The sequence below is a fragment of the Agelaius tricolor genome, unplaced genomic scaffold (genome assembly GCF_023055355.1).
Source record: "Agelaius tricolor isolate 1412-34295 unplaced genomic scaffold, bAgeTri1.0.p SCAF_37, whole genome shotgun sequence".
Classification (NCBI taxonomy): domain Eukaryota; kingdom Metazoa; phylum Chordata; class Aves; order Passeriformes; family Icteridae; genus Agelaius; species Agelaius tricolor.
Window position 1 is genome coordinate 2395580 of NW_027269297.1, and position 981837 is coordinate 3377416.

Consider the following 981837-nt stretch of genomic DNA (forward strand, 5'->3'; position numbering starts at 1 on the left):
ACGAACGGTTCATCTGGGGAGAGGAACCCACTGGCCCACTTGGCACCCTGCAGCTGCTGGCAGGGCTGAACAGGGCAGTAGGTGGTCTGGCACAGCCCTCCTGGACGTGCTGTCTCACCAGGCCCTCTGCACTGCAGGCAGCAGAAACAGCTCCACAGAAAGGGCTGGGCCATAGGATTCGTAAATCGGTTCGTGGTACGGGGAGTTCTGTGTGAAATATGAATTCTGTTAGAATATTACAGCTATTGGAGTTGTTTCATGCTGTCCCATAGATTTCCTTTGGAAACCTGTTTGTTTTGTCTCAGTGATCTACACTGTGACCGTGGTCACAAGGGTTTTCAGGATGAAGAAGAGACGAGAATGCTGACTCCATGATCAGAAGGCTTGATTTATTATTTTATGATATATGTTACATTAAGACTATACTAAAAAGAAATAGAAAGGAAAAGGTTTCTTCAGAAGCCAGCTAAGCTAAGAATAGACAAGAATGAATAACAAAGATCTGTGTCTCAGACAGAGAGCAAGAGCCAGCTCTGCCATGAGTGGTCAGGAAATCCAAACATCCACAGGAGACCAATCCCAGGTCTACCTGTTGCATTCCACAGCAGCAGATAACCATTGGTTACTTTTGGTTGCTGAAACTGCAGCTTCTCACAAGGAAAAATCCTAAGAAAGGATTTTTCATGAAAGATGTCTGCAACACTACACAACCATTTTAGCAGAGAAATTGCAAGCAAAACACAATTGGTGCATTCAGAAATTATTAAAATTATCAGGTGAAATAATGTGGCTGAAACTTTCAAATGAAGTGGTGGAGAATCCCAGTGCTTCTCTTTGCCTTTGTGTCTGACTGTATTTTAGCTCCAAAGGTTGTGACATTTTTCACTTTCTTACTTCAAATCTACTGGGGAGTTGATTGTGTTGGTAGTTACAAGTGTCTTTTAATGTTTTGTTGTTTCATTTATTATTATTATTATTATTATTATTATTATTATTATTATTATTATTATTATTATTGCTGCAGGAATATATTCATCTTTATATAAAGGACGCCTGACCTGCACTAAACTCTTGGAAGAACATTCAGCTTTTAGTTGAGAAATTCAGATTTTAACTGGGGAATCAGATAGAAAAAGGAGGAAAGAAGAAGAAAATTCAGGACCTATTGGCTCAATTTGACAAGGTTTTCTGTCAGTTTGATGTTATCTCTTAGAGCTCCTCTGTTCAGGGCTCATGGAGGGGATGCCAGGCTGTGACTTCTGGGGTTGAGACAGGGACACATTATTTATTTTTATAATAACTCAGCAGAGTTATTTCTTAGCACTTTACTCAGCAAAAAGGAGACCCAGGGAGGAAGATTTTCTTCCACTGGTGTTTATTCTGGTGTGCTTTTGTTCATTTTCCTCCAACAGATCAAATTGGTGCCTTTTCCATGAAACACAGAGGATTTATATGTGCTGATGGCCTCAGAAATGGGCAACTCTTTATACAGGTGAAGTCCTATTTAGTTTGATAGAACTGTCCCGGTTTTTTATTTTAAAAATTTGGATTTACTTCAGTTTTTTATAAAGTGCATAAGTTATGTCCACCCTTCCTCTGTTAACTCAACAACTCTTTGGTTCTCTTCCTGCAGGGATGGTTCCCATCAGTGCCAAAGTTGAGAAAAGCCCTTCCCAGCACACGAGCTACATAAACTTTCCTGTGACATAAAAAACCAGAATTTTAGATATCAAATGGGTTTTGGTGGGAAAAAGTGTCAATAACAACAAAGTTAAATGGGATTTTGAAGCTGTTTGAGATGCCCAAATTCAGTTCACATCCCACTTCAGTACACTCAGACCTTAGTTTTCCTTTGTCTTGTACAATTAGTGGAGGCAAGTTGCTTTCTTCCATGAGGAAGTTGGGAGTTTTTACTCTCTTGGGAGCTGTCAGTGCAGGAAAGAGATTCCTAAAATATATATGAACAACAGCTTTCCATCCAGTCTGTTCCGTCTTCCAAATCAAGAAGCTGAACGTGCTGCACAGCAAGATGGAAAAAATTAATTAGATTTCTCTTTGTTTTTAGTAGTGTGAGTGCAGAGTGCTTTTGTCTCACTGTCAAGCACAGTGTCTCCATGAAATCTGTCTTTAAACATTGAAGATTTCAGGAGTTTTATCAGCACATGTCAAGTCAAGTCAGCAGAGGGTTTTTGGGAGATGCTCCCACTCCCTTTCCAGGTAAGTGTGCCCACTTTGTTGGTTTGGAATCACCCAGTGTTTGCATCCACTCCCCATCACTGCCTCCTTTTCCATGTGAATTTCTGCCTGCCTGATTTGTGTACAAGTTGATAACACACTTTTCCCCCTAAGAATCTGTTCCACAAGAAGTAAAAAAACCAAAAAAAAAAAAAAAAGAAAAAGAAAAAGGAAAAGTCACTCTTTTCCAAACAATTGTCAAGAGCTCCTAAGCCTTCTGGAGCATCACACAAAAGCAGCTTAATCCTGCTCTCTCTGCAAATGTCACTTTGCCTTGATCCCTGTGAGCAGGAATTTGTTCAGTTGTTGCCCTGTGTCACCGCCTCGTGCCACAAATCACACGCAGGGAGCTGTCAGGGGTAACAAAAACACACCCAGGATGGAAAGGCTTAGTCCTGTCTGAGGGATGCAGGGTCATAATTCCAGGGCACTCCTTGGTTTGTCTCTGTTTGCTTCTGCTGGAGCCTTTGAGACTGAATTAGGTCATGGATCTGTAGGGGGGGTGGAATTTGCTGTGCAGAGCAGAAAAAAATTCGAGTTGAGTGTAGCTGGGGCTTGATGCCTTCATAAGGATTTACTGAAAGTGCTTTTGTAGTGTGACCTTGTCCAGAGAGGCAGAGGAGAAAGAGTTTGTGGCTGCCTGGCTGCTGGGGCAGAGAAGGGGACAGAGGAGCCCAGGGCTGCTCAGTCAGGGTGAAAGTTCTGCTGTTCAAGCTCATTTTCCTTTTATTTCCAGTCAAGTCTCTTGTGGCCATTCTGAGTGCCCCCATGAGTCCCAGCTCATGTGAGGGCAGCCTGGGAGAGGCAAACACAGACCTGGCCAGGGTGAGCTCTGAGCTGGCACTGACATCCCAGGGCATGCAGGCCTGTCACCCTGATTTTTAAAGATTTTCTAAGCCTTCCGATGTTTGCATTCTTGTAATGAACTTTTTTATACACATTATGTAAATAACTTCTTGTTTTGCATTCTTTTATGGAGGAGGAGAAATTTGATGGGCTGTTGGTTTGTCCAGTTCCACTGGAGAGGTGGCACTGTCACCCTCCAATCCACTGTCACTTGTGGAAATCTATAAATGTTGGAGTCAGAAATTAAACATACTCTTCTTTACCTTAGAAAGTCCAGTGTCCACGTGGTTTTATTTCATGTCCCAGAGCAACACAGGCCAGGCTGTGTCAGACTGTCCCAGTGGGGATTTGCTGAGTTGCAACCTTTGGGTGGCCTTTGGAGGTAAATTGTTACAATCATGGAATGGTTTGGGTTGGAAGGGACCTTACAGATCATCCCATCCCACCCCTGCCATGGCAGGGATACCTCCCACTGTCCCAGGTGCTCCCAGCCCTGTCCAGCCTGGCCTTGGGCACTGCCAGGGATCCAGGGGCAGCCCCAGCTGCTCTGGGCACCCTGTGCCAGGGCCTGCCCACCCTCACAGGGAGCAATTCCTGATTCCCAATATCCCACCCATCCCTGCCCTCTGGCAGTGGGAGCCATTCCCTGTGTCCTGTCCCTCCATCCCTTGTCAACTGTCCCTGCAGCACCTCTGCTTGGAGGAAAGGCTGGGAGGGTTGGGATTGTTCAGTCTGGAGAGGCTTTGGGGTGACCTCATTGTGACCTTAAGGAGCCTGCAGGAAAGATGGAGAGAGACTAAAGAACAAAATAGGACTAAAAACTTACCCCAGCCCTCAAGTGAATTGGTTGCAGACCTATTCTCCTAGAGTGAGAACTCTACTGAATGTAGGATCCCTCTGCTGCAGCTCTTTTATTTCAGAAATTGCTTTTCACAGGGGAATTCTCTTCACTTGTCAGTGCCTGGGTGACACCAGGTGTGTGGCAGTGGCAGCACACAGCCTCTGGAGGGGACACTTGGCACTGGATGGGGAGGGAGGTGCTGGAGCTGGCCAGGAAGTGGGTTTGTGTAAGAGCTGAAATGAGGGATGTGGGGCTCCAGGCAGTTCTCCAAAATGCAGTTTATTGTATCCAAAATGCAGTTTATTGTATCCAAAATGCAGTTTATTGTATCTAAAATGCAGTTTATTCCATCTAAGAGGTTGCAGCAGCCCAGGGTCATGGGTGACAGAGCTGTGCCCACAGCTGTCAGCTCCAGCTGCAGGCAGGCCTGGAGACCCTTTGGGTTTGGTTACAATGCATTCTAGACTTTTCTTTTGGTTACAGTGCATTATAGACTTTTCTTTTGGTTACAATGCATTCTAGACTTTTCTTTTGGTTACAATGCATTCTAGACTTTTCTTTGCTGAGCATCTCAATACAGCAGAACCAATCTATACCTTAACTATTATCTACAGCCTATCATAACTACTGTAATTACCATATTCATGTTACTGTTCTCCAATCACTAAAAGTCAGTACATTACAGTTTAAGCTAGAAGTTGTTTTTCAGTTTTCTTGCAGTGGAAAATTCTGAGACCTTTTTCTACTTGCAACTTTGCTGCCTTGTTTGCCTGTGCTCCCTTTCTGCTTGGTAAAAACATCTTCCTGTTTGGGGTGGGTTTATCCTTTGCTCTAAGCCATAAAACCCCTTCTAACTAACACACCCTTTGCTCCTTGGTTATCCAGTGAGACTGGCTCAGCAATTCTTTTCCTCTAGATCAAAACTTGCTTCCATCTCTATTCCTTCATCAGACTCTACATTTACAAATCTTTCTGCTAAGCATCCAAATCTGTGAGACTTTCTTGTCAAACTTTCATCCTTCCCAACAGGTTTGTACATGGAGTTATGGCTCATTAGCTGCCACTCAGTGAGTTTATTTTGGTGGTTTAACTTTTCCAGTGAAAGATACACAAAAGGTACAAGAGGAGCCTTCATTTCCATGTCCTGATGAAAGTGTTCTTCATTCCTGGGAGAGTAAGTGGTAAAGGAAGCACATATTTATGTGGGAGGAGATCCAGGTCTTCTAAGACAGATTTGACAAAATTGTCAGAGGGGATTTTTCTGTCCATGCTGCCCATTGAGGATTTGTAGAGAGCTTGACTCTTCTGTCAGAGTGGTGTGGATTCCTGCAAAGAATTAATAATGGCCAGATACACCTACTAGATGCAGCAGCACACCAGCACTGTGGGGATAAAAAATAATTTGTTTTTCGACAGGATTAAAGGAAAACAGTTTGTTCTTTTTCTTATAAGGTAACAGCCAATTTACACTTTAAATAGACCTTTGGAGAAAAGGAATTCCCCATCTGGAGGGAAGATGTGGTGTGTGCATTCAGGTTTGCTGCTGTAAAAACAAGATGAGGAGGGTTCTAGCTGGTTTTTGCAGCTGAATCACTGAGCCAAGTGTTTTGAGCTGGGTGAGGGAAGGCTGATCAAGAATGGTCCATAATGTTCTTACAAGATTTTCTCAGGGCTTGCAAGTAGAAATTATTGTGTCATCACAGCAGAAGGGCAGCCTGGAGGTCAGGTCTGGTATGGGAAACCCCAGGCAGGTCCTTTAAAATAGCAAGGGCAACTCAAAATGATGAAATAATGAGGGAAGACCAGCTTGTTACTCAGCATGGCTTCCCCAAAATCAGCACAGAGCTGTGGCCCTAAATCCCAAACCATGAGCAGTGTATTTAGACTAGAGGATGTCATATCCTTGAAACGTTTCAATGCAAGCAGAGTTTTTTCCTACACAAACAATGTAGGAAAATAGAGACTATATAACTGTAACTATTTATAGATATAAATAGTCTATAAGTACAGGACTTATTAATTTGATTGTTCACACAGTACAGACTGACATTTGCCCCACAATTCCACCTCTGCTCAGTTCCCAGCAGGGCTCTGAGGCGTGGGAAGGGCGGCTTTGCCCTGGAGCGTTTGGAGCTGGAGCGCCAGTGCCTGGGACAGCAGCAGATGTTTCTGTGTGGATCCCCACACAGCCTGGGAGCACGGTGTGGCCACTTCATTTGTCTGTGTCCTGTGTGACATGGCAGCAGTGGTTCCTCCCTCCCCACGAGGCCAGGACGTGCCTGCAGCCAGCAGAGCAGGACGAGCAGCATCTGGCACGCAGGGCGTGGGATGTTTGGAGAAGAGCAGCACAGGACACTTGAAAGCAAACAAAAGGTTGAAACAATCAGGCTCCAGGCAGCTCCAAGAGGAAGAAGAAGAAGGGCTGAGCTGTGGAATCCCAGCCAGCACAATGTAAAACAAGAACTCTTTCACACTTCAGTCCCCCCAGCTCTGGGCTGTTGTGCCGGGCTAAGTGTGACTTGACTTTGATGTTCTCCAGACAGGCCCCATATTTGTCCATGTTTACATATTTTGACAGGAAAGGAACAGCTCTGCTTAACATCCCCTGGGCTTCCTCACAGCAGATTTAAACACTGCAGGGCAAATAACAAACCCTGCAGGTCCTGCAGAAAGCAAACTGCCACGGGCAGGGGTGTGTGGGGACGGAATTACTGAGGAGATTTGGGAGCTGGGGCCTCTCCTGCCTGCAGATGTTTGGAAAGCTCCCATTCCCTCCAAACAGGGAGAGGAAAGCCATGGAGAGGCTGTGCTGGGCCAGCCAGGGAGCTGCCTCCTCATCCTCACCCCTGAGAATGCCTGGGGAATTCTCCTCACAGGAGGAGTTGGGCATTGAGGAGTTATTCCAACACCCCCATGGCAGGGATATCTGGAATTCTCTGTGCAGGCAGTGGTGTCCTGCCTTCAACCCAGATGTGAATGTGTCACTGAATCCCAGGGCTGTGGAAAATGGGGGTTTATGGAGTTGATTCTTTCTTTTTGACATTGAACTTAATTCTGATTTGATACCTTGTATATAAGAACTGGGATGGAGCACATTTACTGAGCAATCTTGGTCTAATTTTGGCCTCAGTGCCACTGGTTTTGTGCATTGCTTGTCTTACTGCAGGCCCTGCTTTAATCTGTTGTGTTATGGGCAGAGGACCTGAAAAGCTGGAAGAAATATAGGACAGGTATCAGTGGATGAGGAAACTCAGGCACAAAGAATATGAATAATTTTTCTGTGTCTTGGGGGTTATCAGGGCATTTATTGCAAGACTGCCTTTCCAGATCCTTCTGAACTTTGATCATATTTAATATATTCTGGTTTATTGATCTGTTTTGCCTTTTGATTTAAGGAGTAAAAGCAACAAAGAAAGCACAAGTAAACCTGCAATGGATAAAATCTGTACACTGAAGATGTAGCATGCCCTCCTCTGAAGGATCTTTCATCTAAATCCTGAGAAGCTGGATTACCACTACAGGGAATAACACAGAAACACTTTTATCTGAAAGTCAAGGCAAGGCTAGGGAGAGATACACATGAAAATGAGTGACCCCTTTTAGGGCAAAGCTTTTTCTTGGAGAAGCAGCAGATTTGGTTTAGGGAATTCCAGCACTACTCTTTGTCTTTTTGAGAACTCACTCTTTCCTTGATTTCTCTCCTTTTTTTTCCCTCTCTGAATATTGTGAAACAGAACATTGTGTCACACTTTCAACTGGAATCCAACAAGCTGAAACTTTATTTACATTGAGGATCAATGAGAATAAATGCAGCAAGCCAAAACCTTCATTAAATGGCAATTTCAGTGTCCAGCGAGCAGAAACACAAAGAAGCAGCAACTGGAGGAGCTGCTGAAATTACATGACTCAATTTATATTTAATAGCTGTATTTAAAAAAGAAATAATAATCCAGTCTTATCAGTAACTAGAAATATGAGACAAAACTGAGAAGGGTAGAGCCTTGTTGTCTGTAAATTGATATTTTAAGAAAAAAACTGGCTGCTGCTCCTGCAGTAGAGTCAGGGATGAGACCTCAGGTCTGTTTAATTTTCTGTGATGAAGATGAAATGAGAGCAGATTCAGAGCCTTCCTCTTCCCATCCCTAAGTTCCCTTCCATTTATAAATAATCCATTTGCAAATAACCCCTTGTAATAAAGGGGGAAAAAACTTAAAGCCCTGGGCCAAAAATTTAATCCAGAGTTGTGTTTGAGCTGTGCCTTTGGAGAAGCTCCAGCTGTGGCACTCAGAAGGGGTGACTGAGAACCCCCTGAATTCAGGAGAAACTTTTGAACTAAACCACCAGAAAACCTCAGCAGCTGCAGCAGACACAGCAGGTTCTGGAGCTCTCACAGGACACCAAGGAAAGAAGTGATGGGGTGAGGTCCTAAATGTAAAATATACACAAACCCTGATCTGCAGCTGAGGAAAATTGGCTGAACTCTCTTTGAGCACAGTTGAAGTGTGCTGCTTTATATTTCATGGAGTTCTGTGCATTTTGGCAGGGCAATAGTTTAGGCTCTCTGACACACTTAAGTGTGGATGGGTGGATGGAACAAAGTATGATTTCATTCAGCCAGTTGTAAATATTTATGAACACAGCCATCATTGGTAGGGAATGCACTGTTACTTGGCATTAATAATAATGGAAAGGGCAAACATGGCTGAGGCTCGTCAGGCACGTTGGGGGCCAGTGAAATTCATGTACTTCCCCAGATTTCTGATACTTTCCTGAAGCTCTGGACATCTGAGCAGCTCTGCAGTGATGCAGATGCTCATTTCAGACTGAGGATTACTCCTGTGTTGGTAGCAGGATACTGAAGAAATACAGGAAGTGTTTGGGTTTGTTGAGGGCAGAAGTTTGATTTCAGTGATGTGTTTGTTCCCTGCTGGCTCTAATAATCCATAACCTTGGTTCAGTTCTGTGTTGTGGCCCCAGTGAGCCAATGTGACACCAGTGCAGCAGATTTGCTGATGTGGTTGTAGCTGAATGAGTGTCTGCAAGTCCAGGCTCTGACAGACACCAGGAGTCATTAGGAAAAAGTAACTTTTAAAAGATGGGAAAGGATTGTTAGGTTGGTTTTCCTCCTTTTGGAAAAGCTGAAATGTTTTTTTTTCCCCAGATATGTCCATTCCAAAGAACATTTCCTTCTGGTTCTGCCTTGCCCAGAAGCCACATTCCAGTGCAGCCTTGGGAAGTGAGGAAGGTTTGCTTTGGCTGAGGATGCTCCTGGGTGCTGGCAGATCTGGCTGCTCCTGTGCTGCCTTTTCTGTGTCACAGGGTGGGCACCAGGCAGAGGATTTTGGAAAGACAAGGAATAGATTTATGCACAATTCATTGTTCTTCAAGTACAACTTTCAAACTTAGCCCTGACTTATTGCAGGAAGGATTTTATGCTGTTTGATACACCAGGAAGAACAAGTTTTGTATCCCAGAATATTTATTCTTTCTCCTTTAGGAAAGTACCTCTACAAATATTCCCATCCTTCACTGTATGACTCCAACACTTTGATATCTTTCTGCAGGAAAAAGCTGCCACAGGAGGGGCTTTTTAACTAAGAAAACCTCAGCAGCTGCAGCAGACACAGCAGGTCCTGGAGCTCTCACAGGGCACCAAGGAAACGAGTGATGGGGTGAGGTCCTAAAGTAAAATGTAAAATGTTTCTAACCTGAAGCAGAGGAAACCCAAACCAAACATCTGCCCTCACACAGCTCCAGCCAGGCACCTTTGGGGCTGGGTTTGTGGGCACAGCTCCATTTGCCAGGCTGTCCTGACTGTCACCCTGCAGTTCCAGATGTGTTCAGCTCCTTGGTTTGGTGTCCCTTGGCTGCCAGAATTGATTCTTGCCATGAGAGCCCAGGAAGAATGTCACCCCCACCCTGTTGGGGAAAGAGAAACAGGAAAGCCTTATCAATATGATTGTCTGGCAAAAGATTTTGAGAATATGGAAACTATAAATGAGATTGAAATGAAAGCAAGCTTTGAGATCCCTCAGTTACTGAACAACTGGAAAACAATGGTGTGGCCAGCTGAAGGTGATCCCCTTTTGATGGAACAACACCCTCTGCCTGCAGACAGGCCCAAGGCTCAGAGCAGACCCTACAGCTTGGCAGAAGGGGCCCAAAGAGGAGTTTGTAGGGTTTAAAATGTAACACAGGATGGTAATGGAATGATTCTTATAGGCTGTATGGAAATGCTGTAGGATTTGTATCTTGTACCAGATTGGTCAGTGAGAATCAGAATATTCAACACAGAAGAAGATTTATTGTATTGTAATGGGAACTTTGCTCTCTTACCCTTTTACTCTCTCACCCTCTCACCCTCTCTCCCCCTCTCTTCTCTCAGGCCTGCTCTGAGCTGTGCCTGGCAGCTCCCAGCAGGGCCCTGCCCCCAGGCCCTTTGCAATAAACCCCAAGTTCCAGCCCTGGCCCCAGAGATCTCTCATCTCCATCCATCACCACTGTCCTACCCCTGACACTCCTACACCACCCCCCTGCCACCTTTTCCACAGCCACCCCTCAGCTCCCAGCCTGTCCTGCAGCACCTTCCTGAGCTCATTCCTGGAAGTCTGGGCTCACTGGATGAAGGCTTGGCCAGAGCCTGGCCTGTGGACATTGGTGGTAAACATTCTCACGAAGGGCTCGCTGTCTGTCACAATAATTTGCTAATCTGTTTATAGCTGGGATTCCTACAAAATGAAATCAGTCCCCCACATAGCCTCTGCATCCAAATGTCTCCAAGTAGTGACTTGATGCCTTTGATGAGATCACTTTGCTTGCTGCTGCTTGGCCCCATGACATTGAGCAACATCCCACAGGATTTATCCCACTTTGGAACTCACAAGGTGCAGGAGCAATTAAATCCTACATCCTGTTTCCTTACTGCAAGGGAACTCTGAGCTGAAGATGGCAAAATTGTCTGTCAGATTCTGGTTTGCAGTAAATGCTGGTCAGGCTGTAGATGGGAGCAAAGTCATGTTTGCCAATAAATCTGAAATGTGAGTGAGAGTTATGGAATGGGATCCACTGGGAGAGGAAGGGATTGAGAGCAGCCCTGGAGAGGGAGCTGGGGGTGCTGGGGGTGCTGGGGGTGCTGGGGGTGAGAGCTGGAGATGCCCCAGCCCTGAGCCCCTGCCCTGGGCTGAGCCCAGCGTGGGCAGCAGGGCAGGGGGGATTGTGCCCTGTGCCCTGTGCTCAGGTGAGACCCCACCTGCAGAGCTGCCCCAGCCCTGGCCCAGCACAGGCAGGAGCTGGAGCTGCTGCAGAGACCCAGAGGAGGCACCAGGGGGATCAGGGGATGGAGCAGCTCTGCTGGGAGGAGAGGCTGGGACAGCTGGGATTGTTCACCTGCACAGGAGAAGCTTTGGGGGGACCTCAGTGTGGCCTTGCAGGGCCTGGAGGGGCTCCAGGAAAGATGGAGAGAGACTGTCCAAGGGCCTGGAGTTCCAGGACAAGGGGGAATGGCTGCAAACCGACATAGAGTAGATTTAGATTGGATATTGGGAAGGAATTCCTGGCTGTGAGGGGTCTGAGGCCCTGGCACAGGGTGCCCAGAGCAGCTGGGGCTGCCCCTGGATCCCTGGCAGTGCCCAAGGCCAGGCTGGACAGGACCTGGTCCAGGGGAAGGTGTCCCTGCCCAGAGCAGGGGGTGGGATGGGATGACTCTAAGGGTCCCTTCCAACCCAAGCCTGTTCTTTTGTGATTCATTACCCACCTAAACAGTGGAATGATTTCTATCACAGAGCCTCTGTAGGCAGAGGGCCTGTGGATGTCATTTTGTGCCAGAACTTAGGGGATCTTCAACTGCTTTAAAAGGGCTCTGAACTCATCAGAGCCCACCTCTCCTCTCTGCCCTCACATTGGCCAGAAAAACAGAGTGGATAAACAAATATCATCAAAGGCAGGATTTCCAAGCTAGCTTCAAAATGGGAGGTTTGAATAGTGAAGACCTTTAAATAAGACCAGATTTTATCACTGGACAGTCACAGTCTCCTGCAGACCCTCAAAGGCAACTTGTTGTAGCCAAATCCCCAGCACCACCTCCTTATCACAGCCTTTATCTGTGTCTCTGCTGTGACAGCAGCATGGGAAGTTTTATCTACATTTTGCTGCATCCCAAAAATATTTTGGGGTGTGTGAACAGGACTCTTCATCAGAGATCACACTGCTGCAAGGCCAAAGATCCCTTTTATTCCAGGGCAGGGCTCACCTGGGAGCTTCTAAAAAGGAGTTGATGGTACAGATCTCTAAAGAACTCACTAACTGTTAATATAAAAGGTTTCCATACTGCTGCAAATTTTTACACAGCCAAGATTCTTAGAAAATTTCTGCTACTCCATTATTTATATTTATATATTTAAAATAATTTATTTTAAATATATAAATTATATATATTTATATAAAATAAATATAAATAATATATAAATAATATATAAATAATATATACATAATATAATATAATATAATATAAATAATATAATATAATATAATATAATATAATATAATATAATATAATATAAATAATAATAAAATGCAAAGTATAATATAAATATAATATTTATATATTTATATATTTATATATTTATATATTTTTATATTTATATATTTATATATTTTTATATTTATATTTTTCTCTCAGCTGATAAAAAGGGATGAGTTTTACAGTCTATTCAGAGCTTTTAAAAAAAGTCCATATTTACTAGCAGTCCCCAATTCATCTGTCAGGTTCCCTTCTTTTTGTGCTTAAAGAAGTGCTCAGGAACTCGAGGGAAGTCACCCCAGCCAGGCAGGAATGCTCATGGGAAGTGGAAAATCCCTGGAAGTCAGGCAGGGCTGTGCCCAGGGCAGAGCTGTCCTGCCTGCTCTGGCAGGGACCCACACAGAGCTTAAGGTGCAGCCTGAGCCCCTGGAAAAAAGGGAAAGCCCAGCCCAAAAGTCACTCCCAAAAATATTTCACTTGCTGGGAGTCTCTGGTATTTGGCAAGCACCTTTAGCTTTTATTTTTCTCTTTTTATTTGATAGAGACAGACACTGCTATGGAGCCTTTGGGGATGGCTGTACTGCAGGGCAGTGCTGGGAGGGAAATTTAACCTTGGCTCAAGTGTAGACAAATAAACTCCCCAGTTCTGTGGTGCTCAAAGAGGGCTTGGAACACTCCTGGGATTCTGGAACACACCTGTGATGTGAGGCAAATGTTAGTAAATAATCTGTATAGAAACTTGATTTTCTGAGCCCTCACACCCACCCAAATCCAGACTAAAAGCAGTTGGCATCAGCTGCTCTCACAATTTTTAAATTGCATTTTGCCTGGACATCAAACCATGTTACATCTTTTAAAGGGATTGAAGAGGCTGCAGCAAGGGCTCTGTATGGTCATGGTAGGTTTTGAACACCTTTCCAAGCTGTTTCTAACTTTTTCTCTGGATCCCAAATTCAGGTTGAATGAGGAGACAAATGGCTGGGGGGACAGAAGGTACCAAGGACCTGCTCCTGTACCTCTCATTTCCACTGCAGGCAGGAGGAACCAGAGGGGCTGGTGTGCACAAGGAGTGTAAAATGAAGAAGGAAAGATATTTCTCTGAGCAGATTTTGGCAGCAGTCTGGTGACAGCTGCACATCCTGGACAGGCTTGTCCAGGGCATGAGGGTCCAGGCATTGCTGGGAGAGCTGCTGGTCCTGGGCATGGCAGAGATGTTGAGCTGATTTCTAAAACCTCCTTCCCTCCTCAACCCTGCTGGTTAAGAGGAGAAGAAGAAGAAGAAGGAGGAGAAGGAGAAGGAGAAGGAGAAGGAGAAGGAGAAGGAGAAGGAGAAGAAGAAGAAGAAGAAGAAGAAGAGGAAGCAGAAGAAAGAAAAGAAGAAGTCCCAGATGGGAGGGATGGGGATGCCTTGTTCTTGGGGCTGAAATCCTCTTGTAAAGCTATGGAAAAAGGCTCTTTTCCCCTATAATGGATGAAACTATGGGGAGATGAAAGTGTTCAATTTGATATGGAGCAAAGGGCCTGCTTGCCAAACTAAGCAGATAATAAAGTAGTTCTGATCTATGAGAAGTTTGAACAGAGAGAGAGAAGAGTGATGAGACCCTGTGCCCCCAGGGAGAGGAGAAGACCTCTGAGTCTATTCCCAGAGATACAGATGATTTTAGAGATAAATAATGAGAATGAATGTAGGCTTTTGCTCCTGGAAAATATTATTTCTGTGGATAATGATGCTAGGATCTGGTGATTATTCAGCATTGGGAAGTCACGCTAAGAGCCCAGTGGTTCTAATGTTGGTGTGCACTCAGACTTGCATGACCTTGGGGGTGTCAACTCCTATTCTTTTGCCCACTCTGCAGAATGGAAATGGTTGGTTTTTCCCAAAAAGAATTTACTTCAGGTTGGGTCTGTGACCAGGAACTTTCATCCCTGGAAAAATAAGTCATCATCATGTTTATGTAATTCTCAAAACCTCGGGTGCAATTTGCATTTTTCAAGGACAAGAAATGTTCAAATTATGCTCGGCCAGTCTCTGAGGAGAGCTGGGGTCCTGCTGTGGCCAGCCTGCTTTCCAAGCCAAACTGACAGGGGGCATTTGGAGAAAGCTTTGTAGAACAGGCCAGATTGTTGACATTTCTCCAAACAGACCTATTAACCTGGGCAGGAATTTGAGAATAGCCCACCCTGAGTCCTGAGGGTCCCTGAGCCCCATTTTCAATGATCGCATTATTCATATTCCTGAGGTGAAAAAACACCCCGGCAAGGAACTCTGTCTGGCCTTGTGTTTCCTCCTTCTGCAGAGGAGGCTGCAGCTCTGCCTTTCTGATGTCAAATTTGACCACATCCAGAAAGTTTCTGTCTCCAGGTGGAATTCAGTCTATTGACACAGTTGGATTTTTACAGCGCGGTGAAACATTAACCACTTCCTCTCCTCCTCCCTAACTCTTGACCTGTCATTTAGGGGCAAAACTCATTTACACCAATCAAAACCTCAGTAATGACATGTTTTTTCAGCGAGGCTATTTTTGATTTACACCCCCTTAAGAGCAGAATTTGCTCCTGAGTGCTCTCCTTCCTCTCAGCCTCTTCCTGCCCAGTTCAAACATTGGAGTTATTGTAGCTCCCACATTAAATCCCAGCAACCTGGAGGTCAGGCAGTCCTAGACCACTGTGGTAAATCTATCAACTCACCCTGAAATAGATCTGCCTTTCATCAGATTCTTCTTTAATGAGGTAAGAGATTTAATTTCACGGTTAAAAAAGTAAAATGAAATAAAGGATATGTGATACATGAGCAACTCCATTAGAGTCCACAAGGAAATGGGAATTGCCAGACCAGGTCTAGACAGCAGCACAGGCAGCGTCTCTGAAATGGTTAATTATGGAACAAATGGCTCACTTTGAGTGCTGCCCTGAGAGAACTCCCTCAGTCCAGGGTCTGGAGAGAAAATTCCCATTGTAGTTAGTGCATCCTATTCATTCTCACCTTGGCAAAGTGCACTGAAAAAAAATAAAGTGAAAGGACTGAAACCAGAAAGATTTGTTGGTTTTTTGGTTTTTTTTCCTGGGTGTTTTTTGTGCTTTCTTTTATTTTTTTATACATAGTACAGAAAATATTAATTCCCTGGGTTGTTTTCAGAAGAGGAATCCTGAAAGACTCCTGTTGTTCCTCTCAGTATTGCTCTTGCACCAACTGCATCCCTTGCAGCCAGCTCCTGGACAGGACATGAGTTAAGGTGGAAAACCCAGAACATTCTGTATGTTCCCTGCTCTCATTACTGGGCTGTTTGCTTTTGTCTGTCAGTCGATGCAAAGAATGTAAAATAATCCTTTTCCTCTTTTACTGTGGGTTATTTTATTCATCTGTACCACAGCACTGGAACAGGCACAGGTGCCAAGAGTCACTTCCAAGATTATATTTTAACAACTTCCTCAAGTGTCCATTAGCCTGCAGATGCAAATTGCTTCACTGAGGCACTGCTTGTTACTCTCTCTGTACTTATTAAATCTAATTTCTGGATCTGAGACCCCCGAATCCAAGTTTCTGCTGTCTGAGCCAGCTGCTGAAAGGAGTAAATTCTATTACACTGTCCTTCCTCAATTGTAATGTCTTTAAACAAACACAGCTCACAACTGAGAGCCCTAGGGAATAAAAAACCCATATTTTTTTCCCAATTCCTTGTCTGGCTGCTTCCTTGAGGAGCTTCTTACTTTGATGTTTTCCAGTGTTGTAGGACTGTGGCACCTCCACTAAACAGGACATGGGCTTGCTTATACCTGCTCACACTCTTGACTCATTAAAAACCTTTATTAAACCTCCTGAAAGGGAGTGTTGGAGTGAGCAATGCTGCACTCACACTGCTGGCTCTGTGCTAGAGGCAGACTGGGAGCACCAAGGGTTAATCTGGCCCTGGAGGTGGGGAGCAGGGATGGGAGGGGGCATGGGCAGGGAAGATCCCCTCTGGCTCTGGGGGATCCTCTCTGTGCTGCCCCAGCTGAGGAAGAGCAGGGGCTGAACGGGTCCTGAGCTCACTCAGGGGGGCTGAGCATCCTCTGCTCCAGAAGAAAATTTATTGTGGCTGCTCCAAGGATCTGAGATGCTCCAGCTCACTTCCTTATCATGTCCAGATTCCAGAGGTGGGCTCCTAAAGAGGAGGATGCTGCCTTCCCTTGGAAAAGGAAGCCCCCAACCCCATGGGCAGTTCTTTGAGCACACAATATTGTTTTATTTGCTAAATGTTTTCCTCCTGGCTTGCCTTGGGATGGGCAGGCAGGGGAGCACCTGTGGATGATTGGGAACAGGGATTTGTCTGCAGGATGAGTGGGAACAGGGATTTGACTGAACGGGTCCTGTTCTCACTTGGTGGGGCTGAGCATCCTCTGCTCCACAGGAAAATTTATTCTGCCTGCTCCAAGCATCTGAGATGCTCCAGCTCACCTCCTTGTCATGTCCAGATTCCAGAGGTGAGCTCCTAAAGAGGAGGATGCTGCCTTCCCTCAGAAAAGGAAGCCCCCAACCTCATGGGCAGTTCTTTGAGCACACAATATCATTTTATTTGCCAAATGGTTTCCTCCTGGCTTTCCTTGGGATGGCAGGGGAGCTCCCGTGGATGATTGGGAACAGGGATTTGTCTGCAGGAGGATTGGGAACAGGGATTTGTCTGCAGGTAACTGGGCCAGGCAGGAGCAGAGTCCACACCACCCCCAACATCCCAGCCAGCCCAGTCGGGATCAGGATGGATTTTTCACACCTGTTTCTCCAAACTCAATCATAATAAAAAATTCCATGCGAGCCCAAAGAAGGCAACATTCCAGTAACATTTTGCTTTTACTGACTGAAGTTTCCCGTAAGATGGGCCTCTGGCTATGGTGTGGAAAATGTGTCCTCACTCACTTCCCCCAGCCCTCTGTGGAGACTCTGCTGGGCTTTGTCCCTGCCAGGGCTGGTCCTGAAGCCAGAGCCACCAGTGTCCCCAGCAGCAATCCCTGCTCCAAAGGATTTCTACACCCTGGGTCACTGCATTGCACAGCAAATTGGGAGCAGCCTCTGCTCGTGTAGACAGAATGGGGAGGGGAAAAGGAAAACGAAATAAAATAAAACCAGAAGTCACAATGCTATCAGAGAAATATGTGTGAAGTCCCCAAGTGCTCCTGACCCTAGGCCAAAAGCCAGTTTTGAAATCCCAGATTCCTGATGTGCTGAATTCCCACCCCAATGCTCCTTTTCTTTGTAGTTTATTTTTATTTAGCAACACACAGTGAGATACAAACTTTTCTGTTGCCACGCTGAGGTTGTGGAAAACTCCAGTAGGAGGCCATGGGCTGAATTTGGCTATAATTGACTGGAATTCATGACATGGGAGTATCTTTTGTTGGCTTTACAGAATGGAATCACTTCCTAACTGTAATGAGCAATCTTGGACAGGATCATTTTGGGATAGTAAAGCCCTGGCTGTTACACAAGAGCTTCCAAAGCTCCTTGCACAACGGGCTCTGTAAAAGGCTTTGAGGAGAGAAATAAAATATTTGGAATTTGATACCTATGGAGGTTCTGACTTCTCTCTGTTCTCCAGACATCAGTCTCAGCCTTGTGGGAGGCACTGCCTTTGCCAGAATAAATGCAGTTTAAAACAACAGCAGTCCTAAAACCCTCATATGCAGACATTAGTCTTAAAAATTATTTTAGATGAAAAAACTTAACTGCAATCTCACAAATCAGGGCTGTTCTGGAGAGGAAAAATTAAATTAGAGATCTTATTCACAGCAGCAAGATTTTTTTTTAATAATTTTTCTGGGCTAAATAGATGAATGGGGATACAATTCAGCATCATAAAGTCACTCCAGTACAAATCCACATTTTAGTTGCATGCTTCCCATTTGTTTAGGAAAAAACCTCTTGATTTTACCCCTTTACAACAACAAGACTTTTCTGCTCTGTCTTGGTCATTTTGGAAACAAAGGTATTGTTAAATTGACAATATTGAGGTTTATTGATGTCTAATATCAGCAGGGAAATTTAAAAAAAGGAAATGTCAGTTCTTTTGTGACAGAGCTCATGCATTCAGTCAACTTCAATGCTGTAAATGAAGTTTAGGAGGAGTATTTGTACAATACTATCATACCCCTGGCACTCAAACAATGTGGGGATAAAAGGATTGTATTCAGAATAAAAGCAGCTTACACGATCTCTATTGTTGCACTGTCATAAAATCAACCTTGTTTTAATGTGCAATGATTTGGATTATTCTCTCCTGGAGGTTTGCTTTATTTGCTGGCTCTGAAACAAAGATAAACTTAAATGTGGGCTGAGAAAGGTGGTTATGAGCAAGGAAAAAGTTTAAACTAAATTTGCTCTTGTGCTGTTGATGTTGAGAGAGCCCCAGATTTGTGAGGAGGTCACAGGGTGCTGCTGGGGTTTGGAGAACACAGGGAAGGCAGCTGGTATAAGGAGGAGCCATTCCAGTCTTATCCTGGTTTAGTCTGGTGTATATTTTTCTCTTTCTGTGCTATTTGATGGACTCTGCTCTCAGTCTAAGCTGGATGTGAGGAACAAAAGGATTGTTCTGGGCTCAGTTACAACTTCCTTTTTTTTGCTCAATTCATGACAAATTCATGACAAATCCTCTGTCTCATTCTTTTTTTTTTTTTCCTTCCCCCTCAAAATTCTTGCTGGGCTGGATTTCCAAAGGCCCAGCAGTGACGTCAGCAGTGAGCTCACGCATCCCAACAAGTCTGGGATTACAGCTGTGTTTAATAAAACCTGAGTTAGCTATAGGGAATGTAAGTAAGCTAAATCCCATCTGCTTTGAGGTTTCCCTTTGGTCCCAGAAGAAGCCAAATGCAGGATATGAGCAGAGGTGTCCAGGCTGCTTCCGGAAATGCTGGGGGGAAAGGCAGGGAAAGAGGGGCTCCCTCTGCTCCTCTGCTGACCTCAGCTGCTGTGGGAGAGGCTTCACAGGGAATTCTGAGAGCCAGAGGGAAGTTTGATCAGAGGATCCACGTTCACCCCTGGAAGAATTTCCTACCAAGGTCACTGACACAGAAACCAAGAAAGAAAGAAGGAGGAATAAGAGAAACCTGCAACTGCCTGTTCCAATGAGCACTTTGTTTGTGACCAATGAGTAAAGTGCAAACTGATGAGTTTGTAAGAATGTATAAAAATCATGCAGGCTATAATAAAAGCAGGTTGGAAACCTTCTGAAAATGGAGTGTGTTGATTTGTGTCGTAACTGTCTGGACTATGACAAGCTGTGAGCAGAGAGGGGAGGGCAGTAGGAGCTTCATCCAGCTCCCCTCACTGCTGGTCTTTGGCTCCTTTTTTCTACCTCTGTCAAGAGGGATTGAAGCTCTTGAGACAATATTTCCTCTTCAGACTTATTATTTCTTATCTATATTACAAGTGAGGAGTTCTACAGCATTCTACCACCAAGGAAGGGCTTTGGGACACTTGAGCACATCCAGAGGGGGCAATGAGGCTGGAGAGGGGCTGGGAACACAAACCCTGTGAGGAAGCCCTGAGGGAGCTGGGGGTGCTCAGCCTGGAGCAAAGGAGACTCAGGGCTGCCCCCATCACTCTCACAGCTCCTGAAAGGTGCCTGTGCTCAGCTGGGGCTGGGCTCTTTCTCCAGCAGCACTGACACAACCAGAGCACACAGCCTCGAGCTGTGCCAAGGGAAATTCAGGTTGGGTGTCAGGAAAAAGTTTTTTACAGAAGGAGTGATAAAGTTCTGGAATGGCTGCCCAGGGAGGTGGTGGAGTCCCCATCCCTGGGTGTGTTTAACAAAGCCTGGATGTGGCACTGGGGGCCAGGGTTGAGTTCAGGGGTTGGGGCTGGGTTGGACTCGATGGTCTTGAAGGTCTCTTCCAACCCAGTGATTCTGGGAATTCTGTGAACAAGCTACAATATGGGTAACTAACTCTTGTTGCAAGGTCTTTTAAGGCTAAACTGTCCAATTCAGAAATTACACCTAAATTATTTTCACTTTTAACCCAATAACTAATCACTCAAAGTCTGCAATGCAGACTCTTCTGTCCAATTACAAAATACCACCCAAACCCATGGAGAAGAAGGAAGAAGAAGGTGAAGAAGAAGGTGAAGAAGAAGGTGAAGAAGAAGGACCAGCCTCTGCCCTAAAACCCCCATCTTGTCCCATATATTTTGCTATATTCTAAAACCTTAAACTCCAAATCTTCTACCCAGTGATATCACACACTTCTAATCAAACTCCACACCCACAATCCCAGTGCTATCAATCAATTTTGGAGCCTTCTCCACGGCCCCAGGTCAAATATAGCATTTTCTTGCAGGTTTGTGCCCTTCAGCACAGAAAGTTTAAAATTCTCAGCATCCAGGCCTCCAACACCTCATTGCCAGGGAAATGGAGTCAGAGCTCTGGAACACAGAGCAGCTCCTCTGCCCTTGCTGGTTCCACTGAAATCCCAGATAAATGGGGCAGCAGCAGGACCTGGGCTGTGCTCCCCTCCCTTCACACCTGGACATGAGCAGCTCCTCAGTCCCCACAGCTCTCAGGGCTCCTGTGAGGGACAGGGGATGATCATGAGCTGGATCTTGCCAGATGGACAGGGGGAAATTCAGATAAGAAACAGAGGAGAGATGCCGGGTCCGTCTGTCTGTCTCTGCCCCGACACAGGTAGGGTGGTTCTTGGGTGGCACGCGATTCAAAGGACGAGTCTGGACTCTTCAGCTTTTCGATCTTCAGATTGTTTATTGTTTCTTATCTACAAAATTTTCTGTCTGCCCAACAGAGGTCTGATCTGCAAGGCAGCCAAGGGCACTCTGCCCACCCACGGGGCGGTCATGTCTTTTTATACTAAAATCTACGTACACAATATTTACCTTTATTTTCCAATACTTTTCACCCATGTTGGCAAGTGCACCTTCACCATAAACCAATCTCCAAGTGCCAACATCACCACAGGAGATGGAAGACAAGAAGAAGAAAGAAGAAGGACGAGACACGCCCTGATCCCCCCATCTTGTCTCCATAACCCCCCTGTACCAAAAACCTTAAAGTTTATATTTCACCCCATAAATGTGTCTCTTTTACATCCTTCACTCTAAAGTGATTCTCATGCCCTCAAACTCTTGTTACTTCTGTGGATGGGTCAAAATCAAGCCACCAAACACTCTTGGCAACATTCCAGGGTTTTCGAGACCCCCAAGGGTTCTCCTGGCATCTCTGGACATCGGGAACGATGTGCTGAGATCCCACAGAGAGAGAGAAACAACTTCAAACTTTCCACTCAAAATCAAGATAAAGCTGGGAAATCCAGTGGAAATTCCCACAAGTCTGCTTTTCCTTGACCATAGTTTTGATGTGTTATCAAGCAGTCAGGAAATAATCAGGTAAATTAAGCCATAAAAACCTCCTGGTTGGTAATTGAGGAAGCCAAAATTATGTTTTATTTATATGCATCTGTTGTTCCAACCAGCCCCCTGCCCCTGCTCCTGGGGTTTTGCTCTTGAACATGAGATTCTACATCCAAAGTTTGGTTCTTCCTTGGAAAATTACAGGCCAGTTCCAAATTTCACAGAAAACTCCAGTGCCCGTGCTCACACAGCTCTGCTGCCTCCTCCTCTCTGCTCTCTCTGGGACCCCTTCACCTTCTGCTGCCTGCAGAGGTGAGAATTGCACAGCAAATTCCTGACTTCCCCTGGTGGCTTTACCTGCTGCATGGGGAGGTCAAATATCCCTTTTTTCCCTAATCTATGACCATGGTTTAATACTTTAAAACAAGTTTTTTTTAAGATATGCTTTGAAGGCCAGAGACTTCAGTGTCTAAGGCCAAAACAAACAGGTTTTCACTTCTTTGGGGGATTTTTCTTGTCTTCTCAGCCACACCTAGAGATTCTCAGCATTGCACAGATGGCTTTCTTCTGGGGGAGGTTTCTCTTTTTACTCAAAGGACAGACAGACAGACAGACAAACAGACAGGTCCCTTCTGCTCTTACTGGGAGGAATTGAATAGAAATCATGGGATCCCAGATTGGTTTGGGCTGGAGGGGACCAGGCTCCATAGAGCTCTGGCCTGGTAGAAGGCAGGGAGATGAAATAAAATGAGTTTTAAGGTCCCTCCCAACCCAAACCACTCTGGGATTCTGTGGATTCCCATCAGTTTTTCTATCAAATGGATGCTCAGGTGTGCTGACATCTGTTTGTGCTGTATATTTATCCACTCTCTGCCCTTCCCTAGCAGCAGGAATCCTCTCCCCTGTGGGGCACATGCTGGTTTTCATCATATTGGAACATTTTTCCTCTGGAATGGATAAGAGCTACAGATTTGCCTTGCTGCTTTCCTTACTTAAGCTTCAGTAGGGAAACTGTGCCTGCAAGACATTTAGGGATATGTTTAACATGATTAGCTGCAATTTTGACACCAACAATCTTAAAAAACATGATTGCAGTAAAGTGCATGTAAGTATTTTGGGATGTGAGAAGCACTTGAGCATTTTTATGAAGCCAAGCACTTAGAGGGTACAAATTGCTGTGGCACAGGATAAAACCTTTTCAGCAGCTGAGTTGTTTTCCCTGTGCCATCTCTGGATTAAACTCTCTTGGATTGATGCTAACAAACTGATCAACTTTACACCAGCCCACAGAGTGAGCTTCACTTTCTCCCTCAGTCCTCAGGGGTTTGATGTTCTCTTCTTTGTCAGTTTTCATACCTTGGTGCATAGCCAAAGCCATATTCTGTCATATAAACTCTTAATAAATCTACTGCAAATATGATAAAAGCCAAAGAAGTCACTCTGTCTGACCAAGTCTGACACCAGCAGCTTGCATGGAAAATATTTATGTACCAGCATAGTCGTCATTGTCTATTTATTCTTTTTATTTTGATTTTCCTCGAGGGAGTTTTGCCCAGAGATTATCTTTGTAAATGTTTGTGATATCACTAACAACACATTTTTTTGTCTGGTGATTATCAGTGTGCTGATGCCTCTCTTGCAAAGGACTTTTACTTTTGGATCAGGGAAAAAGAGGATCAAGGTCAGGTCCCACTCTCAGGTGTCCTCAGCTTTGGGATGCTGATGTGACCAGAGAGCTGGAAATAAATTGATTAAACACCAATATTTGCTCAATCCCTGCTTGTTTGTCATTAGGCCTGTGGCTTCCCAGGTTGGCAGACACAGCCAGGACACTCTCAGCTCTTTGGAGAGCCTGTCCCAACCCCAGGCACTGCACAGCCCCTGTGGAGCTGTCCCCAGCAGCTGCTTCCTATTTCTTCATTCAGGGAACAAATGCAGCCCTTGGGAAATGCCCTGATACAAACAAACAAAAAAATACAAATAATAGAGGAAATTTCCTTCTCCTTTTTGGAGATCATCACTTAAAAATTGCAAAATTGTCGAGCATTTTTTCTTTGTGTTTTTTTTAGTGTTTGGTGTGATATTTAATGTATCATTGACTATTATGGGGCATTGCCTTTACAGTTTTTTATTTCTGCAGCAGTTGCAAACTTGCACCTTCAGTCTCTGCATTTTATTTAGCTCAGACTTCCCCAGGGTTAGGAATGAGCTTCTGCATTCTCTGATCCCAAACCTGTGGGCACCTTTTAACATGGGCTGCAATTGTCAGGATCGATCCCTCCCCAGATTCAGCGTGGTAGTCTGACCACTACTCATGGGAAAAAGCTCTATCAATATAGAATTATATCAATTATAATTATATAAATGAGGGTTTTCACTGGAAAAGTGGTCAAAATCAGCAGTGTTTAGAAGCCCTTTTGAATCATTAGGGAAGGGAGGGAGGGAGGGGAGAATTTTTTGAATCATGAGGGAAGGGAAAATTTTAGTGTAGAAATAACGTGAATTATTGTAAATAGATATTTAAAGCAACAACTGAGATGTTTTCTGGGGAAGTAACCTGAAGTGTCTTGTTTAATTGTGTTGAGTGGCTCTAAGGAAATGCTCTCATAAAAATCAGTTTACAAACAATTGTCAAAGAAGAAGCAGCAAATTATTTTCTGCAAATTCCTGGGAAACCAACAGAAAAGTAGCAGATAATGTGGTAATCCAAGAGCCAGTTTTAGCAGGATTGCTGGAATATTGCTCAATAAACCAGAATGAACTGAGCTGTATTTGGCTACAGTGGTAAAGGAATGAAGGCAATGCAGGTGGAAAGACAAAAGCATCTTGATCTTGGTTCTGTGCCAGGAAAACCTTGTGAATGTGGTCTGGAAAGACAGAAAATTCAGGGAAAGGATACTCAGTGAAAAAGGGTCAAAGGAATTGACCTGAAATCATCAATCCTAAGACCGGAGCACAGAAAGGATCTTAAAGTCTCCTTTAGGACCAGCCCTGTGGTATCAGTGTCTCTTTAAACCTTGCTGTTTCCTCTTTCTCTGGCAGTTAAGGAGCTGTTTCCAGCAGGATGGATTCCCTGGGGCTGTTCCCTGTTCCTGCTCTGTGCTCCCATCCCCGAGGCTGCTGAGCTCCAGGGGCTCCCAGGGATGCCCAGGCTGGGATTGCTGGGGTGCCAGGAGCTGCACTGGGTGATCTCTGTGGGTCCCTTCCCACTCAGGATATTCTGTAATCCTATCCCAACATGAATTTTCTCTGTTAAATGCATTTCCTTCCAGCCACAAGCACTGAGTGCTCCTGAAATTGTTCAAATCTTGTCATTTACGTTTTGGATGTTGCATTCCAGTGCTCACTGCATTCCCATCTCTGAGCTCCTGGAGCTGGCTGTGCTCTGTGCATGGCAAGAGATTCTCAGGCTCCACTAAGGCTGCTCTTAATTCACATTCAGGGCAGCTTTCACTCTCAAAAATGCTGCTACAAAGCAGATTATTCCTAGGGCTGAGTGAACCAGCAAAGGTATTAAATTGGAACTAAATCTAATTACCTGTGTTGTAACAATTTTGTCCCAAGGTAATAATGAGGAGCATTATTTTTGCATTTCACTAATATTTCCCCAAACAATTAGTTGCTCTCTTTTAGGCTTTCATAAATATCAAACTATTCCTAGATTTGTTTATAATTTATGACTTTCCGTAGATCTTTGAATTTCATCCCTAACACTGACTTGCAAGCCCATAAAACCACAGCAACAAACTCCAGCATATTCAGTTTGGTGTGTTCATTTAATTTCTCCCTGTTCCTTTCATTTAAAAAAAAAAATCAATTTCTATCCACATTCATCTAATGAAAGAGGGCACCTCAGGGCACAGAATCCAGTGCTGGTCCTGCTCGCTAGAGATCACAACCTGGAGCTAACTTTCTGATTAAAATACATTTTCCCTGTTCTTTCATGTTATCATTTGTTTCTGACTCAGCCCATGGTTCAATGTTTGCCACAGACTGTGATTAAGGATGGGTGAGCCCAAAAAAGATAAAACAAGAACAAGCCTGAACTCTTACCTGGAACTTATCTCCTGTGGCATTTTTTTTTTTTTTAAGTCAGGTAAGTGGGTGGTGAATTATTGGAGAAAAAAATTAGTTTAACTTTTGATTCAGCAGCTGTTGGTGGAAAAAATGGTATTAGCAAATGCTTCCAAAATAAATCCCAGTTTCTTCCCTCAGTTTGACTTTGTCTTGTGTAGACTTGTGTGTATGGACAGGGAAATAAAGAGTTTTGTCAAACAACTACTGGAATAAAAGACAGGAATTGGTTCATTGTAAGGAGAATTGTCATTTCCAGAGTCCCATTCTGATTTTATTGGAAAAATTGTGTTACATCTCCCATGCAGGTTTTGGTCTTGAGCACACACTTCATTGAATTAGAAATCAGCCTTAAACCACAGAATATTCTGAGCTGGAGGTGACACTCAAGGATTGAGTCCAGCTCTGAAGTGAAGGATCCCAGAAGCTCAGGGTTATTTCACACCCTGAATTGAAGCAGAGCTGGCCCAGGCTGGCTGCAGGACCAGCTGGAGAAGATTCTGAGAATTGCACACAGAAATTGGAGACCCGCTGATGACTGCATCCAACAACCCCACTGCCTTTGGGGCTGCTGGAGATGCCCAGAACAAGAAGTTCTTCTAAGAAATCAGTGCTCAAGGAGGGTCCAATGCCTTTACCAGGACTTAAGTAACATTTCTGACCCTCTTTTCATCACAGGCTCATTTCTTCTCAGAGGGCATGACTGTTATGAAACACAGCATTTCACAAAATTAACGCAGAAATTGGAAATGGGTGTTGATATTTGGAAAAAAACTAAAATTTATGCCGTGCATAAAGACTGCAATTTATGGGGAGCTTGGGGTGAGCTCAGTGATATAATCAGAATAAGAGGAGGCACACAGAGGGTCAATTGTTATACAGAAAAGCCACAGCAAGGAAAATGTAGGTAGTTCAGTGGGCAGAAAAGCTTTGCATTTGATGGTCTCCTAAAACAGTCAGAATTTCAGCATCAGGGATTCCCCAATCCTTTTCCACATGTGTAGGATTGGTAGTGCTGTGGAGGAGCAAAAAGGAAAAAAATCCTGAACCACACAATCATGGAATATCCTGAGCTGGAAAGGACCCACCAGGACCCCCCAGCCCAGCCCCTGTCCCTGCACAGACACCCCAACAACCCCACCCTGGTGCCCCAGTTCTGGCAGGGAGGAACAGGAGCACAGCCTGGGGTTCAATCACTGCCTGTGGGGGACAGGGGCTGCCCTTGCTGAAAAGGGATGGGAAACTCAGCTGGTGCTGCATGGACTGAGGGAATCAGAGCAGCACAGAATGTCCTGAGCTGGGAGGGACTGAAGGGATCCCCCAGGCCAGCCCCTGTCCCTGCCCAGCCCCTGTCCCAGCAAGCCCAGCCTGGGCATCCCTGGCAGCGCTGCCCAAAGGCTCCTGGAGCTCTGGCAGCCTCGGGGCCGTGCCCATTCCCTGGGGAGCCTGGGCACTGCCAGCACCCTCTGGGGGAAGAACCTTGCCCTGAGCTCAGCCTGAGCCTGCCTGACACAGATTGACACCCTCCCCTCATAGAGCGATGTGCCCGTGGAGCCAGGGAAGGGCCAGCTGGGAGGGGATGTGTTCAGAGAGGAATATCACCCAAAATTCCCAGGCAATCTGTTTTTATCCTTATGAGCATCTTTGCTCCTGAGGGGGATGCCAGGAGCAGAGGTTTGTGCTTTCATGGCCCTCAGACATGTTAGGGTAAATCTTGCTTTCTAAACCATCCAACAGAAGAGTGATTTCATCTTTTATCCTGCAAGACAGACCTGAAACTTCAAGATTAATCTTCCTCCTTCCTCCTCTGCCACAACCTCCCCAACAGCAGAACCCAAGGGAAACAGAAACCCAGACCACAGAGGGCTGGGGTGCAGGATTTTAGTGTTAGGGGAGGGAAATCCATGCTAATGAGAATTCTTTAACTGTGATCTTCTCTTTTTTGCCACAAGCCTCAGGTTCCAGGGTACTGAGAGACAACAAAGAGCCCTGGAAAGGTCCCAGCTGAGCTCTCTGTGTGTCACTGATAGCTCCAGGATGGGAAGCAGGGAAGCCCTGAGCCTCACACAAGTGCCTGGGTTATCTGTACACACAGACAGCCACGTAATCTCTTTTTATCTGATCTGAGAAGAAAAGGGAATCCCTCCTGTGTTGTCCTCTTCAGGCTTTTATCTCTCCTATTTTAGTTCGGGGGTTTTTTTGTTTGTGGTTTTTTTTTACAAAGACTCAGGCAAGGACTCTGCTCACTTTTCTCATTAATTCCCCACACTTCTGCCTGCAGCTCTTCAGAGCAGGAGGGCAAAAGGATGAAAAAGAGATGACAGCTTGAAAAAATGGGAATATGCCAGATCCTCTCTTTGTAAATCTGAATTTTGCAGTTGATTCCAGTAGAGTGGGGTCTATTTACACTGACATTAAACCCATTAATTTCTGTAGAAGTCCCTGGAATTTAAACCCTCCTTGTGATTCCCCCGATTTCAAGTAAGCTTGCTACTATTTCACAACGTTCAAATAATGGGGGTGAGGGGATTAAAACTCCTGATAACGCACTCCACTGATGCTGTAGGGAAAATATTCTGCTTTCTGAGTCATTTGCCCTGAGCTGACTTTCTTTTTGAATGGTTCAGGGGGTTTCCTTCTTTAGCCATAAATTGCATGCAAATTCTTTTTGTGTGTGTGTGTGTGTGTGCCTGTGGATGACAGCGTGAGTGTGTGAGTGTGTGCGCGCCAGAGAGAGAGAGAGAGAGGCTGTTCCTTTAAAGCAAAACTGAAAAAAAAAATGCCTTCAGGCGTCCTATTACAGTGGAACGAGCCAAGGATCAGGATTTGCAGCTCAGCTATATAAACCCAGCAGAATCTGGCTGCTCTGACCAGTTTGCCTTGCTGTCAAAGCTCGCTGCCTTGCGCTCGCACACGGCACCGGACAACGCAACTTCGCCGAGTTTTGACAGGACGGCAACGAAAGTCAGGAGAGCCCAGCTGGCTTTGAACAGAGTATTTATTTCATGGAGGCTGCTCACAGCGGGATCTAAGCTCTGGCAGAGTCTCTAAGGTAAGTCTGCTTCCCCCCTGAATTAAAAAGTCCTCTCACACACGAGTTTGTGGCGACCCCGTGCCCCGGCATTGCCCTGGTGGCTGCGGCTGCCAGGTCAATGGGCAGGGATGCTGGTAGGGAATCACTGGGGATCGGAGCATGCCTGTCCCAAAATCTGTCTGCATTGTCCTGTGCAGGAATGTCAGAAATGTCTCAATGGGCAGGGATGCTGTTAGGGAATCATTTGGGATTGGAGCACGCCTGCCTCAAACTCTGTCTTGCAAATTGTCCGGTGCGATAATGTCAGAAATGTCTCGATGACATCCACCCAACCCAATGAATGAATGGAGCAGGAGCTGGCTGGGTGCTGGACATCCTCACAGAGCCCAGATTGACAGGCAGGGCAGGAAAGCAGATTTGGGATTTCCTCTTGCTCCTGGAGTGCTGTAAATGTTTCCCCCAGCCTCACCTCCCAAACCAGACTAAATCCACTCGCAGGTTTTAACCCTCCCAAGCACAACTCTTCCTGTGCTCCTGTTTGTGACCTGATGAGAGCTGGGCCTTTCCCACTGGTCATTGCTGTCCCCACACTTTTTTTCTTTGCACCAAAGCCTTTGTCACCTTCCTCCCTGCCCCCACTGGGCTCCAGTTTCTTTTCAAAGTTCTGTAATATTAACCTGCAGTGGGGAGCAAAGCACAAAGGAAGATCCAACTGGTATTTTATTACCTCTGCTTTGCTGGGTGGGTTCTGGGAGCGGGAGGGTGAAATTCTCCATCCTCATGGAAAAACAGAGGCACTTGCTCCCTGTCTCAGCTCCTTGCTCCCTGGTGCACTGAGATTTTCTGCATGACTGTGTCTGCGCTTACCAGCGAGGCTCAAATTGGCTTAAAAAGGAGAAGCTGGCTGGGAGAAGGTGAACACACTTAGATTCATTTAGGAGCTAAACTCACTCACTCAAGACTTTGTGTTACACCACCTTTGCAGAGTTTTCCCTGCCTGATTTTGTGTCTGGCTACCAGGACAGAGAAGTTTTTGGCAGTTAATCTAAACTTCTGAAAAGTCTGTCTTGCACTATGGAAAGGAATGTTCAGACTGAAATGATGGTGATGTGTGGTGCTGCACAGTGGAAATATAAAATTAAAAAGCAAAATAAAAACATTTATGAAAGTTTTTCCTCATGACAAAACAGAAAACAATGAGGTGGATGTGATTCTATGGTCTGGGTAAAAGCCTTGCTGTCCAGCTCTTGGGTTTGGTTTTCTCTCCTGGTTTAATTTTTTAAGATCATATTAAATATTGGGAATTCATTTTACACACTTTCTGATTAATGTTCCATGTGGGGGTAGTTTTATTGTGCTGGGCTTGTGCATTTGCCTTTTAAAGCTGTGAAATCATGGAATGGTTTGGGTTGGATGGGACCATGGAGATCATCCAGCTCCAGCCATGGGCAGGGACACCTTCCACTAGACCAGGTTGCTCAGTTTAGGGGTGCTGGAGTCCAAAACTGAGGTGGACAATGGGGATTAGGGACCATCCTTTGAATCCTAGGGGAACTTGCAGAAATGTGATGCCTTTTGGGTTGTTTGGAACACAGGGGAAAACTGAATCTGAAGAAGTTTGACCAGATGAAAGTGTTTAGCCAGGAGAAGATAACTGGTCTGTCTGTCTGCAGCCCAGCTTCCCTGGCAGGGAATTTGGGGAGCAGCTGGAAGAGCTGTCAGGGTGCTCCCAGTGCAGCTCCTGTCCCGTGCTCAGGGCAGGATTTGCACCTGAGCTGAGCAGAGCAATGGGACAGGAGTGACCAGGGCTGTGCCTCCCATCACTGACCCAGTCACACTCTCCCAAATACCAAACCTGCATTCACCTCCCATATTTTTTGCTTATTAATTTTATCCTCTGGCTCCTTTCAGCCCAGAGAAATTTCTTTACAAGTCCCAGCCCTTAATCCTGTCACTACAGTTACTTTATCAGTGTTTCCAAAGCTCTGGAAGAGCCAAAGGATCTGCTGCAAAGCCCCCAGCCTGCAGATGAGAATGTCAGGTCTCATCTGGAGGGAAAGAAGAAATTCTGCTACAGAAATCACTGATGGTGGTCATGGGCACATGGAAAAGACAAACAACCAGACCCAAATCTCCTGTTGAAATAGTGATGCTTAATGGTGTTAGAACTTACTGGGAAAATCCCAAAGCACAGGCTAAAATGTGCTCCACAAATTCTGAGTGTTAGCTGGAGACTTTTTGAAAGCCATCCTCTTTTATTATCCCAGCTCTTTAAAACTGAATCATTTCTCCTCAGTATTCACTCAAACTTAACTATCATGTTGCTCTAACATAATTTCTAAAGGTGTTTGACATTCAGCTTTTTTAATATTGGTGTTTTTTATAAAATATCTAAAAAAAGCCAAAGACTATTCATGGGTGAAGACGTTCTGACTTGCTATAAAGAGACTGTCAAAGTTTGTTCTTGAGCATTGTCTCACTTTTTGATAAGAAAATGAGATTAAATGGTAGGGTCTGTGCCTTTTGGGACTCTCATCCTTTTCAAGAGTCAGGCAGAACTAAAAAGCAGAAGTGTCTGTGAAACAGTGATGCTGCCTTGGAGCCAGAGCTTTAACCCTTTCATCCCTCCTGGCAAAACCATTTGGAAAACCAGCTTGGCCAGTTCTGTGCTGCTTGCCTGGTGCAACACCACAGTGCCTCTGTCTACCCAGCCTTGCAGGATGTGCCTAAAGGTTTAAGTGGTGCTGATGGCATTAATTGTCCTGGCTTGGACAATGGGTGTGTGGTGGAAGTGGATGTAAGGGAGAAAGAGTTTCCATCCAGTCCTGCATCACTTAGAGAGCCCTGGTGTCACTGGAGGAATATTACCTTTGGAAGGAAGATTAATGCACAGGGTGGTGTCTGTCTGGTTATCAGCTACACATCCACCTGTCCTACCCCTGTGCCACGAGAAATCCACAGGGATTAAATAATTACTCTCACTTGAAGCCTGTGACTTGATAAATTCCTCCTTGGCCTCGTGCCATCACAGTCTGCTAAGCTGAAGGGCCACTGACAGTTTTAAGGTCTAGTGGCTCATAAAACTTCAGCTTAGGAGTGGATGATTTACATCCCTGGAAAGTTCGAAATCTCAGCTTTCCAATAATAAAAGGAATTTGTTTTGAACTGTGTCAGTTTGAGATGCAGGGCTTTGAAACTGGGCTCTGATTTACCAACGTGTGCTTTCTCAGACTTAATTACTGGTGTGAGTTTAGCACACCCTGCTCAGAGACTGAGCTCTGATCTAACCCTGTGGTTATAAACTGCAGATGTCTGAAACTACTGTAAAATGTAATAGCTGCCCTTAGTGGTTTTCAGGAAGCTGCTGAAGTCATATTGCAGAAAAAATCATTGTTGCTGAAGTGGGAAACTAAGGAAGACAGCAATCTAAGTGAAATAAGTTAATGTTTTGTCACCTACCAGGCTCAGAAATCTTCAAAACTGCAAGCAATTATAGGATTAGTAACTAATGAGTTCTGGACAGGAAACACCATAACCTGAGGTCATGAGCTCAAAATTAGGAATGTGTACAGATTGCTTATGAGTTTTTAAGATGCAATTTAGTTCATTAAACTGCTTCATATTAAAGAGGACTTGTTGTCCATGTCTTTGGTTGGTTGATGTTGTAATAATTGCTCCAGCATTTTAGAGCCTCACTGTATTAGGAACGAAGAGGTTTAATAAATTATGCTCTCTGCCACAAAGAACTTGCAATTCCTATTATTAGCTATTCCCCAAAAAATTCTTTGTATAGCAAAGAGAAAAAGGAAATAAGAAGGCAGTTCTTTGAGGAAGGAGGCTGCTGGAAAGCAGAGAAATGAAGAACCCTGAGGGACAATCTTGAGTGGTCGCAGTTTCCACCAAGTTCAGGGCTTCCACAAGTGTGAAACCTCAGTGCTCACTGTCCACTCGTGTGTCTGACCCTCTGGCCAGCCAGAGCTGGAGTTAAAAGCCTTTCACATGTGGGAAAAGTTAGAGACTGGGCATGGTTCCAGCCCCTGAAATCCCTGAGTGCATGATGTAACCCCACGGTGTGGAATGGGCAGACTGGGAGGAGGAGCCAGTGGGATCCTGCCTGACAAGAGGTGGCTCTGGAGCCTGCAGGAAATGTCTGGGCATTGAAAAGGGGAATAGATGGGGATCCTTCTGCTAAAAGAGAAAAGTTTGAATAATTTTGTGTCACTTTTTAGCATTGAATGAATGATAAGAATGATATTCTTATAACTAGAGTTGTCCTTAATATAAGATTTTCCTGGGTTTCTAAATCCATCATTTCTCTCTCCTATATGCTGCCCATGCTGTTGCTGACCAAATAACATCAAAAAACCTCCACCTATAACTTCAGAGAGCATACCGAGATGTAGAATTTGAATAATACTTACTAATATAAATTATACCTTCCAACACACCCCTCCTAAACAAAAGTGAGATTTGGCTGTGGAGTCAATGGGAAATAACTCCCCATTTATGTCCTTGTTTGCCTTATACATGAGCCAATCACCCAAGACAAATCCATCCCGAGCTGATCTCGTCGCAAGAAATTTCTCCAAGCTCCCATCCTTAATTGTCTGCAGTTTCAATTAAACCAAGGTGGGCTGGTGCCAAGTTTTCAGCACTTCCAAGGGGAGAGCCCCGGTGCCCGAATAGGCAGTGGCATTTTGTATTCTTTGGGGAGCGGAGGGCAACGTTGCCAAGTTTGCATTCAGTCATCCATCACATATTAGCCCACTGGAGGTCCATTCTTCCCAAGCAATGGGGGAGCTCTGCTTCCTACTTTGAAAGATTACTCCCACAGAAAGGCCTTTCCCCAAACCCAGCAGAGAAAGGAAGCTTTTCTTCGATTCATACAAGCGCTCCCTTTCCAAACTCCCCACAAAAATGATATTGTTTCATGCTCAGAAAAACATATTCTCTTCAGCAACTGAGGAGAAAGTGCAGGGTGGTAGGACAGAAACCTTAAATACAGATTTTTCCTAAAGTGCTTGCTTGAATCCTAAGCTCAACAAAGGTCTATTGTAGTGGCTGTCTCTTCCCATGGCAGGCTGCAGCATTGACTATGTGTGGATAGATATTGGCCAGGAGCCTCCCAGGAGGCTGAAACTGAGAGCCTGGGGAAATTCCATTATAATGATTTTGCCTTTAACTCGTGCACCAGAACTTGCCAAGCTCATAAGCCTAAAATTGCAAATGGTGATTTTGTTATGGAATTAGGATATTTACCAGAATATTCATCTAAACAGTCTTGATTCTTCTTTAAATTTATCTTCTTTTCCACCATGCTGGCAGCACAAAGCTTAAAGGGAATATAAATTTCTTCTTATACATGAAAATCAAACTGTGAGATCCTTTCCCTGTGTGCCCAGCAGAACTGGCTAAAGAGTTATTTCCACCATTAAGGAAAGGCTGGAAAAGGGCTAAAAAAAGCTTTATTTCCAAGACATAAGTTCACTTTCCTTTGCCAAGAAATCAAAAGACTTGGAAAGAGGCAGATTTTGTTGGTCAGTTTGGGGTTTTGTCAGGCACAGGATGCAAGTGAGAGAGGCTGTGGGCTGAGGACTCTGGGGACAGTGGTTCTGTGCCCCTTTGCTGTGATGAAAATCCTTTATTTGGACAGGAAAGGGTCACTCTCAGTGTGTGCTGAGCACTTCAGCACCAGCCCTTGGTGGTTATCTCCCTCCTCAGGATTTCATCTTGTCAGGAGCTGTTTGTTGGTCTCTCAAAAGGAGCTCAGTGCCCACTTTGCACTGGCTCTTTGTCTCTCCTGGTTCCTTTGGAAGGCCAGCCTCTTTTGGGCCTGCTGAATCCTCCTAAATAGCTCCTCTGTGCTGTGGGACAAAGGTCTATGCCAAGAAAGATATAAAGGTAGCTTGTGATCTGCAGGCAGCCCATTCCTCTTGGCCAGAGCCAGTGTAATGCATATTTTCCCTTTGCTTGTGGCTTGTACTTCCCTCCTGCATTGCTTGTAGCACAGTAATTCAGGGCTGACTCCTGATGAATGCTGCACACTGTGGGCCACAAGGCACTGGAGAACAGGATACATATGAAGGGAAAGTTCTCAGATCATTTTTCTTACTGAAGGATTTTGGCCATGTAAACAGTTTCCAGGAAAAAAAAAAACAAAAACCCTCTGGCATTTCCCATGGTGAGGGCTCCTTATGAATGTCCTATCTATTTTTCCAGTTTGGTGGCCAAGTGGAGTGTTTAGAGGAGGATATACCACCTACAAGCCAGGGAATTTATATTTCCACTGCCAAGTGCTAATTATGATGTCGACTTAGCCACTTTACAGGTTAGCAAGTCAATCACAGGGAGCCAGCACTCCAAGGGCCGCAGCTCCAGGCTTGATGGGAAGCCTGCAGCACCTAGACAGTGCCATTCTCAAACACATCAGCATTATTTGTGGCTTTATTTGTCATTCTCTGGCTCTTACCTCATATATTGTTTATTTGCCTTAGCAAGAGCAAAATAAATTGTAAGGTTACCAAAACCCACAGGGAAAGACACCAGAGAATTGGAGAAAAATCTGCAACGGATCCAAATGCACAGGCCCAGCTCATTCTTTTACATCAGCTGAAGGTCCATTCATTGGGATTTGCCAGAGTTGCTGTCAGAAACAAGGAAATTCAGTTTATTACCACCAGCCATGTGGCAGGGACACCTTTTTGGTTGTTCTGATCCCTGATCTTGAACAATTCCAGGGATTGGGAATCCCCAGCCTCTCTGTGTTATTTATACCCTAAATACCCTGTAATCCTGTACCCTAATATCCCAGTAATAAACTGAACAAATTTAACTAAAAAATTTAACTAAAAATTTAACTAAAATTTGACTAAAAATTGAATTTAACTAAATTTTAAACTAAATTTGAATTTAACTAAAAATTGAATTAATTAATTCAACCAAAATTGAGTTAATTAACTTAAAATCGAGTTTGTGATGTCAAGCTCCACCTGGGAGAGAGTTTTCCTGCTGACAGGAGCAATATTGAATTCCCTTTGGTGTGGGGTGTTGGGTGTCCATGGAACACCCATTGCCTTAGTGCTATCTTTGTGCAGAGGATGCCTTGGGCTGCTCCAGTTTGCTCTGTGCTCATATAGGTCATGGAGCAGCACAGGGCCAAACCCAGGCTGCCAGAGGGGAAATTAAAACCCATGGAGCATTTTCCATGCCCTTCTTTGCCTGCATTGTCCCCTGGCCCCTCCAGCCTGCCCTGCTGAGGGGATGGGTTTCTCCTGGGCAGACTTCGGGGGCTGCCAGCCAAATTCTCATGTGACACAATGGCATTGATTTCACTGGGGATCTGGTGCTGGATAATTGAGCTCCATGTCCCTCCTTTCACCATGCCACAGCTCAAATTGCTGCCAGCCAAGGCTTCAGCACAGGCAGGGCTCAAGTCACTGTGGGTTAAGAGAACGAGGTCAGAGCTGGTGGAGGTCTCTCAAGCCTCCCATTAATGGGGCAGTGGCCAATTTGTTGACATTTGAGGCAGCAGTGCAGATTTTTGTCCGAGTTCAGTCACTAATCACTGCTCAGGGCTGTGTTTATGGCTGTAATTTCCATCACATTACATAAGTGCCTCTGCTTTACATCAGAGCACTGCAAAACATCCCCAGACTGGACTTTTCAGAAGCAGCCTCCTCTCTTTTTCCAAACGCCTCGCACTCAATTTGTCTCAAATCTTGTGCCTCTCGTTTATCTTTCATTTTGCCTTGCCAAGCCATGGTTGATTTCATTCCATCTTCTCTTCATGAAGTGTTTTGCTCTGCTCAGGAGTTTGCTACCCTTCCCTGGCTTGCCAAAGATGCAAATTCTTGATGCTACCACATGTGACAGAACTAGGCCAGGCAGATCTGCAGCCCGGGGGCGATTACTGGAAGTCAGATTTCAAGGAACTCCTTCTGTGGTCTTGTGAGTTAAAAAAAAATGTGCACATTCCTGTGTGTTTGAGGTGCTAGTACCAAGGACAGAGGAGCTCCAGCAGGGAGGAAAAGCTGCCCAGGGAAACTTGTAATTGGTTTAAAAGCAAGGAGCTGCCTGGTGAAGGGTTACCCATCTGTTCCCTCAGCTTCTTTTAAAACCATGCCTGAAGTCTGCTAATGACAGGAATGATAATTCTGGTCCCCAGGAACAGTAGCAGGCTTTTATGGCTGAGTCCTGAGTAATTTTTAGTGCTTGAATAAGTATATAGTTAAATCAAAGTAAAATTATAAAGCACATGCAAATATTCATAATGGATTCTGAAAGTACCCTGCTGCCTGCTGACCAATATCATCTGCAGCAATCCATACAATTAAATACTTTCCATTATTCCAGAGCAATATAAATGTAAATTGTTCATGCTCTTACTTACAGCAAAGCTGTTAGAAGAATTCCACCTTTCTTGCTTCTGAACGTGACATTCTTTCAGCTAAAATGATTTTAAATATGGAAAAGTGTGGGGTTGGGTGTGTGGAGCAGAATTCTGGCTCATCTCTTGCTCCTGACCTCCAGGAGAAATTTGAAAAACAGCTTCCTCAGAGGTGCTGTACAAAGCAGTGCTGTCTCAGTGCTTATTCACTGTGTATTTGTTTAATATGCCAGTAGTTTATGATTCTTGTAAATGATCCTTATTTCTATTGCACAGATTTCACCAATATTTTTGGTTAATATATTAATTTGGCATCTGGTTTTCTTTATCAGACCAGCTATTCCTTCACTTATTGTTATTATATTTATCAAAAATATTGATGGATTATTTGCTACCTCTCATTATCAGTAAAAAATATGATGTTTAATACCTAAATCATGAACTTGTGAGACAAATCACACTGGCCGTATTCCCATCTCCAGGACTGGCTGCTCCTTTGTTCTCAGCAACTCCTGCTTGGCACGAAAGGAGTGGGAAGAAAATTCAGAAGTCTTGAATTTCTGCTCTTCCCATCTCATCCCCAAACCACCTAGAACTTTGTGAAATGGGCTCTGGAAAATTTATAGGTGGTTTTGGAAGCAGGAGCGTGGAGAAGGGCCTGGAAATGAAGCAGAGCTGTGTGTGTGGAAGGAACACGAGTTGCCGTGATTCATGCACACCAACCTCATGCTCTGAAACTGCATCAGCAAAGCCCTCAAAGTATTTCAAAGCAAAGCCTCCAGAAAATAATGAGCTCCTGACAAAGTGTAACTTGGCAGAGAAACTTTCCAAAGACAAGTTTAGAAAACTGTAGATCTTTTCCAGCTCCGCGTCTTTGCTGCGAGCAGGGAAAAGCCAAGAGCCCGAGCGAATGCTTTTGCTATTAGCAAAGGCTTTATTAAAAGGTACAGGACGTACTTGAGAGGCAGCAGTGGTTTCTGCTGGGAGGTTATGCACAGGAGCTGCTTTTGCTGTGAAAGGATTTTTTTTTTTTTTAATATTGGAAAAGGCACTAATTGAGGCTTCTGTGTCTGTGGCAGCTCTGCCATGGCCTGCGTTCAATTCCCTGTTCAGCAGCCCAGAGTTCTGCTGATGTCCTCAGAGAGGGATGGGGAAAAGTCACTCCTGGGCTGGAAATGCAAACAAGGGGATCAGGCAGACACCAGGTGTTTCTGCAACCCTGGTTTTGAAAGTGCTCAGCTCATAACTTCGTATGAAGGAAAAGGAAGATGCAGCACACTCTCCTTTTATAAATGTGGCCTTGATATGCTCCTGGTTTATTTACCCAGCTATGAAATTAGCAGTATACACATTTCATAGAACAATGTAGGACTAAGTAATTCTTTCTATTTGTAAATCAGTCCTAGAGGGGAAAGCATTTTCAGCAGAAGTGCCAAGAATTGCTGCTCTGAACTCAAACCCACGTGCAAAGGTATGAGAAGGATATTCCCTTTTCAGTATCTGCATTTAGAATATATGTCTGGCCATGATAGCCAGGTGATTCAAACCCAGGCAGAAAGAAGGTGTGACCCATCCACCCTGCTTTCCCCAAGTCCCTTGGATGTGACCCATTTCCACAGCTCTGCTTCTGTTTTTAGAATAGCACCAGTTTTTCTGAATCCATTGCTGCCTTTGCTGCTCCCATCTCTGCTGTGCCCTGCTGTTTGTAACCCACAGCTTTTGTCCAGGCTGTATCTGCCATGGCCTTTTTCTTCCCCTCTGACAGCTACAGCAAGAACAGAGGTTTCTTTGCAGATGTGAGAGAAAAGCATTTAGCAGATGGCTTTTTTTTTCCCCCCTCTCCCGAGTTTGTAGCAAATTGCTCCACTTGGCTGATTGCTGTGCCCCCTGCCAGGAGCCTGAATGCAGCTCCAGAGCACCCCACCGACCTCCTTGTTTTGTTTCTCTTTTCTGAGCTCCCGTTTCCAGAAATCGATGCTCAAATGTCCGAGCCCTTAACAAAACACCAAGTTCCAAGGGCAGACTGGGTTCCCTGTTAACTTGTGCCTCATCCCAGTCCCTGTGAGTTAGACCAGCTGGGTTTGCTGTGAGCTCTCCCATGGTTACCTCTTGTAATGCTGCTTCTCTTTTTCTTTTTTACTTTATATGCAACACATTTGAGTGATCTGCTCTATAAAACAACCAGGCTGTTTCTTGTGGCTGCTGTAAAATTCCTTCTGTGGTCAGAGCTGGATGAAGGATTCTCCTGCACTTCCCATGCACAGGGGTGAATCACCTGGGTTGTGTAACAGCAGCAAACATTGGCACACCAAGGAGCAGGAGGATCGTGCTCATGTGTGGGAATGATCCCTCAGATCCCATAAAAGTTCCAGAGATGAAAGGACCTTCAGTTGATGTAAGAGAATGAGCTGGACATGTTCATTTTGGGTCAGTTGCAGCTTTTTCTCAAATTCTCTGGTGTCTTTCCCTGTGGGTTTTGGTAACCTTACAATTTATTTCCATGGATTCATCTTCTCATTCTGGTAATTGGCCTGGCACAACCTCTTGGCTTCAGAGTAAGGCTGCAGTTTTCTATTATTACCCCAGAATTTCAGGCAGTCCTGTGGCTCTGTGCATTTGTGCTGCACATCTGGTCAGACTTTCTTCTTCAGAGCAAAAGATTTCTGAGAAAGAAAAAGGAGGAAAAAAAAAAGAGAAAAAGAAAAAAATCAAACAATGACAGAATGGCTTGGTTTGAAATGGGCATTAAAGCTCATCCCATCCCACCCCTGCCACGGCAGGGACACCTCCCACTGTCCCAGGTGCTCCCAGCCCTGTCCAGCCTGGCCTTGGGCACTGCCAGGGATCCAGGGGCAGCCCCAGCTGCTCTGGGCACCTGTGCCAGGGCCTGCCCACCCTCACAGGGAACAATTCCCAATTCCCAATATCCCATCCATCCCTGCCCTCTGGCAGGCTAAATTCCCCCTTGTCCTGGCACTCCAAGCCCTTGTAGAAAGTCTCATCTTTTTGTTGGCTCCTTCAGGTCATAGAAAGCTACAATTACCCAAAGCTTCTCCTGTGCAGGTGAACAATCCCAGCTGTGCCAGCCTCTCCTCCCAGCAGAGCTGCTCCATCCCCTGATCCCCCTGGTGCCTCCTCTGGATCTCTGCAGCAGCTCCAGCTCCTGCCTGTGCTGGGCCAGGGCTGGGGCAGCTCTGCAGGTTTCCCTTTCTCTCCCACATTGCAGGGATAACATTCCAGCTCTTTGCTTTTTAATGGTGTGTTTTCTGACAATTTTACAGCACTCTTCAGGAAGATGTTTAATTATGGAAATGAGGATTTAACAGCACCTTTCCTGTGAGGTCCTTGCAATAGTTAATTCACAGGGACACACATTGCCCCTGTGAGGTTTTACCAGAGGTTCAACAGAGGCACAGCAGATGATTTCTGACATCATTTCAGAGCAGGATTCCTGAGTTTCAGGCCTCAGTCCTCACCATGGGACCACACCTTTAACCCCAAGGTTCTGGGCACTTTCTGGAATCTCTGCTGAGAGCTCAAGGTTTTGTGGCAATTCCATGGCTCCATTTCTCCTGTCATGGAAAAGACTTGGGGATGGCAGACCCCCAGTCAGGAAGGTTTTATCTCAACCCTTATTGCTGAGATGTAGTTTTTCCAAGCTTGGGAATCCATTCATTGGGAGATCTGTTCATTCCCACTCTGCAAAGACACCTTAATTCTGTTCCTCACCATTCCACTAAACTCCAATTCCTTGGCCAGCCCTATTGGTTCACCTCAGACTTTATTCCACTTTAGATTTCCCCATCATTCAAGAGACTCCCTGATAAGCCAATCTGGCATTTTATATTCCCAGATTCCATAAAGGAGATTTTGTCCTCTCCAGAAAGGTCACAGCACCAAAACCAAGGCTCTGTGGTAAAGCACAGGTGAGCCCTGTGCCCCCTTTCCTGTCCATCACCTTCCACAGGACCAATCCAGGAGGAATTTGCTCTTTTCCTTATGCTGCATGAGAACCAGGATCAAAATCACACCCACACGTGTGCCACTGTTGGAAATGTTGGCTGAAATATATTCTAAGAAATAAGATTACTCCAAATGAGCATTTTTTTGGCTTTTCCAGCTCAGCATTCAGAGTTTCATCTCCTCACATCCTAAAGGGAATAGATCTCATTTGTAAGAAAAACCCTTTGCTTTTTATAGATGCAGCTTTTTCATTTCCTGGGCTTTGCACCTCTGAGAAAGAGCAACATAAACCATGAGTGAGACATTACTTCAGCCAGCCTACTCCAGCCTGCATTATTCCCTTGCACTCATTCAGCAGCATCCTTTTTGCATGGTCTTATCCTTTTTTTTTTATTATTATTTTTTTTTGCCTCCAACAAAACCAGGTTTCTTTAAAACCATAATACACAGACATATTTTTAGCTGCAGTGCCAAGGGGTCAAACCCACCAGCTGGTCTAACATGTTGTGGAAGGCAGAGGGGAAGTGGAGCTGTCTAAGACACCAGAGCAGCACCATCAAATCCCAAACCTGAGAAATCTCAGTGTCTGTCTCCTCTGCTGCCCCTCTCTCCCCAGCTCTGCTCTCTTCTCTTTCCCCACTCTCCCAAGCTGTTTGTTTTGCATCCCCAGCCAAGCTGACTCCCAGCCAAACATCCTGGGGGCAGGAGAATGTTATTTATCCCTAGTTACAACCCTTTGGTGGATAACAAGCAGAATTTGTCTTGGGAAAAGGAGAATCCCTGTGCTTGGAGATGGTAACAAGCTGAAGGTAATTGGGCAGAGCAGCCAGCAATAAGGAGCCCTCTGGCTCCTGGACCAGTATTTTTTGTAGTATTTTGCTGCCTGAAAATTCAGTTTGGTGTTTGAAGATGCACTGACATGTTTTAATCCCCAATGGGCACAACTCTGAGCTTTTAGAGGTGGGAGTGAACGTGAAATTAATTCTCTTTCTTCTGTCCTGGGGTGCAGGAGAGCACAAGCACTGTGGGTTCACTTTGATAAATTTTCACTTAGTAATTGAAGGCCAGGCTGCTCCAGCTTTTATTAGAAAAAGGAGCAGGAATCCTTTGAAGAAATGATTGAGGTTGGTATTCTTTCCAACAGGCCATTTGGTTCAAAGCAAGCCTTTACTGGTTTCAAACATTTACAAAAAAAAGATTTGTCAGGGAATTTTTTCTCAAGAATAGGAACTCCTGCAATGCTGCTGACTCCCTCTTAGTTTCCTTCTTGCTGAGTCCTCAGAATCAAATGAAAAATGGCACCTTTGAATGACCAAATATGTGTTGGGAAAAACTGTCAAGCACTTGTACCTGTTAATTTACCATCACTTGGCTCCAGTTCTTTTATGGAGGCAACTTTTACACCTTTTTTCTTTTCTGGACATCCAAAGGAGAGGACAATGGAGGGAAATACTGAATAAAATTATACAAAATGAGGGGAACAAAAAGAAATATTTTCTTCTAATATAGGGGACCACTGATGTCACCAAACAACTGATTTGAAATACTGTCATTCTAATAAGTACAGTAGATATAATTTATAAATATTTAAATATCCTTGAGTGCTTACGGAGAGATCGGTGCAAATCAGCCAAGTCTTTCTTCGAGTCAAATAAAAATTGGAGTCCAATTTCAGTTTACCTCCTCCAAAATGGATCAAAAGCCCAGTTTGGTGAAGGGTTTCACTGCTGCAGAAGGTGGGTGCTGGGTCACTGCACAGGGAGAGGTCTGGGATGGTTTGTGCTCTTTGGGTGCTGCATTGTGACCCTCCCAGGTGGCATTTGCCACATGGATGGGTGCAACTGGTGTTTGCCACAGGGCTGCCTCTGTAGAAATCTTGAGAATAGATGAAGATCTTTGGTCTGTCATCTCAGAACAAGGAATCAGTGTCCTATCCCCCTTTCCCATCTTATTCCTTTCTGCTTTTCCTGTTGGGCAAAAAAAAATAAAAATAAAAAAAGAAAAACAACCAAATTCAATTTATTTATTCACTTCTCAATTCTGCCTGAGCCTGTTTTTTTAAAGACCCTTCTTTTGTGAGTTTAATCAGATGCTTGATAAGAGCAAAAGCGTTGCTAACTAACACAGGCTACAAAGCAGCCCCTTCAGGGAACACATGACCTCATCCCCAGGATTACTCCAGCACAGGAATTCAGCCTCCAGCATGCCCAAAATAAACCTTTGCAGGGAAATGCTTGATCCACCTCCCCTTGGCCAGGCATATGCTTTGCCAATGTCTTCCTCAGTGGCTGGGACGAAACCCGTATGGAAATTCAGATTCTGTGCTCCCAAGCAGCTTGCCCTGCTGGCTGGAGCTGCCTTTGGGCCGCTGCCCTGCAGGAGCAGCCAGCCCTGGCACAGGGATGCACTCATGGAGCTGCATTTCACTCCCAGCTCCCTTTGTGTGTTGGGTTTTGTTGGATGCTCGGAGCCCTGGCAGCCGGGAGCGGCTCTGTGGGGTCGCACACAGCACTCCCCAAACCCCCCCTCTGCCAAAAGGTGGCACAAATCCCTCCCTGATGGATGAGAAGTGACACCATTGTGGTGTCTTGGAGCTCTCAAGGCCTTTAGCACCCAATATTGGACAGCACCAATATGCCAAGGATATCAAGGATAACATCCCTGCTGGTGGTTTCCAGCCAGCTGCTTTGGGATCTCAGTCTGGGTTCAAGACTGAGCTCCTGTTGCCTCTGTGATGAAGAGGAGGATGTGGTGAGCAGCTCCCCACCCCAGCACATTTTGCTGAACAAGGTCTCCAAGGAAATGCAGGATGGACTCCTGCCGTTCTTGAAGTAAAATGAACTAAAAAGCAAAATCCTGTTTATGCCTTGGGAAGGCTGCCCTAGAGCAGAGACTTGACAGAGCTAAAGAATAAAACAGGGATTTATTAAAATGTCTCAATGTGTAGCCATGATATTTTCTGAAAAATCCTTTCCTTAGGATTTTTCCTCCTGAGAAGCTGAGAGGCCTCAGGAACAAAATGTAACCAATGGTTATCTGCTGCTGTGGAATGCAACAGGGGCATCTGGGATTGGGCTCATGTGGTTGTTTCTAATTAATGGCCAATCACAGTCAGCTGGCTTGGACAGAGAGCCCGAGCCACAAGCCTTTGTTATCATTCTTTCTTTTTTCTATTCTTAGCCAGCCTTCTGATGAAATCCTTCCTTCTATTCTTTTAGTATAGTTTTAATATAATATATCACATAAAATAATAAATCAGCCTTCTGAAACATGGAGTCAGATCCTCATCTCTTCCCTCATCCTAAGACCCCTGTGAACACCACCACATCAATGGATCCACCTTGGGCAGCACAAGAGCCCAGCCAGGGCTGCACCCAAGATGAACCAAAATGGCCCCAAAATGCACGGCCGGGCACGGGGTCTCTCCCTGGGATCAGTTCTGCTCCATTTGCATCTTGCAGTTCATTGTCCCATTCCAGCTTTAGCCCCTGCAGTCCCACCCTGCTTGTTTTTCTCTCTCCAGCCCACGGGGTTTGTGCTCTTGGGCTGAGATTTGGGTCATTTGTCCTTGGTGCCCAGCTGGAGCAGGAATTGTTTTGTGTCCCTGCTCTGTGCACAGAGCTCAGCATCCCCTGATGTGAAGCCCAGACCCACCCACTAAAGCAGCACAGAATGTGGAAAATAGAAAAGCTGAAACCTGAGGCATCAATGTCAAGTCCCAAGCTGGAGACCTGCTTTAAGCCCCATTATCCCTAGTCAGGAGCTCATAACCATGCTGGAAAGCAGCACATCTGTGGCTCACACTGAGATGTATCATTTATTTGTTTCTAATTATGCACATTTAGCAGCAAATTACACGAAAGATTAAACACCACATTATGAGTGTGGTCTGATTAATTCTGCACCATGCTTTTAAGTCACTCAGCAATTACCTTCACTCATTTTTTAACACAGATAATTTTATTAAATCTGGTGGTACCAAAAATGAGTTAAGAGCTTTGGATTCCTGTTTTTAGTGTGGTCTCTTCCCAAGGCTGGCTGCCTATATATAATTATTACATAATGCCACATTTGATGCTTCTCATTTAAACAACAGCTGAAATAGCTGCAAGGCTCTGACATGAGCCAAGGCAAGCTGGATATCACAGGGTTCAGCAGATGCCACTTCCTTGGCTCTGCTCCTGTAAATGTGAATTCTTCATCATGCTTGGGATACCTGTTGGAGGGAGATGATGCAGAGCCTCGAGGTTTGAGTTTATTCTACAAATAATTGGCCTGAAGAGAAAGTACTGCCCTAAACACCATGGTGGTGGTGAGAGCAGCTCTGCTTCTGCCAGACTGTGCCATTTCCAAAGTTCTCCTTTGCCCTTTTCACCATCAATCTTGTGCCCAGGTGTGACCTATTTATGTCAGAATTCAGAACATCTCTCTGGCTGTCCTGGATTGCTCCAGCCCCTGCCTGGGGGCTCAGAGACCCTGGCACAGAGCCCAAGACCCCTGTGCCTTTGATTATGACCCATGGAAAAAATTACCAACCTTAGATGAGGATCTCCAAGCCACAAAAGTTTAAGTAGAATAATAATTAGTTTGTCACGGGGTGAAAAATCGATTTTTTGGGTTTTTTAGAATGGGGGTTCAGGAGGCAAGATGGAGGGATCTGGGCATGTCCAGCCTTTCTGCTTCTTCTTCTTGGCCTCCATCTTCTGCTGTGATGGTGGCACTTTGGGATTGGTTTAGAGTAGAAGCTCAGTGTCTAACACAGGTGATAGGTATTGGAAAGTTATGGTAAACATTGTACACGTAGTTTTTAGTATAAAAACATAGCTCCACCCTGGGGGCAGGCAGAGTGCCTCTGTCTGTCCTGCTGAATGGACCTCGACAGGCCAGAGAAAGAATTTTATAGATAAGAAACAATAAACAACCTTGAGAATGAGAATAGAGGAGTTCTGACTCCTTCTTCGATTGCTAGGCTGGGAAAAGAGAATTTCTAATGCATCTTGGGGTCATCCTGACCAGCAGAAGCCCCAAGATATTTAGAGGGTGGCTGTGATTAAACCTTATTAAGAGCTGTAGGCACTTGGATGCTCTTATTTAACACCCTTGGGGCTACCTCTAATCCAGGTGATATATTAAAAGAATTAAGAATTCAAGTATGAAGAGCATAATAGACTTTATGCAGAAAAACTGAGAGCAGAGGAAGCCTTTTTGTAGGGGTAAACTGAAGAATATTTCTAGAGCAGTTGGAAACACAGAATTAGGACATTTAGTTATTTGTACTTTCTTTAGACTTATTAGAAATCAGGGTGAGAACTGACTGGGCTGAAATGGCAGAGCTGAGAGATGATCTCAGCTCTCCCAAGTCCCAGCTCGCTGCCATTCCCACATTCCTGGCTCTCCCCTGAGCTCTTGCTGCTTTGCTCCTGATGGAATAGAAACAGCAATGGATGTTCAGGCAGCATTTCTTTGCTCTTCTCATCATCAGCCAGGTCATTCCTAACAAACATAAATCAGCAAAGTCTCTAGGGCCCAGTAACTGGAAGGCACCTCTTGATTGCTGGGTTCCATATCCTGTTATTGCAGGCATCTCACCCCATAATCTGTTTTTCGCTTCTCTTTAATTATTGCATGTTTTCAGCAGTCATTTTCTCCCAGCTGTATCTCTGCTTTTCATTGAATTCATGAGATTTGCTCAATATAATCAATATTTCATTGATCAAAGGTGTCACTGGAATAAGACCACCTCCAGTCCCTGAATTTTTACTCTGCTTTGAAAAAGAGCCAAACTTATTGTTTGGTTTGGAAAATTCTGTTCTCTCTCTGAGATCCTGAACAAGGATAGACCTGGAGAGATTTTCCATGGCTAAGAGGACAAAACATGTGAAACAAAAGTAGTTTATAATGGAATAATCATGGTAATTTACCTCAAAATAGTCACTGTACAACAGAAGGTTTAGTCTCTCATGGGTCTCCTTTTATGCTTATCATTCAGAATTTACCAGAGCTCTTTCACATTTTATGGATGTTGGCTTCAGTGGATTATTTCTCCTTCCTCTTTGTGGGACTGTCATGCTGATAGCTTTGAAATATGAGCCTTTGCTAAATTCTAAATTGTACACAAAGCAATTAATTAAAATTCCTTCCAAAACAGCCCTGGCAAAGCCCTGGCAGTGCTGCTCTCCGGCCAAGGTGGAATGGGTGGAGGCTAAAATGCATCCAAGTTGATTTATTTCATGATGGTGTGCAGTAGGATCTGTGAAGCAGAGACCCTGCAGCTTCCCCAAAACAGGAACATCACCTCAGAGCTGTAGCCAAAGGTGAAAACTGAGCTGGAGTGAAGAGTTCAGGCTTAGCTCAGTGATATTTAATGCAGTACCCATGAATTGTTTAAATTGTTTAATTGCAGTTCTTTGAAAGAGTCTGAGGCATAAATGTGATCACAGGACCTCTCATAGGATTTCAGATAATCTAAAATTCCTGTTGTTTTCATGACTAATTCCAGTGGCATGGGCAAAGCCCTTGGGATGGGTGATGGATGCATTGATGGATGTCATTTGTGACAGCTCAGGAGCCAATCCTGAATTAAGTGCAGAGCAGCTCCCATCTCTGCACTCAGAGTGTTCTGGGCCATGTCTGTGCTCAGCCCCAGAGCTGCACTGCTCTGAAATGTGCAGTGCCAGCAGCAGATGGGACACAGGTGGCATCCAGAGCCCTGAGCTGTGGCTGCTCACCCACATCAAACACAAACTGCTGGTTTGTCCTGGAATGAGAAGGATTCAAGTCACAAAGGCAGGCACATCCAGAGGAAAATGTGCTTTTATAAGCCACAAATGCCTTCTGGGAGGTGTTTGAACCACTGTGGTGGGACTCAGCAAAGCTGCATCAGCTTCCTCTGGCTTGCAGTGGGTAAAATACCTCAGCAAAAAGGCAGAGGCTCCTGGGGAGCTTGGGATTCTCAGTGCCAGCCTCTCCATGTCCCAGTTTTCTGTATTTAAAGTGGAGGAGTGTGCTTTGTTTATCCATTATAATTCAAAAAGCTTTCAAAGAGGCTCTTTGCCTTTCTCCAGCACATGTGGATGCCATGAGGCTCCTCTTGTGGGGCTGTGGACATCACTGAGTCCCTTCTGTGACAGAAAAAGTGGGTTTGTGTCCCTTGTATCCCTACACTTCAGCTCCTCTAGTTGAACAACTTTTAAAACTTCCTTCCAGTTGTTTCCTCTCTGCCCCTTTCTCCATGGAGTTTTTCCAGAGGATACTTTCTTGCTTTTTCCCTCTTTTTCACTCTCATTGCACTCCCACAACTATTTTAGTTAATGCTTATCTCCCTTTGTCATTTCCAGGAAGAGCTTTAGTCTGAAATATGGCATAGGTGGGGTGGCAAAGGTTTTTATTCAGGGCTTTTACATTTTGCTATTTATTAAAGGGAGGTCACCAAGCCTGGATCTATAATTTTGTGTGGGTTTCCCAGATGTGGGATTTCTCATCTAGAAAACTGTAGAGCATTTGCAGGGTGTTTATTCTTTGTAACCTGGCCATGGAGGAAGAAGTGAAGTTGTTTGACCATAAATTCAAGGTAAGTCCTCAATCTAGAGACTGGATGGATTCCTGCCTATCACTCTGCCCTTTATCTGATAAAGGCAATCAGCTTCCTCGTGTCCCCTTTGAAAGTTATGATTCTCTTCTCACCTCTTTGTGCAGCTGATTTAAGGCTTTGAAGAAAATTCCTGAATTATGAAAATTTCCCTTTGGAGCTTCACACCCTCAGGGCTTGCTCATATCTGTGGGGTCTAATTGGGGTTGAAACAATTGCCACACTTCTCTGCACACACATTCTCTGGGAGCCTTGGGGAACACAGTGGTTTTTCTGAATTACTCTAAATTCAGCTGCCTTAAAATTCCTCTCCTTAGAATGGTTAAAATGTGAATAAAGAGGGAAAAAAAAAAAAAAGGAGGGGTGACAATTTGGCTTTGATCATTTCTGCTGAAAAGATTCAGGCCTGATGGCTTAGGACTGTTATGAATTTCTGCTCTCTACTGTGATTTAATGGAGTTTGACCTGCACTGAGTATCCCTGCTGATTCCTTCACCCTGTTGGAATTGGGAATGGAAAGAAAATTATTTTCTGCAGTTATGAATGCGTGGAACCAGCAGTGAATGATGAAGTCAGAGCTGTTCATGTTTTGCCCTGACGCATCAAAACTTCCCGGTCCCCCCAGCCCCTTTGCTTTGAGAACATTTCAATTGACTTCAGATTTAATCCACTTTTTCTGGAGAAGATTCCCAGAGCCTCAGGAATCACAGAGTCTTGGTGAAACCAGCCCAGCACTCTGGCTTGGAGGGGTTGCACCTTTTGAGGCCTTGCCTTGTTAAAATGCCCTCTGGTCTCAATTTCTGAGTCCTGTGGAGCAGCCCTGCTTGCATTCCTGGCAGAAAATGCCCCAATTGTCCATGTCTGCAGACAGGCAATGGTATCAATATCCCCAGGAGATGATAACTCTTTTTGTCCTGGTGGCAGTAGCTGAGGAGGGGGCAGTGGTAGCTCCACATGTGCCCTGCTGGGCACTCCAGGCCGCAGGGAACACACAGCTCCCACCTTGCTGGTAACCCTGGAACCCTGAACTCCCTACAGGTAACAGATCACAGAAAACTCCTTTGGGTTAGCAATTTACAGACCTCAAAATGCCCCTTAGTGTGTTCCCTGGAGAGGCCTTTGGCTCTTCTCCAGCTGACTCTTCCTCCCTGTCACAATCCAGCCTGCTGCTATTTCACCCAGATTTTAACAAGATGTGCTTGAATCCAGTATGGTGCTGACAATATTTGATCCCTTCCCACTGAAATGTAGGAAATATCTGCTTAGACAGGAATTATTTCCTTCCCCCCCCCCCCAGCTCTCTTTTTTCCCTGCCATTTTCATGTCTAATTTCCAAGTCATGACATGCAGAGGGTGTCTGAGCAAATCTAATCAGCCTTCTGCCTTCGTTAGGAAGGACAGCTGAGATGGAGTTTTTAACACCTCCATTCCTTCCTTGCTGCAATCTGTTTTGATTAAAATTGCACAGGGCTCTCATCTGCATATTTATCATTCCACATACCCACAAATCATCTCACAATTCTGCCACTCCTGAACCTTCAGGAGAGACTGGAGTGCTACAGCAGGACTTTAAAGTATGCAGGCATTAATTTAGTTTCTCACACCTGCTGCTTTCCAGCAAATATGGCTTTGGGGAAGGGAAATATTCATGCATTACCTTTGCTTAGTATTCCCCAGGAGTCAGGATTCCTGGGGGTTTTTTCAAGATTGATTGAAAATTTCCTATTAAGAAACAAATTTCTAATTAAATGGAAAGGTCCTGAAAAAGTTCTGATGCTGAGAGGGGGGCAAGGGGAAGGGGGATGTCTAAACAAAGAAATAACCCTTTTTAATAACATTTTTTCAGGTTTTTATAGCTAGACTGTGACATGCTTTCAAATCTTCAGATGAAAGGGCTGCAGTGGAAATGAAAATTATTCCTTCCCTTTGTGCTATTGACAGTCCACCTTACCTCCACCACATATTATTAAGTGGATCACCAGGCAGTGATCAAGTTTGTAAGGAGAGTTTTCTAGAAATAGCCCTTTTCTGCTCTTTGGTTAAAATCTAACTTTTAAAGTTAATGTTCACGTAAGAAAATTCTTACCTGAATCTCCTTTTCCCCCAGCTGGTACTGCAGAGATGCTACAATTTGCTTCTCAATTCATAATCTCTATTTTTTAATCGGATATTTAAGATGTGTGAGAGGCCACAACACATTTTTTTCTTATTTAAATCAAGGTGGTGCCTCAGAGAGCAGGAGAGCAGGAGATAACTCTTGCCCAAGGAGGGTGGGAAGGTGCCTGTGACCAGATGGGGAGAACACAAGCTCTGGATTTCTTGTCCTGCATGACGAGCAGAAAGTTTTGCAGATCATCCACATCATCATGTCCGGGATTTTCATAGTCAGAGTAGCAGGAAGATCTGAGGGCACAGCTCATTAGGATGATAGGTGCTCCCTATTAGGCAAAATATTTGTAAAACTGGACACCCTCTGGGTCATACAAACCTCTCCAAGTACCTGAGAGACATCACCCAGCTCCTCTTACAGACCACAAGGCCAAACTCATGCTGGGAGGGGTCATTTTCTGCCAGCCTTTGCTGCAAGACTTTTAGGTGCCCCTAAATAATCCAGCAGCTGATGTCTGCAAAGAAAATATCCAGAGGATTTCTCCAAGAGGCAGGTTTAAAATGCAATCCACACAAGCTGCTCTGAAGGGAAGAGGAGGGAAAATGAAGGTTCAGCAGATCCTGGCAGTCACTGTGGCTTCATTTCTCTCCTGCTCCTGGGTGGTCAATTGTGGTCAGAGCTGTTGTTTGGATGTGTCTGAGGAGCTGGGGCTGGAGAGAAGGATGTCCTCTGTGTTCCCCAGCCAAAACCATGGCTAATGTATAAAGAACTGCAGGAAGGTGTCTTGTTCTGTAGGTGTCAGATGCAGGAGTGGAGCTCAGCTGACCACACTGGGCCCGTGGCAGATGGGATGAGAAACACCTGATGGGGATGAATTAGCTCAGACATCACACGAAGTGCCAAAGCACAGGGGGCACAGAGCAGGCAAGCAATGCTGCTCCTAGACCACCATGATGTTTCTCCAGAAACTTCAAAAGGATGCCAGCCCAGAGATGTTAATTCTTCCAGTTTCATCTGTGAGCTGAGAAGTTTGGCTGCTTCTAATGCTGCAAGTGTCCTCTCAGAGTCCTGCTGTTCATGTGGCTTTCCCCAGGAGTGAAGGTGACAGTGACAGTGGCTCTTGCCAGAAGAGGTTTTTAATTTTCCAGGCATATTAAAGAAATCACAGTCTATGCCATGATTAAGTGATTTGTCAACTCACATTGGTCAGCAGAAAAAAAGCGCGACTTCCTTGGTTTGGGCAAGGCCCTCATTCCTGTGGGTTGGGATTTACAGAAGCCATAAAGGAATGGATGCTCAACTTTCACTAAAATTCAGTGAGAATGAGATGCAGAGCTGCCTCCAGTTTGTTCCATTTTCCACTGGTGATCCATCTGTCAAGCAGCCTGTCCCTTCAGTGACTACTTGAGGGTTAGGCACCAGTTTTGGCTGTATGACCTTGTCCTGGGGCAAAAAGTGCATAGCAGCACATGGAATTGCATGGGAAGCACTTTGCAAAGCCCAAATGGGAGTGCTAGAGACTAAAATCCCACTTTAAATACAGTCCTGAACACATTTCATGAACTGGCACCCCAGTTTAGGGATTGAGTCAGAAATGAGACCTGGACCATGTCTGTCTCTGTTATTCTTTATTAATAATCTTGTGATCTCTTCTGGTGCAGACAGGGCTTGCAGAAATATTTGAGCAAATGGGGTAAGTGTTAGAAATGCCTTAAAGCTGAATGGTTCTCCGTAACAAGGAAAAAACCTTCCCTGCTGCTTGTTTACTTCTGATTTATTCCCCAGTAAAAAGGGGTGAAGTTTGCCCATTCCCTACAAAACCCACTAAACTCCAGTGAAGTGTCTGATGTGTTATTGTCATTCCCTCACAAATGCAGCTTGGGATAGCATGGGAAAAACAATCCCTCCACTTTGGGGGAATCAGAAGGGTGGAAGAGGCTGGTCTCTCATCTGACAAATAAATTAGCATCAAACCCATGATGTTTAGAGAATAAATTGCTGTTTCCTCCATTACTGGCATTTCATAGCTTGCAACCACTGAAAGCACAGTCACTGATCTAACCATTAAACCAAGATCTTCTGGGAGAGGGAAGGAAAACAAATGCTGAGATGACATTTATTAGGTGTGCTTGTTCAGGCAGTCCATTACTGCTCTGGCTCCGCACTCTACGTGCTCAGGGGCTGATCCTGCATGGAAGTCAATGGATGGCTTTGCACTCCCCTGGCTCACTCCACTGAAAAGGAACAGGCACAGACTGAGGAGGAAGAGGAAATAGTGGAGCTAATTGAAAGGAATGAGTTTCAGGAGGAGCTGTAGAGCCCAGCCAGGTGCTTGTAACTGTACACGAGTTATTGTGCTAAAGCTGAGGAAAGATCAGGCAGTGGGAAATGCTGCCTGATAGAAAGGGATATTGGCTGCTAAAAAGGCATTTTTACACATGTAGTTTTATTGCTGTCTCTGTTGTTGGAGTCTCTGCTTCTCTTGTGCCTCACTACTTTTATACTAAAATATCTCTGTGATACAAGCACTGGCACCAGAACCTTCCACCAGCAGAGAGTTCCATTTATCTTCATGCTCTTGATAAATCATCATATAGTGGAACTTACTATGGAGCTACAAGCCTTGGAGTTCAGATTCTACAGCAATCTTGGAGTAATTTAAAACATATAGAAAAGGGATGGAATGAGCTTGGTGGTGTTGATGCACCTTTTGACAATGTCTTGAGTTTCTTACATGGTCCAAACCTGAGCAGCCTTCAAGCATTGGAGGGATGAAGGAAATACAGAATTTAACATTGGTTAAATCATAACAGAACACATGTTTATTTCATCTACCTCTGTTTTCAGTTGAGCTGAGACTCAGTAAGCATCTTTGCCCCAGTCTTCTGCTTGAGGCAGTTAAACTTTCTACAACCCACTGTATTTGCTCTAACCTGGAAATAACAGCAGCTTTCTTCCTGCCTGGTGGCGTTTCCTTCAGAATCACAATGAGATCCTGGAAAACCACTGTTATTATACATCAAGCAAGCTCAGCAGCTTGGGTGAAGTGTGATGGTCCTGTGGTAAAAATTCAGCATTCTGATGTAAAATAAAAAACCTAAAATAGTTGAAGTACTAAAACACTGGAACGTATTTGCAGGTGTTTAATACTAGACAAAAAAATAACAAGTGGAAGCAAAACACAAAAGAAAAGTAAAGAACAAAAGAAATAAGCATTTAAATTATTATTACTGTACTGTTCATTATCAATTTGAATTAGATCTGGAGTTCAGCTGTGTAAAACCTGAATATGTTGTAGAGCCAAGTGTGTTGTTCTCTGAGGATGCAGCACACAAGCAGTGTCACACCTTTGCTGGGTGGTGTAGCTGCTGTTAATCCCTTACACTGTTCCTTCTTCTTTTAGGGAACAAACACACCAGGAAAAAAAAAAGGCTCTCCAGCTTGGTTTGGCCTGGCTCTCCAATTTCTGCTGCAGATTACAAAGGCCAAGCAGAACTAAGACTCTCTCAGCCTCAAAAGGGAACCAGGCACCACAATGGGACTCCCCAGCCGGGTCTTGGCCTGTGCCATCCTCGCCTTGCTGTCCCAGCACGTCACTGGGGGACTCATCAAGAGAATTATCCGGCACAAGAGGGAGACTGGGCTGAATGTGACCTTGCCAGAGGATAACCAGCCTGTGGTTTTCAACCATGTCTACAACATTAAGCTGCCCGTTGGCTCCCTCTGCTCCGTGGACCTGGACTCGGCGAGCGGCGACGCTGACCTGAAGGCAGAAATTGAGCCCGTCAAGAACTACGAGGAGCACACGGTGAATGAGGGGAACCAGATTGTCTTCACACACAGGATTAACATTCCCCGGCGGGCCTGTGGCTGTGCAGCTGCCCCAGACATTAAGGATCTGCTGAGCAGACTAGAGGAGCTGGAGGGGCTGGTCTCCTCCCTGCGGGAGCAGTGTGCCAGCGGGGCTGGATGCTGTCCTAATTCCCAGGCAGTAGAAGGTAAGGCGGGCTGGGGAGCTGCTCCTAGGGGAAATTCTTGTGCTGGCTGTAGATGTTGTTTAGAGTGATATTCCAATCTCTTTCAAGAATGAGCTCAAGTCAACCTTTTAAATTTGAATCGTAATCAAAACTGGGAATGTGTTTGGCCAGTGTGCAAGGTACATTCATTCACATTTCCACGGCTTTATGGATCTGTGGGTCAGGAGGTGGCCTGGGACCCCTTGTAGATGTGGCACTGAGCATGGACAGCACTTGGACATGGTAAATCTGTGTCAGAGTTAAGATTAAAACTCACAGTCCAAGCTCTTGGCTCCACTTTTTGTCCCCTTGAGGAAGCTGCCAATGTAACCATTTTCGCTTCCAAGTTTTCTTTAGCAGAGACCAATAAAAATACAGCAGGACATAAGGCAATAGACAAGCACAAATAGTTATAGAAGAGGGAAAAATGTGTCTGTCTGGTTGATTTTTAAGTTGAGGGAAGCAGTTGGTCATATAAGAGAAGAAATACAAGTCTGCAGATTGATGCGTCCCTCTGAGCTCAGAGCAGCCTCCTGGTTGCTGATACAGCTGATGACACAACACAATGTGCTGCCTGACTTTTGTGTTCTGGGGTGAATGGATGAATGATGTTCCACAGTGATGCCCTAATGAAGCAGTCAGGAAAGCTGCTCAGTCAGTGGGAGAGGATTTTGAGAAGGAAGGAGGAATCCAGCATGCTCAATTACCAAGTCACTGGCAGGGGCTCCTCACTGGCATTAGAGTGAATTAAAGCTTTTCTGGCAAAGTAAATCTAGTTAGAGAAAGAAAGAAAGACTCTCATTTAAAAACTTTAAAAACTGATATCCTGAAGGGAACTAGGAAAATCAGAGCCCTTTTGGGTCATGAGTGCCACTCTGGCCTAAGGCATCCTAGTGCCACTGGCAGTAATGAACTTTGGGCTCGTTGGTGCAGGTCGCCTGGACACCACACCCTACTGCAGCGGGCACGGCAACTACAGCATCGACATCTGCGGCTGCATCTGTGAGCCCGGCTGGAAGGGCCCCAACTGCAGCCAGGCCTCGTGTCCCAACGACTGCAACGACCAGGGCAAGTGCGTGGACGGGCTGTGCGTGTGCTTTGAGGGCTACACAGGCCCAGACTGCAGCCAGGAGCTCTGCGCCCAGGGCTGCGGCGCCCACGGGCGCTGCGTGGGCGGGCAGTGCCTGTGCCACGAGGGCTTTGTGGGTGATGACTGCAGCGTGCCCCTGTGCCCCCACAACTGCCACGGCCGCGGGCGCTGCGTGGACAGCGAGTGTGTGTGTGATGAGGGCTACACTGGGGAGGACTGCAGCGAGCTCATCTGCCCCAACGACTGCTTCGACCGCGGGCGCTGCGTGAACGGCACCTGCTTCTGCGAGGAGGGCTTCACCGGCGAGGACTGCGGCGAGCTCGCCTGCCCCAATGACTGCCACGGCAATGGGCGCTGCGAGAACGGGCTGTGCGTGTGCCACGAGGGCTTTGTGGGCGACGACTGCAGCGAGAGGAGGTGCCCCAGCGACTGCCACAACCGCGGGCGCTGCGTGGGCGGGCGCTGCGTGTGCCACGAGGGGTACCTGGGCGAGGACTGCGCGGAGCTGCGGTGCCCCAACGACTGCCATGACCGCGGGCACTGTGAGAACGGGCAGTGCGTGTGCTACGAGGGCTTCATCGGGGAGGACTGTGGGGAGCTGCGCTGCCCCAATGACTGCCACAACCGCGGGCGCTGTGAGAACGGGCAGTGCGTGTGCCATGAGGGTTTCACTGGGGATGACTGTGGCCAGCTGCAGTGTCCCAACGACTGCCAGAACCACGGGCTGTGCGTCAACGGGCAGTGCGTGTGCGATGAGGGGTACACGGGTGAGGACTGCGCCGAGCTGCGCTGCCCCAACGACTGCCACAACCGCGGGCGCTGCGTGGAGGGGCGCTGCGAGTGTGACAATGGCTTCACAGGGGACGACTGTGGTGAGCTCTCCTGCCCCAACGACTGCCACGGGCGTGGGCGCTGCATCAATGGGCGCTGCGTGTGCCACGAGGGCTTCATGGGTGAGGACTGCCGGGAGCGCTCCTGCCCCAGCGACTGCAACAACGCGGGGCGCTGCGTGGATGGGCGCTGTGTCTGCGAGGATGGCTACATCGGGGATGATTGCTCTGATGGTAGGTGCAGCGTCCCTCTGAACTGCTCCCCGTGGGCCAGCCAACAGCCTTGGATGCTTTGGGAAGGTTTTCCATAGAGCTGGGCCTTGTTGGTGCTTTTCCAACATAGTCCAAGCATCAGGATCAGGGATGCAGCAACACCAGTAGCTCTTGGCATCCTGAAATATCAGGGATAAGTAGTGTAGCGGTTTCTGGTGGCTTTTGGTGGTCACCAATACAACAGGCTGCTGATGGTGTTGCAGTGCCTTTGTCACCTCCATTTCTGCTCCCACCACAATGTCTCTGGTGCTGTAGCCAGCACTGGCTTAGATTTGTCACCATGACCCTTTAGTTCCTCACAGTACCTCTTGATGCTAGGAAAAGAAGCTGAAGGAAGCTCTTCTAACTAAGGAGAAAAGGGAAATGGTCCAGAGTCTTCTCCACATGTGTTTATGTATTCATATATATACATATATACATATAAATACACAATACATATGTATATGGATGTATGTATATTAGATCTCACAGAAGATTACAGGAAAATCATGGGATCAGCTGGAGTGGAAACTTAGCTATAAAGTCATATGCTTGGTTTCCCAAGACCAGTGACTCTATGGAAATTGATAGAAAATTTTGGCAGCCTGATAATGACAGGCAATGCACCATAAATGAGGTCGTTTTCTTTAGTAGATCCTGGGGGAGAAATTGTGAAACTAAATTTTGGTAATGAAAGAGTACTTTGGGGCTGGGAACACTATAAAAGACAATGAATACCCTTTAAAAGAAATTCCCATCGTTCATCTCCTCCTCCTGGAAGGTGCCTAAGCCCACACTTTGTGATCTTGCACAGGCAGATCTATTGCAAGTATTTATTCAAATAATAATGTTTTATTTTACTTTGGAAAAGCTGTGCAAATCCCAGGACTTCTAGCTCTACAATCACGTGTTGCTGCCAGTTGAATTAAACATCTGAATCCCTCGGGACCCAGCTATAGCACTCTTGTGCTGCAGCCATGAGAGGAGCAGCTGGAACACAGTCAGCCAGAGGTTGTGAGCAAGTGTGAGAGCAGAAATTGGCTTCTGGAAATGTCTGTAGTCTCCATCAGCTGAGCATTCCTTTCCTCAGCAGCTAATTTGTGGGACATGCCTTCCCCATTCCCTGCGTGTGAGATGAGCCTTAGGAACCGCTCCTGGGAAAATGTGAAACTGGGCAAGTCATTATTTCCTGAGCCTTGAGAACTTCTTATAACTTTGGCTTGGCTTTTTTTTTTTTTACCCCCTTCCCATTCCCAGTGTCTCCTCCAACTGAGCTGACTGTGACCAACGTGACAGATAAAACCGTCAATCTGGAGTGGAAGCACGAGAACCTCGTCAACGAGTACCTCGTCACCTACGTCCCCACCAGCAGTGGGGGCTTGGACATGCAGTTCACCGTGCCAGGAAACCACACAGCTGCCACCATCCACGAGCTGGAGCCGGGGGTGGAGTACTTCATCCGTGTCTTTGCAATCCTGAAAAACAAAAAGAGTATTCCAGTCAGCGCCAGGGTAGCCACATGTGAGTTTAATGTTCCCTGTACTCATCCTTTTGTCTACTCCAGTTGCATCCCTCTTTTGGGGTGTTGCTTATTTTGTATTTTCTGTTTTCACTTTGTATATGTTTGCTTGCATCCCTTTCTTGGGGGTATTTATTTTGAAGTCTTTATTTTCAGTTCAGATATATTGATTTACATTCTGGTTTTGGGATATTATTTCTTTTGTATTTTCTACTTCCAATTCAAATGTTGGCCTGGAAAAAACAGCCTTCTGCACTTCCATTTTCTACTTTTTTCCAGTACCAGGGACTGTGTTAGAAGCACAGTTCACAAGCTCTTCTGCTCTCCATGTCGCCCAGTATGGTGTCTTTGTGAATTAAGAACCTTGGCTTCTTTATAAAAATGCACATTTCTTTATTATAATGTACATTTCTTTATGATTATGTTCTTTTCTATTATAAAATTTTAAAAATTCTGGTAATTCTTCCTGAGAAAAAAATTAAAAATGCAACAGCATATAAAAGAGCAATATGAAATCACTTGAATTCAAACTATTTTGGCTAAAGTAGAGATTATATTTGTTTTGTATCTTTGCTATGATTTACTACATCTTACCTTTTATCTGCCTGTCTGTACTTCTGTTGTTCATCTTTTTGTTTTGTGCACATCACTGTCATATCTAAACATCCCAATATCAAAAGGTGCTCTTTATTTCTGTCACTCAGCTCATTTCTGGAGAGCTGGGGCAGGATTCAGCGCTCCTGACTTCCAAAGTTAACACCAGGCTTCTTTCAAGAGGGCACAAAAAAGAGAATTTGAGGGTAAAATTCTTTTTATTCTAAGGTGACATTTAACCAGCTCAGGAAAGTCTCTCCAAAGCCACAATAACTGGATCTGAGAAGAGTTTAACCACCTCAGCTGCAGATCCCCACCTGGCAGATATTTCTAGAAATGGAAAGATGCCCCACCCCAGTGTCCTATTTATGGGAATTTGACACTCATGTGAGAATATCCTTTTCTTCTGCCACAGATCTGCCTGCTCCAGAAGGACTGAAATTCAAATCTGTTCGGGAAACATCCGTCCAGGTGGAGTGGGACCCGCTGAACTTTTCTTTTGATGGCTGGGAGCTGGTCTTCCATAATATGGTGAGGAAGCAGTTTCACGTATAGAATGAAAAATCCTGGATTTTTCTGTTTGTACTCACTGATTGTCCCATGTGTTCCAGAAAAAGGATGATAATGGTGACATAACCAGCAGCTTGAAAAGGCCAGAGACATCCTACATGCAGCCAGGTTTGGCACCTGGGCAGCAGTACAATGTGTCCATCCATATCGTGAAGAACAACACCAGAGGACCAGGACTGTCCAAAGTCATCACCACAAGTAGGCACAACCTGTGTTTGGTCTGGTTTTAGTTGGCCACCAACAAAACATCTGCTGTTTGGAGGTTTTGAAACAAGAGAAAGTCAGGCTCTACACTGTGAGTTACTGGGGGTAGAAAGGAAATAGTGGAGTTGCTAATGAATACAAGAGGAAAAAAAGAATTCCTCTCCACTTCACCTGTTTGAAGCAGAATGGAAATGTATGTCCAGCTTAGCAATGCACTTTTATTCCTTTTTCAAGATGAACATCAGCAAGAACTAGAACTCCTTGCTAGAATTTGTTTAATCCTGGTGATATTTGCATGAAGAGCGTGTGAAGGTGGGGAACCTCTTAGGGTTCCTGCTTGACTTTCTTTTGGCATCTCCTGGTTTGAAGGAGTTTTGATGGATTTGCTTCTGATGGATTGATTCCATCTGGAGTCCAAAACCATAGGAACCAAAGGAAAAGCGTAAATGAGGATACTAATTTTAACTTTGTTTTGAATCATCAATTAAAAGCATAAGAATATGGGTGTTTTTCATGGCAGGATTTCTTTTTAAAGCCCCTTTTCCCCTCTCTTTTGCTTGGTAACAGAGCTTGATGCCCCCAGCCAGGTGGAGGCCAAAGACGTCACCGACACCACGGCTCTCATCACGTGGTCCAAACCCTTGGCTGAAGTTGAAGGTGTAGAGCTCACTTATGGCCCCAAGGACATTCCAGGGGACAGGACAACCATTGACCTCTCTGAAGATGAGAACCAATACTCCATTGGCAACCTGAGGCCACACACAGAGTACGAGGTGACGCTGGTCTCTCGTCGAGGGGACATGGAGAGTGACCCTGTGAGGGAAGTCTTTGTCACAGGTGAGGGGCTGGGAAGGTGCCACAGGGACCACCCATCTCCCTGTGCTGTTTGTGTCTTGTTGCTGGAGTTGGCAGCTACTGATCAACACAAAATCTGCCCAGTTTTAGAGGTACATGAAAGTAGAGAATAATTTCCTGTGTCTTTTATGCCTTGTTGCTCACCAAAATATTTAGAGCCCCCCACAAGATTCTAAATGCATTTTAAAAATGGGAATTAGGTTATTGTATCTTTTACCCTAAATCCCTATTTCAAAAAGCAAATTCCTCTAAATCATTTGTCTGTTTAATGAGCTAAATATCTTCCATAGTTCCTGTTCCATCTTATTTCTCTTTCCAAATTAGTTTAGAAGCAGAGATCTGGTTGTTTTTTTTTTCTTCTTCAGTTCTGCTAATATGTCCTGCCATTCTTTTATAAATTTACTATGCTCCTCAGTGATTCTGGGAATCTTTTTGGAAAGTGTGGGTCCTTTAGCAGGTTATCAAGGCTTGATGCATTAAGAGAGCTGTGAATTAGATCCCTTTTCATCCTTAAATACAGTTATTTTGGGGAAGGATTTGAGGCTACTGTAGGTGTGAAAAATGAAAGCTGATTGAATTTCTCCATAATATTCACCTTTTTTTTGAGACTTAGAGTTCCTTCTAGCCATGAATGCAAGATGTTACTGAACACAAATTCTAGAGATGACCAGTTTTTGCTCTTTTTTTTCTTTTGAAAGCTGACGACTTTGTAAAGGAAAACTATTGTCATCCAAGTATGTTTTCCACAAACACATTTTGTAATAAAAACTTGTCATAAAAACTTGTAATTATTACAAGCAAAAATGTTATTTTTGTCTCAGGAGATAGAAGTTACATTTCTTGAACTGAAGCTGGTGAAATCTGCTTTTCATGCTAGAAGACCTCTGGTTTTTGTAGTTAAGACATAACAGGATCATGTGAGAGGAAGCTTTATGGGTCACTTCACCTTCTCAAAAGCACTGTCACAAGAGACTGCTGTCAGAAGAGAAATATTCCTAATTATTTATTTATTGCCTGGTTGGTTCCAGACCTGGATGCTCCAAGGAACCTGAAGAGGGTGTCCCAGACTGACAGCAGCATCACCCTGGAGTGGAAGAACAGCCACGCCAATGTCGATAATTACCGAATCAAGTTTGCCCCCATCTCTGGTGGGGACCACGTGGAGATCACAGTGCCCAAGGGCAGCCAGGCCACAACCAGAGCTACACTCACAGGTAGGGGGATGGAGAGATTGTCACTAGTGTCACATTGTTTTTGTCACCCCAGGGCACAGGACACGGAGAAAAAAAATGTCCTTGTGGTCACCATACGTTAGAGGTACAAACAAGTTTTGAGTGATCTCAAGCACAATTTTTTTGGGGACAAGAGGTTACAAATTTGAAATTAGATGAGATATTAGGAAGGAATTGTTCCCAGGGAGAGTGGGCAGGCCCTGGCACAGGGTGCCCAGAGCAGCTGGGGCTGCCCCTGGATCCCTGGCAGTGCTCAAGGCCAGGCTGGACAGGGCTGGGAGCACCTGGGACAGTGGGAGGTGTCCCTGCCATGGCAGGGGTGGAACAAGATGATCTTTAATGTCCCTTCCAACTCAAACTACTGCATGATTCTATGATTGGAGTAGACCAAACTGAATTGAAAGCCATGTGAAATGGATTTACCAGCCAGCAGAAGACATGAAACCATTTCACCTCCACATGCATCCCTGAATCCAATGAATCAGTTCCCCTAATTCCAAGCAGTTCTGTGGAAGTGGCTTCACATCCCAAGCTCAAGAGGCATTTTCATGTGCTAGGGGTGGGATTCACTGGTGCCAGTCTGCAGCTTGTCAGCTGGAGGGTCAACAGAAACCTTAATTCTCTGCATAGAGGAAAGCAGATCTCTCACTTTGCATCCATTAAGCCTTCCTTATTCCAGAAATGCCTGCAGGCATATTCATATGGACAGGAACTTCTATTTCTTCTCCTCATCTTGTAGGTTTGAGACCTGGAACTGAATATGGCATTGGAGTGACAGCAGTGAGGAACGACAGGGAAAGTGCTCCTGCTACCATCAATGCTGGCACTGGTGAGTGTCCTGATCCCATCACAGCTCTGGAGGAGGCAACCTAGCTGGAGCCACTCTTCCATTTCTAAGAGATGCTGGAAGAGATATTTTAGAAAGTTCTTGATTTCATTTTGCTACTTTTCTCCTCAAGGAAAACAAAAAAATTCTGACAAAGGTCATGACCTCTCAATCTGACTTCTTTTTCCTGCTCCTCTTAATGTTCTGGGAGTTTCATCTCCAAGTGAGCTCCTTAATGATAATTATACTTGCACTGATCATTCTGGCCATCCTCTAAGCCTGTGAGGGTTTCTGGCAGGAATGGTGGTGGCCAAAATGTGGATGTGACAAAGAGAGGTTGCAGTACTCCTGGCTGACCTTCCAATCCAGAATTTTTCACACAATTCCCAGGTGAATTATCTGAAGGCTTTATTTCTGCCTCCCAAGTATAAGGGCAGGAAATTTGTTCTGGTTTTGTCTGTAAAGGAGAACATCATCATTATCTGTGGTGTTTGTGAGGTCCCCAGGACAAGGTGAGAGATGAGAATTTGACTCCATGTTCTCAGAAAGCTGATATATTATTTTATTATATTATATTATATTAGAAGAAAACGCTATACTAAAACTATACTAAAGAAAGAGAAAGATATCAGAAGGCTTCACAAGAATGATAATGAAAGCTTGTGACTGACTCCTCAGTCAGACACAGCTGATGGTGATTGGTCATTAATTAAAAACAATTCACATGGAACCAATCAAACATTCACCTGTTGGTAAACAAGTCCAAGCCACATTCCAAAGCAGCAAACACAGGAGCAGCAATCAGATAATTATTGTTTTCATTCCTCTCTGAGGCTTCTCAGCTTCCCAAGAGAAGAAATCCTGGGCAAAGAGGATTTTTTAGAAAATATCATGGTGACAATTCTCTACCCATTTCAAAGGGTCCCAAAGGTGGGCAGACCCTGAGCTGCTGCCAGACCCCCAGTGGAGATATTTGTTGGGGAAGATGAAACAGGAAAGCCTTATAAATATGATTGCCTGGCAAAAGATTTTGAGAATATAGAAACTATAAGCGAGATGGAAATGAAAGCAAGCTTTGAGATGCCTCAGTTACTGAACAACTGGAAAACAATGGTGTGGCCAGCTGAAGGTGATCCCCTTTTGATGGAACAACACCCTCTGCTTGCAGCCAGGCCCAAGGGGCAGAGCAGACCCTATAGCTTAGCAGAAGGGGCCAAAGAGGAGTTTGTAGGGTTTAAAATGTAACACAGGATGGTAATGGAATGATTCTTATAGGCTGTATGTAAATGCTGTAGGATTTGTATCTTGTACTGGATTGGTTAGTGAGAATTAGAATATTCAACACAGAAGAAGATTTATGGTATTGGAATGGGAATCTCGCTCTCTTACCCTCTCACTCTCTTAATCTTCTCATCCTCTCTCTCTCTCTCATCCTCTGTACCCCTCTCTTTACTTCTCTCAGGCCTGCTCTGAGCTGTGCCTGGCAGCTCCCAGCAGGGCCCTGCCCCCAGGCCCTTTGCAATAAACCCCAAGTTCCAGCCCTGGCTCCAGAGATCTCTCATCTCCATCTATCCCAACCATCCTACCCCTGACACTCCAACAGATATTCCTCGACAGATGCCTGAAAAAAAATCTCTCAGGCCACTTCAGTGACACCTCAGCTTTGTTTGTTTTTCACCTGTAGATCTTGATAACCCCAAGGACCTGGAAGTCAGCGAGCCCACTGAGACCACCTTGTCCCTGCGCTGGAGAAGGCCGGTGGCCAAGTTTGACCACTACCGCCTGGTTTACACCAATCCCTCTGGGAAGAGGAGCGAGGTGGAGATCCCAGTGGACAGCAGCTCCTTCCTGCTGCGGGGGCTGGAGCCAGGCACTGAGTACTCCATCAGCCTGCTGGCAGAGAAGGGACGGCACAAGAGCAAACCCACCACTGTCAAGGGCTCCACGGGTGAGTAACAGCCTCTGGTGGTCACTAGGCCAGGAATAAGTGCACCTGATTTCCTAATCCATGTCTGGGGATTGTCCTGCAGAGCAGACAGCTCTGCCAGCATGAGAGAGTGAAGGATAGATGGATTTACCAGCCAGCAGAAGACATGAAACCATTTCACTTCCACATGCATCCCTGAATCCAATGAATCGGTTCCCCTAATTCTAAGCGGTTCTGTGGAAGTGGCCTCACATCCCAAGCTCAAGAGGGATTTTCATGTGCTAGGGGTGGGATTCACTGGTGCTAAATCCATCTCTGTGTGTCCCTCCCTGCTGTGTTCACCTCCATGTTCCCAATGATTTCTTGCTCATCCCTTGAGAGGCCTCATAAAGAGATCATCCACTGGTCCTGTATGGATGTAGAACTCATTCTTTGTCTTAGGCTAGGCTGGGTATTTTTGTACATCATGTCTTCTAACATGTTTTGCTTTCTACAGCCAAAAACCCAAGAGGAAGAGCAAGCAGAATGTGTTTAACTTTGTTCCTGATTAATTTATTCTCTTCCCAGCAGGCCATCATCCCTCAGCAGGGCCAGTGGGGCTCTGATGTTGCCCTATTTCAGTTTTCTCATCCAAAAGAGGGAAAGGCTCCTGCCCCAATCTGGTCCAAGCCACCATTTCCACTGGCTACTGTGACTTATATTTGTCTGTTTCTGCCATCTCCATTTGTGCAAACCACTCCCACTGACCACTATCAGATGACTTGCTGAACAAGGTTTTATCCTTTGTGAAACATTTTGAGCCAAGGTTTGTTGCATAGACAATTATATCTCAGTATAGAACACAAGTCCTGAATCTTTAGGTTTCTCAGCCTAAATCCTGTGAGGCAAAGCCTCAACTGCTCTAAGCAAGCAGAGGTGGGGAGATGACAATCAGCTGGGCTACAGTTATTGTCCTTAGCAGACACCAAGGTGTTTATCCTTTTCTCCCCAGTGACCAGCTGTGAGGTAAGCACATGTCAGACGTTGTGGATTTTACAAATTAATAATTACACAGCTTAAATTAATAATTTACATAGATCAAAGCTGGGTTCGCATTCCCTGGCAGTGCTCACGCCAGCACAACCTCTGAATGCTTTATAGAGACAGCAATCCATCCATCAGAGAGTTACATGGTCTGGAAACCATCAGTCCTGATGAGTTGTTTGATGCCTAAGTCAGGCCTGTGTCCAGTGCAGGGAAAAATTAGGAAGCTTTGAGGCACATGCAGAAGAAAGGAAGATGTAGGATTGTGTGCCAGGGGTGAGCAGGCTTCCATTTTCCAGCTTTCTCTGTTGGAAGACTGAGAGGTTTCAAGGAAGTGTGCAGAGATGGTGAAGAGGCAGAAACAATGTGCTGTGGAATCTCACAGCCTGGTCTTTGCAGCACCAGCTTCCAAAGCTTCACAAGGTGGCTTCTTTTTCCTGGTTTGCCTTTTATTTATTTTTTTTTCTTTAGAAATACCTCCTCTGGCTGCTGTATTTGTTTTGTGTCTTTACTCAGAGCAGCAGTAAACAGAGAGGGCTCTGCAGTGGGCTCCAGGGAGGAGCAGTTGACATAACCTGGCTCTGTGACCTTTCTGCTGAGCAGGAATGGACAAATCCAAACACAGAGCACAGGGAGCAGAAATTCTCTGGAAGCCTGGACAGTACAAGACAAGTGGTCTCTTCAGTTTGCTTTTCCATCTACCCTCAGGACACTTCTCTTTATCCATGTTCCAGCACTTGGGAGGTCCCAAGTCCTCAGGCTGAAGCCAAACAATCTTGTTTTGCCCTCTCTTGTGGAGGCAAGCTGAAACATTCAGAACTCGTGAACCTCTAGCAAAGGACACATCACAAAATACATGATACAGGATGGAAGCCACTGTTGCTTCTGTCCCTTCACAGGAATGAAGTGCAGCTCAAGTGACAAAGTCTTTTTTAACTGATATCCCTGATCCTGCACTCAAGGGATGGCAAAGATCACAGAGTGACGTTTGCTAAATTTTGCTGAAAAGGAAAGACTGAATATTTCACATTTCCATTTGCTTGTTTGTCTCTTGTAGCTCCATGTAGTGTAACCCTAATGCAAGCATTGAGTCCTGACCCAGGGGAGCTCCCTGAAATGAGTTTTTTTTTGCTCCAGAGAGAATGCAGAAGAATTCCATGAGGGACCTGTTCCTGAGGGGAACAGACCACACAGCTTTAGTGTCTTGTGGTGTGTGAATAGAGGAGCCCACAGCAGTTTTGTGCTGGAGTAATGGGAGTGTCACAGCAGAGCCCTTCCTGCCCAGAGAACCCCTGGGAGCTGGGATTGACAGCCTCAAAACCAACACTTCCTATAGAATGGGGTGTGTGGATGGGCTGGAGAGCAGCACTCTGCTCCTCTGGAAGCTGAGTTACCACAGGAAGCTCCTTTCTGTTATTAGTGAAGGTGTCAGGAGGGTCCCACCTGCCATTGCACCAAGGTTTGACTCAGAAATTAAAGAAAATTACCCATTTTACCCCTTGGAGGGCCCTTGCCTTGAGCATGCCCCAGCAGATGAGCAGGGTGAGCACATCCCCAGCACTCAGACTGCAGCTTTGTCCTGTCCTGCTCTGCCTCTGGAGCCCTGCCTGCAGAGCACAGTGTGGGGCCTGGAGCAGGAGGGGTGGCAAAACATCAGGCATGAGAGGCCTGGGGAGATAAATGAGTGAGCATTAGAGAAACCAAGAGCCAAGCTCAAATTCCTCTGCTGAAGGACCCAGATTGTGCAGCACTGTTGATGGATCGTGGATGTGATGCTGTCTTGCCTCTGGGAGTGAGCTTGTACAGCAGAGCATGGCTTGGAGAAGTGACTTTTCCATTCTGCTGAATGTTTTCCACAAGATTTATGCTGTTTACCCAAGGCCCTTGTCCGCGGTGTGCGTCAGCCCCTCTTCCTCTCCTGGCTTCTCCAAGGCTCAGATTGCTCCACCCTTTTTTATACAAACTCAAAGAAACATCAGCAGGAATGATTAGGTGAGCCAGCTCCATGGGAAAGTGCAGTGCTGAGCACTGGGAAACTGAATTTGCCAGGGAAGATTGTCCAGTTTGTTCAGCTGGCTCCTCCTCTGAGAGCACCTGGAGCCTGAGTTCAAGATGAGGGTTTTTAGAGGTGACTACTCAATTTCTGGAGCATTGCTGGCTTGTGATGTGCTGCAGTGGTTTCTTTGTGAAATTCAGAGGTGCACAGGCACTGCAAGCCAGTTTAATCAGCTGATTAAGAGAGGGGAAAGTGGTTTAGCCAAAGGGGGCTGAAAAGAAAAGCTTGCTGGGTCATCAAGAGATTGGGAAAGTGGCTGAGAGCCCCTCCTGGGGAATAATTTAAAATCCCAGATTCAGAAGTAAGAAATAACCCAGAATACCTCTTGCTCTATCCCAAGGAGTTGGGGAAATGTCCTGGCAGCACATGAGCATCCATTTTAGTAAAACCACCAGAGAAACATTCCAGTGGAATTCCTCAAAAGGCCAACACCACTCCACAGCCTGGAGATTTTACCAAGAGAAATTGAGCTCTCTCCTAAGCTGACAGTAAGAAGTGTTCCAGCCTGGGAAGGAGTGCATGTTTGTTATCCATCCAGTTTCCCTCTTCAGCTTCTATCTCTGTTCATTCATCTCACCACTGTGAATCATTCTCTGGCTGTCACCCACCCACCTAAAGCTCTCAGAGCTCTCTGTTTTTTCTGCCCATCTCTTGTTAAATCAAGTGTTTGAGCTCCACTGTTCTTCAGTGGATTGTCTTTGATTGTCTTCCAGATTTTCCATTATCTGTTACAGCATTCTGCCTGCTAAACAAAGAACACTGATATTTCTGTGGTAATATCAGAGTATTTTCCATGTATTCACATCATTTTCATCTGTCCATCTTCTGTTTGTTTGTACACAAAGCCACATATTCCCCTGATACACATGGATTCACTGTGGGATATATGAGTGTTAATATCTGTGGCAGAGGAAAACCATTCTTTCTCACCCCCAAGTTAATTTGTGGAGTCATTAAGTCCAAGGTAATATTCAGAATTACATTCCCTATGTTCCATGGGACAACCTGTACATGGCAACCTCCATGTTGTTGCCAAAGTTGGTACAATAAAATAAAATAAATCCACTTGTGAATCCAGCAAATTTCTGGATTCAAATCTCACACTGCTGGTTGGACACTCAGGTTTTTTATAATATCCTTGAACTGCTGCTGCATTTTCCATCCAGATTGGAGTCACCAAATCCTTGTGTGGCTGTGCTAGAACAGGCAGGGATGTGGGAGAAATGTGGGGTGGTCAGGGAAAATGAGGGGCCAGTTTTGACTGATCTTACACAGGGTCCTCTCACACACCCTCAGTACATCAGGAGTGTAATGCCACCCCAATTTTATGTTGCCTCTTGCATTTTTGAAGGTTTTATCCTCAGTTTCCAGCTCAGGGTTCAGTTTCCCAGGGGGAGCTGTCCCTGTGGGATGCTGTGCTGCCCTCTCCTCCCCACAGGGCTGCCCACTCTTGTCTTCAGAAGAAACCCTTCCAGCAAAGCCCAGCCCAGCAAAGCCCAGCCCAGCAAAGCCCAGCCACCTCTGTGCCTGCTAAATGAACAACTTTGAGACTAAACAAGTGCCAGTGCTCTTGATGCTGTAATTTTTAGCCTGTTCCCAGAACAGGAAAGACCTGCTTGGCACCTGCTGATGCACAAGCAACTGGGAGTTGCAGAATGGTTCCAAACCTTCCTGCTTTGTTCCACGAGCAGCCTGGAGCAGGCAGATAACAATTCTGACAGGGATTTACTGGGAAAGAGGGGTTGATGGCAGTGGTGAGCATTGTAGCTGTGCTGCTGTGATGGAAACATGCTTATCTCCAGGATGCAGCATAGGCAGAGCCGGTTCAAATCATGTCTGGGGTGATTTAGAGGCAGTTCTTACCTAAATCAAGACTATTAATGTCATATGTAAATATAAATATTAATATTATATATAAATATAAATCAGTGCTTGTCTTACAGGCTTCTCTCCTTCCCAGAGGTGAGCAGAAAACAATGTTTTCACACCTGTAGTTAACCTGAGAGAATATTTACAAGCTAACATTTCTGCATCCATTTGAAAACATTCCTAATTGATTTTGCTCCTCTGGAAATGTATTTCTTTGTGAGGGATGTGTGAATGTGGAGACACGTAATGAATCCTGAGCAGATATTTGTGCTGAGCTGATGGATGGTGCTCCAGGACTTGCTCTCTCTTATTGAATGCAAGTGGAGCATGAAAGCAAGGAAGTCACCGAGGTGTGAAATGATGTGGCTTCCCACTAATGAGGAGATAATTCTGCATGTCAGAGAAATGCCCTGCCTGGTGCCTGGCATCAGAAACACGTTGCCTGTGACCTCCACAGCTCTCAGATTTCCAGAATCTCTCTGTTCCACAGGACATATCCACAGATCATTCAGAATGTTGAAAGCCAGGCCTCTCCCCTTTCCATTCCTGGCAATGTCCTGTAAGAAATATTCTTTAAGTTCTTTCTCTCCTAGTTTTTAGGCAAGAATGTGTGTCCCCTCCACTTTCTTCTGCCTGTATCACAATGGGTAACTCTTCCAAGCCTGTTTTTGGTAGGATATGAGGAGCTTTAGCATGTTTCTGCTGTGATTTCTCAGCCTGGGTTTGGATGTGTTTGTGATTTTTGGCATGAATTCCCTTCATGGCTTGTGTCAGGAGCATTCACTGATGGGTGTAGGGAGGACAAAGGACCTGTTTGGATACTGAGGGTTCCAATGTGATGTAAATGAGCAAAGTTCTTTGGAAGTAATCAAAGAGAACTGATTTCCATCAGCTGAGGATGTGCCAGCTCCCTGCTGGAAGCATTCCAGCTCCTCTCTGGCTCTTACAGAGCTCAGGGTGGCTCTGTGAGAACCAGGCTGTGTGTGCTGCTGCTCCCTTTGCTCCAGGCCTGGTTTCAGTCTCCAGAACCAGGAGAACTCCTCTGCTTGCTTTGTTTTCAGAGCTCCCAATGCACAGCACACAGAGTGTGTTGGAGCAGGTGTTGTTGTTTTGGGGGGTTATTATCAGGAATTTTTAGCACTTTTTAGCACTTCTGGAGCATCAGTCAGTGAAACACCATTTGATCCTCCCAGGCCTGCACCTCCCCAGCTCAGTTATTTAACATCCCCCAGCCCTGAACCTCCTGCTCTGCTTTTATTCCCCCCTCACTCACCCAGCTCAGAATCACTGGGGCTCTTCATGACCTTAACATAACCCCCAGGACTTCCAGTAGTTCCACCCTGTCCTGGGCAGCACGGGATGAGGCATTTGATCAGTTCCCTCCCACTCTGAAAGGCCTGTCCATTTTAAACAGAACACAGGGAATGTTTCTGCTGGGAAATCTTTGAGAAACAGAAATTCCCAATCTCCCAGCTGGCACACAATTCCAGATTAACCTCAGTGGAAGTACCCAATGCCAGCTCTCTTGGTCCCTGGAAGCTCTACCTGCTACAGGTATTTGCCATGGATTCACAGCCACGTGTTCCTTTTCTGCTTCAAAATACAGAACTTCATTTCCATATGGCTTTGGTACAGACTTTAGGCTTTGTGAGTGAAGCTTTTCCTCCTGGCTGGTTTATTCTTCCTTTTGCATGGGATGAAACCCTTACAGCTATGGAATGAGAGCCTGGGGTGGTGCAGCATGGACAATGGAAGGTGATGCAGCATCAAATCTCCCTTTTCAAACTGCATGCAGAGAGAGATGTTGGTGCATCTGCTGCTGCTAAGGGATATGGAAACAGAGAGATGCTGCATGTGCTTGTCTGGATTGTGCTCAAACACAGCAGGAGTTTGGCATGGAAGTGGTGATGTCAGAGAGAAAAACATTGTGATACCTTTCAAACTCCCACCTCTTACCCCCGTTCCATCAATTCCATGAGGTGCCAGGGCTGAGTTCAGTAATGACCAAAGCACCAGGGTGGGAGCTCAGATCTGGGGACTGCACTTGTCCAGCCCTCAGAACCAAACTCCCAACACGAGGTAAGCCACTTATGTAGAGACACAAAGATTATTTCACAGAGCCAGAACAGCCTCACCTCTCCATGGTTTGTTCTCTCTGATTATGGTTTTGATTTTTGGGGGTTTTTTGTTTGATTTTTTTAATAAGAAACATCATCCCTTGATCTTTACCATGGCACTGTGGTTGCTTTGTCATCGGTTCTGGATGGCTGAGGATTTTGGAGCTGCCCAGCAATCCTGTTTGGTTCATGATTCCACACAGAACCCTTTGGTCCCTGGAGAGCATGAGAGGTTGTTTGCTTTCTGTCAGACCTGCATGAGCAACAAATGGCAGGAAAAAGGGCTCTGCATCATGGAGGAGAATGAAACTGATCATTTGCAGAGAAATCAGAATTGCTTTCAACCTGTGATGGTTCCTGTATTCCTTATTATAATCAGGCTTCTATTTTAAAGATTTAACGTCACTGTAACTTTAGTCTCACTTTCATTTTAAGGAAATGTATTTGTTGTATTTGTTTCTGTTGCCACCCACAGATTGTGATCTCTGATACAGCAGTTCCCTTGCTGTCCTGCTCTCTCTTTTCCAGATAACAGTCCTGTTTTGACAGAATTCATATTTTACCTCAATGAATCTCCTTTCTGTTCCTGATAAGGGAAGACTGCTCTGGATCAATGCATTTCTTTTATTGTTGTTGAACATTGTCATCATGTCATAAACAATCTCTTTCCTTCTAACAGGATGGGAAAAGCTCAACAGAACTTCTGCTCCTGAATAGTAGCATTTTACTGATTTGTTAATGAATTTTACTGAAGGTTAAAATGATCTATGAGTGCTCAACCTCTGAAAATCCAGCCCCAGCTGCCTGCCTAAGGCTTTGAGCAGTCATGCAAAAATCACTTTGGTTTTACAGGGAGAAACTCCATAGGAGTGATGCTGCTGAGCCTAAATTTCATTTATTCCAGGGCCCCCTTAACTTCTGCATTACAATATGCATAAAGTTGATGTCTACGATTGACAAATCAGATCCATTTCCCTGCATGCAGCATCTCTTATGAATTCTCAGTCATGCAGAATGGGATTATTCAGAGACACTCTGTGCTTACTGTAACACTTATGTGCAACAATTCAAATAAATCAGAGGGGTGCTAGAAAATCAGCAGAGGCCACAGGTCAGTGACAGAGCACACAGGAGTTTCCAGGTAGAAAAACCAAGCAGTGCTCTCTCATTTTCCCCTCTGACTGTTAATGTTAAGGAATCAGTTGTATTCCCTTTGTAACAAAGAACTTTCCATTCTTGCTGAGCAAATGGCCTCAGCTTTCAGATTTAACAGCAGCAGAGTTACCTCTGATGGCTCCCAGCTTCCTTGGCCACCCCTGTGGGGCTTTGCGAGAATCTGAATTTCTGTGAATGAACATTTTGATTTTTAGACAAATATCACTAACTCTGAAAGTCCTGTCTCCACCCACAGAAAGGTTTTGTGGGTAGAATAATGAGCTAAAACACAAATCCATTAAAGACATGGAGGCATTTTCATTTTCTTTGTTGTTTTGTATTAGAAATAGTTCGGAAGCATAAGCAGCATCCTTCAGGTGGATGCAACTAAAATCATAAATATCTGAATCCCAGCTACTCTAAACCATCCCCTTTCCTACCCTTACAACACAGTTACTTCAGAATGGCACTGAAGTAAGGTTGTTTCACAACTCAGTGTATCACACTGAGTAAAGTTGTCACAGTAATACCTACTTATCTCATAGGGAGTTTAATTAATGCTGATAAAGCACTCACAGCTGTAAGATTCTCTATGAGCTGCTTTCTGTGGGCAGCCTCCCAATATTTGTTAATTATTACAATTCTTCTCTCACTGTTGTGTTTTGCCATGTCCCCAAAGAGACTTTATTGGAGTTATCTGAGGCAGCTGATAATGTAAATGCAGGGGGGGCATCTCTGTGGCCCTGATTAAATGTGAAATTCATTGACACAGAACCTCATTAAATAATCCGACATCAGCCCCGCTCTGCAACCCAAGTAACAGATTGCCTCTCTGTCCTTCTCCAGAGGAGGAACCCGAGCTGGGGAAGCTGTCAGTGTCAGAGCCTGGCTGGGATGGTTTCCAGCTCACCTGGACAGCAGCAGACGGGGCCTTTGAGAGCTTTGTGCTGCAGGTGCAGGAGGCTGGCAGCCCTGAGGAGAGCCACAATGTCACAGTGCCGGGGACACTGAGCTCTGTCAATGTCACCGGCCTCAAGGCCAGCACTGCTTACACCATCACCCTGCAGGGGCTCACTCGGGGCTACAGGAGCAAGCCCCTTTCTCTTGAGACCACCACAGGTACCTTCCCTGCAGCTCTTTCTGACAGAGATGTCAGCTCCTGGGAGTGCTGGCCAGGTCCTGCTGGCTGGGACAGCCTTGCATGAGCTCCTTCAAGCTTGGCTGAACATCTCTGCCATGGAAATGCCTCATGGCCAGGCTTCTCAATGCCCTGGTGCAGCCCTTCCCTGCCTGCTTTCCCCTTTTTGTGCTCCCTTTCCTCATTCACCTGGCTGACACTAACAGCAAAACCCAGCTGGATGTTGTACCTGCCTGGGAAAGGCCAGGTTGCCTGGTAAAGTTATAAAAATCATTCCTCTATCAACCTGGATAATCAAAGCCTGGGAGTGCTCAGTTTTTGCCATTCAGAAGCTGCCTCTGAAATTCTGCAGTAGCTTCTGTGGGACAGCCTTGCAAGGCCAGCCCTGAGCTCCTTAAAGCTTGGCTGAACATCTGTGCCATGGAAATGCCTCATGGCCAGGCTTCCCAGCCAGAGCTGCAGTGCCCTGGTGCAGCCCTTCCCTGCCTGCTTTCCCATGTTTTTGTTCCCTTTCCTCATTCACCTGGCTGACAATAACAGCAAAACCCAGCCGGATGTTGTACCTGCCTGGGAAAGGCCAGGTTGCCTGGTAAAGTTATAAAAATCATTCCTCTGTCAGCCCAGATAATCAAAGCCTGGGAGTGTTCAGTTTTTACCCTTCAGAAGCTGCCTCTGAAATTCTGTGTAAATTCAGACTCAGTAAACATAAAAACATATGTGTGTACCTGACTCAGGACAAGGACAAACCATATGTTCTCATATGGGAAAGGACACAAATTAATTGTTAATAAGACTAATAAAATGCATTAAGCCATCTAAGATCATGAAATAATCTGGCCTGTAAAAGATATAGTGCAAAAAATCAAATTCAGCAGAGCTACCCTGGCACAAAACTGGCCTGAAGGGAGGCAGGTGAGCTCTGTGATATCAGGAGCTTGCATGAAGCTCATCGAGGGCCCCAAAATAATTTTCTGGCTCATCATGTGAAAGGCAACAGTTTGAAATAAGAGCTTATGACAGGCTTTGACCATGAGAGATAAATGTATATTTACATCTCTGCTGTGTGGCTCTCTGATCCTCCCAGGTGTCATGATAACTGTAATGAACAGTGTGAATTAATTGGCATTAAAGGGGCACCAGTGGCCTTTCCTTCAGATAATTTCTACAAGAAATTATTACAATTAGACAATTTCTGCTGCCTCTGGGCCCCCCTCAGCCCTTTGCAACCCCCTGTCTCTGTGAGATAGCCAGAGCTGGCTGGTGCCAGGCTGCCCCAAGCACATGGTGCCCTGCCCAGAAAGGGATGAAAGCACCTGTGAGAACTAATCAGAATTAAAAGCACAAAGTGCAGCAGAGCTTGCTTGTTTCTGTAGAGCTTAGAGCAGCCTGGCTTGGGCAGGAATGGCTGTGCTGGGTCCCAGGAAAATGCTGAGCTTTGAGAGTCCTCACCAGGAGCTGGGAGCAGATGCCCATGGAGAGCAGAGCGATGTGCTGGACAAAGAGACAAAGCAGGAAACACATCATGGGTGTCCTGCCTCAATATGCAATGTGCTCCCTTCCTTTGCCCTGGTGAAAACAGCAGAAAATGCCCTGCTGAGGTTTTCCCTTCCCTTTCTGGGTCAAGCTCAGCAGCCAGCTTTTCAAAATCTTCCCTTCTGGGGACTTGCGATTGTTAAAAAATATCTGAACCTTCCTGTAATGCTGTGGGGATGTCTGCAGAGAGGAAAAAACCCCAAGGCATCTCTCCCTGTTTTGCATTTTGGCTCCAGCTCCAAAATTACAAGCCAGCTTTCACAGACTTAAGCTTTCACTGAAAGGGAAAGTAGAAGAGTAAACAAAACACAAGATTTTCTTTTGGATAAAGCAGCAGCTTTGGTTTTAGCTTCTCCTGAAACTGGAAGCTGTCTTTTCCAAATGCCCCAGGGGTATTCAAGACAGTCCTTTTGCATCTGCTTTCACGCTCAGACCTCAAAGACACGGCTGCTCCTGCAGGGAAAGGGAAATAACCATAGTTTTAAATGTTATTTTAATATTTTTTTTCCTTATCTAACATTTTGCGACGCTTTCGTTTGATTTCCTCCCCTTAGCACCTGTCTGCTCATAACAAGCTTTTACTCACACGCCCTTCCCCAGCTGGCAGTGCTGCCAGCATGGCAGAGAGGAGCCTTTGAGAGCAGGAGGAGCTCGGGGGCCCTTCTGACGGGTGTTGTTTCCCTCCCCAGGAGAGCAGCCCGGCGTTGCTGAGCTCACGGTTTCCGACATTACCCCCGAAAGCTTCAACCTCTCCTGGACAGCCTCCAACGGCGACTTCGACGTCTTTACCATTGAAATTATTGATTCTAACAGGTTGCTGGAGCCCATGGAGTTCAACCTCTCAGGCAACTCAAGGACTGCTCATATCTCAGGGCTTTCTCCCAGCACTGATTTCATTGTCTACCTCTCCGGGATCTCTCGCGGGTTCCGCACACAGGCAATCAGTGCTGCAGCTACCACAGGTACACAAAACCTACCTCAGTGCTAACTCTGCTTTTTTGAACTCTTCCTTACAGGTTATGCCCCCTTCCCTGCCCTCAGCTACCCCACAGCCCACCCATTTCCCAACCTGCTGCCTTCTGAGGAAGACCGGCTGGGGACACTGTGAGCTGTGACTGTTGGAATTTGAGCCAGCATCCCATCCAGCACAGCCAGGCAATCCCATCATGCTGGGATTTCATCCACACCATGAGTCTAGACATCAAGGTTGGGGCAGCTTCTGAGGCAGAAGAGAAGCAAAGCAAATATCCCAAGAAGCAAGTGGGAGATGATTCCTTACATTCACCTTTCAGCCTGTGTGTGCATCTGTCCCACAGCTCAGAGGGGACACAGTTTCTCTCAGAAAAGCTGATTTCTAGACACAGATTTACCCAAAAGATGTCAGGCACATTTCAGTCTGTGCCAGCACAATCTTGCAAGGCACATTCACTGCTTGAATTCCACTTCAATTATTCAGGTTGTGTTGGGTGAGAGATTGAAAAGTCCATTTGAGTTGATGTCAGAGAAAGGGAATAGGCAGGCACTGAGTTGTTGGCATGTTGAACATTTCAAGGTTTTACAGTTGACAGCTTTCCCAGAAAAGACAGAGAAGTCAAATGCTCAGGATGAGAGTGGGAAGTGAGGACTGGACTACAGAAACAGAACACTGTTATTGTAGGCAGATAATGGCTCATGTTATGATTGTTAAACACCTCCACCAAATTTTGCCCCTCTAGGAAAAGTTGCTGTAGTGATTTGTCATAGGAATGGAGTAAATGTGGTCAGTGAAAGCAAAATATCAAATCTCAGCTATCAGATAATATAATATCAATTTCCAGCAGCAACAGAATGTGAATATCCTCATGTGATGAGGGGTGGCAGGGTCAGGGTGGCAGCAGGGGTATGGGAAACATAGAGAAACACAAGGCTGGGTGACCCTTATGACCCGTGGTCATGTGAATTCAAACTTCTCAATTTATTTTATTGCTTTGGCTTTTAATAACTGTGATACATTTCCATTTGTTTTTTCTTCCCATAGTAGAAGAACTTCTCCTTAGCAAACTCAGTGTATCAAACGCTACCTCAGCCAGCCTGTCACTCACCTGGGAGGCACAGGACAAGGCCTTTGACCACTTTATTCTGGAAGTCAGGAACTCTGACTTCCCCTTGGACTCCCTGGTGCTCACAGTGCCAGGGGACTCCCGGCACTCTGTAGTGAGCAACCTCAAAGCTGCCACTAATTACACAGTCCAGCTCCATGGGGTAATTGATGGGCAAGGTGGGCAGACCTTGACAGCCATGGCAACCACAGGTATTTCACTGTTTCACCTTCCAGGTTTGCTTTTTATTCTCCTTTCTCTTGCTGTCCACCACACTGCTCTAAAACGTGGCTCCAACTCATCATCATTCCCTTGGGGAATTATAGTATGGATCCTTCCAACCATGAGGGGAGGCTGAAATGTACTGAGAGGGCTTGGAAAAAGATCTGTGGCAATGGAAAAGGCTGAAAAAGTGCCCCCAGCATTAAGAGAGGCAGTAGTAAACCATGATGGTTTCCTTATATATACACACCCCTCTGCAAGTTCAGTGTATATATAATTGCCTTGCTCCAGATGGTTGATGTGTTTCACTCAGCATCTTTGTGCTTGATCTTGAATGAAGTTGTTCATCCCACCCTCAGTTGCTTTTCTGGGGGTGGGAGAGAGGCCTTCATGTGGTTCTCAGCCTGGAGAGGCTCCTGCATGTCAGTTTTGTCCTCCTTAAACCCAAATGTCTCCCAAGGCATTTGCATCTCTGGTGGGCGTTCAGTGCCGCATGTGAAATGATCAACCCAAACTGCATGGAATGGTCTGGTCACCTTCTGCTGGTTCTGATATTTTCTCTGCCCAGGATTTTTATGTTCTCAGCACAGAGCAGGGCTCAAAAAACAAATTCCCCCCTTCTTGGTGGTCAGCCCACCACTCTGCCCCTTGCATTGCTCCCTTTGAGTCTCCACAGCCTGTCTTGTTTCCCTGGGTGGTGGTGGTGGTTCCAGGATGGCAGGAGATCACTAAGACTTGCCTGAGGATGTGATTCCAGCTCATTTTGCATGTAACATTCCTGGGAGTCAGGCTGTCATGATGGGAATGTGCCTGACCGTGGATGCAGGTGGCATGTGAAGGAATGTGGCCATGCCAGGTTGAGGTTGGAAAGGCCCAGTTTGCCCTCTCTGAGCTGCATGTGAGGCTGAGGGCTCAGTTTTCCTGGGTTTTCCACCCAAGCCTCTTTGCTTTGTGGATATTTTCCCCTCTCCTTGCCTGTCTTCAAGAGCACCGTGGTTGTACCTTCCCTGCTGGCCATGAAGGCATCCATGGTCACTGGTTGATAGCATGACATCTGTGACATCTGTGTCCTTAATCGGGGCCACTTCCATTCACCTCTTCCCAGACAGTTCCAGAGAAGGAGGTGGATTATTATTTAAAAGTCTTGCAATGAGGGACATGAGTAAAAGTTGGAACATCTTGCAGCAGTAGTTGTTTTTACCAAAGAAAAAGATTTCACTCTTTCACCACTCTCTGTCAGTGGGATCCTCTCTCTGACTTTTCTCCCAGCATGGATCACTCTTCCATCATTATTTTTCTGTGTCTCACTGGCTGCATTTCCCAAGGTGTTCTTGGTTCCTACACAATTGACAACATAAAAATTAGAAAATCAGCCCAGAGAGCAAGCACAGGATTCTCTGACCCTCTGACTGCTGGGTCGTGTTTGTTCTCTCTCTGGGCTTTAATGAAACTTTAATGATTTTTGTGCTAAGTGTAAGTTTAAAAAGAGAATGAGTAAGGAGCTCTCCCTCTCCTGAAGGACAAGTTTCTCTCCTGGCAGGGCAAGGATGTGAATTTGAATTATGTCCAGCAGAAAAGGAAAGTTTTGGCTTCTTAAGGAGGTGCCCTGACCACTGAACAGTGAGGAAGGAGAGCAAGAGCAGGGTTGTGGGATTTATGGTTTATTAGACATCCTCTGATTGTGCCTAATCAGAGGATGAGGAATATCTTATCTGTGGAGTCCAGGGAGGTTTTGGCCTGAGATTAGTGCTGAGATAATCCCTGAAATCCCTCATAAACCTCTGAGTCAAAAAACAGAAGTATCTACAACTCCAGGCAACAGAAACACCAAACAGAACCTGGCCTGTGATTTCAAGGATTCCTGCCTGAATCCAGCTTTCTCTATTTTGGAATTGCTGTGGGTCTGTATTGCCATCAAATTCCCAGTGTGGAATTCCCACAATTTGCATGTGCATGTTGTTGGTGCTTCTGTAAACCAGGCCCAGATATCATTCAGCAAGTTGAATTTATTTTAAAAAAATTAATGAAAAAATATAAAAGTCAGCACTAATTTCAGTGGCTTCTTTCCAAAACCTGAGAAAACAGCTCTTGCAATACTGCTTGTTAAAAAAATTATATTTTTTTTATTCAACCACAGCAAAACAAGGCTAAACCATTATTTTTGAGCACCTCCAACCCCCCCTGTGCTGATTCCCCACCCCCTTGAGTAAAGCTGCCTGCTCACCTGTGTTCCTTTCTCCCCCAGAGGCTGAGCCACAGCTGGGCACCCTCGCCCTCACAAACGTTACCCCTGACAGCTTCAACCTGTCCTGGACCACCCGAGCTGGGCCCTTTGCCACGTTTGTTATCAAAATCCAAGATTCCCTGGCGGCACAGGAGGCCCAGGAGCTGACGGTGCCAGGGGGCACCCGCAGCGCCCACATCTCAGGGCTCACAGACCACACTGCCTATGACATTCACATTCAGGGCACCACCAGGGCAGGGCTCCACACAGAGCCCCTCACTGCTTTTGTCACCACAGGTACCTGCTCCAAGCTTTGGAGTCCCTTTCTTGGCTCAGGGAAACGCGCGTCCCAAAAAGCATCTCCCCGGCATGAAGTGTCTTGCCAGCAGCAATGGGTTTGTTTGAAAACCTGCTGCAAGGAGGGGTCAGAACAGGAATGTTGACCTTAAAAAAATTCCTAGGAGCAGGATTAGTTTAAAGGGAGTTAAAAGGTCAGGTTGGATGGGGCTCTGAGCAAGCTGGGATAGTGGGAAGTGTCCCTGCCCATGGAACTGGATGAATTTAAGGTACCTTCCCACCCAAATTAATCTGTGATTCCATGATTCTGTCATTAAGACCCCTCTGGAGCCTTTCTTCCATGTCTAATAATCTTTTATAACTCCTGAAGTTTGAGGGAGAACTTTCCCTGCTGCTTAGACATGACTGGCCCATGGAACACCTCCTGTCCCAGGGTGTTCCCTTCCAGAGACCTACCCAAAATGTGAATCTTGGGGATTGCTTCATTAGAAGCAAATAAGATGCAAAAAATATCTCTAAAATCAGTACTCAAATGGTAAATATTAAATACATAAGGAATTCCAAATGATAGCTCTTCAGGGGGGATTTTTTATGGCAAGTTCTAACAAAATCCATTTCAGTGTTTGTGAAATGTCAAAAGCAAACCCAAAGCCCTTTTCAGGAGAAGGTTCAGCCTTTAACTAACTGGTGTTTTCTGAAGTGAGTGGAGTTTTGAGTGGTTGGAAGATTGGCTGAATCAGCTCCTGAGCCAACAGATCAAGGCTGGACAAATCCTGTGCAGAAATACAAGCAGTGCCTGGGCTCCAGGATCAAGGCCGGGGCTTAGCAGAGCCACCTGATCTTCCTACTTGACTTGTCAGATTTTGAGTGAGCAAAATACACTGAGACCCTTGTGGCCTTTTTTTTTTTTTTTTGATGAGTCTTAGTGGATAAATTTTGAAGTGTTTTCCACATCTTTTCACTTTGACAAATGTCACACTGATGTGGAAAAGGAGCCCTCAGTGGAATTTAAGTTGTCAACAGAGCCCAGCAACAGCTGATTTGCACTAGCTGTGACCCTGATTGATTCATGTTCCTGTTCTGGCTCCTCTGACCCCTCCAGCACTGAAAACTAACACTGGAGATATTCACATGCAATAGGTAAAGAACAAAATACAGAAGCTGTGAATGCCCAAACCGAGCTTGTCCCTAAATCACTGATGGTGGAGGGAAGTAGAAATAAGTAAAAAAGTAAAAAAATTGAAAGCTTTATGTGCAGCATTTCTAAAGCAGTTTTGGTTATGACTTTCTTACAGTGCAAGGGTAGCAGCAGAGATTTCCTTACAGAGGGAGCTCGGGAGGGGTTCCAGTGGATCTTGTGAGAGGAGGTGCTCAGACATCCTTGAGAAAAATTCAAAATTGAGCTCCATTGAAAATCCTCATCTTGTGGTCCTGACTGTTAGATCCACACTAGGGGGCAAAATGTGATTTTTGTTTGATGGAATCTGTGACGCTTTCTAATTTGCAATGTTTTTCACTTTTTATTTCTTTTCTTTTTTTTTTTTTTTTGTGTGTGTGTTTTTGCACCTTCCCTTCTTTTAGAGGCAATGCCCCCACTGGAAAACCTTACAGTGTCAGATATGAACCCCTATGGGTTCACAGTGTCCTGGATGGCATCGGAGAATGCCTTTGACAACTTTCTAGTAGTCGTGGTGGATTCTGGCAAGCTGCTGGACCCACAGGAGTTCCTCCTTTCGGGAGCCCAGAGGGAGCTGAAGCTTAAAGGCCTAATTACTGGCATTGGCTATGAGGTTTTGCTTTATGGGTTTGCCAAGGGGCACCAAACAAAGCCCCTGAGCGCTCTGGCTGTTACAGGTATTTCAATGTGAGCAAATTTTGTTCCCTTCCACCCTCTTCTCTCTCACTTTCCTTCTCACATGGAAGATGTTTCGTGCAAACCTTGGCTTTTGCATCCTTCTCTGCATCGTGGCTCCACGTAACTCCATCATGACCAGTGGAATTCTGTTCCCTTTAACTGGATGCTTCCCTCTGAGGGATCCTGTGGAGGAGCATGTGGGGGCCTGAGGGGTGAAAGTTCCTTCTGGTCTTGCAGGTACCTCTAACAAAGTCTTGAAAGAAGAATGGCTGCATGCAGAGCTCGTCTTGTTAACAGCTGGGCACATCAGCATTCTCCAACAGCAGCATCCTCCCACGTTCCAGCCACCAGGAGCTTCAGGAAGAGCCATGGACCTCTTCCCATGGCCTCCTCTCTTTCCCTCTCTGTGTGGTTCCACCCACAGTGGGATCATTGCCACCCCAAAGTTGGCACCTCTCTCCTCAAACCAGCTCACACTTCCAACCCCATCGGAGCTGCTGTGTTCCAGCAGCACTTGAGCTTTCTTGGGAAAGGATTGCAGGCTGATTCTCCAGCCCCAGAACCATCAGCTCTCATCTGAACATTCCTGGCTGGGCAGCAGTGAAGCTGGGAAGGGGAATCTGGTGGGAGGTTTGAGAGGAAATAAATAGGAATGGCTGTGTGTGGAAGGAAGAACTGCATATGGTGGGAGGTTTGAAAGGAAATAAATAGGATTGGCTGTGTGTGGAAGGAAGGATTGCACTGGAAGTGGGAGGTTTGAGGGGAAATAAAGAGGATTGGCTGTGTGTAGAAGGAAGAACTGCATATGGGGGGAGGTTTGAGAGGAAATAAATAGGAATGGCTGTGTGTGGAAGGAAAATCTGCATTTGGTGGGAGGTTTGAAAGGAAATAAATAGGATTGGCTGTGTGTGGAAGGAAGAACTGCATATGGTGGGAGGTTTGAAAGGAAATAAATAGGAATGGCTGTGTGTGGAAGGAAGAACTGCATATGGTGGGAGGTTTGAAAGGAAATAAATAGGATTGGCTGTGTGTGAAAGGAAAATCTGCATTTGGTGGGCAGTTTGAGGGGAAATAAATAGGATTGGCTGTGTGTGGAAGGAAGGATTGCACTGGAGGTGGGAGGTTTGAGGGGAAATAAATAGGAATTGCTCTGTTTGTGGAAGGAAGGATTGCACTGGAGGTGCTGTAGGACATAACCACTCCAGCAGCATTTCTCTAGCTAATGGTGCCTGACCATATGAGTTAGAGGTGTTTTGCAGGTAATTAATAACTTACAGCCCTTGGGATCCTTTTGAATGGGTTCATTAACCAAAGGCAGCAGCTCTTGCATTTAGATTGAAGGGTGCTGTTGAAGAGAGGAATTTTCATGGTTCCCTTTTGCTGTTTAAGAGCACAGTAAAGGATTCATCAAATCAGAATCATCACAGATGCCAGAAGTGCATGAAATAAGGGGTTTGCATGGAGAAAAAGAATTTTCAGTGGCTTCTATGTTGTCCTCCTAGCAGAGAGAGGTCTGACAACGTTCCAGACATGCAGTTCTGTAACAAGAGCTTGTTTTTATTTGCCATAAATGTGTCACACAGGTAGGGAGGGATAAATGCCCAGGAAACTCACCTTTAGCATGTGTAACTCTGCATGTGGGAGACAAACCTGTGTGTCCATGCAGTGGTTTGCTGTTCAAGAGTGAAAGTTAGAATGGGCCTGCACACACTCACATTTATTCTCTTCTGTATAACACTAATATTTTATTTTGTTTTTTTTTTAATAGCTGGCAGATTGTTCCCCTTGCTTTGAACTGTGGTTGGATTCTTGCCGTGTGCTATAGCCAGACCTCAGGCAGGTCTCTGATCAAATGATTAAAAAATCTTTTTTTTTTCCCCCCACTGCTATCTTCTCCTTTTTTAGAAGCAGAACCCGAGGTCGACAACCTCCTGGTTTCAGACGCAACCCCGGATGGATTCCGTCTCTCCTGGACTGCAGATGAAGGGGTTTTCAACAGCTTTGTTCTAAAAATCAGGGACACCAAAAGGAAATCTGACCCACTGGAGCTGATAGTGCCAGGCCATGAGCGCACCCAGGATATAACAGGGCTGAAAGAGGGCACTGAATATGAGATTGAGCTCTATGGAATTAGCAGTGGACAGCGTTCCCAGCCTGTAAACACAGTAGCATCCACAGGTATTTATTGTCTTTGCAGAGGGAAAAGGGTGACATTCCCTGCTCCTCTTCACAGCCAGCTGGTGCTGTTCCAGAGGTGTCCTGAAGTGTCTCCTGCATGTCCCTTGTCCAAGTCACTCTTTCAGTGTGGTGTGGTTGTTTGTAATCAGTCCCAGCTTCCCAAGCTTCATCACTGTCTATTTAATATGATTTAATTAAATTACTTTAATGGTCAGGAATTAGGCAGCAGAGTGTGGCAATTAAAACAGTGTCTTTGAGGGCCAAGAAATATTGTCTGTGCATCAGCCTTTTCAGTGATTTTCTGTGACTAATTGCATCTCAGCTCTGCACAACAGTTTACCTCCCAAGGAAAGAGTTATGACAAAATGAATTTACCAGGGCCATTGAGAAGTTTATTTATGGCTTGATCAGCAAAGGCCTAAGCACCATTAATTTAGACTGATCTTACCAGGAGCAACATGTGCTGGGTAATTCAAATTGACTTGAGTTTCTTTGCAAAATCAAAGCTTTGATTCAGGTTCATCATTGAAGCGTTTCATTTTGGCACTTTTAAATGAAGTGTTTCAATCTTTTTTTTCCACACCAAAATCGTGGTTTCATTCTGAAACACGTTCAAACCTGAAGCATATGATGCAAAGTCTCATGAGCTAAATTTGGTCTTTAAAAAATGTTGAGCTTGTGAAAATGTGGTAATTTGAAATCTAATTAATTATGGGAGGAAAGGAAAAGGATGAGACAGGAGAGATCTCACCAGGGCTGCAGCTCCTCCCGAGGGGCAGCTCCCATCTCTGCTCTGGGCCAGGGACAGGAGCCAGGGCACGGCTGGGGCTGGGCCAGGGCAGCTCAGGCTGAGCTCAGGGCAAGGTTCTTCCCCCAGAGGGTGCTGGCACTGCCCAGGCTCCCCAGGGAATGGGCACGGCCCCGAGGCTGCCAGAGCTCCAGGAGCCTTTGGGCAGCGCTGCCAGGGATGCCCAGGCTGGGCTTGCTGGGACAGGGGCTGGGCAGGGACAGGGGCTGGCCTGGGGGATCCCTTCAGTCCCTCCCAGCTCAGGACATTCTGTGCTGCTCTGATTCCCTCAGTCCATGCAGCACCAGCTGAGTTTCCCATCCCTTTTCAGCAAGGGCAGCCCCTGTCCCCCACAGGCAGTGATTGAACCCCAGGCTGTGCTCCTGTTCCTCCCTGCCAGAACTGGGGCACCAGGGTGGGGTTGTTGGGGCTCTGGGCAGGGACAGGGGCTGGGCTGGGGGATCCTGGTGGGTCCCTCCAGCTCAGGATATGATTCTAAGCTCCATGAGTGAGCAAAGCAGCAGGAATGCCCAAAGGAGGCATTTGCCAGGCAGCAACACCTCAGTGTTGAACAGCTTCTCCTCCTCCTCTTCTTCCTCATCCTCCACCCTGCTGCCTGTGGGCTCAGCTGCACTCCTGCCATCCCATCCCTGCCATAAACAGCCAGGCCACCCTCACCATCCCCCAGACACTTCCATGAAGCAGAACCTGCACCAGCAGCCCCCCTTGGCCAGCACTACCCCCTGAAGCTGACCAATAAATGAACTTCAGCTTCTTCGGCCAATTTTCAAGCCCATCCTTCCTAGGAATCCCACTAATCCTCATTTCAATAACATTCCCAGCTCTCTTACTAGACAATTGAAGAATTCCTAACCAACTCTCAACCCTCCAGCCATGGTTTATCAACCTAGTCACAAAACAACTAATAATGCCTCTAGACAAAAAAGGACACAAATGAGCCCTAAGCAGTGGACTCCTAATGGAGAGGGGTGTTTAAAGCCCCCTGCATTTCTCAGCAGCAGTTCCCCATCCTCAGTGACTCCAGGATATTTATGGAAGTCACTGAGAGTTGTCATTTTCCTCATGATAATGTCCCTGTGCAGCCCTTGCAGGGAGATTTAGCACATGTCACCTACTGGAGCCAATAGCCCAAGAGATGTTTGTCAGCTGTAAATAGCCCATGAATAATGGACAATAAAGCCACAAAAACCCAGCTAAATAATTTGGGCTGCAGGTTACACCACATTGGGTGGGTGGCTGCCAAAGCAGACAACTAATTTCTTTTTTAGGAGTGGATTATTGCACAAACATATGGATATTTATAGCATTTCCAATGTGGTTGCAAGGAAATATTTCTATTCCTGAAGATGGAGTTTATGCATTGCTGCTCTCAGAGTTGGTGTCTTTTAGAATTTTATCTGTAAAATCTGTTAAGGTGCAATTTAACCCCCACAGGGAGATCACAACACATCTATGGTCCAATTAATATCCTTGTGGGAAGTGTGAGTCTCATGCTGCTCCTTTCCTCTTCTTCCAGTGCTGTTTTGCCACACTGTGACAGCATTTTTTTTTCCCTGAGCTGATCACAAAACACTTCACATGCTCTTGATTTGTGATTAATGCAATAACCTGCTGCTTCCTGTTGAGTGGGAGAAGAAAGCCAGGGAACATCCTCCTCTAGCCTGCTAGGAGTGAAAGAACAATTAGCAAAAAAACCCCTAAAAACCAGCCTGCCTCAGGTACCTTGGGTGCTTTAGCTGCCTCTCAGGAGAGTTCCCTCTCTCTCACACACCTCTTGGAGGATGATGCTGGAGGTTAAAGTTAATTCACCTGGGCCTGCCCCACAGATGCCCTGAGGTTCTCTGTGGGTGCCAGCTCAGGATCTCACTGGCTGCTTTCCATGCCTGCTTCATTCTGGCTTTCAGGTAGCCCAAGAAGATGATTTAATTCATTTCTTTTTCATTTCCCTGTGCTCCAAGGTGCAAATCTCTCCCATCTCTGGGACTCATTCCAGGACAGATGCTCTGATGGTCCATTATATTTCCTGCCAGGTTCTCTCCCAGGAAAGCTGCAGCTGGGGGACTTGGGGATGTGGAAAATTCACATCAAAGCTCTTCTTACTGCTCTTTGTCATGCAGCTCACCTGGTGCAGAAAACAAGCCTGAGGCCCATGGAAATGTGCACAGCAGAGTCCAAGTGGGACGGATTGGGGATTTTATTTTCTGGGAAAGGCTGGAATTCTCCATGTGTATGCAAACCAAGTGCTGGTCCATCTGTTTGGTCTCCAAAATCACCACTTCCCTTTTTCTTCAGCCTCTCAGGCCACCTATAATGTAAAGCAAAACCAATCTAATTTTAATTTCTCTATCTTTCCTACCTTTTCTTTATTTCCTCTGATTTCCTTCAGCCTGTACCCAAACCAGCAGCACCTTTTTGTGCCACATAGATTTTCCAACCCCACCTCTCTTTCTTTCTTATCTGTAATTCTTTTCTTCCCTTGGCTTGTCCACGTGAGCAAACCCCACCAACACAACACTTCTAGTGAGCTCCAGAGACATAATTTACATTTCTCTTGAGAGCTCAGTTGTTTTTCTTTCCTTGCCTTTCAGTTGATTTAGTGCCCTGCTGCTTTGGGGACACATGGAACAAACAGCCTCTGACTCCTTTGCTGCACAAATGTTCTTTCCAAGCTATTTCAAGCCCTGTCCCTATTTTTTTCCCCTCCTCTTGCCCCCCTTTCCCTGCTCTCAGCCTGTCTCCACTCCTCTTCATGGGGCTGATGTTTGGGATCTCTCCTCTTTGTACTCATGGCCTGCTCTGTGTGTGCTGTTTATTTTTTAATACCTCAGGGTTGTTTTGGTTACAGCCAAAGAAAAGCTGGAAAAATTGGAAATGGGATGCTCAATGTAATCCTGGAAGTGGCAGCTCTCTTTACCACATCCTTCCAAAGCCCTTTCCATGCTTGTTCTGCAGGATATTAATTAAGCCTCCAACTGGAATGTTTCAGATATATGTTGGGTTTAAGTTTGGGTTATTTTTGGTAAAATTTTGGCCTTGTTTGCCCAGCTTACTGATTTAATTTATGTGAGCAAGTGCAGTGCTCAGGCTTTGACAGGGAAAGGCTGAGTTTTGTGACAAAGAGCTGCAGGTGCCTTCCCCATTACAGCTGTACTTGGATGTTCTCTGGATGGATGTGCTTGAAAGAAAAATCATGAGCTCAGAGAGAGATTCCAGGAGGAAAATCTTGTTGCTTCTGGTTTGAAGCCAACAGAAGTTCCAGGAGTGAGTCCTTGAGCAGAGCCTTAAGGGGCTCCCACACCTGATCCGGGTCTCCTTGGAGCACCCTGCATGAGGAACTTTATGCTCAGGAAGAGAGATCTGTCCCTGGCTGTCACTGCTGTGTGTTAGAAATCCTCCAAGTGAAACTGGGATAGAAAAAAATCTTAAATACTGCATACCATGGATAGCAGAATGTCATTGGGCATGTTCCTCCTGCTTTTCTGCAGCACTGAAACCTCTGTTATTTTTATATGTAGAAACATGTTGGGTATTTTTAACCTATGCAATACTGGACTGGTCTTAAAAAAAAAGGAAAACTTGGACCAAATAGGTTGTTGCTGTAATAAAACCCTTCAGTTTTGTACCCCCTGCATTAATGTTGTTCAGAGCAGAACACTGACAGCACCAGCTCGTGCTTTAGGGTGATAAAACAAATCAATTTTCCAGCACTAAGGACTGCCAAACAAACAATTCACCTTTTCCTCCTGTGTGCTGTGTTCTCTGTTCTCCCCTGACAGTGGTTGGCTCTCCCAAGGGAATTTCCTTCTCTGACATCACAGAAAATGCTGCCACAGTCAGCTGGACCCCCCCTCGCTCCCGCGTGGAAAACTTCCGGATCTCCTACGTCCCTGTCACAGGAGGTGAGCTGGGGGCCAGGGACAGCAGGAAGGGTTTGCTGGGCTGCCAGGCCTCCTTTCAGGGCATCCCCCAGGTGATCTTGCACAGATCATCTCTTTTTCTTCCTCAGGAATGAGGGAGTGCAGCCAACCTCTGTCTGGACGCGGTGCGCACATCCCATGGGCAGGGCTCAGAGGTGGATGCTGGAGTGGTTGTGCTCCTAAGAAGTCTCTGTCTAAACCTCCTCAGCAGGGATTAGTTTCCAAATTGTCATTATTTTGTAGGCACCTCATGAGCTGAGCACACTGGAAAAGATGGCCCTTGGAAACAATAATCAGGATCCATGGTTATAACAAGTTTTCAAGGCAGTGTTTTACTCAGTGCTCCCCAACGTTGTCTCATTCTGCTTCAGTGTCCAACTTCAAAAGCTTCCTCTACTTCAACAGATTTTTAACCTAATTTAGGGACATCTCTGAAGGGAAAAAGCTAAAGGACAAACACTAAGACATCAGCACCAAAAAGCTGCTGCTCTTGACTGAGACAAGGAAAGATTTGGATCTTTAGACAATATAGCCTGGACAACATGCAGCTTTAAATACAGTGGTCCCACAGAAGAACAGGAACCCAGTCATAAAGTTAGGCACTTGTCTAATGCTTTCCTGGAATAAACCCAGAATTTGCAGTAAATATGGGTGCTAAGTCCTCAGCCACACACAGAGCACCTTTTAAAATAAAATATACTGTATCTTTATTCTAAATAAGGGGGATAAAGGAGAATCTTCCAGCCCTCACCATAAACAAGGCAGATCTAAACTGCAAGTCTTGTCCTCAAAGTGTTTGTACTCCCATGTAGAGTCTGCTGGGGTTTCTGCTTACACCTTGCCTGGGAAATTGTATTTTTCTGAACAGAAATGACAGAATGGTTTGCATAGGAAGGGACCTTAAAGCTGATCTCATTCCAACTCCCTGTCACAGACAGGGACACTTCCACTAAAAATGTTAATTTTTCTTACTGAATACAAACCAGTGGTTTAGATTTAGGTGTTATGGCAACAATATTTGACACCAGTGCTGTAACTAACTGGGAAAATTCCTCTCCTGCTGTAGAAGCACATCCATGGTGGCCAAAATATCTTTAACTTGAACAACACCCTTCAAGCATTTCCTGAAGTATTGTGTCACTCATCCCTTGGCATTTGGCCTCCTCCTAGGTACTCCAAATGTTGTCACAGTCGAAGGGAGCAAGACAAGGACCAAGCTGGTGAAGCTGGTCCCAGGTGTGGACTACAACGTCAGCGTCATCTCTGTGAAAGGCTTTGAAGAAAGCGAGCCCGTCTCTGGCATCCTGAAAACAGGTAATAATAGAAAAGCAGGAAATAGCAGCTCTTTAAATGGCTCATCTGACTCAGGGACTGGAGCTGCAGACCCACCAAGATCCCATTTTTGCTGCCCACACAAACTTTAGGAAGCTCTTTGTCCCCCCTCCTTCTTTGTCTTTGGATTTTACATGAAGATGGAACTTGTAAATTTGGTCAGGCTCCCATTTGCTAAATGCTAAATAAACCTGTGAGATGGAGACAATTCATGTATTTACAGTTCTAATTCACCAGAAAATAAAATCAGAAGTTTGTTTGGTTCTTTTTTTTAATTAATGCTGGTTTTGAGATGAGAGAGCAAAGGGCCAGCTCAGCTGAGCAGTTCAGGCCAGTTTCTGTTGTGGACTTCACATGTCCCAGGCTCCAGACTGTCCTAAGCATAAAAAAACATTCTCTTCAATTTTCTCTCAGTATTTTTCTCAGTATTCTGTCTCCTGATTTTTTCTTTAAATATCCCTGCAGGAAATGAGGGCTCACTCTGCTCCTGCTGACCTCTCCTTGTATTCTTTTTGGGGGCTAACAAACATTCAGAGAGCTGAGGCAAAGAACAAGATGATGAGTACTGATAATGACAGGAGATTTATAGCCCATTCCAGCTGCTCTGGAGGCAAAGATTCCATCTTAATTCAGGGAGAGCATAAACCTGTGTGAAAAGTGGAGTCCTGAGAGGAGGCAAAGCAGGACATGGGGGGATTTTGGATGCCTGGCTGGCTGTGGGATTGGTTTGTTCCAAACAAGCTGCTGGAAGGTCACAGTAGCCATCAGCTGCTGTCATTTTAGTTATTTTCCCCAGCTCTGTCTCCTGAAATTGTTCTAAAAAACAACCCAAATTTGAGGGTGTTGAGAGAAATGTGTCAGCTTTGACAGAGCTGTTGAGATCGATGGTATCGAGAGTGATCTGAGAACATGGTTAGCTCTGTTTGTTCCCAGAATTTCATCCCTTCCAGCACTGACCTCCCTTTCCAGGGGAGGTTTTAGTGTCTCTTCATAGGCACTGACATCTTTCCTGCAGAACTCCACTATTCCAAAGGGAGCCATAAAAGCTGCGCTGAGTTTTGGGCATTTTCTCTCATGAACTTACAGCAGAGCATTGCACAGAGCTGAGAGTGTTTGTCAAATTCCTTCAATCTGTTTTTGTCAAATTCCTTCAATCTGTTTTTCTTCCAGCTCTGGACAGCCCATCAGGCCTGGTAGTGGTGAACATCACAGACTCTGAGGCTCTGGCAACCTGGCAGCCAGCAATTGCTGCTGTGGATAACTACGTGGTGTCCTACTCTTCTGAGAAAGGTGAGAGGAGCTGGGAACGGTTTGAGGAGCTGAAGGGTTAAAGCTCTCAAGAGGTGCTGATTGTAACACCAGGAAAATCACAGAATATTCAGAGTTGGAGGGACCCATTGGGATCATCCAGTGCCACCCCTGTCCCTGCCCAGACCCCCCAACCAACCCCACCCTGGGCATTCCTGGCAGCACTGCCCAAAGGCTCCTGGAGCTCTGGCAGCCTCGGGGCTGTTATTTGGAGAAGGGGCTTTGCTGGAAGCGTTTAAAAATTGATGGTTTAAATTCAGCACTCTCGATTCAGCTGTGAACAGACCCAGGGGAGATTCCTGGGAAGCAGAGGCGGTGTTATAATCCCTGTGAACACTAGAGAGAGCTCACAGTTTTACAGAAAGGGCTCTGGTGGAACCCAGACTCAGCAGAGGTGCCAGTACAGCCATGGGCTTTTACCATTCTGCATTTGCACCAACTAGGAATAAAAGAAATCAGTGAGTGGAACACAGAGTTGAGCACAGCATATTTTCTGGAAAAATCTTTTTGCCAGGATTTCTCTCCTAGGAAACTGAGAAGCCTTAGAGAAAAAAGAAAAAAAAAATTATCTCATTTGCTTCTCCTGTGTTTTGCTGCTTTGGAATGTGGTTGGAGATTGTTTATCCAACATGTGAATTGTTTTGACTCAATGACCAATCACAGTCAGGCTGTGTTGGGACTCTAGAGAGTCATGAGTTTTTCATCAGTATCTTGTTAAGCCTTCTGTAAGTATCCTTTCTCTATTTTTTAGTATAGTTTAGTATGGCATAATACAATATAATACAATATAATAAAATACAACATAATACAACGTAATACAATACAACATAATGTAATACAACATAATACAATACAACATAATACAATAAATTAGCCTTCTAAGAACATGGAGTCCGATTCATCATTTCCTTCCTGCCATGGGGAACCCTGACACTACCACACACCATGATGTGTCTGAATGCAACCAACATCTCTTTTGTGCTGTGTTCTGTTCTCAGAGCCAGAGGTGACCCAGCTGGTGTCAGGGAACACGGTGGAGTTGGACCTGCAGGGGCTGCAGCCCGCCACCGAGTACAGGCTGAGCGTCCATGCACAGAAGGACACGCAGAGGAGCGAGAGCCTCTCCACTCACTTCACCACAGGTGCCACCCCACCCACAGCCAGCCCTTCCAGTCCCATCTGCTCTGTGTTCCTCTGGTGCCTTTTTCACTGGAAACCTGAATTTTGTCAGTGTTTGCATCACCCTTCTCCACTGGGGCTGACCAAAGGTGGTTTTCTGTCAGTGATGCCTCAGGTTTCAGCTTTTCTATTTTCCACATTCTGTGCTGCTTTAGTGGGTGGGTCTGAGCTTCACATCAGGGGATGCTGAGCTCTGTGCACAGAGCAGGGAAACAAAACAATTCCTGCTCCAGCTGGGCACCAAGGACAAATGACCCAAATCTCAGCCCAAACCCCGTGGGCTGGAGAGAGAAAAACAAGCAGGGTGGGACTGCAGGGGCTAAAGCTGGAATGGGACAATGAACTGCAAGATGCAAATGGAGCAGAACTGATCCAAGGGAGAGACCCGTGCCTGGTTGTGCATTTTGGGGCCAATTTGGTTCATCTTGGGTGCAGCCCTGGCTGGGCTCTTGTGCTGCTCAAGGTGGATATTCTCAGTTCAGCTGAAGAAAGAACAGAGATAATTTCTCCCAGGCTGAGCCTGAGAATCTTAGAGGAAAGAATTAAAGCAATTATTATCTCTCCTTCTATAGCCATTGTTTAAAAATATAGCTCTCCAGAGTGTGCTGATTCGTAGTTCACCAATAGTCTGAGATGTTTCTACTTTGAAACCAATCAAGTCTCTCCTTAGCCAGTCACATTATAAAAAGATCCACTACTTTTATTAAACACTTTTCCCTTCTGATGCACCAAAAGACTGAAGGCTTTCTTCTTGTCCCTGACTCAACAGTGTCAGGGACCAAGAACAAATGATCCAAATCTCAGGCCCAAGAGCACAAACAATGGTGGAATGAAGAGAGAAAAACAAGAAGGATGGGACTGCATGCGCTAAAGCTGGAATTGGTCAATTAACTCCAATATGCAAATGAACCAAAACTTACAAAAATATGAGATCATCAGTTCTGCAGAGTCTCAGAGCAGGAGCTCATTTTTTGGCTACTGAAGGTGCCCAGCTGGTTTCACACTCGTGGCTTTCCATGAGCTTCAATGGGATCAGGGATGGTTCTCATTTTCCTGCCTTGGCTTGTCCCAGGGTATTAATTAGGGAGCCACACCAATCCAGTCCTGTAATCACAGAGGGGAAGGGAAGCTGGAGATTGGAGCCAGAGCAAGCAGGAAAAGTTTTCCTATTCTATAAAAGTTTCCTATTCTATAAAGTTTTCCTATTCTAAAAAAAGCATAATTGAAACCAGAGTTTTATTTCCTGGGAATATGTAAATACCAATCTGTCTTCATGTGAGAAATAATGAGATGCATAATTTTCTCTCAAAAGACATTTCAGTGCAACTGTTCATAAAATAAGGTGCCTGGAACAAGCCAATATTTTAACTTCGATAAAGTTAACACCTTTATTTTTAACTACCAATGGGAAAATTAATTCTTAACCACTAAAGTTAAGGCTGAAGTGTTTTTTCACACCCAAGTTTTCCTGGCTTGTTTTAATATATGGCCCACAAGATAACCTGTGGAGTTGACTTTGTATGGAAGTGATTGCAATTGCTGTGGTGTCTCCTGCAGGGCTGGATGCTCCAAGGGATTTGGGTGCCACTGAGGTGCAGTCAGAAGCAGCTGTGATGAGCTGGAGGCCTCCCCGTGCTCCAGTCACTGGGTATCTCCTGATCTATGAAGCCATCGATGGCACAGTCAAGGTAAATAAACCTCAAGGTAAATAAACCTCAGGGGCTGTGCCTCAAATCTGGGCACTGGAGATGCTCTGAAGAGTCCAGCAGTGCCACATAATCATGTGTCTTAATTTAAACACTACATTTAAAAATACTCACTGCCTCTTTCAGTGATAGGCTGAACACAAATGCATTTAATACCTGCTAAAGGACTTTTTTACATTATACTCTGAAACAGAAGCTCCATTGCAGCCTGAATTTTGCCTTTCACTCCCTCCACAATACAGATAAAAGCACATACATTTTCCTTCATTTCAAACAAATATCATGGAGTAAACTCAAATCCCCAAAGGATGTGATTCACTTTTCTAAACTCAGGGGAATCCTGTGCAAAGGGGTGTCTAAGGAAGGATGAACTCGCCTCTTATTCTCCTATAATTTTATTTTGTTCCTACATAATTAGATTACACAAAATATTTAAATATTAATCAGGTGAATCCCAGAAAAAATAAAATTTTGGATGCCCAGCCTGGATCATTGGACAGGATTCTAATTGTCAGGAAGGCAAATTCCCCAAGCACACTGAAAATCAGTCTTTTAATGTCACACTAAAACAGCCTTTTAAAGCCTGGAGTGCATTTCCTTGTCCTAAAGGATGAGTTTCCCAATTTTTTATGAATTTCACAATCTGTACATCCAGGACATGTCAACATTTATGCTGCCTTGCTTTCAAACCTCCCAGCTTGTACATTATGATGGCAAACACTCATTTCCAGGCAGGCTTTATTGAACTTTTAAAGATTAGCTTGGTAAAAATCTTAGAGGAGTAGCTTTATATTAATTAATCTAGATGGTTAAAGATACCATCAATAATTATGACAAAAACCAATGTGACAGACTAAAATACATAACCATTCTGGTCATTATGATTTATTTCTCTGAGATTTCCCTGTATTATTTCTTTTCTCCATAGGAAGTCATCCTAAACCCTGAGACAACTTCCTACAGCCTGACAGAGCTGAGCCCCTCCACGCAGTACATGGTGAAACTGCAGGCCCTGAGCGGGGCCCTGAGGAGCAAAACCATCCAGACCATACTCACCACCAGTAAGGACATTAGAATAATCTGAATCATCCAAAATAATACTGAATACTGATCTAAAATAATCTAAGTACTGCTGAGCTCTGCTGTGAGGACACACAGACCCCACAAAAGATTTTAATCCATTTGTAGGGGTGGTGCAAAGTCTCTGTTCTCCCAGACCTGTTTTCCCCTGGCAGGGTGAAATTCCAATATCCATCCACATCAGCCTCACAGTGGTGATGTGGATGGATATTGGAATTTCATCCTGGTCTGGTGAAACATCCTGCCTTGCCCATGTGAAATATCAGCAGGAATTCTTTAAAATCCAGCTGACACTTTGATTTCTCCCTGTATCGATCCCAGTGAGCGGGGGAAACAAAATCAGAGTTTGGAGCTGAAATAAAGCAAACCACAGAGGCACACACACAGATCAGAGCTGGGGGCTGAGCAGATGCATTTCTGGGCAGGTTTTTCTCCTCTCTCTGAGATGGGCTGTCTCAAAGCCCCTCTGCATATCAGCTCCAGCCCAACAGGACAGCTCTGCAAGGATAAATTGGCTTCTCTGAAGGTCACTTCACAGCTGACATTAAAAAAAGGAGTTGTTCTGTATTAGCTGTGACACTTTGCCTGTCATTTGTCTCACTTTTCCCAGTTTTCAGCCTTTCAGGCCCAGCAGGACCTTCAGTCATCCCCATTCCCCCTCCTGCTGCTGGCACCAACTCCAGCCCAAGGACTGCCAGAAGTCACCCAGCCCCGAGTCTGCCCTGCCACTGCTTGTGCAGAGCAGGATGAACTCACCAACACATCCAGAGACAGGAGAGGAATTAAATTAAATCTGGGTGTGTTTGGGTCATGTCTGGCAAATTGACCATGACCACACCTGACCAGGTGCCTTCAGCCATGTGAACAGTGTCAGACTCATTCAGGCAGAGGCTTAAGCTTGGGCTTAACCTAAAAATACATTTGTGTCTATTTATTGACAGGGACTATTTAGTGACTGAAGGAGCCCCCTGTAGAGCCACTTTTCTCCAAATCCCAAAGCTGATGGAAACTTGCATGGCCTTAATTCACACCAGGGAAGGTTTACATTCAATATCAGGAAAAATTTCTCCATTAGAATAAGCAGTGTTAGAGTCCCCATCCCTGGAAGTATTCAAAATACCTGTGGAGGTGGCACTTGGGAAGATGGCAGTGAGCATGATGGTGGGACTGTGTTAATGGTTGGACTTGATCTTAAAGGTCTTTTCCAGCCTTAACAATGCCATGATTCTGTGAAATTCTCTGGAGCTGAAGCATAGGCAGGGATGTGTAACACTGGCAAGGACCAGCAGCCACTCTCTGAGAAGCTGCAGGTAAAAATTCTCCTTTGGATATACCTAGAACAGCACTTAATTGGCTGAAAAAGTGAATGACCTGAGTGTAAAAAACAAAAACAAAAAAAGAAAAGGTTTTGTAGAGGGGTTAGAAATTGTTCTGACTGCAATGATTTTATTGCCTTGTTGTCAGAAAGCTTAACAACATTTTCCTGTAGTTTCAACTGTTGCTGTTTGCTTTGTTTTTTAGGAGTGTAGTTTTGTAACACATTGTCCTTGCTAGCAAAACACTCACAATTAATTTATTTTTGATTGAAGTCCTGATTGCATCCCCCTTCCATCTTCTGTCACATGAGCAGAGATTGGTAGATTTGTTTTCCCCAAAAATTGCTGTAACACAGCTCCTGAATTTCAGCCTTTAGCTGGAGGGTGCACTCCCATCCTAGCAGGGAGTAGTTATCTCCCATTCCCAGCACGTCCAGAAGTGTAGACAGATGTGAAAAACCACATTCAAAAGAAGAATTCACCTCACCAGCTGTATCCTGTGGATGTTCTGTATGCAGGATGCAATTACAAACCTGTTCCTGGGATCTGCAGCTGTCCCACAAGGGATTTTCCTGAGCCATCTGCATTGGGCACATTCCTTGTAAATGCTGATTTCTTAAGGAATGCTTTCTCTTCCCTGTGTGTGCAGCTGGGCTCCTCTATCCCTACCCCAAGGACTGCTCCCAAGCCCTGCTGAATGGTGAGGCCACCTCTGGGCTCTACACAATTTACCTGAATGGGGACAAGACTCAGCCTCTGCAAGTGTTCTGTGACATGGGCGAGGACGGCGGCGGCTGGATCGTGAGTATGGGGCAAGGGCAGCACATCCCCTCCTGCTCCTCCCAGGCACCCTCACAGTGCTATTATCACACTAGGGCTGGCCTGTCTATAAATTTGGGGAGTTTTATCCTAGGTAGGTGTAGAGGTTTTGGCTCAGTAATTTGAGATTTCACCAATTTTGAGGTTTCCCGGCCAATGCACCAATGAGTGTGGTGGGTTATTACCACAGTAGGATAATAGTGTTATTACTAAAGTAGGGCTGCCCTGTCTATATATTTGGTAGTTTTATCCTGGGTAAGTGTAGGGGTTTTGGTGTGACTGTGGTCACAAGGGTTTTCAGGATGAAGAAGAGACGAGAATGTTGACTCCATGATCAGAAGGCTTGATTTATTATTTTATGATATATGTTACATTAGACTATACTAAAAAGCAATAGAAAGGAAAAGGTTTCTTCAGAAGCTAGCTAAGCTAAGAATAGAAAAAGAATGAATAACAAAGATCTGTGTCTCAGACAGAGCAAGAGCCAGTTCTGCCATGAGTGGTCAGTAAATCCAAACACCCACAGGAGACCAATCATGGGTCTACCTGTTGCATTCCACAGCAGCAGATAACCATTGGTTACTTTGGTTGCTGAAACTGCAGCTTCTCACAAGGAAAAATCCTAAGAAAGGATTTTTCATGAAAGATGTCTGAGACATTTTGGTTTGCCAATTTTTCACCAGTTTTGAGGTTTCCCGGCCTACACACCAATGAGTGTGGCGGGTTCTTACCACAGTAGGATAACAGTGTTATTACTAAAGTAGGGCTGTCCTGTCTATAAATGTGGTAGTTTTATCCTGGGTAAGTGTAGGGGTTTTGGTTTCCCAATTTTTCACCAGTTTCAAGGTTTCCCGGCCTACACACCAATGAGTATGGCAGGTTATTTTCACAGTAGGATAACAGTGTTATTATCACAGTAGGGCTGTCCTCTCTATAAATTTGGAAGTTTTATCCTGTGTAGGTGCAGTGGTTTTGGCTCACCAATTTGAGATTTCACCAATTTTGAGGTTTCATGGCCAACACAACAATTAGTGTGGCGGGTTATTATCACAGCAGGATAACACTGTTAGGATAATAGTATCACACTAGGGCTGTCCTGTCTATAAATTTGGGGAGGTTTATCCTAGGTAGGTGTAGTGGTTTTGGTTTGCCAATTTTTCACCAATTTTGAGGCTTCCCAGCCAACACACCGATGAGTGTGGAGGGTTCAGTGCTGGCCAATGCACTCACTTCCTGCTGTGAGATAGGATTAGGAGAAAGGCAAGGCAGGCTCAAAACCTTAAAAGGGTATCAAGAAAATTTTATTAACAGTAACTAAAAAAAAAAAAAGTAAGAATAAAAACAAACCCTTCAGAACACTTCTCCTCCCCCCACAACCTTTCCTTTTCCACTGACAATGTAAAGAAACAAAACTTAAAATTTCCAGTTAGTTTGTTAGCGTTCAAAAACACATAATCACATCAGCGATTATATGCGGTGCTTTTTATTTAAGAGCTCTGGGAATCGGGGTAATTTCCACCCAAATCTGATTCCGACCATACATTCGAGGTGAACGTGTTTTATACTCTATCATTACATAATTTTCATGTTAATTATTAAACATATTGTTCTATTGTATACACAGATTTCAGCTAAACATAGCCCCCTTTAAATTTCCAACATAGTTTCTCATGATTCTTCTTATGGTTATATAATAATTATATTTAATTACTAAACAATCACCACATCTAACAATTATATCTTTTATCATACTGCTTACGCAGGTGCAGTGATCTGAGAAAACACAAAGTCCAATATTTTCAAAGACTATTTTTAACATTTTCTAGGGCTCCACTATCAAGTTTACCGCCTCTAAAATAGCCTTTTCTCAGTTTACTTAGGGAGAGAAGTCCCTCTTTTAAAACTCTGACAGCAGGACACTGCAGTGCCCAGAACAGGGTTGCCAGCTCTTTCTGTAGCTAGAGGAAAAAGAGGTGCCTCTAAAGGATGGGTCACAGCCCTGGTTTCAGGCCTGATCCCTCTCCACTGATGGAAGGGCTGCTGAAATACCATATTGGATAACACATCTAATAAATATATAAATTAAATTAAAAATAAATATAAATATAAATAAATAAATAATAAATTAAATATATAAATTAAATAAATAATAAATTAATAAATAATCACCAGGGAGAGGGGAGGGTGAACTGACTCTGAATGAGAGAGGGACTGGGCGAGGTTAAACATGGCCCAGGGGAAGCATTTGTTCAGCAGCCACAGGGTGCAGTGGCTTCCAAAGCCACTGTGCAAGGGACACATCCCACCCAGCCAATGGCAGTGAATGCCACCTCTCCACACTGACATCCCCAAATCTGAACTTGCCAAAGGGACCCAGGGCACAGAAAGGCAGGAGGAGCTGGAGGAATGCTTGGCTGGGAGATGAGGGGTGGAAAAACCCTTGGCTGAGAAACCCAGAGCTGCAGGATGGGTTTAAAAGAGCAGAGAGCAGGGACTGAGAGGCCATGTCATGCAGAGGAGCCTGGGAACCAAACAGAGAAATTGGAGACTTAAAAAACACATGGAGCATCCAAAAACCTGTGTGCAACTCAGTCCTTGCAGTGAGGCTCTGCTGGGAGGGGTAAAGGCAGGGCAGGAGCAATGCTGGGCTTTGATTGTAAAAAAGTTTGAGAGTTTGTAAAAGCTCTTCCCCTCTGGCCAGAGCAGTCTGTCCATAACATTTCCTGCTTTTAGGTGTTCCTGAGGCGTCAAAATGGAAAGCAAGATTTCTACAAGAACTGGAATTCTTATGTGGCAGGGTTTGGAGATCCTAAGGATGAATTCTGGATAGGTAAGCGCTAAAAATTTGTATTTTTGGAAAAAAAAATAAGAGCAGAAACACAGCTCAAAAGTCCAGGAGCTACTGAGAGGCCTCCATTTGGCTGGCAGGAGAATTTGTAAAGGAGAACAGGAGAAAAGGAGCCAGGGACAGCCCATGTGAGGGAGACTGAAAGGGCCAGGCTCAGCCTGCAGTTCAAGGGTGCCATGCTGGGGTCACCAAAAGAACCCATCCAATGCTCACTGGGGCTCTGGGAGCAGTCAGATCCTGCAGGTTCTGCTTCCTGTCATCCTGGAACACTCCCAGCAGCAAAGGCCAATGACCCAGAGAGGAAAAGCAGGGCAAAAGGAAGTCATAAACTCACATTTTGGTTAAACAGAAGAAAATCCTCCACATTTTCAAAAGTTGTGCTGCATTTTCTGGCTGTAAATTAAAGATGATGATGATGTTGATGATGATGATCACACAGCACAGCTTTGGTTGTTTTGCCCAACCTGTTTCTATTATTTGAAGGGAAGATGTCTCCCAGTCAGTCTGGGACTATTTATTTGCTTTTCTGCTGACATTACCCTAGAGCTGATCCAGCTCAGTGTCCTCACCAGTGCTGGTGTCCTGCTCTCCTTGTACAGTCCAGTATGGCCCCATTTATGGAATAATGACATGGCAAATGTCCTGGGTTTGCATGGGAGGGAGAGCTTTGGCCACTTCTCTCTTTCAGCAATGTCCAGGGCCAGTTGAATGGCTTTGGGTTCAGTGACCAGCACTGAACAACAAATAAAAAAACATGGAGAGACTGATGCCTTAAGGAACCTGGGAATCAAACAACATGCTTTTGAGATAACATTAGTATAGGAGTAATGTAAAGGTTGGTCTTTATTGGAGGCCTCTAGAGGTAAATATGGAAAATGTCCACAAAAGCCCCTCCACCATGAGGTGAACACAGTTTTTGTAAATTTGGCAAATTAGCATAATTGACAAAATCATCAATTAGGAGCAAAAGTGGTGATGCAATCTCCCCCCTGTTCAAGCCCCTTCTAAATCCCAGCCCCTCAGATGGAACTGAATTTTATAGATGAAAATGGGTCTCAAAGAGCTTTTTTTTTTTTTGTCCTTGGTTCCCAGGGAGAGCCAAGATGGGATAGGGGCTTTGGAATGTATTTTGTGTTTCTGCCTATCAGGGCAGGGAAAAGCACTGGGAAAACCAAGTAAGAATGCAGCCACAGGCTACAGAGCTCCAAATATGTGTGTAAAGGGTACAGAGAATACAGAAGAGAAAAAAAGGCAAAAAAACCATTCAGCATCAAGACAAACATTCCTTCCTGCCCACAGGTCTGGAGAACCTGCACAAAATCACTTCTCAGGGCCAGTACGAGCTGCGGGTGGACCTGAGGGACAAGGGGGACGCGGCCTACGCCGTGTACGAGCGCTTCAGTGTGGGCGACGCCAAGAGCCGCTACCGCCTGCGCGTGGATGGCTACAGCGGCACTGCAGGTGAGAGCAACACTGACTGTCCCTCCTCCCAGGGACACCCACTGCCTGCCAGGGAAACCCTGTGAGGATTGCAGAGCAGCAGGTGCCTCTCCTGTGGGAGGGTCTTGCTTTGAAAAGCCAGGTGTGTGCTAGGGAAGGCAGGAGCCACCATTGAAATGGAAAATGTAAACCCCCTCTCCATGAATGATGATGATCTCTATGTTGATGATGATGATCACACTCTCTCTGAATTATTATAACTTTATTGATTATTATAATAATTTTGAAATTAAGGGGCTCTCAGGCAAAGATATGGGAATAGGAATAACAGTTCTTTACTAGGAAAATTAAAATAACAATGCAATAGTACCAACAAACAACAAAGCAACCCTGCCAGAGTGAGAGCAGGAGCTGCCCCCTGTGTGTCAGGGTGGTGGCACAGCCCCATCCCATGGGGGCTCAGCCCTCCTGCAGTGCCAGCTGTGGCTCTGCTGGAGCAGGGATCCTGCACAAGGGGGGAGTTTTCCTCTGCAGCTCCAGGGCTGCTGCAGATGGGCCTGGGCTCCCTCTGGCCATGCAGGGCAGCAGAAGCTGCTCCTCTGGCAATGCACTGGGCAAAGGCTGCTGTGCTGTGCCAGGCTCACATTGGATCCAGGTAGGAATGCTTGGCTCCTGCCCTGGGCAATGCAGCATCTCCCCATGGGATGCTGGAATTGGATCAGCCCTGCAGGGACACTCAGTGGCCATGGACAGCAGAGATCTCCTGCAGGGAGGATTGGCTGGGGGAGAGATCAAGAAAAAACTGCCCATGGACAACAGAGAACTGCCCCAGCTCTGACAGATGGGAAATACACCCTCACAAACCATATCTTACAAGCCAGGACAGTGAGGTGTTCAAAAATCAAACATATCAATATATTTGTTTCTGTTTTATATCCTCCAGGCATTTTGGTGCCATATTTTACGGCCTGATTATGGCAGCATGGAAACAAGTGCATTAAACCACAATATATCTCATTTGGCCAATGTTGGCTGTCATTTATATAGCCAATAATAGCCTGGCACAGCTTCTTCTCTTGTCAGTAGAATTTGCAGCAAAGCCCTGCTGTAATGTGATTTATGATTTTGCTGAACAAATCATCTGCCTTTTGTAATCACACTGGGGCAAACCCTGCAGCTCTTGGTCAATCTTTTCAGGGCTTCACAGGATTAAGAGATAAACCCAGTTTAACAATATGTCTTAAAAGGGGATAATTTCACACTGCTGGGTGCATAAATCAGAGCAGAGGTGTGGGTGTGGGCTCTGCCCTGTGACCAGCACAGGAGCTTTTACCCAGACTACAGAGATACAAAGGAAATGCAGCAGCAGAATTAATGTCTATTTAATTTAGATGGGATATTGGGAATAAATCCTTCCCTGTGAGGGTGGGCAGGCCCTGGCACAGGTGCCCAGAGCAGCTGGGGCTGCCCCTGGATCCCTGGCAGTGCCCAAGGCCAGGCTGGACAGGGCTGGGAGCACCTGGGACAGTGGGAGGTGTCCCTGCCATGGCAGGGCTGGGATGGGATGAGTTTTAAGGTCCTTTCCAGCCCAAATCATTCCATGATTCTGTGATTTAAGGCAAATTGTCTAGTGCAGAGTAGGAGTAACTGCTACCACGAGTAGGATTCAGTCAGTGTGGAGACTCCTTTGGTCTTGATTCCCTCCTTGTGAACGCCTCTTTGATCTTGGCTTGTCCACACTGTAAAATCCAGCTTTTAGCAAGAAATCCAGAAATTGACCTGCATGGAAAAAAAAACACTTCATATACTGGGGATTAGAGACCACCTGAAGAAATATTTTGACCTTCCTCAGTAACAAAAATTGTGCATTTCCTTCTGTATTAAAGTCAATTTTAAAAAATCTAGATGCATACAGGACATGGCACGGTCCAAATATTTTCATGAAATATAAACCAGGCAACCCACTGACCTTGCTCTTTCTTTTGTGCCCCCATCCAGGTGACTCCATGACCTACCACAATGGAAGGTCCTTCTCCACCTTTGACAAGGACCACGACTCTGCCATCACCAACTGTGCTCTGTCATACAAAGGAGCTTTCTGGTACAAGAACTGCCACCGAGTCAACCTGATGGGCAGATATGGTGACAACAGCCACAGTCAGGTGAGTTTGGCCCTGAAGGTTTCTCTAATGCATCAGAGGAAGGGGAATTGTAATTATGGGTTTTTCTGATGGTTCAGCCAGCCAAAAATCACAGCATCCCCTCCTCCCACTCTCCAGGAAGACAGGGAAATGTCTGGGCTCACAAAACAAGAATTTAACATCAGCTGGGGAAATCTTGTTGGCTTTGCCTGATTTTCCAAGGGAATATCCCAAGTGTGCAGGGAATAATTGTCATTTTCAACGTGTGAAACAAAAATATTTTTCCTGCCGTGAAAGCCAGGCAAGGAGGGACAGCTCTGAGGGACAGAGGTTTAACAAGACCAAGCTCAAGGTGCTGCCCCTGGGTTGGGACAACCCCTGGGACCAATCCAGGCTGGGATGAGCAGCTGGAGCAGCCCTGAGAGGGAGCTGGGGGTGCTGGGGGTGAGAGCTGGAGCTGCCCCAGCCCTGAGCCCCTGCCCTGGGCTGAGCCCAGCGTGGGCAGCAGGGCAGGGGGGATTGTGCCCTGTGCCCTGTGCTCAGGTGAGACCCCACCTGCAGAGCTGCCCCAGCCCTGGCCCAGCACAGGCAGGAGCTGGAGCTGCTGCAGAGATCCAGAGGAGGCACCAGGGGGATCAGGGGATGGAGCAGCTCTGCTGGGAGGAGAGGCTGGCACAGCTGGGATTGTTCACCTGCACAGGAGAAGCTTTGGGGGGACCTCAGTGTGGCCTGAAAGGCCTGACAGGAAAGATGGAGAGAGACTGTCCAAGGGCCTGGAGTGTCAGGACAAGGGGGAATGGTTTCACACTGACAGAGAATAGGTTTAGATGAGATACTGGGAGGAATTTGTTCCCTGTGAGGGTGGGCAGGCCCTGGCACAGGGTGCCCACAGCAGCTGTGGCTGCCCCTGGATCCTTGGAAGAGTCCAAGACCAGGCTGGAGCAACCTGGGACAGTGGGAGATGGTTTTTCCCTCAGCAGGGGTGGAACAAGATGGTCTTTAAGGTCCCCTCAGCCCATCCAGTGTGTGTTTCCATGATTCTGTGACCTCATGTGGGTGGGTTTGTAAAGGTTGGACATCCCACAGCCCCTGTGCTTCCCAAAGCTCCTCCACTTTGTGGTGCTTCTGTGCCCAAACCAGAAACACCCCCATGTGGTGCTGTTTGCAGGGGTCCCAGGACGAGGGAAGAGACGAGAATCTTGACTCCATGTTTCAGAAGGCTCATTTATCATTTTATGATATATATTATATTTTAAAAATGATATATTAAAACTATACTACAAGAAAAGAAGAAAGGATTTCATCAGAAAGCTAGTAAGGAATAGAAAGGAATGACTAACAAAAGCTCGTGTCTCTCAGAGAGTCTGAGCCAGCTGACTGTGATTGGCCATTAATTAGAAACAACCACATGAGACCAATCACAGATGCACCTGTTGCATTCCACAGCAGCAGACAATTCAGACAATTATTGCTTTTCTTTTCCTCTGAGGCTTCTCAGCTTCTCAGGAGAAAAATCCTGGCAAAGGGATTTTTCAGAAAATATCACAGGGACACCCCCGGTCTGAACCAGGGGCAGCAGATGCAAGTGTGACCCCCAACCTCTCCCCTTTGCCTTCACAGGGCGTCAACTGGTTCCACTGGAAGGGCCACGAGTATTCCATCCAGTTTGCAGAGATGAAGCTGAGACCCTCCAGCTTCCGGAACCTGGAGGGGCGGCGGAAGCGAGCGTAGGGCCCGGGGGGCTGCGGGCAGGGGCGGGGAGGGGATGGAGAGGGGGTGTGGGGAGACCCTCTGGCATCGCTGGCCTGGGGGTGCGAGGAGCTGGGAGCGGCACCAAAGCATCGGTGAGCCCCGGCAGAGGCTTTGCAGCATTCCAAACACACAAAAAAAGCCTTAAAGTATCCCAGATTTTCCAGCAGAGCAGCTCCAGCTGCCCACCAGGAACGTCCTCCACACCAAAGACAACGATCTCAAGGGTTCTGTGTTGTTTTATTAATTTTTTTTAATTTTAATTTTTTTTTTTTTGCCAGAAAGCGTCTGGGATAAAGTTCTTCCGACATCTGACGATCTCTTGGGTGGCCCAGGGGAGGGGAGGGAGAACAGCTTTGTACATTGGTAGTTTGTTTTAGAACCAGCCATATTTTACAGACAGAAATGTGTAAGATTAATTATCATTATTATTATTATTATTAGTTATAAGTGAAAAGAATTGGTGGTTTGAATGCCTTTTTATATATATATCAAGTACCACAGAGAAGGAGGGAACGGGAAGGGAAAGCAGTATGTTTTTAAACTTAAGCATAAGATTAATATTATTAATATAAAGACAAAGTAATAATAATAATAATAATAATGATAATAATAATAAGCTACATTTTGTCATTTTTAAGAGAACCATGCTTTTGGAAACACAGCAGGACAGTGTCTGATTGTAAATTTTTTTTTTTATAAATAAAAGCACAATTACTTTTAAATAAATTTCTACCTTTTTTTTTTTTATCTATGTGGAGTTTGTGCATGTCCAGGATATATTAACTTAGATGGGGAGATAAAGACAGACTGAGATTAATTAGGCTGCTGAACCCCTACTGAAAACTGTTCCTTTTGTCAGTGACTGGTTGTAATTATTCTGGTGGGTCTGTTACAGTGAAATGCCCATGAGGATTTGGGTTCTTTCAGAACAGAATTATTTTTTTTTCTGCCCAAAATCTTCTTCCATGTTTTTCTAAGTGCTACTGACCAATGCTTGCTCCATCTAGGTGGGAATAACTAACAAGGCAAAACAAAGAGAACCCAGAGTTGTTGTTAGGTACCATGGGCAGTTTGAACACTTGTGTAAATAAAGGGCTCTCTCTTTTTTTTTTTTTAATATGAATGAAATTCCATGTAGTTCCTCTGTATCACACCCTGCAGTTCAAGACAATAAAAGATCTCTTGTTTTAATCCAGTCTCTCTGCCCTACTTCAAGGTTGCATTTTGCAAAAGTTTTGCAGATATTTTGTAAATGTTTCTTGCCTCCCTCCTGACTGAAGTTACACTCCTGAGCATTGTTTGTGTTGCACGGGGAACAGAAATCTCCTTTGACCCTCCAGAGCACTGGCAGCACTATATTAAATTAATTCTCTGTAATTGATCTCCCTTCCTAGGTGTTTATCACAGTAAATGATAGGCAGCATAAAGGAGAACAAATCCAGGAATGAAGAAATATGCTCTGCTCTCCAGATGCTTCCCAGCTATGAGGAAATGGCACTGGATCCGTGTTTCTGGGTGCTGGAAAGCTCTGGCAGTCTGTTTGCAGACAGTCGGGGGAAGAAGTGACATTTATGGAATGAGTTCCTCATTTCTGGTAACATCCCAGAGCTGCCTGGCTCTGCCTCTGGTGTCATTTACCTTGGCAGCTCCAAAGAGCTCCTGGAGACAGGCTCAGCTTTGTGCCTCACCCCAGACAAGACTCAAACACGCTGCACAAAAGGAAGCTGATATTTCCTGTAATTACTCACTGACAGATGCCCTGCTTGGTATTCTCTGTGATCTCCACTGAGAGAGGGAAGCTGGCAAATCCTTGGAGTCAGAGCTGCCAAAACACCCTTCAGAGCTGACACAAGCTTGATTTGGGACCAGCAGCTCCACCACGGGCTCCTGGAAGGGAAATTCACTGGCTTTCCCTCCTTTCCTGTTTGTAACTCGTGAGAAGAGTTTAAAAACACGCTCAGATTTTAAATCTGTTCATGAACCTGCCAAGCCTCACTGCTGGGGTTCATCCTTAACATGATGAAGCAGTTTGGGAGCCTCAAGGGGGCAGGAGAGGAAGGGCTTCAAAATTATTTCCTCAGTCAGATGTAAGGTCCTAAAGGCACTGACAGGGATATCTGGGGGCATGAGAGGGGTTTATAGGGTTAGGACTGTATCCATGAGGTATTTTTGAGACAAGTGGATGGAAAACTCCTTTTCCAGGGTCAGTGTCCCAACCTTAACCACAGTCTGAGCAAGAATTCAGGCTTGGGTTTCTTACTTAAGTGAGGTTTGAGCTTCAAGCCAGGTGGGCAGAAGTCAGCTGGATGCATAATTTGAGGGAGTGAGGCTGATGGCAGCTTTCAAGTTATTCAGTCCCCTGAGACTTGGACTGCTAAGTGATGTGGTTGTTTCTGACTCCAGGCATGAGTGTGCGGTGATTAGAGCACTCCAGGGTGATGTGGGAGATGACAAATACCTTAAATTCTTCCCTCTGCCACAGTAATACCTTGATGTCAGCTGAGCTGGAGCACCCACACGTGCTGCATCACCTCTGGGTGCAGCTCCCTCACCTCCTGTCCTGATGCAATTCCAGCCAAGGGAACTGATCTCACCCATTCTGGGCTGAATGGCAGCAGAAAGCCAGGGAATCTCACCTGAGCCTGCAGTAGTGAATAAATAACCCAGTGATTTGTGACAGAAAACACAAATTTTCCATCTTTCCTGCCCAAGGATGTCCCTTCAATCAAATGACAAGTTTGGCTTGGTTTGATTTAAAAGCAGTTGAGCGTAACTGAGGGTCAGAGAGCATGAAAAACAAGAAATTGAGTACACACTGATCCAGTGGCTGCCCCTGCTACTCATTTGGGCTCAGGCTTCACTATCTGAATCCAAAACTGCAGCCTTGAAAAACTTTCTTGCAGCTGCCATGTTAATCCTGGGGGCTGTTAAAGGGGCAGTATGTTTTTTCCTTTATTTTTTTTCTCTTCTCCTTCTCCTTTTATCTCCTTCTCCCTCTCCTTCTCCTTCTTCTCAGCACCCTTTGTGCTTGAGCCACTGAACATTTTCTAGAATTTGATTAGAAAGGAAAGCAGAATAGGAATGTTCAGATGTCATCAACAAGCAGCAGCTTGATCCCAGAAAATGGCAAGGAGGTGGCATCAGCCTCACAGGTACTTTGCCACTTTTTATTTCTGACTTCCAGGGATGAGGACAAGATGAGCCAGGAATAGAGCTGGGGTTGCTGAGGTGGTGTTTGGCTGGTTGCTGTTGGTTCTCTGCACTCCATCAGGAGCTCTAGGCAGAGTGGAATTCTTCACAGAATGTTACAAACACAGGGGATTGATAAAATGATACCATTTATTTAATGGGATGTGGGAAAAAATAATGTAAAATAAAAATACAGAAGTAGACATGAAACCCTCCAGCAGCTTCGGAGCCCCTGTTCAGCACAGCCTTCACATTTTCTTTGAAAAAAGTCTGCTCCAGCCTTTGTTCCTCCACCTTTCCCCTGGTGATTTCCCCAGCAGGTACAGAAATCTCAGCCCTCAGAGCTCCAGCAGCTCTGTGTGTGTTCAACAAATGTTAGTCCTGATAAACAAGGTGTGGTTTGTCAGCAGGAGACTGCGAGCAAAGCTCAGCCAGAACTGCACGGATGATCTTTATTCTTGGAGGGCCCTGAAAAAACACACACCTTAATCAGGCCTTCAATCTAAAGATGAAGGAGTTGGTGTAGGTGAGAGGGAAAGACGATTCTCAGCAAAAAAAAAAATCAAAAATAAATCAAAAAAAAAAAAGCAAAAAGCAAAAGACAAAACCAGAACAGAATACAAGATGATGTAAGAGCCGCTCTGGCTTTCTGGGTCACCCTCGCCTGCTCACAAGCTGTTCCTGGCTCCATCCCAAAAGGTTTAGGAGTAGAAACACAACCTGATGATTGTACAGTGAGGTTTTCACTTGACTTGCAGCCTTGCTGAGGAATTTCCAGAGGGCTGAGAATGAGTCTCCATCCGGGCTTGCATCAATCATGTTCCTGCTGCAAAATGAATCAGGCCTGTTGCACTTTGCAGTGGCAATGAGATCCTGAGTGGAGGCCATAGAAGGAAAATGTTACCCCACACAAGCATTTCAACAGCTCTGTAAGCTAAAGGAAAGTTTCCTGGAGGGGGCAGGAGTTCTTGGACAGGAGAAGTTATTGCAAAATAAAGAGTAGTGCTGGTGCTGTACCCATCTCTGTATCCCTTCCACTCCTACATTTAGGCCCACTCAGCTGAAAAATGCACTTCAGCTTTAGTCACTTGTGAAGTGTGGGGAGCTCATGGTCTCTCTGAGATGCTATCTGCAGGGTTACTCACTTGTGCCCTTTCAGATGACACTGAGGAGAAGGGTTTGGGTATTTTTAGGGCAAAAGTCCCCTTTCCAGACCTCTGAAATTTCAGAAGTCTGGGCTGAGCTTTTCCAAGGGGTCTTGCAATGGAAGGGGGCCCAGGTCTCCTTTCTTAGTGCTGCTGTTTGGCTTTCCCAGCTCAGCTCCTTGGGGAGGGACAGGTTTGGAATGGCAGCTAAAAATGTGTCTGTCCCTCCCTAGCTGTGTTCTTTGTCCCTCCCCAGGGCCATCTCACGTTCCCTGGAGGCACAGAGGGGCCTCCACACCACTGTGGGCAGAGTAACTGTGGTTAAGTGGTTTTTTGGTGCACAACGTGCAGCATGACTAATAAATAAATAAATAAATATCTGCTGTTATTCACCAGTCACCAACCGCTACTCACAAATTCAGGACTCCCTTTTTTGGGATTGCCACAGGAAAAAAAAACCAAAACAATTTTCCTGTGCCAGCCTGCAAAAACCACCTGCAAGGTGTCTTGTTCCAAGGCAGCAGCTCCTGAAAGCATCAGTGGCTGCATGGGCAGGGATGGCTCAAAGGATCTGCTGATGACTCTGCTCCTTCACCTCTCCGTCAGGTACTTTCCTCAGAGGAAATCATTCAGCTTCCTGTGTTTTTACTGTAAATTCTGTGCTGCAAAGAGGAAAGAGAGAAAGAGACCAACACAGATAGAGAGACTGGGGTGGGGGGAAAACCAACACACAGTGGTTTCGGTGCAGATAATCCCTTTCACTCCCACTTTTGAGGCATCCCCCTGGTTTAGAGCAGCAGAGAGGGTCAAAAGCAACATTTAACCTGAGAACTGGTCCCCTGCTTAAACTGAAACTACTTTCAGGACTCAAAGTGCTCATTTCCTCCCCGCCCTTCCTCTGCCTCTTTACTTTTACTTTACTTCGTGCCTTGTCCTTCTAGTTCTGTGATTCTGTGAAAGTGAGAGGAGAAATAATGTGAAAAAGGCTGGGTTTTGTCCAAGTGAAAGAAAAAATGCCTGGCTGTGTCACTAGAGAGCACAAGCATTCAGATTTAGTCTGAGAGATAATTTCCACTTTGTCATCACACCGATTGCAAAAGTCACAGCTTCAGGAAGAGCTGGGACTTTTTTATTAACAAGATATTCTAGGCTTTCATGCAAATAGAATGCTGCTTGCAAAGAAGGTACTCAGCAAAAATGAACCCACCAGGTCTTCCCTAGAAAAAGGTTTTAAAAGATAATTTTGAATGTCTCAACTCCATTATGACCAACCAAAGTGTAAATGGCTGAGAGAAATTGGAACAAAAGTAAAAAAATTCATATTCTGCGTTGCCTTTTATGCTGAACTATTTGACTTTTCCCAAGGAAATAAATAGTAAAAGTTAGATTGGACCCCTGAGATTATAATTTTTATTTGTTTTCAGTGTCATCTAGGTGTATTCTCTGCTTTTTGGTAACCATACTACCTGGAAATTACCCCCACACACAGTGCAGCACTGGTTCAGCAGTCAAATTAATTGCAATTTTTTCATGATAAAAAGTACATACAGGGGGCAGCTCTGTGTTTTGGCAGTCTCCCATCAGCCCTGAGGAGTCTCCTCTGAAGCCCTTTGTGTAAAGATATCCCAACTGTGGAAACTCCCAGGGGAGCACTGACTTTGACCCTCATTCATGGGGAAAGTTTCCCAGACTTCAAGATAGGCTAGAATCCACAAAAGTGTGAAATTTGTTATAGAGAGTAGTGTAGGTGTATCACTTGGTGAGAAATTTAGGGTTTGGGAGTTCTGGATGGAAGCAAGATGGAGGGCACAGGGTGTTGTCCTGGGTTTCTTCTTCATGCTTCTTCTTCCTTCTTCTCCATGGGTTTGGGTGGCATTTTGGAATTGGGCAGGAAAATCCCCATTGCAGCTCTTTGGGATCAGTTATGGGGTTAAAAGGGAAATAATTCAGGTGTCAGTTCTTAATTGGATGGTTCAGTCTTAAAAGCCCTTGTACCAAGAGATTGTTGGCCATTTTGTGCCTTCTAATGAAAAGCTGCTGAACTCACAGTAGTGAGACTGTTTTACTGATGAGAAATAATAAACACCTGAGTCCCAACATGAACTACCTCAAGTGTCTTCAGTCCAGACCCAGAGAAACCAACAACTGGAACCACCACACCCAAGCCTGGCTATGCCTGAATTCTTGGGTTCTGCTCTTGCCTTTCCATGAGGCTTTCCAAGCACTCCCAGCTCCAGCCACTGCTCTGAACTCTTCTCACTGAAATGGGGAAAAGCTTCTCAACCACCCAAATTCCAGTGTCCCTGAGCAATTCTGAGCCCAAACCATTTCCCCCATGCCAAACCCTTCTCATCTCACTTGGCCTTGAAGGGAAAAGCAGCTCCTGGATGTGATGATGCCTTTGTGGGGCTACCTAAAAATAAAGGCCAGACAAAATGAATGGAATAAAAAGCAGTTCTGTTTATTGAAGGACCTGTAATCCTGCAGTTCTTTAGTGTGTAACTCCAAACTCCACACACAGTGGGAGCTGCTGCTGCTTTCCCATTTGGGGCAGACACAACAATTCCTCTCCAGGCCTGGCAATCAAGGACCCCTCACTGCCTCAGGCCCCAGAGATGGAAACAAAAGGGAGTTTTGGGGGGAGCAAACTGGGGCTCAATGACTTCATTACCTGAAGCTGTAATTAGCAGATGAACCCCCAATATGCAAATGGCCCAAACTTATAAAAGTGTGAAACCTGTGACCCCTCATCCATTTTGGGTGTAGGCCCTGGGGGCTTTGTCTGCCTGAAATGCACCTGAAGGGCCTTCAATAAATAGAACTGATTTTTATTGCCTTCATTGTGTCTGGCTTCTGTTTTTAGGTAGCCCCAAAAGGCATCACTGGGGCTGTGCCAGGGCAAATGCATCTCCTGGGGCTGGGTTCCACCTGCCCCCTCCAGCCTTTGCCTCCTGGGGTATCAGTGATGCCCCAGGAGCAGGGTTCTGGTGGTGTTTGCAGGGGTCCCAGGATGAGGGAAGAGATGAAAATCTTAACTCCATGTTCCAGAAAACTAATTTATTATGTTATTATTTTATGATATATATTATATTTTAAAAAATAATATATTAAAACTATACTATAAAATAGAAGAAAAGACATCAAAAAGAACTTAAAAAGAAAATAATAAAAGAATAATAAAATCTTTTGAGTGACTAAAAAGTCTAACTCAGCTAAACTGTGATCAGCCATTAATTAAAAACAAGCACATGAGACTAATCAAAGATGCACTTGTTGCATTCTACAGCAGCAGATCATTATTGTTTTCCTTTTTCTCTGAAGCTTCTCAGGTTCTCAAGAGAAAAAATCTTGTCAAAAAGATTTTTCATAAAATAGGTCTGTGACAGAGGGGGGCACTGATGTGATCTGCCAAACAGGTTCAGCCTCCAGAGGGATGTGAACAATGCCTTAGGGTTTTAGGTTTTATATTTTTGATGCAATTGTAATCCAGCAAGTATTTAGTGCATAACTCTAAAGGATTTATGTGTGTAAAGGTGTGTATATACATGTAAAAACCATCCATGTCTGTGTTTGCCCACAAACACCCAGACAGAACTATAAAACTAAATATGAGTATATACTATAAAAACACAATGATTTCCAGGCTGGGAGCATCACTGGGACTCAGACCCCTGGGTGCTGCCAGCTCAGCAGAAATGTCAGCTTAGAAAGCAAGAGAAAACCACGGAGGTTTCAGGTGGCAGCAGGTGCTGATCTCAGAGCTGCCAGCACTGCCTGGGGCTGCTGTGGCCTCAGCCCCACACTGAGGCACTCAGGGATCACCAGCACTCCCAAATATCCTGATAGATTCCCCCTCTTCCACCCCATCCTAGTGAGTGAATAATGTTCTTTCTTGTTAAGGTGTGATTATGAGCAGGAGTTCTGTGATTCCTGTAAAATCGCTGATGTCTGGGCTTCAAAGGACATGAGAGGAAAAGGAAGGGAGGGCCAAAGGGTGTCTGTGTCCTGGGAGGGATTCAGCCCAGACAGGAGCTTGTGTGCTGTGCCTCAGGCTCGAGCAGGTGGTGAACAAAATTAAAGTAAAGGCACAGTAATGGTCTACTCCCAGCTTTAGTGCTCCTATCTGGAAAGTTCTGCATTTCCCACAGAAAAATTTCATCAATCTGTGCCCTCAGAGCTTCTTTCCTTGCTACAGCTTGGCACTTCTCAACAGATTTCCCACCTCAACAGAGCATTGGTTTTGGAGGCTTTGTGACACCCAGGCTGCTGGAAGAAAATCTGTTTTCTTCCTCTGAAATAATCACCACCTGATCAGGGTGCCTCTGTGGGTACCCAGGTCTTGTGAGCTTAGTTGTTAATTGCTGTCCTGAGATGTGCAGGATGTCTCTGCTTTGGCCCACACAGCTGAAGAACGAGCCTGGACTCTTCAGTTTTCACTCTTGAGGTTGTTTATTAATTCTTATCTATAAAATTTTATTCCTGCCCAGCCGAGGTCCATCCAGCAGGGCAGCCACAGGCACTCTGACCACCCCTGAGGTGGTGTTGTCCTTTTATACTGCAAACTACATAAAACATATTGACACTTAATTCCCAATATCTATCACCTATGGTAGACAGTGCACTTTTACTCTAAATATAACATATTTACACTTAATTCCCAATACCCATCACCTGTGTTAGACACTGCACTTCTACTCTAAACATAACATATTGACACTTAATTCCCAATACCTATCACCCATGTTAGACAGTGCACTTCTACTCTAAATATAACATATTTACACTTAATTCCCAATATCTATCACCTATGTTAGACAGTGAACTTCTACTCTAAACCAATCCAAAAGTGCCAGCATCACTGCAGAAGATGGAGGTAGAGAAGAAGAAGGACTGGACATGCCCAAGTCCCTCCATCTTGTCCCCAAAACCCCCATACCAAAAATCCCAAAATCTACCTTTTCACCCAATGATAATTTTATTATTACACTATTCAAACTTCTGTGACCTTCAGGTCCTCATACAAAGCTGGTAACTTGCTCCAGGGGTCACAATCAAATCCCCAGATGCTCTGGGCTGTGTGCCAGGGTCCCTGAGCCCCGCAGCGGGGTCCTGGCAGCTCTGGGCACCCAGAGGGATGCACTGAGCTCTGACACCCAGAGGGATGCACTGAGCTCTGACACCCAGAGGGATGCACTGAGCTCTGACACCCAGAGGGATGCACTGAGCTCTGACAGACACCCAGGGAATGCTGCAGTGCAGCAAAACTGGGAGCACACAGCACCTCTGGGACAGGAAAAGAGCCATTTTCATCTGCAGTAAAAATGAGGATTTTCCCTCAGCTCCCTCCCAAAGGCACCACAAGCAGAGGCAGCTGCCAGGCCTGGGCTGTGTGGAGCTGGAGCAGAGCAGGACAGCAAAGGGTGAGCACAGCCAGCTCTGTGAGCAAAAGGGGCTCATATGAGAGGGGGTAACTCTGTGCACACCTTGCTAGGCCATGATCTGGAGAAGAAACAGCAGCAGTGCCTGGCAAGGGGCTTTTATTCAACTGCAAAGTGACAATGCATGGAGAGACTTCAGTGTTTTTGCAGCAAAAAAGCTCTGAGCTTTGCATCTGTCCTTGGCCAAAGAAACTCCAGCTGCTTTGTTTTCCATGTCAAGCCTGCATGAGCAGCTCCAAATCAAGGCCTTTGCCAGGGCTTTGCTCCCTGCCAGGGGGTCCCACTGGTACAGCTGATTTTTGGGGGCTGTTCTGCACGAGGCATTTCTGCACAAAAATCACCCTGTTACGTGGCCATAAGGAGATTTGAAAACCCTCACTGAGAGTCTTGCTTTGTGTTAGCTCACAGAATCCCAGAACCACAGATCCCAGCGTGGGTCAGCTGGAGGGGACCACAGTGGGGCCATGGTGCCACCCCCCTGCTCCAGCAGGGCCACCCCAGGGCACAGGGCTGATGGTTCTGGAATGTTCCTGGTCAGGGAGACCCCAGAGCCTCCCTAGGCTCTGCTCAGGGCTGGGCACTGCCCAGGGCAGCAGTTCTGCCTCCTGGGCAGGGGAATTGCTGAGCTCAGGCCCTGCCCGTGGCTCTGGGGCCATTGCTGGGCCTGGGGCAGAGCCTGGGCCTGCTCTGACCTCTGCACACAGGGACAGACTGGGACAGACAGACAGGGATGGACAGGGACAGACTGGGACACAGGGACAGACTGGGACACCCAGGGATGAACAGGGACAGACAGGGATGGACAGGGACACCCAGGAACACACAGGGACACACAGGGACACCCAGGGATGGACAGGGATGGACAGGGACACACAAGAACAGACAGACATATCCAGGGACAGCCAGGGACACAGAGGGACACCCCGGAACACTCAAGGAGCCCCAGGGACACTCAGGAACACTCAGGGATCCCCAGGGACACAGATGGACACCCAGGGACACTCAGGGATGGACAGGGGCACACAAGAACAGACAGACATATCCAGGGACACCCAGGGACAGACAGGAACACAGAGGGACACCCAAGAACACTCATGGACCCCCAGGGACGCTCAGGAACACTCAGGGACATCCAAGAACACTCAGGGACCCCCGGGCTCACCCAAGAACACTCAGAGACACTCAGGGACACTCAGGGATCCCCAGGGACACAGAGGGACACCCAGGGACCCCCAGGGACACTCAGGGACACTCATGGATCCTCAGGGACAGTCAGGGACACAGAGGGACACCCAAAACCACCCAGAGACATCCAGGGACACTCAGGGACACAGAGGGACACCCAGGGCTGAGGGCCCCTCAGACATCTCCCGAGATAGGTGTAGATGTGCACACAGACACAGACTCAGGTTAAGAGTGTCTATGAAGTAAATATGTGATAATAGTGTTTTGCTTGGTCTCATAAATAATTTCTGTTTCAAACAAGTGAGTTTCTAAGGATGGGGTTTAGATCTTTTATTGTGACATGACTACGTGGGTATGTGTGAGTATACAATTTTGTGTGTATATGTGTGTATATATATATAGATATGAAAGACTACAAAAGCAAGTAATGACAGGACAAAGGGGAATGGTTTTACACTGGCAGAAGGGAAATTTAAGTCGAATATTAGGAAGAAATTCTTCCCTGTGAGGGTGGTGAGGCCCTGGCACAGGGTGCCCAGAGTAGCTGTGGCTGCCCCTGGATCCCTGGCAGTGCCCAAGGCCAGGCTGGAGCAGCCTGGGACAGTGGGAGGTGTCCCTGCTCGTGGCAGGGATGGGATGGGATGATCCTCACTGTCCCTGCTCCCCCAGGCTGTTGTGGGACTGTAAGGATGTCACAGAGAGCTGTTCTGTGTCTCTTGTGAGCAGCCCAAGAAATGCCCCATCAGCACAAACATGAGCAGCATCAGCAGCAGCCAGGAACCGAGGACATGGCGTGGAGAGCAAACATTTCACAGAAGGCTTTGCTGGTGATTGTTGCTATTTGCCCTGCAGAGCTTCCTAGAAGCATTTGCCATCAAGAAGATGAAGCTGCTGGCAGGGCTGCTGTGGAGCTCCTCACACCCCACCTGGCACCGGGCCCGGCTGCTCTTTTCTCAGAACAGCAACTCCCAAAAAGGATCTGAGAGCTCCATCCTTCAGTGGCCAAGGCCATCTGTGCCCAGGTGTTTTTCCACTGACAAACCACCCCAATGTCAGGGCTGGTGTGGTACTGCCATGTTCCTTTGGAAAACAACCTCTCCTCCTTCAAAGCTCAGCGATGTCAGGGGTCAAACACGCCAGAAAACCCAATGGACCAAGGTTGTTTGTGGGATCCGAGTGGAGAAACCTTTTGTGGTCATCCCCGCTGACCCCAGGAGGAAACAGCAGAGGAGCTGGCAGGTGTTGGCATCTGCAGTGGGCAGAGTGAGAAAATAATAAAGGAAGGCAGGCTGTCAAAGAGGATTTTTAGCACCCAGCACTCACGTTAATCCCCTGACCTACTTTCTGAAAGACCTATATAAGGAAAAATATTCTCCACTGAGCAAGCAGCTAAGAAGCAGTGCCAGCGTCAAAGAGTTGGGAGTGCATCAGTTCTGAGATTCAGTTATCTCTTCCTGGAAAAAATTAAAGCACAGAAAACAAACACTCTTCAAGTAGAAAAAAAATTCACTAGCCCATTTATTTCTAACAAAAACTTTGCACCTCCTCTGGGGAGTGAGGGGCATTTCCAGAAGGCTCCAACAACTATGGACTGTAAATTCGGAGCTTTTCTCTCAAACCCCCAAAACAAATAACTGACACTCATTTATTAGACCTGCACCACAGAGATAAGGCATTCTGGTTCCCTAGGGGAAATCAGGCGTTTTTGGACCACCAACCCTTCCAGCAGAGGAGTTTTACTGGACTATCCCCAGCAGCAGCTCCCAGATTCAGTTTCCAGCACTGAGGTCCTTCCTTAGCATTTTTGGGACTTTTAAAAATCTGTTATTAGCAAGGAAGCACCAACACTGCAGTGAAGGAGAGGAACACCCCAGCAGGATGTTCTTAAGCACAGGCACATCCCTGTGTTGGTTATCAGGAATTTGAGCAGGGCTGGGCCTGGTGTAAAGCTCTCAGCCCCTCCTGGCTCTGGGAAGAGCCAGATCCCCTGGATATTTTATGTTAATACCTTGGTCCTTCTGTGGTTTTGATCAGAAATCCCAGTGATCCAGAGCTGTGAGTTGGCACCATGGTCCCAAAGGCTGTGTTTGAGGGTGAGCTGCCCAATGGGCCTCACCAGAAAGAAAAATCCCTGCCCTCAAATTGCCCCAGCTTGTTTTACTGGAGGTGCTGCAAACATCCCTTGAGGCACAGGCAGCCATGGTGCAGTCTTGGCACCAAAATCTTCAAATTCCCTCATGGGCATGGAGCAGGTGCAGAGTAGGGTGTGACACTGGTGAGGGGACTGGAGCACCTCCCCAGCAGGGACAGGCTGGGAGAGCTGGGAATGCCCATCCTGGAGAAGAGAAGGTTGTGTGGGCACCTCACAGCAGCTGGAAACCAGAGAGAGACCCTTCATGAGGACCTGCAGAGATGGGACAAGGGAGAATGGGCTTAAACTGAAAGAGGAGAAATTTAAGTTAGATGTTTGGGAGGAATTTCCTCACTGTGAGGATGGGCAGGCCCTGGCACAGGGTGCCCAGAGCAGCTGGGGCTGCCCCTGGATCCCTGGCAGTGCCCAAGGCCAGGCTGGATGGGGCTGGGAGCACCTGGGACAGTGGAGGATGTCCCTGCCCATGGTAGTGGTGGATGGTCTTTAATGTCCCTTCCAACCCAAACCATTCTGGATTTTATGATTCTATTATTCTACTGTTCCATTACCCTTTCCTTTTTTTATGGTTTCAAACAGCTCTGAGCCTACAGACCTCGGGGAGAGGCCCCAAGGCTGGCACAAAGGGCTCTCATTCAGCCCCTGTGACCACATCTGGCATTTTGGGAGCCTTCATTTCCACCTGGCCAAGGGGAGATGTTTCAAGGGCTCTTTCTTAGATACAGGATCTCCATTCTGACTACCAGTGGGGCTGAAGGTAGTCAGCACATTATTCTGAGGTTTATTGGACTTCAACCAGCAGGATACATAGAGCTGTTGTCAAAATCAGATCATTTTGGGGCAGTTTTCACATCTGGCAGCTCTCATTTCACTGCTCACACTGCTTCTCAGGAGCGGACAGCAATAAATTGCACCAGTGTGATTTATATTTTAATAATTTGAAGGCTACACCCTTAGTTCTTGCAAGAGTCACAAGATTATTTTTCACATGTTCATCCTCTCAGGAGCTGTTTCACATCTTGCAGTGTAAGAGACACTGCAGTGTTTTAAAGCTGCTTAAGGATCTTTTAAGGTGCCTTCCAAACCTTTCTGTGATTCCATTGATCAGGTGGCTCTGGACAATCTGCCCCTGCTGGGCTCCAGAATGGTTTCATTTATTTAGATACATATTATTTACGTATTTATTTCTGTAATTTATTTAAAATAAATAAATAAATAAAATTTATATAAATAATAATATTTAATATTATTATATTAACAATATAATATATATTATTAATATATAATAATATATAAATATAATATATATTTATTTAATATATATGAAATAAATATATATTATATTTATATAATTTATATTTATATTTTATGTAAACAAAAGATATTATTTTATTTATTTATTTATTTATTTATTATTTTAAGTACTAAGGAACACACCTTTCTGTGTTTATTGCTGCTCCTGGCATAGACACCATGCAGGATAGAGAATTACCAGAAATTCTACACAAGTGCCTTCCCCTGTGAGAGCCCAGCCCCTTTCTGAGTGCAGAAACATCAGCTCGAAGCAGCCTGGCCCTCAGGGTGAGGATGTTTGGGAGGCCCCTGGGAGAAAGTGAAACTCCATTGTGTGGTGCTGTGGTTGGGGCAAGACAGATGGGTTGGTTCATTAATCACCCAGTGTCATTGGCTTGACACCTTTCTGGAATTTTGCATTCTCCTTGCTGTCTCCCACCTAGGGAAGAGGGATTTCTTCATGGAAAAAGCCTTTCCTTAAAGCTTTTCTTATATTACTATAAAATTATAATTAGATATTAATAATTCTAATTATTTTAATGTTATTATTTATATTATTTATAATAGTGACAATTTGTTTAAATTAATCTATTATTTATTTATTTTATTTATTGTTTATTTACTTTATTGTTTATTTGTTTTATTATTTATTTGATTAATGTAATATAATATTATAGTATATTATAATTATATGTCTAATAATTCTATATTAAAATTATCTGTCACGGCCAGATAGAGGTGTCCATGTGGGCATGGTAAGGAAGGTAAAATAAATGTTCCTAATCTTTCCTCTTCTTCCATTAAATTTTTCTTCTCACTGAGAAATCTGCTGAAAAACACTTCCTACAGGAACCCCTCAAACACAGCAAATCCTGGGGATCTCCATGTCACCTGCATCAAAAGCTGAGCACAGAGACACAAACCAGCAGAGAAAATCACTGCCAGAGCCCAGAGCATCATCCTCTTCCTCCCTGCTCCTTCCCACCCTCACTGCTCCAGGCACAGGGCTGGGCAGAGCTCAGCTCAGACAATGTAATAATTTCCACCCAATGTCCTCAGTGAAAGAAAAAAAAAGAACAATTTAAAAAAACAACAGAAAGTACCTTAAAGTATTTTTTTCTTCTTCTTCTTTCAAAACTAAACTCTTCAGCAGCAGGGGAACATCTGACACAGCTCCCTCCTCCTGCTCTTTCTGCATCACTGTGTGCACACAGGGTGCCCTGTGGGAGGCTCTGAGGTGAATTTGCCACAGGTGCTGGTAAATACAAACCACATTCTCCTTGCAGCTCCACAAGAACCTCACTGGCACATCCCAACCCCTGAGGGACCACCAGGAGCCCTGGTGTGGGTTTGTGCCAGGGGCCAGCAGCTGAGCAGAGCCCCAGTTTGTGCCCCTGGGTAACCTCTGCCTGCACTGACCTGTTTGTTAGAGCACCACAGCACTTGTGGGTTTTTGTAAAGCTGCAAAACAAGAAATGTCCCCTGATTCTCAGGAAACCTTACAAAACCACACCAGAAATCTGTCAGGCAGCCTGAGGTGTGTTCTTACTGTGCCTGCATCTGTAGGGATGGGAGAATGAACACACATCAAAATTAAAAATGACCTGGCATCCGCTGAAATGAAAACAAACCCAAAAAGCTGCCTCAGCTCTTTTAACGAGCAAATAGTGTTTCATTGCAGTTTTTCTTCATGATTTCCGAGTTTTCTGCTCTCAGATAACCTCTCAAGGCCAAGCAGAGCTGCTCAGTGCCTCCCAGCCAGGCTGGCCTTGGGAAGGGCTGCATCCCTGCTGGCTCCTCATGCAGGGGATGGGTGCAGCTCTGGTTCCCCATGGGGCAGGGTCCTGCAGCTGCCTCATCCTAGAAACCAGAGAGACACCTTCCCCCTTCACCCAGCTCACTTTTCATGGCTTTTGCTCCAAGATAAAACTCAGGCACTTTCTGTCATTGTCCCACAGGGGTCACAGCCCTCTGGGTCTGGCTGCCCTGCAGGATTCATATCAAGACCACACCTTGCTTCTGATTTTCCTCCTTCTCTCCCTTGTCTGAGACTTCAGGCAGTGCTGCCCTGCCCAGCCAGGCTGTGTTTGCCCAGACACTGAAATGCCCCAGGCGTGGAGCTCTCTCAGCCAAAGCTGATGGCAGCAGAGTCTCTGGGGAGGGACAGGACATGAACCAGGGGCATAAAATAAACTGGACAATCCCCTTTGGAAAAGTTCCATTTCTCTCTCTTGATTTCAAAACAAAGAGATTTCAAAGATCCCTGTTAAACCTTGACTGAGTGGAGGCAGCAAGCCAGGAATTAATCCAGGCCATAACCCAACAAACCTAAGGAGCACAGGGACAGGCTCAAGGAAAACAAACCCTTCAGCACTTAAAAGAAATGAAAAGAATGCTTGTTTTCTACATTGGACAACTAAATCATGGATATCACTGTCACAGGGTGTAACTGGACTCAAGCAGGAATCACTCAGGTGAATTCCTGCTGTATTTTAGCTGTTGTTTTTCCTCTCTCCCAAAGCATCTTGCACTCAGTTATTGCTAATGGTGCACTGGGCTGGAGGGACATTTGGGCTGCTCTGTGCTCATTGCAGGGACCAAAGAGAGCAGGTGGTGACCCTGGAAGTGTCCAGGGCCAGGCTGGAGTTCTGAGCACCCTGCTCCAATGGAAGGTTTCCCAGCCCATGGCAGGGGGTGGAATCAGATGATCCTTTTAGGACCCTTCCAAACCATTCTGTGATTCCATTGATCAGGTGGCTCTGGACAATCTGTCCCTGCTGGGCTCCAGGAGGGTTTTATATATTTATATATGTATTTATTTATATATGTATTTATTTATGTATGCATTCATTTATTTACTTATTCTTTTAAGTGTATATGGAACACAACTTTCTGCCCTGGCACAAAAATAAAGATAGAACTTGAAGCCAAGACATTTTCATTTTTATTCAGCTAATATTGAAAGGGTTGTTGATCTGTTGAGTCCAGGTCACCAGTGGCTGAATTCACAGACTCCTCTAATATCTACTCATTCTGGGAGTCCCAGGGAGGGAATTGTAGCTTGCAGTTTTCATGGAATTATTATCATGTATTTTCCTGCGCTTTCATTCAGATTATGGTATTCTAATTTGTGCATGCTGTCACAGTCATGATTTCTTGAAGATGGGGGAAGATTGCTCAAATCTGTGCTCTGAATTACTCAGAGAGGAGATTACATCTGTTATTATGGCATCCGTTGGTAAATTAATCAGCCTGGTTATGGATGAGGAAAAATACCTCCATCATCTGTCTCAGGGTTTGGCAAGAGCCAAATCAAGCAAGCAATCTTGGATCTAAACCACTGCTTTATCTTGTCTAATTGTGATGTTTCAGCGCTTCCAAAACTTGTGGTTTCACCTCAACCATTCAGCAAGACCCAACTCAAATTCATGAACAGGCTTGGTCAACATGAAAGTTCCTTTTCTAATGAACTGATGAGTCACTGAATGATTTTCTCCCAGTTTTGGAGCCCCAGCATCTCCTGGCAGGCAGCTCTTTGCTCACAGAGATGGCTATCACAGCCCATTCCACCACAGGGGTGTTGAAAGCTGGGGCTGTGGGCTGTGCAGCCGTCTAGGACCGTATCCTGTGCTAACCTGAGCTCCTGGGGGACTTCCTCCTCTCCCTCTCAATTAATCCAACACACCAATTGCCTTTCAATGGCTGCACCCAGTGAACCTCTGGCTGAGGTCACCAGACTCTGCTTCTGACTGGGATTTGCTCTGACTTGCAGGTTCACAATGTGCTCTGTCGTTTTGGTTTCCACCTGGCTGCTCTCTTTCCCTTTGTGCTGCATACTCAGCTGGAGGCCAGGCTAAAAATTTAGACTAAAGTAAATAAGTAAATAAAAATATGTTATTTAATTTTATATTTAATTAATTAAATAAATAAATATTTAGGCGAAATATTTCAATTTTGACATTACAGAAGTCTCAAAGGCTGCCTACAGAAAATTCTTCTTCGCGTGGAGAATCCCTGATCCAACTGCTGGCTTTAATCAGAAAAATGGTGCCCAAAATAATTTCCTAGAGAAATTCAGTGCAGTCACCAATGTTTGTTTGCTGCTCTGCTGGAGCTGCCTGCCCTCTGTCTGGCTCCATCCCCTGGAACAGTGCCCTGCAAGGATGGGCACCTTTCCTGTGCCCAGGTCCTATGAAAACTTCCTGACAACATTCTCCCCACTCCCTTGGACCCACAAGTTAATTCTTTCAGCCAGCTAATCCTCACTTATCCCTCCAGCTCCTTCCTTCTCCACCTCTTCCTATAATCACCTATTTTTCCTGCCTGCAAGTCCCTGTCCTCTCTTGTGCATCATCATCCACTCCTTGTTGCACTGAGGAATTCTTTGTTTCTTCAGGAAATAAAAAATAAAATAAAACTGATCCTTTTCCAGAGTGTTACAAAATCCATTAGATTGGCAGTAAGGCAAGGCTTCCTGAATTGCTGAATAGAAGTGCTGACAGAGTTTGCTATCACTGAAAAACTGCCAGTGATGCAAATATTTAATCAGGAATTAATTAGCTGTTGTGTTTGGTTGGTAATGAGGCAGCTTAAGAATAAATTCTATTTACAAAAAAAAAAAAAAATCCTAGAAATGTATCACAAAAAAAGTCCCTTTCTCCACCACTAAAATGTAGCAAACATAGATCAAAAGGCTTAATTTTCCCAATAGTTTCAAGCTGAATAAACGTATTGAATAAATAAATTAATAACAAGTGAAGAGTTCCAAAACAAAACGTCATTTTTATAGAAAAATGAAACCATTCTATTCCCCGAATGCTGAACTTGTGTCTTTCAAGCTTATTAAAATAAAGGTTGTTTTTTTATTATTATTATTTCTGAATAGTTTTATCAGAATGATCCTCTTTCCAAAATCCAGTTTTGCTTTTAGTGAAACAGCTTTTCTGAGAGGAGGGGAATCCACTGCAATATTTCATAGAATCCCAGAATGATTTGGGTTGGAAGGGACATTAAAGCTCATCCCATCCCACCCCTGCCATGGCAGGGACACCTCCCACTGTCCCAGGTGCTCCCAGCCCTGTCCAGCCTGGCCTTGGGCACTGCCAGGGATCCAGGGGCAGCCCCAGCTGCTCTGGGCACCCTGAGAAGCTCCAGCTGGTTTCAGATTTGATGGCTGAGGTTGCCCTGAAGGTCACTCTAAACCTTCACTGGCCAGATGTGCCCCCAGTACATCCCAAATGCCACAGCACCCACAGGGTTTAGGGTATCTTGGCTTTGCTGATGCAGCTGGCAGGGATTTTCCAGCTGTCCCCCATGGCCACAGCCCACCTGGGCATGCAGAAATGCTTTGGGTGCCTCACAGTTCCAACTCCAAAGGTTTTCTCTTGCCCTCCCCCCAAGGGCAGATCCATCCCCTGCAGGAGCAGCACTGAAGGCTTTGCTGCCCACCCTGGGGATGCTCCAGGAGAACAAGAACAGTCCCTGCACTCCAGACTGCCACACAGAGCCTCAAAACCCTGATAAATGTGCTGTGCTTCTCCTTCTCATCAGCCTCTGCACCACCTGACCGGGCTGCCCTCCCCAGGTGTAGCCTTGATATTTTCTGAAAAATCCTTTCCTTAGGATTTTTCCTCCTGAGAAGCTGAGAGGTCTCAGGAACAGAATGTAACCAATGGTTATCTGCTGCTGTGGAATGCAACAGGTGCATCTGGGATTGGGCTCATGTGGTTGTTTCTCATTGATGGCCAATCACAGTCCAGCAGTCCGGACTGTCTCAGTCAGTCACAAACCTTTGTTATCATTCCTTTTCTACTCTTAGCCAGCCTTCTGATGAAATCCTTCCTTCTATTCTTTTAGTATAGTTTTAATATAATATATCTCATAAAATAATAAATCAAACCTTCTGAAACATTCAACATTCTCATCTCTTCCCTCATCCTGGGACCCCTGTGAGCACTGAGGTCACACCCAGGCTTCCTCAGAGTGTGTTTGTGTAGCAGCCCAGACCCCAGGTGTCCATTGCTGGCTGGCACCACAACACCAGCAAGGCTTTGCCAAGGCTGAAACACTTCCTCAAGTGCTCTGCTCACCCTGCCCAGCTGCTTGGCAATGCCTTCATGGCTCATTTCTAGTTTTGAGGCTTTCAGGTCTTCATGTGTCTGCCCAAGGTGTATTTTGGCAAGAAAAACGCAGGTAGGGATATAAATAATATCCAAAGTACCAATTCACAGAATCATAGAATGACCAGGATGGAAGAGACCTTCAAGACCATCAAGTCCAATCCATGCCCTAATACAACTAAACCATGCACCCAGTGCCACATCCAGGTTTTTTTAAACATAGATGGTGACTCCACCACCTCCCTGGGCAGGCCATTTCAGAACTTTATCACTCTTTCTATGCAAAACTTTCTTCTTATATCCAGCCTATATTTCCCCTGATGAGCAGCTTGAGATTATGTCCAATAATCACAGCCCCAGAGCAGCAGTGTGGCTGTGCCATCCCTCCCTCACCTATATTTGGTTTGTGGTGAGCCCAAACCTGGCTCATGTCAGCCTCAGCCCCCGCCCTCCCCTGCTTCACATTGATTATTAATAACAACAACTTCTTTGTGGGCTGTTTAGCACCCACAGATATCCACCCCCAAAAAGCCCCAGAGGAAATAACACCGGCTAACTTGTTGTGTATTTTTCTATTTATAAACAGAACAAGACGATTCCCAGCCATAAAAGAGACTGAGATGTTTATCTGCTACAGCAGAAATGTCGAGTTGACTTTTTGAAATTCCAAATGAGAAGTTTCCTCTGCTTGTGTCTGTGCTGCTTCATGTTCTCTCACAACCTACACCACCACCTCCTCATGGTCTTCACCACATCCCTCCCTCATTCCTTGCCTTGCTCAGCTGGGACAACAGGGACAAATGCCCCTGTCACAAATGCTCCTGGAGCTTTTCTCTGCCCAATGATCCTGTTGAATTCAGGGAGGAGCCCCACTGCAGCTCCACAGACCTCACCCAATTCATCTGGCAAAGCTTTTAGGGAGTCTCTGCTCTATTTTTCACTTTCTCCATCCCCTGCCTGAAGTTTGCTGTCTGTAAAATGGTAAAAAATCAAGATTTTGCTTCTAACAGGATTTGAGCTGTGGGGTGAATTTAGCCATGTAGATATTATCATGATCAGGTGCTTCTGCTCAGAGCTGAGCTCAAACATCTCCCTTCCCAAGGTGTTCATGGGGCAGCAGAAAAGTGCAAAGCACGTCTTGGTGGCTCTTAAGTGTTAAGCTGTAGGAGGAAGAGTTAAGACTTTTTTTTTCAGATACATTTGCTTCTATCATTCTTTCTACCCTTGGGTGGTCTTGAGTCCCACGCTGCATTCAATTTCCTACTTCCTATTTCTTGAAGAAAATATTAAAATATATGTTATCAAAAGCTTCCCTTAAATGAGATATGCTGGTCCATCCCATAATCAGGTAAATGTTTGAAGTGGTGAATATTCCTAGTGAGCTCATAGCTTTAATTTTAATGATTTGGGAGCTCCTGGTATGTAGTTAGCCAGGAATTTTACTGTAATATTTGGAATGTATGTAGCATTGAATGCTTTTCTACCCAAAATGCATCTGTTTGAAACAATGGGCAGCAATAAAAGAGCAATTTTTCCTTGTAGAGTGATGACTGCTTCTCTCCCACTCTTTTCCCTTGGGCTTCTGGCCTAAGAAACTCGAGGCAAAGTCCTGAATATCTCCTCTAAAATGATGCTCCACTTCCAAGGGATGCTGACACTTCACCCTGCTCCCTTCTCCCAGAGCCACCAGGGTGGGACACGGTCATGACACAGCCCTGGGCAGGGACCAGATGTGAAACCAGATTTCCTCCCAGTCTGGGTTTTTCCCACGGGCCAACCTCCTCTAGAAAACAGTTCAAACCCAAGCAAACCAACCAAAAACAGAATATCAAGACACATCCTGAAACTGCCTCGTTACGTTTAGCAGTGGCCACACAGAAAGGGGATATTTTTTTCATTTGAGTGGATGCCTCAAACGTTTCAATTATTTGCTGTGTTTTTATTTCATTCATTCAAAACACTGTTTGAAGCTGCATTTTCCCATCCTACGTGTTTTGAGAAGTCACTCTCTCTGTTGAGCAGGGGAAATTGGGGACAGATTTTCCGTGCTCAACAGGAGCAGGAGTGAACAAATGGTTTGGGGTCTAGAAAATATCTTTACGAAGAAAAAATTGATAAATTTGGTTTGTTTATTTATTTATTTATTCCAGCTGGAGGAAGAAGAAAATCTGAACCTGGGTTCATGTGAATTTAGGTTAAAATAAAGAAAGTTCTGACCAGTGGAAATGCGAGTTAACAACAACTGAGGGAAAATGATCCACAAGGTTTTCCTCTTTTCTCTCTGTCTCTGTCAATCCAACAGAAGAGAAGCAAATCCCTCAGACTGGAGTAATTCAAACATTGTTGTGACTCCTTGGAAGTGGCAAATCCATCCTGACTGGAAGCTTTGAGCTGAAACCTGGCTGTCTTCTAAAATGAAATCTTCCAGTCTAGTTGTTTCTTGGTTCAGTTGTGCTCAGTAAGGCAATTCCTAAGGAATTCAGCAGAATGGAGCAGCACTGATGTATCCTGGATGACAGAACTGGCTCAGGAGGTGAGACACAGCCTTTGGAAGTGTACCCAGGAAAAACACACACATCTGCTTGTGTATCACTAAAAATGAGATATAGTTCAAGACAAATTTTCTACAAATTTTCTCCAGCATTGCTCACCCTCCATCTCACTCATGTTTTCATTTCTCTGCTATTTGATTGTCACAAATTCAAGGCTGAAGTTGTCTTTCATGTGCACCTCACTCACATAGGTGTGAAACTCTGAGTTACCAAGTGCTTGATCATTTCCCTTACTTAGAAATTATCCAAGTTTTAATCTCCCCCGGAAGAATCCCCTGTTAATCAGTAAGAGAGAACAACACCAGAGTCTCAGCACTTTCTAAATTTCTTTAAACCCTGAGATATAGAAGATACAGGCTTGGTTATACCACACCTGCACTGATTTCCCACCATGAGGAAGAATCCATGATTTTTGATCTTCCAGATATGAGTTGATGGCGCCCACAAGCATCACTCTGTCCCTTGGGTGGGTGACAGGGTTGAAACCATGCTGAGAAGACCAAAGCAAGGGCCAAAACCAAGCTCAAAGCTCAGGACCCAAGGAGGGCAAATAAATCAATCAATTTTCACTTAAAACCAACCGGGGAGCACAGAAATGTCTCTTGGCAGCAAAGATTTCCATCACCAACCAATAAATTCCCAGTAGGCCGAAGTGGACAGGCCAAAACTCAAAGCTTTGTGTCTATTCTATTTCAGACTCCATGAAATTTTCATAATAAAACCCCAAAAACAAGGTGAACTGCATGGTTTGGTCTGGAGACCATGAGAAATTCTGTGGTTTTGCTTAGGTTTGTACTGAAACCAGTCCAAACTGGGGAGTTTCTCTGAACTCAACACAACCTGAAGATATTGAATTCATTCACACCTGAAACTGAGAGCGAAATTTAGGGGGCATGAACCCACACAGAGTAAAAGAAGGAAAAGGGCTTTGCATGAAACCGCAGGCCAGGTTTGCTCACAGAGTTCAGCATCACCTTGAGTTGCTCTGGGTGGTGTTTGCTGCTCAACCACCAAACCACAGCTCCTGGATCCCACAGGGCTTCAGCTCCTTGGGAATTGTCAGCCAGCTCTGGGAACACACAGGTCCCCAAGGGCTGCTTGGTGCCACCTCTGCAGGTGTGGCTGAGCTTCCCCTTGGGGCATTCCTTCCTCTGGGAGAAGAGAAGGCTCTGGGGAGATCTTAGAGCTCCTTCCAGTGCTTGAGAGGACTTAGGAGAAGGTTGGGAAGAGATTTTCATGAGGATGGGCAGTGATGAGACAAGGGGGACTGGCCTTAAGGTAAATGAGGGCAGGGGTAGATGGGATATTGGGAATAAATCCTTCCCTGGGAGGGTGGGCAGGCCCTGGCACAGGGTGCCCAGAGCAGCTGGGGCTGCCCCTGGATCCCTGGCAGTGCCCAAGGCCAGGCTGGACAGGGCTGGGAGCACCTGGGACAGTGGGAGGTGTCCCTGCCATGGCAGGGAGTGGGACCAGGTGATTTTTAAGATCACTTCCAACCCAAACCATTCTGTGATCTATGTAGGCTGGCAGGGCTCCACTGTGGAAAATCTAAGGAAATAGTTTGGAAAAGTAGAACTCTCAGGATTCTGCTGGTCAAGATGACCCCAAGATGCATTAGAAATTCTCTTTTCCCAGCCCAGCAGTTGAAGAAGGAGTCAGAACTCCTCTATTCTCATTCTCAAGGTTGTTTATTGTTTCTTATCTATAAAATTCTTTCTCTGGCCTGCTGAGGTCTGTCCAGCAGAACAGACAGAGGCACTCTGGGTGCCCTCAGGGCAGGGTTATGTCTTTATACTAAAAACTACGTGTACATTATTTACCATCATTTCCCAATACCTATAACCTATGTTAGACAGTGAATTTCTACTTTCAACCAATCCAAAAGTGCCACCATCACAGCAGAAGATGGAGGCCAAGAAGAAGAACGAGAAAGACTGGGCACGCCCAGATTCCTCCATCTTGCCTCCTGAACCCCCATACCAAAACCCCAAAATTCTCCATTTTCACCCTGTGACAAACTAACTATTATTCTACTTAGACTTTCGTGGCTTGCAGATCCTCATATAAGGTTGGTAATTTTTTCCATGGGTCATAATCAAAGTCACAGGTGTGACTTGGGCTCTGTACCAGGGTCTCTGAGCCCCCAGGACAGGCAGAGGGATGTCCTGAATTCCAACACAGAACTGCCAGAAAAACGCTTTTTGTTACAGTGGCTGGTGTTGATGGGCTCTCTTGAGTGTCCTTCAGGCATCTCAGTGCCCAGCTCTTCTGGACAGGGGAAATCCTGCTTTTCCACCAGCAAAACCTGCTCTCTGTGGTGTGCCCAAGAAGCCCCAAGAGATTTGCACAAAGGCATCAAAGAAAGGAGTAAGAGGGAGGCAGAATTCAAGAATGGGCAAGATTGAATTGTTCAGCCTGCACAAACTGAGAGTGACATTGCAAAAGATTCTGGGGTTTCATTAATTCAACAGAAACTGGAGTAGGAATGATGTAAATACCAATGGCAATGCACAGAGCTTTTGTATGCCTTGATTGGAATCAAAGAAAAATGTCAAACTTAATTCCACAGAGAGCAAACCAAACAGGATCCAGAGTGGATGTGTCCTTCTTGTGCCTAGGAAAAACAGCTCTGAAAAGGCTTTGGATAATTTCAGGGTAACTGTTCCAGAGAAAAATGCTGGCAGATGCAGGATTTTACCTGACAAATAAATATCTGTAGAGACAAACAAAACTGTCACTCGAGGCTGAATATTTTCATTTTCCTTTTCCATTCTCCTGTGATTTATACATTTTGTGGCTCATGTAAATGAACAGTGGTGATGCCCTGGCAGTCATGGCTGTTGTTGGCATCGCTGCCAATCATGGCATCCCCAGGACTCTGGGGGAGTCTTGGGAACTGCTTAAGGGAGCCCTTAGGGGCACAAACACCTAAAGAGGGTGCTCAGACTGGAGGGCACAGCTGTGTCCAACCCCCAGTGTTAAACAGAGACCCTTCCACCTTCTGATGCTTCATTTCTGCCTTTTAGTGGGGAGGTAGAGGAGGAACACCAGCACTGACCCACCTCAGCAGCTGCTGTGGGGATGATTCCACCCCAGACTCAGTGACAGAAGGTGGCCCTGGCACCCAAGGCACTCTACAGAGGGAATTTTGCAAGATCTTTCCTTATTTGCCCTATAGGGTTGGAAAAAATAAACAACTTCACAGTTTCTTGCCTGAGCAGAAGAGTGATGGAGCTTTCTTATTTTGAGAAAGGTGAACCAACAAAGCCTTTCAACCTGCCAGAATTATAAATAGACTTTCACCCCACATTCCTACACTTCCCTTGATGTGCAGACTGCATCTCAAGCTAGAGAAACTTTGATTTCTCAGTGGTTCTCACATTATTTCCCAGCAGGGTTCAGTGTATGAATGCCACACTGAGCAGACCCTGTTTGTAGCACACAGGGAGATTTGAGAGGTGTCAAATGCTGAATGCCAGATTTTTGGGGGGGGGTTTATTTCTACTCTGGCTGTCTCATGCAGCCAGGTGAATTCAGCTGTGGGGTAACTCTGCTCTCCCAGTGAAGTCTAACCAGAGATGATGTGGTCCCTAGAAAGGTTTGGTTGTTTTCAATCTGACCTCAGATCTCTCATCTTTTATCAAAAGCTTCCAACACTCATGCACAGGGAACACAAATAATAACTCCCTAACCAACCTTGAGTTCATAGTTCCACTTCTTTCCATGGCCAATTATTAATATTTCATACTGACACAGGGGGAAATTCTGATTATTACAGCTGAACCACTCCAGAGCCCTGCCTGTCCTAACCCAAATCCTCGGATCTGTGTCTTAAGGACACCCAAGCTGCCCTTCCCAGTGTCCTCCCTTCCAAAACCACTGCTCATTCCCACCCCTGGGTGCCCCACACTGTCCCTTGGGTGGGTGACAGGGCCACATGCAGGTGCAGGATGCTGCTCCAGCCTGACCCAGCCCCACAGCTCAGCCTCCACCTGATGCTCAGCACAATTCTCATTTTCCAGGCTTTGGGATGAAACTCTGTGCCCTTTCCTGAACAGTGTGTCCAATTATATGATCTAAAAAACCCTGTCTGCCTTAAATCCTATAATTTCCTGCAGATTTTGTGGGTAAGATCCCTTTCAGTGATGCTTTTGTGGTGGTGCTGCCTGTCTGTGCCCGTTTGGGGTGTGTGTGGCACTGTGCCAGTGTCACTGCCCCTCACAGCACTCTGGAATTGTGGAATTGAGCTTTTCCCTCCACACTCCTGGGCTCCAGCTTGTTTCCTCCTGCTACCCAAATCCATACACGAGCACTTCCTCCTCCTGACCCAAATCCACCTCATGGATTTTCTCAGGCCAAGATTGCAGAGACGTTAAGAGCCACACTCACACCAGCAAATGTAAATGTTCCTTTTCTCTCTCTTAATGACCTTGAAATAGATACAATCCTCTTCTATTTTCTTATTAATTAGATCCCAGAGTATGCATGAGAGTCTGAATGTACTTCTGTATAGCTCAATATTTTTATTATGCTGCTGAAATCACACAGAAATAGCCTGGTTTTCAAGAAATTATGAGATCCTTGTGGGAAATGAATGTTCTCCTGGTGTTCTATAACAGAATAACTGGAATTTCTGTGATTTGAAATCTCTAGACGTGCCTGAAAATCTCATTCTGAATAACTCTGCTTTTTTTTTTTTTTTTTTTTTTTACTTAAACTATATTAATTATTCCATTTCTACCAGCTTTGCAATTCATCTATTATTTTCTTCTGGTCATTAAGTAGAACACAGAGGGGTTTAATACCCAGAAATGAGGTCTCCACTTGGATTGACTCTCTCAAGTGCTGCTGAAAGGCACCAGAGGTTTTCCAGCTCCCCAGTTTGGGTGATGCCACAGGAGAAGGACTCTGGGTGTGTTTGAGCAGACAATAAATCCCACTGAGCAAACTGTCTCTGACAAATTTGTGGAAGTTATTGCACTTTTATAACTGTTCCATTTGTACTGTTTTATTATTGCATTTTATTATCTCTCCTAACACCTCTGCTCTCCAAAGGAGATGGATGATGCACATCCACTGCAGTATCAAGAGGTGGTTTTTTTTCCCCATAACCAATTTTCAGCTAATTTAATACATCTGATTTTCCATATTCTTACAAGACTGAGTGATATAATTCTTTTGAGCAAGGAGGCAGCAGCACAGCATGAATAAACCCTCTGCAGCTTCCCAAGGAGATAACACTGCTCAATGGCAGCTTTAACCTTCCCTTTTTCCCCTCACTTTCCTCCTGTCTGATGTCTATTTTTATTCAGTGATCTTATTTAAGAAACAAAATGAGTAAAGGATGTTGCCATTCCTGGAAACCCTCCAAGGGGCTGGGATGAGAGATGGGAGATAGGCAGCATCTCCCTCAAAAGAGAGTTCAGTGCTGCCAGCCAAAGGTATCCTCACAGCAGAGGGGGGAATGAGATACTGGAGTGTCATTTCCTCTGCTCAGGACCATGTGAATGGACAGAGATTCTAATAGACACAGTTTAAAAATAAACCCAAACAAGTTTTCAGCCTTGGCCAAGGGCTGAGATGTGCAGCTCAAGCACAACCCCTCAGTGATTCATCGGAGGAAACAAAGCCTCCAACGAGGTGATTCATCCTCAAAGCGCTCTGGGTGTTTTGCAGCCACCTCAATTTCAATTTACTGATTTTGCATTTCCATATCAAATGCTCTCCACATGTGCTGGCATGTTCATGAGTGTGCAATCAGCTGCAGCTCAGAGGGGGCCAGAGAGCCCTGCAACCACTGGGGTCTCTCACTGAAGATAAAGGATTGTCACAGACACATTTTATGAAAAATCCTTTCATTAGGATCTTTTCTGAGAAGCTGAGAGGCCTCAGGAACAAAATGTAACCAATGGTTATCTGCTGCTGTGGAATGCAACAGGTGCATCTGGGATTGGTCTCACATGGTTGTTTCTCATTAATGGCCAATCACAGTCAGCTGGCTCGGACTCTCTGGTCAGTCACAAGATTTTATTTTTCCTTTCTATTCCTTTCAAGCCTTCTGATGAAATCCTTTCTTCTATTCTTTTAGCATAGTTATAATATACCATTCTCTTTTAATATAATATATATCATAAAATAATAAATCAGCCTTCTGAAACATGGAGTCAGATCCTCATCTCTTCCCTCGTCCTGGGACCTCTGCGAACACCTCCACAAAGGATCTTGGAAATCCTCTCATTCCAGGCTGGATGGAGCTCTGAGCAAACTGGGACAGTGGGAGGTGCTCCTGCCCATGGCAGGGGGTGGGACCAGGTGATTTTTAAGATCCCTTCCAAGCCAAACCATTCTGTGATTTATGTAGGCTGGCAGGGATCCACTGTGGAAAATCTAAGGAAAAAGTTTGGAAAAGTAGAATTGCCAGAAAAATGCTTTTTGTTACAGTTGCTCATGTTGATGGGTCCTCTCGAGTGTCCTTCAGGCATCTCAGTGCCCAGCTCTTCTGGACAGGGGAAATCCTGCTTTTCCACCAGCAAAACCTGCTCTCTGTGGTGTGCCCAAGAAGCCCCAAGAGCTTTGCACAAAGGCATCAAAGAAAGGTGTAAGAGGGAGGCAGAATTCAAGAATGGGCAAGATTGAATTGCTCAGCCTGCACAAACTGAGACTGACATTGCGACAATGGATGATCTCTAAGGTCCATTCCTCCCCAAAGCCCTCTGTGACTCCCTGATTCCATGAGGAGCCTGATTCCATCAATGGCCCTCCATTGGGATGATGGCAGGAATCACTCAGGGTAATAAAACAGGCATCATGGTTCATTTTGTCTCAGATTTTGGATGAGGTTCTGGGAGTCAACTGCATGGATGCAAACATGGCTGATGGCTTCGACAAGAAATGGACACAGTTCATATGAACCCAGGAACCTCCTAAGGCACCTACACTCTTCACCCCCCTGGATTTCAGTGGCAGCTGGGTGCCCACATATCTCTCAAAAATTGGGCATTATTGTCTTTGATAAAGTTTCAGTTATCACAGCTTCAGTCAAGGGTGAATTTCCAGTGACCCCATGGATGGGTTCTCAGCTCTCAGTGAGTTCATTTCCTTTCAGCCAAGCAGCACAACAATAAGTACTAACAACAGACTGGGATGTTTTGTATTTCTCCTGACAAAGGCAATCACTTGCAATATTTACCAAGAAATAATTAGAGCTGCTGGTTTTGTGGTTGCCTTGTTTTCTGCCTCCCTGCCCTTTTATGCAAAGCTCTTTGCTGCAGAGGACACAGCTTGTGCTGATGCAACTTTGGGGCAAGCACCTGCTCTTTAACCTTTTGAACCAGAGCTGGGGAGAACTGATGCAATAATAGTCAGAAGAATTAAACTGTGCTCTGGGAATCTGCATCATCAGGCAGGTGAGAGTGTGAAAGGTGTGCAGGGTGATGTTGTCATGTTTGAAAGCACATCCCCACCTCTAAGCCAGAACACACAGCCAGAATACCCAAAATCCCTATTTAATAGGGGTGCCCCATCCCTGGAAGTATCCAAGGCCAGGACAGGGACCACCTCTGAGCCAGAACACACAGCCAGAGTACCCTAAACCCCTATTTAATGGGGGTGCCCCATCCCTGGCAGTGCCCAAGACCAGGACAGGGCTTGGAGCAGCCTGGGACAGTGGAGATGTCTCTACCCAGGCAGGGGTGGGACAGGATGAGCTTTAAGGTCCCTTCTAACCCAAACCACTCTGGAATTCTGTGATTATAGGACCTTCCCAACAGATTCCAGCTCACCCTGTGGGTTTGCAGTGCTTTGCCCATGGGCTGAGCAGATTTATCTCAGAAACTGGTTTAACCTGGATTGCACTCTTTTGCACAAATCCCGTTTTTTCTCACTGACATTCACTGATCTCTTTTCCTTTTGCAGCCATCACACCTGCTTGTCCTTACATGAGTTTAGCACTGGTGTTTCTCTGTTTGAAGAGCTGACCTGCAGTCCAGGTGTGAGTGTAAAAGCCTAAGAGCTTGCTGAGAACTGGGCCCTCCTCATGGCACCACACAGAGTGGCATCCCACAAGCTACACCTCCATTATCCTCTGGAATATCATCTGCCCCAGTGAGGGATGTACCTGCTCAGTCATGAGCAGGAGCTGCTGACTGCCTCCTCTAGAGTCACTGCTGGACATTGGGAATTGGGATTTTCCTGCATTTCAGAGCTGTCACATTGTTGAGGAGGGCTGGGGATTACTTTGGTAGGGGATCTCCATGTGTTGCTTCCCAAAGAGTGGATTTGCTGCTCTGCACTTGCTGCCTTAAGGGGTCAAATGAACTTTCACAGGCAAGAATTTGTAAATCTTTCCTTTATTGTAAAGATTAATTTCCAGAACTAGAATCTCTGCTGCTCATGGCTGTCCAGAAGTTTTGCATCCACCAAGAAGGTGAGGACCCACCTCATCCAGCCTACCAGGTCTGACCAAGTGAGACCATTTTCTCATTTGTCTCTGGCTTAAACAGATTGTGCCTGTTCCCATGGTGATAAGGGATGCTGTGAAAAACATTGCTTTGTAAATCTACAGAAGCCTTTGTAGTGCTGTGCTCCAGTGATTTTATCAAAGATAGTGGTAATGATAGGAAAATGCTACAACTCTGCTGTGTCAGGGGTGTAAAGAACAACTGGATTAAAATTTAAAAGTTCTGCCTTTTATCTGGGAGGCCACAAGCCCAAATGAGAAGAAACTGGAGAATTGCACTCAGTGAATGCCTGGTTTTTCTGTTCTGATATTCTTCCCAAGGAATTTCTTGTTGCTCTCCACTGAAGGCAAGGTGCTGAGCTGGCTGGACCATTGGTAAGAGCCTCTTTGCCCTCTCTGATGTCCTTTTAATATCAAATTGGGATCAGCCAAGACAAACAACCCAGGATTTGTTTTGCTGTTAAATAAATTAACTGGCTTGAATGGATGTGCTTCAAAAGGGGACACACATCCAGCTGGGAAGATTGTCAGAAAAACTCAGGTGTCTTTTGACTTGGACTGGCCAGAAAGTCAGGAGTCATCCCACAGAAAACATGCAGGGTCCTTTAGCACTGGAATAGAGTAGGAATGTTTCCAAATAAATCTCACTTGAGCTCTGTGCAAAGCCAGGGTGATTGTCCCAGGCCAGGAGAGGATAGAAATGAGCAGGAATTCCCTGTCTGCAGATAAACCTGGGATTACTGACACCCTCTGTGGGCACATCCCAACCTCTGCATTCAGCTGCTTCAGTGACGCTGCTGCCTTTCTGCCCAGAACTTGCACCCTGCATCAGAAATTTATTTCTGACACATTTCTGTGAAATTCTTCAATGAAAATCTCACCCAAATATCTCCAGACCTCCACAGATAAGGGTAATCATAGAATTCTAGAATATCTTGAGCTGGAAGGGATCCATAGGATTGAATCCAACTCCCTGCTCCTCCCAGCAGTGCCCAACATGAACTCCTATGACCAAGAGGATCACCCAAAGGTTCCTTTCCCCTTGGGCAGGGTCAGTGCTGTGGGGAGCCTATTCCAGTGACCAGCCACCCTCTCAGGGAAGAGCCTTCCCATAATGTCCTCTCTGAACTTCCCCCAATGCAGCTCCAGGAACAGCGGCTCCTGCCCTGCTCCTGCTGTGAGGGAGCTCTGCCATGAGGTCCCTTCCTCAACCACCTCTTCTCCAGCCTGAACAAACCAAATCTCCTCAGATGTTCCTCATAAGTGCTGCTGCCCTTGGTGCCTTTTTCACCACTCTGGACACACCCTCAGAGTCCAATGTCCTTTTCCTGCTGAGGTGCCCAAAACAGCTTCCAGCACTCGAGGTGCAGGACAGAGCAGGTCCATCTGCTCCCTCCCTCCCTTCCCTGGATGTGATGCTGGGCTTGGGGCACCCCAGGGCACAGTGGGGCTGCCCAAAGGCCACCTGTGGATGCAGAGCTCTGGAGGTGGCTCCCTGTTGGGAGGCAGCAGAGCTTTCAGTGCACAACAGGAAGGCAGAGCTCGGGGCGACTCCCTGAGCCCAACTGCAGCTGCACGGAGTATAAAATGAAAGAGAATTTGCATATCTCCCCATTTCACAGAGCCTGGGGCGGGGGATCGCGGTGTCTGTGCACCTTGTGACATCAGAAACCTCGGCTGCAGCGCAGGACCTCGGTGGAGAAATCCCTGAGCAAGAACATGAAGCTCCTTCCCCTGCTCACAGCTGCGTCCTGCCTCACGCCCCCGGGGCCCTCTCTCTTTGTACGGCAAGTGATGAAGTTTTTTTTCCAGATCACATGAGCCAGGATGAAGGGGGAAAATCCTGCCAGGAGCAGAGATGGGCTGCAACTTGAACCTGACCGAGGGGAGACACACAGCAGTGCCTGGAGAGCTATATAAGAACGTGCCAGGAACAGGAGCAAACACTTTCTCAGGCGAAGGACTCGCATGAATCAGCCATGAATGTGAATGAAGACACTGATTCCAGGAGGCTTGGAGCCACTAACAAAGTCTGTTTGTATTTCATCATCGCCACCCTGGGTGTGTTGCTCGTCTTTGCCTTGGCCACCATCATGGTCCTGGTCGTCCAGAGGACGGTAAGAGATTGATTCTCCTCTTCTCTTCTCTTCCTCTTCTCTTCTCTTCCTCTTCTCTTCACTTCTCTCCTCTCCTCTCCTCTCCTCTCCTCTCCTCTCCTCTCCTCTCCTCTCCTCTCCTCTCCTCTCCTCTTCTCTCCTCTTCTCTCCTCTTCTCTCTCTTCTCTTCTCTTCTCTTCTCTTCTCTTCTCTTCTCTTCTCTTCTCTTCTCTTCTCTTCTCTTCTCTTCTCTTCTCTTCTCTTCTCTTCTCTTCTCTTCTCTTCTCTTCTCTTCTCTTCTCTTCTCTTCCCTTCCCTTCCCTTCCCTTCCCTTCCCTTCCCTTCCCTTCCCCATTCTGTGGCCAGAAGAACAGCTCCTACCTCTGTCATAAATGCACACACACATGAATTAGGGGAAAGATGAAACACAGATGAAAGAACTTCAGGACAAGAGGACCTTTCTCCATAGCCAACATTTATTCTTGGCACACAGTTCCTACTCTGTCAATGGAAAGAGAAAGGTTCTGACCCAAGGTGCCAAGCAGCCTCTGTCCCACCTGGTTTGGTGTGTGTCTCCTGCTGGTTCTTGGAGAGCAACCAGTGTTTGAGAAGGTCTGTTCTGGTTCTCTGGAATGGATTGCAGCAGGGGACATGGCACAGCTCTGTGGCACCCTGTGCTGCTGCCTGCTGATGTGGTGAGGCAGAGCTGTCCCAAAGCACCCAGAGCAGTGCTGGGGGCCAGGAGCTCCCTTGTGCCCCCTGTCCCTTCAGTCCTGCCTTGGGTGTGATTTTTCATGCATAGCCAGAGCTGTAGAAAGGATATCAGTGACACAAGGTCACACACAAACAACTCTTCCTCTACCAACAGTCACTTTAACTTCTTAAAATAAAATAGTGCTTTCAAATGGATCTGGGGTTGATGGGGAACCAGTGACTGCCACAGCAGAGATAGATGGCTGTGAGAATAAAAAGCAAATTTCTGACCTTGTAGGGGCATTGCCATTAACTTCACCAAGGTAAAATGCCAAGTTAGAAGTTTCATAGTCTCTGAAACCTTATTGCAAAAATCAAAGTGCTGAGGTACCCCCATTACTGTTCACAGAGGGAAAGCTCCAGCACAGAGCTGCTGGAGGAACTGGCTATGGAAAACAAAATATGATCCTTTGACTCAATATTTTCTCTTGCTAAATTTACCCTGTGCAATTTGTGTGCCCGTGTATGCACATTACCCAGAAATTAAACCAGGAAGGCTTGACTGATCCTCCTTCAAGAGAGGAATCATTTACCTGTAATCAGTGTTCTCCCAAAAGAGAAGCACTTTGAGGACAGTTAACATGAGACATGGGGCTTTTTAAGTGAGAAATAGGGGCTATCAGGGGAGATCTTTAAAATAACAGTCTAGGTAATTACAGACTTGCCACAGCTTTGCCGTATAATGAGGTTTTCATTTGTACTGATTATGGAAGCAAGCATTAAATCACCTCTCCATCAGGATAAAGCAGTTACAGGAGTTGCCAGAGAAACAAGATTGCTGAAAGAGCCAAGGTTTTGACTTAAAAGAGTAATGACACCATTGCAGCTGCCTTGAAAACAAGCTTGGCTGAAGGAGGAAATACGAAGCTGAGGGGTGTGAGGAACAAATAAAATCAAGCAGCAATTTTACACTCTGAGGAGAATTTGGCAGTGAAACCCAGGTTGTGTTTTGCTCTCAGGGAGCTCAGAAGCAGAACAGCCATCCCCCATCTGTGCCTGGCCCTGAACTCCCAGAGCAGAGAAGAAGGGTTGGTTCTGTGGGACAGGTTCCACAGGGAACTGCAGCCTTGCTCCAAAAGCACCTCAGCTCTTGCCTGCACTGTCAGAGGGAGGCTGGGCTCAGGATCTTTGGGGAATCTGAGCATCTCCAGCCCTGGCTGCCAGCACCTGAGGGGCTGGGGAGCCCCTGGAGCCCTGAGCTGCTGTAGGGAGCAGAGGACACCAGCTGACTTCATCATTTTTGTTATAATTCTGAAAAAAGGACCAACAGCCCTGAGCTGCTGTAGGGATCAGAGCACCACCAGCTGACCTCGTTATTTTCTTTGTAACTCTGACAAAAGGACCAACATTTTGTGTCATCACCTCCTTGGGGCAATGAGGTTTTCCCTCCAGATGTTGCCAGCTGGGTTGTGTGTGTGAGTTCAGGGGTAACTTCACACCCTGCTCATGCTTTTTCCTCCTCACCCTTTTATTTCCCTCTGTTCCAAGGGGTGTTTGGGGGTCATAATGCAGGGGTTGGACCCTTGGGTGCCACAGCATTAAGAATCTTGTGGTGACAAGATCACGCTGTCCCTGGCCCCATCACAGGCTGCCTTCTGATGAATTCATAATTGCCTAATTTAAGTTGAAGGAAGACAGACTGGAAAAGGAAAATCAAACTCTGCAGAAACCAGGCACTTGCAACCCCCACAATCTGAGTGTCCAAAGAAGGGAAACACAACATGAAAGGCTGCATGAAAAAGGCAACTATGATTCAAAGCTGCTTCTCTGAATCCTACAGCACCTCTAACAGAGATTATCACACCTCCCCACTTTCCAGCACCCCAAGAAATTTCCTTTACGCCTTGTTTTTCAGAAGGGTGGCACAGCACGTTAGTGCCATAGCTGGGAAGGGTCAATTTTAGAGCTAAACTCTGTTTTTTTGGAACTATTTGCAGTGCTGAAGTCAGTTCACTCCTTCAGCTTTCATCTGCAGAACCACTTGGCTTCAGGCCATTGTTGATCTTTCACAAGTGACTCAATTTTCCTCTGGAATGAGCACAGTCTCTGTAAGGTGGTCTGGAGCCATCATTTTTCTTCTTAACGCTGTTTGTAAGTGTGTTAAACCCTGCACCCTTGTGCCTGCTGCATTCTCTGCTGGATATATGTGTATATACCCACCTCTGGAGATATTTGTGTGTATAGACAGAGAGATGGCAAACCAGTGACAGAGAATGGGCCAGGAAGGGCTGGAAAATGTCATTTTAAGGCACACAGACCCTCACAAGTCTGGTGCTATACAGAAAGGTTCATCAGACACCTGGGCCTCCCATTAACAAATTGTGTGGATGTCCAGAGTCCATGATCTGGGTTAGTCCATCACTGCTCTGGATTTTGTAGACTTCATCTATTGAACCTCTAAGTTGTGTGGGAAAAACCTTTTATCAGCAGTTTGGCAAACACTAAAGGTCAGAGCAGGTTTTTCTATTTGCTGATCTGCTCTTTTGGGCTGTTAAGAACCTTTAGAAGTAGATTTGTGAATGACTCATACAGCAGCCAGCACAATTCTGCACCATTTATTGCAGAAAACCATTTATTGGGTTTTATGTCTCCTAAAAACTCACTTTGGCCCTGGGTGCCCCCTCTTGTGGCAACCCTAACAGACAGGAAAATAAAATTTAAAAAATAAAATAAAATTAAAATACTAAAAATTCCTCTCAAAGCAGAATTCCCACTCATTGAGCACTACAGCAAATCCAGGGAGGCATTTTAGGAGAAAACTGCCCTGGCCCAGCTCTGGCTGTGGGTGTTCTGTGCAGTAACAGTGTCCTCCTGTCTGGAAGTGCCACTTTGGCAGCTTTGGTCAGGACAGGAAAACTGATTTTCACTGTGTTTCCTGTGAGGCTCATTATCAGATGAGGGACAGTGGGGCAGTGCTCTGCTTTCTGCTCTTCTCCTGTCCAGCCTCAGCCTTTGCCTCTTGGCACCTCAGGAGGAACTGCCCCCACCCTCTTCCCCAGCCAGAGCTGGGTCATACCAAGAATAAATCCCAGAATCATTGAAAAGCCCTCCAAGATCATCAAATCCAAGCTGTTCCCTGTAGGAGCATTGGGGGTAGGATGGTGGGGATGGATGGAGATGAGAGATCTCTGCAGCCAGGGCTGGAACTTGGGGTTTATTGCAAAGGGCCTGGGGGCAGGGCCCTGCTGGGAGCTGCCAGGCACAGCTCAGAGCAGGCCTGAGAGAAGAGAGGGGCAGAGAGGATGAGAGGGTGAGAGAGTAAAAGGGTAAGAGAGCGAGGTTCCCATTCCAATACCATAAATCTTCTTCTGTGTTGAATATTCTAATTCTCACTAACCAATCCAGTACAAGATACAAATCCTACAGCATTTCCATACAGCCTATAAGAATCATTCCATTACCATCCTGTGTTACATTTTAAACCCTACAAACTCCTCTTTGGGCCCCTTCTGCCCAGCTGGCAGGGTCTGCTCTGCCCCTTGGGCCTGTCTGCAAGCAGAGGGTGTTGTTCCATCAAAAGGGGATCCCCTTCAGCTGGCCACACCATTGTTTTCCAGTTGTTCAGTAACTGAGGGATCTCAAAGCTTGCTTTCATTTCAATCTCACTTATAGTTTCTATATTCTCAAAATCTTTTGCCAGACAATCATATTTATAAGGCTTTCCTGTTTCCTCTTCCCCAACAGTTCCCCATCCCCTCTTGTCCCCAGCCCAGGGCACTCAGTGCCACCTCCAGCCCTTCCTGGGACACGTCCAGGGATGGGCACTCCAAACCTCCCTGGGCAGCCCCTGCCAAGGCCTGACCCCCTTTCCATGGGAAATTCCTGCTGAAATCATGGTGGTGAGAGGCTGGGCAGAAACACAGGAGAGCCCTGGGGCTTCTTTTGGAATTGAAGCATTTCCTTTGAGGGCAGGGGACCAAAGAGCTCCTGCCCACAGAGCTGCCATGAGGAGCTGCTCCTGGAGAGCCCTGGCCCATTATGGGCACTGGTCTGAGGGAATTTCCTTGGACTTTCTAGAGTAGATAAAGATTCACAGAATCCAAGCCTGGTTTGGGTTGGAAAGGACCTTAAATCTCATCCCATCCCAGCCCTGCCATGGCAGGGACACCTCCCACTGTCCCAGGTGCTCCCAGCCCTGTCCAGCCTGGCCTTGGGCACTGCCAGGGATCCAGGGGCAGCCCCAGCTGCTCTGGGCACCCTGTGCCAGGGCCTGCCCACCCTCCCAGGGGTCAGAGGTGTCTGGTTCAATGAATATTCACTGTTGTGACCCAGGAATTTAGAATGACTCTTATTCTGCCTCAGCTTGAAAAAGCTTCTTGTAAAATGATTAAGAGAAAGGAGAAATAAATCACTTTCACTGGCACCTGATTATCACTTTCTCTAATAAAGCAAACTCAAATTATTCTGCTTGCTGAGGAAAGACTGAGCTCTTTCATCACCAGCCCCCAGATCGCTCCAGACAGGGTGAAATTTGTTGTCTTGAATTTTTTCTTAGCTGGCACTGTGGAATTTAATCTCTTTGGGCTCCTCCTGTGTGCCTCTTTGCATTCCAAATGACAGCATTACATGTGATATTCTTGCTGCTGGAAAAGAAAGAAATAATACCAGTAATATTTCAAAGGAAGTCTTAAAGGTTTGTTTCAGTATCTACTCAGTTGTCACTAAAATAAATTGTTTTGCTATGCGCTGATTTTATTTGCTGGGAGCCTTCCCAGGTGAGAACACAATGCCTTTAGTCCATTTTAATTTTGGTTTTATGCCCTAAATGTAGAGCAGGCTCTGAGCCACCTGCAAGGCAAACACCTCCCTGGCTGCCTGATTGCATTGAGTGCAATCTCACTGGGGGCAGAGCCCCCTTTTCCTGTCACCTAAAATATCCTGAATTCTCCACAGAGAGCAGGAATGTTCAGATATTGCATTGAACAGCAACACTGCCCCGTGCCCTGAGTGTGTGTGAGACAACAGCCCAGGGCAGGGGCAAGGGAAGGAGCTGAGAGGTCCTGGCAGAGATTCCTGGGAGTGTTTTCAGCCCAAACCCTGCTCAGTTTAACATTTGGTGATAGGTGTTGAGATCCATGAGAGCTCCCAAAGGGAGGATGTTGTGTCAGGGACAAAAAGGTTGGAAATCTCCATTTTTTTACATTTTTTCAAATTCCAACTCTGGGTTCCTGTTCTCCTGCTGCCCAGCACCTCCCTGCCCAGCTCAGAAAGGTCACCTGCAGAAATATTGGCTCAGCAGGTGACTCTGCCCTGCCTTACACAGGTGTGGGGAGAGAAAATGACCAAATTACAGATCTCCAAATTGCTGGAGAACCACAGAATCATCCAAACTGGGAGAGAGCCCAAAGATCAGTGAGTCCAACCATTAACTTGTCACTGCCAGTCCCCTGGAGCAGCTCTGCCACCTCTGCAGGACACAGCATTTGGCAGCAGACCAAAGCATGACAGCTCTTTGCTGGGAGCAGATGCAGCTCCACACTCCACTGCTGTTCAAAACGTGGCCCCATGAAGCCAAAATCTAATTAAAAACCTTCCTAAACATTTAAGATTAGAACATTAAGTACCACAAACAGACCCAACACAGCTTTTTTCCTTGTCCAACCAGCTTCCTCCTCCCCACACCACCCGTTATCCACTTCTCACACAGAAATGAGGTGTGTGTTCTGTAACACCACTGTGGATGAAGCTGTTTCCACCACAGCAGTGCCCAGTTTCTCCCAGGAGATATCAGATGTTGTCTTAAAGCTGGTAGAGCTTCCCAAATTTCTCCTTCCTGCACGTCCTGGTGGGTCACTGACAGGGCTCAAGCAGCTGGGAGAGGTTTTAGGTCCCGTGGTTTAATTTTAGGTAAATGAGGAGCAGGGAGAAGGACTTGATCCTAATGGATCCCTTCCAATGTGCTAAGCTGGATCTGGCCTGATTAGCCAGCACAATTAGCCCAGGTAATTTGCACCCAGGTAAGAGGAGCTGGTTCAGCCCAGCCTGAGCAGAACCCACTCCTTGTCACTGAAATCCCTGTGGGATCACCCAGGGTGACACTGAGGGGATGTGACACACAGTGAGGAACTGTGGGAATAAATCACAGGGACTCCATTTCCTTCCTGGTGGAAAAAGCCCATTTTTTATTCACAGAACTCCTTTTTATGCAGTTTTACAGACCTCATGTGTGACTCCCATTGACCAGGAGCTTTCTTGCCAATCACTTTATTGTTTATTAACAAGTTGTTATTCTGTATGGATTGGTCACTCCAACCCCTGGTGTGTACGTGCAGGAAAAGTTCTTTGTGAGAGATGGTTTCAGTTTTCTATCTAACAGTGTAAAAACTGTTATAAAACTGTATAAAAACTGTTATAAAACTGTATAAAACAGTTTTAACCCAGGAACGGATTGTTATGCTAATGAACTGCTCTCACCAGGATTGCTTTCACATGGGAACTTGCACAGTGCTGGCTTAACTTGGAAGAAATGACAGACCAGCCAGAGCAGCCTGATTTTATATGGCTTTTCTTTATAATTTTTCTACCTGACTGCAACAAGGAGGTCCCAGTGCTGTCCTCAGCTGTTGGGAGAACATTTTGCTCCTTGAGGGCATTTATGAGGTGCCAGGAGCTCTGGGGTGTATGTTTGGGTGACAGGAAGGTGGCATCAGAGGAATCCTGCTGCATTTCACCCCTGGAGCTGGTTTTCTGGGAATTTCTCACATCATGATGATTGAGGAGAATTTCCTGTGCCATTTTCACCCTTGGTTTTACACCTCAGCAAGAATTAGGAGGAGAGGTGAGGTAGGACATCACTGTCATGCTCAGACCTGTTTGGGGCTTTGATGATCTTTCCCAAAACTTGGCTCTCCAGGTTGTCCAGTCCCTGAAAGACACAGAGAGGGATTTTTAGGATTTGTCCTTCTGCAACAGCCCCAACAGAACCCACATCATTTTCTTACTGCACTGAGAGAATCTGGCTGCATCAAAAACGTCGATTTTCTATGTTAGAAAAAACCCAGAAATGTTTCAGATCCACAGTTGCACACAAGATGGGTATTTCCTATTGCCAGAATAATCCACCTCTACTCTTTCCTCTCTTTCAGGAAGCTGATCCTGCCATGGAAGGCATCAAAAAACCCATCAGGACAGGTAAGACCCCTAAACAACACAGGCCATTTGTCATATCTCTAATCCAAATATTGCCCAGGGGCACAAATAAGTCAGTTGTGCACGTCTTAACATTTCCAATAAAGGCTCCTCTCGGTGAAAAGCTAAAGTAGTGGTGGAAAAATGAAAACAAGAAAAAAGCTTTCAAATTACTCAGTACCTCCAGGAACCAGTGCGTGGCTGAAGAAACAACAAATATTTCTGAATGTGCCCTGGGGTGTCTGTTCCAATGAGCTTTTTGCCAGGAGATGTGAACATCACTCTGATTTTAAGGTCTTATTTTAAGTGCTGGCTCTTGCAAATGTGTGTAAAGTCCTCATCTTCACAAGGGAGGGGTAAAAATGTGTTTGACATATTCCAAAACAGCTCCTGGTTTGAGGGGAAAAGGGAGAAGGAAATGGGTGGGTTGAGAATGGACAAGGAGAGACCAGAAGCAAAAGGAACAAAGCAAGGAATTGGAACAGGCAGAGTGTGAGCACAGGGAGCCTGAAATAAGAAAATCTGTCTAACAGAGACAATTTACCAAGATTTTGCTGACACTGACACTGTGACATGAGCCTCTCATGGCTCTCAGCACCAATATCTGACTCCTTGCAAATGCAACTTGGTGCCCAGTCCCAAAGGGCAGGAGATGCCATTGCCCCCCCCCAGTGGGGAAATGAAGCCTGTGTTCATCCAGAGGTGGAGCAGAGTGGGAGATTGGAGGAAACTGGGGTTGTTCAGCTGGAGCAGAGTGAGGGCAGAGCTCCCCGGGGCTGCAGCTCCTCCCGAGGGGCAGCTCCCATCTCTGCTCTGGGCCAGGGACAGGAGCCAGGGCACGGCTGGGGCTGGGCCAGGGCAGCTCAGGCTGAGCTCAGGGCAAGGTTCTTCCCCCAGAGGGTGCTGGCACTGCCCAGGCTCCCCAGGGAATGGGCACGGCCCCGAGGCTGCCAGAGCTCCAGGAGCCTTTGGGCAGCGCTGCCAGGGATGCCCAGGCTGGGCTTGCTGGGACAGGGGCTGGGCAGGGACAGGGGCTGCCCTGGGGGATCCCTTCAGTCCCTCCCAGCTCAGGACATTCTGTGCTGCTCTGATTCCCTCAGTCCATGCAGCACCAGCTGAGTTTCCCATCCCTTTTCAGCCAGGGCAGCCCCTGTCCCCCACAGGCAGTGATTGAACCCCAGGCTGTGCTCCTGTTCCTCCCTGCCAGAACTGGGGCACCAGGGTGGGCTTGTTGGGGCTCTGGGCAGGGACAGGGGCTGGGCTGGGGGATCCCTTCAGTCCCTCCCAGCTCAGGATTTTCTGTGATTCCAGGATTCCAAGTAAGAGGAACCCAACTGCAGAGTCCCAGTCCCCACAATCACCTTTTCTGCAGCTGCATTTTTGCAGCATTTGGGCACCCCTTACTCCATTTTGGGTAATTTTGAGTCTCTGACTCTCCTATGCTGGGCTTGTTTCCCAGCCCACGGCTCCCCAAGCAGTCTCTGAGTGTCCCCATGTCCTTCCTGAGAACTTCACACCTTGCCTGACCATCACTTTCTGTAAGGTGTAAAATCCCTGTAACCTGGAGGAATTTTCTTTTTCCCTTAGGCTCTCCCTAAGGCACCCTGAACACACACGCTGCTTTCTCTCTAGCACGCTAAGCATCCCCTTAAATCTTAAGTCTTTCTCAAGTCTTTTTGTGCTTCATTTTGTATCTGAAGAGGTTCAGAAATAGAGCAGGATCCGGAGGTACAGAGCCTCATTATCCACAGAGGTTGTAGCTGTAGGTCAGCGCTTTTCAAAGCAAAGCACAAGGGGTAGGGGCATTCCCAGGGCATGGAGAGAGAGGTCACTGGTCCAAAAGTCCATTTATAATTACATTTGTATTATTTATATTTATAAATATTTCTAATAGGAGTATTTATATTTATCTATTTTATAATATAAATAGGAAAGTATTATATTTATGTTTCTATTTATATTTCTATTTATAATCTAAAATAAATATTTATAGTATATATATATTACAAATATTTATATATAGTATATATATTATTTATAGTATAAAAAACCAAACAAATATTAAATAAAATATAGATAAATAACAAATAAAAATAGCAATACTTATTTATGTAATGTTATTATTATTACCTTATATAATATTGATGATAATTTAATGTTTATATATTATCTATATATATATACAGTATATTTATATAAATATCATCTATTTATACAAGTATTATAGAAACATAAAATTATAAATGAAATTTAAATATAATAAATATAATTTTATAAATATATTTTATTTTAAATATTAGAAATATAAGTTTATGTTATTTATTTCTATTTATATTGAATAAATTAATAATTATTTATATTGAATAAAATCATATGTGTATATATACACATATATACCATATATATTTTTATAGATATATATATATATATGATTTTATTTCAGCTCAAGCAACTCATGCAGTTGTTTTTGCTCCTCAGCAGCAGCTGGCAGGTGCCAGGTAGGAGCAGTTGCTCTCCCCAGGAATAGCCAGGATGCTGTTTCACCAGCCAGAACATTTCTGTCTTTAGGTCCATCTCCATCCCAGGCAGTCTCTTGCTCTGAATTCCGAATTCTGCTTCTCTGAATTTCCAAATTCTGTTGCTCAGTGTGAGATGATGCATTAGTGAGGGATCGAATGGGGCTGCTGGTGAGAGCCCACCCCAGGAGGAGCTGCTGAAAGTTGGTTTTAGTGCATTGAGATGCTCTCCCAGCCCATCAGTCTCTATTGGAGGGTAACAGAGCATTCAAGTGGGAGCAAATTGTCAGGGCCTTTTATTTTCCTCTTAAAATGCATAAAGCAGAGCGTATTAATTATCAGCAGAGAGATGGGGAAGACTTTGAGGTGATCAAAGAATCCAATTTTATTGTGGGATACAAATGTTTATTGTAGGGAGACTAGTAATGCTTTACTACAATGATTGGGTTAAAGATCACATAAACAAATTTATACATCTCTTGCTTGCAGAAGTCTGATGTAATTTTCATTTTCTGGTAAACCCATCTGATGGAATCTTCTGGCAATCTTGATTTAATCCTCAAAGTTCTGTTTGCTCCTGCCAAGGCATCTTGTTGATCCAACCTCTTCTGCTAATAAGGTGCAAAGTACTCTCCGTTTTGTGTATCCCAACAATTAATTAATATACCAGTGGATAATTTATTGAAGGTCCCTCACAGGGAGTCTGTCAGCTGCTGGCAACCAAGCAGGGATTGTGGCAACTGCTGCCAGGTCCCACCCAGAGACAGGAACAAGAGAAACATTCAGGAAAGGGACTGAGCTGAGGCTGGAGTTGCTGTGGATTTCGATTTGGATCCATTCTGCCTCCCAGGCAGCCCAGATGGAAACTGGGTGTGGTTTGTAGCCATGAACCAGTGCTGGGGAAGATGAAACAGGAAAGCCTTATAAATAGGATTGCCTGGCAAAAGATTTTGAGAATATGGAAACTATAAGCGAGATTGAAATGAAAGCAAGCTTTGAGATCCCTCAGTTACTGAACAACTGGAAAACAATGGTGTGGCCAGCTGAAGGTGATCCCCTTTTGATGGAACAACACCCTCTGCTTGCAGACAGGCCCAAGGGGCAGAGCAGACCCTGCCAGCTTGGCAGAAGGGGCCCAAAGAGGAGTTTGTAGGGTTTAAAATGTAACACAGGATGGTAATGGAATGATTCTTATAGGCTGTATGGAAATGCTGTAGGATTTGTATCTTGTACCAGATTGGTTAGTGAGAATCAGAATATTCAACACAGACGAAGATTTATTGTATTGTAATGGGAACCTCGCTCTCTTACCCCTTTTGCTCTCTCACCCTCTCATCCTCTCTGCCCCTCTCTTCTCTCAGGCCTGCTCTGAGCTGTGCCTGGCAGCTCCCAGCAGGGCCCTGCCTCCAGGCCCTTTGCAATAAACCCCAAGTTCCAGCCCTGGCTGCAGAGATCTCTCATCTCCATCCATCCCCACTGTCCTACCCCCAATGCTCCTACAAACCAGGGCTCCTGCACTGTTAAAATGGGCAAGGGAGTGAAAAACCAGCATTGCCCAGCTGGGTGCTGAGCCGGGCTCCAGCCCTGTGCCAGTGCCAGCATCTCAGTAACGCTCTGAGGGACACAGCCCCACCCCTGGAGGTGTCCCAGGCCAGGCTGGACAGGGCTTGGAGCAATCTGGGATAATGGGAGGTGCCCATGGATGAGCTTGAAGGTCCCTCCCAGTCCAAACCCTTCCATGATCCTGTGACACAACAATTCTGTGCTGGGTCCAGCTGAGGTCACTCAGGCAGAGACCTCACTGAGCAGCAGCCCAGCCCCAGCCACAACAGGAATTAATTATGTCTTATTAAAGCAGGGAAATGCAATGATTTAATTTCAGTCTCCAATGAGATTATGTTCTATTGTTAGCTAAACACCAGTGGGCACTAAAGCAGATTTATGGGAGTTTTCCAGCCCTGACTCAGCTGTCAGGCCCCAATGGATGGGCTGCAGGAACCCACAGGCACAGGCTGAGAGGGATGCAATGTCAGCTCATTAAATGTTTGTGTGAAAAATGGGATCAGTCTCCTCCAATGCTCCATGCCACTGTCTGTGCAGTACCTGAGCAACAGGGGGGAGGAATGAAATCCATCACCAAGTGTTTGTGAAATGTTCTTTCTGTGGAAGCATTTCTCTGCAGAAACTCATCCCCATTTCACAAATAACAAATCATCTATTAGTGTGGATCTGAGGGGTATTGTTAAGTTCATTTTTTAGAGGGAAAATGAACTCACAGACAAATTGATGACCTGGAAAGGTACAGCCCTCATCATCTCCTTGCTGGCCTCTCTGAGCCTCATTTCCCTGGGAATTGTGTAATCTGGGCTGATGGCTTTTCTTGTTATTTGAGCTGCAAAGATTTGGTATCAAAATATCTTCTCATTTACGAAAGGGAAAAAAATAAAACCCTGCAGATACAAATGAACACACACACACAATTTATAGGTATTTTTATCTGACACACGACAAACCAGGAAAAGAAATCCAGCACCCTACTCTCAGTTTTAATGGGAAATATGTTCCCAAATAAAAATGTGGCTCTGAGAAATTAATATAATACAGGTGACAGTCACAAACCTGCTAATGTAGAGACAATTGGGCTGAAGCCAATGAGCCAAGGAACCTTTCCAGATCTGCAGCCGTGTCTCAGAGGGCACTTGGGCGTTCTGCAGCCAAATGTGATCCCAGCACTATGAGAAGCAGCTGAGGGAGCTGGGAAAAGGAGAAAAGGAGAAAAGGCCTGTATCAAGAGTAGAGTAGCCAGCAGGACCAGGAGAGTCATTTAATGTCCCCTTCCTGGGCATTGCTGGGACACCTCAGGTGCTCCCTCCAGTCCTGGGCCCTCCTGGCAAAGGGGACCCTGAGGGGCTGGAGCCCCAGGAGAGGCTGAGGGAGCTGGGCAGGGGCTGGAGCCCCAGGAGAGGCTGAGGGAGCTGGGCAGGGGCTCAGCCTGGAGCAAAGGAGGCTCAGGGGGCCCTTGTGGCTCTGCACAGCTCCTGACAGGAGGGCACAGCCAGGGGGGCCGGGCTGTGCTCCAGGGAACAGGGACAGGAGCAGAGGGAACGGCCTCAGGCTGGGCCAGGGCAGCTCAGGGTGGGCACAGCAGGAATTTCCCCATGGGAAGTGTTGTTAAACATCAAATGGGGCTGTCCAGGGAGCTTTGGAGTCCCCATCCCTGCAGGTGTCCCAGGAAGGGCTGGAGGTGGCCCTGAGTGCTCTGGGCTGGGGACAAGGTGGGGATTGGTCACAGCTTGGACTCCATGAGCGTGGAAACCTTTTCCAACCTAAATGATCCTGATTCTAAACTGGCTGCTGTTTATTCATGGCAGCCACAAAACCAGAGTGTGTTTTCCCTCTCCTGGCTGATTCCCTAATCCACAGATCTGGCTCAGCTGGGCCAGAGAGGCTCAGATCAACCTCCAGATGAGCCAGAGACATCCTGATCCCATCCCTGCCATCCCTGCTCTGCTCCCAGGAACAGGGACAGGAGCAGAGGGAACGGCCTCAGGCTGGGCTCAGGGTGGGCATCAGCAGGAATTTCCTCATGGAGAGGGGAAATTCAGGCCTTGGCAGGGGCTGCCCAGGCAGGTTTGGAGTGCCTATCCCCGAAGGTGTCCCAGGCAGGGCTGGAGGTGGCACTCAGAGCTCTGGGCTGGGGACAAGGTCAGGATTTGGCACAGGTTGGATTTGATGATCTTGGAAGTCTTTTCCAACCTCAATGACCCTGTGATTGTGTGATGACACTGCAGGGCATCAGACACCAGTCCCACAGCAGCGGCTTCCTCAGAAATGGATATTTCACACTAAGCCAAAAAGGTTTGTCCCTTGTCAGCCTCAGTCCAGGCGGGTGTCTGGGTGCATAAATGTGACCCTGCCTGAAGGCAGGGCACAGCAGTTGTGTTTCTCAGGTTGGAAAACCTGGGCAAGCCTGGACTTGCAAATGCTAGAAAGAGTGCAGAGGCCTCCTGCAGGCCAGCATCGGGGAAATGCACCACACACAGCCAGGGTGGGCTGTGGGCATCACAGCTGGGCTGATGGGCATTGCTCAGAGTGCTCAGGGGTGGCTCTGCCCTCTCTCCAACACTTAAAACACAAGCTATATGTCAATATTTATAAATATACATGTGTGAATAAATATGTATATGTGAATAGATATAAATATATATTAATATACACACATGCATATTTATATTTATATTTATATTTATATTTATATTTATATTTATATTTATACTTATACTTATACTTATACTTATACTTATATTTATATTATTGTGTGTTTATGCATTTCTATATTTATATATTCATATTTACATTTATATTTACATTTATATGTATATTTGTATTGCAATTATATTTGTACTTATATATATTAATAACTCATGATCTTATGTGACCTTTGCTACACTGACAAGCAAGCAGAGATTTGAAGACTTTTGACCTAAAATTCCACAGGTTTGGCAGTACTCAGGTGTGCAGTGAGGAATTCATCAGAGCTTCTTCCTAAATTTGGTGGGGAAAAAAGAGATATTTCTTTAATTTCTGGTTTTGGAAAGGAAATTTGGCAGCTGAGTTCAGTCCCCTTCAAGCCTGAGTGGCAGCTCTGGAGGACCAAAGGCTCTCAGTGTGTGTGTGACAGGCAGAGCCAGCAGCAGAGCCCAGAGCTCTGTCACAGAGCCCAGCAGGGGATGTCACCCAGCTGCCACTTGTCACAGCATCACAGGCTGGGCCAGTCCTTTGGCTGCTGTTTGCAGGGCACTGATCTGGCAGGAGAGAGTTAAAATTAGCCACAGGGACTTCAGGGAGTGGCTGCTGAGAAATAAAATGAGGCAAATTCTGCTAACTCTGGCATGCTGACAGAGATGTGTGACATCACCTTGCCTAATTCCATAAGCACTTAAATCCACGGGGGTTACAGAGGAATCAAAAGCTGTTTGTTGCCTGCTTTTACTTCTTTACCTCACAGAATCATTCAGGGTTTTGCCCTGCTCCTGTGCCTGCTCACACTCAGCCCCCAGCCGGAGGTGATGCCACCCCCTTGGCAGTGGAATGGCACCCAGGGATGGCTGGGAGCAGGACAAGCCTCAGGAGCCCCCCTCGAGGGGCTTTCCATGCCTGGGTAGCAGCACCCTCCACGCTGACAAAGCCACTTTCAGCTCATGGTTTCAGTGCCCTTTGCTGGTGCTCCTGTCAGACCCATCTCAGAGGTGGGGAAACTGAGGCAGCCAGCAGAGAGAACTTTCCCCAGCACAGCCACATCCTCTGGGGCCTGTCTGGCAGCAGCCCTTGTGTCCTCATGTCCCCGAGCCCTCCTGGCTGGACATGGTGCTGCTGTGTTTTGATGCTCTGAGAGAACCCCAGGGGTTCATTTTGCACCTCAGGGTGAAATTCTGGGGGTTCAGTAGAATTGCATCTTCTCTGAGATCCATCTCCCAGTCCCATTTCCCACTCCCATTTCCCACTCCCATTTCCCACTCCCATTTTAGCCCCATTTCCAGCCCCTTTTGGCTCAGTGGGGAAAAGTTGCATGGACCTCCTGGAAACAGGCAGGCTCTTTCCCTCAGGGCTGCACCCTTTGGATCCTACCATTAAAAAGGTCAAAAAGACAAAAATAAGTGATCTCCTGATATCTTCTTTAGGGTTTCCCCCTGAGACCCCTCCCTAACCCAGCACATCTTGAAGCAGATCTGCAGTGCCCGTGCCTCACAGCACACAGTGAAACACAAACCAGTGTGTTCTCCTTGGGCCTTAGCCCCAAATGTAGCTTTGTTTTTCCTCCTCCTCCCAGTATTTTTAAGCCCATCTAATCCCATTGACTGCAGAGGGATTAGCTCTGATTTACACCATGACTCGTGCAGAGCCAATTAGGCCATGTGAGCACATCCATCGATCAGCCCTGAAGGGAATTTCAGCCTCTCTTGGCTTGAGCTGAAATGTTTCAGATAAAAGAATTAACTTGAGAAATAAAAGTAGAAAACAGTTATAAACTGCCTCAGCAGAGTGAGGACCAGACCTGTCTCTCTAAAACAATTTTTTTTTCCATAATTTCCCTTCTGACTAATGCAGCTGATGTCACCCAATTTAAACACAGGCACACGAAACTTGCTGACAGCAGTAAATGTTAAATAGAGCTCTGAAAATGCACAGTGCAGCCATGTCAGAGAGGGGAGATCTTTGGAGAATCCATGGACACCCTGAGCAGCTCAGGGCAGCTCTGGGCACTTTGTGGGCAGGCTCAGCCCTTGGCTTGGCACAGCTGGCAGGGCTGCAGCCTCCAAGGGCTGCTGCTGCTGCTGCAGCAGGGGATTTTCAGCCTTTGGAGGGTAAATGCCACTGAGTTTCTGTAAATACTCTCCCCCTTCCTGCAGACACAGGAGTGTGAGTGGGCTCAGGGTGCTGGTTGTGTTCCCAGACTCTTGTTATCACCACAGTTGAAATAAGGGCCAGAAGCGTTTCTGCCCATCCTAAGCCATATCTCCACATCTCTGCGGTGCCCGTGTCCTCACTAAAACACCAGATTGACATGACTAACACCAGGAAAGCAGGTTTTGGTTTTTTCTTTGGGGATTTCCAGAATGGTGAAGGGACTTTGGTACACAACTTACTCATTCTTGGAGAGCAGTGTGCTCCTGCTCACCACAAAAGTCTTTAAACTACTGAAATCAGATAAATATCACATTTTTTTCAAGATATCCACAGTTTCTGTCTCCAGTGGAGTGTGCAAAGGGTGCAATACACATCACACCAACCCCCTCCAGCGAGGGGAAATTGGGTGTGGGACCAGCTTCTCCCTGATTTGTTCATCCTTGTTATCAAGACTCCCTTAGGAATCAGGTCCTGTAGATACAGCAAGGGTCTGGAGATTTAAATCTCTTATCATTACCCCAGTTTCAGGAATCCTATGAATCTTAAGATCCTTATCCCACTCTGCATATAAATAGAACTCTTGTTAGAATCATTGAAGCATAGAATATCCTGAGCTGGAAGGGACTGAAGGGATCATTCAGTGCCTGTCCCTGCCCAGAGCCCCAACAAGCCCACCCTGGTGCCCCAGTTCTGGCAGGGAGGAACAGGAGCACAGCCTGGGGTTCAATCACTGCCTGTGGGGGACAGGGGCTGCCCTTGCTGCAAAGGGATGGGAAACTCAGCTGGTGCTGCATGGACTGAGGGAATCAGAGCAGCACAGAATGTCCTGAGCTGGGAGGGACTGAAGGGATCCCCCAGGCCAGCCCCTGTCCCTGCCCAGCCCCTGTCCCAGCAAGCCCAGCCTGGGCATCCCTGGCAGCGCTGCCCAAAGGCTCCTGGAGCTCTGGCAGCCTCGGGGCCGTGCCCATTCCCTGGGGAGCCTGGGCAGTGCCAGCACCCTCTGGGGGAAGAACCTTGCCCTGAGCTCAGCCTGAGCTGCCCTGGCCCAGCCCCAGCCGTGCCCTGGCTCCTGTCCCTGGCCCAGAGCAGAGATGGGAGCTGCCCCTCGGGAGGAGCTGCAGCCCCGGGGAGCTCTGCCCTCACTCTGCTCCAGCTGAACAACCCCAGAGCCCTCAGCTGCTCCTCACAGCCCCTCCAGACCCTTCTCCATCTCTGTGCCCCTCCTTTGGACACTCTCACACCTTCAGATCATTTTTTCGTTGTGACTCTCAAAAGTGCCCCCAGGGATTGAGGTGAGGCCACACCAGCACTGAGCAGAGTGGGACATGTGAGGACCATGACACACAACATCTGATGTCACGTTTTACTAGGACTTAGTTTTGTGCATTAATTTAGTTTTGTGTTTCAGTAGGACTTAGTTTTGTGCATTAAGTGCTCCTTCAGAAACCCTTGTAGGGTTGGGGACTGTGGTATCAGTTTTATAAACAGAGTCACAGGACAACTTCAGAGTTTTGTGTACCCAAAAGGGAGAGGGAGTATAATTTTAAAATGCTTTATTGAAATTTCTTCCTGCTTTATTCTTGGTGTTCAGCTGTGGAATGGAACACAAAAAATTCCCAGTTTGCCATCTGAGCTCCTGGGCATTTCCACAGCCATAGCAGCCCAGGAGATGTAAAGGAGAGCAAATGCAAGGAGAAATAACCATGCACTGGGATATGCACTGTTTTCCTGGATGGACACACCTTGTCTGAGTGTCCATCCACCTGTGGACCTAGGGGACAATTCTGTGTCATGCAGAATAAAGACAGAATAATCACAGAATCATTGACTGAATCCTAGAATGGTTTGGGTTGGAAAGGACCTTAAAATTCATCTGATCCCACCCTCTGCCATGGGCAAGACACCTTCCACTGTCCCAGGCTGCTCCCAACCCTGTCCAGCCTGGATTTGGGCACTGCCAGGAATGGATAATCAGAGCCATTCACTGAACATCCAGTATGGTGAGAGGAAGAAAAACAGAGAGGAAATGGAAGGTGGGAATATGGATGGAAAGGAGGTGAAATGCAAGGGGGAGAAGTGAGGAGCTATTGTAAATCAAAGGTGACTCTAACAAAGGGGAGAGAGAATGATGCATCTGACTCCATCATCAGAAAGCCAATTAATTACTTTATTATACTATACTATATACATTCCATCTAAACTGAATCTGCCCTGCACTCACTCTTGCTCACACTGCACTCATCATCTCTGATTCTCTCCTCACTGTCCCAGGACAGTCCAACACACACACCTGGCCCTGACAGGCCAAGGAACAAAACATCCTCACTTTGGGTAAACAATCTCCATATTGCATTGTGCTTTGGCACAACACAGGCACAGCAAGCGAGATAAGAATTGTGTTTTCTTTCTTCTCTGCTTGTCTCACAGCTTCTCTCTGTTCAGAGGCCATGTGAATACCACAGGGAGCAGGGTCTGGGATGCAGGATGTGGATCACAGGGATGCGGTGCCCAGACACCGGGATGCAGTGTCAGGGTGCGGGGAATGGGACACCGGGATGTAGGAGATGGGACACCGGGATGCGAGGCCGGGATGCGGGGCCGGGATGCGGGGCCGGGACTCGGCTCCTCGGTGCGCTGCGGCCGCCTGCAGTGCCGGGCACGGCCGTGGGATGGAGCCGTCCCCGCGGCCGTGGGATGGATCAATTCCTGTGGCCGTGGGACGGAGCAGTCCGCGAGGCAGTGGGAGGGAACAGTACCTGCATCCCGTGGGATGGAGCCATCCCAGCGTCGCGTGGGACGGAGCAGTTCCCGCATCCCGTGGGAGGGAACAGATCCCGCGGCTGTGGGATGGAGCAGTTCCCGTATCCCGTGGGATGGAGCAGCTCCCATGTCCCGAGGGATGGAGAAGCAGTTCCCGAGGGATAGAGCAGTTCCTGAGGGATGGAGCAGTTCCCGAGGGATAGAGAAGTAGTTCCCGTGTCCCAAGGTATGGAGCAGTTCCCGTGTCCCAAGGTATGGAGCAGTTCCCAAGGGATGGAGCAGCTCCTGCATCCCGAGGGATGGAGCAGCTCCTGTATCCCGAGGGATGGAGCAGTTCCCGAGGGATGGAGCAGCTCCCAAGGGATGGAGCAGTTCCTGAGGGATGGAGCAGTTCCCGTGTCCCGAGGGATGGAGCAGTTCCTGTATCCCGAGGGATGGAGCAGTTCCTGAGGGACGGAGCAGCAGTACCCATGTCCCGAGGGATGGAGCAGTTCCCAAGGGATGGAGCAGCTCCCAAGGGATGGAACAGTTCCTGAGGGATGGAGCAGCTCCCAAGGGATGGAGCAGCTCCCAAGGGATGGAGCAGTTCCCGAGGGATGGAGCAGCTCCCGAGGGATGGAGCAGCTCCTGTATCCCAAGGGATGGAACAGTTCCTGAGGGATGGAGCAGTTCCCGTGTCCCAAGGGATGGAGCCGTCCCCCCGGGGGCAGCCCCGGTTCCTCCCAGTCCCGGCGCTTTGGATTCGGGGCATTCCCGGGGCTCGGCCGCTGCCCTGGGCTCGGACCCGCGGCGTGGGGCGGGCTCAGGGTGCACGGGGGGAGCGGGGCCGGCTCCAGCAGCAGCTTTCAGGTCCCTGGTGCCCAGAGCAGCTGTGGCTGCCCCTGGACCCCTGGCAGTGCCCAAGGCCAGGCTGAGCAGGGCTGGGATGGTGGAAGGTGTCCCTGCCATGGCAGGGTGGAACAGGATGAGCTTTAAGGCCCCTTCCAGCCCAAACCACTCTAGGGTTATATGAACATCCTAAAGTCCTGGTGAAATCCACATTTTAACCATGAGGGAACAGAGCAACATTCCAAAAGCACCCAAAGAGCCATTTTCAGAACTATGTCCCGCTTAAATGTTTAAAAGCTTTCTGTAATTGCACCACAAAAACAACTTGGTTAAATTAAGCTTACCTGCACATAATTTCTGTTTCATAGAATCAGAGAATCCCAAACTGGTTTGGGTTGGAAGGGACCTTAAATCTCATCCCATCCCAGCCCTGCCATGGCAGGGACACCTCCCACTGTCCCAGGTGCTCCCAGCCCTGTCCAGCCTGGCCTTGGGCACTGCCAGGGATCCAGGGGCAGCCACAGCTGCTCTGGGCACCCTGTGCCAGGGCCTGCCCACCCTCACTGTAATTCCTCCTTGTATCTATTCCAAATGCACGCTCTTTTAATTTAAAACCATCACTCCTATTTTTAAGAAGCAGGGTAAGGAATTTAATTTTTCACGGCTGAGAGCTGCAATCTGCCAGAGCCTTAGGTTGTTATAGATTTACCAGCTGAATGACACTACTCTGAATTCCCGGGGCAGATCAGATATCCTCAGCCAAGGATAAGAATCATGCTGGAAGTGGGGTACCAAGTGCTGGCTGCATTTTATTGTACCACAAAAATAAAAAAAAAAAGCTCAGGAGTGATGAGTTAATCTGTTGTTTTCTTCAGGTAACACCTTTGAAGACTATTTGAGGATCCTACAGAGTGTCCCAGCAGCCAATGGAACTGCTGCCTACATGAGAGGTAGGAGGGGGGATGAGGGTTGGGAAAAGAAATTTCAGAGCTGTCTGAAAAGCTGCAGTCGTGTCATTCACACTGGGTTTACTAGCAAATAGCCTTTTTTCCAAAAGGGCATTTTATAGGAAAAAAATTCCTTAGCTCTCCTGGAATGTGATTGGCAAACCCCTATCTGATACTAGAAACTTTCATTTTAACTTGATAAACATAAAAGGAAATTAAGATTCACCTTTGGCACATGCACAGAGGAAGGTACACCTCCATGAATATGGAAAGTACATGAATGTACACCTCTATGAATTCCCTTCAAATGCCAAGTGGGGAAATGATGGAGATGAACACTCATGTATTTCACTGTCCTGGATTTCCCAAGGGCTGAGTAAATCCTTGGAATTTTTAGTGCCCCACCTCCATGTGTGAGCTCCCAGCTGTCTTTCCAGGGGTTTTCCTGGAGTTTCCTGCAGGAAACCATAGGGCAGGTGTCTCATTGTAGCAGGAAGCACTGCTGGAGGTGTCCTAGGGCTGAAGGGAGCTCGGTGGAGCTCGGAGCTAACATCCCTTTGCTCTCCCTGCAGTGTCCAGCACAGTGAACAGCTCCAAGCTGAGCCTGGCGGAGAAGGGGATCTGTGAGGGCATCGAGTGCCAGAGCCCAGAGCTGGTGATCAGGGAACAAGGCCTCTACTTGATCTTCTGCTACTTGAACTTTCACTTTCCCAACTGCTCCAAGAGCCCCATCGACCTCAAGATTGAGCTCCTGGTGAACGGCAGGGTGGACAGTCAGACGTTGTCCACGTTCTGTGCGTCAGAAACGTGCCAAGACGAGACTTTTAAGACCTTGCTCCAGCTGCACTTGACACACCTGGACAAGGAGGACAAAATATCAGTAACATTGAACCACCCTGAGTTCCTGAATGACGTTTCTCTTCCCAATGAAAACGTTCTTGGGGTCTTGATGTACAGCAAGGGAATGTGAGCAGCTCCCTGGCCTCCCACTGCTGCCCAGACCCTTCCTCTGAACACCAGCAGCCTGCTTTCACTAGGCACCACCTTGGTTTAAATTTCACACCTCACCTCATCCCTAGAGTGAACAAGGAACTTTGTGAGTGTCCCAGAAAAAAAACACTGCAAGAGGCACAGCTGCCAGGTTCCCTGGCCTGGCTCTGGGGGGGATTGTTGGACTGTCCAGCACACAACCCACCAAGGGTTCCTCAAAATAATCTGTGCAAACACTGACTAAACCCCAGCCAGATCATGGCAAGAATCCACAATACAGAGATTTTTAGGGCCATAAACTGCTGGCACATGTGCTCAGGACATGGGGAAATGTGTTTAACTCTATTTTATGGAGTAGTGTTTTAACCCAGTCTTTCCAAAAACCCAACAGTCAAAGCTTGTAGTCAAAGCTTTTCTTTACCATGGCCACACAATGACAACTCTGGAGCAGATTCATTGTACAACAGCAGAAATGATGAAATTATTGACTCTCGGGCTGGTAGCTGAGACTCTGGGGCAGGACATAGGAGATTTGGGATTTACAGGATATTTCTGGGCTGCATTCTGCTATGGACTTTATCTCGTTTCTTTCAAGTGTCTTCCTTGTCACTATTTATCCATCTTTTCTATTTAAATATAAATCTCTTTGGGACAGACTTTGTGTAAGCAGAGTGCTCAGCCTCTGTTTTGCCCTGGGGTTCTCAGACCTTTTCACATTCAACATTAAAACAGCAATGGAGTTGCCAGTCTGGCAAATAGCAAAGTCCATCAGGATGCATTTTCCTCGAGTGCTGCCCTGCCAGTTTGGCACAGACCACACTGGGCTGGGAATCCTCCTCCAGCACCAGCACTTCCTGGAAAGCCAGGGCTCCAGACTTCCCCAAAGTCCACACTTTTCCCAAAGAGTTTCAGAAGCCCTCAGCTGAGAGCTGAGATGTTTCACCAGGCCAGAGGATGGGTGGTGTTTGAGCTTCTTTGGATGCCTGGAATATTTAGAGAATTCAGGATAAAAGAAGAATCTCAGGCCCTCTTATTCCATGAATTGCAGTAACCCAGACTTTTATTTGCAATTTCATTCTTAGACTGTGGGGAGAGAAGGGACCAAGATGTTCCCAAAGCTGGTCCCTGTTCAGTCCTTCCCTTTTCCCTTCATCTCTGGGAATCCAGGAAGGCCTATTCTCACCATTATTGGAGTTTTTCTCCTTGCACAACTGACATTTTTCTATGACTGCAGCTTGGCAAACTCTCCACAGCAAACATTTAGTCATAGATTGAGTTTCTGGCTCCAGAAGCCTGGTGCTTTATCACCCAAGCTCAGTGGATGCTGGTGACTGATGGAGCTCAGTTTGTGTGAGCACACTCCAAATATTCCTCAGAGCAGAAATTTGTTTCTTGCTTTACATCACCAGAAACTGATGGTGCATATCAATGAGGTTTTGTCTCATCCATCCAGGTGACTTCAAATTACACCAGACACTTTCTAAAGGTCAGGAGCTGATATGATTCACTGGTAGAGATACCCACTTTCTGTTTTGATAAACATTGATGCAACCAAAATTTCCTTTTGCTGTTAATGACTCAGGGAAAAAAAAATAAGAAAAGAAAACTAAATCAAAAAGAAAAAAACCCAAAAAACATGGATTTCGTTTTTTATTCTTTTTCTTTTTCTCTTAGCAAAGATAAATTTATTTTTTTAAGACTCAGCTGACCCTGCCTATGACTTTGGAACCTCCTCTGGGATCTCCTCACTCCTCTGGGCCATATAAATCCCTCATGTCTCTGAACAGGGCTTTTTATCTTCTATTTGCCTCTACTTTGATCCACACAACCAGTTTCCAGAGGAGTTAAAGCAAGCCTGACAGAGAGGGATCATAGCTCCTGAATATAGAAGCAGTAAGTGAATGAAAATATGCATCTCCTCCTCTCCCTCAGGGCTTGACTTGAAGGAGAAAGGGCATTCTTTTAAAAATAAAGCAGCTCTCCCTGCACGGGGTGATTTTATTCTAATATTCTGCCAGATGGAGAAAATCCTGACAAAGCAATGCTAAGCTGCTCAGCCCCAGGTATTTTAATACCTTTGGATAAAGAAATCTGGCTTCTACCCCATTGCCTCTGAGAAATAAGAATAAATTATAGCCAGAAAGAAAGCCCATTAATAGTGGACAATTTCCCCATCAGTTACAAAAATTTTAAATAGCTTTAACTGAAGCAATGCCCTGAGGCAGGCACACTCCAAGCCACTTCATTCTTTCATCCCTTTTCCTTCATTTATTTTTTTTTCCTAAGTTTTTGCTGTGGGTCATTTTGACAACAAACCTGTGTGTAAAAAAAAAACCCAGGCTGGTCCTTCCTACAAGGATCTGCAGCAGCATCAGCAGCAGTTCCCCGTGGGGAACAGCCCCGTTGGCAGCAGGAGGGTTCCATGATCTGAGGAGCCACTCCTTGCTCTGGTTCCCCAGCACAGGAGAGGGGAGCAATCCCAAATGCACTGCAGTTGATGCCTTTTGGGGCTACCTAAAAACAGAAGCCAGACAAAATTAAGGAAATAAAAAGTTGTTATATTTATTGAAGGGCCTTCAGGTACATTTAGGGCAGACAAAGCCTCCAGGGCCTACACCCAAAATGGATGAGGGGTCACAGGTTTCACACTTTTATAAGTTTGCTCCATTTCCATATTGGGGGTTCATCTGCCAATTACAGCTTCAGCTAATGAAGTCATTGACCCCAAGTTTGCTCCCCCCAACTCCCTTTTGTTTCCATCTCTGGGCCCTGAGGCAGTGAGGTGTCCTTGATTGCCAGGCCTGGAGAGGAATTGTTGTGTCTGCCCCAAATGGGAAAGCAGCAGCAGCTCCCACTGGGTGTGGAGTTTGGAGTTACACACTAAAGAACTGCAGGGTTAGAAATAGATGGAAAATATAAAAGACCAAATCCTAAGGCATCAAAGTCATGGAGAAATTGTGCAAATTCCTCCCCTCGTTCTCAGATGGGGCAAATGTGGAGTTTTCTGTGCCTGTGTGTTATTGCCAGCTCCACCAGACACAGGGAGCAGCAACAATCCCACAGCTCTGCTCTGTCGAGGGGTTTGGGCCCTCCCCAGTCACTGATAAAGCTGCACTCTTAATCTGATTTCTGCTTGGCCATGGGGCATCTATAGGATTTATCCATAATCTTGGTTGAGAAAGGAAAAAAATTCCTATTATTGGCTTAATTCTGTCTGACGTTAATTGCTGCAGAAATCTGGAACAGGGATTTCAATAGCAGCCATGCTGATGTAACACATTTCCATCCCAGCTCACCCGGGGGCAGCAACCCCAAATCTGATCAGGTTTTGAAGATCAGAGATCACAGAGCTGCATCTGAGCTCTGCTGGAGCCGTGGAGACTTTGAAACCACGAGAGCAATCAGATTTCACAAGGCTCGGTGACACCTCCCATGAAATTGGCCCCAGCCCAAACTCCTGAAAGCTCAGCTGTGAAAATGAAGCCATGGCTTATGTGACACAGATTCATTATCCACGGAGGGACTTTCACATTCACTTCTGGGTTTGTTTCAGTTTTTGTTCAGCACGAGAAGAAAACATCAGTCACTTAGGGAGAAAATCCCTTCCTGTGCCCAGGGCCAAGCAGGGGCTGTTGGCAACCTAAAAATGCACAGCAGTTTTTATTTAAATATCTCACCTGGGTCAATAGGGCCCTGACCTTCTGTGCAGCCATTGCCTGACTCTGCACTGCTCTGAGCCACACAGATCCCTGGGGAGAACAAGCAGCACTCTGCAAAATTCTTGGCTAATTGCTCATGCTCTTAAATTAGTAGTAGTAGTAGTAGTAGTAGTAGTAGTAGTAGTATTAATAATAGTAATAATAATAATGTTACTAGATAGAAAAATTCAAAGCAGCTCCACTGTTTTCAAGCACCTAATCCTGAGGATAATATAAGAAAGGGACTCCTCAACACAAATAACCAACCTAAAAAGCAAAATAAATAGGAAACTTTTATATTCGGGACCTTAGAAAGTGGAAGTGATATAACTTGTGTTTGGTGCAAAGGAAAAGGAAAGGAAAGGTGCAAGCAAGGGAAAACCTCAGAGCAAAGGCAGCTTCTGGAGAGAGAATGACTGAAACAAATGCAAATTCTGATGAGCAACACTTGGGGCAGCAGGAGCTGCACATAGTGACCTCAAAACCTCTAGGCCCAGCTTTTAATGGTTTTAATTGGCTCAGTTTCAATGAATGTGAGGATAAATGGTCTTGGAAAAATGTTTTGGAAAAGCACCTTCTGCAGTCAGACCGGGAACCTCCGCAGCCCCCATGGTTTCAATCCCCAGTTTTTATTTTCACTGCTGATCCCAGGAGCTTGAATGTTTGGGGTGGAGAAGGGTGGAGGCCCAAGGACAGCATGGCACTGTCTGAAATTCAGGCTCCAGGAGGAATTCAGGTGTTCCCAAGGAGAGGGAAGGTTGTGAGACCCCAGAGCTGGATGTTTCCACTCCCTGGGATTGCAGCAGCCCCTGTGCTCTGGTGCAAGTCAGGGGTGCTGCACCCAGCAGTGAAGCCATCAGCTCATTTTCCTGAGCTGCCATATCCTGCACTCCTGACATTCCATTTCCCTTCATGTCAACAGCTTCTAAATTTAGGCTCCCTAATTCCTTCTTAGAGCCAGTTTGAAACAGGAAGCTCCAGGTGAGTCAGAGCACCCAAAATAGGTGCCTAGAAAAGCCAGGCTCAGCTGCTGAGTCTTTCCTCTGTCCAGCCAACTCACACTCAACAGCCTCGTGCAGTTCCAGATAAAGAAAAGATTATTTAATGTGTGGCTTGATAATTTATGGCCACTTTCCAGGGGAAATTTATGGACTGAGGCCTCCAAGCAGGACACATTTGTGAGGTAAGACACAATGACAAGTGAGCAAGTTGGTAGATTTATGGCCACACAAGAATAAGATTTGCCTGTTTAGGTCATTTTTATTCCACTTATTCCTTGGCCTTGTCCAGACCTGAGAGAGGGAAAGCCATATTTTGGAATTAAATTAAGCACCAATTCAAAACTGGAAGTCACTTTTGAAGCTACTTTTCTCATAGAAAACTGTGTAGTAAATATATAACATTTTTTTCATTCTTTCAGTTTTTAAATCCATAATTTCCTAGGGTTTTTTTCATTCTGCTTTTTCCTCTCTTTGCTTCTGTTTTTGTGGCTCCATATTTGTATGAAATTGGATGGAAAAGGAAATCAAACATAAGGTAAAGGGGGAAAAGGAAGGAAAGCAGAGTGTGAAGAATTGGGGGAAAATACTCCAGCTGTTTGAAAAGTTAAATGAGTTCTAGAAAGCTGTGACTCCAAGGATTTGAGGGAATGTGGCTCCAAAGCCAGTCAGGACAGGGCTTGGAGCAAGCCGGGATGGTGGAAGGTGTCCCTGCCTTGGAATGGGGGGAATGAGATGAGCTTCAAGGTCCCTTCCAACCCAAACCAGTCTGGGATCCTTTGATTCCAATATTCACATCAATCACAATTTGACACCAGCAATTTCTACTCTTATGCTGTAGAGGAAAAAGAAGTTTTATGGTGAAAAATGCTAATTTTATGCAATTTTAAAACACTTTGTATGGATGTAACTCCAGGGGCCTCAACCAAGTTCCTCAACATGAACAATGGTGGGAGAGCAGGGCTTTTGCCTCTGGCAGGCAGAATTATGAGCAGCATTGCAGAGCCTTGATATTTAAAGGGTTTTTTCATGTATAAACCCAGCTGTGTTGTGAGGGTTCACTGGGGGCTTTAGCAATGACACCTATGAAATGAAAATCAATTTTCCCACGTAAAATGAAATTGTGTTGTGCTAATTATTTCAGTTTAAATATTGGGGGCACAGGTGTTTTCTTGAATAAACACACCTGGTTCAGAGTATGGTGGTGAGAGTGTCTTTAGCTATCATCTTCAGACAAATCACAGGGCAGCTTTTAGGGTAGAGATGGGCACAGGCTGGCCAAGAAACACAAATATTCCTTATGGGAAAGGAATTCCTGGTGCTGGGGCACAGAGCCCTTTGGACAACTGCTTGGGCTGAGGGCTGTGGAATTCACAGGCAGCCCCAACAAGGGGAGAGAATGATGCATCTGACTCCATCTTGTCAGAAGGCTAATTAATTACTTTATTATACTATTTATTCTATACTATATTACATTACATCTAAATTGGATCTGCCAAGCACTCAACTCTGCTCACACTGCCCAGCATCTTGTGACTGTCACCCAACAGTCCCAACACACACCAAGGGAACCTGGAGCAACCTGGGATATTGGAAGGTGCTCCTTCCATTTTTTTTCTGTCTTTATTTTTTGCACAGAAGTGGATAGAAAAGGAAATCCAACATAAGTTAAAGAGAGAAAAAGGAAAGAAAGCAAAGTGTGGAGAATTTGGAAAAGTACCCCAGCAGTTTGAACAGTGAGATGAGCTCTAAGAAGCTCTGACTCCAAGGATGGAGGGAATGGGGCTCCCCTTTACCTTATGTTTGATTTCCTTTTCCATCTGCTTTCATAAAAAATAGAGACACAAAAATAGAAGCAAATAGAGGAAGAAGCACAATGACAAAAACCCAAGGAAATTAAAAATATAAAGACTGAAGGAATGAAAAAAAAGGTCAAATATTTACTCCACAGTTTTCTATGAGAAAAGTAGGCCAAGGAAACAAAACACTATCACTATGGGTAAACAATCTCCATATTGCATTCTACTTTGGCACAAACACAGGCACAGCAAATGAGATAAGAATTGTTTTTCCTTTCTCTGATGTTCAGAGAACGTGAAACCCAGAAATATTCTTGAGAATTGTGCCTTGCTTTTCTCTGTGAAGAGAAATGTGGCGACAGAGGGCTGCAGGGGGAGATCTGCCCTTCTCCCATAAAGCTGGGAGAGAATCACAGAATCCCAGACTGGTTTGGGTTGGAAGGGACCTCAAAGCCCATCTCATTTTCCCCATTCCATGGGCAGGGACACTTTCCACTATCCCAGATTCCTCAAGCCCTGCCCAGCCTGGCTTTGGAGCCCCATTCCCTCCATCCTTGGAGTCAGAGCTTCTTAGAGCTCATCTCACTGTTCAAACTGCTGGGGTATTTTTCCAAATTCTCCACACTTTGCTTTCTTTCCTTTTTCTCTCTTTAACTTATGTTGGATTTCCTTTTCTATCCACTTTTATGTAAAAAATCAAGACAGAAAAATAGGAGCACCTTCCATTATCCCAGGTTGCTCCGAGCCCTGTCCAACCTGGCCTTGAGAATTCCAGGGATGAGGAAGCCACAGCTGCTCTGGGCAACCTATGCCAGGGCCTCCCCACCCTCATGGGGAAGAATTTCTTCCTAATATCCAACTTAAATTTCCCCTCTGCCAGCTTTAAGGCATTCTCCTGTCCTGTCACCACATGCTCAGGTTGGACTCAATGATCTCAGATGTCTTTTCCAACTTAATTTGACTCTGTCCTTCCCTGTGGTTCTCTGATTCATTTCAGAGCTGCAGAGACGTTTGCAGGATCTCCCAATGCTTGGCAGGTTTCTGAATTTCTCCACGAGGGTAGAAATGTCTGTGTGAAGATTTAATGATTCAAACAGCTGAGCTGCATGCTAGTCCAGGTTTGGGAATTCAGGCCTGGAAAGGGCTCGTGCTTGTGCTCTGACGCAGAGGAACACTTCAGTGCAGACCTCAGTGCCAGCAGGTGTTTAATAGCAACCAAGAGGCTCTGAAAATACAAAACCACTTCAGTTCTGGAGTGGTTTTAAGCAGGAACAGTCACAGTGCAGGAGTTCAGGTGCTGCAGCAGCTCGGGGTCACGGCATTGTATCAACAGTTGAGTAAGATACCTTTGTTTAGTGCCAGTATTTTTAATGAGTCACTTGGTCTTTCCCTCCAGCTTTGATCATGGAATCACTGAACTTTTGGGGTTGGAAAAAGACCTTAAAGGTCATCTAATTCCACTGCATTGCATGGAAAGGGACACTTTCCACTATCCCAGGCTGCTCCAAGCCCTGCCCAGCCTGGCTTTGGAGCCCCATTCCCTCCATCCTTGGAGTCAGAGCTTCTTAGAGCTCATCTAACTGTTCAAACTGCTGGGGTATTTTTCCAAATTCTCCACACTTTGCTTTCTTTCCTTTTTCTCTCTTTAACTTATGTTGGATTTCCTTTTCTATCCACTTCTACGCAAAAAAGAAAGACAGAAAAATAGGAGCACCTTCCAATATCCCAGGTTCCTCCAAGCCCTGTCCAACCTGGCCTTGGGAATTCCAGGGATGAGGAAGCCACAGCTGCTCTGGGAACCCTGTGCTGATCTTTCACTACAAAACACATGAGGGGGTGTTTTAAGGCCCAAATGAATTTCATTTAAAGGGTGTAAAACTCACTAATGTCAATTTAAAAGATGCAAAACCCACTAAGCAACAAGGACTTCAGTGTGCCTTTTGTTTAGGTGTTACATAAGTTCACTCAAAGGATAACAGGACAAGGGAAAAAAATTCTTAAGTTGACTTTTGTTGAAAAAAATTTTAAAAAAAACTGAAAAGAAAACTACAGTAACTATTCAGAAGAAAACACAACAGACCTGATTCATTCCATAAGTCTCTTATGTTAAATTCCATGAAGATTAGACAAAGTAACTTCCTTCTTGTAAAAGATAGAGAAAGCAGAAAATAACTTTACTAATTATCTGCCCTATGAGTTATATGCCATGTACAATTCCAAATACTTATTTTGTTTTTTAAATTTCCAGTCAGAGATTTGCCTTCATGAAGGAAGGATGTGATTTATGGAAGCAAATTCACTGGGATGTTACAGTGAAGGGTGCACTTCAGCTATGGGAATAAATCACAGGGACTCCATTTCCTTCCTGGTGGAAAAAGCCCATTCTTTATTCACAGAACTCCTTTTTATACAGTTTTGCAGACCTCATGTGTGACTCCCATTGGTCAGGAGCTTTCTTGCCAATCACTTTATTGGTCAGTAACAAGTTGTTATTCTCTATGGATTGGTCACTCCAACCCCTGGTGTGTACCTGCAGGAAAAGTTCTTTGTGAGAGATGGTTTCATTTCCTTATCTAACTGTGGAAAAAGAGTTTATACAGGTGCAAGTTGTTTTTTACCCAGGAACGGATTGTTATGCTAATGAACTGCTCACACCAGCATTGCTTTCACATGGGAGCTTGCACAGTGCTGGCTTGACTTGGAAGAAATGACAGGCCAGCCAGAGCAGCCTGATTTTATATGGCTTTTCTTTATAATTTTTCTACCTGACTGCAACATGAGCCTTTTAGAATTGAAATAAAGCTGGTTTAAACACTGCAGGGGAAAACAAAACCTGCTGGTCTTGAGTCAAAACCAGGAGTATCCAGCAGGTAAAAGGGCAAGGCCTGTCCCATGCCCCATCCCATCCCACCAGGAGTTCCCCTGGTCTGACATGAGATGTCTCAGCTCTTCTGCACATGCTGTATCAAAAGAAATCACATTAAAATCTCCCCACTCCAACCTCCTGAGGTGCAAGAAGCACAGAGTAATTAATTATTCAGCAATGTGAAGGGGAGATTCACTCTTCTGGGTTGTTTTGAATTAATCACTTTTCAGTCAGGGTGAGCCATCAGTGCTTGGCTTCCCTCATCATGTCCCCCAAAAATGACCCACAGTCCTCATTGGGGTGACATCGCTGAATATGTTCAGTTTTGCAAGTTTTCCCTCCTGCTGCTACCTGAGCCATCCAAAAAAAAAAAAAAAAAGGGAAAATGCATAAATACTTTTTATCTATGGATCTGTAAGCAAACCACCCAGAGAGGAAGCTCGAGGATAAAAAAGAAAACAATGAAAAGCCGCCCAGTCACAGAGTGCCCTGCATATCTGGGAGATAAATCAGCTAATCTGGTTTCATACATCTCAAAGGGTTCCTAGAAATTGTCTATTTTTACCATTCTTCCCAAATCGTATCAAAATGAGGCAAAATGAGTGCGTTGAACAGCAGTCACTGCAACACGTAATCCAGGGGAAAAAATCCACTCCCGTCCCTTAGCAGGAATCCCAGCTCCCAACAGGAAGGAAATTTTTCCCCTGATGATTTTTCCAAGTTTACAGGCTGCAGTTGGTTTACATTCCAGGGTTATAAAATAGTCTGAGCCTACTCAGAGCAAATAACTTGATTTTTCCCTGTTTAACAGGGACCTGTATTACTGAATACGTAAACTCTTATCATTCCTGATTTATTTTTTTTTCCAAGAAGATCAGAATCCAGAGGGGGAAAAAGAGATTTGTTTCTCTACTCTTCACTAGCAATTGCCCAATAGAGAATGAAAATGAAGTTTATGTTGAAAACAAAAGGAAGTATCACAGAAAAGAAACTGAACCCAAAAGTTTTGTTTGTTTTTCCCAAAGCTTTCAGGGCTCACCCCACGAGGAAAACCAATGTCTCAGAAAGTGTAAGCCACGGATTTTTCCACTAAGACGTGATATTTTCTCACTTTTTCTGGAAAGTACCAGTTTCACTGGAGCTTGTATCAACAAGGGTTGCTAAGAGCATCTCTAGGATTTCTGATCAAAACCACAGAAAGACCAAGGCATTAACATAAAATATCCAGGGGATCTGGCTCTTCCCAGAGCCAGGAGGGGCTGGGAGCTTTACACCAGGCCCAGCCCTGTTCAAATTCCTGATAACCAACACAGGGATGTGCCTGTGCTTAAGAACATCCTGCTGGGGTGCAGTGTTGGTGCTTGACTTGACTGCAGCATTGGTGCTTCCTTGCTAATAACAGATTTTCAAAAGTCCCAAAATTGCTAAGGAAGGACCTCAGTGCTGGAAACTGAATCTGGGAGCTGCTGCTGGGGATGGTCCAGTAAAACTCCTCTGCTGGAAGGGTTGGTGGTCCAAAAATGCCTGATTTCCCCTAGGGAACCAGAATGCCTTATCTCTGTGGTGGAGGTCTAATAAATGAGTGTCAGTTATTTGTTTTGGGGGTTGGAGAGAAAAGCTCAGAATTTAGAGTCCATAGTTGTTGGAGCCTTCTGGAAATGCCCCTCACTCCCCAGAGGAGGTTGTGCCATCCTCCCATGTTGCTCCAAACACACCCTTGGAGCAGCACCTGGAACAGCACTGGGCAGCCAAGTGATGCCTCAGGTTTCAGCTTTTCTATTTTTCACATTCTGTGCTGCTTTAGTGGGTGGGTCTGAGCTTCACATCAGGGGATGCTGAGCTCTGTGCACAGAGCAGGGACACAAAACAATTCCTGCTCCAGCTGGGCACCAAGGACAAATGACCCAAATCTCAGCCCAAGAGCACAAACCCCGTGGGCTGGAGAGAGAAAAACAAGCAGGGTGGGACTGCAGGGGCTAAAGCTGGAATGGGACAATGAACTGCAAGATGCAAATGGAGCAGAACTGATCCCAGGGAGAGACCCCGTGCCCGGCCGTGCATTTTGGGGCCATTTTGGTTCATCTTGGGTGCAGCCCTGGCTGGGCTCTTGTGCTGCCCAAGGTGGATCCATGGAGGCTTTTAATAAATCCCTGCTTTATTCTTTAGCTCTGTCCAGCCTCTGTTCTAGGCCAGCCTTCACAAGGCATCACAAGAGTGCTCACTCTCCTTCACTGATTTTCCAGCTCTGCCTCACTGTATTGTTTCCATCAGGCTCTTACTCCTCCCTTAAAAACAAGGGAATCCCTGGAAAATATGTGCTGGGCCTTTTCTTTGGTATTTCCTCCCACCACAGAGAAAAGCAGGAAGTACAAAGTGTTGGCCAGCTCTTCCTCTTTCCATTTCCTCGAGTCCTTTTCTCTCCTACGCTGATTTTCTGTGCTCCAGTTGCACTCTGTGACCTCCCCTCTGGCACCCTGGGGAGGGTCACGTCACTGGGAGGTGTCCCACAAACACAATCAGACACAAACTCTGCAGTGGAAGGGCACTGGGACACCACTGCCTGCTTCCTCTTCTCGCAAGAAACTCTGTGGGAGTTGGAGAAAGAAGAAAACTGTTTTGCAAGATGCAGAGAATGATCTGTCATCTTGCCAGAGCTCGCAGTGGCTTTTGCCTGGGGTTTTCCAAGGAGTCTGAAAGAGTGAACATGCAGCTTGCTTAGAAACCCACTGAGATTTGGACAGCAGATACTTGAAATGACAGCATTTCTGATCATTCCCAGCTCTGCCACAGCTCAGCGTGGCTGTGGTCACAGCAGCCTGAGGGCAGAGTTTGTCTCAGGTGAACCAAAATGGTCCCAAAATGCACGGCCGGGCACGGGGTCTCTCCCTTGGATCAGTTCTGCTCCATTTGCATCTTGCAGTTCATTGTCCCATTCCAGCTTTAGCCCCTGCAGTCCCACCCTGCTTGTTTTTCTCTCTCCAGCCCACGGGGTTTGTGCTCTTGGGCTGAGATTTGGGTCATTTGTCCTTGGTGCCCAGCTGGAGCAGGAATTGTTTTGTCTCCCTGCTCTGTGCACAGAGCTCAGCATCCCCTGATGTGAAGCCCAGACCCACCCACTAAAGCAGCACAGAATGTAAAAAATAGAAAAGCTGAAACCTGAGGCATCACTTGGCTGCCCAGTGCTGTTCCAGGTGCTGCTCCAAGGGTGTGTTTGGAGCAACATGGGAGGAGGGCACAACCTCCTCTGGGGAGTGAGGGGCATTTCCAGAAGGCTCCAACAACTATCGACTCTAAATTCTGAGCTTTTCTCTCCAACCCCCAAAAGAAGCAGAGTTTGTCTCAGGCATGGTCAGTCCCAGTGTGGGATGCTGGTGGGTTGGCTGTCCCAAACCCCACACCAGCACGAGGCTGGGAGCATCCATGGATGATCCTGGGAGCAGTGGTGCTGCTCCAGGGCAGACAGAGAGGCAGGCCTGGCTCACCTGCAGGCAGGTGTGATCCTGGCCCCCGTGAGGGTCCCTTCTCCCTCACACCCCCTATCAACCTCCCACCATGTCCTGCTGCCTGCTCCTGCACTGACAGCATGGGACAGCAAAGGGACACTAAAGCTGGGCTCAGGATCCTTTGTAGGCTCTGGCAAGTCAAGGACAGTGACTCTGAGACTCATCTCAAGCCCTGCTGGAGGTGCATCCCTGCTCTCACCGCCTCCAAAAGCACTTGCAGAAAATGATCCAAGAAAATATCTGCCCGTATCCCGTGTGAGGTTTGCTTCCTGATCCACAATAAAACACACCTGAACCACACCAAACACTACTCCAACTCCCCATCATAAATGGATGCTCAAAAGCTGGGGATTAAAGTTCTCAGAGAAGCTGCAAACACTGACAGGTACATTTGTAGAAAGCCCAGAAGCTTTCACAGATGAGTTTTCACTGTTGCACATGGATGAATTAACCCTATGGGACACAGCCCTGGGACAAAGGGATCCAAGGCAGCTCCCCCAGTGCTCCTGATCAGCATCCAAGTGCCATGGAAGCACAATCAATTCAGCATGGAAACACAGACTCAGAATGGTTTGGAGGCATTTCAACTGTACATCACATATTGGGTTATCTACTTCAAGCACAGAGGTGTCTTCCAAAGAAGAAGTTTAATTCTGATACTCTCCTCAGTTCTCTGAAAGTGAAATTTTAGTGCATTCCTCTGTCCAAAATGTTGCTGTTTAATGATGATTTCTGTTTTTCAGGATATTTCAGTTTACTTGAAATAATTTGATCTTAACATGTGGGGTGTTAGAATTTAGGACTCATTATATCAGATAGAAGGAATGGTCAAAAAAACCGTAAGCTTATGGTGGAAAATATTTGTCTGTCTCATATAATGGGAAGTCAAATCCTTTTATAATTATTTTCTAGAAAATATTAAGAAAAATTAATCACAGGTCATAAGCAATCATAGACTCTCTTCAACTTCCCTTGGAAGCGCTGGATGCTGGATTTCACCTTGGAAATTATATTTAGGCTTTTATTTGTGTGCATTGCTCTCATTACTTTCATTTTTAGGATGAAAATGGACAAATTCCCCTCCTTTCACTGCTCCCAGACACTGAGCAGAGTTGCCCAGAAGAACCATTCTGTGTTCCACGCTCACTCAGCCTCCCTGAGCTGTGCCCTGGATGGAGCTGCCACATTCCCTGTGGAGCCATCCCAGCCCAACCCAGCCCCGCTCCAGGCTGGCAGAGCAGCATTCACAGCCCCTCCTGGGCTGAGGCACAAACCCAGCACATTTTTGTCTGGGGAAAATGTCATGAAATTTGGCTGCATAATCAATGATTGTTTCATGAAGTCATACAAACTGATTTTCATAAAGCCAGGTCTGGGCAGCCCATGGCCATGGTGAGCCAGGAAAAACCCCTGGAGCTGTACTTCTCCCTTCCTTCTTTCCCTGTGAATTCTCTTTCCCAGAGAATTTTTTAGGGACCTCTGGCACTTCTCCTGCTGTTGTGGCTCAAGGAAAGAGCTTTCAGCACTCTGCCTCTTTCCCAGCCAGCAGGAACAGAGTGACAAATAAAGGTTCAAGGTTAAGAGACAAATCTTTGTCTAACCAAAGAGATCCTGCAGGTTTCTGAATAAATCCAAACCCCCACGCTCTGATTCATCCAACAACTCATTTTGGTGGGGAATGGGAGGAAATCACTCAAGGCAGAGCAAAGAGCAGTGATTTTATAGATATTTTGTCAAGCATTGAGGCAGTCAGTACCCATCACATTTCAACAGCAAGGCTTTGGTGGCAACTTGCTCAGCATTGTAGGAGAGGCCACCGTGAATCTGAGCAGAATCTGGGATCATCTCAGCCATGGAAAGAGGCCCACACAAAAGTCTTGTGCAAGTGGAAGAGAGCACAGGCAATGCAAAACCCTGTGAGAACATTTGATATTACCAGGCACTCTCCTGCTAAAAGCAAAAGTGACCTGAGACTGAGAGCTGTAGACAGGAGCCAGCAAGTGCTGCTCAGTCTGATAATTGGTTGATTAGATGTGCTCACTGCTAGAAGTTATCCTGGGACAGCCCGGGCAGTGATCCCATCTTTGCCGCTTTCTCCTGAAACCGTGCAAGGAGCTCAATTAAGGAGGGGGGAGGAGAGTGAGAAGCACCAGGGCGAAAAACCACAAGCCCAGGAGCTACTAAACCAATTTGCCTCCTGTTTTCCACGCTCCCCTTTCAGGCCTGGCCTCTTGCTGAGGATCCAACAAAACAAGTTACATAAGCTGCTGAGGGCACGGTGACGTCCTCAGAGCCAGCTCACATGTGTTCAGACATGCCCGTGAGCTACAGCATCCAGCTCCTGCTCCTTCCACCACAGCCACAGTGCCCTGAAACTGCCTCTCCCCTCCCCAAAGAGCGTTAAATATGAAATAAACATCAATTTCACTTTAATCAGAACACAATAACCAGCTGCCCATCGGTCACTGTTTTACGTGGTTATTTTCATTAACGTCAGTGCAAGACCTCAAGGTCCTGTTACATTTCCCATCCTAATTTCTTTCTTTTGTGCCTAACTCAGCACTGTGCATGTTAAGGAGCCCTGCACATGTTTTCTGCTGCTCTTGGCCTTCTTCTGAAGCACACAGATAAGGGGTTCTTTAATCAGGAAGATGACATGTGACCAGGCCCTACCAGACATTGCAAAATCAGTGTGATCTTGCTAGGGAGATGAATGGCTCCAGGACTTGGGCCAATTCAGTAAACAATTAGCCTGCTCTTGGCAGGAAGGGAGGACTGGTTTTTTGGGAGAAAAACTTCTAGAAAAGAAAAGCTGAACAGAGTTAAACAAATTACTCATCACAGGCCTTGGCTACAGCTTGGAATGGTCTCCCATTGCAGAAAAGGAGAGAGGGAAAAACAAAAGGATATTTCAGCTCTGAGGACTTGGTTTTTCTGCTTTGTCTGTCCCCAGTGGCCCTGCTGAGCTTCCAAAAACTGCTCAGCCTTTTCCACATTTCCTTTGCTGTGGACTTGTGGGCAGCTACAGACCTGGACATGCTGTGGGAAGGACTGGGCTTCCCCTGCCCCAGAAAACACCCCTGTCCTACAGCTCCTCTGTGCTCTCAATGACAAACCATTCCCACACACTTCCTGGGATTCCTCCAGGTGCTCCCTCTCCTCCCTGGGCTGCTCCCAGCCATCTGTAGCATGTGGGCTCCCATGGCAGGAACTCCAGCGGCCACCACAGAGCCAGGAGAAGCCTCCTGCCCTCCTGGACCTGCACATCCCCAGGGAAGGCTGAGTGTGCTCCAGATCTGCTCAGGATCCATGAGGTGAACATGTCCTCTGACCCAGAGGAGGCCAAAAGGAGGGTGAGGTCCCCCCTGCCTTTCCAGCAGCTCTGCCCCACACGCAGCCCCAAAGGCACAGAAACCTCAGCTGGGCCCTGGCTGTGTCTTGGCCATGTTCCCTGCCAGGCAGCTGTGCAGGCAGGGCTCCACAAAGCCCTGGCCCTGCTGACTCACAGCAGTTGCTTTAGTCTTCCTTCTGCTTTTTCTGCTCGTGGTCATCGTTGCCATCATCTCAGAATCAGGAAAATAAAACTGTGACGTGGATAGAAATCCACAGGGCTGCCTACTCTGCTGGCCAGTGTTGCCTCATCCTAATCCCTGTCCCTTCTCAGGGTCTCGTGGCCATCCCTCCCCTTGCAGGGAGCAATTGTTACCTCCAAAGGCATCCAAACATTTCCCCAGAAAAGTCTCAGAAAAAGAAACTTCTCTGCTATGTGAATTTTTGTGCAGTGATAACTCTGGTTTGGGATGGGTCCAGTTATGTGTTGGAAAAGTGTCTTGCCAGTCACTGTCTCAGTTAAGCAAAGCTGGAGGAAGTTAGTTCAGGAAATAGCAGGAATGTGGCTGCATAATCAATGATTGTTTCACTTTGCATAATATCTGAGGCATGAGAAACCTGACACTTCAAGGGTGCTATTTAAATGATCATTAACAGCATCATCAGCTTTAATTAATCAAAGTCCTTGGCTGAAAGAGTTACATGTGGATATAAATATGTATTTTGGCTGGACCAGATTTTGAGGCTCTGTAGCCTGGCCTGTGCTCAAAGCAAGACTGGCACTGGCACAAGACCAGTTTGGTCATGGCTTTCTCTGGCCAAGCCTTGACATCTCCCCAGGGAAGGGTTTCAGACACTTCTCTGAGGGCCTTTTCCTGAGCTGTATCACCCTCTGAGTGATAAAGGTTATCCCAGCTTCCATCATCCATCTCCTAAAAGGCAGTGGTGGCACCCTGGGTGCATTATCTGGCACTGCCAGGACTTTTTTGGCTCCCTTTTGCCAGAAAAAAAACCAGCCCAGCTCCCTCAACATCTCCCAGGTTGTGCTGGGCAGGACCCTGAGCATCTCTAGGAAGTGGAGAGGCACGTGCTGATCTCTGCTCCTTGGGATGGGACATGTGGGAATGGTCCAAAGCTGCATCAGGGCAGGTTTAGACTCCACATTTCTTCACAGAGTGTATGGTCAAAGGCTGGAGCAGAATTCCTGGAGAGGAATGGCCTAGCTGTGTTTAAGAGGCTTTTGGACAATGCCCTTCAGCATCTGCTTTAACATTGGGTCAGCCCTGCAGGGGTCTGGCAGTTGGACGAGATGATCCTTGTAGGTATTTTCCAATAATATTTGAGATTATTCTATTCTATTCTATTCTATTCTATTCTATTCCATCCCATCCCATCCCATCCCATCCCATCCCATGTCGCCACATTTCTCTGCACAGAGAAAAGCAAGGCACAACTTCCCAAGGATTTTCTGGGATTCACATTCTCTGAACCTCAGAGAAAGAAAAAACAATTCTTATCTCATTTACTGCTCCTGTGTTTTGGAACAAGTGGAATGCATTGAGGAAGATTGTTTACCTGAAGGAATTTGCTTAATTTGATTCTGGTGTGAGTGTTTTTGATTCACTGACCAATTGAATCCAGGTGTGTGTGTGTGTGTGTGTGTGTCAGGACTGTTGGCTGACAGTCACAAAATTCTGTGCAGTTGAGTTGAGTGCTTGGGCAGGTTCAGTTTAGATGTAATGTAGTATAGTATAGAATAATATAGTATAATAAAGTAATTAATTAGCCTTCTGTTATCAATAGAGTCCTCCTTGTCATTTCTCCCCTTTGTTGGGGTTGCCTTGATTTACTATAATCCCATCCCATCCCAGTCTCCTGATCCAGAAATGGACATTACATTCCCAACACAGTCTCACCAAGTGGAGAGGTCTAACCTTGTCCCTTGGTTTTCTGTCCTCTCTTCTCCTGACTTTTAACAAGATAAAAAGAAAACACCTAGTTTTGCCATCATTTTGGTGCCATGAGGCCTGTCCCAAGTCTTTACCAAAAGCTGCAGAACTCCTTCCACTGATTTCACTGGACTGGGAACAAGCAGTCCCGATTTTCCCAGCACTGCCACAAACCCAACAGCTGCACACAGAGCATGAAAACAAATCCTCCCTGGATTTTGGTGTTTTCCCCTCCCTGGGCCAAACCGAGCAGTGTCACCCCTCCACAACTCTGGTGATTCTCACTGCATTCCTTTCAGCACAAGCACTTGGAGGAATAAAAAAAAACTTTGTTTTCAATCCCTTTTTCCTCTGGCAGGTCCGGGTTTCCCTGGAGCTGTCCCGCCCACGCCGTTCCTCGGTGCTTCCCTGTCAAGGAGCTGCAGAGCAGAGAAGGAGCTGCAGAGTTTCTCTGCGTGGGGGTGGCTGAAAAGGCCACCCCCAGTCACAGAGCAGGAGAGGAAACACTTGGCAGAGGGTGTGTTGAGGCAAGCAATGGGATTTTCTGCCCCTGTGGTCACATGCGTGGGATTACAGGACTTTATAGTTTGTTTTTTTTTTTATTTTCCATCAGCATCTTTATGTAAATCACATCCAGGGATAGAAGCAGGTATTTTTCACTGGAAATGTGAATAATAGTGTGAGGATATCAAGCTTTGCACTATTTCTGGAACTTTTTTCTCATGCTTGGGCATTTTTCCATCATGGCTGAAGAGCTTCTTGAATTAAACAGAGCTTCTCTCCTTGACCAGCAAAGTGAGAAAAGTGAATCTTGTCTTTCAACCTAAACAAAAAAATTGAAATTTTCCTTAAATATTTTCCAGTTGAATCCTCTTATCTGTGTTAATCATGGACCACATCCTCAGCAGGGCTCACATGGAGTCCTTGCACGCTGTGCTCGTCAGCTTTGCGCCCAGAACATTCCCCCCAGGAAATGTGCGGTGGGTGGCTGCCAAAAAATCTCCTTCCTGTAAAGTGTTCAGAGTGACCACAGGAAGGTTTGTGATGCACAAAAGCTTCTGATTCATGATTGGCCACCTCTCACATGTGCACAAAAAAGCCTCAAACGGCCTCCAAGCTGAGTGACCAGATTTGTTAGGATTTGTTGCAACACAAGACTGTGACTAAGAGATCTTGAAAATCCTGGGCTTCCTTAGGAGCTGCCAGCTGGAAAAGAAGGGAGACAACCTCACAGAAGCAGAAAACCACAGTTTGTTCTCTTAGTCACAGAGTCAGAGAATGGATTGGATTGGAAGGGGTCTTAAAGATTATAAAGTTCCACTTCCAGGTGACTCCAAGCCCTATCCAGCCTGGCCTTGGGCACTGCCAGGGATCCAGGGGCAGCCCCAGATGCTCTGGGCACCTGTGCCAGGGCCTGCCCACCCTCACAGGGGAGAATTCTTTCCTAATCTCCAATCTAAACCCACTCTGAGTGGGAAGCCATTCCCTCTTGTCCTGGCACTCCAGGCCCTTGGAAATTGTCTCTCTGCATCTTATTGGCTCATTCAGGCCCTGCAAGGCCTCAGTGAAGTTTTCTGTGAAGATTTTCTCCTCCAGGTGAACAATCCCAGCTGTGCCAGCCTCTCCTCCCAGCAGAGCTGCTCCATCCCCTGATCCCCCTGGTGCCTCCTCTGGATCTCTGCAGCAGCTCCAGCTCCTGCCTGTGCTGGGCCAGGGCTGGGGCAGCTCTGCAGGTGGGGTCTCACCTGAGCACAGGGCACCACACAGCACCAGTGGGTCCCAGCAGACACAGGGACAGCTCTGTGTGGCTCTGAGGGCAGAGCTGGCCTCAGGAGTTTGTCCCCAGCTCCTCTGGCTGCTGGAGGAGCCTTGGTGCTCCTGTAGCTTGTCAAGAACTTGACATGGAACAGGGGAAGTGTCACAGACATCTTTTATGAAAAATCCTTTCCTTGGGATTTTTCCTCCTGAGAAGCTGAGAGGCCTCAGGAACAGAATGTAACCAATGGTTATCTGCTGCTGTGGAATGCAACAGGTGCAGCTGGGATTGGGCTCATGGGGTTGTTTCTAATCAATGGCCAATCACAGTGAGAATGATAACAAGCCTTTGTGATCATTCTTTCTTTTTCTATTCTTAGCCAGCCTTCTGATGAAATCCTTTCTTCTATTCTTTTAGTATAGTTTTAATATAACATATATGATAAAATAATAAATCAGCCTTCTGAAATATGGAGTCAGATCCTCATCTCTTCCCTCATCCTGGGACCCCTGTGAACATGGTCACAGGGAAGTATCTAAGGTTAAAACAGTCCATTGACCCAGCTGGGTGAAGTCTAACATGTGTCAGGTCTAAGTGTGACCTCAGACCCAAAGTTTGGTGTTTCTGCATTTAGTTACTCCCAGGCTCCTCCAAAAAAGTGACGAAGGCCAGCTGAGAAATGATGAGGATCAGAGGGTTCAGAGAACATCCAGTGAACTCCTTCTGGCAGCCTCAAACAACATTTAGAATATGAGTTAATAATAGGAGCTGTGACAAACACGGACTAAGGTCCTTGGAGTAACAGCACAGCAATGTAGACATGACTACGTTGGGCTCATCTCACAAACACACTGCTGATTGCACCATTCCAACATGAAACAACTACAAATTCTGCTTCTGTTTCTTAGCACATCTTTTTTCCTTATTTCCAGATAAATAAAGACTCTGTGGAGAAAAATATTGCAACAATTTTTTCCCAACCAGTGAAATCAGAATGTGGACAGCTCTGGACATGGGCTTGTCCATATTCTGTGAAAATACTGTTTGTGTTAATAAAAAATTTTACTTTTCTCACTGGAACTGTCTCATAGTGTGACAGCCACAGGTTTGATCTTGCCACTGCTAACCAGAGATGATACTTGAAATTTCCTTTCTCTGGGCCATGTTCAGATGTTTCACTTTGTTTCCTTTCAGTACAGAATGAAAAGCTGAAAATTATTCCCTGAATATAATCCCTTGATTTGTCTAATATTTTACTTCAGTAGAATCATTATGTTTTGGTTTGTTTTTTTTTTTTTTCATTTTTACCAAAACAGAGAAAATAGGGATTATTTTGAAATTAGGCCAAACTAAATTGAAACAGGACAATCAAATATCATTGAAATGAAAACTGTTGATGTTTGCTCTTGACAGCATCATTCCTCCACGTTTGCACTTGATTCAAGGTAATTTTCTCTCCAGAGGAAAAATGTTTTTTATCAGAAAGATTCTGTTAACTCTGACATGGCTCAGTGTGAGGTGCCAAGGGGTGGATGATCCTTGGGACTGAGGTTTTGCCTCTCACCCTCTGTGCAAATGAAGTTCTGCTGCTCTCTTCTTCCCAGCCATTATTTTAAACAGCAGAACTTTTGTGTTATGCAATCTGGGAAGATTTTGAAAGTATTTTCATACTAGACCTGCAATCTTAAAGAGCAGAGACTGATCTAAATGCTGATATTAAAGTTGAAACTATTATTAGCACTTAAGAAATAGCTGCCATTGAAGAAATATACTTAATAATAATAACAACAATAACAACAATAACAATACCAGTAGTAATATTAGGAGTAGCAATATTAGTGATAACAGTTTCTGATTAAATCAAGTGCTTGACAAAGTTTGGGCTCAAAGACCTTGGAAGTCCATTCCAACATCAATGGTTATGTGAAATAAGAAGCCCAGGGTCCCAGCCTGTATTTTCTTATTGTAAATTCAAAGCCCAGAGAAGAAGAGCAACTGGCCAGTGCAGAACACACAATTTAAAGCCTTTTTTCAGGCACATTTTTAAGTTGTTTATCAGTTCTGTATTCTTTTTGTCCTCTCAAATACATTTCATGAAGTAAGCCTTAAAGAAACCCTGTAATCATCTTTTAGCCAAACACTTCATGTTGTGCCTTCTGCTGCCTGCATTCCCCACACCCTGAGTAATCCTCACTGGGTTTTCCTGGGTTTCCTGCAATTGGACATGCTGCTACAGAGGTACCAGAGAAAAAAACACACTTCTAACCTGAAAGAGGGGGAAATTTGGTTCAATATGCAGAGGAATTTGTTCCTTGTGAGGGTGGGCAGGCCCTGGCACAGGGTGCCCAGAGCAGCTGGGGCTGCCCCTGGATCCCTGGCAGTGCCCAAGGCCAGGGAGCATCTGTTACTCAGCATTTTCCCTTTCACTTCAACCACTGTTCTTTTATTGTGCCATACCAGAGAGGCTGCAAGTGGGAAAAAATATATAAAGCTTTTTGAGAATTTTGCCTTTCAATTAATTCTTCGATTCCAGTTAAAAAGAAAGAAAGGAAAAAAAAAAAAGGAAAAAAGAAAGTTTTTTAGGCTGGACAGGGCTTGGAGCAGCCTGGGACAGTGGGAGCTGTCCCTGCCATGGCAGGGGTGGGATGGGGTGGATTTAATGTCCCTTCCAACCCAAACCACTCTGGGATTCTGTGACACCTCTTTATGTGATTCATTACTGTCTTTCCCACTGACTGTCAATAAAAATCCCTTGATGCCAAGCACTGCACAGCACTGACAGCCCAGAGCTCTCCAGCCTCTCCCAGTGATCCCTGAATGACCACAGCCCATCACAGAGGGCACCAGGACCCAGAGCACAGCCAGCACTGTCTGCCTGGGGGCCCATGGGCAGCCAGGGCAGCGTGGGCTCCAGCCTGGCTGCCCAGCCGTGCCCTGGCACTGAGCCCCAGGCGGCTGCTGGCGCGTCACCACGGGCCCTGCGTGCCAGGCCTTGTGCAAGGGCTGTGGTGATTTCCAGGTGACTTCCCTGCCAGGGGAGCAGCCACCACTGAGAGCTGCTCAGCCTGGTCGTGTTTGCTGCCTGCTGGCAGCTGCCAGGCACGGCTGCAGACGTGGCCGAGGGGTGGCACCGATGCCTTGGCACACACAGGGAGGGCTCTGCAGGGTGGGGATGGGAAGTGCAGTGAGTGGAGGCAGAGCAGAGCTGCTGCAACCTCCAGGGTCAAGCCCAGTTTGAGAAAGGCGTGGGGAAAATTAAAAAAAAAATCTAGATCTAGATGAAAGAGAAGCCTTCCTAGCTGATTCCCTAGTTTTTCTCTTCCATTCCCTAGTTCTTCTCTCTTCTCTTCTCTTCTCTTCTCTTCTCTTCTCTTCTCTTCTCTTCTCTTCTCTTCTCTTCTCTTCTCTTCTCTTCTCTTCTCTTCTCTTCTCTTTCTCTTCTCTTCTCCCTTCCCTTCCCTTCCCTTCCCTTCCCTTCCCTTCCCTTCCCTTCCCTTCCCTTCCCTTCCCTTCCCTTCCCTTCCCTTCCCTTCCCTTCCCTTCCCTCCTCTCCTCTCCTCTCCTCTCCTCTCCTCTCCTCTCCTCTCCTCTCCTCTCCTCTCCTCTCCTCTCCTCTCCTCTCCTCTCCTCTCCCCTCCTCTTTTTCATTCTGTACTGAAAGAAAACAAAGTAAAACATCTGACCATGGCCCAGAGAAAGGAAATTTCAAGTATCATCTCTGCTTAGCAGTGACAAGATCAAACCTGTGGCTGTCACACCGTGAGACTGTTCCAGTGAGAAAAAAACAATTTTTTGGTAATACAGTTCTCTTCCAATCTTCTTGGAAGATTAAATTGTGTTTCACTAAATTGTGTTTAATTAAATTAAAATTAAATTGTGTTTCATTTCCATTAAACACAACATTACTGATACCACATGACCCTAAATGCCCTTCCACTACTCATTCCAAACACCAGTCCTAGATGATTCAGTGAGAGAGATTTTCCCCATGAATGCCCAAGACTTGAGGAAGCACCCTCAAAATCCAGAGGGTTCAGTGCTGAGACATCCCACTAGGAATTTGGAATATTCATCACTGTAAAAATGTGTTACTGGAATGACCCAGAGAACAAGAGGGGAGAGGAACTTGAGAAGATGAGGGAAATCGTGTCTCAACAAACTGATGGAAAAACAAAACAGAGGAGTCTCTAAATTAAGTAGGGAGGCAGGAGCAGCTTCATAATTTGAGCTCCTTCTTTTCCTCCCATCAGGTGGGGAAGGCTGCTCTGCTGAAGGCTCAGGGGAACGGGATAGAGAAGCACAGGGGCATCTTTCATCCAGTGTCTGCCCCAAACGAACACACACAGATGATTCATTTGTCTTTATTTATCAAGGCTGTTTTGCTGAAAGCTGTAGAAGTCACTGTGATGATCCTCCTGTGGTTTTTCCTTAAGCTTCATTCTCTCAAAACCATTGCTTATTCAAGGAAATGAGATTATTCAGGATGCTTTCCCCTCTTGCTATTCTTCACAGTTTCAGATAATAAGCAAAATTGCTGGGAATGGCATGGCAGCCTGCATGGCGTTTCTGCAAATGGCAGAGGTTTATTACACAGCACAGACAGCTGTTAAAGCTTTCCACAATAACTCATCTTCCAGCAACTGGAGAGGAGATTTTAATCAATACTAATTACAAAGAAAGAGGCATTAGTCCTTCAGCTATAGCTGATACCATCTTGTCCCTGACAAAGACATGAGAACATAGGACAAAATTATTCTGCAGATTTAGAAATCGTGCTGTTCTTGTTTGATCCACCTATGACAGCAGACAGGGTGTGATTTGTGTCCCTGGGTGTGAGTTGTGTCCCTTCTCTCATTGTTCAATGACTCTTACACCACAGAGCCCTTCCCAGTACTCCAAATTGCCCCCCTAAGCTGTGTTGCTCAGACTCCCCAGGTGTTTCTGAACGTCCTGCTCCTCATTCTTCACCTTGGTAGTAATGGCACTGAAAGACAGAAAAGAAATGGATGAGGAAAAGAGGCTCAAACCCTTCTGCACTTTGTTTCATTTACCATGGCAGCATTCCAGCACTTCCCTCCAGCCTTCCCTGTCCCTGTCCCCTTCCCACCCATGGAGCTGGGTGTGACAGGAATGGGTTGTCATTGGGAAGTCACTGAGTGCCTGGAGGAGTGTCAGAGCTCAGTGCATCCCTCTGGGTGTCAGAGCTCAGTGCATCCCTCTGGGTGTCCAGAGCTGCCAGGACCCCGCTGCGGGGCTCAGGGACCCTGGCACACAGCCCAGAGCACCTGGGGATTTGATTGTGACCCCTGGAGCAAGTTACCAGCTTTGTATGAGGACCTGAAAGTCACAGAAGTTTGAATAGTGTAATAATAAAATTATCACAGGGTGGAAATGTAGATTTTAGGATTTTTTGTATGGGGGTTATGGGGACAAGATGGAGGAACTTGGGCGTGTCCAGCCTTTCTTCTTCTTCTTCTTCTTGCTCTCCATTTTCTGCAGTGATGTTGGCACTTTGGGATTGGTTTAGAATAGAAGTGCACTGTCTACCATAGGTGATGGGTATTGGGAATTAAGTGTAAATATGTTATATTTAGAATAGAAGTGCACTGTCTACCATAGGTGATGGGTATTGGGAATTAAGTGTAAATATGTTATATTTAGAATAGAAGTGCACTGTCTAACATGGGTGATAGGTATTGGGAATTAAGTGTAAATATGTTATATTTAGAGTAGAAGTGCACTGTCTAACATGGGTGATAGGTATTGGGAATTAAGTGTAAATATGTTATATTTAGAGTAGAGGTGCACTGTCTAATACGGGTGATGGGTATTGGGAATTAAGTGTAAATATGTTATATTTAGAATAGAGGTGCACTATCTAACACAGGTGATAGATATTGGGAATTAAGTGTAAATATGCTATATTTAGAATAGAAGTGCACTGTCTAACACGGGTGATGGGTATTGGGAATTAAGTGTCAATATGTTCTATGTAGTTTGTAGTATAAAAGGACACCACCACCTCAGGGGCGGTCAGAGTGCCTGTGGCTGCCCTGCTGAGCAGATCTCAGCTGGGCAGAAAGAAAATTTTATAGATAAGAATTAATAAACAACCTCAAGAGTGAAAAGTGAAGAGTCCAGGCTCATTCTTCAGCCGTGTGGGCCGAAGCAGAGACACCCTGCACATCTCAGGGCAGCAATTAACAACCAAAAACCCCAGAGAGGAGCAGGACAGCTTTGGGGCTGGAATGGCTCTGTAGGGCCACAGCACTGCCATAATCTGAATTGGAAGGGACTGTGTGAGCTACAGGACAGGTGTGTGTGGCAAGAGGGAATGAGGTAAGGAACATTGAGTATTTCTGTAGTGTTACTTCCCCAGAATATCCCCAGGATATTTGTTCTAACAGAGTTATTATCTCCCCCAGCCTACATTCTCACCTTCTTTCTGTTCTTAGACTACCAAGCCCAGATTTTTACTGATCAGTGTAAAACCAGAAGTGATTTGCCTTAAATATTTGAATGGGGGAGAGTACAAGGGAACAACCTTTCTCCACAAGAGACCTCCAATTATCCATTACATTCCTGCATCCTCTACTCTAAAATATTCAAAAATATGAAAATTCTTCCCATTGTCAATGGCAGTGCGTTAATTTATAGGGTTCAAATCCCACCAGATCAGCTGCTAGAACATTTTGCCAAGCATTATGTCTGACAGCTGTGTGTAAGTAACAATCAGTTTAGATGGCATTACAGAAACAAGCTGATGTTTAACCTGGGAAATGACAGGCACTTGCAGATAAAACCTGCAGGTGTAATTAGGTATAGGATTAGGTACAATTTTGTGATAAAGCACAGACTGAGCCATTAAGCTGAGCATCTGTTTCTCAGCATTTTCCCCATGTAACACCTTTCACTTCAAGCACTGTCCTTTTATTGTGCCATACCAGAGAGGCTTCAAGTGGGAAAAAAAATATGAAGCTTTTTGAGAATTTTGCTTTTCAATTAATTCTTTGATTCCAGCTAAAAAGAAAGAAAGAAAAAAAAAAAAAAGAAAGTTTTATTGCTTGATTTATCAGTAGGTTAACTTATAACTTCTGCTCTGCCTACTACAACCCAGAGTTCAGCTCCACAAAAGCCATGAGCATTAATAATCAGCGATCAGCCTTATCAGGTAGTCAAAACATATTTGGATGGAGGCAGAGTCACATCCTGTGTCAAGAGATCCTTGCACGAGCCACTGCTGTACTCTAGCAATGCTCCATTACTTCACCCACCGGAAATCTCAGCCTTGATGCTTGGTACAGAACCCTTTCTGCTCTTCCCCAGAGTTCCCTGACTCACTGGCTTTGCCCAAGCACCAGGGCTGGCAGCTGAGGGCTGTTACATCACTTTTCCAGGCTTGTGGACACGCTGTCCCTGTTTCCTCGTTTGCATGTCCATGCTGGCACACCCCTGTCGTGTCCTGCACTGCGGTCATGGGCTGGGTGAGGGCTCACCCACAGAGCCAGTGCATAATGTTCAGGGCTGGCTCCTCACCCCACAGCTGAGACTGTGCCAGGAGATCCCACGGGAGGAGATGAGGGAGCACAGCCCTGTTGGAAAGTTTCAGGAATTGACTAATTAACTTGTGAGAAAGGCCCAGTTAAGAAGCAGCAAACTCCTGACCTCAGAATGCAGCCAGGAAGAGCAGCCTGCACAGACTCCTACCCAGATCCTGCATCCCAGGCTGGGCTGTCCCAACAAGTCTCCTTCCTCCCCCACTCAGGATGTCAGTGCCCCCATGGAGCTGACAGAGCAGTAATGCCTGGCAGGATTGCCTCACAGCCACACCCTCCAGCTCCTCTCAGCACCATCCTCATGTGGCTTCAAAGCTGCAAATCCATCCTCATTCCACCATGGCTTTTACCAACTCATGGTGGTATCAGAGCAGCCTTCACCCAGGTGCATTCCAGCTGCTGCAAGCACCTTCCTTGCATGTCACAGCCCCATTTTCCCTCCTCAGCCCCTCCAAATGTAAAACCAGTTCCAAACCTCCAGCAGGTCCTTCTGCACAGGCTGACCATGACATTTGGCCATCATTTCTTCCCCAGATCTGCTCTTTCCCTGCTGCTCTCTCATCCTGCTGCCACATCCACCCACAAAGTCAGATGGGTTCCTAGTTCAAGCCTGTCTCCTGCCTATCATAGTTCAGACAGTCTCAATACAAAGCAACGCTCCATTTTCAGAAGGCTTCAAACTGTTTTTATTATATCATGGATGCTTTTTATACATTCTTACAAAACTCATCAGTTTACACTTTACTCATTGGTCACAGAGACAAACAAAGTGCTCATTGGAACAGGCACTTGCAGGTTTCTCTTATTTCTCCTTCTTTCTTTCTTGGTTTCTTGTGTCAACGACCTTGGCAGAAAATTCTTCCAGGGGTGAACGTGGATCCTCTGATCAAACTTCTCTCTGGCTCTCAGAAATTGCTGTAAAACCTCTTCCACACCTGCCCACCTTGACCACACTCCTCCAGAGATGGGAACCTCCCTGAGAAGCTCATGGCAGCAGCTGGGTCATGCAGCCCCTTTACACAACAGCCCAGGGGTCAGCACTTCCCTGCAGAGGTCCCATCTCACTGCTCCTCATTTTTGTTCTGCACTGATGCTTGGTGCAGTTATTTTCTCCCTGGTCAGTGTTTGGGGGGTGAACCTCTGCAAGTGCAGCTCTCTGTTGTCCCAAATCAGTAGTTAGGCAGAGTAAGATAAAGGCACATTCTTCTATATTCGCTTGATTAAGTCTTCCAACCAATCCCAGTTCTTCAAACAGTTCCAATTAAGAGCCCCAAATCAAAATCAAAATCAAATTATGCATTCTAAAGCAATTCCTTTGGAAGACATGAATGCAAACACATTTTGTCCTGGTAGGAGACCTCCTGCATCTCAAATGTCACCTCAAATAACCAGGAGGACCTTCCCAGCTTTCCTCCTGTCCAAATGGTGCATCTCAGGAATGCACTGATTGTTCCTTCAGGGAAGCTACAGTTTTCTTCAACTTCTTTTGGGCATCAGCTCAAGAAAAATAGGCCTGCCCAAGAAAAGCAGATGTCAGGGATTGTTCCTGTAATAGCTGCATTTCATAGAACCATTGACTTCTTTGGGTTGGAAGGGACATTGAAGATAATTCAGTTCCATTCCCCTGCTATGGGCAGGGACAGCTTCCACCATCCCAAGGTGCTCCAAGCCCTGTCCAACCTGGCCCTGGACACTTCCAGGGATCCAGGGGCAGCCACAGCTGCTCTGGACAATAATTTCCCAGATGTTGAGATAATTTTGAGCCAGCACTTCACAGGGAGAAGCCACACAGTCAAAATAAATGCTGCCTAGAGCTAATGAGATTCTTCTGTACTTCTGTGAAAATGAGAGGGTTCTGCACTTCTGTGCAGCTTCCACAGATGTTTTAATCATCCCTGAATCTGCTCAGAATTAAAAACCACAAAGCTTGAGGGAAGTGTGGGCTAGAATCTGTACCTCTTCATTCACGCTTATGTCACCTCTGCATTCGAAGGCGCGACAACACATTGTGTGCAAGATGACAACAATTTCCTCTGCCCCTTTGTAATTTCCATGCCCTCACCTCTCATGCCAGCAGGCTGTGGTTTTCACAACCCAGGAGTTGTGGTTTTCTTTGCTCACCATGAGTAGAATTTGCCCACTCAACTCATGAGGCCTCACAGAATGTTGACAGTGTCTCTTTTTTTAATTTTATGCACGGGCTGTGTTCTGGGCTGAAGCAGCCCCTCAAATCCCACTGAACATAATCACACATTGTCTGACACACACATTGCAACTTCCAGGGATGAAACTCAAAGTCAGCACTTTGTGGATGGATGGATGGATGGATGGATGGATGGATGGATGGATGGATGGATGGATGGAGAAAGCTGTAATGCTGCCTGACAACTGCTCTAAAGTCACACAGGGGTCATAGAGGCTCCATTTAAAGCTGGTTTGGCTAAAGAGAACCATAATCCTTGTGACTGTGCTCACAGGGGTTCTTGGATGAGGGAAGAGATGAGGATCTGACTCCATGTTTCAGAAGGCTTGATTTATTATTTTATGATATATATTACATTAAAACGATACTAAAAGAATAGAAGAAAGGATTACATCAGTAGGCTGGCTAAGAATAGAATAGAAAGAAATTATAACAAAGGCTTGTGTCTCAGACTCTCTGTCAGAGCCAGCTGACTGTGATTGGCCATTAATTAGAAACAACCACATGAGCCCAATCCCAGATGCACCTGTTCCATTCCACAGCAGCAGATAACCATTGGTTACATTTTTTCCTCCTGAGGCCTCTCAGCTTCTCAGGAGGAAAAATCCTAAGGAAAGGATTTTTCATAAAAAATGTCTGCAACAAATTCTTCATAATCTAAATATATATTGGCAGCCCTGCAAATACAAATGGACATACCTGGCAACAGACTGGCCCTGAGAGGTCTCTGTGCCCCCAGAGTCAAGCATCTCCTGCAAGTCTGGCAATATTTCCAGTGGCTATCCTCTGTTCTCCAGCAAAAAGAAGGAAAGACAGAAAGTCTTGAAGCACAAAGAAATTTATTGTGCTTTGTTGTCCACCCAACAATCTGGTGTTTCCCATCTCTGCAAAGATTTGGGCTCCACTTCCACGAAAGTTTTGCTTTCATTAACAAATGAAATACTTTGTACAGGAGGAGGACCAATAAACAATAAGCCATTATCCCACTGCAAGGTGAAATCTAGGATCTCCACCCTGGCTGGGATTAGTGCCTGCTTCTTGTCAGGGTCAGAATAACAAACTGCAGTTTTTTATCTGTACTTCACATTCCACGAAAAAGTACCTGTGATGGGTTTATAATCTCAGTGTCAACAGAAGTAAAATCCCCCTGAAATAATGAAAATAACCAAAATGACACAGTTTCATCCAGAGCCTCTGAGAGAGAGAGAGAGGCTGAAACAATAAGATCAGCCTGAGAAGAATTTCATGGACAAACCATATATGCCTTTCCCAGCCTTCTTTGTTTCTGATATATAGAAAGATCTAGAGAGAGAGATTTTCAGAGATCTAGAATTCCAGACTAGCCTTGGAGTACTTCCCTGTGGCATTCCCACCTGGATCACTGAAATTCTCATGATAAATCCCATTTCTGAGAAAAGCGGTTCGAGACTCAACTCCTGAAGAACTGTACATTCAGCAGGCTGACTCTCCAGCCTCTGCTAAGTGCATTTATTTCTTAATCCCTCATTTCAGTAAGAGTTTTGTGTGGGCAAGCAGCTTCTTCAGAACTGCAGCCAACAGAAAGGGCGTGTTGGAGGGAGGGGAAGGGCGATACAAGCGAGGAGTCTCCCACGCGGGCCACAGGAATGGGCCAGGGCCCAGAGGGGATGCTCTGTCCCATCCCACTGGGAAAGCCAAGGGATCCGGTTTCTGCAGAGGACATGAGGTGGGCTGAAAGGCTTCGAGCAGGAAATGTGTAATTATTACACAGAGAAGGGCCTGGAGGAGAAGCTGGCTCAGCTGGAGCAGAGTGAGGGCAGAGCTCCCCGGGGCTGCAGCTCCTCCCGAGGGGCAGCTCCCATCTCTGCTCTGGGCCAGGGACAGGAGCCAGGGCACGGCTGGGGCTGGGCCAGGGCAGCTCAGGCTGAGCTCAGGGCAAGGTTCTTCCCCCAGAGGGTGCTGGCACTGCCCAGGCTCCCCAGGGAATGGGCACGGCCCCGAGGCTGCCAGAGCTCCAGGAGCCTTTGGGCAGCGCTGCCAGGGATGCCCAGGCTGGGGTTGCTGGGACAGGGGCTGGGCAGGGACAGGGGCTGGCCTGGGGGATCCCTTCAGTCCCTCCCAGCTCAGGACATTCTGTGCTGCTCTGATTCCCTCAGTCCATGCAGCACCAGCTGAGCTTCCCATCCCTTTTCAGCAAGGGCAGCCCCTGTCCCCCACAGGCAGTGATTGAACCCCAGGCTGTGCTCCTGTTCCTCCCTGCCAGAACTGGGGCACCAGGGTGGGGTTGTTGGGGCTCTGTGCAGGGACAGGGGCTGGGCTGGGTGATCCTGGTGGGTCCTTTCCAGCTCAGGAAATCCCATGATTGTCACTTAAAATGCTGATCAAGAGGGCAGCAGGCTGAGCATGGCCACCCCATCCTCGGCTGGGCACAGGCTGCCCCCACCCCACTCTGCAGCTCCAGCATCCAGACCCAGCAGAGATTCCATCCATCTTCTCCCACTGGAGCCATGACAAGCTGCCAATATCAGGGAGCGATTTCCAGAAATGTCCCTGCACTGCCCGTTGTCTGCTACCTGCAGCTGGACACCTCCAGCATTAATCCTAACATTAATTCAATCAATCCTGGCAATGATTTCATTTATTTAATACATTGTTTTTAGGAAGAAATTATTTACTGTGAGGCTGATGAGGCACTGGTGATGCCTCAGGTTTCAGCTTTTCTATTTTTCACATTCTGTGCTGCTTTAGTGGGTGGGTCTGAGCTTCATATGAGGGGATGCTGAGCTCTGTGCACAGAGCAGGGACACAAAACAATTCCTGCTCCAGCTGGGCACCAAGGACAAATGACCCAAATTTCAGCCCAAGAGCACAAACCCCGTGGGCTGGAGAGAGAAAAACAAGCAGGGTGGGACTGCAGGGGCTAAAGCTGGAATGGGACAATGAACTGCAAGATGCAAATGGAGCAGAACTGATCCAAGGGAGAGACCCCGTGCCCGGCCGTGCATTTTGGGGCCATTTTGGTTCATCTTGGGTGCAGCCCTGGCTGGGCTCTTGTGCTGCCCAAGGTGGATCCATGGAGGCTTTGAATAAATCCCTGCTTTATTCTTTAGCTCTGTCCAGCCTCTGCTCTAGGGCAGCCTGCACAAGGCATTAGTGGAATGGGTTGCCCAGAGAAGTTGTGGATGTTCCCTCTCAGGGAGTGTGGGATGGGGCTTGTGGAGCAATCTGAGATTGTGGAAGGTGTCCCTGGCCATGGCAGCAGGTGGAACTTGATGATATTAAAGGTCCCTCAAGCAAAACAAGTCTGCAATTCTTTGATTTTATGAATTTAATTGGTTCAGGTGATGGTGGCCATAAACACCTGGCAGTGAAGGCTGATGATAAAATTTCTCTGTGAATTCCTCTGATGTTCACTCAGGGAACCAAGCTGTAACATCAGCTGTAAAATCCTGGTCTGCTCAGGGCTGGGCATCCTGCCCAGAACCAGAGAGCACAGGAGGGCACTGGGTTTCTTCCTGTACAGTTATTAATTACATTCATTTAATTGCAATTAACTGAATTATTAATTGCATTCTCCCCACTCAAACAAGGGCTTTCTTGGTATCACCACTCTCAGTACTTCTGTAGACAGATCAGCACATCACGAGACTCACAAGAGGTCAGGTCCTTCTCCTGGGTGAGCTGTTGGGAAGGAGAGCCCTGAAATTAAACCCAGTGGAGGCCACTGGCCCTGTCTGTTTCTCTACCCGATGGGAAATGATCCATAAAGCCTCTGACAAAGCAAGCCATAGAGCCATTACAGGATGGCACAAAAGGGCAAATTACACAACAGCAGAAGTGTGGAAAGGGATGGCTGAACAAGGAATAAACCCATGATATTGTTCATTTCAAGGGAAAGCCACGGCCAGATCAGTGCCAGGAAATCACAGGCACATGGGAAGTCATTAATTCCTCCCAGATGTGAAAACCAAAGTTTGCTGTCTGTTCACATGCACAAAAGGACAGCGAGGTCCTGACAAAAATTTGTGCTGATTTCTCTTTCCTGACTCTGCCCTTGGCCAGGGCCTGGAGCTGGAGTGGGGCCAGGTGTGCTCAGAGGGACTGAGGCAGTGGGAGCTCCTTCTCCCCACAGACAGTTACGTGTTCCCCAGAGCACAAGGATTAAGAGCCTGGACTTCACAGCCTGTGCACTTCATCAGAGGGCTCTGCTTTAGCAGAGTCATTCCCTCTGTGCCCCAGAGCCACCTCTCTGCTTCCTGAGCCAAGCCTGATGTGTCAACCTTTTCCTCTGTGAGTGGGTTTTTCAACACACCAGACAAAGGCTGCAGCTAAATCAGGAATACAGAGGAAAAGGTTCAGATCTGACACAAACCTTCCATGATGAACTTGAGAAAATCCATAAATCTACATTTCACTATGCAAACAATCCTTTCTCATTGAGCTGGGAGGAACCATCTGGAGTTTGTTTCTGAATTTTGGCCTCCTTTGAGAAAGTTCCTGCACGATTTGGTGATGTCCTGTAGTTTGGGGAGCAGGAACATGGGGATGCCTCCCTGGATGGATGTCCTGTGGTTATGGGGAGCAGGAGCACAGGAATGGCACCATGGATCAATGCTCTGTGGTTTGGGGAGCAGGAACATGAGAATGGCACCATGGATCAATGCTCTGTAGTTTTGGGGAGCAGGAGCACAGGAATGGCACTCTGGATCAATGCTCTGTGGTTTGGGGAGCAGGAGCACAGGAATGGCACCCTGGATCAATGCTCTGTGGTTTTGGGGAGCACAGGAATGGCACCATGGATCAATGCTCTGTGGTTTGGGGAGCACAGGAATGGCACCCTGGATCAATGCTCTGTGGTTTTGGGGAGCACAGGAATGGCACCATGGATCAATGCTCTGTGGTTTTGGGGAGCACAGGAATGGCACCATGGATCAATGCTCTGTGGTTTGGGGAGCAGGAGCACAGGAATGGCACTCTGGATCAATGCTCTGTGGTTTTGGGGAGCAGGAGCACAGGAATGGCACCATGGATCAATGCTCTGTGGTTTTGGGGAGCAGGAGCACAGGAATGGCACCATGGATCAATGCTCTGTGGTTTGGGGAGCAGGAGCACAGGAATGGCACTCTGGATCAATGCTCTGTGGTTTTGGGGAGCAGGAACATGAGAATAGCACCCTGGTTTGATGCCCTGTGGTTTGGGGAGCACAGGAATGGCACCCTGGATCAATGCTCTGTGGTTTGGGGAGCAGGAACACGAGAATGGCACCCTGGATCAATGCTCTGTGGTTTGGGGAGCAGGAACACGAGAATGGCACCCTGGTTTGATGCCCTGTGGTTCGGGGAGCACAGGAATGGCACCATGGATCAATTCTCTGTGGTTTTGGGGAGCAGAGGAATGGCACCATGGATCAATGCTCTGTGGTTTTGGGGAGCAGGAGCACAGGAACGACACCCTGGATCAATGCTCTGTGGTTTGGGGAGCAGGAACATGAGAATAGCACCCTGGTTTGATGCCCTGTGGTTTGGGGAGCAGGAACACAAGAATGGCCCCCTGGCTGTGCTCAGCTCTGGCTCCTTTGCCCAGCTAGCACACACCTGTGCCACTTGGCACTCCAGCCATGCCTGGGGGTGTTTTGGCAGCCTTGGTGCCTATGGGAGCAGCAGGCTTTGTTGGGGGAACATGGGGCATCCCTTTAGGGAAAGAACACAATTCCCACCCCCGGGGTTTTTACAGCATTCATTTCACGTGGCAGCAGCAGCCTAAAACTTGAAGGCCTGTGCTAAAAAGGAAACAAAGCTTTGGCAGACTGAGCTCAAGAGCTGAAGTGTTTTAGAGCATGAGCCCAGACTATGTCACCACTGCTCTGCTCAGGAAATTCGGAGTCTGGAGCCAGCAGGCTGCAAGATCCCATTGCTCACTCGGGACAGCTCTGGGCTGCAGCACTCCCAAAGAAGGGAAAGGGAAAGCCCAGCTGTGCCCAGCTGTGACGTGTGCAAGGAAGGCAGTGAACAAGTCATTCCTTCTTCCACGCCATACAATCCTTTCTAGGCAATCACCAGTCACTGCACTGTACAAGCAAATCTTCTGCCCCTGCCTTTGTCACGTAGAGCCACGTGTCCCCAGTGCTGCTCTGTGCACCCTCAGCAAGCCCTGGATGTGCACACACCAGCAGAAGGCTGTGCTGTGCTGTGCTGTGCTGTGCTGTGCTGTGCTGTGCTGTGCTGGGATGGACACCAGGCACGCAGGGCACGGAGGCTGGGGCAGAGTCAAGGCTCTGCCTCGATTGCTGGGGACAGCCAGGAGGGGAACAGAGCCCTGGCCATGGAGGGAGCTGTGGTGTTCACATGGCCTCTGAACAGAGAGAAGCTCTGAGACAAGCAGAGAAGAAGGAAAACACAATTCTTATCTCGCTTGCTGTGCCTGTGTTGTGCTAAAGCACAATGCAATATGGAGATTGTTTACCCACAGTGAGGATGTTTGTTCCTTGGCCTGTCAGGGCCAAGAAGTGTGTGTGTGTCAGGACTGTCATGGGACAGACACGAGAGAATGAGTGCAGTTCTGTGCAGTGGTGAGTGTGGAAAATGCGTATTTTATGATTGGCTTTTCGCAAATATTAAAATGAATATTATATGTGATGTGTTCGAAAGTAATGCTGTATTAATTCACTTTAGTACTGCATTAAATATAGTTTTAGGTTATAAAAAAAAATGTTAAAAGTAGAAACTATGCTATGTAGGATACTTTTTTTAAAGAAAGGACTTGCACTGAGATAGCAGCCACAGGACACCTGAATCTTTCAGAGAAAGAGAATTTATTGCTCCATCATCAGGAGAAATTAACTTCTTCCTGCCTCAAAGGCACTGTTAGGATTCAGATATTTGAATGGAATTTATGCATCATGGATGAGGTGTATGAATATGCAACAGGCTGTTGTTTTTAAGGTTAAACCTTTGTTACCTTGGGTCCTTTTTCGGGCTCGTGCTGCCCAGAAAAAGGTACCCGGACTGTCCATAACTCTTTGTATTTATTGTCTCATATTGTCCTAATCCAAATTCTCCAAATTATTATTACTTTATTTGTATTACTATTTTTATAACCATTTTATTACAATTAAACTTTTAAAATTTTTAAAAAACAAGTGATTGGCGTTTTTCACAGTGAGCAAGAATGAGTGCATGGCAGATTCAGTTTCGATGAAATGTACATAGTATAGTATAATAAAATAATTCATTAGCCTTCTGATGATGGAATCAGATGCATCATTCTCTCTCCCCTTCATCAGTCAACTTTGATTTACAATAGGGAGCACTTTACAGAGCCAACTTCCTGCTGTGAGCTGGAATGGATGGGGAAATGTCCAGCCAAGCCGTGCCTGGCAGCACGAAACTCCCTGCAAAGCTCCAGCAAAAGCAGTGTCCAGTGCCCCACTCTAAACACAGGAATTCCAGGCTGAGAGGTGTCCAGTGCCCACTCTAAACACAGGAATTCCAGGCTGAGAGGTGTCCAGTGCCCACTCTAAACACATGAATTCCAGGCTGAGAGGTGTCCAGTGCACCACTAAACACAGGAATTCCAGGCTGAGAGGTGTCCAGTGCCCCACTCTAAACACAGGAATTCCAGGCTGAAAAGTGTCCAGTGCCCACTCTAAACACAGGAATTCCAGGCTGAGAGGTGTCCAGTGCCCACTCTAAACACTGGAATTCCAGGCTGAGAGGTGTCCAGTGCCCACTCTAAACACAGGAATTCCAGGATGAGAGGTGTCCAGTGCCCCACTCTAAACACTGGAATTCCAGGCTGAAAATTGTCCAGTGCCCACTCTAAACACAGGAATTCCAGGCTGAGAGGTGCCCAGTGCCCACTCTAAACACAGGAATTCCAGGCTGAGAGGTGTCCAGTGCCCACTCTAAACACTGGAATTCCAGGCTGACCATGTCACTCTCTCTTCCCACAGCACAGGCAAGGGGACAGGGCAGGTGTGACCCTGCAAGGTTCTCCTGGAGTCCCTGCAATGGCTCAGCTCCATCCCATGGCCCCTGCCTCCTGCACAGCCATGGCTGGAGCCCCATCCCTTTGGGCCATGACATTCCTGCCAGCTCCTGCCACCTCAGCCCAGCCCTGCCCAGGCTCCCTCGGTGCGTGGGAGGGAAGAGTGGTGGCAGGAGGAGCTGTGAGGAGCTGGGAGGTCACAGGAGGGACACGGCGTGATGCAGCCGTGATATTTTCTGAAAAATCCTTTCCTTGGGATTTTTTCCTCCTGAGAAGCTGAGAGGCCTCAGGAACAAAATGGAACCAATGGTTATCTGCTGCTGTGGAATGCAACAGGTGCATCTGGGATTGGGCTCATGTGGTTGTTTCTAATTAATGGCCAATCACAGTCAGCTGGCTCAGACTCTCTGTCCCAGCCACAAGCCTTTGTTATCATTCCTTCTTTTTCTATTCTTAGCCAGCCTTCTGATGAAATCCTTTCTTCTATTCTTTTAGTATAGTTTTAATATAATATATATCATAAAATAATAAATCAGACCTTCTGAAACATGGAGTCAGATCCTCATCTCTTCCCTCATCCTGGGACCCCTGTGAACACGGTCACAGTGTGAGATGGGAGCCATCCTGTACCTCCCACTCCTTCCCATCTCATGCATGTGAAAAATGCCTATTTTATCATTGGCTTTTCACAAATATTAAAATGAATATTGTATGTGGTTTTGAAATTTTAAAAGTTTTGAAATTTTAAAAATTTTATGATAATAAAATGGTTATAAAAATGGCAATATAGTTAGAGTAATAATAATTTGGACAATTTGGATTAGGACAATATGAGACAATAAAAACAAAGAGTTACAGACAGTCCAGGTACTGGGCAGCACAAGCCTGAAAAAGGGCCCACGTTAACAGAGGATTAACCCTTAAAAACAACAGCCTGTTGCATATTCATACACCTCATACATGATGCATAAATTCCACTCAAACACAGGATTCTGTCGGGTCAGTGTCAGCTTCTTCCTCTTAATCCTAACAGTGCCTTTGAGACAGGAAGAAGTTTGTTCCTTCTGATAATGGAGCAATAAATTCTCTTTCTCTGAAAGATTCAGGTGTCCTGTGGCTGCTATCTCAGTGTGAGTCCTTTCTTTAAATAAAGTATCTTATATAGCATAGTTTCTATTTTAACATTATATTATAACCTAAAACTATATTTAACACACTAGTTAAGAAAATGAATCCAGCATAACTTTCTAACATAACACATATAATATTCATTTTAATATTTGCAAAAAGCCAATCATAAAATACACATTTTCCACAGCCCAAAAATAAGTTTTGTGCCTTTAAGGCTAAGTCTAAGAGCAAAAGGGAAGGAAGAAGAGTTTGTGTTCAGACACTGCACTCTCTCCTCCACATCCCTGCTCCTGAGCTGTGTTGTCTGTGGATGGACAGACAGACAACAGGACAGAGCTCTCCTTTGGTTTTAGTCAGTTTTAGCTCAGTGAGGCAAAGAATTTCCCTGGACTATGGTTTTTCTTTTTCTTTAGACCTATTTCAACCTGCTCTGCACTGAACACCAGAAGAGCACCAGGAGCTCACACCTGTGGCCCACTGGGCAGGGGCTGTGGCATTTCCAGAGCCAGAGGGGCTGATAAGAGATTGATAAGAGACTGATAAGAGGCTGATAAGAGACTGAGTGAGCCGAGCCACAGCCCATGGAGGGGATTTTCTGACTTTGTCATCTCTTTTGAAGTTGCAAGAGGTTTTATTATTTAATATTGTTTGGTTTTTGTACTAGTAAATGCTTTACCTGTTAAATAAACAGGGGTTTTTTTCCCACTTTTCTCCAAAGAAATCTTTTTCCCTACGCAGTTAAGGGAAGGGCCGCTTACATTTGCTTTCTAAAAGAAACCCCTTTAGAGGTTTTCTCACAAATTTGCCCTAAATCAGGACAGAAGGAAATGATGAGGGAGCAAACTCACACCCTGATTTCTCCTTTCCCAGCTGAGGGATCCCCTGTACTTTGTCCTTCTGGGGCAATGTCTCAGGATTCAGCAGAAATAGTGGTGTAAATAAAACTTCAAGCATTCCCCACACAGTGAACAAAAAATCACTTTGAAAACCCTTAGAAAATCTGTGAAATGGGCTTGGAATGCTCAAGTATTTTTTTTCTCCACGCTCAGTGCAAGCTTCAAAACTTAAAACACAGACACAGACTCCTCCAACTGGAAAACTGTTTAGCTTGGAGATCCCCAAGGTCATCGAGTCCAACCATTCCCCAGCCCTGCCAAGGCCACCACTGGGCCACGGTGCCACACCCACGTGGCTTTTAAATCCCTCCAGAGATGGTGACACCACCACAGCCCTGGGATGCCTGTGCCAGCCTTTGATAACGTTTTCAGTGAAGAAATTCCCCCTGATATGCACCCTGAGCCTCCCCTGGCACAGCTTAGGGCTGTTTCTTCTTCTTCTGTCATTTATTACCAAAGGAGCACAGCCCGACCCCCCCTGGCTGTGCCCTCCTGTCAGGAGCTGTGCAGAGCCACAAGGGCCCCCCTGAGCCTCCTTTGCTCCAGGCTGAGCCCCTGCCCAGCTCCCTCAGCCTCTCCTGGGGCTCCAGACCCTTTCCCAGCTCCATTCCCTTCCCTGGACATGCTCCAATGTCCTTCTTGTCATGATGAGCCTAAAAACGGAGCAGAGCCAGTACCTGATGTACACAAGGAATGAATAAAGATTCCACATAAGGAGAATTTTCCGTGCTAAAGACAGGAACAGCTGTCAGACCATCCCTGTGCACCTCTCTCTCCTCGCTCTAGATGTGATCCAGCTTGTCCTCAGACAAAATGCCCTCAGACAGATCAGGCACAAACATGCAGGGAGAACAAAAAAGCGCTTCAGGCAGCAGGGAGAGCTCAGCAGCACAGCAGGGACGTGCCCCAGTGCCAAGCTGTTTTCTTTGGATCCCTAATTCCTTTCATACTTTTTCAGCTCTTCCAAAACATCTCAGAGCCCCTCAGTGACTCCCCAACAGAACATCTGCCCCCTTTAAAGCTCGTTGAGCTGCAGCAGCAGCTGAGAACCCCTGCAGATTTCTGTCATCAGTAGAAACTACTCAAGGATCCCAGGCTGGGACACGTCTGGACAAGAGCAGGAGAATTTGCACAACAGTCTGGGCTGAGAGAGGAGCTGGGGACAAACAGGGAGCAGCAGGAGGCATGGGAAAGGTGGCACGATGTGACATGATGTGACATGATGTGACATGATGTGACATGACTGACAGCTGAGCAGGACCATCCCTGACTGCCCTGATCAGGATCCCTTCCCAGGAAAGGTGAGACCGTGGTGGCTCCCCAGGGTCCCCATTCCCTGAGTGCAGCCAGGGATGACTGGGGAACATCCCAGGGTATCCCAGGGTATCCCAGTGTATCCCAGTGTATCCCATTGCATCCCAGTGTATCCCAGTGCATCCCAGTGTACCCCAGTGTATCCCAGTGCATCCCAGAGCATCCCAGTGTATCCCAGTGCATCCCAGTGCATCCCAGAGCATCCCAGTGTATCCCATGGTATCCCAGTGCATCCCAGTACATCCCATTGCATCCCAGTGTATCCCAGTGCATCCCAGAGCATCCCAGTGCATCCCAGTGCATCCCAGTACATCCCAGTGCATCCCATTGCATCCCAGAGCATCCCAGTGTACCCCAGTGTACCCCAGTGTATCCCAGTGCATCCCAGTACATCCCAGTACATCCCAGTACATCCCAGTGCATCCCAGTACATCCCAGTGCATCCCAGAGCATCCCAGAGCACTCCAGTGTATGCCAGAGCATCCCAGTGTACCCCAGTGCATCCCAGTGCCCCATTCCATCCCAGAGCCTCCCAGTGAATCCCATTGCATCTCAGAGCATCCCAGTACATCCCAGTGCATCCCAGTGTATCCCAGAGCATCCCAGAATATCCCAGAGCCTCCCAGTGAATCCCATTGCATCTCAGAGCATCCCAGTACATCGCAGTGCTGGGTTTCTCCTGGCAGCTCCAGAGAGAGTTTCATTTTGGAAAGGTGAGGCAGGAGGCACCAAGCCAGGCAGGTTTGCTTGGGCCTGGAAATCCCTTTGTGGTGCAGGGAGGTCCTGAGGTCCTGCTTTGAGCATTAAATGGTGACTCCCATGTATGTGACAGTTCAGGATCACTCTTTGCCCTTTAATTTTTACAGACCCAGTATGGGTATGTAAAAATACCCATAAATATGGGTACCAAAATACCCATATGTAAAAATTCTGAAATACCAAAATACCCATATGTAAAAATTCCAAAATACCAAAATACCCATATGTAAAAATCCCCCCAGCCCAGTTTGGGGGGAAAAAAGATGGGAATGAATCTCTCCCAGTGCTCCTCTCTTTTTTCTCCCCCCACCCAATAAATCCAATGTTAGGGAATGTTCTTTTTCTTTCTTTTCCTGAGTCCCCTCCTGGCAGGTACCAGGCTCCTCTCTGCCAGGCACACTTGTCTGCACAGGAAAAAAGAAATTTCTCCTTCCTCTCTTGGGATCTTTAAGAGCAAATTCTCAGCTCTGCCTCAGTGCCAAGGGCAGAGCATCAGCCTGTTCCCAGCTCATCTCAAGAGGCTCCAGCTGCTCGTCCTCTTCCAGCCAAAGATTTGCAGGGCACTGCTGCAAGAAGGCTGAGGCCAATAAAAGTTCTTACAAGCTGTTGTAACTCAGAGCTGGCTCCCCTGGAAATCCTTGGCAAATAAAATGAAAATAAACTCCTGGTGTTCCCTGGAGATATCTGTGTCCGTCTGCTGGCAAGGCTCATGACTTGAATACATTTTCAGCACTCCCAGTGAAGAGAAAATTAACTTTGACACTCATGGTCAAAATATTAGTATTGAGGTTTTTTTAGTATTTTGCCCTAGAATATGCAACTGGGACCCAAGAGGAAAAAAAAAAGAAAGGTAAAAAAACCACTTGTCTACACAGCAGCTCAGAGAAATATGAGTTTTATTAGAGGATAAATGGAGCCACACCTACCCTGAAATGAGATCTGAGCTCTGCAAAAGCAGAGAGCAGTCCTTGTCCCCAAGGTTTTACAACCTAAATGAAAACAAACAGTGAATTAAGGAAGGAAACAGAGTCAGTCACTTGTCTAAGGTCTGACAGGAGCAGTGTGGTTTGGCTGGGATTGGAGCACGGAGCCTTTGGTGCTTTACAGAGCTGGGTGAGAAGCTGGGCAGGAACCAGCCCAGAAAGGCCCCTGAGCCCTGGGCTGAGCCCAGCGTGGGCAGCAGGGCAGGGGGGATTGTGCCCTGTGCCCTGTGCTCAGGTGAGACCCCACCTGCAGAGCTGCCCCAGCCCTGGCCCAGCACAGGCAGGAGCTGGAGCTGCTGCAGAGACCCAGAGGAGGCACCAGGGGGATCAGGGGATGGAGCAGCTCTGCTGGGAGGAGAGGCTGGCACAGCTGGGATTGTTCACCTGCACAGGAGAGGCTTTGGGGGGACCTCAGTGTGGCCTTGCAGGGCCTGGAGGGGCTGACAGGAAAGATGGAGAGAGAATTTACAGGGGTCTGGAGTGCCAGGACCCAGGGAATGGCTTCAAAGTCAGGGAGAAAAGGTTTAGATGGGATATTGGGAATTGGGAATTGTTCCCTGTGAGGGTGGGCAGGCCCTGGCACAGGTGCCCAGAGCAGCTGGGGCTGCCCCTGGATCCCTGCAGTGCCCAAGGCCAGGCTGGAGCACTGGGACAGTGGGAGGTGTCCCTGCCATGGCAGGGGTAGAACTAAGGGACCTTTAAGATCCCTTCCAACCCAAACCATTCCAGGATTCTCTCTTATCTCTCTAATCCTCCTGCTTTTCATTATTTCTGGCTTACGCTTTCATACTTTCTGTTTCCCTGGTCTCTTCCCTCTCTGCTCTGCTGGCAAGGATCCTGCTCTTGCTGCTGGCAGCCTCAGCCTCGCTGACCAAACCACATGTTCTGCTCAGAGCATGACTTGGAGCTCTCCAGAACATCAAGAGCTGCACCCAACTATTGCAATAGGAAGATTTTTTGCTATATCATTCAAGTGAGAAGAGCTGGCTGAATTTTTATGAGGGAAAGGGATGTTACAGATAGCCTGGGACATGAGAAAACCGTTTTCTTTCTTTGATCTTATTTTTTTAAAGCCCAAATTTGATCTTATTTTTTTAAATCCCCAAAAGTTTTTTGTGGGGAGGAACCAAATCTCTCTCTCTAAAAAAAGTGTTGAAGTTTCCAGCCTGTTTCTCTACCCAGGGAAAAAGGAGAAGTCCCTGCACATCACTGTGTGTGCACATACACCTCAAAGAAAGTTTCTGTTTTCATGAGAACTTTCCTGGGGACAAAAAAAAAAACCAAATTTCAACAGTCTGGGTAAGTCTAAATGGCAACATCTGCATGCCAAGCACTAACTAAATGAGAGATTTCCTTGGGGAGGGTGGGCTGCTGCAGAGTGACAGGGAGCAAGGAAGGAATTTAGGAATTTTCCTGGGATACAGAAACCCCTTCCAGCTGCACATCAGCTGCCAGCAGAGCTTGTTCCTCCCAGCTGTGCTGCTGATCAGTGATGCTGCTGTATCAGGGATGGATATAAAGACCCCAGTCTTTAGGTGGATCAGAAGGTAAAATATAATAATTCTTTATTAGCAAGAATTCAGTACTGGAAATGTGGAATTACAGCAGAGCAAGAAGTTGTGAGTGTTATAGTCTCACTGGCTAAGCTGGGACCTGATTGGTCTCAAAGCAGAAACATCTCACATTATTAGTGATTATGAATAGCACGCTGTGGAGAACTATAACTACAAACAATGGTTACAGAAAGAGAAATAATAATTGTTTTAATTATTTTCTTCTAAAATTGCCAGGCTCAGCCTGAAAAAAAAATTATCTCTGTTCTTTCTCCAACTGAATTAAGAATATCCACAGGTCAGCTCCAGAGGATCTCCACAGGCTGCAGCCCCTCTCTGTCAGGGATAGCAGCTGTCAGCCAAGTAACACTGACATCATTTTTCCCCCAAGTACAGTAGAATCACACTTGTGCAAGTAGCAACAACAGCCTCCTGTGAGAGCACAACGTTTTGTTAAGGTTTTTAATTAAGATGGTTTGGGAGAAGATGAGCCCCAGAGCAGACAAACATCCGATTTTGTGCCTAAGCCCCGACGGTTCGGCGCAGAAGGTGCTCATTGAGCAACGGGAAGCCTCTTGTGAATTCTGCTAAAATGGGAGGGGATGAAGCAACACTTCAGAGAAGCGGACCCCTTCTCTGGGGTCACTTGCTTCCTGTCATCTCACCTTCCCCAAAAGCCTCTTCCCCTTTCTCTGGGAAAGAAGAAACTGCCGGGCTGCGCTCTCTCCCTGCCTCTCGCTCTCCCCCTGCTTCTCACTTTCACTCCCGTGGGTTTCACGTTCCCTTTGCCAGGCGGAAAACCTCGCGGAGCTCCAGCCCGTCACCACCAGCACCACCACCAGCACCACCAGCAGGAGGAGGAGGAGGAGGAGGAGGAGGGCTGATCCTGGTTCCACCCTGCGGGACTTTCCTGGCTTCCTCCAGCAGGGAGCGGGGGGAGCAGGAGCCTGGGAGGCAGGAGCGGGGCCGGGCGGCGGGGAGCGCTCCCCGGCTCCGGCCTGGTTTCTACTGTAGGCGGTGCATTCCTCGGGAGGGAGGGAGGGAGTGCGTGCGCCCGGTGCCTTCCCACACTCCGCACTGCTCTTATTTAATGGGGGTCTCCATGCAGGGCAGGCGCCACAGGAGGTTTGGCGGTGCCCGGCTCCCTCGCAGGAGCCATGGAGAGCGCGGTGGAGATGGGAGCGGAGGCTGCGGGCAGCGCGCTCGGAGCGGGGATGCGGCTGCGGCAGGACCTGCGCAGGATCCGCTGCGCGCTGCTGCTCTGCCTGCTGGCCGTGCTGCTGCTCATGCTGCCCACCGCCTACCTGCTGGTCGGGAACCTGAGAGCGCCCAGCTCCTGCGGCCAGGTAAGGCAGGGCTGTGAGAGCCGAGGGGAGGGATGCGGGACTCCAGGAGGCTCCTCAAAATGCAGTTTATTACATCCAGGGTTGTGAGTTACGGAGCCTGTGCCTACAGCCATCAACTCCAGCAGCAGATAAGCCTGGAGACCCTTCCTTTAGGTTACAATGCATTCTATACTTTTGGTTACAAACGCATTCTATACTTTTCTTTTGGTTACAATGCCTTATATACTTTTCTTTTGGTTACAATGCATTCTATACTTTTCTTTTGGTTACAATGCCTTATAGACTTTTCTTTTGGTTACAATGCATTATAGACTTTTCTTTTGGTTACATTGCATTCTATACTTTTCTTTTGGTTACAATGCATTATAGACTTTTCTTTTGGTTACAATGCATTATAGACTTTTCTTTGCTGAGCATCTTAGTACACTAGAACCAATCTATACCTTAACTTTTACCTACAGCCTATCATAACTACTATAATTACCATGTTCATGTTACTGTTCTCCAGTCACTCAAAGTTTATACATTACAGTTTAAGCTAGGAGTTGTTTTTCAGGTTTCTTGCAGTGGAAAATTCTGAGACTTTTTCTCTACTTGCAACTTTGCTGCCTTGTTTGCCTGTGCTCTCTTTCTGCTTGGTAAAAACATCTTCTTGTTTGGGGTTATCCTTTGCTCTAAGTAATAAAAACCCCTTCTAACTAACATACCCTTTGCCTCCTTGATTATCTAGTAATTCTTTTCTTCTAGATCAAAACTTGCTTCCATCTCTATTCCTTCATCAGGCTCTACATTTAAAAATCTCTCTGCTAAGCACACACATACCTGTGAGACTTTCTTGTCAAACTTTCATCCTTCCTGGGCGCACCTGAGCACTGTCTGCGCCTCCCAACGGAGCCTCCCTGGAGCGGTTTTAATGTTCATTGTGAATTTCTCGTGTCTGTGGAGCTTTTAATGCTCTTTGTGAATTTTTCCTGTCTGAGGGCTCATGTGAGACTCGCTGTTGCATTCCTTCTTCCTCACCCTGAGGATAAATCTCATTATTGCTCGTTCTTTTTTAACTAACGGTTCCTTACTCTCACTGAGGTCACAAGCAGAGTACGTGGCTTTGAAACTTTTATTGCTGTGCTGCAGGGAATGTTTAAAAAATCACTGATTTCTGCCAGATTTTTGGTGCTATGGCTCATTTTCTTCCCTTCTTTGGGGTTAAATCTGGGACAGGACACTGCGGTTTCCCTTGGCAGTGTCCGATTTCAGGAATGCATTGCTTTAAAACTTTTTGCTGTGTTGCTCGGAATGCTTTAAAAAATCGCTGATTGGTGGAAATCATTGTCTCTGCACTGATTTCTGCCAGATTTTTGACACTATGGCTCATTTTCCTTCCTTCTTTTGGGTTAAATCTGTTACTTCCTTGGCAGTGTCTGATTTCAGGAGTACATGACTTTAAAACTTTTATTGCTGTGCCGCAGGGAATACTTTAAAAAAAAATCACTGATTTCTGCCAGATTTTTTGATGCTATGGCTCATTCTCCTCCCTTCTTTTGGGTTAAATCTGTGGCTTCCCCTCACAGTGTCTGATTTCAGGAAGATCTGCTGATGTCAGTGGGTCAGTCACCCATCACTGGGCTGACGGCTGCAGCTCTGGTGAATAATTAATTATTATTAATGCAAACTTCTGCAGAGATCTGATTTGAGGCAATTAAGGGAGTGTATCCCTAAACTTCACATCCTGTTTTTAACTCCCTATTAAAACTTTCTCTCAGTCCAGGACTCCTCTCAGCTCCTCTCCTTTGGCAGACTTTGCTCCCAGCCATACAAACTTCTCTGCTGCTCCATCCCTCCTGCAATTCCCTATTCCCGGGAGGCTGTGAGCTCAGCAGGAATGCCCCGTGCTGTAAATTGGTGAATTAAGCTTTGAATTTTAGCTTCAGGTCTGAAATTCCGCAGTTAACCAGCAGGGTCCCAGAAAGGGGGGTTGGTTTTGGGTGGCCTCGAGGGCAGGTTTGTCCCCTGTCCCCTGTTCAGCCCGGGGATGTTCAGGGAGGGGAAAGCTGCTGACGGCTCCTGGGGCTGTGCTGGCCCCACTGGGACCCCGAGGCTGCTCTGCCCGGGTGATGCTCAGGGTGCAGCATCCTCTTCCTCACTGGGTTCTAACCTGGTGCAGCCCCTCGGGCTGGTGAATCTGGCAATTCCTTGAGTGATGCTGCCCTGACTGTATCACTGCTGTCGGTTCCAGGCTGCCCTGCCTGCAGGTGCCAGCACAGCTTTCTTCAGGGGCTGGGCACGATCTGAGAGGATTTGGGGGCCTTCAGTTCTGGAAATGTGGAATTACAGCAGAGCAGAGGCTGAACGTGGAGGAGTTTGAAAAGCTGGGTGCTGCTTGAGGTTGGGTTGGTAAAATTCACGAGGTGCTTTGGGCACTCTGCTGCTGCTCTGGGTTTGCTTGTGTCCCACCAGAGAAGAACAGTTCAGTCTTGAAACAATCTTGGAGCAGAAGAAAAATCAAATGTTAACTTGTTTAATCAATCCAATGCGTTCCTGGGTTGTGACCCTATTGGCAGGGTTAGCAGAGTAAAGTTCTTTTATGAGTGGGTTTGGCTCCTGAAGAGGAAAAGCACATCGTAAACGATTGGAATTGCAACTCTGGAGTGCATTCCCCTGCACCTGCTCCCAATTAGCAACACGTAATGTTTCCACAATGATGTTATGAGGTGATAAAGGAGTTACAACCTCTGCAAGTCCCAGGGAGGAAGAGGAAAGTCATCGGGGCTGGCAGAGTGCCCGGGGTGCTGTGGGAGGAGCTGCACCTCTGCTGGGCCCTGCCACAGCCCAATTCTCATTCATTCTGCTGCTCTGTGTGCCCACCATTCCCTCTGCTGCTCTGTGTGCTCATCATCCCCTCCACTGCTCTCTCTGCTGCTCTCTGTGCTCACCATCCCCTCTGCTGCTCTCTGTGCTGCTCTCTGTGCTCATCATCCACTCTATTGCTTCTGTGCTGCTCTCTGTGCTCATCATCCACTCTATTGCTTCTGTGCTGCTCTCTGTGCCCACCACTCACTCTGCTGCTCTCTCTGCTGCTCTCTGCTCATCATTCATTCTGCTGTTTTCTGTGCCCATCATTCCCTCTGCTCTCTGTGCCCACCCTTCACTCTGCTACTCTCTGTGCTCACCACTCATTCTGCTGCTCTCTGTGCCCACCATCCACTCTATTGCTTCTGTGCTGCTCTCTGTGCCCTCCATTCCCTCTGCTGCTCTTTGTTCTCACCACTCACTCTGCTGCTCTCTGTGCTGCTCTCTGTGCCCACCATCCCCTCTGCTCTGTGCCCACCATCCCCTCTGCTCTCTGTGCTGTTTTCCAGCAGGACAGCACACAGGGTGGATGTCTCTGCCTGTGTGGCTGCCTCTGAATGCCCCAAGGAGTCAAACCCCCCAGGAGTCTGCAGGTTCAGAGAGGTTCAGGCCCTGGGAATATTTCTGGGTGTGAAAGCTCTCAGGAAAATGTCTTTTTGCATTTTCTTCTGCATTCAAAGTTTGCCAAACGACTCTGTCCTCATGTGCCCCACTGACAGCTCAGGTCAGGACTTTTGGGACCAGCCATGTGTGGCAGAGCTCTGTGGGGCACTGGTTTGGGGTGTGGGTGCCCTGGGATGAGTGGGCAGCCCTGATGATGAGCATTGGCCTCCTGACCCTGGCAGCCCACGGGAGGAGTCCTGTGCTTGCCCCACGGAGCTCTGCCCACACACAATTGTCACCTTCCAGTGCTCTGGGAACAGCCCTGGGAGGAGGGAGGGACTCAGCAGGTGAGGAGCAGATGGAGTAAATTCCTGAGTCCTTCCTGGAGCCAGGAGGAGAAGGGAAGCCCGGGCAGGTTTGTGCAACAGGGGAGTGTCCCTGGGCATGCTGCCCACAGGGCGAGGCACCTCGGTCATCCCTGCCTGGCCCTGGTGTCACCTGGTGCCTCTGAAGGGATGCAAACTCATCTCTTTCACTGGAAATGTCCCTTTCAGGAAAAAGCAGGGCAGGTTATGTCATTACAGCAACATGTGTGGGCTACCAGTGTTCTCTGTGTGTCATGGTGCAATGCATGAATAATTCCAGGCTGGTGATGGTTTTTCCTGGACACCTTCCAGGCTCCTTCCATGCTCCTTTGGGAAAGAGAAACCACTTTCTTTTGTGTTTCAGTCCAGAGGGAGGAGAGGAAAAAGGGTTTTTCAAACCAGAGCACGTGGCTTGTGTTACTAGCAGGAAATCTATTTTAAGGCCACAGTGGTGCCCTGCTGGAGGAAGGGCAATCCTTCCTCAAAGGGAAGCCAAGTTTCGGGCTGAGTTCCCAAAACCATCGATGGAAAGGCACAGGAGAGCAGCTCTGGCTGCCTCAGCATCCCACTCAGCAGAGCAGCAGGTCCTGTGGCCTGGAGGAGTTGGTGCTGGGTTTATTTTTCATGGCATCCTTGGCACGTCAGGGCCACGAGCAGCATAAAGAGGAATCCCAAGGGTTGGACATGCAGCTGTGTGCCAGGTATGTGCCCTGTTAGCTGGCACTGGAAAAGGGACCTGCTGCAGAGCAGGAGGAACTGGAAAATCCCAGAGGCTCCAGCTGGATCCTGCTGGAAAGCTGGCAGCAAACCCCAGGAGAGATCTGCCCTCATGGCCTGCCCATAAAGGAAGGAGAACCTCAAAAGCTTCCTGATCTTTGGGGAAGGAAAAATACCTGGGAAGGAGCAGCAAGCACACCTGGATGGGCCCAGGTGTTGGGATTCCCCCCCCAAAGGCAGCACCAGTTAAATCCCTGCCTGGCCACTGCTGCTGGTGCAGGTGTTCCTTGTGGGTGCATGCCTTGGGTACAGCCTTCCCCTGGGCAGCAAAATGCTCTGATTGAAGCCAGTTTTTACTGGCACAGACCAGTTCCTGCCAAAAATTCCCAGCCCAGGCCATGCAGCATCTCTGGAGTTAGAAAAATGTGGGTTTATGTAGTGCACATGGCCTGCAGAGATCCTCCCTGTGAAACAGGGCTGGAGGTGGAGGAGCTGGGGGAATTCATTCTGCTCTCATCAGTCCCTCTGCCTGCAGAGCCAGCTGCTCCTGCCATGCCACTGGATATCAGCCCTCCTGTTTGGGTTTAGCAGGACCTGGGTACAAATGCACTGGGGGTTTTTGGAGCTCTGTGGTACCAGAAGTGTTCAGCAGCCAGCAATGCCCAGGGTCATTAGAGCTGCCTGTCCAAACATCTGTGAGTCATTCAAGGGGAGTTTTCAGCATCACTCAGTGGTTGGGCTCTCCAAAGAAACCAAAGGGAAAATTGAAGCTGTGAACTTTTCAGAACCACAGCTGAGCAAGAAAGGGAAAAGAGAGAAAAGCACTGATTGTGTGAATGTTCTCTGCATTGGCTCCTGCTGCTCAGCTCTCCCTCCCATCAATGCACAACATCTGTGCTTATTCAGTGCCTGTTTCTCACACCTGGTCATTGTGCAGCATTTTCTGTTGCTAAAACATCATCTGTAGGTGATTTGTATTTATATTTACACCTTTATGAGATAGCACAATTAGGAAAAAAAAAAGAACAGCCATACCTTTGCCAAGCAACAGAATCATTTCACACCTTGATGTCTCCCCATGCTCTATCTGCTCTGTCCCTCAGCATCTCTGAATGCAGCTCCTGCACCTGGAGTTTCCAGCTGGATTTCTTAGGAAACAAGTAAATTTAGGTTTAAACAAAACCTTTTTGTTATCTTTTATAAAGAAGCAGAATTCTTCTTGCTCTCCTTCCCATTTTCCTGCCACCTCTGTTTGGATTGCAACATCCAAGTTTATACAAGGAACTTCAGCAGAAGTTAAGCTTCAAGTATGTAAACAGTTCCACAGAAGTTGCATTCTTAAATATAGGTTTGGGATTGATTTTTTCCCTGGCTGCAGAATTCTTAGAGAAATGAGAATTAGTCACTTGGGAAATAGGTAGGAAATGCCACACAAGGAATGTGTAAATAATACTCCTAGGTGAATACACCTGGCTGAAAGCCAGGGGAGTGTGAGGGAAATCCTAAATTCTGACCTTGTGCTTCCCACCAGGGCAGGGACAAAGGCTGGGACTGAGTCACATCTGCAGGGCACTCATGGTTAGTCACCACAGAGAGCAGGACCTTGAAACTCCTCACACATGAGCAAAGGCTCAGGAGGCTCCTGGACAGCACAGCACCAATTTTCTGGAAGTTCACACAGTGCCACACTGGAAGTTCACACCAGTCTCTGCAGGAGGCTGCTGGGGCTGGGCCACACATTTCTGTACGAGGTGGGCAAGGGAATATAAAACAAAAAGGAGAATTTTCCCTACTGCTTCCTTCTCCATTTCTCCCCCAGGCTGGAGCAGCTCTTTTAGAAGTGTCTGTTTGCTGCAGCAGCACACGGATGTTTACTTCCAGTCAGACATTAAATGTCCTTGGCTTTCCTGGAGCAGCCAGCACCCCCCAGCCCAGGCAGGCCAGGCTGCCTCTTCTTCCACAAGCATTCCCCTTCCCCAGCCAACAGAAATTCTCTATTTTCTCCTTCTCCTGCAGAGTTTGAAGCTGTGTGAGACACAGCCAGCAGGAGCCAGCTTCAGCATCTACATATTAATATTGTTCCAGGTTTCATTGGGCAAAGTGCCTCAAATACTTTGCTATGAGCTGGTCAGGGGTGGTTTATTCAGTTTATTCAGTGTGGTTTTGGTGTCTGCCCATAAAACACACTGTGCCAGCCCTGTGTGCTCCTGAAAGATGTTCTGGGGTGGGGGTTCCTGACAGCCCTGAGGGTCAGCACAACCCAGGCTGCTCTAAGGGCTGCTCCTCAGAGCCCTGCAAGGGCAGATGTGAGGCAGCATCCTCAGCATCTGGCAGCATCCCCACCATCCCCCATCATCCTCCAGCATCCCCAGAACCTCCAGCACCCCCCAGCATCCCCTACTATCCCCAGCATCTCCCAGCATCCCACAATATCCCCCATCATAGCCCAGTATCCCCAGCATCCCACAACATCCCACAGCACCCCCCAGCACCCCACAGCACCCCCAGCACCCCACAGCATCCCCAGCATCCCACAGCATCTCCAGCACCCTCTAGCATCTCCCACCATCCCCAGCATCCCCCAGCATCCCACACCATCCCACACCATCCCCCACCATCCCACACTATCCCCCAACACCCCCAGCATCCCACATCATCCCCCAGCATCCTGCACCATCCCCAGCATCCCGCACCATCCCACACCATCCCCCAGCACCCCACATCATCTCCCACCATTCCACGGCATCCCCAGCACCTCACATTGTCCCCAGAATCCCCAGTATCTTCAGTATCCCCAGCATCCCACAGCACCCCATAGCACCCCCCAACATCCCCCAGCACCCCCAGGATCCCACACCATCCCACAGCATCCCACATCACCCCCCAGCATCTCCAGCACCCCCCAGCATCCCCAGCCCCCCAGCCTGCCCCCTGTGCCGTGCCCGGTGACCCAGGGGACACAGCAGGAGACTCAGGACACCGAGTGTGTGACAGGCACCGCCCCTGGGGACAGCCCGAGCTCGGTGACAGCAGGGCAGGGCCTCAGGGCCGTGAGGGCAGTGGGGGTGTCCAGCTCCAGGAGGGAGTTGCAGAGCAGAGGGAGGATGAGCCTTTGCCAGGGCAGGCTCCGAGCAGCAGAGCTCACCCTGCAGCTGCTCCCTGGCTCTGCTCAGCTCCTGCTCCCCAGGAGATCCCCCAAAATCCCAGACAGACCTAAGGAGCAGCCTTGGTCGGGGTGCAGGACCAAGGCAGGTGGAGCTGACCCACCTCAGTCTCTCCTGGTGCTGTGGGGAAGCTTTGCTCCTGTAAGGGCTCAGTCCTGGCTGCCTTGAGGAGAATCTGTCACCTTGCTCTGCTTGCTGTGCCTGGATTGAGGGCAGGAGAGGCTCTGCAGGGCTGGACAGGCACCAGGCATGGCTGGGTCACTCTGCTGCTGCTCTCCCAGCCATGCCAAGGGCTTGTCCAGCTCAGAACCTCACAGACCTGCCCCAGCTCCTGGAACCTGTCAGAGATGAAGGCAGCTCGAAACCAACAGCAGAAATGTCCTGCAGTGAACAAAGACTTGTCAGGGCTCACCTTTTAGCCAAAATGCTCCATCTGAATTCACTGATGTTTGTTGGGGAAAGTGAAACAGGAAAACCTTATAAATATGATTGCCTGGCAAAAGATTCTGAGAATATAGAAACTATAAGTGAGATTGAAATGAAAGCAAGCTTTGAGATCCCTCAGTTACTGAACAACTGGAAAACAATGGTGTGGCCAGCTGAAGGTGATCCCCTTTTGATGGAACAACACCCTCTGCTTGCAGCCAGGCCCAAGGGTCAGAGCAGACCCTGCCAGCTTGGCAGAAGGGGCCAAAGAGGAGTTTGTAGGGTTTAAAATGTAACACAGGATGGTAATGGAATGATTCTTATAGGCTGTATGGAAATGCTGTAGGATTTGTATCTTGTACTGGATTGGTTAGTGAGAATCAGAATATTCAACACAGAAGGAGATTTATGGTATTGGAACGGGAACCTCGCTCTCTTACCCTTTTACTCTCTCACCCTCTCATCCTCTCTCCCCTCTCTTCTCTCAGGCCTGCTCTGAGCTGTGCCTGGCAGCTCCCAGCAGGGCCCTGCCCCCAGGCCCTTTGCAATAAACCCCAAGTTCCAGCCCTGGCTCCAGAGATCTCTCATCTCCATCCATCCCCACCATCCTACCCCCGACCCTCTGACAGATGTTACTGCAGCTGTTCCATGTTCTGGCCAATTGCCACAGACCCTGTGAGCTGACTGTTGTCACTGTCCCTGCAGGTCACAGAGGAGAGGGGCTCTCACTTCCTGAAGCAACGAGCAGTGGCTGCTGGTGAGTTTGCCACCCTTTCCCCTGTGGTGTTGCAATCCCAGCACACCTCTGCCCTCACCACCCCAATCCCTGCCCAGACAAGCCAGCCAGGGCACACTGAGGGAGATAACAGTGGGCAGAGTGAAATGGGAACATTTCTAACCCCAGGCTGGAAAAGCTGTGCAGGCACAGGCGTCCCCCACAGCTCTACAGTGTTGGGATGTTTGTGAGGGTCCCCAGGACGAGGTGAGAGATGAGAATCTGACTCCAAATTCTCAGAAGGCTGATATATTATATTATATTATATTATATTATATTATATTATATTATATTATATTATATTATATTATATTATATTATGTCATATTATATTATATTATATCATGTCATGTCATATTATATTATATCATGTCATGTCATATTATATTATATCATGTCATGTCATATTATATTATATCATGTCATATTATATTGCTATATTAAAACTATACTAAAGAAAGATAAAGGATACATCAGAAGGTTAGAAAAGAATTAATAATAAAAACCTGTGACTGACCAGAGTCCCAACACAGCTGGACTGGGATTGGTCATTAAGCAAAAACAATTCACATGCTGGGTAAACAATTCTCCAAATCACATTCCAAAGCAGCAAAACAGGGAGAAGCTGAAGCTTCCCATCTTCCCAGGAGAAAAAATCCTGGGGAAGGGATTTTTCATAAAAGATCACAGTGACACTGCAGGGTCAGTGGGACTCCCTGAACGAGCACCAGCAGGGATTTGGGAGCCTGTGCTCCCCACCCTTCCCCTCTACTTGCCCAGCAGTTCAGGACACAGCCACGATGTGCCCTGCTGGGGCTGCAGCAGCTCTGCCAAACTCCCCTCTTGGCATTTATCACCTCAGGGGGGTCAGTAAAGCTCAGCAAATCAGCCCTGACTCAGAAAGAGCCTGCACATTTCCTCAGGGGAGTCAACCACCACTCATATTCTGTTGACTTAGGGAAGGTTCTTCCCCCAGAGGGTGCTGGCACTGCCCAGGCTCCCCAGGGAATGGGCACGGCCCCGAGGCTGCCAGAGCTCCAGGAGCTGCCAGGGATGCCCAGGCTGGGATTCTGAGGTGTCTGGGCAGGGACAGGGGTGGGATTGATGATCCTGTGGGTCCCTTCCAGCTCAGGATATTCTGTAATTTTATTATTGAACAGCAGCAAACATCCTCACACCATTTTTTCCCCTTTTCCCTCAGTTACAGACACGCTTTCCAGTGCAGAGAAGCCACGAGCTCACCTGACAGGTAATTCTTGTTCACAACTAAAGCCTTTTTACAGCCAATGTTGTGCTTCAGTAAGCTTGGTCCCTGTGGATCTGGTGGGAGCAGGTGTTGCAGGAAGCATGGGGAGCAGAATAATCAGCTCTGCCTTGTTGAGCAGGCCAGGCTGAGGGCAGTGTGTCTGCAGTGAAGGGCCAGCTGACAGAAATGTCACTTTTCTGAGCTGTTTCTTTCATTGAATGACCAGCTTTTGTAACTGAACTGAAACAGGTTCCTGATGTCTGTGATCTGCTGAATCCCCCAGAAAAGGCAGGGAAGGAGCTCATGTGAGCCCTCGTGGAGCAGTGAATTTGCAAGAATTACAAGTTTTGGAGCAAACTCAGGTCAAATCAAGCTAGTTTCAGTTTATTTTTCTGCAAGGCCTGACTCAAACTCCACACACACCATATTCCCATTAATCCTTCCTCCTGTTTTCAGTGAGATAATCTCTGACACATTTCAGAGCAAGCAGGGAAAAGGTAATGCCAAACTGAGCCCTCCGAGCTTTTATGTTGTGGTAGGAAGGTGCCATCACAAACTCCTGTCCCAGGGTGGGCAGCCAGGCCTTTCCAAAGAGTTATCATCCCTTTCCAAAGAGTTATCATCCCTTTCCAAAGAGTTATCATCCATTTCCAAAGAGTTATCATCCCTTTCCAAGAGGCTTCCATGCCTTCCCAAAGAGTTATCATGCCTTTCTGAAAAGCTTCCAGGCCTTTCCAAGAGGTTTCTGTGCCTTTCCAAAGTGTTGTCATGGCTTTCCAAGGATCTTCCATGCCTTTCCAAGAGGTTTCCATGCCTTCCAAAGAGTCATTATGCCTTTCCAAAGGTCTTCCATGCCTTTCCAAGAGGCTTCCATGCCTTTCCAAGAGGTTTTTATGCCTTTCCAAGAAGCTTCAGTGCCTTTCCAAGAGGTTCCCATGCCTTTCCAAAGGGTTTCCATGCCTTTCCAAGAGGCTTCAGTGCCTTTCCAAGAGGCTTCCATGCCCTTCCAAGGGTCTTCCATGCCTTTCCAAGAGGTTTCCATGCCTTTCCAAGAGGCTTCCATGCCTTTCCAAGAGGTTTTTATGCCTTTCCAAGAAGCTTCAGTGCCTTTCCAAAAGGTTCCCATGACTTTCCAAAGGATTATCATGCCTTTCTCAGAGTTTTCCATGCCTTTCCAAGAGTTTTCCATGCCTTTCCAAGAGTTTTCCATGCCTTTCCAAAGGTCTTCCATGCCTTTCCAAGGAGCTGCCAGCATCTCCAAGGTCCCCACATCACCACCTCACCCTTGAATCTGTCACCACCCCAAGGACCTTGCCCTGGGACATCCCCCTCCCTCGCCAGCTCCACCCACATGGAAAATTGAGTTATTCCCAGAGAAAAGTTCCTGCCTGGCTCCAGTGTGGATGGAGTGAGTGCCAAAGGGTTTTCCAGCTGGCCTGAGGCCTTTTATCCCTCTCCAAAGCACAGCTCACTGCAGAGGCTTCCCCAGCACCCCGGGGTGTGCTTTGTAACCTGAGAAATGCAGGAAGTGCTGGGATGCTTCTCTCTTGATTTCCTGCAGGGATCCAAATGCACCCCCAGGGCTCCATCACTCTGCAGCTCAGGGCTGATGCATTCCCAGCACAGTTTCCTTTCCTTGATCCAGCAGCTCCTTCCTGATGCTCATCCTTGGTGCCTTTCCCTTTGCCATGGGGGTTTCTGGAGCTCCAAACCTGGCTTGGCTTGGCCATAATCACAGCTTAGCTCAAGTGCCAGTTTTAAGGAGCAAAACCTTGCTTCTCTAAGGTTTTGGTTTTTTAAATCCCCCCTGGCAGAGAGGCCCAGAGGCTGCAGTGAGTCAGAGGAGCAGCCAAAGCTCTGCTGGGCTGCTGGGAACTTCCCTGGGTTGCACAAAAGCCCAGCTGCCACAGGGAAACACCCAGCACTTTTCTCCACATTTCTCCAGCCCCCATATTTACAAAAATTTCCTTTGCCATCACTCCCAGGCTGCCTCCCAGGGTGTGTGTCCATCCTCTCTGGCATTCCACTGAGGGCCAGTCACTGCTGGCCATAGAAAGGAGCAAGAAAAGGGGAAACTTAAGGGAATTTTCTCTCTCCTTTCTGTGCTGTGCTATGTAGTCATCAAGAAACCCAGTATCTATGGATTATTTCTGACCTTTTTTTAGCCTGAACATATTCCTGGTGCTTCTCCCTGTGGCAATGAATTTCCCAGCTTAACAGCACTTTGCAGGCAGAAAATATTTCCTGTTATTTTCAACTCTGTGCATAATAATTTCATGGGCTCCACCCTGGTGTTCTCTTCTCAGAAACAATGACTTGTGCACAGAAAGTGTAAAAGGAATAATTATTCCTGATCTTTGTTACATTCCCACACCTCAGGTGTTTTCAATGTGAAGGTGGCAGACTGCAAATCCTAAACTGTAGGAAATCTCTTCCACACCTTTATTCTGTCTTTTTCTAGTTTTAGGCACATCTGTTGTGAAGGTGAGAACAGAGGAGTGAGAGGAATGAGAATTGGATGGAGCTCTTTGGGAATGCTCTGATTAATTGGCAGTAGCAGAACAGCTCCATGTTTTGGTGTCTGTTCCTTTATGATAAATCTTCCAGCTGCTCTGGGCCTTTTTAACTCACACTGAGAATTTTTATTCACCCAGGCTGGAATCCAGATCTGCCCTGCCTGCTGGCTTTACCCACTGAGATGTGCCAAAACCCAGCTCAGAGCTGCCTCCAAGCCCATTTCCTCCTGTGCATTAATGTTCATTTGGGGCTTCTCCTTGCCTTGCCATCATCCCCTCCCCACTGACTCGGTTGGGTTTGGGCTCAGGATTCAGGGCAGTGCCTGCTCCTTCTTGTCACCAGCCTATGGCACAGGGGATGGCCAATGCTGCAGCACCTCGTGCTCCTGGTGCTGCACTGGTCCCAAACCTGGCACCTGCCTCGTGCTCCTCCTCCTGTGCTCCCAAACCCACCTCTAAACGTGGGCAAAGCCTCATTTATGCCTCCAAATCACCTTCATTAAATCCTCAGGGCATGAACTGCAGCAGCACAGGACACAGGACCTTGCACCACAAGGGTTTCACAGGCTCCAGTTTCTTGCTCAGACTCAGAGTTGTGGATTAATCTCTCCCATTGGTGCTAAGAACTGCAGAAACCCCACAAATTCAGCACAAAATAGATCCTAAATCTGACAGGCAACAGGGATTCTCCAGCAAGGGACTGAACCAAAAGGGATTTGGGGACCAGGAGAATTAAGGGATACCAGAAATTTATAGTGTGTGAGAAAATAGAAGGAACTGCAGCAATGAATCTCTTATTAAAAGCAGATTTTAATCTCTTATTAAAAGCAGATTCCTTCAAGAATTAGTATCATAGGTATATTTGCAGGAAGAGGAGCTCCAGAATTTAGGAAATAAATGAATAAATGCCAAGTACAAAGTACAGCTGCTGCTAGAAAAGGAGCTGTGCTGTATTCAAAAGCACTTGAATGTTCATTTTATTCTCCTGTTACTGAAAGCATGGGAAAAACTAATTAACTTGAAAATAGAGAGCATCAATAGAGAGAGATTCATCCTAAAAGGGAGGTTAAAGCTGTGAAACCTGACTAATTCTGGAAGTCAGGAAGTCATGTAGTTCATTTGAGATCTTATCATATTCTATAACTAATAAAATCTATTTTATAACTAATATAAAAATTCATTGTGGAATTGAGTGTCATTGACATTTTAAATGCATCATTCTATGAGGAAAGAATATTTCACAGGCAGCTTCTCTTCAAATTCCCCCGAAATTCCAGAGATGGAATAGAGCCCAGGACATTTTCTGGAAGTATTCTGATCTTTCCTCACCCTTCCCACCTCAAACAAGATTCTCTCTGTTCTCTGAGATGAATTGATTGCTCTGAGCTCTTGCAAAGCTCAGAGTGATCCAAAGCTAGCTGAGCTTTTCCCAGGATTCAGAAAGTCCCTGAATTGAGGGATGGTGCATTGAGGTGGATGCAGATGAAGGCAGACCAGGAGCACTTTCTTTCATTCCCCTCTCTGTGTCAAAGCTCCATTGTCTCTGACCTTTAGAATATTTCTATAATTTTGCTTTCCTTACTGCCACAATCCCAGTCTGTCTTCCTCTTCCCTGAAATATTTTTCCCATCCACTTTTCCTCCTGGGAAAAGATCAGAAGGATTTGATACTTCAGCAGCACCAAAAAAAAAAAAAGAAAAAAAAAGAGAAAAAAAAGGCCATTATTTTGTTGTGCTACTCAGAGAATATAAAAGGAATTGCACTCCTAACAGCTTCCTGTCTCCTCATGGATTATTTGTTGTTGGAAAAGAGGGAAACAGATGCCACTGGGACATGAGCACATTCCTTTTGCTCATCTCACCCAGGATGGACCTACTGGTTATTGCCAAGGGAATTCCAAAGCCTTCCCTCACCTGCATTCCATTTGTCCCCCTTCCCATGCACACACCCCCTTCCCCAAACACTGAATAAAAATCATCTTTAAACATGAACACAAGCTCATTAAAAAGGCCTCAGTTCCTGGAACTCTGTTCCCTCAATCTTTTCTAAGAATTCATCATTCATTTTCCAGGTTCATTTCAATACCTGAGATAATCTTCATGGTTTTTGTCCTCTTCTTCCCACTGCTGCTGTTTTAGCACAACAATTCCATGTGGCAGGCAGTAGAGAGCAGAGACAACTCTTGATTCCCTGCAGAAAACCATGCAAGGGCTGAGGTTTATTGCCCTCTCTGTTGTGTGTGAGAAATCAAAAAGTTGGGAAGGCAAAAGGGCAGCAATTCCCTCATTTTTCCCCTGCAGGCTGGGAGGCATCCTCAGCTTGGATCCGACTGATGCTGGGGTCAGGACTGGAGCTCAGTCTGCTCACCAAAAGATTGGGAGCAAAAAAGCCTGGAGGAATGTTGAGGCTGACTCCAAATGCAGTATTTTGTTCCAGATAAGCATTAAAGAAAGAAAACAGGGGAAGAAAGGGATAAAAATGGTTTAAAATAGAATGCATTGTTTTGGAATTGGAGCTCTTGAAGCACAGTGGGGTCTTTGGGGTTTTTTGCTAAAGTCCAGTGACCTTGGTAGAGCAAAAGCAATTCTACAAGAGATGTCCTTGAGAGCACAGAGGAGGAGAAGGGCTGAGGAGCCCCAGCCTCCTTAAGAAGAAGCAGGAAGAGAAGTCCAAGTGGTGACACATGGTGGTGACCAGTGTGGGCATTCTGCAAGCTCAGCAGTGTCTTTCTAAGAAACAGAATTGCAACCCACCCCTCCTGAAGGAAAAGATGGTTTAGAATGTCCTCTTCCTGTCCCTAACCCTTAGGTCAGGATTCAGGGCAGTGCCTGCTCCTTCTTGTCACCAGCCTGTGGCACAGGGGATGGCCAATGGCATCCAATGGCCAGCCCTTAGGCACAAGCATGGTACAGCTGTCCCAGTGCTGGTGTCACCTGAGGACAAGGTTTTCACTCTGAAATGGGTGAGATGGGAAGGGAAAGCCATCCCCATCTTCCCAGTGCCAGGAGACTCAGCCTTGAGGATGGACAGCTCATCCTTTGGGGTCTGACCCACAACCAGGACCCCCAGGCACAGCTTACACTGTCAAGATCTTCCCAGAGCACCCTTGGCTTTCAGACCTGACAGCTCAGACCTGGACCCCCTGTGGGCACTCTGGAGAACACCCCTGGACAGTTGTCCTGTGTGGGAAATGGGCTTGTAGAGAGTTTTTAGGGTTTCCTTCTATCAAATCCTAAGGGTGTATTTCCTTCTATCAAACCCCTTAGGGTTGTTTTTTGGGGGTTATTTCACTCCAACCTGCAGCTTCACCTTTCCCTACCCATTAAATTAAGGCTCTAGCGAGCTGCAGGGGAGTGATGGCACAGAAGAAGAAGAAAAAGAAGAAGAAGAAGGAGAAGAAGAAGAAGTAGAAGAAGGAGAAGAAGAAGAAGGAGAAGAAGAAGAAGTAGAAGAAGAAGAAGAAGGAGAAGAAGAAGATGAAGAAGAAGAAGAAGAAGAAGGAGAAGAAGAAGAAGGAGAAGAAGAAGATGAAGAAGAAGAAGAAGAAGAAGGAGAAGAAGAAGATGAAGATGAAGAAGAAGAAGAAGAGGGAGAAGAAGAAGAAGAAGGAGAAGAAGGAGAAGAAGAAGGAGAAGGAGAAGAAGGAGAAGAAGAAGGAGGAGGTTCTATCAAACCCTAGGGGATCCTAATTCAATGGGTAGGGAAAGGTGAAGCTGCAGGTTGGAGTGAAATAATCCCAAAAAAACCCACAACAAAACCCTAAGGGTTTGATAGAAAGGTTTCTCTTAGGGTTTCTTTCTATCAAACCCTAAGAACTCTCTCCAAATCCATTCCCCACAATCCTGCAGCCCATTCAGCTCACTGTGAAATAAGAACATTTCTGCCCCAGCTTTTTTGCTCACCCTGTTTAAACCCCTCTCCCCTCAGAGCAGAGATTTCACGTCCCACCCACCCTGTGCCACCCTCACCCACTCCTCTCCCTCTCTCTCCCCGCTGCAGTGAAGAGGCAGGACCTGGCCAGCGCCGTGGGGAGCCACATGCCCATCCTGCAGTGGGAGGACAAGCGAGGCCTGGCCTTCACCAAGAACAACCTGAACTACTCCAGCAACGCCCTGGTGATCCCCGTGTCCGGAGATTACTACGTGTACGCCCAGGTCACCTTCCGCGGGCCCGTGGAGAGCAGCCACAAGGCCAGCTCTGTCACTGAGATCATCACCAAGGTCACTGACAGCTACCCCGAGCCCACCCAGCTGCTGATGGGCACCAAGACCCTCAGTGAGAACGGCAATGGTTGGTTCCAGCCCATCTACCTGGGCGCTGTGGTCTCCTTGGAGGTGGGAGACAAGCTGATGGTCAACGTGAGTGACATCAAGCTGGTGGATTACACCAAGGAGCACAAAACTTTCTTTGGGGCCTTTCTGCTGTAGGGCTCTGGCCTGCAGCAGATGGTGGGGGATCCCTCCAGGGTCATCGGGGGGGTTTTGTTGGGTTTTGGCTTTGTGGGTGCGTGTTGGGGTGAGATCTCTGCTGTTTGCCTTCTCCTCCTTCTTCTTCTTCTTCTTCTTCTTCTTCTTCTGTGCCATCACTCCCCTGCAGCTCACTAGAGCCTTAATTTAATGGGTAGGGAAAGGTGAAGCTGCAGGTTGGAGTGAAATAACCCCCCAAAAAAACACAACAAAAACCAAACAAAAACGAACTTAAAAAAACAACCAAAACAAAAAAAAAACCCAAAAAACAAACAAAAAACCAAAACAACAACAAAAACCCCAAAACAAACAAACAAACAAAAAACAACAAAAACCAAAAACCACACTCAAAAAACCCCAAACCAAACAAACAAAGAAACGCCAATTTAGAAAAATGAAAGTCATATTGGAGGGGGGAAAATGTATTTTTGAAAGCAAAAGTTGAAAATTCTTCAAAACTTTGTAAGCTAAGGAGGAACGTTTGATACATGTGGGTAGGAAGTTTCTTCTTGAATATTGAGGCTATGCCCTAATTCCACCTTCAATGTACAATTTCCTCAACAAAAAAAGTTCTTGAGCTTTCTCCAGCACTTCCAATATAGTTTTGCATGACCCTTCTTCAGATTCTCCTTTCTAAAAAGTAATTACTTCTCATAATTTCCTTATGAATACATTTACTCAGTACTTTGCACTAACATAAAGCTCAGGTTAATTATTAACTGCTTAATTAATCCCTTCCAACTTCCCTGTAAAGTAGATTAAAATTATATCATGTGCTTTGCAGCAGCTACTTGAGATTTTTGGTTTTTCCAAAAAAAAATTATTTACAGTTCTCTAAGTCCATCTACAGCCTCAAAATATTCTGGAAAAGATCTAGGAAACACACAAAACACTTTCTGCTTCAGCATGAAAGTGGAATGTCCCCTCCAGGTCCTAACTTTAGGATAACAGGAAAAAAAAAAAGAAAAAAGAAAAAAAAAAGCGAAAAAACAAGGTAGAGAGAGAAACACAGAGCAAAATTTTGCACACTTTTAAATCAGCCACCGAAATTTTGGGAGAAAACCCCTGCAATGTTTTGCTTTCCATTATATTTAATGCAAGGCAAATGCAACTGAAGAAATCACTGCTTGGGGTCCAGCCACAGCTGATGGTGGCCCCAAGGGACTCCCCAGCCTTGCCCTGGGTGCAGTTTGGCCACCAGTTGTACCCACATGAGGTGAAAAGATCCAAAGACACCACCCTGGTGGAGCTCAGGGCTGTTTAACTTCCCCCCTTGCCCTTACCCATTTCCACAGAGCTTTCTGCCTCTCAGGGAAATTCCCTTTTCCCCTCCCCTCCTGCAGCAAACCCTCAGGTCTGGACCCTGAGGTCTCACAGCCAAGCACCCACCAGGCTCCCCCTCTGCAGCTCTCCCCTGCCTCACCTCCTTGGATTTCCTCCACTTCTTGCCCAGAAATGACAGCAAAGCTTTGTCCCTGAGCTGATGCTTCCACCCAAAGCCTGGTGGAGCCCCAAGTGCCCCCATCAGGGGTGGGGAACGGCAGGGGTGGGGATGAGGGGCTGTGTCTGCAGAGATGAACTGGGCACAGGCTTTGTGCTGGGGACAAGCCCATGTGAGACCCTGCAGCTTTGTCCATGGCAAAGCCCTTCCCACCAGGAGACCTTTTGTTGCTCTGGGAAGATCTGCTTGAGCTGAAAAGAAGACAGTGGAGCAGCTGGAGCAGGGAGAGAGGCCAAGGAGATTGGGAAGGGAGGAGAGGAGCAGGAGGAAGGAAAGTCCAGGCAAGACCAGGATCTCTTCATGTCTTGGTGTGAGGACCTTCCAGCTGACATGAAAACTTTTGTGGTAAATCATCTCAAAGTGGAGGATTTTTGCCCATTCTTCCCCATCTGCAATTCCTGGATCCCACAGTTTCTGTCCTTCCCTGTTTTAGGCGCATCACAACAGCCGGGACTTTGCCACCCTGCCCTGCCCTCCTTTCCTGCTTCCAGATTTTCCTTGAGTCTCATCACTGAGTGTTGGGCCCTGGCACAACTCTGCCTATTTGGGGAGCTTGACAAATTCCCTGCACCAAAACCTCATCCCAGTTTGGCTTCCCATCCTTTCTTTGACTCATCCTTCACCCTCCCCACATCTCAGCTGTCCTCTTGCTCCCTCCTGCCTTCCTGGCCCTGTCCATTAGGTGCAAGGACACTTCTTTGTCCAAATGCCATTTTTTACACTCAATTTCTCCAGCCCACAAAGAAAAGTGACATCTCAAAATAGGTTTGGATTGGAGAAAGTAAATTTAATTATCCTGCAGGCAGATGGAAACAGAGTCAAGGGATCCTCTCATGTCTTTATGATCCAGATCACGTCCATCTTTGAGCCCTTATTCCTATTTTATCTCCACCTGCCCAGCCTAGTGTTTTTAGCTATGTTTGGAGCAGTTATTCCCCAATTATCCCATTAACACAACCTTGTTCTGGTGATCCAGCTCCTTCTCAGGGCTCTTCTTCCTGCTCAGATCCCTCCCACCAGGGTAAAATCTGGTGAAATCCCCCACTCTTGGCAATTCTAGACAAAATTATTCCCAGTGAAACCCTGAGACTTTCCATAGCTCAAATTTTGTGAAGTGTTCCCCGAACACCTCATGTTGAGTCTTTGATCCCTTGGTTGTGTGCCCAAAGCAGGGTCTGAACTCATGAAAACACAAAATCTGCAGCTTTTGGAACATGTAGAGCACTTTAGGTGACCAGCACACAAAACAACATGGTCAGTCTCATAAAGGAAGGTTTGAAATCATTTTTTCAAGACTGGTAATTCCCAGCAATTAGGCAGGAGAGCTCCTGCAAAGGACAAAATAATGTGAATTTGGTTTATCCTTGGAGGAAATTGGAAGGGAAATTCTCTCTCTCTCTTCTGGGATAATTACAGCAATTCAGAAAGCTTCTCTTTTCTACAAATGAGCTGATCATTCTGAGGGCACAAGGCAATCCTGACAGGCTGGGACAGCAGATTTCCAGAGAAGCTGTATCCCAAGGCATCATCACTCAATCCTGGTGTGCTGAACGATGGGAATTGTGAGGGCTGGGGCAGAGCAGTGGGGAATGCAACACCTGGCATGCAAAGAACCAGAATGTGGGATATACACACACACTTTTCTTTTCTTTTTTTTTGGTGGATATTCCATAGAAGTCCCCAGAAGTTCCTTTGGCAATAATGAGCCTTTTCTAGCACAGAATTTTGTCCACTGTTGCCTGCTGCAGCTCCATTCCAGGTGTGATTCTCCATTATCCATAGAAATATTTATTTTAGTCCAGTTAGAGCTTTTGCACCCCATTACCCACACCAGCTAGGAGCACATTTAGCACACATTTTATAGGACATAAAACAATATATGTGGCATTACTTGTTTTAAAGTGGTGCAGGCATATTGATCCCCACATGCATCCTCATGGAAATTCCCTATATTCCCTTTTTCCCCCCTTTTCAGTGCTAATAATGTTACTGTAACAGTGACCAGCACATAAAATAAGTGTTCAGGGGTTGATTTTGGCCCTGTTTTGTATTAGATATTCCTCCACAGAAGTCAAAGGCATGAAGTCAGAATAAAGCACTTCAGTGAGACCAAAGTCAAGCTTAGTCAATATCTCCAACAGACTGAACCTAAACTGTGGATTCTTAGATTTTTAACTTTTTTTAAGTTAAAAAAGGACACAATTATTCTCAGAAACTTGTGTTTGTTGAGCTAGAAAATATAAAGTGTTTCTGGAGATTTGAAAATGCCCAGGCATCAGCATTTTCAATTAAATGAGAAGCTGGTGAGATCTGGTCATGGGAAGTAGTGACCTTAAAGTCTGTGGTCAAGCTGAACATGTGCTTTGTTTTGGGAGGGGCTGTGAAACTAAAACTATTATCAGGAAAAAAAAAAATGGAATCTGGAGAAAAAAATGTGAAATAGGCAGCTTTGGCTAAATGAGGTTAAACATATGGTTTAGGTTTTGACCCTTCCATTTCTTAGGAAAAAGAACCCAAAAGCACTTTTCAGAACAAAACCACTGAAAGAAGAAGTATCAAATTATTATTTAACAACTGCTCAAAATATTCTAGATCTTAGAGTTGGCTTCTTCCCTAATCCTTTTCATCCCCCAAAAAACTAACACTAAGCACAACCCAAATTCATCAGAGTTCCTACCACTTCCTTTCCCCTTAAAAACTGAATATTGATAAATAAGCATTAACTTTCTCTCCATGCACACACAGAAATAAATTTATTAACTTTTAATCAAGGTATAAAGAAAGCAGCTCCAGTCCTGCCAACATCTATTTGTGCTGAGCACAGCCCTGAGCACGTGGCTGAAGGGGATCATGGTAAAAACCAGCTCCTGTTTGGTGGAGGGGAGGAGTAAAAGCTGCATGCCTCAAATTAAAAAGTCATAGAAAGTTTTGATTGTGTTTATCCTCAGCTCCATCGTGGTTTGGAGCAATCTTCCAAATCAAGGAGTGACTGCAGGGACTGTCCAGCACAGGGGTGTTGGCAGGATCAGAGTCCAAAGGATGGACCCAAAAAGGTGCTGCTGAGATGATTTTTGGCAGGGAATGTGATGAGCAAACCTCTCTACAAAGGGGGTCCCCAACCAAGCCCAACAGATTTTGGAATTCGCTCGAAAATTTCAACACAATATTCCAGAATTTTGAAGGAATCTTGGTTTTTCACCCCCCTATGGCACAACTGACCACCCTGTCCTTTGCTTTATTTGTCTTGTGAGTGGCCCATCATTTCAGATGAGAAATGAGGAGAGAATTCATTCTTTAGAAGAATCAGAAAATGTCAAGGATCTTTGCCCCGATGTGGGTGTTACACACCAGTAATAGCATTTTGCTATTGTAAGGGATTTTCTAAAAGGGATTGTCTTTTGTCTTGTGCCTCAGCACTGAGATGTATCTTTACCATAAGAACTGACTTAACTTCTTTATATTTTCCCAAGTTTTATGATAATAAAAATGCAACTTAACAAATGTGACCACTTTTGATCCCAGTCCCTTCCCAAAACACTAATCACAATTAAGAGTGACCAGCTGATGCTGATGTATAAGAAACCAGTTTGATTGTGTGGAAATGTGTGAATAATCCTTATTTCATGCAGTTAGAGGTCCCTCAGCAGGGTGAAATCAGGTCCAGACTTTCCCCTGGGAATTTAGAGACACTTGCACTTCATAAGGCAAAAACCATACACAAAAACACCTCAGCAATTTGGGAACCCTATATTCCCAACTGCTCAGCTCCTGGCTGACAGGCACAGCCCAACCAGGAAATTCTGGCCAAATGAGAGTCCAAATGAAGGCAGCAGAGCCCTGGGCACCCCTAAACCCATTCCAGTTCCAGCCTGGCTGTCCTTACCCTCCCAGCAGAGCAGCAGCATCCCCTGGGTGTTCATTCCTCATCCTGGCTGCTGCTATCTGCAATTCCTCTGCTGCCAAGAATGCAAATTCCTTTCTTTCCACCAGCAGCACTGAGGGACATTCTCCCATTTGCCAGATTATTTCTTATTCTCAAAATTTGTTTTGTTTTCCTGGCTTGAACTCAGAGCGTCACATCTCAATTGCCTCAGAAGAGGTTTCTGGGGAAGGGCTCTGTGCTCTGCCTCCTGGAAGGTTTTCACTGAATACTCTGGTGGAGGACATTTGTTTCCCCTGCTTTCCACCCACTTGCAGATCCCTGAGAGGTTTTGTTAACAGCCTCTGTAGATCAGCCAGGAGTTGATTAGACAGTGGGAATCAGGCTGCTTTCCCCTGTGACACCAAAAAGATGTTACTTGCTGTTATGCTGGGTGTTTTTTTTCTTTTTAATCCAATAACTACCTCACATTTAGCAAAAGCAAAACAGAATTTTATTATTATTATTTTCTATTTTAACTTGAGCAGAGCAGAATTCAATTTCACTGCCATTCTACTCCATGCTTTGCACATTTAGGGTTATAACTTGAGATTCTTTGTGGTCTAAACACACTGAGAGTGAGCATTGTGCTGCATTTTGGCTTCCTTTAATCATATCAAAGGTGTGTGCTCTCAGTAAATCCAGGCTCCCTCTCGAGAGTGGAGGGGGACAGAGGCACATCCCTGGAAGGCTGCACATCCTGGGGAAGGTGGGGATCACTGAAGTGCTTCTCTCCCAGGCTGGAGAGGGATTTTTGTGCTGTTCTTCTGGGTAAAGATGACCCAAGCAGCTGGTGAAAGGGAAAACCCCACTGCTCCCACTGTGGGGTGGGTGGATAAATCTCTGTGGGATTAATAAATTCAGAGCTGAGCACCGATCCTGAGGGGAGGGCGACTTTTCTGATGCTGGAAAGCCACTGCAGGAAATCCATGCTGCAGGCAGGACCCTGCCCACAGGAGCTGGGCATTCCCAGCTCTCCAGGACCCAACCACAGCTGGGTTGATCCCTCTCACCCTGTCCCCCTTCTCCCAGCTGGGGACAAGATCCCAGGGAGCACATCCAGCTCTGGGCCTTCCTCTGGCAAGGCTTTATCCCCATGGAGGATGCAGCACAAGCTGGGACAAACTGGAAGTGATTTTCCCTCCCAGGAAGGTCCAAGCCTATAAAAATCCCAGCTGATGGGCAGGGATGTGTTTCCCACCCCTCTCAGCATCCAGACAGGCTCCCAAAGGAAACCAGAGCTCCACTTTTATTTCTTGGTGAGCCCTGGTGCCAGCACTGGCTGCAATTCTCTCCCAGAGGGTGAACTCTGCAGTGACACTTCCAAATTCCCGTTTCCTGATCGTTAAATCCCTTGGAACAACATGAAAATCATTGCCTGGGAGATCATAACCCAGTTTATTAAGCAACATAACTCAGCAGTGTTCAGGTTTTTTGCTGAATTATGAACTAAAATAGCTTTCCAGCTGCTCTCAGTCTTGCACAAATCTCCTTATGTTCTGCCATTGATTGTAGAGTTTTATATTAAAACGTCAAAAAAAAGGCACTGAAAATGTTTGCTGCATATTTATTGGTACTGTACATAGAGATGTCTTAATTTTATGGAAGAGAAATTGTAATATTCATGGTATAAAGTTTAGATCTGTTATACTTGATGCTATTTCTTTGGGAAATTAAGTTCACAGATAGTTCTTTAAAATGTTCTTTATGTCTTAAAGCGAAAAAATAAAATTAATTGGATTCATATTTATTCCTGAGTGTTATTTTATTCTAATAAGCACCCACCAAGTGCTCCATTCACAGCTGGGAAGGGCAGACATTTCCCCATGTCAAAGTTTATGGTGTGTTATAAACGTGTAGGGTTGGGGTTTTTATATAAACTATGAATTGCATTCAGAATACACACAGAAATGAGTAATCCTGGCATTTCCAGAGCAGTGAAATTAAACCCTATTCATGCGAGGACAAGGTTCAGACATTTCCCTGAGCCTTTAAGGGTTTTAGAGAATTTTGTTCCAGTCTCATCTGAGTAATTTTCAAATTCCACAGGTTCCTTTTTTAGTTTCTAGACACAACTGAATCTGACCTACATTTCTAAGGGTACTCCCTCAAAAAGACAAAACAACTCCCAAAGATAAGTAAGGCTTTGGAGTGAAAAAATTATTTTCCCATTTAACTGCTTTTTACACAACAATAAGGAGATTATTTAGTAAAACCTTGCTTTGTTTTGGGATCTCTTTACAATTTCAGAACACTGGAACAGAACAGGATTTATGATTCACAAAAGAGGCCTTTATGGGGATTAACCAAATTGCTAATTCTCACAATAGGCCCCATTGGACCGAGACCATCAATTGCTATTTCTGTAAACAGAAACAAAAAAATAAGAAAGGGAAAAATGAACTCTGTTTTCTGCAGTAGCTGGTTTGGCTGATGGGTGCCAGCTGAAGGAGCAGGGCTGGCTGCAGGCTGCAGTCTGGAATTTGGGTGTCAGCATGGCTTCTCCCAGGGCCTGCCAGTGCTGGGCTGGCTCTGCCAGGACCATCTCCCTCCCTCAGCTGATTGCAGAGGGCTCAGAGGCAGGAATCCCACCCTGCCTTCATTCCTGAGCTGAACCAGACCCTGCTGGGCATGGAAGATGTTTGTAGCATTTCTGTCCTAGGGTGACTTATCCCCATTTGTGTGTTCTGTTTATGCTGGATATCATGTTCTGTGCCTTCAAGCCTGGCTCTGAAGAGTGAAAGTTTGGTTTTGTTATCAGCCTGCTGCCCCACAGCTGGTGGGACACACAGACAGGGCAGAACATGGTGCTGCTTTTGCTTTTGGCTTTGCTCTTGCTCCTGCTTTGCTCTGGTGTGACCGTGTTCACAGGGGTCAGAGGATGAGGGAAGAGATGAGGATCTGACTCCATGTTTCAGAAGGTTTGATTTATTATTTTATCATATATATTACATTAAAACTATACTAAAAGAATAGAAGAAAGGATTTCATCAGAAGGCTGGCTAAGAATAGAAAAAGAAAGAATGATAACAAAGGTTTGTGGCTGGGACAGAGAGCCCAATCCAGCTGGACTGTGATTGGCCATGAATTAGAAACAACCACATGAGCCCAATCCCAGATGCACCTGTTGCATTCCACAGCAGCAGATAACCATTGGTTACATTTTGTTCCTGAGGCCTCTCAGCTTCTCAGGTGGAAAAATCCTAAGGAAAGGATTTTTCATAAAATGTGTCTGTGACACTCTTGCTTTTTGCTCCTGCTCATTAGTTAGTTTAGCTGAGCAGTCTGAATTTTCCTGGACTGTTTCTCCTTTCCCTTTTTTGGAACCACTGGAACCTGCTCGGGGCTGGGACCTGGCAAACACCGAGAGTTTGCCCCTTGTGGCTGCAGCAGCTGCCCCAGCACAGGAGGGACTGAGAGCAGAGTGACCACCCCCAAGAGAGACTTTCTGAATTTGTCATCTTTTCAGAGCGGTGACAGAGTGGTGTCACCTGGTATTGTTCATTTTGTGTGCTGGGGGTGCTGTGCCTGGCAAATAAACAGGTTCTTTCCACTTCTCTCCAAGGAATCCTTCCTGAACTGGTTGGGGCAAGGGGCTGTGTGGGTTTGCTTTCTGGAGGGGCCCCTTTGGGGGTTTTCTCCCAAATTTGCCCTAAACCAGGACAATTTCCCAGAGGCAGAACCTGAGCTTGGCTCCTGCCCTCAGGGCTGTCCCCTTTCAACAGCTGGCACAAAACTCCTCTGAGACACACATCTTTTATGAAAAATCCTTTCCTTAGGATTTATTTCCTTCTCCTCCTGAGAAGCTGAGAGGCCTCAGGAACAAAATGTAACCAATGGTTATCTGCTGCTGTGGGATGCAACAGGTGCATCTGGGATTGGGCTCATGTGGTTGTTTCTCATTAATGGCCAATCACAGTCAGCTGGCCAAGACTCTCTGTCTCAGCCACAAACCTTTGTTATTCATTCTTTCTTTTTCTATTCTTAGCCAGCCTTCTGATGAAATCCTGTCTTCTATTCTTTTAGTATAGTTTTACTATAATATATATCATAAAATAATAAATCAGCCTTCTGAAACATGGAGTCAGATCCTTGTCTCTTCCCTCATCCTGGGACACCTATGAACACAGTCACACTCCTCCCCATCTGATGAGAATAAACTCATTAATTCTGATGAGAATAAACTCATTAATTCAGTGTTGGAGCACTGCCAGGAAGGGCAGGGGCTCAGCATCCCGTGCTGGGGGCTCCACAGGCACAGCACCATCTCACCAGGGCTGGGTTCATCCTGCAGACAGGATGGGGAGGCACAAATTCCTGCCTGCAGGGGAAGGATCCAGCACCTCTGCCAGGTGGGGAATCACACAGCCCAGAGCTGCTTCCCTTCTCCCAGCACTGAAATCCTCCCACAGGGGTACCGCTCGTGGCCCTTCAGCAAGATGACTTCACTGGGTGAAGAAAAGGAAGTGGGGCATCTGTATGGTAATCAGGGGAATCTCTAGAGCAAAAACAAGGAGATATGAAACAGCCTTTTGTTCTAGAAGTGGGCTGTTCCTGTCTGCTGCCAGATTGTCTGGTGAGAAAGTAGAAAAGGTGTCACAGCATGGGCAAAACTCCAGTATCTGTGTGCAGATCTGGAACCACAGTCCCTGGAGCTCTCACTACCTCACACATGGGGGCAGCTCATTGGTTTCACTTCAGATTTTTTCTTTTATAACTCTTTAATAGAGGACATGGGCTAAGGAGGATGGATTCACCCATTGCCTGCAGCCAATTCTCACATAAGTTAAAAGCTTTGGAGCCATCAGTGTGTCCCACTTGGTCAATCCTCTCCTGGCCTGTATCAAGAGCAGAGTGGCCAGCAGGACCAGGAGAGTCACTGTCCCCTTCCTGGGCATTGCTGGGACACCTCAGGTGCTGCCTCCAGTCCTGGGCCCTCCTGGCAAAGGGGACCCTGAGGGGCTGGAGCCCCAGGAGAGGCTGAGGGAGCTGGGCAGGGACTGGAGCCCCAGGAGAGGCTGAGGGAGCTGGGCAGGGGCTGGAGCCCCAGGAGAGGCTGAGGGAGCTGGGCAGGGGCTGGAGCCCCAGGAGAGGCTGAGGGAGCTGGGCAGGGGCTCAGCCTGGAGCAAAGGAGGCTCAGGGGGCCCTTGTGGCTCTGCACAGCTCCTGACAGGAGGGCACAGCCAGGGGGGCCGGGCTGTGCTCCAGGGAACAGGGACAGGAGCAGAGGGAACGGCCTCAGGCTGGGCCAGGGCAGCTCAGGGTGGGCACAGCAGGAATTTCCCCATGGGAAGTGTTGTTAAACATCAAATGGGGCTGTCCAGGGAGCTTTGGAGTCCCCATCCCTGCAGGTGTCCCAGGAAGGGCTGGAGGTGGCCCTGAGTGCTCTGGGCTGGGGACAAGGTGGGGATTGGTCACAGGTTGGACTCCATGAGCGTGGAAACCTTTTCCAGACTAAATGATCCTGATTCTAAACTGGCTGCTGTTTATTCATGGCAGCCACAAAACCAGAGTGTGTTTTCCCTCTCCTGGCTGATTCCCTAACCCACAGATTTGGCTCAGCTGAGCCAGAGAGGCTCAGATCAACCTCCAGATGAGCCAGAGACATCCTGATCCCATCCCTGCCATCCCTGCTCTGCTCCCAGGAACAGGGACAGGAGCAGAGGGAACGGCCTCAGGCTGGGCCAGGGAGGCTCAGGGTGGACAGGAGCAGGAATTTCCACATGGAAAAGGGGGGTCAGGGATTGGAAGGGGCTGCCTAGGGAGATTTGGAGTTCCCATCCCTGTAAGTGTCCAAGGAATTCCTGAACATGGCACTTAGTGCTGGTAACAAGGTGGGGATTGGGCACAGCTGGGACTTTATGATCTTGGAGATCTTTCCCAACATTAACAATTCTGGGATTCCTGACCCTCCATGGCCATCAACCACAGTTCAATATTCATTCATTGGGCAGGTTCTGTTGAGCAAATCTGTTACTCCTTGCCCAGTTTCTAAATCCCAATCCCAGTTTCCAGAAGACATTTACACACCCACCCAAAGACAAAGCCATGTGTGCAACCACAAACCATTTGTTTGGCAAGCACAGCTTTCTCTGGGATGATTTTCCTGCCTCCGTGGGATCATGCTTTTTGGCTGGAACTGTAGCAATGACACCACAGTTTTTCAAGGAGCTCTGACTTTATTTGTGCCTCTGGCACGTTCCCAAGGTGTACCTGAGCAAAGCTTCGCTATTTTGAGGAAAGCTGTTGGGTAAAGAAGAGCTGCTCTCACCCTTGCAACAGGGAATTTCCATATCCTTCCTTCCTTCCCAGAGAGCTCTGACAGCATCACTGGGTGGATCTCCTGAGGCACGAGGCAGACTGTCCTGCCACACCAGCTCCTGCCCTGCTCATCCTGGAAAACCCCAGAGGAAGACTCTGGGCTGAACCTGGCCATGGCAGCAGGGCCAGCAGGGACTGCTCCAGCTGCTCCCCTTCCTCCCTTCCCATAGCCCAGGGCACTCCTCTGCCCACCCACAGCCAAGGGAAGTGTTGGGGAAGATGAAACAGGAAAGACTTATAAATATGATTGCCTGGCAAAAGATTTTGAGAATAAGGAAACTATAAGTGAGATTGAAATGAAAGCAAGCTTTGAGATCCCTCAGTTACTGAACAGCTGGAAAACAATGGTGTGGCCAGCTGAAGGTGATCCCCTTGTGATGGAACAACACCCTCTGCTTGCAGACAGGCCCAAGGGGCAGAGCAGACCCTGCCAGCTTGGCAGAAGGGGCCCAAAGAGGAGTTTGTAGGGTTTAAAATGTAACACAGGATGGTAATGGAATGATTCCTATAGGCTGTATGGAAATGCTGTAGGATTTGTATCTTGGACTAGATTGGTTAGTGAGAATCAGAATATTCAACACAGAAGAAGATTTAGGGTATTGTAATGGGAACCTTGCTCTCTTACCCTTTTACTCTCTCACCCTCTCATCCTCTCTCCCCCTCTCTTCTCTCAGGCCTGCTCTGAGCTGTGCCTGGCAGCTCCCAGCAGGGCCCTGCCCCCAGGCCCTTTGCAATAAACCCCAAGTTCCAGCCCTGGCCCCAGAGATCTCTCATTTCCATCCTCACAGTCCTTCCCTCCTGATGCTTCTGCAGGAAGGAGACACCAGGAAGGCTCCTGGGCCATCCCAAGCAGTTCTGAGCTGAACTTCTCCTCCTGCCCTTTAAGCAGGTACCAGCCGGTCCTTAAGATCTGAGCTTTTTTATTTTTCAGATCCTGAAGTGCATTAGTGCATAACTCTGAACTCCATACAGTGTTACTAAGCTCCCTTCACATTTTGGGCAGACAAAACAATCCTTCTAAGCCTGAGAACCAAGGACACCCTCTACCTCAGACCCCAAAAATTATAAGCAAAAATTGAATTATAAACAAAATTATAATTATAAACAAAAGGGAATTTAGTGGGAGCAAACTGGAGGTAAATGACTTCATTACCTGAAGCAGTAATTGAATGATATGTAAATGGACCAAACTTATAATTGTCTGAAAAACTCGTGGCCATGGCTCATCCTGGGTGTAGCCCCTCAGGAGGCCTCATCTGCCCTTAAAGTATCTGCAAGTCCTTTATTAAATATATCCACTTTTATCTTTTTATCTTTTTCTGGTCTCTGTTTCTAGGTAAGCTCGCTCCAGGCATCAAAGCAAAGCTCCAAATGCTAAAGCTCAGTGTCTTGATTTCATAATTAATGGGTTCATGCCCATCTGTGGTGTTGTGAGGTCCCCAGGATGAGGTGAGAGATGAGAATTTGACTCCATGTTCTCAGAAGGCTGATTTATTGTATTATATATTATATTAAAAGAAAATTATATACTAAAACTATACTAAACTGTAGAGAAAGGATACATCAGAAAGCTGGAAAAGAATGAGTAAAAAAACCCCTGGCTGACCAGAGAGTCTGACACAGCTGGCTGTGATTGGTCATTAATTAAAAACAATTCACATGCTGGGTAAACAATTCTCCAAATCACATTCTAAAGCAGCAAAAAGGGAGAAGCTGAAGCTTCCCAGGAGAAGAAATCCTGGGGAAGGGATTTTCATAAAATATCACAGTGACACCCATCCTCTGGTAGGATAACACCAATAATTCCTGTGCTGGCCCTGTGGCTCCTCAGGATAATCTCTTCTCAATTCTTCCTCTGCTATCCTTACAGGAGGAACTGCATCCCCAGGTGTCCCTCTGCTCCCACACCTGACACCTTTTCCTTGCAGTAGATGATAAAAATGAGATTATTTTATCTTACATTGGGGCCTGTCTGATGTCAGAGTTGGTGGAAACAAATCAAGTCTCATTCATTGAGGTTGATTTTTACACAGCTTGGAAGGATTAACAACTTCAGCTGAAGCTTCACTGAACACACCAGTCCTCTCTGAGAGCCCTTCTCAGCCTCAGGAGTCACCACCCAGCATCTGGGAATATTCCACCTCCTGTGGCTTCTCCCAGTTTGGGAGCAAGCAACTTTCTGCCACTCAGAGCCAAAAAAACCTCCAGGAATATTTTAATCTGCTACAAGTGCAGTCCTGGCAGCGGGGAGCACACTTGTCAGAACCCAGGACATTGCTCTGGCTGCCCTGGAGCACTCCAGACCCTGGCAGGGGGCTCAGAGACCTTGGCACAGAGTCAAAAGCACCTGGGCCTTTGATTTTAGCCCATGGAAACAATTCCCAACTGTGTGTGAGGAGTTACAGGCCACAAGGGTTTGAGTAGAATGATAGTGAATTTATCACAGGGTGAAAAAGTAGAATTTTGGGGATTTAGAATGGGGGTTCAAGAGCCAAGATGGAGGAATCTGGGTTTGTTCTGTCCTTCTTCTTCTTGTCCTCCATCTTCTGCTGTGATGGTGACACTTTTGGATTGGTTTAGATTAGAGACAGACTGTCTAACATAGGTGACAGGTATTGGAAAATTATTGTAAATAAAGTACAGGTAGTTCTAGTATCAAAAGATAACACCGCCCCAAGGGTGGTCAGTGTGTTTTGGACAGACCTCAGCAGGTCCAAAAGAGAATGTATTGGATAAGAGAAAATAAACAGCCTTGAAAACCAGAGCTGAGGAATCTCAACTTCTTCCTCAAGCACAGGGCTGGGAAAAAAAGACTTTAATACCATGGGAGCCATTTCAGCAACAACAAACCCGAGACACACTCAGCTCAGGGTTCCCCTCCAAAGACACCACCTGGGCAAAAGCACAGGCTGGTGTGAGGAGAGAGCAGACCTCATGGCTAAATCTTTCCTGGGATGTGTTTTTCTGCCCTAAACCAAGGTTTGTTTTCACCATCCCTGAGAGGAGGATCCCACAGAGCTGGTTGCTGTGGCACGAGGGGCCCTGGGTGCCCTTTGCCAGGCAGCCCTGCTGGACTGACACAAGCCAGGCTGCCAGCTGAGCATTCCCCCAGGGAATCAGGAACTGGAGACCCTTACAGACATGGGGAACATCCTAAAACACCAGGCCAGGGGAGCATGGAGGCAGGACTTGAACAGCAGTGGTGGGAGATGCTGTTTAAGGAGGGGCTGAGGGCTGCTTGCCTCCTTTCCCTCCTGTCCTGCTGCCCCAGCAATGATTCCAGGGGTGCATCCACACCCATCCCTCTGTATTAAACTCACAATTAACCTCAGCACTTTCTAACCAAGCTGGCATTATTTGTTCCTCCAGCTTCCTGTAACAGATTCCTTAAATTCTTTGCGCACTGCATCAGAACGCTCTCACCTGTTCCAGCCTGAAGATGGGAAGAGCCCTGCAGCTGCAGCCCTCACCTGGAGCTCTTGGGATCAGTCTGGGGCAGGTTCTCCCTCTTGGCTGGAGCTCTGGAGCACCAAGCTGAGTGCCAGCACCCATGTTCCCAGCTGCTCATCACTCAGCAGCCTGGGCCACGTGCAAGAAACCTCAGCAGAAGCACAAGGAATCTTCTCTGCCTCCCATGCACACACAGGGGCCACCCTATGTCACTGACATCTTTTATGGAAAATCCTTTCCTTGGGATTTTTTCCCCTGAGAAGCTGAGAGGCCTCAGGAACAAAATGTAACCAATGGTTATCTGCTGCTGTGGAATGCAACAGGTGCATCTGGGATTGGTCTCATGTGGTTGTTTCTAATTAATGGCCAATCACAGTCAGCTGGCTCAGACTCTCTGTCCCAGTCACAAACCTTTGTTATCATTCCATTCTTTTCTATTCCTAGCCAGCCTTCTGATGAAATCCTTTCTTCTATTCCTTTAGTATAGTTTTAATGTAATATATATCATAAAATAATAAATCAGCCTTCTGAAACATGGAGTCAGATCCTCATTTCTTCTCTCAACCTGAGACCCCTGTGAACACAGTCACACACCCTGTTTGTCTTTTTGGCCATGGGAATCAGGCAGTTTCCCTCAGAGCTGGCTCCCTGCACTGCCTGAGCAGCCCTGGGACAAAGGAACACCCTTGGACTTGGGGATGAGTAAGGGACAGCACAGCCATTTCCAGACTCTGAGAAATGTCCCTGGATGAGATATTTCCTCTCACCCTGCCATCCCCCCATTGTGATATCATTGATCTGTGCTCTGTGAGAAAAGAGAGAGCAGCCAGGACGTTGCTGCCCCATCACTCTTTCCCCCTTTGGTGGCTTCCCCAGCTGGCTCTGCAGCAGAAATCAACGTTCCTTACTCAATTTCCCTTTTTCCCATTCACAGACCCAGTTTTTGTGGAGCCAGCTCCAAGGATTAGGGAGGAGCGTGGCAGGAGCTGCTCCCAGCCCAGCTCCCCACACAGGGATTTACAAGGAACTGCAGCAGTGCCAGCAGCTGGCTCAAAGAACAGAGCCACAACTCCTCACCCAGTGAGATTTAACTGGAAAGGGACCAGGGAAATACTTTGGCTGCAGCAGCAAAGCCCTCAGTCCATTCAGAGGCACAGGAGACAGGAAATATCCCAGTCATGAGCCTGAACTGTTGTGTGGCTGACTGGGTTTTGTCTGGGTATTTGAAGGAGTCAGAATTTACTGAGCTGTTAAAAAAAAAATTAAAAATAGATGAACACAACAAGTCAGACTCCCTCAGCTTTCCTCACAACCACCCCAAAGAGGACATTAACACACATTGGTTTGGGTTGGATGGGATCTTAAATCCCACCCCATCCCAGCCCTGCCATGGCAGGGACACCTCCCACTGTCCCAGGTGCTCCCAGCCCTGTCCAGCCTGGCCTTGGGCACTGCCAGGGATCCAGGGACAGCCCCAGCTGCTCTGGGCACCTGTGCCAGGGCCTGCCCACCCTCACAGGGAACAATTCCCAATTCCCAATATCCCATCCAGCCCTGCCCTCTGGCAGTGGGAGCCATTCCCTGGGTCCTGTCCCTCCATCCCTTGTCCCCAGTCCCTCTCCAGCTCTCCTGGAGCCCCTTTAGGCCCTGCAAGGGGCTCTGAGCTCTCCCTGGAGCTTCTCCTCTCCAGATGAACACTCCCAACTCACAGACTGGGGTGTTCTGCCTCAGTTTCCCTCTGTACCTTCAGGGATCAGCACACCCAGAACCACCCCAAAACATCTCTTGGGCTCCAATACCCCAACCCACTCTCCCCTTCTCATTCCTCTCCATTGCACCTGGAGGAGCAGGGCAGGGCCAATGAGCTCAATTAGCTCTCATTAATGGGCTCAATTAGCTTTCATTAACACCTCCTTGACTAGAGCAGCTCTCACCCCCTGTCAGCCCCTGGGGTGTGTCCCTGCCCTGGCAGGATTTCCCCAAATCTCTGCTCTGCACCCTCCTCTTCAGGAAAATCCAGCAATGGCAAACCCCCAGGGAAAGGCTCAGACACAGCCTTGGCCTTTCTGTGTCCTGCTGAGCACCCAGGGTCGCTCTCCCTCACCAGGGGCACATTCCAGGCCACACCAGGCAGCTCCTGTTCCCTTTATGCCCTGTGCAGGCTGGCCTAGAGCAGAGGCTGGGCAGAGCTAAAGAATAAAGCAGGGATTTATTCAAAGGATCTCCTCCATGGATTCACCTTGGGCAGCACAAGAGCCCAGCCAGGGCTGCACCCAAGATGAACCAAAATGGCCCCAAAATGCACGGCCGGGCACGGGGTCTCTCCCTTGGATCAGTTCTGCTCCATTTGCATCTTGCAGTTCATTGTCCCATTCCAGCTTTAGCCCCTGCAGTCCCACCCTGCTTGTTTTTCTCTCTCCAGCCCACGGGGTTTGTGCTCTTGGGCTGAGATTTGGGTCATTTGTCCTTGGTGCCCAGCTGGAGCAGGAATTGTTTTGTGTCCCTGCTCTGTGCACAGAGCTCAGCATCCCCTGATGTGAAGCCCAGACCCATCCACTAAAGCAGCACAGAATGTGAAAAATAGAAAAGCTGAAACCTGAGGCATCACCTTCATTGCTTTTCTGCCCCCATGCTGGCTCTGCTTTGGGTGAGGTGAAGAAGAGGGAGAGACCTCTGCTATTGCCAGGAGACCTCTGCTCCTCCCTGGGAGCAACGCCCTGATCCCATCCACGGATGGCAAAAGGCTCTCCCTGCTCAAGTGATCTCACCAGGAATATTTCCTGCTTACACTGAGAATATTTTGGACTTTACTCCTCATTTTCTCTTCCTTTCCAGCCTTCCCTTTAGCTATTCAAGGACCTAGAGCAGCAGCCTTTACTCCCAAGGTCTTGCCCATGACAAATGGAATTATTTATCAAGAACAATTCCAAACATCCCTGTGTGCTTTGACGCAGCCACACAAGATACTCCCGTGTCTTGTTTTCAAAGAAATAACAGATGTGTTCCTCCTTTTCATAGAAATAACAGATGTGTTCCTGGTTTTCATAGAAAACCAGGATGTGTTCCCAGAAAATCAGGAGCTTTCCTGTCTGTTTGCTTTGGGGAGGTCCTGCTTGAACCAGCCTCAGGCAGGCTACATCAAAGGAGTGCTCAGGGCTCCTTGGTGTATTTATCCCTGTAACATTCCTGGGAGAGTGGGAAAGTCCACTTCTGCAAATGGGGAACCTTGGAGACATTAAATGACTGGCTGGAGTCACAGAGGAAACTTGTGGTGGCCAAAGAAAAGGGAACCAGAGACGTCTTCCAAGGTCCCCCCTCGTCCCCTGACCTGTCTCCCATCCCCTGCCGTGGCTTGTTGGTCAGGGCCCAGTGAGAGCCCCCTCTGTGGAATTCCTCTGTGGAACTCCCCCTCCTCCAGAGGGTCAGGACGCTGCTGTCACTGCTGTCACTGCTGTCACTGCTGTCACCCTGCCCTGGCTGCCCGTCCACCTCCTCTGGCCACCAACAGCATCCCCTGACAGCACACAGAGCAGGAGGGGAAGGAGCCCAGGAAAGGCAACCCCAGTCTCTTATGGGGTCATCACAGAGCCTGGGCTGTCCCTTGGGGTCCCTCCCAGCCAGCAGGATATGGAACATTTCCCTGGGACAGGGAAACCTCCAGGGCAGCCCCCAGGCAGCAGGATGGGGCTGGGACCAGCTGGCTCTGCAGCATGCACAGCCCCTAGGCCAGAAATCCTGGAATTGTTCCATGTTCTGGTGTCCATGGAAAAGGCTCTGCAGGGAGAATGCTCTGAGCTCAGCAAAGCTGGCCTGCCTCTCCCCACTCTCCTGCCTGTTCTCAAGGTTGCCAATGTTCCTCCTTGGAGGAAGAAATCCACCCCCTGCTGCATCTCTTGCATTAGAGAAGGGATGGGGAATGGATAATGAGATAGCATGAGATTAGAGAAAAAGAATCTTGGTTGCATTTTTGGAACAAGTGATCCTGCCAATTGATTTAATTTTTTAGTATCTGCAGAGTTGCAAGCATTAAGAACAACTTCTGTAGCTCTAAATTCAGAGAGAAATTGAAATATTTAAGGGAAAACAGGCGCACATCTAGTTGATAGGATAAAATTACGAAAATTCATGGCTAGTTTCTTAAAAACTATGTTTGAAGGATATGGAACATTTCCCTGGGACAGGGAAACCTCCAGGGCAGCCCCCAGGCAGCAGGATGGGGCTGGGACCAGCTGGCTCTGCAGCATGCACAGCCCCTAGGCCAGAAATCCTGGAATTGTCTGGTGTCCATGGAAAAGGCTCTGCAGGGAGAATGCTCTGAGCTCAGCAAAGCTGGCCTGCCTCTCCCCACTCTCCTGCCTGTTCTGTTGGCTGTCTCCAGAGGGAAACTGGAGACAAGGCTGGCAATGTTCCTCCTTGGAGGAAGAAATCCACCCCCTGCTGCCTCTCCTGAATTAGAGAAGAGATAGGGAAAAAAAGAAAACAAATGAGTTTTCAAAACCATGTTGTTTCTAACCACTAAATTCTCAGTCTGGAGGGTTTTACTTTGAATTAATAGGGCCTGTCTGTGTCCTAGGATTAAAGTTATTGATCCAGCCCTTGATTACTGTTATCTGTCTTTGTTCTTGGGCTTGTTATCATCCACACAGAGTGAAAGTCTCTAATTTATGCTCTTACTCCAGAGACCCATCAGGAAGATGCCACCAGATGCCAGCTGGCAGTGCTTGGGAGGCTGCAGGTGGACAGACCTGTGGAGCCAGGCAGCTTCCAGAGCCTTCCCTGGGTCAGGCCTTCCCCAGCATCTCCCCAGAGGCTCCTGCAAACCCATGGAGTCAGTGGTTAGTGGGTACTCAGTCAATAAATCCCACCTGCAGTTTCTTAGTAATTAATATCTGTCCCAGGGCTGACTCTGCTTGTGATGGGAGGGAGTTTTGGGAAGTGTTTATTGTCTAGCAAAGTGGCTTGGATTTGCTTTTGGGAACCCACATCCTCTCCTGGTTATCCAGGGCTGGCCACAGGGGACACGTGGGAGCAGAACAGAGCCAGGAATTCACAGGATTCACAGAATTCACAGAATCACTGGGTTGGAAGAGACCTTCAAGATCATCGAGTCCAACCCAGCCCCAACCCCTCAGCTCAACCCTGGCACCCAGTGCCACATCCAGGCTTTGTTAAACACACCCAGGGATGGGGACTCCACCACCTCCCTGGGCAGCCATTCCAGAACTTTATCTCTCTTTATGTGAAAAACTTCTTCCTGATACCCAGCCTGAATTTCCCTCAGCAGGAGACACCAGGCCAGGTTGGTGTGCCATGGCAGGGCCTCCAAGGAGAAAGTCCCTGGTGGGAACCACCTCCAACCCCTTGTGACAAGTAGGAGAGATGGGTGCCAGTGGATGAACACCAGGGGCTGTTCAAGAAAGCCAAGTGAAGTCCCCAAAATGTCATTCCCATGAGAATTGCGAGTTCCACCCTCACCCAGAGGACTGCCAGAGCCCACAGATGGTGCAGAGAAGCCCAGATGCCCTCCCAGACCTCACAGGATCCACTGGTGTCCCCCACACCTGGTGACATCCCACTTTTCCCCTCCCCTGGCAGACTCAAGCCCCAGTGGTGCTGCTGTTAGCCCATGTCCCCACATGAAGGGGTCAACTCTTAGCAGGGCTTAATCCAAGGTTTATTTCAGGAGCTCTGGGGAGCCCCACAAACCTCAGGGGGCTCCTGCTGAGAGCCTGGAGATGTGTGGTGGTGTTTGCAAGGGTCCCAGGATGAGGGAAGAGACGAGGATCTGATTCCATGTTTCAGAAGGCTGATTTATTATTTTATCATATATATTATATTAAAACTGTACTAAAAGAATAGAAGAAAGGATTTCATCAGAAGGCTGGCAAGCAAAGGAAAAAGAATGGAATCATAACAAAATCCTGTGACTGACCAGCGAGTCTGAAACAGCCAGACTGTGATTGGCCATTAATTAGAAACAACCACAAGACCAATCCCAGATGCACCTGTTGCATTCCACAGCAGCAGATGGTTATTGGATTGGATATAGGATTTTTTTCCTCTCAGCTTCTCAGGAGAAAAATTCCTAAGGAAAGGATTTTTCATAAAAGATGTCTGTGACAGAGATGTGCCAAGGTTACATTTAAAGGGAGGTGGAAACCTAAAGTAGGTAACATTTTACTAACCAATAAGAAAAATTAAGGGATGGATACTGGGAAATGGACATTTAGGACAGAGTATGGGGTAACACTTGGGGGGTTGACCCCTGACCTCTGGCTGATCACTCATTGTCCTGGACAGAAAGTTCTAGATGGAGGGGATGGGATGGTGATTGACAGAGAGCCAGGGTGGGGATCTGGGGATGATCTCAGCAAAGGAAAGGGATTACACAGGTAGAGATGTGAGACCCCAGCACATCCCTCTGGCTGTCCAGGATGGCCAGGACCCTACCAGGGGGCTCAGAGACCCTGGCACAGAGCCCAAACCACCTGTGGGTTTGATTGTGACCCATGGAGCAAATCACCAACCTTAGATGAAGATCAGCAAGCCACAACAGTTTAGATAGAATAATAGTGAAGTTTTCATGGGGTGGAAAAGTAGATTTTGGGGTTTTTGGTATGGGGGTTCAGGGGCAAGATGGAGGGAACTGGGTGTGTCCAGCCTTTCTCCTTCTTCTTCTTGGCCTCCATCTTCTGCTGTGATGGTGGCACTTTGGGATTGGTTTAGAGTAGAAGCTCAGTGTCTAACACAGGTGATGGGTATTGGGAAGGAATTGTAAACATTGTATTTGTAGTTTTTAGTATAAAGACATAACCCTGCCCTGGGGGCAGGCAGAGTGCCTGGAACTGTCCTGCTGGATGGACCTCGGCAGGGCAGGAGAAAGAATTTTATAGATAAGGAACAATAAACAACCTTGAGAGCGAGAAATGAAGAGCCCTGACTCCTTCTTCAAGCACTGGGCTGGGAAAAGAGACTTTGAACATTCTCGGGGTCACTGTGAGCAGTGAGAGATCCCAGCATAGAGGGAAGGGACACAGTCTGGGGTAAACCATTTGGGGAAAATAAGGGGATACAAAACCATTATAAAACATAGAAACACACTACAACACCCATGGAGGGAAGCTTTTGATCAGACCCCAGGAGTGTTTATTGCTGGCTGGACTCAGCTGGGGATGATCTCAAGGAGTGACTCGGTTACACCCTTACAGCCATTAATTAGAGAAAGCTGATGGGCCAGGAAATGCTGTCATGTGGCAAAAGGTCAGCTGCTGGGAGGCTTTGAGGCAAGGGCAGGTTTGGTGATCTCTGCACGCAAGGAGAGGTGCTGCCTGAGCACCCAGATCCTGCAGCCTGCCCAACCAAGCAGGAAAATCCGTGTTTGGCTGGTTCTGCTCACAAAGAGGGCTTGGAACGAGGTCATTTGAAGGTCCCTTCCAAGCCAAACCATTCCATGATGTTGTAATAAACTCTGCCAGGAGAGCAGCCCCTGCAGCCACTCTGCTGCTGATTCACCACGGCCAGGAGGAGAATTTGCCTTCTCCAAGCACCACCAGGAGCAGGAGAGGGAAAATCACTGCACAGAGCCTGACTTCAGGGCTGAGCTTATGCAGGACAGACTCATCTCCTGTCTCCTGGGACTTTTATACAGACTGTGCTCTGAATTTCCAAGTGATTTGTTTTTTCATAGGAAGCCTCAGGATTAAGTGTCCAAAAGATTTTTTTTTTGTTGATTTTCCTTTATTTACCCAACCTCCCTCAAAACAGAAACTACCTGAACATGACCTGACAAAGCCATAAATCCTGCAGGTATTCAGAATGGTGTTAAGGCTTTTGGGAGTTTGGGATGTTGGGCTGAAGCTCTGTATTGGCCAAGATTTGTGTCAGAATTCAGACAGTCACAATACAAATCAACACACTCTGTGGTGCTGTGAGGTCCCCAGGACGAGGTGAGAGATGAAAATTTGACTCCATGTTCTCAGAAGGCTGAATATTATATTATATTATATTATATTATATTATATTATAATTATATTATATTATTATATCAAGCCCAGTGCTTGAAGAAGGAGTCAGAACTCTTCATTTCTCATTCTCAAGGTTGTTTATTGTTTCTTATCTATAAAATTCTTTCTCCTGCCCTGCCAAGGTCCATCCAGCAGGACAGTTCCAGGCACTCTGCCTGCCCCAGGGCAGTGTTATGTCTTTATACTAATATAATATAATATTTTAGTATCGTTTTAGAATATATTATATTATATTATATTATATTATATTATATTATATTATATTATATTATATTATATTTATTATATTATATTATATTATTACTATACTAAAGAAAAGAGAAAGTATACAGACCAAAGACTAGAAAAGAATGGTAATAAAAACCTGTGACTGACCAGAGTCCCGACACAGCTGGCTGTGATTGGTCATTAAGTAAAAACAATTCACATGCTGGGTAAACAATTCTCCAAATCACATTCAAAGCAGCAAAACAGGGAGAAGCTGAAGCTTCACAGCTTCCCAGGAGAAGAAATCCCGGGGAAGGGATTTTTCAGAAAATATCACAGTGACACACACTCCATTTTCAGAAGGCTTCAAACTGTTTTTATTCTAGCATGGATGCTTTTTATACATTCTTACAAACTCATCAGTTTGCACTTTACTCCTTGGTCACAGAAACAAACAAAGTGCTCATTGGAACAGGCAATTGCAGGTTTCTCTTATTTCTCCTTCTTTCTTTCTTGGTTTCTGTGTCAATGACCTTGGCAGGAAATTCTTCCAGGGGTGAACATGGATCCTCTGATCAAACTTCTCTCTGGCTCTCAGCATTCCCTGTGAAACCTCTCCCACAGATTGCACAGGCACCAGACTGTGGTTGGTGTGCAGGGAGTGAAGCCTGGATGGCTGCAGGAGGGCTGGGGGGGTGGGACAGCCCAGCTGGTGGCCCTGAACCATCCAGAAACACCAGCAGCATCTGCCCTGATGCTGGGGGAGATGCAAAATGTACCAAGAGAAGGTCCAGCCAGTGAATATTGCTCTAAAGAGAGCATTGCTGAGCCCCCAGGGTAAAAATGATGTAGAAAAGCTGCCAGGTGATGGACTGGCTCAGCAGGGCACTGCTGGTGCTGTAGGAGAGGTGAGGATGAGGGGAGAATTCCTGTTTTCCTCCTGGATTTAGCCTAAACTCCCCAAGAGTTCGCTCAGAGAAGGTCATAGAATATGGAATTATTTGGGTTGGAAGGGATTTTTTAAATCATCCTCATCCCAGCCCTGCCATGGCAGGGACACCTCCCACTGTCCCAGGTGCTCCCAGCCCTGTCCAGCCTGGCCTTGGGCACTGCCAGGGATCCAGGGGCAGCCCCAGCTGCTCTGGGCACCCTGTGCCAGGGCCTGCCCACCTTCACTGTAAAAAACCCCTTATATCTAATCTAAATTGTTCCTATTTTAGTTTAAAAGCTAAACCCATCACCACTTGTCCTCTCTAAAGTCTGTCCCCCTCTTTCTTACAAATCCCCTTTCAAGCCACAAAAAAATCTCCTTGAAGCCTCCTCCTGTTATATAAGATCCCTTCTGGAGCAGCTCCTTCCTCTCAGTTTTGTCCTCAAATGTGTTTTTTTAAGGGATAAAACATCTCCAGGCATTCATTCCTAGGATGTTTGACTTTTTACTCAGCCACTAAATAAACAAATTGTGTGGAGGACACCCCAAAAAGCCAAGGACATGAAAACTCTGACAGACAGACAGACAGACAGATTCTCTGCAGTTATTCCAAGGATTGAACACTCCAGAACCTCTCCCCTGGGACCCCATTGTGTCCTTTTGAACGCTGCTCCTTCTCTAGAGCAAAATTAAGGAGTTGTTGGTGAAATTTGAGGTCAAAACAAGCAAAGGAGGAGGAGAGACAAGATGAGCCCAGCATAGAAACGTGGAAATGGGAGGAAAAGCAGAACTGGGGCAGGACCTGAGAGCTGGAGATTGAAACTGCTTCTGCTCCACAAAACAAACACAAAGCAAAACCAAAAGTTGAATCTGAGTTCATGCTCTTCCTTCCAGACCAGTGTCCCTGAGCAAGCTGTGATTATTTTGGGGTTTGTTGGGGATTTTCTGGTGGTTCTTCGAGATGAGCAACCTCACCCAGCTCCAAACACGTGGTGAGAATTCCATCAGAACAATTACACCCCCAAAGGCAGCAGCCACCTGTGACACTCCTCAGGTCCCTGAGCTGCTGGAAAGCCCAAATCCTGAGGTTTCTTATCAGCCAAAGCCTCTGGAAACCTGTGGGGAGGCAGATTTTGGGATCCTTTTGTGGCTGAGTCCCCCCTTGAGCAGAGCAGGTGCGGCTGGAACCTGAATTTCCATCCTTGGACACACAAACAGCTGGACCTGGTCAGTTCTGTAGCCAGAGCTCCAGAACAGCTTTTTCTCCCAGGAAGTCACCTCTGAATATCCCTGCCATGCTCAGAGCTGTTTTTAGTCCAAACCTGACATGTCAGATGTTGAGGTTAGGAAAATGTGCTTTTCATGAATAGAGTGAGAATCTGACCATGCTGAGTTCAGGAATCCCACATCCTTCATCACCTGCAAAAGTTCTCTGCAATCTCCACCTGGAGCTCCCCGAGTTTGCTGCTCCTCTTCCAAACCCAACTCTGAGAAATACAAAAAATAAAAAAAAAAAAAAAAAAAAACCAAAAAACCAAAACAAAACAAAACAAAACAAAAAAAAAAACCAAAAAAACACAAAAAAACTCAATCCCCCCCCCACCAAAACCCCCAAAAAAATCAAACAAAAAAAACCCCAAAACCAAAACTAAAACCAAACACAAACAAAAACCCAAAACCAAAAAACAAAATTAACCCAATTTTTCTGTATTTACTCCTCAGGTAAAAATCTTTGGAACCTTTAACCTTGGAACACACAAAGCTCTTTAAGCAGGGAGGGAATGAAATGTTGTTGATTTCTCACAAAGTTTAAGGATTTTCCCTAAGCAAGTTTGATGATGGGAACATGGAGAGATTTGTGGCTTTAAAGTCCTGATCTATCACAGCCGAAAACAGAACTTGCACCCAGGGCAATTTCTGACATTTGGATTGGGTTTTCTTTACTTTAAAGTGAGATAAAAACCAGAAATACAGAAATTTGCTGCATAAAGACACCAAATTTTTTTTTTTTTTTCTGGGGAAAAAGGTGAAACAAAAACTTTTGTAATTTCTAAAGAAATGTATTTCCTCTCCAATGCCTGAAAATGCCTCCCCTGCTAATATTTCCCTCTCTCTAAATGACATTTTCCTCTATAACATAAAGCTCCCACTAAAAATACCCAATTCCCATTAAAAATACCCAATCAGTCTATCATTCATTGAATTATTAAGTAAAAAAGTTTTATCCAGCCTCCAGTTCAACAGCAGATCCTGAACCCTATTTAGTGGCTTTCTTTTAATAAATATTTTCAAACCTGTGCACAGAAGCACCTAACACACAACAGAGGGAGAAAATCTAGAATTAGGATTATTTTGATCCCCTGATAATGTGGTTTTGTTTTAGTACCACAGTGAAAGGACAAGGAATGAGCACGACAACCCTCGAAGGCAAAGGCATTGCATCGTGCAGGAAATATTTGTGAGCTTTGCACATATTTTTGCCACTGACAGGAAGCCAAAAAAATTATTCAGAGAATTTGTCAGAGGAGAAAATTCGCAGCTGGGAGCCCTTGAACACATGAAATATGAAATGAGAGAACGAGAGAGAATTGGGAAATGTAGCAACAAGCAAAGAAATAAATTAAAAACTCAGAAAGCCCTCCAAATTTTACAAGGTGGTTTCCCCCAGAATAACTTTTAGGTCATTAAAAAGGTCCAAAAAAAGGCAGAAAAAAACTTTGGAAAGGTGAATGGGCAGAAGGGAAAGTCATCCACAAAATTCTTTGTTTTGTCTTTCTGCTTGATTTGCATGAAGCAACATCACAACTCACAGCTGAAAACGTTCCACAGGGTGAAATTTGGGTTTAAAAAATGAGGTAAACCAGGCCAAGACTTGCAAACAGTGACAACTGGATTGATTCCAAGCACAGCAAATTATTGACACTGCCTGTGAAGTCAGGAGCTTTTCCTCCCACTTTTTGAACAGCAAAATTAATGTTTACTTTGACCTTTACCAGAAAACACCTCCAGCAGCCTCCCAACCTGCAGGGACCACCCAGTGCCACCAGCAAATTTATTTTATTCCTTTTTTGGGGGGTTCTTTTGAAGGCTGTGAGGCAGAGCTGCTCCCTGGATTGAAGCCTTGACAGGAGCATAAATAACTCCCTGTCTCACGTTGCATTTTCCATCCCTAATTGCCTTTGGCTCGCAGAGGACACCGTGCTCATTCCATGACTCCTGGCTGAGGGGTTTTTCCTTCCATGAGATGTTTCTGTGGAAAGACTGCTGGAGGTGACAGGACCTGAGGGAAAAGCTGGGAAATTTGGGGGTTTTCTGCTATTTACTCTTCTCCTCCTCTTATCTCATCGATGAGCTGGAGCAGGAGGTGCAGTTATGGTGCTTTTATGAGTGGAGACCAGAGCACATCCCTCAGATGGTTCCATCAGGGGACAGGGGAGCCTGGCAGAGCCCTTGGTGTCACACCCTGCCAGAACACTCCAGGGAAGTCCTGCAGCAGCAGCAGCAGCCAAATTTTGGGGCGTGCTGAAATGCAGAAGTGGGGTATGCCAGCCCAGCAGGGCCAGGAGACAGAGTCACCACAGAGCAGGGCTTGAACAGAGGAGTTTCAGTGAAAAAAATCCCCTGAGGTTACAAATTTGGGTCACAGGGGAGACATGAAGCTGCTTTTTATTATTATTATTATTATTATTATTATTATTATTATTATTATTATTATTATTATATTATACTATATTATATTATTATTATTTATAATTATACTATATTATACTATATTATTATTACTATACTATAATATTATTATACTATTATTATTTATTATTTTATTAATTTATTATTACTTTTAATTATTTTCTTATTATATTTTTATTATTGGGACATTATTATTATTATGTTTATGTTTATGAGTTGTGTTATGTTTATTCTTTTTCTTATTAAATTTTATTACTATCGGGATATTACTATTATTATTATTATTGTTGTTGTTGTTACTACTACTATTACTACTATTATTATTACTATTACTTTTACTTACTATTACTTTTATACTTACTTTACCACTACTACTACTACTACTACTATTACTACTATTACTACTATTACTATTACTATTACTACTATTACTATTACTACTATTACTACTATTACTATTATTTTATCTTTTTCTCCTCTGTCCATCACACCAAAGGTTGAGGCACTCAGGACCTGAGTCCTGCCAAGGCCAAGTGTCCCCTGCCCTGCTGTCCCCTCCCTGGCAGGATGGAGCTGTGGCACAGAGACACCCTGGGCACACCCTCAGGTCGGCTTTGGCAGCTTCAGGCAGGGACACAGAGCTCCAGTGGCACCAGAGCCAGGGAAAATGAGCTGTTCATGAATAGAGAGTGAAAATCTCCCTGTGCTGAGCCCAGGTGATGCCTTAAGGAGCTGGAACAAAGGCTAGAGGGAGTTAAGGGGAATAAAAAGGAAATTTATTGAAGAGCCTTCAAAGGCCACAGCCTGACAGCACCCAGATGGCTCCAGATGGAAGCAAAAGAGAGCTTGGCCGTGCATTTTGGGACCATTTTGGTTCATCTTGGGTGCTGGGCCTGGCTGGGCTCTTGTGCTGCCCGAGGTGGATCCATGGAGGCTTTTAACAAATCCCTGCTTTATCCTTTAGCTTTGTCCAGCCTCTGTTCTAGGGCAGCCTGCACAAGGCATCAGCAGTGAGAGCTTGTGATTTACAGGTTTAATTTCCTGTGCCACTTTCCAGTTCTTCACTTTTTAAAATATCCTTTTTTTAAAATATCCCTTTTTAAAACATCTCTTTTTAAAATATCCTTTTTTAAAAGATCCCTTTTTAAAATATCTCTTTTTAAAATATCTCTTTTTAAGATATCCCTTTTTCCTGCCTTTCTGCAGCTGGTCCTGAACCCCCCTTCCCAGCAGTGAGGATCAACTTCCTGCAGCTGATGCCGTGAAGAAACCGCAAAAAGCTCCCAGGAAGACTTGAAAGAGACAGGGCAGGATGAGAAGTTCTGAGGTTTTGAGCAGCTTCAGGAATGTTGCAAAATGTGACTAACTTTGGCCTAGAGCGTGGAATCAGGGAATAAGGAAACCACACACGGAAATATGAGAGCACACAAAAGCGCTGGCTCTCCCTCAGCAGGGGAGGAAGCAAAGAAATGTTTTCTTTGCTAGGAGAGGCCAAAGCAGCTCTCAGCAGCCCTTCCAGAAGAGTTTGTAACTCTGTGATGCAAATGAGTGAACAAAGAGAGGGCTCCCTCCCTCCTGTCTCTTTTGGGTGCCAATTTCAAGCGAAAAACCTTCTCAGAACAAAGCTGAGTCATGAAAACATGAAATAACATCACTGTGCCTTGGAGCTGAGTCATGAAATAACATCACAGAGCTGGGCTGCTGCAGGACAGCAGTGCCAGAACCTCCCTGTGCCCTGCAGAGCCCCTGGCTGCTCTGGGGACAGCCCCAAAGGCAGTGGGAAATGACCCTGAGAGGAAAAAAGCACAGAACAAGGTCTGCAAAGAACTGAATATGTGCTCAGTGCCACCCAACTCAGGGATTGGGTTAAATTTTCTGCCTGGGGATGTTCAGTTTGTGAGGAAACAACCCCAAAGAGCTGAGATTGCCCGTGGCACAGGGAGAAAACCCTTCTTGTGTGACCGTGTTCACAGGGGTCCCAGGATGAGGGAAGAGATGAGGATCTGACTCCATGTTTCAGAAGGTTTGATTTATTATTTTATCATATATATTATATTAAAACTATACTAAAGGAATAGAAGAAAGGATTTCATCAGAAGGCTGGCTAAGAATAGAATAAGAAAGAATGATAACAAAGGCTTTGTCTCGGACAGAGAGTCTGAGCCAGCTGGGCTGTGATTGGCCATTAATTAGAAACAACCACATGAGGCCAATCCCAGATGCACCTGTTGCATTCCACAGCAGCAGATAACCATTGGTTACATTTTGCTCCTGAGGCCTCTCAGCTTCTCAGGAGAAAAAATCCTAAGGAAAGGATTTTTCATAAAGTGTGTCTGTGACACTTCCGGGACAGAAAATGGCCTTTCATGGCTCACAAAATGGCTTTTCATGGCTCACAGACGTTCCCAAGTGATCAGCAGAGTTGTTCTTCTCTCACAGATGTTCCCAAGTGATCAGCAGAGTTGCTCTTCTCTCACAGACATTCCCAAGTGATCAGCAGAGTTGTTCTTCTCTCAGGTGGGTGATGCCCAGTTCTCCCCCACCAGTTCCAGGAACAGACTGGGTTTCTCTCCAGTGTTCCTGTTAGAGCTGGATGGGAGAAGGTGACCCAATGTTTAATAATTAAGAAATCGAATTTAATTTCCAGTTTAAAGGCCAGGAAAATCAGTGGGTTTTCCTTTTGATTCAAAGGTCTCATCCAAGTCCAAAATGCCACTGCCAGGTGCTGAGTTTACAGGAGGAGAGGGAACACCTCAGGCTGGGTCGGGGCAGACTCAGGTTGGACATCAGCAGGAATTTCCCCATGGAAAGGATGATTAAATATTGGCAGGGGCTGCCCAGGGAGGTTTGGAGTCCCCATCCCTGGAGGTGTCCAAGGAACTCCTGGATGTGGCACTCAGTGCTCCAGGGTGGTGACAAGGTGAGGATTGCTCACAGCTTGGACTCAGTGATCCTGGAGGTCTTTTCCAACCTCAGTGATTCCATGACTCTGTTCCTCTGGAGAGCCAACCTCCATGACTTCACAAACAGGGATTTCACCATCCTTTATGAATTATTTCCATGGCCCCTCTCTAAATCCTGAGGTGTGAAGAGCCCCAAGCACACCTTGCCCCGGGGGCCCTCCCGTTTCCTCAACAGTACAAACGATTCCAGGGCAATTACACCCAGAAACCTTGAAATGAAACCTTTCCCCATCCGAGGGCACAACATCTGCAGCCAAAAGGCTGCCCAGCCTCTCCCTTCCTGTGCAAACAGCATCCCACATAGGGATTAATCATTCCTCAGGAATAGCACAACCGATTTTAGAGCGCTTGGCACCTCTCCCATCTCCTGCAGAGCAGGGAACTCGACCCTGCCTGAGTCATCTTCCCAGGAGCTCTCTTCAAGCCTGAACTCATCACCTCCCAGGTGAGCAGACTTTTGATTGGCAGCTCCCAGCACTTTCACTGCCCCACTCTGGGCCAAAGCAAATCCCCTGGAGAGGAGGAGCACAGCTGGCACTGGCTGAGTGCAAACCTCACCCCAGCCCGAGCAGGACAGCTGATCAGGGCACAGCTGAACAAATTTATTAGCTCTCTTTTGCTCTGATGGCAAGTTTGATTTGTTCTCCCATTCTCTGGAGTTTAGCAATGGTTTTCAGCATTTAAGAGTAAGAATACAAAAAATAAAACCGGAAAAAAATGCACAACAAAATCAGATCACTGGTGGAACTCGCATTCCTTTTTTTAGCACAAAGTCTCCTTTCTGAGAACTCCCCTATTAAATAAGACATTTTTCTGGCCTCCCTGTCCATTTTGGATATGAACATGCCAGGAGGGAAGTGGCAAAACAGCTCTGGAGCAGCAGCACTGTCCCGGTGCTTGCCCAGGAGCTGCACTTGGAGCTTCTCTGCTACAGAGCAGGCCAGGCCAAAAATTGTTTCAAAAATGCCACATCTACAATGAAAAGGGTGTAAATTCACCACCTATTTTCTTTTCTTCTGATGCAAAACTGGAGTTTTACTTGCATCCTAGCAAGGTGCAGAAAAAGAGGGAAACACAATCCAGCAAAAGGGAGGATTAATGAAATTAATCAGCAGTTCATGGAGCCACCTGATTTTCAACACAATATTAACCAAAAAACCCACTTTTCTCTGCAGAATCAAACCAGGAACTGAGATCTAGACCAGGCCTGGACCCAAATGTTGTTCTGTTAAAGCAATCAAGGTGCTTGTGCAGATGAACATATTTGTCCCTCACTGATTTTTCCCTCAGCCTCACACGAGCTGGATGTTCCCAACATTTTGGAGCCAGTTAAATTCCCATAAAAGCCTCCAAATTGATGGCACTGGAAGAAAACACGTGGGGCTTTTCCTTCAGGGTCAGGTGACATCAACTGCATGGCTGCAATCAGATTCAGAGCTGCTGTGAACAAAAATTAAAGGTGAGAAAGAAATTTGAGTGCTGTTCTCAGTGAAACTTCACCAATGATTCACCCAAGACAAAGAATCAAAGGCACCAAACAGAAAGAGGGATTCAGCTCAGGCACCCAAAGTTCTGCTCCCATCCATAACCTAAATCAGGATCTACCACGATGAAAATTCTTTCTGGTGGCACTTTTAATTTCCCAGAGTGGTGGGAAATTTTAAAGCTGCCTTGTACAAGCAAGAAGTTCTCAAAGTAAGTTTGTGTCTGCTCATCCCCAGCATTAACTGAATAAAATGAGAATTTCCCCTTGCTTTGGCCTGGCTCTGGCATTGCTGCAATTATTCATGAGGCAACAGCTTGAATCACTTCCAAGTGAAATTATATAAAGCTGTGGATAATGAAACCTCTATCAGCTCTGAAGCAAAGGATTTAGTCTTTATTATACCTGCAGGGACTTGAAGTTCTGCACTGAAACTCAGAGAGGAAGATGGGCTAAAGGAACTCTTGATGAACTTGAATATATTTCCAAGGAGTGTGGAAAATTCCTTGTGTCCTTCTCTAGAACACTCCAAAGGAAGCTCATTTGGAAGTGATGAAGACTTCTCTTTGGGAGTATCAGGCTCTGAGAGAAATTTCAGCAGCACTGATGGGAGCTGATCAGGATTTCCATCCATTCCTGGCTGCACAAGGTCCTGCCAGGAGCTGAGCTCAGGGATCCCAGCAGAGCCCTGCAGCACTGCCCCACTCATCCCACTCTGGGGAAGGATGTCTCAGAACATCACTAAATGCAGTTAACAACCCCAGACTGAGAGGTTTTGTGGTTTCTTTAACTACATCACCAAAACCAAGGTTTTTTCACACATGTAATAACCAAAATAAAGGATGTCAGTTATGGCAGCAGAGCCTTTCTACCAGTGGTCTCCCATCTGATACTGTGTGGGACACATTTTGTTTTAAATTCAGTGCCAAAGGCACATTTTATTTTCATAAAGCTGTTCAGCTCGATTGCACAGATTTAAAACATCCTACAATGATGATGGACTTCAACAAATGAGCAACTAAAATACACATCCTTAATTTTCCCACATCACTAAAGACCTGCACTGGGCTCTGAAACTGGGAAAGATTTCCAATGGCAGATGCAGGAACTGAAATCATTCTATCCTCTCCTAAAATGTTATTCAGCTGTGAATATCCCATGGATTAAATGTTCATTTAATGTTGTTTTCTTTGTTCAGTGTTTGGTGCTCATCAGGAACTGCAGTGATAAGACAAGGGGGAATGGGCTCAAACTGAAGCAAAGGAGGTTTAGGGGGGATATTGGGAATTAGGAATTGTTCCCTGGAGGGTGGGCAGGCCCTGGCACAGGTGCCCAGAGCAGCTGGGGCTGCCCCTGGATCCCTGGCAGTGCCCAAGGCCAGGCTGGACAGGGCTGGGAGCACCTGGGACAGTGGGAGGTGTCCCTGCCATGGCAGGGGTGGGACAGGGAAGAAATATATAATATTTTATATGGTACATTAAAAATATACTTATATTATATTTATATATTTTTATATATATATATTTACATATTTTTATATATTTATATATATTTATATATATTATATATTTATATATATTTTTATATATATTTATATACTTATAAATATATTTTTATAATTTTACATGTATCTATAATATAAATATAAAATTATTATATTTATATACAAACATAATCCCAGAATCCTGTTCCAAGGAGTGCTGTGGAGCTAAATCATAGAGTCACAGGTTTAGGTTGGAAGGGACCTTAAATCTCATCCCATCCATCCCATCCCTGCCATGGCAGGGACACCTCCCACTGTCCCAGGCTGCTCCATCCCAAACCATTCCATTATCCTGTGATTCCATAAATCCTGCAGCTACTGACTCCATCCTGCTGGAGAATCCCAAATAACTTTGCTTTTCCTGTTCATATCGGCATGTAACCCATGATTTTCTTTAACAAGGAGAATTCTGTTTGCAGAATTCACTCCAGAAGGGTCCCACACCCAGCCCAGGCTGGAGCAGGCTCACAACCCCTGGCTCATGGACTCCAGTCCCTGGGAATGTTCCCCCTGTGCTGGATAAAAGCTTGAGCTCAGTTCTGCTTTAGCATAAGTGTGAAAAATCACATTTCTCACCCTCCTCAGGGGACTTTTCCATAATTAAATGAAAAGCAGCACTAAATAACCAAACATGTGTCTCGTATCTGTTCCTTTGGCATTGACAGATGTTCCTGTTTCAGTCCTGGAGTGAAAAGGAAGCCAAGCTGCACTCAGATTTTGTTCTCTAAATGCCTCACAAATGGCAACAGATGCCAGTGCAAACCTTCCTGCAGGTCCCTTTGGTAAACAGCTCCTTCTGGGAGGAATTTGGGCAGGAGCTCAGCAGTGCTGGGAATCCCCATGGCAGAGGGAGCTCAGTGGCTCTTCCCCAGCAGAGAAATGGAGGAAAGGAGGAGGAATATTTGACTTTGGGCTGAGAGAAATCAGATTCTCCTTCCCAGAACCCACAGAATGAAGGGGAGATGGGTCCAGGGAGGAGAGAAACACTCAAAGGGTGCCCAGCACCAGAGCTGCTGATGCTGTCATCTAAAATCTGCTTTGTCCTTCCCCTTGCCACAGGGACATCCTGTGGTGTGATTTCCATGCTCCTCACAGACCAAGCTGGGATTTTCATCCCCAGGCTTGAGTCTGCAGGAGAAAGCTCATGGAAAATCTGAGTTTCTCGCCCACAAGGAAGAAAACAGACTTGTTTAGGGAAGCAGGGTGGGAAGCAGATAAGCCTGCCCTAAGCATTGAGTGATAAAGAGGATATGCAGAGACAAATATTTGGAGACTCTCAGACAGTAAAAGCAGGGGAAGATTGGAAGGAAAATGATACCTTTGAAATGAGGTGGCTGTCTAGTGTGCTATTTGAATTATTTTCACATGATGTAAGGCAGAGATGACGTGGTTTGTTCCTTGTGTGATGAGGAAATTGTGCTTTTCAGGGGGACACCCTCTGTTTGCTGCCATGTGGAGTCAGGGCCCGTTATTGAAGGTGATGCAGAGATAGGAAGGCACTGAGAGGATGCAAAATTGGTGTGTTCAAAGCACAGAGATCACTGACAGGGTAATGCTGGGCCAGAGTCACAGCCCCTCTCTACAACCACCCTTTCCACCCTGATTTCGGTGGAGATGGGAGGAGTTGGCTGGGTGTGACCCCCTCAGCCACAGCCAGCCCCTCCTGCCCCAGCTCACAGAGGTCCAAAGGGTCCAAAATTACCACAGAGCTCCATGAATAATCCATGGGAAATGGGGAGATCAAGGACCTCTCCCAGCCTGTGAGTCCTGAAGTGACTCCTGTAGATCCTTCAGCAAGCCCAAGCTGTCAGCCCCACCTCATCCCTGAATCCTCCCAAGCCTTTCCTTCTGCTGGTGGGTGACCCCAGCTTCCCTCAGCAGTGGGGTCACCACCCCAACCAGGTCATGCTTGAGGGAAACAGCCACCAGGGAGCTTCCAGGAAATGTAAGGAATCAGCACTTCCCAGAAAAAGTCACATTTTCCTTCCTTTTCACCCCAAATAACTGGGTGGTCTCTGAGCTGAGTTAGCAATTGGTGGCAGAAGAGCATAGGGGTGTGTGGGACAAAGCCCTTTGTGACCCAGAGATGGGGCAGCTGAGAGGTGTTTCAAAAGCCTTTATTCCATTTTCAGTCCCATGTGAAGGATGAGACAATACAGGTGTTATAATATAAGGGTGAGACAATACAGATGTTATAATATAAGGGTGAGACAATACAGATGTTATAATTCAAGTCCAAGCTGTCAGTCCCACCTCATCCCTGAATCCTCCCAAGCCTTTCCTTCTACTGGTGGGTGACACCAGCTTCCCTCAGCAGTGGGGTCACCACCCTGCTGCTCCTTTCCCAGGGGTGTATCCCAAACCTCAGACATGCCCTGAGCCAGCAAAGGCTCCTGAGCTGCCCACTGTGAAGTATCAGGTCATGCTTGAAGGAAACAGCCATCAGGAAGCTTCCAGGAAATGTAAGGAATCAGCACTTCCCAAATAAGTTAAAAATAAGTTAAAATTTAACTTATTTAACTTTTAAATAAGTTAAAATAAATTAAATTTTCCTTCCTTTTCACCCCAAATAACTGGGTGGTCTCTGGCCTTTTGAGTTAGCAATTGGTGGCAGAAGAACATAGAGGTGTGTGGGACAAAGCCCTTTGTGACCCAGAGATGGGGCAGCTGAGAGGTGTTTCAAAAGCTTTTATTCCATTTTCAGTCCCATGAGAAGGGTGAGACAATACAGATGTTATAATTCACGCCATCACAATCAGAAGCCAACTATTTCCTTATTACAATATATTATAAATCTTTATTGGCCTATCAGCTTTAGCCATGCTGTAGATGCCTTAAAGCCAATCATCTAAAATTACCCCTCATGGGTCCTACTACAGTGCAACTTTCATAGTTCTATTTCTCCAAAGTATCCAGTCTTACTTCCAAGGCCATCCTTTGGAACTTTCTTCTCTCTTTTTTTCTCTCTCAAGAATGTCTGTCCCATTCCATGGCATTTCTAAGCCAGCATTTCTTATTTCAAAGTTTACATACAGATGCACACAGTGTGGGCCTTCTGTCAGACTTTGAGAATTCTCTACAAATTTCCCACACTGATAAGAGACCTCTCAGGTGTCCCAGGAAAAACAGTGCTGGGAAACCCAGCTGTGCTCTTGGCACAGGGATTTGGAGAGCTGGAGTCTCTGATGCAGCTCCTGTCTGCTCTGCCATGAACCCTCCTGGCCATGGGCTGCCCCTGGAGCTGAGCTGGGAAGGCTTTTATGGGCATCCAGCTGCTGTAATGGCTCTGAGTAATAAAGGGCTAATTTTGTGTGTTCCAGACAGAGCATCCAGACACAACAGAGCTGCTCCTGCAGGACCTCAGGAAAGGAGGAAGCACAGCAAGACAGGAGGGATATATCTGGTGGAGGGGTCATTATTGTAATGAGATTACAAAACAACCCAGCTGGTCCTTAACCTTTAGTCCTGGCTGAAGGAGGAAGGCAGAGTGTGGGCTTTGCCAGGAGCTGTGCACGCTCTGGGCTTGTGCCCTGACATCTGGGAAGAGGTGTGAGTATTGCACTTGCTGGGAAATGTCCCAACAAAGGCAGAAATGATGAATCTGACTCCATGTTCTTAGAAGGCTTATATTATATTATATTATATTATATTATATTATATTATATTATATTGTATTGTATTGTATTGTATTATATTATCTAAAGAATACAGCAAGGATACTTACAGAATGCTAAAAAGATAATAATGAAAACTCCTGACTCTTTCCAGAGTCCTGACACAGCTTGGCCCTGATTGGCCAAAGAGTGAAAACAACTCCCAGCAGAATGCAATGGAACAATCACCTGTGGGTGAACAATCTCCAAACACATTCCACACGAGCACAGCACAGGAGAAGCAAATGAGATCAGAATTGTTTTCCTTTTCTCTGAGGCTTCTCAGCTTCCCAGGAGAAAAACCTTGGGTGAAGGGATTTTTTCAGAGAATGTGAATGCCACAGCATGGATGATGCAGGACTGGCCACATCCTCAGAACAGCCTCAGTTCTCCCTCAGAACGAGGGATCCCAGCCTGGGATCCAGCTCCCAGCACCCTGCAGTTACAAGGGATGAGTTGCTCCTGTCTGACACAGCTGCCAGGGCAAGTGACTCTCACCTAACCCTAACCCTCATGGGGATGGAAAGCAGAGGCTGGAGAGGTTCCCAGCCTTTGGTGTGATTCATTCCCAGCATGGGGATGTTGCCTTGCCTTGGAAATGCCAGATCAAGTGATTCAGAAGCGTCCTGAAGCTGGGATGTGAGGCAAATCCAGGCAGCCACAGCCATGCTAGGAAATCATCTCCAAATGAGTAAATTTGAGCATGTTTCACAGCCATCAGATTTGTGCAATAACTGGTGTTGGTCCAGCCCACAGATTGCTGTGGGCAGGGATTTCACAGACCTGCTCAGGCAGCACACAAGTGAGAGGTGACAATGGCACTGCCTTGTCACAGGCACCACCAGGACATGGCAGGGATGCTTTGTTCCCTTTTTCTCCACCTCAATCTGTTCTCTTTGGGCTGGACCCCACAGTCACTGCTCAGCCATGGCTCCCCCTGGCCCATCAGCACCATCCCAGGGAGTTTCACTGCATTTAACCCTCTGCAGCACCACTTTTACATCCTTCCAGAGAAGGTCCCTGCATGTTGAACCCAGGACATTGCTCTGGCTGCCCTGGAGCACTCCAGACCCTGGCAGGGGGCTCAGAGACCTTGGCACAGAATCAAAACCACCTGGGCCTTTGATTTTAGCCCATGGAAACAATTCCCAACTGTGTGTGAGGAGTTACAAGCCACAAGAGTTTGACTAGAATGATAGTGGATTTATCACAAGGTGAAAAAGTAGAATTTTGGGGATTTAGAATGGGGGTTCAGGAGGCAAGATGGAGGAATCTGGATATGTTCTGTCCTTCTTTTCCTTCTTCTCGTTCTCCATCTTCTGCTGTGATGGTGGCACTTCTGGATTGGTTTAGAGTAGAGACAGACTGTCTAACATAGGTGATAGGTATTGGAAAATTATTGTAAATAAAGTACAGGTAGTTTTTAGTATAAAAAGTTAACACCACCCCAAGGGCAGGGACTGTGCCACAACCTGACCTGCTGGATCTCAGCAGGTCAGAGAAAGAATGGAATAGATAAAAAATAAACAACCTTGAGAAGCAGAACTGAGGAATCAACTTCTTCTTCAGTCTCAGGGCTGGGAAAAAAGAGATTTTCTAACACCTCGGGGGTGATCTCAAGCACAGAAACCCGAGAGCTGCAGCCCAGGGCCAGGAAGGGTTGGTGGCTGGGAGCTGCAGTGTCAATAAAGGCTCCAGACAGGGCTGGGGCCAGGCCAGCACTGCCCCAGCAGCTGCACCTTGTCCCTGCCTGCAGGAAGGAGCAGCCTGAGCAGCAGGGTTGCAAAACCCCTGAAGGGGAACTGCTCCTTTCCCAAATGCATCCCCCAGGCAGCTGGCACAGAAAGGGGAACCTGGGGACAGCAGGAACCTGGCAAACACAGAAATGCCCCAGAGAGGGGGAGGAGGTGAGGCTGGGCCACAGCCACCCTTACTGCCAGTGTCCTGCTCCTGGGGAATGAGAGGAATAGTGGATTTGTCTTTACAAATAAGCTGTGGGGCTGCTGGGAGATAAAACCAGCACTCTGTAATAAAACACAAAATGAAAATTTACAACACAAAATAAAATATCTGGGAGAAAATAAAAAATAAATAAATGAATAAAAATAAACAATAAAAATAAACAAATAATAAAAATAAATAAAAATAAAAAACACAAACTAAAATATCTGGGAGAAAATAAAAAATAAATAAAGGAATAAAAATAAACAATAAAAATAAATAATAAAAAATAATTAATAAAAATAAATAAAAATTTAAAAAACACAAACTAAAATATCTGGGTGAAAATAAAAAATAAAAAAGGAATAAAAATAAATAATAAAAATAAATAAAAAATAAAAAACACAAAATAAAATATCTGGGAGATAAAACACACTCTCTAGGGAGAGAAAAGAAACAATGGGAAGGATTCCACTGATTGATGAACGGAAAAAGATATTTGCTTTTACAAATAAACTTTAGGTTTGCTGATAAATGAAATTAGACATTGAAAGATGAAAAAAACAATGGGGAAGAAAACCCCCTAATTCTGTAAGAATTGAAAATTAAAAGGGGGGGTTATACATTAGAGGGGAATCTTTGGTATCAGGCACTCTGGGAAGTCTGAACCTCTCAAGTATCTCAGCCAATAGGGAAAGAGAGAAGGGAAATGTGGCTGGAAATTGGGATAAAAAGGAGGGGGCATCCTCCAAAAACTGGAGAGATCCCAGGGGAATGCCCCATGGCCTCTCCCTTTATTGGAATAAAGTAAAAGGACTCCTCTGTCTCCTTTTTGCACATAAACCTCTGATGTTTGTGTGTTGATTTTCCTGACAAGAGGAAAAACAGCAGAGCTGGAAGAGCTTGCAGCCAAGGAGAGGATTAGGCCAGCCAGGACTGGGCTGAGTTTTACTGGACTGGTCCAACACGTGATGGAAATGTGGAAAATGTGGTGCCCTCACAGTCACCCACAGCAAAGGAGTCACTGCAGAGGGAGAGGCTTGGCTGGAGCTCCAGGGCTCAGGAAGCTGATGGAGCTGGATCTGCAGCCAAGGCAAAGCTAAATTAAGTCATCTTTTTATATGTCAAATGACTTCCTGAGTTAGTAGGACAGGCTGGAGGTTCCAGCAGTGCTGGTCTGACCTGGGAGGAGCTGCTAGCAAGAGGAATGTGCCAGGAAAAGGCTGAGTAAAACCAGCCCTGGGTCAGGCATTTCCAGGCTGTGGCTTTCAGCTGGGCTGAGGAATGTTGGGAATGTTGATGGCACGGGTGCTCAATGGTTTCTTGAGGTTTGGATTGAAGGTATTTGGATAGTAATTTGTGTTTGGATTTAGGTGTTTATTAATTTTTATTGAACTATTACTAATTTTTAATGAACTATGAGTTCATCAGCCTTTCATTAGTAAGGTACAAAGTGGTTCACTATTTTTTGTTACAAGGTCTTTTAAGACTAAACTATCCAATTAAAAAATGACACTTAAATTATTTCCCTTTTAACCCAATATCTGATTTTTCAAAGTCTGCAACGCAGACTTTTCTGTCTAATTACAAAATATCACCCAAACCCATGAAGAAGAAGAAAGAAGGTGAAGAACAATTTGCTTCTGCCTTAAAACTTCTATTTTGCTTTGTGTTTATTTTTATATTCTAAAATCTCAAATTTTAAGTTTTCTACTCTGTGACATTACACACTTCTAACTGTGATATTACACTTCTACTCTGTGATGTTACACACTACACACTCGTAATCTTAGTGTTATTAATTAAATTTGGAAGCTTTCTCTACAGCCTTAGGTCAAATGCAGTGTTCTCTTGTGGGTCTGTGCTTTTCAGCACAGAAAGTTTAAAATTCTCAGCACCCAGGATTCCAACAGGTGCTGCTCAGGGCTCTCTCTGTTGTCACACCTCGGGCAGGTGACAGAGCACAGGGACCCTCCTGAGGGGATCTCCAGGCAAAAACTGCAGGGAGAGCCACAGTGAAGCACTCTGGACCATGGAAATCCTGGAACCTTTTATAGGATCCCGCCCTCTCTGGATCCTATAAGAAATCCTGGAGCCTTTTCCCTATTCCTCTCTGGTTCATATAAATCCTGGAGCCTTTTATCTCTCTCTTTTCCTCTGGATCCTTTAAATCCTAGAGGCTTTCATTTACTCCCTCTCTGGATCCTATAAATCCTGGAGCCCTTTATCTACTTCCTTCCTGGATTGATCATATAAATCCTGGAGCCTTTTATATCCCTCCCTCTCTGGAGCCTATAAATCCTGGAACCTTTTACATCTATTTTTCTCTGGACCATATAAATCCTGGCATCCTTTACCTATTCCTCTCTGGATCAATCATATAAATCCTGGCATCCTTTATCTATTCCTCTCTGGATCAATCATATAAATCCTGGCATCCTTTATTTATTCCTCTCTGGATCAATCATATAAATCCTGGCATCCTTTATCCCTCTCTCTCTGGATCCTATAAATCCTGGAACCTTTAATATCTCTTTTTTTCTCTGGACCATATAAATTCTGGCATCCTTTATCTATCCCTTCTCTGGATCCTATAAATCCTGAAGCCCTTTATTTACTCCCTCTCTGGATCATATAAAACCTGGAACCTTTAACATCTGTTTTTTCTCTGAATCATATAAATCCTGGCATCCTTTATCTATCCCTCTCTGGATCAATCATATAAATCCTGGAGCCCTATATCTATCCCTCTCTGGATCCTATAAATCCTATTTACTCCCTCTCTGGCTCATATAAAACCTGGAACCTTTAATATCTCTTTTTTCCTCTGGACCATATAAATCCTGGCATCCTTTATCCATCCCTCTCTGGATCCTATAAATCCCGGAGCCCTTTATTTACTCCCTCTCTGGATCATATAAAACCTGGAACCTTTAACATCTGTTTTTTCTCTGCATCATTTAAATCCTGGCATCCTTTATCTATTTCTCTCTGGATCATATAAATCCTGGAACCTTTAATATCTCTTTTTTTCTCTGCATCATTTAAATCCTGGCATCCTTTATCTATCCCTCTCTGGATCATATAAATCCTGGAACCTTTAATATCTCTTTTTTTTTTCCTCTGGACCATATAAATCCTGGCATCCTTTATCTATCCCTCTCTGGATCAATCATATAAATCCTGGAGCCCTATATCTATCCCTCTCTGGATCCTATAAATCCTATTTACTCCCTCTCTGGATCATATAAAACCTGGAACCTTTAATATCTCTTTTTTTCTCTGGACCATATAAATTCTGGCATCCTTTATCCATCCCTCTCTGGATCCTATAAACCCTGGAGCCCTTTATTCCCCTCTCCCTCATCCCAGACATTTGTGATGCTCCAGCCAACTCCCAGCTCAGCGTGGGGCACATCCCTCACAGTTGGTGCAATACTTTATTTCATCTCTTCCCTGATTTAAAAACCTCTTTACAAACCTCTGAAACAACCCAGGTGGCCAGAGAAAAACAGGGGCTGCTGCAATTCCTGCTCATAAATTGGCTGCAATAATATTTCAGTTATAAAAAAGAAGCAAAAATAAAGCTCTGCCATTGATCTCAGCACTGCTGTTCTAAGCAGTGAACTGAGTTTTGCTTAAGCCTGCCACTGAGCAAAAAGGGAAAAACAATCACCAGAGATGCCTGGATGAAGCTCCTGATGTCAATATTTCTGATGAAGATAAATTTTGGTGGTAAAAGCAAAGTTCCAGGCCTGAGAAAAAGGAGCCCTGAGGCATTATGAATTAATATTGATAGAAACTGGGCCAGCAGAATCCTGCAAGGAAAGGTGGAGTCAGGAGTGGGGAAGGAGGTGGAGAGGCTGGAAGTGAAGCTCCATGGGTCTGTAGGAGAAATGAAGAGAAAGGGGAGGAAGGGAGGGGAAAATAATGTTCAAGGGAAGAATTTTGTGGGGATTCTGGGGATCACCCTTCCTCAGGCACCTGAAAAGGGACTCAGATAATAAAAGCAGCTGCCAAGGCTTGAAAATCAGCCCCTGTTTGGGTCAGTAGGGCCAGGGCCAGCCCAGCAGCAGTGAGGGATCTGTTGGAGATTGCAATGCAAGATGTTTTCCATTGCCATCTGTATGGCAGATTATCTTTGTCAAGTGGGCAGTTTGCCTGATCTCTCTCTTTGAGTGACCACATTCACTCCTCCCTCGGGAGGGGACATCTGCTGATAACAGCCATTGAATGTCCCTGCATGGCTGATAAGAACTACAGCATCCCATGGGAGATGTGAGCCCAGAGGGAGGAGCCAAGCATTGCTACCCAGATATAATCCAGAGGTTTGGAGACACCAGCACGGCTTCTCCACTGGATTCTCCAGAGGAACAGCAGCTGCCTCTCCTTCCCCTGGATCTTCAGACGCAGAGACTGCACCTTTCTACAGGATCCCTGCTCCAGCAGAGCCACCCCTGACACTGCAGGAGGGCTGCAGCCACAATTCCAATGGGACTGTGCCAACACCCTGACCCACAGGGTGTCAGGCTGGGTTCTGACTCTGGCAGTGTTGTTCTAGTGCACTGCATTGTTGATTTTGTCCTTTTGTTTTTTTCCTTTTCCCTATTAAAGAACTGTTATTTCCTGCTCCCATATTTTTGCCTGAGAGGCCCTTAATTTAAAATTTATAGCAATTCAGAGGGGTGGGGAGGGTTTACATTCTCCATTTCAGGGGAGGCTCCTGCCTTCCTTAGCAGGCTCCTGGCTTTCCAAACCAAGACAGGGACCATGCTGAGACCCACACTCAGAGATGTTCCTGCCCTTTCAGAAAGAGCAAACCCAGCCAAGCTGTGCAATCCTGGCTTTCATACCTATGTTTATGCATCCAGCACAGGAGATGACTTAGCTCTCACTCCTCTTGTGATTCCCCTGCTCTGCCCTCTCCCTGGATGGTTTTTGCTGCTGGTCCTGGGAGTTTTGCCAATTAACAACGAGTGAAAACCTGTCCTGTGGCACCCAGGCCTTGCTCATCCCCTCTCCCAGGTGTGATGGTGTTCGCAGGGGTTTTAGGATGAGGGAAGAGATGAGAATGCTGACTCCATGTTTCAGAAGGCTGATTTATTATTTTATGATATATATTATATTAAAACTATACTAAAAGAATAGAAGAAAGGATTTCATCAGAAGGCTGGCTAAGAATAGAAAAAGAAAGAATGAATAACAAAATCTTGTGACTGACTGAGACAGTCCAGACAGCTGGGCTGTGATTGGCCATCAATTAGAAACAACCCCATGAGCCCAATCCCAGATGCACCTGTTGCATTCCACAGCAGCAGATAACCATTGGTTACATTTTGTTCCTGAGACCTCTCAGCTTCTCAGGAGAAAAAAATCCTAAGGAAAGGATTTTCCATAAAATATCATGGCTACACCCTGGGATGAACCAGGGGATAACAGGGTTAAACTCCAACAGGGAGCTGTGAGCTGGGCATTGGAAAACACCCTGGGGTGTGCTGGCACTGGTGTTTGGGCAGGATCATTTCTCTCAGGCTGGCTCTGAGGTTTCTCAGACCAAGGAATGGAGGATCCATTTGCTCTTCCCTATTTTCCTCCCTGGCAAAGCCACTTTGGGCACCCAACCATTGCTCTGCTCCCTGCCCTGCAAGGCTGGGCACTGCATCCAGGCTCCAGCACCTTCACCTCCTCCTCCAGCCTGGATCACAGAAATCCTGGGCCCTTTATCTATCCCTCTGTCTCTGACCATAGACTGGATCCACTTTCCCTGCTCCAAAATCAGCCCCTTCCCTCCCATCCCTGCTGGCAGCAGGAGCACAGGGTCACTCCTGTCCCTGCCAGGACTGGGACAGGGTCCCCTCCTTTCCCTGCCCCTCTGGTTTACCCAGAATTATAAAAATCCACAAGAAACCTCTGGATTTACACCTTCATTTTTCAGCCCTAGATGGTGGCACTGTGAAACAACTGCATTTGTCACTCACTGAATAAATTTCTGTTTCCCATCCATCATAAAATTAAGGTCAAAGCCATTAAAAACTTTTTTTTCTTCCTGAACATGGAGTAAAAAATTGGCAGGGGAAGGTCATTGTGTCAAATTAAATCTTCTCATGGAGATTAAACTTTTTTTTTCCTTTTTTAATCAAAAGGTATCTAAATTTAACACCGAGGCCTCATTTTGAAATGTAACATTGAAACATTCCGTACTGAAAAATGCTGAAATGCTGTACTCTGGGCTTCAAAACAAAAAATTGAAAATCAGTGCAAAATTTGACAGATTATCTTGGCTGTCCTCAATTTGAAATTTTAGTGGATAAACTGTTGATAAAAATATTTTGTCCAGTTCTAATTAATACCATCACCATCAGCCAGGGGCCATCACTACGGTCTGAATAAAATGTAAGAGTGAGATAACCCCAAATGCAAAAAACTCTCCAGTCTCCTTGCCAGGATGTTGCAGTTTCCATAATTCTCCATCATTTTCTGCATTCCCAGAGTAAGAGAAAAGGCTGCAGCAGCAAAGAGCAACACAATTGTCCAGACTTGATGAAGACACAAGGAAGAACACACATCCTGAGGCTGTTCCTGTTTTCCCACAGAGGGAGGGGTGAGAGCAGAGCCCCTGGAAAGAAGCACTGGTTGTCAGCTCACAACACCCAGTGCGTGCTCACTCTTTGAATTTAATCAGTCTTGTGTCACTTAATTTAGGTAAATTTAGTTAAACCTCAACTGGTGAGGGCACACCTGGAGTGCTGTGCCCAGCTCTGGCCCCTCAGGTTGGGAAGGAAGTTGAGATGAGAGCATCCAGAGGGGCGACGAGGCTGGAGAGGGGCTGGGAACACAAACCCTGTGAGGAAGCCCTGAGGGAGCTGGGGGTGCTCAGCCTGGAGAAAAGGAGACTCAGGGCTGCCCCCATCACTGCACAGCTCCTGAAAGGTGCCTGTGCTCAGCTGGGGCTGGGCTCTTTCTCCAGCAGCACTGACACAACCAGAGCACACAGCCTCGAGCTGTGCCAAGGGAAATTCAGGTTGGATAGCAGGAAAAAGTTTTTTACAAAAGGAGTGATAAAGTTCTGGAATGGCTGCCCAGGGAGGTGGTGGAGTCCCCATCCCTGGGGGTGTTTAACAAAGCCTGGATGTGGCACTGGGTGCCAGGGTTGAGTGGAGGGGTTGGGGCTGGGTTGGACTCAATGATCTTCAAGGTCTCTTCCAACCCAGTGATTCTGTGAATTCCGTGAATTCTGTGAATCAGTGAAACCCAAGCAAGCCATAGACACAGGGGTGGGGAGCTGACTCTGCTGAAAAATGGCAACTGTCTGGAAGCACTCAGAGTTCATAGATTCATATATTTACACCTGTAAGGATGGCTGTGAGGGCTGCTTAATGAACTTGACTAATTAAAACAAATTCACTTCAGGGGGGATGTAAAACAAACTCACCAAGGGGGGCATTGAGAGAAGGCAGCACCAACTCCTGAGAGAAACCCTCCTGGATGGGCAGGACAACCTTGGGATCATCCCCAGAGACAATGAGGAGTTTTTCTTTGTTAAAGCAAAGCTCTCTGGGTCCATCCTCTCTATAAACTAATTCATCTGGACATAAATTAGCACATGGGGCTTTTAATCCCCACAGTGCTCTGTGATGCTGCTTGCTCCGGCCTTGAGGGAGGGGAAGGGATTCAGCTCAGCCCTGTGCCAGTCCCAAAAGTCCCTCCATGGCTCATCCAGGCTGCTCCCAACCCCTCCTGCAGCAACAGGAGCCCTCCAACCTCTGCATCTGCTCAGCCTCCTGCGAGAGATCAAAGGCTGATCCTTATCCCAGCACATCTGGGAACAGATGGGCCACGAGCCAGGCTGGATTTCCTCCAGGAAAAAAGGCTGGGGATGCCTGGGAATGAAACAGGCAGTCCTGGAGATGTTTTCTTTCATTCCTCAAATGCCAGGAGACGCATGGACCCATCCCATCCAGACTGAGGAGATGTGTGCAGACATGAGGGAGCTGTTCAGGTGAAATATTCCTGAGTTTTCACTCTGCAAACACGTCAGGCATGTTCCTGTGCAGGGATGTGCCAAGGGAAGGAAACCCCCAGCTCTCCATGCCAGCCAGCCATGGCAAAGTGTTTCCCTGAATGACCTTTGGGCAATTTAGCTTTTGATTTATTTGTAATGGAAATTAAATAGGTAATGACATAAAGGAAAATTACCTCAGCTAATTGGCATGTAATGCCAGGAGAATAAATCCTTGGTTTTGATGATTAAAACTTCCATATCTTACTAAAAATGGAACCTCTTTAGTCTTGCCAATTCTAACATGATCTTCCCAGAGAGGTGGGCACACACCCCTCACACACCCACCTCAAAATTTATTTTATTTTTATATATTTTTATATATTTATATATTTTTATTTATTCTTTTGTTAAAAAGAATAAATCCAGCTCAGCCCTCCCATTCCCTGGTGGGGGAAAAAAAAAACAAACAAACCTTTTCTGCTTAAACAATCAAACCAGCAAGGCTTGCAGTGCATTTTAAACAGTAAAAATGGAAAAGGAAGCCAGAATTTGGGGTGCAAAGTCCAGCCTGTGGGCACAGAACACCTGAAATGCTGACTCAGGTCAGTCTCAAGCAGGGAAAATCTGCTTCACGCCTGGGTTTTGTTCCAGCTGACAAAGCCAGACACTTCAGAGTGAGAGAATTGGCTCTCACACTCCTTTCTGTGGGTGGGAAGGGAAAGCAGAGCTGCTGCCCGTTCCCTGCAGTGGCTTTGGGAGCTTGTGCCCCAGCACAGAGCAAAATCCTCTGTGCAGAGCTCCTGACCCAGCTGAGCCTCTCTGGATTTCCTGCTGCCTTCATCCCGATGGAGGAGGAGCCCAGGGGAGCACAGCTCTGCTGGAGCAGCAGCCTGGAGGGGAAAGTGGAGAAACCTCTGAGGAACCAGCTGCAGAAAGGGAGGTGAGGTGGCAGAGGGGTGACTGCAGAACAGAGAGCCAGTGCTGAAGGGCTCCCTGTGCCTGCACAGCACCAGGGGACACTGGGAGGACACTGTGCTCTCTTCACAGAGAGCAGCAGGCACAGCTTCTCAAGGATTTCTCCTGGAAGAGCACAGAGAGAAGAAGAGAAAACAATTCTTATCTCTACTCGCTGCTCCTGTTGTTTGGCACATGTGGAATGTGTTATGGAGACTGTTTATCCAAAGTGATTTGTTAATTGGACACCAGTGAGTGTCAGGACCCAGAACATCCCTCTGGCTGTCCAGGATGGCCAGGACCCTGCCAGGGGGCTCAGGGACCCTGGCACAGAGCCCAGAACACCTGTGGGTTTGATTGTGACCCATGGAGCAAATCACCAACCTTAGATGAAGATCAGCAAGCCACAACAGTTTAGGTAGAATGATAGTGAAGTTATCACGGGGTGGGAAAGTAGATTTTGGGGTTTCTGGTATGGGGGTTCAGGAGGCAAGATGGAGGGATCTGGGTGTGTCCAGCCTTTCTCCTTCTTCTTGGCCTCCATCTTCTGCTGTGATGGTGGCACTTTTAGATTGGTTTAGAGTAGAAGCTCAGTGTCTAACACAGGTGATAGGTGTTGGAAAGGAATTGTAAACATTGTACAGGTAGTTTTTAGTATAAAGACATAACCCTGCCCTGGGGCAGGCAGAGTGCCTGGAACTGTCCTGCTGGATGGACCTCAGCAGGGCAGGAGAAAGAATTTTATAGATAAGACACAATAAACAACCTTGAGACAGAGAAATGAAGAGCTCTGACTCCTTCTTCAAGCACTGGGCTGGGAAAAGAGACTTTCCAACTTTTCTTGGGGTCACTCTGACAAGCTAGAGATCCTGACAAGTGAGGGTTGTTTTGATTCCTTGGCCAATTGGGTCAAAGCTGTGTCCTGGCTGTCTGAGACAGTCATGAGGTTTTATTTAGTATCTCTTTAGTATAGTTATAGTATAGCATTAGTGGAATATAATATAGCTTAATAAAGCAATTGTTCAGCATTCTGAAATCATGGAGTCAGAGCACATTATTCCCTGGCTGGGGGAATTAACTACTGGATTAGTGGAAGTCAGACTTCTGCCATTCTCTGAGGCTGAAAACACCTTTGGGAAAAATGCACCAGTGCAAAAGCAGTGTGAGACCCAAGCAGGGGAGCACTTCCACTGGTGAGAGAGTTCTGCTCTCACTGCCTGCCAGAACCAGCCAGGGCTGTTGGGAAAGATGAAAGTTTGACAAGAAAGTCTCACAGCTATGTGTGCTTGGCAGAAAGATCTCTGAATGTAGAACCTGAGAGCAGAATAGAGATGGAAGCAAGTTTTGATATAGAAGAACAATGGATGTGCAAATTGAGGGTTGCTGAGCCAGTCTTAGTGGACAACTAAAAAAGCAAAGGTTAATTCAGTTGGAAAGAGATTTTATGACTACAGCAAAGGATATGTTGACCATGAACAAAAGTATGTTTTGTCCAAGTAGAAACAGGTCTTAGGAAAAGCAGAAGATACCACAGGCAAACAAACACGCTGATGTGGCAGGTAGAAAAAGGGTCTAAGAATTTTCCACTGCAAGAAAACTGAAAAACAACTTTAAGCTTTAACTGTACCAAACTAACTCATGTGGTTGACCATAATATGGTAATGACAGTTATGATAGGGTGTAGGTAATAGTAAAGGTGTTGTACATGATGCTGATTGGTTGTTATGTATTAAGATGCTCAGCAAAGCAAAATATAAATTGCATTGTAACCATAACTAAAGGGGCTTCAGGCTTCTCTATAGCTGTAGCTGGCAGCTTTAGGTGTGGCTCTGTTACCCATGACCCAAGACTGCTATAACATTTTCTATACAATAAACAGCATTTTGAAGAGCTGTAATATACAATAAACAGTATTTTGTATACAATAAACAGCATTTTAAAGAGCCACCTGATGTCCCACATCTCTCATTTCAGGCTCTTACACAGGGAAGATAGGCAAAGGGCTGAAATCAGGTTTAGTTTTCCCTCTGGGGTTCATAACTCACCTGCAAACCTGTCTAGGGCTTGTGCTTTGTGTGGTGTGGAGGGCTGGGTGAGCAAGTGCTTTTTCTCCCTGAAGAAAAGACTGAAGCACATAAGAAAAATGCTCTGAAACAGCTCCTTGTGCTAATATTTGTAAAGCATTTCCAGCCCACAGGAGCTCCCAGAATGCCACCACAGGAAATGGGTGATTCCCTCTGGGTCAGGGCAGGTGGAGTTTGTGCAGTTCAGGATTATTCCATGCTGTTTCTAGGCATGGGGAGGAGGCTGGTGTGCCCCCCCAAAAAATTCACTTTGTGTTATTCTCTGTGGAAAAGTGCATTTTAAACAAATTTCCTCCCACCCTCCTGTTCTGGAGCCTGGGCATGGCCAAGTGGGAGCTCTGCAGTGCTGTTTGAGGGGTTCTCTTTCCTTCAGAAGAAAACTGGAAGATATATTTCATTATATTCTAGAGAGACAGAGCAGCCAGCTAGCAGAAACAATGAGACAGAACTAATTAAGTTTTGAGCTTTATTAGGATGGGCTTTTTTTCCTTGCATCCTGCTCCATAGTGATGCCTTTTGGGACTACCTAAAAACAGAGGCCAGACAAAATTAAGGGATATAAAAAGCAGTTATATTTATTGAAGGCCTTCAGGTACATTTAGGGCATTTAAGCCCTCCAGGGGCTACATCCAAAATGGAAACCAAAAAAGGTTTCACACTTTCATAAGTTTGGTCCATTTGCATATTGGGGGTTCATCTGCCAATTACAGCTTCAGCTAACGAAGTCATTGAGCCCCAGTTTGCTCCCCCCAAAACTCCCTTTTGTTTCCATCTCTGGGGCCTGAGGCAGTGAGGGGTCCTTGATTGCCAGGCCTGGAGAGGAATTGTTGTGTCTGCCCCAAATGGGAAAGCAGCAGCAGCTCCCACTGTGTGTGGAGTTTGGAGTTACACACTAAAGAACTGCAGGGTTACAAATATATGGAATATATAAAAGCTCAAATGCAAAAGCAGCAGTGGTACCACCTGGAGCAGCACAGCAAAAGCAGCAATGGCTGCTGGGGATCTCCCTGAGGCAGCAAACTCCCAGTCCCAGATTGAACCTTGCTGCTCCAAACAGCCTCCCAGTGACATTTCACAGCCTCAGGACAGCTCTGCTCCCAAACTAAACCTTCCCTCAGGGAGATCTGCATTGCCACTTGGATGGGGAGACTTCTGAGTCAAGTGAACAGTGGGTGCATCTTGTAGTGGAAAGGACATTTCCCTCTCTGAGTTTCCTGGCTCTGACATAACTGGGAAGATGATTTCTCAGTGTGTCAGCTTTACTGTCAAGCCACAGCCTCGTGCTCACCGTCAGGGCTCCAATTTGCTGTGCCAGACCAGGTTTACAGCTGGCATTTCACACCTGCCCCTCCCTGAGTGCCAACCCTGCAGCTCCATCAGGGCCGGGCCACCAAGGGATGGAGGCACTGCAGGAAACTGCTTCTTTTCACTCCATCCCAAGCCCTTCCATCTCTGTATGCTGTGCATGAAGGTTGGCAGAGGTGATGGGGATGATGAAGAGCTGCAAAGCTCTGAGCATTTTGAGTACTTACCTGAGCACCAGAATCTTCTGGAGTTTGCAAAACCAGGCCGGAAATTGCTCAATGACAAAATTTCTATCTTTCTCCTTCCAGTCAGGCTAAAAATAAAATAAAGCCCTTGTGCCAGGCTCATTTCTGCTGCAACCACATTTGTCTGAGCAGAGTTATTGGGGGTGAGGATGGGCCTTTACCATGTTGTTTTTCAGCAGTGCAACTTCCAGTCACAGCCAGAGCAGGGAAATGGAAACCAGTGGTGGGTGAGGCAGCCCAGCACTGCTCCCCTGGGCTCCTCACACCAGCAGCTCCCCAAAATCCACCTCACCTTCTCCTGCTCAGCACCAACAAGGTGTCTGTAGGGCAGCTTTTAGCTGGAGGGAACTGGGGCAAGACCCAGCTCAGTCCCATTCCTGGAAAGTCCAGGCTTTGTGTTTAGGCAGGGGCTGGGTGCACCTGAAGGAGGTTTTGAAGCTCTTCTGGCCTTGCTCTTCCCCATCTTTACAAAATTGGCATCTAATTTTGGTTTTGTTTGCCTGTAGAGGATGCATTTCTCCTGGAAGTCCCGTGAAGAGTGAGGAAGACAATTTGTTATTTCATGAAGGGTGAGAAGGAGCATTGCCCAACCCGATGGACAAATGGCCTGTGCTCCCACCCCAGCAGGGTCACAGCTGCACTGGGACCGAGTGAGGGCTGTTCATGGAATTCCTGACATCCCAGTGGGGTGCTAGGAGACAGGAATATGGGACACAGCCAAGACACTGAGCTTCTGCCTGGACACCCTCTCCCCATTCCAGGTGTTTCCCCATTCCAGCACACCCAGCTCCCACACAGGGGTACCTTTGCACCTGAATGCCCATCCCAGCATCACCCCCCAGCTGAGCTCAGGGGAGGGACAAAGCTGCCTTCATCCCAATGGAGGAGGAGCTGCTGGGACAGCCCAGGGGAACACAGCTCTGCTGGAGCAGCAGCCTGGAGGGAAAAGTGGAGAAACCTCTGAGGAACCAGCTGCAGAAAGGGAGGTGAGGTGGCAGAGGGGTGACTGCAGAACAGAGAGCCAGTGCTGAAGGGCTCCCTGTGCCTTCAGGACCCAGGGAGATGTCCCAGCACCAGGGGACATTTTGCTGCAGCAAGTCACAGAATACCCTGAGCTGGAAGGGACCCAAGGATTGCCCAGCCCAGCCCCTGTCCCTGCCCAGAGCCCCAACAACCCCACCCTGGTGCCCCAGTTCTGGCAGGGAGGAACAGGAGCACAGCCTGGGGTTCAATCACTGCCTGTGGGGGACAGGGGCTGCCCTTGCTGAAAAGGGATGGGAAACTCAGCTGGTGCTGCATGGACTGAGGGAATCAGAGCAGCACAGAATGTCCTGAGCTGGGAGGGACTGAAGGGATCCCCCAGGCCAGCCCCTGTCCCTGCCCAGCCCCTGTCCCAGCAACCCCAGCCTGGGCATCCCTGGCAGCGCTGCCCAAAGGCTCCTGGAGCTCTGGCAGCCTCGGGGCCGTGCCCATTCCCTGGGGAGCCTGGGCAGTGCCAGCACCCTCTGGGGGAAGAACCTTGCCCTGAGCTCAGCCTCAGCTGCCCTGGCCCAGCTGTTCCCTCACAGTGCCTGTCACTTGTCTGTGTCACAGATCTGTGTCTGTCCCTCTCATCCTCTCAGGAGGAAGTCACAGGTCCACAGACAGTGATAGGAAGGTGACATCAGCTCTGGCTGTCCTGAGCTCTGCTGGGAACAGGAACTGAGCAGCACAGGGCAGGGCTGGCTGTCCCACACAGCAGCTGAGGATGTTGCAGAAGCCACAGGGTGACCTTAGGTGCCTCCTGAGAGAGTCTGGGCTGTGCCCAGAGGTGGCTGCATCACTGCTGCGAGGGGAGGAGGGAACAGGGTCTGTTCTGGGGTTTAGAAACCAGCAAGTCCCAAATGCCTTTGAGGAAGTGTTTGTGTGAGGCCCTGAGCCAGGACATGACTCTTCCTTTGGACCCTGTGAACTTCCCACCTCCCCCATGCTGCCTCCCACCCTTCAGGGATGTGTCTGTACATCCAGGGTGCCAGAGGGCTACACTCAAACACAAAACCTGGCAGAGTCACTTCAAAACAGACCTTTCAGAGCCCTCGTGCTCCTGCCACACGCAGGAGAAGCTGCTCCCATGGAAAAGTCACACTCAGCATCATTTGACATCCACAGCTTCCTCCACAGCTACTGCCAAGCTCACAGAGACATCTCTGAGCACTACAAAACAGAAACCTGTGCCTGCACAGCATCACTCCAGCCTGCTCTGAACACAAACCTCTCCACCTCCTGCCAGGTGAGGGGTGGTTCAGCCAAGAGGAGAAGGTTTGGGGCTCCCTTTTCCCCCTGCTCCAGATCAGCCTTGATCTACCCAGGGCCACCTGAGGGGGTGGCTCAGGCAGTCAGGGGTGGATCTGGCTGCATTCCTGGAGGTTTCCTGCTGAGCCATTCCCAGGGCCATGGAAATGTCTCAGATGAGCAAAAGGAATCAGCTGGGGGCAGTTTCTAACACAGCAGAACCTGTTGCTGTTAATAACTGCAGGCTAAATCTTACCTGGCTTGGAGCAGGCATCTACTTTCCTTTTGCATTTAAAAAAAAGGTGAAACCACCAAAATTCTGGCGTTGGAGCTCAGAGCTTCAGCCAAGAGGTTTAATGGTTATTCTGGTGCCACAGCCAAGCTCAGAGAGCAGAGCAGCACCACAAACCTGAGCTTACCCCGGTGTCTGGTTTGGGTGTGGACCTACTGCTGTAAGTGCAGATCAAACAAGAGGGATGTGCCTGAACAGGACTGGATTATCACTCTCTAATGAGCATTTCAGTGAGAGGTAATTGCTCTGCACTGTGTGACAGGAGGGTGAGAACTGAGGCACTGAGGTGACAGGTAAATTCCTTCACTAAACAGGAACAAGGCTCCATGGGCTGTGTTGTCACAGGCTGGAAGGAGATAAGGCTCAGCTCCCACTGCAGAGGTTTCATAAAAATTGATCATTTAAAACCCTTGCAATGTCTAGCAACAGTAATTATATTTCATACCTCAGATGACTAAAAAAGATTCTCCAGTATCTTATGGTATCTGTGACAGGGAGAACGTGGAGCTGAGCATTCCCTTGGGGCAGGATGTGTAGATCACTGGGAAAGGAAAGAGTGGATAAAGTTAGATTGTCGTGCAGATCCTGAAGTTTTTCCAACATTTTCTCGTTTTTTTAAACAGTTCTGAGCCGGGGAGGGGGAAAAAATAATTAAGCTCAAGGACACTTCATTTATACATCCAAAACAACAAAGCTGGGACCTTGAGTTTCTGACCCTGACTCCACTTACTCAGTTACCACAAATGACTTCAGCAGCCACCTCTTAAATCAGCTCAGAAAATGCATGGAAATATTTAGCAACAACAACGAAAAAATCCACTCCATCTTTCCATTCAGTCAGATACACATTGACAAACACCTTTTGGGCTGAAACAAAAGCAAACTGCAATGGCTTAGAGCGTCTGCGGTCCCCTAAAAGTCCCCTGGCCCCTCCTGGCCTCTCTCAGTTAAAGTTCACAGAGAACAGGTACAGGGGACAAATCTCAATCAGGAAACAGAATATTGGGTGGGAGGGAAATTCAACAAAGCAGGGCTGCTGGTTGTGCTGAGGTCGGGAACACCTCCCTGAGCCTGTGCTGACGGTGTGATGTGAACTCCAACCACATGAGAAAGGGCTGTCAATGACTGACTGCTGACTCAGCTGCCACCATTACTCACTCACTTTGTCCCTCCTGCTGCTTTCTCTGCTCTCCTTCTCCCTGCCAGGTACTGGGAGGCACCTCTGGGTCTGTGCCTTCATCACCAGCTGCTCCTGCCAAAGGGGACTGTTGGGGAAAGTGAAACAGGAAAGCCTTATAAATATGATTGCCTGGCAAAAGATTTTGAGAATATAGAAACTATAAGCGAGATTGAAATGAAAGCAAGCTTTGAGATGCCTCAGTTACTGAACAACTGGAAAACAATGGTGTGGCTGCTGAAGGTGATCCCCTTGTGATGGAACAACACCCTCTGCTTGCAGACAGGCCCAAGGGGCAGAGCAGACCCTGCCAGCTTGGCAGAAGGGGCCCAAAGAGGAGTTTGTAGGGTTTAAAATGTAACACAGGATGGTAATGGAATGATTCTTATAGGCTGTATGGAAATGCTGTAGGATTTGTATCTTGGACTAGATTGGTTAGTGAGAATCAGAATATTCAACACAGAAGAAGATTTATGGTATTGTAATGGGAACCTTGCTCTCTTACCCTTTTACTCTCTCACCCTCTCATCCCCTCTCTGCCCCTCTCTTCTCTCAGGCCTGCTCTGAGCTGTGCCTGGCAGCTCCCAGCAGGGCCCTGCCCCCAGGCCCTTTGCAATGAACCCCAAGTTCCAGCCCTGGCCCCAGAGATCTCTCATCTCCATCCATCCTGACCCTCCTACCCTCTGATGCTCCTACAGGGGACAGCAGGCAGAGAGGACAGGGGTTGAGCCCAAAACTCCCTAAACCCAATGTTCCATCACATCCCACCAGCCTGCACCAAAAAAATCGCACCTGCCTTGAATCCTGACTTCCTCCAAGCATCTCTCATTTGCAGGACAATCAAACTGGTCTGTGTTGGCTCATCTGGGGGATTTTTGTAAAGATGTTTTGTTTTCTTGGCTGTCTTTAACAATTCTTAGCATTTATCCTTTGCCAAAAATCCACCTGATCAGAGGAATCCACCCACAGGCCCTGCAATAACTGCCAATAAATTTTGTCTCTTCTGCACCTCTGTGACATGTGAGTCCCTCTGGCATGGAGAAGGAAGGCCAGGGCTTGGGGGATGGGGAATGGGGTGGAAGAGCAGAAATGAGCCTTTCATCAGACATCCCAACCCATCCTTGGCACTGACCCCAAACCACTCCATGGACCTTGCCTGGGACCCACCAGGACACTGTGGGGAATTCCCCTGCCACAGTCTGAGTGAGCTGCCAGCTGTTGAGCACATCTGGGGTATAAGAGCTGAAATGAGAGATGTGGGACTCCAGGAGCTCTCCAAAATGCAGTTTATTGTATCCAAAATGCAGTTTATTATATCCAAAATGCAGTTTATTCCATCCAAGAGGTTACAGCAGCCCAGGGTCGTGGGTGACAGAGCTGTGCCCACAGCTGTCAGCTCCAGCTGCAGGCAGGCCTGGAGACCCTTTGGGTTTGGTTACAGTGCATTATAGACTTTTCTTTTGGTTACAATGCATTCTATACTTTTCTTTTGGTCACAATGCATTCTATACTTTTCTTTGCTGAGCATCTTCATACAGCAGAACCAATTTATACCTTAACTATTATCTACAGCCTATCATAACTACTATAATTACCATATTCATGTTACTGTTCTCCAATCACTCAAAGTCAGTACATTACAGTTTAAGCTAGAAGTTGTTTTTCAGTTTTCTTGCAGTGGAAAATTCTGAGACCTTTTTTCTACTTGCAACTTTGCTGCCTTGTTTGCCTGTGCTCTCTTTCTGCTTGGTACAAACATCTTCTTGTTTGGGGTGGGTTTATCCTTTGCTCTAAGCCATAAAACCCCTTCTAACTAACACAGCCTTTGCCTCCTTGGTTATCCAGTGAGACTGGCTCAGCAATTCTTTTCTTCTAGATCAAAACTTGCTTCCATTTCTATTCCTTCATCAGACTCTACATTTAAAAATCTTTCTGCTAAGCCCACATATCTGTGAGACTTTCTTGTCAAACTTTCATCCTTCCCAACAGTGGGGTTTTGATGGATGTTCCTCTCACACCACTGTGAGCCCCAGAGCTTCTCCTGCTTGACCAAGGAGCCTGCAGTCACTGAGGTGCCTCTCCTTGGGAGCCCCAGTGCTGTCCTTGCTCTGGAATCCTCAGTGCTCTGCTGGCACTGACACCTCCCATCCCTTCCCCACTGTTTCATTTCCAGCAGGCCCCTTTTTTCCAGTGGTTTCCAATCAACCAGCCACGATGGCTCCATTACATTAATTATCCCTTCCAAACCATCAGGCCCTGACCTTCTCTTTGGGTTCTTGTTTTCCCTCCTGTCACTGCTGTGCCATGACTGACTCTCCTGCTGGAAGGCTTTCAGAGAGGCTGAAAAGTGTTTTTGGAGATGCAGCCAAAGGGTTGTGCTCCCACAGGTGCCCCATGGTAACCTCCTGGCAAGGTTGTGCACAAAGCCATAATTAATTCATGCTGCCCTGAGCCAGCTCTGCAGTCCTGCAGCCCAGAAGTTTCCTCTCACTCAAGCTTTAAGCTCTTAAAGGAAATGTGTGAATTCAGTGCTGAGCCCAGCAGAGATACCCTGTCTCCCCAAGCAGCATCTCTGGGGGATCCCATTCCCTGAGGAGCTCTGCAGAGCCCTCCCCACCTGCCCTCCACCCTGCCCTGCCTGCACAGGGCTGCCTGGAGGAGGCTCCTCCCCCACCCCTGGGCAGGTTGGGGAATTCATCCCCCCCAGGGGCTGATTCCTATTTCCCTGTGTGTATTTCAGCTCCATGCCAGGTTCCTGTCATGCCCCTCTGGCACCAATATCCCATCACGTCCCACCAGCCTGCACCAAACAAATCAAACCTGCCTTGAATCCTGACTTCTCCAAGCATCTCTCATAGCCCAGGGAGGGACCTGCACCAAATCTGTGCCCTGAAACCCCACAGAGCCACAGAAACCTTGTGTCTCCCCCCTCTTTTGCACACAGCCAGGCAGTTTTGCAAGCAGAAGGGCTGATCAGGATGATCCTGCCAATTTGCCTCATCACCCACAAGATTTTCCTAATTTTGCTGAGATTTGGAACCACCCCAAGAGACTTGATAGACTTTTTTATTTGGCTGTCAGTGCTGGCTCAGACTCTCTACTCCCCCACCACTTTGACAGGAGCCAGAGGAGTCTGGATGTTTGCACAGCAGACACCTGGGAGGTGGATACACCAACAACTCCTGATCTCAGGTATAAATCACACCTGTGTGCTCTGCTGCCTGACAGTGGCAGCTCTATCCATCAGCAGATCAATTATGCTGATCACATTGATAAATAACTCTCCTGTTGGTATAATGAGCTCTAGGTGTGAATGTGACTTGTCTAACATGCTGAGGGGCAGGATCACTCATCCAGCATGAACTCAAGCAGAGTTCTTAACCCTGATTTTTAACCTGATGATTCCACCCAAGAAAACTTGTTCACCCATTCACCTTTATTGTTCTGCATCCGTTGCAAGTTTGGAGAAACTTCATGTCTGCCCTTCCCACTCTGGGCTTTTCCCCATCCCCAGGTGCTGCCATGTCAAGCAGAACCCACTCAAACACCCAGAAACGACTGGAAAGCTGCTGTTGGAAAGCAGAGATGCTCAAAAATCCTGCAGCTTCCTGTGGGCCAGGCCCTCACTGCTGCCCTCATCACCAACTTCCCCTGTGAGCACAAACCACATCTGGCACCCTGTGTCCTGCCTGTGCCCACAGCTGAGAGGAGGTGATGAGGTTCTGTCCCTTGGGTGATTCACAGGAGGTGAATCACAGCAAGGAGCTGACAGGGCACTGGGGACTCGTCAGCCCTGCCCACAGTCCCTACAGTGTCACTGTGATAAAAAATCCTCTCTGCCCAGGATTTTCTCCTGGGAAGCTGAGAAGCCCCCAGAGAGGAATGAAAACAATAATTATCTGATTGCTGCTCCTGTGTTTGCTGCTTTGGAATGTGGTTTGGACATTGTTTACCAACAGGTGAATGTTTGATTGGTTCCATGTGAATTGTTTTAATTTAATGACCAATCACAGCCAGCTGTGTCGAGGCTCTGAGGAGTCAAGGGTTTTTGTTATTCATTCTTGTGAAGCTTTCTAATCCTTTCTTTAGCATAGTTTTAGTATAGATATAATATAATATAATATAATATAATATAATATAATATAATATAATATAATATAATATAATATAATATAATATAATATAATATAATATAATATAATATAATATAATATAATATAATATAATATATCAGCCTTCTGAGAACATGGAGTCAGATTCTCATCTCTCACCCCATCCTGGGGACCCTCACAAACACCACAGCTCCCTGGGGTTGTCACCAGCACTGGGGAACAAGGTTGCTGTGCTGTCTCCTGTTAGTCCTAGGGGCTCAGGGTGGTGGAAATGGGAATGTTATCAGCCCAAGCAGGACCAGGGGACTCATCAGGGTCATCTCCTGAAGGCCTGGAGATGTGGCAGACCCTTCAGGCCCAAAGCTTTTCCATGCCTGGAGTCCATCCCAGCAGCTGTACCTAACAAAAAGGCGTCCTCTTTTTGTATTTGACTTTTCTGGGGGGTTGGAAATGACCTTAAAAACCATCTCACCCCCCTCCTACCATGGGCAGGGACACCTTCCACTACACCAGGTTGCTCAGACCTGGCCTTGGATGCTTACAGGGATGGGGCACTCTATGATTTGAAGATGATTCCAGGATTTTCTGCAAACCCAGCTCCTCCAGCAAGCCCTGGAGCTCAGCCAGGGAAGGGCTTTGAGCAGCTTTATCAGCACCCCGTGTGACACGGCGGGGCACGGGGTGTCAGCGCTGCTCCCTGCTCGGTGATAAGGCTGTCACAGAGCCCTCCCAGGCTGCACACACCCCGGGATGCCTTTTTTATCATCACCCATTATCACCCATTTCCTACTGATAAGGAGCTGGGACACAGATAAAGCCAGCCTGCACTGGAGCCTCACCCATCACTGAGTGTGTGCTGCCCTGTTTGAGCAGTGACTGCAGCTCATAAATAACTCTCTCTTTTACAGCACCCAGGGAAGTGTCACCAATCCCCGGGGACACACATTGTTCCAGTCATCACTCCCCAGAGCCAGGGAAAAGAACATTCCAAAGGATGGCTTGGTGTGTGCAAAGTGCCTCGTGGTTGATGCAGGGCAGGCAGGTGCTGGTACAGAGCTGAGCATGGGAAATCCTGAGCTGGGAGGGACCCCAAGGATCATCAAATCCAGCCCCTGAGCTGGAAGGGACCCCAAAGATCATCAAATCCAGCCCCTGAGCTGGAAGGGACCCCAAAGATCATCAAATCCAGCCCCTGTCCCTGCCCAGCCCCTGTCCCAGCAACCCCAGCCTGGGCATCCCTGGCAGCGCTGCCCAAAGGCTCCTGGAGCTCTGGCAGCCTCGGGGCCGTGCCCATTCCCTGGGGAGCCTGGGCAGTGCCAGCACCCTCTGGGGGAAGAACCTTGCCCTGAGCTCAGCCTGAGCTGCCCTGGCCCAGCCCCAGCCGTGCCCTGGCTCCTGTCCCTGGCCCAGAGCAGAGATGGGAGCTGCCCCTCGGGAGGAGCTGCAGCCCCGGGGAGCTCTGCCCTCACTCTGCTCCAGCTGAACAACCCCAGAGCCCTCAGCTGCTCCTCACAGCCCCTGCAGACCCTTCCCCATCCCTGTGCCCTCTTTTGGACACTCTCACACCTTTAGATCCTCATTGCAGTGCCCAAAACTCCCCCAGCACTTGAGGCCGGCCCGGCCCAGAGCAGGACAATCCCTCCCTGGCCTGAGCACTGACGCTGTCCCTGATGGCCCCAGGACAGGGATGTCCCTCCTGGCTCCAGGGCACTGCTGACTCAGATCCAGCTGACCAATCCAGCACCCCCAGATCCTTTCCAAGTTGCTGCTCTGTGTTTTCCTCCAGCCCTTTCCCCTGGCTCCATTGTTAGCCTGGGAATTCCCACTGCAGATCAAGAGCTGCACAAACCCAGGCTGGTTTGTTTTTCCACCCTGTAAATAACCCTCATTTCCCAGCCTGCCAAGTGGAAGCAGCTGTTTGAGCAGTAAGGTGCTTATCTGGAAATGTAAAGCCCTTGAATGAGCTGTTCCAGAGCGGGGAGCTCAGATCCGGTAACCCAGGCTATTTTTAAGTCTCTTGTTTTATTCAACACAGCTGAATTTCCATGCTAGCCCAGTGCTAGCATGGATGTGGGATATAAATAGAAATTAATCCAGGCCTGGTCACAGTTATCTCCTGCAGCCCTTGCTCCTGGCAGCCAGACAGGGGAGGAAGGACCCAGACGTCACCAGGAACATGAGCAGCCTTGGCCCTGCTCACACAACAGAGATGAGGTCACCTCTTTGTAAGGAAAAAATGTCAAAAATGTCTTAACCCGGACAAAAAGAGGCCTGGGAGCTCATCCCACACACAGCTTGGCACCCACTGTGGGAAGAGAAGGATGGTGCTTACAGCAAAGTCTGCTCTGTTGCTGCTCCAAGCTTCTTTGGCTCCCAGTATGCCACTGAGGGAATGGGCACCTCTGGGTGGTAAAATGGGATGAATTCCCTGGCCAAGGATACACAGGGAAAAGGATGGTGGGAGGAGATAAAATCCAAAAGGTAGTGCCAAGCATGGGGAAGAAAATATATAGTATTATATATATTACATTAAAAATATAATATGTAATCCTATACAAATATAATCCTAGAATCCTGTTCCAAGGAGTGTTGTGGACCTAAATCATAGACTCACAGGTTTAGGTTGGAAGAGACCTTAAATCCCATCCCATCCCACCCCTGCCATGGCAGGGACACCTCCCACTGTCCCAGGTGCTCCCAGCCCTGTCCAGCCTGGCCTTGGGCACTGCCAGGGATCCAGGGGCAGCCCCAGCTGCTCTGGGCACCCTGTGCCAGGGCCTGCCCACCCTCACAGGGAACAATTCCTAATTCCCAATATCCCATCCATCCCTGCCCTCTGGCACTGGGAGCCATTCCCTGGGTCCTGTCCCTCCATCCCTTGTCCCCAGTCCCTCTCCAGCTCTCCTGGAACCTCTTTGGGCCCTGCAAGGCCTCTGAGCTCTCCCTGGAGCTTTTCTATCCTCTCCAGGTGAGCACCCCCAGCTCTCCCGGCCTTTTCTCATAATATATTTCATATTATGTGTGTGTATATATATATATATATATATATATATATATATATATATATATCAGGTCGATGGGTACAAGAGAATCACCAAATTCCAGCATTTTCCCAAAGCCTGGCTATTCCACAACAGGGGCTGCTCAGAGGATTTGTTTCCCTTTTCCCAACCAGAGTAAACAAAGGTGCTGCCAGCTGGCAGCCGAGGAGAAATCTGCACAGGGATTCATTCAGCCACAGCATCCTCCAAAGCAGCTGCACATCTGGGAAACCTCCACACCTCACAGGCCTCCCTGCCAGCTGCCAGCACATCTGGACCAGCTCTGCCCCAGAGCTCCCCCTGCCCCAAAAGGGGCCTTGGGGTGGGTTTGGATCCAACAGCAGCTCCTGGGTCACCCCCTGTTGCTCTGCCAGGTTTCAGAGGTCAGGGCCGTGGATGTGGCTCTGATCCTGCAGGATTGTCCAGAGCTGGATTGGTTTTACTCCTTCTGCACAAATTGTCTTTTTTTTTTAATCTTAGATTTCCCTGTGGCTCCAGACAAGCCAGGCACAGCTCAAACTTTAAAATTTCCCTGATTAACCACATCCCAAACCAATCCCAGAGCTTCCCAAGGAGCAGCCTCTCCCTGATCCTTCTTTGAACTGGCATCTCCCAGCCCAGCACAATCAGCTTTAGGGAAGGGGCTGCACAGAGAATTCTGGATAAAAATAGTTAACAATAAATCAGTAGTAGTTAATAATAAACCATAATAAAGCTAATAGTTTAAAATAGTTAAAAAAGGGGGATCTTTGCCTCAAATGCTTTGTGGGGGGATTCCGAGCCCTAAAACAGGGGAAGGGTTTTGAGAAGGGCTGGCTCCCTATCCAGGGGAAGCCTGGGATAAAGCCCAGCTCATCCCAACCTGCCCAGGACTGAGTTCCCCAGCAGCAGATTTTGCCACAGTAATTTCTAACACAGATTTTCCATCCTCTGCAGGAGCTGCTGCTGCAGTGCCAATGGATGTGGCACCACGGAGCTGCTGGGATGGATTAGGGACAGAGCTTTTGCCACCAGAAATATGGATGAATGCTAATTTATAAACCTCCCTTTAACTCACAGCCTATCAGAGGAAATGAATTCCAAACCATTCTCCAGGAAAATAACAGCTCTGGCAAATTTCATCAGGACAACGTTTAATCTCCCTCATACTTTGTCATTTTTTACCCTGTTTAAAATAGGGTAAAAAATATAAAAAAATATTTATAATATTTTTAAAATATTTAACAATATATATTGTTAAAATTTTTAACAATATAAAAATATAAAAATATTTAATAGTAAAATATAAACATATTTAACAATATACAATATTGTTATATTGTTATATTTAAAATATATAACAATATAAAATATTTAACAATATATAAAATAAAAATAATTTTTAAAAATATTTAACAATAAAATATTTAACAATAAATCAGTAGTAGTTAATAATAAATCATAATAATAGTTAAAAATAGTTTAAAAAGGGGGATCTTGCTGGGCCAGGTTTCAGAGGTCTGGGCAGTGGATGTGACTCTGATTTCTTCAGGAGGCAACAAACAGCACAAGGGGCTGTCCCTGAAATGGGAGGAAAATGCCTGGGCTGAGCAGGAGGTGGAAAAATGAGGAATAAAAGCACAGGAGAGCAGAGCCTGGAGCAGAGCTGGTGCCCCCTGCTCCCCCTGGGCACCCAGCCTGGTCCTGCTGTGGAAATATCCCAAAAACTGGCACATCCCAGCCATTGGCCAGGGAACAGTGAGCACTGACAGGGAGGGACCCTCAGGAGGCTCCCTGGCTCCAGGGAGATGCAGGAGGGCCCCAGGGGCACTGTGCATCACCAGCTGCCCAGGGCACAGGGGGAGGCATCCCCTGCCCCTTCCAGGGGTGACTCCTGCACTCCCTGCTTCTGGCCACCCTTCCACCTCATGTCACAGACATCTTTTATGGAAAATCCTTTCCTTAGGATTTATTTCTCCTGAGAGGCTGAAAGGCCTCAGGAACAAAATGCAACCAATGGTTATCTGCTGCTGTGGAATGCAACAGGGGCATCTGGGATTGGCCTCATGTGGTTGTTTCTCATTAATGGCCAATCACAGTCAGCTGGCTCTGACTCTCTGTCTGAAACACAAACCTTTGTTATTCATTCTTTCCTATTCTATTCTTAGCCAGCCTTCTGATGAAATCCTTTCTTCTATTCTTTTAGTATAGTTTTAATGTAATATATCTCATAAAATAATCAATCAGCCTTCTGAAACATGGAGTCAGATCCTCATCCCTTCCCTCATCCTGGGACCCCTGTGAACACAGTCACACACCTCAGACTGCTCTGGATTCTGTGACCTGCCCTGCCTGTGCTGAGGCTGATGAAATCAGTTTGTCTCAGAGGGGTGGCTCAGGCCTCTGGTTGGGGTTTTCCAAGCTCCACAACCCACACCACAGAGGGTGGTGAAGTCCCACTGCCGATCTGCCGGGGTGGTTCTCAAGCCCCATGCTGAGGCTTCAGCATCGCAGAAGTTTTGGCTGCCTGGGCTCTTTGCAAAGACATCAATTTCACCCTCTAACAGGCACAGCAAACTTGATTTCAGGCCCACTTACAATGCTGTAAATCCAGGCTAACCATATTAAACTCAGGGCAGCTGATGCCAGAGACTTAAAACCACCACGAGTAAAAGTCACCTCAGGTGTGTGCAGCCAACAGCCTGGCCCGAGGCCACCCTAGGCTGCTTTACAAAGCAGCTCAGAGAAATTTCTCTATAAATGTTCCATTAATATTAACAGCTAAATCCCTGGCCTGCTTTAAAACCCTCAGCCCCACCTAAGTTAGCAGCAAGAGTTGTGATTTAATTTGCTCCCAAGGCTGCCAGAGCACAGCAGCAGTGGCTGCACGCTGATGTAGCTCCCCTGGAGTTAATCACATTTATTTCTGTCTCTAACAGGGGTATTAACACTGCCCTGGCTGAGGAACAACCTCTTGCTCCATCCCTTTTCAAGGCACAGGAGAAAATCTGAATGGAAACTACCATGTGCTACTTCTCCTTCAAATTTTCACCTAAATTTCACCTAGAGAAAAATTCCCCAGCAGTAGGAAAACTAGTGGGTTATTTTCTCCTTCAAGAAATTATTTTTGAGGCTTTCTAGAAATCTCCCACCATGAGGAAGAACTTTAAGTAAAACACACCCTGAAGCTGATGCATCAGTCATTGAGCTATGCCCAAAACAAGGGGTACATCAGGAAATATTATTTTTTTAATTAATTTAAGGAAAGACCTTTTTTCCTGAAACAAAGGTAGCAGCAGCCAAGCACAGCCCTGGTCCATCCTGCCCCTAATAAATCCTTTGGCACAGATTTCCCTGTGGCTCCAGACAAGCTGGGCTCAGCAAGGTGCAGCTCAAACCTTAAAATTTCCCTGATTAACCACATCCCAAACCAATCCCAAAGCAATGGTTTCACTGAGGTGAGGAGGAGGACTTAAACACAATTTCATGTAATTAATAACTATTTAATAACTATTACCATTTCATGTAATTAATAACTATTTAAACAGAACAGCCTGAGCCAGAGGGAGTTCCTTGCCAGCTGCCTCTCTGTCCATGTCCCACTAAACCCAGCCTGGGCACTGGTTTGTACTGGTGTGATTGCACTGGTGCCCACACTAGCACAGCTTTTACAGACAAGGCAAATTTGGGCTTTTGAATTGTTTCAGATCCTGAGAACAGTCGATTTTAGTTTCTGTTCAGTACGTGAACAGCCTGAAACCTGAAACCAGAAAGAAATCAGAGAGAAGCAGAAGAGTGGGCAGCTTGTAAGAGAAAAGAAAGGCTCAGCAGCAAAACCTCCCCATTCAGAAAAATAGAAAGTGTTAGGAAGACCCAGCAGAGTGGCAAAAGAAGACATTCAGAAAATCAGAATGAGAATTACAACACCTAGAAATGAGGATATCAGGGTAAATGCCACCTGAGAGTGGCATGAGGATTCAGTGATAAATGTTAAGATGTTAATGAGATAAATAAATGTAAATAAAAGGGTAAAGAGAAATGCCAAAAAAAGGGGTTCTGCATTCTTCTGAACTAAGAGAAGAAAAGCAAACAAGGGAAAGCCACAGTATTAAACACCCTTCTGGTTTCAGTTTTCTGAGAGAAAACCCACGCTTCATTCTCCCCATGTGCCCAACAACAAGGCAGGAATAAACTAAAAATAAAGGTTGTCTGTAATACAGTTCTTTATTTATTTATCTATTTATTTTTAAAAGCATCAAATACTCTGGTATTGAATACTTTGGTAGTTAAAGGGTAAAAGGCTCCAAGAGCTACCAGGCACCCCAAAACGTCCTTGCAGACAGTGCAAGGGGTCCAGAGAAAGGGCAGTGATGAGCTGGTCACCCTGAGGGAAGAGGAGCAGGGATGGTCAGGAACATCCAAAGAACACTCTGTGCATGAGCTCTCAGATGGTGCAATGGCAGGGGACACCCCAATGACCTTACTCAAGACTAAACTGTGCCACATAAAATCCCTTCTGACACCCATCTGGCTGTTGGGATAAGAAGGAAGGTGAAATATCTCAATTTATCAGGGTTTTGGGCACTGTTTTCCATGTAAGGCCTGGGGGTTTGGGTTTTCTATGTAAGGCCTTCTTTGCCTGGGCTTTTATGGCCCAAAACCTCCTTACAGACAGTGCAAGGGGGCCAGAGGAAGGGCAGTGATGAGCTGGTCACCCTGAGGGAAGTGGAGCAGGGATGGTCAGGAACATCCAAAGAACACTCTGTGCATGAGCCCTCAGATGGTGCAATGGCAGGGGACACCCCAATGACCTAAATGACATTTATTCTTTAGTCAAGACTAAACTGTGCCACATCAAAATCTTTCTGACACCCATCTGGCTGTGGGGATAAGACGGAAGGTGAAATATCCCAATTTATGAGGGTCTTGGGCACTGTTTTCCATGTACACCTGGGTTTTCCATGTAAGGCCTGGTTTCCCGGGTTTTTATGGCCACCCTACATGGCACAGGCTACTGAAGAGCACACACACAAGTCCTTGAAGCTCTGAGCTGTTTGTTCCTTCATTTCTGGGAGGAGAGGAGGTCCCTCCAGAGGAGCTGCATGGAATTTTTATCCGGAGTTCTGCAGGCAAATTATCCCAAAATACTCTTCCTTCCGATGGTGCCAGTAGTGGCTGGAGGTGCCCTGCCAAGGAGGGCAGCAGCAGGGAGGCTGGGCAGGGAGATGGCTCCCACACCAATGGAATGATTGGTGCACACATCATTGGAATGATAGTTCACACACTGTTGGATTGGTTCACACAACGTTGGAGTGATTGGCTCCCACACCAATGGAATGATTGGTGCACACATCATTGGAATGATGGTTCACACACCATTGGATTGGTTCACACAACGTTGGAATGATTGGCTCCCACACCAATGGAATTGGTTCACACACCAATGGAATGATTGGTTCACACAACGTTGGAATGATTGGCTTACACAATGTTGGAATGATTGGTTCACACAGCATTGGAATGATTGGCTTACACAAGGTTGGAGTGATTGGCTCCCACACCATTAGAATGATTGGCTCACACAAGGTTGGAGTGATTGGCTCCCACACCATTGGAATGATTGATTGGCTCACACAACGTTGGAGTGATTGGCTCCCACATCAATGGAATGATTGGCTTACACATCAATGGAATGATTGGCTTACACAACATTTGAATGATTGATTGGCTCCCACACCATTGGAATGATTGACAGACAGCAGGGATGGAACACACCCTGAGGGAGCTCCTGCCTTGGCGCTGCTGCCTGGGCATGTGCCAAACCCAGCTGGCATCACTGCCAACGCCTGCCCGTGCCCCACAGGGGACAAACCACTCTGCTGATGCAGCCCAGGGCTCTGCCACGTCTGCTCCTCCTCCTGAAACCTCGCTGGGCAGGGCATTTTCCATGTCATGGCTGGCTCTTCTGAGCTGGGTGGGTGTCTCTCTTCCCTCTCAGCAAGGACGTCACCTTGCCAAGGGCTGGGGAAGGGAAAGGATTTTGGGGATTTTGCCATAAAAAGCTTGGAGTCATCTTGATCTCTCCTCAATTTGCCAATGTTGGGATAGATTACTCAAAAATATCCTGTTTCCAAGGACTGGAGAGGAAGAGCCAGGCTGGGCTGGTGGCACAAAGAGGCTACCGAGGTGTCAAGAGCCACAAGCGGCTGAAGAGTGTTTGATACAACAGGAATTCCCCACCGTCCATGCCAAGAACAAAGCATCTGGAGAAGCACAGCGCCAGCTTTGGCTCCCAAAACATTCCTTTTCCATGTCTTGTCATCCACAGCCATGGATTGCCATTGCAAGGGTCTTCTGGGCACTCTGCCCCTCATGCCAGGCCTCTGCAGGAAGCCCTGTGGGGACACTGGGCTTTCCTCTGCACAGGATCAGATCCCTAAATGCACTTTCCCTGCTTTATTCCCTTCCAAACAAGCTGGTGTTCCATGAAAGGCGTCACCACAGAGCTAAGCTGGAGTTCTGGGAGAAGAGCAGGTGTAGCAGGGCTGAGGGTAAAATCCACAAAGTGGGAAAATTTGGGGCATTTCTCTAAAAGGGCTCTGAGGGAGCTGTTGAGGGGCTTTGGATGGGGGTCTGGAATGATGGGACAAGGGAAAATGGTTTTAAAATGACAGTGAGCAGGGCTAGGTTGGATTTTAGAATTAAATTCTTCCCTGGGAGGGTGGGCAGGCCCTGGCACAGGGTGCCCAGAGCAGCTGGGGCTGCCCCTGCATCCCTGGCAGTGCCCAAGGCCAGGCTGGACAGGGCTGGGAGCACCTGGGACAGTGGGAGGTGTCCCTGCCATGGCAGGGGTGGCACTGGGTGGGATTTAAGGTTCCTTCCAACCCAAAACTGAAAGTCTATGATTTAGCTCCACAACTCTCCTTGGAACAGCTGTGGATTAATTCAAGCCTGTGCAGAGCCCACAGGTCATAGAGAGGATCTGAAATGGCATCAGGCTGGTTGGTGGCTGGAGATGGGGTCCCTCAGGACCCTCAGGTGACATTCTGTGCTCATGGGCAGTAGGAATTGGGATGGATGACAGGCTGTTTGCAGCACATGGATTCATGTGGCAACTCATTTTTTAGAGATTTTTGCACATCTGGAGTAGAATCAAGATGCTGAGGAGTCTCTTTGTCAGTAAAATTGTGGTTTCACATCAGCACTGGGAGAACTGCCCTGCTTTTTCCAAAATCCTGGAGCTCTGGATGCTGTGCCACAGAAACTATGGGCTAAAGCTGCCTGACACAAAGTGCTGAGCACTTCTGGCTGTAATTTGCTGCTTACAAGGGGACTGAGCTGTTCTGGAAACCCAGCCCAGATTATGGGTTTCAAACGCTAGAAAATCTCTAACTGAGCTCTTAATCCAGTTTATGGGTTCATCACAAATGGACCTGAGCCATTCTTGGAAAGAAAACTTGGCCAGAGGAATCTTTCTCCACTAAAAACCACATACAAAGCTCAGGCCAGCTCATCTAGATGGGGGAGTGATTAAAACATGTCACAGCCTCTGTCTGTGGGTAAGGGGAGACAGCAGGGCAGCTGCCAGGGCTGAGGGACAGCAACAGGAGTGACACCAAAACCCAGCTGGAGGCTGGGCTGTGCTCACACAACTGGAGGGCAGCTGGAGGCTCCTCAATTCCAGCCCTGCCCAGGTGCCACAGCCATTTCCACCCCTCCAGGCTGTGCCCTGGGGCCATCAGGGTGCAGGAAATCACCTCCCTCTGCACAGGCACGGGGAGAGGAGCTCAGCTCTCCTGCTTCAGAGCTTCATAGAGTCATTCTCCACATTTTATATTTAATAAAAAAATGATGGATAAATAAAAGAAGCAAATAAAATAAAATAAATATAAAAATAATATAAGTTATAAAAATAATATAAATTATAAAAATAACATAAATTCTAAAAATTATATAAATATATAAATATCATATTAAATATATAAATATCACATTAAACTATAAAAATAAACATTAAATATTAAATAAATAATATTAAAATTAAATATTAAAGGTACAAAAATAAATAAATAAATAAATAAATAAATAAAATAAAAGAAGCAGACCTGAACAGGGCTATTCCTTTTTACAGTCTCTTCTAACAGCAGCTCTCTTTCAACAGCTCATTTACTGCCCATGTGGGACTCTACAGTGAAATCTGCTCAGCCATGGATCTAAAATACTTCCCTTCACACTAATCCTCAACAATCCTTGCTGTTCTCTGGCAGCTAGGCTGGCTTCTCTCTTGATTGCCCACATCAATAAATCATAGATTATCTATGCTTGAATTTGGTGAAGATTCTGGTTAATGATGCATGAGATAGAAGAGGACTCGGCTGATGAGTTGTGCTGCTCAGTAAAAACTGCTTTGAAGAAGGAAAAACAGCCAAGATGGATTTTTGCCATTAAAAACCCACTTGTCTGGTCTCGTGCATGGATAGGAGCAGATGCACTGATTAAAGTCACGATGGATTTGTGGAGTCTCACACACCAGAAAAGGAAATCGGAAGTGGAAGAAGAATCTGGGATGTGTTTGCTGCCAATAGACACAAGGAGCAGCTGCAGGAGTGCTGGAGAATGGAGAGGGAGATGATCCCCTCAGCCAGGAGAGCTCAGCAGTGCCCAGAGGGGCAGCCTGGGCTCCCAGGCCTCTCACCACCCACCTTTTCTCTTTATCTTAGCACCATCTAGAGGGACGTGTCTGCACACCCGAGAGGAGAACACCCACACACGGGGTGTGGAGCCTGGGGAAGCCAAAGCTCAGAGCAGCAGTGCAGCCCTCCAGGCACCTTCACAAGGTTCAGCCATCCCCCCTGTCCTGCTGAGCTCATCTGGAACTGCAACAATGGGTCCTCCAGAGGGACTGGAGGTTGGGACGTTCATGGGGGTGTGTCACAGACATCTTTTATGGAAAATCCTTTCCTTGGGATTTTTCCTCCTGAGAAGCTGAGAGGCCTCAGGAACAAAATGGAACCAATGGTTATCTGCTGCTGTGGAATGCAACAGGTGCATCTGGGATTGGGCTCATGTGGTTGTTTCTAATTAATGGCCAATCACAGTCAGCTGGCTTGGACTCTCTGTCCAAGCCACAAGCCTTTGTTATCATTCTTTCTTTTTTTATTCTTAGCCAGCCTTCTGATGAAATCCTTTCTTCTATTCTTTTAGTATAGTTTTAATATAATATATATCATAAAATAATAAATCAGCCTTCTGAAACATGGAGTCAGATCCTCGTCTCTTCCCTCATCCTCAGACCCCTGTGAACACTGTCATAGGGATGGTCTGGAGGGTCTTGCTCAGGGTTTGGGGGTTTCTCCTTGATATTTTGAACATCTACAGATCTTGCATCACATACAGATCTTGCAGGTGTCAGCAGAGGCCACATCTGGAGTGCTGTGTCCACTTGGGCTCCTCAGCAGGGTCAGGGAGCTCCTGGAACGGGACCAGCAGAGGCTGCAGAGAGGAGGAAGGGCCTGGATGCCTCCATGCCCAGGAAAGGCTGAGGGAGCTGGGGCTGCTCAGCCTGGAGAGGAGCCCCAGCTGAGAGGGGCCCTCAGCCCTGGCTGTCCCTGGGTGTCCCTGTCTGTCCCTGTTCATCCCTGTTTGTCTCTGTGTGTCCATGTGTGCCCCTGTGTGTCCCAGTCTATCCCCATGTCTCCCTGTCCATCCCTATGTATCCCTGTCCATCCCTGCCTGTCCCTGTTCATCCCTGTCCATCCCTGTCTGTCCCTGTTCATCCCTGGGTGTCCCAGTCTGTCCCTGTGTCCCCCTGTCTGTCCCTGTGTGCAGAGGTCAGAGCAGGCCCAGGCTCTGCTCCAGGCCCAGCGATGGCCCCAGAGCCACGGGCAGGGCCTGAGCTCAGCAATTCCCCTGCCCAGGAGGCAGAACTGCTGCCCTGGGCAGTGCCCAGCCCTGAGCAGAGCCCAGGGAGGCTCTGGGGTCTCCCTGACTGGGAATATTCCATTCCTGCACTCCAGCCCCATCTCCAACCAGCCTCACACAGGAGCAGTAGGAATTGGGTGGATGACAGGCTGTTTGCAGCACATGGATTCATGTGGCAACTCATTTTTTAGGGATGCTTGCACATCTGGAGTAGAATCAAGAGGCTGAGGAGTCTCTTTGTCAGTAAAATTGTGGTTTCACATCAGCACTGGGAGAACTGCTCTGCTTTTTCCAGAATCCTGGAGTTCTGGGTGCTGTCCCACAGAAACTATGGGCTTGAGCACCCTGACACAAACCACCAAGTGCAAGGCTGAGGAAACCAAAGTCCAACCAGCCCAGATCAGTGTGTTCTTGGTGCAGAGATAGGAAGGGAAGCACTTTGCCCTGGCCAGAGGGCGAAGCAGGAGCTTTCAGAATTCATCTGGCTGGGATTAACAGGCAGAGAGAAGCACAAACAGCAGCAAGGATGCACAAAAGCTGCATTTCTTCAGTAGCTGGCTTTAGTCAGGACTAAATCATTGCTCTGGAGGTGAAATGGGGTAAAGATCCTGGAAAAACCAAGGACAATCCTCTGCCTACATTTTGTCTGTTGGGATTGTCACCCCTACCCCCATCATACAATGGGTATCAGAGGGTTTGAAGGTCTGACATGGGGACAGAAGGACAATGGAAGAGGGGTTGAAACTGGATGGTCTTTAAGATCCCTTCCAAGCCAAACCATCCTGCAATCCTAAAGCTGTCCCTGCAGTGTTGAGAGCAGCAGCAGAGGAGAGGGAAGGTTCCTTTCCTCACCCCTGCCCCACACAAGCTCAGTGCCCACTGCAGGGACCATCTCCAGCTCAGTTTGGGATCACAGCACAAGGTTCACCTCCCATACCCCAAACCCAGCTCCTCCAACAACCACAAAGCAGCACCAGCAACCCCTCCAGGCATGGCCAGGTCACCTTTCATTTTCCCTCACCCAAACCCTGGAGCAGCTGCTCTGAGCCAGCTCTGAGTGCTTTCACCTTCCTGGGAGGGGCAGGACATGGTCTCTTTCTCCAGGCAGCACTTACAGAACCAGAGCACACAGTCTCCAGCTGCACCAAGGGAAATTCAGGTTGGATATTAGGAAAAAGTTTTTCACAGAAAGGGTGATAAAGTTCTGGAATGGCTGCCCAGGGAGGTGGTGGAGTCACCATCCCTGGGTGTGTTTAAAACAAGACTGTGTTAAAAACAGGACCAGACTCCCAATACTAAAGTGATTCCAGTGTTTATTATAAGAAAAAGAAAGGCCTAAAGCAAGAGGGCCTGGGCTGAGCAGGAGCGTTCCCATCGAGGATGGAGCAGCGCCAGGGCTGGGGCTCTCAGCAGCGATGGCCCTGGTGGAGCAGCACAGATTCAGTGGGTCAGATCCCCCTTTTTATCCTGTTTTTTGTCCCTCTGGATTGGTTTCTGTTTGGATCCTTCATTTGCATGAAGGCTGAAGGTGCTTGATTGGCCATTACAGTTCTGTCCAGGCTGGCTCGTGGTGCAATTTACTGAGCTGTGCTATGGTACCTTGAGTATCAGATTTCTTATAACTACCCTTTAACCCCTTTCACAGCACAATAACCAAACTAACAGTACAGGGACAGTAACACTATTGTCCCTTCCAGAACCTTTCCCCTTGGTTAATCCCAAATCCCTCTCTTTTCTCCATGCTTGTCATTTGCAGATGTTAAACCAGAGCTACCAGCACCCCGTGAACCTAATGATCTAACAACTATTTTACAACAGTTTCTAACCTATTTTAACAACTGGATGTGGCACTGGGTGCCATGGTTTAGATGAGGGGTTGGGGCTGGGTTGGACTCAATGGTCTTAGAGGTCTCTTCCACCCCAATGATTTTGTGAATTCTGTGAATTCCCAGTAAGAGGAATGGTGGATTTGTCTTTCCAAACAAGCTGTGGGGCTGCTGGTAGATAAAACTAGCACTAGGAGATAGAAGAAACAATGGGGAGGATTCCACTGATTGATGAATGGAAAAAGATATTTGCTTTTACAAATAAACTTTAGGTTTGCTGGTAAATGAAATTAGACATTGAGAGATGAAAGAAACAATGGGGAAGAAAAACCCCTAAATTCCATAAGAATTAAAAATTAAAAGAAGGGTTATACATTAGAGGGAAATCTCTGGTATCAGGTGTGTTGGGAAGTCTGTACCTCTCAAGTACCTCAGAAATTGGGAAAGAGAGAAGGGAAATGTGGCTGGGAAATTGGGATAAAAAGGAGGCTGCATCCTCCAAAAATTGGAGAGACCCCAGGGGAATGCCCCATGGCCTCTCCCTTGATTGGAATAAAGTCAAAGGACTCCTCTGTCTCCTTTTTGCACATAACCCTCTGGTGTTTGTGGGTTAATTTTCCTGACACCGGGCAGGGATGGCGGGGCAGTGCCAGGCTGAGCCCTCCCTCCCCGGGCGTTCCGGGAGCAGCATCCGCGGGGCACGGAGCCAGGCAGGCAGGCAGGGAGGGGGGAAGGAGGAGGCCGAGCTGTTGAGTCAACGCTGCAGAGCAGCCTGCGAGGGCAGAGAGAGGCACAGCTGCAAAGGACAGTTCTGCTGAGCCACGGGGAAATGGTTTGAGTAATAATCAACGGTAAGGAAACCTCTGCTTTGGGGAGAGAGCTGACAGGGGAAATACTCCGCATATTTCACAGCCTGGGCTGGTGCTGGAGGGGTTTGGAACACAGCCAGGACAGCAGGCACAGAAATAAATCCCGTTTATCCCGGGAAATCCAGGCCCTCCTTATCCCCGGAAATCCAGTTCCTCCCTCCCTGCGCTGGGGTCCTGGGCTGGCTGGGGAGGCTGCTTGGGGGGGATGCTGATTCCCAGTGCCACAAAGGTGTCCCCTGTCCCCCCAGCCTGCCGCTATGTGGCCGGGAAGATGAGGAGCCTGTGCAGCCGGGAGCCCCGGGAGCCACCGCCCTGCCCGGCCCAGGCAGCGCCCCAAAGGCAGCACCGGGGTAAGTGTGGGCTCTTTGGGGACAGGGACATGTCCCAAAGGCAGCACCGGGGTAAGTGTGGGCTCTCTGGGGACAGGGACATGTCCCAAAGGCAGCACCGGGGTAAGTGTGGGCTCCTGGGGACAGGGACATGTCCCAAAGGCAGCACCGTGGTGAGTGTGGGCTCTCTGGGGACAGGGACATGTCCCAAAGGCAGCACCGGGGTAAGTGTGGGCTCTTTGGGGACAGGGACATCCACATGTCCCAAAGCCACTGCTAGAGTAAGGGGGACTCATAGGGACAGGGACATCCACATGTCCCAAAGCCAGCACTAGGATAGGTGCAGGCTCTTTGGGGACAGGGACACCCACACACCTCATCCCAAACCTGCTGGGACAGGTGGGCAGGGCTCGCCTGGGCTCAGCCAGGGGTGAGGGCACCTCCACACTGCCCATCTGTGCTCCCAGGACCAAGCTGAAAAAGTTTCTATTCTCCCCTGCTTTGTTTCTCCTGGCTGGTTGTGTTGTTAAATGTCATTGCAGCCCCTGGCAGAGGAGCAAACAGCAGCCTTTGGAAAAGGGGACAGACGGGCTGTGGGGTGGGATTAGGGGGACAAGAGGATGTCACCTGCTCCCACAGAGCTCTGTGTCCCTGGGACACTGTTTGTAACCCAGAACCTACCAAACTCAGCACCATACACCAAGCTGGCAACAAGAGACCCCTGTCCTTGCTCCCAATCTTCCCTCCCTGGCCCATTTAAAGCCACATCCAAACCACAGTGGCTTTGCAGATAAAGCACAGCCCCTGTTTGACATGGTGGGTACAGCAAGAAACATCCTTGCTCCCCTCCCTGGCTATTTAAAGCAAACATCTGAACCACAATGGCTTTGCAGGTAAAGCACTGCCCCAGTTTCACATGGTGGATACAGCAAGGACTACCCTGGCTCCTCTCCCTGGCCCTTTTAAAGCCCATATCTGAACCACAATGGCTTTGCAGATAAAGCACAGCCCCAGTTTGGCACAGTGGGTACAGCAAGGACCATCGAGTCTTCCCTCTCTGGCCCATTTAAAGCAAACATCTGAATCACAGTGGCTTTGCAGATAAAGCACAGCCCCAGTTTGACATGGTGGATACAGCAAGGACCATCCAGTCTTCCTTCCCTGGCCCTTTTAAAGCAAACATCTGAACCACAATGGCTCTGCAGATAAAGCACAGCCCCAGTTTCACATGGTGGATACAGCAAAACCATCCTTGCTCCTCTCCCTGCCCCAGCCAAGGCATGGGAAGCTCTCCAGCATCACCTGACTGCACTGCTCAGGTGCCAGAGCTGCTGTGAAAGTGAACTCAGCTCTGAGCAGCAGGCACAGGGCTCTCAGCACGGCAGGGGTGTGCCCCACCCGTACTGGTTGCACTGGTTTGGCTGAGTCACTCCTGAGCAAACATTCCCAGGCAGCTGCCCCAGGGTCACCTCCTGCCTCTGCCAGGAGCTTGGAGCTGTCCCTGGAGACTCCAGGGAAGGCTCAGGGCTGAGCCATTCCCTTCCCACTGCCCCATGAGCTGTGTGGGAGGGGAGGACAGGGAATTGTGTGCACAGGGGGTCCTAAAACATGTCCAGAATTTCACCTGCCCCTAAAGTACCAGCTGGCTCCTGATCAGGGAAGGGAAAGGGGATGTGTCCCTTCACTGCTGCCTTGATTAAGGGTGTGTGAAGGAGAAGCAGAAGGAAGGAGCAGCTGCCATCCTGCAGTGGGAGCCAGGAATTTGCAGAGGTTCCAGGAAGATCAGAGAAGATCAATGATACATCACTTGCATGTATCAGGGAGAGGAATCAAAGTCCTCCTTTGAGCAAAGCTGTTCAGCTCCTTTCTGCACTTAATTGCTGGGTGTTTAATTGCAATCAGGATAGCTGAGGTTTTCAGAGGACCTTACTGTCCCTTCCAGAACCTTTCCCCTTGGCTAATCCCAAATCCCTCTCTTTTCTCCTTGCTTTTCATTTGCAGATGTAAAACCAGAGCTACCAGCACCCCCTGAAGCACCAGCCTCACTCCCCAGCAACACCAAACCCATCCAGTGCAGGTCCTGACAATAAATCCCTCATGGTCCTCCCATGAAGGCCATCAGATCCCTTCCCATTGATTTTTGCTGGATATCCTGTATCCCAGGGATTGGAAAATATCAGCAAATCCCTGCTGCATCTGCTCTCAGCACAGAAGCACATTGATAGAAAATGTCCTGATCAGAGTCTCATGACCAGAATTTTCCAGTTGGCGGGGGAAAAAAAGAAGATTCCCAATGTGTATCAGAAGATCCCCAATGTGTATCAGAAAATTCCCAATGTGTATCAGAAGATTCCCAGTGTGTGTCAGAAGATTCCCAATGCATATCAGGAGATTCCCTAAGTGTATCAGAAGGTTCCCAAGGATTCCCATGGCCACAGATGCTCCTGGCACCTGTGGCCATGGAGCACCAGGGGAAGAGCAGGAGCCATTGCATCCTAGCAGGGAAATCGATTTTTATACTGTGAAACCAAATTATGCTGCCAGTGATGTTGGTACCAATTCAGACAATTTCCAAATCAGTTGCTGGGATGGAATAAGGAGTTTTGGAGCTCGGGTGTGTGGGAATCCCTCTCCCCATGCCTGTGCAGCACCCCCAGAGCAGAGGCTGCAGGGATGTGCCCCCAACCCTGCCCTGCCACAGAGCAATGACAGCAGAGCCCCAAACCCCACAGCTGTGGGGGGGACCCTGCCTGACCCCTCCTGTGGCAGCTGGCACAGTAAAGGTGGATGAAATCAGCTGGCTGGGAGTGTGGGGCTTTTTCTCCTGGAATGAGTTTGGTGTCACTGCAGTGCTTGGGATCCTGCACTGGCAGCAAGGGGGACAAGGGGATCACATTTGGGGGGCACTGATAAGGGGATTATCTGTGTTGGGGGGATCACTGATAAGGGGATCATGTGTTGGGGGGGTCACTGATAGGGGATGGTGTATTGGGGGCATCACTGATAAGGGGATCCTTTGTTGGGGGGGTCACTGATAAGGGACTGATAAGGGGATCCTTTGTTGTGGGGGGGGGGTCACTGATAAGGGGTTCCTTTGTAGGGGGGGTCACTGATAAGGGGATCCTTTGTAGGGGGGGTCACTTATAAGGGACTGATAAGGGGTTCCTTTCTGGAGGTGTCACTGATAAGGGATTGATAAGGGGATCCTTTGTGGAGGTGTCACTGATAAGGGGATCCTTTGTTGGGGTGGCTCACTGATAACCCTTTGTTGGGGGTCACTGATAAGGAGATCCTTTGTGGGGGTCACTTATAAGAGGATCCTTTGTTGGGGGGTCACTGATAAGGGGATTTTTGGGGGGGGTTCACTGATAAGAGGATCATGTGGGGAGCTCACTGATAAGAGGAGCCTTTGTTGGAGGTCACTGATAAGGGGATGGTGTGTTGGGGGGGGTCACTGATAAGGGGATCCTTTTCTGGGGGGGGTCACTGATAAGGGGATGGTGTGTTGGGGGGGTCACTGATAAGGGGATAGTGCATTGTGGGGGTCTCTGATCAGAGATCCTTTGTTGGGGTGGGTCACTGATAAGGGGATCCTTTGTGGACATCACTGATAAGGTGATCATGTGTTAGGGGCTGGCTGCTGAGGGGATGGTGCTGGGGCCTCAGGCAGGGGGAGATGGATCTCATGTCACCATTCCTGCTGACAGAAACAACAGGAGAAGGAGCAGAGTCATCCTGCACCATGGCAAGTGCCAAGTCCTGGTGCTCCAGGGCTCAGCCTCCTGCTGCCACCCCAGCAAACCTCTGGCCTTTGCTGGTACGGGGTTCTGTGAGGGGTGATGGTTGCTGGCAGGGGGGTTTGGACACAAACGAGTTCCAGGCCATCCCTGGATTGTTCCTGACCCCTGGGGCAGCCCCTCCTCACTGAGCTGGTGGGCAGGAGCTCTCCAAGCGGGGCAGGAGCTCTCCAAGGTGAGCAGCTTTCCTGTGTCTTTATTATTAGAGTCCTATTTCTACTCGTTCATCCAGGACAAGGAATTAGAGCTCCCTTCTCTGCCCCACAGCTCCTCCGCACTGGAGTGTGGGGACAGCTGTTTTGGGGTTTTCCAGCCCCCTGTGGTCACCTGGCCCAGCTCTGGTGGGTGTGGAGCACTGTGGAGACAACAGTCTGGTCAGTGAGAGAGAAAGCCAGAGAAGCTTTCCCATGAATTGGTCTGGGAAGTTTTAGGGAGGCAGAGAAAAAGAAATGTAAACAAATGGAAACTATCTGCAGGTGGTGTTTTCAACAAGTTGTTTTCCTCCTAAGATGTTTTACCAAAGGGTGTCTTCTTAATTAGCCAATCATGAAATGCATTGATTAAATGGCCAATCAGGACCCCCTGTATCCAACCAGGGTACAAAAGAAGGGGTTCCAATAAAGTCAGGGCTTCTGGCCTCTCAGCCTTCTAACCTGGGGTCTGTTGTATCAGGACACGAAATGAATGACACACATGCTGAAACTTCTATGGTAAAAAGAAGAAGGTTTATTTCTCGACTTTGATATAGATAGAATTTCAAAAGTGACCCTGGATTGGAGGATGAAGTTGTTACTTCTCTAACAACACTGGTTAAACTAACAGTCTATCAAATTTCTCCTTTGCTAGAAAAGAATACCAAAAAAAATCATTATTGACATAAAAGTGCATGAGAAACTCCAGTACAAAAAAGTAAACATCAGAAGGCTTAGAAGACTAGGGTGACATGTGTCATTCCTTGTCGAGGAATTGGTGAGGGTCCCCAGGATGAGGTGAGAGATGTGAGAATGTTCTCAGAAGGTGTTTATTATTTTATGATATTATATTATATTATATTAAAAGAAATTATATACTAAAACTATACTAAAGAAAGAGAAAGGAGACATCAGAAGGCTAAAACAAGAATGAATAATAAAAACCCCTGACTGACCAGAGTCTGGACACAGCTGGACTAGGATTGATCATTAAACAAAAACAATTCACATGAAACCAATCAAATAATGACCACATTCCAAAGCAGCCAAACACAGGAGAAGCAATCAGGTAATTATTGTTTTAATTCTTTCCCGAGGCTTTCCAGCTTACCAGGAGAAGAAATCCTGGCGCAGGGATTTTTCAGAGAAGACACTGGTGACAATTCCTGACTCAGGAGCAGAGCAGGGTGCTCTGGATGAACTGGCAGAGGCAGGGGACGCTGCTGTGGCCCAGGTGTCCCCCGGGGCTGGCCCGAGGCAGCCGGCCTGTCACCAGGAGCCGCACGTAGCACGCGCTGAAGATCACCAGGAGCTGCTGGGCCATGGCCTGCAGGGAGCAAGGGAGCTGCCAGAGCACTGTTAACCGTGCCCCACAGGTGACTTGGTGTGGGGTAACTGAGATGAGCGGTGGGAAATGACCCTGGCTCATCCCAGGCTGCAGGGGCTGAGGGAGGAGCACTGGCTGCTCTCTGCTTCCCCTTTAGCTTGGGCTTTTGTCTTAGCCCACACCCTGCTGGCTTCAAACCAGCCACTGGTGTAAAACGTGGAATTCAGGTTTACAAGTGTGGAATTCAAGTTTACAAGTGTGGAATTCAGGTTTTTAGGGTTCCCTCCTCCTCATGGCTTCAAACCTGTCACTGGTTTAAAACATGGAATTCAGGTTTACAAGTGTGGAATTCAGGTTTTCCAGGGTTTCCTCCTCCTCATGGCTTCAAACTAACCGCTGGTTGTAAACCTGGCTTCAAACCAGCCACTGGTTTTAAACCAGCCATTGGTTTAAAATGTGGAATTCAGGTTTTTAGGGTTTCCTCCTCCTCCTGACTTCAAACCTGTCACTGGTTTTAAACCAGCCACTGGTTTAAAATATGGAATTCAGGTTTACAAATATGGAATTCAGGTTTTTCAGGGTTTCCTCCTCCTCCTGGCTTCAAATCAGCCACTGGTTTAAAACGTGGAATTCAGGTTTACAAATGTGGAATTCAAGTTTTTCAGGGTTCCCACCTCCTCCTGGCTTCAAACCAGCCACACTGGTTTTAAACCAGCCATTGGTTTGAAATGTGGAATTCAGGTTTACAAATGTGGAATTCAGGTTTTTCAGGGTTTCCTCCTCCTCCTGGCTTCAAATCAGCCACTGGTTTAAAACGTGGAATTCAGGTTTACAAATGTGGAATTCAAGTTTTTCAGGGTTCCCACCTCCTCCTGGCTTCAAACCAGCCACTGGTTTTAAACCAGCCATTGGTTTGAAATGTGGAATTCAGGTTTACAAATGTGGAATTCAGGTTTTTCAGGGTTTCCTCCTCATGGCTTCAAACTTGTCACTGGTTTTAAACCAGCCATTGGTTTAAAATATGGAATTCAGGTTTTTCAGGGTTTTCTCTCCTCATGGCTTCAAACCAACCGCTGGTTGTAAACCTGGCTTCAAACCAGCCACTGGTTTTAAACCAGCCATTGGTTTAAAATGTGGCATTCAGGTTCACAAATGTGGAATTCAGAATTTTCAGGGTTTCCTCCTCCTCCTGTCCTCAAACCAGCCACCGGTTTGAAACTGGCTTCAAACCAGGCACTGCTATTTGGTCCTGGCTGTCCTGAGCACCCTGAGGGCATCACCTGCCTCAGCTCTGCTCCCTGGGAGCCCATGCCAGCATCCTCAGGGATGGCAGGGGAGGCATGGAGAGATTCCTTCCTTAAGCAGCCCCTCCCAGCTGTGCTTTGTGCACTTCAGCCCCCAGCACTGCCTCCAGGCCCTGGCAGCCCACATCACTCACCTGCAGGGGACACAGGTAAGGGACACTGGGGACACCTGGGCACACGGGCAGCTCCTGCCCCGAGCCCTGGGTTTGCTGGGGTGGAGGTGGGCAAGGACAGAGACCTGGCCCAGGTCCCCTTGTGGCCACAGTGCTGGCACTCTGTCCCCACAGGGGTGACACCAAGCTGGCCTGCAGGTGGCCCTGGGGACCTGCCCACTCTGTCCCTGCCTCCTCGGGCTTGTTTTGGCCTGTAGACAGCCAGAGAGCCTCATCCTGCAGGGATGTCACCTGTACTGAATTCACTTAGAGACAGTGACAGGAAAACTGCAAAATAAATCAAAATCATCCCTTTGGTAGCTCCGTGCTGAGCAGGAATCAGGGCACATTTGTTGCTCAGAGTGGCACAAGGCTTTGAAGGCACTTTCCATGGAGGAGACAAAGGCTGGGCTGATCCATGGCTCAGCTCAGCCTGGACAGGGGCATCAGGTCCCTGGGGAGAGGTTTTCTTCCAAACAGGACCTTTGGGAGCAGCAAGGAAAAGCCCAATCCATGAATTCCTCAAGGATTATCCCCAGCTGCTCAGACAGCTTTGAATTCAGGTTTACAAACATGGAATTCAGGTTTTTAAGGGTTTCCTCCTCCTCCTCCTGGCAGCACCAGGGCTGGAGAAGGTCTGTGTGGGCTTCCAGGTGCTTCTGCTGGAGAAAAAGGTGAGGTCCCCCATGGCTGGGATGAGTTTTGGAGCTGAGATGCCTCGGGGGTGATTTGGTGCCTCTATAAAGGGGATATTTCTCCTTACCTGGGGTGGACCCTCGGGGATGAGGTGCAGGAGCTCACTGCAGGTCACAGGATCCTTATTCAGGGTCACCCCTCTGGATAAAAGAGGGGATTCTTCACATGGAGCCTCCTCCTCCACCCCCAGCTCGGGCTGAGCTGCCACATCCATGACCACACAGAGCTTGTTCAGCCTGTGCCTCAAGCCTGCCTGGAAGAGAAGGAGATTTTGGGGCTCTCCAAAGGCAGGCAGCAGTGCTGTCCTGTGGAGAGCCTTTACAGGGCACCATTTGTCCTTGCATGGTTTTTATTCCTGGAATTTCCCACCCCAGGCAGCAGTGGTGTCCTGAGCACAGCCTTTACAGGGTACCATTTTTCCCTGCATGGATTTAAATCCTAGGATTTCCCACCCCAGGCAGCAGGGATGTCTTGAGGACAGAGTTTAAAAGGTACAAATTTCTCTTTGTTTTGCACATTTTTCACTCCTGGGGTTTCCCATGCCATGGGCTGTGCCCAGCACTTGGAGCTGGGTGTCCCTGGCATGGCCTGGCTGCCCTCAGCTGCCAGTGGCTGCTCTCAGCACCACAGACACAGCCTGGCATGGAGAATCCTGTCTTTAAAACCAGAGTTCTCTCCTCCCCTGTGTGAATCCAGGAACTGCTGCCCACCCCTGAGCTGCAGCTTTCAGGGAGATGAGCAGCCTGGAGATTTCAGAGGGCTCTCACCCCTCACCATACAAAAGCAGTTCAGTGGATATTTACACACCCACAGAGAGCAAAACATTTTCTGAAGGCCAAGAGGACAAAATGTTTATATAATTAACTGAATGCAGCAATTCCTGCTCCTCCAGGCTATCCCACTTTTTCCAGGAGGACAGCTCAAGGTGGCAGCTGTTCCAAGGTGTGCCACGTGCTTCCAAAATTTGCCTTTCATTCCTGATGACTTTCCATCATTAAAGCTGCACTGTTAATTATCCAGACACACATATTCCACAGGGTCTGGACAAATTCCCGCTGAATTGGGCAGGGACAGGTGCACCTTATTCACCTTCCAGTCTGCCCAGCTCCCAGTGCACAGCAGGGCACTCCAACACTCCTTTGTCCTTGCCCAGCTCCATCCCAGGCCAAAACAAGCCCGAGGAGGCAGGGACAGAGTGGGCAGGTCCCCAGGGCCACCTGCAGGCCAGCTTGGTGTCACCCCTGTGGGGACAGAGTGCCAGCACTGTGGCCACAAGGGGACCTGGGCCAGGTCTCTGTCCTTGCCCACCTCCACCCCAGCAAACCCAGGGCTCGGGGCAGGAGCTGCCCGTGTGCCCAGGTGTCCCCAGTGTCCCTTACCTGTGTCCCCTGCAGGTGAGTGATGTGGGCTGCCAGGGCCTGGAGGCAGTGCTGGGGGCTGAAGTGCACAAAGCACAGCTGGGAGGGGCTGCTTAAGGAAGGAATCTCTCCATGCCTCCCCTGCCATCCCTGAGGATGCTGGCATGGGCTCCCAGGGAGCAGAGCTGAGGCAGGTGATGCCCTCAGGGTGCTCAGGACAGCCAGGACCAAATAGCAGTGCCTGGTTTGAAGCCAGTTTCAAACCAGTGGCTGGTTTGAGGACAGGAGGAGGAGGAAACCCTGAAAATTCTGAATTCCACACTTGTAAACTTGAATTCCACATTTGTGAACCTGAATTCCACATTTTAAAACCAATGGCTGGTTTGCAACCAGCGGTTGGTTTGAAGCCATGAGGAGAGAAAACCCTGAAAAACCTGAATTCTATATTTGTAAACCTGAATTCCACATTTTAAACCAGTGGCTGGTTTAAAACCAGTGGCTGGTTTGAGGACAGGAGGAGGAGTAAACCCTGAAGATTCTGAATTCCACACTTGTAAACTTCAATTCCATATTTGTGAACCTGAATGCCACATTTTAAACCAATGGCTGGTTTAAAACCAGCGGCTGGTTTGAAGCCAGGTTTACAACCAGCAGTTGGTTTGAAGCCATGAGGAGAGAAAACCCTGAAAAACCTGAGTTCCATATTTGTAAACCTGAATTGTACGTTTTAAACCAGTGGCTGGTTTGAAGCCAGGAGGAGGAGAAGGAAGCCCTGAAAAACCTGAATTCCATATTTGTAAACCTGAATTCCACATTTTAAACCAGTGGTTGGTTTAAAACCAGTGACAGGTTTGAAGCCATGAGGAGGAGGAAACCCTGAAAAACCTGAATTCCACACTTGTAAACCTGAATTCCACGTTTTAAAGCAGTGGCTGGTTTGAAGCCAGGAGGAGGAGGGAACCCTAAAAACCTGAATTCCACACTTGTAAACCTGATTTCCACGTTTTACACCAGTGGCTGGTTTGAAGCCAGCAGGGTGTGGGCTAAAAGCCCAAGCTAAGGGGGAAGCAGAGAGCAGCCAGTGCTCCTCCCTGAGCCCCTGCAGCCTGGGATGAGCCAGGGTCATTTCCCATCATTCATCTCAGTGGCCCCACACCCTCAGCTGCCCTAAACCCTTTCCTGCTGCCTCACTTTGTTTCTAGGGATTCACTCCACTGATTTTTTACAAAATTGCCCATTCTCAGTGCTGCTCTGAGGACACTTCTGAGAAGAGTTTTCCAAGAGCAGGGTGTTGGGGATGTGAGTCCTGCCAACTCTGAGGCAGCCAGAGCTCTGTCCTTGTGCATCTGCCAGCAGCACAGGGATGCAGGAAAAATATAAAATCCAGAGGGTTAAAATGGATCTGATATTGGAGCAGACAGAGCCATTGTAAATCTCTGGGTTATTTGCTGCTCTCAGGAAGTTTTGGGACAGGTAGGTCAAGGTGAAGGCTCCCTGGATTAGTCCTCTAATGGACTATGATGGCCTGAAAAAATGTGGGATTCAGGTTTACAAATGTGGGATTCAGGTTTGCAAATGTAGGATTCAGGTTTACAAATGTGGGATTCAGGTTTACAAATGTGGGATTCAAGTTTGCAAATGTGGGATTCAGGTTTGCAAATGTAGAATTCAGGTTTACAAATGTAGAATTCAGGTTTGCAAATGTAGAATTCAGGTTTACAAATGTGGGATTCAGGTTTACAAATGTGGAATTCAGGTTACAAATGTGGGATTCAGGTTTACAAATGTGGGATTCAGGTTTACAAATGTGGAATTCAGGTTTAGAAATGTAGAATTCAGGTTTACGAATGTAGAATTCAGTTTTACAAATGTGGAATTCAGGTTTACAAATGTGGAATTCAGGTTTACAAATGTGGAATTCAGGTTTGCAAATGTGGAATTCAGGTTTTTCAGGGTTTCCTCTCCTCCTGAATGACTTTGCCCTCCTGCAGTGTTCCCGGTCCCCTTCCCTGCTTCACCCTGGCTTCTCTCTCCATTTGTATTTCAAGCCTCTCTCTGTGTCTCTCTCACCTTCCTTTAACACCTTCATGGAGCCTTAAAACTCTCTTCATTCCCCTAAATCCCTGTCTAGTGAAGAAAAATAATCTCTGAAAAGGAGCAAATGAGCCCAAGGATGGGGATTTTGTTTTTCTCCATGTTAAGAGTTTTTGGGAGACTGTTTGGTTTTCTCCCTCATGTTTTTTTAGCAGTTTTTGTTTGGGTTTTTTTGGGTTTTTGTGTTTTGTTTTGGTTTGGTTTGGGGTTTTTTTTTGCCATAGGAACTTTGCTATCCCTCTGCCTATAGGCAGAACCATCAGTGTCACATCATTATAACACATTTTTAGGAATAATTGTCTGCCCTAATGAATCCCACTTCAATCATTTAGACTCATTATTTCCAATCACCTTTGGGCACATCTCAATCCCCACTTACAGGAGAAATAAAAACATCCCGATTCCTCTCCCATAGGAGACAAAGAAGATCCTAGGAATGCCACCCTCTGGATCACAGCATCAACAATAATTGATGTTGTGATAAATTGATACAGATCATTGATACAATTGATAAATGTCTCCAGCAAGAGGGATCTGACCAATTATCCCTCCTGACCAATTCCCTGACCAATTCCCACCAAGGATACTTGTAGGATGTTGTGTGGCCCGTCCAGGACATCTGTTATCCCCAGGATTATGCTGTGTTTGAGAAAGATTTCATTGACAGCTGCCAGCCTCACATCTGTGTTCACGTTTAGCTGTTAAAGAATGCAAGGAAAAATAACACAATCCACAGCAAAAGTCTACAAAGTGCAGCTGGATAATCCCAAATACTGCAATTCTGAAAGGAGAACAGTGGGATTGATTTCCAGTGTCATGTTCTCCCTTCCAGCCCCCAGCAACCTCCTTTCCTGAACCTCTGTGAACCCCCACATTTGCCTGGTTTCCTCTTGGAAGAATCATTTGCTCCAAATCCCCCTCTGGATTTTGAATCAAGACTTTCCAATATTATTCTTCAGCCAAATAAATGGTGCCAGTGATGCCAGAGGCAGCAGGGAATGCCAGGAGGAATCATCAGCAGCAGGGCAGGAGCCAGAGCTGCTGTGGAGCACAATCCATCCTCTGCAAGGGTTGGTCTGCAGGGTGACCCTGCTGTGGCTTCTCAGTGCTCAAAGAAGCTCCAGGAGAGCTGGAGAGGGACTGGGGACAAGGGATGGCTTTGTTGCTGTTTGGCACAGGGAGAAGCTGGGCTGGAGGGGGGGGATTGTCCAGTCTGGGCTGCCTGGGAAGGTCCTGCCAGGAGCAGCCACCAAGGCACCAGTGGGTTTTAAGGTTTGGGTTTTCCCAACAGGTTGTTTGGCTGGACATTGAGGGACTGATATCCATGCCCAGCCTGGAGATAGGATAGAAAAGCTCCAGGGAGAGCTCAGAGCCCCTTGCAGGGCCTAAAGGGGCTCCAGGAGAGCTGGAGAGGGACTGGGGACAAGGCATGGAGGGACAGGACACAGGGAATGGCTCCCACTGCCAGAGGGCAGGGCTGGATGGGATATTGGGAATTGGGAATTGTTCCCTGGCAGGGTGGGCAGGCCCTGGCACAGGTGCCCAGAGCAGCTGGGGCTGCCCCTGGATCCCTGGCAGTGCCCAAGGCCAGGCTGGACAGGGCTGGGAGCACCTGGGACAGTGGGAGGTGTCCCTGCCATGGCTGGGGTGGCATTGGATGGGATTTAAGGTGCCTTTTAACCCAAACCAGGCTGGGATTCTCTAACCCTCTGATCTCCAGCAGCAGGAGCTCTGAGCCAGCCTGAGCAGCTCCAACACTTCCCTTTCAAACATTCCATCCCCTCCCTTGGCTGCAGAACATCCCTTGCCTTCCCTGAGTGCTGTAAAATCATTCCCTCTTCCCTGGATCATTGTTTTCTCTGCCTGCAGCCAGGGAATGCCCCAGCAGGAAGAATCCTGCTCCCCTCTCTCCACATTCCCTCTCCAGGAGCCTCCTCTCACCTTCCTCTGGTGCCCATCAATGACCAGGATCACCAGGACAGTGAGAGCCAGGGCCACCAGTGTCACCAGCACGCCAGCCCCCCAGGAGTGGCCCAGGGAACACAGCTGGAGGGTGGAGTAAAGGTTTGTCCAGAGAGAGATGTAGAATACCTGGGGAAAAACAGAGAGGCTGGTGAGAGTCACAAACCCATGAAAGTGAGAAAAGTCACAGGAAGAAGGAAATAACAGTCCCTTCTCCCTTATAAATTAGGTCCCACGAGATTTTTTCACAGGGTGAGAAAGGACAAAACTTCTTTCCAATAATAAATAGAGGAAAGAAAGGATTGGAAGGACTGAGTGAGCCCTAGTTTATTTTAAAAAATCACCACTCACCAAAGACAAAGAGTGAATTATTTATGATGATTCGTCCCTAGGAAGGATTTCAACTGAGTTCTTCCATTTAGATGAGGAATGCACTCACTGAGGCATATTGATAATAATTCTCAGAGTGCCTGGATTTAGAAAGTTCCTATTTCAAGGTGGTGCAGAGACCACTCCATTACAGTAATGCTCAACCAGGGGGCACTGACACAGGGCTAAAGGGGTGGGTTAAAGGCAGGGAAAACTGGATTCCTTCACCTCACAGAGCATGGATTTGGGCAGGAGATTGCCTAGGAGCAGGTCTGACATGTAGGGCACAGCCTCATCTCATCATGACAAAACTCAGGTGCACCAAACCCCTCAAAACTGATCATTGAACATTCACAGTACCAGTGAAAGAAGAAGATTTGCATAATGGCTAGTTAAAAAAAAAAAAAAAAAGGAATTAAATATTTGGATTTGATCACACCCTCAGCACACTGCAATGCACCAGCCTCACAGCAGATGCTCATGGTTGGGTCTCTGGAGAAGTTTCTTTCACCAGAAGAAGATAAACAAGACCAAAAGTTGACTGATTCGTTGGTCTAAATTAGCATAAGGACCAAAATGCCTTCAGATCCTTAAAATCAAGTTCTAAACCAAACCTGTTGTACGTGCTGTCACCTCAGCAAGTGCTGGTCACCCATGGACAGCCTGGGTAGAGACAAGACACCAGACTTTGGTGGGAATCCACCAACAGGGTGGAGAGAGAGCCCTGCCCTCCATCTGCAGCAATTCTGTGAGCTGGAATGTCAGAATTCAGGACATCCCTCTGCCTGTCCTGCATTGCTCCAGCCCCTGCCAGGGGGGGCACAGAGCCCAAGACACACCTGTGCCTTTGATTATGACCCATGGAAAAAATTACCAACCTTATATGAGGATCTGCAAGCCACAACAGTTTAAGTAGAATAATAGTTAGTTTGTTGCAGGGTGAAAAATTGATTTTTTGGGGTTTTTAGAATGGGGGTTCAGGAGGCAAGATGGAGGGATCTGGGCATGTCCAGCCTTTCTGCTTCTTCTTCTTGGCCTCCATCTTCTGCTGTGATGGTGGCACTTTTGAATTGGTTTAAGGCAGAAGCTCAGTGTCTAACATAGGTGATAGGTATTGGGAAGTTATTGTAAATAATGTACACGTAGGTTGTAGTATAAAAAGATAACACCACCCCAGGGGCAGGCAGAGTGCCTGGAACTGTCCTGCTGAACGGATCTCAACAGGCCAGAGAAAGAATTTTATAGATAAGAAACAATAAACAACCTTGAGAATGAGAATAGAGGAGTTCTGACTCCTTCTTCGACTGCTAGGCTGGGAAAAGAGAATTTCTAATGCATCTTGGGGTCATCCTGACCAGCAGAAGTCCCGAGATTGGAATTGCCAAGAGAACCCACCAGGAATGTGTCAGAACTGGGATTTGTTGCTCAGCCCAGCCCAGCCCCGCTCCCTCCCTGGGCACAAGAACCCTGGTGCCAGGCTGGGCAGGGTGCAGTGCCCTCACCATGGCCATGGCAATCTGGCAGCCCCTGGAGCTGTAGAACAGGTACCGCCTCCCTTGGGGGCTCAGCACACCCTCCTGGATCAGCCTCCTCCATGGATCAATGGGCACCTGCAGGAACAAACACAGAACCACAGCCAGCCTCCAGCGTGGGCTCCAGCCCCAGCAGAGCCAGCTGGGCAAAGCTCGTGGGTGCTGTGGCTCAATAAAGGAGGATGTTGTGCAAGAGCCTGAGATGAGGGATGGGGGACATCAGGCAGCTCTTCAAAATGCTGTTTATTGTATACAAAATGCTGTTTATTGTATATTACAGCTCTTCAAAATGCTGTTTATTGTATACAAAATGCTGTTTATTGTATACAAAATGCTGTTTATTGTATATTACAGCTCTGCAAAATGCTGTTTATTGTATATAAAATGCTGTCTATTGTATATTACAGCTCTTCAAAATGCTGCTTATTGTATACAAAATGCTGTTTATTGTATACAAAATGCTGTTTATTGTATATTACAGCTCTTCAAAATGCTGCTTATTGTATACAAAATGCTGTTTATTGTATACAAAATGCTGTTTATTGTATATTACAGCTCTTCAAAATTCTGCTTATTGTATACAAAATGCTGCTTATTGTATACAAAGTGCTGTTTATTGTATATTACAGCTCTTCAAAATGCTGTTTATTGTATACAAAATGCCATTTATTGTATACAAAATGCTGTTTACTGTATATTACAGCTTTCCAAGAAGCTGTTTATTATATACAAAATGCTGTTTGTTGTATATTACAACTCTTCAAAATGCTGCTTATTGTATATTACAGCTGTTCAAAAGGCTGTTTACTATATACAAAATGCTGCTTACTGTATATTACAGCTCTTCAAAATGCTGTTTATTGTACAGAAGATGTTACAGCAGCCATGGGTCATGGGTAACAGAGCCACGCCTAAAGCTGCCAGCTACAGCTATAGGAAAACCTGAAGCCCCTTTAGTTCTGAATTAAAATCATATTTTATATGTTATATTTATATTATATTTATTTATATTTTAATATAAAGAAAATTATATATTAGAAAAAGATATATATTATATAAAGAAAATGATAAATATTTTTCTTTGCTGAGCCTCTTAATATATAATAACCAATCATCATCATATACAAAACCTTTACTATTGCCTATAGCCTATCACAACTATCATTACCATATTGCAGACATTACTATCCAACCACATGAGTTAGTATGGTACAGTTTAAGCTTAAAGTTGTTTTTCTGTTTTCCTGCAGTGGAAAATTCTTAAACCTTTTTTCTGTGGCAGCAGCTCTCTGGCCACAGAGAGAAACACAACTTTCCCAGGCCTTTCTGGGGAAGGCTGTGAGAAGATCAGAGAAAAGAATGAGAAACAATTCTCATCTTAACCTGCTGCACCTGTTGTTGTGCACATGTGGAATGTGTTATGGAGATTTGTTTACCCAAGGGTGGTTTCTTAATTGGCCAATGGTGATGGTGTTTGGATTGGAGGAGCAATTGGGTCCAGGTGTATCATACCTGTCTATAAAAGCAATGGTTTCTTAATAATGATATATATAATAAAGAGATTGATCAGCCTTCTGTGAATCATGGCATCAATGCTAATTATTACCCAGCTGGGGGGCACTGAAATGACATTTTTCTACCTGCCACATCAGCATGTTTGTTTGCCTGTGGTATCCTCTGCTTTTCCTAAGACCTATTTCTGCTTGGAAAAAACATCTTTTTTGTTTGTGGTCAAGATATCCTTTGGTCTAGTCATAAAACCTCCTTCCAGCTCAACTTAACCTTTGCTTTTTTTAGTTGTCCACTAAGACTGGCTCAGCAATCCTCAATTTAGACATCTGTTATTCTTCTATATCAAAACTTGTTCCCATCTCTATTCTGCTCTCAGGTTCTACATTCAGAGATCTTTCTGCCAAGCACACATAGCTGTGAAATTTTCTTGTCAAACTTTCATCTTTCCCAACAATGCAGAACACATTTTATGGTGCAAAAAAAAAAAGGATCCATCCCAGTTTATTCCTCACATCCCCTTTTATAGGGTTTTTTAGGAACATCCCCTGTCTACCCCCAATTGGTCAGTAACAAGTTGTTATTCTGTATGGGTTGGTCACTCCAACCCTCGGTGTCTACGTGTTTGTGAGAGATGGTTTTCATTTTTCTATCTAACAGAGTAAAAACAGTTTATACATGTGGCTAACGTTTATCACAGCCCTAGAGCTCTTTCTCAGGGAAAGCAGGTTGTTTTCCACAGTCCTAGAGCTCTTTCTTAGGGAAAACAAGATGTTTTTCACTGCTGCAGGACTCTGTTCTCACCAAGAGCTGTCAGCTTTCTCATGGCTTGTTGGCTCGAGTCAGGATTTGGTTTGTAGGCCTTTGGCCTGCTGTTTCACTGTGAGAAATGAATTTATAGAAAATTTTTTAAGTTTTATAGAAGGTTTACATAATGCACACTGCAACCCATAGTATAAATTCTGTGTCTAAATTTTTCTACAAATTCATTTCTCACATTTCACTACAACTCCTCCTGGGGCACTGCAACCCAAATGTGTGTCCCAGAGCTGCCTCCCACAGGGAGCACCTCCAATCCTACCCACAGAGCTGCCACAGACCCAAAATTGTGTTCCTGCCTCAGCTGCAGTGAGTAAAACCTGCCTGGGAAGAGCAGGGACAGTCACAAGGGAAGAAAATGCCTTTTTGTGATGAAGGACAAGACAAGTCAGATGTCCCAGGGATGTTCTGCCCCATCAGAGTGAATTTTAAGCAAAATTCACTCCAAACTACCTTCAAAGAGTTTCTTCACAGAGATTTAAGCCAAGTTCATCCCAGTTGACTCCAGCCCACGGGGAATTGAGTGAAGTTGGGCTGAAACAAGCAACTCTCAAACCAAAAAAAACCCCAAAGCCATCTGGGCTGTGGGTGTAAATGCAAATTATGCAAATCCAGCTGGAATTAACTCCCAGGGGAGCTCACCTGGATGCCAAGGGACTGCAGTTTGTCAGCACAAAGGTCCATGTCAAAGGAGGAGCTGGGGCAGGTGTTGTCCATGCTGAGCACCAGCAGCACCTGGCCTTGATGGGGTTCTGCAAGAGCCCAAAAGAGCCATGAGCACTGGGGGGTTCTTCAAGAGCCCAAAAGAGCCATGAGCACAGCAATGGGGGGGTTCTGTAAGAGCCCAAAAGAGCCATGAGCACAGCAATGGGGGGTTCTGTAAGAGCCCAGAAGAGCCATGAGCACAGAACTTGGGGGTTCTGTAAGAGCCCAGAAGAGCCATGAGCACTGGAGGGTTCTTCAAGAGCCCAAAAGAGCCATGAGCACTGGGGGGTTCTTCAAGAGCCCAAAAGAGCCATGAGCACAGCAATGGGGGGTTCTGTAAGAGCCCAGAAGAGCCATGAGCACAAAACTTGGGGGTTCTGTAAGAGCCCAGAAGAGCCATGAGCACTGGGGAGTTCTTCAAGAGCCCAAAAGAGCCATGAGCACAGCAATGGGGGGGTTCTGTAAGAGCCCAGAAGAGCCATGAGCACAGCACTGCAAGAGGGGTTCTGCAAGAGCCATGAGCACAGCATTGGGGGGTTTTATCCCAAAGTCACGCAGCACCTGGCAAAGGGGAGCCTGAGAACACAAACCACCCTGGTGTGGCTTAAACTGATCTAAAATCTCCTCCTTGGCCATTGCTAAGGAGCTCTGCAAGCAGCCTGAGACCCCCTGGAAGGAAACAGGAGTGAGCAGCCAGAGATAACATGAGATAACAGATGCTCTGATCTGCAGCACAACCATGTCCTGCCTCAGCAACCCCTGACTGGAAGTGTGGAGGTGAAACAGCAGGCCAAAGGCCTACCAACCAAATCCTGACTCAAGCAACTTGTTTTCCACAGTCTTAGAGCTCTTTCTCGGGGAAAATGAGTTGTTTTGTGAGCTGGAATTGCCAAGAGAACCCACCAGAAATTGTGTTAGAACCAGGATTTGTGCCCTGCTCTCCCCCCAGGCACAAGAACCCAGTGCCAGGCTGGGCAGCCTGTGGTGCCCTCACCATGGCCATCTGGAAGCCCCTGGAGCTGTAGAAAAACCAGTTTTGGCTTTCTCAAAAACCGGTTTTGGCTTTCTGATGGCTTCTGTTGGCTCGAGTCAGGATTTGGTCTGTAGAACTTTGGCCTGCTGTTTCACCACCACATGGAAGGACAGTGGGCTCAGGCTGCTTGGTGGTGCTGAGGCTCACTGCTCTCTTGGAGACCCCCACCACCATAAAAACCAACTTGAGCCATGAATTCAAGTGTTTTCCAGCAATCCCTTTGCTTGGGAATGTGGCAGGGCTGCCCTGGAGCACCCCAGACCCTCCAGGAGCGTGGCTCTGCTCAAGGCTCTTCCAGTGTCAGCTCGGGCCAGGATCACAGATGCATCCCAGACTCAAGTCAGGAGACTAAAGAGTGTGAGGACAGCCTGTCCTAGATTTGAGGAGCAGCACAGGAGAGCTGTGATCTCCAGGCAGCCCATCTGGCACCCACCTAGAGCTTACACAAGCTGTGCTACAGAGACAGGAAGAGTTTGGGCCTAAGGAAGTGGCTGGTTCAGCTGAGATCCTGCTTCACTGAAAGGTTTCACCGAAATTTCCTTCCCCTTTGCAGCTCCAGGGTCAGCCAGGTGTCCCTGGGCTGCTCCTGGGGTCATTTAGAGCAAAAATTGGCCCTGCTGGAGGGTGTGGGGGCTGTGAGTGACCAAACATCCATGGCTCTGCCTGAGGGCTCCAAACCCTGTCCAGCCTGGCCTTGGGTACTGCCAGGGATCCAGGGGCAGCCCCAGCTGCTCTGGGCATGCCAGGGCCTGCCCACCCTCACAGGGGAAATGTCCTTCCTAATCTCCAATCTTTTCAGTTTGAAGCCATTCCCTGTGTCCTGGCACTCCAGGCCCTTGGACAGTCTCTCTCCATCTTTCCTGTCAGGCCTTTCAGGCCACACTGAGGTCCCCCCAAAGCTTCTCCTGTGCAGGTGAACAATCCCAGCTGTCCCAGCCTCTCCTCCCAGCAGAGCTGCTCCATCCCCTGATCCCCCTGGTGCCTCCTCTGGATCTCTGCAGCAGCTCCAGCTCCTGCCTGTGCTGGGCCAGGGCTGGGGCAGCTCTGCAGGTGGGGTCTCACCTGAGCACAGGGCACAGGGCACAATCCCCCCTGCCCTGCTGCCTCAGCACAGGTCAAGTTTCCCAAAGGTTTCTCAGCTTCAGAGGCCAAGAGGAGAGGCCTTGCAGGGACTATAGGTTTTTCTGTAGGTTGATTTGTTCATTCCTGCATATCAGGCATTAAAAAAAACACCCCAAAGTATCTCCATCCCCTTCCCAAAGTGCTGAAACATCCACAGTGTTTTGGTACCTTCACAAGTGAGATGCTGTTAAAGAGCATCTTTGGTAAAATCTGTCAGTGGTTATTTTAAGGACACTGAGCTCAGATCTGCCTCTCCCTTTAGCAATGAGCTGCTCCCTTACCTGGCACCCACTGCAGGGCTCCTTCTTTGAGATCACTCTTGCTGTACAGGAGGGAGGATCTATTTTTCTCATTTCCACCAGTCTGGCTTTTCTGGGCCATGCTGAAGGTGTGTCTCCTTGAAGGATTCTGTGTTTTCTGGTCAGAAATTCAGCATTTCTCTCTCTAATTCAGCATTTCTGTCTCTCCCTGCTGGGAAACACCAAGCAGCCCCACAGCAGCTGAGTGGGGAGCAGACTGTGAAACCCTCACTCCCACTGCTGCCTTCCTGGCCATCCTGCTTCCCATGAGCCACGAGGCATTTTTTAGCCCTGAAAAGAGAAAAAGAACATCCCAAATCTTGCAGAGACAGCAAATAAAGGATAACAACAGAGAGTCTGCTCCTGGGGGATGTCAGCACCTGGTGTTGGCCAGTGTGAGCTCAGTACACACTGACTCACTTTTTATGGTTGGCTTTTGTTAAGAGGTGGAAAAGTTATCCTTAAATATTCCTTAAATTATCCTGACATCCATCAGCATTCACATTTTGCAAGCAATTAGCAAGGAACAGTCAGGGTTTCTCCTTGCCAAACCTCTTTGCCATCACCTCCAGAATGAGCTGGAGCTGGTGGAAATGCCCCTCCCTGGAAGTGACATTTCTGCTCAGTGACACGGGGACAGATCCTCACCACAGGATGGGAGAAGTGCAGATGAGGCAGAAAAATGCATCTGCTGAAGGCAGAGACAAGCAGGAGCTCCCACCCACAGCAGGGAAGCCTTTGAGGGTCTCTGCTTTCCCTTCTCCTCTGCTTTCCTTTCCCATCTCCTCTCTTTTCTCTCTCCTCTCTTTTCTTTGTTCTTCATCTCTTCTTTCCCTTCCCCTCTCCTCTCTTTTCCTTTTCCCTCTCCTCTCTTTTCCCTCTCCTCTCTTTTCCTTGTCCCTCTCCTCTGCTTTCCCTTCCTTTCTCCTCTGCTTTTCCTTCCCTTTTCCTCTGCTCTTCTCTCTTTTCCTTTTCCCTCTCCTCTCTTTTCCTTGTCCATCTCCTCTGCTTTCCCTTCCTTTCTCTTCTGCTTTTCCTTCCCTTCTCCTCTGCTCTCCTCTCTTTTCCTTGTCCTTCACCTCTGCTTTCCCTTCCTTTCTCCTCTGCTTTTCCTTCCCTTCTCCTCTGCTGTCCTCTCTTTTCCTTTTCCCTCTTCTCTCTTTTCCTTGTCCATCTCCTCTGCTTTCCCTTCCTTTCTCCTCTGCTTTTCCTTCCCTTTTCCTCTGCTCTCCTCTCTTTTCCTTTTCCTTCTCCTCTCTTTTTCTTGTCCTTCACCTCTGCTTTCCCTTCCCCTCTCCTCTACTTTCCTTTCCTTTCCCCTCCCCTCTCCTCAGGGAAATTCTCCCAGCAGGCACAGTGCCCAAGGTTTTCCAGGTGTATTTTCCCTGCTGACACAGCTCTCTAACCTCCTGCCAGCACCTGTGGGTGGCTGTTAAATGCTTGGAAGACTCTGGAGTTTATTTTTCAATTACCTTCCACTCCAGCTCTCCAAAACCACCACTTACTTTTTAACCTCTGCTCAAACCAGGAGCCTGTTGCTGTCTCCAGGTGGGAGGATCCCTCACAGATCTCACCCACTCTCCTTCCAAAGGGGATTGTTTTGTTTCTGACCTTTTTTTCTGTTGGTTGTGGCTGTATTTACCCCCTTGCACAAAGTCAGGACAGTCTCTGGTTGAAGAATGTCAGAAAGGAAACAGAGGCAAGAGAAACAACATGGAAAAAAAACATGGAAACACAGGGGGAAAACATGGAAACACAGGGGAAAAAACATGGAAATACAGGGGAAAAACATTGAAATACAGGGGAAAAAACGCATGGAAACACAGGGGGAAAACACATGGAAACACAGGGAAAAAACACATGGAAACACAGGGGAAAAACATGGAAACACAGGGAAAAAAAACATGGAAACACAGGGGAAAACACATGGAAACACAGGGGGAAAACACATGGAAACACAGGGGGAAAACACATGGAAACACGGGGAAAAACACATGGAAACACAAGGGGGAAAACATGGAAACACAGGGGAAAAATACATGGAAATACAAGGGAAAAAAACCCAAAAGAGCTGAAAACTCCCTTAAAAAGCTGAAACTTAAAGGATCCTAAAGGATCTGAACTTAAAGCATCCCTGAGAACTTCAAGGATCCAAGCAGGGAGTGTGTGCACACAGGATGGGCACAGCCCCTGCTCTTCTCCTGCACAGGTGAGGGAGGTTCCCTGGGCACAGTTCTGCCATGGGGATCGTGGGCACCACGTGTCACAGGGCACATCCCAGCACCAAAAGGTGCATTCAGACTGGGTTTTCTCACTCCTTTCCTTCTTTTGCCATCCAGCAGAAGGGAGTGTAAAATCAAGACCGAAAAGCCCACAGAAGAGAGAAGCAAAGAGGAAACGAAAGAAAAAACTAATTAAAAACTGAAGAAAAACCTGATTAGAACCAACCACCCCTTTGATGCTGCTGGCACATCTATTTGGAGATGGAGAGAGAGGCTCTCAGGCTCTCAGGCTCAGATGATGAGAATTTGGGGCCTCTGGGGACAGTCCCCAGGAGGTGACAGTGAAGGTGCAGCAGCCCAGCCGTGCCCAGGAGGGAAATGCTGGGAGCTCCTCAGCCAAAGCAGCTTTGCTTTGGCCTCTCAGTGCAGCACAGTTTGGCTCTATTGCCTTTCCCTGCAGAATGGCCCATTTGGGAATTGGGTCCCCCCAAAGCTGCCTCTGATCCCTCCTGAGGCACCTCGAGGGTGGCCTCTCCTCTCCTGCACTCCCAGGCTCTGTGTTCTCTACATTTCTTCTTTTTCTTTATGCAATGTCAACATCCCTCTGGTCAATTCACTTCCTTCTTTTTTGGACACTTCCAAGCCCTCACTAAACAGCAGAGAAACACCCAGCAGGTCCTTCTGCCTCATCCCCAGAGCAGCCAGCAGAGCCTTACCTGGTGCTGGGAGTGCAGCTCAGCCTCCTCCTCCTCCTCCCTGTCCTTTAGGTGCCACTGTCCCACTCTGCAGTGCACAGGTGCCACACGGTGCCACCCCCAAGCAGGAAGGTGCCAGCCTGTGCTGGATGAGGCCCCTGTGTCCCCTGTGCCTCCTGGAGCAGGGATTACCCAGGCCTGTGCCCCTGGCTCCCTCTCCTCACCCTGAGCTGCACGCAGGGACTTGCAAAATCTCCCTGGTGCATGTGACTGCCCCTGGGCTGGTTCAGAAATGTGGGTTTAACCCTCTGTGCTTCCTCAGAAGTGTTCCCACGCCGAAGGCACAGCCACAGGGGGAGCTTCTCCTCCTCACCTTCAGCAGGGTGGGGGTCCAGAGCTGAAACCTGAGGAAGGTGAGGAGCTGAAGAGTGGCACAGACAGGAGGCTCCCCCCTTCCTCCTCCTCCTCCTCCTCGATCAGCCAGGCAGGATTCAGGAACTACAGATCCCACAGTTACACCACATCAGTTCCTGTGAGTGCTTCAAGACAAGGCTGGAGACATCAGAAGAGGCAAACACAGATCTCAAGGCTGACAAGAGGTCACTGTTCATCAAAGGGTCATGGAAAACACTCAGGAACAGGGATGACAGCAGGGCAGAAGCTGTAGCCCTCCCCAAACCAGGCTGTGCTGATGTGGAGCAAGTTTCCCCTCCAGCAGCTCCAGAAGAAAAGCAGGAGGCTCAGGCACAGTCAGATGGATCCTCCACAGTGTTGCACATGCTGAAGTTGTTTGCTTGACAATGCTGAGACACCATGAAAACCAAACTCCTCAGCCTGGGAATTGTGGTGTCAGAGCTGCCCAAAAGCTGCAGGATCCATGGAGGGTTGGAACAAAGCAAATCCAGGGGTGGATGGTTGAAAGAAAAGGAAAAATCAGCTCTTGCAGTGTCTGTGTGCACTTCCTGGAGCAAAGGCACAGTCAGATGGATCCTCCAGAGGAGCCATGCAGAGGATGCTGGAGTTGTTTGCCTGACAATGCTGAGACACCATGAAAACCAAACTCCTCAGCCTGGGAATTGTGGTGTCAGAGCTGCCCAAAAGCTGCAGGATCCATGGAGGGTGGAAACAAAGCAAATCCAGGGGTGGATGGTTGAAAGAAAAGGAAAAATCAGCTCTTGCAGTGTCTGTGTGCACTTCCTGGAGCAAAGGCTGCTCTTCTGGAGGGATGGGTTCTGCAGCCCTGCCTGCTCCAGAGCTGTGAGTTCATCCCATCACGTGGCTCCACAGGCAACAACTCCAAAGCCACTCACCCTCGTGGGATCCTGTTCCACTGGAAACTACCAACACCATCCAGGCACTGGGAAAAATCCCATAAATCTGTCACCAGCTCAAGGCCCAGCTCCAATCCCCACCCAAGACAGGGCCATGGGAAGCTTTGAGTTCTTTTGCAAATGCTCCTCATCAAAAGTTTTGGCTCGGTTTGCTCCTCACCCACACAGAGATGCTGACAGGGAACACCAGAAGCACGAGCACTGCCAGCTCTCTGCAGGAAAAGGCTCCAGGCAAATCCCTGTGGGACAATAAGTTGAAAGCACTGAGGATAATGACCTGCAGAACAGCCCCTGTGCCCCTCACATCAGCACATGGAAATACAGGGGAAAAAAACCCAAAAGGGCTGAAAACTCCCTTAAAAAGCTGAAACTTAAAGGATCCTAAAGGATCTGAACTTAAAGCATCCCTGAGAACTTCAAGGATCCAGGCAGGGAGTGTGTGCACACAGGATGGGCACAGCCCCTGCTCTGTGCACAGCACTGCAAGGTGCTGATGCCAACACCTTTTGTGTCTTTGTTTGGCAAGACACAAAAGGTCTCAGCATCAGCACCTCCAGCAGCAAACTCCTGCTCACTCCAGAGGAGTGCTGGGATCATCAGAGGCTGGAATGCCAGCCTGGTTTGGGTTGGAAGGACCTTAAATCCCATCTGATTCCACCCTTCCACCAGCCCAGGCTGCTCCCAGCCCTGTCCAGCCTGGCCTTGCCCTCCCTTTACCACATCTGCTGCCTCTGGGGGTCCCCCCAGGCCATTTTCCCAAATTCCTGCAGTGCTGTGGTGCAGCTGCTCATGGATTGCTCCCAGCTGATGTATTTGATTTCACCTTTCTCAGTTACTCCTCCCTGCAGGGAGGCTCAGGCTATTGGTTTCAGATCATTTCTCCCACCCATCAAGATCATTTGGAGTTGTGATTCAGTGCTCTGTACAGTTTGTATCTCTTCCCAGCTTGGTGCCCTGGACTTATATTGTACTCCCTGTTCCACCTGCTGCATTAATGAATATATTACAGGGAGACTGATTGCAGGGAAATGAAAAAATCTGCTTTTTTAAGATAGAAATTTGAGGACTGTCCCAGGCTGACAGTGCCCACCCACCCTCCCAGCCTCAGGAATAACCTCACCCTTCATCACATCCTTCATGTCATTTCTGAGGTCACTCTCCAGCACCTATTTGGTGTCTCACTGCTTTAAATAACCAGACACACACATTTAGTCTGCTTTTGCCTATTCTGACCATGTTCTCTCTGTATTTGCTCCATACTTTGATAAACTGAGCTCCTTTGCAGTGTTTGGAATCCACATCCTGTGATTCCAGCTTTTTTGACCACAATCTGCATGTGGTTGCAGTTTTTCTCCACGTCAGCCTTGTTTGGACTGTGCACACTGCAGCCAACACTGGCACATCTCATTTTCTTTTGATGAAACTGCATTTTCAGGGCAGAACTGTGCCATCTTTTTCCTATTTTTTTTTTTCCCTAGTGAGCCTTAATTAGGAGAACAAAGTTGTTGAAAGCCTTGTCTTGCCCTTCTCCTCCCTTCCTGCACACAAAGTCCTTTCACTCTGCCTCGTTGAATTTTTTTGTCAGCAAAGCTGACAGATTGACAGTCATTAAATATAAAAATTTATTTCACACTACCCATAAATTACGAGTTTCAAATGAAGAATGACACTTGCTTAAGGCACTGAGTGTGGTTCTTATCTTTTTTTTTTCCTACTTCTGCCTTCTTCTTATGAAGACTTAAAGTATTATTCTTTTTACTATGGTAATGCAAAAACCTCTTTTCTTGAATCTCAAATTAAAAGAGGCAAAGCTTGCTATGTGCCTGGGATAATGATTCAGCTATTGATCCAGAAGATGCTTTATTAGATTATTTTGAGGCAGACGAATGTAATTTAATACCAATTTATTTTCTATTCCTATGCTAGTCCAAGATACAATCTTTTCTGCATGAAATTAGCACTTTCTCCTTTCAACCTCAAAGAAACATTACACTGTTCTCCTTCCTTGGATTACTTTGGGAAAACTTTTTCAGCAGAACATTGATCTGGAGGGTTCTCAATGTTATTTTTTTTAAGACTTTAAAGCCAAGACCTCAGCTGGGACCAGCAGGTTCTTGCCTTGTCTCTCCCATTATGCATTAATGCAAGAGCTAGCCAAGAGAGATAAAGGGAGAAGAGATTCCAGAGGAAGAAAACAGAGGCAAAGAGGGAAAACAGAGCAGGTTTAATGTGGGCAGAGAGAAGGGAGAGGAGCTGCATTATGTTTACACAGTCACCTGTCACCTCCAGGAGAACCTGCAGGGTGGTCCTGCCCCACAGCAGCAGGACAGCCCTGGGATAGCCCATCCTGCTGCTCACACCTCCCTCGGGCTGCCCCACAGACCAGGAACTGCTGCAGTTACCAAATTCTGCCTGCTCTGGGGTCAGCTGGGCTTCAGGGTGGCAGAAAACAGCAGGAGCCCAAAGCTGGGGATGGCAGGAAAGGGATGGAGAGACTGCCAGCAGCTCACTGGGCTGGATCTGCCATTAAAACAGCTCCAGATTGAATAAAGATCATCAGGAACTGTGCACTGACCTCACAAAAGCAGAAAAATGAGAAATTTAAGGTTGCCAAATGTGGACTTGCCCCCTGGAATACCCTGATGTTGCCATCCAGCACATCCAGCCTGGCAGCTCCAGGCAGAGAGGGGAAGGGCTCCTGGACCTTCAGAGCAGGAAAATGTAGGGTCCTCCCCTGCTTCTGAAAGTGCCCAAATGCAGCTGCCAGGGGAGCCCCTGCTAAAGCACTGCCAGCCAGAATTGCTGCCCCACTGATGAGAGCTCTCTGGACTGCAGATCTGGGATTAGAGGTGATTTCCTTCCTTTATTTCATAGGATCCCAATATCACAGAATATCCTGTGCTGGAAGGGACCCCAAAGATCATCAAATCCAGGTCCTGTCCCTGCCCAGCCCCTGTCCCAGCAACCCCAGCCTGGGCATCCCTGGCAGCGCTGCCCAAAGGCTCCTGGAGCTCTGGCAGCCTCGGGGCCGTGCCCATTCCCTGGGGAGCCTGGGCAGTGCCAGCACCCTCTGGGGGAAGAACCTTGCCCTGAGCTCAGCCTGAGCTGCCCTGGCCCAGCCCCAGCCGTGCCCTGGCTCCTGTCCCTGGCCCAGAGCAGAGATGGGAGCTGCCCCTCGGGAGGAGCTGCAGCCCCGGGGAGCTCTGCCCTCACTCTGCTCCAGCTGAACAACCCCAGAGCCCTCAGCTGCTCCTCACAGCCCCTGCAGACCCTTCCCCATCCCTGTGCCCCTCCTTTGGATGCTCTCTCACACTGCAGTGCCCCCAGGAGCAGGAGCCAGGTGGTATTTCCAGGGATGGGAGCCCAAATCAAGGCAATCTCACAGTGGTGTGTGGGCCCAAAGCAGCTTCTGCTCTTTCTGTGGTACATGAGCAGGCTGTGGCTCAGTCCTGAGGGATTGTCACAGACCCCCAGAGTGGTTTGGGTTGGAAGGAACCTCCAGAGATCACCCTCTCTTCTCTCTGCCTGCAGGGACTCCTCCCACTATCCCAGGCTGCTCCAAGCCCCATCCAGCCTGGCCCTGCACACTTCAGGGATGGAGCAGCCACACTTCTCTGGGGAGAGGAGCAGCAGGAAGAATTCAGATACAGATCTGTTCTAACAGCTGTGTGGGCTTCACTCCTACTCCTCCAACTTCCTGCAAAATGCCCCAAAAATCAGATTTCAGGGGCAAGAAGCAGCATGTCCCACTCCAAACCCCTGTCAGGACTGTTCCTGCAGAGCATTTCCCTGGCACAGCCTGGCTTAGGCACACAGGGCACACAGAGCATCACAGGGCAAGATGAAGGAATTTCAAATGGAAATAAAATCTCTGCACTGCACAAACCAAGGCAGTCTTCCTGGAGAGCAATAATTGGAAATGTTTCCTTCAGTACAAAGTTGGAGTCACTCTCAACAGTTAAATTTCAGGGAAGTATTACAGAAAATTATTATTCTTGTAAGACATTAACACTCCTGCATGTTCTAAAGGGAGCTTCTTCACAGCACATTTGCCAAGGAGATATAATCATGGAGGATTTTTTCCCCCTTTTTCTCCTGCTTCTGTTCTAAAGAAGGATAAAAGTCCTCATTAACCAAGGGAAACTTATGAACCAATATGAAAAAGTGGAGCACACACTTCATTTTTTCTGGACAGAGTCTCAGTCTGCTACTGATAAGAGAGGGAATGAAATTGCTAATTACAGCCTGGAGCAAGGAGGGCTTTGAGGAGTGTCCTGCTGGAGCCTGAGCACCTGCTCTCAACAGGGAGAAATGTCTCATCTCCAAAGGACACAGTGAAATTACCATGGCTGCAACCTTTTTATGAGGCCATAACACCTCTCCACATAACAGCACATGGATTAAAACTGCTTTGATCCTGTTCTGCTTGCACCCACCTGGCTTCTCCCCCAGCCTGGCACATTTGACTTTGCAAGAAGCTTTTGTTTCAATTTTACAACCCGTTTAATAGCTTCAATTCCTGAAGAGATCTTTCCAGGAGTACGGTGCACTACCATAAAATATGACAAGAGGGGACCCCAGAGCTGTCTGCTCCTGCCTGCAGGACTCACATCTACATCCACCCTGCTTTTTTCCCTCCCTATCACAATTCCAGAGGTCCAAGAGGCTTTGCAATGCCTCACTGAGGAGCTGTGGAAATCAAGATGTTCTGTCTGAGGAACACAACAGCATCCATGAGGCTCCTTGCAAAGATCCCAACCTGCACAACTCCTGGGCCAGATCAGGGACATGCTGAGGTCCCTTTTCCACAAAAAGCCTGGAATTTGAACTCAACAAAAAAGCAAAGCTGCATTTAATATTCTGCTGGTAAGAGGAAGAAGCCACTGAGACATGAAACCTCTTGATTATTTGTGTGTATCTTTGAATAAAGAGCTGGGAAGCAAGGCAGACAGCCCTAGAACTCTTCTTTCCCTCTGTCCCCAGGCACAGGATGCTGCAGGATTCAGGATGACCTTGGTATAAACACACAGTGACCAGCACTGGACCCAGGGAAGGGTAATTACTGTGCAGCACCTGGCTATCAAACTATTCCAATGAACTGGCACCATTTTATTTCCCCTAATGGTCACAAGAACATTTGTTCCTGAAGGTTTTCAGAATGATCTGGCAGGTAAAGCATCAGACTGGAGCCAAGAGGAGGAGCTCTGTAATGAGTTTTAACTTACCTGCTGTGACCTTCACATATTGGCTGTCTCTCTCAAACTTTCTTTTATCAATACTTGATGGTCACTCTGCAGAGTCCAGACTTCCAAGGTGCCCAGCAAGACCTGCCAGCATTCCCAGACCAAGTCAGCAGGAAGAACCAGACTGAGCAGAGGCTTTGGAGTGAAGTGTTTTTACTTTCAGGTGTCATAATGCCAGACTTGTACCTCAAGCTAACAGCAGAATATACAGAGGATTCAATACAGAGAAACTCAAGCACCTGAAAATGATCAGCCAGGACTTGCACAGCCAGAGAATTCTTCTTACAGGGTTTAAACCCTGTGCAGAGGTTTAACAACACACTGAGAAATGCAATTTGGTCAACAGGAATACAGGTACACAGGTTTAGCAATTACTGACACAGGCCAGCAGCTCTCTCCCTTTTCTATTTCACAGAGGGAAGCCTCTCACTGCATACTGTCACCATGGAAAGGGAGCATTCCTGTGCCAGCTGGAAAATATCTAGTTAATAACTTAGCACACATCTGAGACATGGCCACTTCATGTTCGAATAAGCTCTGAATCCGTGTCAAAAGAGAAACTAAGAGAACTCCAAGGGCTCACTGAAATAATTTAACACATGGACAAGGAGGACAGGTAAGGTATGGCTAAGAGCTGTACATTCCAGCTGAAGCTCAGACTTTCCTCCCAGCACTGCCAGGACTGTGCTCCCTGCTCCCAGCACTAGCCATTGATGCGGTAATTCACGTGGATCTCGGGCTTGATGTCACACACCAGGGACAGCAGCTGGGACATCACCACCTCCCGGTTCTTCTGGAAGTTCTGCTGGATTACACTCATCTTTTCCTGAGTCTCCTTCTCCACTTCAGTGGTGCAGCTGCCATGGGAGCCAAGGGCCTACAAACAGCAAAGAAAAGAGGAATCACCATGCCAAGCTCTGTGTTTTGTTATTCTGGACCACCTCACACATTAATCTTTGTTGAGAGAATATTAATGTTAATATTCAAAAACTGCTACATTTTTTGCTCAGATTTCACCTTAAACTTGTCCACATATTTCATCCTCAGCCTCTGCCTTTTACTGAATCATCAAATGATTTGGGTTGGAAGGGACCTTAAAGATCATCTTGTTCCAACTGCCTGCAATTTCTCCATTATCCACCAGTTCAGAGCATGAGTTCCTAAGGAGTGCCCAAAATACAGGTTCTGCTCTACAGACAGCTGGAACTCCTGGGCACAACTGCACTAGAGAGTGCAAGAAAAGTAACACCCAGGAGTCACTTAAAGCACCATCCCATTGCTCCTACCCTTGGAGAATCTTTTATAAAAATCTCACCCTTCCCTTCTGGCAACCAGGGACAGAGCAAGTGGTCTCTGCTGTGTCAGCACCATAGGAAACGAGCCTGTGACAGGAGCAATGAGCTCAGTCTCTTCTGGACACTGCTACACACAGCAGCTTCTGGGAGGCTGTCACTCAGGAGCTCATTAAACTCTTTCCCTGACAGTTGAGATGCAACACTCCCTGTCCTGAGCCACTTCCACGGGTTTTTCTGGGACACGTGGCTGTGCCTCACAGGAAGGCACTTGGGGAAGTGCTCCTGCTGCAACTCGCTCCACCCTGAGGGTGCTGCCAGGGCAAGGCAGCCCCAGGACAAGGCAAAAGGGCTGGAAATAAGAGAGTGATGGAGAACACCAACCGCTGCCTCCTTGGCCTTGAACTCCTTCTCCCGCTGCAGGCGGTACTGCTCGATCTCTGCCTGGGCCTCCTCCTTGGCCTGCTTCAGCCTCCGGTTCTTCCCTGCTCCACAGCACAAACCAAGGCAAAGAAAGAGGAGAAAGCACTGAGAGTGTGTTTTCCTCATGCACAGCCATCACCACAGTGTTTGCTCCCTCTGCAGGAGTGTGCTGATCTCAGGAGGAGCCCAGCAAACCACGGCCAAGGTCACTGAGCCAGGAGCTCCCACCACGGAGCAGTGAGAGCAGGGGGATGCACCAGGCAACATCAGGTCTGGCTTATTCACAGCCTGGTTTGGGCTGAAGGAACCTTAAATCCCATCCCATCCCACCCTTGCCATGGCAGGGACACCTCCCACTGTCCCAGGCTGCTCCCAGCCCTGTCCAGCCTGGCCTTGGGCACTGCCAGGGATCCAGGGCCTGCCCACCCTCACAGAGGAGAATTCCCTCCCAATATCCCACCTAGCTCTGCCCTCTGTCACTTTCCATATAAAAAGTCCCTCTCTCTCCTTTTCAAAAGCATATTTAAGGCCATGGAAGGGGCCCTGAGCCCTCCCTGGAGCCTTCTCTTTTCTCCAGGTGAGCACCCCCAGCTCTCCCAGCCTGGCTCCAGCCCTTGGAGCAGCTCCATGGCCTCCTCTGGATCTCTGCAGCAGCTCCAGCTCCTCCCTGTGCTGGGCCAGGGCTGGGGCAGCTCTGCAGGTGGGGTCTCACCTGGGCACAGGGGCACAATCCCCCCTGCCCTGCTGCCCACGCTGGGCTCAGCCCAGGATGTGTTTGGCCCTAAAGGCTGTGAATGCGCTGCAGGCTCATGTCCAGCCCCTCACCCACCAGAACCTCCAAGTTCCTCTTTGCAGGGCTTCGCCTAGTAAGTTCTCAAGTGTGTACCTGTGTTTAGGATTACTCCAACCCACGTGAGTGTGCAGCTTCTGTGAGATCCCCAAAAAAGCTCAACAGAAAGAGCATTAAACCTTAGTTTTGCCAGACCAGCTGTGAAACCAAGAGCAGTCCAGGCCACTGCCTCAACTTCCCCTCATGGACTTCCCACCACATTCTCCCCTCCAAGACTATCACCACTGGAGTGAACTACAAAAATCTGCCTCTTGCCACACGGTCAGGGGGTTGAACTGCAAACCAGGGCAGGTATATAAATAGAGATATACATACGTATTTGTTTAAAGTAGAAAAGATTTGCTAACTTGGGGGTCTTTGCAACCCGAATTTCTCTTGCATAACAGGAGAACCTAACTTGGATCTATTAGGAATGAACAGTTCTATTAATTACTGATTTGGAAACACATTGTTTTCACCAGCTGAAGGCAGGAAGGACAGAGAGAGGCACAGCCATGCCCCAAGCCAAGGCCAGGTTATGGTGACCATGTCCTGCAGAGAGCCAGGAGCCCCCTAGCTGGGCTCTGCCAGGAGGGTCCCGGTGCGGCTCCGACCCCTCACACCGCACTGAGCCTTCTTGGGGAGCCTCCAGCGCTGCTCTCCTAGGGGCCCCACGGATCTCCGAGCACCCCGGGGCAGGGCTGGGGGATCCCCGAGCACACCCGGCTGGGGGATCCCCGCTACCCCCCGCCCTCAGCACCGGGCCGCAAGGCCTGAGGCGGCCGCACCAGGCCAGGCCAGGCCAGGCCAGACCAGACCAGGCCAGACCGGGCCGGGCCGAGCCGAGCCGGGCTCTCCCGCCACCACACCCCCCGCGGCTGGGCCGGGCAATGCCGTGCCGTACTCACTCTTGCGGGCCTCGGCCACCTTCTCCGCAGCGCGTTTCTCGGCCTGCAGCAGCTGCTGGATACCCTGCGACTGGCTCGCCATGGCGGCCACTCCGTCCGGCCGGGCCGCGGCTGCGTCACTGCGTCACGCGGGCCACGCCCACACCGCGCCGGCCACGCCCTCCACCACGCCCCCTCAGAGCGATAGTCCATACAGCGCGGTGTAAGCCCCGCCCACAAATCCACCCCCGCTGTTAGGCCACGCCCATCAAGATGCTCTATTAGATTAGCCACGCCCTTGTGCTGCTTGGCCACGCCTCCATAGCGGCAGGCCACGCCCCGTGGTTTGTGAGGGGGGCCCCCGGCCGAAGCCGGTTTGGGCCTCCCCGCCCCCCGCTCCTGAGCCCTTTTGGTGCCCCAAATCCACTTAAACCCCTGCAGGAAGGCGCTGCTGCGGCTTGGTTTTGTTTCTTTCGCGTTTTCTAATCGCTGAAACTGCAGCAACCCCCGGATGAGCAGTGACAAGGGCACCAGGGATGCTTTGGTCCTTCCTGGGCTGTGGCATCTCCTCCCCACTGCTGGTGTCACCCACCTGTGTGACACCAGAGCCACTGGTGCTCTGAGGGCTTTGCAATCATCCTGGGCATCCTTTGCCAGGGGCTCTCAGAGAACCAAGTGTCCCCCAAGGTGTCCTCTCCAGCACAGAGCCACTGGTGCTCTGAGGGCTTTACAACCATCCTGGACGTCCTTGGCCAGGGGCTCCCAAGTGTCCCCTGAGGTGTCATCCCATCCTGGTGTCACCCCCAGCACAGAGCCACTGGTGCTCTGAGGGCTTTACAACCATCCTGGACATCCTTGGCCAGGGGCTCCCAGAGAGCCAAGTGTCCCCTGAGGTGTCATCTCATACCAGTGTCACCCCCAGCACAGAGCCACTGGTGCTCTTATGGTCTTAAAGTCATCCTGGACATCCTTTGCCAGGGACTCCCAAGTGTCCCCTGAACACCCCCATCCTGGTGTCACCTCCAGCACAGAGCCACTGGTGCTCTGAGGGCTTTAAAACCATCCTGGAAATCCTTTGCCAGGGGCTCCCAAGTGTCCTCCAAACACCCCCATCCCACCCAACCCTCACCCATCACATCCCAGGGGCCATTGAAAGCCCTGAACGCAGCTCCCCCAGCACTTTCAGAGCATAAATTACAATTATTGTCAAATAATATCGCTCTGATGAAGCCTCAGAGCCAGGACAGTGACTCATCGCTGCCGGGAGAGGCAGAGGGGGGCTGCTGGTCCGCCTCCTCCATCCCCCGTGATGAAAGGGACGGGAGACAATGAATCAAATGCATATTTATAGTGCTGAATAGGAATTATGAGTGTTTTCAGGGTGACCTTCAGCTGGGCCCAGCCGTTAAGTGAATGGGCTTAGCATGCCCATCCATTCAGGGAATATTTGCTTCAGTGAAAGATAAAAGGAAAGATGGGGAGAAGAGCTCAGGCCATCATTCTGGGGTTTGAAGGAAGGCTCAGGTGCTGGGATGGGGCACTGGGAGCTGTGGCATCACAGCCAGGCTGTGCTGGCAGAAGGAAAACCCAGCAAATCTGGTCCTACATCATCTGTCACAGATGGGGCAGCTCCAGCAAGGGGACACGCTCAGGTTGTCACAGGAAATCATAGAATGGTTTGGGCTGGAAGGGGCCTCCTTTACTTCCAAGCCACCCTGACATGCTGTCTCTATTCCAAAATATGTTGCAGCCAAAAAAACCTGGTGAGGTCAGCTGGGGCAGACCCAGGCTTCTTTACAGCAGCAACAACCCAGAAATGAGATTCTTCCCATCTGACCCCAAGCCCCAGGAGCCCCTGCCCTCCTCTCACCTCACACCAAGGCCACAAAATCATTAAACTCTCCCTCTGACCCCCACAGCCCTCAGACCATGCCCCTGAGCCCCAGTCCCATCCAAAATCCACCATGCTCATTAGCTGTTCCCGTGTTTTCAGGAATGTTCCTTGTTAATTAAATCACTTGAGCTGAACCCAGAGGTGACCCCAGAGCAGGATGCTCTGAAGGGGATACCAGGGATCAAACAGGGTTTGGAGCAAAGGGGTCCAAAGGGGTCTGGCTCTGCCCTGAAGCCACAGGCAGCACTGGGGTGTTGTTTTTCTCCTGGGTGATGATGATTTTCAGACTCACAGCTTCTGTCTGTAAGGTGATAATGAGAACACTGCCCTTTTCTGCCCCCTGAAACACATTGGAGCTGATCACACTAAATTTTCAGACAAAAATCCCTCCAAATTTCAGCTCTAGGTTGCTTTAAAAAAAGCACATGATGAGTTTTTAGCTACTTCATTTTGACAGTTAACAAATGAGACAATAACAGTTCGTATTTAAAACAATCTTTGGCTTGGTTGTGTTGCTTTCTAATTTACAATTGCCTAAAAGCTAATTGAAACTTCATGGTGTGTGTCACATGAAACACATGTGAATCCAAAAGCTGTTGGAACAACTTCCCCATTCCCTTAACGTTTGAAAAAAATCACTTCTTGCTGGCTGCAAAAACAAAAACAAACCAAAACCCATCATTTCCAATCCTCAGACTTGCACAGGTATAAATAAAAGCTGCTGGAACCACTTGAATTTTACCAGAAATTGGTTGAGAATTAATTAGCATCAGGAGTGCTTCTGAGCTTGGCTTTTATTCCCTCAGACTCAGGGAACATGAGCTTGTCACTTGCTATTAGAGAGGCAGCTCTTGCTGACACTGACATTGGCATCCCTTTATTTGTCCAGCACTGGGCAAAAGACATCAGAAGATGATAAACTTCACCAATCCTAAATTTCATGCACCTCACATTCAACAGAGACTGAAGGAAGGATATTTATAGGAGGCTGAGGCTGGTCCTGCTCTCTAGGATGGGAAAACAAATTATTAAAATAAACAAATGAAAGGATTTTCTTTTTCTTTTAGCTGTTTTCACAGACCACAATAATGAAAATTAAATTGAACACATCACTTACTTAATTTTCATTCTTTTTCCAAAAGCTTTTTGATTTTCCTGCAAGCATTAAATACTTATATTCATTTTGGAGCTGCATCTCTCCTCGCTCTTCTTTTGTTCTACAGTGGGTCACAACTCCAAGCTTGTGTCACACAGGTTCCTGAAATACCAGCAGATATTTCTAGATTATAGGGCTTTCTATATTTCTAGAACCAAGGGGAAAAAATACAGCTTGTTTTTGCTTTTCTTTTTTGCAACACATGCCATGTCTCATGATCCTGCTGTCATTAAGGATTCCCAGACATATTTGGGAAGAACGAGATTTTAAACAGTTTCTGGCTCCTTTCCAGAGCAGGTAATTACATTTTTTCCTCTCTAAATTCCCTTGCACTTTCAATTGGATCCGTTATTATTCTCCATTCCCCAAGTTAAACTGTTATTCTGTGCAATTGTCTGCTCTTTCAAAGAGGTTTTGTGTTCGCCCCTGGGAGCTGAGCTGATCTCTCTCTTCTGAGGTTTAATTCATTCACAGAAATGCACTGAGGTGATGCAGCTGCTGGATGTTGATAAAACATCATTGGTTGATTATTAAAATATGGTCAGTGAATAATTATTAACTAGCATTCATATTTTGGATGAATTTTTTTCATTTATTAACAGAGTATTAAAAATAAAAGTACAGCATAACAATAGAATTTACATAGAAAAATCAATTAAACCCTGAAATGCACAAATTGGTGCCACTTATCTGTACCTGACCTGTGCCAAGAATTTGGCCCAAATATTCCAAAATGAGAAAGAAAGCTCCATTTATCATCTGGAGTTGCTCTGTGATCAAGGACGATTTAAAGCCCAGAGTAACCCGATTGCAGTGATGGAATTACACCAGAATGGACTTATATTGATATTGTAAGAATTGATTTTTTTAAAAGCAGTTTAAGAAGCCATATTTCTGTGTCAGCCCCTGTTCTCCTCCTTCAGGATAAGAGAGCTGCTTTGGGGTGAGGCTTAGCTGTGCCAGTGCCTTACATCACCCACCAGGCTCGGTTTCACATAAATCAGGATATTTTGTAAGAGCCAGCATGGGAGCTCTGTTTATATGTTCTTTTGTGGGATCAAGTGTCAGCAGAGCTTATTAATTCCTTGTCAACCACAGGAAATCTCCATTCCTGTTTCCCTGACACCTCCTGGCCTCCATGCTCAATCAGAGGTCAGGTGGCCTTTGCAAAGGACGTGGCTGGGAAGATAAATGGACACGAGACTGAGTGTTCCCCATGGGGCGTCCGTGTGTCCCATCCACTGGGATTCCTCCATCAGGGAACATCCTGGGAGGGCCCTCATGAATCCTGGTCTGCACCAGGAGTTTTGGATGTGACAGCAAAGCAAAAAAGCTTCTGGAGTAAATACAGCAATAAACAGCATCTCCTGTTGTCACTGACATGTTTTATGAAAATCCCTTTTCCAGGATTTTTCTCCTGAGAAGCTGAGAAACCTCAGAAAAGAAATGTAAACAATAATTATCTGATTGCTGTGGAATGTGGTCTGGAGGTTGCTTACCAAGAGGTGAATCTTTGATTGGTTCCATGTGAATTGTTTTTACTTAATGACCAATCCCAGTCCAGCTGTGTCAGACTCTCTGGTCAGTCACCAGGTTTTATTACTCACTCTTTTCTAGCCTTCTGATGTCTTCTTTCTCTTTCTTTGGTATAGTTTTAGTATATAATTTTCTTTTAATATAATATATATAATAAAATAATAAATCAGCCTTCTGAAACATGGAGTCAAGATTCTCATCTCTTCCCTCATCCTGGAGACCCTCAAACACCACCACATCCTGTAACAGGCAGCACCAAAGTTTTTCCTGCTGAAGGCAACTTCCAGTTCTTCACTAGAGCATTACTCCCACTCCATGGGAAGAAACACACAGAAAATATTGGTTTTTTCCCCAACATAAAAGATCTTTTGGCTTCTCAGTTCCACTTTCTCTGCCCCAAATCACTGAGTAATGTCATTGTGCACCATGGTACAGTCACACTGACTTGCAGTGATGGATGAGACAATCCCTGTGTACGGAGATTGTTTGGTGCTCGCAGCTCTTTGAGTAAATGACACAGCACAGCACAAGCTTCATTATCAATATTGCCTGGAAATATCAAAAACATCGGAGGCCGCAGTTTAATTTGGATGCTTATCATAAGCTCGGGAGAAATGGAAATGTGTGACAATAACAAAACACTGCAGCAGGGATGCCAAGCAGCCTGGAGCAGCTGATGAATTTCTAGGCCACGAGGGATGGAGCTGCGGGTGCTGGAGGATCCTTCTCCACCACTTATTCAAACAAAAGTGATGCTGGGATCTGACAATGTCTGGAGCTCCAGCAAATATCCCTGCAGCCTCTGGGGCCTGAGGAGATGTAGAACAAGAGCTGCTGGTGTGCAGCTTCCTCGTGGGACTGCTCACATCACTCAGCTGCAGGGCTCCTGCCTGCTAAATGAAGCAGATTTTTCTCCATAAAGGCAGTGGAGCGATAGACTCTTCACTGCACAAGTTCAACCAAATGCTTGGAATTACCCCAGGAAGGTGAACTTCCCTCTCTCCCAGCTCAGAAAGTTTGGAGACTGAAGCCAGACAACAAATAGCTCCTCCAGGAAGGTTTTTCAGAGGTACATAAGCACCTAGGCATGCAGATAGCTACCTAGTGGAACTAATTTGTTTACAACATTCACGGAAAAATCTTAATAACCAACATCTATATTTAGCCCTAATGCCTTTGAAAATCCAAGCTCTACATCCCTGTGCTCACTGTCCCCATCCACTGCTGCAGGACTATGGGAAAAAGCCAAAAATAAACCCACAGCCAGCACGACCCTCCCGTGGTTCTGATTTTGTCAAAACCAACCAAAAGGCTCCTGCCCAGTTTGGACTCTTAATTAAGCAGCTCATTGCAAAATCAAGTCCACTCAGTTTACCTGAATTACCCCCTGGTTCTCCCACTTCTCTCCCCTCTCCAGATCAAACCCCTGCTCCATCCTGCTTGATTTCCATTGTGATTTGCCAGACAGCTCTCAGCTGCAGGGAAAAATAAAATCAATCTATTTTTCCACTCCCTCATCCAGCAGCTTCATGCTCTGCCCAGCATCGAGCCTCACACTGGCAGGATGAGTTCCCCAGCAAGTGGCCACCACCAAAGCAGCCCAGGGCCATTTGGTCACTGAGTTTCAGAGCTGCTGGAGCAGGGGCTGCAATGATCTGCCTGACTGTGCCACGGGCTCAGGAGCAGAGTTTGGGCTCTGTGTAATGGGATTGCACTTCAGTGGTTTCAGGATATTAATAGCGGGATTAACCTGAAACAGCTGCAGTAAAAAATTGATTATCAAGAACAATAAATCATCTCACACATGCTAGTAGCCTGGGGGTTTTTTGCACTGCAAAGCCATGAGTTTCTCTACAGGACTGTAAATCCCCCAGAACAGAGCAATACCTAGGAAAAATCCAACCAAAATATGATTAAACTATTTTGGGAATGCAGAAGGCAAAGGAGGAGAAGGCTTCTGGATTTTACAGCTCTAAGATACAGACACAAGTAATGTGACTTCTTTTTCTGCCCCTCCCCACCTCTACCTGCTGACCAGTTCTTTCCAGACTTTGGGAATGACTTTGCAGGGCCTGGAGCCAGGACAAGACGTGGCTTTTCTGGGCATGAAGGACATGGGAAGGAATGTGGCTACTTCAGCATCCAGCAGCTGAGTGATGGCCTGCTCCCCCTGCATCCCAGAGCCCTGAGCTCTCTGGATTTGCTCCTGCAGTTTTCCATACACAACCCCTGGAATGCAGAAGGGCCACTGCTAAAGACTCAACCCACTGGGTCCAGCTGCCTTCCCCCACAGGAGCAGGGACCCAACAAAGCTGCAATGTTTGAAGGACACTGAAGCACCAGATACCCAAATCCACCCCACAAAATCCACAGCTGGAATGTGAACTGTCATTTCCATGCAGGCACAAGTGAATAACTCCTGCACATGGGCTGAGTCATCTGCTCCCAGCTCCTGATCCAGACAGGAAACATTGAGTGAGCCCCAGGCAGGGCCCTGCTCCCACCCAGGGAGCTGAATTATTCCTTGCATTGGGGCAGAATCCTTGTACATACACATAGAACATCCCTTTCCTCCTCACTCCCTCGTTTGGAGAGCACATGGAATTCAGGGCTGACACTCAGGATGGATTGCACTGAGCTAAAAGAGACACCAGCTACACATTTATTTGCAAAAACCCAAACTTCCCTGTTTAAATCCCTTGGCCATGACTGATGGTTGGTATTTAAACAAGAACATCGCATTTTCTGAAGCACTTTATCCACTTTAATTAAAAACTTATATTTCTAGAGCAGGACAGGTGTGCTGTACACCAGCAGGAAGTTACATTCCCCACTTTGGGTTGCAGGTGGCTTTTTGCAGTAACCAGCACATAATCACTGCTAAACTGGAACAAGCACCATCGATTGCTGTCTCTAATAGAGGATATGGTTTTAAAGAGCTCACAAAACCAGCCTGTTCAAGCTTATTGTATTTATTGATCCAGACTGTGACGACCATCATCACGTGTGAAGCACCAGGTTATTCATCAGCTGTTGGCTATTCAAAAGGAGCACCCAAAACTGCTCAAATGGCATCAAAGAAGAGAAAACGCTGCTGTGGGAGGGCTTTGTCACCATCCCATGACTGCAGAGGGCAGTGGTGGGGATGCTCCAGGCAGGACTGGCTCCTGACCTCTCCTGGCAAAAGGCAGAGCAGGAAAAGCCAAGCCCCACACCTCCCACAAAACATCTCGCCACCAGAAACAAGAGGGGAGGCAGCCCCTGGCTTCAGGTGCCTGCACAGCCAAGCAAAAATAGCAGCCAGCAGGTTGGGCAGCCTCTCATCTAAATCAGAGGTCAGGAGTTTGTTCTTCAAAGCTGAACCTGGCTGCTGGCAAACACCTCATTTTCATGGCCTTTTTAACTTGCCTCTTCTCATCCAGTGACTGCTGCTGCCCAGGCTCTGGAACTGGAAAGTGACAACACAACTGATCAATGATCACTCCTCACCCTTTTGTTTGCCATATCACATGGCATATACCACCCCACATCCTGGGCACAGCATCACAGCTCCTCAGGGCATGAGATCCCTGCTGAGAGCAGCAGAAAGGAGTTGTTGTTCCAGGGAGAGTGAACAGGGAGCAAAAGAGAGCATCCTCACTGTTTTGGTTTGAAAAGCCAGGTGTCTGCTAAGGAAGGCAGGAACCTCCTCTGAAATGGAAAATGGAAATCCCCTCCCTCTGAATTATTATAATTTTGAAATGAAGGGGCTCTCAGGCAGAGATATGGGAGCAGGAATAACAGTTCTTTATTAGGGAAGAAAATAAAAATAAAATGAACAATGCAGTAATACAAAACAACCCTGCCAGAATCAGACCATGCCTTGTCCCTCTGTGTGTCAGTGGGTGGCACAGCCCCATCCCATGGGGGCTCAGCCCTCCTGCAGTGCCAGCTGTGGCTCTGCTGGAGCAGGGATCCTGCACAAGGGGGGAGTTTTCCTCTGCAGCTCCAGGGCTGCTGGAGATGGGCCTGGGCTCCCTCTGGCCATGCAGGGCAGCAGAAGCTGCTCCTCTGGCAATGCACTGGGCAAAGGCTGCTGGGCTGTGCCAGGCTCACATTGGATCCAGGTAGGAATGCTTGGCTCCTGCCCTGGGCAATGCAGCATCTCCCCATGGGATGCTGGAATTGGATCAGCCCTGCAGGGACACTCAGTGGCCATGGACAGCAGAGATCTCCTGCAGGGAGGAGTGGCTGTGGGAGACTGAAAAGAAAAAACTGCCCATGGACAGCAGAGAACTGCCCCAGCTCTGACAGATGGGGACAGAACACACAGCCCCATTTCCAACCTGAGACACTCACAAAGGAGAGCACAGCACCTGTGTGAGAAGGAGAGGAGCTCTAGGTTGGTCAGGAATCATTTCCAGACATCCAGAACTCTCATTTCCAGATAGGTCCCCAAGGCACAAACCCACCCATGACACAGCCCAGCCTGAGCCAAGGGCTGAGCTGAAATTCTCTCCTGAGCCCTCCAGTGAGAGCCAGGGGTGACAGCCTGGGTGGGGCTGCCCAGGGCAACCAGAGCCAGGTGGAACACATGGATGGAGCTCCTTTAAGGACTGATTTTGCTTAAGAACTCCTAAATTACTCTGGCAAAAGGGTAGGTTGTGCAGATGAAGTGCCTCCCCTGGCTGTGGTACTGTCCTCCCTGTGTTCCTTGCAATCAGCAGTGTCAGTGGCTGCTGCCATCTCTTCTTTAACCACCTCTATTCTCTTCATCTCTGTGTTCCCCAACCACACTAAAACTTTCCCACCACAGCCTCATGACAGATGCTTTTCCCAAGGAGCACCTACATGATTTAATGCTTTCTGGTCCCCAGTCAAGCATTCTACTTAAAGAAGTCCTAAATTAGCCTGGAGTGTTCCTTGTCAGATCATTAGCCACATTGGCTTTCATGCTATTTTCCACTTAAATCTGGGCTTTACGGGTTTTCTCTCTCCAAGCTGTTCTAAAGAATCCTGAGCTATTTATCAAATAAAAGGTCTCAGTTGCTGTTCTGGTGCCACAACCCTCCCAGTGCTGGGGATTTTTGTAATGTCCTGATGTGACACTTAGACTTGAGCTCCTGTCTGCTCTGTGTTGCTGTTTATAGCAACAGCAAGCACTCAGCCCATTAAAATTTGGGTTTTTCTGTGCCTTCAGGAGAAGGAGGAGACCAGAGTCTGGTGTTTTGGGGAATGAGGATCTTTGGTGTAGCAGGTTGATATTTAAATGTGCATCACTACAGACAGTCCTGGTTTTGGAGGATGTGTCCCTATGCTCCAAATCAGGGAAATTATTTGGTTCTTAGAAAGCCAAAGGAAGATCAGTGGTTTTTGCAAAAAAAAGTAAAATAAAAAAAATTCCTTTACAATTTGCTACAGGCTGCATAGTCACCCATGAGAGAACAAGCCTTGCTTTTTCCAGCATTTCTTGTTAAAATCCCTGCCAAGTCCCCTACCAAAAGGGTAATTCAGAATTCCCAAGGTTAACAATGCCAGCAGCCTCCTGGCCTATGGCTCTGCATTTTTATACATATCCCAAATGCATCTAATTTACCACTTAAATGCTCTGGGTTGTACCAGGGGGAGAAAAGCTTCCAAGATCAAACACTGAGCAGTGTCTCCTAATAAACTCTGCTAAAATGCTGTGGAACAGGGCTCATCCTGCAGGGAGAACAGCTCAGGAGCTGCAGGAACAGCCTGGGTGGTGCAAACAGAGCTGCAGCCTCAGCCCCAGCACTGACCACTCACAGACACAAATTAATTCCAACAGTCATGACTTGTGTCACAACTCAGCAAATGTCCTGTCACCAGAAACTCCTTTGAAACTAAAAATCTCCCTTTTTTGGGGGGGAAGGAAAGGCTCATTCTGAGCCAGAAAGGCTGTGGGGAGTGCAAGGAAACAGCAGGAGGGGTAGGAAGCTGAGGTGGCATTGGGGACTCTACCCTTTGGTGTCCCCAATAGCCCAGAGGGAGCTGCAGATGGGACCCACCCAGCCTGAGAGGTTCCTCTGCAGCTCTGAGAGCCTCTCTGTGCTAAGGGAGCAAAGGGAAAAAGGGAAAAAGGAAAAAAGAACCATTTCCATCAAGCAACAGAGCAGGGGTCACCCAGCTGCATCTTCCCCCTGCAGGGGAATGCAAGAAGGAACCTGGATGAGGAAAACTTGAAACCCTGAGAGTGTTTATTGGTGGCAGGAAAAAGGGGACTGGGGGCTGTGAGAGGGGAAGGCAGGAGTCAGTGCTCCTGGCAGAGCTCAGGGAGGAGAATTTGGCTGCACCAGCCTTGGGTTGAGTGCATTGGAAGAGCTGGAGGTTTGCAGGGAGCAATAATAGAGTAATAACTTCAGAAAGCAGTGGGGAAACGCTGGGATCTGGGACAGGCACACTGCTGGGAGAGCAGGGATGAGAGGTTAACACAGCCCCTGTGGGCTGGGCTGTGAACACAGATCCTGCTGGAGCCCCCAACAGCAGCCTGGCTGCCTTCCCAGCCCACCCTGCTTGTGTCCAAGGAGGAGGAGGAGGGTGACAGGAGCTGTCTGTCTCTCCTGCCTGGCAGCTGGCAGCTCTCCTCCTCCTTTATCATCCTGCCCAGCTCATTGCCAAGTTTTTATGCAAAGCAAAAGCCTCATTAAGTGATGCTGAAAGCACTCCCCTCTTGGTGTTAGATGTGACACCCATCTAAGTGAGCAAAATGTTCTGGCTGGGTTAATGCTTTGTGCAGGTACAAAATGACTGGGGAAGGTGCAGAGTGGGATGAAATCCGGCCTGGGGAGGAAGGAGAACTGACTGAGCTTGCAAAGTGTGTCAGTCTCAAAGCTGGGAAACAAGCCCAGACGTCCTCATTGTAAGTCTGATATTCAGCTGCACATGCCAAATGCCTTCTGACTTCTCTGACAGAGCTCCAGGGAGCAAATCCAGAAGGACAGTGACATCTCCTCTGGTTTAGCAGCATTTCCTGCAGTCCATGGACAGGCAGAGCTTGGTTTCCTGCTCCAAGCCCATCCATGCAGCCTCTGGAGGGATTCTTTGGGGTCTGGTCCTCAAGGGTTCAAGAAGCATTTTGGACAATGCCCTCAGGCACAGGGTGGGATTGTTTGCATTGCCCTGTGCAGGGCCAGGAGTTGAACTTTGATGATTCTTGTGGGCCCCTTCCAGCTCAGGATACCCTAAGATTTTAAATCAGGCAGCTCTGTTGCAGCCAAAGGTTCTGCTGCAATTGCTACTAGGGGAGTTTGTCCCGCAATTCCTCATGGCTGGAACTCCCTCTGTCCATCACTTTCAGGAGCATCTGGCCCAAAAAGTGTCAGCTCAGACCAAATCCCTGTGCCAGATGTTGTGTTGTGTTCAGAGAGAGGGTGGGTGTGGGAGCGTTGGGGGTAGGACGGTGGGGATGGATGGAGATGAGAGATCTCTGGAGCCAGGGCTGGAACTTGGGGTTTATTGCAAAGGGCCTGGGGGCAGGGCCCTGCTGGGAGCTGCCAGGCACAGCTCAGAGCAGGCCTGAGAGAAGAGAGGGGCAGAGAGGATGAGAGGGTGAGAGAGTAAAAGGGTAAGAGAGCGAGGTTCCCATTACAACACCATAAATCTTCTGTGTTGAATATTCTAATTCTCACTAACCAATCTAGTATAAGATACAAATCCTATAGCATTTCCATACAGCCTATAAGAATCATTCCATTACCATCCTGTGTTACATTTTAAACCCTACAAACTCCTCTTTGGGCCCTTCTGCCAAGCTGGCAGGGTCTGCTCTGAGCCTTGGGCCTGTCTGCAAGCAGAGGGTGTTGTTCCATCAAAAGGGGATCACCTTCAGCTGGCCACATCATTGTTTTCCAGTTGTTCAGTAACTGAGGGATCTCAAAGCTTGCTTTCATTTCAATCTCACTTATAGTTTTTATATTCTCAAAATCTTTTGCCAGGTAATCATTTTTATAAGGCTTTCCTGTTTCATCTTCCCCAACAGGTGGGAACTGGAGCACCCCCAGCTATGAGCTGGGCACCCAGAGGGCCTGAAGAGATTGGGGCACCTCTGGAAGGGATCCAAGGGACCAGGGTGCCACAGGGCTTTGATTTGATTGTTTTTCTATGAAAAGTGCTGTGCTGATGGTGTGCTGGGAGCAGAGGGCTGGGACAGCACCTGTGCACTTCCAGGGAGTCCTCCCTACCTGGGCAGCTGCAGGGAGCACCAGCACCTGGAACTGCTGGCAGCCTACGTGGCAGGGGGATGGCAAATTCTGACTCTTCTGGATAATAGAAAAAGAGGTACTGAGATGGAGAATCCCAAATTAGAGCACTCTGGGCATTGCCAGTGGTGTTTTTTGGAGCTGCTGGGAAGCAGGGGTGGTAACACCTATGCACAAAGAGCTCTGGGAGCTGCTGCTGAAAGGCAGGATCTTGGAGCTGCTGGGGGAAGATTCTCCTGAACTGGTGCCTGAGTGCATCCCAAACATCTCAGAGCACCTGCTGCCCCCAAAATGGGGTCAGACAAGGACTTTATCTTCCTTTTTTTTTTGGTAATTCCTTAATTATGGAGGTCTCCAAAGGTTACAGAGGTGGTACCTGTGCTGTTGAGTCTTGCATTGGGAGCAAGAGTTCATTTGCTTCTTCTCTGCTTAAGCCATGTAAAAATTGTTTCCATCTGTCTGCTGGAAAGCAGAGTAGAGGATGTATAACTGCAGAGTTTGTCAGATAAACCAGTGTTTAAAGTATCCCTCCTCCCTGCATCCCATTCCATCTCCTCTCCCTGTCTCTTGTCTCATTCAGGATATTATTAACTCTCTCTCTGTAGCCATGGCTCTGCTCACAGCACAGCATTAAACCAAGCAGAGCAACAGCTGCTTGAGATGCAGCAAAATTCATCTCTCTGCTCTCTTAGCTGGAGGCCTTGGCCCACACCAGGGAGAAGGTAAAAAGCAATTCATCCAGGAAAGCTGGGAAATTCAATCTGCTGTGGCAGGGAGGGAGGTTTAGGCCCCATGAGGACCCTTCTGCTCCCACAGTCCCTGCTGGCATTGCTGCTTTCCAGCAGGGACACAGTGACAGGGAGATGTTGATTTGGAGTCTTCATTCAGCTGCCCAGGTGAGCAGCTACTCAAAACCTATGAATTCAGTTATCTTAATATAGTTTAGGTTGAATGAAGATATTTTTATTCCAGGCTAAATGAGGTGTTTTTAATGTCAGCTACTAAATTATCTCATGTAATCTGCTCGCTGCCTCCTGCTGAAGCAATGAGTGTCTGGGCTTGGGAGAGGCAGAGTAATTTCCCTGCAAATGTCTTCAGAGCAGCACGACTGTGACCTTACACTCTGACACATGTGACACAGGTGCTGTGGAGCTGCCAGGAGCAGAAATCCTTTCCCCAGTCCAGGGGGGATCCAAGAGGAGGCAAAATAATTCAGGAGAGGGCTGGGACTTGTTGCTGGTTCTGCCTCTCTAGAGAAATCATCTCCTCACTCACCATTTAGATTTTATTTATTTACCAGCTTTGTTTAATGGGAATCTCATTGATGTACTTAGGGGCAGAAAGTGGATGATGGGGTGGGCAGCTCTAGCTCAGGCTGTACAATCACAGACTGGTTAGGGTTGGAAGAGACTTTAAAAACCATCTCATTCCACCCCCTAGAGACACCTTCCCCTAGACCAGCTTGCTCCAAGGCCCATCCATCCAGCCTAGATCCAGGTCCAGGCTGGTAATTCAGGAATGGCCACTGTCCCCATGGACTGAGGCCAGCTCTCTCCTCCAGGGTCTGACTCCTGATGGCAGCAGGAGAAAGGATGTGCTGCACCAGAGCAGCCTGAGGCTCAGCCCCTCTTCTCCTCTTCCCAGCTGGCAGCTCTTCCCTCTTCTCCCACAGCAATTCCCTGACTCATTCCATGGGTGTGTGGATGTGTGTGGAGCAGGGGTTCCTGCAAACCCTTCATCCTCTGTGGGCTGCTGAAACCATGGCCACTTATTTTGTCTTCAGCTATAGCTGTGCTGAGAAGGCCCCAGTGAAGGAGGAATGATGAGGAGGACTCCACTGATATCAGAAGGCTAATTAATGACTATTATACTATATTATTCTATACATCTAAAACTGAATCTGCCAAGCACTCAACCCTGCACACACTGCACAGAATCTCATGACTGTCACCCAACAGTCCTGACACACACACACACACCTGGCCCTGACAGGCCAAGGAAACAAAACACAAACACTTTGGGTAAACAATCTCCATATTGCATTCTACTTTTGCACAAAAACAGGCACAGCAAATGATAAGAATTGTGTTTTCTTTCTCTGATGTTCAGAGAATGTTAAACCCAGAAATATTCTTGAGAAGAATTGTGCCTTGCTTTTCTCTGTGAAGAGAAATGTGGCGACATTCAGCACCTTCCATATCCTCTAGGGAGTGTGTGAGATCAGGTGTCTCTGTGCCACCCCTGTGTCACAGACATCTTTTATGGAAAATCCTTTCCTTGGGATTTTTTTCTCCTGAGAAGCTGAGAGACCTCAGGAACAAAATGTAACCAATGTTATCTGCTGCTGTGGAATGCAACAGGTGCATCTGGGATTGAACTCATGTGGTTGTTTCTAATTAATGTCCAATCACAGCCCAGCTGGCTCGGACAGAGTCCAAGCCACAAACCTTTGTTATCATTCCTTCTTTTTCTATTCTTAGCTAGCCTTCTGATGAAATCCTTTCTTCTATTCTTTTAGTATAGTTTTAGTGTAATATATATCATAAACTAATAAATCAGCCTTCTGAAACATGGAGTCAGATCCTCATCTCTTCCCTCATCCTGGGACCCCTGTGAGCACGGTCACAGCCCTGTGGCAGAGCTGGAGTGTCCCCACATGCCCAAGTGACCGCTGTGCAGTGCTCAGGGTGGATCTGCTGGATTATCACGTCACAGCCCTGCCTGCAGTGGCTTTGCTGCCTCAGAGTTAAGTCCCTGAGGGACAGAGCCCTTCTTACTCCCTCTGCCTCCCTGGAGGGAGCTTGTGCTTCCAGTGAGAGAAACCTGCCTGGAAACAGGCTGGGCACGTTGAGCCTCTGGAAGTGGCTCTGGAAGCAGCTCGGGCTGAGCAAAGCAGGGAACTCCAGCACCTGGAAAGAGATTCTGAGTGGGGTTATGCAAAGGGTGTTTAACATTCACAGCAGTGCTGGCTGCAGGGTGAGCTGCTCCTCCTGCATGGCTGGGAGCTCAGGGAGGGCCACAAAGGCAGCTCCTGGGGAAGGAATAACATCCTTCCCTACAGTAATCCCTTCCCCAGTCCAGGGGGGATCCAAGAGGAGGCAAAATAATTCAGGAGAGGGCTGGGACTTGTTGCTGGTTCTGCTTCTGTAGAGAAATCATCTCCTCACTCACCATTTAGATTTTATTTATTTACCAGCTTTTTTTTTTAATGGGAATCTCGTTGATGATACTTAGGGGCAGAAAGTGGATGGTGGGGTGGGCAGCTCTAGCTCAGGCTGTACAATCACAGACTGGTTTGGGTTGGGAGAGACTTTAAAAACCATCTCATTCCACCCCCTAGCTCCTCCTGCATGGCTGGGAGCTCAGGGAGGGCCACAAAGGCAGCTCCTGGGGAAGGAATAACATCATTCCCTACAGTAATCCTGCCGGCTTTACCTTCTGCATCCAAAGTGGTGAGATCAGGTGCCATCTAGTGTAAACCCTTCCTCTTAAAGCACATCTGACTCCATCCACTTCTCTCTGTTATTTCTTCCTTTCCCCGCTTTCATAAGCAGGCTCTGAAACCCTCAGCTGCTGGAACAAAAGCAATTCAGCCTTTTCCCAGGAGATTCTGCAGCAAAAAGCTCACCAAGTCCTCCTGGTGCTGTCTGCAGTGCTAAAGGGAAGGAGAGAGATCCTACAGCAACACCAATTCCTCAGCCCTGGGGAAACCAAGCAGGGCTGGGATGGGATGGGATGGGATGGGGGATGGCACAGCTGCTCTGGGCTGTCCCATGTGTCCCTGAACAGGTCTTCTCCCTCTGTGGCATCTGCAAAATGGTTGTGGAAATGGTTTGCTGCAGGGAAGAGTGAATGGGCCTGATGCAGCCTGTGCTGAAGTCAGGAGGAGATGTTCCCTCCCCCTGCACAGGGTGTGTTTGTGACCATTTCCATGTGCCCTGCCCTGGGTTTCAAGGCATGAGAGCCGATTTCACAGCCCTCCCACCCCTGCTGCTCTCTGTGCTGACTGTTCCTGCCTATTCCCTGTGGAAGGTCAGGGTCCCTGTGGAAGGAGTTCCAGCCCTTCCAACCCCCCCAGCAGGTCACTGGGCACTGAGGGCAGAGGGCTGAAACCCCCTTTGAGTGAGAGCTGCTATAAATCCAGCTGGCACAGATCAGTGTGTCTGTAAATATTTATTCTTTTCACTCCTACCAGTTGACTCAAGAACCCTCAACCTCCTCGTGCTGCCGAGGTGTTTTGTGCTTACTGAACTGGAGTGTGGTTGCTCATCCAGGGATACACGGCCCCAAACTCCCTCCTCGTGCAAAGGTGACTGGAAAATACTCAGTGTAACCCCAGACCGAGGCGGAAAATCATGGGGAGAATTAGGGCAGCGTGAGCTGATGCCTTGAATGCTCCCAGCAGGGGCTTCCCCTTTCCCGAGCAGCCGGGGAAGGGCCGGGGCCCAGCCCGGGGCCCAGGCCGGGGCCCAGCCCGGCTGTGAGGGCTTTGCTCCGAGCAAAGCCCCGGGATCTGGAGCTCACGGGCACGGCAGTCCTGCCTCGGGGGAGGAGAATGAATATTTCCAAACGTAATCAGAGTCATTGGGGAAATGTGACAGGATTTAAACGATGACATAACACGCTTGTCTTGTCTTCGCTGCCGGTGCTAATGAGCAAGAATTGAGAGCATTAGCGATCTATCCAGGGCATTAGCGCCTGTGGGCCAGGGATCGCAGCCCTCATTAGTCTCATCCTCGACTGCCAGCGCAGCCACTTTGCCTGCCCGCTGCTCTGGAATTACTCAGGCTTTACCACAGCACTGCCCATCACCTACACCTGGTTGTAGCTGGGGTTTATCACCTTTGTCTCCCTAAGGGATGCCAGAGCGCTTTCTCCTGCCTTCTGGCAAGATTCAGAACTGTGATGGCATCTCTGAGAGGGTTTTTGATCCGTTTTCTTTTGGTCATTTGTCACTTTAGGAGAACTTAAGGCATTCAGAACAGATTTTAATATCAAGAACAGATTTTTCTTTTTTTTTTTTTTTTTCGTTTGTTTGTTTATTAAAACTAATATTTGTTCTCCCAAAAGCCTCATCTCTGCAAGAAAACCAGAGGGGTTGGGCTGGAAACAAACAAATAAAAACCTGCAGAAAAAAAGGATACAGGATTAAAGCTTGTCCTGCCTATTTTTCCTATCTCTCCAAGCTCCCAATTCCTCATGGTGGGAATTTCAGTGGAAACTCACAGAGCCCTATCTGGGGAGCTCTGGGCTGGCCACAGTGTGATGGGTGCAGGGAGGGAATGGTGCCAGTTTCCTGAGCAGGAGATTGGGCCTCTGGCATCTCCCTGATAGTAGGAAATGAATTTTGAAGAATCAAATGGCCGATATGATGGATTAGATGTCTTTGCCCCACTACATTTAATCGATGGCAGCGGGTATTTATGGCATTATATACTACAAATCTATAATGATTAGTACCTCATTAACTTTTTCTTTTGATTGTCTTCCTGCAGTGTTGTAATAAGGGAGCCCAGAGCTCTGCATCCCTCTCCAGCCTGGCAGGGATGGGTTTGCAGACTGGAGGAGATGAGAGCAAAGCTTTGGATGAAGAGTGTGACCCTGCAGCCCCATTATCCTCTGAGTGAGTGCAGGAATCTCAGTGTAAATCATCCCCACCAGGAGGGATGCTCATTGTTCAGGCCTCCAAGATGTCAATCCTGTGCTCCTGTGGCAATGGTTGAACAGGGAGCAGAACTCCCAGCAGTGGGAGTGGGAATTGAGGATGAGTTTCCCGGTGCTCTGGCAGCATTCCAGGGCTGTCACAGCAGGAGTGAGCAGCTCCCTGGGGAATTTTTGGTGTTGCACTTTCCCCTGGGGCACAGATAGATGCACAGGGAAAGGAATAGTCTCAGTGAGAAGCTGTAAGGAGCACCCCCTTTTTTGTCCTGGAGTTTGTCCTCCCCAAACCTGTGCAATCAGACCTTGCAGCTAAGTTTTCCTGCTGGCAGGGCTGACTTGTGCTCCTGATGCAAACTGCAGGGATAGTTTGTACCACTGCAGTCACTTCCACCACTGCAGAAATGCTTGGGAAGCTGGCCCATAAATCCTGCCAGACTGACAGGCTTTCACAACCAGACTGATAAATTTATTTGAATTAGGTAAATGTTTTCAAATGAGATAAATACCTTCCAATTAGATTAGCTCTGTGTGAGTTTGTCAATTCCCAGTGTGAGTGAAGCCCCTGATTTTCCCACCTGCTGGGAGGCTGAACTTGTGCAAATGAGCTCTGCAATGCTCAGGTCTGATGTGAAATTGTTGGAAATATTAACAGAGCTCTTCAGAAAGGGACTGTACTCATTTGGTACTCCCCAGCCAGCCCCTGACATAAGAAGGATGTGGAGCTGCTGAAGTGAGTCCAGAGAGGACTGTGAAGGTGTTCTGGAGATTGAGAGAGCTGGAGTTGCTCAGCCTGGACAAGAGAAGGCTCCAGGGAGAGCTCAGAGCCCCTTGCAGGGCCTAAAGGGGCTCCAGGAGAGCTGGAGAGGGACTGGGGACAAGGCATGGAGGGACAGGACACAGGGAATGGCTCCCACTGCCAGAGGGCAGGGCTGGATGGGATATTGGGAATTGGGAATTGTTCCCTGGCAGGGTGGGCAGGCCCTGGCACAGGGTGCCCAGAGCAGCTGGGGCTGCCCCTGGATCCCTGGCAGTGCCCAAGGCCAGGCTGGACAGGGCTGGGAGCAGCCTGGGACAGTGGGAGGTGTCCCTGCCATGGCAGGGGTGGGACCAAGATGATCTTTAAGGTCAACCCAACCCACTCCTATCAGTAAAGCATCCCCTGAGTGTGAGGTGCTGCACTCCAAGAGCAGCCAAGACCTCCAACAGGGTAAAGTCCCTGCCTGAAGGGTGGAGACTGGGCTGGGGCAATGATGGACCCAGCAGGAGGAGAATTCAGGGTTGGAGGCATCAATTGGCACCTTGTGACCCCCTGTGCACAAGGTCAACCCCAAATCATGCAGGAAGGCACCACTGAGGACAAAGAGTCTGTGCTCCCCCTCCATGCTGCAACTTCCCAGCCAGTCCTCTGCAATCAGCTCATCTGTGGGAATGTTGGACTTGTTCTACAGAGTGAATAAACCCAGTCCTGTGCAGTAAATTATCCACAGCCCCAGGGCTGCCTCCTTCTGCAGGTGCTCCCTATGGCACAGCTCCCTGTGGTGTTGGGTCCCCAGGATGAGGTGAGAGATGAGAATTTGACTCCATAGTTCTCAGAAGGCTGATATATTATATTATATTATATTATATTATATTATATTATATTATATTATATTATATTATATTATATCATATCATATCATATCATATCATATTCTAAAACTATACTAAAGAAAGAGAAAGGATACATCAGAAGGCTGGAAAAGAATGAATAATAAAAACCCATGACTGACCAGAGAGTCTGACACAGCTGGCTGTGATTGGTCATTAAATTCAAACAATTCACATGCTGGATAAACAATTCTCTAAATCACATTCCAAAGCTGCAAAACATGGAGAAGCTGAAGCTTCCCAGGAGAAGAAATCCTGGCAAAGGGATTTTTCATAAAATATCACAGGGACAGCTCCCCAGTCCTAAAATGGCCTCAGAATGGTGGAATCACAGAATGGTTTGGCTTGGAAGGGACCTTAAAGCTCCTCCAGCTTTAAGGGCAGGGACACCTCCCACCCACCAGGGTCCCTGAACTCCCCTGTCCCAGCCAAGGACAGGCAGCCCTCAGGAACAGCCTCTGTGGCCTTTGTGACCAAACTGAACAGCCCAGGTGCCCAAATCAGAGTGGCACTGACCTGATCCTGTGCCAGTGGCAGCTCTGCCTGTCCCTGACACCCAGGCCCACATCGTGACTGAGCCATGATTTGTGCTGGGCATTAAAGGAAAAAAAAAGAAGCTGATGACGCAAGTGGCTTTTTCTTTCAGGCATTTCAAGCAGGACTGGAGAGTGCATAAGTGCAAGAAATTGCTGGAGAGGGGAGGAGGATTGCAGCTCTTAAATCATCTGCCTCTGCCATGCAGGGTTACACTCAGTGGTGTTGGCAGTGTGGAGAGATCACTGCAGGCAAATCAGGGGGGAGCTTCTGCTCCTTGAACAGGCTTTTTCATCAGAAAATGGAGCAAATGGAGCTTTGTTTGAATGTGAATTGCTTTGACTTAGGCTTTTAGTAAGTGTTACAGCATTCCAATGCCTTGAAATGAAAATATGGCTGGGAATACAGGTGAAGCTATTGCTGTCTGTTTGATTTGAGTTTTTAATCCACGCTATCTAAATGACTGATAAACTCTAACCCTGTGCTGTCCACCCCATGGAAACATTTGGTGCTAAAATTCTCATCTTTGATGTTCTCTTGCACAATGGAAACCACCAAATTCCCACTCAAATGAAGCTGTTTGGGGCTGGCTTTGCTTAGGTACAGTCTGAGTGTACATTGAGCTTTAGGAGATTTGTAAATGTGCAGATACAGATGGATTTAAGGAGTGTCAGAGTTTCCTACCCCCTCTGCCTGCTTGGACTCAGCTGGGATGTGTCAAACTAAACTTGGTCTGATGAAGCACAGCAAGCTCCATTCATTGGAAACACCCCTGTTGTGAGTGGTTTATGCTCATAATGCAGAGCTCAAAAAACCTCCCTTGAAATGATGATTTCTCACTGCTCCTACAGCTTTCCTTCAAATCCAACTTCTGCCTGTTCTGTCTGGAGCTGAGATGGAGCCTGAGCCTGCTCCCTGCACCATGGGGAACTTGTGAGCCTGCACTGTGCTGGATTCAGCTTTGCTGCAGGAGGAATGGTGCTGGAAGCCAAGGCACTCAGGAATTCTGCTGGAAAACCCTCTGCATGCTTCTCCCTCTGCACTGGCTCCTCCTGGGAGCACTCAGCTGCAGCACTCAGCTGATTCCTACACATGTCCAAGCTGTGCAAAGCAGCCTGGCCAGGGACAGAGGATTGGGAGCCAATCTGCTAAACAGGGATTTAGCCAAGAGGCAGCCCCGAGTGCCAGCCCTCTCCTAATACTCTCTTAAGCAGCACAGGCAGCTGCTGCTTCCTCCCTGGCCCTCCTCACAGTTCACCTCAGTCCTCCAACTGCAGCAAGGCATTTCCAACCAGAATTAGGTTTTGTTGGCTTCTTGCTACAGTGCCTTTTAATTAGGAGCACAGCTGCTCTGGAAACACGGAGCTCACTTTTCAAAGAGTGCCTTTGGAAAGTGATTACAGTGGATTAAAGCAGAAAGGTTGGGCAATTTATTCAGGTGGCACTTAGCAAACGCATCGGATTATTTGGTGCTGCAAGGATGATTTAAAAACTCATAAGAATAACATCTTGTGGGCTCCTGCTGGCCTTGAGGGACTCTGCTGGCAAGGCAGGTGGTGCAGCTGCAAGCTGGGAATGAGCAGTGCCTGGCTGCTCTGGAGCTCTCCACTGTGCTGAGGTCCCTTTGCTGGTGTCTGTCAGGTCCTCACAGTTATCAAAGGTTCAGTTCAGCCAGGAGCTGTCCCAGGAATTATTGTGGACACTCAGTGTCTGTGAATCTTGTCTCCAGAGGATGTTTGTAGGTGATGCTGTCTGTACCTGGCATTGATCCTCTGCTCTGAGCTCTTGCTGCCAGCTCCCCCCCGGCTGAGCTCCCTTTCCAAACCATCACAGAATCACCTGAGGTTGGAAAAGACCTCCAAGGTCATCAAGTGCAACCTTTGACTGATCCCCACCTTGTCACCAGCCCAGAGCACTGAGAGCCACATCCAGGCCTTCCTTGGACACCTCCAGGGATGGGGCTTCACCACCAATGGTTTGGGTTAGGAGGTCCATAAAGATCACCCTGTCCTACCACCCTGCCATGAGCTGGGACACCTTCCATCATACCAGGTTGCTCCAAGCCCTGTCCAAGCTGATCTCAAACACTTGCAGGGATGGGACAGCCACAGCTTCTCTGGACACCCTGTGCCAGGGCCTCCCCACCTTTAAAGGGAACCATTTCATCCTAGGCAGTCCTGAAGGAGCACTTTGACATGGTGAGACTCTGGTCTTGGAGCCCTGCAGCCTGCACAGGAATTGCACCCTGATGGGGGCATTTATTCAGCAGCATCCCCTGGGCTGAGGAAGGTTGGAGAGGTTTTGCTCAGGTGTGGGAACACTCCTGAGCCCAAGACCTGCATGAACCTCTAGTTCTGCATTTGGGAATGATTCTGGTTCTGGAAAGCTGCTCAGGCCCAAGGCCATGTGCTGCTCCCTCTCAACTGCCTGGCTTTAGTGTTTACAGCAGTGGAAAGGATAAAGCCCCCAGAAATCCATCAGATTCACTTCAAAGCTGAGGCTCCATGAGAAGACCTCAATCCTTTTCTCTCCAAAGGTAAAGCAGTGGGTGCCCCTGTCTGGGATGTATGGAAATGAACCAATTTGCCAATGTGTGAACAATCTAAATGTAAAACTTCTCTGAGGAGAAACTAAACCAGGGGTCACATCCAAAGGGAGGGCTCAGAGCTGTCCATGGCAGCAGCAAGTGGATGGGGCACCCCAAGGATGAGCAGTATCTGCTGGCAGGGCTGTAGTGACAGCAAGAAAACAGAATCATTCCCATATAGCTGCTCTGTTGCCCCAATTTCTAAATATTTTCTAAGCCCTCTGATGTTTACATTCTTGTAACAAACTTTCTCACACACTTTCTGTAAATAACTCATTGTTTTGCAATTTTTTATGGAGGAGGAGAAATTTGATGGACTGTTGGTTTGTCCAGGGCCATTGGAGAGGTGGCACTGTCACCCTCCAATCCACTGTCACTTTTGGGAATCTATAAATGTTAGAATCAGAAAATAAACTTCCCTTTTTCCACCTTGAGAACAGTGGTGTGTGTGCTCTTGTTGCTTTGTGTCCTATAGTGACAGCTGCTCTGTGTGTTTCTGCTGGGTAGCACTGGATTGGAGTTGTGCTGGTGTAGCCATGATATTTCCTGAAAAATCCTTTCCTTTGGATTTTTCCTCCTGAGAAGCTGAGAGGCCTCAGGAACAAAATGTAACCAATGGTTATCTGCTGCTGTGGAATGCAACAGGTGCATCTGGGATTGGCCTCATGTGGTTGTTTCTCATTAATGGCCAATCACAGTCAGCTGGCTCGGACTCTCTGGTCAGTCACAAGATTTATTACCATTCCATTTCTTTATATTCCTTGTTAGCCTTCTGATGAAATCCTTTCTTCTATTCTTTTAGTGTAATTTTAATATAATATATATCATAAAATAATAAATCAGCCTTCTGAAACATGGAGTCAGATCCTCATCCTCAGACCCCTGTGAACACCATCACATGCTGGCACTGGGGAAGTGACTTTGTGACGTTCTGGAGCAGAGGTCAAAAGCTCAGGGACCAAGTGGCACCACTGGGCAGCCCTGGCCATGGAGCGGCCCTGGTGGCTCTGCCCTGGGCACTGCCAGGCTCTGCTGCAGAGGGAAGGGATGGATGTGCTGCTCTAGGCTGGAGCAGGGACAGCTCTCACTGCATCTGCTCATGTTCACACATTGGGAGTCTTGGTGTAGGATTAAAAGAGGCTGGAGGAGCTCAGCCACTGCACTGGTGGGAGCAGCAGTGCTTTAAATAGAGTCTGAGCGGGACTGAGCACTACCATCGTGCCTGGGTGCAATTCAAAGACTTGCAGTACCTTGGTTGCCCTTCTCTCACTTTGTTTGGCTGATGTAGGCGTATTTTTGTTTTTACTCGCTTCTCTGTCCTATATTGTCCCTTTTCTTTCCAGTAATGTTGACTGCTCCATCTGCTTATTTATCAGCCCCAGTTTGAACGCGAATTTCAATTAGCAATCTGCTTTGTTTAGTTTTGTTTTAAACAAGGCATTGAGAGCTCCAACAAAGCTTTAATACATAAAGCTACTTGTAATGCAGCTGTTTAAGCTCTTCCATCATATGCATGAACAAAATGAATTCTACTGCTATCAAGATTCATCTGATGAATTAGGTTTAATCCTCCTCTACTGTAGCAGATGGAAGGCACTTCAATAAAGACAGAAAGATTTCAAATGACTGAGATGGAAAATGGTCCTTGCTCAGGTGTTCCACAGACATAGAAGAGACTCAAACCTCGCGTAGTAAGAAATAATTCATCCAGCAACCAGAAAAGCAGTCCCTGGATTTCTGCACTCATTCCTGATCCTGATGCTTTTCTTTTGGGTCTGAGGTCACAAGTTATGGGTGTGGAGGCAGAGAATAGGGTGGCTACCTGTGCAGGAGCATCCCAGGTGGGAATGTGATTCCCTGAATCCCACCTATCCAGGTCTGCAGTACTGTGTGCCTGAGGCCCTGCCAGCTTCTTGAGCATCGGATCTGGACCACCAGGATCCCTCACAGGAAGGGCTTCTCTGTCCTGGCTATGTTTGTTAAATGTGGAGGAGTTAATTGCTGGGAGTTTGGGGTGGACTCCAAACCCAGCATCACAGAGTGGTTTGGGTTGGAAGGGACCTTACAGATCATCCCATCCCAGCCCTGCCATGGCAGGGACACCTCCCACTGTCCCAGGCTGCTCCCAGCCCTGTCCAGCCTGGCCTTGGGCACTGCCAGGGATCCAGGGGCAGCCCCAGCTGCTCTGGGCGCCCTGTGCCAGGGCCTCACCATCCTCACTCAATTCTTAAGAACAATTTCTTTCCAAGATCTAATCTAAATTTCTCCTTTTTAAAACCTGCTCCCCCAATCATAGATTCCTTCAACACCCTGTCAGTAGCGAATGTGTCTGAATTCCGTTCAGGAGTGATTAAAACAAAGCCTGTGCTGAGCTGAACGGGTGCATCCCCAGCACCATAACTCAGCAGTTACCGTGCCCAGCACTCTGAGGTAACAACAATCCCACACCTGGCACGCCGGGCAATGGAAAAACATCCCCGCGGGTCAGGTAACGGCTCCGTGTGCCGGGCCAGGCTGTTCTCGGCTGTAAACCGATCCCTGCCCGGTGTCCTCTGCCGTGCGTCCTCCACCCCGAGTGCGCTCACCATGCTGGGATGGAGGGAAGCTGCGGGAGCTCCGGGATGGACGCGATCCATCCCGGGAGGGCTGGGGACGGCTGCCAGGACTTTCCCACCTGCGCGGTGCCCGCGGTGCGCTGAGCGCGGGCAGGGCTGGCTGCGCTGATGAGCGCTAATGAGCGGGCGCTAATTGCGGGTCCCGCGGGGGCGGGCGCTGGGGCGGGGCGGGCGGGGGGGGGGTCCGGTCCCGCCGCCGGGGCCGCTCTGTATAACCGGTCTCCCGGCAACGGGGCCGCGTCACTTCCTGGGGAGCCGCGGGCGAGCGCACGGACAGGTGGAGCGGCGGGGCCGGTGCTGCCCGGGGGACTCCGCTCCTGCCCCGCCCGGCTCCGTTCCTGCCCGCTTTGGGTGTGCTCCTGCCCGGCGCGCCCCGCTCCGGCCGCTCCATCCCCTCCGTCCCCTGGTGCGCTGCCGGTGCCGCGGCGATGAGCGCGGAGCTGGACGGCGTGTCCGTGCACTCCTCCTCCTCCTCGTCGGGCTCGCTGGGCTCGGCGGCGGGGCCGGCGCCGCGGCCGCTCTCGGCGAACGTGCGGCGGCTGCACCAGGCGCTCACGGCGCTGCTGAGCGAGGCGGAGCGGGAGCGCTTCATCCTCTGCCTCAACGCCTACCACGGCCGCCGCAACGTCTGCGACCTGGTGCGCTCCCTGCGCGCCCTCCTCGACGGGCCCCGCCGCCGGCAGCTGCTGCCGCTGCTGCGCCTCGTCCTGCCGCGCTCCGACCAGCTCCTCTTCGACCAGTACACGGCCGAGGGGCCCTACCTGCCGCCGCCCGGCCGCCCCCCGCCGCCCCCCGCCCCGCCGCCGGTGCTCCCGGGCGAGCTGCGGCAGGTGACGCTGCGCCGGAGCAAAGCCCACGAGGGTCTGGGCTTCAGCATCCGCGGCGGTGCCGAGCACGGCGTGGGCATCTACGTGTCGCTGGTGGAACCCGGCTCTCTGGCCGAGCGGGAGGGGCTGCGGGTCGGCGATCAGATCCTAGGGGTTAACGGCAAGTCCCTGGACAGGGTGACCCACGCCGAGGCGGTCAAGGTAAGGCGGCTCACGCTGGTCCAGTGGGTGTTTTCTCTCCATCCCGCCTTGTCCCGAGCTCCGCTGCGCGCCCCGTCCCGCTCTGCCTCTCCGGTGCGTGTCCGTGTTCCGCCGCTCCTCCCTTCCCTCCCTGGCTCTTATCCCCGTCCATCCGCGTCCCTCCCCGGCTCCATCCCCATCAGCCGGTGGGTCCGGAGCCCCCGGTGCCGCTCCCCGGGACGCGGCTCGGAGCCCGCAGCCCTCGGCGGAGCGGAGCCGCTCCGGGTTTGCATCGCACCGGCGACATCGTGCGGGGCCAGCCGTGCTCGGAGCCCGGCAGGAAAGTTTGCGGTGGCGATAGCGGTGCCTAAAACCCATGGCAGGGACCGCGCTGCCGAGGTGGCTCCGGGCACGGCAGGCTCGTCCTGCGCTTTTGTCGCGCCTGTGAAACGCAGCGGTGCCTGCTCGTGGCTCGCCGGCAGCCTGGGAAGCTCGTGGAAGCTGGAAATCTGCGTGAGACGGGTTTTGAGGGATGTACTCCAGCCGCTTTAGTGGGTTTCTCCTCGCAAAGATGGGGAAACTGAGGCATGGAGAAGCAGAACAGACCCCCCCCCCCCCCCCCCCCAAAAGGCTGCCCGAGGCAGGAGCAGATCCCCGATTCCCCTTTGAATGTTCCAGGGGGAGAAGGAGAACGGTTACACAACTGAACTGAGGGCTCCCGCTCTCCCAGCACGGCTCCACATGCCCTGGGGACCTGTTGTAGCCCGTAACAGCATGGGGGCTATCGATAAAAGCTTTAATGTGGGGGGAGAACTCCATAAGCGGTGGGATTTTCGCCTGAAACGCGGGGTTCTGATGAAAATCCAGGTCTGAGTGTCCCAAACCGTTCCCAGAGCTGATCTCGTGGCTGGTGGGCTCCGCTCGGAATGTTCCCGAGGCACAAACCTATCGAGCTGCAGAATCGACTTTTAGAGCTGCAATTTGTAGGCAGCGTATGGAGAGCTGGGATCTGGCGTGACAAGGCTGTTCTCCAGCTGTTTGTGCTTTAATTTTTCCATAATAAGCTAAAGTGGTTCTGTTGGGAGCCTGTTCCATGTGGAGCCTTCCTCTGACAGCGCATTAATCTTGCACAGCTTTGAACACTTCTTCCCTGCCGACCTGTGTGTTCCCTGCCCTGGCTTTAAATCAGTGCCCCGGGCAAGGGCACGACTCCCAGGCTGGAAATGACTCCCTGGTAATCCTGACAGCAGAGGAAAGGTTTGTAGGAATTACTTTCCTCTTGTTCCTAATGATAGGAGAACAGCAGGGTAAGCTTTCAGTTGTTAGTCTGCAATTTTGTGGCTTGGAGATTGCAACCCCCACGTATTTTGGTTATGGCATTGGATGGAGAGGAACTAGGTGTTAGGAATGCTCTACTCCATGACTTCATCTCCAATTCATCCCACTCTGCTGGGTAATTCACATCACTTTCTGTTTGTTCTCTAATATAATGTAATTGATGCCTTTTAGACATTATTAATTTTGAGTGAAACTAAGTGCTTCCTGCACAGAAATAATTCCTGGAGGACGTGGCTTGCCAAGAGCTATATTTTGTTAATATGATCCTGATAGGAAAAAGCAGCTTAGAAATTGTCTCCTTGTGTGCTGAACTTCTTTCAACAACAAATTCATCACTTAGCCTGTGCTGGCACCTTCTTGAGGTTCTTTTCACATCTGGGAAGGGTTTTTATGACCCACATCGTGGTGGTGGGAACATTTTGCTTGGGAAGAGTGGCAGAGTGATTCACAGTACAGCTCTAATAAATCCTTGGGAGCTTCTAAAATGAACCAAGTGTTAATTTGCCCTTAGATGCTGCATTTGGGAGGGGGAAATGAAGAGATGGCCTTCAGCGATGCTCAAGGGCAGCATTGGAAGGTTTAAGGTACAAGTAGCTCAGCCCGATGTTTTGGGTGTCATTCAGAGTGGCAGAGCTGCAGGGACAAGTGGGGGTGATGAGTGGATTCATTTTGTGCTCTGCTTCCCCTTGAAAGCTGGGCTCTGGGGCTCAGGTGGGTGCACTGACAGCTCTGCCAAGGCCCCTGGCTGTGGGCTGTTCTCCTCAGGCAGAGCCGCCCTCGCTGTGTCCTGCCCTCCTCACTGGGGGCTCTTGGTCTGCCCTGCTGTGGGGCAGTGTTGGATGGCCAAAATCAGCTCCACTGCTCAGAGCTTGGTGCTCATAACCCCAGATTGGGGATTTGATTCCTTTCTTGGCTGTCCACTTAAGAGTTGGACTCGGTGACCTTTGTGATGCTTTCCAACTCAGAATATTCTGTGATAAACCAGAGCTGGCTTGGTCCTGGAATTCGTGCACACGCTGTAACGGAGACAGAGAAAGCTGAGGAGAGAGACTGGGTTAACACGAGCCCCTGGCTGTGTGGCTGATCTCTCAGACACTCTGAGCTCCAGAGGAGGGGCTGTGTGAGCTGCCCCGGGCAGCCCGTGTCTGATGGGAGCTCAGCCCGGTCCCTGCCATGCTCCAGCTCCTCTTTCCCCGCTGTCCTGCAGCAGCAGCTGTCTGGGCAGGCAGCCCTGCTGTCCATCACAGGCACGGCGTGCTGTGCTGACAGAAGTTGTCAGAGCTCGTTCCTGGGGCCGGTGCAGGGCTCCGGAAGGCTCCGGGCTGAGCGTGACAAACTCCCCGAGCCGCGGGTGCCCGGTGCCCGCCGGGGTGCTCGGGGTGCCCGGCTGGGGCTGTGCCAGCTGCTCGGGCAGAGCAGGGAATAAATGCAATGTCTGCATTTGGTTGTGCAGCCTCGGATGAGCCTTCCCACGGCAGCCGCTGCATTCCTTTATCAGATCGTGGTGGTTCTGTTGCCTTTCCGTGCGTGTCTGGCCGTGCAGGAGCAGCCCGGCTGCTTTTACCCCTCCTTTCCAGGAGGAGAGAGGCTCTGCTGTGGGCTTGTGTCACTGTCTGTTGGGAAGGATGAAAGTTTGACAAGAAAGTCTCACAGATATGTGTGCTTAGCAGAAAGATTTTTAAATGTAGAGTCTGATGAAGGAATAGAGATGGAAGCAAGTTTTGATCTAGAAGAAAAGAATTGCTGAGCCAGTCTCACTGGATAACCAAGGAGGCAAAGGCTGTGTTAGTTAGAAGGGGTTTTTATGGCTTAGAGCAAAGGATAAACCCACCCCAAACAAGAAGATGTTTTTACCAAGCAGAAAGAGAGCACAGGCAAACAAGGCAGCAAAGTTGCAAGTAGAAAAAAGGTCTCAGAATTTTCCACTGCAAGAAGACTGAAAAACAACTTCTAGCTTAAACTGTAATGTACTAACTTTGAGTGATTGGGGAACAGTAACATGAATATGGTAATTACAGTAGTTATGATAGGCTGTAGATAATAGTAAAGGTATAGATTGGTTCTACTGTATGAAGATGCTCAGCAAAGAAAAGTATAGAATGCATTGTAACCAAACCCAAAGGGTCTCCAGGCCTGTCTGCAGCTGGAGCTGACAGCTGTGGGCACAGCTCTGTCACCCACCACCCTGAACTGCTGGAGCACCTTGGATACACTAAACTGCATTTTGGAGAGCTCCTGGAGTCCCGCATCATTTCGGCTCTTACAGCTGTCGAGGCAGTCACAACACAAAGCAGGGACCACAAGCAGTCTCAGATGGCAGCTCTTTATTATCAAACATGGCTGACCTTTTATACACTTTGCAATTGTTTATACTTCTTCTACCTTAAGTTTTGGCCACAATAAATCAACATAACACCGTTGGTGAAAAGTTACAATAATTTCAACTGACTTTCTAAAAATACTTCATCCTGTGGCAGTGTTCATAGGGGTCCCAGGAAGAGGGAAGGGACAAGGATCTGACTCCATGTTTCAGAAGGCTGATTTATTATTTTATGATATATATTACATTAAAACTATACTAAAAGAATAGAAGAAAGGATTTCATCAGAAATGAATGGCTGGCTAAGAATAGAAAAAGAAGGAATGATAACAAAGGCTTGTGACTGACGGAGACAGTCTGAGCCAGCTGACTGTGATTGGCCATTAATTAGAAACAACCACATGAGACCAATCCCAGATGCACCTGTTGCATTCCACAGCAGCAGATAACCATTGGTTACAGTTTGTTCCTGAGGCCTCTCAGCTTCTCAGGAGGAAAAATCCTAAGGAAAGGATTTTTCATAAAACATGTCTGTGATGTCCAGCTGCAGAGTTCTCTTCTTATCTTTCTTCAATCCCTCACTTCTCCTGGACTCCTTGGTTACAAGGCCTTGGAGATGGCTCCTAATCAGCTTCTTCTTGCTTCTCAGCTCCTTGTCCCTCCTTTAGCTAACAGGCTGCTGTTAGCCCCTTCCACAGGATAGCAGCAATTTCTGTTCACTCCTGGAGTTTTCAGGCGTCGCTCAGTGATGTACCCAAAGTCAATCGAGATGAGAGCTGCCACACCTGGCTAAGTGACCCGTGTGATGTCCCAGCTCAGAACTCACTGCTGGCCTGTCACCACTGACTGGTGTTTGCAGATGTTTCCAGCGTAAATGAGATAAAAAGTGGCATTCTGCCTTCAACCACAAGATTACCTCAGCACTCCAAATCAATTCCCTTAATGACCAGCTCCTTAACCTTTACGTGAGCATGGGAGTTTTATGCCTTGTCTGCTCTGAGCTCGGCTGTGCCATCCAAATCCAAATTAAATGACTCCATTACAATTACAGCTCCATCATTGCAGCATTCATGAGTGCACTTTAGCAAAAGATCACCAGCATTTGAATTATGGGGTAAGTGGAGAAGTTATTCTTGTCTGCCATATTTTTAGAGCTGGCTTGGTTTTTATCAGCCTTGCTATTTAGGACATTATATTATGTCTATAATATATATATTTATTTTACTATTTATGGTGTATATGCTGCTATATTTGAGCATATACTGCATATATATTTTAGCAGTTATGCTGAAGGTTTGTATTGATAAGCTGTCATATTTTATCCAGACGACTTAAAATCAAGGTGTTTGTGGCTTTAGACCATCAAAAATTTACCCAGGGAGGTGTTTCCCCAATGCTCTGGGGTTGGCATTAAATTCACACTCCTTTCTCCCCCACTCTTTACCTTTCTTGCTTTGCTGAAGGTTTTTAGTCCTTTGAATAAAAAGACATTTAGGGAGGGAGGGGACAAAATAAAGTGAAAAGTGGAAAAATTCCTGATTTAGGATTTGGCTCAATGAGCTACACCAGCCCCAAAGAGCTGCACTGGTCCCACCATTGGCCCAGCTATTTCTGGCAGATCTGGATCAGCTTGAGCAAAGTCACCACAACTCCACTAATTTGGATGTGCTGGGCTGGGGAGTTTGGTTCTTTGGTGTTGGTGTAAATCTGAGATGGCTTTGCCCAAGTCACTGGGCTGGAACTGAGTTTATTCTGGAGGAACTGGAGCAGTTCAGGTGCCCTGGCTTGGGTTCTTCACCTGTGGAGAGAGGCTGGAGGGGCTGGGGAAGGCTTGGGATGAGGCTGACAGGGCAGAGGGGTCTGTGGCACTGCCAGCCTGTCCTGTGTCCCTGTGACAGCCCTGCCTGGGGAGGGAGGGGGAACAGCCAGGGGCCTCCTCCCCTCCCTGAGCTGTGAGGGAAGGGGATTGCATCAGGGGGTAGCACCTCACACCCCAGCCTGGCATGGAGGGGGAGCTCATCCCCAGCCACCACCATCTCTGCTCCAGCCGAGCTCTTCACTCCCCCATCCCTTCCATCTCCTGCTCTGATGGAAGTGCCAAGTGGGCATTTAAAAATAATTAAAAGGAGATTAAAATTCCTTTTATGTCCTTTTACTGTGGGTTTTCCTGCTGGCAAACAAGGTGATCTCTTCAGAGATTGTAATATTTCATAAGAAAGGACCCCAGGTGTGGGATTGCTAAAAGATCTCTCAGAAATGACAGCAGAGATGTGCAGCCCTGAGCCTCAAACATATCTAGAGCCATTTTTCTTTCCAGCCAGCTTCCAGTAAAGCAAATTTCATGTCACTGTTTCATGTGATGCCAAATTAATTGATCACCATGACCTGACACTGCTGATTTAATCACCCCAGCACTGGGGCCCGGCTCAGAGCAGTGAGTGCAGCTTGGTTTGGTTGAGTTTTGACCCTTCAAAGTGCTTGGAGCTGTGGCTGATCAGCCAGAGCAGGGCTGGGATGGCTGAGGGGTGCAGGCAATGCATTGATCCCTGATTCTGTGAAGATTCCAGCCCTGCTCCTTTGATCCCTGATTCTGTGAAGATTTCAGCCCTGTTCCTTTGATCCCTGATTCTGTGAAGATTTCAGCCCTGTTCCTTTGATCCCTGATTCTGTGAAGATTCCAGCCCTGCTCCTTTGATCCATGATTCTGTGAAGATTTCAGCCCTGTTCCTTTGATCCCTGATTCTGTCGAGATTTCAGCCCTGTTCCTTTGATCCCTGATTCTGTGAAGATTCCAGCCCTGTTCTTTTGATCCCTGATTCTGTGAAGATTTCAGCCCTGTTCCTTTGATCCCTGATTCTGTCAAGATTTCAGCCCTATTCCTTTGATCCCTGATTCTGTCAAGATTTCAGCCCTGTTCCTTTGATTCTGTGAAGATTTCAGCCCTGTTCCTTTGATTCTGTGAAGATTTCAGCCCTGTTCCTTTGATCCCTGATTCTGTGAAGATTTCAGCCCTGTTCCTTTGATCCCTGATTCTGTGAAGATTTCAGCCCTGTTCCTTTGATCCCTGATTCTGTCGAGATTTCATCCCTGTTCCTTTGATCCATGATTCTGTGAAGATTTCAGCCCTGTTCCTTTGATCCCTGATTCTGTGAAGATTTCAGCCCTGTTCCTTTGATTCTGTGAAGATTTCAGCCCTGTTCCTTTGATTCTGTGAAGATGATTTCAGCCCTGTTCCTTTAACTGCTGCATGCTTATCGAGGCTCTGTGTTTTTAGAAGGCATTAAAGAAAGAGGCTTGAAACATCTCCCTTTCCCCAGGGAGCTGGGGGAGCTGGAGCATGGAAAAGGAGGATGTGACCAGCATCCACCCCAATAGTTGGAGTGGTAATCCCTTCCTGCATCTCTGCATCTGCTTAGAAACAAAAACCCCAGAACTGCACCAAAAGAAAGAGCACAGTTTAAAAGGCAGGTGCTGTGTGATGCCAGGGGCTCCTGCTGTGCCCTTCTGTCCTGCAAACAGTTTCCATGTCAGCTCCTGTGCTCAGCTGGACTTGGACAGAGAGGGTGGGAAGTGTAAAGGCACCAGGATCTCCCTCTGGGGAAAAGGAGGAGGGAAAATGGTCACTCTGGAGCTTGGGGGTATCTGCATTTAAAATGACTTTTAAAGCTCCTTGAGGAGGAGGGCTGATGGCAGTGGCAGAGCACGGATGTGGAAGGGCTGCTCTGGTTCCAGGGCAGATCTGGAGCTGTGGTTTGAGCACCTGGAGCTGCTCCCCTGTCACTGGGAGCTCCAGGTGAATTCCTGGTGTGACTTGGGCTGGAGTGAAGCTGCACACCCAGCCAGGGGCTGTGGGAACGTGGGTTTGGCTGCTCCACCTGGCTTAGGAGTTGGTTGTATTTGCTGCTCTGCCACTGGTTTCCCTCAGTGGGCAAGTTCCTCAGTCATCTGTTTCCCTTCATTTCACCAGAAAATCACAATCAGCCCTAATGAAATCAAATGACTTTATACTGATGCAAAAGATTGGAATGAGGGCCTTAATCTCTCCTCTCCTCTTAATGCAGGCATGATAGGACTTGGCACCAGGACTGGCTTGTTCATCAGGGTTAGCATTGTCAGGGCATCCTGGAGTTCTTGCAGCATCTATGTTATTTAGTGGGCTCCTTGTAAATAAACAGTTTTGGCTCAGCAGAGAAATTGATAAGATAACCTGGAGGATAAAAGCTTATTTCCTTCTAGTGGCCGTTGGAAGAAAACAAAAGCGTCAGAACTGGTGAATTAAAATATCCTTTACCCAGTTCCCCTGTCCTCAGGGATGAGGATGGATTTTCTTGACACTTTCCTCAATGCCACGGAGAATTATTCAGCTCGAAATGCCCTCAGTTAAAGTGACAAAGCACCTGCTGATGTGATTTACCTTGGGTTCTTTGGACTGGATGCTCTGAGTTCTCCCCACCAGGAGCACCAGGTACTGGCTGAGTAGAGGTGAAGCAGAGCCCTGGAGGAGCTCTGGTCCTGTCAGGTGCCCCAGGGATGGCCTTGGAGCCCCTGGGGCTGGGAGAGGCTGGAGGGGGCTCTGCTCTGTGCAGGCTCTGCCTGGATGCCCTCAGTGCTTCATCCAGTGCTGGGGAAGATGAAACAGGAAAGCCTTATAAATGTGATTGCCTGGCAAAAGATTTTGAGAATATAGAAACTATAAGTGAGATGGAAATGAAAGCAAGCTTTGAGATCCCTCAGTTACTGAACAACTGGAAAACAATGGTGTGGCCAGCTGAAGGTGATCCCCTTGTGATGGAACAACACCCTCTGCTTGCAGACAGGCCCAAGGGGCAGAGCAGACCCTGCCAGCTTGGCAGAAGGGGCCCAAAGAGGAGTTTGTAGGGTTTAAAATGTAACACAGGATGGTAATGGAATGATTCCTATAGGCTGTATGGAAATGCTGTAGGATTTGTATCTTGTACTGGATTGGTTGGTGAGAATCAGAATATTCAACACAGAAGAAGATTTATTGCATTGTAACGGGAACCTCGCTCTCTTACCCTCTCACCCTCTCTCACCCTCTCATCCTCTCTCCCCTCTCTTCTCTCAGGCCTGCTCTGAGCTGTGCCTGGCAGCTCCCAGCAGGGCCCTGTCCCCAGGCCCTTTGCAATGAACCCCAAGTTCCAGCCCTGGCTCCAGAGATCTCTCATCTCCATCCATCCCCACCATCCTACCCCCCTGCTCCTACAATCCAGCATCTTCCTCACTTCCCCACATTGATTCTTCCAGAGTTTCCCACCCAGGCATTAACCCTGTTCAGACAGTATGGCTTTATCTGATGGCATTGTCATTTTTAGCCAATATGCTGCTTCACATCACTCCTTCCAGCACTGCTTGGAGTGGAGCAGAGAGAGAAGACCCGAGGAAGCAGGAGCAGTGCTTCAATCTGCGTTTCCCTTATGCCTCCCCCCTGCCCTGAAAGCACCCAAACAGCTTTGGTTTTGCTTTCTTTCCACAATTACGTGGAGTTTTCTGCTGTTTTTAGAACCATCCCGGGCTTGCCTGAGGGCTGCACTGAGCAGGGACCGGCTTGGAGGGGTGGGAGGTTGCAGAGTGGGGATGGGGAGCTTGGGGAGAAGGTGCTGGAGCTTCGATTTCACTTGACCTTTGCCGTGAAAGGGACATGGGCTTCCCGATGCCTTGGGGCTAAATGTGTGCAATCACCATAATTATACATCGATTTGCATTGATTTGCATAAGTGCCTCTACTTGAAAGCCCAACTGCTGTCCTTTGCCTTGGGAGAGGGGGAGAGGTTGGACTGTGCCTCCTGCAACTCCTGTTTGTCCTCCTGCAGGGAGGCTGTGTCACCCCAGTGTCACCCCTGCATCCCTGGTGCCATCCCTGTGTCCCCCCTGTGTCCCCTGGACCCTGGCACCGTTGCTGTCCCTCCATCTGTGCTTCCCTCAGCCTCCTCCTGTGTCCTGCTCTGCCCTCCTGCCTCTGGGGCGCCTTCTCCTCATTCCCCTTCTCCCTGTTCCTCCCAGGCTCCCTGCTCACATCCAGCTCCCTGTGCTTTGTCAGGCAACACAGGGCAGGGATAGAACTTAAAATCATGGAATCCCAGACTGGTTTGGGTTGGAGGGACCTTAAAGCTCATCCAGATCCATAGGCAGGGACACCTCCCACTGTTCCAGGCTGCTCCCAGCCCTGTCCAGCCTGGATTGGACATCCCAGGGATCCAGGGGCAGCCCCAGCTGCTCTGGGCTGTTTGTTCCAAATCTGTCTCTGCACTCTGGGGCAGGGGACAGTCTCTCCTTGCTTCACCCGGCAAATTTGGCCTTAACCAGGCGTGCAGGGGGAGCTGCAATAGCCTTTTATCCATCCTGCCTGCAGCTGATCCCTGGAGCAAACATTCTGGGAGCCAAAAATCCTGTGCCTGCTGTCCTGTCTCGGCACAGGAGCCTCTCAGCTGCTGTAGCTCAATCCCTCTCCTGTAAAAGCTCCTGCTCCCCTCCCCAGCAGCCACAGGGAGCCGCTTCATTCCCCCTGGCAGCAGCATTGTTCTGCTCAGTCCATCTGATCCCACAGGCTTCAAACCATCCCTGAGTCCAGCAGGAGACCCTGGCATGGAGCAGGAAATAGCGGCCGGACAAAGTTCTGCCATCGCTCCGGCACGGAGCCGGAACGCGCTGTAAAAGCTCCCCCTGCCTCCCTCCTGTGGAACTGATGCCTTGTGAGGGCTGAGCCAGAGCAGAGACTGGGCAGAGATCAAGAATAAAGCAGGGATTTATTCAAAGCATCTCCTCCATGGATCCACCTTGGGCAGCACAAGAGCCCAGCCAGGGCTGCACCCAAGATGAACCAAAATGGTCCCAAAATGCACGGCCGGGCACGGGGTCTCTCCCTGGGATCAGTTCTGCTCCGTTTGCATCTTGCAGTTCATTGTCCCATTCCAGCTTTAGCCCCTGCAGTCCCACCCTGCTTGTTTTTCTCTCTCCAGCCCACGGGGTTTGTGCTCTTGGGCTGAGATTTGGATCATTTGTCCTTGGTGCCCAGCTGGAGCAGGAATTGTTTTGTCTCCCTGCTCTGTGCACAGAGCTCACCATCCCAAAATGTGAAGCTCAGACCCACCCACTAAAGCAGCACAGAATGTGAAAAATAGAAAAGCTGAAACATTAGGCATCAGTATCTCAGCATTTCTTTCCTTTTGCAGTTTATTTCTAAACCTGGGCCTTACTTTTTGGGGTCGTGCTGCCAAATTCCTGATGCACTGCAGGCTGATAACCTCAGCACTGACCTTTGGAGCTTGACAGCAGAACTATGCCCATTATCCCTTGTCCATTATCCCATACCCATTATTCCATGCCCATTATCCCAGAGCCAAACCAGCTCCTGTGGCATTCACATTCTCTGGAAAAATCCCTTCACCCAGGGTTTTTCTCCTGGGAAGCTGAGAAGCCTCAGAGAAAAGGAAAACAATTCTCATCTCATTGGCTTCTCCTGTGCTGTGCTCATGTGGAATGTGTTTGGGGATTGTTCACCCACAGGTGATTGTTCCATTGCATTCTGCTGGGAGTTGTTTTCACTCTTGGGCCAATCAGGGCCAAGCTGTGTCAGGACTCTGGAAAGAGTCAGGAGTTTTCATTATTATCTTTTTAGCATTCTGTAAGTATCCTTGCTGTATTCTTTAATATAGTATTCTTTAATATAATATAGTATCATAAAGTAATAAATGAGCCTTGTGAGAACATGGAGTCAGATTCATCACTCCTGCTTTTATCAGGACATTCCCAGCAAATACAATAAGCTCCAGGAGGCTGTTCCTGGTGGAGGAGAAGCAGCTGGAGGCTGTGCTGAGGAGGAGGATGGTTCATGGTTAATGCTCCCAGTACCCAACTGGGATCTTCCCACTCTGGGCTGCTCCTGTACTGGGGAAGGTGAAGGGAGGGGGCTGTCCCTGCCCCAGGCAGGTTGGGGCAGGCTGCCAGGAGCATCCTGGTGATTCATTGCCCTTCCTTTCTGCAGCTGTGCTCCTTCTGGGGGGATTTTTGGAGGTGTTTTTACCTCTCAGGGCCGTTGGGAAGTGGGGAATAAGAGAGGGGAAATGGTGAAGTTGGGAGAGGAAAGCCCTCAGTGATGTGACTCCTGCAGGGTTTGGAGTCATCTCCATAAAACCTCTTGATATAAAACCTATAAAACCACCTGAAGGGTGGCAGCTGCCCCTCTGGATCCCAGGGAAGAACATGATGTGCTGGGAGCTGTTTGGGTTTTATGGGTTTTTGAAGGTAATTGTGGCACATGAGATGTGTGTTTCCTATTTTGATCAGTTTAAATGATCTCCTTCCCTCTCAGAGGGCTTGATAATTAAATGGAGTGTTGTTAGGGGATCAGTGGCCAGATCATGGAATCAGTCTGCCCTACTCTCTGGCACTTGCTGCTTCTGCTGACATTTCTGGGCAGTTGGTGCCTGTTTCCCTGCTGCAGGTTTTGGCACTAATTCCCAGATTCACATCAATGATTGCTGTAAGCTGGGCTGCTGGCAGGTGAGCTTGCACACTGTGCCCTAAACCTCCCACCCCATGGTCCTCAAACACATCAGAGATGAGGCAAAGCCAAATCTTATCCGAGGCTGCAAATCCCTACAGTGGCTTGAGAAAGGAGATGGAGATGCAGCCTGCACTGCCTGATTCTGCACAGGGCATTGAGGAGGTGGAATTGGTTATTTAGGGGTGGCTGGGTGAGGTTCAGTGTGCCCCTTATGTCCCAAAAAATCTCACAGGATGAGTTCTGCTGTGGCTTTGGGGGTATCTCTGCAGTCAGTGTACACAGGACAATTTGTGTGTCTGGGAGGAAAAAGTTTTCCCTTGTAGAATTCCCACCCAGAGCCTGGCCCTTGTGATGTCCCCCTGTGCTGGGCACTGCTGGGGCCACCTCAAATCCCCTGTTCAGTTCTGGGCCCCTCAGTTTGGGAGGGACCTTGAGGGGCTGGAGCATGTCCTGGCCAATTTATTATTTTATGTTACTATATTGTATAAAAGAATGCTATACTAAACTATACTAAAGAACAGAGAAAGGATACAGACAGAAGGCTTAACAAGATAATAATTAAAAACTTGTGACTCTCCAGAGTCCTGACACAGCTTGGCCCTGATTGGTCATTAAGTAAAAACAATTCACATGAAACCAATCAAACAATGACCTGTGGGTAAACAGTGTCCAAACACATTCCAAAGCAGCAAAACACAGGAGAAGCAATCAGGTAATTATTATTTTCATTTTTCTCTGAGGCTTCTCAGCTTCCCAGGAGAAGAAATCCTGGGCAAAGGGATTTTTCAGAAAATATAATGGTGACAAAACTGCTTCTTACTGAGTACAGGAGGGACCTCAGTAAGTGTATGAAGGACTCTGCAGTGTCCCCAGCCTGCTGCAGCACTGCCTCTCTGGCAGACACTGTCACCAGCAGTGTCCTGATGGCTCTCCCAGCTCTGTTCACTCCTGTGCCCCCTCTTGGATGGAGGCTGCCCTGGAGCCCTGGCTCTGTGCAGCTGCTCCCCTCCCCTCGGGCTCCCTGCTGTCACCTTCATGCATAAAACATCTCCCTGAGCCCAGATCCCTGCTCCTGGTGGCCCTGTCAAGGCAGCTGCAGGGGGACATAAAAATCCTCGTGTAAATCTCTGGCCTCTCATCCCTGCTAATTCCCCTGTGCCTCCAGAGAGCAGCTCTGCTGCTGTGCCTGCCCTGCCAGGGGGTGACATTTGGCTCAGGCTGAATGGCTCTGCCAGGCTCCAGCAGCCACCCCTGCCCTGTCCTCGGGGCAGATGTGACACTCCAGGGTGCCCAGGGTGGACCCACCTGTGCCCAGTCCCTTTCTCCTGTGCCCAGTCCCTTTCTCCTGTGCCCAGTCCTTTCTCCTGTGCCCAGTCCCTTCTGTGCCCTGTCCCTTCTCCTGTGCCTGGTCTCTCTTCCTGTGTCTGTGCCCTGTCCTTTCTCCTGTGCCCTGTCCCTTTTCCTGTCCCCTCTCCTGTGCCCATCTCTTCTCTTGTGCCCTGTCTCTCCTCCTGTGCCCAGTCCCTTCTGTGCCCTGTCCCTCCTCCTGTGCCCTGTCATTTCTCCTGTGCCTGATCCCTTTTCCTGTGCCCAGTCCCTTCTCCTGTGCCCTGTCTCTCCTCCTGTGCCAAGTCCCTTCTGTGCCCTGTCCCCTCTCTTGTGCTGTCCCTCCTCCTGTGCCCAGTCCTTTCTCCTGTGCCTGATCCCTTTTCCTGTGCCCTCCTCCTGTGCCCAGTCCTTTCTCCTGTGCCCTGTCCCTTTTCCTGTCCCCTCTCCTGTGCCCAGTCTCTCCTGTGTGATGCAGACCCCGAGGTTTCCTCTGCTCCTTCTCCTTCCTGCCAGGATGGATTCTCTGGGCAAGGGAGGGAAGGGGATCCCTGTGCCACCTCCAGCCCTTCCCTAAACACCTGCAGGGATGGGCACTCCAAAGCTCCCTGGGCAGCCCCTGCCAATGTTTAATCACCCTTCCCATGGGGAAATTCTTCCTGATCGCCACCCTGAGCTGCCCTGGCCCAGCCTGAGGCCGTTCCCTCTGCTCCTGTCCCTGTTCCCTGGAGCACAGCCCGACCCCCCTGGCTGTGCCCTCCTGTCAGGAGCTGTGCAGAGCCACAAGGGCCCCCTGAGCCTCCTTTGCTCCAGGCTCAGCCCCTGCCCAGCTCCCTCAGCCTCTCCTGGGGCTCCAGCCCCTTCCCAGCTCCGTTCCCTTCCCTGGAATTGTTCCAGTTCTTCCTTTGAGGGGCCCAGAACTGCACACAGGCACAGGGTACAGTGATGTTCTGCAGACTCCAAAGAGGTTTTATAGAGATGGCTCCAGTTTGGATGAACAAAGAGCATTTCAGGGGGTCCTGCACCCCATCTGACAGGGATCCCTTGCCCTGGTAGCTCTGGGGTAGGTGAGAAGGGTCCCTGCCACCCCCAGCTCACTGATTTCAGTGGAGTTCAGCCCATGCTGAGCCTGGCTGTAGGGCAGCTTTGGCTCAGGAAGGTGCTCTGTGCCCTGAAGCCTGGCACAGCCACGGTGCCCATGGGAGAGGGGTCCCCTGGAGTGGGCAGAGGATTCAGAACCTGCTCCATCACCCCAGAGAGACCTGGGCAGGAGGAGCATGGGGAGCAGCCCAGCTGGGCTCTGAGTGCCCAGGGAGGGAGGAGATCCCAGCAGGGATGTGTTTGAGGGCCTGGGGAGCTGCAGGAGCAGGGGCTGGGGCAGGGGAGCAGCCAGGGGCTGAATGCTCTGTGGCTGTCCCCACTGGTTTGGCAGCCCCCAGGCACATGGTGACCTTGGAGCCTGTGACAGGTCTGCAGCCAGGTTTGCTGTGTGGGATGGAGATGCTGAGCTGGGCTCTGAGCTGGATTCTCTGTGCTCTGGCAGGGAGGAGCAGCAGTGCTGCCAGCTCAGGGCTGGGATGCAGCCAGCCCACTATTCCTGACCATTTACCCTTTCCTGAGGAGCTGCTGCTTTTAGTCCTTCCCAGGCACAAGCTTTGCTCAGCAGCTTCTCTGCTCAGTGGGGACAGCAGAGCTTGCAGGGCAGCTCATCAAAATGGGAGAAAACCCAAATACCTCCTTTCTGAGAGCAGATCTGCAGTGCTGGTGTCCCTGAGGCCTCTGGAGGGATCAGCACTTACAGCTGTCCCCAGGGAGAACTCCTCTGTGTTAATTGAAGTTCCTGTGTCAGCTTCTCACAGTGGAAGCTGGAGGGGCAGAGGAGTTAATCACCTCCTCTGGCCCCCAAGGTCTTCTCTGTGCATGCTGGTTTTTAAGTGTGAGGATGTATTGAGTGATTATTCCTGTCATTAATTGACTGCTTGTGCTGGGGCAGGCAGCTGGTAACTCAGTGGCTGAATTTCTGGGAGTGCTGTCCATGTTCCCTGCAGGCACCAGGAGCTTTTCCAGGCTGCAGCTGTGGGGGCAGAGCTGGGGCTGAGCTGAGCCTTTCCCCACACTGGTTTTGTCTGCTGCCAGCACAGTCACTGAGAGGCTGAGATCCATGTCCAGTCTGCAAGGGGGAAGGCTCCAGGGAGACCTTGGGGCACTTTCCAGAGCCTAAAGGGGCTCCTTTATTAGGGGAAGGTGAAGTGAGGGGGCTGGAGAGGACTTGGGACAAGGGTGAGTGCTGCTCTGCCCCAGCACTGCCCCCTGTCCTGCTCTGAATCCTCTCCAGAGCTGCTCAGTCCCAGGTGCAGCCCATCCTGGCCATGGCTCTGCCCACCTCACCTCCCCACTCTGCTCCACTCTGCTCTTTCCTGGCTGATGGGAAAGCTTTTCTCTGTGTTTCCTCAGCAGCAGCTTTGCCTTCACTCTGCTGCAGCCAGGAGAGAACAGAAAAATCCCAGCTTTTTATGCAGGAGAAACATCTGGGGAAGGGATTTGTCAGAAAATATCATGGTGACACATTAACCCCTTGTCCTTGGCTTGACACAGCTGGACTGGGATTGGTCATTAATTAAAAACAATTCACATGAAATCAATCAAAGATGCACCTGTTGATAAGCAACCTCCAGACCACATTCCAAGCAATCAGATAATTATTGTTTAATTTCTTTTCTGAGGCTTCTCAGGAGAGAAGTCCTGGGGAAGGGATTTGTCAGAAGATATCATGGTGACACATTAACCCCTTGTCCTTGGCTTGACACAGCTGGACTGGGATTGGCCATTAATGAAAAACAATTCACATGGAACCAATCAAAGATGCACCTGTTGGTGAGCAACCTCCAGACCACATTCCAGGCAATCAGATAATTATTGCTGACATTTATTTTCTGAGGCTTCTCAGGAGAACCATCCCGGGGAAGGGATTTTTCAGAAGATCTCATGGTGATACACTAACCCCTTGTCCTTGGCTAGACACAGCTGGACTGGGATTGGCCATTAATTAAAAACAATTCACATTAAACCAAAGATGCACCTGTTGATAAGCAACCTCCAGACCACAATCCAAGCAATCAGATAATTATTGTTGACATTTCTTTTCTGAGGCTTCTCAGGAGAACCATCCTGGGGAAGGGATTTGTCAGAAAATATCATGGTGGCACATTAACTCCTTTAACCCACATTAACCCCAGAGTGCATTCCTGCCTTCCTCCTGCAGTTCAGATTTGTCCTTGGCTTGACACAGCTGGACTGGGATTGGCCATTAATGAAAAACAATTCACTTGGAACCAATCAAAGATGCACCTGTTGGTGAGCAACCTCCAGCCCACAATCCAAGCAATCAGATAATTATTGCTGACATTTCTTTTCTGAGGCTTCTCAGGAGAGAAGTCCTGGGGAAGGGATTTTTCAGAAAATATCATGGTGACACATTAACCCCTTGTCCTTGGCTTGACACAGCTGGACTGGGATTGGCCATTAATTAAAAACAATTCACATGAAACCAAAGATGCACCTGTTGGTGAGCAACCTCCAGACCTCAATCCAAGCAATCAGATAATTATTGTTTACATTTCTTTTCTGAGGCTTCTCAGGAGAACCATCCTGGGGAAGGGATTTTTCAGAAGATCTCATGGTGACACACTAAGCCCTTGTCCTTGGCTTGCCTTGCAGGTGCTGAAGGGCTGCAAGAAGCTGAACCTGTCGGTGCACTCGGTGGGGCGCATCCCCGGGGGCTATGTCACCAACCACATCTACACCTGGGTGGACCCCCAGGGCCGCAGCGTGTCCCCCCCCTCGGGGCTGCCCCACCACCAGAACAGCTCCCTGCGCAGGGACAGCGAGAAGAGGAGCCACCTGCAGCTCCTGCAGGAGGGGGATGAGAAGAAGGTGAGCAAAGGGGGGTTAGACACAGCCCTGGGGGGCTCTTCCCATGCAGGTGCCAGCACTCTTTGTCCCCCTCTATTGTCAATCAAAGGTGACTCTGATGAAGGGGTCTCAGGATCTTTTTGGGTTGCTGTGACCCCGAGGTTGTTAAAAGTCTCTTTTCCCAGCCTGGTGCTTGAAGAAGGAGTCAGAGCTCTTCAGTTCTTGGTCTCAAGGTTGTTTATTGTGTCTTATTTATAAAAATTTTCTCCTGCCCTGCCGAGGTCCATCCAGCAGGACAGTTCCAGGCACTCTGCCTGCCCCCAGGGCAGGGTTATGTCTTTATACTAAAAACTACCTGCACAATGTTTACAATTACTTTCCAATACCTATCACCCATCACTCAGTTAGACACTGAGCTTCTACTCTAAACCAATCTAAAAGTGCCAACATCACAGCAGAAGATGGAGGCCAAGAAGAAGAAGGAGAAAGGCTGGACACACCCAGATCCCTCCATCTTGGCCCCCTCAATCCCCATTCTAAAAACCCCAAAATCTACTTTTCCACCCCACAATACCTTCACTATTATTCTACCTAAACTGTTGTGGCTTGCTGATCTTCATCTAAGGTTGGTGATTTGCTCCATGGGTCATAATCAAACCCACAGGTGGTTTGGGCTCTGTGCCAGGGTCTCTGAGCCCCCTGGCAGGGTCCTGGCCATCCTGGACAGCCAGAGGGATGTTCTGGGTTCCCACAAAGGGGAGAGAGAATGATGCATCTGACCCCATGGATATCAGAAAGCTAATGAATGACTTTATTATACCAAACTATGTACATTGTATCTAAACTGAATCTGCCCTGCACTCAGTCTTGCTCACAACTGCTCACACTGCACTCATCATCTCTGATTCTCTCCTCACTGTCCCATGACAGTCCAACACACACACCTGGCCCTGACAGGCCAAGGAACAAAACATCCTCACTGTGGGTAAACAATCTCCATATTGCATTGTGCTTTGGCACAACACAGGCACAGCAAGCGAGATAAGAATTGTGTTTTTCTTCTTCTCTGCTTGTCTGACAGCTTCTCTCTGTTCTGAGGCCATGTGAATACCGCAGGGATTGTCACCTCCATTGTGTCATTCTCCACTGGGCTGGCTCTTCTGTATCACAGAATCCCAGAATCATGAGGTTGGAAGAGACCTCCAAGACCATCAAGTCCAACCTGTGCCCTAACACCTCACCCAGACTATAGCACCCAGTGCCATGGCCAGTCTTGTTTCAAACACATCCAGAGATGGTGATTCCACCCCCTCCCTGGGAAGAGCATTCCAGAGCAATTCCAGCATTCCAATTCCTTCATTATTCTTTCAGTGAAAAACTTTTTCCTAATATCCAACCTATGCCTTCCCTGCCATAGCTGGAGACTGTGTCCTCTTGGTTTTCTCCCTTGGCTGTAGCTTTGCCCCTAGGAGCCCTGGAGGATGGGATGGGCTGGGTTTGTTCCTGTTTGGCACAGGGAGAAGCTGGGCTGGAGGGGGGGATTGTCCAGTCTGGGCTGGCTGGGAAGGTCCTGCCAGGAGCAGCCACCAAAGCACCAGTGGGTTTTAAGGTTTGGGTTTTTCCCAACAGGTTGTTTGGCTGGACATTGAGGGACTGACATCCATGCCCAGCCTGGAGACAGGAAAGCTCCAGGGAGAGCTCAGAGCCCTTGCAGGGCCTAAAGGGGCTCCAGGAGAGCTGGAGAGGGACTGGGGACAAGGGATGGAGGGACAGGACCCAGGGAATGGCTCCCAGTGCCAGAGGGCAGGGCTGGATGGGATATTGGGAATTGGGAATTGTTCCCTGTGAGGGTGGGCAGGCCCTGGCACAGGGTGCCCAGAGCAGCTGGGGCTGCCCCTGGATCCCTGGCAGTGCCCAAGGCCAGGCTGGACAGGGCTGGGAGCACCTGGGACAGTGGGAGGTGTCCCTGCCATGGCAGGGCTGGCACTGGATGGGATTTAAGGTCTCTTCTAATCTGTGTCACCTGTGGATGTGGATGGCTGGAGCTCAGAGTGCATTCCTGCCCTTCCTCCTGCAGTTCAATCTTTCCTCAGGTGTTCTTGTGAGGCTTTCCTGGGTCTCTTGTAGAGTTCTGTCTCTAGAAGGTCTCTTGACAGTTCTGTCTTAGTAAAAAAAAAAAAATACCCCTCCCCAATCCTTCTCTTCTGCAAACACTCTGAAATAAACCAGATTATTTTCCTTTTCTTTTTTGGGGTAAGGCAGCCTGAGTGAAAACCCTGGTGAGGGGAAAAGGAGCAGGGAAGGAAATGGCTTCAGTAGGGACACCAGGGCATTGTGGCCAGTGCTGGGCCTCTGACAGAAGGAAACCATCAGCACATCAAATTTCCAGCCCTGCTCCCTGGCTGAGAGCTGCCCTCCTTTAGCAGCCCTTGGTGTAAGGGAAGCCAGCCCAGGCTGTTTGAGCTGCAATATTTGATCTCAGGGATTTGATGTCTCCTCTGCCACACTTCCCATGGCCAGCCAGGCCTGCAGAGGTGTCACTGCAGAGTCACAGTGCTCAGGTGCCCCTGCAGGGAGGGACAGAGGGACAGGGAACCTCATCCTGTACAAGCAGGACGTGCTGTTTCCACCACATGCAATATGTTTCCAATAATGTTCCCTCCTTGCCCCCCATGGAATATCAGGAGTCAGCACTGCCTTTCCAGAGACACAGAATTGCTTGGAGCCTTGGCTATTTCTATCCTTTTGTCCTGATATCACTCTGTCTGTGCCCAAAATGTCCTCAGCTCCTGCAAGGGTCTGTGAGCTTTCCATCTTAGCCAGAGGGAGAGAAAATTCTAATACAGGGTGAGGCAGTTTGCTGATGAAATATTCATGTGGGCCACAAGGGAGAAGGGCCTATTATTTTTATTTTAAGGAGAGGAGGAAAGCAGGCTCTGCTGGCTCTGTCCCCACCCCCTGCCACCCAGTGTCACCTTGGCAGAGCAGCAGCAGCAGCTCTGGGCAGCTGTGGGGAGCTGTTCCTGGGCACAGCCCTCCTTCAGTCCTGGCTGGGTGTGGGTGTGAAAGGCTCAGACACTGGAGCTGGCTGTCCCCTGCCTGTGGGAGCCCCAGTCATTGGTTTTTCTGGGTCTGGATTAAAGGCACTTGAGATGATAGTTCATGTTGGGACTCAGGTGTTTGTTATTTCTTATCAGTAAAACAGTCTCACTGCTGTGAGTTCAGCAGTTTTTCATTAGAAGACACAAAATGGCCAACAATCTCTTGGTACAAGGTCTTTTAAGTCTAAACTATCCAATTAAGAGCTGACACCTGGATTATTTTCCCTTTTAACCCAATAACATTCTCTAGAAAAATCCCTTTGCCCAGGGTTGTTCTCCTGGGAAGCTGAGAGGCCTCAGAGAAAAGGAAAACAATTCTCATCTCATTTGCTTCTCCTGTGCTGTGCTCCTGTGGAATGTGTTTGGAGATTGTTCACCCACAGGTGATTATTCCATTGCATTCTGCTGGGAGTTGTTTTCACTCTTTGGCCAATCAGGGCCAAGCTGTGTCAGGACTCTGGAAAGAGTCAGGAGTTTTCATTATTATCTTTTTAGCATTCTGTAAGTATCTATTCTGTATTCTTTAGTATAGTTTAGTATTCTTTAATATAATATAGTATAATAAAGTAATAAATGAGCCTTGTGAGAACATGGAGTCAGATTCATCATTCTCTCCCCTCAGCCTGCATTTCCAACATTCTTCAGGCACTGGAATATCCCTGTCTGGCTGCCTCCCTCCAGCCCATCTGCATGCCTGGAAGGAGGGTTTGTCGCTGGGGTTGAGGGTTGGTTATCCCAAGGCTGAAGGATTTATTAACCAAAGGCCTGAAGTGGAAAGCAGCACTGTGAGGAGTGTGATGGTGTGACTGAGCCTTCCAGGGATCTGTGGGACCATCCTGATGGGATGAGGAGTGTGATGGTGGAACTGAGCCATGCAGGGCTCTGTGTGCTTGCCCTGGTGGGATCAGGTGTGGGATGCTGTGTCTGAGCTGTGGCACAGGGTTGTTGGGCTCTGCCTCCCTCTGTGCAGGGTGCTCCAGCCCCCAGCATTCCCAGCCACCTTTTTGCTGTGGGCACTGGGGTTCCTCTAGTCCAGCTGTGGGAGAATCCCCCTCAAAGGGATTTGGGGATTGGGATTGGTTCTCCCCATCCCCTTCCAGGCACAATCCAGGCTGCCCCGAGCTGGGGCCAGGGGCTGTTCTGGGGGAGTAGAGAGGGTGCTGAGATCTGGGCCAGGTTTTTTGTGTAGACCTGACCTAGCACTGGAGAAGGGAGGTGAGGATGAAGGGAATGTTGGGCTGAAGGAGCTGCTGGCAGGTTCAGCCTGTGGTTGCCAAGGTGTTAGAGATCCTTGTTCTCCATGGCTGTGCTGTCTGGGACAGGTGCTGGATTACCCAAATTTTGCATTTTCCTGTTGTGATTGTTCAGTTCAGTGTCTCCTCAGAGTCCTGTGCCCCCAGAGGGAGTCACCAGTGGTCAGGAAGTGTGAAAGGAAGGGTTTGCAATAGTGCAGAGCTCTGGGAAATGCTGCTGGAGCCAGGCCAGACAGAGCAGCAGGTGACAGCCCCCAGCCCACCCCAGGGTGTCACAGCCTGCTGGAAAGCTGGGACCTGCTTCCCATGCTCACCTTCTGCTCCAGAGCACTTGGATTTTTATTGTCTGTCCAGGCTTAGGGGCCTCTGGATTTGTCACAGCAGCAGCAAGAGCCATTTGTGCTGTGAATTGTCATTGATGGACTTGTGGGATTGACAGCTTATTTCATTAAAAGCACTTTGGAAGCCCTCAGACGGTGCAAACTCAGAGGTGCTGCTGAGCTGGGAGGAAGATGAAGTGTGCAGAGCACTCTGGCAATGCTGGGAGTTCTCTGAGAAGCACCATTCCATCAGCTCAATTGGTGCCTTAATGTGCTTATTGCCAGGGGAGCTGCTTATTCCTGCAAGCTTTTGGTGCAGCAGAAGAAAGAAAACATAATAAAGGGAGTGTGAGCATCTCCTCAGCTTCAGGCTCTTCTGGAGCCAAAAGTAGCAGTAATTTTTATTAAAAAAAAATAAAATATCAGCGCTAATAATGCGTGGCTTGAATGTTTGAGACACTGCTGGTGCCTACTTGAGCATGAAGGATAAGAGATGCAGGAGAGGGAAGGAAGGATTTCTCTCTATTAGTCTGTAATGACATTTGCACTGGGAATGATCCAGCTCCCCACGTCTCTCACTGTTTGCTTGCTCTGACCTTGCTGGGGTTTGGTTTTGTTTACAGCCTGAGGGATATCCAGGCTGGTGGGGGGCTGGCTGAGTTCCCTGTGGGACTGGAATATGGGATGGGAGCCACTGGTGCAGAGTGTCCTGGGGATTAAGGGCAGGGAGGGGTTTGGGTGAGAAAGGACCTTGAAATCCCATCTAATCCACCCCCCTACAGTGAGTAGGGGCATCTTCAGCTCCATCAGGTTGTCCTGAGCCACATCCAGCCTGCCCTGCCATGTTTCCAGGAGTCACCCTTCTGCCTCAGGCATTCTGTAGCTGTGTCCCAGCAGATTCACCCCAAAAATGTCCTTTGTGCCACACCCCAGCCCACCCTGAGGGCAGCACTTCCACCTCTTGGTTATTTCAGGCACTTGTGCAGGCTGAGCTAAAACAGAGGCTGGGCAGAGCTACAAAATAAAGCAGGGATTGATTAAAGGCATCCATAGATCCACCTTGGGCAGCACAAGAGCCCAGCCAGGGCTGCACCCAAGATGAACCAAAATGGCCCCAAAATGCACGGCCGGGCACGGGGTCTCTCCCTTGGATCAGTTCTGCTCCATTTGCATCTTGCAGTTCATTGTCCCATCCCAGCTTTAGCCCCTGCAGTCCCATCCTTGTTTTTCTCTCTCCAGCCCACGGGGTTTGTGCTCTGGGGCTGAGATTTGGGTCATTTGTCCTTGGTGCCCAGCTGGAGCAGGAATTGTTTTGTCTCCCTGCTCTGTGCACAGAGCTCACCATGCCCTGATGTGAAGCCCAGACCCACCCACTAAAGCAGCACAGAATGTGAAAAACAGAAAAGCTGAAACCTGAGGCATGACTTTAGGCAGAAGCAGCACCCAGAATTGATGTTGGTGTTTGCCAAGCCCTGCCCTGTGGGGAGGCAGCGCTCGCTCAGCAGGAGATGGAGCTGGGTGGGCACAGACCTGCTCTGGTCCCTGTCCCTGTGCTCTGGGTCACCTCCCAGCCCTGGGAGCTGCTCCCTGTCCCCAGCCCTGGACATTGGGTGGCAGCCCAAGGCCTGGTGTGGCCCTAGGGTGTTGTCATTATAGAGCAAGAGGCCTATTGTCATCATATTACAAGGGTTCCATATTGCTAAAGCTTTATACCTCCTTGATGTTTCTCACAGGCAGCTCCTCTGGTCACTGACTCTTCCTTGTCCTCACAGCAGCCAGCTGACTCCAGGTCCCTTTAACCAACCAATCCCCTCTTTTATAACACTCTTCTTATTGGCTACAGCTGTGGCCTGTTAACATCAGGCCTGCTCCTAATCCTTAATAATTGGCTCAGCTGCAACTCTTTAGGGGGTGAGATTACTTTCTATACTACTTTTATTTACTTATGTTCTATCCCCCTGCCTTAGGGCGCTGCCCTGGGCAGGGGGTGACATTGGCACAGCTCTGGTGGCCCTGGCACCCCCAGGACTCAGGGACCACTCTGCCCAGTGTCACAGCTAAAGGCTGTGAGGCAGCCCAGCCTCCCCACACTTTGATGTCTAGACACAAACTGTGGGGTTTCCTTGGGAAGCAGGAGGAGGATGAGCCCTGCCAGCCTCCCCAGGTGTTGTTTGTGTTGTGTGGCAGCAGCAATGGCCTGGAAATAGCTGCCAGCATGGCTGGAACCTCCTCAGCCACCCAGCTGCGTGCTGAGCCCTACTGGGGCAGGCTAATTCCTGCCTGAAAGGCCTTTTTCTAATGGCAAATTGGAATCTGTCAACAGGTAATTCCATAAAGCCAGACAGCAGCAATCCTGTGCAGGAATCAGCTCAGAGCAAGTCCCTCACTGATGATGGCATTTTTATTTTTATTCCCCTTCATTTCCTGCTACAGGAGATAGCAGATGTTTCAGCCTTGAAACAGAAATTAAAACTGTGACCTTGGACTTCCTAATGGTTCTGTGTGATGCACGCAGGAGGCACCTGGGGCTGGCACAGGGAAGGAGGTGGGCACTGGGCACTGATCTGCTGTGGAATGCCTGGCAGAGGGTGAGGGTGACCTTACCTGGGTGTTACTGTGCCCCAGGACCTAAAGGGGCTCCAGGAGAGCTGCAGAGGGACTGGGGCAAGGACATGGAATGGCAGGACACAGGGAACAGCTTCAAGCTGAAGGATGATGGAGTTAGATGGGATAGTGGGGAGAAATCCTTCCCTGGGAGGGTGGGCAGGCCCTGGCACAGGGTGCCCAGAGCAGCTGGGGCTGCCCTGGATCCCTGGCAGTGCCCAAGGCCAGGCTGGAGCACCCTGGGACAGTGGGAGGTGTCCCTGCCCACAGCAGGGGCAGTCTCCCATTCCTCTGGGAGAAGAGAAGGCTCTGGGCAGATCTTAGAGCTCCTTCCAGTACTTGAGAGGACTTGGGAGTAGGTTGGGAAGAGATTTTCATGAGGATGGGCAGTGATGAGACAAGGGGGACTGGCCTTAAGGTAAATGAGGGCAGGGCTGGATAGGATATTGGGAATAAATCCTTCCCTGTGAGGGTGGGCAGGCCCTGGCACAGGGTGCCCAGAGCAGCTGGGGCTGCCCCTGGATCCCTGGCAGTGCCCAAGGCCAGGCTGGACAGGGCTGGGAGCACCTGGGACAGTGGGAGGTGTCCCTGCCATGGCAGGGGTGACACTGGGTGGGATTTAAGGTCCTTTCCAACCCAGCCCATTCTTTTATCTGGGATGTCCTCAGTTTCCCCCACAGAACAGTTTCCTCCCGTCCATGTTTGCTGCCTGGTTTAGGATGGTGTCAGGACAGCCTGGATTTAGGAGCTCAGGGTGATCCCAGCTCTCCCTGAGGGAGCTTCAGCCCGGGGGGGAGAGTGGAAGCATAAAGTGGAAATGGCACCAAAATGCCCTCTCTGGGCCCAGCCTTGGCACTGGAGTGCCAATCACACGGGGGCCAGCCTGAGGGGAAGAGCCCAGGCACAGGGGCTTGGCCCAGGGAATGCTGTGTTGAGGCTCCCAGAGGGACCTGGATCACCACTGGGAACATCTGGGAACATCAGCCTGGTCTCAGGCTGAGCTCCCTCCTTGGGCACAGCTGGGCTTGTGCTCAGAGCTGTGTGTGGGCTGTGGGCCAGGCTGGCAGGAGGGTGACAATGGGACAGCCAGCAGGCAGGGCCACCCTCCTGCCACCACCCAACTGTGCCATCACTGCAGACCCTTGGGAAGGAGAGTGCAAATTGTCCCCTGTGGTGCCCAAGCCCTTGGCATGGAGTGGCTCAGCCTTTGCTTCATCCTGGCAATCAGCCTATCCCTGCATTGCTCCTTTCATCTCTTAGGATTTGAGCTTTTATATTTTCCATCTATTTGTAGCCCTGCAGTTCTTTAGTGTGTAACTCCAAACTCCACACACAGTGGGAGCTGCTGCTGCTTTCCCATTTGGGGCAGACACAACAATTCCTCTCCAGGCCTGGCAATCAAGGACACCTCACTGCCTCAGGGCCCAGAGATGGAGACAAAAGGGAGTTTTGGGGGCAGCAAACTGGGGCTCAATGACTGCATTACCTGGAGCTGTAATTGGCAGATTAACCCCAATATGCAAATGGACCAAACTTATAAAAGTGTGAAACCTGTGACCCCTCATCCATTTTGGGTTTAGCCCCTGGGGGGCTTTGCCTGCCTGAAATGTACCTGAAGGCCTTCAATAAATAGAAATGCTTTTTATTGCCTTAATTCTGTCTGGCCTGTGTTTTTAGGTAGCCCAAAAGTCCTCACCTTCCCTCCCCAGGCTGACCCAGCACTCTCCCTTCCCCAGCCATTCCCAAACTCTGCAGTGAGTCCCTGAGCTGGCTGCTCCTGCTCTGCCACGCTGTTCCTGGCAGCTCCTGCTGCAGGGTCCATCCAGGGAGCTGCAGCTATTAGCTGATTAAGAGATGCAATTAAGCCCTGAGCTACCCAACTTTCTGGGCTGCCAGCAGGTTTGCACACACAGCTTGGCTTTGCTGGTTTTTGTGGCTCCAAGATTTCAGTTTCTTTGCCTTTCCTGCCTCTGGAAGCGCAGGTTTGCACACACAACTCAGGTTTTCTGGTTTTGGTGGCTCCAGGATTTCTGTTTGTGGCTCCAGGATTTCTGTATCCATGCCTTCCCTGCCTCTGAAAATGCAGGTTTGCACACACAGCTTGGATTTGCTGGTTTTTGTGGCTCCAAGATTTCTATATCCATGCTCTTCCTGCCTCTGGAAGTGCAGGTTTGCACACACAACTCAGGTATTCTGGTTTTGGTGGCTCCAGGATTTCTGTATCCATGACCTTCCTGCCTCTGGAAGTGCAGGTTTGCATGCACAGCTTGGGTTTGCTGATTTTTGTGGCTCCAGGATTTCTGTTTGTGGCTCCAAGATTTCTGTTTCCTTGCCTTTCCTGCCTCTAGAAGCACAGGTTTGCACACATAGCTTGGGTTTTCTGGTTTTTGTGGCACAGGTTTGCACACACAGCTTGGGTTTGCTGATTTTTGTGGCTCCAGGATTTCTGTATCTGTGCCCTTCCTGCTTCTGGAAGCGCAGGTTTGCACACACAGCTTGGATTTGCTGGTTTTTGTGGCTCCAAGATTTCTGTTTGTGGCTCCAAGTTTTCTATATCCATGCTCTTGTTTTCTATATCCATGCTCTTCCTGCCTCTGGAAGTGCAGGTTTGCACACACAGCTCGGGTTTTCTGGTTTTTGTGGCTCCAGGATTTCTGGACCTGTGCTTTTCCTGCCTCTGGAAGCACAGGTTTGCTCAGTGTAGGGCAAACCATCCTCTGACACCCCTTGGAGGTGTTCATATGGATTGGTGGGATCCCCTCTCAGTCTTCTCTTCTCCTATAGCCTCCTCATCAAAAAGAACCTCTCAACTGATGCCTTCAGATTTTAGCCTTCATATTTTTCAAGCCCTGTTCTGCATTGGTATAACTCTATAAACTCCATATAAAGTGTTAATTAATCGTCTCCACATTTTGGCCAGGCCAAACAGAGCAGCTCACGTGGCAGCCCCTGAGGAGCAGAGGGACAGGGGGTATCTCTTACTCCATCTGATGCTCTCCCCAGCTGGGGGGAGCAGCTTCTCAGCTTACCAGGATAGTGTTAGAGGGAAATGGAAATGTCTGCCTGCAGAGCTGCCCTCCTGGAGCTACCCCCAGCACACAGAAATGTCATTTGGGCACTTACAGAGGGAATTTTGCCATTCCCAGTCTATTCTGGTGTGATCTGTGATTCCAGGCACCTTGCTGCATTTCTCTAACTTGTAATTTCTTTCCCAAACTGGGGGATTTTTTGAGAGGCACAGCCACGATGGGGTGAAAAACTTACAGCAGGGAAATCCTAAATTTCCCTGTAACAGCATTTCAGTAAAGTTGAATCTTTTCCTAATTTTCAAAAGCACTCAGCCAAGTGTTCTGTGGTTCAGAGCAAGGTTTCCCTGCGAAGAGAAAACCAAAGTGCCCTTGGATGTGACAGGCAGCTGCTCCTTTGGGTGGGTTCAGTGCCCAGCTCATCTCCCCAGCCTGGAGCATGAAGGTCTCTGTAATTCCTTTATAATCCTTCCATGCTGAAATTGTTTCCAGCACTTTCTGCCCTTTAAAGCAGCGAAAGGAAACCCAGGGAACATCAGGTTTTTCAGAGAAGGATGCTGGTGCAGGTAGTTGATGTTTTACAATTCTTATTCCAGCTTTGCATCCATTTCTCTAAATCCAGAATTTGGAGCCTTAAGTGGATTTGTGTCCTGCTGCTGATTTCTGTGTTTCTGTCACCAAGACAGAAAATGGGTTTTCAATACCAGCCACTCTAAGGCTGGCCTGAATTCCCTCTGTGATGCTGTGTCCTCTAGAAAGATGGATTAATTACTGACCTGAAGCTGGGAATTATTTTTCCATCCAGGTAAATGTTCAAGATTTTGGTTTGACTGCAGTAAAAGGGTTTAAATATAAAAGCCCTTCACAAACAGCTTGTTTCTGGCTGTTTCTATCAGTGTGAAACACATTTTGGCTTTTCTCATTTGTTTTTATTCCTGCTGTCTGCTTTTATCCAGAAGTGACTCAAAACTTGGGAGCAAAGCAAAAAAATAACCCTGGAATTACTCATTTTAAAAGTGTCATGCAGAGAGTGAACAAAGGCCAATTTAAATGGAGAGTCCTTGAGGGGGCTGAGCACAGGATTGCTCTGCTCTCCAAATTCCCACCTGAACACCCAGATATTGTCAAGCCCTGTGAGGAAGAGAGGGTGGATGAAGGCAGATGGAAGTTGGGTTTGCAATCAGCATTTGGTGGGGAGAACATCTGGCCAGGTGCTGCTGGCAGGTTGTGGGAAGTATGAAATGGCTGCTGCAGGATGTGCTGGATCTATGGAAAGGGTTGTCCTGGCATTGTTAATTGGAGATAATGAGGCACATGATTATCCCTGTGGGGTTTGTCCTGTGGGGAGTGCCTGGAGTGGCCCTGCACAGTCAGCTCTGCCCAGGGAAGGGCAGAGGGCTGGAGCTGGGCTCATGCCAGGCTGGCTGGAGGGGATTGTGCCATGCACAGTCTCTGATAAAATCCCTTTGCCCAGGATTCTTCTCCTGGGAAGCTGAGAGGCCTCAGAGAAAAGGAAAACAAGTCTCATCTCATTTGCTTCTCCTGTGCTGTGCTCATGTGGAATGTGTTTGGAGATTGTTCCATTGCATTCTGCTGGGAGTTGTTTTCACTCTTTGGCCAATCAGGGCCAAGCTGTGTCAGGACTTTGGAGAGAGTCAGGAGTTTTCATTATTGTCTTTTTACATTCAGTAAGTATCCTTTCTGTATTCTTTAGTATAGTATAGTATTCTTTAATATAATATAGTATCATAAAGTAATAAATGAGCCTTGTGAGAACATGGAGTCAGATTCATCATTCCTGCCTTTGTTGGGACATTCCCTGCAAATCCAATAGGGGATCATGGCTCTGTTTGCTCAGGCAGCAATGCCAGAGGGGGAATTCACAGCCAGTGCTGCCTGGCACCACCCCACTGCTGCTCCTGGGGTTCTGGGGGTTGTTCTCAGGTCTCTGCCCCAGGGGTGCACCTGTGTCACCGTCCACTAGGGCAAGCAGGGTCCTGATGGTTCCTTTCCAGATCCCAAAAGTGCACAAGAAAAACAGCAGGGGACTGGCAGTTTAATCACAACAAATGCACCTTTATGGAGGGCCAACAGCAAATGCAATAGAGGGACCAGAAAAGAAAATAAAAGATAGAAAGACAAAGAGGGGAAGGGGAATAGAGCTACCAACGAAACAGAATCCTCATGGTCCAACCACAGATTCGCTGTTGTCTGTGGGGGTTCACCAAAGTCCTCTCAACAGTTCCAGTTTACAGAGTCTCCATCCAAAGGAGTTGGCATCTGGCCAAAAGGTGGGGAAGATCCATGGGCCTTTGTGTTGAGAGCCCTCGGTCTGTGGGGCAGGTGTGAGTGTGCAAGGACAAGGCACCATTTATCAGAACCTGTTCACAGCAGTGCTCTGTGAAGGCACAGCGAGCACACCTGCAAACAATCACAAAACATCCAGAAAACGTCCACCTCAGCCAGGCCAGAGCTCCTGTTGGGGTCTTCAGGGTCCTTGTGATGATCGTGAGGCAAATGAAGGAAACTCCAGACAACCTGTAAGAGGAGAGAGTGGAAAACTACTGTGCACCAGCTGATTTGCTGGCCTTTAATGAATACTTTTATTGTCTTTATCTGCTCTAGCCTCTGTTCTAGGTAGCCACTCCAAGACATCACACCTCTCTGGTTTGGGGGGGAAGAGTTTTCCATTAAAGATCTGGCCTGACAATCCACCCCCATGTGCTGCCCCTCATGTAGCTGAACCTCTCAGCCCCCAGAGCTTTTCCTCCTGGTTCCCACTGCCTCCTCAATCCCACAGGAGCTGCTGTCCAGCCCAGCTCTGTGGCTGTGTCCCACCCCTGCTTTGGACACCACATCAATGTCTCTCCCTGTTCCCCTGCAGGTGAACCTGGTCCTGAACGAAGGGAAATCCCTGGGCCTCATGATCCGAGGAGGGGCAGAATATTCCCTGGGCATCTACATCACGGGTGTGGACAAGGGCTCCGAGGCAGAGAGCACTGGCTTGAAGGTGAGAGTGATCCCAGAGAGGGTGGCAGGTGACCAGGAATGTGTCCAGGTGGGGTTGGGATGAGACTCCACCTCATCCCTGGGCAGCTGGGGATGGCAGAGTGCTCTCCAGGGCATCCTAGGGATGGCAGAGTGCTCTCCAGGGCATGCTGGGGATGGCACAGTGCTCTCCAGGGCATGCTGGGGATGGCACAGTGCTCTCCAGGGCATCCTGGGGATGGCAGAGTGCTCTCCAGGGTATCCTGGGGATGGCACAGTGCTCTCCAGGGCATCCTGGGGATGGCAGAGTGCTCTCCAGGGTATCCTGGGGATGGCACAGTGCTCTCCAGGGCATGCTGGGGATGGCAGAGTGCTCTCCAGGGTATCCTGGGGATGGCACAGTGCTCTCCAGAGCATCCTGGGGATGGCACAGTGCTCTCCAGAGCATCCTGGGGATGGCAGAGTGCTCTCCAGGGTATCCTGGGGATGGCACAGTGCTCTCCAGGGCATGCTGGGGATGGCACAGTGCTCTCCATGGCATCCTGGGGATGGCACAGTGCTCTCCAGGGCATCCTGGGGATGGCAGAGTGCTCTCCAGGGCATCCTGGGGATGGCACAGTGCTCTCCAGGGCATCCTGGGGATGGCACAGTGCTCTGCAGGCTGCAGCAATGCTGCTGCCAGCTCCCTGCAGATCCCCAGAGGGTAGGCTGGCACCTCTGCCCACAGCCTGGCTGGGCCCCAGCTGTGTCCCAGGGATGTTGGTGGCCTCATCAGCAAGAGGGGCAGTGCTCTGGGGCACAGGATTTTGAGGCAGGGACAAGAAGAGGCACAGGACAATTTGTTTGTAGAGGTGGAAGGGGAGGGACTGCCTGGAGCTGCCAGGGGTGTTTGTCCCTGTGCCAGGGTCAGGATCCATCCCCTAAACCCCAGAAGCCTGAAAGTTTAAATGCAGCATGAGAAAGAAGAAGCTGCATTGTTTTCCTTGGTGTTTTTTCTCTTCCCTGGGTTTGCTGCACAGGGAAAATCTCTGCTTTTATTCCTTTTGCATCCCCTGGCAGTGAGGAGATGTCACAGGGACAGTCCCAACAGTAGAACTCCTGCCTGAATCCCTCCCTGCCTGCTTGGAATTCCAGCAAACACCCACACTCAGCAGCCAGAGCAGTGCCAGTTCCCTGCCCTGTCCCCCCAGGTCCTGCCACTGTTGTTTGCACACCTGAGCCTCTGCTGGTTGATTCTGGAGATCCCCCCCTGCTGCTGTGCTCTCCAGGCAGTGATTTGTGTGCCCAGCAGGCTCGTGCTGTGCTGGATGCCAGCCTTGGTGGGATTTCAGATGCTCACAGCTGCTTCCCCTCCTGATTTGTGTATGCTACAGGCTGGAAATTCAGTGCTGCCTGGAGGTTTGGAGGTAAAAAAGGGCTTTTAGGTCCTGCTGTTAGACATGGTGGGGTGTAGATTGCTGCTCCAGGTGGTGGTGGAAGGGATGTGATGGCACAAGGAAGCAAGAACTGGTGGATAAATGTGATTTCCAGGTAATTTGTTGCTCTCTGAAATGGAAATATTGTGGGATTGCTCAATGTGGGCTCAACACAGCCTGGCTGGGTTGATGGGAAGCTGATTCTGAGGTGATGTTTAGATGATAGAAAAGGCAGAAATCCTTCCCTGGGAGGGTGGGCAGGCCCTGGACCCCTGGCAGTGCCCAAGGCCAGGCTAGACAGGGCTTGGAGCACCCTGGGACAATGGGAGGTGTCCCTGCCATGGCAGGAATGGCTCTGGATGGGCTTTGAGGTCCCTTTTAACCCAAACCAATCTGTAATTTTGTCAGACATTTCATTTTTACCTCCTTGTATCTATCGCACCAAATCAGAATTTCAGACTCTTCAAATAATAACAAAAATAAATAATTAATGTTTTACACTTCCCTTAAATTTTGATGGAAGGACAAACAAAAGCTACTGAAAGCCAGGCAAAACCAAAGAAGTTTCTCTGAGGCTCAGAAACTTTTCCCAGCTCCAGGAACAAGGACCAAGACCCTGAGATGAGGGTCCCAGAGGAGCTGCAGCCCTGCTGGTGCTGGTTCAGGTGCTGCTGTCCTGCTCCCTCAGCAGGCAGAACTGCAGCCAAAACCAGGCTGGAGCTCTGCACTCAGTCAATAACTCAATATTCATAGGCTTGCCCTTGGCCTTCTTGATGTTTATTCATTCATGAAACTTCTGACAACGTGTTCTTGGGGCATGGTTGAAAATCTGCTGCCTCCAAGGAAGTTCTGAGAGTGAAGAAGTGGGGGTTAGAGGAGGGGGGTGACTCAGCCTCGTTTGCTTTCAGCTCCTGCCCTTCCTGCCTCCTTCCTGCTGTCCCCAGTGGTGCTGGCACGAGCTGAGCTCCTGATGCTGTTCCTGGCCCTGCTGGCCCTCATTTCTTCTTTGCTCATTTTTCCTGGTGCTGTGTTTTGTCAGGATTGGGGTTCTTTTTTGTCCTTAAGCCATTTTTGTTTGCTCTGCTTGACCTTTAGATCAGAAATAGCAGATTCCAGGGAGCTCGCTCTGAGCAAACAACTCAATATTGAGTTCCCAGAACGAGGGCTGGGGTGGAAATCATGATCCATATTTATCCAGATATGAGAGGAGAGGGAAAGGGAGACTGTAAATAGGAAGAGCTGAATGATTTTACCTCAGCACTGGCTGTCATAGAACAAAGAGTAATTTAGGCTGAAGATCTCCAAGACCATCGTGTCCAACCATTCCTCCAGCACTGCAAGGCCACCGCTGCCCCATGTCCCCAGGTGCCACATCCACATGGCTTTAAATCCTTCAAGGGATGGGGACTTTGGAGTCCTTTCGACCCTTTTGGTGAAGATTTTTTCTTAAATATCCCCCCTGAGCCCCCTTGGCCCAGCCTGAGGCCGCTCCCTCTGCTCCTGTCCCTATTCCCTGGCTGTCCCCTCCTGTCAGGAGCTGTGCAGAGCCACAAGGGCCCCACTGAGCCTCCTTTGCTCCAGGCTGAGCCCCTGCCCATCTCCCTCAGCCTCTCCTGGGGCTCCAGACCCTTTCCCAGCTCCATTCCCTTCCCTGGACACATTTGGTGTCATCTGCAAACTCATCCCAAAGCCACCCCTTGAAAGCTGCAGTGAGCTTTGAGGTCTGAACACATACAAATATCCTAGAAAAAGAGGAGATGGAGTAAAAACCTTGTGGCTCCTCAGAGTTGGGAATGAGCTGCAAAGTGACAAAGTCACTCAGGAGGTTGTGGTACCCAAGATGAGACATTTCTCCTGGTCCTTTCAGTGGTGTCACCTAGATGGGGACAGAAATCTCCTCTCCTGGGAAGCCATCAAAAACCTCCCCCCATGAGTGCCACAACTGTTGGAAAAGGAAGCAACCCCCATGGAAGGGAAGAATGATGCATCTGACTCCATTGATATCAGAAGGCTAATTAATTCTTTATTATACTATATTATTCTATACTATATTACACTACATCTAAACTGAAACTGCACAAGTACCCAACTCCACCAAATGTGATTGTCTGCTGACAGTCCTGACAAAAACACGTGGATGCAATTGGTCACCTTGGGTAAACAATCCCCAGAATGCATTCCACATGAGTTCAACAAGAGGAGCAGCAATTGAGACAAGAACTGTTTGTTCTTTCTCTGAGATTCCTCGTTATGATTCCCAGAAAATATCCTTGGGAAGTTGTGCCTTGCTTTTCTCTGTGGAGAGAAATGCAGCCACACACGAGCACTGCCACCCCAGAGAGCCCCTTCCCTCCCTAGGCTCTCATCTCCCCTCTTTGGGCTGCAGTGCTTGAGGAAAGGACCCATTTTGAGCCAGCCATGGCCCCCTCATTCCCTGACCTGTGTTGGATTTGCAGGAAAATGCCCCAGTGAAGGCAGGAATGATGCATCTGACTCCATGTTCTCACAAGGCTCATTTATTACTTTATGATACTATATTATGTTAAAGAATTCTATACTAAACTATACTAAAGAATAGAGGAAGGATCCAGACAGAAGGCTAAAAAGAGAATAATGAAAACTCCTGACTCTTTCCAGAGTCCTGACACAGCTTGGCCCTGATTGGCCAAAGAGTGAAAACAACTCCCAGCAGAATGCAATGGAACAATCACCTGTGGGTGAACAATCTCCAAACACATTCCACATGAGCACAGCACAGGAGAAGCAAATGAGATGAGAATTGTTTTCCTTTTCTTTGAGGCCTCTCAGCTTCCCAGGAGAAAAACCCTGGGTGAAGGGATTTTTCCAGAGAATGTGAATGGCACAGGTCTGTCCTGAACCCTTCCCACATGGATCATCTGCCCTGAGCCATTTCCCTCCTGGAAAAGCTGAGCACTCCCTTCTTTACTGGGAGCCTTCATTTGGTCAATTCTAAATTGATCCATACATTTTCCTGCCCGTTTCTTTAATTTCTTAAGGGCTTTTGGTAATTATTTGTGCTGCAGAGAGGTTCCTTCTACTTTAATGCTATGTCCAGTGTCATTTAGCCTCTCTGCTGGCACTTTAGTGGCATTAAACTGGACTGCTGCCAGTGCCAACCCATTTGGCATCATCCCCTTGGCCCTGTTATTCCCAGCTCACTTTGCTGTCTTTTAACCTTAACTCACATTTAAAATCTCTTGCTTGTTCTTCTGTCTGTATGATTGAATTTCTCCCAGAGCAAATTCTGATTATTTTAAAGAGAATTTTTCCAAGCAAACTCTGATTAAAGAGAATTTTTCCAAGCAAATTCTGATTATTTCTGCTGCTCAGAAGCCTTTTCTGAAGCCCATCACATTTCTCTTGACTGTACCTCCCCTTTCCCACTGTCTCCAGAAGGAGCAGGAGCCAGGGCTGTCATTGAGGTGTAATTTCCAAACTCTCTTTTTCTCATGGTGTGTCACCTTCTGAGTGTCGTGTTCAGCCCCTGCATTTCAGGCTACAATTTTCCCTGGGAAATGAGAGTAATCCACATTTTCAGAGGTGTTCAAGCATTCAGCACATCCTGGGTATCCACCCACCATTAGCTGAGCACAACTGAAAAGTAGTTCCTGAAATATCCAGGGCAATAATTTTCCTGTGTTTTATTATAACTTTTGTGTGTGTGTGTGTGTCTTATTATTATTTCTTTTATTCTGTGCCAGTTTGGAGCTGTGAATACAGCAAATCGTTTCTCAGGGTCAGCTTTTGTTTTAGTCAATGGTTCTTTTGCTTCTCTGCAGATTTTTTGTTACTTTCCCACTTGACTTTGGGGGAAAACTATAATTATCTATGTTAATTAGCAAAAAATCCAGGGCCCCTCTAGTCTCCCTGATGTTACAAGGGCGTGCCAGGCTCCTCTTGGTTCACTCTTAAAAGGAGAAATTAAAGATTATTAAACCCATGTAACTGTCCTGAACCAAAAAAAACATGCAAATTTAATCCCTGCTATGGAAAACCATTAAAGATTCATAATTGCAATAAAACTGCCTAATCAAATTTGGATTTTTATTGTTTTGGTGCTGCAGTGAACTCTGTGCTCCTTGTTTGAGCAGCAAAATCCACTCCAGGGCACTCCTGATGGATCAGAAAGGCCTGGGAGATGATATTTGTGCACCTGAGTGGGGCTTTCTCTTGGCATTTCAGCCCCTGGCATAATTCCTCTCCCCTGTTACATTGGTAGCTCTTGGAACCCTGGTTACTGAGAATTTCAGATTTCTGTGCTGACAGCCACTGACCCCCAGGAGAACACTGCATTGACCTGAGGCTGTGGAGAAGCTTCCAGAATGGAATGGCAGGACTGGGATTGTGGGTGTGGAGTTTGAATAGAAGTGTGTGATATCACAGGGTAGGAAACTTAGAGTTTAAGGGTTTAAAATATAGTAATATATGTAATGCAAGATGGAGGTTTTAGAGAAGAGGCTGGTCCTTCTTCTTCACCTTCTTCTTCACTTTCTTCTCCTTCTCCTCCTTCTCCTTCACCTTCTTCTCCATGGGTTTGGGTGGTTTTGTGTAATTGGATAAAAAAGTCCACATTGCTGGCCATGAGCGGTTGGTTATTGAGTTAAAATTAAAAAGAATTCAGGTGTCATTTCTTAATTGGACAGTTTATCCTTAAAAGGCCTTGTAGAGAGAGAGATGGGGCTCCATTTTTAGTTTGTTAGAGTGAAGTGCTGTAGAACTCAGGGTTTGTGAGACTGTGACATGGATAAGAACTGATAAACATCTGAGTCTCAACAAGAAATATCATCTTGTGGTTTAATCCTGACCCTGGCAGAAAAGAAGCAAAGAATTTTCTGACAGTGGATTTAAAGCTGACAGAGCTCAAAGGGAAACAGAGATATTTGTGGAGCCCCATGGTTGGGGTCATTTTTGTCATTTGCCTTCCCCTGGGATCCCTCCCTTCACACTTCTGGGATGTTTTAGGTCACTTCCAACACAAACCATGGAACTTTATGGTGAAGAATGAGGCAAATCCACTCAGGGTCCCTGGATGGAGCTGAACATGGAGCTGAGCTCTCTGCTTCTGGACTCAATGATCCTAAAGGCCTTTTTCAACCCAAATGACTCCATGATGCTCCTGCTGCAGGTCCTTTTTCCTCTCAGCACCACTCTGAGCATCCTCCCTGAGCCTCCTCTGTCCTTTGAGCAGAGGGAAGGGCAAACAGGAGCCCTTCCCTGGCTTCTCATTATTGCCAGCATTATTTTGTATAGCTCCTTCCAGCCCCCCACATGATCTCCTCTCTAAATTTAACAGGCCTAATCTCTTCCATCTGTCCTTTCACAGGCACCTTCATCTGCCACTGATCATTTGTTTCATTTCTCTGCAACTTTTCTCTCCCTGTGTCTCCTTGCTGGCCAGGCAAGGAGAAAATCCATGCTGTGTTTTGGTAGAGCTGAGCTGAGGCCTGTGGTTAAGCAAAGATAGGAAAGAGCAGTTTCAAAAATGTGGTTTATCAGGAATAGGATGAATTGTGATACAGGAGTGAGGAGGAGCAGCCCTGGATGCCCTGGGAGCACAGAGGAAGAGGAGCTGGGATGAAGGGTGAAACACCAGATGGGTGCTGTGTCTCAAACAAGGCCAGGCTGTCAGGGCAGCTCCTGATTCCAGCAAAGGCCTTGCCCACAGAATGAAATCTCTTAGGGGAGGAAACAGCAGAGGAGAGATGGAATGCAGCTGTGCCAGATGCTGCAGTTTGTGATGGAGGCTGTGGTGAACCCCTCCCTGCTGCATGCAGAGATCTGAGGGCTGGGGCCTCCACAGATGGTTCCTGACATCCCAGAGCAGCAGCAGGGACTGGGCTGGAGGCCTTGATGTTCTTTGGGGTTGGTCTGGTTGGTGGAGGAGACCGGGCAGATCAGTCTGAGCTGGGATCCTCAACAGGCCCCTCCAGCCTCACTGGCTGCCAGCTTGAGGGATGATCTGTGGTATTTTCAGGGTTCCCCATGGCAGGAAGGAAATGATGAATCTGACTCCATGTTGTTAGAAGGCTAATTTATTATGTTCTATATTATATTAAAGAATGCTATACTAAACTATACTAAAGAATAGAGGGAGGATCCAGACAGAAGGCTAAAAAGAGAATAATGAAAACTCCTGACTCTCTCCAGAGCCCTGACACAGCTTGGCCCTGATTGGCCAAAGAGTGAAAACAACTCCCAGCAGAATGCAATGGAACAATCACCTGTGGGTGAACAATCTCCAAACACATTCCACATGAGCACAGTACAGGAGAAGCAAATGAGATGAGAATTGTTTTCCTTTTCTCTGGGGCTTCTCAGCTTCCCAGGAGAAAAACCCTGGGTGAAGGGATTTTTCCAGAGAATGTGAACTCCTTCCAGAGTCCTGACACTGCCTGACTGTGATTGGTCATTGAGTCAAAACAATTCACAGGTTGGATAAACAATCTCCAAACACATTCCAAAGCAGCAAAACACAAGAGAAGCAAATGTGATAATATTGTTTTCCTTTTTCTCTGAGGCTTCTCAGCTTCCCAGGAGAGAACTCCTGGGCAAAGAGGATTTTTCAGAAAATATGACAGTGACAATGATCTCCACCCAGCAGCATTGTCCCTGGTCCCTCCAGCTGCTGCATCCCACTTTGGAGCTGGCCTAGACTGGGCAGCACCTCCCTGCTGGGACAGGAAAGTTATTCCCAACAGGAGAGCTCCAGGGACTTGCCAGGCTCAGTCCATCCTCATTTCACAGGTGGGAGACCAGATCCTGGAGGTGAACGGCCGGAGCTTCCTGAGCATCCCCCACGACGAGGCCGTGAAGCTGCTCAAGTCCTCGCGGCACCTGATGATGACGGTGAAGGACATCGGGCGCCTGCCCCACGCCCGCACCACCGTGGATGAGACCCGCTGGATCAGCAGCTCCCAGCTCGGGGAGACCCTGCTCAGCTCTGCAGGGTAAGGGCCTGGGGGGCTGAGTGGGATTGAACAGGCAGGTGTCTGCCAAGGAGGGCAGGAACCTCCCCTGAAATGGGAAATGGAGACCCTCTTCCTTCAAATTATTATAATTTTGAAATTAAGATGTTCTCGGGCAAAGATACGGGAATAGGAATAACAGTTCTTTAGTAGGAAAACTAAAATTACAAATGTAATAGCACAAACAACAACAAAAAACCATTGCCAGAGTGAGAGCAGTCCCTGCCCCCTGTGTGTCAGGGGGTGGCACAGCCCCATCCCATGGGGGCTCAGCCCTCCTGCAGTGCCAGCTGTGGCTCTGCTGGAGCAGGGATCCTGCACAAGGGGGGAGTTTTCCTCTGCAGCTCCAGGGCTGCTGCAGATGGGCCTGGGCTCCCTCTGGCCATGCAGGGCAGCAGAAGCTGCTCCTCTGGCAATGCACTGGGCAAAGGCTGCTGGGCTGTGCCAGGCTCACATTGGATCCAGGTAGGAATGCTTGGCTCCTGCCCTGGGCAATGCAGCATCTCCCCATGGGATGCTGGAATTGGATCAGCCCTGCAGGGACACTCAGTGGCCATGGACAGCAGAGATCTCCTGCAGGGAGGATTGGCTGGGGCAGAGATCAAGGAAACTGCCCATGGACAGCAGAGAACTGCCCCAGCTCTGACAGGTGGGGATAGAACACACAGCCCCATTTCCAATCTAAGACCAGGGCTTTTTGGGGGGTCTGTCAGCTCAGAGCCCCTGGGAGGATGGGGACCCCCAGGCTGTCCATGGAGCTCCCATTCTGGGGTCTGCTCCTGTGTCAGGGAAGCATCTCTGGCCTGTTGGGTGCAGCAGGTGTGGACAAGGTTGTGCTGTCTGATGTCACCGCTGAGTCAGGAACAGGAATGAAGGTGACACAACTCCATGCATTTTCAGAAGGCATAAAAGCTCCTTTATTACAAAACTTCACATTTTTATAAGCAACATCATTCACCCACAACCTGACAGGTTCTAATATAACCTGTCACCCATTTGGTTAATTAGGAGCAACACCATCTTTCCATAAATATCACGTAGAACTCATTCCACATGTTCACAAACACCAGCTGCAGAGACTTAACATAAGAATTGTTTTAATTCTTATCTCTGAGCTTCCCACAGCTTTTCCCTGAACAATGGCTGACACAGCTATCTGTTTCACTCTCTGACCAACTTGTCACGTCCACAGTCCCTTCCCCTTGTCCCTGCCAGAAGCTTGTGGCTCTCCAGAGAGGAGAGCAGTGCCAGCACTCAGGGCTAACTGATCTTCTCCCTCCTCGCAGGGCAGTGGGTGACCATGCCATGGACGTGGCAGCCAGGGTAAGACACTCCTGATCCTTGGGAAATTATCACTGCTGTTATGGTTTATTTCAATGGGAGGGAGGGCCATTCTTCTGCTTACAGCAGGGATGCTGGTTTGGGATTGTAATGGGCTTTTCTCCTCCCCATGCTGTGTTCTACAGTGACACAGTGGTGTCCCCTCTCCTGTGCCACTTCTGGAGGACACATCTGGTGCCCTCCAGCCTTCATGGGCAAGGGGCAATGATCACCCATGGACAAGGACTGTGGGGACCCCTCCACCCTGCAGAGGTGACCATGACTGGCCTCATGGTGGCTGTCTGTGGGCCTTGGGAGCTGCAGGGCTCTGTCCCAGCCCTCCCCAGCTCACCAGGCACAGGGACTCACCCCGTGCTGTGCCTGCAGCTCTGTGCCAGCATCTCCTCGACACCTCCTTGCAAAGCACATTGCTTTTAAATGGAAATTAAGCAGGGAGGTTTCACAGGTGGCTCTCACTGATAACAGCTTTGTACTCTTTGCTGGCAAAACATGTTCCCCAGCCTCAACTCCTCTCTGTCTCTGGGATAGTCAGGGTCTTGTCTGGTTCCAAATCCCTGTGCCAGCTCTGCCTGGGAGAAAACACTAAGGACCTCCCCTCAGAAATCCCTCTCAAAGGGAAAAACTCTTTCATCTGCAGCCAGGCTTGTCTCTCCCTGGGGCTCCTTTGGTCCTTTGGTTGCCAGTGGCTCTTTCTCCACTAGGGTCTGCTTCAAGCTGGCAGTGGGGGCAAATGTGCCTTTTCCACAGGATGGGGAGCTGGCCTGTCTTCTGTGGCCCCAGTTTCCCCAGTTCTGGCAGGGAGGAACAGGAGCACAGCCTGGGATTAAATCACTGCCTGGTGGGGGGACAGGGGCTGCCCTTGCTGAAAAGGGATGGGAAACTCAACTGGTGCTGCATGGACTGAGGGAATCAGAGCAGCACAGAATGTCCTGAGCTGGGAGGGACTGAAGGGATCCCCCAGGGCAGCCCCTGTCCCTGCCCAGCCCCTGTCCCAGCAACCCCAGCCTGGGCATCCCTGGCAGCGCTGCCCAAAGGCTCCTGGAGCTCTGGCAGCCTCGGGGCCGTGCCCATTCCCTGGGGAGCCTGGGCAGTGCCAGCACCCTCTGGGGGAAGAACCTTGCTCTGAGCTCCAGCCTGAGCTGCCCTGGCCCTGCCCCAGCCGTGCCCTGGCTCCCGTCCCTCTCCCAGAGAGCAAAGCTCAGCTCCTCTGATCTTGGCTCTGGACTTTCCCAAACAAGTGGTGACACTGAAAGGCTGAGGGGGGGTACCTGGGGGTACCTTCCTCCTGTCCTCCCCAAAATCCTCCCTGCAGTCTGGCTCCCAGCTGCCCCGCAGGCAGTGCTGGCAGGGAGGGCTGGTGGCAGAGCCCAGAGCAGGGGCCCTGCTTGGCCCAGCTGGCTCAGCAGAGCTCTGCCCTCCTTGCCACTGGCCCAAGGCTGTCCCCTGTGCCCTGCAGCCCGTGTTCTACCGGGGGCTGGCCGGCTCGCAGGTGACCCTGAGCACCATGGTGAACCAGAGCCGGGTGATGCTGGAGGAGCAGGCCCGGCACCTGCTCAACGAACAGGAGAGGGCCACCATGGGCTACTACCTGGACGAGTACAAGGAGGGCAACATCTCCGTGGATGCTCTGGTCATGGCCCTCTTTGAGCTGCTCAACACACACGCCAAGGTGAGGCCCTCCCCAGGGCAGGGACAGCTGCTGGGGGCTGGTGGGCAGAGCAGAGTCACTGCCCTGCTGTGGGCATTGTCACCATGTGGGCCTGTGCCTCCAAGGTGATCTGCTCTGGGAAAAGGGGAGGGTATGGCAGATAAATCCACATTATTGTGTGTGATAGTGTTCACAGGGGTCCGAGGATGAGGGAAGGGATGAGGATCTGACTCCATGTTTCAGAAGGCTGATTTATTATTTTATGATATATATTATATTAAAACTATACTAAAAGAATAGAAGAAAAGGTTTCATCAGAAGGCTGGCTAAGAAGAGAATAGGAAAGAATGATAACAAAGGTTTGTGTCTTGGACTCTGTCTGAGCCAGCTGACTGTGATTGGCCATTAATTAGAAACAACCACATGAGCCCAATCCCGGATGCACCTGTTGCATTCCACAGCAGCAGATAACCATTGGTTACATTTTGTTCTTGAGGCCTCTCAGCTTCTCAGGAGGAAAAATCCTAAGGAAAGGATTTTTCATAAAAGATGTCTGTGACAATCGTGGAACCAGTGCAGAATTCCACCCTGGTCTGGGTTGGAAGGGACCATAAAAATCCCCTCGTTCCACGCCTGCCATGGCAGGGACACCTTGCACTAGCCCAGGCTGCTCCAAGCCCTGGCCTTGGGCACTGCCAGGGATGCAGGGGCAGCCCCAGCTTCTCTGGGCACCCTGTGGGGATGCAGGCTGCTGTTCAGTGGCAGAGGAGCCTCTGGTAACGTTTAGGACCAAACCTCCTCCATCACCTGCCATTGCCACTGCTGACCATGGTGGGAGGGAGACCCCCAGCTCCCCAGGAATGTGACTCTGCTCCAACCTGGCTGTGGCTCTGTGTGTGCCTGGCCAGTTCTCGCTGCTCTCTGAGGTGAGGGGGGTGATCTCCCCACAAGACCTGGACCGCTTTGACAACCTGGTGCTCAAGAGGGAGATCGAGTCCATGAAGGCCCGGCAGCCCGCGGGGCCCAGCCCCGACTCCTACTCCATGATGTCCTACAGCGACACCGTCTCGTCCTCCAGCAGCCACTTCACTGCCACCACCGTCAGCTCGGCCAGGGTAGGTCCCTCCTGCCCCATCCCTTCCTTCCAGCAGCTCCTCCTGGCAGTGCCACAGCAAGCTGCTCTCCCTGAGTGCTGCAAGGCCATTTCACCCCACAGAAAGCCCTTCCAGTTTCCCCCATGGGTTCCCCAAGGCTGTTATTTTTCTGTGCACTCTGGGTGGGTTGTAGGTGATGCCATGAGGTCCTGGGTGTCTCTGTGCCCCTGACACTGAGGTGCTGCTGTGCCCTGCTTGAGGGCTGAGGTTCCCTTTGATGCCCTGTGCAGGCTGCCCTAGAGCAGAGGCTGGACAGAGCTAAAGAATAAAGCAGGGATTTATTCAAAGGATCTCCTCCATGGATCCACCTTGGGCAGCACAAGAGCCCAGCCAGGGCTGCACCCAAGATGAACCAAAATGGTCCCAAAATGCACGGCCGGGCACGGGGTCTCTCCCTTGGATCAGTTCTGCTCCATTTACATCTTGCAGTTTTTTGTCCCATTCCAGCTTTAGCCCCTGCAGTCCCACCCTGCTTGTTTTTCTCTCTCCAGCCCACGGGGTTTGTGCTCTTGGGCTGAGATTTGGGTCATTTGTCCTTGGTGCCCAGCTGGAGCAGGAATTGTTTTGTGTCCCTGCTCTGTGCACAGAGCTCACCATGCCCTGATGTGAAGCCCAGACCCACCCACTAAAGCAGCACAGAATGTGAAAAATAGAAAAGCTGAAACCTGAGGCATCACCTTCATCCCAGTGAGGGACAGAGCCTGCCTTGCTCCCAGAAATCCACTGGAGCTGCATCCCCACAGGAATCCCAGCCCTGCCTGCTGCTGTTCACCAGCTCCTAAATCACCTCTTAAGGATGCTGGCTGCCTGCTCCCCATCCCAGTGGGAGCCCCAGTGGCTGGGCAGCTGCATCCCATTGCCACCCACTCTCAGCACTCAGCAGCAGCAGCAGCACTCCCACGTCTCTGCCAGGCCCCTGTCGCACGCACTGTCTAATTAAGTTACTGTAATCACCTCAGACTGTGCAGGCACACAGCCCCCAAACTAATTTCCTCGCCATAAAATGCCTTTCATGATAAATGCATTAGTAACCTTGGAAATTAAACCCTTCATGGAGAGAAGGGGGAACAATGGGCTCTGTGCTCAGCGAGCAAAGCAGCCCACGGTGGTGGGTACGGCTGGGGAGGGTCCACCCAGCACAGCCCATGGGGGAGAGGGGAGGGGGCTTTCCTGGGGCTCTGCCTGCCTGTGAGAGGCCTCAGAGAGTGTCAGAGCATCAGAGCTGTGCTTTTGTCCTGTTAAATCCACAAGTGCCCACAGGAAAGCCACCTGCTCAGGTCAGGAGGGATTTCAGTGAGATCCTTTCTGGATCTGCATAAACAAAGTGAGTTTTGCTCTGCTCTCCAAGGAGCTGCTGGGAAAATTCTTCTGAGGGCTGGCACAGGTCTGCCAGGGTTGTGTGCTGAGTGTAACACCCTGCTCTCATGCTGTGCCCATGCCTGGGGCTGTGCCACGTGCTCCAGGTGCTGCACAACCCGTGCCAAACGCGCCTGCCTGGGCCAGTGTGTGACCAATGGCCCAGCCCCACCTGGCACACGAGCCCAGAGCTCAGGGAGGGACACCAGGGTGCTGCTGTGGCACAGGGAAGGGAGTGGGCAGCACTGCTCTAAGAGCTTCCTTCCAGAGCACGTGTCCCCTGTGCCCTCCCTGGCCGTGTGGCACCTGTCCCAAGGGTGGGAGAGCACACCCTGCTCCAGGGAATGGAGATGATCCACCCAGGGGGATGGGAATGCTGCCACTGAGCATGGCTGTGCCCACTTGCTGGAGCAGCTGCCAAGCAAAGAGCACCAGCTCGTGGTGGATGGGGGCTTGGATAGCAGGAGAGATGTGGGCAGGGCTCCCAAAGTGACCCCTCAGCCCCTGCTGCTGTTCCCTCCCCAGCACCCTGGCAGGAGGGGCTCCCTCCACCCTCCAGCCCTGCCTGGCTGCAGCTGGGGCTGGGTTCTGGGCGTGAGTTCTGGGTGTGGGTTCTGGGGCTGGGTTCTGGGTGTGGGTTCTGTGTGTTGGTTCTGGGGCTGGGTTCTGTATGTGGGTTCTGGGCTGGGTTCTGGGTGTGGGTTCTGGGGCTGGGTTCCAGGTGTGGGTTCTGGGGGTGGGTTCTGGGCTGGGTTCTGTGAGTTCTGGGCTGGGTTCTGGGTGTGGGTTCTGGGGCTGGGTTCCAGGTGTGGGTTCTGGGGCTGGGTTCTGGGTGTAAGTTCTGGATGTGGGTTCTGGGGCTGGGTTCTGGGGCTGGGGTGGGTTTGGGGACAGCGGCAGCACCGTGCCAGGGTTTGCTCCACTCTCTCCTTCGTTCTGCACCCTCCCTGATGGCACATTTTCCCTTTTGTGCTTGTTTTCCTCTGCTCTCCCCCTGGCACTCCCCAGGAGCGGCTCCTGTGGCTCATAGACCTGATGGAGGTAGGGCTGCAGTGCCTGGGGCAGGGGAGGGATGGATGGGCTGCCCTGGGGTGTGGCAGCTGCTGGTGTCACCCAGCCCTGCTGCTCCTCCGTGCCTCTGCAGCTGAGGGGTTTGGTTTTCCTCTCCATCACCTCCTAGCACAGCTGCTGCCAGCCCAGAGGTGCCTTCTCCTCCCAGGGCTGGAGGGAGGTGGTGCTTCCAGAGGTGCTGCCTTGCTCCAGCTGCTTCCAGAGGTGAATCAGCTCCAGCTCCCTGGGATATCCCATGTGGAGCATTCCCACGTGCTGGGAACGCTCCTATCAGAGGATGAGGATAAGGACAGAGTGAAACCACATGTGGAGGTCATTTTGCATGCTTAGAGCCCCTAAAATCTGCAGCAGGGGCTCGTGGCTCCTCCATCCCTGTTGCTGCATTCCAGAGTGGGAGATGGAAGGGAAGAGAGGAGGGAAGCTGGGTTTATCCCAGTTCTTCAAAGCTGCCACCCTGCAGGACTCAGGCTGAGGAGCTCAGCAAAGCTCTCGTTAGCAGGAACTGGAAATTAGGGGACAGGTTTGGAGCTGAGAGGTTAATTAAAGGTTGGGCTGTGCTCCCCAGGGAGGTGGCAATTTCTCCACTCTTTAATCTGCAAATGAAAAGTGTCTGCCTGTCTGAAAGATGCTCTGCAGCTCCATCACTCCTGCTGGGCACTCTTTTTAGGATAAGAAGGACAAACATTTCCCAGCTGCCCTGAGGAGGGGCTGGAAGGGCCTCACCTGGCCCCAGTTACCCTGAGGAACTGGAAAATAGATGGGGAAGAGGAGCAGGAGGGAGCAGCCTTCTCAACACTCATTTTTCAGGGCAGTGGTTTCTGTGAGTCTTTCAAGGGAAATCCAGGAAGGCACAGCCTCGAAACAGCCAATTCCTGAAAGCAAATGTGCTTAAAAGTCATCATGGTTTATGGCCCAGAGCAATCACTGTTTAATTGCTTTGGCCCCCTGAAGAAGTGAGGAGAAGCAAATCTCCTGCAGGCAGAGGTGCCCTGAGGAGCAGCAGCAGCATCAGAGTCCCTGGCTGAGGGGGACAGAGCTGGCAGTGGCACTGGGGGCACAGGGACAGTGCTGTGCCCACCCAGAGCCTGGGACAGACTGGCCCTTGCTGAGAGCCCAGAGCTGGGACAGGGCCTGAGGTGGGCACAGGGCTGGGGGAGATGGCCCTGGCAGGCTTTAGGGGGCATCAGGCAGATGATTCCCATTTTAAAAGTGACACAGCTGGGACAGTTTGGCTGCTGCCTGTCAAATTCCCCAGAGCAGCTGTGGCTGCCCTGATCCCTGGCAGTGCCCAAGGCTGTGATGATGTTCACAGGGGTCCCAGGATGAGGGAAGAGATGAGGATCTGACTCCATGTTTCAGAAGGCTGATTTATTATTTTATGATATATATTATATTAAAACTATACTAAAAGAATAGAAGAAAGGATTTCATCAGAAGGCTGGCTAAGAATAGAAAAAGAAAGAATGATAACAAAGGCTTGTGGCTTGGACAGAGAGTCTGAGCCAGCTGACTGTGATTGGCCATTAATTAGAAACAACCACATGAGCCCAATCCCAGATGCACCTGTTGCATTCCACAGCAGCAGATAACCATTGGTTACATTTTGTTCCTGAGGCCTCTCAGCTTCTCAGGAGGAAAAATCCTAAGGAAAGGATTTTCCATAAAAGATGTCTGTGACACAAGGCCAGGCTGGACAGGGCTTGGAGCAGCCTGGGACAGTGGGAGGTGTCCCTGCCATAGCAGGGGTGGCACTGGATGATCTTTAAAGTCCTTTCCAACCCAAATCCTTCTGTCATTCTCTTAAAATCCCCTGCCCTTATGTTGGAATAATGGAGGATGGAACCACCCTGTGGCACAGGAAGGTTTCCCAAGCCAGTCCTTTACCTGTCACTCCCTGAACAAGCTGTTTCTTTGTGTTCTCATTCTCCAGGGCTCCTTCAGAAGCCACAGGGATAAAAGCACTTTACAGCAATGTTTTTGCTGCTCCTCTAATGGTCTTAATTGCCTCCCATGTCTATTTTGGGACTCGAACATCTCCCAGGCACAGCAGCAGCCTCCAGCAGCTGGGGGAGATGCAGAAGCACCAGAGTTTCAGCTAATCAGCTGTTTACCCTGCAATAAATAGCAGGCACTTAAACACAAACTGTGCCCTGCCCCATCCAAACAGCCCTGCCAGCCTGACAGGAGCTGAGCTCAGCCTCCCTGAGCTGCAGATACTGAGGGAGAGGGGGCTGAGGCTGGGTTTGCCACCAGGGGAGCTGGGGATGGTCCCCCCTGGCAGAGGATTCCCAGCTCTGCTGTGTCCCCACTCTGCCACCCCTGAATTCACCAGCTTTGCTTCGCTTGGCTGCACCCATGGCCTCTCCCTGGGCCCATCCCTACTGAGAGATTCCCACAGGAAACCCCTTCTGGATTCCTGGAGCTGTGATGTCCTCAACACTGTGGTGTGGCATTTCCTGGTGACATTTCTGGGCTCATAAAGCAGTAGCAGCAGCTTCTCTCTGCATCTGAGACCCAGTGCTGTGACCGTGTTCACAGGGGTCCCAGGTTGAGGGAAGAGACGAGGATCTGACCCCATGTTTCAGAAGGCTGATTTATTATTTTATGAGATATATTACATTAAAACTATACTAAAAGAATAGAAGAAAGGATTTCATCAGAAGGCTGGCTAAGAATAGAAAAAGAAAGAATGATAACAAAGGCTCTGTCTCAGACTCTCTGCCCGAGCCAGCTGACTGTGATTGGCCATGAATTAGAAACAACCACATGAGACCAATCCCAGATGCACCTGTTGCATTCCACAGCAGCAGATAACCATTGGTTACATTTTGTTCCTGAGGCCTCTCAGCTTCTCAGGAGGAAGAATCCTAAGGAAAGGATTTTCCATAAAAGATGTCTGTGACACACTGCTCTGGGTTGCAGGGGAGGAGAGTTTTAAATTTCTATTGTCCTTCCTCTGGGGATAACAAAAAACCAACAGGTATTGAACTGCAGCCCTCAGGGCTGGTCCCTTCCAAATTGAGCAGGAGCAGCTGATTTGGGCCTAGAGGAGCTCACCCCAAGGTGTCAGGTCCACAGCATGTTCTGAGCACATCCCTTAGCTTGGGACAGGCTGTGTCCCACCCAAGGCACCCCAAGGAGGCACAAAAGCCCTGGGTAAGGCTGGCCCTGCATGGGGAGGGCTTTGGAGCATCCCTGTGCCCGTGCCCTGGCACGGTGCTGGTTCTCCTGCTGCTGTGCCATGGCTCTCTGTTCTTGTGTGCCCTCCCAGAACACGTCAGAGCTGGAGGGAGCTGGGGACTGCCACCAGAGCAGCATCAACACCCTGCCAGATGTGTCCCTGGTAAGGCTGCACGGAACTGGGGGGAGAGGAGGCAAACTGGGGGTGCTGGGTTGTGCCTCAGTGCAGCAGCTGGGCCAGGGGAGTCACTGAGCACAGCCCTTCAGGTGGGTCAGGAAAGGGACTCTGCCTGGCTGGATAGCAACAGAAACCAAAGAAAAGCTTGGGTGGGTTGTGCTGTGTTGGATTAGGCTCTTTTCTGACTCAGACATGGGGCAACTGAGAATAAAATAAAATAGACTTTCTTTATAGTTATATTTTATATATATTTATATTTTTATATTTTTATATTGATACTATATATATTTATATCTATTATTATATATCTTATACATTTACATATTATATATATTATATATTATATATATTATATATAATATATTATATATATTGTATATTTACATATATTTGCATATTATATTATATTATATATATTTATAGTTATTACTTTATATATTTTATATCTTTTATATATTTATATTGATATTATATATGTTTATATTAATTTTTATATATTTCATATCTATATTTATATATTTTATTATTTTCAATAAAATAGAAAAGTTTAAAAACTTTTATTCCATTTTTAGTCCGATGAGAAAGGTGAGACAATACAGATGTTATAATTCACGCCATCACAATCAGAAGGCAATTATTTCCTAATTGCAATATGTTATAAGCATTTCTTGGCCTGCCAGGTGTTCTGCAGCTGTGCTCATTTGTGAATTGAATTCTCATTGTCAGAGGGTCAGGAAGGTGTTTGTGTGACACTCTAGGGTCAGGAAGGTGTTTGTGTGACACTGTAGGGTCAGGAAGGTGTTTGTGTGACACTGTAGGGTCAGGAAGGTGTTGGTGTAGCACTGTAGGGTCAGGAAGGTGTTTGTGCAGCACTGTAGGGTCAGGAAGGTGTTTGTGTAGCACTGTCAGAGGGTCAGGAAGGTGTTGGTGTAGCACTTTTAGGGTCAGGAAGGTGTTTGTGTGACACTCTAGGGTCAGGAAGGTGTGTGTGTGACACTGTAGGGTCAGGAAGGTGTTTGTGTGACACTCTAGGGTCAGGAAGGTGTTTGTGTAGCACTGTAGGGTCAGGAAGGTGTTTGTGTGACACTGTAAGGTCAGGAAGGTGTTTGTGTAACACATTTAGGGTCAGGAAGGTGTTTGTGTGACACTGTAGGGTCAGGAAGGTGTTTGTGTAACACATTTAGGGTCAGGAAGGTGTTTGTGTGACACTCTAGGGTCAGGAAGGTGTTTGTGTGACACTCTAGGGTCAGGAAGGTGTTTGTGTGACACTGTAAGGTCAGGAAGGTGTTTGTGTAACACATTTAGGGTCAGGAAGGTGTTTGTGTGACACTGTAAGGTCAGGAAGGTGTTTGTGTGACACTGTAAGGTCAGGAAGGTGTTTGTGTAACACATTTAGGGTCAGGAAGGTGTTTGTGTGACACTCTAGGGTCAGGAAGGTGTGTGTGTGACACTGTAGGGTCAGGAAGGTGTTTGTGCAGCACTGTAGGGTCAGGAAGGTGTTTGTGTAGCACTTTTAGGGTCAGGAAGGTGTTTGTGTAACACATTTAGGGTCAGGAAGGTGTGTGTGTGACACTCTCAGCTCCGGAGGGTGTTTCTGTAACCATCTCTTCAGCCTCAGTCAGTGTGAGGAGATGAAGATGCACTGAGCCTGGACACGGTGCCCAACGATCTGTGCTTGCTTTGGCAGGACGATCTCTCCTCCTTCCCTGAGGAACCGCCCAACTTCAAGCCTCCTCCTCCTCCTCCTCCCTCAGCCCCCCAGGCCCTGGCCCCCTCCTCAGCCCAGCCCCGTGTCCAGGGGAAGGACAAGCCCCAGCGCCCCTCCTCCGAGTCCTCCCAGTCCGGCCTTTTCTTCGTGGCCCCCCGGAACCCCTCTCCCCCTCCCGACCCTCCCGAGAAGGACACGCTCAGTGTCACCTCCACGGCCACCGAGGACTCCTCCCCCAGCGCCATCTACGCCACCATCTCCCCCCTGTCCCCTCGCAGCCAGCCCAAGGACAGCCCGCTCTCCCTGCTCAGCCAGCGCCCCATCGGGCCCTTCCCCAGGGTGCAGTCCCCCAGCAGGATGAAGAGCCCATCCCCAGAGAGGCCTCAGAGCCCCCCAGCCCCGTCCCCTCCTCCTCCGCCCCCTCACCCCGCGCCCCCTCCCCCGGACAAGGGCAGCCCCCCGGCCGTGGGCAACCAGCATTTCATCATGGTGGAGGTGCACCAGCCCAACAGCGAGCCTGACGTCAACGAAGTGAGGCCCCTGCCCCAGGCCAGAGGTGGGTGTCAGCCCAGCAGCTGGGAAAACCATCTCTGGGGTGCTGGGAGGGAGATAAATGGGGCAGGATTGGAATAATCACTGTGATGGTGTTCACAGGGGTGCCAGGATGAGGGAAGAGATGAGGATCTGACTCCATGTTTCAGAAGGATTGATTTATTATTTTATGATATATATTATATTAAAACTATACTAAAAGAATAGAAGAAAAGGTTTCATCGGAAGGCTGGCTAAGAATAGAAAAAGAAAGAATGAATAACAAAGGTTTGTGACTGGGACAGAGAGTCTGAGCCAGCTGACTGTGATTGGCCATTAATTAGAAACAACCACATGAGACCAATCCCAGATGCACCTGTTGCATTCCACAGCAGCAGATAACCATTGGTTACATTTTGTTCCTGAGGCCTCTCAGCTTCTCAGGAGGAAAAATCCTAAAGAAAAGATTTTCCATAAAAGATGTCTGTAACAAATTACCAATACAGCAGGATGGGACGTGCCTGAGCTTGTCTGGCCCTTGGTGCTGAACCAAACAGCAGCACTGTGGTGTTTCACCCCACAGACACTTTTGGCTGCTGGGTGTGTGGTGTTTCACCCCACAGACACTTTTGCCTGGCTGGGTGCTGCAGTTGGCACATGGAGACAAGTCCAGGCCTGCAGGAGCTCTGGTGCTGCTGGGATGGAGCTTCCCCCCATAACAGGGGCTGCTCCTCAGGTTTCCCTCTGTGGAGAAGCTTTAAGGGGATGGTGAAGGAAAGGAGTCGGTTCTGATGGAGAGTTTGGATCCAGAGCTTTATTCTGGCCCTCAGGCCTCTGAATGCAGCACCAGCTCCAACAGAACTCCCTGAGCCCGTGGCTGCTGCTCCTTTAACCCCGGGGAGAGGGCAGGGAAGGGGCAGGGAGGCACCAAGCAGGGACAGGAGGGGAGGGACAAAGGGACAAAGGACACCTGGATGGCCCAGTGCCCCCCAGGGGTAGAGGGCATCCTTTGGATCTGCCAATCACTCAGTGCCCTTCTGGAATGCCAGGACAGACAGACAGTGCTGGGAGGGGAGAGGAGAGGTGACTGACACACCTGGGAGGGAATTATCCTGAGGGACCCGAGGTTCTGGGGTAAACCCTGAAATTACACTGCAACAGAACAGGACACAGATCTCAAAGCTTCAGGTCTTGTGATGGATCTCGTGATTCAAAGGTTGGAGCATCTGTCCTATGGAGAGTGAGGGTGCTGGAGGTGCTCACCTGGAAAAGGCTCCAGGGAGAGCTCAGAGCCCCTGCCAGGCCTAAAGAGGCTCCAGGAGAGCTGGAGAGGGACTGGGGACAAGGGATGGAGGGACAGGACACAGGGAATGGCTCCCAGTGCCAGAGGGCAGGGCTGGATGGGACATTGGGAATGAGGAATTGTTCCCTGTGAGGGTGGGCAGGCCCTGGCACAGGGTGCCCAGAGCAGCTGGGGCTGCCCCTGGATCCCTGGCAGTGCCCAAGGCCAGGCTGGACAGGGCTGGGAGCACCTGGGACAGTGGGAGGTGTCCCTGCCATGGCAGGGGTGGGATGGGATGAGCTTTAAGATGATTCCCAACCCAGGCCATTCTGTGACCTCACAGAAAAAATTCTGGCCTTTTCCCATTAACTGTGCATTTTGAGGGGGAAAAATAATCTAATTTTGCCCATACTCAGCTTGGGGATCACATTTATCCCAGGAAAAAGAAGTGGAGGGGAGGGAGTGTGTGCAGGGCCCCAGGGGTCACTTGGAGGTGGAGAGGGAGGAGGGGTCCCAGGGGGTCCTGGGAGCTCTCAGAGATAGGGAGAAAAGGAGGATCCAGGGGGGCTCTTGGAGATGGAGAGGGAAGGGGGACCCATGGGGCCTCTCAGACATGGAGAGGGAAGGGGGACCTAGGGGGGTTCCTGGAGAAGGAGAGGGAAGGGGGACCCAGGGGTTCTCAGGGATGGAGAGGGAAGGGGGATCCAGAGGATCTCTCGGACATGGAGAGGGAAGGGGGACGCAGGGGGGTTCCTGGAGAAGGAGGGGGAAGGGGGATCATCCAGGGGTTCTCAGGGATGGAGAGGGAAGGGGGATCATCCAGGGGTTCTCAGGGATGGAGAGGGAAGGGGGATGATCCGGGGGGTCTCAGGGATGGAGAGGGAAGGGGGATGATCCAGGGGTTCTCAGGGATGGAGAGGGAAGGGGGATGATCCGGGGGGTCTCAGGGATGGAGAGAGAAGGGGGATCATCCAGGGGTTCTCAGGGATGGAGAGGGAAGGGGGATGATCCGGGGGGTCTCAGGGATGCAGAGGGAAGGGGGATGATCCAGGGGTTCTCAGGGATGGAGAGGGAAGGGGGATGATCCAGGGGTTCTCAGGGATGGAGAGGGAAGCTGTCCAGGGCAATCCCGGCGGTCCCGGAGCGTTCCCGCCCCCCCGCGCTGCGGCGGCGACACCAGTGGCAATGTCGCCCTCGTGTGGCGCAGCGCCGTCACTGCAGCCGGCCCCTTGCCCGCAGGGTGATGCGGGTGCATTAAATGCAGCTCCGCGGGTGCATTAAATGCAGCTCTGCCGCTGCTCCTGGCATTTCCAGTCTCCATCTACACTTGGTCTTCATCCTCGAAGGGCAGAAAGCTCCTGCATGGCAGCACCTCTTCACTTGGTTTGGTCCCTGTCTCCTCCCAGCCCCTGTTGTGGAGCATGGGCTGCATAAACTGGCCTCCAGCAGGGTCCCTGAATTCATCACTCTCTCCCTTCATCCCAGTTTGGGATCTGGGTTGGATTCCAGACCAGAGTTTGGGGCCACTTATCTCTAGATGTTGCCTGTGCAGAGCTCTGCTCTTTTGGCAGGGAGATGCAGTGGGATTGGGGTCAGTCTCTTCTCCCAGGAGACAGGGACAGGACAAGAGGGAATGGCCTCAAGCCATGCCAGGGGAGCTGCACGTTGGATATTGGGAAAATCCCTTCACTGAAAGAGCAGTCAGGCACTGGGGAGAGGCTGCCCAGGGCAGTGGTGGAGATCCTATCCCTGAAAGAACCTAAAAGTATGGAATATTAATCCCAATATTTCTGGGTGGGACATGCCTGGCTTCGTCTGACCCTTGCTGCTGGGCCAAAGGCAGCAGCTGTGGTGTTTTCACCTCAGAGATACCTTTGGGTGCTGCATCTGGGCACTCAGAACAAATCCAGGCAGAGTAGAAGCTCAGTTTACCTCTGGTGGAAAAGGTTCAGAGGATGGTGAAGAGAAACAGGAGAGGATTCTGCCATAGAGTTTTAATCCAGAGTTTATTCCAGGATGACAGACTCTGAATGTTGTAACAGCTCCCAACAGAACCCAGCCCACATGGGATTGTCTCCTTTTAAGCCCGGGGACAGGGGGAGGGGAAAGGAGAGGTTGGCACACCTGGGGGGCTGGGATAGGTGAAACAGGAAACAGCATCACACTGCAACATAAAAGCCATGTAGATGTGGCACTTGGGGACATGGCTTTGAAGTACCATGATCGATGAGCTGAGAGTTCTTTTCCCACCTAAGCAATTCCATGGCTCTGCAGGGCTGTGCTTGGGCTCCTTGCTCTGCAGCCCCGGTGTGAATCCCAGGGGAGCTGCCCTGCCCTGGGAGCAGGAGCTGCCCTCGCCCCTGGCCTGGCCCTGGCGCTGCCCCCACTCACAGCAGTCTCTCCCCAGCCTCCACGCTCTCCCAGCTGTCGGACAGCGGGCAGACCCTCAGCGAGGACAGCGGGGTGGACATCGGGGAGCTGGAGACGAGCGGCAAGGACAGGAGCCGGCAGCCAGGCCCCGGGAAGAGCCGCAGCCCCAAGGAGGCCACCAGGAGCGAGGGGGCGGCAGAAGGGGCCTCCAAGCCGGTGAGGGGGGGCCTGGGGTGCTGCTGTGTGTGGGAGGGGGCACCACTGCCTTGGCCAGCCCGTTCCACTCCCTCTGCCCACAGGCAGCAGCCGCTGGTCCGTGCTGAGCTGGGGTATTGCCCCTCTCTGCTGCAGGCAGTCAGTTCTCTGGGGGCTGAGCTGTGGGGAAAGGGGTCAGGAGTGGCTGAGAGGGGCACTGTAGGGCTGATTCACTCTGTCCTGGGTAAATCCCATCCCTCCCAGCTCCAGCCAGCAGGTACCTGGAGCATGGGAGAATTCCTGGCTCTAAAGAGACACATGAGTGAAGTCACCTGTCGCCCAAAGGAGAAGGTAGCAGCGGGTGTCAGACATAACTCAGAGGGTTTCTGGTGGTGGTGAGGCTGAGGGACATGGGCAGGCAGACAGAAAGCTGCTCTGCTCCTTCCCAAACCCTTCCAGAGCTGCCCAGAGTTGGGATTTTAGATCAGGAGTCAGAAAGCAACTGCAGGGCTCTGTCCCTCTGTGGTGGCAGCCAGCGTGTCCCTGTCTGCTGTGGGGCCCTGGCCGAGGGAGCACGGCTGGCACACGGTGTCCAGGCCCCCTTGGCAGTGCTGCCATCTGTCCCCACAGCCAGGGCTCCTGGAGCCCACGTCGTGTCTGATCCGGGTGTCCAAGAGCGCTCCCACCTTGGGCATCGCCATCGAGGGCGGCGCCAACACGCGGCAGCCACTGCCCCGCATCGTCACCATCCAGGTAGGGCAGCTGGGATGGGACAGCTCCGTGCACATCCCAGCACATCCCATCCCAGAGCCCAGCCCAGCCTATCCCATCTCAGATCCCATCCCATCCCAGCCCATCCCATCCCTGCCCCATCCCATCCCACCCCTCTCCTCCCTGGGCAGGCTGGGGAAAGCCCTGGAGCTGTGGCCAGGGGGATTTTGGGGGTTTGTGCCCCCCTACAGCCCTGCAGCTTCCCAGGCACCGTTCTGCCAAGCTGAGGATGGTGTCTGTGTCCCGTGGATGATCCCATCCCAGAACACACCTCCTGGGAGCCAGCTGTGTGCTCCAGACATCTCCGAGGGGATCAGGGCAGCCCTGAAAGCTTGGCTGCTGTCTCCAGATGTCTGGAAACTGCCAGACAGAGGATTGAGGAGGGGGAATGGTGGATGGGAGCCAGAAGACTGAGCCCTCTGGATCTGTCTCCCTGCTTGCTGTTTACTTGGGGCAAAATTCAAGTTATTTACAGCAAAAAAAAGCAGAGCCAACTCTGCCTTGGTTATTCTTGGCCATCCCAGCTGGCATCACGCTTGAGGAGCAAGCAGGGGGGAAGCCAAATTCATCCTCTCTCTCCAAAAAGTGCAATATTTCACATCCATCCTGTCAGATATGAAATATCTTCCAATTTTTTCCCCCTGCTTGATGCAGGGAGTGGTGGGAGCGTGATCTGACCCCTCTCTGTCCCGCAGCGGGGTGGCTCGGCACACAACTGCGGGAAGCTGAAGGTGGGACACGTCATTTTTCCCCCCTGGGAAAGGCGGGATGCAGTTTTTCCACCTTGGGAAAGGTGGGATGCAGTTTTTCCCCCCTGGGAAAGGCGGGATGCAGTTTTTCCCCCCTGGGAAAGGTGGGATGCAGTTTTTCCACCTTGGGAAAGGTGGGATGCAGTTTTTCCCCCCTGGGAAAGGTGGGATGCAGTTTTTCCCCCCTGTTTGATGCGTGACCTGACCCCTCTCTGTCCCGCAGCGGGGTGGCTCGGCACACAACTGCGGGAAGCTGAAGGTGGGACACGTCATCCTGGAGGTGAACGGCACGGGGCTGCGGGGCAAGGAGCACCGCGAGGCCGCCCGCATCATCGCCGAGGCCTTCAAGCTGAAGGAGAAGGACTACATCGATTTCTTGGTCACAGAGTTCAACGTGGCCCTTTAGGGGCAGGCTTTGGGCAGCGCTGAGATGGGGACGGAGGATGGCAGCGAGGTGGGACAGCAGCGTCCCACGGCCCCGCACGCGCACACACCCCCGGCTTGTCCCCAAATGTCCCCAGGCTCGCTGCCTGCCTAGGGCAGGCTGAGAACGGGCACATCCCTCAAAGTTTCCATCCCTGTCCTCTCTGGGGTAGGAAATATCCTCTCCCCCTCGGCCAGGCTGGGAGCGGGGCAGGAGGACGGCTCGGTCTGGGTGTCCCCGCTGTCATTTGAGTGCCACACACAGAGCAGGGTGGGCCCGTGGCTCAGGCTGCAGGGAGTTTTGGGGGGTTGCTGCTCCTTTGGGCGGTCCCCAAGGTGCCCAGGTGGGTGGTGCCAGCCACGGGTGGGGATGCAGAGAGAGCAACCGGAGGCCTTGTAAATCGCTGGCAATGTCGTTGTATTTATATATACAGAGCTTGTGCTTTTAATTTTTCAATAAATCTATCAGGGTAGAAAAAAGGCTGTGCTTGGGGGGTGCTTTGGGGCTGGGATGAGGGCTAGGAAGGGGAAGGGGTGATAGGATATTTTCCTTAATATCCTGGGACCTTCCCAGGGTTGGCAGGGTGGGTGGGAGTGAAGTGGGGGTGGTGGTGAGGGGATGCTCAATGTCAGCCCCATTCCGTCCCATCCTTGATCCATCCAGCCCTTATTCCCATCCTATCCCATGCCCAGTTCTATCCCCATTTCATTCCATCCCACCTCATTCTTTCCCATGTCAATCGCTCCTCATTCCCACCCCATCCCTTCCCCGTTCTCATCTCAATCCCTGCCAAGGATCTCTGGGATCGGCCATCCCATGGATCCCATCCCATGGATCCCATCCCATCCCGTCCCAATCCCAATTCCGGGAATGGGCAGCGCCCCGCCAGGGGGTGCCCGCGCTGCATAAATTATGCCAATGAGGTTCCCTCAGCCGCGGCTCTGATTGGCCGTCAGCGGCGGGATATGCAAATAAAAGATGGGCGGGGTTTATGCTGACGACCTCTCGCTCCGCGCGCGGATTGGCGGAGTGCGGCGGGTATGCTAATAAGGGGAGGCCACGCCCCCTGGCGCCGCGGGCCGCGCTTTTGTCCGGCGGGGCCGGGCCGGGCTGGATCGGGACTGGGACCGGGATCAGGACCGAGATCGGGACCAGAACCAGGATCGGGACCGGAGCCGCCCAGCGCCGGCCGAGGAGGCGCCGGCCGGGCTCTCCCTACAGGTGGGCAGCGCGGGGTGAAGGCGCCGCTCCAGTGGTGTCCGCGGGCCAGATGTGCCCCAGCTGTGCCCGAGGGGGCTGGGAACGGCTGGGCTGCTCCCTGCAGCCCCTGCTGCAGCTGGAAGGAAGGAGAGAGCCCCCGGGGCTCCGCCGGAGCCACAGCTGGAGGCACAGCTGGAGGCGCAGCCCGCGGGCCCCATCCCGGGGCCGCATCCAGAGCTCCCGGCTCTGCTGAGCCCGGCTTTGCTGAGCCCGGCTCGGGCAGGGCTGGCTCGCAGCCGGGAGCTGCTGGGGTCCCTGCGCGGAGAGAGGGCACCCCGAGCCCTGGCAGGGTCGCTGCGGCCGAGGACACGGGACACGGCGGGAGGGTGCGGGACACGGCGGGAGGATGCGGGACACGCCGCTCCTGACCGAGGCGTGTCCTCCCCGCGCCATCGCAGCCTCCGTGGCCCCGAGGAAACTTGTCAGAACTTTGCTTCTGACAGTGCCTCCTCCCCGCCGGGGCCGGAGGATTCCGGCAGAGTTTCGTCAGGGGCTGCGGAGGCGGCTCGGAGGCTCGGCCGGGGCTCTCGGAGGCTGCCGCGCCGGGAGCTGCCGCCGGCTCCTCCGGGTGAGTCGGCGGGGCCGGTTCAGCTTCAGTTCCGTGTTTTATTTAAAGGGCAGCCGTGTTCATGGCAGCCGCCGGTGCCCGAGGGTGTCGCGGGTGTCCCGTGCTCGGCCGCAGCCGCTCGGTGCCTTCCGGACAGGGCTGAAATCGCTTCTTAAAGTTCAAGGGCAGGCAGGGAGCGCGGCAGGGCAGGAGTGATGGGGATGAAAAAGCTCCAGGGAGAGCTCAGAGCCGCTCCCAGTGCCTAAAGGGGCTCCAGGAGAGCCGGGGAGGGACAAGGGATGGAGGGACAGGACACGGGGAATGGCTTCAAACTGACAAAGAGCGGGGCTGGATGGGATATTGGGGATGAATTCTTTGCTGTGGGAGGTTGAGGCCGTGGCACAGGGAAGCCGGGGCTGGTTCAGCTCAGCACAATCTCCCCGGCCTTGTCCCTGCTCCCTCTCTGCCCGGTGCTAAGAAGGGATCTCCGTGGCAGCGGCTGTGCCGGGGACAGCGGCAGCGCTCTCCAGACGGGGATTAAGGCTGTCTGTCCTTCAGGGCATTAAGGCTGTCTGTCCTTCAGGGCATAACAGCCATCCACCCCCAGCCCCGCAGCCCGGGGATGCACCCCAGCCAGGACAGGAGGGTCCGTGTGCCAGGGAGGAGGGAGGAAAGAAGAGTTCTCTGTCTTGTCGGGCTTTGCTTGGGTGCAAGTGATGGAAAAATGACATTTCCATGGTGTTTTGGTGCCTCTCCGTGGGGGTGTGGCAGTATGGGGGGACTGGGGGGGACGTGGCCCCTGGAGCTGCTGGAATTGGGGTGACACGTGGGCTTTGCAGTGATGGTGACAGGCGTGTGCTTTCAGAGGACCAGTGGGGTTTGTCAGGCTCTTCCTCGCTGTGATGGTCCCTCCCTTGTTCTAGTAGGAAATAATGCAAACTGAGAACGCAGCGTTTCCGCTTCTCTGCCCTCTTTCATGGCTATTAAAACGGGGCTCTGTGGGCTTTAAAAAAGGGTTTATACACCAGGAATTTCTCCCTCCTGGAGCGCAGACATGCCTTGCCAAGTTTCAGCCCGAGGCCGTTCTGGCCTCCTTCAAACCTCTCTAAAAGAGATGCAAAACATCCATGCAAGGGCCTGGGACGGGGGTTTAGCCCCCCCTGCATCCCAGATGGGCACGGATGTGCAGGAGGGGCTTTAACCCATCCCAGGCAAAGGAATTTTGGGACACAGGGCAGGAGGGTAATTCCACATCACTCAGAGAATGTGGAGATGGAGCTGCGGGGTTTAGAGCCCCCCAATCCCCCCTGCTCTTCCCGGGGCTGACAAGGCAGTGAAGGCAGAGTGACAGCAGCCCTGACCCCCCCTTCCCTGTCACCGAGCGAGCCCTGGGGCGGAGGATGCTCCTGTCTCCTCTGCTGTCAGCACTGATAAAGCCAGGAGCCACGATGGCTCCGTGCTGGCCTGGATGGCTGCTGCTTCCCTGCCCACGCAGGATGAGCTGGGCGGGATCAGCCTCGCACCTCGGTCTTTGCCCGGGGCAGGGAGTGAGACAGGGATGGGATCGGGGCAGGGATGGGACAGGGATGGGGCAGGGAGTGGGACAGGGATGGGATCAGGGCAGGGATGGGATGGGATGGGATGGGATGGGATGGGATCGGGGCAGGGATGGGATGGGATGGGACCAGGGCAGGGATGGGACAGGGAGTGAGACAGGGATGGGATTGGGACAGGGATGGGACAGGGATGGGATCAGGGATATTATGGGGCAGGGAGTGGGACAAGGATGGGATCAGGGATGGGATGGGACAGGGAGTGGGGCAGGGATGGGATCCAGGCAGGGAGTGGGGCAGGGATGGGATCAGGGATGGGATGGGGCAGGGAGTGGGACAGGGATGGGATCGGGGCAGGGAGTGGGACAGGGATGGGATCAGGACAGGGAGTGCATCAGGGATGGGATCAGGACAGGGAGTGCATCAGGGATGGAATGGGATGGGGCAGGGATGGGATCAGGGCAGGGAGTGGATCAGGGATGGGATGGGATCAGGGCAGGGAGTGGGACAGGGATGGGATCAGGACAGGGAGTGGGGCAGGGAGTGGGGCAGGGATGGGATCGGGACAGGGATGGGATCTGGGATGGGATCCAGGCAGGGAGTGGGACAGGGATGAGATGGGATCAGGGCAGGGAGTGGATCAGGGATGGGATCAGGACAGGGAGTGGGGCAGGGAGTGGGGCAGGGATGGGATCGGGACAGGGATGGGATCTGGGATGGGATCCAGGCAGGGAGTGGGACAGGGATGGGATGGGATCAGGGCAGGGAATGGGACAGGGATGGGATTGCTGCCTGCAGAAAGGATTCAGGAAGGACAGACAGACCTGGCAGCACCCAGCACTGCTGGCAGCATCCCCCCCTCAGCTGAGCCCCTCTGCCCTGAGCCGCAATTTGGGACAGCCCTGGCTGGGATTTGTAGGGCAGGAGAGGCCTGGAGGGGCTGGTGCAGAGCAGAGTTCAGGGTTTTTTAGCTGAGGCTTTTAAATTTCTTTTTAGCTTTTTTTCCCAGTTGCCTGTTGCAAAAAATCCTGGCTTTCAAAGAGGAAAATTAAAATATATGGGCACATTTCTGCACACACATTTGGGATTGTTTTCGTTTGATTTGTGGCTGCTGAGCATGAAGCCACATCATTTTTCAAGCTTTTCTGTGCTCCCATAACAGGGAGAAAATCACTTAGAGGGGGGAAAAGAATCTGAGTGTTTTTGCTCTTGCCACCATGCCCATCAGCAGAGGGATTTTCTGGGAAAGCAATAACTGTGGCTGGGTTTGGACTGCAGCTGCTGTGGGCTGTGCATGTGGGAATCACTGCTCAGAAATGGGGTGACAAAATGTGGGTTAGGCATGGCCTCCTTCAAGAGATGCAAAATCCCCATCCCTTGCCTGGGATGGGGTTAAAAAAACACCAGAAATGGGTTGGGAATGTTTTAACTGCCTTTATCCCAAGAGAACGGGACCCCCAGGTGATGGAGTTTTTTTGAGTTAGGTCTTAGGAGCTCTTAGAGAATTTATTACACTTGAGATAGTTTAGTTACTTTTAATGATATAAAATTAGTAGGATGGTTTTTTAGGTAGCGTTGGAAACAGAAAAAATTTAATAAAAGGCAAAATAATAAAGGTCTTGTAGAGAAAAACTGAGTTAGGGGTAAGAGGTTTTTGGGTTTTGTTAAGACACTCCACAAAAGCAATTATTTCCTTTGTTCTCTTCTTTTTTTAGTGAATTACTTAGGTGGGAGTTTTTGGCCTTTGTCTAATTGGGCAGCCCCAGGTTTGAGGTGAAGTCCTAAAGGTCTTGTGAGGTGTCTTTTTACCCAATTGAGGAGAGCAACTTTTGGGCTTTTTTTGCCTTTTTAAGTAGACAAAGAATAATTTGGTCACTGTGTCAATAGCAAACACAATCCTACACCCAGGCTCCTTTCACCCAGCACTCTCCTGTGGGAATCCTGAGCGTGGTGTTTGGGGCTCCTCATGGCTCTGGGATCCTGCAGAGCTCCAGGTGGGATGGGAGGCACTTGGTGGGGATCTCTGGGATGTGTGTAAGGACTTGGGGCTGGAAACATCCCAGCCCAGGGAGGAGCTAAAGCCAAAATCCCTCTTTGGTTTCAGTAGCTCAGAGTCTGAAGAATCCTGTGGGCAGCCCCGGTGGCATGAGAAGCTGTGGAGCATCTCCAGGTGTAGGGAATGGAGTTATCCACTCACTGTGGGGGAGAAAACCTCATGCAAACCCCCCAGGAGGTTTGCAAGACCCTAAGGGATGCTTTGGGGTTTGCTCCTGCTTGAAATCCCCAAGGATGCAGGCAGGGCTGGGAGCAAGGCTGGTGCAAGGATGATGCCCTTGATGCCAGGCAGGGCTGGAAAATAACCTCAAACCTCACAAACACCCAAGGAATTTGCAGAACTGAGGCTTGGGAGAGGATCAGAGGACTTTTCCCAGAGCATGTGGGTGCTGTGGATAGGTTTACTCCTCATCACCCCCATCCCCCAGCCAGCAGCACCCCAAAATCACCACAGCAGCCCAAAATCACCACAGCACCCTCTGGCTAAGAGCAGCCACCCCAGGCATCATGCTGTGGTTTCATTAGCTCGTCAAGCTGTCCTCTGCGTGCCACTAATTACACATTAACGAGCTGGCTTAATTGGCTGCCTGTGAATGTGCCAAGACAGGCCACAGTGCCTGGGTGCAGCCACAGCACCCCTGGGAGTGTGAGCAGCATCCCAGGCTGGGGCCAGCTGGACCCTCCCTGTGGAAATCTGGGGGAATTTCTAAGGATGGCTGAATTTTGGGGCTTTAAAGCTTAATTTAGGTCTCCTGGAAAATCTTTGTGCTGATGTTTTATGGGCCAACTGCTGATGGTCCCAGGGATCTCCCTCCCCTCTCTTCCTACGGCATTTTGCTCTGAAATGGATTAAAAAATAAAGGTTTTGATAGAAAATGCTGCAGGAGGAGAGTTCAGCCCCCACTGCGCAGGGCCGGATGGGGTTAAAACTTTTGTGGCCACCTGCAAACTTGCAGGAAACATCATTTCCTCCTTCTGCAAAAGCTGGGCTGCCCCACAGGCACAGGAAGGTTTCGGGGCGCTCGGTTTTCATGGGGTCACAGTGATGGGGATGTCCTGAGGCTGCTGGTACAGGGTGAGTGTCCCTGCATGGGGCTGGAGGTGCCTGGTTTGACCCCCCAAGCCAAAATTTGGGCTTATGGGGCTCCAATCCAGCAGAGGGGTTGGAAACCCCGTGGCCTTTCTTGCCACACTCCACATTTGGGGTTTTGGCATCCGGCTGCTGGTGGAAACCCCGTGCGGGGGTGAAGGGGGAGCTCATGCTTTGGGATCATCATGGGAATTTTTGTATCAGGTCTCTGCTGTGACCCCACATCCAGAGGGCTCTTTGGGGTGCTCCTGCCCCCCCAGCACTGCTGGCGGTCCCCAGGGTGTGGCTGCCCAGCTGGGGTGACATCCACAGGGTGCCAGCATGGCCTGGGTGTTCCCGGGGGTGGGGGGACAAACCTTTTGGGGTGGCCCTGAGGGGCTCCTTCCCCACGAGGACCTGGCAGAGATGTGGCAGCTCCAGCTTCAGGGTGGGATGCAGAGGTGGGGGGGTCTGATCCGAGGGTGTCCCCACCGTCATCGGGGGTTGTTGTTGTCCCCGGGATTTGGGGGACAGGGAAGACACATCAAACAGAGCCCACCATGTCCCGCTGAGCATGCCTCCCTCTCCCCCGGCGCCCCCAGGACGCGGCGGCGATGCTGTGACCTACATTCGCGACAAGGAGGTCCCCAGCCCGCCGCCACCGCCGCCGGGCCATGAAGCGACACAAGTGAGGGGCCATGGCCAGCCCGGCACCATGGCTGCGCTGGACACAAACAGAGCTGACGCGCTGGCACGGCGAGGAGGAGGAGGAGGAGGAGGAAGAAGACGACTTTGAAAGGCGGATGGACGAGGATGGGGTCATCGGCCTGGGGGAGGGTGCCAGGAGCCCCCCGTGGGGTGAGTCCTGCCCACAAGGGGTGGTCCCAAACGTCGCCGGAGCTGCTGGAGAGGGGGGGCCGGGGACACCGGCTGGGCGTGAGTGGCCACAGCCCCGCTGTGCCGCTGTTTTGCAGGTGGCAGTGAGGAGCTGGAGGAGGGGTCCCCGGCACAGGAGGGGCCGTGGCACCCGCGGCAGGAGCCGGCCGAGGAGGATGAGGAGCGGGGCAGCTCCGGGGCGGACGAGGGGCCCTGGGGGGCGGAGAGCGATGGGGACCCCGACCCCGAGCTGTCCTCTGGGGGCTGCTGGGGCTCGGGCTCCAGCGGCAGCCCCGAGGCCGTGAGGGCCGGCCGGGCTCTGTGCCGGCCCCGGGGCTGCAGCACGGACGGGGGTGACACCTCAGGGCTCTCAGACACCAGCCCTGGCCCTGGCACCCCGTCCCGCCAGCACCGGGGCTGGGGCACGGCCGGGGACACCATCGGGGGGCACAGGCAGGAGTGGAGCCCGAGACGGAGCCTCCCCCCGCAGCTCTCCCCCGATGGCCCCAGCCCCGAGCGTGTGCCCGAGCCCCTGAGAGCTGGCACAGGGATGGCACCTGCTGGCTCGGCACCCACCGGGCAGCCCCAGGGCGCCGGGAATGCCCCGGCACCCCAAGGGCACGGCAGATCCCGGGTGCCCAAGAAAGCAGCGCCCGCCGTGGTGCCCCCCAAGCCCGCCCGGCAGTCGCGGTCCCTGAGCCCCCGGAGGCGAACGGGTGCCAAAGGGACAAAGGATCCCTCGGGAACGGGCACCGAGGGCACCCAGTACGGCCGAGGGCGCCTCAACCACCCCCTGCCCGACCTGTCCAAGGTGGAGGCGCGGGTGAAGTTCGACCAGAGCTACCGCCCGCCCCGGGGCCGGGTGCTGCCCGCCCGCCCCCGCGGCCCCATCGGCTTCAAATCCCCGGCCGAGATCGTCCGGGAGGTGCTGCTGAGCAGCGGCGAGGGGGCGTCCCCGCAGCCCCCCAGCACGGCCGGCCTGCCGCAGGAGTTCAGGTCCCCCAGACAAGCCACGGCGCTGGTGCAGCAGCTCCAGGTAACGCCCGGCTCCCCCCGTTCAGCCGTACTGGGAGGGTCTGCAGGGTGGGGGGACATGGGGGTGTCCCTGCCTCTGGGGCATCCATAGGGGTGTGGTGCTGGTCACCCTTTCCCGGTTCCTGCATGGAGCTGGCGAGGAGGGAAGGAGCAGGGATGTGGGCAGTGCTCAGCCTGGGGACAGGATGCTCGTGTCCCCCCGGGATGGTGGTCACCCCCACAGAGCTTGTGACCCTCAGGATGTTTGTCCTCCTGGGAGGACAGGGGGCTCTCCCCACGCGGAGAAAAGGGGGTCACATCTGCACAGAGGGGTTGGGTGTTTCGGAGAGGGGGTTCCTGCAGTCCACCCATGGGACTGCCCCTCCGTGCTGTCCCCACACAGGGCTGCCTCCCCCCTTTAGCACCCACCCCTCGGGCATCCCCCGTGCCGGGTGCTGTCCCCCACTGGTGTCCCCTCCCTGCAGGACGATTACCACAAGCTGCTGACCAAGTACGCCGAGGCTGAGAACACCATCGACCAGCTGCGCCTGGGCGCCAGGGTGGGTGGGGGCTTCAGGACGCCTGGGGGGGTTCCCCTCTCTGCTCCCCCCTCCCTGAAGTTATGAGTTGTGCCTTCCTCCCCCGGCCTCCCTCCTTTTCCTCCTCCCGGGGAGCTGCGGTTGAGCGGTCCCAGCCCAGGGACGGGGTTGAGGCCGCCGCAGAGCCCACAGCAGCCCGGGGAGCATGGCGCCCCCCTCGTCTGGCACGGTCCCCTCCGTGCCAGGGCGGTGGCTCAGCCCGATTGTCCCCGGAATGGCGGGACACGTCTCTGAGATGGCAGGAAGCGCGTCCCCGTGTCACCTCTGCCACCGCGTGGGTGGGGAAACTGAGGCAGGGCTGTGCCAGCCGCCCCCCCGCACGCGTGTCCCCACCTTCACCGCACCCACTGCTGTGCCCATGGGGTGCTTCAGGGTGCCCCGGGGCACGGTGGGTGGGTCGGGGTGCGGGCTGGCTGCCCAAACCCGCTCTCCCTGCCCAGGTGAGCCTGTTCTCCGACCCGCCCCAGCCCAGCCGCAGCCTCGCCGTGGGCACCGTGGCCACCGGGAGCCGAGTGATGACCCTGAGCATCCCACAGGCACGGACAGCGGCTCTGGGCATGGCCACAGCCCCGGCCACAGCCCCGGCCTCGCCAGCTGCAGGTGTGTTGGTCCACATCCCAGAGCCCCACACCTTGCAGGTGTGTTGATCCACATCCCACATCCCAGAGCCCCACACCTCGCAGGTGTGTTGACCCACATCCCAGAGCCCCACACCTCGCAGGTGTGTTGATCCATATCCCACAGCCCCACACCTCGCAGGTGTGTTGATCCACATCCCACAGCCCCACACCTCACAGGTGTGTTGATCCACATCCCACATCCCAGAGCCCCACACCTCACAGGTGTGTTGATCCACATCCCACATCCCAGAGCCCCACACCTCACAGGTGTGTTGATCCATATCCCACAGCCCCACACCTCTCTCTCCCCTGTCCTGCTTACGGCCCTCCTGCTCTGCTTCTGGGAGGATTGTCCCCCACAGCCCCTTCCCCATGCTGGTGTCACCACTGCTGCAGTGTCATTGTCCTCGTGTTTTCTCGCAGCTGCAGCCCCAGGACCATCAGAGCAGGGGGGTTCACCCCAGCCTCGGTCCCCTCCTCTGCCCGGGGGGTGCTGCCCCACCTGCCCCGGGCCGTGCTGCTGCCCCGGCCCCCGGCTCACCCGGGCCCTGGCAGGGCAGAGCCGCAGGCTGCAGGCACAGGTAGGGGGGCTGCTGGGGGCTGGGCGTGGAGAGGTGTGGGAATTGGGAGCTGTAGAGGGGGGTGCTGAGGGGCTGCGTGGAATAGGGGTTTTGGGGAGTGCTGGCTGCAGGGAGGGGATTTGGGGAGAGTTTTGAGGGGGGACTATGGGGATAAGCTGGGGAGGCGCTGCTGGGGGGCAGCTGTGGAGGGGATCTGGATCAGAGGGGTTGGGGGAGATGCTGTGGGGAGGGGGAGTGTTGTGGGGTGCTGGGGAAGGAGAAAGGGAAAGGAAAGGAAAGGAAAGGAAAGGAAAGGAAAGGAAAGGAAAGGAAAGGAAAGGAAAGGAAAGGAAAGGGCTGCAGTGGGGGATTGCACTGGAGCAGTCCCTGGGGATGCTTCATATGGGGGGTCTAGGGGGTGCAGAGGGGGCACAGCAGGGCCATGCTCAGCCCATACAACTCCGGCCAGGTGGAATCCTTCGAAAGCTGGGTGCGTGCAGGGACCCCCACACCCTCGGAACAGCTCCAGGTGCGTCAGCCCCTTCCCCGACCCCAGCCTGGGGGCATGGGGCATGCCCGGGGCCCATTGGACAGGCTCGGACACCGCTCTTGTGCCGCAGAGGATGAGGATGCTGAAGGACGCGCAGGATGCCCTGGAGCGGGAATACCTGCGGGGCTGGCAGCAGCTCCCAGCGACTGCAGGGGGCTTTGATCCTGACCGGTACAGCCTCCATCCCCCTGACACCCCCTCCCCAGAGCCCCCGGAGAGTCCCCGGGGGTCGCTGTCCCCCCCGCACTGATGGCTGGTGTCTTGCAGGGCAGTGGAAGGGGAGATTTACCGCCTGGGGCTGCGCCTGGAGGGGCTGAAGGAGCGGCTGGAGCCGGGGGCCAGGCGGCAGCCCCTCCCTCAGCCCCCCCCTCAGCACCCTCTGCAGCCCCCCTGCCCCCCAGCCCTGTGCCCACCACCGGCCGCCCACTCCCCATGCCCCGAGGTGAGCTGGGGGTGCAAAGGTTCCCCACCCCACTGCATTCATGGGGGGTTGCCCCTCTCACCCCCTTGTGCCCACAGAGCCCTGCGCTGGTGGAGGATCCTCAGGGGACAGCAGGGGACAGCGAGGGGGTGGCAGGGGGGCTGCCCTGGCCCCTCTGGCACAAGCAGCGCCAAGTGGAGGAGGATTTTGGGGACCTGCTGGAGCAGTGAGTGCCCTCACAGCGGGGCAGGGGGGGCACGGGCACAGGGCATGTCCCCAAAGCCGCCTGCTCCTGCCCGTGGGTCCCCCCAGGTACAAGCACTTCAAGTCCTTGCCGGAGTCGCTGAGCCTGGAGCGGCTGAGCCTGGTGGGGAGCCAGTCCCAGGAGGAGGTGGATGCACCCACGGCAGGGGACGGTGGCCCCAGCAAGGTCCCCTGCAGGACACGGTCACTCGAGGAGGAGCCCAACCTCGAGCCCTTGGCCTTGTAAGTGCTGTGGAGGCAGGGGTGAGCAGGTTTGATGTCAGATCTCCAGTTTTATTTACCTTGGGGTTAACAGTTTTACCATGGGGCCTCCTCCATGGCAGAGCTGGACCAGGACATTTCCCCGTGTCTGGGGTTTCTCTGCCCCATCATTCCCTCTCCATCCCCTCCCCACAGGCGCCTTCCACAGAGAAGAGCTGCGACCCTTCCCCCCAGAGAACCCCCAAACCTGGAGGAGACACTGGGCCACCCCTCCCCTGCCACTGCTGAGGAGCCACCAGCCTCTGCCAAGCCCCCCCTGGGGGTCCCTGGGCCACCACAGGTGTCCCTGTCCCTCGGTGGGACAGGCAGCGATGCCACCCAGCCCGGGCCCCGCAAGGTGAGTCCCTGGGACTGTGGATCCCTGCCTGGGACCCTCCCAGAGCCCCCCGGGCTGCTGGGCACCCACCCTGCTGTCCCTCTGCAGGAGCAGCAGCGCATCGTGTCCCCAGAGACCGACAGTGGCTTCGTGGGCTCGGAGGCCAGCAGGGTGTCACCCCCAGTGCACACCCCCGAGCACCATCCCCCCGGCCCCAGGTATGGCTCTGCCCACGGGATTTGGGGGATTTGAGGAGCAGGGATGGCAGGAGAGGCACCGAGGGTGTGGGGAGCAGGGTTGGAGATGTGCAGATGATTTTTCAGTTCCTTCCAACCCAAGCTGCTGTCCTGCAATTCAATGATTCTATCAGCTTTGCTGAGAATCATCTTTTGGAATCAGTTTCCTGGTACCTGAGCTAGCAACACTTTCTTCAACTCACACTGCAGTAAGCGTACTCTTCCTCACAGTGTGTTGCCATGATGATGCTCTTGGGATATAAAAAGAAGATAGTTTAAAAAGAGTAGCTCTTTTAAAAAAGACAAGCTCCCGTGGCCAGGGGGAGCCCTGGGGCTGCCCACATGACCCATCCCTTCCGCAGGGCTCCGGGCTCTCTGGGACCCTCCGTCCCCATCCCCAGCAGCTTCTGTTCCCCACGGGAGAGAGAGATGACCCCGCTTCCCTCGGAGACGGCACTGATGGGCATCTACCTCCCGGAGGGCACAGGGGGGCCCCCCAGCAGCCCCTCTCGGACCAGCTCCCCCCCTCGCTGGGCTGAGGGCAGCGAGGTGGGGCCAGACCCCGACGGTGATGGCAGTGAGTACACAGGACTCGGCGAGGGTGAGAGATCTGGGGGCCCTGGCTCTGTGGCTCTGGTTGTTGGGGTTCCCAGCCCTCCTCGTGGTGCTGATGTCACCCTCCCTGGAGGGAGGTGTGTTCCAGTCTCTGCTCGACGGTCCCAGCTCACTGTGCTCCCCTTGCTCCCCAGCTCACACGGACTCAGAGGTGGCAGCCAGGAGCTGTGCCAGCGCCGGTGGCCACCCCCCAGCCATGGCCAGGAGCCCCACCAGCCCCCTGCCCTCCCCCCAGACGCCATCCCCCACCCTCCTGTCCCCCGACCTGCCGTCCCTCGACCCGGCTCACTGTGACCTGCTGGGCTCCCGTCTGGAGCGCGAGTGAGTGGCTGTGTCCCAGCACCCCAAACCAGGCCAGACCCCCGTGGGTGACACAGGGACCCCCCCAAAGGCACCCACAGGGCACTGGATGCCAGCCCAGGCTTGGTTTTGGCGGGGGGTCCCAGGGGGATCTGGGAGGGGGGTGCTGATGCTCCCCAAGGGCCACCAGCACCGCTGGGGTCCCTGCTGGCTGCCCCCCCTCACTGGGACATGTGTCCTGGGGCAGCCAGGCCATCCGGGCGCTGCAGGACGAGGTGTGGCGGCTGCGGCGGAGGCTGGAGGAGAGCCTGTGCCACTCCCGCAGCTACCCCGAGGGAAAAGGCACTCCCGGTGTCACCCCGGCCCGGAGGCAGCCGGTGGCCAGCGGAGCATCGGCCCCGCAGGACGCGACACCCTCGGGGTAGGTGACAGGGGGGACACCCCCAGCCTCAGCCTGTCCCCATCTCTGCTGTAAGCAGGGAGGGGTTTGGCTTGAGGGGACTGCCAGCCTGGTGGGTGGAGGTGGTGACAGCGGAGGTGGTGACAGCGGAGGTGGTGACAGTGGAGGTGATGACAGCATTTCTGTCCCCTGCGCAGGGAGCCGAGCCCCCCTGTGCGGGGCAGGGCGGCCCCCAGGGTCACACCCATGCGGAGGGGAAGGTCGGCATCGCTGCCACGGAGCAAGCCCGAGCTGGACCTCGGTAAGTGGGGTGGGGACAGAGGGGACACGCTCCTCCCTGCGTGCCACTTGCCCTCCCCATAATGTTGTGGGGCTGCAGGACCCTGGGGTCCTGGTGGTCCCACGGAGCCCGCAGCGCTCAGCCTGGGGTGGGTCCTGCAGGTCTGCAGCTGGGTCCCGGCGGATGCCACCCCCCTTCCCTGTCCTCCACCGCAGCCTCCGAGTCAGAGCCCGGGCCCCGGGCGCCCCCCGCCCTGCGCAAGCACCTTGGGAAGGCCCCGGGGCCGGTGACATTCCGGGGACAGCACGCAGGTGGGTGCTGGTGGCGGTCGGTGGTGGGGCTGAAGGTGGCTGCCCCCGCCCTGGGGACCCTGGCCGTGCTCACGCTGGGGTTTGGCAGGGACACGGTACCAGGCAGGGACACCACGTGCCACCCCGGCACCCCGGGAAGAGCCGGGCACCTCGGGGTGTCCCCGATGTCACAGGGGCAGGACAGCATCAGGTGAGTGGTGCTCAGCCCCTGCCCTTCCCTACCACCGCTAACAGCTGCTAATGACCCTAATTAATTAACTGGAGAGGCTTAGGGAGGGGACAGACAAACCCATTCCTCATGGCCTGAGGCTCTCCTCCCTGTCCCTTGGCCAGACCCCACTGTCCCCCAGGGCAATGCCCTGACCTCGTGGGGGTCCTGCATGGGTCAAGCCCCCTTTGACATTTGTGCCTGTATGGGCAGAAATAGCTGGGATTCCCTGGGATTGCTGGGATTCCCTGGGATTGCTGGGATTCCCTGGGTTTCCAGGTGTCACTGGCAGCACTGTCACCTGTCCCCAGCCCTGTCCCAGGTGCCCATGCAGAGCCCACCTTTGCAGACCCCCCTTTTCCTGCAGGGAAAGCCCCCTCCCCATCTCACCATCCCCCCAAACCACTCAGCTCTTCCCAACCATCCCTGGCTGGCCGTGCAGGGGCCATTCCTGATGTCCTCTCTCCACAGCTGCATTTGGGGGAGGTGACACTCCCAGGCACCCCCAGCACAGCACCCCCAGGAGAACGTCCTGCCCCACCTGCCGGGCACCCACGGGCAGCAGGGACACAGCCACACATGGTGGGTGACAAGGGCAACACGTGCCTGGCACAGCTCCTCACCATGTGGGGGCTGGCTGCTGGGACAAGGAACCACCTCAGCCCCCTGATGATGCCAGGGGACTGTGCCCACCCAGTGTGGCACAGGGGGTGATGGCACTGGGGCTGACACTCCATGGGCACTCCTGGGGACACTGCACCCCCATGGGGACACTGCACCCCCATGGGGACATCTAACCCCCTTCCTCCCTCAGCAGAGCATGTCCCTGGTGGCTCCTGTCCCCCAGGTCCCCAGGCTGGAGCCCAGAAGCTGGAGCAACCTGGAATTTGGTACTTGGCAGCCACCCCTGCTGCCACCGTCTGCCTGGCACCCGTCCCCCTCGTGCCTTACGTGCCCTCCATGCTGTAAGGATGCCCTGGGGCTGGGAGGGGGTTCAGGGGGGGTCAGCATCCCCCAGGGGTGGAGGGGGAACCCAGGAGGGGCTGTCCCCACCCCAGGGATCCACTGTGGGGTGACAGTGCCACCGGCTCCTCTGTGTTCAGGGGGTGGAGCTGTGGGGTGGGCCTGGAGGAGATGGGGAAGAGGGATGGACACAAGGTGGGGTGGTGGCACAGACCCCATCACTGAGCCCGTGTCCCTTCTTCTTCCCAGCTACTGCTCCCCAGCAGTTCCTACCTCAGCCCCAGCCCTGGCCGGGGTCCCCCTCGGTGTCCCCCGGCGGGCAGAGCGTCCCCCCCGGCCCCAGGGCCACCAGCGCCGCCTGAGCCTGGAGCTGGAGGAGCTGGAGGAGCTGAACTGGTGCCTGGGCCGGGCTGTGGAGGCTGCCCAGAGCGCCAGGCTGAGCTCCAGCCGCATCAGCCGGGCCCTGGCTGCAGAGCTGGGCCGGCCACGGGGCTCCTGCCTCTTCTGAGGGCCCTGCTGGCACCTCCAGGGCCTCCGTGACACACGAGAGGGGGATGGAGCCCTCAGTGTCCCTCACTGTGTTCTCCCTGTCCAACATGGGGGCAGCGGTGCCTCCAGCCCCTCCGTGCCGCCCGGAGAGGAGGATGGGCCCCTCAGTGTCCCTCACTGCATGCCCCCAGCCAAACCTAGGGCAGCAGGGCCAGAGGTGCCTCCAGACCCTCCATGCCACCAGGAGAGGAGGATGGGCCCCTCAGTGTCCCTGCACTGTGTGCTCCCTGCCAAACCTGGGACCAGTAGGGCCAGAGGCACCTCCAGAGTCCCCGTGCCACCAGGAGAGGAGAATGGGCCCCTCAGAGTCCCTGCACTGTGTGCCTCCTGCCAAACCTGGGGCCAGCAGGGCCAGAGGTACCTCCAGACCTTCTGTGCTAGCAGGAGAGGAGAATGGGCCCCTCAGAGTCCCTGCACTGCATGCTCCCTGACAAATCTGGGGCCAGAGGCACTTCCAGACCCTCTGTGCCACCAGGAGAGGAGGAGGTCCCCTCATTGTCCCTGTCCTGTGTGCCTCCTGCCAAACCTGGGGCCAGCAGGGCTGAAGATGCCTCCAGGCCCTCTGTGCCACCAGGAAAGGGGAATGGAGCCCTCATTGTCCCTGCACTGTGTGCCTCCTGCCAAACCTGGCGCCAGCAGGGATGCAGGTACCTCAGGGGTTCCTGCCCTGGCTGCCACCCCCTTCCTGCCCTCCCTGCAGTCCCTGCATGGCCTGTCCGTCTGTCTGTCCATCTCCAGGAGCCCCCAAGCTGCAGGACGGGGGAAGGTGAGGGCAGGAGTCTCCAGCACTCTGCAGCACCATCCCTTGGGAGCAGCAGGGTGTCCCACTAGGGCCGTGGCCACCCCACCCTGAGCACTTCTGGGGTGCTCTGACCTCGCGTGGGTCCAGCCCCCTTGGCAGCTGTGTTTACCTCTGTGCCTGTGTGGGCAGAATTCCCTGGCATTCCCTGGCATTCCCTATTCCACCCTTTCCAGGCCTCCTCAGGGGGCTCTGCCCTCTGCCCTTGGACTTGAAGCCAGCAGGATCCTCCCTGGGGAAATTTATTTTTTTGTTGGTTTTTATGTGAATTTTTTAGCTAATAAGCAGCTAAATCACTCTTTGGAGTGTTGATTGATGATCTATAATGTGTGTGTGTGATATATGTGTATCTATAAATGGATATATCTAGATAGGCATATCTATATTTAGTTTTCTGTCTATATCTAGAGAGACAGATATAAATAGATCTGTGTATGTCCAGATCTGTATCTGATTCTATAGATATATCTTTCTACAGATACATATATATAAATACTCTGGTTTGCATTTCCAGCACAACCCTTAGGGCATTTGTGAGGTTTTTTCTGGTCATCCCTGGATGTGGCCACCCACAGTATCATCCAGGCAGAAAATAAAATGAAGGATTTGAGGTTTTCCCCCTGGGATCCTCAGGGAAGCTGGGCTGGTTGAAGAGAACCAAAGCAGGTGTGGGGCTGTGGAGCCCCTGTTCCTCCCAGCTGGGTTTCTGAGGAGTTCATTCCTTTTTTTTGGGGAAAAGGATGTGGTTGGGGCAGCTTTTCCTGGTATGGGTCCAGCCAAACCCCCTGCTCCACCCCCAGCACCTCAGCCTGTGTTTATCTGTAGGACCTACCTGAAGTGCCAGTGTCAAATGTATTTATTTATCTTTTATTTGTTGTACAAATACCCACATTTGGAGGGAGGGATCAGTGAGGGACTCGGGTCTGGAGCTTCCAAGCTTTCCAAGCTCCTCCTGAGCCTGATCCTGACATGAGGCGTTGGGAATGGGGCTGTCCCTTCCCCCTTTTTTGGGCCAAGAGGGCTGGGTTTGGGGGATTTTAAAGAGGTTTGGGGGATTTTAAAGAGGTTTGGGGGACCTTAAAAGAGGTTTGGGGGATTTTAAAGAGGTTTGGGGAGTTTAAAAGAGGTTTTATTTGTCTCTGGTTGCCTCTGCTCATGCCTGTGCCCCAAGCTGGAAGCTGTGACTCCCCCAGCCCAGGCAGGGCATGATAGGAAGATGTGGAAAGTGTGGTTAATTATTCCAAATGCAGTAGCCAGGACCAAATGCTGTTTTTTTTTCCCTTATCCCCTATTTTTTAACACCCAGCAGAGCCACTGGGCTGGTATTTTGTACGAAGAAATCACCTATTTTTGAAGGAAATAAATGCAGTTGGATGACTCGTGTGCTGATTTTCCTTCCCAAAGCCACTCCTAGGGGGAGGTATGGTATCACCACACCAGGAGCCCTCCCTTGGGGTTAGAGGGAATATTTTCCCATGCCTTTTCCCTGTTTTCCTGGCCCTGAGGGAGCAGCAGAGCACAGCCCCAGTTGCACTAGGGATGGAGATCGCTTTTATTTAGTCACTCGAGTGCTTTAGTACAGAAGAACAGATATACAGAGATGATACATGTTTGTGCTTCAACACTTTCAAACATTTAGATTCCAGTAATTTCAAGGTAAACAAGTTCCAAGACAGACTAGATTATTTTTTTTTAAAGTTTTCCTTTTTGATAAATTATTTTTTATATAAATAACTGTAACAGAAAAAATAATAATAATAATAATGTCCAACATACAAGATCCTGAAGCATTTGCATTGCTAAACCAAAGAGGAACAGAAACGGGCTGGGAGACCAAAGGGGAACCAACAAATATCAGTGCAATGATACAGCCTTTGCCCTAAAAATATATATTTAACTTTATGGGCAAGGAGCAGACGGGAAGGGAAGGGAAGGGAAAGGGGGGGCTAACCACCAACAAGGCAAGAAAGAGCAATTTTAGGGTAGGAAAAGGGGGCTCACAGCCTTCAGGGGGAAGAGAACAAAACCATAGACCCCAAAATATTGCAGTGCATCTAAAGGCAAGGGACAAGGGGGGCAATCCAGGGGCGTCAAATAAAAACCCAACTAAAATCAGAGGTTTGGGGAAATCACTATACACCAAGCTCGTAAGAACGTCACAAGACACAGTCATTAATATACACAGAGTCCAGAGGGTTTAAGGGGGGCCTGGGGGGTTTGGGGGGCCCCAGAGGGGTTTTGGGGAGGGCCCAGAGGGGTTTTGGGGGTCTCAGGGTGACGGCACGCTCAGAAACGCTTCACCACGGGACGACACGAGCGGAGCTGGGCACGGGCACCGAGCTCCCGTGGGGATAAATGGATGGAGAGAGGTATCCATGGAGAGATAGCTCAGATATATATATATATATATATATAAATAGCTTTTTATTTTATATATATATATATATTTTTGAAGGAATTCCCAGAGAGGGAGGCAGGGCTGCAGCAGGGCTGTGCAAGCAGGTGGGCCCCAGCTCCCAGTTTTGACCGGTTTGGTCCCTTTTCACATGGGAATTACCACGGTGTGAAGCATCCTGGCTGCACTCCCACACCACCCCCTTCCCAAAGTCCCACCCAGATGTTGGCGTGCACATCTGGCAGGAGCAGCCATCGGCCCAAAAGCCATGGGACAGATGGTGGTGCCAGCCTGGTGCCTGCCTGAGCAGCGGCTGGAGCGGTGTGGGGTGTCCGTCCATCTGTCCTCCCATCCACACAAGACCCCAGTCAGGAGCATTCCCCAAAAAAAAAAGTGTTTTTCTGTCATTTTCCCCACCATATTCACTAGCAATGGGCAGATGGTTACTCAGCAATGAGCTCCTGGGCGCTTCCCACAGCTGCAGCTACAAATATATAGATTTTTTTTTTCCTTTTTCTCTTAAACACAATGCATCCATTTTCTTAATATATATATATATATTATTTTTTTTTTTTTGGCTGTTATCCCCTCCCTGTGGATAAAATGAGATGGGGGAGGCGCTGGGAGGGGAGAGGGGGGATCAACACAAGAACAAGAGAGAAGCTGGGGCCCACTGGGTGCAGGGTGGCACCCAGGGCCGGGCGCCCGGCGGGGACGTGGGTCGGCATCGAGTGGTGACAGCGTTTCCTTTTAACTGCTGCTCTCTTCATCTGTTTTATTGAGTTTCTTCAGCGTGTCCAGCAGTTTCTGTGGGGTGAGGATGTGCGTGGACCCTGTGGGAGCAGAGGAGAAGGGGTGCAAGGGGATCAGTGATGGTTTGGGAGCCCGGCCCGTCCCCGCTGTCCCGGGTCCCCCTTACCTGGCGGCGCCGGCCCCGCGCCGCTGGAAATGCTTGCGAGGAAATGCAGTCTGTGGGGAGGGGGTGTGGGCTCTGGGGGCATGGAGAACGGGAAAAGGACCAAGAGGAGGAATGGAGGCGAGGGATGGAGCTGGCGGGATGAGGCTGGGGCCGGGAGGAGCCGGTGCAGGGGGGCTGTGGCACTGGGGTCACTGCAGGAGGCACTGCTGGGTGCAGGGGGGGAGATGCAGGGAACAGTTGGCATGGAGGGACCTTCCCCAGGCCCTCCAACCTGCACGGAGCATCCTGGGGACAGACAGGTGGCCAGCAGGGGTGGGACAGGACAAGGAAAACAAGGAAAACCCCCCGTGCTCGGGGGTCCCCCAGCACGGTGCCAGTGGGGGTCCCACCGTGCTGCCCACGCTGGCTCAGCCCACAGCCACCCTGGCACCGCAGGGACCAGCACACAGGGCATGCTGGGGTGGCACTCACTGCTGAAACCAGCGGGAGCTGAACCCCAGAGCAGGGTTTGAGGGTCTGCAATGCCACGAGGCTCCTGCCTATCCAAGAGCAAACCTGAGCTGAGTGGGACTCCAGCCCCAGGGCACCCCAGAGCTGGGGGTCCCAGCAGTGCCCAGCCCAGGATGGGTGCTGGGGTCTGCCCTGCTGCCCCTCTCCCCCAGCCCCGCTCCAGCCCCGCTCCCAGGGCAGAATTTGGGAGCTCTGTCCCCCCCTCCGTGGGGCAGGCAGGACCCTGACCCCTCCAGCCCTGGTGAGGGGGAGCTCATGGCATGAAGGAGCTGGCCAGGGGACATGGCTGAGGGGTGATGGATGCTTTTCCACCTGGTCGGAGGAACCGCAAGCATTTTCTAATCCGAGAACCCAAGAGACCCCAAAACGACAATTAAAAAAAAGAAGAATGGAAAAAATCAAAGAAAACCCTTCGGGGAGGAAGAGTTTCTTTTTCATTAGTAAGCTGCCTTTACTTGGTTTCTTTGGCTCACTCCATTGCTGGAGCCTGATCCTCAAATGATACCCTAGTGGAGTCCCTGAAGTCGGGGTGCCTCAGGTCCATGAGAAATTTGGTGGGAGTGAGAATGTGAGTAGAACCTGCAGGAGAACAGAGCGGGGCTGACGGCTGCGCCGAGGCTCCCCCACCACCACCACCACCAGCAGCTGCCTCTGGGGGGAGGAAGAGGAAGGAGGCAGGCGGAGCCCGGAGCTTGGAGGCGCATGCAGGGGATGGACCCTGGAGAGAGGCGGGGTGAGATGGTGACAGGCAGGATGGAGCTGGGATGGGTGTCCGGTGACAGGGACACAGCTGGGGCAGCAGGAGGGGATGGAGACTGGGATGCTGCTCCCAAGGAGCAGGAGAGATGCCGGGCATGGGCTCCACCAGGCATCAGATCCGATGGTAAAGGACGCCTGCCTGTGCCCTACAGGGTGTGTGAATCCAAGCTGTGCTTCCCACAGGAATTTTAGGCACCTAAGAGCTCCTTGCTGGTAGAGCATCCACTGTGTCCTGTGTGCCTGACCCACAGCTCCCCTGGGAGCAGAGATGGGAGCTGGCCCCGACCCTGAAAAACCTGGTTCCTGTTTGCACCTCTCTTCATTTTGCACTTTTCTTCCTGTAACGACCCCAAAACCGAGGAGCAATCCAAGCTGCCAAACCTCCTCCCCTCTCAGCCAGCCCTGCTCAGACAACACCAGCCAGGAGACGTGAAAAAATGGAAGCAAAAATGAGGATGTTTGGAGTGACACAACCCAGATGGGGAAGGAGGGGACACACAGGGGGTGACAAGAGATGTCCGGAGAAAACCCTTCCGCAGAGTTCCAGCTCCCGCCGGCTCTGGAGCCGGGGATTTGCGGGATGGAGTGGGATGAGCAGCCAGCAGGAGGGGCCAGCCCCGGGCCACACTCACCTATTAGCACCTCCCACTTGCCGCTGGCTTGTGTCACCTCGTAGGCGCAGCGCATCTCGTTCATGCTCACCCCGCCCAGGATGAAGATGATGAGGCGGGGCCCGCTCCGGTACTCGCCGGGGGCCTTGTTCTTGTGCCAGTGGCCGTAGCGGGCACTGAGGAGAGGAAGAGGAGGGTGAAGGACGGGCACCACATCTCGGTTAAATCACACAGACGTTGCTGTTACAGCAGGGCAAGTCATGGTTCCAGTGTACAGTGTTCCAGCCACGAGTGCTGCTCGCTGTTACAGGGAGGGAAACTGAGGCACGGGATGGCTGGAGGGAAACTGAGGCACCAGGTGTCCAAAGGGAAAACGAGGAATGGGATTCCTAAAGGGAAACTGAGGCACGGGATGGCTGGAGGGAAACTGAGGCACCAGGTGTCCAAAGGGAAAACGAGGAATGGGATTCCTAAAGGGAAACTGAGGCACGAGATGCCTGGAGGGAAGCTGAGGCATGTTGTGGGCAAAGGGAAAACGAGGAATGGGATTCCTACAAAGGAACAGAAGCACGGGATGTCTGGAGGGAAACTGAGGCACAGGAAGCCATGGGGGAAACAGAGGCATGGGCTGCATGAAGGGAAAGTGAGGCAAAGGGAAACTGAGGCATGGGATTCCTAAAGGGAAACTGAGGCACAGCATGTCTGGAGGAATGGGATACCCCGAGGGAAACTGAGGAATGGGATGCCTGAAGGGAAATGAAGGCACAGGATTCCCAAAGGGAAACACAGACGCAGGAAATCTGTAGGGAAACTGGAGCACAGGATGCCTAAGGAAAAATGGAGGTACAGGGTGCCTGAAGGGAAACTGAGGCACAGGATGCCTGAAAGACACTGAGACAAGGGATTCCTAAAGGGATACAGAGGCACAGGCTGCCTGGAGGGAAACAGACCCAGGGTGCCTCAAAGCAATGCAGACATGAAGTGCCTGAGGGGAAACTGAGGCACAAGGCCTCCAAGCAGCTCCCAGAGCTGCTGCTGGCTGCAGCCCCTGGGACTGTGTGGGATGGATGGTGACAGTGACCAGGGGGGCACAGACAGGGCAGAGGGGCACCCACCTGACGGCAGTGGTGCTGAAGGAGGCGGAGGAGCGGGTGGAGATGTACGGGTAGTGCTTGGTGTCCAGCTTGTCATCGATGGCATCCTGGGGACAGACAGCCACAGGCTCGGGGTCAGCCAGGAGCCAGGCACAGCCCCAGGCCCCACAGCCCCTCTGGAGGCTGTGCCCAGGATTCCCTTCTTGAGATGCTCAGGAGCAGGTGCAGAGCTGAAGGCTCCAAGCTTGGGATCCCCCTCCAGCACGAGGCACCCGCTGCCAGTGTCAGTGTCACCCAGTGTCACCCAGTGTCACCCAGTGTCACCCAGTGTCACTGTCACCTGGGACACCTTGCTGAGGTGCTGCTGCCCTGGGCAGGCCCCTCTGTCCTGGGGGTGAAGCCACCCTGTGGGGGGGTTGTGGCAGAGGAGAACATGAGCTCTGTGCTTTTGGGACCCGAGGGAGCTGTGGCTCTGCTGGTCTGAGCCAGGGCTATCCCAGTGCAGAGCTCCTGGCACAGCTCCTGAGGACACACAGACACAACTGTACAGAGCCATGCCTGTCCCCTGGCTCTGCTGGGACGTGGGCAAGGCTTTGACAAGGCCACCCAACCTTGGTGGCCACGGTGGCACACACACAACCAGCCAAGTTGTTACTGCAATTGTAATCCAGGGATGCTGGCAAGCCTGCTTAGGGCCATGAACACTGAGGGGAGACCTCAGTGCAGTCTGAAACTTCCTCAGGAGGGAAAGAGATGGGGCAGGCACTGATCTCTGCTCTGGGCCAGGGACAGGAGCCAGGGCACGGCTGGGGCTGGGCCAGGGCAGCTCAGGCTGAGCTCAGGGCAAGGTTCTTCCCCCAGAGGGTGCTGGCACTGCCCAGGCTCCCCAGGGAATGGGCACGGCCCCGAGGCTGCCAGAGCTCCAGGAGCCTTTGGGCAGCGCTGCCAGGGATGCCCAGGCTGGGGTTGCTGGGACAGGGGCTGGGCAGGGACAGGGGCTGCCCTGGGGGATCCCTTCAGTCCCTCCCAGCTCAGGACATTCTGTGCTGCTCTGATTCCCTCAGTCCATGCAGCACCAGCTGAGTTTCCCATCCCTTTTCAGCAAGGGCAGCCCCTGTCCCCCACAGGCAGTGATTGAACCCCAGGCTGTGCTCCTGTTCCTCCCTGCCAGAACTGGGGCACCAGGGTGGGGTTGTTGGGGTGTCTGTGCAGGGCCAAGAGTTGGATTTGATATTCCTTGGTATCCCTTCCAACTGTGATTCTGTGCACCCTACCTGGGGCCAGGAAAGCCTCCCAAAACATCCCAACCGTGCTGCACCCCCAGGCAGCTGCAGCCTGGAGGACCCGCGTCCAGAGAGGCGTCAGGATCTGGGCTGGGAGCACCCTGCTCTGTGCTGGTCCATTCCTGGGTGGCTCCGTGGCCCCCTGCCCTATCCCCAGGCCTGTCCTGGCTGCTGGCTCACCTCCATGATGTCCTTGATCACCGGGGTCCACCGGGACAGCTGGTAGGTCTGCTCGCTGATGCGCTCCTTGCGCTCCGGCTTGCTCCGGCGGCGCAGCGTGGACTGGGCACAGAGCACAGGGACACCCTGAGCCACAGCAGCCCCAGGGACAGCCCCAGGGGGACAGAACACAGGGGCAGGGGCAGGGGAGGAGCACACTCACGTCTGTGATGATGGGCACCCCGAGGTGGGCCATGTTGGTGATGATCTCGCTGTCCTCTGCCGGGATCTGAGCATGCTGGATCAGCTTGTTCAGGTTCTCCTCGGTGATTCCTGGCAATGCAACAGGGGGTGTTCTCCTCAGGAATGTCTCACTGAGGGGACACAGCCCCTCTGCTGCCACCTTAGGACACTCAGCCCGGTCAGGGAGGCAGAGCTGGATTGTCCTGGCCAAACCTGGATGTGCCTGCCCACACGTCCTCACCGTTCTTCAGGAAGATGTAGAGCAAGATGATGCGGATCTTGTCATAGGTGCTGACATTGCCATCCAGCAGGATGGGGACAATGGCCCTCATGGGGTCCTTGATCTTCTCACCTTCAGCATCGGTGCCCATGGCCAGGTCCTGCAGGGAACACGTGCTCAGCACCACTCCATGCTGGGAGGGTGGAGCTGCACCCCCATGGTTCCATGGCAATGTGGGGAGATGTTTGGTACCTGCTCAACTCGGCACAGCTTGTCCACAGTGCCCTGGTAGTGCTTCATGCAGTCCTCAGCCAGGTGCAGGTGGGTGGAGTACTGGGGACACAAGAGTGGTCACCCCTGCAGGGCTGGCAGCAGCTCAGGGTCCCTGTGCCACCACCCGTGGCCAGGGGAGAGCTGCCACCTCCTCTCCCTCAGTCACTGAACACACATTGTCCCCTCCCCTTACCTTGCTCAGCTCCTTCTGGTACTGTGGCATCTTCTTCAGCATCTGGGACAGGTCCCTCATGGTGGTCTGTGAGGGAAGGGGACATGGTCACTCACCCTCAGGGACCTGGGGGCCACCAGCAGGGAGGGGGTGACCCTGCCAAGGACTTCTGTCCCCATGTGAGCCCCCCATGGGGGCTTGGTGACACCTGATGTGTCACTGCCAGGTCTCCTCCCCTGAAGCTGAGGCAGGAGGGGTGTGCAGCTCTGCAGACTGGGCTGTGGTGGGGAGAAACCTCCTGAGGATCTTCTGGGAGCCTCGTGTGCCTGGCTGGGGCTCAGATGGTCCCTTCAGCTCCTGGCCACCTTTACAGCTTTCTGCCACCAGGGTCCCCTCACTGCCACCAACTCAGGGAACGGGGACAGAGCAGCTGCTGAGGGAGGTGCACAGACCCTGTGCTGGGCCAAACTGATCCCTGGGTGCAGAGCTCTCCCACAGCACCCCATTTCCCATCAAACTGATCCCTGGGTGCAGAGCTCTCCCACAGCACCCCATTTCCCAGCACACTGATCCCTGGGTGCAGAGCTCTCCCACAGCACCCCATTTCCCAGCACACTGATCCCTGGGTGCAGAGCTCTCTCACAGCACCCCATTTCCTATCAAACTGATCCCTGGGTGCAGAGCTCTCCCACAGCACCCCATTTCCCAGCACACTGATCCCTGGGTGCAGAGCTCACCCACAGCACCCCATTTGCCATCAAACTCATCTTTGGGTGCAGAGCTCTCCCACAGCACCCCATTTCCCATCAAACTGATCCCTGGGTGCAGAGCTCTCCCAAGCTCCCCATTTCCCAGCACACTGATCTCTGGGTGCAGAGCTCTCCCACAGCACCCCATTTCCCAGCCCCACGTGTAGGGCTGGCACCCCACAGCCATCTCCCCCCACCAGGAACCTGACCACCCTTCTTCCTTGGCACAGTGTCCCCAGGAGACCCCACCACCTGCCAGCCCGTGGCTGAGCCTGTCCCCAGCTGGGTGGCTGCACCAGGTCACCTTGTCACCCGTGTTCATCCTCTTGCTGGAAGAAAACTCTTTCAGGGACCGGGTCACCTCCCTGGAGAGAGGAGGAGAGCAGAGCTGTGACTGGAGAGGGTCCCTCACAGAGGGCTGGGTGACAATGCCAGGCCAGTGTCCCAGCCAGGCAGCAAACCAGCCCCAGGGCCACTCACTGGGACACCTCGGCGATGTGTTTGTGGCGCAGGGTGACCCACAGGTCGTCATCCTCGTCCAGGAGAACCTCCTTGATCCGGGCCTCACCAATGCCACTGGTCTCGTACCTGGGGTGAGGAGAGGGGTGTCACACAGGGGACAGGGCTGAGGGCACACACAGCCCCCTCACTGCTGGGTTTGGGGAGATGGGGGACGTGAGGGTTCTTCCTGGCTGTGCCAGCAGCGAAGTGATTTCAACTGGCATTGACCTCTTCCCCTCTTGGACCCCTTCAACTTCTAAATGTTGGGAAGGGGCTGAGGGCTGAAGGGTGGGAAGCCCTTTTAGTCCCTGTCCTGCCCACCAGGGCTGCCAGAGTGCAGCACTGGTGTCCCCAATGGAGGCCTTGTGGAGGATGGCAATGGATGGAGAACCCAGTGGATGAGGAACTTGATTGGTGGGGGACCCAGTGGATGAGGAACCCAATGGATGGAGAACCCAGTGGATGCAGGACCCAATGGATGGAGAACCCAATGGATGGAGAACCCAATGGATGAGGAATCCAATGGATGAGGAATCCAGTGGATGGAGAACCCAGTGGATGCAGGACCCAAGGGATGCAGGACCCAGTGGATGGAAAACCCAACGGATGGAGAACCCAGTGGACGGAGAACCCAATGGATGAGAAATTCAATGGATGGAGAACCCAATGGATGGAGAATCCAGTGGATCCAGGACCCAGTGGATGGAGAACCCAGTGGATGCAGGGATGCTGAGCTCCCAGCTGCTGCCCTAGGAGTGGCCTCAGGGGTGTCACAGGGCGCTGGGGTCCCTGCACTCACTTGTAGACGTCGTTCTCGATGGGCAGCAGGTCGTAGCTCATGGCCTGGAAGGTCAGCTCGTGCAGCACCGGCGACGCGGGGTCAAAGCCGCGGTCCAGGATGAGCAGCTGGGAGCGAGCCTTGTCTGGACCCTGTGGACACAGCAGAGCCATCAGCACCGCCCAGGGGCTCCCTCAGCCCCACGGCTGCTCTGGGGCTGCTCTGGGCTCCCCACTCAGGGCCTGTGGCTGCCACAGGGCAGAGCTGGAGCGGGACTGCAGGAGTGAAGCATCACCTCCCTGCTGCCAGCAGCGCTCACCTCACCCATGGTGGGGTCATCAGCCTTGTAGGCATCCAGCTTGTCCTGGATGAGCTGTGCCAGCATGGCATTGTCCTTGTAATCCCTGGGGAGGCAGGGAACAGGTCAGCCCCACAGGGGACAGCATGGGGAGGAGATGTTGGCTACCCTGTGCAACATCCTTGGCTCATGGGAGAGCAGGGACCCCAGCAGGTTTTGTTGTGCACTCCCAGCTCTCCTCAACGAGCTCCACTCTGCCTTGGTGCCACTCAGATTGCAGGGAGCCAACCCCCCCAGCTGCCCAGATCAACTCTGAGCCTGTTTACACTGAGCATGGCTGTCTGTCTGTCCGTGCCACCCCACGCTCTGACCAGCACTGGGCACAGCAGCCCCATCCCTGCCCCTGGATGCCCACACTGATCCCATCTCTGCCCCTGGATCCCCATCCTGGCCCCATCCCTGCCCCTGGATGCCCACACTGATCCCATCCCTGCTCCTGGATGCCCACATTGATCCCATCGTGCCCCTGGATGCCCACACTGATCCCATCCATACCCCTGGACACCCACACTGATCCCATCCCTGCCCCTGGATGCCCACACTGATCCCATCCCTGCCCCTGGATGCCCCCACCTGCCCCATCCCTGCCCCGGGGTGCCCCGCTGGCCTCACCCGCGGTACCGCACGGCTGGGTACTCCTTCAGGGTGGCACAGAGCGTGGCAATCTGCTCTGCCAGGCGCTCCAGGATCGGGTTCTTCATCTGGGCCTTGTGTGGGCTGTAAAAGCTTTGGAAGGAGTCAGCTGAATCCAGAGAATAAACCTGGGGGTGCAGAGGCAGGGAGGTCAGAGGGGAGGGGTGTCTGCAGGAGAGCTGCCCTACCCCAGCTGGGTTTGGAAACCAGATTCATGCCCAGATGGACCCAGCTGAGCCTGGGACCAGGCAGCTGGAGCTCAGAGATGCTCAGGGCATCCCTCAGAATTCCCAGCTCCAGCTCCATGGTAGGATCCCTATCCATGTGTCCCTCCCAGCTGAGCAGAGGAGGCAGAAGACCCCTGCCCTCAGCAGTCACCTGCTCCCAGGCAGGGAAACAGAGACCTGGGGCCAAGCAGAAACACACAGCTCCCCAGCTGTGCCCCCAGTAAAAACCACCTGAAGGTGCCAAGGGTCACTCCCTAGGAATGCTGAGCATGGAAGGGTTAATGGCACCCAGCAGGTCTGCCCCCGGGTCCCTTTGTCCCCAGCAGGGGCAGATGGCCCAGGGCCAGCTCCCTGGTGCCCTTGGCTGGTGGCAGAGCTGGCCAGCACAGCTGTGGGCACGGGGCCAAGGCACAGCACCTGCTAAATCCCCCATGGGATCAGCCCAGGAAGGCATCTGAGGAGACAGGGAGGGAGCAAGGAGCCAGCTGGGGGTGCAGGGCTGTTACACAAACCCTGTGGGCTGCAGAGGGACCTGGAGCCCTCCCAGCCACCCCCCAGCCCAGCCCAGGCTCACCTGGGACTCGGAGGGGAGGAAGGCAATGTTGATCTCAGTCAGGGTTTTGATGACCTTGGCGGCGCGGGATTTCACCAGCTCGTTGAAGAGGGCGTCAGGACAGGCTGTGAGGGGAGGAGGGTGGTGCTCAGCATCTCTCCATCCCTCACCCCTCACCCCTCCCCACCCCTCTGGGTACTCACAGTCAGTGAAGAAGACGTGGGCAGCTCTGTACTTGGAGGTGGGAGGATCCTTGAAGTCATTGATGAGGGAGTGGATGGACTGCAAGAGAGAGGGAGCAGCTGGGCTGGGCAGGATGGCACTGAGAGCCTCCCTCCTGCTCAGGGCAGGCTCTGCACCTCCATCCCATCACCCTGCTGGCACCACTGTGTCAGAGCTCAGTGCATCCCTCTGGGTGTCAGAGCTCAGTGCATCCCTCTGGGTGCCCAGAGTTGCCAGGACCCCGCCGGGGGGCTCAGAGACCCTGGCACACAGCCCAGAGCACCTGGGGATTGGATTGTGACCCCTGGAGCAAGTTGCCAGCTTTGTATGAGGACCTGAAAGTCACAGAGGTTTGAATGGTGTAATAATAAAATGATCACAGGGTGAAAATGTAGATTTTAGGATTTTTGGTATGGGGGTTATGGGGACACGATGGAGGAACTTGGGCGTGTCCAGCCTTTCTTCTTCTTCTTCTTCTTGGTCTCCATTTTCTGCTGTGATGCTGGCACTTTGGGATTGGTTTAGAGTAGAAGTGCACTGTCTAACACAGGTGATGGGTACTGGAAAGTAATTGTAAATATGCTATATTTAGAGTAGAAGTTCACTGTCTAACATGGGTGATAGGTATGGGGAATTAAGTGTCAATATGTTCTATGTAGTTTGTAGTATAAAAGGACAACACCACCTCGGGGGTGGTCAGAGTGCCTGTGGCTGCCCTGCTGAGCAGATCTCAGCTGGGCAGAAAAAAAAAATTTATAGATAAGAATTAATAAACAACCTCAAGACTGAAAACTGAAGAGTCCAGGCTCGTTCTTCAGCCGTGTGGGCCGAAGCAGAGACACCCTGCACATCTCAGGGCAGCAATTAACAACCAAAAACCTGAGAGCACTGGAGCCAGGATGCTCCCCATGGGCACAGCTGCCCCTGCCAGACCTCACCTGTCCCTGAGCCCTGCATGCACTCACCTTCTCAGAGGGGGTGATGAGGTACACGGCCTCCAGGCTGGGCAGCGGCTCCCGGCGCTTGTTGATGTCTTCTACAACTTGGGGGGAGAACAGGGACCAGGGATCAGGGCAGGGGGGCTGTGGGCAGGGCTCTCAGCCACACAGGGCTGCTGGACACCCCGTGGTGGCTGGATATCCCACAGCCATTGGATTCCCTATGGCAGCCCCTCCACAGCCAAACACCCCCAGCCACTCATCCCTACCCACCCGGGAGCTGGGGCATCCCTGCCCACCCATCCCAGCCCTGCTGGAGCTGTGGGTGTGGGCAGCTGGCCAGGTCCCAGGGGATCTGTCTGTGCTCCTGTTCCCTTGGTTTATCCTCACATCCCCCTTCACCTGAGCTCTGCTGTCCCAGGCAAAACCCCACCATCCCCAGCACCTCCCAGGATCCAGGCTGGCATTTCCTTCTCCTTCCCAGGTGTTGCAGGGAGCTATTTCATTATCAGGCTGATGAAAACCAACACCTGGTCCCCTCCTGGAACTGAAGGGCTGCCAGGAGACAAGGTGTTCTGGCTGCTCCAGCCCCAGCAGGCAAGGAGGCACCTGTGGAACCCCAGCCTGGCACCAGGAGCCGTCCCCAGGCCATGGGAGCTGGAGTGGCTCCATCCCAAGTGGGATAGGGCTGGGTGGGGGCTGTGCCAACCTCCCTGTGCCAGCCTGGAGATGCATTTGTGGGTGTCCTGGTGCCCAGGGAGATTTGGCTTTTCCCACAGGGAATGTGGAGGCAGGGAGGGGGAACTCACTGGTTATGCCCTCTGTCATGATGTCGGTCATCTTGCAGCAGGACGAGAGCATGCGCATGCTCAGCTGGTCCACCACCAGCACCTGGGGACAGGAGAGCACCCTGTGAGCACCCTGTGAGCACCCTGTGAGCTGGGGCCACAGCAGGACCCTCCCCACCCTGCCCCTTCCCTGCTTCCTCCCCTCCGGGCCCTCCCTGGGTTCAGTGCTCACCTTCCATTCCCCCTTCTTCTTCACTTTCCGGATCACATCGTGCATAATCTCTGCAAGAAAGGGGATGTGGGCAATGGTGAGACCCCAGTGTCCCCCCCCACAGCACCCCAGGGCCTGCAGGGGGGGCACCAAACCCCCACCCCCGTGCAGAGTCACCCTGTGCCACTCACACTGTGCCCTAACTGGGGATGGAGGAGGGGATGGGGGTGCTGTTGGGGTGCCCAGGCAGGGGTGGTCACCCCCCAGCCCTGTTTTCTGTCGTGCTTGGCACTCACAGACAGCCCCCAGGCTGGCTGGGGGGTCCCTCTGGGGAGCCTGGGGACAGCCCCACAAGGTTCAGCCCTAATCCAAAGTGCTGGGAAAACAACAGCAGCTTAAGAGCTCCTTTTAGAAACAAGAATCAAGCGGCCTGAGCCTGTTCCTTGTAATCCCTCACAATCCCATTTCACCTCCCGTGGCTGCTGGGCTTATGCAACCAGGCAGGACAGCAGCACCCCAGGAGCACCCACCCCAAATTCCCCTGCTCCTGCCCCAGGCAGCTCCCAGGGACATTCAGGGACATGAGCAGGTGGCAGTGGGACAACCTTTGGGGCTGGGCTGCAGGAAGGGGGGGTTCAAGCCTTGCCCTGCTGCCAGTGCTGCCCAAACATCAGGTTTGGGGGAGAGAGGTGCCCCCCAAACCCTGCAGGTCCCCTGTGACCCTGGTGTGTGAAGCTCTGTCCCTCACAGAGCTGAGCCTGAGGAAAGGAGTCAGTGCCAAGTCTTCACACAGCATTTCCCCTGGATTTCATCCCTGCAGGGTTTTGCTCTGAGGCCCTGCTCCCAGGGACAGGGATGGAAATGCCCAATACAAAGCCAGTTAAGGAACATCTCTGAACTAGAAAACAGAGGTGTGAGGGTGTCACCCTGCCAGCCTCAGCCCTGGGAGCTTCCCTGTGGGTCACCCCAAGGCTGCTGCTGCTTCCCTGGGCAAAGCCCAGCAGGGTCCAGAGCTGGCACCGGTGCCAACAGGGATAACACAGGAGCCTCTGAGTGCTGCTGTCTGTCTGTCCTGCTGCAAAACCTGCAGAAAACAGCCATTCCTACCACTGCAAGGGAGGAATGCACATCCATCACTTTCCCTGCCTAAAGGTGCCCTTAATACATAAATAAATAAACAAATGAATCTGCCTGCAGGGAGCCCCAGGAGGACACTGGCCTTGCCCTTGGTCACATCCTTTGGCCTCCCCCTGGGGACAGGAGGTGCAGGGCAGCGCCAGGCTGGGAGGGGGGAGGGAGGGTGCCTGGGTACCTGAACTGGGCAGGCAAAGCTGCTGCCTGTGCCCACGTGTGCTGCCCACCTGCACCCACCAAATGCAGCAGGAATGGTCCTGTGTGGGCAGGGGCTGGCAGTGAGGGCTGCCTGTGCCCCCCAGTGCTGCTCCCTGCACCCTGAGAGCAGGGCACAGCTGGGAAGGAGCAGTGCCAGCACATCCCTGCTCCTCCTGCCATCACTCACTTGGCTCCTGCCCCAGAGCGAGGATCCAGCAACAACAGCACTGTCTGCAGGGCAGCACCGAGGCTCCATCTATCTTCATCCCATCCACAGCTCCATCCTCATCCTATCCCACAGCTCCATCCTCATCCCATCCCACAGCTCCATCTTCATCCCATCCACAGCTCCATCCTCATCCTATCCCATCCCACAGCTCCATCTTCATCCTATCCCACAGCTCCATCTTCATCCCATCCCATCAGCTCCATCTTCATCCCATCCCACAGGCTCCATCCTCATCCTATCCCATCCCACAGCTCCATCTTCATCCCATCCCATCCCACAGCTCCATCTTCATCCCATCCCACAGCTCCATCTTCATCCCATCCCATCAGCTCCATCCTCACCCCATCCCCTCAGCTCCATCTTCATCCCATCCCACAGCTCCATCCTCATCCCATCCCACAGCTCCATCTTCATCCTATCCCACAGGCTCCATCCTCACCCCACCCCATCAGCTCCATCCTCATCCTCATCCCATCAGCTCCATCCTCATCCCATCCCATCAGCTCCATCCTCACCCCACCCCATCAGCTCCATCTTCATCCCATCCCATCAGCTCCATCCTCATCCCATCAGCTCCATCACCCCACCCCACAGGCTCCATCTTCACCCCATCCCATCCCCCAGTTCCATCCCAGTAAAGCCCAGTAAAGCCCTGCTGGTGCACCATGGAAGGGGTCAGCAGAAAGCAGCAGCCAGGAAGAATTCCTGCCCCTCCCTGCAATGAAATTCCAGCTGGGCAAGGAAGGACAGGGAAGGAAGGACAGAAGGAGGCTGGGAGGAGCATCCTGTGGCCCAGGGGATGGTGTTCCCGTGGGAGAAGAGGGCCCAAGGACAGGAGATCCCAAAAAAGGCTCCCAAAGTGCTGCCTCAGCCTCCCAGCGTGTCCTGGCAGGGGCAGCAGCTGCAGGGACACTGTGGCTCTGTGGGACACCCTGTCCCTGCTGCACAGGGATGGGCTGGATGGGTGGAGGATGTTTGAGGGGGGAGCACCTGCCTGGCTGCAGACAGTGCTGCCACATCCCCAGCCCCACCCTGGAACCAGGATGGGCCTCTCAGGGCAGGAGCTGGGCACCTCAAAGGGTAATTTCTCTGACCTTGGTAGGTTTAGGGTGTCAGTCCCTAAATCCCTGGTCCTTGGGCACACTCATTCCCTACACTGATGTCCTCTCCTGCCCTGGGTTAGATCTGACTCCAAATTTTGGCTCTTGCACAAAATTTTGGCTCTTCTGAGCCAGCCAGAGCCACCTCAGAGCCCAGGCAGGGTCAGGAAAGAGGCAAATCCACAGAGCATCCCCCAGAGAGCTCCAGGGTCCTGCCAAAGGGCACAAAGCTCCAGCAAAAGCTGGAGACTGGTGTCACATTTAGGGAGATGTGGCCATGACATTCCCCTCCTGGTGTTCCTGCAGCAGCCACTAAAGCCCAGCTCAGGGAGAGTGCTCTGCACTCCCAGGGGAAATGGGAGATCCTCCACAAGGGCCTCAAGCCATGCTCAGTGCCCTCCCAGAAGTGCTGCTCTCCCTCCACATCAGCAGGCCAGATGTTGCTGTCCATGTCCTCAAACATCTGGCCAGAGAGAGTTTCTAGGATCTAACATCATTTGGTGATGCTCACAGCCAAGTTTTTCATCTTGGAGATAAAACCAGGCTTTTCCCTCTGCTGTGTCTCAGGATCTGTCAGAACCCAGGACATTGCTCTGGCTGCCCTGGAGCACTCCAGACCCTGGCAGGGGGCTCAGAGACCTTGGCACAGAGTCAAAGACACCTGGGCCTTTGATTTTAGCCCATGGAAACAATTCCCAACTCTGTGTGAGGAGTTACAGGCCACAAGGGTTTGAGTAGAATGATAGTGAATTTATCACAGGGTGAAAAAGTAAAATTTTAGAGTTTTAGAATGGAGGTTCAAAAAGCAAGATGGAACAATCTGGGCATGTTCTGTCCTTCTTCTCCTTCTTGTCCTCCATCTTCTGCTGTGATGGTGACACTTTTGGATTGGTTTAAAGACATAAGTCTTTAAAGCCTTCCACAAGTCAAAGTCTAACATAAGTGGTAAGTATTAGAAAATTATTGTAAATAAAGCACAGGTAGTTCTTAGTATCAAAAGTTAACACCACCCCAAGGGCAGGGACTGTGCCACAACCCGACCTGCTGGATCTCAGCAGGTCAGAGAAAGAATGGAATAGATAAGAAAAAATAAACAACCTTGAGAAGCAAAACCAACACATCTCAACTTCTTCTTCAGTCGCAAAACTAAAATAAAAACAACTTTCTAATACCTCCAAAGTCATCTCAACCACAGAAAGCCGAGAGGGATCCCAAATCCCAGGGCAGCTCTGGAGAGCTGGATCATGGAAATCCATGAACCCATGGAATGAGGGTGAGGTTTGCTGGGGTGCCACTTCTCCTCAAAAGCTGTCAGCCTGCATCTCCAGACACACGTTTGGCTTTGGGTTGGCCTGGCAACTGCATTTGTGCTGCTTCATTAACTCATTGCTCAAGCCAGTGTGAATGCTGCACTGATCCCAGCACGGAGTGGAGCACGTCCCCAGCTCCAAACAGCCCCAGCTGGGGCTCTGCAGGTGCCCCCCCAAATAAAACAGGCAGCAGGGAGCCCAGGGTGGCAGGGACGGCCCTACACAGCCACCAGCACCACCCAGCACAAGGGAATCACTGAGAGGAGACAAAGCCCAGCTGATGTCCCTCAGCATGGCTAAGAACCATCCAGGGATGACCTGAGTCTGGCCACTGCTGTCCCCAGAACCCAAACAAGTCTCAAACACCTCCCCTGCAGCAGCCCAAGTCCTGAACATCCATTTTTCCCATTGGATTATGCCTGGAAGCCCTCAGCCTTCCTGGAGGACACATTTCTCACCCAGGAACCCAGGGATTAGTCCCAGCCATGTGTTTAACTCCTCCTTTTCCTGTTTGCACTGCTCTCATGAAGGGTGCCCACATTCATCCCTGCTGGGCAAAGCCTTGGGAGAGCTGCACAGCCCAGGGAGGAGGAGGAGGATGGAGACCTGGAGCTCTCGAACTCTGTAGAAGTTGAGTAACACAGCCAGAAGTGAAAAAAGGAAATGAAATGCACAATCACACCCATGAGGCCTCTGAGTGCCCTGCAGGAACAGAGGAAAATTCACGAGGTTTGCACTGCAGGATCAGGCACAGGGCGATGGCAGGGGTGACCTGCAGGGCTGAACTGTGCTGATCCCTGTGGGTCCCTTCCAGCTCAGGATATTCTGTGGCAACTCCAGACAATTTCCTTGGGCCTGCACAAGGATCTGGGAGCTGAGCAGAGTTTCCTTGGGTTTGGGTACAATCAATGAGCCCCAGCCCTTCAGGTCCCTGCTGAAGGCACCACCCTTGACCAACACGTGTCCTCTTGCTCCAGATGTTTCCATCCCCAGCAGATGCTGTCCCTGGCTGTGGTGCTTCAGTGCCCAGAGGTGTCACAGTGTCCCTGAGGGGAGGTGACCCCCACATCCCTACGTGTGGCCACGACTTTGTGAGCTCGTTCTTCTCTCTGCATTGAACCAAAACGGAGGAAAACACCAACAAATTGTGGTTCTTTGGTGGGAATCCAGGCTGGGCTGCTCTCCTGTCCCTCAGGGACAGCAGGACAGGCTGGAGGGCAGCTGGCAGGTGGCTGAGTGCTCCTTGCTGCTCCCTGATCCATCTGATGGGCTCCACAAAAGCCCCTCCGAGCACAGGTGCCCACAGGTGTGTGCACATTGCCAACGTTCTCTCCCATCCTGGGGGATGTGGGAGCCCACAGATCCCAGCACCTTCAGCCCTGCTCTATTTTTGCACTCTCCAGAGCCAAGCTCCTTCCCCGCACTGTGAGTTGGAGGGAGCAGCATCTGCTCCTCAGCGTGAGACCAGAGCCTTGTGATGGTGATGATTCTGCTCTGCAAAGTGTTCATTCTGTGGGAAGAAGGAAGGGATCTCTCTCCTGGGCCACCTTCTCCTGGAGGTGCAGAGGAATCACACACAAACCTTACTGCTTTTTTTCTTTCTAAAAGGGAAGAGTCTAAATCCTCTCCATTGGTGGCTTTCTGAACCTTCCTGCACATGGTGGGTGGATGCAGTCCTGCCAAACTCAGGTTTGTCACTCTTGGTCACCTTCCACGGGCACATATGGGCAGGAGTTTCTCAGCTCCTGGTGCAGAATGGAGACTGAAATTGTTCTGCAATGCTTGAGATGGTGAACACTGAATTTTACAACGATTTTTTCAAGCTTTTCCAACTTCAAGCCAACACCAGAGGTGAGACAGAGCCTGGTGACAGAGCTACAGCCCCAGCTGTGCCCACTGCTGTACCCACACACCAGGCTGGCACCACAGGGACCCTGGAATGTGGGAATTGGGAGGATGGGCTGCTCAGGGAGCCACTGGATTCAGGGTCTGCTCCCACCGTGGTGGGGACAGGGTACAGACACCTCCTGCTCCTCACCCACCCTCTGGGGTCACAGCTGTGCCCTGTGCAGGCAAGAGGATGCCATGGGCATCCCTCCAATGGCCCCTGTGCCCTTCACTGCCTCCTCTTCCTCTCTGCCTGGCACAGCCCTTGCCAGGCCTGCCATGGGCAGCACAGCAGCCACGTGCCCTGGGCACTGAGACAGGCTCAGAACATCCTCCACAAGCAGCATCTGACCCTCCTGGATCCCCTGGGCACTGAGACAGGCTCAGATCCTCCATGAGCAGCATCTGACCCTCCTGGCTCCCTGTGCCCAGCAGGGGCTGGTGGCAGCCCTAAGGTGCCCCAAACAGCCAGGCTGGCTCAGGTACCAGCAGGCACCCAGGCTGGCAGCAGCCCCAGCCCTGCCCATGCAGGTGCAGCACAACCCAAGCCTGAGTCCCTGAGTCATCCCCAGGCAGGGCTGGACCCTGGAGAGGCCCAGCTGGGGACATGCAGTGACACTGGGCAGTGTCCAGGCTGGATCTGCCGTGGCCATGGCCCTGGCAGGAGGCACAGGGCAGCTCTGGGGGAGGCTGGGCAGGTGAGGCTGCCCCGTGGGAGGATCACCTGGTGCCCTGGGGGAAAGGTGTTTTCTTGCTGCCTCTGCAAAGTGCTTCCTTATCCCAGGGCTCCTCCTGCCCAGGACAGCACCGGCAGCCAAAGGAGCCTCTGGGGAGGCTGAAGGGCTGCAGGGGTTTGGATCCACCATGGAATCACATCCAGCTGTGTGTCCTGGTGTCCTGTGCCAGCCCAGAGCAGTGGCAGGCGCTGCACAAGTGTCACCCCTGCAGCAGGGCCTGTCTCTCCTGGCTGCTGACACTTCAGTGAAGTAAAACCAGCCTCCTCCTCCTCCTCCTCACTGCAGGCTGCTGCAGGACAAGGTGGCCCTGAGAAGATCCAAGGGGGCACAAGAGGTTTGGAGAGATGTGCATCAGTGAAAGAGGTGAAGATTTGGGGATGATGTCCCTGCAGTTGGGGGTCAGATGAAGATTTGGGGATGATCTTTATGCAGTTGGGGGTCAGTGAACATTTGGGGATGATTTTTATGCAGTTGGGGGTCAGTGAACATTTGGGGATGATGTCCCTACAGCTGGGGGTCAGATGCAGATTTGGGGATGGGTGTCCTCAGAGCTGCCACTCTCAGATGAGATTTTTCCCAACCAGCACCAGGGCAAAGGGGTCAGCTCTCCCTGGGAGGGGACAGCAACACAGCAGGAGGACCTGGTGCTCAGGCATCACCTCTGGGGACAAGCACACTCAGCTCCCAGCCTGTGCAGACAACAGCCAGCGCAGGAGGACGCAGTCACCACGGCCGGACACCTCGGGAAGGTGCAGGGACAGCCCCCAGCACACAGCCCACACCTCTGGGGGTGACAATCTGCTTCTGCCCTTCTCCTCCTGCAGCCCTGGCCCACCTCTCCCCCTGCCTGCCGCCTCCAACCTCATCAGAGGCCTCCAAACCCCGTCCTGTTATGGCACCAGCTGGTCAGAGGAATAATCCGGGTCTGGAGGGAAGCCAGGGCAGAATGCAGCTCGGGAGGGGGGGCTGGCGGAGCGAGCCATGGCAACGCGGCAGCATCCTCCCCATGCATCCCTCCATCCTCCCCATGCATCCCTCCATCCTCCCCATCCACCCCTCCATCCTCCCCTCCATCCTCCCCATGCATCCCTCCATCCTCCCCATCCACCCCTCCATCCTCCCCATCCACCCCTCCATCCGTCCCTCCATCCTCCCCATCCACCCCATCCTCCCCTCCATGCATCCCTCCATCCTCCCCATCCATCCCTCCCTTTTCCTGCAGGAAAAGCAGCCCACAGGAGATGTCCTGCCTCGGGGTCAGCCCCAGGCTTGGCTCTCCTGCTCCTCGGGAGCAAACACCTCCTGCAGGAAAACCTCCAGGGAGTGCCAGGCTGGCGCAGCCCAGGAAATCTCGTGCCAGTGCCCAGGGACAGAGCTCCGGGGACCCTGCTCCAACTCTGGGGAGCATCTCCAGCATCCACCCCCCAAAGGCAGCCTGATGCACCGAGCCCGGGAGCTCCCCATGGGGGGCTGAGGAGCACCCAGACCCCTGTGGGGACCCCAGGGTGCCCCCCCGGTGCCACCCTCGCTGCTCTGCAGCATTCTGATGCACAGCGGCGGCTCCCCCCTCGCAGCCACCCACGCGTCCCCGCCAGCCCGGCTCCGGCGCTGCTGCCCGGCTCCACATTCTCATCGCCAGCCGGGAATGATGTTTTGCAGGGAGAGAACGGAGCGGTTTGTCACTAAACCCTGAAGGGGAGGATTAAGTCAGATTTCCCTGATGCTGCCTGGAACCTCTCTCTGTGTCTGTGTGTGTGTCTGTGCCGTCTCCCAGCGCAGAGACAATGAATGGGGATAGGGGACACGCAGTGCCGCTGGTGTCTGTCCCCTCTCGGGCCCTGCCAGGGGTCTGACCCCCTCTTCCCGCATCCCCCCGGGCTGGGGACAGCCCTGTCCCCTCTTGATAGAGCCCAGCAAAGCCCCCGTCCCCATCGCTGCTCCTGCAGCACAGCCACACCGGGACACTGCCCTGCCTCTCCCGTCCATTTTGGGCTCGCAGCCCCGTCCCCGCGGCCGGTGACACCGGCAGGGTGGCAGGGCCACGCAGCCACGGGGATCCCCCCCGTGTCCCCCCCTGGCCATCGCCACCCACCCGATCACACCACCGGCCCGGCCGCGCCATCTGCAGCGCCCGCGGGAGGGCGGGGGGACGGCCACGGGCACGGTTGGCACGCCAAAAACAGCCCCAAAACCAGCGAAAAACCCCAAAAAACACCCAGATCCGGCCGCGGCCGGCCACGGTGCCACGGAAATAAACCCTGCGAGAGGCGGGGAGGAGGAGGAGGAGGAGGAGGAAGGCTCATGGCTGCGGGGGGAAGTTCCCACCGGTTCCTGCCCTTTCATTTTCTTCTTTTTTTTTTTTTTTTTTTTTTTCTCTATAATGCGGAGTTTTTTCGCCTTAATTTCGCCCCGGGGAAAGGAGCGCCCCTCCTTCCTGGTCCAGCATCGGGTGTTTTTGGAGAACAACCTCCCCCCCGCTTCGTTTCCCCCCGGGAAAATATCGCCTTGCACAGCCGGGAAGGAGGAAGCGGAGCCGGGGACGATGGGGCCGTGCCCCCCCCGCGGCTCCCGGCGAGATTCCGGCCGGGAAGGGAGCGGGACCCCCCCGGCAAGGGATGCCCGGGGAGGGGGGACACACACAGGGGCACCCCCGGGCTGCGAGAGCAAAGGCACACCCGCGAAAATAATAATGATAATAATAAGAGGAATAAAAATAATAATAATGCAATAAAGGCCAGCGTTTGAGCGGGATTTGCTGCAGACAAAGCGGGAGGGCCCGGCCTGGCACTGCGCTGGGGGAGGGTTTGGGGGGGTCTGCACCCCTCTGTGTCCCCCCTCGGGGCTCAGCCTCCAGGCCCTTCGGGGGATTGGGGGCCACGGGGGGCGAGGGGGGGATAAAACCGAGGGGGGAATAAAACCGAGGGGGGTTCGAACGTCTCCGGCTTCCTTGTCCCCCCCCCCCCCCCCCGCTTCTCCACCGCCGCCCCGTCACCAATCCCCCCCCTCCCCCAGCACTGCAGAAAAACCCCAAACACCCGCAAAAATTCAACAAACACACCCCGGAAGGTGACAGCACCCCCGGCCCCCCCAGCCCACGACGCCCGCGTGTCCCCACGGGGGTGTCCCGTGTGTCCCCCCCCATCCCCGAGGGTCCGTATTGCGCATCCGCAGCATCCCCCCCACCCCACCCCGGCCGGGGCAGCCCCCCCGCCCCCGCCGCTTCCCCGCGCTGCCCCCCAGCCCCGAACCCCGCGGGGGGCGCGGATCTTACTCTCTCCCACCACAGCCTTGAGTCCGATGGGGGCCATGTCTCGGTGCCGGGGGGGTTCGGGGGGCACCCAGGGGCGCGCACGGCCGGGCGAGGCTGCGGGTGGCGGCGCGGGGATGCGGAGGGCGGAGGGAGGAGGAGGAGGAGGAGGAGGAGGATGGTGGTGGGGGGGTCGGGGGGGCGCGGGGGGGGCGGTGCGGCGCGCTCAGCTGACCGGGGCGGGGCTTGGGAGCTGCGTCATCGGCCACGCCCCGGCCACGCCCTGTCCGGGCCACGCCCCGCGCCGCAGCGCAGCGCCCGCCGGCAGCGCCCCCTGGCAGGCGGGAGCTGGTACTGCAGAGGTGGCCGCTGTGCGCGGGCAGGGGGACACGAACGGACAGGGGGACACAAGCAGACAGGGGGACACACACGGACAGGGGGACACGGACGGACAGGGGGACACGCACGGACAGGGGGACATACACGGACACGGCGCATGAACGAACAGGGGTACACGGACGGACAGGGGGACACGAATGGACACGGGGACACACATGGACAGGAGGACACATGAACGGACAGGGGGACACAGACGGACAGGGGGACACGAACGGACACGGGGACACACACGAACGGACGGGGGGACACACACGGACACAGGGACACGAACAGATACGGGGACACGAATGGACAGAGGGACACGAACAGACCCTCCACAACCAGAGTCACCCACGGACACACAGACAGACCCCCCCATAACCAGAATTAACACAGACACACCCCCGGAATCCCCCACGCACCCCCAGCATCCCCCCCAGCCATGCACCCGGTGTCCCCCCGCCCCCAGCACCCCCTGCACCCCACCCTTCTGCACCCCAGGGCTCAGCGGTGCCACCAAAGCTCTGCCAAGGCCAAGCATTGCCCCCTGCCCACGGTGACCCTGGAGGGAACGTGCCCGTCACACCCCTGGGGCTGCACTGGGGAGGGGTGGGTCCCTGGGGTCAGTCAGGTTTATTTCCAGTGAAATCAAATCCGTTTTATTTCCCAGCGAAATCTCATCACACCCAGGGGATCAGTCACTCCTCCAGGCTGGGCACGGCAGGGCTGTAAATCTGGGGGCAAAGGCTGTGTGTTCACCCTGCACCCAGCACTGCAGGATGAGCTTTCCCCTGGGCTGGCTGCCAGGGCTGCCAGGCTCTGTGTCTCACTCCCAGGCTGTGCCCAGGGGATTTGGGCGCTTCTGCGCTTCTCCTTCTGAGTGTGAAGGGGGAAATGGGAGAGGAGGAGGGGAATGGCTCGGTGCTAGCACAGAGCTGGAGCAATGGCAGCCATGCAGAGCAGGCTGAGCCCACAGGTGTGTGCACACATTTACATGTCTGAGGGTGGCCACAGAGAGGTTCACCCTGTCACCCACTGCCTGGGGACACGGGACAGCAAAGGAGCACCCAGAGGGACAGCAGAGTTGTTGGGGAAGATGAAACAGGAAAGCCTTATAAATGTGATTGTCTGGCAAAGGATTTTGAAAATATAGAAACTATAAGTGAGATTGAAATGAAAGCAAGCTTTGAGATCCCTCAGTTACTGAACAACTGGAAAACAATGGTGTGGCTGCTGAAGGTGATCCCCTTTGGATGGAACAACACCCTCTGCTTGCAGACAGGCCCAAGGGGCAGAGCAGACCCTGCCAGCTTGGCAGAAGGGGCCCAAAGAGGAGTTTGTAGGGTTTAAAATGTAACACAGGATGGTGATGGAATGATTCTTATAGGCTGTATGGAAATGCTGTAGGATTTGTATCTTGTACTGGATTGGTAAGTGAGAATCAGAATATTCAACACAGAAGAAGATTTATTGTATTGTAATGGGAACCTCACTCTCTTACCCTTTTACTCTCTCACCCTCTCATCCTCTCTCCCCCTCTCTTCTCTCAGTCCTGCTCTGAGCTGTGCCTGGCAGCTCCCAGCAGGGCCCTGCCCCCAGGCCCTTTGCAATAAACCCCAAGTTCCAGCCCTGGCTCCAGAGATCTCTCATCTCCATCCATCCTGACCATCCTACCCCTGACAGCCCTGCACAGAGTGACAACAGCCTGGCTGCATCCAGCCCCAGCAGCCCCAGGTCAGGCAGCCCCCAGCCCCAATCCTTCACTCCAAAACCTGCTCTCCTCCACACTTCCTTAAAAATAATCCCAAGATGAGTCTGTCAGAGCCTGCACTCGGTGCCAAGGCAGGCTATAAATACCAGAGGCTATTTAGGAGTGAGGTATTTATACTGCTGCTCCATCTCCCTGCCAGGCTGCCCATGGAGGCTGAGCAGTGCTGGGCTGCAGGAAAAGCCCCAGGGAGCTGCAGGAGAGCTGGACCCTGCCAGAGGGGGTCCCCAACGTCCCCAGGATGTGTCCCCTTGCCCTTGGGTGTTGTGGTGTTGTGAGGGTCCTCAGGACAAGGTGAGAGATGAGAATCTGACTCCAAGTTCTCAGAAGACTGGTTTATTACATTAATATATTATATTATAATATAATAATAGTAAAATGCTATATTATAAAATATAAATATAATCTATAAATATAATAAATAATATTATTATATTATATTTATTAAAATATACTTTATATATAAAATAAATATAAATAAATATTAAAATAAATATAAATAGATATAAATAAGTATAAATATATATATACTTTTATATATAAAGTATATATAAATACACTTTATATATAAAAATAAAACTATATATAGTGTATAAACTATATATATATATATATATATAGTTTATATAAAGGATACAGGCAGAAGGCTGGAAAAGAATTAATAATAAAAACCTGTGACTGACCAGAGTCCTGACACAGCTGGACTGGGATTGGTCATTAATTAAAAACAATTCACATGGAACAATCAAAGATTCACCTCTTGGTAAGCAACCTCCAGACCACATTCCAAGCAATCAGATAATTATTGTTTGCATTTCTTTTCTGAGGCTTCTCAGCTTCTCAGGAGAAAAATCCTAGCAAAGGGATTTTTCAGAAAATATCATGGTGACACCTGGGGACAGTCAGCTCCCTGGCAGCTCTCTTGCATCCATCACACCTGGTAGAAAATATAAATAAGGAAAGAGTGTGTGGGGAATCTGGGACTTTTGAATAACTGACTAAGCAGAAGCTGTTTGTTGTTTATATTACACACGCTTCTATAGATTTTACAAACTACTAATTATACACTTCTTGATTGGTTTTTTTGTCTTGCTCTCTCGTTTTCTGTTTCAATTTCTTAGTGTCTGTGATTGGTTACAGTTTAGGTGTTTCATGGTCTTCTGTTATTTAGTTCTTGTGATCTTGGTATTCAGTTTCTCAGCCTCTTCATTCTTATTTTAGTACAGTCGATGTTTTAGTAACTTTGTACAGTATTTTGATAAAATTCTGATAAGAACAGTTACAAGCAGTGTGGCTGGTGAGTTGTTCAGGTACATTGCTACAAGAGTGGCATTTGTCTCACTGGAAAAACTGGGAACCAAGCTGGGAACCAAGCTGGGAACCAAGCTACCCACTCCACAGCTGCCTGGGGAAGGTGTCAACGTGGGCATGGAGGCTTTGGGGGACACAGCAGGGATGGGAACATGGAGGGGTTTGGAGACCCTTCCTGCCAACACAGCTCCAGCATGGGCAGGCCCCATCCTGGCACCCAGGACCTGCTGGAGTGCAAAATGCCCCAGAACTCCCTCCAAGCAGGGACTGTGGGCTGCTCTGGGACCCCCAGAAGCCTTTCCCTGCTTGGGGAATGTGGGTGAGGAGCTGGGGCTGGACAGCCCCACAACAGCTGGGAAGGGAAAGGGCTTTTCTTCAGCCCCCTTTCCACACAGAGCTGGGAAGGAGCATCAGAGTGGATGGGGAGAGGTGGTGGCTGCTCCCCTCACTCCATCCTGTGCTGTTTTGGTCCAAATCATGGAAATTGGGATGGCCAGGTCTGGCAACTGAGCCCTGCACCAGTGGCTGTTGGTGTGGGATGGAGCTCAGGGAAGTAGCAGGGATCTGGGAGGCCAGAGAGGGGACTGGCCTTGGGGCCAGAGCTGGCTCAGCGTGGTTTTCCTGACAGACAAGTGCAAGGATGTCTGTGGTACCAAGGGGAAGTTGATGTCAGAGATGCCTCCCCCAGCAGCCTTGGGGCCACATCCTGATCCCTCCTTCCTGGTTCTCTCCTTAGGAGTCTAGGCCAGGAGGCCTCGCTCTGGGCTTTTTCACCCTCAAAAATTCAGTTAGAACCTGTTAAGACGCTGGACATGTGTTTAACTGGCAGAAATGGGGGTGCCCCACAATCTTCTGAGTCCTGGGGCTGAAGGGGGAGACACTGGCAGCTCCTGCTGATGTGCTGACCATCCTCCCTAGGGGCTCCTCCGGAATATTTGGGATTTTAGGACACTCTGGGAGGGTGTGAGAGTATCCAGCATCCACTGAGGAGTGCATTCATGGTCTGGGATCTGGGATGGGGAGGCACTTCTACCCCCTGAGTGCAGGCAGAGGCAATGCTGGCTCTTCAATGCCTGGTCCTGGGAACGTGTCCCAGGGGAAGGGACTGGTAGGGACAGGGAGGGCACAATGTTGTGGCACTCACAGTCTCTGAAAATATCTCTTCACCCAGGATTCTCCTGGGAAGCTGAGAGGCCTCAGAGAAAAGGAAAACAATTCTCATCTCATTTGCTTCTCCTGTGCTGTGCTCACATGTGGAATGTGTTTGGAGATTGTTCACCCACAGGTGATTGTTCCATTGCATTCTGCTGGGAGTTGTTTTCACTCTTTGGCCAATCAGGGCCAAGCTGTGTCAGGACTCTGGAGAGAATCAGGAGTTTTCATTATTACCTTTTTAACATTTAGTGAGTATCCTTTCTGTATTCTTTAGTATAGTTAGAATAGTTTTCTTTAATATAATATAGTAATATAAAGTAATAAATTATAAACATAATATTAATATAATATAAATATATTTATAATTACAAATATAATGTACAAATATATTTATAATATAATACATTTTAAATATAATATATAAATATATTTATGAATATATTATATTTATAAAGTAATAAATTAGTCTTCTGAGAACATGGAGTCAGATGTATCATTCCTGCCTTTGTCAAGGCATTCCCAGCAAATACAATTCAGTGTCACCCTTTGGCTGTGTCCCCATAAGCTGCTTGGGGTGCAGCTGCTGGGGGTTAAATCATCCCAGGAGCTGGTGTTTGTGCTGGGGCAGTGATGGCTGGGCAGACCCTGCTGAGGTGCAGGCAGGGCCCACTCTGGTGCTCTGGGGTTTTTTTCCCTGTTTCCAGCTGTTCAGCATTGCTCAGACATGGGATTTTTCCTTTCCCTGGTGCAAATGGCAGAGCTGTGACCCAGCACCACCCCTGCACTTGCCCAGGGTTTGGGAGTGGGGCAGAAAACCACTCCTGCCATTATCCCAGAGCAAGGAGCAGAGCCAGGGCCACATCCATGCCATGGCAGTGCCCATGCCCGTTCCCTGCGCTCATCCCAGTGCCCAGGCTGTCCTGCCTGTGCCTGTCCCATGCCATGTCAGTGTCTGTCCCATGTCCCATGCCATGCTAGCTCCTCTCCCATGTCCCATGTCCCATGTCCTATGCCCTATGTCCCATGCCATGCTAGTTCCTGTTCCATGCTCCATGTCCCATATCCCATGCCACGCCAGTGCCTGTCCCATATCCTATATCCTGTGTCCCATATCCCATGTCAATGCCTGTCCCATGTCCCAGATTCCATATCCCATGTCCCATGCCATGTCAGTGTCTGTCCCATGTCCCATATCCCATGTCAGTGCCTGTCCCATGTCCCATATTCCATATCCCATGCCATGTCAGTGTCTGTCCCATGTCCCATATCCCATGTCAGTGCCTGTCCCATGTCCTGTGTCCCATGTCCCATATCCCTTGTCAGAGCCTATCCCATGTCCCATGCCATGTCAGTGCCTGTCCCATGCCCCGTGTCCCATGTCCCATATCCCTTGTCAGAGCCTATCCCATGTCCCATGCCATGTCAGTGCCTGTCCCATGCCCCATGCCCCATGTCCCATGTCCCATATCAGAGCCTATCCCATGTCCCATGCCATGTCAGTGCATGTTCCATGTCCCATGCCATGCCGGTGCCCGTCCCCGTGCTCATTCCCCGTGCTCAGCCCGGTGCCCACGCCGCTGCCCGCACCCCGTGCCCCGTGCCACGCCGGTGCCAATGTCGCCAGTCTGTCGCACCCTCCGCAGGCTGCACCGAGCCGGTCTCAGCTCCCTGCCAACGCCTGGCTGGCGGCCACCAGTTATCCCAGTGCCGACCAGCAGAGGGGAATGCTGGTCCGCAGGAGCCTCCCTCCTCTTCCTCCTGTCCCCCGTGCCCTCCGCCCCGCGGGCTGCGCTCCCCCGGCCCCGCCGGCCGCTCTCTGCCCTGGGGCGCTGGTGGGCGCTGGGTGCTCCCCCACCGGGGGTGAGGCTGGGGTGGCAGCCCCGCCCTGTGCTGCCCGTCCCCCTGGCACCGCCTTGGGGGGTTTGGGGGTCCCCAGGTGTTCCTCAGTCAGTGCCACCCCTCTGCTCAGAGCTCCGTGCCCGGGCTGGAGCTGGGGCTGGAGCTGCGGCTGGAGCTGGGGCTGGAGCTGATGGATCCCGCTCAGAGCTCTGTGCCCTGGCTGGAGCTGATGGATCCCGCTCAGAGCTCCGTGCCTGGGCTGGAGCTGGGGCTGGAGCTGGGGCTGGAGTGGGGCTGGAGCTGATGAACCCCACTCAGAGCTCCGTGTTCAGACTGGAGCTGATGGATCCCGCTCAGAGCTCCGTGCCCGGGCTGGAGCTGGGATTTGGAGCTGATGGATCCCGCTCAGAGCTTCGTGTCCAGGCTGGAGCTGGGATTTGGAGCTGATGGATCCCGCTCAGAGCTCCGTGTTCAGACTGGAGCTGACGGATCCCGCTCAGAGCTCCGTGCCTGGGCTGGAGCTGGGATTTGGAGCTGATGGACCCTGCTCAGAGCTCCGTGTTCAGGCTGGAGCCGATGGATCCCACTCAGAGCTCCGTGTTCAGACTGGAGCTGACGGATCCCGCTCAGAGCTCCGTGTTCAGACTGGAGCTGACGGATCCCGCTCAGAGCTCCGTGCCCGGGCTGGAGCTGACGGATCCCGCTCAGAGCTCCGTGTTCAGGCTGGAGCTGACGGATCCCGCTCAGAGCTCCGTGTTCAGACGGGAGCTGACGGATGCAGCCCTGATTCAGCAGAAGCCGCTGGAGGCAGGCCTGATTCAGCAGAGGTTAATGACGCTGTTATCGGGAGCGCAGCGCTGGAGTCAGCAGCGGGACGGAGGGTGCAGCAGCCTGCGGGCACGGCATCACCTCGCGGGGCTGGGCACGGCTGCCCTCGCCTTTATCAGCATTGCAAAGTTTTATTGCTGCAATCACGCTGCTGTTAATTGCACCGAGAGCAGGAGGGCACCTCCACCCCCTTCTCTGCCGCTGCTTCTCCCTCCTGCCCAGCCTGGGCTGCTCGGACCCCAGGGCACAGCGGGTCCCTTAACAAGGACACCCCCGGGGCCTCAGGGGTGACCCCAGGTGGGTTTCTACCCCCACCCTGTGGATGGGGACCTGAGCCCAGCTCTGAGGGACACCCCGACCTTCCCTCGGCTGCAGCTCCTGCCCTCAAACCCCCCCACCTCCACGGCGATCGGGTTTCCCGGTGATCTGGTGAGGTGGAAACAGATCCCTGTGCCAGGGTCACTGAGAGTGGAAGGAAAACTCCACTGATTGCTCCCGGTGTGGGTGAGGGGGAAATAAACATTTACCGGGCTGGAGATTTGTCCTGCAGTGCTCAGCGGCTGCAGGAATCCAGCAGGATCCTGGAGGAGGAGAGAGCTTGGGAACAGCCCGTTCTGGGCTCTCTGCAGGTGCCTCCAGCACCTCTGCTGCCGAGAGCTCAGTTCTACACCGTGCTCGTGGAAAATCCAACGGGAACAAGGTGGGATGATCCCCCCTCAGAGGCACTGAATCCAGAGGGGCCAGCTGAGGGGCAGGAGGGCAGGGAGCTGAGCACACAGCCCCTGTCAGGCTTGGTTTGACTGCTGTGAGCAGAAAAAATACCCCACATAATCAACTTTAAAAAAAAAATGCTTTGTCACAGCCATGGATTGTGGCATCAGAACCATCCAGAAGTCCTGGGAGGGGGAAGGACAGGCATGGAACACTTTGCTCGTCATGATGGACTAATGCACTGAAGGCTTTGAAGGCTTTAATAATGTGGGAACTACCTCACCTCACTGCTGCCATCTCCACCATCCCAGGAGCTGCTTGAAATCACAGGAGTGTTTATTCTCCTCGGCTGTATTCACAGGGAAATCCTTCATTTCCAAGCTGGGATAGATAATTCATCAGCTCTAGGCAGATAAGCATTATTTCCATCTCTTCCGTGAGATGTAATTAGCTGGCATGATTACACTTTATTAGCCTGCAATTCTGTACAACTCCCAACACTGCACAGCCTCTGATGGGAGGGACGTCTGTGCCAGGTCCCTCGGAGCCCCAGCACGTGGGACAGGCCCAGGACAGGGTGTGACAAAGCCATTTGGGCATCACTTGTGCTGCTGGCACTGCTGGTTTGTCCTCCTGGATCCTGCTTTACCTGGAGCCTTTGCAGAGGATGTGGGGAGTCAGAGCAGGGAGCTGGGAGCTGAGCCTGCAAAGGGGGATGGATTTAAAGACATCCTTGGGAAGGATGGAGGCAGGAGGGAGACAGGAGGGCACTGGGGGGCTGTGTGTGCACCTTTTGTGCTCAGCAGGATGGGCTCAGTGCCTGAGCAGGGCCAGGCTGGGCTCCCAGAGGCTGCAGCTGGAGAGGAAGGACAAACCATTCCCTCCCCATCCTCCTCAGACACCCCTCAGGGTGGCAGGAATGAAGGAAATCCTGACCAGGAGCATGTTGGGGACAATCCCCTCTGCACATAACTATGGGGGAATAAACCAAAATGTGCTGGAGAGGAAGGACAAACCATCCCCATCCCCATCCCCATCCCCATCCCATCCTCCCCGGGCACCCAGCAGGGTGGCAGGGATGAAGGAAATCCTGACCAGGAGCACATTGAGGACAATGCCCTCTGCATGTAGCCATGTGGGAATAAACCAAAATGTGCCAGAGAGGAAGGACAAACCATCCCCATGCCCATCGCCATCATCATCCTCATCCTCCTGGGGCAGCCACTGGGGCAGTGGGGATGAAGGAAACCCTGACTAGGAGCATGTTGGGGACAATCCCCTGTGCACATGACCATGCGGGAATAAACCAAAATGTGCTGGAGAGGAAGGATAAACCATCCCCATCCCTGTTCCCATCCTCATCATCCTCAGACACCCATCAGGGTGGCAGGGATGAAGGAAATCCTGACCAGGAGCATGTTGGGGACAATCCCCTCTGCACATGACCATGTGGGAATAAACCAAAATGTGCTGGAGAGGAAGGATAAACCATCCCCATCCCTGTTCCCATCCTCATCATCCTCAGACACCCATCAGGGTGGCAGGGATGAAGGAAATCCTGACCAGGAGCACGTTGGGGACAATCCCCTGTGCACATGACCCTGTAGGAATAAACCAAAATGTGCTCACCTGCTGAGATTTGAGCTCCCAAATGTCTCCAGTCCAAACAAAACCTTTCAGACAACTTCTTTACTTTCCTGGCCCAAGCTTTGGCAGCTGAGCCTGTCTCTGGCACCGGGCAGCCTGTGCCAAAAGCTCCCTGCTGTGTCCCCACGTGGCACTGCCTGGTGGGGCCAGGACATGGTGCCCACCCTCAGGTGGTTTTTGGAGCCCCAAAAGCAGCCTGTGTGTCTGTGGGACAGCTCCAGGCTCTGCTGACAGGCTATTTCTGTGTGCCACAAACATTCCCTTCCTGTTTGCAAATCAACAAGATCAATGCTGTCTATTTTTTACCTCTTCATTCAGGTTTTATTTATTTATTTAAGAAACACACCAGTAGGAAAAAGAGGCAGTGATGACTCAAGTGCTCCTGTGCCTGTGTGGATTAATTTTTCAAAAATAAGGCTTTTTAACCACTTACTTGGTTTATTTAGCAGAATTCTGTGTGCCCTGCCTAAATCATATTCCATACATTGCTTTTTTGGAAGGGATGAAGCTTGGTTTCTAATAATGAAGTTATTTACATGGATAGATATTCCCATTTCTTTTCAATTTGAAGAGGGTGGATGCATTTTCATCGCCTCTTAAATACCATCAGCCCACTAAGACAGAATTTCAAATTAATTCACAGCCAGACTCCTCGGGGATCAGCACTGGGGAAAGTGTTTAAAAGCCTCCAGTGGAACAATTTTCTGTTGGAAATGAGATTTTTCTGCAGATAAATTTCCCACGAGAATCCCTTGGTACCAGCAGCATTCGGGCCAGGCAAACAAACTGCAAACAAGCCCTATGAAAAGGCAAAACCTTCTTATAGAGCATCTCAGGGGGGAAAAAAGGGATAGAAAAGGACATAAAAAAGGAAATATTCCAGCTTTGGAATTATTTTCCTATTGGAATGAGTCGGAGGGGTGAGAACAGTGTTAGGATGGAAAGGGCTGGTGCACAGTGGCCATCCCTGGGGGGAGAGGGAGCTGCGACAAATGCAGGTGGCATCTGGGTGCCACTCGATGCGCTGATGTTTTTTGGCCACATGGGGAGTGTCCGGCTCGGGCAGAGCTTGGCACGGGCACGCCGCGCCCAAAAGGAGCATTTTGGGCTGCAGGGTGGGTGGCATCCCCCGGGCACGGCGAGGACCCGCTGGTGTCCCCCGGGTGGTGGCAGCGCCGCAGGGCAGGGCTGGCGGTGGCAGCGGGCGGGGAGCGAGGGCTGTGCCCATCCTGCCGCCCCCTGCCCAGCCCCGCCGAGGGCAGCTATTTCAGGAGGATAAACAGGATGCCTCGCTCCCAGCCCGGCCACTTCCAGCCCTCCCTCCCTCCCTCCCTGCCACCGCTGCCGGGTAAACAAGGCCAGCCCAGGAAAAGCCTCCTGGAGCCGTTTCCACGCTGGCTGCCCCACACCGAGCCAAGCTGAGCTCTGGGAGCATCCAGGGACCCCGAGCCATCCCAAGGCGTGCATCCCCCTCGGCAGCGACTCCCCGGAGCCTCCCCGCAGCTGGGAACGGCTTGAACTTTCTGGGCACGCCAGCACGTCCTCCTTCCTCCTCCTCCTCCTCTTCCTCCCTCGGTCACACCCCGAGCTGCTGGCGGTGCCCGGGCTCTGGGAATGAGGGCGGCGGGGCCTTTCCTTTCCTTTCCTTTCCTTCCCTCCCCTCCCCATGGATGTGCCCGGGCAGCGCCGCGGGATCCTGCGGGCTGTTTCCGCCTGTTGCGCTTGGGAACGGAGCCGCAGCAGCAGCCAGAGGAAGGAGGAGCTTTTCCAGCGCTTCCTCCGGCTCCTTCCTCCCCGGCTGGCTCCGAGGAGACTTCGCACGATCGCTGGGAAACACAGACACACACATTTCAGTGTCCCGCTCGGAGTGTGCCCCCCCTGCTCCCCGGGTGATGCCAGCCCCATCCTGGGGCAGCTCCCGCGGCTGGGGCGGGTTTTAAACCACCCCGAGCGTTCCCATCCCGTTCTCCCCGAGGGGCCCCTGGCTGTGCCGCCCCTCTCCGGTTTGGCACCAAGGTCAGGCTGCTGGGCGCAGGTAGATGGGAGCCCGGCGGTGGCAATGCCAGCACGGAGCCGGTTCTCCCGGTGGCACTGCGGGGGACACCGGGCACTGCCCAGCCCCGGCCGGGGGCACGGCCCCCTGCTCCATCCTGCCCATCCTCCCCTCTCTGGGTAATTAGCCGCGCTAATTACCGGCGGGGGACACTCGCCGCCTCTCCCCGGGACCGGGGGCGGTGCGGGAGGAGTGGCCGGGGGGAGCCGTGGGGCGCCGTGCTGCCGGGCCGCCCCGAGCTCTGCTTCTTCCTCCTCCTCCTCCTCCTCCTCCTCCCTCTTCCCTCCTCCTCCAGCCGCTCCTCCCGCCGCCCGGCCCGGCCCGGCTCCGCTCGCCATGGGAGATGTGGTCTCCACGCACCTGGACGAGGGTCGCCGCCAGCACATCGCGGGTGAGCCCCCGGCGCGCCCCCCGCTCCGCTCACCCCGGGGGGATCCCCGGCATCTCCCCATCCTGCCTTCAATCCCTTTGGGAACCCCCCCCGCTCGGTCTTACCGGGACCCCCACTCTGCTCTTCGCCTCTCTCTCGCTCTTGAAAGTTTTTAAGTTTTACTTTCCCCGCGGTTTTGCCTCGGCACAGCTAGGCAGGTACCCCTGGTGCCTCCCCAATGAAAGGCTGCGTTGTGCCGGGGTGTTTGTGTTGGCGGCGGGGCTCGGGGACCCCTCAGGCTGTATGGAGGGGAGAGGGGAGTTGGGCTCGGGGGGATGCTGGAAGCGCAGGGACACCGCTGTCATCGGGCACTAATATTATATATTATATATAATAATAATAATATAATATTATATATAATATATATAATTACATATATATTTATGCAAAAATAATGCTGGCCCTAGCTGGTACATGAGCCTCATCCCCCTTCACAGTGCTGGGAGATCCTTAGGAAAGGATCTTAGGAACCCCCCTCAGAGGTTCTGGGCTGCCTGCACCCCAGGCTGGCTCCAGGCAGGACACGGCACTGCCCCCGCCCGCTCCGTGCGACGGGCAGGGTGACAATGCGGTCATTGAGAGCCGTGTGTCCCCGGCTGAGGATGTCTGTCTGTCTGTCTGTCTGTCCGGAGCTGCCCGGGAGCCGCGGGGTGATGGCTCTGCAGAGCACGGATCGTGTGAAGCCGTGCCTGGGGGGCTCAGCGCTGCTAACCGGGCTCTGTGGTGACACTCCTGACCCCTGTAAGTGGGGTCACCCCCCTGTCGCCGTGCCCAAGCCCCTTTGCGTCACTCGTGATGCTGGCACTGGGCTCCCCGGGGCTTCGGAGCGGGCAGGACGTGACCTCCGAGCCCTTTCATGTCCCAGCTTTGGTTTCAGCTCCCCAGGCTGGCAGAAAACCCCCTCGGCTCCAGTGGCTGAAGCCACCCCCGCACCTGAGCGGTGTCACAGCCCAGGGTGGCTTCGAGCCGGACCTTGTGCGTCTGGCCGGCAGCTCAAGGGCTGGGGAGCGCCCATGTTTTGGAGGTGGCTCCGCCGTATCGCTGCTCTGTCGCGGCCATAAAGCCACGGGAGTGGCTCTGAAGTCCTTTTGTCCCCAAGGGCTCCGGGGGAAGAGCTGCCGTGGGGCTGGCACAGGCACGGCTGTCTCGCCGTGCAGCCCATCCGCCCTGCCAGGCCCCATCCTGGCAGGAATGCTTACGTGGTATGCAGCTCAGCAGGACGCCAGCAGGTTTCTGAGCTTTGAAGGAGAGCTTGGAACTCGCTCTGGGGTTTTCATCTTGCATTAGTTAAAGTTCCAGCCCGGCTGAGCACCGGCTCGGGGCTGCCTGTGGCGTGTTTGGATCCAAAGCACATCCTGAATTTCTCTGGAGCTTGCTGAGATTGTCTGTGCACAGATAGCTCCCCGTGCAAGCCCCTGTGATCCTAATCCTGAAGAATAACAAGGAGAAGCCTGGCTGGGTTTCCTGGGCAGGAATCTGTCTCTCCTGGGACAGGCATTGGGTGTTTGCAAGGCCAGGCTGGATGGCTGCACCCTGGCAGGGGCTGAGCTGCTACCCCAGGGTGGGATTTAACCCATGCTTGGGAACTGCAGAGGGCTTTTAATGAGAAAAAAAGATTTCATGAGGGGAAAAAAAAAGATTTGTGTGGAATAGGATTATGGAGCCTGGGCTGGGACATGTCCCGTGCCATGCTGGGGTGGGCAGGGGGGACACACACCTGTACTGGGACACTCCCTGGGAGACACTGGGACAAACAGGGTTCCTGGAGCACCTCTCTGCTCCTGCCAGGGCTCCTGGCTGGCTGAGGAGCCCCCGGAGCTGGGAGGGGCTGGAGCCCAACAGGCAAGGCACGACTTGCTGTCAGGCATGCAAAGCAACGTGGCGGGGAAAGCTCCGGGTTTTCCTGCCTAGCTCGGCCTGTTCTCCACTGCTGCTGCCCCAGGAGGGATCCTGCCCTTCTCCAAGCAGCTTTTCCCAGTTGTCTTCCCAAATTTGGGGGGTTTGGATTTGCTGCCCAGGCCCCCATGAGCCCTGCTTGCTGCAGGGACAGGAGCTCTTTGGGCTTGGCAGTGTTTCCTGAGCTTGCAGCTCCTTAGACCAGCAGAGCTGCTGGGGAGAGCCTGGCCCAGAGCTGTGCCCCTCCTGGGAATGGGGTAAAGGCAGGAGGGAGGTGGGAGAAGCCCTGCCATGCCCACAGTGCTGTGCAGGGACAGCCATGCCCTGTCCCAGCCCATTTGGTGGGGGCTCTGTGAGGCTCGTGCCAGTGTCTCCCAGAAGCCACGAGGCACACAGGTGTCACTTGGGTGGCTCAGGAGCAGGGCCCTTCTTCCCAGCTGGGGCTGGAGGGCCCCAGGCAGTCACAGAGGCAGGTCCCTGCCAGCTTTGGGGTGCCAGGGCAGCCAGGTGTGATGCACAGGTGTGATCCTGCATTCCCTTCTCCAAGGTCTCTCTGACCGGTGCTTCCTCCTGCCCCCCTGCTTTGGACATCTTCCTGCCTGACTCAGCCAGTTTGTTTGTCAACACCCTTCAGCTGCTCTCCTCCTCCTCCTCCTCCTCCTCTTCCTCCCAGATGTGGGCTGGGAGTTGTTTCCAAGCTGCTCTGTGGGCTGGAGCAGGACTGGCTCACCCTCCTTGTGCAAGGATGCCCAGCGTGGGCACCATCACCAGGGTGGCAGGGATGGGGTGTCCTGGGAAGCCAGGATGTCACTGGGTGGAGTTTTGCACAGTGTCTCTCATGCCCAGGGCAATGAGTGCTCTCAGCATGGGACAGGATGAGCTCTTCCCTCATGCTGGGATCCTGATGCTTCCCTGGAGCCTCTCATGGACCCCTTCTCCTGGGGGCTCAGCTGAAGCGTGGCTGGCAGGAGCTCTGGCTGGAGCTGCTGGTCCTGAGCCCAGGGGTGCCAGCACCCAGGGATGCAGCAGGAGCCCCTGGGTGCAATCCCTGATGAGTGGCAGAGCCCAGGGTGCAGCAGGAGCTCCTGGGTGGGTGGCAGAGCCCAGGGTGCAGCAGGAGCTCCTGGGTGGGTGGCAGAGCCCAGGGTTCAGCAGGAGCTCCTGGGTGCCATCCTGGGTGAGTGGCAGAGCCCAGGGATGCAGCAGGAGCCCCTGGGTGGGTGGCAGAGCCCAGGGTGCAGCAGGAGCCTCTGGATGTGTCCATGCCAGAGGGATGTGGGGGTGGGTGGCAGCACAGGGAGGGTCCCTGGGAGCTCACACCTTGCTCTGGCATCTCCGGGGAGTCACCAGCCCGTTAATTACGGAGTGAAGCAGCTGCTAATTTCGGGCTAGGAACTTCCACAGGCAGCAGCCCACGCGGAGGTGGCAGAGGTGACACCGAGCCTCGTCCCTGGGGCGGGACCTGCAGCCTCCCTGCTCCCGGGAGCCTTGTGGGGCATCGGTGTGTGCGTAATATCCCTGATCCCAGCAAGGATAGGACGCTGGGATGGGATCTGGGATGGGATATGGGGTGTGATGGGATATGGGGTGGGATGGGATATGGGGTGTGATGGGATGGGATATGGGGTGTGATGGATTATGGGGTGGGATGGGATGGGATATGGGGTGTGATGGGATGAGCTGGGCTGCAGGGCCGGCTCCAGAGGTGCCTGGCAAACGCCAGAAGGCACCAGGCTGTGGCGTGCCCCGGGGCTGGAGGCTGCTGGCAGCGGGACGAGGTTCTCCGTGGCTTCCCTAAGCGTGACACTCATTTCCCAGCCTCTGCCGCAGCTCAGCTCCAGCCGGCGTGGGAGGCGGAGGCTGCCGGGCTCTGGGGTTGGTTTTGAGGCTGCAGCCCTCGCCCTGCCCCGGGGGCAGCCGTGCAGGGAGGCTCCGAGGGCGCTGCAGCCGTGCCGTGGTTTCTCCCAACGAAACGTGTGTCTTTCATCGCCAAATAAATAACTCCCCTGGCACGTCAGGGCTCCGTGCCAGCGGCCAGGGCTGGTTCTGGCACGCCGGGGCTTTACCTGCAGCCGTCGTGTCGGGGCACGGGGCTCGCTCCCAGCGCAGCGTGTCGGGGCAGGGGACACGGCTCCGGTGGCCTCCCCGGGTGGGTGGGAGCCCTCCCGGCCTGGCCCCCTGCCTCCCCTCGGGGGGGCTTCCCCTGCCTGCCCCCGGGCGGGTTTAGCCCCAGGGCTGGGCTGGAGCGAGCCGGGGCACGCAGGGAGGGGAGCGCTGCAGGGGCTGTGCACAGGAGGGACAGAGCCGGGGGCAGCTCAGAGCTGTCCTTGGGCCAGCCCGGGGGGAGACAAATGTACCCCCAGAGCAGGACACCTCCACAGCAGTGTCAGACACCCCAAAACCCATGGCAGGAATGTCCGATTAAACCCTTCTCTGACCCAGTTTAAGCCCTTCTCTGACCCAGTTTAAACCCTTTTCTTACCCAGATTAAACCTTTTTCTGCCCCAGACTATGTCCTTTTCTTCCCCAGATTATACCCGTTTCTGACCCAGTTTAAGCCCTTCTCTGCCCCAGATTAAGCCCTTTTCTTACCCAGATTAAACCCTTTTCTTACCCAGATTAAGCCCTTTTCTTATCCAGATTAAACCCTTTTCTGCCCCAGATTATGCCCTTTTCTGCCCCAGATTATACCCATTTCTGACCCATATTATGTGCTTTTCTGCCCCAGACATGGGGCAGCTGAGAGGTGTTTTAAAAACTTTTATTCTATTTTCAGTCCCATGGAAAGGGTGAGACAATCCAGATGTTATAATTCACGGCATCACAATCAGAAGCCAACTATTTCCTAATTACAGTATATCATAAATCTTTATTGGCCTATCAGCTTTAGCCACACCATGCTGTAAATGCCTTAAAGCTTTACAAATTCTCTACAAATTCATTTCCCACCCAGGGACACAGCCAGGAGCTGGCATTTCCCAAGCCTTTGCCTCCCCTCCTCCCCAGATCACTGCAGAGACTGGCTCAGAGCTCAGAGGGGCTCAGTACCCCTTGGCACAGCCCCTGCCAGCCCCAGCCCACCCTCCTGGCACTGCCAGGCTCCTGTGCCAGGAAGCAAGGCTGGAGGGATGCAGGGATGCAGGGATGCTCATCCACAGGCGCTTTGTGGGGCAGAGGGTGGAGGCAGCTGAGGAGCAGCTCTCCTGCTCTGCCCCTGCAGGACCCAGCTCTGCTCCCACCCCCCAGTTTGGGGGCGATGTCACCTCCTCCTGGGGTCCCCAAGCAGGGGCTGTGCCCCTCCCTGTCACTCTGAGGCAGGAACAGGCGAGAGGCAGGATTGTAGAACAGGCAAAGAAGGCTTTATTTAAAGGAACCACACGGTTTTTACAGAGGGGTATGATAGGTTCTATTCCATTGGCTAACTAACAAAAACATCTTCCTCACTCACTGTCTTTGAGAGGAACAGAAAGATGAAGTAGAAAAACACTACCTGCAAATTGTTTATGCTTAACAAGTAATCACATCTTTCTAACTCTTTAAAATCTCTCACAAGCTGCTGTGAGAAACTCTTGCTGTTTCTGTCCCTCTGTCCCATGGCATCTACACCTCCCCAGCCCCTGGCTGGCCTTGGAGCCCTGTCCCCTGCCTGGCTGTGCCTGCAGTGGCTCCATGGAGAGCCCCGTGCTGGGGCCAGCAGGGGAGGAAGGGGCAGAGCAGAGCAGTCCCTGCTTCCTCCCAGTCTCCTGGACCGGCAGGGGAGGAAGGAATAAAACTCCACCTTTTCCCCCTTTTCAAAGGGAAAGAGCAGCGACATTTGACACAGGTCCCAGCTCTGGCAGAGCACAGTGCCCTTCTCCCTGCCTCCCTGCCCTTTGCCATGCCCTCCTGCCCTTCTCCATCCCCTTCTGCCCCTCCCTGGCAGGGATCTCTCTGGGGAATTCCTCTTGGGAGCTCAGACCCCTTCACTAAAGGGGTCCCCAAATGGGACATTCAGGATGGATGGGACACTGCCCTGGAGGTGACAGAGACCTGGGGCAGGATCTCACCTATCTCCTTCTATGCTGCTGGCTCCTGGATCACAGGACACTTGTCCTGGCTTCCTTTCTCCTCCTGCCAGCTCTGCTCAGCCCCTTGAGAGGTTTTTCTGCCCAAATCTGGGGTGGGCCAGCACCCAGACCCCAAAATTGTGGTGGCTCAGCATCCTGTGAGATGGGTACAGAGGAGCTGGACACAGAACCCTGCCCAGAAGCAGGGAGGGAGCTCCAGGACAGCTCCAGGACAGGTTCAGGTCTGTTTTCTTCAAATCCCTCTTGGTTGGGTTGTTTTTTAGATGCACATAAAAATCTTTGTTTGGTCTCCTCCCCTGGGGCTGGATTGGGTTTCCCACTGGCACTGGCCAGCTGGGCACAGTGTGCCAGGCTCAGCTCCTCTCCTGGGGCTGGGCACGAGGGGACACGAGGGACACAGCTCCTGGACATCCCAGAGCAAGGACAGCCCGCCCCAGCTGCAGGAGATGCCAAGTTTGCCGTGTCCCCTTTGCCGTGGGGACCTCAGCTCCCTGTCCCCAGCTGGCAGGGGCTGGCAGGAGGGTGTGGATGCTGGTGCACACCTGGCTCAGCTCGGCTCGGCTGGGCTGGGCTTGGCTGGGCTGGGCTCAGCTGGGCTGGGCTCGGCGGGATTGCGCCATCCCGAGGGATGGATGCAATGCAGCCCAGCCGGTGCTGGGGGATGAGCCAAGCCTTATCTGGGGTGGTGCTGGGTCCCACCCTGCTGTGGGGACAGCCAGAGTGGTGGCAGCTCTTCTCCACCCCGCCCAGGTGCTGGTGGCACCCAGGGGGACAAGGGGACACGTGGGGCGATGTGGCTGCAGCCAGGATGAGGGCAGGGCTGCTGGTCTAGCTCAGGCTTTGGGGTTCAGCTTGAGCCAAGCCAGGGATGCTCCATCCTCCCACAGCCACCTGCCTGTCCATGGGACACATCCTGGCACTCCTGGGAGTGCTGTCACCTCTGCTGGTGGCGCTCTGGGCTGGCACACCTGAGGCCACCTGTGCCCCACGGCTTTGGAGCTCTGCCCCAAAGGCTGCTCCAAGGGCAAAGGGGGCTTGCAGGCTGGATGGGGACAGGGATCTCCTCCTGGGGACAGGGATCTCCTCCTGGGGACAGGGATCTCCTGCCCCATCCCTTGTGGGGATGTGTTTGGGCAGGGAGGCTCAGGGCAGGCCCTCAGTGCAACCCCGAGAGGCACTGGGACCCATACTGCTGTTTGTTGTTTTTTATTTGTTATTTATGTGTTACTTGTTATTTGTTATTTCTTACTTCTTATTTCTTATTTCTTATTTCTTATGTCTTATTTCTTATTTCTTATTTCTTATCCATGGGCACATTCCTCGCACACACATTTGAGCACATTTGAGTACTCGTGTCATGGAAATAATTGTTTCTGTGGCTTTTATTTCTTAGACATATATGCTCAGGTAAATTTTTCCTTAGTAGGCACCTCCTATTAAAATCTACACTTAGGGATTGGATAATTTGATTTTTTTATTACCTATAAATGTTTTTATTATTTTGCCATTTTAGGAAATGAGCATCAGCTTCACACTTGAGGAAACATTAGGAACTTTCCCTAATGAGCATCAGCCTCACACTTGAGGAAAAAAGATGTGTAACTCTAAGCTTTACAACGTTGGCTTCAGGCTTTTAAAGCAGAATACTTTTTTTTAAAGTCCCTTGTGAGAGCCCTTTTCCTTTTTTTCCCTCTTTTTCTTTAAACCAAGGCAGCCACACGCTGCCTTGTTCCCAGGAGCAGCGGGACACCGGCATCCAGGGCACGGAAAACTCCCGGCCTCTAACCCTGGGTGTGCCCGACCCCGGGAAGGGTTTAGGGGCAGGGTTTGGGGACTGGGGAGCAGGAGCAGCAGAAAAGGAGCAGCAGAAAGTGTGCAAATCTTGCCCCAGAGTGGTTTTGTCAGTGTTTTTTAGCTGGCTGGAGGTTGGGGAGCTGCTGCAGAATGTGCTGCTTCATTTGCAGCGCCGTGCTTGGCTCCGGGGCCGTGCAGGGCCAGGCAGGGGAGCGTGGTGTGTGCTGGCAGGTGGGGTGGGCAGGGAGGGTGCTGGGGATGGGTGTAGGAGAGTCAGGGGTAGGATGGTGGGGATGGACAGAGACGAGAGATCTCTGCAGCCAGGGCTGGAACTTGGGGTTCATTGCAAAGGGCCTGGGGGCAGGGCCCTGCTGGGAGCTGCCAGGCACAGCTCAGAGCAGGCCTGAGAGAAGAGAGGGGAGAGAGGATGAGAGGGTGAGAGAGTGAAAGGGTAAGAGAGCAAAAGCATAAGAGAGTTAAAGGGGTAAGAGAGTAAAAGGCAAGAGAGCGAAGTTCCCGTTACAATACAATAAATCTTCTTCTGTGCTGAATATTCTGATTCTCACTAACCAATCCAGTACAAGATACAAATCCTACAGCATTTCCATACAGCCTATAAGAATCATTCCATTACCATCCTGTGTTACATTTTAAACCCTACAAACTCCTCTTTGGGCCCCTTCTGCCAAGCTGGCAGGGTCTGCTCTGCCCCTTGGGCCTGTCTGCAAGCAGAGGGTGTTGTTCCATCAAAAGGGGATCACCTTCAGCTGGCCACACCATTGTTTTCCAGTTGTTCAGTAACTGAGGGATCTCAAAGCTTGCTTTCATTTCAATCTCACTTATAGTTTCTACATTCTCAAAATCTTTTGCCAGACAATCACATTTATAAGGCTTTCCTGTTTCATCTTCCCCAACAGCTGGGCACTGCAGGGTGGGCACAGGGCCCCAGGGGTGCCAGCTGGCGGGGGCACACGGCAGGGATGGGGTGGCAGAGCCGTGTCCCTGGCGGGTGCCCCAGCCCTGTGCTGGCACCACGGGCGCTTCTGACTCATCCGGGGGCAGAGCCCGGCTCGGCTCGGGCACGGCCAGAGAGGCTCAACCGGTTCAGGCCCGGCCCCAGCTGGTTTCTCCAGCGAGGCTCCACTGCCTCATCCCTTCCTGCTGCTCAGCCCACCCTTCCCAGCTCGGCTGAGTCACAGGGCAGCCCGAGCTCTGCCTGTGGAGGCACCGTGGGCTCCCGTCCCTCCCCCACCGCCCTGCTGAGCTCCTCTCGGGCAACGTTCTCAGTTCTGAAAATATTCCCAGTGGATTTTGGGGTGCTGCTGGAGCCTGGCAGTGCCCCTGTCCTGCCTGGTGCTGAACAGTGCCTGGCACAGAGCAGTCTCTGCTCCCCACTTGTGTCAGCCAAGCTCAGTGCCAGTCCCGACAGCAGCCCAGAGCAGGAACACCCGGGCTGGGTTTGGGTGGGTTGGGCTGGGTTTGGGTGGATTTGGGATGGGTTTGAGTGGGTTTGAGTGGGTTGGGGTGGGTTTGGAGTGGGTTTGAGTGGGTTGGGGTGGATTTGGGTGGGTTGGGGTGGGTTTGGGTGTGTTTGGGCGTGTTTGGGTGAAGGGTGAATTTGGGTTCAAGGATGTCAGAGGGGAAACTCTCCCAGTTTTTGCTCTCCCCACTTTGCTTTCCTTATTCCAGCCTCTCCTGGTGTGTATGAGAGGGGGAAATACAGAGAGTTGCTGGGTCAGCCCCTGGTTTGGCCGTGCTCAGGAACAAAACCTCCAAAACCTCCCCCAGCCCCTGCTCTGTCCCAGTGCCCCCGGGTGAGGAGGAACTGGTGCCCAACTTCCCCCAGTGCTGGCACCTCCTCGGGATGCTCAGCCGGGCTGAGTCAGGCCCCTGTGAGGGAGTTTGTGTTTCTGGGTGGAAATGAGCTCACATCCAAATTCCCGAAACCCTAAACTGCCGGCTGGGGCTTAACCCTTTGGTACCCTGCTGGCTCTGCAGGATTCCTGTGCCCCATCCACAGTGGCACTGTCCCTTGTGCTGCTGCTGGAGCCACCTCCTGCTGTCAGTCTTTGCCAAATTCCTGCTGGGATGAGCCAGGACAGCCCCTGACCATGGGTCCTCCTGTCTGGGTGCTGTTCAGGGCTTGTGGGGTGCCCTGGGCACCTCATCCATGGCATCCTGTGCTCCCCTCCATGTGTGCACCCCATCCTCACCGTGCAGTGCCCTCAGGGGGATGCCCCCACACCCTGTCTGCATAATGGCAGGATTTGGGACAGGGGGATGGCCAAGGGACAGTGGGAACAGCCAGGCTGTGCTGGAGCTGGCAGCAGAGAGAGCCCCACTTGGAGGGGTGACCTGGGGACAAGCAGTGGCCTCAGCCTCCCTGCAGTGCCTCTGTTTCCCTTGCTGGAAGAGCCACCCAGGCCATCACTGGCCCTGTCAGTGCCACCGTGGTGCTTGTCCCTGTCAGTGCCACTGCTCTGGAGCCTGTGCTCCCCTCCAGCAGCCTGCCCCTGCTCACTAATCATTTACGGGCTAAATTAGTAATTAACTCCTCCCCCAGCAGCCCGGGCAAACTGGCCAGGCCAGCACACACTGCCCAGGGGTCACCTGTGCCACCACGTCACAGGCCACCCCCAGCATGGCACAGGGGACTGTCCCCAGGGCAGGGAGCCCCAGCACAGGGACAGGAGGCTGTGACCCCCCTGCCCTCGGGCACATCCCTGTCCCCCTGGCAGGGACACAGGGGACACTGCACAGGGCCAGGGGAGCTGGCCTGAGCCTGGCTGTCCCACGGGGCTGGGGCCCTGCCCTCCCTGCCCAGGGGTTCTGCTTCAATGAGCTGCTTTGGTCTTTTTGTTTCTCTTAATTTTTTCTGGACCAAGAGGAAAATTCCCTGCCTGGGGTGAGGCATCCCTGTGGCATCCATCCACAGGGGTTTGGGCACCCTGCTCCATCCCCTGCTGTCACTCCACTCCTGGGACAGTGGAAGGTGTTGGAATAGGATGACCTTTGAGGTCCCTTCCAACCCAAACCAGTTTGTTATTCCATGATTTTACAACATCCCAGGGGCCTTTTTCAAGGGCTGGGCTTCCAAAGGCACCTCAGCCCCCCCTCAGTCCCCTCAGGGGACACCTGAGGGCTGTGGGTGCTGGGCCATTCCAAGCATATCAGCAGCAACATTAATTGAGATGAAGAATTCTCTTGGTGTCTCACTGGTGGTTGTGCCATGGCACACAGAGGCAGATTTGCTTAGCTTGATACAGCAGTGGGAGTAACTCAGTGATTCTAGATGGACTTGACAGGAAAAAAATAGGAATTCAGTTCCAAGCAGCAGCAGGTGGAAATCTTAAAGCAGTGAATTGTTTTATTGCACCACTGGCACAATGGGATGTGGCCTTGGAGGAGGATGCAGAAGTTGCCCCTGGGCTTTGGCAGCTGCTGCTGCAGCCCCTCTGGGGGCTGTGTGAGCACACAGGGGTGGGTGGTTGTGTTGGAGAACAGAAGGGCCTGGGAGGTCTCCACAGCACCTCTGAAGGGGCCACAAGGAGCCAGAGAGGGATTTTCATCAGGAATTGTAGTGACAGGACAAGGGGGAATGGCTGTGACCTGAAAGAAGGGAAATTAGGTTTTATACAGGGAAGAAATCCTTCCCTGTGAGGGTGGGCAGGCCCTGGCACAGGGTGCCCAGAGCAGCTGGGGCTGCTCCTGGATCCCTGGCAGTGCCCAAGGCCAGGCTGGAGGGGCTGGGAGCAGCCTGGGACAGTGGGAGGTGTGGCTGGAGATGGCACTGGATGAGCTGTAAGGTCCTTCCAGCCCAAACCATTCCCTGATTTCCACTGCTGGGTGTGCCTGTGCTGCTGCAGTCCCTCAGCCCCAGAGCTCTGCTCCCACTGCCTTTGGGAGCGGCTGCCCAGCCCTGGGGACACACCTGGGCTGAGCCACGTCCCTGTCCCCATCAGCCTCTGTCCCACCAGGGACACACAGATACCCCTGTCGGTGCTGAGCTGAGCAAGAATGAGGAGGAGGAGGAAGGACAAGGAAAATTTGGAGCAAACCTGTTCAGGACTGACCTCCCCCTGGCTGGAGCTGCTGACTGGGCTGCCCAGGGCCTGGGCTGTTTCCAGCAGCACTCCCATTTTCACATGATCTCAAGGGCAATGAGGAAAACGAGCTCTGGACACACTCTGGTGCTGGGAGGGCTCTGTGTGAGCCTGGGGCTGTGGGGGGGTTCCTGGAGCTCTGCTCTCCCCACCCTGGTGAAGAAGCCTACAGGCAGCAAGGGCAGCAGCAGCAGGAGGGATCAGGGCAAGGTCAGGGCTGGGCTGCAGGAGATCAGGGCTCTGGGGCACTCCTGGGTGGATTTTCCCCAGAGCACAGGCCAGGATCAGAGCTGGCTGCTGCCTCGGGATGTGTCTGTGCTGGACAGAGTCCAGAGGGGGCCATGGAGCTGCTCCAGGGCTGGAGCCAGGCTGGGAGAGCTGGGGGTGCTCACCTGGAGAGGAGAAGCTCCAGGGAGAGCTCAGAGCCCCTGGCAGGGCCTGAAGGGGCTCCAGGAGAGCTGGAGAGGGACTGGGGACAAGGATGGAGGGACAGGACCCAGGGAATGGCTTCAGTCTGACAGACAGTGGGGTTAGGTGGGGTTTAGGGAAGGAATTTTTCTCTATGAAGGTGGGCAGGCCCTGGCACAGGGTGCCCACCCTGCATCCCTGGCAGTGCCCAAGGCCAGGCTGGACAGGGCTGGGAGCACCTGGGACAGTGGGAGGTGTCCCTGCCATGGCAGGGGTGCAAGGAAATGACCTCCAAGGTCCCTTCCAGCCCAGAGCAATCCATGATTCCGTGTGTGGGGCTGATTATGGGGCTGGAGATGCTTCCAAGGGCAGGACACAGCCAGTGCAGGCTGCTGGACCAGCTTGGACAGTTTGCCTTTGGAATCCTGAAGGCAGAATCCACCTCCTGCCCTGGCTCAGAGGGAGCAGGAGCCAGCCAGGGCTGCCCTGCCTGTGACCTCTGAGCACACCAGGGCTGTGCCTGCCCTTGGGGCACCCACTGCTCCAGGGCTGTGCCCTGCCTGTCACCCTGCCCTGGGTGACAGCTCTGGTGGCAGCACTGCTCAGGGGCTGGGCAGGGGAGCAGCCTCCTGTCCTGTTTTCAGCCACAGGAGCCTCGGGCTGACCTGGGACAAGGACACACCTGTGCTGCCCTGCTCTGTCCCTGTGCCCTGCTGTGCCCACAGCACAGCTTGCCTGGGCGATGCCAGCACGGTGTGGGGGCCCTGGGGACCTGGCAGGGAGGGCTGGAGTGTGGCTGGGAGCTGCTGTGGCCTGGCTGAGCCCTGTCCTTGCTGCCAGCATCCCACCCAGCCCTGTACCCAGCTCAGTGTGGGGTTTGGGTGCCCAGAGCCCTCTGTGTGCCCTCTGGAGCTGCTGTGGCCTGGCTGAATCCTGTCCTTGCTGTGTCCTTGCCACCCAACCCTGTACCCGGCCTGGTTTGGGGTTTGGGTGCCCTCTGTGTGCCCTCTGGGCTGTGCAGCCCCTTCATGTCCCCCCTGCTGGAGCCACCACGTGTGCCTGAGTCACAGAGAGGCAGGAGGGGAGCTGGGGGCTGGGGACAGAGCAGCTCTGTCACCAGAGGTGCTGACACAGGGATCCTGCCCAGCCAGGCGTTGGTGCTGCCGCTGCTCTTGGAACCCCACAGTGGCTTCCCCCTGCCAGGAGCCAGCCCAGGGACGTGCCAGGACCTGTGCCAGCCCAGCCGCCCCTCTGGGTGTGCCAGGGACGGGCTGGTGCCAGGGGCAGGGTGTGGGGCTGGTCCCAGAGCAAACAGGGGTGTTGGGAAAGCACTGGGGTGGGTGGGTGGCTGGGGACACCCTGCCCTGGGAGCTCCCTGTGGGTGCTCCTGTTTGCCAAAGGGCTTCGTGGGTGTCTGAGCCCACAGCCAGGTGGTGTTGGCTGCAGGGGTTCCCCTCCTCTGCCATGACAGGTGACAGTCAAGGGGGCTGTGTCCCCTGTCCCCAGATCCCTCCAGCTCTTGGCTGGATGTCCAGCCAAAGCTGCTCATGGAGGGACAGCCACTCGTGGGTGGCTTTGGTCACAGAGCTGGAGCACAGAATGCTCTGCACAGCCCTCAGTGCTCCCTTGTGCTGGCAGGGAATGCTCTGCACAGCCCCCAGCTCTTCGGGGAGGCTTTGCTCAGCCTGATGAAGGAGCCAGGGGGCGGCTGAGGCACTTCCTGAGGGTGACACATCAGCCCTGCCAGATGTGAGGGGTCAGGCCACCCTCTGGCATGGGCAGCATGGGCACTCCCCCTCTGCTCAGGCACAGCCCTCCACTCTTATGTCACCCCCAGGGGTCCATGTCCCTCTTGCCCTCCCTGGGTTTGCCACCAGGGCTACCAGGCAGGGAGCACCAGCATCCCCCAGCACCCTGGAGCATCCTGCTGAGCCTGGGGAGATTTAGTCACCTCGGATGTTTGACTGCAAGTCTTGTTCCAACCTCTGCAAATAATTGACTTTTGCTTTTCCATGTGCTTAAACCCTCCTAATTGGCCCTGCTGTTAATCAGGGAAGAATGAGTGACTAAGCTGTCTCGCCTGCCCGGGGACCGGGGGCTCCTTTTTTTCCCATGGACTGAAAGGAAATGAAACCTCAGAATGTCCTTTTCAATCTCAGCTCTCTGCATGGCTGCCCAGAGCCCTGGCCAGAATCACACAGCCTGGGAGACAGGAATTGCAACAGAGGTGCTGTGTGGAGGCCAGGAGGAGAGGCCAAAACCCAGGCTGAGGAATTCTGTGCTGGGATGAGCTGGGGTGTCTCATCCTTTGCTGTGAATTTGTCCCATTTTGGGGGTTTCACCCTGGCCCAGCATGCTGCTGGTCTGTGGTTTGCTCCTGTGGCTGGCAGTGCTGGCATCTCCTCAGGGATGGGTTTATCCCTCCCTGGGCAGCATTTTCCTCTGGAGCTGCTCATCCCATGGGGATTTGCAGCACCCTGCAGCAAAGCTGCTCCTTGTGCTGCCTTGGCTGCCAGCACAGCTCCGGGCTGGCTCCTGCTGCAGATTTTGGCTCCTGCTGCAGATTTTGGCTGCTGCTGGAGGTTTTGGCTCCTGTTGGAGGTTTTGGCTGCTGCCAGGCTGTGCCAAGCCGGTGTGGGGGCTGTTTTGTCTGTTTTGTCTGGGTTTGTGCCCCCAGCCTCGTGCTGGCTCCAGCACTGGGATGCAGGGCCAGGATCCATCCTCCCCGCGCCCATCGCCAGCGCTCCGGCCAAGCCTGAGCTGTCAGAAATTGTTGGAGGAGACTCAAATTCTTCATTTTTCACAGGCTCTGGGGCAAAGTTGACTGGGGAGTTCAAAGTCGAGGCTCTGTGTGCCAAAAGCAGCTCGGGGGGGAGTTGTTTCTGCAGCCTTGGGATGCTTCAGGATGGGGTTTGGTGTGGGACCCCCGTGTGGGGTTGGGGCAGGGGTGGGGAGGTGCTGGGGGGCTCAGGGTGCCCAAGGGGCTCCTCTGGCCACACTGGGGCTGGCAAAGCCCCATCCCTGCTGCTGGGGGTGGGTTTGCAGTGTGCCCCCACCCCCTGCATCCAGGGGCTGCATCCAGGGGCTGCCTGTGGGATGGAGGAGATCTCCTCCAGTCTGGGGTGCAGGGGGATGCCTGGTGGCTCAGGTTCTCCCAGCACCTTGGACTCATCCCAGATTGGAGTTTGGGGTCCTGACAGGGGTCCCTGCCTCAGGTGGGTGAGTATGGGAGGTCCAGGCTGTCCTTTCCCCTCAGCCCAACCCCAGTCCCAGCCCTGCTTTGTGGGATGGCCCTTGTGGGGCACAGTGGGGTCAGGGGGTGTCAGTGATGTTTGGGCTGGGGAATGGGGGAGCTCACCCCAACCCCAGCCAGCTGAGGTGGCCAGAGCAGGGCCAGGAGCTGCACAAGGCACAGGAAGCCCCCGGCACGGCCGGAATCAGCTCAATGTCAGGAATTTCCTGCTGGGGAGAGGAATCCATGAAATTAATGTGAAAGGCCAAAAAAAGAGATCATCCTGACCCTGAATCAGGCTCTGGGCTGCTCAGGGAGGGCAGGAGGCAGCGAGTTCTGCCTTGGTCCCTGAACCAAAGGCTGTAGCAGCATTGTGGGTAAACCAGGACTCTTGAATAATTGATTAATATGATTAAGTAGAAGTTGTTTATTGTTTATATTACATACACTTTTATATTACATACACTTTTACAGATTTTATAAATCTACACTTCTTGATTGGTGTTTTCATTCTGTTCTTTTGTTTTCTGCCTTCATTTTTTAGTGTTTGTGATTGGTTACTGTGTAGGTGTTCTACAGTCTTCTGTTATTTAGTTCTTGTGATCTTGGTATGCAGTCTCTCAGCTTCTTTTTTCTTATTTTAGTACAGTTGATGTTTCAGTAACTTTGATGAATTTTAGGGTGCTTTGAGAAAATTCTAAGAACAGTTACAGACAGTGTGGCTGGTGCACACTGAGGCTTAAGCTGTTCAGATATATTTTTATATTCCAGCAGGCAGGAGGGTGGCTGGGGAGGAGTCTGGTTGGGCTCTGAGGGGCTCAGAGCCCAAACCCAGCCCCTGCCTGACGTGGCTGTGCTGTCCCATTGCAGATGTGAAAAGTGCCTATTATATGGCCCTATGCAGATATTTACTATATGTATTATGTTCTATTGATTAGTAGTGTTGTATTAACATTTTAGTAGTATGGTAAATGTAGTTTTGTAGTTCAAATGTAACTTTTGTGGTTAAAATAGAAACTACGTATGTGGGGTATTTTTTTAAAGAAAGGAATGAGGTACTCACACTGAGATAGCAGCCACAGGACACCTGAATCTTTCAGAGAGAGAGAATTTATTGCTCAATTATCAAAAGAAACGAACTTCTTCCGACCTTGCTCTGCCATGTAGACCCATCAGGATTCAGAGGAAGAAGCTGACACTGACCAGACAGAATCCTGTGTTTGAATGGAATTTATGCATCATGGATGAGGTGTATGAATATGCAACAGGCTGTTGTTTTTAAGGGTTAATCCTCTGTTAATGGGGGTCCTTTTTCGGGCTTATTTTGCCCAGAAAGAGATACCTGGACTGTCTGTAACTCTTTGTTTTTATTGTTTCATATTGTCCTAATCTCAATTTTTATTACTCTAAATTATTACTCTAATTATCACTCTACTCAAATTTTTATTACTCTAATTATATTACTATTTTTATAACCATTTTATTACTATTAAACTTTTAAAATTTTAATTTTTTTTTTGTCGTTTTTCCCACAGAGAGGACAGGGAAGGTGCTGGGCGAGTTCTGCCGCTGCTACAAGGAGCAGTTTGGGGTCGCTCTCTTCAACAGCGTCCGCTATGAGATCGAGGGCGCCGGGGGCCCGCAGGCCCAGCTGCTGCACCGCAAGGTGAGGGCTCCTCCCTGTCCCTGTCCCTGTCCTGTCCCTGTCCCTCCCCACCTCCCTGTGCTCACCACAGCAAGGTGAGTGCTCATCCCAGCTCCCTGTGCTTCCCACTGCAAGGTGAGGGCTCCATCTCCATCCCCAGCTCCCTGTGCTTCCACAGCAGGGTGAGGGCTCCATCCCAGCTCCCTGTGCCTCCCCAGCAGGGTGAGGCCTCCATCCCAGATCCCTGTCCCTGTCCCTCCCCAGCTCCCTGTGCTTCCACAGCAGGGTGAGGCCTCCATCCCCAGCTACCTGTGCTCACCACAGCAGGGTGAGGGCTCCATCCCAGCTCCCTGTCCTTCCCCAGCAAGGTGAGGGCTCCATCCCAGCTCCCTGTGCTTCCCACTGCAAGGACAGAGCCCTCAGCAGCATAAGGCCTCCATCCCCAGCTCCCTGTCCTTCCTACAGCCTTGACAAGGTAAGGGCTCCCTCCCCAGCTCCCTGTTTTTCCTACATCAAGATAAGGGCTCCATCCCAGCTCCCTGTCCCTCCCACAGCAAGGTAAGGGCTCCCTCCCCAGCTCCCTGTCCCTCCCACAACCGGGTGAGGGCTCCATCCCAGCTCCCTGTCCTTCCCACCACAAGGTAAAGCCTCCATCTCCATCCCAGCTCCCTGTCCTTCCCACAGCCCTGGTAACTGATTCTGGAGTCACTTTAGGGGGGCTCATTCCCCTTGGGTGAGTCACTGCTGGGGACTCCCCAGAGCTGGCACCTCCTGTCTGTCCCTCTCCCTGCTGCTGGCCCTGGGGCTCAGGTTCTCCTCGCTCCTGTGCTGCTGGCCCAGCCCGTCCTGGGGCCTTGTGCACTCCAGGGCTCCCTGGTTTGTCCCACGCCATGGAGGGGCACACAGCAGGGTCAGCTGTGTGCATGCCAGTCTGTGCTCCATGCCAGGGCTGCAGGAGCTCAGGGACCCCTCAGTGCCCCCCTGAGCAGATGTGCCAGGCAGTGTCCCCCTGCTCCTGGGTGTGAGTGCTGCTCCCACCTGGGCACATCCCTAGGGAGGAGCAGGAAGCCCCTGGCAGGTGATCCCAGAGGTGGCTCTGGGTCTGATCTGCAGCAGCCATCTGAAAGACCAACAAGATAAAACAGCAATGAGAATATGGAATAAACACATCTGCCTCTGGCCTCTCCAACAATCCAGAGCTCCTGAAAAATCCTCCCTGACACCCTCTGCCCCTGGTCCTCTGACAGGGATTTGGGCACCCCAGGGGCTCCCCAGCCCCACAGCCTGGCCCACACCTGCCTGTCCCAAATATTTCCTGGGGCTGGGAGGAGCCCCCTGGGTGCCTCCCTGAGGTGGGGAGGGTGTGTGAGGAGGGGACAGCTGTGCTGGGGCTCCCAGGGTGCTGGTGGCTCCCCAGGGTCCCCAGAGCCATGTCAGGGCTCAGCCTGGGTTTTATTCCATCAGCAGCTGGTCTGCCATGTGTCTCCTGCCTGGCTAAAGGGATGGGATTGGTGCTGTGGCTCTGTGGGATCCTGCCTTCCCCTCTTCCCCAAGGCAGATCAGCTCAGCTGGGGCTGCTCACAAGCTGACATGGCTTGGGGAGCTCCCTGGGCTGGTTTTCTTGGGGTCCTGCCTGGCCAGGTTGGTGGAGCTGCTGTCCTTGAAAGCAGCAAGAGATGTGATTGCACATGGCCACAGGCTGCTGCTTTTGTCTGGGGCTTAAAGGGGTGGCTCTGCTCAGGAATCTGGGCAATGCCTCCCTGAGCTCAGCCTCCAGCCCTGGCTGCTCACAGAGGCCGTGTCCCTGACCCACCCATGGAGGTGACACCTTGTCCAGGCACCAGGACACGTCCCATCTCCTCAGGGACCTGCCTGGGCCTGGGTGTGTTAGAAAAAACAAAGGAGTGGAGGTTCCTGGTGTCCTCAGCACCCTTGGGTGCCTCAGATGCCTTCAGCTCCCCCCGGGAGGTGCCTCCATCCCCAGGTTGGTTGCTTCATCCAAAAGCTCCAGCAAGCAGCCCAGGAATGTCTGAGGGACAGCAGCAGGGTCAGGAGGTCAGGGACACAGCAAGTCTTGGAAAAACCCCGTGTAGAAATAGGAATTCCTCCTGCTCAGTGTCTGTCTGCTGCCCAGCTCCTCCCAGGGTCCTGGCAGTGCCACTGGGACATGTCCCATGTACTGCCCAGCCTGTCCCAGGGTCCTGGCAGTGCCACTGGGATGTCCCATGTGCTGCCCACCCCCTTCCAAGGTCCTGGCAGTGCCACTGGAACATGTCCCATGTACTGCCCAGCTCCTCCCAGGGTCCTGGCAGTGCCACTGGGACATGTCCCATGTGCTGCCCAGCCTGTCCCAGGGTCCTGGCAGTGCCACTGGGATGTCCCATGTGCTGCCCAGCCTGTCCCAGGGTCCTGGCAGTGCCTGCTGGGGCAGAGTGGGATCCAAGCCCTGGCTGGTCCCTCCTGGAGGCCACCATGGTGGAGGGTGGGTGGCCTCAGGAGAGGAGGTGGCTGCTGCACGCTCCAGCCCTCACGAGAGCTCTCAGCTCTTGTTTATGTTCCTGGGATCATAAAAATTCCTGGGACAAATTGTTGGCTCCCTCAGGCAGGCTGTGTTTGGGATGGTGAAAACGCTGCTGGCCAAAAGGTGCTGGAGAGCTGGGGAGGGGCTGCACAGCCTGGGGGGCATGGGGTGTCCTTGGCCTGGTCCTGGCATGGAATCCTGGCAAGGAATCATGGAATGTTTGGGTTGGAAGGGACATTAAAGCCCATCCCATCCCACCCCTGCCATGGCAGGGACACCTCCCACTGTCCCAGGTGCTCCCAGCCCTGTCCAGCCTGGCCTTGGGCACTGCCAGGGATCCAGGGGCAGCCCCAGCTGCTCTGGGCACCCTGTGCCAGGGCCTGCCCACCCTCACAGGGAACAATTCCTTCCCAAAATCCACTAAAAATCTCTCCTAGTTTAAAAAAGCTGTCACTGGTCCTATTGAGGTCCAGAACATCTAAACATCATCTGGTGCTGGGCTCTCTGTGGTGGCTTCTTGCTTTTCCACTGTCCTGTCCCATCAGAAGACCCTGCTGGGCAGGGTTTGGTTCCTGCCACCTGCAGATGCCCCTGGCAGGACCTTCTGGCAGCAGTGGCACACAGCCTCCCCCTGCCCCAAGGCAGGGAAATTCCAGCTGGGGCTGGGAAGAGCTGCTGGAGAGCTCAGCTCCCACCTTCCCCTCAGCCAGGGGAGTTGGAGGGGTCAGCTGAGCTCAGTGTGTCCCTGGGGGAGATGCCAGGGACAGAGGTGTCACCACACTGACCAGAGGTGCCATCACGTGCTGGATGAGCCACCCCTCAAAGCTTTTCTAGGGCTGTGCCTGTGGGGCCCCTGAAGGCATCTCCCAAATGCACCAATTCAGGCACCAAAATTTGTGCTGCTGTGGGAGGTGATGCAGTGGAGACCCTCAGCACGGCCCTGGAGAAGAAACACCCACCCAGGCCACCATGGATGGACCTCACTGAGCTGCCCAGGGCAGAGCTGTCCCCTCCCTGATCCCCTGTTGTCTCAGTTTGAAAAGCCAGGTGTCTGCTAAAGAGGGCAGGAGCCTCCCCTGAAATGGAAAATGTAAACCCCCTCCTTCTGAATTATTATAAATTTGAAATTAAGGGGCTCTCAGGCAAAGATATGGGAGCAGGAGTAACAGTTCTTTACTAGGAAAATTAAAATACAAATGAAATAGCACAAAAAAACCCCAAACCATTGCCAGAGTGAGAGCAGTCCCTGTTCCCTGTGTGTCAGGGGGGTGGCACAGCCCCATCCCATGGGGGCTCAGCCCTCCTGCAGTGCCAGCTGTGGCTCTGCTGGAGCAGGGATCCTGCACAAGGGGGGAGTTTTCCTCTGCAGCTCCAGGGCTGCTGGAGATGGGCCTGGGCTCCCTCTGGCCATGCAGGGCAGCAGAAGCTGCTCCTCTGGCAATGCACTGGGCAAAGGCTGCTGGGCTGTGCCAGGCTCACATTGGATCCAGGTAGGAATGCTTGGCTCCTGCCCTGGGCAATGCAGCATCTCCCCATGGGATGCTGGAATTGGATCAGCCCTGCAGGGACACTCAGTGGCCATGGACAGCAGAGATCTCCTGCAGGGAGGATTGGCTGGGGGAGAGATCAAGAAAAAACTGCCCATGGACAGCAGAGAACTGCCCCAGCTCTGACAGTGGTGACAGGACACACATTGCTTGGCAGTCTAGGACACCTGTGCTGTCCCCTCCCTGCAGGTTCCACTGGAGGACCACGTCATCTACTCAGGCAACATCTTCCAGTACATCGAGGAGAACAAGAAGTGGAGGAATCGCTTCTGCGTGGTGCCCCACAACTACGGGCTGGTCCTCTACGAGAACAAACTGGTGAGGACAGCCCCCCTTTCATCCCCTCCAGAGGGGTCATTCCCCAGGGGACACCCCACCCATGACCATTTCTCCTGCTCAGGCCTATGAGCGGGAGCAGCAGCCCCGGGTGTTGGTCAACAGCGCTGGCTACAAGGTCCTCACCTCCGTGGAGCAGTACCTGGAGCTGGTCAACAACAGCCTGCCTGGTGAGGGGACCTTTGTGTGGGTTTAAGGGTGTGATCCCTGAGGGACTTCAGAGAAGAATGATTGTGGGGTGTTGTATCCTTGGGAACCTTCAGAAAAGGGTGATTGTGGGGTGTAGCATTCCTGGGAACCTCCTGGCAAGTGTGAGTTTGAGGGGTAGCATTCCTCAGGACCTTCTAGAAAAGGTAGGTTTGGAGTATAGGATCCCTGAGGATCTTTTAGAAAAGGTTTGGGGTGTAGCATCCTTAAAGACCTTCTAGAATGGGCAGATTTGGGGTGTAGCATCACTAGGAACCTACTGGAAATTGTGGGGTGTAGCATTCCTGAGGACCTTCAGAAAAGGGTGATTTTGGGGTGTTATATCCCTGGAACCTTCCAAAAAGGTGGGTTTGGGGTGTAGCATCCTTAAAGACCTTCTGGAAGGGGTTTGGGGCATAAGATCCCTGAGGGCCTTCACTAAAGGGTGATTTTGTGGTGTTACATCCCTGGGAACCTTCTAGAAAAGGTGGGTTTAGGGTGTGGCATCCTTAAAGACCTTCTAGATATGGCAGATTTGAGGTGTAGCATCCCTGGGAACCTACTGGAAAGGGTGAGTTTGGGGTGTTATATCACTGGAAACCTTCCAGAAAAGGTGGGCTTAGGGTGGAGCATCCCTAAAGACCTTCTAGAAGGGGTAGTTTTAGGATGTAGCATCCCTAAGGACCTTCAGAAAAGGGTGATTTGGGGTGGTAGCATCCCTGAGGACCTTTTGGAAAGGGGGAATGTTGGGATGTACCCTTGAAGAACCTCTGGAAGGGGTAGGTTTGGGTGTGGCATTCCTGGGGACCTTTGGGAAGAGGCTGTTTTAGGGTGCAGCATCCCAGGGATGCTGGAAGGGGTCATTTGAGGGTGTAGAATCCCTGAGGGGCTGCTGGAAAAAGTGGGGTTTGGGTGTAGCACCCTTGAAGACCTTCAGGGATGGGGTTTTTGGGGATAATTTTTTGTTGGTTTTTGGTTTTTTTTCTGGGCAGTGAGTGGGGTTGTAGGGAAGGAGAACAGCCCTGACCCCACAGTGGGGTGTGGGATTTGCTCAGGTCCTGCCACAGCTACCAGGGAGGGAGGGAGGGAGGAAGGAAGGAAGGAAGGAAGGAAGGAAGGAAGGAAGGAAGGAAGGAAGGAAGGAAGGAAGATAATAGGAAAATAGGAAAGAAAATAATAGGAAGTAAAATGTGTCCATGACTCTGTGTCAACCACATGATTTTTAATTACTTTTAATTTTCAATTTTCATCCTGATCTCCTTTTTGGGAAAATGAAGCTCTTTTTGCATTTTTTTTAGAACAGCTCCCAGGAAAGGCCTGGGAAGGAGCTGCAGGGTCTGTGTGAATCCTGCAGCTTCCCCATCCCTGTCCGTCCCCCTCTCCCTCTGAATCCACCCCCTCTTTTCCACAGGTGTGACACCGAAATCTGGGCACTCTCCCATCCTGAAGTGCCCCACGGATTTCCCCCTGGTGCTGTGGCACCCCTATGCCAGGCACTACTATTTCTGTGTGATGACGGGCAAGGAGCAGGAGAAGTGGCGGGCGGTGTTCCAGGACTGCGTGCGGCACTGCAACAACGGTGGGTGACACCTGGGGACACTGCAGCCACCTCCTGCTCCACACAGGCACCTGCAGAGGCCAGCCTGGGGCTCTGGGGAGAGGGGATGCTTTGCAGCTCGTGAGGAGTTGGGTGGGAGTTGTTGAGGGACTTTGGAGAAGGGAAGTGTAGCCACGTTTCTCTTTACAGAGAAAAGCAAGATGTGATTCTTCCCAAGAATATTTCTGGGTTTTGCATTCTCTGTGAACTCCACATTCTCTGGGTTTTCTTTCTCAGAGAAAGGAAAAAGCCAGAAATATTCTTGAGAAGAATTGTGCCTTTCTCTTCTTTTTGTGAAGAGAAATGTGGCTACAGGGAAGGATCCAGGGAGGGCCTTCCAGTGCCTGGAGGGGCTCCAGGAGAGCTGGAGAGGGATTTTGGACAAGGGATGGAGGGACAGGACACAGGGAATGGCCTCCAGTGCCAGAGGGCAGGGATGGGTGGATACTGGGAATTAGGAATTGTTCCCTGGCAGGGTGTGAGACCCTGGCACAGAGCAGCTGGGGCTGCCCCTGGATCCCTGTGAGTGTCCAAGGCCAGGCTGGAAGCACCCTGGGATAGTGGGACATGCCCCTGCCCACAGCAGGGGTTTTAAGGATGATTTTAAGGTTCCTTTTAACCCAAACCAGTCTGAGATTCCATGACTGAGCATCTCATCAAGGCCAGCATCACCCCCAGCTCCCTGGAGCATCCCTGTGCCCAGCTCCATCCTCTGCCCATGAGGAACTATTACCCAGAGCCTGCACAGAGCCTGGCTCCAGAGCTGCCCTCATGCCTATTTCCCACCCTGAGGGAGAAAATATTTGTTAATTAAAATCACCAAACCCCAAAACTCCCCCCAGGGGCTGCCAGGGCTGTGGGCAGGGGGTGCAGGGCTCTGGGCAGGGGTGCAGGGCTGTGCAGCTGGGTGGAGGCAGGACCTGCCTCCCACATCAGTGATACTCTGGCAGGAAAACACGATTTTCCTGCTTGGCTGTGGCCTGGGCATTCCTGGGCTGAGCCCCAAGTCCTGGCCATGCTTGGGATGGTGAGAAATTTCCTGAGGAAGGCGGTGCCAGAGCTGAAACCTGCTCGAAATCAGGTGTTTTAGTGGGCATTTTAGACTCTGCCCAATTTCTAAATGCTTCTTTCATTCCTGGGAACTCTGGGGAGCCTCAATTTTGCCTTAGTTTTGCCAGAGCTGCTGTAATAGGGTGAGATCTGGAGCCTGGGTTTCACTGAGGGTTCCCACCCCCCCATATTGGATTAAATTTCCTGAAAAACTGCTCTTTTTATTTTTATTTTGTGCTGGGGGTGTCTGAGCTCGTTGGGCTGAATGTGCCCCCTCCTTTATGTGGGGCTGGGTGCTGTGACCCCTCAATTCCACCTCATTTCTGGGTGAGCTCAGCACCCCAGAACCCTCTGTGCTGGCTGGAGCAGCAGCTGTGAGCAAAACCAGCTCTGGATAAAAGAGGAATTGATCTCCTGCTAACAAACCTCCAATTTTCATCTCTAATTCCCCTCCCACCTGCCGGGTGCTGCTGAGGGACACAGGGGAGGTGTGAGCCCCTCCACCACCCCCTCTGCCAGCCAGAAAATCCTCTCCTCCCTCTCCTTGTCCTCAGCATGTGATGGAAAAGCCTTCCCAAGTGGGCAGTGGCCAGGGAGGGCTCAGTGCTGCATTCCTCCAGCCTGGATTTGTCTGTGACTTTGTTCTTCCTGCCTCTCTCTGCTCCTGGGAGCTCCAGGATCCTGTTTCATATTCCATGAAGGCTCTTTTGTTGTTGGAAAGCACTTTAGCTTGTTGGGTTTTTTTTTTTTTCTCCCCTAAATTAGAGGCTCTGTTTCTGCCTCTGGTTGTGATTGGTGTGGGAATTTTCAGCTCCCTGTCTCAGGCTGTGTTTGTGGAACAGCAGCTCCTCTGTGGGGACTGGGGATGTGCAGCTCTGTTCCTCACACAGACGGGGTCAGCCTGGTGTCCCTGGAGCCCCTGGCTGCTCCAAAACTGTCCCTTGGCCAGTCTGGTGCCACCTGGGGCTGGGCAGTGCCCACCCAAGGGCTCCTGACCCTTGTTCCAGGATGGTTTGAATTTAAAGGGACCTTAAATCCCATCCAGTGCCACCCCTGCCATGGCAGGGACACCTCCCACTGTCCCAGGTGCTCCCAGCCCTGTCCAGCCTGGCCTTGGGCACTGCCAGGGATCCAGGGGCAGCCCCAGCTGCTCTGGGCACCCTGTGCCAGGGCCTGCCCACCCTTACAGGGAACAATTCCTAATTCCCAATATCCCATCCAGCCCTGCCCTCTGGCAGTGGGAGCCATTCCCTGTGTCCTGTCCCTCCAGGTCCTTAACCACACATTAATGAAGGAAACTCATTACATTTGCCCTGGGAAGTGGCACAGGGGCTTCTTGCACCAGCCCTGCCTGGACAGGCACAGGGCTGGGGACAGACTCAGGGATGTCCCCAGGCTCAGCCTGGAGTGAGTGACCTTGGGAAGGCTCCTGGGAGGCAAATCCTGCCCCAGGCCTGGCAGGGACAGGAGGTGAGGATTGTCCCACCTGGGAGGAGATCTGAGCTCCATGGATGGAGCAGCTCCAACCCCTGGAAGCTCAGCCCAGCTCTGGCTCCCACCAAAGACTGAGAAAAGAGCAGATTTTACTTTCTCAGTGGTTTTTTCCCCTGATTATTAAGCTGCCCTTTAGCAAAAGCTGCTTAGGCTTGGAGTTAATTGTAATCCCCTTAGAAAAGTCTGTATGCACTGGGAAAGCTCTGCTCACTGCCCTGGGCTGTCCCTCCTGGACACCTGGACATGTCCCCAGCCCTGCCAGGAGCTGTGGAAGTTGTCACCAGTGTCCCCAGCCCTGCCAGGTGCTGTGGATGTGTCACCAGTGTCCCCAGCCCTGACAGGTGCTGTGGATGTGTCACCAGTGTCCCCAGCCCTGCCAGGTGCTGTGGAAGGTGTCACCAGTGTCCCCTGCCCTGCCAGGTGCTGTGGGACAGGTGTCAGGAGTGTCCCCAGCCCTGCCAGGTGCTGTGGGACAGGTGTCACCAGTGTCCCCAGCCCTGCCAGGTGCTGTGGGACAGGTGTCAGCAGTGTCCCCTGCCCTGCCAGGTGCTGTGGGACAGGCGTCAGCAGTGTCCCCAGCCCTGCCAGGTGCTGTGGAAGGTGTCACCAGTGTCCCCTGCCCTGCCAGGTGCTGTGGGACAGGCGTCAGCAGTGTCCCCAGCCCTGCCAGGTGCTGTGGGACAGGTGTCAGCAGTGTCCCCAGCCCTGCCAGGTGCTGTGGATGTGTCAGCAGTGCAGGGATGATCCCCTGGAGGCTCCCAGCAGGCTCAGATCCCCTCCTGATCCCCTCCTCGGGGCATGGGGAGGGGAGCTGGGCAGGAGGGTTCTCTCCCAGGGATGTTTCCCTGTCTGGCAGGGACCTGCAGGGCCCTGAGAGGCTGGGACAAGGCAGGGGACATGTGGCACAGCTCCTGGGCTGTGCTGCCTGCCTGCTGTGCCCATCTCCTCGCTGTCCCCAGCCCTGCCCCTCCTGCTGGGGGGCTGTGGCACCCGAGCCCCCCTCGTGCTGCAGTGACTCAACCTGGGGACAGCCCGGCCCTGACTCACTCCTGAGGCCTCTTGGCCACTTTCCTCTTCCTCCCAAGCCTCACTGCTCCCTACAGGGCCCCTCTTCCTCCAGCCCCCCCAGCTGCCCATCCCGCATTGTTGGGGGTCACCCAACACTGGTGATCCTGGTGAACCCTCCATCCTGGTGAGCCCCTGCTCCTGCTGTGCCTTTGGAGCTCACTGAGCTCCCAGGTCCCCATGCACCATTTGGGGTCACTGAGTCCCCATTTCCCTGTGCACCATTTGGGGTCACTGAGCTCCCATTTCCCCATGCAGAATTTGGGGTCACTGTGCCCCCATTTCCCTGTTCACCCTTTGGGGTCACTGTGCCCCCAAGTCCCCATGCAGAATTTGGGGTCACTGAGCCCCCAAGTCCCCATACAGAATTTGGGGTCACTGAGCCCCCAAGTCCCCATGCAGAATTTGGGGTCACTGAGCCCCCATTTCCCTGTGCACCCTTTGAGGTCCCTGAGCCCCCATTTCCCCGTGCACCTTTGGGGTCACTGAGCCCCCATTTCCCTGTGCACCATTTGGGGTCACTGAGCCCCCATCCTACCCAGGCTCCCTGCCCTCAGGGTGGCTCTGGAGGGGATCACTCTGGATGTATCAGGAGCTCCCCACCCTGTCAGGGGCAGTGCCTTGGGCCAGCATCCCCAGTCCTGGTGACAGCCCTGGGGGCTTGCACGGGTCCGGGGCTGTGGGGAAGCACACAGAGGTGGGCTGGGGGCGCTGGGCTGCCCCTCACTCCCAATTCCAGGCTGCTGAGCCGTGTCCCCTCCTCAGGGATCTCGGAGGACTCCAGAGTGGAGGCTCCCGCCTTCACGGACGCCATCCGCATGTACCGGCAGTCCAAGGAGCAGTACGGCACCTGGGACATGCTCTGCGGGAACGAGACCCAGGTGAGCCCCGCACCCCCAAACCGGGCTCAGAGAGCTGGGAGGGGCTCAGCAGGCTCCCCAAAAACCTCCTGCCTCCACAGGTCCTGAGCAACCTGGTGATGGAGGAGCTGCTCCCCGAGCTGAGGAGCACCATCGGCCCCCGGCTGAAGGGCAAAGCCCCGGAGCGCCAGCGGACCTGGATCCAGGTGTGGGGCTGGGGCTGCCGGGGGGGTCCCCAGCGTCCCTGCCCTCCCCTGCCCGCAGAGCCGGCTTGGGGAGCCTCCTTTCACCCATGGGCTCGATACCCACCTCCTTGCCCCGCTGGATTCGATGCCCACCTCCCTTCCCCACAGGGTTCTGTGCCCACCTCCCTTCCCCACAGGGTTCTGTGCCCATCTCTCTTCCCCATAGGGTTCTGTGCCCACCTCCCTTCCCCACAGGGTTCTGTGCCCACCTCCCTTCCCCACAGGCTTCTGTGCCCATTTCCCTTCCCCACAGGGTTCTGTGCCCATTTCCCTTCCCCGCTGGGTTCTGTGCCCACCTCCCTTCCCCACAGGGTTCTGTGCCCACCTCCCTTCCCCACAGGGTTCTGTGCCCACCTCCTCCTTTCCCCGCTGGGTTCTGTGCCCACCTCCCTTGCCCCGCTGGGTTCTGTGCCCACCTCCTCCTTTCCCCGCTGGGTTCTGTGCCCACCTCCCTTCCCCACAGGGTTCTGTGCCCATTTCCCTTCCCCGCTGGGTTCTGTGCCCATCTCCCTTCCCCACAGGGTTCTGTGCCCATCTCCCTTCCCCACAGGGTTCTGTGCCCACCTCCCTTCCCCACGGGGTTCTGTGCCCATTTCCCTTCCCCACAGGGTTCTGTGCCCATCTCCCTTCCCCGCTGGGTTCTGTGCCCACCTCCCTTCCCCGCTGGGCTCGGTGCCCACCGGCTTCGCTGCCCCCTTCTCCCGGCCCCTTCCAAAGAATCCGTGCTTTCTCCAGAGTGGATTTTTCAAGCTCCTTGAGTGCCCCTGCCCAGCCCTGCCCAGCCCCGCCTGGGGCCAGCCGAGCAAACAGGAGGAAGCCCAGCCCCGGAGCGAAGCCTGTCCCGGCTAAATTTAGCGAGCCATTTTTAGAACAGCGCAGGCTAAATCCAGCCCAAACCCTTGCGAAAGACTGAGGGCTCTTCAGAGCTGCCTGTTAAAACCTTAAACCCCGATAATTACCACCAGGCTCGTAATGGGCCACTTGAGCGGCCTGAAAACACACAAACGCTGCTTTTCCAATAGCTGCTGTGGCTGGGAAGGAGGGAGGAGGGGAGGGCTCTGCATCCTGCCAGCCCCAAAATCCCAGCCTTTGGCTCAAAGTGAGCGTGCAGCCTCAGCGAGCGGCTCCATCCTGCTCAGGAGGTTGGCTCTGGGAGCCCAGGGAGAGTGAACAGGGCAGGGAACAGATTTCGGGGTGGGCTGGGGCTCTCCTGCTTGGACCACCACTGTCCTTGGAACACCAGCATCCCCAGAGCTGCAGCATTTCCAGACATGCAGCATCCCCAGAGCTGCAGCATTTCCAGAGCTGCAGCATTTCCAGAGCTGCAGCATCCCCAGACCTGCAGCATCCCCAGACCTGCAGCATCCCCAGAGCTGCAGCATTTCCAGAGCTGCAGCATTTCCAGAGCTGCAGCATCCCCAGACCTGCAGCATCCCCAGACCTGCAGCATTTCCAGAGCTGCAGTATCCCCAGACCTGCAGCATCCCCAGAGCTGCAGCATCCCCAGACCTGCAGCATCCCCAGACCTGCAGCATCCCCAGACCTGCAGCATTTCCAGAGCTGCAGCATTTCCAGAGCTGCAGCATTCCCAGAGCTGCAGCATCCCCAGACCTGCAGCATCCCCAGCCCTACCTGGGGCAGGTTGCCTGATTGAGGCAGTGCTCACCTCTCTGCCCCTCCAGCACCACCTGGAAGCAATTTCTGCACTGCAGGAGCTCCATCTCACCCCGCTGGGGGGTCCCTGGTGTGGCAGCCCCTGGCAGGCTGAGGGGAAGGGTCCTGTCAGGGCACAGGAGATGATGGAGCTGCAGGCACTGTTTGGGGTGCAGCTGGAGGGTCTCTGACCCCCCCTGTGCCCCCAGGTGTCAGATGCTGTCTATAGGATGGTCTATGAGCTGGCCAAGGTGCAGTACGATGCAGCTGTGGCCAGGTGTGAGCAGGAGCGGCCGCAGCTGGAGAGCACCATCCGCACGGACATGGACCAGATCATCACCTCCAAGGAGCACCTGGCCAGCAAGATCCGAGGTACAGGGATGCCCTGGCACGTGTGGGTGTGCCCATGGCTCCTGGGGGGCTGTTCCTGGGGTGCAGCACAGCCCCTGGCACCCTTAGGGGGGTGCACGTCCCAGGGGATTGGGGGACAAGGTGGGCAGTCACCCCTATAGTGAAACAAGGTGACCCCTGGGGCAGGGAATGATTGGCATCTGACTCTATTGATTCAGAATGCTGAACATTCACTTTATTTAAACTATATTATATTACATTATAACTACATTAAAGAGAGATTACATTACATTATATTACATTACATTATATTATATTATATTACATTACATTATATTATAATCATACTTACTACTAACTGAAAAACTCATGACTGTCTGCAGACTGACAGTCCACACAGCTTGGACTTGATATGCTAATTAACATAATCTCCACCAGAATCTAATTACCAAATTCCTTCAGGTAAACAATCTTCCCACCACGTTCTGCATGTGCAAAACAGTAGGAGCAGCAAGCAGAGATAAAAGTTGTTTTCTCTCTGTGCTTCTCCAGGAAAAAAACCTGAGAGAGAGAATTATATCTCTGTTCAGAGAATGTGAATGCCACAACCCCCTGGCATGGCAGTGGGTGGTTCAGGACAGACCAGGGGCACTCTGCAGGAGTTCCTTGTGTTGTTGTGAAAGGGGAGACTCCTCCTGGAGGGGTTTGGAAGCAGAGGCAGCTCCTCCTCGTTGCTGGGGTGGGTTTAGGATGTGATGTGAAGGGCTGGAAGGACAGAGGAGCCTCACCATCCCCATCCCTGCTCTTTCCCAGCCTTTGTCCTGCCCAAGGCAGAGGTCTGTGTCCGTAACCACGTCCAGCCCTACATCTCCTCCATCCTGGAGGCCCTGATGACCCCCACGAGCCAGGGCTTTGCTGAGGCACGGGAGGTGTTCTTCAAGGAGGTCACCGACATGAACATGAACGTTGTTAACGAGGGCGGCCTGGAGAAGCTGGTGGAGGTGAGACCTGGTGGTGCTGGTGGTGCTCCTTGCCAGCTCAGGGGTGACAGGGCCAGTCCTGCTTCCACCCCAGGGTGGACAGCACTGGGAGAGCCCAGGCTGAGGAGAGTCCACCCATGTGGGGTGGAATGTCCCTGTCCTGAGTACGTGGAGAGGCTGAGCTTGGCTTTGTCCCCAGTACATGGAGAAGCTCTCCCACCTGGCCTTCCACCCCGTGAAGATGCAGTCGTGCTATGAGAAGATGGAGCAGCTGAAACTGGAGGGTCTGCAGCAGCGATTCGATGTCTCCAGCACGTCTGTCTTCAAGCAGAGGGCCCAGATCTACATGAGACAGGTGGGATGGGGACCAGGGTCCTCCCCAGTCCCCCTGGGCTGGGAACAGAGCTTTGGGGAGCCCAGGCTGGTCCAGGCTGGGATGTCTGTGCTGTCTCTTTGGTCTGGAGCCCATGGTGGGCTTGGGCATCCCAGCACAGCTGCCCCTTTGCCACAGAGGCCACTGGCACCAGCAAGGCCAGTGAGCCAAATCTGGGGTCTGATCCAGCCTAACCTGATGTGGAGTGTAGGGGATGAGGGGGTGCAACACCAGCTCTGAGCAACCTCCTCTCCCAGTGCCTTGATCCTGGGGGTGAGGGCTGTGGATGCCAGGCTGGGAGGTCAGGGATTTGTGCAGAGTGAAGGCTCATTGCCTGTTGGGTATTGGGAAGGAATTCTTCCCTGGCACAGGGTGCCCAGGGCAGCTGTGGCCTCCCCTGGATCCCTGGCAGTGCCCAAGGCCAGGCTGGACAGGGCTTGGAGCAGCCTGGGACAGTGGGAGGTGTCCCTGCCATGGCAGGGGTGGCACTGGATGGGATTTTAGGGTCCCTGCTCACCCTTTGGGTGCCCCCCACACTGACCATGTGTCTCTGGCCACAGCAAATGGACGATGCTGTGTACACCTTCGAGAGCCTGCTGCACCAGGAGCTGGGCAAGCTGCAGGGCAAGGACGAGCTCTGCAAATCCATCCAGCGCATCCTCGAGAGGGTGCTCAAGGTGAGCTGAAAGAGGAGCTCTTCTGAGCCAGGTCTTACAAGCTTTTGGAGGTCTATTTCACACCCAAGATAGCTCAGCTACCGTTGGAGGCATAAAATGAGCAGGATGGCTTCTGTTGCAGTGTTGAAAACAGAAGGGTTTAAATAAAAGGCAAAATAGCAAACTCTTTATAGAGAAAAACCGATCTAGGTGCAAGAGGTTCTTGCTCTTGGTAAAACACCTCACAAAAGCCATTAGGTTTTTTGTTCTCTTCTTTTTCTAATAAATTGCTCAGGTGGGACTTTTTGGCTCCTGTCCAATTGGCCATCCTTAAGTGTGAGGTGAAGTCCCCCAGGCCTATGAGATGGCTTTTTCACCTAATCGAGGAGAGAAACTTCTGGGCTTCTTTCCTTTTTAAGGGGACAAAGGAGAGTTTTGTCACTCTGTCAACAAGGGGCACATTCCTCCAGTGAGCCAGGGGGTCAGGCCTTTGGTGGCCTTTGGTGGCCTTGTTCCAGGGCCAGGGAAGAGGCTAGCAGTGATGTTACCCATTTCAAGTCTTTTGGGGGTTTCATGGATTTTGCTGGAGGAGCCAGGTCCCCTCTGAGCATATCTGTAAAAGCTCCCCAGGGTTCAGACTGGCCCCCAAACCCTCCTGCAGCCAGCAGTGCAAGAGTTGGCTCCTACCCAGGCTCAGAAACACTGGGAAACAGCTGCAGAGAGGGATGTGAGGCCAGGGGGGTCTGTGTGGATGGACTGGGGGGCAAATCTCAGGGGTTTGTGCCTGTGGAGAGGGGCAGCCAGCCCACAGCCCTGGGTGACATGGGACACCTTCTCACCCTGCAGAAATTCGACTATGACAGCAGCACCGTGAGGAAGAAGTTCTTCAGGGAGGCCCTGCTGCAGATCACCATCCCCTTCCTGTTGAAAAAGCTGGCACCCACCTGCAAGGGGGTAAGAAGGGAAAGTTTGGGGTGCAGGGAAGGACTGTCCACTCCCATGGAGGGGCTGGAGCATCCATTCCCCCCAACCTGCTGGGCTGAGCCACCTCTCCTCTGGCAGGAATTAGCCAAGTTTCAGGAGCTGATCTTTGAGGACTTTGCCAGCTTCATCCTGGTGGAGAACACCTACGAGGAGGTGGTGCTGCAGTCAGTGATGAAAGACATCATGCAAGGTAGGCTCCTGTGGCACCTGCTGAGGAGGGGGTGACCCCTGCAGGGTCCTGTGGCACCTGGAGAGGAGGGGGTGACCTCTGCAGGGTGCTGGGGGCTGTGTGAGGAGGGGGTGACCCCATGTAGGGTGCTGGGAGCTGAATGAGGGACCCTCTATGTGACCCTCTATGGACCTGCTGCAGGGTGCTGGGGGCTCTGTGAGGAGGGGGTGACCCTCTGCGGGATTTTGGGGGTTGTACAGGATTTTGGGGACAGCCTATGATAGGGGCTGGATAAGGAGGAGTGTTCCCATGCAGAGCCAGCTGGGGGCTGTATGAGGAGGGGTGAGTCCATGCTGGGGGGTGTATAAGGAGGGGGTGACCACATGTGGGATGCTGGGGGCTGTATGAAGAAGGGGTGACCCTTTGCAGGGTGCTGGGGGGTCTCTGAGGAGGGGTGATTCCATTCAGGGGATCAGCTCAGGGCTGGATGAGGTGGGGTGACCCCATACAGGGTGTTGGGGACTCTATAAGGAGGGGTGACCCCATACAAGGTGTTGGGGACTCTGTAAGGAGGGGTGACCCCCTGCAGGGTGCTGGGGGCTGTATGAGGAAGGGGTGACCACATGTGGGGTGCTGAGGGCTATATAAGCCCCTGCAGGGCTGGGGGCTGTATGAGGAAACCCTCTATGTGACCCTCTGCAGGGTGCTGGGGGGTCTCTGAGGAGGGGTGATTCCATTCAGGGGATCAGCTCAGGGCTGTATGAGGTGGGGTGACCCCATACAGGGTGCTGGGGACTCTATAAGGAGAGGTGACCCCATACAGGGTGTTGGGGACTCTGTAAGGAGGGGTGACCCCATACAGGGTGTTGGGGACTCTGTAAGGAGGGGTGACCCCATACAGGGTGTTGGGGACTCTGTAAGGAGCGGTGACACTATACAGGGTGCTGCAGACTCTATAAGGAGGGGTGACCCTGTGCAGGTTGCTGGGGACTCTATAAGGAGAGGTGACCCCATACAGGGTGTTGGGGACTCTGTAAGGAGGGTGACCCCATACAGGATGTTGGGAACTCTATAAGGAGAGGTGGCCCCATAGAGGGTGCTGGGGACTCTGTAAGGAGGGTGACCCCATACAGGATGTTGGGAACTCTATAAGGAGAGGTGGCCCCATACAGGATGTTGGGGACTCTGTAAGGAGGGTGACCCCATACAGGGTGCTGGGGACTCTATAAGGAGAGGTGGCCCCATACAGGGTGTTGGGGACTCTGTAAGGAGGGTGACCCCATACAGGATGTTGGGGACTCTGTAAGGAGGGTGACCCCATACAGGGTGTTGGGGACTCTATAAGGAGAGGTGGCCCCATACAGGGTGTTGGGGACTCTGTAAGGAGGGTGACCCCATAGAGGGTGTTGGGGCCTGCCTCAGAAGCAGCTTTCCCACCTGGCTGCCCCCCTGGCAGGGCTGAGCAGTGGGTGGGATGCTGCCCCCCCTGCCCAGCTCCAGCCACCTCTCCCACCACCCCGGGGAGGACTGGGCGAGGTGCCCCAGCCTGGCAGTGCCCGCAGCCCCCCTGAGCTGTCCCTCCTTGTCCCCAGCTGTGAAGGAGGCGGCCGTGCAGAGGAAGCACAACCTGTACAGGGACAGCATGGTGATGCACAACAGCGATCCCAACCTGCACCTGCTGGGAGAGGGCCTGCCCATCGACTGGAGCGAGGAGTACAGCGAGGAGCCCGCGGCCGAGCGGCGCCGCAGGGCCAAGCAGGTGGTGTCGGTCATCCAGGACGACGAGGGGGCCCTGCCCTATGGGGCTGAGGCCCTGCTGCAGCCCGGCTCCCCCGAGGCAGGGCAGGCAGAGCAGGCACAGCCCGAGGTGCCCCCGAGCCCCCCGGATGCGGTGCAGGAGATCCGGGAGGCGCTGGCACAGGAGAGCCTGGGGGACGGTGCCAGGCTGGAGGAGCGGCTGATGAACGGCACCGAGGGCAGCGGGGCCAGCGAGGAGGGCGTGCTGCTGGCAGGGGCTGCCCCAGGGGCTGCCACACAGCAGGGCCCAGCCCGGCATGGGGACGGGGTGTGCTGTGCCACAGCGGCAGCACCAGCACCTGGAGCTGAGGTGTCATCAGGAACGGGCAGAGAACGCATCACACCAGCATCCTCACCTGTCCCTGGAGCTGAGATCCCATCAGGAACAGGGAGAGAACATGTCACACCAGCATCCTCACCTGTGTCTGGAGCTGAGGTGTCATCAGGAACAGGGAGAGAACGCGTCACACCAGCATCCTCACCTGTGTCTGGAGCTGAGATCCCATCAGGAACGGGCAGAGAACATGTCACACCAGCATCCTCACCTGTGTCTGGAGCTGAGGTGTCATCAGGAACAGGAAGAGAACATGTCACACCAGCATCCTCACCTGTGTCTGGAGCTGAGATCCCATCAGGAACAGGGAGAGAACATGTCACACCAGCATCCTCACCTGTGTCTGGAGCTGAGGTGTCATCAGGAGCTGGGACACGCCGGGCTGCACCAGCACCGCCTGTGCCTAGAGCTGAGGTGTCAGCAGGGGGGCAGTGTGCCACACCAGCACTGTCACCTGTCCCTGGAGCTGAGGTCCCATCAGGGACTGGGAGACAACATCCTGCACCAGCATCACCTGTGTCCAGAGCTGATGTCCCATCAGAGGCTGAGGTGCCCCATGTCACACCAAGATCATCCGTGCCAGCTTCCCCCGTGTCTGCAGCTGATGTCCCATCAGAGGCTGAGGTGCCCCATGTCACACCAAGGTCATCCGTGCCAGCGTCCCCCGTGCCCAGAGCTGATGTCCCATCAGTGCCCAGCGTGCCGCAGGGCACGGCAGCCCCGGCCAGCCCCCGAGCCGATGTCCCAGCAGAGGCCGAGGTGCCCCGTGTCACAGCAGCACCACCCGGAGGGCAGAGCCCATCAGCAGCGTGTCACCAGCGTGGAGACAAGGAGCCAGGCGAGCCCAGGGCCACCGCAGAGAGCAGTGAGGGGGTGCAGACTGAGTTCTAGCCCCAGCCCCTGCCATGGACTGGCCCCGGTGACACTGGGGCTGGGGGAGGGGGACAGGAGCCCCGGGATGGAGAGCAGCACTGCGGGAGAGGGAGGGGATGGGGACACCCAGACCTTACTGCCTAAGGGGGTCCCACTGCCACAGCCCCACTGGGTCCGACTGGGGTGGCCCCAGCCTGGCTTGGGGCATCCCCTGCGCTCTGCTCTGTCCTTCTTCTGCCTTATTTTCTTTCCTACTGAGGAGATGCTTTACTGAAGAGCTTTATCTGCCCCCCACACCAGTGCCTAGGGCTGCTGGGGGGGCTGGCACTAGCCCTGCTGAGGGTGGGTGTGTGGGACACTCCTGGCTGTCCCCACGGCTGTCCCTGCCCCAATCTGGAGCACTTCCTGGGAGCCTGCCCACTGCCAACCCCACTGCCAGCTCCAGGAGTGCCAGTGGGAGCAGGGGCTGCAGATGACAAACAGGATGGCAAATGGGGACACAACAGGGACAGCAACACTGGGGGGCTTGAGCCACTGCTGAGGGGAGAGCACTAGGACAGCTGTGGGTTGCTGGTGCCCAGGCTGGGCTCACAGCATCTAGGCCGGGCTCACAGCATCCAGGTCGGGCTTACAACATCCAGGTCGGGCTTACAACATCCAGACTGGGCACACAGCATCCAGGCCGGGCTCACAGCCCCCAGTGCCCACCCCCAGCCACCCTCACCCCTAGGAGCTATTCTAGGAGCTATTTTAAGTTCAGAGTTCAGTCTCTGGGAAAGGTGGCACTCAGGCCACCTGTGCCTGGCAGGACAGGAAAGGTGGCACTCAGGCCGTGTCCCAGCTGTGCCTGGCAGGACTGGGATAACTCCAGGCTCAGCTTGCTGTGCAGTGGAGAGATCCCAGATCTCCTCAGCACCTTCCATGGATGGCTTCTCCAGCTTTGCAGATTTTGGCATCTGCTGTGCTGGCTGAGCAAAGAGCAGGAGTTACTGACCCCTCTGTGTGTCATGGGGACAGGAGTGCTGCAGCCCCACACAGTGATGCCAAAAGCCCTGGAGGTGCTGGGGGTCTGCAGGACCCCTGGATGGGACACCTGGAGCAGGGACCAGCACCCCAACACCCACCTGTGCCTAGGTGCCACCATTGCTGCCTCAGAAGGGGGGTGCCCAGCCTAACCCACTCAGGGGAGCCCCCAAAGTGCCTTGGGAGGCCCCCCTCAAAGTGCCTTTCTCTGTGAACTTCAAACCTGTCTCTTTCAGGATATTTTATTAAGAAAGTTATACAAATGTTTAAAGATATGCTTATAATAATTAATAAAATGGAAAAGCTTTATTTAAAGCCAGAGGAGACTCTCCTTATTGCTGAAGCATCTCCCTGGATAGGGCCTGGGACCCCCAGTCCCACTGTGAGACCCAGGGGTGTCACATCCTGAGCCCACCCAGCAGTGACACAAACCAGGAGTGGAGCTGAGATGATTTTATTCAAAGGGGTGTCCTGAGGAAGCAGCAAGAGGCACCAGGAGCAGCATTTCCCCCCTGGCACAGCCACACCAGCAGCTCAGGGGCTGCTCCAGCCCCATCCCTGAAGCACAGGAGCGGGGTGGGGGTGGCAGGGCCCCCCAGTGTCCCCAAAGGCACTGTGTGAAGAGGGGGCAGCTCTGGGCAGGAGGGTCCCTGTCCCCAGCAAGTCACTGGGTCACTCCTGTTCCAGCCAGGAGGAACCTCCTTGAAAAGCAGGGAGGGGAGGAAATGCCAGCACCCCCCCCCCTGCTGTCACCACCCGGACAAAGGTCCCTGAGAGCCGGGGGACAGCCACCAGCCAAGGCCAGGGCTGGCCATGGGGCTCCCTGTCCCCAGAGCGGGGCCAGCCCTGAGGGGCCCCAGCAAGTCCTTGGGGTTCTGTGTCCCACAGAGCACAGGGACAGAGACAGCCCCAGCAGAAGTGACAGCAGCTATTCCAGACAAAGGAGCAGGAGGTGGGACACGTGTGCCACCACCTCGGGGGGCTCTAGCCCCGGCCCAGCAGGGGATACACCATGAAGTAGCCCAGGGTGGAGCCTGCAATGGCCCCCAGGAAGATCCAGGCATTGTAGGACATGACTGCCAGCATCACCATATAGCCCAGCACCACCTGCAGCACGTGGAACAGAGTCTGGCCCACATGGAACCAGAACCACCTGGGGAAGGAGAGGGGGAATGCCATCAACGAGGGGCTGGGACAGCTGGAATCACCTCCCACCAGGAGCCTGGAGAGCCCAGAGGGGGTTTGGGCAGCAGGGAGTGGGGTGGGGGCTACAAACAGCAGCTCAGGGGGAAATCCTGCTCCAAAATCAAAGGGGCTGGCAGTAAGAGCAGCCTCAGGAATGATCTGGGATTAAATACAAGAGGAAAAACCCAGGGCTTGGCTCCAAAGGAAGAACTGCCAGGGCCAGGCTTGTGGGGACTGAGCTGCTGCTTGTGCCCATCCCCAAACCAGCAGGACCATCCTGCACCCTGCACAACCACTCCTGGAGGGGAACCTGAGCTTCTGGCCACCACCCTGGACTGGAGGATCTGGAGGGGCTGGGCTGTCCCTGGAGCCCCCTCCCCAGGCTGTATGTACCCCCCCTTCCCTGGGAGCCCACAGCTCCTCCTCACAGCCCTTCTCCCCTCTGTGCTGGCCATGGCCCCACAGATCCATCCCTGAGCCCTGGGGCGGGTGCCAGGGGCTGTACACACCCCTCTTCTCTGGGAGCTCACAGCTCCTCTTCACAGCCATGGCCCCACAGAGCCATCCCTGACCTGCCAGGGGGGTGCCAGGGGTCCCTGCCCTGCACAGGGTCTGGAGGGGCTGGGCTGCCCCAGGCTGTACACGCCCCTCATCCCTGGGAGGAGCTCACAGCCCATCTCCCCTCTGTGCTGGCCATGGCCCCAGATCCATCCCTGAGCCCTGGGGTGGGTGCCAGGGGCTGTACACACCCCTCTTTTCTGGGAGTTCACAGCCCTTGTCCACTCTGTGCTGGCCATGGCCCCACAGATCCATCCCTGAGCCCCGGGGTGGTTGTCTGGGGCTGTACACACCCCTCTTCTCTGGGAGCTCACAGCCCTTGTCCCCTCTGTGCTGGCCATGGCCCCAGATCCATCCCTGAGCCCCAGGGTGGGTGTCTGGGGTCCCTGGGGTACCTGCCCTGCGCGGGGTCGCTCTGTTCCTCCTCCTGGGGCTCGGTCAGGGCCTCGTGGCTGAGGCTGCGGGGCAGTGCCAGCAGCGCCCGCCGCAGCAGCACGGCCTTGCCCATCTTCACGGCCTCATAGAGCACAGAGAGCAGCAGGATCACCAGCACCGAGAGCACCATCCCTGCAGGAGAGACAGCCCAACACTGCCATGCACGGGGAGAGCCTCTGGGGGTGACAGGGACACGGCAGGGCCCGGCACAGGGGGTTGGGAATAGCCATGAGTGATGGAGGGGGGGGTCCTGGCACTGGGCTGGGCAGCAGGGTTGTTAAATGGCAGGAAATTGTGAGCTTAGTTTTTTAACTCACAGAATTAGGTTGGGAAAGCTCTCTGAGGCCATTAAGGCCAACCTGTGACCTCACCCAACAGCACCTTGTCACCCAGACCATGGCACTGAATGTCCCATCCAGTCCCTCCTCAAACACCTCCAGGGACAGTGACTCCTCCCTGGGCAGCCTCTTCCAATGAAGAATTTTTTCCTAAATTCTTAATTTAGGAAAATGGAAGAATAAACTAAGCCTAAACTTCTCCTGGCTCAGCTTAAGGCTGTGCCCTCTTGTCCTAGAGAGCTGCTGTGAAACAAATACACAGCTTTGCATTGACTCCAAAACAAACATGGGAGTTAAAATATGATCTTGGGAGAATAAACAAAACCAGAACAAAGAGTGAAAGTGGGAAGCTGAGCCATTCCTGAGTGCTCTGGGGGCTTCACACAGCTCCCTGCCTGCTGCTCTTGGCTTGGGAGGATCAACCCCGGCCTGGGGCATGCCCAGGGCACAGCACACATCAGCAGGGAGGGGCAGGTCCTGCCAAAAACTGCTCCAGGAGCCCACACAGCTCTGCAGTGAGGGGATGGAGGGATGGATGGATGGATGGATGGATGGATGGGACAGGGATGGAGAGATGGAGGGATGGACAGGGGTTGAGGGACAGGGATGGAGGCATGGAGGGATGGATGGAAAGATGAAGGGATCGACAGGGATGGAGAGATGGATGGATGGATGGAGGGATGGACAGGGATGGATGGAAGGATAAAGGAACAGGGATGGAAGGATGGATGGAAGCATGGATGGATGGATGGATGGAGGAACAGGGATGGAAGGATGGACAGGAATGGATGGATGGATGGATGGGGTTGGACAGGGATGGATGGAGGGAGGGAGGGATGGATAGGGACGGATGGACAGATGGAGGGATGGAGGGATGGATGGATGGATAGGGACGGATGGATGGAGGGATGGATGGATAGGACAGGGATGGAGAAATGGAGGGACAGGGATGGAGAAATGGAGGGACAGGGATGGAGAAATGGAGGGACAGGGATGAAAGAACAGGGATGGAAGGATGGATAGAGGGATGGACAGGAATGGATGGATGGATGGATGGATGGATGGATGGATGGAGGGATGTCCCAGTGCTGGCAGCCTACCTGTGGGGCTGTGGACACTCCAGAAGTCGAAGAGCAGCACTACTGTGTCCGAGAAGTAGAAGGTCATCTGGAAAAGAGGCCAGGGAAGGGCAGTGCAGGAGCCCCTCGGGGTGATGGGTGCCCACACTGCAGCAGCCCTGCACCCCCACCCTGGCATGCTCATCTGGGGATTCACCAAATGGTGCAAGTTTCTCTCCAGGTCTGAAACGGGAAGAGGAACTTGCACAGACAATCACAGTCACACTGACTGGGCTGAACTCTCCCTGTCAGCTCCAGCAGGACATTTCCATCCCCATGTCTGGGCTGTGACAAAAAGCCAGTTTACCACTGTGACAAAGAGAGACGAATCCAGGACTTCTCTTGAGGAGAGAAGGTCCCTGGGGACAGGTGGAGGCTGAGGGGAAGCTGGTGGGCAGATCCTCTGCTCCCCTCTGCCTCTCTCCCAGGGCAGAGAAACCTCCTGCACTGCCAGGACACCCAAAAACTCAACCACCAAGGCACCCAGAGCCACAAGTGTGACTACCCAACAATGGGGACCAGGTCCAGGGGTGCCTCCCTGGCACAGGAGCATCAATCCCAACGCTGCCAGGACCTGCAAAGGCAGCACCCCTCCTCCTTCACCCTGCTGGAACAGGAGGAGCAGGAATTGCTCTTGTGTAACATCAGCTGCAGAGCTCATGCCCAGCTGCCCCATCTTGCTCAAAAGGTGGAATTTTGCTGGGTTTTTCATGCTCCCTTTGGTGAAGCTCCCTAGGAGGTGTTTGTGGAGCTCACAGCTGCTCCTCTCCTGCACAGATCCGTGTTTGGCTGCTCTTTCCTGCCTTTTCCAACACCAGCAGAGGTGACTGACGGGAGCAGGACCAGCCTCAGCCAGAAATACCATCCAACACCCCGTGGGTGTTCAGGCCACAGTCCGGCTCCAATTACAGCCCTCGGCCCTCCTTGGCCACAGCACATTAGCAAATGTAATTGCCTCACCCTTTTAAGCCTCCTTCGGCCACAGGTTAATGATAATTAGCCCTTAAATGAAGCTATTTCTCCTTCATAGGCTTCACCCACAAGTGGTGGAAGGAGCAGGTGACTGTTTTAGGGATGGGGGATAGAAGTGACGGGCAGAATCAGAGTCATTAACTTTTGAAAAACTCTCTAAGATCATGAAATCCAAGCATTACCCCAGCATGCCAAGGCCTCCACTAAACCCTGTCCCCAAGTGCCACCCCTCTGTGTTTTTTGAACAATTCCAGGCATGGTGATTCCACCCTTTCCCTGGGCAGCCTGTTCCAGAGATCCAGAAGATCCCTTTGCTGCCCCAGCCTGGGGTGGAGCCACATGTTTTTGGGGTGCCCAGCATGGGTGTGACACCAAAATGATGCTCCTTGGGCCAACAGCAATGCCACAGAGAGATTTCTTGGTGGGTGAAGGTCAAGAGGCCAAAATCCTAAAAATCCCTGCATTCTTCCCAACAGGGAAGAGCCACCCCCACCAGGGAGATGCCCCAGGGTGTTGAGGGATGTTGTTCAGAGGGTGGATTGGGATTGGATTGAGCAGGCTCCCAGGTGAGGCTGCACCCAGCTCCTCCCCCGCAGGAATTCACACCGGGAACAAAAACTTGTTGGGAAATCTCCTGTGCTCAAGGTGCATTTAGGGCTGGATCTGCTGCACTTTTGGGGTTATTCTAGCAAAACCAGTGGTGCCTGCACAGAGCAGTGCCAGGCTGCATCCCAGCCTGCTGCTCCAGCCTAACTGGGATGTCTGATCCCACACTTTGGGATAAAGCTGCAGCACCCTGACCCCCCTCTGGACAGTCCCAGCTACAGCCCACACTGGGGACACACTGGTTATGAGGGTGTCCCCAAACTGGGAACCTCCTCAGGACTGTGTCACCCCCAGGCCTTGCTGCTTCAGGGGGCTGGGAGCCCTAAACATCAAACAGAACCATGAAATGGTTTGGGTTCTAAGGGATCCTAAAGCCCATTTTGTCCCAGTCTTGCCATGGGCAGGGACACCTTTCACTATCCCAGGCTGCTCCAAGCCCTGTCCAACCTGATCCTGGACACTTACAGGGAGATTTAAGGGGTTCTGGGGGGATTCATGGGGTTCCAGGGGGGGATCCACGGGGTTCCAGAGAGATTTAAGGGGCTGCAGAGTAGATTCTCAGGGCTCCAGAGGGGATTTAAGGGGATCCAGGGGAATTCATGGGGTTCCAGGTGGGGATTCATGTGGTCCTAGGGGGGATCACGGGCTTCCAGGAATATTTAAGGGGTTCCAGGGGGGAATCACGGGGTTCCAGGGGGGATTTCCAGGGTTCCAGGGTGGAATCATGGGGTTCCAGGGGGGATTTAAGGGGTTCCAGGCAGGAATTAATGGGATTCCAGGGTGGAATCATGGGGTTACAGAAGGGATTTAAGGAGATCCAAGGGGATTCACGGGGTTCCAGGAGGGATTTAAGGGGATCCAGAGTGAAATCACAGGGTTCCAGGCGGATTTAAGGGGTTCCGGGGTGAAATCACGGGGTTCCAGGGTGGAATAGGGGAATCCAGGGTGAAATCACGGGGTTCCAGGGGGATTTCTGGGGTTCCAGGGGGGAATCACGGGGTTGCAGAGGGGATTTAATGGGATCCAAGGGGATTCACAGGGTTCCAGGGGGGATTCTCGGGGTTCCGGGTTGGAATCTGGGGGTTCCGGGGGGATTTCCGGGGTTCCAGGGAGGTCTCCCGGTAGCGGCAGTGCCGTGCCCGTCCCGTCCCGGGGCTCACCTGCATGGTGGCGGCGGCGGCAGCGGGCGCGGGGCCCGGCCCGTTCCCCCCGGGGCCGCTGTCCCGGCGCTGTCACAGCGATGTCGCGGCGCTGTCCCGGCGCTGTCCCGGCCTGTCACGGGGATGTGGCGGCGCTGTCGCTGTGCCGTGTCTCGGCGCGGGGCTCTCCGGGAGCCGTAGTGCGGGGCGGGCCCAGGCCCGTCCCCTCCTCCCCGCGGCCCTGCCGGGCTCAGCGCCCTGGGTACGGCCCGGCCCGGCCCGGCCCCTGCGCTCAACGCGGCTTCGCTTTCCCTTCGCTCCCGGCTCCATCCCGGCCCCGGGGCTGAGCTAAGGACCCCAAGGGGTTTTCTGCTGGTCACCCCCGGCACCCTGAAAACGCTGAGAGATTTTTGGGGGTGTGCAGCCTGGAGGGGAGAAGCTCCAGGGAGAGCTCAGATCCCCTAAAGAGGCTCCAGGGGAGCTGGAGAGGGACTGGGGACAAGGGATGGAGGGACAGGACACAGGGAATGGCTCCCACTGCCAGAGGGCAGGGCTGGATGGGATATTGGGAATTAGGAATTGTTCCCTGTGAGGGTGGGCAGGCCCTGGCACAGGTGCCCAGAGCAGCTGGGGCTGCCCCTGGATCCCTGGCAGTGCCCAAGGCCAGGCTGGACAGGGCTGGGAGCACCTGGCACAGTGGGAGGTGTCCCTGCCATTGGATGGTCTCTAAGTTCTCTTCCAACCCAAACCATTTAGGATTTTGTGATTTTATTTTTCCTACAGACAGGCAGGACAAAGGGGAATTTTCCTTCCAGCCGTGAGTAGAAGCATACAGATTTTTTGCTCCATGCTGGGACAATCCAACCATCCCCGTTACACCTGGGAACAGAGAGTGCTGAGCTGGCCCTGCCTCAGTTTCCCCAAGTGCCAGCAGGTGCAGATGCCCACAAAGGCACCCAGTGCTGCAGTGCCTGGCTCTACACCACAAAAATCCCTCTCAGTGAGATAGAGACTCAAAAGCAAGACAGGATTTGGGGGGGATTAACATTTTCACCCCTTTGCAGCACTTGGTGCTGGGCTGGGAGGGAGATGCTGGAGCAGCAGCACACTGGGCTCTCTCAGGCTCACCAGGGCCACTTCCCAGCCCAGTCCTGGGCCATCAGTGCTCCAACCATTTGTGCACTTGATCCTGGCAAAGAAAAGCTCCTTTCCTTCCCCTTTTCCCAAGCTGACACTAGTTTTGCTTCTGTTTTTTATTTTTTTTTTCTTACAGACAGTTCCCAGCAATTATAATTCTCAAACTTCCCCCAAGCAGTCATTAAATCAGCACCTTCTCATATATAATATATACATATATAATATATATATAATTTATAGAGAAATGACTTCTGTAAACAATATTCCTCTACTCCAGAAGGAAATGGAGTCCGGGGCATAACACAGCTCCAAACACAGCAGCTCTGTGGAGCAGCTGGGAGCCCTGTGCCACCTCCAGCTCCACTTGTCCCCACTGCGATGGCTCTTGGGTGGGGACAGAACTGGCTGGCTCGGTTTGGGTGGCACCACTTTCAGCTGAAGCAAACTGGTCCGACTGTGAAACCAAACTGGTGCGAGGCGTCCCCGTTGTGGAACACAGCCAGGTCCCGCAGGGGCAGCAGCCACAGCTCCTCCGTGCTGAACTGGAAGATGGTGTCGCTGATGGAGGACTCGTTGTCCAGCTGAAATGACCACCAGGGACAGCTGAGTGCCACCAAAGCCCTCAGCTGAGGGCCTGGAGCTCCCTTGGCTCCATCCCCAGCCCCTCCTGGCTTTTCCAGGCTGGTTCTTCCCCCTTGCCATAGCCCCAGACCAGGAAGTCCCTTGGGCCAAAGGAATGGACGTTCTCCATCCCCATTGTACCCTCATCCCCCTGCTCCATCCCAAACTGCAGGGCTTCAAACAGTCTCCCAAAGGGCTCTCCAAAGGTTGGGAGCCTTTTGCAGGTGTGTATATGTTAGAAAATAATTTGTGCTAAAGGAAATGAAAACCACAGCATTTTGTGTACAAAGCCAGTGTGGGGCAACAAGCAGTAATAGGCTATGGGATAAAAATGGAGATGCAAGTGTCATCAGGTGACTGCCTCCAGGGATGGATATTTCAAGGGATGTTTTTAGCTGACAAGACCCCAGCAGAAGGCATTTGATAGGCATCATCAGAAGTTTATTCCAGAAAGTTTTCACCTCACAGGACTCCAGCAATTATCCACTGATTCCGAGAAACGTGGCAGCAAAAAAGAAAAACTGCAATAATATGCTAAAATATGCTAAAGAAGAGCCCTTTTCAGAGCCCAAAAGACTGTATAAAACAGACCCCTCAGGAATGACATCTGGAGACCCACAGGGACTTTGGTGCAATAGAGGACAAATCCTGAGTCTCCCTGACCTTAATCGCCTGGCTCAGAGTCAAAATTGCTTGTGGATTTTTACAAATGTATACTTTGAGAATGTAATAAAGTATTACATTTAATAAATATTAAATATATATAAATAAAATATTAAAATTATATATAATAGATCCTATATAAATATATAATATATTTATATTTATATATTTATATATATATTTATATATTTATATATTTATATATACTTATATTTATATAAGATATATAAATGTATATTATACAAACGGTATATATTTATCTATAAATAATATTATCTATCTATAAAATATATAAATAATTAAAATTATAAATTAAATTAAAAATAATTTAAAATTAAAATTAAAATGTCATAAAACAAATATTAATTCTTTAATTTAGAATTATTTATTTCTATGAAATGATTATAATTAATAATTATTGATTATAATTATTTATTAAAAATGAATCATTTTCAATTGAATAATTGTCATCATATAGTATATAACTATAATTTATATATTATATAGTATATAACTATAATTTATATATTAATATCTATTATATATTACATTATATTATATTTATTATTATATATTATATATTATATATTATCTAATTTTTATATATTATATAATTACATAATATAAATATAATTATAGTTATTTATCTTTAATAAAAAATTACAATTAATAATTATCAATTAAATAATTTGGAATTACTAATTATAATTTATTTATTAATCATATTAATAATTAATTATATTAAATATATTATATATAATATTAATATAATATATTATATTTATATATATTATATATAATATTATATATTATATTATACATAATTCTATTAAATATATGTTATAAATAGTAATGATATTAATTATAAATAAATAATTAATTATTTATTAATTATAGTTATTATTAATATCATTATACTTATAATAATAATGAATAACAATATCTAATAATATAATAATATTATTAATTATAATTATTTATTATTTTAAAATTATTATTATATATTATTATTATTATTATTATTATTATTATTATTATTATTATTATTATTATTATTATTATTATTATTTCTAATTTCTTAACTGATTTCATTTAACAAATCCTCCCCTCATTATTCAATTGGAGCACTCATTTATAACCCATGCCCAGGGGCTGCGCGGGCGGGTCTCACCAGGCAGCCGTGCAGGCTGGCGCTGTAGCTGTGCTGCCGGGAGTCGCTCAGGAAGCGAATTTCCTTGCGGGGCTGGGGCCGGCGGCGCTGCGGGGCCGCCCTGCACGAGTACGAGACCTTCTGGGCGGCGCGGTGGCTGTGCAGGCGCAGGAAGCGCAGCTGCACCGGGCTGGCCCCCGCGTATTCCAGCTGCAGGGAAATCCGGTGGGAAAAATGCCTGGTTTATCGTTGGCTTTTGGCAAATGTTCACATGAATATTGTATGTGTTAGGTTAGAAAGTTACGCTGGATTCATTTTCTTAAGTAGGGTGTTAAATATCGTTTTAGGTTGTAATATAATGTTAAAATAGAAACTATGCTATGTAAGATAGTTTTTTTAAAGAAAGGACGCGCAGTGAGATAGCAGCCACAGGACACCTAAATCTTTCCGAGAAAGAGAATTTATTGCTCCCTTATCAGAAGAAACGAACTTCTTCCGACCTTGCTCTGCCATGAAGAGCCATCAGGATTCAGAGGAAGAAGGTGACACTGCCCAGACAGAATCCTGGGTTTGAATGGAATTTATGCATCATGGATGAGGTGTATGAATATGTAACAGGCTGTTGTTTTTAAGGGTTAATCCTCTGTTAACATGGGTCCTTTTTTGGGCTTATTTTGCCCAGAAAAAGGTACCTGGACTGTCCATAACTCTTTGTTTCCATTGTCTCATATTGTCCTAATCCAAATTGTCCAAATTATTATTACTCTAATCATATCACTATTTTTATAACCATTTTATTACTATTAAACTTTTAAAATTTTAGAAACAAGTGATGGCATTTCTCACATCCAGCATGTGGGGGCTGCACTTCCCCAAGGCTAAACCCTGTCAGGGTCCAGCTTCCTGTTCAGCACTGGAGTTCCTCACAGAAGGAATGTCACATCCCTCTGTGCACAGCCAGAGGACCTGGGTGCTGTCCTGTAGCCATGATATCTCCTGAAAAATCCCTTTGCCAGGATTTTTTCTCCTGAGAAGCTGAGAGGCCTCAGGAACAAAATGTAAAAATGATTATCTGCTGCTGTGGAATGCAACAGGTGCATCTTTTGTTGGTCTCATGTGGCTGTTTTTAATTAATGCCCAATCACAGTCCAGCTGTCTCAGACTGTCTGGTCAGTCACAAGATTTTGTTATCATTCTTTTCCTTTCTTTTCAAGCCTTCTGATGAAATCCTTTCTTCTATTCTTTTAGTATAGTTATATCATTTTCATTTAATGTAACATATATATCATAAAATAATGAATCAGCCTTCCAAAACATGGAAGTCAAGATTCTCAGCTCTTCCCTCATCCTGGGACCCCTGCAAATTCCCACACTGTCCCAGCACTGCAGGGTGGCACTTGGAGACCCCAACCCAGCTCTGTGTCCCCTTGGCTGTTCCAGCCAGGCACTCACCAGGAAGCCCCCGGGCAGGGTGCTGAACCACTCAAAGGTGTTCTCAGAGCTGTAGGTGCTCAGCCAAGCCTTGATGGGGACCTGAGGGGAGCAGGGACAATTGTCATCAACACAAGTGCCACCAACAGGGGATGGTGGCACTGACAGGACAAGGAGCCAGCAAAGAACTCCTGGCACACACTGTGACCAGGATCCTCACTCCTCACTCCCTGCCAGGGCAGTGGTCACCATAGCAGGGGACTGTCACCACAGCCAGGGACTGTCACCACAGCCAGGGATGGGGCACCACAGCCGGGGACTGTAACCACAGCAGGGGACTGTCACCACAGCCAGGGACTGGGCACCACAGCCAGGGATGGGGCACCACAGCCAGGGATGGGGCACCACAGCCAGGGACTGTCACCACAGCCAGGGACTGTCACCACAGCCAGGGACTGGGCACCACAGCCAGGGACTGGGCACCACAGCCAGGGACTGTCACCACAGCCAGGGATGGGGCACCACAGCCAGGGACTGGGCACCACAGCCAGGGACGGGGCACCACAGCCAGGGACTGTCACCACAGCCAGGGATGGGGCACCACAGCCAGGGACTGTCACCACAGCCAGGGATTGTCACCACACCCAGGGACTGGGCACCACAGCCAGGGACTGGGCACCACAGCCAGGGACTGTCACCACAGCCAGGGATTGTCACCACAGCCAGGGACTGGGCACCACAGCCAGGGACTGGGCACCACAGCCAGGGACTGTCACCACAGCCAGGGATGGGGCACCCTGTCCCTCTCCAGCCCCACCAGCCCTTGTCCCCACCCACGCTGAGGGGTCCCTCGGGGCTGCAGCTGCCCCATAAAAGCCACCCCGTACCTGGTTGTGCACGGGGGCAATGCAGGTCTCCCCCCCAGCTGTGAAGTTGCAGAAGGCTCTCAGTGCATCCTGGGGGCTGCCCTGGTTGGGGTCGATGTAGTATTGCCCTGGAGGGAGGAGAGGACAGCCCTGGCACCCAGCTTTGGCACAGGGAAGGTGCCACACAGTGCCATCCCACCCCAGCTGGTGGCCTGCCTGCCAGCCTGTTTCTCCAGGGATGCCCATGAAGCCCATCTGACCTCATTCCTCAAAATCCTTATTCCCTCTTTATTTCAAAGAGCTGCCTGTCCCTTCCTAGGCCAGGACAGGCCCAGGGGTGCCCCCCATGCCCCTGGTACCATCAGGCAGGTCGGGGTGAGCCAGCAGCAGCTCCTTGCAGGTGGTGGCCGGGTTGGTTTTGGTGCCATTGGGATGCTCCACGAGGGCTTGGAGCTCCCGGCTCAGGGTGTCCAGCAGAGCCCAGACCAGGCTGTAATTCAGGTGGTTGGAGGAATAAATGAGGTGCTGGAAGAAAAAGGAGGGGATATTACCAAACTGACCATAGATCCCCCCACCAGGAGCATCATCAGGGATGGCACATGCAGGGGACAAGGACAAGCAGGGGGGAGAGGGAGTAGCTGGATTTTCTTGGTCCTGGTGCACAGGGGACCTCAGAAGGAGCAGGACATGGGACAGCATCCCTGGCAGCCCCTTCCTGTCACAGACATATTCTCTGAAAAATCTTTTCATTAAGATCTTTTCTCCTGAGAAGCTGAGAAGCCTCAGAAGAAAAAAACCCAGCAATAATTATCTGTTGCTGTGGAATGCAACAGGAGCATCTTTGATTGGTTTTGTCATTGTTTTTAATTAATAACTAATTACAGTCTAGCTGTCTCAGACTCTCTTATCAGTCACAAGATTTTATTATTATTATTTTATTCTTTTTCTTTGCTAGCTTTCTGATGAAATCTTTTTTCTAATTTTTTAGTGTAGTTTTAATATAGCATTTTCATATATTATATTATATTATATTATATTATATTATATTATATTATATTATATTATATTATATTATATTATATTATATTATATTATATTATATTATATTATATCAACCTTCTAAAACATGAAGTCAAGATTCTCATCTCTTCCCTCATCCTAAGACCCCTGCAAACACCACCACACCTTCCCTCCTGGGCCAGGGTCACTCACCTGCAGCTCCTCCTGGGACAGCATCACTGCAGGCCCTCTGGGACCAGGGGGGCCAGCCAGACCCTGAGGGACAATGACAGTGCTGGTGGCACTGGCTGCTGCCCACGAGCCCCTCAGCAGCTCCTCCACCAGTGCCAGCAGCTGCACGTCCCCATGGAGTGACAGCATGGCATGGCAGGGCCTCACTGCCAGGTTTAGGGGAGCGGGTGACCCAAAATTTGGGCTGGGGGGAGTTTGTGGCTCTGCTTACCGGCATTCCTGGTGTGCCCCTGGGGCCTGGCAGGCCTGGGAAGCCTCTCAGCCCCTGCCAAAGGAGGAGGTGCAGAAGGGAAGGAAAGCAAGGGGGGAGATGCTGCTGTGCTGAGCTGCACCCCCACCCTGCAGCCCTGGAGTGGGAAAGAGGGGGGGGATCCCACTGATCCCACTCCAGCTGCTCCTCACTACTTACTTTGGGTCCAGACAAGCCCTGGAAGGAAAGGACAGGAGCAGGATAAGAGGGAGGCAGGTGGGATCAAAGCTGCATCCCCGTGGGGTGAGGAGTGAACCCCAAACCTGCGGGAGGGGGAAGGACTCACCAGTGTCCCAGGAATTCCAGGGTGTCCCTGTGGGCCAGGGGGGCCAGTGTCACCCTGCAAGGACAACAGAGAGCTCAGGACATCCCCCAGCCCTGCATCCCTCTACAACCCAGCCCCACATCCTTCTACAACCCAGCCCCACATCCTTCTACAACCCAGCCCCACATCCTTCTACAACCCAGCCCCACATCCTTCTACAACCCAGCCCCACATCCTTCTACAACCCAGCCAGCCCCTTCCCCAGGTGGATTTTATATGGAAAAAACAAGAAATTCACCCTAAATACTCATTTTGGTCCCTGACATCCCTCTCCACCCTGCCCTTACCTGCCTTCCCTTGGGTCCTGGTCTCCCAGGGACACCGTGGGGTCCTGGCTTGCCCTGGAAACGTGGCAGGATGTCAGACAGGGTGACAAGGGACCAGGGGAAAGGAAAAGAGCAAAACCTGTCACACACCTTGAAGCCATCATCCCCTTGCTGGCCCAGGTCACCTTTGCTGCCCTTCTCGCCCTAGGAGAGAGTCAGGGAGAGCTGTGGGCAAAGGGAAGGACAGAACCCCCAGGAGACCAGGGTGGGTGGGGAAATTCCCAGTCATGGCTGGCTGCAACATTTCTGGAGCAAAAACCCCCAAACACCAGAGAATTGTTCCAGAGAATTCACTGCACCCACATTGCTGGGACAGAGGCAGCAGCAGGGATGAAAGGATCATCCCAGACTAAAACATCTCTCAGGAAAACCTTGGAAATTGCAAGGAAGCACTTGGAGAGAATAAAGAAGATTCTTGGTGTGCTGAAACCAGAAGCAGGGGAAAATCCCAGCACAGCCTCCCCTCTGCCTGCTCTCCCAGGAGCTGCTCACTGAGCTGACAATCAATTTAAAGTTTTAATGATTCCCAAAGTTTCATTTTCCTGAAGGCTCTGAGCAGCTTCCCATTGCCAGGGATGGGATCTGGGATGGGATCAATGGGATGGGATCAATGGGATGGGATCAATGGGATCAATGGGATCAATGGGATCCATGGGATGGGATGGGACCCATGGGATCAATGGGATCCATGGGATGGGATGGGATGGGACCCATGGGATCAATGGGATCCATGGGATGGGATGGGATGGGACCCATGGGATCAATGGGATGGGATACATGGGATGGGATGGGATGGGATCCATGGGATGGGATCAATGGGATGGGATCCAGGGGATGAGATGCAATGGGACCCATGGGATCAATGGAATGGGATCAATGGGATGGGATCCATGGGATGGGACCCATGGGATCAATGGAATGGGATGCATGGGATGGGATGGGATCAATGGGATAGGATGGGATGGGATCGATGGGACACGATCAATGGGATAGGATGGGATGGGATCAATGGGAGGGGACCCATGGAATCAATGGGATGGGCCCCATGGGAAGGGATTGATGGGATGGGATGTGCTTTGTTTCTCCAGCCAAGGATCCATCAGGAATGGCACAAGGGAGGTTCAGCTCATGGTGCATCAGCATCAATGCTTAGAGCAGGGATTTAAAGGCTCCACACTGCTGCTTGCAACTCCAGGAGGATGGAAAGGTGCAAAAGGACTGGCTTTGGGAGAAAATCTAAAGGTTCCATCTCCCAGCACTCAGGGACATGGCAGCCAACCCCCAGAGAAAGATGGTGCAGCCATCAGGGTTCAAAAAGAGGGGAATAAGGGATGGCATTCAGCAAATTAAATACCACCCTGTGCCCAGCTGTGCCTGGCACCTGTCCCCTACCTTGTGTCCTTTTGGTCCAGGGTCTCCTTTGATGCCCTTCAGCCCCGGGATGCCCTAAGAGAGAAACATGGAACTGCCTCACCCTGGGCTGAGCTGCTCCTGTCAGCCCCTGGCAAGGAGAGCCCTCCCCACACCTGAGGATTCTGAGGATTTCAGGCAGTTTTAGAAGCTCTGAGGCATTTTCCCTTTGTTTCTTTGATTTTTGCTTTCAGGAGGATCCCTCAGCAAAGCCCATTAAAAATGCACTGGAGGTGCCTTGGCTGGCTGAGAATATCCAGCTTGGTTTTTTTTTGGTTTGTTTTTTTGTTTTGTTTTTTTTTTGTGAAGTTGCCAAAGTTGAGCTTTTTTATTTTAAGCATAGAAAAAAGCAATTTCTAGTAATTAAAATAAATATTTTGTCCTTTTTGCTGGCTGAAGTTTGTCCCTCCATGACAGCTCTCTGGGCATGTGGGCATAATCCCATCAGTGCTCAGCACTACCTGGCATCAGACACATACCTAAAAGAAGGATTTGGCTCCTAGAACCAAATTTTGGGAATGAAGTGATTTGTCTGACTGCACACACCCTCCTGGGATGTTAATTTGGGAGGAGAAGACAGGAGGAGATGGATGAACCATTTAAAAACTCCCTCATTTTAAACAGGTCCCTGCAGAGCTGGGTCACACAGTGGGGTCAAACAGGGAGCAGCCAGCACCCCAAAACCCCACACTGATACTCACGTAGGGTCCCTGGGGGCCTTGGGGTCCTGGAAGTCCTTTGTCACCTGGGTGGCCCTGAAATGCAAAGGGAGAAGCCCTGGCTGTGCCCAGGGTGATGCTCCAGGGCAGGGAGAGCAGCCCATGGGGGCTGTGGGTGTGGGAGGTGCCCCTGTTGGGCTGGGAGGCTCTGGGGGTGCAGAGCCCTCAGTTATCCTGGTTTATTCATTTCTAACCTGGGGCTCAGGCAGGTGGGAGCACCCCCAAACTGCCAGGGGGGCAAGGCAGCCTGACAAAGGCACCTACCTTGTGTCCCCAGGGACCCCGTGGGGGCTGCTGGCCCATCTTGCCTCGCTTGCCCTGGGGACCACAGGTGAAAAACTCACAGGTAGTTCCAAACTGATCCAGCCACCCCTTGTCCCTCCAGGATCCCCTCTCCAGGGATTCTGAGCCCCCAGAAAACTGGGACCACCCTGCAGAGCCCTGCAGGGGCTCCAAGGAGCAGCTCCCTGCCACCCTGGTGGGGACAGCAGTGCCATTTACCCGTCTGCCAGCTTCTCCTGGGACACCTTTGTCCCCTTCCTGCCCAGCATCGCCCTGGGGGAAGAGGAGAGGGGGCATGTGGGTCTCCAACAGCTCAGCCACATGCCAGGACTGGGCAGGAGGAGATGGGGACAGAGCCCAGCAGGCACTGGGGGATTCTGGAGATGGGCACCAAGAGCTGGGGAGGCCCCTGTGCCCCCCAGGGCCACCTGAGCCAGGCTGGAGGCAGGAGCTGCCAGCCCCTCACCCCAAAACCAGCCCAGGAGCAGCCTGTGCTTGCCAGGTGGGGAAAACCAGCTCCTCCTGGGCAATTCCCACTGTTTGCTCTCCATGGTCCCCCATGGGTCTGACCAGTTTAGGCTTGCCCACCCCATGCCCACTGGGCAGTCCCCTCAGGTGCCATCCCCAGGGCAGGACTTTGGGGGTACCTTCTCTCCTTTGCAGCCCTTCCGTCCTTTAGGACCAGCTTGTCCAGGAGCCCCCTAAAATCCCAAAGGAGAAGGAAACCCCTCTGTGAGGATGCTGTGCCAGGGATGCCCCTCCTGGCTTCCCTCCCTGCCTTGCCCCAGTGTGCTCAGGAGGATGCTCTAAGCTGGAATCTTCCCTTTGTGATTTTCCCTCTCTCTGGAGCAGGCTGGGCAGAAGGGGGCTGTGGGAGGGTTCAGCACGAGCAGGAGATGGTGCCTGCATTGGACTTTTACACCTCCAGGAGATGCCAGCATTCCCCAGCCTCTGTCAGGGAGAACCAGCACTCCCACCATTTGTCCATTCCACTGGCTCCATCCCACTCCTCACCACTTGTCCTGGTTTTCCTGGCTCTCCTGGCTCCCCTTTTGCACCCACCAGGCCCTAAGAAGGAAAACAGAATTCAAAGCAAATCCAAACCTTTGGGTTATTCAGATATTTGGGTTATTCTGTGAGGGACACAGATGGGGGAGGCTGGAAAAGCTGGGGCAGGGAATGGGGCAGAGAGGAGCCCACTCACCTCAGTGCCACTCAGCCCGGTGGCTCCAGCTTCACCCGGTGGCCCGAGAGTCCCCTGAGTTCATTTGGGGACAAAACATGAGGCTGGCAGCAGGGAAGGCACAGCTGGGGCTCTTGTCCCCAGGGAGAGCTGTGCCATGGGTGTCCCCCATGGAGCACAGGTGTTACCTGCCGGCCTGGCTGGCCCTTGGTGCCCACCACTCCTCTGGCTCCCTCGTGCCCGGTGAAGCCCCGGAGCCCAGGGGCACCCGCCAGGCCCTGAGCCCCCTGTGAGCCCTGCAGGGCACAGAGAGGGGGACACTGCTCACCCCTGTCCTCAGCAGGGCCCGAGCAGCTGCCCCTCGAGGGACTTCAGCTGCACTGAGCTTTGCAAATTCCCCTGCAGTTTATTTCACAGCAAATCTCCCTGCAGTTTATTCCACAGCAAACCCCCTGGAATTCATTCCACAGCAAACTCCCCAGAGTTTATTCCATAGCAGCCCCCCTGCAATTCATTCCACAGCAAACCCCCTGGAATTCATTCCACAGCAAACACCCTGAAGTTTATTCCAGAGGAAACACCCCTGGGGAATAAACCCTGGGCAAATCTGCCCAGAGTTTATTCCACAGCAAATCTGCCCAGAGTTATTCCACAGCAAATCTGCCCAGAGTTTATTCCACAGCAAATCCCCCTGGAATTTATTCCACAACAAATTCCCCTGCACTTTATTCCACAGCAAATCTCCCTGCAGTTTATTCCACAGCAAATCCACCCAGAGTTTACTCCAGAGCCTGACCTCTCCCAGCAAATCACCCAAGCTAAAGGCTTGGAGCAACCTGTGGAAAGTGTCCCTGCCCATGGCAGGGGATGGAATCCAAAGAGCTTTGAGGTCCCTTCCAACCCAGTTCTGGGATTCCATCAGGGCACGTCTTGCCTGGGCAGAGTGGCACTGCAAGGTGGGAAAACTGGGATGCAGGTGGGATTTATCCTTCAGCTGAGCTTGGGGCATCCATAACACATCTGGGGCTCTCTGCCATGCCCAGAATGCCCATCCTGGGGCACTGGGCAGCTCCTGGAGCCACAGGGACACCTGAGAATCTCCTCCAAGGAGGGGAAATGCAGAGCCCTGGAGCTGCCTCAGGCAGATTGCAGCAGCCCAGCGTTACCTGTGCAACAGCCCTGGCACTTTGGCATGGCTTTTAACAGCTCTATTAAAATTCCTTTCTTAACAGCTCTATTAACATTCCTTTTGGGAGCTTCTGCTGTGGGAAATCCAAGGAAGCAGTGACTCAGTCCCAGAGCTGGGAACCATGGCCAGGCTGGCAGAGCTCACCTTGCAGCCACCCCCAGGGTGAGACACATCCCAAAATGCCACCTAACTTCTTTCCCAAGGGAATTTTTGGGGGCAAAGCTGGTACTCACCACTGGGCCAGGCTTGCCACCATCTCCCTTTGCTCCATCATCTCCAGCCTGTCCCTGTGGGGACATGGGGGTTCAGGAAAAGCCCCTCAGCACCGTGTCCTTCACCTCTGAGGGGACTTGGAGCACCCTGTCCCACATCCCATGCTCAGCTGGCCAAGACAGCCCTGGGAACCACGTGGGAGTGAACAGGATTCAGCAGCAGGAACAGGTTTTCCATGAGGCACCACTGGGTGCTGGAATGAGTCTGATTTTGGGGGTTTAGGTGCTGAGAGTTTGGGGTTTTAGGGTTTTGGCAGTCAGTGCTGAGGTATGAGGTGTTAAACCCCCTCCTCATTTCTGAGCCCCCTGACCTGGCCAGCAAAGGGGCAATAAATCCTTTGGGTTGTACTGGAAATAGGGAAGAGCTGGGGAAGCCTTTGGCAATTCCCAGCTCTGCAACATTCCAGGCATCAGTACCTCAAATCCTGCAGCCCCAGCAGGTCCATCCATGCCCCGTGGCCCTGGATCTCCCTGGGGAAGGAGGGGAAACAGCTCTGTCCATGGAAAACCCTTCCCTGCCTTGCTGGTTCTGGATCTCAGGGGTGTCCCATGGCAGGTCCCCCTGTCACCAGCCTGCCCAGGACATCCAGTGCCAGCACATTCCCACTGGAAGAGCTTGGGAAGAGGCCAGAAAAGGGAGTTTCACCCGGAGGTGAAGGGTTGGAGCCATCATCTCTCTGTACCTTCTCTCCCTCGGGACCGTCGAGCCCAGGAGGACCTCGGAGTCCTGTCCCCCCCTGTTCAGGGCACAAGCAGAGGAGCCCGGGTCACCCAGCCCTGCCAGTCACACAAATGTCCCCTGGCAGGCCTGTGACAGAGGCAGGGCCCTCCCAGTGCTCCCAGTCACACAAATGTCCCCTCCCAGTGCTCCCAGTCACAAAAATGTCCCCTCTCAGTGCTCCCAGTCACACAAATGTCCCCTGGCAGGCCTGTGACAGAGATGGGCCTTGCCCAGTGCTCCCAGTCACACAAATATCCCCTCCCAGTGCTCCCAGTCACACAAATGTCCCCTCCCAGTGCCCCCAGTCATATACAAATGTCCCCTCACCAGACCCATGACAGATGTGGGCCCTGCCCAGTGCTCCCAGTCACACAAATGTCCTCTCACCAGGTCTGGGACAGAGATGGGCTTTTCCAGTGCTCCCAGTCACACAAATGTCCCCTCCCAGTGCTCCCAGTCACACAAATGTCCCCTGGCAGGCTTGTGACAGAGATGGGCCTTGCCCAGTGCTTCCAGTCACACAAATGTCCCCTCCCAGTGCTCCCAGTCATATACAAATGTCCCCTCACCAGACCCATGACAGACATGGGCCCTGCCCAGTGCTTCCAGTCACACAAATGTCCCCTGTCAGGTCTGGGACAGAAATGGGTCCCTGCCAGTGCTCCCAGTCACACAAATGTCCCCTCACCAGGTCTGGGACAGAAATGGGCCCTCCCAGTGCTCCCAGTCACACAAATGTCCCCTCACCATGTGTGAGACAGGTTGGAAAGGGACAGGGGACATGATCTGACTTACAAACCATCCTCTGGCTCCAGCAGGTCCTGCAGCTCCGGTGACACCACCCTGGCCCTGGCACACAGAGGCAGACATGTTCCCAGCCTGGCAGGGCTGGAGTTTGCCTGGAGGAAGCATTGTCCCCAAAGTGCCCCACAAACCCAAACCACCCTTTTGTGCCAGCAAGATCCAATTTTGGTGTCATGCCTGTGAGACATGAAACTCCCTAATTATGGAGATTTGACAGTTCCTAGGGTTTTCTGCAGCTCCCAGAGCCCAAGGTTTCCCAGCAGGGGTGGGTGCCCTCCTTGGCAGCCCCCAGCCAGCCTTTGGGGACACTGGAGGGTGAGGGAGCCCAGCCCCAGCTGTACTTGCCAGCAAACCTTCTCGGCCCTTCTCTCCCTTCTGCCCTTTGCCTCCAATTTCACCTGTGGCAGCTCCTGGACCGGGAATTCCAGGAGGGCCCCTGGGGCCAGCATTGCCCTGCTCAGGGATGGAGAAAGTGTCACCACAAAGAGGGAAAAGGAATAGCAATAAATGAGCTTCTGCATGGAGGTGAGCTGTGTCACCCTCTGGCCAGGTGCCACAGAGAGCAGGTCACCCTGGGCTGCTCCTCAGCCATGGGGACACCCCTGTCCTGCTCTGTCCCCACCATGGAGCAGCAGAGGTTTGTCACAGACATCTTTTATGGAAAATCCTTTCCTTAGGATTTTTCCTCCTGAGAAGCTGAGAGGCCTCAGGAACAAAATGTAACCAATGGTTATCTGCTGCTGTGGAATGCAACAGGTGCATCTGGGATTGGGCTCATGTGGTTGTTTCTCATTAATGGCCAATCACAGTCAGCTGGCTCAGACTCTCTGTCCAAGCCACAAGCCTTTGTTATCATTCTTTCTTTTTGTATTCTTAGCCAGCCTTCTGATGAAATCCTTTCTTCTATTATTTTAGCATAGTTTTAATGTAATATATATAATAAAATAATAATTTCTGAATATAATAATAACATAAAATAAAACTTCTGAAACATGGAGTCAGATCCTCATCTCTTCCCTCATCCTAAGACCCCTGTGAACATGGTCTCAGAGGCTGAGCAGGCCAAGGGTGTTCCTGAGGTGCTGCAAAGAGGGACAGGGTTAGAGACATCCCTCACCTTCCGTCCCCGCAGTCCTGGCTCGCCCGGGTCCCCAGTGTCACCAGTGTCACCCTGCCCAGGGGGAAATGCCCACATCAGACACAGCAGCTGCTCCCCAGCCCCATCCCAGGGTGGGTTAAAAGCTGGGCTTTGACTTCCATGGGCTTTTCCACCCTCCCCTGGCCAGGATTTTGATGCTGGGTAAGGCACAGCCTCACCTCCTGTGCTGGGAGATCACCCTGGTACCCCAAAAGTGAGAGGGGACAAAATGCTGAGCACACCTTGCCCAGCATGGGGACCCCAAATCATCAACCCCCAGGGAGTATCCAGGCTCTGTGGGGCAAAGCCACGGCAGGGGCAGGGTCCAGAGGCAGCACCTTTCCCATTCCCTTTCCCATTCCCTTTCCCATTCCCGTACCTCCTTGCCTTGCTTCCCAGGCCGTCCTGGTGGCCCCTCTGTCCCCGTGTCCCCCGGCTCCCCAGGGCTCCCTCTGATGCCTGGAGCTCCACGGGTTCCTGCCTCTCCCTGGACAGGATGGAGATGACCAGGATGATTCCTGGCTGCCTTTTCCAGCTGAGCCTGGCTCTGCCCACCATCATTTCCCATATTGGAATGTCACAGATATATTTTCTGAAAAATCCTTTTGCCAGGATTTTTTCTTCTGAGAAGCTGGGAAGCTTCAGCTTCTCCATGTTTTGCTGCTTTGGAATGTGATTTAGAGAATTGTTTACCCAGCATGTGAATTGTTTTTACTTGATGACCAATGACAGCCACCTGTGTCAAGGCTGTGAGCAGACACAAGGTTTTATTATGATTCCATTCCCTTCCTTGCTAGCCTTCTGATGTCTCCTTTCTCTTTCTTTAGTATAGTTTTAGTATAGCATATAATATATAATATATAATATATAATATATAATATATAATAATATATAACATAAAAATATGATAGATGAGATATAAAATATGATCGATGAGATATGAGATTGTAATATCATATAATATATATAATATAAACAAAATTATATTATATTATATTATATATTACAATAAATATAATGCAATATATATTACATTATATTATACAATATATAATATATTATAATATATAATATAATATATATTATATTCTATATTATAATAAATATAATGTAATATATATCTTACATTATATAATATTATACAATATATATTATATATTATAATAAATATAATATAATGTAATATAATATTGTTTATATTATATTATATAAGTTATATGATATTACAATCTCATATCTCATCGATCATATTTTATATCTCATCTATCATATCTTTATATTATATATTATATAATATAAAAATATGATACCAGCCTTCTGAAACATGGAGTCAAGATTCTCATCCCTTCCCTTGTCCTGTGACCCACAAACACCACCACACTGGGAAAAACCCCAGTTTTCTTATAGGACCCCCCCTACCATGCCCAGCAACGTCAATCCCCAGGCATGAGGATGCTGGGGAGGGGTTTCAAACACCAGCCATGGACTCAGGTGTGACCCAGCATCACCCCCAGCACCCACCTGCTCACCCTTGGGCCCCAGCTGACCCTCTGCTCCTGGTGGTCCTGGTGGTCCCTGTGGAGGAAACAAAAGCCCAGCCCTAGCACAGCTCCCAGCTTTAACCTTCTGGCTTGTCTGAGGATCAGCAGCCTGCTGCCATCCTCAGAGCAGGGAGCTGGGGAGGGGGAGGCTGGAGCAGCCCCACTGGGGTGGGCACACAGGTCCCAGCTGCTGTACCTGCTCCCCATCCAGCCCGCGGACTCCGGCTGCCCCGGGATGTCCCACCTCACCCTGCAGAGGACACAAAGGCAGGGCAAGCAGCCGTGGTGGATCTCTATCCCTGCAGCTCCCCGAGATGCAAATCCCCATCCCACAGCAATGGGGCCAAGCTGGGAGCCCCAGGGAGGTCAGTGGGGCAAGCCCGAGGCTCTGGGCAGCTCCCAGGGAAACCAAATCCTCTCCTTTGTGCTCACCTTGTCTCCTCTCATCCCTGCAGGTCCTTCACGTCCATTTGGACCTTCCTGGCCCTGAGAACAAACACCCCACATCAGCAGAGGGGCTTGGCCCGAGCTCAGGAGCCTTTGCAGCTTCTGAGGGGGGTCTGGGATGTCCTGACACACCACACATAGTGTGGGAAGGGAATCCATGCTCCCTGCAACATTTCCCCTTTCCTTCCCTTCCTGCAGGTGCTTCAGGAGCTCCCCACAGGTGCAGCTGCAGGAAAAGCCCCAATCCCTGTCCTCCTGAGAGGCTCAGGGCAGGGCTCCCAGCAGCACTCACCGGGTAGCCAGGCGGGCCAGCAGCCCCAGCTGCTCCAGGAGCGCCCCTTTCTCCACCTGCACCAGCCTTCCCGGGCATGCCATCCTGCCCTCTTGTGCCAGGAACACCCTGCAAGGCCAGAAAGCCCCTCAGGCCCCCCAAAACACAGCTCTGGGAGGGCTAAGCCAGAGAAAGCCCCGTGGCTGATGCACTTGGGTCACCTCAGGGTTCAAAGGTGCCTCCTGCTCCAGGTGCAGGACACTGCTGTCCCCACACCCACACACAGGGTTTGGGGTGTTCCCTGCCCCACAACCACCCCAGGGATGAAAATGCCTTGGAGTGGGCACCAATGTCTGTTGAGTTTTTGGGTTTTTTTTGCTCTAGGGTCAGGGTTAAATGTGTGTCAGTATTTCTTGTTTGGACTCAGATGTTTTATATTACAGTCTCACAAACTGTGAGTTCTACAGTACTTCCCTCTAACAAATTAAAAATGGAACTGTATTCCTCTTTCTATGAGGTATTTTAAGGATAAACTGTCTAATTAAGAAATGACACTTAAATTATTTTTACTTTTAACCCAATAACAAACCACCTGTGGCCTGCAATGTGGACTTTTTTATCTAATTACACAATACTACTTATAATACTTATACTACTACTAATACAAACCTATGAAGAAAAAAGTGAAAAAAGAAGGACCAGCCTCTGCCCTAAAACCTCCATCTTAATATATATATACACATATATATCTATATATACATATATAGATATATATATGCATATATATCTATATATACATATATATATATATACACATATATATAACTATATCCTAAAACTTATTTAAGTTTTTCACCCTGTGGTATTACACACTTCTATTCAAACTCCACACCCACAATCCCAGTTCTATCATTCCATTTTGGAAGCTTCTCCACGGCCTCAGGTCAAATGCAGTGTTCTCTTGGGGTCAGTGTCTGTCAGCACAGAAATCTGAAATTCTCAGCAGCCAGGGTTCCAACAGATTCCCACCCTGTGGGACACCCCCCAGCCCAGCAAGGTGCAGCTCTGCACTTACAGGCAGCCCTGGGAGCCCTCGAGGACCTGGGTCACCTGTTCTGCCCTGGGGAAAGAAAGATTTTCAGCAGTGTGTCCATGGAACTGGGACCAGGGGGAGGCTTTGCTCAGAGAAATCCCCTTGGCTTGGGACTGTGGCATTCACAATTCACATTCACAATGGCATTCACATTCTCTGAAAAATTCCTTCACCCAGGGTTTTTCTCCTGGGAAGCTGAGAGGCCTCAGAGAAAAGGAAAACAATTCTCATCTCATTTGCTTCTCCTGTGCTGTGTTCATGTGGAATGTGTTTGGAGATTGTTCACCCACAGGTGATTGTTCCATTGCATTCTGCTGGGAGTTGTTTTCACTCTTTGGCCAATCAGGGCCAAGCTGTGTCAGGACTCTGGAGAGAGTCAGGAGTTTTCATTATTATCTTTTTAGCATTCTGTAAGAATCCTTTCTGTATTCTTTGGTATAGTTTAGTATAGTATTATATTATACTAATATATTTATATTAGTATACTATAATACTTATATTTTATATATATATATCTTAAATATATTTTAGTATTATAAAGTAATAAATTAAGCCTTCTGAGCACATGGAGTCAGATTCATCATTCCTCCCTGCCACAGGGGTTCCTGCAATACAATATGGGACCATCTGAGCAGTGTCTGTGCTGCCTCAGGACAGAGCCCAGCCAGCAGGGAGTGGGACCAGGGTCCCAGCAAGGGCTGTGGGATGGATCCATGCTGCAGCTCACACACCCATGCAGAGGGATTGGAGCAACCAGGAGTGCAGGGAGCAAGGAGAGCCCTACCTGGGAGCCAGGAGCACCACGAGGACCAGGGGGACCTGGCAGGGCCTGGGGGACAAGAGCACCATGGGTGACACAGCCCTGGCTGAGCCCCTGCCAATTTAACTGCAAGACTGGCAAAAGTTCCCTATTGCAGCAGGTGAAAAAGCTGCTAATAACACCCAGGGGAAGGAAGCAAAAAGGGGCTTTGCATTGTATCCCCAGATGTTTAATTCAGCTGCACAGTGAGATGTCAGGGTCCAAAGCCAGCACTCAGGGGGGAGCCCAGGGCTTTGTGTCCCCAGAGGTGGGGGCTGATCAGTGCAATGGGGGCAGTGCAAGGATGAGGGCCAGAGGGGGAATAGGGAGGGAGTGGCTGAGGGAAATAGGAACAAGGGGAAGGGGCCAATGGGGTCAAACAGCTTTTGAGGGAAGCTTCTTGTGTCTCCCTAAGCCAGGGAATGCCTCTCAGGGTCTGCACACCCTATGGCAAAGCTTTCCCATTTTCCCCATTCCCAGCCCAGCACAGACCACTTGCCTGGGGCTTTCCAGGGGCTGGAGCTGCCCCAAATAGCAGCAAACAGTGCTTACCTTTGGACCAGCTTTTCCTGGAAATCCTGGTGGACCTTGAGCTCCTCTTTCTCCCTGTTAGGAGGCAAGAAAGATTTCCTTTCCTCTGTACGTTTTAATGCAAAAACTTATTTTTTGAAATTTAAAAAAGCTCAACAAAACAAATGGAAAGCAGCTCTTAGAACAATCCAGAGGTGTTTGGGCAGAGGAGGTGCTGGAGTGCCAATAGTTCACCTGCTGTGGGAGGCAGATCCAGCTGTTCTCCTCCCACCATGGCTGCTGGAGACTGTGGCCACCTCCAAACCCATCCACTGGCTTCAAAACTCATCCCAGCAACGCTTCCAATGCTGCCAGTGCTGGAGGGGGTGTCCCATCCCTACCTTGTCTCCCCTGCGTCCCAACCTCCCGCGGTCTCCAGCAGGTCCTGGATAGCCCTGGGAAGAGCTTGGGGTTAAGAGCCAGCTGGGGCTGCCTGGTGTCTCTGTATTTTTGGGAGAAGGGAAAGGAGGAGCCCTGGGAGGGTGGTGAGTGCCCAGCTGGAGGCTGCTGCAGCCTCCTCCCAGTCCAGCCCCTGCCGTGTCCCCTCTGTCACTTACATAGGCGCCCACAGGTCCTTGTGGCCCCTCCAAGCCCGGCTTCCCAGGCAGCCCCTGGCAGGCAAAACAAGGGAATCAGCAAAGCCCCACTCCTGGGATGCAGCCAGGCCCCCTCCCTTGCTCAGTGATCCCACAGGATCCCCTGGGCTGACTCCATGGGAGCCCCCCAGAGCAGCCCAGAGCCTCTGGGGGCTGTGCAGCCCCATCACTGCCCCAACCACCCCCCAAACCCCAGCTCTCACCTTTGGGCCCAAGCAGCCCGGGTCTCCATCAGGTCCAGGCTTTCCTGGGGAGCCCTTTGGGGTTATTTCGGAGGAGGTGTCAGTCAGAGGAGAGAGGAGCTGAGCCCCCCTAAGCCCCCACTGCTGCCCCTGAGCTCGTGGGGCCAACAGGGTCACAGGGGGCAAACTCAGCCATTGTGCCTGGTCCTGGTGGCTCCTGCATGCCAGCCCCCATGGCTGGCAGGGCTGTCACCAGGGCAGGTGACAATCCTTGCTCTCAACATCACCACCAAGCCCAGCTGAGTGCAAGCTCTCTCAAGCTCCTGTTCCAGCTGCAGGAACTGTTCCAGGTCTCCATCCCAGGGCACTGAGCTGGGAGGGACCCACCAGGATTGAGTCCAACCCCTGTCCCTGCCCAGCCCCTGTCCCAGCAACCCCAGCCTGGGCATCCCTGGCAGCGCTGCCCAAAGGCTCCTGGAGCTGTGGCAGCCTCGGGGCCGTGCCCATTCCCTGGGGAGCCTGGGCAGTGCCAGCACCCTCCCCCTGAACCTGTGCCACCCTCTGCCACTGGGATCTCCTCCCAGGACCCAGAGCCAGCTCCTGCTCAGCCATGGAGGGTTTCCATGAGCAGCCATTCCCCATGGACAACCTGCCAGGCTCAGGAAGGCTGCACAGTTCCTGGAGCAGGCTGATTCCTTGGGGGAATAATTCTGCTCTTCCCTAGCCCCAGTTATTTCCACCATTGAGGCTTTTTAATGTCTTTTATCAAGCAGCTAAGATCAGGTCCTACAGATGCCCTGATTCCCAAGGAAATTCCCACATTCCCCACCAGCAGCACCAGCCCCACTGACATCCCACCTAGGAAAACACACACTTCATGCAGAGGAACATTTTCTTTTTCCTTACTATGGATCCAGGAGTTCCAGCGTGCCCACGGCCCCCTGGCAAACCAGCAAATCCCTGGAGGGAAGGGCAGCAGAGGAACCATGGAGGGAGGGCAGAGAGGAGGATGGAGAGACTCAGCCCCAGGTCTGAGCCCCACCCAAAGCACAGGGGAAGGGCCCAGCCTGGTCAAGGCAGCCCTGAGGCTTTTCCTTAAAATCCAGCTCCTGGATTCCTCTGGAATCACTACACAGACAAACACCCACTTGTGCCCCCAGACACTCTGTGTGATGCTGGCAGCACTCAGGTGTGTCTCTGACCCACTTTTCATCCACTCTTTTGAGAGAAGCGCCAGATTTTTATTTCTTAATTATTTTTTTTTTACATTTCAGAGCAAAGATAAATATATGATATCCTGCAGAAGGGCAAACCTGCTGCCAGCCCTGGTCTTGCTGCTGGATCTGTTCAGGCTAACAGTGCCAGGGGTGGGAAATGCCCCTGCCCTGCTCCCAGTCCTTCCCCCCCAGCAGGATTCCCAGAGGAGCACCCTCCAGCTGCCCATGGACATGCTTTGGAGGCACATTCCCAAAGGGATAAAGCTCAGCAGAGGGATGGAGGGCAGAAATCAGCTCTACTCACCAGTGGTCCCCTCCTGCCTGGGCTGCCCATGATCCCTGGGTGGCCCTGCACGAGAAGATGAGGATGAGGATGGAGAACAGCATCTCCCAGTCCCCATCATGGCAAAGTCCATGGTATCAAGGTCTTGTCCCACACAACCACAAAAAGCCCCAGGGAGGATGGGAAGTGACCCCACTAATGGTATCAAAGTCTTGTCCCACATGGCCATGGGGTGGGAGGTTGGGAAGTGACCCCATTGATGGAATCAGGTCTTGTCCCACATGGCCACAAGGATGGGAGGTTGGGAAGTGACCCCATTGATGGAATCAGGTCTTGTCCCACACATTCACAGGGATGGGAGGTTGGGAAGTGACCCCATTGATGGCATCAAGGTCTTGTCCCACATGGCCACAAGGATGGGAGGTTGGGCAGTGATCCCATTGATGGCATCAGGTCTTGTCCCACACATTCACAGGGATGGGAGGTTGGGAATTGACCCCACTGATGGTATCAAGTCTTGTCCCACACAGCCACAGGGATGGGAGGTTGGGCAGTGACCCCATTGGTGGTATCAGGTCTTGTCCCACACAGCCACAAGGATGGAGGTTGGGAATTGACCCCATTGATGGCATCAAGGTCTTGTTCCACACTTTCACAGGGATGGGAGGTTGGGCAGTGATCCCATTGATGGCATCAGGTCTTGTCCCACACATTCACAGGGATGGGAGGTTGGGGGTGTCCCCATGGGCTCAGCTGCCCCTGTCACCCTTGCCAGCACCCTGTCCCCAGGCAAGTACAGATGTAGGATGGGAACCTGTGTACCAGGCTTTCCTTCTGCGCCCTCCGCTCCCGGCACGCCCCGCGAGCCCTGCAGGGAGAGTTTGCCTCAGGGTGGCCCCACAAGGGCTCCTGCAGCCCCAGAGCCTCCCCTCAGGGTGACAGTGGGGGACATCAGCTGTGGATTCCTCGGTGCACAGCTCATCCCACAGTTCCAGCAGCTCCTCCCTGCTCCATCCCACCTTGGGATGGGAAATAACATCCACGTGGGAGGGGAGCTGTTCCCACCAGGAACACCTCAGCTGGGTTTTCCCTCCTCCTGCCCCAGCTATTTATTCCTGGCTTCTTCACCAGCCTCAGCTCTGAATAACAGAGCTTCCTTATAAAGTTCTTTCCTGGAATTTTCTGTGCTCAGCGTTCTGGAGGAAGCTGTGGTGTTGAGCAGGTGGTTTGTCAAAATGCAACAACGTGCCACAGCCTGAGCTGCTCATCCCCAACTTTTCCTGCTCAAATTCCTGACCCTTTGGTCTGGCCACGTCCCAGGATGCTGCTCCCATGTCCCAGAGCCAGCAGCTCCCCATGGCAGCCCAGGGATGTGGGATACTCTCCACTTACAGGCAGTCCAGGCACTCCAACCAGCCCACGCTGCCCCACACGGCCCTGCAAAACACCAGGAATCACCAAACCATCCCCAGCTGCAGATTTGGAGGAAAATCTTGTGCCTTAAAGATGTGCTCTGTCCCACCACATCTCAAGCCAAGGGAGGGATGTTTCAATCCAGGCTTGTTTCAATCCCCCACAGCCAAAGCTGCTCCAAGACCCAAATCCCAGCACCCCTTTAATTACCCGGGCTCCCCGTGGTCCTGGGGTTCCCTTGGGGCCGTCAGGTCCTTGGCATCCCTAAAATCCACACAAAGGAAAACACAGAGATTGCAAAGCTACAGGAGCAGGGCAGGGGAGGGGGCCAAGAGGCTGGAGCCCCCCCAGGATGGTGCCCCTGGGAGCCTGGCAGGGCGGGCACATCCCTGCTTGCCATGCAAGGCAGTGGGCAGCCCCTGGGAAAGCAGCAAATTCTGGCACTGACCTTGGGGCCCTCGCTGCTGTTTAGCCCTGCAGGGCCAATCTGACCTTCTTCCCCCTGCCAGGAGAGAGGGGAGGAATCACCCAGGGAAAACACAGCCCCAGATCCTGGGGGAGTCACCAGCCTGCTGCTGGTGTAGGGAAAACCACTGTGAGTGTGACCAGAGGTGACATCAATAATGGAGCTCTGGTGGGAATGGGGATTTCCCCCGTGCTCCAGGGTTAAAAAACCAGGCAGACAGAAAAATCTCAGCAGTTTGGTGTGGCCCAAAATGACATGGTTGAATGCTTTTGTTTCCTGGTGGACAAATTAAAGGCATTTCCAAGGAGTACTGTGCCAAGGTTGCTCCCTGCTGCAGCCCAGCAGCACTGCCTGGGAGGGGGGACAAGGCAGGAGAGGACTCCTGCTGCATCCCCAGCTCCTGAGAGGTGGGAAGAGCTGTTCCTCATCCTGGAGAGCCAAAGAGCAGGTCCAGGAAGGTATCCCAAAAGCCCTGGGAGTGGGAGGGCAGCCCCTGCAGACTGCAAAGGTGGGTGGGAAAATAATCCTCTTTTTCCTGAGAAGCTGGGAATCACTAGGGATCAGCAGCCAGCCTCAAAGACGGGGCTGGAGGTGGCTTCAGTCTCCCAGACAGCTCCCTCAGAGCACACACTGCAGGAAAAAGCATCCCCAAAGCCCTTCAGGCTGCCAGCACAGGCTCCAGGAGCCTGGCAGGAGCCAGAGAGGGGCACAAAATGAGCAATCCATGAACCCTCTGCTCCCAAAAGCTGCAAAGGAGCTGAGCCAGAGAGGGATCCTGCAGAGCTGCTGGGCTGAGGCACCTGGGGAGGGCTGGCAATGCTGTGCCTGAGGCTGCTCTGGCATCAGTGAACCCAGCAGAGAATTTTGGGGTGACGAGGTGTGGAGCAGGCAGGGCACAGCTCTGTTTGCTGGGGGCTCAGGGCCAAGCTCCCCAATGCTGTTCAAGGCATCCCTTAGGAGAGATCCCATCAATCAGCACTGCTGGCCCTCTCAGGGCTGTCCCCAAGCTGTGACACAGGTGACACACGTGTGCTCCCCTCATGACTCTCCTTTCCAGCAGTGGCACTCACGTCTGGTCCCCGTGGCCCTGCAGCCCCTCGGGGGCCGGGGAAGCCCTGCAAGCCCCCCTGGCCCCGGGCTCCTGCAGGGCCTTTGGCTCCTTGTGCTCCTCGTGGGCCCTTGGAGGAACAAAACACAGAATGTCACAAAGCAGGGACAGCCACACCCTGATCCCCAGGCAGGAATTCCCTGGAGAAGCCATCACTGGCATGGGGAGCACCCCAAACCCTCCTCCCCCAGAATCCCTGGGCCACCAGAATGGGGAAATTCATTGTTGAAACAGCCAAAGGAGGTGGAGCAGGGAAGGATGGATCAGGTGGTGGGATCAGCACAGAATGAGCTGCCTGGCTGTCACAGACCCCACAACCCAGCAGGACCCTGTCACAGACACATCTTCTGAAAAATCCTCTCATTAGGATCCTTTTCTCCTGAGAAACTGAGAGGCCTCAGGAACAAAATGTAACCAATGGTTATCTGCTGCTGTGGAATGCAACAGGTGCATCTGGGATTGGGCTCATGTGGTTGTTTCTAATTAATGGCCAATCACAGTCAGCTGGCTCGGACTCTCAGGTTAGTCACAAGATTTTATTATCATTAATTATTTTTATATAAATATATCATCATATTATTTATATATATAAATGATATTTTATTATTATCATTTTTATAGATAATTATTTATATATATTTTTCTCATTTTTATATATATAATAATTTATTATTATAATTTATTTATTCCTTGTTAGCCTTCTGATGAAATCCTTTCTTCTATTCTTTTAGTAGAGTTATAGTATATCATTATCTTTTAATAAAATAATAAATCAGCCCTCTGAAACATGGAGTCAAGATTCTCATCTCTTCCCTTGTAGGGATTGCCTGCAAATTCAACAGGGTCCAGAGTCCTTGGGCAGCCCCAGCCACCCACAGCTGGGTAAAGCACAGAGGGAGCAGCTCCAGGAGCTGTGCCCATTCCCTGGGGAGCCTGGGCAGTGCCAGCACCCTCTGGGGGAAGAACCTTGCCCTGAGCTCAGCCTGAGCTGCCCTGGCCCAGCCCCAGCCGTGCCCTGGCTCCTGTCCCTGTCTCAGAGTGCACAGGGCTCCCATTCCAGCACCCAGCCCCTCCATGTCCCCTCCCCAGCGTGACCAGGGACCTCCAGGTGGCATTTGGGGGCACCACAGCCTTGGGAATCAGTACCTTGCCTCCTTTGGCTCCCAAATCTCCCTTGGCTCCACCTGGACCTCGGCAGCCCTGCAAGAGCAGCAGCAGTGGGGTTACAGTGAGAAATCCCTGCTGCAAGCTAGGATCTGATCCTGCCTCTAATGAAAGGGAATTTTGCCCTGCTCCAGTCAGGGCTTTCCTCTGGATGGGCCCCTCTGAGCTGGGAGCAGGGACCTGCTGGATCTGGCTCCAGAGTTTTTGGGTTCCATGCCCACCAAACCCAGCCCAGCAGTCCATGCCAGTGCCAGTGCCAGCTCCCAGCTGGCGGTGGCACCTCTGGCACCACCAAAACAATGCCAAGTGTTTTATCCTCACTGCTGTGTCCCTGAACTCAGGACAAAGCATTCCCACTTCCCTGCATCTCCAGCAGCCCTGTGGGAAGCTGGGGAACCAGGGCATTCCCTGCAGGATTCTGTGGGGCTGTCAGGGGGAGGATGAATGTGAGCCCTCAGGACACTCCCAGGGCTGAAAATTCCAGCAAAAGGAGCCCAAGCTCAGCTCTGCCTCCCCAGACAGTCCCAGCTGGCACCTACTCGAGCATCAAGTCCAGGCACACATAAAGAACACAGAGCTGCAGCTTTGGGCTGCTCTGCCACAGCTCTCCTGCTTCCAAAGCAGGATCCCATGGATGTCATCACTCACCTGCTCTCCTTGGGTGCCTTTTGCACCTGGCAGGCCAAGAAAACCCTTCAGAGAGAGAGAGAGAAGTTAAAAAAGAAAAACACAAAGAGAAGTATTGCATGTGCTGCTGGAGGTGACAACCCACCCAGAGCACAGGGATGGCATGGGCTGGGAAATGGGGGCACCACTTTGGCTCTGCAGGGCTGCTGCTGAGATGCCCCAGTGGGATTTGTTCCCCAAAAAGGGACCAGAAGAGTCACAAACCTTCCCTTCCCCAGTGGGATTTGTTCCCCAAAAAGGGACCAGAAGAGTCACAAACCCTCCCAAGGCTGCCCCTAAGATGAGGGTGAGGTCCTTGTTCAACTCCAAAATGCACCCCCACATTCCAGCCCTCATCCCTCATCCCATTCAAGCCCCAGTTCTCAGCTCTGTGGGTTGGGGTCCCAGGACACAGAAAGGGACACCTGAGCCAGGCAGGAGGAAGGTCAGGCTGTCCCAAGCCTCTGGAGCACCCAAACCCCTTGGGAAAAGGGTGTCCCAGGGAAGGGATCAGCAGGGCTGGGCCATCTCTGCTGACAAATCCACAGGGAAAGAACAAAAATGGAGGTGCCTGAAGGCAGGAGGGGCAGAGGAGCTTTGGGGATGAGGCATCTCCAGCAGCCCTGTGGGAAGTTGGGGAACCTGAGCATTCCCTGCAGGATTCTGTGGGGCTGTCAGGGGGAGGATGAGTGTGGCCACAGCTCTCCTCACAGAGAGCAGCAGGCACAACTTCCCAAGGATTTTTCCTTGTGAAGGCAGTGAGAAGTACAGAGACAAGAAGAGAAAACAATTCTTATCTCTATTCAGTGCTCCTGTTTTTGCACATGTGGAATGTGTTATGGAGATTGTTTACTGAAAGTGATTTGTTAATTGGACACCAATAAAAGTTGTTTTGAGTGATCAGCTTTGAATCACTCAGAGCTGTGTCCTGGCTGTCTCAGACAGCCACAGGTTTTCTGTAGTATAGTTTTAATACAGTATTAATGTAATGTAATATAATATAATAATATATATTGTTCAGTCTTCTGAATCATGGAGTCAGAGCACATTATTCCCTGGCTGGGGGATCTCCTGTTTCCACTACAGATGAGAGCACCCCACATCCAGCCACCCCCTTCCCCTGCACTCACCCCAGGGCCCTGCTGTCCCAGCTGTCCCCTCACCCCAGGGGCACCAGCTGTACCCTGCAAGAGGAATCCTGGAATCACAGAATGTCCTGAGCTGGAAGGACCCCAAAGATCATCAAACCCAGCCCCTGTCCCTGCCCAGCCCCTGTCCCAGCAACCCCAGCCTGGGCATCCCTGGCAGCGCTGCCCAAAGGCTCCTGGAGCTCTGGCAGCCTCGGGGCCGTGCCCATTCCCTGGGGAGCCTGGGCAGTGCCAGCACCCTCTGGGGGAAGAACCTTGCCCTGAGCTCCAGCCTGAGCTGCCCTGGCCCAGCCCCAGCCGTGCCCTGGCTCCTGTCCCTGGCCCAGAGTGCACAGGGGTCTCATTCCAGCACCCAGCCCCTCCATGTCCCCTCCCCAGTGTGACCAGGTGGCATTCTGGAAGTGCTGCCCCCTCTCCCCTCCAAAAACAGGGACAGGGACCCCCTCAACCCCACATGTCAGCTCCTTCCAGGGAAATCCCTCCAACCTGGGCTTCATCCCCACCAAGGTCACAAAAAACTCTCTTACTGTGTCTCCTTTGGGACCAGAGGATCCCTCCAGCCCTACTGGACCCTGGGAAAAGCAAAGGCAGGGGGATGTTGGGAGAAGAGGGATGTGGCTGCTCTGTCCTGTCCTGCTCTGTGGATGAGACCCCAGCCCACAGGAACCTGCCCAGGAGCTGCCTCACACCTCAGGGACAATGTCCTCACCCAGGGGACACAGCCCTCCCCACCCATCCACTTCTGGGGGCCACAAGAACCCACAAGGTGAAGGATTTCCCATCCACTTCCCAAATGCATGGGGGACAATTCCCAGCAGCTCCTGGAAGAGAACTGGGGGGATGCACCCAGCCCAGGACAGCCCCACTCACCTGAGAGCCCCTGGGGCCGGGGGGGCCACGCCTGCCCTGCAAGCCCTGGGGTCCCTGCACAGGGGGGACAGGGAGCTGCCATTAGGATCAAACCCTCTGCTGGGAATTCCCAGCCTCTGAGGAGCTCCAGAGTTCCCACTTATGGCACACGAAGGGCTACAGAAAGGATTCCCACCCCTGAGCCTGCCCCTGCAGCTTTTGGGGTGGCTTGGGATCACATCCCAGCTGGAGAAGATCACTCCAGGCTGGGTGAGCCTGGGACAGCCTCCCACCCTGGGACACCCATCCCAGGACACCCCATCCTGGGACACCCCATCCTGGGACACCCCATCCTGGGACACCCATCCCAGGGACACTCTACCCCATCCCAGGGACACTCCATCCCATTCCATCCCACCCTGGGACACCCATCCCAGGGACACCCCATCCCAGGGACACCCACCCTGGGACACCCCATCCCATCCCATCCTGGGACACCCATCCCAGGGACACCCCATCCCAGGGACACCCCATCCCATCCCATCCCACCCTGGGACACCCATCCCAGGACACCCCATCCCAGGGACACCCCATCCCAGGGACACCCACCCTGGGACACCCCATCCCATCCCATCCTGGGACACCCCATCCCAGGGACACCCCATCCCAGGACACCCCGTCCCAGGACACCCCATCCCAGGGACACCCACCCTGGGACACCCCATCCCATCCCATCCTGGGACACACCACCCCAGGGACACCCCATCCCAGGACACCCCATCCCAGGGACAACCCATCCCATCCCATCCTGGGACACCCATCCCAGGACACCCCGTCCCAGGACACCCCATCCTGGGGCACCCATCCCAGGGACACCCCATCCCAGGGACACCCCATCCTGGGGCACCCATCCCAGGACACCCCATCCCGGGACACACCACCCCATCCTATCCTGGAACACCCATCCTGGGGCACCTCCGCCCTAGGACACCCCCACCATGGGAACCATCCTGGGACATCCCATCTTGGGGCACCCCACCCTGGGACACCCATACCGGGACACTCCACTCCATCCCACCCTGGGACACTCCACTCCATCCCATCTCAGGACACCCCATCCCCAGGACACCCCGAGACACCTATCCCAGGACACCCACCATGGGACACCCCATCCCATCCCATCCCATCCCATGGATCCCATGGATCCCATCCCCTCCCATCCCATGGATCCCATCCCATCCCATGGATCCCATCCCATGGATCCTATCCCATGGATCCTATCCCCTCCCATGGATCCCATCCCATCCCATCCTGTCCCATCCCATCCCATGGATCCCATCCCCTCCCATGGATCCCATCCCATCCCATGGATCCCATCCCCTCCCATGGATCCCATCCCATCCCAACCTGTCCCATCCCATCCCATGGATCCCATCCCCTCCCATCCTGGGACACCCCACCCCAGGGATCCCCTACCTTGGGGCCACGGGGCCCGGCCATCCCAGGAGGGCCCAGTTCCCCCTGTGGAGAGAGCAGAGCAGGGCAGGGCAGGTGTGGGGTGAGAGCAGCGACCCCAAAACCCCAAATAACCAAGGGTGGGCACTGGGGCACACCCACCTGAGAGCCATTGATGCCTCTGCACCCCACGGGTCCGGGCTGGCCGGGCTCTCCCTGCAAAGCAAGACCTGCTCAGCCCCTCAGGGGAGGTGGGACAGGGATTCCTGAGCATCCCAGGGATGCTGGGGGGGTTATTGGTGAGCTTTAATGCCCTGGGTCCTTTTGGAATCCTCCCCCCGCTAGCAGGGATGGCTTTAACCAAATGCAGCATTTTTAGGTGTAAATAGAACAAGGGATGAACACAGTGGCACTCTGGGCAGCAGCAGCTCCACTGCCTGAAATTCCATCTGTATCAAACCCTGAGACTCACCATGGGACCAGCAGGGCCTGGGGCACCCACTGAGCCACCTTCTCCCTGCAGCAGGAGAGAAAAAAATGCCACTTTTTGCTTTGATTCTCTCCTTCAGCCCAAATCCCCCTTTTTCTTCACATCATTTTCACATTTCTCCACATCAGCTGCTTGAGGCCTCCTTGGACATTTGCTGAGCAACCCCAGCTCCCTTTCCTGCTGGAGAATCCATCCATTCACCACCAAACCACTTCAGTTTTCCTTTCAAATCCTTTTCCAGCCTTTTTCTGGACAGGATGTCCCCCAGTTATGTGGGAGCACTGAGCTGTCCATCTGCTGAGAGAGCCTGGAAAAACCAGGTGCTGCCAGCCTGGGATTCATCTCAGCTGGAGGTGGCCACCTAAAATAAATCCCAGTGCTCTGAAAAAGCTCATTTCTCTTCATTTCTCCTCATTCCCAGCCAGAACAGGGATGGGAAATGCTGGAGGAAGTGCCCCAACGTGCCTGGATGCAAATCCCTGCTCAGACCCCTCTTCCCAGGGGGAATCCCTGGCTCCTGCAGCCCTTTGGGTGGCACAGAGAAGGGAACAGCACTCACCTCTGGCCCTGCAGGGCCCTGCAAGCCCATGGCACCCTTCAGCCCCACCAGCCCCTGGGAGAGAAGCCAGCAGTGAGGTGTCAGCACCCTGAGGTGACACTGCCTTTGTCCCATCCCTCACAGGAGGGGCAGGGACACCACAGAGACCACAAAGGCTTTGTGAAAGGCAGGAGAGCATGGGTTGGAGCTTGGGACATCACAGAGAGGGACAAGGGTCAGCACAAGGGGATGGAGGGAAGGGTGTGGACAACTCCAGCTGTCCAGGTAACTCACCTGGAGCCCTGCAGGACCTGGCAGCCCATTCTCTCCCTTCACCCCCTGGAAAAGCCAAGAGCAGCTGAGTGATGGAGGAGAGCAGGACCTGGGGCAGGGAAGGAGAGAGCCCTGCCCACCCTGGCAGGGCTGTGAGGGGCACGGACAGCCACCCTCACCTTCACTCCCTTCTCTCCTTTGTCCCCAGCTGGTCCAGGGTCTCCCAAGAAACCCTGAAATAGAACAGGGATGAAATGGGAACAAGGATGAGCCCCAGCTGGAGCCACAGCACGTGGCTGCTGTGCCTCAAAGGACACACTCAGGGTGGGACACGAGGATGGGGATCCTCAAGGTTGTGCTACATGGGGCATAGCCTGGCTGCTGGTGCCCAGCATGGTGACACCTCCCTGCAGCTCCTAGTGTCACCCACAGCAGTGGCACAGGGCTGGCACAGGGCTCTGCACAGGCAGGAGGGCACAAAGGGTGGCCCAGAACAGGGGTCTGATAACCCACGTGGGACTGCTGGTCCAAAAAGAAATTAGGTCTCAAATCCACCAGGATGATCAGACCTTGGAGGAGCCCAAAAATCTCCTGGGCAGCTCCAAAAATGCTGGCCTGAAGAGGACCCAGTGATGGGAAAATTTAAAAAATTAAAGGGTGACAAACCAGCAGCATTCTCTGTTTTATGGACATTTTCCATCCTGGCTGCCAAAGCCCTGGAAGAGCCTGGGGAGGAGCTGCAGGAGCAGTGCTGGTCCCAGTGGAACCAGTATGGAAGGTGCTGGGGCTGGCACTGCTGGGGCTGGCACCTCATGGTGCCCATGGCTGTGCAAGCCAGAGCCAACTCACCTCTTCTCCCTTGTCCCCTGCCAGCCCTCGGTCACCCTGGAAGCCCTGGAGGCCCTGGGAAGAGGGAGGAAGGAGCAGGGCAGGCACTGAGGGGCTGCCACCCATGCCCACCCTGCTCCCCACCCTGCTGAGTGTGCCATTCACATTCTCTGGAAAAATCCCTTCACCCAGGGTTTTTCTCCTGGGAAGCTGAGAGGCCTCAGAGAAAAAGAAAACAATTCTGATCTCATTTGCTTCTCCTGTGCTGTGCTCATGTGGAATGTGTTTGGAGATTGTTCACCCACAGGTGATTGTTCCATTGCATTCTGCTGGGAGTTGTTTTCACTCTTTGGCCAATCAGGGCCAAGCTGTGTCAGGGCTCTGGAGAGAGTCAGGAGTTTTCATTATTACCTTTTTAACATTTAGTGAGTATCCTTGATGTATTCTTTAGTATAATTAGTATTCTTTAATATAATATAGTATCATAAAGTAATAAATCAGCCTTGTGAGAACATGGAGTCAGATTCATCACTCCTGCCTTTGTCAGGGCATTCCCTGCAAATCCAATACCTGAGAGCCCCAGATTTTGCAGCACCCTCCAGTCCCTGCCCTCTAAACCCCCTGAGCAAGCTGCCAAGCCCAGGGGCATTGCCTGTGTTCCCCAGGGATTGCTGCCAGGGGTCTGGACAAGGGCAGGGACCAAGGAACCAGATTCCTGGATTGGACACTATCCAGGCATTCTGGAATTACTCTCACTTCCTGGTCACCATCCCAGTTTTGAGCCCTCAAGGGCTCAGAGCACCCTGGGATAGTTGAAGGTTACCCTGCCCATAGCATGGGGTGGAATGAGATGATTTTTAAGGTCCCTTCCCACCCAAGCCATTCCAGGATTTGCAGTTATTTCCCACGAGGAGCTCCAGGTGCAGCAGCCCAGCCCTGCTGCTCAGACCCACCACACCCAGGAGCTGCAGCTCTGCACATCCCAGCCCTTAATGCCCATGTGGGATGCCCCACAACCCTTTTATTCCTGTCAAACCTAAACCTCGAGGCACTAATCCAGGCCTGCCTGGTTTGGGGGCTGAGGAGAATCCTGAAGGAGACAAGAGAAGGAAGAGCAGCTTTAGGAACTCTCTGTCTCCAGCTCAGGGTTTGGAGCTCCAGCTTCCCCCTGACCCTGAGCCTCCCCTGGCCCTGCCTGCCCATGGCTCACCTGCTCCCCTGGCAGCCCCCAGGGCCCAGGTTTGCCATCCAAGCCAGGGAAGCCATCAGAGCCAGGGTATCCCACACGTCCTGGCAAGCCCTGCAGCCCGGGTTCCCCCTGGGGAGAGAAATCCAAGCATGGAAAATTAAAATATCCACATTATGAAAGCAGTAAAGGAAACTCTGAGCTCTGCCTGGCTCTGGAGCTGGGCCAAAGCTCTGTGTGCATCCAGGGGCAGGTGGATCTTTCCAGGTTCTCCACCAAATCCCTGGGATAGCTGGAGCCAGGGGCTGTACAGCAGGAAGCAACACAGAGGGCAGGGAAGAAGAAATGCAGTGAGAGAAGGTGGAGTGAAGGCTCCTGCATCAGCTCCTGCCTCAAAGGCAGTCCTGGTTCTGTCCCACGTGCAGGGGTCAGAGCAGATCCCCCCAAGGATCCATCTCCAGCTAAAGCTTCCCCTTCACCCCTGAGCCATTCCTGGTTCTGTCCCATGTGCAGGGGTCAGAGGAGATCCCCCCAAGGATCCATCTCCAGCTAAAGCTTCCCCTTCACCCCTGAGCCATTCCTGGTTCTGTCCCACATGCAGGGGTCAGAGCAGATCCCCCATGGATCCACCACCAGCTAAAGCTTCCCCTTCACCCCTGAGCCATTCCTGATCCTGTCCCACGTGCAGGGGTCAGAGCAGATCCCCCATGGATCCAGCACCTGCTAAAGCTTCCCCTTCACCCCTGAGCCATTCCTGATCCTGTCCCGTGTGCAGGGGTCAGAGCAGATCCCCCCCAAGGATCCAGCACCTGCTAAAGCTTCCCCTTCACCCCTGAGCTTGCTGCAGTCCTGAGTTCAGGCAGGCTGGAGGGCAGTGTGGAACAAAGCTGCAGTGATGTGGGACAGGGGACATTGCTCTCCTCCCTTGTACCCACAGGGGAGATGAACGCCCATGAAGGGGCACAGGCAGAGCTCACCCACCCCACACAGAGCTGGGGGGTTCTAGAGGGTGACAAAAGGGCTTTGGGATGGCATCACCTGGAGGTGTGCAGCCCCCAAAGGGGCTGTGCTGAGCTGGGACTGAGCCATGCAGCACAAGAGCAGCAGCAGGACAATGACTTGGAGCACAGCAGGGAGGGGACCGGGGCATTGATTCCCATCACTCCAGACCAAGCACAGCATTCCCAAACTGTCCCCAAGCCCATCACAACCCTCCCTCCCCCTGATCCAGGAGAGGCAGGGGTGCTGAGGGTGCCAGGGCAGCCCTGAGGGCACCCTGGAGCTGTGCCAGGTGTCCCCAGAGCCCTCACTCACCGGGTACCCCCGCTGGCCTTTGTCCCCCGGCTCTCCTGGTGCTCCGCAGGGTCCCTGTGCACAAACAGGGACTGGGTCCCCAGGGTGTCCCCCCAGCCTGCCCTGAGCCCTGAGGAGGCTGGCAGGACAAGCAGCAATGCCCAGAGGGGACCTTGGGAAGGGCACAGTGGGACAATTGACATCCCTGGCACCCCCACCATGCCCAGCAGGTTTGGGGTCAGCAGCTGATCCATTTTCCCACTGCTTTGGTTCCTGATGGGATTTCAGGACTGGGAATTTTGCCCTTTTCCTTTGCCTTATGGCCAGATGTGGGGGAAGCATCACACAGCAATGCCAGGGCTGACGTGGGATGGGGCTGAGACCCCCCACACAAATCCCCCCCAGCCCTTCCCTGCCTTGTTTCTGTGCCTCTGGGAGGGATCCAGGTGGTCCCTTCCCCAAAAACAAGGGCTGGAACCTGATGCCCCAGGAAAAGCAGCCAGCCCTGCTCAGCTGGCAGAGCTGAGGGGCTCCCTGGGAGTTGGATATCAAACATCCTGGGTTTCAGGGGGAAGCAGACAAATCCATTAGGCTGCTTTGAAACCCAATCCCAAAGCCCCTAATTACAGCCTGAGTGCTTGGGGACACCAACCCTGAAAGTGTCCCCAGGGCAGCCAGGGTGGCAGCAAGGCCACCAAAGGGACAGCAGGGCTTTTGTACTTACAGGGGCTCCTGTTTTCCCAGGATGTCCTGGGGGCCCAGGAGCTCCAGGTTTTCTCTGGATTTAAAAAAAAATAGAACAACAAACATTGGTAAAACCATCAAGTGCTTGGAGCAAGGAGAACTCAGCAGCCAACAAGGAAAAATCCAAACTCAAAGTGACCAAAGCAGCACTCACCGGCCAGCCCGCGTGCAGGAGTTGGTAAAATGATGATTGCTGGAAGAAAAATGAGGGGGGAAAAGCAAAATGTTAAAAAAAAAATAATCCCAAATCTCTTTTTGTTTGCTTCAAGGATGTTCTCCTTGTCTTGGGAAGATGCAGCAATGAACCACTCCTTTAATAAATTAATTTATTTCAGACTCTGTGCATGCAAGGCATGGGAGGAAGGACAAGCTGAGGATAACCTGCAGGGAATAAGGAACTGCTTCAGTAGAAAATTAGGCAGAGAGCTCACTTCTCCTGGGTTTGGTGAAATTCAGCTCCTCCATGGGTGCCCTGCAGCCCTGGGACACCAGAAATGTTTGGGATATGGATAGGTCAGACACGTGGTGGTGGTGATGAGCACAGGGACTGCCAGGTTTTAAATGAAATCATCTGCTTTGACCCTGCAGGTTACTCCAGGTGGGGAAGCTCCTCCAGGCTCTGGAAAAGCCAGAGGAGCAGATGCCAAGAAGGTTTTCTCCTCTTGCTGTTCCCAGCAGCCAAATCCTGGATGCACTTCCAATTTTTCCAAAGAGCAGATGACCACAGAGAGGGGAAAAGGCACCTGAAGGGCCCAGGGTGGATTAATCCCATCCCAACCATGCAATCCCATCATATTTCCAAACCAGCAAAAAGGTCCTGAGACCACCTGGTGCAGCCTCCTCTCTGCACACTTCCAAACCAGGTTTTCCCAAATTTTGGGAGGTGTCCAGGAAATGAAATTTCCATCTCCAGCTACCACCAGCACAGGAAGGCAAAACTCATCTTTCCTCCTCCTCCTCCTCCTTCCCACAGTGAGCCCAGACCTGCAGTCCAGGCATCTCCTCCAAATCCTGGCTCACATCAATGGCTAAAAATTCCCTTTGCTTGTCCATCATCCCAATCCCAGGCAGCTGGAGGGACAGCATTCCTCTGTTCTCCCCAATTTCAACCTCGAGGGCACTGGGAAACCCCTCCTGTGCCCTGCCCCAGGGTCTGTCCCCCACCAGCAGTGGGGAGAGAGGGGAAAACCCAAGGAACTCATGAAGGGAAATAAACACAGAGCTTTGAACAGCTGGGAATATTCCTAGCAGTGGGCAGATGAGGGGGGCATCCCTGCTCCTTCCAGGCTGATCCCAAACTGATTTCCCTGGGTGAAGGAAGGGGTGCAGCCCCTGGCAGGAACATGTTCCTCCTGTCCTGCCAAGTTCTCATTTCCCTCAAAATCCACTCCTAAAACCTCTCTGGAGGAGGTTGGAGCATGGCCAACGCTTTTGCCTTGTCTCAGCAATCAGTGAACTCAGGACAGGATATTATTTCATCCAACCTTTGGGAAAGAGGGGAGACAAAATCCCACGTGAGACTCGGGTTTCAGAGCAGCAGATGCCAGGGAGGGGCAGAGCAGTAAATGGGCTCTGCAATTCCAGCAGGGGCTGTCAGAGCTCTGCTGCTGCTGCTGCAGCTCTGGGAGCAGCACAAGGGCAGGGCAGGGTGGGGAGCAGCAGCCACGGGGATCTGTGCTCCTGGAGAGCTGCAGCCTGGGAGCAGAGCAGGGGAGCCCTTCAGGGCAGGGGAGCCCTTCAGGGCACAGGAATCCTTCAGGGCAGGGGAGCCCTCCATGGCACAGGAATCCTTCAGGGCAGGGGAGCCCTCCATGGCACAGGAATCCTTCAGGGCACAGGAATCCTTCAGGGCAGGGGAGCCCTTCAGGGCACAGGAATCCTTCAGGGCAGGGGAGCCCTTCAGGGCACAGGAATCCTTCAGGGCACAGGAATCCTTCAGCAGCCCTGGGGGGAGCAGCTCAGGCCTGGCAGGGCAGCTTTGGCTGCCCACCCTGTGCCACCCTCTGCAGTCACCCCATGGCCATCCTCACCCTGTGTCACTCTCTGCAGTCACTGTCACCCTGTGCCTCTACAGTCACCGCACTCTCACCCTGTGCCACCTCTGCAGTCACCCCATGGCCACTCTCACCCTGTGCCTCTACAGTCACCCCATGCTCACCCTGTCCCACTCTCTGCAGTCACCCCATTGCCATCCCCACCCTGTGCCACTCTCTGCAGTCACCCCATGGCCATCACCACCCTGTGCCACTCTCTGCAGTCACCCCATGGCCATCCTCACCCTGTGCCACCCTCTGCAGTCACTGTCACCCTGTGCCTCTACAGTCACCCCACTCTCACCCTGTGCCACCCTCTGCAATCACCCCATGGTCATCCCCACCTGTTCCACCCTCTGCAGTCACCCCATGGCCACTCTCACCCTGTGCCTCTACAGTCACCCCACTCTCACCCTGTGCCACTCTCTGCAGTCACCCCATGGCCACCCTGTGTCACCTCTGCAGTCACCCCATTGCCATCCTCACCTGTGCCACTCTCTGCAGTCACCCCATGGCCATCCCCACCTGTGCCACCCCCAGCATGGCAGATGCCAACCCTGCAGTAGCAGCACATCCCTAACAATTCCCTCTTTTTCTCAAGGACGAGTTTTTCCTTTCCCTCTGAGCTTCCCAGGCCCCACTGCCCAGCCTGCCCTCCTGTTTTTAAAGGACCAAACCAAAGCTGTCTGGTGCAGCAGATTAAGCTCTCCAACATCTGTGGGAGCCCCAGCTCTCCCTCCCAGCACTCTGGCACTGCCCCAGTGTGGAGCCAGCTCCAGAACCAGCCAGCAGCAGTTCCTGCCCTCCAGCCAGTCCGAGACAACTTCTTGGCAAAGCCCACATCTGTCAGCACATGGGGAACACAAACACAGCACAGGGGCTGGGGCTGGAACCACAGCGGCCTTGAGCTGCTCTTCCTTCATTCCTGTTCACAACAAAGGGAAGGGAGAGGCTGGGAGCAGCACAGCAGCCACAGCAGCTCTGGGACAGCCACCACAGCCCCTGTTTCCCTGCCCACCCTCCTGCAGTGTCCCTGAGCCTGAGGGGCACCTCCCCTGCCCTGCATTCCCATGGGCTGAGCCAACACAAACCCCAGCATACCCCAAATCCCCCAAACCCAAACAGGGATTTGCTCCATGGGGGCAGAACTGCCCCAAACCACTGGGATCTGCTCCATGGGGGCAGAACTGCCCCAAACCACAGGGATCTGCTCCATGGGAACAGTATGACCCCAAACCACAGGGATCTGCTCCATGGGAACAGAACTGCCCCAAACCACAGGGATCTGCTCCATGGGAACAGTATGACCCCAAACCACAGGGATCTGCTCCATGGTCCCCAAACCACAGGGATTTGCTCCATGGGAACAGTATGACCCCAAACCACAGGGATCTACTCCATGGGAACAGAACTGCCCCAAACCACAGGGATCTGCTCCCTTGGGGGCATCACCCCAAACCACAGGGATCTGCTCCATGGTCCCCAAACCAGAGGGATCTGCTCCCTTGGGGGCATCACCCCAAACCACAGGGATCTGCTCCATGGGATCAGAACTGCCCCAAACCACTGGGATCTGCTCCATGGGGGCAGAACTGCCCCAAACCACAGGGATCTGCTCCTTGGGAACTGCACCACCCCAAACCACAGAGCTGTGGGGGCTGCCAGCCCCATCCCCAGAGCCGCCAGTTCCAGCCCAGCCTTATCTCAGCTGACATCAGCAAATCCCAGCCCGGGGCTCTGCGTTTTCCTGCAGCACAGACACTGCCCTCCCCTGAGATGGGCACGGGGCCAGCCCTGTGGGGACAGGGACAGCACAGAGCCAGGGGACAGCACAGAGCACAAGGGACAGCACAGAGCCAGGGGACAGCACAGAACACAAGGGATAAGGGATAGCACAGAGCACAAGGGACAGCACAGAGCCCAGGGGACAGCACAGAGCCCAGGGGACAGCACAGAGCCCAGGGACAGCACAGAGCCCAGGGACAGCACAGAGCACAAGGGACAGCACAGAACACAAGGGATAAGGGACAGCACAGAGCACAAGGGACAGCACAGAACACAAGGGACAGCACAGAGCCCAGGGACAGCACCAGGGCCCAGGGGACAGCACCAGGGCCCAGGGGACAGCACCAGGGCCCACAGCCAGGATCCAGCATCTCTCCAGCTCTGGCTTCCCAAGCACAGACAGGACATGTTCCCTGCAGCATTCCAAAGTGGGGACACCGAGGAGTTGCCAGCAACATCCACAGGTGTGACTGTTTGTGCCTGCAGGAGGGCAGAGCCTGAGGTCTCTGCACACACAAGCAAGGGGAAATAAAGGGAATTCTGAGTGCAGAGCAAAGGAGGGGAGCAGCTCTGCCAAGGTGCAGGAGTTGATTAGGGAGGGCTCTGCCCTGCTGGAAGGGGATCCCTGGCATGGAGAGATCCAGCTGCCACTGTCCTGTCCCTGCTCATTCCTGCACACACCGTGTGCCTGTGATGGATCTGCACAGCTGCTGTCCTGGGGCAGCAGGAGGAGGCGAGAACAAGGAGGTTCTCCAGCTCAACCAAAACTTCAGCAGATGATCAACCCTCCTGTGCTTCCCTGCAGGAATCTGATCTCTGCTGTGATCCAGTCCAACCCCAAACCACAAAGGTCTGGCCCAAGGACTCCCAGCAGGTCAATCCAAGCTCAGATCCAGACCAGCAGAGCACCATCCTCCTCCTCCTCATCCTCCTCCTCCTCCAGGACCATCCCCAGCCCGGGTGTGCTGTGCTGGCAGAGCACAGATCCTCCTGCTGCATCCTCTCCCCAGCATCCCAGGCATTTGCCCCAGAGCAGAGGATGCAATGATGGCTCTTCCCAGTGAATGAGCTGTGGAGAACTCAAATATCTCAAATATCCTGCCCAGGGCTATTGTGGAGAGCTGCAGTGTGGTGGAGCTCTCACCAGCCCATTGCTCTGCCCCTGCAGGGCCACAGGGACAACAGAGCCATGCAAGGATAAAGCAAAGAGCATTCCCAGCCTCAGGAAAAGCCTGGGGCACTTAGAAACCCAATGCCTTCAACTGCTGCCCTGCCCAGGCCAGGCTCCACAGGGAGTTTAAAATTAAGCTTAATGACAGCAGTGGCTGTGCTGTGAGGAGTTGGGAATTCTTGATGAGCCTGGCTGGGCTGTTGAGTGAGTTTTGGAGTCATGCCCTGGAGTTCTGCATCCAGCTGTGCAGTGCCTGAGGCACTCCTGCCTCCCCACAGACCCTGCTCCAGCGGGTGAGGTGAGGAAACACCTCAGGGAGAGCTGGATGGGCACAAACCCCTGAGAGCCAAAGGCTGGAGCACAGCAGGGAGCTGGGACAGGGGGGACACAGGACAGGGGCTTTGTCATCAGCAACACAGAGCAGGAGAAGGGCTGCCTGTGCTTGGCTCGGACCTTGCCGGGGCCCTGTCCTGCTGAACCACCCCAGGGAGGTGATGGATGGACCATGGGGGGCCAAGATGTCCTGGTGAGTCACAGGGGACAGAAGGACAGGGCACACACTGATCCCATTCCACCCACAGAGCCACCCCCAGTGAGCTGCACCTCCCTCCTTGGCATGGCCCCTCTGCCCCCACCTGCCACCCAACAATGAGGAATCTCAGCCACAGCAAACCCTTCATGCCATCCCATCCCATCTCATGGATCCTATCCCATCCCATCCCATGGATCCCATCCCAGATCCCAGGTTCCATCCCATCCCAGATCCCATCCCCTCCCCTCCTATCCCAGATCCCATCCCAATCCCAGCCCAGGGATGCAGGGAGCTGCTGTGAGTGCAGCACTGCCCACTGTGGCTGTAACTCACCATGAACGACTGCCAGTCCTCCCTGGAGTTCCTCCAGAGGACGATGCTGGGGACACCGGGGGTGCCAGCAGGGCCGGGGTCACCGGGGGGGCCCATCCTGCCCATGGCCCCCGGGTAGCCCTGCAGGGACAAGGGCAGCTCCTTAAAACCAGCAGGGATTTGGGCCCCAGCACAGGCTGGACACTGAGCCAGGGGCTGCAGGGCTGCAGGACAAATGTCCCTGAGGTGAATCCATGGATATGGACTGGGGCTGGGCTGTGGGACACAGCAGGGTCCCCCCTGCAGGTGACCTGAGCTGAAGCTGCTCCATCGCCCACTGAGAGCTCAAAGGGAAGAGAGCAGCTGGTGCAGGCAGCTCAGTCACAGAATCACAGAATATCCTGAGCTGGAAGGGACCCCAAGGATCATCAAATCCAGCCCCTGTCCCTGCCCAGCCCCTGTCCCAGCAACCCCAGCCTGGGCATCCCTGGCAGCGCTGCCCAAAGGCTCCTGGAGCTCTGGCAGCCTCGGGGCCGTGCCCATTCCCTGGGGAGCCTGGGCAGTGCCAGCACCCTCTGGGGGAAGAACCTTGCCCTGAGCTCCAGCCTGAGCTGCCCTGGCCCAGCCCCAGCCGTGCCCTGGCTCCTGTCCCTGGCCCAGAGCAGAGATGGGAGCTGCCCCTCGGGAGGAGCTGCAGCCCCGGGGAGCTCTGCCCTCACTCTGCTCCAGCTGAACAACCCCAGAGCCCTCAGCTGCTCCTCACAGCCCCTCCAGACCCTTCCCTTGTTCCTCTGAACACTCTCTAACAGCTCAATGTCATTTTTTATATTGTGGTGCCCAAAACTGCCCCAGAACTCAAGCCTGGCTTAATCCTGAGCCTGGGCTTAAAGTAGCAACTAAACCCAGCTCCTTCCTCTTCCAAACTCTCAGACAGGGCCACCACCCTGCTGTCACAGACATCTTTTATGAAAAATCCTTTCCTTAGGATTTTTCCTCCTGAGAAGCTGAGAGGCCTCAGGAACAAAATGCAAACAATGGTTATCTGCTGCTGTGGAATGCAACAGGTGCATCTGGGATTGGGCTCATGTGGTTGTTTCTAATTAATGGCCAATCACAGTCAGCTGGCTCAGACAGAGAGTCCAAGCCACAAACCTTTGTTATCATTCTTTTCTATTCTATTCTTAGCCAGCCTTCTGATGAAATCCTTTCTTCTATTCTTTTAGTATAGTTTTAATATATCTCATAAAATAATAAATCAGCCTTCTGAAACATGGAGTCAGATCCTCGTCTCTTCCCTCATCCTGGGACCCCTGTGAACACCATCACACCCTGTAGCTTCAGGAGCTCCCACTGCCCCCTGGATGAAAAACCCCCAAACCAACCCAAAAAAATCCCCAAAAACCAACCCAAACCATCGGTGGTGTTTGCCCCACACCCTCCACCCCCCCTGTTTTTGTGGGTGCTCACTTTGTCTCCTTTGGGTCCCGCCAGTCCCCGTCGGCCAGGGCAGCCCTGAAAGGCAAAGGAGCAGAGCTGTGACCCCAAAGGGAGATCCCACAGTGACTGAGTGACCCCACCTCAAGGCAGAACCAGGCAGGTGGGAGATCCTGGCCTTTGGGGGTGACAGCAATTCCTGCTGCAGCTCTGGCAGCCTCAGTTCCAGACCCCAGCTCTGTTCTGAGCCTGGAGGTCACCAGGTCTGAGCCCACAGGGCTCAGCTCCCTCTCCCTGGGGGCCCCAGAGCCCCCCTGCTCTCCATCCTCAGGAGCAGCAACAGGACAAGGGAAGGCTGCCAGGCTGGGGACACTTCTTATGGCTCTCAGTGCCACCACTGAGCTCCAGTCCAGAATCCCAGCCTGGTTTGGGCTGGAGGGGACCTTAAAGCTCATCCCATCCCACCCCTGCCATGGCAGGGACACCTCCCACTGTCCCAGGCTGCTCCCAGCCCTGTCCAGCCTGGCCTTGGGCACTGCCAGGGATCCAGGGGCAGCCCCAGCTGCTCTGGGCACCCTGTGCCAGGGCCTGCTCACCTTCAGAGAAAAGATTTTTTCCTAATATCCCACCTAAACCTGCTCTTTTCCCATGCTGTTTGCCAAGCTCTTTTCCTGCCCTTTCCCCACTCCCCTTCTCCTGTCCCTCCATGCCCTCAAGAGCCCTTTCCCATCTTTCCTGTCAGCTCCCCAACTCCCAAAGCTGGGCTGGAGCTCTGGGACCAGTGTGTCCATCCAGGACACTCAGGAGCAAGGAGACAAATGCCATCTCCAGCCTTTCTGCAGCAGAGGAAAGCAGTTCCCTGTCACAGACATCTTTTATGAAAAATCCTTTCCTTGGGATTTTTCCTCCTGAGAAGCTGAGAGGCCTCAGGAACAAAATGTAACCAATGGTTATCTGCTGCTGTGGAATGCAACAGGTGCATCTGGGATTGGGCTCATGTGGTTGTTTCTAATTAATGGCCAATCACAGTCAGCTGGCTTGGACAGAGAGTCTGAGCCACAAACCTTTGTTATCATTCTTTCTTTTTCTATTCTTAGCTGGCCTGTGACCGTGTTCACAGGGGTTCTTGGATGAGGGAAGAGATGAGGATCTGACTCCATGTTTCAGAAGGCTGATTTAGTATTTTATGATATATATTACATTAAAACTATACTAAAAGAATAGAAGAAAGGATTTCATCAGAAGGCTGGCTAAGAATAGAAAAAGAAAGAATGATAACAAAGGCTTGTGGCTTGGACAGAGAGTCCAAGCCAGCTGACTGTGATTGGCCATTAATGAGAAACAACCACATGAGCCCAATCCCAGATGCACCTGTTGCATTCCACAGCAGCAGATAACCATTGGTTACATTTTGTTCCTGAGGCCTCTCAGCTTCTCAGGAGGAAAAATCCTAAGGAAAGGATTTTCCATAAAAGATGTCTGTGACACTAGCCTTCTGATAAAATCCTTTCTTCTATTCTTTTAGTACAGTTTTAATATAATATATATCATAAAATAATAAATCAGCCTTCTGAAACATGGAGTCAGATCCTCGTCTCTTCCCTCATCCTCAGACCCCTGTGAGCACAGTCCCAGTTCCCCTGGCTGGGTCCCTCCTGCAGGCTGACAGCAGGGCTGTCACACCTCATGACGTTTCCTTTGCTTCTGGGATTTTTTCAGCCTCCAGCATCTGTTCCTTTTGCCATTTTCTTCTATTTTTGCAGGCAAGAGAGATGGCTTGAGGGGGAAGTTAGCAGGCCTAAATTTAAACCAAGCCTGGCTCAGGGATGATGGATTTAGTGCCAGGTCCCTCAAGCACAGCCATGGAAACAGCCCTGCAGGACCCCCCAGCCCCAGGCAGAGCCCACAGCTTCCACAGGGATGAAGGAAAGGGGAAGAGAGGGTGCCCAGGGTCACTTTGATGGGGAAATAAAATAAAATTTTCTAAAGAAATTGTTGAGAAAATGGAACCAAATGAGGGGAATAATTTTGGCAGGATAAACAAACATGGAAAAATATTTAAAACCATTTTCCACCTACTCCTCAATGAAGAGAAGACTCCTCTAAAGCTTTTTCTATAAATAAAATAAAATTTTCTAAAGAAATTGTTAAGAAAATTGAACCAAATGAGGGGAATAATTTTGGCAGGATAAACAAACATGGAAAAATATTTAAAACCATTTTTCAGCTACTCCTCAATGAAGACAAGACTCCTCTAAAGCTTTTTCTATTTCAAGTTTACATTCTTTTTACAATTTTCCTTTTTTCCATCCTCAATGAAGATGTGACTCCTCTAAACATTTCCCTGGTCTAAATTTACTTTTTTTTTTACTAAATTTCCCTTTTTTCATCCTCTACAATGACTGAATGACTTGCAAAACAGTCAGAACTTATTAAAAGATAAATTCAGTGCTCTGCTTTGAACCTGGCATCAGTCTGGGGGTGAAGAAGCCCAACCCAACGACGCCAGCTGGGTCCATGGGTGGGTGCAGGGGTTTGTGTGGGGACTGCAGGAGATGGCTTGGTCCCCTCTGATCCCCTCAGCCTAATTCTGGGCTGGACAGTGTGAAATAAAAACCCACAGTGTGATTAAATGATTTGAGACCATCCCTAGAGCAAGGAGGACAAGGCAATCATCTCCTCTCCAGTGAAGTTTCTCCAGGAATATCAAAAACCTTTTCAAAAGGTCAATGCACAATCCCACTGTGCCTGCACGGAGAGGGTTTCCCATCCTGGAGAAGGTTTCCCATTCTGGGGAATATTTCCCATCCTAGAAAAGCTTCCCCACCTTGGAGAACGTTTCCGATTCTGGAGAAAGTTCCCCACCCTGGGAAAGTTTCTCCATCCTGGGGAACATTTCCCACCCCACAGAAGTTTCCCCATCCTGGAGGTTTCCCATCCTGGGGAAATCTCTCCATCCTGGGGACTGTTTCCCACCCTGTGGAAGGTTCTCCATCCTGGGGAACATTTTCCATCCTAGAGAAGGTTTCTCACCCTGGGGAAGTTTCTCCACCCTGGGGAAGGTTTCCCATCCTGGGGAAAGTTTCCCATCCTGGGGAAGTTTCTCCATCCTGGGGAACATTTCTCATCCTGGGGAAGGTTCTCCACTCCAGAGAAGTTTCCCATTCTGGAGAAGGTTCCCCATCCTAAGGAAGTTTCCCCACCCTGTGGAAGGTTTCCTGTCTTGTGGAAGGTTTCCTATCCTGGGGAAGTTTCTCCATCCTGGAGAACTTTCCCCATCCTGGAGGTTCCCCAGGATGAAGAACATTTCCCCCTGAAGAACATTTCCCACCTTGGAGAAGGTTTCTCACCCTGGGGAAGTTTCCCCATCCTGGGAAACCTTCCCCATCCTAGAGAACATTTCCCATCCTGAGGTTCCCCATCTTGGAGAAGTTTCTCCATCCTGGGGAACGTTTCGCACCCTGGAGAAGGTTTCTCACCCTGGGGAAGTTTCCCCATCCTAGAGAACATTTCCCATCCTGGGGAAGGTTCCCCATCCTGGAGAAGTTTCTCCATCCTGGAGAACATTTCCCACCTTGGAGAAGGTTTCTCACCCTAGGGAAGTTTCCCCATTCTAGAGAACATTTCCCATCCTGGGGAAGGTTCCCCATCTTGGAGAAGTTTCTCCATCCTGGGGAACGTTTCGCACCCTGGAGAAGGTTTCCTGCCCTGGGGAAGTTTCTCCATCCTGGGGCATGTTTCCCAATCCTGGGGAACATTTCCCCACCCTGGAGAACATTTTCCACCCTGGAGAAGGTTCCCCATCCCAAGGAAGGTTTCCCATCCTGAGGAAGTTTCCCCACCCTGGAGAAGATTTCCCACTCTGGAGGAGTTTCTCCATCCTGGAGGAAGTTTCCCATCCTGGAGGAGTTTCCCATCCTGAGGAAGTTTCCCCACCCTAGAAAAGGTTCCCCACCCTGTGGAAGTTTCCCTGCCCTGGGGAAGCCTTCCCTGTGCAGTGTCCCCATCCCAGCAGCCCTTCCCCACCGCTCCCCTCCCTCTCCCTGCACTCACCGGCAGCCCCGGCGGTCCCGGCAGCCCCGGCGGCCCCGGTTTCACCACACAGCCCCGCTGTGCCACCCCCAGTCCAGGCTGTCCCGCTCCAAGAGGCGTCTCCTGGCCACCCAGCCCTGCCCCTGCCCTCAGGGGACCTCTGGGGACGTTTCCCTTGGGAGCAGCCCCCGGATGAGCAGGGGGGGACTCCTTGGGGAAGGGTTTGCCGGGCAGGAGCCGCCGCGTGCCCGCGTCCCCCGACAGCTTCTCCGTGGTGATGTTCTCCTCCTGGGGCTCTGAGCCACGCTCCTTCTTGGCTGCTCGAGGAGGCTTGATGGAGGCTCCTGGGTGGAGGAAGCACTGTCAGATTCCCAGCAATTGTGATGGAGAAAAGGAGGAAAATCGTGGACTCACCCGAGCTTCTCCTGAGCGCTGGCCTGCCGGGGCCGGTGATTTTATTGTAGGTGGAGTTCAGCAGCTCAAAGCCTTCATCCTCGATGGAATGGCTGCCCTCATCCTCCTCCTCCTCCTCAGCTGATGGCATCTCGTGAGCATAGAGGGAAGCCAGGGCACTGCCATCAGGCTGGAGGTTGAGGGTCCCCTGGGTGTCCTCCCACGGCCAAGGTGGCCCTGGGGCCAAATCTGAACTGGTCAGTCTGGAGTCCTGAAAAAGGAGAAGGGAAAAAATGAAGTTTGAAGGGTTCACTTATTTTTTCCCCTCTTTCCTGCCCAGAGAGGTGGTGGAGTCACCAGCCCTGGGAGCATCCATGGAATGAGTGGATGTGGCCCTGAGTGCTCTGCTCTGGGTGACACGGTGGGGATCGGTCACAGGCTGGACTCAATGGCCTTGGAGATCATTTCCAACCTTGATGATTCTATAACTCATTTCCCACACGCAGGAATGCTGCTGGGGGAACAATGCAGGGCACAGCTTGTGAGCACCGGGCAGGAGCCCTCAAATTCTGGGACAGCTCATCCAGAACAAACAGACGCTGCACCCAGCTGCAAACCAAAACTCACCTTCCATCAGGGACACCTGGGCAGGGCCTGCCCACCTCCCAGTTTTTGGCATCAGTTCTCCTCCCACTGAGCCACCTCTGTGCCATGCACATATCTGATGTCTGGGTTATCAAAGTCATCTTTTCCAGATTGGTTTTTTTTGCTTTCCTGTTGCACAGATGCTCACAGTGCTCACAACAGGCACCAGAGCTTTAGGATTTTATCACCCATCTGAGAAATAATAAATTAGGTTTGGAAAATCATTTTCCCCTGACCTGACACTATTTTCCTGAAAAAGGAAAGGCTGGCACTGAAGGGAGCCTGGGGGTCTGGGCATGGCCAGGCACTGCCACCACTTCCCACAACAGGAGATGGGCCAGGCATCCCTGAAGAAAACTGGGGAGAGTGGGAAGCAGGGAGAATAAACACCACTGATAAAGAGCTGTCCTTGAAGGCTGCCCCACCATGGGAGCCTGCTCTGTTACCCTTTGTTAGGTTGTTTTCATAGAATCCCAGAATGGTTTGGGTTGGAAGAGACCTTAAAGCCCATCCAGTGCCACCCCTGCCATGGCAGGGACACCTCCCACTGTCCCAGGTGCTCCCAGCCCTGTCCAGCCTGGCCTTGGGCACTGCCAGGGATGCAGGGGCAGCCCCAGCTGCTCTGGGCACCCTGTGCCAGGGCCTGCCCACCCTCACAGGGAACAATTCCTAATTCCCAATGTCCCATCCAGCCCTGCCCTCTGGCACTGGGAGCCATTCCCTGTGTCCTGTCCCTCCATCCCTTGTCCCCAGTCCCTCTCCAGCTCTCCTGGAGCCCCTTTAGGCCCTGCAAGGGCTCTGAGCTCTCCCTGGATCCCACAGTCCAATGACAGAAATCCAATCTGGAGAGCAATCACTCAAGAGTTCCAGCAGATGTAAAAAGTGGCAGCAGGGATCGATGTGTCCCTTCATCCTCTGGATTCTGCTGTTCCTGCACATCCCAAGGCTCCTGGTGCTCTCCTGGGGCAGTGGTGCCAGCAGGTCAGAGGGGCTCAGAGCCCCCACCACACAACTTCCCCCTGGAGCAGCTGCAAATCTCCAAGGGCTGGGAGGGGGAGACAGCACAAGGCCAGGAGGAGCCTCCTGGATGCTTGCACCAATTTAATTTAAGGCAGTGACTGTCACAGACATCTTTTATGGAAAATCCTTTCCTTGGGATTTTTCCTCCTGAGAAGCTGAGAGGCCTCAGGAACAAAATGCAAACAATGGTTATCTGCTGCTGTGGAATGCAACAGGTGGGTCTGGGATTGGGCTCATGTGGTTGTTTCTAATTAATGGCCAATCACAGTCAGCTGGCTTGGACAGAGAGTCCAAGCCACAAACCTTTGTTATCATTCTTTCTTTTTCTATTCTTAGCCAGCCTTCTGATGAAATCCTTTCTTCTATTCTTTTAGTATAGTTTTAATGTAATATATATGATAAAATAATAAATCAGCCTTCTGAAACATGGAGTCAGATCCTCATCTCTTCCCTCTTCCTCAGACCCCTGTGAACACTGTCACAAGTGACCTGCCCAGGGCTCTCTCTGCCCTCTGCTGTCACCTTGAATGGTCCCTGCAGGTCCCAAGGGCTCTGTCAGCCCTGCAACCTCCAGCAGGGCCCAGGCACTGCCCTTGGATGGGGGAAAACTGCAACGCTGGGAGAAATATCCACACTCAACACCCAGACACTGACTGGAAAAGGAATGAAACTGCAGAGTTCCTGCATTTCAAAATCCCACCACTTTTCCACCCAGCACCACTGAAAGCACCTCAGGCTGGGCTGGTGGGTGTGGAGCTCCTGGAGCTGCTCTCCTGGAGGAGCTGCAACATTTCCAGCAGCCCCCATGGCCACCAGCCCTGCCTGGAGCTGCTCTGTGCTCCCACCAGGCTCCATGGGGACAGGGACAGCGTGTGGCACCTGGAGCTGGTGGCACCAGCCCTGCCTGGAGCCTGCTCCCTTTGCCTCCATGGGGACAGGGACAGCGTGTGGCACCTGGAGCCGGTGGCACCAGCCCTGCCTGGTGGCTCCTGGTGGAGGAGCTGCCGGAGGAAGCAGCTGAGAGGAGTCACTAGAGGGAGATGCAGCCCCACGCTTGCCTTGCAGGGTCGGAGGGAGGACCTGGAGAGTCCTTCCCATCCTTCTTCCCACATTCCATGGGCTGAGCCCTTCACCTGGCTCCAAGAGGTTTCACAGGGGCTTCTGAGAGCCAGAGAGAAGTTTGATCAGAGGATCCACGTTCACCCCTGAAAGAATTTCCTACCAAGGTCATTGACACAGAAACCAAGAAGGAAAGAAGGAGAAATAAGAGAAACCTGCAACTGCCTGTTCCAATGAGCACTTTGTTTGTGACCAATGAGTAAAGTGCAAACTGATGAGTTTGTAAGGATGTATAAAAAGCATGCAGGCTAGAATGAAAGCAGTTTGAAGCCTGCTGAAAATGGAGTGTGTTGCTTTGTGTTGTGACCATCTCAACTCTGACACCATTCTGTCCTGCTCCACTGCCTTGGGAGCACCAAGCAGGGAAAGCAACAATTTCCCAGCCAGAAGGGGATGATCCTTCAGGTGAGAACCCAACAGGCCAAGCCCCATCTGGGGGGACCCCAGGAGGCAGAGGAGCTCCAAAGGCAGCAGGAGCTGCTGGAGCTTTGACTCTGCTGCCATCACATTGGAGATTTCCCAGCTCTTCCCATCCCAAATGCAGGAGAAAAGGGAAATTTTCACTTTTAAGTGTTCAGCTTTTAGGTTTGAAGAGATTCTTTTGTAAACACCTGAAGTGGGGAGCTGAAAAAAGAGTTGAAATAATTTTTCTTTCAGAAATTAAACCATGAAGCAGCACGGTTTTGATGTTACATTTTTGGTGCTTTGGGAGGTTTCTGATTAAAAGCAGGTCTTGAAACACACCTTTAATGGTGAAAAAAAAATAAATCAATGTATTTCAGCTTCCCAACTTGATATGTATTTCTCCCTCCAACCAATTTTTCTAGTTTTGATCCGAAGTGGTAATTTCCTTACAACACATTTTGCAATACCCAGGACTGGAAAGTTCCAGCTACAGCAACTTGGTGCCCCATTTTGTACACCTTGAAGTGGAAAATGAATGGAAGACAGCAGCACCTCTCTGCTCCATAGGGCTGCCAGATCAACCCCAGGGGCAACAACAGCCAGAAATTTAAAAACCAGCTCCTCAAAGGACAGCTACCTGTGGATAACAGCTGGCAGATGGTGTCAGGGAATGGTTTGGGTTGGAAAAGAGCTCAAATCCCATCTCATTCCACCCCTGAAAAGGGCAGGGACACTGTCAGCACCCAGGACATCCCTCTGGCTGTCCTGAGCAGCCCAGACCCCTGCCAGGGGGCTCAGAGACCCTGGCACAGAGCCCAAGATGCCCCTGTGGGTTTGATTATGACCCATGGAGCAAATCACCAACCTTAGATGAAGATCTGCAAGCCATGACAGATTAAGTAGAATGATAGTGAATTTATCACAAGGTGAAAAAGTCGATTTTGGGGTTTTTAGAATGGGGGTTCAGGGGACAAGATGGAGGGATCTGGGCATGTCCAGCCTTTCTCCTTCTTCTTCTTGGCCTCCATCTTCTGCTGTGATGGTGGCACTTTGGGATTGGTTTAGAGTAGAAGCTCAGTGTCTAACACAGGTGATGGGTATTGGGAAGGAATTGCAAACATTGTACAGGTAGTTTTTAGTATAAAGACATAACCCTGCCCTGGGGGCAGGCAGAGTGCCTGGAACTGTCTTGCTGAGCTGACCTTGGCAGGGCAGGAGAAAGAATTTTATAGATAAGACACAATAAACAACCTTGAGACCAAGAAATGAAGAGCTCTGACTCCTTCTTCAAGCAATGGGCTGGGAAAAGAGACTTTCCAACTTTCCTTGGGCTCACTTTGACCAGCTAGAGATCCTGACAGGACACCTTCAATGGGCCAGGTTGCTCAGATCTCCATGCAACTCGACCAGCAGGAGAGGAAAAGTGTGGTGAGAATTCCCGAATCTAATTAGGCAGGAGCTGAGAGGAGCTGCAGGAGCTGGAGAGCTCAGGTTCCCAAGAGGTGATGCTGGTGCAGAGCAGCCCCACAGGATGTGCCAGCCTGGGAACCCCAGTGGGAAGCCACATCCAGGCCTGGCAGCTGGCACAGGGAGCCCAGAATTCCCACACAGTAAAGAAAAAAAAGGGGTTTTAATTCAACTTCAACACTTGACATGGGAAAGGTCCACTCTGGAAACTCCCATCTGGCAAGGCTCAGGGGAAAAGGGGCCCTAAGGAGAAATTACTGAGGCACAAGGCTGAATTATATTGGTTTGTGTAAACACAACTAAAAGCCAAAATCAATAGAATCCATCCTTGCTCCTCCAAAGTGGCCAAATTTAGAGGAGAACCAGCTGAGAGGGACAAATTGGGAACAGCTCTGAAGCTGCCCAAAAGCGTGAGAGTCGAGTGAGGCATGTGGGTGTGAACTCCCAGAAATTCCAGCTGGGAGGTGGGGAAGGAGCCCAGATTGGAAGCAGCCATTAGGGATGACAAAACAGAAGGGAAAAAAGAAGGAATTGGCACGTGGCAAGCAAGGCAGGGTCTGTGATTTGCAGAAAATTGGATTAAAGAAGGAAAATAAAGGCAGGAGAAGTGTCTGCCCCAGCCACATGTTGGGTCCCCATTGTCACCTGCCACGTGGCACTGACACAACCACAGCCACCACCTGGGAAGAGCTGGAGAGCCCCAGCTCTGTCCACACTTAGAAAATCCAGATGACATAACCAAATGACAAGGAAATACTTTCCATTCCAGAGGTTTCTCAATCCCAGCCCCAGAATTCCACCCCAAAAGCATTAAAACCTCAGGCTCTCCCCAGGATGAGCACTGAATTCTCAGTTTGGCTCAGAGAGCTGGGGAAGCTCCAGGGGACTGACTGGGAAAAGGCTTTGTGTTGTGCCAATATGGAATTTAAAAAAAGAAAGGCATAAAAAAGGCAAACGGGAAGCTTTGAGTAATTACAGACCTCTTCCCTCAAGCTGAGCCCAAGCAAAATAACAGAACAACTGATATGGGGCTCATTAATAAAGAAACCACAGATATGCAATTAATGCCATGGTTTTGGAAAGGGTTTCTAACTTGGTATCTTGCCTGAGGAGCCTAGGAGTGTTTTATTGACAAAGATATCAATGCTGCTGCACCTCTGGAGGCCTTTGCAGCTGGAGCCACGCTCCAAAAGCTCCTCAGGGGCAAAGGGGTTAAAGCCCAGCTTGGAGCATCCCTGTTTTCAGCAGCCCAGACAACCAGCACAACATTCTGCCCTAATTTTCAGCAGGGTCAGGCTGGGCAAAACAGAGTTCAAAGCTCAGGGTCTTCTCCCAGGAAACAGATTTTTTTAATAGAAGCCTTTTCCATCCAACAGCCAAAGGTACAACATGATTCACTCAAGCTCAAGATCAGAGATAGACAATTTTAAAGTATTTTTTTTCTAGCACTTTTTAGCATCAAACCCCTAGAAGAGGCTGCATCACAGAAAAGAAAAAATCAAAAATCAAGGTTGGACTGATTTAAAGGAGCAATAAGTGCCAGGAAATGCCATGGGCTGTGGTGGAAGGGGATCCCAGGTCAGGTGCCAGCTGTACCTGAGGAGCTGCAGCAGCCACAGCAGGCTCTGGAGGGGATAAACCCCTCCTGGAGCTCAGCACAGCCCCTGTGCTGTGCCCTCAGCCCTGGGCATGGCCCCCTCCTCCTGCAGCTGCTCCACACCAGAGAGGCAGGAGCCATTTACTCCATGGAAACAGGAGCAGCTCAGCACAGGGATCCCCCAGCCCACAGGGGCTGAAATGATTGCTCACCCATACCACACCTGGGTGCTGGATTTGGGGAGGGAATACACTAAAATAATAAATAAAATAAAATAAAATAAAATAAAATAAAATAAAATAAAATAAAATAAAATAAAATAAACAATAAATTAAAAATAATTAATTAAAAATTTTAGATTATTTTTATAAAATAAGTAAGCTAAATTATTTGTAGTGCCAGATCCTAAAGGGGCTTCAAGAAGTTTGGAAGGGGGGGGACATTTTACAAGGGCATGGAATGATAGGACAAGGAAGAACAGTTTAAACTGGAAGAGGTTTAGATTGGGATATTGGGAATAAATTCTTGCCTGTGGAGGTGGGGAGGGGTGGGATGGAATTCCCAGAGAGGCTGTGGCTGCCCCTGGATCCCTGGAAATGTCCCAGGCCAGACTGCACAGGGCTGGGAGCAGCTGGGGACAGTGGGAGGTGTCCCATGGGAACAGGATGGTTTTTATTTGGGGATCCCTGTGACCCCTCAGCAATGCCCCATTTCCCAGGGGGATGTTTGGGGCTCCCTGATGTCCTGCCCAGGCTCACATTAAAGCAGCTCAAGATCCTGAGCATCCCTGCAAGCCCCCCATGGCGGGACCAGGAGGGTTCCCTGTGCTCCCAGCACTGGTGCCTCACCTTCCCAAAGGAAAGGCAGGAGCACCCCATCCCTCAGGGTCCTCAGCTGGGAAGGAAGGCTCTGCTGGCCTTCCCAGGGATGTGGCTGCCCAAGGAAAGGGCCATGGAGCTGCAGCAGTGTTGGGGAAGATGAAACAGGAAAGCCTTATAAATGTGATTGACTGGCAAAAGATTTTGAGAATATAGAAACTATAAGTGAGATTGAAATGAAAGCAAGCTTTGAGATCCCTCAGTTACTGAACAGCTGGAAAACAATGGTGTGGCTGGCTGAAGGTGATCCCCTTTTGATGGAACAACACCCTCTGCTTGCAGACAGGCCCAAGGGGCAGAGCAGACCCTGCCAGCTTGGCAGAAGGGGCCCAAAGAGGAGTTTGTAGGGTTTAAAATGTAACACAGGATGGTAATGTAGTGATTCTTATAGGCTGTATGGAAATGCTGTAGGATTTGTATCTTGTACCAGATTGGTCAGTGAGAATCAGAATATTCAACACAGAAGAAGATTTATGGTATTGTAACGGGAACCTCGCTCTCTTACCCCTTTTACTCTCTCACCCTCTCATCCTCTCTGCCCCTCTCTTCTCTCAGGCCTGCTCTGAGCTGTGGCTGGCAGCTCCCAGCAGGGCCCTGCCCCCAGGCCCTTTGCAATAAACCCCAAGTTCCAGCCCTGGCCCCAGAGATCTCTCATCTCCATCCATCCCCACTGTCCCACCCCCCTGCTCCTACACAGCAGGACACGAGACACTGGTGGGAAGAACAACACCCTGGGAATCTTCTGGAAAAGCTGATGATCAGCTATAGCCTCACTACCACACTTCTGGCATGTGACAAGCTCTAAAAGCCAGCAAGGCACAAAAGCTGCCCCCAGCTCATAAAATTACTGCCCTCAGCAGTAACTCCCACCAGAGGCTCCTCACAGCACACCTCTTCCCAAAACAACATTTATTTTCATGACTGGGCAGGATAAACTCAGCAAAGGTTTGGAATTGTGCAGAGGGCTTGGGTTGGGTGGAACAGCACTTGGGTTTGGGATTAAAAACCTCTAGGGTTCAGCTCAATGGGTTCCTGTCATTGCATTTATCCCACAGTGGGCTTGTGAGACAATCAATTACCCACAGATCTCATCCTACTGGGGAAACTGGATCCTGAGTGTGGCCCAGCCTCTTCACAGAGAGCAGCAGGCACAACTCCCAGGATTTTTCCTGGGGAAGGCAGTGAGAAGCTCAGAGAAGAAGAGAAAACAATTCTTATCTCTATTTGCTGCTCCCGTTGCTTGGCACATGTGGAATGTGTAATGGAGATTGTTTACCCAAAGTGATTTGTTAATTGGGCACTGGTGAAGGTTGTTTGGATTGATTGGTCAGTTGGGTCAAAGCTGTGTCCTCAGTCATGGGTTTTTCTTTTAATGTTTTTTTTTCTTTTTTCATGGGTTTTTCTTTTCTTTTTCAGTATGGTATCTTTTTAGTATGTAATTTAGTATAGCATTAGTGTAATACACTATAGCTCAATAAAGCAATTGTTCAGGCTTCTGAATCATGGAGTCAGAGCACATTATTCCCTGGCTGGGGGAACCCTGCATCAATATCTGAGCTCTGCAGGGGCTGAGATATCAGAGCTATCAGGAACAACACCTCAAGATAAGGCCTGAGAGCAGGGAGACAGAGCTGGGCTCCAGCTGCCAGTCACATCCCCACAGGGATATTGGGTGTTATCCCAGCTTATCCAAGGAACCAGCAGCCCCAAAATCCAGGGAAACTGAAGGTGGAGGAGAAAGTTTCCCCATGAGGGCTTGTCTTTGATAGCGAGGATGAGCCAAGCCCAAGCCTTTTGTGATGGGCTTTAAAGCCCAGCACCAGGAGTATGTGCAAGTCCTGACTTCCACAGGCTGCAGGCTGCTCTGACTGGGCAGGAAGGATGGAATTTTAGGACTGAGTGAGCCTGAAGGAGTGATTCCCACACCAGCTGTGCTCACTGACAAACCCAAGCCTGAGAGAACAGAAGCGCCATGACCCAACCAAGCGTTTCCACAGAGCTTTCACAGCATTTTTAAATCAAGCAGGTATTTCCCAGCTAGTCTGGACTGCCCAAGAATTAAACCAGTGAAGTTTTGTCTCTGTGGGATTTCAGCTTTGACTGTTTGGTGAATGGCTTTAGGATCCCAGGTTAAGCTGCCTTGGAAAAGCCACTCAGTTCACGAACCCTCCTGCTCACCTTTAGGACAGGCAGTCTAAGAGAAAACAAAATGCAGCAGAAGTGGCTCAACACCATCCACGTCCCAAAGATTGCTCAGAAATGGCAATTTATTCCTCAAAAAAACCTGCCAAAAGAAGTGGGCTGCAATTCAGGTATCACTGCCAGTGACAAACTCATCTATTGCCTCCCCCCATTACATCTTCCTCTGCCATCACCCTGAGCCTCCATAATTATTTAGCTCTAATTAACAATTAAGGAATCCACCAATGTACTAATTTGCTTCAAAATGAACAAAGGAATTAGAAAGCAGAGCTGTGGCCTGTGCCTGCAGCAGAGCTGGGCTGCTCCTCATTACTCCCAAACTCCTTTTTTATTCCTAATAAATCTCAATGCCAAAGATTCCAAGGCGCCTCTGCTCCTTATTAAGTGCTTGAAAAATAAACTTGTCCCAAATCCAGAATATTGTTCGTTTTCCCCTGCAGACCTATGAATTTCAGCACTTTCCTTGTTATAGTAACGTCTTGCCAGGGTCTGGAAGAACCCACAGGTGGGAATCACATCCCAAAGAGGATCCAGCAGGATGGCAGAGCCCTTCCAGAAGTGCCCAGGAAGGGTAATTTTGCAACTTCAGTTCATTACAAACCCACAGCACATCCCCCTGAGCTGCTGAGCCCAGAGCAGAGGGATGGACCTGGCTGCCAAAGGCCACTGAGCCACTTCCAGTTTGGAATTATCCAGGGGTAGCCAGGCAGTAGAAGCCAGCTGAGAGAAGAGAGACTGTCCCCAAAGAGTTACCAGGCACCAGGAGGGTGAGGGGAATGAAGAACTCCAACTGTTCAGGCACACACACACACAAATCTCAGTTTGCATTTGGGTTTTCCCCTCAGTGTGACCTCAGTGTTCACAGGGGTCTGAGGATCTGACTCCATGTTTCAGAAGGCTGATTTATTATTTTATGATCTATATTACATGAAAACTATACTAAAAGAATAGAAGAAAGGATTTCATCAGAAGGCTGGCTAAGAATAGAATAGGAAAGAATGAATAACAAAGGCTTGTGGCTTGGACTCTCTGTCTGAGCCAGCTGGGCTGTGATTGGCCATTAATTACAAACATCCAACATGGGCCAATCCCAGATGCACCTGTTGCATTCCACAGCAGCAGATAACCATTGGTTACATTTTGTTCCTGGGGCCTCTCAGCTTCTCAGGAGGAAAAATCCTAAGGAAAAGGATTTTCCATAAAAGATGTCTGTGACACCCTCAGGATGTGTTTGCGTGGACTTGAACGACAAAGCTTGGCTAAAAAACCCCAAATAAAGCAGGAACATGAGGCCAGCCTCAGTCAGAGCACTCCCTCACGTCCCCAGCACATGCACAAGAGCTGGGGACACGCTCCAGGCTCCAGCTGGGGACAGCAGCTCCAGCAAGGAGCTCAGCACCAGGAGCTGCAGTGGGACTGGGGGGCAGCCACCCCTCTCCCAGCACCAGATCCCAGGAAGCCACACCAAGGAGGGCCCCCAAAGCACAACCACCCCTCCCACAGAGAGCTGCAGCCCTTCCCAGCTCCCCAGTGACAGCAGGGAGGTGCTGGGGCTGCTGATCCCACTGTGGGCAGGAGCACTGGGCATCCTGCTTTATTCCAAATCCTGCTGACCTCACCTCCTTCCCTGTGGGATAATCCAGCCTGGCTCAGCTCCCAGGCACATCCACAAATCCCCTGGGCAGGCACTGGTCTGATCCACCTCATTCCCTGCCCCACCACTGCCCCTCTGGCTCTGTGCAAATGCTCAGGAAGGTGAGCTGAGCCCTCACCAGGACCTCCACCAGCTCTGGGACATGGCAAGGAACCTTCAAACCACTAAAGACAGAGCTTGCACTAAAGAAAATAACACCAACAGCCAATAAAATCATCATTAGTGGCATTGTCTGGGTATTTTGGCTTTGTCTTGTTGCTTATTAGAGACAGCCTGGGGGTGACAGCACAGGGACACAGGAAGGGCAGTGCAGGAGCCATACCTGAGTAGATGAATCCTGGATTTCATTGGTTTCTTTTGGCACCTGGAGAGTTGGAGAGAGAGAAGAGGGAAAACATCACTGCCCAAGGACCAGCAATGCCTTCAGCACGTGTTTATTGCTGGCTCCAGGACTGAGGAACTGCCTCTGCTGGTGCAGGAAACATCCAGGGAATGCTGAGTGAGAGCCAATCCTCCCCAGCAACAGCAGGGAATGGCTTCTGATCAAACCTCTCAAGAGTCTGGGTGGTTTTTTTGCAGTTTCTGTTGATTTGGAAACTCCTCAATCCTGAGGAGGGCCTGTTACTGTTACATTTTTTGAAAAATCTTTTTGCCCAGGATTTTTTTCCTGGGAAGCTGAGAAGTTTTAGAGAAAAATGAAAACAATAATTATTTGACTTGCTTTTCTTGTGTTTTGCTGTTTTGGAATGTGTTTAAACATTGTTTACCCACAGGTGATTGTTTCATTGGATTCTGGTGTGAATTGTTTTGACTTAATGACCATACACAGCCAAGCTGTGTCAGGACTGGAAAGAGTCATGAGTTTTCATTATTATCTTTTTAGCCTTCTGTAAGTATCCTTTCTGTATTCTTTAGCATAGTTTAGTATTCTTTAATATAATATAGTAACATAAAATAATAAATTAGCCTTCTAAGAACACGGAGTCAGGTTCATCATTCCTTCCAACGATGGGGGTCCCAGAAAACACAACAAGGGCCAGCAAGGGATGGGAACTGGGGGGTCCCACCTGCAGGAAATTTACTGATGCTTAAAGTGAAGTTTTCTGCTTTTTTCTGGGGTGAGACCCCAGAGGCATTCATGGAAGAGCTCCAGAGCTCGGGACAACAGAGGTTTCATTTTGGGGTGACCAGGGGTTGCACTGGCCCCTCGGGGTTACCCTGGCCACTCCTCTGTCCCCCAGAGCAGGAGGTGAGCAGCTCTGTGTCACACTCAGCCAGCTCCTCAATCCCTCATCAGCAGGGCTCGCCCACAAACCCTCCTCTTCAAATCACCAACACAACCCAACACAGCCCATGGAGGCTGTCCCAGGTGCCACCACTCCCTGTTCCCTGCCTGGAGGTGCTGGCTCCAGCATCCCAAAGGAATCCCTGGGCAACAGCCAGGCAGGGCAGTGCCCCATGTTCCCTCCCTTGGCACTGCCCTGTCCCAGCAGCTGTCCCAGCTCCTCCCCAGCCCACAGACATGGGTTACACACCACGGGCAGGCTCGTGCCAGGCACTGACATCCAGCACTCCCCTCCCTCCAGCTTTTTCCAGGCTCCTATGAAGCACTTCCTATGAAGGTAGCTGGCCTAAGATGTGAGGAATTTCCCTGGGCCAGCTCCAGCTCCTGAGGAAAGCCTGGGTGCTTCATGTTTTAGGGGATTTATGATGTGATCTGGGCTTTTTGACACAGATATGGTTGTTGGAAATTTGTTGAACACCGCAACGAAAGCAAAGTCCCCCAAATTTCCATTTTCCAGCAATGCTTCTGGGACAGCTTCAGGAAGGATGATGTACCTAAGGGTGCAATGCTGCTGGGAGTGGGCAGGAATTCCAGAGTGGTGTCCAATTCCCAGGACAGCTTTACCTCTTCTCAGAAGCACAGCCCCAGCTGCAGCATTACTCAAAGCCACCCACAGGAGCACATCCAGTCACAGCCACCCCCAGGCTTTCCCTGGATCCCAAACTCTCCCTTTAACTCACTTTCCTAGGCACCAAGCCCATCTGTGACTTGAAGGGATGGAAAAGAACCACCCCACCTCCTCCTACCCCATCCCAAACTGGAGATCCCAGCAGTTCCAGACAACGCCCTGGGTTGGGTCTTTCCTTGGGATCGTGTGACACTGAGGAAAAGCTTGGCCCAGCAGTCCCTAAATGTGTCAGCTGTCCCCAGGCACACCTGTGGCCAGGCTGCTGGGAGCTCCCACGGGGCCCTGTGGAGGCTGAAGGAGCCTGGGCAGGTCGAGTTGTAGCTGTGGCACTGCTCAGCAGCTGCTGCTGGGTCCCCCATCACAAAGGTGAGCTGTTGGAGAGCGCCCTGGAAGAGACAGAAACCAGAGTTTATGATCCTGCTTCTTCCAGAGCAGAGGGAAAGGTCTGGAAGGGCCTGCAGGAGGGGTCATCTCCAGCTTCTCATAGCCAGGGATTTCTTTATGGGATGGTTTGGGCAATGAATGTTCCCTCTGCAGCTTCAGGAGTTGCATGCAAAATGTCCCAGGGTGTTCCAGCCTGGCCTTGGGCACTGCCAGGGATCCAGGGGCTGCCCCAGCTGCTCTGGGCACCCTGTGCCAGGGACTGCCTGCCCTCACAGGGAACAATTCCTAATTCCCAATATCCCATCCAACCCCACCCTTTGGAAGTCTGAAGCCATTGGACACACTTCCCCAACCAGCTCTTTCCATCCTGACCACACAGAGACTTCTCCTCATGGTCCAAGTCATGGCCAGCACCAGAGGATGAGTGGAAATCAAGCCCAGAGGTGACCTGACTGCTGCCCCTTGTGCTGCCCTGACCCAAACCCAAGCCCTCTGCACAACTCCAAGCCTTTCCTAAGTTCATCCTTTAAGGTGAGAGGCCCAAGCATGGAAATAAATGTTGTTTTGGGAAGAGAAGGCGATGGAAATGGATTCCATCAGAGGGAACTTGCAGCCTCTTTCACACAGGTAGAGCAGACCCTGCCCAGCTCTCACCTTAAAGGGGATCTCGAAGGACTCGATGAGGCCTCCAATGATGATCAGCCCCTCAGTGTTCACTCCCATCCCAAAATGGTTGGACCAGCTGACTCTGTCCACCAGCCGACAGTCCACGTGCAGCTCCAGCCTCTCCAGGGAGATGCTGAGAGCCACCTGGTGCCAGTGCCCATCGCCCAGGGAGGACACTGGGAACCTGAGGGGGAGGGAGGAGACACAATAACTTCATGCCACACCTGATCCAGGAGCAGGCTTCACCCCTCAGCAGCTCCAGGGTCCCCCAGGTGTCCATCCTCAGTGCAGACATGAGGAACAATCCGAGAATTGTTACAACACCATCACTTGTTTCCCATGGATTTGGGGATGTCTAAAACCACTCAAGGCATCTGAGAAATGAGTGGGGTTTGTGTCTTGATTTATCCCCAGGGATCTGAACCCTTTGTTCTTTGTTTTGTTTCTGTTCCAGATTGCAATGCAAGATGTTTTCAATTACCATCTGTATGGCAGATTATCTTTGTCAAGTGGGCAGTTTGCCTTATCTCTCTCTTTGAGTGACCACATTCACTCCTCCCTGGGAGGGGACATCTGCTGATAACAGCTCTGGAATGTCCCTGCATGGCTGATAAGAACAATAACATCCCATTGGGAGATGTGAGCCCAGAGGGAGGAGCCAAGCATTGCTACCCAGATATAATCCAGAGGTTTGGAGACACCAGCACGGCTTCTCCACGGGATTCCCCAGAGGAACAGCAGCTGCCTCTCCTTCCCCTGGATCCTCAGAGGCAGAATCCATCCTTCTCTACAGGATCCCTGCTCCAGCAGAGCCACCCCTGACACTGCAGGAGGGCTGAGCCACATTTCCAATGGGACTGTGCCAACACCCTGACCCACAGGGTGTCAGGCTGGGTTCTGACTCTGGCAGTGTTGTTCTAGTGCACTGCATTGTTGATTTTATCCTTTTATTTTTTCTTCCCTATTAAAGAACTGTTATTTCCTTCTCCCATATTTTGGCCTGACAGCCCCTTAATTTAAAATTTATAGCAATTTGGAGCGGTGGGAAGGGTTTACATTCTCCATTTCAGGGGAGGCTCCTGCCTGCCTTAGCAGACTCCTGTCTTTCCAAACCAAGACAGTTTCCCAGAGCTGCATCATTTTGGCAGAGTGGAGTTTGGCAGTGACAGCCTGCACCAGGTCTGAGGGACATCACCTTCCTTCAGCTGAGGTGAGCTCAGCACTGCCCAAAGCCCACCAGAGAGGGAAAGCCTGACCCTGGGCCGAGGGAGAAGGGCGGAAGGGGCGGAAGGAAGGAAAAAAACCACCCCCTGGGCTGGGACTTACTCATAGTGTCTTCTCCTCGTGGTGACAAAGACCAGGGCATAGGGGCTAACCCTGATCTGGAAGAGCACGCGGCTGCGGTGGCTGAGGATGGTCACCAGGCTGGTGTCCTCCTTCAGGGAGTACCTGAGCTTCAGCAGCACACTCAGCTCGTCTGCAAACCTGGTGGGAAGAGGGGACACGTGCCATTGTGCAGCGGCTGCTGCTGCGTCACCATCAACTGAGCCCTTGGGATAAAAAAATCTGAGTCACAGCACAGATGAACGAATGAGAAGGAAAAATAAAGGGAGAAAAGAGCCAACAATTGTTCCAGTTGAGAGGTTCAAAGAGAAGCAGCCAGGCCTAAATTAGCACTGCCCACACAACCTCAGCACGGGGTGATGGGACCATGCCAAGGTGTCCTTCCTGCACCCAGCCAAGAACGATCAAAGAACCCCAGAATGATTTAGGTTGGAGGAAACCTTCAAGCTCATCTCATCCCACCCACTGCCATGGCAGGGACACCTTCCACTGCCCAGGCTGCTCCAAGCCCTGTTCAACCTGGCCTTGGACACTTCTGGGGACAGGAAAAACTGTTCCAAAATGTAAGAAATGAAGGAAGCCCTGAGCTCAGGGCACAGAGGGGCTGAGTTATCTCCATGTCACCATGGAATGGGCTCTCCAAGGAACTCCTCAAACCAACAGCCACACCTTAGATGGTTTTTGAGCTGCTCCAAGCCCTATTTAACCTGGCCTTGGGGCATTTCTGGGGACAGGACAAACTGCTCCTAAATGTAAGAAATGAAGGAAGCTCTGAAATCAGAGCAGTGGCTGAGTTATCTCCATGTCACCATGGAATCAAGCTCATCTCATCCCATCCCCTGCCATGCTCTATGCCCCATCCAACCTGGCTTGAGGCATTTCTGGGGACAGGACAAACTGTTCCAAAATGTTCCAAATGTTCCAAAATGTAAGAAATGCAGGAAGCCCTGAGCTCAGAGCACAGAGTGGCTGAGTTATCTCCACATCACCATGGAATGCGCTCTCCAAGGAACTCCTCAAACCAACAGCCATGCCTTAGATGGTATTTGAGCCCCAGCACCCCATTCCCACCCCCTGGAGGGAGGTTACCTGTCCCCAAAGGCCTCCCTGGTGGGGATGTTGAGGGTTGCATACTGCCCGATCTCCAGGATCCTGCACTTGCTGTGGTCGTAGCCAAAGGAAACATTGCTGAGGTCCTGGGCATGGAGAGTGATTTTGTCCAGCAGGTTCACCTCATCTGCATTGGGGGAGAAGAGACAGATGCTCAGTAGGCTCAGGAACCTCCACTTCAGGGCTCTGCTCTGTTTATTCTCCAGCAAGAGAACAACAGACAAACTGGACAACAGACAAAACCTGCAGGGAGAAGAGTGTCAGTTTGGGAAAATTAAAATTCAGTGCACAAATTCAGCAGACTCAGACCACAAAAGCCATTCAGACAGCTTCACAAACAGCCAGGTGAGACTTTTGAATCACAATGTGAGTTTGGAGGCCACTGTCCCAAAGGTAGGAATGGCCATTCCTTCCCCAGCTGTGGTGGTACCTTCACAATCACAGAACTGGGATGCTCAGGACTGTAAAGCAGAGCCTGGGACAGAAATGCCCCAAACCACAAGACCTGGAGCAGCTGGGTACAGGAATCTTGCTCATCCTTTCCCAGACTTCCCTGTGGATGCTGTAAATAAAGAATTGGAGAAAGAATTCTCACCATGAGAAGCTTTTCGCTCCCTGGTGAACAGACTTTCTCTTCCCAAGTTCACCTTCAACTAAAGAATCTTAGAGCTACAGAAATACCTGAGGAAAAATGTGGTTTAAAACCTCAAGGTTTCCTTTACCTCCCCATTAGCAAAAAGACTTGCAGACCTCAGACATTGAAAACCAGATCCCTCCAGTGTGGCAACAACCCTGCCACCAACAAGGAGTGGGTGTAAGAGCCTGAATGAGGGATGTGGGACTCCAGGGGCTCTCCAAAATGCAGTTTATTGTATCCAAAATGCAGTTTATTGTATCCAAAATGCAGTTTATTCCATCCAAGAGGTTACAGCAGCCCAGGGTCATGGGTGACAGAGCTGTGCCCACAGCTGTCAGCTCCAGCTGCAGGCAGGCCTGGAGACCCTTTGGTTTGGTTATATTGCATTCTAGACTTTTCTTTTGGTTACAATGCATTCTATACTTTGCTTTTGGTTACAATGCATTCTAGACTTTTCTTTGCTGAGCATCTTCATACAGTAGAACCAATCTATACCTTAACTATTACCTACAGCCTATCATAACTACTATAATTACCATATTCATGTTACTGTTCTCCAATCACTCAAAGTTAGTACATTACAGTTTAAGCTAGAAGTTGTTTTTCAGTTTTCTTGCAGTGGAAAATTCTGAGACCTTTTTCTACTTGCAACTTTGCTGCCTTGTTTGCCTGTGCTCTCTTTCTGCTTGGTAAAAACATCTTCTTGTTTGGGGTGGGTTTATGCTTTGCTCTAAGCCATAAAACCCCTTCTAACTAACATAAAATACCCTTTGCCTCCTTGGTTATCCAGTGAGACTGGCTCAGCAATTCTTTTCCTCTAGATCAAAACTTGCTTCCATCTCTATTCCTTCATCAGATTCTACATCCAAAATCTTTCTGCCTAGCACACACATACCTGTGAGACTTTCTTGTCAAACTTTCATCCCTCCCAACAAATGGGGACAAGGGGCAGGCTCAGATCAACAGCCCTGTCCCAGCCCTGCAGGATCACTCCAGACCCCACAGTCCCTTTCCTGGGAGGGTCTGGACAATCCCACTCGATGATTTGTCAGTGGGAATTGTGCCAGCACCATCTGCATGAGCATCTGCCATGGCTTGGGAAGCATCCAGCCCCTTCACTCCCTGGAATTCCCGCTGTGGCTGAGGTGTGAGATTGATTTGAGGGCAGACAAACAGCCCCGGGCACGCTGCGACCTGCCAGGAGATATCCACAGCCAGAGAGGCAAAATAACAAATCAATCAAGCAGAAAACAGCTTTGATCTGCTTCAGACACTCGTGTGTCACTCCTGACACCACCTCCTTGGAAGATTCTGCATGGGAAAGAGCTCTGTGATGGCAAAGAGGGGAAGGGATGGAGGAGATGGGGCTGTTTGTGGGGAGCTGTGACTTCATCTGGGATTTCCCCAGCTCCCCATATGGGCACAGCATCCACTGGATTCCAGGCAACTTCTAAAGCCCTGCAAAATGAAGGTGCAGCAGCTTTTGGCAGCAAGAACACAAAAAAAACTGGGACCAAGCCAGAGGGTGCAGGGTTGAGCCCCTGGGAGCCCTGAGCAGCCAAAACCCCCAGAGGCAGAGCCAGCAGAGTTTATCAGCACAGCACAGGAATTCATCCAAGAGCAAAGAGCTCACAGAGGGGAATATATCAGGAACGTTCATCCCTCTCAGCCCCAAGCATTCTTGGGAGTGATTCCCTCACTACTGGCATCAATGGAAGTGCCAAGACCTGCACAATTCCATCTCCAGGGGCTGCAGTCCCCAACAGGGTCCTGGAGATCACAGGCACTGAGAGCTCACTGGGTCCTGCCAGGGATGTGATTCCCACACCTGCTGCAGCTGGAACCGATGCCTTGTGCAGGCTGGCCCAGAACAGAGGCTGGACAGAGCTAAGGAATAAAGCAGCTGGTCCAGGAGCTGCTGTGGGGAGCTGGAGCACCACAGGACAGGCAGGGCTTGTGAACAGGCACAGATTCCAAGGGGGAGCAGCCCAGCCCCATGGGAGATGTTCCACAAGCAGCCCCAGGAAATGAGGGATCAGGTGCAGGTCCCTCCTGGAGCACAGTCAGTAGGAAAAGGGAAGCACAGGCAGAGGCTGGTGTGGAAACCAGGCTGCAATCAGGTGTGGAGTCCATCCAAGGACGGAGAGCAAAAGGACAAGGAGAGAAATCCCATCCAGAGAAGGCCCACAGCCCATCCAAGAGGCAAAGACCCCCACGAGAGCTCAGGCCAGGGCTGAGGGCACAGGGCTGAGCTTAAATGGGGCTGCTGGGATGAGCTGGGGGTCCCAGGTGAGGCTGCTCGGGGTCATTAAGCCCCATTAGTGCTGTCAGGAATCAGATGGGTTTTAATAATGACTCTCCACCATCCCATCCCAACCCAAGGCGTTCCCTGAGGGGCACCCCCAGCTGCAGACACAGAAAAGTGACCACCCATATTCTCCTTTGGCTCGTTTCAATGTGTGAAATTTCCACTGAGCTTTACTTTCTCCCCAAAAGAGGGAAAATTATATTAAACAGCCAAAAACTGGGGCCTTGGAGAGCTTCTAGCAGGGTCTGTCAGGCTGAGTCATTTCCCCTGGATGTGGCACTGGTTGGAACCTGAAATAACAGGGCTGGCCAAGCCCAGGGGACAGCCCTGGCTGGGGAATGGAGCCTATGACCTAATGGGCCTTTCCCCCCTCTAACTCCTGATTGCCTGATGGAAATGTCCTGCCAGGACTCTGCTTAGGATCACTCCAAACTCTGCATCAGAGAGGCTGAGACATCACAGCTCCAGATTTAACCAGGAAGGTTCCCTGCATTAGGTGATGGAAAACCAGGGTTCCATGCTGGGCCTGACACCAGTGACACCAGCACCAGGCATCCAAACCAGCACAGCCCACCTGCTCCACCTCCCCTGACATCCCATGGTCATGGGAAGATGCTGGAGGCCGTGTAGGAATGTGTCCCCTGTTAACAGAGTGACAAAACTCTCCTTTTTCTCCTCAAAAAGGAAAAGAGCCCAGAAGTTTCTCTCCTCAGCTGGGTAAAAAGCCATCTCACAGGACCTGGGGACTTCACCTCACACTTAAGGATAGCTAATTGGTAAAGAGTCAAAAGTCCCACCTGAGCAATTTACTAGAAAAAGAAGAGAACAAAGAAACTAATTGCTTTTGTGAGGTGTTTTACCAAGAGGAAGAAACTTTGCACCTAGATCGGTTTTTCTCTATAAAGAATTTTGTTATTTTGCCTTTTATTGAAACCTTTTTGTTTCCAGCACTACCACAGAAGCCATCCTGCTGATTTTATGCCTTCTAAAGTAGCTGAGCTATCTTGGGTGTGAAATAGATCTCCAAAAGCTTATGAGACCTGGCTTGAGGAGATCCCCATTTCAAGGCTGTGCCTGACTTTCTCTGGAAAAAAAAGGCAACTTCCCACTTGTTTGGAACTCCCTGGTGGCTCTGCACATTGGCTGGACAAGCTCAAGGACACCTTGGCTGTCACTGTTGAGTCATGAATGACACAGACTCCCAAGGCATTCAGGAGGCTAATTAGCAAAAGAGCCCCATTTATTTCATCCTCTCTTCTTTTATAGCTTAGTTTGCTACAGGTGGACCTGATTGGTCATTTAATCAATACATTTCACCTAATTGGTGAATTAACAAGACACCCATTTGTAAACAATCTTATGAGAATAGCAGGAAAACAGCTATTTAAAAACACCACCTGCAGGTTATTATTAATAATTGGCTATCACTGTTTATCTCCACCTCCCTGAAGCTTTCCAGGCTGATTCTGGGAAAACAGAATCACAGAATCACTGGGTTGGAAGAGACCTTCAAGATCATTGAGTCCAACCCAGCTCCAACCCCTCAACTCAACCCTGGCACCCAGTGCCACATCCAGGCTTTGTTAAACACACCCAGGGATGGGGACTTCACCACCTCCCTGAGCAGCCATTCCAGAACTTTATCACTCCTTCTGTAAAAAACTTCTTCCTGATATCCAACCTGAATTTCCCTTGGTGCAGCTTATCTAGCTTTCCTCTCCCTCTGACCAGAGAGCTGCCACTACACCTGACATGGAGTTTTTTGCAGGCAGCTCTTCCTGCTTCTCCTTCCATCCCAGAATTTCTCGTGACAATGCCCACAGCAGCCAGCACTGCCTGTAGCATTCACATCCCCTGGAAAAATCCCTTCACTCAGGATTCTTCTCCTGGGAAGCTGAGGAGCCTCAGAGAAAAGGAAAACAATTCTCATCTCATTTGCTTCTCCTGTGCTGTGCTCATGTGGAATGTGTTTGGAGATTGTTCACCCACAGGTGATTGTTCCATTGCATTCTGCTGGGAGTTGTTTTCACTCTTTGGCCAATCAGGGCCAAGCTGTGTCAGGGCTCTGGAGAGAGTCAGGAGTTTTCATTATTATTTTTTTAGCATTCTGAAGTATCCTTTCTGTATTCCTTAGTATAGTGTTCTTTAGTATAATATAGTATTCTTTAATATAATATAGTAATATAACATATTATAAATATATTATATTTATGTAATATAGTATTATAAAGTATTATATTCTTTAATATAATATAGTATCATAAAGTAATAAATGAGCCTTCTGAGAACATGGAGTCAGATTAATCATTCCTGCCTTTGTTGGGGCATTCCCAACAAATCCAGTAACTGCCAGTGCCACATCCACTCCCTGCTGCTCCCATTTCCCTCCCCATCCAAGCATCCCTTTCCGAGGGCACTCCAGAAGGCACCTGAGGTGAGCTTTGAGCTTCAGGACTCACAGCTCCCAGGGCTGGTTATGCAACAGGATTTGAACCTCCTCCTCCCTGCTCTGCAGAGCAGGGATAATTTGGGTCTGACCCCGTGGCTGCGAGTCCAGAGGGGACAGAGCCAAGGCAGGAAGAAAAGGAACAAGGGCATTTCCCACAGAGGACACCAGAGCCATTATGGAAGAGTGAATGCAGGCACCCACCCACAGAGAGGACAGCGAATTCCAGGGGAGAGAAACCTTCTGGGAAGAAAGAGCTCGGCTGCACGCATTGTCTGGGCAGGAAAAGGGAGCACAGGTTCTCCTGGAGCTCATTACCCACAGCTGCAGCTGTGCTGCCCCTCCTTTGTGCCTGCCCAGCACGGGGGGCTCTGCAGGGAGGGGATGGGGCTTCTGGGGACAAAGGCTGGAGGAAGGGCTGCTGCAAGGAGGGATGACCCCCAGTAAGGATAAGCTGGGAAAAGTAGGGCAAGTGGCAGGAAAGGAAGGGAGCTTTGGGAGCAGGGGAGAGTTTCAGAGCTGCTGAAGGCACAGGGTGGGCACAGGAGTGTGGGAGCATCGGGGGGTAGGATGGTGGGGATGGATGGAGATGAGAGATCTCTGGAGCCAGGGCTGGAACTTGGGGTTCATTGCAAAGGGCCTGGGGGCAGGGCCCTGCTGGGAGCTGCCAGGCACAGCTCAGAGCAGGCCTGAGAGAAGAGAGGGGAGAGAGGATGAGAGAGTAAAAGGGTAAGAGAGAGAGGTTCCCGTTACAATACCATAAATCTTCTTCTGTGTTGAATATTCTGATTCTCACTGACCAATCCAGTACAATACACAAATCCTACAGCATTTCCATACAGCCTATAAGAATCATTCCATTACCATCCTGTGTTACATTTTAAACCCTACAAACTCCTCTTTGGGCCCCTTCTGCCAAGCTGGCAGGGTCTGCTCTGCTCCTTGGGCCTGTCTGCAAGCAGAGGGTGTTGTTCCATCAAAAGGGGATCACCTTCAGCAGCCACACCATTGTTTTCCAGTTGTTCAGTAACTGAGGCATCTCAAAGCTTGCTTTCATTTCAATCTCCCTTATAGTTTCTATATTCTCAAAATCTTTTGCCAGGCAATCATATTTGTAAGGCTTTCCTGTTACATCTTCCCCAACACAGGAGTGTGGAAGGGGCAGCTCAGCCTTCAGCTTCATCCTGCTCAGGGCAAATCCCAGCTCTCCAAGCCAGCATGGAAATCTCATCCCATTAACTGAGGGGGAGAGGTGTGGGAGAGGCCCTTGTGGGGCCATGGGGAGGGTTTGAGACACGGAGCAAATTGATCTCCTGGAAGCTGAGCAAGGAGACCCCTCTGAAGGAGGGAAGGGCTGGGGGGAGCCCACAAGGACCAGCTGCTCTGCAGGGTTTGGTGGCCTCGCTTGATTTGGGGTTTTTTAATAGGAAATTTAAAAAGAAGCCATTTCCAACCTTTCCAAGATGTGCTGAGGGGTCACAGAATCATGGCATAGCTGGGTTGGAAGAGACCTTTAAAGGTCACCTCGTCCAACCCCCCAGAGCTCCTCACCATCTCCTTCCCGACAGCTCCAAGAGTTAACCCCACCCAGAGCTCCTGGTCCCTGGGGAGGGGCTCTGGTGTCACCCCAGCCTTGCCCAGCCCTTGCCACGCTCACACCTTGGTGCATCTTCCATCCCCTGCTCTCATTTCCCCTCCAGATCCTCCTTCCCCTGCCCTGTGCATTCACCTCCTGCCCCTCCTGGAGCACTGACAGCTCCTGGGCTGAGCTCAAACCCCCATTTATCTCAAGTCAAACACCATGGAAATGATGTTTTATTCACATTCAGGGCTTAAAAGCTTTAGCTGGAGGGGCATTTTTACATGGTTTTCATTTAAATCCCCACACAACTGCTCCTCAACCTGTTCAAGTTGGCCTCACAGCAATTAAATTAATTACTGAATTACAGGGAGTCAGCATTGGAATTGGTGCACAATGCCTATCCAGCAGATTCTGTGGGATTCCTTAAAAAAAATAAAAACATCCCAATAAAATGTGTGTGACACTGAGTGGGGACAAGTGCCATAAACATTGGCCCTTGCTGCAGCTCATAAATAAATTTCTCTTTATTACTCCATTGTCAAAGTAATTAACAGCAAATTCTCCAGTCTCTCCCACTCCAGGGACTTGTTTCCAGCACCAGCTTTCCAAGAGCCTCCCTCTCTGTGGTTTTATAAAACACAACCCCATGTTTTATAGGCTTGGAAGACAAACAGAAATAAACACCAGAGCCATGCAGGGATGATCCCAAAAAGCTGCTCTGGGTGGGTTGGACAGCCCAGGCTGGGAAGAGCACCCAGCCAGGGTTTGTAGCCCTGATTTTCAGCATCTTCTCATTCTGATCACTGAATACCAGAATCATTTCGGTTGGAAAAGACTTCCAGGACCATCAAATCCAAGCTGTGCCCCATCCCCACCTTGTCCCCAGCCCAGGGCACTCAGTGCCACCTCCAGCCCTTCCTGGGACACCTCCAGGGATGGGCACTCCAAACCTGCCTGGGCAGCCCCTGCTGATGTTTGACCATGTTTTCCATGGAGAAATCCCTGCTGATGTCCACCCTGAGCTCCCCTGGCCCAGCCTGAGGCCGTTCCCTCTCCTCCTGGAGAGCACATGGATGTTGGAGTGCAAACACCCCAAAAACTCCCAGGAATTGTCTGGATTTGAAAGATTCCAAGGTCAGGACTGTTGAGGAAGATGAAACAGGAAAGCCTTACAAATGTGATTGCCCGGCAAAAGATTTTGAGAATATAGAAACTGTAAGTGAGATTGAAATGAAAGCAAGCTTTGAGATCCCTCAGTTACTGAACAACTGGAAAACAATGGTGTGGCCAGCTGAAGGTGATCCCCTTTTGATGGAACAACACCCTCTGCTTGCAGACAGGCCCAAGGGGCAGAGCAGACCCTGCCAGCTTGGCAGAAGGGCCCAAAGAGGAGTTTGTAGGGTTTAAAATGTAACACAGGATGGTAATGTAGTGATTCTTATAGGCTGTATGGAAATGCTGTAGAATTTGTGTATTGTACTAGATTGGTTAGTGAGAATCAGAATATTCAACACAGAAGAAGATTTATGGTATTGTAACGGGAACCTCGCTCTCTTACCCTTTTACTCTCTCACCCTCTCATCCTCTCTGCCCCTCTCTTCTCTCAGGCCTGCTCTGAGCTGTGGCTGGCAGCTCCCAGCAGGGCCCTGCCCCCAGGCCCTTTGCAATAAACCCCAAGTTCCAGCCCTGGCCCCAGAGATCTCTGGTCTCCATCCATTCCCACCGTCCCATGCCCCGACCCTCAGGCAAGGAGCACCAGGAGGTGCCTCCAGCCCCCAGCCCTGGCTCTGAGGGCAGGAGAGGAGAGGAGCAGGAACAGAATGTCACTGTAGGACATGAAATAACTCAAAGTGAACATGCAACTCTCTCAAGGGTAAAAAGAGACTTTTTAATTTCTGACTCTAACATTTATAGATTCCCAAAAGTGACAGTGGATTGGAGGGTGACAGTGCCACCTCTCCAATGGAACTGGACAAACCAACAACCCATCAAATTTCTCCTCCTCCATAAAAGAATGCAAAACAATGAGTTATTTACAGAAAGTGTGTGAGAAAGTTTGTTACAAAAATGTAAACATCAGAAGGCTTAGAAAATCTTTAAAAATCAGAGTGACAACAGAGGGAATCTTTCCTGCTGGTTCCTCCCAGCTCCTGCAGGCTGAGGATTCGCTGATCCAAAGGCAAAGTTTGCACTGTCAGGAAGTGGAGCTCAAATCCCTCCTGTCCTGGGAAGCACTGGAGGATATTCCTGCCAGGAATCCCTGGGCACACAGAGCTTCCATTGCACTTTCTGATGTTTTGTGGAGCCTCAAACTCCTCCTGAGGCAGGCTGGGGTGTGTTTGCACAGCCTGAGCTGTGTGCTGAGGCCAGGCCCACGGGAGGAGCAGCGATGCTGAGCCAAGCTGTGCCCGTGCTCAGGTGACAGATGGCTCCTGGCACAGGTGCCACCCTCCCTGGCTGCCCTCCAGCCCCGAGTCCCACCTGCCTGGCACAGCTCCAGGTTCATCTGCAGCCTCCTCTGACACACCCTGCCAAAGGGAGCCCACTCAGCACCAGAAGAAGGAGCAGAGCAGGAGGGGTTGGGGTGCAGCCCATCTGCATTTGCTCAAATGAGAGGAATTCCCAGGATGGGCTCCCTGGATGTATTTATTTGGATTTTCTCAGGCTGTAATCTCTCCCAGACATGTGTCTGCAGCAGCAGATAACACCAAGCCCAGCATTTCCCTGCTCACTCAGGACACTTTCAGCACTGCTGAAATAACCCAGACTGAGCCTCTGCCAGGCTTTAAAACAACTTCTCTGAGACAATGGAGAAACACTCACGGAGATCAGCTTGGAATGGAGAAGAGGGGGACCAGGGCAGCCCAAAAGTCAGTATTTCCCATCAATTTGTAGCTTCATTCCAGAATCCTGACACTGCATTTCCTGCTGGAAGAAATCTTTCTGCCTCACTCACCTCTACCTTTCATCGTTTCTGGTGTTGGTTTTGCTGATCCTGCTGGGTTTGGGTGAACAAAGTGGAGTTGGGAGTTAAATCAAACCCTTCCAGCTGCTTCCTTTCCCACAGCTGATGGGCAGAGGGGCTACAGCTCCTTGTTCTGATCCTCAACACACAGCTCAGGCTGTACAAACACACCCCAGCCTGCCTTAGGAGGAGTTTAAGACTCCACAAAACATCAGAAAGCTCAAGAGGAGGAGAATGGAAGCTCTGTGTGCCCAGGGATTCCTTGCAGGAATATCCTCCAGAGCTTCCCAGGACAGGAAGGACTTGAGCTCCAGCTCTTGCTGAGGGCTGTGAACACAAACTTTGCCTTTGGATCAGTATTCTTTAATATAATATACATATATAATATTCTTTAATATAATATATAACATAATAAAGTAATAAATTAACCCTCTGATAAAATAGAGTCAAATACATCATCCTCCCCACCCAGGGCAGGAGCCAAGCATTCCTACCTGGATCCAATGTGAGCCTGGCACAGCCCAGCAGCCTTTGCCCAGGGCATTGCCAGAGGAGCAGCTTCTGCTGCCCTGCATGGCCAGAGGGAGCCCAGGCCCATCTCCAGCAGCCCTGGAGCTGCAGAGGAAAACTCCCCCCTTGTGCAGGATCCCTGCTCCAGCAGAACCACAGCTGGCACTGCAGGAGGGCTGAGCCCCCATGGGATGGGGCTGTGCCACCCCCTGACACACAGGGGACAGGGACTGCTCTGACTCTGGCAGTGTTGTTTTGTTGTTTTTGTTGTTTATACTTGTCACAGACATCTTTTATGGAAAATCCTTTCCTTAGGATTTTTCCTCCTGAGAAGCTGAGAGGCCTCAGGAACAAAATGTAACCAATGGTTATCTGCTGCTGTGGAATGCAACAGGTGCATCTGGGATTGGGCTCATGTGGTTGTTTCTAATTAATGGCCAATCACAGTCAGCTGGCTCAGACTCTCTGTCCCAGCCACAAACCTTTGTTATCATTCCATTCTTATTCTATTCTTAGCCAGCCTTCTGATGAAATCCTTTCTTCTATTCTTTTAGTATAGTTTTAATGTAATATATATCATAAAATAATAAATCAGCCTTCTGAAACATGGAGCCAAATCCTTGTCTCTTCCCTCAACCTGAGACCCCTGTGAACACTGTCACATATACTATTACATTTCTAATCACTGTCACATATACCATTACATTTCTATTTTTTTTCAGTTTCCCTAGTACAGAACTGTTATTCCTACTCCCATATCTTTGCCTGAGAGCCCCTTAATCTCAAAATTATAACAATTCAGAGGGAGGGGGTTTACATTTTCCATTTCAGAGGAGGCTCCTGCCTTCCTCAGCAGACACCTGGCTTTTCAAACCAAGACACCAGCACAGCCTGGGGCAGAGCAATGAATAAAAGAAACCAAGAAAGAGGCAGAGCAGCAGAGCAGGGCAGCAGCACCAGCCCCGGCCTTCCCCTCCCGCTCCCTTCAACACAGCTCCCAAGAATAAAAAAATACATTAAAAATGAGTGTTTCCCAGCCTAACAAGCTGCCATTTCACAGCCAAGCAGAGCTCAGATTTTCACCCCAGGCAAAACATGTGCACATTTGTGATTCACTGCACGCCGGCGGCTGCCAGGTTTCTGTACAAATGATTGAATTGTTGTGGTTTCAACCTTGACTCCGCTCCCAAACGCTCCTCCAAGCTCCTCTGACAGAGCTCATCACCTCCCACCTCTCCCCCACCACTGGTATTTTTACACCCAAATTATCTCTGGGTGCCTGGGAGCCTTCAGCTCCCCCGAGGAGCTGCTGCTTCCCCAGCTGTGGGAGTCTCTGAGAGCCCCAGCCAAGAGATTTCCTCTTGTAAACTCCTTTCACCAGCTCAGGTCGAGCCCACAGTGCTGGAACCAGAGCTCAGGAGCCTGTGGGCAAATAAACAAACATCAACCAGGGTTTTATTCATGTGCAGAGAAGCTGCCAAACCCCAAAAATGGTGCTGGAGGCACCACTTTGCCAAAGCCCAGGAGGGGCTGAACCCTCTGGAGCTCCCTGGGGCACATCCTGGGCTGGGCAGGCTCCACAGCTGGAAACCTGGGGTGAGGATGAGCATGGATGGGGCTGGAGAAGCTTCCACAACTTCAGCACGGATGAGATCCTGCAGAGGACAGGCTCAGAGGGCATGGGCCAACCTTTATGCAAAATCCCCTTGCTGGGTGTGGGCTCCTCCATCCCCTTTTCCTCTCCAGGGTTCAAAATCCTCCTGCTCCCCCTGAAAAACTTCCTATCCAAGGCCTGGCTCGTGCCCATTCCTGTATTTTCTGCTTCAAAGGCTGCATCACAGCATCCCAGCAGCAATAATGATTTCCCAGCTCAAACCAATCTCCCTTTCTCTCTATTTCTTCATTAACCTAAAGAATTTCCCAGAGGGTTTTTTTAATGCAGTAGAACCCAGAGGAAAATCTATTTTTTCCCCCTCAAAACTGCAGTTTTTGAGGATTATTTATCACAAGTGAAGCTAAGAAGAGCCCAGGTCAGACAGACTCCCCCATCCCACTGCCTCTGCAGGGATTTGGGTGGATTTGGGGAGAGCCCCAGACAAGTCTTGTTTGAACAGCAGAGATGTCTCTGCCTTGCAAAAAAAAAAAAAAAAAAAAAAAAATATATATATATATAAAATCTGCTCTTCATTCCTCCCTCTGCCTTTGAGCAGAGGAAAACATTTGTTAGTGATTCATCACTTCCCTGAGCAGCCCAGACTGAGGAAAGGATGGATTTGGGATGTGGGGGAGCTCTCAGGGTTAAAGGGAATAGCTGGAGAGAAATCATGTGTCAAACAGAAAACTTTCCCTATATTAGAGTAAAAATAAAAAAAAAGGAAAATGAGTCAGTTTGAGTCAGCCCAGAAATGAAAGGTTTCACCTCTGTGGATGAGATGCCTCTTTCTTGTTCTCTTTCTTTCAGTGCAAGTTCACTTTAATGAACTGAAACAGTTTGAAAGTGAAAATTCAGTGTTATTTTTAACCCCTGGAGATGACAGGACATTTCCTCCCTCCCCCAGTAAACCACTTTTGGGGTTTTTTAATTTACTTTTTTTCTTTTCACAAAACCCCAGGAAACCCAACAGTTCTAACAGGCTGGAGTTTCACTCCCACTTCCTGATTGGAAATTTTCCACCTGCTCAGACCCAGTTTCTCCAGCTCTGCTTCAGCTTCCACCAAGCTCCAGACTCCTGAGCCCACCCTCCCTCAATTCCCTGTTCCTTTAGCTGGAAGGAACCAGCCTGAGGAGCACCCCCAAGCAGAGAATGCCTCTATATTCTTCTAGTTTCTCTAATTCCTCTTTATTCTTCTATTTTCTCTAATTCCTCTATAATCTTCTATTTTCTGTAATTCCTCTATATTCTTCTATTTTCTCTAATTCCTCTATATTCTTCTATTTTCTCTAATTCCTCTATATTCTTCTATTCCACATCTTCTGTTCCAGTGCCTCAGAATCCTCTGGATTCTCTCATGTCTGACAATGCAGCCAATATTTTGCTGCATCTCCATTCCACCTCATTTTCAAGCCACCTGCAGAACAAAAAAACTGTGGTGCAGTGAGGAGGACCCCTGGAATTCCCAGCTTTATGGACACACATGGGTTAGAAAACCAGGACATCACCTATAACCCACCCTGGAATGCTTAAAATAAAGAAGAAAACCTAAATCCATGAATCCTGAGTGGAAAAATAGGATTTCCTAAACTAAAACAATATTTCAATTGTCCCCCCACAGTGCCAGGAATTATTTTTTAAGCTGTATTTTGTATCCAGTACCGTGGTGGGAGAAATCCTCCTCCTGCTGGGAGGTTTCAAGGTTTCTCTTTCCAAGACAACATTAAAACATTCCCAGCTGGTGAAAAGCAATCCTGGGCACCTGGCTTTGCCTCTCAGTGCCAGGAAGGGAGAGAGCCATGCCATGGGGAGGTCAGGGGGGTTTTCCATGGATCCTGGGTGTGCCAAGGGCTCTGTGAGCTGCCCAGCCTTGGGTGGGCATCCCTGGGCATCCCTGGGCATCCCTGGCAGCGCTGCCCAAAGGCTCCTGGAGCTCTGGCAGCCTCGGGGCCGTGCCCATTCCCTGGGGAGCCTGGGCAGTGCCAGCACCCTCTGGGGGAAGAACCTTGCCCTGAGCTCAGCCTGAGCTGCCCTGGCCCAGCCCCAGCCGTGCCCTGGCTCCTGTCCCTGGCCCAGAGCAGAGATGGGAGCTGCCCCTCGGGAGGAGCTGCAGCCCCGGGGAGCTCTGCCCTCACTCTGCTCCAGCTGAACAACCCCAGAGCCCTCAGCTGCTCCTCACAGCCCCTCCAGACCCTTCCCTTGTTCCTCTGAACCCTCTCTAACAGCCCAATGTCATTTTTTATATTGTGGTGCCCAAAACTGCCCCAGCTGTTCCCTGGCTCCTGTCCCTGCCCAGGGCAGGGCAATCTGCTGGAACCATCAGCTCTGGGGGAGCTGCAGGGGAGGTGACACCTCCAGGGTCCCCAGCATCCCTGTGGGACCAGCAAACAGGGGACATGCCCCAGGGAGAACTGGTGTCAATGTGCAGGATCCACAGCCTGGGAAGGCACCCCCTATTCCCTGTCAGAACCCAGGACATTGCTGTGGCTGCCCTGGAGCACTCCAGACCCTGGCAGGGGGCTCAGAGACCTTGGCACAGAGTCAAAGACACCTGGGCCTTTGATTTTAGCCCATGGAAACAATTCCCAACTGTGTGTGAGGAGTTACAAGCCACAAGGGTTTGAGTAGAATGATAGTGGATTTATCACAAGGTGAAAAAGTAGAATTTTGGGGTTTTTAGAATGGGGGTTCAAGAGGCAAGATGGAGGAATCTGGGTGTGTTCTGTGTTTCTCCTTCTTCTTGTCCTCCATCTTCTGCTGTGATGGTGGCACTTTTGGATTGGTTTAGAGTAGAGACAGACTGTCTAACATAGGTGATGGGTATTGGAAAATTATTGTAAATAAAGCACACAGAGATCTTAGTATAAAAAGTTAACACCACCCCAAGGGCAGGGACTGTGCCACAACCCGACCTGCTGGATCTCAGCAGGTCAGAGAAAGAATGGAATAGATAATAAAAATATAAACAACCTTGAGAAGCAGAACTGAGGAATCTCAACTTCTTCTTCTGTTGTGGGGCTGGGGAAAAGGACTCTTTAATACCTCAGGAGCCATTTCAGCAACACAAAACCTGAGACCTAACCTTGGGCTCCACCATTCTTCCCACCACACGCCAGGGAAGCCCAGGTGTCCCCAGGACAGGTGTGAGGTGCAGCCACAAACACCAGAGCAGGTGACAACAGTGACTTTGTAGTGAGTGTGGCCCCATGGAAGGAGAGGGTGGAAGAACTGAGATCCCAGTGGATGTGAATCTCCAAAATCCCTTTGCACATCAATCTCCAAAATCCCTCTGCACATCAATCTCCAAAATCCCTCTGCACATCTCACCTGGGAGCTCTTGGATGTGGACAAGCCCCTGCTGCTGCACAGCTCTGCTCCTCAGAGAAGGAGAGAGCTTCTCCCCTTCTCCTTTTTGAGAAAAACATCCCTAAAAATATCCCAAAAACATCCCTGAAAAATGAATCACTCTCCAAAGCTCCCCCAGAGCCTGCAGTGCTGCAGACAGCACGGGATGGCTGCTCCTGCTCCACACCTGCATTTCCTGAGGGCACAAACCCTCACTTTCCTGTCCAACTGCAGCAATTCCTGCAGGATTTATCCAGCCAGCAGCGAGCAGGGCTCCTCCAAAGCCACCGGGCTGCTTTTGTTTGGCAGTCATCAGATTAAATGTCCTGGAGATTGCTGCAGCAGCTCTCCTGCTGGGCTGGAGCAGCGTTCCAGCCTTCCCAGCACACTCCAGTGCCCTGGGAGCAGCAGGATCATGAGAAGGAATGGCTTTGCTGCTTTATTTTCCTGGTTTGGAAGTGAAGCAAACAAAGAAAAGTAATGTGAAAAGTGGAGCTGGCATGAACTGCTGTGCCATTGCCATCAAACCTGCAGTAAAAAAAAGACTCTAAGGGATCAGCTCAGCCCCAAATTTTGAATTGTTTGAATTCACTGACAGAACAAGGTTAAATCACACACCTGCAAAGCCATGGGGCTGTCCCCTCTCTGCCACAGCCACGGCACTGCTGCAGGACGTGGGCAGGCTCAAACACCTCCATAAAATATTTGATTCCTGCATTTCAAGAGCCTTCCCAGCCCTCCTGAGTCCCACCATCTCCCAGCTCTGCCAAGGCCACCACTGACCATGTCCCCAAGTGCCACATCCAGGGGTGGGGACTCCAGACCTCCCTGGGCAGCCCCTGCCAATGTTTCATCACCCTTTCCATGAGGAAATTCCTGCTGATGCCCACCCTGAGCCCAGCCTGAGGCCGTTCCCTCTGCTCCTGTCCCTGTTCCTGGGAGCAGAGCAGGGATGGCAGGGATGTGATCAGGATGTCTCTGGCTCATCTGGAGGTTGATCTGAGCCTCTCTGGCCCAGCTGAGCCAAATCTGTGGGTTAGGGAATCAGCCAGGAGAGGGAAAACACACTCTGGTTTTGTGGCTGCCATGAATAAACAGCAGCCAGTTTAGAACCAGGATCATTTAGGTTGGAAAAGGTTTCCACACTCATGGAGTCCAAGCTGTGACCAATCCCCACCTTGTCCCCAGCCCAGAGCACTCAGGGCCACCTCCAGCCCTTCCTGGGACACCTGCAGGGATGGGGACTCCAAAGCTCCCTGGACAGCCCCATTTGATGTTTAACAACACTTCCCATGGGGAAATTCCTGCTGTGCCCACCCTGAGCTGCCCTGGCCCAGCCTGAGGCCGTTCCCTCTGCTCCTGTCCCTGTTCCCTGGAGCACAGCCCGGCCCCCCTGGCTGTCCCCTCCTGTCAGGAGCTGTGCAGAGCCACAAGGGCCCCCTGAGCCTCCTTTGCTCCAGGCTGAGCCCCTGCCCAGCTCCCCCAGCCTCTCCTGGGGCTCCAGACCCTGCCCAGCTCCCCCAGCCTCTCCTGGGGCTCCAGCCCCTGCCCAGCTCCCTCAGCCTCTCCTGGGGCTCCAGCCCCTGCCCAGCTCCCTCAGCCTCTCCTGGGGCTCCAGCTCTGTTCCCTTCCTTGAGAAGCAGCGATTCCCAGCAGTGGGGCAGTCCTGGCTTGGAGCAGGGAGAAGGGGTGAGGACAGTCCCACACCAGCCAGGCTCTGGCTGCTTTATCAGCCCATTTATCTCAGCTACTTCCAGCCCTATTCTGTTTCCAATCAGCATCCCCGACCCGCTCAGGCCTGTGGGAATTCCAGTAAAAGCCTGGAAAGAGTAGAAAAATGAAACAAAAACACATTCAGGGAGATTAAATGGGGAAAGGCAACTAACTGTGTGCTGTGGAAAGGAGCAGGGTTCATGTGCTCACATCCGCTGGGTGCAGAGCTGGGGGGTTGAGCCTGGGGAAGGGGCACCCCACAGCCAGGTTTGGGTGCAGGAATTGTTCTCCTGCTCAAGGAGATCTGTGTGGGCTCCCCACAGCCAGATTTGGGAATTGGGTGCAGGAATTGTTCTCCTGCTCAGGGAATCAATCCTGTGTGGGCTCCCCAGAGCCAGATTTGGGTGCAGGAATTGTTCCCTTGCTCAGGGAGCTCCATTTGGGCTCCTCACAGCCAGATTTGGGAATTGTTCTCCTCAGGGAGCCCTGTGTGAATTCCCCATAGCTAGGTGTGAGTGCAGGAATTATTCCCCAGCTCAGGGAGCTCTGTGTGAGCTCCCCACAACCTGGTTTGGGTGCAGGAATTGTTCCCTTGCTCAGGGAGTTCTGTGTGCACTACCCACAGCCAAATTTGGGAATTTGCAGGAATTTAGGTGCAGGAATTGTTCTCCTCAGGGAGCTCTGTGAGTTTCCCACAGCCAGGTTTGGGTGCAGGAATTGTTCTCCTGCCCAGGGAGTTCTGTGTGTGCCCCCTGCCCAGGGCTCCTCCAGGCCACAGCAGCTCTGTCCCCACCCCTGAGGCCCAGCCACAGCTGGGAGGGAGCCCAGGGCCAGTAAAGGGTCCCCAGTGGGGAGCAAATGTGAATTGGGATGGTGAGCAGCTCCTTGGGAATCAGCTGGGCACAGGAAAGGCACTGCCAAGGGGTGAGTGAGGGGTGCAGCCCCATGGGTCCCACTGCCTCCAGAGACCAGGGCTGGAAGGATAAATACACCAAAAATCACCAGCAGAGCAGGCAGAGCAGCAAGGGAGGTGATTGGGCCCCTCTCATGGACCCCATCCATTACAGGGGGTCCCCTCTGGTGTCCCCAGCACAGGGAGGAGCTGGAGCTGCTGGATTGAATCCAGAGGAGGCCATGGAGCTGCTCCAGGGCTGGAGCCAGGCTGGGAGAGCTGGGGGTGCTCACCTGGAGAGGAGAAGCTCCAGGGAGAGCTCAGAGCCCCTGCCAGGGCCTAAAGGGGCTCCAGGAGAGCTGGAGAGGGACTGGGGACAAGGGATGGAGGGACAGGACACAGGGAATGGCTCCCACTGCCAGAGGGCAGGGATGGATGGGATATTGGGAATTGGGAATTGTTCCCTGTGAGGGTGGGCAGGCCCTGGCACAGGGTGCCCAGAGCAGCTGGGGCTGCCCCTGGATCCCTGGCAGTGCCCAAGGCCAGGCTGGACAGGGCTGGGAGCAGCCTGGGACAGTGGGAGGTGTCCCTGCCATGGCAGGGCTGGCACTGGATGAGCTTTAACTTCCCACCCAAACCATTCCAGGATTCCATGAAAAAACCTTCCTTGGGTCAACATGGATCCAATCCCTCCCAAGCTGCAGCAGAGCCATGTTCACAACCTGCTCTGCAAGGGGGAAAATAAACACAGCAAATTAAAACCAACAGCACAGGAGTTGTTTTAATTAGGATCAGGAGGTCACTCCAGGGTGAGTTCCCAGCCATGCCCTCTCCCTGTCCTGCTGCTCACACCTTCCTGGGGAGGAGATTTAATTTCAGATTTTCTCCAACATGGGCAGGATCCTCTGGGCTGGAAACCCAAGCCCAGTTCAGGATAAGAACCAGGGAACCCTCAGAGTGGGCCCAGGGCCTTGGGGCTGCTTTGGGAGCACTCCCCACTTGCTGAGCACACAAAGACTGAATGCTCCAGCTGCTGGGCTCATTAACAGCCCTGAACCTCTCGTTAATTAAACTTCCTGAGCCTCACAGCCTTGGAGAAAAGCATGGGAAACCTGACTGCTCATGGTTCAAGCACAAAAAATGGACACAAAAAGTTCAGAGGGAATTTTTTATTATTTAGTCTTTCAAAATTTTTTCTTTTTTTTTTTTTTTTTTCTGGGGGGCTTTTGGGGTTTTTTGGGGTGGGAGTTTTTGGGGATTTTTGAGGTTTTTTGTTTGTTTCTGTTGGGGTTTGGGGTTTTTGTTGTTGTTGGGGTTTTTTGCTTCCATTTTTTTGTTTGGTTGGTTTTTTGTGGGTTTTTTTGTTTCTTTTTTTGGTGTTTTTTGGGGTTTTTGTTTGCTTTTTTGTTGTTGTTGGCTTGGTTTTTTGTTTGTTTGGGGTTTGTTTTTTGTGGGGTTTTTTTGGTTGTTTGTTTTTGTTTGGTTGGTTTTTTGTTGTTGTTGTTCTTTTGTTTGGTTGGTTGCTTGGCTTTGGGGGATTTTTTAGGGTTTTTTTTAAGCCAGGGCCTTATGATCCTATCTGGAAAAGCATCCAGCCCCTCTCCATGCTCAGCAGGATGCCAATGTCCATCCACCACACCCCAGCCCTGATGAAAGCTTCCACCTCCTCATTAATTCTGTGACCAGGCTGTGGCCATGCCTGTCCCGCTCCTGCCCACCCCAAACCCCTCCCTGGCTGCAGCACCGGGCTCAGGGATGGCCCCACCAATGCCAGGTGGGGAATTCACCCCTGCAGTGCCCCAGCCTGGAGAGAAACTCCTCCCCTTCCTCCACAGAGACACCTCCAGAGGGGCTCTGGGCCAGGAACAGCCCCAGGGAGAGCCTGCCCAGCTCACTGAGGTCGTGATCCATCCTCCCCTGCCCAAAGCCCCCCTGGCCATGCCAAACATTGTGGCATGAATGTTCTCTGAAAAAATCCCTTCACCCAGGGTTTTTCTCCTGGGAAGCTGAGAGGCCTCAGAGAAAAGGAAAACAATTCTCATCTCATTTGCTTCTCCTGTGTTGTGCTCATGTGGAATGTGTTTGGAGATTGTTCACCCACAGGTGATTGTTCCATTGCATTCTGCTGGGAGTTGTTTTCACTCTTTGGCCAATCAGGGCCAAGCTGTGTCAGGGCTCTGGAGAGAGTCAGGAGTTTTCATTATTATCTTTTTAGCATTTAGTGAGTATCCTTTCTGTATTCTTTAGTATAGTATAGTATTCTTTAATATAATATAGTATCATAAAGTAATAAATGAGCCTTGTGAGAACATGGAGTTAGATTCATCATTCCTGCCGTTGTCAGGGCATCCCACAAATACAATAAAACATCTCAGGGACCTCTTGGCTCTCTGGATGGAGGAATCCTCCCTGACACTCAGGGTCACCCCAGGAAAAGGAGGAAAAGGCTGTTGTCCCCTTCCTGCATGGTCAGGAGAAGACAAGGCCATGAGGCATGGGGTGTCCTCCTGCTGGTCTGCAGCCCAGCCCAGGGAACATCCCAGCTGCTGCAGGCATCAGGGGGGGATTCACCAGAACCAGAAGGGTTTCCTCTTCAAAATATCCCCTGAAATGCATTCCTGGAAGCCAGGAGTGCACAGCAGCCAAGAGGGGATCAGGTTGGAGCCATCCAGGCCCACTCCTCACCCTGTGACACTCAAACTTCCAGCTCAGCCCCCAAACCCTTCTGCTATTCCTATTCCTGAACAATGAGAGGAGCAGGGGTGCTGGGGCCACCCCTGTCCTTGGGGGGGTCCCTTTGAGGGGTGTCCCCCCAGGGCTGGCGAGGGAACACATCCCAGAAAGGAGCCTGGCAGGGTCTGGGCAGCACGTGCCTGCCAGATGCTCCCCGGTGAGCAGGAGGGGAGGGAGGGGAGCTCGGGGTCACCAGCGATGCCTGCCCGGGTTCCTGGAGCAGGGGCCATGCAGGGGGAGGCAGCCGGGAGGAGGAAATACCAGCCCGGGGGAGGAAGCGGCATCCCGGGTGGATTCCCGGTCACGTTTGCACATGTCTGGCTCAGGAGAGGCAGGAAGCTGCACGGGATGGGGGTCCCTGGGCTGAGGGGAGGAGGCAGAGCAGCCCCACACGCTGGGACAGCCTGGGATGCTCCTTCCTGCATCCCTCTCGTGCCCTGGGGAGCTGCTTTGGGCTCAGCCTCCTCCCCCCCCGCTCCTTCCCTTCTTTCTCAATTCCCACAATTGCAATTCCCACAAATTGGACAAATCTGGAGCTGTCTCCATGCCCTGGGAGCTGCTGGAGTGTGTCAGCCCTGCCTGCTTTGCCCATTTTGGTATCAGTTGGCTCCTTGCCCTCGACAGGAGGAAGCTGCAGCCTCTGATGTAACCCCAGCCCCTTCTCCCCAAGGCTTGAGACCAAGTTAAACAAAACCAGACTCTGCAAATCTCAGGAACAAGAGCCCAGACACAAAGGAACAGTATTGTATTTGTGGGGAATGTCCTGAGGAAGGCAGGGATGATGAATCTGACTCCATGTTCTCACAAGGCTCATTTATAACACTATAATATATTAAAGAATACTAAACTAAACTATACTAAAGAATACAGAAAGGATACTTAAAGAATGCTAAAAAGATAATAATGAAAACTCTTTCCAAAGTCCCGACACAGCTTGGCCCTGACTGGCCAAAGAGTGAAAACAACTCCCAGCAGAATGCAATGGAACAATCACCTGTGGGTGAACAATCTCCAAACACATTCCACATGAGCACAGCACAGGAGAAGCAAATGAGATGAGAATTGTTTTCCTTTTCTCTGAGGCTTCTCAGCTTCCCAGGAGAAAAATCTTGAGCAAAAAAAAAAAATTTCAGAGAAAATGTAAATGCCACAGAACAGCTCTGGAATTGCCACTCCTGTCCCCACATGTTGGAACCCTGGCTGCTGATAATTTTAAAATTTCTGTGCTGATAGGTACTGGTTCTTAAAAGAAGACTCCATTTGGCTTGAGGCTGTAGAGAAAACTTCTAAAATTGAATGATAGATCTAAGATTATAGGTGTGTATTTTAAATAGAAGTGTGTAATATCACATAACAGAAACCTTAGAGTTTAAAGTTTTAGAATACAGTAATATATATAAGGTAAAATGGAGGTTTCAGAGTAGTAACTACTCTTTTTTCTTTATTTTCTTCTTTATAGGCTTAGGTAGTACTGTGCAATTAAAAAGTCTACATTGTGAGTAGATTGATTATTAAGTGATTGATTATTAAGTCAAAAGTATTATATGAGTAATTGATTATTAAGTTAAAAGTAAAAATAATTTAAGTAATTTTTTTATTATTTACTTAAATATTTATTATTTACTTAAATATTTATTAACATATTTAAGTAATTAGTTCATGCTTAAAAGACTTTGCAGAGACATATGCAGCTCTCTTTTGTAGTTTGTAAGTGAGGTGCTGTAAAACTCACAACTTGTGAGTGTAATATAAATAAGAACTAATAAACATTTGAGTCTGAACACGAAATGCTTTTTTAAAGATTTAATCCTGACCCACAGCAAACAGCAGAGCCAGGCCCAGGTCCCTGGATCAGGATGGAGCTGCCCAGAGCAGCTGCACCATCTCCAGAAGTCTCTTCCAAGGTGAATTATGCCCTGAAAACGTCCCTAAAACACCTCCTACCCCTCCTGCCACTGCACAAACACACTTGCAATGTCCCAACAGCCATAAACTGGATTTTTTAGCAGCCCAGCTCTTCCAGAGACCAGCAGGAGCTACACCAGTAACACCAGTTGGTGCTACTGGAGCACCATCACACCCTGCCCACCAAGAGCCATGACCACCTGGTACATTTAGGACAGAAAAATGTAAAATCTGGATCACTAAATGACAACAAAGACAAATATGACACCTAAGCACTGCCTCCTAGAGCTGTAGCAGTGAGGCACAGCATTTTTCCTGCTTTAGTTTCATTTTGGGTCCCTTTTTCTCAGTCAGCACTCAAAAAATGGTGATAGAGTGGTCACTGAGTGTGGGATCTGCCCCTGTTCATGCAGGGAAAAAAACCCCACTGAAATCTGGCCCAGAGCAGCTGTGGCAGTTCCAAGGCCAGGCTGGATGGGGTTGGAGCAGCCTGGGACAGTGGGAGGTGTCCCTGCCATGGCAAGAATGGCCCTGGATGAGCTTTAAGGTCCCTTTTAACCCACACCACTCTGCAATTCCATGATTCTGTGCTCTGCTGTCCTACAGAGAACAGGCCAAAGGAAATCTCCAGCTTAATTCCTGCATTAAGTCCAACAGTTGTGGCTGAATTTATAAAAACATCCTTCCCTTTAGGAAAAACATCTCATCTGGATTTAAAGCCTTGCCAGCAGCTGAAACTACCACAAGCCAGCCTTGGGGCAGGCCAGGAGCAAATGAAATAATAAATGCATGAAACATGTGGGTTGTTGGAGCTGGCCTGGGAGTCACAATTAAAACCAGCAGAGCCGGGGGAGAAAATTACCAGCACTTTTACTGCAGGAGGTGTTGGGTTTGCAGGATTTCCCCCAAGTCTCCTCAAAGGGAGAGGAAAACCACAAGTGAGGCATTACAGGATGGATTCATGTGGATCCAGAGCTCTGTGTGCCCCAGGCAGGAGCCTGAGCTCTGCTTTGGGAAGAGCCACTGAGGGAGGCTGTAAGAGCTGAAATGAGGGATGTGGGACTCCAGGGGCTCTCCAAAATGCAGTTTATTGTATCCAAAATGCAGTTTATTGTATCCAAAATGCAGTTTATTCCATCCAAGAGGTTACAGCAGCCCAGGGTCATGGGTGACAGAGCTGTGCCCACAGCTGTCAGCTCCAGCTGCAGGCAGGCCTGGAGACCCTTTGGGTTTGGTTACAATGCATTCTATATTTTTCTTTTGGTCACAATGCATTCTGGACTTTTCTTTTGGTTACAATGCATTATAGACTTTTCTTTGCTGAGTATCTTAATACAGCAGAACCAATCTATACCTTAACTATTATCTACAGCCTATCATAACTACTGTAATTACCATATTCATGTTACTGTTCTCCAATCACTCAAAGTCAGCACACTACAGTTTAAGCTAGAGGTTGTTTTTCAGTTTTCTTGCAGTGGTAAATTCTGAGACCTTTTTCTACTTGCAACTTTGCTGCCTTGTTTGCCTGTGCTCTCTTTCTGCTTGGTAAAAACATCTTCTTGTTTGGGGTGGGTTTATCCTTTGCTCTAAGCCATAAAACCCCTTCTAACTAACACAGCCTTTGCCTCCTTGGTTATCCAGTGAGACTGGCTCAGCAATTCTTTTCTTCTATATCAAAATTTGCTCCCATCTCTATTCCTTCATCAGATCCTACATTCAAAAATCTTTCTGCCAAGCACACACATATCTGTGAGACTTTCTTGTCAAACTCTCATTCTTCCCAACAGAAGGCTTTGCTCAGAGCCTTTTTAACAGCTTAAAGGTTTTCCCTGATAAAAAAGGAACCACCACAGGCCTCTGTGGGGTCTGTGATCTTCCAGGACCTGCCAGGGGGAGCAAGGTGGCTTCTGCTCCCCACAGGGGCAAGGGGACAAGGGATGGAGGGACAGGACACAGGGAATGGCTCCCAGTGCCAGAGGGCAGGGCTGGATGGGATATTGGGAATTGGGAATTGTTCCCTGTGAGGGTGGGCAGGCCCTGGCACAGGGTGCCCAGAGCAGCTGTGGAATCACAGAATATCCTGAGTTGGAAGAGACTATTGGATTTGTGGGGTACTTTCCCCACAATGAAGGCAGGAATGATGAATCTGACTCCATGTTCTCACAAGGCTGATTTATTATTTTATGATACTATATTATATAAAAGAATACTAAACTAAACTATACTAAAGAATACAGAAAGGATACTTACAGAATGTAAAAAGATAACAATGAAAACTGACTCTCTCCAGAGTCCCAACACAGCTTGGCCCTGATTGGCCAAAGAGTGAAAACAACTCCCAGCAGAATGCAATGGAACAATCATCTGTGGGTGAACAATCTCCAAACACATTCCACATGAGCACAGCACAGGAGAAGCAAATGAGATCAGAATTGTTTTCCTTTTCTCTGAGGCTTCTCAGCTTCCCAGGAGAAAAACCCTGGGTGAAGGGATTTTTCCAGAGAATGTGAATGTGACAAAGATCACCCAACCCTGTCCCTGCCCAGCCCCTGTCCCTGTCCAGCCCCTGTCCCAGCAACCCCAGCCTGGGCATCCCTGGCAGCGCTGCCCAAAGGCTCCTGGAGCTCTGGCAGCCTCGGGGCCGTGCCCATTCCCTGGGGAGCCTGGGCAGTGCCAGCTCCCTCTTGTTCAGCCAAACCCCACATGCAGAGTGTGAACCCTCTGGTTTTCTCTCTTTGTCCCTTTGCTTTGCAGCTCACTTTAACCTCACACTCCTCAAAATGTCACCAGCTGGCCAAGGGGAACCACAAGGCACAATGGGACCATGTCCTGTCTCCTGACACAAATCCCACCCCATCTCTCATTTGCCATCCTCAAAATTGAAACATCCAATTGAAACTTCCAAATCTATCCAAAAGCTCTAGGAATGCAAAGAAAAAAAAAAAGAAAAAAAAAAGCCACCAAAAAAAACCCCAAAAAAACAAAAAACAAAAACAAACAAAAAAAAACCCACAAAAAGAAAAAGAAAAAAAAAATTGCAGGAGTTGATTAAAAATCTGCTCACACAAAAATCGCTGCCAGAAACTGAGATCTGACTTCAAAACTCCCCTACATCTCCAACGACCTTTTAATAGCTCTCATTACAGAACATCTCCCCCAGCCCTGCCAGAACAGAGCCCAGCATTTGCACAGGCAAAGCCCAGCTGTTTCACTGATCCATTCCAGGACTTCAAACAAGTATTAATAACTCAGCTCTGCCAAATGAAAGGTTCCACTCCTGGCTGCTGTGCCTGCCTTGGATGGCAGCTTGTTTAACCTGCCTCTTTCATCAAGCATTTCCCACTCCCTGCGGGAGCTGCTGTGAAAAATGTGGCTTTGAAATGAAGGTTCAGCAGCAGGAAAGCAGAGAAAGTAATAAATAACATGTATCTCTTGCACTGTGAGCAGAAATTACCTGTGTCATGTACTCCTAATCTTCAGTATAAACACATTTCATTGTTTGGAGAGGAAATCAGAGGATGATGGAATGGTTTGGGTGGGAAGTTAAAGCTCATCCCATCCCACCCCTGCCATGGCAGGGACACCTCCCACTGTCCCAGGTGCTCCCAGCCCCGTCCAGCCTGGCCTTGGGCACTGCCAGGGATCCAGGGGCAGCCCCAGCTGCTCTGGGCACCTGTGCCAGGGCCTGCCCACCCTCACAGGGAACAATTCCTTCCCATGCCCCTCTGTCCTGCCATGTCCCTTTGTCCTATTGTCTCCCTTCAACCCAGTGTCCCTCTGTCCCAACACATCCTTCTGTCCTGCCATGTCCCTCCATCCCTCCATGTCCCTCTGTCCTGTTGTGTCTGTCTTGTTGTCCCCTCCATGTCCTTCTGTCCCTCCAAGTCCCTCTGTCCTACCATGTCCCTCTGTCCTGCCACGTGTCTCTGCCTCTCCATGTCCTTCTGTCCTGCCATGTCCCTCCATCCCTCCATGTCCTTCTGTCCTGCCATGTCCCTCCATCCCTCCATGTCCCTCTGTCCTGTTGTGTCTCTCTTGTTGTCCCGTCCATGTCCTTCTGTCCCTCCATGTCCCTCTGTCCTGCCATGTCCCTCCATCCCTCCATGTCCTTCTGTCCTGCCATGTCCCTCCATCCTGTCGTGTTCCTCTGTTCTATTGTGTCCCTCCATCCCTCCATATCCCTCTGTCCTGCCGTGTCCCTCTGTCCTGTCATGTCCTCTGTCCGGTCATGTCCTCTGTCCTGCCGTGTCCCTCTGTCCTGTCATATCCCTCTGTCCTGCCATGTCCCTCTGTCCCTCCATGTCCCTCCATCCCCCCATGTCCCTCCATCCCCCCATGTCCCTCCATCCCCCCGTGTCCCTCTGTCCCCCCATGTCCCCTCGGCACGCGCAGTGTCCCCCTGTCCCCATCAGCCCCGGGATCAGGGCTCTGTGTCCTGAGCTGCCCTCTCGCCCCGCGGGGATGACACTGCCGGCAGCGCCGGCAATTAGCGCTGCACTAATTGCCCTCATTGTGGCTCAGGAACGCCCTGTCAGGGTTGAGGTGCGCTAAACAGAAGCTGATTTTTGTCATTTTGTTGCTCTCTCGAGTTCCTGCAGAGGTAAAGGCACGGGAGGAGGGTGCTTAAATCCTGGGGAGGCTTTTTCCCCTTAATTGATGACCCCAAGAGAGCAAAGCTTTCCATCGGAGCGTGAATGCAGCCTGAGCACAATGCAGGAGCAGCGGGACACGGAATCCCTGTGCCCCAGGCAGGAAGCGTTTCCCTGTGCCAGTGTCCCCAGGTGCCCCCGGGCCGAGAATCCCACAGGGCCGGGGATGCTCACAGAGAACCCTGGGCTATGGCAAGGGACACGTGGGAATCCATAAAATCAGAGGGTTTTGGGAAAGCTGCAAAAGGCAGCCTCAGAGACAGCACAACTGTGACTGGAGCTAAGCAGCAGCCATGAGATAGGTCAGCAGAAAAATGATATGAGAATTAGAAAGCAAGGGCAAATAGAACAATGGTCTGTGTATTACTGCTTGTCTAGAATAACTCCCTAAGCTACAGAAAAGTTTATCTAGTGAGGTATTAGGAAGTTCTAAGCTTGATAATGGAGCTCTGTGCATTGTGTTTGAAGGCTCACAAGCAGGTATTGTATTTGAAATAAGCAAGCATTGTTTTAACCAAAGGTACTTGTGCTTATAGTGGTTGGATGGAACTACTGTCAATGTGCTTTTGCTTTGGGTGATTGCTCAAAAATCTTTTAAAGTAATTTGTAACATTAAATTCTTTGTCTGCTGCCTGGGATGTGAGCTGGTGGCATCTTCCCATTGTCATCACCATGTAATGAGACTGATGCTGGAAAATAAACCAGCTCAAGGCACCTTCCACAGCAGTCCTGTCCTGATTGTGATTTGTACACAGACCCCAGCCAGTGACAGGGACACAGCCAGCCTTGGCAGCTGTGTCACATTCACATTCTCTGGAAAAATCCCTTCACCCAGGGTTTTTCTCCTGGGAAGCTGAGAAGCCTCAGAGAAAAGGAAAACAATTCTGATCTCATTTGCTTCTCCTGTGCTGTGCTCATGTGGAATGTGTTTGGAGATTGTTCACCCACAGGTGATTGTTCCATTGCATTCTGCTGGGAGTTGTTTCCACTCTTTGGCCAATCAGGGCCAAGCTGTGTCAGGACTCTGGAGAGAGTCAGGAGTTTTCATTATTATCTTTTTAGCATTCTGTAAGTATCCTTGCTGTATTCTTTGGTATAGCATAGTAGAGTATTCTTTAATATAATATAGTATAATAAAGTAATAAATTAGCCTTGTGAGAACATGGAGTCAGATTCATCATTCCTGCCTTCATCAGGGCACCCCACAAATACAATAGCTGAGTTTGTCTAAAACCAGGGAGCAAAGCACCAAGAACCCCACTAAGCCTGTAGTGGGGTGGTGGGTTGGGTGAGCAGCCTCTCTTTAGGGGAAGGAAATGGGGTTTCTGTGCCCAAATCTGTGCCCCAATGCTCTGCCAGGGCCGGCAGGAGCAGGCAGAGCCCCTGTGTGCAGCAGCCTGGAAAGAGCTGCAGCACCAGCACAGCCCCTGACACAGCCCAGAGCTTCCCAGGGAGGAGGGAGCCTCGTGGGTGTCTCCAGCTCAGCAGATTCTGTGATTCTGTGGCTGATTCTGTGACTCTCTGATCGATTCTGTGATTTTGTGATTGATTCTGTGATTCTGTGGCTGATTCTGTGACTGATTCTGTGATTCTGGGACTACTTCTGTGATTCTGTGATTCCATGATTGATTCTGTGGTTCTGTGATTCCATGATGGATTCTGTGACTCTCTGATTGATTCTGTGATTCTGTGACTGAATCTGTGACTGAATCTGTGATTCTGGGACTGGTTCTGTGATTCTGTGATTCCATGATGCATTCCATGATTGATTCTGTGGTTCTGTGATTGGTTCTGTGATTCCATGATGGATTCTGTGACTCTCTGGTTGATTCAATGATTGATTCTGTCGATTCTGTGATTGAGTCTGTGATTTTGTGACTGATTCTGTGATTCCGTGATTGATTCAGTGACTCTGTGGCTCTGTGGTTGATTCTGTGATTGATTCTGTGATTCTGTGACTCCATGACTATGTGGTTGATTCTGTGATTGATTCTCTGACTCTGATAGATTTTGTGACTGATTCTGTGGTTCTCTGGTTCTGTGGTTCTGTGATTGATTCTGTTGTTCTGTGATCCTCCCTCCCTCCCAGCAGAACCTCGCCCTGACCCTGCACCCAGAGGGCCACGAGGACCCATCCCAGCACCCAGGATCCATTGCTAACCCCCAGCTTTCCCTCTCAGCCCAGCCCCAGACACCCAAACCCCCTGAGGAGCACCAGACCCCACACCCTGCAGTGTCCAGGGAACAGCCCCTCCTCAGAGCTGAGCTCTAAAACCATTCCCAGCCCCTGCCAGGGCACCACAGCCAGAATTCCTGGCGCACACAGGCAGTGCCAGCCCTGGGCTGGCTGTGAGAGCCATGTCACATGTAAATAAACACAGAAATTCATCTACAGCACACCCTGAACGTACACAAAGAGCTCCAGCTGCCTCAGCCAGGGAGGCACCGACGTTACGTCACCCCTCGGCCAGGACCTCAACCAGGAGCAGATGGCTGCTCCTCCTGCAAGGAATTAGGAGCTTTTTGGGAGCCTGCCCAGAGGAAGGAGGTGTGGGCAGCCTCTCTGAGCTGCTTCTCACACCAAACTCTGTGTCTGCCCCCAGAATCTCCCACCTAAGCCTGGCTCAGTTTGGGTTCGACACCGGGAGCTGGGGGGTTTGGACAAGGTTGAGGTGTGAAACTCAGCCCAGCCTGCCCCCCTTCCCATGGGGATGATGTTTGTATGCTCCAGCTCAGCTCCTGGGCAGCTGGTCTGATCCCAAGGCTGCTGTTACACCTCTCTGGAAAAATCTCGCCCTAAGGAACAGCACTTGCAACCCTTTCCCAGCACCCCACCCCAGAGTTTATGTGGGATGATATGGAATGATTCCCACCTACTAAAGTGTGCAGAAAATAGAGGTGAAAGCAGCTCTGGCATCTTCTGTGCTCTGTGGTGGCACAGGGGCCATGGGCTGTGAGTGCCAGAGCCAGCTCAGAGCTGGGCCTGGATCTGGAGGGAAAGAGGCTTTAGGAAATGAGGCTTGTGGAGAAGTTTTGGGTTTTTAACTTGGTCTGTCTGGAGGGATCTCATGGGGATGCAGCCAAATACCAGCTCTGCACTCCAAGCTTCCAGGAATACCAAAACATTTTGAAGAAAGGGATCCTGGGAACAGCTGGGAAGCTTGGGCTGGAAGTTTTCAAATAATCCAGCATGAGACAGACTTAAAACAGAGAGAGACTTCTCAATCCAAGCTCCAGGGAGAGCTCAGAGCCCCTTGCTGGGCCTAAAGGGGCTCCAGGAGAGCTGGAGAGGGACTGGGGACAAGGGATGGAGGGACAGGACACAGGGAATGGCTCCCACTGCCAGAGAGCAGGGCTGGATGGGATATTGGGAATTGGGAATTGTTCCCTGTGAGGGTGGGCAGGCCCTGGCACAGGGTGCCCAGAGCAGCTGGGGCTGCCCCTGGATCCCTGGCAGTGCCCAAGGCCAGGCTGGACAGGGCTGGGAGCACCTGGGACAGTGGGAGGTGTCCCTGCCATGGCAGGGGTGGCATTGGATGGGCTTTAAGGTCCTTTCCAACCCAATCCAAACAGCTCCAAAGTTAAAGAGAGCAAAAAGCACCATCCCAGCAGCTGGGTCTGGCAGCCCAGGATGGATGTGCACCCACCCCTCAGTGTCCCTGCACCCCAAATCCCATCCCCAGGGCTTTGCCATCAGGGTTGTGTCTCCTGTCACCTTGGGAAGGAGGTTGGGACAGCTGGGACAGCAGGACAACGTCCCCCATGTGCCACATCCCGAATGCAGGGCAGGCCCTGGGTCAGCACCTTCTGCTCCAGAGAAGGAAAATCATCCTTTGGGGGCTCCTACATGGGTGCTTTGGGCAGCTGGCCACCAATGGCACTGCCACCTGAAACAACAACTGCTCACTTCCAAAACTGCTGGTAAAAACCCACAGTCATCTCCCAAGCTCTTCCCACACCATCAGATCCCGATTTTACCCTCACTTGAAGATGAATAAATTCTATTATAGCATCTTTCTGGTTGGCAACAGGGATTTGAGACTTAACTTCAGGATAACTAGTGCTGTTCTTGTTCCCTGTGTCCAAGGAAATTGGGGCCATTTCCAGGCTGGAATTCCCAAAGCAGCCAAGCCAGAGGCACCTGGGTGTACCCAGGTCAGTGCAAGGGAGGTACAACCACACAGCCCCAGGGGATCAAGAGAAGGTGTTTGAGAGAGAGCAGGAACTCACCTCCTCCCTATTCTCAGATAAAAGGATTTTAGGGAAGAGGCTCTTTCATCCAGCAGAAAATGCTGGAAAATGATGCTCAGCAAACGCAGAGCTCACATAAGTAAATCCTTCAAATGAAGCACAAACCCAGGCAGGTTTTTTCCTCCTCCCTCTGGAGCACAAAGAGGAGCCCACAAAGGAGCTCAGGGATAAAATCTGGGTTGTAAAAATATCCTGGTGGGCTCTGCCTGGGCTGCCCAGCACTCCTGAGAGCGCCCAGGGTTTGGCTCTTAGAGCCTCAGGGGAAGGCTCCCAGCTGCTCTCGGTGCTGGGGGCACAGGCAGTGACCCCTGTGTTGATTCCACTTTAAATGCACAATTTAGGGTCTTGTCAAGGGGAAAAAAATTGGTAATTCCATGTAATTGCCTAATTAAGGACGTCCTGCCACTCCATAGCATGGAGGGTCAAATGGAAATGGCACAAAGAGTACAAATCTGGGATTTCTGGATTTTAAGAAGCTGCACTTGGAACTAGTTAAGTTTATCAGCGTCAGCATCACAAACAAACATGATTTAATAAAAATAAATGTATTTATATATAAAAATATATAAAAAACACATGCAACAGTACACAGACAGCACTGATACAACACAATTTATGTCTAATTTTCCATATTTTCATCAGGTTCAATGTTTCCTTTACCAAGTCCATGTGCACATTCCCAAAAGACCCCAGATTTGAGCACCTTGCCCAATGCTGGATCTGACATTTTGGAATCTCAGGCCTCCAGCAGGATAATTTCCTGAAAACCTACTTTTCCCAAAACCTCAAGAAAGAAATGCCATCTGCAGGAGCCAAGCCCTGCATTTTCGGATGCATCCTTTAATTAAGCAGATTTTAATTGGCTGACTCCAGCTTTAATTAATGGCAAATTGTTTGTGCACTTTCCTTTTTGGATCTCATTCCCAGATGGGATTTTCTGGGTTGATTTTGGGGAGTTTTGTGCTTTGCAGAGTGGAGTTGCAATTACCATTTATGGCATTTCCTGAGGGAAAAGTGGCTCCCAGGAGCTCAGGGGCTGCTGGGCTCCCACTGAACCAAGGAGCTCCTCACTTTCTCCTCCTCCTGAACCAGAGCAGCCAGGAATGGTGGGGGGAGCCCAGCAAACCTTGGAGAGCCCCAGGCTGTGAGGACAGGGGGGCAGCTGGGGCTCATCCCACCCCACACATCCCCAATGCAAAAATCCCTGCCAGTGCCAGCCCCATGCCAGATCCACAGCACTGCAGGGAAATTCTTGGGCATTTCAATAAAAAGAATCAGAGGAAGCCATGGAGCTGCTCCAGGGCTGGAGCCAGGCTGGGAGAGCTGGGGGTGCTCACCTGGAGAGGAGAAGCTCCAGGGAGAGCTCAGAGCCCCTAAAGGGGCTCCAGGAGAGCTGAAGAGGGACTGGGGACAAGGGATGGAGGGACAGGACACAGGGAATGGCTCCTAGTGCCAGAGGGCAGGGCTGGATGGGATATTGGGAATTAGGAATTGTTCCCTGTGAGGGTGGGCAGGCCCTGGCACAGGGTGCCCAGAGCAGCTGGGGCTGCCCCTGGATCCCTGGCAGTGCCCAAGGCCAGGCTGGACAGGGCTGGGAGCACCTGGGACAGTGGGAGGTGTCCCTGCCATGGCAGGGGTGGCCCTGGATGGGCTTTAAGGTCCTTTCCAACCCAAACAATTCTGGGATTCTATGAAACCACAAAAAATAGATCCAAGTTCAATAACTGCTCCCTTAAAAATCATCCTCTGCACCATTCCCAGTGCCTGGTGCTCCAGCTGACACAGTTTAGAGTTCATGGGATGGATTTGGTAAGTGCTGATGGACATGGGTGGTCACAGGGGACAGAACACCAGGAACACCAACAGCTTCCTGCCCACCCAGAGAACCAGGAGCAACAAATCACCCTGTCCTGACTGAGCCGGAGGGAGGAAAGAACACAGGGATCCTTCTTTCCTAAGAAATTATCCCAATTTCCTCCCTTTGGTGTCACAGCTGCCACGTGCTGTGCCCTCTTCCCTGCCACTGCTGGAGCCAAGGGGACACAGAACCTCACAAGGTCTCACAGGTCTGAACACCAAATCCCAGCTCCAGCCATGAGCTGCTCTCCTCTGGCACTCTCTGCACACGTCAGTGATTCCCCACCTGCCTCAGGATCAGCACCCAGGGCACCCAGCCAGGCACAGCAGCACCCATGGGGTGCTCCAGCTCCCACAGCCAAGCCCAGCTCCAGAGGCACCAAGCCCAGCCCAGCCCAGCCCAGCCCAGCCCAGCTGCCCCTCACTCCCCTCCTGCTCCTCGAGGGAGTTTCCTGGAGCTGAGCCACCACACAGCCTTGCCTGCTCCATCAGCAGGGACTGCCTGGGAATGAGAGCCTCGAGCCCAAAGTGTCTTGGTCTAAACCAACGTTTGGAGGATTGCACCAATCAGATCTACAATAAAACCTGAGAACCTTCCCGAGCTCAGGACCTTCCCCAGCCCAGGCAGCAGCGACCAAAGGGCAAAGCCACAGCTGGATGATGCTCAAAGGTGAGGGTGTGAGGCCCTGGCACAGGTGCCCAGAGCAGCTGGGGCTGCCCCTGGATCCCTGGCAGTGCCCAGGCCAGGCTGAAGCAGCCTGGGACAGTGGGAGGTGTCCCTGCCCATGCAGGGGGAGAACCAAGTTGAGCTTTAAGGTCTCTTCCACCCCAAACCAGTTTGGGATTCCATGATTCTATTATGTGAGCCAGCCAAGAAGTCACACACAAATCCCAGCAATCCCCCTGCTCTGTCCCGCGGGGGGACCCCTCCAGGCCCCCCTGTGACACAGGGACCCCGCAAAGCTCCGTCCCTGCCCGCCCCCGGCGCCACCAGCAGCTCACGGGGACGCCGCTCGCCGTGGGCAGAACCTTTTTGTCCCATAACATTTTTGGCTGCCCCATGGCCGGGAGGAGCACCTGGAGAGTCCCCTTCACCCGCACCGCCGGGAGCCGCCGCCGCATCCCCTCATCCCCGGGGGTCCCGGCCGAGCCCCCCCTCCCTTTCCCCGTTCCCCCCTCGGCCGTGCCCGGCTCCCAGCGCATCCCTTGGGGACCGCCCGCATCCATCCCCGGGATGTCCCCGCCGGCCCCGCTGAGCCCCCAGGGACCCCGCCGGTCCTACCTGAGTCCAGCCCGGAGCCCGGCTCGGGGGCTGCCCGGCCCAGGGAGAGGGCGCAGAGCAGCGCCAGCCCCAGCGCCCCGCCGCGCATCGCGCCCGCCGCATCCCGGCCCCGCCGCATCCCGGCCCGGCCCCGCCGCCGGGACAGGCACGGCCCCGGCCCCCGCCCCCGGCCCCGGCCCGGCCCCCGCCCTGCCCCGCACCGCCCGGCTCCCACAGCACCCCCTCCCCAAAATCAGCCGCGCCGGGGATGAGGAGTTTGGGGTGCGGGGTTCTCCTATCCCCCCCCCACCCCGTGCGGGCTCGGCGGGTGACAGACGGACAGACGGACAGACACACCCCAGACACGCACACGCGGGGTCCGCAGGGGTTGCTGACACCCCCTCCCGTGCTGGTTCGCCCTCCGCAGGTAAAGGAGCCATCCCACATCCTCCCATGCCCAAACCTCGCTGCGAGCGTTTCTCGGGGTGCCCGGCTCCCCCTGGGGGTACCGGCCCTGCTCCTGCAGGGGGAGCACAGAGCAGCTCCTGCCCGGGCACTGTGGGGTGAGGGAGGCTCCCCAGCTCTCCAGTGAGAGCTGGACTCGGGATAACCCCTCTGTCCTCAGGGTCTGGGCCAGTCCAGCCCCTTACTGGCCATGGGGGATAAATCTGAGCCAGGCCAGGTCCTCCCCAGCCACGCCACGCTTCCAAGGGAGGTGTTTGCAGCTCACCCCAAAAAGGGAGTAGCCCCAGTCCCACTGCAGACCCCATGGCACACCCCACCTGCTCAGCTCTGCAGTGTCCCACTGAACCCCATGTGTACAGTGACAAAGCCCTGGGTGCTCACAGATCCCCTAGGGGGTTTTGGCTCAGGCCCATGGGGAGGGAGGCTCATTCCCAACCCACGATAATATTTTCCCTGCAGCAATCATGCAGAGACACAAAAGACTTGGGAACCTTCAGCAAGAGACAGGCAACCAAACTCCAGCTGGACATCCCTGCCAGGGAGCAGGAGATGCTCAGGAGTGACACCCAGCTGTCATTTTGCTGGTGAATGCCCCACCGTGGCATTGGGAAAGAGATTCTGGAATCCCCACCTGAAATCCTGCTTGAGACATGAGCCAAGCTCAGTGCAAAACCTGCTGTGCCACCTCTGTGCCCCTTCCCAGGGACTTCCCCTGCCACACTGGCTCGGCTTGCTGAGCAAATGAAGGTCAGAGATACTCCAGGAGCCTTTGCTTTGCCATGGAGAGGATTTTATTTGTCAAGAACACGTGACACAGGTTTGCCTTTCCCTCCAGAACCTCGCTGATTGATTCCTTGGGTGTGACCGTCTGTCCCAGCAGCACATGTCCCATCCCTTGGCACCCCACCCCTGCTGGGGACCCGTGGGACTCTGCCCTCTGCTCCTTGCACATCCCAGCAGGGCTGGTTTAGGTAGATCCAGGTCTGGTTTAGGTGGATCCCCTGCAGAACCAGGTCTGGTTTAGGTGGATCCCCTGCAGAACCAGGTCTGGTTTAGGTGGATCACCTGCAGAACCAGGTCTGGTTTTGGTGGATCCAGGTCTGGTTTAGATGGATCCCCTGCAGAACCAGATCTGGTTTAGGTGGATCCAGGTCTGGTTTAGGTGGATCCCCTGCAGAACCAGGTCTGGTTTTGGTGGATCCAGGTCTGGTTTTGGTGGATCCCCTGCAGAACCAGATCTGGTTTAGGTGGATCCCCTGCAGAACCAGGTCTGGTTTAGGTGGATCACCTGCAGAACCAGGTCTGGTTTAGGTGGATCACCTGCAGAACCAGGTCTGGTTTTGGTGGATCACCTGCAGAACCAGGTCTTTCCAACACTCCACAAGGAGGAAAATCCCCTTGTCAAATTCCCAGGATTCCTGTGCCACAGTCCTGTCTCTCGGCTCAGCATCCTCTTTTTAACCACCCTCTCATCTGCTGTATCCAGTGACACGACCACATCCATGCCCTCCTCAGCCCTTGGAGAGAAAATTCAGGTTTCCACCCCTGTGGGTGTGCCAGCCTTTTGTGCAGGAGTAGCTGGACAAGGAACACACCTCCTCCTCCTCCTCCTCCTTCTCCTCCTCCTCTGGGTGTGCTGGGCAGAAAAAAAGGATACCAGAACCTGGGAAATAATACAAATAGACACAGACAAAGCCAGGGCTGGGATATTCTGTTTCAGAATAATGACAGAAAGTGGAAGTGAGGCTAAAATGAATAAACTGTAGTTATTGATACTGTTATGCTTTGAATTAGCAGCTCTGCTCCACCAGCTTGTTCCTGCCTCCCTCCTTGGGTGGAGGGGCTCCATTCTGGATTTCCATCCCTTCTCTCAGGGTTGGTTTGCTCAGATCTCTGTTCTCTGCTGACTCACCCACCCCACACTTCACCCCCAAATATCTGCACACCCTTCTCAGAGCCCCAGGGCACCTTTTGCTGCCATCCCTCAGTCCCCAAACCTTCCAGCATTTCTCTTACTGCTCTCCCCTTTAAATTCTCCCCGAGTTAATTCCCTCCAAGAAGATGCCAAATTCCCAGCGACCCCACCCTCACTGGGATCCTACCAAAACCTGTGGATGTAAAAAAAATCCTGCACACCCCAGGGACTCCAAGCATGAAGGAAGACACAGAACAACCTTAACCTTGTCCACACTTGCTGGGTGACCCTGGGCAATTTAGTCCCTTTCAAGGGTCTCAAGTGACTTTTTTTTTAAAATCACATAAAAATGCAAAATTTGCCTCTTCTGCAAAATATTTTGCAATGTGCTGAGTGACAGCGTTGAGTGGAGGTTTGTTATCACCATCAGGCACTTTCTGAAAACGGTGTTTTCACAGCCTGGAAAATATCAGGAGATCTGCTTAGGCTTGATAAAGAGGGATGAATACACTGGGATGAGTAATCTGTCACCTTGGAGGGGATGTAGGAGTCTGTGGGTGCTGTCTGAAATGTGGCTGGAATGAGAAATCTGTAGATGATCCCAGCTTTTCATGCTCCAGGGAATAAAAAAAGCCAAATTCCCTGAGCACCTTGAACTCAGGTGTGCCTGAATTTTCTGCATCCCAAGACAAATATTCCAGGGAATGACTCTCAAGCCTTTTGAATCAGTGTTTTTTAATTTTTTTCTATTTCCCTAGATAGTAGAAAAAGCCTGAAAATGCTACCCCCTAATGGCACAACCGGGTGTGGGGTGCTGGCCTCAGAAAAGCTGATCCAGGTTTTATCCACAGGGAATGAAGGGAATGGAAATCGTGTGGTCTCTGCTAGAAAGATGTGCCCCTGGGGGGGCAAACACCCTGACAGCAAAATGTTCCACCAGGAATGGGATGAGAAACAAAAATAAAGCCATTTTTGGGATTTAGCTGAACTCAAACCCAGAGGTTCCACCTCCAGCATCTCAGGTGTGGGAGTGTGGGATCAGGGATCCTGCCTGCTCCAGCTCCTCAGCCCAGGGCCCAAGCAGGCCCTGGAGAAGCTGATGGGTTCATTGCTGCCTTGCACCCAAAGAACACAAGTGGAAAAAGGAGAAAGAAAGGAAAGGAAATACTTTAAAAGGGCAGAGAGTCACCAAAAAGCTTTTAGGATTTAAAAACTCATATGGGGTTGTAAAGTGGGTTTGGAGGTCTCTGTGATCCAGGTGTGAAGGGGAGAGGTTGCTCAGCTGCTCCCCAGCAGATTCCAGCTCCCCAGGTGGTTGTGGTGAAGCAAATCCTGCAGGGTATCCTCAGTGGTTGGGGTGGACACTGATCCACACTGATTCCCAAATCCTCCACTTCAAACCTTCCCTTGGACCCTGCTCAGAAATCTCCATTTCAAGTTTATTTGGGATATTTCAAAAACTTAATAAAAATCCTACTCTTCAGTGTCATCCAGCCAAGAACCCCAAACCCTGCACAGACCAGGCTGCAAGCCATGGAAAGTTCTCCTGCCCCAAACCTTGCTAACCATGAACTGTGACCTCAAACCAAACATCTCCTTCCCAAGCTCCAGCCTGACCAGGAGATCAGGGGCTTGAGGACCTTCTCCTTTCATTCCACACCAAATCTCAGGCAGGACCTTGGGTGGTTTCATCACAGAAAAGTTGCAACAAGAGAGAAGAAGACTCAAGACCTTGTGCTCTAAAAAGTGCTCTACAGCATCCAAGAATTTCTGGAGAGTCCTTGGTGTTGTGTGACACCACAAGACCCCATGAAGGAGGAACACAGTGGATTTCTGCCCCTGGAAAGGAATGAGGGGGACTCTCCAGTTATCCAGAGAAATGAGAAGTTCTTTCCTTCTGTCCCAACAGCCCTTGGGTTTTTCTGCTCAGTGCAAGCCTTGGAAGTACCAACTTCCAATTAGTTCCACAAGTATGAGTAAGATTAACTCTGTTTTCTCCAGGTGCTACAGCAGGGCCTGGGCACATGACAGACTCTGACACCAATCCAAGCCCTCAGGCTGCTGATTGCTGAGGGAGCCCCAGGAACACCTGCAGGGAGTGGGGCCAGGGTTCAGTCAGGGTTAGAGCCAAAGGAAGCCACACACCCAGCACATTGAATAGTCTGGGGTGGGTTTAGGGTTAGACCCTTTACAGATCCTTGAGTCCAACCCTTCTGGGATGAGCAGGGGCACCTTCAGCTTGTCCAGAGCCACTTCCAACCTGACCTGGAATGTTTCCAGGGATGGGGCATCCACAGCTTCTCTGGGCAGCCTGTGCCAGCATTTTACAGGAGAAACATCCCTCTATTAAAAACCTGGCAGGAATCAATCACTGCTGGGGGATTTTAACCCTCAACTTTACAGCTGGGGATTTTAACCCTCAACTTTACAGTTCTGCTGCCTGTTGGACTCCAGGAACTGCCATCTCCATGCTGGATCCACACCACAAATTTCCAAACAGCTTCCTACTCAAACCAAGCATCTGTGAAGCCTCTATGGACAAAAAAAAAACCCACAGACGTGGTCAATTCCTTGCAAAATCCCAGTTTGGGATGCAGTTTCTCCCGGGCTGTCACTCCTGGAGGTGGGCAGGCCCTCGGAGCCGGCCCTCGGCGCCTCCCGCTCAGCAGGCACACCGCACACACCGTCTGGGAATTGCTCAGGTTGGTTTTTTTTTGCTAAGTTTTTATTTTAATTCAAGGACTTTGCTTCATACAAAATGGAATTGTAGAAACAACTGCAGAATTCAAAGTTTGGCTGATAAATATTACTCAGGCAGCAAACTAGGCAATCACAGAACCTTTTTTTTTTTCTCAATTTTTTTCTCCCTTATTTTTTTTTGGGTAAAGTTCCACTTGTGTTGCATGGTTGGAACTTTGATCGTTTTTCACACTGTTTTTTAAATATAAAGTTTTGCAACAAACCCCCAAATTTATATCAAATATAATTAAAAATTAACAACTGATGAATACATTGTATCAAAAAAGTACGAAGATAAACATTTTCCATGCACATACTTTTTATAGATATGTATATATGTATATATATTACATGCAAACATTACTTATTCAAAGTACAGCCACTACGAGACTGGTTCTGGATGCAGAAAACTGATCGGTGCAATTCAAGTTTGGCAACTCACTATGAGGATTCTTGGAAAGATGGAGAGACAGCAGAGAGGCTGTAAAAAAATGTCAGGAAAGGGTTATGGATAATTGTGGTCAGGCTTGTCTGTCACTGTCATCGACCCCTACAAGGCGGGTGGAGGATTTGGACAACTTGAGATTCTTCTTTGTGTTCTGCCTATGAATTGGGGTGACCCAAAGCTGTGTTAGTGCAGGGCTGTGGGGTTGGGGATGGAAAATGGGAGAGGAAAAGGGGGAAAAGACAGAATTATTCCGTACAGAAAGACATCTCTGTTGCTTTCCAGTGTGGGTACAGTGTTTGCATGCACGGGCAGAGAGATGGTGTTGTCCCTTCCCCTCGACTTCCTGGAGTAAAATAGGAACGTTCCCTTGGAAAATTTCAAATAAAGTGTTTGTGCCTTCATTTCAGGAAAATGTATAAAACATTTGGTCACAATCGTGCTGAAGCCTGAAACAGGAAAATCCAGCAGCTAAAGCTACAGATGGATGAAGGTCTTGGAGTGGTGGCGGGGTGGGTGTGTGTCCGGACGTGTCATCTGGTTGCATAGCCCTCCATTTGGGAATGCCAGGAATGCCAGCCGTGACCTCTGGCTACCACACTGCCTTTATTCCGAGTGCACACGAGTACAGAGACAGAGATACAGACAGGAGTTATCCTTTAGCAGAATCCAGGGATGAGATCGGCCAGAGATTGCTACTGAACAGAACGAAATTAAAACAAAACACTGGAGGGAACAAAACCGGGTTGAGTTTCCTCAAGAGAAGAGCTACAGGAGATGTGAAGAACCACCCTAGAGCAGACTGCTCCTGCCTGAGGCTGACAGACTTTGCTGAGAGCATGAGAGACCTCCTGAGCGTTTTGGTGGCATCTGATCCCCTCCAAGCAACCCAGGGACAGAACAGATCACCAGGGCCAGTGGGATTTCCACCCACCCCACACGACCACTGCATCTGGAGAAGTTCCACAGGTGTGGGGCTTGGTAGATCCTCTGAAAAAATTCACCTCTCCAACCCTATCCTCTTTCCTAGCGGCGTCTTTAGGGATGTGCCCAGCACCTCCCACCCTTCCTCCTTTCACCTTTTAACCTCTCCACGTCCTCTGGCTGCCCTGTGCCCCGAACCAGCCCTACAAGGGCTCAGCAGAGCCCTGGGCAGGAGGTCCTGGCCAGGCTTTGCCCCCAGCCTCCCTCCCCGCCAGCACAACAGGTTTGCCCTTTTCCCAGGCTCACAGTGCAGGAATCCACACGGGCACAAAAGAAAGAAACCAGCCAACACAAGAGTCGTTGCAAGAACGCAGAAATCTCATCCCTGAGAATCAGAGTTAGAGGTTTGGATTATTATTATTATTATTATTATCACTTTTTTTTAACCTTCTCCTATCAGGCAATAAAAACAACTCACTCCAACTGCCCTCCACACCAGTGATGCACGGCCAGAGCTCTCTCAGCTGGCCTGTGGGAGATGCTGCTCCTCCTGCAGGAACACCCCTGCAGATGCTGCCCTTTCCCACCTGCATTTCCTCCACTGGGCAATGAGACAAGGCCGGCTTTGTTTGCTGCAATCACTCCCCTCTCACCCATAAAAGTATATCTATACATATATATTTCTATTTATATATTCTAACCAAAAATAAAATAAAATAAAAGGCCAACCAAACCCAAACCAAGCCCAAAGCACATTTGCCTTCCCCACTGGAAGCTCCCAGCCTGGGGCACAGTGACCCCAGGGCCCCTCCAGGCTCCGGCTGCTCGGCCCCACACCCTCTGCCCTCCCCACGCTCGCCCAAGCTCTGATGCCTCGAAGCAAGAGGTTGCATCGTCACTGTGAAAGATTTCAAAGGTTAGGCACTTAGTAGTGAACAACTGGAGCATTCGGTAGAAACGGTGGGACCTGGAATGACAATTGGACTAATTCTCTACAGAAAGAGGAAATTTTTTTCTTTTTTTTTTTTTTGGTTTTTTTTTACTGTACAATTTACAAAAATGCACACAATGAAAAGTTAAAGTTCTATCTAATAGCTTGATATAAAACCAATAACATTTCTTCTTCTCAACCCTACGCTTTTTTTTTTCCTCTTTTTGTTTGGGTTGTTCTTTTTTTTTTGTGGACTTTTTTTTTTTAAGTTGTTTTTTGCTAAATCAAGCTTATATTGTAAACAAGACAAAACAGTGAGGGTGTGTTGCAGTCAACAGGAGAGAGGGATGGATTGAAAAGTCTCAGCAGCAAGGAAACAGTCCTTACAAAGGAGCTCTCTTGTGGCTTTACCGTGTGTCAGTGTGAAGGACCCAATGTGGTGAGTGACGTTAGAGACCCCCAGGGCAGTGGTGTCACAGCAGGGTCAGCTCGGGGGTGGCACCAGCTCTGCCCTAAAGGATTGCAGTGGCTGAACATCAAGTCCCAAAGGACTGTCCTTTGTTCTGGGCTGTGTTTCTCCTCTCCCAGTTTCTTGGGTGCATCTCTTCCTTCTCAGCGCTCAACGAGACAAGACGCGGGGGGCGAGCGTTGTTCGCGCGAGTCCCTTTGTGACCCCCGGCTCCCACCCTGGCAGGGGGGAATTATGATGGTAAATTAATTAAGAAATAGCCCAACAAAACTGCGCCAATCATGAGAAGGACCCACAGTTCTGCTTTTCCACCGTGGAAGGTGAGGATCGCTCTTCTCCCGGCTCGTCACTTCCGTGGCCGGGTTGGCGCCTGGTGCGTGTCTCGGGACTAGACAAGGCAGTGGGGAGGGGGCAGTGAGGGATGTGCTCCTCCCGCTGCCTTCCCCAGAAGGAGGGAGCCTTCTTCCTCCATCTGTCTAGTGCAAAACAAAAACAAATCAAAAAGGAAAAAAATAAAGAACAACAGAGGAGAGAGAGGCTGCAGGGGCATCTCCGGCCCCAGGTGCTGAGCAGTCCTCAGGGCTGCCCCGCCGGCCGCCTCTGGCCCCGGGCCCCCACGGGAGATCCCAGCCCTCCAGATGATAAAACTCATCCTTATTAAGCACGCACACCTCGCAGGGTTCCGCCGAGCCGCTAGCACCAGTCATCCTCATCGGCTTCGTGGTAGTAACTGCGTCCTCTGGCGCCGGGGCCCGTGTTGAGCCCCAGCGTGTAGTGGTACCCGTTGGGCACCCGGCGGATTTGGTGTGACTGCGAGGTCAGGGAGGAGACGTAGGAAGTCCTTGAGGAGCGGCCCGAGTTGGTGGCCACGGCCTCCTCGAAGGTGAGCGTGTCCTCCGGCGCGGCGCGCTGCGGGCTGTCGGCGGCGGCATCGTCGCGGTGGCCCAGGTAGGGGTCGGAGCCGATGCGGGCCACGGCGGGCGGGGGCGGCTGCTGCTCCCCCCGCAGCAGCGCGTTGTGCTCGGACAGCCCGCGGCTCAGGCGGCCCGGGGAGAACGTGGGGGTTTGGAAAGTGGTGAAGTGCACGGGCGAGGAGTTAGCGGTCTTGTAAGTGATGCTGGGGCGTGGGGTCAGTGGAGTCTGTGGGAGCTGCCTCCGACCCCGGCAGGGGGTACTAGCACCAGATGTCGACAGCAAGGGGCTCCCATTAACTGAACCACTGCCCTACATCAAAATTGGAACAGAGCAAATCAAAAAATAAAAAAAGGGAAACACCGGACAAACACAAAGGCAGGCAGGTATCAAACAGAAGGAGAAGCAACAGAAGGCGGAGACGAGTCACAAGAGGAAAGAAAAGCAAAAAAAGAGAGAGTTTAGACAAGCACAGTCGGGGCGGGAGGTTCTCGAGAGATAATTCAACACGAGATGTGAAGAGCTGGAGAGTTCAAGTCTGGGAGCAGTAGGAACAGAGAGGGGCAGAGCATCGGTAGGACGCAAACTGGCACACGGCTCCAACAGAGGGGACACTGCCCAGGGGAGGCACCCACAGCATACAGGGCTTGACATGCGCCTTACCTGGCCTGGGAGCAGCTCAAAAACCTGAGTTATTGGGGATTTTTAGGAATTACTGTTGATTTTTTTACAGTTTTGCTTTGGGGTGGGTTTGTGCAGAACTTCACCCTACAATTGTGCATTTTGGGGTTGTGGGAGATGACCCTGCCCACAGGAGGGGGTTGGAAAGAGATGAGCTTTAAGGTCCCCTCCAAATCAAACCATTTTAGGACCCCATTAATCTATTTCTGTTGCCAGAACTGGATTATGGGTTGTTGTTATTATTATTATTAGGATTCTGCATGGAAGGAGGATCTGGGTGACTGTTTTTTGCAGGTTGGAAATGAAATGCCTTTGGATTAAATAGCCAATTTCTGAAAAAATAACCAAAAACTTTTTGGACAGGCTTTAACAAGTCCCTTTAACAGAAATGCGTTCACATTCTCCTCTTTAATATTACACATTTGATTTTGGAGTGGTAGAAGGGTCTGGCAGCTTCCTGGGTTACTAATAATGCCTTGTGAGAGTGAACTAAGCTGCAGTAATTTACACAAATGCCACGAGTGAAAGGAAAGGGCCTGTCTTCCCATTTCTGTTTACATTCTCCCAAGGCAGGACATGAGTGCATTGAACAATCCCTCAGCCTTTCCCAACCTAACATTTTGAGACCAGACCTTTAATTTTTAAAGAGCACTTTTTCCTTCCTATCAACTCATCAGGCTGTCAGTCACTGCTTGTTCTGCCCTGCCTGGTTCTCCCAGTGACCAGGAATATTCCAGCATCCAGGGGAAGCTGCTCAGCTTCTCCCAAGGACCTGAGCACCTCACAATTACAAAAGAAAGGAGAACTAAATTTAGCCTGGAGAAAAGGAAGCTCAGGGAGGATCCTTTTGTTTTCTCCAACTCCCTGACAGAAGCATGGAGCCAGGTGGGGGTCAGGCTCTGCTCCCATGTAAGAGGAAACAGGACAAGAGCAAACAGCCTCAAGTTGTGCCAGGGGAGGTTCAGGTTGGACATCAGGAGGAATTTCCTCCTGGAAAGGGTGGACAGGCATTGGAAGGGGCTGCCCAGGGAGGTTTGGAGTCCCCAGCCCCAGAGGTGTCCAAGGAAGGCCTGGACAGCCCACCACTGCGGGCCGGTGACAAGGTGGGATTGGGCACAGCTTGGACTTGGAGGATTTTTCTAACCTTGGTATGAGGCCCCAAGCAGGACCTCAATGGCTTTATCTGCAACTGCCTGGCCTTCCTTGCCCTTTCCACCTCCTCTAATTTAAACAAAACATGGAAAAGGTGCACAAAGCCCTGGCAGAGCTCAGGGCTGTTTCCCCACCCTGCCTCTCCTCACCTGTCTGTGTGGGCCGTGCTCTGGGCCCCCGTTGGGCGAGGTGGGCCTGCTCTGGTCAGCAGATTTGGGCTGGGCACGGTCCCGGCTGCCGTAGCGGTCGCAGGAGTAGAAGCGCTGCTTTTCGGAGGAGGAGGAGGAGTGCTGCTTCCTCTCCTGGGAGCGACCACGCTCCTGCTTCTTGTCCTTGGAAGAAGACTCTCCAGACTGGGCTACTGAAAGGAGAACGTTGGGTAGGGGGTCACCAGCGTGTTGAGACATAAACTTTAAGGAATTTAGAAATTTTAGAGGAGCTAAGATTTTAGTTACAGATAAGTTTTATTGGAGTTAATTAAAATAAATGGGTAGGCCTTGATGAAGTTAAGAGTAAGTAGTTAACTAATAATTCATTGCTTGTCAATACGATGTTTGATTAGCTGGGTTTATAATGAAGAATGTAGAAACTGATAAATGGCTTTTAGGGAACGTAAGACAATTGTAGCTGCCTCTGTTTTGAAACCAATTAAAGATGGGGAATGGGAGTTCTACCAAGGGTTCATTTGTCATATTTGCATTGAAAAGGTAGAAAGGACAGAACGAGGAAGACTTCATTTACTTCCTCCTTTTGGGGCCCCTCCCCATGAAAGGGACCACAGACCCATTTCAAGGAACAAACTGCACATGTTTAATGGCTTTGGAACTAATTACCATGGGAAGCCAGGAATGGGATGTACCAGAGTTATGAATATGCATTTGTATTCTGGGTATTCAATATTTGTACAGATAAAAGGACTCTGTTATCACCTGTAAATTGCAGTGTGTATTTGGGAGCTATCCCACAATAAACATACACTTTCTAACTCTAAATTATTAGAGAGTTTTTGTCCGTCACAGTTGGATATTGGTACTAGATCAATATCCATATTTTTTTTATAAATCAGTGTGTGGGGTGGGGAGGTTCTTCCACACAATCAGGACCCCAAATCCCACCAGAAAGGAGGGAGACAGGGGATGCACATCTCCTTGCTGACCTCCCAGGGACAAATCCTTGTTGGCAAAGTGTCACTATAGGACATGAAACAACATGAGCACACACACCGCTGCTCTCAAGGTGAAGAAAAGGGAAGTTTATTTTCTGACTCCAACACTTATAGATTTCCAAAAGTGACAGTGGATTGGAGGGTGAAAGTGTCATCTCTCCAATGACACTGGACAAACCAACAGTCCATCAAATTTCTCCTCCTCCATAAAAGAATGCAAAACAATGAGTTATTTACAGAAAGTGTGTGAGAAAGTGTAAGAGCTGAAATGAGGGATTGCAGGACTCCAGGCAGCTCTTCAAAATGCAGTTTATTCCATCCAAGAGGTTACAGCAGCCCAGGGTCGTGGGTGACAGAGCTGTGCCCACAGCTGTCAGCCCCAACTGCAGGCAGGCCTGGAGACCCTTTGGGTTTGGTTACAATGCATTCTATACTTTCCTTTTGGTTACAATGCATTATAGACTTTTCTTTTGGTTACAATGCATTATAGACTTTTCTTTTGGCTACAATGCATTCTAGACTTTTCTTTGCTGAGCATCTTCAGACAGAAGAACCAATCTATACCTTAACTATTATCTACAGCCTATCATAACACTATAATTACCATATTCATGTTACTATTCTCCAATCACTCAAAGTTAGTACATTACAGTTTAAGCCAGAAGTTGTTTTTCAGTTTTCTTGCAGTGGAAAATTCTGAGACCTTTTTCTACTTGCAACATTTGCTGCCTTGTTTGCCTGTGCTCTCTTTCTGCTTGGTAAAAACATCTTCTTGTTTGGGGTGGGTTTATCCTTTGCTCTAAGCCATAAAACCCCTTCTAACTAACACAGCCTTTGCCTCCTTGGTTATCCAGTGAGACTGGCTCAGCAATTCTTTTCTTCTGTATCAAAACTTGCTTCCATCTCTATTCCTTCATCAGACTCTACATTTAAAAATCTTTCTGCTAAGCACACATATCTGTGAGACTTTCTTGTCAAACTTTCATCCTTCTCAACAAGAAAGTTTGTGTTCCAGATTGCAATGCAAGATGTTTTCAATTGTCATCTGTAAGGCAGATTATCTTTTGTCAAGTGGGCAGTTTGCCTTATCTCTCTCTTTGAGTGACCACAATCACTCCTCCCTCGGGAGGGGACATCTGCTGATAACAGCTCTGGAATGTCCCTGCATGGCTGATAAGAAGAATAACATCCCATTGGGAGATGTGAGCCCAGAGGGAGGAGCCAAGCATTGCTACCCAGATATAATCCGGAGGTTTGGAGACACTAGCACGGCTTCTCCACTGGATTCTCCAGAGGAACAGCAGCTGCCTCCTCTTCCAGTGGATCTTCAGAGGAAGAGACTGCACCTTTCTACAGGATCCCTGCTCCAACAGAACCACCCCTGACACTGCAGGAGGGCTGAGCCACAATTCCAATGGGACTGCCACCAACACCCTGACCCACAGGGTGTCAGGTTGGATTCTGACTCTGGCAGTGTTGTTCTAGTGCACTGCATTGTTTATTTTATCCTTTTTTTTTTTTCTTCCCTATTAAAGAACTGTTATTTCCTGCTCCCATATTTTTGCCTGAGAGCCCCTTAATTTAAAATTTATAGCAATTGGGAGGGGTGGGGAGGGTTTACATTCTCCATTTCAGGGGAGGCTCCTGCCTTCCTTAGCAGACACCCATCTTTCCAAACCAAGACAGTTTGCTACAAGAATGTAAACATCAGAAGGCTTAGAAAAATCTTAAAAAATCAGGGCAACAGCAAAGCACTCACCAGCTTGTCCATCAGCCATGCGATGGGCGGCCCTATCCAAGGACTTCTGCTTCTTGTCTTTGCGCCGGTGGCAGCGGTGGTGGTGGTGGTGGTGGCCCTGCTCTGGTGGCATGCGCTCCAGGGAGTACTCGTAGAGGTGCATGGCGTGAGGGCGCTGCGGGGCCAGCGTGGAGACCGAGCGCTTCATGGGGCTCGTGTCCGGGATGGGCTGCGGGGAACACGGAGGGACACGGAGCGGGGTGAGGGAAGGCGCCGCGCCCCGCTCGGCCGCCTGCTTCCCAGCATGGAGGGGGTTAAACAGCCAGAGAAAGGGGCAAGGAGGGCGAGGAGAGAAATGGTTAATTGGAGACAAACGGAGCGGGCAGGAGGGTTTGTGGGATGTGGACTGAGTGTGCAATTTGGGGAGGGAATGGGAGCTCCCAGTGCCAATCCATGGGGATCACACACAGGCAGCACTGCACAGCACACCCAGCAGAGAGCTCAGCAGGGACACGGGGCAGAGCAGCAGCCAAGCACCTCACAAGGGGAATTCTCCAACACCAGGGGCACCCACAGCTGCTCCAGGGCCTGCATCCCAAAGCAGCTCCAAAGAGGAAAGCAGGTAGCATTGCTGAGCACCACCACACAGAAGGGGAGAAAAATCAGGAATCAGGGGAGGTACAGGCCAAGCCACCAGGAGATTCCTTCTATCTCCCTGCAGTGAACACAACTCCCAAACATTCAAACCTCTCTTGTCCCACCATCACTCCCTGAAGCCCTTTGCCTGGGGCAAGGATAGTGGGTACATCCTGCAATCCTACCATGACATCTCCAGAAAGGAATACCTGTGTTTGCTATTGCTGTTTTTAAAACATTTGTGTCCAAACATCTGGGCACTGAGAGCTGCAACAGCATTGCTGGACACCCCCTCTCTGCCAGGGGCAGCTCCAGACCCTGCTCCCTTCCCTTTGGGTACAAAACCTTACAAAGGTTTTGCAGAGCCCCGGACAAGTGTCCTGCAGGACAGCTCCTCTCACAGCCTCTGCTCTGGGATAAAGCTCAGAAAACAGGGACAATTCCCACATTTCCTTCTCTGCTGGCCTTTGGCTGGCTCTGTGTGGAGACAACAGCTCATCCATCCTCTGGATGCTTCCCTGGGTCTGTCACTGCACCCCAGCCATGTGCCAGAGGAGAGATCTCAGAGCACAGTGCTCCAGCTTGACAGTAAAATTCAGGATGTTCCCCAGTCCCTCAGCCTTACACTTGCTTGAATTCCCAATCCAATAACTCCCTCCAACACCAGTTCTAAGGGAACATTTACTCTGCTCACTGTAACCTTTCCTAAGAGCTCTGTATTATTTTTCCTGTCTGCTCTCTTTTGTTTGCTTATCCCAAAATCCAGATCTCTGCTTCCCTTGTGATATTTACCCAAGGCAAAGCCAATTGTTTCATAGCTCTGCTCGTTATTTTGAGTGGAAAAACCACTCTTCCTCCCCTTGAGGGCAGATTATCCTGGCTGTAAAGGCACCACTGGGCAGTTACCCACATTTTGGTGCTTCCCACTGAAGGGCAGTGGGGATCCTGGTGCTGGAAGGTTTATCAGAGGCACAAGGCTGGGATGAGGGAGCCCAGCACAGCTTTTGGTGGGGCCCTGGAAGCACCAATTCCATCAGCAGGACCACGCTGTGCTGCTTTAGTGTCACCTCTTGTGGCCTTCATTTGTGTGGACAAGAAATTATACTCAGGAGCTTTGTGTCTGTCCTTGTTTAGTGCTGAGCCTGCAGCTGGAGGAAAGCAGGGGACTGTAAACTCAACAGTCTGATGGGCAAAAATGTGAGAAGTGAAATATTTCCCACTAAAAAACACATCCAGATTTTCAAAATCCATACAGGGCTGCCAGAAAGAAAGCACAGAAAAACAAACAAAACCAAAGCCAAAAAAAACCAAAACACCAAAACCCAAAACAAACAAACAAAAAACCCAAAACCCAAAAAAACCAAAACCAAAAAAAAAAAACAAAACCCACCACCACCACCAAAAAACCCCACATAGAAACGAACACCTCTTTTTGGGCTTTGGTCCTGCTTCCACACTTATTCCAAGGACAGAATTCTCACTGACACGAATCAGTGGCAAAGCAATCAATCCTTTTTCCATAAATCCTGGCAAGGCTCTTGTTGTGGGAGGCACAGGCTCCCAAAAAGCCTCGAGAGACTGCATGCACCCCTGCAGAGAGCTCCTAATTGCTTCTTCATTACCAACCCGACTATTTTCACTGCCTAAATTCCTGAGCAATGAGGCATGAAAACAAACAAATACAAAAACCAAAAAGCAAACCACCCAGCCAAGCCCTGCTAGCAGAACGAGCAGCGTGCGACCAGGACAGAGGGAAAAGTGAGGAGAGAGAGAGAGAGAGCGGCTGTGCCTGAGCGACTCCAGATGAGAGGGGAGAAAAGTCAAGGGTTAAAGGAAGGTTAATTAATTCTTAAGGTGAATTTAATAGGATACAATTTAGTGCAAACTACATACTGCCAGGTAACTCCCAGGTGACCGTGCTTTGCTCCTCTGCAAACAATTCGGACAAGGTGAGGGACATTATTGGAAGCAGCCCCACAGTACAGCCAGTGTCAGACATCAGATGTGCAGCAGACACCATGACGACCAGGGAGGGAGGTGATGAGGGCAGGACAGCAAAGAGGGAGGGTGGAAACACAGGAGGAGGGGTTTTGTTAAATAAGTGGAACATAAAAAGAGAGAGGCAAACAGAAAGGGAGGCATCCAGGAACAGAAAGCATTGCAAATAAGAGTTAGAAAGAACTCAAAAGTTTGGGGAGGGGCAGAGCAGCATGTGAGAGGGAAGGTGGGGGGCATGGAGGGGGAGACACACACAGAAAGGACATCAGTTATTCACCCAAGCTACAACCACTGAACATTGTATTATAAATGAGGTTAGATCTGATATTCCAGGCCTGATTCACACCCAGGGGTGGCACGAGGGGCAGTGGCACCCTGGGGACACAAGGCACGCTTCTGTCAGGGACACTCTGACTGCCATGGAGAGGAGCTCCCCAAGGGAAGGCTCTGCCAGCTGCACTGCCAAGGAAGGAGGAGGCCACCTGTGGTCTAGGATAAAGGACAATTTTGGGAAGGGGAAAGCTTTGCTTTGTGAGCTGTTGCTTTTAGTAAGCACAGTGAGGAGTGCTCCTGATAGTTCTCAGAATCCCAGGGCTCACACAAAGGCCAGGAGCCAAGTGGGAAATCCTCTGGCTGGCAAGGGGCACCTCCAGCATGTTGGCACAACAATTCCATCTGTTGGAGCTATTGCTGTGTGTGCACAACACAGGATTTCACTTTAGGGTGCAGCAAATCCTTCACATTCTGCTCCCCAGGGAGAGCCACAGAAACAGCCCAAGGTGTGGGAATCCACAAAATCAGAGGGTTTTGGGAAAGCTGCAAAAGGCAGCCTCAGAGACAGCAGAACTGTGATTAGAGCTAAGCAGTAGCCATGAGATAGGTCAGCAGAAAAATTATTTAAAAAGTAGAAAAGCAAGAACAAATAGAACAAATGTCTGTGTATTAACACTTAATATATATTAACACAAATAACTCCCTAAGCTACAGAAAAGTTTTTCTTCCGAATAGGAAGATATTAGGAAGTTTGAAGCTTGATAATGGAGCTCTGTGCATTGTGTTTGAAGGCTCACAAGCAGGTATTGTATTTGAAATAAGCAGGCATTGTTTAACCAAAGGTACCTGTGCTTATAGTGATTGGATGGAACTACTGTCAGTGTGCTTTTGCTTTGTGTGATTGCTCCAAAAATTTATAAAGTGAGTTGTAACATGAAGTTCTTAGTCTGCTGCCTGAGATGTGAGCTGGTGGCCTCTTCCCATTGTCATCACCATGTAATGAGACTGATGCTGGAAAATAAACCAGCTCAAGGCACGTTCCCAGCAGTCCTGTCCTGATTGTGATTTGTACACAGAGCCCTGGCTGGCAATACAAGGCCAGGCTGCTCCCTCCTGGCTGTGTGAATCAGGCCCTGGGAATGAGGCAGGACACGAGTGGTGAGATGTTGTGACAGAGAAGACAGGATGGTGGCTGGGCAGCATTGGGGACAAACAGCAACAAACGTGTGAAATGGCCAGAAATGATCTGTGACATCCTACACATTAAGCAGTGCCCACAAGCTGCTGTGAAAGTCAACCCCAGTGAGGACATTTCTTTGAAAAATAAGTTCAATAAATCAACAAGGGAAATCCTCAACACCAAATTAGTGGCCAAGATCACAGTACAGGAAAACACAGGGAGCACAGTCAGTGTCCCAGTGCAGCTCCCTGGTAGTCCCTGTGCCTGCTGCATCCACCTGTGTGTGTCACAGCACATCTGCAGCTTTTTGTAAGGATGGGGCACAGGAACACAGCTTGGCTGGCTGGATAGACAACACACAGGTAATGAGACATGTGCCTTCCAGGAACACAGCCTGCAAATGGCCTTGTCCCCAAATAGTGACCCTGACACACTTGGGTGGCCCAGCCAGCAGGATCATCCTGGGCTGCTTTGTGCTGCTAGCAAGGAGGGGTAAAACTGGGGACAGTGCTGTGACTGCACAGGATAGCTGCCACACCCTGCAGGGAATCACTGCAGGTAATCACTGCCACACCCTGCAGGGAATCACTGCCACACCCTGCAGGGAATCACTGCAGGGAATCCCGGCCACACCCTGCAGGGAATCACTGCAGGGAATCACTGCCACACCCTGCAGGGAATCACTGCAGGGAATCACTGCCACACCCTGCAGGGAACCCCTGGCCACACCCTGCAGGGAACCCCCCTGCCATCCCAGCACAAGGCCTGGATTCCTGTTTCCACATCTTTTAACACCAATATTCCCAAGCCAGCTCCAGCCCATGGCAAGCAGAGAGAAGATGCTGAGATCTTGGCCTGCTCCCAGTCTGCCACCATCACATCCCCACCTCTCACCTGGGTTTCAGCAGCCAGGCGTGGCATGGAGGCTGCACGGCCCTGGCTCTCCAGGCCTGGCTGGGGCTCTCCGTTGGCAACTGTGGGGCTGATCTCCTTCATTTCTACCACCTGATCAAAACATGGAATGGGGTCAGTAGCAAGAACAGGACTGTCAGCTTTGAAGCCACCAGCAGCTTCTTGGAAGTTTGATTTGACTGGGAAGAGATGCTGGTGTGGCAAAGAGAGCAACTGAAGAGCTGTGGAGTGTTGCAGTAAGGTAGAAAAATTCTAAAGAAAAGCCATATAAAATCAGGCTGCTCTGGCTGGCCTGTCACTTCTTCTAAGTCAAGCCAGCACTGTGCAAGCTCCCATGTGAAAGCAATGCTGGTGTGAGCAGTTCATTAGCATAACAATCTGTTCCTGGGTTAAAACTGTTTTTATACAGTTTTATAACAGTTTTTACACTGTTAGATAGAAAAATGAAAACTATCTGTACAAAGAACTTTTCCTGCACATACACATCAAGGATTGGAGTGACCAATCCATACAGAATAACAACTTGTTAATAACCAATAAAGTGATTGGCAAGAAAGCTCCTGACCAATGGGAGTCACACATGAGGTCTGCAAAACTGTATAAAAAGGAGTTCTGTGAATAAAGAAGGGGTTTTTTTTTCCCACCATGAAGAAAATGGAGTCCCTGTGATTTATTCCCATAGTGGAGTGCCCAGGTTACTCTGTCCTCAGCAAGGACATCCCACAAGCAGTGGGATGAGCTGTTCCACCAGCCAGGAACCCCAGCTGTGACCCTGGAAACCCCTCAGGTCATTCTGAGCATTCAAACCCCTCACCTGAGCTGGGACAATGGGATTGGGAAATGGGAGGAGAAAGCCTGAGGTAACCAATGGCAGCAAGACAGAATCCCAGGAAAAGCACGTCCAGATTGGCTGTGGGGCCTGCCAGGTTTGGGATTTCTCCACAATGGAGAAAAAAAAGCAAACAAGAGACACAAAAATGCTTCCCTCAAGACACAGATCTCCTGCTAAATGCAGGTCCCCCTGCCTTCACCTGTTTTTTCTAAACACTTTCTAAAACTTCTAAAAATCCACCACGGCTCTAAAATCTCCTGCACCTCACCCTGTCTTCAGCCGCTTTTTCTAAGTATTTTCTAAAATTTCTTAAATTCTACCACAGTTCTAAAATTTCCTGCATCTCATCCAATCTTCACCTAAACATTTTCTTAAATTCTGGAGTTCGTACATTCTAAACATTTTCTTAAATTTCTGGAGTTCTACCACACCTCTAAAATCTCCTGCATCTCACCCTGTCTTCACCTGCTTTTTCTAACCATGTTCTAAATTTTCTTAAATTCTACCACACCTCTAAAATCTCCTGCATCTCACCCTGTCTTCACCTGTTTTTTCTAACCATTTTCTAAATTTTCTTAAATTCTACCACACCTCTAAAATCTCCTGCATCTCACCCTGTCTTCACCTGTTTTTTCTAACCATTTTCTAAATTTTCTTAAATTCTACCACACCTCTAAAATCTCCTGCATCTCACCCTGTCTTCACATGCTTTTTCTAAACATTTTCTAAATTTTCTTGAATTCCACCACAGCTCTAAAACCTGCTCCTCCCCCTTTCCCCCATCTGCTCACCCTCTCAATGGGGATCTCCTCGGAGTGGCCTCGCTCAAAAGCTGGGCTCCTGGTTTCATAAAACACATCCTGGGTGCGCTGGGTCCCCCAAGAACTGGACTCTCTGATCCCTCCCTCTGGGGGTGGCCTGTCCAAAGAAAAAGAGGGAAAAAGATTCATCCTTTTGCAAAGAGATTTTGCTAAATTTGGCAAACCAAACTCGAGCGCCCTTTGGGGTTTCACGTGTGAAAATCAGTTGCAGGATGGGCACAATGGCTGGTGAAGCTCTAAGGTGCCCTGGTTTTTCTCCTGTAGAGCCTGAAGATCCCATGAGAACAAGGAAATCAAACCAACCATGATTTTTTTTTTTTCAATAATTAAGGAAAACAACTTCTGCCACTTAAATCCTGATGGACAATGAAGAATTTGGGAATTCAGGCTGATTTTGTGTGCAGAGCCAGCTGGACATTGGTCAAACACCTCAACCATACTGAAGTCCCTTCAGCTGTCCAGTCTGGTGTTGGTTTCCCCATCAGGATTATTTGGGATGTTTAAACCTCAGCTGTCTGTCACTAAAACTCCACAGCACTCATGATCCAGAGGAAAATCACCTGCAGAGCAGGAAATGGAGAATTGATAAGGGATCATTGTCACCAGGAGTGTTTGGGAAGCTCTCCATGAAGGGATCATTTCCCCAAAGAGACAAATTGTGCTGTGGCAAGCACTTGCTGCTGCCCAGTGCCACAAGCTCAAGGACTGAATTTATTCCCAAGGATCTTTGGCCTCTCAAAACCTCATTGCTGGGGTTTGTTTGGTTGTTTTGCAACGGTCCCAAATTCCTGTGAGCAAACTCACCCTGGGCAGCTCCCAGTGAGGATTCATGAAGGAAACACAAAGATCCCAATGCCACCAGCACTGGGATAACCACAGCAGGAGCAGAGCCACCATGGGAATTATCCCAGCCATGGTGAGAAGGGGCTGCTGGCTTTGGTGTCACCAGAGCAGCAGTGGTGGATGGGGTGACCCTGAGGTGTGGTGGCTCAGGGGTGAGCCCAAGGTTTGGTGGCTCTGGAAGGGCTCAGGGGTGAGCCCAAGGTTTGGTGGCTCTGGAGGGGCTCAGGGGTGAGCCCAAGGTGTGGTGGCTCTGGAGGGGGGCTCAGGGGTGACCCTGAGGTGGGGTAGCTCAGGAGTGACCCCAAGGGTGGCTCTGGAGGGGCTCAGGGGTGACTCTGAGGTGGGGTAGCTCAGGGGTGACCCCAAGGGTGGCTCTGGAGGGGCTCAGGGGTGACCCCGAGGTGGGGTAGCTCAGGGGTGACCCCGAGGGTGGCTCAGGAGGGGGCTCAGGGGTGACGCCAAGGGTGGCTCTGGAGGGGGCTCAGGGGTGACCCCGAGGTGTGGTGGCTCTGGAGGGGCTCAGGGTGGCTCTGGAGGGGCTCAGGGGTGACGCCAAGGGTGGCTCTGGAGGGGCTCAGAGGTGACCCCAGGTGTGGTGGCCCTGGAGGGGCTCAGGGGTGACTCTGAGGTGGGGTAGCTCAGGGGTGACCCCAAAGGTGGCTCTGGGGGGGCTCAGGGGTGACCCCGAGGTGGGGTAGCTCAGGGGTGACCCCGAGGGTGGCTCTGGAGGGCTCAGGGATACTCACAGGGCTCCCCCGTTGTTGAGGGAGGCCGAGCTCTTCTGGCGCAGGAAGGCCTTGGCGTTGCTGAAGGCCGCGGGCTGCGTCTGCTCCAGGGTGGCCTTCAAGGGGTGGAACAGGGACACCGGCCCGGGCTGCCAAGCACAAGGGAGGGGTGTCAGAGCTGGCATGGCCTGCAGGGCTTTCCCTACTCTGTGAAAAGTCCACTTTGCCACCCTGGGACAGCAGAAAGCCACGCCAGCCTGGCCACAGCAGGGAGAGGCTCTGAGGGACCCCTGGTACAAGTCAAGCCCTGCTGCAATCCCCCCTCCTTCCAAATGTTCTCAGTCCTGCTGCAATCCCCCTTCCTTCTGAGTGTTCTCCCCCTCCTTCCAAATGTTCTCCCCAGCCCTGCTGCAATCCCCCCTCCCTCTGAATGTTCTCCCCAGCCCTGCTGCAATCCCCCTTCCCTCTAAATGCTCTCCCAACTCCTGCTGCAATCCCTCCTCCCTCTGAATGCTCTTCCCTTCCCTCTGAATGTTCTCCCCAGTCCTGCTGCAATCCTCTTTCCCCCTAAATGTTCTCCCCAGTCCTTTTGCAATCCCCTTTCCCTCCAAATGCTCTCCCCATCACCAGAGCACAGCAGGGAATTCCCCCGGATGTGGCCAGAGAGGCAGCACAGTTCCAGTGGCTCTGGATGGAGCTGGTGGAACCATCCAGGTGTGGGACAGATCTCCACCCTGTGCTGGAGATCAGCTGGATGCTCATCCTAAAAACAACAGGTATTTGTCCTTCTGGAAGTGATTGGGCTTTCAATGGCAGTTGTGTGAAAATATTTTCTAGAATTTGTAAAAATTAGAGCCAAAATGGCTTGGAATAATTCCTATTTTCAAAAATAACTTAAGCCTTCTATAGCCAAACTACAGCAGCTTTCAATAGTTCTTTGGTCTCCCAAGGAAATCTTTTGGTGTGCCCTAGGCCACTTTTTAACACAGCATTTAGAATTTCAAAGATCAGTTGTCATTTTTTTGAAAAGATCTTTCTTTACTGGAAAAGGCAACTGCAACAATTTTTTAAAGTACTTTTTTACAGAGACTTTCAGGAGAGATTTCCATTTTTGAGCCAGCATTTTGAAACTCTGCCTGGAAGAGCAGCCAGGCCTTCTGGATGAATCCTGCTGGTGATTTTTGTTAAAGCTGCCCAAGAGGGAGGATAGAAAAACCCCTTTTTGTACCTGACACAGGCCCCCAGGGGGCTGGACTTGCTCCCTGCTGTTCTTATTCTGCTTGTAGAAGTCAAATATCATCAGGGCTGCGTAGACCTTCCCCACAGTCATTTCATCAGCTGCCAGAGCAACACAGCAGAGCCATTTCAAGGATAAAGAGAAGAAAGGAATAAGAAAAAAAACAGCAAATGGTGAAAAACGGGGAGAGGGAGGAAGCAACATAAAATTTTTGAGAAAAAAAATTATTAATAAAATAAATTATAATTATTAATAAGAAATTATTTTGTTTTATGAATAAGAAATAATAATGATAAATTAATTATTTTATGAATTAAATAAAATTTTATGAGAATAATGAGGTAAAACAGACACAGAAAAGTAGGGGAAAGGAAAAAAAAAAGAAAAGGTTACAACAGATTCTTCAACTCTTTGCCTGTTGCTGCCTTTCCTTGGTTTGGAGCTCTCTGTGGCAAACACAGGGATTGTGTAGGAAAAACCAGGCAGGAAAACTCAGTGGCATTGTCAGCATTGCTGAGAGAATTCCTAAATTCACCCCAGACCCCCAGCCAGCCTTTATCAATACAGCAGCCTTACCCCTGCTTCTCTGAATTACAGTGAGTGGAGTATAATGGGCTGATGTACATTTAAGGAATATTTCATTTTTCCAGATGGTTTTTTCACCCTCAGAGCCATGGGACAGCCATTCCCTGCCCAGCACTGGAGCACTCACCATGGAAAAAACTGGAGCAGCAGAGATAGAGGAATCAAGAGAGGAGGGGAGGGAAAGACTTGAGCAGTCACTACCCACTGATCTGCACCTCCTCAGCTCCCTCATTTTTCTTAATTAACAATGCCTTTATTATTCTACACTGCTTCTCATTAATCAGGAACCCAGAGCTAATCAAGAGAACAGCAAACTCCCCATTTTCTCAGCACTTTTGCCCAGGACATCACCAAATAACACAAAGGCCTTTAACCCCCAAACACCTCACATCCGATTCCCCAAGTCCTCAGCAAGCTTTAGCTTTCCTTCTCCCTGTTTTTCTGGAGCTCAAATGGCAGAAATTGCTCTCCCACCCTGCAAGGCACAGGCTGGAGGCTGCTCTGGAAGGAGGAGCTCTGGAAGAGGCCACACAGGGCATTGGTCTCTTCTGGGCACTGTTTGGGATTTGGGTTTTTCTGTGCACAGGGAATCTCCTGCAGCACAATGAAGTCCCTGCCTGGAGGTGAGCTCAGCTCCCCCAGTCCCTGTGTGACAGAGCCAGGGCAGCACAGAGGCTGCCAAGGAGCTCAGCTGCCCTGGGTGTCCCTGCTGCATCCTCCAGGTGACACAGACAGGGCTTGGGACAGAGCAGGTGAGGAGGGAAGAACCTCTTTTGGGGTTGGATAGAGCAGATGAGGAAGGAGAGGAGGGAAGAACCTAATCTGGGGTTGGATAGAGCAGATAAGGAGGAAAAAACCTGATCTGGGGTTGGAAAGAGCAGACAAGGAGGGAGAAACCTAATCTGGGGTTGGATAAAGCAGACAAGGAAGGAGAAATCTAATCTAGGGTTGGATAGGGCAAATGAGGAGGGAAGAACCTAATCTGGGGTTGGATAGAGCAGGCAAGGAGGGAGAAACCTAATCTAGGGTTGGATAGAGCAGATGGAAAGGGAAAAACCCAATCTGGGGTTGTACAGAGCAGGCAAGGAGGGAAAAACCCAATCTGGGGTTCCTGGGATGGACCCAGTGCTTGAAGCACTTACGTTTGTGAGGAGGCACCAGCAAATCCAGCGTCTTCTGGGACAGGTTGGGCCAGACCAGCGAGATCTCCTTCCTCAGCTCAGCATCACACTGGTGCTGCTTCACACCTCCTGCAGCCAGGGAGGGAGAGGAGAGCAGTGAAGCCCTGCCCTGGAGCACATCCCACTGTTTGCATCCCCCTTTCCCATTCCTTGGGAAGGGTGAGCCAGCACAGCCCTTCCCTGCCCAGGCAATCTGTGAATTCTCCATGAAAGAAGTGCAGGAACCCAGCAGGAGCAGCTTTGCCTCACCCTGGGCACCCTGAGTGTGAAAAATGCATGTATTTTATGATTGGCTTTTTGCAAATATTAAAATGAATATTATATGTGTTGTGTTAGAGAGTAATGCTGTATTAATTCTCTTAAGTACTGTGTTAAATATAGTTTTAGGTTATAAAAAATGTTAAAATAGAAACAATGTTATGTAGGATACTTTTTTAAAGAAAGGACTCGCACTGAGATAGCAGCCACAGGACACCTGAACCTTTCAGAAAAAGAGAATTTATTGCCCCATTATCAGGAGAAATGAACTTCTTCCTGCCTCAAAGGCACTGTTAGGATTCAGAGGAAGAAGCTGACCGATGACCAGACAGAATCCTGTGTTTGAATGGAATTTATGCATCATGGATGAAGTGTATGAATATGCAACAGGCTGTTGCTTTTAAGGGTTAATCCTTTGTTAACGTGGGTCCTTTTTTGGGCTTGTGCTGCCTAGAAAAAGGTACCCAGACTGTCTGTAACTCTTTGTATTTATTGTCTCATATTGTCCTGATTCAAATTGTCCAAATTATTATTACTTTAATTGTATTACTATTTTTTATAACCATTTTATTACTATTAAACTTTTAAAATTTTAAAAACAAGTGATTGGCATTTTTCACAGTGAGCACTGACCTGGGACTTAAATTTGAGCTCAAACTTATTCCATGCTTAAACTGCAAGTGCCTCTTCCATTGGGGAGTGTCTGTGGAGGCAGCAGCACCTCCCAGGTGGGATGGAAAGGACTCAGACATGAATCGCTGTGATGGTGTTCACAGGGGTCCCAGGATGAGGGAAGAGATGAGGATCTGACTCCATGTTTCACAAGGCTGATTTATTATTTTATGATATATATTACATTAAAACTATACTAAAAGAATAGCAGAAAGGATTTCATCAGAAGGCTGGCTAAGAATAGAAAAAGAAAGAATGATAACAAAGGTTTGTGGCTTGGACTCTGTCTGAGCCAGCTGACTGTGATTGGCCATTAATTAGAAACAACCACATGAGCCCAATCCCAGATGCACCTGTTGCACTCCACAGCAGCAGATAACCATTGGTTACATTTTGTTCCTGAGGCCTCTCAGCTTCTCAGGAGAAAAAAATCCTAAGGAAAGGATTTTTCATAAAATATCATGGCTACAAATCACAAAATCCTATAACCACAGACTGGTTTGGGTTGGAAAAGACCTTAAAGATCCTCTAACCCAAGGCTCTGCCATGGCCAGGTTCACCCTGCACTGAGCAGTGTCCTGATGGATTGATTACAAACCCTCTTCAAACTCACCAGCTCTTCCCAAAACCCCTGGCAATGGCACAAATTGAGGGTAGAGCAGAGCCAAACCCAGCAGCTCTGTCCAAGGGCCAAAGCCAGGCCTAAATGCACACATGGAAAGTGATTAAAGGCTGGGGGAGCCCCAGGCCAGCTCCCAGCTGAATTCCCCTCGCAGCAGGTAATTAAGGACTTCATCTGAATGACAGAGATTATTTTTCTAAGAGCAGAGTACGGGAGGAGGCTCTGGGTACTCTGTTACACCGTGGTTTGAACTCCCACACGGGAACTCATTAGGGAGGTTTATTAAGGGCCTGTTAAGCCCACTAAAGACTCAATTAAATGTAGCACATGAAACCTATTCAAAGGGAGCTGTAACAACAAAACAGGTCAGAACCTCACACCCCGGAGCAGAGCTAAACCACAGAAATAATCCAGGGTATCAGCTGAGTTCTCCTCTCTGGCTCCCTTCCAGCTTTCAAAAGGGTGGGGGGAGCTTTTCCAATTGAAAAAGGCTGACAGGTAACCAGAAACTGAAAATTAAACAAACTCTCAGCATCCTTATCTAGGAGCTATTCCTGAAATAAGATGCTGGCTCCTGAAGTCACAGGAAATCCTAAAAGCATCTGTAGAAATGAGTGTCTGATCCTTGTCTTGATCCCACTCCTTTGGGGAGCCCCAGGCACCTCAAAATTTTGTCCTTTTCCAGCAATGCCTCCCCAAAGCATCACAGGCAAAGTTTAAGCAGCACAGGAGGGAGGAGATTAACTCAAATATTTGCACTGGCCTAAAACTGCTTAGTTTAGGCCTAACCCTGCCTTGCCCCTGCTCCCAGGAGCCTGGTTCCCTCCTGTTACCTTTTAAATGAGGTGTAAGAGTGCTTAGGCCAGGCATGCCTCGACTGTGACCCCAGGCAGGCTGATGAGATGGGGTAACGACCCAGAGAAAAGGCCGGTGCGTTTTGTTACACTGCAAGGTTTAATTGGGAGCCAGTAAACGCCTGATTAACCACTCCAATAATCACACTGGATCTCAAGGTGGAATGTGCTCCAGGGCACTTGCAGTTCCTGCCTTGCTGCCAGCATGGAAGGGCTGGAATAGTTCAGAACTGGTGTGGAAACTCATTTCTGATTCAGAGCAAGGAGGACACGTCCTGGGCTTCCCAGCTGGGATGGGCAAGGATTCCCACATTTCACTGCCACCCCAAAGGCACAGGGATGCTCAGGACCTCTCTGGCCTCTCCCCAAGCTCCCCTTTGTGGGCACATTTCTCTTCACAGAGAAAAGCAAGGCACAACTTCCCAAGGATTTTCTGGGATTCACATTCTCTGAACCTCAGAGAAAGAAAAACAATTCTTATCTCATTTACTGCTCCTGTGTTTTGGAACAAGTGGAATGCATTGAGGAAGATTGTGTACCTGAAGGAATTTGCTTAATTGGATTCTGGTGTGAGTGTTTTTGATTCACTGACCAATTGAATCCAGGTGTGTGTGTGTGTGTCAGGACTGTTGGCTGACAGTCACAAAATTCTGTGGAGTACGTGTGCAGATTCAGTTTAGATGTAGTGTAATATAAGATAATTAATATATATAATTATATATATGTGTAAATATATAATATAAAGTAATTAATAAGCCTTCTGATATCAATGGAGTCTTCCTCATTTTCTCTCCAGACTTAGAAGCTGCCTTGATTTACTACACCCTGTCCTCGAGTGTTGGCATGGGAAGATAGGAATCCCACCTGGGGCAGAATTTCCATGGTTTTGGGAGGACACCAAGCCCACAGATTTCACTGAATACTCTGAGCTGGATGGGACCCACAAGGATTAAGTCAAACTCTTCAGTGAATGGCCCATCCAGGGATAAATCTGTACCCTGGGTGTTCCTGGCACCTTGCTGGGACCAACCAAGCCCATCTTGTGGTCAGGAGCTGGGCTGTGAGCCACTGTGCTCTCAGAAAACTCCAATTTTCTCCTGGTTTTCTGGAGCTCAGATGGCAGAAAATGCTCTCCCATCCTGCAAGGCACAGGCTGGAGGCTGACAAAGCTGGGGGAAAGCTCTGGAAGAGGCCAGGCAAGGCACTGGTCTCTTACTGGTGCTGTTTTGGGTTTTTTTCCATGCACAGGAAACCTGCAGCATAACGAAATCCACACCTAGAGGAGCTTCAGTTCCCTAATCCCTGTGTGCCATGGGCACAGAGCATTCCAAGGAGCTCAGCTGCCCTTGGTGTCTTTGCTGCATCCTCCAGGTGACCCAGCCATCCCCACCCTCTCACCTGAGGCCAGTTTGATCTCCAGCCATCCCCACCCTCTCACCTGAAGCCAGTTTGATCTCAGGCTGACCCAGCCATCCCCACCCTCTCACCTGAGGCCAGTTTGATCTCCAGGGCTGTGCGGATCAGGGCCATCAGTGTGGAGGTGAAGTGCACAGTTAAATCCTCAGGAGAGATGGGCATGTTCATCCTCACCAGGCGCTGGAGACAGACAGGGCTGGCTGTGAGGGGGGCCAGGAGTCCTCCCCCCACCCTCACCTGCCCCTCTCTGAACCCCCAAAATACCCAAAACATGAACAGGAAGGAACTGTTTGTGTGCTGAGCTGAAATTCTTCTGCACATGGATAGCAGCTCCTGTCCAGGAGTGGCTTTGGGGTAGAACTTCAGTGGGTTAAAGAGTGATTTGCCAGCACTGCACTGCAATCCTACAGAGCTCTCCAAAAGGAAGCCAGGTGGGGAGGCTCTCATCCCATTTCCTGACTGTCTCCAGTGGTGTCTGCACCATCCAGATGTTGGAACCCTGGCTGCTGAGAATTTCAGATTTCTGTGCTGACAGCCACTGACCCCAGGAGAACACTGCATTGACCTGAGGCTGTGGAGAAGCTTCCAGAATGGAATGGCAGGACTGGGATTGTGGGTGTGGAGTTTGAATAGAAGTGTGTGATATCACAGGGTGGGAAACTTATTAAAGTCTTAGGATATAGTAATATATATATATATCTCAAGATGGAGGTTTTAGGGCAGAGGCTGGTCCTTCTTCACCTTCTTCTTCACAGTTTAAGCAGTATTGTGTAATTAGATAAAAAAGTCAACAAAGTCCAAGGAAGTCCCTGGGTGTTGATCTGCCTGAGCACAGCCTCAAAACCAGTGGCAGCTTGGCCTGGCCCTTTGCAGGGGAGAGAATTTCATCCCCACCTGAAAGCTGCTTGGGCTGTTATTTACACCCCTCTGTCTGCCCAGAAACCTCCTCTTTGCCTAACAACAGCCCCTAAAGGCTGCTGGAGATGCCAGCTGCACTCCCCCCGAGGCTTTGGGTGCTGCAAAGTGGGCACAAGCCTGGCACTGTTTGCAGAGATGCAGATTTTGCTGCAGCCTCTTTGCTGCCCTGGGCAAAATCTGCAGCAGAAACTCCTCAGCTGATGGGAATTCTCCTGCTGGGGAAGGGAAGGTGGTGCAGGTGAGAGCAGGGAGCTGCTGGAGCCTCAGGCAAGGGGAGAGGCTCAGTGGGAACCCTGATTGCTGCTCTGTGTTTTCCCCAAACCAAGCCCTGGCTGGGGCATGAACACTGGGCCAGGTGTTCCATCTCTGGGATAACCTCCCTGCTTTGCCAGTCTTCCAGGTTTCACTTCCAATTCTGCTTCCCTGATGTATGGACTGAGCTGCCTTAGAATCCCAGACTGGTTTGAGTTGGAAAAGACCTTAAAGATCTCATCCCACCCCCTGCCATGGGCAGGGACCTTTCCCAGCCCAGGTTGCTCCAAGCTCTGTCCAGCCTGGCCCTGGACACTTCCATGCCCTCAGAGGGGGCAGACCCCAACCCTGGCACCTTCTGGAGACAATTCACCCTCAGGGGGACACTTGGTGGTGTTGGCATGAGCAGACAAAGGGCACAAAGTGCTGGTCCAGTGTAAAATCTGCTCAGGAGAGCTGAAATCTCCTTATTCACCCATTTACACATTTTCAGCTCTCATTTCATCCTGCAGGGACCAGAGACTGCTGTAACAACATCCCTGTCACCTGAAGTCTGGGACAAGCCCTTGTGCTCTCCCTCACAGCATGCCCAGAGGTTATTCTGTGTCTGCCCAGCCTCAGAGACAGGGAAATCAAAGTTCAGCCTCTCAGTCAGTGACAGTACCAAGTGCTGGCAACACCATGGGGTTTTTTTTTTTTGTTCACTCATGTCAAATGAAACAGGATTTAATTCCAATTCTGCCCTCAGCACACAAAAAGTTACCAAAAAAAAAACCCCAAAAAAACCATCAATGAGAGCCCACAGTTAACAATCACAGAGTCCCAGAATCCCACTGGAGTGGGAGAGAGGGAGGGGATGCAGAGAGAAAGAAGATGCATGCAAGTGAAGAACAGGCAAATGAGGAGCAATTCCCCACAGGAGAGCTCTATCCTCACAGAAATCAGCCCCAAAAACCACTTGGGCACATCTCAGGTGTTCCCAGCTGACTTCCCAAAGGATACAGATGCACAACACAGGCCACCCACAGCTGCACTGAGCAGTGCTCTCTCCTCAATCTGAGCCAGGACAGAAGATTTAGGGGAAGATTTTCCAAGGGGATTCCCACTTTTGGAAGCCTGGTTGAGCTAAACCCACATTTTGCTGCAAACAGGCACCTGGAAGAGGCTCTCCCTACCCCACCTCCTTGCCCTGCTCCCTGCATTCCCCTCTGCACTGCCACTTTCTCCATCCCAGTATCCAAACTGGTAACTCAGACACCTCCAGGCCACTGGAATTCCCAATGTGAGAGCCCAGCAGGGAGCAGAAGGGTGGGTTGAGGTGCTCAGGAGGCTCAGGAGAGGGGAGCTGTGATGGGATGAGTCCCTGTGTCCCCTCAGGTGCCAGGCTGGGATTCACCTCCCTCTGGACAGCACTTGAGGAGTTCCTGCCCTGCCAAGGTGAGCTGCAGGTTGCACTTTCCAGCTGCCCATTTATTGGCCAAAAAAACCCCAAAAAATAAGAGAGAAATGTCTCAGAACCTGCAGCATCCAAAGCCAACAAGCCTCAGCTAAAGCCACCTGAGATCCTCCCAAAAACAGGGAAAATTCCTGTCTTGGAAGCCCCTGGCTTGAGAAAATCTGTTCTTTAAATGAATATTGGCATGTCTGAGAGCTCCTGCTGAGGGTGGAGCAGCTGGAAGAAAAGAATTGATTCACCTTGGATCCAAAATAGCTTTGCCACCACGGCTCAGGGGGTGAGGGAGGGGTGGGTGAGGCATTGCTCACCCCACACCCCAAATCAATGTCCCCAATCCCCGTGGGCACCCAGAGCCACGAATCAGCCAGACACTGGCACAGCCAGGAGGGATTTGATCCTTGAGCATTATCAGGGGTGTTTTCCCAATGCCAGAAATGCAGCAAAAAGGCTGAAACTGCAAACAAAAGTTATACTAGGTTTTTTTTCCTCCTTTCAATATTACAAAATGACCTTATACATAAAAATATCTCCTGGTGCAGAGCTTGAAATTTCAAGCCTTTCCAGGCTACTTTCTAATTTTATCTGTATTTAATTCCTCTCCATTTCTAGAGGATCCATTTAAAGGGAATCCAATTGAAATTGGTAACATTTGTCAAACTCAAAATATTCTGCTTGACCCAAAATTTCTTCTTGAAAAATTCAGTCATGAACTTTTGGTTTTCATCCTGCACCAGGCTAGAAGAGAAAACCACAAGTTTTCTCAAAGATTATGGACAAGAACATAGGTAAAAAAAAAATTGAAAAAGTTGTTTAGAGTGTACTCAATTAAAACAAAAATTAACTTCCCCCCCATTTTTTTCTGTTTCTTCTGCCTGAAGTTGTGCTTCAAGACTGTCAGAGCTGTAGCTCATGGATTGAAACAGGATGAAAAAATTTGAGAGGGAAAGGGAATGAAGGAAAAAAAGGAAAAGGGGGGGGAAGGAAAAGGGGGGGAAGGAAAAAGGAAAAGGAAGGGAAAAGGGGAGGAAAAAAGGAAAGGAGGGGGGAAAGGGGGAACAAAATAAAAAGGAAAAAACAACAACAAACCAAAAAAATCCCAATAACAACAAAAATAACAACCAAAACAAACAGAAAAAAAACCCCAACTCTAATTTGGATAATTTCCCATCTTTCTGGAGCCCAGAAGGAAATTTTGGGAGCCTGCTGCTCCTTCCCTACACTGATAAAGAACTTGGGAATCACCAGCCACAGCCCAGGGGCTGGATCAGTGTTTGGACTCGATGACCTTGGGGGTCTTCTCCATCCTAAATGATTCTGTGATCCCATCAATTTAAGTCTTTTCTATCCCATCAGATGAAAAGGGGGAAGAAAACCTCTTTGACATCACCCTGCTGTATCAGGATTTGCTCACTGTTCCTGCCCATGGAATTGGGCGAGCTTTGAGGTCCCTTCCAACCCAAACCATCCTGGCATTCTCTGATTGCTGGGATGATCCAGGGGCGCTCGGGTGAATTAATGACGGGAAACGGGAAGGAGAAAAGGTGGAAATGCTTCCCAGGAGCCCTGGGCTGCAGGGAAGGGATCCAGCCAGCAGCAGGTGGAGTCCCCGCTCCGCTCTGGGAGCCCTCCCGCAGCCCCCGCCTTTCATTAGGCGGATTTGGAGCTCGTTAAAGCTCCTGCAGGAGAGGCCCCAGGGGCAGCAGCCGTGCCGATGTCTCTGGAGTCTCGTAATTAACGCTGGGTGATAACGAGGAGCTGATTAGAGGCGGGGTCGGGAGGCAGAGCTCGGTGCGTGGGGTCAGGAGGCGGCCCCGGCGCTGTTTAATTGGTAATTAACAGAGTCAGCGCTAATGAGGAACCGAATCTCTGTGACAGCAATAAATTCCCTTCCAGCTTTGCTCAGGGACTGCCTGGACAGTGGCCTAAAAGGCAGGGAAAGGGTTGGAGGAATAGGGGGGAAGTTCATCCCGGGATCAAAGGTGCCTTGCTGGATTCCAGCCTGACCCAGAAAAAGTGAGTGCACCCTAAATCCTGGCACATTTACCCAGAGACAGCAGGAACAGGAGCACACAGTGCCTGGAAAACTACTGGAACCCCGACAGATTTGAATTATTAAGAGCACCCCATCAGCCTCTGGGACAGGAACTGCTCTGGGAATGATCCCCAGACAGGAATAAATTCGGGACAGTGGAGCGCTGCTGTGGGAAATGAGGTCGAGTTTGGTGAATAAATTATTTGCTATGAATAATTCACCCCGACCTAGTTGGAATGATTCTACTCTGGTTTAATTCTGCTGGCTTTGGAGAGGCTCTCCACAGCTTTCATCCCTCTCAGATCATCCCAGGAATGACAGAATCCCAGGATGGTTTGGGTTGGAAGGGACCTCAAAGCTCGTCCAGTTCCACCCTTTGCCATGGGCAGGAACAGTGAGCAAATCCTGATACAGCAGGGTGATGTCAAAGAGGTTTTCTTCCCCCTTTTCATCTGATGGGATAGAAAAGACTGAAATTGATGGAATCACAGAATCATTTAGGATGGAGAAGACCTCCAAGACTGAGTACAAACACTGATCCAGCCACCACTGACCTGTATCCCCCAGTACCACATCCACATCTGTATGGTTTTAAATCCCTCCAGCAGTGGTGATTGCACCACTGGCCAAGGCAGCCTCTTCCAGGGCTTGAAAACTCTTTCTGTGACAAAATTCCTCCTGATGTCCAATGTAAACCTCTCCTAGCACAGCCTGAGGCCGTTCCCTCTGCTCCTGTCCCTGTTCCCTGGAGCACAGCCCGGCCCCCCTGGCTGTCCCCTCCTGTCAGGAGCTGTGCAGAGCCACAAGGGCCCCCTGAGCCTCCTCTGCTCCAGGCTGAGCCCCTGCCCAGCTCCCTCAGCCCCTCCTGGGGCTCCAGCCCCTTCCAGCCCCTCAATGCCCTTCTCAGTGTGGGTGGCCTAGAAGTGAGCACAGGAATTTGGGATTTTCCAGCCTCCTCCCCCAGCCCAGTGCAGGATAGAGCTCCCTGGTGCACCTCGGGCAAGCAGCAAAGCCACACGGAACTGCAGAGGCTGGTCAGGCTGACCAAGGAGAACAGTTGAGAAAAGGGAACCAGAAAACAGCAGAAAGGAAGGACAGCAGCCAAGGAGGCTGCAAAGAGCGGAAAATCCAAACAAAAACCAGTGTGGACGTGCTGAGAAGGCAACAAAGACGTGGGGAAAACACACAAAACCTCTGACAAAGACTGGGGAAAGTAGACATGGAAAGAAAAAGGGGAGATATGTGGGGCACAAGAGCTTTTGCTGGACAGAACAGTCAGGGGTTTAAAAACCAGAGGGAGAGGATGAAAACAGGGCAGAGACAAAGCCCTGGCTGCTGTTGGCACTGACTGAGCTGCACCTCCAGGAGCAGGGGGTGATGTCCCTCTGCAGGCTCTGGGGAGGGGTCAGTGCCCAGGGGGATTTCAGTGCCCTCCTGAGCCTCTCAGGGGGATTTCAGTGCCCTCCTGAGTCTCTCAGGGGGATTTCAGTGCCCTCCTGAGTCTCTCATCCACTTGGGAGCAGATTTCACATGAGGGACACCACAGGGGACACCTGGCAGGAGCAGGGCAGGGGGTGCCACATCCCACCACAGGCATGGGGGAAGGTGCCCAGCACCAACCCAGGGATGTGCTCACGGAGAAATGGAGGAGGGAAGGAGCAAAACCAGTCCTAACCCATGAGGGGTTAATTTTATCAGCAATAACTGGGTGAGAGATCAGCCCAAAGTGCAGCTTTAATCCATGGGGGAAATCCTGATCTTGTCTTAAATCTGTATTTTGGAGTTCAGGGCTCTTTGATAAGGGGGAAATGAATGTGATCATCTCCAAACCCAGAGAAATCCAATGTTCACCCAGACTGGAGCTCTTTGAACCCATCTCTGCCTGTGCTTGTGACACAGACACAATCCAGAGGATTCTTCTGAGATGGGGAAAAATTAACGATGTCTTTAAAGAATCAGGAGTCTGGGTTATAAAAAGAAGCCATTCCTATGTACCCAGGTTCTGTGGGTTTGTTCTGTAGGGACAGACAAATTAAAGGAGATATCAGGAAATTCTCAGGCTGAAGAAATGCCTCTGGGCAAAAAGTCTGCTATGAAAACCAGCCCAAATCTTATTTTAAATGCCAGTTTTAACACATGATCTCTTTATCCCCTTTTGTTTTCTTCCTTTTTGAATTCTACAAGATTTAGGGAAAAAAGAAAGAGTTTTATCCCTCTGGTACAGCCCCAGAGCAGATCTGGTTGCCCACCTGCAAACACCTCCTTTCACCAGGACACAGCTCTCCTAAACCAATGGAAACTCACAGGTGGCAAATCCTTGGATTTCTGTGGATAATTGGTGTCTAAAATAGCTGAGACCTGGAATTTTGCTCTAGTTAGGTTCCTCAAGCTCAGTTATGGTGGCCAGAAACAAATCAAATACAGCAAAGCCACCTCACTGGAGAGATTTAAGGTTATGTTTCATTTTCATTTTATTTTAAATCCTTTATTTAAGTCCAGAAAGATCTTGTAGGAAGATTTATCTGAATTTCTTCCTGCCTGAATAAATCAGCCCCAGGTTTGGCTCTGGCTTGAGCCTCTTTCCAAAAATCTTGGGTTTATTTGGTCTCAGTGAAAAATCCCTCAGTACAGGAGGGGCTGTTGTGGTGTGGATCCTTTGGATTGAGTTTTGGGGTTTGAGGGTGGCTGGAGTGACACCAGCAGCCAAAAAATCCTGTTGGGTTTGATGGATCCCCAACCACACCAGTGATAAATGGCTCTGAGCAACCTCTCCCTCTAAACTGAGCTTCAGTGGTGAAACTTCCAAGGAACCAGCCTGGAAATGGAAGTCTCCAAGCACCCTGAGAGTTGTTGGGAGGCCTTTACTGGGTCTGCTCCATTTCCATCCAAATTTCCAGCCAGGCAGCAGCCTTTGGGATAGAATTCATTCTGGTGGCCCAATTAAAAAGTTTTGCCAAATCAGCAATAGGCTGGAGTGATTTCTCCATCTCCCTGTCCTAAATGTTTCCTGTTAAAGTCATTTCTTCCACGAGGGTGTTTAAGGAGCCCTTCTGGTGTTGTCTCTGTTTAATTGCTTGCTCACTCCTACAGTACTGCCTACTCTAATGACTCCAATCTAATTAAGAGGAGGAAAAAACAACATTCTACTGAAGGGTTAGTGAGACAAAGAGCCTCAGGAAGAAAAATGGGGATCTAATAGGGGGTAATTTGCTCATTAGCATTGTCCCTCCCCAAATTAACCTAAAGGGGAGGAGAATGAGAGAAAAGAGAGAGAAACACTGACAGAAAGAGAGCAGAGACATACTTAGAGAGACAAACTGATGTGCCAGAGTTTCAAAGACCAGAAAAAAAGATACCCCAAAAAAATGATATATATAAATATATAAAAATTAAAAAGAAAAAAATCAGAAGATCCAAAATCTTGCTTGGAAAGCAGAGAAAGCACCAGAAAAGTCCAGAAGAACAACACCAATGCCACAGAAACCCCACTTGAGCCACGGCACAGAAAGCTGGTGGTTGGGCAGGAATTCCTGGCAGGGTTTTCTACCTTATAGGCAACACGAGCTGGGCATTTCTTCCCAAGGCCTAGAGGTGGGGACATGTGTCTCAGCATCTCATACATGTCTGTGTAACTGATGCGCCCGCTGGCACCACAGGGATGGAGGCAAAAGCACCAGGACACAGAAATCCCATCGGATTGAGGCGGGGAAAACCAGGGAAGGGGTGGGGGAAAAGGCAACACAATGGAGCAAATGAAAAGGGGGAGAGAGAGAGAAGGGAAAGCAGACAAGAAAACAGAGATCTGGTTAATCAGATTTCTCCGGGAAACAAAACCAAACTCAAGAGGTGGGGCAGGAGAAAGGAGGCTCCGCTTCCGTTGCTGTTTCGGCGCCCAACGTCTCCTCCTCCTGCAGGGGTGGCCCTGGGAATGATTGATGTCCCCTGGGAAGGACTGATGCCCCTGGGGAATGCTTGATGCCCCTGGGGAATGCTTGATGTCCCCTGGGGAAGAAGGGGTGGCAGGGCTGGGTTGGGCTGGCTGTTGGTGGGTGGGGGATGAAGGCTCCCCCGTCACCCCCCAGAGCAGCCAGGTCCCCATGCCAGGAAGAGCTGGGGGGCAGAGTTATGGGACAGGGCTGGGGAACACAGCCCAGCTTTCCTGCCAGGAAGCAGCACTTTGGGCTTGGGTGATGGGACAAGGGAGAAGTCAAACGTGGGGGTTTTGCTGAGGGATGTACTGGGACTGCTCCCATTCCCAGCTGAGGCTGGGATTCTGCAAATCCCTGCTCCAGCAAAAGCAGAGCCCAGCCCTGGCAGGAAGTGGGAGGAAAACCTGCTGCTCCCTCACTTTTGGTGAGGTTTGTTTTTCACCAAGCCAGCCTCAACTGGGAATTGCAGAGGTTTGGGAAAAGTCCTTCAGAGCAGCCCTTTGCTGAGGGCATCTCCCTTCAGCACTCTGTGGTGGTGGTGGATAAATCTTGGCCTGTAAAACAAGGGGAGCAAAACAGCAAGAAATTCCTGCTTCACCTTTTTTGTGCCTGTTGGAATTAGGAGCAGAACTGTGCCAATCTCCTTTTGTTTTCCCCATCTGAGGAGACCCAGGGATGTTATTAATAAAAGTTTAACCCCTGGAAAAGCAGGATAATGTCCTCATCTCTATACCAACAAAGAAAACCCAAGCACCCATTTAAACCCCCCTTTTCTGAGCAGGAACCTTCCCACCAGCCCAGTGCCCTGACACAGATCTCAGTTCCTATGTAAAGCTTTGATGGAGGAGGAGGAGAGAACTCACCCAGCCCAAAACATCTATTCCTGTCCCTGGTAACTGTGCAGATAAAATCCCAGCCCAGAGCTGATTTGGAGGCTGCTGAGAAACACAAAATGGAAACTGGAGCCCATGTCCTCCCCTGGTTCCTTCCTGCTCCTGGGCTGGGGTGTGGGGTCTCCTCTTCCTCTGCAGAGCTTCTGAGCTCTTAATCCTCACTCAGGTGTGGGAAACACCTGGGCTGGAGTGGAGAGGAAAAGGAAGCTCTGGGCTTCTCCTTCATCCTCTGTTTTCCAAGAAATTCCCTGCCTGGAACTGGGTCCCCACTGATGCCCATCCCACGCTGACTTCTCAGCAAGATCTGTCTCAAATCCTCCACCTGGGCTCTCAAGCACAGGGAGCTCTCCCTGTGCCATGAGCAGGAGCTTTCCCTGGTGTCCATCACAGCTTAGAGACATCATTTAATCCCCAGGCCATCTCTGGCTGTGGCACCATGGAAAACTCATCCCTCATCCCTTATCTCTGCCCAGATCCAATGCTTTTCCAGCTCAGGAAGTTGATCACTCAACAATGCTACAAAGCCAAACCAAAGTTGCTGCTCCCTGGAAACCCTGGGATGCCATTTCTCTCTGGAATATATTGAAGTGCTGGGAAAATTTTCCCCAGGACTTCCCAGCTGGAGCTGGCAGGATGGAAGCTGGAGGGTTCCCTGTCCCATAAAACTGCCTGTCCCCAGCCAGCTGGGGTGTGGGAGGAGACAGGGAAGGGATGCATGGAGGAAAAAGGAGGCAGTCAGTCAATCATTCCTTTTTTCAGGCAGGGCATTGGTTACGTTGCACTTTCTTTTCTCTACTGGTTGCATTGGCACTCGGGAGAGGGAAGAGGGGATAAAAAGAAACAGAACCAGGACTAGAGATGCTGGAGGGATCTCTGAAATTCCAAACCTTGTAGGCCACCCTATGAGGGCACTTCTTTCCTAAGCCCAGGGGTGGAGCAATTACACGTAACAAATTGTACATATCCTTATAATGAATGCGGCAACTGGAAAGGAAACACCAGAGGTTATGACAGCAAAATCCAACTGGAATCAGCTTTTCCACAGGCAAACAGGGAAGAATCAGCTTTTCCACAGGCAAACAGGGAAGAATCAGCTTTTCCACAGGCAAACAGGACAAGTTGAAAGGGCAAAACAAGCTGAAAAGAAAGGTTAGTCTGGAAAGGAAGGAGCCACTTTAACACACAGAGAGAACTTCCAGCTGCTCACTCAACCTTATAGCTTTGGATTTTCCTCTGGGAAACCTTCAGTGCTGTGTGGAAGGCTTCCCAAACATTTGGTTTCCTTTCCCACTCATGTTTTAATTCTCTGTCATGAGCATCAGCCTCCAGACTCTGCTGCCCAACACCCAGAGCCTGCAGGCCACCAAGAGCCTCTTTAATGGATTATACCTGGGATTTTATTACAGCTCATCAATGGATTATTGCCAGGATTCAAATTAGCTGCTTTAAAACCTTGGGAACCTTTCCCTGCCACTGTCACCTCCTACATAACCCCAGCAGGGCCATTCCTGGGCAATGAGGAATTTGCTGGGAGAGCAGAAAGTGTCACCTCCAGAGCCTGTTGGGCACTGGCACTGGGAAAATCCCAGTTTCAATACCAGAAGGAGAAACCAGACACCTCCTGGGAGCTTTATGGTCAGTCTCATTAACTTCCCACAATAATTTCAGCTAATTAAACAGCAGGACTATATTTCTCAAACTTTTTTGTATAACCAACCCCTAGGTGGGAAGAGCCAAACTTCAAAACTACCTCTGAAGAAAACTGGAATGATTTGGTGCCTTAGGGTAGAAATGGGGCTGTGTGTTCTGTTCCTGTCTGTCAGAGCTGGGGCAGTTCTCTGCTGTCCATGGGCAGTTTTTTCTTGATCTCTCCCCCAGCCAATCCTCCCTGCAGGAGATCTCTGCTGTCCATGGCCACTGAGTGTCCCTGCAGGGCTGATCCAATTCCAGCATCCCATGGGGAGATGCTGCATTGCCCAGGGCAGGAGCCAAGCATTCCTACCTGGATCCAATGTGAGCCTGGCACAGCCCAGCAGCCTTTGCCCAGGGCATTGCCAGAGGAGCAGCTTCTGCTGCCCTGCATGGCCAGAGGGAGCCCAGGCCCATCTCCAGCAGCCCTGGAGCTGCAGAGGAAAACTCCCCCCTTGTGCAGGATCCCTGCTCCAGCAGAGCCACAGCTGGCACTGCAGGAGGGCTGAGCCCCCATGGGATGGGGCTGTGCCACCCCCTGACACACAGGGGGCAGGTTGGATTCTGACTCTGCCAGTGGGTTTTTTTTTGTTTGTTTGCACTATTAAATTTGTATTTTTAAATTTTCCTAGTAGAGAACTGTTATTCCTATTCCCATATCTTTATCTGAGAGCCCCTTAATTTCAAAATCATAATAATTCAGAGTGAGGGAGTTTACATTTTCCATTTCAAGGGAGGCTCTTGCCTTCCTTAGCAGACACCTGGCTTTTCAAACCAAGTCATGTGGCCTCCCTGTATTTATTTTGGTGCATTCTCTTAAGAAGGCTAGAATGTTTTGGGAGAACTCCTTCAGTGTTGCTGCTTTTTGGGATGTGAAGAATTAAGGTCTATTCAAAGCTTTCCCCAGTCGAGTCCAAACTATGAATTTGAGAGCAAATGGAACCATGCAAGTCTTTGCTCCAGGCCTAATTGTGGGTCTAAAGAGGTTTGGGTTTACCTGAGGCACCAAGTTTACACTTTCCTTACAATTTTAGAAGGATTCTGGAAAATCAGGGTGTGGAAAACATGGCTGAACACTTCCATTGGCTCTCTAAGAGTCTGTGGAAAACCAACAGATGCTTTGCATTGGGAGATCATGGCACAAAATCTGGACAAACAGGGATCCTTTTCCAGATTCAGAGAATTCCAGAATGATTTGGGGTGGAAGGACCTTAAAGTCCATCCCATCCCACCCCCTCCCATGGGCAGGGACACCTTCCACCCTCCAGCCTGGCCTTGGACGCTTCCAGGGATGGAGCAGCACCACCTTTTCTTTAAATCTGATTTTCCTCAGCATCCCATTATCCCAGAGAGCCCAGAGCTCCTTTGGGAACACCTGCAGCTCCTCCTGAGGGAACAGCTGATGGCAATGGGATGGCCAGAGCAACATCACCACTATATCCACAGGGTGGGCACTGGGAGAGGAACAAAACAGAGAAAGACCTCACTTTTTATATGTTGAACAAATAAAAGCTCCTAGAAATCCAATTCTGTGTTCTTTCCCTGTTCATCCTTAAATCCTGTTTTCCTTACTTTCTTAATTAACTCCCAACAAACCACCCTGTACTCCCCATTTCTCTCAGTCTCTCTTTTTCTTTTTGTGAGCTCAAGGCTTTTTGTCACCCCTAAATCCAGCAGTTTTCCCCAGTAACAGTTTCCCAGTTACTCACCCCTAGGGAAGGTGGCACAGCTGGAATGACAGCTCCTAACTGCCTTTTTTAACTTCAATTTCAACAGTTTTTTCCTAGAAAAGTTTCCAGGGAGTTGGATTTTGTAACAAAACCAATGGTAATATCAGAAACAGGGGTAAAATACACATTAGGTTGTGTTTAAAGTATTATCTATATAATAAAATATAACAGTTATGGAGTATCTTTCATTTGGGGTCTCAAGCTAAGAAAAATGGATAAACACTGTAATTCCATTTTCCTTGGGATAATCAAGGAAGAGACCTTGGGAGAAGTGATCAGCTAGTGACCACATTCAGCTCAAATCATGGAATAATCCAATCATTAAATCAGTTGGGTTGAAAAAGACCTGGAAGATCAGAAAGGTCTTAAATCAAAATGCTTGAAAGCTCAGTTCTTGCTTAAAGTGTGAAAAGATTTCAGATTTGTGGAGATTTTAGTCCCACTTCTGAAAATGTGATTTCAGTGGAACTGTTCACACTCAATAACTTCCCACCAGGGTGGAAAGGGAACAGGGTTAGAGAAAAAAAAAATAAAAACAAAAATCCAGAATTAGCATCTTAGTATGTGACATTTTCAGCATTAGCAGCTCTGGGAGTGGAAGGTTTGGCCCCTGAGTGACTCAGAGTTAATAGAGCGAGAAATCTTCCTGTAAACTCAGTGCTGGTGCCTCTTCTGGGTGGAAAGTTCCCGAATAAAAACATTAAAAATCCACATTGATCCCATTCTCCCCCTTGCAGGTGTGTTCCTCCTCCCAGGGATGTAGAGCCAAGGCTGTTTTGCTAAGGAGCAACCCCCAGTTTTCAGCCTCATTGAGATTTTCTAGTGGGAAGAGACAGGATTGGATTGGAAAAAGGGAAAAAGAAAAGCTATTTGTGCCTGCTGAATCCCCACAAAGGATTTGCTGTGTCACAGACCTTGTGGGGATGAAAATCTGCCTGGAGATTACAAGCTGGTAGTAAGTGTGGAGTAAATATTCAGGTTGGTAGTAGGGGTGGCTTGGAGCAGTTCAAATCTCCCACAGTTCAGAGAAATGCAGGTTTTTGGAACAAGTTTCCATTTCAAGTTAGGCTAAATCATTTGAAGTGAGATTTGAAAGCAGTTTAATTGCATCCTAGCAGGGAGTTTGAGATGCTGATTATCCAAACACTCCCTGCCTCTGTCTCTGCTGAAGGGAAACAAAAAAGAAAGGAAAGATTGGAAGAGCTGGGAGCATCACAAATCCAGAGGAGATTCATGGCACAGGAACTCACAGGGAGGAAAAAAGGGATCCAAAATTAGCAGAGCTTTAAATGAAAAAAGAGTCTCCCAACAGGCAAATTCCCAAATAGAATATCAAGGAATTATTGGGACCTGGGACAGAGCATCCAGAAATGAGAATAACCCCATCACCAGGGCTGTGGTGCAGCAGTACAGAAAAGCAATTTATTAAATCAGTCCTGCTCTAGAAGTGGTCATTGGGCAGGGCCATTCCCTCAATTTAAGAAAAAATTCCTTAATTTGGGGTCTGTGCTACTGCTCCACTGCCTAAGCCCAGTGTCCAGGTTCCCTGTGTCTTGGAAAAAAAATTAAATTTAAAAATAAACCCCTAAAATAAACATTGTTCAGTGTGAGAAAACCATCCCCTCCTTTAACCCACTCATAAATCAGGAATATTTTATCAGAGAATTAAATATAAGAATTAAACACTTCCAAACTTTGGCCCATTTCATTTTATCCTGATCTTTTTGCACATCTTAGAACCTCAACTGCAATTCCAGAGCTAAATATTACTCAAAAGGCCAAAATTCCCACGTAGAGTTTGATGTCACTACAAGGAGGCTTCCAGGAGGAAAATGTGTTTAATGAGGAAAGGCTGTTTGAAAAAATCCCATTTTTCCAGGGAACCACCCTAAGGCAGAGGAGCATCACATCATTCCCTGTGGGAGCGGGTGGGAGGATGGAGCAGAGCCTGCAGGACCTGACTCAGATGCAGCCTGAGGTGTCTCCACAGCGTTGGGGAAACCACCAAGGTGGATCTCAATTAAAACAACGCTGCACAAATGAGGTGTGAACCTCTCCCACTCCCTCAAGTGCTGCCAACAGCCAGAGATTTGCGGATTTGCGTCTCCGGATGGGATGCAGGAACCAAAAGCTCCTTTTGGAAGTGCTAAATCGCTTTTCTCCAGGGCCATTTAGGCGGGCTCAGTGGAACTGAGGCTTTCATCTGTTCATTTTTGGCTGGGCTTTGCTTTCAGGGCTTGGCTGTGCGGGAAGGAAACGCCCTTGCAGTGACACCAGGTCTGTTCCTCTCCAGCGCTCAGGGAATTGCAGCATTTAACAGAGGTGATGCCCCAAATCCTGGGGCTGCTAAACGGGCTCTGAGCCTGCTCAGGTGCAGCATTACAGCTGCAGTGTCCCTCTGTCCCTATCCTGCTGTCCTGTCCCTCTGTCCCAGCCCGGTGTCCCTCTGTCCTTATCCTGGTGTCCTTCTGTCTCAGCCCGGTGTCCCCTCTGTCCCTACCCCAGTGTCCCCTCTGTCCGTATCCTGGTGTCCCCCTGTCCCTGCCCTGCTGTCCCCCTGTCCCTGTCCCCCTGTCCTGCCCTGCTGTCCCTCTGTCCCTGTCCCGCTGTCCCCCTGTCCCGCCCTGCTGTCCCTCTGTCCCTGTCCCTGTCCCCCTGTCCCGCCCTGCTGTCCCTCTGTCCCCGCACGTACCAGGCTGCCGGGTCGTACTCCGCCCACACCCGCACAAACTCGTCCAGGTGGTGCGGGCCGAGGATGGAGGAGTCCCGGGTCAGGTACTCGAAATTGTCCATGATCACTGCCACGAACAGGTTCAGCATCTGCGGGGATGGGAGGGCAGGGAGAGGGAGAGGAGAAGGGAGAGGGTGGCAGAGAAGGGAAGGGAGAAAGGAGAAGGGAAAGGGGAAGGGAGAAAAAGGAAAAGGAGAAAGGAAGGGAAAAGAGAAGGGATGGGAAAGAGGAAAATGGAAAGAAGGGAAATGGGAGCAGAGAAGGGAAGGGAGAAAGGAGAAGGGAAAGGAGAAAGAGGAAGGGAGAAAAAGGGAAAGGAGAAGAGCAGGGAAAGGAGAAAGGAGGAGGGAGAAAAAGGGAAAGGAGAAAGGAAGGAAAAGGAGAAGAGAGAGGGGAACAGAGAAAGAAGCAGAGAAAAGAGAAAAGAAACGAGAGCGGGAAGAGAGGAAAGGGGACAGGAGAAAGGAAGGGGGAAAGGAGAAGAGAGGGGAACAGAGAAGGAAAGGGAGAAAGGAGAAGAGAGAAGGGAGAAAGAAGGGAAAGGAGACAGGGGAAGGGAGAAAAGGGGAAAGGAGAAGGAAAATGGGAAGGGAAGAAGGAATGGGAAGGAAAGAATGGAAGGTAAAGAGGAAGGGGAATGGGAATGAAAAGAGAATTTTAAAAATTAAAACCTGGTAGAGAAGCATGCATGATTCCCATAACTGGATGTTCCTACAAGGAGCAGCCTCACCCCAGGGAGAAACTCTTGGGACAGAGTCCTGGATCCCTGGGAATGCCACCACTGTCTCCTCCTCTCCTGCCCATTTTTCCACATCCCCATCACTGGTGCTGCCTCCAGCTTGATCCAGCCCAGATCCCATCTCAGCACATCCTGGGGTTCTGTGAAATGAGTGTGATGCTCCCAGGAAAGGCTGCTGAACTCAGACATTGTCCCACTGCCCTTCTTCAAAGGGATGGTATAAATCAAGACAAACCCCGTGAATGCTTAATTCCAAATTTAGACCCCCTGTGAGAAGAAAGATAAACCCTTTCCCTTTAATGACTAAATGATCTCTTTGGGGATTTTATCAGCAGGATGATAAATGGGGTTTAGCAAAGCTGGCCTGGTGGTGTCTAAATTATAATTAGGGATGAGGAGGAGGCACAGGGGTGGGGAGGGGAAGGTTTGGGGGATCCACAGCAGCACCCCCAATTTGGGGGCTCAGGACTGACTTACCAGGAAGGAGCAGAGGAAAATGAACGACACAAAGTAGAAATAGGCAAAATCACTGCCACATTCCTTTTTGGTGAGGCCAGAGAGGGGGTCACAGGCTCTGTTGCTCAAGCAGGACAACATGATCTCGTGCCAGGCTTCCCCTGTAGCGCTCCTGCAACACCAGAGCAGAGGCTGAGTTTATCCACCCCTCCCCATGACAGCCACCCTGCAATAATACTGCACCCAATTAACCAAATTAATGAGGGGGAAGGTTGTGCCCAGGAGCACAGACTGTATTTACACTGGGAGTTGGAATAACTCATGAAAAAGAAAGGAGAAGGAACATTTCCCTCTGTTACAGGGGGGTAAAAGAAACCAGACAGGCTCAGGTAGGCTAAAAGCTTTATTGCTTCTGTGGAGAATATAACCAGATTGATTTAAACAAATCTGAGTAAACAGAGTTTAGATTGTTGCCTTTTGAACCTAGTGCTGGCTCTAAAGCCAGTGCAGAGGGTGGGAAATGAAACCAGGCTTTTCCACTGGAATCTCTTATTTCCTTTATCAGGCAGATAAATTCCAGCATGGGCTGGTTGGAATTGGGTCTCTTTTTCATCACAGTCTCCTGCGTGTCCTTCACCTCTTCCCTCCTCCCTCTCTGACTTCTACTATTGAGAGAAAAGAGCCAAAAGGAAAAACTTTGGAGTCCCAGTGAGTTTGTCCTCAAAATAAAGCAGTTCCTGTGAAGTGCACCCTTGGTTTGGAAGTCAGGGATTCTCCATATGCACTTACTCTGAATTCCTGCTTCACTCAATTTTTTGCTTCCCAAAATTCCTTTTCTTTCCCTCAACATTGAGGGAAAAAAAGGAATTTTGCCTTTTATCCCCACAGCCAGCACACAAACTTTGGGAAAACTCAGTGCTCCATCTAACCTGGAATAATTTCCAGGCTACTCTGAATTACAGCAGATTTCCCCCCTAGTGCCTGAGTGCTAAAGGCCCATCCCCTTTGTGAGGAATTGTGCAGAAACCAGCTCCCATCCCAATCCTGCTGCCTCTGCTCCTTACTGCCACTGCTCTGGGGCTGCTGAATAATGACCCAGTTTATTAAAATTCAGAGTTCTGAGCCCAGGGATTATTCTCAGCTAGAGAGGGCTAATTCCATTTCTGTCTGTCTTCACAGAAACTCCCAGGCAAGGATCCAGCACCAAGCACCACAGAATCCTTGGAGCTGAGCCTTGGCAGGGCTGGGAGGGGCTGCTGTTCACTGGGGGTCTCCACAGCTGGATGAGGAACATCTCCCCCAAAGTGCCCTGAGCTGGAGCAGGGCCTGCTTTGCCAGGTCTTAAAATGAAAATCTGTTCTTTAATTGATTGGTTTTCAACTTGAAAATGCTTCATTTGCAGGCAGGATGAAGCCAGAGGGAAACACCTGAATTCTGAAGCAGAGGTGAGGTTGGTGTAGGAGCTGGTGACTTCTGGTTACGCAAAAATTGCCAATTAAAGCAATTCTCACTAAAAAAGTAAAAATTGACCAAGTTTCAGGAGAGGAAACCCATCAATCAGTTGAACCAATGGGGTTCTGATCTGTGTTCAGCTTCTGCCTGAGTTGCCATGGGGGGTCCCAGCTCTGGGTTTCACTTTGTGGAGGGGCTGAATCCAATCTGCTGAGGAGAAGGAAGCAGGAATGGATAATTTACACAAACCCCTATTTTAAAGGATGCCCAAGTCTGAGCAGCTCAACTGGCACCTGCACAAAGATATTTTTGCTGTTCCCACACAAAGCAGAGGATGTTTTATCCTCTCCTTACCTGAACAGGAGCATCAGGGCTTGGAGGAAGGTGCGGAAGTTGTTGTGCCGATTAATGGAGGTCTCATCATCTAAGGCAATGTTCCCAAATACCTGCCAGGAAAACAGAAGGGATTCAGCCAGCACATCAAGTGGAGCTGGAAAATAAGGCAGGGAAAAAATTTGTCCTCGTTTAAAGGCTCTCAAAAGCTGGAATAATTTCTGTGCTGAAAAGGGAGATAAAAATGTGTAGTGGAGATCAAATACAAGATTAATGTGCTTTGTATTCACAAAGGTCCTTTCCAGCAGTTCAGCTCCATCCCAGGCCAAGAAAAGTTTATTATTTCTTCTCAGGAAGGTGCAGTGCCTGGGCTGCTCCCTCCTCTCAGCCTCTTGATGTGTCCATAGCCAGGGGAAAGGTCTTTTCCTGTGGGATTCACAGATGTCCAGTGCTGAAATGCGATCCAGGCTCATGCCCACAGCTGGCTTGTCCAGCTCACTGGGGACACTTAACATAAAAACTGACAATTAAAGTAGAAAAAGAGGTCTTTTTTTTTCATTTCTAATTTACCTGACACCAGACAAGAAGAGATTTTGCCTCACCCCAAATCAGTGCTGCTCCTGCTGTGGATGCAACAACCAACTGCACCCTGAACAAACCCAGGCTGCTTATAGGCAGAATGAAAGAATGAAATATTTTACCTGCATGCCAATAATGGCATAGATGAAGAAGAGCATTGCAATGAGGAGACACACATAAGGCAAGGCCTGTGGGAAAGGAAAAAGGGGGATTAATGACAGCAAATGCAAACATTGAATTCCCTGGCAGGACTGAGTTTTGTGGCATTTGCCCTGGTCTTAGGTTAGAAATGGAGCTGTGTATCCTATCCCCATCTGTCAGAGCTGGGGCAGTTCTCTGCTGTCCATGGGCAGTTTTTTCTTGATCTCTCCCCCAGCCAACCCTCCCTGCAGGAGATCTCTGCTGTCCATGGCCACTGAGTGTCCCTGCAGGGCTGATCCAATTCCAGCATCCCATGGGGAGATGCTGCATTGCCCAGGGCAGGAGCCAAGCATTCCTACCTGGATCCAATGTGAGCCTGGCACAGCCCAGCAGCCTTTGCCCAGTGCATTGCCAGAGGAGCAGCTTCTGCTGCCCTGCATGGCCAGAGGGAGCCCAGGCCCATCTGCAGCAGCCCTGGAGCTGCAGAGGAAAACTCCCCCCTTGTGCAGGATCCCTGCTCCAGCAGAACCACAGCTGGCACTGCAGGAGGGCTGAGCCCCCATGGGATGGGGCTGTGCCACCACCCTGACACACAGGGGGCAGGTTGGATTCTGACTCTGACAGTGCTGGCTTTTTTTTTGTTTGTTTGTTTTGGTTTTTTTGCACTATTGCATTTGTAATTTTAATTTTCCTAGTACAGAACTGTTATTCCTATTCCCATATCTTTGCCTGAGAGCCCCTTAATTTCAAAATCATAACAATTTGAAGGGAGGGGGTTTACATTTTCCATTTCAAGGGAGGCTCCTGACTTCCTTAGCAGACACCTGTCTGTTCAAACCAATACAGTCCTTCAGGTGTAGGAACTGGGAAGAGGATATGAAGAATTCTGGCTGTCCTCAGAAGACAAACCCCTGGAGCCAGGTGTTCATGGATCACACAACAGGCAGGGCTTTCCAAGGGCTCTCTCTGTATCCTTGGAAGCAGCAAGCAGGGAAAACACAATCCGAGGCTCGGCAGTGAACATTTTGTGTGCATCATTGTATGAACATTAATTGTTAATGACCTTGCTGAAAATTCAGTCTGAGAAAAAAAAAATAAATAAATCTCCATCCCAGAAATGAGTTCCTGCTCTGAAACAGGCCCAGTTTGGGATCCCAGGAGGACAAAAAGATTCTGAGTTTTAGCAAGAAATCAGTGAAGGCTGCAATGTAATTATGTCACCCAGGCTGAGAGTGACAGCTATTTCCCACTTGGACTAAATGAATGGGTAATTAATGCCTCTTAATTAGTAATAACTCAAAAATTGAGAAGTCTTGCCCTCAGGCCAGCCCCTGTGGTGCCTGGGGCAGGAGTTCTGCAGGCCAAGGGAGCAGGAATTGTAGAATAATGAAATATCCTGAGTTGGATATGACATGAAATATCCTGAGTTGGAAAAGACACCCAAGGATCGAGTGCCACTCCTGTCCCTGCCCAGCCCCTGTCCCAGCAACCCCAGCCTGGGCATCCCTGGCAGCGCTGCCCAAAGGCTCCTGGAGCTCTGGCAGCCTCGGGGCCGTGCCCATTCCCTGGGGAGCCTGGGCAGTGCCAGCACCCTCTGGGGGAAGAACCTTGCCCTGAGCTCCAGCCTGAGCTGCCCTGGCCCAGCCCCAGCCGTGCCCTGGCTCCTGTCCCTGGCCCAGAGCAGAGATGGGAGCTGCCCCTCGGGAGGAGCTGCAGCCCCGGGGAGCTCTGCCCTCACTCTGCTCCAGCTGAACAACCCCAGAGCCCTCAGCTGCTCCTCACAGCCCCTGCAGACCCTTCCCCATCCCTGTGCCCCTCCTTTGGACACTCTCTCACAGATTTTTCTTACTGAGGTACCCAAAGCTCCCCCAGCACTGGAGGTGAGGCCCAGCCCAGAGCAGGGCGGGACAATCCCATCCCTGGCTTGGCCGCCATCGCTGGGCCTGAGGCACCCCTGGGACAAAACCTGGAGGAAAGCTGGGAAAAAGGGACTGCTGAACACCTCTGCTGGACACCTCTGCACGAGGGACACGGCCTGAGAGCTCTGAGCTGGGGGCACAGACAGACAAACAGCTCCTCATGAAGCCCAGGAATGTCCTGGCTGCACGTCAGGGCCAAACTCTGGACACAGGATATGAGAAGAGTTGAGATTGTGCTGGAAAAGGCTGAGCCCATTTTCCCAACATCCATCCACTCTCTCCTGACTGGGAACACCTCACACCTGCAGACCCCACAGAGGGGCTGGGGCTCTGCACCCACAGCTCCCAGCCCATGAGTACTGGTGTGTCAGAGCCCAGGATCACTGCCACAAATCCTGGCTGCTCATGCCGTGTTCTCCTCCCTGCTCTGCAGAACCTGAGTAAGCTCCAGGACCAGAGTTAAAGCATCAAACAATGAAAAATGGGCTGCAAAGCAGCTGAGAGCTGTAAAAATAACCAGATTTGGGGCATTTGGACTTTTCTAGATCTAGAAAACAGCTAATTCAATATGCTGGGGATTGGCAGGAGGAAGGGCAGAGGTAAAGGAAACAAGGCAAAGCAACTGCCTCAATTTCACAACAAAACCTCAAAAAAACCTCATTATTTTAATCCTCCAATCATCAAACCCGGGCCTGTGGCTCTACAGCTTCACAGTTTGTGTTACCAAAGCTCCAGGGGCTGGGTTTCACCTCTGTCAGATCCCACCACACCCAATTCCTGGGACAGGTAATTTAACCTTACACTCACTGCAGGTGAAAAACAAGGCACTCATCAGTCAGGCCACTGCTTCTTTATGCAAATTCCTGAGCATCCAGACTTTGTCAGAGGGATTTTGGGGTAGTTTCAAGGGCAACTTGACTGTTGAACACTTGCTGGAATCTGCATGAGCAAGCAGCCCTTCAGCCTCATCCCCCACAATGCAGCCTTCAGGGGATGGTCAGTGCTAACCTGCTCTCTTTTCTGTAGAAAATTAATATTCCTGCAGCTGGGCAGTGCTCAACAGCTCATTTTTAGCAGAATTAATATTCCTAGGAGTGGTCAGTGTGAGCCAGTTCCCTTTCAGTAGAATTAATAGCCCTTGTTTTGCGAACCAGTTGAATTAACAATTAATATTCTTGGTGCTAACCAGTTTGATTTTCTGCAGAATTAATATTCCTGTGGCTGGGCAGTGCTCACCAGCTCATTATTAGCAGAATTAATATTCCTAGGAATGGTCAGTGCAAACCAGTTCACTTTCAGCAGAATTAATATCCCTTGTTATGCCAACCAGTTGAATTAACAATTAATATTCTTGGTGCTAACCAGTTTGACTTTCTGCAGAATTAATATTCCTGTGGTTGAGCAGTGCTCACCAATCCTCTTTCCTGAAGAATTCCTGAATTCCAAATTCCTGTAATCGCTCTGTAGAGGTGCAGAGAGGCTGTTCCAAGACCAGGGAAGCTCTTGGATCCTCACTGGAAAATGCTCCACGTGCACCAAGCACGACCCTCTCCCCAGAACCTCTCCCCACACGGCCAAGGCTCACCTTGAAGGACTGCACGAATGTCCAGAGCAGGATGCGGATGGTGTAGCCCTGGCGGAGGAGCTTGATGAGCCTGGCTGCCCGGAAGAGCCGCAGGAAGCTGAGGTTGATGAAGTTGTCCTGTGGAAAGTAAAGGTTTTGTGTCCTTCAGAAACGACCGCGATCCGAAACCACAGCCCGCAAAAAAGAAATTAAAATTACCAGCTTCACGATCTAAGCAGCAAATCGGCCACCAGAAAACCTTCCAAAAGAAACATTCGTCAGTGCAGATCACTCCACATGCAGCAAGAATGAGAAAACCCCTCTCCACAAGAGCCCTCCCCTCTGCTACTGGCTCAATGAGAGAAAAGGAAAAGGCCCTGTCACGCTGTCCTTGGAGGGCTGATTTGCTTAGAGCAAGGCAGATTTTCTCCCCCTCAAGACTCAGGGAGAGGGGGATGGTGCCAGATTTTCATTTTGAAAAGGAATGAGGTTGGCTGAAAGTCTTGGTCAGCTCAGTTTTGACAGGGAATTGAACTTAAGCCAAGACACTGGCAAGGGACAAAGAAAGGCACTGTCCAGTGAAGATTCAAACATCCTTGGAAGAATGAGGATGTTTTCCAACCTGGAGGTTTCCAGTGTTTGTACAGCATGGAACTGGACAGGTTTGCCAAGGAGAAACGGCACCAGAAGATTGTTTGGAAGATGGATCAAGGGCAGCGAGTCAATAGGGGAGGTGGAGCTTTCACCAGCAGGAAGATGCCTTAGGAACCTGCTGGTTTTCCAAATTCTTGTTAAATGTGTCTGCACAAGTGGATCAAAGAACTGCTGGAGGCAGGTTCTGATTTTGTTTTCTAGGATTCTCCCCACCCCTCACCCCATTTTTTTTTCTTTCCTTCGGGGAAAAGAGGATTCTTGCCCCAATGAGCTAATCTAGAGAGGGTTCTTTCCAAAACAAAACATGCAAAAGCCAGATCCCTCTTGCCCTCCTATTTTAAGGAGATGAAAAAATATTCCCTGTTTCCATAATTCACTTTTTTGTGGCTCTCTGATCACAGCCACTTATTTGACTGAGTGAGCTAAAGAGAGAAAATATCCCACTTTAAACTATTGAGCAGTGAAGCAGCAAATATAATCATAAGGAGCTCTGCTTGGTAAAGATGAGCAAAAATTTCCCTTGGATTATTGTTTTACCAGAAGTCACTTTGAACTGACCCACATTTCTTGCTCATTTGGCTACAGAGCTCATGCTGAAATTGGGGGGCTTGTTGGATCTATGGATTCTTTCAATGCCAGCTCAGTTTTGGGGCCATTAGCATTGCATTCCACCAATCCCATCAAAGAGTTCCAGAACTCAAGTCTCAAGCATGCACTCGGTTTCTCTCAGGTTAAAAACACAAGCAGCTCAAGAGTTAGGCACAGACCGAAAATCAAACTCGATCTTCAAATAAAGAGAAAAGAGAAAAGCACAGGAATGTTCAATGAAGGAGCAGACAACACTGAGCTCATTCAAGCCAGCAATAGAAGCCATCTCTGGCAGGCAAAGCACGAGCGAGGATTCCCCTGGGTTGGGCAGTACAACAGGCACTGAAAATGTCCAGTTTGTCCCAGCATCAGCTCCAGGTTTGTTTTCACAGCGCTTACCTTCCCTTCACAACAGTCCAGCTGCACTCACCTGAGCAGGGCAGGGCCAGGGAGGGGCCCTGGGGCAGAGCTGGGGCCCAGCTGGGTAATGGGGACCATCACTAATGGGGTTCTTCTTCCCACTGTGAGCCGGGCCCAGGGCAGGGCAGAGGTTTAACCATGAGCCCTTTTAATCAGGAACATCTCCCCAGCAGTGGGAACTAGATCAGCCCTCATGTGTAATGCTGGCAGCACTTAGGCCTGAAAGTCTGATTTTAATTTCAGAGCAATGCTCAAGCCAGATTTTGCTGTGCACAATCCTTTGGCTCCAAGGAGGAGCAGGGGCACAGGATCCATCTCTGCAGGATCCTGTAGGATCTCCCTCCTCTCACATAACTGCAGCCCAGCAGCAGGAACATTCTCCTGCTCAGGCTTTGCTAAAACCTCATCAGCCCAGCTGCCAGGATGTTTAAAACCTGCTTTGGGCTGGGCTCCTTGCAATCTGAGCTACCCCAGTGCTACCATGGAAAAAGGATAGAAATGTGAAAAGGGTTCAAGACTGTGCAGTTATGTCTGTGATCCCCTCATTCCCTGGGATTCAGATGGACAAACAGTCCATAGATTTCTTTTTTCCCCCCACATTCCCTATTTAACTCTGGCATTGACACTTCCTAAAGAGCAGTGAAAGCCTTGGCTCCATGTGGAGCCACTCCCAACCCAGGAAAATCCCCCTCCCACCACCCTGGGATGTTGGAAGGGCCGTTCTCAGCACTGCCCGGAGAGAGAGGCCAGTTCCCCACACTGCTGGGGGCTGCAGGGGCTCCACGTGTGTGTGTGGCACCCTCAGCACCCCACAGACCAAACCATCCTCCCACACCTCGACTCTCCAGGCAGCAATTGGGATGGCATGCAGCCAAAGGGGAAACTCCACTTTGCTGTATTTCTCAGGTAAAACAGTTTTTGGCATCAGTTCTCCTCCCACTGAGCCACCTCTGTGCCATGCACATTTCTGATGTCTGGGTTATCAAAGTCATCTTTTCCAGGTTGGTTTTTTTTTGCTTTCCTGTTGCACAGATGCTCACGGTGCTCACAACAGGCACCAGAGCTTTGGGATTTTGTCACCCATCTGAGAAATAATAAATTAGGTTTGGAAAATCATTTCCCCCTGGCCTGTCAGTATTTTCCTGAAAAAGGAAGGGCTGGCACTGAAGGGAGCCTGGGGGTCTGGGCATGGCCAGGCACTGCCACCACTTCCCACAACAGGAGATGGGCCATGCATCCCTGAAGAAAACTGGGGAGAGTGGGAAACAAGGAGAATAAACACCACTGATAAAGAGCTGCCCTTGGAGGCTGTCCCACCATGGGAGCCTGCTCTGTTACCCTTTGTTAGGTTGTTTTCATAGAATCCCAGAATGGTTTGGGTTGGAAGAGACCTTAAATTCCATCCAGTGCCAGCCCTGCCATGGCAGGGACACCTCCCACTGTCCCAGGTGCTCCCAGCCCTGTCCAGCCTGGCCTTGGGCACTGCCAGGGATCCAGGGGCAGCCCCAGCTGCTCTGGGCACCCTGTGCCAGGGCCTACCCACCCTGCCAGGGAACAATTCCTAATTCCCAATGTCCCATCCAGCCCTGCCCTCTGGCAGTGGGAGCCATTCCCTGGGTCCTGTCCCTCCATCCTTGTTCCCAGTCCCTCTCCAGCTCTCCTGGAGCCCCTTTAGGGGCTCTGAGCTCTCCCTGGAGCCTTCTCCTCTCCAGGTGAGCACCCCCAGCTCTCCCAGCCTGGTTCCAGAGCTTCCTCCAGCCCTTGGAGCAGCTCCATGACCTCCTCTGCACTCCATGATCTCCATGTCCTGCTTCTTTTGGGAGCTCCAGAGTTTTCCATGCTGAAAATCAGGAAAGCCACAAAGAGCAGGGCACAGGCACTGCCTGGATCTGTGTCCCAGTGCCCTCAGCAGTGGAGTGGTTTCCTGCCCAGCACAGGAGCTGCTCCCTCTGTCCACAGGGATGCAGAAGGAGCAGCAGGAAGAGGCAGCTGACCAAGCAAGAATGGGCTCACTCAGGAAGCTTTAGGACTTCTCTTCATCTGGCATCAACAAGAATCACCTTATTAATAAATTAATTAAGGAATTACTGATAAGGAAGGGGCTGAGTTCCCATGTAAATGTCTGTGGTATTGTCAGCACTGAAGTTTTCCTGAATCTTGCACAATGCTTTGGCTTCATCTGGAGCTTGGGGAATCCACTGCTGATTTTAAGAGGCTGAAGATTTTTGCCACCCTTGCCTGTGTCTCGAGGACGGTGCCTTTGGAGGGACTTCCTATCAGTCCTTCCATCCTGAGTCAGGAATGCTGGAACAATTATTTTGTGTGTGATGCCCAGAACTCTCCTTATTCCCTGCTTGACAGAATCACAGAATATCCTGAGCAGGAAGGGACCACCAGGATCATCAAATGCAGCCCCTGTCCCTGCCCAGCCCCTGTCCCAGCAACCCCAGCCTGGGCATCCCTGGCAGCGCTGCCCAAAGGCTCCTGGAGCTCTGGCAGCCTCGGGGCCGTGCCCATTCCCTGGGGAGCCTGGGCAGTGCCAGCACCCTCTGGGGGAAGAACCTTGCCCTGAGCTCCAGCCTGAGCTGCCCTGGCCCAGCCCCAGCCGTGCCCTGGCTCCTGTCCCTGGCCCAGAGCAGAGATGGGAGCTCTGCCCTCGGCTCCCCCTCTCCAGGATTCCTCTCAGCTTTGCTGCTCCTGCTGGGTCACTGCAGCAGCTCCAGAGGACAATGAGGTGCTCCAAAGTCCTCACCTGGATGCCAAGTGGTCAAAGGAGCCTGGATCTGTCTCTATGGAATAACCCCAATCCTAACAAAGTGCAGGATGAGCTTTTCAATCTTTGACCAGTAACAGGGACAGCTGCCAAAATTTAGCAAACTGATTTTTCCCTAAAATATTTTTATGTTCACAGCTAATGCCAGAGCCCTTTTCTGTGCTGCCTGGGCCAAGTGTGCAGCAAAGTCTCCAAATTTATCCTGAGAGCTCCCACACATCTGGAAGGGATCCAGCACCATGGAGGATTCCCTTCTTGGCTTGCACTGAGCTTACACATTGTCTTTTTCTCTGCTTCACGCCAGCAGAAAAGTCCCCCCAGGACCCTCCATGAACATGCATGGAGTTTCTGTGCAACCTGGAAATAAAAATTCACCCTGATTTCTTTCTTAACAGCAACTGTGCAACAGGAAACATGGATGTTCACAGATCCAAGAGCTGGTGTTAGGTGGCTGAGCAAGGATTTTTGAGAAGTCTTTGGTCTCATTTGTGTCATCAACTATAGCCAAAATAATTAAGAATAGAAATATAGATATATTTTTGATTGCATTTTCCTTTATGGATTCGCTTTTGTTTAATTGGTGATTTTCAAAGATAAATTTCAATATTTCCAAAGGCATTTTTGGAATAAATTTGCACTTTGGCACTGAATTCCCAGTGGGATCTGGTTCCTGGTACTTTTCAGCTCTGGTCATAACATGATTTATTCATTTTACTTGGGGTTTTGTGTTTGCATCCAGTGACTCTGTGTCCACTGTGGTGGCAAGATGGGTTCTTCTTTGGGTAGGTGTCACAGAGAATTTTCCAATTTAAGATCCTTCTTTCCCATCATTTTTGATTTGAGGGAAGCGAGTCTGCCATCACCCCAATAATATTTCTGCCTTACAATGCATAGGTTAAAACCCCTGCAAGGCTGTCAGGTGCTTCCTTCAGCAGAAAGCTCCATCCTCTCATCCAAAAAGAAGCCAAACCCACTTACAGAGAGCTGAATTTGGTACCACCACCTCCAAACCCAGCGTTTCCAGGTGCAGAACATCCTTCCCTCGCCATCTCCTCTAATTTCCCATAGAAATAAAGCAAGTGGCAGTGTCCCCTTGGGCACAGGGGTGGCACAGGGAGCAGGGACGGGCTATTGGCAACTGCTCAGGTCACCAATGAGCCCAGGGAGGGAGGTGCAGGGCAGAAGCCACTTTGGGGCACGCTGCAGTGAGGCTTTTCCACCAGTGCAATCAGAACTCTCATCAAAAAAAAAAAACCAAAACAAAACCAAACCAAAACCATATCAAATCAAAGAAAAACGAGAGAAAATCAAAGCAGAGAATTTAAAGAATTGTTTAAATTCAATGAAACCAACCGTGTCCTATATGTGATGTTGTCATGGATGGATATTTGCAAGATTATTTACAAAGTTTTATATTTTTTTTTTGAGCAGCAGGTGCACAACATACAGACGGAGACATGGTTTTCGCATTGTATGTTGATTGGATGGCGTGATTCAGCAGGTAGATAAGGAAAATAAGGAACAAAAACAGGAAACAAAAGAGAAAATGAGTAATCAGGACAAGCAAAAAGGAAACTCTGAAAAATTTCACTGGAAAAAAACCGTTGGGCTATCGGGGGAGGTGTTATTTTATGGGAACTCCAGAAATAAAAAATGCTTTCAACCAAAAGAGATTCGGAGATCCTTGAGGTAACACAGACAGGGCAGTTGTTATTTGCATTTCAGTTTGTAATGCAAATTTGGAGACAATTCACAAAACACTTCTCAGGATGGCTTTTTATATTTCCAGGCATAGAAATAGATGTCAGTTTGCTAAACACCCACTCAGCCTCCCAAGGCCGACTGTGTCCACAAGGACACCTTCTCCTTAATCCCACCTCTTTTCCCTCATTTCCTGAGGGTAAAAAAACTGACATTCATGCTTTTGCCTGAGGAAATAAAAAAAAAATAGATATTCCACTACAATCACAAAGTAAATTACATGTGACATGACCAGGAAAATTAAAACAAAGCAATTAATCCACACATTTCTTTTCCTTTTGTCTTTACTTCTCAGAGGGTTAAAGGTACCAAACAAGGCTGGTGGAAGCCAAGTCTCTCAAGGTGAGGCCACCCAGGATTATTTACCTTTGGAGAACACTTCTAGCTGGAAAATATGGAGGAAAACAGTGCTGTGGCAACAATTTGTGAGCCTGAGCTCAGTGTCACACCTAGGAAACATCTCCATGGGAACCTGGAGGGTGCTGGGACAGGGACAGCTGCAGGCTGGCAGTCAGGGTCACCTTGTGGCTGTCACCTGGACTTCCCAGCTGAGGAAACTCCGTGGGAATGGCTGCCAGGAGGGTTGGAGGGGCTGAAGGGGCTGCCCCAAGCTCTGCCCAGCTGAGCAGGGGAGGCTGGAGCTGAGGAAGGCACATGGAGAAAGGGCCATTCCCTGTCGAGGACACAGCTGTGGGACTGATCCAAGAGCTCTTCTCCTCTCTGCTCTTTCCCTGCTCCAGGAGAGTGCCCTGAGGTGAGGAAGGTGAGGTGGGCTTGGTTCAGCAGCAGCTGAGTGGATGCTCATCCCCAGCCTTACATGGAATTGCAAAGGGAAAGAGGCTGGGCAGAGGCCACACCTGGGCTGGGCTCTGTGAGAGAGGCACCTCCTGCTCCTCACCTCCATCCCTGCACGTTCACATCTCTGCATCAGCTCTTTCAGCCCTTTTTTCCTTCATTTTTCTAAACTTGGTTCTATTTTGGAACTATTGGTACAAAATTGGATCAGACTGGTTCTGTTGGTTCATTTTTCTACATTGGTTCTTGTGGCAGCAGCTCTCTGGCCACAGAGAGAAACACAACTTTCCCAGGCCTTTCTGGGGAAGGCTGTGAGAAGATCAGAGAAAAGAATGAGAAACAATTCTAATCTTCACTTGCTGCACCTGTTGTTGTGCACATGTGGAATGTGTTATGGAGATTTGTTTACCAAAGGGTGGTTTCTTAATTGGCCAATGGTGATGGTGTTTGGATTAGAGGAGCAATTGGGTCCACCTGTGTTGTGACTATTTGTAAGGGTGATGGGTTTCTTAATTAGTATAAAAAAGTGATTGATCAGCCTTCTGAGAATCACAGAGTCAATGCTATTTATTACCCAGCTGGGGGCCTGCAGTGACAGGGTCTCAGTACCAGAAGTATTTAAAGCAGGTGAAATTGCAGTTCAACAAAATATCCCAAAGCTGGTCACATGGGGCAGGAACAGAGGCCTGCATCCTTCTGCTGCTTTTCCGTCCTCAGGACTGGAAGGGGAGAACCATAAAATCTTGGAATGGTTTGGGTTGGAAGGGACATTAAAGCCCCATCTTCTTCCCCCACCTGCCATGGGCAGGGACCTTCCACTGTCCCAGGTTGCTCCAAGCCCTGTCCAGCCTGGCTTTGAGGGCAGGAAGGTTTTAGTGGCAGTGGAGAGCCTGGTACAAGACCACATCCACTGGCTGAAGTGCAATGAATTCCATTGGGGCATCCTGCCAGCTGCCATTACCAATCCTGTTATCAATCCCATTATCAATCCTATTATCAGTGTGATCTTCAGGGCACCACTGCCAACACCCAGTGCCAGAACAAAGCAGGGGTGTCCAGGCCTGGCCATCAGTGTCCTCTGCAAGCAAGCTGAGCTGCTCAGGGCACGGTGTAGATCCCTCTGATCCCTGTCCATGGTCCCTGTGGGAGGCTGGCATGGATGTGTGTGGCTTAGGGAAGTGTGTGCTGGTGGCTGTCCCCTGGAGATGGAGAGCTGCTGGAGAGAGATCAGGCAGGAGCTGCATCAAAGAAGTGCTGAAAACCAAGTTTAGAAGGAAAAGTGGCAGGGAATGACGACCCATGGGCTATCTCTGTCTGAATGGAAAAGCAGAGAAGGAGATCTGGTGGCTACACAGAAATCAGGGAATTGTTCACATTGGAAAAGAGCTCTGAAATCATTGAGATTCCCCCAGCACTGCCAAGGCCACCATTAAACAGTGTCCCCAAGTGCCACATGCACACAGCTTTCAAATCCCTCCAGGGATGGGGACTCCACCTGTTCCAGTGCCTGACCATCCCTTCCATGAAGCAATTATTCCTAATATCTACCCTGAACTTCCTCTGGAGCTACCTGAGGCTGTTTCCCCTTGCTGCTTTTTACTTGGGAGAAGAGATCAACCCCTCCTGGGTGCTGCAGAAGGGAGAGAATTTAGAGAGAGCAGAGACATGAAGGACTGAGAGCTCAGGGCTGCAGTGGTCCTGGGGACATCTGGCTTTTATATGAGACATATTCATGATCAGCTCCATGTTGGACACTGCCAAGGGAATCTGGTGACTTCCTTCAGAAAATCCTCTTTTAGTACTGAATGGATCCAGTTGCTCATAAACCAAAAAACCTCTTCTTTCCCACCCGGGAGGAGAAGGGAAAGGCACATGGGCCCCTGGGAGCTTAGCCCTGTTGGAGTTTTAGGGGTAATTCCCACAACTCTGTAAAGGTTTTGATGCTGAAATGTCTCAGAGCCCAGCCTGATCCAGTTCCCTGGCTGGGCTGTGCTGTGGGAGCTGGAGGGAGAGGCAATGTCCCCTGAACTGAGCAGGGAAGGGCAACACCGTGGCTGCTCCTTGCCTGTGAAATAGCTCCAAAAATGAGGATCTTAGCAGCATGTGGGCTTGGTGTCGAGAAGTAGAAACCTTCCTGAAGGAGAAGACACCAGTCTGGGAGCAACCAGAGGCTCCCTTACCCTGTGTGAGCTGTCAGTGCTGCTTCCTCCAAGGAAACGTGGCCAAAGTGGGGCAGGAAAAGCTTCAGTCTGTTTGTGGCTGACTTGCAAATATTTTCACAAATTTTCAAACCATGGCAAAAGTTTGGGTGCCCCTTGGCAAGAAAACACATCCCATGGCAGAGGGAGTGGGGACAAGCACCCTGTGCCTTCCCACAGCACTCAGAGAGGGTGAGCTGAGAAACTTCAGCCTGGCTGCACTGAAAACAAAATCCAAAGTCTACAACATAGGATTCACCAGCAGATAAATGAACATCATTTGTATGGGGAAGCAAACCTGGGGGGTTGTGCATTATTTTGTACCAAGGAGGTTAAATAAAAATGCATTTTGTTAGAAACAGTCACATGGTCTTCACCACCACCTGTAAAGGAATGTGAGGAGCACAGTTCTGAGCACACACAAAACAGATCTACAGGCAAACCCCTGGGACTGAGGAAAAAAGTTATGGTCAAGTTCAAATTCATCACACTCTGATACATCATCAGCTACAGCATGCACTGGGAGAGGAGAGGAGCAATTTATACATCAGGTAATATCAGACTGTCAGGGATTGAGACAGACATTGGCTGCCCTTAAGGAAAAATCCTTCAGAATTTAATGATGAGTCTGGGCACTTTGTGAGATGTACAAGGCTTGTTAGCAGGGAGACAGCAGCCCTTGTAGGGCTGGCCAGAAATCCTATGTGAAAGCTGTTTGTTTATTCATTGCCCTACAGAGCTTTTGTGACAAGAACATTCCCCCAGTCCAGACTCTTCACCTCTTCCTTTCCCTGTGTCCCTGTCACTTCCCTTCACCCTCACCCTGCCCTGTGACCCACACTGGGCAGGAACCCCAAGGGCCAGACACATGCCCTGCAAAAAACCTCCCACTTTAACACAGCAGAATCCCTTTAGTCTTTTCCCTCTCTAAATTCAGCAGGATTTTTCCATGAACAGGCAGAAAAGGCCTGGGGATGGAGTAGTTTGCTGCAGGAGAGAGGGAGCTGCTTCCTGGCAGAGTCACGAGCACTGTGCTTCTCATGAGAGCCTTCCCTCTTTGGGGCAGACAGCTGTGCTCAGCTGAGCTCATGGAACAGGGTCAGCCAAGGCCATCATGACTCCCAGAGGCAGCTCCAGGGAATAAGGCTGGTAGGGAGAAGGTTCAGTGTCTTGACAGGGCACAGCTTTGTTTATAAATGAAATAAATTGAGCAAACTGTACTTACCGCAATCTCTGTTACTAAAATATCAGTAATACTTCCCAACACTGTTACAAAATCAAAGACATTCCAGGCATCTCGGAAATAATTCTGCCAAATGAGAACACAAGGGAAATAGAGGGATCCAGGGGTTATTATTTTTTTGCCAGCACAGGTCAGGGATTTTTTTGTTTGTTTTTAAATGTGCATCATGAAATGTGAACATTTCAAGAGGGGAAAGAGGTGGAAGGGAAGAAGGAGGGCACCTACCAGCACACCAAAGGCAATGATCTTCAGCACACATTCCATGGAAAACATGGATGTAAACACAATATTCAGGCATTTCAGCATTTCTTCGTATGCTTCTGGAGCATCATAGAACTAAAGCAGGATGGAAGAAGGGCTGTTACTGGAAGATCACTGACAAGAGTAAAACCTTGCCCAGCTGATTCCTGCTCATTTTAGTTAGGATTCTGTGCTCAATTTGAGCAGGATTTGGGGTTACAACACAATTATTCCTGTCTCTCTTGCTCCATCCTGTACTGAGGGGGCAGCTGGAATATCCCCAGCAGTGGAGACTGTTGCTGAGGGACATCCCCCTATGAGCACACACGGACCAGGAGGGAGGAAGGGCATTTTCCAACCCAGAGGACAAGTGCAGAACTGTTTCTTCCACTAATATGGGGCCTCCTTGATTGTGAAGATACTCTAAGACAGGCAAGGGATAGGAGGGGACATCATCTACCTGTGTCTCTTCCCCCACTCTGGATCACATCCCAGGAGCCTGATGCTGTTCCAAAATTGAGTAATTTCACAGAATAATAGAATGTCTTGGGTTGGAAGGGACCTTAAATTCCATCCAGTGCCACCCCTGCCATGGCAGGGACACCTCCCACTGTCCCAGGTGCTCCCAGCCCTGTCCAGCCTGGCCTTGGGCACTGCCAGGGATCCAGGGGCAGCCCCAGCTGCTCTGGGCACCTGTGCCAGGGCCTGCCCACCCTCCCAAGGGAGAATTCCTTCCCAATATCCCATCTAAACCTACTCTGTTTCAGTTTGAATTCCCATGGCCTGACTGGACTTTGAGCAGCCCCAAGACCCTGCTCTGCAGGAGAAAGCTCAGGCTGGGCTGGAGATCAGGACCTGCAGATCCCAGTTCCCATCCCATGGTCACACACTCAAAGGGGCTGAGCCCAACCACCACTCTGCAGGAAACCCCATGGTGGGATCTCATCCCAGCTAATCCACCTCCCTCAGGGGCCACAGGAATCCCACCAGGCACACAGGGAGTGGTGGCTGCTCTGCTGAGCCCCCCCAGCTTTCAAGGTGAGAGTCTCTCCAGCCAACAGCCCAAAATTCCAAGATTCAGGGAGATCCCACTCACCTTCATCATGAGGACGATGGTGTTGAGAGCAATCATGACCATGATAAAGTACTCAAAGGGAGGGGACACCACGAATTTCCACATCTTGTACTGGAAGGATTGCTTGTTCTGAGGCATGTAGCGGGTCAGGGGCTTGGCACTTATGGCAAAGTCTATGCAGGCCCTCTACAAAACAAAAAGGGGATGAAAAGGTGCCACAAAAAGGGCTGGAAGTCTTTATCCATCAGGATATGGCTGGGAGAGTGAGCAGAGCATTAACACCAAGTGAGTACTGGCTGTTCCTGTAAAATGCAGCAGAGGATCCCCAGATCCTCATCCATTCTCCTGGAATATTTACCCTATAACTTTCCTATGTCTCCTGCAGTCCTACCACATTCTATTAGAGCCCAGCTTCTCCTAGGTCCTGATCCCTTCACACTTCCAAAAACATTTCCAATTCCTCCTGATGGGTGATTATAGGAACCAGAGGATTGGTAAAGATGTTATTTGTGGTTTTTAAAAAGTATTGTGGAACTTGGGTGTGTCCTCACACACGGCAACACCCGAAGAGCTCAGAATGTTTCATAAAATGAGAACTGAATTTACCAATAAATTATCCACCAAAAACTCTTGGGGGAACTCTCAGAGATCCCCTTCACTGGCTATTTCTGTTCACTTTATTATGGATATAAAACTGTGATAAAAATTGCTTTCTACAAGAGGTTTTGATTCTGGAGCGTTTTCTCAACTTGAATTTACATAAAAATTGCAAGTCTGAAATCACTTTCTGTTCAGTTGGAAAATAACATGGGTAAAGCTCTCTAAACATTCTGCTTTATTTTGGACTTTTTGTTCATTTAGACAAACAAGGAACTAATTAAAAATCACTTAAAAATTCATCTCTTTTCATCAAAAATCAGGCTCCAGTTTCAAAATATATGAAAAGAGATGGTTCTTCCCAAAAGAGGTCATTGAGGCTGTGGGACCCTGGAGGAAGGATGCTGCAGATGCTAAAAATCTGCATGGATTGCGAAGGAAACTGGATACACCCATGGCAGGAAGATACACAGATGCCAGTAACTAAAGAAAAACCAGCTCAGGAGGTCCCTGAGTGGAAAACAATGGTATTTTGGGGGGTTTTAAAGAAAAGCCTCACAGCTTCTTCTGCCCTGGTCTTGCACTCTTCTCAAGGCATCTCCTTTGGGCTGTTGCAAGGAGGAAAAATCCCAGCCAGGCACAAAATTAACCTGGAGAGAAGAATTTTCACAGTAGTTGAACCTCAGTTTGGTTTCTGAGGTCTGCCCTCAAGGTTTGCCTCCTTCTACCCCTCCACACTCAAGCAAACATAAAATCATGGAATGGTTTGGGCTGGAAAGGACCTTAAGGCCCATCCACTGCCATCCCTGCCATGGCAGGGACACCTTCCACTGTCCCAGGCTGCTCCAAGCCCCATCCAGCCGGGCCTTGGGCACTGCCAGGGATGGGACAGCTTCTGCCAGGGCCTCCCCATCCTCACTGTGGTGTGGTCCAGGGGGATGTGTGACAGTGGTTCCCAACAGGAAGCACTTGGGGACTCTCCCTGGGTGTTTTTTTTATGCAGAAGCTGAAACAGCCACTCATTTCTTTGGTCTCTACACCACACACCCTCCAATAACCACTGCTCTCCAATCCCCCAGCACAGGGGGAACAGGGGGTGGACTTCCACCAGCACCCAGGGGCTCTGAAGCCCCTGGAACACCAACTCTGGAGTCACAAGAGGTGGGTACCTCGTTTTTCTCGAGGCTGCACTCTGACATCACTTTATCTCCTTGCTCCTGGAAGGTGATGATGATTAACGCCACAAAGATGTTGACAAAGAAAAAAGGGAAGACAACAAAATACACCACGTAAAAGATGGACATTTCCATCCTGTAGCCAGGGCTGGGCCCCTGTTCCTCGTAGGTGGCATCCACCGAGTGCTTCAGCACACTGCAAGCAAATGCAAAGAGAGAGGAAAGGTCAACACAATCCCTGGGAAGCACCAAGGACCCCCTGAGAATCACTCCCTGGCCTTCACTCACGTGCAGGGTTTTCCACATATGCTCAGGAAAAGCTTGCTCCCACCCACGAGGCTGGGAAGAAGTTTTCCTTGAGGATATTTTTAGGGAAACCCTTTGTTCTCACCATTCTGCAGAATGGTGGAGATTTGCTGTGCCCAGATCCACTGATCCCCCCTGACCTCCCAAAGGGGAGAGGATCCAGCTGGATCTGGCTTCTCTTCTCTGGTCAACAGGGATGGAGTAAGAGTGGGAAAAGAGAGGTGTTGATGACATCCAAATAGGGGAACACAGTGAGGGACTGGAAAAGGGAGGCTGATGCTGTTTTAGTCTTTATTTTATGAAAGAGTTGAACGTGGAGGCGGGGAAGCCCTGGCCACACACTGCACTCCACGTGTCCCAAAATAAAGTCATGTGCTGAACAGGAAAAGTCATTTGGGGCCTGTCACACCCAGCAGACTTTCAGCAGAGCTCACAGCACTTTTTCCCCTTCATTTTCTGCCATTTCCATTATCAGTTTTACCCCTGACAAAGATGTGTGAGTCCAAAAGCCTGAAGCAAGAACTGAAAACTTTCTGAGAAAATGCAGAGCTCTGCCTGCTGGTTCACCCAATAATCACACAAAACTTAGCTGATAAAAGACTTTTCTCATTTCTCAGGTCACCTGCTGTCCCTCAGAGCTCTGGGGACCTGCTTTACCTGCACCATCAGCCCCTGCCACTGCCATGTACTCACGTTGGCCACCCTTCCCCTGTGGACACGGTGAAGAGCGTGAGCAGAGCCCAGAGCACGTTGTCATAGTGGAACTCGTATTTTTTCCATTCCCTCGGCTGTGCCTCCACCTCATTTTTTTCATAATCGAGGTACTGACCCCTAGGAAAAAGAGATTTGGAGCCAATGAGAGAATTAAAGCAGATCAGGCATTTCTTAGCACTCAGGAGTGTTGGAAAGCCCCAGCAGCGCAGTCTGGACTGTGCTGTGGGTAAAAGACAAAGGGACTCCCTCAAAGTCCATGACAGAAGTTAAAGCCAATTTTTGAGCCAGTTCTAGCCATGGGAACTGGACCTGAGGTGTGAAAATGAAAAAGGTTTTAATCAGGGCATTCATTCATTCATTAGACAAAGCCAGCCATTAACACCATGCCTGCCTCTCAACTGTCTGACCCCACAGGAAACTTCTGCTTGATGGGGAAACATCTCTGCCTCCTACTCGAGGGTCGGATCTAATTCCTAAATGTATCCCACTCTGAGGGGCCTGGCATGTGGAGAACCCTCTCCAATCTACCCTAGTCTGTAATTTCACATCCCTTTCCGTAATTTAGCTGCATTTTTCTAAGGAAGAACTGTACTGACAGCCCCTGGGACCCCACCAGGGACGAGCCCTGCAGGTGCCAGGCAGCAGGAGAAGGATGGGCAGAGCAGGACAGTGCTGAGGAGGTGCTTTGGGTGCCAAGAAAAAAGCTAATGAGATGCACAACACACCTTGCCAGCCTGCTGGGAAGAACAAAGCATGACAGGGCTTTTAAGATATTCACATCCTGTCCCTGTCCTTGCTAATTAGTAGCTCTTTAACGTCCCACGCTTCTGATTATTTATTCAGTGTGTTTTTCTAATTCATAAGAGCTCTAAGAATGGAGGCAACAGGTGGAAAGAGGAGTCACACTATCACAATCCCTTCTCAAACATCACACTCAGCTTTCCCAGAAAGGAAGCTGCCTCCCCTCTATCCTGAAGATCAGAGGCAGGAATGACAGAGCTGCTAAAGAAAAAGAAGGGGAAATTCACTTCCAGGGTACCTGAGCTGAATCATTGCTCTTATTTACAGGAGACTCTTCCCACTGAGCAAATGCCTGCCTTTGGGCCAGCCTGGGGAGCTGGAGGGAGCTGCTCCCTGCCATTCCCTGCTCCCAGCTGTACCTGCAGTCCTTCTCCAGCTCCTTGGACTCGTCCGTGCAGTAGAAGAAGCGGCCCTTGAAGAGCTGCACGGCGATGACGGCGAAGATGAACATGAAGAGCATGTAAACAATGAGGATGTTGAGGACGTTCTTCAGGGAGTTCACCACGCAGTCAAAGACAGCCTGGGGGTGCAGGGGGACAAGGTCAAGGGGTGGGAAGAAAGGAAGAGTTCATCCAAAATCTTGGCACCACCATTTAATCACACTCAGGGAATCACAGAAGGGTTTGGGCTGGAAGGAATCTTGAAGATCATCTCATTCCCACCTCCCACTGTCCCAGCCTGCTCCAAGCCCCATCCAGCCTGGCCTTAGACACTTCCAGGGATCCAGGGGCAGCCACCCTGTGCCAGGGCCTGCCCACCCTCACAGGGAACAATTCCTTCCCAATATCCCACCTAAATCTCTCTCATTTGGGACTCATTACCCATCCCACCACCCAAGGATGCTTCAATGGATTTTTGCTTCCCAAACACTTCCCAAAGCTGCGAGAAATAACTCCAGCTTCCTTCATCTCCTGCTTTATCCACAACTTTGGCTGTGCCACTGAATCTTCTGATGCTGCTCATAACATTTATAAAGACAATCACAGCTTGTCAAGACAATATTAGTCCTGAGCAAATATTTCATTATAAAATGAAAATTGCACTGGTTTGGATTTTAATTCCAGTGGTTGGACAAAAACTATTGGAATAATAAGGAAAAAATACCAGAAACAGAACAACCAAATGCTTTGAATAAATATTTTTATAAAGAGCTGTCTGTCAAAATGAGGTGTGACTAATGTAGTCAGCATGTGCACTCCCAAGTTCCCTACAAAGAACTCCTCAAATCCATTTCCTACGTGGGTATGAGGCCCTGATTCATTACAAGTAATTTGCACTTTCATTTTAGACAGAAGTTTGTCATAATACCAGAAATTGAGCAGTCCCTGCCCGAGCACAGGGTTTGTACAATCCTGCTTCTGTTCCTCTGAATGGAAGTGAATCTTTCACAGAATTACTCCTGATGCACCTGTCTTAGCTTGCAAATGTGAGACCTGGCAGGAGGTGTCAATTCTATCGTTATTTTCTGCTAATGGGTCAGCCCTGAAAAACCAGGTGGGGCACTTTATCTCTTCCAGGACCCATTCTCCCTCCAGGAGGGAGGGGAGGAATCTGTTGTTCATGGCCACTGAGTGTCCCTGCAGGGCTGATCCAATTCCAGCATCCCATGGGGAGATGCTGCATTGCCCAGGGCAGGAGCCAAGCATTCCTACCTGGATCCAATGTGAGCCTGGCACAGCACAGCAGCCTTTGCCCAGTGCATTGCCAGAGGAGCAGCTTCTACTGCCCTGCATGGCCAGAGGGAGCCCAGGCCCATCTCCAGCAGCCCTGGAGCTGCAGAGGAAAACTCCCCCCTTGTGCAGGATCCCTGCTCCAGCAGAGCCACAGCTGGCACTGCAGGAGGGCTGAGCCCCCATGGGATGGGGCTGTGCCACCCCCTGACACACAGGGGGCAGGGACTGCTCTGACTCTGACTTAGTGTTGTTGTTGTTTTGTTGTTGTTTTCAATTACTGCAGTTTAATTTTAATTTTCCTACTAACGAACTATCATTCTTACTCCTATATCTTTACCTGAGAGCCCCTTAATTTCAAAATTATAACAATTCAGAGGGAGGGGGTTTACATTTTCCATTTCAGGGGAGGCTCCTGCCTTCCTTAGCAGATACCTGGCTTTTCAAACCAAGACAGCAACCTAGGAATCCTGATGGAAAGCCCTCTGATCAACCCAGAAATCCTGATGGAAATCCCTGCAATCAACACAGAGATCCTGATGGAAATCCCTCCAATCAACCCAGAAATCCTGATGGAAATCTCTGATCAGCTCTGAAATCCTGATGGAAATCCCTCTGATCAACCCAGAAATCCTGATGGAAATCCCTCTGATTGGCCCCAAAATCCTGATGGAAATCCCTCCAATCAACCCAGAAATCCTGATGGAAATCCCTCTGATCAACCCAGAAATTCTGATGGAAATCTCTGATCAGCTCTGAAATCCTGATGGAAATCCCTCTGATGGGCCCCAAAATCCTGATGGAAATCCCTCTGAGCAGCCCAGAAATCCTACATGAAATTTCTACATGGTTCCACATTAATGTTCCTTTTTAGATAAATTTAGTGAGCATAAAATTAAAATTATTTAAGCATGAATAGTGGGCTCAGACAAAAGCAAATCTACAGAACAGCTGACCCTTATTTTGTGTATTTTGACAGAAATTGTCAAACACATTTTCCCCCTTCCAAATCATTCATTGCTTTTTCCCCAGCTCTCACAGAAAACAGCCCACAAAAGGTATTGAAGAATCCCTAAACCTCAGAAATTATTGAGTTTTGTTAACTCCTTCCATTCTCTCTTTGCAGGGCCTGGCTGTTCCTCAAATTGTTGGTGCTGGATGAGTAATCCCAGGCAATTAAATTTATTTTATTTTTTAGATCAGTGCTCTAGGGATAAATGCCTGAACTATGGATTCTTTAATAGAAAGATGAATAAATTAAAGCTTCTCCTATAGCAATGACAAATCTCTTTGGACAGCCTGTGGAAAACCTTGCAATATTCATGTTAAATTCTCTAGGGAAAGCCAAACCCTTCCAACCCCATTTTCTCCTTTATCACATTGAAGACCATCCCGCTTATGAACTGTAATTTAATTTATTTGCATTCTTTTTTTTCTATTTGTAGAGGTATTATTTTCATGTGGATTCACAAAAATCCCCAACATTATCCACGATGTTGTCAAAAGCACCCAAGTGCTTGACATTTGCTCCACATCTGCCCAGCTCTTTGTGCTCATCTGGCTAAAATATTCATTGCAATGAAATAAAAGCAACAGAAACAACTTGGATTAAGTGGAGTCCACCAACTTCCACTCAGACCAGCCAGAAACCTCCAGAGAAGGAAAAATTTGGGTTATTTTCTAACCTTTAGCTTTGGCAGACGTTTTATGGTCTTCAGAGGCCTGAGCACACGCAGGACCCGCAGGGACTTGATGGTGTTGATGTCCTTGCCTTTGGTTCCTCTGCAAGGGAGAGAAAGGCACAAGAACAACAGAGGGAATTGTTTGCTCCCCAGGCCACTCACTGGGATATTTGTGGGCATCCAGGGTGGCTTTGGTGGTGGAACTGGTTGGGTTTGGGGATGTTTTGATGGGTTTCGTGTCCATCCTCACCAGCGCTGCAGGCAGGATAACCCAACCTCACCTGGGGTGTCTCCAGCAGCACAGAGGAGAAGGCTGGGGTGGACAGGGTCCTGGCAGGGCTCAGCCACATGTGCTGGCCAGGCTTTGTCACCTCCCAGCCACTCACCAGGACCTTGGGCCCTTCCTGCCCCAACTCCACACCTGGACAACGCTCCCAGCCAGGGCAGCAGCACCGGGACAGGAGGCTCAGCTCCTCCATCCCATTCCCAGCAGGAGAAGGGACAAAGCCACACAAGGCTCTTCCCTCCCAGCTGGATGAGGCCAGGGGTGTTTCTGGATGAGGCCAGGGGTGTTTCTGGATGAGGCAGGGGGTGTTTCTGGATGAGGCAGGGTGTGTTTCTCCGTGCACTTCTCTGGCAGGAACATTGTGCCAAGAGGGTCTGGGAGCCTTCCTGATGAGGGACAGAGCTCTCCTGGGCATCAGAGCCTGTTCCCTCATCCCTGAGTCTCCCGTGGAGGACATGCCACCAATCCCATGCAGGAACATGTAATATGGCAATATATTACATGCCTGGAACAGTGCTGGGGCAACTCCCCACTCAGGCATGCAGGTGCTGTCAGCCCCCCACTTTTGGGGTTTAGGTTTTGTTAAAACCAAGTGCAAGGTCAAGAACATTCCTCTTGTTAACATCAAGAGGGGTTTTAGGGCAAGGACAGAGCCCCTTTCCTCGTGCACTTCCAAAATAGAGAAACACAAGAAGACAACAGGAACATCTTCTTCCAACCCCATGGCAAAACAACGACATTCCCTTTGCTTCATATGGAGTGGAAAATGGGATGGAAATCTGGAACAGAGTTTTATTCATGGCTGGAGATTTGGGTCTGGGACTGTGCTGGGGGAACACAGGTGGGAATGAAGAACGTGTGGGACAGATGCTGACACACCTATTCTGGACATTCCTCTTCTCCAAGAGGGAAATAAAGGAAGTACGAGAGGCACGAGAGACCCACGAAGGTTTGGGGAGGACTGCAAAGCTTCCCCCAGCCTGCCCCACATCCTGTGCTGAGGGAGGAGCACCAAGAGTGGAGGAAACCACCCAGTTTTGTGGCTGCTGAGCCTGCTCAGCCCTGGAAAGGGAATTTTTGGAAATCCATCCACTTCCAAAGGATGAAGAACTCCCTGCTAACCCCATACTACTCAATAGTAAGGCTGGACCAGAACCTCCAGCCCAACCCCACAGCCCTGCCTCAGCTCCAGTCCCTTTGTCCCATTCCCAGGCATTGCAGGTGTCTGGAAATGCAGTAAGAGGGACACACAGGAATTTTTGGAAGGCTGTGGGCTGTATCCCAGCATGTATAACTTGAGGAGAAATTTCCTGTCCATAAGGTTTAGTAGAAGTGGAGGAGAGGGGGAATGGCATGGACAGATCCCTATCTTCTCCCTTTCTCACCCTTCAGGGCTCTTTTAGGGCCATTTTAATCCATCACAGCTGGACCCTGAGCATGACATGGCTCTAAACCCAGGCATTGGATTTACTCCCAGAGCTACAGGACTGATTCAAAGCCACAAAATTTTTTTTGATTCTCATTAGACATCTTTTATCTGCCCTAGATGAAACAGGCACTGCCAGCAGAGTTTTTTCTGCCTTTCTTGTCAGGTTTTAGCAGAGCTGAAGGTCTGGCCTAGGCTTGGCTTTGCAGATTTGCTTTCAGCTCAGTGTCCCTGCCATGGTCACCTTGGTGTCACCAGAGCTGACCTGCAGCTCCCTGGTGTGACTCTCAGCAGTGCCCTGGCTGCAGGACAGTTTGTTCAGCCTCTCCAGGAGGATGGGAAGGGCAGCAGGGAAGCAAAAGGGGAAAGGGGTCATGGCCAAGGAGATGCCCCAGCAGATCCCACCTGTCCCCAGATCCCACCCCATGCCCTGGGCTGTCCCCTCTGCCAGGCCAGGCCAATCCTGCCCTGCTCCTGCGGACAGCCAGGGGAGGTGGGAGCTGAGGAGGGCAGGGCTGAGGGAGGAGTGAAGGGGAGACCCTTTAGGGCCATGTGGCATCTTGGGGCAGCAGGAAGGGAAGGGGTGGGACATGGGGACAGCGAGCCCAGAGCTCTGCTCCATCCCCACCAGGCACAGCCACACTTCTGCTGGGCCCATCAGCACCTCCAGCTTTCCTAGAGAGAAGAGAAACCTCTGCTTTCCTCGAGAGAAGAAAGAACCAAGTGCCAAATGTCCTGGACCCCATCAAAGGCTTTTCTTGGCATCCTTCTCCTCACTGTGGAGAATCCCCTGGGGCTCCTGGAATGTGGGGACAGAGGACACAGCTCTGCCTCCCACCCTGCCCCTGCCCTAAGAGCAAAGCTGCCACTTGCACAGGGTTAAATGCAATGTTTGGAACTTCCTTCTCCACAAATCACCCTTGCAAAAAGCTCCCTGAGCTCTGTTCTCGTGGCAGAGACTTTCCCCAATACCAGAGCTTGGATCACAGCTGGGTCACAGCGCCCACCCTGCAAAGCTCAGCTCTGCTCTCCTGGGCTCACTCAGAACCCCAGAACATTCCCAGGTGTTGCTTTTTCCTGACCCCAGGAGACCCCAATTACCACGCTGCTATTGTGCCAATTAACAACTGCACTAATGAGGCCTCGTGCAAACCTGAACAGAGACATTTCCCTGCTCTGCTCTCCCAGGGCAGGCTCTACACCTGAAGCAAGAATTTCTGTGGGTTTAATATTTCCAGGAAAGTTAAAGAAATATGGGGCAGAGCAAATCCTGGCTCCTGCTTTTCCCTGGAATGGGAGAGGCACGGATGAGTGAGCTCAGAGGTGGAGGGCAGACAGCTCCAGTCACACAGAATTCCTTCTGCCTCAGCAGAGGACACTAAGAAGGGCTGACTGATTTTTTTCCATTCAGGCACTTAAGCAAATAAAGAGCGTGAGCCAATTAAATCTTAATGGGATTTATGCTCTGAGCCATATAGAGAATCCTGAGGAAAAAAAAAAAATCCCATTTCTTGTCACAGTAAGGTCCCTGCTATAGGAAAAGCTTTTCCTGGTGCTCTGACCCAGAGTGATGCAAATTGCATTTTAATTAAAAGGATCCTCTGCAACTCTTCTGTCAAATAAAACCCTCAGGCTTGGGTTTGGGTGTTTTTAAACCCCTCTCTGCCAATATTGGGGTTTTTTTCCCTGCTTTCATACAAAGCCAGATGTCCCAGAAAATAAAAGGTCCAGATGGAGCTGGGACTCAGTCAAAAGGTGTATCCAAGCACACATCTGACCTGAATATTCCTCACAACAAAAATAAATTGCCATGGAAGGATGAGGTTTTAATTGACTGCAGAATAACAACTGCAACATTCAGGACAGCTGAATCTTGAATAAGAGCTAAAGAGGAGCATAGGATAAAGGCAGACAGCAAAAAAAAAAAAAAAAGGGAAAAAAAAGAGAATACCAAAAAAATTGCATTAGATCATTTTTGGGTGCATTAGGCCAGTGATGTTTTGTTGTTGTTTTCTGTGTCAGTTTGCTGCATGTTTATTTAAAACGTTAAGATTTTTTTAAAAGAGCTTTGCAGCACCTTTTCTCCCTTTAAATAAATAAAAGAGCCTTTAAAAATTCAGTGGTTCTTTCAAATGGAAGCTGCTTGTTCCTGTTGCTGCTGCCAGCATCTCTGATTTCAGGTGACATGGACCCCTCAGAGTCAGGGCATCAAAAATTCAGGGTGAGGTGGAGCCTCTGCCTTCTGTGATTGCCTGGAATCCTCCTGGCAGAGTAAATTCTTCCCTGGAAGAGTAAATGAGGTCACCCCACCCTGCCCAAGCACAAAGCCACCCTCTTTCTGCCCTAAATCCTCTGCTTTCCTCGAGAGAAGAAAGAACCAAGTGCCAAATGTCCTGGACCCCATCAAAGGCTTTTCTTGGCATCCTTCTCCTCTCTGTGGAGGATCCCCTGGAGCTCCTGGAATGTGGGGACAGAGGACACAGCTCTGCACTGACAGCAAAACTGCCACTTGCACAGGGTTAAATACAATTCTTTTGAACCTCCTTCTTCACAAATCACTCTTGCAAAAAGCTCCCTGAGCTCTGTTCTCATGGCAGAGACTTTCCCCAGTATCAGAGCCTGGATCCCAGCTGGGTCACAGCGCCCACACTGCACTAAATCGGCCCTGGAGCTTCCAGCTTGGCTGTTTGGAGGTGAAATCCTCTCAAAGAGACTCAAAATTCTTCTTTAAACCTGGTTATTAAGATTTTCATTAATTGTACCTCACCCCTCAGTGCCCACTGAGTCAGCCCATCAAATCTTTTTGGTACAGAGATATCTCCATGTGGGTTTTTGTTTTGACTCTCTGGCTTGGATTTCTAATCTGTTCCTATCTCTGCTGAAGGAAAATCAGGATGGATGAGATAAAATAATACATTTCACTGGATAATGAGCAATAAAGGGACAGAGGGGTCGATGGGATGGGTGGAACATGGCTGGGTTGTCTCCACAGTGGCAAAGTGTGTGGACACAGGTTGGACAGGCAAAACAGAGCAGCAAGAGACAGGAAGAACATATTACCCCATGAAACTCCTAGAGAGAGATTCCAGCGAGGAGAAGACAAAGAAAGAGCAGAGTCAATGACAAACAGAAACATCAGAGAGATCCCCCAGCCCCTGGCCCACTCCCACCAAGCCCACAGGATAAACCAGTGGGAAGGGAGGGCTCTGCACAGAAACCCCACATTTGTCACATTCACATTCTCTGGAAAAATCCCTTCACCCAGGATTCTTCTCCTGGGAAGCTGAGAGGCCTCAGAGAAAAGGAAAACAATTCTCATCTCATTTGCTTCTCCTGTGCTGTGCTCATGTGGAATGTGTTTGGAGATTGTTCACCCACAGGTGATTGTTCCATTGCATTCTGCTGGGAGTTGTTTTCACTCTTTGGCCAATCAGGGCCAAGCTGTGTCAGGGCTCTGGAGAGAGTCAGGAGTTTTCATTATTATCTTTTTAGCATTCTGTAAGAATCCTTGCTGTATTCTTTATTACAGTATAGTATTCTTTAATGTAATATAGTATCATAAAATAATCAATTAGCCTTGTGAGAACATGGAGTCAAATTCATCATTCCTCCCTGTCCCTGCAAATACAATAAAACATTCCCTGCTGGATCAGCTCTTCCACTGGGAAAAACACCTCCACATCTCTTCTCTCCCACTTTGGGAGTGAAAACCTCAGTTATTTGTTTTTTCCAAGAGCATCCCAAAATTCTGGGCATTTCTGTTCCGATTTTTTCCAGGCCAAATCTTTCCTTCTCTCCCTCAGCTGTTCCTCCCAAGTACATTCTGCACCTGGGGCTGAGAGAGTTTTTTGTTTGCTTCCATTTCCCTAAGGACTCAAATGTGTCTGGGTGTTTGTGGCATGTTTATCTCCAGAAAAAGAAAGGGATTTCTCTTTGAAATGCTTTGCTGAATGGAAAACATTAGTTTATTATTATCAGCATCATACTGCTGTTTCCAGCATCACTCTGGGGGTGTTGTTTGAAATTGATTTTTTATTTTTCTAACCACAGAGCTGCTTCTAAAGAGCTGCAGGCAGAAAGAAAACCCACAGCTGCTTTGAGAGCTGGATTTTATCAATCTTGTACCAGTGACTGATACCATCTCAAATGCTTAAATTAACACAGGCTGCTGCAATATTGCAGATGGGAGTGTTCCAGGGAGCCCTGCTATTCCCAGGTTTTTAGAGATGGGTTAATTCAGTGAGAAGTTGGTTCACATCACATTCAGTGGACAGCAAGAGGCCAAAAACATGAATTAAATCCCACCCTGCACATGGCAGTTGTGGGTTTTGCAAACAAAGTGGTGACAGCCACATTAAATCCCCTTTTTAGTGACACTAAAGGAGGAGGGTGACAGGATTTGCTGGAAAAACCCAACTGATTGAACAACAAAGAGACTCCAGGAGCTCCTTTTTGGGATTATCAACATTCAGCTGGCTCTGTGTGTCCATCTGGTTTAACCAAACCAGGAGCTGGGCCTAAACCCTGGCTCTCTACCCTGTCAGGACTCAGAACTGGAACAGGCAAAAATCATTTCCTAGGAATGACTGATTTTCCAGCTTTTGGGCTGCAGCAGAGAGGCTGCAGGCATTCCCTGGATTGGATGTTGCCTACTGGAAAAGGGATGAGGAGCAGGGCTTACAGAAAGCAGAAAAATCACAGAAGAAATTCAAATTTTCCCGAGTCTCACAAATAAGCTTGTCTGACTTTAATCTGGGAGACAGTAACTAGGCAGGGTTTATGCAGTCCCTGCTGTAAAACCCTGCTCAAGACTCACTCACAGTGGAAAATAAAAGCAGCTTGGGGCACCTATTATAAAGCACAGGCAGGGGATGTAGAAGTAATTTATTTGGAGGTTGCTGAGGTGCTGTTAGATATTCATGGCCCAACATCAGCAACAGAAGAAAACCTGAGCATGAAAAGCCTCGGAAAGATTAAAAATTATTCATTTTAATCCATAACTCAAGCAAGGAAAATCTCCCTCCAAAGAAGATGGTGTTCAAAGAGAAGGTGTTTTAAAGGCAGAGCCTGAGGTTTGCTCTCACAGCACAGGGAGCTGCTCTGAAGGGCTCCCAAATGCCCCTTCTCCCATCAGCCTTGAAGTTGGAATTCCTGATGGAAAAGGGAAATTCTCATGGAACCCCAGACTCTGGGTTGTGCTGTTTTATGTGATTATTTTACTTCTCTACCTCTCTTCAACTCAGAGGAGCTTTGTTAAATTCTAATGTTGCTACATGGCTTTTTAAAGTTAAATTTTTGATTAACTCGGTCTGGGTTAAGTCAGTCTAGTTGTGAAAGATGTTCCACAGATATATTTCATGTGCAGGGAAATAAAACCCCACACGTGTCCAGTCAAGCTTAAAAAGCAGCTTGGTTTTGGATATTAAATTTTAGGTGAGCAGGACATTCACCAAGATAATTTTGCTTAGGACAGAGAAGTCAGCTCCTCCAAAAATCAGATTTTAATGAGGGACAAAATGTTTAAAGAGAGGAGGGCAGCACCCCTTTGAAAACATTATGTTGGATATGATTTTCTCCAAGACCTGACTAATTTGGTGAAGGATCAGGCACAGCCCAGCTTTCAATATCCCCAAAAATCACACCTAAAATATCAATCCTGTGCATCCATTTTTTGGTCAATTTAACTTAGAGGGTTTATTTGCATTTGTGTTTATTTGTATTTGCACTGAAGAAAAGCAGATCTAAACCACCAATCTCACAGCCTGGATGCGACAGCAATTGTGACAGCTCAGAAAACAAAAACTTGCTGAGGTTTTGTGCATTATTTTGTGCAGAGCTGAGAGAGGAGCAGGGATTTGGCTCTGCTTTAAAAATTTCTGCCAGTCGAAAGCAGCCCAGGCACGCTCCGTGGCTCCCTGACAAAGGTGGATGCTTTTCTCATTAGCTGCTAATTCTCTTTAGCAAGTGAAACAATTTCCTCTCCTCTAATCATCGTGTCACAAACCGGGCAGTGCGGGGCTGCTGCACATTCCCCTAATTGCTCGGGGCTAATTTAGCAGAAGATTAAACTGGTCAAGTCCCGCTGCCTGCTTCCAGGTCTCTCCCATTGTTTCTCAGCAAAGGATTTGCAAACAACAATCCGAGTGGAAAATTTCCTCCCATTCTCCAGCTCGGCTCCTGAAGGATGGAAGGAGCTGCATTGCTCTTCCTCTGGTTGTTTCCAAGGAAAAAGGCTTGGATGAGAAGTTAATCTTATTTTTTAAGGAGTTATTTCTCTGTGTTAGTTGCTCAAAATCCTCCATGATATGAAAGAAGAACGTGGGGTGTTATTGAAAGGCAAAAACACAGAGCTGGGTTTGAGGGAGGGAGTGAAACTCAGTGGAAGTACAGAGAGAGGAGAGAGAAAAGGAGAGAAAAGCAAAGGTTTGTGAGCCAGAATAAATATCCACAACTCTGGAAAAAAGGGTTTGCCAAGAGTTCCCAGAGTTATCAGCTGATTTCTTAAACTGTTTTCTCAAAACACTGCAAGATTCTCACAATCACTGACTGGAGACACTGGACTGCCACAAGTGTTACAGTGAGTTCCTGAAAAGAACTGGCCAAAGAATCACAAAAATCTTGGCTTGGTGTTTGAATGAGCAGTGAATGGACTCAGGCTGAAGCTGGGAGGATTTTCTCCAAATTCCACAACACAAATTTAGCTGGGTTTATTCTTTTCTTCCCACCCCCTGGAAAAAGAGCAAGAACTGAACATTTCACTGAGAAATGGAGCTACAAACATCACACAGCCACTGTCCCTGTGCCAGCTCCTGCCCCCTCTGTCACTTAGCCCTGAAATTTGGGAATTTGGAGGAAAATGAACTTACGAGAAGGCAAAAGCCACCAGGGCCCCACTGACCACAATGAAGTCCAGGATGTTCCACAGGTCACGGAAGTAGGAGCCAGGGTGGAGCAGCAGCCCCAAGTCAATCATCTGCAGAGAAAACCCAGCAAAGGAAGAGCTTTAATAAAACATGGCCCAAATCCACCCTGCAAAGGGGCAGGAGAAGGTTCTGGATCAAAGCACCCTTCACAAATTGCTGAGATACTCAGCCAAGCTGCTCCTCTGTAACAGGCAGGAAAACTCTCCCAAAAATGAAGCTCAAATTAACAAACCACAAGCAAAAGCTGTAGAAATGAGAGCTCTCACTGCTCCCCAGGATTTTTTCCACACACATGCATTCATCCTGTTTTATTCTGCATCTCTTTTGCATCTTGCTCTGACAGGAAAACCCAACTCTTGCCTTACCCCAGCACTGAACCCTGGTTTTATGGAATTGTGCTCTCTGGGAAGTTACTGCCCACAGTCCTGGCAAAACCTGTCACCCTACTGAGCAAAAAGATAAATTCTCAGCTTTTTGAAACATGACAAACCAAGAATCAGTTGTTATTAATATTCCTTCCAAAGGGAAGAATCAGGAGTGTCTCATCAAAGTCTGTCAGCTCCTGGTTCTTCCCAGTTCTTATCCTCAAGATATCCTGATTTTCCTCCATAAAATGTGAGATTGCAGCCAGGAGAGCTGCTGCATCTGACTGTGAGAGCTGTTCCCAACTTCAAGCTCTCCATCCTCCCCACTTCTGTCCTGCTCCAGCTTCTCACAAATAAATCTGAAAGAGGAGGTGAATCTTCCTGCTTGGAGAAGTTCTTACCTTGATCACCATCTCAAAGGTGAAGACTCCTGTAAATATATAATCCAGGTATTTCAGAGCCTAAGTGGGAAGGGAAAATGTGTGTTAGGGAAGGCCACAACTGAAATAACCTGCACATGAGCAAGGAGTAAAATATCTAATCCAACAATGGTCTGTCTGATAGACAAAAATCATCAGGTGGGAGGGTTGCAGATTATTTAGGCACAAACCTGAATAATCTGATTTAAAGCAGCATTTTCCCAGACCTTGCCATACTGCACCCAAGGCTGGCTACAGTGCACCTGCATTTCTGGCAGGTTTACCAAGGCAAAAGGGGTATTTCCAAATGAAATGTTTGAACATCCTTTCCTAAGGACGTTCAAGGTCCTTAGGATCCAGCCTCTCCCAGTGTGGAATGGGGTGCCAGACACACATCAGCCACACAAGCCCTGATTTCCAAGTTCTCATGCTCAGATGTGGCTGAAGCAGCAGAAAGGGACAGGAATTTGAGAATTTTGACAGTGAAACAAAGATAATTGGAGTGTGTCCCCAAAGGCAGCTCTAATTCTGCATGGCTAGCACCTGCGGAGATGGGAAAAGCTGTGAGCTGTGAGATTTCTGGCAATTTTGGGAGGAGGAAAGCACCTGAATGCTGGGAATTTTGGGAGGAGAAAAGTACCTGAATTCTGGGAATTTTGGAAGAGAGAAGCACCTGGATTCTGGGAATTTTGGAAGAGAGAAGCACCTGGATTCTGGGCATTTTGGGAGGAGGAAAGCACCTGAATTCTGGGAATTTTGGGAGGAGGAAAGTACCTGAATTCTGGGAATTTTGGAGGAGAAAAGCACCTGGATTCTGGGAATTTTGGGAGGAGGAAAGCACCTGGATTCTGGGCAATTTTGGGAGGAGAAGAAACACCTGAATTGTGGGCATTTTGGGAGGAGAAAAGCACCTGAATTTTGGGCATTTTGGGAGGAGGAAAGCACCTGGATTCCGGGCATTTTGGGAGGAGGAAAGCACCTGAATTTTGGGAGGAGGAAGGGACCTGAATTCTGAGAGGAGAACAGTATCCGATTTCTGGGAATTTTGGGAGGAGAACAGCACCTGGATTCTGGGCACCTTGAGAGGAGAAAAGCACCTGAATTCTGGGCATTTGGGGAGGAGAAAAGCACCTGAACTCTGGGCATTTGGGGAGGAGAAAAGCATCTGGATTCTGGGCATTTTGGAGGAGAGAAGCACCTGAATTCTGGGCATTCTGGGAGGAGAAAAGCACCTGAATTCTGAGCAGAGAACAGCACCTGCATTCTGGGAATTTTGGGAGGAGAAAAGCACCTGGATTCTGGGCACCTTGATAGGAGAAAAGCACCTGAATTCTGAGGATTTTGGGAGGAGAGAAGCACCTGAATTCCTTGAGGAGAAAAGCACCTGAATTCTGGGCATTTTGGGAGGAGGAAAGCACCTGAATTCTGAGAGGAGAACAGTATCCGATTTCTGGGAATTTTGGGAGGAGAAAAGCACCTGAATTCTGGCAGGAGAAAAGCTCCTGAATTCTGGGCATTTTGGGAGGAGAGAAGCACCTGAATTCCTTGAGGAGAAAAGCACCTGGATTCTGGGCACCTTGAGAGGAGCAAAGCACCTGAATTCTGAGCATTTTGGGAGGAGAAAAGCACCTGGATTCTGGGAATTTTGGGAGGAGAAGAGCACCTGGATTCTGGGCAATTTTGGGTGGAGAAAAGCACCTGGATTCTGGGAGGAGAACAGCACCTAAATTCTGGGCATTTTGGAGGAGAGAAGCACCTGAATTCTGGGAGGAGAAAAGCTCCTGAATTCTGGGCATTCTGGGAGGAGAAAAGCACCTGAATTCTGGGAGCAGAGAACAGCACCTGCATTCTGGGAATTTTGGGAGGAGAAAAGCACCTGGATTCTGGGCACCTTGATAGGAGAAAAGCACCTGAATTCTGAGGATTTTGGGAGGAGAGAAGCACCTGAATTCCTTGAGGAGAAAAGCACCTGAATTGTGGGCATTTTGGGAGGAGAAAAGCACCTGAATTGTGGGCATTTTGGGAGGAGAAAAGCACCTGAATTCTGGGCACTTTGGAAGGAGAACAGCACCCGATTTCTGGGAATTTTGGGAGGAGAAAAGCACCTGGATTCTGGGCATTTTGGAGGAGAGAAGCACCTGGATTCTGGGAGGAGAAAAGCTCCTGAATTCTGGGCATTCTGGGAGGATAAAAGCTCTTGAATTCTGAGGATTTTGGGAGGAGAGAAGCACTTGAATTCTGGGCATTTTGGGAGGAGAAAAGCACCTGAATTCCTTGAGGAGAAAAGCACCTGGATTCTGGGCATTTTGGGAGGAGAAAAGCACCTGAATTCTGTGAATTTTGGGGGGCACTCACATCGTTCCTGGGAGACTCGGCCTGCACAGGGTCCTCTGCAGCCAGGGCGATGCTGCTGAGGGCGATGACGATCAGGATCACCATCTCGAAGTAGCGCAGGTTGACGATGTAGTGGAACAGGCGGCGGATCCTGCAGGGACACGAGCACACCAGGGGTCACAGAGAGGGGACAATGCCACAAACCCAGCAGGGGCAGCACCTCTGGGACTCCTGCTGTGATAATGGGGAGAGGAATGGTGGATTTGTCTTTCCAAACAAGCTGTGGGGCTGCTGGGAGATAAAACCAGCACTGGGAGATAAAAGAAACAATGGGAAGGGTTCCACTGATTGATGAATGGAAAAAGATATTTGCTTTTACAAATAAACTTTAGGTTTGCTGGTAAATGAAATTAGACATTGAGAGAGGAAAGAAACAATGGGGAAGAAAAACCCCTAAATTCCGTAAGAATTAAAAATGAAAAGGGAGGGTTATACATTAGAAGGAAATCTTTGGTATCAGGCACTCTGGGAAGTCTGAACCTCTCAAGTACCTCAGCCAGTGGGGAAAAAGAGAAGGGAAATGTGGCTGGGAAATTGGGATAAAAAGGAGGGGGCATCCTCCAAAAACTGGAGAGACCCCAGGGGAATGCCCCATGGCCTCTCCCTTTATTCAAATAAAGTAAATGGACTCCTCTGTCTCCTTTTTGGACATAAACCTCTGGTGTTTGTGGATTAATTTTCCTAACAATGGGAAGGAAATTAAAAAACAGGCTTGAAATTCCAGTTTGCAGCAGATCTGTGGTGAGAGATAAACGAGGGAGTTCAATGTCTTTGCACTGATCTCTGCTCCCTCTGCAAGGCAGCAACATCCATTCATCTCCTTATCTCTTTATCTATTTATCTCCCTATCTAGTTATTTCTCTATCTATTTATCTCTCTACCCATCTGTCAAAAGAGCACTGAGAGCTTTCAAGCATCCACACTCAATTCTGCAAATTATGTTTATGGCACTCCCCCGTCCTTCTCCCTCTGAACTGCCAGGTTAACGCCCTGTGAGCTCAAAACAAGGTTTGAAATCCTTTTAGTGTCAACTAATCCCTTTAAAATGTTGACACTCAGCTGAATCTGCCTTTGTGGCTCTGAGTGTTCCTCCCACCAATTTCTCTCTGCCTGCACTTTACTCCAACTCTCACTTTACAGCACAAATACTTTACAGGAATAGATTTGATTACTTCCACCTAATCTTTTTATTCACAAATTGTGTCCGAGGAAAATGGTAAATGCTCCTATTTCTAAGCAATCCAAAAGTCTTCACAAATTGCAGCTAATAATTCCTTCTGACCACAATTCCCAAATCCTTAATTGCACACAGAGCTCTGCATTTGCACCATATTTGTCAGCTGAATAAAGGACTTAGCCCGAGAATCAAATTATAGATTTAACTTGCCAACAACTTTGTTATCTGAGAATGTATTTCAGCTCCTCTATCCCATTTTCTCTAAGCAAATATATGAGCAGTGAGAATTAAAGTCTATTTTTCACATCTACTTACATACTCCTTTTCTTTGGCTTGCTAATGGATTCCGAGTGGAAAAGAGTTCCAAATACCAGGGAAGCAAATGTGATAGAAAATAACCTGGAGAAAAGTGCTTTTGTGGACCCCTTAACTGTAGTTTTCAATCTGCCAGGGGAAGATGATCATCTCCATGCCCCAAGAAGCCACAGAAGTGAAAGGCAACATTTCCAATACCATTTGTAGCCATAATTCCTGCATCAAACTCAATTCATCAAAGCAATAACAAGCCCCTATTTTTAGCCCCTCACTGTTCATAACCAGCAGTGAGATGTGGGAGCATTTGTGAACTGCCAGTGGGGCTTGAGAAATCACTTCACAGCCCTGGGTGCTCTAAGAGGGTGGTGCCACTTGGGGAAAAGGAATTTATTTCTGCTTCCCTGAGCTGTTTTCCCCTCTGGCAGCACCTGGGTCATGGATCCCAGCAGGGTTTGGAAGGGAGGTGGCAGCACTGGAGTGGGGAAAAGCTTCTGACCCCAGAAAGAGCTCTCAGCTCTGGTCCCAGCAGCCAGAAGCCCTGGGGGATGCAGCTGGCTCTGCACCTTGCCCAGAGGACAAACAAGCTGCTGACATTCCTGGGGTTTGGGCTTTGTCGTGGTATTCCCCCTTGGCTTGCTTGTAACACATTTTTTCTGCCAATGAACTTTATTTTTCCAATGGCCTTTCAGCACAGTTGTTTGGTTGTTTTGTTTTTTCTGGGGGGAAGTGAAAGCTGGAGGAAGCTGAAACAACAAAGCAACTGAAAGAACCCTGAGATCCTGGACTCCGAGGCTCAGAAGGTCCTAACTGGGATGATGGGAGAGAAAAGAAGCAGCCACAGGAAAGAAGGGAATTTTGCTGCTTCTCTGCCTGCCCAGCCCAGCCCTCAGCTCAGAGCCCTGGGCCCAGCACCTCTCAGTCCCCAGCCAGCCCTGCTGCCTTGGCACCTCTTTCCCAGCTCATTTTTGGTGGTCACTTCACAGCAAAAAGACCAAATATTAGGGAAATATCATTTCCTTCTCCATCCAGACAGAGGCCAAACTCCATAATCCCAATTTGGCTCCTCAGGTGATGGTCCCAGGGCTGCCAGAGCTCCAGGAGCGTTTGGACAATCTGGGATGGCCAGGATGGGATTGTTGGGGTGTCTGTGCAGGGCCAGGAGCCAGATCAATGATCCTGGTGGGTCTCTCCCAGCTCAGTCAGGAGATTCTGGGATGCTGTTCAGCCTGCCCAGGGTCCAGGGGTACCAGAGGGGCTTTTTGGATGTCAAATCTGAGAACTCAGAGCCTGTTTTGTTCCAGGACTGCACAGGATGCCACAGCCCCCAGCAGCAGGAGGAGAACTCATCCTCCTCTTAAATCCAGCTGCCAAAGAAGGGCCTGAGCTCCCCTTTGGGATCTGGGCACAGAGAAATTCCAAGTACAAGTTTACCTGAGCCAGAGAGAAACCTCTGCTCTGAGGGGAGCTCCAGAAGTCCCAAACACCCTCCCTTAAAATGCTCAAACTGACTCACAGCCCTTCATGCCACAATAATTCCAAACCCTCTCCTCATTGGTCCCACAGCCCTGCAGAGGAACAGATTCAGAATTCCCAGGCTTGGAGTCCAAAGCTCCCCAGGAGGCAGCACTGCCTGAAGGAGAAGAAATGCCCCAAACCCAGCAGATCCCACTGCCAGCCTTGACAAACAAAAAACATCCAGGTTTTCCCAGAAGTTCAAAGTTTGCAGTGATGTGAAGCCACTTTATGGAAAGAACAGGAATTCCAGCTGAGGAACCTGCAGGAATTTGCTGGTATCCAAATAGTCCTCAACCTGTTATTCCTGATAAAATCTTTTCCCAACAGTGAGGCAATATCCCTCAACCTGTTATTCCTGATAAAATCTCTTCCCAACAGCCCCTGTGCTCCCACTTTTTGGGATCTAAATCAGCAAGGTCTGCCCAAAGCATTTTCTTTTCCCTATCCTGGTAATTTATCCTTCCAGGAAAACGAACAGAACAGCATCTGACCCACAGAAATGGGCTTTTATTTCATGTCCCAATGTGTTTTCAGATATGAAAACCCCACTCCTGTTATTGCTTTGAGGCACCTGGAGCCCATGATTGGTGTTAAAGGAACTTACGGGTTTGTGGGGCTGAGGATGAACATGGAGCTGTAAGGCAGGATTGGTTTAGGCCCATTTTTGGTCAGGTCATCGACATCTTTCTTCTCCTCTGTTTTGCTTTCAAACTCCACGTTGTTCACTGGAAATGGGAATTCAGGGAGAACACAAAGGAGAGGGTTAGAAATGGATCTGCAGCCTTCCTGCTGCCTGGAACAGCTGGAAATGGCAGCAGTGCAGCTGGGAGAGCAAAGAGCCTTGGGAAGTGCTGATTAAATGGGATGAACAATCATCGGATCGTTATCACCCCCTGCCCCTCCACTGCTGCTGAGCCACCCAGCAGAACAGCCAGGAAATGGAACCATGAGCTGATTTATCCCAGAGCTGCCAAACTGGGGCTGGAAAACCCATCCCAAGGAGCACGAATTCTCAGGGAGAGGGATCAGCTCGGGATCCTTGAATGAAATCAAAAGGAAGTCTGACCAGCCTCGTAATTCGGTGTTTTCTCCCATGGAGCAGGAGCACAAGTGGCTTTGGAACACATAAAAGAGCAGATTCATGGATGAGGTTTAATAATCTGGAGGCTGAGACTGCTGAACTTCCCAGAAATAGGAAAAGAAACGTGGAAAGGACTTCTTGGACCCCCCAGAGCTGTGCCTGCATCGTGCACCTTGGTTTGGGCAAAGTTCCCCACGTGCAAAGGTGAGCAGCTCCATCCTGCAGCAGGTTTTGGGATCTCCTTCTCTGAAATTGTTCCCAACCTCCCTCCCAAAGGTTGGAAATTCTCCAGTTCTCACCCTGACTTCACTTGCAGGGGGTTCATGGGATAGTTTACTGAAGATAATTTCCCATCTATGAGCTGGGTAACATTTCATGCTGCAAATTCTCTTCTTAGACACGTATAAAGGCTCTTCCATTAATTCCCAGGACCTAAAGTCCAACAATCCCACCCTTTGGAATGCATTCAGTGCAGGGCTGTTATTACTTTTTATTTTATTTTGCAAGAAAATGACATTTCTTTGTGTTTGAGTGACATGTTCAATAAACTCCTTATTGGATCTCCAGTCAGATCCAGAGGAAATGGCCAAGAAAGGGAGAGGCTGATAAATTGTGATTGACAGGAATGCAGCATTGCAATATAGGAAAATTACCACTGAAGAGGGGGAAAAAAGGAGAAAGAAGAAGGAAAAATAATTAAAAAAAAAAAGATAAATATTGCAGCTGACAACAGAGTGAAAAACCACAGAGACCCTGCCAGATCTTGGCTGTGCCTCTTGGAAAGCAGAGTCCTGACAGCCTGAAGTTTAATGTGGACCTCTTGAATTTCCCTCTGGGATTCTCCTGAGCTCTCCAGACTTCTCCAGGCTGCTCCCACCCTGCCAGGGATCAGCACCAAGGTGGTGGGAACAGCCTGGTGGTGGCTGGGCACAAGGATCTTGGGACCCTCTGTAAATCTGTGCTGACAGACCCAAAGCAGAGAGCTCTGGAGAAGGACAGGGAGGGTGGATCTGCTCCAGGTGTGATGCAGAGCATTGTAAAAAGCTCTGGAATGTCACAGGACCCAGCAGCAGGGTCACACATGGGTGCTGCTCTCCCTGCTCCCTCCCCTCTCCCTTACACACAGGGTGTGGCCTGGGTGAGCCATCTCCAGGCAATCTCAGGTGTTTTCCAGAGCCACAGGAACCCTTGCTGAGTTCCTGCACCCTGTGTGGCAATTACAGCTCCTCTATCACCAAGTTCCCTGCCTGCCTCTCTCAAGGATGGCAGCACCCAGGAGAGCCCCCCTCCCTCCTTGGAGATTTGGATTTCCTGGCACTCCCACAGCAGGAAAAGCAGGGGACAAAGGCACTCACTTGGAATGACAGTGGTTTCCCCTGGAGGGGCAGTGATGGTGACAGGGATGTTCACAGTGGTGGTTTTGTCCAGGGGGGGCTGAATCATCCTGGTCACGTTCTTCTGGTTGTCAGCATCCTCTGGCTGCTCAGGCACCTTCTGCAGGTAAGTGCTGGGCAGGGTGTGCACAGGGACACTGCCAGGGCCACTGCCACTGCCACTGGCCTCCAGCTCACACTGGTTCTCCCTAGGAAAAAGCAGGATTTGTTCAATATGGCCTGGGAAAAGTTCAGAGAACACATCCCTGATGCTGCACCTCGTGCTCAGCTTGTTTCCTCCATGGAAATCCTTTGCAGGGCTGTGGGGTTCACTTTCTCTGAACACAGAGAGACACAATTCCCTCTCCCAGGATTTGTCCTGGGGAAGGCAGTGAGAAGCTCAGAGAAGAAGAGAAAACAATTCTTATCTCTATTTGCTGCTCCTGTTGTTTGGCACATGTGGAATGTGTTATGGAGATTGTTTACCCAAAGTGATTTGTTGATTGGGCACTGGTGAAGGTTGTTTGGATTCCTTGGCCAATTGGGTCAAAGCTGTGTCCTGGCTGTCTCTGACAGTCATGGGTTTTTTTTTTTAGTATCTTTGTAGTATCCTTTTAGTACAGTAAAGTATCTCTTTAGTATGCAATATAGTACAGCTTAATAAAGCAATTATTCAGCCTTCTGAATCATGGAACCACAGCACATTCTTCCCTGGCTGGGGGCTCCCTGCATCGATACAGGACAACCTCTAACAGCAAAATTTGGGATCTTTTCCTCTGAGACCTCCCAAGCAAAAACCCAATCCCAACATTAGGAGAGGACTGGACATCCCTGGGGTCACTTCAATGATGCTCCCAAGCCAGGACCATGAGCCACTCCCCAATCCCAACATTAGGAGGGGACTGGACATCCCTGGGGTCACTTCAATGATGCTCCCAAGCCAGGACCATGAGCCACTCCCCAGAGCAGCTGATGGATGAATCCTCACACACTGCTCCCTAATGATCTCCCCAGGCCTTATTTAAATGTACTGATTCTCTTTTCCAGTTTTTAGAATGGTTTTGGAACCCTTCTGGAATGTGGCAATCACAGCTAAATGGCTCCTGCTCTCCTCTGCAGCAGCAGCAGCAGCTCTGCTCCAGTGAGGAGGAAAGTGAGCCCATGCACATGAGCACGCTGAACAGCAGGCAGAGTGTTTGGAAATTCAGCTGAAAGGAAGATAATTTAGACAGGAAAATTATTATCTCAGTGCCACTCACGGCTCTCCACGGTGACATGAACTCTATTCTAAAGAATCCCAGTGCAATTTCTTTTCCATCAGACTAATAAAGCTGAAAAGGCAATCTATCCTTCTTTATTAACTACTCCAAATGCTTCACCAGGGCTGCTTTTCTCACTTGACTTACATAAGAATTAAAGCAAATGGGGGCCATCGTTGCTCTTAATGGAAGAGGCCATGTGCTGGAACAACTGGTGGTGCAGCTGAAGGCTCCCCATTAAAAATGAAAATCAAAGGGCTGTAAGCAAGGCTGGCTGAAATTTAAATAGATGTCCCTCAGGAGCTTCCTTCAGAAGGAAGGAAATTTCCCTTCAGAAGCTGGGAAATTCTCTGCTCCACTTGGTGTCCTACAGGGTCTGTTGGTGTTTACAGCAAGGATATTTTGTGCCTTAAACCTGAGCTGTTTTATGAACCAAAATTGTCTTTGGGAGCCTCTGTCACTGCTGACTGAGGCAAAACAGACCTGCAGTGTTGGGGGAGATGAAACAGGAAAGCCTTATCAATATGATTGCCTGGCAAAAGATTTTGAGAATATGGAAACTATAAGCGAGATTGAAATGAAAGCAAGCTTTGAGATCCCTCAGTTACTGAACAACTGGAAAACAATGGTGTGGCCAGCTGAAGGTGATCCCCTTTTGATGGAACAACACCCTCTGCTTGCAGACAGGCCCAAGGGGCAGAGCAGACCCTGCCAGCTTGGCAGAAGGGGCCCAAAGAGGAGTTTGTAGGGTTTAAAATGTAACACAGGATGGTGATGTAATGATTCTTATAGGCTGTATGGAAATGCTGTAGGATTTGTATCTTGTACTGGATTGGTTAGTGAGAATCAGAATATTCAATACAGAAGAAGATTTATGGTATTGTAATGGGAACCTCGCCTCTCTTTCCCTTTTACTCTCTCACCCTCCCATCCTCTCTCCCCTCTCTTCTCTCAGTCCTGCTCTGAGCTGTGCCTGGCAGCTCCCAGCAGGGCCCTGCCCCCGGGCCCTTTGCAATAAACCCCAAGTTCCAGCCCTGGCTCCAGAGAGCTCTCATCTCCATCCATCCCCACCATCCTACCCCTGACACTCCCACACTGCAGGTTGTGGTGGGAGCTGGTGCGGGCACAGGGACAGCAGGGAATGACATGGGGAGGGCCAGAAGGGATTTTCTGGAACACATCTGGGGTTTTGTGACCCCTGAACTGACCCAGGCAGGGTCTGGCAGCGCTCACTCACTTGGGCTGGTGATTCCGGTGCTCTTTCTCGCCAGCCTCCCCCTCCTTCTCCCCGCTGTCCTTCTCCACGGACTCGTAGGTGGACAGGGCCCTGTTCCTGAGCCGGTGCCGCCGGTGGGGCTCCTCTCCGCTGTCCCCCTTGGCCCCGGGCTCTCCATCCCTGTTCCCAGAGCGGGACCCTCCGCGGTGCCGGGAGCGCCGCTCGCCGCGGGCGCCGTTGGCGGTGCCGTTGCCCTCCTTGCCCGGCCGGTCGGAGGAGTGCCGGTGGCTGCGGTGCCTGCGGTGCTCCTTCTCACCCCCTTCCTCCACCGAGCCCCGCCGGTGGTGCCTCTTGCCCCCTTCCTGCCCCCTGCTACGGTCGCTTTTCCCTTCCTTGCTGCCCCCTTCCACCTCCTTGCTGCGGCTCCGGTGCTGCCGGTGCCGCTCCTCCTTGGTGCCGGCCCCGGCTTCGCCGCTCTCCTCCTTGGTCACATCTCCCTTCTCCTGCTCTCCCAGCTTCTCCTTCTCCCGATGCCGGTGGTGCTTCCTTGGCGCTTCTGCCCCATCTGCAGAGGTGGGTTTGGGGTGCTCCACCACCTCCTGGACATCCACGGGGCTCAGCTTGCTGAGGTTGTTCCGGCCTTCGCCGCGGGGCTCCACGACCAGCGGCCGGTCCAGGTGGGTTTTCATGTCGGGCCGGATGTGCAGGGTGGTGGCGTAGCGGACCCGCTCCTCGGGGTCCAGCTCGTTGTACAGCGCCTCGCAGCTGGCTCGGAAGTTGTGCATCCGGATCTGGCTCGTCCTCTGCTCCCAAACCGACTTGGATTTGGAGGAATTCTGCTGCTTGCTAAGGGCGGGAGAAAGGTGAGAAGTCAGCACCCGACTTTGTGCCAATTGCCTAAAAAAAGAGGGAATTTTCAGCTGAGGTGGGGAATTAGAGGGTCAAAGCAAAGGAGTAACAGGGATGGAGAGAGAACATAAGCAGGGAAAGCCAGCAGGATCATCTGTGTTAGTTTGCCCACACACTATGAGATCAGCCCTCTGGAAAGGAGTTATTCTGCATTTCGGAAATGTGGAAGCCTCAGAGGGAACAGTCTGAAGGATTAAAACGTCAGCACACAAAAATCACACACCCCAGCCAGAGCTTTGGAACAGCCCGCAAAGCTTCCCAAAATTAGCAGCATTTTTCTCCCCACCTGGAAATATCTGGATGAGGAAATTAGTGGTGAGCAAGAGAAGTTAGATCAGCAGGAAGAGCAGGGAAAATCAAACCTGTCCCTGAGGATCCATCAGCCCCTTCCCCTTCCAGCCAGCCCCAGGGCTTGTTTTCCAGCTGTGCTGCCCTGCTGGCTCATGGAACAGGTTTAAAACTGCTCTAAATCCACAGCATCCTTCCAGGTGAGCATGGACCAGCCAGCCCACACATCACTGGAGAATGGGAAAGTACAAGTAGGAAAGGAAAACTGTCCTGTGCACCAGGAAAAGAGCCCAGAGAGTGGGAGAGTCACACACAGATCCATGAAAGATCCTGAGCTGGGAGGGACTGAAGGGATCCCCCAGGGCAGCCCCTGTCCCTGCCCAGCCCCTGTCCCAGCAACCCCAGCCTGGGCATCCCTGGCAGCGCTGCCCAAAGGCTCCTGGAGCTCTGGCAGCCTCGGGGCCGTGCCCATTCCCTGGGGAGCCTGGGCAGTGCCAGCACCCTCTGGGGGAAGAACCTTGCCCTGAGCTCAGCCTGAGCTGCCCTGGCCCAGCCCCAGCCGTGCCCTGGCTCCTGTCCCTGGCCCAGAGCAGAGATGGGAGCTGCCCCTCGGGAGGAGCTGCAGCCCCGGGGAGCTCTGCCCTCACTCTGCTCAGCTGAACAACCCCAGAGCCCTCAGCCCCTCCTTGTGTGGCCCTTCTAACCCTTCACCATCTCAGCAGCCCAAGATGAAGATGAGAAGGGAACACCTGGAGACCCCTGCTCATCTCTGCCACCTCTTGTGACCAGGACACCTCCTCTGGCATGGCCTGAATGCTTTGATTTTTTAGCACAGCTTTTGGGTTCTCACCACTTCTCAAAGTGACCACAAACCCAACCAGGGTCTGAATTTTGCAAAGGGACAAACTTTTTCTTTTCCTCCTAAAAACCTTAAGCCAAACTCTGCTTTCCACTGGCTACCAGGTAAGTTCTGGATTTAACCTTATGGAGACTCAGCACCCATTTCTCCTTAATGAAACTTTTTCTAGCAAAACCAGGAAAGGCATTTTCCTCCTCCCAGCCTGCTGTGACACCTCCATTCCCATACCTCAGGCTGAGCTGTGCAGCTGGAGGGAGCAGAGCCCACATGGGAGGCAAACACAGCTTCCTTACGCATTTTTGGGCTCCCCTGGTAGTGGGAAAAAGCAGCTTTTGCGTGTTCTGGTGCTGATTGGGACTGTCTGGCTCTGTCACCGTGCACAGACCCCGGGGAGGTGACGTCCAGCCACGCTCATGTGGCACAGTGGGAGCTGTCAGAAGGGTTTTGTGTCTCTGGGCTCTGCTGGGGAATCGTTTCTTTACTGAGGTTGCTGCTGCCTGGTGCTGCTAAAGAGGAAAAAAAATCACTAAAAGCCCTCATGAGAGCGCCCAGGCAGATGTGAAAAACCTCATTTAGTCCCAAAATCAGAGCTGATCACCAAAATTAAATATCTACACCCTGTTGCCAAGTTCTGGATGCATTTTCCAGCAGCTGAGTCCCCAATTTGCACAACAGCAGGAAAACAAGTGATAAAAATCACAGTTCTAAATGTAAATAATACCAGAAGGTCCTGGAGACATGGCTTAGAGCCCTGCTCACCCCAAACCCCACACTCAGGGGGGGACAGGCTCCTACTGAGGCAGAGCCCCCTCCAAGCTGGCACAAGGATGAACAGCCCCAGTGGACACTCACAACTTTCTTTAGTTCAAAATTACAAAAAATTAAAAGATTCTCACTCATCAGCAGCTTTCCTTAGTTTGAGAAGGAATGAGGAATGTGCAGAGCCTCTGACTGCCCAGCCCTGCTGCCCTGTCCAAGGATTTCCCGTGGGAAGGCACAAGAAAAGCCCTGCAGAGCTCTCAGAGATGGAGCTGCCTGGGATGGGCATCCCGGGGTTTTAGCCCTGCTAAACCCAACTGGGCTACAAATCTCTTCAAAGCCAGGCTCAGGGAAAGCTCAGGGATTTTCTGTGCCTGGCTGAGCTCCCTGAATGCTGCCACAAACACCTCTGCTCTTCGGGAATATTCCTCACTCCATAGTGAAAGTCCTGGGCTGGGGACCAGCCTCTGTCCTGGGCTTTGGGCAGGGCTCAGGTGATAATCAGCCTTAAAGATTCATTAGAAAAGTGACTTTGTGCTGAAACTTCCAGTTTACCTAAAACCCAAGAGCAGAGGGAGGAGCACAAGCACCCCCTGCTCCAGCCTGTGCTCCAGTGCCATGGGACAGGAACCAGCAGGGCTGGGACACAAAGCCTCAGGGTCCCTGCAGTAACTCCCAAAGAAAAACAGGGAGAAAATCATCAGGCAGCTCCCATGGCCATGGACACAGCCTGTGCCTGCTGCCTGTGCTGAGCCCATCCCAGTGTTGGAAATGCAAGGTGTAGCTGGGTGTGTGTTCTATTGCCATCTGTCAGAGCTGGGGCAGTTCTCTGCTGTCCATGGGCAGTTTTTTCTTGATCTCTGCCCCAGCCAATCCTCCCTGCAGGAGATCTCTGCTGTCCATGGCCACTGAGTGTCCCTGCAGGGCTGATCCAATTCCAGCATCCCATGGGGAGATGCTGTGCCCAGGGGAGGAGCCAAACATTCCTACTTGGATCCAATCTGAGATTTGGGACACCATACACAGCCTTTCCACTGCATTCCCAGAGGAACAGCTGCCTTTTCCACTGGATTTTCAAAGGAAAACTCCCCCCTTGTGCAGGATCCCTGCTCCAGCAGAGCCACAGCTGGCACTGCAGGAGGGCTGAGCCCCCATGGGATGGGGCTGTGCCACCCCCTGACACACAGGGGACAGGGACTGCTCTCACTCTGGCAGTGGCTTGTTTTCTTTATTTGTACTATTGCATTTGTATTTTAATTTTCCTAGTAAAGAGCTGTTATTCCTACTCCCATATCTTTGCCCGAGAGCCCCTTAATTTCAAAATCATAATAATTCAGAGGGAGGGATTTACATTTTCCATTTCAAGAGACGCTCCTGCCTTCCTTAGCAGACACCTGTCTGTTCAAACCAAGCCACCAGAAGAAGGAAAGAAAATCCCCTCAATCAGGTTGGAGGTGGGGAGGAGGAAGATTGGGATTCAGGGCTGATCCTCAGCCCAGCTCTGACATGAGCTGTGCCACTGCAGGAGGGGTTTTGCACTTGTGTTTCAGTTCCACCAAGGACATAAATCAGCTTTTCAATGATCTCTGAGCTGTTCCCACTGCCCATCACTCAGGGCTAAGTGAGAGGTGCTGCCAGGGAAGTGCACTCCTGAGAACCTGCAGGAAGCTGGCAGTGCACACATCAACCCAGCTCAGATCCCTGGGTAAATCAGGCACTGACATTCCAAGCTGGAATTTCCCAGCACCTGGAAATGAGCTGCATCCTTAACCCTGACACAAGTCCCGGAGGCGAGTGCCAAAGCCTCCAGCACAAAGCCACCCGCTGGCTCTGGGCACCAACAGCTCCAGAGCAGGAGCTGCACAGGCAATGCCTGCACAGCCATTCCTCTTTCCACAAGGAAAACACTCCAAAATTTTTTTTGAAAGGCAAATCAGGATATTTACAAAGAGTGGTAAAAACCCAATCAGGAAAATGTAACACCTGGGAGCTCAATTCCATCTCCAGAGTGTCACGGATGTATTTGTTAAAAAGTCCTTTCCTTAGGATCTTTTCTCCTGAGAAGCTGAGAGGCCTCAGGAACAAAATGTAACCAATGGTTATCTGCTGCTGTGGAATGCAACAGGTGCATCTGGGATTGGGCTCATGTGGTTGTTTCTAATTAATGGCCAATCACAGTCCAGCTGTGTCGGACTCTCTGGTCAGTCACAAGATTTTATTATCATTCCTTTCTATTCCTTTCAAGCCTTCTGATGAAATCCTTTCTTCTATTCTTTTGGTATAGTTTTAATATATCATTTTCTTTTAATATAATATATATAATAAAATAATAAACCAGCCTTCTGAAACATGGAATCAATATTCTCATCTCTTCCCTCATCCTGGGACTCCTGCAAACACCACCACACCAGAGCAGTGAGGAGCATCTCAAATCCTGTCATCCCAAACCCTGTCATCCCAAAAACACCACCCAGGAGCCAGTGCCAGGGCACAGGAGCTGCTGTGGCAATGGGGGCAGAGCACCTGAGCACATGGGCTCCGTGGGGACAGTGCTGGGAATTGCAGAGGCAGAGCAGCAGCAGGAAGTGGCAGCTGCTTGTCCAGCTGGATTTATCCAGCCCTGGCTCTCTCTGGGTCCCCACAGCCACTGAGCTCAGGATTTGTGGCAGCTCCTCCTCTCCTGGTGCTCCCTGGGCATGGGGACAACCTGGGAGCTGATTTATGGCACCCCTTAAAGCAAAAGCAGGGCTTCAGCCCAGCTGCCTGCCCAGGAGGAGATGCAGCAACAGGAGGGGTTTGGAGGAGATGGAAAAACATCAATATGATGAATGGCACTGCTTCAAAAATGAATTCCACTGCTTCCCCCTCATTTGGGGCAGTGAATTCTGCACAAATCAGGGCAGGCACAGCCCAGCTACAGCACGAGCAGGGCAGGGCTTGTCTAAACTGATCAAAAAGAGGATTCGTGATAACAAATATTTACTTCACAAAAAAAAAATCATCCACAAAAACCCATAAAATTCCACAAAAAAACATAAAGCCAACTGCTTATCTGAACCCTGCTCACTGCTGGCTGCTTAAAACGCTCCTGAAGCCATTAAGGAAATTGTCCTGTAAATCACTCCTGCCTTGCCAACATCCTACAAACACTGCTGGTAATTCACTGCTTTACTCCCCATCCCTATTTTCAGGAATATCTGGAACTCTTTGAAGGCTCTGCTCCATCCCCAGACCCTGCAGGCTGGGAATGCTGTAATACCACTGCTGGTACCAGCTCCACTGGTTTTCCTTGGGTTAAGACGCCAACAAACAACTCCTGCCTATGGCTGGAAAGAAAACCCTGCAATTCCTGGAGAATCAAATAAAATTCATATTAATGAATCAATGACTAATATTGGTATAAATAAAACCTGCAAGCACTGTGTGGTTTGTTTAAGAAAGGGAAGTATATTTTTAGTCAGATTCTAATCTTAGGGTGCTCCTTAATGATTCAAGATTTTGTTCCCATAACCTTTGAAATCACTGCTGCACTTCATGGAAATCCTTAACATTTTGCTGCAGTAAATAATGAATGAAAGAAGCCTATGGAAAGAAAATAATTCAGTGTTAAAAATAACCACACATTACACACTGGCAGTGAAATTCTGTGTTTCAGATAAAAGGAAATTTGTTGTTAAAATACAACAAAACCTTTCCGCTCAAATCCTATTTTCTGTTCATGAACTCAGGGTTCATAAACTCCACATTTCCATTTTCCACTTGGAAAACACAATGGGATATTTCACTTTGGGGCTGGTGTGCACAAAGCCCAGTGTTTTATCTCTCTGGAGGTTTTTGGGAAATGTTCCTTAATAGTCACTGAGGGGGAAAAAAGCACATTCAGCTCATCCATCTCTGCACCTTTCTGCCTGTCAAAACTCCCAGGAAATACATTGGAAGAAATGATCCAAAAGATGAGTTAATCTCATTTATTCCCCTAATTTTCCCTGTGGGCTATGAGACCTGGGCACAGACAGGTCACACCTACTTTGGGCCATCACAAAAGCTCAGCCTTGGTCACAGCAGTTAAATTCCAGGGTCTCTGTTCTGGTGGGGAGTTAACAACAAACCCCAATGAAAAATGCCTCAAAATGTGGCCAGATCCTCCCTCCAAAAGGATTTTGGTAGCTGCACTTTGATTTCATCCTTTTATAAAAGACAATTCTGCCTCTGGAAATTTGGAAAAGAAGACAAAAATCTGGTTTTTTAAAGGCTAGTTGGGAAAACATTGATTGGGAGAAGTTTGGGGTAACTTCTGCTGGGGGAAACTGGAATTTTGGGTTGAAGGCAGCTCCCAGCACTTCCCTTTCTCCATGCTGTCCCCCCTGTAGGGTGGGAGGCACCCAAAGTGCAGCTGAGCCCTCTCTGCACCTTTCTGCCTGTTAAAACTCCCAGCAGCCAGGAAATACATTGGAAGAAATGATCCAAAAGATTACTAAATCTCATTTATTCCCCTAATTTTCCCTGTGAACCATCAGACCTGGGCACAGACAGGTCACACCTACTTCAGGCAGTCACAAAAGCTCAGTCTTGGTCACAGAAGGTAAACTCAGATAAAGCATCAACATATTTTAAATCCCAACTTGTCCAAGACCCACCAGTGCACAAGGAGCCCCCAAACACCCAGGGAAATATCAGGGAGGAAAAGCTGCTGGAAAAGCTCCTTGGCTCCACAGTACCTTGGTGCCTGCTGTGGGGCCAGGACACAGCCCCAGGCTGGAATTGCACTTACTTGAGTCTCCAAAAGCATTAAAGAAGAAAGACAAGGTCACACAGTTAAAGGATAACCCAAAGGACACTCGTGGGGGTGGGACAGGAGCTGATGAGGAGTTTTTGGGGTTAGTCAGCAGCAGTAATGATGTTTTTACCAACCTGTTGGTGTCAAAGCACACCCTGACCCACAGCACAGCCAGCAGGATTGGATTGGGAGGAAGCACATGGAGTGAGAGAGAGTTTTCCACTGTGTTTGCTCAACTCCAGCTCCAGAGGAGTTGCCAAGAGCCTCATCAGGACAAAATCTGTCGCTTTAGGCTCCAGCTCGAGAAGGTCAGAGAGCAAAGACAAAGACATAACCAGCTTTTCAAGAGTTTTCCAATTTAGTCTCACTTGGACCCCGTTTCCAGAATTCTTTTGAAGTCCTCCTCCAGTTTTCCCTCCAAGAGAGCTCTCCTGGTTCTCCCACAGAACCCAGAGTGCAAACACTGGTGGAACATCAAAGCCAACAGCCCAGCACAGAATAAACACAGAGAACAGAAAGAAATACAAGTGAGAACAAGACAAACCATCAAATGAGGGGAGACAGGAGAAGAGAGGAGAATAGTTCAGGAGAAATGATGGAAAGGAATTAAGGGAGAAAAATGGAGGAAGGAAGAGGGGGAAAAGTCACAGTCAATGTATGGAACACAAGAGTTGCTCACAAATCACAAGCATCAAATGACAATGACACCTTCCAGTCCTTTCCCTGGATGTTGGTCTGGAGGCTTTCCACAATGATGGGAATGATTTTTTGGGGAAAAAGAACACAGGGAGAGTGAAGGCACCAGGAGAAGGGGAAGGTTGACAGAGCTCTGAATGAGAAATCCACTTAGTGAATATCGTAACAGAGAGCAACTCACGGTGAATTTACGCTGGAGACTGACGAGCTGCGAGATACAGTACCTCGAGTTTGCTTTACAAAACTGCACATGCAAAAAAACAAAACAAACAAAGAAAACAAAAAGTGAGAAAAGAAAAAGCCAAAAAACCAAAAAAACTAAACCAAAAAGAAAACCAAACCAAACCAAACGGGCAGAGAAACCACAAAAGACATCGGGAGGAGACTCGTACAGGCCGCGTCCTGTCGGGTGCAGACGGGAGGAGACCGGGCAAGCTGCAGGATTGTGGAAACCATGGACACACCACCCTCTGGAGAACAGGACACAACCAAAGAGTCCAAAATGGAGCCAAAAGGGAGCCAAAAGGAAGAGGTGACCCAGAGGCACACGATCAGCGCGGGGCCCCCTGGTACTCACACCGCCAACACCTGCAGGAGCCACCTTGGCCACCCTGGGGAGGCCTGGCTGCAGCCACGGGGGGATTGTACTGCAAATCCTCCTTTCCAAGAGGATTCCATTTGCTAATTCCTGCTCCTGGCCCCAGGCGGAAGCTTTAGCACGGAGCAAGGGCTGGAGAGAGGACTCCAGGCTCCAAAATCCACCTGAGCTCCAGCAGCTGGTGCCACACAACTTCTCCTCAGTCCCTGCCTCGGATGGGCTCTTTGGAGGCACCTACCTCTCTCCTCGGACAGGGATTGGGATGGGCCTGGCTCAGACTGCCCCAAACTGCGTCACTGGGCCTAAAAACCTCGGCTCTGCTGCAGCTCCAGTGGGGCAGGGCCCAGGGGTGAAAGGCGCTTCCTGCAGCTCAAGGAATTTTGTAGATTCTCCTCCATCTCCTCCACAGATTTATGTGAGGGAGTTCTAAGTATGGAAATCACTGAACCACACAGAAAATGCAGGGAATCCACAGAAAACCAAGATTCTAAATATCCTGATTGATCCTGGCTTGAGGCATTAATTTTTTCCTAGCTCTAATGATTATTTTTATAAATCTACAGCATTCCAAAAACCCTCCCCAAGACTGAAAATAAAATCCCTTCACCTCCTGATTTCTCTTTTCAGTTGCAGCATTTTTCCTCCTGCTTTCACAAGCATTTAAATCTGTTAACAATCAATTCTAGCCAATCAGAAGGCCCAGTTAAAATCTAATATTCTCTGGGTATCATAGAAGTAGAGGTTTAAATATACATTTATTAAAATTAATGGATTGTTCTAAACAGAAATGTTGGCTCAGATACTGCATATAACACAAAATCCAGAGTTTCAGAAGCCTGGAGTGAATATAAGAAAAATTATGGAAGACATCATAAAAGTTTTGCTTGAAGCAAACAATCTGCTGAGCAGCCAGGTGAAGTATTTTACCTAAACCCCAGGATTTCTGTATTTGTCTGGTGCCAAATCTAATGAAACAGGAGCAGAGGCAGAGTGGGGGTGGCAGGTCCTGCGTGCTGGCCAAGGAAATTATAATTTCCAGGTTGTTCAATCTGGAGACCTTTTACTCTTTGGCAACAAAATCCTGCAGAGAACAAGCCCCTGAGTGCAGGGCATAGCCAAGAAATTCCTTTGGGAAAACGTGGGATGGAGGAGAATGCTGCCCTGATTCACCTGGGACTCAGCACCGTGCAGTACGTGTGGAGATTTTGGGTCTAATTGTTGAAAATTGTGGAAAGCAGATGAACATCCCTCAGTGGGAGGCTGGGATGAACCTCTGTGTGTCTCCCTGCCTCGTTTGGTGCTGGGCAGGATGAAGGCCATGCTCTGTCCTTGTCACCTGTGCAGGGAATGTGACACAAGTCCTGCAGCGCTCCAGGCTCACTGCTCTGCTCCCGAGGCTCGATCTGCCTTTTTCAAACCATAAACTTGCCTGGAACTGTCGTGTGTGAAACCACAGAGCCAGCCCAGCCTCCTTTTCCAGGGCAAAACGACAGCAGGAGTTGATTTTCACCAGATGCTACTTACCAGGAAGGAGGGCCAGAGCCCAGAGAGTGGCTGTGGGTGACACCGACGGTGAGGACAGAGAGGAAAACCCACGGGAGGAATGAGAACCTCACACACTGACACACGCCAGGGGAGGAGCAGAGGGAAGGAATCCCAACCAGCAAGAGGAAAAGAACACCTCTTCTAATTTACACCCCCCAGCAGAGCACAGGGCACGGGCTGGGTGTTCAGGCAGCTTCTTGCTGGCTCCTGTTGGGTCCCCACAGCCCAACAGAGATGTGGAAATCAGCCACGGCACTCCCAAGACAGAAGGAAAACATGGAACCTCCGAGATGGAAAACCTGGAGAAACAGAGCAGTTCCCCCCTCCCTGCATCCCCAGACCTGTACAAAAGGGCCACAAGGGTCAGGGTGAAGTGACTGAGGTGCCACCTCTGGTGGCTTTTCTGCCTTGCTCACACTGACAGGCACTGTAGCCCTGTGGGACTACAATTACAGCACCAGTTCTGTGAACAACACCAGTGGGACCAGCAGAAACCAGTCCTGGAGACAGCAGGAGGTCCTTGGAGGCTGGGAAGTTGTTCTGGGAAGCACAGATAACTCTGGAACAGCAGTGGGCAATGTGACAAACTGTGCTTAGGTCTGGTGCCCACATCCAGGAGCTGTCTCTGCCACTGCCCACCACGTTTCATCCACCACCCAGGTTCTCCTCCCACCCAAAACTCACCCCTCACACCTGTGATTAAATTATTCCCTTGGATCTGGCTACAACTCTAATCCATTACCTCACGGAATTAATAAAACCCCAAACCTCGTAAATCACAGAGTGCAAAAAGTTCCTCCAAGTGTTGCTGACCACCTGGCAGGCTCCTACAAATTTAGGGGTGATGAAAAATTGCTATTTTAAGGCTTTCCCCAAGCAAAGGTGAGGAGAGGGCACTGGGGAATGCTGTGGGTGCCAGGTGAGCCCCAGGTGTGCCCTGCCTGGGGCAGGGTGAGCTCGTGGCAGCCCCTTTTGTACGGGCCATTGGTGCAGCTCTGGCTGGGACAGGGAAGGCAGAGGAGGAACTCAAACATGGGGAGTTCAGGCATCAGGCCAGGCAAAAGCAGGAAAAAAAAAACCAACTTTGCTTTGGGGTATTTGTGTGACCCACAGGGAGGAGCCTGAGGGCTCTTTCTTCCACTGGCAGTGGCACCAAAAAGTGCTTTGGACATCCAGTGCCTTGGAATTGTCCCCTTGTCCCCCTGTCCTCCAGTCTGGCTGCCAAGGAAGCTGCACCAATGGTTTGCCCTAAGGATCCCTGGCTCTGTGAAGTCCCTCAGGTGCAGAGGCTGAGCAGGGCAAACGACACAGAGGGGCTGAACAAACCCAGAACTCACCTCCAGAAACAACAAAGCAAGGAAAATGCTACATGGAAAACAAACAAACAAAAAATAATCACAAAAAAAGAAGAGTGAAACAATGGGCTCGAATCAAACACACCTCCTGTGTTCAGCCAAACATTGCAAACAGTGACAGAACCAACACACCACCCTTGCTTTTCATCCTAAATAAATCCTGCAGGCTAGAGTTCACCAGGTGAAAAATCAACTGTGGTCAGCCAAATCTGCTCTCTGGTGGAGCAGGGAAATGCTGGGGGCTGCACGAAGCAGCAGCTCCACACTTTTCATCCAGAGAAACCACAAAATAAATCCTTCAGGGTAGAGTTCACCAGGTGAAAAAGGAGCTGTGGCCAGACAAATCTGCTCAGGTGAATCCCTTTGGTGGAGCAGAGAAATGCTGGGGGCTGGATGAAGCAGCAGCTCCACACCAGCCTCACTTTTTCATCCTAAATAAAGCCTTCAGACTAGAGTCCCCCAAATGAAAAAGGAATTGTGGCCAGACAAATCTGCTCAGGTCCCTTTGCTGGAGCAGAGAAATGCTGGGGGCTGGATGAAACAGCAGCTCCACACCAGCGTCACTTTTCATCCAGAAAAACCACAAAATAAATCCTTCAGGGTAGAGTTCACCAGGTGAAAAAGGAGCTGTGGCCAGACAAATCTGCTCAGGTGAATCCCTTTGGTGGAGGAGGACTGTCACTGTTAGATTTTCTGGAAAAATCTCTTTGCCCAGGATTTTGCTCCTGGGAAGCTGAGAAGCCTCAGAGAAAAAAAGAAACCAATCATTATCTGATTTGCTTCTCCTATGTTTTGCTGCTTTGGAATGTGTTTGGACATTGTTTACCAACTGGTCATTGTTTCATTGGTTTCATGTGAATCGTTTTTACTTAATGACCAATCACAGTCAGGCTGTGTTGGGACTCTGGAAGGAGTCAGGAGTTTTTCACTATTATCTTTTAACCTTCTGTCTGTATCCTTTCTCTATTCTTTAGTATAGTTTAGAATAGTATTCTTTAATACAATAAATAATATAATAATAAATTAGCCTTCTGAGAACATGGAGTCAGATTCATCATTTCCTCCCAACGACAGGGGACCCTGAAAATACCACAGATCATCCCAACCCTCTGAGCCACCATGATAGTATAGGGATAAAATAATAAATTAGCCTTCTAAGAACATGGAGTCAGATTGATCTTTCCTTGCCTTTGTCAGGGTGCCCTGAGTACAAGGGAGGACATTTCTGGGAGCTCCAAAGCAATGCAGGATGTTGTGAGGCAGATGATGAACGATCCCTCCGCAGCACTGCAATGATCAGCCTGTTATTAAAGGAGATCCCTGGTGTCCATCAATCACAAAGCAATTCCCAGCTCCCACAGCATCCAGCTCCAGGGGGGAAGGTGAAGGTGCCTCTTCAGAGCCTGGGGAACACTGGATAACAACCAGTTCCTGATGCTTAGGAAATGATGTTCAGTGACCAACACAATAAACAGAGCTCAGAGGGGAGGAGGGGGACAAGGGGACAATTCCAAGGCACTGGATGTGCAAATTTGATGGAGTTTGCTTAGGAGGGGAGGCTGGGGCAGGTGATTAAATGATTCCCTTGGATCTGGCTGCAACTGTAATCCATTACCTCATGGAATTAAAAAAAACCCCAATCCTTGTAAGTCACAGAGTACAAAACAATTCTTCTTCAGACACAGCTGACCCTGTACTGGCAGGGGAAAAATGCCAGAGGTGGAAGATCCAACCCCGTGGGAAGGGCTGGAAGGAGCTTTAGGGGAGCCACAGGCAGTGCTGGGAGCAGGACTGGCAAGGGCAGGGAGGAAAACAGCACCTGAGCCTGAGACAGCACAGCCAACGTGAGTCCTGAGCAGGCTCAGCCCAGGGACAGCTTTGTCACCTCTGTGGGGACACTGGGAACGTGAACATCGTGATCAAGAAAATCCAAGTCATGGTGTTCTCTGCCACCACCTGTTTGGACTGATGCAGGCAGGGAAAATATAAAATATCAATGTTTTCAGAACATCCATCCATGCCATCGATGCCTGCTGTTACAGAAATCCATTTCCACAGGTTGGGAAAATCATGTTAAACTAGAAAACTAAAAAAAAAAAATATTCCTTAGGGGAAAGTACAAATATAAATTGATTGGGTAGAGCCACCTTTGCAGGAGCTCAATCCCAGTTTTTCCAGGCCTTGCTCACTGAATCCTACAGGGATTGGATTCTTTGTACCCAAGTTTTGGGTTCTGGTGATCTTTCCATTTCCCAAAAATCCCATTTTTAAGAACACCCAGCACTTTTGGCATGTCCAGCTCTGGATCTGATCTGCCAGGACTTGCCAGGGGCACAACAACTGCTCCACCCTCAGAGCACCGTGGGGAATAAGAGCAGGAGAAATGAAATGTTGGGGTGGATTTGGGTGCCAGAAGGTCCCTAAATCAGCCCTACAGTTCTGGAGAGAGGAATCCAAGGGATGGTGGCCACAAACCACCTCCTGCCCATGATTTAGGGGCTGCAAAGCACCCCCTGCAAGATTTGGAGGCTGCAGACCAGCCCCTAGCCAGGACTTAGGCACAGCAAAGCACCTCCTATCCAAGATTTAGAGGCTGCAGAGCACCCCCTGCAAGGTTTAGGGGCAGCAAGCCACCCCCTGCCCAACATTTAGGGGCTGCAAAGCACCCCTGTCCAAGATTTAGGGAATACAAACCACACCCTGCAAGATTTAGGGGCTGCAAAGCACCTCCCTATACAATATTTAGGGGCTGCAAACCGGCCTCTCTCCAACACTTAGGGGCTGCAAAACTCCCTTGTCCAAGATTTAGGGACTGCAAACCACCCCCTATACAAGATTTAGGGGCGGCAAACCACTCCCTGCAATATTTAGGGAGTACAAACCACCCCCCTATACAAGATTTAGGGACTGCAAACCATCCCCTATACAAGATTTAGGGGCTGCAAAGCACCCCCTGCAAGATTTGGAGGCTGCAGACCACCCCCTAGCCAGGACTTAGGCACAGCAAAGCACCCCCTATTCCAAGATTTAGGGGCTGCAAAGCACCCCCTATCCAAGATTTAGGGGCTGCAAACCATCCCCTATACAATATTTAGGGGCTGCAAACCACTCCCCTATACAAGATTTCAAGATTTAGGGGCTGCAAAGCACCCCCTGCAAGATTTAGGGGCTGCAAAGCACCCCCTGTCCAAGATTTAGGGACTACAAACCACTCCCCTATACAATACTTAGAGGCTGCAAACCACCCCCTATACAAGATTTAGGGACTGCAAACCATCCCCTATGCAATATTTTAGGGACTGCAAAGCACCCCCTGCAAGATTTAGGGGCTGCAAAGCATCCCCTGCAAGATTTAGGGCTGAAAACCACCCCTTATACAAGATTTAGGGGCTGCAGAGCACCCCCTGCAAGATTTAGGGGCTGCCAAGCCCCTCTGGAGCACCCTAAGGATGGACATTCCACCCCTCTATGGGTTCATCACTTGAGAGCTGGATGTGACCCTTGTGGATCTCTCCAAACTCAGAATATTCTGGGATTTCTGTATAAAATTGCCTTGAGTTGGATTTATTCAATCTCATGGGTCACAAGCCACCAATCCATCCAACCCCTCTTCCCATCTCCCAAAATCTGATTCCTCCCTTGTCTGCTCCTCCAGGGCCTCATCTCTTTGGGCATCAACCCCTGGACCTAAATGTTGCTTTTTTCCCCCAAAGCAGAGCTCTGTGAGTGGCTGTGGAGCAGGGTGAGGAGATGTCACAGGGTGTCACAAGGTCAGGAGATGTGCAAACCATCCCTTCCACTGTGCTCCTGTGAATTTTCACACACTTGGGGCAGGGCAGACTCAATTTGAGGCAAAATAAGCAAAAATCCACAATTTTGTCCTCACTTTGAATTGTTGTCACAAAAATCTCCTCGTGCTTTTGAAAACCTGGTGAAAAATCATGGGAAAAGGTGATTTTAAGCAATTTCAATCTTAGGTCCATGGAAGTGAGTTGGTTTTTTTCTCCTAATTTCTAAGAAATCTTCCCATGCAAAACACAGAAGCAAATAAGCACCATCATCATCTTGCATTTTCAAATACCAGAACCAAGAAATTCATCAAAGAGCAGGAGCAAGTATCCTCATTTGACTTCTTTTCAAGGCTGGCCAGAAAATAATTGTAAGGAAAAAATGGTATTTAAAATTATCAAACAGCCAGAGCATAAATAGGAACTGATTACTGCAGTAATGACAAAATAAAATGGTAAGAAGAATAAAATAGGCAAATTAATAATATTCTTTTCCTTCACATGTAATAAACTGGCTCCACTTGGCCTTTTGTCTTTGCTAAAGTGGATTAAAGTCCCAGTAAAAAGAGATTTCCACCAAAGGAATCCGGCTGCAGTTCAGGATTTTTCCAGTAAATTGAGCAGGAAATTTCTTTTTTCTTTGTGCTTGAGCTTCTCCAGCCTTGGAGGTCCCCCTTGTAAAAGGGGTCTGGAAAACATCAGCAGCTCCCAGTAAAATGCAGGACCAAACTTTTTGGTGTTGCTGCTGAAATTCCAGAAGAGTTCAAGGAACCTTTTCAGCAAATCCTCGTGAGGAATCCCAGAACAGAGTCATGGAATGGTTTGGGTTGGAAGGACCTTAAATCCCATCCCAGCCTCTGCAGGGACACCCTCCACCCCCCCAGGCTGCTCTGAGTCCATCCAACACTTGGATATTTCCAGGGATGTCTCAAACACAGGAACCTGGACCTCAAATATTCCCACCTACACCTCATTTCTGCACCTCCAGGAGCCAGGAAAAGTTGGGCCCAAGGCAAAGCTCTCCTCAAAGGGTATCACATGCTTGTCCTCATCCAGGCATCTGGGAATCCCAAATGGATGTTCCTGCCTCCAAACCAGAGCATTTTATTCCACCCAGCTCTTTCAAACAGCAAGGAAATGGAATTCAAGCCCATTTTTCAGCTATTTAAGAGAATGCCTTTGCACTTCAGTTCTCAAGATTATTATAAAAATATTGATTTCTGTGCACACACACAGAAATAACTCATTAAAAATCATTAAACTCATCTCCTCATTAAAAATCCAAAGTGGGATGTTAACACTTCACCTGGTGAAATCTACCTTAAAAAAACCAAAAATCCTCCTAAAACACAATTATTCAAAGCTGAGGCCTTACAAAGAGCACCAAACTGAAAGAAATCCTTCCTTAAACTCCTAATTAAGTGCTCAGCACTGAAGTATTGGGCCAGAGGTGGTGCAGGAGGGCTCCCAGACCATGGGATGCTCCAGCTGGACAGACAGACAGACAGTGAAATGCAGAAGGGAAATGCTCTCCCAAGGAATCAAAGGTGCTTACGCAGCTATGGAGATGTTGGCTGCTGACATGGGGCTCACTTCTGCCACCTCCTTGGCCTTCTGCAGGGCCAGCTTCTGGTTGGTGGCTTCCTCCATCTCCTCCTCGTCCTGGGGCACAAAAACAAGAGAAAACAGGGAATAAATCATGGAATAACAACGAGCAGAGCTCCTCTGGAGTGTGGTGCTGCCACTGGTGGGCTGCAAGGACTCCCTGTTCAAGGACTCCCTATTTAATTTAGGGCTGCAAGGACACAGGAGTTTCAATTTAGGGCTTCTAAAACACAGGAATTTCAATTTAGGGCTGCAAGGAATTTCAATTCAGGGCTGCAAGGACACAGGGATTTCAATTTAGGGCTTCTAAAACACAGGAATTTCAATTTAGGGCTGCAAGGACACAGGAATATCAATTTAGGGCAGCAAGGATTTCAATTTAGGGCTAAATTTAGCCCTAAATTTCAATTGAGGGCTTCTAAAACACAGGAATTTCAATTTAGGGCTGGAAGGACACAGGAATTTCAATTGAGGGCAGCAAGGACACAGGGATTTCAATTTAGGGCTTCTAAAACACAGGAATTTCAATTTAGGGCTGCAAGGACACAGGGATTTCAATTTAGGGCTGCAAGGACACAGGAATTTCAATTTAGGGCTTCTAAAACACAGGAATTTCAATTTAGGCCTGCAAGGACACAGGGATTTCAATTTAGGGCTTCTAAAACACAGGAATTTCAATTTAGGCCTGCAAGGAATTTCAATTTAGGGCTGGAAGGACACAGGAATTTCAATTTAGGGCTTCTAAAACACAGGAATTTCAATTTAGGCCTGCAAGGACACAGGGATTTCAATTTAGGGCTTCTAAAACACAGGAATTTCAATTGAGGGCTGCAAGGACACAGGAATATCAATTTAGGGCAGCAAGGACACAGGGATTTCAATTGAGGGCTTCTAAAACACAGGAATTTCAATTTAGGCCTGCAAGGACACAGGGATTTCAATTTAGGGCTTCTAAAACACAGGAATTTCAATTTAGGGCTGCAAGGACACAGGAATTTCAATTTAGGGCTGCAGGGACACAGGAATTTCAATTTAGGGCTGCAGGGACACAGGAATTTCAATTTAGGGCTGCAAGGAATTTCAATTTAGGGCTGGAAGGACACAGGAATTTCAATTTAGGGGTTCTAAAACACAGAAATTTCAATTTAGGGCTGCAAGGACACAGGAATTTCAATTTAGGGCTGCAAGGACACAGGAATTTCAATTTAGGGCTTCTAAAACACAGGAATTTCAATTTAGGGCTGCAAGGACACAGGGATTTCAATTTAGGGCTTCTAAAACACAGGAATTTCAATTTAGGGCTGCAAGGAATTTCAATTTAGGGCTGGAAGGACACAGGAGTTTCAATTTAGGGCTTCTAAAACACAGGAATTTCAATTTAGGGCTGCAAGGACAGAGGAATTTCAATTTAGGGCTACAAGGACAGAGGAATTTCAATTTAGGGCTGCAAGGACAAAGGAATTTCAATTTAGGGCTGCAAGGAATTTCAATTTAGGGCTGCAAGGACACAGGAATTTCAATTCAGGGCTGCAAGGACACAGGGATTTTAATTTAGGGTTTCTAAAACACAGGAATTTCAATTTAGGGCTGCAAGGACACAGGAGTTTCAATTTAGGGCTTCTAAAACACAGGAATTTCAATTTAGGGCTGCAAGGACAAAGGAATTTCAATTTAGGGCTGCAAGGACAAAGGAATTTCAATTTAGGGCTTCTAAAACACAGGAATTTCAATTTAGGGCTGCAAGGAATTTCAATTTAGGGCTGCAAGGACACAGGGATTTCAATTTAGGGGTTCTAAAACACAGGAGTTTCAATTTAGTGCAGCAAGGACACAGGGATTTCAATTTAGGGCTTCTAAAACACAGGAATTTCAATTTAGGGCTGGAAGGACACAGGAATTTCAATTGAGGGCAGCAAGGACACAGGGATTTCAATTTAGGGCTTCTAAAACACAGGAATTTCAATTGAGGGCAGCAAGGACACAGGGATTTCAATTGAGGGCTTCTAAAACACAGGGATTTCAATTTAGGGCTGCAAGGACAGAGGAATTTCAATTTAGGGCTTCTAAAACACAGGGATTTCAATTTAGGGCTGCAAGGGCACAGGGATTTCAATTTAGGGCTTCTAAAACACAGGGATTTCAATTTAGGGCTGCAAGGAATTTCAATTTAGGGCTGGAAGGACACAGGGATTTCAATTTAGGGGTTCTAAAACACAGAAATTTCAATTTAGGGCTGCAAGGAATTTCAATTTAGGGCTGGAAGGACACAGGGATTTCAATTTAGGGCTTCTAAATCACAGGAATTTCAATTGAGGGCAGCAAGGACACAGGGATTTCAATTTAGGGCTTCTAAAACACAGGAATTTCAATTGAGGGCAGATTTTCTTGCAAGGAGCCCCCAGTCTGGTGCAGGTTGAGGTGAGAATGGCAAGGTTTGGCCAAGAGGGTTTTTTACCCTCACAAACGTTCTTGGCTCTGCTGGGTCTCCTCTCAGAACACGGCACTGGTGAAGGAGACTCTGAGGGAGCAGGGATGGGACAATTCCAGGTGGAATTCCCCATTTATGCCAGAGCTGTGTGTGGAACAACCTCTAAGGCCAATGTCCTGCTGGAACACCTGCACGGGCTCCTAAATCCTCCCTGACCCCCTGCCAAGGGGACTTTTCTGAAACAATAATAAAAAAGGATGGATTTGGGATGGTCCTGCTCCCATCAGTTATTCACACCCACCTCAGATCCCTGAGGACTCAGAAAACAAAAAAAGAACCCTATTAAATGTAGTTGGTGGAGCAAAGGGTTCTGCTCCTGCTTCCTGCGTATCCCTGGCTCATGAGGATTTTTAACCTCTGAAGATTGTACCTGGGATTTCTCTCTTCCTACCCAACATGAAAAGCTCCACTAAAACACAAAATTAAGGATCTTAATTAAAAAAAAATACAAAAATTTATTTCAAAAATTTAAAATTTAAGGATCTTTAACATTGAGGCAACAGCAAAACCCAAGGAAACAACCTGGCTCCCCTTCAGTGGTCACCAAAGTCACTTTGCTGGAATTTTCTAACCAAAATAAAGTCAAATCATGGCAGGGTAAGCACAGAGTTCTGGTAGCATCACCAGCATCTCACAAATCCAGAGAAAACCACACTGAGAGAGCCACAGGTTCTTCTGTCAAACTCCATGGAATGCTCAGGTCTGCCTCTGCTCTCCAGGCTGCTGCTGCAAGCAGTCAGGATTAAAATAATGAGAGCAGACAGATCTCCAGCTTTGGAATAGGAAATTATAGAGATTTATCCACCCTGAATTCCATCTGCATAAACAGCTCCTCGCTCTGCCTTTGGTGCTATTTGCTTCCACTGAACTCATTTGGAAACTGTTTTATTTTTCTCCTTCAGAAGGAAAAAAATTATGGAAAATTGATTTAAAAATCGTTACCATATAAATTTCTTCCTTTTTTTTTTTTTTCTTTTTTTCCCTTTGCAAATATTTGCAAGTCTATAACCAGGCCTGCATAAAAGACCTGCTGAGCAATTATACAAAGTCAATATTTCTCAGCTGCCAAATTCCAGTATTTTATGGATTTTTTTCCCCATAATTTCCAGTATTTTATTTTTATTTTATGCCAAATTCCAATTTATCAAAGCTCTGGGAGCTCGTTGCCAACCAAGGGTGTTTGGATTAATCCTGGCCCCCAGCTCAGCCCCAGCTGACACCCCCCTGTCCTTTCACCCTGCTGGGGTGGGAAAGCAGCAAAGCACCCATGGATTGGGATCAATTCAGTGGATTTGGGGAGGAAAAAGAGAAAGGAATGAATTCCACATTTCCCACCCTGGGTTTTGCCATCCCCAGGGCAGCAGAGCTCCCTCCATGGAGCAGGACTGGGACAGACAGATGTTGTCACCCTGTCCCAGCTGTGTGTCCCCAGGTCCCTGTGCCCCCCAGTTTTTCCCCCTGGACTCTGTGGGGTCGCTGCTCAGCAAGAACAAAACATCCCAGAGTGGTTCCAACACAAATTCTCTTTCCCACACAAATCCCACAGCAGCTCCTGGTTTGTTTTTTTAATTAAAAAAAAAATAAAATTAACTGTGCCCATCACCAATGCAGCAGAAATGTTATCCTCAGGACACAAATTTTATAAGGAATAACACCCCAATTAAAAAATCTTTCAGGTTTTCCTTTCATCCTCCAGGTAAATTCAAATTATTTCTTCCTTTGAGGGATCTCCAGCAGCCTTAAAAACCAAAGGCTGCTGATTTTTCTTTCTCTGCCCCTAAAGCACCAGGTGCAGGTTTTAAAACCACTTTGAAATTTGTGGTTTCTGCTCCATTCTCCCGGGTGCCTCTGTAATTCTGCTGGATTTCCATCCTGAAGGAGCAGCAAACGCAGCTGTTCCTCCCTCACAACGAGCCCAGCCCTCAGCAGATGTTTGCTTTGTAATATCTCTGTGCCTCCTGCCATGCAGATATTGCAGATGACTCCAAAAATTCGTTGATTTTTTACCTGATATTTCAAATTCCAGCTCAAACTGTCACCCCCATTTCAGAGATAAAGCTCTTGCCCATAAGGACATCCCTGGTTCATGTCCTTTCTGTTTTCTAGAGGTTTAAATTTTCATTTAAATCAATTTCTCACAGAGTAAAACCCATTTTTGGGGCTACCCATCATGATGTGCACCATTAAAAGTGAATTTTCTTGAATATATCCAGCCAGTTAAAGCCTTTTGCAGAGGAAGGAGGGGGATTTATGGATGCTCAGCTCTGGGTTTGGCCACTCCCTTCAGTCCAGAATTTCTGGGCATCCCTCAAGAATTTTATACAAATTTATATCAAATTCCCACATCCTTCATATATGTTTATATCCTGCTTTTTTCAGGGATCACTGGCAGTGCACAGAGATGAGAAAACACTTTTTGCTTGAAGATATTTATGAAAATAAAGCCTCAGTTGTAGTGGGTTTACCCTCCAGTTGAGTGAGGATGAAGCAGGAGCTGCTGGATGTCACCAGAGACATTCTGCATGACCAGCAGAGAGATCTGAAAAGCAAATTCTGGGCACAATTGTAAATTCTGCTCTGAATAAGTGAACAGGAAGAAAAACCTGTCAATATAGAAAAGAAACCCCTAAAGGTGAGGGAATCCAAAGGGATTGAGGAGAGTTCTCAGGAATCATTAAAAATCAGGTGGCAGAGTTTGAGTCAGGGCAAGACCAGAACAGGAAGAGCAGGAGAGGGAGCTGGGAGCAGATTTTTTATAGATTGAAAGCAAAGGTGGTGATTATTTATTTTTTCCCCCCCAAAATGAGTCATTCCTAAGCACTGGTGAGTTCTGTAGCAGCCACAGGATGATCAAGCTGCAGTTAAATATAGCCCCAGCTCTGAGAGCTCCTCTTACAGGTCACAGAGCCCAGAAATGGCCCAAATGCCACATCAAGAAACCCAAATTAGCATCCAGAAGTGGGGAAAGTTAAGATGTTCCAGTCCTGAGGCAGAGAAGTTTCCTGCCTTCCCTAAACAGAGGCAATTTCAATTGCTCCTGGTTCTCCCACATTAAATTCAGCACTGATCTCAATTAATTTCACAGAATAAATGTCAGGAGAGTCTCCTGGGACCAACTGACTCCTGAATAACTTCCTTGTATCTCTGGGCCATTTTTGGGGCTTGCATGATCATATTTACTCAGCAGGAAATCCCTCATTCTCCAGGTATGTGTCTAATTGAATTTTAGCTTTTTCCTCTTCTTTTGAAAGCCCCAGTGATTTGGGGGAGGGGATCATAAATAAAATTAAACAAAAAAAAAAAAAAATCCCCAAGAGAGTTTTTGGAGAAGCTTTATGATTTGGCAATGCTGTTGAATCCATCAATGTTTAATTAGACTTTATAAACATCCCCAAAGTCAGGTTTCTAACCCTCCCTGTCAGCTGCTGAAATATTCACAAGAAAGCACTTAAAGGATAAAAAAAGAAGGAGGATGAGCTTCATTATCCAAGAATTGTGCTGGGCCTCATCTCCCCTCTTAGCACGTGCAAGGGATGCCCATAAATCTGGGAGGATCTTTGCCTCCAGGCTGAAGATTTCTGTGAGCACAGAAACAGCTGAGCTGCTGAAAGGGGGAAAATTCCCATTAAAAAAAAAATAATAATAAAAGGAAAAACTCCCAAAACAACAGAGAGCCAATAAAGACAGCCATGAGCAGCATTTTAAGGGATGCAGAGCACAGAATTGGGACAAAAATAAAATAATAAAAATTTATAAAATTTTATTTATAATAATAAAAAATTACTTATAATAAAATTATTTATAATAAAATATTTATAATAAATCTATTCATAATAATGAAATTATTTATAAAAATTACTCATAATGAATTTTTTTATTACAATGAAAAATAAGATTTTTTATAATAACAAAAATATTTATTAAAATTATTTATAACTATATATTAACTATATAATTATTTATAATTATATATAATTATATATAATATAACATAATAGTAATTATATATAATAATATATAATAATATATAATATAATATTTATTATAAATTATTTATATTTATTATAAAATATTTATAGTAATAAAAAATATTTTTCACCCAGGAGCCACCAGGCTGTTTGGAGGGTTTGTTGGGAGAAAGCTCCAGAAAAGCTGGAGCCATTCCTGCAGGAAAAGGGGAGATGAGAGAGCAGCTCAGCCACAGCAGGGATGTGGTTTTTGAGGGGAACCTTTGGCTGGTTTGTTCTGCAGCAGCTGGAGGAGGGTGGGAAATGGGGAAATCTCCGTGTCCCTCAAGTGTGGAGCTGCACTGGGGACCCAAAGAGCCAAAAATGCTGGGAAAGCTCGAGTGCAGCAGTGCCAGATCCACCCCCAGAGCTCAGCACCACATCTGTGTGGCTTTTGAACAATTCCATGGGATGGTTTGGGGTGCAAGGACCTCAAACCCATCCAGGACACCTCCCACTGTCCCAGGCTGCTCCAGCTCCTTCCTTTCCTTAAAAATAAAAACCACCTGTGCCTGCTGCTGCCTCAGCACGTGGGCAGAGAGCTCAGCCACTGGCAGGAGGAAAGAAATTAAAGTTTTAAAACACAACCACCCCAATGGGGACACTGCTGCCTGTGCCCCAGCAGGTCACTGTGACTTGCTGCTGATGGCAGCAGCACAGGAATGGGTGAGAAAAGCTAAAAATGTGCAAAAATCCCTTCAAATCTCCTCATAAATCCACCAGATATGCCAAGAAATCAAAATTGTGTAATAACCCAAATACCAAGGGCAACAGTCACAATCCTCCTGCACAACCCTGGCTGAGCTGTTCTCAGTGTAAACATTTTCCAACAGAAATCTGTGTCCACATCCAGAAAAGTCACACCAGTGTCACTGCCATCCTGTCACTGCCATCCTGTCACTGCCATCCCCTGGCTTTGTGCCTCTGACTTCTCTTACACCTGGGGAGAGGCAGGAATCTCCCAACATCTCCCCTGAGTGCTCACAACAGCCTCTGCAAATTGTTTTGCCTGGAGCTGATTGGAAAATTTTAATTCTTTAATCCATCACCAACCTCAGCAAGGTAAAGGACACAAAGTGTGAGACCAAACTAAACACAAAATATTCCCTGCAAGTTGAAATAAAGAAACCTGCACGGGAATAAACCTCTCTGCAGTGCAAGCTGGTCACCAGAGGGGAAAAAGCAGCACCACAAAGCCTGAATTTGCTCCTGTCTGAGCTTCCAATCAGCCAAAAAAACTGTTAATTGCTTCTCCTCTGCTCTTGGAAACAGAAAATGTGAGATGAGCAATGCCCACCCTGGGATAAAGCAAATACAAAATATTCACTGCAACCAAAAATAAAGCAAGCTGAAGGGGAATAAACCTCTCTGCAGTGCAAACTGGTCACCTGAGGGGCAGCAGGTGATGCCTCAGGTTTTAGATTTTCTATTTTTCACATCCTGTGCTGCTTTAGTGTGTGGGTCTGGGCTTCACATCAGGGGATGCTGAGCTCTGTGCACAGAGCAGGGAGACAAAACAATTCCTGCTCCAGCTGGGCACCAAGGACAAATGACCCAAATCTCAGCCCAAGAGCACAAACCCCGTGGGCTGGAGAGAGAAAAACAAGGATGGGACTTCAGGGGCTAAAGCTGGAATGGGACAATGAACTGCAAGATGCAAATGGAGCAGAACTGATAAAAATGTGAGATCTCATGACCAAGCTCCCTTTTCCTCCCATCTTGGAGCCATCTGGGTGCTGCCAGGGTGTGACCTTTGAAGGTCCTTCAATAAATCTCCTCTTTATTCCCTTTAACTCCATCTGGCCTCTGTCCCAGCTCCTTCAGGCACCCCAGGGCTCCAGGGGACAGCTCAGGGGGTCACCCTTGCTTTGGAATTGACAATAAAATGCAATGTCCCACCTACCTTGGTCAGCTCCTGGGCGTTGGCCAGGTTGTCCACAGCGATGGCCAAGAAGACGTTCAGGAGAGTATCTGTGGGAGCAGCTAAGGAAAAGCTCTTCACATGGCACAGGAGCAATCATTCCCTCCCTGCTGCCCCTCTTTCCCCATTTTGTGTTTTATGGATTGATCTCTGGAAGCTTTGCCACCATTCCCAGCTCACCCACCCTGCCCAGAGCTGGCCCTGCAGGGCTGGACACACATTTGTGTCCCCAGCACCCTCTGCAGAGGGGACAGGACCTGAGGGGTGTCACCCCATCAGAGGGGAAGGGTGGGACCTCCTGCTGCCCCCAGAGGCACCACAGCCCCTGGTTTTCCACCCCTCCAGCCCAGAAATGCAGATTTCAGCCTCATTTTCCCTTCATGCAGATTTCAGCCTCATTTTCCCCTCACGCAGATTTCAGCCTCATTTTCCCCTCACGCAGATTTCAGCCTCATTTCCCCCTCTTGTTTAAAAGGACAAGCAGTGGAGCTGCAGGAAATGGGTCATTTTAAGCCAACATTTACATTTTTATACACACAGAGCTGTATAAAGCGCCACGGAGAGCATGGAGAAGTGAATCTCCGGTCATTGCTGCTGGGAGGAAACAATCCTGGCTTATCTCATTGGAGTCAGGCTGGCACTGGGGCACCCCAGCCATGCTGAGCCCCACACAGAGCTCAGCAGCCCCTAAGCCCAGCCCAGAGCCCAGCTAAGCCAGGGCAGTGCCCACACCAGGCCTCTCAGCAGAGCTCTGCATCCCATCCCTGAGACAGAACACTGGCCTGGAATTATTTATTCCTCTTTTACTTTCATTTTTCCACTTAATGATTTGAGCTTTTGCTGAGTTTATTGTTGTTATTCCAGCCTTGTGGCTGCAAAACAGCCCCAGAGTAGCCATAAATCAGCTGCCTTTGCACAGGGAAGGAGGGCAAGCAGAGCAAAACACAGCAAAACCACTGTCCCAAAGGAGAGGAGAAAATGTGTTTGGCTCTTGCACATCACCTGGGGACAGAGAGTCACTCACTGCAGAGCTCTGTTTGCTCCTCCAGGTAGGAATGTGCAGGGGAATGGTTCATAAACCCACTGAAAGGACTGCAGGAGCTTTAGGAAACTAAGCCAGGTGTTTGCAGGAGGCTCCAGGAGAGCTGGAGAGGGACTGGGAACAAGGATGGAGGGACAGGACCCAGGGAATGGCTCCCACTGCCAGAGGGCAGGGATGGATGGGATATTGGGAATTGTTCCCTGTGAGGGTGGGCAGGCCCTGGCACAGGGTGCCCAGAGCAGCTGGGGCTGCCCCTGGATCCCTGGCAGTGCCCAAGGCCAGGCTGGACAGGGCTGGGAGCACCTGGGACAGTGGGAGGTGTCCCTGCCATGGCTGGGTGATCTCTGAGCTCCCCTCCAACCCAAACCATCCTGGGATTTGCTGTTCCCTGCCTTGAGCTGTGGGGTGGGAGGGCAAGGGCAGGCCTGGAATGAGGCTGGTGAGGGGGGAAGGCAGAAACCCCTCCTGGGAGGGCAGCACAAGTGAGCCACATTTCTCCTTTACCAAGACATCAATTGCCCATTTCCTTTGAGGGTGGGGGGCTGAGGGCACCCCTGGGCTGTGCTGGGTGTTTGGGTTTTTGTCCTCTGGGGTGCTTCCAACAGTCTGGAAACACTTCCAAGCCTCCTATCAGGGAATAAATGTCTCAGCAGGACAACTGCCTCCCTCCCCCTGCCTCCCACACCCTCTGGAAGTGGATCATGTAACAAAGGCAACCCCTGGAAATGAAATTAATTTCTTTTTATCAGATCAGCCTGGCCTGATCCAAGCAGACACAGTCTGGCAGACTCGGGTGTTTCTGCCCCCAAAAAGGTCCCTCAGTCCTCTCTGCAGGCCTGGGGGATTCCTGAATTTCTGCCAAACTGCAGGCTCTGCCTCAGGCTGTGTAACCTGGATGAGCCTGGAGCCAGGAACCATCTCCTGCCTGGCACCTGAGGGCCAGGGAAGGGCAGCATCCTCCAGGCAGTTCCTGCTTTTCTTCTCAGGCTCCTCTGCAGTTTTTCTTGGAGTTTTTTTTCCTTCTTTTTTATTGTCTCAACAGATGCCTCAATTTATCAATTAAGTGAATAACAGTGAGCCCAGGCATGGTGTAATTTCCTGGAAAATGGGCCAAATCCTGTTGTTACTTTAATCATAAAACTTTCATTAAACCATCTCTGGTTCCACACAGACTCTCTGGAAATGTAAACCTAACATGAGACACTTCCCACTTAGAAAAACAAACTTTTCCTTGCCATGAAAAAGAAAATTTCTCCCTCTCTGTGCTCACAGAACCTCACCTGCAGCAAACTCATCCCAATATGAAGGACTCAGGGAGGATCAAAGAACCACACCTGGCACATCCTCCTTCCTTCCTCAACATCCAGTGATGTCTCAAGGAGCTCAAGGAGCCACCAGCATGGAAGAGGCACTGGAGATGTCTGGAGGAACTCAGGAAAAACAGCCCTGGATCCCCTCAGCAGGAGAAGGGAAAACAAGAGAGCTGCACCTGATGAGATTTAGGGAGAAGGTGGGTGAGGTTCCCACTCTCCAAATCCCAAATCCACGGCAGGGGCAGCAGATCCCCTCCTCTTGACCATGCCCTGCTCTTTCCCTGGCACTGGAAGCCAAAGGAGCAGGGAGAGGCCCCCTCTGAATTCAAGGTGAGGAAGGGAATAAGGGAATTCGTGCCCCGTTCCTCAGGAACGCTGGAGCTCAGCAGCTCAGAGGTGCAAAGTCCCTCCCTCAGCTGTGCTGTCGAGCCTGATTACTGCTTAATCTCATTTCCAAACGCCAAGCCCAGAGGATTTCGAGCTCTCCCTCCCTCCCTGCTCTCCTCTGACCCAGTTTTGCAGAGCCTGGTGTTTCTGGAAGGGCCGTGCTGGCTGCTGTGAGGAGATGTCTGAGCATCACTGCCACAGGAATGGGGTAAATCCTTGGGGACACTCATGTGACAGGCACAGCTCCCACTGCCTGCTCTGCTCTTCCTGTCCCTGCTCCTCATCGTGCAGGACAGAATTCCAGCCAAGGCAAAGGGCTGGAGCACTGCTGTGCCACCCATGGGCACCAATGTCACCGATGGCACCTTCTGTCCCCTCCACTCCAGCTGGAGCAGCCCATTTCTGCAGGAACTCTGTCCTGAGCCCCAGCATTTCCCCCAGTTCATCCCTCCCCTTCTCCTGCATCTCCAGCACAAACAAGACTCCAAGGAAAAGAGGAATGCTGGGACTGTAACCAGTGAGAAGGCCAGGAAATCCTCATGGGAGCTCCTGGCTGGAGCAGCAGCACTGGGAGCTCTCATCCCACTTTGGGATGTTCCCATCCCACTCTGGGACATTCTCATCCCACTCTGGGACGTTCCCATCCCACTCTGGGACGTTCCCATCCCACTCTGGGACGTTCCCATCCCACTTTGGGACATTTCTCATCCCACTCTGGGACGTTCTCATCCCACTCTGGGACATTCCCATCCCACTTTGGGACATTCTCATCCCACTCTGGGATGTTCCCATCCCACTTTGGGACGTTCCCATCCCACTTGGCAGAACAAACAAAGCAGCCAGGGCTGCCTCAGCTCAGCCACAATTCCTGGGTTTCCTGTTTTAGGGATGCTCCCTCTGGATCCACACAGCTTGTGGCTGCAGCCACAGATCACAGAATCACAGAATCAATCACAGAATCAGTCATTCAATCAATCACAGAATCAATCACAGAATCAGTCATTGAATCAATCACAGAATCAATCACAGAATCACAGGATTACAGGACCAATCACAGAATCAATCATAGAATCACAGAATCAGTCATGGAATCACAGAATCAATCACAGAATGAGTCACAGAATCAGAGAACCACAGGATTACAGGATCAATCACAGAATCAATCACACAATCACAGGATCAGTCACTGAATCAATCACACAATCACAGAATTAACCAGGCTGGAAAAGCCCTTTGTGATCAAGTCCAACCTAGACCTGACACCACCTTGTCACCCGGAGCCACATCCAATCTTTCCTTAAACTCCAGGGATGGGGACTCCAAACCCCCCTGGGCAGCCCCTTCACTGCCCACCACTCTTTCTGGGAAGAACTTCTCCCTGAGATCCAGCCTAACCCTCCCTGGTGCAGCTCAGGGCTGTGTCCTCACACCAGTGACGCTGTGGCTGCCTGGTGCTGGCACTGGCACAGGGACAGGGCCACCACAGCCCCTCTGCCCTCCTGGCTCTCCTCCTCACACCCAGCTGCTCCATCAGGGAGCTGCTTTGCTTGTTTGTGTATAAAATATAAAATGTATATCAAATACAGCCTCCTTTCCCAAATCCCATCCTGGTGTCACTCTGTCCCTGCCACCCTGGACCTCTGGGACACACCACCCCTTCCCCAGCAGACACTCTGGGACACTGGGGGATGAAAGCTCCCAGTTTCTTGTTACCCTTGAGAGATTTCCATCTCTCAGAAGAACAAAACAGACACTTCACATGCCAAGGCTTGGAGCACTGAACACTCCCAGAAGCTGAAACCCAAGATCCAGAATTAAATTAAATGTGGAAATGAGAGAATTCTGAGCATTTGGGACAGCCCAGCTGGCTAAGGTGCCCTAGACAAAGGCACCAAGAGAATGGAGCTTCATCTCCACCATCATCTGCTCACCTCCACCAAACCCATCTCAATCCTCCCCTGGCTAAAAACAAACTGTTTGTGAAGATATTCAAGGTCCTGCTCTGACCTGCCCTCAATTACTTCTCCCACAATCTAAATTAACTCTTAATAGAACATTTTCAAGGCAAAACACAACAATTAAAATGAAATTCCTTTAAATTAAATGAAAAATTCTGACGTTGCCATAAGAAAAGCGACACCAAGTTGGACAACTCACCTCCAGTGCTGTCAGGAGCAAAGCCATGGCAATAATTTGGCTTTTAAAGGATGAAGCTGTGAGAACTGAGGGAAAAATGGGGATTTCCAGCAGTGTGGGTCTGAGAGACGGTCCAGAATTTCCTTCATTTGCCTCACAATCATCACAAGGACCCTGAAGACCCCAACAGGAGCTCTGGCCTGGCTGAGGTGGACGTTTTCTGGATGTTTTGTGATTGTTTGCAGGTGTGCTCGCTGTGCCTTCACAGAACACTGCTGTGAACAGGTTCTGATAAATGGTGGCTCATCCTTGCACACTCACACCTGCCCCACAGGGTCTGATAAATGGTGCCTTGTCCTTGCACACTCACACCTGTCCCACAGGGTCTGATAAATGGTGCCTTGTCCTTGCACACTCACAGCTGCCCCACAGGTTCTGATAAATGGTGCCTTGTCCTTGCACACTCACACCTGCCCACAGGGTCTGATAAATGGTGCCTTGTCCTTGCACACTCACAGCTGCCCCACAGGGTCTGATAAATGGTGCCTTGTCCTTGCACACTCACACCTGCCCCACAGGTTCTGATAAATGGTGGCTCATCCTTGCACACTCACAGCTGCCCCACAGGGTCTGATAATGGTGCCTTGTCCTTGCACACTCACACCTGCCCCACAGACCGAGGGCTCTCAACACAATGGCCCATGGAGCTCCCCACCTTTTGGCCAGATGCCAACTCCTTTGGATGGAGACTCTGTAAACTGGAACTGTTGAGAGACTTTGGTGAACCCCCACGGACAACAGCGAATCTGTGCCTGGACCATGAGGATTCCATCTCGTTGGTTGTTGCGTTTTGATTTCAGGGTTTACCCCAGAACCTCGGGTCCCTCCCCTGATAATTCCCTCCCAGGTGTGTCAGTCACCTCTCCTTTCCCCTCCCAGCACTGTCTGTCAATCCTGGCATTCCAGAAGGGCACTGAGTGATTGGCAGATCCAAAGGATGCCCTCTACCCCTGGGGGGCATTGGGCCATCCAGGTGTCCTTTGTCCCTTTGTCCCTCCCCTCCTGTCCCTGCTTGGTGCCTCCCTGCCCCTTCCCTGCCCTCTCCCTGGGGTTAAAGGAGCAGCAGCCACGGGCTCAGGGAGTTCTGTTGGAGCTGGTGCTGCATTCAGAGGCCTGAGGGCCAGAATAAAGCTCTGGATCCAAACCCTCCATCAGAACCGACTCCTTTCCTTCACCATTGCCTTAAAGCTTCTCCACAGAGGGAAACCTGAGGAGCACCAGAGCTCCTGCAGGCCTGGACTTGTCTCCAAGTTGCCCAGCTGCAGCACCCAGCCAGCCAGAAGTGTCTGTGGGGTGAAACACCACACACCCAGCCAGCCAAAAGTGTCTGTGGGGTGAAACACCACAGTTCTGCTATTTGGTTCAAGGGCCAGACAAGCTCAGGCACGTCCCATGGGGTTATATTGGTAATATTCCCATAGTTGGTAGCTATATTCCCCTTCCCCCCTTTTTCTTTCTATCCGTTATTTCCTTTTTCTGATCCCTTGCAATCAATCACATTTGCTGATGGCCCTCAATAAAGGTGCATTTGTTGTGATTAAACTGCCAGTCCCCTGCTGTTTGTCTTGTGCACTTTTGGGATCTGGAAATGAACCATCACAACTCACTTGCCTTAGCATGACAGTGGGCAGGACTGTGGCACCAAGGATGGAAGGATACAGTTCCCAAACAGGGTGAGCACGATGAAGTAGATGGAGGAGAACATTCCGGAATGGACGCCGCCCTGCGACTCTATCCCGTGGTACATCACAGCATTCCAGTCCTCGCCCGTCAGGATCTGCACGGGGCAGGGGGGACACAGAGGTCACTCACAGGAAGGGTCACTCACAGGAAGGGCACTCACAGGAAGGGTCACTCACAAGAAGGTCACTCACAGGAAGGGTCACTCACAGGAAGGGTCACTCACAGGAAGGGCACTCACAGAAAGGGTCACTCACAGGAAGGTCACTCACAGGAAGGGTCACTCACAGGAAGGGGCACTCACAGGAAGGGTCACTCACAGGGTCACTCACAGGAAGGGCACTCACAGAAAGGGTCACTCACAGAAAGGGTCACTCACAGGAAGGGTCACTCACAGGAAGGGTCAATCACAGGAAGGGCACTCACAGAAAGGGTCACTCACAGGAAGGGCACTCACAGGAAGGTCACTCACAGAAAGGGTCACTCACAGGAAGGGCACTCACAGGAAGGGTCACTCACAGGAAGGGCACTCACAGGAAGGTCACTCACAGAAAGGGTCACTCACAGGAAGGGCACTCACAGGAAGGGCACTCATAGGAAGGGCACTCACAGAGAGGGTCACTCACAGGAAGGGCACTCACAGGAAGGGTCACTCACAGGAAGGGCACTCACAGGAAGGGTCACTCACAAGAAGGTCACTCACAGGAAGGGTCACTCACAGGAAGGGTCACTCACAGGAAGGGCACTCACAGAAAGGGTCACTCACAGGAAGGTCACTCACAGGAAGGGTCACTCACAGGAAGGGGCACTCACAGGAAGGGTCACTCACAGGAAGGGCACTCACAGGAAGGGCACTCACAGAAAGGAAAGGTCACTCACAGGAAGGGTCACTCACAGGAAGGGTCACTCACAGGAAGGGCACTCACAGAAAGGAAGGGTCACTCACAGGAAGGGTCACTCACAGAAAGGGCACTCACAGAAAGGGCACTCACAGGAAGGGTCACTCACAGAAAGGAAGGGTCACTCAGAGGAAGGGTCACTCACAGGAAGGGCACTCACAGGAAGGGCACTCATAGGAAGGGTCACTCAGAGGAAGGAAGGGTCACTCACAGGAAGGGCACTCACAGGAAGGGCACTCATAGGAAGGGTCACTCACAGGAAGGGTCACTCAGAGGAAGGGTCACTCACAGGAAGGGTCACTCAGAGGAAGGGTCACTCACAGGAAGGGGCACTCACAGGAAGGGTCACTCACAGGAAGGGCACTCACAGGAAGGGTCACTCACAGGAAGGGGCACTCACAGGAAGGGTCACTCACAGGAAGGGCACTCACAGGAATGGTCACTCACAGAAAGGGTCACTCACAGAAAGGGTCACTCACAGAAAGGGTCACCTCATCCCCAGCTGCTGAGAGGTGGCACCCACAGCAGGGTGCTCTGCACTGACCCACGGGCACACACTGGCACTGCTGAGGCCAAGCCCTGAGTGCTGGGCCCAGCTCTGGGCCCTCAGCTTGGGAAGGACATTGAGGAGCTGGAGCACATCCAGAGGGGGCAGCGAGGCTGGAGAGGGGCTGGGAACACAAACCCTGAATACTCATACAACCCTGAATACTAATACAAACCCTGAACCCTCAATACTACTGCTAAATACTCATTTTGCACCAGTCTGAATTGTCTGGTGTTCCTTTCTTCACCAAAATCTGGAATTCTGGGCACATCAGCACACCCTCTGCCTGCCCTGGCAGAGCCAAACAATGACCACTTTTAGTGCATTAAACATCAAGATTTTGGATTGTGAAAATCCAATTGCTAAACAGGAAGTTGTCTTTGGGTTTAGTAGGTGAAAGGGAAAAAAATCTGCCAGTTTTTTTTTACAAAAGCAAGGGAAAAAGTGTCAAAGTTTAAATGGACTTGCAAAAGGTAAATACTTCACAACATAAGATACAAACAAGTAAAAAAAATTTAAAACTATTGAAAAAGGAACAAGTTATTTAAATGTGTCCAATTTTGATAACTGCTGGGTAAATCATTCAAAACAGCATTTCTAGGTAACTGATTACAAAAAAAAACTAATTGAATTTTTTCCTAAACTGAAAGCTGCTTTGGGGAGTCAATTATTCTGACAGTTAACTTAAAAAAATTGGCTCTGAACAGTCTAAAAGCAATAAACTTAAAAGGACTTAATCTTTCATAGTATCCAGGAGTTAAATGTATAAATCAAATAAATTCATTTCATAATAAACAGTTCCTAATTTTCTTTTAATTTTGACTTGAATTTATAATTTAAAACCAAAACATGTAGTATTAAATTGACTAAAAATAAATAACTGGCTCCTGGTTACTATTCTTTTAACAACTTAACTTTTCTTTTTGTTAATACAATTACAAAACACCCAAAACCAAAACACAAAAACCAAAACAAAAACAAAAAAAAAAAAAAAAAAAGAAGAAGAAGAAGATAAAAAGTGCTAAGCCATAAGTATGCTCTAGTAATGGAGTTCCATGTGCAGGATGCTTGGAATGACTGCAAATTCCAAGCTGCAAACTCCAGCCTGGCTGGCAGCTGCTGAGAGAGAGGAAATTTCTGGCTGCAGGGATGGTGCTGATGACAGCACTGGGCAAGAGCGACTCCAGACACAAGGACACCCAGTGCAGACACCAGCTCCTCTCCCAAATGCACAATTCAGCCTCAAATAATTCCAAAATCAGGATTCAGACCCAACAGTGCTGGAGCTACTCTGGATTTGCACCACAGATTATGAAACAGGGCTTTGGGCTTTCCAATCTGCCACTCAATTATGCAGAGTATTGTCCACAAATGTGCATTCACAGAATTTCCATGAATTCACAGCTGCTCCTGCTTTTTGGGAATAGCCATAAAGTGATTTCTGATCACACAAATATTCATGGAAAGGGCAACCACTGGGAACTCTTCTATTTCCAAGCAGAAGACCAGGATTTGCAGGTATGACTGAGTGCAGCAGGGTCTGGGTTCAAAATCCAACTTTTGGATTATTTAGGAGTGGAAGAGTGGAACAAAAAGATCAAGTTTAAAAAAAAGAGATGTTTTATGGGGCTTTTGCAGAGAGATAAATAATCTAAACTGAGCAGCCTGCCTGGAGAAGCTGAGGATGCTCCCTGAGGCCCTGGAAGGAGGAGCTGGTGTCCTTCCCACTGTCACCCATCAGCTGCAGGAATTACTAAAGTAATTAGGGAGCAGCCTGAAGGATCCAGGATCTGCTGGCTCTGTCCTCAAGCAGTTAATGAAATTCCTTCTGCTCTCTCAGGTCTCTTTAGGGATGCTGCAAGGAATTTTTGCTGAGGAGAGGGAAGGACAGCACTGCAGAGGGAGAGGCACAGGCAAAGAGGGCTTGGGAGCAAGGCACAGGTACCTAACACAGAACTCTGCTTTCCAGAGGCTCTGTGCTCAGGGATGATGTTTGTGTGTGTATTTTGATTGTTTTTGTTATTCCCCAGGCTCCAAACTGCCCTCAGCTGTCCCAAATAACCATTTGGAGTGCATCTCCCTGTTTAATACTGAGGGGCCAGCAGGTGATGGAATAAAGCAGCTGTCAAGAGCTGTTGTGCAATGTTAATGGAATAATGAGCAGGATAAGGGTGAGAGAGGAGCAGGAACAGGATTGTGCTGCTTCCAGGGGCTGCAGTGCAAGGGAGGTGCCTGAGGGAAGGCTGAGAGCCAGCAGCTCCAGGGTGCTCTGCACTGACCCACGGGCACACACTGGCACTGCTGAGGCCAAACCCTGAGTGCTGGGCCCAGCTCTGGGCCCTCAGCTTGGGAAGGACATTGAGGAGCTGGAGCACATCCAGAGGGGGCAGCGAGGCTGGAGAGGGGCTGGGAACACAAACCCTGTGAGGAAGCCCTGAGGGAGCTGGGGGTGCTCAGCCTGGAGCAAAGGAGACTCAGGGCTGCCCCCATCACTGCACAGCTCCTGAAAGGTGCCTGTGCTCAGCTGGGGCTGGGCTCTTTCTCCAGCAGCACTGACACAACCAGAGCACACAGCCTCAAGCTGCGCCAAGGGAAATTCAGGTTGGATAGCAGGAAAAAGTTTTTTACAGAAGGAGTGATAAAGTTCTGGAATGGCTGCCCAGGGAGGTGGTGGAGTCCCCATCCCTGGGTGTGTTTAACAAAGCCTGGATGTGGCACTGGGTGCCAGGGTTGAGGTGAGGGGTTGGGGCTGGGTTGGACTCGATGATCTTCAAGGTCTCTTCCAACCCAGTGATTCTGTGTGTCATGGGCAGGCAGAGCTGTGTCCCCATCCTGCCACTGCCACCCCTCATTTCCAGCTGTCCCCACTGCTCTGCTCTGCCTCAGCAGCCTGGGAGGATTTCCAGAAGAAATCAGGGAGCAGGGCCTGGTACCTAACACAGAACTCTGCTTTCCAGAGGCTCTGTGTCATGGATGTTGTTTGTGTGTGTATTTGGATTATTCACAGCTGGGCATTCAGCTCACAGGACTTCCTCAGGAGCTGGAGATGAAGGTTGATGCTCCTCTGAGGGAACTTAGGCTGAGCTCAGCCAACTGCCAGGTGGACAAAACCTATCCTGGGTGTCCAGGGACAGGACCATGACCCAGCCAGGGCTGCTGGGATAAAAATGGGCTAAAGCAGAGGGCAGAAGGGTTTGCTTGAGAAACTTACACAGGGAATCTCCAAAGGTACAGGGGTAGGCAGGGTCTATCTAACTTTATTTATTCAGCACATTGAATGCTGCCTCTGACTGATTCTGCTCTGCTCAGCCTGGCTGAATTATGGAAGAAAAGCTTGGAAAGGGACCCCAACCCCAGAGTGAAGAAACACTGAGCTGGAGTTTGCAGTTCAGGGAAGGAGTGGGATGGAGGGAGAGCAGGGGGTACCAAAGAGCCTCTGGGAGACCACAGTTAATCCAGGGCTGATGGCTTTTGCTGGGTTTAGCTCTTACCCCTGACATTCCAGACAAATATCTTATATCCACATGCTTTCCTTCCCCCCACACTGCAGGACTAACAGGAAATATTCCAGCTGAGTATTCCACAGGCAGCTCCAGTCCCAAAGCAAAGCAAAACCAACATTCCCAGGGCTCATATCCGGAGCTGCTCCCTGGCAATACCTGTCTCTGAGCCCTTCCTTTGATGAGCAAGAAAATCTTATGCAAATGTTATGCAATTCTTAATCCCCCATGATGGGCAATATCCTGTGAGGTGAGCACTGAACCTGCCTCACATCTGGGCAGTTGATCCTGCAGAGCTCTCAGGACAGGCTTCCCTTGAGATTCTTTTTCTGTCTTAATCCAGAAATTGTCATCACCCCCTTTCCCTTCCTTTTTATCTCCTTTTGGGGTCATAACACTGAAATACATCAGCCAGGCCTTGCTGAGATCTGGGGAATTCTGGATCAGGGGGAGCCCACACTGTGCAGGACAAGGCTGGAAATGAAATCTGTGAGGGTCACCTGCAGCTGGAGCAGCCCCAACTCTCCTGAGTTGGGAAACACCTGAAAACATTCTTTTCTAATTATTTTAAACAATTTTAAATTATTGTTTTTAAAAAACGCAGGTAGAAAACAGCTGCAAAATTCAGCTTTAAATCCAAGCATTGCATGTGCCAGAGCTGCAACTCTGTGGGCAGGGGCTAGAGAACACAAAGGGCACACCCAGATGTGGCACAGCCTGGGCACACACAGATTTTAATTCACAGAAATATCTGTCTTATCAGCATTTTTACCCCCTAGCAATAAATCTTTTGTTCTAGTTTTCCTTAATACCACAGCATTGGTTTTTAATTTGATTTTTAGTGATGCATATATTGGTCAGCAAAGTAAAACACCTGAGAAGGAAGGACTCCCCCTTTCCTAAATTCCACAGGTTTTTGGGGGCTTGTTTGCCCTCCCTAAGCAGGAAGAAACACCCAGGAATTTCAATTCCAGCACTGACCAGGACAAGGAATGGCTTTACCTGGAAGACTGTGAGGATGGCAGCGGGGAAGGTATCGAAATTCGTGGTTGGAGTTTCATCTTGGAAATTGAACCTGTAGAGAAGGGAGAAATAAAAACCAGAGTGGGGAGGGACAAGCAGCTCCAGGCAGCCCTGGAACACCCTCTAACACCCCATAAACCAAGTCAGGGAGCAACATTTGTTCCACCTGGCTGGAACACCCCAGGCAAGCTCGGTGAGGAACATCTCAGAAGGTGCTTAACAGAACCATCAGCAAAAACTCAATTTCATTCCCAGAGAAAATGCCAATGCTTTGAAATTCATTTTCATCCCCAATTAAAATGAACAATCAAAATCTGCAATGATTTTGCAGAATGAGCCATTCCAAGAAGTTTTCATTCCTCAAGTGTAAAAGCTCAAATTGAAATGACTCTCTTAGCAGATAATTTCTTTTTACCATTTTAAAGATAAAATAGGTATTGACTGGGAAAATAAAAGACCAAACAAAACCATTTCATTATTTCAGTTCAGAAGTGAGGCTGGAGTTAAATGGTAACACTGTGATGGTTCTTACTGCAAAATTCACCATTGCTGGCATTTCTAATGAGAATAATCAGATCCAACCAAACTGTGTTTTCCAGCAGGAAAATATTCCAGAGTGCCATTATGTTTTATATTTGGATATTATATTTTACAGTGGATAATACAGTGGCACTCTGGTTACCAGGGAAGGAACAGTACAGAAGGTGCTGCCCCCAGTCCTGGTTCAGCTCTGGGTGTCCTGGGCACCAGGGGATGATGGGGGAGCTTTGAACTGGGGACTTTCTCCCTTAGGAAAGAATCCAGCTCCAGGGAAAACACCAGAACAGGAATTATTTCCCTATCCCCAGCCCTGAAATCAGGGATGTGAACCTTGCAGGCAGAACAAAGATTCCTCAGACTCACTGTTAGAACCCTAGTTACTAAAAATTTTTAATTTTCTGTAGTAACAGACACTAACCCCCAATAGAACACTACATTTGACCTAAAGCTGTAAAAAAACCTTGCATAATAATATCCTTCCTTAAATAATAAAAGTAAGATTATGAGTGTGTAGTTTAAATAAAATTGTGTAATATCACAAACTAAAAATCTTAAGAGTTTAAAGTTTTAGAATATATATGTTATATAAAACAAAATAAAGGTTTTAAGACAGAAGCTAGTCCTCCTTTTTCACCTCCTACTTCATAAGTTTTAGTATTATGTCATTAAATAAATAATCCACATTACAAGACACAAATAGTTATTGAGTTAAAAATAAAAATGATTTAACTGTCATTTCTTAATTAGACAGTTTTTCCTCAAAAGACCTTGTAAAAAAAGAGATACAACTCCATTTTTTAGTTTGTTAAAGAAAAGTACTATATAACTCACAACTTAAAAAACTATGGCATAAATAAAAATGAATAAACATCTAAGTACAAACAAAAAATGCAGTTTCACAATTTAATCCTGGCTTTAAGAAAGAAAAGAAAAAAAAAATCAACAACTTACTGCCCTCCGAAGAGCTGCATCCCCAGCAGAGCAAAGACCACAATGAACAGGAACAGCAGGAAAAGCAAACTGATGATGGACTTCATGGAGTTCAGCAAGGAGACCACCAGATTCCTCAGGGAATTCCAGTACCTGTGTTGGATCAGAACAGCAGGGGAGAACATGAGTGGAGAAATTTATGAATAGGAATTTGTTTTCCATGTGTCTCAGGTGTAGCTGGGTGTGTGTTCTATCCCCACCTGTCAGAGCTGGGGCAGTTCTCTGCTGTCCATGGCCACTGAGTGTCCCTGCAGGGCTGATCCAATTCCAGCATCCCATGGGGAGATGCTGCATTGCCCAGGGCAGGAGCCAAGCATTCCTACCTGGATCCAATCTGAGGTTTGGGACACCATACACAGCCTTTCCACTGCATTCCCAGAGGAACAGCTGCCTTTTCCACTGGATTTTCAAAGGAAAACTCCCCCCTTGTGCAGGATCCCTGCTCCAGCAGAGCCACAGCTGGCACTGCAGGAGGGCTGAGCCCCCATGGGATGGGGCTGTGCCACCCCCTGACACACAGGGGACAGGGACTGCTCTGACTCTGGCAGTGGCTTGTTTTCTTTATTTGTACTATTGCATTTGTATTTTTAATTTTCCTAGTAAAGAACTGTTATTCCTAGTCCCATATCTTTGTCTGAGAGCCCCTTAATTTCCAAATAATAATAATTCGGAGGGAGGGGGGTTACATTTTCCATTTCAAGGGAAGCTCCTGCCTTCCTTAGCAGACACCTGGCTTTTCACTCAGGCACTGGGATAATGCAGGATTCCCCCTGGGAGCTGAAGGGACCTGGCTCTGGTCACGCAATGAACTCAATTCTGTCATGTGGGATGAAAAATCCACTTAATTTAGGCAGAGGAACTTCAGCATCAGTGGCTTGAGAGTGTCACTTGCTGTCCTGAGAAGGGGCAGAGCCCTCAGCTTGGTTTGTGAGGTTAAATCTCTTTTCCCAAGGAATGAGCAATAACAAGAGGGAATGGCCTCAAATGGCCCCACACAGGTTTAGGTTGGGTATTGGGAAAAATTTCTTCATTAAAATGTTTGTCAAGCCCTGGCCAGGCTGCCCAGGCAGTGGTGGGGTCCCACTGTCCCTGCCCATGTGGCACCTGGGGACATGGGTGAGTGGTGGCCTTGGAAAGACTGGTTGGACCCAATGGCCTTGAAGGTTTTTTCCAACCTAAATAATTCCATCTTTCATCCCTTTATCATGCTGACTGCAATCAGTGGTCAGAACTCACAAAAATAAAATTGTAACTTGCAAAAACATCCAAAATATTTACAAAGTATTGCACCCAATCAGCAAGAGCAGATCTCAGCAGCTCTGGGTAAAATGAACTGCTGAAAATTGCTCTGCATTTGCTGCAAACCCAGGAGTTTCCCACACATAAATCAGTGCAAAGGTAAAGCACAATGACATTTTTGGTGCAGGTTCCCACCTTTCTTGCTGAACATTTACAGAACTTAAAAGTTTCCACTCTGTTTTTCCCAGAGGACAACAAATGACCCAGTACCACACACAAACCTGGGGTCTGAATAATAATAATTAGAAATAAACAATGAGCAGGTACAAATCAGCCCCAGAGAGCTACAAAACTCAGTCCTGCTTGCTTCAAATGTTTTGCTCAGATTTTCTTTATCTATTTAAGGTGGTTGGGTTATTTTTGGAGGGAGGGGCTGTCCCTGCTCCTGTTACTTCAAGCTACGAAGAATTTAGGGAGTGATGGAATCAAGGGAGCACTGAAGAGGTAATGGTGTAAAAAATAAGGTGGAAAACAACAGCAGGAGCACCTAAATTTGTCATCAATTTCCACAGCAATCCTGCAGAAACGGCTCTGGATGGGTTTGGAGATGGCACAGGAGCTGTTTGCTAATGCCAGCACACATTAACTCAAGGCAGGAGCACAAAAACAACAGAAAAGCTGTGGGAACCTGAGTGAAAATTCCACCTCAGAGTCTCCAGGCTGAAAAACTCCAACATTCCCAGCCCAGGCAGCAGGAACACATTTCAGATTTGTGTCAGCACAGCAGCTCAGCCCTAGGATTAGCACCCAGCAATCCCCAGGGAAGCTGCTTTTCCAGAGCCTGGATACTTAAGGAATTGTCATCGGATCAGTGGGAAGTTGATAGGACTTAAAAAGAAAATAAAACTTGAGGTTTTTACCACAAAATATGAGTGACAACACAATATTCTTTTTAAAACAAGCCTAAAGATAAAGCAAAGATGGACATTCTAAGTTGATGAAGAAAGAAAAACTGAAGGAACTGTCATTGGATCAGTGGGAAGTTGATAGGACGTAAAAAGAAAATAAAACTTGGGATTTTTACCAATTGATATTTTTATAAAAATATAAAAACCATGGGATTTTTATAAAATACAAGTGATAACACAATATTTTTGTTTTAAACAAGCCTAAAGATAAAGCAAAGAAGAACATTCTGCTGTCAGCCCACTGAGAACCAAGGGCAGACAAACCTGGACGTGAGGCTGAGGAGAGAAAGGGCTCTTAGAACCCCTTGTGGGTGTAAATCCAGGCTCAGGAATTCCCAAAATTTCCAATTGCCCAGCCAAAGAAAGGGGAATTCTGCATCTGCAGATTCAATCTGCTCCTGTCTCCCCCTCCCAGTGCAGACCTTGGAGGCTGGGGCAGGCAGGGATTTTGTGCCAGCTGCCCCAGGGAGTTGGGGCATTGTGGTTTTTTTTGGATAATTTTAAACTTTTTAGCGATTTAATTATTATTTTATTGTTGATAAATGTGGAAAGCACTCCTCCTGGCCCTGGGGCTGGGCACAGGGATTTCCTGGGCTGCTCAGAGTGCCAAGGGAGCTGCACTTACTTGGTGACTTTGAAGATCCTCAGCAGCCGCAGGGCGCGCAGGACGCTGATGCCAAAGGAGGTGCCCGGCTTCACTGCAGCCCAGATGACCTCAAAGATACTGCCCACGATCACCTGCAGGGACAGACCACCTCAGAGAGGGCATCTCGGGTTTTCTGGGCTTGAAAAGGTATCAGAAAGTCTCTTTTTTCCCAGCCCCAAGACCCAAGAAGTCGAGATTCATCGGTTCTGCTTCTCAAGGTTGTTTATTTTTCCTTATCTATTATATTTGACCTGCTGAGGTCTGTCCAGCAGGTCAGGTTGTGGCACAGTCCCTGCCCTTGGGGTGGTGTTAACTTTTTATACTAAGAACTACCTGTGCTTTATTTACAATAATTTTCCAATACCTATCACCTATGTTAGACAGTCTGTCTCTAAACCAATCCAAAAGTGCCACCATCACAGCAGAAGATGGAGGCCAAGAACAAGAATAAAGAGGACAAAACACACCCAGATTCCTCCATCTTTCCTCTTGAACCCCCATTCTAAATCTCCAAAATTCTACATTTTCACCCAGTGATAAATTCACTATCATTCTACTTAAGCTCCTGTGGCTTGTAACTCCTCACACACAGCTGGGAATTGTTTCCATGGGCTAAAATCAAAGGCCCAGGTGGTTTTGACTCCATGCCAAGGTCTCTGAGCCCCCTGCCAGGGTCTGGAGTGCTCCAGGGCAGCCAGAGGAATGTCCTGGGTTCCAACAAGGGCACAGCTGCTGCTGAGCTCCCTGGGGTGCTCAGGAACCAGAGTTCAGGAGAGCCCTAAATTAGCCAGGAGAATTGGAAAACCCCACCCCAGCTTTCTCCATAGCCAGGAGGAGAACAGCCTGTGATTTATACACAGAGTGGAAATTGTTGCTTTCTTCTCTAGCAATCAAACTACCTTAAAATACCTTTTTTTTTTTGAAGGACACTGTGATTTTTAATGATATTTTTTAATGCTGGCTCAACTACAAATGCCAGCAGCTGATGGGACTCAGAAAATAAAATTTGGAGTTTTTACTACAAAATACAAGTGATAACCTGAGATTTCTGCTTTAAACAAGCTTAAAACCAAAGCAAAAAAGGACATTCTCCTGTCAGCCCACTGTCATTCCTTTCCCCACCCCACACAACCTGCAGAGGTGCAGGAGGGCACTGCCCCATCCTCCCCTTGCCATCAGAAAGACTAAAACTCCTCATCCACAGCAGAACAGCAGCTCTGAGCAACATCTACCAGAAACTCCTGGCAGCTGAGAGTCTTTAGGAGAGCAATTAAAGCAATAATTATTATGAGATCCTGCAAAGCCTCTGGCACAGCCATCCCATCATCTGCCTGGCCTTCAGCCTGGGGGTGCTGAAAAAATTGTCCCAAATCAAGGGGGGCTTTTCAAATTTTGGTTTTCTGGTTGGTTTAAGGATGGCAGAGAATTCACCTCAAGGAAGGGAAAAATCTTCTCAGAAATCCTTCATTAGGAAAAGGACAAACAGTGATGGGTTCAGCACAGCTGGGAAGGACAATTAAACCCACACAGGTTTCTGCAGAGTTAATAGGATCAAACAGGCATTTCCCTGCCAATTGCTGGCATAATTCACATTAACCCAACATTTCTGAGCTTCCACTGCCCATGGGCCCCAGCTGGGCAGAGCACACCATAAACACCAGTTCAGAACTGGTTCTCACCAGAGCCCAGCTGGTTTGTGCTGTGGGAGGGAGGATTAACGGGGGCAGCAGCACTGGGAACCCCTTTGTTACAAAAAGTTCAGGAGAACCCTAAATTAGCCAGGAGAACTGGAAAACTTCACCCCAGCTTTCTCCATAGCCAGGAGGAGAACACCCAGTGATTTATACACTGAGAGGAGCTTGTTGCTTTCTTCTCTAGCAATTAAACTACCTTAAAACATCTTTTTTTGAAGGACACTAATTTTTAATTAGAACTTTTTAATGCTGGCTCAACTGCAAATGCCAACAGTTCCTTTTCCCACCCTTTCATGACAAAAACTTGGATGTCTCTGAAAATTTCATCACTGCTGAAGTGTCCTGCAACACACACTGTGCCCTGAGCTTCCAGAAAATACAGAGGGAAAGGGAGATCCACAACAATTGATAATTCCAGTGTCTGCTACCTGAAGAAGGAGGAACTAAAACTTCTCTCCCACCACTGGGAATCCCTCATTGCCTCAGGTGTAGCTGGGTGTGTGTTCTGTCCCCATCTGTCAGAGCTGGGGCAGTTCTCTGCTGTCCATGGGCAGTTTTTTCTTGATCTCTCCCCCAGCCAATCCTCCCTGCAGGAGATCTCTGCTGTCCATGGCCACTGAGTGTCCCTGCAGGGCTGATCCAATTCCAGCATCCCATGGGGAGATGCTGCATTGCCCAGGGCAGGAGCCAAGCATTCCTACCTGGATCCAATGTGAGCCTGGCACAGCCCAGCAGCCTTTGCCCAGTGCATTGCCAGAGGAGCAGCTTCTGCTGCCCTGCATGGCCAGAGGGAGCCCAGGCCCATCTGCAGCAGCCCTGGAGCTGCAGAGGAAAACTCCCCCCTTGTGCAGGATCCCTGCTCCAGCAGAGCCACAGCTGGCACTGCAGGAGGGCTGAGCCCCCATGGGATGGGGCTGTGCCACCCCCTGACACACAGGGGACAGGGACTGCTCTGACTCTAGCAGTGTTTTGGGTTGTTTTGTACTATTGCATTTGTATTTTTTAATTTTCCTAGTAAAGAGCTGTTATTCCTATTCCCATATCTTTGCCTGAGAGCCCCTTAATTTCATAATAATTTGGAGTAAAATGTAAATAATTACATTTTCCATTTTACAGGAGGCTCCTGCCTTCCTTAGCAGACACCTGTCTTTTCAAACCCAGGCACTCATGAATCAGCAAAAACCTTTCCTCAGCCCCTGTACATGGCACTGATAATTAATTTTCCTTAGCAGCCCCTCCTGGGAGCCTGGTTCCCACTGGACTGCTGCTCCCCAGGCAGATGTTGCTCTGGTTTGTTGTTTCACCCTTTGAGCTCGCAGGGTTCCATCTCAATGTTTTGTCAGACAAAACTGGGTACAGAGCTCTGTGATGTTCCAGTGCTGAACTCGTTCTGGGGGCTGGAAGGTGGGTGAGGGAGGGAAAAACACAGACAGAAGGAGGATCCCTATGGATTCTCTGAAGGAGGAGGAATTAGCAACAGATCAACAGCTTTCTCTCCTGGGAAAGCCTCGGCAGAGCTCCCTGCCAGGGCTGCACAGCCCACAAAGCTCAGACACCTCCTAAGCACAGCAGCTTTTGCCTTGTGCAAGCTCCTAAATCACCTGTCCCTGACAAGCTTCTGTTGTGGAAGGAGCATCCTGGATTTGGGTATCCAAGGAAATTGGCAGCCAGCCTGGGGGGCAGCTCAGAGCCCACCCAGTGCAGGACATCGACCCTTGTGCTGCCCAAGGTGGATCCACTGAGGCTTTTAATAAATCCCTACTTTATCTCTCTCCAGTCTCTGTTCTAGGGCAGCCTTCACAAGGCATCAGTGACACCCCTAAAGGACAATTTATGGACAGTCTGGGTCTGGAGTGTCACTGGCCTTTGTGCTGTGCAGGACAACCCATCCTGTCACTGTCATATTTTCAGAAAAATCCCCTTGCCCAGGATTCTTCTCCTGGGAAGCTGAGAAGCCTCAGAGAAAAAGGAAAACAATATGATCTCATTTGCTTCTCCTGTATTTTGCTGCTTTGGAATGTGGTTGGAGATTGTTTATCCAACATGTGAATTGTTTTTACTTAATGACCAATCACAGTCAGGCTGTGTCGGGTCTGGAAGGAGTCAGGAGTTTTTCATTAGTATCTTGTTAAGCCTTCTGTCCGGATCCTTTCTCTATTCTTTAGTATAGTTTAGTATAGCATTCTTTAATATAATATAGTAACATAAAATAATAAATTAGCCTTCTAAGAACATGGAGTCAGATTCATTTCCTCCCAACGATGAGGACCCCAAAAATACCACAGATCATCCCAACCCTCTGAGCCACCATGACAGTATAGGGATAAAATGTTTCTAAAATCATGGGATATTCAGGAGGGGTTGGAAAGAAAGGTCAGGCCTGGTAGGCCCTGGGAAAATGTTAGGCTTTACTGCATCATGCAAAACTGCACCTGTATAATCATTTAATGGCTATGATAAATGATCTGATTGTTAAATGCAATGATTGTTTGGTGATTGGATATAATTATTGTTTAATCATAACGAGAATAATGAGAAACGATGTTTGGGGGGTTTGATGGAAATTACAAAATCCATGCTTGGATGAAATCAATGTATATAATAGAACAATATCAGTTTAATAATTAATATGTAGTTATATAATGATAAGGGTATAAAAACGTGTTCATCCTGTGAAAAATGCGTATTTTATGATTAGCTTTTCACAAATATTAAAATGAACATTGTATGTGTTATGTTAGAAAGTTATGCTGTATTAATTTTTTTAAGTAGTGTGTTAAATATAGTTTTAGGTTATAACAATATTAAAATAGAAACTATGCTATATAAGATACTTTTTTTAGAGAAAGGACTCGCACTGAGATAGCAGCCACAGGACACCTGAATCTTTCAGAGAAAGAGAATTTATCACTCCATTATCAGAAGAAATGAACTTCTTCCTGCCTTGCTCAGCCCTGAAGAGCCATCAGGATTCAGAGGAAGAAGCTGACACTGACCAGACAGAATCCTGTGTTTGAATGGAATTTATGCATCATGGATGAGGTGTATGAATATGCAACAGGCTGTTGTTTTTAAGGGTTAATCCTCTGTTAATGTGGGTCCTTTTTTGGGCTTATTTTGCCCAGAAAAAGGTACCCAGACTGTCTGTAACTCTTTGTTTCCATTGTCTCATATTGTCCTAATCCAAATTGTCCAGATTTTTATTACTCTAATTATATTACTATTTTTATAACCATTTTATTACTATTAAACTTTTAAAATTTTAAAAACAAGTGATTGGCGTTTTTCACAATCCTGAACCCATGTGGGAGTCAGATTTGATTCTGTACCCCTGACACCCAGAGCTCTTCAATAAAATCACCTGCATGTAATCATTCTGTGATTATGTGCTCCTGAACAACCCCAGCTGCCAGGACACCCCCAAACCAGAGCCTCACATCTGGGACAGCCTCGTGCAACACCTGGGGCTGCTGGACACGGGTGGGTGATTGAATCTCAAATTGTATTTACTCTGAGCTTTGCTGCTGTCCTGGCCACAAAGAGAATAAATTGGCTCTACTCAGAGCCTTGGATTTAGGAGGGTCACTCGCTGAAGGTGACAACAGCTCCTCCTCCCTTGTGGGAGCAGGGGAATTTGGCTTCATGGAAGAAGAGTCACTCCCAGCATTTTGGCAGATAAAAGCCAGAAAGAGCAGCCTGAATGTCAGAGCAGGGCTGGGTGAGGAGGGCAGTGACCTGAGCTGTTGCAGTATGATTTCAGGGTTTACCCCAGAACCCCAGGTTTCTCTCCCAGGTGTGTCAGTCTCCTCTCCTTTCCCCTCCCAGCACTGTCTGTCACTCCTGGCATTCCAGAAGGGCACTGAGTGATTGGCAGATCCAAAGGATGCCCTCTACCCCTGGGGGGCATTGGGCCATCCAGGTGTCCTTTGTCCCTTTGTCCCTCCCCTCCTGTCCCTGCTTGGTGCCTCCCTGCCCCTTCCCTGCCCTCTCCCCGGGGTTCAAAGGAGCAGCAGCCACGGGCTCAGGGAGTTCTGTGGGAGCTGGTGCTGCATTCAGAGGCCTGAGGGCCAGAATAAAGCTCTGGATCCAAACTCTCCATCAGAACCGACTCCTTTCCTTCACCATCGCCTTAAAGCTTCTCCACAGAGGGAAACCTGAGGAGCAGCCCCTGTTATGGGGGGAAGCTCCATCCCAGCAGCACCAGAGCTCCTGCAGGCCTGGACTTGTCTGCAGGGCCCAGCTGCAGCACCCAGCCAGGCAAAAGTGTCTGTGGGGTGAAACACCACACACCCAGCAGCCAAAAGTGTCTGTGGGGTGAAACACCACACACCCAGCCAGCCTAAAGTCTCTGTGGGGTGAAACACCACACATCCAGCCAGGCAAAAGTGTCTGTGGGGTCAAACACCACACACCCAGCCAGGCAAAAGGGTCTGTGGGGTGAAACACCACACACCCAGCCAGGCAAAAGTGTCTGTGGGGTGAAACACCACAGTGCTGCTGTTTGGTTCAGCACCAAGGCCCAGACAAGCCAAGGCAGGTCCTGTCCTGCTGTATTGGTAGTACCAATACTGAGCCCCTCTCCCTGAGCCCGTGGCTGGATCTAAAGCTCCATATCTGGGTTGTTGCAACAGCCTGAGTCCTGCTCAGCCCACTGCAGATAAGAGAGGGGAGTTCTCCTCTGAGCACAGATTACAGCTAATAGCTTTTAATGAATAAATTAACATCCACACTCCAGGCTCTCTGACAGGTGGAGCCAAACCCAGCCCTGCTATTCACACCAGAGCTGCAGTCTGAGCCTGGACTTCTGCACTGAAAGAATTTGAATTATCGCCCTGCTGTCACCTCATCAGGTGTTCACTCTGCTGCTCCTGGTGATGTCTGCAAAGCTCTGCCCGTGTGACTCCAGGTGAAGGCTGCTCAGTGGGTGACACGAGCAGGAAGATGTGTGGGTTTGTTTTTTTTTTTGTCTTTCAATCAGCTCATTGCAATGGGAGGGACAGAATCTGCCGGCAATCAGAGCACTCTGGGGTGCTGATGCTGCCAACAGCCCGGGGCTGCAGGAAATGAAATCCCCCGGCTGTCACTTCCCTTCCAAAAGGAGGATAACGAGGGAAGCTTAATGCATTTCACTGCTAATTTATACAGGGACTGCTCCCCCCAGGAGCACTTCCCGTGCATTTCCATACTCATCCTCAAACACCCAGCACCTGAATGACAGGAGAGACACCTGCTCGTCACAGGGAGGGCTTTCAAGGACATGGAGGGACAGGATTGGATGGGATATTGGGAAGAAATTCTTCCCTGTGAGGGTGGAGAGGGGTTGGAATGGAATTGCCAGAGCAGCTGTGGCTGCCCCATGATCCCTGGCAGTGCCCAAGGCCAGGTTGGACAGGGTTGGGGTAACCTGGGGCAGTGGGAGGTGTCCTTGCCCATGGCAGGGGGTCAGAATTAGATGATTTTAAGGCCCCTCCTACCCCAAACCATCCCATGATTTATCCACCCTGTGTCACAGACATCTTTTATGAAAAATCCTTTCCTTAGGATTTTTCCTCCTGAGAAGCTGAGAGGCCTCAGGAACAAAATGTAACCAATGGTTATCTGCTGCTGTGGAATGCAACAGGTGCATCTGGGATTGGGCTCATGTGGTTGTTTCTAATTAATGGCCAATCACAGCCCAGCTGTCTTGGACTCTCTGGTCAGTCACAAGATTTTATTATCATTCCTTTCCTTTCAAGCCTTCTGATGAAATCCTATCTTCTATTCTTTTAGTATAGTTATATCATTTTCTTTTAATATAATATATATCATAAAATAATAAATCAGCCTTCTGAAACATGGAGTCAAGATTCTCATCTCTTCCCTCATCCTGGGATCCCTGGGAACACCATCACAGCCCTGCTGGATGTTACTCACCCCAAAGTCAAAGCAGTTGAATGAAGAGTGGAAGTAATTCCTTGGCCCCAGCCCATACATCTTCAGAGACATCTCAGTGAGGAACAGCCCCAGGAAAACAAACTCTGCGAAATCTGGGAACAGGAGAAGAGATTAAATTAATCCTTGCCGGGCAGAGCTCTTCATGCAGGGAATTTTTGTTCCTTTTTCACAGCACAAAGGGCCTGCTGGTGGAAGGAAATCCCTGTGAAATGGCAAACAGGGGCCAGGCACAATTTGGCACAATTTTCTCTGTGTATGTCCATGAGCTGTGTGAAGGCAATGCTCACCTGTATCCTTGGGTGAGAAAAGGAGCATTAAATCATATGCTCATTGTCTCTGTAAAGGAATTTCAAAGTAATAAGCCCTGGATCTAATATTTTTAAAGGTCAAATTTAATTGCAGAGATGTTTTGGGACTTCTGTACTTTCAAGAGATGGAAACTTTTGGGTGTGGGGTGTAAGTTTCTGTACCATCCTCTGATGATAAAAATACCTTCCTACCCAACAGAAGTGCTGACTCTGAGGGCTCACATTCAGAGGTGTTGTGTCTCCTGTTACCACATTTATTTTTATTATGCCTTTATAGCCCTGTAATTATGGAAGAGCCCCTTCTGTTTCCTTTTTCCTTCACATATCACAGGCTGGGAAACTTTTGATGGGAAAATTTATCACCTATGATGAAACAAAGGGCAGAAGGAACAGAGCTGGAGGCTTCAATTTCCACATCAAGTTTTAAGAACTTGAAGCTACAGCAAACACTGCCTTTGGCATTTTAAGTTTGGATCTGGAGGCCAATAAGCAACAGCAAGAGTGAAATGTTAAAAACAAAACAAAAAAAAGCACCAAAAAAAAGGCAAAAACCACCTACACTTCCAAGAAAAACCAAACAGCAGAAGGCAAAGCTCCCTCTCTGGAGAAAAGATGAGGAAAAGAATCAAACCTCAAAAGGTGGGGATTAATCACCTTGTTTAGTGCAGCACAGGAGGTTCTCAGAGGCTGCAGCAGAACAGATGCTACAAGAAAGTCTCCTGTAATTTCAATTTTATGATTCCAGGAATGATAAAAAGGAGATGGTGCCAAACTTTATACAGAAGTACACAGAGACAGAAGAGAGGCAACAGATACAAGGAAAATTTCAGCAGGATGATCCTGGATTCCAGGTGCTTTACACTCTGGGACAGCTCCAATCTCTGCTCTGGGACAGGGACAGGAGCCAGGGAAGGGCTGGGGCTGGGCCAGGGCAGCTCAGGCTGGAGAACCAGAGCACACAGCCTCAAGCTGTGCCAAGGGAAATTCAGGTTGGACATTAGGAAAAAGTTTCTTACAGAAGGAGAGATAAAGTTCTGGAATGGCTGCCCAGGGAGGTGGTGGAGTCCCCATCCCTGGGTGTGTTTAACAAAGCCTGGATGTGGCACTGGGTGCCAGGGTTGAGGTGAGGGGTTGGGGCTGGGTTGGACTCAATGATCTTGAAGGTCTCTTCCAACCCAGTGATTCTGGGAATTCTGTGAGCTCAGGGCAAGGTTCTTCCCCCAGAGGGTGCTGGCACTGCCCAGGCTCCCCAGGGAATGGGCACAGCCCCGAGGCTGCCAGAGCTCCAGGAGCCTTTGGGCAGCGCTGCCAGGGATGCCCAGGCTGGGGTTGCTGGGACAGGGGCTGGGTTTGATGATCCTTGGGGTCCCTTCCAGCTCAGGAGGTTCCATGATTCCACCATTCTCTGACCTCCTGCAATCTGCAGCTTCAGCTGAGTGTGGGGAGAGACTTCCATTCTGCCTTGGATTTCCATTCCCAGCCTTGCACATCCAGAGGAATGAGCAGAGCTGGCCCAGGGCCATCCTGGGTGTCTTTGGAAATGCCTTGAAAAACACAGCTTCAATTACTCAAAATAAAAAAGGGGTTTCAAATTTGAAATGTTAAATGAAAGCCAGTCATGGAACACCATGGGCATAAAGTTCCCTGAAATCCAGGAAGCAATAATGAGATGGAAGAGGCTTTATTAACACCTTAGTGAGGAGCCTGCAAGGACACCTGTGCCAACATTTGCAAAAGGGGAGGAAATGTCAGGAGTATTAATTATCCCACGTGACCTGCTCTCCTTGAAAACAGCAGCAAGATCATCCAAGGAGACTCCAAGGGCAACGTGTTCCCAGCTGAGGAATAAGATGACAAAATCTGAGACCTACAGCCTTTTTCCCAGGAAGAGGCAGATCCTCCCTCTGGGTCTCAGGGCACACGAGCAGCACAACTTCCTCTCTCCTTGAGCTTGGAGCTTTTGAGGAGAAGCCTCTTCACACCTGACCAAGCTGCAACTTTTCTCTCCTTTCTCACAGGAGGTGCAAGGACTCAGTGAGGAAACTCAGTGTCCAGCACCAAGGATCCCAGAGTAAGGAGATATCCATAATTGTGCTGGGAATCCATCTGACCTTCCATCTGCTCTGGTGGGGCCCTTCCAGCTGCTCAGGGCTGCCTGCAGCTCTGGGACCAGCAGGAGGACCTGGAGCTGCTGGAAGGAGTCACAGAATTCACAGAATTCACAGAATCACTGGGTTGGAAGAGACCTCCAAGATCATTGAGTCCAACCCAGCCCCAACCCCTGAACTCAACCCTGGCACCCAGTGCCACATCCAGGCTTTGTTAAACACACCCAGGGATGGGGACTCCACCACCTCCCTGGGCAGCCATTCCAGAACTTTATCACTCCTTCTGTAAAAAACTTCTTCCTGATACCCAACTTGAATTTCCCTTGGTGCAGCTTGAGGCTGTGTGCTCTGGTTGTGTCAGTGCTGCTGGAGAAAGAGCCCAGCCCCAGCTGAGCACAGGCACCTTTCAGGAGCTGTGAGAGTGATGGGGGCAGCCCTGAGTCCAGAAAAAACCTGGAGCTGCTCTGGGGCTCTGGAGCATCTCTTGGAGAGCTGGGGGTGCTCACCTGGAGAGGAGAAGCTCCAGGGAGAGCCCAGAGCCCCTGCCAGGGCCTGAAGGGGCTCCAGGAGAGCTGGAGAGGGACTCTGGTGTCACACTCAGCTGGTGGTGCTGACTGGGACAATTTCCAGGTGCAGGGTCCCTATGCCAAAGGTTGATATCCAGCCAATGCTGTGAAACCTTCTTAAATCAGCTGATAAAATCACAGGGAGGGGTTGTGGGTCCTGCAGGAAGCAATGCACAGCCCCATATCTCTGGCAGGGAGATTCTCATCCCCTTATCTCTGCCCCAGCCTCACCTGTGCTGAGTCACAGCTCAGGTGCCCCCCAGATTCTCCAAAGAACAACAAAAATTCTCAGCAGTGATTTTTAACTGCAGATTTGTACCAACAGACCTCAGGACACTTTGCCAAGACAATTACCATCATCCCAAAGGAGCACAAAAGGAGGAAAGACCAAGGACTAATGTTCAGTCACTGCCCCAACAGAGACTGAACACACCCTGGGCATCACAAGTGCAAAGTGTCACCATCAGGCTGCCACATCCTGCAAATCCAGAATATCACCCTAGAAAAAAGCTAGAAAGTGGCAAAAGAGAATCAAGAAATATTTGATTATATATTTAAAAAAAATATATAAAAAGCCAGGAAATGTTTAAAACTCAGAGCATCTAAAAACCAACTTCCTTCTGCCGCTCTTGCAAGAGCCACCCTTGGCCTTTCCCAGCTGATGAATTCCAGAGCAGAGCCCAGACCTGGCAGCAAGAGCTGTGTCCCAGCAGGTACCAGATGCTCCAAATCAGAGCCCAGTGAGGCTGGGATGGAGGGAAGTGGAATTCAGACCCTGAACTCCTCAGGCAGAAGGAATTGGCTCCATGGAGAGGCTGCTGCATCCAACACGTGATTTCTTCTGAGAAGGCCCTGCCTAAATAATTGAAAATGCAATTTTGTTGTTTGGGCCTCCTGGTATTCAAACCTCACCTAATTTCATTTGCCTTACTCCAAAGCATTTTGTGATGTGATTTAAGGAGGAAAGGTTTGATACAAACACTCTTATTTCATTTCCAAGCTGTGCTGTTGGCAAAGGCCATGCAAGCATCCCTTCACCCCACACCTTTGAATTAGGCTCCTAATTAGAGTTAACAGCTCCTTTCTGTCAATCATTTCTGGATTAATTCCATTTCTGCCCCATCTCCAAGTCCAATGGCATCAGAAGCAGGTGCTGAGCCTGACACTTCCCTCTCCTCACTCTCCTCTCACATTAAAAGAACTTCAGCAGGGAAAAACTTTCCCCTTTTTGCCCAAGCAGATGTGAAATGCTCAGCAGACAGAAATAAATATGTTCCAGAAAGCCTTTTCCTGGCAGATCCTGCATATTGGTATCCAGAGGGAGCTGGGGCTTGGCTTCAAAGGCAACAACAGCACCAAAAAAAGGCCAAATTGCCCCAAACATGAGGCTCAGCACTGGGTAGGCTCTCAGGCCATAATGGCTCAAATGCTGTGCTCAAACACTGGATTTATCAAAAGGAAACACTGTGGATTTGGGGCTCAGACCTACACAGATTAAGAAGCCAGGAAGGATCCCTGCAGGACTGGAGAAAGAAAAGAGCTTTGGGAAGGGCAGCCCCTGAGTGGAACTGCAGGGACCCAGTGCTGAAACTTCCTCCCCACAGTCCCTAAAATCATCCCACAGACCCTAAACCATCCCATAGTGCCTAAAACCATCCAAATCCCTTAAATCCATCCCACAGTCTCTAAAACCCTTCTGACAGTGCCTGAAATCCATCCTACAGTCCCTGAAACCCATCCCACAGTCCCTAAGATCCATCCCACAGTCCCAAAACCCCATCCCACAGTCCCTAAAACCATCCAAGTCCCTTAAATCCATCCCACAGTCTCCAAAACCCATCTGACAGTCCCTGAAATCCATTCTACAGTCCCTGAAACCCATCCCACAGTCCCAAAACCCCATACCACAGTCCCTAAAACCATCCCACAGACCCTAAAACCATCCCATAATGCCTAAAACCATCCAAGTCCCTTAAATCCATCCCACAGTCTCTAAAATCCATCCGACAGTCCCTGAAATCCATCCTACAGTCCCTGAAACCCATCCAACACTCCCTAAGATCCATCCCACAGTCCCTAAAACCCCATCCCACAGTCCCTAAAACCATCCCACAGTCTCAAAAACCCATCCCACAGAGCCAGAGAGCTCTGGTCCCACCTTCACCCCACAGCTTTAGGCAGAGGAAGAGGAGCTCAGCCCAGCCCCATCCCTGGGGCCTCCTGCCCTGCAGCAATTCCTGCAGCTGCTCCCACAGGATGGGATTTAGGGTCTGTGGGATGGGGTTTTAGGGACTGTGGGATGGGTTTCAGGGACTGTGGGATGGGTTTTTGGCACTGTGGGATGGGTTTCAGGTACTGTGGGACGCGTTTTTGGCACTGTGGGATGGATTTTGGCACTGTGGGATGGGTTTCAGGTACTGTGGGATGGGTTTTGGCACTGTGGGATGAGTTTTTGGCACTGTGGGATGGGTTTTTGGCACTGTGGGATGGGTTTCAGGTACTGTAGGATGGGTTTTAGGGACTGTGGGATGGATTTTGGCACTGTGGGATGGGTTTTAGGGACTGTGGGGAGGAGGTTTCAGCACTGGGTCACTGCAGTTTCATTCAGGGACTGCCCTTCCCAAAGGCACAGCCCTGGTCACTCCTGGTGTCCCCAGCATGGATTTTGAGGGGCCCTCAGTTGAAAATTCATCTTTGCTGCTACCAGACCTCAGGGCTGCCATTCTGTCAGAATTGCAGAAACCAGAGTTGGTTTCTGACAGAAATCTCCTCTTTTTCAGAATATTGGCAGTGGTGGAAAGGAGCGTGAAGAGATGATAATAAAATCAGGAAATAGATGCATGAAATATATTCTTTTATAGGTAATTGCAGCTTATTTAACCAGAGTTCTGTGCTTCAGTGAGCAGTGTCCATCTGCAGCATGAGAGAAATCCTATTTGGCCCTGGAGTCCTTTCCACACAGAGAAGGAGAATCTCTGATTGAATTTGAGGATAATTACAGGAGCATGAAGTATGGCCTGTTATTAATCATACCACAAGAATTCAAAGAATTCCTCATCAGTGCTTTCAATAAGGCTAAAGAAATCCCAAGCCTCTCTCCAAAGCTCCTGCAGTCCTTTTTCCAAAGCAGTTGTAGAGATATGGAGCATCAAGCAGAGAAAGCTAATCAGAACAATTCAAAACAGAAAAGTTAAAAGAAAAGACCAAGGGAGAAATAAATCAATGCAGAGCCGTAGGCTTTTACCAATTGTTCTTTAAGTAAAATTAATTTGTAATGTAATTAAACTTCTCCCCAGAGGGACAGGTATAATTGAATTAGAGGTGCCTGGGTAGAGTTGCAGGGTTTAGCAGCTCCTTTCTAATTGCTCACATCTTCCTTCCTAGGCAAAGGCTATAGGTACTTTGATATTTCTATAGATGCTCATAAGGATTATGTAGAATTGTCTGATTTACCAGACTAAGAGAAAAGTAACTGCAGAAATTAAAATAGAGCAGAAAGTCCTGATCTTGTGTAGTGTTTGAGTCTGTTTGGGAGTGTTTGGTCTTTGAGTAGTGCTTTTAGCGAAACCTTTCATTTTTATTTGTTTACAGATTTGCATTTAGACCTCTCCTGCTGCTGCAGTTCACAAAAAGCCTCCTCAGTCCATTCCTGAGCACCTTCCCTGAAACAGCATCTCTGGAATTTTTGATTTCTCTCTTGCTCTGCATCCCACCAGCCAGGCCCTGCTCCTCTACAGCGATGTTCCCTCACCATGGATTAACTTTTAAGCCATTTTTAAACTCTGCCACTCTCCCATTTAAAGGATTTTGCCAAGTATTTCCAGGAGCTGTTTCAAATCCCCTTGTTCTGCCTCTATCTAATGGATTTGTGCACAAACCTTGGGCAGAATGGGGATTTCCAGGAGCATTCCTGGAGGGCTCAGCCCCAGCTGGGCTCCTCCCCAGGTGTTTGTGCTGTGAGTTATCCAGGCAGGAGTGAGGGGGCACATCCAGTCTGGCTGTCACCATGAGATTTTCTGACAAATCCCTTCCCCAGGATGTTTCTCCTGAGAAGCCTCAGAAAATAAATGCAAACAATAATTATCTGATTGCTTGGAATGTGGTCTGGAGGTTGCTCACCAACAGGTGCATCTTTGGTTCCATGTGAATTGTTTCTAATTAATGGCCAATCCCAGTCCAGCTGTGTCAGGCTCTCTGAGTCTGTCACAGGTTTTTATTATCATTCTTGGTTTAGCCTTCTGATGTCTCCTTTCTCTTTCTTTAGTATAGTTTTAGAATATAATAGAATATAATGTAGTATTATATAATAGAATATAATGTAGTATTATATAATATAATGTAGTATTATATAATGTAATATAATGTAATATAATATAATATAATATAATATAATATAATATAATATAATATAATATAATATAATATAATATAATATAATATAATATAATATAATATAATATAAGCTTTCTGAGAGCTTGGAGTCAAATCCTCATCTCTCACCTCATCCTGGTGACCCTCACAACACCACAACAGTCAGGCCACCACTGCGACACCAAAACAACCAGCAAAGTCCTTAAGGCACCAAACATTCCCTGCACTCAGTATTCAAATAGGGATTTGTAGAAATCTGAGGCTCTGGAAACTCTGCCATCCCCCAGGAAAGGGGTAGGAAGGTTTGGGTCATCCCCAGTGCACAGCCAGGTGTGAATGCAGTCCCACAGCTCCTCAGCCTGGAATTCAGGAGGGTTTGGAGGTATGGGATACTTGGAATTTAAGAGGTTGAACTTGTACGGCTTTTCAGGACAATTCTCCAAAGTTCCTTGTTCAAAAATCACACTAAAATAGGTTTCTGCCTGGAGTAGAGACAATCATCCCCAAAATGAGCCCACAGAGCCTCTGCTTCTTCTCTTGGAGAAAACCATCTTAAAAATTAAAACAAACCCTAAAACAAACAAATAAAAACCCCCAAAAGTGTCTGGTGTACTTTAGAATTTCCATTATGACCATTCATGGAGAGATTTAGTTGGGAAATTGGGAATTAGGAATTGTTCCCTGTGAGGGTGGGCAGGTCCTGGCACAGGGTGCCCAGAGCAGCTGGGGCTGCCCCTGGATCCCTGGCAGTGCCCAAGGCCAGGCTGGACAGGGCTGGGAGCACCTGGGACAGTGGGAGGTGTCCCTGCCATGGCAGGGCTGGGATGGGATGAGATTTAAGGTCCCTTCAACCCAAACAATTCTGGGATCTCTGGTTTTTATTCTCATTGTCACAGTGACCAATCTTGTACCACCATGTCTAAAATCCCAGTGTGAGTATCCACAAAACCTTTCTCTGCTTTTCAATAATCTGTTTTTTTCTGTGACCCAGGCTGGGCTGCCCCTCCCCAATGCCAGGGGAGTTTCCAGCAGGGTTTAACATCCCAGAAATACTCAGAGCTCCTGGATGAAGGGTGACAGAGATGCTGAGGGGATCTCTCTTGTGAGGACAAGGCTGAGAGAGCTGGGGCTGCTCAGCCTCCAAAGGAGATGATTGAGAGGAATCTCATCCAAACACCCACAGGGAGGGCTCAGAGCAGGGCCCAGGCTCTGCTCCAGCCATGGGACAGCAGGACAGGCAGGAACTGATCCCAGGAAGTTCCACCTGGACATCAGGAAGAATTTCTTCCCTGTGAGGTGAACAAGCAGCTCAGGAGGCTGAGTCTCCTCCCTGGGATGTTCCAGGGACAATGCTGTGCTTTGTGCTCTGGGATGGCCCTGCTGGAGCAGGGAGCTCCAGGTGACCCTCTCAGGTCCCTTTTCTGCCCCATTCTGGGATCCCTTTCAGGGATGGGTTATGGAGGGCCTGCCCAGGTGTTTCCCCATTGACAAAGGGCCCTCAGGGTAAAGGGCAGTGGCTGGGAGGATGATGAGAATTTAATCCCCAATTTTTGGTGGTTTTCTGCCTCTTCCATTACATGTCAGGCAGTGGGACCCCCACTCCCAGCTCAGTGGGACTCTACACCAAGAAATCCAAATTTGCTGCCAAGTGCTCCTGACACTAATTGACATTACTGGGTGTTATGGACAAATGCAGAGTTCCTGAAACATGGATCCATCCCTAATTCCAACCTATTCCCTATTTTTTGTCTTCAGCAGGGATAGATTGGAAGCCTAATTTGTGGCCTCTGTCTCAGGTAAGTTTCCCAGCTGGAGGTGAACAATTCCCAGCAGCCCCTCCAGCCCTCACTGCAACATTGAGGAGTTTCTGGCTCATGGATTTCTTCGTGTTCCCATGGAAAAGTCACTGCAAAAGGTGGTCCCAAAACTGAGTTTTGTAAATCTGCGACCTTTTTGTAGTTGAAAGATTCCAAGTGTGGGGTTTGTTTCCTTAACATTTAGTCCTAATTCCAGAGGAAATCCTAATCCTCAAACTTTTACTTACTCTGCCAATCTAGCTTATTATTTCCTCTGGTAAATTGAGGGAATGAATAAGCAAGAGTGACTTCTCTGTATGGTCTGTCTCTCTTTTCAGTTGAAATCTTGCCAAAAAAAAGAAAGACTTGAAAGAAATTTCTGTCCTTATTATACATCTCTCATTAGAGCTCCATTACCAGGTGGCATTAAATATTTCAACAAATATTAATAAGGAGCTTTTGATGTCAGAGCAGTCAGTATTCCTGACCTCTTAGGTCTAGTAAAAAAAAACTTCAAAAGTTTGCCTTCCTTGTAATAAGGTAAGACCTGAGGATCTGAGGCAAGAAATATTTAAGTATCTAATTTAGAGAGAAATCAAGGCAAATTAGGTAGATAAGGATCTTTAAAGATCTAAGCCAACACTGTTAGACTGTTGGAAATATTTGAGGTTTTTTTCCAGTCTTCTCTTTGGTTTTTTCAGAAGTTTTATTTAAATTTTCATCTGGTCAAGTGCTGAATAACAGATTTGCTCCTGGCCATTTTATAGGGTCATGAATGGCTTTGTCTTCCAGGAACAAACCTCATCCCATCCCTTGATGGGAAAAATTTGCATTATCAGCATGAGGAATTTCTAAGAGTTTTCCAGCTCTAGGAGTCCCAGCCTCCAAACTTCATTAAAATAAACAAAAAAACTCCATCTTTCACCTTCCATATTTTTTTTAAACCAAGCTTTGCCAGCGAGTCTGTGACCTCAGGGAGACACCATTTCTCATTCATCAGAGCAATTTAAAAACCCAAACCTCATACTTCAAAAGCACTTCTAGACTCTCTGAGCTAAACCAGGTGAGCACAGGAACCAGCTAAAATAAAATCTTTTCACAAATACAGGATAATCTTCCCTCTGGGATTATTTCTGTCACTTAATGTCACAGGAGGGCACTGTGACACCTGTCCCATGTCATCACACCCCATCAGGGAGGGCATGGAACCAGAAAAGAGCTGTAAAGTTTAAACCTTTTAAAGGCTCTGGCAGGAATCACAGCACATGTGAGGGCTTAGTGCCTGATTCCATAAACACTGGCAGGATTTTTATCTCCCAGGCCATTCCAGCTGCTGGAATGTCAGAGCTGGCAGAGCTCTGAGGTGTCCCCAACAGGAATCACCCATGGGTGCACATCAGCTGCAAAGTGACACAAATTTGCATTCTCTGGACACCGGTTAGCCAGAGAACCCTGCTTTTGCCAGGCATAATTTCCCTTCCTTGTGTGCATCCTGCTCCAGGACAACTCCTCCTGCCCCATTCCAGGACAATTCCTCCTCTTGCCCCATCCCAGGACAATTCCTCCTGCCCCATCCCAGGACAATTCCTCCTCTTGCCCCATCCCAGGACAATTCCTCCTCTTGCCCCATCCCAGGACAATTCCTCCTGCCCCATCCCAGGACAATTCCTCCTCCTGCCCCATCCCAGGACAATTCCTCCTGCCCCATCCCAGGACAATTCCTCCTCCTGCCCCATTCCAGGACAATTCCTCCTCCTGCCCCATTCCAGGACAATTCCTGCTGCCTCATTCCAGGACAATTCCTCCTGCCCCATCCCAGGACAATTCCTCCTGCCCTGTTCCAGAACAATTCCTCCTGCCCCATCCCAGGACAATTCCTCGTGCCCTGTTCCAGCCTTTACCCCTGATTGAATCTCAACTTTGCAATAACCTTTAGGATAACATTCCTCTCTCAAACTAACACCCTGGTGGATTTTTTTCTGAATTGTGTGATTCAATAATTTGAAATAGGATTTGAAAGAGAATTGAGATTGTTCAGTCTGGAGAAGGGAAGCTTTGAGATGATCTAAATGTGGCCTTCCAGGACCTGAAGGGGCTGACAGGAAAGGTAAAGTGAGACAATTTACCAGGGCCTGGAGTGCCAGGACAAGGGGGATGGTTTCCCACTGCCAGAGGGCAGGGCTAGATGGGATATTGGGAAGGAACTCTTCCCTGTGAGTATAGGGATTGGGATGGAATTCCCAGAGCGGCTGTGGCTGCCCCTAGATCCCTGGAAGAGTCCAAGGCCAGGCTGGACAAGGTCTAGTGGAAGGTATCCTTGCACAGGGGGCAGAATAAGCTGAGCTTTCAGCTCCCTTCCCACCCAAACCATTCAGTGATTCCACGAGCGGTGAGTGAGAAGAACCAAGCCTTGAGGGACGCTGAGAGCTGGGGCATGACCACAGCACAGTGGGATCAGAAACACCAGAGGGAACAGGAGTGGCCAGTACTCACAGAATTCACAGGATCACCAGGTTGGAAGAGACCTTAAAGATCATAGAGTCCAACCCAGCCCCTGTTGCTCTGGTTTTTTAAGATTTTCTAAGCTTTCTGATGTTTACATTCTTGTAACAAACTTTCTCACACACTTTCTGTAAATAACTCATTGTTTTGCATTCTTTTATGGAGGAGGAGAAATTTGATGGACTGTTGGTTTGTCCAGTGTCATTGGAGGGGTGGCACTGTCACCCTCCAATTCACTGTCACTTTTGGGAATCTATAAATGTTAGAATCAGAAATAAACTTCCCTTTTTTCACCTTGAGAACAGCAGTGTGTGCACTCGTGTTGTTTCGTGTCCTATAGTGACAAGCCCACCTCAACTGAACCCTGGCACCCAGTGCCACATCCAGGCTTTGTTAAACACCCCCAGGGATGGGGACTCCACCACCTCCCTGGGCAGCCATTCCAGAACTTTATCACTCCTTCTGTAAAAAACTTCTTCCTGATATCCAGCCTGAATTTCCCTTGGCACAGCTTGAGGCTGTGTGCTCTGGTTGTGTCAGTGCTACTGGAGAAAGAGCCCAGCCCCAGCTGAGCACAGGCACCTTTCAGGAGCTGTGAGAGTGATGAGGGCAGCCCTGAGTCTCCTTTGCTCCAGGCTGAGCACCCCCAGCTCCCTCAGGGCTTCCTCACTCACAGGGTTTGTGTTCCCAGCCCCTCTCCAGCCTCATTGCCCCCTCTGGACACGCTGCAGTGTCCCAAAGCCCTTCCTTGTTGGTAGAATGCTGTAGAGCTCCCCACTTGTAATATAGATAAGAAATAATAAACACCTGAGTGTCACAGACACATTTTATGAAAAATCCTTTCCTTAGGATCTTTTCTCCTGAGAAGCTGAGAGGCCTCAGAAACAAAATGTAACCAATGGTTATCTGCTGCTGTGGGATGCAACAGGTGCATCTGGGATTGGTCTCATGTGATTGTTTTTAATTAATGGCCAATCACAGTCCAGCTGTCTCAGAGTCTCTGGTCAGTCACAGGATTTTATTATCATTCCATTCCTTTCTATTCCTTTCAAGCCTTCTGATGAAATTCTTTCTTCTATTCTTTTAGTATTGTTTTTAATATATCATTTTATTTTAATATAATATATATCATAAAATAATAAATCAGCTTTCTGAAACATGGAGTCAAGATTCTCATCTCTTCCCTCATCATGGGACCCCTGCAAACACCACCACACCTAAGCCTGAACAGGAAATATTGTCTGGAGAGTTTCCATCCCTCTTGACAGAGGTAGAAAAAAGGAGCCAAAAACCAGCAGTGAGGGGAGCTGCAGAGACTGATAAGGTCACCCCTGAGTCTCCTTTTCTCCAGGTTGAGCACCCCCAGCTCCCTCAGGGGTTCCTCTCAGGATTTGTGTTCCCAGGCCCTCTCCAGCCTCGCTGTCCCCTCTGGACACACTGCAGTGTCCCAAAGCCCTTTCTTGTTGGTAGAATGCTGTAAAATTCACTACTTATAGTCTAGATAAGAAATAACAAACACCTAAGCCTGAAGAGGAAATATTGTCTGGAGAGTTTCAATCCCTCTTGACAGAGGTAGAAAAAAGGAGCCAAAAACCAGCAGTGAGGGGAGCTGCAGAGACTGATAAGGTCACCCCTGAGTCTCCTTTCTCCAGGCTGAGCACCCCCAGCTCCCTCAGGGGTTCCTCTCAGGATTTGTGTTCCCAGGCCCTCTCCAGCCTCGCTGTCCCCTCTGGACACACTGCAGTGTCCCAAAGCCCTTTCTTGTTGGTAGAATGCTGTAAAATTCACTACTTATAGTCTAGATAAGAAATAACAAACACCTAAGCCTGAAGAGGAAATATTGTCTGGAGAGTTTCAATCCCTCTTGACAGAGGTAGAAAAAAGGAGCCAAAAACCAGCAGTGAGGGGAGCTGTAGAGACTGGTAAGGCCACCCCTGAGTCTCTTTTTCTCCAGGATAAACACTCCCAGCTCCCTGCAGTACTCACAGAGAGCAGTGGTCAGCTTCTCAGGCTGGTCATAGTGCACCATGGCCACACAGAGGGTGTTGAGGGCCACCACGCAGAGCACCACCCAGTAGAAGCTCTGGGCCTTCACCATGCGGCGGATGAAGAAGCGGAACATCTTCTCCTTCCTCCTGAAGTAGGACGAGCTCTCGTTCTTGCCACTCTTCAAACTGGCACGGGCAAAGGGAGACCCTGGGACAGAAAGAAGAGTCACCACAGCCCATCCCAGCAGGGAAAAGGCTGCAGGGGGTTCCTGGACACACAGAGCCTCTCCAAGCACCACCAGAACAGCTCAGCAGGAAGCTGGGGATGTTGAGAATGGGCTGAGCAAGGGTGTCTCGCTTGTAATGAGGGATGAAGGCTGGGCTTTTAAAACTTCATGGGCCAATGCCTAGCTCCACCACCTAAACTGGGCTTCCAAACCTTTGCAGCAATCCTGATTGTCACAGTTAAACTCATCACTTTTTCCTGGTTGACAGGGACAGAGAGCAGCAGGCACAGGATATTTCTGCCCACGGTGTGGAGCACGTCCTCGTGCAGCTGGGTAGGTGCAACAGGAAAGATGATTCTCCTGCTCCAAGGACTGTTTTGTCCCTGTTTTTTCCTGCTCCAAGGACCAGTTACTAGGGAATTGAGTGAATTCTCCTTAATTTACTCTCCAGCCTCAGCTATTTCTTTAGCAGAGGGCTCAACCTTCCTCCGTGGATCAGATTTTGGGCTCAGCCATTCATTTGTCTCAATTCTGCCTCTATCAGCTCCATTTCCACTCTGGGCTGAAACCCTGGCAAAGAGTCAAGGGTTTCAACAATAGGGAGCTGATGGAAGAAATGATTCCTGATGCCAGCTCTCCCCCTGGGGTAGAGGCACTGCTCAGATGAAAAGGCAATCTCCAGCTGATGCCGAGGCAGGAGAAATCAGGAATAAGGGAAGAAACACACGGACCCCTTGGGGCTCCTCTGCAGCAGCCAGGGAAGCTGCTGCAAGCAGGGGAGATGGTGATGGTGCCAGGCTGGCCACTGCCTGTGCCAGTGGTTTGGGACAAGATATCATTGCTGCCCTTCCCCACCCTGGGATGGAGCATCCCAGCAGGATGAGCAGGACATGTCCTGGAGCTCTCCTGGGCTCAGTGACATGAACAGAAAGTTCTGGCTTCAGCAGCCAAATCCTGGAGTGTGATCACCTCCATGTCAACACTTGGAATGGGTGGGAATCTCACCCAGCCTCGTCCTGCCACATCCACCACAGCAGCCAGAGAAAGGATGAGGCATCCAGATGTGACAGCAGCGGGTTCTCCAAGCCTCACAGCCCCACACAAGTGTGATGTTCCCCCATGGAAAGTGAGCTCTCTGCTCCATTTCACATTTCTGGCCATCCACCAGCACTCCAAAAGCAGAGCTGGCCTTGGCCAGGCTTTGAACAAACTCCATGCTGAAAAAATCAGTGTGTTCTTCTGTTGGTTTGAAAATCCTGCCTTTGGCAGTTTGGAAGAGAAGAAATCACAGTGCTCCTCCTCTGCTCTGCTTTAAGACAACAAGAAGAGCCAAAGTTTGGGATTTAGGCTGCTTCATATCACAGCACTGCTTAGCAGGTACAGAGCTCTCAGATAGCCAAGCCCCTCTGTATTGCCAGACTGGCAAAGGAACAGTGCTGCCCTCTCATTCCTGTCTGCTGATCTTCCAGAAATGCAAAGCAGTGATATTTAAACTGCTCCAACATGGAAAACATTCCTTCTTCAGGCTTTGGTGTCTGGGAATCAAAGCAGTGCCCCGTGCCTGGTACAGCACAGAGGGTGTGAAGCCAGTGGGAGTAGAAAGAAAAGAATAAAAGCTAAGAAGAACTGCAGAGAACACCCTGGGAAGTGTTTACCACTACAGAGCTTTATACTGCAGCTATAAAGCTCATCAAGGTGCTTGTGCTTGAATTAAAGTGCAACATTTTCAGCCAATGGCCAGAGAGAGACCTGGCAAAGTCTCCCCACCCTGAGCTGCATCTTCACATGGCACTCAGGGATCATTTGTTAGTTCTTCCACACTCCTTCTGCTCCCATATGAACACACTACAGAAAACCATCCAAAAACCCCTTTTCTCCAAAACAGATCCTTTATGCATAATTGCCCACGTGATCTGATTGTTTATGCTCTGCATTCCAGCCTCTTCACAAGCCTGCAGAAGTAGCTGCTTAACCCATTCCTTCTTTTCTGCCTCATTCCATGAATCAAAATCAAAGCCACTTTTCCCAAGTGGGTGAAGCACTCACAGAAGGTGGAAAGCACTGCTGTTATTTTCCCTGCCATATGCTCCTGAGACAGTTCCCAGCTCTGCCTCGGATTATTCCCGAGCCCAGATGCTCCATCATCCGTTGCCACCTGAAATGCTGAACTCCAAGATCTGTTGGTGTGGCTCTGGCTGCCCAGAGCCTGGAGGGACTTGGATTTGGAGGCAAAGATCTCATAATTATTGCAACCGTGAGCAAATATTCCAAAAACGACCATTCCTTGTCATATCCATGCAGGGATCCGAGAAAAAACAACAAACCAAACCAAAAATGCACACAGGCTGCTGCATTTTTGCCCTTTTTCAGCACCAAACCTCTCCTGGAAGTGGCAGCAGTTTCACCACAAACCCTGCAGGCCAGGGGACTGTGGCAGCTCAGTGCTGGTGTCAGGAACATGCCAAGCCACGCTCATTTTCTGCAACCAACTCTTCCTTTAAAGGGGGGGAAAAATAAATTCCAGCAGCAGCTGTGATCCCTGAAAACATCAAGGCCAACTTTTCAAAGGGCAACTGAGGCACTCATGCTGTGCAACAGCCACGGACACGGATTCTCAAATGTGCTGTTTGTGCTGCTCCTTCTGTGCATCCAGGATTTGCTGCTTCGTGGGGACTGGGCTGCCAAGACATTTCTTTGGAAGATAATGAGAACATCTGCTGCTTCAGCAGCAAAACAGCCTCCAACAACAGGCACAGGATGAGCAGAGTGCCCGACTGCAGAGCAGCAGGAGAGGCTCTCCCACAGCTCAGAGGGGTTTGGCTCCAACAGCTCCCTGAGGTGGGTTCTGGGTGCCCAGAGCCTCCCCTGGCAGCCCAGAGCTGCCTCTGCCTCCCCACCTGGGCAGATCTCAGCAGGGAATCAGCGCTGGGAGCTGCAGAATGGGCAGCACCTCCTCAGCCTGAAGACACCAAATTCACCCCAGCAACACCCCACGGTGCAGGATGCCCTGCTCTGCACTGGATCTCCACATCTGGCTTTAGAATCGCTTCAAGATCTTCCTCTAAGACAAGAATGAGAGAATTGAGGCCGCTGCCCAGCACCTCCCAGTGACCACTCCCACAGCAAAGGCTGGGACACCTCAGCTGGGCATTAGTGAACCACAGGACCGTGGCCACTTCCTTTCCTCCCTCCAACAGTGTTGTTTGGCAGATTTGGGGTTCATTAGCATGGATGAGCACGTTCCAAGCAGAATCCCAGGATGGCCAGCCCAGCAGGGACTATGCCAAGGCTTTGCAGGGCTCTCCCAAGGGTGCAGCATGCAAGAGCTGAGGCAGGCAGCGCAGGGAGAGGGTGAAGCCACGGAGCTTTTTGCTTTGGGAAGTCGAGTGCTGCTGCTGCTGCAGCAGTGGAAATTCATTCTCCTTCAGGAAACTGCAGCTTCTGGAGCAAAGGAGCCTCTCCAGAGGAGGAAATATGGCATGGACAGGTTGAGGTGGAGATCGAAACCTCGGGGGATGCGAAGCCAGTACTCACCAACGGAGCAAATGTCTGTGAAATGGTCCTCACCTTCTTCTGCATGAATCAGGTCATTTTTGCTCTTCTTTATTGCGGCTCTTTTCAACACTGCGTGCAAATTAAAGAGAAAATGCCCCGTGAGGATGCAGAGTGGATTCTCTCTCCCCCTCCCTTCACTCTCCAGGGCCAGCATTTCCTTCCCAATGCCAGCTCAAAGCTCTCCCACCAGGGTACCCTGGAGCAAACAGGACAACCCACAACCCTGCAGGGCCTCTGCACACCTCAGTGCCAGGGTGCTTTACTCCTTTGCCCTTCCAGCTCTTGAAGGTTTGCCAGGCACAGCTCTGCACGTTCCACTTCATGCAGCAGATGCAGGAGGGTGGGGGGGTCACTGCAGCTGCACTTTCAGCACAGCACAAAGGCTGGGCAGGGACACTGGAGCTTCCTGAGCCCCACAGGGCTGGGAGATGAGTGCTGCCACCCCTGGAACCACCAGTGCTGTTTGCAGCAGGCACTGTGAGGGAGTCAGAGTTTACAGAGCTCGGTTTACCACCCAGCCATGCCTCAAGGAGCAGAAATGCTGCGTGGAAAAAGCGGCCACACATCAGTGAGCAGCCTCTCAGCAGCACCCGGTGTTCAATCCCTGCCCTCTGGGGATGTCAGAATTCTTTGAAAACACTTTTTTTTTCCCTCCAAAAGCAGCTTTTAGTGGGGAGGGCAAACATCACTACATTTACTCCAACTGAGAGCTCTGCACTGTCCACCCAGAGCACGGGGGGGTGAGGCAGGAGCACTGAGGACGCTGCTCCCAGGACCACCTACCTGCAGAACCTTGAGAAGTGGCAGAAAAAAAAAATCACGTTGGTACAGTTTGGTGACAGCTTCGAGACAGACAGTAACTAAAGCAGCACTTTCTATCAGCAGTAAGACACCCCACGGTGTGGTGATACAGACTGGTCCGTGGGCACACACAGCAAAGCCACTCACGCTGCAGAGACTGCCCCGGGGAGGCTCCTCCACAACATCCCCTCAACCCTAATTGTCTACAAATTCCTTTCCCACACTGCACGGATTGCCCTGCCCTGACAGAGACGTGGATGCGCTTCCTGCTCCTACGGGCTGTGCTTGAGTCACTACAGGGGAACACCCAGAGCAGAGGGGAGGATGCTCTGAACCTGTGGTCTGGATCCATTGTTTGTGCTCCTTGCTGCCCCACCCAGCTCTGCTGAATCCTCAGTCCCAGCAATGCCAGCTCGGGGGTCCCTCAGGCTGGGTCTGTCCCAGTTCACTCCAGCATGTCCAGGGCCATCCTCAGCACTGGAGCACGACCAGCACTGGGATTAAATATTTCCAACACTCCCTGGCATGAACTGAGCAGCTTTTTATCTTCTGCCCCAGAAAACTCCTCGGTGTGTTTGGCAGTGAGGTTGTGCCATCTCTCCAGGCACGTCCCTGTGTTTTGGGGACTCGGAATTTATCACCATAGACTGTGGGCTGCTCCAGGCTGGGAACATTCTCGGGCTCCTTTCACTTTAGGATAAGAGGAACCTGAGTATCTCTGGGTCTTTACTCCATGCCTTGCACCCACCTCGAGTTTCTCACAGCACTCAGCCTTGCAGACTGCTCCTCACACACAAACTCCAGCGAGGCCCGGCTGTGCCCAGGTGCCAGCCAGGCTTCCCCAGCTCACACACACCCCCAGCACACACAGCAGGACTGGCACGCACACCTCAGCCCTGACCTGCTCCAGCCCCAGATCGTCCCCAGCGCAGGTCACCGGGCCGGCCGAGGCTGCAGCAGCACCTGCAGCGCTGCACGCCTGGGAGGGAGCCAGGCCGAAAAACCACCTGGGCATGTCACCGGTGACCTGGGCACGGGGCTGCGAGGGGAAAGCTGCCCCTGGGTGCCACCTAAGCCCCTGGTGATTTGCAATCCACTCACTGTTGTAGCTGCTGCCGCTGCCAGTCTCTGCCGGCGCCGTGCCTTGAGGAATCGGCCCTTCCGAGGCGGCCCTCCCTGACAGTGAATGGGAGGAGAAAAAAAAAGAGGGGGGGGAGGGAGGGGAGGGGAAAGGAGGAGACATGGGAGGACGAAAGATGGTCAGAAAAGGGAGAGGGAAGAGTCTTTAACTGAGCTTTGAGCGGCTGGCGCATCCTAAGAGCTGTCGGGGCTGGAGGCCCAGGGGGAGCATCCCCGTGGCCTCGCTGCTCGGCTCCTCCGGCCGTCCTGCCACGCCGGGCTCGCACGTCGGAAGGAAGGATCACCACACCCTGTTATGTCTTACTGCTTACAGCTAACAGGGGGCTCAGTCCCTTGGTCAAATCCGTTCGGAGCCCTGCCTTTCTCTCAGGTCAGCGCATTCGCTCTTCTCCATCCTCCTGGCAGCCTCTACCCCCTGCACACACAGCCAGCCACCCTCGGCAGGGCGTGGGCACCGACCCCGAGGGCACATCCCCATCCCGGGCCGGTGTGCGGTGTCCCATAACCGCTCCTCAGCCACCTGCAGCCTGCGCAAGGGGCTCTGTGGCCGGATTTGTGCCGGGTGCATGCGGGAGGATCCTCCTGCTCGGGAGGAAGGCGTGGCAGTGACAGCAGTGGAACCTCTCCCGTGGCACAGGAGGAAAATGCCCCGCAAAGGCACCTACCGTCCAGAGGGGACTTCTCTTCGGCGTTCTTGTCCTCCTCGGCCAGCATCACCTCCTCTGGAAAAGGAAAACCAGCCAGGGTCAGCCTCAGATTCCTCAGAGCACTGCCCCGACGGCGGCTGGTGGGGCAGCAGGAGCCTGTCCCGGTGCCACCCAGCCCATCGTGGTGCCACACAGCCCACCCCGGTGCCACCAGCCCGTCCCTGACACAGTCTGCAGAGCAATTCATGGCTCAGGGCTGTGTTTCTCACTGAATTCACAGAATTCAGTGAGAATCAGGTTGGAATCAGTGAGAATCAATCACCAGGTTGGAAAAGACCTTCAAGATCATCGAGTCCAACCCAGCCCCAACCCCTCAGCTCAACCCTGGCACCCAGTGCCACATCCAGGCTTTGTTAAACACACCCAGGGATGGGGACTCCACCACCTCCCTGGGCAGCCATTCCAGAACTTTATCACTCCTTCTGTAAAAAACTTCTTCCTGACACCCAACCTGAATTTCCCTTGGCACAGCTTGAGGCTGTGTGCTCTGGTTGTGTCAGTGCTGCTGGAGAAAGAGCCCAGCCCCAGCTGAGCACAGGCACCTTTCAGGAGCTGTGAGAGTGATGAGGGCAGCCCTGAGTCTCCTTTGCTCCAGGCTGAGCACCCCCAGCTCCCTCAGGGCTTCCTCACAGGGTTTGTGTTCCCAGCCCCTCTCCAGCCTCGCTGCCCCCTCTGGATGCTCTCATCTCAACTTCCTTCCCAAGCTGAGGGGCCAGAGCTGGGCACAGCACTCAGGGTGTGCCCTCACCAGTGCTGAGCACAGGGGCACAAGGACCTCCCTGCTCCTGCTGGCCACAGCATTCCTGACCCAGGCCAGGAACCTTTCTCAGCCCCTGTCCCTCTCACACAGGGGGAGGATTCCAAACCAGCTATTTCCTCCATGAGATCCCTCCTCACAACCACCCACACCACCTCCCACACTGGGTTCTTCACCAGCTCTCATCCCCAAGGCACCTCTGGAGACCAAGGACCTTCCTGCAGACCAGGCAGCACCACAAATCCCACAAGCCCCAGGAAGGTCTCTCATGCTCATCCATGCTGGAGACAGTTTAGGGAAGATGCTCCACACCCATCACTGCTCTTTTGTCTCCAAAAATCAGGATTCAGCCATGGGGAGCAGAGTGGTGGCACAGGGTGGGAGCAGCAGGGCCACATGGCAGGAGAGTCACTGTCACCACAGGGCCATCACATCAAATCTTTGTCCAAAGAAAATCCACAGCAAGTTTTCCATGGGGGAACTGTGCCTGGCACAGTGATTGCAACACCACCCTTCCATTCCTCTGCAACTCATCTCCAAAATACACCTTGCACTGTCCTAAATTAAAAAAAAATAAACGGGAAACACTAAAAACCAAGCTCCCAAAATGGAATAATTTTGATCTGTGTGAAAGGCAACCCAATTTCCTGAGGTTTCCCAGGGCACTGTCACCCCCATGGCCAGTTTGCAGCACTGTGCCAATACTTGGGACTGCACTCAGAACCACAGATTTTGGGTTTGCTGCTGGAAACTGTGCTGTGGGGTTCTGCTAAAGGACAACCCAAAGCAAACAAAACATTGAGTTGGCAGCTGGTAAACTCCACACTTCCTTCTATTCTCATAAATGGCAAATTCACACGCCTGTAATTCCATCAATGTGAGCTCTTACTAAAACATCTGACACTATGTTCCAACCAAATTTTGCTTTAAAGTCCATTTAAGCCAGTCTAGATGGAAGAGCAACTTCAGAAAAATAAATACAAACAAACCAGAGGCCAAACATCAAAGTGTGTAGCTGAGAGCTGTCTAGAAGGATACCAGAGGGATCAGCCTTATATAAGTCTATATAAGCCACACAAGCCTTATATAATCTCTTTATTAATCATCTGGGAGAGAGAGGGAATGATACTTTAATAAGACAGCAAATTGAGAAGGCTGAAAAATAATACCAGGGGCTGAGGAAAGCTGGAAAATTAAGCAGAGGGAAAGGAAATACAGAAGTGCAAAGTAATGCACCAGAGATGTGAAAGAAAGGAGAGCTGAGAGGGGTAAAAATGTCAGATGAGCTCAAAGCTGCACTTGAAAAGGTGTAAAGTCCTTCCAAAAACCCACAAGTTGTGCCTGCAATCCCCACCTCCAATTCAGGTGGTTTTCAAGTCTTCTTAAGACAGGTCAGAAGAGTGAAATGGGCTTTTTCAGGCAGTTCAAGAGACTTCTCTGACCAGCCAGCACCTCAGACCAAAAGGTTCTTCTCAAGTCCCTCCCAGGGAAAGCTGTACTGATGTTTGGGGATGAAAATATGGGAGGACTGAAATAGCAATTCCCAGTCTGACTGCCCTGAAACACGAGGAAGGGGTGGGAGACCCTTCCCAAAGGCTGTGCTATACTGATTTCCACCTACAAATTACTCTTACAAGACAATTCTGCAAACCTTTGCCCCAAATTCAGGGTCCTGAATTGGTTCTCAAATATACCTCCAATTCAGGTGGTTTTCAAGTCTTCTTAAGACAGGTCAGAAGAGTGAAATGGGCTTTTTCAGGCAGTTCAAGAGACTTCTCTGACCTGCCAGCACCTCAGACCAAAAGGTTCTTCTGAAGTCCCCCCCCTAGGGAAAGCTGTACTGATGTTTGGGGATAAAAATATGGGAGGACTGAAATGGCAATTCCCAGTCTGACTGCCCTGAAACACGAGGAAGGGATGGGAGACCCTTCCCAAAAGCTGTGCTATAGCTGTGCTATATTTGTAGGTGATTTCCACCTACAAATTACTCTTACAAGACAATTCTGCAAACCTTTGCCCCAAATTCAGCATCCTGAATTGGTGCTCAAACAAACCTCCATCCATAAACACAGCTGGGCTCAGTTTTGCTGTTCCTTTAAAATAACCCAACCTTTTTTCACCTCTGAAATCCCCTCAAGCCTCACTCTCCTCCTGCAGCGTTCCCAGGTTCTCTCCCTTGATCATTATTCCTGTCTGCCTCGTGTCCTCTGGGAATCCAAAGGACCACAGCTACCCCAGGAGGTTTTTAAGGCTAAAAACAGAGCTCAGCAGGTCACTGAGCACTGCCAGGAGGGGTTTTTCACCAGCCAGCATCCTGAACAGAGGCTCAGGAGCTGCTCTGCCTTTAGTCATCCCTAACAGAGCCTGGAAGGAGATCATTGGGCACCTGAAAACCCCCCAAAAATGGTGCTTCTGCATGAGGAGCAATGTTCAGCAGAGAGATGGGACCAGATCAGCAATTCTGAGCCTCCAAAAGCTCAGGGGCTTTGCCAGGGTGTCAGAGGCAGGGGTGTCTCAGCAGCAAGAGGAAATTTTGGTCATTAAGTGCTGGGTTGGAAATAAAGGCAAAGCAGCTGAGAAAGTGGTGCCCCTTCTCCTCCTCTTTGGTGTGAGGAAAGAGGACACTGGGGGCTCAAAGAAGCAGCAGATGACTGGAAATAACAAAGACTAAATGAGTTTAATTTCTGGCTGGGTAAATAGAAACAGTTGATAAAAACGCAGCCCTCAGAAGTGGCTGCCATGCTCTCCCAAGGAGTTCTGCTTTGTCTTTGTGGGAATTACCCTGTCTTGGCATCTCACATGTGTGGTATTTTTGGGGTCCCCTGTCGTGGGGAGGAAGGATGAACCCAACTCCATGTTCTTAGAAGGCTAATTTATTATTTTATGTTACTATATTATATGAAAGAATGCTATTCTAAACTATATTAAAGAATAGAGAAAGGATACAGACAGAAGGCTTAACAAGATACTAATGAAAAACTCCTGACTCCTTCCAGAGTCCTGACACAGCCTGACCGTGATTGGTCATTAAGTAAAAACAATTCACATGTTGGAGAAACAATCTCCAACCACATTCCAAAGCAGCCAAACACAGGAGAAGCAAATGAGATAATATTGTTTTCCTTTTTCTCTGAGGCTTCTCAGCTTCCCAGAAGAAAATTCTGGGCAAGGGATTTTTCTAGAAAACGTGACAGTGACACACACAGGGTTCGTTGCTGGAGGTGTCTGTTCCCATCTCTCTCAGGGGCTCAGGGCTCTGTTCTTCTAAAGAAAGCTGAAACCTGAAGTTCAGAAAGCTCTGCTGTGCCAAGGAATGGCCTTGAAATTACAGAGGGCTGGCAGAGAGAGGTGAAACCATTCCCAAAGCCTGGCACTCCAGAACAGAAGCACTCCAGTTTGGTGTGAAAAAGGTGGATTTGGAAAGAATTAAAATGCAAAAGATGTGAAACTTGATTAGCCCTGAACAGGAAGATTTTAGAGTCTCTGAGCAAAGTGTTTTCCAAATGATTCATGTCCTTGTAAGATAAGAGAAACATCTTCAAAAGAATATTTGTGGGCTTATAAACTCTTTACTCTATGTGGAGAACTTGTAGTTCCCTTTTCTTCAAAAATTCCAGCCTTGGAGTTCCTGCAGTTCTGAGGAGTTCAGTGGAGAAAACAGCAGGAGCAAAATCATTTGCATGGATTGCATCACTTGGCACTTTTTAATTCCTCTGGAAAGGACAACTGCCTCCAAAGTGAAGGAGGGGAGGTTTAGGTGGAATTTTGGGAAGGAATCCTTCCCTGTGAGGGTGGGCAGGCCCTGGCACAGGTGCCCAGAGCAGCTGGGGCTGCCCCTGGATCCCTGGCAGTGCCCAAGGCCAGGCTGGATGGGGCTTCCACCCCAAACCAGTCTGGGATTCTGTGATAATTCAAATTACTGACATTAATGAGAAACATTAAAGTCACTTCACAGTGGTCCATGAGCAATAACCACAGTGTTAAATTAAAATGATTGTTGACTGAGGGGTGGTAGGGCACAGGGAAAGGAGTGATTTTAGTCACTCATACTTCCCTTGGTCCTAAAACAACACTTGAGGTAAAAACCTGAGCACTACAAAGGACAAGGGCACCTCCTGTCCAGCTCCAGCAACTACACAGAATATGTGAAAAACTACAGAGTAAAAACCATCTAAGGATTAAGACCTCATTTTATGAAGCACTGGAATACAGCTTTCCACTCTTCCTGCCTTGCATCAAAAATAAACAAGGGGGAAAAAATCGAACAAACCAAATGTTCAGGGAAGATATTAGAAATATTGGAAACCTGATGAGGCTTCCAGGGGAAGAGAGGGGATTGGGCTGATTGGTTCTGGGTGCTCTGGAGCAGGAAAAAATAAGATGAAACAAGGTAGAGGGAGATTAGAGAAAGAAAAGTAATTAAAAGAACTCCTGGATTCTTCCTCTTGCTGCAGAAAGGCAACGGATTGAAAGTGAGGGCAGGACACAGCTCCGTGGAGTTGTTTGGTTTTTTAAATCAAACTGGGTTTAACACATGGCACTCTTTGCTCCCAGAGTCAGTGAGGTCAAGGCTGGCAGAAGGATTTAAAAACAATTCAATATTCCCAGGAATAATGACCAAATCCTCCAGAGTTCCATTAGAGCAGAATCCCAGGAGCTTTTGCTTTCCCTTTGTGCACACAGCTCTTGCCTGGGGCTGCTGCAAGATTTCTGTCCCCTTCTGTCTGTCCTCCCTGGCTGGATCTCCCCCCTCCAGTCCTGGAGAAGGAATTCCAGATCATTTCAGGGCTGAAATCCCCAAACCAGATGTGGGAAGTCCCCGTGGACGTCACAGTCCCAGTTTACTGGAGCCTGGATTCTCTGCTCTGCTTTGCCTTCACGCTGCATTTTCATTCTAAGATTTTATTAACACTGCTAAGCTGATTTTAATTACTGTTATTATTCAGCTGTACTAGGAGGCTCTTTTATATTCCTATTGTATTCTCAACAATGCCTTTCCAGAGTATTTTTAACATTCCCTGATTCAGCTCTTTTGCATGCACTTCCCTGTTCCACAAAGCCTTCTGACTTGTGTGTTATTGGGCTGAAAAATGTGCATTTTCCAGCAGTTTCACTTGACATTGGTGTGGCATTTATTCAGCCCTGGCAACATAGAAATGGAAGAGCCAGGAATTCCCACAGGGATGGGAACTGGAGCAGAGGTTTACTGTACATTTTATAATTTCTCCATCCCAAGTTTCTCACAAGTTCAGCTGGTGATGGGCAGAGCAGGCCCCAGAGTGACACAGAGCCACCCTCAACCCTGCAGGGGAATTCTCATCTCTGTTTTAGTGATGGAGATCAGGATTAAGAGACCAAAAATCACCAAGAGCCTTAAAAGCAAGACAGGATGAGAAAGGGAGAAGCCCAGAGAACCCTGCTCCAGCCACTGGGCAAGGCAGGAATTAATCTGAGTTAGAGGCTGCACAGAAGCTGTAAACTAATGAGAAGACAAATTCTCAATGGAAAAGAAAGGGAATTCTTCATTTTCTGATTTCTCCAGAAGCACAGAATGAAGGGTGGCTGCCCGAGTTGCTGCCAAACAGTCACAGTGAATAAAAGTCTGACAACACAAGTGGCCCTCAATTGTCACCCAGTGCAGTGCTACAAGAAATAATGGGTTTAAAGCACCACATAAAGTGCTGATATTTCTATTTTACATTTCAGTTGTAAAGAGCAAAGATTAAACTCATCTGTCTAAAATGGCACCCAGGAATCCATTTGAGAAACCAGCACTTCTTTTCCTCCCCATCATTGTTTTAAAAGGCCTTTTCACTTGGCTCAGATGTTGAAAAGCAAGCAAGGAGGGAATTAACCCCCATTTTCTTGGTGCTGCATGAAAGAATTGACTGTGGTTATGTCAATATATAAATATCAGCTCCTCCATAAAGCAGAAAGGTTATTGGTAATCGTTGCAGTCTGATAAAAATGCTATTTTCTGTTAAATTGATGTGTCTGGGTCCTGGTTAAAGTTGCTCACGCCTTGCAATAAAGAGCAATGTTCAGTTCCAGTGGTTATAAATCAATGTTAATATGGGCTGGGGGGAGCTTCATACAAGTGATCTTTGTAGCTCATAAAATGCCACTTGGGTGGGTTTTATCAGCACAGAAAGAAAGGCTGATAAACCAGCTGGGGCAGGGAGTAAATAAGACAGAAATTACTCATGGAAGGGAACAGTTCCTCCCTGTGCAGGCTTTGGGCACTCCATCACTGTGGGTGCAACAGCCTGACCAAAAAGTGAGAAAGCAAAGCTCATTTTCTCTCTTTCTGACCAAGCTGTTGCATCCACAGATTACTTTTTATATTATCCTGTATTAGGACAATTGCTTTGATCTCAGCAATAAAGCTGGCTCAGCTCTTTAGTTTTGCTTAAACCAAACCAAGATATTTTTGCAATAACTTTGGTGCGAACACTCAGAAATAATTCCAACAAAACCAATGAGTGCTGGCCAGGCCCTCCCAGGCTTGGCCACACCAAGGACTCATTCTGGAGCCCATCACTGTCACTGGCTGGAGTCTGTGTACAAATCACAAACAGGGCAGGACTGCTGGGAACGTGCCTTGAGCTGGTTTATTTTCCAGCATCACTCTCATTCCATGGTTATGACAATGGGAAGATGCCACCAGCTCACATCCCAGGCAGCAAAGAACTTCATGTTACAACTTACTTTAAAAGTTTTTTCACCACAAAGCAAAAGCACATTGACAGTAGTTCCATCCAACCACTACCTTTGGTTAAACAATGTTTGCTTATTTCAAATACAATACCTGCTTGTGAGCCTTAAAACACAATGCAAAGAGCTCCATTATTAAGCTTCAAACTTCCTAATATCTTGCTAAATAAACTTTTCTGTAGTTTAGGGAGTTATTCTAGACAAGTGTTAATACACAGACCATTGTTCTATTTGCCCTTGCTTTTCTACATTTTACATAATTTTTCTGCTGACCTATCTCATGGCTACTGCTTAGCTCTAATCACAGTTCTGCTGCCTCTAGAGCCTGCCTTTTGCAGCTTTCCCAAAACCCTCTGATTTCGTGGATTCCCACACATCACCAGAGCTCCCTTGCCCCTTGCCACATCCAGGCCAGCCTGGGAGATGCCAGCCTTACCTGCTTTGAAGATCCACTCCAGGTAGCCGTTGAGCTCGCGCTCGATCTGCTGCTGCCTGCGGAGCTTCAGGAATGCCCGGCGGTTCTCCACCCGCTCCCGCTCCTTGGCAAATTCACTGTGGGCACACAAGAGAGGGAAAACCCATCACAGGCAGCCAGGGCAGGCACACAGCCCTCCCCCAGCCTTCCAGAGGAGCTCAGGGAGCCTGTGGAGTCCAGGATGGGAGGAGGGAGTAGAAAGCACAGCAAGGGACTCGTTGTTGTCCTGGTACCTTGTGCAGGCTGACCTAGAACAGAGGCTGGACAGAGCTAAAGAATAAAGAAGGGATTTGGGTTTAAATTTGGGGTTTTGGGGTATTAAAAGTCTCCATGGATCCAGCTTGGGCAGCACAAGAGCCCAGCCAGGGCTGCACCCAAGATGAACCAAAATGGCCCCAAAATGCACGGCCGGGCACGGGGTCTCTCCCTTGGATCAGTTCTGCTCCATTTGCATCTTGCAGTTCATTGTCCTATTCCAGCTTTAGCCCCTGCAGTCCCACCCTGCTTGTTTTTCTCTCTCCAGCCCACGGTGTTTGTGCTCTTGGGCTGAGATTTGGGTCATTTGTCCTTGGTGCCCAGCTGGAGCAGGAATTGTTTTGTGTCCCTGCTCTGTGCACAGAGCTCAGCATCCCCTGATGTGAAGCTCAGACCCACACACTAAAGCAGCACAGAATGTGAAAAATAGAAAAGCTAAACCTGAGGCATCAGTCCAACAAATTATTCCTCAGCTGCCTCTCTCATCCTGAAAAAGACCTGAAGAATTCCATGTGCACACACCACAGCCAGTCATGAAACACAAATTATCATCCTCAATGCTAAAAACCATCCTCCAGCTCTCTCCACAGCACAATCTCCTCTAGAAGCCAAGATTGTCACAGACATCAGAACTTTTCTAAAGGGATCTGCTCTTCCCTGTCAGTCTTTCTTCAAGCTTTCCCAGGCTTTGGTGATTGTGACAAGCACAGGTCAAATGAGAACTCAGTGGGGATGGGTTGAGGTGAAATCTCCCAGATGTCCTGGGCTGAGGATAAAAATGATCCTGCTGTTTGCTAAAATCCCATGGAAAGCAAGAGTCTGGATGTCATCACTGGAACAGGGCAGGCAGAAAGGAAAGGTCACCCAACCATCACAGAAATCACGTCCAGGTACATCCTGCTGGTCTAGCTTGAAATGAAGGTGAGAAAAAAATGCAGCCACCAGCCTGACAACCCACACTGGGGCTTTCCTCAAGGTAATTCCTGGCACCTCTGGAATGTTCTGATTTTCTGGACAAATAAAGGTGTCCAGCTGCCATTTATGGAGCTCTGACCAGCCCCTGCAATCCCTATTTAAGCTCATACTGGAGTGTCTCCCACAAGAGCTTTGTGTGGTTAAATGTGGGATCAAGAGGCTTCAGTCCCCCAGCACATCTTAACTCTTCTGGTCCTTCATAACCTCAGTTTACTAATAATTAATCAGCTAACTAATGATTTTTACTAAAATCCCACCCATACATGCTTATCAAAAGCCAACAAGGAACAGGAACTGCGAGAAGGGTGGAAGAATGGGGGGAAAAATTGGAAAAAGGATCTCCAACTGCCAGGGGCAGCTTTGCATTCCCAATCTGCAGCTGCTCCTTCAAAGGTGCCACTTGTGCTTTGTTTGGCAGGGATGTGACCCACGCAGAAAGGACTGAGGGGGGATTCAGCACTGATGGGAGAGCTGAGCTGGAATCTTCATTTTGAGCACATCCCAGGCTCCTGACTCCCCTCTCCTGTCCCCACCTGCCAGGACAGCCCCTGGCCCCATTCTTGGAGTCCAAACACAGCTCTGAGCCTGTTGTGTTGTGATTTCAGGGTTTACCCCAGAACCTCGGGTCCCTCAGGATAATTCCCTCCCAGGTGTGTCAGTCACCTCTCCTTTCCCCTCCCAGCACTGTCTGTCACTCCTGGCATTCCAGAAGGGCACTGAGTGATTGGCAGATCCAAAGGATGCCCTCTACCCCTGGGGGGCATTGGGCCATCCAGGTGTCCTTTGTCCCTTTGTCCCTCCCCTCCTGTCCCTGCTTGGTGCCTCCCTGCCCCTTCCCTGCCCTCTCCCCGGGGTTAAAGGAGCAGCAGCCACGGGCTCAGGGAGTTCTGTGGGAGCTGGTGCTGCATTCAGAGGCTGTGGGCCAGAATAAAGCTCTGGATCCAAACCCTCCATCAGAACCGACTCCTTTCCTTCACCATTGCCTTAAAGCTTCTCCACAGAGGGAAACCTGAGGAGCAGCCCCTGTTATGGGGGGAAGCTCCATCCCAGCACCACCAGAGCTCCTGCAGGCCTGGACTTGTCTGCAGTGCCCAGCTGCAGCACCCAGCCAGGCAAAAGTGTCTGTGGGGTGAAACACCACACACCCAGGGAACCAAAAGTGTCTGTGGGGTGAAACACCACACACCCAGCAGCCAAAAGTGTCTGTGGGGTGAAACACCACACACCCAGGCAGCCAAAAGTGTCTCTAAGGGTGAAACACCACACACCCAGCCAGCCAAAATGTCTGTGGGGTGAAACACCACAGTGCTGCTGTTTGGTTCAGCACCAAGGCCCAGACAAGCTCAGGCACATCCCATCCTGCTGTATTGGTAATTATTCCAATATGACCAAGCAGCTCCTCCCTGGCACTCAGCACATCCCCGGGGTGATCCCACATCCTGCAGTGTCAGCTGTGTCACCCCTCCTCCCTTTTCATGCTCTCATTCCTGCTCCTTGCCCTGTTGCCTGGGGCCATGGAGCTTCCCTCAGTCTGGCTTTGTGTCTGGATGTTGAAAAATTGCAATGCAAGATGTTTTCTATTACCATCTTTGTCAAGTGGGCAGTTTGCCTGATCTCTCTCTTTGAGTGACCACATTCACACCTCCCTGGGAGGGGACATCTGCTGATAACAGCCATTGAATGTCCCTGCATGGCTGATAAGAACTACAGCATCCCATTGGGAGATGTGAGCCCAGGGGGAGGAGCCAAGCATTGCTACCCAGATATAATCCAGAGGTTTGGAGACACCAGCACGGCTTCTGCACTGGATTCCCCAGAGGAACAGCAGCTGCCTCCTCTTCCCCTGGATCTTCAGAGGCAGAATCCATCCTTCTCTACAGGATCCCTGCTCCAGCAGAACCAGCCCTGACACTGCAGGAGGGCTGAGCCACATTTCCAATGGGACTGTGCCAACACCCTGACCCACAGGGTGTCAGGCTGGGTTCTGACTCTGGCAGTGTTGTTCTAGTGCCCTGCATTGTTCATTTTATCCTTTTATTTTTTCTTCCCTATTAAAGAACTGTTATTTTCTGCTCCCATATTTTTGCCTGAGAGCCCCTTAATTTAAAATTTATAGCAATTGGGAGGGGTGGGGAGGGTTTACATTCTCCATTTCAGGGGAGGCTCCTGCCTTCCTTAGCAGACTCCTGTCTTTCCAAACCAAGACACTGGAGCCAGAGGAATGAGATCAGCACGAGGTGACAATGAGCATTTCATTTTCCAGGCGTGGCGTTGGGGGCTGGCGTCAGCACAGCTTCCCAAAGGAGGAGACAGCAGCAGTGGGAAGTTTCCTGGAGGACCCCCGTGGGCAGGAAGGACAGCAGATGAGCCATGGCACTGCTCCCTCACCCCTCAGGAGCAGCAAAGGGAGAGCTCTCCTTGCAGAGCTTTTCATCTTCTGCCAGGTCCTGTCTGGCCTGAGGACAGTAAAAGTTACCCAGGACTTGTCTCTTTTATCACAGCTTTCTATTGCAGAGTCACAAAACAGAAAAGACCCACATGGATCAGAGTCCAGAATCTCAAGTGGAAAGTCTGTACTTTAAAAGTGGAAGAAAATGAGGGAGAAACTGCTGGAAGTTGCAAACCTTCAGCAGTTTCTGTATAGGTAAACACAGATCTCCCAAGGTACCAGTGAGGGACATTGTGAGGTTAAAGCCACCTGTGCCCTCCTGCTCCCTGGAACTGGCAGCTTTGGCCACCACAGAATCCCAGAATTGTTTGGGTTGGAAGGGACCTCAAAGCCCATCCAGTGCCACCCCTGCCATGGCAGGGACACCTCCCACTGTCCCAGGTGCTCCCAGCCCTGTCCAGCCTGGCCTTGGGCACTGCCAGGGATCCAGGGGCAGCCCCAGCTGCTCTGGGCACCCTGTGCCAGGGCCTGCCCACCCTCACAGGGAACAATTCCTAATTCCCAATCTCCCATCTGACCCTGCAATCCGACAGTGGGAAGCCATTCCTTATTGTCCTGTCCCTCCATCCCTTATCCCCTGTCTCTCTCCATCTTCCCTGTCAGCCCCTCCAGGCCCTGCAAGGCCACACTGAGGTCCCCCCAAAGCTTCTCCTGTGCAGGTGAACAATCCCAGCTGTCCCAGCCTCTCCTCCCAGCAGAGCTGCTCCATCCCCTGATCCCCCTGGTGCCTCCTCTGGATCTCTGCAGCAGCTCCAGCTCCTGCCTGTGCTGGGCCAGGGCTGGGGCAGCTCTGCAGGTGGGGTCTCACCTGAGCACAGGGCACAGGGCACAATCCCCCCTGCCCTGCTGCCCACGCTGGGCTCAGCCCAGGGCAGGGGCTCAGGGCTGGGGCAGCTCCAGCTCTCAGCCCCAGCACCCCCAGCTCCCTCTCAGGGCTGCTCCAGCTGCTCATCCCAGCCTGGATTGGTCCTGGGGGTCCTCCTGACCCAGGGGCAGCTCCAGCACTGCTGGAACCTCCTGAGGTTCCTGTGGGCCACAGCCTTGTCCAGGCACTGCTGTAGAATTTGGGAGTGTAACATCCAGGAGAAGGCAATTCCTTGGGTCCCTGCCCATCAAATTCCTCCTGAATGCTCCAGAGCTGCTGCACAAGCAGGTTCAAGACTGGAGGGTCTTGATTTAGGATCTTCCTGGTGAGAGGAGCTCCACTTGTTCTTTCTCTTTTAAGGAGATGGCAGAGAGGTTTGGTGAAGCTGGGACTTGTTAAAAAGAGGGTTTTCAATGTGAAATGAAATAATAATTATGTGTGTCTCTTCCACTATGTCCATCACCATTCAAGAACTGAAATATTCCCCATTTGCTGCAACTAGAAAACTCCCAGAATTTCCCTTTGAGAGCTCTTCAAGAGATTTCAGAACACATTCAAAGAAAAGGGGGGAATGATATCAAAATGCCTTATTTCATCTAAAAATATTTCAACTGAAGTTTCCCTGCCAGCTCCAAATGAAAACACAAAGAGCCCCATGGGAAGGCTTGGGAGCAGTAAATAGGTTTCCTCTTTTATTCAGCATAATTCCCATTTATGCCATTGACTTGCAAAAATCTCTCAAATCACCAGAAAGGAAAAACCTGAGCAGGAATTTGCTGCTTCCTGCCCAGTTTTACCTCCAGGATTTTTTTCAGAGCTGGTTTTCCACCCTTTGGCCAGTTCTGGAATGTGTAATGATGTTTTTCTGTGAGGGTGGAGAGGTCTTGGCACAGAGCAGCTGTGGCTGCCCTGGATCCCTGGCAGTGCCAAGGCCAGGATGGGCTGGGAGCAGCCTGGGATGGTGGAAGGTGCCCCTGCCCAGGTTGTAGCTGATTGCACAGAGAAAGCAGGAACAAGCAGGATTCCAAGGCAGTGCATCCATCATGGAAACCACATCCAGTCAGGCTCCTTGTGTCACATTTTTCTCCTGGAGAGTGGCTGGTGCTTAGTGTCACCAGGAAATGGATGGTGGCTGCTTTCCACCTTGGTGGGTGGAGGAGGGAAATCAATCTCGCTGTGAAATATGCGCTGAGACAGCCACTCCAGGGCAATTCCAGAGCCCCCCGAGCCACACGAGAGACAGAGTCAGCTCCTCAATAACCACCAGGGTCAGTAAACTTAATAAACTAATGAAATTCTTGTAACTGCTTGATCCACGTTGGCCTTAAATTAAAAATCCTGTCACGCCAAAGAGGGATAAAAATCAACAACCCACAATCTTCATCCCCTGAGTGTGTGATTAACTGTCCTGTGTGACAGCAGAGAGCTGGGATGGAGCATCCTAAATTCTCCTCCTGCTCTGGCTTGCATGGCACACGCCCAGGGCAGCGGCAGTGCAAGACTGATGGCATCCTCAAACCTCTGCAATTCGGGTTTGCTGCTCAGAAATCAGCCAGAAACGCTTCCCACAGGCGGGGAAGAGGCAGAGAGAGATGAGACAGCACCGCTGTCATCCTTGTGCTAATAGTGTTGGTGATTAGCGACTTGTAATTACAGCACAGGTAATTAGCTCCTCATTGAGAAGGATCCCACGTTCAGATCTCAGGAAATCTCAGACTCTACACAGCAGAGCAGCCGCCATCCCCGGAGATGAAGTGCTGCTGAGAAAGCAGCAGATCTTGGAAGGACTCAGCCTGCCACTCCTGGAAAGAAGCTGAGAAGAACTTTTGGAATTTCAAGTCTTCAAATTAACATAAAAAAAAAAAAAAATCCAGTGAGTTTTAGGACTGGCTTGGTTTCCAGCCCAAGTACATCCAAGAATTGCATAAAGTTGGGCCTGGATGGCAAATGACACCTCAGGAGCCATGGGGACAGCCAGTCCTGCCTGGAAGTGGGAAATCCAAGACTCCTGGACAACTGACCAAAAGCAGAAGCCATTTATTGTTTACCTTACACACATTTTTGTAGATTCTACAAACTACCAAGTACACACTTCTTGACTGGTGCCTTTGTCCTGTTCACTCATTTTCTGCCTGCATTTCTCAGGGTATGTGATTGGTTACAGTCCAGGTGTCTCACAGCCCTCTGTTATCCAGTTCTTGCTGTCTTGGTAGTCAGTTTTTCAGCCTCTTCTTTCTTAATTCAGCACAATTAATGTTCCAGTAGCCTTGATGAATTCCTGAGGCTTTGATAACAAACTCAGAAGCAGGCTGGCTGCACACTATGGCCTAACCCTTGCAAATACACTGAAACACCTGGAGAAACAAGGATTGCTAAAGCAATGGATGGCAAATGGCACCTCAGGAGCCATGGGGACAGCCAGGTCTGCCTGGAGGGACAAGGATTCCATAAGGGATTCCATAAAGCAGTGGATGGCAGGTGGCACCTCAGGAGCTGTCACCATGATATTTTATGAAAAATTCCTTCACCAAGATTTTTCTCCTGAGAAGCTGAGAAGCCTCAGAAAAGAAATGCAAACAATAATTATCTGATTGCTTGGAATGTGGTTTAGAGGTTGCTTACCAACAGGTGCATCTTTGATTGTTCCATGTGAATTGTTTTTAATTAATGGCCAATCCCAGTCCAGCTGTGTTGGGACTCTCTGAGTCACAGGTTTTTATTATTCATTCTTGTCTAGCCTTCTGATGACTCTTTAATATAGTTTTAGTATATCATTATCATATCATATATCATATATCAACCTTCTGAGAACTGGGAGTCAATTCCCATCTTTCACCTCATCCTGGGGACCATCACAACACCACAACAATTGGTGACCACAAGGAGCCATGGGGACAGCCAGTCCTGCCTGGAATAACAAGGGTTGATAAAGCAATGGATGACAGTGACACCTCAGGGACAGCCAGTCCTGCCTGGAGGAATGCAGCCCTGGGCATCAGATCAGCGATCAGGCACCCCAAAGGCAACAACCTTTGGATTTTCTCCCTGAAACTCTTGAAGGAGAGGAGGAAAGGCAACCACAGCAGAGGCTGAAGGAGCCACAGCAGCAGCAGGAGGGAAGGGATGGGGGAAAGGAAGGAGGGATTGGCACACAAAGCTGGGAGGATGTTGGTGAGTTAGAAATACACTGTTAGAAGTTAGAAACTTGGCTTGGGGAAGAAGAATCTGAATAGAAAAGCAGTGCCATTTCCAGCTGCCTGGACATGGCCCAGAGCTAGGAAGATGCAAACCCAAGAGGACAAATCTTAGCTGGCCCTTTGCACCCACAAGGGCTGAAAACAGAATGACAGGAGAGCAGTAAAACCATGGATTTCTTCCCCATAGAATCAGTCCTTTACCACAGCAAGGATCAGGAAAAGTTCAGGATGAGCTGACTTTGATTATTCTCATCCACAGACAAAATCCTCAGAAATCTGCAGGCAAAACTAAAAATAATTTGATGCCTCTGACTTACTGCTCTGAAAACATGAATAGAGATGAACATGGTGTATTGTTAAATCACTGGTTTCAAATAGTTCTAAAAATCAGGACCAGGTCACCACTGAACACAGGCAAAGCATCTTGATTGGAAAGGCCCCATGAAACAAGAAGGAAAAGCATGGAAATGCACCTCATTTGGGCAAGGAAAAACCTGAGGGAGGTGAAAGGAAACCCACCCATGGGGCACAGGGAGAGCACACTGAAAACTGCTGGAATGAGAGGAAACCAAACAATGGATTCACCTGAAAAGCCAGAGTGTTTTTAGAATTCCTTTGTGCTGGTGACAGCACCTCTAAGATAAGTTTTACTGCAGTTTGCTGAAAAGTCTGAGTTTATTAAAGAAGGAAAGCCCAGCTCTGTGGCTCCTCAGCCACCCCAAGAAACACATTTTTGTTTCCATTTCACCTGGAGCTGCAGCCAGCCAGGATCCCCCTGGAAAAGGTCCAGACTGAGCCCAAAGAGCTGCTTAACCCATCCCAATGTCCAGTGCTGAGGAATAAGCACTGGATCCATCAATCCTGCACAGGGAGAGCTGCTCCTGCTCCCTCCTCATTGCTCTAAAGAGGGGAAATCTCATCTCTCCTCCAGCAGCTGATAAGGGATGGGAGTATCTCACAGAGAATCATCTCTGAGCACCCAGTCAGGCTTCAGAGTCACTTTAATCACTGCAACAAGAGCTTCAAATGCAGGCCAAAGATGGGAAATGTTCTGTATTTCTGGGGAGAGAAGGGAACAGCACAGAGGTGAAGCCTTCAATCCATCTTCCTCCCTCCTTTCCTTTGTCTGTCCATTCAGCTTGTGCCAATTTGATTTTGATTCCCCAAAATCTGATTTGAGAACTGCAAGTGCCACAGCTGGGCAAACCTGGCTGGAAGGAGGCACTGACAAAGGGAGAAAAAGGAGTTCAAAAGCCCCATTTATCTCCTCGCCTCAGCCTGCTGCAATTGCAGGATGAACCTCTGGTTCTGTTCAAGTTTCCACTCCCAGGACAAAGCAGAGGCCCCATGAAATTCAAATTTAGGTCTCCTCTGTATCATTTTTGTATTCCAGGCTTTGATTTCCATTGTGGCTCAAGAGAAGGGCAAATAAAGGAAGTGCAGCTCTCCTGGACTAACCAAAATCACAGAAGGAGCAAAGGACCCACATTCAGTAGGATCAGTCACTGCCCCCTCCAGCAAGAAACCAGGAAAGAAAAATTTCTCCCTCATTTCACGTTTGCAATGATGGCTTTGTTAAAAAGGGTGATGAGCAAAGAAAAAGGGAAAAAAGAATTCTGCTTTTTTTCTTCTCTTTCCCCTCCCTTTTAAGCACAGCCTTGGAACAGACTAAAAGCAAGGAGGAAGCCAGAATCTCATCTCTTTCCATGATGCAGCTCTTCTGCTGCAAATAATTAACACCAGGCAAAGTCAGATCACAGCAGGTACCAGGGCACTGGGAACAAATGAAGGATTGTCTCTGTAATGAGGGGAAGGAGGACACAAGAACACTTTGCCATTGTGACAAATTCATCAGCACCACTCTCCTCCAGCCTCTGCACATCTTGCAGGCAGAGGCTTTATGATCTCAATCTGGCAAAAGTCCTCAGGATGGGAAAACCTGTCATGAAATTCAGCAGGGCAGGCAGCTGGGGTCAGGGAGGTGGGGATGGGGCTGTGCTGCCTCCCGAGGAGCTGCTCCAACACCACAAAAACCTGGGTGACCCCGGGACAGCAGAGACACAGAGATCCCCCAGGGAGCCTGGAGCACAGCACGGGGAGGGTGTTTGGTGGGATCAAGCACCCAGGCTCCAGACTGCTCAGAAAAGGGTGAGAAAAAGAATTAAAGCCCTTTTTCCCTTGCCCCTTGTCCCCTCGAGGTGCCAGCACAGGTGGAGCTGTATCCCCTGCCAGGCTCTCACTTGCACAGAGCTGCTGCACCCATTCCAAACATCTCCCAGAGTCCCTGTGATCCCTCAGGATTTGAGCTTTTATATTTTCCATATACTTGTAATCCTGCAGCTCTTTAGTGTGTAACTCCAAACTCCACACACAGTGGGAGCTGCTGCTGCTTTCCCATTTGGGGCAGACACAACAATTCCTCTCCAGGCCTGGCAATCAAGGACCCCTCACTGCCTCAGGCCCCAGAGATGGGAACAAAAGGGAGTTTTGGGGGGAGCAAACCTGGGATAAATGACTTCATTAACTGAAGCTGTAATTGGCAGATTAACCCCCAATATGCAAATGGACCAAACTTATAAAAGTGTGAAACCTGTGACCCCCTCATCCATTTTGGGTGTAGTCCCTGGGGGGCTTTGCCTGCCTGAAATGTACCTGAAGGCCTTCAATAAATATACCTGCTTTTTATTGCCTTAATTTTTTTCTGGCCTCTGTTTTTAAGTAGCCTGAAAAAGGCATTACCTGCCCCAGGTGATCACACAAAACAGAGGTGTGGCACACCCAGGACAGAGCAGTTCTAAGGACAGCACATTGTCTCCAGCTCAGCCAGATGAGTAAACCCTGGCAGCAACCATCACTCTGCACTGCCTGGGCTGGAAATACCTCAGGCTTCACCATAAATATTTGAGGACATGACAAGCAGCATTTTTCACACTCCAGAGGCGCAGACTCCCAGGATCCCAATGCATCACTCTGGGAGCGTGGCCTCTCTGGCCAGAATTCCGGCTGTCTCACCACCCTCAGCGCTCCCCCTGCCTGGATCTGTGCCAAAAAGCACTTAGCCTTGAAATAAGTTCAATCATCTTCCTCCCAGCATCCCAGGATAATGTTTATCCTCTTTGCATTGTGTAATCCAAAGCATCAAAACAGTTCAGCAATGTATTGTGTGGCATCATGCAGCTCATTAGCAGGCAAAATTAATACCCGAGCTGTAGGAAACCCCATAATCCCAGCAGGCTGTGGGAAATGCTGGGAGCTGGCAGGGGAACAGCAGCAGGAGGAGAAAAACAGCATTGAAGGGGCTACTGAGGGAGGGAACACTGGGAAGACAAAGTTGGGATGGGATGGGGATGGGGTATATCAGGGCAGTGGGTCCCTGGCCAGGTAATAATTGACATAGATTTAATGCATTTCAGAAGGCTACTAATAATCTCTTTTAAGAAACCCATACTTTTATAACCTAGTTTGTTACAGGTGGACTTAATTGGTCCTTTACTTAAAACACCATCACCATTGGCCAATTAAGAAACCACCCTTGGGTAAACAAATCTCCATAACACATTCCACATGTGCACAACAACAGGTGCAGCAGGTTAAGATGAGAATTGTTTCTCATTCTTTTCTCTGATCTTCTCACAGCCTTCCCCAGAAAGGCCTGGGAAAGTTGTGTTTCTCTCTCTGTGGCCAGAGAGCTGCTGCCCCAGGGGATGGGATGGGGTTGAGGATGAGGTACCCAGCCCTTGGGGACACAGGATAATAAACCCAGAACTAAATCAGAAAAAGCTTCACTGTGGGGCAGCGCTTCTCAGGCACATGTGGGGTTTTTTCCCTCCTTGCTGCAAGCCATGGGCAGAGTTCAATAAAAAATTCATGGGAATCATCCCAGGGTGTTTTGTGGCCAGAAGGGAAGCTGTGACATCCTAAGCAGCAAATGAGCCTGTGTTTGAGGGATGCAGGAGGGCAGCTGGGGTCAGCACCTCCTGCCATGGTTTGCAGTCAGAACAATCTTGTGGTGCCACCAGAGGCAGCCAATCTTTTGTTGTTGTTGTTTTGGGGGGTTTTTGTTTGGTTTTTTTTCTGTTTTTTTTTTTTTTTTTGGTGGAAAAGTTGTATTCCCCTGTATTGCTCCCTAGATCACAAACAAAGAGTTTACAAATGATTTAATAAAATTAACCTCCCACTGCAGTCAGCACAGAAAGATGTTCCATGGGAAATACGTTATGGACACAAATTCCTAAATATTTTCACCACTGCAGTTGTTCCACTCTTAGAAAATGCCACCTCAATTTTTGGGAAGTAAGGTGCCCCAGCTTTTGAAACAGGGATAGCATCACCCAATGATGGCCTGGAGGGATGGGCAAGCAAAACTTGAAGCAGGTGTCAAATCTTCTAATTCCACCTAGTTTTCAATTATTTACTTTTATCATTTATATTTCCCCCTTTTTTGTGTGTGTCTGTGACTGGGGAGTCACCCCAGCACAATTCCCAGCACATGGATGGGCAGAACACAGCCATGCTCTGAATTCCAGAATTCCACAAGCAGAAGGAAATGAGCTCCTGGATGTTCTTGGGATCAAAAGGGAGAGGAATTTCTCCTCCTGCTCTCCTGGCCCTGTGCAGTCCTGAGCTCCCAAATCAGTTGTGACACTCAGCAAAAGCTCTGCAGAAGGAAATAATCTGTATTTTTCTGCTCTATTGGGTTCTGCAGGGCTGCTGAGTTTCCTTGGTTCACAGAACAACCAAGCACCAGGGAAGGAAAATAGAAAGGGGAGGAGTACAAAGTGAGGAACAGGGAGGAAAATCCCCCACAAGGGACACAAAACCACTGCTCCAGTGGATGCTGAGTCCTGCTGGAGAGCCCCAGATATTCCAGAAAAACCAACCAAACTCCCTGGATTTCAGGAGCTGCTTCAATCACAGCTCCCTTGACCACTGCACCACTCCAGGAACTCTCACTGCCCCTGAATACAACACAGAATTCCCTGTATTTCCTGTATTTCTGTGATACACTTCCTTTATTTTCCAGTGCTCTCCAGCCTGGCAAGGAGGAGCTGATCCCAGTTTCCCCAGTCAGAGCCCCACCTTTGGCACTGGGGTGAGCAGGTCCAGCCCAGCACCCACCAGGAATCAGCTGGGGCCCAAGACTGGGGCTCATTTCTATATTCTGTCTTTTCCAAACTTCCACATCTCCCATCACTTCCCTGCCTTTGCTGTGCTACAGAATCATGGAATCCTTCAGGTTGGAAAAGGCCTCTAAAATCAGCAAATCCAACCATCAGCCATGGCCTCAAGTGCCATTTCCACACATTTTTTGAACATTTCCAGGGATGCTGACACCCTGGGCAGCCCATTCCAATGCTCCCCAAGCCTTTCCATGAAAAAACTCTTCTTATATCCAACCTAAGCCTCCCCTGGCATAACTTGAGGCCATTTCCTCTGATCCTGTCTCATAATTCCAGAAGAATCAGCAGAGAGGGAAGGTTGTTTGCTCTTTATTTCAACACAGGTTTCATCTCTTGTTGCACATTTTGGGAGCAGGTGATTCTGGGCATCCCAACAGGGTCAGTTTTCCAAGATTTCCTCAAACAGGCAAACCCAGGAGCCAAACCCACTCATAACTGGTATCTGCTCAGTGTTGATATGGATTCACAAATAATTCCAGAAAAGCAGAAAATTCCATCAAGATTTATGGCAAAACTCTCACAATTTAAGAAGAAGCTGAATAATTTGTTGTCATTTTTGATTTAGGCAGGGTTGGACAGGCTTGGAGCAGGAACTGGAGCTGATGCTGTCCCTGGGATGTGGTGGCTTCAGGTCCTTGAGTGAAGCTCTGTCCTATGGAAGTTAACTTCTCCATGTCTTTCTCCATGCAGAAACCCAGGCAAACAATAACTCCAAATTAAATTTCTCTTTTTTTTTCCTTTTTTTTCCCCACGGTGCTGTCTGGGCTTTTGGCTGCAGAGCACATTGCCAACAGTCTCTGCTTTCTGACTGAAAAGGGTTTTCCTTTTTTCTGGTGTCTTCTATCACTCCTCCACTTGGATATAGAATCATGGAATGGTCTGGGTTTAAAAGGACTTTAAATCCCATCCTGTGCCACCCCTGCCATGGCAGGGACACCTCCCACTGTGCCAGGTGCTCCCAGCCCTGTCCAGCCTGGCCTTGGGCACTGCCCCAGCTGCTCTGGGCCTCCCCACCCTCACTGGGAAGGATTTTTATCCATTTTATATTTTTTTTTCCTTCCCTGCTCAGCAGCTCCGAGCCCACCAGGAGCCCTGTGCTCCACACCTGTGCTGTGATGTTTATTTCCTCAGCCTCTCCCCAGGAATTATTCCAGGCAAGGACGTCAAACCACTCTGTGAAACAGAAATGAAAGGCTCCCTTCTGTGAGGAAGATTTTCTCATCCTCACCACTAACAAAGGGAATCCTGCCCAGAGCTGTTTTTAGGAGGAGATACACATTTATATAATATTCATATTTTGCCCCAAGCAACAAGAGGCTTTCAGGAGAGTCAGACAGAGGTCTCCAGCTCCTGCTCACCAAACCCCTTTGATTCCAGCACAAAGGAGCAGGAGCCTGCAGGATTTTGGGCTGGTTTCAATCTCACTGTGGAACAAGGGAAATGAGGCACCTAATGAGCCACACTCAGCCCTGCTGGGGTAAGCCCTGAAAATCAGCCATCAGACAGAGCCTCTGATACACCAGGATGCCCTATAAATGGATTTGATCAATTATTAATGGATTTGGTCAGTTATTGATCAGTTACAAATGGATTTGGCCAGTTATTGATCAGTTACAAATGGATTTGGCCAGTTATTGATCAGTTATAAATGGATTTGACCAGTTATTGATCAGTTACAAATGGCTTTGATCAGCTACTGATTGTGATGATTATTCCTGCCCTGAAGGGTGTGACACAACCTCACCCACAGCCCTCTCCCCTCCTCAGACACCACTGCTCTGCAGCCCACAGCCTGTGCTTTGAGGAGGAAAATAGTAACAAAATAATACAAATCAGCATTGATATGTTCTTTGGAAAACACTTTCCTTTCTCCAGCCACTCAAAAAAAGAAGAGGAAAGGTGCAGCACTGAAGGGCTTTTACCACACATCAGCAACAACTCATTTTTATTTCCCCTGCTGCCAAGAGGCAGGAAAAAAAATCCAGATTTTAACACATTTCTATGATCTCAATCACCTGCATGATCTAAGAAGAAACTCAGTGCAGAATGAGGTGCCAAAGTCTGAGAGCTTTATAGTCCTGGAGTGTGTTAATTCCAGATCACATCTCCCCAGATGCTGGGAATGTTCCAGCTTCAGACTTGGCACCTTGATTCCTGCAAAGGCCCAAACCCAAACCTCAGTTGCAACAAAGTCCAAATTCCTGGCTGACCCCTGGTTTTGAACATCAAGGGACCAGCATGTCCCCAAAATCCAGATATTGGCTCAAGCAAGCAGAGATCAAACAAACAAAACAAGTCAACAAAAAAAACAGTGCAAGAAAACAAAAAAACAGCAAAAAAAAAAAAAAAATCCCAAACCTGAGATCTTTTAATTGCCTTGAGTTTGAGCTTCCCCTTTCCCCAGGCTGCATCAGTGGCATTATCCACATTTCCATGTCCCACTCCAGCATTTTATTGGCACCAGCAGGTTCCTGGTGGCATTTCAAGGCAGCACAGAAGTGTTGGCTGTACTGACCCAAATCAGTCTAATTCCACAAATGTGGGTTCAGAATCATCTCAGTGCAGGGTTTTCCACCAGCCTGTCCCCCCACCCTAGGGCTGTACAGAAATATTCCCCTGCAGGGAGAGGACAGGGTGGGATACGTGGGAAGGGGACACAGCAGGATGTGTCACCCATCTCTCTCAGTAATATCCCCCTAAAATCAACACTTCTTCCCTTTTAATACCCAGGTGGGGACAGCAATTCAGAGTGTCTTACCCTGATAGGACGCCCAGCACCAAGTTGAGCATGAAGAAAGAGCCAATGATGATGAGAGGGATGAAGTAAAGCCAATTCCAGGTGTTTCCTGCAGCGTCGTTCGTCTGGAAACAAAGGGAGAAGGGAGAGACAAACACAAGAGTTATTTCACTTGGAGAGAAAACACCACCCAGAACCTGCAGGGCAGAGGAGATTCCCCTTGGCATTCCACAGGAGTGCCCACCACTGATGTCCTGGTCAGTCCTGCTGTGTTCAGCAGCTGCAATTCCAGCCAAAGAACTGATTGTCCCAACATCCACACCATGGGTTTTCCTCAGCTCCAGTGGGGAGAGCCCTCTGCTGTCTCTGATGGGGGGATGGAGTTCACAGGTGACACCAGGCTGGGTGGGATGTGCATGTGCTGGAGGGCAGCAGGCCCTGCCCAGGGTCACACCATGGGGTCACACCATGGCCTGAGGGTCAGCAAGGGTCCTGTCCTTGGGTCACAGCTCCAGGCTGGGGCTGGAAAGCTGGGAAAGGCCTTGGGGTGCTGTAACAGTGGCTGGACATGAGCCCAGGTGGGCAAGAGGCCAATGGCACCTGGGTTGTCCCAGCCATGGTGTGTCCAGCAGGACCAGAGCAGTGACCACCCCGGTGCTGGGGAACCTCAAATCCTGTCTCCAGTCCTGGGCTCCTCAAGAAGGACCTTGAGGGGCTGGAGCTTGTCCAGGGAAGGGGCTGGAGCCCCAGGAGAGGCTGAGGGAGCTGGGCAGGGGCTCAGCCTGGAGCAAAGGAGGCTCAGGGGGCCCTTGTGGCTCTGCACAGCTCCTGACAGGAGGGCACAGCCAGGGGGGTCGGGCTGTGCTCCAGGGAACAGGGACAGGAGCAGAGGGAACAGCCTCAGGCTGGGCCAGGGGAGGTTTAGATTGGACATTAGGGAAAATTCCTTCATGGAAATGCTGCCCAGAGCAGTGGTGGAGTCCCATCCCTGAAGGGATTTAAAAGCAGTATAGGGGACATGGTGAGTTTAAAAGCAGTGCTGGGGGAATGATGACTTTAAAGGCCTTTTCCAACCTAAACAATTCCTCAGTCCAGGCTGACCCTGCTGCAGGACCAAGCCCATTTTTAGGTGGCCTAACCCTGTGCAGGCTCCCTGCTCCTCCCTCCCCAGCTCAGCTCTAACTCCTAGCTCCACATTTCCATCTGAATGGAGCCACTCCAGCAGGGAACCACAGCCTTCCCTAAAGCCAGGCTGCAGTTCAGCCCAGGATCTGCTCACACCCAGACAAGGAGTCTGCAAGAAACCCAGGATTTCTGGAATGCTGGAATTCCACATCTGCTCACTCAGCACCTCGGTCTCCTGCCAGCCAAACCCACCCTGAGAAGGCAGCAGTGGCAGATGAACAGGAGGGGAGGGTGGTGCAGTTTGTGACAAAGTTTCTGCATTCATCAGCCATGAGGGAGCTCTTTGGGGAAGTGCTGAACAGGAGAATGCCACATGGCCATTGACAGAATCCCAGTGCTGAGGAAAATGCAAATTCCTCTCTTGTGCGGGAAGAATGCAGCAATCTGAAGATCTGATGTTGGGTGGAAGGAAAAGGAGAAGGGGAGCAAAAAGGAAAGTAAAGACCTAAACACATTCTTCTCATCCTTCTCCCTCCTCCTACAGAGGGTAAAAAACACCAGGAACCCTGGGCTCACCTCCCTGCCCAAAGGCAGAGCCTACAGAGAAGAGCTCAAACACCACCTGGCAAAAACAGCATTAATTCTGATATTGGTGCTTTAACTTATTATCTTATATATATCTTATATCTTATCTTATTATGACTTATTATCTTTCTGATGCTTTCTGGTCACTCTTCCCAATCACATTCCCAAGAGTAATTTTGCTTGCAGGATTCACAGAAGGAAATGCTTTAAATTTGCTTTACCTCAGCCATGTATGTACCTGGTGCCACCTGAAAAGTCTCTGTGTAAGAAGTCACCCAATAAACAGGCAAAACCTACATCACAGCATTTCTGACAGGTGATAACATTTATTGCACTGACACAAGTAAATTCTTGCATTCTCCTTGTCCTTTTGCAGAGGGTAAAAAAACCCAGGAACCCTGAGCTCGGCTCCCTCCCCAAAAACTGCTTTCAAACACCAGCTGGCAAAGACTGTGTTCATTCTAATTGATATTGGTGCCTTTAACTTATTATCTATGCTGCTTTTGGCCAGTGTTCCCAATCATATTTTCAAGAATAATTTTGCTTGCAGGACTCAGAAAAGGAAGCACTTTCAATGTGTTTTACCTCAGCTGTGCATGTACCTGCTGCCACCTCAAAAGTCTCTGTATGAGAAGTCACCCAATGAAGAGCAAACCCCAAACTGTCAGAGTATTTCTCACAAGTGATTTATAACATTTATATATCAATGCAGGGAGCCCCCAGCCAGGGAATAATGTGCTCTGACTCCGTGATTCAGAAGGCTGAACAATTATTTATTAAGCTAGATTATATTACACTACATACTATACTCTACTCTATACTATACTACAAAACTACACTAAAGAAAAACCCATGACTCTTTCCACACAGTCACAACACAGCTTTGACCCAACTGCTCAATCAGTCCAAACAACCATCAGCAGAGTCCAATTAACAAACTCTCTTCACTAAACAATCTCCATAACACATTCCACATGTGTTAAACAACAGGAGCAGCAAACAGAGATAAGAATTGTTTTCTCTTCTGTCTCTGAGCTTTCTCACTGCCTTCCTCACTGCTGTTCACCCAATGAACAGCAACCCCCAAACTGTCAGAGTATTTCTCACAGGTGATAACATTTATAACATTTATATATCAATGCAGGGAGCCCCCAGCCAGGGAATAATGTGTGCTGGCTCCATGATTCAGAAGGCTGAACAATTATTTATTAAGTTAGATTATATTGCACTACATACAATACTATATACTATACTACTAAACTATACTACACTAAACTGTACTATATTAAAGAAAAACCCATGACTCTTTCCACACAGTCACAACACAGCTTTGACCCAGTTGGTCAATCAGTCCAAACAACCATCAGCAGAATCCAATTAACAAACTCTCTTCACTAAACAATCTCCATAACACATTCCACATGTGCCAAACAAGAGGAGCAGCAAATAGAGATAAGAATTTTCTCTTTCTGAGCTTTCTCACTGCCTTCCTCAGGAAAAATCCTGGAAGAGAGAATTCTGTCTCTTTGTGTTCAAAGAGTATGTGAATACCACAATTTATATAGAACATTTATAGCTCTGACACAAGTAAATGCCCCCGAGGTTTGTTAATAGGGTGCATATCTGCACAAATCCTTCCTCCAGGATCAAACATGAGACCAGCATCTCCCCAAATAGCAAACACCTCTCAGGAATGGCTGTGTCAGTTGATCAGTGACTCAGAGGAGAGGAATGGGCACTCAGCAACTTCACCACAATCCCCCTGCTCAAGGTGAGGGACAAATGGATCTGAGGAGAAACAGCCCAGAGCAGAAATGCAGGGATGGCTCTGAGCTGCCCAATTAGGGTTTTGAAGGCCTTTGGAATAGCTGACATGCCACCCCAATTCTTCATTCCCTGGTTTGGCTTTCCATTCTTCTCTCTCTTTGCTTTCAGCTCTCTCCTTGCCCTGCATCTCTGCAGCTGGGCTCAGAGGGAACAGGGAAACTCATCCTCAGTGCTTCCTTCCCAACATGAGGGATAAAGGAGCCAGTGATGATGAGAGGGATGAAGTAAAGCCAATTCCAGGGGTTGCCTGTGACATCATTTGTCTGGAAACAGAGAAAAAGGAGGAGTGGGGAAGTGTCTGGGGCAATTTTATATTTAGGGTTTTATATGTTCTTCAGCTCTGATCTGCTGATCAAACATCTCTGCTTGCAGCAAGCAGATCCCATCCAGGGAGGGCTCGATGTTCCCTTGCAGCTCAGGACATTCCATGGTTCTGTGAGGCTGGGAATGCTGTCAGCAGCCAAGGGGGGCTGCAGGAGGGAACAGATGGGAGAAGGGAAAAGCACACAAACATGCAAAGGGAGTGCAGTGGGTTCACTGCTGACAAATGATCATTTATCATTTATTTCTCCATTTGAAGCCCAAACTTGGCGACAGATCCACAATTCCATGCCATGATCAAAGCCCTTAAAAATGAAATGTGTTGAAATACAACCAATTACCCACCCTGCCCTGATCATCTGCTGGGTTACCTCCTGCTCAGGGCAGGGCAGGGGCTGGCTCTGTTTGCTCTGCCTCACTCACGAGGATCCAGGACAAACTCCCCTTTGGATATGGGGACAAACACCAGGCAAAAGTGTTGACAAAGTGCTCCTGAGAAAGCACAGCCTCCTTGGATGTGCAGCACCTTTCCCAGGGCTCCCAAGTGTGACAGATGAGTAATGTCATGGTTGACTCTCACAATTAAAAGGCAAATATCCTGTATATATGTAAGGAGAAGTTTTATAGATTTATAGTTTTTATTTTATGGATTTATAGGTTTTGTTTTATAGACTTATAGTTAAGTTTTACCACAATTAAAAGGTAAATATCATGTATATATGTTAGGAGAAGTTTTGTAGATTTACAGTTATGTTTTACCCCCCTCGTGTTGTTATCAGGGGTGCCCTGGGTTTGGGACATTTGGGAGGGCTGGCTTGCTGCTATGGCCACAGCTGACCTCCAAAAAAGATGTCAGGAAGTGAATTCCACCACTGGAGAGTGAAGAAGGAGTCGATGGACAGAACTTTGGGGGGCTAAAGGGTTAAAAGGTGAAGCCTCCATTGTGTGGGTGAGCACATGGCAGGAAAAATCCTCTGCTCCCCACACTGTAATATTGTCTCTATTCAGTCTTCTGTTGTATTTTTTGATAAGGTTTTAATAAACCTTTTAAATGTGTTGGAAGTGACTCTCATTTCTCACACAAGTGAGCTGGAACCCAAGCACAGGGTACAGCCCCAGCTCTGCCACAGGGAGAGGCTTTAACCACTCAAAACCTGTTTGCTGCCAGCAAAACCAAACTCCTTCCCCCAGGGAAAGCCCCCAGAGTCTCACAGGCAGCTCTGTCTGCCCTGAGCCCTTCATCCACAGAGCCACTGAGCTCCAGGCTCACTCATTAAGCAGAAGGAGCCAAGAGATCAAATCAATTTTTATGTTTCAGCTACAACATTTCACTGCTGTAACGTCTGGCAGTCTGTCAGTGCCACTTGTGCCCACAGAGATGTAACAGGAGGGCAAGAGAAATGAAATACTCAACACAACGTGCCAGAATTACAGCCAGAAATTCAGGAGGGGCTCACAGAGGGCTCTCACACTGCTCCTGAGCCTTCTGGTTAAAAACAGCCATGGGGCTCTTCACAAGCACCCCTGAGCAGTGCCCACACCCAGCCCCAGGAATGCCCTGGGCATGGAAAGATCCACAGCCCCTAAATGTGACAGCACAAGGCTCCCACAGCTGCACAGAGGGAAACTGAGGCAGCTCAGGGGCACTTTCAGGGCCACAGTGATCTCACCTCAAACATCTAAAGCCCACACAAACTCTGCACCCCTGGAGTGCTCTCCCTAAAATTCTGAGCTCTGCTCAGCCCCAGCTGCTCCCACCCCTGACCTGGCAATTGTAGCAGGACACACCCAGCAAGGTAAAATACCCAAATATCCTTAATACCTTGTGCAGACTGGCCTAGAACAGAGGCTGGACAGAGCTAAAGGATAAAGCAGGGATTTATTAAAAGCCCCAATGGATCCACCTTGGGCAGCACAAGAGCCCAGCCTGGGCTGCACCCAAGATGAACCAAAATGGTCCCAAAATGCACGGCCGGGCACGGGGTCTCTCCCTTGGATCAGTTCTGCTCCATTTGCATCTTGCAGTTCATTGTCCCATCCCAGCTTTAGCCCCTGCAGTCCCACCCTGCTTGTTTTTCTCTCTCCAGCCCACGGGGTTTGTGCTCTTGGGCTGAGATTTGGATCATTTGTCCTTGGTGCCCAGCTGGAGCAGGAATTGTTTTGTCTCCCTGCTCTGTGCACAGAGCTCAGCATCCCCTGATGTGAAGCTCAGACCCACATACTAAAGCAGCACAGAATGTGAAAAATAGAAAAGCCAAAACCTGAGGCATCACCCAATTCCTAAACCCCCAGAGCATCTCTCTAGGCTGTTTCAGGTGACTCTGCTCCATCAGCCCCCCGGAGCTGCTGTCCCTGTCCACAGCTGGGTGTCACAGGACAGCCTTTCTCTGTTCTCTCCCTGGTGCTGCCTTTTTGGGATATCTAAAAACAGAGGCTAGATGAAATTAAGGCAATAAAAAGCATTTCTATTTATTGAAGGCCTTCAGGTACATTTCAGGCAGGCAAAGCCCCCCAGGGCCTACACCCAAAATGGATGAGGGGTCACAGGTTTCACACTTTTATAAGTTTGGTCCATTTGCATATTGGGGGTTAATCTGCCAATTACAGCTTCAGCTAATGAAGTCATTTATCCCAGGTTTGCTCCCCCCAACTCCCTTTTGTTTCCATCTCTGGGCCCTGAGGCAGTGAGGGGTCCTTGATTGCCAGGCCTGGAGAGGAATTGTTGTGTCTGCCCCAAATGGGAAAGCAGCAGCAGCTCCCACTGTGTGTGGAGTTTGGAGTTACACACTAAAGAGCTGCAGGATTACAAGTATATGGAAAATATAAAAGCTCAAATCCTGAGGGATCACTTTATTGGCTCTGAGCACCCAGGGGCTCTGTCCTCCTTCTGTGCACAGTGCTGGTGTCCCCAGGCAGTGACAGCACAGCCACCCCTCGGGCTGCAGGGATCTGGGGGGGAATTTTGGCAGCTGTAGCAGGCTCAGAAGCCAAAGGCTGCTGTCCTGCAGGGGATTAAAGCCCTGAGCTGCAGAACAGGGCATTCTCCAGCACAGCACACAGCACCAGGCCTTTGTGAGGTGTCCAAGAGCAGAGCAGGGCCAGGGTTAATCCTCACTCTGTGCCTCAGGCCCACAGAGCTGCTCAGGCCCCGCTCCCCCTGTTAACACTGTGTCTGGTTATTAATTCATTCCAAGACACCCTTTGAAACAATCGACTTGAAAGCAGCCAACTGCTGCTTGCACTGTGCTGCAGAGCCCAGAAATGCCCTTTTCTCCCCTCTCATCTCCTTTCCTGCAGCCCTGGCCATCACCCACCTCCCCAGGGCTGCTCCAAGGGGCCTTTCCTCATCCCTGGAACTGCCCAAGGCCAGCTTGGATGGGGCTTGGAGCAACCTGGGATGGTGGGAGATGGCTCTGCCCATGGTGGAGGTGGAATGAGGTGAGCTTTAAGGTCTTTTCCAGCCCAAACCAATCTGGGATTCTCATTCTTGTTGCTTCTCTCTGTTCCAGCCCCATCTCATCTGTAGGAAGTGCCAAAAAAGCCAGGCCTGCTGCAGCATCCTTCTCCCATCCCCATCCCCGGCCCCCCAGGGTCTCTGCCTGCTTTTGGCCCTCGTTCCCCATCCCCAGGGAGCCTCAGGGCTCACAGATCATCCCCAGCTCCCACTGCTGGCTCCATCAAAGGGAGCAGGAGCTGCTTTGGGAGGGGAAGGAACACCACATAAAATAACCTTTCATGTCAAAGACAAACAATTAAGGGGCTGCCACGTAAATGTTTCCTGAGTGAGGGTCAATAATGGGATTTAATTGGACAGATACAGCCAAACACCACAGACCATTTGTTTTTAGCATGTTTCCAATCAAAATACAAAATAGAGCACACCTAGATTTACTCACTGAATCTAATCAATGGCACAGCCTGACTTATCCAGGGCAATTAAAGGCAAATATTCCCTTAGTTAAGTGTTTTTGCATTGAGAACTCTCAGCTGTCTTGGAGAGATGAACTCTCTTCACCCTCTGTCTGATTTTTCACAACTCTCTTCCTCACCATTTCTGATAATTAGCAAAGCTATTTATGGGTGATTTATTTCTATCTGCTCCTATTCTTACACTTAAAAGAACACAGAAATTACTAAGAATAAAACCAAAAATATTTCAAGCATGTACAAGAGCACCTGGAACCTGCCTTATGATGAAAGCAGAAGAAAAAAAAAATTTTTTAAAAAAGGCTTTCATCTTTTAAATCTTTCTGACTCAGAAACACCACTGAGCCCTGCACTGAGGAGGTCTCTGCTGCAATCCCCACCCTCCCAGGAGGTGAAATGGGGTCACAGCCAGGTGAAAGGTGAGCTGCTCCACCATACCCCAGCAGGGCAGTGAGAGAAATCCCAATTCTCAAGTGCTGACCTGTGGATGCTGAGAGCTGGTCAGGGACAAAAGTCAGATAAACTTTCCCAGGCATGCTCTGTGAAGTTTTGTGAAAGCTCAGAGAAGGAATTAAAGCAATTCTTGATCTTTGCAGCTGGTATTGTTTTCTCCTAAGATATTTACAAGAGGGTGTTATGCCTAATTAGCCAAAGGTGAGAGGCTAATTAGCCAATGGTGTGGGGGCTATTGATTGAGGACCAATCAGGTCCACCTGTATCATAACTGTCTAGAAAAAGTGTGTGGTTTTTAATACAATTGCATTTAGCCTTCTGAGACCTTGGAGCCTCTGTGCCACTTTATTCACCCGTCCTCAATACAACAGTGACACTGACCCCACGTGCTGCTCCAAACAGAGCACCAGGATCTGCAGAAAGCCTTTCCCCATCCCATTGAAATGCCATCTGGGCTGAAATCCAGCCCAGTTTCTCTGGTTTCTGACTCTCACATGTTCCAGACCATTTCTGGGAGCATCTGGTGCTCAGCTCTGCAGGGGCTCAGCAGCCAGGGCCACTGCCCACTGACCCTCCAGAGCCAAATTGAGCTGGCACAGGAACATCCCCATGGACACCCCAGGGCTGTGCCACCCATGGGAGGGACATGGCAGAGCCTGGGCTGCTCTGTGGGAAGGATAAAACTGGAATGGGCTTGTCTCAGGTGTAGCTGGGTGTGTGTTCTATCCCCATCTGTCAGAGCTGGGGCAGTTCTCTGCTGTCCATGGGCAGTTTTTTCTTGATCTCTCCCCCAGCCAATCCTCCCTGCAGGAGATCTCTGCTGTCCATGGCCACTGAGTGTCCCTGCAGGGCTGATCCAATTCCAGCATCCCATGGGGAGATGCTGCATTGCCCAGGGCAGGAGCCAAGCATTCCTACCTGGATCCAATGTGAGCCTGGCACAGCCCAGCAGCCTTTGCCCAGGGCATTGCCAGAGGAGCAGCTTCTGCTGCCCTGCATGGCCAGAGGGAGCCCAGGCCCATCTCCAGCAGCCCTGGAGCTGCAGAGGAAAACTCCCCCCTTGTGCAGGATCCCTGCTCCAGCAGAGCCACAGCTGGCACTGCAGGAGGGCTGAGCCCCCATGGGATGGGGCTGTGCCACCCCCTGACACACAGGGGACAGGGCATGGTCTGACTCTGGCAATGGTTTGGGTGTTTTGTACTATTGGATTTGTATTTTTAATTTCCCTAGTAAAGAACTGTTATTCCTGCTCCCATATCTTTGCCTGAGAGCCCCTTAATTTTAAAATTATAAATCTGAGGGAGGGGGTTACATTTTCCATTTCAGTGGAGGCTCCTGCCTTCCTTGGCAAACACCTGTTGTTGTTGTTCTTCTATTTCTCTAGAGTCCCATAATGATATTCTCAGACTTCTAAAGTCCATACCTCTTTGGTGTGTTCTTATGGCTGCCAATCTTCACTGACTCCTTCTTCTTCTGCATGCTGTTCTCTCTCAGCTCAGGGCTCCTCCAAGGCCCTCCCTGACTGGCTAACCTGCCCCCTTTTATCCCAGTTCTCTTCATTGGTCACAGCTGCAGCCCAATTAAGGCCATCACAGCTGCAGCCCATCAAGGGCAACTGGGACCTCTGGGGCAAAGCCTCTATACAGATATTTAAATACATTTCCTCTACTATAACCTGTCTTGTCAAACTCAGACAGGCATTAATGAAATTAGTGTTTGGTCCAAATGCTGCTCTGAGTACAGCAAGATGGGGTTGGGTTGGGGTTCTGAGCTTCCCCCACCTGGGGTCAGTGGGATCAGGTGCCACTGTTCAGAGAGGGAGGGAATTAAAGTGGGAGAGCCCCCAGAAAGCTGCAGGGGACTGGGAGTCAAGCTCAGACACCACTTCTTAGGATTTTAACCTGCTTATGTCTTCTGTGAGGGAAACCCCTCAGCTGGAGGTTTCCATGGCTGGAAGTGGGATGGACAGGATTTCAGGAGCCTCTAAACTTCATGCAAGGTCCAGACAACAATTTGAGACTGGAGATACAGCCTTAAGCTGCAGCAGGGAAAGTTTAGGCTTGGAATTAGGAAAAAATTCTTCACTGAAAAAGGGATTGAGCAGTGGAATGGAGTCACTGTCCCTGGAGGTGTCTATAAAACACTGGATGTGACACTCAGGGCCATGGTTTCGTTGACAAGGTGGTGTTAGGTCATTGGTTGAGATCATCAAGTCCAAAGGGTCCAAACCCTTTTGCAACCCAAATCTGGGGTTCTCTGATCTGATCTCCTCTGAGAGCACATCATAACTGTGCCTTTGTGGAGATTGCATACCAGGAAAGACCCCATGGCAGAGGAAGTGTTTCCTGGGATCTGATCTCCTCCTAGAGCACATTATACCTGTGCCTTTGGGGGATTGAACACCAAGAAAGCTCCCATGGCAGAGGAAGCATTTCCTGGGAGCCCTTTGGGATTTGAATTTGATCTCCTCTGAGAGCACATTATACCTGTGCCTTTATGGGAATTTGGACACCAGGGAAGATCCCATGGCAGAGGAAGCATTTCCTGGAGCCCTTTGGGATGGGGTCAGCAGTTGCAGGATAAGCCCTCAGAGAGTCCCCCATGGCCTCTGCCCTCCCCTCACACCCAAGCCCTGACAAAGCCTGAGCTCTGGGAGGAGACCCCAAACCCCTGCAAATTCACACTCAGATCCATGCTCCTGAGAGGATCCTCTCTCTTTGAGGTCTTTGAGCTACTCCACTCCTCCTTTTCACCTTCACACACACCTCAATCACCTCCCCCTTTAGGATTCTCATTTCCCACCTTTCATTTCCTCTGACAGGACCCAGAAAGTGCTGAAGAAGAGTGAAAGGAGATATAATTCCCTCAAATACACCAATCCAGAGCTGGGCTTTCCTCTGAAAGCATCCAAATGCATAAAATCAAGACAAATATGAGAAGACTCTGGGTAAAATCCTCAAAGCTGGCAGCATTTTAATTTTGCACAATAGCAGTAGCTGTAGAAGCATGTTTTAACTGTAGTTGTTGCAAGCAATATTAATGTTAATTCAGCCAAGTTTAAATAGAAGCAAATCCTCCCCATTGTTTCTCCCCTTCTGCAGAGCTGGGGAGGCTGAAAAAGCAAAACCACTGCTGTTTTATGCCTTGATCCAAAGGCTTATGGCACCAATATATCAATACATAAATATGCTAACAGGGTTTCTTGATAAAAAATTCATTCTTTCCCCAGCTAGCATGAACTCACTCAGCTGCTTTATTCATGAGCCTGCCTGGCACTGGGAAAGCTCTGCCACTGTCAAAAATAACAGGCTGGCCAAGGGACTCTACCACTTTTTAATGTTTTTATTTTGATTTTGTAGCCTCTCCTCCCTTTCTTTTATTTTTAAACAGCTGTGAGCTTGAATTATGGATGGAAACTTGGTGCAGACTGCTCCTGGTGGGGACAGGTGAGGCACATTCAGGGTGAGGAAGGGCAGCCTCTGCATGGAGCTCTCCAGAGGAAGTTTTACCCCAGCAAACACGTGCCCAGCCCCTCTCTGAGCCCCATGGGGTGCTCATCTGGAAGATAAGGAGGATTTCAGGCCAGGTTAGATGAGGTTTGGAGCAGCCTGGTCTGGTGGAAGCTGTCCCTGTCCTCAGCAGGGACACTGGAACCAGATGATCTCTAAGGTCCCTTCCAACCCAAACCATTCTGTGATTCTCTGAGGATGCATTTCACACATTTGACCACAAACCTAAAAGCCACAGAGCTCATGAGACCAAGTAATTCCAGCATTTCACAAAATGGGACTCAATGCACTGAGGTGCTGCAGGGGCAGCAGGATCAGCAGCAAAACTCCAAATATTCTGATTCCCAGCAGCAGTGCCTCAGCCCCCATCTGCAGGGCCCCCTGAGCACACAGGGCTGGCATTTTCTGGGAAGGGGCACAAGGAGAGCACAGGAGCTCTTGGGCTTGGGTGCTGCAGTTGGAGGGAGCACCTTGAAAAACAAATTCTGCTGCTGAGCTTGGAGTTCTTATCAAGCACAAATCATTCATTGAGAGAACTCCTGCGTGAGTCAAGCTGCACTTGGAGGAAATTCAGCACTCCCTGGACATGGTGTTCTTATCTGCAAAGGCTTCAGGTGCCTGAAGAGCCAAAGCTGTCCCCAAACGTGCTCTGAAAGTCATGAGAAGGGAGAAATATCCCTGGGTATAAATGTATAAACACAGATACAGATTTAGAGCCCTGCTCACTCTGGCTGCTCAGGGACACAGGAGATTTTCTGTGTCTGCATCCAGACCCACGCAGAGATTTGCTGGTCTAGTGAGTAGATGCAGAATAAACTTTTCCTGCCACTCAGCAGTCCCTGGGCCCTGCAGCCCCTTGGTCAGCAGAGACACAGAGCAATTCCCAGAGCAATCCAATCCTCCAGCATTTCCTGGCTTTGAGCAGAGGAAACTGTGGGGCAAGGCCCAAAATCATTGCAAATAACACCAGCCCTAAGGATAATGCACAGGCCTCCTCATCATCCCGATGCAGATCCAGACTCTTCCTATTTTCCCTCTAAACATCACCAGCAAAATATTCCCAAGAAGTTTCCAGTAGCAGAAAATTGGTTGGATGAATTAAAGCATTGATTCCATGGCATAAAATCATAACCAAGGGCTGTTGCACACCTGCATTCTCCAGCAGAGGACTGGCAATGAGCAGAGTATCGATTTATTTAGGTTACACCACCTTCTCATTCTTATCTTCTAATGAGACACCTCCAGCAGTTCAGCTTTTCCTTAATTATGAGCAAAAAATATCCTTGTAAATAAATCTACAGCTCAGGAGCTGGAGCTGAGAGCTCAGTCCCACAGAACTGAGAGCACAGCAAAGCCCCCAGGCCCAAGAGCCCTTTGTCAATTCAATTCCTACTCAGAACAAGATTCCAAAGGTCTTTTATCCCTCCCATTTCCCTGCTTCAGACAAAACAGAACAAAAAATCAGTTGGGCATGATCCTCTCAGCTCCATCTAAAGACATTTAATAAGGTTTTCTGAAGACATTTTAAATAAAAAGGACTCTGTTCTAGGAAAGAAAAGGGTTTTTCCTAACCAAAAGCCTTGCCAAGTTGTTCCAAATTTGAATGAGAACTGCCTGTGAAATTCCAAATTGAAGTGTGAAAATATTTACTATAGTGTATATTCATTAAGCCTGTAAAAAATTAAGAGCCCAGCTCAAAGCTGCTCCTCCCTGAATTCCAGGAGGAGGAAACAACCTGGGAGCAGGGATGAACAGCAAAGGTTTTGCCACAGACCAACAGTAAAACAAACCAACCACAGAACACCCAGGGGTTTTTTTGGGATGAGCTGCTTCCCACAGCTGCTGGATGATTTTCCTTCCCTGCAAGGGCTGGATTTTAGAGTCATAGAACATTTTGGGTTGGAAGGGACCTTAAAACCCATCTCATCCCTCCCCCTGCCATGGGCAGGGACACCTTTCACCATCCCAGGCTGCTCCAAACCCCATCCAACCTGGACTTGGACACTCCCAGCGATGGGGCAGCCACCACCTCTCAGGCAATCTGTTGATTTTCCTCCAAAAGATAAAGTTCCTGGCAAAGCAGAGCTCTTAAAAGGAATTTTTTAACCCATTTCTTTATTACAGCAACACTTTTATTATTTCTTGTGTTTTCACACACCATCCCTGGCAGTGTCCAAGGTCAGGAGCAACCTGGGATGGTGGAAGGTGTCCCTGCCCATGGCAGGGTGTCTTAGGTTCAAAGATGTGTTTGGGGCCACCTGTCAGAGCTGGGGCAGTTCTCTGCTGTCCATGGGGCAGTTTTTTCTTGATCTCTGCCCCAGCCAATCCTCCCTGCAGGAGATCTCTGCTGTCCATGGCCACTGAGTGTCCCTGCAGGGCTGATCCAATTCCAGCATCCCATGGGGAGATGCTGCATTGCCCAGGGCAGGAGCCAAGCATTCCTACCTGGATCCAATGTGAGCCTGGCACAGCCCAGCAGCCTTTGCCCAGTGCATTGCCAGAGGAGCAGCTTCTGCTGCCCTGCATGGCCAGAGGGAGCCCAGGCCCATCTGCAGCAGCCCTGGAGCTGCAGAGGAAAACTCCCCCCTTGTGCAGGATCCCTGCTCCAGCAGAGCCACAGCTGGCACTGCAGGAGGGCTGAGCCCCCATGGGATGGGGCTGTGCCACCCCCTGACACACAGGGGGACAGGGCATGGTCTGACTCTGGCAGGGTTCTTTTGATTTACTGCATTGTTTATTTTATTTTTAATTTTCTTCCCTAGTAAAGAACTGCTATTCCTATGCCCATATCTTTTCCTGAGAGCCCCTTAATTTCAAAATCATAATAATTCAGAAGGAGAGAGTTTACATTTTCCATTTCTAGGGAATCTCCTGCCTTCCTTAGCAGACACCTGGCTTTCCAAACCAGGACAACTACAAAATCAAGTGAAACCTCCACTCTGGGTTTTCTCAGACCCATTCTGTCACTCTGTGTCACTGCAGCCCCTGATGCAGCAGGGATGGCAGAGCACTGGCACAATCTGAAAGCACCCAGCTGCCTTTTTCATCCTGGGCAGGAAAGCAATTGCCAGGCATGTTCAGGGCTGTTTGTACCCTCACTGCTTTCATCCTGTTGAGCTGCAAGTGGATTTCTTCAGCTGGAGGTTTTTTCTTGGCAAGCCCCCATGGTTATGCTGCTGTTTGGAGAGGTTTCACTGCTTTTCAGAGAGCAACTGCTGCCTTGAAGAGACTCTTGAAGTTTGTCTGATATATGTCACTCTCCTGCTGTATATCTGAAACGTCTCCTATTAAACCTGGACGTGGCCACCCTGCAGTCATTTGGGATAAATCTTCCCTGAGGCATTAAATAAATCCCAGAAGATTCAGGAAGGTGCCTCAGCTCCTGCTCAGCCTTACACATTTGCTCAGGGGCTGCTCTGAGCAGGGTGGTTTGCTGGAGCAGGGCTGAAATGGCTCAATCCTCTCAGGCTTGTATCACTGGCTGGGGTCTGTGTACACATCACAATCAGGACAGGACTGCTGGGAACGTGCCTTGAGCTGGTTCATTTTCCAGCATCAGCCTCATTCCATGGTTATGACAATGGGAAGATGCCACCAGCTCATATCCCAGGCAGCAGACTAAGAACTTAATGTTACAAATTACTTTATAAGTTTTTTGACCAATCCCACAAAGCAAAAGCACATTGACAGTAGTTCCATCAAATCACCATAAGCACAGGTACCTTTGGTTAAACAATGCTTGCTTATTTCAAATACAATACCTGCTTGTGAGCCTTCAAACTCAATGCACAGAGCTCCATTATTAAGCTTCAAACTTCCTAATATCCCACTAGATAAACTTTTCTGTAGCTTAGGGAGTTATTCTAGACAAGCATTAATACACAGACCATTGTTCTATTTGTCTTTGCTTTTCTACATTTTACATATATTTTCTGCTGACCAATCTCATGGCTGCTGCTTGGCTCTAATCACAGTTCTGCTGTCTCTGAGGCTGCCTTTTGCAGCTTTCCCAAAACCCTCTGATTTTGTGGATTCCCACAGCTTGGAGGGAATGCCCACGTGGGCACGGGGTCAGCCAGGCTGTGTTCCCAGATGGATGGAGACCCAGGCGTGGGCACAAATGTGCACCACTCCTGGCATTTAAATATTCCAAAGCCATTTCAGCCTTAGGCTTGCTCCACACATTTCCTATTCCAGCACCTTTGGGTTTCTGCAAACCTTTTAGAGGAGGAAGCAGGCAAAGCCTGCATCCCTTACAAGAGCTGGGAATTCAAACAGGGCCTGCAGCCCCCCAAAACCCAGGAGGAAAGCAGCAATAATGGGCAGAATTGGGGCTGGAGTAGGGTTCTTGTGCTGACAGCTCACACAGGATCCATCAACTGTGCAGATTCCTCCTTTTACCACGTGCTTTCCCCTCACAGAAGCTTGTGCTGCTTGTTCAGTGCTCCACGAGGGATTTTTCCTACAAATCCGTGGATGCTCACAGCAATTTATTGCACTCCTGGACTGCTACACCCCACCAGGTCTCATTAGTAGCAAGTTTGTTACTCCAAAGCCTGGAGTGAGGCTTCTCCCTGGGGAAAAGGGAGTTGAAAAATCCACTCCATCTGCTGCTCAGGGGAGTTTGGAGCAGAGCTCCAGGGAGGGGTTTAAGGCACAGAGAAATTTGGATATTTTTACAGACATGGGTGGTAGGTGAGTCTGTTTACACAAGAATTTCTGAAATTTGAGATGCTGAGATGTCTGTCACACACCAGTGATCAGCTAAGAGAATGGAGGGTGACCTAAAAGACTGATTTTTCTACATAATAATAAATCTGTCTGATACTCAAAAAAACCACAGGTTGTAACAACATAATGGAAGGGAGGGAGCTTAAATCCAGCAGGAAACATGGATGAAATGCACATCTCAACTGGCAAAATGTCTGTGTGCCAACAGCAGGGGTGAAAGTGGGTCATGGGGGGCACACAGGCCACGGTGTGGGCTCTTGTGGCATTCACATTCTCTGAAAAAATCCCTTCACCCAGGGTTTTTCTCCTGGGAAGCTGAGAAGCCTCAGAGAAAAGGAAAACAATTCTGATCTCATTTGCTTCTCCTGTGTTGTGCTCATGTGGAATGTGTTTGGAGATTGTTCACCCACAGGTGATTGTTCCATTGCATTCTGCTGGGAGTTGTTTCCACTCTTGGGCCAATCAGGGCCAAGCTGTGTCAGGACTCTGGAGAGAGTCAGGAGTTTTCATTATTATCTTTTTAGCCTTCTGTAAGAATCCTTTCTCTATTCTTTAGTATAGTATAGTATTCTTTAATATAATATAGTATCATAAAGTAATAATTCAGCCTTGTGAGAACATGGAGTCAGATTCATCATTCCTGCCTTTGCTGGGGCATCCCTGCAAATAGAACAGGCTCTCTCTGTTGGGATGGGTTCCACACATCCAGAACTCCCATTGTGGTTTTGTGCCCAAGTCAATAGTTGGGCTGAGCTGCTTTGGGGTTTTTGTGCAAGGGTTTGGTCACCCCTAAGTGTGTCTCTGCCTTCCAGTTCCCCTTCTACAAAAGCCCCATGCCCAGAGAGGTTTTTCCCTCCCCACCAGCCCTTCCCTCATAAACCAGCCCTGCACTCGGAGCTGCTGCCAGGCTCTTGGCTGCCTGCTCCAAACTCTGCCATCACTGCCCTACTTTCCTGCTGATGATTGGTGATACTGAGCCACAAAATCAACAAAATCAACATTAACCCCACAGCTCCAGGCTGGGAATTATCATTTATGTGCTCGCTGAAGGTGGCTGGTTCTTATTAGCAAATTCAAATCCTCCTAACTCAATAGCGAGTGCAATTGAGCACTAACAGCATTAGGAGATTTTTCTCTTCTTCATGAAGATGCAAGGAGAAAGAGAGAGCACAATTACCTCGTGGCACAGCTCAGGAGCTCAGCTCCCATCTCCATCACAGCTGCACAACACCAGCATGTGACACGTGCCCTGCTGGCTTTGTCCCCAGCAGGTCCCTGGGCATCTCCAGGAGCAAATGCACAGTGACAAGAGAAGTTCAGCACTGGTGAGCATCAAATCCCAAGGGTAAGCTCTCCCCAGGTCAGGGCTGGAGGGGATTTTACACCAAATCTGTGGCCCAGCTGTGAGGCAGATGCTGTGTGCTCCAAAAAGCTGAGAGATCAGAACAGGCTCTGCTGCAGACAAAGCCATGGTGCCGTTTCTTCACACACCTGTGGGCATGGCATGTTGCAGCATTCATTTTTCATCTGTTGGCTCCTCCCTTCCCACCTGTGTTCTGTTTTAGGATTCCCCCAGAGGTGCTGGGCACTGCCCAGGCTCCCCAGGGAATGGGCACAGCCCAGAGGCTGCCAGAGCATTTGGAAAACACTCCCAGGGATTCCAGGGTGGGATTGTTGGGGTGTCCTGGGCAGCCCTGGTCATCCTTTCAGCTGTGGTTTCCTGATCTCCACATTTCAAAGACCCAGCTGAATCCTGAGCTGGGTCCCAGGGGAAGCAGAGCACCCTTCTTGTTCTCAGCTTGCTCTGGTGCAGCTCTCAATGCCAAGCCTGGCCCAGCCCCTGCTCTGCTTTCCCAGTGCTGGTCCCTTCCAGCCCTGGATTCTGACACATTCACCTGGAGCAAAACTTGACCCTTGGACACGACAAGGAATGCAGTGCAACAAAGGAACCATGTCAGAAATGTGCTGTGGGGTTCAGAGTGGCAAAACAAAGCCTCTCCTTGTCCTTATTCTCCCAGTTAATGTGAGGAAAACCCTTCAGCAGCTTTTCCTTTGGCTGCCTGCTCACACTTCTGCTGGTTAAACAGCTTTGCTTCTCAATATTTATTCACAAGGAGAGCTGATCATGCACAGAGAGTGCTCACAGGAGCCTGAACCCACCCTGAACCTCCTCACACTCCTGCTGCCAGGCCCAGGACACACAGACAATGCTGCTGCCAGCCCCAGGACATACAGACACCATGGCTGCCAGCCCCAGGACACACTGACACCACTGCAAACACCATTTCTTCTCTCTCCTCTCAATATTTAGCAATTGTGGGTCTGGGATTCAGTGGATTGGCTTCAGGTCACTTCTAACAGAGAGAACAACTGCTCATCATTGTACCAGGAGAGGAGAGCAATTCCAGTGCCACCAGTGACACAGGGACACCAGTGACACAGAGCAATGCCACCAGTGACACAGAGCAATTCCAGTGCCACCAGTGACACAGGGACACCAGTGACACAGAGCAATGCCAGTATCACCGGTGACACAGAGCAATCCCACCAGGGACAGGGAGCAATGCCAGTGCCACCAAGGACACAGAGCAGTCCCACCAGTGACACAGAGCAGTCCCAGTGCCACCTGCAGAGTCCCACAGGCTCTGCTGGAGCAGTCACTGTGCCACCAAATCAGCTGTGACAGTTCCCCATGAGCAAAGCCAAGTGCAAACTGCCCCAGGAAGCCACAGTCTGAGCAAAGGGCCAGCAAAAGGACACTGAGTCACCTGTGAGCCTTGAGTGGCAGGTTTCAGAGGTGCTTAGAGTGTGGAGGTTCTTGAGCCCTGAGGAATCTCAGCCAGGGAGCAAAGAGGAGCCTTCATCCAAGTCTGAGATGAGGGGATCTGCTCTGTGTTATTTATTTCCCTTCTGTTTTCTGTAGCACATCCAAGCTGCACCCTCACACCACCTCAGGGGGGGTTTGCTCAGGAAATCACCTCATGGTCCAGGCAACCAGTGCTGGTCACATCCAAACTCCTCCTGAGGAACATCACCTTGGATCCCCCAGCTCACACTTGGGAGTGATGGAGACCAAGAGTCACAGGTTTGATCTTCACAAATAAACCTTTCACTGGCACAGGGTGCCCAGAGCAGCTGGGGCTGCCCCTGCATCCCTGGCAGTGCCCCAGGCCAGGCTGGACAGGGCTGGGAGCAGCCTGGGACAGTGGGAGGTGTCCCTGCCCATGCTGGAGGTGGAATGAGGTGAGTTTTAAGGTCCCAACCATTCCATGATTCTATAAACACCCCAAAAAGACACATGTGAGCTCTCCAAACTGGGGCAGCAGAGTCTCTTCTGCCCCTACAGCCCCAACACCACCCCAGCAACAAAACCATCTCTGGGTTGGGCTGGACATGGAACAACAATTACATCACAGCCTTTCATTTCTGTATCTTCTAAGGAATAAAGAAATGCAAAGATGTTGAGTTTGTGGGGTCCCCAGGACAAGGTGAGAGATGAGAATCTGACTCCATGTTCTCAGAAGGCTGATATATATTATATTATATTATATTATATTATATTATATTATATTATATTATATTATATTATATTATATTATATTATGCTATACTAAAACTATACTAAGGAATACAGAAAGGATACAGACAGAAGGCTTAACAACAATGATAATGAAAAACTCAGGGCCGACTCCTCAGAGTCTGACACAGCTGGCTGTGATTGGTCATTAATTAAAAACAATTCACATTGAGCCAATCAAACATTCACCTGTTGGTAAACAACCTCCAAGCCACATTCCAAAGCAGCAAACACAGGAGCAGAAATCAGATAATTATTGTTTTCATTCCTCTCTAAGACTTCTCAGCTTCCCAGGAGAAAATCTGGGCAGAGAGGATTTTTCAGAAAATATCCTGGTGACACCCCACCAACAAAACCATCTCTGGGTTGGGCTGCAAATGGAACAACAATTACATTCCAGCCTTTCATTTCTGTATCTTAAGAATAAAGAAATTCAAAGACACAAAAAGGAATGAAAAATACCAAGTGAATCATAAGCTATTTTAATGCAGAGAGGGTAAAGTTCCAGTTGGGATCCAATTTAAGGTAGATTTATATCTTGTTTGAACTGTTCATCCCTACTCACAAGCATATTGAGTTAGGCCCAGTCCACAGTCCTGGAAGACCCACTGGACACTAATATTTGTCAGTAGGAAATGGAAGAAACATGAAAATCTCTTGCCATTAAGATCAAACGAGAGCAAGGGTGCACTTTGACATTTCTGCTCTCCTGCAAGGAGCCCCTGCTTTGCAAAGCAAATTCCACTGTGGAGTTTTGAACTCCTGGAAAGATGAAAGGTGAAAGCCCAGCTCACTGAAAGTCAGCACTGAGCTTTCTGACAGCTCCAGATGGAGCACGTTTGACCCCTGATTTTCTGGGTCCACAAACACAATTTTCAGTTCTTTGGAAGTTCCTGGTGCACATCAAAGGCACCTCACAGAGGGAACAGAGCAGAGCAAACCCTGCTGGCTCTGAAGGACAGCGAGGAGCCCCAAGCCCTTCCCAATGCCCTGGGGATCCCACAGAAAGCTCTGAGCTCCAAACTCACTGCCAGCTCCACAGCAGCTCCCTCAGGAAGGCTCCCAGCTGGCTCCTCTCTGTAAGGAATGCTTAGGCTCAGCCTAGCAAAAGAATTATTTTGATTGAGGAACTCATGGGCAGGCCCTGAAGTTTTCAGGCTTTTCTCACTTTGCAAAAGAAGGGGAACTTCCCATGGCAACCAGAGGAGGGTTTGATGATGGACAATGAGGTTCTTGTGTAGCCACATTTCTCTTCACGGAGAGAAGCAAGGTACAATTCTTCTCAAGAATATTTCTGGGATTCACATTCTCTGAAACTCAGAGAAAGAAACACAATTCTTATCATTTGCTGTGCCTGTGTTTGTACAAAAGTAGAACGCAGTATGGAGATTGTTTACCCAAAGTGTTGGTGTTTTGTTTCCTTGGCCTATCAGGGCCAAGTGTGTGTGTGTGTGTGTGTCAGGACTGTGGGCTGACAGTCACAAGATTCTGTGCAGTGTGTGCAGGGTTGAGTACTTGGCAGATTCAGTTTTAGATGTATAGAATAATATAGTAAAAGAAAGTAATTAATTGATATCCATGGAGTCAGATCCATCATTCTCTCCCCTCATCGAGCCCATCACAGCATTGCAATATTCTTGCATGGGCAAAACTGGGAATTACTGCTCAGCAAAGGAAAGCAGAGTTGTACTATTGCCTCTTGAAAAGGTTTTCCACCTCCACAGAGCCCATATTAGCAATAGATGAATCACTGTCATTCACAAACACCAAGCACGTAAACAAGAGGATCTAAACTGATCCAGAAATGATCTTGATTTGAAAACTAGACCTGGAGGGAAAACAGGGCTCAGGAGGACTCAGATCCCAGAGCATCACAGCTTCTCTTGCTGTGCCATTGTTTCCTCCCAACCCAGCACAGTCATTTCTGCACCCGGACTCTGCCCTTGGAGTCCATCACTGGAAATATTCTCCCTCAGCAGCACCAACATCCCCCAGCTCCAGCAGCCCCTGGGTACTGCCAGAGCCCTGATCAAAGCTTGATAACAAATGCAGCACATCCAGACACTTCATGGGATAATGAATAAACTCACACAACATGGGGGGTGTGTATTCTGTTCTGGGGGTTTGTGTATCTGTCAGAGCTGGGGCAGTTCTCTGCTGTCCATGGGCAGTTTTTTCTTGATCTCTCCCCCAGCCAATCCTCCCTGCAGGAGATCTCTGCTGTCCATGGCCACTGAGTGTCCCTGCAGGGCTGATCCAATTCCAGCATCCCATGGGGAGATGCTGCATTGCCCAGGGCAGGAGCCAAGCATTCCTACCTGGATCCAATGTGAGCCTGGCACAGCCCAGCAGCCTTTGCCCAGTGCATTGCCAGAGGAGCAGCTTCTGCTGCCCTGCATGGCCAGAGGGAGCCCAGGCCCATCTGCAGCAGCCCTGGAGCTGCAGAGGAAAACTCCCCCCTTGTGCAGGATCCCTGCTCCAGCAGAGCCACAGCTGGCACTGCAGGAGGGCTGAGCCCCCATGGGATGGGGCTGTGCCACCCCCTGACACACAGGGGACAGGGACTGCTCTCACTCTGGCAATGGTTTGGGTTTTTTTCTGTACTATTGGATTTGTATTTTTAATTTTCCTAATAATTAACTGTTATTCCTGCTCCCATACCTTTGCCTGAGAGCCCCTTAATTTCAAAATCGAAATAATTCCGAGGGAGGGGGTTTACATTTTCCCTTCCAAGGGAGGCTCCTGCCTTCCTTAGCACACACCTGTCTGTTGAAACCCAGCCAGCCTCAGCAGCAACCTGTGGTGTCCTGTGTCACCCCAAGGCCAGTGGGATGCTCCAGGTGAGCACCACCAGCTCCAAGGGCCACCCAGAACCAGAGAGCCCAGAGCAGACACTGCCCCAGCACCAGCACACCAGATGCAGAACAGCTGCATCCACCCAATTATTGCTGCATCCACACTGCAGAGAGAGAGAGAGACCCAGCTCCTGCCCCCAGCCCAGCCTGGCACTGGGCTGGGCCCAGCTGCACAAAGTCAGGTCTGGGCCATGTGGCCCCAGAGCTGCATTGTCCCCCACAGTGAGCTGCTGCTGTAGCAGATTCTTCCCAAATTTCATGGTCCAGAAAATGCTCTGCCTATGCTTGAGGGGTCTCTGACCTGTCTGCACTGGGCTCCCACCCTGAGGAAAACTCTTGGGTTGCTCTATTTTAATACATTCCCAGATGATGCTGAAGCTTGGAATTAGCAGGAGGTGCTCCACTTGCTGGTAAAAAATGTTTTTCCCCATCACCAGCTTTCCTAAACCACCTGTTAGTCCTTGGACTCTTTTGAGCACAAACAAGCCACAGCTGAGACAAACCTGCAGCTCTCAGAGGAGCTTGGTTGGAGTCATTGTTCCAATGCTTTTGTGCTGCTGAGGCAGGAAGTTCTTTTGCCCAGCTTATTATTGAAGTGTTTCACCCTACTGATGATTCAGCCTCTTTGCTTCAAGCATAAATCACCTCCCAGATAAAGCCTTGCTAGAAAGCTTTCATGAGCCCCAATTAAAAGGAAAAGTCTGTGGAAGTATAAATAGCGGATCAGCATGGTAAAAATGGGCTGGGATTTGTGAACTTGCTTTCTTCTTGCTCTCCTAATTCCTCAATTTATCACAGGACAAGGAGTGAATATTTACAAGGTAGGTTTCCAACTGCAAGGCTGGGCTGAAGCCTTTGATGCTGTGACTTTCTTAATCTGTAGGAAAGCTGGATCTGGACCACCTCTAAAGTCACCTCAATCTTTTGGGAATGACTGAATAATCCTTCACAACAAACCCCTCACTTTGACAGACCTGAGCCAAGCCATCAAACCCCAGTCCCCTCTCCTGAACAGCCTTGACACCAAAATCCTCAGTTTGCCTGGAGCCATCACAGCCCAACTTTCTCAGCTTCCAATCTGCTTTGAGGACAGAGCAAACCCTCCCAGATTTCAATGAGTGCTGAACTGGTGAAGCACATCCCACCCAGTGACTGCTCCCTGATGTCACAGTCACATTCTCTGAAAAAATCCCTTCACCCAGGATTCCTCTCCTGGGAAGCTGAGAAGCCTCAGAGAAAAGGAAAACAATTCTCATCTCATTTGCTTCTCCTGTGCTGTGCTCATGTGGAATGTGTTTGGAGATTGTTCACCCACAGGTGATTGTTCCATTGCATTCTGCTGGGAGTTGTTTTCACTCTTGGGCCAATCAGGGCCAAGCTGTGTCAGGGCTCTGGAAAGAGTCAGGAGTTTTCATTATTATCTTTTTACATTCTGTAAGTATCCTTTCTGCATTCTTTAGTATAGTTAGTGTAGTATTCTTTAATATAATATAGTATCATAAAATAATAAATCAGCCTTGTGGGAACATGGAGTCAGATTCATCATTCCTTCCTGCCACGAGGGTCCCTGCAAATACAATACCCTGACATCCCAGTAAAGCCCTGGCTGCCCTGAGCAGCCCCAGCCACAGAGCAGCAGGAGGAGGGGAGTGAGAACAGAGCCCTGCTGATGCAGGACAATCAATCCTGACGTTTTGCAGCAGGAAATGAATGGGCCATTAAGGCAGAAGTTGTAACCTCAGCCTTCCCCTAATGGGTCTCAGTCCCAGACTGCCTGGCAGCACAGGGATTTCAGTCCCAGCAGGGCTGGCTGCTCCAGCAGCACCAAGGGAGGGGTTTGTACAAGCAGGGGAACAAATCTACCCCAACTTGGGCCAGCCTGTGGTGGTGGCACTCACGGGAGGGAGGGGTGAAGGAAGGGTTCAGCTAAGCCTGAGGATTAGCAGCTTTTAGAGAATCACAGATTTGGGTTGAAGGCACCTTAAATCCCATCCCATCCCAGCCCTGCCATGGCAGGGACACCTCCCACTGTCCCAGGTGCTCCCAGCCCTGTCCAGCCTGGCCTTGGGCACTGCCAGGGATCCAGGGGCAGCCCCAGCTGCTCTGGGCACCCTGTGCCAGGGCCTGCCCACCCTCCCAGGGAACAATTCCTGATTCCCAATATCCCATCCATCCCTGCCCTCTGGCACTGGGAGCCATTCCCTGTGTCCTGTCCCTCCATCCCTTGTCCCCAGTCCCTCTCCAGCTCTCCTGGAGCCCCCTCAGGCCCTGCAAGGGGCTCTGAGCTCTCCACACAACCCCTTCTGTGTCTTCTGTGTCCATGAGGGAGGTTCTCTATTCCCAACTTTGTCGCCTCCTCTGGATTTGCTCCCTCAGTTCCATGTCCTCATTATGTTTGGGGCACCAGAACTGTGTGTTTTTCCCTGCTTTCATGAGTTAGCAGGAGAAAAAGCTCCTTTATTCTTACTAATGCTTAATCACAGTTTACACAGACCACATCTTGCCTCCCATGGTCCCACAGCCTTTTGCAAATCTTAATTAAGGAAAAGATTAAAAGTAGGTGCACAGCTCAGTTCTGATGACTAGCCTGCATCAGGGGAATGCTGCTCTCCTTGAGGACACCAGAGCCTGGGGCTGACAAGGAAACTTCTCCTGATAAAATTTTCCTAACAAAAAAACATTTTCCTCAGGAGTGGAGAACTGGGTTGGTGAATCAGAGCCCCCTGAACAAGGAATAACCTCGGACATTCCCCCTTTGTCAAGGGGTTCACTTACTCTACCAGTTCTGGATTCAAGGGGAAACATCTTCCAGATTCTTCCCAGCCTGGGTCCAGTAGGGTTCCAGCAGCATCCCTGGGCAGTTTCTGCACTGCCTGGAGCAGGATGGATGGATTTCACTTACAGAGGAGTGGCCAAGATGAGGGAGGTGATTCCCCCCTCTACTCTGCCCTTGTGGGATCCCACTTGGGGTTCTGTGTCCAGGTCTGGGGTCCTCAACATCAGGAGGAGCTGGAGCTGCTGGAACCAGTCCAGAGGAGGCCATGGAGCTGCTCCAGGGCTGGAGCCAGGCTGGGAGAGCTGGGGGTGCTCACCTGGAGAGGAGAAGCTCCAGGGAGAGCTCAGAGCCCCTGGCAGGGCCTGAAGGAACTTCTGAAAAGGAGGGAGAGGGACTTTTCATATGGGCAGTGTGACAGAACAAGGGGCAATGATTTCAAACTGAGAGAGAGCAGGGTTAGATGGGATATTGGGAATTGGGAATTGTTCCCTGGCAGGGTGGGCAGGCCCTGGCACAGGGTGCCCAGAGCAGCTGGGGCTGCCCCTGGATCCCTGGCAGTGCCCAAGGCCAGGCTGGACAGGGCTGGGAGCACCTGGGACAGTGGGAGGTGTCCCTGCCATGGCAGGAGTTGGAATGGGATTATCCCTTCCCACCCAGACCAATCCAGAATTGTATGGCTTCACTGCTGTTACCTGTGCACAGCCTGACAGAGCATCCACAAACACCCCATGAGGATTTCCAGTCACTGCTGCAGCATAATCTGGGCTTTTGTCTCCTATTTTCAATTTGATGGACTTGGAGTAGGCACAGAAGACACCAAACCAAGAAACAATTGGCCAGAAAGCAGCACAGGAGTGAAGCTGTGAAAAGGCTGAGGGCTGCACTGAGAGGATCTTCCTCACCCTCAGCTTCTCTGTTTCCAACCTGCAGTAGCACAGCCAGGTCCTCAGCAAGCAGAGCAGCACAGGGAGGGGCTGACAGCCCTTGGGGACAAGGGACAGGTGGCAGGGGTGGCTTTTGGCACCATTGACTTCTGCTGAGTGTCCCATGGCACAGCACAAAGCACTTGGCCTCCCCTCAGTGAGGACATCCAGAGCCCCTCAGATCTGCCAGATCCAAGCATCAAACTCTGAGCTGGGATCTCAGACACAACAAATCCAACTCTGCAGCAGGACTGCCACAGTCCAAGCACCTGATCCCAATTCATGGGGATCCAGAATGAAACTAAACAGCTTCAATCTGCCCCCAAAATCAATCCCCCCATAGTAAGCTCGGGGTTTTGCATGTGGTATGAGAGGCAGGTTGGGAGAAGATGATCTCATGCACCACATATTGATTAATCAATTGCAGCCAGGATGCTAATGGGCTTTTCTTACAACACTTGGCACCAGGAGGAAGGAGCAGAAATGCTGAATGAGAAGGGGAGAAACTGGTGGTGTGGTGAAGCTTTAGGGTGAGGGGAGAAATCTTCTTGAGATGGCTTTAAGTGGTCAGAGACTGGGAATAAATGGAGGAACTGAGCAAGGAAGGGAATAAATCACATTTATTGGCTCCAAACACAGCAGAATTGTACCTGGCAATTCACTGTGGCTGAGGATAATCCTTTCCTGTTGCTACAAAAACCCTCCCAGGAAGGACTGAAAGGGCCCAGCAGGGCTCTGGAGTCTGTGATGAAGAAAACTGAGCACAGCATCATCCCTCCAGCCAGAGAAATGGGCTGAGGGCATCAGTAGTGCCCAGCTTAGGGATTTTTCCACATAAACTACATCCTCAAATGAGAGCCTTGCACTGCCTAGAAGCTAGCAGAGGCTGGGGGAAATCATCCTGCCCTTTGTAAAATTGGGAAGAGCAAAACTGAACAGCCAAGAGGTTGTGCCAGTCATGGTCCTGCCTGGCAGGAGGCAGGAATTCAGCCTGGCCCATCTTCTCTGCAGCCCACAGAGTCATGCCAGGGGTGAAGGTGAGTGATAGGGCTTTGTAAAACTGCACTGGACTAAACAAAACCAGTCCTGGAGCTCAGTGTTACAAGTTTGATCACGCAGTCAGGAGAGGAAACCTCCAGGTACAAAACATGAAGGAGTTTCTGCTTTTGCCACTCAATTTTGTACAATTTGGAATTTCTGTGGGGCATTGTGAGAACCTGCTCCTACTCACCCAGCAGAGCACAGGAGCACCTTGGGGTGACACCAGCTCCTGCACTGCCATCACCCAGGTTTCAGTTTTCTGACTGAAACCATCCTGAGAAATTTCTGACTGAAACCACCCTGAAGAGTTCTGGATTGGAGCCATCCTGAGGAGTTCCTGACCAAAACCATCCTGAGAAGTTCCTGTCTGGTGCTGCTGCATCCTCCTGCTCCTACTCATCCCATAGCTGAGCAACTCTGCACCCTCAAAGCACCACAGACGCAACCAGAAACAGTCCCTCAGGAAAACAGGAACAATCCTCCTCAAAAGCAGGGGTTCAGGAGGTGAAAACCACACAAATTAAATCACTTTTTTCTTCCCAGAACCATCTCTTCCCACCCAACCCCCCAGCCCCAGCAGAGCACTCACATTGTAGAGGATGTCAGTCCAGCCCTCCATGGTGATGCACTGGAAGACAGTGAGCACGGCGAAGAGGATGTTGTCAAAGTTGGTGATGCCATAGTTGGGGCCCTGCCAGTACTCCCTGCACGTGGTCCCGCTCTCACACTGCCTGGCAGGAGGCTCCTCTCCACAGGGAAAATCCCCCACCTCCTCACCTGCAGGGAGGGAAGAGAAGTTACTGACTGGAACTACCCTGAGGAGTTCCTGCTTGTTGGAACCATGCTGAGAAGTTCCTGATTGAAACCATCCTGAGAAGTTCCTGCTTCGAACCACCCTGAGAAGTGCCTGCTTTGAACCATCCTAAAAAGTTCCTGCTTGTTGGAACCATGCTGAGAAGTTCCTACTTGGAACCATCCTAAAGAGTTCCTGCTTGCTGGAACCAACCTGAGAAGTTCCTGATTGAAACCAACCTGAGAAGTTCCTGATTGAAACCAACCTGAGAAGTTCCTGCTTGTTGGAACCATCCTGAGAAGTGCCTGCTTTGAACCATTCTAAAAAGTTCCTCCTTGGAACCATCCTAAAAAGTTCCTGCTTGTTGGAACCATCCTGAAAAGTTCCTGATTGGAACCATCCTGAAAAGTTCCTCCTTGGAACCATCCTAAAAAGTTCCTGTTTGTTGGAACCATCCTGAAGAGTTCCTGACTGAAACCATACTGAAAAGTTCCTGCTTGGAACCATCCTGAGAAATTCCTGACTGAAACCATCCTTAGAAGTTCCTGTCTGGTGCTGCTGCATCCTCCTGGCACCAGTGCAAGGATTAAATTCACATTTTGGGTTTCTTTGTGCTGCTATGAATATGGAAAAGTCGTCGTGCCCCTGTGATCATTTCCACACTGCTGGGCTGTGGGAGATGGGTCAGTGGGGGTGGAGCAGAGCCATCCCTGCAGTGCCAAAATTCATATTTTGCCATCTCCCCTGGTGGAACTCTTTAGGTTGGAAAAGACCTCTAAGATCACCAAGTGCAACCATCAACCCAGCAGCACTAACCCATGTCCCCAAGGGCCACATCCACACATTTTTGGGCACTTCCAGGGATGGGGACTCCACCCTTGGGAGCCCCTTCCAATGTCTGACCTCCCCTTCAGTGAGGAAATTCCCCTTGATCTCCAGTTTAAATCTCTCCTGGAGAACTTGAGGCCATTTCCTCTCGTTCTGCCACTTGTTACCTGGCAGAAGAGGCTTCCAAACTGCAAATGTGACAGCCCAGTACATATGAGAGGCCTGGAAACTATGTAAGAGCAGCATGAAAAACACACACACACACCAAAAAAAATCCCAAAAACACCACAAAATAAAGCAACACCACAAAATAAAGCAACACCACAAAAATTAAAACCAACAGCGTAGTAAAAGTGGGGCTTTGGGAACAACACACACTTCAAACACCCTCAAAGTGCTAAATAGTTGCTCTGTAGCATTAAAGCAAAAGGGCACCTTCTGCACTAATGCCAGTTTGGGGGTGTGCACTGCCCCAGAATTGCCCTGGTACAGATGTTTGAGCACAGCTGCATGAGGAGCCCCTGGTGTCACCCCAAGGCAGCACTGAAGGACTCCAGCTCCTCCAGAAGCTCCACATTTCTGCTTCAAACAGAGGGAAAGGATCCATGTGGGATGGTGCTTCTCTGCTGAGTTTCACTGCAGACCCAGAGGAGGCCAAGGTGGACAAATCTGCCAGGGAAGGAGCAGCAGGAATGGCCAGGACCATCCCAGCACCTTCCAGGCTCAGCTGGGAAGTGCTGCAGGCTGGAAAACTCCAGTGCTGGCTTTTCAGAGCAAGCAAATGTCACAGTCATATTCTGGAAAAAGTCCTTTGCTCAGGAGTCTTCTTCTGGGAAGCTGAGAAGCCTCAGAGAAAAAGGAAAACAATTCTGATCTCATTTGCTTCTCCTGTGTTTTGCTGCTTTGGAATTATTTGGAATTTGGCTGGAGATTGGCTGTTCAGAATTTGTGTTTGGAGATTGTTTACCCAACAGGTGATTGTTTCATTATTTCATGTGAATTGTTTTGACTTATTAGCCAATCAAGGTCAAGCTGTGTTGAGACTCTGGAAAAAGTAATGAGTTTTCATTATTATCTTTTTAGCTTTCAGTAAGTATCCTTTCTGTATTCTTTAGTATAGTTTAGTATAGTATAATATAATATATATAATATATATAATATAATATAATATTTAATATAATATAGTAAAGTAATAAATTAGCCTTCTAAGAACATGGAGTCAGATGCATCATCCCTTCCTTCGTCTGGGAACCCCACAAATACAATAAGCAAATATCCCAAGCAATGTCCTTGTTTAGAGAGCTGGGATTGGGGAAGCATTAAAGGGTTTTTAAAGGGACATGTTATGGTAATGAGCAGCAAACAGCACAAAATCCAATTTCACCAGGGGAAAAAGCAGGAGCAGCACTAACAAAAATTAGGAATAATCATTCCACAGAGCAAAGCCTGCAGGAGGAAAGCAAAATTGTCACAGTGGAGCAGGACAGAAGTGTGTGTAGATATATATAAATATATATGTGACACTTTCCTGTTGACTCAACACCTCGGAGCAGGGCAAACCTCCAGCTCCCAGATGGGTCACCACAGGCTCTCACAAGGGCTTGGTGAGAGGAGAAAATGCCAAAGCTGGCTCCTGCTGACCGTTTGTGAGTGTGCATTAAAAGAGGATCCAGTTTCATGTCAGTTTGGCCTTTTGCTGCCAGGGAATTCTCTGAAAATGCAGTGCACATCTACCACAAAGGGCTGGGTGGGGGATTTGTTCCTTTTTAAAACAGTGACCAGAACTGGCCCTTACTCCTCATGGCTGGAGAAGACAGAGAAAGGGAGAAATTCAAGGAAAAATGGGAAATAAATATGGTGCCCTTCTCTCCTGGAGCACCTTTGGGGCATTTGGGCTGGGTCAGGTGCTTAAAAATAATCCTGTGTCAGCAGAGCAGGACAGCAGGGAGGGTGCAGGGAGAGGGAAACAAGACTGGAGCAAAACTGCCACTGAGTTTTATCCATTTTTATTACAATAATGCCATGTTTCCAGCTCAGAACAGTCAGGCTGAAGGGAAAAGGCCTTGAATAACCCTTTGGCCATATTTTGGTGCCCAGCACCCCTTTGTCCTGCAGTTCATCACTGGCCTCCCCAGGCTATTGGCTCAGCAGAGCAACACTCGCTGTTGACACCTCTGCTTGGTTCCCCTCATGATGCACAGTTGGTCCCTCTGGCTCCTGATTCCAGGAAAAATCTCAGGGGTTTGCTCACTTTGGGGATTTGGAACAGAAAGAAGCACGAGCAGCTTCCCCTCCTCCATTTTCCACCCCCTACCAGAGGCAGCTCTTTAATGAGTTCACATTTCCACCCTCAGGCCGGTTTGGAGCCCGTGGTCTCTGCCCAGGCTCCTTAATGCACCTCTGTGAGATGAGGAGCACTTAGGTTTGCAAAAGCTTTGTGGGTTGTTCTGCTGCTCTGCTCCCAGGGGATGCAGTGCCAGGAAACCTCACCCCCCTCTCCTTTCCAGAAACACCATTTCCTGCCTGGCAGCTGGAAGGGATGCTCAGAACTCACTCAAAGCCAGCTCAGCACCCCCAGAGCCCCTTCCCCTCCCTACAGAGGGGCTTTAGTATAGTTTAGTATGGTATTCTTTAACAGAATATAGTATTATAAAGTAATAAATTAGCCTTGTGAGAACATGGTGTCAGATTCATCATTCCTTCCTTTGTCTGGGAACCCCACAAATACAATAAGCAAATATCCCAAGCAATGTCCCTGTTTAGAGAGCTGGGATTGGGAAAGCATTAAAGGGTTTTTAAAGGGACATGTTGTTGTTGCCACAGTGCAAGAGGTTTTACAGAGAGGAGTTTGATGAGAGGATCCATGTTTAACTCTGGAAGAATTTTCTACCAAGGTCATTGACACAGAAACCAAGAAAGAAAGAAGGAGAAATAAGAGAAACCTGCAACTGCCTGTTCCAATGAGCACTTTGTTTGTCTTTCCTGACCAATGAGTAAAGTGTAAACTGATGAGTTTTGTAAGAATGTATAAAAAGCATCCATGCTATAATAAAAACAGTTTGAAGCCTTCTGAAAATGGAATGCATTGCTTTGTATTGTGATCATCTCAACTACAACAAACCACAGCTCACAGTGAGCCAGCAGAGCTGAAATGCAGCACGGGCAGCAGAGCTCCAGCCATGCTCCCAATTCCATCTGGAATGCACCCAGGCAGCAAGAGGAGCTTGCACATAACATTAGCCATGACAAAAACCTGTCCCAGGTCCCCAAACCTGGCCCAGACTCTCTTGGTCAGTGCTGATGGCAGAGATGAGCGTGCAGGGAGCACACACAACTCTGGGGGGGATGTTGGCCTTTTGCACTGCTCTGGGGGGGCAGAAAATCCTCCCTCATGAAAATCCTCCCTCATGAAAATCCTCCCTCCTCAGGTGTCAGCCGTGAGGGAGAGCCTCGGGCTCTGCCTGCAGCTGCCTCCTGCTCACAAGGGATGCACAAACATCCCCTGCCTTGTTTGCAGATTAACAGACCCAAAAATGCTCCTGGCAAACCCCAACCTGCTCAGGATTCATCCTCCCCTACACCTCTGCTGCTGCCTCCACACCCATCCTGTCACTGCTGTCCCTGTCCCCACTGCCACACTACCCACAAAGGGACTTCTCCCTCCTACAAATCCAGCCCAAAACCTCCTTTCCTCCAGGAACTGCCAGGATTTTCTCACAAGTCACAACTCCTTCACAACCTGCTTTATGTTATTCCAGCATTCCACAGGAACATGAGCAAGAATTCCCTTTGCAAATCTCTGTGTACACTGAGTGTATTAAAGTGCTCCCATCAGAAAGCACCATGAGGGATGCCCAGAGATTTGGCAGGGTTCTTTTATTACCATTGGATTGCAGGGAAATAAATCAATATTAAGACCTATTAGTGATAATGACTGAAAATACAAGGCTGTGTTTTAAAGAAAGTCGATTGCACCTTAAAATGCAATGGTTTGGAGACAAGAACAACATTTTAATGTGTGTTATCAGATAATAAACATCTATTAACACCACTATAAAGGAATGAGGTGGAACAAGATGATCTTTAAGGTCCCTCCCAGCCCAAAGCATTCCATGATTTGACACAGCTGTTCCCAGCTAAGAATCTCTGGGATCAACCTTCTCCACCTCCATCTTCTGGGCTCTATCACTCACTCCCAGGCAGACACATCATCTACTCTTCAGTGCCCAATTTCCCTTCCCTGAAGGTCATTTTTATCCTTTTTCCATCAAAGGACTCCTTGCCTTCCATCTATTGCCCTTTTATTTTTTGGTTGCTCCCAGACTTTTCAATCTTTTACTATTCCACACCAAAGTTTCCCCAGAAAGCTCCCCAGGAAACTCAATGTGCATGAAGCAAAACCCAAGGAAAATTAGACAGACACCATTAATTAATAAGAAACAACAGGGATTTGGTTCTGTGCTTCTGCTATGAGAAAATTCTTTTGGGACAGGAGGCCCTGAGGACTTTCATCTCACTCCTGGGCAGACTGGGAGCAGCACAGTGGCATCAGACAGAGGAGAATCTGTCCCAGTCTGTGTAGGGTGGGCACAAAATTCTGTGTAATTCTCAGAATATGTGGGTAAAGAGGGAGAGAATGCAGGGGATGAGGCAAAAGGAAAATCAGCACAGAAGCAGGAGGGGAAGGTCCAAAGGGCAGAGCTCACCTGTCTCGTTGGAAAAGCAGGTTTTGTGGAACTTGCCCATGTAAAACTCCAGCCCGATGATGGCAAACATCACAATGGCGAAGAACAGGAGCAGCCCAATCTGCAGCAAGGGCACCATGGCCTTCATGATGGACTTGAGGACAACCTGCAGGCCTGTGGGGACACAAAAACACCTCAGGGAGGGAAGCAAAATGGGGCCTTGGGAGTGGAGAGAAGGTGGGAGAGAGAGGCTGTCCAACTGTGGATTGGCAATACCAAGCAATGCTGCTCTATGAAACAATTTCCTGCCATGAGAGCAGGAGAGACAGCTGGGGGCTCTCCTTTTGTGGTGTCTTTTCTTCAGGTAACAGATCCACTGGTTTGTTAGACTTCAGAGGCACTCACAGGGTTGTTCCTGAAGCTGCTGGAGTCCTGAGACTCAGCCTGGAGCTGAGCCAGGTCCTTGGGGCAGTTGTGGTGCAGCTTTGAACTCCACCTTAGGGCCAAGCAAGGCAGTCTGGTGTACAGCAGGGGGACAAAAAATTATTCCCTCTTCTCCACATGCTGGACATGTCAGCTTTGGACAGCTGGAAGTGTCCAGACATGGAAGCTTCCAGACAAGCTGGAAGTGTCAGCTTTATCCCACCAAATTCACACCGTGGCTGGACTCAGTGGTAATTAAGAAATCGGTGCTGAATTGTTATTACTGTTATTATCTGACTGCACTGAAATGGAAGTGAGACCAGAGCAGGAGATTAAACCTCAGCTAATACAATTATTTAGCTGCACCAGGGTCTCCTGAAGATATTTGCCAAAATAAATTCCAATTTGTGTCTATAGACACGAGGCTGAAGCATTTCCCTGGAAGGAGATTATGGTGGTGCTTGGAGAGATCAGGCAGGGTCTGGACTGCAGTGGAAACCTGTCCTGAGGAGCTCAGAGTGAGGCCAAAGAGAGAATGTCCAGCACCTGATCTTGTCACTGAGTTTGGAAGTGAAGGAGGGAAGCAAAGCCCCGTGGGTGGATGTGCTCCCTGTGCCAGGCACTGGGGGCTGCTCAGGAGCTCCTCTCCCCCCACAGCCCACAAGGGACACTGCAGTCCCTGTCACACCCTGCTCTGCAGAAACAAACCCAGGGCTGCCCATCCACAGCTTTGTCACCAGCCCTGACTTAAAGGCAGGGAGATAAGGAGAGCAGGCTGGAGATGGAGGTGGCTGATAATATCCTGCTAAAACTAAAACTATACTAAAGAATACAGAAAGGATACAGACAGAAGGCTTAACAACAATGATAATGAAAAACTCAGGGCTGACTCCTCAGAGTCTGACACAGCGGGCTGTGATTGGTCATTAATTAAAAACAATTCACATGGAACCAATCAAACATTCACCTGTTGGTAAACAACCTCCAAGCCACATTCCAAAGCAGCAAACACAGGAGCAGCAATCAGATAATTATTGTTTTCATTCACACAAAAACCTGCACACAAAACCCTGCAGCTGCCCTGAGGGCTGGGGGCTGAAGGATCATCCTTGTCTTGCCACCTTGGAGAGCACCAGTGAGATGGAGATGGGCACAGACATTTTAAAAAGCAGCAAGGTCTCTTTGACAGGAAAAACATCGAGGGAATAAAAGGGAAGAATATTCTGTGTTTGTGGGTGGTTGCACATCAAGGTTATGCATTTATTACAGGGAAAAAAAAACCCTATAAAATACTCAGGTTTCACCACATCACTAAAAACCTGAGAGCAATTATTGTGGGGAGGTGTTGTGCTGGTCCAGGACACATCCCCAGGTGGAACATGTGTCCCACAGCAGGACAGGGACAGCTCTGAGGGGCCACCTCACTTCTGTGACAACCTCAGGCTGTCATTGCCACACCTTGCACAGGCAAAAGGTCCAGGGAAAAACATCCAGCACCATCTCCTTGTTGGAGATCCTGCTAAAAAATGCCACCTTTCCAAGAATCTGTCCTGGCTGGGAATTCAGATTGAAGCCCTGCACATGAATGGAAGCTGATTTCAGGAATTGTTGGTGCTGTCTTGCCCTCAGGTGAATCCAGAGAACATCAGAGCTTCCCACAGTGCTGCAGCTCCTTCCAGCAGCTCCTGCTGGAGGGTACAAACCTCTCTATTCCACATCCAGGAATGAAAGAGCTTCTGGAAGTGATCCCTGCTGGGGGCAGAAAAGCTCTGGCTGTGACAGAAAAAGGCAGAAAGCCACGGTGTGGGCACTGGGATGGTTTCAGGGCATGATGCAGCTCCTCACTCAGCATTCAGACCCTTCAGGTTCACACTTTAAATGCACAAATTGAGTAGGCAAGGCCAGATCCCACCTGCTCTTTCCCTTTATTTTCTCCCTGTCACTGTCATATTTTCTGGAAAAATCCCTTTGCCAGGATTTCTTCTCCTGGGAAGCTGAGAAGCCTCAGAGAAAAAGGAAAACAATATTATCTCATTTGCTTCTCCTGTGTTTTGCTGCTTTTGAATGTGGTTGGAGATTGTTTCTCCAACATGTGAATTGTTTTAACTTAATGACCAATCACAGTCAGGCAGTGTCAGGACTCTGGAAGGAGTCACAGGTTTTTCATTAGAATCTTGTTAAGCCTTCTGCCTGTATCCTTTCTCTATTCTTTAGTATAGTTTTAGTATAGCATTCTTTTATATAATATAGTAACATAAAATAATAAATTATCCTTCTAAGAACATGGAGTCAGATTCTCAATTCCTCCTCCATCCAGGGGACCCCAAAAATACCACAAATGGTGACCACATCTCCCCCTTACTAAAAGGGTCAAATCCTCAGCACAGGATGCTCAGCTGATCAAAACCATCAGAAGATCCAAGCTGAAAAGCCTGAAAGCTGCAAAATTCAGCTCTCAGGTCTGCTCTCCCAGAGAATTCCTTCACCCCAAAGGCAAAAGGATCCTTGGACAAATCCCTGCCCCTCTCCTGCAGCTTTGGGAGCACAGAGCTGAAATCAGCACAAAATGGGATGAGAGACAACCAGACCCTGCTGAGGGCAGGAGCCACAGACCCCAAAGATGCAGGGGGAGAAAATATTGCTGAGAAAAGCAGTAACACCCAAATTCTACAGAGCCCCTGGGCTGGGACACAAGGAGGGCAGGACACTCACTTGGGATTCCTGACACGAGTTTCAGGGGCCGCAGCACCCGCACGGCTCGCAGGGTCCGCAGGTCAAAATCAGTCCCAGCAGTGGCCAGAATCCTGCAGGGAAACAGGAAAAACAATCCAGATTAAATGCAAATTCATCTTTCCAAAGCATGGCTAAGTGTGGTGTAAAACCAGCAAATATTTGAGCTGCTTTAAAAAACAATTCCAGATTAAATGCAAATTCCTCTTTCCAAAGCATGGCTAAGTTTGGTGTAAAACCAGCAAATATTGGAGCTGTTCTAAGAAACAATTCCAGATTAAATACAAATTCCTCTTTCCAAACTATGGTTAGGAATGGTGTAAAACCAGCAAATATTGGAGCTGCTTTAAAAAAAAAAAAATCCAGATTACATGCAAATTCCTCTTTCCAAAGCATGGCTAAGTGTGATGTTGGGGGATTCACATTTTCTGAACCTGAGAGAAGTAGTGAGAGAGGCAATTGAGATAAGAATTGTTTTGATCATTCTTTTCTCTGCTTCTCAGGTTCTTTTCTCTGCTTCTCTCAAGTTCAGAGAATATGAATCCCACAGGTGTAAAACCAGCAAATATTGGAGCTGCTTTAAACAAAAAATCCAGATTAAATGCAAATTCCTCTTTCCAAAGCATGGCTTAGTGTGGTGTAAAACCAGCAAATTTTGGAGCTCCTTTAAAAAAATTCAGATTAAATTCAAATTCCTCTTTCCAAAGCACAGCTAAGTGTGGTGTAAAACCAGCAAATATTGGAGCTGCTTTAAAAAACAAATACAGATTAAGTGCAAATTCCTCTTTCCAAAGCATGGCTAAGAGTGGTGGCAAATATTGGAGCTGCTTTAAACTCTGTGATCACATTGTGGATTGTGTTCACTGGAAGGAATTAATTCCCACAAACTCCAGGGCTTCTGTAGGAAAATCCCCAATCTCTGCCTGTTTATGAGGCCACTGGACATCATCAGGCACTAAAGAGCTGCACCCTGTGCCCCAGGAAAGCACAAAGAGGAGACAGAAAGAGGGAGCTGGATCCCTCAGTTATGCTGGAAATTACCTTCCAGAACTTCCTGTGATAAATCCACAAATCTCTCAGTTTGATGTCTGGTGTTTCCCAACACCTGAAGCAGTTTCTGCTCAGAGTTTCTTCTCTGTGTGCAAAATAATTTTTGCTCACAGGAGAACATGCAGAGAGCAGGGTGTGGGTCTGACACACCATGAAATCCAGCCCCCAAAGCAGAAGGGGTCTTACAAATGTGCTGCTCTGCACAGAAAATGAAATGGATTCCCTGGTTTAGGGCACAGCAAGGAGAGGAATATTGTCCCAGTGTCCACAAGTGACAATGATGAGAAATCACAAGGCCAGCTCTGCCCCACAGCACAGCCACCTTCACCAATTCCTGCAGCACTTCTGGGATGTTCCAGCAATAAACTTCCCCTATTTGGGCCTGTGCTCATCCAAAGGTGGGGTTTCATGATCCTGGGGGGCTTTTCCAACCTAAACAATTCTGATTGTAGCACAAGCCAAGGCCAAACCCTCCCACCAGCCTCCATCCTCTGCACCACTGCCAGTGACCGTGAGAATCTGGCCCTTTTCCCTCACTTCCCTGATAACAGGAGCCCTCTTCCCTCCATTTCCTGATAACAGGAGCCCTTTTTTCCCATTTTCTTGACACCAGGAACTCTTTTCTTCCTGACAAGAGCCCCCTTTCCTCAGTTTCCTGATAACAGGAGCCTTTTTTCCTCAGTTTCTTAACACCATAAGCCCTTTTCCCTCAGTGTTTTTATAACAGGAGCCCTTTTTCCTCAATTTCCTGATAACAGGAGCCCCTTTTCCTGAGTTTCTTGCTATCAGGAGCCCTTTTCCCTCAGTTTCTTGCTAACAGGAGCCCTTTTCCTTCAGTTTCTTGCTAACAGGAGCTCTTTTCCCTCAGTTTCTTGCTAACAAGAGCCCCCTTTCCTCAGTTTCTTGCTAACAAAAGGCCTTTATCCTCACTTTCCTGATAACAGGAGCCCCTTTTCCTTCAGTTTCTTGCTAACAGGAGCCCTTTTTCTGCAGTTTCTTGACAGCAGGCTGCAGAGCATTCAGCAGCAATCGGCCACCATGAACCAGCCCAAGGAAAAGCAGAGTTTTCTGAGGCAGCTGCACAATTGCACTCAGAGCTGAGCAGGATGTGGCCATGGCAGTGCAGGGAGCACTCCCAGAATAAATCCCTGTCCTTACCTCAGGGACTGCCTGAGCCTGGCCCAGGGAAGAGCAGGCTCAGCATTGCTGGGCGGAAAGGGCCAGACTCCAGCAGCAGGAGGTGCTGGAGATCAGGAAAAAAACCTGCTGGGATCTTGGATGGCAGGAGGCAGAAGCCAGCCAGGACCTGAGGAGCTGAGTATTTATTCTATAGGACACCTGTTCCCACATTTTCACGACCTTAAAATTCCCATGACATCAGCTCCACAGATGCAGTTGGAGCACGAGCAACAGGAGACAATTTAAACCAAGGACCAGCACATGCAGAGCCTTTAATCCAATCTTCTGCACCCAGGCCAGTGATTTCATCCTCTGCTCCCTTCCTCCATCCTCACAGCTTAATTGCTCACTTATGGACCTGTGCAGTGTGGGAAGAACCCAGAGAGGAGATAATCCTGAATCTCCACCCTGGAGGAGGCTCCCAACAGCACAGTCAGTGTGAGCTGAGCCAGGATGGATAGATTCTGGGAATAAGAAATGTAGAGGATGGATAGATTCTGGGAATAAGAAATGTAGAGGATGGATAGTTTCTGGGAGCCCCCAACACGGGAATAATGTGCTCTGACTCCATGATTTAGAATGCTGAACAATTGCTTTATTAAGCTATATTATATTACACTAATGCTACACTATGACTATACTAAAGAGATACTAAAGAAAAACCCATGACTGTCTGAGAGAGCCAGGACACAGCTTTGACCCAATTGGCCAAGGAATCAAAGCAACCTTCACCAGTGCCCAATCAACAAATCACTTTGGGTAAACAATCTCCATAACACATTCCACATGTGCCAAACAACAGGAGCAGCAAATAGAGATAAGAATTGTTTTCTCTTCTTTTCTGAGCTTCTCACTGCCTTCCCCAGAAAAATCCTGGGAGAGAGAATTGTATTTGCAGGGAATGCTCCAACAAAGGCAGGAATGATGAATCTGACTCCATGTTCTCAGAAAGCAAATTTATTACTTTATTATACTATATGATATTAAAGAATATTATACTATACTAAAGAAAAAAAAGGATTCTTATTGAATGCTAAAAAGAGAATAATGAAAACTCCGGACTCTCTCCAGAGTCCTGACACAGCTTGGCCCTGATTGGCCCAAGAGTGAAAACAACTCCCAGCAGAATGCAATGGAACAATCACCTGTGGGTGAACAATCTCCAAACACATTCCACATGAGCAGGTGAATGAGGCAGAGGCTGGCAAAGCCCAGGCTGGGCATCCAGCACTGAGCTGCATCCTGCAGCCCCCTGGCATCCCATGCCCACCCCCAGCCAGGCTGTGCCAGCACTGGAACCAGGGCACAGGGGGCCCTGAGGCTTTCAAAAAGTGTTGAGGTGTCAGAATCCCTGGCAGGAGCCCTCAGGATGCCAGGAAGGACCCGGGGGCAGCAGCTGGAGCACAACAAAGCAGCTCAGGAGGGGAACTGTGCCAGCGTGGGGATGGTGCCTTTGCCCCTACAGAACCAAAGCTCATTTACAGGATTCCTAAAGTGCCTGGGAACACATCTCAGTGAGGAGGAGACTTTAATTAACATCATCTGGGGCATTTGCCAAAGTGCCACCTTTGTTTTACTTTATCCCTCTGAAAGCTCATAACAGCCACTGCAAGTTAGGTCAGGAGGAGTGGGAAATCATCCTTAAAAAGAAGAGGAATGGAGAGATCAAAGGAGCCAGCTGACAGGCACATCCCAAACTCCTGCTGGAGAATCCCTGGCTGCACAGCCAGCAGCTGAGAACAAAGCAGAGGTGGTGGGGACCCAGTGCCAGAAGAGGAAATCGGTTGGGAAAAGCAAAAACAAGATTCAAAAATCAGATTTTAGGTGATAAATGGCTCGATCTGCTGCCATTTCTGTGGCTCAGTGGGTTGCACAGAAACACAAAGATTGGATATGTTTGGGATGCTGCCTTGGATTGCACTTCCAAGGGTTTAAGTGCAACAAAATCAATTCCTATGTGAAAGTTGTCTTTTTTGCGATGGCCAAACACCAAACCTTTCTTATTTTTGTGCTGCTGAGGAGGAGCTGGGCACCCACCCTGCCATCCCTGGGGGCTCAGGACAGTGGCACTCACTCCCCAGTTTCACCATCACTTGGTTAAATGCTGCTTTTCTCTCTCTCTCCTCCAGTAAGGAGCCCTGACTGACAGCTCTTCCCAGAGACAGCCCAGCTGTGGGATAAATGCTTGATAACTTTTATTCCAGCAACGCCTGGAATAAATTATGAAAGCAGCTTGTTCCTCTGGGTATAAAAGAAAGCAAAGAATGAAGGGAAAGTTCCTTCCCTGAACGTTCTGATACCATAAATAATTAGCAATCCCTTCCTGTAAGGGGCTGGGAGCTCAGGATTGATTTGTTCTGGTTCAGCAAGACCCTGGCTGCCATGAACATCCTCAGTGAAGCCCTGAGCAAGGAAAATACCTTAGAATTCCTTCAGGTTTAGCCCCAGTGCTCCAAATCCTGAGGTTGGAGTGGGGAAAAGCAAATCCTGTTCCTCAGGATCACCCCCACCTTGTCTGAGAGCCGTGAATGCCTCCCATGGGATCTCACCACTGGATAACACTGGTGCCACTGCTGAGCAGGAATCACTGCAATAACTTGTGGGTATTTAAATGTAACCTTGCTAAGTTTTATAAATTCTAGTCTTGGAAAGAACCCCAAAACCTCAGAGAGAGAAAAAACTCCAAGAAATTATCCCTATTCCCTAAACCTGACTTGGAGCATCCCCATTCCCTAAATCTGACTTTGAGCTCCCTCATTCCCTAAACCTGACTTGGAGCACCCCTATTCCCTAAACCTGACTTTAAGCACCCCCATTCCCTCAACCCCACTGAGCACCCATGGTTAACAAGCTCCAGTGACCCCTGGGAATGGAATCCAGTGGGAAACCCAAAATAACTAACTTCATGAAGATTGGCTGAGTAGTTTAAGGTGTTTGCCCATCTGTGGGTCCCCTGCAGGCTGACTGTCACCTCTGTCCTTCCCAATGTCTCCTCCACTACCCAGAGGCTGGAGAAGGAATTGGGAACAGAAACATTGCACCATTCTGGCCCTGAATTCCAGCAGACAGGCAGCACCTGGAGGTGCCACAACCTCTGGCCCTTTGGGCCACCAGGGCACCCCAGCCCCGTTTCCCTGAAGGTTCCCAGTGGATCACAAAGGTTTGGAGAGGATGAAGCCCATGGCCAAGGGAGAAACCCCCAGGTGCACCCAGGGAGGGCTGCAGGAGGCGCAGGGAGGGTCCTGGGGGTCTGTCTGCTCAGAGCCCCTCAGCTGCTCATGCCTCAGGTCTTGGCTTTTCTATTTTTCACATTCTGTGCTGCTTTAGTGTGTGGGTCTGAGCTTCACATCAGGGGATGCTGAGCTCTGTGCACAGAGCAGGGAGACAAAACAATTCCTGCTCCAGCTGGGCACCAAGGACAAATGACCCAAATCTCAGCCCAAGAGCACAAACCCCGTGGGCTGGAGAGAGAAAAACAAGCAGGGTGGGACTGCAGGGGCTAAAGCTGGAATGGGACAATGAACTGCAAGATGCAAATGGAGCAGAACTGATCCCAGGGAGAGACCCCGTGCCCGGCCGTGCATTTTGGGGCCATTTTGGTTCATCTTGGGTGCAGCCCTGGCTGGGCTCTTGTGCTGCCTGAGGTGGATCCATGGAGGCCTTTAATAAATCCCTGTTTTCTTGAGAATCTGAGCTACCTTCTTTCTCTCCAGTTGCACATTTCCAGTCCTTGCAGTTTCAGAGGAAATTTTAATAGGTAATTTCTCCCACAGGTTCAAAGCCAGAAGGCAAAGTACCCCAATGCTTTATCCAACTTATTTCCCTGCTTTATTCTTTAGCTCTGTCCAGCCTCTGTTCTAGGGCAGCCTCTCAAGGCATCACTGCAGGGCACAGCAGCACCAGCCGTTGTCACCCTTGTGCCACCCGCACGCAGCCTGGGGACACTGCTCGGTGTCACTGTGGGATGTGGCCTGGCAGATCGCCCCAGCCAGGACCTGAGGGCAGCATGGGCACCCAGCCAAGGTGTGCCCGTGGCCATGCCCAGGGATGTGGCTGTCACTCTGCCCAGCTGGCTGGTGCCAGGCCTGCGGTGGCAGCGCTGGCAGTGCCACAGCCCGAGCGGGGACACGCAGTGTCAGAGTGGTTGGAAAGGTGCCCTTTTGCACTAAGTCTGATTTCACAGCTGTGAGCTTCATCTTGACTACCAAAGGCACAGAGGGGAGCCCAGGCCTGGGCTGATAAGTCAATGGGAGGTGCTAATTGCAGCATTTAATTTATGGCAGTGCCAGGTTCAGCTGGTGGCTCTGTCACTCAGCGCTGGTGACTCCCCTCCAGCTGTCCTGTCCCTGCCACACAAAGGGCCCAGCTTGGCAGGTCTCTGCCTCTCCTTTGGATCACCAACAGCAGGCCTCAGCATCCCAACACACCCTGCATATTGCATCTGATCCTGCTCCTGACCTCCACATGGACAGCACAAGGGACAGATCCCACCCTTTCCTCCCAGCGGGGCCCCTCAGGCTGATCCCCTGTCCTGGATTGCCAAGCAAATTGTACTCGATTCATCATCTGTATGGCACTTGTCTTCTGTTTAGTGGGCAGTTTTCCTTATCTCTTCCACAACCAATCCTCTCTCAGGCAAGACATCTGCTGATAACAGCTATTGAATGTCCCTGCATGGCTGATAAGAACTACAGCATCCCATTGGGAGATGTGAACCCAGAGGGAGGAGCCAAGCATTGCTACCCAGATATAATCTGGAGATTCTGGAACACCAGCACAGCTTCTGCACTTCTGTTCCCCAGAGGAACAGCAGCTGCCTCTTCTTGCCCTGGATCTTCAGACGCAGAGACTGCACCTTTCTCCAGGATCTCTGCTCCAGCAGAGCCACCCCTGACACTGCAGGAGGGCTGAGCCACATTTCCAATGGGACTGTGCCAACACCCTGACCCACAGGGTGTCAGGCTGGGTTCTGACTCTGGCAGTGTTGTTTTGGTTCACTGCATTGTTTATTTTATCTTTTTATTTTCTTCCCTAATAAAAAAACCTGTTATTCCTGCTCCCATGTTTTTGCCAGAGAGCCCCTTAATTTAAAATTTATAGCAATTTGGAGGGAGGGGGTTCACATTCTTTCCATCTCAGGGGAAGCTCCTGCCTTCCTTAGCAGACACCTGTCTTTCCAAACCAAGATATCCCCACGCTCACACAAACGTGTTTGTTCCCAAATGGATTCTATCCATCAAGGGATAAACCTCTCCTTAGCTCTAACATGAAGGGAACAGAGGGCAAAGTGAAATACACCCAGGAAATAACAATATTTGGCAGCAAAGGGCTTCAGAGGCACAAACAGCCTAACCAGGGAAGGAGATTCAGAGGGGAACCCATCAATCCATAAAATACCTCCAAGGGGTGTCAGAGGATGGTGGCAGACTCTGTTCAGTGACAGGATGAGGAGCAATGGCCATGAAGAAAACCACAACAAGTTCCACATCAACATGAGGAAGGAATTCTTTCCCTGGGGGTGGCAGAGCCCTGGAACAGCTGCCCAGGGATGAGGTGGAGTCTCCCTCTCTGGACACATCCCTGTGTCACCTGTTCCAGGTGACCCTGCCTTGGTAGGGCTTGGCCTGGATGATCTCCAGAGGTCCCTTCCAACCCCAGCTGTTCTGGGATTCTGTGATTCCCTGGGCTCACCCCAAACAGATGCATTTCTGAGCCAGCATTACATTCACCACCAGCCTCCAGCAGAGCCCAGATGTGAACACAAACTCCCTCCTCCTCCTCCTCCTCCTCCTCCGCATGGTAGAAATGCTCTCAAGTTTTGGGAGGAGACAGAGCAAAACAGGAGCAGAATCCTCTCCCCAGAGCACCTGAAACTCACTTTTGGGAGTGTAATTCCTGAGCCAAGCTCCAGGGAGAAGCCAGGGAGGGAGAGTGTCTGGAGCCAGCCCCTCCTCTGCTACAGCCAGGCAGGGAGGGCCACTCAAATCCACCAAAGGAGGATTTGCAGGGCTTGGATTGTGCCCAGGATGAAGGAAGATGTTCTGATGATGAGGCAGCTGCTCAAAGAAGTCCTTGTTGCTGCTAAGCAGGAGAGACAGGGACATGCAGCACTGCAGAGTGGCAAAGGAGGCTCGTTTGCAATCAGCACTGACAGCTGGCAGGGAAATGCACACAGCCAAAACCATCCCAGGGAGCTCACGCTGGGAAAACAGAGTGCAGAGGAGTTAAAAGCACCCTGCACTTCACTGGGGATCAGAAAGTAGGTCACACCTTGAGCCTCACCCACTCACAGCACAGAGGAGAGGTGCTGCTGGCTGTCCTTGGGAATGGCCATCCCAGAATGTCATTGCAGAGGTCCCAAGGGCAGGAGTTGGGAGCAGAAAGCATTTCCCAGAGAGTTCTGGTGCCACCCACCCCATGGTCAAGACATGAAGGGTTTTGTCTCAGTAGCAGACAAGATTCTTCAAGGGGAATTTCAGGATCAGCAAAATGTTTCAAGTATTTTTACTTTAGGGGATGTAAATGAGAGAGCAACAGAACAACATTTGGGGATTGTTTCATTTGTCAAGTTCTAAAATGAAGCATTCCCAGCTTTAAATACATTTTCCTTTTTAGTGGAAGCAATTCTTGTCAAGCCTGCAAATAGTTTTGCCTTGATTTAATGCTGCCATTTTCCCAAAAAAATACAAACTCCTGAGCCCTGTGTGAGTGAAAAACGTCACCCAAACCAAACCCTGCCCTTCAGAGCTGTGCCAGGAATGCTGGAGGGGCAGGGCTGTGCTCTCCACGAGCTGCAAGCACAAAGCAAAGGGCACAGGCCAGCTGGTGGGTGGATGGGGGATGGATTTTCCTGCCAGGTGGGCTAACAGGGCAGCACAGACTGCAGGAGGACAGAGCTCTGAGTCACCAGAACACATCCCAACCCTCCTTCCTCCAGGAGCACGGAGGAGAAGCTCCTTGCCAGGCTGCCCTGGGAGCTGTGACGAGGGCTGTGTTATTTGGAGGCACAGCCACCTCACCCTCTGCACCTGGCCAGCCCCCAGGAGGAGCTGCCTCTGAGCTGGCCAGGAAATTCAGCACTATCACATCCCATCAGAGCTGGAAAAGCAAAACAAAATGGGTGGGAAGAAGAGCTCAGCCTTCCCCCTGGTGCCAGGAGAGGGAGGGGAGCAGCAGCCAGGAGGGGAAGGAAAACACCTGGCAGTGCTGGGCACATCAGCCCAGGAGAGAAAGGAAACATCTGGCAGTGCTGGGCACGTGAGCCAGGAGGGGAAGGAAACACCTGGCAGTGCTGGGCACATCAGCCAGAGAGGGAATGGAAACACCTGGCAGTGCTGGGAACATCAGCCAGGAGGGGAAGGAAACATCTGGCAGTGCTGGGCACATCAGCCAGGAGGGGCAGGAAACACCTGGCAGTGCTGGGCACATCAGCCAGAGAGGGAATGGAAACACCTGGCAGTGCTGGGAACATCAGCCAGAGAGGGAATGGAAACACCTGGCAGTGCTGGGCACATCAGCCAGGAGAGAAAGGAAATACCTGGCAGTGATGGGCACATCAGCCAGAGAGGGAATGGAAACATCTGGCAGTGCTGGGAACATCAGCCAGGAGGGGAAGGAAACATCTGGCAGTGCTGGGAACATCAGCCAGGAGGGGAAGGACACCTCGTGGTCCCTGACTCTTTCTGGGCCCTGCACCATCACAGCAAGCAGCCCTGTCTGGGTAATAATTAGCATAGACTCCATGTATTTCCCAGAAGGTGATTAATAATCTTTATGAAGGAACCCATTGCTCTTTTATAGACAGTTATGATACAGGTGGACTTGATTGCTCCTTCAATCCAAACACCATCACCATTGGCCAATTAAGAAACCACCCTTTGATGAACAAATCTCCATAACACATTCCACATGTGCACAACAACAGGTGCAGCAGGTTAAGACAAGAATTGTTTCTCATTCTTCCCTTTGATCTTCTCACAGAAGGGCCTGGGAAAGTTGTGTTTCTCTCTGTGGCCAGAGAGCTGCTGCCACACTGCACTGAGGGGTTTTCCCCACCTTGCCACAGCTGAAGCAAGCACTGGACTCTGGAGGGCTGGGGGCTGTCCCAGTGCAGCTCCCCCCACCCCAGATACTGCTGGGGTGGGCAGATAATGAGAAAAGATCAACACTCGTGCAGAGTGAGAGCCAAAAACATCCATAAAAGGAATGGGAAAGCAGAGGGGGCCATGGAGGTGATTCCTGCTGCCACATTTGCACTGTTTGCTGCTCTCTCCCCAGCCTCAGGGCACAGCCAAATGGACCATCAGCATCCATCAGCAAAATGGATCATCAGGGCACACCTGTGCCCTTCATCAGTGAGAGCCCCAGACCCACCAGGACTCAGCCAAGGTGGAGAACTTCAGCAGGATGTCAAACATTCCTGGCCTTGCTTTCCTGCAATATCACAGAACATCAGCAAACCAGGGGTCCCTGGTGCCATCAGCACCCCAGCACCTCTGCTCCTGCCTGCACTCGGGGTGCTCACCCTGCATGGGCCTGTGGGGACACATGGGACACCCAGGAGATGTGTGACATCCAAGGAGTGATGTGGGACAAACAAGGAATGACATGGGACATCCAGGAGGGACATGGGACCCCAAGGAGGGACATGGGACCCCAAGGAGGGACATGGGACATCCAGGACATCTGTGACGTCCAAGGAGGAACATGGGACAGACAAGGAATGAGATGAGACAGCCAGGGAGGAACATGGGACATCCAAGAAAGGACATGGGACATCCAGAGAGGGATGTGGGACACCCAAAGCAGGACATGGGACACCCAGGAAATGTGTGACATCCAAGGAGGGATGTGGAATGCCCAAGGAGGGACATGGGACATCCAGGGAGTGCTGTGGGACAGACAAGGAGTGACAGGGGACATCCAGAGAGGGACATGGGAGATCCAAGGAAGGACATGGGACACCTAGGGGAGGGACATGGGACACACAGAGAAGGACATGGGACATGCAGAGAGTGCTGTGGGACACCCAGGAAGGGATGTATGACATCGAGGGAGGGATGTGGGACATCCAATGAATGCTGTAGGACATCCAAGGAGTGACCTGGAACACCCAGGAAGGGATGAGGGACACCCAGGAAGGGATGTGTGACATCCAAGGAGGGATGTGGGACACCCAGGGAGGAATGTGGAACGCCCAAGGAGGAACATGGGACACCTAAGGAGGGACATGGAACACCCAGGGATAACTCAAACCATGGATAGAAACCAACACCAGGCTCAGAGGGGCCGGGGCAGGAGCAGGGTTTGTTGCTGTCCCCCTGTGGATGCTGAGTGGCTCCAATTGCTCCCCAGGGGCTCTGAGGAACCACCCTGAGGGCATCACCAACACCTCCCTCCAGCTGCCCCTGGTCCTTCCCAGGAGAGCTGGGAGCAAGGGAGGGGAGCTGCAGTGGGGTTCCACAAGAGAAGAGAGCTCTGCACCCATTCCTGGCAGGGTCCCCAAAGGAAACTCCTCTAACAGAGCAATTCCTGGAGAAAGCAAAGCCTGGGATGGCAGCAGGCACCTCTCCACGTGTTTGCCCTGGGGAGGGAGCTGCTTCTGAGCCAGGACCCTTTGTCTCCACAGGGAGAGGTCTCTGAGGAGCCTTCCCAATGAGTGCCCTGAGCAGGCACAGGTTTGATATTCCTCCAACACCTCCTGTCCCAACCTGCTGCCCCAAAGATCCCAAATCCCAGGATTTTTCCACCTGCCCCTCGCTCAGCCATCCTGGGGTGCCAGTGCTCACACAGGGAGGCAGCCCCTAAATCAACAAGGCTGGACTAAAACTCAAGAAATCCTTTAAAAAAAATAACTTAAACTCTCTCTTTGCTTTTGGAGGCAGCTAGGGTCAGGGTTTCAATCTTTCTCCACAAGCCACAAAAATACAGATTTTCAAGTAAAATCAGAAATTCTCCTCTTGCCACAAGGATTAAAATAAGGCCTCAAATCTCCTAATCTGACTTGCACTGTAATATATCTTTTTTTAATACATACCTTATTGCCCCTCAAGGGATATAATTATTCCTCTTTCCCTGTTTTGTTGTTTTATTTTTGGCCAGAACTCTCACACCAAACATGCAGTGTTGTTCTAAGGAAAACACAGTTTGCCAAGACATCTAAAATATTGTGTATTCCCTCCATCTGCTTCTCCTAAATAAACCCAGGGCCTTATCTAATATAATGAGTAGCTGTTGGCAATAATTTCATAGCCATCTGTACCGTGCTTTAAACCTGTTGCAAGCTGGGCTGTGGACAGGGAAAAGTCAGAATTTATTCCTTCAGCATCAAAACCAGAAATTGTAACTCCCCCCGTTCTGTTTTTTAGGATAATTTAGCCATGACAGCTCCCATGCTGGGTGCCTGGGGAGCTGTATTTCATGAATGTGGCAAATAAATCCCTTTTTTTCCCCCTGTTTTTTGTAGATAAAAGTTGAGTTCTGCAGCTGAGAAGGTCAGGGCAGTTGCAGGTGGGTGCTGCCTCCAGGAGCTGGGTCTGCCACCACCACGTGAGATCCTTCACACCCCCACAGGCCCTGCTGGGGATCACCAGCCCAGAAAATTTCATTATTTAATTTAAAAAGTCTCTTCTGGCTGCACTCAGCTGCAAGAACCACAGCCTGCAAGGCTCAAAGGGACCTTAAAACTCATTCAGTGCCACCCCTGCCATGGCAGAGACACCTCCCACTGTCCCAGGCTGCTCCCAGCCCTGTCCAACCTGGCCTTGGAGGGATCCAGGGGCAGCTGTTGTATTTGCAGGGAATGCCCCAATGAAGGCATCTGACTCCATGTTCCCACAAGGCTAATTTATTACTTTATTATACTATATTATATTAAAGAATACTACACTATACTAAACTAAAGAATACAGAAAGGATACTTACAGAATGCTAAAAAGATAATAATGAAAACTCCTGACTCTTTCCAGAGCCCTGACACAGCTTGGCCCTGATTGGCCAAAGAGTGAAAACAACTCCCAGCAGAATGCAATGGAACAATCACCTGTGGGTGAACAATCTCCAAACACATTCCACATGAGCACAGCACAGGAGAAGCCAATGAGATGAGAATTGTTTTCCTTTTCTCTGAGGCTTCTCAGCTTCCCAGGAGAAAAACCCTGGGTGAAGGGATTTTTCAGAGAATGTGAATGGCACAGGAAGCCACAGGTGCTCTGTGGCTGGGGAGTTCATAGGATCCTAAAATCCCAGAATATCCTGAGCTGTGAGGAGGGCACAAGGATCATCCTGTCCAACTCCTGCTCCTGCACCAGCCCACCATGGTCCAGATGGGTGATGAGGTGAATTCTCCCCCCCATCCCTACTCAAACAGAGCCTGCACCCATTCAACAGCTAAAACAAATTTTATTTTGGTATTTTTAATGCTTTTGCATTAAACATTTTAATGTTCTCGCCCATTTGGAGTGGAGTGGAGCTCCCACAGCCAAACAGAGCCACCACACCACTCCCCCTGGCAAAGCTGGGGGAGAGTGATCCAGCTGTGCTTACAGGCCCAGGCTGCCAGATGTGCAGCAAGAGGAGGGTGTTGGGGTGAATTTATAACCTTTGGGACGTGACAAAGCATCTGTAGGGCAGCAGTAATGCTCCACTACTTTGCACAGGATTCCAAAACCACAAAAGGCTTTGGATAAAGAGAATGGGAGGAGAAATCTAGGAAATCAAGGAAATCTAAAGAGCTCAATGCTCCCAGGTGAACATGGGCCAGGACCCAGATATTCAGAGATGCCAGCACAGCTTCTATGTGTCCCAAGGCAATCTGCAATGACTCCAAGGGTCACCTCAGCACCAACACAGCACACACCCATGGTCACTCTCTCCCTGGGCATTGGTTTGCCTCTCCTGCTTTCCTCCCTTTCCACCCCATTTTTCTCCACCTTCCCCATCCCTTCTCCCCCAGCAGAGCAGCATCATCCCCTTCCCAAAGCCAGCAGGGGCTCACAGACCCTCCCTGGGCAGCAACCATAGAATGACAAAGTGGCTCAAGCTGGAAGGGACCACTGGAGGTCATCAAACAAAATCTGAAAGAGGGGAAATTTAGAGAGAGATCAGGAAGGAATTGTTCCCTGGGAGGGTGGGCAGGCCCTGGCACAGGGTGCCCAGAGCAGCTGGGGCTGCCCTGGATCCCTGGCAGTGCCCAAGGCCAGGCTGGAGCACCCTGGGACAGTGGGAGGTGTCCCTGCCCACAGCAGGGGCAGTCTCCCATTCCTCTGGGAGAAGAGAAGGCTCTGGGCAGATCTTAGAGCTCCTTCCAGTGCTTGAGAGGACTTGGGAGTAGGTTGGGAAGAGATTTTCATGAGGATGGGCAGTGATGAGACAAGGGGGACTGGCCTTAAGGTAAATGAGGGCAGGGATGGATGGGATATTGGGAATTGGGAATTGTTCCCTGGCAGGGTGGGCAGGCCCTGGCACAGGGTGCCCAGAGCAGCTGGGGCTGCCCCTGGATCCCTGGCAGTGCCCAAGGCCAGGCTGGACAGGGCTGGGAGCACCTGGGACAGTGGGAGGTGTCCCTGCCATGGCAGGGGTGGCACTGGATGAGCTTTAAGGTCCCTTCCAACCTGTAACATTCCCTATTCCAGTCCCACCTCCCTGCCCAGCAGGGTCCCTGGAGCTGTCACCCAGGACTGTGTCTGGATGGGGTTTGGATACCTCCAGGGAAGGGGCTCCAAACCTCCCTGAGCTCCTGTTCCAGGGAATGGAAGGGACAATGCAATGGGCAGGTGGCACCTCAGGGGCCAGAGCGATGCCACTGGCACAGGGAAGTGACATCTTTATAGCAGGAGAGGGGAATGTGTTCAATTAATTGGCTGTTCAGATAACAGAGGCTCCTGCTCTCCACTGGGCTGTTACCAAGCCTGGAATTGCTGCAGATAAAAGTCTGGCAACATTTTCATCATAAACTCCACATTTCTGGGCTGTACATCCCAGCCCTTAAAAAAATCCAAGCTGTGGGCAGAAATCTGCCATCCCAGCTCCCAGTGCAGCAGCCAATGTTTGTGTTTTCCAAATCTCCAGAGCAGTCCCATGGGGCAGAGATGGAAGCTGCAGTTTTCCAAGGTTTCAAAGCCCAGGCAGGGAGGTTTTTCCAAGTGCTGCAGCCTCCTGAAACACGGGAACACAGCAGGGATAACCCCAGGTGTGGAGCTGCTGCTGCTGCTGTGCTGCATGCAGCCACTTCTCCTCTCATCACAAATTCAAACCCGAATTTATGGAGCAGGAGAGAGAGATCCATGGGGGATTTCTCAGGCAGCTGCAGAAGAGGAGCAGCCCATAGCCCACAGAGCTTTGTGACGAGGAGAACATCACACTGAGGGCTTTGGGATGCCGGCCAACAGCATCAGATGCTCGCTGTTGATGCAGCCCATTGCTGTGAAATGGTCCAGAAAACCCCCCCAGCTCTTCTGCAGCCGAGTTAAGTGTTGTGTTCAGAGCTAAATCAGCCCAGGCTTAGCTCCACAGCCAACAGAGGAGAGCACAGGCAGGGAAAAGAAACCCAGAGTAGTGCTGGCAGTCCCTGGGGTCCTAAATGGGCAGGCTGGGTTCAGCAAGGAGGGCTGTAAGAACTGATGAGTTTAATTGTCTGTGAGAAAAGTCACTGTTCCACTCTGTGCTGCTGTTTCCTCTCTAAAATACACTGCATTTCCCACTCTAAAATTTAAATACTATTCAAACACTATTCAAATACACTGCATTTTCCACTCTGAAATCAAAATACTATTCAAATACACTGCATTTTCTGCTCTAAAATTAAAATACTATTCAAATACACTGTGTTTTCTACTCTAAATCACACTGGTTTTGCTTAAACTGGGATTTTTTAGGGAGGAGACACTTCGTGTTTAACTAGATTTAAATCTCAGTTTAATTGTCTGTGAGACAAGTCACTGTTCCACTCCATGCTGATGTTTCCTCTCTAAAATACACTGCATTTTCCACTCTAGAATTAAAACACACTGCATTTTCCACTCTAAAATTCAAATACCATCAAAATACACTGCATTTTCCACTCTAAAATTCAAATACTAATAAAATACACTGCATTTTCCACTCTAAAATTAAAACACACTGCATTTTCCACTCTAAAATTCAAATACCATTCAAATACACTGCATTTCTCACTCTAAAATTAAAATACTAATAAAATACACTGCATTTTCCTTTCTAAAATTCAAATACTAATAAAATACACTGCATTTTCTACTCTAAAATTAAAACACACTGCATTTCTCACTCTAAAATTAAAATACTAATAAAATACACTGCATTTTCCTTTCTAAAATTCAAATACTAATAAAATACACTGCATTTTCTACTCTAAAATTAAAACACACTGCATTTTCCACTCTAAAATTAAAATACTAATAAAATACACTGCATTTTCCCTTCTAAAATTCAAATACCATTAAAATACACTGCATTTTCCACTCTAAAATTAAAATACTATTCAAATACACTGTATTTTCCTTTCTAAAATTAAAGTACACTGCATTTTCCACTCTAAAATTCAAATACTATGCAAATACACTGCGTTTTCCTTTCTAAAATTAAAATACACTGCATTTTCCACTCTAAAATTCAAATACTATGCAAATACACTGCGTTTTCCTTTCTAAAATTCAAATACACTGCATTTTCCACTCTAAAATTAAAACACACTGCATTCTCCACTCTGAAACACACTGGTCTTACTTAAACTGGGCTTTTTAGGGAGGAGCCGCTTGGTGTTTGCCTGGGTTTACATCTCAGGTGGGTGGCAGTGCCCAGCTCCAGCCTGTGCCCCACCAGTCCCTCTCCTCAAACCCCGCTGATTCTGCTCTCCGAGCACAGAGCTGCCCCAGAGGGGCTGCGGGGAAGGAGCCGGGAGCGCTTTTCCAGCCTTGATGATAATTGGGCTTTGCACACCGTCCAGACAGCGCTGAGCTCCGAGCCGGGAAGGGGCGGGAGGACTCAGGCTGCTTTCCAGAGTAAGCGATTCTGACATTTGCGGAGTCATCGCCTTCCCCCAGGCCGGGATCCGGAGCCTTTCCCTCCGCCCGTAGCCCTGGAAACAGCGGCGGGAGGATGGAGCAGCTCCAGGTGTGCCCTGCGCCTGCCAGGGGCACCGGGCACCGGCTTTGTCCCCTCCTTGGCCAGCGAGGGAAACTTAGCTGGGAAATTCTTGGGAACGCTGAGTGGGGTAAATCCCTGTCAGAACCCAGGACATTGCTCTGGCTGCCCTGGAGCACTCCAGACCCTGGCAGGGGGCTCAGAGACCTTGGCACAGAGTCAAAGACACCTGGGCCTTTGATTTTAGCCCATGGAAACAATTCCCAGCTGTGTGTGAGGAGTTACAGGCCACAAGGGTTTGAGTAGAATGATAGTGAATTTGTCAACAGGTGAAAAAGTAGAATTTTGGTGTTTTAGAATGGGGGTTCAAGAGGCAAGATGGAGGAATCTGGGCATGTTCTGTCTTTCTCTTCTCCTTCTTGTCCTCCATCTTCTGCTGTGATGGTGACTGTCACAGACACATTTTATGAAAAATCTTTTCCTTAGGATTTTTCCTCCTGAGAAGCTGAGAGGCCTCAGGAACAAAATGTAACCAATGGTTATCTGCTGCTGTGGAATGCAACAGGTGCATCTGGGATTGGGCTCATGTGGTTGTTTCTAATTAATGGCCAATCACAGTCAGCTGGCTCAGACTGTCTGGTCAGTCACAAGATTTTCGTATTTTCAAGATTTTCGTATAATTCCATTCCTTTCAAGCCTTCTGATGAAATCCTTTCTTCTATTCTTTTAGTTTTAATATAATATATATCATAAAATATAGTTTTAATATTATATATATCATAAAATAATAAATCAGCCTTCTAAAACATAGAGTCAAAATTCTCATCCTGAAACCTCTGTGAACACCACCACAGGTGGCACTTCTGGATTGGTTTGGAGTAGAAACAGACTGTCTAACATAGGTGATAGGTATTGGAAAATGATTGTAAATAAAGTACACATAGTTCTTAGTATAAAAAGATAACACCACCCTGAGGGTGGTCAGTGTGCCACAACCCCACGTGCTGGACAGACCTCAGCAGGTCAGAGAAGGAATGTAACAGATAAGAAAAAATAAACAACCTTGAGAAGCAGAACTGATGCATCCTGACTTCTTCTTTGGTCTCGGGGCTGAGAAAAAGAGACTTTGTAACACCTCAGGGTCATCTCAACATCAGAGACCCCATCAATCCCTAGCACCAAGGAGGGGTTGGAGAGGGGTTTTTGTGAGCTCAGGGGGCTCCCTGAACTGCTGCCTTGCAGAGCACAATAAAGATGTCAGTGCAGGTGGAAGGAAGATCAGATTGCACAACTGGTAAATCCTGCATCCAGCTGCAGGGCAGGGAGCTGGGATGAGGAGGGAGGGCGGCTGGGGAGACACCAGCACCTAAAAACAGCCAAGTCCTACAAAAATTCCACTCCTTTCCTGCAGCTTTTTGGGAGGCCTTCACAACTCATTCTGCCTTGAGCCTGTCTGATTGTTTGCCCAGATTCCCTGGAGCAGCTCAGAGCTCAGGCCAGACACCTCTGCAGTGCCCAGTGCCAGCACAGGGACACTGCCACCGTGCCCAGGCTCTGAGGGGAGCAGCAGCAAGCAGGGACAGAACACTGCAGCCTCCATTCCAGCATGGGGAGTTGCTCTGGCAAAATGCAGAAGGAAACACTGAATTCCAGAAGGGTTTGGGTTGGATGGAATGTTAAAGTCCAGCTCATTCCATGGCAGGGACACCTCCCACTGTCCCCAGTGTCCAGCCTGGCCTTGGGCACTGCCAGGGATCCAGGGGCAGCCCCAGCTGCTCTGGGCACCCTGTGCCAGGGCCTGCCCACCCTCACAGGGAACAATTCCCAATTCCCAATATCCCACCTAAATTTCCTCTCTTTCATAGATTGCTATGGGTTAAAGCTCATCTCATTCCAATCCCTTCCCAAGGGCAGGAACACCTTTCAGGTCACTCAGGTAAGTGGCATCTCTATGGCAATAATTCCAGCAAACTAAGAAGTGTTGCCTGTTCTTAGAAAAAGCACTCAAAGCAAGCTGGAGAAAGCCTTTTCTCCCCCCACCAAAAATGTTTATTTTCAGGGAAACATCAATTTCAGTTTTCCAGTGGGAAATAACAAAACATTTTGGTTTCACTTCAAGTTCAAATATGACTTTGGATTTTATTTTTATTTGGTTGCTTTTAACTGCAGCAATATTGTAAAGCAGGCTGAAAGCAGCATTTCCACTTAAAATCAGGCTGCAACCTCCCAGGGGGGATCTCTACTTTCTAAACCAAAAATTTTTGGAATGAGGATTATTCCTCCACTATTTCTCAGTAAGGAAAAACGTGGATTTCTGGGTGACCATCCTGCAAAACTGGAGGGAAAAACTGTCACCCTAAGCTGTCCCATCACCCCTTCCCATTGGGGTGGGATTGAGAGTTTGGGATGGCGACAGTTTGGTGCTTCCAGCTCACCTTCAGAGCCACAGGGAGAGGTGGGGACAGCAGGACCCTCCTGAGGAGTCCCCAGCCACCACTGCCACTCCCTTTCTCCTGGCTCAGGGAATCCCACTCACCTTTCAGCTGTGACAGCTCCATGACTGATGGCACTGTGATATTTACTGCTTGTCACAGCAGCCTCCAGCACATCACACTTTTGGCAGGAGAGGGAACTCCTTCAGCTCGTGGGAAAGTGATGGATTTATGGTGGCCCTTCCCTTGTCACATTCCCCCAGAGCCTGGCATGGAAGGAAAAGGAGAAAGGGAAAGGAGAAAGGGAAGGAGAAGGAGAAGGGGAAGGAGAATGAGAAGGAGAAGGAGAAGGAGAGGAGAAAGGAGGAAGGCTCAGCCAGATACAAACACTGAGAAAGGGAAGAGGCTCCAGGGGGTTGGATCAAGGGCAGGTGGGGAATGAATCAATGGGATCAAGCAGGATCCATCCCAGAGGGACTTGGCAAGACACATCCTTCTCCTGGAGCAGGTCCTGGGGATGTGCAGGATGCAGAGCTCCAGCAAAGGAGGAAGGTCAGGCTCTGGGAGAGGGAGAAAAGGAGGGAGCAGAGAGGAGGGAGGCTGGAGGGTGCCAAGCACCATCAATGCCACGGCTTTGCCAAGAGCTGGAGGGACAAAGCTGACACCTGGGGTTTGCAGGTGACAAAAGTTACAGGCTGGGATAGAGCCAGAATTTGGATTTTATCTCAGAGATGGCCTTTCTTCAGGGAAAACAAAATAAAAAGAGCATTTTAGCCTGGAAGTTCCCCAAACCTGCTCTGGAGTTGCTCAGATGAAAAGAGCAGGTTTTGAGGGACACATCTACCCCCTTTGCTTTAACCCAGCTGCAGTTTCCTGGCAGTGGGACACCCAGTCAGGGGTCCCATCACTGCTGTCCCACCCTATCCTCTCTTTCACAAGGGATGCTGAATCCTGGAATATCCTGGACTTTGCTGTCCCAGCCCTCAGCACCTCCCCTGAGCCAGCAGCTCATCCTCCCATGCCCTTATTCCAGCTAAAATCTCTCAAATGGACCTGCCAGCATGGATGTCTCCCCATCCCCAGCACCTCCTGGATTCTGAGCACAAGCTCTGCAAAGACAAAGCTGAGGAAGCCAAACTGAGGAGAAAACTGAAGGCACCAAACTCATTAAAGTAATGAGTGCCCTGGGGCAGGATTTGTAACTGCTTTGCACAGAAAGGAGAGGCTGAATCTGCACACACAGCTACATCAAACCCCTGCCAGCCACAGCTGAGTGCAGGAGTTAAACCTGCAGCTTTTCCCTGTCCCAGTTGCAGGAGGAAAGAGTTTTTTCCCTTTCATTTTCCTCTCTCTCCTCTTGTCTCCCTTGTTACACGAATGAGGCAGCAGAATTTTAACGGCTTTAATGTTCTGCAAAAGCTCAGAGCAAACAGGACTGCTCTGACCTTTGCAGTGCTCTGTAATTCCAGCAGCTGTCCAAACCCCTTCCCTCCCCAGGGACAGGGGACAGCCAGGAAAAGCACCTTGTTGCTCAGAGGAAACCAGCCATGGGATTTTCCTGGTGGGAGAAGAACGAGGAGATGCCTCCCACACCATCAGCATTTGTAGGGGTCAGCCAAGAGGGAATACTGGGAATAACCAAGGGCTGGATGCAGGAGGCTCTCAGCAGACCCTGCCCAGGTGGGACCAGGGTGGGGAAAACGAGGGCACAGTACCCCAGGAAGCTCCCAGGGATGGAGTTTTGTGCTTCAAAGGGGATGAAAGCAAAGGGGAGAGGGCTGTCAGCTCTTCCCACAGCACAGAGAACAGATTCCCTTTGGCAAATGGAGAGGCACTGAAGTCCTGAACAGAACCACCAAGCCCAGCCAGGACCCAATCCCAACCCCAGCTTCCTCCTGCAGCTCTGCCTTCTGTTTTCCTCCTCCTTTGCTGCCCCATTCCCATCGGATGGCACCACTACAAAACCCATCCTGCTCACAGGCTGCTGCATCTCCCTCCCAGCTGCTTAAAAATACAAAGGGCTTCTCCCCCTGCTACTTCCTCTTGCCCAATCCTCCTCTTTCTCTTTAACCTGAAATCCCCTCCAAGCAAACAGAGAAAACAGCCCTGGCTGCCACAGGCGAGCAATAACCCAGGAAATTTTAATCCCTGCCTGTGATTGTACAGAGGAACACAGAGTGAGATAAAAGGCTCACCAGCCCTGGCATTATTATATTAGAAAGGTAATTATCTCTTCTGCCACCTGACTTTGGGCTGTCTTCATATAATGAAGTTTGCAGCTCGTGTTTGCAGCCACAGGAGCACCAGAGCCTTGCTAGAAACACGAGAGAGAATTGTCTGCTCTGGGGGCAGAGCCAGCAGAGCCAGGCTGAGAGGGGGAGGAAGGAAGGGGAGAGGAAATCTGAGCTCCTGGCAGCTGCTGGTGCCTGTGTCCCACCCCAGAGCCAGGCTCAGGATTCAGCCCAAAGCACAGCAGCACACACCCAAATTCACATCTGTGTCAAGGCACCTGCCCCCTGGATCCCAGTCTTCTGGGCTCTTCCCAAACCATCAGGAGGGCTGAGGGGATGTGAAAATAAAAACATCATTTTGCCTTTTGATGCTGCTGAATAATGCAGGAAAGAGAGTGCCCAGCCCACCAGAGAAGCCTGGAATGGCTTGGATGGAAGGGAATTAAATCTCACCCAGTGCCACCCCTGCCATGGCAGGGACACCTCCCACTGTCCCAGGCTGCTCCCAGCCCTGCCCAGCCTGGCCTTGGGCACTGCCAGGGATGCAGGGGCAGCCCCAGCTGCTCTGGGCACCCTGTGCCAGGGCCTGCCCACCCTCACAAGGAACAATTCCCAATTCCCAATATCCCACCCATCCCTGCCCTCTGGCATGGGAGCCATTCCCTGTGTCCTGTCCCTCCATCCCTTGTCCCCAGTCCCTCTGCAGCTCTCCTGGAGCCCCTTTAGGCTCTGCAAGGGGCTCTGAGCTCTCTCTGGAGCCCCTTTTCCCCACCTCAATGACTGATTGTCTTCCACCACAATATCCAGCCCCTCCATAGAGCTCAAGGCCAGCAGCTGCTCCTCCCTGGCCCTGTCTGTGCTCTCCTGCAGCCCAGACCATTGACCCATGTGTGGCTGTCATCTCCTCCCTGCACTGGGAAGATCAAGTCAAATTCCACCTCCCAAATTCCACCTCCCAAATTCCACCTCCCAAATTCCACCTCCCAAATTCCAGCCACCTTGTGCCACCCTTGCCAGTCAATAAATCCCTCCCAGCCTCACCCTGGGCTGTGCAGCTCTGGAATCAGGCCTGAGCTGTCCTGGCCATGGCCCCTCTCATCTGTCACACACTGCTCTGGAACACCAGCAGCCTTTCACCTGCTTTTACTTATTTATTCCAACAGGAAAGGAGAGAGGCAAACACCCCCTGGCCAGCCTGTGTCAGCAATTAGGAGCATGAAATATCTGTCAGAGCTGATATAAATATAGCCAGAGCTGTGCCCTGTCCTTCCCCTGTGGCCCTGGCAGGCAGAAACCCCTGAGGATGAGCCTTGGGGTCAGCCAGGGAGGCAGGGCTGGCTCCAGGGACAGCAACACAGCAGGGACCAGCAGCAATTCTGTCCCAAAGGATCTCTTTTGGCTGGCCCAGAGCTTTTTCACCCCTCCAAGCTGCTGTTTGGATCCTCAGACACACAGGCCCTACGGCACCAGAGCCAGCTCTCAATTACTCACAGTCCCCTCAGACTCTGGCACCAGGCACCACATTCCTCTCCAAAAAATGCTCATGGCCACAAAAAATCCATCCAAACCTGCACAGTGACCAGCAGCAATTCTGTCCCAAGGGATCTTTGGCTGCCCCAAAGCCTCTCACCTTCCAAGCTGCTGTTCCAATCCTCAGACACACAGGCCCTAAGGCAGCAGAACCACCTCTAAATTCCAGTTCCCACTGCCCTCAGACCCTGGCACAGATTAACAGCACTGCAGAGCACCATGGCTGAAGCCCCTTTTTCTCACCCCAAGCATGAGGCATTCTCTAAACCTGTGGCAGATTCTCCCAGGGCATTCCTCCAGAAGTTCCCTAAATAGACTCTAAGGCCTTCCCACCAGCCTGGCACCAGGCACCATATTCCCCCCAAAAAATGCTCATGGCCACAAAAAACCCATCCAAACCTGCACAGTGACCAGCAGCAATTCTGTCCCAAGGGATCTTTGGGTGCCCCAAAGCTTTTCACCTCTCCAAGCTACTGTGGGCAGTAGCTCAGACCCACAGGCCCTAAGGCAGCAGAACCAGCTCTAAATTCCAATTCCCACTGCCCTCAGACTGACACCAGGCACCAGATTCCCACCCAAAAAAATGCTCATGGCCACAAAAAAATCCAGCCAAACCCCCTTCCACACCTACACACCATCTCAGCACAGTGACCAGCAGCAATTCTGTCCCAAGGGATCTTTGGGTGCCCCAAAGCTTTTCACCTCTCCAAGCTACTGTGGGCAGTAGCTCAGACCCACAGGCCCTAAGGCAGCAGAACCAGCTCTAAATTCCAATTCCCACTGCCCTCAGACTGACACCAGGTACCACATTCCCCCCCAAAAAATGCTCATGGCCACAAAAACTCCATCCAAACCTGCACACCATCCCTGCACAGTGACCAGCAGCAATTCTGTCCCAAGGGATCTTTTGGCTGCCCCAAAGCCTCTCACCCTCCAAGCTGCTGTTTGAATCCTCAGAGCCACAGGCCCCATGGCAGCAGAACCAGCTCTAAATTACTCACAGACCACTCTGCACACCCCAGCCTGGCACCAGGCACCACATTCCCCCCTCCCAAAAAATGCTCATGGCCACAAAAAATTCATCCAAACCCTGTCCTACACCTGCACAGTGACCAGCAGGAATTCTGTCCCAAGGGATCTTTTAAATTGGGATGAAAGATCCCTTGGGACAGAGCTTTTCACCCTTCCAAGCTGCTGTTTGAATCCTCAGAGCCACAGGCCCTAAGGCAGCAGAACCAGCTCTAAATTCCAGTTCCCACTGCCCTCAGACTCTGCACATCCCAGCCTGGCACCAGGCCCCACATTCCCCAAAAAACCACAGTCATGGTGACAAAAGCCATCATCCAAACTTCCTCCCACTGCACATCTCCCATCCCTGCCTGGGTAAGACAAGGATTGCTTTCCACACTCCCAGCCTCCACATCAGGTGTCTCCATTCTATCTTGCAATCCTGACATCCCAAGCTGCCATTTCTGTACTATTCTGACACCACTGGAATAAATAAACTGAGCCTAACATCTGTTCTTTAGTGAGATTAACCCCTGGTAACCAGGGCCTGTGGTGATCCCCTGTGACAACACAAAAATTAATAATTAAACACAGTATAAACCTCCAAATACAGAATCCCATAATCATTTAGGTTGGAAAAGGCCTCTCAGATCTGAGTCCATCCATCCCTGGGTAAATGATATTGATATTTACAGGTCAGCCCAGGACCATGGTGGCCACAGCCACCTCCTCTCTTACTCCAGTGAATTGCAGAAACTCTGTGCTGGCCCCAATGGACCTGCTTTGCCCTGGAGTGGATCCAGAGAGACACCAATAACTGTTCCAGGATTTTAAGAGCCTCAGACACAAGAAACAAGCTGAGCTCAGAGGCAGCCCTGAACCAGGGCTCCTCAGGGCAGGGACTGTCCCTGCCTGGGCACAGCATTCAGTCCAGCCTCAAAGACGCTCAAAGCTGAGGATTTTGACAAAAAATTTTTAGGATTTTTTAACAAAAAGGATTTTTTTAAACAACATTCCAGTTAATCCTTCAGGCTCCCTCCATGTACACCCCCCTAGGAGAGGAGGAGCACCCAGGAAAGGTGAGGGTGTGAATGATCATGGAAGGGGCTGTGTGAGGTGACCTCCACGGCATTTCCACCAGGAGCCCCCTCCAAACCCTAAGTGCCAAATTCCCTTAGAAATCCTATTCCCCCCATTTCAGCAGTTTCCTTTGCTCCAAAGCTTGCAGCCCCAGCTATAAATGGCATTTCACGAGGAGCTGCTGGTGCCTGCTCCTGTTTCACTTCCCAAAGGGCTCTGGCTTTGGCAGGGACCTGCTCTCCAGGAGGAACCAGGGCTCCCTCCCTGCCTCCCCCCTCTCTCCTGGCCACCACGAGGAGGTTGAGGGCATAGAAATGTGACCCCATGTCTCAGCAATCAGCTGGGGGGTCAGGACAAGGCAGGGAGGAGGAGAGGCAGAGGGGTGATGCCACTTCTAGTTCAGTCTGTGGCATTTTAATATTGCCTTAAAAATTCCATTTTTCTGCTTCATCTGGGAGAAGCCCTTAAAAAAGCCCTTTTTGTCCCCACACAGCCCAGCTTCACACACATCCCAGCACTGCCCAGCCCCTCCTGACCCCCCAAAACAGGGAGAGAGAGCCCTTGCAGAGGCAGCAGGGGAAAGGCTTTGGGGACATGGCCTCAAACCCTGCACACACCAGCTCAGGACATCACACACTTCCCCTCCCAGCAGGCTGGCAAACAGCTGCTGGGATCTCAGGGAGCTTTTTCATCTTTAAAAGGCATAAAAGAGAACAAAAGGCAGAAATCCATGTGCAGCACACCCAGATCTAAAGGGGCTAATGAGAACTCCAGCTCCTGGGCTTGCAGAGCAGCTCAGCACTGCTGAAACCCCTCTGGCATTTGTTGTCCTGTGCAGTCTATTTGTTATCTCTGTGAGTCCACACTGGAGCATGGATATTTGCATGTATATACCCAGCAAAAACTAACAGTAAGGTTAGGACTAAGTCTTTTGTCCTTGGGTGTGTGTGGCAGCCATCTTGGCACCTTCAGTGTTGTGCTTTTTATAAGCTATAAGAACATAAAATTTGGTGGGTGTCACAGACATCTTTTATGAAAAATCCTTTCCTTAGGATTTTTCCTCCTGAGAAGCTGAGAGGCCTCAGGAACAAAATGTAACCAATGGTTATCTGCTGCTGTGGAATGCAACAGGTGCATCTGGGATTGGGCTCATGTGGTTGTTTCTCATTAATGGCCAATCACAGTCAGCTGGCTCAGACAGAGAGTCCAAGCCACAAGCCTTTGTTATCATTCCTTCCTATCCTATCCTTAGCCAGCCTTCTGATGAAATAATTTCTTCTATTCTTTTAGTATAGTTTTAATGCAATATATATCATAAAATAATAAATCAGCCTTCTGAAACATGGAGTCAGATCCTCATCTCTTCCCTCATCCTCAGATCCCTGTGAACATGGTCACAGATGGGTGATTGGTTGATAATTTATGATCATGGTTTGTATTTTTGTTTGGTTTTTTATTGGTGGGGTTAGTTCTGGGGTTAATTCTATGTTTGTTTGGGGGTGGTTATGGAGTGATGATGACAGTTGGTTATTGTTTTTGACACTAGGAAATATGGAGGAAGGTTAATTGAAAGTGTATTGATGACAAATGATTTGGATAATGTAGGAATATTTGGTTTAATTATTTAATAAAAAAAAAATTAAAATGTCAAGATAAAAAAAATGAAGGCGTAAAATGGGATTTAAATATTAGTTCCTAGTAAATGATAAAATAATTTACATCTCCAGCAACCATTACACTATCTGTTGTCTAGAGGTAGGTAGTGCATTTTCATGGATAGGGTCAAAGTTTATCAATGCCAGCAGCTGGGAGCAGCTGGATTCACTCTGGGTCTGTGCCTGACCCACAGAGCAGCTCCAGAGGCTGTGGGAGGGAGCCAGGGAATAGCCAGGGCTGTGGCACAGGCTGGGGGATGAGGGCAGCACCTGGGGCAGAAAGCACTGCCAGGGCTGGGGACACAAAGGGGACAATTCCTGGCACAGGAAGGAGCTGGGGCTGCTGGAGAGAGCACAGAGGAGGCCCCTGAGATGCCCCCAGGGCTGGAGCCCCTCTGCTCTGGAGCCACGATGGGAGAGGAGGAAGGGAAGAAGAAGAGAAGAAGAGAAGAGGGAAGAGAAGGCTCCAGGGAGAGCTCAGAGCCCCTTCCAGGCCTGGAGGGGCTCCAGGAGAGCTGGAGAGGGACTGGGGACAAGGGATGGAGGGACAGGACCCAGGGAATGGCTCCCACTGCCAGAGGGCAGGGATGGATGGGATATTGGGAATTAGGAATTGTTCCCTGTGAGGGTGGGCAGGCCCTGGCACAGGGTGCCCAGAGCAGCTGGGGCTGCCCCTGGATCCCTGGCAGTGCCCAAGGCCAGGCTGGATGTGGGAGGTGTCCCTGGCCATGACAGGGGTGGAACAAGGTGACTTTTAAGCTCCTCCCAACCCAAACCAGTTGATCAATACAAAACCTGCCCAGTGCAGTAAGTGCAGCATCTTTGGAGATCTGCAGCATTTCTGTGCTGAGTGGATTTCAATTAAAGCCATCACAAAGAGACAGGGCCTCTCTTCCCATGGAAATCACAGCAGCAGGTCAGAAGGAGCAGGAAAATTATTTTTAAACTCTCTACCTCAGATGGTGGAGAGCCCCATCCTCTTCCACTGAGGTGAAAAACAAATTAATTGATACAGGTCAAACCAGAGCAAGACTCTCAATTATTCCCCAGTAATTATCTCCATTAAAATTTAAACACACATAAAACCAACTCAGTAAGGTTTAGCCTCGAGATTTGCAACACAGGAAACTCATCTTCTGGAGAAAGAAATTTTAGAGTCAGCTCCCAATCCAGATGTCCAGACAGGTCTCATTTATATAAAAAATCATTCAGGGCACTCATAAAAATGAGCTGCCAGCACACACACATGCAAATTCCCAGCTTGTGTGTGAACTTGAGGAAACTAAAATCTCTTTATAATATTTTACAGCATCTTCCCTCCACACACAGAATAGCCCTTACAAAAGCACTGGTGTGCAGCCTAAATAACACAAGATTCCCATTCAACACCCTGGGAGGATGAGAAATCTGATTTTTATTCTCATTCTAAACACTAGGAATGGAAGAAAGCTGAGCAAACTCCTTTTGGAAAATACTTTCTCAAAGGAAAATGCATGTGGAGTGAAACCAAAAGCGCTGGTTAATTTGAGCTGAATGCAGTAAATGGCCTCAGCCAGGAAAAATGAGGATCTGAAGGAGTAATCAAACATTTCCTTTCACTGTTTGCTCAATTAGGTGGTTGAAAATGGTGCTTTAACTTGGCTAATTCCCCATGAGTCAGCACAAATGAGCTTTTAAATTTATATATAAAAGGCAGAAAAATGGAGCAACAGCTGATTTTCACACCTTGTGAGAAAAAGTAATGAGAGAAGTACCCGGGTGCACCGAGCATGCTGAGCTGATTCTCCTCAAGTTGTTCAGCAGAAGTGGAAAATATCAGGCCAAGCTCTAAAAAGCAGGATCAGAGGGATGCCTGGAGTGCTCAGCCCAGCCCTGAGGCTCCCTTGGATGGAAATCCTGCACTGGGAGCTGCAATCCCAGCCCTGCACCAGCGCTGCTCCCATCCCTCCCAAAGCCAGGGCTGCCCCGGGTCCCTCCTGCTGCTTCTGCCCCTCTTTGTCCCACCCCTGCCATGGCAGGGACACCTCCCACTGTCCCAGGTGCTCCAGCCTGGCCTTGGGCACTGCCAGGGATGCAGGGGCAGCCCCAGCTGCTCTGGGCACCCTGTGCCAGGGCCTGCCCACCCTCTCAGGGAACAATTCCTGCCCAAGGAGAGGAGCTGCTCCCCCAGGCTGCAATCCATCCCTGCATCCTGCACCAGGGCTGCCAGCACTGCTCCCATCCCTCCAAAGCCCAGGGCTGCCCTATGTCCCTCCTGCTGCTTCTGCTCTTCCCAGGGAAGCCCTGGGAAGCTCTGGAACACTCTGAGAAGTGCAGAAGCTGTTCCAGGAGCTCCCAGGCAGCTCTCATCTCTCCCTTTTCACTGATTCTCCACAGAGCTGGTTCCTCTCAGTTTTCAGCTCATCAGGAGCTTGGTTTGGTGGGAAAATGTGTTCAGAGCAAGGCTGCAGCTGATGCTTTGGAACACCTTCCCCAGAGGAATGCACCCCTAAGAACCTCCCTGTGTTTGCTGAGCCTCAGCTCTGATATTTTGGGTTGGGATGAGAGGGGCTAAATCCAGAGGAGGGCAAGCACTGATGCCCTCCCCGTTTTCCAGCATCTCCAGCATGGCATTCTGGCACAGCAGGGCACAGCTCCCACCCTGGGGAGCACAGCTGGGCTCACTGCTGCCAAAATGGGCTCCTTGTGCTGGGCCAGGGGAGCAGGGAGAAGGGCTCTGCTCCTGAAAGGGCTTCAGGGGGTGCAGAGGGAAAGGAATGAGAGGGAGGCATCTTCACACACAAACTGGGTCTGCTGGTAGATAAATCCAAATACAGAGAGATGAAAGAAGCAATGGAAGGAACCAGAAATTCCTGAAGAATCCCACTGATTGACACAGAATGTTGCTCACCCAAAGAGACAGGGTGAGGGAAAAAACCCTGTGCTAAATTCCTGGATATGGAGAAAAAAAAGAACAGAGACACAAGGAAAAAGAAAAGTGGGGTGCATATTAAAAAGGGGGTCTGTATTCGGTGATTTGGGAAGTCTGAACCTCTCAAGTATCTCAGGCAGTGGGGAAAGAGAGAGGGAAATGTGGCCAGGAAATGAGGATAAAAAGGAGGCTGCATCCTCTAACAGTTTCAGAGATCCCATGGGAAATGCCCCATGGCCTCTTCCTTTATTTAAATAAAGTTACAGGGCTCCTCTGCCTCCTTTTTGGACATAAATCTCCAATGTTTTTGGATGAATTTTCCTGACAAGATGAAATTGTGGAGGAGAGGGAGAGGGAGAGGGAGAGGGAGAGGGAGAGGGAGAGGGAGAGGGAGAGGGAGAGGGAGAGGGAGAGGGAGAGGAGAGCTGCTCCCCCAGAAGGATTCAAAGCTCCCAGCAGCTGATGAGCAGATCCTCTTTAAAAATGCAGCACTGCCCTAAAATCCAGCAGAGCTCAGCTCTGAAGTTTGCTCTCCTGACTCCAAAAGCTCTGAGCACGAGCTGCAGGAAGCTCCTGGGGAAGTTGTGCCCCTTCCCCTGGAGCTGTTCCCTCTGACATAAATCCCCTCAAACCATCAGGGGGTTATCAAAGCAGTTACAGCCTCAGCCCTGCAGCAGGACACCCCCACTCCAGGCTGGTTAAACACCAAACCAGGCCAGGAAGAGGCTTCAAACAGAACAAGATGTTCTCATCTTGTTCCTGCAAGAAAAATCCCTCAGCTCTCCAATCTGGCCACCCAAACCAGGAATGAATCTCCCAGACTGGGTGAAGATTGTTCTCCTCCATCATCACTTTTTGGACCAGGTCAGTGTTTTGAGGGGTTCCCATGTCCCTCTAAGTAATTCCCAGCATTTCCAGTCAACCCTGGTGTGAGTACACGTGGCATTTGGGACAGGGTGAAGGACACCCTGCAGCCCCTGCTCACCCTACAGCTCCCAGAGCCAAAACCAGGATCAAGTTTTCCTGGTTGGTTCAGTTCTGGAGTTCAGGAGTCCCCAGGGACAGAGCAATGAAACCTCCTCTGTGCCCACTGACTGGGAAAAGTGACCCCAAAAATCAGATTAAAATCCTCCAGCAGCCTCTGCTGCAGCCACCAACTGGGACCAGCCCTGAGATTTACCACAACATTTTAAAAATGCAATGGCCGCTCTAAAACCAGGAGAAGTTAAAAGAAAGTGGCAAAAAACCCACCAGGAGCAGAAGGAAAACCAGAAGGGAACCAGGTGGTTCCTGGTGTGACCCCAGTGGGATAATTGGGTAACCCTGGAGACACAGAAAGTGCTGCAGCACACGAGTGGAACACTCCAACAATTCCCAGTTGCAAACCTGAACACCTGCACTGGGATCCCTGTTATCCCAGGGGAATGAAGATAGCACAGCTGTGATCATGTGGGCTGGAAATGGGGCTGTGTGTTCTATCCCCACCTGTCAGAGCTGGGGCAGTTCTCTGCTGTCCATGGGCAGTTTTTTCTTGATCTCTCCCCCAGCCAATCCTCCCTGCAGGAGATCTCTGCTGTCCATGGCCACTGAGTGTCCCTGCAGGGCTGATCCAATTCCAGCATCCCATGGGGAGATGCTGCATTGCCCAGGGCAGGAGCCAAGCATTCCTACCTGGATCCAATGTGAGCCTGGCACAGCCCAGCAGCCTTTGCCCAGTGCATTGCCAGAGGAGCAGCTTCTGCTGCCCTGCATGGCCAGAGGGAGCCCAGGCCCATCTCCAGCAGCCCTGGAGCTGCAGAGGAAAACTCCCCCCTTGTGCAGGATCCCTGCTCCAGCAGAGCCACAGCTGGCACTGCAGGAGGGCTGAGCCCCCATGGGATGGGGCTGTGCCACCCCCTGACACACAGGGGGCAGGTTGGATTCAGTGGTTTGTTTTCTTTATTTGTACTATTGCATTTGTATTTTAATTTTCCTAGTAAAGAACTGCTATTCCCATTCCCATATCTTTGCCTGAGAGCCCCTTAATTTCAAAACTATAATAATTTGGAGGGAGGGGGTTCACATTTTCCATTTCAGGGGAGGCTCCTGCCTTCCTTAGCAGACACCTGTGTTGTCAAACCCAGACAATGTGCCCCCCTAGGGGATGGATCTCCACCCTGGGGGTGCTGCTTTGGGACTGCAGTGTCCTGTGAAAGGCTCTGCCTCTGACTGTGCTGCCCTTGGCACTCCAGTTCCCCCTGGTGCATCCAGAATTCTCCATGGAGTGTTTTAAACCCCTCAGTGCCTGCACAGGAGCTCAGGCCTCTGTTAAGGCCATGGTTAAACCAACAAACTCCTGTGGTTTTCCTGTTGTGGAACAATTCCTGAGCTCCTGGTGGCAGTGATGCTGGGAGAGGGAATGTTTCCTGTGAGGCCCTCTGAGAAAACAAAGCAGCTTTCAGGAATTCCTTTGCCATTTGGTGATTGCTTGCAGGTAAAAGGAAAAAAAAAAATAAAAATCCTATGTGTTTCCTTGCAGTTATATCATTTGTTGTACCCCTCCCAAAGCACTGCTTAAACAGCCCCCACTGCTCAGCTCCAGCTTTGGAAATTCCTGCTCTTGGCTCAGGAGGTTGCCAGGCTTGGGTTTTGTATTTCAGGCAAAACAGGATAGAAAGAAGTATTTTATCCTTAATCAAAACAGGATTATTAAGGATCAAATAAGAATCCCTCAAAGCTCATCCCCTTTCCAGATCACTTTACATCCCATCACCACTTCAGCACTCCAGGGAGGCAGAGAACATTGGGGACATATTCCATGAATCCCTAAGGTTGGAGAAACCCTCTAAGACCAAGTCCTGCTGCCACAGCATTGCCAAGGCCACCGCTGCCCATGTCCCCAAGTGCCACATCCACACATTTGTTAAATCCCTCCAGGGATGGGGACTCCACCACTGCCCTGGGCAGCTGTGCCAGGGCTGGATGAGCTCTCCCTTTCCCTGGTACCAACCCAAAGCTCCCCTGGTGCACACTGAGAACATTTCCTCTCACCCTGTCACCGTTACCTGGGAGAAGAGCCTGATCCCCACCTGGCTCCGGATTTCCAGAGACATCCAAACATTGCTTGGATGCTCAGGGGACTTTGTTCCCTGAGGAAGGAGCTGGGATTGGGATGGCTTCAAGGGGAGGGGACAGCCTGCCTGGCCCTGCCACCTGTGGGGCTCCAGCACATCCAGGACATCCCCAGGGAGGACAGAGGCAGGGAGGCAGTGCTGTCACCCCTGGGCTGTGCAGCTCCTGCTGACATTTCCCAGCCTGTAAGAGCCTGAATGAGGGATGTGGGACCCCGGGCAGCTCTCCAAAATGCAGTTTATTGTATACAAAATGCAGTTTGTTGTATCCAAAATGCAGTTTATTGTATCCAAGAGGTTACAGCAGCCCAGGGTCATGGGTGACAGAGCTGTGCCCACAGCTGTCAGCTGCAGCTGCAGGCAGGCCTGGAGACCCTTTGGGTTTGGTTACAATGCATTCTATACTTTTCTTTTGGTTACAATGCATTATAGACTTTTCTTTGCTGAGCATCTTCATACAGCAGAACCAATCTATACCTTAACTATTATCTACAGCCTATCATAACTCCTATAATTACCATATTCATGTCACTGTTCTCCAATCACTCAAAGTCAGCACACTACAGTTTAAGCTAGAAGTTGTTTTTCAGTTTTCTTGCAGTGGAAAATTCTGAGACCTTTTTCTACTTGCAGCATTTGCTGCCTTGTTTGCCTGTGCTCTCTTTCTGCTTGGTACAAACATCTTCTTGTTTGGGGTGGGTTTATCCTTTGCTCTAAGCCATAAAAACCCCTTCTAACTAACACACCCTTTGCCTCCTTGGTTATCCAGTGAGACTGGCTCAGCAATTCTTTTCTTCTATATCAAAACTTGCTTCCATCTCTATTCCTTCATCAGACTCTACATTTAAAAATCTTTCTGCTAAGCACACACATACCTGTGAGACTTTCTTGTCAAACTTTCATCCCTCCTAACAGCTGTCACCCCTGGGCTCTGCAGTTCCTGCTGGGATGTCCCAGCCTGGCTCCCAGCAGGGCACAGGCAGAGCTGGGCTCCAGCTGGCTGTAACTGGGCCAGGGTGTGCACACAGCCAGGCCAGCAGTAAAAACCCTTCTGCTGTGGGGATCTTTAGCTGCTCACAGTGACCCCAAGAATGTTAAAAGTCTCTTTTCCCAGCCTGGCACTTGAAGAAGGAGTCAGGGCTCTTCATTTCTCGGTCTCAAGGTTGTTTATTGCATCTTATCTATAAAAAATTTTCTACTGCCTCTGAGGCCTGCCTTTTGCAGCTTTCCCAAAACCCTCTAATTTTGTGGATTCCCACACTGCCCCGGCAAGGTCCATCCAGTTCCAGGCACTCTGCCTGCCCCCAGGGCAGGGTTATGTCTTTATACTAAAAACTACAAATACAATGTTTGCAATTACTTTCCAATACCCATCACCTGTGTTAGACACTGAGCTTCTACTCTAAACCAATCCCAAAGTGCCACCATCCCAGCAGAAGATGGAGGCCAAGAAGAAGAAGGAGAAAGGCTGGACACACCCAGATCCCTCCATCTTGCCCCTGAACCCCCATACCAAAAACCCCAAAATCTACTTTTCCACCCTGTGATAACTTCTCTATTATTCTACCTAAACTGTTGTGGCTTGCTGATCTTCATCTAAGGTTGGTGATTTGCTCCATGGGTCACAATCAAACCCACAGGTGGTCTGGGCTCTGTGCCAGGGTCTCTGTGCCCCCTGGCCAGGTCCCCTGGCCATCCTGGACAGCCAGAGGGATGTGCTGGGCTCCCACATCCTGCAATTCAGGATCAAGGACAGCAAGGGAATTCAGCAAGCACAGGAGCTCCCACTGAGCCAGCAACTGCTTCCATCTGCAGGGACCCAAACCTGGCTCCCACCTGGATCCTCTGCTCCTGAGCCCAGCTGCAGCTCCTCAGAGCATCCCTGGGCAGAGGGAGGATGGAGGGAGCTCTGCTGCTCCCCACAGACCTCCTGCTCCCCTTTCCTCAGGTTCCCATCACCCCAACAGGCAGCACATGGACTGCAGGGATGGTTTGGGCTGGAAGAGATCTTAGAGCTCATCCCATCCTGTGGTGTTTGTGAGGGTCCCCAGGAGGAGGCAAGAGATGAGAATCTGACTCCAAGTTCTCAGAAGGCTGATATATTATATTATATTATATTATATTATATTATATTATATTATATTATATTATATTATATTATATTATATTATATTATATTATATTATATTATATTATATTATATTATATTATATTATATTATATTATATTATATCATATCATATCATATCATATCATATCATATCATGCTATACTAAAACTATATTATAAAAAGAGAAAGATACAGGCAGAAAGATTAACAAGAATGAATAATATAAACTCGTGACTGACTCAGAGTCTGACACAATTGGCTGTGATTGGTCATTAATTAAAAACAAATCACATGGAACCAATCAAACATTCACCTGTTGGTAAAGAACCTCCAAGCCACATTCCAAAGCAGCAAACACAGGAGCAGCAATCAGATAATTATTGTTTTCATTCCTCTCTGAGGCTTCTCAGCTTCCCAGGAGAAAATCTGGGCAAAGAGGATTTTTCAGAAAATATCCTGGTGACACCATCCCAGCCCTGCCATGGCAGGGACACCTCCCACTGTCCCAGGTGCTCCCAGCCCTGTCCAGCCTGGCCTTGGGCACTGCCAGGGATCCAGGGGCAGCCCCAGCTGCTCTGGGCAACCTGTGCCAGGGCCTGCCCACCCTCACAGGGAACAATTCCTAATTCCCAATATCCCATCCAGCCCTGCCCTCTGGCACTGGGAGCCATTCCCTGGGTCCTGTCCCTCCATCCCTTGTCCCCAGTCCCTCTCCAGCTCTCCTGGAGCCCCTTTAGGCTCTGGGAAAACATCACCATGAAGCACCACAGGACATCCATTCCCAAGGTTGCTCAGAGCACAAGAAAGGAAAAATATTGATTGGAAGTGGCTGCAGATTTTCTGGAAGAATTGTTTTCTGACAGAAAATGACAATTTGATCATATCAAAACCTCCTGCTGGAAGGGGTCAAACTTAGCAAAAGCTCATTTAGGAAAACAGTCACAATCTGTCTGATTGGGTTAAACACACTTGTTCTTGTTTTGAAAACATGTTTATTTTCATTTTGTCAAGATTCTTGCCAGAAATAAATTCTAAAAACAAAATTAAAATATTTTTATCCCCACCTAAACAAGCCCTTCTCCTTGGAAAATTCTGACTTCAGCTTTCCAAAGAGGGATTTTGACACTGCAAAATATTTTTTGCATGGTGGCTCCATGCTCTGCCCTGGCTTTGAACCTGTACCCTTTGCCCAAGAAGGTTAAGAGGATGAATGAATTATATAGAATATTTGCAATAATTGTTTTAATTTTTAAATTGACATCAGTTGTAATCACACCTCTTAATGAGAATGGGGGAGGCTGAGGAGTCTTTGGTGTGCTTTTGTGGAAATATTATTTTGTTTGGTAGTTTTTGGGGTTTTTTTCTTTTTGGGTGGAGTTTTTTAAGTTATTGGCTACAAATCAAGGTCCTGGTCCAAGAAAAAATCCCTCCATTGCAGCAGAGCCAGCTGGGATGCAGAATGTGACCTGTCCCCATGGATGGGTGGCAGTGACATCCCTGATTTTTCCAGCCTGGAACCCCCCATGGGAGCATTGGGGGCTCGTTCTTCCTGATCTTGCCAAAACAGAGCAAAAACCTGCAGTGGGAATAGCAACCAGAATTAGGCCAAAAATCTGAGCACCAGATCCACAGCAGTGTTTATGTTCTAACTCCTCCTGATTTCAAAGTATCCAGGAGCCCAACCTTTCATGGATGCAGGCTGCAGAAATTATTTCTCTGTTCTTTTCCCTGGTTTTCTCCTCTCCCCTGTCATCACACACTTGATTTCATTCACCAGCGCCTTTGCCTTGTTCCCTCTGGTACTCTGAAGGCATTTCACTTCATTTCCATTTTTGCAGACATTAAAAGCATTTCTTTTGAATTCTGGTGCCTTCAGCACGTGAAATGAGCCTCAGCTGCACTGAACAAACCCCAGCCTGATCTCGTTACATGCCTGTTCTTCAGAGGCAATGAGGAGAAAGGGGGAAGCAGCTGCCTCTCCAATCCCCCCTGCATTAACCACGCTCCAAGTTCAAAGCTGAATGCAGAGGACCCAGCTCCAGGTGCAAACCCTGCTGCTCCTGCTGCTCCCTGGAATTCAGAGCTGGACACCAGTGCTGGAGCCTGCCCTGGATTTTTAACAGTGTGGTGTGGCTGATACAAAATCATGGAATCACAGAATATCCTGAGCTGGGAGGGACCACGAGGATCACCCAGTGCCACCCCTGTGCCTGCCCAGACCCCCCAGCAACCCCACCCTGGTGCCCCAGTTCTGGCAGGGAGGAACAGGAGCACAGCCTGGGGTTCAATCACTGCCTGTGGGGGACAGGGGCTGCCCTTGCTGAAAAGGGATGGGAAACTCAACTGGTGCTGCATGGACTGAGGGAATCAGAGCAGCACAGAATGTCCTGAGCTGGGAGGGACTGAAGGGATCCCCCAGGGCAGCCCCTGTCCCTGCCCAGCCCCTGTCCCAGCAACCCCAGCCTGGGCATCCCTGGCAGCGCTGCCCAAAGGCTCCTGGAGCTCTGGCAGCCTCGGGGCCGTGCCCATTCCCTGGGGAGCCTGGGCAGTGCCAGCACCCTCTGGGGGAAGAACCTTGCCCTGAGCTCAGCCTGAGCTGCCCTGGCCCAGCCCCAGCCGTGCCCTGGCTCCTGTCCCTGGCCCAGAGCAGAGATGGGAGCTGCCCCTCGGGAGGAGCTGCAGCCCCGGGGAGCTCTGCCCTCACTCTGCTCAGCTGCTCCTTGTGTGGCCCCTCCAGACCCTTCATCCTTTTCTTAACTCTCCATCAGCTTTAGATCTTTCTTCTAAAGGTGGAGCCAGGGGCAGTCAGAGCAGAGGGGCCTCTGTGCACCCACACCTCCAGCAGGTGAAGCAGAGCCACCACCTCATCTCCTCAGAACAGACCCCCATTCCTGCAGATCTCTCTGGACAAGGCAGGAAATTCCTGTCCTGGTTGGAGGCACCTTCCCCCCTCAGGGATGTGGCTCCTAATGCAGCTCAGCTCAAGTGACATTGAGACAGAACTAAGCCAAGCTGCTCCACTTCGCCTGCAGTGAGCCAGGAGCCAGCTTTAGATCTGGGCTTTGGTGACCTGATTTTACCTTCTCCTATTCCCTGGAGGGTGGGCAGGCCCTGACACAGGGTGCCCAGAGCAGCTGGGGCTGCCCCTGGATCCCTGGCAGTGCCCAAGGCCAGGCTGGACAGGGCTGGGAGCACCTGGGACAGTGGGAGGTGTCCCTGCCATGGCAGGGGTGGAATGGGAAGAGTTTTAAGGTCCCTTTCAACACAAACCATTCTATGTTTGCCCCTTACAGAGGACGAGCATTTTCCCATGATTTTCTGTAACATCACTTCCTAGGGGGAGCAGGATCTGCAGCACTTTGCACAGCACAGCCCCCTGCACCCAGGGCAGCCTCAGCATCCCAGCCCTTCTTGCACAACAAACACGTCCTGAGCATGGCCTGGGGCTGGGCCAGGGCAGCTCAGGCTGAGCTCAGGGCAAGGTTCTTCCCCCAGAGGGTGCTGGCACTGCCCAGGCTCCCCAGGGAATGGGCACGGCCCCGAGGCTGCCAGAGCTCCAGGAGCCTTTGGGCAGCGCTGCCAGGGATGCCCAGGCTGGGGTTGCTGGGACAGGGGCTGGGCAGGGACAGGGGCTGCCCTGGGGGATCCCTTCAGTCCCTCCCAGCTCAGGACATTCTGTGCTGCTCTGATTCCCTCAGTCCATGCAGCACCAGTTGAGTTTCCCATCCCTTTTCAGCAAGGGCAGCCCCTGTCCCCCACAGGCAGTGATTGAACCCCAGGCTGTGCTCCTGTTCCTCCCTGCCAGAACTGGGACACCAGGGTGGGGTTGTTGGGGTGTCTGGGCAGGCACAGGGGTGGCACTGGGTGATCCTTGGGGTCCCTTCCAGCTCAGGACATTCTGTGATTCTGTGCCCCAACCACCAGCAGTTCATGCTCTGGGCAGTGGCAGCTGCCCCACATGGATCCCACAGAGCCCTCCTGGCTTTGTTCCCCATTGCTGAGCAGGAATTGCACAGTGAGGGGAGCAGGGTGTGAGGAGGAGCAGACAGCTCCAGTGTAATCCACACCACAATCCAGGCAGCTTTTCCCATGAGGATTGCTCAGCACTGGTGTCTCCCCTGTGTGTGCAGTCACACACAGAAACTGCACAGCCCCTCTGGCCCTCACTTACCCCAGCAGCTTTACAGGTTCTGTGGGATTTAGGGCCTATTTTAGCTTTTATCCTAAAGTGAAAAAACACCCGACCAAAAGAAAACAAGCCCCAAAATCATTAGACTGAGAACTACCAGCAGTGATTAACAGAGAAAAACAACAAAGGAGCTCCCAAAACACACGAGCTGGGAACAATCTGGGGGAGCTCTTTGAAAGGAAAGCTTTTCATCAGGCTCAGCATGGCACTGAGCCATCCCTCTGATCCATCCTTCCCCTCTGCCACACCAAACACCCAGTGCAAGGTTTGAGGGCTCAACCACCACCTTCCATCATTAGAAATAAGCCAGGATCATCTGCTGCTCAAACAGGCTGGGGGAGAGCAGCAGAGGCTGCCCAGGCCTGGGGGCAGCCCCTTGTGAGCCCAGTATGAGGCTGGGGTTTCACCAGCAGCTCCCCCAGCCTTGGCATCCCTGCCAGTGGATCAGGCTCAGCTCCTCTCCCCCAGCCAGGCAAAACTGGAGACGTGAATTGCCTTGTGCAGGTTCATGGAAAAAGCCACTGGAAACCTGGGAGAAGGAGCCCACTTGGTCCCTTCCATGTGTTTCCCAGTGGATCACGGTGCCACAGGTGCCCCAGGAGGGGTTTGGGACAGGAGCTCTGCTCTGCAAAACACTTAAACCTGTGCTCAGAGCTGAGCTTGGGCTCCAGGGTTTAACAGGGAGGTTCTCAAGGTCTTGTTCAAGAGCCACAGCTTCCAGAATGAGCAGGAGATGGAGGACAGTGCTGGCAGGGAGCACTGGGGAGCCTGGGAGCTCTCACACTCCAGCTCCTGCTTGTTCCAATACCCTGCTTGTTGCAGGGTGGCAGGGAGGTAGAAATGCTGCAACCCTCTTTAAAGTGCCTCCTTCAGGAGCTGCTCAGAGTGAGGCCACCAGAGCAGCCATTTCCAGTCCATGCACACACACACCATGGATAGCTCAGCAGGAGGGACAGGAAGGGTCTTTGCATGATGTATTCCAGCAAGGTTTATTCCAAAGCACAGCAAAGAGGTCAGGGACAAAGATAAAACCATGTGGTGTGCACAGGCTTAAGTGTGGGGTCAGTGACCAATGACCTGAGGGCACAGGGGTGGCCAAAGGACAGCAACCTACAGGGGCAATGAGGGATCAATAATTGGGGTGGGCAGTGTTGGAACCCAGGACATTGCTCTGGCTGCCCTGGAAGACTCCACACCCTGGCAGGGGGCTCAGAGACCTTGGCATAGAGTCCAAACCACCTGGGCCTTTGATTTTAGCCCATGGAAACAATTCCCAGCTGTGTGTGAGGAGTTACAAGCCACATGAGTTTGAGTAGAATGATAGTGAATTTATCACTGGGTGAAAATGTAGAATTTTGGGGATTTAGAATGGGGGCTCAAGAGGCAAGATGGAGGAATCTGGGTGTGTTCTGTCCTTCTTCTCCTTCTTCTTGTCCTCCATCTTCTGCTGTGATGGTGACACTTTTGGGTTGGTTTAGATTAGAGACAGACAGTCTAACATAGGTGATAGGTATTGGAAAATTATTGTAAATAAAGTACAGATAGTTCTTAGTATCAAAAGATAACACTGCCCCAAGGCAGTCAGTGTGCCTCAGCCTGACCTGCTGGACAGATCTCAGTGGGTCAGAAGGACAATGTACTAGATAAGAGCAAATAAAAAACCATGAAAATGAGAGCCAAGGAATTCTGTCTTCTTCTTCAGTCTTGTCCCCAGTCTTGGGGCTGGGAAAAAGAGACTTTCTTACACCTTGGGGTCATCTCCACACCAGAGACCTCATCAGGCAGTGTCAACAAAGCCTGTCACTATGATATTTTATAAAAATCCCTTCACCAGGATTTCTTCTCCTGGGAAGCTGGGAAGCTTCAGCTTCGCCCTGTTTTGCTGCTCTGGAATGTGATTTGGAGAATTGTTTACCCAGCATGTGAATTGTTTTTAATTAATGACCAATCCCAGTCCAGCTGTGTCAGACTCTCTGGTTAGTCCCAGGTTTCTTTTCTAGCTTTCAGTCTGTATCCTTTCTCTACAGTTTAGTATAGTTTTAGTATATAATTTTAATATAATATCAAAAAAATAATAAATCAGCCTTCTGAGAACATGGAGTCAAAGTCTCATCTCTCACCTCGTTCTGAATCCTTCATTATGGATGAATCTCTTCATCTGAGCTGAGAGAAGAATGTATTTTTATATATATATGCTGAAAGTAGAGAAATACAGCTCAATATTTTAGTTATGGGCATTTGCAGCATTTATCTCTTTTGAAAGGAAGTTTGCATGTGGGGTCACAGAGAAGTTATGTTCCCTTTTATTGCACCACTTAAGGCCTATTAATTTGCCAATATTTTTCTTCTTGGAAGAAATATTTTGTCATACTTTTAGCAACTTTTTTTTTTTTTTTTTTGAAAGAGAGATTATCCTTTGACCAAAAAAAGGCAATAAACACATGAATGGACATGAATTTAGACCTCACAACACCACAAAAGCCATGTTTCCTTGGAGCCTTTGTGTTCCCAGTGGGCTGCAGCTGTCTCCACATGGGAAGTGGCCCAAAAGGGAGGCACAGGTTCCTATTATTGAAGAGCCTAAAGACAGCACAAGGCTTCCCCCAGCTCCACCAGCACCGCCTCGACTGGGGAATGATTCATCTCCATCTCCCGAGGATTTTTCTGGTAACTGCTGCAGATCCACCTTGGGATGACAGAGCAAAACTAGCAGCAAACCAATCTTGTCACTTCTATTTTTTCTCCCCCCCCACTGAAAAAGCCATAATTTCAGGATTGAGGTATCAGAATCACAGCTAAGGACGAGCTGGCTCCTTAAGCAGAGATTTTTTTAATTTTTTTTTTGAAAATCTGTTTTCAGCTGACAACGTTAAAGCTGCCACCCATAAATTTATTGGGGGAATTTATGAGCCAGCAAGGAAAGCCACCAAAAAAGGAGGAAGCAGAATCCATTCCAAATCTGGGGACAAGGAACATGTTTCAGTGGGATTGAAAGGTGTTAAAGTCAGTAAGCCAGAGAGAAAGCAGCACGAAATAAATACAGATACCCTCTAATCCCTAAATACTCTGTCTGGAGGACACAGAGAACTGTGCTGCAAACCCAAAGCAATAACTCCTAAAGGGCAGCCAGACCTGCTTCCCAGACTGATAAGGAATAAGGATGAAAGCAAGGGAGCAGCAGGACAAGTTAAACAAACACAAACACGTGGCATGGCATTTATAAAGGGGAAAAATAAGAATGGTTTTCCTTGACTGGGACTTTCTTTCCAGTTGGCCCAAGTGAGAGAGGCTGCTCTGCCAGAGCCTGAGGATTGCTGGATCCACCTCCATGCTCCAGTGTCCAACATCCCCACACCTGGAGAGGTTCCCTGCCCTAAAAATGCCCACACCAGCATTTGTGGTGCTTTTCTGTGCCCACCCCCAGGGCAGGAACGATGAACACATGAAACATCTCATGGCACATGGGAAGGAAAGGCCAGGGGTTGTCACCACCTCTGCCTAAACCTGTCCCCAACAGGGGCAGCCCCCTGCAGTGGTGACAAGGGACACACTCACCCCTGTCCTCCCACAGCCACCTGAGGGACAAAACAAACCTTGGCAGGGCCACACATCCATGCCAAAGAGAAAAGAGAGGAATAACGGGATCACAGACTGGTTTGGGGTAGAAGGGACCTTAAAGGTCACCTCATTCACCCCTGCCATGGGCAAGGACACCTTCCACTGTCCCAGGCTGCTGAGAACTCCATCAACCCAGCCCTGAGCCCTTCCAAGGATGGGAAGGAAGAAAATTGTTTTTAAGTTCAAGAGGCACATTTGCAGTTCATCAGATTTTATATGCGTGTGTGCATATATATATGGATAAATTTTATATCTATATATATATATATCACAGACACACCATTTTTTACATATTTTTATTCAGCTCCTGGGCAAACCAGGCAGTTTATTATTTTTATTTCTCTCCCCAGCACACACAGGAAGCTCAGCAAGAGCCGAGCTGCACACAGGCAGCGCTTCATCTGCAAAGGCATCCCCCTCCCTTAAATCCTATTAAAAAATCCCTAAAGGGAATCATTTACTAAAGAAAACAGAGATTTGAGGTCACAGCATGGTTGTCAGAAAGGCAGGGGAGGTTCTGCTGGGGAAGTGCAGACAGGAGCTGAGCCCCCAGCTCAGCTTTATCAGGGCCAGCAGGGCAGCCTGGCTGGGATAATCCAAACCATTTCCAGGTCCATGAGAACACAGCACTGATGGGAAGAGCTGGCAGGAGGCAGAGCCAGGGCCAAGGGAGAAATGAGAACCAGAACACCTGGCTGCAGAAATGGTCTAAAACATCCCCAAATAATTAGCTCCTCAGCATTATCCCTTTCAGCAGGAATGACTGGAAATGAATTGGTATTTAACCAGAGACTCAGAGGCTTTAACACTGCGATATTTTCAAGCTGGGAAGAGGGAAGAGGGGTGTTGCTCTAAATTTCTGCCAAGTTCTCAGGGGCTGGGTTAACAGAGCAGTAAAAATGAAATAAATTAAAAAATAAGAAAGGTTGAACTTGGAACATGCAAGCAAGAGAATTTATGGGAACTTATTTAAGGCTGAGCTCAGTTTGGGTTCCAGCAATGGGCAGTGCAGGGGGGCTGTGACAAACACCCCACGAGGCCACAGCAGGGCTGGAGATGGGACAGGGAGCAGTGCCACGCAAAGGCTGTGCCAGGCTCACTCAGCCCTTGAGGTGTCAGGATCTCTAGCTGGTCAGAGTAACCCTGAGAAAAGTCAGAAAGTCAAAAAGTCAAAAAGTCTCTTTTCCCAGCCCAGTCTTGAAGAAGGAGTCAGGGCTCTTCATTTCTCGGTCTCAAGGTTGTTTATTGTTCCTTATCTATAAAATATTTTCTCCTACCCTGCCGAGGTCCATCCAGTTCCAGGCACTCTGCCTGCCCCCAGGGCAGGGTTATGTCTTTAAACTAAAAACTACCTGTACAATGTTTACAATTCCTTTCCAATACCTATCACCTATGTTAGACACTGAGCTTCTACTCTAAACCAATCCCAAAGTGCCACCATCACAGCAGAAGATGGAGGCCAAGAAGAAGAAGGAGAAAGGCTGGACACACCCAGTTCCCTCCATCTTGCCTCCTGAACCCCCATACCAAAAACCCCAAAATCTACTTTTTCACCTTGTGATAAATTCACTATTATTCTACTTAATTTGTCATGGCTTGCAGATCTTCATCTAAGGTTGGTAACTTGCTCCATGGGTCATAATCAAACCCACAGGGGCATCTTGGGCTCTGTGCCAGGGTCTCTGAGCCCCCTGGCAGGGGTCTGGGCTGCTCAGGACAGCCAGAGGGATGTGCTGGGTGCTGACATTGGGGGTCAGAGACACTAAACCCCAGACCCAGAGGGACTGTGACAGTGAGGGACAGCACAGCCAAGCAGAGCACAGCCCTCCCCTCAGGGCTGCTCCCGTGGGGTTTGCACCTGGCAGCTCAGGTTCATTTTGGAAACGCTTCCAGCAGTTCTCCAGCCCAGCCAGGCCTTCATCACTTGCCCTTCATGGTGTCTGCCTTTATCAGAAGGAAACCTCCCACAGCTACTCTGCAAAACTGTTCTTTAAGTGAGCCCCAGACTCTCCTCTTCCCTAGGAAACAACCTGTGGAAGTGTCCTCCAATATCCACCATCAAACAAACACTCCAATATCCATCCCACAGCATCCTGATCTTCCCTGGACAGAGCTGATGGCTCAGGAGCACCCCACCTGCTGCTGCCCTCAAAACCCCAGACAAAGGAAGGGAAGACCAGGGGGCACTTAATAGGTAGGAATTCGTTTCTTCAGCAGCTCTGGCTCCATCAGGCAGGAAAGTTTAGGATGCTCTCGGGGGAGGGAGCATTCTTGTCTCAAGGCAAACTGGCCTACTCACTCTATTTATAGAGGAGAGGCAGCATTTGAGCCCTGCTGCAGCTCAGCAGAGCCCACTGAGATGCTCTGCTCGTTATGCAAGTGCTCCAGTGTGGTGTTTGCTGGGTCTCCAGGACAAAGGAGGAATTGAGAATCTGACTCCATGTTCTTAGAAGGCTGATTTATTATTTTATGGACTTATATTATATTAAAGAATGCTATACCAAAACTATACTAAAGAATAGAGAAAGGATACAGGCAGAAGGTTACAAAGAATGATAATGAAAATTTGTGACTGTTTTCAGAGTTCTGACACAGCTGGACAGTGATTGGTCATTAAGTCAAAACAATTCACATGAAACCAATCAAACAACCACCTGTTGGCTAAACAATCTCTAACCACATTCCAAAGCAGCAAAACAGAAGAGAAGCAATCAGATTATTATTATTTTTATTTTTCTCTGAGGCTTCTCAGCTTCCCAGGAGAAGAAATCCTGGGCAAAGGGTTTTTTTAAAAAATATGACAGTGACACTCCAGAGCCAGGTTTGTCCCCTGGCCCAGCCCCACAGGGAGCTGCAGGGGCCATGAGATCTCCCATGCAGGGCAGGGGTCCCCATCCAGCACATCCATGGGGACAACAGTGGGGGAACTCAAGCACAGGACATCCCTCTGCTGACACAAACTGGGCCTGGAAAAGCAAAATAGAGCATCCAGCTTTCCCTCAGCTGGGAAGGAGCTAGAATGCAAGGGAAAAAAGGCAGGAAATGGGGTTGTTTGGAGGCTCCTGTGTCGGTGGGAATGGCAACACCTTCTGCTCTCTGGTGTCAGTGCCAGGCCTGGGGACACCCCAGTGTCCCCTCATCCATGGTGGGGGGAGCAGGGCAGGGGCTGCTGCTGCAAGCAGGACTTTGGCCCTCAAGGTGCTGTCCCACAAGGTGCTGTCCCTGCTTTTGGGACCAAAACAGCCACTTTAGGACCAAAAGAGCCTCTTTGGCCACCTGCAATATCCACAGGAGGCAGATGTCAGGGGGTGACCATAATGCAGCCAAATTAATGAATATCCCCTTTCTTCTCCTTATCTTCCCCAAGCAAATTTAGCCTCCTAAAGAATGCTTTGCCTGCCTCCCATCTCAGCTGGTAATGACAGCAAAGGAGCCATCAATGGGAATTTAATCCTCATCTTTTAGGATAAGGGCACGGGATATTTTAGGAATTCAGAGTTCTCTTCACAGCAAGAGTAAGGAAGGCACATTGAACTGCAAAATCCTATAAATCTCATGCTCGTGGGAGCCCTCAAAACTGAAAATCTGTGGTTTTATAACCAAACCCCAAATCTAATACAGCCCTAAACAATGAGCCCTTCCTCACATCCCTCAGTCCAATTCTTGGGAGCTTCCCACAGGGATGGGATCAAACTGCAGGGCTGTGAGGGTGAGCAGCAAAGTGGGAATGCTTTTCCTTCCCACAGCATCTGCCACCTTGCCCAAGCACAAGGGATTCAAGTAAAGCCACCAAAGAAAAATATTTAAATCTCCACAGATAAATTCCCAGCCAGAGCTGACTTAAAGAGTCAGGGACACTTAACCATGGAGCAGAACTTGCTAAACACAATGGGCTGTTCTGTTTTTAGGGATAATTCACCAAGACCTGGGGATTTTCTGGGCAACTCCATCACCCCAGCAACCTGCCTTGTTACTTACTCATCATCCTCAATATTAACATTAGAGAAACTGCTTAAAACTCTAAAGTCAGATGCCACAGGAGGTCATCCTGTGACAATCACAACCTTTGAGCCAGAGGGGACAATCAAGGCACATCACTCAGGGGTTCTTCGGCACAAACAGAGCAGGGTTTGGGGTTTCACCCAGGGAGGATCCAGCCTTTCCCAGCACAGCTCCCACACCTGCAGGGACACAGGGAATTGGGCTCCCAGACACGGCCCTGGCTGAATTTCTCCCCCAGCACCCTGGAGCATCCAGTGGGGTGGGATAGTGAGAGGGCAGCTCTGCCTGCTGGGGCTGAGCACCACTTCCTTGGCAGTGCCACACCTTAATATCCAAAAACTCCATCAGCCCTTTGCCTGCACCTGCCACCTCTGCTGGGAGCAGGAGAACCTGACAGGGGTGACAGCCACACTGTGGTCCCTGAGCAGAGTGTCCCTGCTGGGGACACCCCGACTGTGGTGACTGGGCAGAATTCCTACCAGTGACACCCAGATTATCATCCCTGGGCAGAATGGTCCCCACCAGTGGCAGCCACACCTTGCCCTTGCAGGCTGTCACACAAGTGCAGTCATGGGGCTCCCACCCTGCCACCCTGGGCTCCCTCCCACTTCTGCATCCCCACACTCAAACCCTGCAGCCCTGTCCATCCGTCCCTTTAGCCCCTCTCCGTCCAATCCTCCAGCCCCTTTTGGGACTAAAACAGCCACTTTGTGTCCATCAATCCCTCCAGCCCTGTCCATCTGTCCCTCCAGCCCCTGTCTATCTGTCCATCCATCCATCCATCCATCCATCCATCCATCCATCCATCCAGCCCTGTCCGTCCATCCATCCATCCATCCATCATCCATCCATCCATCCATCATCCATTCATCCATCCATCCATCATCCATCCAGCCCTGTCCGTCCATCCATCCATCCATCCATCATCCATCCAGCCCTATCCATCCATCCATCCATCCATCCAGCCCTATCCATCCATCCATCCATCCATCCATCCCTCCATCCGTCCATCCATCCCTCCATCCATCCCTCCATCCGTCCATCCATCCATCCATCCATCCATCCATCCATCCATCCATCCATCATCCATCCATCCCCCAGCCCCTCTCCATGCCTTGGGCAGCTCTTACAGCCCCCCCAGCTGAACCCAGAGCCCCGATGCCCCCCCATCCTCAGCCTGGTTAAAGGGGAAATGTGCTCTGCTGCTGCTGCTCACCACAGGCACAGCCACAGAAACCCCACGGGCTCCCTGGCACAGCCCCTGGCACCAGCCAGCCTGGGGCACAGGGTCAAACAAACAACTCTGGGCACGGAGGGGCTGCCCCAGGTTGAACTGCAACCAGCAATGAACGCTGCTCCTCCTAAACTCACCTGCCAGGGGTGACTGGGGCAGGGGGAGCAGCTCCTGGTCCTTGCTGGAGGCCAAGGAGTGGTGGAGCCACCTCAGGCTGGGCTTTGGGGCTGCCCAGAGGCAACAGCAGTTTGGGGTTTGCCAGACTGCCTCAGAGCCCCAGTGTACATCCTCAGAGTAAACCTGTAGTAAACCAGCCCCACACTGCACATTCATATAGGAAACCTGTAGTAAACCAGCCCCAGTGGAACATCCCCAGAGTAAATCTGTAGTGACCAGCCCCAGAGGGATAGCCATACAGGAAACCTGTAGTAAACCAGCCCCACACTGCACATCCTTACCTGAAATCTGTACTAAACTAGCCCCAGTGCCCATACTCTGAGTAAATCTGTAGTGAACCAGGCCCAGTGGTATATCCCCAGAGGACACCTGTAGTAAACCAGCTCCACACTGCACATCCTTATAGGAAACCTGTAGTAAACCAGCCCCAATGTACATCCATACAGGAAACCTGTAGTAAACTAGCCCCAATGTACATCTATATAGGAAACCTGTAGTAAACCACTCCCAGTGCACATCCTCTGAGTAAACCTGTAGTAACTCAGCCCCAGTGGTACATCCCCAGAGTAAACCTGCACTCAGGGTGGGGAGTGCAATGGGCTCTAAGAGAGCCCTGGGAATTGTCCATACACAAAGTGGGATCCCACTGCAGGGGCCTGGCTGGAACCTGGATGGTTTTGCCCCAGCCTTGGGGTGGGAGAGTCAAAGAAAACAAAAGCAGAGCAGCAGCTCTGGTGTGGGAAGGGCACAGATGGCTGAGACTGACACTTCAGGGAGGAACACAGGATCTTAGCAAGTTCTTGCAACATTGCTTTTAACAAAACCTGGGTGAGAGCAAAACATTTCTGGAGACAAAGGCTCCTAATGGCAATGACAGGGCCAGGGAAAGCCCTGATGTACCAGGCAGAGGCTGAAAAGAAAATGAGGATCCTGTAAGCACACGCAGAGTCCCAGGTCAGATCTGAATATTTGACAATCCATTGCTTCAGGCTCCATTACAGCAATGGCATCAGTCCTGAAATGGGGGTGACACCAAGGGACAACCTGGAATAAAGGAAAGGAAAGGAAAGGAAAGGAAAGGAAAGGAAAGGAAAGGAAAGGAAAGGAAAGGAAAGGAAAGGAAAGGAAAGGAAAGGAAAGGAAAGGAAAGGAAAGGAAAGGAAAGGAAAGGAAAGGAAAGGAAAGGAAAGGAAAGGAAAGGAAAGGAAAGGAAAGGAAAGGAAAGGAAAGGAAAGGAAAGGAATCTGAGAGCATTTCGGTGATTTAGGCCCAGGGGCTCCTTGCTCAGGCTCCTTTCACACAGTGGCTGCCTGATTTCCCCACAGGCACGAACTGAGATTAGCAGCAGCAGCCTCCCAGCTTCCAGGGATTCGTGCACGGCTGAGTTCATTTCTTCAGCTGCTCCATAAGGGAAGTTAAAAGCACTTGGCACTGTTCAATTACCCCTTGCACACATTTACCATGTGTCTGCAGTGTCCTAAGAGCTGTCCTTGTCCCTGTCTGTGCCTCCCTGGTGGCAGGAGGGTCACAGCAAAGCGGCACTGCCAGTGTCTGTCCTCGCTCCTCCTTCCTACACAAGGACAGCAGCTTTTAATGGGAAAAATTAATAGAACAGTGCTGAATATCAAGGGTAATGCCAAGCCTAAGATACTGGCAGTGCAGCTGCCGCCTCAGCAATGCCCTGAGTTGCTCCAAGAAGAAATATTGAGATTGCCACAGCCCCAGAGTCATCCTGCTGTGGATTAAAAACACGTGGAAGGGAAGGAAACCATTTTTGCCACTTCCATCAGGGAAGGCTGGGCACAGGTCAGCTGGAAGAGCCAGGAAAGGCTTCTTCCTTCCTTCCATCCATCATCCATCCATCCATCCCTCCCTTACCCCTTCTCCCCAGGCTTGCTCAGGTGTTTCACATCCCAGCTGGGGAGGCAGAGCTGGCCCCAACACAGGGGCTGCACTGCCTGGGCAAAGCTCTGCTGAGAGCATGTGGTTATCTTGTGGTTAACTCATGGTTATCTCATGGTTATCTCATGTTATCTTGTGGTTATCTCATGGTTAAGTCATGGTTATCTCGTGGTTAACTCATGTTTATCTTGTGGTTAACTCATGGTTATCTCGTGGTTAACTCATGGTTATCTCGTGGTTATCTCATCGCTATCTCATGGTTAACTCATGGTTATCTTGTGTTTAACTCATGGTTAACTCATTATCTCATGGTTGCAGGGGAAGCACACTCCAAGGAGCAAGAGAAAAAGCAAAATAAACAATTTCTCTTTTGTTCTCCTAGAGATCTCCTGCTCTGGGTGAGGACACAACAGTTCCCCCAATCTCTGAAGCTTTGATTCCTGTTAGATGTTAAAGAGGGGCTCCTTCAGAGACCCCCCAAGCCCAGCTTTACTAGGCCAGCCTGGTGGTTTCTGTACAGTCCTGGTGTGTCCATGGCAGCCCATTCCTGGGGGCTCTGGGGGAACATCTGCCAAGAAACCTGTGCCAATAATTTGGGTGTTTCTTACAGTCCCTCCTGCCTGGCATCTGCCACATGAACCAGCTCCTGGCCAAGACAGCTCAGTTTGGGATTCTTCCCTCCTCATTTAGGGGCTTTGGTCCCTTCCTGCCCACTCCATTTACTAAACAGAGCTCATGAGGTCCCCATACAAAATACACAAGAACCCCTCTGAACCTCAGGGCTCCCCCAGCCAGGAGCTCAGGAAAGCTTCAGCTCCAACAGTGAAGCTTTCCTTGGACTCCATGTCCCTTCTAATGTCACCCAATATAAAAATAAAGATCCTTTAGTGCCTTTTCTGCCATGAATTGCACATGCACAGAGGGTACCACCCTCACCCAGCAGAACCAGGAGCACTCTGTGTTCCCCAAAGGCTCCAGAACAACATCTGAGGTTACCAAGCAGCATCTCCTGGGAACACAGGTCAGCCCCAGGGCCTGTTCCCTTCCAGAAAACACAATTATTCACCTAATGGGCAATTTGCTGCCATCTGGACACTGAGAGCTTGACCTGTGCTGTGCCAGACGTCCCCATGAGCTCAGTGCTTGGCACCAGCAGGGCGCTGCCACTGCCTGGCACTGCTGGAGACAGAGCAAAGGAGCCTCAGAGCTCTCAGATGGATCTCCCCAGCCTGCCCAGCAAGCATTCCAACATGAATCCCTCCTGTGCCACAAGGGTGCTGGGCAGATCCATGTGTGAGGGTGGCTGAAATTCCCCTCCTCTCTCTCAGGAGCTGGGAGCAGCTCCTCACCTCCATGGAAAGCCAGTTTATGCTGCCAAATGTCCCTTTGCAATCCTCCAGGCTGAGCAGAGCCCACAGCTCTCAGCCCTGAGCAGCTCCCTGGGAGAGTCAGGCCTTGGCACTCGTGCAGGGATTTCAGCAGCAGAGAACACCTCAAGGTTGTTCCAGCAAAAGCTACTCCAGCATCAGGTGTGAGTCACGGGACAGAAGGGAAAGGAGAGGCTTGGGAGGCACCACTGTCAACAAATCCTCTCCTGCTTGAGCTCCACCTGTAGGATCCCAGCCATTATTTGTTGGGATCTTTGGCTGCTCAGAGTGACCCCAAAAAAGTTGGAAAGTCTCTTTTCCCAGCCTGGTGTTTGAAGGAGTCAGGGCTCTTCATTTCTCGGTCTCAAGGTTGTTTATTGTTCCTTATCTATAAAATATTTTCTCCTGCCCTGCCCAGGTCCATCCAGCAGGACAGTTCCAGGCACTCTGCCTGCCCCCAGGGCAGGGTTATGTCTTTATACTAAAAACTACAAATACAATGTTTGCAATTACTTTCCAATACCCATCACCCATCATTGTTAGACACTGAGCTTCTACTCTAAACCAGTCTAAAAGTGCCACCATCACAGCAGAAGATGGAGGCCAAGAAGAAGAAGAAGGAGAAAGGCTGGGCACACCCAGATCCCTCCATCTTGCCCCCTGAACCCCCATACCAGAAACCCCAAAATCTACTTTTTCACCCCGTGATAACTTCACTATTATTCTACCTAAACTGTTGTGGCTTGCTGATCTTCATCTAAGGTTGGTGATTTGCTCCATGGGTCATAATCAAACCCACAGGTGGTTTGGGCTCTGTGCCAGGGTCTCTGAGCCCCCTGGCAGGGTCCTGGCCATCCTGGCCAGCCAGAGGGATGGTCTGGGTTCCCACAAGGATTCACTGCAAAGAAGAGGACCTGAATCCCAATTCCCTGCCCAGCACCCAAAGGTGGAAGCTCTGCTCTAATACAGGAGCACAAAACACACTGCAGGTTTGGTTCTATTGAGAAGCAGAGCCCCAAGAACCTCTCTCCCTTCCAGCAGCTGACCAGTGACCACACAGCCCCACAAAGCAGCTCTGACATGAAATAGAGCAGCACAAAAGTTATGGGGATTTAATTCTCCTGCTTTTGGACTCCAAGAGGGAGCTGAGGACTTGGCAAAGGAGGGGAATGAGTGTGTGCAGGCAGGCTGGGATGACTGAGCCTGTATCCATGTGGATGAGGAGTACGTCTGAGCAAGTGGGCTGGAGACGTGAGCGCCACGACAGCAGCGCGTCCCCAGCAGCTCCCACTCAGCCCTCCTCCCAAACCCTGCCTCATTTCCACCTCATGAATTGCAAAGGACCCACAATCACACTCGAGCAGGCAATAAAAAAAAATAAAAAAAGAGAGGAAAAAGAAGAAATCAGACATGAGAAGGGAGGACCAGGGAACAGGAAGCCAAACACAGAACTATTTCCAGGAGGAATAACAGCCATATGGAAAAAGTTACCAAGATGATGAATTCTGCCTTCAATATGTTCAAGAAAGAAACTGCATCAGACCCAGTCTGGGGGTGGCCAGATCCTTCAAGAGGGGAGGGAAAAAAAAAAGCTGCCACCCCAGCTTGAACTTGAACATTTGGTGTTTCATTTGCATCTTGGAATGAAGCAACAGTTATCAGTCAAACTTTGCATTCCTCGCTTGGATCTCTGCCTTGCCGGGTCACATTTGTGGCTCTCACATAACCAGGGATCCCCCCGCTGCAATATGCTGCTTCTGGCTCGGCCCTGCAGCCAAATTCCAGAGCAGCTGACATGGAAATTTACCATCAAACAACTATTAAAGTTTTACCTCAGGCTGTAAAAGCTGGAGTTGGTGTGCTCTGCATAAGGAATGGAAAGCCGCCCTGGGCTCACGTGCTGCGTGGCACCGTGCCACCCTGCCGTCCTCACATCCCAGAATCCAGGCTGGAGAAGTGCAGGGATGGGAATCAGCCCCAGCCCCATAAATCTGCAGCTCTCTGGAGGATCCTTGGCTGCACTGCAAACTGCAAAAGCCACCCAAAGGAGCCAAGGCTGTTTCCAAGGATTCCTTCTGCTGGGTTTGTGATCCCATCTCACCCAGGTCTCTCCCTCTATTCTCACATCCAGTTTTATGTCCTCACTTGAAGGGCTGGGGAAAAGGGAAGCACAAAGGGCCTCGGAGGGTTTGCACAAGGACACCTCAGGCAGAGCAGCCCAGCAGCTGCCCTTGTGCAATTTCCCAAATTTCTCCCTCCTCAATTCACAGAGGTGGCCCCTGAGGCAATTCCACCCCATGTGGAGACACCTCTCTGATTCCTAATCTTGCAATGCAGGTACATCACTCAAGAACTTAAAGCTAATTGGGATGAATGCAGGTTTTTCTCCAATTAATGGCAATTTCTTTTTCTACTTTACATCCCAACATCATCTTGTGTCTTTCTTTCTGTGCAAATCACCACCCACTTGCCTCCAAGGGTGGACAGCCTTTGCCAATACAAGTATCCAGCAGAGAATTAAAGCTAGAAAGAATTAACCATCACTGGGTTTTTTCCATCACCATCAAGCTCTAAACACTCTTTATTCAAGCTACAAGTGGGCTGCTGTACATCTCCTGCAGATGTCTGTGTTTGAGGGGAGAAAACACAGCAGCACTGAAATCCTCCCATGGCTCATTAACAGCAAGGAATTGCAGTTGGGTCTTTGCTGCCAAAGGAGCTGTGGCACTGACAGGATTGCCTGAGAGGGGCTGGTTTGTACCTTTAGTTTTACAGCCCCCTCTGAACCCTACCCCAAGCACAACCACACCTCTCTTGCTCTTCCCTTTTGTCCCCAAAACCCAGATAATGATGGCAGAGATTGTTGCTCTTCCCCATTGCTCACTATATCACACAACACAGTGACATCAAGCTTATTTTCCCTAATTCCTACCCAAAACAAAGCCCAGTGAGACATTTTCCAGCACAGAATAATCCCAACAGTGTGCCAGACCATGAGCCCCATGGATGAAACACAAGGAAAGTTGTTTTGCCCGAGATGCAGAAGTGACTCTGCAGGATTAAGGAGCCCAAAGAGATTTTGCCACCAGCAAGGTTAAACAATTGCTTCTTCCTTCCTCCTCTCCAAAGTGGCTGATTAATTCGGGAGCAAGGTAAACAATAAACAGTGATTATGTGCATGGGGGTGATGATTCAGCCAAAGCAGCAGAGCAGCATTTGAGTAACAGGCTCCAAGCATGGGCTTTATTCTCCCAGTGACGATTCCCCCGTGAGCAATGGAACAAGATGTCTCAAACAGCCACCAGGCAACAGCACAGCCCCAGTGTCCAGAGCTCCCCACACCAGCAACCCAAAGGGCTGAAACCAAAGTTAAAAAAAAAAAAATTCAAAAGAAAACCAGCCCATAGGGGATCACACATTCCAGCAGCAGTTTTTTCCATCCAGGCAGCAGTGAACACAAACCAGCTGGGACATTTCAACTGGCGTGGCAGTGCCTAGGAGAACATGCTGTGTCAAAAGAGATCTTCTGGAAAAGTGAAAATGTAGCAGGACACCTGCAAAACATCTCCTTTCTGCCTGCATAACCAAGCCCTGAAAAATTTAAATGGGTACTGCAAGAAAAATGTGCTGGGAGAAGTTCTGTGAAGCCATAAAACCCTGAGCCACTGAGGGGATGAAAGAAATCATGAAGGCAAGCATTTGTGCTTCTGCTTTATGCCTCATATTTTTGTTTTGCCTCATCACAAGGCTGATTGGATCCTGTCTGTTCCTTGGATAAAGAGAAGATGGAAATGCTTTCTGTTGCATCAACAAAAAGCAGCATGAAAGAACTGCACGGGCAGCGAGCCAGCTCTGAGCAGTGCTGGGGCAGAGCTGCTCTGCAGCACTGCTCCAACTGCCTGGAGCCAGGGGATTTCACCTCCCTGCACCCCTGCTGGCTGATCTGTACCTGCAGCAGCTCAATGTGCAAGCCCAACATATCTTCCATGACCTGGACAGGGATGGGAAAAGAGGGAACAGCCCCTCTCCCTTTGTCCCTTTGAGGGTGGGCAGCTGGGAGTTGTATCAGGACATCACCAAAATCCCAAAGGCCTGGTAAATTCATCCCCACCTCTGTGGCTCGTTCCCTCTCCCAGCTCACCCAGCAGCACAGCCCCACCCTGGCTGTTTGAACTCACCTGCAGGCTGGTGGCACCAGCAGCAAGCAAGAGGTTAACAAATCCAAGGAATATATCCACTCCACTTAAGCAGAGCAGAGCAGCAAGGGGGCCCCGTGGTGTTGACAACTCTAACAGCAAATTAAGAAGCTGAAATAAAATGCACCATCAAGCAAGCAGCTGGAGCGAGGCCAAAAATCAGAAATAGATGTAAAGAAAACTAGATCGAGAAATCAGCTCCAAGCAGGCTCATTGAGCTCAATTACTAGAAATTAGAAAAGGAAATGGAAAAATTGATATTGGAAGGGCAGAATGGGTTCTGTGGCATCAGTGATGGCTGCTCTGTTTATTGTCTCCCTCCTAATCAGGTTTGCCAGCGTGGGATTGGCGATACCAGCTCGGAGTGCCATCGACACGGGAGGACAGCCTGCCACTTCCAGGCAGCAATTCACAGCTCATGTTTGCAACAGCAAACCTGAAGTGAAACTCAGTGGCTGGGCTGTGTCCCTGTGACCCTGGTGACATTGCCATGTGCTCACAGCTCAGCACAGCCTCCCCACTACTGGATTTGCAGGGAATGCCCCAACAAAGGCAGGAATGATGCATCCGACTCCCTGTTCTCACAGGGCTGATTTATTACTTTATTAATCTATATTATATTAAAGAATACTATACTAAAGAATACAGAAAAGATGCTTTACTGAATGCTAAAAAGAGAATAATGAAAATTCCTGACTCTCTCCAGAGTCCTGACACAGCTTGGCCCTGATTGGCCCAAGAGTGACAACAACTCCCAGCAGAATGCAATGGAACAACCACCTGTGGGTGAACAATCTCCAAACACATTCCACATGAGCACAACACAGGAGAAGCAAATGAGATGAGAATTGTTTTCCTTTTCTCTGAGGCTTCTCAGCTTCCCAGGAGAACAACCCTGGGTGAAGGGATTTTTTCAGAGAATTTGAATCCTACACCCACCAGGCTGCAGCCAGCCTGGGGAACATGGAGGGGTTTTCAGGAGCTCCCATTGGGTTTCTTCTTGTACATTTGAAGCTGGTGCAGTCCTGGTTTAAAACTCTGCTCTGCAGCCAAGAGCACTGATAGAGAGGAAACACTTATTTTAAAAGCAAAGAATACCAAAAAAAAAAAAAAAACCTCATGGGCAGCGTGGAATAAAAGAATATCCTGAGTTCAAGAGACCCACGAGGATCATCAAGCCCAACTCTTATGAGAATGGCCCAGAAAAAAACAGCAGAAAACGACAGAAAGTTTTAGCCCTCATGGTTACAGGAGCTGGCAGTGCTGCAGCAGTGAGCAGAGAGAAGCAGAGCCCACCCTGAAGAGGTTTGGGATCATTATCCAGAGCCCTCAGACCCCCAGAACAGCTCCGAGCAGCAGCCCCTCCCTCCCCACAACTCTCCTTTCTCAGCCCCTCTCCTGACCCTGCCCAGCTCCTCCCTCTGCCTTTGCACCTGGGAAAATCAGCCAAATCCTGCTTAGTTTTCTTTAGTGACACACAAACCTGTCACTCCAGGTGTCCCAGGGACAGAGAGGCTGGGGACAGCCCTGAAGTGTTTGTGTTCCCAGCACTGCCACGTGTCCCACCCTTCCCACTGTCCCCTCCTTGCCAAAAACCTGGCTAAAATGTCTCTGGTTTATCCCTGGGGGGGCTACAAGAGCTGCAAACCCCAAGTTCATGATGGACATTCCAAACTGCACCTCCTGTCTGGGGGGCCAGGATCTCAGAAAGGTCAAAAGTAGCTGCCTTGACCTGGTAAGTGCCATAAGTTCAGGTAAAACCACCTGGTTTGGCTCGAGTTCTCCTGAATTTGGGAGGATTTGTCCTCAATTCCTCAAATCTTTTGCCCAAAAAAACCTTTCTCAGGGCCTTTGTAACTGCTCAATCACAGTTTCCCTTCAGCCCTCCTGCCTCAGCTCCACCTCCATCCTTGCATCCATTCCCATCCTTATCCCTTGTGCTCAGGGGTTGTTGGTACAGAAATTCATCCCTGCAGGACAAAGGGTTCCTCCTGGAATGGAGCAGGACCAGAGCGTGTTTCTGGAAGAGGAACAGCTCAGACTTGTCCCCAGGTGTGAGCAATTCCACATTGCAGAGCATGACAGGGCTCAGACCCAGGTACCCCCTGTGCCCTGGCATGGGGGCAGCCCCAGAGACCCCTGAGCAGGACTCCAGCCCTGCTGTCCCTTTGCCTCCCTGAAGTTCCATTCAGCTTTCCCCTTGATGCCTCAGGTTTTGGCTTTTCTATTTTTCACATTCTGTGCTGCTTTAGTGGGTGGGTCTGAGCTTCACATCAGGGGATGCTGAGCTCTGTGCACAGAGCAGGGAGACAAAACAATTCCTGCTCCAGCTGGGCACCAAGGACAAATGATCCAAATCTCAGCCCAGGAGCACAAACCCCGTGGGCTGGAGAGAGAAAAACAAGCAGGGTGGGACTGCAGGGGCTAAAGCTGGAATGGGACAATGAACTGCAAGATGCAAATGGAGCAGAACTGATCCCAGGGAGAGACCCCGTGCCCGGCCGTGCATTCTGGGACCATTTTGGTTCATCTTGGGTGCAGCCCTGGCTGGGCTCTTGTGCTGCCCAAGCTGGATCCATGGAGGAGATCCTTTTAATAAATCCCTACTTTATTCTTTAACTCTATCCAGTCTCTGTTCTAGGGCAGCCTGCACAAGGCACCACCCTGGTAGGGATGGAGATGGATTGGGAGCTGGAGGAAGCATTCTCTCTACAGTTCACTGCTTAAATTGACTTAATTTCTTCAAAATGTTTTCTGTTATTAGATTTCAGAAGAGGAAAAAAACTCCTGTGAAGTTACACAAGCAAAAGTAAAAAGACTGATCCCTGGATTTGCTGACTTAAAGGTCTTGTGGTACAAGCAATGAGTTTATTCCTTCAAAGAATTCTGTCCACTGGGGTCAGCTGCATTATTCAAGTTTTAAAGTTACCTGTGATGAATCTGGGTTTTTTCTCCAATTAATGGCAATTCCTTTTTCTCCTTTGCATCCCAGCTTCACTCCAAAGTACACTCAGGTGCTCAGCAGCTCTCTAAAACCCAACAGAATAACTCCATCCTCCAAGGATACCTCATCCCACCTTCAGTGAACCTGCTGGGATTGACATTCCCTACCCTTGAGGAAGGACAAGGCCAAAAATGCCACAATGCCACATGGCAGTGGCCGTGCTGGGCGGCCCCACACGCAGCACACGCTGCCCAGCCCGGCCAGCACGTGCCCAGCCCACGAGCTGCTGGTCCCAGTCCAGCCCAGCGCAGCAGGAATGCTCAACCACCATCTGATGGCTCCTGGGGCCTTGTGGGAAGCCAGTGGGATTGATCCAGGTCCTGGCAGGCAGGTATCCATGTGTCTCAGAGCTGCTGCCTGCCAGGACCGGGCTGGGAGGGTGCCAGGCACGAGCGGGACGGGGTCCTCTGAGGTCTGCTGGCACCTCACGGCACCTGCCCCGTGCTCAGACACCGTGCTCCAAAGTCTGGCACCTCAAATAAAGCTCATCCTGCCCTTTGGGGGCTGCAGCTTTATCCCTTTTCCATGCTCCAGCTCCAAGGGGAGCAGCACAGAGCCCCAAAGTCATCCCAGTTCCCTTCCCTCGCTTGGCTCGGGGCGGTGCTGGAGGGGCTCTCAAGCAGTGAGGTTTCCCTTTTCCTTAAGCAAAGGGAAGATGCTTTTTTTCCCCAGGAAGGCCTAGAAAAGCATGGAAAAGCAACCAAGAGGGTGGCGTAGGCCTGAGGCTCCCAGGAAGGCATCAGGGTTCATCAGGAACACAGAGAAGCTGTCAGGGAGAAGGGGGCGAGGAAGGACTGCAGCGAGCAGGGCTGGGGGCTGGAGATGCTGGGGAAGCTGCTGAAGGGGTGGAGTGATGGAGGGGGGAAAAAAACAGGCAAAAAGGGATTCTGGGTGTAAAATTTGGGACTTTGGTAAAACAGCCCTGATTTGGAGAAGGGAAAATGTGGCAAATAAACAGAAAAATCCTGGTCTGCCCATCTGAGAGCAGCAGAGGAGTGGCAAGCATGGAGCAGAGGTGGGGGCCAAAAATCCAAAGCAGCTCAGCCTGGGTGAGTACCACAGTCCCATGAGGCACCCAGAAAACTCAGGGCAGTGGGAATTTGTCCATGGCCAGCTGAAATCCTCAGCAGCTCCCTGAGGGAGGGATGGGAGCCCTGCTCCTGCAGAGCTCAGGATACGGCACCGCTCCCGAGTGGGCGGCGCAGCCTCAGCCTTCATGAATGAAAATTTTTTAAAAATTAAAAAAAAAAAAAAAAGAAAAGGCAATACAAGAAAGAATCACACCACCCACCAGCAGGTACTCTATAAATACCATGGCAGGGGGTGTCTGCAGAGGAACTGGAGGCATTGACTTCATGGCGTGCTCAGAGCCACAGATGCAGCTTCATTACCATGTACAGCTCTTGGCTGAAACCTCAGAGCTGTGCTGAGCTTTGCCTGGATCTTCCGCCCCATAAAGAGCAGGAAAACTATGAACAAACCCAATTCCTTCCCCTGGAAAATGGGAAAATTGTTGTATTTATACCACAGTGATACCTGCAGGCAGCCCAGTCCTGAGAATTTAGCTATAAACTCTGCTTGGAAGATCCTGGATGAAAACACAACACTCAAAGTCCTTCCTCAAATATTCGAGGTCTAAGCTGGGCTGAAGAAAGTTGATGCTGACCTTCACTTCAGTATAAACGTGCTGAGCTCTGCAACAGCCAGAGCAGGACAGAATTAAAATATTTGGCAAGCTCCAGCTGAGCTCACCTGCCTGATGTGCTCACTAGGCAGAGAGAAAGGAGGAATCCCAGCAGAACCCTTCACAGGAATCAGTTTAGGGGACAAAGTCATTGCTCTGTGGCTGAAGCAGTGCTGGTCAGGGCCCAAAGCTAGGCTGAGCGGCACATAAATCACAAAACCACCTCATTTCTTCATCAGCATACTCCATATAACAGTGACCAGTCCTTTAATTCCTGTGAGACGCCCTAAAAATCTCCTGTAATGCAGATTGCAGCAGCATTCATTTAGGAAGACAAAAAAATATAAAATCACATAATAGCACAGAGACCTGTCTGCTGAGAAAAGTGTTTGGGTTTACTGTTGCAGAGAAAGAACATTGTTACCTGGAGAATGAGCCTAGAGGAAGAGCTGGAATGATGGGAGGGAACACTGGATGGATCACAGAAGGCAAAACGGGCTCAGGCACAGGCAGAAGCTGCTTGTGAGGGGCCCTGGAGTCACTTGTACCAAAATCCTCTGCAAATGAGAGGACTTGGAGGGCTCTGCTTTGCTGTTGACTGTCTCAGCTCTGCCTGCAGCAGCAAAGTCAAGGGAACAGGGAAACCAGGTGCAGCTCCCAGGAGGATTTGAGGTGTTCCTCACACTGAGCCTGTGGGTGCCCCAAAAGAAGATTTTTGCTTCTCTGGCACAGAAGGTGAAACCTCAAGCAGAACAAGCTCACAGCACAAGAGAGGCAAGGCTGAGCAGGGACCACAGAGAACCAGGACTAGCTGGGCCCAAACTGTCACCTGGAGCCAGCAGGGAGTTTTTGTCCCCATCTGGATCACTGGGAAGAGCTGCCCCTGGGATCCCCATGGATATTGTCCCCTCAGCATCACACAACTCACAGCAAGCTCAGGGGCTGAAACACTTGGTACAGCCAAGGCTTCAGCAAGTCCTGGGGCTGCTTTTAGGGGAGCAATTCCCCAGCTCTGAAGGTACCTGGAGAACATCTCCTCTGCATTACCCTTGAGAGTTAACTCAGTGGGAAGATGCTCACAGATTTTAGCTGGCTCTTAAGAGCTAAAAGGGTGGAACTTGGGGTTTAATCCTCTGTGAGCACCACCCACCTCAGCAGCACAGCTCAGCTGTCCTGGGTTGGAAGATGTGTGTGTGTTCTATCCCCATCTGTCAGAGCTGGGGCAGTTCTCTGCTGTCCATGGGCAGTTTTTTCTTGATCTCTGCCCCAGCCAATCCTCCCTGCAGGAGATCTCTGCTGTCCATGGCCACTGAGTGTCCCTGCAGGGCTGATCCAATTCCAGCATCCCATGGGGAGATGCTGCATTGCCCAGGGCAGGAGCCAAGCATTCCTACCTGGATCCAATGTGAGCCTGGCACAGCCCAGCAGCCTTTGCCCAGGGCATTGCCAGAGGAGCAGCTTCTGCTGCCCTGCATGGCCAGAGGGAGCCCAGGCCCATCTGCAGCAGCCCTGGAGCTGCAGAGGAAAACTCCCCCCTTGTGCAGGATCCCTGCTCCAGCAGAGCCACAGCTGGCACTGCAGGAGGGCTGAGCCCCCATGGGATGGGGCTGTGCCACCCCCTGACACACAGGGGGCAGGGACTGCTCTGACTCTGGCAGTGACTTGTTTTCTTTATTTGTACTATTGCATTTGTATTTTAATTTTCCTAGTAATGAACTGTTATTCCTGCACCCATATCTTTGCCTGAGAGCCCCTTAATTTCAAAATTATAATAATTCCGAGGGAGGGGGCTTACATTTTCCATTTCCATCCTCAGGGGATATGGTAGGAAAGGGAAATCAAGCACTTTGCCACAGCAACAGCAGTGCCAAGAGCAAAAGCCCTTCCCTGGTTTCCTTCCCTGTGGAAGTGTGGAACCAAACATGCAGCTCCTCCAAAAACTCCCTCCCAAGAGAGAGTTGAGCAGGAAAAACTCATTTAAAAAGAGATGTACTCAAAATTTCCCAAGATTAAGTTTATGTGCCTGAACTCTCACTGGAGCTCTATGAGTGGAGATCTTTATTCTGTTCCTTCATCTCTTTTCGCAAGAATGTGAGTTCAGGCAGAACCTCTGCCTGCAGATCTAATAAAGATAATGATATTTTGGTGCTCGTGAAGGGTGGGTTTTGTACAGTTATTCCTTGGATTAATTCCCACACCAGCTCTCCACAAGTCTCATGTCCTGGGACAGGACACAGTTGATGGTTTAACCCAGCACTGGCTGATTCAGGAAGGGACAAATGAACCAGGGAGCAAAATAAGAACTCAGTAATTGCTCTGTAATTCACCTCCCCCATGGACCAGGCCCAAAAAGGAACAAACACAACTGGGCCAGTTATCAACAACGACCTTTTGATGATGTCAGACCCACAGCAAAGCATCTCAGCCTCACTCTTCCAACAAAACCCATTGCCTGAAGAGCAACAAGGTGGGGAATGAGGCTTCTCATGGAGACCAAAACAAACCAACTTCCCATGTAGTCACAGTCTGGCCCAGCTTGAACTGCCTTTCTAGATCCTCTAGAAAAGGAAAGGAAGGGAAAAAATTTGCTTAGCAAGATGATTAAATAAAATGTTAGCTATTCCAGCTACCCACTGGCTCTGCCTTTGACGTCAGAGCTGAATGCATTAACTAAATTTGTCGCTCAACAGCTAAAAATATCTAAGGCATTAAAAAAATATAGGGCAGTGCTGGGAGAACTGGAGGTCCTCAAGAGGCACAGAACCCCTCCAGGTGGGGTTGGCTGTGCTCTTGGGATGTTGTGGAAGAGCTGTGGCTGGTGAACATCCAAAGGAAGGGAATGGGATGCTGCTGCCTGTCTGCTGTTGGAGCTGTTGGATTGCCAAGGGTTCCCAAGCTGTTTGAGGATATCTCCTCTTCCTCAGCTGCCCAACAGATGGCCAGTGGAGCTAGGATGCTGGAATGAATAATCAATACTTTAACAGGTCACTAGAGGAAAGAAAATTCCCTTTAAATGATGGAACAGAACTAGGTGTTGAGTTTAGGAGCAGGCCTTGCTCTTTTCCAGCCCCTTCCAAGGTTTTTCATCTCTGAGGGAGCTCTGCTTGCTCTCCAAAGGTGCTGTGGACACACCAGGTGCCAATTCCAAAGGAGAGCAGCCAAAGCACAGCAAGCACTGGGGTAAAGCCTAAAGCAGCCATTTGCTTTTGTTCCTTGTCAGGGGCAGCTCCCTGAGAGTCAAACACCCTTCACCACAGCTTGCTCTGAGCCAGGCTGCTCCTCACATCCTGAACTCCTGAAGGGGTTGAGGCAGGGTTGCAAATACCTGAGCAAGGAAATCAACTGCACAGCCTGAGGTGTACCCAGCTGCTCCAGTTGATGGAGTAGTGTGGGAGAGGTTTTACAGCAATTTCTTAGAGCCAGAGAGAAGTTTGATAAGAGGATCCATGTTTAACTCTGGAAGAATTTTCTACCAAGGTCATTGACACAGAAACCAAGAAAGAAAGAAGGAGAAATAAGAGAAACCTGCAACTGCCTGTTCCAATGAGCACTTTGTTTGTCTTTCCTGACCAATGAGTAAAGTGCAAACTGATGAGTTTGTAAGAATGTATAAAAAGCATGCAGGCTAGAATGAAAGCAGTTTGAAGCCTTCTGAAAATGAAGTGTGTTGATTTGTGTTGTGACCATCTCAACTATGACAGAGTAGGACAAAATAAAAGGGTCAGAGAACTTGGGCTGCAGGACAGAACCAAGAGGAAATGAGTCTGGGGTTTGTTTAAACTCATGGAAAGCAAACTTTTACTGTTCATGTTTGTGCAGGGCCTGATCCAAGCATCCAAGGCAAGCATGCATTGAAGCCCAGGAATAAATCCTGGCTTAAGTGTGTCATTAATGTTTCACTGGTAGGGACAGGCAAGCTTCTGCTTTGGACTTAGAGCAGAGACCTAGAGCACAGGAATTACAATAAGGAGATGCTTGAGTAACCTGAAATCCCTTCCTGCTGCTGTTCCTGTGGCACTGAAAGAGGAGGCTTTGCTTCACTAATATTCTACACCAGGTTTACTTCTTACTCTGCCAGAATTTGCATGGGAAAAGCAGTGTCAGGAAACAAAAATCAGAGGATTTTGTGCCTGCACTTGGAGGGCTCATTGTAATTGTGTTGCTGGATACTAAAAGAACTCACAGAGAGCGATCCTACAAACTTCCCATAGCCAAAATCCTGGCACTACACATCAGACATGAGTCAGTGAAGGAGCAGAAAGAGCATTACAAGTGATTAAGAGGCATTAATTGCTGTGAGGGTGGGCAGGCCCTGGCACAGGGTGCCCAGAGCAGCTGGGGCTGCCCCTGGATCCCTGGCAGTGCCCAAGGCCAGGCTGGAGCCACCTGGGATGGTGGAAGGTGTCCCTGCCCATGGCAGGGGTGGGACTGGGGACATTTTAAGTTCTATTTCCACCCAAACCTCTCTGTGCTTCCATCAGAGCCCAAACACAGCTGGGGTGAAATGCCAGCAGGGACAGCCCAGAGAGCAAAATCCATTTCCACAAAAACACAGGGGATTCAAGGTTGCAGAAACCACCCGACACAGAAAGCTTCAATGGAAGAACAGATGGGTAAAAGATATTTCTATTACCAGCTGGAACCCTTAATTTTGCTCCAGCCCACAAAGTGCTGACTGCCCTCACCTGAGCCCTGTAGAGCTGTGTCACCTCCCCTCCTCCTGACTCTGCTCCTTCCCCGTTGTGGGACATTAACATATGTCCAGTCTGCTGAAGGTTAGGGAAGGAATTTCTCCCCAAGAAAGGTTAATAAACAAAGAAGTCCTGCAGTAACAATACAGCCATTGTGTGAAAACTTAATTGGATCAGCAATGCATCAAATGTGCCAACACAGGGACAAACTTGCAAAGGAGTTGTTTAATCTCAGCCCTAGGTCAGAGTCTAAATGAGTGCATTGCAACAGAGACTGCTTCTAATTGCACTGAGAAGCTACAATATGCTGGAAATAAAAGCTGTGGGTAGCTGGCTCTTGCTTTTAAAGCAAAAAAAAAATTCTTTAGAGATTCTAACAACTCAGAAAAATACCAGCTGTAATATTCTTTAAAACAATGCATTTGGGCAAAGAAAGGCTGTTTTAAAAATCAAAAATAATATTTATTCAAGACCAGCCTGTTTGTAATTAGATTGGACTGGGGAGTACAGGACTCCACCAAAGCAGGGATAGCAGAGAGAAGCTCTGGAGGTCACTCACCCAAGTGTCCACCATCTTCCCATGAAACAGGGGGAGCACACTCAACACACAAAGTCCAACATTAAAAATTTTGTACTTTTGAAACAGCTGTGAAATTGATGGAGTCGATTTTGCTTGGAAATGTCACTGTGAACCAACACACTCCAGGAGAGATGTCACAGCGGCCAGTGAAGATCCAGTGTTGAACTGGAGAGTAAAACTTCCATCCTCAACTCTCACTCGATGTGAGCAGCCCCCGGGAACTCAATTTACAACAACCCAACCTCACTTTGAAGCAGAATGGAGTCTCCTCATCAAAGCAGCTCATTTCAACCAAGGGAACAAACTGCTAAAAAAGGGTTTCTTGGTTGTAATTGGGAGAAAATTAAAACTAAAAAAGAGCTGACACTGACAGCCTGATGAGTACCATGTTCTGTAGATGCTGTATAAAATATTCTATATATACACACTACTTAATAGATACTATAATATGAGTATTTAGGTAGTAGGTACTATGATAGAATCTACTGTTGGCACTCCCAAGGCTGCCAGAGCTCCAGGAGTGTTGTGACAGCACTCTCAGGGATGCACAGGGTGGGACTGCTGGGCTGGGGGTGGGACTGGATGGTCCCTGTGGGTCCCTTCCCACTCTGAGCATCCTGTGATTCTGTACTGCACAGGATTTACTACAGGGACCAAAATTGTGCAGCTATCTCATCCAAAGGATGGTTTCTTAAGTGACCACAGGAACAAAGCAGCAGGAAAATGTCATTTTTTCCCCATACATAAGGAGGATTATACTTTCCACAGTGACTAGGAGGGAGTGTTTCTCTGGCTCGCTGGTGCTCTGGTTTCCTCCATCTCTGGGCAGGAAATCCATTTTGATGCAGGATGAGCAAAAAGGCAGCTCCCCTTGGGAGAAGCCATTCACAGCTACAAACAGCAGGGCAGTGACATTGCCCAGCCAGCCACTCCTGGGAGGGGCAGGAGGAGGCAGCTGCAGGGCTCTGCTCCCAGGGCTGAGCACAACAGGCACAGGAGCCTTGGGCACACCTGGAATCATCAGCACTGATACCCCAGGACCAGAAACGTGGGCTAGGCACGACCTCTGGGGGGACATAGATGTCTTCACAGCACAGCTGGAACGTTTTCTTTATCCCAAAGCACCAGAAAACACCAACAGGAGCACAGTCCCTAAACTGACACCCCAAAAACCATCCCACAGCCTCAGAGCCTCTGATGCTCCATCCTCAGATCCTGTAGCATCACCAGTTTGTCTCTCTCCTGCCCCATCCAGTAGCCCTAGTCTGTTTTCCATGTGCTGGATGGATTTCAGCAATGCACACAGGATTCAGGATCCAGGTTTGTTGAAGCTGCAGAAGTTTGGGGCTTTGGAGGCCTGAGGGTGCCCTGCTTTGGGGCAGGGCTGGGAGCAGGCAGACAGATCCCACAGCCCCCGCTGCTCTGTCCCAAAGGGGATGACACCACTGTCCCACAGTGTCCCTCTGCTGTGTGGCTCTTTGCCATTTAACCCCCTCAAAAGCCTTGTCTGGGCTCATTCCTGAGCTCTGGTTCAGAGCAAACCCCACTGGGCATGGAAAGGTCCCACCCTGCACAGCCCACACCAGGGCTGCTGCCCCTGGCCTGTCCCCACACAGTGCCCTGAGCTGGAAGGGACCCACCAGGGTCACCCTGTCCAACCCCTGGCCCTGCACACACACCCCAAGGGTCACATCAGAAACTGGGGGTGACCCAGAGTGCTGCAGCATCTCACCCAATAACCCCATCCCTGGCCAAATGCTTCCCCTGGGTCTTCCCAGCACACTCCTCTTAAGGAACAGCCCCTTAAAGACATCCAGGGCACAAATTCCTCAAGTGCTACTGCCTGGTAAGCAACATGGTCCAAACACAATCCCCATGGGAAAGAAAAGCCAGAGCAGGAGCAGGGATTGGGTGCAGAAGGGAAATTGAGGAGGGAAATGCCTGGTCCTGGCTGGGATTTTAAGTCAAGTCAAGGAGGACCAGAGTGGAGGAGAATTCTCTCCCACGTGGGTGTTGTGTGCCCAAACACTGCTGAGCATCACCAGCCCCTCCCTGCACCACCCACCCTCCTGCTACAGCACATCCCCTCTGTGGGAACCCAGGAAATTCCTCTGGCTGCCCTGGAGGGCTCAACACCCTGCCCAGGGGGCTCAGAGACCTTGGCACAGAGCCCAAGACCCCTGTGCCTTTGATTTAGCCTTGGAAAAAACAATTACCAACCTTTATATGAAGGATTACAAGCCACAAAAGTTTAAGTAGAATGACAGTGAATTTATCATGGGGTGGAAAAGTAGATTTTGGGGGTTTTAGAATGGGGGTTCAGGGAGTAAGATGGAGGAATCTGGGTGTGTCCAGCCTTTCTCCGTCTTCTTCTTGGCCTCCATCTTCTGATGTGATGTTGGCACTTTTAGATTGGTTTACAGCAGAAGCTCACTGTCTAACACAGGTGATGGGTATTGGAAAATAATTGTAAATAATGTAAATGTAGTTTTTAGTATAAAGACATAACACCACCCCAGGGGCAGGCAGAGTGCCTGGAACTGTCCTGCTGAGTGGACCTCAGCTGGACAGGAGAAAATATTTTATAGATAAGGAACAATAAACAACCTTGAGACTGAGAAATGAAGAGCTCTGACTCCTTCTTTGAGCACTGGGCTGGGAAAAGAGACTTTTTAACCCATCTTGGGGTCATCCTGACCAGCAGAGATTCCAAGACCCCTCCATTCTCAGGGGGGAGGAGAGAATTCAGGTTTCTCCAGGACAGCACTGCCCTCTGTGCACCAGGGGACAAACCCCAAACTCACCCCAGAGCCTGCCCCAGCCCATGTACAACAGGGCTGTCACCACTGCCCTGCTCCCAGCCCTGAGAGCACTCATCCTCCCCCTTCCATCTCCCAGCCTGAATTATTCATGTGTGGCAGCAGTGGTGCAGAAGTAGAGCCAGGGAGGAACTCAGAGACACTTTGGGGAGCTGTCACCCTGCTCCAGCTGCAGATCCCCCAGGGCTGGGCTCCAGCCCCTGTAATGAGCTCTGCAGGAACCTCAGCACTCGGTGCCCAGCCCCAGGGGGACAGGAACCAGCACAAGAGCAGCTCTAATGGTGCAGCACACTGGCAGGGATCAAAAACTCTGCCTGCTGAATATGGAGGAGAGGAGATATATGCTCACACATAAAACATAAATGCTCTCACCCATCAATATTGATGTTTCCCTGTTCCCATAGAACCAGACCAAGGATAATTACATGCAATTTTTATGCTGCCTCTAACATACTTCAGTCTCTGCACATCAAAGCCTGGGTAGGTAATGCTACAAGTGCCAGGAGTGCCCTGGATCAAAATGGAGCTGGTGGAGAGAAGCAATGGGTGGTGGGGTGGGGAAAAGCAGCAGCCTCTGCACGCTGGATGCTGCCTGTGGTGACAAAGGGAATAATAACAGAGGTGATCACAGGCTGGGCCCAATTATCCCGTGTCCAAGCCCAGTGTTGGAGCCTGGAAGGGCAGGGGGAGCTGGCTGGGAGCTTGCTGGGGTATCAAAGCCATGAGATATCAAAGGCATGCACAGAAACACCTTCAGCAAATCCAGGTGCCAGGGAGCAGGAGCAGAATTCCTGGCCTGGCAGGGAGCAGCTGGAGGCAGATCCTTCCCAGCCTCCCATCCCCAGCTGCTGCAGTGCCCCGGGGGAGCCCTGAAAGCTTTTCCAGAGCTGGCACATCTCCAGCCCACCTCCATCCTGGAGACAGGCTCACCCCCAGCCTCAGACCGTAAGTGCCTCTAATTCAGAGGCTGGGAAGCTTTTCCACAGCCTTGGGAGGCAGATGCAGCTGATAAACAAGGCCTTGCTCTCCTGAGGCCACGCGAGCACCTTCACTAGGGCTGGATGAAAGCAAGGATCACACAAAACCCAGCCACACCTCAGCTTTCCAGGGAGCACCAGGGATGGAATCAAACACAGCTTGGACCCCAGGCCCATATCCGATGCTGGCAGAGGGCTATTTGCAAATCATGAACGAGATGGGACCACTGTGGAACGTGCCTTGAGCTGTTTTATTTTTCAGCATCAGTCTCATTACATGATTGTGACAATAAGAAGATGCCAGCAGCTCACATCCCAGGCAGCAGACCAAGAATTTAATGTTACAACTTAAAAAGTAAATTTTTTGACCAATCACACAAAGTAAAAGCACATTGACAGTAGTTCTCTCCAACCACTATAAGCACAGGTACCTTTGGTTAAACAACGCTCGCTTATTTTGAGTATAATACCTGCTTGTGAGCCTTAAAACACAACACACAGAGCTCCATTAAGTTTCAACCTTCCTAATATCTTGCTAGATAAACTTTTCTGTAGCTTAGAATTACTCTAGACAAGAGATCATTGTTCTATTTGTCCTTGCTTTCCTACAGTTTAAATAATTTTTCTGCTGACCTATCTCACAGCTACTGCTTAGCTCCAATCACAGTTCTGCTGCCTCTAGAGCCTGCCTTTTGCAGCTTTCCCAAAACCCTCTGATTTTGTGGATTCCCACAATATCTTTCTTCCAAGACAAAGCAAATTTCCAGGCAGCAGCACCCAGATGTCCCCACCCCGTGGGTAGGAGCAGTGCACGGAGTTGTAGCGCGAGCGCGTGATTGAACCTTCACCTGAGGCTGGATAAAAGCAAGGATCACACAAAACCCAGCTCCTGCAGCCACACCTCAGCTTTCCAGGGAGCACCAGGGATGGAATCAAATACAGCTTGGAGCCCAGGCCCATCCCTTTCTCCCAAGACAAAGCAAATTGCCAGGCAGCAGCACCCAGATGTCCCCACCCCGGCGCGGAGTTGTAGCGCGAGCGCGCGATTGAACGTTTTCCCTTGAATGACAGTTTTAATGAAAGACATCTCAGCGCTTGGAAAATCAGCATAAATGATCAGTTGCTAATCTTGTATCTCCCAGTAACTCTGGGAAGGCAAAAATAGAGCAGGCAGAATAAACTGGGGGCTGCGAGCGGGGGCGGGGAGGGAAGCGGGGGTATGTTTTGCTCCTCTTTCTGAGAGCTCACATAGCAATTGCCACTGATTAAAAAACCCACTTTTCTTACAAAAGGCACGATTTGCTGAGCACCAGTGTTGAACAATAGTGGGGGCTGTCTCCAGGCTCAGCAGAGGGAGCTGGATCAGTCACTTTTCGTGCAGTCTTTAACCTCCTACACCCAGCACGTCCCTGCCATCACTCAGGGCTGCTTTATCCCAACCTGAGGAGCCACAGGTTGGGAACGCCCTGGCCCAGAAACTTTGCAGGATGGGAACAGACAGGAACAGCAAAAGATGAGTGGGTGATGCAGATTGTCTACCTCTAAATAAGCACAAAGCCACGAGAGCCCAGTTGAAGACAAACACCAAGATGATTTCTCTGCATTCACTGGACAGGATTTTGTGTGCACAGAATCCCAGAATGGTTTGGGTTGGAAGGGACATTAAAAATCCTCTCCTTCCACCCCCTGCCATGAGCAGGGACACCTTCCACTCTCCCAGGTTGCTCTGGTTGTTAAAACTCCAGGCTAAAGCCCAGGGGGAACCAATTCTCCTCCTGTCCCCCCGGCCCTGCTCTGATCCAGGCTGGCATTCCCCACTTCCCAAGGACAACAAAGCATCCTCTGCTTTGCCTTCAACTTTTCCATCTCTTCTGTTCTCCTCAGAGTCTAACCCTGGCCCTGTCACCATGGTACCTGAGCTCCCAGTGGCAAATTATTAATCTTTACAACATAAGGAGGGACAATTTTGACATCAATATATGACTTGTAATAGCTGCTGTCTGTATGATAGCACCATTTTAATACCTTTCATTTCTGTGCTTTTTTATGGGGCTATTTTCTTTATTAGTGCATTTTTATAGCTTGTGCAACACCTTTAGTGCCTCCAAGAAGGTACTTTATAAATAAAATTTTAATAAGATTAAGGATTTAACTCCAAGAAAAAAAACCAACTTGGCCAAGTTATGAATCACATGGTCCCTGCTCCATACCTTTCTTGTTTGTGCATGTCCTCATATAGCCCACAGGTTTTTAGTTTTGGTGCCATATTTCTGGCAAAACAGTTGGAATCTCAGCAGATCTCCATATTTCACATGGAGAGCTAACAGGACTTTTGGAGAGGTTATATTTCTTATTTGCTGTGCATTTCAGAGCTGAGTTCCAAAACCGTAAGAGTTTCTATCACTTTATTCGAGGCTTTTTAACATTTTAATGGCAACAGAGCCACCAATTACCTGCAGCCAACAGGATAGAGCCCAGCAGGCCAGAGGGGTTATATAAACCTGCTCTTGTGGCAATTTGATTTTCACTTGCACCACACAAACAGGAAAATTAGGGCTGGCTCACTAAATTATCATTAAAGATGCAGCTACAGAGCAAAGCAAGAAGGACTTGATGTGGGGTTGAATCTCTCCAAGACACACTCCTAAATTACAAGTGAAACTCTGGTTCTCCAAGGAAATAAAGTTCTTGTTTGGTTTAACTCAGGAGGAAAGGTCTTTAAAAGTCTCAAACTCAGCAGAAAGACCTGGCTGCCTTCCCTGCATCCTGGAACACATGGATTTCACAGCCCACCTTTAAGGATAACAGCAGAGCCTTTTTTTTTCTCTTTCCAAAGAAGCCTCATCAGCTTTCCCTGTCAATCCAGCAATCCCATCTGTGGGGAAACAAGAGCCAGTCTCAAAGGGGTGCTACAGCATCATCTGAATTAAAAACTGGGCACCTCCCACAGCACACACAGCACACTCCCCATGGCCCACACCCCACCTCACCCCACCCAAGCAGACTTTTCAATGCAAAGGACATGTAAAAAACCCCTAAAAACCTCCATTCTCAATAGACACAACAGTGAAAGACTTCAAGCAGATAGCTGCTGGTCCCTGCTTTTCTCAGGGAGGAGAATTCAGGAGCAAACACATCTTCAGCCTCAGAGGTGATGCCAGGTCTCAGCCTTTGTGCCCAGCTCAGCCAGCATCAGCTCTGTCTTTGGAATCAGGGCAGAAGCTGCTCCTCCTCTGCCTCTTTCAACCTTCCCCTCCCTCTCCTGGTGTTATCATCTTATTGCAAATGTTCCATACCTTCTTGGTGGTTTCTCATGGGCAGCTCCTCACAGCACTGACTCCTTCTTCCTCACAGCACAACCAACAAACTCCAGCTCCCTCCTCACCCAGCTAACCCACTCTTTTGTAGCACTCTTCTTCTCATTGGACACAGCTGTGGCCTGTTAAGAGCAGGCCTGTTCCTACTCTTTGGGGATTAGTACAGCTGCAACTCCTCAGGTGTGGGATTACCTTCTGCACTATCTTTATTTTCTTACATTCTATCCCCCACCACCCTGGTCCCAGGATTCCAGGGAGGTTTGAGCCACCTGGAGAAGATCAGCTCCAGGCCATTCCTCACCTGATAGCTGAGCCAAAGGTGTCTCAAGGCTTTCAAACACAACCCCTCCTGCTGAACTCAGTCATCTCTCACTTCTCCATCAGTGCTCCCCACACTCTCAGACATTTTCCATTTTCAGGGATCTTTCACCAGGATCCCTGAGGAAATAGGCAGGTGCTGCATGGACAAAATAAATTCTGCCCTGATTTGGAGACTGCTTGTTGAGCTGAAGGAAGGGCTGTTAAAGCACCACAGGGGAATGATTTGAGGACAAAGACATCCCTTGGGTCCCACAGGTGGCCAGGCAGGATGTGTGACCAGGAAGCAGCATCCCATGGGTGGTGGCACCCTGGGCATGGCTCAGCACCTGGGTGGAGGCAGCACCTTCCTTCTCCACAGACACTTTGAGCTCCTCCTTTCCTTCTCCACTCACACTTTGTGCCGCACTGCTGCAAAGTGCTCCTCCAGCTCTGCATCCAAAAGCCTCCCAGAGCCTAAAGTTCCTTTATTTCTCCCAATCCACCTCCCAAGCCCCCTGAAATGAGCCTTCAGTGTATCAGCAGCAAAGACCTTTGGCACACAGAGTCCATTTCCAGTGATGGCCCATAACTGCTTGTCAGAAATACCCTCATCAGCCCACTTTGTATTAATCAGAGCTATTCACAAAAGAAAAACAATTTCTCCCTGCTCCCTTCAGGTAATTATATTTTGCCCTGCAGCATGAGATTTTATTATGTTTAGTCCCATTTTATTTTGAGCCTGAAGAGAGACCACAAAGTCTCAGATAGGAGCAATAAAAGGAGATGATGCTCAAGCCCAGTCTTTTGCAAGTCAGAATCTGACCTGAGTTAAAATCATTCAAGCACAATAAGGGGGGGAAAAAAGTCCTTGAGATTTGTATCTATTTGAAGAGGGCAGGAATGCTGGCTGAATCATGAACTCTGGGGAATACAAATGCCTCCCAAAGGAGAGAGGCCTTCATTGTCAATGTGCTTTAAAAAGAAAAGAATGTTTCATGTGGGTGTGTGCTGTTGTTTTTTTTCCTTTCCACTGTAGAGCAAGTGTCCCATCTTATTTCTCAAATGGTCTTTGCTTTGTTGAAGCCTCATCTATTAATAATCCTTCACTGGAAGGGAAAAGGAAAAAGCAAGCTTCTGTCAGACATACAAGCTGTTAGTCTGGGGTGGACAAAAATAAACCAAAGCTGCACAATTAGCTGCAGCACAGGTCACTTGTCTGGAGTTCTTACTGGCTATAACCATAACCCTGCTGAACTTTCCTCTGGAAATGTGGAGGTGGGCAGTGCTCGGGGTCCTGGAGACCTGCACTAAAGTGAGGAGGTTTCATGAACTGGCCAGCACCCCCTACATCAATATCCTCAGCTTGGCTCCAAGACAGTGTTTTTGTCTTGAAAACATAGAGGAACAAGATCAATGGAATCACAGAATGTTTGGGGTGGAAGGGACCTGAAAGCTCATCCAGTGCCAGCCCTGCCATGGCAGGGACACCTCCCACTGTCCCAGGTGCTCCCAGCCCTGTCCAGCCTGGCCTTGGGCACTGCCAGGGATCCAGGGGCAGCCCCAGCTGCTCTGGGCACCCTGTGCCAGGGCCTGCCCACCCTCATCCTGCCCATACTCCTTATGGAACCCAGACATTCAGGGAGCTGCCCTGGTTCAGGAGCTTCCTCAAGATGTGCTGTGCTTTCTCCTTAATATTCATTCCAAGCTGGCTCTGAGCCCTGCAGAAACAGGGGTGGTTTTTCCTCAATCCCTTCTCCAGCCTGGAGGATCAGGGACCCTTCAATCGCAAATGCTGGGGCTGGGCCCTGGGGACCCTGCAATCCCAAATGGTGAATCTGTGGCCTGGGGACCCTGGAATCCCAAATGCTGGGGCTGTGAGTGCCCTGGGGACTGGGAATCCTGGAATCTCAAATGCCGGGGTTGTGCCCTGGGAACTCTGCAATCTCAAATGCTGAATCTGTGCTCTGGGGACCCTGCAGTCCCAAATGCTGAATCTGCGCCCTGGAGACCCTGCAGTCCCAAATGCTGGGGCTGGGCCCTGGGGACCCTGCAATCCCAAATGGTGAATCTGTGGCCTGGGGACCCTGGAATCCCAAATGCTAGGGCTGTGAGTGCCCTGGGGGCTGGGAATCCTGGAATCTCAAATGCCGGGGTTGTGCCCTGGGAACTCTGCAGTCCCAAATGCTGGGGCTGTGCCCTGGGAACTCTGCAGTCCCAAATGCTGGGGCTGGGCCCTGGGGACCCTGCAGTCCCAAATGCTGGGGCTGTGCCCTGGGGACCCTGCAGTCCCAAATGCTGGGGCTGTGCCCTGGGGACCCTGCAGTCCCAAATGCTGAATCTGTGCCCTGGGGACCCTGCAGTCCCAAATGCTGGGGCTGTGCCCTGGGGACCCTGCAGTCCCAAATGCTGGGGCCCTGCAGTGCCTGCTGGAGCTGGCAGTGCCAACAGCCCCTGAGCCACCCCACCCTGGTGATTCTTGTGCTCCCAGCTCAGTCTGTGTCACTGTCACCTCTCTGGCTCCAGGTCCCTGTTGCCAACCTGGCCAAGGAGCTGAGGGTTGATCACAGGTGGCTGAGCCCTTGCTTTGGAGACGATGCTCCACCCTCAGAGTGTGGGATGTGGGCAGCAGCTCCAGGAGGGCTCTGGGATGAGCTTAAATTTGCAGCTTCCCAAGTGAAACCCTGCCTTGCTTTCACAGGTCTGCTCCAACCCGCGGCCCTTTGCGAGGGAATGGAATGTGCTGGAAGCGTCAGCCGGGAGCTGTGGCAATGCTGGGGATGTTCAAATGCCACTGCTGAGCTCAGCCGTGCCTGGGAGAGGTGTGAAGTGAGGCAGGGAGGCAGCCAAGGACCTGCGTCACCGTCACCGTGCGGGAGCCTGCGGGAGCCGCCCGCTGCCTGCGCAGGCACAGGGGCTGTGGGAGCCTCAGAGCAGCCTCTTCCTCACTCACAGCACCCTCCTCTTCCTCTCTCACAGCACCCTCCTCTTCCTCTCTCACAGCACCCTCCTCTTCCTCACTCACAGCACCCTGCCCTTCCTCACTCACAGCACCCTCCTCTTCCTCTCTCAGAGCACCCTCCTCTTCCTCACTCACAGCACCCTCCTCTTCCTCTCTCACAGCACTCTGCCCTTCCTCACTCACAGCACTCTCCTCTTCCTCACTCACAGCACCCTGCCCTTCCTCACTCACAGCACCCTCCTCTTCCTCACTCACAGCACCCTCCTCTTCCTCTCTCACAGCACTCTGCCCTTCCTCACTCACAGCACCCTCCTCTTCCTCACTCACAGCACCCTCCTCTTCCTCTCTCACAGCACCCTCCTCTTCCTCACTCACAGCACCCTCCTCTTCCTCACTCACAGCACCCTCCTCTTCCTCTCTCACAGCACTCTCCTCTTCCTCACACAGGCAGCACCCCCAGGGTCCCCAAGGCTGCCCAGGATGGGAACCCAGCCCTGGAGCATGGTGGGAGAGGTGACAGTGACACCGACTGAGCTGGGAGCACAAGAATCACCAGGGTGGGGTGGCTCAGGGGCTGTTGGCACTGCCAGCTCCAGCAGGCACTGCAGGACACCAGCATTTGGGATTGCAGGGTCCCCAGGACACACACAGGACACACACAGCCCCAGCATTTGGGACTGCAGGGTCCCCAGGGCACAGCCCCAGCATTTGGGATTGCAGAGTTCCCAGGACACACACAGGACACACACAGCCCCAGCATTTGGGATTGCAGGGTTCCCAGGACACAGCCCCAGCATTTGGGACTGCCTGCCCCATTTCTCCTGCTCAGAGGAGCAGCATCACTCTTTGCAATGATTTCTACTGCAATATTCCCAGTCCTTCTCTTGCCCCCAGGTCCCCCAGCTGCAGAAAAATATGCTAAATCATTAAAATAACTCACTGTTCAGGTCCTTTCAAAGGCCACAGCCTGCTTTGCTGGGTTGGACCATTTTCTCTCCAGGTTTATTTCTTTTCCCTCTGCAGTAAATACACAAGCACAACTCAGGTGGGAGAACCTCAGCAAACACATCTTGGAGTGTGGCAGGATCAAAGCTCTGCACACAGCAAAAGGAAGAGACCCCTCCTGTCACAGCAAAGGGCAGGTTTGGAACCTTGTTTTCTTTGGAGAAAGCTAAAGAAAACATCTCTGTCCCCAAATAAGGCCCCAGTGAGAGCTGAGCTGCTGCACAGCCCAGCAGTGGGACTGAGCCTTGCTCTCTGGGGCCTGGGTGATGGACAGGACCCTCAGGGATGCCCCTGGCTGGCAGCTCCTGGGCAGGGATGAGCTGTAGCCATGTGAGCCAACAGAAGGGAAGGTGTCCAGCCCCAGGAGCAGCAAGAAGTGACTCCACATCCCCCATGCACATCAGGAGCCATCCATCACCTGCATCTCCTTCCCTCAGCAGCACCCAGAGCCTTCAGGCCTTGGAGAAAGGAGGAGAACTCAGCTGGGGCTGCTTCCAGAGACCCCCGAGGTGCAGAGGGGATGGGAACTGCAGCAGCTCCTTCGTGGAGGGAGCGGGTGTGAATTACTCACCTGGAGTGCACAGCTCCAGCCTGAACACCCCCAGCACAGCCCCTTTCCCACGGCTTCCAGCACCTTCTCTCACACGTTTCCCTCCCACACCAGGCACTGCATCCCAGCCAAGCCCGAGCTGGCTGTCCCTGAGCTTTCTGCACCAGGGAGCCTGGAGGAGGAGCAGGAGAATGCACATTTCCATGTGCACCCCAGCCTTCCAGCCTCAGGGCAGCAAACAGCCCCAACCAACAATCCAAATATTATTTTAGCAGCTAATCCCACCCATTGCCAAATCCAGCATGAAAAACCTTCCCCCCAGAGCCCTTCCAGCTCAGTGGCACCAGGGCTGACTTGTTGCCAGGTCCCAGAGCCCAGGGATTGCAGTGTATCAGCACAGGCTGTTTCATCTGCAGGGAAATAAACCCAGACCTGCTGAGCACAGCTGAGTGCAACATCACCATAGAAACCAGGCAGGGAACTGGGGGAAGCGGCTCTCCCAGTTCCTTCCAACGTGACAGCGAGCAGAGCCCAGCCCCTCTGGGCCAGGTGGGAGAGGGGCACTCCCAGAGCAGCTCTGCCCTGCTGGGGACATCCCCCACTCCCCCTGGGCTGTGTTTGTGGCCTCAGGCAGGTTCCACCCCAGCCACCACCAGCCCTCTCTGGAAGCATCCCCGTGGTGCTGCCTGGCCCTGCGCAGCCCCAGCAGGCACCCACAGGCTCCGTGTTGTGGTGTTGGGAGGGTCCCCAGGACGAGGGGAGAGATGAGAATTGACTCCAAGTTCTCAGAAGGCTGATTTATTATTTTATGATATTCTATTAAAAGAAAATGCTATCTTAAAACTATACTAAAGAAAGAGAAAGGAGACATCAGGATATTGTAAATCAAAGGCGACTCAGACGTTGGTGAGGGAGAGAGAATGATGCATCTGACTCCATCATCAGAAGGCTAATAAATCACTTTATTATACTATACTATATACATTTCATCTAAACTGAATCTGCCAAGCACTCACTCTGCACACACCTGCTCACACTGCACTGAATCTCGTGGCTGTCACCCAACAGTCCCAACACACACGCACACACCTGGCCCTGACAGGCCAAGGAAACAAAACATCTTCACTTTGGGTAAAAAATCTCCATATTTCATTCTACTTTGGCACAACACAGGCACAGGAAGTGATAAGAATTGTGTTTTCCTTTTCTCTGAGGTTCAGAGAATGTGACTCTCAGAAATCCTTGGAAAGAATTGTGCCTTGCTTTTCTCTGTGGAGAGAAAGGTGGCAACATCATTGTAATCATCAATGATTACAAAAACCCATGACTAACCAGAGAGTCTGACACAGCTGGACTGGGATTGGTCATTAATTAAAAACAATTCACATGGAACCAATCAAAGATGCACCTGTTGGTAAGCAACCTTCAGGCCACAATCCAAGCAATCAGATAATTATTGTTTACATTTCTTTTCTGAGGCTTCTCAAGAGAAAAATCCTGGCGAAGGGGTTTTTCATAAAATGTCATGGTGACAGCACTGAACACCTTTTCCTCCTCATTCCTTCAGAGGAGGAAGGGCATAACCAGCCTGGGATGAGACCACAGAGCCCCTGGACCTGCCACCTCCAGCACAAATTGAAACCCATCCCCACTCTGGAGTCAATTTTGTGTGTGACAAGGCACTTTCTGGAGAGAGAGATGTCTGAGGAAATCCATCCTCAGCTGTGGTCCTGCCCAAATTCCTTGGAGTAAAGGCAGGAAATCCCAGAGAGTGTCACATTCACCCCCTCCCTTTCAGGCCTGCAGGTGCTGTGGGACACAGCCATGCCAGCACCAGTGATGCTGGGCTGAGGAGACATCACAGACACCTCAGCCTTGATGGGACCATGAGACAGAGACCCTGGGTTGTGCCAGTGCCATGGAACCCTGGAACCATGGAATGTTCTGGGCTGGAAGGGACCTTAAAAATCACCTCATCCCACCCCTGCCATGGCAGGGACACCTCCCACTGTCCCAGGTGCTCCCAGCCCTGCCCAGCCTGGCCTTGGGCACTGCCAGGGATCCAGGGGCAGCCCCAGCTGCTCTGGGCACCTGTGCCAGGGCCTGCCCACCCTGCCAGGGAACAATTCCTAATTCCAATGTCCCACCCATCCCTGCCCTCTGGCACTGGGAGCCATTCCCTGGGTCCTGTCCCTCCATCCCTTGCTGTCTCTCTCCACCTTTCCTGTTGGCTCCTTCAGGCACTGGAAGGCCACAGTTGGGTCTCCATGAAGTTTCTCTTCTCCAGGCTGAAGAACCCCAGTTCTCCCAGCCTTTCCTCACAGGGAAGGTGCTCCACTCTCCAATCACCCTCAGGACTCAGGAGAAGTCCTTGGCTCCTCTGAGAGTTCAAACATTCCACTTCCTCCCATGTGGGGTTGCTTTCTCATTCCTTTTTTTCAAGAATTATCTGCTATTTCTCCTCATGCTTCCCAACAAGAAAAGGAGCTGCTGATCCACTGGCCCATTGTCTCTTATTTTTTACATCTCTCATGTTCCTTTTTAGGCATCTTTTACATTAACTGACCCTCAATTTTTCATTAATATTGCTCCAGTGCTACTGGTCCTCATCCTGACAACTTCCATTGCTCTTCCATGAACTCCATTAGATCCAGGGATCAGTGAGTAGCTCAGGAAAGGATCTTTTGCTGATATATTGACTTTTTTTTATCCCAATGTAATGTAATTTTCACTTATTTTATTACTATTTTCACTATTTCCAGGAATTGAGGACATTTCCTACTTGCTCTCCACCTGGATGTCTCACCCTCTCCCCACAGTTACCACTCCCTTAAGGTGCATTTATCATCCAGAAACTCAAATTATCCCCTCCATAGCATGAGCTGTCTTTCCATGGCTGTCAGCACTGATTCCTCCTGTTCCCATCCTGTCTGTTTGGTCCCCACCTCCCGAAATTCTTGGCTAAGCTCATTAATTCCATGAGATTTTGACCCTTGCATCTTCACAGCCACTTTTCCAGGCCATTAACACATTGTCCATCAGTGCTAATCAATGTTTCCTGCCAGAGGAGATGCAACAATTACAGCCTTACATGAAAGATTAATTTCTTCTGAATCCTATTCCCAAAATCGAGATGTGAGGTCATTGTGCTGGAGAAAGGAGTTAGATTGTCTGGCAAACCAGAGATGAATAACTGTCCCACAGGTTGAAATTGAGCCTCTAATTAGTTTCAGATCCAATTCCTGTTTGTATAGGACCAAGTAAAATACAGGCCTGGATCATCTGAGGGCTCTTTACAAATGGGGATAAATAGGTTCATAAAATGAAATGTTAGGTAATAATTTCTTAAATTAAAATATTGTGGATGTGATGATGGAAGGTGAGATTACCCAGTACAGAGCCCTGCTTCTGCTGAAGAACTGAAACAAGGAATTCACTTCAATTCAAAGCCCTTTTCAGATGCTATGAATTTAGGAACACTGGAAGAAAGCACTCAAAGGCAGTGGTGTGTGCAGGGGAAGGGGGACTGTGTGTGCCCAGAGCAGCTGGGGCTGCCCCTGCATCCCTGGCAGTGCCCAAGGCCAGGCTGGACAGGGCTGGGAACACCTGGGACAGTGGGAGGTGTCCCTGCCATGGCAGGAGGGGTGGAACAAGTCCAACCCAAAGCATCTATGATTCTCTATATAAAAAAACACTTTGCCACCTTAACAGCTCTAGAAATGGCTCCTCTTTGGAATATCCAATGTGAAATGCAAGAAACTCTTGGTCCTGGATAGGGAATACAACTGATTAAAGCCTGTGGGGGGAAGAAAAAAAAAATAAAGTGGAAAAAATCTCAAATTTCTAACAATATTTGATTCACAGAATTCACAGAATCACTGGGTTGGAAGAGACCTTCAAGACCATCGAGTCCAACCCAGCCCCAACCCCTCCACTCAACCCTGGCACCCAGTGCCACATCCAGGCTGTGTTAAACACACCCAGGGATGGGGACTCCACCACCTCCCTGGGCAGCCACTCCAGAACTTTATCACTCCTTCTGTAAAAAACTTTTTCCTGCTATCCAACCTGAATTTCCCTTGGCACAGCTCGAGGCTGTGTGCTCTGGTTGTGTCAGTGCTGCTGGAGAAAGAGCCCAGCCCCAGCTGAGCACAGGCACCTTTCAGGAGCTGTGAGAGTGATGAGGGCACCTACATCTTAAACTCGAGATAATCAGTTCGTTTCCTACTTGCTCTCCACCTGGATGTCTCACCATCCAGGTGGAGAGCAAGTGTAGAGTCAGGTTTTTTTCACACATTTTCCTGAGAAAAAAGAGAAAATAAAAGGTCTCTGTGAGGCAAGAGCCACCTGTGCTTCCAAGCCCTGGGAATTTTGCTTGGAGATGCATCTTCCTGACTTGTCTGCCTTGGGTTCACTCTCTCCTTGGCTGCAGCCCTTTGTGATTTCCTGTGTTTGAAGCTGCTCAAGCTTGTCTTTGTTGCACAAATCCTGCCTGTAGTGCTCTGTGTTTTCCAGGAAAATGCTGGCAGATCCATAACCTTCCAGCATCTCTTTCTTGTCTCCTTCTAAGGCCTGAACTCTTTCAGTGGCCCCTTCAGATGTTTTCAGCTGAATTTAACAGCCAGGACCTGCCACCAGCAATGCCCAAATACTGCACTGAGGAATTGGGTTTATTCCAGGCATTTCTGCTGGAATTACAGGCCACAGACACAACAAAGCTTTGCATAAAACAACATCCTTCCTATCAACATCCTTCCCAAAAAAAGGTTTCAAAACAGCCCAGATAAGCAGAATAAAAGCTTCTTCTTTTTTACATCATGCTTTTCTTTTCCCCAGAATCCCTTTCAGAGATTCAAATCATCTCAGTTACAAATAATCTAAATTTCCTGATTCTCTGTTAACTTTGCTGTGTTTCCCTGTCAGGTCTAAGATCTTCCCAAGGCAGATCCCTTCTAATCCAGGAGGAATGAGTTTCAGAGGAGACTGGCAAAGGAAAATCCCAATTGCTGACATTTTCCTGATGGGAAACCATATCTCTGAGTGCAGAAACAACAAGAAAAAAATAATCATTGCCACCTGCAGCTGGAGAAGGGAACTTTTCAGCTGGATGATGCAAACAAACTTTTCAGTTGGATGATCCAAATGGACTGGAGAAAATCATTTTATGGAATCACAGAATGATTTGGGTTGGGAGGGACCTTAAAGTCCATTTTATTCCAACCCCATGGGCAAGGACCCCAGTGAAAGCCCATTTGCAGACATTGTGCTTTCCCAAGGAAAAAGCATCCGAGAAAAGCCACCTCACGCCAACCAAATATTTCATTTGACCTGAAGATAACAGATTTATGGCGTCTGACTCACTTAATTAATTTTTATTTACGGTTTAGATCAGTGCTATTTCCAAGCATAAAGTCAAAAGAAGCATTTCAAGTACATAAAAGCAATATATTTCAAAATGAAACACTTTCAATTTTCTTCCTTCTCTATTTTTGGCTTGAAACATCCATATTTCACCAAATGGATTAAGAGATTCAAAAAGAAATCTCATGTTTTCTTCATGGTGTTACTTTTTTCCCTGTGTATGCTCTTAATGGGCTCTTTGGCCTTCAGGAGAGCCCTTTGTTCAGCAAAAAGTGCTGGAACAAGAGCAAACAGCTCTTAATGAACACATCAGAGTTTAGAAAATGAGGATGAAAGAGACCTGGGGTGGCCCAGCCCCTGGAGAAGGTCACAGCCCAGCTGAGAAAGCTTTGCTGCCTCTGCCTGGCCAGACCCCACAGCCTTAGAGCAGCCTCGTGTCAAACTCCCAAACCTGTGAAACACCAGCACCTGCAAATCCAGCTGGTTTCAAGTTAAATTTTCCTTAAAATGGCAAAGACAATATTATCTTTCCCCAGATGAGCCCTGTCTTTAGAAGATGCCTGATCTGAGGAAGCTCAGCCTTGCCTGGCACCACTGGACCCAGCTGCCCACAACCAGAGCTCCTGTCACTTCTCACTTGAGTCATCTCCAGCCACCAGGCCCAGCTGAATAACCTGACATCAAAAACAATCCCCAAATCCACTTCCCAGCCCCTCTGGATGAACCAGGTTCCACAGCATTGAGGAAATCACCTGGGCCCAACCATTTTGAGCCCTTCAGAGCAGCTGGGATTGTTCACCTGGAGAGGAGAAGCTTTGGGGTGACCTCAGTGTGGCCTTACAGAGGCTGAAGGGAGCCCAGAAGATGGAGAGGAACTGTTTCCAAAATCCTGGAGTGACAGGATGTGAGGGAATGGCTCCCCACTGACAGAGAGTAGGTTAAAAGGGGATACTGGGGAGAAGTTTTTTATCATAAGGGGGATAAAACACTGGCACAGGGTGCCCAGAGCAGCTGGGGCTGCCCCTGGATCCCTGGCAGTGCCCAAGGCCAGGCTGGGCAGGGCTGGGAGCACCTGGGACAGTGGGAGGTGTCCCTGCCATGGCAGGGGTGGAACCAGATGGTTTTAAGGCTTCTTCCAACCCATGATCCCATGACTACTTGGGCAGGAGCTGTGAACAGAAAGGTGCTCTCTGCTCTCCAGAGCAAGAAGGTTTCTAAGACACAACTTCACCCTTAACTCATGACGCAATAAATTTCCATTTTTACAGATGGGGAAATGGAGGAAATTTGGCCTGGGGTCAGCTGTGATAATGGAGCAGTTTTTGCCTGCAGCACCTCATTCATCCCATTTCATCAGGCACTTCATCATCATCTAATCCAAGGATCCTCATTCATCCTGGTCCTCAGAGCCTGCAGGGAGTCTTTCAGTGTCACCCGAGATATTTCAAGCTGGGGGCTGGCAAGGACAGCTCTGAGGATGACATCAATTTTCTGCATCATCTTCCTTGACCCTTTCCTTTGAAGGGCTCCCTTGCTCCAGCAGAAAAAGCAGAAGGGGGTTAAATGGCCCTTATGAAGATGAAATAACCCAACAGCAGCACATTTATTTATTTAGATGGTCAGGGTCATCTCACTCGTGATCCTAAGCATGAGAGAAAGGAGTTAAACCTTTTTGAAATCTTCTGTCAGAAGAACTAAGGCAGATTTGCAGCCTCCAGAGACTCATGAGGAGACAGACACCCGAGAGATTATATTTAAATTTTAAATAGCTCTGGCTGATTGGGTCAGGGCCCGTTTAATGACACAGACTGATGGTCCTTCAGGTTGGGGTGGATTTTTCTTGAGGATTCTGGCTCCAAGAAGTCATTACAACATGAGGTAATGATGGAGAAGATTCATTAGCCCACAAACAGGTTCAGGTCACCCCACAGAACTTGTCCATCCCTCTGCATCCTCAGATGCCCTGGTGGGATAAAGGGAACTTGTCTATGTGACTTTCTCCTCATGATCTTTCTGTATCAAACCATAAGAAGGTGTAAAAAGCCCCATCACAGAGCTCAGATTTGTACAGAATAGGTTGAACAGCACTGTAAAAATTAACAAATTGAAAATCTAATGGTGAGAACCACAAAAGGAAAAACAGGGAAAAGTCTGATTGTTAGACAGAGTGAGCATCCCAGAAACTGGGGAGATGCTCATGTTGGTTAGGCTTCTCTTGGACACCAGAGTTAGTTCCTCATCTATGGCCAGGAGAGCAATTTTAGAATTCAGCAAGATCAAGCACAGAGCACTGGTGAAGTGGAAGAAAAGGCTTTTCTGGAAGAGAGCAGATTGAAAATCCCTGATTAAACAGGTGGGGTCACATTTTCCATCCTTGTGCCCAGAGAAACAAAGGTGAACCTGGCAGGCAGGACAGGAGTTCCATTAGCCCAGAGCTGGAGTTCTTCCTCTCCCTCCAGCAGCAAAATTCCTGTCCTGAGATGTTCCTGAAGCACCCACTCCCAGCCATAAGGACAAGGTAGAACATATTTGCAAAAAAAGATGACCACAACAATCTGGTTTTTGCTCCAGGAGGGTCAAGAATGAGCTGATTTTGCCAGGCTGAGCCTTAAAAAGCAACAGGGCTCTTGCTAATCACTCTGGTGTCCAGGACAAAGTCATCCAGAGATGTGCTCCAGCCACACTCCCAGCCTCCAACAGTTCTACAAAACCAATTAAAGGGCTAAAAACTTATCAGGACCCACAGTCCTTGTATATTTTTGGTTCAGACCAGCTTGAAAGGGACAGTTTAAAGGACTTTGGGGCATGAGAGACTAAAAAGCCTCATCCAGAGGTACAAAGGATTCCTTTATGGGACAGTAATTACTTGGCAGTAAAGGGCATTAATTTGAAGTTAGTAGGGTTCAAGATATTCCATTATTCATCATGCACCCCATCTGCAATGAAATCATTTCAAAGTGATGGATTCAAATTTAGGCAAGAGATGCTGGAATGGGACAGAGGATAGACTTGCTGTGTTTTATGGGCATAAAGAGATCCATAAATTTTGAATGTTAAAAAGTCATTACAAAGAGAAAAAATATTTTAGCTGTCAATCTGGCTGTCTTTATTGCTGAGGGAGTAATTCTATGGGATACAGGAGCTCTGAGCTGGGAAATCTGTCCTGCAACATGGCCAAAGGATTTTTGGAACTGATCTGAAACCCACTGAAATCAGCAATAAGAGGGTTCAGGATCTGCCACCCCACAGCAAACTGCTAAAATATAAACCCTAAACCTCTGCCCTTCCCACTGGCAAAAGGAAAAGCTCTTTCCAAAGGTGGTGAACCTGAAAAAGCAGCTGAGCAGGGGCTTGGCCAGATTATCATCCCAGAGAGTGCAGGATGGATGGATGTATCAGAAAACTTCCCTTGCACACCAGGACATTACTGAGATGGGGAAGAGGAGGAGCACTGGGAGCTCCCTCACCTTCCCATCACACTCTCCATGTAGAATTTGGCACACCAAAATCCTCAGAGCTGTGGGTGCCAGGAACCCACCCAGAGCCTGAGGAGCAGCAGCACCACCCCACTGCAGGGCCCCAACCACCCCAGCAGCCCCAGAGGGGAGGATAAAGAGCAGGAAGAATGAACCCCCTGTGTAGATTTGTCCCAGAATTTAATTCCCCTGTCAGTCCCACAAGCCAGCCCAAGTCAGGTGGGATTTGCATCTCCCCCTTGGAGCAATCCAAGTCCTACCCCAAAACAACTGCAGATTGCAGGATCACACGGCTGAGAATGTGCTGCCTCTCCAAAAAAGAGTCTCAAAAGTAGCATTAGACTTGCTATTAAACAATGTAGAGAACATGATCCTACCTCAGCAAGAATAGAAAAAGAGGAGCTATTTCTTCCTAATGATCTCGTTCCAAGAAAACTTGGAATATATGCTTAACGTTGCAGACAGCTTTTCCTATGCCTGCTAAGCACTTCTGTTTGAAACAAATATAAACCTCATTTCATTTTATATATACCAACAAAATGCAAATTACAAGAGCAAGAGTCTGGAGTCTTCATCCTTTAGCTCATCTGTATCCCAGGCTCCCTACTTGCAAACGATGAATGTCTGCTCATGGATTTTCTATTTTTTTTTTCAACCAAATAACTTCTGCCACATTGTGTTTCTCTCCTGCAATATAAATAATGTTCACTTAACAGTGAATGCATTAGAGAACTATGTTTCCATTGAGTTGTCATTTCCAGAAATATTCTTCTTTTGGGTAGAAATTTTCCATTCTCAGTCTCAGCTGAAGAACAGTTTTTCACCCCACTTATTTCTATTTTTTTCAGTATATCTTGCTCTTATTTTTAATTTTAAAGTAACAGCAATATCTCCCAGTAAGGAATGCACTGCAAACACAGATCTTTTCCCAGCCTGTAACTTGAGATTTATCTGGGGGCTGTTTAAACCCAGCTGAATTTCTGAGAGCAGGTCAGTAGTTAGGGTGAATTTTCACTGGAACCAGTGCAAAGTATCAGGAATGGCACAGGGAAGAGGAGGGAAAGAGGAAGAGCCCTCAAAACTCCTAAGATTCCCATATTGTGGCAGCTGGGAAAAGCAAAACTGCAATAACTCCTGAGCAAGTTATAACCCCAGTGTTGAATGGGGGAAGATGTGGAGACAGGGAGAAAATCTTCCCTTACTTTATTGACTTTCATCCTTTTCAACTATTTAGACAATTCTCAGTTTGGACAACTGAAATAAAACCAGAGAGGGAAGATGTTTCATTCAAAGTTCTCCTGATCCCTTTTTTACTTTTTCCTTCCACAACTCAAACAACCCAACAAGAAAACCAACTTTTCTGGTTGGTTTTAAAAATACTTAAATAATAATTAAATTAATTAATAAAAATAAACACAAGAAATCCTGCCCAACACACAAAGACTGGCTCAGTTTATGGCTGTTTTTTGCCCTGCTCCTCCTGGAAGGAGTTCAGGATCTAGGCCAGCAGCTTCATCCACTCCCCAGCCCTAAAAATAGACAGCGTTTGTTCCTTGCCCCTTTTGCTTCACAAGATCTAAGATGTTAAATATTCAAAAAAGCCACATATAGAAACCTGATTCATCTCAATTATTCTTGGACATTTTCCTCCTAAAGCACAGATATACCAAGGGAAGAAATAATGCCACAAAGTTTGTTCCTCCACAGCACAGCTCCACCAGCAGCAACTTCAGAAACCACTTTGGACTAACAGATGGCAAAGAGGGCTCAGTGATGGGATGGGTGGGGAAGGTTCCACATTCAGTACAAGTTGCATAAACTGCCAGCTTTAAGCTAAAATGTCCACTAGGATGTTCTTTGCCACCATCACCTGCAGGATTTTTATTTCCTGTGTGCATCATGAGACGAGAAACACGGGAAGTTACCAATAGGCTTAAAGCCACACACTCCCCCCTCTTTTTATTGTTTATAGCTTTCTACCTTCAGGTGGAGTTTTCTTGGTGCTGTCTGAGTTCTAAATCAAGGAAAACCATAAGAAAACTCTGGTTTGAGTTCATGAGAAGCCTTAGAAATCTTTCCATTTGGATTGGTGCCCTAAAACTTGTCAGGGAATGAGCCCATGCAGGAGAAACGAGCCCATTGCTGTTCCAAAAAACAGGTTTTGTGGGTATTAAGTGAAAATTAATGGTTACTTTTGTCTTTGATATTCCTATACCTCCCTGTGCACCATAAAATAGGAAACATCAAAGTCTGTCTCACAGGGGTGTTGTGAAATTGAGTTAATGTTGGTGTGAAGCTCTCAGACTGTGGCAATGAGGTCCATAAAAAAGAGGCCTGGAAGGAAATGAAGATTCCCATGTTCAGCCCACGGTTTGAATAAGCCTGTAAATAAAAGTTAGGGCTGTGCACTGAACAATAAAGATGGAAAATGAGATTAGAACAATCCCTTCTGCCACTTCAAACAAAGCTGGAGCCCCATGGAGAATGTGGAGGTGACCAAAGAGAGCCAGGCAGGTTAATGCCAACATTGCCCCACTGCCAACAAACTGCTGAGCAGAAAATGGGTTTGCACCTGGAAAAAACACTCTGGGGATGGAGCAGGTGCCTGGTGGGGTGTCCCTGCTCCAGGACTATCCCCACTGAGCATTTCTGTGCTCCCAGGAAGGTCATCTTCTCCCATCCATGCTCAGGATGAGGCAGACCTGGAGCCTTCCTCCGCATGTGCTGTACCCCACAGGAGCTGAGCCCTGAGAGCAAACAGAGCTGGGACAGGACCCATCAGGTGTGTGCTGCATGCACAGGTGGTGAAGGCTCAGGGACAGCTGTGTGTGGAGGGGCAGGTTAATGTTTGACAGCCTGAGGAGACCACGAGCACCCCGGAGCACAGGATGAACCAGACCCATCCTTCCTGAGCTGACCTCAGCTGCTCCCTGTGCTCCATCACAGCCCCTCACCCACCCCACAATGAGCACAACCAAGGGCTTTCCAGCAGGGATGGGCAGGGCAGAGCAGCCCAGCTCCTCCTCAGCAGGTGCAAACCCATAAAAATCCACCTGGACTCAGCACTCGGGTGCTGTGTCCAGTTTGGGGTTCCTCACTGCAAGAAGGACATGGAGGGGCTGGAACACATCCAGGGAAGGGGCTGGAGCCCCGGGAGAGGCTGAGGGAGCTGGGCAGGGGCTCAGCCTGGAGCAAAGGAGGCTCAGGGGGCCCTTGTGGCTCTGCACAGCTCCTGACAGGAGGGGACAGCCAGGGGGGGACAGCCAGGGCTGTGCTCCAGGGAACAGGGACAGGAGCAGAGGGAACGGCCTCAGGCTGGGCCAGGGCAGCTCAGGGTGGACATCAGCAGGAATTTCTCCACATAAACGATGATTAAACATTGGACAGGGCTGTCCAGGGAGGTGGTGGGGTCCCCATCCCTGGAGGTGTCCAAGGAACACCTGGAGGTGGCACTCACTGGGTGACAAGCAGGTGGAGGTCATTCACAGGCTGGATCCGATGATCTCACAGGTGTTTTCCAACCTAAATTACTCTGTGATAGATCAAAAAAAATCTCCAGTGACCACAACTTTGGGATGCAACCCTAAAATTAACCTAGGTAAGTTCAGTTTCAGTTTCTGCAGGCTGGGCCATCCCTCCACATGGGTAAGCACAAAGCAATCAGGAACAGCTATTAACAGAGAAAACATTTCATCCAAAAAGTGCATTTTTAAGGATGCTCTGGCTCTCAGCTGGCTCCATCTGCCCAGAGATTGAGCAGCACAACAGCAGGAGAGAAACTTTTTGCTGAATAGTATTTATTGAATTCCCCCACACACATTCCCCCTGGATTTTGGTCAACCACAACACTTCAGGAACTCAAGCCAAGTTTGCCAAAACCTTTCCTTGAAGAAAAGCAGCATGGAGAACGTTTTGTGTGCCAACATTGTTAAATCAAAACCTTTAGAGTCTGGTCTTTTCTACTTAAAAGGATGTCACAGTTTAATTTCCCAAATAAAATTGAAGTTAAAAAATTAAAATTGAGAACATTAAAAGCTCAAAATCATCATAATCCAGATTAGACAAAAACATTACTCCTCATTTTCCCCAATTTTCTTGCCTTTTTAATCTGCTTTTCCTATGAAACTCAGTTCTTTCAGTGCTTCTGCATGGCATGAAACAATTCCCTTGATTTTTCACGGAAGCTGAAATCAGGGTTATTTGCACAGCGGAAGCAGTTGCACCACAAGCATTTCCATACCTCTCAGACAGCTAAATTTAACGAGTTAATTATGTGAGGAGGAGAGGGGAAGTGTAAGAAAGGCTGCACCTGGCAGCAGCCAACCATCTCTGCTTCCTCCAGGAGCAGCTCTGGAGCTTTCAGGGAGGAGCCTCCTCATCCTCCCATTCACCTGCTCCATGCTGGAACAGGCTGGCAGATCTCAGCCCGAACATTTTGTCCCCATCTTAAAGCCACATTTGAAAAACTACAATAAATTAAGAAAAAAAAAAAAAAAAAAAAAAAGAGAAAGCTGAGAGGTTTAATTACTTTTATCCCTGTCTGAGAGGCGCTTTCAAGTATAGCCAGGGTTCCTGGAATTGCAGTCCCAGTGCCAGAGAGAAAATGAACAGCAAGAGACAGGCTAAAAAAATCCCCAGCTCCCGGATATTTGCCTGAAACACAGCTCGTTTCCAAGAACAAGGCACTGCAAAGTCTGGCTGGGGCTGGTCTCCAGCAACGCCCTTCCCATCACTCTGCTCCAAGGTTACTCCAAGCCTGAGCTCAGGGATTTACAGATCCTCCCCACACGCACAGCTCGGCCTGGGTGAGGTGGGAAGTGGCAAGAGATGGGTTTGTGTGGTGTTTGTGAGGGTGCCCAGGACGAGGTGAGAATTTGAGTCTGTGTTCTCAGAAGGCTGATTTATTCTTTTATTATATTATATTAAAAATGCTATAGTAAAGCTATACTGTAGGAGCATCAGGGGTAGGATGGTCAGAACAGACAGAGACCAGAGATCTCTGGAGCCAGGGCTGGAACTTGGGGTTTATTGCAAAGGGCCTGGGGGCAGGGCCCTGCTGGGAGCTGCCAGGCACAGCTCAGAGCAGGCCTGAGAGAAGAGAGGGGGAGAGAGGATGAGAGAGAGAGAGAGGGTGAGAGGGTAAGAGAGCAAGGTTCCTGTTACAATACAATAAATCTTCTTCTGTGTTGAATATTCTAATTCTCACTAACCAATCTAGTACAAGATACAAATCCTACAGCATTTCCATACAGCCTATAAGAATCATTACATTACCATCCTGTGTTACATTTTAAACCCTACAAACTCCTCTTTGGGCCCCTTCTGCCAAGCTGGCAGGGTCTGCTCTGCCCCTTGGGCCTGTCTGCAAGCAGAGGGTGTTGTTCCATCAAAAGGGGATCACCTTCAGCTGGCCACACCATTGTTTTCCAGTTGTTCAGTAACTGAGGGATCTCAAAGCTTGCTTTCATTTCAATCTCGCTTATAGTTTCCATATTCTCAAAATCTTTTGCCAGGCAATCCTATTGATAAGGCTTTCTTGTTTCACCTTCCCCAACACTATACTAAAGAGAAAGGAGACATCAGAAGGCTTCACAAGAATGTATAATAAAAACCCGTGACAGACTCAGAGTCCTGACACAGCTGTGGCTGGGATTGGTCATTAAGTAAAAACAATTCACATGCTAGATAAACAATCTCCAGATCACATTCCAAAGCAGCAAAATGGGAAGAAGCTGAAGCTTCCCAGGAGAAGAAATCCTGGCAAAGGGATTTTTCAGACAATATCATGGTGACAGGTTGGTTCTGCTGGATTTAATGAGAGCTCAGGGGGACAGGCTCTGCACTGGGCACAGGTTGCACACAGGAGCTGGTTCCCTAACAGATGAGCTCTGGGAAAGGCACAGCTCTGCAGCCTCCAACTCCAAACACAGACTGAGCATCCCCAGAGTCATTTCCATGGAGTCACCTTGGCGGGGTCTGCAGCTCCAGGCGTGCCCCCAGCCCTGGCTGCTCGGCAGGGTGGGCAGCCCCAGGAGCTCCAGTGCCAGCTGAGGTGCCAGCCCTGGGCTGCTCAGGGTGATCAGACACCGAGTGGAGCCCTTGGCTGGGGTGCAGCTCTGCTGGAGGGTGCCAGCTCAGCAGGTTGGTACCTGTCCCCTGTGGCAGTGCCACAGCTCTGGCAGCGGGGATTCCTCAGCTGCTGCTCAAGGCCTTCAGCCACGGCACCCAGGGAAACCAGGGCGATGCTCACCCCACTTCTACTTGAAATCTTTTAAAGATTTTGTTTGTTTTGGTTTTACTTGATTCCCTCATTTGTAAAGAGGAAAACAAATCTAGGTATGAGCTCATGAGTCTGGGGATGATGACTATTGTGGGAAATCCAGGATTCCTGGACAACTGACCAATATGATCAAGCAGAAGTTGTTTATAGTTTACATTACACACATATTTATAGATTCTACAAACTACTAAGTGCACACTTCTTCATTGGTGCCTTTGTCCTGTTCACTCATCTTCTGCCTGCATTTCTCAGGGTATGTGATTGGTTACAGTCCAGGTGTTTCACAGCCCTCTGGTATCCAGTTCTTGCTGTCTTGGTAGTCAGTTTTTCAGCCTCTTCTTTCTTAATTCAGCACAATTAATGTTCCAGTAGCCTTGATGAATTCCTGAGGCTTTGATAACAAACTTAGAAGCAGGCTGGCTGCACACTATGGCCTAACCCTTGCACATACATTGCAACAGATGAGCTCTTGTAAATCACAAATTTCTCATGGACAAGAGGCAACACCCAACACTTGTGGCTTTCCCTGCACCTCACAGACACCCATGCACTGCCTGGCACGTGGATGCAAACACCACAGGGCTCTCCCTCACAGCTCAGTCCCTCAGGCCACTCACCTGCAGCTGAGCTGCCCACACAGCCACAAGGCAGCTGGGTTCCACACAGCCCTTTCTACAAACATTCCTGCAAAAAAAAAACATCCAAGAGGCTCAAAGTACAATGGAAAGTACACAACAGACAACACCAAGGCCTTGTCTCTGTCCCTCTCTTGAGCTTTCTTCACCCAGAGTCACTGTGGCCACTACAGGCTCCTTCCCAACCCCACCTGAATCCTGAATCCCAATCCACAAGGGCTCAGCTGGAGCTTTCCCAGCACATTCACTGCAACCCCAGCTCCAGTCATGCTTCCTACAGCAGCAGCAAGACCAAAGCAGTGCCACCACTGCCCAACACCAGCTGTGAGCAGGGGGGCACTCATTAAATCCCACCCCAGGGAAGGGACCTGGACAGGGTCCTCTCAGTCCCACCTTATACAAGGTCCTGAGCAGTGTCACAACAGGACTCATCTTTCCATGCACCTCTCCTGCAAGGACATGCAGCTTCTCTCTGTCACCATCTTCCTTCCATGGCTAAGGATCCTCTTTCACAGCCCACTCTATAATCAGTTTAACAACCTAGCAGCCATGGACAGAAAGTTCTTTCTCTCCATCCTCTCATATCTCCAGGCCCTTTGTCACATGATAAGCTCGTGGACACTCTGCAGTGTCAGCAGCACAGTCCCAGACACCTCTAAGGTGTCAGATCAGGCTCTGCAGTTGGATGAACAAGGCCTGGAGGATCTCCTGGTGCTGCCAGGTGGTTTTAACTGAGCAGTCCAACACCATCTCCACCAGGGTGAGGCAATTACTCCCTCCTAACGCCCCTGGCAGTGGCTTTGCACCACAGTTCATGACACTGAGCCCTTGTCCCTGAACAAGCTCAGCTTCTGCAGAGCTGACATCCAAGAGCAGGTTTGGTCCACACAGAAACCTGGGGAATGAAGAGGAATAAATGGCTGCAGCACCAAGGACCCTGTTTTGCAAAGTCACTTTCCTTGATCCCATCCATATTTCAGCACAGCTCCAACTGAGCCCCATTAATGTAATTGATTTTTAATGGCATTCTCCAAGAAACCATGTGAAGATTTTAACAGGCTATTAGATGGAAATTAAGCCTCACCCAAACCTTCCTCCTGTGGAACAAAGGTTTCCAAAGATGCAGGGGGGCTATTCCATTCCTGCTAATGGATAAGAAGGTTGTTTTGAGGAAAAGGAACACTAATTCTGCATTTTCCAGCCCTCACAGAGGGACACCAGAGGTTTGTTGTTACAAGGAAAGGGTTTCTCATCCTTCCCACACAAGCCAGATCAAAGGGCAGCCCTAGAGGGATCAGAAGCAGAAGTGGTGTTTGATGAGCTGGAGGACTGCCAAGTTTCAAAAAGGAAAAATAAATACAATTTTTGTTTTCTTTCATCCCCTGAGCACCTTCATGGCAACCAGGCCTCAGCTGATTGCTCAGATGTGGCCTTTGAAACCCAAAGAGCTGAACCTGGCCCCAGGTCACAATTGTGGCTTCAGCACTGCTGGAACCCTGGGGAGGCTTTTGCTGCAGGAAACCTTTACAGCCCCATCCTTCTGTGGAAAGAGGTACCAGCAAAACACTCCCAACTTCTCCCTGCCATTCATGAACCACACCTTTTGAAAATCAACCCACGATTCCAGCATTTCAAAGCCAGGACAGCATCCTGAGCAGTGACTGTGCCACGGAGGACATTCCCCTCTCTCCATGCAATGCGGAGCCCCTCATTTTCACACAAGTTGGTGACAATACTCGTGGACATTTTGACTCAGAGCATGCCACCTCCCCCAAAGGTCCCACCCTGCCTGGGGCTGAGCTCTGCCAGACACCCACAGCTGCAGCTCTGTGTGTGCCACGCCGTGGATTTAACACATTCCCCGTGGAACACGAGCGCTGAGCTCCCTGCAAGAGTCTCCCACTCACTGTGACTGAGCAGCTACAAGAGTTCTAGCTGATGATTTCTAGAAGATGATGCTGTTACCATCTCTTTTACTTCTGATTCAAGTTCCCCACACTTCATTTCAACATTTTTAAAGGCTTATTTTTACTTCTTTTGAGACATTTGAAACTCACTACTTTTCAGGGCTGACAGGCAGCCTCCTTCCCAGTACGTTACAGAGTCAGGAACCAGCGCTGCCTTCATTTTTAAAGAGTTGGGAATGTGAAACAAAGGGAAAAGAAACAGCCTAAAATCCCTTATTAGCCAAAGACATCAGCAGAAGAGAAAAACAGGACCCTCAAAATCCCATGCACTGCCCAGTGTGCTCCAGAAGAGAACCAGAGCTGCATTATCCTGGATCTGCCTCAGGCAGCATTAACTGCTCCCATACTCTCCTGTTCTTTCATGCTTCAAATTAAAACCAGAAATTGGATCATGCCAAGTTTTCTTTGTTCTTCTCACCCTTTGTGAAAGGCAGGGGTTACCATCATTTTGTATCTGTTATAACTGGCTTTAAAGTTGTAACCAGAGAGTGAAAAAAATTGGGCATTTTTTAAAAATAGGCTTGGGGTGGTCCTGCCTGTACAACTGGTAACCAAGTCAAGCATCTCCAAGTCCTCTTTCATTGTACCTATCCAATTTTAGTACTTTATTATTACAGAACAAGAAATGCAAAGAAGCTCATGATTCATCCAGCCAGTCCAGGAGGTAATTTGGGCCACAGAACTTCAGGAATCTGGAATGCTTCTGCCCAGGAAGTGGGTAAATAAGGCTGAGATTTGGCATCAGAAGACAAGAAAGAAAGGTAACATTTTTCATTTCAGCACATTTCTCAGAGCAGAGATAAGCTGCAGAGATCTGTGATGAGGTTATTCATGTTATCAGCTAAATGGTTTTGAACAGATACAGCATCACTTACTTGGAGCACATGGACATGAACTTCTGAAAATAATGGGATTAAAAAGAAATGTGAGGAGTTTTCTGGAGTTGACTCTGGATCCAGCAGTCCATGTCTTTATCAAGCTGAGACTTCACCTCATCTTTTCTCCAGGCCTGTTTCTAATGACCCTCAGGAAAGGCCTTACCCCCCTCCCAGCTGCCAGGAGTGCAGATCCCTTCAATGTGGGAATAACTCCCTGCAACCTCCCACAGCCTTTGGCTGCTGCCCCTCTCCCAGTGCTGGAGGCCAGAGAAGCAGGAGAGATTTGTCTTTGGCACTGGGAGGGAGGTTTGTTAATGCTCCTCCCCAGCAGGAGAGCTTTCATGCCTGACTGGTGGCAGCTGGACGAGCTCTCAGCTCTGACTGAAGCCTCATTGAGGACAGGGCCACCCCCTGATCAGATCATTTCACCTGCCAGAATCTTCTCCTGTGTTCCAGATCCTGCAAAGTCGGGAGGCCACGGCTGAGATCCTCCCAAAGCAAGGTAAAGGGAATGTTCCACCATGCAAAGGGAGCAGTGACACCCCTGCAGAACCAGGTCTGAGCCTGCCAGACCTCCCTCCTCACCACAACCAAACCCCCTTTATCACAGTGGTATCCACATTACCAGAAACCACCTGGGATTCATTTCAAATGAGTGCCAATTTTCAACCCCAGATCTTTTCCCACAGCTGAGGCTCACGGGGTTGGAGGGCACACTCAGCTCTGGAGCACTGAAGTTTCTCTCGGAGCTGCAGCAGGAAGATGTTTGATCTTTAAATCAGACACGAAGGGATGAAACAGCAGCACTCCTACTGATGTTGTTCTGTGTCTAAACTGACAAAGTTGTATTACCAGGTCAGGCTGGAACAGGCCAGATCCTGCTCCCGAGCTGTGGCTCCACAGGATTCAGAAAAAATTACAAGATAAAGGAAAGGACAATTATGAAACAGCCTGTTCACGTTTCCACCTAACTTATTCCAGGGAGCACCAGGGAAAGGCCTAATCATCCCCCTTCAAAAAAAAAAAAATAAATATTTCCCTTCTGGTGGATCTGAAGATGATCTCAAGGCTTCTTTGGTCTCCAAACCCAAAGCAGCAAATGCTTGTGATGATTTCCATGAGTTAATTACATTTCCATTAGTGAAGAAGTTCTAAAACTTCATTTTCGTCACTGATGTTTTTTGAGTCCTACCAAAATAGATAGGGAAACATGATTTTCTCTCTGCTTTTCTTTATCTATGTCACCCTTATGAGACTTTGCTCTTAATTTCAAGTCTCTCAGCCTTTTCACTTCTCCTTAAATGGACATTTCTTCAACACTTTAATCATTTTCACAGCCTTCATCCTAAGCTCCCATGCCCAAACTTTATTTAAGGATGCTGGTTCAGGGTGTTTGAGAGGGGGAAACTGAGCCAAAAGGCTGAAAGACTGAACTGTCCTCCTTTTTTAGTTCTTTTTAATTGGAAAATAAGCTGACAGCCCCAATTCAAGTTCTATTAAGTCCTTTTTGAACCAGAAACAAGCTACATCCAACCAAGTATTTCTGATTATCAGAGTTCTTCAGCACAGAAACATTTTGTAGCTGAAAAAGTCTCAGTCTTCTCCAAGCAGCTCAATTTTGTCCTTCACTTCTGTATTTCTACATCACCCCATGGACCATCACGTGCTCCTAAAGCCTCAGTCTGACTCTGCGACCTTCCAGTTGTGCAGAGCCCTACAGGGAATTTGTGTAATGAGGCAAAGGAGGGGAGTCAGCCTTAACCCCTCTGCAGAAACTTCCTTAAGGAACAACCCTCTGCTCACAGATCCCTGGCTGAGAGCAGCCCTCGCCTCTTTGGAGAGCCCCAGGAACAATTTCTATTCCCAGGGAAGCCCAGCACTGCTCCAATCTCTGCTTCTGAGCCTTTCTTTACTTAAATCTCACCCAGCCCAGCCTGAACTGACTTGAACTGAGCCAACAGCTAAACCCATTATTGTCTAAAATTGGGTTTAACTCAGGAGTGACCTGAACTTCTTGCTCCAGAGGGAGGCTTTTAAAATGCTGCAGCTGATCACGAGAATCACCTACACAAACACACCCAGCCCTGCAGCCAGCTCGGAAACCAAGACAACTCCAGCACTGACAGAATAAGAATATCCACCAGAAAAGCCTGACCTGTTTCCTGAATGCTCCACCCTGACATCACTGAGCAAACGAGTTTCTTGCATTTATCAATCCAAAACTCATGACAGGGGACTTTTTTGGCCTCCAAAATATGGGGAGATGGAGGAGGGAGGAGACACAATTGTGTCAGACGTGGATTTAACTGATGCTGACCATGCCAAGAGGGAAAGGTTTCTCCTGTGTATTGTTTAGGTGGCCTTTGTGGGGATCAGGGAGTTCTCCAAAGCCTCTAAGCTCACCCCACAGGTTTGGTGTGTGCCACAGAAGGCAGGACTTTCTCAGCCTGAGCTGCTGGGCTTGCCCAGGGTAGAAGAGGAACCTTCCCACAGTCAGGAGTTCATCCAGAGGAGTCATCCTGCAGCCTGACCTCACTCATGTGGGATCCCTTCCTCTGTCCCAACCCCATCAGACCCTTCAGCACAGAGAAGATGCAAGACAGCTGAAGTTAAGCAAAAAATCCTGTGGAATTGTGTGGAAAAGCATCTCCAGGTGCTGGTCCTGGGCTTGGCTTGACCTGGAATTCACACATCCTGTGGCTCCAGCTTCCAGCATGGGAGCCTGGCCCTGGCCAGAACATCCTACACAGCTCTTGGGTGGTTCAGCAAGAAAAGAATGGAAAATCAGTTTACAAATCCAAGTTTTCTTGATGTTTTCAGGGAGCCCCAAGGAAGGGAATGGTCTGAGAGCCCCCAAAGCCTTTGGGGTGAGATGTGCATCCAAGGACAGGTGTGCAGACTCACTGTTGGCACTCAGGCTTAGATCACAACTAAAACCAGGCTGGTTTTCCAAATCCTCAGCCTTTTCCACAGTCACAGGCAGGTTCTTCTCCCCTGAGATGAGCAGGCACTTTGCCATCCAAAGCTGCTCCCTTGGAACTGGGACACAGCAGCAGAAGCACCATTTGAGAAGCAGGAGTCTGAGGTAACCTGCACCCTCCTCCTCATCTAATTATGGGACAGCACTCAACACCACACACAGCACTTGGGTATTTTGGGCTTGGTGATTTTTTTGCTTGTTTGTTTTTAAACAAGGAAGCATTAAAAATAAGAAATTAAAGCCCTTTGGAGCTGCAGTTTGATTCACTGGTTTGGGGTTAAATTCCCAGTATCCACACCCAGCTCCAGGAGCAGCTACCAATGTTTTCCACCTCTAGGTGCTCACAGGACACGGTTACCAGGGCAGGATCACACATTAGGAGCAGATCCCCAGGTCCAGAGTCCTCTTCCCACCTGCAGGCTCCACAATTGCCTGTGCAGCTGCTTCCCTCACAAGAGACAATATTTCCCTGCCACCCACCTGCCTTTGAGAGCCATAAAAAGCTAAAAATACTGTCTGGACTCTGGACTAATGATCCTGCCTGCCTTTGATAAAGCCCTGGCTGCCATGAGGAGCAACCCTTGCTTTCATTTGGGATGGTCACTTCCACTTGACAGCAGCCCAGCTTCAGAGAGAGGTAAACACCCATAAATATTGTCTGGCAGCCCCTCTTTGTGAGCACAAAGCTACCAGGAAGCACAAAGAGGCACAAAATCTGGAAATGGATACAAAATGGAAACCTGGATGGTTTTGTTTCCTCTCTCTTTAATAGAAAGGGGGTTGTTTGTGCCTCAACTTCCAGGCTCCTTGTGCTGTTCCATCATTATCCCTTCTCATCCCAGGTATTCGATACCTCGCAGTCCCTTTTAATAAAGTAAGAGAGCAGCACATTAATCTCATTATCTGCTTGCCCTTGAGAGGTTCCCTGACCTGAAACGTTTGGTTTGCCACCACCAGAGCAGAGCCAGAGCAGGATAATTTCTGCCAGGGAAGGGCTGTCCCCACCTGCAGCTCCTCTGAGGGGCTGGGACCATCTGCAGCCTTCCTCTAAGCACAGCCCAGAGTCCTCCTCTGCCCAGGAAAGTCTCCTGATTTAGCAGCCAGCCACACAATTACTCACCCACCCGCTTCTCTCAACCTGCCTCCAGCCACCCCCACCAAAATCGATGCAGAAAAGCCACTACAAGCAACAAAAAAAGACACGAGCCCTGATTAACACAGCAAGAGGCTCAGCACGGCCTGGGGCCCCCTTTGCTCAGAGAAACAAGCCCAGAGAGAAAACATGCTCCAGTCCCAAGGAAGCTGCTGCCCACTGGGCAAGAAAGGAAATGGGGACATTTGCCAGATGGGTTTAGAGCCCTCAAACCCTTCGTCCCTGCCCAGTCTTCTCTGAAGGGAATGGCTCCTGCAGCTCCCCAGGAACCCAGACAACCAAGGGGCAGAGAATAGAACAATTTCTGTTCAACCTGAGACCTCAAACACTCTCCTCCCTCCCAGTTACAAACGCTCTCTGTTTCAAAAATGAAAATTTGGTGTCTTGGCATCCTCCCTTTCTGCCCTCACCCACCAGCCAGAGCACCAGGTAACACCTTACAGGTAAATTCCCTGCCTCTTGTCCACCTGTATCTGATTTAATTTCAGAAGGGGGCCTTTGCTCTTCTGAGCCAGCGAGTGTCCATCCATCACTGGAGCATAAAAAAAAAATTGAACACAAGGATCAGCTGCATTCAAATCCATAAAAGCTTTGCTCCTTTCATGACTCATGCAGGGTGCTGACAGCACTCGCCCCGAGTCCATCACCACCCCGAGCAAACAGCTCCTTTTCTTTGTGACAGCCAAACAGGACTGAGCCTGTTCCTCCTCAAAGTGTCCCTTTTCCCAACTCCTGTTGTTGCTCTGCTTTGCTTTCTAGCACACAAGTGCCAAAATTTCCACATTGGGAAAGCAGAGGAAGATCTGCACTTCCCTGCATCTCCAGTCCCAGAGCTGATAAACAAAACATTGAGCAACCACCTAAAGGGGTGCTGCAGGGCAGCCAAGGGGGCTGATTTCATTTGAATTTCATTTTTTCTAATTAGTTCTGTGGTTATTTGCAGGTGGAATGTAGAATCAAAGGATCACAGAAAGGTTTGGGTTGGACCTTAAAGCCCACCCAGTGCCACCCCTGCCATGGCAGGGACACCTCCCACTGTCCCAGGCTGCTCCAACCCCATCCAGCCTGGCCTTGGGCACTGCCAGGGATCCAGGGGCAGCCCCAGCTGCTCTGGGCAACCTCTGACAAGGCCTGCTCACCATCACAGGGAAGGATTTTTTTTCCTTAATATCTCATCTAAACCTCCCTTGTGTTTGAAGCCATTTCGTCTCGTTACCCTTGTACACAAAGTACACCAGAGCCAGTCCCATAGCTCAGATATCCTCATTTGAGGGCCTCTGAAGAACAGGAAAATGCACATGGAGAGAAAGAAATGCTGGAGTCAAAGCTTCCATAAGTATTTGACAGCTTTAAGAATCCCAGCCCTCACCAAGGTGTTTCCTTCTCCAACACTTCCCTGGTCACATCTCCCCCCACACCCTGTCTGGGAGGTACATCCACCTGAAAGGAGCAGATCCGAGGTCCAAACCTGCTGCACAGCCAAGGCTGGGTGGTTCCTGTGCCTCCCACTCTGTCACTCATCCCTGCACCCAAGGCTGCTGCTCCTCAAACACAGCACCAGGAATAGCAGCTCCCACTGCCCACATAGCAGGATGATCCTGGTAACCAGCAACGCTCACATCGAGCATGAGCAGGCCTTTATGCTGTTACTAAATGAGTTGCCTTCCAAATTATTAGCAGCATCAGGAGCTGGGAGCACATTTCTCAGACAATCAAGATAATTCTGGCTTTTGTAATTTGTTCCAGACAGGCTGAGACATCCGTACCCGCGCAGAGACTTTGTGCACATCGTTTGGCAGCTCCGGGGCTGGCACACGCTGTCTCTGCCAGTCCCACCCAGAGATGCAGGCAGCTGATCCAACTGGCTCAAGAAGCCACCAGGACTCTTCGAGAGTGTTTAATCCAGGCTGATTGGAAGCCAAAAGAAATTAATTCTGCTCATAAAGGGCAGAGCACCATCCTGTCAGGCACTCCATTATTTCATAGCGGCCTTCAGCCACTCTTGGTGTTGGACAAACACCACGTGGTTGTGGTCACTCCATGAGGATGTGGCAGAACTGGGGAAGGACCAGAGCAGCAGCAAAGGCCTGTGGTGCACAGAAAAGCCCTCAGGTCAAGGGAGGCTGGGCAGCATAAATCTCTGACTGGGGAAAAGCTGGCATTTCCTAAAACCATAGGCATGCAGAAAAAGGAATTCTTCTTCAAACATTACTAGAAGGCACCAAGGGGAATCTCAGGTAGCTGGTGATGAAAAAGGGACAAGCAGCTCCTTTCTTGGGGTGTGGAGTTAAACCCTATGGCCCATTATCCATGATATGGAAACCAAAAGTATAAACAAGCTCCAAAACACAACTGAGGGCAGACCCCTTGGACATCACAGTTTAAAAGCCCCTTTTTTCCCTCTGAAAAATGCCTAGACATCCAAATTTTGGGACTCAAAGATCAGTATCATTCTGTCCATGCCCTGTTCCCCATTCTTGCCCTCAGCACACAGCCCTTGACACCAGCTCTATGCAAACCCAGCAATTCTTCAGGCTTTGCATCCAAAACCCAGGAGAAAATCTCTCATGAACTCCAAAAGGAAAAGGTCTGAACCCTCCAGGCCCTGAATCCAGGCTCATGGCTCCAGCTGAGGGGACAGCACAAATTTGTTCCCAAAACAACTGTGGATTTCTAAAATTTTCAACCCAAAACACATAGCAGCAACAGAATTAAAAAATCCCTTTGCCTCCACCTTGGAAAAAGTGCATTAAGATCATCCAATCCCAGGCCAACTGAGAAACTGCATTTTTGTGTGATTTAGAGCTGCTAATGGGTGATGTCACCACTGGAGCCAGTGCAATCCCACAGAAACATGGAAATAAAATGAGCAGGAGCCATAAAATGTGTGTTTTTCTCCCCAACAGCAACAGGCCCATCCCAGCAGGGGCAGCTTTCATTGAGACTCATCTACAACTGATGGAGATCACAAGAAATCACCACATAAATCACAGAGGTAACAATATCTCTCAAGGAGAGCAACCTGTTCTTTTCCCAGGCCTTTGTTAACAGCAGATCCACAGGTTTCCTTGGAAGCAAATGAGAAATAGGCACCACAGCATTGCTGGGAAAAGAAAGCAAGGGAGTGTTTTCTGGAACAACAAACCAAAGCCATTTTGGGCCACTATCTGTTAGACTCGAGTTTAGCTCAATAAGATATTGATCCTGGCTGCATGGAACACAGCCTTGATGTATTTCCTGATTAACAAGTTCTGCTGCCTGCTTTTGACAAACAAAATCTCCCTCATTGCAGGTAGATAAAAAATATATTTATCAATAATTCCAGGGTGCAGGCATTGAGTAACCAAAAAAAAAAAAAATAAAGGGTTGGAAAAAGCAGGTGGGAAGGATTGCTGCATGATCACTGGAATATTTACACAAGGCTAAGTTCAATCAATGCAGAGCCTTCCCCCACAGCCTCCTCCAAAGCACACCCAGACTCTGGCTGGCCTTTTTCCTATGGAAACAGAGAATGAGAGCAGAGCTGCTCTTTGCTTTTCTGGTGCTTAGCTAAAAGCTGAAAATGAGATCAGGTTTTCTGGCATTCACCATTTACCTTAATAAAAACAAGAGGATTAGCAGGTACACAACTCTGTGTGGGGTATCACAGAACGTTTTCATGATCTTTCAAGCTTACACAGAAATAAAAAAAAAAATAAAAGAAGAGGACTCAAAATCCCTCCATAATATAGAAGATCAATGTAAAACTGAGCTTGGGAGCTGAGCACTGCCTGGGAAACATGAAGTAACATTTTCAAGTAGAAATCTTGCACATATGGCAAAGGAAAGCTTTTGATAGAGTAGCAAAATGATATTTCAAAAACTGATGTCCTACCTATCTATATTTATAAGAACACATTAAGTACTGGCTTAGCACTGTCCTTTTTTATTATTCCCTAATAAATTACAGCTTGATCATTTTTTGAAACACACTGATCCAAGTCTGCCTTCCATGGAAATGAGAATGAAGGTCCCACTTGTGTCACCACCTCACAGCCCACCCCTGGAGGGTCTGTCAGCAGGAAATTTCTCACTCATCAAGCTGACTTTGAAGTCTTGATGCAGAAGCAAGGAGGATTTTGTCTCAAATCAACAGCCCTGCACAGGTTTCCCCTCTCACCTGAGCTCGTGCAGGCAGTGGGCACATTAAAGTGTTCTGGCCCCTGAAGGAAACCCAAGGAAGAGGAACTCCAGATTTCCAACACAGCCCCATGGCAGCACAGGAGTGAGCTGAGAACTTAATCATGATCTGGGCAGTGCAGAGCAAAACACACCAGGCTACAGAGAAAACACTAATTCAATGCCCTGTGTGAAGCTGCAGAGCTTTCAGTGCTCCCTCCACCTGGACTAGAAATATTCAGGAAAGCAACAAACCAAGCATGAGTAACTCTGTTATTTTCAGTACCTTCCCCCTAATGCCAAAAATCGGGCACAAGCTCAAGTGCCTTGTTAAATGCAGCCCTCGAATTACAAGGATTAGAGGTCTGGATTTCCTCAGTGGAGATGACTCTTGGGCTTGAAGCTGATGAGCTGAGCCTTTGCCACCCCTGCACTGCTGCCTGGTGGGAAGCCCTTGTACGAGACAATTTCAGCAGGGCCCAGTTGGTGTCACCATTGGAAACAGCAGCGGTGACGTTAACAGGATGGCACTTCAAAGGAACCCGCGGGGCTGCAGATGGCACCGGGGGTCCTTGTTCCAGCTGTCTCATCAAGCTGATATCCCACAATTATTTTCCAGGATCAAACAGTGCTGCAAGCAGCAGCTCCCACGGCACTGGGGAGACGCCGCTCGTTCCAGGGGGATCCCGCGGCCGCTTCGGCTGCGACGCTTGGAATGTGTCAGTTGTAAAATAAAACCAACAAACTCTGGAGTCTTGTGTTTATGGAGGAAAAAAAAATAAAAATAATAATAATAATAATAGGAATTCAAGCCATGCCTAGACAATATGGCTGGGATTCAGAAAAGCTTTTCTGTGGAGCCTGGACTTTAGGTAGAGAACCACTGGAGTCAGCTGAATTCCAGCATATAGTGGAATGCTTTGCTGTAGGATAAAGTCAGCCAAAGCCAAAGTCCTTTCCAGAATCAGGGCCTTGATTTTATATTTTTTTAAACACAAACAATGATGTGGAGCTAACTAGGAATCAGAACAGAGCGTCAGTGAGAATAATTGCAGCATCTGTGCTAATTCTCTTTTCATCCTGGTACCCCCTGCTTCTAAGTATGGAAATCTGATTCTCCTTGTGCTTCCACTGAAGTTTCTATTGATTAAATACCCAGCCCCAGCAGCAGGAGAATCAAGCCCTGAATATTTATTCTCTTCCTCTTAATACATCAAGAATTCCCTTTGGCCTCTCAAGTGCTGTATCACAGGGTGCCATGAATGCAAATGGAATTACAGTGATCATGTAGCTAATGAATACATTTGTATATGTATGCAAGCACTTCCCTACTCCACACCACCGCCAGGAGCAGGGAATATCCACACACACAGGCAGGCAAGGTGTGGGAAAGGATGGAGATGGGAAGCATATCAATAGCAGGAGCCAGGCTGCAGTTTCTGGGGAGAAATGAACTGAAATCCTTCCAAGACGAAGGCTGCAAGCTCAGGACCTCACGCAGACCTTTGGATCGTTTCCTCTGAAGCTTTAAAGCCCAATTTGTAGACTAGAAGTGTTCATGTTTATGTTTTCATTATCCACCAGCATCACCCTCTATTTATATAAATAGACAGAAACTGCTGCAATGCATAATGTAAAATATTGTCAGCATTTCCAAGGGAGAGATCAGTGATATCATCTCAAAGCAGGGTACAAAATGCACACGTAACCTTTTCACCTCCATCCTTAATAAGACATTTTGAATTCTTTTCAAACACCTTTGAATTCTTTTGAGAAAAGTTATTTTATAAGGGAATGAATTCATTCCTGCAGAAACTTGGCTGATTTCAGAGTTGTAACAGCTTAAAACCACGATGCATTTAATTTGTTAGCACTCTCCATGTTGACTTCTAAAGTCATCCTGTAACGTCCGAAAATAAATTGATTTAAATCAGGTTCAAGTACCAGTGGCAATTAGAACCTGCAAAGTCACAGAAATGTCAGGAGGTGTCTGGATCAGACACACACTGGAATATCTACAAAGAAATATCCTCAAAACCACTTTTGAGTTGGTTCAAATGCTTGGCAAGTGACTCATTCAGCACAAGAGCCATTCTTTGGATTTACTACAGCCAGAAATGCAGGATTTTAGTGCTACTCCACTCCAGTCAATCCCAGCCCAACCCAGAGCAAACAAACACCACAAATGAGGGTGAGAGCCCCGTTAAGCTCAGGGGTAGAGGAGGTCACCTACCCTGTGAGGACCACGACAAAATCCATCACGTTCCAGCCGTTGCGCAGGTAAGAGCCTTTGTGAAAAACAAAGCCCAGAGCGATGATTTTGATACCAGCTTCAAAACAAAATATTCCAATAAAGTACGGCTCAGTGTCATCCTGGAAAAGAAGGGAAATGAAAGGAGTCAAGGAGATACCCATGTTCCTGCTGCGATAAGCAGTCCTCTAAACAGCTACAGGCAGCAACTTCACACCTTTTCCATTCTTTGAAGAGAGCTGAAATTAAATTTGTTGGGAGTAAGATCACAGAGGAATTCCATCATTGTTTCTCTGAAATGAATTTTCTTTACAAATTGGCAATCCTATTGGCCTTCATCCTGATGGTTTCACACCATACTTTCCACCTTTACGGAATGTTCTGGAGGGAATTTTGATGTGGAAATTTTGCTCTAAGGGTATATTGAAATTAGAGATGACAGGTTTCTGGAGTTATTGGCATGGAAAATGTTCCACAACTCATCCAGGAGCCTGAAACAAGAGGGTGTCTTGGGGAGCAACAGTCAGCCACAGCAAGCCTGACTGCACTGACAGGAAATTATTTATTTATCATTTATTCCATCAGTTCTTTCTTTGCTCCTTCTCCTCCATTTTATCAATTTTCACAGCTGCAGCCTCATTTGTTTTCCTTTCACTGGGGATGTGGTTCAGGGAGAAATCCCCATCCCCTCCCATGAACAGCAGGAGCAGCAAGATTTGTGTCTGGGGTCCATGGTGCAGACTAACATTTCCCTTGGGATTGCAGATTCGTGTCCTTGCTCACTACACTGAAAAACAAGCTCAGTCTCTACAGTTTTACTAAACCTTTCATTCCATCTCTGCACCAGATCTCTCAGGATTAGACTTTATAGACTGGAGTTTCAACACAAATTCAGTGCCAAATGGGAGCATTCACATTTGGAAGGAAGATTTGGGCAAGAAATGAGAGCAAAGCAAGATGTAAAAGCAATGGGCATCACTTTCAAGAACTTGTTCATCAGCTTTGGCACCAATAACCAATTTCCAAATGTGCCTTAGATCCTGGTTTGCAGTTGAATTCAGTGAAAGTAAAGCAGCCCTACCCAAATAAGAAGCAAACTTCCACACAGAGATTAGAAATCTCTTTTCCAGTGGCTTTGGCATTTCTGGCTACCAGAACCAAAGAGCTGAGTTCTCCCAATGACAATAGGGGATTGTTTGTTCTCTGATGGAAAAAGAGCAGGAATGTCGAGGCTTGTGGCCCCAGAACCAGGGAAGAAGCAGGTTTGACACAAGCCCAGCAACTCCTGCCCAGCTCTGGCACAGACCCACACTTCAGGACAGCACTTGGTCCAAAAATTGAGATTTTCACCCCCAAAAGTTGGGTCTGTTCAGTCTTGAGAGGTGATGCTGAGAGGGGCCCTCAGCCCTGGGTGTCCCTCTGTGTCCCTGCCCATTCCTGTCTGTCCCTGTGTGCAGAGGTCAGAGCAGGCCCAGGCTCTGCTCCAGGCCCAGCAATGGCCCCAGAGCCACGGGCAGGGCCTGAGCTCAGCAATTCCCCTGCCCAGGAGGCAGAACTGCTGCCCTGGGCAGTGCTCAGCCCTGAGCAGAGCCCAGGGAGGCTCTGGGGTCTCCCTGACCGGGAACATTCCAGAACCATCAGCCCTGTGCCCTGGGGTGGCCCTGCTGGAGCAGGGAGGTGGCACCATGACCCCACTGTGGTCCCCTCCAGCTGACCCCTCCTGGGATCTGCAATGTGGCAGCAGAGCCCTCCCAAGGAGGCTTGGCTGGACATGACCCAGCTCAGCAAGTCCAGCAGAGAGCGCCAATCTCTGAGGATGCCTCCAAGCTGCTGGAAAACAACCCCTGGAGAGGTTTTCCATCAGCTGCTGTTCGAGTTCCCCATGTCCCTCCACACCTCAGTGGGAACAGCTCTTGCACCATTCCACCTTTCACCCCCTGTTACCTCTATTCCCCTGCACCTTTCTGAGCTCACAGCCCCAGCAGCTCCACCTGCCCTGTCCCAGTGTGAGGTGACAGTCACCTGCAGAGACACTCACAGGTGCTGCCTGGCCAGGCAGCAAAACACAGCAGGGGCCTGTTAAGGGGCACTGGGCCCCTGGCTGAAATGGAGAGCAGAAAATGAAAACCCAGCCTCCAAACTGCCTTCCTCTCCAGCCAAGGAGGGCTTTGCACAAGCAGCAGCACCTCCAAGCCCTCTGTCCCTCACTAATGCTGCTCAGAGGACACAGGAGCCACCCCTGCCCGACCTCCAGCTGCCCCTCTCAGAGCTGTTTACCCACAGAGAATCAGGAACAAAGGCCACCAGACCTTTTGTGACCTTCAACAGAAATCCTACAATACACATCTTCTTCCAGCAGCTGTGCCACAGTGAGAGCTGGAGGCATCCCAGGGTTCCAACCCAGCACAGAAAAGAGGGAATAAGGAAGAAGGGGTCAGAAAGGGGGCAAAAATCATCTTAATTCCAGGAGAAGTTCCTTACAACTCCTCGTGGATACAGGAGCCCTCTGACAGCCCAATCCACCTGTTCCTCAACAGCTCCAGGTAATGTCTGCACACAAAGGCCTCCCAGCCCATCCCAAATCCCCATCCCACAACTACTCATGTGCCTCTAAAAATAGCTCTTCTAAGACACACAAAAAAAGCTACCTTTACCCACATCCACTCCTCCACATTACTCCCTCACTTCCTTGAAGCCTGGTATCTACTCCAGGCTCTGCTCAATCTAGGTCAGGTGCCTGGTGATTACAGCTCCCAGCTTTAAAGAGCCAGGCTCCAGGTACTCCAGGGTTTGATGGGATGTGCTCTTCCCAAAGCTAGGGCTACACAGAGCTCTTAGGAAGTGGGTCAGGAGTTTTTGTCAGCTTCTAGGGAAGCAGGAAGCCTTGTAGATGGATTTGGGTATTTATTACAAAGAGAAACTCTCATCTGTAGGATTGGCAGGGAGTAGCTGGGGAAATAAGAGGCAAAAGAAAGAAGGTCTTTTCTAAAGCCTGCCTAAATTTACACTAACTCAGCCCAAGAATCAGGGCAGTGACAACAAGATGAAAAATAAAATTTATGCCCCACTGGGGAGATGTTGTCTTATATATTACAACAGTTCTATTAGCATTATAGGTTGTCTTATATATCAAGAGTTCTGTTGTCTTAGGTTCCTTATATATCAAGAGTGCAAGGATTCCACAGCTCCAGTTTCATACCTCCTCAATGTTTCCTCTATGCAGCTCCTTTAAGCACTGACTGTTCTTGGTCCTTGCAGCAGCCATCTGACTTCTCTGACTCCTTTTATGCCACTTGTTCTTATTGGCTACAGGTGTTGCCTGTTATCATCAGGCCTGCTCCTAATCTTCAGTAATAGTGACCAGCTGCAACTCGTTGGGGGCTAAGATTACATCCTACATTACCTTCATTTACCCATACTGTGTCCTCCTACAGGGAGAGGTCCTGCAGCTGACAAAAAAAAAAAGGATTTGTCTGACTGTGTGTGATGGAAGGAGGGAAGGACGTGGCTGAATGCCCTGTACAGCACTGAAATGGCCCTGCCTCAGCTCAGAGTCCCTGCTGGGACACCCTGAAACCCCTTCAGACCCAAGGCTGTGGCCCTGCTCGGGTTCCAGAGGGGCAGAGCAGGTGATGATGAGGATCCCTGCGCGTACTTGGAAGGAGGGCAGAGGATCTGGGCAGCAGCCAGAGCTGTGCCAGCAAGTTGTTTGCTGTGGACACAGCAGAGCTTGAGGCTGGGCCAAACACACATTTAATCAATATGTTTCTGATCAGAAACAACTTCTGAGTCTGGAAAGTCATTACCATCCCTACTTCACGTCCTAGTGTCTTTCCTTGGCCTTCAGATGTGACAGCCTGGAGAGGTTTGGGTGTGAAAGGCCTTGTTCATGCAAAGGTTAATATGAGCAGCTCACACATTACTGCTCTAAGTGCCTGTGGATGGGAGAAAGCATTCAATCCATTAGTAAATTGCCAGAGCTGTCACAGAGCTGAAAATGTGGGAAAAGTGATGTTCTGTCCTCACCTCCAAAACACCCAAGGGAGCCAAACACGCCGAGCCTGCAGTGAATATCCCACAGCCCCTCTGGTGTGGGAGAGGTTTTACAGCAATTTCTTAGAGCCAGAGAGAAGTTTGATAAGAGGAGCCACGTTCACCCTGGAAGAATTTTCTACCAATGTCGTTGACACAGAAACCAAGAAAGAAAGAAGGAGAAATAAGAGAAACCTGCAACTGCCTGTTCCAGTGAGCACTTTGTTTGTCTTTCCTGACCAATGAGTAAAGTGCAAACTGATGAGTTTTGTAAGAGTGTATAAAAATCATGCATGCTAGAATAAAAACAGTTTGAAAATGGAGTGTGTTGCTTTGTGTTGTCTCCATCTCAACTATGACACTCTGGTGCCTCCCAACAGGGCCTGCCCCAGGGAAGGGCAGGGCAGAAAAGAGATTTCCTGTCCTGCAAGTTCTGGAATCATCACTGTCCTTCTGAGAGAGGTCTCCTGAGCTCCTCCTGGGAAACTGAGCAATCAGGAAGGAGACAGGGAGGGAAGGAGGTCTTGGTGTGGACAGGCAAGAGCCTCATGAGCAAGGTACCCACGAGGCCATTTGGGGCTGGGATGGGAAGTTCCCATTCCCACATTTGGAGCTCTCACCACCAGGCTCTGGGCTGCTCAGAACAGCTCCCTCAGCATCTCTGCAGCTGCATCACCCCTGTGTGTACAGACAATGCAATATTCTTTGGGGCAGAGGGAGGCTGACTGGGTGGAGATGGACAGGGGCAAAGCTGCTCCACTGGAAAATTCCTGGTGGAGATGGACAGGGGCAAAGCTGCTCCACTGGACAATTCCTGGTGGAGATGGACAGGGGCAGACCTGTTCCACTGGACAATTCCTGGTGGGAGGGAAACATTCCCAGCATCCAGAGCATGTGAGACTTCCAGCTCAGAGCAGGAAAGAGCCTCGGGGTAGGTCAGTCTGCTGCTGGTAGGAGAATGAGTTTGTTCCTCGTTTGATGATTGAGGACCTAAGCCAGTCCCCCAGTTCACCACTAAATGCTCTGATCACCAGACTGGGGCTTTCTCAGAGCCCTGATTTTGACCAGAATTTCCAGCCCAGAGCCAAATAATGCTTTTCTGTTCATTCTGAGAGTTCTCCTAAGCCAGACACTCCCAATCTTGGAATACTGCACATGTGCTCAGTTATCCTGTCTGACAATTACAGGAGCACAGAAAAGAGCCCAGTGAGATTGCACTGCAGGATCATATCCTGGGTCTTGGGGAGATAAATAGAGGAAAATTTTGATTAAAAGACAAAAATAATTAAAATGTTTGCATGGGCTCCTCCCCATTTTTCCTCAGCTTTAACAAACCAATAATCTTTTTTTTTTTTCTTTGTTTCTGTGGAACAAATTATCTGGGCAACTTCAGTTTTCCTTCAACCACTCTGCCAACATGTCCCAGTCACAAAAGGCTTGCAATGTGTTCCTCATATCCTTAATATCTGATTAACTCTTCACTGATGATCTCCAATTTGGAGATTTTAATGAAACCAGGAGAAAAAAAAATAAAAGCCATATCCATTAACCATTGCCCAAAAAAAGACCAATTCCATTCCTTATTGCTAAAGATAGCAATAAAGCACCTGCTGTTCTGCATGGACTTGGAATTTGGCTGAACAAACCTGAAAATGTATAGGAAATATATGGGAACATTTCCCCACTGTGGTTTAACACAGATTTGTAGCATTTTCGATGAAACAACTTCCAGTTTATAGAAATAACAGGGGAATTCTGAAGAGGTTTCACTTTGAAAACTAGAAGACAGTTTTTCTTGCTCACAATGCTTATTCTTTCCAGCTTATGTTGAAAATAAAAAGTATTTCATGACTTGTAAAGATTCTCAGTGTTACTCTATGAAAAATCGTTTTGTACTTCAGAGTTCCAAATCTGCTGTAGTTAAAATGGCTTCAGGATATCTGGATCAAACATAAGGGTGCTTGGGACAAAAATGAGGGCTTAATTCTTTCTTCCTGTCTGAGGCAGAGCCAACAGGGCAGAGATTGTGCATTTAACTCACTCAGCTCTCTCACACTGCTCGGTGGCAATGCCAGTGCCCCCCTTTGGAATGATTTAGGCAGGATCTGAAGATGTGTGTGCTGTAAAATGGAATTAATACACTGGGAAAAGGACAATAAAATGCCTCTAGGATGCCCTTATAAATCGAGGGATACAGAGAAACATAAAACCAACATGAACCAAAGGATTGCCAAGCCAGAACGTCCCTGAAACTGTTTTTCCTTTTGTTTATAGCCATGGAAGGCACTTCCCCAGCTCAGTCCTGGCTCTGAACCTGTGCTTTGGTCACACCCCCAGGCTGGCCTTGCCAACCAACCCCAAAGCACACAAAGACAGGTTTAATGGCAGAAAGATCTACATACAATCACTGATTGATTTTATCCTCGTGTCTTCTTAATTAAAAATAATTCCAATAGAGAGAGAAAGCAAGCATTGTGCAGGAGGGCAGGCAGCAGGGGTGGATCCATTTCCAAACCAGCACCAAACTCTGACTCTGACTCTCCAGATTCCTCACTAACACACTTTTTCCTGCTTCTGGAGAATGAGATTCTGAGAGTTGCCCACTGGCATGGGCCATCCTTGGGAACTGCAGCAAGCACTATTCAGAGGCTCTCGTTTCTGGCAGCAAGCCTAATGTTATCTTTGTTTGCATAATATAGCATCTACATGGAAAACACATATGGATCCCTATTTCCCCATCCTTTGAACATGCAGGATGAATGCATTTGGGCATGCAAGACGTTCCAGATCATTAAAAGTAGAGGAGAGTAAAAGGAGAAAAATCAAACCAAGAATTACACAGTTTTCCTCCAGTGATGATAAATGGGAGAATTATTTTGAAGCTATTCTTCTATTTTCTTTTGAAATAAGGTAATTGGACTCATTACCATAAAGCCTGCGGGTAAATTATTTTTCTCTGTAAGCTGGTTGCATTTTTTTTGGAAAGGAAGTGTAATCATCTGAACACAAAGTTTTCTTTGAAGGATCTGTGCTGTGGCAGGAAGAGACAGACAAATCCTAAAAGGTTACTCTGTGCTACCACTCCCTGGGAAAATTAAAATTACACAGAAGTTCATTTGATTCCAAAGATAATTCTAAGCATTCTTCAGCTCCTTCCTGTCCTGGTTTAGAGGCAACTTAAGTTTGAAGCCCTTCTGATCATAAGACAAGGTCCAGCTCTCTCCCGTGGCTGGGCAGGGCTGGCTGGAGTGATGAAGCATTCTTGTGCAGATGGGATTGGGAGGGGACAATTATCCTTGCTGTGACTGATTTTTTCTGATTGTCAGATCAGTGCCTGTCTGTTTACGTGTGGATCTTTAAAATAGATCCAAACACTAGATCCAGACACTTCCAACACCCAGTGGCCGACTGCTTTTTTGTATTAGACCAGGAAAATAAAAAAAGAAAATGAATGAATGCAACTCACCAGTCTCTCTGACATCGGTGTCTTGTCTCCATCCGGCAAATGTTGTTCCAGAGCCAGCACAATACAATTGGCTATGATTGTAGCTAAAATCATGTATTCAAATGGAGTGGGGACCAGAAGTTAAAGAAGACACTGGACAATATGAGAAGAACCCCATCCAAATCCTGTTTGTACCCACAGAGTTGCATTAATTGAGCATTTTAAGGTTTCTCATATTTTTTTAAGCCATTTGGTCTCCTTGACTTCCTCGGTTCTTTCTGGGGTGTGTTTGGAAGAGAAGAAGGAAATTGGCACTTCTCTTCTGTAAGAGTCAGAGACTCACACAAGCTGAGCTGCTCAAGGAATCCGGGAGCAAGAAAGCAAAAGGTCCAAAGGAAATAAAAAACTATTAATATGTATTGATTTTCAAAGAGATTGATAAACTAAATTGTCTCCAAATAGATTATACAACTAAACACCATCTGCTGAATTTTTCTTCAGAAACATTTAACTTCAGCACATGGTGCAAATAAGTGATGGGCACAAAAAGTTCAATTCAGAGTACCTACCCAGGTCTAAAACATGAATTACTGCTCAATTGCACTGCCCGCTCTCAGTGAGGAAAAAACCCTCAGCGCCCTTTTGGGACGTAGGAGGGAAGTGGGGAGGGAAAAGAATCCAAATCCAGCACCAGGTCCCCCTTGTTTTTAGCCACCATCTCCCACCCTGAGCTGTGCTGAGCCCCAGCTCTCCCAGGGTGGAGCCGTGCCACGGGCAGCAGCAGGGCCGAGGGCAGGAGATGGCTCCGATCAGCACCGAGGGGAGATGGAACCAGGGCATGGGGAGATGGACCCAGCACCACGGGGAGATGGACCCAGACCATGGGGAGATGGACCCAGACCATGGGGAGATGGACCCAGACCATCGGGAGATGGACCCAGACCATGGGGAGATGGACCCAGACCATGGGGAGATGGACCCAGACCATCGGGAGATGGACCCAGACCATGGGGAGATGGACCCAGACCATCGGGAGATGGAACCAGAGCATGGGGAGATGGACCCAGCACCATGGGGAGATGGAGAGATGGGCTCAGCACTGCAGGGAGATGGACCCAGAGCATGGAGAGAATGGAACCAGCATCACAGGGAGATGGAACCAGCACCACGGGGAGATGGAACCAGCACCGCGGGGAGATGGAACCAGCACCATGGAGAGATGGACCCAGCACCATGGAGAGATGGACCCAGCACCATGGGGAGAAAATGGAACCAGCACCATGGAGAGCTGGGCTCAGCACCATGGGGAGATGGACTCAGGACTGTGGAGAGATCGACCAAGGACCATGGGGAGATGGACTCAGGGCTGTGGAAAGCTGGGCTCAGCACCATGGAGAGATGGGATCAGCACTGCGAGGAGATGGACCCAACGATGTGGGGAGATGGACCCAGCACCGCGGAGAGCTCAGCTCAGCACCATGGGGAGCTCCTCTGAGCGCAGCAGAGAGCTCGGCTCAGCACCAGGGACAGCGCCGAGCCGCGCCGCAGACACAACACCCTGGAGGGCTCCGCTCAGCGCCCGAAGAGCTCGATTTGGCAGCATGGAGAGATTGGTTCAGCATCGCGGGGACCTCAGCTCAGCACCGTGGTCAGCCTGGCTCAGCACCACCATCAGCCTGGCTTAGCACCACAATGAGCTCAGCTCAGCACCGCGGTCAGCTCGGCTCAGCACTGTGGCCAGCCTGGCTTCAGAACCGTGGTCAGCACAGCTCAACACCGCGATAAGCTCATCCCAGCACCGTGGTCAGCTCAGCTCAGCTCAGCTCAGCACTGTGGCCAGTCTGGCTTCAGAACCGTGGTCAGCTCAGCTCAACACGGTGATAATCTCATCCCAGCACTGTGCTCAGCTCAGCACCACCATCAGCTCAGCTCAAGCACTATGGTCAGCCCAAATACAGAACCGTGGTCAGCTTGGCCCAGCACCGTGGCCAGCCTGGTTTCAGCACCGTGGTCAGCCCGGTTTCAGCCCCATGGCCAGCCCGGTTTCAGCCTGGTTTCAGCACCGTGGTCAGCCCGGTTTCAGCACCGTGGCCAGCCCGGTTTCATCCCCGTGGCCAGCCCGGTTTCAGCCTGGTTTCAGCACCGTGGCCAGCCCGGTTTCAGCACCGTGGCCAGCCCGGTTTCAGCCTGGTTTCAGCACCGTGGCCAGCCCGGTTTCAGCCTAGTTTCAGCACCGTGGTCAGCTCAAGCCGACCCCGCGGACAGCGCCCGGCCCCGCCCGGCCCCGCCGCTCCGGCGCGGGGAAGCGCCGGTGCCTCCGCCGGTCCCGCCGGCTCCGCAGCACTGGGGGTCCCCTCCCCACATCCCCCGGAAAGATGCAGCCGAATCGCGCAAGAGGCAGGGGAGGGGAAGCCTGAGTCTACCCGCACAGTCAAGGCGATGCTCTGCCTGCCACCGGGGGTTTGGGGCTTGTTTATCCAGACTTAAATGCAGGGAAGGAGAACTGGATGAGGAAATGCAGCAATAGCTGGGATTGTATAATATGGACCGAGATCAATACGTGTTTGTGTGTGTTCAGAGAGAAGGGAAGTGCATTGGCTCCACTGGTGTATTTTTCCTGTTAGCCCCTCAGGAAGTGAAAACTGGGGAAGTCTAAGCAGGAGCTGGCCTGTGTGGCAACTGAAAGTGTTGCTAGGAGGCTGGGAGGAGGCCGTGCTGCTGTTAGCTGAGGATTAATAGGGGTGTGATATGAAATGAAAAGAAAACAACTGGCTCCCCTGAGACCCCCAGTGTAAAGCACTCCTGTACACACACACAAAATCTGCTCCCTGGGAGCCTCAGCCTGCTCCCCTCTGCTCCCAGCTTACAACCATGGTTCCGAGCAAAGCCCCCTTCTCACTGCAGCTCACTTGGCCTGGGAGCTGGGTCTCAGACAGAAAGCATCTGCCCCTTTCACAATACAGCAGATGATCCCTCTCCCCACTTACTGCCTCCTTCTGCCACAAGGCTTTGCTAATTTTAATTTTTTTTTTTTTCGTGCAGCCTAAGCTTAGGCTATGCACCTAATCGAAGTGCCATGATTCATGTTGATTCAAATGGATTCCGGAGGGGATGTGCTAAAACCGAGCTGCAATGATTGCATTCCTGGGATTTACCTGGGCTCTCAACGTCCCCTACTATCAATGCAGCTTCAATGCTAAGGTGTCACCATTTTTATCCCACATTCCTTCTTCTATTCACAGGAAGACAGAAGAGTTGAAAGGCTCCAAGATGGAAATAAAAATCAGGATTCACGGGCACGAATCTCACAGAACCTGACTTGAATTGTAGGAAATGTCAATCCATGCACCTGTACATCTCACCCCTAGAGACACCCTGACATGGCTTACACACACCCCGGCATCAAGCACACCAAAAGGACCCTCGGTGCTCCCACAGAAGCAATTCCCTGATTCCCTGATTATTCCCATATTCCCACTGCCACAGCCGTGCATCATGTCGGGCACCCGGCTGCCGGCACACACACCCATGGCACAGCCCGATCCCACCGTCTGCAGCAGCAGCAGACACTCTCCCTGCGCTGCCTGGAGGGGTCTCTGCCCCTCAGCCTCCCTCTCCCCCTCCCCACCTTCCCCCCGTGCCCACACAGCCTCCCTGAAAGGATATGGCCACTCTGTTATTCGCTTGGCGTATTTCCGTATAACATTATCTTCACTGAAGATGAAGAGGGATCTGTTGACTGTGAAGCAGTTCTGTTTGACAGGGATGGGGTTGTAGAGAGCCATAGTCCTGGCTCTCTGAGCCATCGTCTGTTTATACATCCTTTGGCCGGCTTGGGGGCCACCTTGCCGGCTGCTCCCTCTTCCAGCCCCGGCCGGCCCTCCACCTCCATAGCGGGTTGGCAGATCATCCCCAAACCGAGCCATCCTCGCAGTGCACGGAGCCGGGCGCTACAATCCAAACTGGCAGCCGAGGCGAGAGGAAGACGCATCACAGCGCGCAGCACTTCTCCCTCCGGGGGCTTCAGTTGCGGGATCGGGATCAATCGCGGCAAAAATAGATCGATATATAATAAAACAAAAAATATCCCTTTTCCTTCCTCCACCCCCTGCGCTTCCCCGCCGCTGTGGCTGCCCGGGGGTAGGAGGAAGGCTCCGGGGCTCCGCTCACCTCCCCGCACAGGTGGCGTCTCTCCGGCCCGACCTCATGGCCGGGGCGGCGCGGGGTGGCCGCGGTGGCCGCGGTCCCTTCGGCCACGGGGCGCTGGGCTGGGAAGGGGCTGCGCTGCTGCCGTGCCCGCCGCGGGAGCGCTCCGCCGTGCCCAGCCCAGCCCGGCACGGCTCCGGCACGGCCCGGCCCCGCCGCATGTGATGCCCGGAGCCAATCGGCCGCCGCGGCTCCGCCCGCTCCAGTCACCGGCACCGGGGGGCGGGCGGGGAGAGAGGAGGGAGGATGGAGCCGGCCCGGCCCGGCCGCCGCCGCCCACCCCGGTAAATACGGCGGAGCCGCGGCCACTCCCCGGGGAAGGAGGGCTCGATCCCCCGCCCCTGCGCTGCGCTCCGCGGGCGCGCAGAGCCCCGGCCGGGGGTGCTGCTGCTCCGATGGGTGGGGGGCACAGGCGAGGCAGCCCCCGCGCCTGCGCGCCGCCGCCCAGATGTGCGCTGCCCAGATGTGCGCTGCCCAGATGTGCGCTGCCCAGCTGCTGCCCCCACGGGTGCCCCGAGGCGCGGTGCGGGCAGCGCTGGGCAGCGCAGCTCCCGTCACCTCGGTGCCCCCAGAACCCCGAGGATAGCGGGGGAGTCACAGTAAAAAATGGGGTTCGGGGCTCGGGGGGGGCTCAGCCGGCAGCCCCCGGGGGCCCGGGGCCGGGCACGGGCGGGTGCGGGGCGGGGGATGCGGTGCCCGCAGCGCTCCCGGCGCCGGGCACGGGCGGGGATGTGCGGCACGGGCTGGCTGCGAGCAGAGCTGCGCCCTTGTGCACAACTTACTTTGTTTCTCCTTGGTTTGAATGACTCCTGCAGAGCGCTGGATACCTTTAATCCTGTATTTATGGATGAAATCCTTTAATCCTGTTTATTCCAACACCCTCTGTTGCTCCCCTCCAGCACAAGTCAGAGAGATAACTCCTCCTTGTTCCTGGAGCGCCGCACGGCAACAGACACTGCAGTAGCTGGCGAGGAAATGCTTTTGCATTTTAGGCTAAATTTGGGGTAGAAACTATTAACTTTGAGAAAAGACCCCTCGGAGAAGTCAGGGCTGTCAACAGGGGGACATTTTCACTTCCTCCACAGCAAGGAAAGCCTGGACTCTGCCGCTAATGTGTTTTTTGCCTTAGTCATCCAAGCTCAGTGCAAAACCAGCCCACCGACCAGGCAAGCCTGGAGCAATAACATCTGCTGGCTTCAGGAGCCAGTCAGAGGGCTGGCAGCAGCCACAAGTGACACAAATGAGGTCTGGCAAGACGCAAAGGGTGACTCTCCGGAAGGAACCGGCTCCTTACGCCGGGGCTCGGTGTCTGAAGGGCTCTCGCACACTGCAGCGCAGGCAGGAGACGCTCCCGGAGGCGGCACCGGCAGCCGAGGGGAGCCAGGAGCGGCTCTGAGGCACGGAAAGCAGCGAGGGAAGGAGGTGAATCACATCCTGCTGCCTCCAGGGTCGCACGCAGCAGGAACCGGCAGCCCCCGACACCCACAGGGGTCTGCGAGCTCTGCCGAGCGGGGCAGCCAGAGCAGCTCCGGTCTGGAGGTTGCCTTCACCTGCACATGCTGGCAATGCAATAAAAGATCGTTCCCCCTCCCCAGGTCTGGGTAATTCACAGATTCAGCTGAGTGCAGGAGTCTTTGGGAAAAACTTTGCCCGGAGACAGATGCTGGGGTGGTTCAGCATCCCTGTTCCACTCAGACGGACCCTGGGCAGAGATTCAAAGGAGAGTTTCCTGCAAGGATCTCCATCCCTGAGCACTGCTGAGATGATCCACACAAATGGGAAAGTTCCCTTATTTTGGGGATGGAGAAGGAGGGTGCAGGGAGCTCTTCTTTCTTTAAAATTTTCCCCTAAAAAACACTTTGATCCTTGCTGTATTGTATCCTACGATGGATTTATCTTCCATCTGAAAGTCATGTTTCCCCCAGCTGACTTATTTACTGGTTTCATTTTTATTAAACTTATTTACTTACTTAGTGGTTTAATATTTCACTTTTGTGCTTCTGGCTACTACATCTCCTACACCCTTTTTCAGTGGAAAAACCTGACTTTTTCTCAGTGACTACTAGAAGAGGAAACGCCATTTTCAATAACCCCTCACCTCTCCAGATGGAAATCAGTACATGGAGAAAAAAAATACATTGATTTCCAAAATCTTCATCCTCCTGTGCTTACAGAATCAGGGGGATGGATGACACAACAGCTCTAAAAAGGAGAAGAAAAAAAAAAAAAGAAAAGCTGTTTTTTGCATCAGGTCTTATTGAGGATCAGGGAAAATCCTGACCTCCACATCCCCTTCTCTCCTCCTACAGCCACCAAACCACTCTGCCTCTCCCAGAACAAGCTCTCCACCACAGCACTGCAGTGAAATCAGCAGCCAGGGCAGTGGGGGTGTTCGTGACAGTGAGAAAATGATGTGAGCGTGTCGTGAGGATGCTCTGTTAAACCACTTTGCCCTTTCCTCAATCTGCATGCTCAGGGCTTTTTTCCTGGATTGTTTTTTTTTCACACCCTAAGGAAGATCACGCAGACCTTAAGCATTGAAAGCCTTAAAGAAGAGAAGGAGATTGCAATTGCAAGGATTATTTGGCTTTGAGAGGGGAAGCGCCAGGATTTAGTTGGGCTTTTTAAGATTAGGAGAAAAGCAGGGGAGTTAAGAGAAAGCAAAAAATTTGGAGCACTGAAACAGGTCAGACATCCATAATCTCCCATTACAGGAGGGCAAAGAGCATTCCATGGAAAATTCTAAAAGTGGACTCGGTCATGAGTGACTCCTCCTCACAAGCCCTGAAGACAGAGGTGAGTAAATCACTCTGCTCTCCAGCACAGCTTAGCAAGGAGCCTTTCTCCTCCCTGAGCAGCTTTGCCAGGCAACCAAGCGTTCCCCTGGACTTCCACTTCCAGCCCAAGCCTGAGGCAGGTGACTGGGCTTAATGGAGCAGCACTTCCATCTGCCAAGGCACAGTCAGGGCAGAGAAAATGGCCCAGAGGGGCAGCAGTGCTCTGGCCAGGTGCCTGGGACACTGGGGCCATGGCAGGCACCCCTGGTGTGTTTGTTTGCCCCATCAGAACAGCCCCAGGAGCTGCTGGGACAGTCTGGATCCATCTCTGCATCCACCTCTGGAGGGGTTTCTGGGGAAATCACAAAGTGGATTCCCAGCTTGCTGTGCTCCAGATGCTTCCAGCATGAGGAACAGTGGCTAAAATTTAGAGACACAGCCCAAACATCCCCCTCTGAGCAGGACAGAGGGGAAACATTTGCAAAAACAGCAGCAGGAAAGAATATTTCTTCCTTCAAGAGAGGAAAGGACTCCCACCATGCCCTGACTTCCCTGGATCCTGCCCTGCACCTGGAGTAGCTGGGAGGGAAGGTCAAAGCTCCCCAGCACAGCTTTTGTCCAGGTGAGCTCAGGGAACTGCAGGTAGGCTGTTATTTACTCAGAATTTGCAAGGCTGAGGAACAGAGGAGCATTTTCAATCCCATCTTGAGGCTCTGGATCCAGGGTATTGCCAAGCAGAGCAGCTCCCAGGAGCACATTTCCTTTAAAAATAAACAAACACAGACTGCACATCTCCTTCCAGCCCACAGGAAGGTTCAGAGCTTCAGGCCAAGAAAAGCAGCTTCCCAAGGTGCTCCTGGCCAGGGATTCCTGCTCTCCTCACTCCCATTTTGCACCAGCTGTGCTGGAGGAAGATCCTGCTGCATGGCAGAGGAAATTATTAAAGCTGGCACTCAGGTCTGCCAGAGGGTGTAGAATGGTTTTATATAAAATCCATGCGGAAGATGCTGATACTTTTTCTTGAGAATAAGAGAGTGAAAAAAGGGAAAAGAGGCCTTTTGAAGATACAGCTCCTCCCATGCAAGTCCTGATCATGGCATTGTTTAGTGTCCCAAACCCCCAGGGCCAATTTGTGGCATTGACATTTTCTGAAAAATCCCTTCACCCAGGGTTTTTCTCCTGGGAAGCTGAGAAGCCTCAGAGGTGGAAAACAGAGAAAAGAGAAAAGGAAAACAATTCTCATCTCATTTGCTTCTCCTGTGTTGTGTTCATGTGGAATGTGTTTGGAGATTGTTCACCCACAGGTGATTGTTCCATTGCATTCTGCTGGGAGTTGTTTTCACTCTTTGGCCAATCAGGGCCAAGCTGTGTCAGGACTCTGGAAAGAGTCAGGAGTTTTCATTATTATCTTTTTATCAGTTTTCATTATTATCTTTTTAGCATTCTGTAAGTATCCTTTCTGTGTTCTCTAGTTAGTTAGTTTAGTATTCTTTAATATAATATAGTATCATAAAATAATAAATTAATCTTCTGAGAACATCAGATTCATCATCCCTGCCTTCATTGGGGCACCCCACAAATACAACACCAATTACCCTCAGCTGCTGCACAAACATGGAGCAAGAGAGACCCTGAGCTCATTGCTTGGGGTGGGGGCACAACAATCCCAGCTCAGCACGAGGGGTTGCACAGACCCCCCAGGCTGGAACCATCCCCATCCCACAGCACCACACAGCTCTGCCAGCCCACCTCAGACCAAGGGCAGCGTTTAAAGGATCCGCTGAGATGGATTTGAGGAGAGGGGAATGGAGGCAGAGTGCCTGGAGCCCAGAGCAGGGCAGGGAGAGACAGCAGGGGCCAGCAGTCCCTGCTCAGCACCTTCCCCACCTTCCCTGGGGAGCCCCAGGGGAGCAGGGGCTGCTGAGCTCCTTTGTAGGTGGATCACAACTCCAAAGGCAGCTGCTGGCTGTGGCAGGAGCCAGCTGAGTTCAGTCCCAGGTAGCTCAAAAATGGGGTTTTCAGCTCAGAAAATACTTCAGCAAGCAGGACCAATATCTGAACAGCACCATGCAGGAAAAGTCACAGGAAGTAAGCAGGAAATGACAGGACACAGGGACACAAAGCTGCCCATGGATTGAAGAGGGACAAGACACCTCAGTGGTGCTCAGAGTTCCCTTCTGAGCTCCAGCACCATCAGAACAGGGTTTGATCTGTGGGGAAACAATGTGATTGCACACAGACAGGGCCTGTGGCAGGGAACTGTGAGAGGATGAGAGATAAAAGGGACTAAAAAGTTTATCAGGCCACATATTTTTATTTTCCACAGCATTTCTAAGATCATTTTTACCCCATTGGTCTCCAAGACCAGCCAGCAGGGAAAGACAACTTCACAACCTTCTCTTCCATTATTTGGACCTCAAATTAACTGAGGGCTTGATCACCAGGAGAGGGAGATTTGGGGAGTCTTTGCCTGTCTTTCAGTACATATCTGTCTGTGGTAAATGATTAGACATCTAATCCTCCTTAAGATTCAGGTCTCTCCTCTCCTTAGGCTCTTCTGAACATTTGCCTGGATGCTTCTCAGCATCTCGATGTCAAAACAGCTTTTCAAATCTGACTTTATCTGAGCTTGAGTCGTGTACAGGCTCAGCTCTGCATGAGCTTCACTCTGGGAATCCAAGAGGCAGAAGCATCCTAAGAACTGACTTAAGAACCTAAGAGCACCAGGTCCAGATCTGTGGCGTTCACATTTCCTGAACGTGATTCCTTCACCCAGGATTTTTCTCCTGGGAAGCTGAGAAGCCTCAGAGAAAAGGAAAACAATTCTTATCTCATTTGCTTCTCCTGTGCTGTGCTCCTGTGGAATGTGTTTGGAGATTGTTCACCCACAGGTGATTGTTCCATTGCATTCTGCTGGGAGTTGTTTTCACTCTTTGGCCAATCAGGGCCAAGCTGTGTCAGGGCTCTGGAGAGAGTCAGGAGTTTTCATTATTATCTTTTTAGCATTCAGTAAGTATCCTTTCTCTATTCTTTAGTATAGTATAGTATTCTTTAATATAATATGGTATCATAAAATAATAAATTAGCCTTGTGAGAACATGGAGTCAGATGCATCATTCTTCCCTGCCATGGGGCTTGTCATGAATTTACAATACAGATCTGGAGCCAGATGGGCAAAAAAAAACTGAGAAATTTGGGAATTTCACCAGTCACTTGGCCAAAGGTTAAAGCAAGCTGAAGACAAAAACCCAGCCCCTCTGTGCTTGTCCCCACAGGAGTTTGCTGGACAGAGCTCCCAGTGCATGAGGTGTCAAATCCCACTGCAGCAGGAGTCACACCCTGCCCGGGTTATTTTCAGTGTTATCATTAATTAAACACTGAGAGATTTTCATCCTCTCAGTGATGGGCAAGAGAAACTTTTCAGGCAAAGAAGATAAATGAACAGCCAGGGAAACAGCTCCATGCTCACAGCTGCCACATTTTGGGATGAAATGCCCAAAGTGCAGGAGAGCCCAGATTCCCAAAGGTCTCCAAAGGTTTGAAGGACCTGGGGACTGAAGATTACACAAGGAGAGCACCACATTTCAAAGCCTTCTCCTTCCTCAGCTGGAGGACAGCTGTTGCTGTGGAATTGAGGGAGAAAATAGAGCCCTGCAGCTGCCATGCAGGTTTCTGCATCCAACAGCTGCAAAAATGTGGCCAAAATGTGTTTGCAGCATCAGTGGTCAGGCTCTGGCTTACGCCACACGGCTGAGTGAGGGCATGGAGGGGGAACAGAGAACCTCTACGGTGTTTTCTTGTACTAAAACAAAGAGCCTTTGCTGTGGAGCTGCTGAAACCAGCTGGCTGGGCAAGCCCAGCTCAGAAGGCATCACCATGGAGCAGGAACAAGCTGGAGCAGTGACAGCAGTGATTTCTGCAGCTGCAGTCAGTGAGAGTTCACCTTCATCCTTTGGAAGCACCAGAGCAGCTCGAGCCAGGGTGTGGCACCTCCCTCACACAGCACCAGCTCTGCAGGAAAACACCACAGGGAAATGTTCCCAGGACTAGCTTGAAACCATCCCAAATATTCCCATTCTCAAGTTGGTTTGGGCCCTTTTTAACCAAGAAAGGGAATGGGGTTTAGTGCCACCTGGTCAGATGGCAGAAAACAAGGATCAGTTTCCCATATGGGGTCTTCAGTTCATTATGGCACAACCAAAATGGATCACGCATGCAAAAATGTGGGCAAGATGCCTTAAAAATTGGGTATTTAATTAACTTTTCCTGGATGAGGCTGCAGATACCTTCACTCATATGTGACATCCACAGAAGCAAAGCCAGGGCAGTGGTGACTTCTGCCCTTTTCTGCAGGAGCAGGAGTTGTTGTGGCCAGTGTGTTGCTGTTTGTGCTCTTACAGAGCTGAGGTTTGCTGGCCAAGTGCTGAAACCAGGGCCAGGACATTTGGGGATCCCCAAGGCTTTGTGATGAGCATTTTAACTCCCCAGGGCACACAGCCACACCTCCAGCCTTTAAATCACCATTTCCCCATCTCAAAACAGGCATCAAGATTCCTTTGCTCGTGTTTTCCCTGTTTCAGCTGCTCCATGATCCTGCCATGTCCTCTCCTCCTCTGCAGAGTGCTCTGCTCAGGCAGGCTTCAAACCTCTCAGGACCTCCAGTCCACCTAAGACACCAATTCAAGGTCTGATGAAGTGCTCAATGAGCTGCAGTTAATGGGGGAATGCTGTCACTCTGTCTGGGACTGGCTCAGGAGCCATGCAGCACGCACAGATAATAGGAATCTTTTTTTTTTAAAAAAAAGCAATGCCCACTGCACAGCCTTCTAAATCTGAAAGGTTAATGCACACGGAAAGGGAGAAACACAATAAAAAGCTCTGCAGTTACAGATTAACCCTCACTTCCTAGAATCTGTTATTGTTGTAAAGGAAGACACTAAGAGGCAGGGATAGGAGCTGGCTGCCCTACTTCCACTGCCTTGCACTGGGAGTTGGGGTTTGGGTTTGCTTTTACGCTTTTCAGTCTCTCCCCCATTTGTTTTTTCCAAACCTGCAGTGAAATGCAAACGACAACGACTTTGAGGAGCAGCCTGAAATCTGAATAACATTGACAGGCAGGGAATCCCTTGGGGCAGGTTCGTGCTTTAGAAAGCGGCTCCCCTTACCCAAAACCAGGCAGAAGGAGGCGGAGGGAGCCCAAGGCTGCTCCGGTGGAAGCCCCACATCCATCAGCAGCAGCTCCGTTTAGCTCGGGTGCTCCTTGTTTGTTCAGCTAATGGTGAAAGTTATGTCCACACTCCCGTCTAAATTAAGTATTCAGCTATTTTACAGACACAGTAAGTCGGTCAGCCTTAGCCTCAGTAATTAGGGCTTACTGTTTAATTAATCTCTTGTGGTCACACAGAGTCTCTATCGCTCTCTCTGTTGGCTCACACGGCACGGGAGGAGAGGCTGAGGAACAGGAGGAGTTAATCCCTTAAGCTGATCCCACTGCACAGGCGGGAAGGAAAGGGGGAAGGGGAGCTGCTCTGTCTCGCTGATGGCAGAAGATCGGGATTCCGAGGCAGTGAAACCGCTCAGGGTGCCCGGGGGCCGTGTCACACCCGGCCGGGCACAGGGCACAGCCCGGGGCTGCGGCAGGGAACGAGGGACCTGCCCCAGGCCCCCCTGCCCGCAGCCTGCCAGGCTGTGTCCGGCAGCTGCAGCCCCAGGGACACCTGAGGAGTGCGACCCTGGCAGTGCCACCCCCGGCAGTGCCACCCCCGGCAGTGCCACCGAACCAGTTCCAGCTGCGGCCCGGGGCTCAGGCAGGAGCCACGATTTCACTCGCTGCCAACGGGAGCGTGTGAAAGAGTCAGAGCTCTTCAGGAAATAGAATCACGGAAATTTTAGGTTGGAAATTGCCTCTAAAGTCACCGAGTCCAACCACTCACCCAGCGCTGCCACGGCCACCATGTCCCCAGGTGCCACATCCACAGGACTTTGAAATCCTCCGGGGATGGTGCCTTCACCACCTCCCTGGGCAGCCTATTCCAGTCCTTGACCCCCTTCGAGAGAAGCAATTTTCCCTCATATCCAACCTAAACTTCCCCTGGAGCACCCTGGGACCATTTCCTACTGTCTCACCAAGATACCGGCGGGAAGCAGAGCACAGCAAAACACGAACGTGGGAAAGCCCCAAAATCAGCTCCCAGGGTGCCGGAACTGGGGGGGAAACTGCCCATGGGCCAAGATCACCGCATTAAAGTGTTAAATTAACAATGTGAGGAATTTATACGAGTTAGAGAGTCAGCCGGGAGGGGCTAAGAGGGTGCTAATTAGTGTCCATCCCAAATACATAAGCAGGTGATCACCGGCATTTTAAGGCGCTTTTCCCTTTCAGGATGCCAAGGAAAAGATTCTGGAAGCCCAAGAGATCCCGTGGAGGGCCGGGAGCCCACCCTGCCCTGAGCTGGTGGCCGAGGGACAGAAACCCAGCGAGGCTGCGGCTCCTCGGACTGCGCGGAGCTGCTGGGAGCGGACGGGAAAATTCCTCGGAATTCATCACCCCCAACCTCCGCCCGCCGAGACGGGCACCCCTGGGACAGGGACCGCTCTGAGCGCCAGCCCTGCCCGGGGGGAGCGCTGCCCATCCCTGCCCAAGCTCAAGGAGCGCCTGCATCCCGCAGCATCCTCCCCGCAGCCCTGGGAAGGGCGGGACCCGCTGGCTCTGGAGCCGCTCTGGAGCCGCATCCTCGGGAGTTTTCTGGGGCTCCAGCGCCCTCTGCTCCGGCACGGGCAGAACTGAAACTCTGCTCACCCCACCCGGGGAGTGGGGCAGGGGCTGGAGGTGCCACCCTCCCACAGCCGCGGCCGGGGGTGGCTTCCCTCGGTGCCACCTTGAATGTCACCTCTGCCCCGCTCACCCTGGCACCCAGCAGGGCGGCCTCGTCAAGGAGGAGGGTTTCTGTGTCAGACTTTGAAAGCACAATTATTTGCAAGGGAAATCTCCAGTGGAGGTGTCCCCCCAGGCGGGGACAGGGGCACCCGGGGCATCTCTGCTGCCAGCACGACTCTGGCTCCATCGGGAGCAGGACACTGTTGGGGAAGATGAAACAGGAAAGCCTTATCAATATGATTGTCTGGCAAAGGATTTTGAGAATATGGAAACTATAAGTGAGATGGAAATGAAAGCAAGCTTTGAGATCCCTCAGTTACTGAACAACTGGAAAACAATGGTGTGGCCAGCTGAAGGTGATCCCCTTTTGATGGAACAACACCCTCTGCTTGCAGACAGGCCCAAGGGGCAGAGCAGACCCTGCCAGCTTGGCAGAAGGGGCCCAAAGAGGAGTTTGTAGGGTTTAAAATGTAACACAGGATGGTAATGGAATGATTCTTATAGGCTGTATGGAAATGCTATAGGATTTGTATCTTGTACTGGATTGGTTAGTGAGAATCAGAGTATTCAACACAGAAAAAGATTTATGGTATTGTAATGGGAACTTCGCTCTCTTAGCTCTTACCTCTTGTCTCTTAGCTCTTACTCTTAGCTCTGACCCCTTCTGCTCTCTTACCTTTTTACCCTCTCATCCTCTCTCCCCCTCTCTTCTCTCAGGCCTGCTCTGAGCTGTGCCTGGCAGCTCCCAGCAGGGCCCTGCCCCCAGGCCCTTTGCAATAAACCCCAAGTTCCAGCCCTGGCTGCAGAGATCTCTGGTCTCCATCCATCCCCACTGTCCTACCCCCCGATGCTCCTACAGGACACGGCCCCAGGAGTGGCACTGGAGGGAGGAGTTGCCAGCTCTGCCACCCTGGGCATGGCCACACGTGGCTCCCCTGGGTGTTCACAGAGGGATTTCCTCCCTTTCTGCCCATTCCCCCTGGCCCTGGGACAGGCAGGAGCAGGAGCAGGGCCCCCACTGCCCACCCTGAGCTCCTCCTCCTGGAGGGAAACTTCTGGTGGAAGCTTTGTGCCTTCAAGTCTTGAGAGCAGCTCTGCAGGGAGAACATCTGAGCATCTCCACCCAAATCTGTACACCAAGTTTCCAACAGAAACTTTCCCTCCATCTCTAAACCCCCCCATCTGTTGATGCCTGGATGCCCCCAGCCTTCCCCAGGCCAGGAGAATCGGTCACAGCCTCAGCCAGGGGCGCTCAGGGCTCATGAGGCATTTCCCTTCCACCAGGTGCACCCTGCCAGGAGCTCCTGATGCTCTGAAACAGAGGCACCACCACCTCCTCTGACCCAGAAAACCTGAGAACAACCTCAAGCAGAGAGCAAATAAATTAAGATTCAATAAATAAGCACGATAGGAACAGTTCAGAGTGCACAGCCATGCCCTGCTGGATGGTAAAGTTTCACCTTTCTTCATATTTCCCTCAGTTTTCCCCAGATAATCTCTTTGTTAGGCACTTTCTCTTCCTTTATACCCAGTACATGCTCAGACTGGGCTCCCAAAGTTCAAACAACAAGAAAACTAAAGAAAAAACCTGAAATGTTGCTATTTACACATACACGTATATAAAATATATAATATTACACATGTTAATATGTATAAATAAATAATATTTATTTCTATATATGACATATAATATATAATATATAATAGATAATAGAGAATATATAATACATTATATATAATATGTAATATACAATATATAATATATAGTATATAATAGATGATAATATATAATATGTAATAGATAATATATCTTATATATTATTATATATAATATAATGTAATATATATAATATATGTTTATATATTATTATGTATTATATATTATATGAATATATATTTATCTATATATTTATTTATATATTACATATATTATATATTATACATCTATAATGTATAATATAATACATATCTATGCTATATATTATACAACTATAGTATATATATATTACATATATACACTATATATATGTAGATGTGTATTTATGTGCTCATAGCCTGGATTCTGCCAGGCCAGGCCAGGTTTCCCCTCAGAGCTGACAGGGGGCTGGCAGCACTCCCCATGGCAGGGCTGTTTGGAGGAGGGACAGCCCCAAATCCCCATGAGCAGCTTCCATAAAACCCTGCTGGGTGCCAGGCAGGCCCTGGGGACACTGGGGCAGCAGCAGAGCCCTCAGCAGGGCCATCACAGGTGGCACTGGGGCCAGCAGGTGAGCAGGGCCTGCTGCCACCCCCAGCACGGGGACACGGGGAGGTGGCACCTCAGGAGCACGGCTGCTGATTTCTGCTGCACTCAGGACTCTCCAAAGGCATCATTTATCTGCATTACTGAGAGGGCTTAATTATTCCTCCTCACATCAGAGGAGACACTGAGAGCTTCTATTGCTGAGAAAATCATTTTAATCAGCAAACAGAGCACACTGCCACCACCAAACATTTATTTCTTCAGATGGCTGAAGAGTTGATGTTTCCTACCTCGCTGGGTACAGCTGCCTGTGCCTCAACTGCACAGGCTGGCCCCAAAAGGAGGGAAAAACTGCCCAAATGCAGCAGAGCTGAGCAAGCTTTTTGCAGGGAGTGCTGCAGGAGAGGCCCAGCAATGCCAGAAAATGGGACATGATAGGAAGAAACCACAGCTGACAATTTCACAGCACAAGAACTGGCAAGAACAGGGGTTAAAAACAATAAATAAAGTGAAGGGAAGCAGATTTAGGACCAGGAGGGCCATTTTCTTGTCTCAGCTTTGGCAGCAAGTGGAGCCCAGTGGTCAGAGAGGGGCCTTGAAGGGATCTGGCAGCTTTTCACTAAACCCACTGCCAGCTTCTGGAACACAAACACACTGTCAAGGGCCCTAAAGCATTTCCATCCTTAAAAACTCAGGCAAAGCTTTAGGAAGTGGTTGCAGCCCTCTGGGATTTCCACAACCACCTCAGCAAGAGGCACCCAAGTCCTGGAGCTCCAAGGCTTCTTACATCTCACTGCAGTTTCTGCAGGACAAAAATGAATGTAATTCAGAAAAGCTGTGGGATTCCAAAGGGAGGTCACGTGCATTTTTAAAGGTTCAGTTCAAGCCCATGCTTGCATTATTATTTTCATTACAAAGCAAATTCCATTAGATTATTTCTCCTGTGCCATCTCTTGGTTTTCTGCAATTGCAGAAATTCTCCACGGTTGTAAAATAACAAAAAAACTCTATTATGGTCTAAACTAAAAAATTCCAAACCCCACAAATTGAAAAACAAGTGAACCCCAACATCTGGGAAATGATTGCCTCTGATTCTTTTGATTTAGAATATTGAACACTTATTTTATTAAAATAATACTATATTATATTATAACTATATTAAAGAGAGATTTATATTCTATTCTATTCTATTCTATTCTATTCTATTCTATATATTATATATTATATATCATATATCATATATCATATATCATATCATATAATATCATATATTATATTTGCTACTAACTAAAAATCTTGTGACTGTAGACTGACAGTCTACACAGTTTGGACTTGATAGGTTAATTAACATAAATAATTTCTACTAGAATTTAATTACTAAGTCTTTTTAGGTAAACAATTTTTTTAACACATGTTACATGTGTAAAACACTAGGAGCAGCAAGCAGAGATAAAAATTGTTTTCTCTCTGTGCTTCTCTAGGAAAAAACTTGAGAGAGAGAATTATGTCTGTTCAGAGAATGTAAATGCTACACCCACAGCCTCTGTCTCTCTCCTTGGCAGTTTCCCCATCTCAATCTGCTGGACTTGGACTTTTCCTAGAGGAAGAAAGCTGGAAAATCCAAGGAGAGCTGGTGCTGCTGGCCCAGCTGGGCAGGAGCCCATCCAGCACAGGCACTTTCTCTCTGCTTTTCAAGCCCAGTTTTCTTGAAGATCCAAGAAACCTCTGTGATCCTCAGATCAAATATTCCTTCAGTGAGCTTTGGATGCAGCCAGGGCTGCTCCTCTCCCCAGGTTGGATTTTTGCCTCTCCCTCGTGTTGAGTGATGGTGTTTGCTGTTCCTTGGAGAAATCCAGATGTACAGCCAGGATTTGCAGCCCTGGCATCTCTGCCAGTTAAACACAGTAATTACAGCTCCCAGTTCTTCAGGGGAGGGACAGCTTCCCTGCCAGGGAATGGGGATTTCAGAATGCACTTGAGATCCTCTCCTGGAATGGGAGAATTAGAGGGATGGACTGGAAATGAGAATTGCTCAGCTCCCTGCACTGCCACCACCCCATGGGTCATTTGTCCAGTGAGAAATGAGGCCAAAACCACCAGGAGCAGGGGTCAGTGGATCACCAGAAGGGTTTGGTGGGAACAGAGTGAGTTCTTTACAATTTAGAGCAGCAAGGACAGAGTTCAGAGCCCTGGCAGCTCCTGCTGGAGCAGGACTTGGGGAGCTGGGCAAAGGTGGTGGCACCTCCTGCACAGGCAGCAAGGTTGTGGCAGTGACCTCAAAACACCCCTGACAAGTCCCCATTGGTTTGGGGGGCTGAGCTGAGAGGGGACAAAGGGGAAGGGACCATCCTTGTGCTCCCAAAGCTGCCAGGATCACTCCCTGCTCCCAAAGAGCCCCTCAGGCAGGATTTGGGGGGACACAGCCCAGGTGAGCCCCACTGAGCACGGCACAAGCAGGGCAGGAAAAGGGAGCACAGCATGGAACAGGCAGCCAGAGCCACACAGGCTGATTCTGCTGTCCAGGGAGCAGCTCACCTTGCAGGAAAGGTGGTTCCCAAAAGCTGGGAGAGCTGGGAGCAGCAAGAATTGAATCCCAGCAGCAGCAAAGGGCTCAGACTGGGGCAGTCACCTGTGAAACCAATCCCACATAAACCAGCAAACATCCCTGAGACTGATTTAGCCTGCCTGGGAAGAGGAAATCTGAGAGGAACGTGACCATTTTGCCCACACTGAGGTGTCAACCCCTGCTGGGATGGGGGACAGCCCTGCAGGATATTTGGGAACATTTCTGCTCTTCCATTTACACCCAGCTCCAGCAGCCTCCCCTGCAAACAGCAGGTCCAGCCCATGCTCACACTGCCTGTGGTCCTCCTCCCTCCAGTTCTGAACATTTCCAAGGGCCTTGTTCATTTTATAGGTGACCAGAACAGCAATAACAACAACAACACATCAGTGTTGTAATCAGAAATTGGTTGCTTGCTCTAGTCCTGAAGCATTCAGTAACACCCAGTATCTGAGCAGCCCAGTCACTGTTTAGAATATTTCTCTTTAGTGGGTCTGTACTGTTCCTATTTCAGAAGTTTATGAAAGGATTAGTTCTTGGGAACAGCTGCATTTCTCACTTCACTGAGAAATAAACACATCAGGCTGGCTCTGCAAGAGGCACAAAAGCAAAAGAGCTCAGACCTTCCCAGGGGCTGCTTCCTCTCATCCCACCTTGGCTCTACAAGGCCCTGCTCAGGAAGTGATTGGGGTTTGGGACTGGTCCCAAATATCATGGGATCATAGAATATCACAGTGCTTTGGGATGGAAGGGACCTAAAAATTCATCCCATCCCACCCCTGCCATGGCAGGGACACCTCCCACTGTCCCAGGTGCTCCCAGCCCTGTCCAGCCTGGCCTTGGGCACTGCCAGGGATCCAGGGGCAGCCCCAGCTGCTCTGGGCACCCTGTGCCAGGGCCTGCCCACCCTCCTAGAATGATTTTTTCTCATATCCAGCTGAATTTACTCTTTTCAGTTAGAAGCCATTGGGCTGCATCCTCATTTCTTCCCTTGTTGCCCTCTCCTCTTGTTATTTCCTGAAGGAACAGCCAGAAATAACCTTTGCCAGAAATAACCTTTGCCAGGCCCCTTGGGCTGTCAGGGACCTGCAGGACACAGCCCCTGTGAGGCTGCAATCCAGCAAGTGTTTGGCACCTCAGATCTGGGGAGTGGGGGGGAATTTTTCCTGGGCTGTGAATAAAAACAGCTGCTTAATTAAGCCCTGGATATTGATTTCATTTTCATCCTATTAACTGCCTTGCCCTACATGGGTTTGCAACACTCTGTAGGATTCCCCTTGCCCCCACTCTGTGTAGACACAAATTGCCAAGATAAAAAAGCTTCATTAGTCCCATCTACTCTTCAAGCACCCATTTCTTTATATTTTTTTTTGCTTTCAAGTGCTCTTAAAAGAGGCTCCTTGACAGCTTCCAGACCTGCATCTCTCCAGCAGAGCGAAGATTCATGAACCAAGATCAAGAGCCCAGCTACTTTGCAAAGAGAAGGAGGGGAAAAGCCTCTGCAGAACCCCTAAAAAACCCAATTCTGCGTTCCTTCACATGTGGGGAGGTGGAGGTCTCAGAACAGCAAAACCCCCCAGCTAATGGCACTTGAGGATCTTTTTTTGCTGTTAAGCAGCAGCAACAATTTGGTTTTAAGCCCTGAGCCCCAGCAGAGCCTGAGTAGCTCTGGGCTGGGTCACCCTGGGTGGGAGCTGCCTTTGCTGCTCAGAGAAAATCCAAGATTTTTGTGTTCCCCCCCACAGACACAGAGAGGGGAGAAACCTCAGAAGGGAGAAGGGAGAGAGAAATATCAAATTAGAGAACAAAAACACAGAAACATGGAAAAGAGGAGAAGATAGATCAAGCAGAAAACCAGTGTTTTCCATTATGCTCAAAAACAAAGGCACCAAAAGATTTGGGAGTTTTCTCCCAGAGGTTTTTGAATCAGTGACCATAAACCTCATGAACTTACACAGACACAGGGGCTGTGACCCAAGGAATTCATAATCAAAATCAAGATTTTCAACCAAGAAGGAAAACAAGAGGGAAGATGTTTTCAGACAAGAGGCATGGGAAGCTATTAAAACATTTGGAGGAGAGGGAAAAAACCAAACCCACAACAATTTTTGAATCTTTATTGTCACTTTTTTGGGATGTCACAGGAGGGGACTGAAGGAATGAGAATGGTTTGGAAGCTCAGGGAAGATGTTCCCTGCAGGAGCAGGGATGGATTTGTGGGGCTGCTCTGTGCAGGGCCAGGAGCTGGACTTTGGTGATCCTTGTGGGTCCCTCCCAGCTCAGGACATTCTGTGATTCTGGCAGAGATTTGGGGACGGTAAAACCCAGACAGAGCTGCAAAGCACTTCCCAAACCTCCACGTGCTTGAGCTTCCTTTGATTTTGAGCTGAAATCTCAGGAATTTTTAGCACTCAGTGATGAGTAAATATTCCTGAGATCCAAATCTGGGCATGGCCCTGAAACGCAGCTGGAGAAAGCAAAGAGCCTGGCACTTGTTGGTCTCAATAGCAGGGGCAGCTACTTGGAGAGTCAAAGAAGAATAATCAATAACCTGAAGAGTGAAATTAAGTTTCTCTACCACAAATGTCTGGCTTTAAAGCACAGGGCTGATCTCCAGCCTTCTGGTTAAGCTTCACTTTGGGATCTGGGTTGTTTTTCCACAGCAGAGCTGAGCTGGATCATTTGCCCCATTCCAGGCACTGCTTTGATGTTTACACTGATTTAGGAATTAGCCTGGAAATCATTTTATGTGCCAAGGGAAGTGGCTGCAGGAGAGGTACCCAAGCTCTGCTTCACAGTCCAGATTCTTCCTTCTCTGTTCTGTTTCAAGAAGTAAAGCTCAATCACATCAAACCAGGCTCTCCTCAGGTCCAGTCCAGCCCTCAGCATCCCAGACATTCCCTGGAGCTGTGGGAGGATCTCAGCCCTGCAGATCCCTACACCAGGCAACACTTACTCCAACTGAATTAGCCAGAAAGGTCTGGAATGGTTAATTGGAATTATTTAGCCATAATGTTTTGCCCATCTCCTCCTCCTCTGCCTGGTGTGGTGTTCTCCAAATTGAATTCCTTTAACAGACTCCAATATGCAGCAAAACTGTTGGTCCAGAGAAATGTTTCAGTTGGGGGGTGGCAGGGGGGCTCCCAGGGACCCCTTTTGTGTCCCCCTGCTCTGCCCAGCACCAGCAGGAGCCAGGAATGGCAAGGGGAGATTCCTTCAGTGCAGGGCTGTGGGGTGAGATGGGATCAGCCAGGGAACCCAGCTGGGGCAGGATCAGCACCAGGAGCCCCCTGGGGACCTGCACTGTCAGAGGGTCGGGGGTAGGAGAGTGGGGATGGATGGAGATGAGAGATCTCTGGAGCCAGGGCTGGAACTTGGGGTTCATTGCAAAGGGCCTGGGGGCAGGGCCCTGCTGGGAGCTGCCAGGCACAGCTCAGAGCAGGCCTGAGAGAAGAGAGGGGCAGAGAGGGGATGAGAGGGTGAGAGAGTAAAAGGGTAAGAGAGCAAGGTTCCCATTACAATACCATAAATCTTCTTCTGTGTTGAATATTCTGATTCTCACCAACCAATCCAGTACAAGATACAAATCCTAGAGCATTTCCATACAACCTATCAGAATCATTCCATTACCATCCTGTGTTACATTTTAAACCCTACAAACTCCTCTTTGGGCCCTTCTGCCAAGCTGGCAGGGTCTGCTCTGACCCTTGGGCCTGTCTGCAAGCAGAGGGTGTTGTTCCATCAAAAGGGGATCACCTTCAGCTGGCCACACCATTGTTTTCCAGTTGTTCAGTAACTGAGGGATCTCAAAGCTTGCTTTCATTTCAATCTCACTTACAGTTTCCATATTCTCAAAATCCTTTGCCAGTCAATCACATTTATAAGGCTTTCCTGTTTCATCTTCCCCAACACTGCACCTCCCTTCCCACTGCACATCCAGGAACATCTGAGCTGGCAGAACCACAGAACACCCTGAGCTGGGAGGGACCCACCAGGATGTAGCCACATTTCTCTTCATAGAGAGGCTTCACAGAGAAAAGCAAGAGTTCCCAAGAATATTTCTGAGATTCACATTCTCTGAAATACTCTTGGGAAGTCGTGCCTTGCTTTTCTCTGGGAAGGGAAATGTGGCTACACCAGGATCCCCCAGCCCAGCCCCTGTCCCTGCCCAGCCCCTGTCCCAGCAACCCCAGCCTGGGCATCCCTGGCAGCGCTGCCCAAAGGCTCCTGGAGCTCTGGCAGCCTCGGGGCCGTGCCCATTCCCTGGGGAGCCTGGGCAGTGCCAGCACCCTCTGGGGGAAGAGCCTTGCCCTGAGCTCAGCCTGAGCCTCCCAAAGCTTAACCAACCCCCACAGCCCTTGTGTGGCCCATAATTTGTGAAGAATTATGGAAGCCTTGCAAATAACTGCAAAAAAGCTGATTTTCCTTAAGCCAGTAGACCTTGAGCTCCAGACACCACCCAAACCACGGCAGATTTTTTCCTCAGGGGATGTTTCCACTCAAAGGACAAACACAGAGACAGCAAACAGCCCCTTCCTGCACAGCACAGGGCTGGCAAAGAGCAGAGGTGCAATGCCAGCCACAGGGGCTGTCACCTCCCAGGGGTGTGGACACAACCTCATTGTGAGGTGCTCCAGAGGCTTAAAGGCAAAGCTTTGCACAGAGAAACCCTGAAAACATCAGCCCCCAAGGCAGAGGATGCTGTTTGAGGAGATGGCTCATCTCTGACAGCACTTCTGGGGGCCCTGTGGTGCAGGAGGGCCCAGCACAGCAGCTGGGAGGGCATTGAGCATCCCAGGTACACCCAGGTCCATCCAGGTCCATCCCAGATCTATCCCAGGTCCATCCCAGGTACACCCAGGTCCATCCAAGGTCCATCCAAGTCGTCCCAGGTCCATCCAGGTCTACCCAGGTCCATCCAGATCCACCCAGGTCCATCCAGGTCCATTCCATTTACACCCAGGTCCATCCAGGGTCTATCCAAGTCATCCCAGGTCCATCCAGGTCTATCCAGGTCCATCCCAGGTCCACCCAGGTCCATCCAGATCCACCCAGGTCCATCCCAGGTCCATCCCATTTACACCCAGGTCCATCTCAGGTCCATCCAAGGTCCATCCCAGTCTATCCCAGTTCCATTCCAGTCTATCCCATTTACACCCAGGTCCATCCCAGGTCCATCCCAGGTCCATCCAGGTCCACCCAGAGCCCCAAAGCCCAGCCAGCCCCTGGGTTTTACAGCCCCTTCAGCAGCAGATTCACTGCACAGAGACATCAGGATGGAAGGTCCCAGCTAATCTGGTGCTCTTTTCCCTCATTGCAACAGCACTTCCATAAAAAATATCAACTGAGAATAAATATCTTGAAACAATTGAGGATGTTTTCCAAGGTAGTTTTACAGCAGCAGCTTGGTCCTCTCACAAACTGATACTAAACCAGATTTGCTCTTTATCTCCCCTCATATCTTTCCAAGTTTTCCTCCCAAATCCCTGATTTTCTACTGTCTCCATGTCTGGTAGGGAAGTTCTCCTCTCCTGAGCATGTCCAGGACCCAGCACCTCATTAACTGTTAATGATTTGGTGAGGGTGTCAAAGCCAGAAGCCCAAAGCACCACACAACCCATGGGGAAGTTATATTTATATTTAGATTTAATATCTAGATTTAGATGTAGATTTAGAATTAGGTATTTACATATGTTTATATTTTAGATATTTATATTTATCTATTTATATTAATTGTTGTAGTTAGTTATAGTTTTTATAGTAGTTATAATTATCGTTAGTTATAATTAGTTATAGTTAGTTATAATTAGTTATAGTTATAGTTAGTTATAGTTATAGTTATAGTTATAGTTAGTTATAGTTATAACTGAGTTATAGTTACAGTTATAGTTATAGTTATATAGTTATAGTTATATAGTTATAGTTAGTTATAGTTATAACTAAGTTATATAGTTATAGTTATAGTTATAGTTACAGTTACAGTTATATAGTTATATAGTTATAGTTATAGTTATATAGTTATAGTTAGTTATAGTTATAACTAAGTTATAGTTATAGTTATAGTTAGTTATAGTTAGTTATAGTTATAGTTATATCATTTCTCTAGTGAAACTGAGACAGAGAGATCTCCCAGCCACTGAGGTTTGCTGTGTGGAGGGTGCCCAGGAGGATACAGAGCACAAATTAGAGCTCTCCAAGAACACCTGAAACATCCCAAACCTTCCTGGGGTGAGTGAGGAGCCAGGGAGGGAATTCCTGATCCAGCCCCGGCCCCAGCAGCCCCGGGGCAGGGAGGGTCAGGGCGCACCCGGGTCTCCCAATTTAACACCATGTGAGTCCAGGCTGAGCATTTACACCCAAATGAAGGGCGGGGAGAGCTCAGGCACAGCCTGCATCAGCACCAAGCTGCCCGAATTCGCTTTTGCCTCCCACTAAAATCCATCATTTTGGCTCTTCCCCCCCGGTCCCTGGGCACACTCCGGGCTCTGGCGCTGACATCAAATCCCTGCGGGCTCCTGACCCCTCCTGCTCCCCACAGAGCTCCGGGGGTTTGCACTGGTAGGAAAATTAATCCACAAACACCTGAGGGTTATGTCCAAAAAGGAGACAGAGGAGCCTTTTACTTTATTCCAATAAAGGGAGAGGCCATGGGGCATTCCCCTGGGGTCTCTCACATTTTTGGAGGACGCAGCCTCCTTTTTATCCCAATTTCCCAGCCACATTTCCCTTCTCTCTTTTCCCATTTCTTGAGAGGTTCAGACTTCCCAGAACACCTGATACCAAAGGTTTCCCTCTAATGTATAACCCTCCCTTTTCATTTTTAATTCTTACAGAATTTAGGGTTTTCCCCCATTCTTTCTTTCATCTCTCAATGTCCAATTTAATTTATCAGCAAACCTAAAGTTTATTTGTAAAAGCAAATATCTTTTTCCATTCATCAATCAGTGGAATCCTTCCCATTGTCTCTTTTATCTCCCAGTGCTGGTTTTATCTACCAGCAGCCCCACAGCTGGTTTGGAAAGACAAATCCCTCAATCCTCTCAATGCCAGGGCAGAAAAGCAGCTCCCTGCAGCAGGAGGGAAACTCGGGCATCAGGAGAACAAAACGCTGCAGAAGTTCCTCAACTTCTTCCAGCTCAAGCCTGTGTCAAAGGGATTTTCACAATCTAAATGAGAATATCCTCCCCATTCCCCTTTTATTCATTTATAAAGTCACTTTGCTAATGGTGCAGGCCGTGTTTGCTGCTCACCAACTCCCAAGCAATTTATTCCAGCTATTTTCCCCCAACAGCTGCACAACCAGAGAGAAATTCTCTTCCCAGCAGAGGCAGGAGAAAAGGATATTTGTCTTATTATGTCTGGGTAAAGCTTATCTGCTTATTTGCTGCTCAGAATTGTATTTACAGAGCACAACAAAGGCAAAGCCAAGTGCACTAATTGCTGCTGCTCAGGTAGAATATTTTCTGCTCACCCTGAGCCCTGCATCAGTGGGGCTTCATACTTTATCTAGCACGAGTGAGCTGCACAGAGGGCTTTTATTATTCACCCATCACTGCTGTTTCATTGCCTCTGTATCTTCTGAAAGGAGGGAGAAAAACCTCAATGATTTCTTGCTTTTCAAACCAGGATTGCTGAGGGGTTTTTTTTTCCGAGCTTATTGCACGTTGCAGACAAATAAATCACCATTTAAATCAGCCTCATTCTGAGCACACAGATGGAGGCTCCTCCAGAGGGGAAGCTCTCCATATCCAGGTGCTTTCCATCCTCCTCTCAGTGGGCTCCACATTCCCTGGCTCCCAAGGGATGAGCACAGAGCAAAAAGCAAACCCGCAGAAGGCAAAAATTCCAGCCCCCAAATGGTTTTGTTTTCTATCTGATCAACACCAAAAATCCTCATTTTACCTCTGTTCCAGCTTATTGGGTTACAGAGCATCTCCCCAAGGCTTTGTGCACACAGCAGAGCCCAGGTCAGGCCCCAGCCCCCAGCACTGGGGGGTTATGGCCTGGAAGGGGGGCTGGAAATGGGGTAAATTGTCACTGTAGGACACAAAATAACACAATGTGGACACACTGCTCTTTCTGGGTAAAAATAGACTTTTTAATTTCTGACTCTAACATTTATAGATTCCCAAAAGTGACAGTGGATTGGAGGGTGACAGTGCCACCCCTCCAATGGCCCTGGACAAACCAACAGTCCATCAAATTTCTCCTCCTCCATAAAAGAATGCAAAACAATGAGTTATTTACAGAAAGTGTGTGAGGAAGTTCATTACAAGAATGTAAACATCAGAAGGCTTAGAAAATCTTAAAAAATCAAGTGAATTGGCCTGAATGTAGTGACAGTAAATTGGCCTGAAAAGAGGACCAGGGGGTGACACTTCCCCTGCCCCCCTTTCCCTGGGGAAGGGAAAAGCATCCCAAATGCAGAATGCAGCCTTTGCCATGCCCACAGCTCCCTGCACCTCCTGGACATTGACTCATCCCAAAGGCTCTGCTGGGCTCTCAGGAATTCTGTGGCTTCTGCCAACCCCTGTGGGAGGGACAGGGAGGATCCATGTGCAGCCCTGTCTGTCCCTGCAGAGTCACGGACCTGCAGCAGCAAATGGCAAATGTGCCACAGCAGCCCTTCCTAATGCCATCTCCTGTCACCCTTGGCAGAGTGCAGAGCTCCAAGGGTTTACACAAAGCCTGGCTTTGCCAAGGCCCTGCTCCCAGCAGGGCAGCTGGGACACTTTGTAATGGCGAATTTAATCCCAGCTCAACACCAGGCTCGGGTGGCTTCACTGGTGTAAGAGCCAAAATGAGGGATGCAGGATTCCAGGGGCTCTCCAAAATGCAGTTTATTGTATCCAAAATGCAGTTTATTCCATCCAAGGTGTCACAGCAGCCCAGGGTCATGGGTGACAGAACCTGTGCCTACAGCTGTCAGCTCCAGCTGCAGACAGGCCTGGAAACCCTTTGGGTTTGGTTCCAATGCATTCTAGACTTTTCATTTGGTTACAATGCATTCTAGACTTTTCTTTTGGTTACAATGCATTCTATCCTTTTCTTTTGGTCACAATGCATTATAGACTTTTCTTTGCTGAGCATCTTCATACAGCAGAACCAATCTATACCTTAACTATTACCTACAGCCTATCATAACTACTATAATTACCATATTCATGTTACTGTTCTCCAATCACTCAAAGTCAGTACATTACAGTTTAAGCTAGAAGTTGTTTTTCAGGTTTCTTGCAGTGGAAAATTCTGAGACCTTTTTTCTACTTGCAACTTTGCTGCCTTGTTTGCCTGTGCTCTCTTTCTGCTTGGTAAAAACATCTTCTTGTTTGGGGTGGGTTTATCCTTTGCTCTAAGCCATAAAACCCCTTCTAACTAACACAGCCTTTGCCTCCTTGGTTATCCAGTGAGACTGGCTCAGCAATTCTTTTCTTCTCGATCAAAACTTGCTTCCACCTCTATTCCTTCATCAGACTCTACATTTAAAAATCTTTCTGCTAAGCACACACATACCTGTGAGACTTTCTTGTCAAACTTTCATCCTTCCCAACACACTGGCAACCCCCAGGGCAGGTCTGGGACCTTGATCCCTCCAGGAGCAAGGAGGGAGAGGAACTGCTGCACAAACCCCACCTTTGCTGGTGCTGATTGGGTGTAAAATGCTGGGGACACCCTCATGCCTGAGCTTCCTTCCTCCCACCCATCCCAGGGGGCTGCTGGGTCCTGTCACAGACACATTTTATGAAAAATCCTTTCCTTAGGATTTTTCCTCCTGAGAGGCTGAGAGGCCTCAGGAACAAAATGTAACCAATGGTTATCTGCTGCTGTGGGATGCAACAGGTGCATCTGGGATTGGGCTCATGTGGTTGTTTCTAATTAATGGCCAATCACAGTCAGCTGGCTCGGACTGTCTGGTCAGTCACAAGATTTTATTATCATTCCATTCCACTTCTTTCAAGCCTTCTGATGAATTTCTTTCTTCTATTCTTTTTAGCGTAATTTTAATATATCATTCTCTTTTAATATAATATATCATTCTCTTTTAATATAATATATATCATAAAACAATAAATCAGCCTCCTGAAACACAGAGTCAAGATTCTCATCTCTTCCCTCGTCCTGGGACCCCTGTGAACACCAGAGGGTCCCTCTGATGCTGAGAGGTGACCCAGGTGCCACTCCCTGGCCGGGTGCTGTCCCCTCCTGTGGCACACAGGGACCTCCAGCAAGAGCTTGTGTGTGTCCCCAGTGCCACCAGCAAAGGGGGAGCCCCAGCAGATCCCTAACCCAGTCCTGAGGGGCTGAGCCCTCTTTAATGACTCTCACAGTGGTTAAATAGAGATTAAAGGCAGAGAGGAGCAGAAACTCCAGTGTGGGGCTGAGCCTGTGCAACCTCCCCTCCCCAGGTGAGGCACACTTTCCCCACAGGCAGCACCCAGCAATATTTGCTTTTTCTGGGCAGTCAGGCCATTTCTGGCCTGAGGAAGGGACAGGGAGGCTGAACCTGACCTCCCCTGGCACCAGCTCCTGTCCCCTCATCACTGCCATCCCTCCTGCAGCATTAAACTTGAACCTCAGGCTGGTTCTGTCTCTCCCAGCCAGGACATGGAGGCCTTGCCCTTCCTCCAGTGACAGCAGCAGAGGCTTTTCATCCAGCTTGGAGCAGCAGAAAGGAAATTAAAAGGGTGATAAGGGACCTCCTTCAGCAGACAAGGGAATATTCTGTGCTAGCAGGGAGATAAAGTAATATTTCTTCCAGCTCTGGCAAAGGCTCAGAAATGAGACATGGGGTGAAATTCCACATTTATAGGGATTTTATAACTCTTACCTGGGCTGCAGGATAACCATCAGCCTCGCTCATATTTCCTCCTCAGAGGAGGTCACAGCAGCACAAAGAGAGGGAAGGAGTCTATAAAGAGAAGCCAGATTAGCTCCAGTATCCAGGATAATTTTGTGGCTTTGCTCCCCCAGGTCAGCCCAGGGCGATGGGTGCTGCCTTTGGGTGCTTTTCCAACACCCCCTGTGCAGCATGAGCCAGGACAGCTCCTCAGCTCAGTGTGCAGAGGGTTTGCAGTGCCCTGGGACCCCAGAGCTGGATCTGAGCCCTCCAGGTCCCATCCCTGGGAGCCCTGGAGCAGGAGACCCTCAGGAGCAGGGACACCTGGGGGTGCAGGGGGAGGGAGCCTGACCCCAGCAGGCCCCCCAACCATCAGCTGCCTCTCCTGCACTGAGGGACCCCATCCCCAGTGCCCCCCGAGCTGTGAGCGGGGGCAGAACCCCAAAAAGGGCCCTCACACCCCATCCTGCAGCTCAGAGCAAACCCACGGGGGCCCCACCTGGGGCTGGGGGTCCCTGACCTTCACTGGGGGAGCTGGTGGGAGAAGGAAGGGAGCAAGGGAAGGAAGGGGAGCAGGGATGTTTTATGGAGAAGGAAAAGAGCAGGGATGTCATTTGGGGAAGGAAGGGGAGCAGGGATGTCCCAGGGAGAAGAAAAGGAGAAGGAATGTCCCTTGGAGAAGGAAAGGGAGCAGGGATGTCCCACGAGAAGAAAGGAGAGCAGGGCTGTCCTATGGAGAAGGAAAGGAGCAGGGATACTCCATGCATGGAAGGGGAGCAGGGATATCCCACAGAGAAGGAAAGGAGCAGGGGAAGGAAGGGGAGCAGGGATGTCCCATGGAGAAGGAAAGGAGCAGGGATGCTCCATGGGGAAGGAAAAGAGCAGGGATGTCCCACAGAGAAAGAAAGGAGCAGGGATATTTCATGGAGAAGGAAAGGAGCAGGGATGTCCCATGGAGAAGGAAAGGGACCAGGGATGTCCCATGAAGAAGGAAGGGAGCAGGGATGTTCCATGCATGGAAGGAGAGCAGGGATGTCCCACAGAGAAGGGAGCAGGGATGTTTCATGGGGAAAGAAGAGGAGCAGGGATGCCCAGGGAGTAGGAAGGGAGCAGAGATATCCCTTGGAGAAGGAAAGGAACAGGGATGTCCCACAGAGAAAGAAAGGAGCAGGGATGTCTATGGAGAAGGAAAGGAGGAAGGACATCCCATGGAGAAGGAAAGGAGCAGGGATGTCCCATGGAGAAGGAAAGGAGCAGGGATGTCCCATGGAGAAGGAAAGGAGCAGGGATGTCCCATGGAGAAGGAAGGGAGCAGGGATGCTCCATGCATGGAAGGAGAGTGGCTTCTCCTCCAGCCCTCTGGAATGAGGGCTTTGCCCTGGAACCCTCCCTGCAGCCACAGGGATGAGTGGGGGATGCTGTGGGACTCCCCACACCCTGCCCAGATCCAGCATCCAACCATGGTGCCACTCCCTGGGACACCCCAAAGATGCCAAAATCCCCAGGAAAAAGCCAAGGAGGGATGGAAGGATCTTTGCATCTTCAGCAGAGCCAAGGGGAGGTGGCTCAAAAGGAAAAGCAAAGTCTGGAACCACAAGCAAAGGGGGCCCTGCTGCCCCAGAGCCTGCAGTAGGAGCTGCCAATGTGTTAAAAGGGAAGAAATCTCCTTCAAACAAAAGTAAAATTGGGGCTGCAGCCAGGCTGAGTGCAGAGCAGTCAGGGCAAAATATTCACGTTAAATTAATTTTGCTTCAGGGTAAAATATTCACATTAAAATTGGTGCCTCCTTCAAATGAGGTGTCCCAAGGAGCCACTGCCACCAGTGAGTGGGGTCAGCAGAGTGGCTGAGGTGGCTTTGCCCACATTTCCTGGCTCCTGACCCCTCAAACCCACAGCAGTTTTTGGGGGGGCTTTTGGCCTCCCCTGTCCCTGAGCTGGGGCTTGCTGGCATTGCAAAAATGCCTGTGCAAATAAACACCCCCTTGCCAGCTCATCCTTAATGCTGGAAAAGTGCTGGGATACAAATTGTGTTTATTTAATTATTTGCAATTATTTGCACAGAAAAGTGAAGGAATCCCCCAAAAGTGCTGGGGGTTACTGGGGCTGTGTTTGACTTTTACCAGGATCCCTGTGACCCCAAAACCTTCCCACCCTCCACCTCAGGGAAATGCTGACTTTGGGGGAGTCAGGCCCAGAAATCAGATTTCTCTGGGGGTTTTCCACTTCTCCCCTTCAGTTCAAGCACATTCTTTTAATGACAATGTTTAATTATGCAATATTGAGCTGGATTATTGTAATTAACCCATGATTAAACGGGCTGGGGCTGTGAGGGGCCGGGGGTGCCTTTGGGGGACCCTCGGGTGCCTTTGGGGGCCCTCGGGTGCCTTTTAGGGTCCCTCATGTCCCCACAGCTCTGGGGGGGGGAAATCTTCCACAGTTCCAGCAGCAAATTCCATCATTTCTCACCCAACCAACCCAACCCAACCCACAGACACCACAATTTATTCACCACCTGCCCAGTTTGGGAGGGGGACGAGGTCCCTCCATGTCCCCCCATCAAGGTCCCTCCGTGTCCCCAAATCCCAGCTGGCACCAGGCCAGGCCTTTGGGAATATTTTAAACCTTTCGGAACATTTAAAACCCTTTAGGAATATCTTAACTCTCTAGGAATATTTTAACCCTTCAGGAATAGTTAAAAACCTTTAGGAATATTTAAAACCCTTTAGGAATATCTTAACCCTTTAGGAATATCTTAACCCTTTAGGACTATCTTAACTCTTTAGGAATATTTGAAATCCTTTAGGAATGTTTAAAACCCTTTAGGACTATCTTAACCCTTCAGGAATATCTTAACCCTTTAGGAATATTTAAAACCCTTCAGGAATATTTTAATCCTTTAG

General features: G+C 49.7%; 12 protein-coding genes and 1 long non-coding RNA gene across 49 annotated transcripts; 7 read left to right on the forward strand and 6 right to left on the reverse strand.

The window, feature by feature from the left end:
* The first annotated feature begins 28684 nt into the window (after positions 1-28684).
* TNC (tenascin C) lies at positions 28685-107420 on the forward strand. Of its 4 annotated transcripts, XM_071453633.1 has the most exons (26): positions 54331-54921; positions 55873-57093; positions 58369-58632; positions 59640-59755; positions 59836-59992; positions 60566-60835; positions 61882-62067; positions 62825-62914; positions 64596-64859; positions 73905-74177; positions 76419-76691; positions 77747-78019; positions 80275-80550; positions 82132-82404; positions 84311-84583; positions 89168-89290; positions 90479-90622; positions 91811-91930; positions 92947-93090; positions 94685-94815; positions 95762-95894; positions 97879-98030; positions 100782-100878; positions 102196-102357; positions 104335-104498; positions 106098-107420. In XM_071453633.1, exons 1-26 carry the CDS (start codon positions 54459-54461, stop codon positions 106206-106208), a joined length of 6153 nt encoding a protein of 2050 aa, XP_071309734.1. In that variant the 5' UTR covers positions 54331-54458; the 3' UTR covers positions 106209-107420. The 4 variants fall into 4 exon arrangements, with proteins under 4 accessions (XP_071309731.1, XP_071309732.1, XP_071309733.1 ...); XM_071453630.1 differs by lacking the exons at positions 77747-78019; positions 80275-80550; positions 82132-82404 and adding an exon at positions 28685-28894 and having other exon boundaries at positions 54327-54921; XM_071453631.1 differs by lacking the exons at positions 73905-74177; positions 76419-76691; positions 77747-78019; positions 80275-80550; positions 82132-82404 and adding an exon at positions 28686-28894 and having other exon boundaries at positions 54327-54921.
* Positions 107421-139515: 32095 nt separating this feature from the next.
* TNFSF8 (TNF superfamily member 8) lies at positions 139516-163147 on the forward strand. The gene is made up of 4 exons (XM_071453639.1): positions 139516-139874; positions 147692-147737; positions 161122-161196; positions 161766-163147. The coding sequence occupies exons 1-4, from the start codon at positions 139737-139739 to the stop codon at positions 162161-162163; spliced, it is 657 nt and encodes a 218-aa protein (XP_071309740.1). The 5' UTR covers positions 139516-139736; the 3' UTR covers positions 162164-163147.
* Positions 163148-207141: 43994 nt separating this feature from the next.
* On the forward strand, positions 207142-232083 carry TNFSF15 (TNF superfamily member 15). Its single transcript, XM_071453653.1, has 4 exons — positions 207142-207788; positions 216616-216667; positions 217887-217934; positions 224447-232083. The coding sequence occupies exons 1-4, from the start codon at positions 207600-207602 to the stop codon at positions 224872-224874; spliced, it is 717 nt and encodes a 238-aa protein (XP_071309754.1). The 5' UTR covers positions 207142-207599; the 3' UTR covers positions 224875-232083.
* Positions 232084-300463: 68380 nt separating this feature from the next.
* On the forward strand, positions 300464-303742 carry LOC139603123 (uncharacterized). The gene is made up of 3 exons (XR_011683584.1): positions 300464-300599; positions 300866-300967; positions 302948-303742. It is a non-coding gene; the product is annotated as an uncharacterized lncRNA (long non-coding RNA).
* A 1704-nt stretch (positions 303743-305446) lies between these two features.
* Positions 305447-331267, reverse strand: TMEM268 (transmembrane protein 268). Of its 6 annotated transcripts, XR_011683583.1 has the most exons (11): positions 330689-331267; positions 324154-325702; positions 321198-321506; positions 318699-318808; positions 315699-315806; positions 313807-313956; positions 312453-312563; positions 309793-309870; positions 308481-308666; positions 306046-306261; positions 305447-305585 (listed from the first exon to the last, which is right to left on the reverse strand). XR_011683583.1 is itself a non-coding variant. In XM_071453581.1 (10 exons), the coding sequence occupies exons 3-10, from the start codon at positions 321295-321297 to the stop codon at positions 306106-306108; spliced, it is 999 nt and encodes a 332-aa protein (XP_071309682.1). In that variant the 5' UTR covers positions 321298-321506; positions 324154-325702; positions 330689-331267; the 3' UTR covers positions 305447-306105. The 6 variants fall into 6 exon arrangements, 5 of the variants coding, with proteins under 5 accessions (XP_071309682.1, XP_071309680.1, XP_071309679.1 ...); XM_071453581.1 differs by having other exon boundaries at positions 305447-306261; XM_071453579.1 differs by lacking the exons at positions 305447-305585; positions 306046-306261 and having other exon boundaries at positions 306634-308666; positions 324506-325702.
* A 12-nt stretch (positions 331268-331279) lies between these two features.
* ATP6V1G1 (ATPase H+ transporting V1 subunit G1) lies at positions 331280-334317 on the reverse strand. Its single transcript, XM_071453583.1, has 3 exons — positions 334159-334317; positions 332383-332483; positions 331280-331583 (listed from the first exon to the last, which is right to left on the reverse strand). Exons 1-3 carry the CDS (start codon positions 334238-334240, stop codon positions 331410-331412), a joined length of 357 nt encoding a protein of 118 aa, XP_071309684.1. The 5' UTR covers positions 334241-334317; the 3' UTR covers positions 331280-331409.
* Positions 334318-360186: 25869 nt separating this feature from the next.
* Positions 360187-418525, forward strand: WHRN (whirlin). Of its 3 annotated transcripts, XM_071453617.1 has the most exons (14): positions 360188-360996; positions 378201-378416; positions 391584-391709; positions 399868-400070; positions 401375-401411; positions 402886-403098; positions 403986-404192; positions 406596-406628; positions 409930-410001; positions 411704-412280; positions 415945-416123; positions 416733-416855; positions 417569-417666; positions 417787-418525. In XM_071453617.1, the coding sequence occupies exons 1-14, from the start codon at positions 360397-360399 to the stop codon at positions 418049-418051; spliced, it is 2949 nt and encodes a 982-aa protein (XP_071309718.1). In that variant the 5' UTR covers positions 360188-360396; the 3' UTR covers positions 418052-418525. The 3 variants fall into 3 exon arrangements, with proteins under 3 accessions (XP_071309719.1, XP_071309718.1, XP_071309720.1); XM_071453618.1 differs by lacking the exon at positions 391584-391709 and having other exon boundaries at positions 360187-360996; XM_071453619.1 differs by lacking the exon at positions 417569-417666 and having other exon boundaries at positions 360191-360996; positions 417846-418525.
* Positions 418526-419077: 552 nt separating this feature from the next.
* On the forward strand, positions 419078-436049 carry AKNA (AT-hook transcription factor). Of its 7 annotated transcripts, XR_011683618.1 has the most exons (24): positions 419078-419267; positions 425133-425388; positions 425505-426442; positions 426906-426980; positions 427460-427619; positions 428063-428220; positions 428669-428728; positions 428820-428920; positions 429017-429191; positions 429269-429396; positions 429483-429656; positions 429831-430032; positions 430120-430229; positions 430610-430824; positions 430997-431183; positions 431410-431583; positions 431760-431863; positions 432004-432153; positions 432242-432343; positions 432833-432943; positions 433176-433326; positions 433574-433932; positions 434031-434118; positions 434410-436049. XR_011683618.1 is itself a non-coding variant. In XM_071453768.1 (22 exons), the coding sequence occupies exons 2-22, from the start codon at positions 425229-425231 to the stop codon at positions 433830-433832; spliced, it is 3894 nt and encodes a 1297-aa protein (XP_071309869.1). In that variant the 5' UTR covers positions 419078-419267; positions 425133-425228; the 3' UTR covers positions 433833-436049. The 7 variants fall into 7 exon arrangements, 2 of the variants coding, with proteins under 2 accessions (XP_071309869.1, XP_071309870.1); XR_011683614.1 differs by having other exon boundaries at positions 433574-435717; positions 435759-436049; XR_011683615.1 differs by having other exon boundaries at positions 433574-434118.
* A 151-nt stretch (positions 436050-436200) lies between these two features.
* STXBP1 (syntaxin binding protein 1) lies at positions 436201-459320 on the reverse strand. 2 transcript variants are annotated; one of them, XM_071453770.1, is made up of 20 exons: positions 459135-459320; positions 449290-449339; positions 449079-449160; positions 448297-448373; positions 447313-447391; positions 447131-447234; positions 446309-446457; positions 445658-445742; positions 445360-445490; positions 444540-444647; positions 444364-444424; positions 443332-443397; positions 443118-443198; positions 442887-443025; positions 442626-442735; positions 442424-442525; positions 440982-441067; positions 439888-440042; positions 438952-439075; positions 436201-437900 (listed from the first exon to the last, which is right to left on the reverse strand). In XM_071453770.1, exons 1-19 carry the CDS (start codon positions 459169-459171, stop codon positions 438966-438968), a joined length of 1812 nt encoding a protein of 603 aa, XP_071309871.1. In that variant the 5' UTR covers positions 459172-459320; the 3' UTR covers positions 436201-437900; positions 438952-438965. The 2 variants fall into 2 exon arrangements, with proteins under 2 accessions (XP_071309871.1, XP_071309872.1); XM_071453771.1 differs by lacking the exon at positions 438952-439075 and having other exon boundaries at positions 459135-459319.
* Positions 459321-470591: 11271 nt separating this feature from the next.
* On the forward strand, positions 470592-508784 carry NIBAN2 (niban apoptosis regulator 2). Of its 3 annotated transcripts, none has more exons than XM_071453795.1 (15): positions 470592-471191; positions 488266-488396; positions 492633-492761; positions 492844-492949; positions 494377-494544; positions 498937-499052; positions 499133-499237; positions 501139-501301; positions 502094-502281; positions 502460-502615; positions 503194-503310; positions 504136-504243; positions 504352-504463; positions 506035-507122; positions 507198-508784. In XM_071453795.1, exons 1-15 carry the CDS (start codon positions 471137-471139, stop codon positions 507462-507464), a joined length of 3009 nt encoding a protein of 1002 aa, XP_071309896.1. In that variant the 5' UTR covers positions 470592-471136; the 3' UTR covers positions 507465-508784. The 3 variants fall into 3 exon arrangements, with proteins under 3 accessions (XP_071309896.1, XP_071309894.1, XP_071309893.1); XM_071453793.1 differs by having other exon boundaries at positions 506035-506927; positions 506988-508784; XM_071453792.1 differs by having other exon boundaries at positions 470593-471191; positions 506035-508784.
* On the reverse strand, positions 508754-515039 carry SLC31A2 (solute carrier family 31 member 2). Its single transcript, XM_071453796.1, has 4 exons — positions 514842-515039; positions 512086-512152; positions 510608-510779; positions 508754-509622 (listed from the first exon to the last, which is right to left on the reverse strand). Exons 1-4 carry the CDS (start codon positions 514845-514847, stop codon positions 509454-509456), a joined length of 414 nt encoding a protein of 137 aa, XP_071309897.1. The 5' UTR covers positions 514848-515039; the 3' UTR covers positions 508754-509453.
* A 645-nt stretch (positions 515040-515684) lies between these two features.
* LOC139603211 (collagen alpha-1(II) chain-like) lies at positions 515685-614565 on the reverse strand. 8 transcript variants are annotated; one of them, XM_071453785.1, is made up of 69 exons: positions 614414-614565; positions 579314-579461; positions 578207-578365; positions 576869-577064; positions 576079-576216; positions 574180-574221; positions 562892-563141; positions 562499-562821; positions 558479-558523; positions 557033-557152; positions 551333-551371; positions 551159-551212; positions 550456-550509; positions 549166-549273; positions 547977-548030; positions 547307-547360; positions 547149-547193; positions 546876-546929; positions 546299-546343; positions 545989-546042; positions 545848-545892; positions 544393-544446; positions 544050-544094; positions 543505-543558; positions 542357-542401; positions 541691-541744; positions 540507-540614; positions 539419-539472; positions 539181-539234; positions 538950-538994; positions 538372-538425; positions 537579-537623; positions 536964-537017; positions 536079-536132; positions 535837-535890; positions 535621-535674; positions 535262-535315; positions 534695-534739; positions 533893-533937; positions 532839-532946; positions 532532-532585; positions 532296-532349; positions 532080-532133; positions 530938-531045; positions 530538-530591; positions 529766-529873; positions 529412-529465; positions 528579-528632; positions 528313-528366; positions 527857-527910; positions 526623-526730; positions 526456-526509; positions 526266-526319; positions 525899-525952; positions 525471-525524; positions 525234-525287; positions 524952-525005; positions 524233-524286; positions 522931-522984; positions 522802-522855; positions 522476-522529; positions 522349-522366; positions 522151-522204; positions 521901-521963; positions 521048-521213; positions 520710-520816; positions 519844-519924; positions 518413-518601; positions 515686-516538 (listed from the first exon to the last, which is right to left on the reverse strand). In XM_071453785.1, the coding sequence occupies exons 1-69, from the start codon at positions 614496-614498 to the stop codon at positions 516389-516391; spliced, it is 5316 nt and encodes a 1771-aa protein (XP_071309886.1). In that variant the 5' UTR covers positions 614499-614565; the 3' UTR covers positions 515686-516388. The 8 variants fall into 8 exon arrangements, with proteins under 8 accessions (XP_071309889.1, XP_071309886.1, XP_071309884.1 ...); XM_071453783.1 differs by lacking the exon at positions 614414-614565 and adding an exon at positions 614065-614211; XM_071453788.1 differs by lacking the exons at positions 528313-528366; positions 614414-614565 and adding an exon at positions 614065-614211 and having other exon boundaries at positions 515685-516538.
* Positions 614566-619126: 4561 nt separating this feature from the next.
* CACNA1B (calcium voltage-gated channel subunit alpha1 B) lies at positions 619127-953862 on the reverse strand. 11 transcript variants are annotated; one of them, XM_071453693.1, is made up of 49 exons: positions 953102-953862; positions 949457-949562; positions 941941-942080; positions 834836-834927; positions 831722-831874; positions 825984-826171; positions 797766-797869; positions 782048-782163; positions 774099-774155; positions 773395-773469; positions 771472-771561; positions 767709-767918; positions 754051-754163; positions 746423-746535; positions 743552-743683; positions 742040-742112; positions 736071-736188; positions 729456-729523; positions 721008-721114; positions 712348-712410; positions 703900-704724; positions 701386-701612; positions 699554-699674; positions 695904-696033; positions 693531-693590; positions 692708-692814; positions 684133-684229; positions 681137-681297; positions 679956-680093; positions 678951-679152; positions 677206-677370; positions 676095-676205; positions 675852-675935; positions 665459-665575; positions 661936-662001; positions 661256-661347; positions 659471-659621; positions 658216-658343; positions 650830-650926; positions 642696-642804; positions 638764-638871; positions 637028-637137; positions 635821-635948; positions 634202-634328; positions 632561-632671; positions 627601-627808; positions 624826-625037; positions 622603-623155; positions 619127-622407 (listed from the first exon to the last, which is right to left on the reverse strand). In XM_071453693.1, the coding sequence occupies exons 1-48, from the start codon at positions 953359-953361 to the stop codon at positions 622625-622627; spliced, it is 7101 nt and encodes a 2366-aa protein (XP_071309794.1). In that variant the 5' UTR covers positions 953362-953862; the 3' UTR covers positions 619127-622407; positions 622603-622624. The 11 variants fall into 11 exon arrangements, with proteins under 11 accessions (XP_071309794.1, XP_071309795.1, XP_071309793.1 ...); XM_071453694.1 differs by having other exon boundaries at positions 619127-623155; positions 624826-625034; XM_071453692.1 differs by having other exon boundaries at positions 619127-623155.
* Between the last annotated feature and the right edge of the window lie 27975 nt (positions 953863-981837).

Excerpts from the sequence above, each read along its gene's own strand:
- TNC (XM_071453633.1), top strand. The coding sequence starts at position 54,459 with ATGGGACTCCCCAGCCGGGTCTTGGCCTGTGCCATCCTCGCCTTGCTG. Across the intron at positions 84,584-89,167 it reads AAACACAGTAGCATCCACAG|TGGTTGGCTCTCCCAAGGGA; the intron begins GTATTTATTGTC and ends CTCCCCTGACAG. Across the intron at positions 91,931-92,946 it reads GTCCTACTCTTCTGAGAAAG|AGCCAGAGGTGACCCAGCTG; the intron begins GTGAGAGGAGCT and ends TTCTGTTCTCAG.
- TNFSF8 (XM_071453639.1), top strand. The coding sequence starts at position 139,737 with ATGAATGTGAATGAAGACACTGATTCCAGGAGGCTTGGAGCCACTAAC. Across the intron at positions 139,875-147,691 it reads TCCTGGTCGTCCAGAGGACG|GAAGCTGATCCTGCCATGGA; the intron begins GTAAGAGATTGA and ends CCTCTCTTTCAG. Across the intron at positions 147,738-161,121 it reads CAAAAAACCCATCAGGACAG|GTAACACCTTTGAAGACTAT; the intron begins GTAAGACCCCTA and ends TGTTTTCTTCAG.
- TNFSF15 (XM_071453653.1), top strand. The coding sequence starts at position 207,600 with ATGGAGAGCGCGGTGGAGATGGGAGCGGAGGCTGCGGGCAGCGCGCTC. Across the intron at positions 216,668-217,886 it reads GCAACGAGCAGTGGCTGCTG|TTACAGACACGCTTTCCAGT; the intron begins GTGAGTTTGCCA and ends CTTTTCCCTCAG. Across the intron at positions 217,935-224,446 it reads GCCACGAGCTCACCTGACAG|TGAAGAGGCAGGACCTGGCC; the intron begins GTAATTCTTGTT and ends TCCCCGCTGCAG.
- TMEM268 (XM_071453580.1), bottom strand. The coding sequence starts at position 321,297 with ATGGCCCAGAAAAGCCAGACTGGTGGAAATGAGAAAAATAGATCCTCC. Across the intron at positions 312,564-313,806 it reads TTGATGGGCACCAGAGGAAG|CTAAACGTGAACACAGATGT; the intron begins GTGAGAGGAGGC and ends ATTCTTTAACAG. Across the intron at positions 308,667-309,792 it reads CTCACCTGCAGGGGACACAG|GCAGGCTTGAGGCACAGGCT; the intron begins GTAAGGGACACT and ends CTTCTCTTCCAG.
- ATP6V1G1 (XM_071453583.1), bottom strand. The coding sequence starts at position 334,240 with ATGGCGAGCCAGTCGCAGGGTATCCAGCAGCTGCTGCAGGCCGAGAAA. Across the intron at positions 332,484-334,158 it reads GGTGGCCGAGGCCCGCAAGA|GGAAGAACCGGAGGCTGAAG; the intron begins GTGAGTACGGCA and ends GCTGTGGAGCAG. Across the intron at positions 331,584-332,382 it reads TCAAGGCCAAGGAGGCAGCG|GCCCTTGGCTCCCATGGCAG; the intron begins GTTGGTGTTCTC and ends TGCTGTTTGTAG.
- WHRN (XM_071453617.1), top strand. The coding sequence starts at position 360,397 with ATGAGCGCGGAGCTGGACGGCGTGTCCGTGCACTCCTCCTCCTCCTCG. Across the intron at positions 360,997-378,200 it reads CCCACGCCGAGGCGGTCAAG|GTGCTGAAGGGCTGCAAGAA; the intron begins GTAAGGCGGCTC and ends CTTGCCTTGCAG. Across the intron at positions 416,124-416,732 it reads CAGAAGGGGCCTCCAAGCCG|CCAGGGCTCCTGGAGCCCAC; the intron begins GTGAGGGGGGGC and ends CTGTCCCCACAG.
- AKNA (XM_071453768.1), top strand. The coding sequence starts at position 425,229 with ATGGCCAGCCCGGCACCATGGCTGCGCTGGACACAAACAGAGCTGACG. Across the intron at positions 425,389-425,504 it reads TGCCAGGAGCCCCCCGTGGG|GTGGCAGTGAGGAGCTGGAG; the intron begins GTGAGTCCTGCC and ends GCTGTTTTGCAG. Across the intron at positions 430,230-430,609 it reads CACCATCCCCCCGGCCCCAG|GGCTCCGGGCTCTCTGGGAC; the intron begins GTATGGCTCTGC and ends TCCCTTCCGCAG.
- STXBP1 (XM_071453770.1), bottom strand. The coding sequence starts at position 459,171 with ATGGCCCCCATCGGACTCAAGGCTGTGGTGGGAGAGA. Across the intron at positions 443,398-444,363 it reads GGATGAACACGGGTGACAAG|ACCACCATGAGGGACCTGTC; the intron begins GTGACCTGGTGC and ends CTTCCCTCACAG. Across the intron at positions 442,736-442,886 it reads CTACATCTTCCTGAAGAACG|GAATCACCGAGGAGAACCTG; the intron begins GTGAGGACGTGT and ends TTGCATTGCCAG.
- NIBAN2 (XM_071453792.1), top strand. The coding sequence starts at position 471,137 with ATGGGAGATGTGGTCTCCACGCACCTGGACGAGGGTCGCCGCCAGCAC. Across the intron at positions 499,053-499,132 it reads TCTGCGGGAACGAGACCCAG|GTCCTGAGCAACCTGGTGAT; the intron begins GTGAGCCCCGCA and ends CTGCCTCCACAG. Across the intron at positions 504,464-506,034 it reads GATGAAAGACATCATGCAAG|CTGTGAAGGAGGCGGCCGTG; the intron begins GTAGGCTCCTGT and ends CCTTGTCCCCAG.
- SLC31A2 (XM_071453796.1), bottom strand. Across the intron at positions 510,780-512,085 it reads GAGTGTCCACAGCCCCACAG|GGATGGTGCTCTCGGTGCTG; the intron begins GTAGGCTGCCAG and ends TCTCTCCTGCAG. Across the intron at positions 509,623-510,607 it reads AGCGACCCCGCGCAGGGCAG|GTGGTTCTGGTTCCATGTGG; the intron begins GTACCCCAGGGA and ends CTCCTTCCCCAG.
- LOC139603211 (XM_071453783.1), bottom strand. The coding sequence starts at position 614,182 with ATGCGGCGGGGCCGGGATGCGGCGGGCGCGATGCGCGGCGGGGCGCTG. Across the intron at positions 574,222-576,078 it reads TCCCAGCAGCCTGGCCACAG|GTGCCAAAAGAAACCAATGA; the intron begins GTGTGCCTGGGG and ends CCAACTCTCCAG. Across the intron at positions 532,947-533,892 it reads GAGGGCTCCCAGGGCTGCCT|GGTGTTCCTGGCACAAGAGG; the intron begins GTAAGTGCAGAG and ends CTGGCCTTGCAG.
- CACNA1B (XM_071453693.1), bottom strand. The coding sequence starts at position 953,361 with ATGGCTCGGTTTGGGGATGATCTGCCAACCCGCTATGGAGGTGGAGGG. Across the intron at positions 721,115-729,455 it reads ACGCCCAGGAGCTGACCAAG|GACGAGGAGGAGATGGAGGA; the intron begins GTAGGTGGGACA and ends TTTGTGCCCCAG. Across the intron at positions 635,949-637,027 it reads CCCCTGGGGGCCTGTGTCAG|CCCGGGCCGGTGTCCCTGTT; the intron begins GTACAAAAAGGG and ends TGTGCTTGGCAG.